This window comes from Heterodontus francisci, chromosome 5 (genome assembly GCF_036365525.1).
Source record: "Heterodontus francisci isolate sHetFra1 chromosome 5, sHetFra1.hap1, whole genome shotgun sequence".
NCBI classification, from domain to species: domain Eukaryota; kingdom Metazoa; phylum Chordata; class Chondrichthyes; order Heterodontiformes; family Heterodontidae; genus Heterodontus; species Heterodontus francisci.
Genome location: NC_090375.1, coordinates 116,464,981 through 117,618,413, shown reverse-complemented (window position 1 = coordinate 117,618,413; position 1,153,433 = coordinate 116,464,981). Strand labels below are relative to the sequence as shown.

Here is a 1,153,433-nt window from a genome sequence, read left to right as displayed (position 1 = left end):
CCTTCTTCATCTAACCCGATCAGCATATCCTTCTATTTCTTTCTCCCTCACTTTTTTTAAAATCTAGCTTCCCCTTAAATGTATCTATGCTATATGCCTCAATTAATCCCTTGGTAGTGAGTTCTACATTCTTACCGCTCTTTGGGTAAAGACATTTCTCCTGAAGTCCCTCCTGGATTTGAGTGACTACCTTATATTTATGGCCCCTCATTTTGGAATCACCCACAAGTGGAAACATCTCGACATTTACCCTATTAAATCCTTCATCATTTTGAAGACCTCTATCAGGTCACTCCTCAGCCCTTTTCTTTTCAAAATAAAAGAGCCCCAGCCTGTTCACCTTTCCTGATAGGTATAACTTCTTGGTTCTGATATCATCCTTATAAATCTTTTTTGCACCTTCTCCAGTGTCTCTACATTTTATAATGGAGAGACCAGAACTGTGCCCTCAAATGCCTCTCTTCACTAATGCATTGCTCAGCTGTTTAAAGTACTGTCGAGCAGGGCACATTGTTGAACCTAAAGTAACTAGGCGATATTAGAAGTGCCAGTGTTAGAGTAAAAGAAATGTTCTATCATACTACCTCTGAAGAGCACTGCTGAATATTTCTGTGATAAATGAGATTGTTACCACAACTCCCTAGAGGAAACATCATGGAACTCTGAGAAATCGCTATGAGAAATGAAAGTGTCATAGTAATCCACTGAGAAAAAGACTTATTGGGCTAAGCTCCAAAGCGTGTTGGGTTGAGGAGGGGGAGGGGTGCTGGTGTTGGTGGAGGTGGGGGTCGGGTGGAGAAGGGGAAGTGAGATCTTTCCCTGATGCTCACTGAATAAAGAAATTGAAAGAAAAATGATACTCAGTTCTTTAAGCGGCAATTTTCAAAGGATAACCCATGGGCTCCATTTAAATTCTGCCGGCTGACTTCCCACCAGTTATAATTTCTTACTCTCACCTTTTCAAGCCTTGTGGTCTGATGTGATCCTGCATTAAAGTCATGAATTTCATCTATCCTTACTAATGAATTCCAGGGATGTAGATAACACTACAAGCTTTGTCACAGTGCTATAGTAACTGTGATCACAGCAACATTTTTTTTTTGAAAACTGATCCCCTGGTTTTCTTTCAATTTATGCAAGCGATATAGAAAAGCAAAGTTTATAGCAGTGATAGATTTAGAAATTACCAAAGATAATGTGCTAATGGAATGATATTTTATTTTCTAAGGAAGCCTGGACCCTGCAGAAAGTTATGATTTTTTGACACTTGATTTGGTGCAATTTGGGGTATTTTGGTGCCTACTGTAATTCTGAATGTAACACATATAATATATGGCCCCTGCATTGCCAAGTCCACAAGTGCAGTGACAGGAATACTCAAATAAAGCCTGTTAATTCATTCTCAACAAGGAACATTCTCTTCATCACTAAAAAAGCTGAAAATAGAATTTCACATAAGACAACAGTTGGGCATATTCCACAGAGTTCTTTCAAGGAAAATGAAAAAAAAACTCAGCATTTTAGTAATTTATTGGTCAAGTTTAGCAACAAAGACTAAACAAACACACTCATAAAAGCAACTCTGAGAAACAGTCAGCTTTTAAAAATTCTCTACCTATACTCCCGCCATCTAACGGATCTGATTGTTTCTGCTTGGCTCCAGTACTATCTTCAAATGTCCTGATTGGTTGATACTGGCAAACTCAATCTCAGCAAGCAAAGGTAATTTTTCTTGTGAAATGCTGATAACTTGACATTTGGAATGAAATGCTGACTATTATCTTAAAAGGCTGATAGTTGCATACATGCCAATCCTTCCTGTAGGTTACAGCAGCAAGAGATTTTGTCACATTAAATTTTAGTTAGGGAGTGGAAAGCCCCAGAGTCTGAGGGGGGAATTTTAACCTGATAGGGTGGGCAGGTGTCAGTGCGGGCAGCTGGTTAAAAGAGCAAAAAATGCTGGCTGGTTGGGCAGTGGGCAAGATCCCGCTGACTTCCGCATTTAATTTGAGCATGTTTGGTAGCATGCAGGAAACTCTCATGAGATAGGTGGATTTGCTATTAACATATGCTAAAAGGAAATTGAGTTGCAAAAATGTGGCAATCAAGGCATCCTCAGATCAACCACTAGTATTCATCAGTTGAAAGGGATTCCATTCCATTCATGTTCAGCTGGGATGCAACAACCAAAAGATTAGCATGCATGCCTGTGCAAGATACCCAGGAAGCTGCCATTCATTCTGCACCAGTCAAATCTCCCACAGATATTCACAAATCCAAGCAGAGTCAGCAGATGGCTCCTTGGAGACAAGAGCTACCATCTAAGGACATGGCTGATGACACATGTGAGGAATCCTACCACTGACGCTCAGAAAAGATACAACAGATGCCACACAAGCACAAGAGTGATATTGAGCAAGCCATCAGGATGCTGAGGATACGATTCAGGTGCCTAGACAGGTCTGGGGGAACCATTCAATATGCACCAGTAAGGGTCTCCTGAATGGTTCTGGTCTGCTGTGACTTTTACCAGGGGCGGCGGAAAGCCACAACCACCAGCCATTAATTAGCCATTTAAGAGCCTCAAATGGTCCAAGGGCAGGCAGGCTGCCCAACAACTAGCAAAATTAGTTAGCCAAATTAAAGCACATGGGATAGGAGGTAATATACTGGCATGGATTAAGGATTGGTTAACAGGCACAAAACGGAGAGTAGGAATAAACAGGTCATTCTCGCATTGGCAAGCTGTGACTAGTGGGGTACTGCAGGGATTAGCGCTTAGGACCCAGCTGTTCACAATATATATCAATGATTTGGATATGGAGACCAAATGTAGTATTTTCAAGTTGGCACATGACACAAAACTAGGTGGGAATGTATGTTGTGAGGAAGATGCAAAGCGACTTCAAGGAGATTTGGAAAGATGTAGTGAGTGGTCAAGAATGTGGCAGATAGAAGAGAAATGTGGAAAAATGTGAGGTTCTCCACTTTGGTAGGACCAATAGATGTGCAGAGTATTTCTTAAATGGTAAGAAATTAGAAAGTGTAGATGTACAAAGGGACCTGGGTGTCCTTGTCAATAAGTCACTGAAAGCTAACATGCAGGTGCAGCCAGCAATTAAAAAGGCTAATGGTATGTTCGCCTTTATCGCAAGAGGATTTGAGTACAGGAGTAGTGAAGTCTTGCTTCAATTGTACAGAACCTTGGTTAAACCGCACCTGGAGTACTGTGTGCAGTTTTATAGTCATAGAGTCATACAGCAAAGAAACAAGCCCTTCGGCCCACCGCGTCCATGCCGACCATGATGCCTATCTATACTAATCCCACCTGCCTGCATTAATTCCATATCATATCTCTCTATGCCTTGCTCATTCAAGTATCTGTCCAGATGCCTCTTAAATGTTGCTACTGTTCCTGCCTCCAGCACCTCCTCTGGCAGCTCATTCCAGATACCCACTATTCTTTGTGTGAAAAATTTACCCCTTTGATCCCCTTTAAACCTCCTCCCTCTCACCTTAAATCTATGCCCTCTAGTTTTAGTCACCCCTACCATGGGGGACAGACTCTGGCTATCTACCCTATCTATGCCTCTCATAATTTTATATACTTCTATCATGTCCCCTCTCAGCCTCCTTCGCTCCAGGGAAAACAAACCCAGCCTATCCAATCTCTCTTTATAACTCAAGCCCTCCAAACCAGGCAACATCCTTGTGAATCTTTTCTGCGCCCTCTCTAGCTTAAGCACATCTTTCCCATAATGCAGCGACCAGAACTGCACACAGTACTCCAAATGTAGCCTAACCAATGTTATGTACAACTGTAACATGACGTCCCAACTCTTGTACGCAATGTCTCGGCCAATGAAGGCAAGCATGCCATAAGCCTTCTTCACCACCCTGTCTACCTGTGTTGCCACTTTCAGGGAACTATGTACTTGCACCCCAAGGTCTCTCCGCCCAGTGCCGATCCCTGCGGCACGTCACCAGTCACCGGCCTCCAATCTGAAAAGCAGCTCTCCACTAACACCCTCTGCCTCCTATCACCATGCCAATTTTGTACCCAATTGGCTAGCTCACCCTGGATCCCATGTGTTCGAAGCTTCCGGACCAGCCTACCATGCGGGACCTTGTCAAAGGCCTTGCTAAAGTCCATGTAGACAGCGTCTACCACCCTGCACTCGTCAATCCTCTTGGTCACCTCCTCGAAAAACTCAAACAAATTCATGACACATGATTTCCCACGCACAAAGCCATGCTGACTGTCCCTAATCAGACCTTGCCTTTCCAAATGCATATTCATTTAAGACCTCGCCCATTTCCCATGGCTCCACACATAGATTACCACTTTGATCCTTAGGGGGACCTACTCTCTCCCTAGCTACCCTTTTACTCTTAATATACTTATAGACACTTTTAGGATTCTCCTTTACCTTATCTGCCAGGGAAATCTTATGACCCCTTTTCGCTCTCCTAATTTCCTTCTCTTAGGAAGGATATTATTGCCAGAGAGGGAGTGCAACAAAGATTCACTAGACTTGTTCCCAGGATGATGGGAATATCCTATGAAGACAGATTGGGGAAACTGGGCCTGTATTCTCTCGAGTTTCGAAGAATGAGAGGTGATCTCATTGAAACCTACAAAATACTTAAAGGGATAGACAGGGTAGATGCAGGAAAGATGTTTCCCTGGTTGGGGCGTCTAGAACCAGGGGACACAATTTCAAAATAAGGGGGAAGCCACTTAGGCAGAGATGAGGAGAAATTTCTTTACTCAGAAGATTGTGAAACTTTGGAATTCTCTACCCCAGAAGGCTGTGGAAGCTCAGTCATTGAATATGTTTAAAGCAGAGATTGACAGATTTCTAAATACAAATGACATAAGGGGATATGAGGATAGTTGGGAAAAAGGCATTGAGTGGATGATCAGCCATGATCTTATTGAATGGCAGAACAGGCTCGATGGGCTGCATGGCCTACTCCTGCTCCTATGTTCCTACAGCACCACTAGTTAAATACCAGCAGATGCAGGTAGGCAACGGGCACGGTGCCCCCAGCCATCCACCTGATTTTACGCCCCGCCTACGTGACAGCCTGCTCCTGGGTTGTGGGGCGCGGTGGGGTGGGTGCGCAAAATTCCGGCCTACACTGAAAATATAAGTGGCAATTTAAACACAGTGTTAAACACCGAAGTGCAGCCACAAATTCTTTTTCTTCCTTTTCCTATTACTTCTGCCTGGTTCTATGCCTCTGGCTTCAGCAGAACTAGAGGCAGGCTACTTATTCCCCTGCTCTGACTGCTCAGATGCTTGTGGTCGACATCCTCAGCATCTTGGAGCCTATGAGGGCCCTGCCAAAGACTGCTCCAGCTGCACAGGGGCAGCCTCAGCCATCAGGACTGGAGGCAGCATGTGCAGCTCTGACTGAGGAAGGTACAAGGAGAGAAGAATTGGCACGCTTTGAGCAGATTCCCCACTTCCATGTCCACTTTCTCTACCTTCACTCTCATGGCTCACCTGCACTTCCCTGCCAGCCAAGACCTGGAAAGCTGTTGGCTGCTCTTCAGTGAGTCATTAAACGGCCAAGGTGAGTTTTTCCTCCATCCTACTTAAGCTGGCAGACTGAGTGTGTAGGTCATTGGTCAGGCCAGCATACACTCAGTTGTTTGCTGCATCTGAAGTTCCATGCAGGTGGCTACTCTTTCCATCGATGTAGATATCAGCGCAAAAGTTTCAGACATCATAGCTTTAATGGTGAAGACAGACTCTTACACACTCTTTCCAATGGTGTCCAGTGCCTCTGGAAACGCAGACAGAACCTCCCACATTTACTGCTGCTGCTCCAGAATAGTCCTCTTCATTGATGATCCCCGAGACTCAGCATCTGCATCCAGCTGAGCAGAGCTTGGAGGGTCCAGCACCCACTGACAGGGATTTTCCACTGCTCTGCCTGACTCCAACACCTGTTCCTGCTCACTTGCAATGAGCACCTCGCCATGTGACAACCCCTACCTGTTTTAGATGGCCGACTGTGGTGTGTGTGTCTGAGCAGGTGAACAATATGCCTGAGTCCTGTGTCAGAGCTTCCTCAGAGTGAGTGATCTCCTCTGAGAAGTCTACATCCTCCTCCAACACCATCTGCTGAGGGTTGCTGCAGGACCAGTGGAAGATAAAAGACATGAATTAGAACTGACAAGGTGTGAGGGTTCTCAGTCATCATTGTCCAGATCATCATTTTTCATTGCCTGCTGACATCAAGTCAACATGAGTGAGTGTGGTTGTGTGATATTTAGTTCTGTCACCAGATGTCCCATGCCCAACCATCTCCAATTGCTTCATCAATGACTTTCCCCCCATCATAAGTAAGAAGTGAGCATGTTCGCTGATGATTGCACATTGTTCAGTCACATTCACAACACCTCAGATACTGAAGCAGTCCATACCCGCATGCAGCAAGACCTGGACAACATTCAGGCTTGGGCTGATACGTGCCAAGGAATATTCGTGCCACAAAAATGCCAGGCAATGTCCATCTCCAAAAAGAGACAATCTAACCATCTCCTTTGGCATTCAATGGCATTTCTTTTACTGTATCTCCCACTATCAACATCCTGGGGTTACCATTCACCAGAAGCTTAACCGGACCAGCCACATAAATACTGTGGCCACAAGAGCAGGTCAGAGGCTAGGAATCCTGCAATGAGGAACTCACTTCCTGACTCCCCACAGCCTGTCCACCATCTATTCAGGCACAAGTCAGGAGTGTGATTGAATATTCTCTTGCCTTGGTGAGTGCAGTTCCAACAACATTCAAGAAGCTCGACACCATCCAGGACAAAGCAGCTCACTTGACTGGCACCACATCCACCACCTTAAACATTCACTCCCTCCACCACTGGCGCACAATGGCTGCACTGTGTACCATCTACAAGATGCAGGGCAGCAACTCCCCAAGGCTCCTTCGACAGCACCTTCACAACCCACAATCTCTACCACCTAGAAAAACAAGGGCAGCAGGCACATGGCAACACCACCACCTGCAAGTTCCTCTCAAAGTGACATACCATCCTGACTTGGAACTATATCGCTGGGTTAAAATCCTAGAACTCCCTCCCCAGCAGCACTGTGGGTGTACCTACACCATATGGATTGCAGCAGTTCAAGAAAGTGGCTCACCGCCATCTTCTCAAAGGCAATTAGAGATTGGCAATAAATTCTGGCCTTGACAGCGATGCTCATATCCCATGAAGGAATAAAAAAAAGGTAACTTTGGAGAACCCCATCTCTGCACTGCCAATGACCATGCATGCCGAGGCTCTGCTTATCTCTAGTATGTCTTCCTCTGCAGCAGTCAGAGTTATGGAGACTGGAGGGCCAGCCCTGGTTCTCTGCCTCTCCCTGGTGTTCTGTGCTCTCCTTTCTCCTGCAAGGAGATAAAGAAGAGACCTATGAGCGTGAGAAATGGAATGTTTTAAAACAATGGAAGGACAGCATTTTGTGAGAGATGGGTGTGCCATGCCAATAAGATGAGGGTGAGTGTCAGTGGTAGCTGGTTAGATGGGAATGTGAGGAGGTGCTTCAAGAGAGGGGAATGGGTGGACGTGCAAGGTGTGTTGGTCTGAGGGGTTCTGTGTAGGGGAATTCTGGGGAAGTCAGAGTGATGGGATTGGCATGCCACACCTTTTCTGCCTTGCTGAGGTCACAGAACCTCTTGCGGCACTGTATCCAAGAATGAGGGACCACACTCCTGCCGTTCACCTCCTCAGCCACTTGCAGCTATGTTTGCTTGTTCTCCGATGCATGCTTCTTCTTCCTGTCCACAGGGAATTGAATCTCTCTGCGGGCCCTTATAGCCCACAGCATGATGTCAGTGATGCATCAGAGAACCGTAGGGCAGCCTTCCCTCATTGAGGCTCCATCACTCCAGTAGCTGACTCCTTCCTGACAGTTGCATAATGCTTCCATTCTGACCCTTGCAGGGTCCCTTTAAATAGTGAAGTTTTAACAGTTAGGTGTGAGTCGCCATCACACCCGTGCGCTCTAATTGGGCGGGAAAACTGGAAGCGGGATGCTAGTGCTGTGGCTCAGTGAAAAAGCCACTGATAAATCCACTAGTCAAACTTCCCGATTCCTGACCTGCTTCCCCCACAATGGTTCATAACATTAAAATTCAATCCTAAGTCTCCCCCTTTCCCCTCCAGTGTAGCTCCCTTTTTCTCCCCTCTGAAATTTGTTCGAAGATTACACTGGCAAGAGTGCATTTATTGTGGCTCAAGCTGACAGTCAGCATTTCTCCTTTTGAATTTGTAAGTACTGCACATAGTGTACTTGGTAACTGCACAAAAAAGTTTTAAAGAGATTGCCACAATTGAATAGTTTACTGTACCTGGAAGAGTGCCTGATAATAAATTGATCCATGGTAATCTTGAGGACAGGAAATGTTTTAAAAGTGAGAAATGCAAACTGAACAAAGTCAACATATCAAGCATCCTAATCCTGTGCACACTCACCAAACAAAACAACTTGAGAAGAAAGTAATGCAAATAGGAAGTGACCCAGCAGTTCCTGTCATAATAAATCAAAAATAAACTTTTGTCCAAAATAAACCAAATCATAATGGGTGAAAAAAGAATCCTCAATGAAAATACTTGGATAGTGTAGAAAAGTAAATCAAATAAAAGCTGTTGTTGAGTGTACATGTCTCATAAGGCATTGACTGGGGAACATCTGCATTGCTGACTCTCATGCCCTCATGTAATTCATGGAAGTCCATGTGCTAATGCAACTGGACTATTTATACTCATTATTTGTTACCTTCTTTTATTACAAAACTCCAGTGTCGATTGTGACTTATAACAAAAGCTTTACTTTAATACCTAAAATAGATGCAATCTGTCCGGAATGCATTACTTCTGGCTTCTAAGGCTAAATGACAGTACATTCTAAAATGGTCAACCTGCTCAAAGATCCTGGGGATGGGGCAGAGCTGTGGGAAGATTGCCTCCAGACTCTCCAAGGAAATAAGCCTTGCATTAGTGCCATGTGCAACTTAACAAACTTCTGGCTATGTCCCACTGCACTCACAGCATAACACAGTAAAGGTTGTTTTCACATCAGACAAAAGGCTTGTAGCTTTCAGTTTTCACAGTAAAAGGGACCAAATTTGGAAATGTGATCCTAGAATATATCATGTAAGAAAACAGAACCTAACTTAGTCACAATAAGGCCTTGGCCATAGACCCATATTCAGGGCTCTTTGACACACTAGTCACTATTTGCGATGTCAGCTTTTTAAAGTTGCTCATCAGTTTTTGAGGTTGACATTAATGAGCTCTTGCAAATCTTGTCAATCAAAGCAATGGCTATCCTTGGTAGGCCTCAGGCAATCACACATAGACTGGTATTGCTTGCGTCAGTTTTATCAGACCGTCTGGCAGCTGTAACAAATTTCAAGATAAGTCACTGCCTGGGGTGGCTGCTTGCAGCAATACAGTCTTTTAATAATCTTGGACACCAATATTCCACGGCCCATCTAGCATTCTGCTGCCATAACTTTGGCAGAAGTGCATCAAAAGGGCTGGAAATTAGGCACAGGCTTGAAACACAAAGTCAAAGACTTTCACGGGATGTCTTGTGCTGGTCTGTTGGAGGCGGAGGGTTCTGTTTTTCCTAAGCAAAGCTATCAGCAGAAAAGGGGATGGAAATCTGGGTCTCCCTACATCAGTGACTTGGCATAAGGTCGGTGGAGGTATGTCTGGTGAGACTAGGTGCACAAGCTGACCAACTGCAAAAGAAGAATCTTGACCTGGAAATCCTAAGAAAACAAAAAATTTAAAAAAAAATATTTCAATGTGGCTCCATTACAAAGTGGTACACTGAAGTGTCAGCCGTGCCTCAGCAGGTAGCACCTGTGTCTCTGAATCAAAACGTTCCGGATTCAAGTTCCATGCCAGGGCGTGAGCACAAAGATCAAGACTAACAGTCCAGTGCTGCACTGTCGGAGGTGCCGTCTTTCGGATGAGACGTTAAACAAAGGCCCCATCTGCTTGCTTAAGTGGATGTAAAAGTTCCAATGGCACTATTTTGAAAAGGAGCAGGAGAACTATCCCCATTGCCCTGGCCAATATTTATCCCTCAACCAACATCACAAAAACAGATTATCTGGTCATTATCACATTGCTGTTTGTGGAAGTTTGCACATAATGGCTGCTGTGTTTCCTACAACAGTGATTACACTTCAAAAAGTATTTTATTGGCTGGAAAATGTTTTGAGATGCCTGCCGGTCATGAAAGGCACTATATAAATGCAAATCTTTCTTTTTTCTTTTTCCAAATAGCTTAAGGATGTTTCCTGGCAACGAACCCTCCTCCTCATGAAAATTCCTACTATTCTAGCTTTTTATACCTATATTCAATATGGATCTGAACTATTCTATTTCCTCTTCACTCTCCAAAAAAGACCACTTTTCAATTAATGGCTGCTCTTCAGGTATCTGAAACTATGAAATTTCTTAACCTATCACAAGAACCTTTCAATCTATGTGGAGCAGGCTCGAGGGGCCGAATGACCTATTCCTGCTCCTATTTCATATGTTCCTGCATTTCGATTAAAATTAAATGAATATTGTAAAAAAAAAGTTTCATCAACTTAAAATAAACCATTTTGCAAAGAGTTTACCTGGTTCCAACCTACAATGAGTTTATGCGACACTGCTGATAATAAGAAGATGATCACACATATTTCAGATAACAAATATTATAATGAATACATTACATTTTTCAAATAAAATTTACTGAACCCATCATCATTAATGTGGTTGCATACGAAACACGTAAAGGCCCCTGAAATTCCAAGGCGGCTCTCTTGGGCAGCTGCCATGGGCTGAATTATTGCTTCAGGGCAAAAAACAGGAGTCGGAACTGTGTCCAGGTCCCAAATTGGGGGTGAGAGCAGTTACTGACTTGGAATTTTTATGGAAGCGCAACCCCCCCTTAATTGGCATGGGGTCAGCTTCCCTGTCCAATTCAGGGTGGCAGATGGGTTCTTGAAGCTGGAGGGCCAATCAGAGGCCTTCAAGCTTGAAAGCAGCTGCTGTAAGGGGTAAGTAATTAAGAGGGTGCTTCAACATGGAGGCACCCTCACAAAACCTTTCTAAAAAATTAAATAAAAAACAGAAGAAGTAGTCAGGCCACCACTGTTGGGGGTTGGGAATGGGGATGGGTGGGAAATCCCTCTACAGGGTGCCATTATGCTGCACGCACCCAGGCAGGCAGGGAAGGCCTGTAGGCCTGCCTAGAGCGCTGGCACCCTGGCACTGCTGGGTGCCTGCCTCCAGGCAGTTAAATTGCCCCCCGTTGGGTCAGGAAACTGGAGGCTGACTGGAAAATCCCAGTCAGCCTCCTTTTACTGCCAATAACCTGGGTCTTAATGAACCTAATTGGCTACCTGCCTTGTGGGACTGGGTAGCCCTGCCAGGCCCCGAACCTGCCTCAGCACAAATGGCCGCTGCCAGAGTCAGGAAACCAGCATGTTGGCCAGCGCCAGTATTTTTGGGCCCCGTCCACCTCTGTTCCCAACCTCAACATGGCCTAAAAATTCTGTTGCAAATTCTGGCAAAGGAAACGACATGAACAGCGTTTGCTACATTTCCAGCGAAGATATGGCATTGGAGCAAGAGTGGTTTCAAGGAAATTCTGCGCCCATAAACTAATTAGTGTGTTACAATATAAGCACTAGCTCACACTACACGATACCAGATATTTAATATATTATAATTCAATTAAAAATATATAGGTTTAAGGGGTTAGAATGGAAGGAACATTATATTCAGGTCAGCATCGATGAAGCAAGGGGCAGTCCTGCCCCAGGTGCCAGGCCTCCGGCTCTCCTGTGATATCTCACTGCCCTCACGTCTTTTGCTGTGGCAAAGTACGGAAAGTCCTCATCAGAGAACTCCTCTTTGCTGACGATGCTGCTTTAACATCTCACACTGAAGAATGCCTGCAGAGTCTCATCGACAGGTTTGCGTCTGCCTGCAATGAATTTGGCCTAACCATCAGCCTCAAGAAAACGAACATCATGGGGCAGGATGTCAGAAATGCTCCATCCATCAATATTGGCGACCACGCTCTGGAAGTGGTTCAAGAGTTCACCTACCTAGGCTCAACTATCACCAGTAACCTGTCTCTAGATGCAGAAATCAACAAGCGCATGGGTAAGGCTTCCACTGCTATGTCCAGACTGGCCAAGAGAGTGTGGGAAAATGGCGCACTGACACGGAACACAAAAGTCCGAGTGTACCAGGCCTGTGTCCTCAGTACCTTGCTCTACGGCAGCGAGGCCTGGACAACGTATGCCAGCCAAGAGCGACGTCTCAATTCATTCCATCTTCGCTGCCTTCGGAGAATACTTGGCATCAGGTGGCAGGACTATATCTCCAACACAGAAGTCCTTGAAGCGGCCAACACCCCCAGCTTATACACACTACTGAGTCAGCGGCGCTTGAGATGGCTTGGCCATGTGAGCCGCATGGAAGATGGCAGGATCCCCAAAGACACATTGTACAGCGAGCTCGCCACTGGTATCAGACCCACCGGCCGTCCATGTCTCCGTTATAAAGACGTCTGCAAACGCGACATGAAATCGTGTGACATTGATCACAAGTCGTGGGAGTCAGTTGCCAGCATTCGCCAGAGCTGGCGGGCAGCCATAAAGACAGGGCTAAATTGCGGCGAGTCGAAGAGACTTAGTAGTTGGCAGGAAAAAAGACAGAGGCGCAAGGGGAGAGCCAACTGTGCAACAGCCCCAACAAACAAATTTCTCTGCAGCACCTGTGGAAGAGCCTGTCACTCCAGAATTGGCCTTTATAGCCACTCCAGGCGCTGCTTCACAAACCACTGACCACCTCCAGGCGCGTATCCATTGTCTCTCGAGATAAGGAGGCCCAAAAGAAAGAAAGTCCTCTCCAGTCATTTGCTGTTCTGCATCTCTTACATTGAGGTCAATTGGGTATATTGGGCAGCTGACAAAGAGCTGCAATTAACCACAGAATACCAGCAAACAGCTCCCAAAATGTTGGTTGGCCATCTCAAATTAGTGAGTTATAATCAATCGGAAAGTAAATCTTGATACGGGTACTGGAGTTTCCTTTTAAAATCAATGGGTTTTCATACAATTTTGCACTGGTGCATTAAGGGAGAACGAAGGATAAATTCCTCAATCCCTCTTCATAGTCAGTGCAGAACAACTGCATTTAGTACATTTTAATATTCAATTTCATACAGCAAAGGAATCATAGAACCAACAATGGTTACTCTAACTTACTTGTAAAGACAACAACCTAACTTGTTTTAAAGGACGACTCACTTTGAAATATGTCACTCTTAGGTAAACACTCACCCGAGCTAGTTATAAGTATCAGAAGTGGTATTTTGCTGAACTCCCAATTATCAGCACTTAATTTGTTGATTCTAAAGTATTTTCAATACAGCTGTAGAATATATCAGACTATCAACTAAAGAGACAGACTACAAACCAACCGGTAGTTGGGGGCACCAATACTAGTGGCTGAATTTTCCCCACAGAGTTGGGAAACAGGAGTCGGGACAGTTTTAAGGTCCCGAACCTGCATTCGGTGTGAAGCTGATTTTCACATGGGTAAGCCCTTAATTGATATGGAGACAGGTTCTCCGTCTAATTGGAGCCTGTAGGGACAGAAACAGATGCAGGTCAGATGAAATGGGAGATGATTTAGACTCCCCACGCCAGCCATCACTAAGACTGCTGGTTGTCCTAAGGAATAAATCTGCTGACTGACCCAAAGCCTTCCACAGCCCCAGGGGAAGCGAGATGTCACAGGAGAGCCAGAGGCCTGGCACCTGGGGCAGGGGCTATCCTTTGCTCCAATGATGCTCACCGGAATGTAATGTTGGAGGCCACGAGGGAGAGGAGAGAAGTCCTCTCAGCGGAAACTAAAGAGACCTGGGTTCACATAACTGCCGCCATCAACTGCAGAAGCATGACTAGAAGAATCTCGGTTCAGTTCCTAAAAGGTTCAATGACCTCATACGTTCTGGCAAGGTGAGTGCAACCCCCAACCCTCCAGACAGGTCTCAGGGCTTACACCCTTCACCAGACACACCACCTGAGGAGCCTCAGGGCATGTGCTGCTCCTGAACATGGGAGGGTATGTGACCAGGGCACTTACTGACCTCTCAGAATGGTTCACAACCATGGTGCTGCTGAGGGCCTGTCACCACTGAAACATGCAGCTACTAATGGATAAGTGCAGATGACATTGGATACAGAGAACAGCAGTGCCTTTTCTTGCTCTCTTTTGCACTTGCAGGAGAAATGGGCATACAATGTCTGGTAGAGGGCCCAGATGGGAGGCGGGGTGCTGTTCTTCAACTGCATCATCCCAATGGAGCAGTCAGCGATGGAGATAACCAGGATAGTGGAAGCAGAGGCAGTCAAGCTTGGCAAAATGGGAACTCATGCTTGACCTGGTGATTACATAGGGCAATGTGGTCATTAATGGGGTGCAGTGCTGCATTATGCTGTGATGAAACATAGGTATAATAGGCTTAATTTAGATATAGTTAATATATTATACTTTTAGAATTAAAGATTGAATAAATGGTCAGTTTTCAAGACTCATTGAAATTCCCCCTTAAGAAGGTAGCGTTAAAAGTTCCAAGGTCTTCCAAGGACCCTGTTACAATAGAATGTGAACCAGAAATACCTTTTAAGTTAGAAAATCCATTTCAGCATTTCTGTTGCCAGGGTATTGGAGGATAAAAACACACTGAAACATCTTGTGTGACATCATTAAGAGGTAGATATGAACTTAATTAGTTGATAGTGTTGGTAAAAAGTAGACAGATTGACTCAAAAGAAGGGTTCAGAGTACCATTAAAACACAATTATAGATAATAAAATAAAATGGAATAGTACTTACTGGAAGAGATATGAAATAAACCCAATTATAAACATTTTGACCAGATAAATTTCTTCGATAAAAACTTCAAGAGCATGGACTGCAGCGGTTCAAGAAGGCAGCTCACCACCACCTTCTCAAGGGCAATTGGGGGTGGGCAATAAATGCTGGCATAGCCAGTGATGCCAAATTCCCAAGAATGAATTTTTAAAAAGCAGGGGAATTCCAGCAAAAACATTACGTGGAGATGGTAGCTAATGATATTACCATATATGGAGCTTAAAAGCAGGAAAAACACACACAGAAAGGTAACACCTATATGCTATAAGATCAGATGATAGTTTAGAAACAGTATAAACTTGAGGGTTTTTGAAGCAAAAAACTAGAAGTATTGAATTCCTCATCAATGCTTCTCAACCTATGGCTTACTCGGGGAATTTAAGGTAAAAGTTTACTTTAAATTTTGATGGATATGCGAAGATATTTTGCTGTAACAATATCAAGGTTGAACTTTTGGATTCTGTTTTAGAAATAAGATTATGTGTGACATCTCTTAGTAATATTTGATATTGTGATATAATTATCCACTTAAAGTGCATTGCATGTTCAATTCTTTAATAAATATATAAAAGCTAATAAATCGTCTCATGTAGCATTCTGTATACAACTACAAGAACTCCCTCTCTGTGTCTCTTTAAGTGGAGAGATATGTATTGAAGAGAGTTTCCGAGAGCCTTATAATATCTGATATATGTATTACTTAGCCATAATTATTTAAAAATAATCTGAAAGATGGTAATATTCTCTGTTAGTTTTCTTTCTTTGAGGGAAAACTAGTTATGTTCTTTGGACCCAAATAAGTGTCTATAGGGATTTGTCTGGTTTGAACTTAATTAAAGGAGTTTCATAGGGATGTATGCCTGACTTGGTTTAGTCCCTATAAGGGGTTAAAGTCATAAGTCACTTCAGTGCACAGATTTGCATTGGGTAACCTCAGTACCGCAGTGGCTTCTACTCTTCCAGGCTATCTCTCATTGGCTCTTCTTGTGTCTCCCACAGGTGCAGGTGTCCAACCCACAGTACCCTCTCCCCCCCCACCACCCCCCCCCCACCTTGGGCCCAGAGGAGCAAGAAGCAGATGAAGAAGCACCGTCTCACCTTACGAATGCAACATCCACCTGCGGAGATACTCACACCTCGGTGGTTCCTGGCACATGTGTAGACAGGGTGGAGTGCACTGCACCCCCTTAATGACTACATTGCCCTCTATAATCACCAAGTCCACCATGAGTAGTTAGATCACGGCACTAGTGTGCAGGAGGAGGTGCCAGAGGCAGAGGGAGCTGTGGTCAGTTCCCCTCGGAGGAGGGGGGACAGACACAGCCCTACTCCACTGGGCACAGGTGCAGGGCCTCAGGAGTCACAGGAAAGAAGGCTCTGCCTTGAACAGCAGCAGGAGATGTGCTCCCGCATGTCGGAGTTCCCTGAGGCAGTGGGGAATCTTGGGCAGATGATGGAGTCCATCCAGCTTATGTTCAATACCATAGCTCAGAGTTATGAGAGCATGAGCTCCTCCATTGAGAGAGTGGCCAAACTCTTGGAGAGCCATATATGGCATCACTCGGGCTGCAAGCAGGAACTGCATACTGACGTTCACAGGATGCATGAGACTCTTCGTGGCATGGACCGCACAATGACATTGGTGGCACAGAGATCTTTGGTGGGGGTGCCAGCCCTCATGTGGTGCCCTCATCCTCCTCAGCCTCCCTGGTCCCTCTGACCAGGTGCAGAAGCCTCTGGACATCTCCAGGATGAGGACGCATGCATCTCAGCCAGAAGATGAGATGAGTGAGCAGGCTGCCTCCACCTCATCTGAGGCCACAAGAGGAGCACAGCGTAAGAGTGGCCGAGTGCGGCGGTCTTTTATTGCTACTGTGACAGGAAAAGTGGTTTGAGGTGTTGAAAGAGATAATGGGGTGCTCCACGGTGAAGGCAAAGCCTCTGGGCAGATGTGCTTCCTTCATTGGTGGTAAGAGCTTAGAAATTGAAGGTTGCATTTTCCATGCATGTGTTAGCGCATGTATCGCAGACTCCATGCCATGCCCCTCAACCTGGGTAAGAGGGTCTCATCAGTTGAAACGTTCCTGAATCAGGAGATCGCTGACATTTATGGCATCCAAGGAGCCCTTTGTGCCCTGAGCTATGCCCGGCAGCCTCTTTGGGCAGCCGGGGCACCTCTCTGTTCAGCATCATCTTCCTTTGCCTCCAATTCCTCCTCCTCTCTCACTTCCTGCTTCCTGTTCCCCCAATGAGCTATCCCCTTCCACAGCTTCACTGTCCTCAGAGTCCACACCTCTCTGGAGGGTCATGTTATGGAGAATGCAGCAGACCCCCACAAAAGCCAAGACCCTTGCAGGAGGGTATTGAAGGGCACCACTTGACCAGTCCACTCATCAGAATTGCATCTTAAGAAGCCCGATGGCCTGCTCAATGGTGTCCTAGTGAGCAGATGGCATTGGTTTTGTTGCCTCTGTGCCTCTGTCTCGGGCCCCCGTAGAGGGGTCAGTAGCCATCTCTTCAAGGGATATCCCATGTTCCCTCGGATGCATCCACACACCGGGGGATGGAATGAAGATTTGAGGCAGCCTGGACTGGCAGAGGATGAAGGAGTCACGGCAGCTGCCAGGAAAGTAAGCGCACACATGGAGGAAGCTCTTGTGGTTGCAGACAGTTGAATGTTGAGGGTGTGAAAGCCCCTCCTGTTGATGAATCTGATTGGACAGTCACTGGATGACTTGATGGCCACATGGGTGCAATCAATGACACCCTGCACCTGGGGGAATCCAGCGATGGCGGTGAAACCCAATGCCCTCTGTCCCTGCGAGACCACGTCCAGCATGAAATGGATGTACTGTGCTGCCATTTGTGAGATGCCACTAAGGTCCACAGCTGATTCTTGGAAGGAGCCAGAAGTGAAGTAGTTCAAGGCCACAGTGACTTTTACAGTATTGGCAGGGCACGGCGAGCAATGTTGCGAGGTGTGAAGTCTTTGGCGATGAGGTTACAGAAGGCTGTGACCATCTGCCTGGAGTGTCTCTTGTGGCACTGGGCCTCAGTCATTTCCAGGTAGCTCCGTCTTTGTCGGTAAATCCTGTGTTGAGGGTATAGCCTGTGTTGCCTTCCTGCCCTTCTTTCCTCCCTCATAGCCTTCTTCTGCTTGGGGTTCAGCCCTTCCTGCGGAGGGGTTGCCCCTCATTGCCACTGGGCCCAAATTCTGAGAGTCATGCCCCCATTGCCAGCTGCAGTCTTTTTTGTGGACAGGTCACAATCATATTGTGATTGCTAGCCTTGACCTCTGCTCTTCTGCCCCTGAGATGCCAGAGGTTTACGACCCTGTTCAATGCCCGTGCACTGACTGCCCACTCTCCTCACCACCTCTGCAGCACCAAGGGCACCTCCTTTCCAAAAACCAAGACCCCACCCCAGCGCCATTGACCCTTTTCTGTGGCCGGGTAATTCCCTGGGGCAGCTATGACTGGCGTGCCACTCTCTGCCTGCCTACCTTCAGCTGGTCAGCTCCAGACAGTAAGTGCAACCCGTGCGCTCTTGGGAAAATTTCAATCTCACCTTTTAATGAGCTAATGAGCTCTTTAACAACCTTAATTGGCCTTAATTGGGAGACAGACGGGATCCCTGTCCCGCTGTCTCCCCGCCCTGATGAACATTGCCAGTGCAGGGAATGGCGTTTCAAAACTGAAATGCCAGACAGCGCCAATATTTTCGGGCCCCATCCACCTCCCTTTCCGCCCCCAGCAGAGCCTGGAATTTCAGACCCATGCCTGTAGAAGCAGACAAAAGTCATAGTCACGTTAACCACTTCAGCACTCTTCCAGAGCACTTATCATATTTTCCCCACCTATAAGATGCCCTAGTACCATATATCATCAATCACTGATATTTATGACCAAAATATAAAATGTTGTAAAATAACCAACTTTGTTACATCTATCAACTCAGCAATCTTTTTGTTTATTTCCAGAATTGTGTATTGTTTTACTATCTGGTGCTTCTGTACATTTAGCTGACACAGCATTTCCAGGAACATGTACCAATACAAGAGGTGTAATTTTAACTTAAATTGCCTGGCAGAAAACTAATGTTATGTTAGCCACCCGTTTGATGATTTACGTGATTTTAAAGTTAATTGAAAACAAAATGGTGCATAGTGTAATAGACATGACAAACCTGTACTGGACAGTTAGGTTAAGGTAAAATTGCATGTGATGAATCTGTGCAAACAATTGTACATATTGGTAAATGAATGTTATATGGTTCAATATCAGAAGGTTAACTGTGACATCCAGCATGATATATAATCAACCTAAACGTTTTCACATCAAATACATTTCAGAAACTCAGACAGAATGTCACTCAAATTAGAGCAATATTGTGAGACCAGATGCAGAAGGTGTATCTACTTTACATGGTACAAATGTGGAGGAATATTTGAATGAATCCACCAATAAATTAGCAAACAAAAGGTGTGGAAAACTCAACAGCTGTAAGCGATCTGACGGATTAGGGTTAAAGTGGCTGAACAGTTAGAACTTTTATCTCTTGCAGCTGTTATTCCTGCAAATGTGTTTTCCCACACAATTCATTAGTTTCTGACCCCCCAGTCAGGTTTGAGGGGGATTATGATTCTTAGCTATTATCACAACAGCTCTTCCATTTGTGTTACATGTATAACAAACTCCTGCTGACAAAATAAAGCAGTAAAATACTTAAACAAAGCTGGGTCATGGATCAAACAGAAAGTAACAGCAAAAGTTAAATTAATAACTGACTTGAAAGGATCTGAAAATGATAAAAATCTACCTACATGCCTGTTTATTTTCGAGAAATAAATTAGACTTTTTTAGTTGTATTCTCTTTATGTATCAATGGACCAGTATGTGAAATCAATATCAAAACATTTTACAAAAAAAGTTTATGCAGCATACAAACTGAAGTAAACCAAAAAAAATTAATTCCACTACCATTCCATGTGCCCCTGCAGCACTAAACAGAATTATTTGGAAGGTTTAGCTTGTGGCACTTCAGCATTGATGGTCTCACATTTTTATAAATAAAACATAAATGAGTGAGTATGGCTTCTTTTCTGAATCAGAGAAGATAAAAATAAAACTCATGAGGTGCTTTATCCCAAGAGATTATTAATGGCATATTATCACACTGTGAAGTTTCAGTAGAAGACTTAGCTTTAGAAAGACTGTTCAGACACATTTAGCTGGGTGCAGGAAACAATTATGTGACATGTATTTCAGTGGAATCCTATGTTCAAATAAAAACAGAAAATGCTGTAAACATTCAACAGGTCTGGCAGCATGTGTGGAGAGAAACAGAGTTAAAGTTTCAGGTCTGTGACCTTTCGTAAGAACTCGTGGAGACAGAAATAGAGTTAACAAGCTGGATTTTATTAGTCTTCTAGGGACAAACTGGGAGGCGGAGTGGGGGTGGGGGGGGGGGGGGAGTATAAAATGGAAGGTAGGGGAGAAGTGCCCGTTGCCTTACCAATGCCATTAGATTTTACTAGGACCAGGGAAGGTTGAGGACAGCCTTCCTCGAGGCCAGTTGAGGCCCTTAAGTGGCCAATATAGGGCCACTTAAGGGCTTTTCCTGCCACCACTGGTATTTAACCAGCAGCGGGGACCCCTCCGCCAAATAAAGAGGCTGCTCAGTAAAAGGTGGCAGCCTCCCTGCGGGCTCAGGTGGGCGGGGGACATCCTGATCTGGCACCCGAGGCCCATGGAGGGCCCACCCATCAGCAAGGGACGACCCGGCTGAAAGCAACACCACCCCCCCACCATCAAGCCCCTGCCACTCAGGCAGGCCCCGGCAAGCCTGACTCCATTCACCTGTCTTCTGGCAACTGTTCTGGGCCTCCAGTACCAGCAGTGGCCACCACACCCAGTGGCACTACGGGACTACTGAGCTGCCGGTCCTCTAATTGGCTGGCAGCTCTTGGGGCGGGATCTTGTTCCCTAAAGGGGACGCATCCCCGATAGCAGGCAGTTAATTGCCTGCCTGCTGTTGAATTTGGCTGTGGGTCCAATAAATGGCTGAGGTGGGGTCGGCCCCCCACCTTCTGGCCCGTCACCGGGAACCCACCACTGAAATAAAATCCAGCCCAATGTTTCAAGTCTGTGATATTTCATCTGTTCTGATGAAAGGTCACAGACCTGAAATGTTAACTCTGTATCTCCCTGCACAGATACTGCCTGACTTCCTGAGTGTTTACAGCATTTTCTGCTTTTTTTTCAGATTTCCAGCATCTGCAGAATTTTGCTTTTGAATCTTATGCTCAGTTGTTTGGACCTCAGTTTGCAAAGTATGACAATTAATATAATTTATTTGTTGCATTAAGCAGTGATTCAAAAAAATTATTATGTTATCAAACATTCAAGGTAGTTTATCACAGTGATTAAAAAAGGGAACAAAGACATTTAAAATGGAGTAAAAATTAACGAAAGTAACTTTGAATGTAAATGTGGTTTTGCCGATTCCTTGTGTACATGTGCAACCATTTTAGTGCTTATGGCACCAAGTTTCCACAGGCCTTCTGATTGACTCCCACCATAACTCAGCTGGGAGTATGCTGGAAGGCCAAGGAAATAGAGCAATATGCAAGGTTTCTGCAGGGACTTATTTAGTGTGGAACCTCTAACTGTTCCTGATAAGGTCCCCCTTCACACAGCCCCACCATCTAAATTATACAGCTAGGAAATGGGGATTTCAAGCCATGAGTTTCCTCATCTCTTGTCTGGGATCTGGTAGATAGGTGGTACATTGGGTAGGAGGAAACATACTGGCCTTTGGAAAGGCCCCCTCCCTCCAATGGTTCAATCTTATGACTTGGCCAGGGGCATCTATAGAAACATAGAAAATAGCAGTTGGCCATTCGGCCCTTTGAGCCTGCTCCGCCTTTCATTATGATCATGGCTGATCATCCAACTCAGTAACCTGTTCCCGCCTTCGCCCAATATCCTTTGATCCCTTTAAACCCAAGAGCTATATCTAACTCCTTCTTGAAAACAGACAATGTTTTGGCCTCAACTGCTTTCTGTGGTAGCGAATTCCACAGGTTCACCACTCGCTGGGTGAAGAAATTTCTCCTCATCTCAGTCCTGAAGGTTTACCCCGTATCCTTAAAATCCTGAAGATTTGCCAAAATATATTTTTTCTCCCTCTCCCTGGATACGAATCATGGGGATTAATTTTGAAAGCCCCCGGAATCGGTCATGGGGATTACAATGCGTGATTACCCCAGGCGCATTCAAAGTGATGTAGGCAGCACACAAACTGCACACTATCTGCTAATTATCATCATTATCGCATTCAGCCCAGCGATGCACATGCCATTGAGTGACTGCATGCTTCAGCAAGGGGGCACATGTTTGTGTGAGGCTAGCACCACCTAAAGCTAGCCTCCACTCCTTAAAGGCAAGGTGCACTCTGGCAGCAGCAGAGGCTGGAAGTGGTGAAAGAGGAGTTAAAGAGTAGGAAGAACCTTCAAAAATGGCACAACAGGTCAGAAAGCATGCCCTAAGGTTCTCCAATGCCATGCTGGAGATATTGAAGTAGGAAATGCACAGAAGGAGGGAAGTTCTCTTCCCTCAGGAGGCCAGGGGTCCTCCAGGCTGATACTATGAGGGCAATGGGAGCAAGTAGCTGTTGTGATCAATGCCAGCAGTCTAGCCTCAAGGATCTGGCGGTAGTTCCCAAAGGTTAACGGCATCACATTGGTCAAGGTCAATGAATATATTTTCAAATGCTATATCCTACCAACTGCACCATTAGTTTCACACACTGCTCCACTCAACACAGCTCCTTACCAACAATTTCTATCAACCACTACTCATACCTCACATTACTAGCTTCAGCTCACCCTCACACACTTAGCCCTGCTACAAGTCACACACTCACATCTCACAGCTTGTGCACACTGCCAGATATTCAACTGTGGCAAACACATCACATAAACGCATCGCACTCATTGACACATAATAAGCGGCAGCAGCAGCTAACCAGCGGGGAGCAGGCATGCATGGTTGGACATGCTCATGCCAATGGAGGATATGATGTTGAAAATCATTGGAGCGAGCATCTCTGAGGCAGTGACCAGTGGCAGGGCTGACACCATCGAAGATGATGTTATATTCCTGCCTAATCCACATCCCATTCCACCCTCATCCAGCAATCTGTTCTGATTTCTAATCTGTAGATGGTGTAAACCTGCACCTCTTGCTTTCCCCCAACTTCCCTCACAACAACCCTGCCCACGTTGCTTCATGCTTTCAGATACCCAAGATCTGCCACTTGGCCAGGCAGTGATGTGGAAGGCTGAGGGACTAGAGGAAGGCCTGTGTGCAATGGAAAATGCATGTATTTTAAAGAGTAGCATAGCAGTAAGATCTGCATCTTGTGAGACACCAGGCACGAGCTGCCTGCAGCCAGAGCCGGGGAAAGAATCACATGTCTACCAGCTCACTGGACAGCAAAGTCGGACACGAGTTCTGCTGCAATGGAGGTGAGATCAGCCTGAGATAGGAATTGGGTTTTTCACTGTTCTTTCTTTTTACTGAACTTTTAAAAAAATAAACTTTTCAAGCTTCTCGAAGTCTTTTTTCGACAGGGATTCCTGGACCGTCGCGACAATGACTCACCCAATCACAGTGATTGATTTGCAGCCTGTCGTTCAGCACTCTGTTTTCTACAGTTTAAGGTAAGTGTTTTCTTCTTTCCCTTTTTAGGCCAGTTTTTTTTAACTTTCTCTCTTTTAACTGTAGGAAGGTAGTTTTTTAAAGCTGCTTTCCCTGTGGTGTTCAAGCTTAGATTTTGTCTTCATATTACAGCTTCCACCATATAATGAGTTCCTTTTTACGTTGTCTGATGCAACATAAATGAGATGCGTGGAGTCCAGGTCATTGAAGATCTCAAACAGGTTTATTAAACTATTATAGCTAAACTATTATATACAGTACAGAGCTAACTATTTACAGAACCTTACTCTGGGTGTTAGAGTTGCAGAGTGCCTCTGGCTTATAGTCAAATGACTGTATCCTGTAGCTCATTAGCATACTAAGATCTTAAAGTGACATCACTCTTAAAGGCAATCATACAACAGGTGGGAATTTCAATGGCTTGATATACAAAAAAAGACTGATGGGCATGTACACAGGAAGGTTTGGTGCATGCCTGGTGCAAGCCTGCTGTCACTGTTCTGGGTTCAGCAGTGGAATCTCAGACGGAGGTCATGAAATCTCAGCTTGTTACCCTGCAGGCTCAGACTGCTGTCATCATGGTTGCAGATATCAGTGTTCAATGGGGCTTGCAGTGTCTAACAGAAGTCCAACAATCTGCCTCCCAAGAGATTACTAAGATTGCTGAGGCACGTCCCTGACAATGGCAGTGGCTCCACAGAGCATAAGCCTGCTGTTCTCTGTCAGGATGATGGCGTTCATGCTCCCACCACTGCCACTCTCCAGTGCCCTTGCTGTTGCCTGTCAGCCAGCCAGTCCAGACTTCTGTTACCCATGCTGAGGTGTTGCAGTCTAAAGCCCAGAGCTGCTTGAGGGCATCCTGCAAGGCCATCTGCAGTCTTCCCACTGAAAGCTAGGAGCCTTCCACTGGCCATGCTGCAGCCACTGGGGTAGCACTGCGTGGAAGCATGAGGCCAGGCAAAGGTATCCTCAAGGCAGGCACTAAGTGAATGCACAAGGGTGAATAGTTGATCTGGGAGTGTATTCACAGGAACCAGAGTCAAATTACGCAACTGTGGACAGCCTGTTTGCAATGTGGATGTGAATAAGGTGGTTCCCAAACTTCATGATTGTCAGAATGTGGAAGATGCAGCAGACCATGATGAATTTGGGACACCCACACTGGTGATTACTAAGGGCTCCTCCAGAATGGTCAAAGCAGAAGAACCTTTGCTTCAGCAACCCATTCCTCTGCTTGATTATGTTTCTTGTGACAGCATGTCTCTCATTGTATGTGTGCTGACCACGTGTAGTTGGGTTGCAGAGAGGTGTCATGAGCCAGGTAGCACAGATATTTCTTGTTGCCCAGCAGCCACCCTCAGGTTCAATGCAGTGGCTGTAAGATTGCTAGGCCAACGCAGAATGAGCGCATCATAACTGCTGTCAGGATAGTGGGCATTCAACAGCATGATGTGCTGCACCAGCTGTACATTCAATGAGTGGTAACCTTTGCAGTTATGGTACATCTCATCATTTAAGGTAAGGGGCAGGAGGTTTTGAGGAAAAAAAATTTCACCCAGAGGGTGGTTGGAATTTGGAACACAGTGCCTGAAGGGGTGGTAGAGGCAGGAACCCTCACAACATTTAAGAAGTATTTAGATGAGCATTTGAAACGCCATAGCATACAAGGCTATGGGCCAAGTACTGAAAAATGGGATTAGAATAGATAGGCTTGATGGCCGGTGTGGACATGGTGGGCCGAAGGGCCTGTTTCTGTGCTGTATAACTCTAAGACTCGATTGAGATATGGCGCCTGCAAAGCCACAAGTGTATGGTCGCTGGCACCCTACACCATGGGGAAGCCACTCTCTGACAAAGCCACGCATGTGCTGCACCTGCTTCTCTCTGTTCAGACAGAAGACAATGAAGTCCCCTCCCCTGACATAAAGAGCTTCTGTCACATTTCTGATGCAGCAATGGACTGCAAACTGGGAGATGTTGGATATGTTGTCTGTTCCAGCCTGGAAGGGTCCCGGCATGAAGACATTCAGGGCCACATTCATCATAATAGTAACAGGCAGCAGTGTCCCCACATACCTCTGAAGCTGCAGGTCTGATTCCAAGATGTGGCAGAGTCTGTGTGCGCCTCCTTCATAAGTTGCTCCTGGCTTAGGTGGAGGTAAGACAATTGCCTCCGGAAGACGCTAGGTAGACAAGGTCTCCAGCTGAGAGCTCTTCTCCCCCACCTTCCTCTGCAAGCATTGTTTCTTTAATTGCTGCGTCTCCACCATCTCCATCTCATGCTGCAGCCCAAGGAGGACTACTACTATGGCACCCATGACTGGGAACAAGTGATGGGCCCAAAGCCCTTGCAGTCACAACCAATGCTTTCCCCACGTGCAGCACCACTCCCTGCAGACTTCACCAACTGTAACCAACTCCTCCAAACACCCAGCACTTCCATAAACTCAGTCAGAGCCAGTAAAAAGTAGGCAACAACTAACCTGTAAGTTGATGATGATTTTTTTAAATAGCACTGGCAAGAGGTTCCTTCCTGCTGCTGAATGCATGTTCAGCTGTGCAAGGTTAAGAGAGGGCATTAACTAGAGTGGCGAGGTACAAAATGGCAGCACTGGCGTCAAATCAGCATTAGACGTTGACTGATGACACAAACTGCCGACACTGCAAACTTCCATTGCACGCTCGTAGTGATTGCACCAATATGTCGTTTGATACAGGCCACGCCATAAGTGAGCAGAAGTGATGTGGACATACGAACATACGAATTAGGAGCAAGAGTAGGCCATTTGGCCCCTTTTTGTTTGCTCAACATTCAAAAGGATCATACCTGATCTGATTGTGGCCTCAACTCCACTTTCCTGCCTACCCCCAATATTCTTTGACTCCTTTGTTAGTCAATGTATCTACCTCTGCCTTAAAAATATTCCATGACCCTGCTTCCACCGCTCTCTGGGGAAGAGAGTTCCAAAGACTCACAACCCTCAGAGAGAAAAAAATTCTCTTCATCTCCGTCTTAAATGGGCAATCCCTTATTTTCAAACTGTGTTCCCTAGTTCTAGTCCCTCCCGCAAGGGAAACATCCTTTCAGCTTCCACCCTGTCAAGTTCCCTCAGGATCTTATATGTTTCAATAAGATCACCTCTCATTCTTCTAAACTCCAATGGATACAGACCCAACCTGTTCAACCTTTCCTCATAAGATAACCACCATCACCACCCCCTCCCGCCACCAACCCCCCGCCATAATCCCAGGTATCAGTCGAGTGAACCTTCTCTGCACTGCCTCTAATGCATTTATATCCTTTCTCAAATATGGCGACCAAAACTGTACACAGTACTCCAGATGTGGTCTCACCAATACCCTATATAACAGTAGCAAAAGATCCCTACTTTTATATTCCATTCCTCTTGCAATAGATGAGAAAATTCTATTTGCCTTTCTAATCTCTTGCTATATCTGCATACCAACCTTTTATGATTTATGTACCAGGACATCCAGATCCCTCTGGACACCATTTTGGTACTAAAATGGCACCTGTAGTGTTGTATACATTTATTTGTGGTCTCTACACCTATTACATATAACATATAATTCCCCAAAATAATCATAGCATGTTTAGTTGAAATGTGAAATTCTTGTCAGTTTTCTATCCGACAAAAGCTGTTTGATCTCGACTTATTACAATAAGTCTGCATTGTAAAATGTCAGAGGTGGATTTTAATTTTGGGCGGGACAGGAATCCCGCTCTCCTCCCAATTGGGGGAGAATTAAAAACTGTTTAAAAGCTCATTAAGAGCTTGTCAAGGTTTGCGCTTCAAATTTTTTAAGGGGCGCACAGGTCTCAAAATAGAATGCTTTCCAAGGGTAATGCAGAGCATAGGGAAAGGCTTCCTAAATATAAGAGTGAACATTTTTTGCAATACTTGCAGTGAGTCCCAAGATGTGGCTCCAAGTTTCCTCAAGCAACCTCAGCGAGCAATATTTCATTAACCAAATTCTTTGCCTTGATGAATGGGTCCTGACAAACTGTACCTTTTAAACAGTGGTTCACATTCTCGAGGGCAGATGGGAAAACAGAACTCAGAATTAACAATGGGTGATGTCATCCTGTCATAATCTGCCATCTGTACATGGCTGTCACTGGGATGCTTTCTCAGCATGTCCTGAAACTGAACTGGGCTGGGATAATTTTCCACCAGAATCCTTTTTCTTATTAGCTTGTGGGATGTGGGCGTCACTGGCTCGGCCAGCATTTGTTGCCCACCCCTAATTGCCCTTGAAATGAGTGGCTTGTTAGGCCACTTCAGAGAGCATTTAAGAGTCAACCACATTGCTGTGGGTCTGGAGTCACATGTAGGCCAGACCAGGTAAGGACAGCAGATCTCGTTCCCTAAAGGACATTCGTGAACCAGGTGGGTTTTTACAACAATCAACAATGGTTTCATGGTCATCATTAGACTAGCTTTTAACTCCAGATTTATTAAGTGAATTCAAATTTCACCATTTGCTGTGCTGGGATTCAAGCACATGTCCCCAGATCATTGGCTGGATTACTCTGGATTGCCTCCCCATTTCTGGGTCAATCAGAAATTCCTGGCTCTATAAAAGCATTATTGGCAACTTACACAGCCCAGGAATTTCAGGGCTTTCGGCATTAACGGCCTTGGGATGTATTTTTCTACATTAAAGGCACTATATTGTTGTTGCTGCACGAATTTAACAGCAAACATGAGAGAAAAGTAGCAGTAATCCAAAATATATTTTTACAGTAAGTATTATGCATAGCTCATTGAAGAGTAGAAATTATAAATAGCTTTTGACTTTTGTGCTGAATATTGATGTAGCAAATGCACTTAACTAGTGATCCTTTGTTTTCCTGACTGTCTACAGAAGCGATCTGGCCTGTTTTCTCTCTGAAGGTTTCAGACAGACTATGTAAAAGAAAACGACGAGTGCTGTGTGAAACGGGCTGCCGATTCGCTATGACCCTGTGCAACTGACAGAAATCAAATTCACTCCCATGTTTGAAATTATTCTTCATAATAATATGCAAAGTCTGATTTATTTTCTCAAAATTATATCTCATTATCATAATTATGCATTTCATGGGGCCTGGAACAAGAGCTGTATCTCTAATGTCTCTTTAGGAAGCTACTATCTGTAAGGAGCCAACAAGCAAAATACTAATTTGCTGGAACATAGTTATTAATAACCATAACTATGAAGACTGTGGCTGTAATGATTGTGTTAACTGTAGCTGTCTGGGTAAAATTTTTAGCAAGCAATTCACCAAAGAGCCTGTCTAAAAACTTTAAATATTTTAAGTAACAAGTAATGTTTACTGCAATGGTTCGTGTCACAAAACCTAAAGTAAAAACACATTGGCCAGAATTTTTCATTGTGCAGGAGGCCCCGTCCACTGGCCGAAAAGGGTGGCGAGCCCGCCTCCGCCGGGCCTGGGGAGCCAGGCTGGGATTTTCCGCTCCCCAGGCCTTTAATTGGTCTTGGGCGGGACTTCACCTCCTTGAGGCAGGAAGCCCCACCTAATGGAGCTGCCGGCCAATCAGCGGGCTGGCAGCTCTTAGTCCCAGCAGCACCACCGGAAGCGGTGGCCACTGCTGGGACTACACCCAGCCATCGGAAGCGAGGTGAAGGATGGCCCTGGAAAACAGGTAAGTTTTAGGGCCTCGCCAGGGACAATTGGCCGGGCAAGTGGGGGGGGAATCAGTTAGAGGGGCAGGGGGATTGTTGTGCGTTGGTGGTGGTTGGGGCCTCGGGGGCAGCCCTCTGTAAGGCACAGAGTGCCCGATCAAGATGGCCCCCACAGCCCACAAGAAGGCCACCTGTTTTTGCTGTCTGGCCGCCAAGGGCAAAATACCCACGGCAGTGGGAGGAGGTCCAAAAGTGCCAGTTAATGGTCACTTAAGGGCCTTGATTTGCCTGGGGCGGGCGGGCCATTTATCGCTGCCACCGCCCCACGTAAAATTGCAGTGGAGGTGGGAACGGCACCCTTGTATCCCACTCAATTTTACACCCCTCCACCTTGCTCCCCCCCACCACCAGCACGCTTGTTTGGGAGCTGTAAAATTCTGGCCATTCTTACAAGATTACTCCATGTAATCTGTGTGCAACTAAAAGGCTAAAATCATGCTTAGGCATCACAAAAATTTTAGGAGATAAGGTAAAACAAAAATCAAATTTTCTGTTTGGACCAATGAGTAAATCTGGATGATTATTGTCATGCAATTTTCAATTACTCCAAATCTCCCTGCCACAGAAAGGTATATTAGTTGTATGGAGCAGTGAACAGAACATGTTTCGATGCAATTAATTACTGTTCTGTTGCTTGGAATTTATTATGTTTATCATCACACCAACAGCAGTCATGGGTTTCCCAGATGCACCAACTGAAGTAAGGTAATTATATAAACCTATTTTAAACACTCCAGGAGACAGGCCATTTAAACAAAGTGCGTCTGAATAAAAAATATTTTACCATTGTAGAGCAGAACTTGTGAGTGTGAGTGATCAAAGGCTCTTCTTTCTGCAAATATATCCTGTGCCATGATGATTCATCGTGAAATGATCATTTTCAATTCCAGTACAGAGAGGACACAATTAACGCACAGTGAGCAATAGGCTTGTGGCAAGTGTAGACTTACTGACTTTTCAAAAGCTAAACACATGCATTTTGCACTTAAGTATAACGTTTAAACCTACTCACTGGATTGGGCTTGCAGGAGGAATAGATTGCAGACACTGGAAATTTCCTTCAATACTAATTAAAGCACAGCAGGTTTTGCATGGCAGTACTTTTTGTCAAATAAATCTATGAATTGCTTGTGGAACGTGGAGCAATAAAGTGTCATAAGAAGAAATCAGATGGCTTTGTTTTCAGCTACTCCACAGAAGGTACATGTGCAGGAAGCAACAGTTGCCATTTTGGGGCAGAAGGGCAAAGTCCTCACCAAACAGCTTTTTTCTAATTCATTCATGGGATGTGGTTGTCACTGACCAGACCAGCATTTATTGCCCATCCCTAATTGCCCTTGAAAAGGTGGTGGTGAGCTGCCTTCATGAACCGCTGCAGTCCATGTGGGGTAGGTACACCCACAAGGCTGTAAGGAAGGGAGTTCCAGGATTTTGACCAGCGAAAGTGAAGGAATGGCGATATAGTTCCAAGTCAGGATGGTGTGTGACTTGGAGGGGAACTTGCAGGTGGTGGTGTTCCCATGTATTTGCTGCCCTTGTCCTTCTAGGTGGTAGAGGTCGCGGGTTTGGAAGGTGCTGTCTAAGGAGCCTTGGTACGTTGCTGCTGTGCATCTTGTTGCCACTGCGCGTCGCTGGTGGAGGGTGTGAATGTTATGGATGGGGTGCCAATCAAGTGGGCTGCTTTGTCCTGGATGGTGTCGAGCTTCTTGAGGGTTGTTGCAGCTGCACCCATCCAGGCAAGTGGACAGTATTCCATCATACTCCTGACTTGTGCCTTGTAGATGGTGGACAGGCTTTGGGGAGTCAGGTGGTGAGTTACTTGCCTCAGGATTCCTAGCCTCTGTCCTGCTCAGATGATTGACATCCAACAACCACAACCATCTTCCTTTGTGCTCGGTATGACTCGAACAAGTGGTGAGTTTTCCCCTGTTTCCCATTGACTCCAGTTTGCCTCAGGCTCCTTGATGCCATACTCAGTCAAATGCTGCCTTGATGTCAAGGGCAGTCACTTTCACCACACCTCTTGAGTTCAGCTCTTCTGTCCGTGTTTGAACCAAGGCTGTAATGAGGTCAGGAACTTGCTGGACCTGGCGGAACCCAAACTAAGCGTCAGTGAGCAGGTTATTGCTAAGCAAGTGCTGCTTGATGGCACTGTTGATGACACCTTCCATCACTTTACTGATGATTAAGTGTAGGCTGATGGGGAGGTAATTGGCCGGGTTGGACTTGTCCTGCTTTTTGTGGACAGGACATACCTGTGCAATTTTCCACATTGCAGGGTAGATGCCAATGTTGTTGCTTACTGGAACAGCTTGGCTACAGGTGCGGCAAGTTCTGGAGCACAGGTCTTCAGTACTATAGCCGGAATATTGTCAGGACCCGTAGCTTTTGCAGTATCCAGTGCCTTCAGTCATTGCTTGATATCATGCAGAGTGAATCGAATTGGCTGAAGTCTGGCATCTGTGATGCTGGGGACTTCAGGAGGAGGCCGAGATGGATCATCAACTCGGCACTTCTGGCTGAAGATTGTTGCAAATGCTTCATCTTTATCTTTCATACCGATGTGCTGGGCTCCATCATCATTGAGGATGGGGATATTTGTGGAGCGACCTCCTCCAGTTAATTATTTAATTGTCCACCAACATTCATGGTTGGACGTGGCAGGACTGCAGAGCTTAGATCTGATCCGTTGGTTCTGGGATCGCTTACCTCTGTCTATCGCATGTTGCTTACGCACTTTGGCACGCAGATAGTTCTGTGTTGTAGCTTCATCAGGTTGACACCTCATTTTGAGATATGCCTGGTGCTGCTCCTGTCATGCCCTCCTGCACTCTTCATTGAACTAGGGTTGGTCTCCTAGCTTGACAGTAATGGTAGAGTGGGGGATATGCCGGGTTATGAGGTTACAGATTGTGGTTGAGTACAATTCTGCTGCTGCTGATGGCCCACAGCATCTCAATGGATGCCCAGTTTTGCATTGCTAGATCTGTTCGAAATCTATCCCATTTGGCATGGTGGTAGTGCCCCACAACACGATGGACGGTATCCTCAATGTGAAGGCGGGACTTCGTCTCCACAAGGACTGTGCGGTGGTCACTCCTACCAATACTGTCATGGACAGATGCATTTGCGGCAGGCAGTTTGGTGAGGACGAGGTCAAGTATGTTTTCCCCTCTTGTTGGTTTCCTCACCACCTGCCGCAGACCCAGTCTAGCAGCTATGTCCTTTAGGACTCGACCAGCTCGGTAAGTAGTGATGCTACCGAGCCATTCTTGGTGATGGACATTGAGGTCCCCCACCCAGAGTACATTTTGTGCCCTTGCCACCCTCAGTGCTTCCTCCAAATGGTGTTCAAGATGGAGGAGTACTGACTCATCAGCTGAGGGAGGGCGGTAGGTGGTAATCAGCAGGTTTCCTTGTCCATGTTTGACCTGATGCCATGAGACTTCATGGGGTCCAGAGTCGATATTGAGGACTCTGAGGGCAACTCCCTCCCGACTGTATACCACTGTGTCGCCACCTCTGCTGGGTCTGTCCTGCCGTTGGGACAGAACATACCCAGGGATGGTGATGGCAATGTCTGGGAAATTATCACGTATGATTCTGTGAGGATGACTATGTCAGGCTGTTGCTTGACTAGTCTGTGGGACAGCTCTCCCTACTTTGGCACAAGCCCCCAGATGTTACTAAAGAAGACTTTGCAGGGTCGACAGGGCTGGGTTTGCCGTTGTCGTTTCCAATGCTTAGGTCGATGCCGGGTGGTTCGTCCAGTTTCATTCTTTTTTATTGACTTTGTGCAGTTAGATACAACTGAGTGGCTTGCAAGGCCATTTCAGAGGGCATGTAAGAGTCAACCACATTGCTGTGGGTCTGGAGTCACATGTAGGCCAGACCAGGTAAGGATAGCAGATTTCCTTCCCTAAAGGACATTAGGTTTTCAGTACATGGGAGGAGGTGGTGGAAAAGAGTGTGGGAATAAATGGGTTAGAATTTTGGCAGCCTAACAATGATCGTTAAGATAACAGTACCCAGCATTTGCTTTCCTAAAGTATTTGTGATGGTACGTATACCACAAAGAATTTACCCTCAACCTAGTTGGCATGAAAAGCAATCAAACAACCTTTCAGCTCTTTTACATATTCACATACAGGGCAGACATTGTCGGAATCACTGAGACAGGCAAATATAGTTGCAGAGCAATCTTTGAAGTTTTGTTCATGAAGTGAGCTTCCAACAGAAGGTGTATCTTTAATGACTCACAAATTAGGAAGTGCAGTACGCACTTGAATGCTGAGTTTTGGGCTCTAAAAACTTCAACATTTCGCATTAGCATGTTCGTCAAGACTCCACAGAACTGACGAGAACAGCAGTATACCAGAGTAAGTCCCAACAACAAAGTGATAACTCAAAAAATCCTGGGCCTAGAGTTCATAGAAGGACAGGTAGGCTGGAGGCCTTTGACTTTCCAGTACAAAGGGGTTTATGTTACTGCATTTGTTAGATTCTTCTATGGTCTCTTTCCCTCTTTCTCAGCCTCAATTTGCTTCAAGAATCAGGATGATTATGAGTAATTTTTATTTGCCAACAATGTGATTTTATTAAGTTGCCATGCTACAATCATCAAATAAGTAAATTGTTCGAAAATAAATATTTTCTCAGCAACCAAAGTCACAGATATTAAATCATGTGTATTATAATTCCTTCCATTCTTCCTGCATGTTTAAGAGGGACAAAATAATTTCCTGACTAAAATGACTATAAATTGTAATGGTCAAGAAATTCCTTGGAGCTGCTTCGACTCCACCAGCATTACTTCGCTTGCAGTCTGGCAATACTTGACGATGAAGAGGCTTATATTTCTTCCTCAATCTGTACCACTAAAAACAGATTAACTGGGTCATTTTTGTTTCTGGGATCATGCTGTCTGCAAATTGCTGCCCTGTTTGGCTACACAATTATAATCAATGGACATTATTGTATATTAAGTACTCTGTGATGCTTCTGAGACATAAACTGTGGCATAACTGAGCATTTGCAACCATCTTCAGCCAGAGGTGCCGGACGGATGATCCATCGCTGCCTCCTCCTGAGATCCCCACCATCACAGATACCAGTCTTCAGCCAATTCAATTCACTCCACCTGATATTAAGAAACAGCTGAAGCCGTTGGATACTGCAAAGGCTATGGGCCCTGACAACATTTCGGCAACAGTACTGAAGACTTGTGCTCCAGAACTAGCCATGCCTCGAGCCAAGCTGTTCCAGTACAGCTACATCACTGGCATCCACTTGACAATGTGGAAATTGCCCAAGTATGTCCTGTGCACAAAAAGCAAAACAAATCCAACCCAGTCAATTACCACCCTATCAGTCTACAGTTATGAAGGAGCTTCTATATTTTTTTTGTTAAGTATTTTTTTGAGGACTCATGTATTTTAGAATTATGGACATTGTTTTATTTGGAAAAACTGAAAAGGATTCCACAGATTTTTTTCCACTGGAGTCATTGAAAGGACACTGAGAGGACTTGGTTTGTAAACAACCCTTACTGGAAGTCACCTGTCTTCAGATAAATACCCAGCAGGAGCTTTTTGACTTGGAGAAGATGTTTACAGAGAAGTGACAGGTCAATATTTACAGGGGTCAGGAGGCTTGACTTTTGAGATATTATTTCTGGTTTCTCTTTGGACTGGGTATTGGATTTAAAAAGAAAACAGCCAAGAGAGCAGTCACCCCAGTTCAGCCTTTTCCATCTCTTTGAAAAACCCGCCAGTTTTTCCATCTCTTTGAGAAGCTCTTAGAAGTGAGTATAAGAAATAGAGACATTGATGCTACATTTGTCCTGAAAGGCTTGCTTGAAACGCGTTACTGCATTTCTCCTGAGATGTTTGAAAAACCTGCCAGATAAATCCTCAACACCGCCCGAACAAATAGCTCCAGAGAAGGATTCCAGTGACCCGTCAGCGTATACCCGGATGCCAGACGAAAAAGGGACATCTGACATCTTTCCAAATCTTCTTTTGTTTCTTCAAGAATTAGCTAGTATTTGGCTAAAGTATTCTTTTTTGTCTTTGCTTTTTGTAACAGATCTCTAAAAAGAAAATCTCTATTTGTTTCTCTTAACCTACCTGTGTGTGTGTGTATGTGACGGGCTAAGGTAAAAGGAAACTTTCTTATTTCAAGTAATACTTTGCTTCATTACTGATTATGTCTTGTTTTATAATAAAATGATAATTTTGTTGTTTATTAAAGAAACCTGGTTGGTGTATTGTATTCCGGGATAAAGAGTAGAGTATATGATTGACTGTATCAGTAACTGGGTAAACATTTAAATATAAGTTGTGACATGTGGAGAAGTGAAACTAGAAAAGACAGTGCACTCTTCCCACCTTGGTCGTAACATCACTTTCAATCATCAGCAAAGTAATGGAAGATGTCATCGATAGTGCTATCTTGCGGCACTTACTCAGCAATAACCTGCTCACTGACACTCAGTTTGGGTTCCACCAGGCCACGGAGCTTCTGACCTCATTACAGCCTTGTTTCAAACATGGACAAAAGAGCTGAACTCAAGAGGTGAGGTGAAAGTGACTGCCCTTGACATAAGGCAGCATTTGACCAAGTGTGGCATCAAGGAGCCCTAGCCAAACTGGAGTCAATGGGAATCAGGGGAAAACTCACCACTTGTTCGAGTCATACCTAGCACAAAGGAAGAAGGTTGTGGTTGTTGGTGGTCAATCATCTGAGCTCCAGGACATCACTGCAGGAGTTCCTCAAGGTAGTGTCCTCGGCCCAACCATCTTCAGCTGTTTCATCAATGACCTTCCTTCAATCATAAGGTCAGAAGTGGGGATGTTCGCTGATGATTGCACAATGTTCAGCACCATTCTCTACTACTCAGATACTAAAGCAGTCCATGTAGAAATGCAGCAAGACCCGGACAATATCCAGGCTTGAGCTGATAAGTGGCAAGTAACACTCGCGTCACACAAGTGCCAGGCAATGACCATCTCCAACAAGAGAGAATCTAACCATCTCCCCTTGACATTCAATGGCATTACCATCGCTGAATCCCCCACCATGAACATCCTGGGGGCTATCATTGACCAGAAACTGAATTGGAGTAGCCATATAAATACCATGGCTACAAGAGCAGGACAGAGGCTAGGAATCCTGCGGTGAGTAACTCACCTCCTGACTCCCCAAAGCCTGTCCACCATCTACAAGGGACAAGTCAGGAGTGTGATGGAATACTCTCCACTTGCCTGGATGAGTGCAGCTCCAACAACACTCAAGAAGCTTGACACCATCCAGGACAAAGCACCCCATCCACCACCTTCAACATTCACGCCCTCCACCACCAACGCCCAGTGACAGCAGTGTATACCATCTACAAGATGCACTGCAGCAACTCACCGACGCTCCTTAGACAGCACCTTCCAAACCTGCGACCTTTACCACCTAGAAGGACAAGGGCAGCAGTTGCATGGGAACACCACCACCTGCAAGTTCCCCTCCAAGCCACGCACCATCCTGACTTGGAACTATATCACCATTCCTTCAATGTCTCAAAATCCTGGAACTCCCTTCCTTACAGCACTGTGGGTGTACCTACCCCACATGGACTGCAGCAGTTCAAGAAGGTGGCTCACCACCACCTTCTCAAGTGCGATTAGGAATGGGAAATAAATGCTGGCCTAGCCAGCGATGCCCACATCCTGCGAAAGAAAAATAGAACTTTTTCTTTCAAATGCAAACTACATTGACCTTAATGATAGCTCATTTTTTTATATTTTGATTTTAAAATTACAATTGTTTTCTTTCCTGACGTTTTCTGCCATCTTTTGACAATTCTCCCACTTTGGGGAAGGCATGATGTTTCAAAATGTCAGCATGTTGTAAAACCCTCTTCATTCCTGCTTTCTTTGAATCACAGATCATGTGAGCTCAAGCTGTTCCACCCATGTAGTACATCAAAGTTTTGAATGCCTCTTTCATTCTGGACAATTTTAAATTCAATATCCAATTGATTATAGAATTAAATGAATCTCCATTACTGTTGACATCAGATGGGCAGTATTTGTTACATGAATTTCAATTTTTTTTTGCATTCTGCAATGTGTTTCTAGTTTGATCCATGAAGAATATTCTGCCTTTCCATTAGTTTATTTAATGATCTCCAGCAGTAGAAATTTACATTAAACTGCATTTGCAAATGTTGTAAGAAAGAAAACACCTATGTATTTTGAAAGTACTCAAATGCTTAATGTCATTGGGATATGGACAAACTTGTCTCTATGCTGTAATTCACTGAAAAGTGCTGTGCTTCACAGAGGCTCCTCAGTTCTATATCTTAATAAACATATATATATATATACTTGAGAAGACTTAAAATCTATAGAAAAAGTCCTGTCTATGACATTACTGGAAAAATGAATGATTGCAGATTTGCTTCAGAGTAAAATCTAAACTCTGAAGGTTATAGTTATCCCTAGAGACCCTTCTGATTTGGCCCACAAGTATCAAGGAAATGATGTTTCCAGTGTGATGAGGCAAGACTAGCCACATTAACTGACTTGCTCTATAGATACTGTGCATGGTTAATACTACCTATGGTTTGCTACAGTTTAACATCGCAGAGTTCAAATGTGAAGTTAAATGAAGCAGAGCTCAAGGCAAAATCTCTTTTTTTGAGAAGTGCATAAGAAAGCACACAGCTCCAACCTAACCCACAGGAACAATTAAGACAATTCATTCTGGTGTGAAAAGGGTATTGGTTGTACTGAACCTGTGCTGAGGTCACACACTATGTTTTCCTGCTAATATATTTTACTTTTGGTGGAATAATCTTTTTTCTGCACTCATTTTCTCAAATAGTGATAGGCATCATTAACAATAAAGGCAAGTAGGTGTGGAACTGCAGGACACTGCTTCCATCTGTTTCTTATTAATGCTTTGGCATGGTCCTGTACAATGATCTTTCCATTCCAGCTGTCCAAATTCATTACTAGCAGGCCCTATTTCAACCAGTTAGGTGCTATAAACCAATCTCTACAGTTACCAGCATTCCTTTAGCAGTTAGATAAACAGGAAAGAACACAAAATGACTCATCCTGCTCAAAAAAGGAATGTTTCTTTATTTAATATATACTCTGGTGATTGATTCCTCTTATTTCAACAATGTTCTTGCGACGTCCGTTTTTAAGATTATTTAGATTTTCGTTGTCTAAGATCTGGAGACCAGATGAATAAGATAAACTTTATTTGGACAATTCTCATCGAAACAGGGATGTTTTCTGGATCCCACAATATGGGCTGGCGTCAAACTATCTGATTTTGTATTTGCCAACTTTACTACTGCTTGTGAGGGAACAGAAAGAGTATTCGTAAGGCCAACGGTGCTATTCTTTATAACTAAACAATAGCCATTTTCAATAAGGCCAGTCTGCTAAATTATATTAAAACAGGGAACAATCACATCTGATGTATTTTGTTCTGCAGAAATAGTTAAAGCGAGGATTTTAAATCACACAACGCACAGGTGTTGAGATTTTTTTTAAAAATCATCATAAAAGCTTTTGGGTGAGCACAAGTCTCTGTACTTTTACTATGCCAGTTTTAAAGTACAATGGGCACACTTAAATGTGTCTCAAACTGTACTCACTCCCCAGATTTCAGGTTCACAGGAATCCCAGATTCAGATAGTAAAACTGACACTGTACTTATTATTTGAAAGGTAAAAAGTTACATAGTTTGAACAAAAAATTCTGTTCTCTTGGGTAGATAGATTAAATAAATCTGCAAAGAGCATGCACTACTTCAGGTAACATGTGGCAGTGCTGGGGAATGGAAGGCTTCCCCCATTTTCTACCAGGTGACACCATCAAGTGCCCTAGGTCAGTTATAGCTGGAGTCAGCTGAAGTTCAGGACTTTGTCTACATAGTAACCATGTCATTGAATCTTACCTCCCCAGTTTTTCAGATACAAAGTTTGCTTTATTTCCAATCTTTTATTCAATATCCTTATTTCAAAACTACAATGAAATAAATAACGACAAATAAAGCTGTTTCATCCAGTGAAAATGTACATGTTGTGAAAATGCTATTATATAGCATTCTTTAAATCTGTATATCTTTTAGGGAGCACCATGGCTTATGTCTTTGTGCCCGATGGTATGAGTTTTCCAATTGAGATCACTGGACCCTAGAGCCCCAACTTTGGGAGACCACCCAAATTCCAAGCTGTACCACCTGGGTCACAGGCACATCTGTGTCAGTTGCAGGAGAATATGCCTTGTAAATATTGGCATGCAAGCCCCACCCCATCATTTACATATGCTCGCAACACAAGGAAAATATGCAAACCGATTGGAGGCTGCTACATGAAATGGCTGAGTAGCTAAGCGGCAGCATTCAAATGAGACCTAGCAGTTAAAATCTGGCAGGCCGCCAACGAAGACGCTTGCCAATGAACATATGAATTAGGAACAGGACTAGGCCACTCGGTCCCTCGAGCCTGCTCCGCCATTCAACAAGATCATGGTTGATCTGATTATAACCTCAAATCCACATTCCCGCCTTCCCCCGCTAGTACAAATGGGTGGTTGATGGTCGGCACAGACTTGGTGGGCCGAAGGGCCTGTTTCATTGCTGTATCTCTAAATAAATAAACCTTTCACGCCTTTGCTTATCAAGAATATATCTACCTCTGCCTTAAAAAGATTCAAATTTTTGAATTTGCTTCCATTGCCTTTTGAGGAGAAGAGTTCCAAAGACTCACGATCCTCTGAGAGAAATAAATTTCTCCTCATCTCTGTCTTAAATGGGCGACCCCTTATTTTTAAACAGTGACTCTTAGTTCTATATTCTCCCACAAAGGGAAACATCATTTCCACATCCACCCTGTCAAGATCCCTCAGAATCTTACATGTTTCAATCAAGTCGCCTTTTACTCTTCTAAACCCCAGCGGATACAAACCTAGCCTGTCCAATCTTTCCTCATAAGACAACCTGCCCATTCCAGGTATTAGTTTAGTAAACCTTCTCTGGACTACTTCCAACACATTTATATCCTTCCTTAAATAAGGAGACCAATACTGTACACAATGCTTTAGATCGGGTCTAACCAATGCCCTGTATAACTGAAGCGTAACTTCCCTACTTTTGTATTCAATTCCCCTCGCAATAAATGATAACATTCTATTAGCTTTCCTAATTACTTGCTGAACCTGTTTACTAATCTTTTGTGATTCATGCACTAGGACACCCAGATCCCTCTGCATCTCAGAGCTCTGCAATCTCTCACCATTTAGATAATATGTTTCTTGTTTATTCTTTCTGCAAAATGGATAATTTCACATTTTCCCACATTATACTCCATTTGCCAGATCTTTGCCCACTCACTTAACCTATCAATGTCCCTTTGTAGCTTCCTTAGGTCCCCTTCACAACTTACTTTCCTACCTATCTTTGTGTCATCAGCAAATTTAGCAGCCATATTTTCGGTCCCTTCATCCAAGTCATTTAGAGAAATTGTAAATAGTTGAGGGCCCAGCACTGATCCCTGTGGCACACCACTCATTACAGAAAATGACCCATTTTTTCCTACTCTGTTTCCTGTTAGCTAGCCAATCTTCTATCCATGCCAATATGTTACCCCCTATACCCTGAGATTTATTTTCTGCAATAACCTTTGATGTGACACTTTATCAAATGCCTTCTGGAAATCTAAGTACAGTACATCCACCGGTCCCCCTTTATCCAGAGCACATGTTACTTCTTCAAAAAACTCCAATAAATTGATTAAACATGATTTCCCTTTCACAAAACCATGCTGACTCTGCCTGATTATCTTGAATTTTTCTAAATGCCTTGCTATAATGTCTTTAATAATAGCTTCTAACATTTCCCTGTGATAGATGTTATGCTACCTGGCTTGTAGTTTCCTGCTTTCTGTCTCCCTCCCTTTTTGAATAAAGGAATTACATTTGCTATTTTCCAATCCACTGGAACCTTCCCCTAATCTAGGGAATTTTGGAAAATTAAAACCAATGCATCAACTATCTCACTTGTCATTTCCTTTAAGACCCTTGGTTGAAATTCATCAGGACCCAGGGACTTGTCAGCACGCAGCTCCAACAATTTGCTCAGTACCAATTCCCTGGTGATTGTAATTTTCTTGCGTTCCTCCCTGCCTTCCATTTCCTGATTTACAGCTATTTCTGGGATGTTACTTGTATCCTCTATAGTGAAGAAAGATGAAAAATACCTGTTCAATTCATCTGCCATCTCCTTATGTTCCCTTATTAATTCTCCAGACTCACTTTCTACAGGACCAACGTTTACTTTGTTAACTTTTTAAAGTATCTATAGAAAGTCTTATTATCTCTGTTTTTATATTTCTTGTCTGCTTTCTCTTATACTCTAATGCTTCCCACCTTATTAATCTTTTAGTCATTCCTTGCTGCTTTTTATATTCTGCCCAATCGTCTGACCTGCCACACATCTTTGTGCAATTATATGCTTTTTCTTTAAGTTTGATACTATCTTTAACTTTTTTAGTTAACCACGGGTGGTGGGTTCTCCCCTTGGAATTTTTCTTTCTCGTTGGAATGTATCTATTCTGTCTAATCTGAAATATCCCCTTAACTGTCTGCCACAGCATCTCTATTGACCTATCCCTTAATCTACTTTGCCAGTTCACTTTTGCTAGCTCTGCTTTCATGCCCTTATAAGTGCCCTTATTTATGTTTAAAATACTAGTCTTAGACCCACTCTTCTCTCCCTCAAACTGAATGTAAAATTTAATCATATTATGATCGCTGCTGCCCAGGGGCGCCTTCACTATGAGGTCATTAATTACTCCTATCTCATTGCACAATACCAGGTCTAGTATAGCCTGCTCTCTGGTTGGCTCCAGAACGTGCTGTTGTAAGAAACTATCCTGAAAACATCCTATGAACTCCTCGTCTAGGCTACCTTTGCCTATCTGATTTTACCAGTCTAGATGTAGGTTAAAATCCCCCATAATTATCGCTGTACCTTTCTGACATTGTTTCTTCCTTTATACCCCGTCCCACAGTGTGGTTAATGTTAGGTAGCCTGTATACCACTCCCACAAGTAACTTCTTGCCTTTATGATTTCTGATCTCTACCCAAACTGCTTCTACATCCTGGTCTCCTGAACTTAGGTCATCCTTCTCTATTGCGCTAATACCATCATTAATTAACAGAGTTACCCCTCCACAATTTCCTAGCTTCATGTCCTTCTGAAATGCCATGTATCCTTCAATATTCAGGTCCCAATCTATGTTGTCCTGCAGCCATGTCTCTGTAATGTCTATCAGATGGTATTTATTTATTTCTATTTACGATATCAGTTCATCTGTTTTGTTTTGAATGCTACATGCATTCAGATACAGAGTCTTTAATCTTGTCCTTTTTATTATTTTTGTAACCTCTAGCTTTGTCCGCTGATTTACTGTTAGATTTGTACTCGCGTCCCTTCCTGTCAAGGTCTTTTTATCGTTTCCCATATTAATACCTTTCTCTTTTGCTTTGTCTCTACTCATTGATTTACCACATCTTCCCAAATTTGATCCCTTGCCCCCACTATTTAGTTTAAAACCCTCTCCAATTCCCTATTTATGCAGCTCGCTAGAGCACTGGTCCCAGAATGGTTCAGGTGTAAACCATCCTAATGGTACAGCCCCCACTTTCCCGAGTACTAGTACCAGTGCCCCACAAACCGGAATACACTTCTACCACACCAGTCTTTGAGCCTCGCATTCATGTCTCTAATCTTATTTGCCCTACTCCATTTGCACGTGGTTCAGGTAAAAACTTTTTTATTCATTCATGGGATGTGGGCATCACTGGCCATGCCAGCATTTATTGCCCATCCCTAATTGCCCTCGAGAGTGGTGGTGAGCCACCTTCTTGAACCGCAGCAGTCCATTTGGGGTAGGTATACCCACAGTGCTGTTAGGAAGGGAGTTCCAGGATTTTGACCCAGTGACAGTGAAGGAACGGTGATATAGTTCCAAGTCAGGATGGTGTGTGACTTGGAGGGGAACTTGCAGGTGGTGGTGTTCCCATGTATTTGCTGCCCTTGTCCTTCTAGTTGGGAGAGGTCGTGGGTTTGGAAGATGCCGTCTAAGGAGCCTTGGCGCGTTGCTGCAGTGCATCTTGTAGATGGTACACACTGACGCCACTGTGCGTCGGTGGTGGAGGGAGTGAATGTTTGTAGATGGTATACCAATCAAGCAGGCTGCTTTGTCCTGGATGGAGTCGAGATTCTTGAGTGTTGTTGGAGCTGCACCCATCCAGGCAAGTGGAGAGTATTCCATGACACTCCTCACTTGTGCCTTGTAGAAGGTGGACAGGCTTTGGGGAGTCAGGAGGTGAGTTACTCGCCTCAGGATTCCTAGCCTCTGACCTGCTCTTGTAGCCACGGTATTTATATGGCTACTCCAGTTCAGTTTATGGTCAATGGTAGCCCCTAGGATGTTGATAGTGGGGGATTCAGCGATGGTAATGCCGTTGAATGTCAAGGGGAGATGGTTAGATTCTCTCTTATTGGAGATGGTCATTGCCTGGCACTTGTGTGGCGCGAATGTTACTTGCTGCTTATCAGCCCAAGCCTGGATATTGTCCAGGTCTTGCTGCATTTCGACATGGACTGCTTAAGTATCTGAGTAGTAGAGAATGGTGCTGAACATTGTGCAATCATCAGCGAACATCCCCACTTCTGAACTTATGACTGAAGGAAGGTCATTGATGAAGCAGCTGAAGATGGTTGAGCCTAGGACACTACCCTGAGGAACTCCTGCAGTGATGTCCTGGAGCTCAGAAGATTGACCTCCAACAACCACAACCATCTTCCTTTGTGCTAGGTATGACTCCAGCCAGCGAAGGGTTTTCCCCCTGATTCCCATTGACCTCAGTTTTGCTCGGGCTCCTTGATGCCATACTCGGTCAAATGCTGCCTTGATGTTAAGGGCAGTCACTCTCACCTCACCTCTTGAGTTCAGCTCTTTTGTCCCTGTTTGAACCAAGGCTGTAATGAGGGCAGGAGCTGCATGGACCTGGCGGAACCCAAACTGAGCATCACTGGGCAGGTTATTGCTAAGCAGGTGCTGCTTGATGGCACTGTTGATGACACCTTCCATCACTTTACTGATGATTGAGAGTAGGCTAATGGGGCAGTAATTGGCCGGGTTGGACTTGTCCTGCTTTTTGTGTACAGGGCATACCTGTGCAATTTTCCACATTGCAGGATAGATGCCAGTGTTGCAGCTGTACTGGAACAGCTTGGCTAGGGGCGCGGAAAGTTCTGGAGCACAGGTCTTCAGTACTATTGCCGGAATATTAGAACATTAGAGTGCAGTACAGGCCCTTCGGCCCTCGATGTTGCGCCGACCTGTGAAACCATCTGACCTACACTATTCCATTTTCATTCATATGTCTATCCAATGACCATTTAAATGCCCTTAAAGTTGGCGAATCTACTACTGTTGCAGGCAGGGCGTTCCACGCCCCTACTACTCTCTGAGTAAAGAAACTACCTCTAACATCTGTCCTATATCTATCACCCCTCAACTTAAAGCTATGTCCCCTCGTGTTTGCCATCACCATCCGAGGAAAAAGACTCTCACTATCCACCCTATCTAACCCTCTGATTATCTTATATGTCTCTATTAAGTCACCTCTCCTCCTCCTTCTCTCCAACAAAAACAACCTCAAGTCCCTCAGCCTTTCCTCGTAAGACCTTCCCTCCATACCAGGCAACATCCTAGTAAATCTCCTCTGCACCCTTTCCAAAGCTTCCACATCCTTCCTATAATGCGGTGACCAGAACTGCACGCAATACTCCAGGTGCGGCCTCACCAGAGTTTTGTACAGCTGCAGCATGACCTCGTGGCTCCGAAACTCGATCCCCCTACTAATAAAAGCTAACACACCATATGCCTTCTTAACAGCCCTATTAACCTGGGTAGCAACTTTCAGGGATTTATGTACCTGGACACCAAGATCTCTCTGTTCATCTACACTACCAAGAATCTTCCCATTAGCCCAGTACTCTGCATTCCTGTTACTCCTTCCAAAGTGAATCACCTCGCACTTTTCCGCATTAAACTCCATTTGCCATCTCTCAGCCCAGCTCTGCAGCCTATCTATGTCCCTCTGTACCCTACAACATCCTTCGGCAATATCCACAACTCCACCGACCTTTGTGTCATCCGCAAATTTACTAACCCACCCTTCTACACCCTCTTCCAGGTCATTTATAAAAATGACAAACAGCAGTGGCCCCAAAACAGATCCTTGCGGTACACCACTAGTAACTAAACTCCAGAATGAACATTTGCCATCAACTACCACCCTCTGTCTTCTTTCAGTGAGCCAATTTCTGATCCAAAGCTCTAAATCACCTTCAACCCCGTACTTCCAAATTTTCTGCAATAGCCTACCGTGGGGAACCTTATCAAACGCCTTACTGAAATCCATATACACCACCTCCACTGCTTTACCCTCATCCACCTGTTTGGTCACCTTCTCGAAAAACTCAATAAGGTTTGTGAGGCAAGACCTACCCGTCACAAAACCGTGCTGACTATCGCTAATGAACTTATTCTTTTCAAGATGATTATAAATCCTGTCTCTTATAACCTTTTCCAACATTTTACCCACAACCAAAGTAAGGCTCACAGGTCTATAATTACCAGGGCTGTCTCTACTCCCCTTCTTGAACAAGGGGACAACATTTGCTATCCTCCAGTCTTCCGGCACTATTCCTGTCGACAATGACGACATAAAGATCAAGGACAAAGACTCTGCAATCTCCTCCCTGGCTTCCCAGAGATGCCTAGGATAAATCCCATCTGGCCCAGGGGACTTATCTATTTTCACAGTTTCCAAAATTGCTAACACCTCCTCCTTGTGAACCTCAATCCCATCTAGCCTCGTAGCCTGAATCTCACTATTCTCCTCAACAACATTTTCTTTCTCTACTGTAAACACTGATGAAAAATATTCATTTAACACTTCCCCTATCTCCTCTGATTCCACACACAACTTCCCACTACTATCCTTGATTGGCCCTAATCTAACTCTAGTCATTCTTTTATTCCTGATATACCTATAGAAAGCCTTAGGGCTTTCCTTGATCCGATCTGCCAATGACTTCTCGTGTCCTCTCCTTGCTCTTTTAAGCTCTCCCTTTAGATCCTTCCTGGCTAGCTTGTAACTCTCAAGCGCCCTAACTGAGCCTTCACATCTCATCCTAACATAAGCCTTCTTCTTCCTTTTGACAAGCGCTTCAACTTCTTTAGTAAACCACGGCTCCCTCGCTCGACAACTTCCTCCCTGCCTCACAGGTACATACTTATCAAGGACACGCAGTAGCTGCTCCTTGAAGAAGCTCCACATTTCGATTGTGCCCATCCCCTGCAGTTTCCTTCCCCATCCTACGCATCCTAAATCTTGCCTAATCGCATCATAATTTCCTTTCCCCCAGCTATAATTCTTGCCCTGCGGTATATACCTGTCCCTGCCCATCGCTAAGGTAAACCTAACCGAATTGTGATCACTATCACCAAACTGCTCACCTACATATACCGCAGGGCAAAAATTATAGCTGGGGGAAAGGAAATTATGATGCGATTAGGCAAGATTTAGGATGCGTAGGATGGGGAAGGAAACTGCAGGGGATGGGCACAATCGAAATGTGGAGCTTCTTCAAGGAGCAGCTACTGCATGTCCTTGATAAGTATGTACCTGTCAGGCAGGGAGGAAGTTGTCGAGCGAGGGAGCCGTGGTTTACTAAAGTTGTTGAAGCGCTTGTCAAAAGGAAGAAGAAGGCTTATGTTAGGATGAGACTTGAAGGCTCAGTTAGGGCGCTTGAGAGTTACAAGCTAGCCAGGAAGGATCTAAAGGGAGAGCTAAGACGAGCAAGGAGAGGACACGAGAAGTCATTGGCGGATAGGATCAGGGAAAACCCTAAGGCTTTCTATAGGTATATCAGGAATAAAAGAATGACTAGAGTTAGATTAGGGCCAATCAAGGATAGTAGTGGGAAGTTGTGTGTGGAATCAGAGGAGGTAGGGGAAGTGTTAAATGAATATTTTGCGTCAGTATTTACAGTAGAGAAAGAAAATGTTGTCGAGGAGAATACTGAGATTCAGGCTACTAGGCTAGATGGGATTGAGGTTCACAAGGAGGAGGTGTTATCAATTTTGGAAAGTGTGAAAATAGATAAGTCCCCTGGGCTAGATGGGATTTATCCTAGGATTCTCTGGGAAGCTAGGGAGGAGATTGCAGAACCTTTGTCCTTGATCTTTATGTCGTCATTGTCGACAGGAATAGTGCCGGAAGACTGGAGGATAGCAAATGTTGTCCCCTTGTTCAAGAAGGGGAGTAGAGACAGCCCTGGTAATTATAGACCTGTGAGCCTTACTTTGGTTGTGGGTAAAATGTTGGAAAGGGTTATAAGAGACAGGATTTATAATCATCTTGAAAAGAATAAGTTCATTAGCGATAGTCAGCACGGTTTTGTGACGGGTAGGTCGTGCCTCACAAACTTTATTGAGTTTTTCGAGAAGGTGACCAAACAGGTGGATGAGGGTAAAGCAGTGGATGTGGTGTATATGGATTTCAGTAAGGCGTTTGATAAGGTTCCCCACGGTAGGCTATTGCAGAAAATACGGAAGTATGGGGTTGAAGGTGATTTAGAGCTTTGGATCAGAAATTGGCCAGCTGAAAGAAGACAGAGGGTGGTAGTCGATGGCAAATGTTCATTCTGGAGTTTAGTTACTAGTGGTGTACCGCAAGGATCTGTTTTGGGGCCACTGCTGTTTTATAAATGACCTGGAAGAGGGTGTAGAAGGGTGGTTTAGTAAATTTGCAGATGACACTAAGGTCGGTGGAGTTGTGGATAGTGCCGAAGGATGTTGTAAGGTACAGAGGGACATAGATAGGCTGCAGAGCTGGGTTGAGAGATGGCAAATGGAGTTTAATGCGGAAAAGTACGAGGTGATTCACTTTGGAAGGAGTAACAGGAATGCAGAGTACTGGGCTAATGGGAAGATTCTTGGTAGTGTGGATGAACAGAGAGATCTTGGTGCCCAGGTGCATAAATCCCTGAAGGTTGCTACCCAGGTTAATAGGGCTGTTAAGAAGGCATATGGTGTGTTAGCTTTTATTAGTAGGGGGATCGAGTTTCGGAGCCATGAGGTCATGCTGCAGCTGTACAAAACTCTGGTGAGACCGCACCTGGAGTATTGCGTGCAGTTCTGGTCACCGCATTATGGGAAGGATGTGGAAGCTATGGAAAGGGTGCAGAGGAGATTTACTAAGATGTTGCCTGGTATGGAGGGAAGGTCTTACGAGGAAAGGCTGAGGGACTTGTGGTTGTTTTCGTTGGAGAGAAGGAGGAGGAGAGGTGACTTAATAGAGACATATAAGATAATCAGAGGGTTAGATAGGGTGGATAGTGAGAGTCTTTTTCCTCGGATGGTGATGGCAAACACGAGGGGACATAGCTTTAGGTTGAGGGGTGATAGATATAGGACAGATGTCAGAGGTAGTTTCTTTACGCAGAGAGTAGTAGGGGCGTGGCACGCCCTGCCTGCAACAGTAGTAGACTCGCCAACTTTAAGGGCATTTAAGTGGTCATTGGATAGACATATGGATGAAAATGGAATAGTGTAGGTCAGATGGTTTCACAGGTCAGCGCAACATCGAGGGCCGAAGGGCCTGTACTGCGCTGTAATGTTCTAATTCTAATTCTACATCTAAATCTAACACCTGGCCGGGTTCATTACCCAGTACCAAATCCAATGTGGCATCGCCCCTGGTTGGCCTGTCTACATACTGTGTCAGAAAACCCTCCTGCACACACTGGACAAAAACTGACCCATCTAAAGTACTCGAACTCTAGTATTTCCAGTCAATATTTGGAAAATTAAAGTCCCCCATAACAACTACCCTGTTACTCTCGCCCCTGTCGAGAATCATCTTCGCTATCCTTTCCTCTACATCTCTGGAACTATTCGGAGGTCTATAGAAAACTCCCAACAGGGTGACCTCTCCTCTCCTGTTTCTAACCTCGGCCCATACTACCTCAGTTGACGAGTTCTCAAACGTCCTTTCTGCCACTGTAATACTCTCCTTGATTAACAATGCCACACCCCCTCCTCTTTTACCATCTTCTCTCTTCTTACTGAAACATCTAAATCCCGGAACCTGCAACACCCATTCCTGCCCCTGCTCTACCCATGTCTCCAAAATGGCCACTACATCGAGATCCCAGGTACCAACCCATGCTGCAAGCTCACCCACCTTATTCCGGATGCTCCTGGCGTTGAAGTAGACACACTTAAAACCAAGTTCTTGCTTGCCAGTGCCCTCTTGCGTCCTTGTAACCTTATCCCTGACCTCACTACTCTCAACATCCAGTACACTGGCACTACAATTTAGGTTCCCATTCCCCTGCTGAATTAGTTTAAACCCCCCCCGAAGAGCACTAGCAAATCTCCCCCCCAGGATATTGGTACCCCTCTGGTTCAGGTGAAGACCATCCTGTTTTAAGAGGTCCCACCTACCCCAGAAAGAGCCCCAATTATCCAGGAAACCAAAACCCTCCCTCCTACACCATCCCTGCAGCCACGTGTTCAACTCCTCTCTCTCCCTATTCTTCGCTTTGCTAGCATGTGGCACGGGCGACAACCCAGAGATAACAACTCTGTTTGTTCTCGCTCTAAGCTTCCACCCTAGCTCCCTGAATTTCTGCCTTAAATCCCCATCTCTCTTTCTACCTATTGTCAGGGCCCATAGCTTTTGCAGTATCCAGTGCCTTCAGTTGTTTCTTGATATCACGCGGAGTGAATCGAATTGGCTGAAGTCTGGCATCTGTGATGTTGGGGACTTCAGGAGGAGGCCGAGATGGATCATCAACTCGGCACTTCTGGCTGAAGATTGCTGCAAATGCTTCAACCTTATCTTTCGCACTGATGTGCTGGGCTCCCCCATCATTGAGGATGGGGATATTTGTGGAGCCACCTCCTCCAGTTAGTTGTTTAATTGTCCACCACCATTCACAGCTGGATGTGGCAGGACTGCAGAGCTTAGATCTGATCTGTTGGTTCTGGGATCGCTTAGCTCTGTCTATCGCATGTTGCTTACACAGTTTGGCATGCAAGTAGTCCTGGGTTATAGCTTCACCAGGTTGACACCTCATTTTGAGGTATGCCTGGTGCTGCTCCTGGCATGCCCTCCTGCAATAATTTGGAGATTTTTACCTTTGAGGTTCTGCTTCTTAATTTGGTGCCTGGCTCCTCATAGTGACTCTGCAGAACCTCTTTCCTTGTCCTGCCTATTTCATGGGTACCTACATGGACCACGATGACTGGATCCTTCCCCTCCCAGTGTAAGACAGGCAACACAGCCGTCTGGACTCTCGCTCTTTGCTGCAGAGAACAGTATCAATCCCCCTCACTATACTGTCCCCTACAACCAGTACATTCCTTTTTGTCCCCCACTTGAACAGCTTCCTGTACCATGGTGCCATGGTCGGTCTGCTCATCCACACTACAGCCCTCGCTTTTGTCCATACCAGCTGCAAGAACCTCGAACTTGTTGCTCAATTGCAAGGGCTGGGGCTCCTTCACTCCCACCTTCTTGATCCCCTTACCTGCCTGACTCACAGTCACACCCTCCTGTGCCTGACCACTGACCAAAACAGATGACCCTATCCTAAGGGGTGTGACTGCCTTCTGGAACAAAGTGTCCAGATAACTTTCCCCCTCCCTGATGCATTGCGGTGTCTGCAGCTCGGCCTCCAGCTCAATGACTCTGAGCCGAAGCTCCTCAAGCTGCAGACACTTACTACAGATATGGTTGTCATGGATTTCCATGGTATCCAGGAGCTCCCACATACTGCAGTCACTACACATCACCTGTTCTGCCATCTTTATTGTGTTAATTTAATGAAATTTAATTTTAAAAATTAATTTATAGTTCCCCTCCTTACCGAACTCCCTCACTTACCAAACTGCCTTCTTCACACACTGTACCCTCCAGCAGCACTCAGTGCAGACAAGCAGCACCGAGAGTCCCCTGAATTTATACTGTCTAAAAACAATGATGCGTCTGCTTTGCTAGAGCTCAACTAGGCTCAGAAACCAGTTTAAGCTAGCTACATAATTAACTAGCTACATCTACTCTCAGAGAGCTCGTATACCCCTGTTTAATATATACTCTCAGAGAGCTTGTATACCCCCTTCTTCCTGACCGCCACAGTCCATGTGGTGAAGGTGCAGCAACAATGCTGTTAGATAGGGAGTTCCAGGAATTTGGCCCAGGGAGAATGAAGAAACAATGTCCAAGTGGGGTTGGTGTGTGACGTGGAGGGCAACTTGAAGGTGACAGTGTCACTGCCGTCCACTTCAACTGGCCTCCTATCAGTACATACCAAGGACCCTAATGTCTGGAATTTCATAACAATAACAAAATTGGCCTGTGGCAAGATGGTTCCTTTACAGAAAATAATTCTTGATTAAAGTTCTGTACCAATCTTCCTGCCCCTACACTGATTCCCTCCAGGTCATCCTTCTTCTCCACCTCGTCCTTCTCCTGTGGATCTGCACCCCAAAGTTGCTTTGGGGCATGTTTGCTCCTCTTGCATGTCAAAACTGTACAACCTGTGCTTTGGTGATGCTTTGGTGGTGATACTGACTATCTTATCTCGCATGTGTCCCCTGCAGTGACCTGGAAGAATCCTATTACAGAGAAACTTACTCTCAGGTATGGGAAGAACAGTTCCAGTCCTTGAGATTGTCTGTAATTCAGTCCACAACATAGTATTTTATACTTCTAACTGAGGCCCTAATCTAATCAAGAGAAAAGGAACCTTGGAGGTAATTTCAACCCAAATTACTGTGACCTCCCAGGTGAAAGGGATGATTGTTGCAACAGTTTCAATAACTTCTAAAGGCTGTTCAAGAAGTTGGCTGGCAAAAAGCAGAGGCAAATAATCCACATTGATACGCCAGCCCTAATGAGGACCTCAAAACTGTTCCCACATAACATGGTTTCTAGTTCAGTATAAATTAGTTTCAATGGGCAAAGTGTTGACCAATATGACAGTAAATAAATTGAAATATCAGTAACAGATGCGGAATAATAATTTATTCTTGAACAATTTTAACAAGTTTCAAGTGAACCCACTCATTTCCTTAACATTTTAAAATTGAATAGACTTTAGATTAAAAGCTGGTTTCTGAAATACCATACATTCTGGCATGATGTGACCAAGAAGATGCACAGTGTGTGCAAATCAACTATTACTGAGCCTCACTTGTATACAGAGGCATATTAGCTGTTTAATAAAATATGAATCAGAAACAAACAAAATTTTGCATTTTGCCTCTTTTTCACAGATGAAGGCAAAATACCATGCTGTGTCACAGAGAAAAATGTCCAAGGCAATCGGTAACCAGCATTCTGCATCCATGCCAAGCATTTTTCGTGGACTATCAACATTTCACAACCAACATTCACTGCCACATTTGTTGCTAAAATCAATTATATTCAAACTTCACACACTTCTCAAAACTCTTCCCTTAGAGATAATTTTATGTGTCTGTGCTGCTAGGGGAGATTGTTGCCCACAATTTTCCAACCATTAAAATTAATATTACCCACCCTTCGGATAGATTAGTGGCTACTAATGGAGAGGAAGAGAGTTAGCTGGGACCCAAGACAGAGGAAGTGTATGCAAACAGTACTTTCACCCAGTTTAATTTTTTGCCTGCCCAATTAGGAGTGTTAGATTTTTCAGCAGCTTGTATTATTAAAAAGACCTTTTCTACCACACTTCTGGTATAACTTCAAATCAAACGTAACAACATTGGGTTTTGGTTTTCACAGAAAGATGGAGGGGATCACGGAATGCACTTGCAAAAACTTTCATAAAAATCCCGAAATCTCATAATATAAATAGAATTTGACTTCTTCAGTCACTCTAAATGATTGACCCTGGTGTTAGGCCTATATTCAGAGCTGTTTTTGAGTTGGCAGCTTTTCTAGAGCAGTGCAAGTTCTTTGAAGATATTGGTTAGCTTTTTGTTAAATGTTATAGTTGGATGTGTGTGTGGCTGTTCATGAACAAGAGGACCAAGTTCAGAAGAGGTCAACAAACTCTCAAAATTAATTTTCATAGATTTCCCAGAAGTTTCTGGAAGGTTTGATAAAAGGTGACTCAGAGATTTGATATTTGCAGCCAAAACATTGTTCTCCACTGATTTTTTTTCACTTGCAAGAAACTATTCAGGCTAGAAAGAGCTAATTGTATGGTGCATTCAGTCCAGACTAGATATTGCATACCATTCAGTCTGATTGATAGTGTAGAGCAAGCAGGTGCATGGATGGAGGGAGCAAGTATGGTACTAAACTCTACAGGACAACACCCCAGTCGACTGCTCCAGAATTTTGTGTGTTTGAGGCCAGATTAAGGTAATAAACAGTTAACTTTCAGACAGTATTACAATCTGGTTCAATCAGGCAGAAATCCATATATCCATATCACCAAACTGCTCAGAGTCTGGGCCTGAAGCTTCATCAATTAGAAAGTGGCAGGCTGCCAAAATCATAACAAGTGAAATTGTGGAGAACAGAAGACATAATGGGCTATTAGAAAGAAAGGGATGTACAACTTCCATAAACCAGAATGCAAAAGTGACCTCGCAGACTGCAGTGTGCAATTTTCTATTCCTCATGTTCTCTAAAGAGGAAAAGATTAATCATCCCATTAACTTTATTCATTGCTGTGACATGGGCATAGCTGCAAGGCTGGTATTTATTGCCCATCTCTAGTCATCTTTGAGAAGGTGGTGGTGGGCCGCCACAGTCCATGTACTGAAGGTGCTCCAACAATGCTGTTAGATAGGGAGTTCCAGGAATTTGGCCTAGGGAGAATGAAGAAACGATGCCCAAGAGGGGCTGGTGTGTGACCTGTAGGACAACTTGAAGGTGACAGTGTTCCTATGCACCTGCTGCCCTTCTCCTTCAAGGTGGTAGAGGTTGCAGTTTTGGTAAGTGCTGCCAAAGAAGTCATGGTGAGTTGCTGCAGTGCGTCCTGTAAGTAGAACACATTGCAACCACTATACAGCAAAGATGGAGGAGAATGAATGCTTAGATTAGTGGAAGAATGCCAAACAAGCAAATTGTTTCTTCCTGCACAGTACTGAGCTTCTTGAATGCTGTTGCAGCTGCACCCTTACAGGCAAGTGGAGAACATTTTATTGAATGCCTGCCTGACTTGTGCATTGTAGGTGGTGGGGAGGTTTTGGAGAGTCAAGAGGTGAGCCACTCACCATAGAATAACTAATTTTTGACCTACTCTAGTAGATAAAACATTTACATGCCTGGTTTAGTTGTTTCTGGTCAATGATGATCCCCAGGATGTCAATGGTGGAGGAATTCAAGGATGTTAATGCAATTAAAGGTCAAACAGAGGTGGTTAGGCTCTCTCTTGCTGGCACTTGTGTGATGCGAATGTTACTTGCCACTTATCAGCCCAAGCCTGAATGTTGTCCAGATCTTGTTGTGTGCCGGCATGGACTGCTACAGTATCTGAGGAGTTGCGAATGGGAATGAACATTGTCTAATGTCAGCGAACAGCCTCACTTCTGACCATATGATGGAAGAAAAGTTACTGACGTAGCAGCTGAAGATGGTTTGCCCTAAGATGTTTGCTTGCCTGAGTTACTCCTGCAGCAATGTCCTAGGACTGAGATGATCGACCTCCAACAATCACAGCCATTTTCTTTCATGTTAGGTTTGACTCCAGCCACTGGAAGATCTTCCCCTGATGCCTATCGACTTCAGTTTTATTAGGGTTCCTTGATGCCACTCTCAATTGAACACTGCCCTGATGTCAAGGGCAGTCACTCTCATCCCACCTCTGGAAGTTTGCTCGTGTCCATATTTGGACCAAGCCATGTGTCCCTGGTGGAACCCAAACTGAGCTTTGGTGAACATGTTATTGGTGACTATGTGTGTTACGACCAGGTGAGAAAAGTATCTAGGGGGTCTTTCTCAGCCTTCACCTGGCCTATTTGTAACAGGATTTAATTTTTAAACACACTGTGTTTTGAGCTCCCCTTTGGTGAATCTTGTTCACCGTTTTCCAATTATAAGGCAAAGAAATGAGCACAAACAGGCTTTCTTAGGTTTAAAGAAAAGTGAAATTTGTTAAAACTTAAACTCTAATTCGATTAGTGCCTACAGATACACGCCGCACTCCATGCTAGCATGCATACGCAATACGCACATGCAAATAGAGACAGAAAAGAGAAGAAAAATGGTGGAGAGGTTTACAGTAATCTCTGAAGAGGGGTTTTTGTTCCTGTGCTTCGAGCTCGCTGTAGTCCTTGCTTGTAGGTAGATCTTGCTTTTTGTTGGGGCCCAGTATTCTTCTTAAACCTTGTTCACTGGAGGAGACTTTTTTCTCTCGGGGTTCCTGTGGCTTCAATGGATTCCAAAGCTGGTGAGCACGAGATGAGAATAGACAGGAGAGAGATGTTCTCAGTCCAGGAGCAAAGTGCTTTTTCAGTTCCAACACTGTTTCTCCAATTTAAAACTCCCCTAGTTGGCCAGCAGGTGGTCACATGACCGACTGGTTTGACCAGGTCTCTTTTGTGTATTGGGGAGCAGGGACTGGTTCCTTTCTTTCAACACTGTCTGCTAGTATGCAAGAAATGTCTTCCCAGTTAAAGGCCTGCTACCTGACCCAAACCCGACGGGCCCTGATGACGTGTCGGGTTCGGGTCCTGTCGGGCTGCTCGTCCGGGTGCGGCCTTCGGGCTCGGGTCCGGGTTGGACTCACACAGTGTTAAAGTGTTAAAAGTTAAAAACTTACCTGAGCTGCGAGTCCAGGATGTCAAGCAGGGAAACTGAGTCTGCGCAGTGAGCGTCTCTATGATGTCATCACGCTCATGCTGCAGCTTCCGGCAGATTGGGAGTCAGAAGGTAAGTGACGGAAACATTGCGATGGTCAGGTGGGGCTCGGGTCAGGTCGGCTCGGGCTCGGGGGGAAAATGGAGGGACTCCGGCCGGGTCGGGCTCGGGTCCCATGTGGTTCCGTTGGGTTCGGGTCAGGTTGTTTTTTTATCACTTGAGCAGGCCTTTATTTCCAGTCGGGGGCTTGGCAACCCCTTGCAATAGGCCTTCTTTTCTTCCCAATTTTAAAATTTAATGTCCATCTGGTGAAATTAATGTGCCTCATTCTTGGTGGGTGGGGGCCTGCATGACATTGTGTCACTTGGTAGTAGTTTTGTGACTGCTGCCATCACCTTACTGATGATTGGGAGTAGGCTGATTTGGCACTAATAGGCCTATTAACTATGAAGGGTTAGCCCAGGATCCTACAGCTGCTCGAAATAAGATGAATAAATAAATGCAAATTCTGCCAACCACGATGGCAACTTTAGGCCCAGATCTTTATCTACTAGGCATTGGAAAGTCTTATTGATATGACAAAATAAACATTTCTCTTCAGGATGAGTTTGAACAACAACAACAATTTTGATTTATGTCGCACCTTTAACTTAGCAGAACACCCCAAGGCACACAAGAAGATATTAAGGCAAATGACCAAAAGCTTGGTCAAAGAGGTAGGTTTAAGGAACATCTTAAAGGAGGCAAGAAAGGTAGAGAGGTGGATAGGTTTAGGGAGGGAATTCTAGACCTTAGGACCATGACAGCTGAAGACATGACTTGCAAAAGTTGAGTGATATTCAAGAGGCTAGAATTGAATTTTATATTTTATTTCATATTAATTAACTAATTAGTGCTAGAAATGACAGTTAGAGGGGTGAAGTGCTTCACCTGTGAGATGTGGGAGGTCCGTGACGCTTCCAGCGTTCCGGAACGACTACATCTACAGGAAGTGTACCCAGTTGCAGCTCCTCACAGACCGCATGGATCGGTTGGAGCGGCAACTGGATGCACTTAGGAGCATGCAGGTGGCGGAAAGCATCATAGACAGTAGTTTTAGAGAAGTGGTTACACCCAAGGTGCAAGCAGACAGATGAGTGACCGCTAGAAGGGGAAGGCAGTCAGTGCAGGAATCCCCTGTGGCTATCCCCCTCTCTAACAAATATACCGTTTTGGATACTGTTGGGGGGGATGGCCTATCAGGGGAAAACAGCAGCAGCCAGAGCAGTGGCGCCACGGCTGGCACTGTTGTTCAGCAGGGAGGGACAAAGCGCAGAAGAGCAATAGTTATAGGGGACTCTATAGTCAGGGGCACAGATAGGCGCTTCTGTGGACGTGAAAGAGACTCCAGGATGGTATGTTGCCTCCCTGGTGCCAGGGTCAAGGATGTCTCTGAACGGACAGGGGGCATTCTGAAGGGGGAGGGTGAAAAGCCAGACGTTGTGGTACACATCGGTACCAATGACATAGGCAGGAAGAGCGATGAGGTCCTGCAGGGGGAGTTTAGGGAGTTAGGCAGTAAGTTAAAAAACAGGACCTCTAGGGTTGTAATCTCTGGATTACTCCCTGTGCCACGTGCCAGTGAGGCTAAAAATAGGAAGATAGTGCAGCTAAACACGTGGCTGAGCAGCTGGTGTAGAAGGGAGGGTTTCAGATATCTGGACCATTGGGCTCTCTTCAGGGACAAATGGGACCTGTACAAGAAGAATGGGTTGCATCTAAACTGAAGGGCACTAATATCCTGGCTGCAAGGTTTGCTAGTGTCACTCGGGAGGGTTTAAACCAATGTGGCAGGGGGGTGGGAACCAGAGCAGTAGGACAGCTAGTGATATAAATGAGGAGGACATAGTAAATAAGGCCGGTAGGACTAAGAGGAAGAGCAGGCAGGGAGATGTTGCTGAGCACAGTGGGACTGGTGGTCTGAAGTGCATTTGTTTCAATGTGAGAAGTATAACAGGTAAGGCAGATGAACTTAGAGCTTGGATTAGTACTTGGAAATATGATGTTGTTGCTATTACAGAGACTTGGTTGAGGGAAGGGCAGGATTGGCAGCTAAATGTTCCAGGCTTTAGAACCTTCAGGCGGGATAGAGGGGGATGTAAAAGGGGTGGGGGAGTTGCATTACTGTTCAAGGAGAATATCACAGCTGTACTGCGGGAGGACACATCAAAGGGGTCATGCAGCGAGGCAATATGGGTGGAGCTCAGGAATAGGAAGGGTGCAGTCACGATGTTGGGGGTTTACTGCAGGCCTCCCAACAGCCAGGAGGTAGAGGAGCAGATATGTAGACAGATTTTGGAAAGATGTAAAAGTAACAGGGTTGTGGTGGTGGGTGATTTTAACTTCCCGTATATTGACTGGGACTCACTTAGTGCTAGGGGCTTGGATGGGGCAGAGTTTGTGAGGAGCATCCAGGAGGGCTTCTTGAAACAGTATGTAGATAGTCCAACTAGGGATGGGGCCATTCTGGACCTGGTATTGGGGAATGAGCCCGGCTAGGTGGTCGAAGTTTCAGTGGGGGCGCATTTCGGTAGTAGTGACCATAATTCTGTAAGTTTTAAGGTACTTGTGGATAAGGATAAGAGTAGTTCTCGGGTGAAGGTCCTAAATTGGGGGAAGGCTAATTATAACAATATTAGGCAGGAACTGAAGAATTTAGATTGGGGGCGGCTGTTTGAGGGTAAATCAACATCTGACATGTGGGAGTCTTTCAAACGTCAGCTGATTAGAATCCAGGACCAGCATGTTCCTGTGAGGAAGAAAGACAAGTTTGGCAAGTTTCGAGAAGCTTGGATAACACGGGATATTGTGAGCCTAGTCAAAAAGAAAAAAGAAGCATTTGTAAGGGCTGGAAGGCTAGGAACAGACGAAACACTTGAGGAATATAAAGACAGTAGGAAGGAACTTAAGCAAGGAGTTAGGAGGGCTAAAAGGGGTCATGAAAAGTCATTGGCAAACAGGATTAAGGAAAATCCCAAGGCTTTTTATACATACATAAAGAGCAAGAGGGTAACCAGGGAAAGGGTTGGCCCACTCAAGGACAGAGATGGGAATCTATGTGTGGAGCCAGAGGAAATGGGTGAGGTGCTAAATGAGTACTTTGCATCAGTATTCACCAAAGAGAAGGACTTGGTGGATGATGAGCCTAGGGAAGGGAGTGCAGATAGTCTCAGTCATCTCATTATCAAAAAGGAGGTGGTGTTGGGTGTCTTGCAAACATTAAGGTAGATAAGTCCCCAGGGCCTGATGGGATCTACCCTAGAATACTGAGGGAGGCAAGGGAAGAAATTGCTGGGGCCTTGACAGAAATCTTTGCATCCTCATTGGCTACAAGTGAGGTCCCAGAGGACTGGAGAATAGCCAATGTTGTTCCTTTGTTTAAGAAAGGTGGCAAGGATAATCCAGGAAATTATAGGCCGGTGAGCCTTACGTCAGTGGTAGGGAAACTATTAGAGAGGATTCTTCGGGACAGGATTTACTCCCATTTTGAAACAAACAAACTTATTAGCGAGAGACAACATGGTTTTGTGAAGGGGAGGTCGTGTCTTACTAATTTGATTGAGTTTTTTGAGGAAGTGACGAAGATGATTGATGAGGGAAGGGCGGTGGATGTTGTCTATATGGACTTTAGTAAAGCCTTTGACAAGGTCCCTCATGGCAAACTGGTACAAAAGGTGAAGTCACATGGGATCAGAGGTGAGCTGGCAAGATGGATACAGAACTGGCTTGGTCATAGAAGACAGAGGGTATCAGTGGATGGGTGTTTTTCTGAATGGAGGGATGTGACTAGTGGTGTTCCGCAGGGATCAGTGCTGGGACCTTTGCTGTTTGTAGTATATATAAATAATTTGGAGGAAAATGTAGCTGGTCTGATTAGTAAGTTTGCAGACGACACAAAGGTTGGTGGAGTTGCGGATAATGATGAGGATTGTCAGAGGATACAGCAGGATATAGATCGGTTGGAGACTTGGGCGGAGAAATGGCAGATGGAGTTTAATCCGGACAAATGTGAGGTAATGCATTTTGGAAGGTCTAATGCAGGTGGGAAGTATACAGTAAATGGCAGAACCTTTAGGAGTATTGACAGGCAGAGAGTTCTGGGCATACAGGTCCACAGGTCACTGAAAGTGGCAACGCAGGTGGATAAGGTAGTCAAAAAGGCATACGGCATGCTTGCCTTCATCGGTCGGGGCATAGAGTATAAAAATTGGCAAGTCATGTTGCAGCTGTACAGAACCTTAGTTAGGCCACACTTAGAATATTGTGTGCAATTCTGGTCGCCACACTACCAGAAGGACGTGGAGGCTTTGGAGAGAGTACAGAGGAGGTTTACCAGGATGTTCCCTGGTCTGGAGGGCATTAGCTATGAGGAGAGGTTCGAAAAACTCGGATTGTTTTCACTGGAATGACGGAGGTGGAGGGGCAACATGATAGAGGTTTACAAAGTTATGAGCGGCATGGACAGAGTGGATAGTCAGAAGCTTTTTCCCAGGGTGGAAGAGTCAGTTACTAGGGGACATAGGTTTAAGGTGCGAGGGGCAAAGTTTAGAGGGGATGTGCGAGGCAAATGTTTTACACAGAGGGTGGTGAGTGCCTGGAACTTGCTGCCAGGAGAGGTGGTGGAAGCAGATACGATAGCGACGTTTAAGAGACATCTTGACAAATACATGAATAGGAAGGGAATAGAGGGATATGGGCCCCGGAAGTGCAGAAGGTGTTAGTTTCGGCAGGCATCAAGATCGGCACAGGCTTGGAGGGCCGAATGGCCTGTTCCTGTGCTGTACTGTTCTTTGTTCTTTGAAGGAACTCAGGTCTCTCAGAGGGTTGTAGGACTGGAGATTAAATAGATACAGAGGGACAAGGAAGTGGAGGGATTTGAAAACCAAGATGAGAATTTTAAAATGGAGGCATTGCTTCATCGGGAGTCAATTGTAGCTTAGTAAGCATAGGGCTGATGGGTGCACAGGATTTGGTGTGAGTTAGGACACGCAGCTAAGTTTTGGATGACATCAGGTTTCCGGAGAGCAGAACATGTGAAGCTGGTCAGGATTGTGTTGGAATAGTCAAGTCTAGAGGTAACAAATGCACGTGTGAGGGTTTCAGCAGCAGAGGAGCTGAGGTGGGGCAGAGCCATGTGATGTTACAGAGATGGAAATAGGTGGTCTCAGTGATGTGGTCAGAAGCTCATCTGAGGATCAAATATGACACCAAGATTGCGAACAGTTTGTTTTAGCCTCAGACTTGCCAGAAGCTTGGGATGCAAGGACATCGGCTGATATTCTCCTCTTTGGGAAGGAGTTCCGGAAGGGCAGAACTTATACTTGTTCTCTGAATCTACCACAATCTGTCCCATTTCCTGAGGCTAGGGACATCAGAGATGTGGGCTAAATTGGCAGTGGGTGCAGAAAATGGCGGTGATCCCACCTGTGATGTCAGCAGCCTCGCTGCCGTGATTACGCAGCGGGTAGCCATTTTGCATATTCCCCCAATCATGCCATCTTTAAAAGGCTGCCAGCCCTGCATTTACTCTGCGTTCATTCAACTTCAGCCCTGTATCTACAATTCTGTGCTCTCCAAAAAGTTTTTTTTATCTGCAAGCAGCTCCCTTGGGCAGCCTTTTAACAATGGTAAGGGTAGCCCCACATTTCAGCGATGCCTCCCTGCTGATTCTCTTCCAGGCCACAAAGGTAAGGCAGGAGGTCTTTTTCCCCAGCAATGGCAAGATTGGACATAGCAGAGGAGATCAGTAGCTGTGAGGTCACTGGTCGTAAGAGGGTCAATGACTTCCTATGCTCAGCCAAGGTTCCACACAGATTGCTGTGATCTTATTGTCCACAAGCGTAACACTACATGGTTGCCAGAGCCATTCCAATGACAGGAGGTTCATAGCTGAATGATGGCAGATGAGTGGCTGCATATGTGAGATGAGTCTTCTTCATTTCTAACTCAACCCAAGTGAGACCCATGACAGATAGAGTCAATGAGAGAGAAGAGACATCCCCCAGGTGCTGATGAAGGGTCCATGTTAGTATGTTACGTGGAGAATTTGGAACTTGGCAATATCTCCATCCTTGATCTTTCAGAAGAGGGCCCAAGACAGCAGGGAGGCACCCAGAACCAATGGCAGGGTACCCGACCTGCGGCCTTTGTCTCAGGCCGAAGGGGAGGGGCTGGAGTTAGCCTGGAGCCAAGGACGACATGCCATTTCCGACGTCGAGCTCAGGATCCCAGCTGTAGAGAGAGATTATTGCCAAACAGAGATTGAATCAAAATTAAACTTTATTGAGTACGCAATACTGTCATCATTGGGACATGTGTACCATAACACCTAAATGTCTGTTGTTTACATTGCATCTTGCAGGGCAATGCTTGCAAATGAATCAAGACAGTGATCGAATGATGGCAACCTCTAAGGAAAAGGAGCACTTAGAGCATGCACCATCCCATTACTCCCCTGCACCTTCCACCAACAACTCAGTGGGTAACCAATCAGCATCAGAATCAGGGTCACAAGCTGGTGAAACCACAACACATGTGTCTGAGCAGCTGGCTATGACAGAGAAGGCCGAGGCCTTCTGTTAGCCGGAGGACTATGGGTGTCCAGGTCCATGCTGAGCCCAGACTGATGATGTGACTCTGGTTGTTGACAGCACAGGGGATGCTGGAGTTGCAGGGCGGGGTAAGGCAACATCTAGCGGAGATGCCTGAGGCCATGCGTAGCCTTGAGTGGATGGGAGAGTCCATTCATGCCATGTCACAGGCATGTGAGTGCATGGCTTCATCCATCGAGAGGTTGATGACCCTCATGGACAGCCACATTCTGCAGATGCGCCTTGATCTGCAAACCCTCGCTTTGGCCATGACTTCAAATCAGCAGTGGCAGGGCAAGAGAAGTGTTCCTGCTCCTAGTCCTTCTCCAGAGAACAGGGAGATTTCAACGAGCCTTGAGAGGGAGGAGAGGATGTGCTCCACATCTGGGGTCTCTCCTCAGGACGATTCGAGTGTGGACAACAGCTCCTCAGCTCCTCTACCAGTGTATCCAGCTCCAGCAGCCACAATGACTGAGGACTGTCCTGCAGCAATTCAGGAAGTCCTCAGGCAGCCGGGGCCCTCCAGGCCTCAGGCACCCAGAAGACAACCACCGAAGTCATCCCAGGCCAAAAGGTGTCCTGATCAGCAGTCTGCCTCCAGTCCGGCTGCTAGTATAGGGGTTACACGTTGTAGAATCAGCTGCAAAAGTATTACAAAGACACCTGGACACACATCGGTATTCAGGGGTGAGACAGATATTTCATGTTTACTTTAATTAGATGTTCTTTCGTGCCAATCATTGGTCTTCATTGTTTGAAAACCACAGTCCACCATGGAGTGATTGTGACTCCTTCCATTCCATCATAAGCCTTACAGCATGACCAATGTGACCACTGACATCACGGACATGCCAATGAGCATGATGTTTCATTGCACAAATGAGGTCACATGAGCATTGTTGGTGCCATTCATGCTGGAGAGACTGATAGTACGGAGGTAGAAACCTTGAGAAAACATGCATGATAGTGAGTTTTTGTAACAAGCATATTTAATGTGTTAGGACCAGGTCAGGAAGGGGTCTAGGGGTCTCCTCTCGGTCTTTTCTGGTTTGTCTGTAACAAAGTTTAACTTTTAAAACACAGTACTTTTTTTAGCTTCCCCTCAGTGATTCCTTGTTCACTGCTCTCTAATTGTAATTGTAAAGAAATCAACCAGACAGGTTTCCTCAGATTTAAACAAGAAAGGTGTAAGTTTATGAAGCTTAAAAAACTAACTCAGTTAAAACTACTAAGAATACGCCACACAACCACCCTCGCAAGCTTATGCGATAAACATACACACAAATAGATATAGAGGAGGAGAAATAATTAAAGAGGGAAGGTTTGAAGTAGTAGATGGAATTCAGTTACTGGTTTTGGGTTGAATGTAAAGTCTTTGATTGAAGTTAAGTCTTGCAGTTCTCGTTGGGGCCCAGTGCACACATTCAAACTTGTTTCTCTGGTACCAGAAGGCTGCAGGGTCTTCTGTTTTGAGGCTTAAGTTGCTTCCGTGGGTCCCTGGAACTTTGTGTGAGAGAGAGAGAGAGAGAGGTGGTCTCTTCTTGAAGTTTAATTGCAGTCTGTCTCAAAACTGAACTGTGAGCACAATTCAATCAACTCCAGGTTGGCCAGCAGGTTAGTCATGTGACTAGCTCCTGGTTTGGAACAGCCTCGCCTGCAAGGTTTGTGGATTCCTCAAAGCTTACCAGACACATTCAGTGGGGGGTGGAATGCTGACTCTTACACATTCAATGACTCTCAATGTTTCTTGATCATCACTATTGACAAAACCTATCTGGCTAATTGAATCAGGGAGTACTTCAATTGTCTCTCTGGGCAACTGTCTCTCAGAAAGCAAATGTGCAGCCATATTTCCAGCTACTCTGTCCTGTGGTCTTTATAAACAAGTTATTTCAATGTCCAGTAAACATTCAAATAATGTTCCATATGACAAAACTAATGTGTTTCCATTTGGCAGGTGTGGTTTCTATCACAATTAAATTCACGGATTGTGAAAATGCGACATTATAAGGCTTTGCTTTACTTCCCTTGCGTGCTGCTCAACATGTCTGCCCTCTATCTTTGTGTGCCCTCTGTGTCCTCATGCTCTCGCATGTCTTCATCTTGCAAGGCCTCCCCCTGCTGTAGTGCAATGTTATGTAGAATGCAACAGACCACAACGATATGCTCTGGGGCATACTGAAGTGCTTCACCATACCTATCAAGGCAGCAGAACCGTATCTTCAGCATACAAATGGCCTGCTCGATGGGTTGCTCAGGTGGACCCTTGGCAAGCGCTGTGATGCTCTTATGCATCATTGCTGGGGTTCCTTACTGACATTAGAAGCCATGACTTGAAGGGGGGTAGCCCTTATCCCTGAGATTCCACCTCGAAGGTGAATGGGGGGAGTGAAAGGCTGTGGCACCTGAGACTGTTGAAGTATGCATGAGTCATGGCAGCTTCCCAGGAAGTGGGCACACACTTGTAGGAAGCAGTTTCTGTGGTCACGTACCAGTTGGATTTTAATTGAATGAAACCCCTTCCTGTTTAGGAAGGCAGCTGGTTGGTCCGTGGGAGCCTTGATGGCCACATGTCTGCAGTTGAGATTACCTTGGAATCTTGCAATGGCCCCAAATCCAATGGCCCTCTCGGCCTGACTCTCAGAGTCTGTCCTATAGCATAGATAGTTGCCAGCCCTCCTGAAAAGAGCATTGGTTACGTCCTTGATGCAGTGGTACGCTGCAGATTGAGAGGCTCCACGCATGTCCCCGGTGGATCCCTGGAATGATGCAGAGACATAAAAGTTTAGGGCCATAGTAATTTTGAGGGCCACAGGCATAGAGTGACCATTAAAACCTATTGGTCGCAAATTGTCATTGAGCAGTGGGCAGAGGTCTGCGATCAGCTGCAGTCTTCTCCAATAGTTTCACTCAGACATTGCAGGTATGTCAGCCGAGTCCTATAGACTCTTCGGTATTTCTGGGCTCTTCTTTGCCTTAGCGGCTACTGCTGCTTGTGTTTGGGACTTCTTCTTGAGCAGCAGCTACCTCTTGGACCCACCTTCAGCGAATTCGCCTGAGCACAGCAAGGGGATCCAGGGAAACAGGGTGAATAATACCCATCCCTATCCTCCTTGGACCTTCGGCTGCCTTCAAAAGGTAAAGTTCACCTATCTGGACAAAGAATTGTTTGAATTTTGGTTCTGCAGGATGCCTGCATTAGCTCTATGGTATGGATTAATGTTGGTCTCACAACTTTTCAAAAAGTGCAAGCCAGCATGACCATACCAACACCCCTGTACTGGCCCCTGAAAAAAACCCATCTATATACTTGCAGAGTTCCCCCCACTTCACACACAATCCACTTGCAGAGTTGTCCCCCAACACAAACAATCCACCTGCAGATTGAGTTTAGTGGCAATGTCTGCTGCAAAACCCACTTCCCCTGGATAACACCGGTAAAGTTGAGATGAGATGCTGAGGACTCTCGGCTCAGTGGCGCCAGCTTTTCAAAGATGTGAAACTGAAGGCACCCGAGTGCTGCACATCAAGCACAAAATTGTGAACATCTGGTAGGATCGCAGTGAATGACAGTCAAATGTATGAAAAATAGTTATAACAGATTTAAATGATCATGCCGTCCACCACGGCACTTCGCCGCCTCCAACAAAATTGGGAACTAGCATTAGGGGGTCGGGTTCCATGGCAACAATTCCGCGTGGATTCTCCATGCCCCCGCCAAAAATCCCGCCTTCTGCAGGACCATAAAATCCAGCCCATGGAATGGGTTCCCAGCTGTATTTTCATCACGCAGAGGGAGCCTACAAGTGCAAAGAGGAAAATCTGATGATGCTGCAGCAGGGACAAGACCTTCAGTGATAGGTATTGGGGGCCGACCGTCACAATGTAGGGGGGACCTCAGAGCTGGTACCACCACTTGTACCACAGTCCCCAGAAGCAGTGATAGCACTGGCAGATGGGACCCAAACCCCACTGCCATTTACATGTGGCAGTTGGGGTAAGAAGCCAGTGTCAATACTGGTGAGGATGGGAGCAAGAAAATAAAGGTTAGATCAAAAAACAGCAGTAAATATCACTGCCCGCATTTTCCTTCATTCTCTGTTGCTATCCTACTTAATTGGATGGAATTCTGGTAGCGAATAATTGCCATTGTTTTAATAACTGCACCCTGACATTTTTAATTAATATAATTGTAGTACTTTTTTTGGTCAAACTAAGGAAAATTATAGTGTTTGGATTTTCTTGAAAACATCTTCCCAGAATGTCCTTAATGTTATTTGTTTCTAATTGTCTTCCATAGGGATAAAAAGTCTATCATAAAGAACATTTTTTTGACTTTTCTCAGTAAAATATGAAGTTGCTGAGACTTTTGATAGATAGTGGTTTGGATTTCAAATTCAAGGGTAGCAATTTGGATTGTCATAGTACTCTCAAAGGACCAAGTTCTTGCGAAAGAGACATACAATCCTAATTGCAGCATAAAATGGGCAGGCAATTAAAATGTTCACAGCAACTTACTGACACTGGTTCTTCTATCGACAAGCAGGTTGCTGTCTTAACCTGCTCTTTTCAACAGGCAACTAGGACACTTGCCAGAAGGCAAGTGTCTTTAAATATGTTTTGTGCCTCAATAAACATATACTTTGTTCATAAAATTTTGCAAAAGTACCTTACATAACACTTCAAATTTGACTTTAAGAAAGAAGTTCCTCTTTAAATATGTAGATCAGGCTCCAATGATGCCATCAGAGCCCAATGTTAATATTAATCCATAGCCCGGGCAGGGAAGCCACTGTAGCATTCCCAACAGGGCAACACGGTAGCAAGAGGACTTGGGGCAAGAAGTGGCCCAGAAAAATAAGTTAATTTTATTCTTTTGTTTCCTTGTGAATAGGGAGAATCAGGAGTACTCCTTTCGGCCTCACAAAGGAAACTTGGGCTTCCTTCCCATCCTTCAACCACAATGCCTGTCTAAGCCCCCTCCCAACCCTTACCCAAGTGCAAGGCACCATTCATTGAGACCTCCGGTGGGGGCCTGAAGCCACCTAAAATCTGCCCAGGATGCCGAAACAACAACGCTACAAATTTAGCAGAGGGACCAATGCCTCTTCAGTTTGCATAGTGCATACCAATTTCTACTCAATGAAATCACGTAATCATCCTGCACCTGCAGATTTTAAAATCCCTAACAGTCCCATGAAGTTCTCTCAAATGGTAGTATATTTATCTCTGTGCATCTATCACAGGAAGTCATAAGTCATCTGTTCTATGATTTGATAAAGATCTATCTTGCTGACTATATTAAACCTAGTCAGTATAGAAAGCTACATTATTGACTTGAAATAAATAGAACCATTGTGGAATACCAGCAATCTGTTAACTACAGAAACCATTCGGCAACCATTTGTCGGAGGCTTCTTCAAATATAGCACAGCTGTCAGATTTCCAGAGGGAAGTAATTACTGGGAGTCAGCTGTCTGGAAAGCCACAAAGGAGCTTATTTGGCTTTGCATTGCATTCCATCACACTATTAAAGTGTTATCCAGGGTGAAGATGCAGTGAAACTAGAAACCGTGCCTAACCCAAAGCCTGAAATGCTTTCATCCTGAAGTGACTGCGCACACTATAGTTTTTTTTATATAGAAGCAGAGTGGCAGACTAGATTTACATACTGTCCATTCAATTCTTGTATCTAGGTTTGACTTCAGCCACTGATGAGATGAAAGCTTCCACTCTCTCTGATGGACATAAGGATCTAAAGTGAAATTAAAGCCATTTCCACTCAGTTCTTTGGCAACAGCTATCTTTTCTTCTAAATTTTTATTTTTAGAATTTTAAGTTAGATAGGAACAGCTGCAACATGTGAAGAAAGATGAGCAAAAGTGGAAATAAAAAAGAACAACTTTCATACTCCATGCATCAGAATTAAAATATTGTAACAACAATAAACTTACAAATCAGTAACCAGTCAAATTACTGAGGGAAGATTAAACAAATCAACAATAAAGCTGAGAATGTTAATAAGGACTAAACCATAGAAACTGGCAAGAGGCCAATTCAAGCATAATATTCACAGGTGTGCAATTGAGACTGGGGCACCAAGTCACAGAATTTATACTCGGTATGTTTTTATGGAAAATGATGATTTTCAGAGAACTGAACGATCAGCCCAACAAGAGGGAATGGGTACTCGGGGAAGACCTGTAGGAAGATAAAAATTAGAGGAGGTTGGACAAACAATAAGATGGAGAAAGGCAGACACAGATGTAATGGAGGGTGAGAAAACTGACACCCAATTCCACCAGTCTTGGTTGGGGAAGGCCCAAAGCATAACTGAGAACCACCAGATCAACCCAACTCACCCCATCCTTCTACACAAACATTCAAGTGGAAGATCCTGCAGAAGCCCCACACACATTAGTAGTGCTAAAAGCAAATTGATTATATAAAAACCATTGGCGGCCATACTTTCTGCTGCATTAATTCTATGCTCTGGAATTCCCTCCCTAACGCTTTCCGCCTCTCCACCTCTCTCCTCCTCCTTTCAAATGCTCCTTAAAACCTACCTCTTTGACCAAGCTTTTGGTCATCTGTCCTCATATCTCCTTCTGTGGCTCAATTTCATAGAATCATAGGGCTGAATTTTCCAGGCCCATTGGAGATGGGCTTAGAGGTGGGAGAGCTGGCAATATGACGGGGGAAGGCATCAGGATGGAAAGCCGATGTCTTCCCACCGTCATGGCATACAGCCAGTGGCAGGAAGCTTGGTGGCGTGGCCACCCACTGAGCAGTCAATTGAGCCACTTAAGTGGCCAATTAAAAGCCACTTCCTGCCCTCGGGGGTATTTTGCCTACACCGGGAAGGCCCACCACTGTGTGGCGAGATTGCCAGGTAAACCCTGGGAGCCTCTCAGCAGGTTCTGGGGGGAACATCCTTGAAGAGCGCTTCAGGGCCCATGGACAAGCCACCCGGTAGCATTGGCTGCCCCTGCAATGGTGCCGCAGGTGCACCACAACCCACCCACCCTCCAACTGATCACTGGGGCCTGCCTGCCTGTCTGGCCCAGGTTTCCCACAACCAAACTCACTACTCTTTGAGGGTGCCTCGCCATTTAGACGCTCTCTCCCTGGTAATGCAGCCTCATCATTGGCCACTGCTGGTGGTGACGCTGCTGAGGCTGCCAAGCTGCCAGCCCTCTTATTGGGCTGGCAACTCTTGGGGGTGGCCCGCCATCTTCAATTGGACAGCGGCCTCAGCAGCAGGCTTCTAATTGGCTGCCGCCTGCAAAATACTGCCCAGAGTGGTGTCAGCTCCCACTTTCAGCCTCAGTGGCAGGACTTGACCATCAGTGAAAAAATTTAGCCCCTAGAATCATAGAATGGTTACAGCACAGAAGGAGGCCATTTGGCCCATTGTGGCCATGCCAGCTCTCTGTAAGAGCAACTCAGCTAGTCTCACTTCCTGCCTTTTCCCCATAGCCCTGCAAATGTTTCTCTTCCAATAATTATCCAATTCTTTTTTGAAAGCAACAATTGAATCTGCCTCCACCACACTCTCCGGCAGTGCATTCCAGATCCTAACCACTCGCTGTGTAAAAAGTTTGTCCTCATGTCGCCTCTGGTTCTTTTGTTAATCACATTAAATCGATGTCCTCTGGTTCTGAACCCTTCTGCCAAAGGGAATAGTTTCTCCCTATTTACTCAGTTCAGACCCCTCATGATTTTGAACAGCTCTATCAAATTTCTTCTCAACTTTCTCTTCTCTAAGAAGAACAGCCCCAGCTTCTCCAATCCATCCACATAACTGAGTATCTCATCCCCGGAGCCAATCTTGTAAATCTTTTCTGCACCCTCTCCGATGTCTTCACATCTTTCCTAAAGTGTGGTGCCCAGAATTGGACACAATACTCCAATTGATTTTATAAGGTTCACCATAACTTCCTTGCTTTTGTTCTCTATGCCTCTGTTTATAAAGCCTGGGATCATGTACGCCTTATTAAACACTTTCTCAATCTGCCCTGCCAACTTCAATGATTTGTACACATATACTCCCAGGTTCCTCTACTCCTGCACCCGTTTAGAATTGTATCCTTTTTTTTACATTGCCTTTCCTTGTTCTTCCTACCAAAATTCTCCTCACAGTTGGAATACTTCCAAGTTTTGTGTCATCCGCAAATTTTGAAATTGTGCCTGCACACCCAAATCTAGGTCATTTATAAAGATTAAGAAAAGCGGTGGTCCTAATACCAATCCCTATGGAACCCTACTATATACCTTCCTCCGGTCCGTAAAACAACTGTGTACCACTATTTCCTGTTTCCTGTCACTCAGCCAACTTTGTATCCATGCTGCCACTGTCCCCTTTATTCCACAGGCTTCAACTTTGCTGACAAGCCTGTTATGTGGCACTTTATCAAACGTCTTTCGGAAGTCCATGTACAGCACATCAATCACATTACCCTCATTAATCCTCTCTGTTACTGCATCGAAAAGCTCAATCCAATTGGTTTCTTTGATATTGCTCTAATTAACCATATTGGGATGCTTTGCTACATTAAAGCTGCTATATAAATAAAAGTTGTTATTGTTGTTTGTTGGGCAGCTGAGAAGTTAGAAGTCCATACCCAAAATGCCATTGATGCAGACTGTATGTTTTAGTTACTGTAAGTCAGAGCTGCCAGATGTAGCCCCTCTAATGGCAGCTCAATAGTAGAAAGATGCAATGCTTACCCAACCTGTTAAAATGGTTAGTGCTGGAACTGGAAATTTTCCACCAGTGGAGTGGGCTGTTCTGAGATTCACACTGCGCACATTATTGACACCCCATAGCTACTGAAGCACTGATACCAATCTGATAATCAGTCCAGAAATTTGGCAACAGGTCTGGTAAAGTCGACATAATGTATATACACATAACATGTAAATCAACTTATTTTATTCCGAAGTATTGAGTATTTTAGCCTTCTGTATTTAGTAGGAAAGGTCAAGTTGGATATAATACTAGCCAATCAATGTCGGCAGTACCTACTGACATTTTTAGTTACAGCATGAAACCAGGTGCACAATAAGCCTGATCTACCGTTTATACACTTCTGTAGAGAAACATAAGAATGGGACTGACCAAGATCAACATAAAAGTGGACTCGCTGGGCCATAATAAATGATGAAATTAGGTAACATATTGTGGTTAGTATAATAAACATTTTTTGAAAAAACTTACGAGAAAACCTGTCATTTGTTTGTTGACCATTAAAACACTCGGGTTAAAACACTTTTTAAAAACACACTGTCTTCAGTCAGTTGAGAGGTGAGAAAAGGGGAAACCATTCCTATCATATCCCATCTGTCCGTAACAACACGAATGTAAATTGGACACCAGTGAGCAATGCCATGGAAAATTAATTAGTAAAGTCAAAGATCCAAAAAACCATGGAGCCATTATCCCTAGCATAAGTGCTGGGCTGTTAGTTCCCATTGTTATAATCCTAAAAGCCTGGTGGTGAAGGATAGAATTAGAACAACTCTTTACATGGTTTTATAAGTATTTATTTACAGAGATACACATTATAAACATACATCTTTTAACCCAACAACCATAGTTTCAAGCTTTCCCAATCTTTCTCAAAGAAAAAAGTTAGAAGAGTACAAGTTGTCAGTTCACTGACATCATGGAGACCCTCCATTTAAGGCCAATTCTCTCCAAAACTGTTGCAGTATATCTTATACAGGGAGCAGTCATCGGTGTCCTAGCACATCTCCATTCATTTCAGTCCAGCACTTTAAACTGAATGAGATTCTGATCCAGAGCCACCAAAACAATCTTTGGGCATGAAATTGTATTCAGACAATGGAATGATTTCTTAAGAATATAGTGATTTTAGATATTTTCCTAGGCCTGTCACTGGCCCTTATTGAAATGAATTCACTTGTCCTTGGTGCAGGCTTCACTTCGGTTAAACTGCTGAAGAAGGAAAGGACCTAAAATTGTGAATTTTCCTAAGCCTAGAATTTTTATTTAATTCCTACATTTTTTTCCAGAATTTCCCTTGAATTCTTTGTCATCAATGTTATTTCACAGTAATATAAGTTACTGGCAATCACTGGTATGAAATACAAAGACTCAAATAGACACCACCCCTCCCATAAACCTCAGTGTATACACTATAACACCTACTCTCTGGAAGTAATTCAGGTTGTAATCTCCCCTTCTTGTTCAGCTGACAGTAATAAATCACAATTGCTCTTGCACTTTGCCACAGGTAGCTATTATTCTCTGGGTAATTTGGATGCTTCTATTCATAGTGAATACAAAACTTTGTGAGTGACAAATTCCTCTTATTGCTGACAATCAAATACATAAGAACCAATTTATAAATAACACATTATTGGCAAGTATTATGAGAGAATTTCATTACCTTTACCAGAAATATCAGAACATCAAATGAGTCAAAGAACAGCAAAGCTGCAGAAGTTGACAGGGAACCAGCTAAACTGCTAAAGGCAGAAGCAGTGCAACCATTAGCCTAATGTACTGGATTGGTCACAGTGCATGGGAGGTCTCAATCCTATACCTCAGATAGTATTGCTTGCTTTGCTCACATTGTGTCACTGCTGCTTTGTGCCAGAAAATTAAAGGGTACATGATAAGAGATTTTCAAGGTTATGAAGGATTATTGAAAAAGCAAATAGTGCAAGATGTTTCACTGAACGTTCAGAAAAAAAATCTTTACTCAGAGGACAATTAGATTGTGAAATTCTCTGCAACAATCATTGCTGAGACAGTCAATTTATTTTAAAAGCGAATTATATAGTTGCATAAGAGGAATATTAAAAGCTTAGGGGAACAAGGCTTAGGGGAAGCAGGGAATAGATAAAGTGGGTCACGTGAAGAAGCTCCTCAATATTGAAACCCTCATCCACTGTCAATGTTCTCCTGCTTGGCCTCCCTCTCATCTTCCATCCTCTGAAAATTTCAGCTTATCCAAAACTTTGCTGCCCATATCTTACTTCAGACTAAGTCCCGCTCACCCATCAACCATGATCTTCATTGGCTCCTGGTCTCCCAAGGTCTCATATTTAAAACTTTCATCCTTATGTTTAAATCCCTTTATGGTCTTGCCCCGCAACTGGTTTTACTAGGAGCCCAATGTACATATCTACTGCTCTGTACAGGAAAATGTTTCTTCAAATATCTAGTCTGTCTGTCTGCTAGCTCTGCGCTCACCATTAAGTCAAATAACCTACTTACATGTTTCAACATTTTAAAGACCTTAATCATGTTCTCTCTCATTCTTCTTTTCTCCAAAAGAAAGCCTGTTCAGCTTTTTGAGGTTTTTCTTCCTAACTTAAAATTCTAAGCCTGAGAAAGATTATTATCCCCCACAGCAATGCATTTCCAACACATCATTCTTTTTGAGGTGAAGTGTCCAAAATTGTATAAAAATTCCAAATGTGAAACCACGAACTCTACATTAGCTTCACAACTCAATCTCCAATATACAATCTGACAATAGTAAAACCATAGACAACACTGGGAAAATTGGCGATAATGGTAAAGTATATAAAGAGTATAGTAAGGTCAGTAGCACTGGTATAGATCAATATCTAACTGATTAGCCTGTGATCAGGGTTAGATGCAAGCAAGTTGCTTGTTATCACACAAGGCCTCAACATGTAAAAAAGAAGTTTGCACTTATATAACACCTTTCACCATCTGAGGACATCACAAAGCTCTTTACAGCCAATTATTTTTGACGTGTTGTCACTGTTAAATCAGAGAATTATAAGCAAGGGTACAAGATAGATTTGACAGTGGTAAAAAGTCCCATTGGCAACTGAACAGAAAACAAAAAACATTTGAATGAAATGCCTAAGTTGAACAAACTGAAAAAATACACTTCAACTTAAAGAAAAATTGTAAACATAGGGACTAAATTTCTGAAAATGTGCTGATGGTATGGAACCTCAACCACTCAGTGTATACCTACTTTGCTAAACGTGCTGTCAGCAGAGGTTTTGTGCTGCCAGTGCATGTTTGGAATATTACTCCCACCCTCTTAGGTTTTACGTGAGATATTAGTCACGAATGTGTTAATGTGAAGTTCTCCATCCACTATTTTAATGAGAGCATTCCATTTGCGACAGCAAAGCAGATAAGGTCCCTACAAACTCATTCTATCACTCCCTCTTGTGACAATATTCTGCAATTTAAACATTAAGGGGGTTATTTTGGCCAAAGGATGAAAACTGCTGATGGTCTGCACACTCAGCAGGGACCCCTGGCAAGCACGAGTCACAGCTAGACTGCACTCCTTTAAGGCAATCTGCACTTCTTAAAGGGGAGATGCAGTCAGGATGTAACAGCTCGTGCAATTATTTGTGAAAGCATTTTAGGGAAGGAATAAGGCTATCAACTAAAGAGCAGACCAGAGACAGAGCTCTCAGGTTCTCAATTGTAGGTGAAGGTGAAGCCCTTAGTCCAGGATGTGGAAAGGAGGAGAGAGGTTATGTTTCCACAGGGGAGCAGGAGGCTCTCCAGGCACACGCGGGGAAAGGAATGGGAGCAGGTAGCCATGGTGGCCAATTCAAGGAGTCTGGCCCAAGCAACTGGCTGCAGTGCCTCAAAAAGTTTAATGAACTCACACAAGTGGTCAAGATCTGTGATCTGATGACATCTTCAAATGTCATTTGATCTGACACTCATCTCCACCAGCTCATATACTGGCACTGCACATACCTTAGAGGGTAGCATATGGGCAGGATCAGCACGTGGTGAGTCACTGGGCACAAGTGGTCTGTAGCCAGGCCAGGAGAAAAGAATATGGAGGGTGAGGTCACATAAGAGTCCTGCTGCAGAGAGCTTAGTTGAGGACTTGGATGGGCACTACAGAAAAAGACTGATGGCCATGCATACAGAAATGCTAAGTGCATCGGCAGGTGTGCCAGAAAGCCTGTCAAGCTGCATGGAGGAGTCTGGCTCCAACTTGGCATAGGGCTACACATAGAGATTGGAACCCATCCTTTCCATCGTGGAAGTGGTGACCGACTGCAGGACATGCAGACTCAGCCATGATGCAGCATCTGATGGTTGATCTCTCAGCGTCCATTGCAGCACAGGCAAAAGCCACCCAATTTCTGAGTGCTGCTGTGGAAGCTCAGACTGAGGTCGTGAGATCAATGCTTGTTGCCATGTCAGCCCGGTTTGATGGCATGCAGGTTCAAACTGCTGCCATTATGGCTGCAGATATCAGTGCTCAAAGGGGCACGCAGGATCTCACATCAGTCCAACAATCTGTGCTCCAGCAGTTTATGAGGATTGCTGAGGTGCCACCCCTGAGGAGTGGCAGCGGTTCTGTGGAGCACAAATCTGCTGTCCTCGCTTAGGTTGACAGCAATCATCCTACCATCACTGCCACTCCGCGAGTACCTTTGTTGTTGCTTCTCAGCCAGCCAACCCAGACTGCTGTCACCCATGCTGTGGTGGTGCAGTCTCAAGCCAAGCCCTCAAGGCCCAGACCTGCTTGAGGGCATCCTGCAAGGCCATCTGCAGTCTCCCCCACTTAATGTCAGCAACTTGCCATCAGCAATGCTGCAGCCACGAGGGAAGCACTATATAGGAATACTAGGAAGGCAAAGGCACTCGCGAGACAGGCACTAAGGGAAAGCACAAGGATGAATAATTGAGTATTGTATGTATTATTGGAAATGTTGTTGGATAAAGTTATTATGGAATTTTATTTAATTTCAGGGTTTTGGCTAAGAGGTTGCGATGATTGTTTGCAGCCAAGGGATGAAAAGGTGGGGTATTGTGCAGCAGAGGTGATGTGGGGATGAAATTTCAGGAGAACTGGAGACTGATTAGCTGCTCATGGACAGCCCATTCCTCCTCCTCCTCCTACAGAGGTCCTCAGTGAAGTGCTGGTGGCAAGGCTGCACCCGCATGAAAGCCAGGTTGTAGAGGAGGGGGAGGCGGTGGCGTAGTGGTATTATCACTGGACTAGTAACCCAGAGACCCAGGGTATTGATCTGGAGACATTGGTTCGAATCCCACCACAGCAGAAGGTGGAATTTGAATTTAATTAATAAATCTGGAATTAAAAGCTAGTCTAATGATGGCCATGAAACCACTGTCGATTGTTGTTCACTAATGTCCTTTAGGGAAGGAAATATGCTGTCCTTACCTGGTCTGGCGTACATGTGACTCCAGACCCACAGCAATGTGGTTAACTCTTACATGCCCTCTGAAATGGCCTAGCAAGCCAATCAGTTGTACCTAACCGCTACAAAGTCAATGAAAAACAATGAAACCGTACGGACCACCCGGCATCGACAACATCAAACCCAGCCCTGTTGTCCCTGCAAAATCCTCCTTACTAAAATCTGGGGGCTTGTGCCAAATTTGGGAGAGCTGTCCCACAGACTAGTCAAGCAACAGCCTGACATAGTCATACTCACGGAATCATACCTTACAGACAATGTCCCAGACACTGCAATCACTATCCCTGGGTATGTCCTGTCCCACCGGCAGGACAGACCCAGCAGAGGTGGTGAGACAGTGGTCTACAGTAGGGAGGAAGTTGCCCTGGGAGTCCTCTACGTTGACTCCGGACCCCATGAAGTCTCATGGCATCAGGTCAAACATGGGCAAGGTAACCTCCTACTGATTACCACCTACCGCCCTCCCTCAGCTGATGAGTCAGTGCTCCTCCATGTTGAACACCATTTGAAGGAAGCACTGAGGGTGGCAAGGGCGCAAAATGTACTCTGGGTGGGGGACTTCAATGTCCATCACCAAGAGTGGCTCGGTAGCACCACTACTGACCAAGCTGGCCGAGTACTAAAGGACATAGCTGCTAGACTGGGTCTGCGGCAGGTGGTGGGGGAACCAACCCAAGGGAAAAACATACTTGACCTTGTCCTCACCAATCTGCCTGCCGCAGATGCATCTGTCCATGACTGTATTGGTAGGAGTGATCACCGCACAGTCCTTGTGGAGACGAATCCTGCCTTCACATTGAGGATACCCTCCATTGTCTTGTGTGGCACTACCAGTGTGCTAAATGGGATAGATTTCGAACAGATCTAGCAATGCAAAACTGGGCGTGCATGGCCATCAGCAGCAGCAGAATTGTACTCAACCACAATCTGTAACATCATGGCCCGGCATATTCCCCACTCTACCATTACCATCAAGCCAGGAGACCAACCTTGGTTCAATGAAGAGTGCAGGAGGGCATGCCAGGAGCAGCACCAGGCATACCTCAAAATGAGATGTCAACCTGGTGAAGCTACAACCCAGGACTACTTGCATGCCAAACTGCATAAGCAGCATGCAATAGACATGCAATAGAGCTAAGCGATCCCATAACCAACGGATCAGATCTAAGCTCTGCAGTCCTGCCACTTCCAGTCATGAATGGTGGTGGACAATTAAACAACTAACTGGAGGAGGGGACTCCACAAATATCCCCATCCTCAATGATGGGGGAGCCCAGCACATCAGTGCAAAAGATAAGGCTAAAGCATTTGCAACAATCTTCAGCCAGAAGTGCCGAGTTGATGATCCATCTCGGCCCCCTCCTGAAGTCCCCAGCATTACAGATGCCAATCTTCAGCCAATTCTCCGCATGATATCAAGAAACGACTGAAGGCACTGGATACTGCAAAGACTATGGGTCGTGACAATATTCTGGCAATAGTACTGAAGACCTGTTTCCAGAACTTGCCGCACCCCGAGCCAAGCTGTTCCAGTATAGCTACAACACTGGCATTTACCCGGCAATGTGAAAAATTGCCCAGGTATGTCCTGTACACAAAAAGCAGGACAAGTCCAACCTGGCCAATTACCGTCCCATCAATCTACTCTCAATCATCAGTAAAGTGATGGAAGGAGTCATCAACAGTGCCATCAAGCAGCACTTGCTCAGCAATAACTTTCTCACTGCAGCTCAGTTTGGATTCCACCAGGACCACTCAGCTCCTGACCTCATTACAGCTTTTGTCCAAATGTGGACAAAAAAGCTGAACTCCAGAGGTGAGGTGAGAGTGACTGCATTTGACAGCAAGGCAGCATTTGACTGAGTATGGCATCAAGGAGCCCGAGCAAAACTGGAGTCAATAGGACTCAAGGGGAAACGCTCCACGGGTTGGAGTCATACCTAGCAGAAAGGAAGATGGTTGTGGTTGTTGGAGGTCAATCATCTCAATCCCAGGACATCACTACAGGAGTAGTGTCCTAGGCCCAACCATCTTCAGCTGTTTCATCAATGACCTTCCCTCCATCATAAGGTCAGAAGTGGGCATGTTCGCTGATGATTGCACAATGTTCAGGACCAGACATGACTACTTAGATACTGAAGCAGTCCGTGTAGAAATGCAGCAAGACCGGAACAACATCCAGGCTTGGGCTGATCAGTGGCAAGTAACATTCGCGTTACATAAGTGCCAGCAGCAGTTCAAGAAGGCAGCTTACCACCACTTTCTTAAGGGCAATTAGGGATGGGCAATAAATGCTGTCCAAGACAGTGATGCCCACATCCCATGAACAAATATTTTAAAAATTGGAAATATCTTTGAAAAAAATGGTGACTTGATTGAGCTAATTGAGTGAGTTTAGGTTATCATCATTTGTGATTCCATTTCCAAAAGCAGAGGGGCAAGGAATAAAAATTTAGAGTAAAGTAACATCCTGACCATGTTAATCTTTTTTAATTATAGAAGTGTAGAGTCATTCCTTCCCTGTCATTTGGCATATAGTTACTACTGGAAGTGCTGAAATCCCATCAGAACAACATGGAAATAGAGCCTTATATGTTTAGCGCAGTGGTATAATCCTTCTGCTACTGAATCAGGAGCTGCTGAGCAGACAATTATCTCCTGAAACGGTAGCTATTACTACCGAATGATCTAATTCCACCTGTGTAGGGTAATGCTTAAAGGAATTCATTAATTTACAACACAGGGCCAGTAGAATGATACATTTAAAATGGCATTGATTTTTAATTTCAGTTTATAAATCCAAGGCTCTTAGTCACCTGGGAGTAGTTACAGAATTTACAGCAGTTTGACTATCTCCATTTCTGCCTGAGCTAAGCATATTGTTATGAGCTCACAGAACAACAGTCTTCCTTGTACTGTGTTCTTTATTGAACTGCCTCTGATGGATGCCTGCAGTGACTGCCTCATGGTAGAGGTCACATGAATACAGCAAGCCAGGAGGCACATTAGTACACTATTGCATTTTTCTCCCAAACACATATCTAATAAAGATGAACAACCACCATACTGTCAGGAGAGTTATACCAGTGCAGCCTTCACAGAGTGGAACTGTGATTTAGTAGTGCAACTGTCAATGTATGTGATTGCAGTTCTGTAACAGTCCATCTAACTGGAGCCCTAACAAAACTGACTGAAAACCATTACGCATTCAGGTTATGCTAGTATGTTACATATTATGTACTGATTATTTTTAACATCCTGAGAAAAAGTATCTATGATGCCAACTCATGAGAACAAAAAATTGAGTGTGTGAATGCTCTAATTTTAGTAGAGGCCTGTATCTAGCAATTGTACTATTATACATACTGTGAGAATGAAACAAATTTCTGTTTGTAATCACATTTCATGTAGTTTCATTTCTTTTGATCAAAGAGTTCCCCTTTGCCAATATTTGTCTAATGGTAGTGCTATGATTAGTTATCTGCAATGCTGTCTTTACAATTAATGATTGATTTAAGTATTAGGTTATTGCTAGGGCCCTACCAAATTCACGGCTGTGAAAGATACGTCATGGACCATGAAATCTCAGGTCCTCTGTGAAATCAGCCATTTTATGAACTTCATGCATTTATTCATTGACATGAGGCTCACCTCGCTGATTGATAGATGAGGGAAGGCTTCTGGTGCAGTTTTGAGAGAAGCAGTTTCAAGTATTATCAGACAAGTGAGAATGCTAGAATGAGCAAATCAAAAACGGTCACAATCAATATTGTAGCACATCGAGGGAAAGAATTTGGAAGCCAAATTCTGCATGCTAGTGGTGGAATACTGTTTTGTACAAGCTGCAATGTTTGTTGGATCACACACGGCGGGCAGCGGTTCAGCTCCACTTAGAGTCTGAAAGTCATCACAGCAGAATGCAGCTGACACTGCACTGTTGGAAATCGAACACACAATAAACAAGCAACGATTTCATCTCTTTTTAACAGAGCTCACAAAATTATCAGTAGGTTACAATGGAACTTGTGAATGCTTTTGCAAGCACCAACATACCATTAGAAAAGCTTGATCATCCAAAGCTGTGGGTATTCATGCAATGTAATGTGCAAAATGGTGTTTGCTTGCCAACTGCAAATAAACTACAACAGGACTACCTACCACAGGTTTTTACTACACATTGTGAGGAGATGAAGTCTCAGATTAACTCATGTGAGTCTTCTGCAAGTATTTGTGATGAGTCCAACGATGAACAAGGCAACTATGTGCTGCATGTCTTGTATGATTTTATATCTGGTAAGGCTGAAGATATACAGTCAGGAAAGTGCGCAACAGTGCTTATAGACTGCGTCAGCTTAGAAGCTGGTAATTACACCACAGTTTCCCAAGCGATGATCAAAACCATTTCAAAATACAATGCATATTTCAACAAAGTGTCTGATTTCATTAGTGACAATGCAACTTACATGACAAAATCTTTCAAATCTGTGCTCCAAGGAGCAATGTCTAATACTGTCCATATTACATGTAATGCACATATAATTTCTCTTGTCAGCGAGCTATGGAAAAGCAAATTTGGTAGTCGAAAAATTGGTCAGCTACATTAAAAAGATCTTCAAACACTTCCCAAGCCGTGGTAGCATATTGCAAATGCGGCTGGAATGTGTGGAATGGGGGAACAAGATATCACCCTTCCTCCAGATCCAGTAATTGCAGGTAGGAAGTCTTGGTTTCGGGCAGTTCAGTATCAGGCAGTCACCTGAAACACTAATCAGATTTTGTCTCAGAAGAGCTCACACTGACACCAAAAACACAGATTTTAATGGACATTGTAACTCTTCTAAACGATGCTGTGGGCAGGACAAACCCACCAGAGGTGGCAGCACAGTGGCATACAGTCAGGAGGGAGTTACCTGGGAATCCTCAACATCAACTCGTGACCCCATGAAGTCTCATGGCATCAGGTCAAAAATGGACAAGGAAACCACCTGCTGATTAGCATCTACCGCACTCCTCAGCTGATGAATCAATAGCCTCCATGTTGAAAACCACTTGGAGGAAGCACTGAGGGTGGCAAGGGCACAGAAAGTACTCTGGGTGGGGGACTTCAATGTCCATCAACAAGAGTGGCTTGGTCGACCCATTACTGACCAAACTGGCCGAGTCCTAAAGAACACAGCGGCAAGACTGGGTCTGCGGCAGGTGGTGAGGGAACCAACAAGAGGGAAAAACATACTTGACCTCGTGCTCACTAATCTGCCTGTCACAGATGCATCGGTCCATGTCAGTATTGGTATGAGTGAGCACTGCACAGTCGTTGTGGAGACGAAGACCCGTCTTCACATTGAGGGTACCCACCATCGTGTTATGTGGCACTACCACCGTGCTAAATGGGATAGATTTTGAACAAATCTAGCAACTCAAAACTGGGCATCCATGAGGTGCTGTGGGCCATCAGCAGCAGCAGAATTGAATTCAAGCACAATTTGTAACCTCATGGCCCAGCATATTCCCCACTCTACCATCACTATCAAGCCAGGTATCAACCCTGGTTCAATGAAGAGTGCAAGAGGGCATGCCAGGAGCAGCACCAGGCATACCTCAAAATGAGATGTCAACCTGGTGAAGCTACAACCCAGGATTACTTGCGTGCCAAACAGCGTAATCAGCATGTGATAGACAGAGCTAAGCGATCGCACAACCAACGGATCATATCTAAGCTCTGCAGTCCTGCCACAAACAGTCGTGAATGGTGGTGGACAATTAAACAACTAACTGGAGGAGGTGGCTCCACAAATATGACCATCCTCAATGATAGGGGAGCCCAGCACATCAGTGCAAAAGATAAGGCTGAAGCATTTGCAACAATCTTCAGTCACAATGATTCACTCCACGTGATATCAAGAAACGACTGAAGGCACTGGACACTGCAAAGCTATGGACCTTAACAGCATTCCAGCAATAGTATAGCAGACTTTGCTCCAGAACTTTGCGCGCCCCTAGCCTAGCTGTTCCAGTACAGCTACAACACTGGTACCTACACGGCAATGTGGAAAATTGCCCAGGTATGTCCTGTACACAAAAAGCAGGACAAATCCAACCCAGCCAATTACCGCCACATCAGTCTACTCTCGATCATCAGTAAAGTGAAGGAAGGTGTCGCCAACAGTGCTATCAAACGGCACTTGCTAAGCAATAACCTGCTCATTGATGCTCAGTTTGGGTTCCGCCAGGGCCACTCAGCTCCTGACCTCATTACAGCCTTGGTTCAAACATGGACACAAGCGCTGAACTCAAGAGGTGAGGTGAAAGTGACTGCCCTTGACATCAAGGCAGCATCTGACCTAGTATGGCATCAAGGAGCCATAGCAGGACTGGAGTCAATGGGAATCAGGGGGAAAACTCTCGGCTGGTTGGAATCATATCTAGCACAAAGGAAGATGGTTGTGGTTGTTGGAGGTCAATCATCTCAGCTCCAGGACATCACTGCAGGAGTTCCTCAGGGTAGTGTCCTAGGCTCAACCATCTTCAGCTGCTTCATCAATGATCTTCCTTTAATCATAAGGTCAAAAGTGGGGATGTTCGCTGATGATTGCACAATGTTCAGCACCATTCGCAACTCCTCAGATACTGAAGCAGTCCGTGTAGAAATGCAGCAAGACCTGGATAATATCCAGGCTTGGGCTGATAAGTGGCAAGTAACATACCTGTCACACAAGTGACAGGAAATGACCATCTCCTACAAGAGAGAATCTAATCATCTCCCTTGGCATTACCATTGCTGAATCCCTCCACTATCAACATCCTGGAATTTACCATTGACTAGAAACTGAACTGGCGGAGCCATATGAATACCGTGGCTAGAAGAGCAGACCAGAGGCTAGGAATCTTGCGGTGAGAACCTCATTTCCTGACTCCCCAAAGCCTATCCACCATCTACAAGGCACAAGTCAGGAGTGTAATGGAATACTCTCCACTTGCCTGGATGGGTGCAGCTGCAGCAACACTCAAGAAGCTCGACACCACCCAGGACAAAGCAGCCTGCTTGATTGGCACCCTATATATCACCTTCAACATTCACTCACTCCACCACCAACGCACAGTGGCAGCAGTATGTACCATCTACAAGACACACTGCAGCAACACACCAAGGCTCCTTAGACAGCACCTTCAAAACCCGTGACCTCTACCACCTGGAAGGACAAGGGCAGCAAGCAGATGCATGGAAATACCACCACCTGCAAGTTCCCCTCCAAGCCACACACCATCCTGACTTGGAACTATATCGCTGTTCCTTCACTGTCGCTGGGTCAAAATCCTGGAACTCCCTTCCTAACAGCACTGTAGGTGTACCTACACCCCAAGGACCGCAGCAGTTCAGGAAGGCAGCTCACCACCACTTTCTTAAAGGCAATTAGGGATGGGCAATAAATGCTGTCCTAGCCAACGACGCCCACATCCCTTGGATGAATAAAAAAAAAAGCTCAGCTTAATGAGGAGGTTCGATTTCTTTCCAAGAATGTTACACAACTGATTGATTTAATCATTTGGTTTGAATCTCAACACGTCACAATCCACACAGCTTACAATTAAGTAATGGATGAACTGTTCTGGGCTGAAGCACAGTCAAACGAGCACCACTGATGACATTGAATTAAATGCCTGTGCTCAACAGGTGTTTTCTTGCATGGCAAAGTAACTCAAACAATGTTCCCTGATACAGGGAAGAATCAGCGGTGAAGAAAAAGCGGCTCATCGGTTTCAACAACCTTCTGCGGTGTTCCTGAAAGCTGTGTGTATCTTTGACCCTGCACAAATGCATCTGTTGATGGTAGACTTAAACTGTGATTCCTGGCTTTGACAAGAACTGTCGGCTGGAGATTCCTGCTTATAAAAACATTGCAAAAGAAGCAAATTGTACTTTGCCTGCAGTTTTGGAACTCAATGGAATGCAGAATCCCCACCTTGCAAAGTTAGCACAGTGTTGCCTGAAAATTCCAATAAACTGTGGAATCAGAGAAAGCTGTGTCTAAACACGGGCAGGTTTTCACAACACAGAGACAGGGAATGAAGAAAGAAACAGTTGCAGGTTGCTCCATGCTTCAGTGAGTAAAGAATGTGACCTGTTTATAGTCAGAGCTATTTACAATAGTTTTTGAGTATACAATAAACACCATTTGAAACCAGAAACTTCCCTGGTCTTTTGTTTTAAGTAGATCATTATCATGGTTTGTTGGAACACCGTGAAATTTACAATTTAAATACCTGAAATTGTGAAATTTACGATTCTTCAAATGCTGTGACCGTGACATTTGTAAAATGTGACTGCGAATTTGGTTGGGCCCGAGCTGTTGCACCAATGCAATACTGTATTTGAGCTAGCAATACTAAGCCCTGCCAACACTACTCAAATGGAACCATACGATTGTAGGTAATGAGCTGTGCAACTAACTACTATTGTGGAATATATTCCAAAGATTTGGATGAATAGCTATAGAATTGAAACTCCCAATGAATAATAATCTAATATAGATTGTTGAAGAAAATGATTGCCCATATCATCAGTCCACCAGTGGTAACAAATACATGCAATAATACTCAGAGCTTTAGAGTAAATGTGAAAACCCAGTCTATGTGGCCAATATAACGGAATCATGAGAATCAACTATCTATTCACCAGCATACTGCCCTTTTGACTCAATAATTAAATCCTCCCAAATGGGTTTATCTAGGCTAGTACTTGGGTACATAAGGTGCTATGATGGAATTTGTGAGGCTGTGGCTAGAGTTGTTAGGCTCGATGCCCAAGGCTGCTCTTTCCAGCATGCATCACCTTGTTCATGATATTCCTTTGGGAGGGTAAAGAAAGGAAATTGTTTTGGAACTACTTGTTGCGTATCACTTTCTGCATGTTGCAGCTCACTACTCGATCGGCTATAAATCTATTTGAAGATAGCAACAGCCTACTCTACTCTACTGTGTCCCTGCCTTTACCAAATCATTCTTTGTATCTTACCTCCTCCTTTCCCATCTCCCACTGACTTCCCTGAGGAGATTCAGAACCTCCGCCCATGTACTTAATGTTACCATTCCTTTACAGCATTTACATTCAGTAATTCCAGGCAGAACTGGCCAAACCAGGTCATTGAATGTTTTTAACGCAGAAGTAGACAGATTCTTGACAAACAAGGGAGTCAAAGGGTATCGTGGGTAGGCAGGAAAGTGGAGTTGGGTCCACAAAGAGATCAGCAATGATTTTATAGAATGGCGGAGCAGGCTCGAGGGGCCGAATGGCCTACTATTGTTCCTAGTTTGTATGTTTGTATGTAAAAGATCGGGGAATTTTAAATATATTCATGCTCAAAGTTTTGGGATCTTTCGCACTGGCTCACGATCAGTTCAGCCAATCCAGCACCCCTGCTCACCCCTCCAAAAAACTGGCCAAGCCCCCCAGGAAAAATTGAGAGGTCCATTGACTGCACTGGTTAAGGAAGCCTTTTCAAATTGCATTAATTTTCTTAGGCACACAGGCACCAGTAGACATGTTATTGAAGTTTTTTTAATATCAAAACATATTTAATTTACTAATAAACTGACTACCGTACACCAGTGAAGATAGTAAATGATTGAGTAAAGATTTTTTTAAACCATTTTCAGTGATTTTAAATCAGATTACTCACAGGTTGAACTCTTATTGAAATGCATTTTTTTGTGATAAACTTATTTTCAGTTTTACTAAAACTGGACCAGGTTACTACTGATAAATACATCAATGAATACTTTTTAATGGAAAGAAGAAATAAACAATTGCTTTATATTACACTGTCCAATAGCACTGCTTCACGGAAAGTCTTACAATTTTGATCATGCAAATGATATTTACCGGAAACTTGAACTCGAACCTAACCAGCACTATTTTGAGCATGATTTGGGCACAATTTCCAGACTGCACTCAAAGTGGAAACTCTACCCCAATGTTTTTAAGAACATAAGAAATAGGAAGTAAAGTAGGCCACTTGGCCCTTCAAACCTGCTCCACCATTCAACAAGATCATATGAAAAGGAAGAATGTGCAGGGTTATGGGGAGAGCTTTAGAGTAAATGTGAAAACCCAGTCTATGTGGCCAATATAACGGAATCATGAGAATCAACTATCTATTCACCAGCATACTGCCCTTTTGACTCGATAATTAAATCCTCCCAAATGGGTTTATCTAGGCTAGTACTTGGGTACATAAGGTGCTATGATGGAATTTGTGAGGCTGTGGCTGGAGAAGGCAGGGGAATGGAACTGAGGGAGTTGCTCTGTCAGAGAGCCGGTGCAGACATGATGGGCTGAATGGCCTCCTTCTCCACTGTAACAATTCTGTGATTCTACCTCAACTCCACCTTCCTGCACTATCCCCATATTCCTTAATTCCCTTAATACCCAAAAACCTTTCGACGTCTGTTTTGAAAATACTCAATGACTAAATATCCACAGCTTTCTGGGGTAGAGAATTCCAAAGATTCGCAAACCCTTGATTGAAGAAATTTCTCCTCATCTCAGTTTTAAATGGCAGACTCTTATTCTTAGACTGTGACTCTATGTCCTAGATTCCGCAGCCAGGGGAAACATTTTCTCAGCATCTACCCTGTCAAGCCCCCGAAGAATTTTATCTGTTACAATTAGATAGCCTTTCATTCTTTTAAACTCCATGGAATATAGGCCTAGTCTATCCAATCTCTACCCATAGGACAATCCCCTCATCCCAGGAATCAGTCTAGTGAACAATCATTGCATTCCGTCTCAGGCAAATATATCCTTCCTTAGGTAAGGAGATCAAAACTATACACAGTACTTCAGGTGTGACCTTAACAATGCTCTGTATAATTGTATTAAGACTTTGTTAATCTTATGCTTCAATCCCTTTGTAACAAGAACATTTGCCGTCCTAACTGCTTGCTGTACCTGCATGTCAACTTTCTGTGATTCATGTACATGGGCACCAAGGTCCCTCGGAATGCCAACTTTTCCCAGTCTCTCACCATTCAAAAAAAATTCTGCTTTTTTATTTTTTCTAACTAAGTGGATAACTTCGCACTTTGCTACACTGTATTCCATCTGCCATGTTCTTGCCCACTCACTCAACATGCCTATATCCCTCTGCATGCTCCTCACTGCTTACTTTCCTACCTAACTTTGTATTGTGAGCAAACTTGTATACGTTACACTCAGTCTCCTCATCTACATGTTAATATAGATTGTAAATAACTGAAGTCCAATTACTGATCCTTGCTGTACCCACCTAGACATAGCTTGCCAACCCAAAAATGTCCCATTTATTCCTACTGTCTGTTTGCTGTTCATTAACTAATCCTCAATCCATGTTAATATATTACCCCCATTCCCATGAGTTCTAATTTTGTGTAATAATATCTTGTGTGACACCTTATCAAATACTTTATGAAAATCCAAATACACAGTGTTTTTTGTTCATTCAAGGGATGTGGGCATTTCTGGCTAGGCCAGCATTTATTGCCCATCCCCAAATGCCCTTGAGAAGGTGGTGGTGAGCTGCCTTCTTGAACCACTGCTGTTCATGTGGTGTAGGTACTCCCACAGTACTGTTAGTGGGCGGAGTTCCAGGAATTTGAACCAGGGACAGTGAAGGAACAGCTATATATTTCCAAGTTAGGATACTGTGTGACTTGGAGGACAACTTGCCCCTGCTGCCCTTGTCCTTCTAAGTCTTAGAGTTTGCTGGTTTGGAAGGTGCTGTTGAAGGAGCCTTGGTGAGTTGCTGCAGTGCATATTGTAGATGGTACACACTGTTACCGCTATGCGCCGGTGGTGGAGGGAGTGAATGTTTAAGATGGTGGATGGGGTGCCAATCAAGGGAGCTGCTTTGTCTTGGATGGTGTCAAACTTCTTGAGTGTTGCTGGATCTGCACTCATCTATGTAAGTGGGGAGTACTCCATCACCGTCCTGACTTGTGCCTTGTAGATGATGGTCAGGCTTTGGGGAGTCAGGAGGTGAATTACTCACCGCAGAATTCCCAGCTTCTGATCTGCTCTTGTAGCCACAGTATTTATGTGGCTGGTCCAGTTAAGTTTCTGGTTAATGGTAACCACCAGCATGATGAAAGGGGGAGGGGGTGGAATTCAGCAATGGTAATGCCATTGAATGTCAAGTGGAAATAGTTAGATTCTCTCTTAATGGAGATGGTCATTACCTGGCACTTGGCAAATGTCACTTGCCACTTATCAGCCCAAGTCTGGTGTCGAATTGATTGAACTCTCTGACCCTGTGATTTTGAAAAACTCCGCTGCTCCTAGATGGGCCCTTAGGTGGAAGCTAAAAGCCTCCTAAAATTATTTAAAATAACCTGGCTTTGGCATTACAACCAAGCAAAACATTCAGACTGCCTACTGGTAAAATTAGAATAACTAGTAAAGGAAAGAAGTCAATGGCCTTGCCAAGTATAGCACAGATTTTGCTTTTCTATAGCATGATGTAGCTATATTATGTTGTGCCTATATTCTTCCATAAATAGATAAAAGAGAAAACATATCAATTTCACATTGGATGAGTTAAATGAAATTGCTGTCATTAGGGAAAGTTTTTAATGTAAGATACACTTCCTGCTCTTTAAGTGTCATTTAAAAACTCAATTGCATGGTAGAAAAGTAGCTTCCTTTTCACTGGGCAGGAAGCCACTTGGCTAACATCAGTAAATTGATTATACAAATTCTTTGAATTTTTTAGTGTTTTATTTAACGGAATGACATGCTAGATTTGTGTTGCTTCTCCAGTAAAACGTAAATCATCTGTGTATGCATTTTATTCACCTTTTTGCAAAGGATGAGCCTTAAGCCTCTGTAAAATAGAGCATACTGATGCTAACATTGACAGATTTCTCAACAGTTTCCTTAACAGAGATGTCTACTTGTGCTTAAAAGCTAATTATACTTATATTGCTTATGGTAACTCAAGCAATTTTGTAGTACAGTAAACTCTCTTAAAATGCAATTGATTTTTTATTGTTGATTTAAATACCAGTTAAACGATTTATGCAGGCAGTTAAGTTGTTATGCCTACCTCTATTAACTGACCTACTGAGTGCCTTGCAAACTCTCCAACAGTTGTCCTTTGTTTATTCATTCATGGGCTGTGGGTGTCACTGGCTAGGACACCAATTATTGCCCATCCTTAATTGCCCTTGAGAAGGTGGTGATGAGCTGCCTTTATTTATTTATTTAGAGATACAGCACTGAAACAGGCCCTTCAGCCCACTGAGTCTGTGCTGACCAACAACCACACATTTATACTAACCCTACAGTAATCCCATATTCCCTACCACCTACCTACACTAGGGGCAATTTAAAATGGCCAATTTACCTATCACCTGCAAGTCTTTGGCTGTGGGAGGAGACCGGAGCACCCGACGAAAACCCACACGGTCACAGGGAGGACTTGCAAACTCTGCACAGGCAGTACCCAGAATTGAACTCAGGTCCCTGGAGCTGTGAGGCTGTGGTGCTAACCACTGTGCCGCCTTCTTGAACTGCTGCAGTCCATGTGGGGTAGGTACACCTACAGTGCTGTTAGGGAGTTCCAGGATTTTGACCCAATGACAGTGAAGGAACGATGACATCGTTCCAAGTCAGGATGGTGTGTGGCTTGGAGGGGAACTTGCAGGTGGTGGTGTTCCCATGCATCTTGTCCTTCTAGGTGGTAGAGGTCACGTTTTGGAAGGTGCTATCGAAGGACTCTTGGTGTGTTGCTGCAGTGCACCTTGTAGATGGTACATACAGCTGCCACTATGCATTGGTGGTGGAGGGAGTGAATGTTTATGGATGGGGTGCCAGTCAGGCGGGCTGCTTGTAGATGGTGAACAGGCTTTGGGGAGTCAGGAGGTGAGTTACTCGCCACAGGATTCCTAGTCTCTGATCTGCTCTTGTAGCGACGGTATTTATATGGCTACTCCAGTTCAGTTTCTGATTAATGGTAACCTCCAGTAAAGCGTGGCTACCCAAGCTGAACCCGACTACACCCATCTACATATGTTGGCTTCAGATGGCGTCGGGTCTATATTCTGTGTCCAGCATTCGTGCTCAGGTCGGGTTGGGCTGGGCTGTACTGGCTCCATGTTTTATAAATAAATGTATTATTACATTTCAGCGATATTCAGGTTGGGTCGAGCACGAAAAAAAATTAAAGGACTCAGGCTCCAATCAGGTTCGGTTTGGCTGTGGTCGGGTCGGGCCCAGGTTGGATTTTAATTTTATACCTGAGCAGGCCTTTAACCATCAGGATGTTGATGGTGGGGCATTCAGCGATGGTAATGCCATTGAATGTCAAGGGGAGTTGGTTAGATTCTCTCTTGTTGGAGATGGTAATTGCCTGACATTTGTGTGGCACGAATGTTACTTGCCGCTTATCAGCCCAAGCCTGGATATTGTCCAGGTCTTGCTGCATTTCTACACGGACTGCTTCAGTATCTGAGGAGTCATGAATGGTGCTGAACATTGTGCAATCATCAGTGAACATCCCCACTTCTGACCTTATGATTGTCCTTTAAAATATATAAAACAATGGGAACATACCGGGGTAGAAATTGGTATACATTCCAGTTATTTTACAGGGGTAAAACAGGTGCAACATTGACAAATTTAGCAGTAGAATGCCTCACAGCCAATTTGCGAGTGTGATTGCTTGGGTCGACAGGCCTATTTAGTTATCCAAGGCAGCCACCTGAAACAGGCACAAGGCCCCTCACAGTTAAGTCAGGGCCTAACTCCTGGAGTCATAGAGTCATTACAGCACAGAAGGAGGCCATTTGCCTCAACAAGGCCATGCTGGCTCTCTATAGAGCAATGCAATCAGTGCCATTCCGCCAGTCTATCCCCATAAGCCTGCAAGTTTACATCCCTCAAGTGCCCATCCAATTTCCTTTTGAAATCATTGATCATCTCTGCTTCCACCACCCTCAGAGGCATTAAGTTCCAGATCATTACCACTCACTGTGTAAAAAATGTTCTTCCTCACATCCCCCCTGCACCTCTTTCCCAAAACTTTAAATCTGCGTTCCCTAGTCCTTGTACCATGGCTAATGGAAACAGCTTTTCTTTGTCTATCTTACTTCAACCTGTTATAATCTTGTAAATCTCTCTCAAATCTCCCCTCAATCTTCTTTGCTCCAAGGAGAACAACCTCAGCTTGTAGCCTTGTAGCTAAAATCTCTCATCCTTGGAATGATTTTGGTAAATCTCCTCTGCACCCTTTTGTGGACCCTCACATCCTTCCTAAAGTGTGGTACCAGAACAGGACGCAATACTCTAGTTGTAGCCTAACAAGAGCTCTACAAAGGTTCAGCATAACTTCTCTGCTTTTGTACTCAATACCTCTATTTATGAAGCCCAAAATCCAATATGGTTTGCTAATTACTTTCTTAATATGTTCTGCACCTTCAAAGATCTATGCACATGAACCTCCAGGTCCTTTTGTTCCTCTACACTCTAGAACTGTGCCATTTAGTCTATATTGCCTCTCCCTATCCCTTCTGCCAAAAGGCATCACCTCACACTTGTCTGTATTAAATTCCATCTGCCACTTGTCTGCTCATTCTGCTATGTCGAGTTATCATCAATTGGTATCATCCTCACTGTTTGCCAAACCTCCAAGTTTAGTATCATCAGCAAATTTTGAAATGTTATTCTGTATTCCAAAATCCAAGTAATTTATATCTATCTAAAAAGTGGTCCAAGCACTGAACCTTGGTGAACACCACTGTCTATCATCCTCCAATCTGAAAAACAGCCATTTGCCACAACTCACTGTTTTCTGTCCTTAAGCAATCTTTCATCCAACTGGACACTGATCTTTTTATTCCGTGAGACTCAGTTTGGTGAACCAACCTTTTATGTGGTACTTTGCCAAAGGTTTTTTTAAAATCTATATAGACACCATCCACTGCATTTCCTTCATCAACCTTCTCTGTTACTTCATCAAAAAATTCTATTAGATTAGTCAAGCATGATCTGCCTTTTACAAATCTGTCTGGCTCTCCTTAATTTACTCAAACATTGCCAAGTAACTATTGATCTTTTCCCTGTTTTTTCTAAAACCTTACCCACTACTGATGTTAAAGTGATGGGCCTGTCGTTGCTTGGAATGTCCTTAGAACCTTATTTGAATAAGGGTGTCACAGTTGCCACTCTCCAATCCTCTGGCATCTCACCCTTATCTAGGGAAGATTGGAAGATTATGGTAAGCCCTTCCACTATCTCCACCCCCACTTCCTTTAGCAACCTGGATGCAAGCCATCCAAACCAGGCAACTTATCCACTCTAAGCATAGCCAACCTTTCCAGTACATCCTTCCTTCAATTTTCATCCATCCATTATGTCTATCATCTCTGTTTCTACCGTCAGCACCTTCTTCCTTCGTAACCACCAATACAAAGTATCAAGTATTCTAACCTGCCCTGCACCTCTAAGCATATGTCATCCTTTTTGTCCCTAATAGGCCCCACCCCAACTCCCTCATCATCTATGAAGCCCTAGCTTTAGTTCCCTTAACTTTCGCCCTTGTTGGAAAGTACCTAGCCTGTCAATCTTTGGTTCCGTTTTACCCTGGATAGATCTCCTCTCATACCATTGAAGTTATCCCTCTTCCAGTTAAGGAGTTCTACTTTAGATTGTTCCTTCCTCTTCTCCATTACTAATTTAAACTTCAATGAACACTCTACGCAAGTGTTCCCCCAGGATGCTTGGTCAACTTGGTCCACCTCTTTCCCCAGCAACAGATCCAGCGTTGCTTCCTTCCTAGTTGGACTGAGAACATACTGAAGATCTCCTGAACATATTTAAGAAATTCTTCCTCCTCCTTATCATTTACTCTATCATTATCTCAATCAATGTTTGGGTAATTAAAGGCCCCCAATATCACCACTCTATAGTTCTTGCACATCTCTGTGATGTCTCTGCAGATTTGCTGCTTTATCTCTCTCACTGATTAGAGGCATATAGAATACCCTGAATAGGGTGATCATACCCTTTCTGCTTCTCAACTCTAGTCAAATGGATTCTGTCTTTGTCCCCTCAAGGACATCCTCTTTTTCCAACACTACAATGTCTTCGCTAATCAGTACTGCCACTCACTTCCCTTTCTTGCTTCCCTATCTTTTCTGAACAAGTTTTATCCTTGAATATTAAGTGCCCAGTCCTAACCATTTTTAAGCAACTGTTACAGTCAGGTGTGGAGGGGTCAAGGGCTTCCCTCTTTTTCCTCTCCTTGTTTGACCACAACAGGTTTAATTCCTTTTTAAATGAATGTACTCACCAGTTCAGTGAGTTTTTGATTATTTACATGCTATGATCATAAAAAGAACCAATCTGATAGGTTTTCTTGAGCTTAACAAAGGAAAAGGTTAGCTTTACTGTACTTAAACTGATCTAAGTAAAATAATAAACTACGCTCCAACTTTCACACACACACACACATACACTTGAGGTTCACTCACACTCACACAAATAGGTTACAGAGTGGGGAAGGATAGATTGGTCAGTTTAGAGTCTGGAGCAATAAAAAGAGGTATACAGTATGTGGAATTGGTGACTTGGCTGGCTTCCAGCTGAACTCGGTGGTCCTGAGGCCTCCAGGTTACAGATGTGGACAGCAGTTTTAATGGTTCTCCTGGAGAACAGTGGTGCAACTAATTTCTTTCATGGGGTCTCTGTCTACAGCAGTGATAGGTCTTGGTGGTTACGGCCAGCAGGCAGGGTTCGATGCTTGCAAGGAGGAGAGAGAGAGGGAGGAGGGGCCCCACTTGGGTCTTCGCTTGTTGTTTAGTTGCTCGTCTCTGTTGCTGCAGAGAAAACACCAGCTTAAACACACAGATGGTGGGCCTGCCACATGCCCATCACCCAGTGATTTAACATGATGGCTCAGTGTGTGTTTCATCCTGCAACTTAATTAACTCATGTCTAGGAATTCACTTCTCTCAACCAGGGTCGCAATGTTCAAGTGATTAGGTTTGGGTGGTTTGTCTCCACTAGTTTAATGCCCCAAGTGATGCCTTAATGTCTTGTTAATAGGAGCAGGACAGGTAATTCACTCAAAATTCCCCAAGTTGTTGTACTGGAGGGGACTGGCCAGACAATTCGCCTCCACCTCGATGCATGGAATGTAGGGTATATTGATACAAGTTGCTGTGGCCATCTTAAGTGCTTACCAGTCACCTTTTATCTGTTCCTTTTTTCAAAATTTAATTCAGATTTCCAGCCAGTGGATTAAAAAAAAAATCATCATTCGTCAGAGCATGTGTTCATGACACATAGCTAACCTATTCAGGGAGCATATGCCTGTATGTGCAGATATGCGACATTGTACTTCTCTAGTGATTCTTGAGATTGATGTACAACAGCGTTGTCCAACCTTTTCGGGTGGAGGGGTGCATTATGATTTTTGCTTGGCCCGGGATGCTGGGTGAGCAAATATATAGGTTTTTACTTACCCAGCAGTCCCCTGGTCCGCCGAAACATAAAAGGTAATTCACGGGTTTTGGCGCGTTTCTTTTGCAAACTCCGGTCCAGTTGCTCCTCGGGCTGCTCTGGCTCCTCTCTCTCTCTCATGGGTTTTGGCCACGTTTTTTTTGCAACCTCCGGTCTTGCTGCTCCTCGGGCTGCTCTGGCTCCTCTCTCTCTCTCTCTCACTGGTGTTGGTCACGTTTTTTTTGCAACCTCCGGTCCTGTTGCTCCTCGGGCTGCTCTAGCTCCTCTCTCTCTCTCTCTCACGGGTGTTGGCGCGCTTTTTGAAACCTCCGGTCCTGCTGCTCCTCGGGCTGCTCTAGCTCCTCTCTCTCATGGGTTTTGGCACTTTTTTTTTGCAACCTCCGGTCCTGTTGCTCCTCGGGCTGCTCTAGCTCCTCTCTCTCTCTCTCTCATGGGTTTTGGCACTTTTTTTTTGCAACCTCCAGTCCTGTTGCTCCTCGGGCTGCTCTAGCTCCTCTCTCTCTCTCTCTCATGGGTTTTGGCGCGTTTTTTTTGAAACCTCCAGTCCCGTTGCTCCTCGGGCTGCTCTGGCTCCTCTCTCTCTCTCTCTCTCTCATGGGTTTTGGCGCGCTTTTTGAAACCTCCGGTCCTGCTGCTCCTCGGGCTGCTCTGGCTCCTCTCTCTCTCTCACGGGTGTTGGCCACGTTTTTTTTGCAACCTCCGGTCCTGCTGCTCCTCGGGCTGCTCTGGCTCCTCTCTCTCTCTCTCTCACGGGTTTTGGCACGTTTATTTTGCAACCTCCAGTCCTGCTGCTCCTCGGGCTGCTCTGGCTCCTCTCTCTCTCTCTCTCTCTCACGGGTTTTGGCGCGTTTTTTTTGCAACCTCCGGTCCTGCTGCTCCTCGGGCTGCTCTGGCTCCTCTCTCTCTCTCTCTCACGGGTTATGGCGCGCTTTTTGAAACCTCCGGTCCTGTTGCTCCTCGGGCTGCTCTGGCTCCTCTCTCTCTCTCTCACGGGTTTTGGCGCGCTTTTTGAAACCTCCGGTCCTGCTGCTCCTCGGGCTGCTCTGGCTCCTCTCTCTCTCACGGGTGTTGGCCACGTTTTTTTTGCAACCTCCGGTCCTGCTGCTCCTCGGGCTGCTCTGGCTCCTCTCTCTCTCTCTTGCACGGGTTTTGGCGCGCTTTTTGAAACCTCCGGTCCTGTTGCTCCTCGGGCTGCTCTGGCTCCTCTCTCTCTCTCACGGGTTTTGGCGCGTTTTTTTTGCAACCTCCAGTCCTTTTGCTCCTCGGGCTGCTCTGGCTCCTCTCTCTCTCTCTCTATGGGTTTTGGCGCGCTTTTTGAAACCTCCGGTCCTGCTGCTCCTCGGGCTGCTCTGGCTCCTCTCTCTCTCTCTCTCACGGGTTTTGTCGCGTTTTTTTTGCAATCTCCGGTCCTGCTGCTCCTCGGGCTGCTCTGGCTCCTCTCTCTCTCTCTCTCACTGGTTTTGTCGCGTTTTTTTTTGCAATCTCTGGTCCTGCTGCTCCTCGGGCTGCTCTGGCTCCTCTCTCTCTCTCTCTCTCACGGGTTTTGGCGCGCTTTTTGAAACCTCCGGTCCTGTTGCTCCTCGGGCTGTTCTGGCTCCTCTCTCTCTCTCTTTCTCACGGGTTTTGGCACGTTTTTATTGAAACCTCCGGTCCTGTTGCTCCTCGGGATGCTCTGGCTCCTCTCTCTCTCTCTCTCACGGGTTTTGGCACGTTTTTTTTGCAACCTCCGGTCCTGCTGCTCCTTGGGCTGCTCTGGCTCCTCTCTCTCTCTCTCTCACGGGTTTTGGCGCGTTTTTTTTGCAACCTCCGGTCTTGCTGCTCCTCGGGCTGCTCTGGCTCCTCTCTCTCTCTCTCTCTCACGGGTTTTGGCGCGCTTCTTGAAACCTCCAGTCCTGCTGCTCCTCGGGCTGCTCTGGCTCCTCTCTCTCTCTCTCTCACGGGTTTTGGCACGTTTTTTTTGCAACCTCCGGTCCTGCTGCTCCTCGGGCTGCTCTGGCTCCTCTCTCTCTCTCACGGGTTTTGGCGCGTTTTTTTTGCAACCTCCGGTCTTGCTGCTCCTCGGGCTGCTCTGGCTCCTCTCTCTCTCTCTCTCATGGGTTTTGGCACGTTTTTTTTGCAACCTCCAGTCCTGTTGCTCCTCGGGCTGCTCTGGCTCCTCTCTCTCTCTCACGGGTTTTGGCACGTTTTTTTTGCAACCTCCGGTCCTGCTGCTCCTCGGGCTGCTCTGGCTCCTCTCTCTCTCTCACGGGTTTTGGCGCGTTTTTTTTGCAACCTCCGGTCTTGCTGCTCCTCGGGCTGCTCTGGCTCCTCTCTCTCTCTCTCTCACGGGTTTTGGCACGTTTTTTTTGCAACCTCCGGTCCTGCTGCTCCTCGGGCTGCTCTGGCTCCTCTCTCTCTCTCACGGGTTTTGGCGCGTTTTTTTTGCAACCTCCGGTCTTGCTGCTCCTCGGGCTGCTCTGGCTCCTCTCTCTCTCTCTCTCATGGGTTTTGGCACGTTTTTTTTGCAACCTCCAGTCCTGTTGCTCCTCGGGCTGCTCTGGCTCCTCTCTCTCTCTCTCTCACGGGTGTTGGCCACGTTTATTTTGAAACCTCCGGTCCTGCTGCTCCTCGGGCTGCTCTGGCTCCTCTCTCTCTCTCACTGGTTTTGGCACGTTTTTTTTGCAACCTCCGGTCTTGCTGCTCCTCGGGCTGCTCTGGCTCCTCTCTCTCTCTCTCACGGGTTTTGGCGCGTTTATTTTGCAACCTCCGGTCTTGCTGCTCCTCGGGCTGCTCTGGCTCCTCTCTCTCTCTCTCTCTCACTGGTTTTGGCACGTTTTTTTTGCAACCTCCGGTCTTGCTGCTCCTCGGGCTGCTCTGGCTCCTCTCTCTCTCTCTCTCTCACGGGTTTTGGCACGTTTTTTTTTGCAACCTCCAGTCCTGCTGCTCCTCGGGCTGCTCTGGCTCCTCCCTCTCTCTCTCTCTCACGGGTTTTGGCGCGTTTATTTTGCAACCTCCGGTCTTGCTGCTCCTCGGGCTGCTCTGGCTCCTCTCTCTCTCTCTCTCACGGGTTTTGGCACTTTTTTTTGGCAACCTCCGGTCCTGCTGCTCCTCGGGCTGCTCTGGCTCCTCTCTCTCGGGAACAGCCGTTTTCCAACAGACTCGGGGTTTTTCGGCGGGTTTTTTAAAAAAAATGTCAGAACCTGCCGGAAAACCCTGAGTCTGTTGGAAAATAGCTGTTCTCGATGTCAGCAGCTGTCAGTTTTGAAACTGACAGTGCAATGTTTTTAAACAGGCTGCTTCGTAAGGAGAAGACAATGAGAATTTTCTCATCTCCAGTCACGGTGAGGGTGAGGAATGGCCCCGGGAACAGTTTACACCCGCAGGTCAGATGGAAACGTTTGGCGGCCCGGATCCTGGCCCACGGATCATAAGTTGGACAACCTTGATGTAGAAGAAGCTAAACTAATTAAACAAAACCCCTACAGACTCAATCCTAGTAAAGTGGCCAAAGTCAGGGAAGAGGTTCAGTACATGTTAAATAATGATGTAATTAAACCCAGTCAAAGTAGTTGGAGTTCTCCTGCTGTTCTTGTACCAAAACCAGATGGTTCTTAAAGATTCTGTATCGATTACCGAAAAGTTAATGTGGTAACTAAGATGGACTCCTATCCGATCCCAAGGCTTGAGGATTGTATTGATAGAGTGGAGAACTCAGCCTTTGATTTGCTTAATGGAAACTATCAAGTTCCCCTGGCGGACCAAGCCAAAGAAATTTCTGCTTTTGTGACACCAGACAATCTGTTCCAGTGTAAAGTCATGTCATTTGGTATGAAAAATTGCACTGGTTACATTTTTAAGATTAACCAATCAAATGATTGCTGGGTTGAGTAAATATATTGTCTACAATGATGACATTTTGGTGTATAGCGACACTTAGAATGATCATGTCTGACATTTGAAAGCTCTATTTGACAGACTGGCCAAAGCTCACCTTGTCATGAACCTGGCAAAGAGCAAGTTTGTCAAGACCAAGGTCACTTATTTAGGACATACTATGGATCAAGGTCAAGTGTTACCATGAGAGGCCAAGGTTCAGTCAACAATAGACTTTCCTGTACCTAAGATAAAGAAAGAAGTATTACAATTTCTAGGTATGTGTGGCTTCAACAGGAAATTTGTTCCAAAGTTCAAATGGTCAGCGTCATGGCAAATGGCTTTTGAGCAGTTAAAGGCTACTTTGATAAAGGAGCCCATTCCAGATTTTAGTAAGCCATTCAAGGTGGCTATCGATGCTAGTGGTGTAGGGGTAGGAGCAGTGCTGCTTCAAGATGATGATGATTTTGGTATGGACCCGCCCGATAGCTACTTCTCTAGGAAGCTTAATAAACATCAAAGAAAGTACTTGACCATTGAGAAAAAGGCTTTAAATCCTGTTCTGGCTCTTCTATAGTTTGAACTATATGTAACCAATAGTGAAGGGATAGTACTAGTTTATACAGGCCACAACCCACTTGTGTTTCTAGAAAGGTTTGGAACAAGAACCTCAGGCTTTTTCATTGGAGTTTGATGTTACAACTATTTATACTGAAAATTGTACATGTTGCAGGGAAAAGCAACATAATTACTGATGCCCTGTCCAGAGTTTAAAGAAGGGGCATAAGAGAGAAGGAAGGCTCTGAGTTTTGTTAATTCTATGATGTTGGAATCCTGCTAATCCTACTTGGTTTTGTTATTGGTTAAGCCCTTATGATTTCGTAAATATGGTATTGTTACGACCAGGTGAGAAAGGGGTCTAGGGGTTCCCTCTCAGCCTTTGCCTGGTTTGACGGTAACAGGGTTTAAATTTTAAAACACCGTGTTTTTAGCTCCCCACTCAGTGAATCCTTGTTCACTGCTCTCCAATTGTAAGGCAAAGAAATCAACCAGACAGGTTTTCTTAGATTTAAACAAGAAAGATATCAGTTTATTAACCTTAAAACTCTAATTCAGTTAAAACTACTATGAATATGCAATGCGACCACGCTAGCACGCATACACGATAAACACACACAGATAGAGACAGAAAAGGAGTAAGAATAAAGGGGAAAAGTTTGAAGCAATAGCTGGGGTTCATTTACTGTCCTTTAAGTTCGATGTAGAGTCTTAGATTGCAGTTAAATCTTGCCATTTCATTGTGGCCCAGTGCAAACTTTCAAACTTGTTTCGATGTAGGAGTCTTCTCTCTTGAGGTTTAAATGGCTTCAGTGGATTTGGAAATTCGTGAGAGAGGGAGCCAGGGAGAGGGACCTTCCTTCAAAGCAGTGTCTGTCCTCAAACTGTCCTTTGAGCACAATTCAAAAGCCCTGGGCCAGCAGGTTAGTCATGTGACTAGTTGTTTTTTAAACAAACTCTCCTGCATTTTTGTGGATTCCTTTCATCATTGCAGACACCCACAGTGGTGAGGGTGGCGGAGGGGGGTGGGGTAGAGAGTGGAATGCTGGCTTGTTCCACCTTCAATGTCTGGTGACCAAAGTCCATTTGAGTTAATTGGATCAGGGAGCAGTTTCATTGTCTCTTCCTAGGCAACTGTCTCTTAGAAAGCATATTTTTCCAGCAACTGCTGATCTCTTTAAACAATTCATCGCTTCAGTCCAGCAACAGTTTAAAATTAATGTTTCATGTGATGAAATTAATATGCCTCATTCATGGCAGGTGGGGTCTTCATAACAATACATACAACTGTAGAATATGGAACGGTTACCTGTACAGTATATAATAAGCTTATGTTAAAATGTTTTTAATGTTAAGAACTTGCTATATTTCTAAACTATTGTAAAGAAAACTTCACTACAGTAAAGCTTTCTTTTTCCCCAAGCGGGAAGTGTGACGGAATCTGAGGTCGCAAAGCTTGTTTTTTTTGAGACACACCCTAATTGAAAGGGAAACTAGAATTGAAACAGAAATGGAACCTAAAAACTGAAGCAGAAAAGGAAACTAAAAACTGAAACTGAAACAAAAACTGAAAAAAAGACTTCAGTTTTCCGGGAAAACTGACACAAGTTGGAACCAGATAAAAGGAAACAGAGTCCTCCCCAGATCAGACAGATCAGTAGGAATGGAGTGCCAGCAAGTTGAAGAAAGTGAAGCCTGAATCCAGGAGCTGTTTCTGTTACTTGAAGCCAACTAACTAGACTTGACCATACAGCGCACATAGTTGTCACTGAAGGGCTGAGAGAGAGGTAATACCGATGATTCTATGCCATCAATATTGTCATGACCCGATCTGAGGAGGTTCTGGAGAAGTGCGCCTTTTGGTGAAGACTGTACCCGTGGAGTTCGAATTGAATGGAATTGCTGTCTGATGATACTCGATGGATACATCTTTGAAGAAAGAAGCTAGAGATCTAACTGAGGAAATTTAAAGCTTTAAAGAACTTTGTGGCTGTAATTAGTATCATATAGGATTAGTAGACTCCCCAATAAATCCGTGAGATCTATCTCCGTTGTACCTGATTGTTGATATGTAATTTGTAATATTTATATTGACCATGATCTGTCTGTTATCCATGTTTAATTAAAGTTGATTTTGGTTTGATTGTTAAAGTAAACGTAATAAAAGTAAAATCTTGTCTATTTGTTTTTTCTATTGGGGTTGTTTGGTAAATTCATTTTTTTGGTTTGTTGATCTGCACGGGGAGCAAATTGTTGGAGCTGCGGGCTGACAAGTCCCTGGGTCCTGATGGACTTCATCCTAACGTCTTAAAATAAGTGGCTAGTGAGATAGTTGATGCGTTCATTTTAATTTTCCAAAATTCCCTAGATTCAGGGAAGATTCCATTAGATTGGAAAATAGCAAATCTAACCCTTTTACTCAAAAAGGGAGGGAGACAGAAAGCAGGAAACTACAGGCCAGTTAGCTTAACATCTGTCATAGGGAAAATGTTAGAAGCTATTATTGAAGACGTTATAGCAGGGCACTTAGAAAGATTCAAGGTAATCAGGCAGAGTCAACATGGTTTTGTGAAAGGGAAATCGTGTTTAACCAATTTATTAGAGTTCTTTGAGGGAGTTACATGTGCTGTGGATAAAGGAGAACCAGTGGATGTATTGTACTTAGATTTCCAGAAGGCATTTGATAAGGTGCCACATCAAAGATTGCGGAAAATAAAAACTCAGTGTGTAGGGGGTAAAATATTGGCATGGATAGAAGATTAGCTAGCTAACAGGAAACAGGGAATAGGCATAAATGGGTCATTTTCTGTTTGGCAAAATGTAATGAGTGGTGTGCCAGAGGAATCTGTGCTGGGGCCTCAACTTTTTACAATTTATATAACTTGGATCAAGGGAGTGAAAGTATGGTTGCTAAATTTGCTGATGACACTAGGATGGGTAGGAAAGTAAGTTGTGAAGAGGACATAAGGAGGCTACAAAGGGATTATAGATAGGTTCAGTGAGTGGGCAAAGATCTGGCAAATGGAGTATAATGTGGGAAAATGTAAAATTGTCCATTTTGGCAGGAAGATTGAAAAAGAAGCATATTATCTAAATGGTGAGAGATTGCAGAGCTGGATCGGGTGTCCTAGTGCATGAATCACAAAAGGTTAGTATGCAGGTACACCAAGTAATTAAGAAAGCTAATAGAATGTTATCATTTATTGAGGCGAATTGAATACAAAACTAGGGAGGTTATGCTGGGCATTGGTGAGATCACATCTGGAGTACTGTGTACAGTATTGGTCTCCTTATTTAAGGAAGGATGTAAATGCGTTGGAAGCCGTTCAGAGAGGTTTTACTAGACTAATACATGGAATGGTAGGTTGTCTTATGAGGAAAGATTGGACAAGCTAGGCCTGTATCTAGTGGAGTTTAGAAGAGTAAAAGGCGACTTGATTGAAACATATAAGATTCTGAAGGGTCTTGACAGGGTGGATGTGGAAAGGATGTTTCCTCTTTTGGGAGAATCTAGAACTAGGGGTCACTGTTTAAAAATAAGGGGTCACCCATTTAAGACAGATGAAGAGTATTTTTTTCTCTCACAGAGTCTTTGGAACTCTCTTCTTCAGAAGGTGGTGGAAGCAGAGTCTTTGAATATTTTTAAGGCAGAGGTAGATAGATTCTTGATAAGCAAGGGGGTGAAAGGTTATTGGGGGTAGGCGGGAATGTGCAGTTGAGGTTACAATCAGATCAGCCATGATCTTATTGTATAGCGGAGCAGGCTTGAGAGGCCAAGTGACCTACTCCTGCTCCTAATTCGTATGATCGTATGGGATGATAACAGTGTCAAGATTCATTGTGGTTTGCTGCTTAGTGCAATCTCGCCACCATGAGGGAAAACCCTTACCAACAGTTGTATGGCAAGCAGCTGAGGAGCATGAATAGGAGGAGGAGGAAGAGGAAAAGCAAGAGGTGGAGGCAACCTAAACAGCCCCTTTCTGCCATGGCTGTAAGTGAATAACTCATCGAATGTGATATCTGTAACTGCAATTCCAATTCCCCAAATACCAACAGTCCTATATGTTACCTTCCCTCTGTCACTGACCATCACAGTGTCAGCTTGGTCACAATGCAAAAATAATAACCACCACAAATAAACATTCCAAACCAAATTTATTAGTGAACACATGACATTTTGCATACAAAACTCAACTAATCATTCTTGTGCATTCCCTTAGTGGTTGTCTTTCATGTGCCTTTACCTGTGCTTGTGCTCCTACACATTGCTACCCTAGTGGCTGCAGCATGGCTTGGAGGGGAGGCTGTTGGACTTCCACTGAAGGAGATTGCTGATGGCCTTGGAGGATGACATTGAGCAACTCTGGACCTAGAAGTCCCAAATGCAGACTGCCCCTCTCAACATAGGTGGCAGCAGTCCGGGTTGGCTAGCTGACAGACAATGGAATTGGTGGAGTAGCAGGTGTGGGATGGTGAACATTGCAATCCTAGTAATCCACATCGTTGTGGCACCCTTTTCAAACTGATCCACAGCCATTATGTCAGTAGTCTGAGCTTTTTTGGCAGCAAGCTAACCTTGCATGAGAGCAGTCCGAACTTCCACTCAGAAATTGGGTGGCTGCTGGTTGTGCTGCACTGGAAGCTGAGACATTGGCTATAAGATGCTGCATCATGGTTGGGCCCACAAGTGTGTGATTGAACTTGGCTACCACTTCCACATTTGAAAGGATGGGCTCCAAGCTCTGCACAAGTCAGTGCTGGACTCCTCATTGACATTGACCACAGGCTTTCTGGAAGGCTTCCTAATGCACAAAGCATTACTTTGTGCAAACCCATCAGCCTTCTTCTGTAGGCTGTTCCACTGAAGTCCTTATCTGAATCCTCTGTAGCTGAACCCATTTGCAAACTCACACTCTGGTAAGGCTGTCACACCATGTGCAGATCCCAACTCTAAACTATCCTATAAATTACACACAGTGGGCTGGATTTTATGCTGGAGGCGGGGCTCCTGGTGCCAATCTGAAAAGTTGGGGGGAACCCCATCTCTATCTTTTCGTGCCCACCCCTCCCCCCCACCCCTAGAGCGATCCTCCAGTCTTTTTACATCAAAGTTTCAGGAGGCGGGATCCCCGTCCCATTAAAGGCAGGGATCCTGCTTCTATGGGCTGCCAGCCAATCGGAGGGCCAGCTAGTTCAGCAATATTGTCAATGGGAGCAGTGGACACTGCCAGTACTGCAGAGGCCTCGGACCCAGGCCCAGCGCTGGAACCCCCAGACCAGAGGTAGGTGAGGAGGGGTCGCCTGACCCAGTATGGAAGGCCCCAGCGAGTGAAGGCTGGAGGGTGGTCTTCCAGTCTGGGGAAGGGGGGTCATGGGTTGTGAACTGGTTCCCAGTAGGGGTCCTCCATGGGCCACAAATGGCCTACGGAGGAGAGACCCACCCCCTAAAGCCTGCAGGGAGTGTGCTTCATGTTACAAAGTAAACCCCCTGCCTGGCAGAAGCCACCCCCAGCCCCCCACCCCCTGGCGTAAATAGGCCACTTAAGGGCTTCAGTTGACCTCTTGGCGGGAAGTCCATCGTCAGCCTATCTCATCTCCGGTAAGATTGCTTGGCGGTGGGCCCTACGCCCTGCCGCCCGCCACCCGTCACAACCATCTTCAGCTGCTTCATCAATGACCTTCCTTCAATCATTAGGTCAGAAGTGGGGATGCTTCCTGATGATTGCACAATGTTCAGCACCATTCACGACTCCTCAGATAGTAAAGCAGTCCATGTAGAAATGCAGCAAGACCTGGAAAATATCCAGGCTTGGGTTGATAAGTGGCAAATAACATTCACACAACACAAGTGCCAGGCAATGACTATCTCAAACAAAAGAAAATCTAACCATCTCCCCTTGACATTCAATGGCATTAAGATCACTGAATCCCCCACTATCAACATCCTGGGGCTACTATTGACCAGAAACTGAACTGGAGTAGCCATATAAATACCATGGCGACAACAGCAAGTCAGAGGGGAGGAATCCTGCAGCGAGTAACTCACCTCTTGGCTCCCCAAAGCCTGTCCACCATCTACAAGTCACAAGTCAGGTGTGTGATAGAATGGTGTTTTATTCACCAGGATGTTGCCTGGGCTGCAGCATTTCAGCTATGAAGAGAGACTGAAAAGGCTAGGGTTGTTTTCCTTAGAACAGAGAACGCTGAGGGGGGCACATGATTGAGGTATACAAAATTATGAGGGGCATTGATAGGTTAGATAGGAAGAGACCTTTTTCCCTTAGTGGAGGGGTCAATAACCAGGGGCCATAGATTTAAGGTAAGGGGCAGGAGGTTTAGAGGGGATTTGAGGAAAAATTCTTTCACCCAGAGTGTGGTTGGAATCTGGAATACACTACCTGAAGAGATGGTAGAGGCAGGAACCATCACAACATTTAAGAAGTATTTAGATGAGCACTTGACATGCCATAGCATACAAGGCTACGGGCCAAGTGCTGGAAAATGGGACTAGAATAGTTAGATGCTTGATGGCCGGCACAGACACGATGGGCTGAAGGGCCTGTTTCTGTGTTGAATAACTCTATGACAAACTTATTTGAGTTCTTTGAGGATATAACTAGTAGGGTAGATAAAGGAGAGCCAGCAGATGCAGTGTACTTGGATTTCCAAAAGGCATTCGATAAGATGCAACCCGAAAGGATTATATGCAAGACAATCATCAGTGACACACAGTTTGGATTCCACCAGGGCTACTCAGCTCCTGACCGCATCACAGCCTTGGTTCAAACATGGACAAAAGAGCTAAGCTCAAGAGATGAGGTGAGAGTGACTGCCCTTGACATCAAGGCAGCATTTGACCAAGTGTGGCATCAAGGAGCCCTAGCAAAACTGGAGACAATGGGAATCGGGGGAAAACTCTGCTGGTTGGAGTCACATCTAGCGCAATGGAAGATGGTTGTGGTTATTGAAGGTCAATCATCTCAGCTCCAAGACATCACTGCAGGAGTTCCTCAGGGTAGCATCCTAGGCCCAACCATCTTCAGGTGCTTCTTCAATAACCCTCCTTCAATCATAAGGTCAGAAGTGGGGATGTTCGCTGATGATTGCACATTGTTCAGCACTATTCGCGACTCCTTAGATACTGAAGCATCCATGTAGAAATGCAGCAAGAGCTGGACAATATTCAGGCTTGGTCTGATAAGTGTCAAGTAACATTAGCCCCTCATAAGTGCCTGGCAATGTCTATCTCCAACAAGAGAGAATCTAACCATCTCCCCTTGACATTCAATGGCATTACAATCGCTGAATCCCCCACTATCAACAACTTGGGGGTTACCATTGGCCAGAAATTGAACTGGACTAGCCATATAAATAACATGGCCACAAGAGCAGGTCAGAGGCTAGGAATCCTGCACCGAGTAAATCACCTCCTGACTCCCCAAAGACTGTGCACCATCTACAAGGCACAAGTCTGGAGTGTGATGGAATACTGTCCACTTGCCTGGATGGGTGCATCTCCAACAACACTCATGAAGCTTGACACCATCCAGGACAAAGCAATCCCCTTGATTGGCACCATATCCAAAAATATTCACTCCCTCCACCACTGACGCACATTGGCAGCAGTGTGTACCACCTACAAGATGCACTGCAGCAATGCACCAAGGCTCCTTAGACAGCACCTTCCAAACCCACAACCTCTACCACCTAGAAGGACAAGGGCAGCAGATGCATGGGAACACCACCATCTGCAAGTTCCCCTCCAAGCCACACACCATCCTGACTTGGAACTATATGACTGTTCCTTTACTGTCGCCGTGCCAAAATCCTGGAACTCCCTTCCTAACAGCACTGTGGGTATACCTACCTCACATGAACTGCAGCGATTCAAGACGGTGGCTCACCACCACCTTCTCAAGGGCAATTAGGATTGGGCAATAAACGCTTTCCTAGCCAGCGATGTCAATATCCCACGAACGAATAAAAAAAAACTCAGTGTCCCGCCCCTCACCTCTGTTTCCGCCTCATGGGGCCACACAAAATCCAGCCCAGTGTCAGTATCTGAGCTGGTGGCTCAGAGTGTGAAATCGAGTGATGGCTTTTGTTCATCATCTGGACACACACAGACAGTTCTCAGGTTTCAAAGGTTAGTATAGGTTTGCTTGTTGTTCATTCAAAAATTTGTTCTAAGGAAATCTTGCCAGACACTTCTTGCAGGTTATTTAAATACAAAAAAATGTGTCTGCTCTTATTTTGAGAATAAATAAGTCCTCGTTGTGAATTCAGGAAGTGGATGTGTTGGTGTAATGGAACCTGTAGTTAGTGACCTTGATTTTTTTCTGCTATATCAGCCCAAACCAGGTATAATGAACATCCATTTTGAAATCATGACGTTGAATCACATCCTAGGTTTCTGTGGCACAAGAGGTATGCATATCACTGAACCACCTGGCTTCCTTAGAAAGATCAGTTTCACTGCTATGGTGATTATATTGTGCTGTAACAAAAGTCATCTCTGATTTGCTAATGTATGGTCTATAAAGGATGTTCTATATTATTTTCATTTTAATAATTCTTTTGGTGCTTACTTTTCCCCAAACTCTGAGAACATTTAAATTGAGATTTTTGCTTCCTTAGCTTACACATAAATAGTAAAACCTTTCTGGGTGAATTATTTTTTTAAGAACAGTATGCTCCAAGCTCTTAGTTCTTACAAACTGTAATTGCTTATGTAATGTATCAAATTTGCTGTCAGTTGCCCCTTGGGCTCCCATAAATTTAACTCCACTATTGCTGAGAACAATTTAAAAAAAATAAAGTTGCCTAAGAATGTAAGAAAATTATGGAGTGGTTGGACAATTGGTATTTGGTGATTCTTTCGTGAGAACAGTTGATTTTAGGAGGCACATAAAGATTTAGAAGAACAGATATTACCTCATTGAAATATATGTTAAATGCTCCAAAACCAGTCAAAGTGTTTGGGGCTAAATTCGATAGCCCCCAAAACAGCACTGTGGGTATACCTATCCCACATGGACTGCAGCAATTCAAGAAGGCAGCTCACCACCACCTTCTCAAGGGCAATTAGGGATGGGCAATAAATGCTGGCCTGGCCAGCGATGCCTACACCCCATGAATGAATAAATGTTTTTTTAAAAAGCACAGGGATTGCGATGTGCGATTAAGCTGCACCCATTGTTGCAATGCAGGCAGTATGACAACTTTGTGGCTGCCTGCTCATTTCAATAATTTCAGGGTCCAGCCAGCACTAACCACGCTGTTGATTGGCAGGACACAAAAGGGCAGGGCCCAATTTATGAGTAGATAGCACCACTTAAAGCTAACTTGTACTGCTTAAAACCAGCCTGCATCTCTTAAAGGGAAGCAGAGTCTGGCAGTTCTGCAGGTAGTGAATCTGGCCTGGGAAACATTGAAGATTGGCACAACATAGGAGAGAGCGGGTTGCAAGGTTTTTGGACACTGCACTGGAGGCCTTGGTAAAGGAGGTGGAAAGGAGGAGAGGTGTCCTGTATCTGCAGGAGTTCCTCAAGACAGGAGCTCAGAAGGCAGTGGGAGCAGATAGCTGTGAAGGACAATGTCAGAAGTCAAGTCCCAGAGACCTGGATGCAGTGCTGCAAGAAGTTCAATGACCTCATACGAGGGGTCAAGGTCACTGAATACATCTTCAAATGCCATATCCTACCAACTGCACCAGTAGCCTCAACTACTGATCAATTCACCACACCCCCATCACGCACCTATCAACAATCTCAATCAATCATATCTGGCATTCATATGTTTCATTGTACCCTCACATACTTAGCACTGCTGCAAACCTCACACTCACATCTCACAGGTTGCACACACTGTCAGTTATTCAACCATGAAAGCTACATCACCCAAACAGATTACATGACAATTACTGAAACAATTACTCTCTCTTGCAGGACAAGGTGGTACATAACTGGCAGTAGCAAGAGCTAGCCAGAGAGGTACAGGTGTGCCTGAATGTCTTAAACCCCATGTAGGAGACAGTGCTGGCAATTATTGGGATGCCCATTGTTGAGGCTGTGACCAGCAATGGAATTAAAACCACCGAAGATGACAGTATCCTCATACCTAATCCTCCTTCTCACATCCCATTTCCTCCTCATCCCACAATCTCTTCTCACTTACAAACTGCAGATGGTGTAAGCATGCACCTCTTACCTTTCAACACCACCACCACCCCCAAACACCCACTCCTCTCACCACAACTATACCCTTATGCCTTTCTCCTTTCAGATACACAAGGCGGCAAACTGGCCAGACAGTGACCAAAGGCGAAAAGAAGACAGGCACTAAGGGAATACTCAAAGGTGATTAGTTGAGTTATATACGCAATATGGCATGATTTCATTTTATGTATTTAGTTTGGAATGTTTATTTCATGGTGACTTTTATTTTTGTATTGGGGTCAACCTGACACTGTGATGGTCAATGACAGAGGGAAGGAAAGGTGTGGGGCTGTTGATGAATTGGGAATTGGGGCTGCGGTTACTGATATTGCACTTGGGGGATTCTTCATGGTCAGCCCAGCCAGAAAGGGATTGTGTAGATTGACACCTCCCTTGCTCTTCTTCCCCTTCCTCATGCTTTGGCTTCTCAGATGCTCGCCAGATACCTGATGGTTAGGGCTGTCCTCTCATGATGGCCTGCTACATGCTGCACTATGAATCTTGACACTCTCTATGCCTAATAACGCAGGGCTCCTCCACAGCAGTTCAGGAAGCGAAAGCACTGTTTCAGCACACAAATGGTCTTCTCTATTACATTTCATGTGATAGCACGTACACACTGTATGCATGCTATGCACGTGTGCGTTGGTTGCGTACCAGAGTCATCAGCCATGTCTTCAGCAGGTAGTCCTTGTTGCCCAGTTGCAACCCTTTGGTTTGTTATGGTGGCTCAAATGCAGCTGGCACTGTTCCAGAATGAAAGCATCATGACTGCTGCCAGCCTAGATGGCATTGACCTGCATGATTCACTGCTTATGCACATTGAGGGAGTCGAATCCCTTTCGGTTCCGATATAGGACAGTTGGCAACTGGCACCTGCAAAGCGATGTGCGTGCAGCCAATGGCAGTCTGCACTGGGAAAAACCTGCAATCCTAGCAAAGCAGTGTGTTTGCTCCATTTGTTTCTCTCTGACAGGAGAATAAAGAAAGACCTTCAATTTATATAGCACCTTTTACAACCATCAGACCATTCGATTTGGTCCTTCCAAGTTTTCAAACCTTCCTGGCGCGAAAGTCTAGGATCCATAGTTTTCCTTAGCTTTTACGTATTTTCCTTTCTTTTTTAAATTTTCCTTCCAGTAATGGAAGTTTTCCGCACTTTTCAGCCTTGTGAGTACCATGTGTAATGACTACCGACTTCGGATCCGCCCTTTCCAAGGATTTGGCTTTGGCAGTGCGCTGTTAGAAACAGTTTCGTACCCCCTTCAGGTACCAGATCCCCGACTATTGCTTGGTTCTCTGACTTGAAGCCTGTGAGTGCTGGACTGGAATTTTTTCCACAGATCACCACGCCTTAGTTATGCAGCCTGAAGGCCTCTGCAAACCAACTCCCCAACTCTCCGTGCCTTCTCTTCATCCACAGAGCAGCTCTGGAGCTCTTTGCAGGCTCTCCTGAGGTCTGCAGTCTTTCGGCGCTCTTTTTGCAGGCAAGTAATTTTCTTCAAACTTTTCGGGATGTTGCATTGCAAGGACCACCATTGTTCACCACTGTCGCCATGTTGTCTATTGCTGTCAGCCTGTTAGACGCTTGGTTGGTCTGGCTTGAATAGATTTCTGAGGCTTTGGTTAGTTGAAACAATAGCTCTTTATTACAATACAGGAACTATATACACTTTCACTTCTGCATTTCTAACCCTCTGCTGACACGATGCTTCTTCCCTCCCATGCTCCCGTGCATAAATCGTCCAATGAGAACAATATAATCCACATCCAGCCATGATCATAATGAATGGCGGAGCAGGCTTGAAGGGCCGAATGGCCTACTCCTGCACCTATTTTCTATGTTTCTATGTTAAATCAACATAAAACAACATGATGCTTGAAGGTACAAGTTAAATTCTGCGATTTGATTTATCTATTAGTGCTGCAGTCCTGTCGTTATATGTGATTGAGCAACATGTGTTATGACACTTTTCATAGCAAAATAATGGTCAATACACTGTGATGAAAAGGATCTGTGCATCCTATTGAAGTCTTTCAGGTGTATAAAATCTGGATGAAAGAAGCAGCAGCACTGCATATACAGTGTGCTGTTTAGTGTAAATAACCTTGTGAGCTGCTATTTTGATCACACAAAAGTACTGATTTTGTATTGCTACCAGTGTTCATGCTGTACCATTCCAGATCATGGAATTTTTTTTCATTCATTCCTGGGATGTGGGCGTCACTGGCTAGGCCAGCATTTATTGTCCATCCCTAATTGCCCTTGAGAAGGTGGCGGTGAGCTGCCTTCTTAAACCGCTGTTGTCCATGTGGGGTAGGTATACCTACAATGCTGTTAGGAAGGGAGTTCCAGGATTTTAACCCAGTGACAGTGAAGGAACAGTGATATAGTTCCAAGTCAGGATGGTGTGTGACTTGGAGAGCAACTTGCAGGTGATGGTGTTCCCATGCATCTGCTGCTCTTGTCCTTCTAGTTGGTACAGGTCGTGGGTTTGGAAGGTGCTGTCCACGGAGCCTTGGTGCATTGCTGCAGTGCATCTTGTAGATGGTACACATTGCTGCCAATATGCATTGGTGTTGGAGGGAGTGAATGTTATGGATGGGGTGCCAATCAAGTGGGCTGCTTTGTCCTGGATGGTGTCAAGCTTCTTGAGTGTTGTTGGACCTGCACCCATCCAGGCAAGTGGAGAGTATTCCATCACACGCCTGACTTGTGCCTTTTAGATGGTGGACAGGGTTTGGGGTGTCAGGAGGTGAGTTACTTGCTGCAGGATTCCAAGCCTCTGACCTGCTCTTGTAGCCACGGTATTTATACGGCTACTCCAGTTCAGTTTCTGGTCAATGGTAACCCCCAGGATGTTGATAGTAGGGGATTCAGTGATCATAATGGCTTTGAATGTCAAGGGGAGATGGTTCGTTTCTCTCTTGTTGGAGATGGTCTTTGCCTGCCACTTGTGGGGCACGAATGTTACTTGCCACTTATCAGCCTAAGCTCGGACATTGTCCAGGTCTTCCTGCATTTCTACACGGACTGCTTCAGTATCTGAGGAGTCACAAATTGGGTTGAACATTGTGTAATCATCAGTGAACATCCCCACTTCTGACCTTATGATTGAAGGAAGGTCATTGATGAAGCAGCTGAAGATGGTCGGGCCTAGGACACTACCCTGAGGAGCTCCTGCAGTGATGTCCTGGAGCTGAGATGATTGACCTCCAACAACCACAACCATCTTCCTTTGCGCTAGGTATGACTCCAACCAGCCGAGAGTTTTCCCCCTGATTCCCATTGATGCCATGCTCGGTCAAATGCTGCCTTGATGTCAAGGGCAGTCATTCGCACCTCACCTGTTGAGCTCAGCTCTTTTGACCATGTTTGAACCAAGGCTGTAATGATCTCAGGAACTGAGTGGTTATTGCTAAGCAAGTGCCGCTTGATAGCACTGTCAGCGACACCTTCCATCACTTTACTGATGATTGAGAATAGACCGAAGGGACAGTAATTGGCCGGGTTGGACTTGTCCTGCTTTTTGTGTAAAGGACATACTTGGGCAATTTTCCACATTGCCGGGTAGATGCATTCTAATTATAGAATTGTTACAGCACAGAAAGAGGCCATTTAGCCCAAGATGTCAATGCCAGCTCTCCGCAAAAGAGAGCTGCAATTGAAACTTAGCTAGTCCCACTCCCCCACATTTTCCTACAGACCTGCAATTTTTTTCTCCAGTTAATTATTCAAGTTCCTTTTGAAAGTCATGAGTGAACCTGTCTCCACCACACTGAGGCAGTGCATTCTGGATCCTAACCACTTGCTGCATAAAGATTTTCCTCATATCGCCTCTGCTTCTTTTGCCAATCACTTTAAATCAGCATCTTCTGATTTTAACCCTTCCACCAATGGGAACAGTTTCTCTCTATCTACTCTGTCCAGACCCCTCATGATTATGAACACTTCTATCAAATCTCCTCTCAACCTTCTCTTTAAGGAGAACATTTATCTGCGTAACTGAAGTCTTTCATCTCTGGAACAATTCTCATAAATCTTTACTGCACCCTCTCCAATGTCTCAACATCCTTCCTAGAATGTGTTGCCCAGAACTGGACATAATACTCCAGTTGAGGCCAAACCAGAGTTTAATAAAAGTTCATCATAACTCCCTTGCTTTTCTACTCTATGCTCAAGTTTATGATTTTGATGATTATTTTAAAATTTTCAGTTTATTAAATATAAATTACAAGTACAAAATTTAGTTAGTGCTTTAGGTTGCATGGAGAAATGATAACATTGAGCAAGGGTTTTATGCAAGATTTCACGGCCGAGAAATTCTATAATGCATTGTCTGTTTTACAGGTGTAAAATGGGAACCTAAGGATCCAATATGGTGAGTGGCAAAACTTCATTATCATATTTAAACAAGGGTCCTACGCAGCCACCAAATATCTGAAAATCACTGGCAGTGCACCCATAACTTTCCAATAAGGTCTGGTTATAAGCAAGGTCCAGCTGCAAAACAGAGCCTCACAAAATGTACCCTCACATGTAAAAACAGCAGAATTTGCACCTTTCATTTTACCTTCTCTAAAATGTTTTAATTTAAAAAGTAATCATGAATATTGGATGTTTAACTTTCAATGATGTCATACATAAATCCCACATCCTATATAAACATTTACTCAATGTTTATGGCCCTGGTTTTGGCATGTTGACACCTCAGACAACTAATACACAACTAAAAATCTCACATTTTGTACTTGTAATGTGGTTGCTAATTTAGCAGTGTTCAGCAGCACCAGATTATCACTTTAAGGAAGATCTCAACATTATTGACTTCTCAGGAAGCATTGCTATGATCCAGAAACCAGTTCCTGGAACCACATGTGATATAAACAACAGTTAGAATATTTCAGATGGAAGTTGTCAAGCTGGCTGAACCAAACAAGGTTGAAATGTTTAATTATATTAGCAGTGAACTGCCTCCCTCTGATGGTAGTATGTGGAATGGCAACAGTATTTAACTTCTTTAAAGCACCCAAACAGCGCAAATATCTGTGGGCCTGAGTTTTTCTGATCACAAAATAAGGGCCATTGCACCTTGTAGCCAAGTTATACAGGTGCACTTTTAGCAGCATTATATGGAATACTCTACAGTTTGATCATTAGCTCCTCTGACTTGCATACTACTGTTTTGGCTATGTACTTCAACATTGTATGTAGCTGTGTGATGGTTGCTCTGCATTTGCTGGACATATTCTTGGTATTTTTCAGTTTTATCCTTATCTGTTTCAATGCTAATCATGGAGTACGAGTGTCATCTATTTTTCCTTCCTATGTGTAATGTCAAGAAAACATGATATGCCAAACGAGGAATTTTAATTCATCGGTTGGAAACTTACATTAAAATTTTAATGGAAAAAAATCTGACAGTTGACTTTAAAAAAAGCTGGCAGCCAAGATGGCCACCACAATTTGCGTTTGAACACGTTACACATTCCAAGGCCTCAAAGAGAAGACACATGTCTGATGAGCCTGCACCCAAAACAATGACTTGCTCATGTGATTGAATCATCTAAGATTGCTTTCATTAGCATGACATTCAAGGCCACCCTGACACATTGACTTTGGAAGAGCAAACCCCTCCAAGTGTAGATATTGGCATCCTGAGGCCTAAGGAGATGGAAACTCCTAACCTTGAATTTCATTAGAAGATTCCAGAGAATACACTGAGGCAGTCATGTGACCCTCTGTCCATCTCTGTGAAATCTGGGAGTTTCCCTTTGATGGAGACGGACAAGCCAGTGACTGAAACTATGCAGAAGCAGAAGGACTGTGTCCCTCTCCGTCTCCAGAAAACATTGAAAATTTGAAAACTGTCGGTGACTGTGGACTCTCCAAGCCTACAGATTGCTACACAGAGACACCAGGGGAAGAGAGCCACCTACGAGTCTGCCTCCAAGATAACCCTGAGTCAATTGGGCCAGCCACAAAGTACACTTCGACCAGCCAGAGAGTTCAAGAATACAACTTCAGCCGGAAGACCATAGATTCATCCAACCTCACAGACTGTGTATTTAATTTTTTTTTAAATTCTGGACTCTATTCCAACCACAAATCTACTTCTCACTCTGTTATCTATTTGTGTGTGTGAGATTCTTATGTGAATGCATGCGTGAAGGTGTAGCATAATTTTTTTATTATTTTATTTTATTTAGAACAGGTTTAGATTGTTAAGTGTAATAAACTCACCTCTTTCTTGTTTAAATGCAAGAAAACCTGTCCGATTGGTTCTGTCACGATCACAACAAAGGTAAAATGTTCACTGAAGTGGTAAGCACATTCACTGTTTAAAAAGGAATAAACCCTGTTGCGGTCAAATCAGAGGAAGGACAAGAGTGGAGTCAGCGACCCTCTCCTCATCTGGCCATAATAGTAACATTTTAAATTTTCTCCATTTACTTCCACCTGCTCTGTCTGTAATGTATGTTGTCCAGCTCATTCCGTAATTTCTGAGCTGTTTCTTCTAATTTCACTGTCCTTCCTCATCTCGTATCATTTGTAAATTTGAGGAACTTTGCATTGAGTTTTTGAATCAAATTAATTTATGGAAATTTGAAATGGCAGTGTATTCAGCAATAAGATTTGAATACTCCACTGAGTAAGTCCTGTGTACTCCATAGTGTACAGCATTGGAAAAGGATGGTGTACCTGAGGGTTCAAAGACAGAATCTATTTGGTCAGCATTAAGGAATAATAGAGGAGCTACTACACTGCTTGGCTTATACTAGAGACCACCAAATAGTGGGAAGGAAGTAGTGGAGAAAATCTGCAGGCAAATTGCAGAAAGGTGCAAGAACTATAGAGTAATGATAATGGGGCACTTCATTTATCCTAATATAGCCTATGCAAATAACATTGTAAAGAGCAAAGGGCGGAAGAATTCCTGAAATGCGTACTGTGATTGAGTTCACGGTTTGCAGAATCAGTGGGCGAGTGTGTGTGAATTGGTGTCTGAACAGATGACTTGTAGAATGTTCTGTTAGGTGCACTGACCCTGGTTTCAAAGCTTGTTTTTTCTAAGACAGACCCTAACTGAAAGGGAAACAGCAACTGAAACAGAAACAGAAACTAAAATAGAAACTATAATTTTAAGTTTCTGGGAAAACAGAAACTGTTTGAAACCAGATAGAAAGGACACAGAACCATCCAAGCTTAGATCATTCAGGATTAGAGTGCCGACAGATTGAAGAGAGTGAAGGCTGTATCTAAGGGCTTCTGCAGCTGTTTCTATTACTTAAAGTAACTGATTAACCAAACCTGGCCATACAGTGCATAGAGTTGTCACTGAAGGGCTCGAATAAAGGTAATACTGGTGAATCCATGCCATCAAGACTGTCGTGAGCAGAGCTGAAGGGGTTCTGGACACGTCTGCCATTTTGGGTGAAGACCGTACCTGTTGTTTTCGAATGTAAGGCGAACTGCTGTCGGATGGGAATCAGTGGATACATCTTTGAAATCTTTGAAGAAAAAAGCTGGAAATCTACCTGAGGAAGTTCAAAGCTTTGATGAACTTTGTGGCTGTAATTGGTGCCATTTATGCTTAGTCGACTGCCCAGTAAATCTGTGAGATCTATCTTTGTTGTATTTGATAATTAATGTGCAATTTGTAATAAATATATATATAGACCATGATTTGTCTGTTAATTCATGCCTAATTTATGTTGGTTTGATTGTTAAAGTAAAAGTTATATAAGTGAAATCTTGTCCATTTGATTTTTCTATTGGGGTCATTCGGTAAATTCGGTACTTTTAGTTTGTTGATCTCCACTGGGATCATAACAGTAGAAGAGAACTTTCTTAATCAGTATGTTTCCAGCCCAACGAGGAAGGAAGCTGTGCTGGATCTAGTTCTGGGAAATGAAGTAGAACAAGTGGAGCATGTTTCAGTGGGAAAGCATTTGGGAAACAGTTAATACAATATTAAGTTCAGAGTAGGTTTCAGAGTAAGTTCAAAGTAGAAAAGTCAACCTGTGCAGAGTAGGACAAGGAAAAAAAAATCAAATGTGAAAATGTTCAACTGCAGGAGGACTAATTTCAATGAGTTGATAAGGGATCTGGCCCAGGTGGCTTGGAATCAAAGACTGGCAGATAAAACAGTAAATGTGCAAAGAAGAGATAGTTCAAGTACAGGCAAAGCACATTCCCATGTGGGAAAAAGCAAAGGCATCCAAAGCTAGAGTTCCCTGAATAAGATATAGAGGTTATAATGAAACAGAAAAGGAGGCTTATGATAAATATTAGGTACCTAATACAGAAGAGATCCAAGCTGAATACAGAAAGTACAGAGGAGAACTGTAAAAGGAAATAAGAGGGCAAAGAGAGTGTGTGAGAATACATTATTGGGTAACCTAAAAGGGAACCCAAAAGTTTTTTATAAACATAAAATAGCAAAAGGGGAGTCAACAGAAGGGTGAGGCCAATTAGGGACTAAGGAGGAGATATTCTTGTGAAGGAAGAGGGAATGGCTGATGTATGAAATGAATATTTGCATCCATCTTCACTAAAGAAGATTCTATCAATGCCATAGTAAAGGAGGAGGTAGTAGAGAAATTGAATAAGACACAAATAGATTTTTAAAAAGTACTTAAAAGGTTGGATGCGCTCAAAGTAGAAAAGTCAATCCTAGGTTGCTGAGGGAAGTAAAGGTGGACATTGCAAAGGTTCTGGCCACAATCTTCCAATCATCCTTCAATGTAATTAATTAACACTTGGAAAAATATGGGCTAATAAATGAAAGCCAGCACAGATGTGGTAAAGGCAAATTCTGTTTGACTAACTTGATTGAGTGCTTTGATGAAGTAATGGAGAGGGTAGATGAGGGCAGTGCGGTTGATGTGTATATGGACTTTCAAAAGATGTTCGATAAAATATCACCTAAATAAGATTGGAGCTCATGTGATTAAAGGGGAAGTATCTTCATCATTACGAAATTGGCCAAGGGATGGGAGTCAGAGTGGACAGTTGTTTTTCAGACTGAAGGGTAGTGTGCAGTAGTCTCTTCCAGTGGTCGTATTAGGAGCCTGCTCTTTTCGATATATATTAATGATCTGGACTTGGGTATACTCATCATGACTTTGGAGTTTGCAGATAACATGAAACTTGAAAATTTAGTAAACAGTGAGGAGGACAGTAACAGACTTCAGGGTGACAGAATGGCTGATGAAATGGGCAGACACATGGCAGATGATTTAATGCAAAGAAATGCGAAGTGATTCATTTTGGTAGGAAGAACAAGGAGAAGCAATATAAACTAAAGGATACAATTATAAAGTAGATTCAGGAACAGTGAGACATGTGGGTGTACATACACAAATCTTTGAAGGTGACAGGACAAATTGAGAAGGGTATTAAAAAAAAAGACTGGATCCTTGGCTTTATAAATAGTGGCATAGAGTACAAAATCAAGGAAATTAGGCTAAACCTTTATAAAACACTGGTTATGCCCCAGCTGGAATATTAGGAAGGATGTCAAGGCCTTGTAGAGGGAAGATAATATTTACTAGAATGGTAACATGGATGTGGAAATTCATTTATGTGGTGTGATTAGAGAAGCTGGCATTGTTTTTGTTAGAGCAGAGAAGGTCATGGGGAGATTTGATAGAGGTGTGCAAAATCACTATTAAAAGGGTTTTGATAGAGTAAAAATGAGAAACTGTTTCCAGATGCAGAAGGGTCAGTAACCAGAGGACAAAAATTTAAGATAATTGACAAAAGAACCTGAAGCAATGTGAGGGAACTTTTTTTAATGCAGTCAGTTGTTATGATCTGGAATGCACTGCCTGTTGTAAGGGTGGTGGAAGCAGATTCAATATTAACTTTCAAAAGGGAATTGGATAAATACTTACGAAGGGAAAGATTGTCAATGGGGAAACAACAGGAGAGTGGCACTAATTGGGTGGCTCTTTCAAAGAGCTGATAGAGGCATAATGGGTCGAATGGCCTCCTGTTCTGTTTTGTTCTACAATTTTCTGAGTACTTCCCCCCGCCCAAATCCAGCATAATGTCACAAATGAGTATTTATTGTTTTCTACCCTTCCAGTTTCCATTCCCAAGGTTTCCCCCAAATAACACAGCATTAAGTACAAGTAATAGCCTTTCATGTGGAACATTATCAAAGTAAACTATGTCATCGGGACTGCCACAGTCTACTTATGCTGTCACTTCCTGACAGATGTTAAAGATGATGGCAAGGCAGAATCTTCCTATACTAAATCTATGTCGACTACTAATAACTAGATTATTGTTGTACATATGGTCTTCAGGTTTACTCTTAATAAACAGTTCCATCACTTTGCATTGAATAAAAATAAGATTAATTGGACTGTAATTGCTTGTGCCACTACTTGTCACTATTTTTGAATATTAACATCACAGTGATAAGTTTTCAATATACTAATATCACTACAGTTTTCATTGATTCTCTCATAATGATAATCAGTGCCCCACAAATCTCCTCCTTAGTCTCTCCTGGCACATTGGGATAAATATAATTTATTACTGGAGATTTACTTGCTTTGAGGCCATTGAACCTGTCTGGTATTTCCATCTCATTGATAATTAAGTCATTGATTATACTTAGGATATCTCTGTTTGAGATGGAGTTTGTTGCTCGTGCCCTTTTTTGTGAATACTTGGAGGAAGCAGTTACTCAGAATATTTATTACTTTGTATTCATGCTCAGTTTCAAGTCTATTTGCTTAGTTCAGAGGACTGGATTTTAACAAGCCCTCAACGTTGTGATCTGTGGCGGCGGCGGCGGGGCCTGAAGAACGGTCCGGATGAGGCCTGCCATGGACCGACACTGGCAGGGCCCGGCCCGATCCTCCCAGTGGCGGTGAGACTCCATGGCGGCTCCCCCCCCACCTCACCACTGGGCGACAGGAAACTACTTAACATAGTAGCGATCCTTGTCGCAGCGGCTGGCACTCCCGTGCCTTACATTCCCCGTCCAGGGAAAGACAGCGTGACACTGGTGGGGATGGGGGAGGAGGTAAGATTTTCAGTGCTGGAGGGAGGGGGAATGGGGTCAAATACACGTAATGGGTGTAGGGGATGGTGGAAAGGGTTGAAGTTCAAACTTTGTGCAGTCTGGTGGGGGGATGGTCACATTTAAAAGGTAAGTGTTTTTGGGGGGGAAAGGACAATTAGTTATTGTAATTGCTATTGGGGGGGTGGGAAAGGGGCATAAGAAATTTATTCATCTAATTTGGGGGCGAGATTTCTTATACAGGCAGGGCTAGCTGCCCTTTAAAGATGGCACCAGTGCCTGCGCACAGGCGGCTGATGGACAGCCCACCTTCTCCACGAGATGTGAGGGGAGGTGGCGGGCTGCCCTGGCTATTTAAATGAGCCGCCATGGCGGTTTGACATGCGTTTTATACAGTTCCAGCATTACATCCCTGCAAATTTCCCAATCATGCCTCCCACATTTAAGTCCAAATCGTTAATATATACCACAAACAGAAAGGGACCCAACACTGAGCCCTGTGGAATGCCATTGGAAACCACTTTCCATTCGCGAAAGCATCTGTCGACTACTACCCTTTGTTTCCTGTCACTGATCCAATTCTGGATCCAACCTGCCACATTCCCTTGTATTCCATGGGCTTTCATTTTACTGACCAGTCTGCCATGTGGGATCTTGTCAAATCCATGTAGACCACATCCACTGCACTACCCTCATCAATCCTCCTTGTTACTTTCTCAAAAAACTCAACCAAGTTAGTAAGACGTCACCTTCCCTTAATAAATCCATGCTGACTATCCCTGATTATTCCATATCTTTCTAACTGGCAGTTTATCCTGTCTCTCAGAATTGATTCTAATAATTTACCCACCACTGAGGTTCGACTGAATGGCCTATAATTATTTGGCTTATCCCTCACACCCTTTTTAAACAATGGTATAACATTCACAGACCTCCAATCCTCTGGCACATCACTCGTATCCAGTGAGGATTTGAAGATGATCCTCAGTGCATCCATTATTTCCTCCCTGGCTTCCTTTAACAACCTAGGATACAATGCATCCAGCCCTGGCGATTTATCCACTTTCAAGGATGTCAGACCCTCTAGTACTTCCTCTCTCATTATGCTTATCATATCTAACATTTCACACTCCTCTTTTACTACATTGTCTGCATCACCCCTCTCTTATGTGAAGACAGAGACAAAAAACCCATTAAGAACCCTGCCCACATCTTCTCCATCCACGAATAAATTCCCTTATACATCTCTGATAGGCCCTACCCTTTCCATAGTTATCCTCCTGCTCTTAATGTACTGATAAAACATCTTTGGGATTTCCTTGATTTTACTTGCCAATAATTTTTCATGTCTTTGCTTTTCCAATTTCCTTCTTTACTTCACCTCTACACTTTCTATACTCCTCAAGGCTTTCTAAAGTATTAAGTTTTTTGTGATGGTCATAAGATTCCTTTTTTTGCTTTAACTTACTGTGTATGCTTCTAGATAACTAGGGGGCTCTAGATTTGGCCGTATCACCCATCTTTGTGGGTGCATGCCTACGCTTTGCCTGTAGAATCTCACTTTTGAATGCCTCCCACTGGTTTGCCATTGATTTTCCTTCAAGTAGCTGCACCCAGTCCACTTTTGCCAGATCACCTCTCAGTTTCATCAAATTTGCCTTTCCTCAATTTAGAACTTTTATTCCTGTTTTATATTTGTACTTTTCCATGATTATGCTAAAACTAACTGTATTATGGTCACTATCTCCAAAATGGTCACCCATTGCTACTTCATCCACTTGCCCAGCTTCATTACCAAAGACTAAATCTAGAATTGCATCCCGTCTTATTGGGCTTGTTACATGCTGGCTAAAAAAATTCTCTTGAATGCAGTTCAAGAATTTTGTGCCCTCTGTGCCCTTCACACTGTTTGTATCCCAATTGATATTAGGGTAGTTAAAATCCCCAACTATTATTGCCCTATAGTTTTTGCACTCAGAAATTTGCCTACGTATTTGTTCTTCTACCTTCCTGTCACTATTTGGGGGTCTATAGTACACTCCTAGTAGCATGGCTGCCCCTTTTTTTATTTCTGAGCTCAACCCATATGGCCTCATTTGATGATTCATTTAGCATATCATCCTTCCTATCTCGTCATAGAGCAAATTGTCCTCCTTCTAATTCTGACCAGGGGGCCTGTAACATATCCTTTTTGTGACTTGGATTTATTTACATTAAAGTTGTCTAAGTTACCAGGGTAGTTCATTTGTAGCTGTCTACATGATCAACTTCTTTTAACTCTTAGGTGTGTCCAACATATAGAGCTACACCACCAATATTTTTGTCCACTCTGTCTTTTCTAAACAGTCTATATCCCTGAATATTGTATTCATTTCGATCCTCAGAATGTAGCCATGTTTCTGATATTTAGAATCATAGAGAGATACAGCACTGAAACAGGCCCTTCGGCCCACCGAGTCTGTGCCGACCAACAACCACCCATTTATATTAATCCTACATTAATCCCATATTTCCTACCACATCCCCCATCATTCTCCTACCACCTACCTACACTAGGGGTAATTTACAATGGCCAATTTACCTATCAACCTGCGAGTCTTTGGCTGTGGGAGGAAACCAGAGCACCTGGTGGAAACCCACGCGGTCACAGGGAGAACTTGCAAACTCCGCACAGGCAGTACCCAGAACCAAACCTGGGTCGCTGGAGCTGTGAGGCTGCAGTGCTAACCGCTGCGCCACTGTGCCGCCCTAATTTTTCATTGTATTACTGTACACATTAGCCTTCAGTTCCAGGATCTTATTCCTTATATTTTTGTTAAAGACAAATCCTGTTTAACTAACTTGCTTCAGTTTTTTTTGATGAAATAACAAAGTGGGTTGATGAGGGTAATGAGGTTGATGTGGTGTACATGGATTTCCAAAAGGCATTTGATAAAGTCCACATAACAGGCTTGTTGACAAAGTTAGAGCACATGGAATAAAAGGGACAGTAGCAACACAGATATGAAATTGACTGAGTGACTGGAAACAAAGTGTGGTAGTAAACGGTTTCCAGGGGTCAGTGTTAGGACCCCTGCTTTTCCTGATATATATTAATGACCTAGACTTGGGTATACAGAGCACAATTTCAAAATTTGCAGATGACACAAAACTTGCAAGTATTGTGAACTGTGAGGAGGATAGTAATAAACTTCAAGAGGACATAGCCAGGCTGGTGGAATGGACGGACATGTGGGAGATGAAATTTAATGCAGAGAAGTGTGCAGTGATTCATTTTGGCATGAAGAATGAGGAGATGCAAAATAAAATAAAGGTCGCATTTCGAAAGGGGGTGCAAGAGCTGAGGGAACTGAGGATATATGTGCACAGATCATTGAAGGTGGCGGGGCAGGTGGAGAAAGAGGTTAATAAGGCATACAGGATCCTGGGCTTTATAAGTAGGGACATAGAATACAAAAGCAAGGAAGTTATGATAAATAAATCAGAAAGTGCTGGAAATACAAAGCAGGTCTGGCAGCATCTGTGGAGTGAGAAACAGAGTTAATGGGTTGAATTTTCCACTGCCCCACCGGGTCAGATGGTGGCATCAGGGCGGCGTAAAATTGAGCGGGAGGCCTACCCACCCTGTTCCCGCCTCTGGTCAACTTTACGTGGGTCAGGCGGGGGTGGGGGGGAGGAACGGCCCACCCACCCGAGGCCGATCAAGACCCTTAAGTGGCCACTTAACGGCCGCTTAAGGCTCCTCACCCACCTCCACAGGTATTTTACCTGTGGCAAACGGGCGTGCTGGGAACGTGAAGCGATTGAGGGCCGCCCCCGCCTCACCCCCGGGAGCCAAGACGCCCCCCTCCCTCCAAAAGATTACTCCAGCCTCACGAGGGAAGGACCGATCTGTCTGGTGAGGCATGCCCAACTTACCTTTGCTCCTGGCTTCATCTGGTCGGCTGGGCTGCAGTCCCAGCAGTGGCCACCGCTCACGGTGGTGCTGCTGGGACTAAGAGTTGCCAGCCCGCTGATTGGCCAGCAGCTCAATGAGGTGGGACTTCCTCTTTCAAGCGGGTGGAAATCCTGCCTCGGAACAATTAAAGCCCGGGGACCCGTAAAATGCGGGATGGATCCCTGGGCTAGGCGGAAGCGGGTTTGCCACCGACTTTTATGTCGGTGGCAAACTCCTGTCTGCCTAAGGTAAAATCCAGCCCAATGTTTCAGGTCTGTGACCTTTTATCAGAACTCGCAAAGGTTAGAAATGTAATAGGCTTTGAGCAAGTGAAAGGTGGGGGGAGGGGGAAGAAGAACAAAAGGGAATGTTTGTGATAGGGCAGAGGGTGGAGAGATTAAATGACAAAGATGTCATGGAACAAAAGGCAAAGGGAGTAGCACTATCTGTTGTAAAAGACAAAGCAGAGAAAGTGTTAATGGCAGAATAATTAACAGCTCTATCTGAAAGCAAAAACATGAAAAACCAGTTTAAGACCAGTACATCGGAAAAAAAAAATCAAAATAGCGGTCATGGTCTGAAGTTGTTGAACTCAATGTTGAGGCTGTCCCGGGGCCAGAATGCATCATTCTTCACAAATTGGATTGTGGAAACCTGGAACTCCGTCCCAAAATGTTATTGAGGTTAGGCCAACTGAAAATTTTAAAAAATGAGTTTGATAGATTTTTGTTAGGCAAAGATATTATGGGTTATGGAACCAAGGCGGGCAGGTGGAGTTATGATACAGATCAGCATGGTCTAATTGAATGGCTGAACAGGTTCAAGGGGCTGAATAGCAGAAAGAGAAGAAATAAATACTCAGAAAATGGAGGGGAAAAGTTTTTTTTTTAAATGACATGGAGAATTCTTTGGTAGTATTGCAGATTATTAGGATACTCATAGACATTAATCCTTCTCATTTGATGAATATCATGGGATGTCGCAATTGCTTGAATAGCCATCTCAGTGTGGTCAATGGCATGCTGTGCCCTGTAATGTCATGCTTTCATAAAGCCCAGTGAGCCAGCTGCTGCTGCATCCTAGTGCTGAATATAATATCCTGGTCCATATTTATCCCTCAACCAACAGCACTAAAACAGATCACCTGGTCATGTATTGTACTTACATTTGTGGGGCATTGTTTTGTGTAAGTTGGCTGCCATGTGTCAACAACAATAATTGCACATCAAAAATATCATTGGCTGTGAAGTCATGAAAGGTGCTATATAAATGCCAGCCAATCTTTCCTACTTTCTTTCATGAATCAGAACAGGGTAACATATTAGTAATGCTGCAGTGAAAGGCAAAATCAGCAAAAGGAGTTGATCCTTGACAAGTTTTTGGCCAGTATCTATAAGGAACCTATGACATAATTATTATATGTCATTATTACTGTTGTTGCTGATGTTGTTCCTGGCTGCATCACCTCTCACAGGGGTTGGCACATTTTTATGAGGCTTCTGCAGAAATTAACTTTTATGGCTGAGAAGAGACAGAAATTTTATAAACCAATTACTACCACTGTCAATTGTTATTACTTTTATATAACTTGGCTATAATATCTGCCTATCCTGACCACACTCATATACTGTTTGCAGATTCAATATAAAGTTGATACAGTAAAATACTATTAGATTTTCCAGTTCTGGAGCTGAAACAAAGCAAGCTTTGTGCTCACTGTGGTGGTGCTGTATTTTGTACAAGGTCAGCATTATTAAGTATACAGAGTGAATCCTGCCCTGGGCTGGGTCTACCATTGGGATTTCACTGTCAGTAGGGACAGGAAATAGAATACAAGAGCAGCTCTTTAGAACTGGAGCTGGTTCAATCCATCTGAGACCCGGCAATTGGCTAAGACAAAAACAAAGCACCTTTGTCTTTGTTAGAATTCAGTATGTGATCTTCCTTGCTGGTTTTGGCATTATTGCACTCATTACCGAAAGCTGTTTCTCCAAATTACATACCAGTCTGGTCTGTCAAAAGCATTCCTGTGCACCTTTGTCTGGTTCCTATCAAGCTAATGGGGGGGGGGTTAAATAGGATTATATAGGATACACTACACAGAAACAGGCCATTTGGCCCAACCAGTCCATGCTGGAATTTATACTCCACTTGAGCCTCCTCCCATCTTTCCTCATCTAAATCTATCATCGTAACCCTCTATTCTGTTCTCCCTCGTATCTGGTCTAGTTTCCCTTTAAGTGCATCTATACTATTTGCTTCAAGCACTCCCAGTTGTAGTGAGTTCCACATTCTCATTATTCTTTGGGTAAAGAAATTTCTTTTGAATTCCCTATTGGATTTCTTGGTGACTATCTTATATTGATGGCCTCTAGTTATGCTGTTGCCCACAAGAGAAAACATTGGGCTGGATTTGAAAAGCTTAAAAAATGGTGTGCCGCCCGCGTGGGCCACACACCAAAGAGCCACCGCGATCTCTCACGCGGTGGCTTATTTAAATAGCCGGGATGGCCCGCAAACCCCCCCCCCCCCCACCCCAATCACATGGAGGGGACAGGCGGTCTGTCCCCGCAAAGGCATCAGCTGCCTATGCGCAGGCGCTGGCACCATTTTTATAGGGCAGCCAACCCTGCCAGTCAATTTGAATTTTTAAAGTAGTATCCCCCTAAAATTTATGAAATAAATTTCTAATGCCCCTTTCCCACCCCCCAAATAACAATTACATTAACTATTTGCCCTCCCCCCACAGAAATCTTAGCTTTTAAATCTGACTTTATCCACGCCCCCCCCAGACTGTACAAAGTTTAAAATTCACCCCTTTCCACCATCCCCTACACCCATTAAGTTTATTTGACCCCGTCTTCCCCCTCCCCCACACAGAAAATATTAACTCCTGCAGAAAATATTAACACCTCACCCCTCCTCACCAGTGTTATGCTACCTTTCCCTGGATGGGGAATTGGAGGCACAGGAGTGCCAGTGGCCACTCTGAAAATTGAGGTGAGCCCGTAAGATCCCAGGTAAGTGTATTGTCATTTATTCATCAAATTAACTTACATATTTAAATCTGGGTCCCATTGCCCAATGGCGGGGGTGCTGCCACAGAGCCTCGCCGCTGCTAGGAGGATCTGGCTGGGCCCTCCCGGCATCAGCCTTCATGGCAGACTGCTGCCGGAACCATTTCCCAGCCCTGCCATCCACAGAGCCTGACAGCGTGGGCTTGGTAAGATCCAGCCCATTCTCTCTGTATCCATTCTCTCAAAGCCTTTCATAATTTTAAAGCCCTCTATTAGGTCACCTATCAGCCTTCTTTCTTCAAGAGAAAACCCAGCCTGTTCTTCCTCTCCTAATAAGTGTACCCAAGCATTTCTGCTATCATCCTTGTAAATCTTCTCTGCACCCTCTCCAATGCCTCTATATCCCTTCTATAATTTGGCAACCAGTACTGCATGCATTACTCTAAGTGTGCTCTAATCAAGGTTCAATACAGGTTTGGCATAACCTCCCCACTATTCAATTCTATCGCTCTAGAAATAGGGCTTGGTTTGCTTTCTTTTATGGCCTTGCTAACCTGTGGCACAACTTTTAGTGATTGGTGTATTTGTACCCTAAGATCCCTTTGTTCCTCTATCCTATCTAGACTCACACCTTTGAAGTAATAAGTGACATCCCTAATCTTCCGACCAAAATGTACAACCTCACATTTATTTGTGTTGTCTGTCATTTGCCAATTATTTCCCAATCTGCAGGTTCAGTAATATCCTCCTGTAATTCGTTGCAATGCTCCTCAGTATTGATTATCCACCCCTCCCCCCCCAATTGTGTGTCATCCACAAAGTTGGAAATTGTATTTTTGATTTCAAAATCCAAATTATTAATGTAAATTGTGAACAGCAGTGGTCCCAGCACTGATCCTTGTAGAACACCACTTCCCACCTTCTGCTACTCCAATAAACTACCCTTTACTCCCACTCTTTGCTTCCTGCCTTGAAGCCAGTTCGCAATCCATTCTGCCACTTGTCTCCTGAATCTACATTCTCTGACCTTATTCATTGGTCTATTATGGGGCACCTTATGGAAAGCCTTTTGAAAACCCAGATAAATTACATCTACTGCATTACCATTGTCTATTCTCTCTGTTACCTCCTCAAAAAACTCAATATGGTTAGTCAAGCAAGATTTTCTCTTCTGAAATCCATGCTGATTATTCATTGTTATATTTTTCTTTCCTAAATGTTCTTTTATTCTCTCCTTTAGTAGGGATTCCATTATTTTTCTTACCACTGATGTTAAGCTGACTGGTCAATAATTCCCTGTGCAAATTCTGGCCCTCTTCTTAAATCTAAGAACTGTCCCCCTTCTTAACTATTAAGTTTAAAATGCTAATGTCTGTTGAATACAAAGTCATTGGTGTCAATATGTTGCGTATTGTCCTTGATACTTAGTTGGTAACACGTTAACTTCCAGCAATCATATGTCATGCAAAGTGGTTTGGACAAACTTCTTGCTTAGTTGCCAAATAAAAACAGCAAATGCTGGAAATACTCAGCATCTGTGGAGACAAAAACTGAGTTAATGGGCTGAATTTAATGCTGGCAACGGTGGCCCATCACAGCTGTGACCATTTCCGGGAGCATGCATGATTCTATGCCCATCAGACAATTAACTACCTAATGTCAGGACTCCTATCCCTTTAAGGGATAAGATTCTGCCTCCAAGACCTGGTGGCCAATCGAAGCTCTTCAGTCCCAGCAGTGCCATGGGAGCGGTGGCCACTGCCGAGACTGCACCCAGCCAGCACCAGCAAGATGGACCAGGCCCTAGACCCAGATAAATGGGTTTGGGCTCACTGGGGCCAATCAGGCAAGCCCTGGCGAGGGGAGTGGGGAGGTGTTTCAGCGGGGTGGTCCTTACTGCCGGAGGGGTCCTCTGTAGGTCACAAGATTCCCGATCTGGAGGGCCCTTCCCGAGCCAGCAAAGGGGCTGCCAAGTTTTACTGACTGGTCTCCTCACATGGCTGAGGGTCCCTCTGCCACTGGTAGAATACCAGTGGTGGCAGAAAGAGGCCCTTAAGTGACCTTAATTGGACACTTAAGGCCCTCAATTGGCCTCTGGGTGGGAAGGCCATCCTCAAACTTCTCCACCCCTGATTGAATTGGATGGAGTCAGGAAGGTGACCAGCATTCCACCCCCACCTTCCCTCAAATGCCCATCCAATTTTCTTTTGAAATCATTGATCATCTCTGCTTCTATCACCCTTGTGGGCAGCGAGTTCCAGGTCATTAGCACTTGCTGCGTAAAAAAGTTCTTCCTCACATTTCCCCTGTATCTCTTGTCCCAAAGCTTCAATCTGTATCCCTTAGTCCTTGTACCATCGGCTAACGTGAACAGTTTTTCCTTGTCTACCTTATCTGAGCCTGTTATAATCATGTACAGCGCTATCAAATCTCCCCTCAAACTCCTTTGCTCCAAGGAGAACGAACCCAGATTTTCCAACCTAACCTTGTAACTAAAATCCCTCATCCATGGAACCATTCTGGTAAATCCCCACTGCACCCTCTCAAGGATCCTCATATAACTTCTTAAAGTGTGGTGACCAGAACTGGATGCAATGCTCTAGTTGGGGCCTAAATAGAGCTTTATAAAAGTTCAGCATAATTTCCCTGCTTTTGTACTCAATGCCTCTATTTATGAAGCCCAAGATCCCATATGCTTTGCTAACCATTCCCTCAATATGTTCTGCCACCTTTAAAGATCGATGTATATCCACCCCCAGGTCCCTCTGTTCCTGCACACTCTTTAGAACCATGCCATTAAGTCTATATTGCCTCACCCTATCCCTTCTGCCAAAATGCACCACCTCACATTAAGTTTGTATTAAATTCCATCTGCCACCTGTCTGCCCATTCTGCCAGCCTATCTATCTCCTGTTGTAGATGATTCGTATCATTCTCACTGTTTGCCACTCCTCCAAGTTTGGTATCATCGGCAAATTTTGAAATTCTATGCGTTATTCTAAGATCCATGTCATTTATATATAGCAAAAAAAAGCAGTGGATTACACTGAATACTGGCAGTATAGAAACCAGATAATGGAAGAGGTGTGCCTTAGAGTACCTTGATTTCATGAACATGCAATGAAGGAGTGTTCTCCACAACACGTGCCAGCAAAGCTACATTCACCTGGGAAGTTATATAAGCAGTTTGAAAACGGTGCACCAGGTAAAATACAGAACATAAATGAACAGGATCAGCTGGTGGTAGTGCAGCAGCAGGAACCAGTTTGCATTCATCCTTAGCTACAGAGTCACGAAATTTGGATCTCATGGGATCTTCATTTAAAAGAAGGCTGCTATCTGAGTGCCAATTATTTGCTGAATTATTTGCTGCAGTCATTAACAAGTGTGCTAAGCTCTCTGAAAGGCACAGTAGTGAATGTGGAGGAGTCCACTACCTGCATCAGTGCAGTCAAGCATGACCAATTATTTGAGAAGCTGTTCGCTTGAAAGGCATGGTAACTCCACAGGCATCTGCTGTGGAGTTCCAGTCACAGAGGTCCTTCACACAGGGAGGCTGAATTTCCTCTGATCCCTACTCCAAAGTGTGTTCTGCATGAACTGACCTGGACCTGCCTTTATATGCGGATTATGGTTATTAGCATAGATCCAATGCACCTTAGGAGCAGGCCCACCCTTGCCGAGCCTTGAGAAAGGGTATGGAAATTCTGCAAGCCAATTGCGATTGTAATGGCCGCTGTTCTCAGGGCTTTCTGGCTGCTCTTCAATAACCTTGAACTTCCCTAACTTCTTAGGGATCAGTTGGACAAAGTTAATTTGCAGGGCCTCTGTTCTTATTGCTGGCCAGAGGTGATCTTTCACACAGACCACTAGACATACTGCAGCAGTGCCCATGAACGGATTAACTGTAGCGGGCACAGATGAGATTGCTGTCTCTTAGGAAAAAGGCACATTAACATCATTTCAGACAGTCTGCCAAAATAACCAAAATGTGTCAGAAAGTGGGCAGCCAAGGCAGCCACTGCAGCAGTGGACATAGCAGGAGCAGTTGCACGACCACTCATGATCCAGCACTTGGAGGCAAAGGGCCACCTCAGTCCCAAGAAGCTCCCACTGACTAGCAGCTAGCCACCTAAACCATTCCTTCTATTAGAACAACACCTATAATGAGCAAAAGGAAACACAAAACATATACTTTCACTGAAGGGAAGCATCAAAGCAAATCATGCATGTCCACAATTCACTGTGAGGGTGATTAAATTTGGTTGCACTTTATTTGAACTGTGTCCAGAGAGTTTTCTTTTGCTGGTGTAGAATAAAGTATTAAAGATCAAAGGACCAGTACTCATGATAGCGCAATGGCCAATGCTGCAAAAGGTGTATTGGTCCACTGGTATAGTGCATTGGATCAGCACAGCAGGTGACTAAAGGCGTAATCTATGACAGCCTGCAAGAGGACAAAAGTCTTTTAGCAGGAATATATGTTTTTGGCTCATGTACATAGTCTTGATCTGCTCTTGGCTTCAGCTGATGTAGTTCCTCCTCACCCTGCACCATGGTTATGACTTGCTAGATGGTAAACTGCAGCATGCAAACCTGCAACAGCTTGCATTTAAATAAAGCACCTTTAACATATCAAAATGTCTCAAGGTGCTTAATAGAGCAATATCAATAAAAACATTTTTGACAACAAGCCACTGAAGGAGATATCAGGACAGACAAGCAAAAGCTTGGTCAAAGAGGCAGGTTTTAAGGGTCATCTTAAAGGGAAAGAGATAGAGAGGCAGGGAGATTTATGGAGGGAATGCTACAACATAGGGCCAAGGCAATTTTGCAGTGATTAAAATCGAGGATGTGTAAGAGGCCAGAATTAGAGGAGCACAGAGATCTCAAAGGCTTGTTGGGCTGGAGAATTTGAAAACAAGGATAAAGATTTTAAAATTGAGGCCTTGGTCCAGGACCCAGTGTAGGTCAGTAAGCACAGAGGTGATGGATGAACGAGATGGTGTGAACTAAGATACAGGCAGCAGAGGTTTGGATCAGCTCAAGTTTACACAGAATGGAAGATGGGAGGCATGGTCAAAGGAACACTGGAATAGTCAAGTCTAGAGATAATAACAGCACGGATGAGGATTTCAGCAGCAGATGAGCTGAGACAGGGTCAGCCGACATTATGGACCTGAAAATAGGCAGACTTGATCTTAGAGCTGATAAATGGTCAGAAGCTCATTTTGGGGTCAAACACAATAACAAAGCTGCAACACTCTGGCTCAGCATTAGACAGTTGCCAGGATGGAAATGGTGATCAGGGAATGCAATTTATGGCAGGGCCTAAAGAAAATAGCTTCAGTCTTCCCAATATTTTGTTGAGGGAAATTTCTGTTTATCCAATACTAGATGTTGGGCAAGCAGCGCGACAAATCAGAAACAGTGGAGGTGCCAAGAGAAGTGGTGAGATAGAGCTGACTGTCACCAGCGTTCACGTGGAAAAGGATGCATTTTCGGATGATGTCACCGAGGCAGAATATAGACAAGAAACCGAAGGGGACCAAGGACAGATCATTTGGGGACTCAAGAAGTACAAAAACAAGAAAAATGAGCATAGACCATCACATCGATCAATCCTTCCCCAATTAACTATCATGCAATCACAGACATAATTTACTTAATCCTCATACTGTATTTACTGCTCACAATGCAATTTCCTCTACATTGGAGAGACCAAACGCAGATTGGGTGATCACTTTGCAGAATACCTCTGTTTGGTCCACAAGCGTAACCCTGAGCTTCCAGCCACCTGTCATTTTAATTCTCAGTCCCACTCTGATATCTCTGTCCTTGTCCTCTTACTCTGTTCGATTGAAGCTCAACAAAAGCTTAAGGACAGCACCTCAGCTTTCGACTCGGCACTTTATAGCCTTCCAGACTGAACATTGCGTTCAATAATTTCAAATCATAACCATTGCTCCCATTTTCTTCTGACAGCAACTGATTATTCTGCTATTGCCATTTACACCTCCTCCAAACCCAACTTTTGTGTCTTTACTTGTCACATTGTTGTCCCCTTTTCCTTTGCACCATTTTCTCCTTTGTCATTTAATCTCTCCTGCCTTCCACCCTGTCATAGACGGTCGCTTTTGTTCTTTCCTCCTCTCCCCCCCACCCCCCCACATTCCCTGCCTTTGTACTTGCTTAAAACTTGTTGCACCTGAAATGTTTTCCAGTTCTAATGAAATGTCAACTCTGTTGCACTCTTCACAGATGCTGCCTGACCTGCTTAGCATTTTCTGTTTTTATTTCAGATTTCCAGCATCCGCAATATTTTTCCTTCTGTGCTGTAAATCATCATCATCACCTTCCGTAATTGAAAATGTCCTTTCCATTCAGCAGCTTGTCAAATTTCCTTTCAAAGGGCTGTAGTGCATTCAGTACAATCAAGGCTGGTCTTCTGCCCTAACTCCACTTTCCCGCCTGCTCCCCATATCCCAAAAATCTGTCGATCTCAGCTTTGAATGTACTCAACGTTGGAGCATCCACAATCCTCTGGAGTAGACATTTCCAAGGATTCACTTCCCTCTGAGGGAAGAAATTTCTCCCCATCACAGTCCTAAATGATTGTCCCCTTATTCTGAGTCTCTGCCCTCATAATCTCGATTCCTAAGATAGGGGAAACAACCTCTCAGTGTTTACCCTGTCAAGCCCCTTCAGAATCTTGTATGTTTCAATGAGATCACCTCTCATTCTTCTGAAATCCAGAGATTATAGGCCTGATTTATTTAGCCTCTCATCATAGATCCACCCTCTCATCCCAGGAGCCAATCTAACAAACCTTCACAGTACTGCCTCCAAGGCGAGTATATCCTTCCTTAGATATGGAGACCAAAACAGCGCACAGTAGCCCAGGTGTAGACTCATCAAATCACTCAACAATTGTTGCAATACTTTTTCTTATTCTTGTACTCCAATCCCCTTGCAATAAAGGCCAACATGCGATTTGCCATCCAAATTGCTTGTTGTACCTGCATGTTAACTTTCTGTATTCCTTGTATGAGTATACCCAAGTGCCTTTGAACATCAACATTTTAAAGTTTCATGTCTTTAAAAAAAACCTCTGCTTTTCTATGATTACTACCAAAGTGAATCATCACACACTTCCTCACATTATACTCAATCTGCCACCTCGTTGCCCACTCACTTAACTTGTTTACATCTCTTTGCAGCCTCTTTGTGCCCTCCTCATACTTACAATTCCCGCCTAGTTTTGTTATCATCAGCAAACCTGGATGCATTAGTCTCAGTCTCTTCATCTAGGTTATTAATATAGATTGTAAATAGCTGAGGCCCCAGCACTGATCCTTTTCAGCAAGCCACTAGTTACAGCCTGCCAACTTGAAAATGCCCCATTTATCTCAAGGCTCTGCTCCTTTTCTGTTAACCAATCCTCGATCCATACAAATATATTACCCCCAACTCCATGAGCTCTTTTTTTAATTAATTAATTCATGGGATGTGGGTATTGCTGGCATTTATTGCCCATCCCTAATTGCCCTTGAGAAGGTGTTGCTGAGCTGCCTTCTAGAACCGCTGCAGTCCATGTGGGGTGGGTATACCCACAGTGCTGTTAGGAAGGGAGTTGCAGGATTTTGACCCAGTAACAGTGAAGGAACAGCGATATAGTTCCAAGTCAGAATGGTGTGAGGCTTGGAGGGGAACTTGCAGGTGGTGGTGTTCCCATGCATCTGCTGCCCTTCTCCTTATAGGTGGTACTGGTCTGCGTTCAAATATGCTGTCTAAGGCACCTTGGTTCATTGCTGCAGTGCATCTTGTAGATGGTACACACTGCTGCCGCTGTGCATCGGTGGTAGAGAGAGTCAATGTTTGGGGATGGGGTGCCAATCAAGTGGGCTGCTTTGTCCTAGATGGTGTTGAGCTTCTTCAGTGTTGTTGGAGCTGAACCCATCCAGGCAAGTGGAGAGTATTCCATCATACTCCTGACTTGTGCCTTGTAGATGGTGGACAGGCTTTGGGAAATCAGGAGGTGAGTTATTCGCTGCAGGATTCCTAGCCTCTGACCTGCTCTTGTCGCCACGGTATTTATATGGCTACTCCAGTTCAGTTTCTGGCCAATGATAACCCCCAGCATGTTGATGGTGGGGGATTCAGCAACTGTAATGCCATTGAATGTCAAGGGGAGATGGTTAGATTCTTTCTTGTTGGAGATGGTCATTGCCTAGCACTTGTGTGGTGCGAATGTTACTTGCCACTTATGGGTCCAAGCCTGAATATTGTCCAGGCCTTCCTGCATCTGGAGACGGACTGCTTCAGTATCTGAGTCATGAATGATGTTGAACATTATGCAGTCATCAGCGAACATCCCACTTCTGACCTTATGATTGAAGGAAGGTCATTGATGAAGCAGCTGAAGATGGTTGGGGCTAGGACACTACCCTGAGGAACTCCTGCAGTGATGTCCTGGAGTTCAGATGATTGACCTCCAACAACCACAACCATCATTCTTTGTGCTAGGTATGACTCCAAACAGCAGAGAGTTTTTCCCCTGATTCCCATTGACTCCAGTTTTGCTAGGGCTCCTTGCTGCCATACTCGGTCAAATGCTGCCTTGATGTCGAGGGCAGTCACTCTCACCTCACCTCTTGAGCTCAGCCCTTCTGTCCATTTTGAACCAAGGCTGTAATGAGGTCTGGAGCTGAGTGGCCCTGGCGGAACCCAAACTGAGCATCACTGAGCAGGTTATTGCTAAGCAAGTGCTGCTTGATGGCACTGTTGGTGACACCTTCTTTACTGATGACTGAGAGTAGACTGATGGGATGGTAATTGGTCAGGTTGGACTTGTCCTGCTTTTTGTGTACAGGACATACCTGGGCAATTTTCCATAATTGCCTGGTAGCTACCAGTGTTGTAGCTTACTGGAACAGCTTGGCTAGGGGCATGGCAAGTTCTGGAGCGCAGGTCTTCAGTACAATTGCCAGAATATTGTCAGGGCCCATAGACTTTGCAGTATCCAGTGCCTTCAGTCGTTTCTCGATATCACGCGGAGTGAATCGAATTGGCTGAAGACTGGCATCTGTGATGCTGGGGACTTCAGGAGGAGGCCAAGATGGATCATCAACTCGGCACTTCTGGCTGAAGATTGTTGCAAATGCTTCAGCCTTATCTTTTGCACTTGTGTGCTGGGCTTCCCCATCATTGAGGATGGGGTTATTTGTGGAGCCCCCTCCTCCAGTTAGTTGTTTCCTGGATGTGGCAGGACTGCAGAGCTTAGATCTGATCCAATGGTTATGGGATCGCATGCTGCTTAAGCTGTTTGGCACACAAGTAGCCCTGGATTGTAGCTTCACCAGGTTAACACCTCATTATGAGATATGACTGGTGCTGCTCCTGGCATGCCCTTCTGCACTCTTCATTAAACCAGGGTTGTTCTCCTGGCTTGATGGTAATGGTAGAGTGGGGGATATGCCGGGCCATGAGGTTACAGATTGTGGTTGAGTACAATTCTGCTGCTGCTGATGGCCCACAGCACCTCATGGATGCCCAGTTTTGCATTGCTAGATCTGTTCGAAATTTATCCCATTTAGCACAGTGGTAGTGCCACACAACACAATGGAGGGTATCCTCAATGTGAAGACGGGATTGTGTCTCCACAAGTACTGTGCGGTTGTCACTCCTACCAATACTGTCATGGACAGATGCATTTGTGGCAGGCAGATTGGTGAGGATGACGTCAAGTATATTTTTACCCTCTTGTTGGTTCCCTCACTACCTGCTTCACACCAGCAGCTATGTCTTTTCTTGGCCAGCTCGGTCAGTCGTGGTGCTACCGAGCCACTCTTAGTGTTGGACATTGAAGACCCCACCCAGAGTATATTCTGTGCCTTTGCCACCCTCAGTGCTTCCTCCAAGTGCTGGTCAACATGGAGGAGTACTGATTCATCAGCTGAGGGGGGGGCGGGGGGTGCGGTAGGTGGTAATCAGCAGGAGGTTTCCTTGCCCATGTTTGACCCGATGCCATGAGACTTCATGGGGGCTGGAGTTGATGTTGAGGACTCCCAGGGCAACTCCCTCCCTACTGTCTACCACTGTGCCACCACCACCTCTGGTGGGTCTGTCCTGCTGGTGGGACAGGGCATACCCAGGGATGATGATGGCGGTGTCTGGGTCATTGTCTCTAAAGTATGATTCGGTGAGTATGATTATGTCAGGCTGTTGCTTGACTAGTCTGTGGGACAGCTCTCCTAACTTTGGCACATGCCCCCAAATGTTAGTAAGGAGGACTTTGCAGGGCCAAGAGGGCTGAGTTTGCCGTTGTCGTTTCCAGTGCCTATGTCGATGCCAGGTGATCCGTCCGTTTTCATTCTTTATTGACTTCGTAGCGGTTAGATACAACTGAATGACTTGCTAGGCCATTTAAGAGTCAACCACATTGCTCTGGGTCTGGAGTCACATGTTGGCCAGACCAGGTAAGAACAGAAGATTTCCTTCCTTCAAGGACATTAGTGAACCAGATGGGTTTTTCAGCAATCGACAATGGTTTCCTGGCCATCATTAGACTAGCTTTTAATTCCAGAATTTTTTATTAATTGAATTCAAATCCCACTTTCTGCCATGGTGGGATTCAAACCCATGTCCCCAAATCAATATCTAGGGTCTCTAGGTTATTAGTCCAGTGGCAATACCACTATGCCACCGCCATCTGGTCGGTAATGCGGTTGACTCTTACATGCCCTCTGAAATGGCCTAGCAAGCCACTCAGTAGTATCTAACCGCTAGCACTGTGGGTGTACCTACCCCACATGGACTGCAGCGGTTCATGAAGGCAGCTCACTGCCTTCTCAAGGGCAATTAGGAATGGGCAATAAATAGGGCGGTGCAGTGGTTAGCACTGCAGCCTCACAGCTCCAGCGACCCGGGTTCAATTCTGGGTACTGGCTGTGTGGAGTTTGCAAGTTCTCGCTGTGTCTGCGTGGGTTTCCTCCGGGTGCTCCGGTTTCCTCCCACATGCCAAAGACTTGCAGGTTGATAGGTAAATTGGCCATTAGTAATTGCCCCTAGTATAGGTAGGTGGTAGGGAAATATAGGGACAGGTGGGGATGTGGTAGGGATATGGAATTAGTGTAGGATTAGTATAAATGGGTGGTTGATGGTTGGCACAGACTCGGTGGGCCGAAGGGCCTGTTTCAGTGCTGTATCTCTAAAAACTAAAAAAAAACTTCACAGCATGTGGGTGAATCCTGAATTGCTGGTTCCCCATGACTTTCTGACCAACCCACTCCTTGCGGTTCAGTTAAGTAAAAACTTTTCTGTGATGAATCCTTTTATGTTGTTTGATGCAACATAAATGAAATGTGTGGAGTCCATTTGGTTGAAGATCTCAGACAGGTTTATTACAGCTAACTATGATGTACAGTAGAACTAACTATTTACAAAACCTGCCTCTAGATGTTACAGTTGCAGAGTGACTCCAGCTTGTAGTCACATGATTACGTCTTGGTACTTAGCTCATTAGCATACTAAGATCTTAAAGGGACATCACTCTTAAAGGCAATCACACAACATCCCCTTCTTTCCAAAGATAAGTCTCATGTGCTAAAAGTAAAAACACATAACATCGGATATCAAAATTATTTCCACATGGATAGATATTGTTAAATTTACAAATATAGTCGTTCAAAACCTCATTATTTGTCTTGGTGGTTTGACAACTCTTGCTCGGGGAATTTGCATCTCATCTGTTGCTGTTCTTTGTGAAGTTTCTTCCTCTCTGGGTTCAGTTTCTGTTTTTCTGCCTTCAGGCAGCTAACATACTCTGTTGCTGTTCTCAAGATGACCAATTTTGGGGCGATATCATTCTTGGAAAATCCTGGCACATCATCTCAAAGAGCCAATAGACGTGCTTCAACGCATTCCTCCACTGCCTCTTCAGGACATTGTGTGTCCTTCGCCTCTCCTCATCCTCTGTTCTGAAGGCTTGTGGCTCAAGATCGAGGACTTGATGGGGGAAAGAGTAGTTGATCTCATGGAGATACCTTTCCATTCTGGCTCGTTGTGGTGCTGGCAGTTCTCTAGATAGTAGAAGTGAAGCCGTGGCATAGTTGTGCTGTTGCTGGGTTTCCAGACTGCACCGTTTGATTCTGGTGAGAGTCTGCGAGTGGGTTCTGATCCTTGGAGATTTCCCCCGGCAATGCTCTCACGGATAGTTGAGGTCCTTACATGCTGGTAGTACTGCCACTGCTGGTCCGCTCATGTCCACCAGGTAGAATGTTTGCGGTTTCCATGCCGACTTGCCATATCTGCATTGCATTGTTAATGTGTCAATGCAAGGGATGGATGACCTGCTGTATGCAGATAACTTGGCAGTTGTTGGTTTTATCATTGACTTCTAACGATTCTGGTACATATCTTTGAGGATTCAGACTGCTGGGATATTTGCAGTAGCTCCAGTGTCAATCTGTCTGTTTGCCAGCTTTCTTTGGGCACATGATGTTAATAGTGGCAAAAGCTTCCAGTTGTTTGACTTCATCAACATGGTGGGCTGGATTTTATAAGCAGCGAGCTTCAAAAATGGTGGCCTGACGCCAATTGCGGCGGCTCATTTAAATAGCTGGGGTGGGCAGCCCCCCCTCCCCAATCAGGTGAAGAGGGCAGGCTGTCCATCCCCGGCAATTGTGTCAGCTGCCTGTGCACACTTAATATTTAAAGATAGAATGAATTAAATTAAGTAAGAACATTTCTATTGCCCCTGTCTCACCCCCCCCCAATAACAATTAAATTAATTAGATGCCCCATCCCCTAAAAAACATTTACCTTTACCATCTGACCTTCACCCAAAGCACACAAAGTTTAAACTACAGCCCTTCCCACCATCCCCTGCACCCATCAAGTTATTTTGAGCCAGTCTCCGCCTCCCCCCCCCACACTGATAAACGTACCTCCTCCCCCCTCCCCACCAGTGTTGCGCCTCGTTTCCCTGAACGGGTATCCACTGGGCCGAAGATTGCAGCAGGACATCAGGAGGCGACTTAAGTTTATTTAAATTAATTATTTTAATTGATTTAAATATTCAAATTGTGGTGCCATCGCCCAGCAGCGTGGAGGCCATCATGGTGCCTGGTCACCGCCGGGAGGATCAGGCCAGGTCCTGCTGGCGTCGAGGTCCGTGGCGGGCCCATCTTCCGGAACCCCTGCCATAGATCCCTCCGGTGTGTCAGGTTCACAATGTGAAATGTCTGTTCATCTTTTGACAGAGAATTACTCTTCTCTGAGTCTTATCTCACTTCTGTTTCACTGTGGAATTCGAGCATCAGCTTGTGTTTACGCAGGTCTCTCGCATTCTCCTTGCTGCTGTTGCCCTGTTGCTGCATCTGTTGTCCATTTGCTTGTGTCCTGCTGTGACTTCTGCCTGCTTCTCTGGAGCCAGATTACTCACATAGGTGGGCCCAGTGTTCTTTTGCACCGCACGCCATGCACAGGTCTCGAAATGCAGGACAACGTTGCAGTGAGTGGGACCAACCACATTTACCACACAGCTTGCTTGCTATTTTTGACCTGGTTATGTTGCCAATACTGTTGGCTGAAACTAGTGCTTGCAGTTGCTGTTGTCTCGCGACAATAGCTTCACTTCAAAAGCACTTGAACTGTAAACACAACAGGCTTATGTGCTGAAAGCAAGACAAATACCTCCTCCTGTCAATCAAAGCATCTAGTCTAAATAACAGACAGTTTCTTAAAGGGGAAACAGTAGAGAGTCATAGAACAAGTCTTAAAGCAAGTACATGACTATGGCCTGCTACTTAGCTCATTAGAATACTAAAATCCTGAAGGGATATCACTCCTAAAGGCAATCATACAACATCTCCCATTTGTATGGGAGGTACAAACAGCAAACCCTTGTGGATCATTCAACTTGGGAATGGCTTTAACTGCTTTCTGCATTATTTTATTAATTCAGTGGAGTCCATTCAGTTCAAAAACTAATGAAACATGTAACCCTCTGATATGAAGAAAACAAAGCAAGGCAAAGACAGAAACCCATGAAAGTGTAGAAACAGAAATGGTTCAGTATTGAATTGAAATCGAATACTGGAGCAGATTGATATATTGAATCGCTGTAGTCAGAAGTAGAATGCACTTTTAAAAGATCTAGTAACTTCTGGTACCCGGTTCTTTTGTGTGGGAAAAATTCTCTGAGATCCTGCACTACCAGCAGACTTTCACACACATCAGGCAGCTGATAAGAAAAATGTAAGCGAATTGCTTACGATTTTGATTAGGTACCTGCTACATGCAAAGAACCACTGGTGAAATCGGATTCAAGAAAACTGGACTATGGGTAGATATTTAATTTCTGTGATTAAATCTCGTTAATTAGTTTAGCCTGGCCTGAGTGTGCTATATTAATAACACAATTTACCAGAGGAGCAGGAGTGGTCCTCTTGGGGCCTCAAAAAAACTTCAAGCCACTTCTGACCTGCTGAAGGTATCTCTGTTCAGGCTCTTTTGGCCAACTCAGCATGGGACCCAGCTGAGTTTCTGCCTTCCTAGAATCAGCCAGCTGCGAGACAGCAATTGCTTGACACCCACAGCTAGCTAGCAGCATGTAAATGAGGCTCGGGCCCCAAAGTAACTCGAGTCTCATGCCGGCAAGGCCAGTTGCCTGTCCATTCTTTGCCCGTATTTAAAATTGGCCTTATTTTGAACACAGATTTGGGACTTTTAATTCACAACCATACAACCTCCTCCTAATTGTTTTAATATGGGATAAGGCTGCAGCCAGCTAGACGAGGGGCTTCTTGTAATTTAGATTAAAATCTGCTTTTAAATTAAAGTTTTCTTTCAATTGGTTAGGTTTACAGGGCAAGCACATGCCAGGGTTGCAAATCAGAATACAGATGAGGCATCTGTCAAGATGGCCTCAGACAACAGAAGCTCTTCAAAACTTTGCTAACAATCACACATTCACAATTGGAATGTCACATCCTTTTTGGCTTTGCAAAAACGAGTTTCAAAGGATGGGCGGATGGGAAGTCATAGCCTGCATAACTGGCCAACCTGTGGATTGCTAGAGATTTGAAGATCATTCCCCCTGCCAACTTCCTGTGGACTTTCAGAACATCCTGCATGACAATGGCTACCCTGGTCAGATCATTTCTCACAACGCGCCTAAGGCCATCATTTTCGGCCCTGAAAAGTGCCCAGTAAGTAACCCAAATATTTGAGCAACACATGCGGTGTTCACCACTAACAGGATGCTGCAGTTAAACCAAAAAGACGTCCTGCATATCACACAAATGAGTAATGTGATATATGAATTTCAATACCAGTGTGATGCTAGATATATAAGTCGTACATCTCAAAGACTGGTGGATTGTATCAAACAACATGTCCCTTGCACTGTTTGCAATGGGCAAAGTACAGACCATCCCCAACCAGCCTATGATTGCAAAACTCAAAACACAGTTTAGTTTAGTTTAGAGATACAGCACTGAAACAGGCCCTTCGGCCCACCGAGTCTGTGCCGACCATCAACCACCCATTTATACTAATCCTACACTAATCCCATATTCCTACCACATCCCCACCTGTCCCTATATTTCCCTACCACCTACCTATACTAGGGGCAATTTTATAACGGCCAATTTACCTATCAACCTGCAAGTCTTTTGGCTGTGGGAGGAAACCGTGTCCAACATTAGATGTGATTCCACAATTGGACAACATTTGCTAAGTAATCCTCAGTGTGCTAAAAACTACACTAACAACCAATTTAAGATTGTCAGTCAGTCTCTTAGTGAGGCGCATTTGCATGTACTGGAAGCTATATATATTAATACACAATATATACAGACAGAAAGAACATGTATGCACATTGTGTCTATTTCAGCTAAACAAAATAAGTGACAGCTGGTTCATTCCTCAGGGCAATACCTTGACCAATCAGAGTCAAGCTGCCTGTTTTAAATTTCAAACAAAGCTTGGCAGTTAACTGTCAGTCACCATAAACTGATTCATTCTCCATGGCAACTCATCTACCAATCAGAATCCACTTGTCCACCAATCAGCACTCTCTCCTCATATAGTATAAATTTGTTGCTTTCCCTTACATTGGTATTCTTTCGACTTGTCCTGATGAGTGCAAGACGAAAAACTTCAACAAAATGTCTCTGTTTTCAGCAATACTCAAGTTCTCTACTACCAAATGATTATTTGCAACAAATGGAGAGTAAAATATTGCCAATGGGTTAAATGGTGAAATTGTTTTCCCTTGCAAAAATGCATGTCACCTACTGGATAAATCTTTGAACTGCTGATAGGTTGATATTGCTGATTCTCCTTGTGACAACTTAGAATGAGCCAGGTGTATAAAAATTCAGGAGATTAGATTCTGGGAGGTACCCCAACCCTGTCATTATCTCCCTAAAAAGCTGTTTTGTTGCTACTTTGCATTTAGTGCATCTCTGCCTATAAATAATGGTAGCATTGGCACTGCTGTCTCTGATGCAATATGGTGTGCTTTATAACCATTTTTTTCATTGTCATCTTCATTTTTCAACTAACATAAAGAGAGGGAGGGTATTCAGCTTTTAAAAATATAATTGCAGTAACTAAAAAATATTTCCAGCCAAAACTCTTCTCCAAAAGCCTCAAAAAGCAAATAGACAAAAATCGGCATTGAAAATAACATCCAACATAAAGCCAAAGCAAAATGCCCAATTTGGAGATTCTTCAGAAAATAAAGTGGGTCACCTTTTAAATGCTGACTTTCTACTAACCCAGAATCATTAAATTCCCATGAATTGTAAAAGTTTATTTAACTCTGAGATTCACATGGGAAATTAAATATGCAGAGAGCTACATTTAAATCTCTCACATGAATCACAGGCGTCGTAAAAAAATTCTCCTAATTGTGAGACTCGCATGTGAATCACAAGAGCTGGCAATGCTGTGATCAGCATAGCTCTACTTGTCAATTTGAACTGCTTCATCTCTTCTTTGCTTAGGCTTTAAAAGGGACCTTTCCTGCCTTCCTGCAAGAATGATGAAATACCTGTGTCCAAAAAGTTAACCTGTATTTTCCCTTTCCAGATTTTGATTTAATTTCAGCATGTTCAAATTTCCCATGAACTTCATAATCTTAGACCACAGATGATAAAGAGAAGATCATATTAGGAAGTCCTGTACCATACTGCATGGTCTCATGGTGAGATGGAAGATTCAGCCAAAATCTTACAGAGCAGTAAGAATGTAGTACCTGTGGATCAGAGCTTATCTTTTTTCAGATGGTTATGTGGAATACTTTGAACAAAATTTGTAATTTGATACTTGTTAATGCATTCCTGTGATTGAGTGTTCTGATAGTGCCAGCAGGTGTCTTACCTAGTAATTCCATGGCATCGTCCTCATCCTCTATGTCTTCTTCTGCCACAGACGGTGCAACACTGTGCACAGAATCAAAGGACTCCTGGGAGAGCATTGCAGCTAAAAGCTTCTTGTGCTGTTGCTGCTGTTGTCTTAAGCCTTTACTCTTCTGCTCCAGTTTTGTGCTACAAGAACATTTTAGAATAACTTGTCAATTTTGAATGATCAAGCTGCAACATGCAACTGTCAACTGCTAAGTGATAATCACAATGAACAGTTTTTGACTTCTGTGCTGTTTCAATGAGAACACGACAAACATTTTTTTAAAATGTTAACATGGAGATAGCATTTAAATTGAAAACAGAAGAAACATTAATTCATTCATTACTTTTCTGCAAAATTTGAGCTTTCAAGTAATTGCTGATAATATTGAATTGTCGAGGATACTGAAAACTCAGGAGTGACAATTAGCTGTGGGAACATTCTAGTTTTAGCTGCAGTTAGTTGGTAGAAAAATCATAACTGGGGAGCATATTGTGAGACCAAGGCAGAGAAATTCTTGAGACCACAATGACAGAAAATACTCAACAGATATGGAAGAACTAACTATGTACTTCTGTCCATCACTTCTTGATTGGGCCAGAGTTAGGTGTATAATTCCCAGCATCAAGGGGGCTAGAGCCATTTACAACACTGCTGGGGCAGGTACCTCAAGTGGGGTGGTGGGGAGGGAAAATGTTGTGTTGTGTTGGCATAGAGCAAATTGGCCCATGGTTTTGGCTGAAGATTTTTTTTTTTAAATTGAGGCCCAGAAAATTTATGGCATATTTCTACTATCACCTCAGTGGGAGTCTGCCACAATTAGACTGGGACCCGGATAGGCCTGATCCTAGACTCGCACCCAAGTTTTCAGGATAGTCTTCTGTGGGCAGAACTTGCACCTGTCCCTTACAAGATTATTATTGTAAAGGTGGATGGGGCCGGGAAATTCAAATGTCGGAGTTTCTGCACCTCAAGTTTTTCTTTGGGATCTGTTGTATGGTCAACAATAGTATGCCTGGAGCCCAGATGTTCCAGATGACTAAGGGGATGTACGGCCTACCTGGGAGATCTAAGCTGGGATTGAAGCCTGGACTCCCAAGGATATGGCCATGATTTATTTTTAAATTTGTGAAGTGGAACATACACTTTTCTTCCCCGAAGGTACAAGGGGTGGGGGGGCAAAAATATCTTGGCCACTGAATACATTTAAATAATGAGACCTCCCTCTGACCCGCAAACGTAGGCAGTCTCAGCAGCAGAAACTGGGTGTGAGATGCCCCTCATCATTTATACTGAGACATACTACCCACTCAGGTACTTGGGGCCTGAAAAACATGCTCATGCTCATGTTCAATCTACAATCTGCAAACAGCTCTATAATCAACTACATTAAAAAACTGGCACTTGAAAATTAGCCCCCCCCACCCTTCTCGGTGACTCAGGTCCTACAGGAGAAATGATGGGAAAAACAGTACATGATATATGCCTGTCATTTACCTTTCATTATAGTATTCTTCCCTATATTTGGTTGATGCATTATACATCGGTTTGAGCAGCAGTGCCAGAGGGAAACATTACAACATTTAATCTAGTTTAAACTTCAACACTGTGACTCAATTCAGGTCAAGAACTCCTGGAGGAAAAATTTGTTTGCGTACTGCTGACTACTAACATTCCTTGGGAACAGACAATGCCGCAGACAACTGCGGCACGACCTGTGTCTTTCCTCATTGATATCAATGGAGAAACACGTGTGGCGGGGGGCAGGGGGGGTGGTCGCGCATTTAGAGGCCCACAGTGTTGTCTGCCTTGGGGAATCTACATAGTCTGCATAACTCTTTGAAGTGGCACTACGTGAACTAATTCTCTCTTTGTGCTTCAAAATCAAATGGTATTGCTTGTAACTGTTTACAGATAAAGCCACATCTCTTTCAAGTCAGAGAGAACCTCTTAAAGGTTTGAGGGTGCAACTACCTCCACCAGGATAATGTGAGCAATCAGGTTCAGACTTCCCAGGCTGCATCAAGATGTATATTAGAAATCAGAGCTGGAGTACGCCATTTAGCTTTTCGAGCCTGCTCCACCATTCAATATGATCATGGCTGATCTTTTACCTCAATTCCACCTTCCCAAACTGTCCCCATATCCCTTAAGTCCTTTAGTACACAAAAATCTATTGAACTCTGTCTTGAATATACTGAACAGCTGAGGTAGAGAATTTCAAAAATTCATAACCCTTTGAGTGAAGAGATTTCTCCTCATCTAAGTCCTAAATCGCTGACCTCTTATTCTGAGACTGCAACCCATTGTTCAGCTAGGGGAAACATTTTCTCAGCATCGACCCTGTTAAGTCTCTTAAGAATTTTAATATGTTTCAATTAGATTGCCTCTCATTCTTCTAAACTCCAGGAAGTATAGGCCTAGTTAACTCAATCTCTCCTCATGGGACAATCGTCTCATTCGAGGAACCAGTCTAGTGAACCTTTGTTGCACTCCCTCCAGGGAAAGTATATCCTTTCTTAGACAAGGAGACCAAAACTGCATATAGTACTCCAGGTGAGGCATTATCAGTGCCCTGTACAACTGTAGTAAGATTTCTTTACTCTTATACGCCAGTCCCTTTGTAACAAAAGCTAATGTGGTGTTTGCCTTCCTAATTGCTTGCTGTACTTGCATATTAACTTGCTATGATTCACGTACAAGGACACCCAGGTCCCTCTGAATGTAAACATTTCCCAGTCTCTCACCATTCAAAAAATATTCAGCTTTTTTATTTTTCCTACCGAAATAGATAACTTCACACTTCACCACATTGTATTCCATCTGCCATGTTCTTGCCCACTCACTCAACCTGTCTATATCCCTCTGCAGTCTCTTTGCTCCTCCTCACCATTTACTTTCCCACCTAATTTCGTATCATCGACAACTTGGATACATTATGCTCAGTCCCTCATCTAATTCATGAATATTGTTATGACACGATTGCTCAAGACAAAGCCCCCAATCAAAATGTATGATTCTGATTGCGGTGGGAGCAATGCAGTCAATTCAATCCCGTCACCCCACAGATCGCCTAACATATCACTTTAAACTGTCCAAATAAAAGAAAATCACAGCCGAATTGAACCATCTATCAATCCCACGAATGAGGTGAACAAAACCAGGTATCTTTAGATCAACAAATTAACTGTTTATTAGAGAAAACTAAATTCTTAAACACTACTAAGATATAAACAACATTTACAAAATAGAAGTAACAAAGTCCTTGCAGATTTACGCTCCTGCTGAAATGGAATCTTCCCAATGCAGAAACGGTCCAAGATTGCTTGCAGTTTTTGCAGTTGTCCGATGGGGACAGGAAAGGTTCTTCTACAGTCGGATAGTCCATAGTCTAGTTCAGCAGTTGAAGTGTTGCTCTTCTTCTCCAGCGATGAACACAGCAATTACAGCTCAGTAAAGTAATTGGTTATTTTCTTTTTAAGAAATTAATCTGGCTTGAAGCTTCTTTAACATTTTGAGAGAGTATAATAAATAGGATTTAAATAGGCAGAGGGAGAACTCTCCTATTTCCTTCAGTACATGCTGGCAGTACAGTCTCTGTGTCTATCAAAAGCCAGTTTTTCAAAAGTTAATCGCAACATTGTATATCTAACCTCAGTCTCTGATTGGCTGTATCCAACCAACCAGAATGCACCTTCTCGGTAACTCCTGAAGCTTGCTTGTTCTTAAAGCAGTACCGATCCTTTGCTGACTTAAAGATACACCGCATACTTCTGGAAAAAACCCCACCATGATCATAACCATATATATTGTAAATAGCTGAGGCCCAAGTATTGATCCTTGCAGTAGCCCATTAGTTACATCTTGCCAACCCAAAAATGTCCTGTTTATTCCTACTCTTTGTTTTCTGTCCATTAACCAATCCTCAGTTCATGCTAATATATTACCCCCAATCCAATGAATCCTAATTTTGTATAATAACCTCTTGTGTAACACCTTTTTAAATGCTTTTTGAAGATCCAAATACACTATATCCACAGGTTCTCCTTTATCCATCTTACTAATTACTTCCTCAAAAAAACTCGAATAGATTTGTCAAACATGATTTTCCTTTCACAAATCCATGTTGATGCTGTTTAATCATATTATGATTTTCTAAGTACCCTGATACCATGTTCCTAATAATAGATTCTAGCATTTTAACCAACTGGCCAATAGTTCCCCATTTTCTCTCTTCCTCTTTTCTTAACTAGCAGGGTTATGTTTTCTACCTTCCAATCCTTGGGAACTGTTCTAGAGTCTAGGGGATTCTGGAAGATCAGAAACAATGCATCCACTACCTCTGCAGCTACCTCTTTTACAACCCTAGAATGCAGATCGTAGCCTGAAATGATTTCATTTGAAGAACAGGGAGAGTTGACGCCGTGTCCAGGCCAACATTTATCCTTCAACTAATGCTATCAAAAACAGCTTAACTGGGCATTCGTCACTTTATTGCCTGTAGACTGTGCTGTAATGACCAGCTAACCTGCTTTTCATTGAGAAAAAAAAATAGAATATTGAGAGGGTTATAGAGAGATTTAACTTTATTGTTTCAGGAGAGGTTAGAGTAACACATTAATGTTGGCTAAAATGGGGGAGCAACAGGTGATAAGGGAGGGAATTCCACCATAGAATAAGATATGGGATCAGTATGGAATCATTCAATGGTGACAGCACAGAAGGACACAACTCAGCTCATCGAGTCTGTGCCAGCTCCATGAAGGAGCAATTCAGCTCGTCCCAATCCCCAGTACTTTCCCCGTAACCCTGCAATTTTTTTCTCTTCAGGTGCTTATCTAATTTCCTTTTGAAAACCACAATTGAATCTGCTTCCACCACACTCTCAGACAGTGCATTCCAGATCCTAACCACTCACTGCACAAAAAAAAAATGTTTTCTCATGTCACTTTTGTTCTTTTATCAATCACCTCTGGTTCTCAGCTCCTCTGCCAAAGGGAACAGTTTCTCTCTATCTACTCTGTCCAAACCCCTCATGATTTTGAACACCTCTATCAAATCTCCTCTCAACCTTCTCTTCTTCAAGGAGAACAACCCCAGCTTCTCCAATCTATCATCATAACTGAAGTCCCTCATCCCTGGAACCATTCTCGTAAATCTTTTCAGCACCCTCCTTAAAGCCGTCACATTTTTCCTAAAGTGCGGTGCCTAGAATTTAACACAATACTCCACTTGAGGCCTAACCAGTGTTTTATAAAGGTTCATCATAACTTCTGTACTCTATGCCTCCATTTATAAAGCCCAGGATCCCGTGTGCCTTTTTAACCACTTTCTCAATCTGTCCTGACATCTTCAATGATTTGTGCATGCATACCCCAGATTTCTCTGTTCTTGCACCCCTTTAGAATTGTACCCTTTAATTTATATTGCCTCTCCTCATTCATCCTACCAAAGTGTATCACCCCACAGTTCAGTGTCTTTCAGAAAGTGTCCAGTGTCCATTTCACAGTTTTATGTCAGCTTTCAGTCCTCAATGATGGCTGTATAACAACTGTATATTGTTCAATGTTCAAAGTGCAAACATGCCTTCCATTCATACACAACCTTACTTTCCTTGCATTGTTGTGTTCTTCGATGAATCGTCACCCACAGGACATGAAATCTGCTGTGCACATCAAAGTGTTGCAATGTTGCAGTATCCTAGGTGTGCTGCTTAATGCCTTGTTGCATTTCAAAATTTTTCAATGAAGACGCATATCCCTTTCAATAAAATAGCTGGCATAAAGGCCGTTTACAACATCTCCACTGTCGTTTTATGTGTTGTCTTCCTTTTTGATTGCAGCAATGATTAAGTCTGCAGGTATTTGTGAGCATAATGGGAGAATGTATGTTTTTTCTCCTCTTACTGTGACATTTTACATTGGGTTACTGTTGTCAGAGAATTGCTAATATGAGGTGCTCCCTCGTGTCTGTTGTATGTCCATAATGGCATCGTTTGTACTGTTGTCCTCCTCCTCACCCTCTTCAAGATGATCTTCATCTGTGTAAGCCTGCAGAAAGTAACAGTGTCTAAATGCCAGGTTGTGTAACGCACAGCAGGCAACCATGACTCTTGATATCCTCGCTGGTGTTTAATGATGAGCCCCTCCAGACCTCTCAAAGCAGAGTAAGGGCATTTTAAAAATGCCAATGGTGTTACTGATTATAGCTCTGGTGGATGTGTAAGCACCTTTGCATTTATCTACAGCTCCACTTTGGGATGTTGCACAGGTCTCATCAAACATGTAGCAAGAGTCACGATGGATCCAGGGGTTCAATTTGGATTGTCCTTCAATAACTCACGCAGCTATGTTTTCGTCAGAAAGTATGAGTCAGGACAGATCCTTTGGAAACGTTTGCAAACCTGCATTAATTTTCTTCTGTCCTCGCAATACAGTTGAACGTTCAAGTATTGGAGGCCTTTGTGATTCACACATACAGCAGTCATCTCCAGGGAGCTCTAAATGGCCCCATGAGTGCAATCAATAACCCCTTGCACTCTGGGGAACCCAACAATGGCAGCAAAGTCCACAGACCATGCTGCATGGTTGGCCTCATCTACAGGTTAGTAGATGAACTCATTGGCATGAAGAAATAGGGCAGTGGTCACCTCTTCCATACAACAATGTGTCGCAGACTGTGATATGCCACATATTTCGCCCATTCATCCCTGGAAGATGCCGGTAGGCAATCAATTGAGTGTAGCATTCACCTTAAGGCAAAGTGGCATGGGTATCCCACAAAACCCAAACAGATGCAGGTCATGCTGCAGGATTGTAGATTTTTCTGTGACCATTTCATGATACATCCTCATGCATCTGACATTGACCCTCTGACATTTGAAAGTAATTTTTCCTTGTCTTGAGGATGCGATGACGAGCCAGCACCCATCTTCGATAATGCCATTCCTGCATGTTGTCTGTCGCAGCATCCTCACCTTCCTGCTCTGGCTGTTGCTGGTGTTCCGCATCATGTGTTAAGTGAAAAGACGCATGTGCATCTTTTCCTGTGATATTAGAAAAATGGGGGGTATGACACCCATGTCGCTGCAGCTTTGCAAATAATAAAGTGAACGTAACATTCCAATGCAGCCTTCTGCTGCCAATCAGCAGAAACATCCAGGCAATGAGCAGTCTTTTTTTCTGTGCTTTAGAGATGCAGCCGGGTTGAGTACCCACCCACAATCATTTGTCTCCTCCCAATCGCCTTGCAATCCTTGAGTGGCCACGTGGTTTTCATTATCAATAGAGAAAATGGTGCAGGTGCAATTTAAGGCAAGTCTCCCCACCTTCCAACCTCCCGCCACCTTCTAGCCTGAACCCATTCCCCTTGACCCAACCAATATAAACTTAAACCGTCCCTCCATTACCATTGAACCTCTTCCCATTGCCATGCACAGTGTCATAATCAATTTATTCATTCCATCCCTCCCCCCGTTCTAACTCTTATTACCATCAAAATGCCCCCATTAATAGGCCTTCCCACCCCAGACTTAATTTTGGCAGAGGCAGGATGGTAGCGGGAATACCCTCCCCCTCACCACCATCCCACTTGATTGCATGCTCTCCAAACCCACCGTAGGGGAGAGCATAAAATTCCCCCCATAATATTATTTTTCTTCATTCATAGGATGTAGGCTTTGCTGGCAATGCCAGAATTTATTTCCCATTCTTAATTGCACTTGACAAGGTGGTGATGAGCTTCCTTCTTGACTCTGCTATCCATGTGGTGAAGGTACTCGTACAGTGCTGTAGGAAGTGACTTCCAGGATTTTGACCCAGCAACCAATCAGAAACAGCAAAATATTTCCAAGTCAGGATGGTGTGTGATTTGGAGGGGAACTTGCAGGTGACAGTGTGCTCATGCACCTGCTGCACTTATCCTTGTAGACAGTAGAGGCTGCAGGTTTCAAAGGTACTGTCTAAGAAGGCTTGGCAAGTTGTTGCAGGGCATTTTGTAGATGGTACACATTGCAGCCATGCTGCGCCAGTGGTGGCGGGAGTGAATGTTTAAGGTGGTGGATGGGGTGCCAATCAAGTGGGCTGCTTTGTCCTGGATGGTGTTGAACTTCTTGAGTGTTGTTGGAGCTACACCCATCCAGGCAAGTGGAGAGTATTCCATCACACTCCTGACTTGGGCCTTGTAGATGATGGGGAGGCTTTGGGGAGTCAGGAGGTGAGTTACCGCAGAATTCCCAGCCTTGATCTGCTCTTGTAGTCACAGTACTTATGTGGCTCGTCCAGTTAAGTCTCTAGTCAATGGTAACTCTCAGGGCATTGATGATGGGGGCTTCAGCGATGGTAATGTTGTTGAATTGTCAAGGGGAGTTGGTTACACACTCTATTTATTTAGAGATACAGCACTGAAACAGGCCCTTCGGCCCACCGAGTCTGTGCTGACCAACAACCACCCATTTATACTAACCCTACAGTAATCCCATATTCCCTACCACCTACCTACACTAGGGGCAATTTACAATGGCCAATTTACCTATCACCTGCAAGTCTTTGGCTGTGGGAGGAAACCGGAGCACCCGGCGAAAACCCACGCGGTCACAGGGAGAACTTACAAACTCCACACAGGCAGTACCCAGAATTGAACCCGGGTCCCTGAAGCTGTAAGGCTGCGGTGCTAACCACTGTGCCACTGTGCCACCCTCTCTTGTTAGAGATAATCATTGGTTGGAAATTGTGTGGAGAAAATGTTACTTGCAACTTATCAGCCCAAGCCTGAATGTTGTCCAGGACTTGCGGGCACGTACTGCTTCAATTTCAGAGGAGCTGTGAGTGGAACTGAACAAAGTGCAATCATCAGTGAACATCCCCACTTCTAACCCTATGATGGAGGAAAGATTATTGATGAAGCAGCTGAAGATGGTTGGGCCTAGGACACTACCCTGAGGAACTCCTGCAGTGATGTCCTGGGGCTGAGATGATTGGCCTCCAACAACCACAACCACAAGGGCGGCACAGTGGTGCCGTACTGTAGTGACCCGGGTTCAGTACTGGGTACTGCTTGTGTGGAGTTTGCAAGTTCTCCCTGTGACTGTGTGGGTTTCTGCAGGTTGATAGGTGAGTTGTCCCTAGTGTAGGTAGGTGGCAGGAGAATGGTGGGGATGTGGTAGGGAATATGGGATTAATGCAGTTTTAGTATAAATGTGTGGTCGTTGGTCAGCACAGACTCGGTGGGCCGAAGGGCCTGTTTCAGTGCTGTATCACTCTATGACTCTAACCGTCTTCCTTTGTGCTATATATGACTTCAACCAGAGGATTGATTCCCACTGGCTTCAATTTTACTAGGACTCTTTCATGCCACACTTTTTTCTTTTTTCTTTTTTTTCTTTTAGAGATACAGCACTGAAACAGGCCCTTCGGCCCACTTAGTCTGTGCCGACCATCAACCACCCATTTATACTAATCCTACATTAATCCCATCACCCTCTCATATCCCCACCTTCCCTCAATTCTCCTACCACCTACCTATACTAGGGACAATTTATAATGGCCAATTTACCTATCAACCTGCAAGTCTTTGGCTGTGGGAGGAAACCGGAGCACTTGGTCAAATGCTGTGCAGTTTATACTAATATGCTAAATAAGTCCACAAAATGCTCAATGCACTTTAAAGCATTTGCCTCCAGCTATGTTTAGTAAATTATTTATAGTACCTTTTACGATGTTTATTGGCATTATAACAATAAAATACTGGCAGTTAAAAGATGTAACAAGATTGAAATTAGGATACCAGGCACTGGTATCCTTGCTAACATATTTCCTAATGTTTACCTTCCTGGGCTGTGGCTGTCCTCATTTTCATCTTTAATTCTGGGTATTGGAGGTTGCAGCATCTCTGCAGCCAAAGGATCAGCATCAGTTTCCTCACGACCCACCCATTCTCCAACCACTCTGGGTCTGACAAGGGATGAATTATAAGCCCGTAGATCCTTAAACAAAAAGATTGAATTATTAGAATTTTTTCTGATCATTGTTCAAAAAGTAGACTCAAATTTAACATGGGCAAAATGATGAGCCCAGTAAGAAATGCTACTGCAAGTGCCAACAGAACACATTTAATCTTCAGCCAGTCAATTCTCTCCCTAGACCCATTTGCATTTTCACCTCCCTCTCTGGCTATCAATGTCCTTGGAATCCTGCTCTCTGACCAGCTGTGGCACTTGCACAACCAAGGATACATTTCAAATGCTCAGAGTAAGAGGAGTGGGAAAAATGGAACTGGCTATTGTTTTTATTATTAATCTTTGGCCTGATAATGGTTTCTGGCAGGGTGCCACTCAGATTTTCTGCCATCTCTTTGGAGATGATGCCTCTACCGTTGTGGGGCATTTGTCCTGAATATTAAAATCATCCTGTCCCTGCAACTGGAATGTGCATAACATCCTGAGCAGCCAATAGCTGGAAATCTCACCCTTCTGCATGTCCTGAGGCACAGTAGGATGTTGGATTAGCCACCTTCAGAGTGTCTCTTACATTCCAGCAGATCTCAAAAATGGCCAAGGAGTTGGCTGGACATTGTTGCTTGGTCAATCACAATTAATGCATCTCACTTATTGTGATTAATAGTGAAAGAATGGTATTATATCTAATCTAAGAAGAGTAATGCTGATAACAGTACTACAACATTGACTGAGTAGAGACAGGCCAAATCTCATTTCACACAGAACCTTCATAGGTAACACAGAGAAGAGACTTTCATTGACCTCAATTGGATTCAAATCTAAGTATCGAAAGTGAAACATCAGTGTATTCCAGTCAATGTAACATCCAATCCTCACATTTTAATTCACTTTTTTGCCTACCATTTTAATTCTCCACCCGATTCTAACTCTGACCTCTCTGTCATAATCAGCATCCTGCACTGTTCCGATGTAGCTCAGCATAAGTTTGAGGAACAGCCCTTATAGAATCATAGAATGGTTACAGCACAGAAGGAGGCCATTTGGCCCATCGAGTCTATGCTGGCTCTGCAAGAGCAATTTAGTTTGTCCCAATCTCCTGCCTTTTCCCTGTAGTCCTGCATTTTTTTCTCTTCAGATGCTTATGCAATTCCCCGTTGAAAGCCATGGTTGAATCTACCTCCACAAGACTCTCAGGCAGTGCATTCCAGATCCTAACCATGCACTGCGTAAAAAAGTTTTCCCTTATGTCGCTTTGGTTCTTTTGCCAATCACCTTAAATCTGTGTCCACTGGTCCTAGACCCTTCTGCCAAAGGGAACAATTTCTCTCTACCTACTCTGTCCAGACCCCTCATGTCACTGAACATCTCTATCAAATCTTCTCTCAAACCTCTCTTCTCTACGGAGAACAACACTAGCTTCTCCAATCTATTCATATAACTGAAGTCCTTCATCCCTGGAACCATTCTCATAAATCTTTTCTGCACCCTCTCTAAAGCCTTCACATCTTTCCTAAAGTGCGGTGCCTAGAATTGGACGCATGCTCTAGTTGAGGCTGAGCCAGAATTTTATAAATGTTCATCACAACTTCATTGCTTTTGCACTCTATGCCTCTATGATATGCCCAGGATGCACTCTGCCTTTTTAATCACTTTCTCAACCTGGCTTGCCACATTCAATGATTTGTGCACATAATATCCCCAGGTCTCTCATTCCTGCACCCCCTTTAGAATTGTACCCTTTAGTCTATATTGCCTCTCCCCATTCTTCCTACCAAAATGTATCATTTCACACTTCTCTGCATTAAATTTCATTTGCCATGTATGCACCCATTCCACCAGGCTGTCTACGTCCTCTCAAAGTTCACTATACTTCCACGTTTTGTGTCATCTGCAAATGTCAATTGTCCCTTTCCATGGGTGTCAACTTTGCTGGCAAGCCTATTATGTGTCAATTTATCAAACGCACTTCAGAAGTCCATATACACCACATCAAGTTGCTCTGATACCTCATAAAAAAACTCAATCAAATTGGTTAAACACAATTTGCCTTTAACAAATCCATGTTGGCTTTCCTTAATTAATCTACACTTGTCCGAATGACTGCTAATTTTGCCCCGGATTATCATTTCTAAAAGATTTCCCACCACCAAGGTTACTGACTGGCCTGTAGTTGCTGGGTTTATCCTTGCACCCATTTTTGAACAAGTGTGTAACTTTTGCAATTCTCCAGTCTTTTGGCACTCGTTTTGTATCTAAGGAGGGTTGGAAAATTATGGCCAGGACCTCTGCAATTTCCACCCTTACTTCCTTCAGCATCCTCGAATGCATCTCATCCCATCCTGGAGACTTATCAATTTTAAGTACAGCCAGCCTTTCTAATACCACCTACATATCAATTTGTAGCCCATCCAGTATCTCAACTATCTCCTCATTCACTATGACTCTGGCAGCATCTTCTTGCTTAGCAAAGACAAATGCAAAGTACTCATTTCGCATCTCAAACACGCCCTCTACCTCCATGAGTCGATCCCCCTTTTGGTCCCTAATCAACCCCATCCCTCTTTTTACTACCCTTTTACTATTAATTTGATTAGACACTTTACTGCTTTCTGGACTCAGCAATGAGTTCAACTATTTCAGATCAAAACCTCTGCTCCCATTTTTTCAGATGGCAGTTGTTGGTGATGATTCTGCTATTCCCATTTACGCCTCAAGATACATCCTTCGTTTCTTTACTTGTGCGATTATCATCCCCTTTTGTCTTGCAACATCATCCTTTTTGTTATTTAATTCTGCCTTCCACCCTAACACAGACCTTCACTTCTGTTCTTTCCCAACCCTCCCCACCTTTTCCTGCCTCGGTACTTTTCCCAGTTCTGATGAAAGTTCATTGACCAGCACCGTTGACTCTGTTTCTCTCTCCACAGATGCTGCTGGACCTGCTGAGTATTGCCAGCATTTTATGTTTTTTATCTCACAATTTACTTGTTCAACCTTCTTTTTTTCATCTTTCATATTATTTCGATACGGTTGACTAAATTATACAGTCCGTTTATGTTTTTAAAAGCTGTAAGTTAAAGTATTTTGACTGTAATGAAGGACTTCCGATTTTTTCAGTTTGATGATCAGTATTTTTGTAATTCATGATATTTGTCCTCCATTTCACACTTTGCAGCAATTTAGGATGGGAAGTAGACTCCCCTGTTCTAATGTGTCATCATTCTTTCATGCACCAGTGACAACAATTGCACTTTTACCCACACATTAGTATCTTGGCAATGGTGGTCTCAACTACTTACAAAAGCGTCAGTGAGAGCCCTGCGTCGCCATATCTGGGGAAGGCCTGCCAGATCAAGTTCCAATTAGACACTGAAGTAGACAGCGGCGAGCCTTCCCCGGGATCAAGGACCCCAGCAGCAGAAGTCCCGCCTGCTGAGCGTTGTTGGCCAATGAGAGACCAGCAGCTCTTTAGCTGAGCAGCATCACTGCGAAGGTGGTGGCTGCTGCCGGTTCTTGACTCACCCGAGGTCCTGGAGTCAGGCCAGAGCTAAGTTAAGGCAGGAGGTGTTTCGTGGGGTGGAGGTCATGTGGGAGGGGAGTGTAGGGAGGTCAGCAGCAAGGGCAGGGGGGTATCTCTCAGCGGGCTCCTTCCTTTCCGTTGCTGGCTCCCTTGTTAAGGCACTGTACCTTTTAATGAGGAAACAGAGACCCCCCCCTGCCCCGCCCCCTCCCCACAACCCACTGCCACAATCCCAGAGCCGGCAAGCAACCTGCACAGGTTTGCTTGGCATGTTTCCCATGTGGTGACAAGCCCACCCGCCACAGGGCTAATTCAGACAGCGGCAGGATGAGACTCTTAACTGGGACTTAATTGACCATTTAAGGGCCTCAGTTGGCAGTGGGAAGGCTATTCACAGGCTTAATTTGGATGGAGGAGGGAGTGTGACGGGGTCTCCCCCCGCCACCATCCCGTTCAATTCTATGCTGTCCCCTCCTCCAAACCCAATGTGGATGAGAGCATAAAGTTCGCCCCAATTTGATTGCATTCATATATGCAATTAATATTGCATTCTCAAACTGCAACATTTATCAATGTAGTAGCAGGCACAATAGACTGCACAATAAAATACACTGAATGCATAGCCAATAAATCAGCAATATTTATTAAACTGCCAACACAAAGGCTTTGTTTCTATCTCTTGGGTGCCAATGCAGCAAAGTGACTGGCATGCCAGTAAGGAGCAGCAGCAAGCAGGCTTGGTTGATTTTAATGGCATGCCACTTGCCAACATCCCACCCAAAACGATCAGGAAGTTAGGATGTTAGTGCCCGGATGTTAAAATTATGCCAGTCAGAGGCACTCAGTGTAGTCCAGAAGCAATGCTCCCCAGCACTAAAGTCAGTCAATATGTAGGGGAGGAGGAATCCTGGAGCAGGGGTGGCCCAAGCTTTTCTTGTGGGGCCTGGAGCAGCACTCCTGCTTCTCCTGGCCTACATGGAAACAATAAAATAAATAAATAAATAGTTGAATAATTTATCTTACTCAGCAATTCTGGCCCTGACTCCAGTACCTGACAGGTTTGACCTGGCTCCTACTGCTAGACCACTCAGGCCTCAGGTTAAAATTGCAGATCGGGCCCTGATGGTGACTGTCAAGCATTTTTAAAGAGAACCTATTAGCTTTGGGCGGGTGTTCTTGCTCCCGGGAATTTAAAACTATAATTGGCCAGATCAGTGGCGGAAAGGAATGGGTTAGTTCCCTGTTCATTTTGGCTGGTGGGGTACTGCAAGAATCAGTATTTGGGCCCCAGCTGTTCACAATATATATTAATGATTTGGATGTGGGGACCAAATGTAATATTTCCAAGTTCACGGATGATACAAAACTAGGTGGGAATGCATGTGGTGAGGAAGATGCAAAGCAGCTTTAAGGGGATTTGGACAGACTTAGTGAGTGGGCATTGGAATATAATGTGGAAAAATGTGAGGTTATCCACTTTGGTAGGAGGAATAGATGTGCAGAGTATTTCTTAAATGGTAAGAGATTAGAAAGTGTAGATGCACAAAGGGACCTGGGTGTCCTTGTCAATAAATCACTGAAAGCTAACACGCAGGTGCAGCAAGCAATTAGGAAGGCTAATTGTATGTTAGCCTTTATTGCAAGAGGATTTGAGTGCAGGAGTGGCAAAGTCTTGCTTCAATTGTGTAGAACTTAGTTAGACTGCACCTGTAGTACTGTGTGCAGTTTTGGTCCCCTTATCTTAGGAAAGATATTATTGCCATAGAGGAAGTGCAACAAAGATTCACCAAAGTTGTTCCCAGGATGGTGGGACTGTCCTATGAAGAGAGATTGGGGAAACTGGCCTGTATTCTCTAGAGTTTCGAAGAATGAGAGGTGATCTCATTGAAACCTACAAAATACTTAAAGGGAGAGACAGGGTAGATGCAGATAAGATGTTTCCCCAGTTGGGGAGTCCAGAACCAGGGGACGCAATTTCAAAATAAGGAGGAAGCCACTTTGGACTGAGATGAGGAGAGATTTCTTTACTCAGAGGGTTGTGAATCTTTGGAATTCTCTACCCCAGAGGGCTGTGGAAGCTCAGTCACTGAGTATGTTTAAAGCAGAGATTGACAAATTTCTAAATACCAATGACATAAAGGTATATAAGGATAGTGTTGGGAAAAGGCACTGCAGTGGATGATCATGCATGATCGCATTGAATGGCAGAGCAGGCTCGATGGGCTGAATGGCCTACTCCTGCTCCTATGTTCCTATCTGCCACCCGCACCCCCAAACCCTGCCATCAGGTTTCCACCAGGACGGAAGATTTAAAATCAAGGCAAAATATGTGCTTTTATTTATTTTTTAATGAAATATCTGAAATAGTTGCTCAATTTAATCAACTGCAGCAAAAACACAGAAACAATTCTGGTTTTAATGCAAATGGCAACTGTATCAGCTCCCAACTAATATTTAAATTACAATAACTCGTAAAGGTAAATAAATGAAGTTTTCTCAAACATGAACTGCACTGCACATGCAGGTCTCATGGGATCGGAGTAATATATTAGCTTGGATTGAGGATGGGCTAACAGACAGAAAATAGAGCAAGAATAAACTGGTCATTTTTGGCAGGTTGTAACTAGTGAGGACCAATGTTTGGGAGCCAGCTATTTACAATTTATGTCAGTGACTTAGATGAGGTGACTAAGTGTAATATATTCAAGTTTGCTGATGATGCAACAACAACTTGCATTTATACAGCGCCTTTAACATAGTAAAACGGCCCAAGGCACTTCACAGCAGCATTATCAAACATAGGAAAATAGGAGCAGGAGTAGACAATTCAGCCCTTCGAGCCTGCTCCATCACTCAATACGATCATGGCTGATCACCCAAACTCAGTACCCTGCTCCCGCTTTCTCCCTGTATCCCTTGATCCCTTTAGCCCTAAGAACTATATCTAACTCTTTCTTGAATATATTTAATGATTTGGCCTCAACTGCTTTCCATGGTAGAGAATTCCACAGGTTCACCACTCTCTGGGTAAAGAAATCTCTCTTCATCTCAGTCCTAAATTGGGGAATAAGGTAAGGCATTCTTCAAAAGAAGAAAAGGTGCAAGAAGAACAGGCCACATGTCACTCAGTGATAAGGGCCATGTTGCCACCACAGTGGTTTGAGCAGGACAGGTGGTGGAAATTATAGCCAGGAGAGAAAAATTCAGTTAGGACCAAGCAAGACATATACATATCAGCGACAATTCAGAGACGAGCTACAAAGCTGATCTCTGTAGTGTAAGGAAAGATTGAGAAGCTGGACATTCCAGATTCAAACACAGGCAACTGAGCACTGAGCTATGCAAGAAGGTGAAAAGTAAATGCTCTTGAAGAACCACATAGTTTGCAAATTTTACAATTATATGTGCAAAATCAAAAGTAATTCATATTTTTGGTGCAAATTAATACTTTTTTTTGAAAATGTTTATTTCTGTCCAAGGTTATTGAGAAATATAATAAAATAAGCACAGGAACGGAAAAGCAAACACTTTTAAAAATGACTCAATCACCACAATAAACCTCCTAATTCTCATCTGACATTTTAGTAACTGCAGGTTATAAAGGAGTGTCACCACAAAGCCCTTTCAAACCAACAATGTACAGAAAATTATGAGAAATTTAATAAAGAGTTTTTAAAAATCTCTTCCTGCAGATTTTCTGTACAGTTTTGTGTAATAGTAAATATTGATGGCATAATTGTGTGAGTAGGCAAGCAATTACTGAAACCAAAACCAGCACATAGGAAACACAAGGCATGGATGTTTAAAAAGGCTTTCTGATCATCAAAGCCCATCCTTCTAATAGCCCAAAAGACATGGGGGTCTAAATATGATAGCCCCCGAAAACAGGGTCATGAGGTGCGATTAAACCGTGCATGCTGATTGCAATACAAGCAGCATGCCAACTTTGAGCTGCCTGCTTATTTCAACGATTTTAGCGTCCGACAAGCACTGACTGCGGTGTTGATTGTTTGTTTGGTTCATTCTCCAAGTCATACTGTATTCCAAGACGAGTGCCTACTAGTGCACAACTGTTTTGTACAGAAGCATAAACCCCTTCAGCACCTACAGTCATAGAGTCATTTACGGCACAGAAAGAGGCCATTCAGCCCATCTGCCCATGCCAGCTTTCTAGGGAGCAATCCAGTGAGACCATTCCCCCGCTCTATCCCTGTAGCCCTTCAAGTGCCCATCCAATTTCCTTCTGAAATCATTAATCGTCTCCTCTTCTGCCACCTTTATAGGCAGTGAGTTCCAGGTCATTGCCACTCACTGCATAAAAAGGTTCTTCCTCACAACCTCCCGGCATCTCTTGCCCAAAATCTTACATTTGTGTCCCCTAGTCCTTTACTATCAGCTAATGGGAACAGCTTTTCTTTTTCTACCTTGCATACATCTATCAAATCTCCCCTCAATCTCCTTTGCTCCAAGGAGAACAAACCCTTCCTCTCCAACTTAAACTTGTAACTAAAATCCCTCATCCTTGGAACCATTCTGGTAGATCCCGTCTGCACCATTTTAAGAACCCTGACAACCTTCCTAAAGTGTGGTGATCAGAACTGGACACAATGCTCCAGTTGGGACCTAACCAGAGCTTAATAATGATTCAGGATAACTTCCCTATTTTTGTGCTCAATATCTCTATTTATGAAGCCCAAGATCCCATATGCTTTGCTGACTACTCTCTCAATATGCCCTGTAGCCTTCAAAAATTGATGCACATAAACCCCAGGCCCCTCTGTCCCTGCACTCTGCAGAACTGTGCCATTAAGTGTGCAGAAGCCATTTTAGAGATCTAAGGGCACTCATAGCATACAAAGAACAGACACAAACTATTTTAATTCCTCGCGCAGGATATGCTACTTTGGCAGATCCTGGATTGCGCTGCCCCCGAGCTTTCCCATCACTGGTTCCAGTGAATTCTCCTCTGGGGTGAGATCAATTTAAATATTTCTGGTAAGTACCAAGGAGGATTTATCCCCGAGCCAAGGCATATGCCTCAAGGGAGAGGAAATGGCTGCTGCAGGCCTTGGACATCTGCAGCAGTGGAGGAGCTGTCTGTGAAAATAGGACTGTGAACTTATGAAAAAAAAAATCAAATTTTGCAGGATCTATGAGTGCTACCAATTGCATTCCTGAGGGGCACCTCTTGAAATGTAAATATCCTCCGATCTGTCAGCAACGTCCTTTGCACCCATGCATTGTTATTGTGGTAATAACAGAAAAGACAACTTATGATGGCATCCAGTCATTGCTGCTAACTTTGAACACATCCACCCTTATTTGGGTAGTATTATCTGAAGGCTGTCTTCAGTTCTGATGGAACATCCCTGAAGCGGTGATGATTAGTGGCAAATTGGCTGATTTTTCACCCCTGCCCATTGGAAACAACAGCAGTTCAAGCAGAGTGGCGCAGTGGTTAGCACCGCAGTCTCACAGCTCCAGGGACCCGGGTTCGATTCTGGGTACTGCCTGTGCGGAGTTTGCAAGTTCTCCCTATGACCGCGTGGGTTTTTGCCGGGTGCTCCGGTTTCCTCCCACCAAAGACTTGCAGGTGATAGGTAAATTGGCCATTGTAAATTACCCCTAGTGGTGGTAGGGAATATGGGATTTCTGTAGGGTTAGTATAAATGGGTGGTTGTTGGTCGGCACAGACTCGGTGGGCCGAAGGGCTTGTTTCAGTGCTGTATCTCTAAATAAAATAAAATAAAAGGTAATAATAAATATAAACACAGGAATATGAGTAGGCCTTTCAGCCCACGGGCCCATTCTACCGTTCAATTAATTTATGGATGATTTATATCTGAGCTCCATTGACCCATCTTGGTTGCATATCCCTTAATACCCTTGTCTAATAAAAATCTATCAATCTAAGTTTTGAAATTTTGAATAAACCTAGCCTTAACAGTTTTTTGGGGAAGACAGTTCCAGACTTCTACTACCCTTGGCATGAGAAAATGCTTCATAGATTCAAGCCTGAAAGGCCCAGTTCTAATTTTAAAATTATTCCTCTTGTTCTGGACTCATCACCACAGGAAATTGTTTCTTCCTATCTGCTCAATCAAATCATCTTAATCACCTCAAGTAGATCACTCCCTAATTGTCTATACTCCAAAGAATACAAGACCAGTCTATGAAACTGCTCCTCATAATTTAACTTGGTATCATTCTTCTAAATCTGCACTGCAGCTCTTCCAAGGTCAATATATCCTTCCTGAGGTACAGTGCTTAGGACATAATGTAGTAATTTAAATAGGGTCTAAGCAGAGCTGTATATAATTGCAATATTATTCCACCACTTTGTATTCCAGCCCTATTGATGTAAAGACTACCATTCCATTACGCTTTAAACTTATGTTTTTATGAACCTGCCCATTAGTTCTCAGTGATTCTGTACATGGACCCCTAAATCTCTCTGCTCGTCCACAGTTCATAGCTTCTCACCATTTAGAAAAATACTCTGATCTATTTTCGGTTCAAAGTAGATGACCTCGTACATCCTCACAATGAACTCCATCTGTCACAGTTTTGCCCACTCATTTAATCCATTTTATCATATTCATTTATATTATCAGTCTGAGTTGGACTTGAAGGGGATGACCCAGACTGAAAGCTAAAAACAAGTTATAATTAATCTTAACAACCTTTTCATTTCTCATATTTAAATTAAAATATGTTTGGCATTCATTATACTTGAACAAAGAGTGACTGGGATGAGTTACTGAACTCAATAGGGAGGAAATTGAATATCAGAGTATGTACAGTCATTTACCCAAGCTATTTCAGTAATAATGATTTCACATGGAGATGTTAATTCAGCACTTTTGCTATAGCTGAATTAGCATATACATATGAATGTCAAGATCATTGAAACATGCTGGATTAACAACAATATATTTATCTCCCTTCCTGCTGGGTTCAGCAACTCTTTCCAGTCAGTCTTTGGTATTCATTGTGCTTGAGGAAATACATTTCAAATTAGACAAGAAAATTAAAATTAATTAGAATTTGTTTAACTGATTTTTGAAAATTATACAATTAAAATATTGATAATATCAATTAGATTGCATGAATATTGTAGAAAACACCCAGAAACAGACAACTGCTGTTAACTTAATGACAGAAGAAACTTTTTAGGTGACTTTTTGAAGCTTATCAAGATAATGGATATTAGTGTTGGTAATACCATCCAATTCCAGGCACTCGATATGAGCATCAAAAACTCCAGGATCAGGTCTAGCCCACTTAGATACAGAGTAAGTTTTCCTGTACTCTGCCCCAGCACACTACTTTAGACTCAACCTAAGAGCAAACCGACATGCATCTCTATCCTTTTCTCTGATCTTGCACTAAAGCCATCAGTCTGCTGAATGTGTTTATTAATTTTAACATATTTGTGAGGTAGACTTATCCTGGGTAGATAACCCAGCCCATTTCACAGACATCAGTGAAGATTGAATTTAATTTCATTCCCCACACCAGCCATCCTATTGCCTCTAAGATTGCTAATTCATAAAATCATAGAGAAGGCAGCCATTCATCCCATCATGCCTCGGCCAACTCTTTGCTAGCACTATCCAATTAATCCCACTTCCCTGCTCTTTCCTCATAACCCTGTAATTTTGATCCAATTCCCTCCTGAATGTTAGAATTGAATCAGCTTCCACCACTCTGTCAGGCAGTGCATTCAAGTGTGCAACAACTTGCTGAGTAAAACAATGTTTCCTCATGTTGCCTCTGGTTCGTTTGCCAGTCAAGTTAAGTTTGCCTCTGGTTACCAACCCTTCTGCAACTGGAAACAGTTACTCTATCAAAGCCCTTCAAGATTTTGAACACCACTATCAAATCTCCCTTTAACCTTCTCTGCTCTATGGAGAACAAACCCAGCTTTTCCAGTCTCTCCACATAGCTGAAGTCCCTCATCCCTGGTACCATTCTTGAAAAATTCTTTTGCACCCTCTCCAAGGCCTTAACATCCTTCCTAAAGTGTGGTGCCCAGAATTGAACAAAATGCTCCAGCTGAGGCCTAACCAGTGTTTTATAAAGGTTTAGCGTAGCTTCCTTGATTTTGTAGTCTATTCAACAATAACAACAACTTGTATTTATATAGTGCCTTTAACAAAGTGAAATGTCTCAAAGCGCTTCAGAGGACTGCTATCAAACAAAGTTTGACACCGAGTCATGTTAGGAGACATTAGGACGGATGACCAAAAGCTTAGTCAAGTGGTAGGTTTTAAGGAGCATCTTAAATGAGGAAAGAGAGGTCGAGATGCAGAGGCGTTTAGAAAGGTAATCCAAGAGTTTAGGGCCTTGGCAGCTGAAGGCATGGCCACCAAATCATGGAGTAATTAAAGTCAGGCTGCTTAAGAGGTGAGAATTAGAGGAGCAGATATCTTGGAGGATTGAGGGGTTGGAGGAGATTACAGAGATAGGGAGGGCCAAGGATTCCATATGCACTTCTAACAGCCTTCTCAACTTGTCCTGCCACGTTCAAAGAGTTCTGTACATACACCCACAGCTCTCATTGTTACTGCACATCCTTTAAAGTTGTACTATTAAGTTCATATTGCCTCCCTCATTCTTCCTACCAAAATATAGCACTTCACACTTCCGTGTTAAATTCCATCTGTCATATATCTGTCCATTTTACCAGTCTGTCTATATCTTCCTGAAGTCTGTTACCATGCTCCTCATTGTTTACCACATTTCTGAGTTTCATGTCATCTGCAACCTTTTCAATTATGCTCGGTATAACCGAGGCCAGGTCATTAACATGTATCAAAAAAAGCAGTGGGGAACACCAATGTATACTTCTCTCCTGTCAGAAAACACAACAGTTTACTTCTGCTTTCTGCCCCTAAACCAATTTTGGATCCATGCTGCTACTGCCCCTTAAATCCCATGGGCTTTAACTTTGTTGGCATGTCTGTTATGTGGTACTTCATCAAATGCATTTTGAAAGTTCATTACACAACATCAACTGCATTACCCTCATCAACCCTCCTTGTTACTTCATCAAGTTATTCAATCACAAATAACCTTTAATAAATCCATGCTAACTTTCATTTATTAGCCCATACTTTTCACATGCCAATTAATTTTGTCCTGGTTTATTGCCTTGAAAAGTTTCCCCACTGCTGACATGAGGCTGACTGGCCTGTAGTTGCTGAGTTTACCCCTCTCCCCTTTTTTAAACAGGGATGTAACATATATAATCCTCCAGTCTTCTGGCACCACCTCCAAGAGCAAGGAGCATTGAAAGATTGTGTCTAGAGCCTCTGCCATTTCTACCTTTAATTCCCTTGGCATCCTAAGATGCACTCCATCTGGGCCGAGTGATTTTTCTACTTTGAGGACTGTCAACCTTTTAAGTATATCCTCTTTATCTATTTTCATCCTATCCAATATCACAATAGCCTTCTCCTTTTACTGCGACATTGGCAGTATCCTGTTAATTAATGAACTACTTTCCAAATGGATGCTCATAGCGCAGAGCCTCACTTGTAGGAAGTAAATGAGATGAAACCATCAGTATGCTGACCATGATTTTCCATTCATTAAAACTAATGATTTCTTGGTGTGTTTTTCTGATGGACATGATTCCCTGCAGGAAATGCAGTTTTGTAGGATTAGTTGTCTAGAGCCAACTAGGGTAATTTTTTTTTGTTCTGTGGATCCACGCTCACTACAGCCTGGATTTAGACTGCTCAAAACAATTCACCCAGCACGCTTCTTACTAGGAGAGACATTAAACTATCTGTCTTGGCTGGATTTTAATCTGTGGTCCACAGAAAATTCCTTACCAATATAATTAACAAAAACCTAAAAGCAAATGAACATTTCTGAATTAAATGATTGTGTTCCCTCTATGGCCTCGCAAACCCCCACCCCAATCTCCTCCAGCCCTACAACCTTTCAAGATATTTGTGTTCTTCCAATTCTGGCCTCTTGCACACCCCTGATTTTCATTACTCCACCAACGGTGACTGTGCCTTCAGCTGCCTAAGGTCTAACTCTCTAAACTCTAGAATTCCCTCCCTAAACTTCTCTGCTTCTCGACTTCTCCCTGCTCCTTTAAGACACTCCTTAAAACCTACATGTCCAGCTTTGGCCAACCTTTCAGTTCCCGCTCCTTATGTGGTACGGTATCAAATTTTGGTTGAGAAAGCTTCTGTGAAGCGCCTTGGCATGTTTAACTATGTTAAAAACACTATATAAATGCAAGCTGCTGTTGTTGAGATAGCCATGCAGAAAGAGACACATTTACTGATAGCAATGGCAGAAACTGGACTCCACATTATTAACAGCAAGAAGAAATGGAGCAATCAGGCCAGACAATTGTCAGTGCTAACTTCAAAACATCTGCAACTGGTTTAAACTTTTCGTTTCCATGCTTGGTAAAGTTACACATATACACAAATAAAGAGAAATTGTTTTGCAACATAATTCAGAATTTCTGAAGCTCTCCTGAGATACAACTGGGGTCACCAAACAATCCCATATAGTAATTCACATTGCAAAATTCAGATGGTATACAGGAGAGTCTGATATTTTGTCAGTACTGTTCTCAATAAGTGACATAAAAATGGCGGGGTGTAGGGTGTTGTCGGGAGGGCTGCTGGAAATAGAGTTGGATGTCAAACTGCACACTAAAACCATTCTTGCATACGAATGTGCCTGCACTATAGCTTGGATACTGTATTATCAGCACAAAGAGCTATTGAAATTCCACGAGTGGTGACACCACACCAATTTCAGCATCAAATGGCACAGCAACGTCTTCTGCACTGGTGTCTTGCTGATAACAGAGACATCGGGATTAAGGCTATGTCGTGTTAAAATGGGATGGGTTGCCCAACATAATGCCTGTATTAGTAACATCAGGTTCTATGCAAGGACATACAGAAGATAGAATCATAGAAAGTTTACGGCACAGAAAGAGGCCACTTGGCCCATTGTGTTTGTGCCGGCCAAACAAAAAGAGCCACCCAGCCTAAGCCCACTTGCCAGCATTTGGTCCATAGCCCTGCAGGTTATGGCACTTCAGGTGCACATTCAGGCACCTTTTACATGAGATGAGATTTTCTGCCTCCACCACACTTTCAGGCAATGAGTTCCAGAACCCCACCGTCCTTTGGGTGAAAAAACGTTTTCCTCATCCCCCTTCTAATCCTTCTACCAATCACTTCAGCCAAAATTTTACATCCCTGAAATGAGCAGGCTGATGGTGGAGGTGGGTGTAAAATTGAGTGGGAGGTGGGGGGAGCCATTCCCGACCCTCTCCCACCCCCGCTGTAATTTTATGTGGGATGGCAAGAAACAGCCCGCCCGTCCCAGGCCAATCAAGGCCCTTAAGTGGCCAATTAACTGCCACTTCAGGGTCTCCACCCACCACCACGGGTATTTTACGCTTGGCCAGCCCGCAGCTGAGGCCTCAAAAAGCCTGCCTGGTGAAAGCAGGGCTGGTGGGTGGCCCACCTGATCGGGCACCCTGTGGCCCAACTGCCCCCAACACACAACACTCACCCCCGCCCCCCCAAAACCAACCCCCCTCACCTTGCTGGGGCCCAACCGATTGTCCCCGGCGAGGCCCTAAAAACATACCTTAATTCTGGGGCCGTCCTTCATCTTCCTTGCGATGGCTGGGTGTCGTCCCAGCAATGACCACTGCTCCTGGTGGTGCTGCTGGGACTAAGAGCTGCCGGCCCGCTGATTGGCCAGCAGCTCCATTAGGCAGGACTGCCTGCCTCAATGAGGTGGAAGTCCCGCCTAAGACCAATTCAGGGCCTGGGGAGCGAAAAATTGCAGTCTGGCTCCCCAGGCCCGGCGGAGGCAGGCTTGCCACTAACTTTTCGGCTGGTGGACAGGGACCCCCACCCAACGAAAAATTCTGGCCATAAAATCTATGACACCTAGATGTTTCCACTTGTGTGGGAGTCCAAAATAAATATAAGATAATCACTAATAAATCTAATAAGGAATTCGGGGGAAACTTATTTACCCAGAGAATGGTGGAAGTGTAGAACTCTCTGCCACAAAATTATTTAGCATGCATGCGCCATAGAATTACATAGAATTCAGAATTTACAGCACAGAGATAAGCCAGTCAGTGCAACTGATCCATGCTAATGTTTATACTCCACATAAGCCTCCTTCTACCCTACTTCATCTAACCCTACCAGCACATTCCTTTCTCCATCATGTGGTTATCCAACTTCCCCTTAAATGCATCTATGCTATTTGCCTCCCTGCAGGCCCTTACAGCCCACAGCATCATTCCCAGCAGCAGGAGTGTTTGCCTCGCTCCTGGATAAAGTACCACAAAAAGTTAAATCATAATCAGGGCAGGAAGGGGGAGTGGCATGGCACCTTCTAGTGCAAACCCCCTCACTCTGACTTCCCAAGTCTTCTCGTCTACAGCGCTCTTTATATCTACACACCTTGTAGATGCACCCATCCTTCTCTTTTGAGACACCTCCTCATATCCCCACCTGACAAGCCACTATTGACACTCACCCTCACCTTATTGCAAGCCACGTCCATTCCTTACAGTAATCCTTCAGAAATATTGTCCTTCCGTACTCTCAAAACATTCCACTTCTCACACTCGCAGGTCCTTTCTTTCCCTCCTTGCAGGAGAGCACAGCCGGTTGATGCAATGCCAGGATACTTAATTTGGACTACACTGGTCCTGGCAACGAATGCATACATCACTCTGCAGCAACAGGCAAAGAGATGCAAGATGAGTCCTGTACTAGTGTTTCTTAAAGGGCAAGGCACCTAAGTTGTGGGTAAGGTAATTTTTAAGAACTTATGTTATTGTAAAGTGTCTAGAAGTACTCTGGATTGTTTTTGGAGGTAATGTGGTGATGCAGGTGTCCTTGACCATGACCATTTCTGCTCTGCTCCCTTCTGTTGTATGCCACCTCATCCTGTAGGAGAAAGGGCAGACTGTCAGTGACTGTGTACCACTGTGTTTGGGTGATGTGCCTGCCACAGCTGAATAGCTGGAGGAATGTGGAGACAAGAGGTGGGTATGAGGCTGGCAGCATTAGTAGGTGAGTGAGGGTGTGGTGGAGTATCTGGATGTTAGGCCTGAGTCCTTGGTGCTAGAGATGCTGATGGATGAGTAATGAGGTGTGATGCATTGAACAGCGTGAGAGGTTAGTGGTGTGGTGGGTAGAAGATGTCATGTGAAGAAGCATTCACTGATGTTGACCGCCCACATGTGGTCATTAGACCTCTTGCGACACTGTTGCCAGGTCCTCAGGTCCAGATGCTGGTAACTGACACTCCAACCATCTGTTTCCACTCTGCGCTGAGGATGATCCTTGAGAGCCTCCTGGCTCCACCATGGAACCACAGCATCCCTCCTGCTGCCCTGTTCCACCACTAATGCCTTCAGGGTTGTATCCATCACCCTGGAACCCTCCCTTGGCCCTGGTGTTCCATCATTGAAAGTTCATCAATATAATTCAGTGCAGCTTCACTTTAAGAGGAACAGTCTACCTTTAAGAAGAGCAGGCTGGCTGCACCATGTGGTATCTGCACAACATTGTTCAGAGGCAGGTGGTAGCAAGAAGAAAACTGAAGCAATGCGGGACCCACTCAGCCACACTCTACAATCCTGCAGACAAAGTAGGTGACCAAATTTACCTACTGCCCTCTTTGATCGGAACCATTGTGGGGAAATCGCAAATCGTGACCCACTCCAAATATAGAACACACGAATTTCTAGTCCCATATGTTAGATCTCAGTATTTAAACCATTTTCTGCTTCTCAATTGCTCAGCCCCGTCAATCCTGCTGTCCTGTTGCCTTATTTTCGCTGGCGACTTCCAGGAAGTTCAGAAAACTCATGCACACACAGTTAAAATCAGAATTCTGGGTTAAAGAAGCAGATAATGAGCACTTCACATATTTAAATAGAAACTCGCCAGGGGTTTCCCACATGCTGCAGATGTCGCTCAGGTTAAAGGCAGGAGTTGGCAGGTACCTGCTGGCTTCCTGACACTCTGGCAGTTTCAGTTGTTTTAGCCCGCCACCTACTCACAAACCCACCCACCTTGTCAGGTTAAAATGTCCCCCATAATGACAGTAAGAGTATTATTTATTCCATGTACTGAGTACATTACAAAGAGTAATAATTCTTGCTAAAGTGCCTGAGCAAGATAAGGTTACTACAAAGGACCTAGTTCTATTCAACACTTCAGTTACAGTGAGAATATTTCTGGTTATAACTTTATTATTTTGTTACATTATACAGCAGTGTCCAATTTGACAACTGCATCACTATATTACTTTTCTATCAGTACATTAGACTACCAAAACAAACATGATTTACCTTTAGTCACAATAAATGTCAATATTAAGTGAATGTCCAAATTATTAATTAAGTCTTCAAATATTAATATGAAAAATTGGTTTTAAGGTTGATCATAATTTATCAACACTTAATAGCTTTATATGGCTATAACAATTGTTTCGACATATTTTACGGTAGAATAAGGGATTTTAAAAAAATATTCTTTCACGGGATATGGGCGTCACTGGCTAGGCCAGCATTTATTGCCCATCCCTAATTGCCCTTGAGAATGTGGTGGTGAGCCTCCTTCTTAAACCGCTGCAGTCCATGTGGTGTAGGTGCACACACGGTGCTGTTAGGAAGGTAATTCCAGGATGTTCACCCAGTGACAATGAAGAAACGGCGATATAGTTCCAGGTCAGGATGGTGTGTGGCTTGGAGGGGAACTTGCAGGTGATGGTGATCCCATGCATCTGCTGCCCTTGTCCTTCTAGGTGGTAGAGGTCGCGGGTTTGCAAAGTGCATCTTGTAGATGGTACACACTGCTGTCACTGTGCATCGGTGGTGGAGGGAGTGAATGTTGAAGGTGATATATAGGGTGCCAATCAAGCAGGCTGCTTTGTCCGGGATGATATCAAGCTTCTTGAGTGTTGCTGGAGCTGCACCCATCCAGGAGTGGAGAATATTCCATCACACTCCTGACTTGTGCCTGGTAGATGGTGGACAGGCTTTGGGGAGACAGGAGGTGAGTTACTCACCGCAGAATTCCCAGCTTCTGACCTGCTCTTGTAGCCACAATACTTACATGGCTAGTTCAGTTTAATTTCTGGTCAATAGTAACCCCCAGGATGTTGATAGTGGAGGATTCAGTGATGGTAATGCCTTTTAATGTCAAGCAGAGATGGTTGGATTCTCTCTTGTTGGAGGTGGTCATTGCTTGGCACTTGTGTGGTACGAATGTAATTTGCCACTTGTCAGCTAAAGCCTGAATGTTATCCAGGTCTTGCTGCATATGGACACGGACTAAGAGAGCTGAGCAAAGTATGAGGCAATCCATACAAGCTTTTCAGTTATCTCAAAGGTCTAGCAACAAACATGAAAGAACTTCTTAGAACTTGCCACCAGACAGAGATGAAAGAAAAATTTGGAAATCAGAAATAAAATGTAGGGAACACGCAGCAGGTGTTACAGTTCTTGAAAATAAAAATAAAACCTCAACCTATGTTTGGAGATGACCCCTTTCATCAGAACTGAGAGACTGTGGTCTTCTAATGGCTAATCTCTTGGGTAATTAGAACACTTCGTCGTACTAATCTATTTGCGAAGCATAAGTTTACTTTACTAAGCTTGAGGTTTTTTTATTTATTCTTTCATGGGATGTGGGCATCACTGGCAAGGCCAGCATTTCTTTCCCATCCCTTACAGTCCTTGAGTGATTTGCTAGGCTATTTCAGAGGGAAGTCAAGAGTCAACCACATTGTTGAGAGTCTGGAGTCACATGTAGACCAGACCAGGTAAGGACAACAGATTTCCTTCCCTGAAGGACATTAACGAACCAGATGGGCTTTTAATGTCAATCAATGATAGTTTCATGGCACCATTACTGAGACTTGCTTTCAATTCCAGATTTTTTTTATTCATTAATTGAATTTAAATTACACCAGCTGCCATGGTGGGATATGAACCCGTGTCCCCGGGCATTCACCTGGGCATCTAGACTACTAGTCCCATGGCATTGCCACTCGGCCACCGCCTCCCCAAAAGTTGTACTGTTGATTCTTTTTTTTTGGGTTTCAGTTCTTTATTGAATTGCACATGAAAACCAAAGTCCTCCATTCTTTCACATGATTGTGCTGGCACTATAGCTTGGATGCGATATTATCAGCACCTCAAAGACACCGTACTTATTTTAGTGCCAAGTCGAGTAACAAGTCCTTCTACCCTGGTCTCTTTTCTACCTCATGGAAATCTGGATTGAGACCATATTTATTTAACTTGCGTGCTGGTCTGCAGTTGTAATAAAAGCGTTAAACTCCCAACACAGTTCTCAGAGTTGGAGGGAAAGAATTGCTTTTGAGGTGGATAAAAAAAATACTTCAAAAACCCTGAGGCACAATCTCAAGTGCTGTGGGATATAGTTTTGAATTTTGGGAATTTATCGAATGGGATGGGGGAAGTGAAATCTATGATGGAGACACAAAGTTGAATAAATCAAGAACGAGCAGAAACTAGACAAAAGAAAACAACTTTAATCAAAGCTTTCAGATGCAAATAATGACTAGGTTGTGAGAGGACCTGCATATCTCAGTGGGCTTGCCGAGTTGCCTGAGATAACTTGCTTTGCCATCAGCAATACCAATGCAGGACTAAGACTAAAGTATCCCTCTGCCTTGTCATCTGAAGCCGAAAAAATTACTTTGACTTTTCAGGGAAACCATAAGGAACTTGAAAAATTCTCAAGATAAATTTAAAATTTTCTTTTCATTTTATTATGAAAATGTTCTTGTCCTTAACTTTAGTAGTCATTGGATACTGATCAGAGTCTCTGACACAGCTCATGAAAAAAATAATGGCAGGCTCTCACACTGTCAGATTTGGTGCAACAAAGTGCTATGAAAATACATGATTCATAATGCAATTAGAGTTGTATTTCAGCTCACTTCATTGTGTTGGTGTCCTGATTTTCAATATATGCATTAGATTTGTTCCCTATGTTCTCCAAGGGAGGATAGAAGGATTGTTGTTGGGTGATTTTGACATGTTTTGAATTGAAGCTGGAAATGAACAATACTCTTTGGTCTATGCACACAATTCCATCAGAATTCAAGGCTATCGATATTGAGCTGCCTCCGTTATTTCATAAAATGTAAGTATATTGAAACAGCAGAGACGCTTCTTCCATGGGTTAATTGGCCATTATAAATTGCCATAGTATAGGTAGGTGGTAGGGAAATATAGGGACAGGTGGGGATGTGGTAGGAATATGGGATTAGTGTAGGATTAGTGTAAATGGGTGGTTGATGGTCGGCACAGACTCGGTGGGCCAAAGGGCCTGTTTCAGTGCTGTATCTCTAAACTGAACTAAACTAAACAGCAAGTTATGATGATTTGGCATGCACTAGTTGAAAGGTTAGTGCAAGCAGATTCAATAATAACTTTCAAAAGAGAATTGGATGTATACTTGCAAAGGAAACATTTGCAGAGCAACAGGGAAAGTGTAGGGGAGTGGGACTATTTGGATAGCTGTTTCAAAGAGGTCGGCACAGACACGATGGAGTGAATGGCTTCCTTCTGTGTTGCATGATTATGATTCAGTAGTGTGGTTTATTTATTATTTGAGTGCAACTGAATATATCACAGACTCACAAGTCTTAATAATGCTTGATGCATTAGTAGAACCTAACAAAACCTTTGCACAGTATCTTTGCATTATTGCAACCGAATCCGAAAAGAATAAATGTACATGACCAGTGATGGCTCATTTTGGAATGTTATCATGCACATGAATAGCCATTGGGTGGTATTTAATGGAGGCAATGGGAGTCTCGCTCACCAGCTGAAGAGCCGAGAACCCTGCGTCGCCTCTTTTCGGGAGGCCTGCAGCACTACTTGCCAGTCAGGCCCTTAATTGGGCAGCAGTGGGCCTTCCCTGGGATTGAAGTCCTGCCCACTGACAGCTGCCAGCCAATCAGAGGCCGGCAGCTCTTTTTTCAGCAGCACCAGTGGCTACTGTTGGTAATGCACCCACCTGAGGCCCAGGATAGTTGATGGAACCAGGCCATGGGTGAGTGATGTCAGGAGTATTTTCACAGAATGGGGGTCGCAGGGGAGGGGAAGTAGGTGGGTCAGCAGCGAGGACAGGGCGCGGTGGCTCTCAGTGGGCACCATGCTGGGTCCCTCAATCAGGCACTTTGTGCCTTTAACGAGGGACCCCTCCCACCCTCACCGGGAAGCAACTTACACAGGTTTGCTGGTCATGCTCCCTGCATGGCAACAGGCCAGCCTGCTGTTGGGCTAAAACCAGCGGCAGCAGGAAGAGGCCTTTAATTGGGCATCAATTGCCCACTTAAGGGCCTTAATAGGCGATGGGGCAAGATGGTCGTCCACGGGCCTGTCATGGAATTAATTGGGGTGGAGGCGGGAAGGTATCGGGGTCCCCACCTGCCACCATCCTGCCTGACGAAATGCTCTCCCGCCATCAAACTTGCCACAAAAAAGAACCCATGATTTGCAAAAACCACAGACAAGATTCTCTTATGGTCACCTTTTGCAGGAATGAAAGGAGATCATGCACATGTGTAATCCAATGGTTTATTTATTCTGTTGGTTAAGGAAGTAGCTTTGAAATCTATTTTGCTGAGGAGTTTATGTAATACTAATTCACTGCAGTTAATTCAAATTGATATATTCCACAGTGAAATCGCATTTTAAATTTAATTGCTGTGGTTTAATTCGTTTAATTTCTCCAGAGTAAGCTAAAATATAATTTCACTGGAGTGAAATTTAATTTCAGTAAAGTGAATTAAGAGTTTGTGATCACATCAAAGTAAATTTGCATTTTTTTCTTCAGATTAGACCCTCTGCACACCTCTTCAGTGAGCTAGCATCAGATCATGTTCTTGCAGAAAAACAAAGTCACATGAAGGAGGACTCCCATTCAGATTTTCTGTGTCATCATGGAGCCACAGCATTCGGAATGAGCTTCACATTACCACTCCCACAACTATGTGCTTTATAGGATGCCCTGCTCTGAAACTTCATAAAATATTCCCAGGCTTGGTTCAATATTCTCTTGCCTCTTCTCTACCTCTCTTTGTTTAAGACATTCCATAAAACCTATCTCTTTGATCAAGCTTTTAGTCACTTGACCTAATATCTCCTTATGTGGCTCAGTGTCAAAGAACATTGGGACTTTTAACTACATTAAAGACACTATATAAATGCAAGTTTTTATTATTATTGCAGGTGCCATGATAACGATGCTACACCAAGTGTCGTAAGCGCTTTTAAAAAAAAACCTAAGAGTGCCTTTAAGACTGAAAAATCTCTGAACAATAACTGCAGAGGTTTAGTGTTTGAAGAGTCCAAGCTGCAGGGCATTTTGTATCCAAGCAACCTGATGGTTTTACGGAAATCTTATGATTCCAATTGAGAAAGGCTTTCAGTTCCATTTTGGCAGTGAAAGAAGAAACCAGGGGGTTGTGAGCAGCTGAAGAGTTAGAGATGTTTAAGTAAAGTGTATATAATTCCTGAAATGTAATATGTTATGTTTCAACCTTACTGAAGTCTCTGAAATCTCTGCAAGGCAGACTAACCCAAACATACAACATATATCTAGCTGGGCTTTAGACAAATTAAACACCAGTCTGAATTTAAATTGTTGTTTTAATCTGAAATTCAAGCCTAAGTCTTTCCAATTCTATTTCTTTTTCCTGGTGAAGCATACGTTTTTTCAATGCTATTGCTGTTTCTTTTTGTATTTCAATTTTTTTTGTTTCTAACTGAATTCCACTGCATCACTCTTTGACTTCTTGTTCCTCTTCTTTTAAAATGTTGGACTATTACATCAAATATCGCTGCTTTCTTAGCACCCGATTTTAATTCTAACCCCAGTTTTGCTGCCAACTCTATCAATTTAACCTTGGTTAAAGTTTTCAAGTCACTGAGGGACATATTCTCCTTTCCCAGAAACTCTGCTGCAACTGTTAATTTCATTCCAATAGTATAGCATTTACCCTTATACAAGAAACCTGGTTCCTTTTATTTTTTCTCTTTCAAATTATTACTCCCCTTATAATTCACGTAATTAGCGCTGGATTTGAATCCCGACAAGAGCCCCTAATTAATACGTTACAACTAAGGTAGGAGTAATGCACTGTTAATTGAGTCCCATTCCTCCACAGGTCACAGCATATTAGTAACATTTCCCACCTACCAGAAAAATAGCAAAATTTATTTATCCCCAAAATAAAATATGCCAAAATAGGTTTCTTTAAACAACAAAAAAATTAACTATTTATTAATAAACCAAGTTTTATATGGTACTGAGATGAATCTATATGTACAAAAAGACTTTATAACTCCTTAATATTCCTAACCCTGACGCACACACATACATTCAATTACCAGCGGTTAACTGGGGAAAAATGGAAATACTGGCTGGAATTTTATGCCCCCCCCCCCGCAAAGAGCAGGAAGATGGTGGGGGGGGGGGGAGGGGGGGTAGTGGGGTTGTTAAAATGGAGCATGAGGCTCAGGGAGTCCTTCCCAACCTGTTGTCGCCTCCGCCGCCACTTTATGCAGGGTGGTGGCAGTGAAAAACAGCCTGACCACCCCAGACCAATCAAGGCTCTTAATTGCCCACTTAATGGCCACTTAAGGGCCTCTGCCCGCAGCCACGGGGATTTTACACGTGGCCAGTCAGGTGGCCCAGGCCCGAGAGAAGCCACCTGACAAAAGCAGGCTGCCTCTGATGGCCTGGGAGGAGGGGCCTCATGATCAGGCACCCTGTGCCTGACAGAGGGCTGCCCCCACTGCCACAACCACTCCCATCACCCCACATGCTCCCCCGTCCCCCCCAATCAACCATCCTTGCCTCGTTGAGGCCCGACCAATTACCCCGGCGAGGCACCAAAAACTTACCTTGATTCTGGGGCTCCCCAACATCATCTTTGTGATGGGTGGTTGCAGTCCCAGCAGTAGCCACCACTCCCAGTGGCGCTGCTGGGACAGAGAGCTGCCAGCCCTCTGGTGGGTCAGTCAGTAGATGGCTCCCATCTGCCAAGGGTAAAATTCCGAGATGACAAAGTGAGTGTTGGTCCTATAGAAAGTGAGTCTGGGGAATTAATAATGGATAATAGGGAGATGACAGATGAATTGAACAGATATTTTGCATTGATCTTCACTATTGAGGATACAAGTAACATCCCAGTATTAGCTGTAAGTCAGGAAATGGAAGGGAGGGAGGAATTCAAGAAAATTACAATCACTGGGGAATTGGTACTGAACAAATTGTTGGAACTGTGGGCTGACAAGTCCCTGGGTCCAGATGGACTTCATCCTAGGGTCTTAAAACAAGTGACTGGTGAGATAGTTGATGTGTTAATATTAATTTTTCAAAATTCCCTGGATTCAGGGATGGTTTAGTTAGATTGGAAAATAGCAAATGTTACTCCTTTATTCAAAAAGGGAGGGAGACAGAAAGCATGAAACTGCAGACTAATTAGCTTAACATCTGTCTTAGGGAAAATGTTAGAAGCTATTATTAAAGACGTTATAGCAAGGCATTTAGAAAAATTCAAGGTAATCAGACAGAGTCAGCATGTTTTTGTGAAAGGGAAATCATGTTTAACCAATTTATTGGAGTTCTTTGAGGGAGTTACATCTGCTGTGGATAAAGGGGAACTGGTGGATGTACTGTACTTAGATTTCCAGAAGGAATTTGATAAGGTGCCACATCAAAGGTCATTGCAGAAAATAAAAGCTCATGGTGTAGGAGGTAACATATTGGCATGGATAGAAGATTGGTTAGCTAACAAGAAACAGAGAGTAGGCATAAATGGGTCATTTTCTGGTTGGCAAGATGTAACGAGTGGTGTGCCACATGGATCTGTGCTGGGGCCTCAACTTTTTACAATTTATATAAATGACTTAGATGAAGGGATCAAAGGTATGGTTGCTAAATTTGCTGAAGGAACTAAGATAGGTAGGAAAGTAACTTATGAAAAGGACGTAAGGGGGTGACAAAGGGATATAGATAGGTTAAGTGAGTGGACAAAGACCTGGCAAATGGAATATAATGTGGGAAAATGTGAAATTGTCCATTTTGGCAGGAAGAATAAAAAAGAAGCATATTATCTAAATGGTGAGCGATTGTAGAGCTCTGAGATGCAGAGGGATCTGGGTGTCCTAGTGCATGAATCACAAAAGGTTAGTATGCAGGTACAGCACATAATTAGGAAAGCTAATAGAATGTTATAGTTTATCGCGAGGGGAATTAAATACAAAAGTAGGGAGGTTATGCTTCCATTGTACAGGGCATTGGTGAGACCACATCTGGAGTACTGTGTACAGTACTGGTCTCCTTATTTAAGGAGGATGTAAATGCATTGGAGGCAGTAGAGAGAAAGTTTACTTGACTAATACCTGAAATGGGTGGGCTGTCTTACACGGAAAGATTGGACAGGGTAGGCTTGTATCTTCTGGAATTTAGAAGAGTAAGAGGCGACTTGATTGAAACATACAAGATCCTGAGGGGTCTTGACAGGGTGGATGTGGAAAGGATGTTTCCTCTTGTGGGAGAATCTAGAGCTAGGGGTCACTGTTTAAAAATAAGGGGTCACCAATTTAAGACATAGATGGGGAGAAATATTTTCTCTCAGAAGGTGATGAGTCTTTGGAATTCTCTTCCTCAGAAGATGGTAGAGGCAGAGTCTTTGAATATTTTTAAGGCAAAAATAGATTCTTGATAAGCAAGGGGGTGGTAGGTTATCGGGGGTCGGTGAAAATGTGGAGTAATCAGTTCAGCCATGAACTTATTGGATGGCAGAGCGGGCTCGAAGGGCCGAGTGGTCTACCCCTGCTCCTAATTTGTATGTTCGTTACTCCACAGAGTGTAGCAATTCCTCTTTTCTCTGAGTCGCTTCCTCTTTGATACAGGAACTATTTTTCAAGACAGAGAGTTTTCTGGGCTGTTTTCCTGGCTAGTTTCCAGTCAGTAAAAGAGGAACAAGAAGTCAGAGAGTGATGTAGTGGAATTGACTAGAATTCAGTTAGAAACAAAAAAAATTGAAATACAAAAAGAAACAGCAATAGCATTGAAAAAACGTATGCTTCACCAGGAAAAAGAAAAAGAAATAGAATTGGAAAGACTTAGGCTTGAATTTCAGAGAGAATGTGAAAAAGAAGCAAGTGAATTCTAATTTAAAAAGATGTAACTAATACAAAGGGGTGGTCTTGACTCCAGGGAAAATTCTGGTCGGGAAGAATCTGAATCCAGCTCAGGACTCAACAAAAGCTGTTTAAATTCATACAAGCTAAGTTTGAAGAAAGGGACATAGAAGCATTTTTCATTTCTTTTGAAAAAATAGCCAAACAAATGAAATGGCCAAAGGAAAGCTGGACACTGCTTATGCAAAGCAGGTTGATAGGCAGAGCTCATGAGGTTTATTAATTTGATAGTGGGGTATTCAGCGATCTTAATGTCCTTGAACTCCCCCATCCATTCCTCACTCCTCCCTCACAACATCCCCCTCATCCCACCCCAAACCCATGACAACTAATCCCCAGTGTCCCTCTTTCTCCCCACTTGAGCCCCAATCTTCCAACCCACATTCCCTAGTCTCTCTCTTCTCTGACAAACCCCCATCCTTGCCACCTATTACCCAGATTCTAACGCTGCCGAGCCATCACCCAATCTCTGTTTGCCAGTATCCATTTCTCCCCTCAGCCCTCATCCCAATCCCCAATCCATCACCCGCTCTCTTGACCCCACGTCCAGTTCCCTGTCCCAAGCCCCAATCTCTCAAATCCCCTAGTTCCAGTCTCCCGAGAACCCAAACAGCTTCATTGGAGTCTCCAAAATCCAAGTCCCCTCCCCCTGCTCTGTCCCCTCCACCAACCTGTTCCATATCTGATCAATCCTACGTGAGTGCTGGCTGTGTATGTCAACCAGTTGCAGGATGTGGTGGTGTTGGAGACATCATGGAGTAGTGGGCTGGGATGGGGGTGGTGGCGGTGCGGCTGTGACATGAAATTTAAAAGGCGTAGTCATCCTGGGCTGTACGAAGCAGTAACCAGGAAATCTATGACCAATTGCAGCTGACGCAGTACAGCACACTGTGCGCGAGATGAAGATGTTTCATGGGCTGGATGTTTGACACCCGTGTGCTCAACTGATATTTGCTAGACTGATTAATGTTGCAGTAGCTGTCCCCAAAAGCAGGACAATCTGTTTAGTCACAGGCTGCAATGAGGGCCAATAGTACGATGTGAGAAGGGCATCCAGCAAAAAAAAAAATTGCTGTTTCATTTCAATCAACAGATCTAGATTCTGCAATTTTCTGGTTTTGAAACATTATCCTTCAAATTCTGTCAGCATCAGTTAGGAAAGACTAGCAACACAACACATCTTGATGCCGATTAAAACAACAATTTAAATTCAGACTAGTGTTTAATTTGTCTAAAGCCCAGCTAGATATATGTTGTATGTTTGGGTTAGTCTGCCTTGCAGAGATTTCAGAGACTTCAGTAAAGTTGAAACATAACATATTACATTTCAGGAATTATATACACTTTACTTGAACATCTCTAACTCTTCTGTTGGTCATGATTCTGCTTCTCCTTCGTCTTCTCAAGTCTCCCTCACATGTGATCTCTAACATCATCACAGTGGGAGGTGTTATTCACACTGTCCCAAACATTAACCCTTTCAAACCCTTATACTAGAATGTGTGATATAGCCATGCATGAACTGAGCTTGAAAAAGCAACCAATGATCAAAATAGGAATCCTTATTGAATGATGTCTCATTTTAAATTACTACTTCCAAATAAATATATAAATTCATTCAAGCAATCTTTCACAAAAAAAGTTCTTATTGTATCCTTCATCTACGCCACATATTTGAATTAATTCTATAAATTCATTGGGCTGGATTTTGTGCTGGAGGCGGGGCTCCCGACACCAGGCCAAAAAGGCAGGGGGGGATCCCTGCCTCTGCCCTATCGTACCACCCTGGAGTGCTCCTCCGGTCTTTCTAAATCAAAGTTTCAGGAGCCGGGATCCCCATCACTTTCGATTAGGGGATCCCGCCTCCAAGAGCTGCTGGCCAATCACAGGGCCAGCAGCTCAGCAGTATCGGCAGCGCCACCAGGAGCGGTGGCCGCTGCCAGTACTGCAGAGGCATTGGACCCAGGGCTGGAAGCCCCGACCAGAGGTAGGTAAGGCAGGGTCGCTGGGGCCAGTCACGAAGGCCCCGGTAAGGGGTGGTGGTAGGGTGGTCATGCAGTTCAGGGGGAGGAGGATCTCGAGGGGTAAAGTGGTTGCAGGTTGGTGTCATCTGTGGGCTACACATTGTCCACGAAGTAGGGACCCCCCCCCCCAAGCCTGCACAGAAGGCACATCATTTTACAACTGTCCTCCCTACGCAGCGGAGCCCCCCTCCCCCCACCGCTGCTAGGAAGATCCCAGCGGTGACAGGAAGAGCCCTTAATTAGCTGTTAATAGGCCACTTAAGAGCCTCAATTGGCCTCTGGGCTGGAAGACTATCGTCAGCCTATCCCGTCCCCAGGAAGATTGCTTGGTGATGGGCCCCCCACCACCCGTCGCAATACTCAGTGCTCCCTGCCTCTGATCCCTCCTCAGGAGACCACACAAAGTCCCAGTCATGTATTCTGCAGAGTTAGCAATGTTCAAATCGGTAAGGTGGAGATTTTTTTTTATTATTTCATGGGATGTGGGCATCACTGTCAAGGCCAGCATTTCTTGCCCATCCCTAATTGCCCCTGAGTAGTTGGCTTTGAGCTTCTTTTTTTGAACCGCTGCAGTTTATCTGGTGTGGATACCACCACAGTGCTGTTTGGAAGTGATTTCCAGCAGTTTGATCAAGCTACAGTGAAGAAACGGTGATGTATTTCCAAGTCAGGCTGGTGTTTGGCTTGGAGGGTAACTTGCAGTTAGTGGTGTTCCCATGCATCTACTGCCCTTGTCCTTCCAGCAAATGCCATGATACAATGCTAAATATCTCTGAATTTACCTCGTTGCCAGTGTCACATCTCAGGCTGAAATGAATCACACTTGAAATCACAGCTTAACTTTAACAAGATTTAATAAGTGTTTCATTTAAGACTTCTGTAGAGTTCTTGATGACTGATCTCACAGTGGCTACAAAGCTATTTGACCTTACAATAACTCTCAGGTCAGATATTTTCCACAAAGCAAAGTTTCCCTTCCAAGTACCATATGCTCTCTAATACTCAAGCCCACACATACAATCATGACAGCGGAAGAGGCCCTTAAGTGGCCATTAATTTGCCACTTAAGGGCCTCAATTGGCCTGGGACGGGCAGCCCATTCTCAGCCTACCCCATCCCAGGACTAAATTAGAAGGCATCAGGAAGGCATTGGGCACTCCGCCCCGCCTTCCCACGCAATTCTATGGGCACCCCTCCCCCCACCTCCTTTCCCATCCCTCGGTGGCTCATAAGTTTCAGTCCAGTGTTCCTATCTACTGTAGCATTCCTTCATTATTTTAAACAACTCTCATCAAATTACCCCTTTATCTCCTCTGTTCTCATGAAAATATCCCCAAATCTTCAAGTTTGTCTTCATATTTTATTTATGCATACCAGGTAGCATCCGAGTGAATCTGCATCCGATTGCTTTGATAACCTTCTTATTGTGTGGTGCTCATAGCTGCACACATGTCCTCCAACTGCGGTCTTACTTAGATTTTATATTGATTCACCATAAAACACAGTATTTCATTGGCTTTATTATGACCTTATTTAAGTGAGATGCTGCTTTTAATGACTTGTCAACAGAACCCCAAATCCCTGCGCTCTTCTGTATCACACAGCTTTCCCCTAAGTATAGTTATCATTTTTTAACCAATATGTGCCACCTCACATTTACTGCCATTGAATTCCATCTACCCTTTTCTGCCCATTCCACCATCTTATCAATATTGCCTTGCAACCTCTGTTGGTCCCCAGAATTATTTATTATAGTTTTATTTGAATACCATCTGAAAATTAGAATGTAATTCCCTGTAGCCCAATATCCAAATCATTGATGATCACAGTGACAGAAGTGGATCACAAAACAGGATTCTATAGAATACCATACCAGCCTATCCCTTAAGACCTAAACAGAAGCTGTGGATATAGTAGCAGCAGTTTTTTTTTTCTGGAAATAGTTTGCTCCAGAACTGCACCCAGTGTTATTACAGGAAATCTATGCATAGACGTATCTGTTGATATTCATGTGCATGTAATTTACATTGCTGGGTCCTCTTCGGGCAGTTGGATGCAGCCACCTGAAAGCCACAGAGGAAGTTCAGTTACAGTGGTTTCAGGTGTAAAACAATGACAAAACATTAATGCCCAATTTACCCGTGTATAATTCTTATAATTCAGGGACAATTTGGCAATAAAGACAGAAAAATATGCGCTAATATTTCTTGCATATTTTACAGGGTTACTCATTTATGCATTTTACAAATATTTCCTTTTGCATGCACAGCACAAAAACTATGTTCTATCAGCTCTCATTTAAGGTTATTCACGCATAAGGGCCAAGTGAGACCGATACAAAACACAGCAACCATCAGGACATAACAAATTCTTTCATTAAAAACATTAAACGCATTGAGTTTATTGCTGTTGATATTCATAAAAATACCAATGCCCAATTGACAGAGATACAATCGAACAATATTCATTACTCACACAGGGGCGAATTTTACAGACCTTCCCGAGATCGGGGGTCGTGGCAGAGGGGGGGACAGGAAAATGCCTCTGGGAGAGGCCTCGACACCAGGAAGGCCTAGCCCCATATTGCAGGTGATAGCGAGGCCTTGTGATGGCCCCTCCGCCACTTTGTGGCAGGTGAAAATTTAAATATGTTACTGCATTAAAAGTACTGAATAAATTATTTACCCGCTCCCACCATCAGTCCCGATGCGATAGTCGTGCCGGTGGCCAGCACTCCCGCTCCTTTGGATCTCCATCTGGAGATCCAATGCGGGACACTGGTGGGAAGCGGGGAGCAGGTGAGCATTTCAGTGTGGGAGCGGGGTCAAATGTATCTGATTGGTCTAGGGGGTGGTGGGAATGGGTAAAGGTAAAAGTTTTTGAACTTTGTGGGGGGGATGGTCAGGAGCACAAGTTAAGTTTATTTTCGGGGGGAGAGGGCAAGTCATGAATTTGATGGTCATTGGGGCGGGTGGGGCATGGGAGAGGGGTCAGGATAACTTTATTTGATTTTTCAAAGTCTTTTTTCTTTCGAAATTCGAATTGTAATGGAGGGATAGAAGCCCTTTAAAAATCCTATAGAGCCTGCGCAGCGGCACCTAACGCAGTTGCTGGGGACAGAACGAACACCCACTCCACGTCATGGGTGGGGGGGGGAGGAGGCAGGTGGGCGGTCCGTTCCAGCCATGTAAATGAGCCACCGTGTTCAATATTGCGGCAGCTCTGCGGAGTAAACCCTGCGCGTGCAGGCCGCCATTTTGTATGGCCACCGCACATGTAAAATTCAGCCCATGCTGTTCAATTGTCCGAATTAATGGCATATCATCTTTAACACATTTGAATAACTACTCCAGCATTACGCATGAAATAATGTACTTCTATTAATATATTCAGAAGATGTAAATGTTTTTGAAGTGATTACTTTCTATTTACCATTTTGACATAAGATATAAATTTATACTCCTACTCAGGTTTGCAAATTTTTTGTGGGAATTTTTCTTATCTAGAATTGAGGAGTTCAGAGTGTACAAATACAAGACCTGATTTTCTTGCTGATATCCGCTCCTTTCCCCTGATTTTCAAACATTTCATGACCCAGACCCAAAAGTTTAATTTCACATTTTTCAATATCTTGCAGACTTTGGGCTGAATTTAGTGAGCCTGTCGGGGGGCGGCGATAGAGCTGGAAGAGGGTGCCATCCTCGCTAGTCACATGTGCGGCCAGCCCACCGCAATTACATGACGGGCTGCCATTTTACATCATGGAGGCACAGGACCTGGCCAATCATGCGATGGGTGTGGAATTTGAGGCAGCAAATACGGCATCATATAACACTGGAGCAGGTGCTGCTGCCATATTTAAAGCCCTGCCAGCCCTGCTTGCATTGCTGACTTAGACTCATTTGCTGTTTCATGGTCTGTGCTGAATCCATTGTTGAAGTAACTCCTGGACCAACCCCCATCCCCCGGTGAAGGATGCCGCAGTATGGCAGAGGCAAGAGGGTGGCCCGATGGTTTAGTGATGCCTCTCTCAAGATACTCCTACAGGTTGCAAGGGAAAGGTAGGAGTTCCTTTTCCCAAGTGATGGCAAGAGGAGGTCATCCTGCCTGACCAAGCAAGCCTGGATGGCGATCGCACAAGAGGTCAGCAGTCATGAGGTCACACCCCCCACCCAAACATGGGTACAGTGCCACAAGAGGGTCAACGACCTCTTTCATTCAAGGTGACTGCTCCGTCTCTCTCTTTTTTAGAATTTGCAGGTGGCTACGCAGGAGGAAGCAGGACATGGGGAGGGAGGCACCACAAAGGCACTGACAAAGGGGATTAAGCGTCACCTCATCCTGCAAATGCATGGCTGCATCTTGGCCACAGGGCACCTTCTTACACAGCTCACCCCTATTAACTCCCCTGAGAGCTGATGGGAGGCTGAGTTACATAGAAAACCCCAGCAGAGGACCGTCATGTTGATCTCCCTGCAAAGTATGACTATCTCCCTCTTTCCACTTGCAGGACAAGAGGGCCCATAACAACAGAGAGATATCGCAGACTGGCGGAGGAATAGCAGACATCCGGCCTCTCGCGGCAGCTGAGGAGGAGGCACTAGAACTCGTGGGCACCCAGGGCGGCTGCTCAATAGCTGATGGTGAGACTGGAGTCTCCGCGCAAGAGAGTGAGGGTTGTTTCAAACATACAGTTCACTTCTGGAGATCCAGATCATGCATGGTTGGCATGACGAGATCTGCACAGCCTAACCCACACATTTTTGTGTTCTCTCTACAGAAGGGGGACAGCAAGCCTCCTGAGGAGGAGGAGCAGTCAGAGGATGCACCGTCCCATGATTCTCCTGCACCTTCCACTACTGCAGATACTTCCACCTCGGTGGATTTCTGCTCGGCTGTAAAATCAGGGTCAGAACTTGGTGAGAGCACCGTGCACACACTCGAGCAGTTGGCTGAGGCTGAGACAGTCGAGGCCACTTGACAGTTGGAGGACAGTGGGTGGCCAGACCCATGCTGAGCCCCAGGCTGATGATGAGCATCTGATGTCAACAGTACAGGGTGCGCTGGAATTGCAGAGAGAGGAAAGGCAACATATGGCAGACATGCCAGAGGACATGCACAGCCATGAACAGACGATGGAGGGGTCCATCCATGCCATGAGTGCTGCCATGTCTCAGGCATATGAGCACATGGCTTCCTCCATTGAGAGATTGGCAACCCTCATGGACAGCCAGATCCCACAGATGCGCGCAGACCTGCACACCATCACCTTGATCATGAGCTCAACGCAGCAGTGGCAAGGCGAGAGAAGGACTAGGCCCCTGAGATCTTCTCCAGCTCCTCGTCCTTCTCTGGTCAGCAGGAAGGTTCAAGTGAGCCTTGAAAGGCAGGAGGAGAGACTGCCCTCCACAGCTGGGGGCTCCCCTCAGAGCACTCCTAACGTGGACAGTGGCTCCTCAGCCCCTCCACCATTGGGCCCAGCTCCAGTAGCCATGACACCTCAGATGAGTCCTGCACCAGTACAGGAAACCCTCCAGGCAGCCGGGAACATCCAGGCCTCAGGTAGCCAGAGGACGGCCGCCAAAGTCAGTACAAGAAGTGAGAGACCTTGGAGTGCATGTCCACAGGTCCCTAAAGGTGGCAGGACAGGTAGATAGAGTGGTGAGGAAGGCATATGGAATGCTTTTCTTTATTGGCCGAGGTATGTGATGCTGGAACTGTATAAAACGCTGGTTAGGCCACAGCTGGAGAATTGTGTGCAATTCTGGTCACCACATTATAGGAAGGACATAATTCCTCTGGAGAGAGTACAGAGGAGATTTACAAGAATGTTGCCAGGGCTCAAAAGTTGCAGCTATGAGAAAAGATTGGATAGGCTAGGGTTGTTTTCCTTAGAACAGAGGAGGCTGAGGGGTGTCTTAATTGAGGTGGACAAAATTATGAGGGGCCTAGATAGAGTAGACAGGAAGGACCCGTTTCCCCTAGCGGAGAGGTCAATTACCAGGGGGCACAGATTTAAGGTGATTGGTAGAAGGATTAGAGGGGACATAAGGAAAAGCTTTTTCACCCAGAGGGTGGTGGGTGTCTGGAATTCACTGCCAGGAATGGTGGTTGAAACAGAAACCCTCAATTCTTTTAAAAGGTACCTGGACATGCACCTGAAGTGCTGTAATCTGCACGGCTATGGACCAGTTGCTGGAAGGTGGGAGTAGATTGGGTGGCTAGTTTTTTCGGTCGGCACGGACACGATGGGCTGAATGACCTTTTATGCCGTAATTTTTCTATGGTTCTATGGTCCTGCAGCATGGTGCATGTCAGTGACAGCCTCCCTGGAAGCCACAGTCTTTGCAGACAATGGCGCCCAGACATTAGGAAGTATGTGATTCAAGTCCAGTGCACTCTCTTGTGCAGGTAGGCCCTTCTAGGCATAGCCAGTTGCAGTTGCTGTCGTCATGGAGGTTCACGGTCAGGCACAGCTGGCTCCTGGACCTCCCTCCGTCAGAGGGGCTGCATTAAGCCCCAGGATCCAAAATGACAGGGTCTGAGACCCATGCCAGATGGTCAGTAGGCCTCCAGTGCACTGTCCTTGCAGAGATGAAGTTGCCTTGGCAACTTTCCTTTTGCTACTCCTCTTGGCTGTCTCACTAATGGCCCTCAGTGCCCAACCTTGCTGATAGTCAAGCCTTTCACCCGATAGTATGGCCAACCGACCCTCTCACCCAAGACTAAGCCCACCCATTACTGCCACTGGAGACTAAGCCCCCCACCACCCCAGCGGTACTGCCACATGAGACCAATTCCCCCCGTGCAGAGGCCACAGCACTGTCGGGTGACAATGGCCTCTGCTACCCCCTCCTCCCCTTTGCAGTGCTGGTCATGGCAGCCGACACATTGCTGTACTGAGGCCTTTCCTTGATACTGCCAACCTTCAACGGCCAGGGATCTGAAGGGACATGAGGGTGTGAGGGCCACCTGTCATCTACTTAATTCCAAGCCCCCTATTGATTCACTATCACTTGCATGCAAATGTATTAAAACTAACTGTTCTACAGTTTAAATTGCAGTCTCGTTGCGTTGGGGCGGTGACGTCACCTTGGTGCTTTCTCACCGCTGACTAAATCCAGAACTGATATCACAATGTCGGATTTCCAGGTAGATACACCCAACACTATTCCCTGGTCCCCATGTCTCCCTTACAACTCCAAACAGCCTCACTAAATCCAGCCCTTTGTTTGCTCCAGAATTATCTTTCGTCATTAATTTCTTCTTTATAATGCATTTCTACTGCTCAAAGCAGCATTGGAATTTACTTAAGAAACTGTTTGCTATGTTATTGCATGATATTATTGCAACACAAAATAGCTATAGGCCCCAGGCAACCCTCTGTAAGCCGAGTGGATGTCTGGTGAGCGTTGTAAATCATAGTTGCAATTTCAGAACAATAACTATTTCATTGGTGCCTTATGGGGAAAAACTGTACACTGCACATGTGCCTGCAGAGTAGATATAATGGCATTGATTTTTGCATTAAAATCAGAAAATATTTGAAACACTCAGAAGGTCAGGCAGCATCTGTGAAGAGAGACTGTTTTAAGTCTATGACCTTTCATCAGAACTGTTTTTCTCAGAACTTGCTTTTTGTGTATCGCATACACGTGTGTGTATTGGTGTGAAGTGTTCACTCTGCCTGCCTGATGAAGTCAACAGAAGTCATATCTCATTTTCATGGTTGTTGCTCATTATATTCAGGGTGAGCTTCCAGTGTTACTTGCGCTCCATATAGTCAGCCCACTAATTGGGAAGGTTAAAAATCTGGCAGGGATTTTTCCATTTAAAAGTAGACTGAACCTCTCAAAGGAAAGGCACAATTTTTGTATTGTTTGGGAACGCATTTTTCACATACTGCTGATGACTCCAGCCAGGGATCTCAGATTGTCAGATGGCTTATGGAGGTGCTTATAAAGCAAGTAAGCAGTAGAAAGAAGGTTGTATTCCCTAGTGATGGCTGCTGTATGTCCAGACAATTTTCTCAACAGCAATCAGAAGAGGTTGCAGAACATGCAAACGCCAGAAGTATTGTTCCTAGGACCTGGCACTGGCAGCAGCACAGGAAGAAATGTAATGTCCTTGCGAGGACTGCCAAGATTAGACTTCTTTTTATATCCTTCTTACTCTCTGCACAGTCCTGCACCATCCTACTTTAGACCCAGCACTACGAACACATCCCTCTCCAGCTTCCAGTACCACTTCTGCAATCAGAAGGGCACTTCACTGTGCCTACTTCTGCATGCCTTGTACACTCAGGACTTGCAAACCCCCACATCCATTTCCCTCTCTTCCCCATACCTGCTGCTTCTTCCTCTCATTACAAACACTATGCTAAGTTGTCTCACACATGCTATAAACACCTCAACAGGGTACACACAAACAGATTTCTTGAAGAACAGCTTGCAAAAGTAGGGAGAGTACAACATCAAGAGGAGGTCCTTCCTTGATGCATGTGCTCACACCAACAAAGGAGGCCCACCACTGACATAACTAACATCACCTCTGGCTCTGCACTGCATAACAGAAACCACCATATTTGACCACAACTCGATTACTAAAAGCTTAGCTTATTTTAACATTTCTATTAAAATATAAAACAACCACACATACAGATAGAATACAGTACAAGATAAGAAAATTATTCCATTCAATAAGATCCTCATGAGTCACTGTCAAGCCTTTTCATTTGCAGGCTTATGTTTCCATAAAGTAAACAGTGTAGTCAACAACTCCATTTGACATAAAGAAGGCAATTTTCAACAGCTCCTTCAGGCGCTAATGAGCCTCCAAGGTGGGGTCTTAAGCTGAAACCCCAGTTTAGCCCAAGTTTAGTTCAAATTTAGCTCAACTTTAGCTCATGATACTACCTTGGTAAAGGAGTTGAAGCTTGTGCTAAGAACAACCGCCCGGATGATTGTTAAGGGGATGGTTGTCACTTAAATTGCCTGGTTGGCAATTTGACCTTATTCATTCACCTCCAGCTGCAAGTGAACAGCAAAAGGTGATATGCCTTTAAGTGGCAACACAAAACCCTCAGCGATGACCTCTTTACTCCCAAACAGCTGGTCACTCATAGGAGAGGGTATTAGTTGAAGTGCTAGCTACAAAAATACTGTGCAGCCTCTTTAATTTTTTCTTATTATTCATTCGTGGGATGTGGGCATCGCTGGTAAGGCTAGCATTTATTGTCCATCCCTAATTGCCCTCGAGAAGGTGGTGTGAGCTGCCTTCTTGAAGGAATGGCGATATAGCTCCAAGTCAGGATGGTGTGTGACTTGGAGAGGAACTTGCAGGTGGTGGTGTTTCCATTCATCTGCTGCTCTTGTCCTTCTAGTTGGTGGAGGTCGTGGGTTTGGAAGGTGCTGTCTAAGGAGCCTTGGTGCATTGCTGCAGTGCATCTTGTAGATGTTACACACTGCTGCCACTGTGCGTCGGTGGTGGAGGAGGGAGTGAATGTTTGTGGACAGGGTGCCAATCAAGCGGGTTGCTTTGTCCTGGATGGTGTTGAACTTCTCGAGTGTTGTTGGAGCTGCACCCATCCAGGCAAGTGGAGAGTATTCCATCACACACCTGACTTGTGCCTTGTAGATGGTGGATAGGATTTGGGGAGTCGAGAGGTGAGTTACCCGCCTCTGACCTGCTCTTGGAGCCACGGTTACTCCAGTTCAGTTTCTGGTCAATGGTAACCCCCAGGATATTGATAGTGGGGGATTCAGCGATCATATTGCCGTTGAATGTCTAGGGGAGATGGTTAGATTCTCTCTTGTTGGAGATGGTCATTGCCTGGCACTTGTGTAGCATGAATGTTACTTGCCACTTATCAGCCCAAGCCTGGATATTGTCCAGGTCTTGCTGCATTTCAGCATGGACTGCTTCAGTATCTGAGGAGTCTCAAATGGTGCTGAACATTCTGCAATCATTAGTAAGCATCCCCACTTCTGACCTTATGATTGAAGGAAGGTCATTGAAGAAGCAGCTGAAGATGTTTGGGCCTAGGACACTACTCGGAGGAACTCCTGCAGTAATGTCCTGGAGCTCAGATGACTGACTTCCAACAACCATCTTTCTTTGCGCTAGGTATGACTCCAACCAGTGGAGAGTTTTCCCCCTGATTCCCATTGATTGCAGTTTTGTTAGGGCTCCTTGATGCCGTACTCGGTCTAATGCTGCTGGAATGTCAAGGGCAGTCACTCTCACCTCACCTCTGGAGTTCAACTCTTTTGTCCATGTTTGAACCAAGGTTGTAATGAAGTCAGAAGCTGAGTGGCCCTGGCAGAACCCAAACTGAGCGTCCCTGAGTAGGTTATTGCTAAGCAAGTGCCGCTTGATGGCACTGTCAATGACACCTTCCATCACTTTACTGATGATTGAGAGTAGACTGGTGGGGCAATAATTGGCCGGGTTGGACCTGTCCTGCTTTTTGTGTACAGGACATACCTGGGCAATGTTCCACATTGCCTGGTAGATGCCAGTGTTGCAGCTGTACTGGAACAGTTTGGCTAGGGGTGCGGCAAGTTATGGAGCACAGGTCTTCAGTACTATTATAGAGTGCAAGCAGGCATTTTAAGTGGCAATTAGCTTTTTAATGACCTTCAGGGTGGCCTGAGCACTGGCTTCAATTCCAAGATGGCATCGTGCATTAAATGTGGGCTAAACTGTCTTTGCATCTTAAGACTTCACATCTTGGCCTCCTCAGAAGCTCTTTTGCGTCTAAAGAATTCAACAAAAATTGTCCCCCTTCTTAGGCCATTTAACTAAGCTTTCACAATTAGCAACTAGATGAGCAAAGAATTCACCAGTTAGACCATTTAGAAACCTATTTAGCTGTTCGAGGTGCATGACATGAGCATTAATACATATACATGATGACTGGGCAGTTTTCTATTATTCCTGTATTTCAATTTGTGTTAGATAAAACCAGCCAATGTAAAATTTGGAGCATTTATTGGCAGTTGTCAAATATAAGTATCATCCTCCTGCACAAACGAATGCTCTGCAATACTTAAAAGTATCATTAGTACAGTTCATACATATAGTTAAAAAATGAAGACACACTCTTGGTTTGTCACATTTAGTTTCTAAAATCCATACTTATAAGTTTGGAATATAACTAGATTGCATCAGTGAAAATAATGAATCTTTACAACGTTTTATTCCTGTTTTATGAATGGTAAGTACAAAAATAGCACTTACCTGATCAAATTCATCGGGAGCAATACCTGACAAAACAAAAAGAGATGAATATAAAAATAAATTTTAAAGACTGTGCACTGTTTCTGGAAAATGTATAAATTCCCATTTTAAATTAAACCAATTGAAATGAACCATTAACTATGCCAGTGGCATTTGTGTTATTCTTATCAGCAGAAAGACTGTGATGAAGTATGAGTAACAGATCCCACAACCTGCAAAAAAATTATCTTTTTTTAAAATTTCAAGCCTTTTCATTACACAGAACTAGCTGCTGGAGTATTGGGAAGAGACCTTAGACCAGCATCAAAGGCACCAGGTTTTACTTTCTTAAAATTGAACTGCAAACCTTTTGCTCATTTCTATCATCTTATTTGAGCAATTTTGCAGCTATTAATGTTTTTAAAAACTACTATAACTTTTTATCCATCAATGAATTACTTTTATCCCAGAGTCCACCTCCACCTTCCCTCCAATATACAAGTCAAAGATTAATTTCAGTTTTCAGACGCGCACAACCTATGTAAATTAGTTGAAAAACTCGAACATGAAGCTTTGAAAAGATGTTTAAAACAAGGCAAAATGTGATTGCATCACAATGACAATTAGAAAATAGGGTTCATCGATAGTAACTCACAACATTTTCTGCACTCAATGCTCGCATTAAATTATATAAATCCAGGCATTCGGAAGTGACAGGCACATTAACATTCTGGGGTACAATGCAGAGCTGGTGTTACAACTGAGAAATTTAGGCCATATTTAAAACCTGCGTAAGAGTGCAAACTAAGTTTATTTAATGATCAACATTCTTGCATTTTATGGCAGAGATGAGCACAACACCAAACCTAACATCCAAGCAAATCAAAATTTAATTGGTGACAACATTTTCCCCTGAAAAATGAATGAATTTGACCAGTACTGACTCAGATTAGTGTTCCTTTGACATCAAGCACCTGCAGAGACAATTTCAAGGGAAGAGTTACCTTCAAGGTGCCTTGTCAGATTATTTTTAAAATTTTGTCTTATGATTCTTTTAGCTCCTTCTCTTAATCTAACATTCCTTTCCCTTTTGTCATTTAGCTCATCCAAAACTCTGCTGCCCATGCCCTATTTCACATGTTAGGTCTTCTTTCTTCTTCTTCTTTGGCCTCCTTGTCTCAAGAGACAATGGGTAAGTGCCTCGAGGTGGTCAGTGGTTTGTGGAGCAAAGCCTGGAGTGGCTATAAAGGCCAATTTTAGAGTGACAGAATCTTCCACAGGCGCTGCAGATAAAATTGGCTGTTGGGGCTGTTACACAGTTGGCTCTCTCCTTGCACTTCTCTCTTTTTTCCTGCCAACTGCTAAGTCTCTTCGATTCGCCACTCTTTAGCCCCGCCTTTATGGCTGTCCGCCAGCTCTGGCGATCACTGGCAACTGACTCCCACGACTTGTGATCAATGTCACAGAACTGCGTGTTGCGTTTCCAGATGTCTTTAAAGCGATGACATGGACGGCCGGTGGGTCTGATACCAGTGACGAGCTCGCTGTACAATGCGTCCTTGGGGATCCTGCCATCTTCCATGCAGCTCACATGGCCAAGCCATCTCAAGTGCCGTTGGCTCAGTAGGGTGTATATGCTGGGGATGTCGGTCGCCTCGAGGACTTCTGTGTTGGAGATACGGTCCTGCTACCTGATGCCAAGGATTCTTCGGAGGCAGCGAAGATGGAATGAGTTGAGATGTCGCTCTTGGCTGACATACGTTGTCCAGGCCTCACTGCCGTAGGGCGAGATACTGAGGACACAGGCTTGAAACACTCGGACTTTTGTGTTCCTTGTCAGTGCTCCATATTCCCATACTCTCTTGACCAGTCTGGACATTGCAGCAGACGCCTTTCCCATGCGCTTGTTGATTTCTGCATCGAGAGACAGGTTACTGGTGATAGTTGAGCCTAGGTAGGTGAACTCTTGAACCACTGCCAGAGCATAGTCGCTGATATTGACGGATGGAGCATTTCTGATGTCCTGTCCCATGATGTTCATTTTTTTGAGGCCGACGGTTAGGCCAAATTCATTGCAGGCAGCCGCAATCATGTCGCTGAATCTCTGCAGACACTCTTCTGTGTGGGATGTTAATGCAGCATCATCAGCAAAGAGGAGTTCCCTGATGAGGACTTTCCGTACTTTGGTCTTCGCTCTTAGACGGACAAGGTTGAACAGCCTGCCATCTGGAGGAAAATTCCTTCTTCTGAAGACTTGAACGCATGTGAGAGCAGCAGGGAGAAGAAGATCCCAAACAGTGTAGGTGCGAGAACACAGCCCTGTTTCACGCCACTCAGAATAGGAAAGGGGTCTGATGAGGCACCACTATGCTGAATTGTGTCTTTCTAATTGTTATGGAATGAGGTAATGATACTTAGTAGCTTTGGTGGACATCCGATCTTTGCTAGTAGTCTGAAGAGACCACGTCTGCTGACGAGGTCAAAGGCTTTGGTGAGATCTATGAAAGCAATGTAGAGGGGCATCTGTTGTTCGCGGCATTCCTCCTGCAGCTGGTGAAGGGAGAACAGCATGTCAATGGTGGATCTCTGCTCAAAAGCCTCACTGTGCCTCAGGGTAGACACACTCAGCCAACTTCTGGAGTCTGTTTAAAACAACTCGAGCGAAGTCTTTCCCCACTATGCTGAGCAGGGAGATTCCACAGTAGTTGTTGCAGTCCCCGCGGTCACCCTTGTTCTTATAGAGGGTGATGATATTGGCATCGCGCATGTCCCATCACAGACAAAGCTATCACCTATCACCCTGTCCTTGGTGACCTACAATGATATTCAATTTCATTCTCATCATGTAGTTCAAATCCTTCCAAACCCTCACCCGTCCTCATCCTAGTAACCTACTCCAACCCTACAACACACCCCTGAATTCTTTGTTTCTTTGATTGTTGGCATGTGTAAATGAAGGACCAATTCTTGATCTACTCTTCCTGTTGCAAATTGTGCATTCCCCTCCCATTGCCTATGATTGGAAGCTGTGCCTTCAGTTGCCCAAGTTCCATGTTCTAGTGACTCCCCAAAACCCTCCACCCCTCCTTCTTTAACAGCTTCATTAACCGAAGTTTTGGTCCTGCTAATCTCTCCTTCATTGGCTCAGCTTCCATTTTTGTCTCATACCTCAGTGAAGTACCTGGTGATAATCTCTATTCTAAAAGCACTATATAAATGCAAGTGGTTGTTCTTGTGTGTTTTTCTGAAAATGTGCTGATATTTAACTCTATTTAAGTAGAATTGTGTTTTGACAAAGTTTCTGTCAGTTTACTTACTTAGGTTTTAACAATTATACATTGTAAAATGTGATCTTTTGTATTTGTTCTTTTAATGGGAGACTCACCTTTCCTGGTATTTTTCTCAATTTTTCTCAGCATTATTGTTCACCTCCTCCTGCAACTCATCCTCTTCACTACTGAAACTGTTATATATGCCTTTAACACCTTCAGACTGAACCACTTTAGTGCTCTGCTTGCTGATCTCTCATCTTGCACCCTCCATAAAATCCAACTTGTCTTAATCTGCAAATATCCCACCTCTCAATATGTTCCACTTGCCAATCAGCCTTGCTGACGTGCACGTGCTCTCTGTTTCTAAATAGCATTAAATTTGAAATCCTTCTCATCTATAAATCCATTTGTGATCTTGCATCTTTTTATCTTCTCCAGTCTAAAAGGCCCTCTCATCACTGCCAAATCCTCTGTTGTACTGACTCCAGTGCATCCTCTCTCTGATGGCCCCACCACGGGTGGCAGTGCTTTCAGTCACCTTGATGCTACTTTCTGCAACTCCCTCCTGAAACCTTTCTGCTTTATCTCATGTTTTCTTTCAATTTTTCTAATTTCCAGTTTTGCATCACTATCCAGATTAAACGTTCGTTTTAGATTTGTAAAGTGGAAGAGGGAGGTGAAACAGGATCCTGAATTCAAACCAGCCTTCCCATTTCTACTTGAAAGGTATTGATAGAGTAGTGTTTGCAACAGTTAGCATTCTATTTAATAGCTGGGGTATATTGTAAAATGCTATGAGCCATATAATTAACTTGTCATTGTTAGATCAATATCATTGCTGCCAGCTATCCATATTTTGTTGTTTGATTTCTGATATTAACCACTCAAAGGAGTTCAACACCTTAAATCAGATTTAAATTAGGAATTGTAATGGCCTTAATAATAACAGAATTTCTATCCCATCAATTCCCAAACTATTTGCCTGCCTTTACAAAGAACAACCTTAACCACTTCATAACAGAAGTCATGCTAGCTTATGTTCTTAAAACAAGCTGAATTTAAACCAGTTTAATGATAATGAAGAGTGACAACTAGTTAGAAATATTGTGGTTTAGTACAGGAACAGTAACCTATCAGAATTACCGATGGATTAATATCTAATCTATCCCCAGCATTAGGTGAGATAAAACATATTTCTAAATTACAAAAGCATAAAGTTATAAAATATGTTTGCATATTTCACAATCACTGTTTCCCCGATGTATTTCTGATGCTGATTGTCTTACTTGCTGTTTCAACTAGAGTAATAACGTTAAGTCTTGGACCCCCATTAACAAAGTCTGAAATAATATCCTTCTGAAATAGTCTTGTGTGATACATTTCTTTTGCCCATGTTGCTAAGCTTGGGAGCTGAGCACTGCTGGTCAGGTCAGTAAAAATTCTGCCCATGATATCACTTCATTATTAGAATATAATTGTCCTTATCTGATTGGGCACTTCCAGCACCCAGCAGAAGTGATGTCAGAAGATGCAAATCCTTCAGCTTAAGGGGCTAAATGGCTTACTCCTGTTCCTATGCTCCTATGAAGATTAACAAACTACAAAGGAAAGTAAAATGAAACAAAGACTGAAATAAATAAAAAACAAGAGGGAAGGCGTTTACAAACCTGGGGTAGGGTCAACTACCTGACCTCGGGTGGGGGGGGGGGGGAAGGGTCCAATTCCCTGGGGTGAGGGATCTTGAGGGGTTGGGGCCAAAGTTTCCTCTAATTTCCCTCTAATGTACATAACCTGTTTTTTGCACAGTGCAGTCACTTTAAGATTGATGGGAAATCACACATTACACATCTTCAGGGGACTGCTTCTTGAGCATGGTCTGTTTGTCCCCTGCACGGTAAGTTTTGGACTGCTGCGCAGCCATACAGTTTAGAGGGAACATTGATTGGGAGCAATCCTGTTGGGCAGCAGGGGAGTTGGCTCTATCTGGGGGGTTCATGATGGTTGTTAAGGGAATCTTGGAGGACCAGGAGAAAGCACTCCCACTCCTCCTGGCTAATAAGGAGTGTCTATGTAGCTGTCTTAGTCTTGCTACACCTGCCCCATTTCCCGAGGCCTGGGAAACCTGGTGGGTCACAGTTAAACATGCAAAGCAGGTTAAATCTGCTTCCTAGAATAAAAGCTGAAAATCAGCAGGTTGGAGCCAGCTTTTTAACACGCTGCCATTTCTTGCCCACTTAACTCCCCTTCCCTACCTGTACCCAATCCAACCTCCTCACCCATGTTAAATTGCCTCCATGATAACTGTCTCAATAACCCTTCAACATCCTCATTTATTTGGCATGTATTAAAACATTTGTGGCAAACAGTAACAAATTATCTGTCAGATCACATTGAGTATCTTAAAAAAACAAGTGATCATAATCTTCATACTTGCAGACAGCTTGGGCTTGTGAATAACTAAAGGAAGGATGGATCAACAATTGTAGTGCTATTATGAATTCTGTATTCTGTTGATAACTGGAGCTCTGATATTAGATACTTGCAAATACAGTGTGTCTTGATTTAATAACCTTTATCTATAATTTTGCCATATTAATTTACTTTTAATAGTGATGGATATGAAGGGGTGGTCAAGGCAAAAACAATCACATTTTAAAGACTCTTGGATATGCACTTGAGGTACCATAACCTGCAAGGCTACAGACCAAAAGCTGGAAGGTGGGATTAGGCAGGATAATACTTTTTCAACCAGCATGAATACGATGGATCAAATGGGCCTCCTTCCGTTCAATAATTTTTCTATGTATCTATGATTGGTATTATTGTTGTTTTTAGGATGTCAATGCGATTGATAATGTAAACCATAACAAGCTACTTCATCTTCTCCAGAACAGTAGAACCAGAGCACTTGGTCTGTGTTTGAAACAGAATAAATTTAAAACTAATCGACGAAAACAGTATTGAGCAAATGGTCAATCGATCAACCCGGCTCCCTAGTGAGATGGTGGGAACAGTAGTGATTCATTTAAATGCAAATTTGATAAATATTTCCAGAACATTACATTTCGGGGTACAATATATGAATATTTTGAGAAAAAACATGCGCAAGTATAGCATGTGTGGGAGGAGCAGGTAACTTTGGACTGATGGTTCCCAAAGCTCGCTCCACTACTGGGGTTTTCCTCGTGTCATACGTGGGTTTGTTGTAGACTAATGGATAGAGATTAATTGCTGTGATTAGTCAACAACTCCATTCTCATTGTATCATGCAACTACCATGATAGTAGAATGTGAACTAGATGGACCTTGTTTTTTTCCTGATCCAGTAATTCCTATGTCCCTGGTAATAGATGTGGTGGGTATGTAATTTGTAAAAGCAGTATTTCAACTGCTGTCAAAGCAGACTATGTGCCTGTCCACAAGATGGTGGTACTAATCCAGATATATACACACACAACAGCTAACTAAAAGCATAAACAAGAACAACTGGAAAGCACAAAATGCAATAAAACTTTATATGCATTTATATAGTGCTTTATTATATTAAATATCTGAAAGTTCGTTACACACTAACCTCAGTTATCTAGGCCCTAAGATTCCCTCCCTAAGTCTCTCCACCTCCTTCAAGGTCCTTCTTAAAACCCACCTCTTTGACCAAGCATTTGGTCACCCCTTCTATTATCCCCTTCTTTGGCTCAGAATCCATTTTTCTGTGCTTTCTCTCTGAAGCGCCTTGGGATGGTTCTCTATGTTAAAAGCACAATGTGAATGCAAGTTATTGTTGTTGAATGTTATGTTGGTAAATGGGCATCCATATTGCACCAGCATTATCCCATTATCAATCAGGTGAATTCCCAGTTGGTCTTTTTTTGGTGGTATTAGCTGAAGGTGGAATGCTGGTCAAAAAACTTTGCTCTTTTCTAATAATACGATAGGATCTTTGACAGCCACTCAAATCACAGGAACAGGCAGACAGCACCTCAGTTTAACATCTCGTCTGATAATACTGCAACCTCTCTGTACATAACTGACGTGTTAGGCCAGATTTTAAGCTCAAACCCTGAAAAAGGGGCTTGCCTCATGACTTACTGACCCTACAGTAAATGTTCTACCAATTACGCCAAGCCTAAAAATAATGAATCGTTCATGAAGAAGCAATAACGAAATAGCAACTTTGACACTCAGGGCAAATGAGGAAAAAAAAAATGACAGAAAGGAGGAATCATGAAAAACAAATTTAAATTCCATGAGCAAACAGAAAGGTTGCAACAGCATGTAGTAATAGAAATTAAAACAGGTGATGAGAAAAGCATACAGCATCACATTAATAAACCCTTTACTGCCTAAACGTTATCCTACTGCATTTAGGATTTAAATAAATAAATTAACCAATCTTGCTTTATCAAAAGTTCATATTGTATTTCTACAAAATGTAGCCTCATTGAAGTGCCAGCCTAGATTAAGTGCTCAAATCTGAAATGAGTCTTAAAGCCATAACCTTCTTATTCGGAGACAAGTGCAGCAATGTAAAATCAATGACTAATGAGAGTGAGTGAGTGAGTGAGTGAGTGAGTGAGTGAGTGAGTGAGTGAGTGAGTGAGTGAGTGATCATCAGGGGAGCAGGGATGCGTTATATGTTTGGATTCTGTATACTTGCCACCTTATTGAGTCTACCAGAGGGGTTCTTAGACTTCAGTATTTAAACATTAATATTTACTTAATAACTCTGTGCACTCCACACTAGCCTGTGTGTCTCCTTCAAAAGCCACACGATAACTGTTTTTGAGTCTCTCCCACACAGTCTTTTACATCATCATAGTGGGCGGTAATCTTTACAGTCTCTCAAGATTAACCCCTTCATACCCTATACTACATCTCCCCCAAGTCTTTATCTCAATATATATTTACATACATTCTCTTTTTTATTTACAGGCTACCCCATCTCTCCCCAAATCTCTGACTTCATAGATTCAACCTATCAGGAGGTTTCACAACTCTCCCTGATCTTGTCACCAGATATGGAAGATTGGTATCTTTCTCTGATCTCGTGTCTTGACTTGGACGGCCTTTATTGAGGTTTGTAGAACTCAGTGCTTCTTGAATTTCCGGTTCATCATCTGAGTCGTCCAAACGTATGATCGATTGACATTTTTCCTTCTATTTTCCATAGAGTACCTTCTTGAGTTCATACTAGATAAGATTGCTGTTGATTCTCGTCTTTCTGGAGAATTACCCCTTCTTTATTTTGGTCTCGTACCCTATTTTGCCCTTCTGACAACATCGGTAGGTTTCTTGTATGGGATCTTCTGCTATAATAATGCAGCTGTTTGTATCAATATGAATTTTCCTTGTCTTGTACTCTCTGATAATCCTTGTTTTGTAACCCTGGAAGTAATTTCATGGGTAGAATTGGAAGTTGCATTCAAAGTTTTTTCCCATTAAGAGTTCTGATGGCACTAATCCGCACAATAATGGAGTAGTTCTGTAGGTCAGAAATGCTAAATGGAAATCTTGATTTTTCTTCAACATAGTGGGCGGCACAGTGGTTAGCACCGCAGCCTCACAGCTCCAGCGACCCGGGTTCAATTCTGGGTACTGCCTGTGTGGAGTTTGCAAGTTCTCCCTGTGTCTGCGTGGGTTTCCTCCGGGTACTCTGGTTTCCTCCCACATGCCAAAGACTTGCAGGTTGATAGGTAAATTGGCCATTATAAAATTGCCCCTAGTATAGGTAGGTGGTAGGGAAATATAGGGACAGGTGGGGATGTGGTCGGAATATGGAATTACTGTAGGATCAGTATAAATGGGTGGTTGATGGTCGGCACAGACTCGGTGGGCCGAAGGGCCTGTTTCAGTGCTGTATGTCTAAATAAAATAAAAATAAATAAAATTTTTTAAAAAATAGTTTTAATGGTTCTGACTGCTCTCTCAGCTTCTCCATTTGATTGTGGATACTTAGGAGAACTTGTGAAATGAACAGATGCCCATTTTGCCGCAAAATGAATGACGTAATGGTTTGCTAATTGTGGTCCATTATCAGATATTATCTGATCAGGTATACCATGTGTTGCACACACTTCTTGCAAAACTCTGATGACTGCTTCAGTTGTTATTGTGTATATCCAATTAACTTCGATCCATCTTGAGAAATAATCACCTATGATTAGATAGGATCTCCCCACAAAAAAGAATAAATGCATCATCAACCGTTCCTATGGTCTAGTTGGGAATTGTGTCAAAATTTGAGGTTCTCTTTGATCTTGTCTGTGAACTGCACATATGTTACAATTCAAAATCAGTTCTTCGATATCCTTCAAGATTCTTGGCCACTACACGAACGCTTGAGCCCGTGCTCTACATTTCATTATACCCATATGACCCTGGTGTATTTTGTCCAAGATACCTACTCTGGGTGACTCTGGAATCACCAGTCTCTCACCATATAACAGCAAATCATCCACTATGGTAAAGTGTCTTCTGTGTTTGAAGAAAGTTTTCATCCTCTTATCCTTGAGACTGTGTTGTGGCCAACCTTGCTCACAATTTTGGCAGACATAGATGCATTGGTGTACCGCAGGGATCGGTGCTGGGACCCTTGCTGTTTGTAGTGTACATTAATGATTTAGATGTGAATATAGGAGATATGATCAGTAAGTTCACAGATGATACAAAAATTGGTGGTATCGTAGATAGTGAGGAGGAAAGCCTTAGATTACAGGACGATATAATGGGCTGGTAAGATGGGCGGAGCAGTGGCAAATGGAATTTAATCCTGAGAAATGTGAGGTGATACATTTTGGGAGGACTAACAAGGCAAGGGAATATACAATGGGTGGTAGGACCCTAGGAAGTGCAGAGGGATCTTGGTGTACTTGTCCGTAGGTCACTAAAGGCAGCAGCACAGGTAGATAAGGTGGTTAGGAAGGCATATGAGATACTTGCCTTTATTAGCCGAGGCATAGAATATAAAAGCAGGGAGGTTATGATGGAGCTGTATACAACGCTAGCCAGGCCACAGCTGGAGTACTGTGTGCAGTTCTGGTTGCCACACGAAAGGAATGATGTGATTGCACTGGAGAGGGTGCAGAGGAGATTCACCAGGATGTTGCCTGGGCTGGAGCATTTCAGCTATGAAGAGAGACTGAAAAGGCTAGGGTTGTTTTCCTTAGAGCAGAGAAGGCTGAGGGGGGACCTGATTGAGGAAGTCAAAATTATGAGGGGCATAGATAGGGTAGATAGAAAGAAACTTTTTCCCTTAGTGGAGGTGTCAATAACCAGGGGACATAGATTTAAAGTAAGGGGCAGGAGGTTTAGAGGGGATTTGAGGAAAAATGTTTTCACCCAGCGGGTGGTTGGAATCTGGAACACACTGCCTGAAGGGGTGGTAGAGGCAGGAACCCTCTCAACATTTAAGAAGTATTTAGATGAGCACTTGAAATGCCATAGCCTATGGGCCAAGTGCTGGAAAATGGGATTAGAATAGATAGGCTTGATGGCTAGTGTGGACATGGTGGGCCGAAGGACCTGTTTCTGTGCTGCATAGCTCAATGACTATGATATCATATTTCCACATGGCAATCTGCGCCTGTACCTCACCAATCTTATTAACCACACTCCATGCATTCACATTAACCCTGATTTATATTTTATTACTTTGTCCTTTCCTCTGACCCCACCCAATAACTACTATTCCCTACTCTAGTGCTATCTATCTCCCCCAGTATTCTGTGCACCTTGGTATTCCTCTCTGATATTTGCTCCTGGTTCCCACACCACTGACAAGTGACCAGTTTTTCTACCCTCCAATCTGAGCTCCCTCTCAGGTTCCCATCCACCTGCCAATCCAGTTTAAACCTCCCCAACAGTACTAGCAAATCTCCCTATATTAGAGGATATTAGTCCCAGTCCTGCTAAGATGCAACCCGTCCATCTTGTACAGGCCCCACCTGCCCCTGAACTGGTCCCAATGCCTCAGAAATCTGATGCCCTCCCTCCTACACCAGTTCTCCAGCCATGTGTTCAGTCACTTAATTCTCCTTTTCCTTTACTCACTTGCATGTGGCACTGGGAATAATCCTGAGATTACTGCTTTTGAGGTCCTGCTTGTTCATCTCCTTCCTAGCTCCCTAAAATTTGCTTTCACGACCTTAACCTCTTTACTACCCATGTCATTGGTGCCAACATGGAACACGACCTCTGGCTGTTTACCCACCCATCCCACCCCCAGCAGAATGTCCTGCAGCCATTCCGTGACATCCTTGACCCTGGCACTGTCCTGAAGTTCCATCTACAGTCACAGAAACACCTGTCTGTTCCCTAACAAATCCTCTATCACTACTGTTCTTCCACTCTTCTTCCTCCCCTCCTGGGCAACTGAGCGACCTGTGGTGCCACAAACTTGGCTCTGACTGCACTCCGCTGAGGAACCATCACCCTCACCAGTATCCAAAATGGAAAACCAATTAGCAAAAAAGATTATCTCAGGGGACTCCTGCACTACCTTCCTGGTTCTCTTAGACTGCGTGGTGGTCACCCATTCCCTAACTGCCTTCGTGCTCCTAACCTGTGGTGTGACCACCTCCCTAAACTATCCATGTAGTTCTCTGCCTCGCGGGTGCACCACAGTGACTCCAGCCGCAGCTCAAGTTCTGAAACACAGAGCTCAAGCTTGTGCAGCTGATGACACTTTCTTCAGATGTGTACGTTGCACTCGGCCGAGCTGCCCTGCCATACGTTAACTTTACAGACTATTTGTTATAAGTAGAATAGCTTACCAGTTACTCACCAACCAGCTCCTTCCACTGCACTGAAGCAAGAACCAAATACTGGAGGGCGAAAAAAGTAGAAAAAAGAACACCTCCTCCCCCTTCACCAAACTCTTATCTCCACACTCAGCTTGCAATCTGCACGCCGTTTGCAGGCTGCACCCCGACCTCTATATTTATACTTTTTGAAGCTGAAACTGCAGCAACCAGATTAGACTGGTCAGCTACTTAACTAATCAGCTACTCTGCAGTACAGCCTGTTAATCCCTACCCAAGACAGGAAGAAATTTACTTTACTTTCTTATCCCTACTATACTTTCTCAACCCTACTTTATCTTGAGGGTAAATCCCAGTTAAAAGCTAACTGCAGACCAGATTGTCATAGAGTCTTAGAGTCATAGAGTCAGAGAGTCAATTACAGCACAGACGTAAACCATTTGGCCCATTGGGTCTATGCCGGCTCTCCCTAGATCAAACTAATCTGTCACATTCCACCGCTCTATTCCCAGAGCCTTGGAAGTTTATTTCTTTCATGCCCATCTAATTTCCTTTAAGATCATTGATAGTCTCTGCTTCCACCACCTTTTCAAGCAGTGAGTTTCAGGCGTTGTGTAAAAAAGTTTTTCTTCACATTCCCCCTGCATCTCTTGCCCAAAACCTTCAATCTGTGACCCCTAGACCTTGTACCATCAGCTAATGGGAGCAGTTCTTCCTTGTCTAAACCTATCATAATCTTGTACGCCTCTATGAAATCTCTGCTCAATCTCCTTTGGTCCAAGGAGAACAACCCCAGCTGCTTCAGCCTAGCCCCTTGTAGCTCAACTCCCTCATCCCTGGAATCATTCTGCACCCTCTCAAGGATCCTTATATCCTTCCTAAAGTGTGGTGACCAGAACTGGATGCAATACTCTAGTTGGGGCATAACCAGAGCTTTATAAAGGTTCAGCATAACCACCCTGCTTTTGTACTCAATACCTCTATTTATGAAGCCCAAGATCCCATAGGCTTTGCAGAACACACTCTCGATATGTCCTGCCACCTTCAAATATCTATACACATGCACCCCACAGGCCCTCTGTCCCTGCAGAGTCTTTAGAAATGCGGCATTAAGTCTACTTTGCTTCTCCCTAGCCCTTCTGCCAAAATTCATCACCTCACACTTTGCTGTATTAAATTCCATTTGCTACTTGTCTGCCCATTCTGCTGGCTTATCTATCCCCTATTGCAGTCAATTTGTCTCATCCTCACTGTTTTTCACTCCTCCAGGTTTGGTATTAGCAAATTTTGAAATTTTACTCTTTATTCCAATAACCAAGTCATTTATATATATATGAGAAAAGTTATATTAGCATTGATCTTTAGTGATCACCACTGTCTACCAACCCCCCAATTGGAATAAATGATCATTTACCATGACTCAGTTTTCTGTCTTTAAGCCAATTTTTTATCCAAGCTGACACTGATCCTCCTATTCCATAAGCCTTAATTTTGTTAACCAGCCTTTTCTGTGGTACTCTGTCAAACACTTTCTTAAAATCATATAGCCAACATCCATTGCATTTCCTTTATCAATATTCTGTTACTTCATCAAAAAAATCAATTAGATTAGTCAAGTACAACCTGCCTTTTACAAATCCATAAATCCTTAATTAGCTCAAATCTCTCCAAGTGTTTGTTGATCTTTTTCCCCGATTATTATTTCTAAAACCTTACTCACCACTGATGTTAAACTGATGGGCCTGTAGTTACGAGGATTGTCCTTACACCTTTTCTTGAATAAGGGTGTCACAATTGCCACTCTCCAATCCTTTGTCACCTGCTCTTGAAGGAAGATTGGAAGAATATGGAAAGCCCTTCCGCTATCTCCACTCCCACTTCCTTTAGCAACCTGGGATGCAAGCCATCTGAATGAGGCAATTTATCCACTCTAAACATAGACAGCTTTTGCAGTACCTCCTGTCTCAATTTTTACCCAATCCATTACTTCTACCATCTCTGCTTTGTCATGAGATTCTTTGGGTTATCTTAAGCAAAACAATGAGGTATATGGATTCCAGTTCCTTGAAGATCTCAAAGCGGTTGATTAACAGTTAAACTAGTATATACAATACAGAGCAAATTATATACAAAACCTTTGTCCAGAGAGTTACAGTGCAGAGTGAGTATGGCTTCTAGTCACATGAATACATCCTGGTACTTAGCTAATTTGCATACTGAGTTCTTAAAGAGACATCACTCTTTAAGCGGTCCTACAACATCCCCTTTCTTTCCAAAGATAAGTCTCGTAAGCTGCAAGTAAAAACACATAAAATCGGATAGTATCAAAATCAGTTATACAGGAATAGAGATTATAACATTTACAAGTATAAAGTTAGGGATTGTGAAATTTACGAGTACTGAAGCTTAAGAGTCATATATCATTTTGGTGGTTTGACAACTTTTCCAGACCTTGTTATGGTATAACCTTCTGGGGATGTAGATTTCACCCTTGTTGTTTGAACAGTGTCTCCTGCATCCCAAAAAATTTGCATATAAGTTGTTGCTGTTTTTTCTGAAGTTTCTCCCTCTCTGCCTTCAGTTTCTGTTGCTCTGCCTTCAGCCTGCTAAGATACTCTGTTGCTTTCCTCAGGATGACCACTTTTATTGCCTTGTCATACTTGGAAAGTTCCGCCACCTCATTTTGAAGAGCCAATAGACAATGCTTCAACTCATTCCTCCTCTGCCTCTCCATGACATTTTCTGTCCTTCAACTCTCCTCATCCTCTGTGTCAGAAGGCTTGGGGCTCAAGGTCGAGCACTTGTTGGGGGAGGAGTACTTGGCCTCATATTGGAATACTGGCTCGTTTTGGTGTTGGTGGCTCTCTAGAGAGCAGGGGTAAGAGCACGGCATAGTTGTGCTGTTGCTGGATTTTAAGACTGTACTGTTTGATGCTGGTCAGAGTATGCGAGCAGGTTCTGGTCCCAGGACATTTCCCCTTGGCAATGCTCCCCACTGACAGCCTTTGATTCTTAGTGGTTACAATGTCAACCTCTTCTTCTGAGTCGTTGGAGCATGAAGAAACACTGCCTGTTGAGAAAGAACTTTCATCATCTGAATTCGGACCTTCATTCTCTTGGTATGGTGTCGCTGAGAAGGGGTTGATACTTTCCAAACCAGAACCTCTGAGATACTGAAAGAGCTGTGACTCAATCTCAGATACCAGGGGGCTGGATAAGGGGAGTGCATCCTCTCTGAGGTGCAGCACGGCATAGCCTTTGAAATCTCCTATGGCATCGAACCTGTCCGGGTACATTTGATGTAGGTCCTGGACTGGCACAGTGCTGGTACCCTTGATCTCTTCTGTTGTAATGGGTACCTTCGTGATTTCGCGGATAGACACAATGTTGAGGTCCTTATATGCTGGTAGTCCTGTCACTGCTGGTCTGCTCATGTCTACCAGTTTAAATATTTGTGGTTTCCATGCCGACTTGCCATATCTGCATTGCCTTGTTAGTGTGCCACTGCAAGGGATGGGTGACTCATTGTATGCAGTTAACTTTGCAGATGTCAATTGTATCATTAATTTGCAATGATCCCAGTACATATCCTTCAGGATTCGGACTGGTAGGATATTTTCACTAGTTCCCGTGTCAACTTTAGTCCTGAGTGTGTGTTTGCCAACTTTCTTTAGGCACATGATATTAATAGTAGCAAAAGCTTCTAGTTGTTTGACTTCATTAACACATTGTGTCAGGTTCACAATGTGAAATGCCTGCTCGTCTTCTGGCTGAGAATAACTCCATTCTGAGTCTTGTCTCAGGTCTGTTTCACCATGGACTTTGTGTGTCAGCTAGCATTTATGCAGGTCTCTGGCGCTCTCCTTGCTGCTGTTGCCATGTTGCTGCACCTGTCTTCTGTTTGTTTGTGTCCTATTGTAACTTCTGGCTGCATCTTTGGAGCCAGATTTCTTGCATAGGCGGGCCCAGTGTCCTTTTGCACCACACACCTTGTACAGATCTTGACATGCAGGACAACTTTGCAGTGAGTGGGACAAACCACACTTACCACACAACTTTTTGGCTTTTTGTGACCTGGTTATGGTGCCGATACTGTCAGCTGCACCTAGTGATTGCAGGTGTTGTTGTTCAGCTACAATGGCTTTGTATTTCTTGCCATCTTCTAGCAGCGCATCAATGCTGTGACCTTTCTTTTTCCCCCAAGAGGTCTTCTGGAAATGCTTCAATAGGTGTTGAGACAATCACCAGCTCCATTATTCGCTCCGACATCTCAGTTTCTGAAAAATTGCATTTGTTGCCCTTACTATGGCATCCACTGACAAATTGATCTATTGATTTCTGTTGCTATTGCCTGTAGGACATCAATTCCAGGCGATGAATTCTAAAATTCACTCTTACCTGAAGCTGATCTTCTAGCAATTTCCAAATCTTTGCGGGATCTTTCTGGTCTTCTTCTGATAAGCCAGAAGTATTGCTTCTGTATAACCCCTCATTTTCAACTGCTATCAGTATTTTCCCAACCTGCTTCTCTGGTTCTGAGCTGCTTGGTCAGTGAAGCATAATTGCATTCTTTGTGAAAATAGTTTGAACTTGGATAGGATATGCAGTTCCAGTTCATGCTGGGAAATTTGATATCCATCCTTCTACTGTTCTTTTGCTTTCTGCTCTGTATTTAACTTTGTTCAGTTCTGTGTGCACCTTCAGCACTGTACTTATTATGGCTTTTCTATTTGTGGCTTAAAATTTGTTTTAAAACTTGTTCTATTAACTCTGTGCTGTTCCCCCTTTAAGAAATGTTTTCTCTAGTCTAGCTGCTTTGACAGAATGTAACAGGTGCTTGTCAGTGTCATTTGTTTATTTCTCTTTCAGCACTTTGCTGAAATGTTTACACAGCTGCTTACTGGAGTCCACAGAGCTGTTGGATAGTTCCAGTACCTTTATTTTGCTAGAATTTTAGTTATCTTCTTCATGCTTGACTGGTTTAATGATTATTTTCAGACTTGGCTGAGTGAATGCAGATTCTGCTGTGTTTGGGGTTTCCTGCGCTTTTTTTTCAGATGCTTCCTGGAATAGCATCAAGCTCGATCAGCCTAAGAGAGGAATTGGGGTTTCCCCTTTTTTTCTCTCTCTCCCACGAAGCCTTTAAAAAATCAATTCTTAAGCATTTCAAAGCTTTTTATTTTAAACTGGGATTCCTCGATCATCGGCACAATGACTCACCCAATCACAGAAATTGATTTGCAGCCTATCATTCAGTGCTCTGTCTCCCACAGCTGGAAGTAAATTTTTTCCTCTTTCCACTGTTTGGGCCAGTATTTCTTTTGAACTTTCTCACTTTTGGCTGTAGGAAGGATCGCTTTCACAGCTGTTTTACACGTGGTCTTCAAGCTTATATCTTGTCTTTTTACCACTGATGCTACCATATCATATCATATATTCTTGTGTTACCTTAAGCGACACAATGAGGTACATGGATTCCAGTTCCTTGAAGATCTCTAGAGGGTTTATTAACTGCTAAACTAGTATATACAATACAGAGCAAACTATATACAGAACCTTTGTCCAGAGTGTTATAGTGCAGAGTGACTATGGCTTCTAGTCACATGAATACATCCTGGAACTGAACTTATTAGCATACCAAGTTCTTAAAGGGACATCACGCTTAAAGCGATAATACAACACGCTTCTACCAATATTTTGTCAGCATCCTCTTCCTTAGTAAACACCGATACAAAGTACTCATTTAATATTCTAGCCTTGCCCTGCTTATATCACCCTCTTTGTCCCTAATAGGCCCCACTCCACCTCTTACTACCCACTTACTATTTACATGCTTGTACAAGATTTTTGGGTTTCATTTTATGTTGACTAACATTCTATCCTCATATTCTCTCTTTGCCAGTCTTATTTTCCTCTTCATCTCCCCTTTCAACTTATTATATTTGACTCAGTTCTCACTTTGGAGTATTCAACTGACATGCATCATACATTCTCTTTTTTGTTTCATCATATTCTCTATTTTCATCATCCAAGGAGCCCTGGTTTTGGTTCCCCTACCTCTTGCTCTTGTTGGGATGTATGTCACCTATACCTGAAGCATCTCTTCCTTAAAGATTACCCGTTATTCCATTACTGTTTTTCCTGTCAGTTCTTTGGTTCCATTTTACCCTGACTAGATCCCCTCTCATCCCATTGAAATTATCCAACTTCCAGTTTAGATATTCTACTTTAGATTGTTCCTTGCTCTTCTCCTTTACTAGTCTAAACCTTATGATACGATAATCACACTTACCCAAGTATTTCCCCAATGACTTGGTCAACCTCATTCCCGAGCATCAGATCCAGCAATGCCTCCTTCCTAGTTTGGCTGAGGACATACTGCTCAAGGAAGTTCTCCTGAACACATTTCATAAATTCCTCCCTCCTTTCCCTTTACTCCAAAACTATCCCAGTTGATATTTGGATAACTAAAACCCACCAATATCACCACTCTATGGTTCTTGCACATCTTTCCCTGCAGATTTGGTCCTCTATCTCTCTCACTATTTGGAGGCCTATAGAATATCCCCACTAGCATGATCATATCCTTTTTGCTCCTCGACTTTAACCAAATGGATTCTGCCCTTGTCCCCTCAAGGACATCCTCTCTTTCCAACAGTACAATGTCTTCCCTAATCAGTACATGTAAAGGATCATTTATGTGTTGGCTCATCCAAAAACTTGTCAACAAGTGCTCCATAAACTTGTGAATAGAACAGCGTTACATATTTCAAAAATATACATCAGACACTGGTGAAACTGTTCATATTTTACTCATTTTGTTTAACAGTTAAGGCTATCAAAATTGAATAGATCTACTATGACACTACAAGCAAAACACAAGGAAACTTTTTTTGAAAGAATTATTTTCTACATCAATTTTTCAATTTCATTTCATGTGTAGATTTGAGCCCTTCGGCTTGTCATCTGTTCAATCTCCTGGGTGCAACTGCTAGTTTCTGGAATTTTCTGTTACATGTAGTGCTCTTTTATCCCAAGAGTTCTGTTATCATTAATAAATTCATGAAGCTTGACTTGAACCATTTGCAACAAAGAAATTAATATTCTCTATTTCAATGATACAGTTGGATCTATTTCCTACAACCCTGAAATTTGAAAATCCACTCCTAATACAGAGTTTCTCTTGACAGGAAAGGAGAATGGTGAGAATAGTGAATACACCTGATTCACAGTACTCTCAATTTTCCAGTCATTAGAATTAATGAACTGAACGTTAAGAGTGTCGTGAATTGGGTGCCTTATTCATCAATATGTGTTTTAATCAAGCAACACCACTCAGATTAGCTTGATTTGACGAGTGTAATCTGCCACTTTAAAACTGAAAATTGGAAGCACGTCATAGCCCACAAACATAAAGCATTTTCCACCATATTAAACTTACATGTGGAAGATATAAACTGGTTTGAGCAGCACTCTAAGCAGCCTGAACTACCACTTGTCTTTTGACAGTAGATCAACCAATACTTCAGAAATAGCTTCACTGAAACTTTATTTTATTCACAAAAAGATTGATGACAGAATAGGTTTAGTAGTCAGGCCAATTTTCATGTATCGGTATAAAACAGGCAGTAATCAGGTTTGGCAGTATTAGCTCCTAGTTTCCAGATTCGAACATAATTTGCTTAATAAGGGCAAGCTGCCAGTGCGATTAGGGTCAGAAAATGCCAATCACACTTTAGGGGACATGAAAATCACATCGTACTGCAAGATCTATCAGACTGAATCACCTTAAATGGGCATTTTACCTTTGCTGGATGAAGAGCTGCACCGAATGTCCAAATGATGTTAATGAGGAGTCAAGAGAGTAGCAGGACATGTCAATTTTTAAGTAGAGCTTCCTAAGTCTTGGTAGATAAAACTAGTAAGATAAAATTTACTTGTTCCAACTGTGTAAGGACCTCTCGCCATGGTATATCGAGGGGTTGGAACCTGTGTAAAACCCCTCAGGCTGTATGCACCAGTGAATGTTTGACATGAAATGTAATTGCACATTGAAAAGGCAAGTGTAGTGAGGCACCTCACATACTGTGTTGAAAGAAACTGATCTATATGGCACTTTATGTAATGAAAAATTTTAATTGTTATGTAATGTATTTTTACAAATTTTATGAATAAAGTATATTTTGGGAAAAAAAACTTGTTCCCAATTGATGAACTCCATATTCCATGATGTATTGGTAAAAAGCTTTGCAAGATGGGCCAGCTATGTTAATGACATCAGCAATTATTTATATTTGTTCATGGGATGTGAGCATCTCTGACAAGGCCAGCAATTTTGCCCATTCCGATTTTCCCTTGAGAAGATGGTGGTGAGCAGTCTTCATGAACCGCTGCAATCCATGTGGTGTAGGTACATCCAGAGTGCTGTTAGGTAGGGAGTTTCAGGATTTTGACCCAGCAACAATGAAGGAACAATGATATTGTTCCAAATCAGGATGGTGAGTGATTTGGAGGGGGACTTGCAGGTGGTGGTGTTCCCATGCACTTGCTGCCATGTCCTTCTAGGTGGTTGAATTTGAGAGTTTAGAGCGTACTGTCAAAGAAGTCTTGGTGAGTTGCTGCAGTGCATCTTGTAGATGGTACACACTGCAGCCATGGTGCGCAAGTGATGAAGGGAGTGAATGTTTAAGCTGGCAGATGGGGTGCCAATCAAGCAGGCTGCTTTGTCCTGGATGGTGTCGAGATTCTTGAATGTTATTGAAGCTGCACTCATTCAGGCAAGTGGAGTGTATTCCATCATACTCCTGACTTGTGCCTTGTAGATGATGGAAAGGCTTTGAGAAATCAGTAGGAGAGTTACTCACCACAGAATACCCAGCCTCTGATCTGCTCTTGTAGCTACAGTATTTATATGGCTGGTCCAGTAAAGTTTCTGGTCAATTATGACCCCCCCAGGATTTTGATGGTGGGAGAATTCAGCAATGGTAATGCCATTGAATGTCAGGGGAGGTGGTCAGACTTTCTCTTGTTGGAAATGGCTCTTGTGCAGTACGAATGTTACTTGCCACTTATCAGCCGAAGCTTGAATGTCATCCATGTCTTGTTGCATGTAGACATGGACTGCTTCATTATCAGAGGAGCTGCGAATGAAACTGGGCACTGTACTATCATTAGCAAACATCCCCACTCTGACCTTACAATGGAAGGAAGGTCATTGATAAAGCAGCTAAAAATGACTGGGCCTAGGGACACTACCCTGAGGAGCTCCTGAAGTGATCTCCTGGGGCTGAGACGACTGGCCTCCAATAACCACAAGCATCCCCCTTTGTGTTAGGTGTGACTCCAGCCAATGGAGAGTTTTCCCTAGTTCCCAGTGTCTTAAATTTTATTAGGACTCCTTGATGCCACACTTGGTCAAATGCTGCCTTGATATCAAGGGAAGCCAATCTCACCTCACCTCTGGAGTTTAGCCCTTCTGTCCACATTTGTCATGAGCTCTGGAGAGGAAGGAACCTGGCAAAACCCAAAGTGAACATCAATGAGTAGTTTATTGGTGAGTAAGTGCCCCTTGATGGCACTATTGGAACACCTTTGCTGATGATTGAGAGTAGGTTGATGGTGGGGTAATTGGCCAGATTGGATTTGTGGCTTTTGGTGGACAGGACATACCCGGGCAATTTTCCATTTTGTCAGGTAGATGCCAGTGTTATAGTTATACTGGAACAGTTTGTCTAGAGGCGCAACTAATTCTGGAGCACTGCAACTGGGATGTTGCTGGGCTCATAGCCTTTGCTGTGTATAGTGCACTTAGCCATTTTTTGATATTATGTGGAGTGAATCAACTTGGCTGAAGACTAAAATCTGGGTACATCAGGAGGAGTAAAAGATGGATCATCCACTCAATATTTTTGGCTGAAGATGGTTGCAAACTCTTCAGCCTTGTCTTTTGCACTCAAGTTCTGGGCTCCACCATCATTGAGGATGGGGATGTTGATGGAGCCTTCTCCTCCAATTAGTTGTTTAATTGTTCACCACCATTTTCGACTGGATGTGGTAGGACTGCACAGCTTTGATCTGATCCATTGGTTTTGGGATCTGATTCACCAACACGTACATACATCCCAGTTTCTATTTATACTTATATTCTTATACTGCTGGTTACTCTATCGTGAATTTCACTGACTGCAGCTTGGGAAGGATGTACTCTTAGTATTAGCGGATAAATCTAACTACAAATATCAAGGTCTGTTTTAGGTGCGTGCAAAATAATGGCAACATTGATTTAACCTTTATATACAGTCCACGGGATCCATGGTATAAGAGCAACATGGCACATTGCCCACAGTTTCAAAAATACTGGTCTAGATGATTTTCCTTCCCTTTCTAGGACAGGACATTGCCTCTTCATCTCCTTTCCCATATTGAGAAATCTGAGATCAGAGAATCAATGATGTGATAGGAAGTCATCATGTCCCACCTTGGTGCTTTGGCACTGTGTGTTGTGATTCACCGTTCTTCAGTAGTAAAACATTTTCCCACAACCAAATTTACACAACAGGATTTAAACTTGATAAACTGGATATTTTAAATTCAGCTCTGAGTTCATACACTGTGCATACATATTGATACTTGAGTGGACCAGCTTAAAATATTCCATAATTATTGGGAGTATATGATTTAGAATATTCTATCTTACTAACATGGGAACACTGAAAATTCCATGTTTTTGCACTGGACTAGAGGACAGAAAACTGATTAAAGCATAATTGCCAACCTCCCCTGCATAAAACATGATTTCACATTTAGTATAACTGTTATTAAAAACATGAATTAAAATTGTGACAGTGCTATTGAAATGCGACGTGTGTCATTGTTCCAAAAATTTGGACTTTTTCCACTGATATGTTAGTCATTCCTTTAAGTAACTTAATTAATGAAAAGTAATACTGTGTGCAAAGCAAAAAATCAGAATACTAATTACAGTAAAAATATTTCATTAATAAAGCAGCTAGATAGTCTGATTGATAATATAACCATTTTTATCAATCTATCAGTTTGATGGGAAGCTGCTGTTAGTCTGCTGGTTTCATATTACATTTCTGATTTTAACAAACTACTAGGACTGTTCTCACAGATGCTGATTAATGCACTTGGAATTATGTATGATTTGAGATGGAATGAGTGATGGGTCTCAACTGCTGGCAGCTTCAATTAACATAGATCCTATTTCAGACAGAAGATACACTGTTATTGAAATAAACAATATTGTTAAAATAATCAGAGTTCAATCTTGTGGCCAGGCTCAGTATAAAATGTTGATAATACTGATTTTCATGACAACAATAAATTCCTTACAAGCATGTGTATATTGATGTACATGACAGGTGTATTCTTGAAGGAATTGTCAAAGATATCAGATCATGTACCGGATACATGAAGCAACTGCATGTTAAAAACAAGCTCAAAACAATTTTTTAACTAAAGAAATAACTGAAAATACTAACGCATAGCGCTTGCCGGAAGCAATATCCAGTTTTAACCGGCTCTCTAAATCCTGATTTATTAAATAAAAACCCAAGTGACTGCAGCAGTGCACCAGCTGCTTGCTGGGAGAGCCAATCTGCTTGTGTCCCAGACGTCAGCAGGTTATTAAAACTGTGGTTGCAGAACTGGAGGGCACAAGTAGAAAATTATCTCTCAAGTGAGATGAGAGATTAGAAGCAACTGTGAAATAGACTCCCACAAAAACTAGCTAATGTTCTGTTGATTCAGGCCTTAGGAAAAAGCACGAGCAAGATTTAAAGGACATCTGCATAAATAGAGACATAGACAACCAAGTGCTCTATGATGCTGCCACCATGGAAATGTATCTGTGGACTACAGTTGTGCCAGGTGGAATAAAAGAGTTTTTAGTGTTAGATTATTACCTAGAGTTCCACAAAACTACTGTGGGAGTAAGGGAGACATTTCTCACTCTGTAAAAGTTTGACCTGTTTCGAGCCACCTTTCTCAGCCCATTCAATGTATAGCATACATAGCTCTGCAGCAGCATGGTACATTTACAGGCTGAAACTTACATCTAAAACTGTCACAATGAAACCTTAAAGGTGCTTAATGTTGCATATACTTGCTGTATTCTCAGTTACTGAAACAAAATGGGCTGCATATTGGTCAATCACTCCATGTACTCCTTAAATTTACAACATTCAATACTGCTATCTCTGCTGGTAGGACCAGATGGCACATACTAAAGGGGAACCCACAAAATGGAGAAGGGCCCAAAAATTACAAGCTCTTTATTCCCTTGAGTAAATCCTCCTGGATATACCTACCTCGAAGCATAACAAGGAAACGGTGAAGGTGAAGCTGGAGTTCTCTACCAAGCTCAGGGTTAACACCATCTTCTTCCTGGTTAGGAAATTAACTGAGCGGCAGGAGACAGAGAGTGGGGATGATGAGCAGGTACTCTAATTAGTAGTATGTGACTAGTGGTGTCCTACAAATTTGTGTGTTAGGACCTCAACTAGTCACCTTATTTATTAACAACTTAGGTGATGTGATAGAAAGCTGCATATCTAAATTTGCCAAAGACACAAAGATAGGCAGTATTGTAAGCAATGTAGATGGAAGCATAAAATCGCAAAGAGATATTTATAGATTAAATGAATGGGCAAAACTGTGGCAAATAGATTTCAATGTAGGCAAATGTGAGGGCATTCACTTTGAACCTCAAAAGGACAGCACAGGGTACTTTATAAATGGTGAAAAGCTAGAAAGAGTGGAGGCCCAAAGAGACTTGGGGGTGTTCAGGTACATAGATTATTAAAATGTCATAAACAGGTACAGAAAATAATCAAAAAGGCTAATGGAATTCTGGCCTTTATATCTAGAGGACTAGAATACAAGGGGGCAGAATTCATGCTTCAGCTATGCAAAGCCCTGGTTAGACCACACCTGGAGCATTGTGAGCAATTCTGGACACCACACCTTAGGAACGATATATTAGGCTTGGCAGAGAACAGCGCAGATTTACATGAATGATACCTGGACTCCAAGGGTTAAAGTATAAGGAAAGATGACACAAACTAGGGCTTTATTCCCTGGAACTTAGATGGTTAAGGGTAATTGATACAAGTTTTCAAGATATTAAGAGGAACAGATGGGGACGATAGAGAGAAACTATTTTCATTGTTTGGAGAGTCCAAGACTTGGGGGACATAGTCTAAAAATTAGGGCCAGGATTTTCAGGAGTGAATTTAAGAAACACTTCTGCACACAAAGGGTGGTAGAAGTTTGAAACTCTCTTCCACAAACAGCAAATGATTCTAGATCTGAGATTGACAGATCTTTATTAACCAAAGATATTAAGGAATATAGAGCAAAAGTGTGTACGTGGAGTTAGGTCGCAGGCCAACCATGATCTATCGAATGCCTTTTGTCTTTTCCTCCTTCTCACTCAATCACAAGCATACAAAAAAGCACAAAAACATCACATAGCATATGTTACTCCGAGGTGCACTAAAATAAAGCTCCAGCCCAGTGTGAAAGTACTTTGTATCAATCAATCTTGTAGGACACAAATAGACTGATTATGATTTCCTGTTAAAAAGGGTGGTTATGACTTCATATTACTATGCTAATCACAAATAATACTCACTACGAGAAAGGTTCTCCAGGGCCTTGCCTAACTTTTTGCTTTCCTGAAGGATGTGATTCAGTTCATCAAAGTTGTGGCTTTCAGGTTTTGTTCGCCAGTCCCATGCAGCATGTTCTATTGACCTTGGTACTGCAAACATTAAGGAAATTATATATTCAAATAAACAGCTTTTCTCACTAAATATCACTGACATTCTCATTAATAAAGGGTTAACTTTGCTTGACACTGTGCTTGACTCTCTCCAGTAACTAATTTAACTGAATAATGCATGATCGGCAACATCGGTCCCAAATGGAAAGATGGGATTTTAAATTGTTTTATCTATCTGTATGTGTTTGCATGAAGCTTGTAAATACTTGTATTAATATAAGAAAATTGTCTGAAAAATAAATTAATTTCTGATATACAGGGTTATGTACATTATTTTATCTATGTGAATTGTTTTCTTTTTCCCTCAAACACCATCCTGCTGGTTATTTAGCTTTATTTAGAAGTCACTTTCCCTGCTTTTCAGACATCAACAATGACAGCTTATACATAACCTAATTAGTTCACAATCTGCATCATTTACAGAATCATTGGTAATTTCAAGCTAGCTCACACTATTAGATTGATTTGGAATACAGCCAGAAAAAGAACCTCCAAAATAACCTATAGTAAGGGACTTCAATTTTTCAATATTGTTCAGTATTCCAATAATCCCAAAATATCAAGCATACAGATATATCAGGTTTGATCACAACAGGTCACAAGAACTGCATCACTAACGAATGCAACTAAGTAAATAACCCAACTGAAGAGCAACTAAATAAAATCATGCTTACAGGACTTTGATTCTGGTGATGGTGGCGATATGTTAGAGACAGCAAGGTCACTCTTTGACTTTTTTGGTTTTTTGGCATTTGTTAGCCATGGTTTATCATAACCTCGACAATCTCGCCGTGACCCTTTGTTTTCTGAAAGAAAAGCAATCATTAAATCAGCAAGAAGGAACTGGAAACTGGCTGAACTAACATGCCATTTATTAAATAACAAATCTGTCGAAGTTTATACTGCTTATTATACTCAAAAGTTTTAGTATTAAATTATTTAAGGGCCCAGCTGTATCCCCAAACTGTTCAATATTCCAGCTACATGTCATTATAAAATTCTTTCCTTATATCAGATATTTTCAGAAGTTATGGGCTGGATTCTGCTCTGTGGGGTAGACATGTCCCAACCCTGGGCCATTTTCTGGGATTGGAAATCATTAAAGATGCATGGTCGAGTCCCATCGAGTTTCCCGCCATCATGAGGGAATCTGCCAGTGGCCATCCCCCAAGTTTTCTGCCCTTTAAATGCTACTGCTGCAGCACCAGAAGAGGTGGTCATTCATTTAAAAGGGATATAGGAATTATTAAGGCTGTAAACTTGACCTCACCAGAGATCAAGACCTATAAAAGAAGGTAAGTGGGAGCAAGATTGAATGGCGAGGAGGCTGCTGCAAGGCCCTCTTGTCTGACTGGGAAAATCTCAGGGTCCAATACCACCATCCACATGCTGGGAAGCAGCAGTGAGGCCAGGATAATCTGCCAGGGATGTGGACCAGTTTCCCTGCCATCTTTTTAGTGTGGTGGGCAGGAAGGAACAGCCAGCAGCTGTCTCAATGAGAGGAGGAAATCCTGGTCAGGGCATAGAGGTAGCAATAGGCTCCAGTGCCCAAATTCTCCCTCATTCTTCACCACCTACATGCCAGTCTAAATGTCCAACTGCAGTTCATTCAATGTTAAGTTCTGCTGCTCCAAATGCTGCAATTGGAGCAAGCATGCAGCAATGGATGGACAGCAGCCATGCTTGTTTAATTATATGTGATGCACTTCTTATGGCACTTCTTTTATGGTTCAGTAGGTAAAAATACTGTAGAGTCCATGAATTATGGTATGCATACAGGCTTAAATGGTCCTTCGATCCTTAGGCTTTCAGGTAGTTAGAGTGAAAAGTGATGAAATTGCCTTCAGCAACATTAGGCTAGGCAGCAAAAAGAACCCAGTGTTTCCATGCATAATTACTAGCCAGTGACCTCTTTTATCCTCCACAAAATTGTACTTTGCTTTTCTCGACTTGAGCATGATTCAGAGTCATTCGGCAGCAATCTGAAATCATTGCTTTCTTTTATTTTTAAGTCACCAAGCCAATTGAAGCTACACATTATTCTTTGCCACAACATGGAGATAGGGCAAAGGCAGTAACTCAGTGCAGAGGAAACCAGAAATCAAAGATATGAGACTTGCCATCATGACTAATCAAAATTTTTGCTTCTTGAAGATCTCTTGTGGTAAATCAGCAATAGTAACATTCACAGAGGGATGTGTAATTAGTTTATCAGATGGTTGGTGAGTTAGGGATAGCAAGATACTCATTTGGTTTACTAATCACACCTTTGAAACTAGTAAATTGAATAATTATGGCTGCAAGCTCCATTGAACACTGTTGATCACTCCACACTCTGCGAATATTTCTCCTCCACAGCCCACTGTGTGGCACTGCTTTCTCCTGATTCTACTTCTATCAGTCACACTATACATATTACTTCACCTCCAATTGTTTCCCCTCCTGTGCCCACATTTAGTGTAATCCTTGACCCCCACCACCCATCATTTACATGTTACCTCTTGGAGATGTTATCCAGAAGTACAGGCTTAGCCATCATGTGTATGTCAATAGCTTCCAGGTCTACTTCATAACCTCCACCATCGACCCACAACTGTTTCATCACCTCCTCTCCAACTGCTTATCTGATATTAAAGCATGGATAAAACAAAACTTCCTCCAGATTAATTTTAATAAAATTGAAACAATTCTCTTTGGCTTCCATAAACACAAATGCATCTCTAGTCTCAGCTCCATCCTACTCCCTAGCTGTCACCTCCGGTAAGGTGTAACATTGGCACAATGCACTCCCCAAGATAAGCTTTCTGGCCCACATGCAATTTGTTACCAAGAACACTTTCAATCAACTCCTCCACTAATGTCGCCCACCACTTTCCCCTATCTCGCACCTCTGCTACTGAAATCGGAATTCATATCTTTAATCTCTAGTACTTTCTTTGCCAGCCGCCTTGCTTCGACCACTCATGCAAAATGATGCAGCGATGTCTTTGCCTGTATTAAGAATAGTATATCACAAACATCACCCCCACCTTCATCAAGCTCCACTGGCTTTCTGCATTCCATAAACTCAACTTCCAACATTCTTGTACTCACCTTCTACTGCCTCTTCCTACCTCTGATCTCCTTGTCCTATGTCCCAGGATACACCCTTCAGTTTTTGATAATAGCCTCAGTGGCTACCCAATACACATTAGGTACACCTGCTTCATGCAGCTGAAGTTAATGTTTACAGAAGATGTAACTGGTAAGATATCTGGGTGAGCCCAGGGTCCTGCCAGGTACCTCCAAAAGGTACAGGAAAAAAGAAACACTCACCCCTGCCTTCTGTCAGAAGTTCACATGGGTGCCAATAAAATGCAAAAACCCAGCAGAAATGAGTTCTGCCTCAATTTCCTGTTCCTTCACAGCCAGTAGGCGGGGTTTTGTCTCCATGATTGTGTGGAATTTGTAGTCCAGTGTTTTTTTTTACATAATTTAACTTCACAACAATGTAATGAGATAGCAACATGACCAGGAAGGAAAGAATTCAAGAATTACTATAATTAAGATTCTACATGTTTGAAGAACTGTACTGAAGAGAGTTTCTGCCATTACCAGTTTCAGCCCATAGAGCAGCTGAGCCTGAAAGTGTTCTTTGCAGCTGGCTGCGATTTCCTTGCTTATTTTGTAGGTGACTTATTAAAAATGGAATTGGCTGGTCAGGCGTCTCTGTTATCAGTTTTGTCATCATTTCCTAAGTGAAAAAAGAAACGTAAAAATGGCTGAAATATTTGTTACTTAGCACCACTACTTGTATATCTTTTACCACATTATTCTTTTGTTAAATATGTACAAATGTATCTGTTGTTCTATAAAGGGCGGTAGCAATCCTGATCAATAAACTTTTCTTACACATTTCTATAGCTACATAAATGCAGGGACATAACTCAGGTTAACACACAGTGGAAGCTATGCAATCACAATGAACACAACAGCTGAGAATCCAGTTGGGATCAAGGTGATAAAAAGAATCAATTGGAATCACAATCTAAAAATCCAGTAATAGCATTGATTATATTTATATACGTTTGCATATAAATCATTGATGACTAGCTTTCAATTCCAGATTTTTATTAATCAATTAAATTTCATCAGTTACTATGGTGGGATTCAAACCTGTGTCACCAGAGCATAAGGCCAAACATCTGGATTACTAGTTCAGTGACATTACCACTACACCACAGTCTCCCCATTTATAGTAATGCAAAGCCAAACCTGTTGGCAGGAAGAAAAAGTGTTACATAACTGGCCAACCAGGAGTACCACAAATCTATGTTCCAAGAATACCTTCAAACTTTAAAGTACCATAAACAACTACTGACCATTTATACTAAAGCTGCTTCAGCATATTTTTTCCACCTGAAATAAATTTAAAAATATAATCTGGTCATGCAAACCAGTTCTTTTGTTTGACACTGAATATAATTTCAGCTGTCTTTGCTGTATGGATTCTATGACATTGATTGTTTAAGAATACTTTATTAAAAATAGTCTTATTGAATATGTTTAATAATGTTAATATGTTTGCACACAAAACTTCTATCAAAGTTTACACTGGAAGTGTAGATTCTGTGCTGAAACAGGAACTGTGGCTTTTGGCTTGAAACTTGTAAATGCTGGAACCACTCTTATGAGATAAAACATTTGTTAAAAATGAAAAATGTGATACACTGAATGTTGTACTATGAGTAAATTAGCATCTCGTTTTTTTTTATTCGTTCAGGGGATGTGGGCATCGCTGGCTAGGCCAGCATCTATTGCCAGTTATACTACATATTTTGGATGCTTTGAAGCAATGCAGCTTTATAACAGAGACTGCACAAGAATCACTGCAGCTAGTCCAGATTCTAGTGTTACGGACAGATGGGAAATGATAGGGGTGGTTTCCCTTTTCACCTATCAACTTACTGAAGACAGTGTTCTTATAAGAATTGCTTTTTTAACGCTTGAGCATTTTAATGGTCAATAAATGGACATATGGCAGGTTTTCTCATAGGTTTAAAGAAATATAAATGTTTATGAACCAAAACCCTGAAAAATTGCAACTTTACCCACTTACACGTGCACACACATGCACACATACAAGAAAAGTTCGAGATTAAAAGATAACGTGCATTTAGGTCTGGTATTTCTAAAAAAGAGTCTGTTGTGAAATCTTGTTTGTTTTCCCGGAGGAACATTTAATCACAGGCCTGATTTTTCTTTTCCTGGTTCACTGAAGACAAACTTGGAAAGTTTCAGGTGGACAAAAGCTTTGCAGCAGATTTCTTTGGTTAAATTTCAGTCACAGTCCAATAGGCGAAAAGTCCTATTACAATCTCTTGGGTAGGGAGTTTCAAAGGTCACCTTCCATCTCTGCCTCAAGTAGTTTTAAAATGGTATTTGGGCAGTGTCTTCTTCTTTGCTGGAATAGATCTCTCTTAGCTTCCTGGCATCTGGCTCAGCAATGTTTATTCAAACCTCCTTATTGGGGACTTGGTTTCTGTCACACAACCAAGGTTTCTCTCTCATTGTGTTTTCATAAATGGCTTGACGGTGTGGCCATTGTTAGATAATGGATTTGAATGTTGCTCTTCTCTATGTCATCTTGATATCGTGGTGCTTTTTTTGCACTTATTATCCTGAGACCACCCCTCAGTCTGGAGACTGGATGGGCTGGATTTTATGTAGGAGGCAGGGCTCCCAACTCCGGATTATCTGCATTTTCGCAGCCCCCTGGAGGGATCCTCAGGTGTTTTTAAATGTAAGTTTCAGGAGGCAGGTTCCCTGTCCCTTTAAAGACTGAAACCCTGCCTCCATGAGCTGCTGGCCAATCAGGGGACCAGCAGCTCAGCAGTGTCAGCAGCACTGCTGGGAGCAGTGGCCACTCCCGGTACTGCAGAGGCATCAGACTCAGATACAGCGCTGGAACCCGGACCCAGGTTAAGTGAGGCTGGGTCACCAACGCCAGTCTAGACGACCCAGGTGAGGGGGGGGGGCACTGAGGGGTGGTCTTGCGGTCTAGGGGGAGGAGGGTTCCGGGGTGAATTGGTTCTTGGTGGGGGTCCTCTGTGGGCCACAAATGACGCATGGAAGAGACACTTCCCCAAACCCTTCGGGAGGGTGCCTCATTTTACCAGGCATCCTCTTGTCCTCCCTGTGCAGCAAAGCCCCCCACGCACCCCCCCCCCCCCCCCCACCCTGTCGCAGGTAAGATCCGGGAAGATCACTGGGCGACAGGAAGGTGACCTGCCGCCCCCGCCACCCATTGCAATACTCCGTGCCCCTCCCCCACCTCCAATCTTGCCTCGGGATTGGGGGGGGGGGGCGGTGGGCGCGTAAAATCCAGCCCTATGTCTGCAAAGTCATTGTTAGTCCAACTGGTTGAAAAGGTAGCCATTAACATGGAATGGGCCATTCGCATTTCTAATATTTTCTTCAACACTTGACCAGACATGACATCTGGTTCAGGGTTCCAGCAGTTTACATGTGTATTCACAGTACAGGGAGAGGTCACCTGACCTCTTACTCCATTTTGTCTTACAGCAAAAGTATCCATTTTGGAGTTCAATTCTTCAGTTCATTTTTATAGTTCAGAATAGCTCCTTACGTAAGCGTGACACTGGATACAAAGTACACCTTAAGGAGATAACTTCATACCACCTTAGCTTAACATCAATTGCAATGCAACTGCAAACACTGAGAAATAAACATATTTTGTTTTGAAGTTTTTATACAACAAAATTATAGTTTAGAAGTTTCCACTAAACCATTTTAATGTTAGTAAAGAGCCCACATGAGTCAACCCTTTACCAACACTAACATTTCCTCAACATTCAGTCAGTGATGAGCAAACTTCATACTTTTAAATATGCATGCATAGTGTTTTGCTATTAACCAGTTTGAGAACAGCGTGGAGCCAGTAAGACGGCACCATGATGCCAGCTAACTCTCGAGTAGATACAAATCAAATGGTACAACAGGAACAACAACCTGTATTTATATAGTGCCTTTACCATAGTAAAATGTCCCAAGGCACTTCAGAGGAATGTTATCAGAGAAAATTGCACACCAAACCACAAACATTTAGGCCAGTTGACCAAAAGCTTGGCCGAAGAGGTAGATTTTAAGGATTGGCTTAAAGGAGAGAAAGTTAGAGGGGTGTAGGGAAGTAATTCAAGAGCTTGGGGCTAGACAGCCGATTTTTTATTTGTTCGTTGGATGTGGGCATGGCTGGCTCAGCCAGCATTTATTTCCCCTAAATGTCCTTGAGAAGGTGATGGTGAGCTGCCTTCTTGCATTGCTCCAGTCCTTGGGGTGTAGGTACTCCAAAAATGCTGTTAGGAAGGGAGTTCCAGGATTTTGACCCAGTGACAGTGAAGGAACAGTGATACCGTTCCAAGTCAGGATGGCACAATTGCCAATGGAGGAGATGCACAAGAGCCAGGACTGGAGGAACACAAAGTTCATAGAGAGTTGCTCATAGTACAGTCACAGCATTAATTATTCACACACAATACAGGCAATAGTACTGTGCAAATCCTACTGCATGCTTACAAAAAGCAAGCATGCAATATGTGACACAAAACAAAGGCAAAATACTGCATATGCTGGAAATCTGAAATAAAAACAGGAAGTGCTAGAGATACTCAGCAGGTCTGGCAGCATCTGTGGAGACAGACACAGAGGTAACATTCCAGCTCTGTGACCTTGCATCAGAACTGGAAAAAATTAGAAATGTAATAGACTTTGAGCAAGTGTAAAAAGGGAGGGGAGAAGAAGAACAAAAGGGAAGGTCAGTGATAGGGCAGAGGGCAGGAGATATTAAATGACAGAGATGTCACGGAATAAAAGGCAAATGGAGTGTTAATAGTTGTAGTAAAAGACAAAGCATTAGTCCAGAGAGAGTGTTAATGACAGAATAATGAACAGCTCTGTCCAAAAGCAACAACATGAAAAAACAAGTTAAAGACAAGCACATAGTTAAAAATAAAACAAAATTTAAAAAATATATAGAAATAAAAATAAAGAATGGCAGTCATGCTCTGAAATTGTTGAATTCAATGTTGAGTCCAAAAGGTTGTGGAGTGCCTAATCAGAAGAGGAGGTGCTGTTCCTTGAGCTTACTTTGAGCTTCGCTGGGACATTGCAGCAGGCCGAGGACAGAAATGTGGGCATGACAGCAGGGTAGGGTGGTGAATTAAAATGGCAACCAACCAGAAGCTCGGGGTTATGCTTGCGGACTAAGCGGAGGTGTTCTGCAAAGCAGTCACCCTACCTGCATTTGGTCTCCCCAAATTGGAGGCGACCACATTGTGAGCAGTGAATACAATATACTAAATTGAAAGAAGTACAAGTAAATCACTGCTTCACATGGAAGGAGGATCTGGGGCCTTGGATGGTGAGGAGAGAGGAGATAAAAAGGCAGGTATTACACCTCCTGCGATTGTATGGGAAGGTGCCATGGGAATGGGACGAGGTGTAGGGGGTGATGGAGGAGTGGACCAGGGTGTAGCAGAGGGTGTCCCTTTGGAATACTGACAGGGAGGGGAGGGGAAGATGTATTTGGTGATGGAATCATGCTGGAGGTGGTGGAAATGGTGAAGAATGATCCTTTGGATGTGGAGGCTGGTGGGGTAGCAAATGAGGACAAGGGGAACCCTGTCTGGGAGGGAGGGGATGGGGTGAGGGCAGAAGTGTGGGAAATGGGTTGGAGACAATTGAAGGCCCTGTTAACCACTATGGGGGTGAGTCCCTGGTTAGTAACAAGGGAGACATATCAAAAGCGCTGTTGTGGAAGGTTGCATCATCAGAACAGATGCATTCGAGATGGAGAAACTGAGAGAATGGAATGGAGTCTTTACAGAAGGCAGGGTGTGAGGAAGTGTAGTCGAGGTAGTTTTGGGAGTCAGTGAGCTTATAATGAATATTAGTAGACAGCCTATCCCCAGAGACGGACACAGAGAAATTGAGAAAGAGAAGTGTCCGAGATGGACCATGTGAAGGTGAGAGAAGGGTGGAAATTGGAAGCAATGTTTTCCAGTTCGGGATGAGAGCAGGAAATGGCACCGATACAGTCATCAATGTACCAGAAAAATAGTTGGGGAAGGGGGCCTGAGTAGGACTGGAACAAGGAATGATTGAAATACCCCACAAAAAGACAGGCATAACTAGGACCTATGTGAGTACCCATAGCAACACCTTTTATTTTTTGAAGTTACATTCATGTCACACAAGTGCCAGGCAATGACCATCTCAAACAAGAGAGAATCTAACCATCTCCCCTTGACATTCAATGGCATTACGATCGCTGAATCTCCCCACTATCAATATCCTGGGGGTTACTATTGACCAAAAACTGAACTGGACCAGCCACATAAATATTGTGACTACAAGAGCAAGTCAGAGGCTGGGAATTTTGCAGGAACTCACCTCCTGACTCCCCAATGCCTGTCCACCATCTACAAGGCACAAGTCAGGAGTGTGATGGAATATTCTCCACTTGCCTTGGTGAGTGCAGCTCCAATGACACTCAAGAAGCTCGACACCATCCAGCACAAAGCAGCCCGCTTGATTGGCACCCGATCCACCACCTTCAACATTCACTCCCTTCATCACCGACGCACAGCGGCAGCAGTGTGTACCATCTACAAGATGCACTGCAGCAACTTACTTGGACTCCTTCGACAGCATTTTCCAAACCCGTTACCTCTACCACCTAGAAGGACAAGGGTAGCAGATGCATGGGAACACCACCACTTGCAAGATCCCCTCCAAGCCCCGCACCAACCTGACTTGGAACTATATTGCTGTTCCTTCATTGTCGCTGGGTCAAAATCCTTGAATTGCCTTCCTAACAGCACTGTTGGTGTACCTACACCCCAAAGACTGCAGCAGTTCAAGAATGGAGCTCACCACCACCTTCTCAAGGGCAATTAGGAATGGGCAATAAATGCTGGCCTAGCCAGCGACGCCCACATCCCATGAACAAAATTTTAAAAAGTACAGTTCATAAGGGACCTTCTATAAAAGAAAAAATAGGATGCACTTGGATTGAATATAATGCTAAGCATTCAGTGCCAACACAGTGAGACCACTACTAATGTACAATTACACACTACTTAACTCATGCAGCTTCATTTTCCAGGCTGATTATTTAGCATTACTTGCTGGCTCAACTGATTTGAAAATAGTTACATAAAGATGCAAAAGAAATAAAACTAATCAGATATGGCTGTTTAATTAGGGCAACAGCAAATATATATAAATTCTTATAAAGCAAAATAAAGCTGTCACTGTTTCATGTCTCATTGATAATTTCTTAGAGAATGACTAAAGTAGACACCATCTTCAAATCAGGATTGGTCATGATAAATAATTCCTTTATTTTGCACTGTACTGAACCCTTATGCCATGGTGAGTTATGCACATTTTGATGAAAACAGACAGTGTACTTTCACAGCCTGCAATCACCCAAGACAAAACATACTGTAATCTATCTCAGTAAAACTTGACACTGACTGCTAAGAAGCAAAGGTAGCAAATTACAAGGTGATTTCAAGTCTCTCAAGATAATTTTATCCCTTTGTTTTTATTGTTTTTAAAGGAGATAACATGGTTATATATTCCCCATTGGAAGTATTTTCTAAGAACCATGGTTTCACACAGTGCAAAAGGTATTGTTAACGTGCAAAGGTACCAGCTCATACAGAATACCTACAGCTATGCACTAAATCAGAGGTTCCCAAACTGGGGTGGGGGGGTGGGGTGGGGGGGAGCATGTTTCCCTGAAGGGGATGGGGGAGGGGAAGTCATGCTGAAGTTATCATGGGGGAAAGGGATGGTGGTGGTGGGCAGTTGGGGGACAGGTTAGCCAAGAACAAGAGTCACAGATGCAGTCTCACATAACAACAACAAATTGTTAACAAAATTTGACGCCATCTCACATAATGAGATATTAGGACAGGTGACCAAAAGCTTGGTCAAAGAGGTAGCTTTTAGGGGGCATCTTAAAGGAGGAGAGAGAGGGAGAGGGGTGAAAAAGGTTTAGGGAGGGAATTCCAGAGTCTAGGACCTAGGTGGCTAAAGGCATGGCTGCCAAAGGTGGAGCAAGAGGTTAGAACTGGAGGAACGCAGAGATCTCAGAGTGTTGTAGGGTTGGAGGAGGTTACAGAGATAGAGAAAATACAGAGATAGCCAGATGACATACATTGTGGGGTGATCTCTGCACAGCACAGGATGTTTGAAACCTCACTGTTTCTCTAGAAGCGGACACTTGATCTATTAGAGCTGTTCCGGTGCTACAGCAATTGATTCCATGCACCAGATATGGGCAATGACTGCTCCACTATACTGTATTGTTCCATAAAACACCCCCTCTGGCTATGTGAGGTTGCATCAGTTAAAGTGAAAGACATTTCATCTGACTGCTACATCAGTGTTCCGTACCATTCACAACTCCTCAGATGTGAAGCAGTTTTAACAGCATAGAGGATGAGGAATTTCAGGTAATATTGGCCAGAAAGCTGTCATCTAAGGGGCAATGCTGGACAGTTCAAGGGAATAGTGTAATGGTGGAGAATTGGGCAGCCAGCAGAGGGAGTCAGGACTCAGAGGTACAAGGATACATAAAGGATCATATTAACTTCTGGGTAGTCGACAAACAGACATGCAAACCTGTCACCAAGGAGGTGCTGCAAGAGGCCCAGTTCATTTTCACAGCCGGGTTCATTATGATAGATACACCAAGCTATCCACCCAGATGCGCCAGTTCATTGGGTTCTGGCTGGTGAATATCGAGTGACCCTTTCAGCGGCCCAGATGAGCACTTCTCACCAGGTTTGACTGAGCACTGTGTCGCTAGTGGACGTTCTATTCAGTAAGCCATTAAAACAGCTTCAACATCTTATGTACTTCATAGGGCTCCGATTTCCATGCATTTTGAGGTTCCCACCTAAGTAAGGTGGGTGCTTTAACCACCCAAGAAAACAGCCTGTTAAAATGGCTACAGGGCTATAATAGAGTACTAAGATTCCAACTATCCAGTGGGTGAGAAGATAGCAGATTACAAGAATAGGAGACAGGTAGTAATTGGAGAATTGATAGTCAGAAATAGACACAGCCTTTATTGCAGTTGTGACTGGGAGTCACGAATGGTACTTTGCTTCCCTGGTGCCAAGATGAAGAGCATCACAGAATAGTTTGAAAAGCTTCTGGGAAGGGAGGGGAGAGTGGATGAAAGTCATAGTGCATGTGGAACCAATGTCATTGATAGGAGTATATTTGAAGTCTTTCACATGGAATTTAGGAGTTAGCCACTGGATTGAAAAACAAATCCACAAGGACAGTAATCTCTGGATTGCCTCCTGTGCCAGATTCTGGCAGATTAAGGAGAGGAAGATTAGCAAGGTCAATGCAGAGCTGCAGTGTTGGGAGGAGATGTTCCTGTCCTTGGAGCACTGGAACGAGCTCTGGAAGAAGGGACTATGACATTCAGGCCTTCACCTGAACTGGAGCGGCACCAAGATCTTTGTGGAGAGGGTAAGTAAAGCAATGCAGTGAGGCAGAATTTAAATAATATAGCAGTTGTGGGGAAAAAGGATGTTTGAAACGAGAGAGGGATAGCAGGTTGAATAAAACTGTTGAAATAGAGGCGGCAGGCTTTGCTGAAATAAATTTGAGAAAATATTGTTTCAGAAGAAAGAAATTAACAGGCTCTGAGTCTCTGAGAGATAAATGCACTGTTGGAGCAGGACCAAGGGCCTTCAAAAGATCAAACTCTTTTTTCCAGATTTTCTCATGAGTTAATTATCAAAAATGCAGTCAGGATTAACTGATTTGTATGTGAATGCTCAAAGCCTTCAAAATAAAATTGTTAAAAGTATCAGTAACTATGGAGAGATATGACATAGTAGCTACAATGGAGATGTGGCTTAGGTTTGGGCAAGACTGGTACTCAAATTTCTGATTATAACATTCTCAGGAGACTTAGGAAAGGGACAAAAAGGGACTGGGATAGCTGTATTAATCAAAAATGTAATTACTGCACTGGAACATAAGGGGCCATAATTTGCTGTGGTAGGTCATCTAATGGTGTCCAAAGTTAATTAGACTGGCCCTTGCAAGGTTAGGTTCTTACATTTTGTGCATGGCAATTTTCTGAAATTGCAAGCTGATAATGTCACAATAAGGGAAACTGGGCATCAGGGCCCTGAAAGAACATGGCAACCAGTCAGATTGAAGAATTGTGAAATTAACTGAAAAAGGACAAAAAAGGAAGTGTAAATTAGAGTGGGTGAATTCAATGTCAAATCAGGTGCAGAAAGAGAAATAGAGAGAAAAACAAAGAATGGATTAGGAGAGAGAGAACAAAAAGAGATAGAAAAGTAAAAGAATCTGAATTAAAAGTTTGGCATTTATAAAATCTTCAACAATTAAAACCTGAAGGAATGAGATGCCACACTTGGAAGAGATCATTTTCAGTGCCATAGTGGTTGATTGGCAGTAACTAAGGCTGAAATTAAATAATTGACAGGAGGAGGTGGCTCCAAAATACCACCATCCTCAATGATAGGGGAGCTCAGCACATCAGTGCAAAAGATAAGGCTGAAGCATTTGCAACAATCTTCAGCCAGAATTACTGAGTGGATGATCCATCTCGGTCTCCTCCTGAAGTCCCCGACATCACATTTGCCAGTGTTCAGCCAATTCGATTCACTCCACGTGTTAACAAGAAACGACTGAACACACTGGATACTGTAAAAGCTATGGGCCCTGACAGCATTCCAGCAATAGTACTGAAGACCTGTCCTTCTAGGATAGAGGTCGCTGGTTTGGAAGGTGCTGCCTGAGTAGCCTTGATGCGTTTCTGCAGTGCATCTTGTAGATGGTACACACTGCTGCCACTGTGCACCAGTAGTGGAGGAAATGAATATTTGTGAATGGGATGCCAATCAAGCGGGTTGCTTTGTCCTTGATGGTGTCAAGCTTCTTGAGTATTGTTGGAGCTGCACCCATCCAGGCAAGTGGAGAGTATTCCATCACACACCTGACTTGTACCTTGTAGATGGTGGACAGGCTTTGGGGAGTCAGGAGGTGAGTTACTCGCCGCAGGATTCCTAGCCTTTGACCTGCTCTTGTAGCCACAGTATTTATATGGCTACTCCAGTTCAGTTTCTGGTCAATGGTAACCTCCAAGATGTTGATAGTGGGGGATTCAGCGATCATAATGCCATTGAATGTCATGGGGTGATGGTTAGATTCTCTCTTGTTGGCGATGGTCATTGCCTGGCTCTTGTGTGGTGCGAATGTTACTTGCCACTTATCAACCCAAGCCTGGATACTGTCTAGGTCTTGTTGCATTTCTACACGGACTGTTTCAGTATCTGAGGCGTCACGAATGGTGCTGAACATTGTGCAATCATCAGCGAACATCCCCACTTCTGACCTTATGATTGAAGGAAGGTCATTGATGAAGCAGCTGTTTGGGCCTAGTACACTACCCTGAGGAACTCCTGCACTCCTGCAGTAATGTCCTGGGACTGCGATGATTCACCTCCAAGAACCACAACCATCTTCCTTTGCACTAGGTACGTTTAGTAATTCGTAGTGTTGTAGATTGCTGCTTTAATCGTTATCCTCAATAGTAATTCATAGTGGTGTTGCAGGAAATCAGGTTTTGTGCTTAAGTTGTGGATTGATTGCAGCTTTAATCCCTGTAGTGCAAATATTAGGAAGCCACAAATCACTACTGTGATTAAAGCTGAAAAAAAATCCAAAATGAACTTCTGGCAGCAGGAAATAACTCACCAGCTCTACTAGTAGCTACCACAATACTACTGATAATAACATACAACTACTATAAACTCATAAAATATTAGAATTATAGAGTCATAGAGTTATACAGCACAGAAGCAGGCCCTTCAGCCCATCGTGTCTGTGCTGGCCATCAAGCACCTAACTATTCTAATCCCATTTTCCAGCACTTGGCCCGTAGCCTTGCATGTTATGATGTTTCAAGTGCTCATCTAAATACCTCTTAAATGTTGTGAGGGTTCCTGCCTCTACCACCCCTTCAGGCAGTGTGTTCCAGATTTCAACCACCCTCTGGGTGAAAACATTTTTCCTCAAATCCCCTCTAAACCTCCTGCCCCTTACCTAAAATCTATGCCCCCTGGTTATTGACACTTCCGCTAAGGGAAAAAGTCTCTTCCTATCTAACCTATCAATGTACCTCATAATTTTGTAATCACATCCTTGCTGTAGTGTGGTGTCCAGAACTGTACACATTACTCCAGCTGTGGCCTAACTAGCATTTTATACAGCTCCATCATAAGCTCCCTGCTCTTATATTCTGTGCCTCAGCTAATAAAGGCAAGTATCCCATATGTCTTCCGATCCACCTTATCTACCTGTGCTGCTGCCGTCAGTGATCTATGGACAAGTACACCAAGGTCCCTCTGACCCTCTGTACTTCCTAGGATCCTACCATCCGTTGTATATTCCCTTGCCTTGTTAGTCCTCCCAAATGCATCACCTCACACTTCTCAGGATTAAATTCCATTTGCCACTGCTCTGCCCATCCTACCAGCCCATCTATATCGTCCTGTAATCTAAGGCTTTCCTCCTCACTATTTACGACACCACCAATTTTCGTGTCATCTGCGAACTTACTTATCATACCTCCTATATTCACGTCTAAATCATTAATGTACACTACAAACAGCAAGGGTCCCAGCACCGATCCCTGTGGTACACCACTGGTCACAGGCTTCTACTCGCAAAAACAACTCTCGACCAATACCCTCTGTTTCCTGCCACTAAGTCAATTTTGGTTCCAATTTGCCAAATTGCCCTGGATCCCAAGGGCTCTTACCTTCTTAACCAATCTCCCCTGCGGGACCTTATCAAAAGCCTTACTGATGTCCATGTAGACTACATCAACTGCTTAGTTGTAATCAAAGCACCAATCTGCAGCGCACTGTCGGCAATGCTGGTACCGGCACCCGAGGACGTCGCTCACCTCCCGAAGGACGCGGATGAGCTTTCCAGGCGTCGATGGTGGGAACTGAGGAAATGGCTTATTACTTGCATCCCCTTTCCCCCCCTTTCCCTTTCCACCCCCCTTCCCCATCACCCCCCCTTCCCCATCCCAGCTCCACTCTCTCAGCTCACCCCCCCACCGCACCCCACTCTCCCCTCACAACCCCTTCCCAGCCCTCCCCTCGCACCATCTTCCCCCTGCACCCCCTACCCCTGCAACCCCCCCTACCCGCTTGCAGCCCCCTTCTCAGCTCCCCCTCGTACCCCCTTCCCTCCACCCCTCCCCCTCGCACCCCCTCCTCCCACCGGCATCCTCCTACACCTGTGTAGGGGCCCTAACAACCCCACTGCCTTGTGGGCATCTCGGGAGAGATCAAGGCTAAGGGAGTAAACCCTAACAGAAAATCCGGAGCGGAACCCCGTAGGCAGTCATGTGTCACCTTTGGCATGTTTCCGGCAGTTCCTGCAGTGCTCTGCACTCCTTTGGACCCCACCAGAAAGGCCGAGAGGGAAGTTTTGACAATTGGGCAACTCTCAACCTCCATACATTCGCCCAGGCAAGCGCCATGGAGAGGTCACTCCATGGTTGCCTCACAGCGACTGAAACAACACGGAAGGCAGCAGTTACGGGTTATAAGTCCAGCTCAATTGGCGTAGAGATTGGGCGCCACGGGTTGCCTTTGTCGGTGGGAGAGGTCATCGCACCTCACTGGACAGCTACCGCCCGCCTCAAACCGGGCAGCCCCCGGTCAATAAGGTTCTGTCCCGCCACGGTCCACCTGCTTCAATGGGTGCTTGGAGCTCAGGGTCATTGCCCGAAAAGTGGACTGCAACACAGCACCAAACAACATGAAAAAAGGAAAGAAGGTACCAGCCCTTCGCTTTGCAAGCTGGAACATCAGAACTATGTGTCCTGGCCTGTCGGAAGACCTTACACAAACCAACGATTCTCGGAAGACCGCCATCAATAACAACGAGCTCAGTCGATTCAATGTAGACATTGCAGCTCTTCAGGAGACACGCCTCCCCGCGAGTGGATCTCTAGCAGAGCAAGACTACACCTTCTTCTGGCAGGGTAGGGATCCTGAAGAACCAAGACAGCATGGAGTGGGCTTCGCCATCAGAAACTCCTTGCTCAGCATGATTAGAATTAGAATTAGAACATTACACCGCAGTACAGGCCCTTCGGCCCTCGATGTTGCACCGACCTGTGAAACCATCTGACCTACACTATTCCATTTTCATCCATATGTCTATCCAATGAACACTTAAATGCCCTTAAAGTTGGCGAATCTACTACTGCTGCAGGCAGGGCGTTCCACGCCCCTACTACTCTCTGAGTAAAGAAACTACCTCTCACATCTGTCCTATATCTATCACCCCTCAACTTGAAGCTATGTCCCCTCGTGTTTGCCATCACCATCCGAGGAAAAAGACGCTCACTATCCACCCTATCTAACCCTCTGATTATCTTATATGTCTCTATTAAGTCACCTCTCCTCCTCCTTCTCTCCAACGAAAACAACCTCAAGTCCCTCAGCCTTTCCTCGTAAGACCTTCCCTCCATACCAGGCAACATCCTAGTAAATCTCCTCTGCACCCTTTCCATAGCTTCCACATCCTTCCTACAATGCGGTGACCAGAACTGCACGCAATACTCCAGGTGCGGTCTCACCAGAGTTTTGTACATGACCTCGTGGCTCCGAAACTCGATCCCCCTACTAATAAAAGCTAACACACCATATGCCTTCTTCACAGCCCTATTAACCTGGGTAGCAACCTTCAGGGATTTATGCACCTGGACACCAAGATCTCTCTGTTCAACTACACTACCAAGAATCTTCCCATTAGCCCAGTACTCTGCATTCCTGTTACTCCTTCCAAAGTGAATCACCTCGCACTTTTCCGCATTAAACTCCATTTGCCATCTCTCAGCCCAGCTCTGCAGCCTATCTATGTCCCTCTGTACCCTACAACATCCTTCGGCACTATCCACAACTCCACCGACCTTAGTGTCATCTGCAAATTTACTAACCCACCCTTCTACACCCTCTTCCAGGTCATTTATAAAAATGACAAACAGCAGTGGCCCCAAAACAGATCCTTGCGGTACACCACTAGTAACTAAACTCCAGGATGACCATTTGCCATCAACCACCACCCTCTGTCTTCTTTCAGCCAGCCAATTTCTGATCCAAAGCTCTAAATCACCTTCAACCCCATACTTCCGTATTTTCTGCAATAGCCTACCGTGGGGAACCTTATCAAACGCCTTACTGAAATCCATATACACCACATCCACTGCTTTACCCTCATCCACCTGTTTGGTCACCTTCTCGAAAAACTCAATAAGGTTTGTGAGGCACGACCTACCCGTCACAAAACCGTGCTGACTATCGCTAATGAACTTATTCTTTTCAAGATGATTATAAATCCTGTCTCTTATAACCTTTTCCAACATTTTACCCACAACCAAAGTAAGGCTCACAGGTCTATAATTACCAGGGCTGTCTCTACTCCCCTTCTTGAACAAGGGGACAACATTTGCTATCCTCCAGTCTTCCGGCACTATTCCTGTCGACAATGACGACATAAAGATCAAGGACAAAGGCTCTGCAATCTCCTCCCTGGCTTCCCAGAGAATCCTAGGATAAATCCCATCTGGCCCAGGGGACTTATCTATTTCCACACTTTCCAAAATTGATAACACCTCCTCCTTGTGAACCTCAATCCCATCTAGCCTAGTAGCCTGAATCTCAGTATTCTCCTCGACAACATTTTCTTTCTCCACTGTAAATACTGACGCAAAATATTCATTTAATACTTCCCCTATCTCCTCTGATTCCACACACAACTTCCCACTACTATCCTTGATTGGCCCTAATCTAACTCTGGTCATTCTTTTATTCCTGATATACCTATAGAAAGCCTTAGGGTTTTCCCTGATCCTATCCGCCAATGACTTCTCGTGTCCTCTCCTTGCTCTTCTTAGCTCTCCCTTTAGATCCTTCCTGGCTAGCTTGTTGCTCTCAAGCGCCCTAACTGAGCCTTCACGTCTCATCCTAACATAAGCCTTCTTCTTCCTCTTGACAAGCGCTTCAACTTCTTTAGTAAACCACGACTCCCTAGCTCGACAACTTCCTCCCTGCCTCACAGGTACATACTTATCAAGGACACGCAGTAGCTGCTCCTTGAATAAGCTCCACATTTCGATTGTGCCCATCCCCTGCAGTTTCCTTCCCCATCCTACGCATCCTAGATCTTGCCTAATCGCATCATAATTTCCTTTCCTCCAGCTATAATTCTTGCCCTGCGGTATATACCTGTCCCTGCCCATCACTAAGGTAAACCTAACCGAATTGTGATCACTATCACCAAAGTGCTCACCTACATCTAAATCTAACCCCTGGCCGGGTTCATTACCCAGTACCAAATCCAATGTGGCATCGCCCCTGGTTGGCCTGTCTGCATACTGTGTCAGAAAACCCTCCTGCACACACTGGACAAAAACTGACCCATCTAAAGTACTCGAACTATAGTATTTCCAGTCAATATTTGGAAAGTTAAAGTCCCCCATAACAACTACCCTGTTACTCTCGCTCCTGTCGAGAATCATCTTTGCTATCCTTTCCTCTACATCTCTGGAACTATTCGGAGGTCTATAGAAAACTCCCAACAGGGTGACCTCTTCTCTCCTGTTTCTAACCTCGGCCCATACTACCTCAGTAGACGAGTCCTCAAACGTCCTTTCTGCCGCCGTAATACTCTCCTTGATTAACAATGCCACACCCCCCCCTCTTTTACCATCTTCTCTGTTCTTACTGAAACATCTAAATCCCGGAACCTGCAACATCCATTCCTGCCCCTGCTCTACCCATGTCTCCGAAATGGCCACTACATCGAGATCCCAGGTACCAACCCATGCTGCAAGCTTACCCACCTTATTCCGGATGCTCCTGGCGTTGAAGTAGACACACTTTAAACCAGGTTCTTGCTTGCCAGTGCCCTCTTGCGTCCTTGGAAACCTATCCCTGACCTCACTACTCTCAACATCCTGTACACTGGAACTACAATTTAGGTTCCCATCCCCCTGCTGAATTAGTTTAAACCCCCCCGAAGACCACTAGCAAATCTCGCCCCCAGGATATTGGTACCCCTCTGGTTCAGGTGAAGACCATCCTGTTTTAAGAGGTCCCACCTACCCCAGAAAGAGCCCCAATTATACAGGAAACCAAAAACCTCCCTCCTACACCATCCCTGCAGCCACGTGTTCAACTCCTCTCTCTCCCTATTCTTCGCTTCGCTAGCATGTGGCACGGGCAACAACCCAGAGATAACAACTCTGTTTGTTCTCGCTCTAAGCTTCCACCCTAGCTCCCTGAATTTCTGCCTTAAATCCCCATCTCTCTTCCTACCTATGTCGTTGGTGCCTATGTGGACCACGACTTGGGGCTTCTCCCCCTCCCCCTTAAGGATCCCAAAAACACGATCCGAGACATCACGAACCCTGGCACCTGGGAGGCAACACACCAACCGTGAGTCTCTCTCGTTCCCACAGAACCTCCTATCTGTTCCCCTAACTATGGAGTCCCCAATGACTAATGTTCTGCTCCTCTTCCCCCTTCCCTTCTGAGCAACAGGGACAGACTCTGTGCCAGATACCTGTACCCCATTGCTTACCCCTGGTAAGTCGTCCCCCATATATTTGGGTGGTGGCTGTACCCGAGACACTACATGTGTAGTGCCATTTGATGGCAAATGTTCATCCTGGAGTTTAGTTACTAGTGGTGTACCGCAAGGATCTGTTTTGGGGCCACTGCTGTTTGTCATTTTTATAAATGACCTGGATGAGGGTGTAGAAGGGTGGGTTAGTAAATTTGCGGATGACACGAAGGTCGGTGGAGTTGTGGATAGTGCCGAAGGATGTTGTAGGTTACAGAGGGACATAGATAGGCTGCAGAGCTGGGCTGAGAGATGGCAAATGGAGTTTAATGCGGAAAAGTGTGAGGTGATTCACTTTGGAAGGAGCAACAGGAATGCAGAGTACTGGGCTAATGGGAAGATTCTTGGTAGTGTAGATGAGCAGAGAAATCTTGGTGTCCAGGTACATAAATCCCTGAAAGTTGCCACCCAGGTTAATAGGGCTGTGAAGAAGGCATATGGTGTGTTAGCTTTTATTAGTAGGGGGATCGAGTTTCGGAGCCACGAGGTCATGCTGCAGCTGTCCAAAACTCTGGTGCGGCCGCACCTGGAGTATTGCGTGCAGTTCTGGTCACCGCATTATAGGAAGGATGTGGAAGCTTTGGAAAGGGTGCAGAGGAGATTTACTAGGATGTTGCCTGGTATGGAGGGAAGGTCTTACGAGGAAAGGCTGAGGGACTTGAGGTTGTTTTCATTTGAGAGAAGGAGGAGGAGAGGTGACTTAATAGAGACATATAAGATAATCAGAGGGTTAGATAGGGTGGATAGTGAGAGTCTTTTTCCTCGGATAGTGATGGCAAACACGAGGGGACATAGCTTTAAGTTGAGGGGTGATAGATATAGGACAGATGTTCGAGGTAGTTTCTTTACTCAGAGAGTAGTAGGGGCGTGGGACGCCCTGCCTGCAACAGTAGTAGACTCGTCAACTTTAAGGCCATTTAAGTGGTCTTTGGATAGACATATGGATGAAAATGGAACAGTGTAGGTCAGATGGTTTCACAGGTTGGCGCAACATCGAGGGCCGAAGGGCCTGTACTGCGCTGTAATGTTCTATGTTCTATACATTTGTCTTCACCAATCTTTTTCTCTTCACATACCTATAGAAACTTTTACAGTCAGTTTTTATGTTCCCCGCAAACTTGCTCTCGTACTCTATTTTCCTCTTCTTAATCAATCCCTTGGTTCTCCTTTGCTAAATTCTAAACTGCTCCCAATCCTCAAGTCTGTTGTTTTTCCTGGCAAATTTATATACCTCTTCCTTGGATCTAATGCTATCTCTAATTTGTAAGCCATGCTTTGGCTACCTTTCCTGTTTTACTTTTGCGCCAGACAGGAATAAACAATTGTTGCAGTTCATCCATGTGCTCTTTAAATGTTTGCCATTGCCTATCCACTGTCATCCCTTTAAGTAACGTTTCCCAATCCGTCATGGCCACCTCGCACCTCATACCTTCGTAGTTTCCTTTATTAAGATTCAGGACACCAGTCTCAGAAACAACTACGTGACTCTCCATCTTGATGAAGAATTCTATCATATTATGGTCACTTGTCCCCAAGGGGTCTCGCACCACTAGATTGTCAATTATTCCTCTCTTATTACACAATATCCAGTCTAGGATGGCCAGTTCTCTAGTTGGTTCCTCAATGTATTGGTCCAGGAAACCATCCCATATACACTCCAAGAATTCCTCCTCTATGGCATTGTGACTAATTTGATTTGCCCAATCTATATGCGGATTAAAATCACCCATTATTACAGATGTCCTTTTATTGCATGCATCTTTAATTTCCTGTTTAATGCCATTCCCAACATCACCACTACAGTTTGGGGGTCTCTCTACAACTCCCACCAATGTTTTTTGTCCCTTAGTGTTTCTCAGCTCTACCCATACAGATTCCACAGCGTCAGAGCTAATATCTTTCCTCACTGTTGCATTATTTTCCTCTTTAACCAGCAATGCAACTCCACCGCCTTTTGCTTTTTGTCTGTCCTTCCTAAATACTGAATACCCCTGGATGTTCATTTCCCATCCCTGGTCGCCCTGCAGCCATGTCTCTGTAATCCCGACTACATCATACCTGTTTACATCTATTTGTGCGATTAATTCATCCACTTTATTGCGAATGCTCCGCACGTTAAGGCACAAAGCCTTAAGGCTTATCTTTTTAACATTACTTGTCCCCTTCCCACTATTTTTCACTGTGGCCCTGTTTGATTCTGGCCCTTGATTTCTCTGCCTATCACTTTTCTTATTCCCCTTACTGTCTTTTGTTCTTGTCTTTGATCCCTCCTCCTCTGAATCCTTGCAAAGGTTCCCATCCCCTGCCATTTTAGTTTAAACCCTCCCCTACCACTCTGGCAAATATTCCCCCTAGGACATCAGTCCCGGTCCTGCCCAGGTGTAACCCGTCCAGTTTGTACTGGTCCCACCTCCCCCAGAACCGGTCACAATGTCCCAGGAATCTAAAACCCTCCCCCCACACCATCTCTTCAGCCACGTATTCATCCAATATATCCTGCTATCTCTACTCTGACTTAGCACGTTGCACTGGTAGTAATCCTGAGGACCTTTGAGGTCCTACTTTTCAACTTACTTCCTAGCTCCCTATATTCTGCTTTTAGGACCTCATCCTTTTTTTTTACCTATGTCATTTGTACCAATGTGTACCACGACCATTGGGTGTTCACCCTCCCCCTTCAGAATGTCCTGTAACTGCTCTGAGACATCCTTGACCCAAGCATCAGGGAGGCAACATACCATCCTGAAGTCTCTTTTGCAGCCACAGAAACACCTATCTATTCCCCTTACAATTGAATCCCCTATAACGATTGCATTCCCACACTTTTTACTTCTCCCCTGTGCAGCAGAGCCAACCATGGTGTAATGAATTTGGCTGTTGCTGCTTTCCACTGAGAGGCCATTCCCCCCAGCAGTTTATCTGTTTTGCAGGGGAATAGCCACAGGAGATTCCTGAACTGCCTGCCTGGTCCTCTTGCTCTGCCTGGTGGTCACCCATTCCCCTCCTGCCTGTGGGGTCTGAGCCTGTGGTGTGACCATCTCTCTATACGTGCTATCCATAATACTTTCTGCCTCTTGGATGCTCCACAGTGTCCCCAGCTGCCGCTCCAGCTCCGAAACCCGGGCTTCCAGGAGCTGCAGCTGGATACATTTCCTGCACACATGCTGGTCCCAGGCACTGGAAATGTTCGTGGCTTCCAACATGGAGCACGAGAAGCACACCAAGTCTTTGAGCTCTCCTGCCATGACATAACCCTTTAAATTAAATTAAACCTTCTGGAAGATCTTAATGTCCAATAATATCAGTTACTCTAGGGCCCTTCTTCCCTGGTCCTCGTTACTACAGAACTCCCTAAAAAAAAACACTACTTAGTATATTTGAAATAAACTTTAAACTTTTCTTAACTGAGATACTTACCCAGCTCCTTTAGAGTATTCCCTAACAGCAGTGACTCACCAACCAATCACCTTGCAGCTCTCCTGTGACGTCATTGTTGGCCTTTTTTTTTCAAAACTCCGGCGCGCTTGAAGAGGTCTGACTGCTCTCCACTCCTGAAGGGAAGTGAAGGGCCCAAGCCTCGCGCTGGATTTATCCGCTCCCGGTTCTGGTTGTTTCCACACAGGTCCGACTGCTCTCTATTCCTGAAGGTAAGTGAAGGCCCCGAGCCTCGCGCTGGATTTATCCGCTCCCCGTTCTGGTTGTTTCCACACAGGTCCGACTGCTCTCTATTCCTGAAGGTAAGTGAAGGCCCCGAGCCTCACGCTGGATTTATCCGTTCCCAGTTCTGGTTGTTTCCACACAGGTCCGACGGCTCTCCGCTCCTGAAGGTAAGTGATACCTGACGACCTCCTTGCGGGCTCTGGGAGGGCCCTCATGATTGGGCACCCTGTGCCCCACAAAGGGCCCCCACAGCAGCATGGGCTTTTCCCCCTAAAACAACACCCCCCAACCATACATTCCGACACCCACCTTCCTTGCCAGGGCCCAGTCGATTGTCCTCAGCGAGGACTGCCCCACTCGCCTGTTTCAGACCTGTGTCCATGCTGTCTCACCTCGCTGAATGCAGTCCCACCGTTCCCGTTGATGCTGCTGGGACTGGCCCTCTGATTGGTCAGCAGCTCTTAGAGGCAGGACTTTCTGCCTCAAAAAAGGTCAATTAAGGGCCTGGGCCACGCAAAATTACAGAGTGGCTTCCAGGCCCGGCAGAGGCGGGCTCACCCCTTATGTTTTTGCCGGTGGGTGGGGCCACCGCCACAAGGTAAAATTCCAGCTAGTTTTTAAAAGAAAGTGTCTTGAAAGGAAAGGGTGCCAGTACCTCTTGTTTTTTTTCCTGAACTTGGTGGTGACAGTGGGGGTTGGGGTGGAATGGGCAATAAGTTACAAACGACTGCCAATTTACAGGGAAACAATTGCTATTTAATTGACTTCCAATATTCATAAGAATAATTGGCCACTAATTAGCATTGGATGGGCCTATTTATAGAAATTAGACTTGATGACCTTAAGTAAAGTATTACAATGTGCATAACATGGTATAACCTATCTATCATCACAGCACAGTGTAACTGGTGACTTACCATGAGCAACACCACAGGAGATCTGCTAGTGCACATAAAATTATGCAAATAAAATGCCCAGTGCACCTCAAAGAGTTTTCCAACATGGAATAATTGGCTAATGCCAAAAAAAAGCCCAGACTGCATGTCTCACCAATTAAGAGATGGAAGACAACATTAATTTCTAACAAAATTACTAATTAATAAAATAAAGGAAAGGATTTGCATTTATATAGTGCCTTTTCCCTATTTCAGGACATTCCAAAGCATTTTACAGCTAAATGAGGCACTTTTGAAGTGTAGTCACTGTTGTTGTGTTGGGAAATAAATTCAGTCATTTTTTTTTGTGGTAAACAAAATATTGTAAAAAAGAAATGCCTTTTACTTCACCTCTAAGTAGCTTGTACTGACCATCTTAATTAACCTTTAACCATTTTGGCTCAGTGCCTGGCAGTCCAACTGGGTCTTCTGTCAGAAGAAACATCTATCCTGTCTGCGATGCTGCACTCATGACACTTGTCAGGTGCAGTCTATGAAGAGAACATTCATCATTTAGTTCTCATCCATGACTGACTTTTTGAGGGAAGCAAATAAGTGTGCATGTAAACTACAATCCTTCCCAAAATGTTATCAGAATTAAACACATCTCAAGATGTCTAATTTTCCTTTATTTTGTTGAATGGATATTCTCAGTTTTAAATTTCTACAAACTTTATTTAGTTCAGATAGTGCGAGAATGGATAAGAGATATTGTTGTGGCTTCCAATACTAATAGGATGTCTGACTTATGCTGCTCATGCGAATCAGTCACATTGCCAGTCACAAATTCACAAAAGTATCAGACATGTAGGTTGGCAGCTAACTTCCTGTTGTGGGACATCAGAAATGTATGTGCATCTGGCACCTGATTTTCCACTTTTGGGAAGCCAAGTAATGCCTATAAAACAGATACTACAGAGCCAGGTTTCTCGCCTAGGACCTCTCTGTGACTTAAGCCAAAGATGATATCTTTATCAAGTAAATGTCCTCAGGACTGCACTGTTGCAGCTCAATATATGGCCTTTTCCAGTCATAGAATGATAAGTAGCCTTCAAGCTTTATAATTAAAACACTGCTCACTCCCCTTTTCCTGTGGCAAGCAGACAGAAATGTACAATAAATGTTCCTGTGAGACAATGCAGGAATGTGAAAGACTATTCATCTCATCCAGTATGTCCTGCCATACCTAAAAAGCTCATTTCATCTTCCTTCTGCCTTACTGTCAAAACCTCTCTAAGTACCTGTTTGGTTGTAAAGGTAAAACACACTAACCAACAATCCTTAGATAATGTCACAAAGAAGTCCTAAAATGACATTATATAGTTAATTAAAACTGTGCATATTCCTGAGAGTCTGGGCTCCCACATTTCTCCCTCAATAAAACACACTCTTGAGCAGCTTTATTTCTGGTGTAATGCTACAATTGTTTGCCCCCCCATTTTTTTTTACCAACTCTATAATTTGTTTTTAAGCTTTGTTGTTCAAATTACAATATTTGAACAACAAAAACTTGCACCTCATAACATGTAGCAGTGTCTGCTAACCAATGAATTTTTGGCAATGGATGCCATTGAAATCATACTAAAATAGCTTAACTACTGCAAAATTAAGCTGTGTGCATGTTAATATTTACATATTAGTTTCTTTGCATTCCACTGCCTGCATGTTTAGAATGATATGGGGTAATTTTAAACCCACTTTCCCTTCAGATAGGCAGTTAAAATTGATCAGGTGACTCACCCACCGTGGCCCTGCTCTCTTCCCACAGTCTTTAATGTTATCCTGCCCTTCTGAGCAGGCGGTGAGGGCAGCAAACAAAAACACAATGGGCCCTCCTTTAAGTTTGCCAATTGGGCTGTTTACATCATTAGGATCCAAATGCTATTTTAACTGGTGGCCTGACCAAGGGACTCATTGTCAGGTGAACCTAGCGGGACGATAATTGAGGACAAGAACAGGCCTAAAAAAGTAATTTTCAAAAAAACTTTTATTTACTTTTTTAATCCTCTGGGTCTGACAAGGAAAGTTTAGGCTTCACCTGCCTGGGCGCCCTCACATCCCACCCTCCCACCTCTCAATTGTGATGCCCTCTTGTAAGGTCCTCCCCATGATTTACTTGAATGCCTTACCCCCACTGGCCTTATGCCACCCAACATTCTGCTCCCACTTGCCAACCAACTGTCATTTGCCAGCAGCTTTTGGTGAACAACTGACTGGGGGCAACTAATATTGCATATAATCACAATTCCTTTACATATAAAGTGTTTATGTTGATGGTCAGTGTTTTCAGAGCTCCACCACTTTCAGCATTTGCTGACAAAAATCAACATGGACTGTTCCTCTCTCCGCTCAGCACCAATCCTACTGTTGACAGTGCTGATTCCAACCTGTGCATACTTGAGGTGGAAATTCTCACACGAATAGGCATTTCTGGTTATAGAGTACTATGGCTGGAATTACTTCAAGCTGCAGGACTTTGGTAACAATGGTTCTGAGGGGAGAAGGAAGGGATAAGGAATTGATAGCAGCAGAGGGCAGAGAGGAGGGAGAAAAGAGAACAGAAGCTGGAGGGCAAGAGGGTACAGCTGGGAATAGAGCGTTGGGGTGACGGCAAAAGGAAAGTGTCAACATTGAGCGACAGTACAAACTGGTGGGTGGACAATGCTATTTGGAACTGAAGGATGGGGGGGTGGTGGGGTCTTAAAGAATGTGTGAAGCAATTGGGAAAGAATGAATTGTAGATGAAGAGGAAGAGCCCCATATTCAATCGGATGGAGGAGGGAAAGAGGGGGCCTTCCTCAGCTCAGGTCTAATAATACTCTTCACATATAATTCTCAAAAACCTTCCAAAAAAGAACTAACAATTATATCCCTCAGAAAAATGTGAGCAAGCCTACAAACATGATGGCATATTTCTGCATTCTCTTCCTCATTATGTTGATTCCTAGATCTGCTGCTCTCTCCTCATGCCTTTAAAGTCATTTTTCTCCAGTGTCTTACTGTGCTCCTATTGTTTTCATAGGCATCATGCTCTCGCCAGCTAGCACACAGTGTTGCTACATAAGAGATATTAGAAATTATATGTGAGGAATATTACTGGACCTGAGCTGAGTAAGGCCCCCAAGTCACCCTACTTCTCTAGCTGCAGAATTTGGAGGGTTCTTTCCTCATAGGGATTCAAAGACGAATAGTTGCAAGATTTCCCTCGAGTCGAAATATACTCATAGCTGTTATGGGCAGCCTTTTCCTGTAAGCTATAAATTCTAAAAAACATATTTGATGGAATCCCCACTCAACTGTCCACCTTGTTCATGAACATGCAGTCATGAAGAAACACCAAGGAAGAATTAACTCTTGCCAGTACCCATCATGAGGACATATATTAAAAGAAAGTAACACTTGGGTATTCTTTCATTAGCAATCTTCACAAGTTTAGAAAACCTCTTGGACATCTGTTCCCATAACTTATGTACATTGGAGACTAGGTTGACTTGATCCATCATCCCTAGCCAGGATCTTGATTGGGAGCGCTCCAGAGCTCCAAAGAGGGCAATATCTCAATCTGCATCATCTGCTCAAATTGCATTTTCATAGCTACATCCTCAAAAATGGCAGTCCTGCTCCTCTCTTTACCTGCTGTCATAGTTCAAGTGCTGTCTGAAAGGGGAAATCTGCAGTTCATTCTTAGCTGTGAGCTGATTCAATCATTAAGCATCCTGCAACTCCAGAGCACACTCTGAGCATCTGTCAATTGGCTCAATATTTTCAACTGCAGTCTGTCCATTTCTCATCTCAAATGTGGGCAAATGGCAATGGAAAATCTGGTGGGGAACTTGTGCAACCATTTTCCCACCTCATTCAATTTCAGGCATGCCTTTAAATAACCGTCCAGCACCCCTGTCCAAAATAAGCCAGAAAGAACTTAAATATGCAAATCAGGATCTGTTGGATGCACATTGCAATTTCCATGGAGAAATGCGCGCTTATAATTATTTATATATATCTATATACAAACATATACACACACCATCCACAAACGTTCACTCCCTCCACCACAGTGGCAGCAGTGTGTACCATCTACAAGATTCACTGCAGCAACGCACCAAGGCTCCTTAGACAGCACCTTCCAAACCCGTGACCTCTACCACCTAGAAGGACAAGAGCAGCAGATGCATGGGAACACCACCACCTGCAAGTTCCCGTCCAAGTCACACACCATCCTGACTTGGAACTATATCACCGTTCCTTCACTGTCGCTGGGTCAAAATCCTGGAACTCCCTTCCTAACAGCACTGTGGGTGTACCTACCTCACATGGACTGCAGCGGTTCAAGAAGGCAGCTCACCACCACCTTCTCAAGGGTAATTAGGGATGGACAATAAATGCTGGCCCGGCCAGTGATGCCCACATCCCATGAATGAATAAAAAAAAACAGAGGTATATATTACAAAACACACAAACATATTTCCATTTGAAAGAAAAACACAGTGTATTTTATATCATGTTTTACATGTATATTGATTGACCTATTGATACAACAAAGAGATATTAGTTTATTAGTCTCTGAGGAGAGTGTCTCCTTCAGTCCATCACAAATTAATCAAATTCAAAGTGGCAGAGTCGTAAAGTCTAGTAAGTATCCACATCGCACGTGACACTTCATTGTTATAATTGTATGGTTTGATTGAATCTCCGAGTACAGATTTAGGTCAGAATAATTTATATATTTTGATTGATATCAAAGAAGGTAATTATAGCTAGCTGATTCTTGTGCACAGAAGTTTCATAACCCCTTCAATTGTCTGTCAGTACCACTAGTCATTCTTTTGAATGGCATTCACATCTTTATGTAAGTTCATGGTGCAGCTCCTCAACTATCAAACAACTAAAATATAGAATAATAGTTTTCATATTTCATTCTGCACATATAGGGCTGGATTTTACAGACCTCATATGTTGGGTTTCGTGGTGGGTGGGGGGTGGGGGGGCGGAAAATGCCTCGGGGAGAGGGCTACCACGCACCCTGGCCTGGCCTGATATTGCCGGCGGTGGCGAGGCCTCATGGCAGCCCCCTCGCCAATCGGCAATGGGGCCCCCATTTGCATAATCAAATAAATGTAAATGAATGCATTAGTTATGCTTACATCCCCGCCTGAGTTCCTGCTCCGATCTTCGGCCTAGTGGCCGGTACTCCTGCGACTTCAGATCCCTGTCCAGGGCAACTAGGCGGAACACTTGCGGGGAGGAGGGGAGGAAGTAAGTTTCTCAGTGCGGCGGTGGGTGGGGTGGGGGGGGGGGGCGAGGTGATACGGGGTCAAAGTAACATCATTGGTGTAGGGGATGGTGGAAAGGGTTTAAGGTTAAAGTTTATGCACTTTTTTTGAGGTGGGGGAGGTCTGGTGGACAGGTAAATATTTTGGGGGTGGCGAGGGCAAGTAATTAATTTATTTGTTATTGGGGGAGAGGGGCAGAAGAAATGTCTATTTATTTTTATGTCCTTAGGCTTTAAATATTTAAATTTAATGGTAGGGCTCAAAGCCTTTTAAAAATGGCATCAGCGCCTGCGTACTGGCAGCTGACACCATTGCCGGGGACTGATAGCCAGCCCTCTCCATGTGATCGGGGGAGCGGCCCGTCCCAGCTATTTAAATGAGCCACCGCGCTTAGGATCGCTGTCCGCCCGTGACGTGTGGCCTGTGCGGGTGGACTGCCATTGTACGGTGGGCTTATAAAATTCAGCCCACAGTAAGTAATTCATTTTTGACTGTGATCCTGTGAAATGTATTCCATCTCGCAGTTAATAGTTCCGAATTTCATCTTAGCTCAGACCAAACCGTTCAGATGTAGTGCTATAGCAAAAACCCTTTAGTAACTGTCACGCACATGAGAAGTGCAATGATATGACTATCATGGGTTAACTCTGAAGAGTTATGAAAAACTGACTTTGTTTTTTAAAAAAAATTAACCTTTATTTTAAAAAGTGAACAATGGTCCAAAATGGCCACTAAAGAAAAAGGGATTGGCCTTTTATGTATTCAAACTGTCTGACAAAGACAACGGACAAATCTTCAAAGTTAAGAGGTGTCAATTGAACCCATCCTACATCTATCCTAATACATTCCAGAATTGAATGTCTTCTTCTGAAACAAAGGATGTTTGAAGTAGCCACGTCCTGGGCCATTGTGCAATCACCATGGGGAAGCGACCAGAATAGTTCCTAACACATGGTGAGAGATAACAGCTTTATCTTTAAAAAAAGGCAGCCAGAAAGAGAGAGGGAGAGAAAGAAAGAAGCAACATGTGTGTTCTTGTGCTTGTGTTCCAGCCAAGCCAGAAAGTGCATGCCCTGCTGCAGAACCAGACATCCACATTATACAACAGTGAAAGCTAGAAGTAACCCACCGTCTTCAATGGAACGTTCAATCAAGAGAGAAATCTACAATCATCTCAGGCCTGCATCCATGGAGAACTTGATTTCCAAGAGAATCAAACAGATTTATCGTAACCTTCCTCCTCCACCATCCCCCCCACTAAAAGTCACCTTCCTTTTTCCCTTCTCTATCTGTCTCTTGTGTGTGTGGGTGCGAGCGAATGCGTGAGTGGATGTGGTTATGATGATTTCGGCATAAGGCACATTGATCAATAAACAATTGACTTTCTGTTTATAAAACCTACAGGAAAACCTGTCGCTGTCTGTTTAGTTGAAAAATAAAATGCCAAGGGGCTAAACTCTAATACAAATGCACTTGCTGTGGTCAGGTATGGAGTTATACAGTGGGAACCACCCATGTCACAGCACGTGTTCGAAACAGTAACAAGCATAAGGCCTGAAATAGTGTGATTACCCTACTGGAATGGATTCTTGCAATTTGGGGGTCTCTGGTTTTTACAGAGGGAAGTAAAATGGTGTATATCAATGGAAAAAATCTGATAGAAGTATGGGAATCTTCACAAAGAGCTTTGGCCGACTTTTCACTTTCAAAAAAGATTATATCCTCCCAGTGAAGGAATATGCCTGTTAAGTAACCTCCAGGAAAACCGGATCACTCAGTAAAATGCATGAAGACCAATTGCCTTGATAAAAGGCCTGTTCCATACTAAAGTTCGCGGACTACAGAAGGAGGCTTTTGTTAAATTCACAGGATTATGATTGGAAGAGCACAAGAATTCCACTGAAGAAGTTTCACACACAATTTTCTTCTCTTCTCTTTAGAACTTGTTTCACGATCCAAAACTCTTGAATTGCACACAGAAATTCCATGCAAATCTACTCATCAGCCAAACTAGGATTGCTGGAATGTGCAACAGGTTTTGGGAAATTGTAATGCACTAATTCCATGTGTTTTTTCCAGCTACCAACAACCACCATAATGATTTATACTTGCTATATAATAGCTACAAACTCCTCAAGGGACTCAGTTTAAACAGTACCTGGGATAATTACTTTTTTTCATTCTAATGCTGCAATTGTATCCTTAAATAGTGGTGCCATTCATTTCTGCTTTGCATTTTTCCTATCTCTTCTGAACTTAAAGACAGAAATATTTTGTTCCCAGTGTCGCTCCAATTGAAGACAAGTTTCTGTCAAACATATCAGATCACAGCCTTCATGTTCTAATCAGGTTCAAGTTCAGTCAGGATATTCTGCTGACAGCAATGTGAAAAAGGCAGACTATCTATTGAATAATGCCAACAAACCCCATGTAAGCCCTGGTCTGTTTCAATGCGGGTGTTATGACCAGGTGAGAAGGGGTCTAGGTGTTCCCTCTCAGCCTTTAGCTGGTTTAACTGGAACAGGGTTTAATTGTTAAACATTGTGATTTTAGCTCCCCCTTCAGTGAATCCTTGTTCACTGCTCCAATTGTAAGGCAAAGAAAGCAAACAGGTTTCCTTAGATTTAAACAAGAAAAGTCGAAGTTTATTAATCTTAAACTCTAATCCGGTTAACAACTACAAATATACGACGTGCCTATGCTAGTATGCATACGCGATAAACACACATGCAGATAGAGACAGAAAATTTAGAAGGAATAAAGGGGAAAGGTTTGAGGCAATATCTGGTAGTTACAATCCTTTAAGTTCAATCTTTGGTTACCAGTTAGTCTTGAAATTCGTTGGGGCACAGTTCACGCTTCAACTTGTTCCGATGTAGGAGCCTTTTCTCTCTTGAGGTTTATGTGTCTTCCGTGGGTCCGGTTCCTTGGGAGAAAGAGAGAGCCAGGCAACAGCAAGGCGAGAGACTTGCTTGTTTCAGCTAATACACTACTCCACCACATCTTTGTGGAGTTTTGGCCAGTCAAACTGCTGTCATATGTGGGCTTTGGTTTTTCATACAGCAGCATGTCCAGCCATTGCAATCTCATGGGCCACTCTTACTATTTTTCTCCGTACTTCTGAGAGGGTTTAAACTAGTGTGGCAGGGAGGGGTGGGGGAACCAGAGCTGTAAGACAGCAGGTGAAATAAATGAAGGGGAACTAGTAAATAAGGTCAGTAAGACAAAGAGGAAGAGCAGGCAGGGAAATGTTGCTGAGTACAGCGGGACTGGTGGTCTGAAGTGCATTTGTTTCAATGCGAGAAGTATAACAGGTAAGGCAGATGAACTTAAAGCTTGGATTAATACTTGGAACTATGATGTTGTTTTTATTACATAGACTTGGTTGAGGGAAGGACAGGATTGGCAGCTGAATGTTCCGGGATTTAGAAGCTTCAGGCAGGATAGAGGGGGATGTAAAAGGGGTGGGGGAGTTGCATTACTGGTTAAGGAGAATATCACAGCTGTACTGCGGGAGGACACCTCGGAGGGGTCATGCAGTGAGGCAATATGGGTGGAGCTCAGGAATAAGAAGGGTGCAGTCACGATGTTGGGAGTTTACTACAGGCCTCCCAACAGCCAGCGGGAGTTAGAGGAGTAGATATGTAGACAGATTTTGGAAAGATGTAAAGGTAACAGGGTTGTAGTGGTGGGTGATTTTAACTTCCCCTATATTGACTGGGACTCACTTAGTGCTAGGGGTTTGGATGGGGCAGAATTTGTAAGGAGCATCCAGGAGGGCTTCTTGAAACAATATGTAGATAGTCCAACTAGGGATGGGGCCGTACTGGACCTGGTATTGGAGAATGAGCCCGGCCAGGTGGTCGAAGTTTCAGTAGGGAAGCATTTCGGGAACAGTGACCATAATTCCATAAGTTTTAAGGTACTTGTGGATAAGGATAAGAGTAGTCCTCGGGTGAAGGTCCTAAATTGGGGGAAGGCTAATTATAACAATATTAGGCAGGAACTGAAGAATTTAGATTGGGGACGGCTGCTTGAGGGTAAATCAACATCTGACATGTGGGAGTCTTTCAAATGTCAGTTGACTAGTATCAAGGACCAGCATGTTCCTGTGAGGAAGAAGGATAAGTTTGGCAAGTTTCGGGAACCTTTGATAACGCGGGATATTGTGAGCCTAGTCAAAAAGAAAAAGGAAGCATTTGTAAGGGCTGGAAGACTGGGAACAGACAAAGCCCTTGAGGAAAATAAAGACAGTAGGAAGGAATTTAAGCAAGGAGCCAGAAGGGCTAAAAGGGGTCATGAAAAGTCATTGGCAAATAGGATTAAGGAAAATCCCAAGGCTTTTTATACGTACATAAAGAGCAAGAGGGAAACCAGGGAAAGGGTTGGCCCACTCAAGTTCAGAGGAGGGAATCTATGTGTGGAGCCAGAGGAAATGGGCGAGGTGCTAAATGAGTACTTTGCATCAGTATTCACCAAAGAGAAGGACTTGGTGGATGATGAGTCTAGGGAAGGGAGTGCAGATAGTCTCAGTCATCTCATTATCAAAAAGGAGGAGGTGTTGGGTGTCTTGCAAAGCATTAAGGTAGATAAGTCCCCAGGGCCTGATGGGATCTTCCGCAGAATACTGAGGGAGGCAAGGGAAGAAATTGCTGGGGCCTTGACAGAAATCTTTGTATCCTCATTGGCTACAGGTGAGGTCCCAGAGGACTGGAAAATAGCCAATGTTGTTCCTTTGTTTAATAAGGGTAGCAAGGATAATCCAGGAAATTATAGGCCGGTGAACCTCGTCAGTGGTAGGGAAATTATTAGAGAGGATTCTTCGGGACAGGATTTACTCCCATTTGGAAACAAATGAACTTATTAGCAAGAGGCAGCATGGTTTTGTGAAGGGGAGGTCGTGTCTCACTATCTTGATTGAGTTTTTTGAGGAAATGACGAAGATGATTGATGAAAGAAGGGCAGTGGATGTTGTCTATATGGACTTAAGTAAAGCCTTTGACAAGGTCCCTCTTGGCAGACTGGTACAAAAGGTGAAGTCACACGGGATCAGAGGTGAGCTGGCAAGATCGATACAGAACTGGCTCGGTCATAGAAGACAGAGGGTAGCAGTGGAAGGGTGCTTTTCTGAATGGAGGGATTGGACTAGTGATGTTCCACAGGGATCAGTGCTGGGACCTTTGCTGTTTGTAGTATATATAAATGATTTGGAGGAAAATGTAGCTGGTCTGATTAGTAAGCTTGCGGACGACACAAAGATTGGTGGAGTCAGAGGATACAGCAGGATATAGATCGGTTGGAGACTTGGGCGGAGAAATGGCAGATGGAGTTTAATCCGGACAAATGTGAGGTAATGCATTTTGGAAGGTCTAATGCAGGTGGGAAGTATACAGTAAATGGCAGAACCTTTAGGAGTATTGACAGGCAGAGAGATCTGGGCGTACAGGTCTGGAGGTCACTGAAAGTGGCAACACAGGTGGATAAGGTAGTCAAGAAGGCATACGGCATGCTTGCCTTCATCAGTCGGGGCATAGAGTATAAAAATTGGCAAGTCATGCTGCAGCTGTACAGAACTTTAGTTAGGCCACACTTAGAATATTGCGTGCAATTCTGGTCACCACACTACCAGAAGGACGTGGAGGCTTTGGAAAGGGTACAGAGGAGGTTTACCAGGATGTTGCCTGGTCTGGAGGGCATTAGCTATGAGGAGAGGTTGGATAAACTCGGATTGTTTTCACTGGAACGACGGAGGTGGAGGGGTGACATGATAGAGGTTTACAAAGTTATGAGCGGCATGGACAGAGTGGATAGTCAGAAGCTTTTTCCCAGGGTGGAAGAGTCAGTTACTAGGGGACATAGGTTTAAGGTGAGAGGGGCAAAGTTTAGAGGGGATGTGCGAGGCAAGTTCTTTACACAGAGGGTGGTGAGTGCCTGGAACTTGCTGCCGGGGGAGGTGGCGGAAGCAGGTACGATAGCGACGTTTAAGAGGCATCTTGACAAATACATGAATAGGATGGGAATAGAGGGATACATCCCCGGAAGTGCAGAAGGTTTTAGTTTTGGCAGGCATCAAGATTGGTGCAGGCTTGGAGGGCCGAATGGCCTGTTCCTGTGCTGTACTGTTCTTTGTTCTTTGTTGACACTACTAACTGGTGAACTACTGTCCACGCCTTGCTCTCAGGTCTGTGAGGAGAACTCCATTTCCTTATCAGTACCTGGGGCGGCACAGTGGCGCAGTGGTTAGCACTGGAGCCTCACAGCTCCATCGACCCGGGTTCAGTTCTGGGTACTGCCTGTGCGGAGTTTGTAAGTTCTCCCTGTGACCATGTGGGTTTTCGACGGGTGCTCCGGTTTTCTCCCACACCCAAAGACTTACAGGTTGATCGGTAAATTGGCCATTGTAAATTGCCCCTTGTGTAGGTAGGTGGTAGGAAAATTGAGGGAAGGTGGGAATGTAAGAGAATATGGGATTAGTATAAATCGGTGGTTGTTGGTCAGCACAGTCTCAGTGGGCCAAAGGGCCTGTTTCAGTGCTGTATCTCTCTATGACTCTACCTCATTCTTTAAATAGTAGCAATCAGGGACTCCCTCTGCTTCAATTTCAGACTGGGCAGCCTGTGTTAACTCTGTCAATACTCGGTCAGCTTGCTGAGCCTCTGCTAGGGAAAATTCATTCCCTGGGTCTTCTAACTTTCCAAAGAAAGTCTGAGATAGACAGACCACATGGCCATCTTTCTGCAGTGCCAATTCAGTCTCCTCTGGGGGAGCTAGTTTGATCATGGCCTCACTCATTACACATTCAGGGAAACTGCAGGGCACAGTCTCCTGCCACTGCCCTGTCTCTCTGACCTCCTGCGGTCTCTCTTTCTCTACTGGGGAAGCTACCACCTTTGTCCCCACCACATCATTATCGAGGAGCAGACCAACCCTGTCCACACGCAAACTAGGGACAATCCCTACGGTCACCAGGGTCAAAACTAGGTCACACTCCAAATGCACCTGGTGTAAAGGTACAGGCATACGCTGCCCTCCAATACTATTCACCACCATTCTGGTATTTACTGCACTGTCTGGGGGAAAGACACAAAACCCTGAAAACCCTCAGGAATCCTATTAAATTTTCCTGCACTTGCAGCCATAAGCTTCCTGGGTCTCACTCTTACTGCAGTTAAAGCCACAGCTTTTTCTGTGCTTTCCTTCAGGGTTTCTTGTCCTTCACTGAGCGGCTGTGCCCTAATTAACCCTACAAGTTTTCCCTTTCCACCTAGGGCAGCACAGTGGCACAGTGGTTAGCATCACAGCCTCACAGCTCCAGCGACCTGGGTTCAATTCTGGGTACTGCTTGTTTGGAGTTTGCAAGTTCTCCCTGTGTCTGTGTGGGTTTCCTCCGGGTGCTCCGGTTTCCTCCCACATGCCAAAGACTTGCTGGTTGATCGGTTAATTGGCCATTATAAATTGCCCCTAGTATAGGTAAGTGGTAGGGAAAATATAGGGACAGGTGGGGACGTGGTAGGAATATGGAATTAGTGTAGAATTAGTATAAATTGGTGGTTGATGGTCAGCACAGACTCGAAGGGCCTGTTTCAGTGCTGTATCTCTAAACTAAACTTTAGTTTCCAGCAGTCAGCTCTTAAATGTCCTGCTTTATTACCATGAAAGCACACAGGTCTCCAGGTCTCACTGTTACTTACAGCACCTTCCTTTCTGGCTGGAAGCGGGTCCCCTATGTCTCCTGCTTTTCTTCCTCTCCCAGGACTGTTTCAGCTTCTATCACCTTCCCACCCTCTGTCCTTTTTGGATTTGCGGGGGTGATTAGGAAAGGTTTTCCCCTGGGAAACTGACTTATAAATGAGTGCAAACTCATCGGCCAGGACTGCGGCCTGCCAGGCTTTATGAGCCTTTTGTTCTTCCATATGTGTCTTTATGGAGAGCAGGAGAGAGTTTTTAAATTCCTCAAACAAAATTACTTCTCTGAGATTTTCATATTTGAGCTGTACTTTAAGAGCCCTCAGCCACTGGTGAAAAGCCAGCTGCTTATTTCTCTCAAACTCCAGGTAAGTTTGACAGCTTGCTTCTTGAGGGTTCTAAACTTTTAGCGATAGGCTTCCGGTACTAACTCATATGCCCGAGATTAGCATTTTTTGTCAGTTCATAATTTGATGACCTCTCATCTGGCAACATGGAATAAACCTCATGGGCTTTTCCTACTAATTTACTCTGTAACAGCAGAGTCCAAGCATCAGCTGGCCACTTAAATTGCCTTGCCAGTTTTTCCAAAGACACAATTCCCTCGTTGAATTTTGGGATCAGTTGGGAGAGTTTTAACAATTTTTTACCCGGCCCTGAATTATGCTCTTCCATATTGGCCATGCTTTCAGTGGGGTTACTCTGTCACTACCCAGTTAACTCAAGTTCTCTCAACTCTCTTTCTTCGCATTCCTTCTGGAAGGTTCTTTCTCTTTGTCTCTCCTCTCTAACTCTTTCTCTTTCTCTTTCCCTGTCTTCTAATTCAAGTTTTCTCTGTTCCAATTGTATCTTTGCTAACAATACCCTGTCAGAGTCTGCTTCTAACCCTGTTTCTGCTTCTTCAGATTCAAGGGAAAAATGGTTGGCCACTAGTCTTAGGAGTTCCTAGCCTTGCCACATACAGTGATCCCACACTGCTCAGCCATTTTCCTCAACTCCTCCATAGACAATGCTTTAAGTTACTTCACCCTGGCTTGGGGAGCTACTAGCTTCAGTCGCAGACATGTTAGTATTCAATCACACACAACCACAAGAAAACCTTGATTGAAATCTTTTCTCTTTTTGAGTGGGAACAATTTGGCTTCCCACTTTCAATTTCTTGTTTATCTGTAGGTAAAATCTCGGACTCTACCTCCCCAAATTTCTGTTACAACCAGGTGAGAAGGGGTCTCGGGGTTCCCTCTCAGCCTTTGCCTGGTTTAACTGTAACAGAGTTTAATTTTTAAACACTGTTTTTTAGCAGCCCCTTAGTGAACCCTTGTTCACTGCTCCAATTGTAAGGCAAAGAAATCAAACAGGTTTCCTTACATTTAAACAAGAAAAGGAGAAGTTTATTCATCTTAACCTCTAATCCAGTTAACAACTACGAATATGCAACAATCCCATGCTAGCATGCATACATGATAAACACACAGGCAGATAGAGACAGAAAAAGTAGAAGGATTAAAGAGGAAAAGTTTAAAGCAATATCTGGTAGTTACAGTCTGTTAAGTTCAAAGTGGAGTCTTTGGTTGCCGGTTAATCTTGCAATTCGCTGGGGCCCAGTTCACGCTTCAACTTGCTATGATGTTGGAGTCTTTTCTCTTTTGAGGTTTACATGTCTTCCGTGGGTCTGGTGCCTTGGGAGAAAGCGAGAGAGAGAGAGAGCCAGGCGAGAGACTTGCTTGTTTCAGCTTCAGTTGCACACTGCCTTCTGAATTCAAACTGTCCTGTGGCTCGTTGAAAAAATCTGGACCAGCCAGTTAGTCTTGTGACCAGCTGGTTCAACCAGTCCTGGCTCTGTGGATTGTATCATGTTAGCAGTGCCTGGAATGCATTTCCTTACAACTTCAATGTCTGGTGATCAAAATCCATTTGGTTAATTGGAGAGGGGAATAGCTCTTTGTCTCCACAAGCAGCGTCTCTTCGTATGCAAATATCCTTCCAGCCCAGTATCTGGTGATCTTCAAACAAGTCATTTCTTCACTCCAGCAACAGTTTAAAATCAATGTTCATATGACAAAATTAATATACCTCATTCTTGGCAGGTGGGGGTCTGCATGACACAAAGACATACTAAAAGCAAATGTATTTCGCCCACTAACAAAGACAGGACTGCATGGTTTATTACTTTTCTTATTCAAGGGGAGGGTTTGAAGCTAAAATAAGTAATTTTTGAATAAAAACAGAGAACGGATTTTTACCCTTGTCAGTTGGGAGCTGTCCACTAATCGAAAAGTCAGTGGCGATCCCGCCTCTGCCTGGCCTGGGAATCCAGTCCAGATTTTACGGTCCCCAGGCCCTTAATTGGTCTGAGGCAGAACTTCTACTTCATTGAGGCAGGATATCCCACCACTGGAGCTGCCTGCCAATCAGCAGGCCGGCAGCTCTTCGTCCCAGTAGTGCCACTGGGAGCAGTGGCCACTGCTGGGACTGCAACCCAGCTTCGCGAAGATGAGGAAGGACGGCCCCGGGAATAAGTAAGTTTTTTGTAGCCTCACCAGGGATGATTGGTCGGGCTACAGCTAGGCAAGGGTGGTCAATTGGGGGGCGAGGGGCTTGTTGGGCGTTGGGACATTGGGGGCGCCCTCTGTCGGGCACAGGGTGCCTAATCAAGAGGGTGCCCCCCCACTCCCCCCAGGCTGTCAGAAAGCTGCCTGCTTTTGTCAGACAGCTTCTCTCAGGCCTGGGCTGTCTAACCAGCTAAGGGTAAAATCCCCATGGCGGCATGCGGAGGCCCTTAAGTGGCCATCAATTGACCACTTAAGGGGCTTGGTTGGACTGAGGTGGGCAAGCTGTTTCCCGCTGCCACCGCCACCCTGCGCAAAATGGCAGCAAAGGCGGGAGCGGGTCAGGAGGGCCCTCTGCCCCCAACCCCCACCCACCCCCCCACCTCCCCACCCTACAGCACCAACCCGCTCTTTTGGGGGTGTACAATTCCGGCCAGAAAGTGCTGGAAATACTCAGCAGGTTAGGCAGCATCTGTGGAGAGAGAAGCAGAGTTAACAATTCAGATCTGCAACCTTCCGTCAGAACTCAAGTAATTTTTGATTATAACAATTATTCGGCACAATGAAACAGCTGAATGATTTGTATCTGGCCTCATCTCACTAAAGTATTATCAGTCCATCCACTGGAAAATTGGAGTAGCACATGTGTAAAAGGCATGATATCTAGTTTAGGTCACAAGTCTATTGTTACACTTTAGGTTATGCTATCGTATAATTAAATATTGGGCAGTACGGGCACACCTCTCACTGCAAGATTCAGGAACCACTGCTGAACCTGACAGAATACCTAAGACAGGCCTAAAATTGTAAAAGGGATGTATGGTATTACTGCATCATTACTACCTCAATTGAATTCGCCCACCCAAAAATGGATGCCAGAAATGACAATGGATAATGGGTTGGGTGCCAGGATTCTGACAGCATGGATCTCCTGCCGATTTTCCACTTCTGGCCACCCATGTCAATATAATGGGTGGCCAAAAGCAGCAGATCTGTGCTTATACATTCTGATGAATATTCAATAATTTCAGTTCCTAGATTTTATTCAGAATGTTGCAGGCAGTTATAAACCCTTCCACCTTGTCCTGTTACCTTTTGGTCCCATTCTTTACTTTTTTTTTCCTTATTCGTTAAATATTGGATAGGGGTCGGACAGAAGCCAACATTTTTTAGTTGATTAAGAATACAAAAAAAAACAAATTGATATTCCATAGTCAATTCAAGAAAGACATCAATATATAGGAAATTCCAAGAAAAACCATAAATAAATGCAGACATGGCATGGAGTTTCTGCTAGGTTGCTCTGTTTTTCTCAGCACAATTTGTCTGAAATCAGCCACGCCAGCGCAAAGTTCATGGAATTTCCAGTGCAAATCAAGTTTCTATGATCTTTTGTGCTACTTAAAAAAAAAATCATGCTAGAATACAAAGTTTTGAGGGGCATTGATAGATTAGATAGCAAGAAACTTTTTTCCTTAGCAGAGGGGTCAATAACCAGGGGGCATAGATTTAAGGTAAGGGGCAGGAGGTTTAGAGGGGAATTGAGGAAATATTTTTCACCCAGAGGGTGGTTGGAATCTGGAACACACTGCCTGAAAGGGTGGTAAAGGCAGGAACATTCACAACATTTAAAGAAGTATTTAGATGAGCACTTAAAGCGCCATAACATACAAGGCTATGGGCCAGGTGTTGGAAAATGGGATTAGAATAGGTAGATGCTTGATAGCCGGCACAGACATGATGGGCCGAAGGGCTTGTTTTTGTGTTGTATGACTCTATGACTCTAGAAGCTGGCTTCTCCCACAAAACTGAATTGCCCCCAAATTGAATTATTCACCATTTCAAGTTTCTGCTAATTGTGCTCGTTTGCAGGTTTTTAAGGACACTGTTAAAGATTTACGTTTTTTTAGGGACAAGGGCACTAAATGGCACATTAGAGAAACTTTTCAATCTTATTTCTTTTAATTTACTAAGAAACTGACAACTGTACGCCAATATAACAATAAAATATATGGTTTATTTTAAAGTTATTTTAGTTATGAAAAAATCGGATACTCACAGGTGATGACTGGACACTCTGATTAAAAATGCTTATTTTATCATGATTAGCCCTTTATCAGCTGTATCAATCAAACTGCATCAAGTTACCACTCTTAAATATATCAAGGATTTTTTTAATTAAAAAAAAGCAAAAACCTTCTCAACACTGCCTGATTCCACTGTTTCTAGGCAGATTTTATGTTCAGCGATACGCAAATAAGTTTGAGAGGGAACTCAAGGGGAAAGAAATCTCAAAACTAGTGCAATTTTGGGTGCAAATTGCACCAAAATCACTAACTGCACTCAAAGCAGAAACTTTTGACAGTTGGAATGATATTCACAGTATCCGCCTGCTTTGTGAATTACTCTGCACTGCAAAGCTTATCAATGTGATAATGTAACTGTGTTCAAAAAGGAAAACAAGGCACAAGAAATTGTAAATTTGCTACAGAAATAAGATATGAATGTAGAAAACAATTATAACTATTTCATCAGTGGCTCTTGCTAATTTCTCATTGCACAATTTAAGATTAAAGAGCTAAATAGCATCATCAATTTTCAAAATAGTTTTGCCATGCAATATACCATATCACAATCAATATTAGATTATAAAGTCCATCTATAAATTTCATATAATAAGATGAACACAATAAGACAACATAAGAGTGTAAGAAATATGAGCAGGAGTAGGCCATTAGGCCCTTTGAGCCTGCTCTGCCATTCAGCAAGATCATAGCTGATCTTCAACCTTAACTCCATCTTCCCGCACTATCCCCATATCTCTTAATTCCCTTAGTACTCAAAAATCTATCGACCTCTGTCTTGAATATACTCAACAACTCAGCATCCACAGCTCCCTGGGGTGGAGAATTCCACATATTCACAACCCTTTTAGTGAAGACATTTCTCCTCATCTCAGTTCTAAATGGTTCACCCCTTATTCTGAGAAAGTGATCCCGTGTTCCAGATTCCCCGCCTGTGGAAACATTTTCTCAGTATCTACCCTATCAACCCCCTTAAGAATTTTATATGTTGCAATTAGATTGCCTCTTATTCTTCTAAACTCTAGGGAATATAGGCCTAGTCTATTCAATCTCTCCTTATAGGACAATCCCTTCATTCCAGGAACCAGTCTAGTGAACTTTATTGCACTCTCTCTAGGGCAAGTATGTCCTTCCTTAGGTAAGGAGATCAAAACTGCACACAGTACTCCAGCTGTAGTCTCACCAATGCCCTGTATAACTGTAGTAAAACTTCTTTACTCTTGTACTCCAATCCCTTTGTAGCAAAACTAACATATCATTTGCCTTCCTAACTGCCTGCTGTACATGCATGTCAACATTCTGTGATTCATGTACATGGACACCGAAGTCCCTGTGAATGCAAACATTTCTCAGTCTCTCACCATTCAAAAAATATTCAGCTTTTTTATTTTTCCTACTGAAGTGGATAACTTCACACTTGGTCAGATTGTATTCCATCTGCCATGTTCTTGCCCACTCACCCAACTTGCAGCCTAATCCCTCTGCAGCCTTTTGCATCCTTCTCACTGCTTACTTTCCCACCTAACTTCGTATCATCAGCAAACTTGGCTACGTTGCACTCAGTTACCCTCATCTAAGTCATTAATATAGATTCTGAATAGCTGAGGCCCAAGTACTGATACTTACGCAACCCCACTAGTTACAGCCTGCCAACCTGAAAATTTATAAATAAACCCGTTTATTTATACTCTCTGTTTTCTGTCTATTAACCAATCCTCAATCCATATTAATATGTTACCTTCAATCCCATGAGTTCTAATTTTGTGTAATAACCTCTTGTGTGACACCTTGATTGAATATTTATTTTATTTAGAGATACAGCACCGAAACAGGCCCTTCGGCCCACCGAGTCTGTGCCGACCAACAACCACCCATTTATACTAATCCTACATTAACCCCATATTCTCTACCACATCCCCACCATTCTCCTACTATCTACCTACAATAGGGGCAATTTATAATGGCCAATTTACTTATCAACCTGCAAGTCTTTGGATGTGGGAGGAAACTGGAGTACTCGGCGGAAACCCACGCAGACACAAGGAGAACTTGCAAACTCCGCACAGGCAGTACCCAGAAGTGAACCCGGGTCGCTGGAGCTGTGAGGCTGCGGTGATAACCACTGCGCCACTGTGCCGCCCACTTTTTGAAAATCCAAATACCCTAAATCCACTGGTTCCCTCTTATCCATCTTAATCGTTACATCTTCAAAGACCTCTAACAGATTTGTCAAGCATGATTTTCCTTACATTAATCCATGTTGACTCTGCTTAATCATATCATGATTTTCTAAGTGCCCTATTACCACATTCCTTATAATAGATTCTAGCATTTTGCCTACTACTGATGTTAGAATAACTGGACTATACTTCCCCATTTTCTCTCTTCTTCCTTTCTTTAATAGCAGGGTTATATTTGCCACACCTCAATATATAACAAACAGCAGAAAAAGATGTCTTGTATTCACAAGTGAAATTCAGACTAGTTCAGTGAATATCAATTGTTAGGAAACCATGTAAATCGCTATTTCAAGTGTTACCGTGACGGGTAATATTTTTATCATACAGCCAATTTAACAAATGCCCACTCCTGGCGCAGAATCTTGGTTGACAAGTGTGCATCCTGGGAAAGTGCAAGCATGATCCTACAATAGGCACTGTTTATGGTCAAGGCTCCATATCACAAAGCCAAATCAGAATATTTTCATGACAGTGATAGACTAGGAACTGCGGAGGGACAAAAGAATTTGGGTGCACAAATGAAAAACTCACTAAAATCTATTGCACAGGTATAACAAATAATCCAAAAGGCTAATGTGACATTCGCCTTCTCTTAAATGGGTTGGAATACAAAAGTGAGGAATTGATGCTGTAGTAGCACACAGCCTTGGTCAGACCCTAGCTGCAGTACTGCATTCAGTTTTGATTACCGCACCTCAGGAAAAATATTGGTGGGGATGCAATGCAGGTTCACCAGAATTATATCAGGGTTAAATTATGAGTACAGATTGCATAAATTTGGTTTGTATTTCCTCGAGTTTAGAAAGATTAGAGATGATTTAATAAAGTTTTTTAAAATTATAACAGGATTCAATCGGGTAGATCGAGAGAAGCTATTTCCTCTGCTGGGTCAATCCAGAACAAGGGGGCAGTCTTAAAATAAGAGCTAGGCCATTTAGGAGTGCAATCATTGGACACTTTTTCACAGAAAGGATAGAAGAGATCTGGATCTCTCTCCTCCAAAAATTTGTGGATATTGGGTCAATTGAAATGCTGAAGACTGGGATCACTAAGATTTTTGTAAGGTAAGGAGAACAAGAGATATAGATCAAACGTGGGTAAATGGAGTTGATGTAGGAATCAGCCATGACCTGATTGAATGGTGGCGGAACAGGTTCAAAACGAAAAATAATCTATTTTTGTTCCTATGACAAGGATTCATGCCATCAATAATGCCACTGAGTTTGTGTAAAACTTGCTTCATGTAAAAGTCCTGTGTTCCCTAATGCTGTTGTATAGTTCCCATAGGTAAATTGATGAGGAACTTGCTGTGACAAACAAGGAAGTTATCGCCTGCTTGATGGATTGGTACCCTGTTGGTTGTGAGATTTGGAAGGTATCTTCTGATGTTGTTGTTACAAAAGTTGATGTTCTAGTCACCTTGGCAGGTCATGGTTCAACAGTCACTGCCCTACACTTAATTTGATCATCCGACACCAGGAAACTGCATATTTCTCTCACTGCCTCCTCCATGAGTCATAGCCATCTAATGCAGATCTTCTCTGATGTGTCAAATTAAGTCTATATGAGTACGTCGTTCCAAACGCTAATGGAACAAACATCACAGAATTAGATCAAGTCCAAGTAGAAATTTTGCAGGAAATCATGTTTGTGAATGATATGTCTCTCTCAAATTTCTCCTTTTCTTCAATTGTTTAAATCTTTTTTCTTCTCTCATCATTTTTCCCCTTTAATTTTTCCTCATATTTCAGTCTTTTCATTCAGGGCCACAATTGGTGCCACAGCACAAAATGCTGTCCAATCATCAGCCCAACCATTGGCTGCATGCATCAGTAGGGGACCCAAAATTGTTAAAGCTAGGCTGCATCTCTTAAAAGGGTGAGGGGGGGGGGGTACATTGTAGCTGGATCAGGAAACAGAAGTCTTGCAGGAAGTGAATCTGACCAGGGTAACAGTGAAGAGCGGCACAACATAGGAGACAACAGGCTCCAAGAATTTTGGATGCTGCACTGGAGGAATGATGGAGGAGGTAGAAAGTAGGATGCCGTGCATGCACTGAGGGCCAGGAGGCCATCCAGACACATGCTCAAAAGGGATCAGATTGCCATGGCGGATAATGCCAGTAGTCGAGCTCCGATGACCTGGATGCAGTGCGTAAGAAGTTTAATGACCTCATACAAGTGGTCAAGATCTGTGAATGTATCTTTAAATGCCATATCCCACCAACTGCACAAATAGCCTCACACACTGCACCACACACCTCATCACTCACCTACCAACATTCTTTATCAATCACAACTCATATCTAACATTCATAGCTTCACCTCACCCTCACACACTTAGCAAAGCTGCAAACCTCAAACCCACATCTCACAGCTTGCACACACTGCCAGCTATTCAACCAAGACAGCCACATCACCCAAAAAGATTGTGGCACTCACTGACACACTTCCCTCTCTCTTGCAGGACACAACCCGCAGGCAGCAGCACCTAACTGGCATGTCCTAACCCCCATGGAGGAGACGATGCTGAACATTATTCAGACAACCATTGCTGAGGCTGTGGCCAGCAGCGGGGCTGAAAGCATCAAATATTATAGTATCTTCATACCTAAACCTCCTCCTCAAATCCCGCTTCACCTTCATCCTACTCACTCTTCAGATTTAGAAGCTGGAGTTAGTGTAAGCACGCACCTATTATTTTCACCCCATGCCACATCACGACCTAACCCTTGTTCCTTTTTCCTTTCAGATACCCAAGACTGCAACCTGGCCAGGCAGTGGCAGAACACCAAAAAGAGAATGATGACGAAGACACACCATCACTTGATTTCACACTCACAGCCACCGGCTCAGATACTGACTATGCCTATATCTTAGAGGGTAGTTTAGAGGCAGGATCTGCACATGATGAGACACCAGGTACAAGTGGCCTACAACCAGGGCAGGGAGCAAGGATAGCACTGTTGCAGTTTGTCAGAAGGCAAGGTCACACACGAGTTCCGCAGCAGAGGACTCAGATGAGGGCTTCGATGGGGCGGCGAGCAGAAGAAAACTGATGGGTATGCACAATAAAATGCTTGATGTAATGGAAAGCTTGCCAGAAAGTCAATGTCAAAGAGGTTGGAGAAGTTGAGCACCAACTTGGCACAGATTGTTGCGCTGAGATTGGAACCCATCCAGTCCAGCATAGAAGTGGTTTCAACTCTATTTGCCCACTTGTGAACCGAACTATGATGCAGTGTCTGATGGCTGATGTCACAGCTTCCACTGCAACACAAGCAGCAGACACTCAACATGGTGGCAACATGAAGGCATCAAGATCGCTGTCAGGATTCACTGCCTATGGGAGCACACCAGCTGGATGTTGAGAGAGTGGAAACACTTTTGGTTCCATTATAGAGCAGAGTTGACATGCAACACCCACAAAGCAATGTGTGTGCAGTTAATGGCACCCTGCACCACGGAGAAGCCTTCAATTCTAGTGAAGCTGCATATTTGCTCCATCAGCTTCTCTCTGGTAAGAGACAATGAGATGCAGTTAGCTCTCATTGAATAGAGAGCCTCAGTGACTTCCCTTACACAATAGTAGATAGAAAACTGATACATCACACATATCTCCAGCTCCAGTCTGGAAGGAGCCAGATGTGTAAAAGTTCATCAACACTGTCACCTTCACAGCCATTGGCAATGCGGACCCTGCCCTGCTCTGAGGTTGCAGTTGTGGCTGAGGAGGTGGCAGATTTTACTGTGGACATACTTACGGAAGCACAGATGTCTCACACATTGTTCCTCACTGAGGTTCAGGTAGGAGACTTGCTCCCTGAGCAGCCTGGGCAGATATAGCCTCCTGCTGGGATTCCTTTTCCCCCTCCTGATCTGCCCTTTTCCAACAGCTTGTCCTGCTCTCCATGACCTCTGTTCATTCTCCAAGTCATGCAGTATTCCAAGAGAAATGGCTACCAGTGCACTAATTTCTGGGAGCAGCTGGTTCGTGAAGAAGCCTTGAAGTCAACAAAAAATTCTTCAGTACTTGCTACACCCCTCCTTGGAGACTTATGCAACTTCAAACAACAATAGAAAGCACCCAACATTTGTAGAATCAAAGCAACAATGCAGAGAAATGTGAAGTGATTCATTTTGGTAGGAAGAACATGGAGAGACAATATAAAATAAAGGGTACAATTCTAAAGGGGGTGCAGGAACAGAGGGGCCTAGGTGTATATGTGCATAAGTCATTGAAGGTGGCAGGACAGGTTGAGAGAGTGGTTAATAAAGCATACAGTATCCTGGGCTTTATTAGTTGTGGCATAGAGCACAAGAGCAAGTAAGTTATGTTGAACTTGTATAAGACACTAGTTCGGCCTCAGCTGAAGTACTGCGTCCAATTCTGGGCGCCGCACTTGAGGAAAGACATTAGGGCATTGGAGAGAGTACAGAAAAGATTCACGAGAATGGTTCCAGGGATGAGGAATTTCAGTTATGGAGATATTAGAATTAGAATTAGAATTAGAATATTACAGCGCAGTACAGGCCCTTCGGCCCTCGATGTTGCGCCGATCATCTGACCTACACTATTCCATTTACATCCATATGTCTATCCAATGACCACTTAAATGCCCTTAAAGTTGGCGAGTCTACTACTGTTGCAGGCAGGGCGTTCCACGCCCCTACTACTCTCTGCGTAAAGAAACTACCTCTGACATCTGTCCTATATCTTTCACCCCTCAACTTAAAGCTATGTCCCCTCGTGTTTGCCATCCTCATCCGAGGAAAAAGACTCTCACTATCCACCCTATCTAACCCTCTGATTATCTTGTATGTCTCTATTAAGTCACCTCTCCTCCTCCTTCTCTCTAACGAAAACAACCCCAAGTCCCTCAGCCTTTCCTCGTAAGACCTTCCTTCCATACCAGGCAACATCCTAGTAAATCTCCTCTGCACCCTTTCCAAAGCTTCGACATCCTTCCTATAATGCGGTGACCAGAACTGCACGCAATACTCCAGGTGCGGCCTCACCAGAGTTTTGTACAGCTGCATCATGACCCCGTGGCTCTGAAACTCGATCCCCCTACTAATAAAGGCTAACACACCATATGCCTTCTTAACAGCCCTATTAACCTGGGTAGCAACTTTCAGGGATTTATGTACCTGGATACCAAGATCTCTCTGCTCATCTACACTACCAAGAATCTTCCCATTAGCCCAGTACTCTGCATTGCTGTTACTCCTTCCAAAGTGAATCACCTCACACTTCTCCGCATTAAACTCCATTTGCCATCTCTCAGCCCAGCTCTGCAGCCTATCTATGTCCCTCTGTACCCTAAAACACCCTTCGACACTATCCACAACTCCACCGACCTTCGTGTCATCCGCAAATTTACTAACCCACCCTTCTACACCCTCATCCAGGTCGTTTATAAAAATGACAAACAGCAGTGGCCCCAAAACAGAACCTTGCGGTACACCACTAGTAACTAAACTCCAGGATGAACATTTGCCATCAACCACCACCCTCTGTCTTCTTTCAGCTAGCCAATTTCTGATCCAAAGCTCTAAATCACCTTCAACCCCATACTTGCGTATTTTCTGCAATAGCCTACCGTGGGGAACCTTATCAAACGCCTTACTGAAATCCATATACACCACATCCACGGCTTTACCCTCATCCACCTGTTTGGTCACCTTCTCGAAAAACTCAATAAGGTTTGTGAGGCACGACCTACCTTTCACAAAACCGTGCTGACTATCGCAAATGAACTTATTCTTTTCAAGATGATTATAAATCCTGTCTCTTATAACCTTTTCCAACATTTTACCCACAACCGAAGTAAGGCTCACAGGTCTATAATTACCAGGGCTGTCTCTACTCCCCTTCTTGAACAAGGGGACAACATTTGCTATCCTCCAGTCCTCCGGCACTACTCCTGTCGACAATGACGACTTAAAGATCAACAACAACGGCTCTGCAATCTCCTCCCTGGCTTCCCAGAGAATCCTAGGATAAATCCCATCTGGCCCAGGGGACTTATCTATTTTCACTCTTTCCAAAATTGCTAACACCTCCTCCTTGTGAATCTCAATCCCATCTAGCCTAGTAGGCTGTATCTCAGTAATCTCCTCGGCAACATTTTCTTTCTCTACTGTAAATACTGACGAAAAATATTCATTTAACGCTTCCCCTATCTCCTCTGATTCCGCACACAACTTCCCACTACTATCCTTGATTGGCCCTGTTCTAACTCTTATCATTCGTTTATTCCTGATATACCTATAGAAAGCCTTAGGGTTTTCTTTGATCCTATCCGCCAATGACTTCTCGTGTCCTCTCCTTGCTCTTCTTAGCCCTCCCTTTAGATCCTTCCTGGCTAGCTTGTAACTCCCAAGCGCCCTAACTGAGCCTTCACGTCTCATCCTAACATAAGCCGCCCTCTTCCTCTTGACAAGCGCTTCAACTTCTTGAGTAAACCACGGCTCCCTTGCTCGACAACTTCCTCCCTGCCTGACAGGTACATACTTATCAAGGACACGCATTAGCTGCTCCTTGAATAAGCTCCACATTTCGTTTGTGCCCATCCCCTGCAGTTTCCTTCCCCATCCTACACATCCTAAATCTTGCCTAATCGCGTCATAATTTCCTTTCCCCCAGCTATAATTCTTGCCCTGCGGTATATACCTGTCCCTGTCCATCGCTAAGGTAAACCTAACCGAATTGTGATCACTATCGCCAAAGTGCTCACCTACATCTAAATCGAACACCTGGCCGGGTTCATTACCCAGTACCAAATCCAATGTGGCATCGCCCCTGGTTGGCCTGTCCACATACTGTGTCAGAAAACCCTCCTGCACACACTGGACAAAAACAGACCCATCTAAAGTACTCGAACTATAGTATTTCCAGTCAATATTTGGAAAGTTAAAGTCCCCCATAACCACTACCCTGTTACTCTCGCTCCTGTCGAGAATCATCTTCGCTATCCTTTCCTCTACATCTCTGGAACTATTCGGAGGTCTATAGAAAACTCCCAACAGGGTGACCTCTCCTCTCCTGTTTCTAACCTCGGCCCATACTACCTCAGTAGACGAGTCCTCAAACGTCCTTTCTGCCGCTGTAATACTTTCCTTGATTAACAATGCCACACACCCCCCTCTTTTACCCTCTTCTCTGTTCTTTCTGAAACATCTAAATCCCGGAACCTGCAACATCCATTCCTGCCCCTGCTCTACCCATGTCTCCGAAATGGCCACAACATCAGGATCCCAGGTACCAACCCATGCTGCAAGCTCACCCACCTTATTCCGGATGCTCCTGGCGTTGAAGTAGACACACTTTAAACCAAGTTCTTGCTTGCCAGTGCCCTCTTGCGTCCCTGTAACCTTATCCCCTACCTCACTACTCTCAACAGCCTGTACACTGGCACTGCAATTTAGGTTCCCATTCCCCTGCTGATATATTGAAGAAGTTAGGACTGTTTTCCTTGGAGAAGAGAAATTTGAAAGGTGCTTTGATAGAGGTATTCAAAATCATGAGGAGTCTGGACAGAGTAGATAGAGAGAAACTGTTCCCACTCTTGAAAGGATCAAGAACGAAAGGGCACAGATTTAAAGTATTTGGGAAGAGAAGCAAAAATGACATGAAGAAAAACTTTTCCACACAGCGAGTGGTTCAGGAATGTGCTGCCTGAGAAGATGATGGAGACAGGTTCAATTGAAGCATTCAAAAGGGAATTAGTCAGTTATATGAAAAGGAAGAATGTACAGTGTTACAGGGAGAAGGCAGGGGAATGGAACTGAGGGAGTTTGTCTTTTAGAGAGCTGGCGCGAACAAGATGGGCCGAATGGCCTCTTCAGCGCTGTAACGATTCTGTGATTCTGTGAACAGCCAAAACAAGTCAACCAACAAGTAACCTAAAAGTAGTTGAGATCCCTTTAAACAGCAACAGTGGTGGGGGTGGGGTCCTTCCTGCTCAGAACGCATTGTCAGCTGTGCAAAGTTAAGTCAAGACATTGGCTGGAAAATTGGCACCACTGGCATCAAATCAATTTTGGACACCGATTAAAATCATGCTCTGACTGCTCTGCATACTTCCAGTGGCCGTTCACTGTGTGCACCTTAAAGCCCTAAACAATATGGCAACCAGCGCAATTCGCCCCAAAAGTGTGCATGTGGATACCATTTTGGAGCCCTAAGGATATGTGTAATGCCCAAGAAACAGCCGCGAACTAGCCCAATTTCTCACACTTGGTCAATATTCATCAGTAGAAAAATAATAAATACATCAGTGTTCCACTAGGTGGCTCTTTTACCCTAGGCCATTAGGAAAACCTTTAGTGGAATTTTAGCTTGGATGCAATTTTCTTTTTGGAATACATGCTTTAGATTTTACTTCAATTGTTTTTACTGTAATATTTCTGTCATTTTTTTTAGTTATTCAATCCAATTTCCTTCCGATTTGAATGGATTGTAATAATGTCAACAATTCCATCATTTTTGTAGAGCTGGAAAAATGCTGTTGCACATTTGATTGTATTATATAAACTTCAATCCTGTAGCCTTTTTGTGGAGGTTAATCAACAGCTTTCAACAGAAGTTTATTCCACATAAGACAACTAATCTTTCCAACAAGAATCATTGGTTCATGGTCTGGAGCAGGGATCCTGGCTGTGTTTTTTCCCTTCCTGACCCATAGGCACCAAGTTCATTTGTGTCTCCCCAGCTGTGTAAAAAAAAATAATATAATATATATTCATATATCATATATATGTATAATACATCTTAAAACTTTTGTTTTCTTAGATTGTCTCTTGTTGTCCAGTAACAGTTTAGGTTAAATAACCTATCTACATCTTCATGACCTTTGTAAAGACGATACTAACCCTTCAATTTTCCTTCACCAAAATAAGAAAAATCAATTCTGTGAACCTCTTCTTATGGCATGTGAGTCCTAAATACTGAAATTGTTTTGTTGCTCTTTGACCCTTTTCATATCAATCAATGTTCTTACAAAGCACAGGTACCCAAGATTATTGTGGAGTTGAAGCAACCTATTAAGATTTTTATTCAAATGCTCTCAAAATGCATCCAAATGATGCTTGATTAACCCATCAGAGCATTGCCACAACACTTTTTTTTTCCCAAAAATATAAATTATTCATAAAAATCTGTAAAAAAATACATTACAAAACAGTTCCAAGTGACATTCCAGAAAGTGCAAAAGAAATCAGTTTTCTTTACTACACAACGCGAGTTGCCTCACAACCCTTCCATTCCATTTTAAGTGCATTACACAGCAAAACTATATTTTGGTGCATGCAGCCCGAGGGGTTTTACACAGGTTCCAGCCCCTCGGTTCACTATGGCAGGAGGACCTTACACAGTGGCCTCTCCCCATTGAGCCTTTACAGCATCTGCCCCAAGCTTTAGTGTGTCCCTCAGCACATAGTCCTCAACCTTGGAATGTGCCAGTCTGCAACACTCGGTCGTGGACAACTCTTTGCATTGGAACACCAGAAAGTTTTGGGCAAACCAAAGAGCATCTTTCACTGAGTTGATGGTCCTCCAGCAGCAGTTGATGTTTATCTCGGTGTGCGTCTCTGGGAACAGCCCGTGGGGCACTGTCCTGTGTTACAGAGCTGCTCGGGATGAACCTCGACAAAAACCACTGCATCTCTTTCCACACTTGCTTTACAAAGGGACATTCCAGAAGGAGGTGGACGACGGTCTCTTCCCTACCACAGTCACCTTGAAGGCAGCATGTGGAGGCGGTGAAATTGCGGGCGTGCAGGAAAGATCCGATGGAAAGGGTCCTTCTCACCACCAGCCAAGTTATGTCTTAGTGCTTATTTGAAAGTTCTGACTATGAGGCACTCTGCCAAATTACTTTGGCAGTCTGCTCGGGAACCATCTGACAGGATCCACCATCTCCTTTTTCCACAGGGCCTTGACATGTCTTTCTGTTAACCCAGACATTCCTGTCTATAGCAGTGTAGGAACAGTTATTGAAAATCTTATACTTTGGTGTTAAGTTCCCTTTATGGTCCTGGTAACAACTGAAATGTGTTAGTCCCAAGAAACTTTCATAAGTACAGATGTTTAAACCAGACAAGAAAGGCTTTTCTATGAACACTTTATTGAACAATCTTATAACGGTATGTGAATCTTTGAGACAGTGTTAGCAACGATAAAAAGTATTGCAAAGTATTTACAGGAGAGAAACAGACCATTAGGGCTTCACACGAGTCTCCTCCCACCCTTCTTCATCTAATCCCATCAACATATCCTTCTGTTCCTTTCTCCCAACTCTGCTTAGCTAGCTTCCCCTTGAGTGCATCTATGTTAGTCGGCGCAACTACTCCTTGTAGGAGCAAGTTCCACCTTCTAATCACTCTCTGGGTAAGGAAGTTTCTCCTGAATTCCCGATTGAAACTATTCATGATTATTGTGTATTTATGAACCCTAGTTCTGGTCTCCCCCACAGTGGAAACATCTCTACATCTACTCTATTAAATCCTTTCTTAATCTTAAAGACCTCTAAACAGCGGAAGGTTCGAGAGCACAGTAGGAACAAAGCAGCAGCAGAGAGAGAAAGAGAGAGCACTGCGAGAACAGTGGGAGGAACGCGAGCACAGCGAGGATAAAGCAGCAGCAAAGAGAGCGCTGCGAGAGGAAAGCAAGAAAAAAAAAATCAAAGTGTGACATCACCAGAAAGCAGGTAAGTGATTTGTTGGTGAGTACTTCTCTTTTTTTCTCTCTAAATTAGGGCAGTTTTTCAAATTAGCCATTAGGAAATTAATAACCCCAATCAGTGTGTAAATTAATAAGAGTAGTAGCACAGAGCAGGTCGAGAGGCATTAATTAAAAATTAATAGTTCAAACAAGGTACCAAATAGATTATAAAAGAGGGAATAAAGTTGTTTTTAGATCATGGATGCACAGCTGTGACCTGTTGCTTGCAATTCCTGTGCCATGTGGGAACTTCAAGACACTTTACATGTCTTGGCCAACCACTTGTGTAGGAAGTGTCTCCAACTGCTTCAGTTTGAGCTCAGGACTTCCAAACTTGAGGAGCAGCTGAAGTTACTTCAGAGCATCAGGAGGTAGGAGAGTTTCCTGGATTGTACATTCCAGGAGGTGGTCACCCCACAGGCAGTAGGAATTCAGGCTACTAGGTGGGTGGCCATCTGGAAAACTAGGAAGAGGCAGGAAGTGCAGGAGTTTTCGGGGTGTGTGCCACTCTCAAACAGGTACTCCGCAATGGAGACTGCTGGGAGTGACAATACCCTGAAGGAGCGCAGTCCAGACCATGGCCCCAATGGGCAAGGGACTGGACAGGAGGGAGCAGCAATGTATAGAAATGTTACAGGAGATTCCATAGTCAGGGGGACAGACAGGCATTTCTGTAACTGTTATTGTGTCCCTCATGCTGAGTTGCCTCCCTGGTGCCAGGATAAAGGACATCGCAGAGCTGGTGAAGGATATTCTGGGGAGGGAAGGGAATGAGTCAGACATTGCTCCCAATTACAAGGGCAGGTATTTAGGTCCTATGCTCAGATTTTCAGGAGATAGGGAGGAGGTTAAAGAATAGGACCTAGAAGGTAGTAATCTCTGATTACTCCCATTGCCACGCACTGAGAGTAGAACTAGGAAGATAGGGAGGATCAATACATGGCTTGAAGCCTGGTGCAAGAGAGAGGGCTTCAGATTCTTGGGGCATTGGGACCAGTTCTGGGGCAGATAGCACCTATTCAAAAGGGATGGATTGCACAACAACAGAACTGGGACCAGTGTCCTGGCGGGCAGGTTCACTAGTATGGTTGGGGAGGGTTTAAACTAAACTGGCAGGGGGATGGGCACCAGCATATAGAAGTAGAAAAGAGGAATAAGATGCATAATGTGAGAGTGTTGAACAGTACTAGAGAAGGGAGTATTTCCATATGAGATAGCAGCAGACTGAGAAGGGCTACGAGGAATGCAAAGACAGGATTACAGTGCATGTATGGAAACACACAAAGTGTGGTGAATAAGGTTGATGAGCTCCAAGCACAAATAGCAATATGGGAACATGGGGCAGGATTTTATGGACCCCCCTGAGATGGGGTCAGAGGTGGGGGGGCCTGGAGAATCACGACGGGAGGCAGAGGTGGAGGGCCTGTCGCTGTCCTATCACGAATCGATTTTGCCAGGGGCATGATAGGCTGAAAATGGCCTTCCTGCTCAGAGGCCAATTGAGGCCCTTAAGGGGCCTAATAATGGCCAATTAAGCGCCACTTCTCCCCTCCGCTGGGATTTAACCAGCAGCAGGGGGTGCCTCTGCCACATGGGGAGGGTGCCTTGTAACACGAGGCGACCTCCCTGCGGGCTTGGTGGGAGGGTTCCTCCTCCGTGAACAATCTGTGGCCTATGGAGAACCCCCGCCAGCAAAACCTTCACTTCATGGACACCCCTCTGCCTGGGCTTCTCGCCCATCCTCCCACCCACCTCCCCCTTGCCGGGGCCTTCCGGATTGGTCCCAACGACTCCACCTCACTTGCCTGAGGTCCGGGGTTTCAGTGCTGAGCCTGGGTCCACGTCCAAGGCCTCTGCAGTATTGGCAGTGGCCACCGACCGTGGTGGTGCTGCTGATAGTGCTCAGCCACCAGCAGTAAGATTAGCTGGCAGCTCTTGGAGGAGGTGGGATCCCCACCTTTAAAGAGTGGGGACCTGGTGCCGGACACGTAGGTACTTTGGTTCCAGAACAACGGAGGATCATGTCGGTGGGGCACAAAAAGTGCATGGCACGTTTCTTCCTGCCTTTTCAGCCTGGCACCAGGAGCCCCACCAGCTCCACAGACTCCAGCCCATGATATAGTGGCAATAACGGAAACGCGGCTTAAAAATGATGCGGACTGGGTGCTCAATTTACAAGGATACAAAGTGTTCAGAAAAGATAGAGAAGGAAAGAAAGGGAGGTGGGGTGGCAGTACTGATTATGAAGACATTGTAATGTTGGAAAGGGAGGATGTCCTTGAGGGGGCAAGGACATAAGCCATTTGGTTAGAGTTGAGAAGCAAAAAGGATGTGATCACGCTACTAAGGCTATTCTATAGGCCTCCAAATAGTGAGAGTTAGCAGAGCAAATCTGCAAAGAAATCGCAGAGATGTGCAAGAACTATATAAGTGGTGATATTGAGGGACTTTAATTACACAAATATTGATTGTGTCATGCAGGTCCCCACCTGCCAAGAATGAGGCACATAATTTCACCACATGGACATAAAACTTAAAATTGTTGCTGGGAAGAAAAGAGGACGTATCACAAGGAAATGTCAGGCCCCTCGCCGGAAAGACCTTTTTTGCACTCTAGCAGACAGCGTTGGAACAAGGAACCAATCCCTGCTTCCCCAATACACAGAAGATGTGGTCAGACCAGTTTAGTCACATGACTAACTGGCTGTTGGAGTTTTTTGCATTTGAGCTTGCCAGAGAAAATTTGAATTCAGAAAGCTGTTTGCTCCTGGACTGAGAACATCTTTCTCCTGTCTGCTCTCATCTCTTTCTTATGGAACTTAAGACCCATTGAAGGCACATGAACCCCAAGAGAGAAAAGTCTCCTACAGTGAACAAGGTTTAAGAAGAATACTGGGCCCCAACGAAAATCAAGGACTACAGTGAGCTCGAAGCAAAATAACAAGAAACTGTTCTGATATTGCCTTAAACCTTTCTACTTTATTTTTTCTTCTGCTCTTTTCTGTCTCTATTGCACGCGCGTATCATGCATGCATGCTAGCATGGGGCACGGCATGTATCCGGAGGCGTTAACTGAATTAGAGTTTAAGTTTTAATAACATTTCACTTTTCTTCTTTAAACCTAAGAAAGCCTGTTTATGCTCATTTCTTTGCCTTATAATTGGAAAGTGGTGAACAAGGATTCACAAAGGGGGAGCTCAAAACACGGTGTGTTTAAAATTAAACCCTGTTACAATAAGACCAGGTGAAGGCTGAGAACGACCCCTAGACATCTTTTTCACCTGCTTGTAACAATTGGAATAATTTTAGATAAAAGAGAAAGGAGAGGGAGGAATTTCTGGATTGCATTCAGGAGAACTTCCTTGATCAGTATGGTCTCAGCCCAACTAGAAAGGAGACATTGCTGGATCTGGGCTGGGAAATGAGGTGTCTGTGGGTGAGCACTTGGGTAAGAGTGATCATCGCATCATAAGGTTTAGATTAGTAATGCAAAAAAGCAAGGAATGATATAAGGTAGAATGGCTAGATTGGAAGAGGGCTAATTTCAATGCGATGAGAAGAGATCTAGCGAGGATAAAATGGAACCAAAGACTGAGAGGAAAACCTGTAATGGGACAATGGGTTATCTTTAAGGAAGAGATGCTTCAGGTACAGACTAGGTATATTTCAACAAGGGTGAAAAGTAGGGGAATCAAGAGATCCTTGGATGACGAGAGAGTTAGAGATTGTGATGAAACAAAAAAAGAGGGTGTATCATGCATGTCAGGTGAATTCTTCAGGTGAGAATCAGGCCAACTACAACAGATGAGAGGGAAGGTGAAGAGGAAAATAAGACTGGCAAAGAGAGAATATGAGAAAAAAATGGAAGTTAACATAAAAGGGAACCCAAAAATCTTCTACTGGCATGGAAATAGTAAGCAGGTAGAAAGAGGTGGAGTGGGGCATATTAGGGACAAAGTGGGTAATATATGATTAGAGACACAGGACAGGGCTTGAATATTTAATGAGTACTTTATATTGGTGTTTACTAAGAGGAATCTGACAAAATATTGGGAGAAGCAGAAAGAGTAATGGCAATGGATATGGTAAAAATTGAGAGGGAAGAGGTACTGGAAAGGCTGGCTATGCTTAGAGTAGATAAGTCACTTGGTCTGGATGGATTGCATCCCAGGTTGCTAAAGGAAGTGGGGGTGGAGATAGCACAAGGGCTTTCCATAATCTTCCAATCTTCCCTGGATATGGGGAAGGATTGGAGAGTGGCAAATGTGACACTCATATTCAAGAAATGGTGTAAGGACAATCCCAGCAACTACAGGCCAGTTAGTTTAACATCAGTGGTGGGTAAGGTTTTAGAAACAATAATCAGGGAAAACAAATCAACAGACACTTGGAGAGATTTGAGTTAATAAGGCTAGCCAGCATGGATTTGTGAAAGACAGATCATGCTTGACTAATCTAATTGAATATTTTGATTCAGTAACAGAGAAGGTTGATGAAGGGAATGCAGTGGATGTTGTCTATATGGATTTTAAGAAAGCTTTTGATAAAGTACAACATAAAAGTCTGGTTAACAAAACTGAGGCTCATGGAATAGGAGGGTCAGTGCCCAATTGGATTAAAATTGGCTTAAGGACAGAAAACAGCAGGTCATGGTAAATGGTTATTTTTCAGACTGGAGGATGGTAGACAATGGTGTTCCCCAAGGGTCAGTGCTAGGACTACTGTTTTTTTTGATACATAAATGACTTTGTATCGTGGAATACAGAGTTGAATTTCAAAATTTGCTTATGATACCAAACTTGGAGGTGTGGCAAACAGTGAGGATGATATGAACTGCCTGCAACAGGACACAGATAGGCTAGCAGAATGGGCAGACAGGTGGCAGATGGAATTTAATACTGACAAGCGTGTGCTGTTGCATTTTGTCAGAAGGGATAGAGAGAGGCAATATATACTTAATGGCAGAGTTCTAAAGCGGGTGGAGGCAACAAGTGACCTCGGGGTGCATCTTTAAAGGTGGCAGGTCATATTGAGAGAGTGGTTAGCAAAGCTTATGGGATCTTGAGCTTTATAAATAGAGGCATTGCGTACAAAAGCAGGGAAGTTATGCTGAACCTTTATAAAGCTCCGTTTAAGCCCCAACTAGAGTATTGCATCCAATACTGTGATGTGAGGGTCCTTGAAAGAGTGCAGAGAAGATTTACTAGAATGGTTCCAGGGATGGGAGATTTTAGTTACAATGTTAGTTTGGAAAAGCTGGGGTTGTTATCCCTGGAGCAAAGGGGATTGAGGGGATATTTGATAGAGGTGTACAAGATTATGACAGGTTTAGACAAGTAGACAAGAGATTGAAGGTTTTGGGCAAAAGATACAGGGGGAATGGGTGGAAGAACTTTTTAATGCAATGAATGGTAATGACCTGGAACTCGCTGCCCATGAGGGCAGTGGAAGCAGAGACAATCATTGATTTCAAATGGAAATCGGATAGACACTTGATGGAAATAAACTTGCAGGGCTATGGGGATCGAGCAGGGGAGTGGGACTGACTGGATTGCTCCGCAGAGAGCCAGCATGGACTCAATCGGCCAAATGGCCTCCTTCTATGCCGTAAATGAATCTATCAGGTCATTCCTCAGATTCTTTTTTCTAGAAAAAATTGCTAACTTTTAAAGAAACAGATACAGTATTGAGACAGTTCAACTTTAGACATATCAGGGGTTATTTTGGTGAAAGCAGGTGCTAAATGAATACTGTGCTTGTCTGGTTTTAGCACACAATTTTGATTCTAATTGCTGATTACTACAATTTGAACTTGCTGGAAGTGCTAAAAAGGAGAAACCTGCAGATTTAGCTCAATGCTGATTAGATGCAATATTTGTGGAACAGCATATGTGGGTGCCACTGAAAGTGTAGAATGTGCTGGCTGATTCACAACAGCACGTTTTAGGATGATTCAAGGACCGAGCGAGAGGTTGCACAGGTTCTTGGATAAGGCATTGGAGGTCCTGGTGGAGGAAGTCCAGAGGAGGAAGAGGAATATCCTGTACCCTCCTGTCCCTCTCTCTTCCAGCAGCTGATGCTGCTCTGCCTAGCCTCACGTCACCCTTCCATTTCTCTTCTAAACTAAGGGGGACCCCTAGCAAGATGTCGATGGCTAAGCACTGCTTTTTACATGGTGACTCCTGTAAGTTGTTCAATAAGCTACAATAGCACAGCACTTAGTCTTTTTAGTGAAGTCCTCAAAGAGTTTCCAGAATAAATGTTGATAGTGTGTTGGTCAAATCTTCTGATTTGTTTCAAAAGTCCACTTCAAGCCTTCAGTCAGAAGTGAACAGTAAAAAGTGATATATCTTTAAGTAGCACTTGAAATCCTTTGCAAAGGCCTGTTTATTCACAACCTGTAGGTCATTATTAAGAGAGGGTGTTAGGTCAACAACTAGCCACCAAAATGCCAAGTAACTCTTTAATGAGCACTCGCAGGAAATTTAAGTGGCAATCACCTGCTTAACAGTTCTCCAGGTAGCCATTCTTACTACAAGCTTCAACTCCATTAACAAGATAGCATCTTGCGATAAATGTGGACTAACCTAGCTTTTCAGCTTAAGGCCCCATCTTGGCCATCTTGGAGGTTCTTTAGTGTCTAAAGTATCTGGGAAAAATCGCCCCTGTGTAGTTTTAATTAATGCTAACCTTGAAGGAGTGTGATTGGTTGGTCAAATGGGCTTAAAGTAGCACAAGTTTGATCAAGAGTTTCTGCTTTAATTATAAGTGAGAGTAGGTGCACAGTAGTATATAAATAGTGTCTGGAGTAAAGTAATAGATTGTGGCATAGGGTTTCCGCTTTGGGCACAACCAGCGATCTGGATACAATTGGAGCTAATTTTGATTTTTTTTTCCCTCAAATTTCTGTTTAAACTGATTTGTATATCACTGAATGTAAAATCTGCCATGAACCAGCACAAATGGGCAGCATTTTAGAAAGCAATATTCTGTTCATAAATGTTTTTGCTTTAAAAAATCCTTGATATATTTAAGAATGGTAACGTGCTGCAGTTTCATGAATAAAGGTGAAAACGGATTTATCACAAGAAAAAAGCATTTTTAATCAGTATCCAGCCCACCATCTGTGAGTTACCCAATTTTAAATAACTGAAAATGACTTTAATAATATGCAGAACCATTTGATAGTTATGCTGGTAATATTAGCAGCACACAGCAAGGTTGCACAAAGAGAAGTAAGATCTGTTTTGGTGTTGCTCATTAAAGGAGGAATGTAGGTCAATAATACAGCACTCCCCCAGCACTACATTGAACTGTCAGCCTATATGGTAAATCCTGGAGTAGTGCTTCGATCCGCAACCTTTTGATTATAGAGGTTAACCTTCCCTCTAGCTCATCCACCTTGCATTTCAGATTATTATAGGTGCATTTCTCTGTGCTCCCTTCAATAAATGTATGCCCCTTTGAAGTATGGGACCAAAACTATACACAGTGCTCCAAGTGTGGACTGACCAAGTCATTATAATGCTTCATCATAACTTCTGTAGGCCTATGCTCCAGCATTCTGTCTGTAAATCCCAACATGCTGCATTATGAAACAGTTTGTTATTTTTACAGTATTTCAGTTCATATTAACAGATAATTACAAATGAGTGTGTATGTAACACACACATGTAATTTTTCATATTTGATAATAGTTGGTTAGAGTCAGATACATGGCAATGGCTGGCTTGAAGTTTTCCAACCATGAGAGTGAAAATAAAGCAGTTGAAAAAACACAACCCTTGAAATTCAATTACTGTGTTCTGTATCAGCTATATTTTACTCCTTACAATGTTATACTTATTTATGTCTGTTCAATCTTGTTCTATTTGGACTTTTTCTGCCTTAGCTTTTCATGATGGCAATCTGTTGTGGGAAATTATGTAAAAAGAGTACTAATGCCAAGGGTCACATCAAACCTAAAGTTACTGCACCATAATAATATGGCAATTTTTGTTATAGCAGCAAAACCACGGAAAATATTTGCAAGAAAACAATAATTACCTTCCCTGCATGATTCTACTAATTGGTAATCTGAAATGGTTTCTACTGGATTATATAATGTTCATATAGTTGGTAAAATACACCAGGTAGTCATTACACAAACAAAGGCTTCATATCTCAGAAATAAACCAGTTTTTAAAAGAAAATCTGGTCCTAAAGGAGGAATGATTCATGGTTATTTACCTCCCAAAGTTAAATTAAATATCACAAATTGAATTATTATATGCTTTATGTAGTCCTTATTCAAATGTTCAAAATTACATGAGCAAATGAAAGTAATTTTGGTACACAGTATTACATTGCATAGTATTCCCATCACAGAAACAGGCCCCTTGGCCCAACAGGCGTATGCTCTTGTTTATGCTCCAAACAAACCTCCTCCTTAAAGCCTGGCTACCTGACCCAAACTCAAACAAACCCAACTACACGTGTCGGGTTTGGGCCCGGTCGGGTCTATATTCGGTGTCCAGCATTCGGGCTCGGGTCGGGTTGGTTTCGGGTTGGCTGTGGTCGGGCTTTGTTTCGTATTGTTTTATTTTTAATCTATGTTTTGACATGTTTTTATTTTTCTGTATTAATAACATGTTTAATATTTTCAGGTCGGTGTTTGATATTTTCGGGTCGGGTTGGGTATGAAAAAATTGATGGACTTGGGCCCAGGTCGGGTTCGGGTTGGCTGTGGTCAGGTCGGGCCTGGGTCGGGTTTGAATTTTATACCCAAGCCAGGCTTTACTCCTCCTACCTTAATTTATCTCACCCAACCAACACCTCTTTCTATTTCTATTTTCCTCACATACTTATCCAGCTTCTCCTTAAAAGCATCTATGCAATTCATCTCAACTGCCCTGTTTTCTGTTTTGTAGCCAGTTTTCTATCCATTCTGCAACTTGTCCCGATTTCACATGCTGTGGTCTTAGTCATGAGTCTACTATACAGTATCTTATTGCAGACCTTTTGAAATCCAAATATATTAGATGCACTGCATTAGTCTTATCCACTCTTTGTTACTTCTTCAAAGAATTCAATAAGGTTGGTAAAGCATGATCTTCCTTTTTAAAATCTGTGCTGACTATTCTTTATATTTTCAATTTCTAAATGTTTTTCTGTTTCATATTTGAATAAAGATTCCAGGATCTTTCTGATCACAAATGTTAAGCTAACTGGCCCATAGTTTTCTAAATTTATTATATCTATCCTTTTACATATACCTCTGCTATCTCTTCCCTAGCTACTTCTAGTATGCATGGATGCAATCCATCCAGACCAGGGGTTTCATTCTCCTAAATTTGACTCATTTATTATCTCTACCTTTTATCTGAAATGTATTGATATCTTTTTTAAGATTTTTAAAATTTGTTTGTGGAATGTGGATGTCACTGGCTAGGCCAGCGATTATTGCCCATGGCCGCCCCCTTGAAATGCTGTAGTCTTTGGGATGTAGATACAACCACAGTGCTTTTAGGGCATTTCAGGATTTTGACACAGCGACAATGAAGGAATGGCGATATAGTTCCAAGTCAGGATAGTCTGTGGGTCGGAGGGAAACTTGCAGGTAGTGGTGTTCCCATGCATCAGCTGCCCTTTTCCTTCTAGGTGGTAGAGGTTGCGGGTTTGGAAGGTGCTATCTAAGGAGCCTTGATGAGTTGCTGCAGTGCATATTGTAGATGGTACACACTGTTGCTACCATGCGCTGGTGGTGGAGGGAGTGAATGTTGAAGGTGGTGGATGAGGTCACAATCAAGCAGGCTGCTTTGTCCTGGATAGTGTCGAGCTTCAGCGTTGTTGGAGCTGCACTCATCCAGGCAAGTGGAGAGTATTCCATCACACTCTGCCTTGTAGATGGTGGACAAGCATTGAGGAGAGAGGAGGTGAGCTACTTGCAACACAATTCCTAGCCTTTGACTTGCTCTTGTAGCCACAGCATTTATGTGGCTGGTCCAGTTCAGTTTCTGGTCAAGGGTAAGCCCCCAGGATGTTGATAGTGAGGGATTCAGCAGTGGTAATGCCATTGAACACCAATGGGAGATGGTTAGATTCTTTTGTTTGAGATATCATTGCCTGGCACAAATGTTACTTGCCACTTATCAGCCCAAGCAGATGTTGTCCGGGTCTTGCTGCATCAGCATCTGAGGAGTTGCAAATGGTGCTGAACATTGTGCAATCATCAGCAAACATCCCCACTTCTGACCTTATGATGGAGGGAAGGTCATAGAGTCATAGAGAGATACAGCACTGAAACAGGCCCTTCGGCCCACCAAGTCCGTGCCAACCAACAACCACCCATTTATACTAATCCTACATTAATCCCATATTTCCTATCACATCCTACCATCTACCAACACTAGGGGCAATACAATGGCCAATTTACCTATCAACTTGCAAGTCTTTGGTTGTGGGAGGAAACTGGAGCACCCAGTGGAAACCCACACAGTCACAGGGAGAACTTGCAAACTCTGCACAGGCAGTACGCAGAACTGAACCCAGGTCGCTAGCGCTCTGAGGCTGCGGTGCTAATCATTGCGCCACTGTGCCGCTCATTGATGAAGCAACTGAAATGTTTGGGCCTTGGACACTACCATGAGGAACTAATGCAGTGATGTTCTGGGACTGAGATGATTGATCTCCAACAACTACAACCATCTTCCTTTGTCCTAGGTATGTCTCCAAAAAGTGGAGAGTTTTCCCCCTGATTCCCATTGGCTCCAGTTTTGCTAGGGCTCCCTGATGCCATACTTGGTCAAATGCTGCCTTGATGTCAAGGGTAGTCATTCTCACCTCACCTCTGCAATTCAGCTCTTCTGTCCATATTTGGACCAAGGCTGTAATGAGGTTAGGAGCTTATTGGCCCTGGCAGAACCCAAACTGAGCATCATTGAGCAGTTTATTGTTGAGCAAGTGCCACTTGATAGCACTGTCGCCGATGTCTTCCATCACTTTACTGACGATCAAGAGTAAACTGATAGAGCGGTAATTGGCCAGGTTGGATTTGTCCTGTTTTTTGTGGATAGGACATACCTGGGAAATTATCCACATTGCCGGGTAGATGCCAGTGTTGTCACTGTACTGGAACAGCTTGACTAGGGGCAAGGCTAGTTCTGGAGCATAAGGCTTTAGTACTATTGCCGGAATGTTGTCAGGACCCATAGCTTTTGCAGTATCCAGTGCCCTCGGCCGTTTCTTGATATGACATGGAGTGAATCGGATTGGCTGAAGACTGGCATCTGTGATGCTGGGGACCTCAGGAGGAGGCCGAGATGGATCATCCACTCGTCACTTCTGGCTGAAGATGGATGCAAATGCTTCAGCTTTGTCTTTTGCACTGATGTGCTGGGCACCCCATCATTGAGGATGAGGATATTTGTGGAGCCTGCTCCTCCTGTTAGTTGTTTAGTTGTCCACTACCATTCATGACTGGATGTGGTGGGACTGCAGCGCTTAGATCTGATCCATTGGTTGTGGGATCACTTAGTCTTGTCTATTGCATGCTGCTTCCACTGATTGGCCTGCAAGTAGTCCTGTGTTGCAGCTTCACCAGGTTGACACCTCATTTTTAGTATGCCTGGTGCTGCTCCAGACATGCCCTCCTACACTCTTCATTGAACCAGGGCTGGTTCCCCAGCTTGATGGTAATGGTAGAGGGGGGGAGGTCCTGGGCCATGAGGTTACAGATTGTGGTTAAGTACAATTCTGCTGCTGCTGATGGCTCAAAGCACCTCATGGATACCCAGTTTTGTATTGATAGATCTGTTTATCATTTAGCATGGTGGTAGTGCCATACAGCACGATGGTGGGTATCCTCAATGTGAAGACAGAACTTGGTCTCCACAAGGACTGTGTGGTGATCACTCCTACCAACACTGTCATGGACAGATGCATCTGCGACAGATAGATTGGTGAGGACGAGGTCAAGTCGATTTTCCCCTCTTGTTGGCTCCTTCACCATATGCCGCAGAGTCAGTCTAGCAGCTATGTCCTTTGGACTCAGCCAGCTTGGTCAGTAGAGGTGTTACCGAGCCACTCTTGGTGATAGACATTGAAGTCGCCCACTCAGAGTACATTTTGTGCCCTTGCTACCGGGTGGGGGGGTTGCTGGTGGGTAGCAGTAGGTGGTAATCAGCAGGAGGTTTCCTTGCCCATAATGCCATGAAACTTCATGTGGCCAGGAGTCAATGTTGAGGACTCCTAAGCCAACTCACTCCTGACTCTATACCAGTATGCCACCACCTCTGGTGGGTCTGTCCTGCCGGTGGGACATACCTGGGGATGGTGATGTTGATGGCAGTGTCTGGGACATTGTCTGTCAGTTATAATTCCGTGAGTATGACTATATCAGGTTGTTGCTTGACTAGTCTGTTGGACAGCTCTCCCAATTTTGGCACAAGCCCCCAGATGTTAGTTAGGAGGACTTTGCGGAGTCAACAGGGCTGGGTTTGCTGTTGTTGTTTCCAATACCTAAATCTATGCTAGGTGATCTATCCAGTTTCATTCCTTTTCTTAGACTTCATAGCAGTTTGATACAACTGAGTGGCTTGATAGACCACTTAAGAGAGTATTTAAGAGTCAACCACATTGCTGTAGGTCTGAAGTCCCATGTAGGCCAGACCAGGTAAGGATAGCAGATTTCCTTTCCTAAAGGGCATTAGTGAACCAGATGGGTTTTTCCGACAATCGACAATTGTTTCATGGTCACCGCCAGATTTATTAATTGAATTCAAATTTCACCATCTGCCATGGTAGGATTTGAACCCATGTCACCGGAGCATTAGCCTGGGCCTCTGGTTTACTAGTCCAGTGACATTACCACTATGCCACTGCTTTCCCATGAGATCATAAGAATCATAAGAAATAGGAGCAGGACCAGGAGCAGGCCATTCAGCCTCTCAAGCCTGCTCCGTCATTCAATAAGATCATGGCTGATTACGGCCGTAACTCCATTTTCCTGCCAGCCCCATAACCCTGGACTCCCTTGCAGATCAAAAATCTGTCTCGCTTAGCCTTGAACTTATTCAATGACACAGCCTCCACTGCTCGCTGGGGAAGAGAATTCCAAAAGATTAACAACCTTCTGAGAGAAGAAATTTCTCCTCATCTCTGTTTTATTTTGAAACTGTACTCCCTATTTCTAGATTTCCTCACGAGGGGAAACTTCCTCTCAGCATCTATCCTGTCAAGACCTCTCAGAAACTTATATGTTTCAGTAAGATCACCTCTCATTCTTCTAAACTCCAATGAGTATAGGCCCAACCTGCTCATCCTTTCCTCATAAGACAGCCCCTTCATCCCAGGAATCAGCCTAGTGAACCTTTTGTGAACCGTTTCCAATGCAAGTGTATCCCTCCTTAAGTAAAGACACCAAAACTGTATGCAGTACTCTAGGTGCAGTTTCACCAATGCCCTGTACAATTGTAGCAAGTGTTACAACCGAGACCGGAGCAATGCACTGTCAATTCAGTCCCATCACTCCACAGGTTGTAGCATATTACTAAAGTTTTCCCACCCAACCGGAAAGCAGCCAGATTAAACACCCTAGTAACCCCCATAATAAAACAGACCAAACCAGGTATCTTTAGACAACAACAAATTAACCATTTATAAAACTAAATCTTAAACACTATTAAGATAAACCTATGTCTAAAGACCTTATAACTTCTTATTTTAACCTAACTCCCCCATTCACATACATACTCAAAAATCAACAGTTAACCATTTTTTAAAATGATATTTTAAAAATTAGCTGTTCCTTAAGAATAAATAAATAACTGGGCTGTAAGTCTTTGAGGGTTACATTCCTGATGGGTTAGGTATCCTAGTGTAAAAATAATTAAATGCCACTCGAAGTCTCCACGCAGATTTGATGAAGCAGTCCTTCAATAGATAGGCATTCAGAGCACTTCGATTGCAGCAGGTGTCAAACAGTTCTTGAAACAAGGAATATAGCAATGGGTCCACTCGGATTTTAAAACCGACAGTTTCTCAGTCGAAACTTTGCTGCGAATTCCAGAAAACACAATCAGTCAAGAGAGATTCAATCTTGAAGCAAAGACTTCTTGGAGTGGAAGTAAAGAAAAGGAATTTTGCTATCTCCAGCAATACAAATAGTCTTTTCAAAGGGTTTTTTCCTCCTTAGGCAATGAACATGGCCTATAGCTCATTGTAGAATTTCTGCAGAGAGAAATAGGCAGCTCCTTCCTCAAGTAAACACGCTTTGCCGGTATCTCTCAAAACTGGTTTTAGCTGGTATTTACACAGTCAAATTGAAACATTATACCATGTGACCTCCTCACTCTCCTGCTGTTGCCTAGGTAACAGGTGCAGCTGGCACACTGTGCCTCTTAGTTTTTAAAGGCACACTGTTTTTAAACAGAGTCTTAAAGGCACACTGTTTTAATCCGAGGAGAAAATAAATACAGTTCTGTGACACAAGACTTCCCAACTTTTATACTCCATCCCCTTGCAATAAATGCCAACATTCCATTTGTCTTCCTAATTACTTGCTGTACCTGCATACTAACTTTTTGTAATTCATGTACAAGGACACCCACATCCTTCTATACCACAGCATTCTACAATCTCGCTCCATTTAAATAACATTCTGCTTTTCTATTCTTCCCGCCAAAGCACACAACCTCACATTTTCCCATTATACTCCATCTGCCATATTTTTGCCCACTCACTCTTTGCAGTCATTAATATAGATTGTAAATAGTTGAGGCCCAAGCACTGATCCCTGTGACACTCTGCTAATTACAGTTTGCTAACCTGAAAATGCCCCATTTATCCTGACTCCCTGTTTCCTGTTAGTTTGCCAGTCCTCCATCTCCATGCTAATATATTACCCCCAATACCATGGGCTCTTAATATTATCCTTAACCCCATGAGCTCTTCTTTTAATGTCATGTTCACTTTGTTTGCTTCAATATTTACCAGGGAGACTAAGTAATTTAATATTTCTGCAATTTCACTATCATTATCTGTGAGTTTATTTTATGCATCCTTTAGTGGCCCTATTTCTATCTTACTTTTCCTTCTGTAATTTATGTGTCTGTAGAATATCGTACTATTTATTTTTTAGATTCTTTGATGAGTTAATTTCATAGTACATCTTTTCCCTCCTAATTATTTTTGCAACTTCTTCCCTAACCTCTTTGTATTCTCTTTTGCCATCCTCTCCTTTATTGTCTATTTACTTAGTATACGCCTTTTCTTTAGTTTCAATTTTACCTTTATCTTTTTATTCATCCATGGTGTCTCCTTACTGGTGAATTTATTGAGTGGAATATTCTTCTTGGACTCTAATGAGAACCTTTTTAAATATTTCCCACTGCTGTTCTATCCCTATCCATATTTTTCCCCAGTTCCATTCACATCCCCCCATATAATCTTATAATCAATCACTTTATTCTTACTTATGTCTTTCTCAATCATTATGTTAAACCTTATTATGTTATTATCGCTATTGCCTAGATACTCTGCTACATTTACTTCTCTTTTGAACACTATGGCTAATTATTACAAGTCAAAATGCACAAGCAAATGTACTTCAGCTGGTTAAAATTCCACTATATAAAAGGTATAGACATTATTACACCGATCTTTTATATTTTGTATGGTCTACTACTAGAAAAAAATCAAATCGAGAATCTCTTTGGTGCTTAAATATATGGGTGAAACATTAACTTTACCTACTCCATACAACAAAGTACAACAAATTTAACAGCATATCAAATACAATATTGACAGTATTATACAAAAATATTCTGTGAGCATATGTACATCAAGTACATTAGCTCCCTCAATATTAGGCAATACACTTCAAGAAATAAATTGTTAATCTTCTTCTTCTTCTTTGGCCTCCTTGTCTCGAGAGACAATGGGTAAGCGCCTGGAGGTGGTCAGTGGTTTGTGAAGCAGCACCTGGAATGGCTATAAAGGCCAATTCTAGAGTGACAGACTCTTCCACAGGTGCTGCAGATAAAATTGGTTGTCGGGGCTGTTACACAGTTGGCTCTCCCCTTGCGCTTCTGTCTTTTTTCCAGCCAACAGCTAAGTCTCTTCAACTCGCCACTCTTTAGCCCCGCCTTTATGGCTGTCTGCCAGCTCTGGTAATCACTGGCAACTGACTCCCATGACTTGTGATCAATGTCACAGGACTTCATGTCGCATTTGCAGACGTCTTTAAAGCGGAGACATGGATGGCCGCTGGGTCTGATACCAGTGACGAGCTCGCTGTACAATGTTTCCTTGGGGATCCTGCCATCTTCCATGCGGCTCACATGGCCAAGCCATCTCAAGCGCCGCTGGCTCAGTAGGGTCTATATGCTGGGGATGTTGGCCGCCTGTTAATATTGACTGAAATATTCAAGTAATCCTGTGTAAATGATTTTACCACAGGTTATCCAAGTGCTGTAAACTTATAATTACTATTGTACTGTAACCTACTTTTATATTAATCAAATCCCACGAGCTGACTTCAAGGCTCAGCAGGTTCTTCATCTTCAACAGTTGACAGATATCAATGGATCTTTTTTTTTCAATTTCCCAATTTTCAGAGTTTCTTTTAGATCATGATGACTAAAAGCATGTACACTAAAATTTTTGCAGTCTGAACCTAGAAGAGTTACACAGCACAATCTTTAACCCAAATAAGCTGTGCCAATCTCGGCAGCAGCGACGAAGCCTCATGGCAGCAGCTCCACCGCTCAGCGACAGGACCCCCTTTTCAATATGTTAACTAATTTACATACCTGATTTAATGAAAGTCCCGTCACCTATTTAATCGCTGCACCGACCTTCATTCAGGCGGCCGACAATGCCGCGCCTTCGAATCCCCGTTCGGGGAAATGTTGCGCGACACCTGGGGAGAGGGGGAGAGGGGGGAGGGGGGGGGGGGGAGAAGTTTTTCTTTGCGCGGGGGGGGGTGAGCAGGGTAACAATGATGCGGATTGGTCGGGGGGGATGATGGGAAGGGATAAAGGGCAAAGTTCCTGAACTTAGGTGGGGGAAAGGTCAAATTCACAATATTTGAATTCCGGAGCGGGGGAAAGGGCATGAATGTCTGGAAATGCCATGGTGGGGGGGGGTGAGGAATGCATTTAAAGGTCACTTAATTGTGTATGTGGAAATCTAACTTACCTGGCCCTTTAATTTTTATATCTCCATTGAGGGCTGTAAGCCCTTTAAAAATGGTGCCGGAGCCTGCGCATTGGCGCCGGACGCCGTTGCCGGCGACAGCTCGCCCACCCCCTCCATGTCATCGTGGGGGGGCGGGCATCGCGGCCATGCAAATGAGCCGTCGCGATTTCAATCGCAGTGGCTCCATGACGCTGTGCCTATGCGGGCAGGCCGCATTTTTTTATGTCTGCCACCTACTTAGGCAGCGGACTCTTAAAATGCAGCCCACAAAGTTCAAGGAAAGTACTGTTCACTGATGCCTTTCCAAGATCAACAATCACTTTATGTATGGGTGCAATACCCACCAATGCTGTAGTTCTGTGTAAGAATTTCCAAATAATTTCATATTAAATTGGTCTAAATTAATAAACGAGAACATGCCAAGTGTAGATAAGATGATTTTGTCTATTACTTAATTTCATTGCATTTCAACCTTAAGATAATGGAGGATTGGTGACGTCCTAAAGTGAATATTTCCATAAGCAAGGCTGACTGGACATTTCACAAATTGCAAACTGGTAATTGCCCTGGTAACATTTTGTGCTGCAATATATCCTTTCTAAGGTGCAACACCCAGAACTACATACAGTACTCCAGATGTGGTCAAGCCATGGCTTTGTATCGCTGTAGTAATACTTACTCCCCTTTGTATTCTAGCCCTCTCGTTATAAAGGTTATCATTTCATGAGCCTTTTTTTTGTACAGGACTACTTCATTTTAGTGATCTGTGTACATGGACTCTCACTACTCCCAGCTTTTCATCATTTAAGTAGTACTCAGATTTGTCCTCTCTTGGTCCTTTTAAAACTCCTCTCCCCTGTCTCCTCCACTCATCTCCAATAACAAGTGCGAGGAACTCAAGGACATCTTTATCGCTAAGATCAAAGGTCCCATCTGTGAATAATAGGATCCCGAATTAAATGTATTCATGAGGCTCTCACCTGAATCAGGTGGGTGCTTCAGCTGCTATTATACCTCTGGAGAGAAGATAGCAACATGGCAGATAACCAGCGGTCTGTTAACCACTCTGATTTTAACTCCTTTACTGCCTGGTTTCCACTGGGAGGAGGAAGTTAAAATCCCCCTAGAATGTCTTACACATCAGACTGCCTCAAGGCATCTCAGGTTCACTCATTAATTAATTTAATTGGTTAGCATCGAAAGCACATCAGCTTATATTTAAATTATATTGGTTTGAAACCTATCAACATAATACATGTTGCTATGTAATCTTGAGTGCAATTAATTTTTGATAGTAATAATAAATCAAATGCATTTTTTGAGAGATGCTGCAACTGTTCTTATGCATAGTTATCATAGCAGAACATTTATCATAGTTCTCCTCTGCTCCAAGCACAAAAAACTGCATCCTATCACTTTTAGAAGCATCGTTAATGTCTAATATTTTGCCTTTTCCAAATGGTTCTAGCTATTCACCCCATAAAGTTTGTCTATTACAATACTTTGTTTCAGGTACAGATATTTTGATATGAAAGACAATTTATTTTTACACAATATAAAATAAATAATTCCCTAATGTTTGGGTTTCATTCAGATAAAGGGGTTCTATCAGTGGCAGCAGTAAATCTTATTCCAATTTCAAACATCAACAGCTTTACCTTCAACCTTCCCCATTCAACTATGATTTACAAAAAGAAAATGACATTAAATTTAGAAATAAAGCCATTTTGTTCTTTACAAGTTATTCACAGTTTGTAACAGAAAAACTGCCAGGAAACTCATTTTTTGAATTATACTGTGCAATCACATTATTTAACCATTTGTTGTGCTAGCTAGCAGAATGAAACAGGAGTTGTTTCAGTTGATGTCAGTGGCATTAACACTACAAGGACAGTAGCAGCACTGTTACACCTAGTTAAAAAAAAACTACACAGTTTGAAGTGTTTGAATTATTTAAGTAGCAATTGGAAAGTAAGCATTACTGAATATTACAGAATAGAATTAAGCCAAGATTATCCTGCTGTTGGTAACTAGGATATCATTGCCTGGGGGAAAATCCTCCCCATATGGTTTATGATCATAATTAAGCTGTGGAGAAAGCAGTCTAATATATTGTGCCAGGTTGTATTTGTTTTTTCTATAGAGCAGGCAGGAGTAGCCTGCATATTTGCACTAATCAATTCATCGTCATCAATACACCTTTAAAATGCTATAAGAATTATAAAGAAGTTAAATATCCTTTGTCAGGCCAATGCATATTAATTTTCTAAAACTATATTTGCCTTTAAATGATGACTGCATGTGTAATATCACCGGGAATAACATTAACGGTGTTATATCCAACTGAGGCTATCAATTCAACCTACTTACTCAGCCAAGGCTTATCAACTCCTTTAACCTGGATATTTCAATATTGTTATCAACAAATACTTAAATAGAAATAGACAAAAATACATATATTAATTAGTTAGCTTGAATTTCAGCCAACAGAAAAAAAAAGAATGTAAGGGAATCATGAATGGGCATCAGTTCAGCATAAATTGAAAGTAGGCTGGAAGAAATACAAGCAACAAGAAAATAACTGAAATGCAATTCAATATATTTTGCACGTGACTCAAAATAAAAGACTGTACCACAAACTATAGGTGTACAGTAATGATTTTAGAGAAGTATTTATCTCCTGATATGAACAGTGACAGCAGTTTTGCTCCTTCATTTTGAAGAATCTGAAGAGAATTCAGGTAACTAAACATGGAAATAAACCAAAATTAAAAATTGGTTACATTTTTATTTAGCTCATTTTCTCTGCCAAGTCTCAAGTGATCACAATGGGGGTTAAATTAGACAAGACCCTAAAACAGACATGGGGATCACAGTACGTGACTAAACCCAAGCTCATTCATTGCGCTGTAGGCAGGACATTACATTGTGCTGCCTGCCGATTTCCATTGTTTCGGTGTGCAGCCAGTACGACCTGTGCTGCTCATTAGCTGCATTCGTCAGCAAGGGACCTGCTGCCGTGGATGACTCGTGCTACTTAAAGGTAGCCTGAACGTCTTAAATGGTTGGTGCATTGTGACTGCTGGAAGCAGTCTCAGGAAATAAATTGAATTGGAAGGTTTTTGTTATGATGGCTCAACCTGAGAAAGAGCATGCATCAAGGTTTTCTGATAATGCATTGGAGGCCTCGGTGCAGGAGAGAAGGAGAGGCATTCTGTATCTGCAGGGGGAGGGGGGATGGGTGGGTGGTGGGCAGGAGACCCTCCAGACATATGCTCAAGTGACAGTGTGAAGAAGTGGTGGCGGAGGTCAACACCCAGAGTGTTACTACAAGAAAATGGATGCAGTGCAGATAGAAACTTAATGATCTGACGCAAATTGTCAAGATGACAGAGTTCAATCTTCAACTGGCATATCCTACCATCTGCACCACTAGCCTCAATCACTGCTCCATTCATTACAGTCCCATCACCCACCTACCAACAATCTCTATCACTTAGTACTCAACCCTTCAATTCATATGGTTTGCTTCATCCTCACACACCTCGCACTTGTGGAAGCCTTCCACCCATAACTCACAGCTCACAAATAATGCAGCTATTCCACCAAGACAGCCACATCACCCAAACATATTTCAGGACACTCACTGATGCACTTCCTTCTTTCTTGCAGGAGAAAGTGGTGCATAACAGGAGGCAGCAGTAAAAAAACTGAAGGAGAATAGCACATCTGCACATTACAGTGCTGGCCATCATGAGAAGGAGCATCACTGAGGCCATAGCCACTGCCAGCACAGGAAGGATTGATGATGAGGACATCTTCATACCTAATCCTCCTTCTTTCTTCCCACTTTTCCCTCATCTCCTGACTCGCAAGCTGCAGGTTGCGTAAGCAAGTACTTCTTGCTTTTTCCTCTCCCCTCATCACAACCCAACCCATGATCCTTTTTCACTTCAGATAACTAAGAACTGGAACCTTCCCAGTCAGAGGAGGAAGAGGAAGATGACAATGAAGATGAAGATCTTATATTTGCAGCCACCAGTTCACATACTGTGCATATGTCAGAGGCTGGGATAGAAGAGGGATCTGCATGGGGTGAAACACCAGGCAGAAATGTGCAAGAGTCAGAATGGGGGGGGAGATAGCACAGGAGCCAGCTCCCTGTGGGAAAAAGCTGCACACAAATTCTGCTGCAGAACAACCAGATGATGGCTTTGATGGACCAAGCTCCAGAAGGCTGATGGGCCTACCCAACCAATGTTTAATAAATTGGAAAGCCTGCCAGTAAGCCTGCACATAATGTCAAGCAACATGGAGCATTGCAGCATAAACTTGGCACAGAACTTTACGCAGTTTGGAACCATCCTTTCCAACCAGAAACAGGTGGTCACTGCCATCAGCACACCTGTGGAACCGACTATGATGCAGCATCTGATGGCCAATCTCACAGTTTCATTGCAACACAAACAGCTTCCTTTAATGGTCTGACTGCTGCACTGGAATCTCAGACTGCTGCCCCAGTGGGGGTTAAAGGTCAAACTCAAGGAGTGTGGGACTGTTAGTGAATGGGGACATGTAGTTGAGGTCAATGGTATCATTCATGAATAATCTGATCATGTAGAATCCGGACAAAAGGGATAGCTACATTGTCACCTCCTTTCTCTTTCCTCGTCCTCCACTTCCTCCTACATCTATCAGCTTGTCCTGCTTTGTATGGCCTCTCTTCATTCTTCCAATCATTTTCAATTGCCAGAGCAAGCCCTACCAAGCCACCCATGTTAAAAGAAACTTCTTTCAGTACAACATTTTAGTTGTCAAAAAATGTACGGCAAGATCAGTATAAAAACTTTAGAAGAGTACAGAAAACTCCAGAAACACGTACAACTGCACCTGCAATCAGAAGGGATAATCCAAGATAATCCAGTAACTAACCTGTAAATCTTTCATTATCCCTAAATAGAGCTGATGTGTAGGGGGTGGGGTGGCGTGGGGGCGGGGGAATCCTTCATTCCGTCATCGGCTGTGCAAGGTTAAGAGAAGGTATCAGCTGGAGTGGGGAGTTGGAAAATGGCAGCAGTGGCTTCTAATCAGCGTTGCACACTCGTTTGTGTCATCATCTCACTGCTCGGCATTCTTCTGTTGATCATTGGCACTATATGGCACAATTTACCCCCAAGTATATTCACAGCACTATGCCTGACCCTTTCCCTACCAGACTCCACCTTTGTATAGGACACCATACATATATAAGATTGTGAAAATTATGGGGAATCTCACACACACACAGTGTGTGCCTGGCCCCACCCTAGCACCTCAAATCACACCAATCTGCCTACATCGCTGGTTACACTAAAGCCAACAATTCACAGACTGTTGCAAACCAAATACACCACATTTTACACAGGCTCAGACTAATTCAACGCCTACACATCAGAAGTACTTACTAACAGTGTAATTAAAAAAATACAAGAAATTATAGGAAAATATATAGATTTGAGTCCAGCCAAATGAAGTAGGAGAAACTAATTTGAATTTAGAATTGAGACCATGTCGCCAAATGCAAGCCATTACATCTGTGAAGGGGGCCTTCTGTAATGCTTAATTATTAAGTAAGAGATATTGCAGAAACACTAAGCTGCAGTTATATTAGAGGCACCAATTTTAGACCAGTAGAGTGTTAGGTATAGCTGACAGACCTAATTAATATTGCCTTATGCTGACTGGCTGCACATCTCCATTCTCTTATGTGCCTAATTTTTTTTATGTTCAGAGAGCTGGAGGAGTAGCACTTCTCTAAGATGAGTCAAAATCAAGATTAAAGAGCTAGAAATCCACTTAGATAGTGGGAAGTGTGGCCTGCACGACATGAGGCAGGAAAAGGGTGCCTGCAGGTGTGTCACCTGCGCGTGCTGGAACTGTTTGATCCCACGCTATCCTGATATCACACAGCCAAACTGGTGGATATGACAAAATGATTCAAAACTTTGTTTATGGAAGTCCAGCTCACAAATCTGTACATCACTCACCAAAGATCAGGCGTGCAGCTGCAAGATAGGTCCTGAATCTATGCAAATTAAAAGGTTACTCCACATGTTGCAGGTGAGGTGGTTCTCAGTAACTTTCCCTTACACAGAGTTGGTGGTAGCTCTGAGCTCGGTTCCTAAGGGTGTTTTATGCCACTTTAGGATAACTGCCAAGCATGACACAGGACTACCTGACCAAGTATGGGGGAAGTTCTTTCATTGCCTCTTGGTCTGCAACAACATTAGGAAAGGGGATGGAGATGGCAGAGAGGCCAAGCTCTACGAGGACGGAGGGAGGAGGAACAGGAAGATAGAGGGAGGAGGAACAGGAAGATAGAGGGAGGTGGTATCCTGGACTCTGTGTAATTGGATGGAATGTCACCCTATGGATTGTGGGTCTCCACACCACTTCAAACAACTTGCCAATCCACCAATCACCATCCTCACATCCATTTCATACTTCATATCACAACATCTTGTTGCCCAACATTCAGCAATGAAAGCCACCAATAAAAATCTTCACAAAACATCTCTATCCAGCAACATATTTAATTATACAAACAACAATTTGTACCTTTGTACCTGTCTTGCGGCTGCTCTTGCCTGTCCTAGTGCTCCAACACAGTGTAACCCATGTGGCTACAGCACAGCTGGTGGAAGGCTGCTGATTTTCACTGGGGGAGTCTGCAGATGGCCTTGCAGGATGCCCTCGTGCAGCTCTGGGCCTAGAAGGCCCAGCATTGGACTGCATTACCTTGGCACGGCAGCAGCAACCTGGGCTGCTGGTTGAGAGGCAAAAGCAAGGCCACTGGCAGAACAGCTGTCGCAGGAGCACAAATGCTATCATCCTGAGAGAGGTCAACAGGTTTGTCCTCCACGGGGCTACTGCCACTCCCACAGGGTGGCACTTCAGCAATCCTAGTGATCCACTGGAGCACAGATTGCTGGATTTCTGTCAGAGCCCGCATCCCCATTTGAGCACTGAGATCCACAGCCATGATTGCAGCAGTCTGAGCCTGCATGCCAACAACTTTGGATGTCATGACCTTTGTCTAAGCTTCCACTGCAAAACTCAGATGTTGGAAGGATTCTGCCTGTGCTGCAGTGGAAGGTGAGACAGCGGCCACTAGACGCTCCATAATGGGTTGGCCTATCAGTGCACTCATGGAGTTGGTCCCAACTTCCACATTGGAAAGGAACAGCTCCAAGCTCAGCACAATGGTCTCTGCCACGTTGAAGCTGGACTCCTCCATGCTCCCAAAAAGTGACAGGAGGCTGTTTGGCAGGCCTGCGAATGCCCCAAGAATTTGGGTGCGCATAATCATCAGCGTTCTCCTGTAGGCCACCCCATTGAAGTCCTTACCTGAGTCCCCTGCAGCAGACTCATCTGCATCCTCACCCTCCAGGAAGCTGCTACACAAGTTACCCTTTCCCCTGACCTGGCTACAGCCCCCTCATGCTCAGTGACTCACCATGTGTTGTTCCCAATTCTATATTAGCTTCTACAGTTTGCAGAGTATGAGTATCTGAGTTGGCGGCTGGGATTGTATGATCAAGTGATGGTGCTTCCTCATCATTTTCATGGGGTAGATCTTTCAAGTCCTTCTGCGTCTGCTATGGCTGTCTAGGTGGCAGTTCTTCTGCATCTGAAAGCATACATGCAGAAGGAGAGGGTTGGGGTGAGGGAAGGGGAATGGTGAGGAAAGCGAGAGTTCCATGATCACACTACCTTCAGCTTCCACTTGATGCCACATCTGAGGATGAGGGTGAGGAGGGAGTTAAAAAGAAGCATGAAGTTGTCACTTACCGTCATCCTGGACAGCATCTGCTGCATCAGATGCCATGGATTGCGCTGCCTCTGCCTATAATGCATTTCACCATCTCCTCCAAGGACCTCAGAGGATGGAGTTATGGAGCACCCCCTCCAATCATATGCTTCTGACTGCTATTGTGGGCAAACTTCTCCTGCAAGAGTTTCACTGATTGTGTGCCACTGTGCTTGGATGATGTGCCTAACATAGCTGTATAGCTGGGTGAGGTGAGGTGGGGGTGGGGGAGGGGGCGGTGGCGGTTGTGGAAAGGCAGAAGGATATGGGCATGATGCTGACAGAATTGGTGCATGTGTGTTGGTGAGGTGCAGTGCTGCAGTATGTGAATGTTAGGAATGATTCCTGAGTGCAAGGGAGTGCAGTTGTTTGAGTGATGGGGGTATGGTGCATAAAGCAGAGTGAGAGGTTGCTGGTGTGGTGAGCATGAGATACAATGTGAGAATGCATGCACTCACCTTAACCACCCGTGTAAGGTTATTGTATTTCTTGCAGCATTGGTCCCATGTCTGTAGGGCCACACTCAGGGCATTAACCTTCCGGTGACATGCTCCTGTTCCCCCTCTGGCTGAGCCTTCAGAGTTTCCTTCCAAATTAGAGAAACATTGCCACCAATGCAGCATAACTAAACCAGCGAGCCCTCTCTCATGCCTGTTGAGCCATCCTTGAAATGATTTTCTGTCAGCCATTATTGCAGGTGTGCAGTCTCCCTTTAATAGGTCGTGAGCCTTTAAGAGGAGCAGGCTGCCTGGATCAAGAAAGGGACCATCAGTATTGCTGGGTCCTCCTGCTGTGCGGAGATGCCGCAGGGAGATCAGCCCAGCAGCACAATCAGTGGAATGAGTCACAGTGTCATAGAGTTATACAGCACAGAAACAGCCCCTTCGGCCTATCTTGTCCGTGCTGGACATCAAGCACCTAACTATTCTAATCCCATTTTCCAGCACTTGGCCCGTAGCCTTGTATGCTATGACGTTTCAAGTGCGCATCTAAATACTTCTTAAATGTTGTGAGGGTTCCTGCCTCTACCATCTCTTCAGGTAGTGCGTTCCAGATTCCAACCACACTCTGGGTGAAAATTTCTTCCTCAAATTCCCTCTAAACCTCCTGCCCCTTACCTTAAATCTATGCCCCCTGGTTATTGACCACTCCACTAAGGGAAAACATCTCTTCCTATCTACCCTATCTATGCCCCTCATAATTTTGTATACCTCAATCAGGTCCCCCTTCTGCTCTAAGGAAAACAACCCTAGCCTATCCAGTCTCTCTTCATAGCTGAAATGCTCCAGCCCAGGCAACATCCTGGTAAATCTCCTCTGCACCCTCTCCAGTGCAATCACCTCCTTCCTATAGTGTGGTGCCCAGAACTGTACACAGTACTCCAGCTGTGGCCTAACTAGCATTTTATACAGCTCCATCCATCATAACCTCCCTGCTCTTATATTCTATGCTTCGGCTGATAAAGGCAAGTATCCCGCGAATGTGGGAACAGGTTACGGAGTTGGATGATCAGCCATGATCAGAATGAATGGTGGAGCAGGCTCGAAGGGCCGAATGGCGTACTCCTGCTCCTAATTTCTATGTTTCTATCCCATATGCCTTCCTAACCATCTTATCTACCTGTGCTGCTGCCTTCAGTGATCTATGGACAAATACACCAAGATCCCTCTGACCTTCTGTCCTTCCTAGGGTCCTACCATCCATTGTATATTCCCTTGCCTTGTTAGTCCTCCCAAAATGCATCACCTAACACTTCTCAGGATTAAATTCCATTTGCTACTGCTCTGCCCATCTTACCAGCCCATCTATATCGTCCTGTTATCTAAGGCTTTCCTCCTCACTATTTACGACACCACCAATTTTCATGTCATCAAACTTACTTATCATACCTCCTATATTCACATCTAAATCATTAATAAACAGTACAAACAGCAAGGGTCCCAGCACCAATCCCTGCGGTACACTACGGGTCACAGGCTTCCACTCGCAAAAACAACCCTCGACCATCACCCTCTGCCTCCTGCCACGAAGCCAATTTTGGAACCACTTTGCAAATTGCCCTGGATCACATGGGCTCTTACCTTCTTAACCAATCTCCCATGCAGGACCTTATCAAAAGCCTTACTGAAGTCCATATAGAACACATCAACTGCTTTACCCTCATCTACACATCTAGTCACTACGTCAAAAAATTCAATCAAGTTAGTTAGACACGATCTCCCCCTGACAAAGCCATGCTGACTATCCCTGATTAATTCTTGCCTCTCCAAGTGGAGATTAATCCTGTCCCTCAGAATCTTTTCCAATATTTTCCCAACCACTGATGTTAGACTCACTGGCCTGTAATTACCTGGTTTATCCCTACTACCCTTCTTGAATAATGGTACCACATTCACTATCCTCCAGTCCTCTAGTACCTCTCCTGTGGCCAGAGAGGATTTGAAAATTTCTGTCAGAGCCCCTGCTATCTCCTCCCTTGCCTCACATAATAACCTGGGATACATCTCATCTGGGCCTGGGGATTTATCCACTTTTAAGCCTGCTAAAACAGCTAATACTTCCTCCCTTTCAATGCTAATATGTTCAAGTATATCACAATCCCCCTTCCTGATCTCTACACCTACATCGTCCTTCTCCAAAGCGAAGACAGATGCAAAGTAATCATTTAAAACCTCACCTCTGTCCTCCGGCTCCACACACAGATTGCCATTTTGGTCCCGAATGGGCTCCACTCTTTCCTTAATATACTTATAAAATGCCTTAGGATTTTCCTTTATCTTGTCCGTCAGTGTTTTTTCATGTCCCCTCTTCGCTCTCCTAATTACTTTTTTTAGTACCCCTTACACATTCTATACTAATCTAGGGCCTCTGCTGTTTTCAGCACTCTGAATCTGCCATAAGCCTCCTTTTTTTTCTGATCCAATCCTCTATATCCCTTGACATCCAAGGTTCCCTGAACTTTTTGGTCCTACCCTTCACCTTCACGGGTACATGTTGGCTCTGAATGCTCACTATTTCCTCTTTGAATGACTCCCACTGGTCTGATGTAGACTTTCCTACAATGAGCTGCTCCCAGTCCACTCTGGCCAGATCCTGTTTTATCATATTGAAATCGGCCTTCCCTCAATTCATAGAAACATAGAAACATAGACAATAGGAGCAGGAGTAGGCCATTCGGCCCTTCAAGCCTGCTCCTCCATTCATTATGATCATGGCTGATCATCCAACTCAGTAACCTGTTCCCGCTTTCGCCCCATACCCTTTGATCCCTTTAGACCCAAGAGCTATATCTAACTCCTTCTTGAAAACATACAATGTTTTGGCCTCAACTGCTTCATGTGGTAGCGAATTCCAAAGGCTCACCACTCTCTGGGTGAAGACATTTCTCCTCATCTCAGTCCTGAAAGGTTTACCCCGTATCCTGACACTATGACCCCTGGTTCTGGACTCCCCCACCATCGGGAACATTCTTCCTGCATCTACCCTGTCAAGTCCTGTTAGAATTTTATAGGTTTCCATGAGATCCCCCCTCACTCTTCTGAACTCCAGCGAATGTAATCCTAACCGGCTCAATCTCTCCTCATACCTCAGTCCCGCTATCCCAGGGATCAGTCTGGTAAACCTTTGCTGCACTCTCTCGATAGCAAGAACATCCTTCCTCAGATAAGGAGACCAAAACTGCACACAATATTCCAGGTGTGGCCTCACCAAGGCCCTGTATAATTGCAGCAAGACATCCCTGCTCATGTACTCGAATCCTCTCGCTATGAATGCCAATATACCATTTGCCTTTTTTACCGCCTGTTGCACCTGCATGCTTATCTTCAGTGACTGGTGTACGAGAACACCCAGGTCTCGTTGCATATTCCCCTCTCTCAGTTTATAGCCGTTCAGATAATCATCTTCCTTCCTGTTTTTGCTACCAAAGTGGATAACCTCACATTTATCCACATTATACTTCATCTGCCATACATTAGCCCACTCACTCAACTTGTCCAAATCACCCTGAAGCCTCTCTGCATCCTCCTCGCAACTCACCCTCCCACCCAGTTTTGTGTCATCTGCAAATTTTGAAATATTACATTTAGTTCCCTCATCTAAATCATTAATATATATTGTGAATATATTGTGGGGTCCCAGCACCGATCCCTGCGGTATCCCACTAGTCATTGCCTGCCATTCGGAAAAAGATCCATTTATCTTTGTTTCCTGTCTGCCAACCAATTTTCTATCCATCGCAATACACTACCCCCAATCCCATGCTCTTTAATTTTACATGCTAATCTCTTGTGTGGGACTTTGTCGAATGCCTTATGAAAGTCCAAATAAACCACATCCACTGGCTCCCCCTCATCAACTCTACTGGTTACATCCTCGAAGAATTCTAGTAGATTTGTCAAGCATGATTTCCCTTTCGTAAATCCATGCTGACTCTGCCCGATTCTACCACTGTTCTCCAAGTGCCCTGCTATAAAATCTTTGATAATGGACTCTAGAATTTTCCCCACTACCGACGTCCGGCTGACTGGTCTCTTATTCCCTGCTCCCTTTTTAAATAGTGGGGTTACATTAGCTACCCTCCAATCTGTAGGAACTGTTCCAGAGTCCACAGAATCTTGAAGATGACCACCAATGCATCCACTATTTCTAGGGCCACTTCCATATGTACTCTGGGATGCATACCATCAGGCCCTAGGGATTTATCGGCCTTCAATCCCATCGATTTCCCCAACACCATTTCTCTACTAATACTGATTTCCTTCAGTTCCTCTCTCTCACTAAGCCATGTGTTCCCCAACATTTCTGGTATGATATTTGTGTCCTCCTTTGTGAAGACAGACAGTAAGCTTACATCGGCCATTTTCATTATAAACATGTACATTGGAATATAGAATGGAAAAAGTTGCCACCAAAGTATGATACAGCAAGAAGGTTTATTTTAGACAGGAAATGCATGCAGACTAAGATATTATAGAAATGACAATACTACACAATTAAAACGTTTAAGAGCAATTGCACTTAATTCATTTCTTTAACTGTTGTACTCTTCCCCAGTATTTGGGGAGGTTTTTTTTTCAAACAATGTATGTACAAGAAAGGGAAAAAAAATTGGACTCTGAAAAACCCATAAAATTACGACAAAAAAAAAGTTTTTATTGAGTATGCATTTAGTTGGTCAGCCATTTCTTTGTTCTCCATTATAAGTTCCCCTGTTTCTGACTGTATGGGACCTACATTTGTCTTCACCAATCTTTTTCTCTTCACATACCTATAGAAACTTTTACAGTCAGTTTTTATGTTCCCCACAAGCTTACTCTCGCCCTCTATTTTCCCCTTCTTAATCAAACCCTTGGTCCTCCTTTGCTGAATTCTAAACTGCTCCCAATCCTCAAGTCTGTTGTTTTTTCTTGCAAATTTATATGCCTCTTCCTTGGATCTGATGCTATCCCTAATTTCCCTTGTTAGCCATGGTTTGTGCCAAAACAAGGATAAACAATTGTTGCAGTTCATCCATTCGCTCTTTAAATGTTTGCCATTGCCTATCCACCATCATCCCTTTAAGTAACATTTCCCAATCTATCATAGCCAACTCGCGCCTCATACCTTCATAGTTTCCTTTACTAAGATTGAGACCCTCGTCTCAGAATCAACTACGTCACTCTCCATCTTGATGAAGAATTCTATCATATTATGGTTGCTCATCCCCAAGTGGGTCTCGCACCACTAGATTGTCAATTATTCCTCTCTCATTACACAATACCCATTCTAGGATGGCCTGTTCTCTAGTTGGTTCCTCAACATATTGGTCCAGAAAATCATCACGTATACATTCCAAGAATTCCGCCTCTACGGGTATTGTGACTAATTTGATTTGCCCAATCTATATGCAGATTAAAGTCACCCATAATTACAGATGTTCCTTTATCGCATGTGGCTCTAATTTCCTGTTTAATGCCATTCCCAACATCACCACTACAGTTTGGGGGTCTATATACAACCCCTACTAACGTTTTTTGCCCCTTAGTATTTCTCAGCTCTACCCATACAGATTCCACATTGTCAGAGCTAATATCTTTCCTCACTATTGCATTAATTTCCTCTTTAACCAGCAATGCAACTCCACCCGCCTTTTGCTTTTCGTCTGCCCTTCCTAAATACTGAATACCCCCGGATGTTCATTTCCCATCCCTGGTCACCTTGCAGCCATGTCTCGGTAATCCCGACTATATCATACCCGTTTACATTTACTTACATTCAGTACGTTTATTTCCGGCCCGTCTTTGTCCTTTTCCATAACTACCTTAAATCTTACAGAGTTATGGTCGCTATCCCTGAAATGCTCCCCCACTGACACTTCTACCACTTGTCCAGCTTCATTCCCTAGGATTAGGTCCAGTACTGCCCCTTCTCTTGTCGGACTTTCTACGTATTGGCTCAAAAAGCTCTCCTGTATGCATTTTAAGAATTCCGCCCCTTTAAGCCTTTTACACTAAGACTATTGCAGTTGATATTAGGTACGTTGCAATCCCCTACCATTATTACCCTATTATTTTTGCAGCTCTCTGAGATTTGACTGCATATCTGCTCCTCTATCTCTCCCTGACTGTTTGGAGGCCTGTAGTACACGCCCAGTCAAGTGATTGCCCCCTTTTTGTTTTTAAGTTCTACCCATATGGCTTCATTTGAAGAACCTTCTAAGATATCATCCCTCCTTACTGCAGTAATTGACTCCTTGATCAATAGTGCAATACCACCTCCTCTTTTATCCCCTCCCCTGTCATGCCTGAAGATTCTGTACCCTGGAATATTGAGCTTCCTGTCCTGCCCCTCCCTCAACCATGTCTCTGTGATAGCAACAATATCATAATCCCATGTGCTAATCAATTCATCTGTTTTACTAGTAAGACTCCTTGCATTAAAATAGATGGAATCCAGCCTTGCATTTTTCCCTTGTGCCTTAACAGGCCGATATTTGCTCTGCCTTCCAGATTGACTCAGTTTCTCTTCTATATTTGACTGAGAATCACCCCCTACTGTACCTCCACTCTCTATCCCATCCCCCTGCCAAATTAGTTTAAACCCCCCCCCACCACCCCCCCAACAGCACTAGCAAACCTCCCAGCAAGGAAGTTGGTCCCATTCCAGTTCAGGTACAACCCGTCCAACTTATACAGGTCCCACCTTTGCCAGAAACAGACCCAGTGATCCAGGAAACTAAAGCCCTCCCTTCAGCCACGCATTCATCTGCTCTACTCCTATTCCTTTACTCATTAGCACATGGCACCGGGAGTAATCCAGAGATTACAACCTTTGAGGTCCTGCTTTTTAATCTGCTACCTAGTTCCATAAATTCTTGTTGCAGGACCTCATCCCTCTTTTTACCTATGTCATTGGTACCAATGTGTACCACGACCTCTGACTGTTCACCCTCCCCCTTCAGAATGTCCTGCAGCTGCTTCATGACATCTTGACCCTAGCACCAGGGAGGCAACATACCATCCTGGAGTCACATTTGCAGCCACAGAAATGCCTATCTGTACCCCTTACGATAGAATTCCCCCATCACTATAGCTCTTCCACTCCTTTTCCTTCCCTGCTGTGCAGCAGAGCCATCCGTGGTGCCACGAACTTGGCTGTTGCTGCTTTCCCCTGGGAGGCCATCCCCCCAACAGTATCCAAAGCGGTATATCTGTTGGAGAAGGGAATGGCCACAGGGGACTTCTGCACTACCTGCCTGCGGCTACTACTCCGCCTGGTGGTCACCCATCCCTTTTCTGCCTGTGCAGCCATTACCTGCGGTGTGACCACCTCGATAAATGTGCTATCCACGATGTCCTCAGCATCGCGGATGCTCCACAGTGTATCCACCCGCAGCTCCAGCTCCATAATACGGGTAGCCAGCAGCCGCAGATGGATACACTTCCTGCACACATGGTCGTCAGGGACACTTCCAGTGTCCTTGATTTCCCACATAGCGTAGGAGGAGCAAATCATGGGGCTGAGCTCTCTGGCCATCACTTACCTTTAGATTAATTAGTTACTCCCTTTAAAAAAATACTAATTACACTTAGGGGCCTTGTTCTACTCCAAACACGACCCACTACAATCTAAATTACACTAATTGAAAAAAAAAACACACTAGTAGTACTCACTTTATCACTTGACGTCTTTTAAAAAAAAACAACTTTCCCCTTTTTTTTTTAAGCTCTTTAATTTGACTAACAGCTGTTGCTTACCCAACCATGATTTCCCATGATGACACTGCAAGTTTTTTTTCCCTCTTTCGAGTCTCAGCGCACGCCGAGAGACACAGGGAGCCTGCCGCCGCTCCGGATCAGCTTCCTCGCAGGTCTGCCGGTCGCCGCTCCGCTCCCAAGTAAGTAACATTGTGCCCTACCCACCTCAACGTGAGCGGGTGCAAAAATGCCCAAACTTTTTGCAGAAGATTTAACTGACTATGTGGGCAGTTTGGCACTTTTAACAATATGAGTTTATAGTAGCTGGAGTTCTACTACACTCAGTGTAAAGCTCATGTGATGTCAGACTATGGGAGGAATTTTAGGCTCTCCCCCGTGATGGGATGGTGGCGGGAGGGGACTCCTCCAACTTCCTGCCTCTGACAAAATTAAGTACAGGGCGGGAAGGCCCGTGAATGGCCTTCCTGCCCCACTGCCAATTAAGGCCCTTAACTGGGGAATTAATGCCCAGTTAAGGGCCTCCTCTGCCGCCACAATTAGTCAAGCGGTGGGCAGTCCTGTCACTGTAAGGGAAGCATGGCAGATAACAGCATGCGGGCTGCTTGCTGGCTCCGGGTGGGAGAGTGCCTTGTAAAAAGGCACTTGGTGCCTGAATGAGGGACCCAGCATCAGGAAGGACGGTGGGGGCTGCTTGAGAGCCACTGCCCTGCCCTTGCTGCCAACCCCCCCTCCACACCCTCTCCCTGAGACCCCTAGCCCGCAAGACCCCTCCCACCCTGACCTACCTGTGTCCTGGGTCCAGCGCTGCTCCTGGGCCTCGGGTGGGTGCTCCACTGGCAGCAGCCACCACCTCTACGGTGGCACTGCTCAGTTAAAGAGCTTCCGGTCTCTGATTGGCCGGCAGCTCTCAGAGAGCGGGACATCTGTCACTGGTGTCCTTGATCCCATGGAAGGCCAGCCGCTGTCCAGTTAAATGCCTAATTGGCACTTGATTCGGCAGGTGTATCACGGAACAGGCCATGTGGGGTTCTTGGTGTCGCTTTTGCCAGATGACGAGACCCCCGTCGCCCAGATAAAATCCCGGCCTACATATACACAAGGTCGCATAATTCTTGCCTTAGTTTATGAGGGAGTCATATCACTATCGAAATTCCCAAGTTATGCTGCTGTTTGCACATCAATACGCACCTGAAACCTCTCATAGAGATTTGCTTTATTTAAAAATGGCTAAACATTATAGGGTAGAGTTTCCACTTTGGATGCAAATCGACAATCCGGGTGCAAATTGCACCCAAAATTGTTCTAGTTTTGAGAAGTATTCCCCCTCACCGCCCCAAGTTTCCTTTCAAACTCATTTGCATTTCACCAAATGCAAAATCGGCTGGGAATTAGCACAATCATCTTTAAAGTGTCTTAGAGCATAATTTATGAAAAAACTTGCTTTTACAATATCCTTTAATATATTGGTAACTTGGTGCAGTTTTATTATACAGTTGAAAATGGGTTTATCACAAAAAACAAGCATTTTAATGTGTCGAGTTCACTACTTGTGCGAGTAGCCCAATTTTAAATAACAGAAAATGATCTTAAAAAAATTACAGAACCATTTGCTAGTTATATTGGTGCACAATAGTTAGCTTCTTAATAAACTAGAAAAATTACATTCAAAAGCTTTTAAAACATGCCATTAGTGTCCTTGCACATAAAAAACATGAAATTTTTAACAGCCTCCTCGAAGGTCAACAAGCAAATGCAATCACAATGGTGATTCATTCATCTTGACAGTAAAGCTGGTCCAGCTCCTAGCATGATGTTTATTAAACTACTGCTAAAAATTGCAGAAACTTGAATTGTGCTGAATGTAATTTGTGCTTAAAATTCCAAATTACTTCAAACAAGCAGCACAACTGAGCAGAAACGCCAGCTCTACACATTTGACTTAAATTTGTCAGTGATGTAGTTCTACCATTAACTCCACCACTTATAGCATATCACTGGTCATATCATTCTTCAATTTCAAAAATCTTTATGTATATTTTGGTGCTAAATACCTCTAATAATTTCTGGATTGTATAGTATTTAAATTAAGTAAAAATGCATATGAATGTCAAATATTATTCAACAAAATGTTAGTGTGACTTTCTTGTTGTCATAATAGACTAATGGATATCTCTGGTAGCACAGACCCAAAATACTTAATCTGTTATCACACACTACATTGCTCATACTTGACTGAGTGAATTCATATTCATTGTGTAATTAAATTGTTATTGAAGGAACCCATTTAGTTGCCAGATGGTATTTGTTTACCACATCATATACTGATCTATACGGATCTCCCATTAACAGAAGGATCACACAAAACTGCCATTTATGGTATTTCTGTACTCAATTGTTGATGTAGTTTCAAGTTATTTATGCATTTGGAGATAATTCCACTGTCTATTATTTTAACAAAATCTGTTTAAAACATATCTTTTATCTTTTCATTCTTGGCATATGGGCATCACTGGCAAACTAGCATTTATTGCCTAGCCCTAGCTGCCCTTGAGAAGGGGATTGTGAGCCTGCTTGAACCACTGCACTCCATGTAGTGAAGGTACTTCCACAATGCTGTTAAGTAAGGAGCTCTAAGACAATGACTCAGAAACAACGAATGAATGTCAAAACATGTCCAAGTTGGGATGGTGTGTGACTTGGAGGTGATAGTGTTCTTACACACCTGCTGATGTTACAGAGTATAGTTTAACTCATTGTGCTGCATGAACTTGGAAAATGCTTATTTTCTTCAATGTTCTTTTATTTTTTGATATAAATTTTCTTTGGGAGACAGTGTAGGTTAGTGAGGACTGGACTGAGAGGCTAGCAAGAGTTGGGCTAAGACAGAAAATGTGCACCAGAGTTCTGTACAAGTTGGAGTCCATGTAAGGTAATGGATGGGAGGCCTGCAAGGAGAGCACTGCAGTAGTTACATCTGAAGGCAACAAAGGCAGGTACAAGGACTGCGGAAACCCATAGCAATTGACTTGCACCAGTTGGGTAGCCATTCATTTACTCCATTATTTTCTTTCATTCCCAGAGACTGATGACACAGAATACACAGCTTCTTAGCCCATCTCTTGTGTCAGTTAGGGAATCAGAATCAGAATTCTAAACCTTCCTTTTTATTCAACAATTGACAAAATGTAAAAAAATTATTCAACAGTGAAAAATGATAATAGCATATACTATTTACCGCTTTATAAGTTATATTTGGTGAATCAAAAACATTATTGCATGAATCCAAACAAAATACAACCACCGTTGTTTCCATTTTGCATGATAACTTTACAGCCAGAGACTGTCTCGAACAGGATAAGTAAAGGATGCTTGGAAATAATCCTCCATAAAACTTTGAATTCTCACTTACTAAACATTACAAGACAGATTAATAAACAAATGGAATCTAATTGGCTGGGAGCAAAGCAACTAATAAGCCACATTAAAATCCTGTGTTCTGAAAACACAATCTGAATTTCAAAACTGACAGCATGAGACTTCTCTCTACTAATGGTTACAATGAATGATTGCATTTGTGCTGTAATTAGCAACCTTGTGATGATCAAAGTGTACCACTTACACCTTGTGATTTACATCTCATGTTCAACATTAAAACCACTTGATTATTTATTACAGCCTGTTAAAGCTGCAACAGCTGGAGATCAGGACATTCCTGCTCCTCCTGCCCACAAGGAGTGCTGAAACAGCCACCTTCCTACAGATGCCAGCAACTCTCGCTTCCGTTTCATTGCTGAGTTTCTGGATCCCTGGGAAACCTGTGCAGCAGCAGTGAATTTCAAATTGTGCTCCAAATTGTACTGCAAGGGCCTGATTTAAATATGTTAATTAAGCACCCTGACCCTCCATGGAAGGACACTCGGATGCCCTGGCATCCACTGCTGTAGAAATGGAGGTAGGTATGTGTGCAGGGAGTTGGGGTTGTGTTTACTTTTAAACCCCAACCCCTCCCTACCATCTTGCTGGGGTTAATATTGAGGTCTTTATGAGCACCCTGGAGAGACATTTCAGCTGCTCCTGACCACATAAAAATTTTAATTAAAAAATTCCTGGACTGTTTTTTCAACAGCCTGCAATGGTCTCTAAATTGCTAAAGTCTCTTAAATATGGTTAGGCCACTCACTGCCTGTTATATATAGTCAGAGCTTGCACAATGCACACTCCACCTATTGACGGAATCTCTCTCTTGCACACCTGATCCAAGAAATGTGTCCAAATAAACTAGGACTTTTCTCCTCCCACAATTCCCCATTAGTGAAGATGCTTTTTAACTCTTTATGTATCATGACAGAATTCAAAAAGCCAATTTAAAGAGCTGGATATGGCTGTCTATTTGCTACTCACTTCTTCCCAAGGATCCTACAGCCTCTTTGGTAGATTGTAGCTCTCCAGGTTGTTGCTGATGCTGGATTCTGCTGCTGGCCTCTTCCTCCTCCACCAAACATGTCGGGCAGCCAAAAATGAGACTATTCACCTGCTAAAAGTCTCCCCAAGTCCAGAAAAAGCCTCCAACAACTTCTCTACACAAATATGGCACTCTGCAGAAACCAATAATCCCTACCAGAATATATGTTACAATCCAGCTACTTACATGTGAGTTCCTTTATATTGTGCTCCAAACATTCAACTTATGACAATGACCAGTTTCCTGTGCAGATCCTGCCCTGAACATTAGTCCCACTGAATCACCTGAAAATTGCACTGAGATCCATCTGCATGATTGAACCTCTCTAAATAATTTAATAAAGCTGACTCTGGATACCAATAAATGGCTGGTCTGCCCAGGTCCTAACTAAAGTCAAGATAGTGTGGAACACCTCACAGTACAAATGGGGAATTAAGTACTGTGCTGCTTTTTTTATACCCAGTTTGTTCCCATCAAAGAGGGTGAAAATCAGGCTCGTAATGTTGGAGTTACATTGTAGTGGAATGAAGTTTGTGTCACTCACATACTGATTTTTCAAACTCAACCAAGTCAAAGGTGGGTTGAATTGAGGTTAGATGCATCTGCTGGGCAAATTGCAAACTCACCCCCTAGGCCCCACCATATACTTTCAGACAGCAGGTTTAAAGCATCATTGGTTGATGCTGAGAAGCAATTCGTCCACATACTCTGGGCTACGTAATTGCTTTATGGTCCAGTAGAGCAACAAGAAGGGGACACACAGATGGCAAAATAGATAGTCGCTAAGTCCTTACAAAGAAATAAGACTAGAGATATTAGAGTGTTAGATGTTTGTGATATTAGATGATGATTGCTAATGCATTTTTCTGATATTCCTCTATCATCCATTTAAATGTGTTAACATCTTGGACAAAAATTCTTACACATATGTGTTAAGCATTTGTCTAAAATTGCCAATAGTAATTTCTAGGATTTTTTTTTTACAAAAAATTTTACAAATTGAGTTCAGAATGCTTTCAGGGCAAGCAACATAATTTTTCAGTTTGACTGTATAGATGTTCGTATAGTATGTATTATAGGTGTAAAATTTTTTCACTTGTTAATTGGATTCCTGTCCTCTTTGTTGTGTTGCTTTGTCTCAGACTGTTATCTCTGGCTGTCTCTACCTCTATTTCCCTGTATCCATTTCTTTATCTTCATTTAGTCTATTCTCCATTCTTTATAAACTCTATTCCTATGAAATTAATTCTTGTGCATTCTGCATTCTTTCCAGACTTACAGCTCTATCAATAACTTATCTGAAGTGGTAGCATATTCCTTGTGAGCCTTATCCAATTCTTTGTAGCATTCACATCAACCCCAACCATCCTCATTTGATATGGGTATCAGCTTTACTAGGCGCTGTTCACACTGGGACCTGGAAAATAGCTCATTTCCACTGGCTAAGGTCATCACATAGTCAATCGCAGGATTTGAGGCTAACCTTAGCCAGCTCAAGTCAAGTTGTCCAGTTTGCGTGAACAGGGCCTGGAAATGGGTAGTAGTATAGCTGTTTGACATTTCCCGACATGTGGACAGCTCTGATTCCTTGTTCATCAGAAATATAATAAAAGGTATGCTTTTCTTCAGATTTGCAAAGGATTGCCTTTCACATTCAAAGCACTAATGGTGCTGTTAACAAACGTTTTTCCCCTAATTTTCTGCAGCCTCAGTTGAGCTCAAGTGAAACAGGTGTTGATGTGTGTACATGGACTTCCAAAAGGCATTTGATACAGTGCCGCATTATCGATTGTGAGCAAAGTTTAGTTTAGTTTAGTTATATAGCACTGAAACAGGCCCTTCGAGTCTGTGTCGACCATCAACCACCCATTTATACTAATCCTACACTAATTCCATATTCCCACCACATCCCCACCTGTCCCTATATTTCCCTACCACCTACCTCTACTAGGGGCAATTGCTAATGGCCAATTTACCTATCAACCTGCAAGTCTTTAGGCTGTGGGAGGAAACCGGAGCACCCGGAGGAAACCCACGCAGACACAGGGCGAACTTGCAAACTTCACACAGGCAGTACCCAGAATTGAACCCGGGTCGCTGGAGCTGTGAGGCTGCAGTGCTAACCACTGCGCCACTGTGCCGCCCATGGAATAAAAGGGACGGTAACAATTGGTACAAAATTAGCTGAGTGACAGAAAGTAGAGGTTAATGGATGTTTTTTGGGCTGGAGGAAGGTTTGTAGTGGAGTTCCCCAGGGGTCAGTGTTGGGACCCTTGCTCTTGCTGATATATATTTATGACCTTGACCTTTGTTACGACCACATGGTGTGATGTGGGTGTCTCCCACTGTTCAATCCCCCACCTGACCGCAGCAAGTGTATTTCTATTAGAGTTTAGCCTCTTGGTGTTTTGTTTTTCAAATAAACAGACAGCAACTGTAGGTTTTAAAAAACAGAAAATCAATTGTTTATTGATCAATACACCTTATCCCAAAATTGTTACAACAGCATCCACTCACACATTCGCTTGCACACACATATAAGAAGAAACAGAGAAGGGAAAAGGAAGGTAACTTTTAGTGGGGGAGAAGGTTACAATAAACCTGTTGAATTCTCTTGGAAATCAAGTTCTTGATGAATACAGGCCTGAGACGACTGTAGATTTCCCTCTTGATTGAAGGTTCCATTGAAGACAGTGAGTTACTTCTAGCTCTCACTGCACTGCTGTATAATGTAGATGTAGGATTCTGCAACAGGGTTAGTGTGCTTTCTGGCTTGTTGGAACACAAGCTGCTCAGATGTTGCTTCTTTTGTTCTCCCTCTCTCTCTCTGGCTCTATTTTTTTAAGGTAAAGCTGTTATCTGTCACCTCCTATTAGGAGACGCTCTGGTCTCTTCCCCATGGTGATTGCACAGTGTTATAGAGTCATACAGTTGTACAGCACAGAAACAGGCCCTTCAGCCCACCGTGTCTGCATCGGCCATCAAACCTATCTATTCTAATCCCATTTTCCAGCACTTGGCCCGTAGCCTTGTATGCTATGGCATTTCAAGTGCTCATCCAAATACTTCTTAAATGTTGTGAGGGTTTCTGCCTCTATCACCCCTTCAGGCAGTGCGTTCCAGATTCCAACCACCCTCTGGGTGAAAAAAAGTTTCCTCAAATTCCCTCTAAACCTCCTACCCCTTACCTTAAATCTATGCCCCCTGGTTATTGACACCTCCGCTAAGGGAAAAGGTTTCTTCCTATCTACCCTATCTATGCCCCTCATAATTTTGTATACCTCAATCAGGTCCCCCCTCTGCTCTAAGGAAAACAACTCTAGCCTATTCAGTCTCTCTTCATAGCTGAAATGCTCCAGCCCAGGCAACATCCTGGTGAATCTCCTCTGCACCCTCTCCAGTGCAATTACATCCCTCCTATACTGTGGCGACGAGAACTGTACACAATACTCCAGCTGTGGCCTAACTAGCATTTTATACAGCTCCATCATTACCTCCCTGCTCTTATATTCTATGCCTCGGCTAATAAAGACAAGTATCCCACATGCCTTCCAAACCACCTTATCTACCTGTACGGCTGCCTTCAATGATCTATGGACAAGAACACCAAAGTCACTCTAACCCTCTGTACTTCCTAGGGTCCTACTATCCATTGTATATTACCTTGCCTTGTTAGTCCTCCCACATGGCTACTTCACGTCTTTGTTTCAGAAGAAGACATTCAATTCTGGAATGTTTTAGGGTAGGTATAGGATGTGTTCAATTGATACCTCTTAGCTTTTAAGCTTTGTCCTTTGTCTTTGTCAGACAGTCTGAATACACAAAAGGCCAATCCCTTTTTCTTTGGTGGCCATTTGGGACCATTGTTCACTTTTTTAAATAAAGGTTCAGTTTTTAAAGACAAAGTCAGTTTTTCATAACTCTTCAGAGTTAGTCCAGGATTGTTGTATCACTGCACTACTGGTGTGCATGATACCTTGGTGTACAGGGCACAATTTCAAAATCTTGGAACAATTGTGAACTGTGTGGAGGATAGTGTAGAACTTCAAAAGGACATAAAAAGTTGGTGGAATGGGTGGACAAGTGCCAGAGAAATGTGAAGTGATTCATTTTGGTAGGAAGAACATGGACAGACAATATAACACAAAGGGTACAACTATAAATGGGTTGCAGGAGCAGAGGGACGTGGGGGTATATATGAATAAGTAATTGAAGGTGGCAGGACAGGTTGAAAGAGCAGTTAATAAAGATACTTGTCTTTATTAATAGGGGCATAGAGTGCAAAAGGAAGGAGGTTATGTTGAATTTCATAAGATACTAGCTTGGTCTCAGCTGGGGTATTGTGTCCAGTTCTGGGTGCCTCACTTAAGGAAAGACATGAAGGCAGTGGAGAGAGTAGAGAGAAGATTCATGAGAATGGTTCCAGGGATGAGGAACTTCAGTTATGAAGATAGATTGGAGAAGTTGGGACTGTTTTCCTTGGAGAAGAGAAGGCTGAGAGGAGATTTGATAGAGGTTTTCAAAATCATGAGGGGTCTGGACAGAGTGCATAGGGAAAATTTGTTCCCACTTATGAAAGGGTCGATGGCACAGATTTAAAGTAATTGGCAAAAGTGACATGAGGAAAAACTTCTTCATGCGGTGAGTGGTTAAGGTCTGGAATGTGCTGCCTGAGAGTGTGGTGGAGGCAGGTTCATTTGAGGCATTAGAAAGGGAATTAGACTGTTATCTGAAAAGGAAGAATGTGCAGGGTTACAGCGAGAAGGTGGGGGAATGGCATTAGATGAATTGCTCATTCGGAGAGCTGGTGTGGACACGATAGGCCCAATGACCTCCTTCTGCACTGTAACGATTCTGTGATATTTGTTACACAGAAGGCTCACATTTTCTCTTTAATTAAAATTACTATTTTCAAGCACTTCAGGTTCAGTGCCCCAAAAAGCGAGAGGGGATTTGTGGCTCAATAAGCACATGTATACATACCCATTTCCTTTTTAACAGCTATATGGCATGATCCAGCACCACTCTGTTACTGGAATTCATGATCCCCAGGAACACTTGGCACATTCATTAATGCTTTGTATGTGGAACCAACTGCTGCTGTTCCAAAAACGAAACAGTACTCATTTGGGGGCAAGCTCTGCGTGCATTGTGGTAGATGTTACTGACACCATCCCATCAGCTGCTGGAATAAATTTTTAACAAAGTTCAGGTTCTACAGCATCGGGAGTGGGGGGTGGGGAGGGCTAACTGCTGTACAAACACATAACCCATCACAGCCTGGTAACCAGAGAGCCAGCCCTGTTGAACATCCAGTACTATAAATTTTTCTTTTTGGTGTCAAAGAATCCTGGATAGTGCAGCATACTCAAACTTAAGTGGTGTGGACATCTGTACAAAAGGTCAGTGTCAGCTTTACATGTCCACAGGCCCCACTGGGAAATGAATTTTGCACCATTCAGGTTCATTTCTGAAAAATTACTAAAAACAAAAATTGTACTTGTGTACGTTAGTGTTTTCTCCCTCCCCCCCCCCCCCCCCCCCCCCACCACCCCACCACATAATAATACAATTGAAAAATTGGATATCGCTGCAACTTAAGTCATGACAAGTTCATGCCCCTCTGCACTCCCATTCCAACTAAATAATTTCAAATGTCATACGTGAAACCATTGGCTTTCAGTTTTAACTAAAGGCCAACCTGAACTGTGGAATAAGATCCCAAAAATTTAATCAAAATCTTGAAATCCAGTTGTCTTGAAGCAGTGCCCTTAGTCATTGGCCTTTATTCAAGAGCATTTTCCAGTTTTGCACTTTCATTTTGAGTTATCAACTACTTTGAACTGTTTATTAGCTTTTCCAAGCTTTGCCAGTCGGCATGTATACATCTACATCTACATATGTGCACTTCCAGCAAAAGCTCAGTATGGTAAATTTCCAGAAATCAGACATCACATGTGGAAGAATACCAAGTAATAACGCCTTCAAACATGAAGAGCGGAGGGAAGAAAACTGACAGGAAAATAAAGAGAAAAATAAAATGATGCCACACCATGCCACCTTGAAACAGATATATTCTAACTTTCGGCAAATGAAAGAAAGCAATTTGTTCTCTATGTTATCCAGTAGTGCAAAGTTATCTAACATAGAAACTCTACCTTAATTACAAAAGCCCCATAAAATGCAAAATTTGGATAAAACTGCATGATGGAAAAAAGAATGGAAGATTATGCTTATGGGGTTCGATGAAGTAGGGTGGGCGGAGGCTCATGTGGAGCAGAAATACCAGCAGAGCAGCTGGGCTGAATGGCCTGTTTCCGTGCTGTGCATTCTATGTAGTTCTAAGTAAAACTCTCCTTTCTCCTCGAAGCTCTCCAAGAGACGAGGTTTGCACTGAAACAAAAACTCAAACAGATCAATAACTTTCCATGATCTTTCCCAGCCACACAACAATTGCCAGAGATACCAACAAAATAAAATCATTCCTGAGAAAAAGGACCAGCTAGAAAATAGTAGGTAGGAAATTAATATAGTGTCTTGTAACTGAGTTATTGACTAAATCATGTTTATGGATTAGGGATCAGAGATACTTTCAATTGATTATTCTTTAAAATGTCTATTCTTAAATCCACTTCATAAAGTACAGTGTGTCTTAGTCCTCAACATTCAACTAAGTTTAGCAATTTATTCTTCAAAAATATACTTTTCTATAGTACCTATTCTTAATGAAATCTTCAAAGTGTTGGATACAACAAATTGCTTTTTGAAGAGCAATGACTTTTATTTTGTAGACAAACCTACTTTTTTTCATTTTTAGCTTTCTGTTCTTTATACTTTCCTATTCCCACTTTATTCTCTGAACCCTATATAGAAGAATGGATTGACACATTTGTATGAAATCTATCAACTATTTTGGCAAAGACATTTATTTTAAATTTGTTAAATACTAATTTTACAGAGGGTGATTTCATCAGCTGTATCTTTTTCTGTCCCTTTATAACCTTTTCTAATTTGCCAATGGCCAATTCTCCCAAATAATACCACCGGGTGAGATAAAGGGCTGAATTTTGCCACTAACATGCTGATCCCGCCATCCGGTTGAATTCCAGGTCGGGAAACTGGAAAAGCGAGTGACGGGACGTCAGGCACGATCTTCCCGAAGGCAATCTCTGGGAGCACCATCCAATTAGGGATGGCGGGCAGGCATGGGACGTGGGAGGGCTAATCAGAGCAGCCAAAGGGGTTGGCGGCCAGCACCCCCACAAAGAATGGTTGCACTGCTCAGATGAACGTAGAGCGAGACAGCACCACAAGATGGAGGCGCATTACTAATGCTGGAATAGGCAGACAAATCCTAATGCCCAGAACTATCAGGACAATCTATCTGCAGGGGAAATGCTTCCACTTGAAAGATGTGCTGAATGAAACCTATATGCTTATTTAAAGATAACTCTGCATACTCAATTTAAGGAGCTCCAACCTCCGGCTGTACTCTTGCCTCCTGTGACAAGGTGAGCTGCAGACACAGCAGAGTGCATGTTCAGAAAACTGCCATTGACCGAGGAAAATGCCAGTTAATTGGTGCTATAATGGCCTTAATTGGCTTCCCCTCCACAGCCGGGGGGTTGCCATCCGGGCATGCAGCCTGCCCCTGGGAAAAGTGGCCAGAGGCAGGAAAAATTCGGGCACATTTTGTAATAATTTTTCTGGCAGCCCCACCTCAAAACCAGCCTCCAAGGGCCTGGGAAAACGTCCAAAGAATTTCAGCAGAGGAGATTGCACAATAAGCCACTTCCGCTGCAGTTCTCTAACTGACCAACAGTGTCACTGTTGGGTCAATGTTGTACAAGTGACTGTGAAAATGCAATTATCATTATCGGGGTAAATATTTGCAAAATAAATTAAGTTATTACAGTCATATATTGATGATTAAGATGCACTGGGGTTGTGCACTCATCTCACACTACACAATTCTTAGACAAAAACAACCTGGTCCAAGCTCTCTCCCATTGCTTTTCTGTAACTGCGTGCACACCAGCTGTATGGGTGACTTGCCTTTAATTATTTACTTCTTCCCTACAGACAAATTTCTGGCCACAGGTTAGTGCCTCCATTAACAAGCCAAGCAAGATCACAACACATTCATGTGGAATATGACAGGCATGATTTACTGGTACCCCATGATGTGTCACATTTTTTCCACTGCCTGAGAAACATCCAGTGCATTTTCGGTGCAAGTTTATAGGTTGTGTGAAGTTTTTTCAATTTCTCACCACTAGTAACCTGAGCAATATGAATCCAGGCCCTGAAATCAATGTCAGGGCAAAGCAGAGCGAGATTACCTACTCCAGGGTTTCACTCCTCTTCATTCTGGAGTCAGGTCAGGCCCTGGCTCTGGTTTTCAGCTGCTTTTACAGTATAACAATAGCAGCGTCAGTGTAAAACAAAATCACTTCTCACCAACTTTATGACTGCAGTATGAATGTATCCTCAACCACCAATTGCTCTACGTAAACTGATCATCCAACAATACTAATGTATTTGATTGAAACTTCAAAAATATTACCAGACACTATTTTATCATCTGCCTCGTTCACAAGAAGCTAAAATAATGCAGTGAGTTGCAAATGCATCTCAAATATTGGTTTTGATTAAGTCCTTAGGATATTCTTAATATATTTTATCATTATCATAGAAATTTCATTGACTGGGACTTTACCCTTGGCAGACGGGAGCCAGCCACCGACTGAAAAGTCGGTGGTGAATCCACTTCCGCCTGTCCTGGGGATCCAACCCGTATTTTGCGGATCCCCAGCCTTTAATTGTTCTGAGGCAGGATTTCCACCTGCTTGAGGCAGGACGTCCCAGCTAGTGGTTGCTTCTGGCCAATCAGCGGGCCGGCAGCTCTGTGTCCCAGTAGCGCCACCGGGAGCAGTGGCCACTGCTGGGACTGCAACCCAGCCTGCAGAAGAAGTTGTCAGGGAGCCCAGAACCAAGGTAAGTTTTTGTTGCCTCGCTGGGGGTGATCGGTTGGGCCCCAGCGAGGCAAGGGTGGTCGATTGGGGGAACGGAGGGCATGCTGGGGGTGGTTGGGGCAGCAGGGGCGGCCCTCCATCGGGCACAGGATGCCCAATAATGATGGCCCCTCCCAGGCCGTCAAAGAGCAGCCTGCTTTTGTCAGGTGGCTTCTCTCGGGCCTGGGACGCCTGCCTGCCAAGGGTAAAATCCCCGTGGCAGCAGGCAGAGGCACTTAAGTGGTCATCGTGGCCACTTAAGGGCCTTGATTGGCCTGGGGCGAGCGGGCCATTTTTCACCACTGCCGCCCTGCGTAAAGTGGCAGCGGAGGCAGGAGCAGGTCATGAAGGGCCCCCCGAGCCTCCCGCTGCATTTTATGCCCTCCCCCCGCTTCCTTCCTGCTGTTTGTGGGGGGCATACAATTCAGCCCATTGGGTCAAAATTTGCAGCAGTGGGGCATCAAACATTGTCTGCCATTAATTAGACTTGCCCCTGTACCCTTTCAACTCAAAAGCTGCTGAACGTATGACCCAACTGAGCAGGGCAACCGACAGGGTATTTCCTTAAACAAAGAAATTTAAGGATTGAGAAATAAACCCAGAAAACACTGAGAAGGAGGATGAATTAAAGGGGGTGAATTCAATGTTAAATCAGGCACAGAAAGAGAATAAAACAAAGATTGGATTGAGAGAGCAAAAGAGATAGAAAGGAAAAGAAAAAAATATAAAATATAACATATTTAATGTAAATGCGTTGGAGGCAGTACAGAGAAGGTTTACTAGACTATTACCTGAAATGGGCAGGCTGTCTTATGAGGAAAGATTGGACAGGCTAGGCTTGTACCCGCTTGAATTTAGAAGAGTAAGAGGCAACTTGATTGACACATATAAGATGAGGGGTCTTGACAGGGTGGATGTGGAAAGGATATTTCCCCTTGTGGGAGAATCTAGAACTAGGGGTCACTGTTTAAAAATAAGGGGTCGCCCATTTAAGACAGAGATAAGGAGATTTTTTTCTCTCAGAGGGTCGTGAATCTTTGGAATTCTCTTCCTCAAAAGGTGGTGGAAGCAGAGTCTTTGAATATTTTTAAGGCAGAAGTAGATAGATTTTTGCTGAGCAAGGGGGTGGAAGGTTATCGGGGATAGGTGGAAATGTGGAGTAATCAGTTCAGCCATGAACTTATTGAATGGTGGAGCAGGCTCAAAGGGCCGAGTGGCCTACTCCTGCTCCTCATTCGTATGTTCACATGTTCGTACGTGTGGTCAGGTTATGTGATGTGATAATTAGTTTGCTAAAACTAAGAGCTATGGGCCAAGTGCTGGCAAATGGGATTTGGTAGACAGGTCAGGTGTCTTTAATGCATCGGTGCAGACTCGATGGGCCGAAGGGCCTCTTCTGCACTGTATTATTCTGTGACTATGTGATTCTGTGAAACTCATCACCTAAGTTCACAAATGAAAAATGGTCGTTCCAGTGAAATATTGCATGACTACAACACTTGAAGAGATTGGCCAAGGGATACAGCAGCAACTTCCGGAGAGAGGTAGGCACAAAGAGAAAATACTAGTCTGCAGGAAAAATCTGATATGAGAATACTTCAATAAATATACAGACCATTCAGACCCAATTCCTGCACCACAGTATAAGCTTCCAAAACTGCTGAAGCACGTTTGATGCCTGAAAAATGCGTGCTGCAAATCTTACAGGAGCTTGCAATGAGTCAGAGGTTTAGTAGAACTATAAATCCTGTATATTCTGAAATCCTGTTTCCATAAAGCCTATATTGATCAATTTAGTAGAAAGTTAGTCATGCAAAGAATGAGCAATGTGTAGCATTTAAATGTCACTGAAGCATTGTAGTGTATGGAATTCTAGTGTACTGTATCTAAAAGCAATTTTGGAAATGATTATCTATACAATGAGTTATTAAAGAGAACACCTAATACTTCTTGCTCTCTTGAAGGTGGATATGTTTGTGTTACTATTTATCAACATTTGTTTTTCAAATCTTATTTTTTTTATAGCTGATTTGATGTTCTATTAGTGTCTTTACTTGCCTCTCAGATTATTTTCACTGAAACACAAGTTTTATGAATGCCTACTGTGTGACATTTTTGTCCAAGTAATGCTCAGGTTTCTTGTTTCACTATCAAGATCCTGCCCTGTTTCATGGATGTTAAACAGTTCACAAACTATCACCTTCATGGTCTGAATGGTTAACACTTGCTATGATGATGGACCATTACCCACCTCACTCCTCCAATTCAAATTTTTCTACTGAAAACCCATGTACCCAGATTTGAAAGGAGGTCATTGTCATTGAACAAGTTCCACTGAGCTGTACCACAATGTCTTTTAACAGCAAGAAGAAACACATGCTATTTTTAGATTGCTGGGTATCATCAGTCTTAAACACAGACTTACATTTATTTGTTTAAGCATCTGCTCCAAATTTTCTTATGCAGTAGAGTTTTACTGCAATTCATGGGTCAATCCTAAATATTTTGCATGATGAACAAAAAATATTGTATTGTACATGATATAACCCTAAGCCTATATTCTCCTGAAACTTACTTAAATAAGGGAGAATGAATATTTGAGCATGAACGACATGGGTGTTAACAGATACCTGAAAACTCCCACCCAGTTGGCCAAGCCAATGCCACCCATAACCCAAGAGAAAAAGAAAAACAAAGTTGGAATGACTATATTGGCCGTTGAATGATATAGGAGATAAGAGGAAATAGCATAAACCCAAGAAGTTATATTTCAGGGTTCTATTGAGAGAAATTGTGCGCTGGAGGACTGGACAATGGCCAATGTAGTACCCATTTTTAAAAGAGGAAGCAAGACTAACCCAGATAACAACAGGCTAGTTAGTTTAACATCTGTGATAGGGAACATTTTGGAATCTTTATTTAAAGATGAAATTATTAATATATATCCTCAATATAGACAAAGAGAAAACAATTAGAAGCAACCAACATGGATTTCAGAAAGGATGAGATTGTTCTCAACAAGCCTGGTAAGAGTTCTTGGAGGAGATAATAGATACGATGGATGGGGAAAATGCTGTAGACGTTGTGTACATGGACATTCCAAAAACCTTTGACAAATTATCATACAGGAAACTATTGGAGAAGATTAAGGGTAGGACAAAGGGTCATTCTCTGCCATTTCCACCACCTGCAGTGTGATGCCACGACCAAACACATCTTCCCCTCCCCTGTCAGCATTCCGAAGGAACCGTTCTCTCCACGACACCCTGGTCCACTCCTCCATCACTCCCGACACCTCATCCCCTTCCAATGGCACCTTCCCATGCAATCACAGAAGGTTAATACCTGCCTTTTTACTTCCTCTCTCCTCACCAACTGTGGGGACAGATCAAAAGTAAGCTAACCAACTAACTATGAATTACTAACAAACTAACTGTGGAGCTGTGGAGACAATTTATAAAAAACTAACAAGCAGAAGCTAACAGGACAGCTGCAGATAATTGAATAGTAGCCTATTGTTTAATAATCAGCCTAATGGTTCAAGGGGGAGAGGGGATGTGAAACTACAGAAATAAAATGCTGAAACAAAATGCTGGAATGAATGAACCAATCATGCACTGACAACACGAAATTACAGAAGTCAGCAAACCAATCAGAAACAAGGGGGGGGGGGGGGGTGCGTTACCAGTTTTTGTATGAATAGTTATAAGTAGTGAGCACATGTTCTTTTGTTTTGCTTTTTGTCCTTTTTGTATCCTTGGAATGTAACAATCATGTACTGCAATAACGTTTCTAAAAGTTACGGTTGGACTTCGTCTCTCCTTGTAACTGATGGGATCCAACACCAACCAAGGCCCCAGTCACTGCTTCACCTGGAAGGCGTGTTTTACTTGTACTTATTTCAATTTAGTATACTGTATTCGCTGCTCACAATGTGGTCTCTCCTACACTGGGGAGACCATACGCAGATTGGTGATCGCTTTGCAGAATACCTCCACTCGGTCCACAAGCATGACCCTGAACTTCCGGTTACTTGCCATTTTAATTCATCACCTTGTTCTCATGTCTACATTTCTGTCCTCGGCATGCTCCAGTGCTCCAGTGAAGCAGTAAAGCAGTTTGGGTTCCACCAGGGCCACTCAGCTCCTGACCTCATTACAGAATTGGTTCAAACATGGACAAAAGAGCTGAACTCCAGAAGTGAGATGAAAGTAACTGCCCTTGACATCAAGGCAGATTTGGATGAGTAAGGCATCAAAGAGCTCTATCAAAACTGGAGTCAATGGGAATCATGGGGAAATCTCTCCGCTGGTTGGAGTCATACCTAGCACAAAGAAAGATGGTTGTGGTTGTTGGAGGCCAATCATCTCAGCTCCAGGACATCTCTGCAGGAGTTCCTCAGGGTAGTGTCCAAGGCCCAACCAACTTCAATTGCTTCATCCCTGACCTTCCTTCAATCATAAGGGCAGAAGGGAGAATGTTCGCTGATGATTGCGCAATGTTCAGCACCATTCGCGACTCCTCTGATACTGAAACAGTCCGTAAACAGTATGACCTGGACAACATTCAGGCTTGGGCTGGTAAGTGGCAAGTAACATTCACACCACACAAGTGCCAGGCAATGACCATTTCAAACAAGAGAGAATCTAACCATCACCCATTGATGTTCAATGGCGCTACGATTGTTGAATCCCCAATATCAACATCCTGGGGGGTTACCATTGACCAGAAACTGAACTGGACAAGCCACATAAATGATGTGCCTACAAGAGCAGGTCAGAGACTGGGAATTCTGTAGCAATTAACTCACCTCCTGACTCCCCAATGCCTGTCCTCCATCTACAAGGCATAAGTCAGGAGTGTGATGGAATACTCTCCACTTGACTGGATGGGTGCTGCTCCAAATACACTCAAGAAGCTCAACTCCATCCTGGACAAAGCAGCCTGATTGATTGGCACCCCATTCACAAACATTCAATCCCTCCACCACTCGACGCAGTGTGGCAGCAGTGAGTACCATCTACAAGATGCACTGCTGCAACTCATCAAGACTCCTTAGACAGCACCTTCCAAACCCGTGACCTCTACCAACTAGAAGGACAAGGGCAGCAGATGCATGGGAACACCACCACCTGCAAGTTCCCCTCCAGGCCACACTCCATCCTGATTTGGAACTATATTGCCGTTCCTTCACTGTTGCTGGGTCAAAATCCTGGAAGTCCCTTCCTAACAGCACTGTGGGTGAACCTACACCCCAAGGACTGCAGCGTTTCAAGAAAGCAGCTCACTACCACCTTCTCAAGGGCAACTGGGGATGGGCTATAAATGCTGGCATAGCCAGCGATGCCCACATCCCCCAACAAATAAAAAAAAAATTTGAAATAAAGAAACTCTCTCGTTACTATGAGTATGGCAATAACTTAGAAGTCAAACTGAGAAACACGTTCTTTGGACGTCTAAAGAACAGTACAATCCAGGCCAAGCTTTTGAGTAAAGGCAATAAGCTAACGTGGAAGGATGCCTGTGATGAGGTTACAGCCATGGACATGGCAAGAAGAAATTGTTGCTGATTTCAAGCAAATTCTTTTCCTGAGCTGGGAGGGGAGGTCTACCAGATTTTAGCAAGAACCAGGCCATGGCAGCCAAGTGCACAGACTTGGCTGGATTTTGTAGTCCTGTTGCCAGGAGCGGCAGCGAGTGAGGGAAATGGCAGCTGCCATGCGTGGGAACCATGATACTGTGACAGGCAACCACTTTACATATTCAAAGCAGCCCCCACCCCCCCTCAATCACGTGGCGGGGGCAGCATTGGTGATACTGTTCAGTGTCACCAATGGGGAAGCAGGTGCTGGCGTCATTTTTAAAAGGCTGCCAGTCCTGCGGACAGTTCAACAAACTGTAGAGTTGCCCCCTTGCCCCCCATTCCCATCAGAGTGCAGAGTTCACCCCTTCCCCACCACAGTGGCGGCAGCTTTCCCTGGACGAGAAAGTGAAAGCAGATGAATGCTACTCGTTATGCTGAGGATCAGAAGCTGAAGGTAAGATCGCTGCGATTTATATTTTAATTCATGTAAATGTATGATTTAAATATGCTAAGTTGGGTCCCATCGCAGAGCGGCAAGAAGGGCGATTAATTCCTAAAATGTGTACAGGAAAACATTCTCAATTAGTATGTTTCTAGTACAATGAGGAACGAAACAGTGCTGGACCTATGTCTGGGGAATGAAGTATAATAATTGGAATGTGTTTCAGTGGGAGAGCGCTTGGGTAATAATGATCATAACATAATAGATTTAAAGTGGTCATAGAAAAGGACACAGAAAAATCAAAGGTGAAGATATCCAGTGAAGAACTGGAAGAGAGCCAATTTCAGTGATTTGAGAAGGGATCTAGCATAGGGGGACTAGAAACAAAGATTGGCCAAGAAAACAGTAAATGAGCAATGGCAAACTTTGAAGGTGGAGATAGATTGGGGACTAAACATGTAAGAAGTGTGAGGTGATGCATTTTGGGAGGACTAACAAGGCAAGGGAATATACAATGGATGGTAGGACCCTAGGAAGTACAGAGGGTTATAGGGATCTTGGTGTACTTGTCCATAGGTCGCTGAAGGCAGCAGCACAGGTAGAAAAGCTGGTTCGGAAGACATATGGGATACTTGCCTTTATTAGCTGAGGCATAGAATATAAGAGCAGGGAGGTTATGATGGAGCTGTACAAAACGTTAGTTAGGCACAGCTGGAGTACTGCGTACAGTTCTGGGCACCACACTATAGAAAGGATGTGATGCACTGGAGAGAGTTCAGAGGAGATTCACCAGGATGTTGCCTGGGCTGGAGCATTTCAGCTATGAAAAGAGACTGGATAGGCTACGGTTGTTTTCCTTAGAGAAGAGATGACTGAGGGGGGACCTGACTGAGGTATACAAAATTATGAGGGGCATAGGTAGATAGGAAGAAACTTTTTCCCTTGGCAGAGGTGTCAATAACCAGGTTTACAGGGGATTTGAGGAAAAGTTTTTTCACCCAGAGAGTGGTTGGAATCTGGAACAGACTGCCTGAAGGGGTGGTAGAGGCAGGAACCCACACAACATTTAAGAAATATTTAGATGAGCACTTGAAATGCCAAAGCATACAATGCTATGGGACAAATGCTGGAAAATGGGATTAGAATAGATAGGTACTTGATGGCCGGCACGGACACGATGGGCTGAATGGCCTGTTTCTGTGCCGTGTAACTCTATGACTCTAAGCATATTCCCATAGGGAGGAAAAATAGGGCATACAGAGCTAGAGCTCCCTGGATGACAAAGGAATAGAGCTTAAAATAAAACAGAAGAGGTTTATGACAGTCAGGTACAGAATAGAGTTTTTTTTATTGGGGGGCGGGGGCGGTGTTATGGAGAGAATGCAGCACTGGCCTGTCACATGCGGGCCTGCCAGTACCACCAGTCCAGAAGATGGCCAACCTTATAAGGGGAAGGAGCAAAGTTTAAAAAAAATGAAGCAAATCCTGGAGAGTCCAAGTCAATTCCCAGAGCTGAACTACAGTGCATTCAATTTTTGAGAGACTGTTATATTTCCTTTCACCTGTTAAACCAGCAGCACAGCAGATGCCAGGCTGTAGTCAAAGAAATACCAGCCTGATCATACCTACCCATAATGCACGGGACCATAATAGGATGGATGGATGTTGCAACAATCTGAAAGTCCAAGCTGTGACATAAGTTAGGAAGCAAGCAAAAGACTCTATTGGGCTCAGAAGCAGTTGGCCAGGTTCTAACTAATTCTGGCAAAGGATGCATGCTTAAAAAAACCTTACTTTTTCTGTTTCCAGATTTCCAACATGTAACGCACCTTCCATAAATCTTTAATATTTATTCAGAGTGCATCTTTCACTCTGATTTACAGCAAAAAGGATCAAGTGCTGATGGAATCCTGAAAACTAACAAAACAACTCACTATCCCCAAAAGGCAATATTCAATGGTTCTCTGCTGTGTAGCAGAAATTTTCTATTTCTTTTCTTGTGTGAACCACAAACTCAGCAGCATACAAATATCTTTTATCTTAGAAAGAAAAGGTGATACTGAATCAATAAAATATAAAGCAGTGTAAAATGCTATTCCCCTCAAACATATTGATTGTTAATCAGACAAGTCCCATACATAGCCAAAATCTTGTATTTTTCTTCAGTCCCTTATTTTGTTGAAAAAGTAATGCTAAGAATCTGTAAATAATTCATTCATCCATACTTGACACTTTTGTTACAAGGTTTTTATTTTTGAATTAAAAACTTAGAATTCTGTGTGTTTTAAAAAACTGAAAAAAGATTTTTCAGTGGACATTGACACCTGCAAATAGCTGAAATTTTTGGATGTTTTGAAAGGACTTTGTATACAAGGACGGGAAAGCAGGCAATTTCAAGGAAACCAGCAAGGGGTTTGACCTCCTTAGAGCAACACTTTGAATGACAAGGGCGACTCTATATCTGGACATGTGACTTGTTCAGGAAAGTTTTGCTCACATTGGATCCATTTAAAAGCCAGTGAGTTGAACAAAGAGCGAGGCATTTGAAACTTGGCTTTGACCCATCTTGAGATCAGAGAGAAAGACTCAGAGAAAGTGTTACCTCTCTCTATAAAGGAATCCTGCATCTCTTCAGAAGAAACTCTGTATTTCAAAGGTGGCAGATTCCTATTGTCTCCTGTCTCTGAAGAATCCCTGCATCAAGTGTGGTTGCTGTTGCCTCCTATGTCTTAAGAAACCCTGAAATCTGAAGAAAACTTCTACTGTTATCCTGCTGCTAAGAAGAACTGTTGCTACATCCTGATGAAAGACCTATGTGAAGCCTGCTGCAAACGAATTGCCTTGAATGCCTACCCATCACAGACTATTCATTTACCTCGCCTGGAGAGACTTTGAGTGGCATCCAACTATTTGACTCTGGGACACCTCACCAAACCGAAGAACCTCCTACCAGAACGTGACAACCTAAGTTACTTTTATTATTCCTTTTCTATGCAACAGCTGAGAACCAAAAGCCCTGTTTCCCTGGTTAAACGTTTTTGTTGAATACATGTGTATTAGCATGAGGGCTCAGGAAATAAGGAGGTTTTCATATATAGAGTTATCTCATTATTGGTTAAAACTTGTTTTTTTTCTAATAAATAGTTAATGTTTTTGTTAATGAAAGAAATCTGGTTGCTGTGCTTTATTCTGGGGGACAAATAGAGTATGTAATTGGCTGTTTTACGATAAGTGGGAAAATGTATTGATATATTGTGACCCGTGGAGAAGTGGGACTGAATTAAACAGTGCACTCCTCCTGCCTCGGCCGTAACATTTTATATTTTGAGTATTGCACATTCTATGCAAATGGATGACTTTAAAAGCTGTAATCATATCTCCTTGAAAATCGTTCTCTGCACATTTAAATAGGTATTAAAATGCAAATTACTTTAAAAGATTTATATGTGTATATATGTATATATATATATATATATACACAAACACATGGTTTGGGATGCCAAAATAGTTGAGCATATTTCGACTGTGAAAATAGATATTAATTATGCAAGGATTTTGATAATTTGATAGATCATGGGTCTCAGCTACTGTATACAGAAAAGGGCTCATTTTTAAATGTTCAGGGTTTTCTATTGAATCCGACAGATCGTGGAATTGGATACAGCAGAAAGTGATTTTATGTCTGGTTTAAATGATATGGCTTAACTTAAAGAAATGAAAGATGAGCATGAAAAAGAAAATAGATGGTGTTCCTCTCCTTTCCCAGGAAATAAGACAGGAATCCATCCTGTGTGCAAAAATAAATGTAATAGAGAGCTATGTGCTGATGAAAAACTCCAGAAGGTTGCACACTCTGGCCAACTACACCATAGACAGAGTTGAGTTAATGGATATATATGAAGTCCAGTTATTAAGTTATTGAAAGATGAATGAAAAACAAAGGAGAGAGAAAAAATACTTTTAATCCTCAGACTAGAAAAAGGAAAACTGGAGAGCATAAAATACAATTTTGGTAACCTAAAGTTATTAGTTGAATCTTCAGTCTGCAGGTTACAAACAATCTCTCATGAACAGCACTGCCAGCATTCTCTCTTTCTCTCTCTTACAATCTTACATTACCAGAGAATTGTCTAGAGAGAATGTCACTCAGAAGGGTTACTTACAGACTGATTTAATTAAATTGTTTTCCATGTTTTGGATTTGGTCAGTTTGTCACTGTTGATTATGTGATTGGATTTGCATAAAAATGCTTCAATATCGAAATATTTTTGCATCTTTGGAACTAAACATTAAAAATCTTTAAAAATTAGCTTGCATTTAAATTTTTGTAGTATTTTGCGTAAATAGCATAGAAGTTATTTCAGTATATTAGATGTCATGTCATTCACCACTTTGCAACATTTTATACAACTGATTTTCAGTGACCTAATTTTGCTGAGAGAGCTCTGCTCAGTTTTTCCTCTTTCTTGAGAACAAATCACGTATACATATGCAGAAGTTAACTTGTCCTGGGCCTGTCTTCTTTCAAGAGATGCTGTCTTCTGGGACACTATCTTACAAGACAATTTACCAGGTTAGTACACAAAAGAAGATTTTGATTAAACAAATTTGCAGCAGAGTGGCAGAGCAGCACGGTTTTCACAACCGCATGCTGTCCTTCGTAGAGGTATTTTCTGGCTCTACAGGATTACTTAACCTCTTCTCGCAAGCCTGCCAACATGGTCAACCTGTCCCTATCCACTAGCATTGTCTTCGCTTATCCAAAATTACCATGGCTCCTTCTTAAAATGGTCTAACCTTCATCCCATTGCTCTCAAATTTCTGCGTATTTTCGAACTGTCCTTTCTTCCCAATTTCTTCAACAGATTTGCCATTTAACTTTACATCCATCTCTCCCAACTCAAATCCCTCTCATCTGTTGTTTGACTATCCACAGCACAGGCTGGTTAAAGTCACCACTGACATCTTGGGCTGGATTTTTTTTCAGAGACTCTGGCCCTACCGTTGGGACCAGAAGCAGTTGTACGCCATGTTGGGGACAGGAGTGGCCAGCTGCACGCAATCCAGTGGTGGCTGGCCAGTTACGGTCAATGAGACATGGGGGCCAACTAATTTCCTGGTCGTTGGCGGGAGTGGAGGTGGAGTTGGCAGTGTCAGCTGATGTTGTGGCAGTTGCTGGTGCCATTTTTAAATGGCTGCCAGAGGTGCAGTCAATGTTGCCGTGTGCACTGAGAGTATTGGCAGAGTTCTGAAAAATTCAGAATAGTGGTGGACAATAGATGCCAGGTGGCCCATGCTTTAGTGATTCCTCCCTTCAGGTGCTCTTACAGGCTGTCGGGAAAGGCAGCTATTCCCTTGGATGGGAGGAGGAGAGCTGGGATCATGACCAAGCAAGCCTGGCTGCAGATTGCAGAGGAGGTCAGTAGCTGTGGGGTCATTCCAGAGATCTGGATCCAGTGCCGCAAGCGGCTCAAATGACCTCATCCAGGCAGCAAAAGTGAGTACCTCTTAAAATCTTCAGCTCCTGGGCCTGGCCATCTGAAAAGCAGAATGGTGCGTTGGGTGAAGAGGGTGTGCCCACCCAGACATGGGCAAAGGGTCAGGGGATGCAGGCAAATTGCTTGAAGCATGGAGAAATAGCCTTGAAAGGAGGCCATTTGTCATTGGAGACCTTCACGAGGTACATGGAAAGGAGCCGGATGTAGGAGGCATCTGTGTACACCCATCTGTCACTGATGGACAAGCACCAGTATATGTCTTGGGATTGTTCTCATTGGGAGAACAGCATGCATCCTTCTGTCTGCAGGAGAAGACAGCACACAATCAGAGAGAGTGGGCCAAAACCAGCGGTGGGCTGCTGGTTCTCCACAACCCTGACCCAGATGGAGGAAGAGGCCATGGAGCTGGCTGGGCCGCAAGATGGAAGAAGCGGGAGCATCTTCCCAGGATAGTGAGTAAGGTCGTCATAGACACAGAATGGACCTGCAGCAATGGAGCCATGCTACTCGTCAGACATGTGGTGCCTACACAGATTTCCAACTTAGGGGTGTGTGTTATGTCAGGAGGTGAGGCCCTTGACCCTTCAATTTCTCTCATGCAGGTCACGCAGTACCTACTCGAAGAGCCTCCGAGATGTGGGATAACCTCATCACCGAGGAGGAGGAAGGAACCTCAGAGGGTCCAGTGTCACTTCATACCCCTGCACCCTGCACCAGTGCAGATACTTGCACGTCGGTGGATACACGCTGGTGGTTAGATTTGGGCACAGAACCCAGTGAGCACAGCACACACACATGCCCAAGCAGCTGATGGAGGTTGTGACAGTCCAAGCCTCTGAGAGTCAGAGGACTATGTGAGGCCATGCCCATGCTGAGCCCCAGGCTCATGATGTGCCTATGGTGTCACCAGCTTCACAGGAAATGCTGCAGCTGCAGTGAGAGATCAGGCAACATCTGGAAGAGATGCCAGAGGCTATGTATACCCGAGCGTAGACAATGGAGGAATCCATCTAGGCCTTAAGCTCGGCACTGTCTCTGTCTGACTGGTGCACGAGTGGTGTCATCTATTGAGAGGGGGAATGGGGGCCTGGTGTACCACCAGGTCCTCTACAATCTCAGATCAGCAGGAAGGTACACGTTTGCCTTGCAAGGGAGGAGGAGCAGCTTCCCACTCCTGCTGGGGCTCCTGTCAGCATGCTCCTTGTGCAGCCAGCAGTTCCTCTGCTCCTCTACCAGTGACGCCAAGGTCTCCAGGATCCCTGATAATAGAGAGTGCTACTACTTCTGTGCAGGAGGATCCCAACATGCTGCGGCCCACCAGACCTAAAGCAACCAGAGGATGATCACCAAGGTCATCCCTAGCCAAGGGGCATGAAGGTCAGCACCCTACCTCCACTTCAGCTGACAGCGCAAGGGGAGCACCTCATAGGAGTTCACGCAAATGAATGAGGAACACTTAGAAGCACAGGGTTTTCACAGATGAATATGTATTGTAGATAGAAAGGGTAATGTTTGCTGTCACAATCATTACATTTTTTTTACAACCAAACAAGGTCCCCTTCCTTTTCCGTGAGGCCTTCAGTCCTTCGTATCAACTCAACCTCTGTGATCATGCTGCGAGGGGTCCAGTCTGGAGCCTTGTCAGCTCTGCGCTGCATAATTGATCAATGAGCAATTGTTCCCTGAAGTAAAGAAGGTGACAACAGCGCTACATAAAGGTACATTTTTATTGCTCAATATACAACTGGCAGTAAGGAACAAAGGAAACACAAATGTAAAAGAGCATCTCGCACCTCTCTTGCACGTAACTCCTGGCATCTCTCCTGTTGTTCCTGGGGTCCTTCATCTGACAATGCTTGGCCAACTTCCTCCTCTGCATCCTCATCATTTGAGGAAGCAGCACACTCCTCGTATTCCTCGTTGTTCAATGCCTCCCCCCTCTGTAATGCCAAGTTGTGTAGTGCACAGCAGACCACCAGGATACGCGAGAACCTCGCTGGGGTATACTGAAGGGCTCCACTGGGCTGACCTAGGTACCTGAATCTCAACTTCAGCAGAAGAATGGCCTGCTCTATTGCCACACACGTTGTCCTGTGGCAGGAGTTGTACCTCTGCTCTGCATCTGTGCGTGGGTTTCTCACAGGTGTCAGGAGCCATGTCCTCAGTGGGTAGCCCGCTTCTCCAAGGATCCATCCCTGAAGGCATGAGGAAGGCTGAAAAAGTTCTGACACCTGGAACTGCCTCACAATTTAGGCATCGTAGCAAGTTCCTGAGAAACATGCACAGACGGCACAGTGGTTAGCACCGCAGCCTCACAGCTCCAGCGACTGGGGTTAATGTAGGATTAGTATAAATGGATGGTTGATGGTCAGCACAGACTCGGTGGGCCGAAGGGCCTGTTTTAGTGCTGTTTCTCTCTATGACTCTATGACCTGAAGAATCCATTTATAGGGGTCGCAGACCAGTTGTGCATTGAGGGAGTGGAAGCCCTTCCTGTTGATGAAGGCCCCTGCTGGAATTCAGGAGCCTTGACGGCCACATGTGTGCAGTAGATGACACCCCGCACTTGGGGGATGCCAGCGATGGCCCCAAACCTGATGGAGTTCATGAGGAAGTGCACATTGTTGCTTGCCCTCCTAAAATGGGCATTGGTGACCTCCTTGATGCACAAATGGGCTGCTGACTCTGAGGTCCAACACATGACACCAGTGGATCCCTGAAATGATCCAGAGGTGTAGAAGTTTAGTGTCATGGTGACCTTCAGCTGCACTGGCATTGGATTTCCACCAAGTCCCCGGGGGCACAGCTTATCCTGCTTCATAGCGCATAGGTCAGTTAGGTCAGTGATGGCCTCCCTAGATAGGTGGAGTCTTTGTTGACACTGCATCTTGGACATCTGCAGGTAGTTGAGCTTCGACCTGTAGACCATCTCTGGTGGATACCTCCTTCTGTGTGGGGGAGCCACCTGTCCTTCCCCTCTGCACCCTTTTCTATCATCTGGAGGCCACTGCTACCCTTCTGTGGCCTCACAGCTCATTGTGGTGCCGATGTAGGTGCCCAGCCCTCCCTCCTGCTCTTTGGCATTTCCACTTCAATGGGGTACCTGAAGCCTGGATGAATGAGGCCCGTGATTGGTAACCTCTCCCTAAGTACAAGTCCTTCCCTGACAGTGCCCCCCCTCCATCTCCCAACTTGTCACCTCTGAATAGGTGGCACTTGCTTGTTGCCCCCCTTGGAATGGCACTCCCGCAGTTTTGGGACTTTTGCCCCCACTCCTCAAGGATGCTATTTCCCCACCCTTCTCGGCAGTTGATGTTGCCTCGCCCAAAGGCCTCCCCTTGCAGCCTGCAATGCACTCCCGCCTTCATATCCGCTCCTTCAAGCAGGTGAGACTCTGAAGCCCCGTGAATCCCGTGCGCCGTTATTTAAATTTAAAACCACAAATAAAATTGCTGTCAATAGGCCTCCTAAATACCTTAATTGTCTGCCTGTCGCATCACCATCTGATCTCCGCCTTCCATGTTTACCGCCATGGGCAAAATCGGGATGGGACTTTACGACGTTGGACTTCCTGTCCAACATCTCCTGTCCCAGTTTTATGTCCACACCCTCCACTTCTGTTCCCATCCCCAAGGTCCACACAAAATTCAACCCCTTGTGCAATAGATAGGGTATTGTCCAGGCATCTACTGAATTGTTCATGAATCTCCCTGAAGAGGGAATGAATCTTCCTAGCTGCTAGAACTTCACGCTCTTAACTTTCCACCATAGCAGTGGTCTCCCTGCTCTGTGATGTTACTTGTTGATGCAAGAGAGAAGCCTCCAGCTCAGTGACACCATCTCCTTCCCCACCACCACAGCAAGCAAGCCCCCACTAAGGAGTGTCGAAAAACTGGAGAGGCTGATTGCAGGTCTGGGGGAAGAGAGGGAGAGTGAGACACAGACAAAGTGGGGAGACATGGGGATAGAGTGAACAATGACTAGAGTGCAAGAGGTAGACTGGGGCTCAAGAGACCACCCGCAAATGGGAGTGTGTAAGACTGGGTCCTGGGGTCAGAAAGGGGCACGGAGGGGATGGGTGTACTGGGGCTCAGCATTTCCTGAAAAGCCAGGAGCAGCAGCAGCAACAATGTGGTGAATGGGATCAGCAACTAAAGAGGAGCAGCCCATAAAGTGACCAGTGAAAGTTGGGACTTTACTGTGGGTAAATAATGAAAGATTGTCCCCACAGTGGGCAAATGGCAAACTGGGGGCAAAAACTGAAAATTCTCACTGGAAGAACCAAGGGGGCAGGGGAAAGGGGGGCTATTACACCATGGGATGCTTCACCACCTTCAGCTATTGACGCACAGACTAAATCATTAAAAAGGAAATTGGATACGTACTTGAATAAAAGGACCTGAGTGAATATGGTTACAGGAGAGAGCACCAGCACTGGCAAAAGGGGCCAAATGGCCTCCTCCTGTGCTGTAATTTCTATAATACTATGGAAATTCTCCTTTCTTGAGTCCAAGCCCAGGCAGTAGTTTATAAATGTTGGTGCTGAGCTGAGTTTAGGATGACATGTCCTTTAAGAAGAGCCCCAAACATAGAGCCCAGTGCCCTTTGTGTGATCTGTTTGGTTCAAGTCGCTTTGTACCGATTGGTTGTAAAATGTCAAGTCCATGTTCAGTTCATTTTTAACTGAGGCTCTCAGTTCAGAGTTGTTGCCTTCATATTGAATCTCTCCCCCTCCTTCAGTTTCCCTTCTTCACCTGCTCATGTGTGGGCTCCTGGTTCCCCGAACTACTCACTAAACAGCTGCTGGCATCAGCAAAGATACTAAAGAGGACCCAACATTTCTTAAAGTAAAGACAATAATGTTTGCAGAGTCATATGATCAGACATTACATGGTTAGACATCCGCGAACACCTCCACCCAGTGTTGGCAACCCTCGTGATGGGGCTTGGTGTGTTTCTTTTGTCGTCTTCAATATTAACAACTTTCCAATTTTGCTTCACCACATCTCCTCTGTTGTTCACCTTCCGAGCACTTATCTATCCTGATTCAATTTCATGGTCTGTACTGACCTCTTTCCCTTTACCACAAAACTCTAATCCACACCTTCATCAGATCAAGGACCACTTTTCATGTGCTTTTCTTGTTGGACTCTAAGATTACTACAGCATTTGGAAAAAATAAACAAAACCTTGTAAATTTTGTCTTAAAAGTACTGAGTTTCTTTCAGAAAAAAAATCAAAATATTCTTTCCCCTCTGACATAGAAATGGAAGCTTAAGAGATTTTTATGTTCTTTGCTGTTCTGAAATTTGATCAGCATTTTCTACACCATCATGCAATAGAAGCTGAAATGATTTTATTCTGGGCTGCACTATCCAATCTATGGTGCAACTGTGAAGTATGCATTTTGCAAATTTAGCATAATAAATGTTGCATTCGCTCATTTTTTTTGTTTGAATTAATCATGCCACTTCCAAAAATCTATTTATTTATTCACATTAAACTTAGTATTTTTATTCATGGTATATACTGAAAACATTTTGGGCATCCATTAATTTTGACAAATTGACAGACTGAGTATGGTGGCATCTTTGCAACTATGTCATCAGTGCATTATTGCATCAGACAATTCTTTAAGAAATTGTCTCCAGTAGGTGCAAGTTATATCCTTTTTTTATTTTTCAATTTCCTCCCCTCGTCTTCCAAATGGAGTAACTTGTGCTGACATACTGTTCCCCAACCAATGAAAGCTTCAAGAATCTTACTCAAGTAGCAATTCTTCATAAGGGAGCCTAGGCACAAAGTGTTAGCAAGCTAATGGATAATAAATGGATAATCTCTGTCAAAGATCCAATAACTAACACAGCACAATTCTAGCATTCTCCATTCAGCCAGGTAGTGAATTCACCTAAAACTAATGATGTAGATCCTTCTGTAAGCTATTAATAGAGTATTTACAAAATTGAGTCATAGAAATGGATAAAAATCAAAGAATATTTCCAAAGTCACAACACTCACTGAGTGAAAAGGAAACATTTTTGCTCATTAAAATATTTGAATAATTTCTGTTCATAAATACCACAATGATTATCTTGAAATATCCTAGGTGAATAATAGAATATGGGCCTACCTGGTAATCGCTTTCCTCACTAACCTTCACCTCTGCTGCAATACGTATGAGAGGCCCAATTAGTTTCTGTCAATCTGGCAGCTACATTTCTTGAACTTCTCTCTGAATGTCCCATAAGTCATGCATATTTATTGCAGTCACCAAAATTACAGCCACACACTAGTTAAACTTCAGTCTGAAGTCCAGATATTTAATCTGTTTTTATTCTTTGGTTTTGCATTAAATGACCTTGAAAATGTCCATGTCGACTTCCCATTTTCCAGCAGATTCACTGCTGACAAAGAGCAGCATGGTTTGGGGAGGCATGGTGCTAAAACCCCACTCATAAAAACTACAGTTTATTACAGTTACAAAACAATTTAGCTCTGAGTACAAAGTAGGTAGGCAGCTGTACCTACTGAACTATAAATAGTTTTTTTTGTAATTTGATCTTGGCATGTCGGTGATGCTGGCATTTATTTCCTTTGCTCAGCTGATTAGAGAAGCTGGTGTTTAAGAAACCTGCTCCGTGAACTGATGCAGTCCTTGCACTGATGGTGATTATTGTTCTGTTTTGCAGTAGTTTTTCTTTTACAAAGCCACTTCAGAAGACAATGAGAGTCAACCACATATTGTGGAACTGGAGACACACGTAAGCCAGATCAGATGGGGTGGCAGGTTCCATTTCCTGCAGGAAATTAGGGATTTAGGCAATTAGGGGTGGGCAATAAATATTGGCCTTACCAGCAATGCTCACATCTCAGAAATGAATTTGAAAAATGAGCCATTTGGGTTTTACCAACAATCTGAAAGCTTTTCATGGTTATTCTTCCGATGTTAGCCCACAAATTACAAACCTTACTGAATTCACAAATTAACCTGGCAGGGTTTGAATACTATTCTCCTCCCTTGCTGCTTGTGGCCTGCCTACTGTAATGAATGCCAGTATAAAAAAAAATTGCTTAATAGTTGCAAGGTAGTAGTACTGGCAAAACTGCAAAGGGAATCTTGTGAAGACAGATAATTAGGCAAAACTATACTGCTGAATATTCATTTTTGTCTTTTTTTATTCATTCATGGGATGTGGGTATCGTTGGCTAGGACAGCATTTATTGCCCATCCCTAATTGCCCTTGAGAAGGTGGTGGTGAGCTGCCTTCTTGAACCACTGCAGTCCATGTGGGGTAGGAATACCCACAGTGCTGTTAGGAAGGGAGTTCCAGAATTTTGACCAAGTGACAATGAAGGAACAGCGATATAGTTCCAAGTCAGGATGGTGTGTGGCTTGGAGGGGAACTTGCAGGTGGTGGTGTTCCCATGCAACTGTTGCCCTTGTCCTTCCAGGTGGTAGAGGTCACGGGTTTGGAAGGTGCTGTATAAGGAGCCTTGGTGCTTTGCTGCAGTGCATCTTGTAGATGGTACACACAGCTGCCACTGTGCGTCAGTGAAGGAGGGAGTGAATGTTCATGGATAGGGTGCCAATCAGTGAGCTGCTTTGTCCTGGATGTTGTTGAGCTTCTTGAGTGTTATTAGAGCTGCACTCATCCAGGCAATTGGAGAGTATTCCATCACACTCCTAACTTGTGCCTTGTAGATGGTGGACAGGCTATGGGAAGTCAGGAGGTGAGTTAGCCACCGCAGGATTCCCAGCCTCTGACCTGCTCTTGTATTTATTGTATTTATATGGCTACTTCAATTCAGTTTCTGGTCAACAGTAACCCCCAGGATGTTGATAGTGGGGGATTCAGCAATCGTAATGCCATTGCATGTCAAAGGGAGATGGTTAGATTCTGTCTTGTTGGAGATGGTCATTGCCTGGCACTTGTGTGGCGTGAATGTTACTTGCCACTTATCAGCCCAAGCCTGGATAATGTCCAGGTCTTGCTGCACTTCTACACAGATTGCTAGCTGAGGAGTAGCTAATAGTGCTGACCATTGTGCAGTCATCAGTGAATATCCCCCCTTCTGATCTTATGATGGAGAGAAGGTCATTGATGAAGCAACTGAAGATGGTTGGGCCTGGGGCACTCCCCTGAGGAACTCCTGCAGTGATGTCCTGCAACTGAGATGATTGACCTTAGACAACTACAACCATCTTCCTTTGTGCTAGGTATGACTCCAACCAGCGGAGTGTTTTCCCCCGATTCCCATTGACTCCAGTTTTGCTCGGGCTCCTTAATGCCATACTCGGTCAAATGCTGCCTTGATGTCAAGGGCAGTCACTCTCACCTCACCTCTTGAGCTCTGCTCTTCTGGCCATGTTTGAACCAAGGCTCTAATGAGGTCAGGAGCTGAGTGGCCTTGGTGGAACCCAAACTGATCATCACTGAGTAGGTTGTTGTGAAGCAAGTGCTGCTTGATAGCACTGTTAGCGTCACCTTCCATTACTTTGCTGATGATTGAGAGTAGACTGATGGGGCGGTCATTGGCCGGATTGGATTTGTCCTACTTTTTGTGTACAGCACATACCTGGGCAATTTTGAACATTGCCAGGTAGATGCCAGTGTTGTAGCTGTACTGGAACAGCTTGGCTAGGGGCGCGGCAAGTTCTGAAGCACAGGTCTTCAGTACTATTGCTGGAACGTTGTTGGGGCCCATAGCCTTTGCAGTATCCTGTGCCTTCAGTCGTTTCTTGATATCATGTGCAATGAATCGAATTGGCTGAAGACTGCCATCTGTGATGCTGGGCACTTCAGGAGGAGGCCGAGATGAATCACCCACTTGGCACTTCTGGCTGAAGATTGTTGCAAATGCTTCAGCCTTATCTTTTGCACTGATGTGCTGGGGCCCCCCATCATTGAGGATGGGGATATTTGTGGAGTCACCTCCTCCAGTTAGTTGTTTAATTGTCCACTACCATTTACGACTGGATGTGGCAGGACTGCAGAGCTTAGATCTGATCTGTCAATTGCATGCTGCATATGCTGTTTGGCATTCAGGTAGACCTGGGTTGTAGCTTCACCAGGTTGACACCTCATTTTGAGGTGCCTGGTGCCGGTCCTGGCATGCGCTCCTGCACTCTTCATTGAACCAGGGTTGGTCCCCCAGCTTGATGGTAATGGTAGTGAGGGATATACCGCGCCATGAGGTTACAGATTGTGGTTGAGTACTATTCTGCTGCTGCTGATGACCCACAGCACCTCATGGATGCTCAGTTTTCAGTTGCAAATCAGTTCAAAGTCTATCCCATTTAGCACGGTGGTCATGCCACACAACATGGTGGAAGGTATCCTCAATGTGAAGACGTGACTTTGTCTCCACAAGGACTGTACGGTGGTCATTCCTACCAATTCAGTCATGGACAGATGCATCTGCGACAGGCAGATTGGTGAGGACCAGGTCAAATATATTATTCCCTCTTGTTGGTTCCCTCACCACCTGCCCCAGACCCGAGTCTGCCAGACTCGGCCAGCTTGGTCTGTAGTGGTGCTACCGAGACACTCTTGGTGAAGTCCCCCACCCAGAGTACATTCTGTGCCCTTGCCACCCTTAGTGTTTCCTCCAAGTGGTGTTCAACGTGGAGGAGTGCTGATTCATTAGCTGAGGGAGGGCAGTAGGTGGTAATCAGCAGGAGGATTCCTTGCCCATGTTTGATCTGATGCCATGAGACTTCATGAGGCCCTGAGTCGATGTTGAGGACTCCCAGGGCAACTCCCACCTGACTGTATACCACTGTGCCACATCTCTGTTGACTCTGTCCTGCTGTTGGGACAGGACATACCCGGGGATGGTGATGGCAGTGTCTGGGACATTGTCTGTAAGGTATGATTCCGTGAGTATGACTATGTCAGGCTGCTGCTTGACTGGTCTGTGGGACAGCTCTCCCAACTTTGGAAAAAGCCCCCAGATGTTAGGGAGGAGGACTTTGCAGGGTCGACAGGGCTGGGTTTGCCATTGTCATTTCTGGTGCCTAGGTCGATGCCGGGTGGTCCGGCCGGTTTAATTCCTTATTGACTTTATAGCGGTTTAATACAACTGAGTGGCTTGCTAGGCCATTTCAGAGGGCATTTAAGAGTCAACCACATTGCTGTGGGTCTGGAGTCACATGTAGGCCATAAAGGACATTAGTCAACCAGATGGATTTTTACAACAATCAACAATGGTTTCATGGTCATCATTACACTAACATTTTTAATTCCAGAATTATTAATTGAATTCAAAGTTCACCTTCTGCCATGGTGGGATTCACACCCTTGTCCCCAGAGCAATAGCCTGGGTCTCTGGGTTACTAGTCCAGTGACAATACCACTATGCCACTGCCTCCCCCAGCTTCTTCCAGCTTAAACTTTGATAGGTTCAGCATCATTCTAGGAATTGAGATTCTTCACTTTTTTAAAATCTCAATACATTCACCACAGATAACAAAGTTATTTAACTTTCTGCTGTTATGTGAAAAATAAAGAGGAACTGTGCAGGTAGCTCAGGCAGCATAGATGACTGGCACCTACATCACTGTGCACAGACCAAGATACTCAAGAATCGGTGATGCTGAAGAAAGCTTTGCTTCCCTCATGACACAATAACAGGATGCTGCCACAATGGTTCTCAACTTCTATAATATTCTTTTCAAGCAGCATCACGATATATTTGTTCAAAGAGCCTAGATAACAACATTTTCTGTGGACCAGCATATCAATATCAGAGGGCTGTAAATTTCTGCAGTGGCATGATTTCTCCTGATTCACCAGAGGTGCTGGAACAATGATTTGCAGTCAGGAGGGAGTGGCCTTGGGAGTCCTCAACATAAACCCCATGAAATCAAATGGCATTAAGTAAAACAGGGCAAGGAAACTTCCTGCTGATTACCACCTATCGCCCTCCTTCCCTCAATTGATGAATCAACACTCCTCCATGTTGAATACGACTTGGAAGAAGCACTAAGGTTCGCAAGAGCACAGAATATACTCTGGTTGGGGGTGTGGGGGGGCAGGGGTTCAATGTCCATTACCAAGAATGGCTCGGTAGCACCACTACTGACAGAGCTGGCTGAGTCCTGAAGGACATACCTCCTGACATTGACCCTTGGGGAACACCACTGTCTAAAAAAAGATTTACCAGGACCAGCTGTTTTCTGTCCTCAAAACAATTTTTTAATCCAAGCTGACAGTGACGCTTCTTTTCCATTAGCCTCAATTTTATTATTATCTGGTATTTTGTCAAATGCTTTCTTAAAATCTAAATAGACAACATCCATGCATTCCCTTCGTTAACCTCTCTGTTAATTCATCAAAAAATTGAATTAGATTAGTCAAGCCTTTCACAAATCTGTGCTGGCTATCCTTAATTAAATCAAACTTCTCCAAGTACCTGTTCATTTTGTCTCTGATTATTGTTTCTAAAACCTTACTCACTATGATGTTAAACTGACTGGCTTGTAATGACTAGGGCAGGAATTTTACACCACTCCAGCGAGCCGGATTGTGGTAGGGGGAGTGGCATAAAATGGAGTGGGAGGCCACGTGAGGCCTTCCCGAACTGCTCCCGTCTCCACCCCACTTTACATAGGGTGGGGGAGCAGGTGAAAAACAGACCGCCCGCCCGAGACCAATCAAGGTCCTTAAGTTGCCACTTAAGGGCCTTCACCCGCCTCCACAGGGATTTTATCCGTGGCAAGCGGGCATCCTGAAGCCGGGAAAGGCCACCTGGTGAAAACTGGTGGCCTCTCAGTGCCGGGAGAGGGCCCTGACAAACAGGCACAGGGTGCCCGATTGAGGGCTGCCCCCCGCTTCCCCAACCACTTCCAGGACCAAAGACGCCCCCTTTCCCCCAAACGACCACCCTTGCCTCGGTGGGGCCCGACCGATTACCCCTGACAAGGCAATCTTGGATGCAAGTCATCCAGACCAGGTGACTTATCCACTCTATGCATAGTCCACCTTTCCAGTACCTCCTGCCTCTCAATTTTCACCCTATCCATTACCTCTACTATCTCCGCTTCGACTGATATTTTGTCAGCATTCTCTTTGTTGGTAAACACCAGTACAAAGTACTCATTAAGTATTCTAGCCTTACCTTGCACCTCCAAACATATATCAACCTCTGTGTCCCTAATAAGCCCCACCCTGCCTCTTACTACCCACTTGCTATTTGCATGTCAGTAGAGGATTTTTGGGTTCCTTTTTATGTTGACTGCCATTCTAGTCTCATTCTTTCTTTGCCGGTCTTATTTTGCTCTTCACTTCCTCTCTCAACTTCTTGTATTTCACCTGATTCTCATTTGAAGAATTCACCTGGCATGGATCATACACTCTCATTTTTTTGTTTCATCAAATTCTCTATCTTCCTCGTCATCCAAGGAGCCCTGGCTTTGGTTCCCCTACCTTTCACCTTTGTTGGAATGTACTTAGCCTGTACTTGAAGCATCTCCTCAAAGAGCACCCATTGTTCCATTACAATTTTTCCTGTCAGTCTTTGGTTCCATTTTACCCTCATTAGGTCCCTTCTCATTCCATTGAAGTTTCAATTTAAAAATTCTATTTTAGATTTTTCGTTTCTCTTCTCGACTACTAGTCTAAACCTTATGATATGATGATCACTCTTACCCAAGTGTTCCCCCCACAGACACTTGGTCCACTCCATTCCCCAGCACCAGATCCAGCAATGCCTCCTTCCTAGTTGGACCGAGAACATACTGGTCAAGGAAGCTCTGCTGAACACATTTCAGAAATTCCTCCCCCTCTTATTCATTATTCTAACATTATCCCAATTGATATTTGAATAATTAATGTCCCCCAATATCATCACTCTATAGTTCTTGCACATCTTTATGGTTTCCCTGCAGATTTGCTCCTCTATCTCTCTCTCCTGCTATTTGGAGGCCTATAGAATAGCCCCAGAAATGGGATCATCCTTTTTTGCTTCTCAACTCTAACCAAATGGATTCTGTCCTTGCCCCGTCAAGGACATCTGCTCTTTCCAACACAACATTGTCTTTTAATCAATACTGCCACCCAACCTCCCTTTTTACCTTCCCTCTTTTCTGAACACTTTCTATCCTTGAATATTAAGTGCCCAGTCCTCACCATTTTTAAGCCATGTTTCCATTTTTGCCAGTACATCATATTCCTACATGGCTATTTGTGCTTGTAGCTCACCAGCCTTATTCACCACACTTTGTGCATTGTAAACCTCTCTGTATGCATAGAAGTTTTTCTTAGTCTGCTTCTATCTAATATGGTACTACTCCCTTCTCCAGTCCCATCCAACACTCTGACTTTGTGCACCTTATTCTTCTTTTCTACTTCTATATACTGGTGCCCATTCCTGCCTGCCAATTTAGTTTAAACCCTCCCCAAGCAGGGCGACACAATGGCGCAGTGGTTAGCACCGCAGCCTCACAGCTCCAGCGACCCGGGTTCAATTCTGGGTACTGCCTGTGCGGAGTTTGCAAGTTCTCCCTGTGACCGCGTGGGTTTTCGCCGGGTACTCCGGTTTCCTCCCACAGCCAAAGACTTGCAGGTGATAGGTAAATTGCCCATTGTAAATTGCCCCTAGTGTAGGTAGGTGGTAGGGAATATGGGATTACTGTAGGGTTAGTATAAATGGGTGGTTGTTGGTCGGCACAGACTCGGTGTGCCGAAGGGCCTGGTTCAGTGCTGTATCTCTAAATAAATAAAAATAAATAAACCACACTAGTGATCTCCCCGTGACGACATTGGTCTCAGTCCTGTTGTGATGCAACCCATCCCTTTTGTATAGGTGCTTCCTGCCCCAAAACTGGTCCCAATGCCAAGAATGTGAAGCCCTCTCTAATGCACCATGTCTGAAGCCAAGCATTGATCCTCCCTTTCGCCTATTTCTACTCTCACTAGTGCGTGGCACCAGGAGTAATCCAGAGATTACTACCTTCAAGGACCTACTTTTTAACTTCCTCCCCAGCTCCTGCAAATCTGGCCATAGGACCTCAGTATCTCCCCGCTCTATGTCTTTGGTACCAACGTGTAGCATAACTTCTGGCTCACTCCCGTCCCCCTGCAGAATATTCTGCACCCTCTCCGTGTTGTCCTTTACCCTGGCACCTCCTCTTGAGGCCTCCAGCATTGCAGAGGCAAGTCTTTAGCCAATTTGATTCACTCCACATGATATCAAGAAATGGTCGAAGGCACTGGATACAGCAAAGTCGAAAGGCCCTGACAACATCCCAGCAATAGTGCTGAAGACTTGTGGTCCAGAACTAGCTGCGCCCCTAGCTAAGCTGTTTCAGTACAGCTACAACACTGGCATCTGCCTGACAATGTTGAAAATTGCCCAGTCCACAAAAAGGATAAATCCAATCCAGCCAATTACCGCCTCATCAGTCTACTCTCAATCATCAGCGGAGTGGTGGAACGTGTTGTTATGACCAGGTGAGAAAAAGGTCTAGGGTTCCCTTTCACCCTTCACCTGGTCTCACTGTAACAAGGTTTTACTTTTAAACACATTGTGTTTTTAGCTCCCCCTTGGTGAATCCTTGTTCACCACTTTCCAATTATAAGGCAAAGAAATTAGCACCAACAGGCTTTCTTAGGTTTCAAGAAGAAAAGTTGAAATTTTATTAAACATAAACTTAAAACTCTAATTTGGTTAATGCCTACGGATACGCAATGCGCCCATGCTAGCATGCATAGGTGATACACACATGCAAATAGAGACAGAAAAGAACAGAAGAAAAATAAAGTGCAAAAGTTTGTGGCAAAATCTGAGGAGTTGTTGTTACGGTTCTTTGAGCTCACTGTAGAGTCCTTGATTGTAACTAGATCTTGCTTTTCGTTGGGGCCCAGTCTTCTTCTTAAACTTTGTTCACTGTAGGAGACTTTTCTCTCTTGGGGTTCATGTGTCTTCATTGGGTTCTGGAGTTCCATGAGAAAGAGATGGGAGCAGACAGCAGAGAGAGGAGGTCTGCTTCTGTCCAGTAGCAATCTGCTTTCCAGGCTCTCAATTCAAACTGTACAATTCAGAACAAAAAAACAGACTGCCAAGCAAGTTAGTCATGTGACTGACTGGTTTGACCACGTCTGTTTGTGGATTGTATTGAAGCAGGGGATAGCTCCTTTGTTCCAACCATTGTCTGTTAATATGCAAAAATGTCTTTCCAGCCAGGGGCCTGGCAATCCCTTGTCACAGGTCTTCTCCTCTTCCCAGCAACAATTTCAAATTTAATGTCTAAAATTAATGTGCCTCATTCCTGGCAGGTGGGGGCCTGCATGACAGTATCATCGACATTTCTATCAAGTAGCACTTATTCAACAATAACCTGCTTACTGATGTTCAGTTTGGGTTCTGCCAAGGCCACTCGGCTCCTGACCTCATTACAGCCTAGGTCCAAACATGGACAAAATAGTTCAATTCCAGTGGTGGGGTGAGAGTGACTGTCCTTGACATCAAGGCAGCATTTGATTGAGTGTGGCATCAGAGAACCCTAGCAAAATTGGAGTCAATGGGAATCAGGGGGAAAACTCTTCTCTGGCTGGAGTCATACCTAGAACAAAGGAAGATCATTGTCGTTGTTGGAGGCCAATCATGCAGCCAATGAACATTGCTGCAGTGGTTCCTCAGGGTAGTGTCCGAGGTCCAAACATCTTCAGCTGCTTCATCAATTATCTCCCCTACATGATAAGGTCAGATATGGGGATGTCCACTGTTGATAGCAGTGTTCAGTATCATTCAAACTTCTCAGACACTGAAGCAGTGCAAATCTGCATGCAGCAAGACCTAGACAGTTTTTAGGCTTGGGCTGATAAGTGGCAAGGAACATTTGCACTACACAAGCACTAGGCAATGATCATCTCCAACGAGAGAGAATCTAACCATCTCCTCTTAACATTCCATGATATCACTATCACTGAATCACCCACGACCAACATCCTGGGGGTTACCATTGACCAGAAACTGAACTGGACCAGCCACATATATACTGTGGCTACAAGAGTTGGTCAGAATCTGGGAATTCTTCAGTGAGTAACTCACATCCTGACTCTCCAAAGCTTGTCCATTATCTACAATGCACAAGTCAGAAGTGTGATGGAATACTCTCCACTTGCCTGGATGGGTGCAGCTCGACACCATTCAGGACAAAGCAGTCTACTTGATCAGCACCCTATCCATCACCTTAAATTTTCACTCGTTCTAGCACTAGCACACATTGGCAGCCGTGTGTACCATCTACAATATACACTGCAGCAAATTGCCAAGGCTCCTTCGACAGCACCTTCCAAACCTGCGACCTCTACTACCTAGAAGGAGGGCAGCAGATGCATGGTAACACTATCTGCAAGTTATCCTCCAAGTTACACACCATCCTGACTTGGAATTATATTGCCATTCCTTCACTGTTGCTGGCTCAAAATCCTGGATAAACGTTGAATAAAAAACAGAAATGCAATTAAATGAATAAAAAGATAGGACATCATGGTCTAGAAATGTGATGTTTCTGCATTCATTTTACTGGCCTATAGCAGGAAACCAAAGGTCCTATATGGCAGGAGGTGTGCGTGCATGCATTTATTGAGCAAAGAAATTTGATTGGGCTTCTTGCAGATGTCCAGGAAGCATTCAGAACAATTGTAGTTTATTACAATTATAGAACTGTTCTGGCAAAGGGTCACCAACCTGAAAGGTTAACTCTGGGGGATGGGAAAGTCCTGGAAATTGACTTTTGGGTTGGGATTTCGATGTTACCCTTCCCTTTCCGACTTGCCCTGGTACGGGATTGAAGGCGAGCGAGAATTAGATTGAGGTAGTTAAGAAGGCAATTAAGTCCTGTTTTAACCTTGAATCCTGGATTTCCCAGCCAGGGGACCAATTTCCCGACCTATCAGCAACTCGCTAGGGTCTCCGAGGTGAGTGCACAGTGGGGAAGAACTTCTTCAGCAAAACTGACAAGTTGGGAAGGCTTTGATCTGTTACACTGAACAGCTACAGCTACTGCCATTGAGAGGTTGCTGTTCAAAGCACTTCTTCTCTCAGAGTGCTTTCACTGCTTGACAGGTGATTGCCAACTTCTTGGAAGGCACTTCACTTGTCTCGCACTGCTTCCAGCCTTTTACATGGCATAGGAACAGCTTATGCAGCTCCACCTTCCACTTCTGTTGAGGGACAAGAGCAGAGGCAACAACTCCAGCTGCCTTCTCCTCAACTGCATGCCCCTCCACACGGCAGATGGGATGAACATCAAGATCCATCTGGAAGGAGGTCAACACAGAATCCACAGGCTGAGGATCAAATATCGCGACATGTCTGAGCACCAGTGCCTGAGGAGGCTCAGACTCTCACAGCAGATCACTGCTGACATTTGCAGCCTCCTGGAACAAGATCTCCTTCACAGTGTACCAGACGGGCACGTATTGCCAACGGTGCCTGTCAAAGGAGGGCCACTGCCCTCCTAACTCCCAACCCCATTCATGTCTCTGCCTTTCATCAAGTTGTGTGCTCTCTTCTCCTGCAAGGAGAAAAAGCAAAGAGGTGTGAGTGGCCATAATGACCTGTATGGAGAGGAGTGAAGGACACCATTTTTGGAAGCTGAATATGAGGCATGGGTGTGAGAGGGCAATAGGGTGAGGTTGAGAGTGAGTCTTGGCTGCTCAGATGGGGATGTGAGGTGCCTGCAAGGAGAGGATTAAGTGGAGCTGCAAGGTGTGTTGACCTGAGGCGTGCTGCGCAAGAGAATGACAGTTAGAGTGTGAGGCTTGGCACCTGAAAGTGTTATACCACCCACCTGTCATGCCCTCCTGAGGTCCTGGATCCTCTTGGTGCACTGTCTCCAGGTTGGAGGGACACTTCTGCTGCTGACATCCTCAGTCACTTTCATCCACACAGCTTGGTTGGAGAGATTGTCCTCTTTCTCCTGTCCTTGGGAGAGCTCACCTCACTGCACCCCTCAGATCACGCAGCAGGGCCTCCAGGTAAGAAAGACCTAGAGGCAGTCTTCCCAGGTCTCCTCTTCATTCCTGTAGCTGCTGCAGTCTCAAAAATGTAAGTGCTGGTGAGCCCTTATAACCCATGCCGTGGTCCCTTTAATTAGAAATCCTCCCTTTGACAGAATGGACGCACCATCCCACCTGCCCTCCCTAATTGATCGGGTGTCCTAGAGGCAAGATGATAATTACTTTGCTCTGGAAAGGAGCAATGACCTGGCGCACAAATGAGTGAGTCGAGTGCCCGACCCGAAAATAGTCCCGCCATTCCAGCACGGACTAAGGTGAGAAGATTCTGCCCTCTGTTTCTCTCTCCACAGATGTGGCCTGACCTGCTCAGTATTTCCATCATTCTCTGTTTTCATTTCCCTGTTTAGACCTTGATGTGCTATAATATTCAATAAAGGCAAATTAACTCCTAGCTTGCTTCAATTATGATTCAGTTTGTTACAATTAAGTTACTGTAAAGATTAGTTAAAGGCAAAGATTAGAACCTTCAAATATGTTGGCAATACATTAATTGATCAAAATTATTATGGCAAGATGAAACAAAAGACAAAACGTCAATCTTCCAACATCAATTATGCTAAAATAAAGAGAATAGAATTTTTCGAAAGGATTTCTGTAGACTTTGCTCAGTCACTAAGACCATACAATGAAAGCTTATGATGAGGATGAAGCTAAATGTAACCCAGCAATGCTTTTGTGTTTAACAAGTTTCATTGATGGAATACAAACTTTAAATACAATACTATTTTTTAAAAACTGTAAGGTAAAACAGAAGCATAATAATGAAGTGAAATTAAATCAGAAGCAAAGAAAGTAAAGTTCATTTATCAAGTTTCTTGCACTACTATTCTCATTAATTACTTCAGTAGGTTTAATTCAAAAATTATTACTTTATATATTACCTTGCACTACATTATAAATAAGCACAGCTTTCACCCACCAAAATGAAGTGAATGCATTGGATGTATGAATGCTGTAAATAAAATATTAGCGGAACTAAAAATATACAATATTCATACAAATGGTTCCAAATGTTCAGAAAAACATTTTTGGGAATACAGATATTGACAGGCAAAAAAAAAAATCTCCATTTTCCTAAATTAGCAATCCATTCATTGTGCCAAGAATTCCAAAATTATATCAAATAATAAATATTTATACCAAGCAGATATATTAAGCTCATATATATTGTCATATTTCTTGAACTGTTGACATCTACCAGCTCATTAAAGTTTTCATTTTTTAAAATTTTATGAGCAAATATACTCATATAAATATAATAAATATAAATATAACCATTCACTGAAGTAGTAGCAAGTTCCATTTTTACTTAGCACTAGAGTTGTAATTTTAACTCCCTCCGCCCAGCAGAAACCAGGCAGAATGGGAGTTAAAATGGAGAGGTTCTCTTAGCTTCTCCATTTCTGCCCCACAAGAAATTAAAACTGCTGTTTTTGCTGGTGACTGAGTGGCCAACTGACACAGGCAGGAGTCTTACTAATATACTGTAGTCAGAGTCCTATGACATACATTGGCACTTTGATGACTTACTAAGCAGTGCATCCGGCTCAGTAAAATATGGGCGGCACAGTGGCGCAGTGGTTAGCACTACAGCCTCACAGCTCCGGGTTCAGTTCTGGGTACTGCCTGTGCGGAGTTTGCAAGTTCTCCCTGTGACCGCGTGGGTTTCCGCCGGGTGCTCCGGTTTCCTCCCACAGCCAAAGACTTGCAGGTTGATAGGTAAATTGGCCATTGTAAATTGCCCCTAGTGTAGGTAGGTGGTAGGAGAATGGTGGGGATGTGGTAGGGAATATGGGATTAATGTAGGATTAGTATAAATGGGTGGTTGTTGGTTGGCACAGACTCGGTGGGCCGAAGGGCCTGTTTCAGTGCTGTATCTCTAAATAAATAAAAAAATAAGTGGAAGCTGTAAAAGATGTGGGCATCTACTGCCATGGGCACCCCAATTTCCACATTTAAAACCCAGCCAGCCTCTCACCTCACACGCCACCCCCCACCCCACTGCCAATGACTTATCCGAGTGCCAGTCAGCTTTCCCTTTATGCCAATTTTGGGTGAGAAATTGACTGGTGGGATATAAATGAGGCTTAGCAGTTAATGGAAGTGAAATTCAATTTTGCTGGTAGTAATTGACTGCCCCTTTTACATCCCACCCAACATAGTTAATGGAATGAAAAATGGATGGCCAATCTAATACAAACTGCATCCAGGCAAGTTGAATTTCAGCTCCAATGTCCCCAGGTGAGCATTCCAGTTGCCCTGGAGTTAATATTCCCTCTTAGTGGTCAAATACAGAATAGATGCTCAAAAAGGTTTGCATCAAATACTCTTTTCAACTTTTATTCCATTGACACAGATCTATGGTAGTTAGGTTGACATGAAACATGAAAAAATATTGATGTAGCCTTCCTAGTGTCACTGTGCCAAGGTCTATGGACAGTTTAAAAGAAAGAATCCAGTTTCTTGTGTGACAACTCAAAAAAAGTGATTTATGTTCCTGCCCCTGTCATCTTTTGAGCACTAAATCACATCACTGTTAACAATGGTGGAAAAATTGCATTTTATTTTTCCAGTGGCACAAAATAAGTACCACACAGTTTGGTGTTAATACATTTTATGCAGCACAAAAATGATGTCAGTATTCTCTACTCCAATAGACTGACAGGGTCAAGAAACCAATATAAGCGAGTTATCTAAAAATGCATTCATATTCCACTCAGTGTGTATGAGTTACTAATCCATCGGGACTGAAACAAAGGCATTGTTAGGAAAGGAATCAAATTACTAAAAATGCACAAGGAAAAGCACTGGACAAAGCTTCAACACAAACTCAATTAAAGATACGCCACAAAATGTTTTTTTTCCATTTTACTGATTTCCTTGTTTTGTAATTGTTTAACCAATTTTTAATCTTTTATTTTGCTTTTGCCTCTCCAACCTTGTGACTCCACATCACCTAAGCTTCTGTTTAACAGTGCATTGGCTACATTCTAAGTTTGAAATATCATAATACTTAAATTGAAAATACATCAACAGTAGCTGCCTTCTCTGCAACCACAAGCTGGTCCCCGGGACAGAGAGCTGCAGCAGGAAGGATGTGATACCCCCAGCTCAGGGTCTATAGTCAGAGAGTAAGCTTCTTCAACATGACAAAGCAACACTGCCTCAGAAGGCTCAAGTTTTGGCGGCAGGTCATTGCAGACATCTGCAGCCTCCTGGAACAAGACGTCCTTCCAGGAAGAACAGGTGGGCATACATTGCCAGTGGCCGTCAAGGTCACCACAGCTCTGAATTTCTTCAATTCTGGCTCCTTCCAGGGATCTGCAGGTGACATCTCAAGGATTCCTTAATCTGCAGCTCATAAGTACATCTCCCAGGTCAATGCCTTGTTTTCCAATATTGCCAATTATGTGAACATTGTCACGGATGAAGCCAATTAAACACAGAGCTCTGTTGGCTTTGCTGCAGTGGCTGGATTCTCAGAGGTGCAGGGAATCATTGATTGCAATCGTGACAATCAAGGCACCTTCAGATCAGCCAGGAGTCTTCCCCCCAATGGAATTTGGGTCAAGGGACAGACAAGAAATAAAGAACAAAAAATATTAGTCACTTTATTAGAAGGTTAGGTAAATACAATTGTCAACAGTACTCACCTCCACTTAATTTCCAAGAAAGATGAGGAGACATTGCACAGCAAACCCACCAGCTAATCTATTGACCTACAGCTTCACCATGAACATGCCCACGCCCACATCACCAGCTGCTGGACTTAGCACAGGCTGAAAATTTTACAAAACACCTTACGAAATAGAAGCAGGAGTAGACTATATGGCCCCTTGAGCCTGCTCCACCATTCAATATGATCATGGCTGATCTTCTGCCTCAACTCCACTTTTCCACCAGTTTCACGTATCCTTTGATTCCCTGAGAGATCAAAAATCTATCTACCTAAACCTTGACTATATTCAATGATGGAACATCCATAACCCTCTGGGGTGGGGAATTCCAAAGATTCACAACCCTCTGAGGGAAGAACTTTCCCCTCATCAGTCCTAAATGATTGACCCCCTCATCCTGAGGCTGTGCCCCCATGTTCTAAATGTCCTAGCAAGGTCAAACAACTTCTCAGAGTCTACCCTGTCAAGCCCCTTCAGAATCGTGTATGTTTCAAGAGATTACCTCTCATTCTTCTAAACTCCAGGGAGTATAGGCCCAATTTACATAGCCTTTCATCACAGGAACCAACCTAGGGAACCTCCCGCTCTATCACCTCCAAAGCAAGTATATCCTTCCTTAGATATGGAGACAAAAGCTGCACAGAGTACTCCAGGGGTGGTCTCACCAAAGCCCTATATAACTGTAGTGAGACTTGCTTGTTCTTGTTCTCCAGTCCCCTTGCAATAAAGGCCAACATACCATTTGCATTCCTAATTGCTTGCAGAAATTGCGTGCTAACTTTCTGTGTTCTTGTATGAACACACCACGTCCCTCTGAACATCAACATTTAAAAGTTTCAAGCCTGTTAAAAAATATTCTCCTTTTGTATTCTTACTACCAAAGTCAATAATTTCTCACTTCCCCACATTATGCTCCATCTGCCCCCTTGTTGCCTACTTACTTAACCTGTCTATATTTTTTAAAGCATCTCTGTGTCCTCCTCATGGCTTACATTCCCATCTAGTTTTGTATGATCAGCACACTTGGATACTTTACTCTCAATCCCTTCGCCTAAGTCATTAATATAAATTGTAAATAGTTGGCACCCCAACACTGATCCTTGTGACACTCCATAGTTACAGCCTGCCAACTTGAAAATGCCCCAATTATCACTACTCTTTGCGTTCTGTCCATTAACTAATCCTTCATCCATGCTAATATATTACCCCAACTCCATGAGCCCTTATCTTACATGTTTACTTTTCGTGTGGCGCCTTATCAAATGCTTTTTGGAAATTCAAGTATACTACATATACTGGCTTCCTCTTTTTAACCTTCTAATTATATCCTCAAAAAACTCTAATAAATTTGTCAAACGCGATTTCACTTTGTAAAACCATGCTGACTCTAATCATATTATGATTTTCTTACTGTATCGTTAAAACTTCCTTAAAAATAGATTCCAGCACTTTCCCAATGACTGATGTCAGGCTGTGCCTGTAGTTCCCTGCTTTCTCTCTCCCTCCTTCCTTGAATAGCAATGTTACATTTTCGAACTTCCAATTCTCTAGGACTGATCTGGAAAATCGCAACCAGTGCATCCACTAAGTCTGAAGCTATCTCTTTTAGAACCCGAGGATGTATGCCATCAGGTCCTGGGGATTTGTTGGCTTTTAGTCCCTTGAACTTCTCCAATATATTTTCTCTGCTGATATTCATTATTTTAAGTTTCTCTGTCGTATTAGTCCCTTGATTATCCTCTATTTATGGAATGTAATTTGTGTCTTCTACTGTGAAAACAGATACAAAATATTTGTTTAATGTCTCTGCCATTTCCGCATTCCCCATGATAATTTCTCCTGTCTCTGCATCGAAGGAACCAATGTTTATTTTAGTTACTATCCTTTTTATATACTTGTAACAATTTGTTTATATATTCAAGGCTAGTTTACTCTCATTCCATTTTTTCCCTTATCAACTTTTTGGTGGCCCTTTGCTGGGGTTTCTAAAACACGCCCAATCCTCAGGCCTACGACTATTCTTTGCAACATTATCTTCTTCTTCTTTGGCCTCCTTGTCTGTAGAGACAGTGGGTAAGCACCTGGAGGTGGTCAGTGGTTTGTGAAGCAGCGCCTGGAGTGGCTATAAAGGCCAATTCTAGAGTGACAGACTCTTCCACAGGTGCTGTAGATAAAATTGGTTGTCGGGGCGGTTACACAGTTGGCTCTCTCCTTGCACTTCTGTCTTTTTTCCTGCCAACTGCTAAGTCTCTTCGACTCGCCACTCTTTAGCCCCGTCTTTATGGCTGCCCGCCAGTTCTGGCAATCACTGGCAACTGACTCCCACGACTTGTGATCAATGTCACAGGACTTCATGTCGCGTTTGCAGAAGTCTTTAAAGCAGAGACATGGATGGCCAGTGGGTCTGATACCAGTGACAAGCTCGCTGTATAATGTGTCCTTGGGGATCCTGCCATCTTCCATGCGGCTCACATGGCCAAGCCATCTCAAGCACCGCTGGCTCAGTAGGGTGTATATGCTGGGGATGTTGGCCGCCTCGAGGATTTCTGCGTTGGAGATACAGTCCTGCCACCTGATGCCAAGGATTCTCCAGAGGCAGCGAAGATGGAATGAATTGAGACGCCGCTCTTGGCTGACATACGTTGTCCAGGCCTCGCTGCCGTAGAGCAAGGTACTGAGGACACAGGCTTGATACACTCGGACTTTTGTGTTCCGTGTCGGTGCGCCATTTTCCAACACTCTCTTGGCCAGTCTGGACATAGCAGCGGACGCCTTTCCCATGCGCTAGTTGATTTCTGCATCGAGAGACAGGTTACTGGTGATAGTTGAGCCTAGGTAGGTGAACTCTTGAACCACTTCCAAAGCGTGGTCGGCGATATTGATGGATGGAGCATTTCTGATGTCCTGTCCCATGATTTTCATTTTCTTGAGGCTGAAGGTTAGGCCAAATTCATTGCAGGCAGCCGCAATCCTGTCGATGAGTCTCTGCAGACACGCTTCTGTGTGGGATGTTAATGCAGCATCGTCAGCAAAGAGGAGTTCCCTGATGGAGACCTTCCGTACTTTGGTTTTCGCTCTTAGACGGGCAAGGTTGAACAACCTGCCATCTGATCTTGTGTGGAGGAAAATTCCTTCTTCTGAAGACTTGAACGCATGTAAGAGCAGCAGGGAGAAGAAGATCCCAAACAGTGTAGGTACGAGAACACAGCCCTGTTTCACGCCACTCAGGATAGGAAAGGGGTCTGATGAGGCACCACTGTGCTGAATTGTGCCTTTCATATTGTCATGGAATGAGGTGATGATACTTAGTAGCTTTGGTGCTCATCCGATCTTTTCTAGTAGTCCGAAGAGACCATGTCTGCTGGCGAGGTCAAAGGCTTTGGTGAGATCAATGAAAGCAACGTAGAGGGGCATCTGTTGTTTGCGGCATTTCTGCTGTAGCTGGTGAAGGAAGAACAGCATGTCAATGGTGGATCTCTCTGATCGAAAGCCACACTGTGCCTCAGGATAGACGCGCTCAGCCAGCTTCTGGAGCCTGTTTAAAATGACACGAGCGAAGACTTTCCCCACTATGCTGAGCAGGGAGATTTCACAGTAGTTGTTGCAGTCACCGCGGTCACCCTTGTTTTTATAGAGGGTGATGATATTGGCATCGCACATGTCCTGTGGTACTGCTCCCTCATCCCAGCACAGGCAAAGCAGTTCATGGAGTGCTGAGAGTATAGCAGGCTTTCCAACTGGCTAGAGAATCAATGGCATCACTGAGTTCCGATTTTGTTGTCTGATCGTCCAGCTCATCCATGACTGGCAGAGACTGGGCTGCAAGGAGGGCGGTCTCAGTGACAATATTTTCCCTGGAGTAGATTTAGACTTGAGGGGTGCGATCTTCCTGATGGTTGGCCCAAAAGCTCTCTTAATGCGATCACATATTCCTCTGATGTTTCCGGTGTGGGAGGCCAGCTGAATACGACTGCCAGTAGTCATTTGTGCAGCGCCTGGCTGTTCTTTGTGCAGCGCTTCTGGCTACTTTAAGCGCTACGGATGTTAACTCACTGGGGGCTTTCTTGTAGTTCAACAGTGCAATGCGCTTAGCGGCTATGATAGGTTCCAGCTCTTCAAAGTGAGATTGAAACCAATCTGCAATCTGCTTCTCACGTTTGCCAAAGGTTGCTGAGTCATAGATGGCGTCTCTGATGTGGGCCCACTTGGTCTCTGCATCCCTGTAGGAGTGTTTTGAAGGGCTTTTTCCAAGTGAATTTAGAAACTTATGTAACAGCTGTGGATAAGAAATTCTGTGAGTGTGGCCCTTCTGCTTGGAGTGATGAAGCTTCTTTGGTTTGAGTCTAACCTTGCTGCACACCAGGGAGTGGTCGGTGTCGCAGTCCGCACTGTGGAAGCTGCGTGTGATTTGAACACTGTTGATAGAGGCTCGCCTTGTGACGATGAGGTCCAGCTGGTGCCAACAACGTGATCTTGAGTGTCTCCATGAATCCTGGTGACAGGGTTTTGTATGAAAGAACGAGTTGGTGATGCAGAGGTTGTGATAGGTACACAACTCAAGCAGTCTCTGCCCGTTCTCATTCATCCTTCCGATGCCATTGCGCCTAAGGCAGGAGGGCCATGAGTCATGGTCGGCCCCAACCCTGGCGTTAAAGTCCCCCAGCAGGAACAAATGTTCGGTATTGGGAATGCTACTAATGATATTATGGAGTTCCTCGTAGAACTGGTCTTTAACTTCAGGTGGGGAGCAGAGTGTTGGAGCATAGATGCTGAGTCGGTGTACTGGACCAGAAGTGGTGAGCAGTCGGATGGACAGTATGCGTTCCGAGCCATTTGATGGTTCTATCATGCTGAGCAAAGAGTTTCTGATGGCGGAGCCCACTCCATGCTGTCTTGGTTCTTCAGGTTCCCTACCCTGCCAGTAGAAGGTGTAGTCTTGCTCTCTTAGAGATCCGCTTGCAGGGAGGCGTGTCTCCTGAAGTGTTGCAATGTCCACATTGAGTCTACTGAGCTCCTTGTTAATGATGGCGGTCTTCCGAGAATCATTAATTTGTGTAAGGTCTATTTGTATAAGCCTCTTAATGTAATACCATCCTTAACTTCCCTTGTAAGCCACGGTTGGATCCTTTTTGCTGAGTTGTTGTTCTTTAATGGAATGTATTTTTTGTTGAACATTTTGAATCATTTCTTTAAATTTTTCCCACTGTTTAATTATCACCATACCTTTCAGTCTATTTACTAAATCAGCCTTAGCCAGTTCTCCCCTCATACTTATGTTATTGGCTTTATTTAAGTTTGTCCCTCTCAAACTTAATATTGAATTCAATTGTGTCATAATCATTTTTTCCCCAGAGGATCTTTCACTCTGAGATTACTAACTAACCCTGCCTCATTACACTATACTAGATCTAAAACAGTTTTGTCCCTAGTTGGTTCCACAACATCTTGTTCCAAGAAACTGTCATGAAAACATTTTACAACCTCATCTTCCTGACGACCTTTGCCAGTTTAGATTTGTTCAAGTCTATTGAAGATTAAAGCCCTCTGTGATTATTACATTGCCTCTGTTAATCTCCACCCATACCGATTCTGCGTCCTAACTGTCTGAACCAAGAACCTTTCTTACTACTGTCCTTATGTCATCCTTTACTATCAAGGCTACTCCTCCTCCTTTTCCATTCTGCCTCTTTTTGAAATGTTGTGTCTCCTGGAATATTTATTGGCCAACCTTGGTCACCCTGCTACCATGTCTCTGTAATGGCGATTATATTAATCCCATTAATCTCTATTTGTGCAACTAGTTCACCTATTTTCTTACAAATGCTTTATGCATTCAGATAAAGACTCTTAATTTTTTTGACTATTATTCTTTGCATGGGTCTTATTCACTGACACACTATTACCGTTAAATTCTCTGCCCTTTCCTGTCCCATTCTGCTTCTCTTTACCCAAATCGCTACATTGCTCTATTGCTTCGACTTTTCTCTTTAGATTTCTAAATCTTCCTTCACCTGATCCCTCTTCCCCCCGTTTTTAGTTTAAAGCCCTATCCACAGCCCCACTTATACAATTCACCAGGATGCTGCTCCCTGCCCAGTTTAATTGGAGCCCATCCCAAGGGAACAGCTCCATCATTCCCCAGTACTGGTGCCAATGCCCCATAAATTGAAACCCCTTCTTCCCACACCACTACGCATTTAATTCTCTGATCTGCTTGACCCAATGACAGTTGGCTCTGGCAACAATCCAGAGATTATTACCTTTGAGTTAACTCCTCAAACTCTCTCAGCAGAGCATCATTCCTAGTTCTACCTATGTTGTTCCTTCCTACGTGGACTGTGATATGTAGATCCTCTCTCTCCCACTCCCAGTTCCATCTCCAGCCATGAGGAGATATCTTTAATCCTGGCAGGCAACACTGTCTTCAAAACTCCTAGCCACAGTTGCAGAGAACAGAAAATATCCCTGACTATACTGTTCCCTATCACTACCACATTCCTTTTGACTCCGCCCACTTGACTGGCTTGCTGCACCATGGTGCTGTATTCAATTTTCCCATCCATCCTGCAGACTTTGCTCTCACCCACACAGGCAGCAAGTATCTTGCACCTGTTGGTCAAAGTCAAGTCTCCATCACTACATCCTGGATCCCCATACCTGCCTGTCTCGCAGTCAAACACTCCTATTCCTGACCATGATCAACCCTGAAGTTCTACTTAACCCGAAAGAGTGTAACTGCCTCCTGGAACAAAATGTCCAGGTAACTCTCCCCCTATCTGATTCCCTACAGTATCTGCAGCTCAGACTCCAAGATTACAAGGTTATTCCCTATTGTACAAGATGATTTAATCAGACTTTATTTAGGTTTGGAACACAAAGCCATGCACTCACCCAGCTACAGAGAAAAGTGGTAATGTTGAGATGATTTTGTGCCCATTATGCCACAATTTCTGATGCTATTGGAAGGTGGAAGCCCTCATTTGAAAGTGATGGGGGTTCATCTCTTTATTTAAACATGTCCAAAATAACGTCAACAGTTGTTCATTCTCCTATAATGCCAGTTCCTGCCCTCAAACCATGAGCAGTAGTTGAAGTCTGATTTTTCTTCCAAATGCGGCACATTTAACCATGTTTGAAAAAGATTTGTGCCACAATCTTCCAATCCTCCTTGTATATATGCGAGTGGTACCAGAGGACTGAAAGCGTGCAAATGTTACATCCTTGTTCAAAAAACAAAAAGGATACACCAGCTAACTACTGGCAATCAATCCAACATCAGTTGAGAAACATCTGGAGATAATAATCTGAAACAAAATTAACTGTCATTTAGAAGGACATGGGTTAATAAATTACAGTCAACATGGATTTGTTAAAGACAAATCATGTGCAACTTGATTGAGGTCTTTGATGAAATAATAGAAAGAGTTGATGCAGTTGAAGTTGCATTATGGACTTTCAAAAGGTGTTTGATAAAGTGCCACATTAGACTTAGCAAAATTGAAGCCCATGGGATTGAAAGGGGCAGCAGCAACATGGATATGAAATTGGCTGAAAGCAGAAGGCTTGTGTGTTTTCTGTGGTGACCCCCATGGTGGTCATTGGGACCACTGCTCTTTTTCATATATATTAATAACCTGGTCTTGGGTATAGAGGCTCCAAGTCTGCTGCTTCATCAATGACCTTCCTTCCAACATAAGGGCAGAAGTGGAGATGTTCGCTGATGATTACACAATGTCCAGCACCATTCGCGACTCCTCAGATACTGAAGCAGTCAGTGTTCAGATGCAGCAAGACCTAGACAACATCCAGGCTTGGGCTGATAAGTGGCAAGTAACATTCGTGTCACACAAGTGCCAGGCAATGACCATCTCAAACAAGAGAGAATCTAACCATCTCCCCTTGATGTTCAATGGCATTATCATCGCTGAATCTCCCACTATCAACATCCTGGGTTTTACCATTGAGCAGAAACTGAACTGAACCAGCCACATAAATACTGTGGCTACAACATCAGGTCAGAGGCTGGGAATTCTGCAGCAAGTAACTCACCTCCTGACTCCCCAATGCCTGTCCACCATCTACAAGGTGCAAGTCAGGAGTGTGATTGAATACTCTCCACTTGGCTGGATCGGTGCAGCTCCAACAGCACTCAAGAAGCTCAACATCATCCAGGACAAAACAGCCCGCTTGATTGGCACCCCATTCACCACCTTCAACACTCACTCCCTTCACCACCGACGCACAGTAGCAGCAGTGCTTACCATCAACAAAATGCACTGCAGCAACTCACCAAGACTCACCTTCGACAGCACCTTCCAAACCCGCAATCTGTACCACCTGGAAGGACATGTTGATATACATGTACACTCCTGACTTGTGCCTTGTCGATGGTGGACAGGCTTTGGGGAGTTAGGAGGTGAGTTACTTGCTGCAGAATTCCCAGCCTCTGACCTGCTCTTGCAGCCACAGTATTTATGTGGCTGGTTCAGTTCAGTTTCATCCTTCATATACAGACAGCGCTCACACTTAGCCCTAAATTCACAACCATGCACACCCCATTCCACAGTGAAGTCCATCGCATGTTGCACCGCCTAATGATCTGCACACTGCACTCCTCATATTCCGAACACTCTTCTTGTTCTCATTGCAGAAAAGAACGCATAACTAGAGCATGGGATGTCGAAATGGGGTGGCGCCCCATTAGTGCCAATCCTGATGCCAATGGTGGAGGAAGACCGGAGACATTGGCAGAGTGATGGTAGGCCAGGGAGTGCAGCAGAGGACAGGTAAAGCATTATGTTGCAATCGTGGAAATGGATTTGAGCTGCTTCTGCAGTTGGATCTGAGTATATGTTTCAAACCAAGCAACATGTGAGGGCGTGAAACCACTATCACCTATGTACTTCACTAACTGAGGTCTTATCTCTCCTGGAGGGACAATGCCAGAGGCACAGCAGCAGTGGCATGTGGAAGCAGTGCAGGCCTTAGACGAGAAGCAGCACTCTGAGGAAGAAGCGTCACAAGTCATGTGCATCCTCCACCAGCACAGATAGACTCACCTCGGTAGAGCCTCAGTCACTTACAGAACGGGTGGCACATGGTGAGGAGCACTTTACATCTGAGCAGGAGCAGGTGATGGAGGCAGTGACAGCTGTGGGGAGCCCCCATCAGAGGACTGAGGACAGCTCCAGCCATGCTCAGCTTGACACAGATGCTGAACCTCAACGTCATATGCGGCAGGCCAACGAGTGGGTGCAGGACCAGCCCTATGGCCTCCACATTACGTCGATAACCTTGAGTATTATTGATTGATCTGTTGGGTTGATGGCTCACAAGTGTATGGAAATGCAGTCAAGTACCCTCCGCTCCTGGTTAGCAGGGAAGTGCAGATGGGCCCTGAAAGGGCAGAGGGAGGCAGGGATGATGGCAATGGGAGCTCGGGTCAATGCGCCCTTCCCCCCACCCCCCCCAGACAGAGCCACAAACACTACATCCTGCCCCCATGACCGAGGCTGCTCATGCACAGATGCAGGTGGGGCAATCTGCAGTGTAGCCCTCAAGGACACAACCTGAGGATGTGTGCATCTCATTCACTGCAACAGCTGCTTCCACACCTGCTCTAGCCACAGGGTAGCAACATGTAGAAGTACAAGGAAGAGAATACAAACAGTGTTACTTTCACAATGGGATTCACTTGGCTACCTTCTTTCATGTCACTGTCATAATGAATAACTTTATTGCAATGAAGCTGTTTGTCTTGGCTGCCTGCTACGTGTTATGTCATTCTTAATGCCCCATTGCACATTGACCATTAAAAACAGAATAGATGTGAGCTCAATGAATGTGATGGGTCATAGTGTTAGAGTGGGAGGGGTAGTGGTAGGTTTACTTAAGGCAAGGACATCTGTATGTTGAAACAGGGTCTTGACTGTAATCACACAGGCCCAGGTGCCAAGACTGCAGTGGTGCACGCCATGCACTCAGGTGAATCTTTCTTGGATAAGGCATCAGGGGCTTCTTTGGCATGCAAGTCAGTTGCACAGGCATCACCAGCAGCTCTGGACAGGCAACTCCGCCAACCGATAGTCATATTTCTCCTCGGAGGTGAATGCTGAGCAGTTCCCACAATCCTCCAGTTCCAAACTGTGAAGAGCGCAGCACACAACCACAATACTTGAGACCCATAAAGACTCATATTAGAGGGTGCTCCCCGACTGGTCGAGGCACTGGAACTGTATTTTAAGCAAACCAATGACCTGCTCAATGGTTACCCTATCAAATGAAAATGGTTGTTTCTTTCATGTGGTGAGTATACAATAAGGGTCTGGAAGGGTTAATGTTGAGAAAGTGTAAAGAATACCTCCTAATATGATGATGTAAGAGATCAAATATGAGAGATTATGTGGCTTCAGAGGAGTCACACAGACTGGTGTGGAGCTGTCCATAGTTATAATATAATAAAGATTAATGTTTTCAGTACTCAAGACTAAGGAATTTCTCTAAGCTAGACTAACTAAGTATATTAAGGTGGCAGCGTACCAACAAAACATACAATATGGTGATTAGTGGTGAGATCGTGAACACCATGCAACACCCAGAAGACAAATTTGAAAAAATACTTTGAAGAAGACTGGCTTGAAAAAAGCAGCAAAACTGCAGAACTCAAGAAGAGGCTGTGGAAAAGTTCCAGAGCTGTTCCGTGGATGAAGGAGGCACAGAGAGTCCGGGAATTGGCAGGTAGAAATCCGGTCCAGCGATCGCAGGCTTCGAGTTGGAGAACCAGGCAACAATCGGGGTCATGGTGAGCAACCCTGAAAGTGGGTAAAAATTTGTTCCTAACGGCATTCGGCAGGCAGAACCGGGAAAATCAAAAGTCCTTAGACAGGACGGATCCGAGGTCGGCGCCATTACACGTGGCGACCAGGTGAGCAAAGAAAAAAAAACGAGGCTGCAAATACTCAATTCTCTAGAGAAGGGAGTTAAAAGAGTATAGCAGTAACACTATAAAGCTGCGTGTAAAACAAGGAGGAAATAAATCCAAAGTCGAGCAGCAAGAGTTCACAAGGAGGAATTGTGGCCACAGCAGGAGTCTGAAAATTGCAAGAAACCTCCGATACTGGAGGGAAAAACTCAAAAGTGGAAGTAAACTAAATAGAAGCTATGGATCTTAAATTCATTATTCCAGAGAAGGTTTGAACACATGAAAGGACCAAATTAAACCCAAAATTGTGAAAAAGATTTTTGGGGTACAGAATTGCTTCCAAATTAGGCAGCCAGTCTGAAGCAGAGCAAGTTAACACATTGCTGTATTCCATTGAGGCAATAGCAGACAATGTTATTGCAAGACAAGGCATCAATGAGACATCAATCAAATTTGATGATGTTTTAAAAGCCTTTGATAGTTATTTCAACCTGCGGAGCAATAAAATTTTAGAAAGGGCAAGATTTTACAGAAGGGTCCAGAAACCAGGTGGAACAGTAGATGCTTTGATCAATGACCTTTACGGACTAGCTGAACAATGCCAATATGGAGACCTAAAAGCAGAATTAATAAGAGAATGCATTGTAGTAGGTATTGCTGAATTAATCCATATCAGATTTATTGCAGTCTAAAGAAGACCTCACCCTGGACAAAGTAATTCAGCTGGTGAGACAAGCTGAGGTCCTGAGATCCAGAAGAACAACAGAGCAATCCTGAGGGAGGTGAAGAAAAACCTTGGTTCAGGAAACCTCCAGCCACCATACAGTTCCTTAATCAGAGGGCTGTAAAAGAAACATCAGAAAAGGAGATATACTGGGGGGAATGCAAGACGCCATGAAAGCCTGCCAGCACTGTGGCACCAAAACGACCCACAGGTGTGAACAGTGTCCTGCAAACAAAGCAGAATGCTTCCATTGCAAGAAAATTGGCATATTTTCCCAAAATGCCCCAAGTAAAATCTCTACTCCCACAAGTTCGAAAGAAAAAGCACAGAGTGGTTAACGAAAATAAACATTAAACAATCTCCATAAGGACAGAAATAAAAAAAAAAAAATCCTTGGTAAGATCAATGATCATAATCAGGCATTTTGGTCTGCAGATATATATGTTAACAGACAAATCACCAATTTTAAACTGGACACTGGAGTAAGTGTTATTCTCTTATCAGACAAAGAGCCGTGGTTATCAATGCATTACCTGAAACCAACAGAAACTCAATTACATGGGCCAGGAGGGGTTGAACTGGAAGTTAACGGAAAGCTATAGGTAACACTCCAGTACAAAGGAAAGCAGATATTGGAAATACTATGTTCTAAGAAATCAGGAATTCTCTCTCTTAAGTAGAAGAGCTTGTATTGACCTTCATCTGATAAGGAAAGTGGAAGAAGTTAAGCAACAGGAATCTAGGAGTCACTTCCAAAAAGAATTCCCAAAATTGTTTACTGGTCTAGGGAGATTGAAGACTGAATATAGTATTACTTTGTGAAAAGCTGCTAAACCAATATGTCTTTTCCATGCCTAGGAAGATACCACACCTACTAATAAAACAATAAAAGCAAAATACTGCGGATGCTGGAAATCTGAACCCGAAGAAGGGTCACTGACCCGAAACATTAACTCTGCTTCTCTTTCCACAGATGCTGCCAGACCTGCTGAGTGATTCCAGCATTTCTTGTTTTTGTTACTAATAAAACAAGTCCAACATCAACTTGAAGACATGACCAGGATGGGAGTAATTTCTCCTGTCACTGAATCTACAGAGTAGTGTTTGGGAATGGTTCCAGTTCCTAAACCTAACAATGATTTTCACATTTGTGTTGACTTAATTCAACTTAATAAGGCTGTGACAAGAGAAGTTGATCCATTGTCCTCAGTGGACAAAAGCTTGGCAAAGTTATCCAACTGTACCATCTTCATGAAGCTTGACATGAATAGTGGCTTTTGGCAAGTTCCATTGGATAAGAAGTCAAGGTTATTGACAACCTTCATTACTCAGTTTGGAAGATTTTGTTGTAATCGCTTACCATTCGGTATAACATCAGCACTGGAAATATTCCAAAGAACTATGTTGAACTTTCTACAGGGCCTTAAAGGTGTAATATGCCATATGGATGTCATCTCAGTTCACGGTGACTCCATTGAAGAACATGACTTGAAGGTTAGAGCGGTTTTGAATCGTCTACAAGACAAAGGCCTAACACTTAATGAGAAGTGTGAGTTTTCAAAACCATTTTTTTAGGACACACTTTCAGTAGCAATGACATAATGGCAGACCTGCAAAAGACAAGAGCTATTCGTGAATTCCTATTCCTATTCCTAAATGTGGAGCATGGGTCCAAGTGAGGGTGTGGTGGCCAGGAATATTGAAAGATATAGAAGAAATGATTTCAAATTGCCAAGTATGTGCAGTGCACAGACAGGACCAGAGGGAACCCCTTATCTCGACCCAATTCCCAATCAGACCATGGGAATGTCTGGCAATGGATCTATTCATCTTTAATGGAAAATCCTACCCAATTGTCATTGGCTACTTTCAAGGTAGATTGGGGTCAAACGTTTGTGCATAATGACAACTAAAGCAGTCATTCGAATATTACAAAAAATCTTTGCAACACATGGTATAAGTGACCAGTTAGTGTCCGATAATGGACTACAATTTGCAAACGACTACTTCACGCATGTTGTGGAAAACTGTGGATTTGTACATCTTACAACTTCCTCTAGATATCCACAATCTAACGGAGAAGTTGAACGAGGAGTCAGAACTATCAAAGCACTGTTAAAGAAAAGCTAAGATTATCAAACAGCACTCCTGAACTACAGAACTACTCCATTGCTCTGTGGATTAGCACCATCACAACTGTTGAAGGGAAGGTAGCTTACAATACAACTTCCAATCCTACCCAAAAAGTTAATTCCAGGGCTATAAGTCCAGAATTATCAAAGTTCAAGACAGAGAAAAGTCTTACAGAAAGCAACAAGCCTATAATTATAATCAGAAATACTGTACCAGGAACTTACCTAAGTTGACAAAAGGGCAAAAGGTATGAGTAAAGACCAAGGAAGAAAAGGATTAATTGTCCAGAGAAACGAGAATCAACAGCGATCTTATTTGGTACATACTTCAGAAGGTTCTATAAGAAATAGGAGGAACCTTATTCCTATTCATCAAAGATGTCAATTAGTTGCACATTTGGATGAACCAGATGTTGAACCTGAAATTCAGAAAGCACTGGATATTACAAACCTCAATGTCAAGAGTTCAGAGAAAGACTACTGATCTTCTGAGTCTGACAACAACACGATCGGGGAGAGTTGTGAAACCCCTGGAAAGATTGAATCTGTGATGTCAGAGACATAGGGGGAGATGGGGTAGTCAGTAAAAATAAATATAAATGAATGTCTGAAAATGTATATATTTGGATAAAAACTTTTGGGGTGTGGGGGAAGATGTAGTATACGCGTCTGAAAGGATTAATGTTGAGGTGGTGTAAAGAATACCTCCTACCATATGAGAGAGACTTGAAGAGAGAGGCAGCATGGCTTCAGAGGAGTCACACAGACTGGTGTGGAGTTGTACATAGTTGTAATGGAATAAGTTAATGTTCTAAGTACTCAAGACTAAGGAATCTCTCTAAGTTAGACAAACTAAGTATATTAAGGTGGCAGCATACTAACCAAACATACAACCGTGGGTTTCCGCACTGGTGTCATCAGCCATGTCTTCAGCGGATCCCTGTTGTCACCCAGAAGCCATTCGTGGAGGCTGTCCAGTGAGCTGAAGAGTACAGGCACCTGAGACTGCCTCAGTATGAATGAGTTATGACAGCTCCCCAAGAACCTTGCACACACTTGCAGGATCCTTTAAGCAGTGGTCACATACCAGCTGCACATTGAAGGACTGAAAGCCCTTCCTATTTACAAATACACCTGCCTGGAATACTGTCATGGAGGGGAGGCTGACTGCCTCTGGGCCTGACTGGCAGCATTTATTTTGAAGCTGAGATAGTCCAATGCCCTCACACAGAAAGCATCCATCACCTGGCTGATGCAGTTATTGGTGGCAGATTGCAAGATCCTGTAGATATCAGCAGCCAACCCTTGAATGATCCAGATGCAAAAAAATTCAATGCCATGGTCACCTTGACCGCTATAGCCAACAGGTGCCCACCTGCTCCTTCTGGCCTCAGGCCTTCCTCCAAAAGGAAGCAGAGGTCTGCAACCACCTGCCATGAGAGCCACAGCCTTCGGAGACACTGCTGCTCTGAGAGGTCCAAAAAACTGATCCTTTCCTTGTAGACCCTGTGCTGAGGGTAGCACCTTCTATCTCCTGGCCCGCGGCCAACCACTCTGCTGCGTCCAGCTGCATGTGGGTGCTTTGCATGCTGCGGGTGGTGCTCCTTTTCCCATTTCTGGCCTGCCCCCTGCTGCTGCTGAGATGGGTAACATTGTAGCACCTCCTCAGTGGTCCACCGACCTCAGAATAGGTGGACTCCATGTCCCTGTTCCCTCTACAGCCAGGCACCTTGACAGCCACTGGCAGTGCTTGTCCACCTGGTGCACTGGAAAGGAAGTCTTTGTCCAGGATGTCGGCAATGACTTGTCGTGAAAGCCTGAGCCTCCTGAGGCACTGGTGCTCATACATGTTGAGCAAGCTGATCCTCCTCTGCCTGTAGACCCTATTTTGAGGGCCTCACCTCCTTTGTGCTGGATCTTTGTGTCCATCCCCTCTGTCCTGTGGGACAGCATGTGGCGAGCAGAAGGCAGCTGATGCTGTTGCTGGTGTTGTTCCTGCTGCTCATCAGTGGTCCAAAGGGAGAGCTGGATTGAAGGCTGGTAGCAGGGAAGTACAGATCAAAGTGAGTGAAGTCTAAGACAGGTGAACTGACTTCTAAGATGTTGAAAATCACTTATCAAGCAGTAAGTGCACATTCTCTGAAGTGCTGTGAGCACCAGCTACTCACCAAGATAGGGTGGCAGCTCTTCTGTTTCACTGTTTGAAGGCTTCCCAGCCTGTCAGTTTCACTGAACAAGCCCTTCCCATTGTGTTTTCGCCTGGTTGACCCTGGCAACCTCCACAAGGCTCAGGAAACTTGTCTGCTGACTGTTAAAGCTAGAATGCTGGGTTAAATCCTGGGTTTATTGGGAATTTAAACATTTTAATTACTTACCCAACAGCTGCATGGGGGTTCCCCGCTCACCTGCAAACCCAGCAGGGTTAAGCCTGGAAGTGGGCAGGATCCTGTCAGATTCCTGACCTGATGCCACTTTTCAGGACTTTAACTCCCTGCTTACACCTGAACCTGCTCCCCTCCTAATGCCACCCTGGCAGTTAAAATTATGCTTATTAACACTATTTCTCTCTCCACCGATACTACCTGACCTGCTGAGTAGTTCCAGCATTTGCAATATTTTGCTTTTGTAACTATGTTTACTAGGCCTCAGGTGGAATACTATGTATAATTCTGGGCACCGCACTTTAGGAAGGATGTCAAGGCTTTAGAAAGTGTAGAAAGGAGGTTTACTAGTATGATAATATGGAGGAGGGAGTTCAGTTATGTGGAAAGATTGGAAAGCTGCGATTTTCCCTCAGAGCAAAGAAGCTTAAGGGGAGGCCTAATAGATATATTGAAAATCGAGAAGTTTTGATAGTGAGTAGGGAGAAACTGTTCCCTCCGTCAACTGGGTTGATAATCAGAGATCACAGATTTAAAATATTTGGCAAATGAAAGAGAGGGGAAATGAGGAGAAATTTCTTCACCCAGAGGGTTGCTAATATCCAGAATGCAAATACCATAGATACTTTTAAAAAAGGCAATTGGACAGGTACTTGGAGAGGAATAATTTGCAGGGTTATGGGAGAAAAAAGCTGGTGCGTGGGTCTAAATTGCACAGTTCTTTCATAGAGCTGGCACAGGCATGATGCGCCTCCTTCTGTGCTGTAAGATTCTGAGACTGGGTTCCCTACCTTAGCATTTGAACAGAATGTCCCTCCTGCCTCAAACTTCGTCCACTAAAATCCATATCGTCCTCTCCATTAATCAACGCAGGTCACTACTACCTCAATTGCTGGAAGGCATGTCAGCAAAGAACCTCAACATTGTTCTCTGAGCCCCACCCCCCCACCACCACCCAACCCAGGCACTACCCCTTTAAGACCTGCAAATGCACTCGATTTTGCACCTACTAACACGGATCCAAATGCAGATCGCTGATAAAATACCAATCAGGCTAAACCCAGAAACATAACTTTGTTCCGCTCTGCTCCAAATAGGCAAGTACTAATCTCACCCCACCTACCTCCTGCTGGTTTTAATATTTGATGAGGAAAGCTCTAACCTCCTATCGACTGTTCAGCCAAAAATCTGCACTTTTATTCCCATTGTTCAAATAGCTGTCATGACATGATCCTATTGGTAGTATGATTCAGTGGCACTATGAAATTGCAGCAAACTTTAATCATAAGATTTCTGCAACATCCTACAAATGAAGAGAAAATTCTATTAAAGAGAACACCTACAATTCAGCTAATTGGGCAGTAATGACAAAAATTGTATATATGCCATGTCAGGGATTGTTTAATGCCAATTACTAGAATGACCCCTGGAATTTTAAAATCCTTATGATGCATATTTTGGAATTCATTATTTCCATTAGCTTGTTAGAGTTTTGCATAATGTTTTGAATTTGTTTAAGCAGACATGATTTCAATAATTGGATTGTGTTCCCTAGTAATTAAATAGAGCAATATGTCCATGATCCCTTTTGGGCTACAGGAGTGAAGTCTGGAAGTATTTTCTTTCAGCTGAACCAGACATTCCCCACAAATACTTTTCCAAAAAAAAGTTATCTCTACAAACCACGGGCTGGATTTTAAAGCCCCTCCGCTGTTGGGAACGTTTTTTTAAATATTCATTCATGGGATGTGGGCGTCGCAGGCCAGGCCAGCATTTATTGCCCATCCCTAATTGCCCTTGAACTGAGTGGCTTGCTAGGCCATTTTGAGGGCATGTAAGAGTCAACCACATTGCTGTGGATCTGGAGTCACATGTAAGCCAGACCAGGTAAGGACAGCAGATTTCCTTCCCTAAAGGACATTAATGAACCAGATGGGTTTTTACAACAATCGATAATGGTTTCATTGCCATCATTAGACTAGCTTTAAATTCCAGATTTATTAATTGAATTCAAATTCCACCTTCTGCTGTGGTGGGATTCGAACCCATGTCCACAGAGCAATACCTGGGTCTCTGGGTTACTAGTCCAGTGACAATACCAGTACGCCACCGCCTCCCCTATACGGCGGGGGGGGGGGCAATGAAGATTGGTGTGGTTGAGGCCCGCCGCAAATCCCGACGGCGGCAGCGGCGAGGCCTCGTGGCGGCCGCCCCGCCACTCGGTGACGGAACCCCCATTTAAATATGTAAACTAATTTACATGCCTGATTTAATGAGGATTTCGTTGCCTCCTTGATCGCTGCACTGACCTTCATTCAGGCAGCTGACAGTGCTGCGCCTCTAAATCCCCGTTCAGGGAAACGTGGCGCGACACCTGTGGGGAGGGTGGGAGGAGGATTTTTTTCTCTGTCCGGGAGCGGGGGAGCGGAGTTAAAACGCTGCGAATTTGTCGGGGGGTGGGGGGGGTTGATGGGAAGGGGTAAAGGGCAAGCGGCTGAACTTTTGGAGGGGGTGGGGGAAGGTCAAATTTTAAATATCTGTATTCCGGGAGGGAAAAGGGCAGGAATGTTGTGATTTGCCTTTGGGGGGAGTGTGAGAGTGCATGGTATGTTTATTTTATTTAGTTTTAGGAAACTTAAATTTACCTATCCCTTTAAATTTTAAATCTCCATTGAGGGCTGTAAGCCCTTTAAAAATGGTGCAGGATGGCGGACGCTGTTGCCTGCGGTGGCTCGCCCGCCCCCTCCACATCATCGTGGGGGTGGGGGGGGGAGGCGGGGGTTGGTGGGCGCCACGGCCATGCTAATGAGCTGCCGCGTTTGAAATCGCAGCGGCTCCCTTCGGGCGGGCAAAATTTTTTTTTACAGCCTCCTGCATCCTTTGTGTTCTGCCCTTGGGTAAGTCCCAACTTCAATCTCACATGTGATATTCTAGATTTTACTGGGAAAGAGTGGTTGAGGTAGTTTCTCATTGCTTGCTTCACGGTCTTTATCTTCGGAATACCTTATTTCAGACAGGGGTCTGTATCCAAGGCTAAAGACCCTTTACAATGGGGGTGGGCAAAACAAAACAAAAAAATCACCTGGTCTGTTGGACAAAAGTATTCCCACTGGATGTCAACCCAGTGTTCAGATCCAGCTCTCCACTCACCAGGGCTGTCTGAAATAGGGCCCAATTGTAACCCTAACGACTCAGAGGTGACATACTACCACTGTGCCAGTTGTTTCACCAGCTGGTTGCAAGGGCCTTGCTGGACATCAACCCCATATTCCAGTCTCCATTTACCAAGGTTGTCTATAGTGGAGCTCAAACCTTTCACCTTCTGACTCAGAAGCAGGATGCCAACACTAAGCTAAGGCTCACTCATACGTACGATTCATATCTCTCTTGGCATTTCTTTGCAGACGAAAATTTTGGGAAGGTTGTACTCATCGGTTGCAGGCCTGCTAATGGCTAGTCAGATTCTCCCACAGCGGGTGCAAGTGAATGTGTACTTGCTGCTGGGGGCAATTGGATCTATCCTTCTCCTTTTCTCTTTCTTGCTGGTTCTTCGCTCAGTCTCAAATGTAGCATCTCCAGGCATCACAATCTATGGCCTGCGCTTCCCACTGGTGATGGTCGATGTGGCACACAGAGAGGGACTTCTTCAGGGAGTCCTTGAAACGTTTGCATGGGGTCCCTCTGTTCCTTTTACCCATGGTCAGCTCTCCATACAACACGATCTTGAGCAGGTGACTGTCTTCCATCTGGGCAACGTGACCCGCCCAATGCAGTTGGCTTTGCAGGAAGATGCTGGTGATGTTGGCTATTTCCAGGACTTCAATGTTTGTGATGTGGTCCTGCCAGCGGATCTTGAGGATGCTGCGGAGGCAGCGCTGATGGAAGCGCTCTAGAAGACGTATATGACGGCGGTATAGGACCCGTGACTCGGTGCCTTACAGAAGGGTGGTGAGGACTATGGCTTTGTACACTTTGAGTTTTGTCTGTGCTCTGAAGCTGTGGTTGCTCCACACATGTTTGTAGAGTCTGCCGAATGGACTGTTTGCTTTTGAGAGCCTATTGTCCACTTCCTTGTCTATGGTGTCATCAAACGAGATGACGCTCCCCAAATAAGTAAATTGCTTGACATCATTCAGCTCGGTTCCCTTGATAGCAATGCTTGGTGGTCTATATTCTTCTTGGGGTGCTGGCTGATGCAGGACTTCAGTTTTCTTTAAACTGATTTTTAGTCTGAAGAGTTGTGCCACCTCGGAAAAATGTGTTGTTATATGTTGCAGGTCTGACTGACTGTGGGCCAGGAGAGCACAGTCATTGGTGAAAAGAAGTTTTCCTTGTGTCTTTGTGTGAGCCTGAAGACCCCTGAGGTTGAAAAGGCCTCCCTCAGTCCGGAAGCGTAAACTCCCTCCTTAAGGTCTGTAGTGTCTCTGTTTGTTCTGAAACCACACTGGCTCTCTGGGAGGTCGGCATCAGCCTGTTCAGAAGTATTCTAGCCAGGATCTTCCCAGAAACAGAAAGGAGGGTGATCTCACGGTAGTTGGAGCTGTCTGATTTTTCTCCTTTGTCTTTATACAAGGTGATGATAATGGCATCACAAAGATCCCGTGGAATCCTGCCCTGTTCCCAGCAGGCCGTGAAAAACTCATGGAGCTTGGAGTATAGGACAGGGCCAACATGCTTCAAGGCTTCAGGTGGAATTCCGTTGCCTCCGGGTGCTTTCTTGTTCTTTATCTGGTTGATGGTGGTCACAGTTTCCTCCAGAGTTGGGCTCTTATCCAGTTTTTCTTTGACAGGCTGTTATTGGATGTGATTGCTGGCAGTATCATGCACTGTGCACTTGGAGCTGAAGAGTGTTTCAAAGTGCTCCGACCAGCGATCCAGGACTGACTCCTTGTCAGTGTGTAGATCTTGCCATCAGCGCTCCTCAAGGGGTTTTGGGTTTGATTTGCTGGTCCATAGACAGATTTTAGTGTTTCATAGAAACTTCTTATGTCGCCAGTATCAGCGTACAGTTGAGGTTTTTCCACAAGTGCAATCCACAGTCATTTTGGATGTTCCTCAGTTTACATTGAAGGGTGCTGCATGCTTGACAATAGGCTGTCTTTTTCTCTAGACTGGTCGGCTGAGCCAGGTGATCCTGGTGAGCTGAACCTTTTTATTTTTAGCAGTTCTTGAATTTCCTTGTCATTTTCATCAGACCAGTCCCTGTTCTTCTTGGTGCTGGGTCCAATGACCTCATTAGAAGTATCCAATACTGTAGCTTTGATTTGTTCCCAGAGTTCTTCTGGAGTGGAATCAGCAGTGAGATCAGGATATTCCAGTCTAGTCTGTAAGGTTGCTTGATATCTATCTCTGCAAGATGAAGTTTGCAGGTTGATGACTTGAAATTTCTTTGATGGGTTGTCTCTAAGCCTGTTCTTGGGTTTAGGCTTAAAGTGGAAGTTCAGCTTCAAACAAACGAGCCGGTGGTATGTATGACAGTCAGCACTGGGCACGACTCTAGTATGCAGGACGTCCTTTAGGTCACACTGGCGCACCAAGATGTAATCTAACAGGTGCCAGTGTTTAGAGCGGGGATGCATCCATGTGGTCTTGAAGCGATCTTTTTGTTGAAAGAAGGTGTTGGTTATAGACAGCTGCTTTTCTGCTCTTTCCAAGAGTAAATGTCCGTTTTCATTACAGTTTCCAACTCCATAGTTTGAGCACTCCCTTCCATGCCAGGCTGTCACGGCCCACTCTGGCATTGAAATCGCCAAGGACGGCAATTTTGTCCTTGGAGGGGCATTCTGGATGAGTTCACTGAGATTTGCGTAGCATTTATCTTTGTCAGGTGGGTTAGCCTTCAGGGTTGGAGCATAAACATGATGAGGGTTGCATGCTGCTGGTCTCGGAGTGGCCGATTGTCAGGCTTGAAGGTTTAGTGGCGATAGTCTTCTTCACCATGAAGCCGACACCAAAGAGGCGTTGTTCACCTTGAAGTCTACCTAACCAATAGAGGGTGTAGCCAGTGTTGTGTTCTGTTAGGCTGCCTTGCTCTGAGAGTCGAGCATTGTTCTCATGTTCCAGCAGGCGAGTTTCAGAATTTTTCTTCTTTTTCCACCTTCTAAAGCGAGATTAGGATCGTGTTTCCTTCTCTGTTGTAGTTTACCGCATTAAGAGATGCCCGTTGGCCACAGCAAGCCACCTGGGTGGTAGGGAGACAAGCATATGTTTAGGTCCCTCTCCAATTTCGGAGCAAGCAGTGCTGTCCTTCATAAAGGCTGCTTGGTCACTCAGGGTGCTACCAGGTGATAAGGTCGTCTCTAGGTCATCATCAAAACGAACAATATCCTGAGCCACCTGCATGCAGGATTGGAACTGCGGCTGCCAGTGCCATCTTGCACCTGCTGTTTTCGGCCTTTTCCCATCGCTACAGGACTTACTTGTTGAGTTATATTCGGTGTGGATGGATTTCCTTCTTGCCTGCGCAGTGGTGCTTTAAGGTGGAGTACAGTTAGCGCTGATTGACCCCACCTTTTAAGCCTGGAGCTGATCTGTTGTGGCCCAGTGAACTGGGACGGCGGTATCGAGGTCTCCAAGCCGTAGGTTTGGATTCAGAGTTTCCCTCTCCTAGGTGGGTTGCCGACTAAAGCATGAAGGGACCCTCTTTCCCTTGCTTTTTTATCCATAATGGGTATACCAACAATCGTAGTCCATGCAATATGCTGTACGTCTTTGGTCCAGATCATGATGATCACTTGAGCCACTTGGAATCCTTCGGCCTTGGCCATTACCTTTATCAACAAAGACATCCACCCAGGTGGTGTCATGTTCGTCATTTCTCCCCTCACTACGAATACTATGTATTCATATATATATAAATAACTGTACAAACCTAGGATTTCGGAAAGAAAAACAAACACACAAACTTACATCTATGTTCTGCCTTACAAAGTCAGAACATCCCAAAATACTTCACAGCCAATTATTTACTTTTGAAGTAAGTAGCAAATAAGACCATAAAAAAACAGTAACTAACCAGTTACTAGTGAGATCAAGGGAATAGTTATTGAATTCAGTGCAGCAACACAAAGGTTCTGATATTACTGGGGTGGGAGGAGAAACCCAATTTTAATGGCAGGTCCTCCATTACTTGCCCAGCAGCTGGAAATATTGACAAGCTGGCTAGCTGCTGGGCAGGAAAGCTAGCAGTAGAATGTAGGGATGGTCCCCATCCAGAAAACATCACAAAATTGTGGCTTGGTGGAGTGGGGAGAAGGTGGGGTACGTCAGCCAATTGCAGCAGCAGATGCTGGATCCAATAGCTTCCATCTCCATTTAGCTGTCTGATTCCTGAGGACTGGAAAACCCAACCACCAACTATCGTTATATTTCAAATGGCTGCCAAAATATCAGGAATTGAGCCTTATTTAATTATAACGTATCCACTTCTCCAGCATGGGCTCTTTGGATGCCCGAAAGCTGCCAAAGTCAAAACAGAAGCAAATGGGTTTGTGGTGCGTTGGCGTCAAGTTTCACAAATTTGTTGATTTAGACACCCCACCCCCTACCCTCTCCCACCTATTGTGAGGGTGTTAAAATTACTCCAAAGTATATATAATAGCTTTTAAAACCAACTTTACTCCAGGGTCGATTAATTTTAAAGGTCTGTTGTAAAATGTTGGGTCTGCTGTACTATTTATTCAAATTCAATAGTGTCAATTGCTGCCTTAAATTGGTCTGGTTGTCTACTTCTGTTTTTAAAAAATCTAAAGATGCCTCTCAATGCCCTGTCTGTACTAATGTGGTAGCTGGACCAGAGTGCATACCAATGGAACTGAATCAGATCTCTAGGTCTTAATCCATTAATCTCTCCATCTTAATCCATTAATCTCTCCCAAGCCAACCAAGTTAACTCTAGATGAGGACATGAGGAAAAACCTTCTAATGTAGTGAGTGGTTAGGATCTGGACTGCACTGGCTGAGAGTGTGGTGGAGGCAGTTTCAAATTGTGGCTTTCAGAAGAGAACTGGATAATTATCTGAAGAAAAAGGGCTACAGGGAAAAGGCAGGGGAGTGGGACTAGCTGAGTTGTTCATACAGAGAGCTGGCACAGACATCACAGGCTGAATGTCCTCTTTCTGTGCTGAGACCATTCTATGATTCTATGGTTTGGTTCCTAAATGGCTTCATTCCATGGTAGACAAAATATACAATGGACCAAATATAATGAAAGTCACTGAATAAAATTGGTTAAATGCCTATTCATGTACCATTCCAAAAATAAAAAAGTGCACACCAGTCCATTAGGGGCAGTGGAGGTTGGGGGTGGGTGGTGGGGATGAAAAGTCAGGTGGTGGAGGAAGTGAATGTTTGCGGATGGGCTGCCAATCAAGCAGGCTGCTTTGTCCTGGATGGCTTCTGGAGTGTTGTTGGAGCCGCACTCATCCAGGAAAGTGGCAAGTATTCCACCACACTTCTGACTTGTGTCTTTTAGATGGTAGACAGGTAAGGACAAACTTTCTTACTCTTACACGCTGCCCCCACTACAATAAAAAGGTCAACATACCATTTGCCTTCCTAATTGCTTGCTGTACCTGCATGTTAACTTTGTGTTTTGCATACAAAGACACGCAAATCCCTCTCACGCTAACATTTAATAGTTTCGGACCATTTAAAAAATGTTCTTTTTTATTTTTGAAGTAAATAACCTCACATTTCCCCACGTTATACTCCATTTTCCACCTTCTTGCCCGCTCACTTAACCTATCTATATCCCTTTGCAGACTGCCTTGTCCTCACAGATTATTTTCCTATCAATAAATGCAGTCCCAATTCTCCATTGGCCAACAGTCCCACACCTTACCTTCTTTCTTTTACTGGCCATCACTATGTCTACATAGCCACAATGCTGAAATAAAAGCCACCACAAAATAAACATTCCAAACCAAATTTATAAAACAAATTATGCCATACTGCATACAAACATCATCTAATGACCCTTGTACATTCCATTTGTGCCATTTTTCCATGTGTCTTTCCTGCCCTCATGCTCCTATGCAGCGCTATCCCAGTACCTGCAATATGGCTGGTGGAAGGCTGGTGACTTTCAGTGGGAAGAGGAAGACAACAGATGGCAGTGCAGAATGATCTTGAGCAGCTCTGGGCCTAGAAGGCCCAGCTTTTGACTGCACCATCTTGGCATGTGTGGCAGCAGTCTGGGCTGGCTGATAAGCAATAGCAAGGGCACTGGCGAAATGGCAGTGGTGGGAGGACGAATGCCGATATCCTGAGAGAGGACAGCAGGTTTGTGCTCCACACAGCCACTGTCACTCCCTCGGACTGGTGCCTCAGCAATCCTAGCAATCTGTTGGAGAGATTGCTGGACTACTGTGATACCCTGCAAGCCTCTTTAAACATCGAGACCCACAGCCATGATGGCAAGTTCAGCTTATTGACAGTAGTTCAACTTTCCACTGTAGCACTCAGATATTGGGTGGCTGATGCTTGTGCTACAATGGAAGCTGAGACATTAGCCAGATGCTAATATCCATCATAGTTGGGTTCACAAGTTGGCCAGCACTTCTATGCTGAAAAAGGTGGTTTCTAAGTAATGCGCATAACCTTGTGCCAAGTTGGCGCTGGACTTCTCCATGCTTCTTGACATTGCACACAGATTTTCTGACAGGCCTGTCAATGCACCAAGTGTTTCATTGTGTATATCCATCAGCCTTCTTTTGTAACCCACCCCATTGAAGTGTTCATCTGAGGCCTCTGCAGCAGAGCTCGTGTGCAACTTCACGCTGAGGCAAGCTGGCACCTGTGCTACCCCTTGATTCCTGCTCTGGGTGGAGACCAAACTGCCCAGAGTCTCACCGTGTGCAGAACCTGCCTCCAAGCTATCACCTAAAGCAGGGCTCCTCAATCTTTTTGGTTCTGTGGCCCCACTGTCATGGTATAAACATTCCATAAACCCCTGTAACCCAAGACCAGTTTTTTTTTCTGTATAAAAATTAGTTATACAAATACACTTGTATGCTTATTATTTTTGTTCTCCTTTAATTAATGTGACTGGAACATTGATTGCATAGTCTTCAGTACATTGAGAGAGGTTGGAAACTAGAGGTAAGTGCATAACGAGCTTTTGTGTCCTGACAACACGATGAAGGAGGTCTTTTTTTTTTTAAAAAGCCTTCCTTAATATGCACCTTTGGACACACAGGTATTGTGGAATTGACAGATGTTCCTCTTTGCAGATACAGATTTGTTTAGTTTAGAGATACAGCACTGAAACAGGCCCTTCGGCCCACCGAGTCTGTGCCGACCATCAACCACCCATTTTTACTAATCCTACACTAATTCCATATTTCTTCCACATCCCCACCTGTCCCTATATTTCCCTATCACCTGCCTATACTATGGGCTATTTATAATGGCCAATTAACCTATCAACCTGCAAGTCTTTGGCATGTGGGAGGAAACCGGAGTACCCGGAGAAAACCCACGCAGACACAGGGAGAACTTGCAAACTCCACACAGGCAGTACCCAGAATTGAACCCAGGTCGCTGGAGATGTGAGGCTGCGGTGCTAACCACTGCACCACTGTGCCGCCCTTGTTTCCTGCTCTGGGTGGAGACCAAACTGCCCAGAGTCTCACCGTGTGCAGAACCTGCCTCCAAGCTATCACCTAAAGCAGGGCTCCTCAATCTTTTTGGTTCTGTGGCCCCACTGTCATGGTATAAACATTCCATAAACCCCTGTAACCCAAGACCAGTTTCTTTTTCTGTATAAAAATTAGATGGAATTCAATGCACTGATGTTCAGGGCCCATTAACTTCAGGTAGCAGATAATTCAGGAAACAATCCTGTGATAATGCATCATTGTTGGGGCATTGAACAAGTTCTTTCCTGAGTGTGAAAGAATCCCACAATTCATGTGATACTTATATCTTTGAATGAGCAAAAACGACCTCTAATATATAGTTAAGTCTATTTGTTACACAGTTGATTTAAAACCCATATATTATCAGCACCCCTTTAATCGATAACTGAAATTAGATGCAATTTTATTTTTCCACTCCCATCAAGTCAGAGACAAGCTAAATGCAGAATATGGCCTGAACCACATCCTAAACTCTAGTATTGCTGGCACCCACTGGAGTGAGTGGGTGTAAGGAGGAAGCTCTTCTTTGCTGACTCTATTGTTACTGCTAGTTTTTATTATTCACTGGCTGCTGCTCCTTACCGAATGAATTGAAGAAATCCATGAACTTTTTGTTGCTGCTGCTGATAACTTCGATATAGTCCCTGTTGGCCCAGTCCTGGTATACCTTTCCTTGCACCGGATCACCCTATCCTACCATGTCTAAAGCAAAGTAACATCCCGCGACCTGTAATCGCTGCGCTGATTGGCTTTGCATCACCTATCCAAAGCACCAAATAAACCGAACAACCAACTGGCCACATTTAACCGAGAAGTGCAAGTGCAAGTTGGCAAAGATTCAGGATTGCAGTGGATTGAGAGAATGGTGGAACATGTGTTTTTGTTGGTATTTTAGGCATAACCCTAAGGGGCTGCAGACACCCAGTGGAGAACCACTGCTCTGAAGTATGTATAGTGTCAGTATCTGAGCTCGTGGCTGCAAGTTTGAGAGCAAGTGACTTTGTTTTTTCATCATAAGAATTAGGAACAAGAGTAGACCATATGGCCCCTCAAGCCTGCTCCACCATTCTATATGATCATGGCTGATCTTCTGCCTCAATTCTACTTTCCTGTCTGCTCTATTCCTTGATTCCCTGAGAGATCAAAATCGATCCAAGTCTTGAATATATTCAACGATGGAGCATCCAGAACCTTTTGGGGTAGAGAACTCTGAAGAGTCACAACCCTCTGAGTGAAGACATTGCTCCTCATCTCAGTCCAAAATGATAGTGCCCTTACACTGTGATTCTGCCCATGTCCTACATCCCCCAGTCAGAGGTAACAACCTCTGTTACTATCCTGTAAAGCCCCTTCAGAATCTTGTGTGTTACAATGCGATCACCTCACATTCTTCTAAACTCCAGAGAGAATAGGCCCAATTTACTCAGCCTCTCATCACAGGACAACCCTCTCATCCCAGGAACCAATCTAGTGAACCGACCCGACCACATCCAACCCGAACCAGACCCGGGCCCGAGTCCTTTGTTATTTTCCCATGCCCGACCCGACCCGACTCCTGTAATAAAGTTAATTATATCAAGCATACCTTGTCCAAATGTTGTGATCCTATGTTCCGGCAGCAGACTATTCCTGCAGAATTGTGCAGAAATTCCCTTCCTGAGCAAGGCAGCACTGTGTCTATGTCCGGCCTGGCCCGACCCGATCCGAGCCTGAATGCTGGACCCGGAAGAGAGACCCGACTGGAATCCATCACATGTTGTCAGGTCTGGTCGGGTTTGGGTAGGGTAGCCATGTTTTAGGATGCATGCCATCAGTTCCTGGTGTTTTGGCAGATTTTAGTCCCTTAAGATTCTCAAATACTTTTTCTCTACTATTACAAATGATCTTAAGTGCCTCACTCTCATTAGGCCCTTGGTTATGCTCTATTTTTGTGTCTTTGACAGTGAATGCAGACACAAAATATTTGTTCAATGTCTCTGCCATTTTCTTATTCCCCATGATAATTCCTCCTGTCTCTGTCTCTGAGGGGCCAATGTTTACTTTAGCTAGTCGCCTTTTTAGATACGTGCTCTAACAATCTGTTTTTATATTCCGGGTTCGTTTACTCTCTATTTGTTCCCTTTTTATCGACTTTTTGGTCGCCCATTGCTGATTTCTAAAACACTCCCAATCCTCAGGCTTACTATTATGTTTTGCAACATTACCAGCCTCTTCTTTTAATCTAATATTATCCTTAACTTCCCCAATAAGCCACGGGTCAATCTTTTTTGCTGAGTTTTTTTAATGGAATGTATTTTTATTGGAACATTTTGAATTGTTTCATTAAAATATTTCCCACTGTTTATTTACCACCACACCTTTTAGTCTATTTACCCAAACAACCTTTGCCAGCTCTCCCCTCATACCTATGTACTTGGCTTTGTTTAAGTTCAAGATTCTTGCTTGGGACTTTGAGCATGCTGCTTTCAAACTTAATGTGGAATTCAATTGTATTATGATCATTTTTTCTCAGATGATCTATTACTATGAGATTACTAATTAAACCTGCTTCATTGCAGAGTATTAGATCTAAAATAGCGTCATTCCTTGTTGGTTTCACAATGTTTTGTTACTGTCTCTAAAGCATTTTACAAATTCATCTTCCAGACTACCTTTGCCATTTTGATTTGTCCAGTCTATATGAAGATCAATGTCTCCCATGATTATTACATTGCCTTTGTTGCAAGCTCCAATTATTTCTTGCTTAATGCTCTGTCCAATGGTATAATACTGTTGGAGGGGCGGGGGGGGGGGGGGGGGGGCCTAAAAACTACTCCCAACAGCATTTTCTGACCCTTGTTATTCCTAATCTCCATCCATACTGACTCTACTACCTGCTCTTCTGAACCAAGATCTTTTCTTTCTACTGTTTTATGTCATCCTTCACTAAGGGGACTACTGCTCCTCCTTTTCCATTCTGCATGTATTTTTGAAATGTTGTGTACCCTAGAATATTTATTTCCAAACCTTGGTCACCTTGTAACCATGTCTCGAATGATGATTAGATGTCAACCATTTATCTCTATTGATGAACTAGCGGCATAAATCTTATTACGAACATTTTGTGCATTCAGATGAAGAGCCTTTAAATCTTTTTGTGCTACTATTCTTTACAGGTACCTTATTCGCTGATGCACTATTACTGTTAAACTCTCTGTCCCTTCCTGCCCCACACAGCTCGTCTTTACCCAAATCGCTACACACTTCTATTTTCTTGATTTTTGGCTTTAGATTTCTAAATCTTCCTTCACCTGACCCCTCCCCCTCCCCTTTTAGTTTAAAGTCCCATCCACAGCCCTAGTTATATGATTTGCCAGGACACTGATCGCAGCCCAGTTTAAATGGAGCCCATCCCAACAGAGCAGCTCCCTCTTTCCCCAGTACTGGTGCCAGTGCCCCATGAATCTCCCCACACACCAGTCTTGGAGCCACATGTTTAATTCTCTAATCTGCTTGACCCTATGCCAATTGGCGCATGATCCAGGTAACAATCCAGAGATTATTACCTTTGAGATTCTGCTTTTAATTTGGACCCTAACTCCTGAAACTCTCTCAGCAGAACATCATTCCAGTTCTATCTATGTTGTTGGTTCTTAATTGGACCACGACAACTGGAACCTCCCCCTCCCACTCCAAGTTCATCTCCAGTCATGAAGAAATGTCTTTAACCCTGGCACTGGACAGGCAACATAACCTTTGGAACTCCCAGTCACGGCTGCAGATAACAGTATCTATCCCCCTGACTAAACTGTCCCCTTTCAACACCACATTCCTTTTCGCTCCCCCCACTTGAATAGCGTCCTGTGCCATGGTGCTACAGTCAGTTTTCCCATCCACCCTGCAGTCCTTGTTCTCATCCACACAGGTAGCAAGTACCTCGTACCTGTTGGTCAAAGTCAAGGCCAAGGCTCTTCCATCACTGCATGCAGGATCCCCATACTCACTTGTCTCATAGTCACACCCTCCTGTCCCTGACCATTGACCAACACTAAAATTGTACTTAGCCCAAGGGGTGTGAGTACCTCCTGGAAAAAGGTGTACAGGCAACTCTCCCCCTCCCTGATGCCCCACATTATCTGCAGCTCTGACTCCAGCTCAGCAACTCTGAACTGTAGTTGCTCCAGCTGCAGACACTTACCGCAGATAGCATTGTCTGGGACTGCAATGCATTCCACAGGCTCACACATGTTGTGTTACGGCACACCACCTGCCCTGTCACGTCTGTATAAACTAATCAAATAAATAATTAAGGTAACTCGCGACTAACTTAGTAAAGGAAAGCAGTAGCAAGTTACAGTCTCCTGGTTTCAAGACAAAAGAGGAACACTCACCTGCTACTGGAGGTAATATAAAAAGAATAAAAAACAGCACTCCTTCCCCCTCTGCACAAAATTCCCAACTTTATCACTCAATTAAACAAAGCACCCTGTTCCCCGAGCACTCTATGCTCATCACTGTCTTCCTGCTCTGCCACCTATGCCTGGCTAGGTTATAGTTCATAGGTATCTGAAAAGAAAAATGCAATAAGGTAGGATTGTGGTGAGGGAAGTAGAGAAAGCAAGAGGTGCAGCTTGAGAATCAAAAAAGATTGTGGGAACAAAGGGGATGTGGGATATGAAAAAAGAGGATTAGGTACGAGCATACTGTCACCTTCGATGGTTTTAGCCCTGCCATTGACCATGGCTTCAGCAATGTCTGCTCCAATGATGATGACCACCATGACCTCCATATGGGTGAGGACATGCCACTGTGCTGTCCCCCGCTGCCTCTGTTTATGTGCAAGCTTGTCCTGCAAGAGAGAAGGAAATGTGTCAGTGAGTGTGGTGCAATGGCTGTCACAGCTGAATAGCTGGCAGTATGTGCAAGCTGAGATATTGGTGTGAGAATAGCAGCTTTGCTAAGTGCATGAGGGTGTGGTGATGCTATGAATGTCAAGTATGAGTTGTGATTGATAGATTGAATATTCTGATGCTGATTAGTCTTGTAACAGAATATCTGAGAGATTGACAGTTACAGGAACTGGAGTTTATTTACATGCATTTGATGTCTATGACTTCCAATTTCACTCTGCACGAGATTCTAAATAAGTTCTGTTACATCACAGTGGCGCAGTGGTTAGCACCGCAGCCTCACAGCTCCAGTGACCTGGGTTCAATTCTGGGTACTGCCTGTGTGGAGTTTGCAAGTTCTCCCTGTGTCTGCGTGGGTTTTCTCCGGGTGCTCCGGTTTCCTCCCACAGCCAAAAAGACTTGCAGGTTGGTAGGTAAATTGGCCATTATAAATTGCCCCTAGTATAGGTAGGTGGTAGGGAAATATAGGGACAGGTGGGGATGTGGTAGGAATATGGGAATAGTGTAGGATTAGTATAAATGGGTGGATGATGGTCGGCACAGACTCGGTGGGCCGAAGGGCCTGTCTCAGTGCTGTATCTCAAAACTAAACTAAACTAAACATCACTTCCTGTGATGACACTCACAGATTATTTACATATTCTGCCCAGTAACAGCCCTATATTACATTATACTACAATAGAGATTGTTGGTAGGTGAGTGATGGGGGCTGTGGTGCATTTAGCAGTGTGCAAGGCTAGTGGTGCAGTTGGTGGAATATGCCATTAAGAAACATACACTGATCTTGACCACTCATAAGGTCATTAAACTTCTTGCAGCACTGATCCAGGTCATCGGGGCTTGACCACTGGCATTGTCTGCAATGGCAATCTGCCATCACAATGTTTGTTTGGGGGCTCTCCTAGCCCCTTGTGGATAGATCACATATCTCCTCCTCACCATCTTCTCCACCAAGCATCAAGTGCAGCATCAGAACATTGGGGCAAGCTCTCTTCCCTGTTGTGTCATAATTCATTCTACCTGTTCAGATTCTCTTCACAAATGGTTTCAGCACCCGCTCCAACCAGAATACACACCCCCTCCCCCCCGCCTTGAGGGGTGCAAGCTGGCATTACGTAGTCCTAGCCTCGCATAAACTTGGGATCCCTGTTGAGCAATGCAGCCACTCAACAGTGCATTTAGCGCTGGGCTGCATGCAGCAAGCATGCAAATTAAGAGACAGCACAAAGTCAGATGCAATGGGCACAAGTTAATCATGCATCACAATCCCCAATCCTATTGTCAGGGCCTGTCCGATTTAGCCCCCAGAGTCTTTTCAAAGTTTTTCTGCTGTCTAGTTGATTGGCTTCTGGGAGGAGATTTTAAACAATCAGGTGGCTCATCGCTGGACTGCGCCAGCTGACTGATCCTGCCAACAGGAGGCCTGATCCATTGAGGACGGGACCTCACAGGCCGCCGATGACCTGTCAAATATCGCACTACTGCAGCTTGCCAGCTCTTGGCCAGTGCAATAGTGGACTACATGGAAGCCAATCTGGCCAACAGGAAGGTAAGCCCAGGGTGGAGGAGATGATTGTGAAGAAGGGAGTGTAGAGCCCAGGACACCAGCTGCAAACATTATTCTTGTGCGTTCAGGAGGAGCATTCCGACACCTCTTGGCCCCATGAAAATAATTTTAAACTTACCATTTTGGGGCCTCTTCTGCTGTACCACCGGTATTTAATGGGCAACGCATCCACAGTACATGCTCCGCCCAGTAGATCTTTAAAATGTGCATCAGGGTTCTATGTACATCATAGGACCCTGTTTGCATAGATTAATGAGCCTGCCACCTGATTCAAGAGGGCTCCCTGACTGCCCAGAAGGCCCTGGCAAAAAAATGGCAGCAGAGCACATCCACCCCCATCTTATATCCCCAAATGCTCTTTTTATGGCAAATTCAGAGTCAAAATCTCCCTGCAGAAGTCAAAAAAAGTTTAAAATATTTGTCGAAGAGGTTTTTCAAGTTTATTCAATCTTTCAAGTCACAAAAGATTGCTTTTTCCATGCATGGACAATTTGTTTCTCCTTATTGAGTTATTGAAATGAGAGAATAGGAGAATTTTGATGCCAAAGTGAATTAGCACTCTGCCTTAATCTCTGAAATAAAATTCCATACCTAGCCCATTTTAATGAAAAAAAACAAAAACGTCTCTCGCTCTCACATGCATTGCAAATTTTGCTGGTTTCTAACTATTAAATAATTAAATGATTGACGCTTAGAGTAAAAGGTATCTCTTCCAGAAATAGTCAACAAAGCTGAACCTCAGCAGAAATTCTGTACCCTGAGGAATGCAGATCACTGGAATTTTTGAACTTCATTAAATCAGTAACAATCAAAAGGGGACCCAACAATCACCTGGAAACTCTGGAAATACTGAAATGATGTTTGGCAATGCAATTTCTGACAGTATATGAGAATCTTTAGAATAACATCTTTCCCTTAAGAATCAACTCAGAGAGGAAAAAAAAAGATCTACAAGTCAAAAAATCAGATAATGGAAGGAAAATAAACTCCATAATCTGCACACCAACAAAAACCAACAAATATGAAAGCAAAGCAAATCACAGTTAATTTTTCTTCACTGCTTTCTTTCCTCTGAAACAATATTAACAAGCCGGGCCAATCAAGAAGGGTCACTGACCTGAAATGCCAACTCTGCTTCTCTCTCCACAGATGCTGCCAGACCTGCTGAGTATTTCCAGAATTTCTTGTTTTTAATTCAATCAGCATTGAGCGGCCTTAAAAATTAGCAGATATGACTCAACTGAATTATTACTCCTTGGTTATTAGCTGGATACAAGACTCCTCCAAATTGCTAGTAATACCCAGACTGAAAGTAGCATTAAAGTATCAGATTTCCTGGTTGCAGGTGAAAATTCTCTCAAATCTTTCGCTCAGAAAGTACTTTTTTCTTTTAAAAAAAAAACTATCACTAGCTTAAATACCTGACATAAAGAGCAGAATTTGCCGCATGTGCTTCAGAACCCCGGTGTCAAAGTCAAGTGAGAGTTAGAAGCCCACACTGTGTGGAGAATGGTCACCCAGGAGTGATTTTCCCCAAATTGACCAATTAGTGGCCAGAGGGTGGGCTCTTTTTTAAATTAGTTCCTGGGATGTGGGGCATCGCTGGCTAGGTTAGCATTTATTGCTCATCCCCAATTGCCCTTGATAAGGTGATGATGAGCTGCCTTCTTGAACCACTGCCATCCTTGTGGGGTAGGTACACCCACAGTGCTGTTAGGAAGGGAGTTCCAGAATTTTGACTCAGCGACAGTGAAGGAACAGCGATATAGTTCCAAGTCAGGATGGTGTGTGGCTTGGAGTGGAACTTGCAGGTGGTGGTATTTTCATGCATCTGCTGCCCTTGTCCTTCTTGGTGGTAGAGGTTGCGGGTTTGGAAGGTGCTGTCTCAGGAGCCTTGGTGCGTTGCTGCAGTGCATCTTGTAGATGGTACACACTGCTGCCACTGTGCGGCGATGGTGGAAGGAGTGAGTGTTTGTGAATGGGGTGCCAATCAAGTGGGCTGCTTTGTCCTGGATGGTGTCGAGCTTCATGAGTGTTGCTGGAGCTGCACCCATCCAGGCAAGTGGAGAGTATTCCATCACACTCCTGACTTGTGCCTTGTAGATGGACAGGCTTTGGGGAGACAGGAGGTGAGTTACGTGTTGCAGGATTCCTCGTCTCTGACTTGCTCTTGTAGCCACTGTATTTATACAGCTACTCCAGTTCCGTTTCTGGTCAATGGTAACCCCCAAAATGTTGATAGTGGGGGATTCAGCAATCGCAATGCCATTGAATGTCAAGGGGAGATGGTTAGATTCCCTCTTGTTGGAGATGGTCATTGTCTGGCACTTGTGTGGCATGAATGTTACTTGCCTCTTATCAGCCCAAGCCTGTATAATCTCCAGGTCTTGCTGCATTTCTACACGGACTGCTTCAGTATCTGAGGAGTCACGAATGGTGCTGAACATTGTGCAATCATCAGCAAACATCCCCACTTCTGACCTTATGATTGAAGGAAGGTCATTGATGAAGCAGCTGAAGATGGTTGGGCCTCGGACACTACCCTGAGGAACTCCTGCAGTGATGTTCTGGAGCTGAGATGATTGGCCTCCAACAACCACAGCCATCTTCCTTTGCGCTAGGTATTACTCTAACCAGCGGAGAGCTTTCCCCCGTATTCCCACTGACTCCAGTTTTGCTAGGGCTCCTTGATGCTCGACTCCTTCAAATGCTGTCTTGATGTCAAGGGCAGTCACTCTCATCTCACCGCTTGAGTTCAGCTCTTTTGTCCCTGTTTGAACCAAGGCTGTAATGAGGTCTGGAGCTGAGTAGTCCTGGCGGAACCCAAACTGAGTGTCAGGGTGCAGGCTATTGCTAAGTAACTGCCGCTTGATGGCACTGTTGACGACACTTTCCATCACTTTACTGATAATTGAAAGTAGACTGATGGGGTGGTAATTTGCCGGGTTGGACTTTTAGTTTTAGTTTTAGAGATACAGCACTGAAACAGGCCCTTCGACCCACCGAGTCTGTGCCGACCATCAACCACCCATTTATACTAATCCTACACTAATTCCATATTCCTACCACATCCCCACCTGTCCCTATATTTCCCTACCACCTACCTATACTAGGGACAATTGCTAATGGCCAATTTACCTATCAACCTGCAAGTCTTTGGCATGTGGGAGGAAACCGGAGCACCCGGAGGAAACCCACACAGACACAGGGAGAACTTGCAAACTCCACACAGGCAGTACCCAGAATTGAACCCGGGTCGCTGGAGCTGTGAGGCTGCGGTGCTAACCACTGCGCCACTGTGCCGCCCTTGTCCTGCTTTTTGTGTTCAGGACATACATGGGCAATTTTCCACATTGCCGGGTAGATGCCAGTGTTGTAGCTGTACTACAACAGTGTAGCTAGGAGTGCGGCAAGTTCTGGAGCACAGGTCTTTAGTACTATTGCCGGAATGTTGTCAGGGCCCATAGGCTTTGCAGTATCCAGTGCCTTCAGTCGTTTCTTGAAATCGCACAGAGTGAATCGAATTGGTTGAAGACTGGCATCTGTAATGCTGGGTAATTCAGGAGGAGGCCGAGATGGATCATCCACTCAGCACTTCTGGCTGAAGATTGTTGCAAATACTTCAGCCTTATCTTTTGCACTGATGTGCTGTGCTACCCCATCATTGAGGAAGGGGATATTTGTGGAGCCGAATCCTCCTGTTAATTGTTTAATTGATCACCACCATTCATGACTAGATGTGGCAGGACGGCAGAGCTTAGATCTGATCTGTTGGTTGTGGGATCGCTTAGCTCTGTCAATCGCATGCTGCTTACACTGTTTGGCATGTAAGTTGTCCTGGGTTGTCGCTTCACCAGGTTGACACCTCATTTTGAGGAATGACTGGTGCTGCTCCTGGTATGCCCTCCTGCACTCTTCATTGAACCAGGGTTGGTCTCCTGGCTTGATGGTGCTGGTAGAGTGGGGATGTGCCGGGCCATGAGGTGACAGATTGTGGTTGAGTACAATTCTGCTGCTGCTGATGGCCCACAACACCTCATGGATGCTCAGTTTTGCATTGCTAGATCTGTTCGAAATCCATCCCATTTAGCATGGTGGTAGTGCCACACAACATGATGGAGGGTATCCTCAATGTGAAGATGGGACTTTATCTTCACAAGGACTGTGCGGTGGTCACTCCTACCAATACTGTCATGGCAGATGCATCTGCGGCAGGCAGATTAGTGAGGACGAGGTCATGTATATTTTTCCCTCTTGTTGGTTCCGTCACCACCTGCCACAGACCCAGTCTAGCAGCTTTGTCCTTTAGGACTCAGTCAGCTCGGTCAGTAGTAGTGCTACCGAGCCACTCTTAGTGATGGACATTGAAGTCCCCACCCAGAGAACATACTGCGCCCTTGCCACCCTCAGTGCTTCCTCCAAGTGGTGTTTATCATGGAGGAGTACTGAGTCATCAGCTGAGGGGGTGCGGTAGGTGGTAATCAGCAGGAGGTTTCCTTTCCCATGTTTGACCTGATGCCATGAGACTAAATGGGGTCCAGAGTCAATGTTGAGGATTATCAGGGCAACTCCTTCCCGACTGTATAACTCTGTGCCACCACCTCTGCTGGGTCTGTCCTGCTGGTGAGACGGGACATACCATGGGTGGTGAATGCAGTATCTGGGACATTGTCTGTAAGGTATGATTCGGAGAGTATGAACAATGTCAGGCTGTTGCTTGACGAGTCTGTGGGACAGCTCTCCCAACTTTGGCACAAGCCCCCAGACTTTGCCGGGTTGACGAGGCTGGGTTTGCCATTGTCATTTCTGGTGCCTAGGTCGATGCCTGGTGATCTGTCTGGTTTTATTTCTTATTGACTTTGTAGCGGTTTCATATGACTGAGTGGCTTGCTAGGCCATTTCAGAGGGCATTTAAGAGACAACCACATTGCTAGCCATCCAATTCAGGATGGCAGGTGGGGTCTCAATGTTGGAGGACCAATAAGAGGCCCTCCAGCACTGAAAAAGCAGCAGGCTGCCTTTTTAGGTAAGAGACACAGACACACACACAAAGAGGGAGAGTGAGAGAGACAGAGTCAAGTTGAGGTGTCCACTCTCCAACATTTTTAACTTTTTAATAAATAGAATCAGCAGCCAGGCCACCATCGTGGAGGGGAAAGCTTTCTACAGGGCTGCCTGCAACTGCAGCTAAAGCCAGGCAGGTGGGGAGCGCTGCACCCTGCCCCCCGCACCCCACAGTCGTCCACTGGGAGACTGCCTCCAGGTAGCTGGGCTGTTCCACGGCCTCCGGGGGCCCAGAAGCCAATTGGAAAATACACCTCTGGGAAAATGGCCCATGGGTAGGATGGAGCTGTCAAACCAGCATGCCAGCTGGTGGCATCATTTTTCACAACCGCCCGCCTTCGTGCTCACGGCTAAAAATCGTCCAAGGTTGAAAAATGTTCATATCATGGCAAATTAATGTAGACATCAAGGAGGTCTGGTAATTACTTCATTCTGAGTTTATGATTTGTAAACTGTTAATCAATCTAAGATGTGTTAAGTTTTCCAGAAGGCAGGGACATCTGTTTAAACAGTGGAGGTAATTTTGTGAGTTTGTGCTGATGTTAGGCAAACTCGCCCACCAGAAATGCTATTGGAAGCTTGCTCCCTCCTCATCCCAATGTCACCATAGAATGGATGCAACAGCGGAGAAGTTGGACTTCCGTCTAAAATGGGCACAAGGTTGGCTATGCAACTCCTTCGCCCAGTTTGTGGCAAAGCAAGACCCGAACCATATTCAGATTCGGACTTAATTTAAATGCTCTTGGCCAAATGGGCATTCTGCTGCAGCTTGCTGGTGGTGGGATAACAGGAAAACAGACAGCATATACGCCAAGCCAGCTGGCAGGTAGGGTCCGGGGATAGGTGGAGCCTCAAACACGTCTTTCTTGGGCCCAGGTGGAGCACTGCTGCTCATTTGGCTGCTCAATGCCTTGTACAATTTGTACAATTTGCGCATTCTCCCCATATGTACCTGTACTTTGTAATTGGGTCCTCCAGCAAGCTTAGGACTCAGATTTGCATATGTAAGTAGCTTTAAACTGCTTTGGGGAGGACAGGCTACTTTCCCATTTACAGGTTTACCCGAACATTGCAGGCAGGCAGGCCTTGGGTGTCAAAGGGGAAGCCAAGGTACAAATCAATCCCCACCCCGATTTTCAAATGCAGGCATAAACAGACAGCCTCAAGTTAAAATCCTTCTTGAACCAGTGTGGAAAGATACTGCCTTTAAAACCATTTTCTGATTTTTTACTTTTTGTTCAAAAGAAATAAAATCAATTGATTTACACCGTAACAATGTCATACTCCTGTGTTGACTCCACTTCTTTATTAATTTTGTTGCTCTATCAATTTGAGCCCAACATGGCTGATGTTACCATTCAATTGAAGAACTGTGCCTAAAAATTAAAATACCACACAGATTAATTTTTTTCAAGTTCAAACCTTAAAGTTGAACAACTGAGAACTGAATGCTTAAAGCTGAATCTATGTTTCTAATTGCCTTCAACCTCTCTGGTGTTATGCACTCTCTCTCGCTCTCCCTCTCTCTCTCATCTTCACATTGCCTGAAGCAAATGATTGTTCTGTTACTGGTCTTTAGATTTTTTGAACCCATTTTAAAAACAGTAATTATTTTTGTTTAGAAACCATGAGAATTGTGTAATACTCGAATTAATCATTTAGGGTATTTTAAAACTTTGAAATGTGCAACTTATATCTAATAATCCTGCATCAAGTTCTAAAAATAACTAGCACTTGTAATAGTTGTTTGGATAATTTTATATTTCACTCAAAAGGAAAGCTGAATAATGCCCTGCAGCATTTACTTTAAATTAGTTCCAACACTTCAAACTAAATATAAATATATACAATTTTTTTAAAATCTTAATTTTAAATTCTCCCTGATAGATATAAAATAGGTTTAATATCCTGCTGTAGTGACACTAAACTTTTTATTTTATGTGCTCTCAGGATATGGGCAACAGTGGCAAGGCTGCATTTATTGCCCATCCCTAATTGCCCTTGAGAAGGTGGTGATGAGCTGCCTTCTTGAACCACTGCAGTCCATGTGGGGTAGGTATACCCACAGTGCTGTTTGTTAGGAAGGGAGTTCCAGGATTTTGACCCAGTGACAGTGAAGGAACGGCGATGTGGTTCCAAGTCAGGATGGTTTGTGGCTTGGAGGGGAACTTGCAGGTGGTGGTGCTCCCATGCATCTGCTGCCCTTGTCCTTCTAGGTGGTAAAGGTCATGGGTTTGGAAGGTGCTGTCTAAGGAGCATTGGTGCATTGCTGCAGATGACACACGTTGCTGCCACTGTGCATCGGCGGGGAGGGAGTAAATATTTGTGGATGGGGTGCCAATCAAGCGGGCTGCTTTATCCTGGATGGTGTCGAGCTTCTTGAGTGTTGTTGGAGCTGCACCCATCCAGGCAAGTGGAGACTATTCCATCACACTCCTGATTTTTACCTTGTAGATGGTGGACAGGCTTTCAGGAGTCAGGAGGTGAGTTATTTGCCACGGGATGCCTAGTCTCTGAAGTGCTCTTGTAGCCACGGTTTATATGGCTACTCCAGTTTAGTTTCTGGTCAATGGTAACCCCCAGATGTTGGTAGTGGGGGATTCAGCGATGGTAATGCCATTGAATGTCAAGGGGAGATGGTTAGATCCTCTCTTGAAGATGATCATTGCCTGGCACTTGTGTGGCGTGAATGTTACTTACCACTTATCAGTCCAAGCCTAGGTATTGTCCAGGTCTTGCTGCATTTGTACACGGACTGCTTCCGTATCGGAGGTGTCACGAATGGTGCTGAACATCGTGCAATCATCAGCGAACATCCCCACATCTGACCTTATGATTGAAGGAAGGTCATTAATGAAGTAGCTGAAGATGGTTGGGCCTAGGACACTGGTTGTCCCAAAGCCTTTCAAAGCACCAGAGGGAAGAGAGATGTCACAGAAGAGCCGGAGTCCTGGCACCCGGGGCAAGGCTGCCCCTCACTTTATCGATGTGGACCTGGATCTAATGTTGGAGGCTATGAGGGAGTGGAGGGTGGCAGGGTGAGGCCACCTCACCATGCAGCAGGGGCACCTCTCTGTTCAGAATCGTCCCCCAGCCTCCAATTCCTCCTCCTTCTTCTCTCCACTCTTAAGGGCCATGTTGGAGGGTGCAGCACACCACAGTGACAGAGACCCTTAGAGGGGGTTATTGGAGGGTGCCACCCGACCAGTCAAGCACCGGAATTGCACCTTCAGAAGCCCGATTGTGTGCTCAATGGTTGTCCTACTTATTAGGTGGCACTGGTTGTATCGCTTCGGTGCCGTGGAGGGGTGAGTACCCATGTTTTCAAGGGATTTCCCTTGTCCCCGAGGATCCATCCTTGCACTTTTGAGGATTGCAGTGAAGATCTGAGGCAGCTTCAATTGGCGGAGGATGAAACAGACATGGCAGCTGCCAGTAAAGTGAAAGCACACATCGAGGAAGATCTTGTTGTCACAGGCCAGCTGAACATTGAGGAAGTGAAAGCCTTTCCTGTTGACGAATCTGACTGGCCAGTGACTGGGTGTCTCTATGGCCACATGGGTGCAATCGATATTGCCCTACACCTGGGGGAATCTAGCAATGGCAGCAAAGTCCAATGCCCTCTGTCTCTGGGAGGCCACATCTGTTGTGAAATTAATGTACTATCCAGCTCTGGCAAAGAGGACATTAGTGACCTGGCAGATGCACTGATGTACAGCTGCTTGTGAGATGCCTATAAGATCCGCAGCTGATCCTTGGAAGGAGTCAGAAACCAAGAAGTTCAAGATCACAGTGACTTTGATGGCTACTAGTAGAGCATGGTGACCAGTGCTGTGAGGTGTGAGGTTTTTGACGACGAAGTCCCAGATATCTATGAGCATCTGCCTAGAGAGATGCAGTTTCCTGCAGCAGTGGTTCTTGGTCATCTCTAGGTAACCTGGTCTTCGGCAGTAGATGTTATGTTGAAGGTATTGGCTCAATTGCCTTCCGGCCCCTTTTTCCTCTCCCGTGCCCTCCTGCTGCTTGAGTTTGTGCCCTTCTCTCGGAAGGTGTTGCCCCTCATCTCCACTGAGCCCAAAATATGGCAGTCCTGCTCCCATTGCCAGCTGCAGTCTTCCTCTTGGTATTTTGTCCTTGGTAGCCTTTCCCCTTGCTCTTCCACCATGATGCCAGAGGGTGGCATCCATTCAGTGCTGACTGCCCACTCTCCCCACCTGTGTAGTACCAAGGGTGCCTCTCTACCAAATGGCAAGTTCCCCTTTGCCCTGCTGACCCTCTTTGGGCCAGGATGATGCCATGGGGCAGCCATGACTGGCTCCCCACTCTTTACCCACCTCCCTTTAGTTGATCTACAACAGACACCTCCTGAAATCCTTGTGGCCCCTTCAAAATTCCACTCTCCCCCTCCAATAAGCTTTTAGCAAGCTTTTTAAATACTTTAAGTGGCCTCATCTCTGTCCTACCCGGATTAACATTGCCAGTGCCAGGAACAGTGTCCTGAAACGCCCATGCATATAGCCAAGGATCCAAACTGCAATTATAACAGCCTTCTCAATTTGTCTTGCTGACATCCCCAGGTCTCTTGTTCCTGCACCTCCTTTAAAATTGTATAATATTGTTTGTACTGCTTCCCCTCATTCTTCCTACTAAAATGAATCACTTCACATGGTTCTGCATTAAATTTCATCCGCCATGTGTCTGCTCATTTCCACCAGCCTGTAGGTCCCCCAAAGCCTGTTACTATGTTCTTCACTACAGTTCTGAGCTTTGTGTCATCTGCAAACTTCGACATTATATACCCCTGTATACCCAAGTCCAGGTCATTAATATACATCAAAAGAGCAGTGGTCCCAACACAAACCCTTTGGGGACACTACTACACATTTGCCACCCATCGAAAAACAACCATTCACCACTAATCTCTGCTTTCTGTCCTTAGCCAATTTTGTATCCATGCAACCTCTGCCTCTTTAACCCCACGCTTCAATTTTGCAAACAATTCCATTATGTGGTACTTTAATTAAATGCCTTTAGAAAGTTCACATATACAACAATCAATCACACTATATTCATCAACCCTCAAAAGAACTCAATCAAGCTGGTCAAACACTTTTTGCCTAAATAAATCAGTACTGACTTTCATTTATTAACCCAGGTTTTTTTTCCCCAGTGCCAATAATTTTGTCCCAAATGAATGTCTCAAAGTTTCCCAACCATTAACATTAGGTTGATTGGCCAGCAATTGCTGGGTTTATCCCTCTCTTTTTTTTTGGAACAGGTGCAAACATCTGCAATCCATTAATCCTCTGGCATCACTCCCATAACAAAGGAGGATTGCAAAATTGTAGCCAGAGTCTCTGCGATCTCCACCCATACTTCAGTCAGCAGCTAGGATGCATCTCATTTGGAACAGCTGATTTCCCTACAAGTGTTGTCAATTTTTAAGTGCCTCCCCTATTTTTTAATCTTATCCAATATCGCTACTGCCTCTTCCCCAACTGTGATATTGGCAGTATCCTGAACTCTGGTGAAGACAGATGCAACATACTTATTTTAGTACCTCAACCATGACTTCTGCTTCCACAGGAAAATCTCCTTTTTAGTCCTATTCGGCCCCACCCTTCTAGTGGTTTTATGTTTAGAAAAAGACTTTGGGTTCCATTTTATGTTACCCATTAATCTATTCTCATACATTCTTTGTCTGTCTTATTTCTTTTTTCAGACCTCCCCCGTATTTTTTGTATTCAAATTGGTTTGCTAATGAATTATGAACCTAGCATTTATCATGAGCTTCCTTTTTCTGATCCATTTTAACCTCTATATCTCAAGTCATTCAGAAAGTGCTAGCTTTGGATGCCCTTTCTTTCCCCCTCATGTGTCTGTACCTGAACTGTCTCCTCATTGGCCTCTGTTTGCTCAATTACTGTTTTACTTGCCAACCTGTGATTTCAATCCTCCTCGGCCAGATCCCTTTTCAACTCACTGAAATGAGAACTCCTCCAAATCCCCACATTTATTTTCCCTTGTCCTTTTCCATAACTACTCCAAATCTAATGATATTGTGATTACTGTTTCCCAAATGCTTTCACAATGATACATGCTCCACTTCATTTCCTAGATTGGGCTGGAAACTACAGATTAAGGAAGTTTTCATGCACATTTCAGGAACAGCCCCCCATGCCCTTTAGTTATTTCCTCAGTCTATATAAGGATATTTGCATGTTTCTTAAAGGATAATTTTCTCTGAATAAACAAAAATACCTAATTCCTGGGTGTTTTTATTTGACATATGGTTCTTGTATCTCCCTGCAATCTACTCTTCTATCTCCTTCCCACTATTTAGTGGCTTATAATTTACACACAGCAGTGGAATAACTCTTCTATTATTCCTTAATTCTAACCCAATAGATTCTGTCTCGAAATCCTTACGTGTATCATCCCTTTCTAGTGCTGCAACAATATCTTTGATTATTACTGCCACCCAACCATTTTTCCTTCCCTATTTTGTTTGCATATATTGTAACCAGGAATACTAAGTGTCTGTTCCTCCCCTTAATTGAGCCAGGTCTGTTCTTGCCACAATACCATAATCCCACGTGGCTACTTGTGCCTGAAGCTCACCAACCTTATTTACTACACTCCGTGCATTTACGCACAGGCACTCTAAGCACTCCTCAATCTGCCTCACATTTCCCCCTGCCTCATCCTTTCTATTTCTAAACTGCTCTTCATTCTAAGGCTGTTTGTCTCTCCCAATTCTCTCTACTGATTCATCACAGTGCCTCTCTCCCTGCCAAATTAATTTAAACCTCTACGTACAGAACTAGTTAACCTAGAGTAATTCAGAAATAGGAGATGGACTAAGATGGGTTTAGAGTGGCTGGTGAGGTGCAGATCGTCCATCTTGTTACTGGCCCCTCCTATTCCAGAAACCTGAAGTCCTCCTTCCTGCCCCATTTCTCCAGCCATGTGTAAACTTGTTTATTTTCCTGCTCCTATACTCACTAGCATGTCGTACTGAGAGTAATCCAACAATTACTACCTTTGAAATCCTGTTCTTTAACTTCCTCCGTAGTTTCTGAAACTGTCTGTAGGACCTCAACCTTTTCCTACCTATGTTATTGGTTCCAACATAGACCATGACCTCAGGCTGTTCCCATTCACCCTGCAAAATATTCTGCATCTGTTCAGTGATAGTAAACAAAGAAACATAAGAAATAGGAGCAGGAGTAGGTCCTATAGCCCCAGGAGCCTGCTCTGCCATTCAATAAGAGTTTAGCCTCAACTCCACTTTCCTGCCTGTTCCCCATCACTCTCGACTCCTCCATCGTTCAAGAATCTGTCTGTCTCAACCTTGAATATATTCAATGACTCAGCCAACACATTTTTCTGAAGTCGAGATTCACGACCCTCTGAGAAAAGAAATGCCTCCTCATTTTCATCTTAAATGGGGGACCCCTTATTCTGAAACTATGTTCCCCTAGGGGAAACATCCTCTCAGCATCTACTCTGTCAAGCCCTCTCTGAATCTTATGTTTCAATAAAAGCACCTCTGATTCTTCAGAACTCCAATGAGTATAGGCCCAAACTGCTCAATCTTTCCTCATAAGAACCCCTTCATCCCAGAAATCAACCTAGTGAACCTTCTCTGAACTGTCTCCAACGAAAGTATATCCAATGTTTTGAGACATTTAAACCAGAGAAAGCTTGTTTTATTGAAGAAACCCTAAGAGAGCGAAGAACTCTGTGTCTATGCTGGGAATGTGTGCTACAGGATGGAGAGTACCGATGGCAAACTCATATCCAAGAGGGATCTTTCTGCATAACTCAGAAGCCAGACATGAGGGATCATTGTTTTAGTCCTCCTCTGCACCGCTTCCAATGCTTGACTGCCTCCAGCGTTTCTTGGCAAACAGAGTGCTCAAGGTGTGGTCTGACCAGATTAACTATGAATTTCACAATGCTGCTGGCTTTGGTGATTGTGGATATAAAGTTTTGAGTCAATTAAAACATTTAGAACATTTGGGTAATTTTAAATTCATTCCTACTTGGCCTTGGAGGGAGTGCAACGTAGTTTTACAAAAATGATACCTGGACTACAGGGGTTAAGTTACGAGGAGAGATTACACAAATTAGACCTGTTTTCGTTAGAATTTAGAAGGTTAAGGGTGATCTGATTGAAGTCTTCAAGATATTAACAGGAAAATACAGGCTAGATAAAGTTAAACTATTTCCACTGGTTGGAGATTCTAAAACTTGGGGGCATAGTCTAAAAATTAGGACCAGACCATTCAGGAGAGATGTTAGGAAGCACTTCTTCACGCAAAGGGTGGTAGAGGTTTGGAACTCACTCCCACAAACAGCAGTTGAAGCTAGAACAGTTGTTAATTTTAAATCTGAGATAGATAGATTTTTGTTAGGGTGGCACAGTGGCACAGTGGTTAGCACCACAGCCTCACAGCTCCAGGGACCTGGGTTCAATTCTGGGTACTGTCTGTGCGGAGTTTGCAAGTCTCCCTGTGACCGCGTGGGTTTTCACCCACAGTCAAAGACTTGCAGGTGATAGGTAAATTGGCCGTTGTAAATTGCCCCTAGTGTAGGTAGGTGGTAGGGAATATGGGATTACTGTAGATTAGTATAACGGGTGGTTGTTGGGTGGCACAGACTCGGTGGGCTGAAGGGTCTGTTTCAGTGCTGTATTTCTAAATAAATAAATAAAGATATTAAGGGATATGGGCCGAAGGCAGGTATATGGAGTTAGGCTGTGGATCAGCCATGATCTCATTGAATGGCGGGACAGGCTCGAGGGGCTGAATGGCCTACTCCTGTTCCTATCTTCCTCTGTACTGCAAATTAATCTGATGCATGCTTTAAGATTTTTCTCCAACAACAATAATAATAAATGTACTGGTTAAGTTATGCAAACTCTTGTCCTGCTGCACTTTGTCAAACCCCTAATCTCTATTTTCAAATCTTGAACATTTTGGGGGACTTAACAAGCTCTTGTTGTATAATATGATCTAGGTTGCTACTGGGTAGATTATGTAAGTACCATTACAGGATGCGATGTCACAGATTGTACAGAACCTCATGTGAGGAGTATTGTAGTGGAAGCTATAGATGCTAATGTTTGTAAATAAACTCCTGTTACCTTAACCCACAGACTAATATCTTTATTCGGTGCGAAGAGTATAGTAAACTGGATATTACAGCTCCATTCAAGTTTTGCCAGGTATGAATATATGTTAAATGGATTGAATGGAATTAGTCTAGAACACTACGATCAGAAAGAAATGTATAGTTTTGTGTAGAACCATCATCTGTATTGCCACTGTTGAGGTAAAAGGCAATGGGAATGGGTGCATTAGCAAAGGAATGGAATACAAATCAAAATTAAGTGCTTTTGTTACTGTACAATTTATTTTTGTGTTATATATTAGCTATTCTACTTGAATTCAGCATCATTAATCACTCATGTAAGCTAACCTCATATCTGCAACAAACTACAACATGCCTTTAACTGGCCAAAATCCAAGTAAGCAACAGCAAGACCCAACAATTGAACAGAGAACTGTTTCTACTGTATTGGAATGTACCATGTTTCTCCATGTGATTCCCCTCATCTTTGGTAAGCATATCGAATGCAGGCTCTAAATCAAAACTAAAGCTAGAGGTTAAACAAACAAGTTTATTTGGCAGAGAACAGATAAAAGAGTAGTAATTAGTGTATTTACAGGAGGAGTTTACAATCACTAATCTCAATATGTCAAAACGCAAAAAATACTGTCTGAACCATCTCTGAACATAACCGTTCTCATTCTAAATAGTTGTTCACTTTTTACACAATGAAACACTTCCAGAGTCAAACTAGCCCAGACCCTCAGCTGGCCATAGTGGCCAACTCCAAAAGTAAATTCTGCCACAGAAACATCTTGCCAAATACTTTGAAAATGTACTAAAATGAAGAACCAGACTCCTGCCTTCCATTCGCCCTGCACCCCCAGCATTTAAAAATAAAACTGTATTTTCTTTAACTACATCATAGCATCACCAGGATGATACTGCACCTAGAAATCATAGTTACAAGGAGACATGAGATACTAGGGGCCAGATTTTTAAAGTCCTCTGGGGTGGGAGCAGATCAGAGCACGATTTGAAGATTGCATTCTCGGAGCTCGGCACTGGGTCCCACTGCCTCTGGAAAATGAAGATATTTTCAATGGGCTGCCGGGAGGGAAAGAGGGAGGGATCGGCAGCCCCTCACATCTCCAATTAAGTGCCTGTTAAGCTCATTGAAAAACTCATTAACAGGCTAGTGCAAAATTTTTAGCCTGGGAACGGGGAAGCTGCCATGTGTGGAATACGACAGGGTTCTGAAGACATGAACAATGTGAAGGGCTATGGGAAGGGCTGATTAACAGAATGCAGAGGTACAAAATAAAGCTCAGTTGCTTCAAAAGTGCCTCAGAGTAGCCATTGCTGGAGCTGTAAGACTTGCCTTTTTCTGTGCCTGCACTGGCCCATCTTTTTCAAAGTGGATGTAGTCCCCGCCCTCTGGAATATGGCATGCGGGATGAGCTGCCGACTGCAAGATGCTACCAAGGTCAGCCACTGATTCCCGGAATGACTGTTGCCCTGAATTTCTATACAACCAGTGACTTCGACAGATGCAGGTTAGAGACTGCCTTGGGGGCCGCGAGACCTTAGGCCATTGTGGATCAGAACACAAATGTCTGAGACCATCTGACTGGATAGGCATAGCCTCCTAATGCACTGTTGCTCTGTCATTTGCAGGTAGCAGACTCTTGGGCGGTAGACCCGATGTCTTGGGTAGCACCTTCTTCCCCTTGCAGCCCCCTTCTGTGCACCTCTGGCCTCCTGGAGGTTCACCAGAAGGTTGAACCTGCCGAAGGTCATTCTGGCAGCTCTGTCCAATGGCGGAGTAACCTGTTCCCATCTGAACTCCCTTACTTGGCCTTTGTGCATTCACCCGGCCTTCCTCTACCAACCCCAGCTGCCCCAGTGATGCCAGCTGGTCACATCCCTCTCCAGATTCCTGCCACTCGTAGGATTCTATAGATGCCTCCAGTAACAGTCCAGCGGTCTCCGACATCCAGTACCTAATGTTCACTAATGTCCTTTAGGGAAGGAAATCTGCTGTCTTTACCTGGTCTGGCCTACATGTGACTCCAGACCCACATCAATGTGGTTGATTCTTACATGCCCTCTGAAATGGCCTAGCAAGCCACTCAGTTGTATCTAACTGCTACAAAGTCAATAAAAAGGAATGAAACCGGACGGACCACCCTGCATCGACCTAGGCACCGGAAACGACAACGGCAAACCTAGCCCTGTCGACCCTGCAAAGTCCTCCTTACTAACATTTGGGGGCCTGTGCCAAAATTGGGAGAGCTGTCCCACAGACTAGTCAAGCAACAGCCTGACATAGTCATACTCACGGAATCATACCTTACAGACAATGTCCCAGACACTGCCATCACCATCCCCGGGTATGTCATGTCCCACCAGCAGGACAGACCCACCAGAGGTGGCGGGACAGTGGTATACAGTAGGGAGGGAGTTGCTCTGGGAGTCCTCAACATCGACTCTGGACCCCATGAAGTTTCATGGCATCAGATCAAACATGGACAAGGAAACCTCCTGCTGATTACCACCTACCGCCCTCCCTCAGCTGATGACTCAGTACTCCTCCATGTTGAACAGCACTTGGAGGAAGCACTGAGGGTGGCAAGGGCACAAAATGTACTCTGGGTGGGGACTTCAATGTCCATCACCAAGAGTGGCTCGGTAGCACCACTACTGACCGAGCTGGCCGAGTCCTAAAGGATAGATCTGCTAGATTGGGTATGCGGCAGATGGTGAGGGAACCAACAAGAGGGGAAAACATACTTGACCTCGTCGTCACCAATCTGCCTGCCACAGATGCATCTGTCCATGATAGTATTGGTAGGAGTGACCACCGCACAGTGCTTGTGGAGACGAAGTCCCGCCTTCACATTGAGGATACCCTCCATCATGTTGTGTGGCACTACCACCGTGCTAAATGGGATAGATTTCGAACAGATCTAACAATGCAAAACTGGGCATCCATGAGGCGCTGTGGGCCATCAGCAGCAGCAGAATTGTATTCAACCACAATCTGTAACCTCATGGCCCGGCATATCCCCCACTCTACCATTACCATCAAGCTGGGAGACCAACCCCAGTTCAACGAAGAGTACAAGAGAGTATACCAGGAGCAGTACCAGTCACACCTCAAAATGAGGTGTCAACCTGGTGAAGTTACAACCCAGGAATACTTGCAGGCCAAACTGTGTAAGCAGCATGCAATAGACAGAGCTAAGCGATCCCATAACCAATGGATCAGATCTAAACTCTGCAATCCTGTCACATCCAGTCGTGAATGGTGGTGAACAATTAAACAACTGACAGGAGGAGGAGGCTCCACAAATACCCCCATCCTCAATGATGGGGTAGCCCAGCACATCAGTGCAAAAGATAAGGCTGAAGCATTTGCAAAAATCTTCAGCCAGAAGTGCCAAGTGGATGATCCATCTCGGCCTGCTCCTAAAGTCTCCAGCATCACAGATGCCAGTTTTCAGCCAATTCGATTCACTCCGTGTGATATCAAGAAACAACTGAAGGCACTGGATAGTGCAAAGGCTATGGGCCCTGACAATATTCCGTCCATAGTACTGAAGACCTGTGCTCCAGAACTTGCTGCGCCCCTAGCCAAGCTATTTCAGTACAGCTACAACACTGGCATCTACCCAGCAATGTGGAAAATTGCCCAGGTATGTCCTGAACACAAAAAGCAGGACAAGTCCAACCCGGCCAATTACCGCCCCATCAGTCTACTCTTGATCATCAGTAAAGTGATGGAAGGTGTCGTCGACAGTGCTATCAAGCGGCAGTTGCTTCACAATAACCTGCTCAGTGACACTCAGTTTGCTTTCCGCCAGGGCCACTCAGCTCCTGACCTCATTACAGCCTTGGTTCAAACATGGACAAAAGAGTAGAACTCAAGAGGTGAGGTGAGAGTGACTGCCCTTGACATCAAGACAGCATTTGATCAAGTATGGCATCAAGAAGCCCTTGCAAAACTGGAGTCAATGGGAATCAGGAGGAAAACTCTCTGCTGGTTCGAGTCATACTTAGTTCAAAGGAAGATGGTTGTGGTTGTTGGAGGCCAATCATCTCAGCTCCAGGACACCACTGAAAGAGTTCCTCAGGGTATGTCCTAGGCCCAACCAGCTTCAGGGGCTTCATCAATGACCTTCCTTCAATCATAAGGTCAGAAGTGGGGATGTTCGCTGATGATTGCACAATGTTCAGCACCATTTGCGACTCCAGATACTGAAGAACTCCGTGTAGAAATTCAGCAAGACCTGAACAATATCCAGGCTTGAGTGGATAAGTGGCAAGTAACATTCATGCCACACATTGCCAGACAATGACTATCTCCAACAAGAGAAAATCTAATCATCTCCCCTTGACATTCAATGGCATTACGATCGCTGAATCCCCCACTATCAACATCCTGGGCGTTACCATTGACCAGAAACTGAACTGGAGTAGCCATATAAATACCATGGCTACAAGAGCAGGTCAGAGGCTACGAATCCTGTGGCGAATAACTCACCTCCTGACTCCCCAGTGCCTGTCCATCATCTACAAGTCACAAGTCAGGAATGTGATGGAATACTCTCCACTTGCCTGGACGGGTGCAGCTCCAACAACACTCAAGAAGCTCGACACCATCCAGGACAAAGCAGCCCGCTTGGTTGGCACCCCATCCCAAAACATTCACTCCCTCCACCACCAACGCACAGTGGCAGCAGTGTGTACCATCTACAAGATGCACTGCAGCAACGCATCAAGGTTCCTTAGACAGCACCTTCCAAACCCGCGACCCCTACCACCTAGAAGGATAAGGCCAGCAAATGCATGGGAACACCACCACCTGCAAGTTCTCCTCCAAGCCACACACCGTCCTGACTTGGAACTATATCACTGTTCCTTCATTGTCGCTGGGTCAAAATCCTGGAACTCCCTTCCTAACAGCATTGTTGGTGTATCTACCTCACATGGACCGCAGCAATTCAAGAAGGCAGCTCACCACATCTTCTCAAGGGCAACTAGGAATGGGCAATAAATGCTGGTTTAGCCAGCGATGCCCACATCCCATGAATGAATAAAAAAAAATCTTAATCACAAATGTATGGCCCATTTATATCACTCTCTGCAATTTAATGTAAGTGAAGGATAAGAAATGCATTTTATTTTCAGGTTTGCTGTCTGTGAAATTACTTAAATATGATTGGCTGCTTATCCTGCTTGATGACATCACTGTTGCTGGACACCTGGAAATCTCCTTTACTTAGCCCTATATTTAAACCAATGCCAGGAAAGGGGAAATGGAAATTCGAAATTGATGCAACAGAGAGATTGTGGGCAAGAGCACATTGAAAATATCATGCTGTAAAGTGCAAAATTTTAAAAACATGGATAACCACACCTACACTAAATCAACCTTAAAGTCAGAAAAGGAAACTAGCTTAACAAAGAGCCAAGTGGAAAATAATGTTTCATATTGTTATGTGTGACAATATTATAAATGGGGTTAATTCTAATGATTTAGTGTTGTGTGTAGAGGTACACACAATGAAAATGTTTGGATTTAAAATCATGCAGGCTGTTAATTGAATGGGTGAACTCATGACAGATGTTTGCATTTTGTATAACACTGTAGGAATCCAAAATGTGAGAAATGTAATTAAAAAAGGCAGTATTTCCAATTGACCAAGCCAAATAACACATTTTGATTGATCATAATAAATTAACTTTTGCCGCATACTAGCATTTACTGAGTTTGGAGGACGTAGTTGGGATGGACAGCGTTTTTCTGTGTAGCCCTTCTAAGTAATCAGAAGCTGCAACAAAATGCAATTCTATCTAATCCTCCCACCAGTTAATGGGCTGCACTGCCATTGCCTTACAATTTTGCAAACCATTTTCTTATATTATGTGCAAAAATGGAAATCTTCATCAGTAATCGTTGATTAATTTGATGTAAACTGGTCTATGCTGGTGTTTATGCTCCACACGAGCTTTTGCCCATCCTACTTCATCTCACCCAAAGTGTATAACATTCTTAAATGAGAACAGAAAATTATGGAAATACTCAGTAGGTCTGGCAGCATCTGTGGAGAAATAAACAGAATTATCATTTTAGGTCTGTGACCTTTCATCTTTAGCAGATCCTTATATTCATTCCCTCTCATGTACTTATCTAGCTTCCCCTTAAAAAGTCATATCTTATTGGCCACACCGACTCCCCTTGATAGCAAGTTCTACGATCTAACCACATTGTGAACAAGGACATTTCTCTTGAATTCTTTAATTAATTTATTAGGGACTATCTTATGTTCATGACCTCTAGTTTTTGACTCCCCCCCCCCCACCACCACCACAAGTGGAAACATTTTCTCAACATCTACCCTTTTATAATTATTAGGCAACACCTCACTCCTCTTTTCGAGAGAAAAGAACCCCAGCTTATTCAGTTTTTCCCGATAATATATCTCTCTCACTCTGACACCAACCTTGTAAATCTTTTTGGCACCTTCATTTTTGCAATATGGAGACCAGAACTGTACACAGCACAAGTGTGGTCTAAACAAGTTTCTCTGCATGTTTAGTGTACGTTCCAGGCTTTCTATCTCCATTTGTCCACAAATGAACCCAGTGCTTTGTTTGCAATTACGTTTAAACTAATGTTACTACTTTTAATGATCTGCATCTGTACCCCCTGGATACCTTTGCTCCTTTACCCATTTAAACTTATTTTCCAAGTAGAATGTCACCTTTTTATTCCTCCGACCAAAATACATCTCACACTTGTGCTGAATTAATTCAGCATTTACTCACTCATTCTGTAAGTTTATTAATATATTGTACTTTGTTGCAGTCATCTTCAGTATTAACTAAGCTGAATGCCCTCTCCAGCTTAAGTCAGCAATTGCTTGTTTGCAACTTTGAGCCACTGAGAATAATACAAGGCAAGTGAAAGAGCCAAATTAGACAGAGACTGTGGGCTGAATATTATAAGCTCTATGCCGTTGAGCAATATTTCAAGTGTGGGCTCATTTAACTGGAGGGGCCGGAATGGCTGCCTCTGATGACGTAGAGGGGGCGGCCGCTCCATCCTCGGCAGCGGCGTCCGGCACCACCATGCAGGCACCATTTTTAAAGGGCTTTAAGCCTTTAGGAAAAGATTGGATTTTTAAAAAGGTACATTCCTCTGCATTCTCTTTAAAAAAAAAACTAAAAGCTGGAGGCCCTTTCCCAACACCCCCAATGTTTTTTATTGGCCTATATCTCGAAAATGTATTTTATTCCCAACCTGAACATCCCCCCAACCTCATTACATTTGCCTTTAACCCCTTCCCACCATCCCCAAAGCCAATAAAAAGTGTTTTTCCCATTCCGCCCATCCCCGCCCTAATAATTACACTCCTCCCCTTTCCCCACCAGTGTCTTGCCTTGAATCCCCAAACAGGGTTCGGAAGGCATGGGACTTCGGGTCACCCACCGCAATATCGGTGTGGGACTGCCACCCCATCCAGGTATGTTAATTAACCTTTTTTTTGCTTAAGTTTTAGTCGGCAAATAAAGGCCCCGCCGCTTGGCGATGGAGGGCGGGCGGGCCGCACCAAGGCTTCGCCAACGCCGGTAAAATGCGACGAGGCCTTCTTGGTGTCGGGGGTCATGGTGGGCCTCTCCTGGAGAATTTTCCGGGCCCCCCCACCACGGGACCTGACGCCGAAGGCCTCAAAATTCAGCCCTGCATTTGCTGACTTCAGTGTACAACACTATGGGAGTGTGACCAGTAATACAAATACTTAACTTCAAAGTAAAAATAAACTGATGATCCTAACTATGTATTTTAACCGTCCCAATTCATTATTTACACAGCAGTCTGCTGAAATGTCTTCAAATACTAAATATAGCAAAAGATAACTATCGTACGTGCTGATTTTTTTGCTGTCTCAGCATTACAAGGTGCTATTATTTTGATATGAATACGCAAACATCCAAATTTTTGAGTGTATGCTTTTATGCGGAATAGCTTATTTACTATCAGTTAAAAAAATGGGTTAATCTAGGTCATTTCAGTTTAGGGTCATATAAGGGATTATTTTGCTTGATGTTTTTGTTACATAACACACAATGGAAATCTCCCCTAACGTGTGTTGTGGAAATCATCCCCCTCTGTGTGAGCAAATGAAAAATGCTGTACAGCAAAAAAAAAATGATAAGGGGGCGTTGATGCTAATGAAGATAAATGAGTCAAGTGGGACCGATGACTGCAGTAGATATTAAATGAGAAAGTATGGCAGCCTGCTATAGCTTCTTTTCCATCCCCTTCCTCCAGCACTTTTGTTTCACCTCACTCTACTCGTCCCTACTTTCTAATTATCCCAACCTTGTATTTCCTCACTCCCATCACTAACTTACCCCCTTTAAACTACCTGTACAACTCCTATATCGTCCCGTCCCCATCACTCACCTCACCCCTCAAAGGCAGGCAGTCACATGCCAGAGGTCCTCTCCTATTCTCCCTTCCCATCTGGTTTCCTCAAAGAGGTTTTGTTTTAAAAATGCAACTTAAGAAAAAAATTAAATTAGAAATAAGGAACGAAACTGGTTATGTCTTGCATTCTCTCGACTGATGGATCTCTTTTATCTCCTGCAGCTGGACCTCAAACACCTGATTATGGAATTGAGGCATTCTTCCCCCACAATTTTGCTGCCAGAAATGAAGCATGATTTTTTTTTTAAGGACAGCAAGCAAGAGCTGTTAGCACCATAAATCCCAGCCCTGCAACTGTGGCACAATTCCAGCAAGCCATGAACTGCTTGCTAGGAGAACTAGGTAATTTTAATTTTATTCATACTTGTGATGGAAGCATCACTGCAAGGTCAGCATTTGTTGTTCATCCCGAGTTACCTTTAGTTTAGTTTAGAGATACAGCACTGAAACAGGCCCTTCAGCCCACCGAGTCTGTGCCGACCATCAACCACCCATTTCTACTAATCCTACACTAATCCCATATTCCTACCACATTGAGAAGTAAGCGGTAGGCCTTCTTGAACTGCTGCAGTCCGTGTGATAATAATATATACAAATTAACTCACCTTGCATTATGAAGTCAGGTTAGCCATGTCTAGATGCCAGGCCACTTTCATCCCTAGAGGCAAATACTGACACCAAGCAGCCATCCACCTTACTGCTCCTCCTCCAACTGGAGAACACTTACAAATATATGATTAGGAAATAGAAGATGGAACACCTGAGGACCAGTGGCCCCAGCAGCACTGCGTCACAATATAATCTACATTGTTCTTCCAACAAGAAAGGGGGCAGTTCTGGACTTAGTTTTAGGAAATGAAGCTGGGCAGGTGGAAGGTGTATCAGTTGGGGAGCACTTGGGTGGAAATGATCATAATTCAGTTATATTCAGGGTAGTTACGGAAAAGGACAAAGATAGTCCAGGAATAAAAGTTGTCAATCGAGGAACAGCTAATTTTACCAAGCTGTGATATGATTTAGCTAAAGTGGACTGGAAGCAACTATCCGAAGGTAAATCAGTGTCAGATCAGTGAAAGGCATTCAAGAAAGAGATAGCTACGGTTCACAGCAAGTATATTCCCTTGAAGAAAAAAGATGGGACTGATAAATCCAGAGCCCCCTTGGATGTCAAAGAGCTTAAAAGAAGAGGAAGAAGAAATAAAAAGGGAAGCTTGTGACAGATACCAAGGGCTCAATACTGCTGAAAACCTAGGAGCAGAAGTGTAGGTATGAAATTAAAAAGGAATCTAGGAAAGCAAAGCAACAGCATAGAAAATATTGACAAGTAAAATCAAGGAAACCCCAAAGATTTTTTTATAAATACATAAAGAGCAAGAGGATAACTAAAGAAAGAGTAAGGGCCTATTAGTGACCATTAGGGTAACCTGCGTGTGGAGGCGGAGGACGTGGATATGACTCTTAAATACTTAGCATCTGTTTTCACAGAAGAGATGGAAAATATAGATATTGCAATTAGGGAGAAATATTAAACAAAATCAACATAGAGAGGAAGAAGAATTAGGCATTTAACATCTTTGAAAGTGGATAAATCCCAGGCCTAGACGAAATGTATCCTCGGCTGCTAAGGGAAGCAAGAGAAGAAATAGTGGAGGCTCTGACCTTCATTTTCCTATCCTCTCTGCCTATAGGTATGGTGCCAGTGGACTAGAGGAGAGCTAATGTTGTACCATTGTTTAAAAAGGGAGAAAGGGATAGAACGAGTAATTACAGACAAGTCAGCCTAAAATTATTGGAAAAAATTCTGAGGGACAGGATTTAGATAGGCATGGATTAATCAAAGACAGTCAGCACAGATTTGTTAAGGGAAGGTCGTGTCTGACTAACATGATTGAATTTTTTCAGAAAATAACAAGAAAGGTCGGTGAGGGTACTACATTTGATGTACTCTATACAGATTTTAACAGATCTTGATAAGGTCCCACAATGCAGACTGGTCACAAAAGTAAAAACCCATGTGATCTAAGGCAAAGTGGTAAGTTGCATCCAAAATTGGCACAGAGGCAGGAAGCAAAGGGTAATGGTCGCTGTGTGTTTGTGACTGGAAGGCTGTTACCAGTGGGGTTCCACAGGGCTCAATACTAGGTTCTTTGCTGTTTATGGTATAGATCAATGATTTGGACTTGAATGTAAGCAGTATGATTAAGTTTGCAGACGATACAAAAATTGATTTTGGAGGTTGAGCATGAAGAAAGCTATAGACTGCAGAAAGATATCAATGGACTAGTCAGGTGGGCAGAACAGTGGCAAAGGGAGTTCAATGCCGAGAAGTGTGAGGTAGTGCATTTGGGGAAGGTGAACAAGACAACGGAATACACCATAAATAGTCGTATACTGAGAAGTATAGAGGAAGAGACAGACCTTGGTTGGATCTCCACAGATCCCTGAAGGTATCTGGACAGGTAGACAAGGTGGTCAAGAAGGCATATGGGATATTTGCCTTTAATCAGCTGAGGCACAGAATACAAGAGCTGAGAGGTGATGCTGGAACTGTACGAAACACTAGTTATGCCACAGCTGGAGTATTGCATGCATTTCTGGTCACTGCACGATAGGAGAGATGCGATTGCACTAGAGAGGGCATAGAGGAGATGTATGAGAATGTTGCCTGTACTGGAGAATTTTAGTTATGAGGAAAGTTTGGATAGGATAGGAGAGACCTAATTAAAGTATATAAAATTATAAAGAGGTCTTGATAGAGTGGATAGAACGGCCCGATTCCCCTTGGTTGAGGGGTCCATAACCAGAGGGCATAGATTTAGGGTAAGAGGCAGGAGTTTAGAGGGGATTAGAGAGGATATTCTTTTCACCCAGATGGTAATGAGGAACTGGAACTTACGGCCTGAAAGGGTGGTAGAGGCAGAAACCCTCATAACATTTAAACAGTACTTGGCTCTGCACTTGAAGTACCGTAACCTACAAGACAATGGACCAAAAGCTGGAAAGTAGGATTAGGCTGGATGGCTACTTGTCGGCTGATGTGGGGACAATGGGCTGAAGCTCCTTCTGTGCTGTAAATATATGTGATTCGATGATACAGAGTGGAATGATTTCTGATTTATATTTATCTAGGGTGTTGCATTCCCCTGCACTAGCATGTCTTAATCATAAATTTTTAAAATTTATATCAACTATAGATTAGCTCAAAGGCTGGAGACAAAGTATTAGATTTTACAGTCAGTGCTTGCTTCCAGATTACTCTGTTGCTAAATTCTCTTTGCTGCATCTTCCACTACTGCTGAGAATTCCCAAATCCAGTGAGTGCCTTGAGCACAAGTGCAGCCATAATTGCAGACAACGTAATGATAGAATTTCCTGCTGAATAGAAAAGTTGGGGCTATGGCAGAAGTGAAGCTTCACCCTGCTGTGGATTATAAGATTGAGATTTTTTTGCTTTTATAACAAGTTTAAAAGGGAACAAACTAGGAATGAAATGGAATTGCCTTTCCTCATAAAAACACCAGATAAGAACAGGTCCAGATTGTCTTTAAGAAAGCAAAATTGTTTGAATAATTTATCAGACAAGGGGACAATAATTACATGTACTGAGTGATCTATCGGGGGCAACTTGATGGTAAAACTATGGTTGCCTCTCGACTAATGCGAGTGATACAAAAAGTCTGCTTTGATCCGGGGGAAGCCAGGATGATGTTCTTCAAATGAACCCGACTTGCACTTCAAAAAAATGATAGTAAGAAACTAAAATATGCCTAAGTTCACTTGGTTGGACTGCATATCCAATTCAATGCAGTAAGATTGAACTACACCGAGCTAGAAACACCTGTCTTTCTCAGACTTGTTATCTGACCTGTTATGACCATTTTAAAAACTTCAATATAGGTTTTCTTGTGCTTTTCAGTACTAAAGTACTAAAATGTCCACATTTGAGGCCAGTACCTTCCTAGAACAGGAGTGAAGTATCTTGGGCCAGGTTAAAAGCCCTATCTGTTAAAGAGTTGAGGAATGTAACTGGGCAATTAGAGATTACTATCTGTCCAAAAGCTAGGAAGCCTGAAATCCTAAAACTTGTGGCCAACCATTTTAAAATTGACACAGAAGAACTGGAGACTGGCATAGAATCTGAAACAGACAGAGTAACATTAGCTAAGGTACAACTACAACAGAGGAGACTAGAACTAGAATTCCAGAAGGAGAAACAGCAGAGTGTGTTTCAGGAAAGAGAAAAATAGAGAACTTTCTAGAGAGAGAAAGAGAATGAATTCCAAGAAAGGGAAAAAAGAAAAAGCTTTCCAGAAGGAAAAGGGGGGAAAGGGATTTAAAGTGGCTCGAACTAACTAGGGGGAAGACCCAATAAAACCAGTGGAGGCACCGCTAGTGAGGGAGTTACTCTAGCTCAGGACCAAGTGCTGAGCTCTTACAGTTCTCCCAGTTGATACCAAAATTCAGCCATGGGGATATGGAAGAATATTTTGTCTTTTTTCAAAAGCTTGCAAAATAGCTGAAATGGCTGACAGAGAGCTGGACACTGTTATTGCAAAGCAAAAGAACAGGAAAAGCCCATGAGGTTTATTCACTGTTGCCTGATGAGAGTTCATCAGACAATGAGATCACCAGAAATGCTATCCTGGGTGCACATGAGCTAACACTGGAGGCATACCGCCAAAACTTCTGAACCCTCCGAAAGCAGGTGAAATAAACTTATCGCAAATTTGAAAGAGTTAAGCAGCTTGCTTTTGACCAGTGGATAAGGGCACTTAAGATAGAGTCCACCTATGAAAACCTAAGAAGTGATCCTCCTTGAGGAGTTCAAAAACTCACTTCCCCTTTCCATAAGAAACCACGTGCAAGAACAAAAGTTTCCAAGAGCCAGGCAGGCAGCAATCCTGGCTGATGATTATGCACTTATTCATGAGCCCTTTCCCCAAGGGAAACCCTTCCCCGGTAACCACCAAAAGCCTGAAAAAGGATAGAAGGTGGAAGGGTGATAGGAGGATGTACAGCCATGGGCGAAAAGGGAGAGCTGGAAACACCTGAGAGAACAGGAGTGATGCTCGAAAGCCTGTATGTTTCCATTGCAGCAAGGCAGGTCACCTTCGAGCTGACTGCTGGAGGTTACGGGGAAAACCCAGACGTTTAGGCAGGGCGCACCAGGAAAAGGGGTGCTGGTGAAAAGCACAGCAGACCAGGCTGTGGCTTTAACTGCGGCTGTAAAACCCGATAAACCTACTGCTGAGAGTGTGGGTAAACTTAACAAAATCCCTGAGTTACCAGGATTTTGTGTCCAGAGGTAAAAAAAGTGACCCCATACTGCTCGAGTGAGGCCAGTAAGCTCATAATAATACTTAGGGATACAGGGACCACCCAATTCCTACTGCTGGGAAAAGGCATGACATTTCCCCCAGAGAGTGTACTGAATGCTAGAATGCTAGTAAACAGTATCGGGGCAAGGTATATGGCCGTACCTTTATACCAGATGCACCTGGAATGCGACCTTGTTTCAGGACCAGTAATTGTGGGGATTGTCCCCAGTTTACCTGTGGATGGGGTCGACCTGCTCCTGGGTAATGATCTGGCGGGGGCGAAGGAGCTAGCTTCCCCAGTGGTTTTACAGAGACTGAGATCGGTCAGGTAGATAGAGCAGTTACAGGAAAAGGTCCCTGGCATTTTTCGTGACTGTGTAGTGACCCGGTCCATGGTCAAACAAGCTCCGTCAGAAGAGACTGAACTGGCACCGCAGACAGATTATGGTTATCTGAAACCTTCTTTGGGATGTTAGAGGACCCAAAGGATGGGTTAAATAGGTCTTCCTCGGTCAAGGCTCAGCAAGCCAACCATTGTTCTCTTTTTAAAAATAAAGGTACATTTTTTAAAGACAAAGTCTGTTTTCTCATAACTCTGCAGAGTTACTCAGTGAATATTGTATCATCGCCTTCGGGGTTCCGCTCCGGATTTTCTGTTAGGGTTTGGAACCCCGAAGGCGGTCATGTGTCACCTTTGGCATGTTTCCGGCAGTTCCTGCAGCCATACTGGTGCCAAACGTCGTGCTCTGCACTCCTTTGGACCCCACCAGGAAGGCCGAGAGGGGGGTTTTGACACTTGGGCAACTCACAACCTCCATACATCAACTCAGGCATGCGCCATGGAGAGGTCACTCCATAGTCGCCTCACAGCGACCAAATCAACACGGAAGGCAGCAGTTACGGGTTATAAGTCCAGCTCAATTGGTGTAGAGATTGGGCGCCACGAGTTGCCTTTGTCAGTGGGCGAGGTCATCACATCTCACTGGACAGCTACCATCCGCCTCAAACCGGGCAGTCCCCAGTCAGTAAGGTTCTGTCCCGCCACAGCCCACCTGCTTCAATGGGTGCTTGGAGCTCAGGGTCATTGCCCGACAAGTGGACTGTAACACAGCACCAAACAGCACGACCAAAAAAGGAAAGAGGGTACCAGCCCTTCGTTTTGCAAGCTGGAATGTCAGAACTATGTGTCCTGGCCTGTCGGAAGACCTTACACAAATCAACGATTCTCGGAAGACCGCCATCATTAACAACGAGCTCAGTAGACTCAATGTGGACATTGCAGCACTTCAGGAGACACGCCTCCCTGCGAGCAGATCTCTAAGAGAGCAAGACTACATCTTCTTCTGGCAGGGTAGGGATCCTGAGGAACCAAGACAGCATGGAGTGGGCTTCGCCATCAGAAACTCTTTGCTTAGCATGATAGAGCCACCCTCAAATGGCTCGGAACGCATATTGTCCATCCGACTGTTCACCGCCTCTGGTCTAGTACACCTACTCAGCATCTATGCTCCAACACTCTGCTCCCCATCTGAAGCTAAAGACCAGTTCTACGAGGAACTCCATAATATCATTAGTAGCATCCCCAACACTGAACACCTGTTCCTGCTGGGGGACTTTAACACCAGGGTTGGGGCCGACCATGACTCATGCCTTGGGCGCTATGGCATTGGTAGGATGAATGAGAATGGACAGAGACTGCTTGAGTTGTGTATCTATCATAACCTCTGCATTACCAACTCATTCTTTCATACTAAACCCTGTCACCAGGTTTCTTGGAGGCACCCAAGATCACGTCGTTGGCACCCGCTGGACCTCATCGTCACAAGGTGAGCCTCTTTAAACAGCATTCAAATCACACGCAGCTTCCACAGTGCGGACTGCGACACCGACCACTCCCTGGTGTGCAGCAAGGTTAGCCTCAAACCAAAGAAGCTGCATCACTCCAAGCAGAATGGCCGCCCGCACAGAATTTCTCATCCACAGCTGTTACGTAAGTTTCTAAATTCACTTGAAAAAGCCCTTCAAAACACTCCCACAGGGGATGCAGAAACCAACATCATGCGCCCACATCAGAGACGCCATCTGTGACTCAGCAATGACCACCTACGGCAAAGGTGTGAAGCGGAATGCAGACTGGTTTCAATCTCACATTGAAGAGCTGGAACCTGTCATAGCCGCTAAGTGCATTGCACTGTTGAACTACAAGAAAGCCCCTAGCGAGTTAACATCCGTAGCACTTAAAGCAGCCAGAAGTGCTGCACAAAGAACAGCCAGGCGCTGCGCAAATGACTACTGGCAACACCTATGCAGTCATATTCAGATGGCCTCTGACACCAGAAATATCAGAGGAATGCATGATGGCATTAAGAGAGCTTTTCGGCCAACCATCAAGACGATTGCCCCCCTCAAATCTAAATCAGGGGAAACAATCACTGAGCAACGTAAGCAAATGGAGCACTGGGTGGAGAACTACCTAGAACTGTACTCCAGGGAAAATGTTGTCACTGATACAGCCTTCAATGCAGCCCAATCTCTGCCAGTCATGGATGAGCTGGATGAACAGCCAACAAAATCGGAACTCAGGGATGCCATTGATTCTCTAGCCAGTGGAAAAGCCCCTGGAAAGGATGGCATTACCCCTGAAATAATCAAGAGTGCCAAGCCTGCTATACTCTCAGCACTCCATGAACTGCTTTGCCTGTGCTGGGACGAGGGAGCAGTACCACAGGACATGTGCGATGCCAATATCATTACCCTCTATAAGAACAAGGGTGACCGCGGTGACTGCAACAACTACTGTGGAATCTCCCTGCTCAGCATAGCAAAAAGCTGGCTGAGCGTGTCTACCCTGAGGCACAGTGTGGCTTTCGATCAGAGAGATCCACCATTGACATGCAGTTCTCCCTTCGCCAGCTACAGGAGAAATGCCGCGAACAACAGATGCCCCTCTACGTTGCTTTCATTGATTTCACCAAAGCCTTTGACCTCATCAGCAGACGTGGTCTCTTCAGACTACTAGAAAAGATTAGATGTCCACCAAAGCTACTAAGTATCATCACCTCATTCCATGACAATATGAAAGGCACAATTCAGCATAGCGGTGCCTCATCAGACCCCTTTCCTATCCTGAGTGGCGTGAAACAGGGCCGTGTTCTCACACCTACATTGTTTGGGATCTTCTTCTCCCTGCTGCTCTCACATGCGTTCAAGTCTTCAGAAGAAGGAATTTTCCTCCACACAAGATTAGGTGGCAGGTTGTTCAACCTTGCCCGTCTAAGAGCGAAGACCAAAGTACGGAAAGTCCTCATCAGGGAACTCCTCTTTGCTGACGATGCTGCATTAACATCTCACAATGAAGAGTGTCTGCAGAGACTCATCGACAGGATTGTGGCTGCCTGCACCGAATTTGGCCTAACCATTAGCCTCAAGAAAACGAACATCATGGGACAGGACGTCAAAATGTCCCATCCGTAAATATCGGCGACCACACTCTGGAAGTGGTTCAAGAGTTCACCTACCTAGGCTCAACTATCACCAGTAACCTGTCTCTCGATGCACAATTCAACAAGCGCATGGGAAAGGCTTCCTCTGCTATGTCCAGACTGGCCAAGAGAGTGTGGGAAAATGGTGCACTGACACAGAACACAAAAGTCCAACTGTATCAAGCCTGTGTACTCAGTACCTTGCTCTACGGCAGCGAGGCCTGGACAACATACGTCAGCCAAGAGTGATGTCTCAATTCATTCCATCTTCGCTGCCTCCGGAGAATCCTTGGCATCAGGTGGCAGGACCGTATCTCCAACACAGAAGTCCTCGAGGCGGCCAACATCCCCAGCATATACACCCTACTAAGCCAGCGGCGCTTGAGATGGCTTGGCCATGTGAGCCACATGGAAGATGACAGGATCCCCAAGGACACATTGTACAGCCAGCTCGTCACTGGTATCAGACCCACCGGCCGTCCTTGTCTCTGCTTTAAAGATGTCTGCAAACGTGACATGACGTCCTGTGACATTGATCACAAGTCGTAGGAGTCAGTTGCCAGTGATCGCCAGAGCTGGCGGACAACCATAAAGGCGCGGCTAAAGAGTGGCGAGTCGAAGAGACTTAGCAGTTGGCAGGAAAAAAGACAGAAGCGCAAGGAGAGAGCCAACTGTGTAACAGCCCCGACAACCAATTTTATCTGCAGCACCTGTGGAAGAGTCTGTCACTCTAGAATTGGCCTTTATACCCACTCCAGGCGCTGCTTCACAAACCACTGACCACCTCCAGGCGCTTACCCATTGTCTCTCAAGACAAGGAGGCCAATGATGATGTGCATGACAGGCCTCAAAACATTTTAAATTAGTCAAGTTCTGTATTACCATTTGATTGGTTTGCTTTCACATTAAGTATGACTTACAATGAATTTGATCCAGTCGTCTATAATCAAGGCTATCATTGTGATTTTTCATTTGTGACAGCAGTTGGTACTTTTTCCTGATACGTCCCATTAGTTACAAAATGGCATATTGTTAGTCCAGAATGACATTCCCTTTCACTGCACAGACAATTAATTTTTGGTTTATAAGAGCAGAACTTTAAAAGTTATCTGTTTCCATTAAACACAATTAAACAGAGTGTTGGGCAATGTCCAAATCTCAACAAGGGCCAAAATGCAATCTGCAAAGTCTCTTACAAACGTTTCTCCCCACGCCCCCACACACAGCTCAGGCCCTCGAAGACAAAACAGAGCAATCCAAGTAAAAGGAAAAAAACCAGTGTTGCAGAAAACTTTTCAAAATAGAAAGACAATCAGTAAATCTAACAAAATGTAATCAGTTATCTTTTCTTCTTAAAGGTGTTGATACCAGTGGGTAAAACTGTTTTAATTGGCCAGTTATTATTTGCATGTAAAATTCTCAAAATTCAGACTGTAAACTTACATGCAAAAGGGAAAATACAAGCCAACGTTTCTTTATTTTCTTGGATGAAAAGCAGTTTTGAGGGGTTTTTTTTTAAACTGAAAAGTGAAGTTAATAGTCTATCATGAAAAAGGAAAAGCTTTGGTACTGTAAAAATGGCTTGCTGGATAGTGCCTCAGTGAGTATGTGCATCAGCCTTTGAAGCAGGGTTTTAAAAAAGGTGAACATGAAACTGTATGATAGAAAATAAACCCTATTTTTGTCCAGAAAGCTTTGAGTACCAGCCATCCTCAATTAAAAACATATTTATTTTTTTGGTCAGTTACTGTTTACATAACTTTGCTGTATGCGAAGAGGCTGTTTTGTTTGCCTACATTACACAATGACTGCACTTCAGAAGCAAGTTATTGGTTATATAATGCTCCGAGACATAAAGCGTGCTATGTAAGCTGTTTCTTTAGTGAGCTTTCCAGTTAACCTTCATCTGCATGCATCCGGTTTATCATTCATAATGGTAGCTGATAAAGGAATGTTAAAAGATCAGTCTTTGAAATATTATACCAACTAAAAAAAAAATCATTCAACCATCTAGATAGTCTTCAGGAAATAGAATCATAGAATGGTTACAGCACAGAAGGAGGCTATTTGGCCCATCGTGTCCTTGCTGGCTCTTTGGAATAGCAACTCACCTAGTCCCACTCCATCACCTTTTCCCCATCGCCCTGAAAATTTTCTCTTCAGATAATTATCCAATTCTCTATTCACTATTGAATCTGCATCCACCACAATCTGAGGCAGTGTATTCTGAATCATAACCGCACGCTGCGCAAAAAAGATTTTCCTCTTGGCGCCATTGCTTTTTTGCCAATCACCTTATATCAGGGTCCTCTGGTTTCTGACCCTTGCACCAATAGGAACAGTTTCTCCCTATCTACTCTGTCCAGACTCTTCATGATTTTGAACACCTCTATCAAATCTCCTCTTAATCTTCTCTTCTCCAAGGAGAACAGCCCCAGTTTCTCCAATCTATTCATGTAACTGAAGCTCCACATCCCAAGAGCCATTCTTATGAATCTTTTCTTCACCATCTCCTATCCCTTAACATCTTTCCTAAAGTGTGATGCCCAGAACTGGACACAATACTCCAGTTAAGGCTGAACCAATATTGTATACAGGTTCAACATAACTTCCTTGCTTTTGTTCTCTATGCTGATTAATAAAGCCCAGGATCCTGTATGCTTTATTAACCCCTTTCTCAACCTGCCCTTCCATCTTCAATGATCTGTGCACATATACCCCAGGTCCCTCTGCTCCTTTACCCCCTTTAGAATCGTATCCTTTATTTTATATTGCCTGTCCTCGTTCTTCCTACCAAAATGAATCACTTCACACTTCTTTGCATAAAATTTCATCTGCCATTTGTCTGCCCATTCCACCAGCCTAAGTCCTCTTGAAGTCTATCACTATCCTCCTCACAGTTCACAATACTTCCAAGTTTTGTATCATCTGCAAATTTTGAAAGTGTGCTCTGTACACCAAAGTCTAGGTCATTAATATAGATCAACAAAAGCAATGGTCCTAACACCAACCCCTGGGGAATCCCACTATATCTTTCTCCAGTCCAAAAAACAATCATTCAACACTACCGTTTCCTGTCATTCAACCAACTTTGTATCCATGCTGCCACTGTCCCTTTTATTCCACGGGCTTTAACTTTGCTGACAAGCCTGTTATGGGGCATTTTATCAAGTGCTTTGGAATTCCATATACACCACATCAACTGCATGACCCTCATCAACCTTCTTTGTTGCCTCATCAAAAAACTTAATCAAGTTAGTGAAACATGATTTACCCTTAGATCTCTGCTGGCTTTCCTTAATTAATCCACATTTTTCCAAGTGACTGTTAATTTTGTCCCAAATTATTGTTTCCAAAAGCTTTTCCACCACCAGGGTTAACTTGATTGGCTTCTAGTTGCTGGGCTTATCCTTGCACCCTTTTTTGAACAAAAGTGTAACATTTGCAGTTCTGCAGTCCTCTGGCACCACCCCCCGCATCTAAGGAGGTTTGGAAGATTATGGCCAGTTTCTCCGCATACATCAAAGCACTGCATTTCACCACTCTCCAAAACTTCTAATTTTACTGCTCCAAGATTTGTACTACTGTAATGAAATTTGTGCAAACATATATATATTCTGCACTGCAATGTTCTGGCTGTATCTTTAACGACAATGGATTTGTCCACTATAGGTTTTATGTCACCGTACATTCACAGAACTTGCAATTGTGCATGTTGTCATCTTTAACAAAATTAACTAGAAGTCCATTATTGTTGTGATTATGACTGATCACAATTCATTCACAAATGACAGTACCATTGCAGAAAGCACACCAAAAAGCCCTGCTACAGTGTGACAGATGACAGAACACACTGGCAGACTTCAAAAATACTATTGATTTGGCGCCATTAGCAACAAAAGCACCTCTTAGTCTCACCCAGAGCACAGAATTTCTGCCTCTTTCTTGTTCTCTCTTCAAATGTTACATTTTACTACTATTGATTGATGGCTTACACAGAAAGATATGCCAGAACATTCCATATAATTTGTTCATATCCCAAAGATTAGAATTAGTATTCAAATTTACTAATTAAGCTTCAAAACTGAAAATCGGGCAAATCACCAACAAATCCTAAACTCTTTTAACCCCCTCCCCTACCCCCCGTCTTTTTAAAAAAAAAATATTTTCCTTAAATAATGACTATTCAATAACTAAAACAAGGAAGATCTTGATAAGTAACTTACAATAAGACCCATTATCTTTACTAGCACAGTAACATTCTGAAGAAAAGATAAAACTGGAAAGAAAATAGAAGGAAGAAAAAATACGTCCACTACAGAGAAACAAACTACAGTTTTATCAGTACTGACATGTTCTGAAATCATATTTTAGCTGTTGCGCTTTAATTGTACAAATGATCCTGCGCTAAACATATTTTAGTTACTAAAACAGCATGTGTACTGCACTATTTTATTGTAATTTTTCTTGACGATCTGCTGACTCCGCAAATACCTATTGAATAAAAGGGATACACAGAGATAAAGGGGAGTAGTTTTCATTCAGAAGTGTTTAACAAGCCTTTATTTCTTGTATAGGAAAGAACAAAGAAGTGCCTCCATTTCGTCAGGATAGCGTTGCGCTTTGAAATCAGTCTATTCCAGCAGGCTGTGCAATTGTAAGCAAACGAAAAATATTCACACTTATTTCACAAAGGTAGTGTCTCTTTAAAACTCACCGTTCAGAGAATCCAAATCACTTGCATCCCTGCTGCTGCTACAACACGCGTGCGCGCTCACATATGCAAAGCCCATCATCATTTTCGCTCAGAGAGGGCTCTTCCTCCACTTGTGATGGGTTCAGACACATCATCTACTTGCTGCAGAAATGTCCCTTTTTTATATAAAAAGATGGTTTTCCCGCAGGCTGCGGGGCACGTTATTCTGTCAGTGACCATGAAGGATTTTTTAAACCACAAATGAATCCCATTGGAAATATTAAACACAGTAATTGGGTAAAAGCAGTGAGATAATATGTAGATCAGCAACATTGTGAAAGTGCCGGGAAGAAGAAAGCTTTGCTTTACTCGTCAAAGTCTTGGTTATACACTTCTGATAACGTCTCCCGTGTCTCCCCTTCGAATGCTGACATGTCTGTCTCCAGGACAAAACAAGTTTATAACGCCTCGGCAGTGAGATATTTAACAATTTTTAAAAGATCATTTGTTGTCCTAAGGTGTTATATACGACAACTTCGGCGAGAAAGAAAATGAACTAACTACTGCACGATCTAATAACCATTTCCTACTTTAAATATCACTTAACCCGTAAAGAACCATCATCAATTTACACTGCCAGGTTTCTGAAATCTGCTCGAGATAAGAACCCCCAAATAATGTGCAACCAAAAGATTTTTAAGGCAGCCTGCGGAGTACTTTCAGTGAGATGTTACACCTTTGGGTGCTTTTGAACAGATTCAATATTTCTCATCACAAAAATCCCCTTCTCTACCAAGAATTCGCTACATATTACATGTAAAATACTGCAGGTTTACACTCCTCACTAGTTTAATGTATTTTGTGTTACCTTTTCTAATTGGACATCTCGACTAACTCCAGCTTTCAACGCCTACTCTGTTCACTTTTCGCTCATATGCTGTATTTTCACCCATTTCAAAATGTATTTACAAGTCAGTCTCACCTCGAACAGAGGACCAATCTTGTTTTTTTCCAGGTAGGATTGAATTCGAGACTGCTGAGACGCCATCAAAAATATCCTCCTATCTCTGTGTAACAAATACCGTTTTTATTTTAAAATTCTAAAATACGAAAATTGTAAAGAAAAAATGAAAGAAAAACTTTGTTTTACTGGCTATCTAACGGTTCACGAATCTAACTTGCAGGTGATACACTTTTTTTTCTAATTGTATCGCAGTGTTGAAGTTGTGGAAGCCGGGGAGCTGTCCGCTTCTCTAATACACAGGCTCAAGTTGTTAGTTGCTGTTTCCTGGCAAACACAAGGCGTTGCGTCTCCCGGTTGCTCCCTAGCGACGGGTTTCGCACAGCGTGCAATGGGATCACCTCACCCACTGGGCATCGACCTAGTCAATCCGCAAACATCCTCGATAGCGTGTGAAAAACGAGCTCCTCCTCATTTCTTCGTTGGCTTTTTACCAAACTGGGAATACACCGCGAACATCAAAGCCCCGCCTTACCAGTTCGTCCATTGGCTGCAATGCAAATAGCGCCATTCCTAGCCTTGGATTTGGGACTAGGGTAAGTAAAGACTCGCAGCCTTTCAATGCTGTTGAAGTGAACTTAAGAGAAGTTAATGAATCATCTAATTTATTTTCGAGTTGCTATTATTAATTTCCAGTAGTAATTATTGTGCTCAGGACTTAAAGAATATTAATATAAAGTTAAGAAAGCAAAGCACTGTACTTTTCTGTAAAGTTGACCCCCAACATCATTTTGACTGGTATGATAAATTTGAAAATGTGAAATCCTGTTTTGACAAATGATTGGTATTTTCCACTGTATGCTACAAAAGCTTCCTTGACTGAAGTTACTGGACAAACACACTACTCCATACTACAAGACTTAGGTTATTCTTTGATCCAGGCAGAGTTTTGCAAACATCTTACATACACGCTGTTCATAACCTAATGCCTTCCTTTTTTTTCAATCAATTATTTCATTATAATTTGTTGGTAGTAGTTCTCACACAGGTTCTTTCTAAAAGACTAACATGTTTAACAAGTATAGCCATTTTTGCTCTGGAAAATCACTGAAATTTAGTGCTGTTTCATTTGTACCAGAAATATAGAATTAGCAGTCTCAGTCCAAATCTTAATCTGCAGCAACTAAGGCAGAACAAGACTGGTTGCAACACTATAATTGATACCAAAATGGAAAATATTCGCTACTTGTGGATAACAACACTTTTAAAATATAGGTGCACACAAATTATATCAGCTTAAATTAGCTTAATATTTGAAATCAACCAATCAGCATTTTTCAACTGAAACACAAATTTAAATACAGAATATGCTGGAAATCGCAAACAAAAACAAATGCTTGAAATACTCAACTAGTCAGGCAGCATCTATAAAGAAAGGAATAATTTTAACATTTCAAATATAGTCTTTCATCAGAACTGGAAGATATTACAGATGAATAGTTTCAATGAAGAAAGAGTGAGGGAAGGGAGAGAATACCACATACACAAGAAAGGAAAAGGAACGATCTGTAAAGTGAGTAAATGGAGAATTGGAGATGGTTAACTAACATATGTAATAACTGCATAGGATTAAAGGAGGTATGATGTCAGAAATACAAGACTAAGGAATGTCTGAATAGTTATAGTAAGTTGATAGGTTTTCATGCTTCCCTCTCAAAGCTTTCAAAGTGGAATAGGTTCCAATTGCCCAAGCATCTGGTGGAAGAAAAAGGCAGGTCGACACCAGGAGTTCAGACTATTCCACCAGTAGTGTACCAATGGGAGATCCCCATCCAAAACACTAATCTGCACTCTTCCCCCTGCCCAGAAATGCTAGTGTGGTCAACTTACTTTGGCATCAAATATTGTCAGAGAGAAAATGGGAACAGTGGCTGTTGAAGTCATTGTTACAGCCAGATGGCTACAAAGTACCCAAAGAAAGAAAAACTTGGTACTTATTCCACTTTGAAAGGTTTTCATGCTTCCCTCTCAAAGTAATCAACTTAGTTTAACTGTACACATATTCCTTGGTTTTTTATGCTCTTTTATGTCTTTAATTTCTCACATCATGCCTCCTTTAATCCTATACTGTTATCACATATGTTAGTTAACCATCTCCAATTCTCTAATCACTTTATCGGTTGGACTGGGAATTAATTTTGCAAGCGACAAGCAGCTAACGGTTGCACTTGCAGGCAGAACAGAAGTGTTCAGTAAAGCAATCGCCTAATTTATGTCGAGAGATCACATCATGAGAAGCAAATATAGTATACTAGGTTGGAGGAAGTGCAAGTAAATTGCTACCTCACCCAGAAGGAGTGTTTGGGGCACTGGACAATAGTGTGCAAACTGGTGAATGGACAGATGTTGCATTTATCGTGCTTGTATTGGAAGATGCCAGTGAAAGGAAAGCAGATGGTAGGAGTGCTGGAAGAAGGAATCAGGGTGCTACAGAGGAACTATTAGAGGTGGAGGAAATGGCAGAAAGTTATGATAAACCTTTATAAGCCACTGGTTCAGCCTCAACTGGAGTATTGTGTCCAATTCCGGGCATCGCACTTCATAAAGGATGTGAAGGTATTAGAGAGAGTGCAGAAAAGATTTATAAGAATATTCCCAGGAATGAGGACTTCAGTTACGTACATAGATTAGAGAAGCTGGGGCTGTTCTCCTTGCAAAAGAGAAGATTCAGACGAGATTTGATAGAGGTGTTCAAAATCACGAAGGGTCTGGACAGAGTGGATAGAGAGAAACTGTTCCCATTGGCAGAAGGATCGAGAACGAGAGGGCACCAATTTAAGGTGATTAGCAAAAGAAGCAACGGCGACATGAGGAAAAACATTTTTACACAGCGAGTGTTTAGGATCTGGAATGCACTGCCTGAGAGTGTGATGGAGGCAGATTCAATCAAGGCCTTCAAAAGAGAACTGGATAATTATCTGAAGAGGAAAAGGCAGGGGAGTGGCACTAGGTCAGTTGCTCTTGCAGAAAACTGGCACAGACAAGACAAGCCAAATTGGCCTCCTGTGCTGCAACCTTTCTATAATTCTATGATCTGTTAAATGCAGAGGCTGGTGGAATAGAAGGTGCAGATTTGGGGGATCCCATCACAGTTCTGAGAGGGGGTGAGTAATATAGGAAGTGGGACTGAACCTTTGAACCATGGACTGGCTTTAACACGTGTATGCTGATGATGTTACATAAGGTACTACCCGGCTGGGAAAGTTATTTTTTTCTCCATTCCATAATACTCAACCCTAATGTTATGACCGAGATGGGACGAGTGCACTGTTTATTCTAGTTCTATTTCTCCACAGGTCACAACATGTATTTAAATTTTCTCCCACTTACCGATATAGTCAATCATAGACTCTGAGCCCCGCGACGTCAGGGATCGTGGCAGTGGGGGCGGGGGTGCCCTGAAAATTTTGTTGGGAGAGGCCCACCTCAACCCCCGACTTCGAGAAGGCCCGGCCAGATATTAGCAGCAGTGGCAAGGCCTCAGTGTGGCCCCCTGCCGTTTGGTGGCGAAGCCTTGATCTAAATATTTAAATGAGCATTAATGAAATGCAAATTAACTTACCTGCTGACGGCTGCCGTCCCACGCCAATTTTACGTCCAAATGGACGTGACCCGCGCGCCTTTGGAACTCCATGGAATATACCTTTAAACGTTTAAATTTTTGCTAAGGGATTAAAGCCCTTTAAATTGGCACTGGTGCCTGCAAGGTGGCACCAGACGCTGTTGCCGGGGACACGGCAGCCGCCCCCTCTACATCATTGGAGGTGGCCGCTCCACCCCCTCCATTTAAATCGGCCCCCGCATGCAATAATGCCTGGGCTGTGCGGCGGCACTTGCATGTCAGAAGGCCACCGCTTTCACAGCGCGCCGATAAACATCTACCCTCTATTTTTTATCCCAGAATAGAACACATCAACCAGGTTTCTTTAACAAACAACAAAATTATCAGTTTATTATAAAACAAGTCTTAACCAGTAATGATGTAAAGCATAAACACACAGATTGAAATATTAAAGTTCCCTTTTACCTTCGCCCCTCATACACATACATACAGCAGGTTAACCAGAAAAATAAAGGGATTTGTGTTTTAGAGCTCTATTGCAAAAATAAATACAAAAAACACCTGGGTTAAATACTTGCTAGTTCTTGAAGAAGAAAGAGAAGATAAGGAAAGATGTCCTTTGTTTTGGTTTGGCGTCCCAAATGCTTATAGACAGCTGTCACTAGAATCTTCCTAGAACAATTCTTTTCAAGTGATGTTGAAGATCAGTTTGCGTAGGCTTCCCAGAAATGCAGAAACAGAGGTTTCAGACACAGCCCTTACAGAGGATTGCAGCCATAGCTTCAGTCTGTTTCTTACTCTTGCTTTTCAACTCCTCGAGAGATTGAAAACTGACAGGCCTTTTCCAAACTGCTGGAACAGACTGAGTTGGGGTGGTTTGTTCTTCTTGGCACATTTTCTCCTTTTCAAACCACTGTTCATCCCAATTGCCTTTTGTAACAATTCAAAGTGAAACCAAAAACATTCCAGAAGTCAAGCCTCCTGACCTTTATAAATCTTGACCTCTCACTTCTCTTCAAACATCTTTCCCCAAGTCAAAAATAACCCCTGATGGGTAATTATCTGCACACAGGTGCCTTCCAGTAATTGTTTGTTTTCAAGCCCAGTCCAAAAATCTTCTGGTGACCTCCCTTAAAAACACACACACACAAAATTCCAGCACCTGTGGAATCTTCTCAGGTTTAAAGCACAAAACTTGAAATGTTACCAAAAAAAAATGGAAGCACTCGTAACACCTCCATCCTTGGAGGAATGAAACACCATTTTTAAATGTGTTTCATTACAAAGTATGAAAAAAGTAGATGAAAAAATTTTAAAGCAAATGTTCACACTCATACTCATTCACTTATTACCTTTAGCTAATATGGTTCTGCTTTGTCCCATCTTTGCATTCAGATAATTTAAATCAAAGTTAGATTCTAGATAAAGCATCTGTAATTACATTATTTTTTGCCCACAGTGTGGATAATCTTTAAGTGATAAGGTTGCAATAGTAAACACCATCTGAATAGTCTGGTATTCTGGTTTTTGAATTTTTCCACAAAGGCTAGGCAATTATGATCAGTATCTCTGCATAGTTGTGGCGGACATAGAAATCAAAATGTGTAAGAGCCAATAATATATCCAGGGTTTCTTTTTCCACTGTTGAATATCTTTTTTGGTGTCGATTTAGCTTTTTGGCCTTTCTATGCCGAGTCATCGTTTTGTAACAGGACTGCACTGACCCCCCAGGTCACTAGCATCAATTGCAACCTTGAAGGGCTTAGTGAAATGTGGAGCAGCCAACACTGGTTCATTAATCAAAATGGCTTTCAGCCATTTTGCCAAGATGCTTGGCACTCCCCTAACCACACTACCTTGGTTTTCTTTTTCTGTAGTAAACCTTTCAGTGAAGCAGCTATGGTACTAAAGCTTGGTACTTTACGTAGAACTTTACTCAGAGAGTAGTGAGGGCGTGGAACGCCCTGCCTGCAGCAATAGTAGATTCACCAACTTTAAGGGCATTTAAGTGGTCATTGGATAGACATATGGATGAAAATGGAATAGTGTAGGTCAGATGGTTTCACAGGTCGGCGCAACATCGAGGGCCGAAGGGCCTGTACTGCGCTGTATTGTTCTATGTTCTATGTTCTAAACCACACATCCCCAAAAACCTTGTGATTTCTTATTTAGTCTTACGGGCAGGGAACTCCATCAATGCCTGTATTTTTGCTGTTCTTGGCAACACTTGTCCTTGCCCTACTATATGCTCAAGGTAGGTCACTCTCGCTTTCACAAATTCACTTTTGGCAAGGTTTATTACTAAATTAGCCGATTGTAATTTTCTAAACAGAGCTTCTAGTTGCTTCAAGTGATCCTTCCAAATGTCATTGTATACCAGCACATCATCACGGTAAATGGCACAGTTAGGAACACTGACTACCACTTGGTTCATTAGTCTCTGAAAGGTTGCTGGGATATTTTGTAGCCCAAATGGCATCACTCATGTTACGATCAGGTGAGAAAGATGTCTATGGATCCCTTTTAGCGTTCATCTGTTCCTATTGTAACAGGATTTAATTTTAAACAGTGTTTTGAGCTCCCCCTTGGTGAATTCTTGTTCATCACTTTCCAATTATAAGGCAAAGAAATGAGCATAATCAAGTTTCTTAGGTTTAATGAAGAAAAGTGAAATTTATTAAACCCTAAACTTAAACTCTAATTTGACTAACACGTACGAATACACGCCATGCCCCACGCTAGCATGTATACGCGATACACATATGCAAATAGAGACAGAAAAGAGCAGAAGAAAAATAAAGTGGAAAAGTTTGAGGCAATGTTGAAACAGTCTCTTGTTACTGTGCTTCGAGCTCACTGTTGTCCTTTTGTAGGTAGTTCTTACTTATAGGTAATTATTGCTTTTCGTTGGGGCCCAGTATTCACTGTAGGAGACTTTTCTCTCTTGGGGCTTTTGTGTCTTCAATGGATTCCAAAGCTGGTGAGAAAGAGATGAGCAGACAGGAGAGAAATCTTTTCGAGTCAGGGAGCAAACAACTTTCTGAGTTCAAATTCTCTGTGGCAAGTTCAAATTCAAAAAACTCCAACAGCCAGTTAGTCATGTAACTAAACTGGTCTGGCCACATCTGTTTGTGTATTCGGCCATCTTAGCAGTTAACCTGGAATGCTAGCCTCTCAACGTTTAGTAATCAAAAGTCCATTGTGGATTAAAGTGGAGCAGAGAGTGGCTCCTTTGTCCTTTCCAAGTACTGTCTGTTACTATACAAATGTCTTTCCAGTCAAAAAGGGCCTGGTGTTTTTATTAAAACATGTTCTTTCTTTACTCCAGTAACAATTTAAAATTAATGATTAAGTGGCAAAATATGTGTCTCATTCTTGGCAGGTGAGGGCCTGCATGACACTCAGCATTGGAAAAGACCATCTGCTGTGACAAAGATCAATATTTCTTTAGCTCGGGTGTTAAAGGAACTTGTCAGTATCCCTTTAACAAATCTATTTTTGTAAAAAACATGGCACTGCCCACTCTGTCAATACAGTCATCCAAACGAGGAATTGGGTAGGAGTCTGTCTTTGTTACTGCATTAATTTTTCTGTAGTCTATACAGAGCTTAATTGAACTGTCAGGTTTAGGCACTAATACCACTGGAGAACTCCAACTGCTTTGATTGGGTTCAATTAGGTGGTTTTCCCCCAGGTATTGGTTATCTGCTTTCACCTGGGCCAGTTTCTCTGGACTTAAGCAGTAAGGATGCTGTTTTATAGAAAAGGATTCCCCTACATCCGCATCATGTATGGCTAAGGTTGTACATCATGGCTTATTCCTACAGACTCTTTTAAATACTCTGAGTAGCCTGGTTAGGTCTTCTTGTTGTTCTGCATCTAACTATGAAAGCATAGTGTCTAATCTCCCAAACAATTCAGTATTAACTAATCGGATAGCAGGAGGTTCAATCTGAGAATTGTCTCGGCCTCCTTCTGCCTCATCCTCAATATTCCTTTCATCCTTCAGTGTCCCTTTCAACTTACATACCTGTGCTTACTTATCCTCCTCCCGGTGATGCTATTATTTCAACATATTGATGTGACATAGCCAATTCTTTTTTCGGCGATCTGGGGTGTCAATCAAATAATTTACTCTTGACCACTTTATATGGACCACTAAACTATATTTTCAATGGTTCACCCTGGAAAGGCTGGTTGAAATGTTTGGGTCTTGGCATGCTTGTCTGCCCATTTTTAGTTGTTTGGGAAGCTTTAAGGTGTTGTTGAGCCAATTTGCAAGTTCTCGTGAGCCATTCCTGGAACACGGATACATAATGTAGCACAGAAGATTCAACCCTTTGTCCTAAAAAGCTTTCTTTAATTAGTTTTAGAGGACCTCTTATTTCATGTCCGTAAACTAATTCAAAAGTGGTAGTTTCATTAGGTGAATCCCTAGTGACATTCAAAATAAATTCTAGTCCTTTATCGCAATCATGGGGATATTCATGACAGTATTACCTGATCATTGTTTTGAGGGTCTGATGGTACCTTTCTAAAGCTTCTTCTGTCTGTGGTTGGTCTGCTGAAGACTTTAATAGTCTTATACCCAAATTACCCATAACTTCCTAATACAGTTAGTTTTAGCATAATCATGGAAAAGGACAAAGATAAAACAAGGGTAAAAGTTATAAATTGGGGGAAGGCAAATTTTATGAAGTTGAGAGGTGATCTGGCGAAAATGGACTGGATACAGCTACTTGAAGGAAAATCAGTGGCAAACCAGTGGGAGGCATTCAAAAGCGAGATATGATGGGCGTAGTGTAGACATGTCCCCATAAAGAAAAAGGGTGGTACTGCCAAATCTAGAGCCCCCTGGTTATCTAGAAGCATACAGGGTACGATAAAGCAGAAAATGGATTTTAGTAAGGCATTTGCCAAGGTCCCACAAGGGTAGTGATTGACAGATGTTTTTGCGAATGGAAAATGGTTTCCAGTGGTGTTCCACAGGGCTCAGTGTTGGGTCCCTTGCTGTTTGTGGTATATATTAATGATTTGGACTTAAATGTGGGAGGCATGATTGGGAAATTTGCAGATGACACAAAAAATGGCCATGTATTTGATAGTGAAGAAGGTAGCTGTAGACTCCAGAATGGTATCAATGGTTTGGTTGAGTGGGCGGAAAAGTGGCAAATGGAATTCAATCCGGAGAGGTGTGAAGTAATGCATTTGGGGAGGGCAAACAAAGCAAGGGAATACACAATAAACGGGAGGATATTGAGAGGGGTAGAAGAAGTGAGACACCTTGGAGTACATGTCCACAGGTCCCTGAAGGTGGCAGGACAGGTAGATAGAGTGGTGAAGAAGGTATATGGAATGCTTTCCTTTATTGGCCGAGGTATAGAAAACAAAAGCAGAGATGTAATGCTGGAACTGTATAAAATTCTGGTTAGGTCACAGTTGGAGTATTGCATACAGTTCTGATCACCACATTACTGAAAGGACATAATTGTTCTGGAGAGGAGTACAGAGGAAATTTACAAGAATGTTGCCAGCGCTTGAAAATTGCAGCAATGAGGAAAGATTGGATCGGCTAGGGTTGTTTTCCTCAGAACAGAGGAAGCTGAGGTGTGAATTAATTGAGGTGTACAAAATTATGAGGGGTCTAGTTCGAGTAGGCAGGGAGGACCTGTTGCCCCTAGTGGAGAGGTCAATTACCAGAGGGCACAGACTTAACGTGATTGGTAGAAGGATTAGGGGGGACATGAGGAAAAACTTTTTCACCCAGAGGGTGGTGGGTGTCTGGAATTCACTGCCTGGATCGGTGGTAGAGTCAGAAACCCTCAAGTCATTTAAAAGATACCTGGACCTGCACCTGAAGTACTGTAACCTGCAAGGCTGCGGACCAGCTACTGGAAGGTGGGATTATATTGGGCGGCTAGATTTTTCAGCCGGCACAGACACGATGGGCTGAATGACCTCCTTCTGTGCTGTAACTTTTCTATGCTTTCTGTGGTTTCCTGAAAATTTTAGACATAAAATTGAAATCTTGATCCAAATTAATCTCAATCGGTAAGCCATATCTAGTGAAAAGCTGGGTTAACTTCCCTACCACTGCTGAGCAGAAATTGTTCTCAAGGGAATGGTCTCTGGGAACCGAGTAGCCATATCCATGATAGTGAGTATATATTGGTGTCCTGCTTTTGTTTTCAGCAAAGATCCTACACAGTCTGCCGACACCCTACTAAATGGTTCCCCCAAAACTGGTATTGGAATTAGAGGTGCCGGTTTTATGGCAGGTTGCGGTTTTCCCACAATCTGGCACATATGGCATGTTTTACAAAACTACACTAAGTCCTTGGAAAGACCTGGCCAATAGAAATGTCGATTTATTCGTGATTGGGTCTTCCAGATCCCCATATGTCCCACTATTGGAATTTCAATGGAGTATCCTTAATAGTTCTCGGCGATACTTTGGCACAACCACTATCTGGTGAACTACCGTCCATTCTTCATCCGCAGGTCTATGAGGAGGTCTCCACTTCCTCATCAGAATCCCATTTTTAATATAGTAGCCTTCTGGAAGTCCCTTTGCCTCAGCTTCAGTTAGAGCTGATTGTGCCACTTTATTTAACTCTGGATCAGCTTGCTGAGCCTTGATCAAAGACTTATTAAACATTTCCTTCAGATTATCCTAATCCCTAAAGAAAGTTTCAGATATTCAACTATCTGACGGTGCCAGTTTTACCTCCGACAATGGAACATGTTTAGCCATTGCTCGCGTTACTATACATGAAGGGAAAATTCCTGGAACCTTTTCCTGCAACTGTTCTGTCTCTTTTTCCGTGACTACTGGAGAAGCTACTACCGTTGCTCCGGCCAAATCACTCCACAGGAGCAGATCAACTTTGTCTACTGGCAAACTATGGACAATTCCTACTGTTATCGTTCCAGACATTAGGTCACACTCTAGGTGCACCGAATACAAAGGTACGGGTATATAGTCCCCGCCAATACTAGTCACTAAAACCTTGTCATTCAGTGCGCTCTCTGATGGAAAAGTTATGCCTTTCCTGAACGAGAGAGTTTGGGTGTCTCCTGTATCCCTAAGTGTAACTATAGGTTTACCTGCCTTACTTGAGGGATAAGGAGTTACTTTTCCTTTTGACAAGAATTCCCTATAACTCTCAGGTATCTTATTCACAACCCCTGCACACACAGTGGTTTTTGTATTTAGCCTGACAGTCAGAGCTACAGCCTGATCTGCTGTACTCTCGGTCTGGGTCCCTTTCTCCACATTGGTTTTGTGTACCCCAATAAGTCCCATGGCTTTATCCTCCAACTTCGAGCATTCTGCACTAAGGTGAGCCACCTTGCGACAATGGTAACATTTAGCCTTGCGGACCTCACTTCCACTCTCAGCACCATCCTTTCTGGCCTAAGGATGAGATCCTGGGGCATTCACAGCTATCCCTTCTTGTCCCCGCTACTTGCCTTCCTTTCATCCTCCCAACTTCTATCCTTCTCAGGTTTGTGGGGGTGACGGACAAAGGGTTTGCGCTTATAAACACGCAATCATCAATTTCCGCTGCCTGTCTGGCCATTGAAACCTCTGGTTCTCTACATGGGTACTTACAAAAGGAGGGAGTGAATTTTTAAATTCTTCCATGAGAATTAGTTCACTAAGGTTATTATATGTGACCTCTACTTTTGGTGCCTGTATCCAACGATCAACATTAATTTGCTTTACCCTCTCAAATTCTATATAAGTCTGCCCAGGTTGTCTCCGGAGGTTCTGAAATTTCTGATGGTAAGCTTCAGGGACTAACTTATATGCAGCAAATATAGATTGTTTTGCCATCTCATAATCTTCAGAAGCCTCCTCAGAAAGCATGGCATAAGCTTCATGAGCTCTGCCCATCAACCTGCTTTGCATAAGCTGTGTCCAGCTTTCCTTCGGCCATTCAGCTGTTTGGCTAAATTTTCAAAAGAAATGCAAAATGCCTCTATGTCCCTTTCACAAATTTAAATAGCTCTCCGCTGGGTCCTGGGCTGGTGTCAGATCTTTCCTCACCAGAATTTTCCTTGAAGTCAAGGCCACCCTGTTGTCTTAGTTCCAGCTTTTTAACTTCAAATTCCCTTCCTTCTCTTTTTCTCTTTGAAATTCTAGTTCAAGATTTTTCATTGCCAATTCTTTTTCAAGCTCAAGTTTTTTAAATTTTTTTTCCTGCTCAAGTTTTCTCATTTCTATTCTTTTTCTTTGTCAAGTTCAAGTTCCTCATCTGTAACCAAATTTTAGCTAATTCAACTGCATTACCCTCTCGTTTGCTTTCTTCTTCTTCCAATTGCAAATGTTTTGCCATTATTTCAATTCTGTCAGCTTTCTTAGCTCCTGGTTTTAACTTTAACACCAACAGTTCTGCCAAATCCTTTAGTTTAACCTTGGTTAAGTGTCTCAAATCACTAAGGAATACATCCTCCTTCCCCAGAAAAGTTGCAGCAACTGACAGAGACATTCCGGTAGAGTAAATGTTAATCTACTGCGTAAGAAACCTCTTCTTCACTTTTCCTTTTTCAATTATTATTACCCTACCTGCAATTGCACATTGTCAGTGCTGGATATCCCACAAATTATATGTTACAACTGAGGCGGGAGGAGTGCACTGTTTATTCTAGCTCCACTTCTCCACAGGTCACAGCATATATTTAAATTTTTTCCCACTTACCGATACGATCAATCATAGACTCTATTTTCATCCCAGAATAAAACACACCAACCAGGTTTCTTTAATAAACAAGAAAATTATCAGTTTATTATAAAACAAGTCTTAACCAGTAATGAAGTAATGCTTCACACTGATTGAAATATTAAAGTTCCCTTTTTACCCTCGCCCCTTACACTCTTTCACACACTGGTTAACTGGAAAAATAAAGGGATTTGCATTTTAGACCACTATTGTAAAAAAAAAAGACAAAAAAAACCATGGGTTAAATACTTGCTAATTCTTGAAGCAGAAAGAGAAGATATGAAAAGATGGCCTTTGTTTTGGTTTGGTGTCCCAAATGCATATAGACAGCAGTCAGGCGACGTGAAGATCAGTTTGGATAGGCTTCCAGGAAACACAGCAACAGAGGTTTCAGATACAGGCTTTACAGAAGGAAAGCAGCCACAGTTTCAGTCTGCTTCTTACTCTTGCTTTTCAACTCCTCGAGAGATGGAAAACTGGCACTTTTCCCAAACTGTTGGAACAGATGGAGTTGGGATGGTTTGTTCTTCTTGGCAAGTTTTCTCCTTTTCAAACCACTGTTCATCCCAATTGCCTTTTTTAACAATTCAAAGTGAAACCAAAAACATTCCAGAAGTCAAGCCTCCTGACCTTTATAAATCTTGACCTGTCACTCTCTGCTAATATATTTCCCCAAGTCAAGAACAACTCCTGCTGTGTATTTATCTGCAGACAGGTGCCTTCCAGTAATTGTTTGTTTTCAAGCTCAGTCCAAAAACCTTCTGATGACCTCCCTTAAAAAAATATACAAAGTTCCAGCATCAATGGAATCTTTTCAGTTTTAAAACACAAAGCTTCAAAATTTATCAAAAAAAGGAAGCACTCATAACACTAAGAAGAGTGTTGTTCCCACCTACTACAACTCTCACAGCAAGACAGATTCAAGAAACAGTCATGGTAATAAACTGGACAGGAAACCGAAGAACCTTGAATAGTCTCATTTTCCCATAGCATTCACTGAATCTCCCATCAGGGAGCATATCCTCAGGTCACTATGGTCTGGATTTTGTAGTCAACAGCGAAGAACGGTGCTTGCTGTTCTCTACATTAACCACTGCCCATAGAGTTTTTGCGGGCTTTTTAGTGGAGTATTGCTGGTGTCTGATCCAGTGCAGCGCCGCTACAGGAGATCTGTAGCATGTCTGAGCAGGGCAAGCAACAGTGAGGCTCTTCAACCAATCAGATGGAAGTATCCTCACTGAGATACACAGCATCTAAACCAGGAAATTAATCCAAGAAGTATAAACTAAATTTAAATCATGCAGCGAAAGCAAAAGAGAGACTAAACGAAAGATGAGATTAAGAGAGATGAAAGAAGCAGACAGAAAAAGTAAACATTTTAATTGTTTTTTAAAAATCACTAACACTAATTAAATTCTGATGGAATGAGACTGTACAACTGTGAAAGTAAATTTTCAGTGCCAGTGAAGTTGTTTGGCAGTAATTATGACTTTGACGCCATTAAAAATGCACTTACACCTGAATGTGCCAGCCCTAACTTTTTCGGTCATGTTTAGTAAACTAGTGGGTAAATACCGCAACTTCATGCCCTTACATGGATTTCAACTGTCAAGTCTATTGGCGAGGTACTGTTATAGTGCAGCCTGTGGAGGAGCAGGGTTACTTGACCACAACTTCTATATTTTCGTGTTTAATTGCACATGCATACAATGGAAGTTGCTGTCCGATTTAATCCGTAGTAACAGTGAGTGCTGTTAGTCTCACCGTTATTCTCAACATAAAATCTGGGCCACTGTGCTATTAATATCATAAGCATCATAGTAAAATTTGCCAAACATTTGAATACTGCAGGTGCTGGAACTTCTGAAATATAAGCAGAAAATGCTGGCAGCAGTCAACAGATAAAGCAGCATCTGCAGAGAGAGGAAGGTAGGATTAGTGTTTTAGGTCAATGACCTATCACCAGGACCCCTGGTTCTGATGTAAAGTTATTAACCTGAAACAGTAATTTTTAATTTTCATTTAGTAAGATTTCTTATGCTATTTATAGAAAAATAATCAAAATTTAAAATCATCAAAATCAAGGTATTATTGAATGGGAACCAATGCAGATTAAGCAGGTGAAAGAGGGAACCCAAAAACATAAATATACATAGGGGAGAGTTGGATGAGAAACCTAGGGTTGAAGGAGGAGGCTATATGGAGTGGGTAAGAGAAATGGTAATGTGACCACCATTGTTTATATTTAATTCCTTCTGGATAATTACATTCTATTGTTCAGATACAGGTATGGTAGCATTGTGATTAGGTTACTGGACAAGTAATCCAGAGGCCTGGACTAATGATCCAGGGACATGAGTTCAGATCCCACCATGGCAGCTAGGGAATTTAAATTCAGTTAATTAATTCAATATGGAATAAAGAAATCTATATAAAAAAAAGCTGGAATAAAAAGCTAGTAACAGTAATGGTGACCATGAAACTACCAGCTTATTGTAAAATTTCATCTGTTTGATGAATGCCCTTTTGGAAAGGGTATCTGCTGTCCTTGTCCCATCTGGCCTAAATAAGACTCCAGACCCATAGACTTGAGGTTGACTCTTAACTGCCCTCTGAAATGGCCAAGCAAGCCACTCAGTTGTATCGAACTACTACTGAAAGGTCTAAAAAGAAAAAAATGGACAGACCATATGCCATTGACTTTGGCACTGGACAACACAAAGGAGAGCCAATCAACCATGTAAAACTTATTGAAAACAGAATGGCACAAGGCTACAAGGAGAAAAGCACAGGAGCAGGAGGCAGCCAAGACAGTAAATGTGATAACAGCCACCCCGTATATGTTAATGCAGTACAGAAAGAAATGTAATTACCTTAGCAGGTCAGGCAAGTTAACAACAGTCAGCTGCACCTTCCACGGATGCATAGCACTAAAGTCTGCCACATTCAATCACCTTCCCTTACACTATGTTAAAGTGCTTGACTTGCCTAGCATCAATGCCCAGGAGGCAACTCATTACTCTTTAAACCTTCATCCTTTAGCTGGATGTGTTTTTTTCATTCAGCCTGAAATCCACAAATAGCCTCAAATGGAATGTATTAGCTTGGTGTGTACACCCGTCATTGCACTTGATATGGGGTGTATACTGGCACCTGGGTTTTAATGCATGTCATGGTACCAAAGGGAATTTTCACTTTTTTCAGTCCTTAACAGCAGATTCAGATTGCAATCCCCAGCTTTTCATACCCCATGAGGAAGAAGTTCTTTAGAACTTGGGAAGAGAGGCTATAAACAGTCTGAGAAATAGGGGGAGTAGATGCATAAATGCCAGCCATATGATCATGTCAACATTCTGCTCTCTTCCTTCTTACTCTAATATACCTTGCAATAGCTGAAAATAAGTTCTAGGGGGTAATTTTAGCTCCTGGCAATCAGGTGGTGGAATGAATGGGTCAGCCATGCAGGAGGGCAGGCCCTTTATAACAGAAGAGCCTCATTAACAGATTCCAGTGAGCAGCCTACCTGAAACAGGTGTCCAGAGACAGCTCACCAGGTTCTGGCCTGTGAATATCAGGTGGTCCACAGGACATTTGATCTGCACTCAGTAAGAAATCTATGGGGGGAGGGTGCGGGGTGTAGGATGGTTTCATGAATGCAGAAAGGGGGAGCGTGGGGCAGCAATGGCATCAAATTTCCTGGCATGGCCTGGAGGAACATTCCTGCTACTCCTGGCTGTACAAAAATAATTTTACATTACCCACTAGGTTAAACTGAGCAAAGTGTCTCCCTAGTCAGCTGTTACAATAGCTGTGGTGTCCTATGTACATCATGGGACCCCAATTTACTTGTCTTTGAGACTACCACCTGAGTCAAGCAGTCACCTCAACTGCCCTAGAAAGCAAAGGCATTAAAATGCCTTTCTTAGGGCTACTATTGTGGGGTCTCTGCAGCAGATCACTCTAGAACAGTTGCACGATGGCAGACCGTAGTACTTCAAAGCCACCCAGCATGGTACAGCTTACGCAAGTAATGGATTTCACCACTTGATCTGCCATTGATAGAATGCTGTTTGCCCTAGTACCCGCATAATATGGCCTGCTGGAGTGTTTCCAGCACTTTCTGTTATTATCTGCATAAAATGTTTGATGCTCTGCAAGTGTTCTTCTTTGTAAAACGGAGCTTATGAGATCAGGATTTCAAGGGTTTTAGCCAAAAGAAAATAGATAATGCTTGCTGTCTAATGACTAGATAAAGTTTGTTCCTGCCTGATGGTGAAAATGGGGCAGGCAGTAAATTGGAGATCTGGTGTAATGGATCTCTGTCCTACTTCCTGTTAGCTGGTTAGTGCTATGTAGTTGGGTGGCTCCAAGTGGAAAATCTCCCCCTAAGGTCTATTTGATGAGCTTGGCAGAATAATATGCAGATGAGAGAGAAAACTGGGCCTTGGATTGAGTAAAACTGGTGAGCAGTATTTCCTTATCATCACATGCTTATTGAACGTTGGGATAATCCCAACCAATGCAACGGAGTGAATTTTCACTGATGGGTGTAAGGTATGTTGATACAATATAATGGAGTCTGTTTTTCCATATTTTCCACATTTTGTCAACAACAAAGACTCAGGTCAGGTGTACCACAGATTAGATTTGGGATAAAACTTCCTCTTCATCACCCCAATAATATACATGAGCTCCAAATCACATGAAGGGCCCTTATAACATGGGTGTGACAATTTCATATTCTCCAATAATTTTTCTTATGGCTTCCCTGACTGAGCATACTGATTTAATCGATTTACTGCTCAGTTGAGAGTTATGAAGGAAGTACATTGAACTTTCTTAAAAACAGATCAAGTAGGTAGGAGAGAGGAAACTTTCATCCTTCACTACGAACTGATTCAAGTATCACTCTCAGAGGTGAAAGGACAATTCTCATCCACTGCACCACCTAGAACATTAATTGCATAACTTTTAAATAAAAGCTGTTTGAAGTAGCTGCTTAATGATTGATGGATATGTCTAGAAGTGATTACTGATCTTTTACATCTATAAAAGACTTGTAACTCATCAGGTACATGATGAATTCAAGTGATTTGTATGCAATCATGCATGATTCAGGGAGTACCTTTTCTGCATTGAGCTATTTCCAAGCCTTTTTGAAATGCATAGTTAACCACAAATATCTGAATGATCTTCAAAAAAGGCTTTATCCGAGAAAACTTTCACATGAAATTTTGAAGACTACATATCTTCTTGTTTACTTCTTTACAATTTTTATAGAAAGCATACCACTTGACATCCCTAGAAGTGCAGTTATTTTCCTATGAAAATGCTGACAATACAATCTGTGTGTATATATAGTGCCTTTAACATGAAAAATATCCCAGGATGCTGTACCAAGTACTAGTAAGAGGATATAAATGCTGAGCCAGGGGAGGGTTTCAGAGGAATAACTGAAGACTTGCTGAGAAATGGATTTGAGAATGTTTTTTAAAGGAAGGGAGAAAAAGTAGAGATCCAGAGGTGTTTGAAAAGGAGTTCCAAAAAGCAACATCTGAGTGACTGAAATCTCTGCCACCGATAGAACTGGATGCTCTGTGGCCCCATGAGGCGAGATCCGAGGCAGGGGGAGACATGGGTGATTATTGTGACAACTGGTGGGGTGTTGGGGGTGGGGGGGGGGCAAGAAAAGGCAGAGTCGGGGTTCCCGCTGCCTTTTCAGCCTGGCACCGGGAGCACAAAATTCAGCCCAAAGAGTGTAAAGGAAGAGGGTTTGGGTGGGGTGGGGGGTAAATGCACAGGAAGGTAATAGGTGGATGACAAAAGGATGCAGGAAGAAAATAGGTGGAGTGAGACCAAGTCGGGTTTTGAAGAAAAAGAAAGATTTTAAATTTAAAACATCCTTCCTTTCATGAGAGAATCTCTGAGGTCATTGTCCATTGAAATGTACTTAGTTTTCACTCATGAACATCCTTCTCTGCTTCCTATGCCTCTTCTTTCAGCTTCCTTGTGTGTAATGCAGGGCTCAGTGGGTTGGAACTTTAAATATGATAATGAGGCTGCAAACCTCAGGGTTTTCACTTTAACTGCCGTTGATGTCATAGAGTCATAGAGAGATACAGCACTGAAACAGGCCCTTCGGCCCACTGAGTCTGTGCCGACCAACAACCATCCATTTATACTAATCCTACATTAATCCCATATTCCCTACCACATCCCCACTATTCTACCACCTACCTACATTAGAGGCAATTTACAATGGTCAATTTACCTATCAACATGCAAGTCTTTGGCTGTGGGAGTAAACCGGAGCACCCGGCAGAAACCCACGCGGTCACAGGGAGAACTTGCAAACTCCGCACAGGCAGTACCCAGAACCAAACCCAGGTCACTGGAACTGTGAGGCTGCGGTGCTAACCACTGTGCCACTGTTCCGCCCATGTGAGGGCTTGTTGGATTCAGGAGGTTAGTTTCTTCACACCCACCTCCCAGATCCAGGTGATGGCCTGAGAAGGCTCCACAATCAGGCATCGCCTCCTCCCACGACCTTTCCCTTGCCAAGCCTCTAATCCCACCACAAGGCCCCTGATTCACCGCACCCCCCCACACCCACCAGCAGGTCCCGATTCCCCCCACCTCCCCCTTGCAACACAAGGCCCCCGATTGCACGCCCCCCCCCCCCAACGTGAGCCCCCACCCACCCTCCCTGGCCTTCAAACTCTGATTCTCCCACCACTAGAGGCATCTGAGCTCACACCTGCCTCAGGTCCCTGAACTTGCCCCCTCCCACTGACCCCCAACTACCCCAGGATCGGCAGGTACCCGATCAATATGCCCCAATTCCTCCCAAGATTGCCTACCTCTAAGTGACACCCCCTCCTCCCCCAATTGATCTTCCACCCTTCCCTCTCCATTCCCGATCGACACCGTCCCCAGCAAGGACTTATCTGCCGCTGCAGCCTTCACTCACCAGTTCCCTGTCTGACTCGAGGCTCAGCCTATCAATCAGACTCGCCTCCGGATGGGGAACCAATCACTGATGTCACTGACACACTGTGGAATTAAAACTCCACAGCATGCAGGGAATCCCAAATTTTGGGTTCCCCATGACTTTCTGACTGACCCTGTGGGTCAGGTAAGTAAACATTCCCCCCTCTGTATCTGAATAATCTATATCCCCCTCCAAATTACTCTCTCTAGGCTGGTAGTTTTGGATGAAAGGGTGAGGTTTGTATCGGTTTACTTATTCTATTGAGAATCTAGACGTGGGTCTTTATCGCTGTTTTCTACTTTTCCCTGCTTCCTGTGGAGAGAAAAACAGAATTGCAGTGAATTTCCTGCTATTCACTGTATTCTCACTGTTCTGCTCATAGGTAGACATCTTGCCTCATTACAATTAAGAACATAAGAATTAGGAGCAGGAGTAGGCCATATGCCCCTTCAAGCCTGCTCTATCATTCAATAAGAACATGGCTGATCTTCTGCCTCAATGCCACCTTGCCGCACTATCCCCTTACCTATTAATGCCTTTAGTATCTAAAAATCTATTGATCTCTGTCATGAATATGCTCAACAACTGAGCATCCCCAGCTCTCTGGGGTAGAAAATTCCAAGATTCACAGCCCTTTGAGTGAAGAAACTTCTCCTCACCTCAGTCCTAAATGGCCGACCCCTTTGTTCTGAGACTGTGACCCCATGTTCTAGACTCTCCAGCCAGGGGAACCATCCCCTCAGCATCTACCCTGTTAAATGCCTTAAGAATTTATATGTTTCAATTAATCACTTCTCATTCTTCTAAACTCTAGGGAATATAGGGCTAGTCTACTCAATCTCTCCGCTTGGGACATCCCCTCATCTCAGGAATCATTCTAGTTGCACGTCCTCTAAGGCAAAATTATCTCTACTTATGTAAGGAGACCTAGACTTTTTTTTAATTCTTTCATAGGATGTGGGTGTCACTGGCAAGGCCAGCATTTGTTGCCCATCCCTAATTGCCCTTGAACTGAGCGGCTTGCTTGGCCATTTCAAAGGGCAGTTAAGTGTCAAGTACATTGCTGTGGGTCTGGACTCACATGCAGACCAGGTAAGGATGGCAGATTTCCTTCCCTAAAGGACATTAGTTGACCAGATGGGTTTTTATGACAATCGATGATAGTTTCATGGCACCATTTTCTAAGTGCCCTGCTGTCATGTCCCGAATAACAGACTAGCTTTCAATTCCAGAAATTTATTAATTAATTGAATTTATTAATTGAACTTAAAGACCACCAGCTGTGGTGGGATTTGAACCCGTGTCCCTAGGATATTAGCCTGGGCCTCTTGATTACTAGTACAACGATATTACCACTACGCCAATGAGCACTGTACACAGTACTCCAGCTGTGGTCTCACCGAGGCCCTATATATTTGCAGTAAGACTTCTTTACTCTTATACTCCAATCCCTTTGTGGGAAAGGCTAACTCTTTTCCTGATTGCTTGCTGTACCTGCATGTAAACTTTCTATGATTAGTATGCAAGTACACACAAGTCCCTCTAAATACCAACATTTCCCAATCTCTCACTATTTAAATAATATGTTTTTTCTATTTTTCCTGCTAAACTGGATAACTTCACACTTCTCCACATTATATTCTATCTGCCACATCCTTGCCCAATCACGAAGCTGTCTAAATCCTTTTTCAGCCTCCTTGCATCTTCCTCACAGCTTACTTTTCCACTTAACGTTGTATTATCAGCAAACTTGGATCCATTACACTCCGTCCCCTCATCGAAGTCATTGATATAGTTTGTAAGTAGCTGAGGCCCGAGCATTGATCCTTGTGGTACCCCACTAATTACAGTCTGCCAAACCGAAAATGGCCCGTTCCTTCCTACTCTCGCTTTTCTTTCCATTAATCAATCTTTAATCCATGCTAATATATTACCTCCAATCCCATGAGCCCTAATTTTATGTAATAACCTCTTGTGTAGCACCTTATTGAATGCTTTTTAAAATCCAAATACACTACATCTATTGGTCTCTCCTTATCCAGCCTTCTAGTTACATCCTCAAAAAATTTTCACATACAATTTCTTTTTCATAACTCCATGTTGACTCTGCTCAATTATGATTTTCTAAGTGCCCTGCTATCACGTCCCAAATAATAGATTCTAGCATTTTCTCTACTACTGATGTCAGGCTAACTGGACTATAGTTCCTTGTTTTCTCTCTCTCCTTTCTTGAATAGCCAGGTTATGTTTGCTACCTTCCAATCTACAGTGATGTCCTCAAATCTAAAGGATTTTGGAATCTCAAACCTAATACATCTACTATCTCTCTAGGCACCTCTTTTAAAACCCTAGGTTGTAGGACATTAAGTAAAGGCTTGCTCGGGTCTACAACTGAGACCCAACCCGAGCCCGACACAACCCCATCCAATCCCGAGCCCAGCCTGGCCCGAGACCTTCCATTTTTTTGCCGCGCCTGACCCAACCCATCAGTTAACTGACCTTTTGTTTTTCACTTTGTTCCTTACCTGCACAAGCTTAAAATAACTGTAACAAAACCATCCTTAAAGTCCAAAAAGTAAATTAACATTAGAGTCACTTACCTGAGGTTGTGATCGAGCATGTCCAATCCGGCCCAAACTGACCCGAGCCCGAATGCTGGACCCGGAAGTGCGACCCAACCTGATCCGAACCCGACACATGTCGTTGGGTCCCGTTGGGTTCGGGTCGGGTAGCAGGCCTTTAACATGAAGTACAATGAATTTGTTGGCTTTTCGCCTCATTAATTTATCCAGTACTATTTCTTTAGTACTCGGAGGGCGGAGTTCCAGACCGGTAAGTATAAAAAATTTACCTTGGGGATTTTCGGAGCAGACTCGGAGGACGATGTTCCAGAGCGGTAAGTATAAAAAACTTATCTCGGGGATTCTCGGAGAAGACTCGGAGGGCGAAGTTCCAGACTGGTAAGTATAAAAAACTTACCTTGGGGATTTTCGGAGCAGACTCGGAGGACGGAGTTCCAGAGCGGTAAGTATAAAAAACTTAACTCGGGGATTCTCGGAGAAGACTCGGAGGGCGGAGTTCCAGAGCGGTAAGTATAAAAAACTTAACTCGGGGATTCTCGGAGAAGACTCGGAGGGCGGAGTTCCAGAGCGGTAAGTATAAAAAATTTACCTTGGGGATTTTCGGAGCAGACTCGGAGGACGGAGTTCCAGAGCGGTAAGTATAAAAAACTTAACTCGGGGATTCTCGGAGAAGACTCAGAGGGCGGAGTTCCAGAGCGGTAAGTATAAAAAACTTATCTTGGGGATTCTCGGAGAGACTCGGAGGGCGAAGTTCCAGACTGGTAAGTATAAAAAACTTACCTTGGGGATTTTCGGAGCAGACTCGGAGGACGGAGTTCCAGAGCGGTAAGTATAAAAAACTTAACTCGGGGATTCTCGGAGAAGACTCGGAGGGCGGAGTTCCAGACTGGTAAGTATAAAAAACCTACCTCGGGGATTCTCGGAGAAGACTCAGAGGACGGAGTTCCAGACCGGTAAGCTACCTCGGGTGGGGAAGAAAAACTGAAAAAGTGACGTCACAGGAAAGCTGTGACCTGATTGGCTGGTAGGGAATCTGTACCGAATTTGAAAATAAAACTGATAAAAATTGATTAAAACACTATAAGTAGAGTAACTAAACCAGAGGGAGGAGATTACTGTATTTAGTCAGCATTTAATATTTATTGTAGAAATCTAGCACTAGGGACCATATAATTAAGTGTATCATAATTTAGTAAGGATTTAATAAGTATTTATTTATTTTATATTAATTAACTAATTAGTGCTAGAAATGACAGTTAGAGGGGTGAAGTGATTCACCTGTGAGATGTGGGAAGTCCGTGACGCTTCCAGCGTTCCGGACGACTACATCTGCAGGAAGTGTACCCAGTTGCAGCTCCTCACAGACCGCATGGATCGGTTGGAGCGGCAACTGGATGCACTTAGGAGCATGCAGGTCACGGAAAGCGTCATAGACAGGAGTTTTAGAGAAGTGGTTACACCCAAGGTGCAGGCAAATAGATGGGTGACCGCTAGAAGGGGCAGGCAGTCAGTGCAAGAATCCCCTGTGGCTATCCCCCTCTCTAACAAGTATACCGTTTTGGATACTGTTGGGGGGGATGGCCTATCAGGGAAAAACAGCAGCAGCCAGAGCAGTGGCACCACGGCTGGCACTGTTGTTCAGCAGGGAGGGACAAAGCGCAGAAGAGCAATAGTTATAGGGGACTCTATAGTCAGGGGCACAGATAGGCGCTTCTGTGGACGTGAAAGAGACTCCAGGATGGTATGTTGCCTCCCTGGTGCCAGGGTCAAGGATGTCTCTGAATGGACAGGGGGCATTCTGAAGAGGGAGGGTGAACAGCCAGAGGTTGTGGTACACATCGGTACCAATGACATAGGCAGGAAGAGTGATGAGGTCCTGCAGGGGGAGTTTACGGAGTTAGGTAGTAAGTTAAAAAACAGGACCTCTAGGGTTGTAATCTCTGGATTACTCCCTGTGCCACGTGCCAGTGAGGCCAGAAATAGGAAGATAAGGCAGCTAAACACGTGGCTGAGCAGCTGGTGTAGAAGGGAGGGTTTCAGATATCTGGACCATTGGGCTCTCTTCAGGGACAGATTGGACCTGTACAAGAAGGACGGGTTGCATCTAAGCTGGAGGGGCACTAATATCCTGGCTGCAAGGTTTGCTAGCGTCACTCGGGAGGGTTTAAACTAATGTGGCAGGGGGGTGGGTACCAGAGCAGTAGGACAGCTAGTGAAATAAATGAGGAGGACATAGTAAATAAGGCCAGTAGGACTAAGAGGAAGGGCAGGCAGGGAGATGTTGCTGAGCACAGCGGGACTGGTGGTCTGAAGTGCATTTGTTTCAATGTGAGAAGTATAACAGGTAAGGCAGATGAACTTAGAGCTTGGATTAGTACTTGGAAATATGATGTTGTTGCTATTACAGAGACTTGGTTGAGGGAAGGGCAGGATTGGCAGCTAAATGTTCCAGGCTTTAGTAGCTTCAGGCAGGATAGAGGGGGATGTAAAATGGGTGGGGGAGTTGCATTACTGGTTAAGGAGAATATCACAGCTGTACTGCGGGAGGACACCTCAGAGGGGTCATGCAGCGAGGCAATATGGGTGGAGCTCAGGAATAGGAAGGGTGCAGTCACGATGATGGGGGTTTACTACAGGCCTCCCAACAGCCAGCGGGAGGTAGAGGAGCAGATATGTAGACAGATTTTGGAAAGATGTAAAGGTAACAGGGTTGTAGTGGTGGGTGATTTTAACTTCCCCTATATTGGCTGGGACTCACTTAGTACTAGGGGCTTGGATGGGGCAGAATTTGTGAGGAGCATCCAGGAGGGCTTCTTGAAACAGTATGTAGATAGTCCAGGGTGGAAGAGTCAGTTACTAGGGGACATAGGTTTAAGGTGCGAGGGGCAAAGTTTAGAGGGGATGTGCGAGGCAAGTTTTTTTACACAGAGGGTGGTGAGTGCCTGGAACTTGCTGCCAGGTGAGGTGGTGGAAGCAGCTACGATAGCGACGTTTAAGAGACATCTTGACAAATACATGAATAGGAAGGGAATAGAGGGATATGGGCCCCGGAAGTGCAGAAGGTGTTAGTTTAGGCAGGCATCAAGATCGGCGCAGGCTTGGAGGGCCGTTCTTTGTTCTTTACTGGTACTATTTTTAAGTTCCTCATCCTCACTGGACCCTTTGATTCCCCACTCTTTTCAGAATGCATTTTGTGTCTTATGACCATATGACCATTAGAATTAGGAGCAGAAATAGGCCTTTCAGCCCGTCGAGCCTGCTCCGCCATTTAATAAGATCATGGCTGATCTGTTTGTGTTTCGAATTCCACACTCCTATCTACCTCCGATAATCTTTGATTCCCTTACCCAACAAGAATCTATCTCCCACCACCTTAAAAATATTCAATGACCCCCACCTCCACCACCTTCTGAGGTAGAGAATTCCAAAATCGCACAACCCTCTGAGAGAAACAAATTCTCCTTGTCTCGGTCTCAAAAGGGCAACCCCTAATTTTCAAATAGTGCTGCCTAGTTCTGGACTCACCCACAAGAGGAAACATCCTTTCCACATGCACCTTGTCAAGACCATTCAGGGTCTTGTATACTTCAATCAAGTCTCCCCTCACTCTTCTAAACTCCAGTGAAAACAAGCCCAGTCTGTCCAACCTTTCCTTATAAGATTACCCGCTCATTCCAGGTATCAATCTAGTAAACCTCCTCTGAACCGCCTCTAACGCATTCACATCCTTCCTTAAATAAGGAAACCAAAACTGCACACAGTATTCGAGATGTTGTCCCACCAATGCCCTGTATAACTGAAGCATAATATCCTTACTTTTATTTTCAATTCCTCTTGTAATAAAGCATAGCATTCCATTAGCCTTCTTTATTACTTGCTATACCTGCATACTAACCTTTTGTGACTCATGCCCTAGAACACACAGATCCCTCTGCACTTCAGAATTCTGCAGTCATTCTCTGTTTAAGGAATACTCTGCTTTTTTATTTTTCCTGCCAAAGTGAACAACTTCACATTTTCCCACATTATACTCCAGCTGCCAGATTTTTGCCCACTCACTCAACCCATCTACATCGATCTGCAACTTCCTTATGTCCTCTTCACAACATACTTTCCTACCTATCTTTATGTCATCTGCAAATTTAGCTACCATGCCATCGCTCCCCTCATGTAAGTCATTGATATAAATTGTAAAAAGGTGAGGCCCCAGCAAAGACCCCTGCGGGACTCCACTTGTCACATCCTGACAATCAGAAAAGGACCCATTTATGCATACTCTCAGTTTTCTGCATGCCAGGCAATCTTCTATCCATGCTAATATGTTACCCCCTACACCATAAGCTCCTTCTTTGTGCAATAACCTTTTATGTGGCACCTTGTCAAATGCCTTCTGGAAATCCAAGTACAGTACGTCAACAGGCTCCCCTTTATCCACAGTGCTTGTTACTCCTTCAAAGAACCCCAATAAATTGGCTAAACATCATGAAGACAGATACAAAAGGAGGAATCTTATCAGTTTAGTCCCTGGCGCAATAGAGGCACAATTTTCGGGTTTGGAACACAATATGCCCAACAGTTGCTCAGTACCAGAGCAAACCAATCAACAGCCCACCTCTGTTCTCCCCGACCAATTAGGGAGGGATGGCAGGATGATGCATCCATTCTGTCAAAGGATCTAATTAAAGGGACCACATCATGTTTCAGAAAAGCTACAGCTACCACAGGAATGGAGAGGAAACCTAGGAAGCAGTTCCCTGGGTCTCTTACGCTGAAGGTCCTGTGCAGGATCTGAGGGGCTGCAGTGAGGTAATCTTTCTCAAGGAAGGGAGGAAGAGGACAACCTCTCCAACCAAGCAGGCATGGATGGAAGTGGCTGAGGATATCAACAGCAGAGGTGTGCTCCCTCCAACCTGGAGGCAGTGCATCCAGATGATCCAGGACCTCAGGAGGGCATGACAGATGAGTGGTGTAACAGTTTCAGGTGCAATGCTCCACACTCAGACTTTCCCAGCATTCTCCTGTAAAGCACGCTTAAGGGCAACAAACCTTGCAGCTCCACTTATTCCTCACTCTGAAGGCGCCTCACATACCCATCTGAAGAGCCTATTGCCCTCTTGCACCCATGCCTCACAGTTACCCTCCACAAATAGTGTCCTTCCCTCTTCTCCACTCAAACCATTACAAATACTCACACCTCTCTGCTTTCTCTCCTTGCAGGAGAAGAGATCACACCAACAGTCAAGAGGATCAGACCCAGGGAAATGGAAGGGAGCAGGTGGTAGTTTGGTCCTCCAGTGACAGGCACCTTGTTGGCAACTGGCAATACATGCCCACCTGGTCGAGTGTGATGGTGGTCTTGTTCTAGGAGGCTGCAAATATCACCAGTGACCTGCCATGAGAGCCTGAGGCTCCTGAGGCACTGGCACTCAGACATGTTCAGAGAGATGATCTTCAGCCTGTAGACCCTGTGTTGGGGGTGTCGCCTCCTTCCAACTGGATCTCAGTGTCCATCCCATCTGCCATGTGGAGGGCCATGTGGCTGAGGACAAGGCTGCTGGTATTGCTCCTGCAGCTACTGGAGCAGTCGGGGGTGATGTAGCCTCTGCTCTTGCCCCTCAGTAGAGGTGGAAGATGGAGGTGCATAAGCTGCTCCTATGCCGTGGTGAAGGCTGGCTGCAGGGAAGCGCAGCTGAAGGTGAGTGAACTGCTAGACAGGTAATGTGCTTTCCAAGAAGTTGGCAATCACCTATCACGCAGTGATATCACTCTGAGAAAAGAAGTGCTTTGAACAGCAGTCTCAATGACTGTGGATGGAGTTCTTCAGTTTAACTGATCAAAGTCTTCCCAGCCTGTCAGTTTCACTGAAGAAGCTCTTCCCATTGTGCACTTGCCTTGGTCACCCTGGCAAGTTGCTGACAGGTCAGGAAACAGGTTTCAGGTCTGGGAAATATAGGATTCAGGGCTAAAGCAGCTCATAATTGGCTTTGTGACAACCTCAACAACTTCTTGATTACTTACCTAACAGATCCAGGGGATTCCCCGTTCGCCTTCAATGCCACCCCGGTAAAGCCAGAAAAGGCCAGCATCGCACCGGGATCCCGACCCAACATTAGTTTCTGGGTCTTTCCAACCCCTCTCACCTGTGATCCTGCCTCCAATGGCCTGGGAAAATTCTTCCCAAAGCATTTGTTTAATGCCTCGGCCATTTCCTTATTCCCCATTCTAATTTCACCTGTCTCTGCTTGTAGTGGACCCACATTTACTTTTACTAATCTCTTCCTTTGTATATACCTGTAGAAGCTTTTACAATCTGTTTTCATGCCTTTTGCTAGTATACTCACATATTCTATTGTCTCCTTACCAATCTCTTTGTCCTCCTTTGCTGAATTCTAAAATCCTCCCAAACCTCAGGACTACTAGTCTTTTTAGCTACATTACAAGCCTCTTTAATCTAATACTATAACTTCTCTTGTAGGCCATGGTTTTCTCATGGCAGAGGAGGTCAAGTGGGGGTGGGGGGGGGGGGGGGGTGGATTGGAGGTCTATTTGAGGCCTTGGAGGTGGGTGAGAGATCTGGGGGTGATCAGAGGCCAGAGGGCATGGTCTAAGGCCTCGGGGTCGTATTTCGGACATGTGATAGGGGATGCCTGATCATGGAGGGTCTTCAGGCAGATACACTGGTTCCAAGAGATGAGTGTGAAGCCTGGATGTAGCTATCAGGTTTCCCGAGGATGTTAAATTCAAAAAGCTGAATAACAATGAGGCTACCAGTTTCATTATCATATTTAAAGCACCAACCCACCTTCTGGAGTGTGTTGGTCGTTCACCAATCTTCCCACATCAGTTAAAGCTGTAAGTGTGCAGGTTTGAGTCAGGAATCTGACTTTTACAATGTTAACCCCCCTCCCTACCCATTTTATTTGGTTAAAATCTCCCCCTGCTCCCCGCCCCCCCCCCACACCCCCACCCCCCCGATCTCCACAATGGCTTCTAGATCAAACAATTTATTCCTATCTGTGCTATTAATTCATCTATTTTGGTGTGAATGCTTCGTGCATTCAGAAATAATGCCTTTAACAATTGGTTTTTCTATTTTTCCCTGATGTCACCTTAGTCACTATTGCCTTATTACTTTTGTTAATCTCTCTGTTCCTTCTTGAATCAGTCTACACGTTTTTATACAAATCACGGCTCTGCTCTACAGCTTTGACTTTTCTCTTACTATTTTTGAACTTAACCTTTCCTGAATTCTCCCAGCCCCCCTTCATTTGTTTCGAGCCCTGTCTACTGCTGTAGTTATTTGATTCACCAGGATATTGGTTCCAGCCCAGTTTATGTGGAAACTATCTCAACGAAACAGCTCCTTCTTTACTCAGGACTGGTGCCAGTGGTCCATGAACCAAAACTCCCACCTCCAAATCCCTCTTTCAGCCATGTTTTTAACCTTCTAACTGTTTATTCCTGTGCCAATTTATGCATAATCCAGAGATTATTACCTGTGAGGTTCGGTGTTTTAATTTCAACCCTAGCTCCTCAAACTGTCTCAGCAAAGCCTCATTGCTAGTTCTATCTGCATCATTGGTTCCTATGTGGACCCTGACAACTGGATGCTTCCCCTCCCACTCCAAGTTATTTTCCAGCTGCGAAACATTGTCTTTAACCCTGGCAGGCAACACAACCTTCAGAGCTCTAGGTTGCGGCTGCAGAGAACAGTATCTATTCCCCTAACTATTCTGTTCCTATCACTACCATACTTCTTTTCATTCCCCCTACTTGAATGGCCTCCTGTACCATTGTGTCATGGTCAGTTTGCTCACCCATCTTGCAGACTTTGCCCTCATCCACACAGGCAGAAAGAAGCTTGTACCTGTTGGATAAGGGCAAAGTTTGAGGCTCCTCCAGAACTGCACCTGGGGTTCCCTTACTTGCCCCTGGATTGCAGTCAGATTTTCCTATTCCTGACCAGACCTATACCACTTTCTAACCTAAGGGGTGTGACTCCCTCCTGGATCAAAGCGTCCAGGTAACTCTCCCCCTCCCTGATGCCCCGCAATGTCTGTACCTCAGACTCCAGCCCAACAACTCTGAGCTGAAGTTCCTCGAGATACAAATCCTGGATCGCAATGCTCTCTTCAAACTCCCACATGCTGCAGTTGTGGCTATCACCTGCACTGCCATCTTTATTTAATTATTTGAAGTTTATGTATTTAATCAACTTATCTTTTTTTCATTTTTTTTTAACAAATTATTTGATCCGGTTTAAGTTATATGCAGATTAAATTAAATATTTACCTGTAAACGTACCTACCCTTGGCCTGCCTTGTGATGTGATGTCCTCCTCCTCCGTGTTTACTGTGACATCACTTTCTTAAATTCCCTTGGACCCACCTCCTGCTCTCTCAATCCTATTCCCACTGCACTACTGACCATCCAACTCCATTTCCTGGCCCCCATGCTAGCTGTTATTGCAAACAGATCCCTCTCCTCTAGTACTATCCCACTACCTTTCAATACTGACATCACCACCTCTGTCCTCAAAAGACCCACCCTTGACCTCTCTGTCCTTGCAAACTACCACCCATTGCCAACCTCCCTTTCTTCTCCAAAGTCCTTGAACATGTTGTTGTCTCCCAAATCTGTGCCTATTTTTCCCACAGCTCCATGTTTGAATCCCTACAATCAGGTTTCTGGCCCCACCACGGGACTAAAATAAACCTAATCAAAGTCAGAAATTACATCCTCTGTGACAGTTCCCAGGGTACACTATCCCTTCTCATCCTTCTCAGCATGTCTGCAACCTTTGACACGGTTGATCACATCATCTTCCTGCAATGCTTCTTGTTGTCCAGCTGGTTGGGACTGCCCTTGCCTTCTTATCTATCCAGTATCTATCCAGTTGTAGCCAGAGAATTTCTCGCAATGGGTTCTCTTACTGCTCTGGCATAAGTTACCTTGAATCCCCCAAACCTCTGCTGCTCAAATCCTAACTCGCACCACGTCCCATTCACCCATTACCCTCGTACGCACTGATCTACATTGGCTCTGTTCCTTGTGTTCAAATCCCCTTGTGGCCTCACTCCTCCCTATCCTTGTAACTTCCTCCAGCTCTACAACCCTCTGCTATCTCTGCATTCTCCAATTCTGGCATCTCGAGCATCTCAGACTTCAGGAAAAACACAAGTAGTGCAGTTGGGTCATAGTGTTGTTGAATTTCAAGAGGATAGACAGGTGGATGGAATGGGCAGACAAGTGGCAGATGAACTTTAATGCAGAAAAGTGTGAAGTGATTCATTTTGCTAGGAAGAACAAGGAGGAAAAATAAAATAAAGGGTACAATTCTAAAAGGGGTGCAGGAGCGGGGGAACTGGGGGTATATGTGCATGAATCATTGAAGGTGGCAGGGCAGGTTGGGAGAGTGGTTAATAAAGCATACTGGAACCTGAGCTTTATAAATAGGGGCAAGGAAGTTATGCTGAACCTGTATAAGACACTGGTTTGGCCTCAACTCGAGTATTGTCTCAAGTTCTGGGTACCACACTTTAGGAAGGATGTGAAGACATTAGAGAAGGTGCACGAGAATGGTTTCAAGGATTAGGCACTTCAGTTACATGGATCGATTGGAGAAACTGGAGCTGCTCTCTTTGGAGAAGAGAAGGTTGAGAGGAGATTTGATAAAGATGTTCAAAATCATGATGGTTCTGGACAGAGTGGATAGGGAGAAACTGTTCCCATTGGCTGAAGGATTGAGAACCTAAGGACACCAATTTAAGCTGATTGGCAAAAGAAGCAACAGCGGCATGAGGAAAAACTTTGTTACGCAATGAGTGGTTAGGATCTGGAATGCACTGCCTGAGAATGTGATGGAGGCAAATTCAATTGTGGCTTTCAAAAGAGAATTACATAATTATCTGAAGAGAAAAAATTTGAAGGGCTACAAGGAAAAGACAGGAGAGTGGGACTAGTTGAGTTGAACTTGCAGAGGGCCGGTACAGACACGACAGGCCTTCTGTGCAGCAATCATTCAATGAATCTATGATTAAGCAGGAATTGTCCCCAATTTTCTGTTGTTTTGCACTCTGTACTTTATCCCTTCTGTACTTGAAGTTTTGCATGATTGATTAATACCAAATTATCAATAAATCTCAGTTTACAAAAGGGGTGCCAAACTCATTTTACATGGTGTGCCTCATCCTGCATTCTGTTACTTGGCATGGGCCACATACAGCAGAGGTTATTGGGACACATTGGGGTAGACGTTAGTGTGCATTTATGTCCATTTTCAGGGTGTAAAATGGCTGCAATAAACACAGATTTCTGGCCATGAGGTCCTGAACCTAATCAGTGCAGCAGCATATTAAATCCCACTCGTGCAACAAAATATTGGTCTTCACAGTTTTTTGACATACCTGGTTATTGCCTGAAATCATCATTGGATCAGTTTCAATATGCAAAGATGTATCCTGTTCCCACTTCTTTGAGGATAACTTCTTGCTGAAAGGCGGGCTTAGTCATCACAGTCTACCTCTTGACAAGGATGAAGAAATGTGAACCTCACTGGAGGACATACTGGTCCTGCATTGGCTATAACTCATTCATCTAGCCTACCACGTCTAGTGAAGCAGAGGTATGGCACCGAGTTCAGGTCACATGCTATGGCATTTGCCAAGCCAGAGATCTCCCAAGCCTTGAATTTGCTGTCAGATGAGATTCACATATCTGCTGATGCCAAGACTCTCTGCATCGCCGCTTTTCCCTTCCAGAAGCGTTAGACAGTTTTGCCCTCGCCTAATAAGACCAGACCCTTTAACTCCCTTGCTTCACACACACAACAGGATCATGCCCATTATGTAAGCAAATGGAATGACCAGATAAACATTTCCTCAGCAAGTGTAATTTTCTGCCAGATCAAAACTGCCAATACATGGCTAAAGCTTGTAAGGTAGCTGCTTACCTGGCTGATGATGAAGATGTTATCACAGATGCTTGTTTAGAAGAGGGAATGAGGAACCTGCTGTTTTGTTATGTTACGACCAGGTGAGAAGGGGGCTAAGGGTTCCCTTGCAGCCTTTGCCTCGTTTAACCGTAATAGGGTTTAATTTTAGAAACAGTGTTTTTAGCTCCCCCTTCAGTGAATCTGTGTCACTGCTCCAATTGTAAGGCAAATAAATCAGACAGGTTTCCTTAGATTTAAACAAGAAAAGTAAAAGTTTATTAATCTTAAACTCTAATCCGGTTAACAACTACAAATATGCGATGTGGCCACGCTAACATACATATGCCATGAATACACATGCAGATAGAGACAGAAAAGGTAGAAAAGAATAAAGGGAATGAGTTTGAGGCAATATCTGTTAGCTATTTACTGTCCTTTGAGTTCAACGTGGAGTCTTTGGTTGCCAGTAAGTCCTGCTATTCCTTGGGGCCCAGTTCACGCTTCAACTTGTTTCGATGTCAGAGTCTTTTCTCTCTTGAGGTTTACATCTCTTCTATGGCTTGGGAGGAAGTGAGAGAGACAGCCAGGAGAGAGGCGTCCTTGTTCCAGCTTCAGTTGCAAAACTGCATTCCTCTGAATTCTTTTCTGTGTGACACAAATAAAAACCCAAATGGCCAGCAGGTCAGTCATGTGATTAACTGGCTTAACCACTTCTGTGTTTGTGGATTGTATTGACTTAGCAGGCCCTGGAATACACTTCCTTACACCTTTAATGTCTGGTGATCAAAATCCATGTGGGTTAATTGGATCAGGGAATAGTCCTTTGTCTCCAAAGGAGCATCTCTTAGTATGCAAATGTCCTTCCAGCCCAGTGTCTGGTGATCTTCAAACAAGTCATTTCTTCACTCCAACAACAGTTTAACATCAATGTTCATATGACAAAATTAATATGCCTCATTCTTGGCAGGGGGGTCTGCATGACAGTTGTAATCAGCTGCACTCCATGTACAGATTCATCAGTCACCCTACTTAGACACATTATTTGAGCACCATGCTATTTGAGAATAAAAGCAAAATACTGCGGATGCTGGAAATCTGAAATAAAAACAAGAAATGCTGGAACCACTCAGCAGGTCTGGCAGCATCTGTGGAAAGAGAAGCAGAGTTAACGTTTCGGGTCAGTGACCCTTCTTCGGAACTGACAAATATTAGAAATGTAACAGGTTATAAGCAAGTGAGGTGAGGGTGGGGCAAGAGATAACAAAGGAGAAGGTGTAGATTGGACAAGGCCACATAGCTGACCCAAAGGTCATGGAGCAAAGGCAAACAATATGTTAATGGTGTGTTGAAAGACAAAGCATTAGTACAGATAGGGTGTTAACGGACTGATGATTAAACAGCAGCAAGTACAAACATGAAAAAAACAGTGGGTAAGCAAACTGAACAAACTAAGATGAAATGAAATAAACTTGAAAAAAACTTCAAGTAAAAGGTGTTGCTATGGGTACCCGCATAGGTCCTAGTTATGCCTGTCTTTTTGTGGGATATGTCGAGCATTCTTTGTTCCAGTCCTACTCAGGCCCCCTCCCTCAACTCTTTTTCCAGTACATTGATGACTGTATCAGTGCCGTTTCCTGTTCCCGCCCCGAACTGGAAAACTTTATCAACTTTGCTTCCAATTTCCACCCTTCTCTCACCTTTACATGGTCCATCTCTGACACTTCCCTTCCCTTCCTCGACTTCTCTGTCTCCATCTCTGGGGATAGGTTGTCTACCAATATTCATTATAAGCCCACCGACTCCCACAGCTACCTCGACTACACTTCTTCACACCTTACCTCCTGTAAGGACTCCATTCCATTCTCCCAGTTTCTCCATCTCCGACACATCTGCTCTGATGATGCTACCTTCCATGACGTTGCTTCTGATATGACCTTTTTCCTCAACCGAGGATTCCCCCTCACTGTTGTTGACAGGGCCCTCAACCGTGTCCGGCCCATTTCCCGCACCTCTACCCTCACCCCTTTCCCTCCCTCCCAGAACCGTGACAGGGTTCCCCTTGTCCTCACTTTCCACCCCATTAGCCTCCATATCCAAAGGATCATCCTCCGTCATTTCCGCCACCTCCAGCGTGATGCCACTACCAAACGCATCTTCCCCTCCCTTCCCCTCTCAGCATTCCGAAGGGATCGTTCGCTCCGTGACACCCTGGTCCACTCCTCCATTACCCCCACCACCTCGACCCTGCCCCATGGCACCTTCCCCTGCAATCGCAGGAGGTGTAACACCTGCCCATTTACCTCCTCTCTCCCCCAGGCCCCAAACACTCCTTTCAGGTGAAGCAGCGATTTACTTGCACTTCTTTCAATGTAGTATACTGTATTCGCTGCTCACAATGTGGTCTCCTCTACATTGGGGAGACCAAACGCAGACTGGGTGACTGCTTTGCGGAACACCTCCGCTGAGTCCGCAAGCAGGCCCCCGAGCTTCCGGTTGCTTGCCATTTCAACACTCCCCCCTGCTCTCATGCTCACATCTCTATCCTGGGATTGCTGCAGTGTTCCAGTGAACATCAACGCAAGCTCGAGGAACAGCATCTCATTTACCGATTAGGCACACTACAGCCTGCCGGACTGAACATTGAGTTCAATAATTTCAGAGCATGACGGGCCCCCCATTTTACTTTTATTTTTAGTTATTTTTTCTTTTTTTTTTTTTCTTTTTTACATTTTTTACAAAGTTTTTTTATAAGTTTATTTCATTTCATCTTAGTTTGTTCAGTTTGCTTACCCACTGTTTTTTTCAGGTTTGTACTTGCTGCTGTTTAATCGTCAGTCCGTTAACACCCTATCTGTACTAATGCTTTGTCTTTCAACACACTATTAACATATTGTTTGCCTTTGCTCCATGACCTTTTGGTCAGCTATGTGGCCTTGTCCAATCTACACCTTCTCCTTTGTTATCTCTTGCCCCACCCCAGCCTCACTTGCTTATAACCTGTGACATTTCTAATATTTGTCAGCTCCGAAGAAGGGTCATTGACCCGAAACGTTAACTCTGCTTCTCTTTCCACAGATGCTGCCAGATCTGCTGAGTGGTTTCAGAATTTCTTGTTTTTATACGCTATTTGAGAAACCATTGATCGTGGAGCCACTGTCAACACTTCCACAGCTATGAGATTCTGTGTCCCAGTCAAGAGTTCATCTGCTCACCAGCCTGATGGTTCATCACCTTTACATGTTGTTAGTGAAACACATTTCTCTCTGTCCAGAGACCATCACAACCTTGCCTCCAAGGCCTGGTCATGGAGAACCTTGATGTTGAGGTACTTGCAGGCACTCCGTTCATGGATACAAATGATATGTCAATTTAACCAGCCAAATGCCTAGTGCGAGTTGGTGACTCCACCACCTATGTTTATGGATCACAACTCCATGCTTCCTCCAGGCCATGCAGAGTGAGATAAACCCTTGTCCTTCGCGCACCCTCAAGGTCTGGCCAGGGGATGTAATCAAGATGACCCTACCGGATGATTTTGCAGACCTAACGCCATTTGCAGTTGAACCATCCTATCTTCCTTCCAGACCAAAGTGTACCAAGCCTCCCAATGCTTTGTCTCCACCACATATTTTGACTAGTGTTGCCGACAAGATTTGCATCGTGAACCTCTCTCATATGAACCACAAGTCCTGTTTCACAAAGAGCATTTTGCTTGGCTTCGACCCTGTCTTCACCCTCGCAACTTAGATTCTCAGCTTCTCAGGATGACATGACACAGCTGCTTACCAAGCAATGTAAGCATAAGCACCATCAGCTGTTTTCAGAGTCTGCCCTTGTGGATCCGGATCACACCCTGCCTTAGCATACACATACTTAGTTCCACATACTCCTTCAGGAGTATGATGACGTCTTCAATCCAACATTCCCAGTTTACAATTGCAAAGCTGGACCCTTCAGGGTTAATGCCAACATGGGACCCGGACAACCTCTACAACGCAAAGGTCACCTTCCCCAGTATGCCAGGGATCCATCTGTTGAGTTGCAACAAAAATTTGATGACCCTGAAGGCCTAAGAGCTTTTGCTTTACCTGTAGGCATGGGGATCACTGTGGAGTACCTCAACTGTCATTTATATTAAGAAGTCAAATGGAGGTTTCCAAATTGTATCAGCATTCACTGATGTTGGGCACTACGGTATGCTGCAACCTTCACTCATGCCAAATGTTGACTCAACCTTACTCAAGATTGCCCAGTGGAAACACATCATTGCAACACATCTGACCAATGCCTTTTACCAAATTCCATTAACGTGATCTTCAATGAAGTACTGTGGAGTGGCCACACCCTACAACGGCATTCTTGTAAGCATTCGATCCACCATGGGCGTGCCTGGATCGGAAACTGCCATTGAGGAATTGACGTGTTGTGTTCCAAGTGATCTTCTAGAGGTGGGCATAGTTGTCAAGCTTGCAGCCAACCTCTACTGTGGTGGTAATGGTCCTGAGGACCTGCTTCCCAGTTGTCAACATGTACTACATGCTCTGTCATGATGTGATCTGCGCCTATCTTCCCCTAAGACTCCAACTATCCTGGGATGGATTTGGTCTCAGGGCACTTTGCAAACTAGCTCATACAGCGTGGCCACCCTCTCTACCTGCTTTCCAGCAGAGAAGGTTTCTAGTGTGAGATCTTTCGTTGGAGCCTACAAGATGGTTTCAAGAGTCTTTCCTCAGTGTGCCTAATACATAACCCTTTGGAAACTACTACTGTCGGAAGTCAGTCCGATGAAAGGTTAGAGCAGATAGATAATCTCCACACAAGCTTCCAAATGGCACAATCTGCTCTTTCATCCTCTTAATCCATTACCCATCTGTCATGCCTAGTAATGATATATCATATTCCTACTTTTAAGGTACGAACTTTATTCAATGTGGACACATTATCCACTATTTTAAAGGAGAAGTCAATTTCAATGTGCCTCAAGATGGCCACTGAAGGTCAGATGAGCTGGTCTTTGTATTCAAACTGTTCCATTGTCATGAAAGGACAAAAAGGATGTATTCCTGGAACCATCAAGAGACATTCCCGAATTGAATGGTTATCTTCTGAGACAAAGAAGGTGTGAAGTAGACACAACATAACAGAATGATACTCATCCAGACATTAATAGATAGCCATGGATTCCACATCCTGGTCCATTGTATGGTCACACCAGGGGATAAAGCCATGTGTCAACTAACAGGAACTCTAATTTGATGGATTTTTGATCTTAAAAGACAACCCTCTGGAGAGAGAGGGAGAGATCACAGCACATCACAGAGCAGGCAGTACAGCTGACGGAGGTGGAAAAATCCAGCCTAAACTGGAAGAAGCCCTCCTGCTAATCATACACTTGAACCTGGTGCAGCAGAGAACTGAAAGTGACCGCCACCTCCAGTCTGAAATCTTAACCACCAAAAATCTACAACACCTCAACAATTCGAGACTACAAACACCCAGGCCTGCACCTTTAAAAGAAACTTTCCTACTTAGAAGATTCAACAGGTTTACTGTAAACAACAAATACCTACCACACCTTGAACTCTTACCTTTTACCTTCTATCTATCTTCTGTTGAGAGTGCATGTGAGAGTGAATGCGTGCATGAGTGGTGTTGCAAACATTTTGGGGAATGAATATTGTTCAATAAATAGTTAATCTTCTATTTTAAGCCTACAAGAAAACTTGTCACTATCTGTTTATTTGGCAAGTAAAACACTCAGGGGCTAACTCATCATTTTAAATAAAACACTATTGCGGTCAGTTGGGAGTTGAACATTGGGAATCACTCACACCCCTTCGCACCTGTCTGTAACAAATTGGGGGCTCATCCAGGATTCTGAACAATCAGACTAAATGAGAGATTTGGAAAAGGGAGGAAAATTGATCTCTGAAACTGTGGAAAATTAAACAAACAGGTTTTCTCGTATCATTCTTCGCTAAGGTGCTAGAAACAAAAGATATGGCCACATTTAATGCTGCAGAGTTGGTACAACAGGGAGACATATCCCATGATAAGTTAAATAAATGAAGTATTGAAGATTTTAAATCCTTAGCTGCCCAGGTAGGAGTCACCTTCAAACAAAAAACAAAGGAACCTGAAATAGTGAGGAGTTTAAGTAACCATTTTAAACTTACCCTTGAAGCAGAACATGAAAGCATCAGATCAAAGTCTGAAAAAGTAGTCTTAGCTTCAGGAGCGGAGAGCAGTCGGACTCCTTCCAGCGCGCAGGAGTTTTGAAAAAAAGAGAAAAAAAAGCCAAGAGTGACGTCACAGGAATGCTGCAAGGTGATTGGTTGGTGAGTCACTGCTGTTAGGGAATAGCTTTAAATAGCTGGGTAAGTATCTAAGGTAGAAAGGTTTACAGTTTATTTCATATATAGTTAGTGTTTTTTTAGGGAGTTCTGTAATAACGAGCACCAGGGAAGGAGGGCCCTAGAGTAATTGATATTATTTGACATTAAGATCTTCCAAAAGGTTAATTTAAAGGGTTAAGTCATGGCAGGAGAGCTCCTCGTGCTCCATGTCGGAGCTGGAGCAGCAGCTGGGGACACTGTGGAGCATCCACGAGGTGGACAGTATTGTGGATAGCACATATAGAGAGGTGGTCACACCGTAGGGTCAGACTCTACAGGCAGGAAGGGAATGAGCGACCACCAGGCAGAGCATGAGGACTAGGCAGGCAGTTCAGGAATCTCTTGTGGCTATTTCCCTGCAAAACAGATATACTGCTTTGGATACTGTTGGGGGGAATGGCCTCTCAGGGGAAAGCAGCAACAGCCCAATTCGTTGCACCACGGTTGGCTCTGCTGCACAGGGGAGGAGTAAAAAGTGTGGGAATGCAATAGTTACAGGGAATTCAATTGTAAGGGGAATAGATAGGCTTTTCTGTGGCCACAAAAGAGACTCCAGGATGGTATGATGCCTCCCTGGTGCAAGGGTCAAGGATGTCTCAGAGCGGTTACAGGACATTTTGAAGGGGGAGGGTGAACACCCAATGGTCGTGGTACACATTGGTACAAATGACATAGGTAAAAAAAAAAGGATGAAGTCCTAAAAGAAGAATATAGGGAGCTAGGAAGTAAGTTGAAAAATAGTACTTCAAAGGTAGTGATCTCAGGATTACTACCAGTGCCACGTGCTAGTCAGAGTAGAAAAAGCAGGATATATTGGATGAATACGTGACTGAAGAGATGGTGTGCGGGGGAGGGTTTTAGATTCCTGGGACATTGTGACTGGTTCTGGGGGAGGTGGGACCAGTACAAACTGGACGGGTTACACCTGGGCAGGACCGGGACTGATGTCATCAGGGGAGTATTTGCTAGAGTGGTTGGGGAGAATTTAAACTGAAATGGCAGGGGGATGGGAACCTTTGCAAGGAGTCAGAGGAGGGGGGATCAAAGACAAGAACAAAAGACAGTAAGGGGAATAAGAAAAGTGATAGGCTGAGAAATCAAGGGCCAGAATCAAACAGGGCCACAGTGAAAAATAGTGGGAAGGGGACAAGTAATGTTAAAAAGACAAGCCTTAAGGCTTTGTGCCTTAATGCGCGGAGCATTCGCAATAAAGTGGATGAATTAATCGTGCAAATAGATGTAAACGGGTATGATATAGTCGGGATTACAGAGACATGACTGCAAGGAGACCAGGGATGGGAAATGAATATCCAGGGGTATTCAGTATTTAGGAAGGACAGACAAAAAACAAAAGGCGGTGGAGTTGCATTGCTGGTTAAAGAGGAAATTAACACAATAGTGAGGAAAGATATTAGCTCTGACGATGTGGAATCTGTATGGGTAGAGCTGAGAAACACTAAGGGGCAAAAAATGTTAGTGGGAATTGTATATAGACCCCCAAACTCTAATGGTGATGTTGGGAATGGCATTAAACAAGAAATTAGAGATGCATACGATAAAGGAACATCTGTAATTATGGGTGATTTTAATCTGCATATAGATTGGGCAAATCAAATTAGTCACAATACCAGAGAGGAGGAATTCTTGGAGTGGATACAGGATACTTTTCTGGACCAATACATTGAGGAATCAACTAGAGAACAGGCCATCCAAGCCTGGGTATTGTGTAATGGGAGAGGAATAATTGACAATCTAGTGGTGCGAGATCCCTTGGGGATGAGCTGGTACTGCTGGGGTGGCACAGTGGCTAGCACCGCAGCCTCACAGCTCCAGCGACCCAGGTTCAGTTCTGAGTACTGCCTGTGTGGAGTTTGCAAGTTCTCCCTGTGACCGTGTGGGTTTCCGCCGGGTGCTCGGATATCCTCCCACAGCCAAAGACTTGCAGGTTGATAGGTAAATTGGCCATTGTAAATTGCCCCTAGTGTAGGTAGGTGGTAGGAGAATTGTGGGGATGTGGTAGGGAATATGGGATTAATGTAGGATTAGTATAAATGGGTGGTTGATGGTGGGCCTAAGGGCCTGTTTCAGTGCTGTATCTCTAAATAAATATATATGATAGAATTCTTCATCAAGATGGAGAGTGATGTAATTGATTCTGAGATTAGGGTCCTGAATCTTAGTAAAGGAAACTACAAATGTGTGAGGGGCGAGTTGGCTATGACAGATTGGAAACGTTACTTAAAGGGATGACGGTGGATAGGCAATGGCAAACATTTAAAGAGCGCATGGATGAACTGCAATAATTGTTTATCCCTGTCTGGCGCAGAAGTGAAACGGGGAAGGTAGCCAAACCATGGCTTACAAGGGAAATTAGAGATAGCATTAGATCCAAGGAAGATCCAAGGAAAAACAACAGACCTGAGGATTGGGAGCAGTTTAGAATTCAGCAAAGGAGGACCAAGGGATTGATTAAGAAGGAGAAAATAGAATACGAGAGCAAGCTTGCGGTGAACATAAAAACTGACTGTGAAAGTTTCTATAGGTATGTGAAGAGAAAAATATTGGTGAAGACAAATGCAGGTCCCTTACAGTCAGAAACAGGAGAATTTATTATGGGGAATAAGTAAATGGCTGACCAACTAAATGCATACTTTGGTTCTGTCTTCACAACGGAGGACACAAATATCACACCAGAAATGTTGCGGAACACAGGGCTTAGAGAGAGAGAGAGGAACTGAAGGAAATCAGTATTAGTAGAGAAATGGTGTTGGGGAAATTGATGGGATTGAAGGCTGATAAATCCCCAGGGCCTGATGGTAAGCATCCCAGAGTACTTAAGGAAGTGGCCCTAGAAATAGTGGATGCATTGATGGTCATCTTCCAAGATTCTATAGACTCTGGAACAGTTCCTACAGATTGGAGGGTAGCTAATGTAACCCCACTATTTAACAAGGGAGGTAGAGAGAAAGCAGGGAATTATAGACCAGTCAGCCTGACGTCGGTGGCAGGGAAAATTCTAGAGTCCATTATCAAAGATTTTATAGCAGAGCACTTAGAGAACAGCGGTAGAATCGGGCAGAGTCAGTATGGATTTACGAAAGGGAAATCATGCTCAACAAATCTACTAGAATTCTTCGAGGATGTAACTAGTAGAGTTGATGAGGGGGAGCCGGTGGATGTGGTTTATTTGGACTGCCAGAAGGCTTTCGACAAAGTCCCTCATAAGAGATTAGCATGTAAAATTATAACGCATGGGATTGGGGGTAGTGTATTGCGATGGATAGAAAATTGGTTGGCAGACAGGAAACAAAGAGTAGGGATAAATGGATCTTTTTCCGAATGGCAGGCAGCGACTAGTGGGGTACCGTAGGTGTCGGTGCTAGGACTAGCTATTCACAATAGATATTAATGATTTAGATGAGGGAACTAAATCTAATATCTCCAAATTTGCAGCTGACACAAAATTGGGTGGGTGGGGTGGGGAGCTATGAGGAGGATGCAGAGAAGCTTCAGGGTGATTTGGACAAGTTGAGTGAGTGGGCTAATGCATGGCAGATGCAGTATAATGTGGATAAATGTGAGGTTATCCACTTTGGTAGCAAAAACAGGAAGGCAGATTATTTGAACGGCTGTAAACTGAGAGAGGAATATGCAGCGAGACCTGGGTGTTCTCGTACACCAGTCGCTGAAGCTAAGCATGTAGATCCAACAGGCGGTAAAAAAAGGTAAATGGTATGTTGGCCTTCATAGTGAGAGAATTCGAGTACAGGAGCAGGGATGTCTTGCTGCAATTATCCAGGGCCTTGGTGAGTCCACACCTGGAATATTGTGTGCAGTTTTGGTCTCCTTATCTGAGGAAGGATATTCTTGCTATAGAGGGAGTGCAGCGAAGGTTTACCAGACTGATTCCTGGGATGGCGGGACTGAGGTATGAGGAGAGATCAAGTCAGTTTGGATTATATTCACTGGAGTTCAGAAGAGTGAGGGGTCCAGAACCAGGGGTCATAGTCTAAGGATATCGGGTAAACCTTTCAGGACTGAGATGAGGAGAAATTTCTTCACCCAGAGAGTGGTGAGCCTGTGGAATTCAGTACCACAGAAAGCAGTTGAGGCCAAAACATTGTATGTTTTCAAGAATGAGTTAGATATAGCTCTTGGGTCTAAAGGGATCAAAGGGTATGGGGCAAAAGCGGGAACCGGTTACTGAGTTGGATGATCAGCCATGATCATAATGAATGATGGAGCAAGCTCGAAGGGCCGAATGGCCTACTCCTGCTCCTATTTTCTATGTAGCTAAGATTCAAATGGAAAGGGACCTTGCCATGCGAAAAATTGAATTAGAGATTGAGATGCAAAGGGAAAAAAAGGCAGCAGAAAGAGAAATGCAAAAGGAAAGAGAGAAAGCAGCGAGAAAGGTTACAGAGACACCACCCAAAAACCACAGTATTGGTAAAAGGGCTTACTGGCAAATTCTTTGAAGGTTCCCTTAGTTTAAGAGTACCTGCAGAGTAAGTTCGTCACTGAGGTAGTGACGGTTGGGATCACTCCGAGGTTACTAATGCAGGGAGTCAACCTATTGCTGGGCAATGACTTAGCAGGAAGCTCGGTATTATTTCCAAAGGGTCCAGAGCAGTCCACTGAGACGAGGGAAACTGTGGGAAACAAGCAAACTTCTGCTCAGCTGCAGAGGGCTGAGGAAGTCCCAAACATCCCACAGAGGGTGATAGGGCCAGTAAAGAATAAAGAAGCTAAAGTAGAATATAAAGAGGCTGAGATAGCACCCATAGAATTTAAAGAGGCCGAGACAGAGCCAGAGGAAAGTACAGGAGCTGAGGTAAAAACAGCAGAGGTTGAAGGGAATACACCAGAGGTATGGTTAGCAGAAACCTTCTTTAAAGATTTAAATAGGGACAAGTAAAGTTCTCTAAAAGACAAGCCAAGGGAGATGCCTCACCTAGCTGAAGTGCCACAAGGAACTGCAGTGGAAGCTGGACAGCCATCTACGAGCAGTAGTGTCCCAGAGACATGGGGTAGATTGGGACAAAACCCCAAAAAAGAAAAGGGGAAGGTAGTACGCCATAACCAGCACTTGTGAAAGCCATGAGAAAAAATAAAAGTGACATCAGTGTGGATTTCTGTGCATGATGGGCACTGAAGGTCAGATGACCTGGCCTGTGTATTCAAACTGTCTTATTGTCTCAAAAGGACAAAAGGATGCATTCCAGATAAAGAGGTGTCAACTAAACCCATCCTGGAACCATCAAGAAACGTTCCTTATTGAATTCCTTCTGAGACAAAGGTGTGAAGTGGACACATCATAGCAGAATATGATATGATATGGATTCCACATTCTCGTCCATTGTGTGGTCACACCAAGAGAGAAGGCCATGTGTCAACTAACAGAGGCTCTAATTTGATGGAATTTTGACCTTAAAAGGTAATCCTCCAGAGTGAGAGGGAGAGATCACAGCAACATCACAGAGAAGGCAATTCAGCCAGGGTATGTGGAAAGATCCAGCCTAAACAAGAAGGAGAAGCCTTGCTGCTAATTCTACATTTGGTGCAGCAGACAACTGAAAGTGACTGCCACCTCTAATCTGAAATCTTAATCACCATAAATCTACAACATCGCAACAAGTTCAAGACTACACACACCGAGGCCTGCACCTTTCCAAGAGACTGACCTCGTTCGAAGATTCAACAGGTTTACCATAAACCACGGACACCTACCACACCTTGAACTTTTACCCTTTACCTTCTATCTATCGTCTTTTGAGTGTGCATGTGGGGGTGAATGCATGTGTGAGTGGTGTTGCAAACATTTCGGGAAATGAATATTATTCAATTAATAGTTAATCTTCTATTTTAAACCTGCAAGAAAACCTGTCACTGTCTGTTTATTTGGCAAGAAAAACACTTAGGGGCTAACTCATCATTTTAAACAAAACACTATTGCTGTCAGTTGGGAGGTGAACAGTGGGAACCACCCATATCCCTCACCACCTGGCTGTAACATATCCCTGTCCTGATGATCAATTCTGGGTTGTAACAGATTGTGCTGTTAAGCAAGGCATTGCATTACCCTGTATGTGACCCATGGCAATGAACTGAAACTTTCTGTTTTTTTCAATGCCAAACTTTGTGGTCGCCAAATCATCTGGTTGCCTTGTGAAATTGAAGCTCTATCACAGCTTCTATCAAGCATTTCAGCCCATACATTGTGTAGTCCAAACTGACACTGTCCTTGTGTCCTCATAGACAGCAAACCTTGTGTGCAGACTTCTGAGAAAGTGTGCAAGGGAGAATTTTCTGCCAGTCCACGTGTCACTACCTTCCTTTCCATGATCAGTCGCTGCCATGCTTATGTCAGACACCTAGCTGGATGTGTGAATGAATATTCCATTGGATTTTATAAGCCGCAATGCATTTGACTATGAGGATCCCATGTGCCAAGTCTGTTCCTTTATACACCAGACCTCAGATTCCACTGTTCACCAGGTATGCATTGATGACATTGTGTCAGGCTCAACAAAACTCCCTTTCACTAGCAGGCCAGCATGGCTAGCAATCTAGTCTGAATGTCCCCTCCTTTGTCTCATGCTTGACCACCTATTGCAAGGCATCTGCCCTTCAAAGGTTACCAACATTCGCAATGTCATACCCTACTTCCAAGTTGCTACCATTGCAAGGGATGGTTTACCCATCTTTTGCGCAATGAGCCCCTTGCCCCCTCCAGGGAATGCATTATCATTCCATGTAATGTCCTGAAAGGCCGTGTCACCGCTCTCTACTTACGTCTTGGTCACTCATCATGTCATTAACTAAAATCGGTCATCCACCGATATTTCTATGCACTTTTTCATGGATGCTTGCACTGAATGGGTCACAGCAAGCTGCGATACTTGCACCGTTCTCCAGAACATCCCGTACACTGTCATCCCCCAGTTTTTAAACTTACCTTCCAGATGTGGTTGGTATCTTATTTGCTGCTGACATTATCAAGCATGAACAACAACTCAATTTAGTTGTACGAGAGTATGTCACTTCTTACACAGCTGCTTACATCATTGCCGAGAATGCCATCACACCTTAAGGGATGCTCTCCTCCAGTTGTGCATTGAGTTTCGTCCACTAGCTTGTCCCCAAGCTGTCATATGGACTGATCCTGCCCCTTGGTTTTCTGCCCTGTTGGGAGACAAGCTGCTTCAGGAACACCGCATTGCCATTGCATTCGGTAGATCGAAGAACCCCAACCAAAACCCGGTAGCAGAGAAGACAGTACAGGAACTGGAGGGCAAGCTTCCATGCCAAGAACCACATGGAGGCCCTATCTCAGCTTAGGCTCTGTCTATCGCCACTGCATGACTCAACTCCCGCCTTCATCCCCGAGAGAACTATGGACACAGAGAGACCAGTTCACCAATGTGCAGATTCCCCTGTCTGACGACAGCATTATTGAGACTCAACATAAGCTCTGCCTGGTTAATCACCCATATAGCTAGAAATCCAAGACCTCCCCTAGGAATTTAACCAACTCTTACCTCTGTTGATATTGGTGATCTGGTCTACCTTCAGGCCAATTGCAACAAATCACAGCCCACCAATACTACTTTGTTACCTCCGTCAATGACAGCTGGTGCAATATTCACAAGTTCATCAGTTCCCAGCTACGTGGCACAACTTATTGAGTCAAGAGATCTGAATACTGCACTGACTCTGTGATTTGCTACACTTCTGGCTATGGTTCTATCAACCATGGTGAACGCTCCCCACCCATCCGGCCTGTTCCTGCATACTCTAACGTACCAGATGAGCTGTCGACATCGACCATGGCTCCAGTACTGTCGAATACGGGATCAACTACGCGCACTCCACAGCCTACAATGGGGCCCCTGGCCCTGCCCAATCACTGATGTCGGGACAGATTCCTGAGCTGCCCCTGATGCAGAGATGGCGATGTCTGATCCAGAGACACGGTCTGTATCGCCTAGTCCTCTGTTGTGGTCCCCAGTGCAGGCTCCCAGTCTGATGCAGCCATCTGATCCAGTCTTGGCCAAGGCCCTGTTCCTTTAGTGCACTGATCCTGCCATCTACATGTACACTGTCCTTGTTCCCTTGGTGCCTGCTTTGAGATGCTCAACCTGACAGAGACACCTCCCAAAAATCCAGCAGATTTTATACTTCAATATTAATGCTATTATTTGGCGGCAAAATAAATCCCATTGGCTGGAGGGTAGTCCACGCCCCTGTGAAATGTGTTTGTATGCCCAAAAGTTATACTTAGTATGCATACCATTTGTTGTGATTCCTATGCTTATGTTTAGATTGTCTTTCACAAAGACTTTTTTGTTTCTTATGTTTATGATGTTGCATTCTTGAACACCTATATTCGCTTGTTTAGTTTTAGTTTAGAGATACAGCACTGAAACAGGCCCTTCGGCCCACCGAGTCTGTGCCGACCATCAACCACCCATTTATACTAATCCTACACTAATCCCATATTCCTATCACATCCCCACCTGTCCTTATATATTTCCCTACCACCTACCTATACTAGGGGCAATTTATAATGGCCAATTAACCTATCAACCTGCAAGTCTTTGGTATGTGGGAGGAAACCGGAGCACCCGGAGGAAACCCACGCAAACACAGGGAGAACTTGCAAACTCCGCACAGGCAGTACCCAGAATCGAACCCGGGTCCCTGGAGCTGTGAGGCTGCAGTGCTAACCACTGCGCCACTGTGCTTGAGTTTTCATTTTGATGTGAAGAAGCTATTTGCATATATTCAGCTTGGTTAGTTTTTTTGGTATTGTTAATTCATGCAAGTTGGAAATTTGATGTAAAGAGGTAGAAAAAAAGATGTCAAGCCATTATATGTTATCACCCTCTTGTGGTTGGGAGCCACTGCCCACCTGGGTGTGACCATTTTGTATTGTTTATTCTATTGCTCGATTTTGAGGTTGCAGTAAAACTCGATGTTTTCACTTAATCACCGTTGATATTGTAACTCAGTTTATGTCAACTTAAAGGTAAACACAGTCCGCTCACGCAGAACCTTTCTGTAAAATGCGTGGAAAAGCAGGTAGAGTTTGCCCTGTGCAAGCTCCAACTAGTTTTTCAGTTCTACAACAGCCTAAAAGAGGCTGCCGAATGGTAGGGAACATTTCTCCTTCTGGGGAGTGTGGACGAGCAAGTGGAACATGGATGAGCAGGATTGGGGCTCCTCCCAGCTCCACAGCACTACTGTGAAAGTAGTCATCAATCTCTACCCCCTTGTTCACAATTTGTCCATCAGTGGACTATTTACCCAAAGGTTTCACTCACCCAGTTACTGGCTGCTTCTCTCTCAGCACCACTCCCAGTTGCCATTGTATGGCTGCTGCTCCCGACTCTGCAGGAAATACCGGGCCCCACGCCCATCCCACTCCTCTCTCACCTTCTCCCACTGGTCCCCACTCCCCACAAACTCCAATCCCTCCTCTCCAGCTCTGGTGACCAGTGCCCAGTTTCCCCCCTCTCTGGAGCTGTTGGAAGCTGTGCCCAGAGACTTGACATAGCACACCTCAGGCTGTATGTTTGCCACCCATGGTGTAGAAGCTGAATGTGGTCTATACATTGTACAGCACTAGCATCAACACATTTCTCAATTTTGCCAAGGTATTTCATGCTTTGGCAGTCTCCAAAATAGTGTGAATTGGAAGTGAAAACTAACTTATTGGTTGTTTAAAATAATAACCATACTTCATGGCAATTTTTGATAATGTTCAGCTACTCTGTAAGGTATAATATTATTACAAACTCACATTTTGAAACCATACCTGATTTTATATTTAATGAGTTCATGTGATTATAGTATCCCACACATTTTGTTTTTGAACAGATCAGCTGAATCTGATGCATTTCTACACCAATATTAAAATCAAAACTGTAAAGCCAATATAACATACTTTAGCTTTAAATACAATATTCCAGTGTCTGCAACAAATGTTTAATATATAAGTGAGAGTAAGTAGTATGTATAATTTAACAACATGGATTTCACAGACAGCTTCATGGCATACTAAATTTATGTATTTACATAAAAGATATCCTTTTTAAAGGTGCACAGGCAGCAGTTTACAATTTTCTCAGGGAAAAAATTACATTTAAAACATAAGTCAAGCCAAAGGATCAAAATATTAATGTTACGTACATAGAACAAATATGCATTGTGGTAAATCCACACTTGGGGCCATAGTGGTAAGCGTTATCAGAGCCCTAGCCCTCATTTCACATGTAACGCTCATAAGATTCAGAACCATTCATAATTTCCAGAATAAGCTTACCAAAACAATGCATCATAATAAAAGTTAACCAGTTCTAGTTACTCACAACAACACTGCAAGTTTTTTTGAAATTTTTATACTCTACTAAAGAAACAGTAAAAGAACATGGAAGGAAATTGGATTCTATATTTTATAGTCCATACTAAACACGTTTCTATTCAGTGTGGACTATGCAGGTTTTACTTTAAGTGGCACAGCGTAAATAAACTCTTATAAGTTAATCTGGAAAAATTGTAAAAGAAAACCTACTTAAAGTTAATAATTATTTGCATTGTTATTTAGCGAATTGTTGAAGACCATAAAAAATTCTTTATAAATCCCTAATGTGAAGAAGGTTTCCCCCTCTACGCAGCCAACGTTTATAATTTTGTTTCTCATTGTAATAACCAACACAGAAAATTTAGGGAAAATATCAGTTACTGCAATGCTAATGTTCTTGATAAATCTAAAAGAGCTGAAAAATAAATTGGATCATGGCAAATGTACTATGTGATGTGGCTCTGAGTTACACAGACCAGGAATGTCCCAGGTTCAATCCTTCTAAATGTGTGACAGATATTGTTATTTACTTCTTTTATCTTTCTTCATCTCAATTACAATATAAGACTTCAGGACACAGGAATAAGTAGGGTCCTGAGTCAGACAGATTCTGTTTCAAGACTAATCCGACCACGTTTTTATCATAATTTTCTGACTCTAATGCCATCTCCCACTTCTATTTTTACATGTTAGTGCAAAACTAAAATACTTCAAAATACAAAGAAAATATTCGTTGTAGAAGCAGTTAAAAGTTGGAGCATTGATTACTTAATGGAAAACTCATAAAATCCAGCCCTTGAGTTTCCTTTAAATGTAACTTTATTTTTAACTTTTGTAGATTTAGCAGACTAATATTCAGGAATAAGGACATTTGAATACTTAGCATGAAGTTTTCCTGTGAAATAATGGGGCTAATTTGAACCTAACCTGCCTGGCAGGAAACTGGCAGGATCACATAGGCTGTCCATTTTTCACACCATCAATGGAAGGTAAAATAGAGCAGCGTGTAAAACAGGCAGTCGATCTGATCATAGCTGTTTCCTTCCATGAGAGGTTTGTTAAAATTAGCCTCAATAACCGCACACATTCAGGAAAACAAAGGCAATACACTGTTCTACAAACATCCGAGCCAGCAAACAGCACTAAAAATTGGTGCAACTTATGTTTGGGGGATGCTGTCATGAGGAGGTGCCAAGCAATAGTCAGTCCCTTCTCCACAAGGAAAGACAGGTCAGGGAGAGTGCTTTCCCAGGACACACATGTACACCTCCGAGCACCTGGATGTTAAGCAGCATTGGCAGAGGCTCAGAGCAGACTATCTGCTTTCTTGGTTGGGGATGGAGCATTGTACAGAAAAACAAACCAAATGAAATTAGAATAAAATGCTTTAAAGGATGCTTATGACATTAAATTTTCTCTTAGTTGGGTAGGAACCACAAATCCCACCAATAACAGTGAGATATTTAAGCGCCAAAGCTAAAGTACATACGCCTTAAGACATTATCATGTGACATATGTGATGGATTCCAAAACACCATATAGGAGCTAACATCATACTATTGTTTAAAAAGGGAGAAAGGGATAGACTGAATAATTACAGGCCAGGCCTCCTGCCTTGGGTGCTATGACATTGGAAGGATGAATGAGAATGGACAGAGACTGCGGGAGTTGTGTACCTATCACAACCTCTGCATCACCAACTCGTTCTTTCATACTAAACCCTGTCACCAGGTTTCATGGTGACACCCAAGATCAGTTCATTGGCATCAGTTGGACCTCATCGTCACAAGGCGAGCCTCTATAAACAGTGTCCAAATCACACGCTGCTTCCACAGTGCGGACTGTGACACCGACCACTCCCTGGTGTGCAGCAAAGTTAGAATCAAACCAAAGAAGCTACATCACTCCAAGCAGAAGGGCTGCCCGTGCATCAACACTAACAGAATTTCTTATCCACAGCTGTCACATAAGTTTCTAAATTCACTTGAAAAAGCCCTTCAAAACACTCCTGCAGGGGATGCAGAGACCAAATGGGCCCACATCAGAGACGCCATCCGTGACTCAGCAATGACCAACTTTGGCAAACGTGAGAAGCAGAATGCAGACTGGTTTCAATCTCACTTTGAAGAGCTAGAATCTGTCACAGCCGCTAAGCGTACTACACTGTTAACTACAAGAAAGCCCCCAGCGAGCTAACATCCGTAGCACTGCACAAAGAACAGCTAGGCGCTGTGCAGCTGACTACTGGCAACACCTATGCAGTCGTATTCAGCTGGCCTCCGACACCGGAAATATCAGAGGAATGTATAATGACATTAAGAGAGCTTTTGGGCCAACCATCAAGAAGATCGCCCCCCTCATGTCTAAATCAGGGGAAACAATCACAGACCAATGCAAGCAAATGGACCACTGGGTTGAGCACTACCTAGAACTGTATTCCAGGGAAAATGTTGTCACTGATACCGCCTTCAATGCAGCCCAGTCTCTGCCAGTCATGGATGAGCTGGATGAACAGCCAACAAAATCGGAACTCAGTGGTGCCATTGATTCTCTAGCCAGTGGAAAATCCCCTGGAAAGGATAGCATTACCCCTGAAATAATCAAGAGTGCCAAGCCTGCTATACTCTCAGCACTCCATGAACTGCTTTGCCTGTGCTGGGACGAAGGAGCAGTACCACAGGACATGAGCGATGCCAATATCATCACCCTCTCGAAGAACAAGAGTGACCATGGTGACTGCAACAACTACTGTGGAATCTCCCTGCTCAGCATAGTGGAGAAAATCTTCGCTCGAGTCGTTTTAAACAGACTCCAGAAGCTGGCTGAGCGTGTCTACCCTGAGGCACAGTGTAGCTTTCGAGCAGAGAGATCCACCATTGACATGCTGTTCTCCCTTCGCCAGCTACAGGAGAAATGCCACGAATAACAGATGCCCCTCTACGATGCCTTCATAGATCTCACCAAAGCCTTTGACCTCATCAGTAGACGTGGTCTCTTCAGACTACTAGCAAAGATCGGACGTCCACCAAAGCTACTATCATCACCTCATTTCATGACAATATGAAAGGCACAATTCAGCATAGCGGCGCCACATCAGACCCCTTTCCTATTCTGAGTGGCGTGAAACAGGGCTGTGTTCTCGCACCTACATTGTTTGGGATCTTCTTCTCCCTGCTGCTCTCATATGCATTCAAGTCTTCAGAAGAAGGAATTTTCCTCCACACAAGATCAGGTGGCAGGTTGTTCAACCTTGCCCGTCTTAGAGCGAAGATCAAAGTACGGAAAGTCCTCATCAGGGAACTCCTCTTTGCTGACGATGCTGCATTAACATCTCACAATGAAGAGTGTCTGCAGAGTCTCATCAACAGGATTGCAGCTGCCTGCAATGAATTTGGCCTAACCATCAGCCTCAAGAAAATGAACATCATGGGACAGGATGCCAGAAATGCTCCATCCATCAATATCGGTGACCACGCTCTGGAAATGGTTCAAGAGTTCATCTACCTAGGCTCAACTATCACCAGCAACCTGTTTCTCGATGCAGAAATCAAGCGCATGGGAAAGGCGTCTGCTGCTATGTCTAGACTGGCCAAGAGGGTGTGGGAAAATAGCACACTGACATGGAATACAAAAGTCCGAATGTTTCAAGCCTGTGTCGTCAGTACCTTGCTCCACGGCAGCAAGGCCTGGATAACTTATGTCAGCCAAGAGCGACGTCTTAACTCATTCCACCTTCGCTGCCTCCGGAGAATCCTTGGCATCAGGTGGCAGGACTGTATCTCCAACGCAGAAGTCCTCAAGGCGGCCAACATCCCCAGCATATACACCCTACTGAGCCAGCGGCGCTTGAGATGGCTTGGCCATGTGAGCCGCATGGAAGATGGCAGGATCCCCAAGGACGCATTTGTACAGCGTGTTCGTCACTGGTATAGACCCACCAGCCGTCCATATCTCCGCTTTAAAGACATCTGCAAACGTGACATGAAGTCCTGTGACATTGACCACAAGTCGTGGGAGTCAATTGCCAGTGATCGCCAAAGCTGGTGGACTGCCATAAAGGCGGGGCTAAAGAGTGGCGAGTCAAAGAACAAAGAAAATTACAGCACAGGAACAGGCCCTTCGGCCCTCCAAGCCTACGCCGATCCAAATCCTCTATCTAAACCTGTCGCCTACTTTCTAAGGGTCTGTATCTCTTTACTTCCTGCCCATTCATGTATCTGTCTAGATACATCTTAAAAGACGCTATCATGCCCGCGTCTACCACCTCCGCTGGCAATGCGTTCCATGCACCCACCACCCTCTGCGTAAAGAAATTTCCACGCATATCCCCCCTAAACTTTTCCCCTTTCACTTTGAACTCGTGTCCCCTTGTAATTGAATCCCCCACTCTGGGAAAAAGCTTCTTGCTATCCACTCTGTCTATACCTCTCATGATTTTGTACACCTCAATCAGGTCCCCCCTCAACCTCCGTCTTTCTAATGAAAATAATCCTAATCTACTCAACCTCTCTTCATAGCAAGCGCCCTCCATACCAGGCAACATCCTGGTGAATCTCCTCTGCACCCTCTCCAAAGCATCCACATCCTTTTGGTAATGTGGCAACCAGAACTGCACGCAGTATTCCAAATGTGGCTGAACCAAAGTCCTATACAACTGTAACATGACCTGCCAACTCTTGTACTCAATACCCCGTCCGATGAAGGAAAGCATGCCGTATGCCTTCTTGACCACTCTATTGACCTGCGTTGCCACCTTCAGGGAACAATGGACCTGATCACCCAAATCTCTCTGTACATCAATTTTCCCCAGGACTTTTCCATTTACTGTATAGTTCACTCTTGAATTGGATCTTCCAAAATGCATCATCTCGCATTTGCCCTGATTGTAGTCCATCTGCCATTTCTCTGCCCAACTCTCCAGTCTGTCTATATTCTGCTGTATTCTCTGACAGTCCCCTTCAGTATCTGCTACTCCACCAAACTTAGTGTCGTCTGCAAACTTGCTAATCAGACCACCTATACTTTCCTCCAAATCATTTATGTATATCACAAACAACAGTGGTCCCAGCACGGATCCCTGTGGAACACCACTGGTCACACGTCTCCATTTTGAGAAACTCCCTTCCACTGCTACTCTCTGTCTCCTGTTGCCCAGCCAGTTCTTTATCCATCTAGCTAGTACACCTTGGACCCCATGCGCCTTCACCTTCTCCACCAGCCTACCATGGGGAACCTTATCAAACGCCTTACTGAAGTCCATGTATATGACATCTACAGCCCTTCCCTCATCAATCAACTTTGTCACTTCCTCAAAGAATTCTATTAAGTTGGTAAGACATGACCTTCCCTGCACAAAACCATGTTGCCTATCACTGATGAGCCCATTTTCTTCCAGATGGGAATAGATCCTATCCCTCAGTATCTTCTCCAGCAGCTTCCCTACCACTGACGTCAGGCTCACCGGTCTATAATTACCTGGATTATCCCTGCTACCCTTCTTAAACAAGGGGACAACATTAGCAATTCTCCGGTCCTCCGGGACCTCACCCGTGTTTAAGGATGTTGCAAAGATATCTGTTAAGGCCCCAACTAATTCCTCTCTCGTTTCCCACAGTAACCTGGGATAGATTCCATCCGGACCTGGGGACTTGTCCACCTTAATGCCTTTTAGAATACCCAACACTTCCTCCCTCCTTATGCCGACTTGACCTAGAGTAATCAAACATCTGTCCCTAACCTCCACATCCGTCATGTCCCTCTCCTCGGTGAATACCGATGCAAAGTACTCGTTTAGAATCTCACCCATTATCTCTGACTCCACGCATAACTTTCCTCCTTTGTCCTTGAGTGGGCCAATCCTTTCTCTAGTTACCCTCTTGCTCCTTATATATGAATAAAAGGCTTTGGGATTTTCCTTAACCCTGTTTGCTAAAGATATTTCATGACCTCTTTTAGCCCTCTTAATTCCTCGTTTCAGATTGTGCCTACAATCCCGATATTCTTTCAAAGCTTCGTCTTTCTTCAGCCGCCTAGACCTTATGTATGCTTCCTTTTTCCTCTTAGCTCGTCTCACAATTTCACCTGTCATCCATGGTTCCCTAATCTTGTCATTTCTACCCCTCATTTTCACAGGAACATGTCTCTCCTGCACGCTAATCAACCTCTCTCTAAAAGCCTCCCACATATCAAATGTGGATTTACCTTCAAACAGCTGCTCCCAATCTACATTCCCCAGCTCCTGCCGAATTTTGGTATGGTTGGCCTTCCCCCAATTTAGCACTCTTCCTTTAGGACCACTCTCGTCGAAGAGACTTAGCAGTTGGCAGGATAAAAGACAGAAGTGCAAGGAGAGAGCCAACTGTGTAACAGCCCCGACAACCAATTTTATCTGCAGCGCCTGTGGAAGAGTCTGTCACTCTAGAATTGGCCTTTATAGCCACTCCAAGTGCTGCTCCACAAACCACTGACCACCTCTAGGCGCTTACCCATTGTCTCGCGAGACAAGGAGGCTAAAGAGTCAGCCTTCGTTGGTGGGAAAATTTTGAGGGACAGGATAAATCTTCATTTAGAAAGACATGGATTAATCAAAGACAATGAGCACAGATTTGTTAAGGGTGTCCCATGTCTGACTAACGTGATTGAATTTTTTGAAGAGGTATTAAGGAGTGTCCATGAGGATAATGCACTTGATGTTGTCTATATGAATTTTAGCAAGGCTTTTGATAAGGTCCCACATGGTAGACTGGTCACAAAAGTAAAAGCCCATGGGATCCAAGGCAAAGTGGCACATTGGATCCAAAATTAGCTCAGAGACAGGAATCAAAGGGTAATGTCGCTGGGTGTTTTTGTGATTGGGAGGGTGTTTCCAATGGGGTCCCACAGGGCTCAGTACAAGGTCCCTTGCGTTTTGTAGTATATAGCAATGATTTGGACTTGAATGTAGAATGATTAAGAAGTTTGCAGACAATTCAAAAATTAGGCTTGTGGTTGATAATGGAGAGGACAGCTGTAGACTGCAGGAAGATATCAATGGACTAGTCAAGGGGCAGAAAGTGGCAAATGGAGTTCAATCCTGAGAATTGAGAGGTAATGCGTTTGGGGAAGGTCAATAAGGCAAGGGAATACATAATAAATGGTCGTATACTGAGAAGTGTAGAAGAACAGAGGGATTTCACAGATCATTGAAGGTGGCTGGACAGGTCGATAAGGTGGTCAAGAAGGCATATGGGATATTTGCCTTTATTAGCTGAGGCACAGAATATAAGAGCTGGAAGGTTATACTGGAACTGTATAAAACACTGGGTTAGGCCACTGCTGGAGTACTGTGTGCAGTTCTGGTCACCACACTATCGGAAAATTGTGATTGCACTAGAGAGGATACAGAGGACATCTATGAGGATATTGTTTGGACTGCAGAATTTTAGTTATGAGGAAAGATTGGATAGGCTAGGGTTGCTTTCTTTGGAACAGAGGAGGCTGACGGGAGTGTAAAAAATTATGAGGGGTATAGACAGACTGGATAAGAAGGCCCTATTCTCTTTGGTTGAGGGGTCTATAACCAGGGGGCATAGATTTTAGGTAAGAGATTTAGAAGGGATTTGAGGGGAAGATTTTTCATCCAGAGAGTGAAGGAATCTGGAACTCACTGCCTGAAAGGATGGTAGAGGCAGAAACCTGATAACATTTAAATAGTACTTGGATATGCACTTGAAGTGCTGTTACCGACAAGGCTATGGACCAAGAGCTTGGAAATGGATTGGGCTGGATGCTACTCGTCAGCCAGCACAAACACGATGGGCTGAATAACCTCCTTCCGTGCTGTAAATTTCTATGATTCTATGATAAGATTACTCGCTGATACATGAAGGGAAAAGTACAGTTTATTTATGAGAACACTAACTTTCTACTGAATGGAAGAACATCTCAATGGAACATAAAATAGTGCTTCAACACTTGCTTAAAAAAAAGGAATATTAAAGGATTTTGGGAGTGAACAGGAGTGGGATTGAACTAGCTGGCTCATGAAGGAAAATATCACCAGTACAGACTTGATGAGTCAAATGGCTTATTTCTGTTCTGTAACATTTGATGATTTTGAAATTGGCAAGCAATGGGTTTGGGACTGGACATAAGAATGTATTATCAGAGTGTTTGAGCATGTGTGTCTATGCACATGCGTGTGTGTGGCAGTAGTTTCTCAGATTTCCACCTGTCTGGAAACACAGCTATTTATTCTAAATCAGAGCTATGACTTGGTATTTTCAATATGATTGTCTATTTCATCACATGAAGGCCACCTGCATTTGCTGAAAAAAAACTGTTGCATTGACATTGGTGGGTAAAATAGTTTAAGGCCAACAGTTAAGAGACACAAATAATAAGTCCTTGATGCTAAGTTTACACATTATTTATACTATTCATAAGTAAAAAAGAGTACTCAGAAAATGTAATCCAATATTTTTGTTAATTATACAAATTGTAAATGTTTTCTCAGTCTTATTTAATAAAAAGGCATAATGAAAATTTGGATTTTATATATTATATAAAATTTATATTATATATAGGTGTGTGTGAAAGAATGTCCAAGTTTTATGTTCTTGCAATATGTGCAAGACAGTGAATATCCTGCAAAAATATAATTGTATCATGTTCTCCTCTTGTCTTATGTTGAGGCACTAATACTACTTTCATCTCCCCTCTTTCTATCACATGATATTAATACTACCCTGGAGGATTGCACAAACAAGGGAAGAAAACAGTAGGCCAGTGATCTTTTATTATATTAAAAAACAAATCAAACTTTATAACATATAGAAACCAAAATATGATGGAGCCTGGTGGAAGGTTATAACACAATCTCAGCCTTAATGTGGCAAAGTCAAACTACGTTTGTGTTATATAAAACATTATCTAAACCCCTTGGTTATGTTACAGTCTTGTCACAGACTCTCAACAGTAAACTGCTTAGGGCAACATCTGACTGTAAGATGCATTTGTAAATGTTCCTATGCCTGACAATAGACAGCTACAATGCAGGATATCATCTTAAATAGTGAACTGTTCAAATTTACAAAATATTATCAACAAATTATGTTTTAATATGAGGTAAAGATTAAAGGATTGGAACAGTTCAAGCTGAGTATAGCTTCTTAAACTGATAGTTAATTAAAATATTATGCTTTATAAATTTACACTAAGCAATTTTAATAAATTTTTATAGTTTAACAAAGATATTTATGAAACAGCAAACCCTAATTTAGTCTGTTCAGCATAAAGAAGAAAAACAGTTATTCCAGTTGTATGAGTGGTCAAGGTTTATCTTGGTGTAGTTCATAAAGGCAAGCACATCATTTTACCAGCACTTTCAATATCTTGTAAACAAGCCAGGATCATTCCGTTATCTGCAACAAAAAATGTTCTTTCAATTGTTATGAAGATTCTACATCTAAGTATCCCTGGGTTAAATATGAGGCAGGAATCTTCATGCGTCTCCATCAGGGGGTGGTTGACATAGCTTGTACAATCTAGTAGAAACAGATGGCAGATGTTACATAGTGAATGGGACAATTGCATCTATGATTATCAGGTTTATTAAGCATTCACTATAGAACACTGAAATGAAATAAACAATAACTATACCACTGAAAAGCCCACCACCAATAAGTATTGCACAGTGCAGTTTACTATATTTTATAATAAACTTTGTAAACCACACTTCTGGAGGTGGAGCACTAAATATCAGTGAACATTAATGTGAAAGTTTTAGTGAAAAAAGCAACTTGCTTGGGCTATGAAAATAAATTAATTCGTGAAAAATAAATAAACCTTCTTTTATTTTGCATGGCATCATATCAGATTTTCTACTATAATTATGAGTTCTTTGACCTTGCTTACAACATAGTGAATTAAAAATAGGTGACTAGAAAGTATAACGAGACAGCCCAGTCATTCACTTTTTAAAATCTTTAATATATTTTCACATTATTAACCTGCATTTGAATTAAAATGAAACACTGAGAACTGTAATTGATTCTTAAATGTTATGCATTGAAAAAATGTAGCAAGGAATGAGACTGTCTGTATTGATGTCCTAAATTATTACTGCAACCCTATGAATCAGATCACCTATCACCAAACCACATCTAGTTTAACGAATAATCATCAGTGATTGGAGCTTTTCTTTACATTGAGAAACCTAGTTGAAAATAGGAGAGAAGGCACAATAAATCAAGAGGTAGTCCACATGAAATTCATAGTGGAGCACTGCCAAAGCCTAAAGTGGCACAATTAAACTGACTTCAGTAAGACTCACTGAATGGCTGGTTCAAACAGTATATTATATGGAGCTGGTGCTTTCACAACACTTGTTACCACCAGCGTGGGTCCAACTACTTTAGCCTCAAAAAGCATCACAAAGAGCTTTACATAGGGACAAAAAGGAGTGGACATCAATCAATAAATAGTGGGAGAGTTAAGAGTGGTGACTGAAAGCTTGCTTGAAGAGACAGATTGTACAAAATCTTTCAAACGCAGCAAGAAAAATAAAAGAAAAAGGATTACAGAGGGAGCTCCAAAGAGTAGATTTGAGGCCTTGTCAAATATAGTAGATGAATGGATGCATAGAACATTGAGTCAGAAAATGAAAGGGCACATAAGGGTTACTGAGATATGGTGGGGCAATGCTATGGCAAGATTTGACAATGAGGACATGGAGTTTAAATTTAATATGCATGTGGAGCTAGTTTAGGTCAGTCAGTGTGGCAGCGATAATGGATGAATGGGACTTAGTGGGATGATGTGGGTAGTGGAGTTTTTGGATGAGTTGGCGTTTACAGAGAAGGGAGGATAGGAAGAATGGTAGAGAATTCAACAAAACGTTGATAAGCGATCCTATAATTGTGGGGTGAGATAGGGGCAGATACAGACGGTGTTGCAGAGGTGAAATCATAGAATTTTTAAAGCCAGGGAGGAGGCTATTCGGTCCATAGCATCTGTGCCAGCTCTCTGAAAGAGGTATTAACTTAGTTCCATTTTCCGTCCCTTTCCCCATACCTTTTTCTCTGTTAAATATTTATTCATTTTCTGTTATTACAGAATCTGCTTCCACCATTAATTCTGGGAGGACATTCCATGTCCTAGCAACAATCTGCTTTAAAAATTCTACAAACTTCTGTTTGGTGGTAATAGTTTTGCTAATTTATCTCGTAATTTTGAACACCTCTTCCAGATCTCTTTTTAACTTTGTTCCAATGAAAAGAGACACAGTTTCACAAGTCTCTCTTCACAACTAATTACTCTCATCTCTGATATCATTTTGCTGAATCTTTTCTGTGCCCTCTCCATGGCCGTGACATCCTTTCTAAAGTAGGGGACACAAAACCAAACAACTGAGCTTGCTGTGCCGGAGGCAGTAACAGAAAAAAAAAATGATGGGCCGAATAGCCTCTTTCTGTGCTGTAACAGACACAGGCAGGGTTTTGCTGCCTTTGGAGGCAGGGAGCAAACAAAATGGCAGGGGGTGTCGTCCCTGATGTTACTCAGGCCCCCTGCCATTTTGTCCAGGGCTGGAAAGGCCGAGGATGGCCTTCCTGCCCAGGCCAATTGAGGCCCTGAAGTGCCTAATTAACGGCCACTTAAGGGCCTCTTCCCATCTCCACTTCAATTCCTTGCTCCCCCCCCCCCCACACCCAGGAAGACCCCTCCTCTCACCTCACCACCCCACCCCCCTGGTGCCACTGTTACTGCAGAGCTGCCGGTGTTCCAATTGGCCAACACCTCTGGAGGCGGGAGCTCATCCCTTAAAAGGATGCGTCCCTAATGCCAAACAATTAATTGGCTGCCCACCATGTGATAGCAACGGGGATCCAACAGAGAGCTGGGACAGGGTCTGCCCCCGCCTTCTGGCCTGGCGCCAGGACCCCTGTCGCGGAAACAAAATCCGGCCCACGATTTCAAAGTAATAAAAACAGAAAATGCTGAAAATACCCAGCAAATGCTGCAGCATCTGTGGTGAGAGAAACACAGTTAAGATTTCAGGTCAATGACCTGTCATCGGAGTGCCAGCTCTGATGACTTGTAATAAGTTTTTAAATTATGTGCGCCAGAAACTGTGGTTTGAATGTTGGTGGTCTTCATGTAAATGAGTTCGTACTAGTGTTCCATGGCTGGAATAGTACCTTGAGGAGTAGAGCAGGTATCTCTGCTGTCTGCCTTGCAGGGAGCTGGCAAAAGGACAACATCATTATTCCAAGTAGTGGGTAGAGAAATGGGGAAACAAGTCTGGGTATGAAGAATTAAGGTTTGGGAATAGGAGGAGGGTGCTGGTTTGACTGTGTGGCTTCCTGTTTTACTACACATGGCGTAGATCTTTGAGGCCAGTCGTTAGTGGCTCGGGAAAGTCCTCGCGAATTATTTCAGCTGCTGTCAAGGCAGTTGTGGTTGTTTCACCTTGTCTGCCTTTAAATAAGTCACATCAGAAAAAAAGAGAATGGCACAGTACTAAACATGATAGCCATAAAATCTGTAAAGGATTACAGCAGTTCATAAAAATGGAATAGCAGCAAAACTATTTTATATTTAAAAAGCCAAAAATAAAGACTGTTTTTTGCCAATACCAACATCTTTTATGAAAGATGGCACTGAAACAGCAGCTCTGGAACTTGTAGCCAGGTTTCTCTGGGAGTAGTTTTCCCCTTAACTCGAGCCAGAAATAGAGCAGAAGATTTGATCACACAGGAGTCTAGCATTCATTTATATGCAGTTTACATTGCTGTTCCCTCTTCAGGCGCAATCAGCTTCAACCTCCGGAAAACATGAAGGAAATTCTGCTTTGGTGCGATTTGAGCACAGAATGGGCAAAAGGATTGGTACATAGTGCCCATTTTTCAGCTGCTTTTGGGATACTGTACCCAGAAAATAAATCCCTAATATTCATGATTTGGCTAAGTTTAGCATTAGCTCTTTGGTTTTGTACTCTATAACCCTTTATATAAAACCTTGGATCCTATATGCTTTTTTCGTATAACTTTGTTCAACTTTCCCTCTCAAATTAAAATATAAATTATGTATCCAAACCCCTAAGTCTCAATGTTCTACTCTTTTTAAAATGTTACCTTTCAGTGTACATGCTCTGTCATCATTCTTCCTCCCAAAATATATCACCTCATATTTCTCTGCATTAAGTTTTATCTGACATTTATCTGCCCAATCTACTAATTTGTTCATGTTCTCCTGAAGACACTTTTTAAAAACTCTTTAAAGTTCATCATGTTCCCTCGTAGTAAGCGGTCTTGGTGTTTGAAGCTCAGTTCTAGGCAAACAGGACATTGACGTTTTGCACAGCCTGATTCAACCTGATTAGCGGTCAGGAAGGGGAATGAGGTCAGTGTGAAGGGGAGCAAAAATGAAGGCATCAGTCTACCCGATAGGAAATTATTGCTCATCCATGACTTCATGTCAGGCAGGCAGTATTCAAAATTTTATAAGTACATGAGCCAAAATAACAAAGAGCATCATGTTAATCAGATACGCATGGCTAAAGTTTGAGGAAATTAGGTCATAAACAGTATAGAAGGACATACGTTGAAATGGCTCCTGACTGATTCACTGAAGGTCTCTGCTGGGATAAAATATTCCTGTCCAGAAATTGAGATACCAGCAAGTGACTATCATCTAATTTGTTAATTGAATATTAATGAGGAAAAAGACTGAGTGGAAAATGTTAATACTAATTAGCAGCTTGGAATGCCAATCCTTACGTAAGAATGATTATAATGCTGTATTGTTATTAACATTGCAACACTCCATCAGGTTGCTCTTTCTATAAGAGAAGAAAATATCTCCATTATTTTAAAAACAAAGAAAATGTTTTATGGCAGAAACATCTGAAATGTTGATTATTTGTGCAAGGCATGTTACTGTTTTACAGTAGTCTTTCAAAAATAAATGACAATTTGGAATTCAAACATGGTTCTCACCATTAAAATTAGCAGAAGAAATATCATGGGGGGCTCTCCATGCCAAGACTGTGATTCTGCAAAGTTATCACTTCAGATCCATATTGAACAAGGCTCAGTGTTCCAATGAGATGATGGTAGGCACTCAGTACACTAAAGTGCATCAGGTGACTGTTCCAGGAAAGTCAGACACAGAGACCCGAAGCTCATCATACTCTTTGTACTCCATGCATCTCACTTGTGTGTTGGGTTCATTAGGCCTGAGTTTTATATACATAAAATACCCACTCCATAATGCAGCGAGAACACCTGAACAGTTCTCCAACTGCACAATTCCCACTTGAAACAGATTCTGATAGCAAGGTCTTCATAAACATAAAAAAAGGGCAACCTCCCTCCTGCAGCATCAATACCCCCACCCCCCCAGCCTTTTGCTCCTCTGTCCATTGCATTTTCCCCTCCAGGAATATATATGGTGTACAATGGGCAATCAGCAGCCCTTTATTCACTTGCTAACCACTTATAATGCAGCCATGCACATTCAGCATGTTGTGAGAGATGCTGTAGGAGCACCAGTAAATTATTCTGATATTGCTTTATCCTGCAGAGGTGGAGGTAGCACCTGCACAACATTGCTTGTGATGACACAATACTTGGGCCGTATAATTGCTCCCCTGTGACTGAGAGTGGCTATCTTATTATTCAATTAGAATATAACTGATTCCAGATTCATAGAAATTCTTTGGAAGCAATAAATGGCCACAATACTGCCATTGGGTAAAGAAAACAAAAATCCAGATTCAGAATGATGCATGTACATTTTTCAAATGTTTTTTTTCGACACATGTTCTGTTTTCCTTTTATTCCCATCATCTACACATCAATAACATTGTTAAAGCTATTCTGTAAAGGTTAAGGTGTAATGGCTAATGGGGTGTGTGGATATGTGTTCTGCCTGTTGAGGGGAAGGTCTCCACGTGTAAGGGAGGGGAGGGGTTCTAAAGTCAGTTGACCTCAGACTGGGGGCCAAATTTTCAAAGAATGATGGGGGTGGGACCGGAGGAGGGTGGGCCCGGAATTTCCTGTTGCTGAATGGCATACCATTTTGCTGGTAAGGTTCCACCCCGATCTGTTTTCGCAAAGGCTGGGTCTGGGGTGGAAGGGTTACCCGCCTACAAGTGGTTGGTAGCCAATAAAGATAATTAAGGGGCCTCCCACAGCGATTGGAATTTTCCAGTCAGCAGATGGACCCCCTGTGGTGGTTGAAACACAGCCAGTGAGAGGAGGCGACCTCCCAGCAGCAGACCGGGAAGGGCCAGCGCTCCAATGGGTTTTTTAAACTCACCAACCCACCATATCACAATGGCCATAAAGGGTTTCCCCTCCATGAGGACAGATTGGCAGTTGTGACCTTATTCTATTTATCAATTTTAAAAAGTATTCAAAAATGGAGGCGCTCGCTCTCTCTTCTACATACATCGGCAGCTCCCACCTCAGATGGTGGGGCTGCTGATGTGTCATTGCTGGAGGGCCTCCAATTGGCCCTTCAGCCTCAGGAACCTGTCCTTAATTGGACGATGTGTGCGCCCTCTGCCTATTACTTGACCTGGCACTGAAAAGTCACGTCGGCCATCTACTTGCAACGCGGTGGGGTGGGGGGGGGGGGGGTGGTCGGGACCCGGAAATCCTCCCCACATTGGGTTTCCAACCCCAGAAGGAAAGCCGAGCCCTGGGTATTTGCTATATTGCATTTTTACATAGAATTACATCAATTCTACAACACAGAAACAGGGTTATATCTGTGTTCATGTTCCATTCGAGCCTCCTCCTACCTTGTGGCATCTTATCATTCTGCAACAACCTGTTATGCCACTGACCTGACTTGTGGCTCAAATGGGTGAAACAATCTTTACTGATCAATCATTTATACCAAAAATACCATCCGCTACTGCCAGCCTTATAATATAGAATTGCTCCCAATAGCAAGCGTCATTAGAGGCACCTCTGTCATGTAAAGGACCCAGCACTATTGTTGTCTATTATATGGAGACCTAGAAGCAGGCTGCCTGATTGATTGCCTGCACACCACCAGCTTAGAAAACAAATAAGGGGATGGAGAGTGTGAAGAATGGAAGGGAAAAACGAAGGAAGAAAGGAGGCAGGGAGGTAGTAGAGAAGGAATACACATAATAGACTTGTTGGTAAAATTAAAGCCCATGGGATTAAAGGGACAGTGGCAATGTGGATACGCAATTGTCCAAGGAGTGGAAAGCAGAGAAGGGTGGTGAATGAAAGCAAAATACTGCGGATGCTGGAAATCTGAAACAAAAACAAGAAATGCTGGATTCACTCAGCAGGTCTGGCAGCATCTGTGGAAAGAGAAGCAGAGTTAACGTTTCGGGTCAGTGACCCTTCTTCGGAACTGACAAATATTAGAAAAGTCACAGATTATAAACAAGTGAGGTGGGGGTTGGGCAAGAGACAACAAAGGAGAAGGTGCAGATTGGACCAGGCCACATAGCTGACCAAAAGGTCACGGAGCAAAGGCAAACAATATGTTAATGGTGTGTTGAAAGACAAAGCATTAGTACAGATTAGGTGTGAATATACTGAATATTGAACATAAGCAAGTGCAAACCTGAAGAAAAACAACCTGAAAAAAACAGTGGGTGAGCAAACTGAACAAACTAAGATGAACTGAAATAAATACAAAAAAAGATTGTAAAAAATGTAAAAAGGAATGCCAAAAAAAAAGGAAGAAAAAATAGCTAAAAATGACTAAAAATGAAAGTAAAGTGGGGGGCTGTCATGCTCTGAAATTATTGAACTCAATGTTCAGACCGGCAGGCTGTAGTGTGCCTAATCAGTAGATTGGGTGGTGAATGGATGTTTTTCAATCTGGAGGGAAGCAATGTTCCTGCTAAGCTGTGTGGTCATAGGAAGTGCCACACAGATTTTGTCCCGTGATAATTAACACGTATGTTCGTTTGTACAAAAAATTTTAAAGGGTCTGCGCACTAAAAAAAACTGGTTGATCATAACAATTATATTTTAATGATATTTGAGGGAAATATAGAGTGCTGTTCCCCCAGGGTCGGTATTGGGACCACTGTTCTTTTTGATATATCTTAATGACCAGGATTTGGGTATACAGGGCATCATTTCAAAGTTTACAGAGAACACAGAACTCGGAAATGTAGTAAACACGAAACACAGAAATGTAGTAGACAATGAAGAGGCTGGTAGCAGACTTCAGGAGAACATAGACAGTCTGGTGAAATGGCAGACACATGGAAGATTAAATTTAACACAGAGAAGTGTGAACTGATGCATTTTGGTGCAAAGAAAGAGGAGAGGCAAGGTTTTATAGAGGATGTAGAAGAAATTTACCACAATAGTACCAAGGATTAGTGACTTTTTTTTTCAAGGGATGTGAGCATCGCTGGCCAGGCCAGCATTTATTGCCCATCCCAATGAGAAGGAGGTGGTGGTTAGCCACTGTAGTCCATGTGGTGTAGGTACACCCGCAGTGTTGTTAGGGAGGGAGTTCCAGGATTTTCACCCGACAGTGAAGGAACGGCAATATTTTTCCAAATCAGGGTGGTGTGTGACTTGGAGGGGAACATGCAAGTGATGGTGTTCCCCTGCACCTGCTACCCTTGTCCTTCTAAGTGGCACAGGTCGCAGGTTTGGAAAGTGCTGTCGAAGGAGCCTTGGTGAGTTGCCACAGTGCATCTTGTAGATGGGTACACACTGCTGCCACTGTGCATCAGTGGTGGAGGAAGTGACTGTTTAAGGTGGTGGATTGGTTGCCGATTCAGTGGGCCGCTGTGTCCTGGATGGTGTCGAGCTTCTTGAGTGTTGTTGGAGCCTCACTCATCCAGGAAAGTGGAGAGTATTCCATCACACCCCTGACTTGTGCCCTGTTGATCTGGACAGGCTTTGGGGAGTCAGGAGGTGAGTTACTCACCACAGAATTCCCAGCCTTGGACCTGCCCTTGTAGCCACAGTATTTGTATGGCAGGTCCAGTTAAGTTTCAGATTAATGATAACCCCGAGGATGTTGATGCTGGGGAATTCAGCGATGGTAATATTATTGAACATCAAGGGGAGATGGTTAATCTTTCTCTCATTGGCATTGGTCATTGCCTGGCACTTAGGTAGCATGAATATTACTCGCCACTTTTCAGTCCAAGCCTGAATATTGTCCAGGTTTTGCTGCATGCAGGCACGGACTGCTGCAGTATCTGAGGAGTTGTGAATGGTACTGAATGCTGTGAAATCATCAGTGACCAACCCCACTTCTGACATTATGATGGAGGAAGGTCATTGATGAAGCAGCTGAAGATGTCTGGGCCTCGGACACCAACCTGCCGAACTCCTGCAGCAATGTCCTGGAGCTGAGATGATTGTCCTCCAACAACCACAACTATTTTCCTTTGCACTAGGTATGACTCCAACCAGTGGAGAGTTTACCTCCTGATTCCCATTAACTTCTATTTTGCTAGGGCTCCTTAGTGTCACACTCAGTCTACGCTGCCTTGATATCAAAGGCAGTCATTCTCACCTTACCTCTGAAATTCAGCTCTTTCGTCTATGTTTGGACCAACGCTGCAATGAGGTCTGGAGCTGAGTGGCTCTGGCGGAACCCAAACTGAGCATTGGTGAGCAAGTTATTGCTGAGTAAGTGCCACTTGATAGGAATATCGACAACAATTTCCATCACTTTGCTGATGATTGAATGTAGACTGATGGGGCAGTAAATGGCCTGCTATTTTTGACGGGACATACCTAGACAATTTTCCCCATTGTCAGGTAGATGCCAGTATTGTAGCTGTACTGGAACAACTTGACTAGGGGTGCAGCTAGTTTTGGAGTACAAATCTTCAGTACTACAGCTGGGATGTTGTCAAAGCCTGTAGCATTTGCTGTATCCAGAGCATTCAGCTTTTTTTTGACATTGCATGGAGCGAATCGAATTGGCTGCAGACTGGCATCTGTGATGCTGGGGACCTCAGGAGAAAGCTAAGATGGATCATCCACTTGACATTTCTGGCTGAAGATGGTTGCAAATGCTTCAGTCTTGTCTTTTGCCCTGACGTGCTGGGCTCCCCCATTATTGAGGATGGGGATGTTTGTGGAGTCTCCTTCTCCTGTTAGTTATTTAATTGTCTACCACCATTCACCACCATTAGGGACTTCAATTATGTGGAGAGACTAGAGAAGTTGGGTTTGTTCTCTTTAGAGCAGAGAAGGTTAAGAAGGGATTTGATAGAGGTGCTCAAAATCAGGAATGGCTTGAGAAAGTAAATAGAGAAAACTGATTTGTGTGGTAGAAGGGTCAGTAACCAGAGGACACAGATTTAAGATAATTGGCAAAAGAACCAGAGGTAACTTGAGGAGACTTTTTTTTTTACACAGCGAGTTGTGATCTGGAATGCGCTGCCTAAAAGGTGGTGGAAGCAGTTGCAACAGTAACTTTCAAAAGGGAATTGAATAAATACTTGAAGAAGAAAATATTTGCAGGGTTGTGGAGAAAGAGCGGGGCAGTGAGACCAGTTGGAAAGCTCTACCAAAAAGCTGGCACAGGCACAATGGGCCAAATGGTCCCCTTCTGTGCTGTATCATTCTATGATTCCAACCCTGTGCACTCCATATTGAATAGACAGAAACGCTACCTTGTTTTGGAGATTATTAAATGTAGTGATGCGTCTCTTCACACGTCAAACAACTGAAAGGCTAAAAGAACATCAATTCAGACAATAGTGTATCAGTAGGCTTTTTAAAATTTGTTTTCAGGATGTGTGGGATACTGGCAAAGCCACGTTTATTGCTCACTCCTTGTGCCCTGAAGAAGTGCTGGTGGTCCTTCCATTTGCTTTATAGTAATTGTTTGACTACTAAATGGCTTGCTATGTCACTTCAAAGGTATTCAGAGTCAACCACCTGATGTTTTACCAGAGTCATGTATTGGCCAGAGAGGTGTTACCATGAAGGACATTAGTGAACAAGTTGGGTTTTTAAGTGATAATTCAGAAGCTTTCATGGCTATTTTTTCTACCGTCAGCCGACAAATTCAGTCTCAAACAACCTTCTATGGTATCTGAAGTCATAAGCTCTGGGTTACACCACCCCCGAAGCTGGGGCTCGTGGTTGGGGGGGTGGGGGGGGGCCAGAATATTCCTTCGGCAGAGGCACGCCATGGGCCTTGATGCTGGGAAGGCACTGCCCGAAATTGGCAGTGGTGGCGAGGCCTCATGGCGGCCCCCCCAGCCGCTCAGCGACGGGAGCCAAATCTGAATATGTTAATTTATTTAAATCAAAGAATTAAGTACTTACCCACTCCCGCCATCCATTCCGGTGCCATGTTGGTGCTAGTGGTCGGCACTCCCATGCTTTGGATACCCGTCCAGGGATCCAATGTGGAACACTAGTGGGGAGGGGGGAGCAGGTAGGTATCTCAGCACGGGAGGTGGAGGAGTGGGGTCAAACTCCTCCGATTGGTGTAGGGGATAGTGGAAAGGGGTGAAGTGCATAGTTTACGAACTGTGGGGTGGGGGCGAAGGTCAGGTGCACATGGTAAGTATTTTGGGGGAGGGTGGGGGAGAGGGAAAGGGATGAATTGTTTGGTTTTTGGGGTGTGGAAGAGAGGCTAGAAAAATTTATTTCATTTTGTTCAATACATTTTAATTAACAGTATCTTTAAATATTTAAATGAAATGCAAGGGCTCAAAACCCTTTAAAAATGGCGTCAGTACCTGTGCAATAGTGCCTGACGCCATTGCTGGGGATGGATCACCCACCCCATCTACATCATCGGGGGGCGGTCCACCCCGGCCATTTAACTGAGTCGCTGCACTGAATAGCATTGGCAGACCACCATGTTTGAAGCTCCAGCCCCATCGTCGCACTGCCCTAGTATGATAACCACTGGTCCATGATATCCACATTTGTGTAAATATATGCATGATGAATTGCATGTACTATAATCAGACAGTAAACATATCTTTTTAGTTCAATAGCTGTTATTGTAATACAGTATTAGGAAACCAACCAATATGACATTTCATTGTTTCAATTATGCAGGACAGTTACCTTGGAGCAGATTGTGGTGTTCTGTCCCTCACTCCAAGATTCTTAGCAGAGTTCTGCACTCTTGCTCCCTGAAATAAAACAAACACTTTCTTACTGGCACATAAAACTAGTCCAATTGGATTAATGCTTGTCTTGGAAGAAGCCACAGTGATAAAAATGCATAATCAAATTAATGTTGTTCATTCATAATGGATAGGATCTGCAGAGCCTCATCGACTATGGTAGATTAACTGATTGCTTCAACGAAATGGTCGTTTTGGCCAGAATTTTACATCCTTACATCCCCCCTCCCCCCATCACCCCGCGGGAGTGGACTGGAGGCGGGGGGATCGTAAAGTTGAGTGGGAGGTGGGGGGTGCCATTCCCATTGCCTTCTTGCTCCTACTGCAGTTTTACAAGCGGCTGGGGAGGTGACAAAAGGCCTGCCCACCACTGGTCAATTAATTGCCACTTAAGCACCTCCTTCTGCTGCCACTGGCATTTCACCAGTGGCACTGGGCCATCTGCCATGTGGGGAGACGGCCAGGTAAACCCTGGCGGCCTCCCTGCAGGCTCGAAGGGGGAGGGGGGCCTCCTGATCAGACATCCTGTGCCCCACGGGGGGGCTCCCCCCATGGCACAAGCCGCCCCCACTGGAGCACCTCCCCCCTCTCGACTGACCCCCACCCCCCTGCCTCATTGGGGACCAGCTGATTGTCCCTGGCAAGGTCCCATACACTTACTTTAATTCCGGGGCCCCCTTCCTGTCTGTTCCTCTTGCTGGGTGCAGTCCCAGCAGTGAGCACCGCTCCCAGTGGCACTGTGACTGAAGAGCTGCCGGCCTGCTGATTGGCCAGCAGTTCTTGGAGGCCTGACTTCCTGCCTCAGAGGGGTGGAAGTCCTGTCCGAGGCCAAATAATGGCCTAGGCCACATAAAATCACGGCATGGCTTCCAGGTCCCGCAGAGGCGGGCTCACCCCTGACTTTCTGGCTGGTGGGAGGGGCCTCTGCCCCAACGTACAATTCTGGCCTTTATTTCTAAGAGGATCACAGAATCACAGAATAATACAGTGCAGAAGAGGCCCTTCGGCCCATCGACTCTGCACCAATGCATTAAAACACCTGACCTGTCTACCTAATCCCATTTGCCAGCACTTGGCCCATAGCCTTGAATGTTATGACGTGCCAAGTGCTCATCCAGGTATTTTTTAAAGGAGGTGAGGCAACCTGCATCTACCATCCTCCCAGGCAGGGCATTCCAGACCGTCACCACCCTCTGGGTAAAAAAATTCTTCCTCAAGTCCCCCTTAAACCTCCCGCCACTCACCTTAAACTTGTGACCCCTCGTAACTGACCCTTCAACTAAGGGGAACAGCTGCTCCCTATCCACCCTGTCCATGCCCCTCATAATCTTGTACACCTCGATCAGCTCACCCCTCAGTCTTCTCTGCTCCAGCAAAAACAACCCAAGCCTATCCAACCTCTCCTCATAGCTTAAATGTTCCATCCCAGGCAACATCCTGGTGAATTGCCTCTGCACCCCCTCCAATGCAATCACATCCTTCCTATAATGTGGTGACCAGAATTGCACACAGTACTCCAGCTCTGGCCTTACCAAAGTTCTGTACAACTCCAACATGACCTCCCTGCTTTTGTAATCTATGCCTCGATTGAAAAAGGCAAGTGTCCCATATGCCTTTTTCACCACCCTATTAACCTGCCCTTCTGCCTTCAGAGATCTATGGACAAACACGCCAAGGTCCCTTTGTTCTTTGGAACTTCCCAATGTCAGGCCATTCATTGAATACTTCCGTGTCACATTACTCCTTCCAAAGTGTATCACCTCACACTTTTCAGCGTTAAATTCCATCTGCCACTTTTCTGCCCATTTGACCATCCCGTCTATATCTTCCTGTAACCTAAGACACTCCACCACTCGGCCAATCTTTGTGTCATCCGCGAACTTACTGATCCTACCCCCCACATAGTCATCTATGTCGTTTATATAAATGACAAACAATAGGGAACCCAGCACAGATCCCTGTGGTACGCCACTGGACACTGGCTTCCAGTCACTAAAACAGCCATCTGTCATCACTCTTTGTCTCCTACAGCTAAGCCAATTTTGAATCCACCTTCTCAAGTTACCTTGTATCCCATGTGCATTTGCTTTCTTGATAAGTCTCCCATGTGGGACCTTGTCAAAGGCTTTGCTGAAATCCATGTAAACTACATCAACTGCACTGCCCTCATCTACACACCTGGTCACATGCTCAAAAAATTCAATCAAATTTGTTAGTCATGACCTCCCTCTGACAAACCCATGCTGACTATTCCTAATCAAATTTTGACTCTCCAAGTGGAGATAGATTCTCTCCTTCAGAATTTTCTCCAATAGTTTCCCAACCACTGATGTGAGACTCACTGGTCTGTAGTTCCCTGGCTTATCTCTACAACCTTTCTTAAATAGTGGGATCACATTAGCTGTTCTCCAGTCCTCTGGCACCTCCCCTGTGGCCAGAGAGGAATTAAAAATTTGGGTCAGAGCCCCTGCAATCTCCACCCTCGCCTCCCACAGCCTCCTGGGACACAAATCGTCTGGACCTGGAGATTTGTCCACTTCTAAGCCTACCAAAACCTCCAATACCTTGTCACTCCCTGTGACAATTTGCTCAAGAACCTCACAGTCTCTCTCTCTGAGTTCCATATCTACATCCTCATTCTCTTGGGTGAAGACAGATGTGAAGTATTCATTCAACACCCCACCAATGTCCTCTGGCTCCACCCACAAATTTCCCCCTTGGTCCCTAATAGGTCCTACTCTTTCCCTCGTTATCCTCTTCCCATTGATATACTTATAGAATATCTTGGGATTTTCCCTACTTTTACCAGCCAGAGTTTTCTCATATCCCCTTTTTGCTCTCCTAATTGCTTTCTTAAGTTCCATCCTACACTTTCTGTACTCCACTAATGCTTCCATTGATTTACTCTCCTTGTATTTGCTAAAAGCCTCACTTTTCCTTCTCATCTTACCCTGAATGTTTCTGGTCATCCATGGTTCTCTGGGCTTGTTGCTCCTACCTATTACCCGAGAGGGAACATGTTGGGCCTGTACCCTCTCCATTTCCTTTTTGAATGCCCCCCACTGCTCTTTTGTAGATTTCCTGACAAGTAACTCCTTCCAGTCTACCTTGGCCAGATCCTGCCTTATTTTACTAAAATTCGCTCTCCCCCAATCCAAAACCTTTTTTTTGCAACTTGTCTATTTCTTTCTCCATAACAAGCTTAAATTGTACTATGTTATGGTCACTATCACCAAAATCGTCCTCCACCAACACATCAACCACCAATCCGGCTTCATTCCCGAGAATTAGGTCCAGCACTGCACCCTCCCTTGTTGGATCCTCTACATATTGGGCTAAAAAGTTCTCCTGTATACATTTTAAGAACTCCACTCCATCTAAGACCTTAACACGATGACTATCCCAAGTAATGTAGGGAAAGTTGAAATCACCTAATATAATTACCCTATTATTTTTACACACCTCTGCAAATTGCGCACATATTTGCTCCTCAATTTCCCGCTGACTATCTGGGGGTCTATAATAAACACCTAGCAATGTGGCTGTCCCTTTTTTATTCCTAAACTCTACCCATAAAGCTTCATTTGATGCCCCCTCCAAGATATCATCTCTCCTTACTGCAGTAACCGACTCCTTAACTAATATTGCAATGCCCCCTCCTCTGTCTCGCCTGAAGATTCTATATCCCGGGATATTGAGCTGCCAATCCTGCCCCTCCCTCAACCATGTCTCCGTGATGGCTACTATATCACAATTCCAGGTTGTCAGGATACACTGACAAAGGATAGTGTACTAAAAGTAAGAAAACATACATTTATGTACCACTTTATCATAAATGACAAACATTTCAAAGCCCTTAACATGCAAATGATTACTTGAAATACAGTGTCCATTGTCATTTGGGAAAACATGACAGCCACTTTACACAGTTCAAGATCACAAAAACAATATTGAGATAAACAATCAGTTATTTTGTTTCTGGTGCAGTTAGTGAGGGAAGGATGTTGGTCAAGGCACAAGGGGAGCTTAAATAAAAACAAAAAATGCCAGAAATACTCAACAGATCTGGCAGCCTCGTTGGAGAGAAACCAAGTTTATGTTTCAGGTCAATGACCTTTTGTCAGAGTTGGCAAAAGTTAGAGATGTAACAGGCTTAAAGCAAGTACAGAGGCAGGAAAAGGGAGGAGGGAAAGAAAGAATAAAGGAGGTCTATGATGGGGTAGAAGACAGGAGAGAATAAATGACAAAAGAGATGTTAGTGCAATAGGCAAAAGTAGACGGTAATGGGACAGTAAAGAAATAAAAGATGTGTTGCGAGGAGGCGTAAATGGGAAAAGCAGAATCATCACCAACTGCTGCCATCCAAAACTAAAAAAACCCACAAAAAATACAAATGGAAAAATAAATGGGGGCAGATGTTATGATCTGTAATTGTTAAACTTAATGTTGAGTTTGGAAGGCTGTTAATGTGCCTAATTGAAAGATATGGTACTGTTCCTCGAGATTATATTAAGCTTCATTGGAACAGTGTAGGCAGCCAAGGACAGAGAGGTCAGAATGAGAATGGGCGGAGAATTAAAATTACAAGTGACTGGAAGCTTGGGATCACTTGTGGACGCTTGTTCTTCCCCACCTTCGCTTCCCTGTCTCTATACTTGTTTTAAACCTGTTAAATCTTTAACATTTTCCTCTTCTGATGAAAGGTCAACTCTGAAACATTAACTCTGTTTCTTCTCCACAGATGCTGGTAGACCTACTGAGTATTTCCAATATTTTCTATTTTTATTTCAGATTTCCAACATCTGCAGTATTTTGCTTTTGCACAAGGAGAACCTCATGTTTGTCATTAAATATTGTCACGGGATCTGTAATATCCATTAAGACCACTGGACCAGGCAAATGGAACTTTGGCTTTACATCTGACCCGAAAGGTGGCACCTTCAGAAGATCAGCACTCACTTAGTACGATACAGGAGTGCAGACCTAAATTATGTGTTCAGGTTGGTACAACTGATATGATTCGCTTGAGATATTTCCCCTAAAGTTGAACAACTTTCAATGTTTTCAATGGTCACAGAATTTCTAGGCCAATGTGATTTTGCAAAAAGGAAACATTTCAACTTTCCCAGTCATAGAGTCATACAGCACAGAAACAGGCCTTTCGGCCCATCGTGTCCGTGCCAACCATCAAGCACCTAACTATTCTAATCCCATTTTCCAGCACTTGGCCCCTAGCCTTGTATGCTTTGGCATTTCAAGTGCTCATCTCAATACTTCTTAAATGTTGTGAGGGTTCCTGCCTCTACCACCTCTTCAGGAAGTGCATTCCAGATTCCAACCACCCTCTGGGTGAAATTTTTTTTTCTCTAATCCCCTCTAAACCTCCTGCCCCTTACCTTAAATCTATGCCCCCTGGTTATTGACCCCTCCGCTAAGGGATAAAGTTTCTTCCTATCTAACCTATCAATGCCCCTCATAATTTTGTATACCAGTGTAAGAGTAAACTGTAAAGATGTAACTTGCCAAGTATTTGTAGAACAAGTGACTGCCAGCTTCAACAAGTTTGCAAGAAGTTCCATTTTTATAATAAAATACTTTATGGATAACATTTTTCTATATGATCATCAAATCAGATTTTGATTCAGTCCTTCTGTTAAAACACATGGGGCTGGATTTTACGTTGGCAGACGGGAGCTGGCTACCAATGTAAAATTTGGTGGCAAACCCGCCTCCCGTCCCGTATTTTACTGATCCTCAGGCTTTAACTGTTCCGAGGCGGGACTTCCACCGGCTTGAGGGAGGAAGTCCCGCCTCATTGAGCTGCTGGCCAATCATCGGGCCAGCAGCTCTTAGTCCCAGCAACGCCACCGGGAGCGGTGCCACTGCTGGGACTGCAGCTCAGCCGAGGACATGGAGCAAGGACTGCAGGCAAGTTTGGGTTGCCTCGCCGGGGATAATCAGCCGTGCCCCAGTGAGGCAAGGGTGGTCGTTTGGGGGGGAAGGCAGGGCGTCTTGGGCCCTGGGGGCAGTTGGGGAAGCGGGGGCAGCCCTCAATTGGGCACCCTTGTCAGGGCCCCTGCCCACTAGGGGTGCTGAGAGGCCGCCAACTTTCACCGGATGGCCTTTTCCGGCTCCAGGACACCCACTTGCCACAGGTAAAATCCCCATGGAGGCAGGCGAAGGCCCTTAAGTGGCCGTTAATTGGCAACTTAAGGGCCTTGATTGGCCTGGGGCGGGCGGCCCATTTTCCAACCCCCCCCCCCCCCCCCCCCACCCTACGTAAAGTGGGGTGGAGGTGGGTGCGGGGTGGGGGGGGGGGGGGGAAGGCCTCCTGGAGCCTCCCGCCCCATTTTACACCACCCCACCCCCCCGCCACCATCCGTCTCGCTGGAGTGGCATAAAATTTCGGCCATAGTTATTAGAAGGTTACTAATTAACATATACATAGAATTCAATAGCAACGATTCATTTATCTTATACATTACATGATTGTCAGAGTGAAATATTTTTGTTTTAACCTGATTTCTCAGAAGTTTGCAAATTTATGATGCTATTTAAGGAAATATACTCAATGTGCAATCATGAGAGCAGTAATTGAAATATTCATGACTATTACTTTTTCATCAAAAAGTTTCCAAATTTTTCATTTCCTAGATGTTGAAAGTTAATTTGAGTAACAAAATGAATTTTTAAATATATTCATTACACAGGTTGACTTCATCTTGTCCTCCAGCAATTTACAGTTCTGTAGCTCATACTCATCATTCTATATTTTGCCATTGGCTAATATTTTAAGTAATGAAAAGGAAATCTTAATTAAATGTAATGTATTGCAGTGCAGTGCAGTGCATAATAGATTTTCCAAAGGATTCCCTGCAAAGGACTTGGGGAAATGTAATCAATGCATCTAAAAACATAATTAATTATCTGTAGCAAAGTGTTCTTTGTAATAGCTGTAAATGGATAATTAGGTCATTAATAATCTTTACCAAATTGAAAAACTGACAGCCTTTTCCTCTGTCTATGCAGAATCATTACATGTTCATGTCTACATTGTGATAAAATATCTGTGTTTTCTTGGTCTTCTTGGCACCCTTTGAGTATAGACAATGAGATCAGCGTACAATGAAGAGATCTTTCTTAACAACTCTACCACATCCACTGTTCAATGTAAAAGCAAACATCCTTCTTACTGGTATTTGGCTTCCTAATGTTTGTAGATTTTGTAAAAAGTCATGAGAAGTTGTTGATAAATTGATAGATTAAGAGAATGAGCCCACCTTTGCACAACCTGTAACACTGCTTGTCAGCAAAACTGTGAACGAGCTAGCCAAGAATCCAAACACAATCTAGGAACAGAGTTTTAGATCATTCTGCACAAATCAGAGGTACTACAATCTGGTCTGACTAGAATCATCAGCTTTTCCACTTGTATTGTCAACTGTTTTACTCATTCATGGGATGTTGATGTCGCTGGCAGGCCAGCATTTGTTGCCCATCCCTAATTGCCCTTGAACTGAGTGACTTGCTAGGCCATTTCAGAAGGCAGTTAAGCATTGCTGTGGGTCTGGCATCACATGTAGGCCAGACCAGGTAAGGATGGCAGATTTCCTTCCCTAAAGGATATTAGTGAACCAGATTGTTTTTTACGACAATCGATGATAGTTTCATGGCACCATTACTGAGACTAGCTTTCAATTCCAGAATTTTTATTAATTAATTGAATTTAAATTCCACCATGGGATTTGAGCCCATGTCCCCAAGGTATTAACCTTGGCCTCAGGCTTTCTGTTTCCTGTTAGCAAGCCAATCTTCTATCCATGCCAATATGTTACCCCCTACACCGTGAGCTTTTATTTTCTGCAATAACCTTTGATGTGGCACCTTATCAAATGCCTTCTGGAAATCTAAGTACAATACGGGGCGGCACAGTGGTTAGCACCGCAGCCTCACAGCTCCAGCGACCCGGGTTCAATTCTGGGTACTGCCTGTGTTGAGTTTGCAAGTTCTCCCTGTGTCTGCGTGGGTTTTCTCCGGGTGCTCCGGTTTCCTGCCAAAAGACTTGCAGGTTTTTAGGTAAATTGGCCATTATAAATTGCCCCTAGTATAGGTAGGTGGTAGGGAAATGTAGGGACAGGTGGGGATGTGGTAGTAATATGGGATTAGTGTAGGATTAGTATAAATGGGTGGTTGATGGTCGGCACAGACTCGGTGGGCTGAAGGGCCTGTTTCAGTGCTGTATCTCTAAACTTATTCTAAACTAAACTAAACATCCACTGGTTCCCCTTCATCCACAGCACATGTAACTCCCTCAAAGAACTCCAATAAATTGGTTAAACATGATTTCCCTTTTACAAAACCATGTTGGCACTGCTGATTACCTTGAATTTTTCTAAATGCCCTGCTATACCGTTTTTAATAATTGCTTCTAACATTTTCCCTAAGACAAATGTTAAGCTAAGTGGCCTGTAGTTTCTTGCTTTCTGTCTTCCTCCCTTTTTGAATAAAGGAGTTGCATTTGCTATTTTCCAATCTAACGGAACCTTCCCCGAATCTAGGGAATTTTGGAAAATTAAAACTAACGCATCAACTATCTTACTAGCCGCTTCTTTAATACCCTAGGATGAAGTCCATCAGGACCCGGGGACTTGTCAGCTCGCAGCTCCAACAATTTGTTCAGTACCACTTCCCTGGTAATTGTAATTTTCTTCAGTTCCTCCCTCCCGTCCATTTCCTGACTTACAGCTAATACTTGTCTCCTCAATAGTGAAGACCAATGCAAAATATCTTTGGTAATTCTTTTCTTTTTAAAATATCTATAAAAACTCTTACTATTTGTCTTTATGTTTCTAGCTAGTGTACTCTCGTACTTTGTTGACACTGAGCTGAAACATCGAGGCAATGAACACCTCCCTTATATCTGCCTTTAAATTGCAGCCAGGTAGAAGACACACCCACTGGCATTTGTCTCCTCCCACTCTCCTTACAATCCTTTAGTGTCCACGTGGTTTCCATTATCGTTGGAGAAAATTGTGCACGTGGAATTCAGGGCAAGTCTCCCTCCCTTCCAACCTCCTCCGGCAACCTTTCAGCCTGAACCCATCATCCTTGACCCATCCAACGTTACCATTGCCCTTCCCTCCATTACCATTGAGCCTCCTCCCATTACCATGCACAGTGTAATCCTCAATGTATTCAAGCCATCCCTCCCCTCCGTTCGTACTCCCATTACTGTTGATATGCTGACTCTTACCCTTGAACCTCCTCACATCCAACTGACCATTGTTGCTGAGTGCCATTCCTCTTCATATGAAGCTGTCGAGTACCTTCCCCACCCCCTCAGAATCATATGCTCCCATTGACTGTGACCGTTCCTTCTGCTAGCCAGTACCCTGAACGGGCCCCACAGCTCCCCAATGTCGACAGCACTCATCCCTCCCTTTACGCTCTTGCCAAATATCTTCACACAGTACTGATCTAATCCACCTATCATCCCCACAGCCAACAAAATGTATCTATACTATTAACATCAACCATTCAACAACCTGGATGCTCCACTCCACCCTCCCTGCTCCTCCATACACCCGATCACCCCACCCTTCCCTCCCCGAATACCTTCCCCTGCTCCTCCATGTTCCTGATCGTCCCACCCTTCCCTCCCCGACTACCGTCCCCTGCTCCTCCATGTTCCCGATCGCCCCACCCTTCCCTCCCCGGCTACACTCCCCTGCTCCTCCATGTCTTCGCCACCATCCCCTGAGATGATTCACCCTCGCTGATGCCGAGCCTGGAGGAAAACATCCATTGCTGTGCTGGTGTGGAGGTAAACATCCATTGTAACGCTGCCATTAGTTTAGCGGATGAGTTAAAGAGAGAAGAGCACAGACACGAGACTCAACTGCACAAATCCGACTCATACACGCCACATTGAAACATTCGTGAACTGGGTGGCACGGGAATATAGCTCTTTGTTCACTTAATCTGGCAGGTAGGACTAAATTGTACCTATGTGTGCGGTAATGAGTATTCATGTTAATTAAATGAATGCAAAGATGCAATCCACCACCGCGCTGTGGGAACCCGGAACATCACAAACCTGCTGCTGACTTAATTCCTCTAAAATATCCCACGGTCTGGGATCCGAAAAAACACCTCCCAGCTAATTATATCACCCTGCACACCATCATATCCGCTGCAGCAGACTGCATAAAATTTCCCCCGTAATCATTACGGCACAGAAGAGGGCCATTTGGCCCATCGAGCCCATGCCGGCTCTCCATGGAGCAATGCAGTTAAGCCCACTCCCTAGCTTGATCCCCATTGATCGTCTCTGCTTCCACCCTTGTGGGCAGCGAGTTCCAGGTCATTACCACCCACTGCAAAGTGCTTCCTCATATTCCCCCTGCATTCTTTTGCCAAAAACCTTCAATCTCATTTCAATCCCTGTGAGAGCGATGATGTAGTTGAGGGAACAAAAACAGAGCTTGCTTGGTTAGAATTCAGGAATAATAAAGCAGCTATTATGCTACTGGATGTATAGTATAAGCCATCAAATATAAACAGAGAGTAGGTATAAATGGGTCATTTTCTGGTTGGCAAGATGTAATGAGTGGTGTGCCACAGGGATCAGTGCTGGGGCCTCAACGTTTTACAATTTATATAAATGACTTGGACCGAAGGTGTGGTTGCTAATTTGCTGATGACACAAAGATAGGTAGGAAAGTAACTTGTGAAGAGGACATAAGGGAGGCTACAAAGGGATATAGATAGGTTATGTGAGTGGGCAAAGATCTGGCAAATGGAGTATAATGTGGGAAAATGTGAAATTGTCCATTTTGGCAGGAAGAATAAAAAAGTATATTATCTAAATGGTGAGAGATTGCAGAGCTCTGAGATGCAGAGGGATCTGGGTATCCTAATGCATGAATCGCACAAGGTTAGTATGCAGGTACAACAAGTAATTAGATAAGCTAATAGAATGTTATCGTTTATTGCAAGCAGAATTGAATACAAAAATAGGGAGGTTATGCTTCAGTTATACAGGGCGTTGGTGAGACCACGTCTGGAGTACTGTGTACAGTATTGGTCTCTTTATTTAAGGAAGGATGTAAATGCTTTGGAAGCAGTTCAGAGAAGGTTTACCAGACAAATACCTGGAATGGGCGGGTTGTCTTATGAGGAAAGTTTGGACAGACTAGGCTTGTATTTAAAAGAGTAAGAGGTGACTTGATTGGAACATATGAAATCCTGAGGGATCTTGACAGGGTGGATGTGGAAAGGGTGTTTCCTCTTGTGGGAGAATCTAGAACTAGGCGTCACTGTTTAAAAATAAGGGGTCGCCCATTTAAGACAGAGATGAGGAGAAGTTTTTTTCTCTCAGAGCGTCATGAGTCTTTGGAACACTCTTCCTCAAAAGGTGGTGGAAGCAGAGTCTTTAAATATTTTTAAGGCAGAGGTAGATAGATTCTTGATAAGCAAGGGGGTGAAGGGTAGTGGGGATAGGTAGTAATGTGGAGTTGATGTTACAATCAGCACGGCCATGATCTTGTTGAATGGCGGAGCAGGCTTGATGGGCTGAGTGGCCTACTCCTGCTCTGAATTCGTATGTTTGTATCTTCGTACCGCTGACCATTTTCTCTCTGTGGAGAGTCCTGATGGCCCTGAATGAGTAATATCCGATGAGGGAGAAAAAATGTTGAATAGATCACAGAGTCATGGACATCAGGAAGGCAGAGTTATGATTAATCTGTGCAAACAAGGGCCTTTTGATTTCTCTTTGTACCATGACCCACATCTTATTTCTGTATTATGCAAGCATACGTCTTATTGGTATCAACTGGTCAAAACCTACAATTGAATGTGCAACTATGCAGCTACAAGAAACCATAAGTGTGTCAACTGACCCCAGCAGTAAAATAATTGACAAACAAATGGGAAAATCAGCATTAGTTAGAATCATGTGATCAACTACAAACCTGAGATAATACTGTGATCCAATTGTGATTAACCCCTTAAGTAGGACCAAAAGCAAACTGAGAACAATGTTGCCCCAATAAACAGATTATTTGAAAAACGGTGTACATATTTTGGATATCGTGACCTGGGAGCATGTGCAGATTTTTGACTTTGTGATCTAGAATCATGAATTTGGAACATTGTGGTCTATTTCACAAACATAGAAGAACTAGACCTAGAATAAGAAATCAGTGTTCAACGAGATCTGACAGAGAACTCGACAGAAGACTTTTCCAGATTAACTGCCATGCTGCTGTTTTCTGTCATCTGAACTCATTGAGCTGCTGGGTACTCTGCCAAGGAAACAATGATTTTGTCTGCTATTGATTCTCCGTATTATCACTAATTGTTAAGATTGTCTTGCTTTTGCTGCCATATATCTATCTTACGCCAGTTCCAATGTGTTGTACTTTGGTCGGTTTAGACAAAATAAGTTACTTTCGCTTGAAGTAATTTTGACTCCAACTGATTTGTTGAAGTGAATCGCAATTCTCTCTAGTTCAGTGGACCAAACATGACCATCCCTGTGATTGCACTCTGAGAACTGGTTGCCTCGGATTGCCAGAATGTGACAGTCTTCATCAGACCAACAGCAGCAGGAGAGGACTTCCAATTTCTACTGATCTGTTGGCTTTGCAAGAGTCAAGGGGGTAACATGAACCAAGAGTTTTTAGTGTAGTAATACACAACTGCATATCACCACCAGCAATCAGTGATGTTCAACCTTTAGAAGGAAGACTTCAATATACAAAAAACAAGTCCCCTATGCACCATTATTCCCCCATATTTTCTTCTCCTTGCCGCATCACTCCTCCTCCTCTTCCCATCCTTCCCCCATTCCCCCATCCTCTTTTTCCCTATTCTGCTTCCAAAACTTGAAAATTTGGTATGTCATAATCCACCAATCAGGAAACCACTTTTTCCAGGCCAGGAACATTTAATGAGCTGAAGGAGTTGCTGCCTTTGCACTGAAGCAGGCAAAGAAGAAAATAACAGACAGGGGCTTCATGCTATTCATCTAGAATAAAACAGAGGAGATGCTGTGCAGTAAAAAATTTTTAAAAATGCAGCTAAACATAATTAAGTAGTCACACGGTCTGAAAATCAGGGAAAAAGATCACATGGAGTAATGTGAAGCAGACAAAAGGTATGAAAGAAACAAAAAGATTGTAAAATTCCAGGGCATTTCACTTCGTAAACTCTTACCAAAAGGTTAACAAACACTTAAAAATGAAATTAAAAGCCCAGATTTTGATTGTTATTTTATTAAAAGTAAAATTTGTTAGCAGCAGAGCACTTTTGCATAGATTAGTTTTTTTTAGTAAGGATTTCTGCAAGATAGCTCTGTGATTAATTTATTTGGAATGATTCATTAAATTGTTAGTAAATTATGGAATGATTTTATCTGAAAGTGAAGTGTAAATATGAAATAATTTGATAACTGACTGATAAGTTATATTATAACTATATGTTTCCAGAGCAGTGCCTCATCCATTTGGAACACCCAAGTTTTTTTCTGTTTTCCTGGCAGACAAGCCTCCAGGCCAAGCACATAAATTCAAAGTACCTATAATGTAATTATGGAATAATTCAGTTTCTTACAGTAAGCTGTAAGTATGAAATAATTAATGATTAAGCTTAGTAATTTGTTACTGGAGGACATATTAAATTTCTACACTTAGTGCACTTACTGAAGTTTGCTGGAAATTTCCAGAAAAAGTCCTGGAGGTTCTGAGTGGATCTAAGCATTAAAAAATTACATTCCCTGTTCATCTTTTTTAATCTTTCATGGGATGTGGACATCGCTGGCAAGGCCAGCATTCGTTGCCCATCTCTAATTGCCCTTGACAACTGAGTGGCATTCAGAGGGCAGTTAATAATCAACTGCATTGCTGTGGTTCTGGAGTCACATGCAGGCCAGACCAGGTAAGAACACCAGATTTCCTTCCCTAAAAGACACGAGTGAACAAGATGGGTTTTTAGGACAATCGATGACAGAGTCTGGCACCATTACTGAGACTAGCTTACAATTTCAGATTTTTGTTAATTAATTGAATTTATTAATTGAATTTTAAATTCCACCAGCTGCCGTGGTGGGATTTGAACTTGCGTCCCCTGGGCCTCTGGATTACAAGTTCAGTAACATTACCACTAGGCCACCATTTCCCCCACAGTTATCTAACTGAGTTTGCGGGACGTGGCAAAAAAATAAACAGTACAAATGAGAAAGACATAGAGTGAGCGTATGAGGCATATAGAGCTGAATTTTACTAGCTCACTGCTGATCCGCGGAGCCGCCGCAATATTATACGTGGCGGAACATTTACTTGGCCCTGGGTGGACCGCACTGCCACCCCCCCGCAATGATGTGGGAGGGGGTGGACGCTTTGTGCCTGCCAATGGTGTCCAGCACCACTGTGCAGGCGCTGGTGCCATTTTTAAAGGGCTTCGAGCCCTTCCAATGAATTTGAATTTCGAAAGTGAGAGGCATTATAAATGTCAAGTAAAAACTGAAGTAAAAGTTTCAAGCCCCTCTTGCTCCTGCACCCCCCCCCATGATCAAACAATTTATTACTTGCCCTTTCCCCCACCAAAAAAACATACCTTGTGATCCCAACCAGCCCCCCCAATGTTTATGAACTTTTCACCTTCCCACCACCCCCTAGACCAATCAAAAGGGCTTCACCCACCACCCCCCCAACGTCCCCCGCCCTGAAAACTTACCTCCTCTTCCCTCCCCACCGGATGGAGATCCAAAGGCGCAGGAGCCCCAGCAACCAACCAAAACATGGCAGCGGGACAGCCGATGGGAGCAGGTAGGCCATTAATTCATTAACTTACATTGATTTAAATATTTAAATCCTGCTCCCGTTGCCGAGCTGCGGGGAGGCCGCCATGAGGCCTCGCCGCCGGTGGTAATATGGGACGGGGTCTTTCTGGCATTGAGGTCCATGGCGGGCCTCTCCTGGAGGCATTTTCTGGGTCCTCCCGCCACAAGCCCCAACATCGGGGGGGGGTGGGTGGGGGGGAGAGCGTGAGAGAGATACAGAAGAAAGAGGAGAAAGAGGGAAAAATATACTTACAGAAAGAAGATACAAGAAGAGATGGTAATGTAAGAAAGTTTGTGACAGCATATAGAGAGAGAGTGATGGTTACAGTGAAACACCTACATCTGCAAAACATCTTCATCATTCTCCACTCTGTGATCCTCTTTCTCCTTCCATCTCTCACACTCACCTGATACAGAAACACTTTTGTGTTGTCACTGGCATTCAGATTTCTCTCTTTCAGCTGCACCTTTAACTCCAGTGTTTTGAACCTGGTTATCATGTGCACATTGCCCATCCAGGCAGTGAATAGAATCCTGTTTTTCTCCAACAATGCAACCCTTTGCTTTCACGATAATTGGATCAGTAAGATGTTAGTTTTCCTCACTGGAACTATGTTGTGTGCTTGGCCATGATACGTGTTGCCACTTGACAGGCATCAGTGGAACAGCCAGCTAGTCCCAGGGCAATAATGAATGTTTCGATGAGCATTATCAGCAATATCATAATAATTTATATACAGCCCACTACAGCATTACTTTGTGACTGTCTGCACTAATCTCATATATACAAAATGTGCATTGTCTTAACCAACTATGTACAACCATTTGAAAGCTTCAAAGCTAATTTTTATTTATGCAGCTTGGCAGTGTCGAACTATATGATAAATGGCTCCTTTGGTCAAAAGAACTCAGAGTTATACAGACAGAAACAGGCCCTTCAGCCCATCATGTCTGTGCTGGCCATCAAGCACCTATCTATTCTAATCCCATTTTCCAGCACTTGGCCCGTAGCTTTGTATACTATGACGTTTCAAGTGCTCATCTCAATACTTCTTAAATGTTGTGAGTGTTCCTGCCTCTACCACCTCTTGAGGCAGTGCGTTCCAGATTCCAACCACCCTCTGGGTGAATTTTTTTTTCCTCAAATCCCCTCTAAACCTCCTGACCCTTACCTTAAATCTGTGCCCCCTGGTTATTGACCCCTCCGCTAAGGGAAAAAGTTTCTTACTATCTAATCTATCAATGCCCCTCATAATTTTGTATACCTCAGTCATGTCCCCCCTCAGCCTTCTCTGCTCCAAGGAAAACAACCCTAGCCTTTTCAGTATCTCTTCATAGCTGAAATGCTCCAGCCCAGGCAACAACCTGGTGAATCTCCTCTGCACCCTGTCCAGTGCAATCACATCCTTGCTATAGTGTGGTGCCCAGAACTGTACACAGTACTCCAGCTGTGGCCTAAATAGCTCCATCATAACCTCCCTGCTCTTATATTCTATGCCTCGCCTAATAAAGGCAAGTATTCCATATGGCTTCCTAACCACCTTATCTCCTTGTGCTGCTGCCTTCAGTGATCTATGGACAAGGACACCAAGGTCCCTCTGACCTTCTGTATTTCCTAGGATCCTACCATCCATTGTATATTCCCTTGCCTTGTTAGTCCTCCAAAAATGCATCACCTCATACTTCTCAGAATTAAATTCCATTTGCCACTGCTCCGCCCATTTTAGCAGCCCATCTATATCGTCCTGAAATCTAAGGCTTTCCTCCTCACTATTTACGACACCACCAATTTTCGTGTCATCCGCGAACTTACTGATCATACCTCCTATATTCACATCTAAATCATTAACGCACACTGCAAAGAGCAAGGGTCCCAGCACCGATCCCTGTGGTACACCACTGGTCACAGGCTTCCATTCGCAGAAACAACCCTCGACCATCACCCTCTGCCTCCTGCCACGAAGCCAATTTTGGATCCAATTTGCCAAATTGCCCTGGATCCCATGGGCTCTTATCTTCTTAACCAATCTCCAATGCGGAACCTTATCAAAAACCTTAATCAAGTCCATGTAGACTACATCAACTGCTTTACCCTCATCTACACATCTAGTCACCTCCTCGAAAATTTCAATCAAGTTAGTTAGACACGAAAAGCCATGCTGACTATCCCTGATTAATCCCTGCCTCTCCAAGTGGAGATTAATCCTGTCCCTCAGAAAATAGTTTCCCAACCACTGATGTTAGACTGACCGGCCTGAAATTACCTGGTTTATCCTTGCTACCCTTCTTGAATAATGGTACCACATTCGCTGTCCTCCAGTCCTCTGGTACCTCTCCTGTGGCCAGAGAGGATTTGAAAATTTGTTTCAGACCCCCTGCTATCTCTTCCCTTGCCTCACATAACAGCCTGGGATACATCTCATCTGGGCCTGGGGATTTATCCACTTTTAAGCTCATTAAACAGCTAATACTTCCTCCCTTTCAATACTAATATGTTCAAGTATATCACAATCCCCCTCCCTGATCTCTACACCTACATCGTCCTTCTCCATAGTGAACACAGATGAAAAGTAATCATTTAAAACCTCACCTATATCCTCCAGCTCCTCACACAGATTGCCATTTTGGTCCCGAATGGTCCCAATCTTTCCCTGCTTATCCTCTTGCCCTTAATATACTTATAAAATGCCTTAGGATTTTCCTTTATCTTGCTCGCCAGTGTTTTTTCATGTCCCCTCTTCGCTCTCCTATTTACTTTTTTAAGTACCCCCCTACACTTTCTATACTCCTGTAGCGCCTTCGCTGTTTTCAGCCCTCTGAATCTGCTATAAGCCTCCTTTTTTTTCCTAACACAATCCTCTATATCCCTTGACATCCAGGGATCCCTAGACTTGTTTGTCCTACCCTTCACCTTAATGGGTACATGTTGGCTCTGAACTCTCACTATTTCCTCTTTGAATGACTCCCACTGGTCTGATGTAGACTTTCCGACATGTAGCTGCTCCCAGTCCACTTTGGCCAGATCCTGTTTTATCATACTGAAATCGGCCTTCCTTCAATTCAGAACCTTTATTTCCAGTCCGTCTTTGTCCTTTTCCATAACTGAATCAAGCTCTGCCAATGGCTTAGTTGATAAGCCCGCTGCTTTAAGTGGAATGAACTAAGAAGAGGAGCGACTCATATTCTTCAAGTTTAGAAGCATAAACACAATGCATTTTGTTCCAAAGTGTGAGGGATCAGGGATCAGTCAATTCTAAACACAGATTTTTTAACTAAAAAATGGTAAATCTTGAAAAACCTGTCATTTTCTATTAGTATACCTGCTTCCTCATCATATCGGTAGCCTGCATCATGTAGCGTGGAGGTAGCCCATGGCTTCTTGCAAGAATGATTGCCTGTTCTAGAGTGACACTCAGTGTACATCTGGAAGAGAAGGAAGATATTAAATCAAAGAATATTCCTTCGGGTTTAGACCTCAGACAATTGTTGTATCTCAGACAATTGGGGCTGGATTTCCTGATCCCAACTTCGGGATGAATTCTCGAGGCCCTCCAGCAATGAAAGATTGGCAGCCTCACTGTGGAAGATGGGAGCTGCCGATGTCGGAAGGAGAAAGAGAGGGCGCCACAAGATGGAGGTGCCCTTTGAAGACCTTTTATAAATTTATAAATACAAAGAGACCACAGCTGCCAGGCCATCATTGTGGAGGAGTAACCCCTCCACTGGACAGCCAGCAGCCACAGCTGTGGCCCTATGGCCATGGTGGATGGGGGGAATTGGGGATGGCTTCATTGCAGGATGGAATGCTGGCCCCTCGGTCTGCCACTGGGAGGCCACCTCCATCCTTCAGCTGCCTTTTGGTTTCAATGGGGCCTGCATGCTGACTGGAAAATTCCTTAATAGGCCCTTTAGGTGGTCTAATTGGCTACCTGCCGCTTGCGGGTTCTCCTTGTAGCAAAGGAGATTGAAGGGAGATTTGATAGAGGTGTACAAGATTATGACAGGTTTAGATAAGATAGACAAAGAAGAATGTTCCCATTAGCTGATGGTAAAAGGACTAGTGGACACAGATTTAAGGTTTTGGGCAAGAGATGCAGGGGGGATGTGAAGAACTTTTTTACGCAATGAGTGGTAATGACCTGGAACTCGCTGCCCACAAGGGTGGTAGAAGCAGGGACAACCAATAATTTCAAAAGGAAATTGGATGGGCACTTGAAGGAAATAAAATTGCAGGACTACAGGGATAGAGTGGGGGAATGGGATTGACTGGATTGTTCTAAGGAGAGCTGGCATAGACTCAATGGGCCGATGGCCTCCTTTTGTGCCATAAATGACTCTGCTCAATGAGAATTAAGGCATCATCATGGCTGTTACCAAGATATTGGGCATTGTCCTGCATGATACGCTGTGTATGGTTGCACACCGGCTGGACATTCAGTTATGGTACTTCTCAAGATTTGTCTTTTGGTGCCTGCAAACCAATGGGCATGCACTTAATGGCACCCTGCACCATGGGGAAGCCTCCAATCTTCATAAAGCTGTGCACTTGCTCCACCCGCTTCTCTCTGGCAAGAGAGAATGGGATGTATTCATCTCTCTTAGAGCACAGAGCCTCAGTAACCTCCCTTGTGCAACAGTGGGCAGTATTTTATTTAGGTGACGGAGGATTAAGGACCCTGGCAACTGAAGTCCCGCTCTCTGAGAGCTTCCACTCTTTTACTGAGCAGTGCCACTGTGGAGGCAGTGGCTGCTGCCGGTAATGCACCCACCCGAGCCCAAAGAGCGTCATGGTACGCAGGCCACAGGTGAGCCATGACAGGAAGAATCTCGTGAGGTGGGAGTTGTGGGAGAGGGGGTGCAGTGGATATTGGCTTGCAGCAGGTCTCCCCCTTCCCGATGCTGGGTCCCTCAATCAGGCACTAAGTGCCGTTGAGCGAGGGACATGCACCCTGGGAGCCAGCAAGCAACCTGCATGGGTTTGCTTGTTGTGCTCGCAATGTGGTGACAGGCCCGCCCGCCACTAGGCTACTACTGGCAGTGGTGGGATGAGGCCCATAATTGGGCATTAATTACCCACTTAAGGGCCTCAATGGGCAGGAAGGCCATCCATGGGCCTTCCCACCACAGACTTAATTGGGGTGGAGGCAGAAAGGTGGTGGCGTCTCCATCCGCCACCATCTGTCCGATTAACTGCTGTCCCCACCTTCAAACCTGCTGAGGCAGGAAAGCATAAAATCTGCCCTGGTGGATGGCAAATATTGCCTGTTCCACCCTGGAAGGAGCTAAACACATGAAACTTCATGGCCATGGTCACCTTCAGAGCCACTGGCAATGCCACCCTTGCCCTGCTCTGAGGTTGCAGTTGTGTCTATAATAAGTGGAAGATTTCAGTGAGGATGGCCTTACTCACACACTATTCCTCGTGAAGTTCAGGCAGGAGAATTGATCCCTGAACACTCTGAGTGGATATGGCCTCATGCTGAGAGCCCTTCTCCCCACCCCCCACCTCCTCCTCCCTCTTCTAGCAGTTTGTCCTACTTTGTATCATCTCTGCTTATTCTCCCAGTTTTGCTGCAGTCCAAGGGGAATGCATACTACTGTACCTATATCTGAGAGAAAATGGTCTGCGCAGAATACTTTAAGTCAGGACTAACTCCTTCAGCCCTGTAGACATTAGCAACTTTAAAGAATGCGAGAAACTACCAAACACTTACACAACAGAAACCAGTAGAAATCATTCAGCAACTAACTATGTAAGTCGCTGAGGATCGCTTTAAATAGCACTTGTTGGGGACGGTGGGAGGCAGGTGTCCTTTCTAATGTTGAACATGTGTACAGCTCTGCATGTTTAGGCGATGATATTAGCTGGAGCATTGAGCTCCAAAATGGCATTGCTAACACCAAATGAGCATTATATGCTGATTGATGGCATGATCTGACTACTCTGCATACTTCTGATGGATGTTCCCTGCATGATTATTGATGTCCTCACCAAAATGACATCTGGCACAGTATGCAACAGAGGTGTGAACACTCACTCTGGTTTCCATTTTGGAGCCAAAACAGCACCTGTAGCGCCAAAGAACTGGGCGTTAAGGAACTGAGAAATTGCGGCTGGCACATTTCAGTGAGGATTCTTCAATCTGATTGGTTAAAGAGCTGCACAGTTGCTTGCCCTGTTCACACAGGTCCCAGATCCCCTGTAGAGGATGCCATGCTGGATTTCCAATGACACACGTTCCAGTGCAAAAGCCCACAGAAAGTGTAATAAATGGCTAGTGCTGTTCAGTTGCTGCTGACCACAAAATCCTGGCCATTATGTTTCCAAAAGTAATCACACTTTATGGACAAATTCTGAAATTAAGAAACTCAGGAATGATGTAGCTGGTGAATTTGAATATGAACTTCATGCCAGGAGTGCAGCAATGTGAAGCAAGCACCTTTAATGGCCATTCTAATGGGAAACCAACAAGTTTGCTGAGAAAGGATGTTAAATGGGGTTTCTACTGAACTTCCACTTAAGTTATGGTGGTGGAGTCATGGAAGCCCCCTGAGGAAACTCAACCCCATAAACTGAAAAACAAAACAGTATCTAATAAATGCCAGGATTACAGCATAAACATGTTGGGCCAAATGGCCTGTTTCTGTAGCCATGATTAAGGATGCAAATAAGAAGCATATCATGATACAAAAACAGACAAAGAAATTGAGAGCACTTTGTACTGCTAAGACCAAAACTGACACACAGCCTCACTGACAGTGTTTAAATGTCCAATGAAATCAAATTAATTTTTAAATGAATGAATGTTATTCAGCTCACATACTTTCTAACATTGTCAAAAATAACTTCAACAAAATAATCTTTTCTCGAGACCAAAAGACTCCAATGACAATATTCTTAGAATCTATTAGTAGCCAAAGAACTGACCGCTGTTCAGCCTTCAGCCACCTTATCACCACACTCTGAAATAGTTTCCCTAAGCCCATCCACATTACTACCTCGCCATAACATCAAAAACAACTTGAAACCAATTTCTTTGACCTTGCAATCAATCATTTATCCTAATTCTTCATCCAGCAATGCTCAACATCTATTTTCACCTCTTTAGAACATTACGGTGTTTCATTTTGTTAAATACAATTTGTTCAATATCATTTGTAGTAGTTTCTGATCTCAGACATTGAATTTTTAGAGATGAAAATAAATCTTATTGCCACTACATATTTGAAGCAAACTGTTTTTGGCAGCAAGCTTTCAAATTTCTTGTTTTAACCCTTATACAGGACATGTTTTTCATACCCGATCAGTTCCATTTCATTACATCAGTCTTACTGTTTCACTCACTAACAAGATCATATTTCCTTTATTGTACTGTATCTCATCCAAGTTATTTGATCACATTTCATCAGTCATACTCCAAAAAAAATCTGTTCTTCTGGTACAAAATCTAATTTTGTATTTTGCCTGCTAATTACATTTTCTTAATAACAATTAAATTAATTTTCCACTCTTTGAAACAAATAACAACTGTATTTAATTGGGAGTTGAAGATTTATCTCTGTGCAGGCTTAATACAAACAATGGTGGGGGGGGGAACCATGTTTCTCTGCCAGACAATTTAATTATATAGGCAATTCTTGTCAAAGAGAAAGGGGAGAAAATCGATGCAAACACTCTTGAGGTAAGGGCACAAAATAAGATTTTGTCACCTTCACTGAAAGCACAGCAATTTGGAGCTGATGTAGTTGAATTACTTCCAGGTTTTTCACATTGCTATTAATATTTAACTTGCTTGTCCTTATAGTTTGAATTTAGTTTAGATTTATAGATTATGTTAATTGTTTTCATTTCTTTGTAATGAGGGAATTTTAATTCTTTGCCCTGGACTTGGTGTATGCCTTTCCCTCTCTTACCCTGTTTTAAAACAATGTAATTAAACATGTTGATCTATTATATGTATATTGATGTATCATTTGCTCTGTTTGTTGTAAAATCTTCAGTTCTATTTCTTCACAGAATAAATATGGACAACCAAGAGAAACTGTAACCTACATTATTCTTAAATGCGGGGCTTATCATGGCAAGTGGTCTCTAGCTAATTCTTTAAAGCACTGATCTCTCTACAGATAAATACTTCCTTTCTACATCGCCTCATCTCATTTAATCTCTTACTGGCCAGACTTCCTTAGGCAGAAAATAGCTATTTCAAGTATTAGACAGTTATATCTTATCTAACTTACTTAGGAATATAATTTGTGCTTATAGTTGATGAAAAGAATCATTTGCTAAACTTAATTTTATAGGCAATTTTTGTCAAAAGACAATGGGATAAAATTGATCCAAGCAGTATTCAGATTGGGGGCACCACAAATCTTCACTAAGAGCAGAGCAATTTGTACTGGTATAGCTGAATTACTTCCAGTTTTCATAATGATATTTTCTTTACACGTGTTTATCATTTGAATTTAGTTTTGGTTCATATCATGGTACATGGCTCCATCTTCTCTTTGTAATGAGGGAATTATAATTCTTCAAAATTGGTGCGTACCTTCCCCCCTCTTACTGCATTTTAAAAGAATATGGCTAAATATGTTGATCCATTATGATGTATGTTGTTGTATCGTTTACTTACTTTCGATCAAAATACCACTTTAGTCAAGTAATTTTTCAAAAACTTACATTTTTATAGCACCTTTAACATAGCAAAATGTCCCAGGGGCTTAAACTTTGCACAAGGAGAGAAAAGTTCATATTCACCTTCGATTTACGGAACAAGCACTTTCAGGATGAAATCACACTGTATGATTATTACAAATTTTGGGTCTACTTTCAATACTGTGAACCAGTAGGATTGTTAGCTTCCAGCTTTCTTCCACAATCAGCAATTCACCAGTTGGCTTGTGAATAAAATACACTGCCTTTCCTCCCCACTGGAGGTATGGGCTTAAAAAAAGATCTGCCACTCTTAAAATGCATAGGAGTCACCCTGACTTAATGGGCTTGGGATCACAATTAACCCACGTTGTATCAGATTGAAATAGATGATGAGCTGCAACATCCCACATTTTGGTTTGACTGTTTTTAATCACACAATGCTTGCAGCCTGTAACTACTCTTAAAATGTTAAAATGTTTTAAAATGTTAATGTTGTTTACCTTGCCTGTAGTTCCTGTATCCTACTTTGTGATAATTGGAAGAAAATCAGAGCACTTTGAGGTTAACTTTATGATTTAACAGTCAGCACAGGACTTTGCATATTGGGAATTCAGGTATGAAGAACAATACGCCTGATTTGATGTCTGTATGATTTTTATTTTAATGGACAGAAAATCATGTGGGCCACAAATCAGGTACAATGACCACCCACTGCGCTCCCCCCACTCCCTCTCCCTCCCCCCCCCCAGCGATCCAATAACATCATTCAATATACACTCCTGTCAGGCAAAGCTCTGTGCTGAAAGCATTTAATCATAAAATATCTCCCCTTGTCCGACTTGTATTTTTCTACAGTGTGAACTGCCTCAACCAACAGTACCATATTGGCCAAATATGATATGCGTTCTAATTAATTTACCTCATCAGTTCCACAGAAGACAGAACTTCAAATACCTTACTGGAATAGATAATTTAGTTGCCTACATGTCAAACATTATCCTCAAATTTATGGCCAAGCACCAAGAAATGTATATATTAACTGATTATTTATTCCTCAATAATTCACACTTATTGCATACTAATAAAGGACATATTAATGGAAAAACCATTCGTATTTTGCTGCAAATATTTCACTCAATCTTATCATAAACAATTTAATTATTCATGACTTGTTACTTTTATAGATCTGACCTCTATAATACCAAAAGATTACAACTATGTTTGCTTATAAATAGGACCCTACCAAATTCACGGACGTGAAAAATGCTTCACTGACCATGAAATCTTGGGTCCTTTGTGAAATCAGCCATTTTGTGAACTGCGCACATTTTATTCATTCACAGAAGTTTTACCTTGCTGATTGCCTGGCATGTTGTGAACATTGTGCATTTTAGTGACTAACAAAACAAGGCTCACCTGGCTGATTGCTGGGCATGTTGCGAACATTTTGCATTTTAGTGATTGACACAAGGCTCAACTTGCTGATTGGTAGATGAGGGAGGGCTTCCAGTGCAGTTTTGAGAAGAGCAATCTCTAGTATTAGCAACAAGTGAGAATACCAGAATGAGCAAATCAAAGACGGCCACAACCATTACCTCAGCACATCAGGTGAAAGAATCTGGAAGCCAAATTCTGCATCCTGTTGTTGGAATACTGTTTTGTACAAGCTTCAATGTTTCGTTGGATCACACATGGTGGGTAATGGGTCAGCACCACTAAGAGACAAGGAATGAAGAAAGAGACAGTTGCAGGTTGCTCCATGCTCACATTCAACCACTGACTTCAGTGACTAAAGAATGTGACCTGTTTATAGTCAGCATTTTACAATAGTTTTTGAGTATACAATAAATGCCATTTGAAATGAGAAACTTCCCTTATCTTTCTTTTGTTTTAAATAGATCATTTTCGTGGTTTGTTGTGACACCGTGAAACATATGATTTAAATACGTGAAATTGTGAAATTCACAATTCTTAAAATGCTGTGACCTTGAAATTTGTTAAATTTGGCCATGAATTTGGTAGGGCCTTACTTATAAAGCATCACTGCATCATCTTGTAAAATGGAAGCCGTGATGCAGTGAAAGTTTTCATGGTGCAAGTAAATCCAATTAATTTACTCTGCAAAAATGAATGCATTGCTGATATAGTGAAACTATCATCTGCTCATATTTACAATGCATGTTAATTTTCCATTACCTAGCCCATAAACAGGAGTGACTGTGCCTCACAAGAATCAGTATCTACCTCAAAAAGCACTTGATCTGGTTAATTCTCTGAAACTGCCATTATACTATAGCTACAGATTCAGAATTTTCAGCTTTGTGAAACACAGTATAAAGAGCCAGGAGTTATTTCATCTGATCATACATCAGAATAAAAACTCCTATGTATTTTCCTCAGTGCAGGTATCAAGTGGAAGATTGAAGACTCCCATCAATCTGCTCTTTTACATTAGTTTTTTTTAAACATTGAATTAGGACTATATTGAGTAATTGAATTACACGTCCTGATGTATTTACCCTAGAAATTAATCTCAGCACAGGTACACAGTAAATAACTACTTTCAAGCACATGTATTGACTTGGAAACAGCCTTCAGTAAAAATCCTACAGGATTTGCATCAGGATGTGAATATAAATAATTGGATTTTCTGTTGGTTCAATATTAAAGCTGTCTGATATTAAAGAGCAGGGTGATACCCCTGAAGTTGAGGGCAGCTACCTCACCTCTGGCTTTCAGCTCTTCCGTGGATGAAGGTTGTGACGTTGTCTGGAGACACTTGCTCCGGCAGAACCCAAAATCAATATTGGAGAGCAGGTTATTGGTGAATCAATGTTGCTTGATGGCACTAGTATTGTTGTGTTATTGCCTTTGTCACACCACTAGAAGTGTAGTGATGAAAATACAGAAACAAACTGAAAAGTTATAAGAATTGGAACAATTTTAAAAGATTGGTACATTGTCACCAAAATGAAGGACAATGTCACATGACTCATACCATCTCCTGTGCTGTAATCCAGATCCATTGTCTATTAAGACTGAAAACCAATCAACCCTGTCTGCATGGAAATAAGACAGATAATCACACATGGATGTGAGCTACACACAAACAAACTAAGACAAAGGCCTTCCCCAGACTTTTCATCTCCAACTAACCTTCACTACATTGGCATGTCAACAGCCCTCATATCTTTCAAATGGAGCCATCAAAAGGTTATTGTACAGCCCAGTAAGAACTGAAACCTAAAGTCACATGGACAAAACTAACACTTTAAAGTTCATACGAATGTACATACATAAGAATTAGGAGCAGGAGTAGGCCACTCGGCCCCTTGAGCCTGCTCCGCCATTCAACAGGATCATGGCTGATCTGATTGTAATCTCAACTCCACATTCTCGCCTACCCCCAATAACCTTTCATCGTCTGTTTATTTGGCAAGTAAAACACAGGGGTTGAAACGCGAGTAACACAAAACACCGTCTGTGGTCTGTTGCGAGGTGAACAGTGGAAACCCGCCACGCCATCACCCACTCGTCCATAACACTTTCTTCAGCAAACAATTTTGAGTTGAAAGGTAAGCAAAGAGTGGGTTCTTTGTTATTAAGTAACAGGTATACAAGTGAGCACTATAATACATGTGTGACTCGATAACTAACACAACTCCAGCTGAGCTATCACATGTTAGTTGATGTCACTTCCTGTGATGATGTGTGAAGTACTCAGACTGTTAAGGTGGTATCACAACATTCCCCTTTCCTAAAATGGAAATACACAAAAGATAAACAACGTACATGATGAAAGAAAATAGTTATGCAATGACTTTCCAATCCTTCACTCAAGTATCTCTTTAAAGTACAGGCAGTCTACTGACTTGACCTGATCTTTTCACTGTGTAGCTTTGTTGAGAACTAGACTTGTCAACTTTTTTCTTGCAACCTGCCTATGTGTTCTGGCAGTCATCGTGTGCTTGAGCATTACATTTATCACTTTTCTTCACCACACTCTGTGGATTGGAATGTGAATGTGTTCTCGAAGCAATAGGGTTGAAGGGCACAATGTTGTTAGCTAATTCCCAAGGCTGACATTGGTTTCTCCCTAGTACTGCTCCATTAGGGGTGATAACTTCATATGATCTTAGTTCAGTGCAGATTTTGGACACCGCTGCAGGAAACCACGTTTCCTCCAGTGGATGGATCACTTGAACCCTCTGTCCAATCTATAACGGTGCAAGTTCCATGCCTGTGTTTGTCGTGCACAACTTTCCTCTTCGCTTGATTCACTATCAGTTTGTCCTGTGTCGAAGATTATTTCATGAAGTGATGACTCAGTAAAGTCATCTTAATTTGTCTTTCAAATATCATTTCCGCAGGTGATGGTAATCCTGTGCCGATTGGTGTTGCCCTTAAGTGTATGGCTACATGTAGACTTTGTTTTGTTTCTCAATACTTCACAATCAGTGATTTGACTGTGTACCATTCTTTCGGCTAGGCAGTTGCCTCCCATTGAAAGTCAGCAATCTTCCACCAGCATAGGAGTATTAAACTAGTCAAATGCACCCACAAGACAGGCACTCCAGGAATTCACAAGGGTGATTATTTGACTTTGGAATATTGGATGGATTGTTGGATAAAGTTACTTTGGAATAGTTGTTTTGTGGTGGCTTTTATTTCAGCATTGTGACCAAGAGACAGTGATAGTCAGAAACAGAGGACTGGTAAGGTGTGGGAATATGATGGGAATTTGGGCTTGTGTTCAGTGGACATGTAGTCGAATAAAGTTAATACGCGCAGCCTGGCTGGAAAGGGGATGTTCTGGTTGCCTCCTCCTTTTCCCCTGCTCCTCCTTCTCTTCCTCTCCCTCCTGCTGCTTCTGGGTGGGAAGGATCACCACCATCCTCCTCTGCCTGGCTGAACTTGTTCTCATATTGAAAAACTTCTCCTTTGACTCCACTGGCTACCTCAAAATAAAAGGTGTTGCTGTAGGAACCTGTATGGGTCCTACTATGCCTGCTTTTTAGTGGGATATGTGGAACATTTTTTGTTCCAATCCCACTCAGGACCCCTCCCACACCTCTTTTCCGGTATTTTGATGATTGTATCGGAGCCATTTCCTGCTGTTGCCCAAACTGGAAAATTTAATTGAATTGCCTCTAATTTCCACCTTTCTCTCACGTTCACATGGTCCATCTCTGACTCTACCCTTCCCTTTCTCGACTCTTCTGTCTCCAGTTCTGGGAATGGGCTATCAACCAATATCCACTACAAGTCTACTCACTCACAGGCACCTTGACTACACTCTCTCGCACCCAGCTCCTTGTAAGAAATTTATTCCATCCTCCCAGTTTCTCCATCCCTATTGCATCTTTACCGGCAATGCTTCTTACTAGACCAGCACTTCAGGCATGTCTTCCTTTTTCCTCAACTGAGCATTCCCTCCACTGTGGATGTCAAGGCCCTCGACCATGTCCACTCATTTCCTGCATTTCTGCTTTCACCCTTTCCTCTCCCTCCCAGAACCATGATAGAATTCCCTTTGTCCTCACCATCCATCCCAGCAGTCTGCGCATTCTACAGATCATCCTCCACCATTTCTGCCAACTCCAGCATGATGCCATCACCAAAACCATCACCTCAGGCCTTGCACCATCTTCCTTTTAGTCATTTACACCAAAAAATTGGGCTCCATCGCATTGCTGGAGCTGGTGCTACAGAAGCCGGAGAACTTTCAAATGGCAGGCACAGCACTTCTGGTATCCATGATATATCCATGGTATTCATGTTGCTAAGTGCAATAGTGCGGGCGTGCTGCATGTGTGCTGGAAACTTTGACAGTGGACAAATCATGATGTTAAGCAACCTCATTTATTTGACGCACACTCTGCAAACTTGGACCGTGTAGGTCCAGTTAATTCCCTCTCCTAATCACTCATAACTGAACATACATTCAGCTGCACAAGGGCTCTCCCACTACAGTTATTTAAAGGGCTCATCATCCAACTTACAGGTGAGGTGCTTTTGACTTCTATTGCAAAGTTTGTGGAAGTACTGTGGCTTGTTCTTGGAGGAGTTTTGGCGACTTGCTGGTTTTGCAACCAGCAGTACTGCTGCATCCTGACAGGGAAGTCAGAGGAGTTTTGTGACCTGTTTACGGAAAGGCAGATACAATTATGGGAAGTTGTAGTAGGAGTTCTTCTTGGTGTGCGACATGACGGAGATAGAGCTGAGGCTGCAGAGAGGGGAAGCTGTGTGCAGAGGGAGGAGGAGAAGGATGTCTCTCCACAGAAGGTCCTATGCACCAAGAGTCTTCAGGGAGCACTTCTCCTACCTTCACCACAGCCCGGCGAAATGTTTGAGATGCCTATGATTCACCAAGGAGTTGGTAGCAGAACTGTGCCACCTCCTTCAAAACTACTGCAACGTAGGGAAGGCAGTGGTAATGTCACTGGACTAGTAATCCAGAGCCCAGGATAATGCTCCGGTGACATGGGTTCGAATCTCACCACAGCAGATGGTGAAATTAATTTAATTAATAAATCTGGAATTAAAAAGCTAGTCTAATGATCATTGTCGATTGTTGTATAAACCTATCTGGTTCACTAATGTCCTTTAGGGAAGGAAATCTGCCGTCCTTACCTGGTCTAGCCTACATGTGACTCCAGACCCACAGCAGTGTGGTCGACTCTTAAATACCCTCTGAAATGGCCTGGCAGGCCACTCAGTTGTCAAGGGCAAATTAGTGATGGGCAACAAATTATAGCTTAGCCAATGATGCCCACATCCGACAAAAATGAATTAAAAAACCTCAAAGCAGGGTGATGGTGGTGCTGCCAGTGGCCATCAAGGCACGTTCACTTTCATCTTCTATGCAACTGGATCCTTCTAGGCAGGCGCGGGTGACATTGCCAACATTTGCCAGTTTGCCGTCCATCGTGGTGTCTGAAAGGTGACGGGTGCACTGTACTGCAGAAGAGCAGCCTTCATTATCTTCTCTCCAACCAGAGAGAAGCAGAAGGAGCAAGCACGCGGCTTTCCCAGGGTAGCAGGATTCCCAATGTGCAGGGAACCATCAACCTCATGCACATGATTTTTGCAGGTGGCACGCATAAATGTTCCATTCTATTAACATGTGGCCATGCCCAGACCATCATGTTGGTGAATGCCACCTATCCTGGCAGTAGCTATGACACTTCATCCTGAAGCAGACTGCTGCTCCCTCTGTCTTCGGGACATCACGAAGAACCAAAGTCTGGCTGCTTGGAGACAAGGAATACCCCCTATACACTTGGCTCATAACTCCCCTCTGGTGCGTGACCACATGAGAACACACCTACAATGAGACTCATTCTACCACTGGGAATGTCATGGAGCAGACCATCTCCATTCTCAAGCAACGGTTCCACTTTTTGTATTGTAGGAAGCCCTATAATACTCATCTGAGCATGTCTCCAAATTCGTGGTGGTCTGCTGTGTCCAGCGCAGCCCCTACCACCTGGCATAGGGAAGCCACTTTGGGAGAAGGAAGGAGAGGAGGAATAAGGCAGGAGGCATCTGGGACCCCTTCATTCTGGATGGGCTGTCGGTTCTGCAGTGGAAGCTGACACAGCGGCCACCAGACCCACACTGGGATGAATGGGCTCCATGCTCTGCGTGATGCCCTGTGCCAAGTTGGAATCGGACTCCTCTATAAATCTTGGCATTGGCAAGAGGCTGACTGGCAGGTCTTTTAATAAACTAAGCATCTTGGTGTACATGCTGTTACGAACACTGGACTTTGTAACATGTTTTAAAAATTGAGCCCGGAAAGTCAGGTGACCTCACATCCACTCTGCTAAAGGACAAGACAGATCAAAGAATTTTTCTTGAAAAAGAGACAGCAGCGATAACACCTGAAGAATAATGGGTTTTGCCTCCCAGACTTTCGGGTCATAAAAAAGGGGTCAGTGATTCTGAAGATACAAATGCAACCGAGCAGCTGTTAACACCTGAGAACAATAGAAGGCCCAGGTGGTTCTGTGAAATCAGACTTCTGGACTTTGCATATTGGAACAGGACAGTAAGCTATTGCCTTTTGAGTCCAGATAAATTTAACAGATTTTCTGAAGGTAGGCAGGCTCCAAAAAGGGAACCCAGTGGTTGCAGCCTGACAGCAGGCTGTAAGGACGACAACCAGTGGTTGCAACTCAAGAGAGAGCGAGGAGACACCTGCTCTCAGAAGACTGATACAGCAAAAGGCTGCGAAGACTTGAACCTGTTTTGAAAGTTGAAGCTTGTGGAGAATAAGAAGTCCAGCATGATCACCAACCTTATTCACGGATGCCTAGGTTGGATGTGCTCGGAGAAGTGAGCAAAGAGGACATTGATTTTTGAAAAGGTCTGGGAGATCCAACCCATTGCTACTGGGAGGAGATTGGGATATTTAAACGCAAAGGATTTTGCCATCAAAAAGGACTGTAAAACGTATACCTTTGGTGTGAGGTTTTCAAGTATTTTAGGAAGTAAAGAAAATACCTTTCTTAGTAATCTGGGGTATCAACTACTTACAAAGTATTATTTAGTTAATGAGGATTTCTTTTCGTTTAATTGTTATAATAAAAGCCCAAAAATGTGAAATCTTAGTCTGGGGGTTCATATCTCGTATTTTAATGTTAACTGTCTCACTGTGGTCGTAGCATTGCTCCTCAGCGTTCTCCTGGATGCTGCTCCATCAAAGTCCTCAATTGAGTTCCCTGTAGCAGAACCCATCTGCAGCCTCCTCCTTCAGGGAGCTGGCAAACTGTCCTATTCCCTTGATCTGCTGGAGCCCACTTGTGCCTGGTGACACACCACATGCAGACCCCGACTCCATACTACCCACTAAGGTACACACTGTACCAATATCTGAGTTGGTGGCTGCAAATATCTGATCAAGTGATGGTGCTTCTTCCCTTCCTAATGAGGCAGCTGTGGCCAGGCAGGTGCCAGTTCCTGGGTATCTGAAAACAAAAAATCAGAAGGGGAAGAGTGAGATAGAAAGCAAGAGGTCCATGGCCACACGACCTGCAGCTTGCACATCACACTAGACAGCAAGATGAGGGCGAGGTGAAAGTTGAGAAGGGCCATAAGGCCCTATGTACCGTCACCCTCAATGTTCTCGGCAGTGCCAGATGCAACGGCTTGAAGCTGAGCACAGTCTCCTTCTGCAGGCATGCATATCCCCCTCTGGTTCTGCATTGCTCCTTGTGGTTCTGGGCCACTTTGTCCTGCAAGAGAGACGGAAGAATGTCAGTGAGTGTGTTACAATATGTTTGATTGATGTCTGCCTTAGCTGAATAGCTGGAGATATGTGGAGACTGAGAGGTTGGTGTGAGGCTGGCATCATTGGTGTGTGTGTGAGAGTGAGATGGAGCATCTGAACTATAGACCTGAGTCCTGAATGCTTGGGATGCTGATGGGTGATAGGGATGTGCAGCATGAGAGGCTGGTGGTGCGGTGGGTAGGAGATGTCATTTGAAGATGCATTCACTGACCTTGATCACCCGCGTGAGATCATTGAACTTTATGCGGCATTGCTGCCAGGTCCTTGGGGCCAGTCTTCAGGAATTGAGTTTCCTGGCCACCTGCTCTCATTCCTTCCAGGGCCTCCTGGCCCCCCACAGAAATATGGCCTCTCTCCTCCTGTTAATCTCTGGGACTAAAACCTCCAGCACCACATCCAAACACCTGGGAGCCCTGTCTCTTTGCTGTTGCTCCATTTGGTGTCCTTCCCTTTACAGCCAATTGCACTACATACAGTCAACAATAGCTTCTGTACAATGAGTGCAGCTCCTCTCTAAGAGGTGCAGGCTAGCTGGAAAACATGAAAGCCACACGGGCCCCCATTAAGCATTCAGCCAGCCAGCAGTACAGGTTGCACTTGGCTGAATGCTACAATGATTCAAATGAGGAGGCAGCACAAAGTTTGTCTCAATGGGACAAGGCATGGGCTAATTGCAAATCACAACTCCTATGCCCGAAAATGGAGCAATCCAATTTTTACTCCTTATTCCCACCTGCTTTCTACTTTATAACAGACCTTCCCTTTTGTTCATTCCTTACACGCCCCTTTCTCTGCATTTGTATTCGCTTAAAACCCATCACATCTCTGACTTTTTCCAGTTATGATCAAAAGTCATTGATCTGAAACATTAACTGTTTCTTTCTCCACAGGTGCTGCCTGGCCTGCTGAATATTTCCAGTCTTTTCTGTCTTTTTATTTCCAATAGAGACTTCCCTGGGCTTGTGATCATTTCATTTCCAATAGTCGTGGCAGTGACTGCTTTCACCAGTATCCCCAATTATGTTATCAACCTTCAGAGTCCTAACAACTCAATACTCACAAATTTAGAGAAACGAGCAGAGTAGGAAAAATGATGTCGTTGTCTGGGAACACCTATTGAGCCTACTCGTGTGAGGGAGATACAGATATGGTTATTATTCCAAGATGCATCTGTAATCATGTCATAGCAATTGTGAATATCAATTCATTTTCTTTGTACAGTCAGCTCAAATTCTTCAAGCTAAATCCTCCATCATCACTTGTTATGCCTATGTTTCTCATGGCTCCCCCAGTAACTTTATAGTAAAAATTGGCACTATAATTATAAAATTGGCTAGTGTATTTCCATTAAATGTGAGGTGTTTTAAAGATGTGTCTAATTAACCAGATCTCTCAGATCTGTTCTTTTATTGTGACTGTATTATTTGAATATTTTTCTTTTCAATCCTGTTGCTCCACATTAAAAAGATATATATATATATAATATATTCATTGATAAAGGCTTATTAAACAAAAATTATAATCTTTATGAAAGTTTGATTTTGAAAATGTATCCTAATAATAAGGCACCCACTTTAAACTACAAAACTTTGTCACAGCATTGCTCCAGTTCTCAATAGAGTTCTTTGACATTCTTTGAGATGAATTTTTAAAAAAAGATACATATTAGAAACTTTCTTTTGCATAGACTCATGTTTAGCAATGGATAGCAATAGTTTCTATGGGTATTTAAAAAGGAAAAGAATAAGTAAAATGAGTATTGGTCCTCTAGAGAGTGAGAATGGGGAGCTAATAGTAGATAATAAGGAAATGGCGGATGAAATTTTGCTTCTGTCTTCACTATAGAGGATACAAAAAACATTCCAGTAATAGCTGTAAATCAGGAGGTAGAAGGAAGAGAGGAACTTGGTGAAATTACAATCAACAGGGAAGCGGTATTGAGCAAGCTGATGGAGCTGCAGGCTGACAAATCCCCGGGTCCTGGTGGGCTTCATCCTAGGGTCTTAGAAGAGGTGGCTAATGAGGTAGTAGATGCGTTGGCGTTAGTTTTTCAAAATTTGCTAGATTCTGGAATGGTTCCATCAGACTGGCAAGTAACAAGAATGGGGGGAGGCAGAAAACACGTAACTATAGACCAGTAGCTTGACGTCTGTCAGGGGGAAGGTGTTAGAATCGATCATTAAGAAGGCTATAGCTGGGCACTTAGAAAAACTCAAGATAATCAGGAATAGTCAGCATGGTTTTGTGAAACAGTAATCATGTTTAGCCAATTTACTGGAGTTCTTTGAAGGAGTAGCATGCATTGTGGATAAAGGGGAGCCGTTCATGTACTGTACTTGGATTTCCAGAAGGCATTTGACAAGGTGCCACATAAAAGCTTATTGTGCAAAGTGGGACCTCATGGTGTAGGGGGTAACATATTAGCATGGATAGAAGATTGGCTGGTTGGCAGAAAACAGAGAGTATGCATAAGTGGGTCCTTTTCTGATTGGCAGGATGTGAAGAGTGGAGTCCCGCAGGGGTCTTTGCTGGGGCCTCAACTTTTTACAATTTATATCAATGTCTTAGATGAGGGGAGCGATTGCATGGTAGCTAAATTTGCAGATGACACGAAGGTAGGTAGGAAAATATGTTGTGAAGAGGACATAAGGAGGTTGCAGACCAGTTGAGTGGGTGGGCAAAAATCTGGCAGATGGAGTATAATGTGGGAAAATGTGAAGTTGTTCGCTTAGGCAGGAAGAATAATTAAAGCAGAGTATTTCTTAAATGGAGAACGACTGCAGAATTCCGAGGTACAGAGAGATCTAGGTGTTCTAGTGCATAAGTCACAAAAAGTTAGTATGCAGGTACAGCAAATAATAAAGAAAGCTAATGGAATGCTATCCTTTATTATGAGAGGATTTGAAAATAAAAGTAAGGATGTTATGCTGCAGTTATACAGGGCATTGGTAGGACCACATCCTGAATACTGTGTGCAGTTTTGGTCTCCTTATTTAAGGAAAGATGTGAATGCATTGGATGCAGTTCAGAGGAGGTTTACTAGATTGATACCTGGAATGAGTGGGTTGTCTTATGAGGAAAGGTTGGACAGACTGGGCTTGTTTTCATTGGAGATTAGAAGAATGAGGGGAGATTTGATTGAAGTTTATAAGATCTTGAACGGTCTTGACAAGGTGGATATGGAAAGGATGTTTCCTCTTGTGGGTTGAGTCCAGAACTAGGGGCCACTGTTTTAAAATTAGGGGTTGCCCTTTTAGGACAGAGATGAGGAGAAGTTATTTTTCTCTCAGAGGGTTGTGCGACTTTGGAACTCTCTGCCTCAGAACGTGGTGGAGGTGGGATCACTGAATATTTTAAAGGCAGAGGTAGATAGATTGTTGTTAGGCAAGGGAATCAAAGGTTATCGGGGGTAGATGGGAGTGTGGAATTGAGACTCAAACAGATCAGCTAGGATCGTAATGAATGGCGGAGCAGGCTAGAGGGGCCGAATAGCCCATTTCTGCTCCTAAGTCTTATGTGAGCACTACGAGAATCATTTTTACATTTTTGGTCCAATAAAAATTTAAGTAATTATTCTGTAGCAACACAACCATAACTTTTTCCATATAATTGAAAAATATACTTAAAGAACTATCCGAAGACCAATGTTGTTCAAGTGACTGTTTTCCAAATTTAATCCTGACGAGTCCTGCAATAGTTGATATCAGCCATGGTGTCAGTAAAGGTACTAGAATTGAATGACATGGTAATATACAATGACAAAGATTATTAATAGCCCCAATTTTATATGAGGCTCTGCTAGCAGCATTAGGCTTAGCAGTGTGTGTGGGCCTGTGTACAGTATGCCATGCACATTATTATTTCACAGCAATAAAAAAGGACAGCTTTGGAAAGCTGCACTGGAGTTCAGTGCATGTCTGATTATACATGTGAAATTGTTGTTAATTGGTTCCATGTGGCTTCCACATTATTCTCACCAGCTTTTCCTCACCCACACCTCACCCACGTTAAAATGGACCATGATTGTTTGCCTGGTCTGTCCTATAGAAGTAGGCTTCTGAAAGCTGTGTAGCAGTTTCTGTTCCGAAGAAGGGTCACTGACCCGAAATGTTAACTCTGCTTCTCTCTCCACAGATGCTGCCAGACCTGCTGAGTATTTCCAGCATTTCTTGTTTATATTATAGCAGTTTCTGTTGTTGGTTACAAAATTTAATTTTGTTCAGTGAAAACTAGTTTATTCTGCATTTGCTTTTGTGCTTTGAATCCTGTTGCTTTATTTGACACATTTCTGCAGAGCAATTTTCTTTTATTTATTATATCTTATCCTGCAAACAGTCATGCTTGTTCACTGCAACTTCATTTGCAGCAAACAATATTCTCAGACTGAGAATTCATTCGATACTTCCAATCATATTGTAACTTAGACAATAAGACAAGAGAAGCAGATGTGATCACATCTGAGACATTATGTACTCACCCAGCCTCACTCCAGGACCCACATTTACAGAGCAAAACAGACCAACCTCATGTTTGATAATCCTGTTGGAGTTTTTTTTTTGAGGAAGTTACTAACAGAATTGACAAAGGGGACATGGTATACTTGGATTTTCAAAAGGCTTTTGATAAAGTCCCCCACAGGAGGTTGGTTAGCAAAATTAAAGCATATGGGATAGGAAGTGATACACTGGCATGGATTAAGGATTGGTTAACAGGCAGAAAACAGAGAGGAGGAATAAATGGGTCATTCTCGTGTTGGCAGGCTGTGACTAGTAGGGTACTGCAGGGATCAGTGCTTGGGTCCCAGCTGTTCACAATATATATCAATAATTTGGATGTGGGGACCAAATGTAGCATTTCCAAGTTCACAGCTGACACAAAACTAGGTGGGAATGTGTGTTGTAAGGAAGATGCAAAGCAGCTTCAAGGGGATTTGGACAGTCTGGTGAGTGTCCTCAGTGTCCTCAGTACCTTGCTCTATGGCAGCGAGGCCTGGACAACGTATGCCAGCCAAGAGCGACGTCTCAATTCATTCCATCTTCGCTGCCTCTGGAGAATACTTGGCATCAGGTGGCAGGACCGTATCTCCAACACAGAAGTCCTTGAGGCGGCCAACATCCCCAACTTGTACACACTACTGAGTCAGCGGCGCTTAAGATGGCTTGGCCATGTGAGCCGCATGGAAGATGGCAGGATCCCCAAAGGCACATTGTACAGCGAGTTCGCCACTGGCATCAGACCCACCGGCCGTCCACGTCTCCGCTTTAAAGACGTCTGCAAACGCGACATGAAATCCTGTGACATTGATCACAAGTCGTGGGAGTCAGTTGCCAGCGTTCGCCAGAGCTGGCGGGCAGCCATAAAGACAGGGCTAAAATGTGGCGAGTCGAAGAGACTTAGTAGTTGGCAGGAAAAAAGACAGAGGCGCAAGGGGAGAGCCAACTGTGCAACAGCCCCGACAAACAAATTTCTCTGCAGCACCTGTGGAAGAGCCTGTCACTCTGGAATTGGCCTTTATAGCCACTCCAGGTGCTGCTTCACAAACCACTGACCACCTCCAGGCGCATATCCATTGTCTCTTGAGATAAGGAGGCCCAAAAGAAAGAAGGAAGATGCAAAGCAGCTTCAAGGGGATTTGGACAGTCTGGTGAGTGGGCAAGAACGTGGCAGATGAAATATCATGTGGAAAAATGTGAGGTTATCCACTTTGGTAGGAGGAATAGATGTGCAGAGTATTTCTTAAATGGTAAGAGATTAGAAACTGTAGATGTACAATGGGACCTGGGTGTCCTTGTCAATAAGTCACTGAAAGCTAACATGCAGGTGCAGCAAGCAATTAGGAAGGCTATTGGTGCGTTAGCCTTTTTCGCAAGAGGATTTGAGTACAGGAGTAGTAAAGTCTTGCTTCAATTGTGTAGAACCTTGGTTAGACTGCACCTGGAGTACTGTGTGCAGTTTTTGTCCCCTTACTTTAGGAAGGATATTATTGCCATAGAGGGAGTGCAATGAAGGTTCACCAGAGTTGTTACCAGGATGGCGGGACTGTCCTATGAAGAGAGATTGGGGAAACTGGGCCTGTATTCTCTAGAGTTTCAAAGAATGAGAGGTGATCTCATTGAAACCTACAAAATACTTATAGGAATAGACAGGGTAGATGCAGGTAAGATGTTTCGCCTGGTTGGGGAGTCAAATTTCAAAACAAGGGGGAAGTCACTTAGGACAGAAATGAGGAGAAATTTCTTTACTCAGTGGGTTGTGAATCTTTGGAATTCTCTACCCCAGGGGACTCTGGAAGCTCAGTCACTGAGTATGTTTAAAGCAGAGATTGACAGATTTGTAAATACAAATGACGTAAAGGGATATGAGAATAGTGTGGGGAAAAGGCATTGAAGTAGATGATCGTATTGAATGGTGGAGCAGGCTCGATGGGCTGAATGGCCTACCCCTGCTCCTAAGTTCCTAACCTGCAATCTCAGAAGAGATCTTTCTTCACTTCACAAAGTTTGTTACAGAGTTAAGCCATCTGCCCTGCAGACAAACTTTGAGAACAAGGATGGCTCTCCTTATAGAATATGAATGGTAACACTGCAAGTCAATATGGCGACATATGGCAGATTTTTTTTTATCTGTTCATGGGATGTGGGCATCGCTGGCTAGGCCAGCATTTATTGCCCATCCCTAATTGCCCTGGATAAGGTGGTGGTGAGCTGTCTTCTAGAATCACTGCAGTTCTTGGGGTGTAGGTACACCAACAGTGCTGTTAGGAAGGGAGTTCCAGGATTTTGACCCAGCGACAGTGAACGAACAGTGATATCGTTTCAAGTCAAGATTGTGTGTGGCTTGGAGGAGAAGTTGCAAGTGGTGATGTTCCCATGCATCTGCTGCCCTTGTCCTTCTAGGTGGTAGAGATCGCGGGTTTGGATGGTGCTGTCGGAGGAGTCTTGGTGCGTTGCTGCAGTGCATCTTGTAGATGGTACACACTGCTGCCACTGTGCATCAGTGGTGAAGGGAGTGAATGGTGAAGGTGGTGGATGGGGTGCCAATCAAGCAGGCTGCTTTGTCCTGGATGGTGTTGAGTTTCTTGAGTGTTGTTGGAGCTGCATCCATCCAGGCAAGTGGAGAGTATTCCATCACATTCCTGATCTGTGCCTTGTAGATGATGGACAGGCATTGGGGAAGTCAGGAGGTGAGTTACTTGCCGCAGAATTCCCAGCCTCTGACCTACTCTTGTAGCCACATTATTTATTTGGCTGGTCCAGTTCAGTTTCTGGTCAATGGCAACCCCAACGATGTTGATGGTGGGGGTTCAGCGATGGGTAATGCCATTGAACATAAAGGGGCGATGGTTGGATTCTCTCTTGTTTGAGATGGTTATTGCCTGGCACTTATGAGGCATGAATGTTACTTTCCACTTATTATCCCAATGGGAAGCCAATGGGAAATTTCTGAAATCCCAATGTCAGAAATCCACCATTTGACAGAAATTTCTTACCCCTGAAATTACCAGCCACGGACCTCAAAATTTTTTTACCATGGCCACTGGTGCTTGTGTATAGACACGTTCCCGACACTTGCTTTATTACCATGAATGCACATGTCGAGAAGATTTCCATGCTTTGCATAATGCCTCCCCGAGGATGCACCACATTGTTCTGGTTGTGTCATGAACAAGGAATACCAATTTTAATAGTCTATCCAAATGTTCCTACATGTAAATAGGCATTCCTCCTGAGACCTTCCCCTGTATTTGCCCCCAGGTGTTCAGGACCTTTTGGAAACTCCACTTGAGCAGCTTGGACCTCTGTTCTAATGGGAAGATGCCTGTCTGCTCCTTTGCCTAAACTACATGCTGGGTGTCATCAATGTGCCAACGAAAGAGGTTTTTTTGGTTTAATCAAGATATTGAAAAAATATTTACATACATACTTCATAAATATGTGTTTCTTCAAAAAACTTGTTTTGTATCTAATTCATTTGTTCAAAATGTAATTCTCTGATTGAAGTGGAAAGTCATGACCACGCAACAAACTAAGCCAATATGAATTATTCATTGTACTTACTGAAGTATCGGATAAGGAAAGAAATGTAGTGCCGGTAAATGCTACGGATCACTTTTCTGAGTAGGATTAATGCGGACTTGTTTCCCCATAAAATAAACGAGTTTCCTTACCTGCTGAAAGGGATCCAGCTACAAGTTCCTGTCTGGTGTAGGTTACAAGATCATTCACATCATTATAATGCTTTAGTAAAGTCACCGAGCATCAATTAAGCAGAAAATGCTTTCTGCTAATAAATATGCCTCGGTAGTGCTTCCATATAGATTTAAACTAATGTAAAAATACAGATTAATAAAATTACCATAAAGGCACGTTAATAGCAAATGAAATAGAAAACATGATCTCATGCAGCCATTGGTTTGCCAGTGGACTGCATGGGAGGTGATAATGCAATAGCCTGAAAACTGGAACTTGCTGTGTGCATTATGTAGGCCTACAGCCTGCCATCCCAATTTCAAAGACAAGCAGGGGTGTTATCTCCAGTATCCTAGCAAATATTTATCCCTCAATGGGGACCTTGCTGTGTGCAAATTGGTTGCCACATTTCCGACATTACAATTTCAAAAAATACTTATTTGGCTGTAAAGTACTTTGGGATGACCTGTGATCATGAAAGGCACTGTACAAATGCAAGTCTTTCTTTTAACAGCTTTGTTAATTTTCTTGCTTGCAAATAATAAAACGATAACAAATACGATAGTGTTATGAACGCTGGACATTGAAACATGATTTTGTCTTAAAAATTGTGATTTTTAAAAGTTCACGATGGAGTCCAGGTTAGGTGACCTGGGGACAATGGAAAGCCTGAGTGGCTTTGTGAATCCAGACTCATGGTCTCTGCATTTTGGAGCAGAACACAAGTCCAGATAAATTTAGCATATTTTATGGAGGAAAACAGGCTGTAAGAGAAGGAATCAACAGTTGTGGCCTCAAGACAGGCTGTAAGAGAAGACATCCAGCTATGGCTGCTGGAGAGAGAGGGATTGCCTGCTCTCTGAGGATATACCGTGAAGGTCTGTGAAGACTTGAACCTGTTTTGAGAGTCAAAGCTTGCGGAGGAATGTAGGACCATGGGATCACCAGAAATCACAGTATTCACGGATGTCCAGGCTGGAGGTGCTCATTGATGTGAGTGAAGATTGTTTTTTTACAAAATGTCCAGGAAATTCAATCCATTGCAACTGGGAGGAGTTTGGAACTTTTACTGCAAAGAATTTTGTCATCAAAAAGGACTGTGTAGCATATAAGTGTAGTGTGAGATTTACAAGTGTTGGAATAAGTAAGAAAATGCCATTCTTTGTAATTTGAGGTATCAGCTACTTTCAAAGTACTATTTAGTTTATTGGGGGGGGGGGGGTTCTTTTAGTTTAGTTGTTACAATAAATGTCTTAAAATGTGAAATCTTGTCATGTAGTTTGTTAAATTGGTCTGGGGGTTCATATCTCATATTTTCACATTAATAAATTCTCTGAGTTTGTAACAATAATCAATCCAGTCTGAACAGCTACATTTGTGATACGAGAGCTGCTTGTAACCAGACAACTACATAAAGATCTCAGCAGGTCTGGCAGAATCTGTGGAGAGAGAAGCAAAGTTAATGTTTCAGGTCTGTGACCTTTCATGATGAAACATTAACTCTGCTTCTCTCTCCACAGATGCTGCCTGACCTGCTGAGTATTTCCAGCACTTTTTGTTTTTATTTCAGATTTCCAGCATCTGCAGTATTTTGCTTTTATATACATAAAGATCTCATTAGTTAACCAATCCAAACACAATGACAGGCTTGATCTATCTGCTGCCATCTGATATAAACAGTGTGGTGCAGTGAATGCTCCCATGGCGAACTGCTACACCATTACTAAAAATAGCCAACACTTCGATGATTAGGTTCCAAAAAAGAGAAATTTGGGATTTTTTAAAAATGTCTTCAGTGTTTTAATTGCAATAAGTTTCTGCAATATTATGGGGGTAAAATTCATTCACATTTTACATTGATTCCCTGGGGCCAGGCAGCATCACAGGTCGCTGCGCAGCCAGTGCGACATTCATTATGGATATCATTGAAGAATGGCATGTGGATCGCTTGGGAATCGAAGTGGCTGCACAGCACCACGAGAACTAATTTCTCCCACTAAGATTTTCTTGGTCTAGTTTTCTTTAATTCTCTTTCAGTCCTTATGGTTACCATGATGACCTGGACATGAGCAGAAGTATTAACTTGAAGAAAAATGTTTTAAAATCAGTGACCCTGGGCATAATGCTGTCAATGTTCCACTAATCACCTTTTAAATTAATTTGCCAATGCTGTAAATAATGTAGCCTTTAAAATGTTAAAATCCACAGAAGGCGAATCTTACCACTGAATTCTGGGAGTATTATAAAATAGCGTAATCAGATTTATAACTAAACCATTCATTATCTATCGCCAACAATTGCTTCTCTTGAATGCTATGACACATGAAGAAAATTGACTTAAAATGGAGGAGGTAATATAGCTGCACGTAATTTGTCACTGCTCCTGTTGTTGTTCGCATTGAGTTGTGGTCAATGAATTGTGCTGGCATGAAGGTTAATAAAGAGGGCTAAATCTGAAAGCTCATCCAAAGTTGTCAATTAGGAGTCTGGAAGTCCATTGCGCCGAGTTTCATCAAAATGTCAGACACAAATGACAAATCCTGTTTTGGGACTTTGATGAGAGGAAGCAACTAAGTGCAATATTAAGCCTTTACTGAATACAGTGTTTTGTCAAGAACACAAAACAGCTGGATTATAGGAAAGACATCATTTTCAATAAGCATGAAAGCATAGGTGGAAGATTAGGCCTAGGTCCCATAATCTGAGCCTGGCCTCTGAATTATTTTCCGGCTCCACTGTCACAAAGAAACACAATATTGAGCACAACATATAAATTAAAATAACAGAATACCTTTTTGATATTCAGTTTTAGCTTACTGCTCTGTTCTTGCTCCACTATCATTTTCCCCAGGGTCTTCCACTGGGCAACCAAGGTGCCCATCTGAATCAGGTGGGAGCCTCATCAATCTTCACAAATTGACATCTATGATGTAAATATAACCCCAATGCCTTCTTATTTGCCCGCTGGGTGCAGCATCCAATGTGCATGCTCAGCTCAGAAAAATCTGATAGAACAACAGAAGAGGCCCAGAAAGGTAAGTGTTTAAATAATTTTTGTGCGGCCAGGAGGAACAAGAATAATGTGGGCTGCTGCTGCTGTCCTAGGCTACCCCTCCACCCACACTTCACCCCCTTCTCCACACCTCAGGGTCTCTCTTATGCCTGGCCGAATCAGCCGCCAAGCCCAATATTGTGCTGGCCCAGAGCTGCACTTGGACACATATTTGGTGCCCACTTTTATGTTAACGAGGTCTGATCCACAAAATAGACATAGTTCTCACAGCTACTACAGGGCCGCTGGCCAGTCCACACAACCTGGTTATCACAATATATATATATATAGGTCAAACTTTTAGTGGTACTGCATGAAAGAAGGCATAACAGTGCAATGAACAGATAGCTAAACCAGCTTGGCTGCTCTGAGTAAGATAACACATTGGCAAGCATTGTTGCATCCATTTGGCAATGACTGTAAGGCACTGTCTTCACTTTGTTTGGGTAGTAGCTAGACGCAGGGTTGTGCCATTTACTGCAATTACCTATTGTCAACATGTACCATTTAGCTGACATAACTAGTAACACTGCTAGGGTCTCACCTCCTTACAAGCTGCAATACTGACCTATGAGGAAGGCGCCATTGACTAGGAAACAGTGCTGCCCCACTCCCAGCATGTCATGCAGCGCCATGTTGCTCTGTCACTTCTGCACTGGATACTGCAAAGATATTGGGCCCTGATAACATTCTGGCAACAGTACTGAAGACTTGTGCTCCAGAATTAGCTGCACCCCTAGCCAAGCTGTTCTAGTACTGCTACAATACTGGCATCTATCCAGCAATGTGGAAAATTGCCCAGGTATGTCCTGTGCACAAAAAGCAGAACACATCCAACCTGGCCAATTACTGCCCTATCAGTCGACTCCTGATCACCTGCAAAGTGATGGAAGGGGTCATTGACAGTGCTATCAAGTGGCACTTGCTCAGCAATAACTTGCTCACTGAAGCTCAGTTTGGGTTCCGCCAGGACCACTGAGCTCCTAACCTCATTACAGCCTAGGTGCAAACAGGGACAAATGAACTTCAGAGGTGAGGAGAGAGTGACTGCCCTTGACATTAAGGCAGCATTTGATCAAGTATGGCATCAAGGAGCCCTAGCAAAACTGGAGACAATGGGAATCGGGAAAACCTCTCTGTTGGTTGAAGGCATACTTAGCACAAAGGAAGATGGTTGTGGTTGTTGCAGGTTGTTGCGACCAGGTGAGAAAGGTGTCTAGGGGTCTTTCTCAGCCTTCACCTGGTCTTATTGTAACAGGGTTTAATTTTAGACACACTGTGATTTGAGCCCCCTCTCGGTGAATCCTTATTCACCATTTTCCAATTATAAGGCAAAGAAATGAGCACAAACAGGCTTTCTTAGGTTTAAAGAAGAAAAATCAAATTTATTAAAACTTAAACTCTAATTCGGTTAACACCTACGGATACACACCACGCCCCACACTAGCATGCATACGTGATATGCACATGCAAATAGAAACAGAAAAGAGAGAAAAATAAAGTAGAGAGGTTGAGGCAATCTCTGAAGGGGGTTTGTACTGTGCTTCAAGCTCGCTACACAGTCCTTGATTGTAGGCAGTCTTGCTTATTGTTGGGGCCCAGTATTCTTCTTTAACCTTGTTCACTGTAGGAGACCTTTCTTCTCTTGGGGTTCATGTGTCTTCAATGGGTCTTCAGTTCCGTGAGAAAGAGATGAGAGCAGACAGGAGAGAGGTCTTTTCCTGCCAATTTAAAACTCTGTGGCAAGTTCAAATTCAAAAATCTCCAACAGCCGGTTAGTCACGTGACTAAACTGGTCTGATCACGTCTGTTTCTGTATTGGCGAAGCAGAGACTGGTTCCTTTGTTCCAACACTGTCTGCTAGTATGTAAAAAAAGTCTTTCAATCAGGGGCTTGGCAACCCCTTGTAATAGGTCTTCTTTTCTTCCCAGCAACAATTTTAAAATTTAATGTCCATGTTGCGAAATATATATGCCTCATTCTTGGCAGGTGGGGGCCTGCATGACAGAGGTCAATCATCTCAGTCCCAGGACATCACTGCAGGAGTGGTGGTTTAGGCCCAACCACTTGCAGCTCCAACAACACTCAAAAAACTCGACACCATCCAGGACAATGCAGCCCACTTGATTGGAACCCCAACCGCCACCATTAACATTCCCTCCCTCCACCATTGATGTACAGTGGCAGCAGTGTGGACCATCTACAAGATGCTCTGCAGCAACTCACCAAGACTCCTTCAACAGCACCATCCAAACCTGTGACCTCTACCACCGAGAAGGACAAGGGCAGTAGATGCATGGGAACACCACCACCTGCAAGTTCCCCTCCAAATCCCACACCATCCTGACTTGGAACTATGTTGCAGTTCCTTCGCTGTCACTGGGTCAAAATCCTGGAACTCCCTTCCTAACAGTTTTGTTGGGGTACCTACACCCCAAGGACTGCAGCAGTTCAAGAAAGCAGCTCACTGCCACCTTCTCAAGGGCAATTAGGGATGGGCAATAAATGCTGGCCGAGCCAGCAATGCCCACATCACCTGAACGAATAAATAAATAAAAAAATCAATGGTTTGTTTGAGTAGTCGGAAAAGTGGCAAATGGAATACAATCTGGAGAAGTGTGACGTAATGCATTTGGGGAAGGCAAGCAAATCAAGGGAATACACAATAAACGGGAGGATATTGAGAGGGGTACGGGATGTGAGAGACCTTGGAGTGCAAGTCCACAGGTTCCTGAAGGTGGCAGGACAGGTAGATAAAGTGAAGAAGGCATATGGAATGCTTTCCTTTATTGACCGAGGTATAGAATACAAAAGCATGGTTAAGCCACAGCTGGAGCATTGCATACAGTTCTGGTTACCATATTACAGGAAGGACATAATTACTCTGGAGAAAGTACAGAGGAGATTTACAGGAATGTTGCCAGGGCTTGAAAATTGCAGCTATGAGGAAAGATTGGATAGGCTAGGGTTGTTTTCCTTAGAACAGAGGAGGCTGAGGGGTGAATTAATTGAGGTGTACAAAATTATGAGGGGCCTAGATAGAGTAGACAGGATGGACCTGTCTCCTATAGCAGAGAGGTCAACTACCAGGGGCACAGATTTAAGGTGATCAGTAGAAGGATTAGAGGGGACATGAGGAAAGCTTTTTCACCCAGAGGGTGGTGGATGTCTGGAATTCACTGCCCGGATTGGTGGTGGAGGCAGAAACCCTCAATTCTTTTAAAAGGTACCCGGACATGTACCTGAAGTGCTGTATCCTGTATGGCTACGGACTAGGTGCTGGAAGGTGGGATTAGAATGGGCGGCTAGTTTTTTCAGCTGGGGCAGACACAATGGGTTGAATGGCCTCTTCCTGTGCCGTAACTTTTCTATGGTTCTACCTTGGTCAGTAGTGGTGCTACCGAGCCACTCTTGGCGATAGATATTGAAGTTCCCACCCAGAGCACATTCTGTGCCCTTGCTACCCTTAATGCTTCTTCCAATTGGTGCTCAATAAGGATAAGCACTTGCCTGGAGGCTCAGCCCAACACCTTCGTTTTTCTTTCAATTCACTTTAATCTGTCACTTCTTAATCCCCTGCCACACCCACCCGCCGTCTTTGGCAAAGGCTGTTATGGGATTGGGATGCTTTCTGAGCCTTCCCAGATCTTTCAAAATTTTGTCTCCGTATTCTGGCACTCATTTTTAATTGTCCTCTTGCCTTTAAATTTTGCCTTGTGCCTGCAATGCAAACCTATTTTACCCAAGAATTTGTGTTGGTGATTTTACCTACAATTACTGAATAAGCAGTCTGGCACAAGCGGCTGCCCAGAATGGGAGGGAACAGAGAGGTGGAAAGGAGCAGAGGATAAGGCAAATAGGAGTGGTAGTAGTAAGGAAATGTTGGGGATGAGAAAAGTAGGGAGGGAAGATGGAGAGCAAAAGGGGAGTTACGAGAGGATGGAAGGGAGAAGGGAGTGGGAGGGAATGGGCCAGGGAATGTCCAAGGAAAGGAAAGGGGAGGGAGAAGAAGAGACCATCTTAACTTTCTTAAGCTAAACACTGAAAAAAAACAAAGCCATCAGCTTCAGTCTCTGCACAAATTCTGTACCTTTGGCGTCAATTCCATCACCCTCACCAAACACAGTTTCAGGCTGAAGCAGACTGTTTGCAACCGCAGTGCCTCATTCAACCCCATATCCTCTCCATCACAAAAACTGTCTGTTTCCACCATTGTAACATTGTGTGCCTCTGCCCTTACCACAGCCTATCTGATGCTCAAATGCTCATCAATGCCTTTGCAACCTCCAGATTCCACTATTCCAATGTTCTCCAAGTCACCTCCCATTTTCTGCACTCCCTAATCTTCAGCTCATTAAAATTCTCTCCTCTTTACATTATCTTCCACGAAGTCCCATTGACCCATCATCCCTGTCCTCACTGACCTACATTAGCTCCTGGTCACTGAAAGCCTCTAATTTAGAATTCTCGTCCTCATTTTAAAATACATTCATGGCCTCACAGCCTCACCTCTCCCTATCTCCGGCCCTGCAGTCATACCATTCCCCCCATCAAACACACTGTTCCTCTAACTCTGACCCGTTGTGAATCTCAATTTATCCCAACATTGGTTGCTATGTCTTCAAGCACTTCAAGTGTCTTACTAATTTGATTGAGTTTTTTGAGGAAATGACGAAGATGATTGATGAAGGAAGGGCAGTGGATGTTATCTATATGGACTTCAGTAAAGCCTTTGACAAGGTCCCTCATGGCAGACTGGTACAAAAGGTGAAATCACACAGGATCAGAGGTGAGCTGGCAAGATGGATACAGAACTGGCTCGGTCATAGAAGACAGAGGGTATCAGTAGATGGGTGTTTTTCTGAATGGAAGGATGTGACTAGTGGTGTTCCGCAGGGATCAGTGCTGGGACCTTTGCTGTTTGTAGTATATATAAATGACTTGGAGGAAAATGTAGCTGGTCTGATTAGTAAGTTTGCGAACGACACAAAGGTTGGTGGAGTTGCGGATAATGATGAGGATTGTCAGAGGATACAGCAGGATATAGATCGGTTGGAGACTTGGGCGGAGAAATGGCAGATGGAGTTTAATCCGGACAAATGTGAGGTAATGCATTTTGGAAGGTCTAATGCAGGTGGGAGGTATACAGTAAATGGCAGAACCCTTAGGAGTATTGACAGGCAGAGAGATCTGGGCGTACAGGTCCACAGGTCACTGAAAGTGGCAACGCAAGTGGATAAGGTAGTCAAGAAGGCATACGGCATGCTTACCTTCATCGGTCGGGGCATAGAGTATAAAAATTGGCAAGTCGTGATGCAGCTGTACAGAACCTTAGTTAGGCCACACTTAGAATATTGCGTGCAATTCTGGTCGCCACACTACCAGAAGGACGTGGAGGCTTTGGAGAGGGTACAGAGGAGGTTTACCAGGATGTTGCCTGGTCTGGAGGGCATTAGCTATGAGGAGAGGTTGGAAAAACTCATATTGTTTTCACTCGAACGACGGAGGTGGAGGGGCGACATGATAGACCTCACCTCTAGAGGTTTACAAACTTATGAGCGGCATGGACAGAGTGGATAGTCAGAAGCTTTTTCCCATGGTGGAAGACTCAGTTACTAGGGGACATAGGTTTAAGGTGCGAGGGGCAAAGTTTAGAGGGGATGTGCGAGGCAAGTTCTTTACACAGAGGGTGGTGAGTGCCTGGAACTTGCTGCCAGGGGAGGTGGTGGAAGCAGATACGATAGCAACGTTTAAGAGACATCTTGACAAATACATGAATAGGAAGGGAATAGAGGGATATGGGCCCCGGAAGTGCAGAAGGTTTTAGTTTAGGCAGGCATCAAGATCAGCGCAGGCTTGGAAGGCCAAATGGCCTGTTCCTGTGCTGTACTGTTCTTTCTTAGGACCCATGCTCTGGAATTCCTTCCCGAAACCCTTCCACTTCCCTCTCTTCATTTAAGACTTTCCTTAAACTCACTTTTTTGACAAAATTTTTGATCACTCCTCTTCATACCTCTTTCTTTGATTTGGCATTTATTTTAATCACACCTCTGTGAAGGTACAATATAAAACTCCACTTGTATAATTAAGTAAACAGTAAAGAAATGAGGTAACAGACAGTACCAAGCCAAATGAAAAGAGTCACACAAATGTAAGGAACAGTGAAAATCCAACAGACTGGAGAATTATAAAAAAGCAACAAATGGGATACAAAGAAAATAACAAGTGAAGTGAAATATCAAGAAAAAAATCTTGGAAGATATAGCAAAGATAAGAACAAATGTTTTATAAATAATGGTTAAAGGGGAATGGGACCATTTTGTATGTTTTCCTAGGAAAGGAAGAGAACAAAAAAGCAACCATACAAGGGAACCTAAAAATAAGTCAAGGGGAGGAAAATAGTAGATTTCAAGACATGGTAATGGAGAAAATAGTTCAAATCTCCAGGGCCTCTCGGTTTGCTCCCAGGGTTTAAAAGAAGCAAGTGAGGAAATTACAAATATATTAGACATTATTTTAAACTCTCTTGAATCAGTAATTGTGCCTAAGGAAAAGAAAATTGCAAATATCACTCCATTAATTAATGAGGGAGGGAGAAACCAGATCACTATAGACATGTCAGTTTAACATCAAGTGTAGGGAAATTATCATATATAGAGTATCAAAGCACTTGGATGAGTATCAGCTGATCAAAGGGAATGGATTTTTGATATTCATTCATGGGATGTGGGCGTCGCTGGCCAGGCCAGCATTTATTGCCCATCCCTAACTGCCCTTGAGAAGGTGGTGGTGAGCTACCTTCTTGAACCGCTGCAGTCCATGTGGGGTAGGTATACCCACAATGTAAAGAGTTGGTGACATCTGACTAATGTAATTGAATTTTTTGAGCAGGTCACCCGCATGGTGAATAGAGAAGTGTCTATGGATGTTGTCTATCAAATGTCTTCTGGAAATATATATAGAGTTCCACACAGAAATGAGCAGAAAAAATGAATGTGCACAGAATTGGCGTTAACCTTGTAACATGGGTAAGTAATTGTTTGGAAGGTAGGAGACAGAGTAGGGATAAAGGGTTTGTTCTCCGTTGAGCAGGATGTGACGAGTGATGTTCCCCAGTGATGTACTGTGGCCTCAGCTATTCACCATATATATTCATGATTTAGATGAAGGAGTAGAGAAGCTCTATATACAAGTTTGCAGATAATACTGATTTGAGAGGCGCAGTAGGTTGTGTGTATGGGGATAGGAGGTTACAAAGTGACATAGGCAGACCAAGTGAGTGAGCAACGCTAAGACAGATGGAGTTCAGTGTGGGGAAGTGTGAAGTCATGCATTTTGGGAGGGAATTTTAACATGGTTGAGTGCATGAATTTAGGTCTGGGGTAAAAACTGGAAAAATTGACCATGTGTTGGGTAGCAAGTGACTTGTGTATTTAAATTAAGCGAGTTAGGCTGAATAGATGTAACTCCCTCGAGAAAAGCGGGTTACCGATTAATATATGCTAATTACTCAATTAGAGCAATATTTTAACTCACTTCTAAGTTTAATGTTGAGTCCACGGGTTTCTCAGCCTTCCTGAAACTCGCCAGTGAAAGAGAGGCAAGCACACAGTGCCAATAGAGGGGATCAATCAATCTCCTGGAAATGTAGCAATAAATTTCTGTACTCACTACTGCTTTCTTACCTGCTCAGGGGAAAGGGTGTTCATAGTACATTTGCTGAGAGTTGACTTTCTACACTTTGGGGGTATTTTCCTCACTTCGAAGGTTTGTTCTATCACATCAGGATGGGTGCTGCTTATGCTGTTTCAGATTGGACCTCAGATAAAAAGCAATATGACCAGCAGCAGCAGCAGCCTCCTGGTGTTAGACCTGTAGCTGTAGCCAGAGAGGAGGCCTGTAGAGAGGTGCAGTTCACAGGAAGCACTACCCACAAAACAGGGTCTACCGGCAAAGGCTCAGTTTCCTTGACATGTCTGAACAGAAGTTTCTCAAGATCTTCATGTTGCCATGCCGGGTGGTAACAGACATCTGCAGGCTTTTAGAAGACGAACTGCGCCTGCTGGACCTAACTTCCATGCTTTACCAGTGGATGTCAAAGTCACCACCACTTTCAACCTTTTAGCTTCCAGATTCTTCCAGGGCTCTACCATGGACATATTCAATATTTCCCAGTCGGCGGCTCACAAATGCATAGGACAGGTGACTGATGGGCTGTTTGCCAGAGCCAGAAATTATGAGAACTTTGCCTGTGATGACACCAGTCAGAATGAGTGGGTGCTCAGGTCTGTGGCTCCAACTGGCTTCCTACAGGTGCAGGGTTGCCATCGACTACAAACATGTGGCAATCTGGGCACCCCAGAGTATTCGTCAATCGCAAGGGCTTCCACTCCATGAATGTGCAGCTGGTGTGCAATCACAAAAAGATATTTCTGCAGGTGTGCACAAGATTCCGAGGTAGCTGCAATAATGCTTTAATCTTACGACAGTCTAAGCCCCCTGTTCTCTTTGGACCTGCATGCAGACTTAAGGAGTGGCTGGTAGAAGACTTCAAACTTGGCTCAGGACACCTGTCAGAAACTTCAACCAATGAAGCCCAACAATGCTACAATGAATGCCATATCGCCATCAGATGTGTGATTGAACAAGCCATTGGCATGTGAAGAATTGCTCTTGTGCCTAGACAGATCTGGAGGTGCCCTTCAGTACATTGCAGTCAATTACCTTTCTAATATAATGTTTATAATGCTATAGCTTTAGAATTTTGAGACCACTCACTGTCTTTTTATAATGGCAATAGAGTGTTTCTCCTCTATTCAATCACTCAGATAGAAATACATTTCAGCACCGCAGCATGAAACTCTGAGCAACAATATGATGGCAAGTTCTGAAGCAAATAAGGCATCTCGTCTCCACAACATTGTGCACAGAATCCCAAGGCTTACAACATATCTGAGCTACTCAACCCATCCCAATGGAGATGACAAATGCAAAGGGGGGTGGAAAGTAGCACACATTATGCAATTGGCTCATTGCACTCCTGAGACGCTGTCCTATATTGTGTCTGGCGCAATGAGCTCCTTACTCAGAGGTCGGGTATCTTTGCCCCTCTAGGCAACCTCATGCAACAACACTTGTTGTGTGCTTTCCCAATCCTCTTTGCCTTTTTCTCACTGGGGCTGGGTTCACAATGGGCAAGTCATGTAACTGGAGTACCAGTAAATTATGTGAACAAGTTGGCCTCACTTATCTGGGAAGTTAGGATATTTGTGTGACAGTGCACATAGCACTTGAGTTGCATTAACAGCCCCATATTATGCTACCAGATAAAACTCTGATGGCATTCTAACAAAACATTCCTCTTCTATTTCTGCCAACCCCCTACATCTAGCCATAGCTCTCAGTACCTCAGATGAAACCAAAATTTCACAGCGTCATGTCATTCACTCCACCTGTCACAATCACGAGCAGAAACACAACGGCCGGAATTTTACAGTGGGCGGACGGGAGCCAGACTCCGATTAAATGTCTGTGACAACCCGGCTTCCGCCCAGCCTGGGGATCCATCCTGTATTTTACAGATCCCCAGACTTTAATTGGCCCAAGGCGGGACTTCCACTCACTTGAGGGCCGGCAGTTCTTAGTGTCAGCAGCACCACTGGGAGCGGTGGCCACTGCTGGGACTGCAGCCCAGCCGACCTGATGGAGCCGAGAGTGGGTAAGTTTGGATTGCCTCACCAGGGGGATCGGTTGTGCCCTGGTGAGGCTAGGGTGGTTGTTTGGGGGGGAGGGGGGCATCTTGGATCACAGGGGTGGGTTGGGAGGCAGGGGTGGCCCTCAATCGGGCACCCTGTGCCCGACTGCCATGGGCCCTTAAGTGGCCGTTAAGTGGTCTTGATTGGCCTCAGGCGGGTGGGCCATTTCCCACCCCCCCGCCCCCCCACCTGACCTCCGTAAACTTGTCCAGAGGTGGAATTGGGGTGGATAGGTCTCCCAGAGCCTGCCGCTCAATTTTACGCTGCTCCCACGCCACCATCCGACCCGTTGGGGCGGCGTAAAATTCCGGCCAATGTTACCATTGACAAAAATAATGCAAGATTTTAATAGTTCTCCTTGAAAGCTAAATATAAAAAAGGGTTGCCAATATATTAAGGTCAGTTTTCCTCTTCAGCCACAATGGTGGTTGGTCTTTGGTGGGACCAGACTTTTCCCTGGCCCTAGCCTGCACTCCTAATCCCACCCTCGAACAGATACTTCAGCATTTACAGCTCTGCTTGTATGCCCACTTCAAGTGAAGAGAACAGAAATTGATGCACTGCCTTGCAGCAATGTAGCATGGCTGGTAGTGTTGGCCAAAAATAAAAAAACCTTTTAAAAGATTGAAATTTTAAATTTGTTACTTTGACTACAGAAATCAATCTGCCTTAATAAAATTTGACAGCACTTTCCCAACAACTGCGCACAACAACAATGCTGGGCTGTAGGATGTACCAGTATTATAAAGGGTCAAATGATGAGAAATATATTGTAGGACATTCCACCATTTTCATCCTATTATAATATGCCTACCTGTACTTGTTGGATGTATTAGATGACTAACGTCCCTTCTGGCAGGAAATCATGGAAATGGTGTTAGGTAACAGAAGAAAGCTAGTGGGATAGGTTCCATGGCTAGTTTTCCTTCCCACCCCAACATGGTTCCATCGATCTACCCATCACCCTTTTTAAATGGTGTTTACCCACAATTTGCTGCACCAGCACCGGCAAGCTTCCAATGTTCATTTACAATGCTGGTATAACAAGTGAAGAAATTCAGTTAAATTTATTTTTGAATGGGGAAATTTCCATTTAAATCTCATATGCCAGAAAAAGATGACTTTAACCAGACAGTTTATAATATGAATGTAAAAGACACAGGCTCTCATACCGGTGAACTCCACTATTGCACATCATGATGTGGCAGGCTCCCAAACGATTGCAGAGCTCAGAAGAGACTGACAACAAGCCAACACCCGAGGCACTACAGGCTGTATAAGCACAGGCTGCTGTACGTTTCGACTTGATAAAGGATTCCATTAATCGATGAAGTTCATCCAATGCATTGAGGGGTCGCATAAACTGCAGGCAGAAGGCAGACAATGCTGAAGTCAATACTTTTCCATCAGGTAGCTTAGGGACAAGAAGTTAACAAGGTATGGAAGCTGATGAAGAACAAAAATTATTCAGTACCACAACTGTATACAATTTTCTGGACTGTGCAAAGAAATTAAAGACATTTATTTTCTTACAAAAATTTGACATTAGGTTCTACTTCAAAAAATCTTTTTTTTTTAGAAATTAATACAAATCTGCAAATGTTAATCCATTCAGTGAATGAATGAAATTTTATGAATTAAATATAAAGATTCTCATGTTTCTTTTAATTACCTTATCTATTGCAGCAGCTTTGGATGAATTCGGAGGCAAATTTGATTTATCCAGATAGAAAGCCCTGTTTAAAGAATAAAGCCATTAGATAGATCTCCCAGAAAAAGCTAAAAAAAAGTTGCAGAAAAGATAATTCCAGGAGTCCTGCTTTTCCAGTAGAAGTGTAGTAGAGTGGAAGTTCTCTCTGCCCATTGTGAATGGCACACATCCTGCCCAAATTGTAGGAATGGTGTCTTTAATATCTGTCAGAGGGAGCAGCCAGCATTTGTAAGGACATATCAGCAGCACCCATCCCAAAGATTGGCTTGTGGAATCCCAGATTCAATTCCGTTATTCTTGGCAAGTTCTGGAGTATTTTGAAGGGCCTCAACAGAACTCATTGCAGCTTCAGAGTTTAGATCAGAAGTTAATTCTGACCTTACAAAGTTTATAGCCCATTATCCTTAGGGATCAGCAATAAGTGCTCACCTTGCTAGTGATGCCCATATCTTGAGAATGAATTAAGAAAAAATAAACTTGGTTCCACCTTAAATTGGGCACAATGGACCTGTTCTCCACCTTCTCCAACTCAAGGCATTTCTGGTGCCGTGTTCTTGTGTATTTAGACCTTGCAGCAAATGTTGGTAATCAGTAAGTCAAGAGTTGTTAAAGTTCCTCAATTGTTAATGATAGCAGCTTCTGTCGGAGTGATTCCAGAGTCTGGCCTTCCCAGTGTGCAGGGAGAGTGCATCCCAGGAAATTGCAATCATGATTTTGTGAAATGCAATATCTGTAACCACACCCTCCACTGGGAGCACTGGATCACAAATTCACTTATGGAAGCAATGTAATTAAACATAGGATTTGATGAGCTCTTGAATTACTGATCACTAGTTCCTAATGCTTATTTTCATAACATTTAAACACTAATTCAGCACCAACAGCAGTAACTTACATTTATGTTTCACTTAATAAAACTTCCCAAGGCACTTTACAGGAAGAGTGGCGAACACTGAATATTACAGTATTTATGGGAAGTGACTGAAGATATGTGAAAGTAGGAGGTTTGAGGAACTTTTGAAGAAGGGAAGACATGTAGCAAAGCAACATGGTTAGAGAGAATATTCCAGGGTGCAGAACCCTGATGGCCAGGTGCTCTGCCATTGAGGGAATGAGGTATTCCCTGGCATTTCTCATGCTCTCTGACCTCTTACCTCCTGCTCACTGGCCTCCTATCTCCTGGTCCCCAGCCTCGTAGCTCCCACTCCCTAGCCTCCTATTTACTGCTCCCTTGTCTTTTATTTCACAACACACAGCCTCTGATCAGAATTTAAGGATAGGGCTGATGGGTTTGGGTATACAGAAACTGCACCACAACTGTATTTCCCTCCATCCCGGCGGTAATCCTAGAAGGAGCAGTATTCCTGCTCCAAACCTGCCCTATATGGCAATGAAGATGCCGAAAGCAAACTGCAGTGAATTATTGGCAGTATTCCTGCTCTGCTGTTAACTTACCAATGGGAGGGAAATCTAGGCTACAATTCTGGATGGGTCTTACTTCCTTCTGCTATTAGGAAGACTGAAGCTTTTGTCTTTAGCTCCGCCACAAACTTCATACCCTTGTTACACACTTCATCCCCTTCCTCGCCACTGTCTTATGCTGAACCAGGCTGCTCACATCCATTGGATCCTATTCAATTTGGAGTTGAACTTCTGCTCCTATATCCTCACCATCACAAAAACTGCCTTGTTCCATCTTTATAACTTAGCCTTCTGCTGACCCCACCTCAGTCCGGTCTTGTTCTTCTGGCTCTGACTCCTGTCAAAATGGCCAAGTCTGAATGTCATTTTGGCAGGTTTCAGGTCAAAAGTGCAGGACTGTTGGGCAGATAGGGCAACAAACTTCACAGGAGCACTCTTCAGATTTTATGGACCAGATAGCAGAGGCAGTCAGTGCAATCTCTACCACCCCAAGAACTTCCACCAAGTGCCAGAGAAGGCCACAAGACCTCATAAAGCATATCTGGACACTTTTGTCAATACACATTCTCTACCACTCAGACAATCTTTACTGATGTCCTTACCTCTCATACCCTTTCTATCTCAGCATCTGGGTGTTCAGAAACCTCACTTATACAAAGGGCAACCTCTGCAAACACTCAAGCACTTTCTTTACTCAAAACTATTCTGTCAACTCAGATTGCCTGCCACAAGGGTTATAGCTTGTCTTCAATGTCACTTAATATAAATGGGCAATGTACCTCTGTAACTCATCATCATAGAATGCATGCTTATATGAGGGAAAATGTTTATACCACTCATTTGCCCATAACATTGTCTTCTTTCCCTCCAAAGGAAAAGATGACCTACAACCAGCACCAAAGAAATACAACTGCTGTAGGAACAGCATTGGTGAAAACCCAGAGTGCACATAAAGAGGTGCTGCACATCATGAATGAACCTAGTGGAAGGATGGCAACAGCTGCCAAATGCTCAAAAGGTCATGTAAGCTTTATAGCAATACTTACCTGGCAGGGAGAAGTCTGAATCATGCTGCAGCTCTCCCATACTTACCTGGCAGGGGAGAGACCATAATCAGTGGGCTTGGACCATGCAAGTGGCGTTTTTGTATTTTTTGGGGGGGGTTTCAATGTCATTCTTATTTCGCCCTTTGGGATTGGAGATCTACTGTGGTTGTTGTTTTCCTGTTTGTTGGGGATTTAGTGCCTGTCCCGGGAAAGCTTCAAGCAAAAAATGGCTGCAACCAACAACAGAGCTCCAGACCAGGGGGTGTGTAACACCATTAGGGTGGCGGTGAAAGATAGCGAAGGAGGTGCACCCATCGACCGCATCTACTTCATTAAGAAAATCCTGATTGAATTCTGTGGATTCCAAGCTGTGGACATCTTTTGCCCGCAGCACTTTCCCAGCAGTGGCTATTTCGATATGACGTTCAAGAACATGATGAGATGCATCAAGTTCCTGAAAGTGTTGAAGGAAAGAGGAAACCAGGCACCGCTGTCCATCCTCAAGGCAGAGCTGCTATTCAACCTGCCTTCACAATGGAACTGGGTGGTGACAATCCACCTCTACAACCCCCATGTTCCTGTCACGGATATGCTCACTTTCCCCGTCAGGTACGTCGAGGTGACCGAGAGCAGCACCGAGGTCAAGGACCCGTTTGGGATTTGGACCAGCATGTAGCAGATCAAGGTGACCTGGAAAGTGGACATCAACAGAGCCATCATCCATCCTCCCTCCAGCTTCACTATCGGGGAAATTTGAGGCTTCTTGGTCTAGGCGGGGCAGCCCAGAGTTTGTCGTACCCTATGGCAAATCTAGTCATGTGGCGGTCAACTGCAGCACAGTCGTCTGCAAGAACTGCAAGCAGGAAGGCAATCAGACAAAGGACGGTAAGCAGAGTAAGTGCTGCAACCTGTGTAGTGGGGCAGGCCACCTCTACAAGACCTGCCCCAAGCGCTGCCTCAGTTACGCAGAGGCGGCAAGGTCCAAGGAAAGGCTGGAGGAAGGAACGGTGATCACGCCTGGTGCTGTGAAGGAGACAAGCAACTCTCCCTGCAGCAAGGAAAATCCGTCTAAGAAGGAGAAGAAAGAGGAGGCAGCTGCAACAAGCGACCCAACACCTTCCCCGTGCCGGAAACTCCTCCTCAACAGACAGAATCAATGGAGGAGGAGGCAGCACAGGGACAACTAGATGAATGGCAAGTGGTCAAAAGGAGAACCTAAAGGAAGAATCCCCCAAAAAAGGAGCAGGTCACCACCCAAACCAAGAGAAGGCTACCGTCTGAGACAGATTACGGCAGCTTCTCCTCGTCGGACAAGGAAGGGCCAGAAAGACGGCACCTGCAAAAGCAGCAGAACGCAAAGGAGCTAGAAGAGAAAGCCCCCCAGCTCCATGGCACTGGAAGCAGCGATGGGCCATGGGCCCAACTCACCCCAACCCTGAGGTGCTGAACCCAGTGAGATGCCCAGCACACCCCAGCTCTGGGAGACCAAGAGCAGAAATGTCCAGCGCACTCCAGCTCCAGGAAGCTGGGAGCAGAAACGTCCTCAAGAAGGAACAGAGGGGAAAGACACCACCAGCAGAGCACAGTCCAAATCTTGCTGCCTACAAGAACCCCCCCAATATCACCCCAGTAGAACAAAACCCCCGTGAGTCACCGGGAGGTTTTTTTGAGCCCAACAAATGTGCAACAGCTTGTGTACACTATGGGTATGCAGGAGCATACCCAAGGACTGGGACTAGTAAGGACACCTGGCGTGATAAGTGACATCAAGCTTTAAATGGGTATAAAGATTGCTTCCATTAACGAGCGTAGTGTTAAATCCACTACGCGATGTGTTTCGACCTTGGGTTGCCTTGCCAAGGTCAAAGCCGACCTACTGTTTCTACAGGAGTTTGGGATACCGCACCTCAGCACCTACAGACAATGGTCACGATAGTGGTCCCAAGATCCATCAATCTGGTCAGGGGGGAATGATTCCCGTTCCTCGGGCCTGGGTATTCTGCTGCAAGGAGGCATCTTCACCATCTCCAAAGTTAAGGAGGTGGTGGGCGGTTGCCTCCTCATAGCAGACGTAATGTACAACAATGCTTCACTCCGGTTAATCAACGTGTATGCCCCAGTCCAATACAGCGAGTGGCTGACGGTCCTCCAGCAGCTCTCACTGCTGCTGCCGACGTTCAGGCCAGTCATTCTAGGCGGTGACTTCAATTGCATCCGGCAATGATGACAGCAAACTGGACGCTACATCCAGATTCCTAATGGAAACAGTAAAAGATGCCAAGCTGTACGACGTCTTCAGCAAACCTGCAGACGGAGCGCAGCGTATATTCACCTGGTCAAGACCAGACGGGTCTGTCCGTTCCGGGACTGACTTTCTTTTTGTGTCCCGTGCTTTCACGGTCGGATCCACTGACGTCAAGCCGGTGTTCTTCTCTGACCATTGCCTCTTACTGGCCGACTGTCACTTACAGGATGACCAGCGGGTTGACAGGGGGACATGGAAACTGAACGTAACACTGCTGACCCCAGAGAGCATTGAGGAACTCAGAAGTGATTACAAAGGTTGGAGAACTGTGAAACCCCTCCTTTGAGTCTCCGGTGCACTAGTGGGAAGCGATCAAGGCAAACATCAAGAGGTTCTTTATCCTCAAAAGTGTTCAGAGGACTACAGAGAGAAAGAGGGAAATGGCCCGACTCCAGAAAAGAATGCAGAATCTGCTCCGGCAGCAGTCGATAGGGTTCGAGGTCAAAGAGGATGTCCAAGAGGTGAAGAGCCAGCAGGCCTCGCTCTTTGCCGTGGAGGCCTCCAAGATCATCATCCAGTCCAGTGTCCGCTCCTTTGAGCAGGATAAGACGTGCTTGCGTTTCTTCTTCCAACAGGTACACAGAGAGAGCTCTGTGATCAGCAGCCTGAAGGAAGAGAACGGTCCAGTAATGTCATCGCAGTCCAAAATACTAAGGATTAGCAAATCCTTTTATGCTGGGCTGTACGATGTGAAGCCTACGGTCAGCATGACTTCCCAGTCTTTCCTGTCATCTATCACGGAGGTCTTAGATGACAGAACGCGGGAGAATCTGGTCAAACTGCTAACTCTGGATGAGCTGACAAAGGCCACCAGGTCCTTCGAGACAAGTAAAACTCCTGGCAGCGACGGCTTACTGGTTGAGTTGTATTCGACTGCTGGAAGTGTACAAGAGTATGCTTCTGGCCGGCAGCATGTTAGAATCCATGAGGAAAGGCATCACCACCCTCATCTACAAGCGGAAATCAGAAATTGGCGGCCCATCTCACTGCTTAATGTAGACTACAAGATTCTGTCCAAAGTCATCGCCAGTCGAGTCAAGTCTGCTCTGGAGTTGCTGATCCACCCTGATCAGACCTGTTCTGTACCCGGCAGGAAGATCTCAGATAGCCTCGCACTACTCAGGGATACGATCGCCTATGTACGGGACAGGAGGGTGGACACCTGCCTCATCAGCTTGGACCAGAAGGCGGCTTTTGACAGGATATCACACACATACATGATGGACATGCTCTCCAAAATGGGGTTTGGGGAGGGAATCTGCAATTGGATCCAGCTGTTCTACACAAACATCAGTAGTGCAGTCTCAATAAATTTGTGGGAATCAGAAAGTTTCCTGATCAAATCTGGAGTCAGACAGGGCTGTCCTCTTTCCCCTGTCTTGTTTGTTTGCTGTATCGAACCTTTTACTGAGTCCATTAGGAAGGATGCAGGCTTAATAGGAGTGACAATCCCACGCAGCGGAGACACTCAGGTCAAAGCCTCGCTGGACATGGAGGACGTCACCGTCCTCTGCTCGGATCCACTGTCCATTCACAGGCTGATGAGCATCTGTGACCAGTTCGAACTGGCCTTGGGAGACAAAGTAAATCACAGAAAGGGCGAGGCCATGTTCTTTGGGAACTGGGCGGACTAACCATTTGTTCCCTTCACCGTCAGGTCAGACTTCCTGAAGATGCTGGGGATATGGTTCGGACGACCAGGGCGTGCATCAAAAACTAGAAGGAGCGTACAGCCATGGTAAAACATAAACTGAGCATGTGGTAGCAGCATTCTCTCTCCATTGCAGGTAAGAGCCTGGTCATCACGTGCGAGGCGCTCATGTTGTTACTGTTACACATGGGCCATGGCGGTCACCCGCACCATCTTCCATTATCTGGGGATCGAAAATGGACAGTGTCCGCAGGGACATGATGTTCAAACCTCTGGATAAAGGGGGAAAAAGCGTACCCAAGGTCGCCCTCATCCTGAGGGCCACCTTTGTGCGCGGCTGCTTCAAGCTGTGCATAGAACCCCGGTACGCAAACACCAAGTGTCACTACGTGCTGAGGTTCTATCTGTCCCTGGTGTTGCGAAGGATGGGTCTGGCCACATTGCCGTGAAACGCTCCATTCAGTTGGACCATACAGTACCACCTATCCTTCATGGAAAGGTTTGTGCAGTAAAACACCTTTGACCACCAATCCATCAGGCAGTGGTCTGCACGGAATGTCCTCAAGGACCTATGGGAAAAGGAGATGGTGGATCCTGTCGGATGGTTCCCCAAGCAGACTGCCAAAGTCATTTGGCAGAATGCTTCATCGCCAGAACTTTCAAACAAGTACCAAGATGTAGCTTGGCTGGTGGTGAGAAGAGCCCTCCCCATCAGATCCTTCCTGCATGCCTGGAATCTTACTGCTTCCACACAATGCCCTTGAGGTTTCTGTGGTGGGGAAGAGACTATTGCCCACCTCCTTCTGGAATGTGCTTTTGCAAAGCAGGTGTGGAAAGAGATGCAGTGGGTTTTGTCAAGGTTCATCCCAAGCAGCTCCGTAACACAGGAGTCTGTGCTCTATGGGCTGTTCCCAGGTACGCACACAGAGATAAACATCAACTGTTGCTGGAGGACCATCAACTCGGTGAAGGAGGCATGTGGGTCTGCCCGAAACCTGCAGGTATTCCAGAGAAAATAGTTGTCCACGACCATGTGTTGCAAACTGACATTTTCCAAGGTCCAGGACTGCATGCTGAGGAACGCACTAAAGCTTCAGTCAGACACTGTGAAGGCTCAATGGGGAAAGGCCACTGTGTAAGGTCCTCCCGCCATAGTGAAATGAGGGGCTGGAACCTATGTAAAACCCCTCGGGGTGTACGTACCAAAATGTTTTTTTACTGTGTAATGCCAATGTATATTGCATTTAAAATGGAATGGCAAGAATTGTGAGGCACCTCATGTTTTTCTGTATTGATGAAATCTGATCTCTTTTGTACTTTCCAAAATGTGAAATTTGAACTGTTTTGTCATTTTCTTTGCAAATTTTTATGAATAAAGTATATTTTTGGAAAAAAAATGCTTTATAGCAATGCCTTTATATGCAGTTATGTTCTAGTGTTTCACATCACATGGAGTGATTTGCAGGAACAGGTTGACCATGATGACAACCACCCAGGGACTTCCACTGGGCATCACATGCTGAAAGCACAGACTCATCAACAGTGCCACAGTATCCTACTTGTGAAAGAAGCAGCATATAAAATTTTGAATTCATTTCTGTGTATGATTTCAGCATTGGGAGGCTGGAATAATAGCAGGAAAAATGTAGACTTCTGTCTAATGAAGTATTTAATCATGAGAAACTTTGTGAAGGCATGGGTGGAGAACAGAGAACCTTTTTTAGAGGTCAAGCTTTATTGAACCCACTGGGCTAGCAATTACCCACCCCAACCCCTTTCTCTGGCTACTGGTTGTGCTGTGCAACAGCCTCACACTTTAGGGAGGGTGGTCCTTCACCCCCTCTTCATGATCATTGCGTTCAGCTTCTTGTAGAAGCAAGCCTTTCTTCACTGTTATATTATGCAGAACACAGGAAACTAAAATGATTCTTGGGACTTTCATTTGGCTGTATTCTCGGGCTCCACCATATTTACCCAGGCACCTAAAATTACAGTTTTTATATCTGTTCTCTGATACTTGTAGTAGTGGGGGCCTCAGTGTACCTGTTGTTCTCCCTGCATCTAAGGAAGCCTTCTTGGGTCATTAGCTATTTACTGCAGAAGATAGTCCTGATCACCAACAACCATCTGAATGCATGGCTCCAAGTCACAAGAGCTAGGATGGTGAATTGTTGTATGATGGAAATGTCTTGGCAACTTCCAGGGCATCAAGCAGGATAAGTTACTTGACAAATGGAGGGGTTGTCCTTACAGGGCTTTTAGTGTAACATGTGTTCCTCCAATTGCACCTGAGGGAACCTTTCCATTCTGTAGAATTGGATGGCTCCCTCTCTTTGTTTGTCTTTCCGCTTACACTGGGAGTCATATGAATTATGCAATCCTTCTGAATGAAGCATCAGTAACCTTGGATACAGCGATGAGCAGCTGCCTGGTTAATGTGGCAAAGATCACCAGCTGCTGCCTGGAATGATCAAGTCACAAAGGCAGTAGTGACTTCAACTAATACAGGCAATGCTGTTCTCCTGGTGAAATTGGGTTGCAGGTCTTCACCCAGCAACTGACATATTTTCCTAGTGGTGTCTGCAAAGGAAGCACAGCCTTCTGAGGCAACGACAGTCAGAAAAGTCTAAGTAAGGCCTTCTTTGACTGGAGACACTGGTGAGTGGGTATGAGCTCATAGAGAACAGGCAATTTCTGTGATACCTGACTTTATGAACCTCTAGCCCAGCCTCCCCATATCCTCATCCTACTGTTCATTATATATTTGTTCCTATGGCAAAATCCTTGAAAATAACACAAAATTTCAGAACCACAAAAATCAATGAGATATGAGGATACAGGGAACAGGGGTGAGTGGTTTAAGGAGGCAATGAGTCAACAGTTTTAGCACAGGATGAAGCATGGTAGAACTTGATGTGGTGAAGCCTATCTGGTGACAGATGGCTAAGCCACTTGTGTATCAGGAACACTTAATTTTGCACCACTTGGACTTGAGATCATGAAGATGGGAGCTTTACCAGTGGGAATGACTGAGATAATAAATACTGCATCTTTTATGACATGAAGCTGTCACATTGAATAACAACACATTCCTGTATCAGGCATTCATCAGATATTTTCAGCTCAAATCTCTTAATCTGCTTTAATGTATTTTCACTGCATTGTGTTGTTACACTGCACAACCTCCGTTGAATTGAATCCTTTCATCTAGGAAGTGCCAGATATTATTCTATATCATAGAGTGATACAGCACTGAAACAGGCCCTTCGGCCCACCGAATCTGTGCTGACCATTAACCACTCATTTATACCAATCCTACATTAATCCCATATTCCCTACCACATCCCCACCTTCCCTCAATTCTCCTACCACCTACCTACACTAGGGGCAATTTACAATGGCCAATTTACCTATCAACCTGCACGTCTTTGGCTGTGGGAGCACCCGGTGGAAACCCTCGCGGTCATAGGGAGAACTTGCAAACTCCACACAGGCAGTACCCAGAACCAAACCCGGGTCACTGAAGCTGTGAAGATGCAGTGCTAACCACTGTGCCGCTCACGTTCCCTGAAGCTGGGGAATTTGATATAGTGGGTCATTCTGGAACTGTATTCAGCTGGTGAAAGTGGACAGCAGGAGGGTACAATAGCTGTCAGATTTGTGATTTGAGAGCAGGTGGAATACACTGCCTTGTAAACCTCATTGAACACCATGCAAAGGTCACCTGAACCATCTCCCATCAGGAGTTGAATATTTTATAAAGATCACTCGTTCCACCCTGAGTTTCAGAAAATCGAAGTTGCAATTGTGCATTTGAGATTCCTCCAGCTGTTTCCTATTATCTTGTTTACTATACAAAAAAGAACGTATTATTATTTCTAACACCTTGAGGAATACTACTTTAGTCATTCTGAATCTCCTGATGGAATCCATGTGCTATAATTAGTGCCACTAGAAGAAATGTCAGTCCCAGCCGGAAAGCACAATGATTACTATTAGTGATAACATGAATTAGTTGTGGCTTAGAAGATTCTTTCGAGATAAATATGTGAATTGAGATAATCACAGGTGTTGCAATTTAACTCTCTTGCCCTGAAAATGTGAAACCAATTTAAAAGTCTTGTCATTCTAATAATTTCTTCAAAGGTCCAGAACAAGAATTGAAACTCTACTGTTGTGAGGATTCATGATAACATTTTCGCCTTGAAACATAGAAGACTAATCAAAGATTCCAATTCATTAAATTGTGAGAAGAGCACACCAGTTCAACACATCATTATCATAAAATCATCCAAATTAATCCAAATTCTTTTTGTAAACTATTATTCAATCTGCTTCCACCATCCTTTCAGGTAATGCATTCCAGATCACAACAACTCATTGTTTAAAACATGTTTACTCATGTTGGGCTGGTTAGTGGCAGTGGGCGAAAAAATGGCGCACCGCCATGCTGCCACGATCTTCCTCGCGGCAGCCCAGGACAATGAGCTGGTCAGGCCGCCCCCCAATAACGTGGAGGGGACGGGCTCTCCAATGCCGGCAATGGGTCAGCTGCCTGTGCGCAGGTGTTGGCATCATTTTTAAAGGGCAACCAGCCTTGCCCGGTCATTTAAATTTTTAAAGAGCTACTACCCCTCCCACCACTGTACACCCGATAAATCTATTGCCCCTTCCCTCCCAATAACAATTGAATTTAACATTTGCCCTCCCCCCCACAAAACACTCACCTTCAACACTTGCCCTTTCCCCGCCCCAAACTGATCAAAGTGCAGACATCTCCCCTTCCCAACCTCCCCGAGACTACAGCCTGTCCCCACCCCAACTGCACTACAAATCATAAGCTCCCCTCTTCCCCACTACGGTGGCGCCTGCTTTCTCTGGACGGGAAAGTGAAGGCGCGAGTGCCGGCCGCTGCTCCAAAGGTTGCAGCTCGAAGGTAAGATCGCTGTTGATTTTATTTAAATGTATCCATTTCATTAATTTAAATATGTTCATCCGGATCCCATCGCCCAGTGGCGGAGGGGGGAGTGGGGTGCCGCCACGGAGCCTCGCCGTCGCCGGGATGATTGGGTCCGGCACTCTCGGCGTCGGACTCCATGGCGGGCTGCTACTGGAACGATCTTCTGCCACCCACCCCCCCCCACCCTCGGCATGGAGCCTGACGTTGGGAGCTCAGTAAAATCCCAGCCATTGTCTCTGGTTCTTTTGCTAATTACCTTTGTCAAGAAAACCCTATATGCCAAATGAGAAATATTAATTTCATTGGTGGGAAACTTACATCAGACTTATAATGGAAAAAAATCCTACAGCAACTTTAAAAAAAAATTAGCAGACAAGATGGCTGCTACAATTTACATCTAAAATACCAGGAGATTGAACTGGAGACAAAAAGTCTAACAAGAAGCCCAGCCAGGACAATGGTTTGCTCTAAGTGATTGAATTACCTAAAATGGCTTCATTAGCACTGCAGTCAAGGCAATGCTCACACATTGACTTTGAAAGAGCCAACTCCTTCCGAGTGTGAATTGGCATCCTGGGGCATGTGGAACCTTGAATTTCATTCGAAGGTTCCGCAAAACTTAATTAAAAACAAAGGGGATTGAGAGAACCATGTGACAGTTTGTCAATCTCAGAAGAAACTGGGAGTTGTTACACAGACAAAGAGACAAGCAGTAACTGAGTGTGCAGCAGCAGAGAAGGCTGTAGGCTTCCCTTTCTCTCTCTCTCTTTCTCTCTCCCCAGAAATCATTAAGTTTGAAAACCTTCTGCAACTGGGTGACCTTCCAAGCCTACAGACTGCTACAGCCAACGACAAGGGGAAGAGAGATATTTGCAATTCTGCCTTTAAGCAAACCCTGAGCAAAGCAGATCAACCAAAGTGTACTTTGACCGACGAGGACTTCAACAATACAGCTTCAGCCGAGGACTACTGGATCATCCACTTCACAGACAGTGTATTTAAGTTCCATTTATTCTGGACTTTAATCAAACCACCAAATCTATTTTTCCCTCGTTAATCTATTTGTGTGCATGTGATTCTTGTGTGAATGTGTGCCTGAATGTGTAACTTATTTTGTAGCATTTTTATATCAGGTTAGAGTGTTATGTATAATAAGCTCACCTCTTTCTTATTTAAACTTACGAAAACCTGTCTGATTGGTTCTTTCACGATCACAATAAAGGTAAAACACTCACTGAGGTGATAAGCACAACCACTCATTAAAAGGAATAAACCTTGTTGTGGTCAATTAAGAGGAAGGGTACGAGGGGAGTCTGAGACCCCCCTCCTCACCTGGCCGTAACACCTTAAATCCGTATCCTCTGGTTCCTGACTCGGCTGCCACTGGAAACATCATTACAAGAAATAAATGTTAACTGGGGGAGTTGAATTAACTAAATATTATAATTTTAATTACTTCACATATTCCTTGTCAAATTGAATTACTGAACAAATGAGAATGTTGTCTTTAATTTCTGTAAAATACGTTTTGTTTTCTCGGTACAGATAAATTATTTTGGCAAAATATACAGGATTTCAAGCAGTTAATTTTCATATTTCTTTTTATTTGCAATTTCTTACTTTGTATTTTTCATTGACAACTGTTTATTTATAACTCCTTTTGTCTGCTGGAAAATATTTGGTCGGAAAAGCTCCCAGGACTATAAAGTATGATATTATGTAATTTATATACATTCCAGATCACTGTATTATGAGAACTGAGAAGTATAGCCATTAATAAAGTTCATACTAATACTAACCGAATTGCTAAAGAGTGCATTAGTGATCACTATTTATTGTAAAGAATTACGATGCAAATATAGACACCCCAATGGCTCAGTGGGTAAGTGCACAATGTGGTTAATAGGCTTATAGATTGCAAATGTTTGATTCTAGTCAGGTCGAGCTTATCTTGACTGTGGTTGTTCTGGCTCCACCATTAATGCATTTGTGTCTGGTACTTTTTAAAATTATTCCTTTCAAGTCATACATCTTTTAAATTATATGTTTAATTCCCTAACCCAAAGCTCCCTCAGGGAGATAGTATTTGAAGGGAGTGTGAGTTGGAGAATCAGGGTAATAGGAGCTCTACCTCCAACCCACACTCCCATGTAGCAAAGCACTCCCTCGGAGCACATGATTGGAGAATTTATCCTCATAAGTACTACTTAAACAAATTATCACAAAATAATTACATATGAAGAAGGCCATTTGGCCCATTATAGTTCGTCTATCCAGAAAGACCCTAAAAACTCCACATTCACTGCATCTAATTGTTCTTTAAATGATTATAGAGTTTTTATTGCCACTGTGTCTGGAAATCCATTCCCTGCATTGATTACTCTTTGCGAACTTTCCAGACTTAGTAATAACTCAGTTTTATTTACTAATTTGAATCTGTGTTCTAATCTCACAACTTTGATTAAAGTCATTGTTCAGATTTATCTTTCCCATAGCATTTACTATCTTATATGGCTGTGTTTGCTGACAACGCAACCACTATGTGGCACAGTGCTTGCATATGCGCAAATGCAGGCTCTTCAGATGTTCAGCTCTCTGCGACATTCAGGCAGCTGCCAGGATTAAAGATGGCGCCGCTCAATGTATCACAGGAAATGCTTATGGCTAGATCGTTCTAGCAAACTCACCTTACATTAAGTTGGATGGAAGCCCAGTAATATGCTACTATGTAGTTGTAGGATACTAACTGAAATCCTCAGATCCATTTAATATTCCAGTAATCCTATTAAATACAAAGAAATTTTATGATTGAATTTCCATTGGAAGATTGGCACCCTGATCAATGGAAATGAATATCGGGCCCAGTATAAAATGTGCTGCTAATTCGTTATTGTGATTCGATTACTGACTTCACCTGAACGCAGCTGCTAGCTCCTGCCCCACTGGCCGCTCTCCCCCTCGGCAACTCACTTTCTCCCCCTCTTCCCCACCGGCAGCTTCCCCCTCCCCCTCAGCCGCTCACTCCAGACCTCGCTGCTCCCCCCCCCACTTCCCTGGCCGATTGTTCCCCGCTCGCATTACCCCGCTCTCCGGTCACTCACTCCCTGCACCCCCCCCCCCACCCCCTCAGCCACTAGCTCCAGGCCACGCCGCTTCCCTCCTCTCGGTCACTCACTCCCACGTTTGATCAGTCTCCATGCGCTGCCTAAAGAAGCAAGAGCTGACGGGGCGACATAGGAGCGAGTGGCTGAGAGAAGGGAAGCAGCGCGGCCTAGAGCTAGCAGCTGGAGCTGGGGCGGAGCAGGGAGCAAGCGTTCAGAGAACGGGGAGGCGCGAAGCGAGGAACAATCGGCCAGAGGAGTGGAGTGGAGCAGTGAGGTCTGGAGCGAGCGGCTGAGGGGAGGAAGCGTTGAGGCTCGGAGCGAGGGGGGAGAGCTGCAGCTTCAAAGTCTCCCATTCAGCCACTTCCTCCAGCCGAGTGAGGGGCTGGATACCCGATGGTGCTTTACCGAGCACGCGCGAAGATGGACCTGGCGCAGATACGCGACGATGTTGGCACTGCATGATGACATCACCCCGCCCATGTGCCACTAAGTCCTGGAAAGATGTAACTGCGCATGTGCACGGCTTGGCGTACTCTGATGATGGCAGTGGGCCGCTGCATTGTCAGGAATCACTTTGATCTTATATATGTCATTGTCAGCTGTCCAGTCACCAGCTTTCAGGCTGTAAAGTTTAGTTTTCTCTAGTCCTTCCTCATAATTCAAACCTTTGACACTACAGATTAGGCTTGTGACTCTTTTCCATACTCCCTCTGGTGTTAGAATGTCATTTCACAATAACCAGAACTATACACAATTCTCAAGGTGCAGTCTGATCAAAGCATTTCAGAGGTTGACCATGACTTAAACAGACTCTTTTGGTTATGTAGTTCAACATTCTTGTTGAATGTTGCTCTGCATTTGTTCAATCGGGTTGAAAACCAGAGGAGCTCTCTAATGGGCGAAAACAATGGCGGCCTGCCCATGCGGGCCACACATCGCGAAGCCGCCACCATATTACACACGGTGGTTCATTTAAATAGCCAGGGCGGCTCACTGCCTGCCCCCCCGCCCTGATGATGTGGGTGGAGCGGGCTGTCCATCCCCGGCAATGGCGTAGGTGGCCTGTGCAGAGGCTCTAACGCCATTTTTATAGGGGTTCAAGTTCTACTGTTACATTTAAATATTTAAAGCAACGCTTAATAGAAAAAATTAAATACATTAATTTTGCCCATCTCCCATCCCCCCAATAACCCTAAAATTAATTACTTGCCCTCTCCCCACAAAACACTTACCTTGGCCTCCTGACCTTCCCCCCACCCCCCAAGTGCATAAACTTTAACCTAAAACCTGTCCCACCGTCCCCTACACCAATGATCTTTCTTTGACCCCATTCCCCACCCCCTGCACTGGGAAACGTACTGCCTCCCCCCTCCCAACCAGTGTTCTACCTCATTTCCCTGGATGGGGATCTGAAAGCACGGGAGTGCCGGCCAGCGGCATGAAGATTGCATCGGGACAGACGGCGGGAATGTAAGTGTAATTAATTCACTGATTTTAACTTATTTAAATATTTAAATGGCAGTCCCGTTGCTGAGCGGGGTGGGGGGGGGCACCACGAAGCCTCGCCGCTGGCAATAACGGGCTGGGCCCTCCCGGCATCGGGGTGCATGGCAGCCCTCTCCCGGAGGCATTTTTCGGCCCCCCCTGTCACGACCCCAGATATCAGGGGTCTGAAAATTCAGCCCAGTATTTACTCCTACCCCTAGTCAACTCCTGGAGCAAGCACAGAGCTTAACCACAGATTGCAAACTTAACTGAATGGATCATGAGCAGAGTGGGAAGTTGAGAATTTGGTGGGAATAAGGCTCCCTGGTAAGTAGTTGGTAAGTAGGTCAAGCTGAAATTTAGTCTCAAGATTTTGAATTTAACTTCGAACTTTTAAAACTGCAAAATAGTTAGCAGTTAACAGTGCCAGTCGGGTTGTAATCAATCAGCTGTAAGTGAATGTCTGAATAGGGGGTAATTATTGTGAGCTGAAAATTGACTAAGCAGTTGTAACTTGAGAATTTAATGAGAATGAGGCCCTCTGGTAAATGACAAACAAGAAAAAGCTTAAAATAGACTAGGTGGTAATTGCCTACAAATAAATACAGACTAAGATAAAGTAAGGACCAAAGATTAAGAACTAGGATAACTAAACTGGGTTTCAAAAGAGTGAAATTTTCCAACAGCATCCAGCTGGTGGGGTTAACAACTCTGGGACCTGGTGATTTCGCAGTATAGCAGGTTAGTGAATAATACATTTTTTTGCTCTCTAAGCTAGGAGAGTGGTGTACACTAGGAACCTGTAATAAATACTTTATTACATTAATAATTTAAAATAATTACATTAATTAGTCTAAAGATCTAAAAATAAATCGCATCAATTAATTACATAAAATTTAAATTAAATATATAAAACAAAAGTATATAGACATGGTGTACGAGGTGTACCACATCTGCAGCATGTGGGAGTTTGCAGAGAGCAGTGTGATCCCAAGCAACCACCTCTGTGGTAAATGTCTGTAACTCGAGGAACTTTGGCTCAGAGTTGTTAAACTGGATTCCGAGGCACAGACAGTGCAATGAATCAGGGAGGGAGAGAGTTATGTGGACATTTTTATCCAGGAGTCAGTCACACCCATTAAGCTAGGCAGTAGTTTTGGTTTGGTGAGTAGTCAGGGAGAGGAGGATGTGACTGTGACTGAGGCAGGTAAGGGGACTGGAGATGCAATGGTGGAGGAGCCTCAGCCTTTGCCATTGTTCAACAGGTATGAGGTATTGGCTACTGGATGAGAACAAAGACTGCGGGGAGAATGGGAAAATTGACCAGTGCACTGGTACAGGAGACCATTCAAGTGGGATGTAGTTGTTGTGGGAGATAGTATAGACAGAGGAGCGGATACTGTTCTTTACAGCCATAACTGGGAGTCCAGAAGGCTGTGATGCTTACCCAGTGCCACAGTTAAGAGCATCTCCTTGCAGATATGAGATTAGATTAGATTAGAGATACAGCACTGAAACAGGCCCTTCGGCCCACCGAGTCTGTGCCGAACATCAACCACCCATTTATACTAATCCTACACTAATCCCATATTCCTATCAACCTGCAAGTCTTTTGGCTTGTGGGAGGAAACCGGAGCACCCGGAGAAAACCCACGCAGACACAGGGAGAACTTGCAAACTCCACACAGGCAGTACCAGGAATCGAACCCGGGTCCCTGGAGCTGTGAGGCTGCGGTGCTAACCACTGCGCCACTGTGCCGCTGAAGAACTTGGGGAAGAATCCAGTTGTTGTGGTCCACATTGGAACCAACGACATAAGTAAAATTAAGAATGAGGTTCTGCTGGGGAAATTGAGGAGTTAGGGTATAAATTAAAAAGGAGAACCTCAAAGGATTACTATCAGAGCCACATGCAAATTGATGGGAACAAACAAATAGAAGGTTAAACTCATGGCACTGCTTTTATATCATAGGGCACTAGAACCAGTTTTGGGGAAAGAGGGAGCTGTTCTGTCGGGACAGACTCCACTAAATTGTGCTGGGGCCACTGTCCTGGCAAATTACATAACTCGGCAGTAGATAGGGCTTTAAATTAATAATGGGGAGGCAGGGTTCAGGTCAAGGTAAAGCTACGGGCTGAATTTTGTCAACCTCAAAGAAGTCTTGCTACTGGGAACTAAAGCGGGAGCTGATCCTACACCGGGGGGGGGGGGGCCACAGGACCCATGGGTGGCATTTTAGTGGCGGACCGCTGTCCAATAGAGGACGGTAGCCCCCTCCCAGAGCGGATAGATCAATCAGGACTGGGAAAATTTGGCCCTATAAGTATGAAGGAAAAGGTCAAGCCTGCAGAGCAGAGTAGTGATTTGGGTAGAAATCAAGACGATAGTCTCTCCATCCCAGGAATTAGTTTGGTGAACTTTCGTTGCACTCCCTCCATGGCAAGTCTATCTTTCCTTAGGTAAGGAGACCAAAAATGCACACAATACTCCAGGTGTGGTCTTACCAAGGCTCTAGATAATTGAAGTAAGACATCCTTTATGACCCAGTGAGAAACGGGTCCAGGGTTCCCTTTCAGCCTTTACTAGGTGTTACTGTAACAGGGTTTAATTTTAAACACACTGTTTTTTAGCTCCCCCTTGGTGAATCCTTGTTCACTGCTTTCCAATTATAAGGCAAAGAAACCAGCACAAACAGGCTTTTTTAGGTGTAAAGAAGAAAAGTTGAAATTTATTAAACTTAAACTCTAATTCGGTTGATGCCAATGGATATACGCTGTGCCCCACACTAGCATGCATATGTGATATACACATGCAAATAGAGACAGAAAAGAGCAGAAGAAAAATGAAGTGAAAGTTTGAGGCAATATCTGAAGAGTTTTTGTAACGGTTCTTTGAGCTCACTGTAGAGTCCTTGATTGTAGGTAGTTCTTGCTGTTCTTTGGGGCCCAGTATTCTTCTTAAACCTTGTTCGCTGTAGGAGACTTTTCTCTCTTGGGGTTCATCTGTCTTCAGTGGATTCAGAGACTTGTGAGAAAGAGATGAGAGCAGACGGGAGAGATCTCAGTCCAGGAGCAAACAGTCTTTCTGTGTTCAAACTCTCTGAGGCTAGTTCAAAAGACCCTGGAGCAACCAGTTAGTCATGTGACCAGCTGGTCCAACCAGTCCTGGCCCCTGTGGATTGCGTCACTCCAGCAGACCCTGGAATGTTCTTCCCCACCTCCTCACTGTCCAGTGACTTATGGGCGGCACAGTGGCGCAGTGGTTAGCACCGCAGCCTCACAGCTCCAGTGACCCGGGTTCGATTCTGGGTACTGTCTGTGTGGAGTTTGCAAGTTCTTCCTTTGTCTGTGTGGGTTTTCGCCGGGTGCTCCGGTTTCCTCCCACATCCAAAGACTTGCAGGTTGATAGGTAAATTGGCCGTTGTAAATTGCCCCTAGTGTAGGGAGGTGATAGGGAATATGGGATTAGTATAAATGGGTGGTTGTTGATCGGCACAGACTCGGTGGGCCGAAGGGCCTGTTTCTCTAACTAACTAACTAACAACCTCCATTGTGGGTTGAATGTGTCAGGGAATGGTCCTTTGTCTACACAAGCACCATCTGTTAACATGCAAATGTCTTTTCCAGCCATGGCTGATCTATTTAACAAGTCATTTCCTTGCTCCAGCAACAGTTTAAAATCAATGTTCATTACAAATTAATGTGCCTCATTCTTGGCAGGTGGGGGTCTAGCATGACACATCTTTATTCCATTCTCTTTCATTCTCTTGTAATAAAGGCCCAACATACCATTTGCCTTCTTAATTGCTTGCTGTACCTGCATGTTAACTTTCAGTGACTCATGAACAAGGACGCCCATGTCCCTTTGAAATTCAACATTTCCCAGCCTCTCACCATTTAAGAAATACTCTGTATTTCTGTTTTTGCTTCTAAAGTGGATAACTTCACATTTCTCCACATTGTATTCCATCTGCCAATTTTTTGCCCACTCGCTTAGCCTCCTCAAATCCCTTGAAGTGTTTTTGCATCTTCCTCACAATTCACACTTCCATCTAGTTTTGTGTCATCTGCAAACTTGGAAATATTACATTTAATCCCCACATCCAAATCATTGATATAGATTGTGAATAGCTGGGGTCAAAGCAGTGCTCCTTGCGGTACCCCACTAGTTACAGCCTGCCAACCTGGAAATGACCCACTTATTCCGACTCTCTGTTTTCTGTCCGTTAATCAGTTCTCAATCCATGCCAGTATATTCCCTTCAATCCCATGTGCTCTAATTTTGTTTACGAACTTCTTGTGTGGGACCTTATCAAAAGCTTTCTGAAAATCTAAATATATCACATCCACCAGTTCCCCCTTAACTATTCTGCTGGTTACATCCTCAAAACATTGCAACTGGCTTGTTAAACATAACTTCCCTTTCATAAATCCATATTTACTCTGCCCAATCCTACCATTATTTTCTAGGTGTCCTGTGATCACATCCTTTATTATAGTTTCTGGCATTTTCCCTATGACTGACGTTAGACTAACAGGTCTGTGTTTCCCCATTTTCTCTCTCCCTCCTTTCTTAAATAGTGGGGTTACATTTTCTACCTTCCAATCTGCAGGAACCATTCCAGAGTCTATGGAATTTTGAAAGATGACTACACTGCATCTACAGTCACCTCTTTCAACACTCTGAAATGTAGATCATCAGGTCCAGGAGATATATCTACTTTAAGCTCCATTAATTTCTTTTGTTTTTTTTTTACTCATATTAATATCTTACAGTTCCTCATTTACACTACTCCCTTGATTCTCCATTATTTCTGGGAGGTTTTTAGTATTTTCCTCTGTGAGACAAACACAAAGTATTTTTTAGTTTCTCTGCCATTTCCTTATTCCCCATTATAAATTCTCCTGGCTCCGCTTGTAATTGACCCATTTTTGTTTTCCCTAATCTTTTCCCTTTTACATACCTATAGAAGCTTTTACAGTCCACTTTTATGTTTCATGCTAGATTACTCTCATTCTATTTTCCTTTTCTTGATCTTTTTCTTGGTCCTCCTTGGCAGAATTCTAAAATGCTCCCAATCCACAGGCTTACCATTTTTTGGCAACTTTACACGCCTCTTCCTTTGCTCCAATACAATACTTGATTTATTTCAATGGCTACAGTTGGAACACTTTCCTTGCTAGGTTTTTATGCATTAAAGGAATATATTTTTGTTGTAAACTATGTATTAGTTCTTTAAATGTTAGCCATTGCCTGTCTACCATCATACCTTTTAACGTAGTTTCCCAATCCACCATAGCCAATTTGCTCCTCATACCTTAATAGTTTCCTTTAGTTAGATTTAAGACCCTAGTTTCTGATTGAACAACATTACTTTGAGAGAACAGTTAATAAAGCATACAGCATACGAGGCTTTATTAATAAGGGCATAGAGTACAAGAGCAAGGAGATTATGTTAAACTTGCAAATAAAACACTGGTCTCAACTGGAGTACTGTGTCCAGTTCTGGGCACCGCATTCAAGGTAAGATGTGAAGGCATTAGAGGGAGTGCAGAAATGACTCACAAGAATGGTCCTAGGATTGAGGAACTTCATTTACAAAGATAGATTGAAGATGTTGGGACTGTTTTCCTTGAAGAGAAGGCTGAGAGGAGATTTGATAGAGGTATTCAAGATCATGAAGGGTGCAGATAGGGAAAAACTGTGCCCACTCGTGAAAGGATCAAGAACGAGAGGGCACAGATTTAAGGTAATTGGCAAAAGAAGAAATGGCAACATGAGGAAAAGCTTTTTCACGCAGCGAGTGGTTAAAATCTGGAATGTGCTGCCAGAGAGTGTGGTGGAGGCAGGTTCAATCGAGGCATTCAAAAGGGAATTAGATAGCTATCTGAAAAGGAAGAATGTGCAGGGTTATGGGGAGAAGGCAGGGTAATGGCAGTAAGAGAATTGCTCACTCGGAGAGCTGGTGAAGACACGATGGGCCGAAAGGCTTCCTTCTGTGTTGTAACAATTCTATGATTCTGCCCAGAGGTTTCACTGTGCCCGTCCAAAGACTCTTGCTCCCCTTCACTATTTTATCCCTCTTTTCTTGTTCCACTATTATAAAATGGAAGCTCACACATCTGGTGTTATGTGTTAATATAACCTCAGTTACAGATGAAACAAATCCCAGTGACCCACTCAGTTCTCTGCCCAATGCGATGGACTCAGCTCTCGGCCATTTCCATGCGGTGCTTCCCTTGTGGCATCGGATGAGGTGGAGGCAGCCTGCTCACTTGTCTCGGCTTACAGCTGAGATGCCCATGGTGGTCATCTCGTCATGGAGGTGCCAGTTGGGGCACTTCCAGAGAATGCTGCACTGGCGTTATTGCAGGAGCAGCCTCTGTCACTGGGCCCTGCTGCACAGATGATTCTTCAGTCAGAGGGGCCAAGGAGGCCGTTGATGATGAAGCCCCATGAAGGGTAGCACCACACCCTTATCCTCCTTGTTGACTGTCTCAGCTATTGGTTGGTGCTCTGATGGCTGGAGAGAGCACCAGCTGGGGCACAACTAGCATTCCCTCCAAACATCTCTGTGCCATCAGTGCCATTGACCGGTCAAGGCTACATAACGTGGCATGCATCCTGTGAACGTCAGTGTGCAGTTCCTGCATGCACTCAGATTGCTGCTGCATATGGCTCTCCATGGGATTGGCCATTCTCTCAATGGAGGAGCTCACGTGTTCATGTCCTGAGCCATGGTGGCGCACATGAGCTAAATAGACTCCTCCATTCTCTGCCCAAGCCTCCGCACTGCCTCAGGTAACTCTGACATGTTGGAACACATCTATTGCTTCTCATCTAAGTAGAGCCTTCTTTCTTGTGACACCTGAAACCCTGCATCTGCCCCCAGCTGAGCAGGGCTGTGACTGTCCTCAATCCTTCGAGGGAGACAGCCCACAACTGCCTCTGGCTCTCTCACCTCCTCCTGCTCACTCCTGACATGCTCCTTAGTGGCCACCTAGTGGTGAGGTGTGTTATCAATTCACAGCAATTCAATGGATTACCTGATATCCATTACAAAACAAACTTACAATAAAACAAAAGCAAAATACTGCAGATGCTGGAAATCGGAAATAAAAACATATAATGGTGGAAGTATTTAGCAGGTCTAGCAGCATATGTGGAGAGAGAAATGGTTCTGACAAAAAGGAATTGACCTGAAATATTAGCTGGAATTGTCCGGGCCCTTTTGCAATGGGATGGGAGGCGGGAAAGCTTGCAAAATTATGTGTGAACATGTTGGCAGGTGCCCGGCATCTTCCCACTGCCATACCATTTTGCTAATGGCGGGAAAGGTAGCAGATTAGCTGCTTGCCGGGAGCCCAACTGAGCCACTTAACTGGTCAATTAAGGGCCACTTCCCACTTCCATGACTGGGTGGTCCCACAGCCATGTGGGGAGACTGCCCAGTGAAACTGGGTGGCCTCCCAGCAGGTTCCGGGGGGTGGGGGGGGAGGGGTGATCCTCCTTTATGGGCTCTCCAAGGTGCTCAGCAACCCCGCCTCACCCACCCCTGATCGTCAGGGCCTGCCTGCCTGGCCCCAGCGTCCCCCAACCCCACTTAGTTTTCTTCGAGAATGCCTGGCCATTGAGGCGTCCTCTCCCTGCAGCTGCAGACTCAACAATGGCCACCGCTAGTGGTGGGCACTGCTGAGCTGCTGGCCTTCTGCTTGGACCGGCAGCTCTTCAGGGCAAGCTGCTGTCCTTAATTGGATAGCAGCTCCAGAGGTGCCTCCCTGGATCCCACCACTGACCGAAATGGGGTCGCCTCTCGCTTTCAGCTCCAGCGGAGGGACCTCTGCAGCCTCTATAAAATTCAGCCCATTAATTCTGTTTCCCTTTCCACAGAAATAATTGAACAAATGATCTGCTGATATTGACTGATGGATAAATATTAGCCAGGACACCAGGGGAACTGCCCTGCTCTTTCATCCAAAATTACTTGCAAGTCGCAGTGCAACAGCCTACAGAAAGTCCATAGGTAAATCTAAGCGTAATGAATAACTAGCATCGTTCGTCCACCACCGAATGCATCCAGGCTAATTATCCAAGTGGATATGCAGGGTATGGAGGGGCAGGGGGAGAAGCGGAGGTGAAGGCCTCCCTACATAGCTTCAGTAGGAGTCCAGCCGATCCCTACAAAAAAAAGGGGCTGATTTTACAGATCACTCCGACATCAGGGTTCGTGGTGTGGTGGGGTGGAGGGGGGCAGAAAATGCCTCCAGTAGAGGGCTGCCATGCACTCCGAGGCCGGGAGGGCATGGCCCAAAATTGCTGGCGGTGGCGAGGCATCATGGCGGCCCCCACCGCTGCTCAGTGACGGGACCTCCATTTACATATTTAAATAAATGGAAATGAATGCATTAATCATACTTATGTTGCCACCTTCTGTCCCGCTGTGACCTTCCTGCCACTGACCGGCACTCCTGCATCTTCGGATCCCAGTCTGGGGAAACGAGGCAGAATACTTGTGGGGAGGGGGGAGGAGGTAGGTTTCTTAGTGCGTGGGTGGGGGTGGGGAACAGGGTCAAAGTAACATCATTGGTGTAGGGGATGGTGGGAAGGGATTTAGGTTAAACTTTGCGGGGTGGAGAAGGTCAAGTAGACAAGCTAAGTGTTTTTTTTGGGGGGGAGGAGAGGGCAAGTAATTAAATTAATTGTTGTTTGGGAGTGGGAGGGGCAATATAAATGTATTGTTACGACCAGGTAAGAACGGGGTCTAGGGGTTCCCTCAGCCTTTTCCTGGTTTGGCCGTAACAAGGTTTAATTTTTAAAACAACGTGCTTTTAGCTTCCCCTCACTGCTCTTCAATTATAATGGCAAATAAATCAACCAGACAGGTTTTCTTAGATATAAATAAGAAAGGTGTAAGTTTATTGCCCTTAAAATTCTAATTCAGTTAAAACTACTAAAAATACGCGATGTGACCATGCGAGCATGCATACGCGATAAACACACACACAGATAGAGACAGAAAAGGAGAAAGAATCAAGGGGAAAGGTTTGAAGCAATAGCTGGGGTTCATTTACTGCCTTTTGAGTTCAATGTAAAGTCTTTGGTTGTAGTTAAATCTTGCTGTCTCGTTGGGGCCCAGTACACACTTTCAAACTTGTTTTGAAGGTTTTCTGTCTTCTTCAAATCTAGTTGCAGTATCCTCTTTTTGTGGGAGACTGGGAGATGCTGTCTTCCTTCAAGTTCAGTTGCAGTCTGTGTTCTGTGAACACAATTCAAGCCAAACCTGGGCCAGCAGGCCAGTCATGTGACTAGCTCTTTTTTCGGGACAACCTGCCCGGCGAGTTTTGTGGATTCTTTCAATCTTAGTTGACATCCTCAGTAGGGGGCTGGAATGCTGGCTTTCACACAGTCAATGTCTTGTGAGCAAAATCCATTTGGTTAATTGAATCAGGGAGCAGTTCCATTGTCTTCTCCAGCCAACTGTCTCTTAGAATGCAAATGTTTACAGCCACTGTCCTGTTAGAATGCAGGTGCAGCTATGTTTTCAGTCCAGTAAGAGTTTACAATTAATGTTCCATATGACAAAATTAATATGCCTCATTCTTGGCAGATGTGGTTTTCATCAGCGTATTTAATATTTTTAATTCACTTTAGCTTTAAATATGTAAATTTAACAGTCAGGCTCAAAGCCCTTAAAAGCAGGCAGCCCGCCCCCTCCACATGATTGGGGGTGGGGGGGAGGGATGCGATTTCGGTGCTGCGACTGCAAAATTCAGCCCAGTGTAAACAGCTGTGGAATCCCCTGAAAATGGTGTAACTGTCTCAAAATGGCCATTTTGAGGTTCTGCCAAAGTTATAGCAGAACCAGCCATGCCCCTAGCCAAGCTGTTCCAGTACAGCAACAACACTGGCACCTACCCGGCAATGTGGAAAATTACCCAGGTATGTCCTGTACACAAAAAGCAGGACAAATCCAATCTGGCCAATTACCGCCCCATCAGTCTACTCTCAATCATCAGTAAAGTGATCGAAGGAGTCATCGACAGTGTTATCAAGCAGCACTTGCTTATCAATAACCTGCTCACTGACACTCAGTTTGGGTTCCGCCAGGGTCACTCAGCTCCTGATCTCATTACAGCCTTGGACAACATGGACAAAGGAGCTGAACTGAAGAGGTGAGGTGAGAGTGACTGCCCTTGACAAAAAGGCAGCTTTTGATCGAGTATGGCATCAAGGAGCCCTATCAAAAATGGAGTCAATGGGAATCAGGGGGAAAATTCTCTGCTGGTTGGAGTCATACCTAGCGCAAATGAAGATGGTTGTGGTTGTTGGAGGTCAATCATCTCAGCTCTAGGACATCACTGGAGGAGTTCATCAGGGTAGTGTCCTAGGCCCAACCATCTTCAGCTGCTTCATCAATGACTTTCCTTCAATCATAAGGTCAGAAGTGGGGACGTTCGCTGATGATTGCACAATGTTCAGCACCATTCGCAACTCCTCAGGTATTGAAGCAGTCCGTGTAGAAATGCAAAAGGACCTGGACAATATCCAGCTTGGGCTGATAAGTGGCAAGTAACATCTGCACTACACAAGAGCCAGGCAGTGACCATCTCCAACAAGAGAGAATCTAACCATCTCCCCCTGACATTCAATGGCATTACGATCATTGAATCCCCCACTATCAACATCCTTGGCGTTACCATTGACCAGAAACTGAACTGGAGTAGCCATTTAAATACCGTAGCTACAAGAGCAGATCAGAGGCTAGGAATCCTGAGGTGAGTAACTCACCTTCTGACTCTCCAAAGCCTGTCCAACATTTGCAAGGCACAAGTCAGGAGTGTGATGGAATACTCTCCACTTGCCTGGATGGGTGCAGCTCCAACAACACTCAAAAAGCTTGACATCATTCTGGACAAAGCAACCCGCTTGATTGGCACCCCATCCACAAACATTCACTCCCTTCACCACCGCACACAGTGGCAGCAGTGTGTACCATCTACAAAATACACTGCAGGAACGCATCAAGGCTTCTTCGACAGCACCTTCCAAACCCACAACCTCTACCACCTAGAAGGACAAAGACAGCAGTTGGATGGGAACACCACCACCTGAAAGTTCCCCTCCATGCCACACACCATCCTGACTTGGAACCTGGCTCTGTCTCTTATAATACAGGTTAGACAAGCCATGCAGTTGAATGCCTGAGCTGCCTTGGTGCCATAGACTTACTGATCATCTGTAAAGTTAACGCCTGACATTGTTGATATGCTTGGGTTGTGTGAAAGCCAGTCCCGAATGAATGATGTCAATGCGTGTTTACAATGGTTGTGATTCATCTTTTGACATGTTATTAAATATGCACTATCTCCTGCAGGATAAACACACCCACAACCAGTGCGAGCAGGTTAAGAGAGGTGGAGGTGCTGACACTGGCTCAGGAGGAGGCCGCAGAAATAGTGAGAGGAGGAGGGAGGCAGGGCAATCGCGGATGGATAGGCAGGATCCTCAAGGCATAACGATGAAGTGTCATCTTCAGTCTTGCAGCCATATGTGCACAGCAAAGGCAAGTGTGTGACCTCATGTTCAGCTGATGCTTAAAGTGCCTCTATTTGTGTCTCCACAGCAGATGCCCGCACTCAAGTCTCTGAACGCTGTGAGGCCCAAGACTCCTCCTTTGGGGAGGAAGATGAAGCCAATGCCCCAAGAGGGTGCACCGTCACTGCCTCTTCTTCCACCTCCGCCAGCGCAGATACATCCACACAGTCTGCGGGGGGTGAGGGGAGTGGGGGGTAGGGAGGGTTTAAGATTACAATCTCAGGTCACAATCTGCTGCGCATGACACAGACACGTCCCAGCAGTTGAGGGACCATATGCCAGCTGGGTCCCCTGATGATCAGAAGACTGCTGGGCCCAGACCCCTGCTCTGCCCCATGCTCTTGATGATCCTCTGTTTGTTGCTATGAGTAGTCTGCTGGATGTGCAGAAAAGCCATGTGGAAAATACGTCAGAGATACCTGAGGTCATGCATAGCTTTGCGCATGTCATGGAAGCCATGACATCTGCCGTGTCCCAGGCATATGAGAAAATGGCCTCCATGGTGAGTCTGGTTGAGCACTCGAGACCTATGCAATCTGACCTGCACTCCATCACTGTAGCCATGGACTCCATGCAGCAGAGTCTACATGAGAGGGAGATGAGGAACCTGGACCTCCCTACATTGGCTCCTTCCTCTCATGGAGACAGGCAGGTGCCATCATGCACCCAGATGGAGGGTAAGCATGTGCCAGCTGACCTGGGGCCTTCCTCTCAGGCCACCCACAGGGAAAGCAGCATCTCATCCTCTCCCACCACAGATATTGACCTCCTTACCACCAACAGGAGAGCACACGGGGGTAATTATGCAGACCCCCAGTAGGATGGAGCCATTAAGGCCCCGTTCCTCCAGAGGATGACTGCCATGATCCTCTACAGCAAAGGGCAGTGCACTGAGCAGACTGCCTCCACCTCAGCTGCTAATGTCGGGGTAGCACCTAGATGTAGTGGTAGAAAATAGAAAAAGAAACAGTTTTGAGCATGAAGGTGGCACAGGTGCTGTAAATATTGTGTCCATATTGCAGAAGTTTAAATATATCTTTATTTACTTTCATATTTGTTGCCCTCTAGTAAATCATTTGCTGTGTTTTAGGTGAAAAGTAAAATGTTTATTGCAGGCCTAGGGCAGGAATGCATTCATGCTTGCAAAGCATTTCAGAAAGTGCCCAGTATCCATTTATCATTGCTATCTAAGCCTTCAGTCTTCAATGATGGCTGTTTGTCATTTGCAGATTTTTCACTTTTTTCACTACCAACATTCCTTACATTTGTGGTTCTGCGGTCACGCCCTTACTTTCCTTGCATTGACGTGTTTTCGGTTCCATCGTAGTTCTGAGAAGATTTGATCTGGTGGTCACATCAAAGTGCAGCAACGTTGTAGCTTCCTGTGTGTGCAGGTTAATGCCTTGATGCAGGACAATATTTCCAATGGAGACGCAGGTCTCTTTTAATGAAGTTGATAGCATAGAGGCCGCTAGGCACATCTCCACTGCAAGTTCATATGATGTTGTCAGAAGAGCCCTTTTTGATTACAGCAATGAATAAGACCTCAAGCGTATGTGAACATATTTGGAGATTTTTTCCTTCTCCCAATGTTTCTTTATGAAGTGGCTTAATGTTGGGTGAAATGTGCAAATGAGGTTTTCCCTGATGTCCCTTGCATGTCTCTCCTTAATATTATCGAGTCCCATTCCCCTCCCTATGATGTCATAGAATACTCAACCCTAAGTCTTGGCCTGCCCCCCCTACAGAATCCATTTGCCTCTGCCAGCCAGTACCCTGAATTTGCCCCACATCCCTGCCATTGACAGCACTCATCCTTCCCTTTGAGGCCCCTCATGACCATCTGTTGATTGTAATACTCAAATCAACCCACCACGCCCACAGCCGCCCACAACCAGCTTCAGCAGCAATAACAATGACTACATACCCTGGATGCTCGCCTCCTGCCTCACCATCACCCCACCCTTTGTCATCCCCTTCACCCTTCCCTGTTCCTCCATGCATCTGATCGCCCACCCTGTCCCCCGAACGCCCTCCCCTGCTCCTTCATGTACACACCCCCATGCCTTCGCCGACAGCCCGAGAAGAATTATCCTTGCTAGTGCCAAGCCTGGAGCCAAACTTCCATTCTAATGTTGGCATTTGTTTTGACGTTGAGTTCAAGAAAGAAAAACACTGACCTCAGACTCAACTGCACAAAGCTGACTGTTGCACACCACATTGAAACAAATGTGAACTGGGTGGCATGGGAAATTCGCTCGCTGTTCACTTAATTTGGCAGGTAGGACTTAATTGGAACTAAATGTAGGGTAATGAGTATTCATGGCACATAAATGAATGAAAAGCTGCAATCCACCACCGTGAGGGGGGGATCCCCGGAATGCCGCAAACACACCGTCGACTTAATTTCGGTAAAAAGTTCTGCCGTCGGGAATCCGAAAAAACACTTCCCACCAAGTCGAATCATCCCGGAAGCCACACATTCTGCTCTTTCAATGTAGTATGCGTGTCCAAGTTCTGTTCAGGATAGTGGCAATGCAGTCACACATTTTTTGATGAGCTGTGCTGCTGAACTTGAATGGAGAAATCCTGTTATGGTCTATTGAAAAGACTGTAAATATCTTTAAACTATACTTAGCCTTTACAAACACCATAAGGGGAAAAAGATTGCAAAATAAATGTGGAGGCAGAGTTTGGAGGTGTGTGATGGAGCAATGGCTGCTCAAATCTTGGTAAAATAGATGTGCTGTTGCATGAGGTGGTTATAAGGAGAGCTGATCTGTTTGGGTTTCCAGGGCACTGCTCCAAAGGATGGCAGTGCAGCATACTTGACAAAAGATGAAGCTCAGAGTTAAACAATATGTATGGTACCCACATGACCTAGGAACCTAGCAAGAATATGACACGTGTCAAGGAGGTTACCAGTATAAGATTATTCAACACTACAATTTATGGGGTGGAAGGCTCAGATATCAGCATAGGGGCTGATACTGCAGCAGATTGCTATGCTAGTCTGGAAGGAACCATAGAGGGAAAAACAAAAAGAGCTTATAGGGGACCTTCACTGTCACTAGCCGTGCCATCCCTATTCAGACTAGCTGTAGATGTCCTTACCGATAAGTGAATGGTACAAAAAAGAGGCAAAACAGCAGAAAATATGAAATGCAACTTTACCATTGGAAAAATATAAAATGTATGCACATAACACACAAGACTGAATTATGTGGACAAGGGAGTCAAAGGGTATTGGGGTTGGCGGGAAAGTAGAGTCGAGGTCACAATCAGAGCAGTCATGATCTTATTAAATGGTGGAGCAGACTTGAAGGGGTCAAATGGCCTTCTCCTGCTCCTAATTAGTATGTTCATATGGGCTCTGCACAACGTCACTGCTACCTGACGATGCCACCTTCTACACCAGTGCTTCCGATATGTCTTCCTTTTTCCTCAACTAAAGTTTCCCTGCCACCGCCATTCACAAGGTCCTCGATTGCACCCATTCCATTTTCTGCACTTCTGCCCTCACCCTTTCTTCTCCCTGAAGTACAATAAGGCTCCCTTCGCCCTCAATTTCCACCCCACAGACCTCCACATTTAATGGATTATTTTCCACCATTTCCACCATGTCCAGCTGATGCCACCAACAAACACATCTTCCCATGAGGGGTCTGAACAGAGTACATAGAGAGAAACAGTTCCCTTTGGTGAAAAGGTCGCGAACCAGAAGACACAGATTTAAAGCAATTTGCAAAAGAATCAAAAGCGACACGAGAAAACATTTTTTTGCGTATTGAGTGTTAGGATCTGAAATGCACTGCCTGAGAGAGTGGTGGATGCAGATTCAATTGTGGCCTTCAAAAATGAATTGGATAAGCACTTGAAGAGAAAAGAATTTGCAGGGTTATGGGGAAAGGACAGGAGAGTGAATTGCTTTTGCAGAGAGCCAGTGCAGAGTTGACAGACAAATGACCTCCTTCTGTTTTGTAACCATTCTATGATTCCCCTCCCTTTCAGCATTCCAAACAGACTGTTCCCTCCAAAACATCCAAAATTATTCTTCCATCAACTCCACAACACCCTTCCACTGGCACCTTTCCATGCAGGCCCAGAAGTTGCAACACTAGCCCTTTCATATGATCATACAAATTAGGAGCAGGACTAGGCCACTCAGCCCCTTGAGCCTGCTCTGCCATTCAACAAGATCATGGCTGATCTGATTGTAACCTTAACTCCACATTCCTGCCTATCCCGAATAACCTTTCACCCCTTTGTTTATCAAGAAGCTATCTACCTCGGCCTTAAAAATATTCACAGACTCTGCTTCCACCGCATTTTGAGGAAGAGAATTCCAAAGACGTACGAACCTCTGAGAGAAAAGATTTCTCCTCATCTCTGTCTTGAATGGGCGACCCCTTATTTTTAAACAGTGGCCCCTAGTTCTAGATTCTACCACAAGGGGAAACATCCTTTCCACATCCACCCTGTCAAGACCCCTCAGTATCTTATACGTTTCAATCAAGTCACATCTTACTCTTCTAAATTCCGACAGATACAAGCCTAGCTTGTCTAAACTTTTCTCACAATCGGGAACCCACCCATTCCAGGTATTAATCTAGTCAACCTTCTCTGAACTACTTCCAATGCATTTACATCCTCCTTTAAATAAGAAGACCAATAATATACACAGTACTCCAGATGTGGTCTCACCAATGCCCTGTATCATCTCCTGCCTTCACACCATCCTGGGCCCCATGCATTCCTCTGAGTTGAAACAGAAATTTACTTGTACTTCTTTCAATTTAGTATATTTATTCACACCTCACAATGTGGTCACCTCTGCATTGGCGAGGCTAAACACAGATTGAGTGATCACTTTGCTGAATACCTCTGTTCAGTCTACAAGCATGACTCCAATCTTCCAGTCGCCTATCATTTTAATCTCCACCCCACTGCCACCGTAACCTTTCTGCTCTCGGCTGTTGCGTTTCCTCTTTCTTGATGCAAACACACCAATCACACAGACAAGACAGGCAAATCTGAAAGGTGGGTTCTTTTATTGAAGATACTAACTGATATACTGCAGTACTGTGAAGGTAGAGTAGCTTGTCCTGTTTCTGTAGTTGCTTTCAACAACTGCTTAGAAATCACATGGGTCTGTACATTACATCCTGTCTGGTGATGGATAGACATTTCAGATACGGCCCTTAAAGCTATACCACAACATCGGCTACCTATATTGTTCTTACGAAGCTCAACACAAGCTCGAGGAAAAGCACTTCATTTTTCAATTAGGCACTTTACAACCTTTTAGCCTCAACATTGGGTTCAACAACTTCATATTATAAGCATTCTCAGACAGCAGGTGCTGGTATATGATTCTGCTGTTACCATTTACACCTTCTCTGGACCATCTTTTGTTTCTTTATTGACCCATTTTCACCCATTTTTGCTTTACAACATCATCCCCTTTGTTATATAATCATTCCTGCCCTCCACCCTATCTCAGATCTTCCTTTTTGTTCTTTCCTCCCACCTCCCTCTCTACTTGCTTATACACTGTTAAATCTCTACCTTCTTCCAGTCTTAATGAAAGGTCATCAACGTGAAATATTTTCTCTCTCCACAGATGTTACCTGACATGCTGAGTGTTTGAAGTATTTTCTGCTTTTATTCCTGCTACCTGTAAAATGTCAAGAGAGGAACTCTGGTACACTAAAAACTTGCATTTATAAAGCACTTCATCTTATCTTTCAGGAATGTTCTAATAGGATTTACATGCAGTGAACTACTTTGAGGTGCAATCCCTGTTGCTTTGTAAGCATATATGGCAGCTATTTTATTTACAGCAAGGTTCTACATACTGCAAGATGAATGATAATTTAATACCTTTTGGTAATGTTGCTCAATGGAGGAATGTTGTTTTTTATTTTGAATAATACCCTTTGAGTGCTCTTGAAATGCTTAGCAATAGGTGGACAAGATTTTGGTTTAATGTGCCATTTGAAGGACAGTATAATTGAAAATGCAGCATTCGCTCAGTACTGCACGAAACTGTCAAACAAGATAATGCACTCAAGTCCTGCAGGGAGGCTTTAACCACAACCTTCTGATTCAGAAGTGAGAATGCGATCAACTAAGCCAAGATGAAACTAACAAATTCCACACTGAGTATTGCTGTAAATAGAGACATTATCTCGAAGCTTTTAGTCTTGCACTCATCACACCACACAAGTGCCAGGCAATGACCATCTCCAACAAGAGAGAATCGAACCATCTCTCCTTGACATTCAATGGCATTCCCATCGCTGAATCCCCCACTATCAATATCCTAGGGTTTACCATTGACCAGAAACTGAACTGGAGTAGCCATATAAATAGTGGCTACAAGAGCAGGTGAGAGGCTAGGAATCCTGAGGCAAGTAACTCACCTCCTGACTCCCCAAAGCCTGTCCACCATCTACAAGGCACAAGTCAGGATTGCAATGGAATAATCTCTACTTGACTGGATGGGTGGAGCTCCAACAACACTCAAGAAGCTCGACACCATCCAGGACAAAGCAGCCTGCTTGACTGGCACCCCATCCACAAACACTCACTCCTTCCACCACCGACGCACAGTGACAGCAGTGTGTACCATCTACAAGATACACTGCAGCAACTCACCAAGGCTCCTGCAACAGCACCTATCAAACCCGCAACCTCTACCACCTAGAAGGACAAGGGCAGAAAATGGATGGGAACACCACCACCTGCAAGTTCCCCTCCAAGTCACACACATCATCCTGACTTGGAACTATATCGCCATTCCTTCACTGTCACCTGGTCAAAATCCTGGAACTCCCTTCCTAACAGCACTGTGGGTGTACCTACCCCACATGGACTGCAGCAGTTGAAGAAAGCAGCTCACCGCCACCTTCTCAAGGGCAATTAGGGATAGGCAATAAATGCTGGCCTAGCCAGCGACGCCCGCATCCCATGAATGAATTTTTTTAAAAATCAGGACAATCCGCAAGAATACCAATGTAAGGGAAAGCAACAAATTTATACTGTATGAGAAGAGAGTGCTGATTGGTTGGCAAGTGAACTCTGATTGGTGGAGGCATTGCCATGGAGAATGCACCAGTTAACGGTGACTGACAGTTAACTACTGAAAGAGTGGAAATGCACTCAGAATATTCGGCAGACACAGCAGCATTGTGGGTATTGTTGCACAGCAGCATTGTGGGAAATGTGTACGTGACTGTTAGCACGCTGTAGTCTCCTTATCAGCACTGCTGTCTGTGAAACTGACTAAGAGAGAGAGCTGCTTTGGAATATGAAGGATGAAGAATCTCTCTCTCCCTTGCAAATAAAAATAAACGGTACACTGTTAACCTCTATCAGATGGTGTGAAGAGTTGTTAATTGATTTTAATTTGATTCCCAGAACATTTTGGCATAGTCGGCAGGACTCGCATCGAGAGTCGGGAACACTGCACGACGGGACAACAGCAATGAGTAGCAACCACTCTTGTTAAGTTGTGGGAATACCTGAGTGTTAGCTGGACCTCAGGGGAATCCGGGCTTTGTAGTAATGACGGAATCGTGCCCCAGTGGAGCCCAGAGGACTCACTCACCAAAACAGTCATGGAAAAGTGAAAGAAAGTCTATGACAAAATGGTTAAAGACTGGTGGGATCCGAAGTCCAAACCAGCCAAACTGAATGAGGGTGGCAAGGACAGAAAAAGGATAAAGATGATAAGGCAGTTATCATAGTAGTTAACACATATCTAGGGTATTCAAACCGAGCCCAGGAAAAGGTTAAAGAACTTGACTGAAGGCTCAAGGACCTGGAATCTAAGTGCGATATTTTGCAGGACCAGTTAGTAGACGAGGATTAGGAACAAAGGGAGATGATCTGGTGAATGAGGCCGAACAGTGGACACGAGTCCACTTGTACTCAGGCCTTGCTGAAAGCAGTTTGGCTGATGGCATATCAGCAACAGTGCATGAGAGATGAGGCGGAGAAAATAAAACTCAGGTAGGAACTTTAAAAGTGAGTAAAAGAAAATGACTGTGTCTTTCATTCGAGTCTGTATGGATGCTGGAAGCTTCCACGAATCAATGTCTTTATCTGTGTAGCTTGTGTTCTGTAGAGCTAACAGTTGTTAACACTTTGTAGTCTGCATTTATTGCTGAAAGCATTAGTCTGTTGCTTGTTCTATTTATACATGTATATATTTTTGAGGGACCCATTACGGGAATCAATATTTCTAAGTTGTTTGGAATTAAGGAAGTGTGAATGTGATTATTGAGAGTGTGCCTATGTCAATTTAATATTATGTAAAGTTTAAATGAGGATCTGTAGGACCTTTATCCCGACTATGTGCAGATGGCCCAACCCCTACAGGACCTCCGAAAGGGGGGAAAAGGAGTACGGGGATAAACAGCAGCCAGTAGCATACTACTCTACAAGACAGAACTCAGTAGCCGCGACTTACCATGATGTGTAGCGCCGCTAGACTGTGCAGCATGGGCAGTCAGGACTAGCGAGCCTGTGGAAATGCTAAGGGACATAGTCCTACATACCGGACACACCCAGGTAGAACTACTGAATATGGAAAGGCTGAGAACAGTCTCCAATGCCCGAAGGGTGACATGGGAGGCTATCCTGTTACCTAGAGGCAAGTCCATTAAGATTGTACAGGACACAGGAGCCAACCTCCCTGAGGGCTGGATCTGGGAAGAGGAGCCCCACGAATGTGCCAAAGAGGACTTTCACAAGACCCCAGGAGCAACAGGGAAAAGCCCATTTTAGGAGGCAGACCTGGACCTGTTTGTAGACGGATCCAGGAGGTATGTGGATGGGAGCCCAAGGACTGGGTGGATGGTTATAGGAGGGAGCGGAGAACTGATACTACCAGGATGGTTAGACAGGGCCGAATCCGCCCAAGTAGTGGAATTGGTTGTTCTCACGAAGGCCCTGAAATATGCAGAAGGAAAGAAAATGTGTACACCAACAGTAGATATGCCTTCCGGGTAGTGCATGATTGTATGGGGCCTTGGGAGAGACGAGGCTTTAATACCTCGGGACAGCCTATTAAACATGAGCAGATAATACGGAATCTGATTAAAGCAGTCAGGTTACAGAAGGAGGCGTCGCTTATATTAAGGTAAAAGCTCACCAGAAGGCAGTTAACAAAATCCAGGTGGGGAACTGAAGAGTGGACGAGGAGGCAAAGAAAGCCGCTGACTCTGAGCTGAAGGTAAGCACTGCACTAAACAACACGGAAGACGATGACATCAGCATACCATGCCTACAGACCGACATGCCAGAGGTGGAGAAGGTGATATGAGAGAGCAAGGGGACGGCGCCTGGGCCAGATGGTATCTGGTGATATGATGAGAGGGTGGTGGCACTGGAATGCATCCACAGAATGCTACTTAACCTGCACCACGGGCCCAGTCACACAGGAAGGGGATGTATCATGCACTCCCTTTCCCGGGATAGGTGGTGGCCCGGAATGGAGTGAGACATAGCAAAATACTGCCAGCAGTGAGTGACGTGCGCTCAATACAAACCCAGGAAGCCACTCGAGGTCAGGCTTTTACACCAGCCTAGGCTGAGGGGTCCCTGGGAGAATGTACAGATAGACTTTACGGGACCCCTACCACCGAGTAAGGGGAAAAATATTGTCTGGTACTCCTAGACAAATTCACACACTGGGTGGAGGCTTCCCAACCCGGGAATGCACTGCCACTATTGTGGCACGGGTAATGGCCGAAGAGGTCAAATGGGGAGTCCCGGTGCAACTGGACTCTGACGAGGGGAGCCACTTCACAGGAAGGATCATTAAAGAAACCTGTAAACTGTTAGATAGCAAGCAGAGATTCCATATACCCTACCACCCACAGAGCACGGGTATGGTGGAGCGTATGAACAGGACCGGTGCCACATGCTAGTGAGTATAGGAATAGTAAGATAGAGCAGATGAATGCATGGCTGAAGAGATGGTGCAGGAGGGAGGGCTTTAGTTTCCTGGATCACTGGGACTGTTTCTGGCAAAGGTGGGACCTGTACAAGTTGGATGGGCTGCACCTGAAATGGAACAGGACCAACATCCTTGCTGGGAGGTTTGCTAGTGTTTTGGGGGGTGGGTTGAAACTAATTTGGCAGGGGGATGGGATACAGAGTGGAGGGACAGTAGGGGGTGATGCACAGTCGAATATAGAAGAGAATCTGTGTCAGTCTGGAAGGCAGAGCAAATATAGACCTGTTAAGGCACAAGCAAATAATGCAAGGCTGGATTGCATCTATTTTAACGCAAGGAGTCTTACTTGTAAGGCAGATGAATTAAGGGCATTGATTAACACATGGGAATATGATATAATTGCTATCACAGAGACATGGTTGAGGGAAGGGCAGGACTGGCAGCTCAATATTCCAGGCTATAGAATCTTCAGGCATGACGGGGAGGGGCTTAAAGAGGAGGTGGCATTGCACTGTTGATCAAGGAGTCAATTACTGCAGTAAGGAGGGATTATATCTTAGAAGGTTCCTCAAATAAGGCCATATGGGTAGAACTTAAAAACAAAAAGGGGGCAATCACTTGGCTGGGAATGTACTACAGGCCTCCAAACAGTCAGGGAGAGATAGAGGAGCAGATATGTAGGCAAATCAAAGACAGGTATAGAAATATTAGGGTAATAATAGTAGGGGATTTCAACTTCCCCAATATCAACTGGGATAGTCTTAGTGCAAAAGGGTTAAAGGGGGCAGAATTTTTAAAGTGCATACAGGAAAGTTTTTTGAGCCAGTACGGAGTAAGTCCTACAAAAGAAGGGGTGGTACTGGACCTAAACCTAGGGAATGAAGCCGGACAAGTAGTAGAAGTGTCAGTGGGGCAGCATTTTGGGGATAGTGACCATCACTCTAAGATTTAAGGCAGTTATGGAAAAGGACGAAGAGGGACTGGAAATAAAAGTACTGAATTGGGGGAAGGCCGATTTCAATATGATAAAACAGCATCTGGCCAAAGTGTACTGGGACCAGATACTTGTAGGAAAGTCTACATCAGACCAGTGGGAGTTATTCATAAAGGAAATAGTGAGAGTTCAGGGCCAACATGTTCCCATAAAGATGAAGGGTAGGACCAACAAATCCAGGAAACCCTGGATGTCAAGGGATATAGAGGATTGAATAAGGAAAAAAAAGGAGGCTTATGGCAGATTCAAAGTGCTGAAAACAGCAGAGGCGCTAGAGGAATATAGAAACTGTAGGGGCAGTATTTACAAAAGTAATTAGGAGAGCGAAGAGGGGACATGAAAAAACACTGGCAGGCAAGATAAAGGAAAATCCCAAGGCGTTTTTATAAGTATATTAAGGGCAAGAGGATAACCAAGGAAAGAGTAGGGTCCATTAGGGACCAGAGTGGCAGTCTGTGTGTGGAGCTGGAGGACATCGGTGAGGTTTTAAATCATTACTTTTCATCTGTGTTCACTATGGAGAAGGATGATGTAGGCGTAGAGATCAGGGAGGGAGATTTTGATATACTTGAACAAATTAGCATCGAAAGGGAGGACGTATTAGCTCTTTAACGAGCTTAAAAGTGGATAAACCCCCAGGCCCAGATGAAATGTATCCCAGGCTGTTATGTGAGGCAAAGGAGGAGATAGCAGGGGCTCTGACACAAATTTTCAAATCCTCTCTGGCCACAGGAGAGTTACCAGAGGGCTGGAGGACAGCAAATGTGGTACCATTATTCAAGAAGGGTAACAGGGATAAACCAGGTAATTGCAGGCCAGTGAGTCTAACATCAGTGGTAGGGAAACTACTGGGAAAAATTCTGAGGGACAGGATTAATCTCCATTTGGAGAGGCAGGGATTAATCAAGGGTAGTCAGCATGGCTTTGTCAGGGGGAGATCGTGTCTAATGAACTTGACTGAATTTTTCGAGGAGGTGACCAGATGTGTAGATGAGGGTAAAGCAGTTGATGTAATCTACATGGACTTCAGTAAGGCTTTTGATAAGGTCCCACATGGGAGATTGGTCAAGAAGGTAAGAGCCCATGGGATCCAGGACAATTTGGCAAATTGGATCCAAAATTGGCTTAGTGGCAGGAGGCAGAGGGTGATGGTCAAGGGTTATTTTTGCGAGTGGAAGTCCGTGACCAGTGGTGTACCACAGTGATCGGTGCTGGGACCCTGGCTGTTTGTAGTGTACATTCATGATTTAGACATGAATATAGGAGGTATGATCAGTAAGTTCGCAGATGACATGAAAATTGGTGGTGTCGTAAATAGTGAGGAGGAAAGTCTTAGATTACAGGATGATATAGATGGGTTGGTAAGATGGGTGGAGCAGTGACAAATGGAGTTTAATCCTGAGAAGTGTGAGGTGATGCATTTTTGGAGGACTAACAAGGCAAGAGAATATACAATGGGTGGTAGGACCCTAGGAAGCACAGAGGGTCAGAGGGAACTTGGTGTACTTGTCCATAGATCACTGAAGGCAGCAGCACAGGTAGATAAGGTGGTTAGGAAGGCATATGGGATACTTGCCTTTATTAGCTGAGGCATAGAATATAAGAGCAGGGAGGTTCTGATGGAGCTGTATAAAATGCTAGTTAGGCCGCAGCTGGAGTACTGTGTACAGTTCTGGTCACCACAGTAATGGGAAGGATGTAATTGCACTGGAGACGGTGCAGAGGAGATTCACAAGGATATTGCCTGGGCTGGAGCATTTCAGCTATGAAGAGAGACTGGATAGGCTAGGGTTGTTTTTCTTAGAGCAAAGAAGGCTGAAGGGGGACCTGATTGAGGTCTACAAAATTATGACGGTCATTGATAGGATAGATAGGAAGAAACATTTTCTCTTAGCGGAGGGATCAATAACCAGGGGGCACCGATTTAAGGCAAGGGGCAGGAGGTTTAGAGGGTATTTGAAGAGGTTTTTTCACCCAGAGGGTGGTTGGAATCTGGAATGTACTGCCTGAAGGGGTGGTAGAGGCAGGAACCTTCACAACATTTAAGAAGTATTTAGATATGCACTTGAAATGCCACAGCATACAAGGCTACGGGCCAAGTGGTGGAAAATGGGATTAGAATAGATAGGTGCTTGATGGCTGGCACAGATACGATGGGCCGTAGAGCCTGTTTCTGTGCTGTATAACTCTATGACTCTATTAAGGAAACCTGTAAACTGTTAGGTACCAAGCAGAGATTCCACATACCCCACCACCCTCAGAGCGTGGCAATAGTGGAGCATATGAACAGAACCTTAAAGACAACCCTAGCAAAAGCCATCAAAGAGACCGGGCAGGCATGGGCAGACCTGCTGCCAATGGTCCTGATGAAGTAGCGGGCGACCCCCAATCGGACTACAGGACTTAGACCCTGTGAGTTAATGACCGGGCGAGCCATGCAGCTCCCTGAGAATATCATCACAGGGGGACAGGACTTGGGACCATTAAGGGATAGGGTGCAGAGATATGTGAGGGAACTCTGTAAACAACTGAAAGATTTTAGACAGGAGGCGAGAGATCAGCAGCAGGCAAAGCAGCAGGAGCTAGAGCCGGAGGTGTGATACATGCCTGGGGTAGGGGATATGGTAATGATTAAGGAACTACCCCAGAAGCCGGGGTTTGCCCCACGTTGGACAGGGCCATACCCAATAATTATGACCAGTGACACCTGTGCATGCGTGGAAATGAAAGGCAAAGGCCGATGGAAACATTGGACCCAACTGAACGCGCTAACACCTGCAAAGCCCCCCATAATTTTTGTTTTACAGGATGTGGGCCCCAACACTTCTCCTGCAGCTGCCAACACGTCAACAGGGAATGACAGACTACATAACGTTAAGTGTTGTAGCGGAGATTGGTTCGGAGGTGGACATCCAGATGACATCTTCCGACAGGTAGAGATCCATGGCAATTATCAGGGCTTGTGGGAGGCCAGCAGGAGAAAATTCACAATAGTCAACGTCCCTGTGGGACAATGGGTATATATTGAATGCCCAAAGGGGTCCAAGTCCCCCGAGGCTGTCATGGAGGGGGTCTCAGTATGGCCATGCAATGACAACGACTGTGAGTCGACGTGTTGCAAATCCAATACCCACAAACCCTTCATGTTCATCTGTAACGGCAGGGACAAAGCGGGGCAGAACCAAATACAGACCGTGTTACTTCGGGGATGGGAGGGGCTGACCCCATGCCCGAGTCACCAAGGAGCACTCGAGCCCCCAGAACATGCCCACCATGGACCCCTGGTCCAATTAATGGGCTGGTAATGCGACGCGAAAGGGGTGAATTATATGATAATGTCCACCATGAACTAATACCAGTTTTAATTGACCTGACGCAATGGACCCTCCCACAATGGTGTAAATGGCCCAAGATACGGGCGCTATACCAGAGAATGGTAGATAGAGTAGTGAGGGATGCAGCGGACGCATATGACCACACCCAGGGGGGGGCGAGAGCCATTCAGATGGCGCAAACGAAGCCTGGTGAATGATGTCACCACTGGGTGGGTAGCAGGCACATCAACCATAAACTCGCTAGACATTGCAAGATTAAGCACTGAGACCCAGACCCTTGAGTCTTAGGGCCAATAATGCCAGCCAGAAAGGGACCGCATTCGAAAGACAGACCATAAAGGAACTACTCGAGGGGGTAACCATTATCGAGGGCCATGCCCATACCAATAACTCACTGATAGACCGTACGGAGGAGCAAGGGAGAGAGGAACAAAAGACTGCCGCATGCCATGCATACAGAGCATGGACAGTGGGACAGGTCAGGCACAACCTCAGGCAGATACAAGAACAACAAATCCCAGATTGGATTAATAGCACCCACCTAAGGGAAATGGCATAGCGTCCGGGCAATATGAACGGTTGCAGGATCAAGGGTCTAACTAGAGTGTATCCTGTAATCCAAGGATGTGTTGCTGTAAATCTGATGATGGCAGAGCTAATACTGATGATACCGGATCGTTTCTAACAGCAAAAGGGACATGTTGTTTGATACGATCCGCCAGTCTTTGGAACGTATAGCCTACATACCTAGCATCACACTGGCATGGAAATTCATATGTCACATTATTCATTTGTCTGATAGACAGGATGTCTTTTTGGCTTGATGGCAGCATCCTGTTAGTGGCAAACATCACATGTGTTGTTTCTGCGTAGTAGCAGTGTGAAACAGCAAGCTTCACCTGTTGCTCAAATTTTTGGGATACATTCCCCTTCCAGGGTTATTTGAAGTAGACTGAGCACTTTTCAGAGCCGGAATTGACACCCTCAGACCATTCATAAGTTTGCGCGATATACAGCGAGAAATGATCTGATCAGGGTAGCCATTGTCACGCAATGGATAGTAACTAGCACTGCTGTTGATCTCGTCCTATGGAACATGCATCAGTGGGCAGAGGGGGCAAGAGTTCCATCAGGTGGAGCCTGGTGGTCATTTCCTGATACCAGTCACCCAATTTTCACTGAATAATAGGTGGCTGGTGTCAGAAAGGCCAGGTTTAGAGTTTGGTTGGCTAATTGCCTGGCTGCAGAGTATTATGGCAGATTCCTGGAAAGAACAAATTAGACTGTAGCAGTGTTGTAGCTATCATTCTATTGTGTAAACTGATTTGCTTTTCAGTGACCAACCCACTTAGTATTGTCATGATGTAACCATGTTACCAACTGGAGTTGCTGTACTTTCTATTTACTAACTGCTGAATGGCATTGCAAGAAAATTTACAAGAAGAGAATGACTCTTTTGAACGATTCTCAATATTCACAAACACTTATCAACTAGAAACATCTAGCACAAATCTTGCCCTTACCTGAGCTTTTGACAGTATTGTTTTACATTTTCCAGAGAAGCTGCATTGATCTGTGCCTGGAATTCTTCCACAGACACATTGTCCATGTAGTAATAGCCCTCCATACTTTCCATTGCTAGATGGGAGAGACATTTTGTTACTCAGTTTTATGAATTCTAAGCAATAAGCAGGATCAGACAAAATGCATCAACTGCAAAACGATGATACATGGAAAGTATCCCATACCTTGTGTAAAGAGCACTGGGTAAACTTTAAAACCTCCTCCATTCTTTAACCTCTGAGGAAGCTGCTCAAAATTGTAGCTCTCAAGGTAGAAAAATACTTTCAAGGCTTGTCGATTCCCTTCTACTTTGTACACGATAGGATTATCTGCATAAAACAGAAAAATCAAGTAAACACAAGTCACTAAATTATCCTTACTCTCATGTTGGCCCCTATTTTAACTCAGATCAGCAGCAGAGACAAGCGATAAACCATCCTGAACTTGGCAGTGGGAGGCCCAAAACGGTGGCAGGTGATTCCCACAGGCAATTTTCATTACTTGACCTCACCATGGCTTGTCCCAGGCGGATTAGGTTAAAATATGCTTGAACATTTTTCAAAGCTAAAGACACTGATGGGATAGCATGTTTAGGGAGATGGTCACAACGCAGGTTAGGAACATGCAGGCAAAGAGGGAACGGGTGACTGCCAGGCAGTCTAAGAGAGGCAGGCAGGCAGTGCAGGAGTCCCCTGAGTTCATTTTGCTGGCTAATCGGTTTTCCATTTTGGATACTGATGAGAGCAATGGTTCCTCAGGGGAGTGCAGCCAAAGCAAAGTACGGGGCACCACGGGTGGCTCAGCTGCACAGGAGGGGAATGAAGAAGAGTGGAAGAGCAATAGTGATAGGGAATTCAATAGTCAGGGAATCAGACAGGCATTTCTGCGGCAGTAAATGTGCCTCCAGGATGGTGTGTTGCCTCCCTGGTGCCAGGGTCAAGAATGTCATGGAGCGGCTGCAGGACATCCTTCTGGGGGAGGGTGAACAGCCAGAAGTCATGACCACGTTGGTACCAATGACGTAGGTAGGAAGAGGGATGAGGTCCTGAAAGCAGATTTTAGGGAGTTAGGAAGGAAATTAAAAAGCAGGACCACAAGAGCAGTAATCTCAGGATTACTTCAAGTGCCAACTGCAAGTGAGAATAGGAATAGGAGGATTGATCGATTGAACACGTGGCTGGAGAATTAATATAGGAGGGAGGGAATCAGATTTCTGAGGCATTGGGACCGGTTCTGGGGCAGGTGGGATCTGGGCAAGATGGATGGGCTACACCTTAACAGGACCGGAACTAATATCCTCAGAGGGAGATTTGTGAGTGCTGTTGGGGAGGGTTTAAACTAGCTTGTCAGGGGGATGGAAACATGAGGGGTAGCTCAAATTGGAAAGAAGTAAAGCTGGTAACAGGAGGTAGAAAAGTAGAAAGTGACATTAGAAGGCAGGCGAAACAAAGGCGAGCATCAACTAGGCTTAGAATGCAGAATAATGTCAAAAAGACATGGTTAAGGGCACTCTACCTGAATGCACACAGTATTCACAAGAAGAACTAGGAGCAGGAGTAGGCAATTCAGCCCCTCGAGCCTGCTCCGCCATTCAATACGATAAATCTCGGCCTCAACTCCACTTTCCTGCCCGTTCTCCATAACCCTTCAATCCATCACTAATTAAAAATCTGTCTATCTCCTCCTTAAATTTACTCAATGTCCCGGCATCCACCGCACTCTGGGGTAGTGAATTCCACAGATTCACGACCCTTTGAGAGAAGTAATTTTTCCTCATCTCTGTTTTAAATCTGCTACCCCTTATCCTAAAACTATGACCTCTTGTTCTAGATTGCCCCACCAGAGGAAACATCCTCTCTATGTCTACTTTGTCAATCTCCTTAATCATCTTTTATACCTCAATAAGATATCCTCTCATTCTTCTAAACTCTAGACAGTAAAGGCCTAAACTGCTCAATCTCTCTTCATAAGACAAACTCCTCATCTCTGGAATCAATCTACTGAACCTCCTCTGAGCTGTCTCTAATGCAATTACATCCCTCCTCATCCCTCCTAAGGGGACCAAAACTGTACGCAATACTCCAGGTGCGGTCTCACTAATGCCTTCTACAGTTGCAGCAACACTTTCCTACTTTTATACTCTATTCCTTTAGCAATAAATGCCAAAATTCCATTTGCCTTCCTTATTACCTGCTGCACCTGCATACTAGTTTTCTGCGATTCATCCACGAGGACACCCAGATCCCTCTGCACCGAAGCATTCTGAAGTTTCTCTCCATTTAGATAATAAGTTACCTTTCTATTCTTCTGACAAAAATGCATAATCTCACACTTATCCACATTAAACTCCATCTGCCAAATTTTGGCCCATTCTCCTAACCTATCCATATCCATTTGTAAATTTCTTATTTCTTTATTGCAACTTACCAGCCTACCTATTTTAGTGTCATCTGCAAATTTGGCTTTAGCACCTTCTATGCCTGCATCCAAGGCATTAATATAGATTGTAAATAGTTGGGGCCTGAGGACTGAACCCTGTAGCACCCCACTAGTTACATCTTGCCAACCAGAAAAGGACCCATTTAGCACGACTGTCTGTTTTCTGTTGGTTAGCCAATCCTCTATCCAAGCTAATAAATTGCCCCTAACCCCATGTGAACTTACCTTGTGTATTAACCTTTTGTGCGACACCTCATCAAATGCCTTCTGGAAGTCCAGATATACTACATCTACAGGCTCCCCACTATCCACTTTACTTGTTACATCTTCGAAGAACTAAAGCAAATTAGTCAAACACGATTTACCCTTCATAAAACCATGCTGACTCTGATGGATTGCATTTAGACTTTCTAAATGTCCTGTTATTACTTCCTTAATAATGGATTCTAACAATTGCCCAAAGACAGATGTTAAACTAACTAGTCTATAGTTTCCTACTTTCTGCCTCCCTCCCTTTTTGAATAAGGGTGTTATATATGGGGCGGCACAGTGGCGAAGTGGTTAGCACCACAGCCTCACAACTCCAGCAACCTAGGTTCGGTTCTGGGTACTGCCTATGCAGAGTTTGCAAGTTCTCCCCGTGACCGCATTGGTTTCCACTGGGTGCTCCGGTTTCCTCCCACAGCCAAAGACTTGCAGGTTGATAGGTAAATTGGCCATTATAAATTGCCCCTAGTGTAGGTAGGAGAATTGTGGGGATGTGGTAGGGAATATGGGATTAATGTAGGATTAGTATAAATGGGTGGTTGTTGGTCGGCACAGACTGGTGGGCCGAAGGGCCTGTTTCAGTGCTGTATCTCTCTATGATCTATGATTAGCATTTTTCCAATCCACTGTATCCTTTCCTGCAACCAGGGAATTTTGGAATATTACAACCAATGGATCCACTATCTTCGCTGTCACTTCCTTTAAGACCCTCGGATGTAGGCCATCAGTCCCTGGGGACTTGTCTGCCTTCAAACCCAATAGTTTGCTCAGTACTTTTTTGTTCTAAGTTCCTCCCTTTCAATATCCACTGCATTACCTGTTACTATTGGGATGATACTCGTGTCCTCCACCATGAAAACTGAGGCAATATACTGATTTAATATCACTGCCATTTCTGTGTTCCTTACTATTAACTCCCCAGTCTCATCCTCCAAGGGATCAACATTCACTTCAGCTACTCTCTTCCCTTTTATATACTTATCGAAGCTTTTGCTATCCATTTTTATATTTTGCGCTAGTTTTCTTTCATAATTTACCTTTTCTCTTTTTATGACTTCTTTAGCAACCCTTCATTGATCTTTAAAAGTTTCCCAATCTTCCAGCCTGCCACTGGCCTTTGCAATATGGTATGCCTTAGATTTTGTCTTTATGTTATCCTTAACTTCCTTGCTTAGCCATGGATGTTTTTTCCCCCTCTTACAATCTTTCTTCCTCTCTGTAATATATTTTAGTTGGGAGGAATTGAATATCTCCTTAAACATCTGCCACTGCTCATCAACTGTGCTACCTTTAAGTCTTCCTGCCCAATCCACTAGGACCAAATCTGTCCTCATGCCAATGTAATTACCTTTATTTAACTCCAGCATGCTAGTGTCAGAATCCAGTTTCTTGCCCTCAAACTAAATTTGAAATTCTAGCATGCTATGATCACTCTTCCCTAGAGGATCCTTAGCTATGAGATCATTAATTAATCCCACCTCATTACGCAATACCAAATCTAGAATAGCCTGCTCCCTGGTTGGTTCCACAACATATTGCTCCAAAACACAATCTCTAATACATTCAATGAACTCTCCCTCGAGGCTACCCTTGCCAATATGATTAATCCAGTCTATATGCATATTAAAATTAACCATGATTATTGCCGTACCTTTCTTACAAGCCCCCAGTATTTCCTGGTTTATACTGTGCCCCACTGCGGAACTACTGTTTGAGGACCTATAGATTATTCCCACCGGGGACTTCTTTCCCTTGCTATTTCTTATTTTTGCCCAGTCTGATTCTACGTCTTGATCTCCAGTGTCTATATCATTTCTCATTACAGCACTGATCTCTTCCTTTACTAACAATTCTCCTTTTCCTTCCTGCCTATCCTTCCGAAATACTGAGTACCTTTGGATATTCAATTCCCAAACCTGGTTTCCCTGCAACCACGTCTCAGTAATTGCCACTAAATCATACCCATTTGTCTCTATTTGCACTGTTAATTCATTAATTTTATTCCAAAGGCTTCGTGCATTCAGATACAAAGCCTTTAAGTTTGTTCTATTATCAAATTTCCCTACTCTTATACAATTCCTTGGTGCAATATGACGTTCACACGTTCTGTCCCTACCTTTTATTTTCTGGTAACAATCAGCCTCATCACTAACTTGCACTCCTACCTTCTCCTTTAACTTTGACTTCCTAATTTTCCATGCAACTGAACCCTCCCCCCCACTATTTAGTTTAAAGCCCTACCTACAGCCCTAGTTAGATGGTACAAGGTAGATGATTTAAGGGCCCAAATAGAGGTAAATGGATATGACCTAATTGCCATAACGGAAAAGTGGCTACAGGGTGACCAAGACTGGGAACTGAATATTCAAGGATATTCGACACTTAAGATGGACAGGCATAAAGGAAAAGGAGGTGGTGTTGTGCTGAAAATAAGGGATGGGATCAGTACATTAGTAAGGGAGGATCTCAGATTGGAAGAACAAAATGTGGAATCTGTTTGGATGGAACTAAGAAACAGCAAGGGGGCAGCATACATTGATAGGAGTTGTTTATAGGCTACCAAACAGTAGTGGTAGTGTGGGACATGGTATTAATTAGGAGATTAAAGAAACATGTAGCATGGGCAATACAGTAATCATGGGTGGCTCCAATCTGAATATAGACTGGGTAAACAGAATGAGCAATAATGCTGTGGAGGACGAGTTTCTGGAGTGTGTTAGGGATGGTTTTCTAGAGCAGTATGTTGAGGAACAGACTTGAGAACAGGCTATTTTAGATCTAGTATTATGTAATGAGAAAGGGCTAACTAATAATCTTGTTGTAAAAGAACCTTTAGCGATGAGTGACCATAATATGATAGCATTTTTCATTATGTTTGAAAGTGAGGTAGTTCAATCTGAGGCCAGGGTGTCAAATTTGAACATAGGAAATTATGAAGGTATGAGGAGCAAATTGGCTGAGGTGGATTGGGAAAATACATTAAAACGTATGATAGTACCTAGGCAATGGATAGTCCTTAAAGAATTATTACATAGTTTACAGCAACTATACATTCCTTCAAGGCACAAAAACCCCAAAAGTAAAGGCAGTCAACCGTGGATAACAAAGGAAGTTAAGGATTGTATAAGATTAAAAGAAAAGGCCGATAAAGTTGCCAGAAATAGTAGTAAGCCTGAGGATTGGGAGGATTTTAGAATACACCAAAGGAGGACAAAGAAACTGATAAAGAAAGGGAGAATAGAATATGAATGTAAGATAGCAAAAAACATAAAAATGGACTGTAAAAGCTTCTATAGGTATGTAAAAAGGAAATGCTTGGCTAAGACAATTGTCCATTACAGGCAGAGTCAGGAGAATTCATAATGGGGAATAGAGAAATGGCAGAAAAGCTAAATGATTACTTTGTGTCTGTCTTCACTGAGGAAGATACAAGAAATCTTCCAGAATTAGAGATCCAAGGGATTAGGGGGAATGAGGAATTGAAGGAAAATAGTATTAGTAAGAAGGTCGTATTGGATAAATTAATGGGGCTGAAGGTTGATAAGTCCCCAGGACCTGATATTCTACATCCCATAGTGTTGAAAGAGGTAGCTATGGAGATAATGGATGCATTGGTGATCATCTTCCAAAATTCTATAGATTCTGTAATGGTTCCTGCAGATTGGAAGGTTGCAAATGTCACCCCACTAGACCTGTTAGCCTTGCATCAGTCATTGGGAAAATGCTAGAATCTATTCTAAAGGATGTGATAAATGGACACTTGGATAATAATGATCTAATTGGGCATAGTCAACATGGATTTATGAATGGGAAATCAGGTTTGACAAACCTGTTGTAGTTTTTTGAGGATGTTACTAACAGAATTGATAAAGGGGAGTCAGTGGACATGGTATAATTTGGATTTCCAGAAGGTTTTTGATATAGTCCCCCACATGAGGTTGGTTAGCAAAATTAAAGCACATGGGATAGGAGGTAATATACTGGCATGGATTAAGGACTGGTTAACAGGCAGAAAGCAGAGAATAGGAATTAACAGGTCATTCTCGCGTTGGCAGGCTGTGATTAGTGGGGTACTGCAGGGATCAGTGCTTGAGCCCCAGCTTTTCACAATATATATCAATGATTTGGATGTGGGGACCAAATGTAATATTTCCAAGTTCGCAGATGACACAAAACTAGGTGGGAATGTATGTTGTGAGGAAGATGCAAAACAGCTTTAAGGGGATTTGGACAGACTTAGTGAGTAGCAAGAACGTGGCAGATGGAATATAATGTGGAAAAATGTGAAGATATCCATTTTTGTAGGAGGAATAGATGTGCAGAGTATTTCTTAAATGGTAAAAGATTAGAAAGTATAGATGTACAAATGGACCTGGGTGTCCTTGTCAGTAAGTCACTGAAAGCTAACATGCAGGTACAGCAAGCAATTAAGAAGGCTAATGGTATGTTAGCCTTTATCGCAAGAGGATTTGAGTACAAGAGTAGTAAAGTCTTGTTTCAATTGTATAGCACCTTGGTTAGACTGCACCTGGAATACTGTGTGCAGTTTTGGTCTCCTTACCTTAGGAAGGATATTATGGCCAATAGAGGGACAGCAACGAAAGTTCACCAGATTTGTTCCCAGGATGGCAGGACTGTCCTATGAAGAGAGATTGGGGAAACTGGGCCTGTATTCTCTAGAGTTTCAAAGAATGAGAGGTGATCTCAGTGAAACCTACAAAATACTTAAAGGGATAAACAGGGTAGAGGCAGCTAAAATGTTCCCCCAGTTGGGGAGTCTAGAGCCAGCGGACACAATTTCAAAATAAGGGGGAAGCCACTTAGGACAGAGATGAGGAGAAATTTCTTTACACAGAGGGTTGTGAATCTTTGGAATTCTCTACCGCAGAGGGCTGTGGAAACTCAGTCATTGAGTATGTTTAAAGCAGAGATTGATAGATTTCTAAATACCAATGACCTAAAGGGTTATGAGAATAGTGTGGGAAAAATGCATTAAAATGGATGATCAGCCATGATCTTATTGAGTGGCGGGGCAGGCTCAATGGGCTGAATGGCCTATTCCTGCTCCTATGTTCCTATGCTCCTATCTCAGTCACACTGTGTTTAACTTTTTTTTGATAAGGTAATAATCCCTCCTTTTTAAGCAAATTTTTACCTCTTCCCTATTGGGTCGCTTGTGCAATACAATGATGACTCAGAGGAATAAGTAGGCAGCCTACTTCCAGAAGCACAGCAAAATTTGGCTCATCATCCATTTTATTTTTAATGACACCCCTGTGAAGCACTTTCATGATTGTCTATTTTAAAAGTACTATATGAATGCTTGCTATTGTGATGGTGTTGATAGTGTATCCAATATGGAGAAAGGCGGGGAATTCCAGGATTCCAACCTATCGATGCAGAAGGAATGGTAGTATACGTGCAAGTCAGAATGTCAGATGACTTATAGGTGATGGTGTTTCCCACGGCATTCTTGCTGTTGTCTACTTAAAGTGACAGAGGCCCATAGAATTCATTTGCCGAACATGAGCAGGTGTATTCAAAGGCTATGAAAATTACAGGAATACATCATTCAATATAATTTCCAGCATTTGTGCCCCAGTAACAATGTGGTGGGAATGCCAATATATTCCAGATGTGCAGGATTATTATAATGACAGGGCATAAAATTAGATTTTAATGGGCCACTACAGCTTTCACAATTGATCACAGGAAGATCAATTACAGTTACTATAAGGATTTTTATAGCCAGGCCCAGAGATCACTGGCCACTCTACATCACAGCATTTTCCAAGTCCTTAGTCTGATAGGGACAAGAAACATACTCAAATTACTTAAATGACCCTAGCCATGAAAAATTGGCCTAAGAGACATTGAGATTCTGTCAAGGTTTGAAGAGCTTGTTTCTTACAGCAGAATTAAATATTAGTGTTGATTTTTATTTATGATAACGGAATTGTTCACCCATCCAAAGACATGATGGGGGTCGATCTTCCTCACTACTTTCTGCCTGAGACCAAGTTGAAGTGCCCTTAACCTGCTTATACTAGTGAATTCAGGTCACTAGGACCCTTGTGTTCTGCTGGCACAGGAATGCCCACTAAAAGGGACTTGTATCAGAAATAGGGAACAAAGCCAACAGCTTTGTGGTCTTCTGGCTGCTGACCAAAAACAGCAGCCAGATGGCCACAAACTGTAAAGATTCTCATTGCTGCACACAGAAGCAAAATATACCCTTCATATAGGCAGGAGGATGTGCCAGCCCTTTCTGAGATCCTTCAGTCCGAGAGTGTTTATAGAATCATAGAATGGTTACTGCGCAGAAGGCAGCCATTTGGCCCATCATGTCCATGCTGGCTCTCTGCAAGAGCAAATCACCTAATCCCATTCCCCTGCCTTTCCCGCAGCCCTGAAAATATTTTCACTTCAGATAATTATCCAGTTCTCTTTTGAAGGTCTTGATTGAATCTGCCTCCACCACACTCTCAGGTAGTGCATTCCAGATCCAAACTACTCGCTCAGTAAAAATGTTTTTCCTCTAGTCACCATTGCTTCTTTTACTAATCACCTTAAATTGGTCTCCTCTCATTCTGCATCCTTCGGCCAATGGGAACAGTTTCTCCCATCTACTCTGTTCAGACCCCTCATGATATTGAGCACCTCTGCCAAATATCCTCTTAATTTTCTCTTCTCCAAGGAGAACAGACTCAGCTTCTTCAACCTATCCAAATAACTGAAGTTCCTCATCCCTGGATCTATTTTCGTGGATCTTTTCTGCACCCTCTCTAATGCCTTTACATCCTTCCAAAAGTATGGTGCCCAGAAATTGACACAATACTTCAGTTGAGGCCAAACCGGTGTTTTTTACCGGTTTATCATACTTCCTTGTTTTTGTACTCCATGCCTCTATTTATAAAGCCCAGGATTCCATATGCTTTATTAACTGCTTTCTCAACCTGCCCTGCAACTTTCAATGATTTGTACACATATACCCCCAGGTCCCTCTGCTCCTGTATCCTTTTTAGAATTGTACCCTATAATTTATATTCGCTCTCCTCACTCTTCCAACCAAAATGAATCACTTCACATTTTTCTGCATTAAACGTCATCTGCCACTTAACCCGCCCATTTCACCAGCCTATCTATGTCCTCTTGAAGTTTAACACTATCCTCCTCACAGTTCGCAATACTTCCAAGTTTTGTGTCATCCGCAAATTTTTAAATTGTGTCATGTGCACCCAATCTAGGTCATTAAGAAAACCTACATTAAGAAAAGCAGACCGCAACACCGACCCCTGAGGAACCCCACTATATACCTTCCTCCAGTCCGAAAAACAACTGTTCATAACTATTCTGTTTCCTGTCACTCAGCCAATTTTGTATTCATGCTGCTACTGTCCCCTTTATTCCATATGCTGTAACTTTGCTGACAAGCCCGTTATGTGGCACTTTATCAAATGCCTTTTGGAAGTCCACACCACACCAGCCATATTACCCTCATCAACCCTCTCCATTACCTCATCAAAAAACTTAATCAAGTTGGTTAAACATAATTTGCCCTTAATAAATCTGTGCTGCCTTCCTTAGTTAATCCACATTTGTCCAAGTGACTTAATTTTGTCATAATTATTGTTTTCAAAAGCCACCAAAGTTAAATTGACTAGCCTGTAGTTTCTGGGCTTGTCTTCACACCCTTTTTTGAACAAGGGTGTAACATTTGCAATTCTCCAGTCCTCTGGCACCACACCTGTATCTAAGGAGGATTGGAAGATTCTGACCAGTACCTCCCCAATTTCCACCCTTACTTCCCTCATCTCATCCAGACCAGGTGACTTATAAATTTTAAGTACAGCCAGCCTATCTAATACCTCCTCTTTATCAATTTTTAAGCTCATCCAGTGTCTCAACTACCTCCTCTTTCACCATGAATTGGGCAGCATCGTCTTCCTTGGTAAAGACAAATGCAAAGTACTCACTTAGTACATCAGCCATGCCCTCTGCTTCCATGCGTAAATCCCCTTTTAGTTCCCTAGTGGGCCCCACTCCTCCTGTAACCACCTTTTTACTGTTTATGTGCCTATAGAAGATTTTTAGATTTCCTTTTATGTTAGCTGCAATTCTCTTCTCATACTCTCTCTTTGCTTCTCTTATTTGTTTCTTCTCTCCCATCTGAACCTTTTATATTCAGTCTGGTTCTCAATTGTATTATCCACCTGACATCTGTCATATGCACCCTTTTTCTGCTTCACCTTACTCTCCATTTCTTTTGTCCATCCAGGGAGCTCTGGACCTGCCTTTCCCCTTCGTGGGAATGTACCTTGACTATACCTGAGCTATCTCCGCTTTAAAAGCAGCCCAAAGCAGCAGTTACAGTTTTGCCTTCCAGTCTTTGATTTCAATTTATTTGGGCCAGATCTGTTCTCACCACAATGAAGTTAGCCCTCCCCCAATTACTTATCTTTACTTTGGATTGCTCCTTGTCCTTTTCCATAGCTACCTTAAACCTTTTGATGCTATGATCACTGTCCCCTAAATGTTCCCCTAATGTCACTTGATTCATTTGACCCACCTCATTCCCCAGAACCAGATCCAGCAATGCCTCCTTCCTCATTGGACTGGAACCATACTGATGTAGAAAATTTTCCTGAACAAACTCAGAAACCCTTGCCACTTTCTGTCTTTTACACTATTACTATCCCAGTTTATATCAGGTAAGTAAAGTCCTCTATTATAACTATTCTATAATTCTTGCACCTCTCTGTAATGTCCTTGCAAATTTGTTCCTCTATATCCTTCCCATTAATTGGTAGCCTGTAGACTACCCACAGCTCCAATCAAATAGATTCTGTCCTTGACCCCTCTCGCACATCCTCTCTCGCCAGCACTGTGATGTTCACCTTAATCAATACAGCTACCCCTCCTTCCTTTCCTGTCATTCCTGAACACCTTGTATCCAGGAATATTTAGTATCCAGTCCAGCCCATTTTTGAGCCAGGTCTCTATTATCACTACAATATCATATTTCCACGTGGCTATCTGTGTCTGCAGCTAACCAACCTTATTTACCATACTCTGCACATGCACAGTAAACCTAATTTAGACCATATTACATTCCCTCTTATCCTGATCCCACCTAATACCTTATTATTTCCTACTCTAGTGCCATCTGTCTCTCCCAATTCTCTGTGTACCTTGGTTTTTCTCTCTAAATTTATCTCCTGGTTCCCACATCCCTGCCAAGTTAGTTTAAACCCTCCCTAATAGCACTAGCAAATCGCCACACAATAACATCGGTTCCGGCTCTGTTCAGATGCAAACCATCCAGCCTGTACAAGTCCCATCTCCCCCAGAATCGATCTCAATGTCCCAGGAATCCCTCCTGCACCATCTCTCCAGCCACACATTCATCTGTTCTATCCTTCTATTTCTATACTCACTTGCGCATGGTACTGGGAGTAATCCGGAGATTACGTTCTATGACATCCTGCCCACTAGTCTCTTTCTTAGCTCCCTAAACTCTGCCTGCAGGACTTCATCTCTCTTTCTACCTATATCGTTGGTACCAATATGGAGCACGACTGCTGGCTGCTCAACCTCCCCCGCCCCCCCACCCCCACCACAGAGTACTCTGCAGGTGCTCCATGTCTTCCTTGACCCTGGCACCAGGGATTCACGTCTGCCGCCGCAGAAACACCTGTCTGTTCCCCTAACTATAGGCTCCCTATCAATCATCCTTTTCCAATCTTCCTCCTGCCCCCCTGTACAGCTGGGTGTAATTTGTAATTTCCACTTATTATTGTTCCTGTGTTTGAGACACCTATCTGAGATGCAAAGGAATTTCTTCTCTCAGAGGGTAGTGAATCTCTAGAATTCTTTACTTCAGAGAGTTGTGGAGGCTAGATCACTAAATGTATTTAAGGAAGAGGTAGATAGATTTTTGAAATCTCGGGGAGTCGAGGGTTATGCGGAGCAGGCTCAAAAGAGTTGAGGCCTGGACAGATCAGCCATGATCTTATTGAATGGCAGGGCAGGCTTGAGGGGCTGAATGGCCTACTCCTGCTCCTATTTCTTATGTTCTTATGGGCAGAAATCTCGGAAAATGAGGCGGGAGGCGTATGTTATTCGCCATTTCATTTCAAATACTTTCAGGCTTGCCTGCTTCTCCTAAGGGAAATCCCCAGAAGTGCACATGAATTTCAAAAAGGGTGGGAACCAGCATAATGGTTCCTCATCCATTTTTCTTCTGATTTATGCCCAAGAAATAGACATTCTCAGGTGCAGAGCAGCCAAAAATCAGCTCCAACATTACTAGTACAATCTGTCGCTCTTAGATCAATACATATAAAAATACTCATACATAGAATCATAAAATGTTACAGCAGAGAACCAGGCCATTTACACCAAAGTTGTTTGCCAGATGGCTACTAGTCTAATCCTACTTTCCTGCTCACACCTCTTTTTTACAAGCAACTCTACTTTGTGGCAGAAAATCTTAAATCATAAAGATATTTTTTCTCACCTTACCTTTAATTCTGATTACCTTAAATTTCTGCCTACTTAAATAGCTGACTAACAGAAACAATCAAGCAATCATTATTTACTGGGTACTGCCTGTGTGGAGTTTGCAAGTTCTCCCTGTGTCTGCGTGGGTTTTCGCTGGGTGCTCCAGTTTCCTCCCACCACCAAAAGACCTGCAGTTGATCGGCAAATTGGCCATTATAAATTGCCCCTAGTCGAGGTAGGTGGTAGGGAAATATAGGGACAGGTGGGGATGTTGTAGGAATATGGGATTAGTGTAGGATTAGTATAAATGGGTGGTTGATGGTCGGCACCGACCTGGTGGGCCGAAGGGCCTGTTTCAGTGCTGTATCTCTAAATAAAAATAAAAAATATTAACTTATCATAACCAGGTGAGCTTGAGAATCTCTATCCCTTAACCTTCTCAGCTGTCGTGGAAAAAAACCCTAACTTCCCAAGTCTCTCTTCATAACTATAACCTCATCTCTTGTGACGTGAAAAATGACATTTAAGAAAAAGCTGTTTCCTTGCCTATGCCATGTATTCAAAACCTATTATTGTAGCACTCACTGCTCTGGCTCCCACTGTTCTAATTGATCATTTAATTTCCTAGTTGCAACTATATTATGTACATGTCATTTGCAGGATATCGAACAGATGTGAAATTCTAACTGAGTTGATGTAGGTATAAAGACAAAATATTACCATAACAATGACAGGAATGACATTATAATTCTGACCTTAACTTAGGCGGGAGCTTGGCATCGGGGCCTCAAGATGAGTGTCAAGCTCACCTGGTCATGCTGAACTGATGCCCAGGTCGTTTTAACTACTGGGCCTTATTTTAATCTTTCAGTTGAGTCTCTGGTTGGTAGGTAGGAGAAGCCCAGAGCAGATTTCCTTCTGGGGCTGATAGGAACAAAACTGTTCCTTCGGTCCCCCACATGGAAATCGTAAAAATGCCACGGTGATTATTGTATTATTACACCATTAATGATGCTATTTTTGTCCTAACTGGTCATGTCAGTTTGTACTATATTTTTCTTTAAAAAAAATGAATTGAAATGAAATGAGATTGCTCTTCAAACAGATCATGAGAGGTCATTCATAATTTTCAAATTTGTTTCCCAAGGCATAAAGAACTGGTTTGCATCTCTGCCTTGCAAAGGCATTTTGTAAAAAGGATACAGCAAGAAGTATTATAAAATAGTATGGGAAAATCAATAGAAATTTAAACAGAAAAATGAGGATCATGTGTCCAAAATCTCAAAATATGCTCCCAGCAGGCAAAGCACAATTTGTATTATTACCCTTAGTTATTCCTGTTTTGTGCTACCTATTAGTGATCCAACAGGTTACTAACAGGTACTAGTTGCTAAGGGTAATCAGTACTGATTTCAATGAATGAGCATTTCTTTATATTTGGATTAGCAGTTTCAAAATTACCATTCTGTATAACTCTAGAATAAAGCCAATTTGTAAGCATGGACTGCCTCAGACTGCCTGTCAGATAATGCAAGACAGGACACCAGAAGCTTGAAGGTGTTGCTATCACTATCACCAAGGACTCAGATGTGCACATACTAAATTACTGCAAACATAGGCATGTACCAATAAAACATTATACCATCTCTGCATCCCTTCTCAAGCAAATCCACCACTTATTGTACCTTTTAGAGGAGTCGTTTCCTTTGCTCTAAGTTATCTGACAGCATATCTATGCATTAAGTGTGAGCCCATCTTCTAAAATAGCTGCCAGTTCCTGTGAGAATTTGGACCTTAGCCCATCAATTTCCCTGGCTGCCATCTCAAACCAAGTGAGAAAGTACAGGGCCTTGGCATCCTGTTCAAACCCCAAGATCAGATTCTTCCCCCTTGTCTCTCTTATTAAATTCTGATTTAATTCACCTCTGCAACATTGCCACTTCTGCCCTTTTGGGCTGAATTTTACTAATCAACCTGTCCCCAACAACGGCATCCAACGCCACTGCGCAGGCACCAGCGCCATTTTTCAAGGGCTTCCAGCCCTTACATTTAATTTAAACTTTTAAAGACACATGTATTTAAAACTTATTACAAATAATTAAATATTCCCAGCCCTCTCCCACCTCCCCAATAAACTTACATTTCATCCCTTGCCCTCTTCCTCCAACCCCCCAAAATACTCACCTTGTATGCCTGCCCTTCCCCCCACCCCCAAAGGTCAGAAACTTTTAACTTTACCCCTTCCTATCACCCCCTAGACCAATCACGTAAGTTCGACCCCCCCCCACACCCACACCCCCGCCACCAGTATTCCGCCATACTTTCACTGGTCGGAGATCGGACAGTGCAGGAGTAATATCAGAGCGGGAATGGCCGGCAGGACAAGGTCAGTCATTATTGGTTCATTTACATGTGCTAACATATTTAAATGGTTGTCCCATCGCCGAATAGTGGGGCCGCTGCCACGAGGCCTCACCACCACCGCTAATATAGGGCGGGGCCTTCCCAGCTTCGAGGCCCATGGCAGGCCTCTCCCGGAGACATTTTCCGGGGCACCCCTGCCACAAACAATGTTGGGGGGGGTGTCAGTAAAATGCAGCTCATATCTTCCCTTGTGCCGTTGAAACCTTAGTCCATACCTTCATCACCTCAAGCCTTAACATCTCCAAACACCCTCTAGCTGGCTTCCCTGGATCAACCTTCCATCCAAATGTCACAATTTACAACCTCATCTATGTTACACGCGCATCACCAACATACCCCCTAAGTTTTTTTGGATTGCGTGGCTAATTTGTTTATGTGCACAGCCCTTTTAAATATTTGGAGTGGCTGCGCAAGCACCATAACTTAAAAGAATCAACTTGTGTGCGGCCTTTTTTTATTCTTTCATGGGATGTGGGCGTCACTGGCTAGGCCAGCAATCATTACCCATCTCTAATTGCCCTTGAGCAGGTGATGGTGAGCTCCATTCTTGAACCACAGCAGTCCATGGGGTGTAGGTATACCTACAGCGCTGTTAGGAAGGGAGTTCCAGGGTTTTGACCCAGTGGCGGTGAAGGAACGGCAATATTGTTCCAAGTCAGGATGGCGTGTCGCTTGGAGGGGAACTTGCAGGTGGTGGTGTTCCCATGCATTTGCTGCCCTTGTCCTTCTACGTGGTAGAGATCATGGGTTTGGAAGGTGCTGTCTAAGGAGTTTTGGTGAGTTGCTGCAGTGCATCTTGTAGATGGCACACACTGCTGCCATTGTGCATCAGTAATGGAAGGAGTGAAGGTTGTGGATGGGGTGCCAATCAAGCGGGCTGCTTGATGGCCAAAAAGTTGGCCAAAGAGGTAGGTTTTAAGGAGCATCTTAAACGAACAAAGAGGTAGAAAGGTGGAGAGATTTAGGGAGTGAATTCCGGAGCATAGGGCCTAGGCAACAGAAGATACGGCCACCAATGGTGGAAGAATTAAAATCGAGGATGCTCAGGAGGCCAGAGCTGGATGAGTGCAGATATCTCGAAAGGTTTTAGGGCTGGAAGAGATCACAGAGATAGGGAGGGCAAGGCCATTTAGCAACTTGAAAACAAGGATGAGAAATTTTAAAATCAAGGCATTAAAATCAATGTAGGTCAGTGAGCACGGGGTGATAGGTGAACAGGACTCGGTGCGAATAAGGACACGGCTGCAGAATTTTGGATGACCTCAGGTCTACTGAGGGTAGAATGTGGGAGGCTATCTAGGAGTGCATTGGAACAATCAAGACGTAACAAAGGCACGAATGGGAGTTTCAGCACCAGAACAGCTGAGGCAGGGGTGAAGATGGGTGATGTTACTGAGGTGGTAATAGGCGGTCTTAATGATGCCGTGGATATGTGGTTGGAAGCTCATCTCCAGGTTAAATATGACACCAAGGTTGTGAACAGTCTGGTTTAGGCTCAGACAGTTACCAGGGAATGATATTGAGTTGGCAACTAGGGAACGGAGTTTGGAGCAGGGATCAAAGACAATGGCTTCAGGCTTCCCAATATTTAATTGGAGATATTTCTGCTCATTAAGTACTGGATGTTGAATGAGCAATCTCATAATTTAGCAACAGTGGAGGAGTTGAGAGAAGTGACAGCAGGCTAGAGCTGGGTGTCGACAACGTAAATGTGAAAACTAATGCTGCATTTTTGGATGAAATCGCCAAAGGGCAGCATGTAGATGAGAGATAGGAGGGACCAAGGATAGATCTTTGGTGGATACGAGAGGTAATGGTGCAGCAAGTGGGAAGAGAAGCCATTGCAAGTGATTCTCTAGCTACGATTAGATAGATAAGAATGGAACCAGGTGAGAGCAGTCCCACCCAGCTGGACAACAGTGGAGAAGCATTGGAGGAGGATGGTGTGGTTAACCATGTCAACAGCTGCAGACATGTCAAGGAGGACAAGGAGGGATAGTTTACCTTTGTCACAGTCACATTGGATGTGATTTCTGACTTTGATAAGAGCTATTTCAGGCCTGTGGCGGGGATGGAAATCAGATTGGAGGGATTCAAATATGGAACTCCAGGAAAGGTAGGCACAGATTTGGGAGGCAACAATGTGTTCGAGGACTTTGGAGAGGAAAGGAAGTTTGGAGGTGGCGCAGTAGTTTGCAAAGACATTGGGGTCAAGGGTTGGATTTTTGAAGAGAGGGGTGATGACCCAGATATAAAGTAGAGGGACAGTACCTGAAGAGAACCATTAACAATATCAGCTAACAGGAGGGAAAGTTGGGTGGTCAGCAGTTTAGTGGGGATAAGGTTGAGGGAGCAGGAGATGGGTCTCATGGACAAGATGAGCTCGGAGACGGCATGCTAGGCGATATGAGAGAAAGTGGAGAAAGATGCAAGCTTAGGACTAGTGCAGGGGGGAACTTTATAGGAAGTTTGGCCCAGTGGGCTAGTGGAAGGGAGAGAAGTGGCAGTGGCAGCTGATCGCATAGTCTTGATCTTAGTGACAAAGAAGTCCATAAGCTCCTTGCACTTATCGTTAGAGGTGAGGGTGGAGGAGAGAGGTGAGAGAGGTTTAAGGAGATAGTTTGGAATAGAAAAAAGAAGCCGGGTTATCTTTGCACTCCAGGATCATCCTGGAATAGTGAACAGTTTTAGCAGGCGGAAGCAGTACCCAACAGTGCTTTATATGGTTCAGCCAGATCTGGTGGTGGATACCCTAAACCAGTTGTCCGCCATACCCTTTCAAGTCTGCATCTCTTGAACTTAAGGGAGCGGAGATGAGGGCCATAACAGGAGAATGGCCAGGGTGAGAGAAAGTAATGGTTTTACTGGGGACTAGGGCATCAAAGGTGGAGGTGAGGGTGCAGTGGAGCAAATCAGTAGCTGAAGAAATATGGTGAATGGAGGGTCAAAGGCTAGATAGTGGGATTTTGAAAGTGCAGTTGGTCATAAATTGGGGGATAGTTTTTTCTAGCAGCAGATACAGAAGGAGGTGGGGTTGGGGCATGGAAAGGGGATGTAACAGGTAGTTCAGTACCATTATTGTAAGACTTTTCTGATTGCTCCCTTAATTGTGCTGGAAAATAAAACAAAATTAACTCATTTAACACACTAAGAGGAAATTAAATTCTTTTGAACATCTGGCATGGGAAACAAACTTTTGCAAACATGTCAACTCTCATGAATTTATCACAAGAGAAGTAACTTCTAGGTAAATTTAAGCCTCACCCATGAACTTGTGAGAGGGCTCTGAAATCTCAGGATTTTGGGCAAGCGTTCAGAAATGCACCTTTCGTAGACTGCTGGGTTCTGCCCTCGCTCCAATGGATCATAGATCATAGGAAACATGGCATTGTGTTTCCAAATCAACACTGAGAGGAATGCGTGACAATACTGAGGGAGGATTCTTAACAGGTGAAAGGAGGCTGCTCTTTTGAAACAGGAACAAAAAGACTCAAATTTAAGTATAAAACTGCTTTTATATTATATGAAACCCACTGACTGATAGTGGCACCCACACCTGATGCATTGCAGACCAAACCAAGATTAATCCCGCTGAGATACACTTCAGTTTTTAAATTAAGTCTTCCAGCACAAGCCTTAGGAAATCCAGGCAAGTTTATTTTCCAATTGTATCCAGTTTGCAAGCACAAACTTGGTGTAAATGGACTGAGACTGTCATATGCAGGAGAAAGGCACTGTTAGCAGGGGTAGTTGGGGTGGATAGCTGGAATGGGGAAGGGGTAGTTGGTTGCTGAGATAGGGAATGTGGAATTGTACGCTGACCTTTTTTTCAACGAAAAGTAAATATGGGGATAAAAGTGAAGGAACCTTTTGCACACTTTGGAGCTGAATTTAATGAGCCCACCGAAGATCCCAGCAGCAGGCCCGGAAATGGGAGCCATTCCTATCCATCATGCTGGCGGCCGCCCCACGTCGATCATGCGGTGGGTTGCCATTTTGCATAGTGGATACATGGGCCCCCCCAATCATCTGGCGGGGGGCAGGACGCAAGTCAGCGATATGGTGTCAGATGACTCCAGTGCTAGTGCTGGTGCCATATTTGAAAGCCTGCTAGCTCTGCATTCACTCCTGCCTTAGAGTCATTGTCAGCTTTGTGCAACTTAGAATGTTGCTTGACTAGTTCCTGGACCCCCAATTCCCGAGGATAGCACAACAAAGGGTGGCCCAACAGTTCAGTGATGCCTTCCTATAGATTCTCATCCAGGCTGCAAGGGAAAAGTGGGAGGTTCTCTTGCCCAGCGATGGCAAGAAGTGGTCCTCCCACCTGACGAAGCAAGCCTGGGTGGAGATGGCAGAGGAGGTCAGCAACCGTGGGGTCACCCGCTGGAACTGGGTGCAGTACAAAAAGAGGGTCAACGATCTCCTGCGTTCAGCCGAGGTGAGTGCTCCATACCACTCTTCTGTTTGGGGGTTGCATGTGACTACATGGGAGGGTGCAAGAAATGGGGAGGGTGGCACTACCATGCTAATGGTAGAGGGGCTAGGGTATTACCTCATCTTGGCAGATGCATGGCTGCATCTCAGCCATATGCCACCGTCCTTCATAGTGCACCCCCCATTAATTCCCAGACAGCATTTGTCAGTATGAGAGATATCAGATCCTCCAGCAGGGGAAGAGGGGCTGACACTATCAGAAATGTCATGTTGATCTCTCTGCCAATCTCTACTATCTCCATCCTTCCTCTTCAAGACAAGAGGGCCACAACAAGAGGGAGACGGCCCTGACTGGTGGAGGAGTTCCTGATCAGCGCTCTCTCACCACCACTGAGGAAGAGGCCTTGGAACTGGCGGGTACCCAGGTGGTTGCACAATCTTGGAGGGGACTGGAGTCCCACCGCAAGAGAGTGAGGATTGGCTTCCATCAACATACTCATTACTTTTCGAGACCTACATCACGCATGGTTGGCATGACAGCCTAAGCCCCACATGTTTGTGTTCTCTCATGTAGGTTGGCATGCTCAGGGGACTGCAGCTACAGGAGGCGGAGCTCTCAATATGCACCGTTCCATGATTCCCCTGAACCTTCCACCAGTGCAGATACTCTTACCTCGCTAAGTAACTGCTCGACTTTAGAATTGGGCCACAAACTGGGTGGAGCACCACATGCACGCAAGCAGTTGGCTGAGGCAGCCGAGGCCTCTGACAATTGGAGGACTGTGGGTGACCAGGCCTATGCTGAGCCGCTGGCTGATGACGAGCTTCTGGTGTCGACAGCACAGGGCATGCTGGAGTTGCAGAGAGAAGTAAAGCAACATATGGCAGAGATGCCAGTGGCCATGTGCAGCCATGAGCAGACGATGGAGGAGTCCATCCATGCCATGAGTGCTGCCACATTTCAGGCATGTGAGCGCATGGCTTCCTCCATCAAGAGGTTGGTGACCGAGATCCAGCAGATTTGCGCTGGCCTGCACGCCGTTGCCTTGGCAATGAGCTCAACACAACAGTAGCAAGGCAAAAGAAGGACATGGCGCCTGGAGGCGTCTCCCGCTCCTTGTCCTTCTCTGGTGAGCAGGGAGGTTCAAGTGAGCCTTGAAAGGGAGGAGGAGAGGCTGACATTGGGACCGGCTCTGGGGGAGATGGTATGTGCAGGCTGGACGGGTTGCACCTGAACAGAGCCGGGGGACTGAGCTCCTTGTGGAATGTTTTGTTAGTGCTGTTGGGGAGGGTTTAAACTAGTTTGGCAGGGGGATGGAGACCTGATGGTAAACTCAGTTGGGACAAAATCAGAAATGAAAATGGAAGGTAGAAAATTAATGGATGAGTCTGGAAGTCAGAGGAAACAAAGGTTAGAAAATAAAAGAAAGAGTTTGGCAGTGCTCAAGGGTATCTATTTCAATGCAAGGAGTATAGCAAAGAGAGCAGATGAGCTGAGGGCACAGATAGACACATGGCAGTATGATATCATAGTGATACAGAACCAAGGCTTAAGGAGGGACAGGTATGGCAGCTCAACGTTCCTGGTTACAGGGTTTTCAGACGCGATAGGGAGAGGGATAAGAAAGGAGGGGGAGTGGCAAATTTGGTCAAGAAAACTATTGAGGAAGGATGATATGTTGGAAGATTCATCAAATGAGGCCATATGGATTGAGCTAAGGAACAAAAAAGGGGCAATCACACTGCTGGAAGTATACTACAGACCCCCAAACAGAGGGAGATGGAAGAGCAGATATGTAGGCAAATCGCTGATAAGTGCAAGAATAGGGCAGTTTTAGTATGAAAGGAATTGAGGGAGCAGAATTCTTGAGGTGCATTCAGGCAAACATTTTTGCCCAGTATGTAGCAAGTCCAACAAGAGAGGGCACAGTTTTAGACTTAGTTTTAGGAAATGAAGATGGCCAGGTGGAAGGGGTGACAGTGGGAGAGCATTTTGGTGGTAGTGATCATAATTCAGTCAGTTTTAACATAATTATGGAAAAGGACAGAGATAGAACAGGAGTTAGAGTTCTCAACTGGGGCAAGGCCAATTTTACTAAACTGAGGAGTGATTTAGCAAAGGTGGACTGGAAACAGCTACTTGAAGGTAATTCAGTGTCAGAGCAGTGATAGGCATTCAAAGGGGAGATTCAAGGGGTTCAGAGTAAACATGTTCCCACAAAGAAAAAGGGTGAGACGCCCAAATCTAGAGCCCACGGATGTCAAGTAACTTACAGGTAAGATAAGGCAGAAAAGGTTATGTACAACAGCAAGAACACAATACTACAGAAAGTCAAGAGAAGTATAGAAAGTGGAGGGGTGAAATCAAAAAGGAAATTAGGAAAGCAAAGAGAGGGCATGAAAGAATATTGGCAAGCAAAATCAAGATGAACCCAAAGATGTTAAGAGTAAGAGGATAACTAAGAAGAGAGACGGGCCAATAAAAGACCAAAAAAGTAACCTATGCGTAGGGGCAGAAGATGTTGGTATTGTTCTTAATGAATACTTTGTGTCTGTCTTCACAAAAGAGGGGGACGATACAGATATTGTAGTTTGGGAGGAGGAGTGTGAAGTATTGGATGTGATAAACATAGGGAGAAAGGAAGTATTAATGGGATTAGCATCCTTGAAAGTTGATAAACCACCAGGGCTGGATGAAATGTACACCAGGCTGTTAAAAGAAGAGAAAAAATAGCAGAAAGTCTGACCATCATTTTCCAGTCCTCACTGGATACAGGTGTCGTGTCGGAGGACTGGAGAACTGCTAACATTGTACCTCTGTTTAAAAAGGGAGGGAAGGATAGACCGACTAATTACAGGCCAGTCAGTCTATCCTCAGTAGTGGGAAAATTATTGGAATCTATTCTGAGAGACAGGATAAACTGTCACTTAGAAAGGCACAGGTTAATCAAGGATAGTCAGCATGGATTTGTTAAGGGAAAATCTTGTTTGTCCAACTTGATTTTATTTTTTGAAGAAGTAACAAGAAAGATAGATGAGGGTAGTGCAGTTGATGTGGTCTACATAGATTTTAACAAGGCTTTTGACAAGGTCCCACATGGCAGACTTTAAAAAAATAAAATTCCAAGGGATCCAGGGAAATGCAGCAAGGTGGATACAAAATTGGCTCAGTGGCAGGAAACAAGGGGTAATTGTTAACAGATGTTTTTGCGACTGGAGGGCTGTTTCCAGTGGCATTCCGCAGGGCTCCGTTCTGGGACCCCTGCTTTTTGTGGTATATATTAATGATTTGGACGTAGATGTAAGGGGCATGAACAAGACGTTTGCGGACTACACAAAGATTGGCCATGTGGTAGATAGCGAGGAAGATAGCTGTAGGCTGCAGAAAGATATTGATGGTCTGGTCAGATGGGCAGAAAAGTGGCAAATGGAATTCAACCTGGAGAAATGTGAGGTGATGCATTTGGGGAGGTCAAACAAGGCAAAGGAATACACGATTAACGGGAAAATACTGAGAAGTGTCGAGGATGAGAGGGACATTGGAGTGAATGTCCACAGATCCCTGAAGGTAGCAGGACAGGTCAATAAGGTGGTTAAGAAGGCATATGGTATCCTTTTCTTCATTAGCTGAGGTATAGAATATAAGAGCAGGGAGGTTGTGCTGGAACTGTATAACTCATTGGTTAGGCCACAACTTGAGTACTGTGTACAGTTCTGGTCACCTCATTACAGAAAGGATGTAATTGCACTAGAGAGGGTACAGAGGAGATTTACGAGGATGCTGCCAGGGCTGGAAAAATGCAGCTATGAGGAAATATTGGATAGGCTGAGCTTGTTCCCCTTGGAACAGAGAAGGCTGAGGGGAGATTTGATTGAAATGTACAAAATAGTGACGGGCCTGGATAGAGTGGAGGTGAGGGATCTATTCACCTAAGCAGAGAGGTCAGTGATGAGGGGGCATAGGTTTAAAGTGATTGGTAGAAAAATTAGAGATGAGGAAAAACTTTTTCACACAGAGGGTGGGCTTAGTAGACAGCCTATCCTCAGAAATGTAGACAGAGAAGTCACAGAAGGGAAGGGAAGTGTCAGAGCTGGACCATGTAAAGGTGAAAGAAGGGTGGAAATTGGAAGCAAAGTTGAAGAAGTTTTCCAGTTTGGGGCACTAGCAGGAACTCACTGCCTGAAAATGTAGTTGAGGCAGAGACCCTCAACTCATTCAAAAGGAGTCTGGATATGCACCTCAAGTGCCGTAATCTGCAGGGCTACGGACCAAATGCTGGAAGGTAGGATTAGAATAGGTGGATCGATTTAAAGCTGGCAGAGACATGATGGGCTGAATGGCCTCTTTCTGCACCTTAAACTTTCTATGATTCCATGAAAGCCATGTTCCATTGTGCCTTAACTGTGAGCTGCTGACTTCCCCCTTCCCCCTTAGTGCAATGCCAATGTGACCATAGCCCTCATTAATGCATGTTCTCCCATGGGCACTAGCGCAAATTGTAGCTGGTTGCAAGTCAGAGAACACAAATGGAAAGGAGGCAACAGACTACATGTATTAAGGTAAGTCTTTATTGGAATCTCTCTGAGTGAGCATCAGGGTGGCTGGAAGCGGGTAATTATGAGGTTGTCTCTTGCCTCCTTTAGCACGTTGCTCAATCTGTCTGGCTTCCCACACAAGGTCTTCACTATCCATTGCTGCTTGCCCCTCTTCCTCCTCTGTGTCCTCCTCGTCGATGGACGAGTGTCGTTCAGGCACCTCATCACCATGTAAGGCCTCCCCCTCTGCTGCTGTGGAAGGTAGCGTCAACATAACAGATGCGACAGAGATGGAGAAACTGGGAGAATGGAATGGGGTCCTTACAGGAAGCAGGGTGTGAGGAAGTATAGTCGAGATAGCTGTGGGAGTTGGTGGGCTTAGTAGACAGCCTATCCTCAGAAATGGAGACAGAGAAGTCATAGAAGGGAAGGGAAGTGTCAGAGCTGGACCATGTAAAGGTGGAAGAAGGGTGGAAATTGGAAGCAAAGTTGAAGAAGTTTTCCAGTTTGGGGCACTAGCAGGAAGCAGCACCGATACAGTCACCAATGTACTGGAAAAAGAGTTGGGGGAGGGGGCCTGAGTAAGACTAGAACAAGGGGTGTTTGACATGTCCTCCAAAAAGACAGGCATAACTAGGAACCATGCAGGTACCCAAAGCAACATTTTGGAGGAAGTGAGTGGAGTTGAAGGGGAAGTTGTTCAACGTGAGAACATGTTCTGCCAGGCGGAGGAGGGTGGTGATGGTGGGGACTGGTTGGGTCTCTGTTCAAGGAAGAAGCGGAGAGCCCGCAGACGGTCCTGGTGGAGAATGGAGATATAGTGATTCGACATCCATGGTGAAGAGGAGGTGGTTAGGGCCAGGAAACTGGAAGTTGTTGAAATGACACAGGGTGTCAGAAGAGTCACGGATGTAGATGGGAAAAGACTGGACAAGGGGAGAAAAAATAGTCAAGATAGGAGGAATTAAGTTCAATGGGGCAGGAGCAGGCTGAAATAATGGGTCGAGCAGGAAAGTACTGTTTATGGATCTTGGGAAGGAGAAGTGGGATGTCCGGGTTTGCAGGACTATGAGGTGGGAAGCTGTAGATGTAAGATCTCCAGAGGAGATGTAGTCAATGACAGTCCTGGAGACAGTGGCTTGATTTTCAGTAGTGGGATCATGGGTCCGGGGAAGGTAGAAAGAAGTGTCTGAGAGTTGGTGCTCAGCCTCTGCAAGGCAGAGGTTGGTACACCAGACAACAACAGCATCACCCTTGTCAGCAGATTTGATCACAATCTTGGTGTTAGACCTAAGAGAACGGAGTGAACAATTTCAAAAGGAGACAGGTTAGAGTGAGTGAGGGGAGCAGAGAAATTAAAGTAAAAGCGAAATATTGCAGAGGCTGGAAATCGGAAATAAAAACAGCATCTGTGGGGTGAGAATCAGTGTTAATGTTTCAGGTCTGTGACCTTTTATCAGAACTGGAAACGGTTAGAATTTATGATGACCGATCTCACGCCGATAATTCTCAATGATAAAATCAAGAGCAGATAAGAGGCCAGAGAGAGGGGTCCAAGAGGAGGTGTGTCCACTGGTCGCGGGGAGGACTTCTGGCCAAAGAAGTGAGCCCGGAGGTGAAGGTTACAGAAGAAGAGCTCAACGTTGTGCTGAGCGTGAAATTCCTTGAGGTGGGGGCTTAAGGGGATAAAGCTGAATCCTTTGCTAGGTACTTTTGGACTCAATATTGAGTTCAACAATTTAAGACCATGACCGCCATTTTGATTGTATTTATTTTTAACCATGTGCTGGTCTTAAACTTGTTTTTCATGTTTTCGCTTTCGGACAGAGCTTTTAATTATTCTGCCATTAACCCTTTCTCTAGACAAATACTTACTCTTTTACTACAACTATTACCACTCCCTTTTCCTTTTATTCCATGACATCTATGTCATTTAATCTCTTCCACCCTATCACAGACCTTCCCTTTGTACTTATTGTCCCCTTCCCCCCTTTCACTTGCTCAAAACCTATTATATTTCTAACCTTTGCCAGTTCTAATGAAAGGTCATCAACCCAAAATGTTAACGCTGTTTCTATCCCCACAGATGCTGCCAGACCTGCTGAGTATTTCCAGCACTTTCTGTTTTTATCTCAGATTTCCAGCATCCGCACTATTTTGCTTTTATTTTAGTCTTCAATGGGTATCCCTTGTCCCCAAGAATCCATCCATGAATGTGAGCGGGGGCCTGAAAAACTGTGGTGGGAAGCAGGCACACACCTGCAGGAAACGCTTTCGATTGTTGCAGACCAGTTGGACATTGATTGAATGGAAGCCCTTCCTGTTGATAAAGGTGGCTGGCTGGTCCATGGGAGCTTTGATGGCCAAATGCATGCAATTGTCACACCTTGCACTTGGGGAATCCAACGACGGGCCAAAACCTGATGGCTGCTCAGCCTGTCAGGGTCGGTCCGATAGCGCATATAGTCGCCAGCCCTCTTGAACAGGACATTGGTCACCTCATTGATGCAGTGGTGGGCTACTACCTGTGAGACCCCACCAATGTCCCTGGTGAATCCCTGGAAAGATCCAGATGCGTAGAAGTTCAGTGCCATGGTGATCTTCGGGGCCACTGGCTTTGGGTGACCCCCAAATCCCAGAGGTGACAGCCTCCCTGGAGAGCCGCAGTCTTTGCTGACAATGCGCTTGGCTATTTGGAGGTAGCTGATCAGAATCCAGTACACTTACTGGCATACATGGGCCCTGCTTGGCATGGCCAACTGCTGTTGCTCTCGTCGTGGAGCTTCACGGACAGGCATAGCAGCCTGCGGCCCTCCGTCCATCGGAGGTGGCGTATCCTGCCACCCACATGGCGGGCACACCACCAGGCCATCTCTCCTGTTTTGGCAGGGAGATGGAGCATGAGCATACGTGTTAGGACCTGAAAGATGGTGAACTACGCCTGGGCAGGGTGAAGCCAGAGGAAACTCTAGTGGAGGCCCATAGCGATCCTGAGGTGCAAACCATACAGTGTGTATGAGACCCATACCCGGTGACCCATGGGCCTGCAGATCACTGTCGATGCAGAGACGACCCTGACTTGGCAACTGAGCTTTTGACAATTCTCTTGGTGGAGTCCCTGATGGACCTCAGAGCCCAACCTTGCTAATGGCTGATTCTCTCTTCCAGCAATATGAGCGACCAAATGTATCACACAGCAATCTGGTAAGCTCCCCCAAACTCACACTAAACCCCTGCAGAGTCCCCTGGATCCCGAATCCCCTTGCAGAGCACATAGCAACACAGTTTGACAAAGAAGTCCAAACCCACCCTCTTCCGCTATTCAGGAGTGCTCAGGGCTGCCTCCTCGTCATGGTAATGAAGCCTCTTGCCTTGGTGCCGCCAGGTTTTAACGGTCATGAACCCAAAGGCACATGAGTGCTGCCCACCGTTCACTAAATGTAGGGTCAATCATTAAATCAGAAATACTTAGAGTAAAGTGCGTTTAAAAAAAGCTGCTCAGCAATTTAAAATAGATTTCCATCGCACCAGGACGTCAACACCACCATGGTGCTTTCCTGCCGCTGACAAAATCCGGAACCAATGTCACGACACCAGATTTACGGACAGATGGTTCCGATGTAATTATTCATCCCCCCACGCCACCATTCCCATCTTAAATGGCTGCATTAAATTCTGCTCTTTGTACGAATAATGGTAACATGTCATTGGTTACCTGGTCATAAATTAGAGCAATACAGAGTAATGGAACCTAACTTTCATGTCCAACTAGTGGATAGGAGCAACAAAGGTTTTGAGCAAAATACTGCGCATGCTGGAACTCTGAAATGAGAACAGAAAGTTCCGGTAGTTTCTGTTCTCATTTCAAAGGATTTGAGCACCTGTTTTTTCCTTTTATTTCATGCCTCTTGTTGAGACAGATGATGTGAGTGTTGCAAGAAGAGAAATTAATCTTCCAGCTCTTGCACCTCGTTTTGGTCATTTTCATTACCCTAACCTTATCCTACACTTCCTCACACCCAGCCTCCTGTAAGGATTCCATTCCATTCTCTTAGTTTCTCCGTCTCCGATGATGAAATCTTCCACAACAGCGCCTCTGATATATCTTCCTTTTACCTCAACTGTGAATTCCCCCGCACTGTGTTTGACAGGGCCCCCGACCGTGTCCGACCCATTTCCTACACTTCTGTCCTCACCAACTCATGACTTTTATACCAAATGTCTTGATTTTCAAGAGTTTGTCTCGATTTAGGAGATAGTGGCGTTGTTATGTCTGTTGTTACGACCGAGGACGGAGGAGTGCACTGTCTTTTCTAGTTCCACTTCTCCACAGGTCACAACATATATTTTTGTAAATGTTTACCCAGTTACCGAAGCGGTCAAGCATAGACTCTACTCTTTATCCCAGAACAAAATACACCAACCAGGTTTCTTTAATAAACAAAAAAATTATCAGTTTATTATAAAATAAGACTTAACCAGTTACGACACAAAGCAGTAAGACACAGATTGAAATATGAAAGCTCCCCTTTTTAAATTCCCCACACACAAACTGAAAAAAATACAGAAATTCTCTCTGGAGGTCTGTTATAAACAAAAGGCAAAAATGAATACTTTGGCCAAATACTTGCTAACTCTTGAAAAAAAAGATATGGAAAGATGTCAGTTGCCCGTTTTTGGTCTGGTGTCCCAAATATGCATAGGCAGCTGTCACTGGGATCTTTCCAGAACAGTTATTTTCAGGCGACGTTGAGGATCAGTTTGGCAGGCTTTTCAGAAGAAATGCAGCATCAGTTTATCTATTTCTTACACTTGATTCTCAGGAAGTTCTCAAAGAGATGGAAGAGGGTGAGCTGATGGTAGCTGCACTCTTGGCTGGCTTTCTCCAACTGTCTTAAAAACAGTTCACACCCCAACACACTGTCCAAAGCGAAACCAAAAACAATATCTTAAGAGTCAAGCCTCCTGATCCTATAAATCTTAACCTGTCACTTCCCTGTAAACATCTTCCCCAGGTCTCCAAGGTTTCTGTTGTTTATTGCTTAAAGCACGTGACTTCGAGCAAGGCAATTTTGAACCAACATCAGTGTCCTTTCAATGAACTGTCAACACCAAAGCAAAGTCCAGCTTCTATGAAATTTTCAGCCTTCCAATGAATCCATCTCCACAACTTAAATATAAGTCCTCAAAAACATATACTTAACAAAAAATATAGAAGCACTTTTGTATCTATATATTTATGTGTATATATATATATATATATATGTATCTTATGTACATACAGCCAATTTCTAAAACAAACTACAAAATCTATATCTAAGTACAGTAAATCAGAATATGCCCGAAGAATCAGTTGAAATTAGACCAAATTTAGTACTCATCTTTAGATTTTAGGTCATACTGTTATCACTCAAAATACCACAAAAACTCAGTCAGCCTAACAGGAAGTAAAATTAATTTGTTTTTTACAGTACTAATATAAAACATTTCAGTCCCAGTATCCAATGATAAAGATCTAAGCTGATTTTAAAAATTATTTTATAAAGTGCAGTTATACTGCCAGTTTCACATCAGTACAAAGCAGTTTAGTGTGCACATCAGAGCAAAAGTGACAGTATGTTCAGGAGTCAATGCCCAATTGGGCTCTCGAGCACACTGAAGTAAGGAGATACAAGTCACCCTTCAGGATGCTGTCACACTGGTTTGAATTCACATTACAACTCGAGAACACTACAGTGGACTTCCTGGGCACCGTATCAACATAATTTTCAATGTTTTTGAACATTAAGATAAAGTGGATGATCTCGCCAACTCACTCATAGCATTGAAAATTAATTACCAGTAAGTGATGCTCTGTGGGTGCATCCAAGCATACACAAACACTACTCCTTTGTGACAGTCTTCAGTGTGACACTAATTATCGGAGTATATATTGACACCAGTTTCAGCCAATGAGTTTTAGGCAGAGTGGGACTTATAGCAGGACATATGCAGTCTATCTCACAACATTCTGGCCAGGAATTGTGGTGTCTTATATACATTTATATCCAATCAGCAGTAGAACTCCAGTCTATCATTGCATGCCATAGATACTATTCTGAGATGTGTAGGTGCAGTATGACTGCAGCCTTCGAGACTGAAAACTGTACCTAGTTAGCAAGATGCTCTCTAAATATTGAGGAATTTAAATAAAGTTAGGACATTCCAATTTTTGGGCAACATAAACTACAATAGATTATAATTTAAACAAAAATGAATGTTTTTAGGTCTCCACGTCAGCAAAGCAATCTGTTAAAATATATGCAATTATGGTGTTTGTGATCGAATGGTAGCACTTGAATGGAGTCATGTGTTGATGCTCTAGCTGGCCTCTTTCACAAGATTTGTACAGAACTCAGGCTTAAGATTACACAATGGGAAGAAAGTGCCTTACTTGCTACTAGTGGTTCTTCTTCAGACTTTTGTAAATAGAATGTGACCTTTTCCAAGCCAGACAAGGCAACCAGAGTGTCTTCCAACATAGCTTGCTCATCCATCTAGAAGACATTAGCAAACAGGAAAGAAATTAGAGGATCAACATGGGATTGGTTGCAGCTGTATACCGACTTAATGCACTACAACTCAAAACGTATTTGCATGAATTACAGAAGCACTACTTGTAATGCAGTGCATTTGACAAAGGTTTTTTGATCAAATATACTGGGATATTGGTAAAACAAAGTCAATACAAATTGTAAGGTACTGACATTAAGAAATATTCTTAATGACTGCAATATTCCACTGACATACTGAGAAGGCATGGAGCCATCAAACTGTTTAAAACAGACCTGCATATCACTTGCAATATATGCTGTAAATGTTTGTAACCTGTTTTAGAAAATGTAAAGAACTGCACGGTTATCTTTGATCAGTCCTCATTTGCTGCTAGCTGCCCCTAAAGAATCACTTACTTTTCTTCACTTGCTGCTGTCTCAGTGAGTAAATTGAGAACATCAATCATCTTGTTTGTTGATTTCCTCAGGCACTCACACCTTTTAGGGTAATTAAACCTTGCTTTGAACAGTTTTAGGATACATCACTAATGAAGTGGCAGAGCAGAAGCAGCTCCAAGGAAATTCCTATACTTTTATATTCGGTTGCTGCTACTGTTTTTGGGCCTCAGCTAATGCAGGATTAATGTAGTCCTTTGTTAAATAAATATTTTGTTCTGCAGTGCAAATCTAAATAAGAATAATTCTTAGCACCCCTATTATATTGCCAAAGATTCATTACTACAAAGTATACACAGTGTTGTCTGCCAATGTTTTCCACATATACTGCTTACCCATGCCAAGTCTTCACTTAGCTTCCAACTTTTTAATTGCCTTTTATGCATACGAAACATTAGTCAGGCACAGCCTCAAGATTAAATGTATAATTGAAAACCTTACTAGCTGAGCATCTTCCTAGGGCCTATAAACCTCAAATAACTGTGAAACAATCAAGCTCTGTAGTCACATACTGATATCCAGATTGGTGTGCATGTTGACATGTACAAACAATCCCTACTATTCCAGTATCTTAAGACTACTTTCTGCTTATAGTAAATAACGCAATGAAGGCACAATCCAACATGGAGAAAGGCTTTGTATTTAAGTGTAGCTAGCAAAAGCACATTTCCTCTGACAAGTTGTTTTGGCCGGATCTGTGCTCTCACATACTCGGGTAACAGTAGATAAATGCAGCCTATGACAGATACAAGCAGACTCCTCCTGATCATTTCTCTGGAACTGCCCCTGGTCTGAACTTTCTGAAAACAAGAGGAATTCCAAAAGGAATAGTCTATCCTAATAATGCAGGTGGTTATAAATCACAATTAAATTCCTTTTAACAGTGGATAGTGAAAAGCAAAAAATTAAAAATGCAAAGATCAGGAGCCATTCAATTTAGAACGTAGCTGTTTTATACATGCACAAAGTGATGGAGTTGCATTCTGGGAACAAATGAGAAAATATGCAGAGGAACAAAGCCATACCTTCAGTAATATAATTTTCTAGGCTTTAATGAGGCCTCCAGCAGCATGCATTCCTTTCTCCCTTAGTGCTGCCCAGTAAGAAAATATGAGGCAATGCTCTCCAATTGCATTTCTGGTGGTGGGACATGGCGCCTAACTTTCTGATCTCCAGCATGTACTTGGCCTGGGCATGGAATATATCCTCTCATACATTCTATTTACATATGTAATAGCTTGTAAATTTTATGAAAGCTCATCTGTTCCATTGTTTATCCTGTATACATATGACAGGCATGTCTTTGAGTCAGATTTATTCCCCCATCTTTAAAAACAGATATAACTAAATACATGAAACTACTTATTGTGCTTTTCCATTTTCAACCAGCAAGATATTACACAATTTATTCTAAGAGACCTGGCGGTGACATACAGCAAATAAAACCCCTTATCTGATCTGAGTGGCCCATTATGGATATTGCAGCCTGGGAAGGTGTGCATGGGGATGCTGAACATTGTGGAAACAGCTATGCCTGTTGTAGGCATCAGTGGCAAGGCTGGCATTATTGCCCATCCCTAGTTGGTGCAATGATAACTGCACACGTTCACTTTCGCAATGAATTTCATTGTTTCAGGTTCAAAGCAGTGTTTGTGTTTCTCTACAAAACACAATGTTTACAGTAATTACCACAAAGATATGCAAAATAATGCCTTTCAATTTGTACCATCCTCCTTTTGCAGAATGGCTACAAGCCCAAAAGGAGGAAGCTGTTACAACTGCACCATGGCACTCTAAGCCACCCACATTACTTTCAGCAAGGCACCAGTTTACACATAAGTACTTTGAAAGGCATTACTGTGTATAGTTGTACATGCCTGATAACTTAGTAAACACACATCTGAGCCCTTGGTAATAGTGAAAGAAATATCTTCAAACTTCTGGTGTCTTGTTATTTCCTGATAGTAGGTCAGAAGCAGCCCCTGTTTCCCAGTTGACTTTACAAATTGAATTTTAGAAAATTTTAATTTTGAAACTTCCAATCCAAATATTAGGAAATGCTCATTCATAGAAACTAATTCTGATCATACAAAGTAACCAATACTGGCGTGCACTACCATGACAACCAGTGGCTACGATCAGTTTGGCAACAGGCGCCAACGTTGCAAACAACAACTCACAGTGTAACTTGGCAGCTTCACAAGTGGCACTTGTGGCAGAATCTGCATTTCAAAAATTGGCCTTCACAGCCATCAACAAAAGTGCATCAAGAAAAGACACCCCACCTAAATGGATTGTTTGCTGTGTGTCCATCATGTTTCATAGATGGAAGGATGCCAACACAAGTAACCAATAGTCCTGTGACCTGTTGAGCACCTGAAGGTGATGCAAACCATGAACAGGAGTAACATTAGAACATTGTGCTCCCAGTTGAAATAGTTGTCTACCAGGAGCACATATTGGGAACTCTTTTTTATTCATTCATGGGATATGGGTGTCGCTGGCCAGGCCAGCATTTATCGTCCATCCCTAATTGCCCTTGAGAAGGTGGTGGTGAGCTGCCTTCTTGAACCGCTGCAGTCCATGTGGGGTAGGTACACCCACTGTGCTGTTAGGAAGGGAATTCCAGGAATTTGACCCAGCGACAGTGAAGGAACTGCGATATCGTTCCAAGTCAGGATAGTGTGTGGCATGGAGGGGAACTTGCAGGTGGTGGTGTTCCCATGCATTTGCCGCTCTTGTCTTTCTAGGTGGTAGAGGTCGCGGGTTTGGAAGGTGCTGTCGAAGGAGCCTTGGTGCATTGCTGCAGTGCATCTTGTAGATGGTACACACTGCTACCACTGTGCATCGGTGGTGGAGGGAGTGAATGCTTGTGGATGGGGTGCCAATCAAGTGGGCTGCTTTGACCTGGATGGTGTTGAGCTTCTTGAGTATTGTTGGAGCTACACCCATCTAGTCAAGTGGACAATATTCCATCACAATCCTGACTTGTGCCTTGTAGATTGTGGACAGGCTTTGGGAGTCAAGAGGTGAGTTACTCGCTGCAGGACTCCTAGCCTCTGACCTGCTCTTGTAGTCACAATATTTATATGGCTACTCCAGTTCAGTTTCTGGTCAATGGTAACTCCCCAGGATGTTGATAATGGGGGATTCAGCGATTGTAATGCCATTGAATGTCAAGGGGAGACGATTAGATGCTTGCTTGTTGGAGATAGTCATTGCCTGGCACTTGTGTGGTGCAAATGTTACTTGCCACTTATCAGCCCAAGCCTGGATATTGTCCAGGTCTTGCTGCATTTCTACACGGACTGCTGCATTATCTGAGGAGTCGCAAATGGTGCTGAATGTTGTGCAATCATCAGCGAACATCCCCACTTCTGACCTTATGATTGAAGGAAAGTCACTGATGAAGCAGCTGAAGATGGTTGGGCCTAGGACACTACCCTGAGGAACTCCTGCAGTGATGTCCTGGAGTTAAGATGGTTGACCTCCAACAACCACAACCATCTTCCTTTGCGCTAGGTATGACTCCAACCAGCGGAGAGTTTTTCTCCTGATTCCCATTGACTCCAGTCTTGCTAGGGCTCCTTGATGCCATACTCGGTCAAATGCTGCCTTGATGTCAAGCGCAGTCACTTTCACCTCACCTCTTGAGTTTATCCCTTTTGTCTATGTTTGAACCAATGAGGTCAGGAGCTGAGTGGCCCTCACAGAACCCAAACAGAGCATCACTGAGCAGGTTATTGCTAAGCAATTGCCGCTTGATAGCACTGTCGACGACACCTTCCATCATTTATGCGCCAAGATTTGTAAATAAAATTCTTTAATTTATCCGTAATGTTTTGTAATACTTGCTGCAATAGTTTTTAGTTTTTTATTCACTAGTTGAGAAATCTGCGAAAGGGTTCTCTACCATGGTCTACCGCAAGCCTACCTTCATTGGTCAATATACGTATTGGATTCTTAAAGTTCCACGTGTTAAAGTTATACAATTGGCCTTATGGGCAACCTCATGAATTGGGTCCGAGCCATTTGCTCACCATGCAAGCTTGATGCTGAAATAGGGCGTATCAAAGACATCCTGCGTGACGATGGCTACGCTGATCAGATCATTTCTCGCTGTATGTCGTGCAAACTTATGAATGGGCCTAAGGCCATATTTTCTTGGCCCTGGAAAGTGCCCAGTCTACCTCAAATTACCCAAAATTCTGAGCAACAGGTAAAGCTAGCTGTTTCATGCTGCTACTATGCAGTAGCAACACGTGTGGTGTTCGCCACTAACAGGATGCTGCCATCAAGCCAAAAAGACGTCCTGCCTATCACAAAAATGAGTAATGTGATATATGAATTTCAATGCCAGTGTGATGCTAGGTATATTGACCATACGTTCAAAAGACTGGCGGATCGTATCAAACAACATGTCCCTTCTGCTGTTCGCCACGGGCAAGGTACGGGCCGTACGCAACCAGCTCGTGCTTGCAAAACTCAACACACAGTGTTCAACATTAGATGTGGTTCCACAATTGGACAACACTTGCTAAATAATCCACAGTGTGCTAAGAATTACGCTGACAACCAATTTAAGATTGTCAGTAGGGCTCGCAGTGTGGTGCATTTGCGAATACACAGGGCCCTGTTCTTTGCAGACAGAAAGAATATGTACAAACATCGCACCTGTTTCAGCTAAACAAAATAAGTGACGATCATTTGTTGATTCATTCCTCAGGGAAATGCCTTGACCAATCAGTGTCAAGCAGCCTGGTTTAAAGTTTAAACAAAGCTTGGCAGTCAACTGTCAGTCACTGTAAACTGGTGCATTCACCATGGCAACGCCTCTACCAATCAGAATTCACTTGCCAACCAATCAGCGCTCTCTTCTCATGCAGTATAAGTTGCTGTTTTCCCTTACATTGATTATTCTTGCAATTGTCCTGATAAGTGCAAGACGAAACCCTTCTATGTCTCTATTTTCAGCATATTAGTAAGAAGGTTGTATTGGAGAAGTTAATGGGGCTGAAGGTTAAGTCCCCATGACCTGATATTCTACATCCCAGAGTGTTGAAAGAGGTAGCTATGGATTTAGTGGATGCATTAGTGATCATTTTCCAAAATTCTATAGATTCTGTAACGGTTCCTACAGATTGGAAGGTAGCAAATGTCACTCCACTTTTTAAGAAGGGAGGGAGAGAGAAAACAAGGAACTACAGGCCTGTTAGCCTTACATCAGTAGTAGGAAAAATGTTAGAATCTATTCTCAAGGATGTGATAAATGGACACTTGGATAATAATGATTTGATTGGGCATAGTCAACCTGGATTTTTGAGGATGTTACTAACAGAATTGATAAAGGGGATTTTCAGAATGCTTTTGATAAAGTCCCCCACAGGAGGTTGAACAAAGAACAAAGAACAGTACAGCACAGGAACAGGCCATTCAGCCCTCCAAGCCTGCGCCGATCTTGATGCCTGCCTAAACTAAAACCTTCTGCACTTCTGGGGTCCGTATCCCTCTATTCCCATCCTATTCATGTTTTATTTATTTATTTTATTTAGAGATACAGCACTGAAACAGGCCCTTCGGCCCACCGAGTCTGTGCCGACCAACAACCACCCATTTATACTAACCCTACAGTAATCCCATATTCCCTACCATCTACCTACACTAGGGGCAAAAAGCTTCTGACTATCCACTCTGTCCATGCCGCTTATAACTTTGTAAACCTCTATCATGTCGCCCCTCCACCTCCGTCGTTCGAGTGAAAACAATCCGAGTTTATCCAACCTCTCCTCATAGCTAATGCCCTCCAGACCAGGCAACCTCCTGGTAAACCTCCTCTGTACCCTTTCCAAAGCCTCCACGTCCTTCTGGTAGTGTGGCGACCAGAATTGCACGCAATATTCTAAGTGTGGCCTAACTAAAGTTCTGTACAGCTGCAGCATGACTTGCCAATTTTTATATTCTATGCCCCGACCGATGAAGGGAAGCATGCCGTATGCCTTCTTGACTACCTTATCCATCTGCGTTGCCACTTTCAGTGAACTGTGGACCTGTATGCCCAGATCTCTCTGCCTGTCAATACTCCTAAGGGTTCTGCCATTTACTGTATACTTTCCACCTGCATTAGACCTTCCAAAATGCATTACCTCACATTTGTCCGGATTAAACTCCATCTGATCTATATCCTGCTGTATCCTCTGACAATCCTCATCACTGTCCGCAACTCCACCAACCTTTGTGTCGTCCGCAAACTTGCTAATCAGACCAGCTACATTTTCCTCCAAATCATTTATATATACTACAAACAGCAAAGGTCCCAGCACTGATCCCTGCGGAACACCACTAGTCACATCCTCTATTCAGAAATGCACCCTTCCACTGCTACCCTCTGTCTTCTATGACCGAGCCAGTTCTGTATCCATCTTGCAGCTCACCTCTGATCCTGTGTGACTTCACCTTTTGTACCAGTCTGTCATGAGGGACCTTGTCAAAGGCTTTACTGAAGTCCATATCGATAACATCCACTGCCCTTCCTTCATCAATCATCTTCGTCACTTCCTCAAAAAATTCAATCAAATTAGTGAAACATGACCTCCCCTTCACAAAACCATGCTGCCTCTTGCTAATAAGTCCATTTGTTTCCAAATGGGAGTAAATCCTGTCCCGAAGAATCCTCTCTAATAATTTCCCTACCACTGACGTAAGGCTCACCGGCCTATAATTTCCTGGTTGGTTAGCAAAATTAAAGCACATGGGATAGGAGGTAATAAACTGGCATGGATTAGGGATTGTCTAACAGGCAGAAAACAGGGAGTAGGAATAAATGGGTCATTCTCGCCTTGGCAAGCTGTGACTAGTGGGGTACCACCAGGATTAGTACTTGGGCCCAGCTGTTCACAATATATATCAATGATTTAGATGTGGGGACCAAATGTAATATTTCCAAGTTCGTAGATGACCCAAAACTAGGTGGGAATGTGTGTTGTGAGGAAGATGCCAAGCGGCTTCAAGGGGATTTGGAAAGACAGTGAGTAGCAAGAACGTGGCAAACGGAATATAATATGGAAAAATGTGAGGTTATCCATTTTGGTATGAGGAACAGATGTGCAGATTATTTCTTAAATGATAAGAGATTAGAAAGTGTAGATGTACAAAGGGACCTGGGTGTCCTCATCAATAAGTCACTGAAAGCTAACATGCAGGTGCAGCAAGCAATTAAGAAGGCTAATGGTATGCTAGCCTTTATCGCAAGAAGATTTGAGTAGAGGCGTAGTGAAGCCTTGCTTCAATTGTATAGAACCTTGGTTAGACTGCACCTGGAGTACTGTATGCAGTTTTGGTCCTCTTAATTTAGGAAGGATATTATTGCCATAGAGGGAGTGCAACGAAGGTTCACCAGACTTGTTCCCGGGATGGCGGGACTGTCCTATAAAGAGAGATTGGGGAAACTGGGCCTGTATTCTCTAGAGTTTTGAAGAATGAGAGGTGATCTCATTGAAACATACAAAATACTTAAAAGGATAGACAGGGTAAATGCAGGTAAGATGTTTCCCCTGGCTGGGGAGTCCAGAACTAGGGGACACAATTTCAAAGCCACTTAGGACAGAGATGAGGAGAAATTTCTTTACTCAGACGGTTGTGGATCTTTAGAATTCTCTACCCCAGAGGGCTGTGGAAGCTCAGTCAGAGTATGTTTAAAGTAGAGATTGACAGATTTCTTAATACCGATGACATAAAGGGTTATGGGGATAGTGTGGGAAAAATGCATTGAAGTAGAAGATCAGCCATGATTGTATTGAATGGCAGAGAGGGCTCAATGGACTGAATGGTCTACTCCTGTTCCTATGTTCCTAGCACAAAGTTTGTGTGCTGCTTGCATCACAACAAACGGGTGCGGGTTAATCGCGCATCAACATCCCATGCCCATTTATCGGTCTTATTTCATTTTCCACCAGATCCTATTGGGCATTGGCCATTTGCAGAGTAACAGTTTTACTTCAACACTAATATGACACTTACAAAGATGGTAGGATTGCTCATGCGGGAAGTGAAAAATGTCACATTAAGTGCAATAAGGATGTTCTTCTGTGTTTGGATCTGAGGTGCATTGTTTGGCAGAATAGATACAGCTTTAATTTGCATTCAAGTAATTTTTACCTGCCCTGGGTGTGCTTGATGCTAACCTTGCATGACCAAATTAAAAAGTGATCTAGTCCCAGCATCAAAATCTCTCATCTTGATGAGCACAAATTTTTAAAAAGTATCATAAAATGATAGCCACAATAATTATCCAATATGTTTATTCAGAATAACTAAGCAGATAAGTTTATGAACCAAATATGGCTCTGAAAATACTTGACTTCGCCTAAAAACCTGAGGAATGATAATATCCTTGCTAAGTAGAATCAAAGAACTAATGAAACAATGAAGAAATAATTACCACCTGGGAGGTGCAGAAGCAGAACTGGGAAACTTTTTAAAGATAGGGTTTTGCAAAACACTTCTGCTTTTAAATTAGAGTATACACTTTTAGACCCTCAGAGAATAAATCACATGAATTCATCAGTTTAAATTCATGCTAACAGGAATCACAAACAAAAAAATTATTTAAAAAAAAAGATGCCAGCAACAGCAACAATAGAAGCTGTTTTAATGGTGAAACATGGATAACTGAAGAGAGAGTTAATTTTTGAACATAATGGCCTAGAAATTCAATGGTGCCGCAGACGTTTTTCAGGTGCCAAATGGGCACCTAAACCCACAATATGGCAGGCCGGAAACACATACTCATTAAGAACCAGAGGTGTGCCACCTGCCATATTGGTACGGGTATTAGTCCCTTTGCATATTGAAATAAGAGGCCAAACACTTGTTTGAGAACCCCTGTGCAAAATTGGTTTGCCCTGAAGATGGTCTACATGTGGCCTTAAAGGGAACACTGCAGGCCACTACTTTTTAAAATAGTGACCTGAATGTGGAGCTGTGAGGTGCAGGAGTACTACCCCAGCTCCACCGCAGGCAATTGCTAACAATCCCCTCCTGTTTGCTTTCCCTTCCCCTTTAAGCACTATCCAAAGAGTTGTTCACGAGTATTGCAGACTGGCACATTCCAAGGTCCAGGACTACATGCTGAGGGGTGCACTAAAGCTTGGGGCAGACACTGCAAAGGCTCAATGGGGAAAGACCACTGTGTAAGGTCCTCACACCATAGTGAACTGAGGGGTTGGAACCTGTGTAAAACCACTCGGGCTGTATGCACCAAAATATGGTTTTGCTGTGTAATGTAAATGTACGTTGCATGTAAAATAGAATGGAAGGGTTGTGAGGCAACTCACACTCTGTAGTGAAGAAAATTGATTTCTTTTGCATTTTCTGGAATGTTTTGTAATTTTTTTTTTAAAGAGATTTTTATGAATAAAGTATATTTTTGGAAAAAAATTAAGCATTCTCCCGAGGTTTCTGCCAGCGACGTTGTGATAATCCAATCATCTTCATCAACGAGCTAATGTGGACAACCAACAAGTATTTGCAGCTTGTCAATATCATGTAAATGAGGCCTGAGACTTAATATCTGGTGTGCCTGCAGCCTGCTCATTCACCTGCAGGTAATGTTTCCTGCACCCAGTTCATGCCAGCAAATGAATTTCCAGGACAATTTGTTCAAGAAGAAAAGTTCTTTTGTGGTGACTTCTTTAAACATGAGGCTAATAATTTAACATGTGAATATCTATGACATAATTTTATGGTTTACTTTCCAAAATCCAGCTGGAACATACATGAAATCTACAATCTAGCATGTACTATATATGTTGAGGTAAAAATGCATCTTGTTCTTGAAAACTGTGGAATCTATTGACTCACATTCTTGGCAATCCTACCTTGCAAATAACACTTTTCTCAATTGTTCTCTCATGACATAAATTCACAATTACATCAAAGAATAAGACCAGATTTCATGTATTGTCTCTGCATGGTGCAAAAAGAAATGTTTAAGCAAAACAACCATTAAATGATTAATTGATTTTCATTTACCATCATTGTTAAAGGTTACCTGATTACTTATCTGACATACAAAAAAAGGTAAATGGTATATCTGCACAAACATGAACAGATAAGCAGATGGGATGGTGACACGTCCTTGCATCTTACATGGCTTTCTGCATGCCAATATTTCTAGCTGATAGTTCTACTTTTTGAAAATGTATTTATTCATAGCATGGGAGGAATAAAGCCCACTGCCAAAGAAGAAAGTCAGCATGCATCCATTTTAAAATTCTGACACGTGAACTTCCACTTTGTCTACTCAGGGTGATTAAGATTCTGCACGCGTCTTTTTTGTCAGTCAGTGCTATTTATGAACTCCCTGTTGATTGCTAAATGCTTCGATGACATGCCAATCACAATTCCATTTTGAAATGGTAGAAATCCCTCCGGTTCATGCATTTTCTACTTAGGACCCTAGGCCACAATTATTATTCAACATATAAGACTATGTTTAAAATTGACACCGAAAGAGACCACATTGAAAGTTCAGCCTGTAATTGCCATACTGCAACCTTGTCCATGGTTTAATTTGCTCTGATGTTATATTAACATTGGCCAGGATTTTGCGCTCAGTGGCGAACTCAAAGAAAACTGCCCTCAAAATCTAGCAATCCCATTCCTACCAGTAGTTTAAATCTGGCACCAAGTCAAGGGGATGTCTTGGTGTGCAGCAGCAGTGATGTCAGCAAGCAGGCTGAGCAGCCAATTATACTAAAGTATTCATGCACAGCAAACCAGGAAGTTAAAAGCACTTAATATTCTTCATTGTTAATTTAGATTTTCAGATATTAAAGTCAATGATTATGACTGGATTAAGAAAGAACCCAAAATAAACAAAGAATACAAATTAAAATGTGGAAATTTTTAATCAATATTGAGAAATTTGGCATTCCACAAATGTAAAACTAGCTTCTCAGGGCAAGTGAAGGTGTTTAGTAGTAATTATGAAGTTAATATATTGTTAAAAACTCATGCAACAAGGTGTAACTTTGTCTGGAGTTTTTACAGCGAGACTAACAGAAGAGTGGGAGCTTTCATCAATTCATAAGATTTCCCATTGATTGCCATCTAGGGATGGCTCAACAGTGTACCCTCTGGAAAAGTGTAGAATCACTGAAGGCAACTTCCGTTTTTCTGTGTTATTCTGCGCATGTGTGGACTCCAGAAGTTGCTGTCAGTTTCAATGGCGTAATGACAGCGAACGTTGGCAGTTTCCCTGTCATTACCATCGCAAACAGTTGGCGGAACTATGCTGCTCTGTGATTCAACTCTGTTCCAGTAAACTGAACAAACTGGTGTAGGTAATAACAAAAGAAACCTTCTGGGGAAAAAAGTGATTATTAGAGCTCCTGACAAAAAGAAAATGCAAAGCATTTATAATTGATGAAAGTGACACTGGAAATCACTGCATGTATATACAGGTGTTCCATACATCTCCAGCTAATAACCCTACAGCACTCAGTAGTTGTGGCAAGTTTAAAAAAGAACAGGTGCAGAGTGGTTTCAGCAGTCCCAGCTGAGATAGTTTCCATTCTCATTACTTGCATTTGCAATCTGAATGTTTATCAAAGACATTAAGCAAATAACAGAGAAGTCCTCAGCAACCCATTCCACATCTAAGGGAGTCCAAAGAGGATGTCATGAAATTATTTGAAATGGTGCTGTAAATATTGCAAATTTTCAGTAACATAAAATCACAGACAGCATTTCACATTAACATACTAATACATGTTCTGTAACAAAAATAAAGCAGTTCTACGTTGTCTTAGTTTTGTAGATATTTCTTTGAGTCAGTCAATTGTCACAAGGAGCTTAAAAGAACTAGCTACAGTTAGAATCTTGTCCCAAACTTAAATCAATATAAATGTTGCAAGCTTTGTTAGCTACGCGCAAACCTTGAGAGAGAAGGCAAACACCTTTTGAACAAACACAACTGTGTGATTTGTTCAGCTATGTCTTCAATTGACAATTACTACCACGTGGTCATCAGTTATTCAAATCCAAGAAGTCTCAGGAACTGTTCTGGGGATGCTTAAGGAGTTGTTGGTATCTGAAATTGAGGCCCTTCAATTGTGGGGCCCCGAGGCGGTGGAGCACGGAGCATCATGATGGGTGGTGGCGGGGGGGGGGTGGGGGGAGGGCCTGTTACTGCCCCGTCACCAAGTGATCTTCCTGGGGGCAGGACAGGCCAACAATGGCCTTCCCGCCCAGAGGCCAATTGAGGCCCTTAAGTGGCCGATTAACGGCCAATTAAGAGCCTCTTCCCGCCGCCACTTACCAGCGGTGCAGGACTGCCTCCGCCACACGGGGAGGATGCCTTGTAACATAAGATGGCCCCTGTGGGCTTGGGTGGGGTCTCTCCTTCATGGACCATGGAGGATCCCCACTGGGAACCAGTTTACCACCAGGACTCCCCTCCCCCTAGACTGCACATGCACCACCCAGCCTCCCCTCACCAGGGCCTTCTGGACTGGCTCCAGTGACCCCACCTCATCTATCTATTATCCGGGGTTCCAGCCCTGGGCCTGGATCCGAAGCCTCTGCAGCACCGCTTGTGCTACTGATACTGCTAACCTGCCAGCCCTCTGATTGGGTGGCAGCTCTTGGAGGCAAGATCCCCATCTTTAAAGGGACGGGGATCCCAGCTTATGAAACTTTGATTGAAAAAGACTGGAGGATCACTCCTGGGCAGGGGTGGGGGTGGGGGGCGTGAAAAGACTGTGTGGCTCCCACCGTCTTTTCGGCCTGGCGCCGGGTGCCCTGGCTCCAGCACAAAATCCAGCCTTGAGTTTGGATCTTCTAATAGATATTGTTCAGATCAGAAAAACTCCGCATTAAAAGAAGTATAAGTAGAAAAGACACAACACCCATATAAAAGGAATATGTAAAGGAATAGTTCAACATTTCTAGAAATTAGAAGGCAGAAACAATCCATTCAGCTCAGTCTGTGGTGATGTTTATCTTACACGTAAGCAGCACCAGTACTTCTAATTCCACGTGCCCGTCCATTCCCACCTATTTTATTCCCCTATCCTTGAACCACCTAACTAACTTATTCTTAAATGTTGACATGGTCTCTGCTTCAATTACTAACTCCCAGTAGGGGGTATTAGACTGCAATGGACTGAGAATTGGTTAACAGACAGAAAGCAGAGAGTAGGAATAAATGGGTCATTCTCAGGATGGCAGGCTGTTACCAGTGGGGTACCACAAGGATCAGTGCTTGGGTCACAGCTGTTCACAATCTATTCAAATGATTTGGATATGGCGACCAATTGTAATATTTCCACATTTGCTGATGACACAAAACTATGTGGGAATGTAAGTTGTGAGGAGGATGCAAGGAGGCTTCAAGGGGATTTGGACAGACGAAGTGAAGGGGCAAGAACATGGTAGATGAAACAGAATGTGAATAAGTGTGAAGTGATCCACTTTGGTAGAAAAAACAGAAAGGCAGAGTATTTCTTAAATGGCGAGAGCTTGGGAAGTGTTGATGTCCAAAGAGATCTGGGTGTCCTTGTTCATGTGTCACTAAAGGCTAGTATGCAAGTGCAGCAAGCAATTAAAGCGGCAAATGGTATATTGCTCTTCACTGTAAAGGAATTTGAGTACAGGAGTAAAGATGTATTGCTGAAATTGTATAAAGCCTTGGTGAGACTGCAGCTCAAGTATTGTGTACAGTTTTGGTCTCCCTATCTGAGGAAGGATATACTTGCCATAGATGCAGTGCAACGGAGGTTCACCAGACTAATCCCTGGGATGGCGGGATTGCCTTATGAGGGGAGAGTGCAGAAACTAGGTCTGCATTCTCTAGAGTTTCGAAAAATGAAAGGTGATCGCATTAAAGCTTACAAAAATCTTACAAGGCGTGACAGGGTAGATGTGGATAGGATGTTTCCTCTGGCTGGTGAGTCTAGAACAAGAGGATACAGTCTCAGAATAAGGGGCAGGCCATTTAAGACTGAGATCAGGAGGAATTTCTTTACTCAGAGGGTGGTGAATCTGTGGAATTCTCTACCCAAGACAGCGTTGGAAGTTCAATCACTGAGCATATTCAAGACAGAAATCAATAGATTTCTGGATACTATTGACATCAAGGGATATGGAGATAGTGGGAAAAATGGCGTAGATGTAGATGACCAGCCATGATCTGTTTTAATGGCAGAGCAGGCTTGGCGGGCCAAATGGCCTACTCCTGCTTCTATTTCCTAAGATCCAGTAATTTCCATCTACTCTGTCCCACAAAGCAGCCATTCCCTGACATTCAACCCACAATGGACTTTTGATCACCAGACGTTGAAGGTGGGGGAGCTCGCATTCCAGGTTAACTGCCAAAATGGCCGAATACACAAACGGACATGGTCAAACCAGCTAGTCACATGACTAACCAGCTGGGCAACCTGAGTTTTTAAAATTTGTACCAAAAGTTTGGGCAGAAAAGCAGTTTGCTCCTGGATTGAGAAGATCTCTCCTGTCTGCTCTCATCTCTTTATCAAAAGCCTCTGAATCCACTGAAGACACATGAACCCCAAGAGAGAAAGGTCTCCGACAGCGAACAAGGTTTAAGAAGAAAAAGTTATAAGTGGCATGGACAGAGTGGATAGTCAGAAGCTTTTTGCCCCTAGTGTCGGTAGGTGGTAGGGAATATGGGATTACTGTAGGGTTAGTATAAATGGGTGGTTGTTGTTCGGCACAGACTTGGTGGGCCGAAGGGCCTGTTTCAGTGCTGTATCTCTAAATAAAATAAATAAAATAAAATACTGGGCCCCAACGAAAAGCAAGATCTGCCGACAACCAAGGACTCTATAAAGAACCGTAACAGCTCCTCTCCAGATATTGCCTCAAAATTTTCCACTTTATTTTTCTTCTGCTCTTTTCTGTCTTGTATTTGCATGTGTGTATCGAATATGCATGCTAGTGTGGGACGTGGCGTGTATCCGTAAGCGTTAACCGAATTAGAGTTTAAGCTGAAGTTTAATAAATTTCAACTTTTCTTCTTTCAACCTAAGAAAGCCTGTTTGTGCTGGCTTCTTTGCCTTATAATTGGAGAGCGGTAAACAAGGATTCACCAAGGAGGAGCTAAAAAACACGGTGTGTTTAAAATTAAACTCTGTTACAGCAAGACCAGGTGAAGGCTGAAAGGGAACCCTAGACCTCTTTCTCACCTGGACATAACATGATAGTTTGTGAAAAATATGCACAATTGTTTCACTGAGTCTGATGTTGTTCTATCGCTTATTAAAGATGGGAGAGAGAATCGATGAAAGCAAAGGATAATTCCAGTAGCTAAAATAGTTAATGGGCAGAGTTTTCTGTTTGTTAACCTAGGCACATTACCAAATGTTTACCTAGACATCAATACCTGTGAAGATGCAAAAAATATGTTCAAAGACATAGGAAATTGAATGCTGAGTCAACTGGAGTTTTCAAGATTTAGATAAATGTTTGCTACATAAGTGTATCAAGGTATATGGAGCAAAGATAGAAAAATGGAGCTGGGATGTAGATCAGCCATAATCTAAATTGAAAAGTAGAACATATCTGAGGGGCAGAACAGCCTATGCCTAATCCTAATTCCTAATCAGAGTAACATCTGACACAGTAGCCTCTACAAATTTCACTTCCACAAAATTCAGAACAGTGGCAGACTGTCTGTGCTTATATATCTTTACTAACATAGGTGACATCCTTTTTCTTCCTCTTGCCCGCTAAACCATCCAGAGTATAATGTCACAACTTCATGATCTATGAGATTTCCTTTAATTGGGAATTTAATATTGCGTTCAATAAATTTGGACGCAGTGTACATTATGTCCTGATGCCACACCTGCAATCTATAACGTACTCAGATTTGAAAATGTAGGTGTCATTGCTAAGCCTGATACATCTTAAAACAATCACATCAATTAGATGGCTAACATAACATAGGGCGGCACAGTGGCGCAGTGGTTAGCATTGCAGCCTCACAGCTCCAGCGACCCGGGTTCAATTCTGGGTACTGCCTGTGTGGAGTTTACAAGTTCTCCCTGTGTCCGGGTGCTCCGGTTTCCTCCCACATGCCAAACACTTGCTGGTTGATAGGTTAATTGGCCATTATAAATTGCCCCTAGTATAGGTAGGTGGTAGGGAAATATAAGGACAGGTGGGGATGTGTAGGAATATGGAATTAGTGTAGCATTAGTATAAATGGGTGGTTGATGGTCGGCACAGACTCGGTGGGCCGAAGGGCCTGTTTCAGTGCTGTATCTCTAAACTAAACTAAAAAAAAATAACTTAGTAGTAAATTCTGTATGTTGCAGCATCTTACCAGATTAGGAGAGAGCAGTGATTGGAAGTTAAAGAGGATTCCTACATTGGCAATTTGCTCCAACCACTTTCTACTGGCCTCCTGCGTCTCAATTTCATATTCCCTGTTAGTGTCATACATCTGATGCAACGCAGCCAATAGCTGTTCTGAGAAAGCACAAACTGTGGCCACTAGACTTTGGCAAAATACCATGTCTTGCCGGAGTTGAATTTCAGAATCTGAGGATTAAAAAAAAAACAACAGGGAAGAAAAAGATAAACTATAGATGAAGTAACAGACTATAAAATACCTTCCCAGTTTCTTTTTTCTGTGAAAAGCAAGCTAACTTGCCTCCTAACAATAAATTTATGCTATGATATCTAGCTCCCATGCTTGATAAAGAAATTTTGTATAAAAAAGTTGAAAAATCAATAAGCATCATGTTATTACTACATCATATGATATTGTTACATGATTCTACAATATATTAGAAAGTTCTAGAATATCCGAGGACATTTTTGTTGAAATAATATTCCAAGATCATAGATTCATAGAATGGTTACAGCACAGAAGGAAGCCATTTGGTCCATCATATCTGTGCTAGTTCTCTGCAAAAGCAACTCAACTAATCCCACTCCCCCTCCCTTTCCCCATAGTCCTCCAAATTCTCTCTCTTCAGATGCTTATCAAATTCCCTTTCGAAAGCCACGATTGAATCAACCTCCACCATAATCTCAGGCGGTGCATTCCAGATTCAAACCGCTTGCTGCATAAAAAAGCTTTCCTCATGTCGCCTTTGGTTGTTTTGCCAGTCACCTTATATTGGTGTCCTCTGGTTCTTAACCCTTCCGCCAATGGGAACAGTTTCCCTCTATCTACTCTGTCTTGCTCCCTTATTATTTTGAGCACCTCTATCAAATCTCCTCTCAACCTTCTCTTCTCGAAGAAAAACAACCCCAGATTCCCCCATCTATTCACATAAATGAGGTCCCTGATCTCATTCTCATGAGTATTTTCTGCACATCCTCTCAAGTCTTCACATCCTTCCTGAAGTGCAAGTGCCCAGAAATGGACACAATACTCCAGTTGAGGCTGAATCAGAGTCTTATAAAGGTTCATCATAACTTACTTTTGTACTCTGTGCATCTATTTATAAAGGCCAGGATCCCAAATGCTTTTTTTAAAAATTACTTTCTCAATCTGCCCTGCCACCTTCAACTATTTTTGCACATATACCCCCAGGCAGCCCCATTAGAATTGTATCCTTTATTTTATATTACCTCTCCTCATTCGTCCTACCAAAATGTATCACTTTATGATTCTCTACACTAAATTTCTTCTGCCATTTATCTGTCCATTCCACCAGCCTCTCTATGACCTCTTGAAGTCAATCACTATCCTCCTCACAGTTTACAATACTTCTGAGTTTTATGTCATCTGCAAATTTTGAAATTGTGCCCTGTACACCCAAGTCTAGGTCATTTATATCAGCTCTCTACATCCCCACAGTCTTACTGGTTGACTAGGAAACGGTGAGGCGGTATAAGAATTGGTTCTGACATTGTCCTTGGATCAGTTCTGAATGATAAATCTTAAACAGATTTACATTGATTGTTGCTCTTCATCATCCTAAAAACAGTAATGTGTCCTATAAGCCTAATTTATTTTCATTTTAATAAAAGATTGCAACCCAGTTTAATTTTGTTTCAGTTTTTATCTTTTCAAAGCTTGGAATATCAATTCCGATTTTGTTATGTGTAATATAGGAACTCTAACTATTCTCACTAGACAAGTATCTCCTTGCCACCGTAATTAGAATGTTGAGGACAATGGATTAAAGATTGTGAATTAAAATATATAATTAAATCAGTTCTTATATTCACAAAAAAGTATATATATTAAAGGCCTCAGCAGTTATTAAAAAATAATATATTGCCATGAAAACCCTACATGCCAAATGGGAAATATTAATTTCATTGGTTGGAACCTTGCCTTAGATCTTTACTGGAAATTCTTACAAATCACCTTTTTAAAAAGTACACTGGCAGCCAAGATGGCCACTGCAATTTACATTTGAAACGCAAAAAGACTGACTGGAGACAACACGACTGACTCAGCCTAGCCAGAACAATGGGGTGCTCTCTGATTAAATTACCTGAAATGGCCTTATCAGTACAGTCGCCAAGGGCCATCGACACCCATTGACTTTGAAAAAGCCAACTCCTACCAAGCGTGACTGGACAGCTTGAGGGGTAAAGCCTTGAATATCATAGAAGCTTCCAGAAGGACCTCATGAAAACACAAAGAGGTTTGATAATGTCATGTGACTACCTGTGCAGCTCTGGAGAGACTGGAAGCTTTTTCAGACAAAAGGGACAGTAACTGTAAGCCATCAAGGAGGCAGCTCTCTCTCTCTCTCCAGTCAGACCGCCACTGGCTACAACCAGGGGACAAGGATTGAACTCCCTCCTCTGCCTTCAAGAGAAGCAAACCCACAACCATGCACGTAGCTCAGCGAGAATTTTAGGACTACAATTTCAACTGAGAACTCTGGAACGGATATCCCATATTTAAATTCCATTTATTCCAGACTCTACTTCAACCACCAAAACTGTTTATCCCTCTGTAATCTATTTGTGTGTGTGAGACTCTCGTGTGAATGTGTGCGTAACTGCGTAGCGTATTTTTAGTCATTTTAACCGGTTTAGTGTGTTGAGAATAATAAACTTACATCTTTCTTGTTTAATCTCAAGAAAACCTGTCTGATTGGTTCTTTGGAAATTGTATTAGAGGAACAGGAGCAAGCGCTCTATGCGGTGGTAAGTTCAACCACTGTGTAAAAAGGATAAACCCTGTTGCGGTCAAACCAGAGAAGGGGCGAAAGGGCCAGCCTGAGTTCCCCTCCTCACCTGGCCGGAACAATATGTTCTGAAGATTATATTCAGTTCTGCCCAGTTGCTCAGGAAGATTGTTCAGTAGATGGCTCTTTATTCTGCTGCGTGGGAATTAAAATGGATCCGTCCACATTGTATGTGTGTGCGCTGAGGCAATGTGAGGGAAACTGTGGGCTCATACCATGTCACTGCAGGTTTTTAAGTTTCTCTGATGAGGCAAGTACAACAACCACATTACGGGCACCACAGCATGTTCGCACTTTTGTTATAAATCACACTTGTTTCTCTTTTTTTGTTATTTCTCAATCAGTTTTCCTAATGATTTCCTCAATACAAAACAGCGAGAAAGCATACCGACAATGAATATGCTTGCCCTTCTTATTTATGTCTTTACACCTATATAAAGACAGACTTTTTTAAACCTATAGCTATGTTACAATGTCATAACATACAGTCAGCTCAAATTAATACACTCCATCCAATCCTTTACTTTCTTTGCTGCTCTTTTCTCTAATATTTGTGTTTCTATTTCTTTTGTGTTTCTCCTCTTTTGGTTCTCATTGCTGTTTCTTTCTTTTCCTTACCTTTGTGAGGTTTCATTTTTCTTTCATTCTCTCCTTGTCCCACTGTTTAATGCCAATGTCCAATTAATTTCCACAATGCCTCTTTTGTCCTTTTCATACGTGTGGCAATCTATCTTCCTCTCAGTCTTTCCTACCCCTGTCTGTTTTAGTTCTTGATCCTCCTTTACTTTCCTATCCCTCTCTTCTCATGCTTAATTGGCCGACAAATGTACCTGCTCACATTATGGCAAGCAGTGTGTCAGAGAAACATGCACCAATGCACCAAACTCTGAAGGTTCACAAAGCTACAGTGACAAAACCAAGAATATCAAATGCACATCAGCACTGCTGCAACAGACAGCAATAGCAGTAAAAGGTACTGTTCATCAGAACCAGCTCCGTGGGACATCTGTAAACCATAATGTAACCTGCACTCCCTATCAGTCTATGTCTCTGTTTTACTGACTGCACCACATATACTGGATAGAATACCAATAACATATATTACTGTGTGTTGTAACTGAGAACAATTGCAATAAAAACAAATACAATCTTGCTCACTCGTGTTGTCACAGGGAACATGGTTTACAGGTCGAGGTATCCCACCCTCCTGGACATTATTTATTCTTCCTATATGACTTGGCTTGTTTCACATTGCAGGGGAGATGAGGTCACCCTCTTCCTCCTCCCTTCCAACATTATTTCTTGACTTTTATTTTGACGAAAAATTTATGGTGGAATATCAGGTAGGATGATTGAATTACTGTAACTATTCAAGGGGTCAAGTGCACTAGGACTTTTCATGGCACCCCGTGGTCCAATAAGTTACTGCTTGTTCTGAACAAAAAGCTTTGCAATAATTGGAAACATTGTAAGTGCCACTTATAGAAAAATTCTGCAAAAATGTGATCAGCTAGTTCAGCACTTCTGCAATAAAGCAAAGAGTGCATCACTGAGGAACTAATAGCCTTTATATATGGAGACTAGTAGCTGTGTTAGTGCAGTAAGAGCCAGCAGCAGTAAATTATACTGCTGGCTCCAAACTGTTCTCTTTAAGGGAGCCATGTTCTGAAACACTAGTGTGGTCTTTGATCTGCATTCTCTTCGAGTGGAGCTATGCACGTGCCTGTTCAGAATGCAGTTAATTCCTTGAATTAGTCAAGAATGGACTGTCTTATCAGTTCTTTGGTAAAATTTTAAACTTATGAAGCATGGTTCAGTGGAACACAGAATCTTTTTCTAATGAAGATTTTATGAGGTAGCTTTACATGAATTGCCTGTGTGAAGCCCAAGCATTATGGCAGCACATTCTCATTTAACATAATTCAATATGGCATCAAATCATTAATTACATTCCCTGAAGTTTTTTTGTATCATTGTGACTTGCATATCGATGCACGAGCTGCAGTACAATTGGGCAATAAGACCGTTAATATTCCTGTTCCTTTAATACTCAGTGATCCATTCTGTTTCTGTTTGTGCCAGTAAATTCCAAAAATGACGAGAAAGCATTAATTTAAATGTTAATCCCAGTAGTTTATTCAGTGACCATTATAATTAAAAAATCCAACAGCACTGCTATCATTTTAATTAAAAAATCAATTTTGAGTGGGAACTTTTGTTATAGCTACTAAATAATGGAATAAATTCAGCAATTCTGCACCCCAGCATGGAACCAGTCTTCAAGGGAGCCATATTCAGAAATAAGGCTAGTGTTATGCTCTGGCCTGCACTCTCTTCAGGTGTGATCCCCACTTGGAATGAAGGAGCACTAAATTACTCTGCTATACCTTAGCACTAACATGTATAAAAAAAAGTATGACTAAGTTACAGCTGGATGCAGGCTTTTTATTAACCTATTACGATACATACTGCTTCTCAAATAATTTGTTTCAGTTACATGAGTTTTGCCATTACCTGTGTTTTCAAGGAGAGCCAGGAATATTCGGATCTTCACCTCTGAAAAAAACAATTTTATTAAAATTCTACAATCTTCACACACTACTACATTTGTTATAGCATCATGGACAAGTAACCCACATAAATCATGCAATATATCATAAACTTTTAGATTTACTGATAAAACTCAGAAAATCCAACATTCTCCTACTGAAAATAACTATTGATTTTTCGGGAGCATTCACTCAGGCAGAAATATTCAATGCTTCAAATTTCAGTTTCCTCATTAGCATAGGATTCAATTTTGCTAATTTTCTAATTACATGGATTCCTTTACAGAAATAGGAGCATGATTACACTCAATGTCATTGATTTTTAGAGGACAATCATGGTAATAGAAACATTTAATACATTGATTTTCATTGCGTTCATTACAGTTTGTTTAATTTAATGATAACGATTTATGTAAAATATTATACAAGATTACAATAGTGGAATTGGAGAGCCCAGAAGAAATAAAGTGGAACTGAAGGAGTACAGGGACAGAGCAGCAGCAGAGAGGACAGAGCTCGGAGGGAGTGTGAGCACTAGGGAGCATGGTTAAAAAAACACTTCTCGCATCCTGGATAACCACATGTGCAGGAAGTGTCATCAGCTGGAGGAAATCCAGCCCCAGGTTTCAGAGCCTGAGCAGCAGCTGGTGTCATTGCAGTGTATCTGTGAGGCTGAGAGCTACATCAAGAGCACATTTCTAAAGGTGGTCACACTGCATCTTAAGGGTGTGCAGGGAAAGAAGAAATGGGTAACTGCCAGACAATCAAGCAGAATGAGGCAGGTAGTGCAGGTGTCCCCTGAATGCTCACTCTCCAACTGGCATGGTGATGGTGATGGTCCCTTTGAGAGATACAGCCAAAACCAAGTCTACGGTACCATGGTTGGCTCAGCTGTGTGGGGGTGAAGGTGAAAGGTAAAAAAATCAATGGTGGTCAGAGATTCAATAGTTCGCGGAACAGACGGGTGTTTCTGCGGCCTTAGACATGCCTCCCTGGTGCCAGGTCAAGGATGCAGACATTCTGAGGGGGGAGGGTGAACAGCCAGAGATCACGGTTCACATTGGTACCAATGACATAGGTACAAAGATGGATGAGGTCCTCCAGGCAGAATTCAGGGAACTAGGAAAGAAGTTAAAAAGGCAGACCAAAAAAGTTGTAATGTCCCAATTACTCCTCGTGCCACATGCTGGTAAGTACAGTGTTACGACTGAGGTGGGAGGAATGTACTGTTAATTCAGTCCCACTTCTCCGCAGGTCACAATATGTCAGTAAATTTTCCCACTTACCGAAACAGTCAATTTGATACTCTATTTGTCCCAGAATAAAGCACACCAACCAGGTTTCTTTATTTCACAACAAAATTATCCATTTATTATAAACCAAGTCTTAACCAAAAATGAAGTAACTATATATGCGAATTGAAATATTAAAACCCCATATTTTTATCCTCGCCCTCACGCACATGCACATACATTCAAAAACCGGTTAACCAGGACAAAAATGGATTTTTGTTTACAGCTGTTACAAAGAAATAGAAGGAATAGAAAAAAACTTAGACTGAGAAGCGGATATGGAAGTCGTTTGTTTTGGCGATGTGTCCCAAACTTGAATAGTTGACTGCCACTAGGAATATTTCCAGGCGGTGTTGATGAACAGTCTGCTTGGATAGGCAGTCAAAGAAATTCAACGAATCTTCAGAACTGGGGAAGGAAGAGTTCTGAAGAAGGGTCACTGACCTGAAATGTAAACTCTGCTTCTCTCTCTCCACAGATGCTACCAGACCTGCTGAGTATTTCCAGCATTTCTTGTTTTTATTTCAGACTTCCAGCATCTGCAGTATTTTGCATTATCATATAAGAGAACGGGCAGTGTTGGACATAGTTTTAGGGAATAAATCTGTGCGAGTGGAAGGGGTATCAGTAGCAAAGCATTTTAGTCATGGTGATCATAATTCAGATAGATTTAGAGTAGTTTTGGAAAAGGATAAAGATAGACCAATAGTGAAATGGATGTAATTGCATTAGAGAGGGTACAGAAGAGTTTTACGAGGATGTTGGCAGGACTGCAAAAATGCAGCTATGAGGAAAGATTGGATAGGCTGGGGTTGTTCTCCTTGGAGTAGAGAAGGCTGAGGGGAGATCTGATTGAAATATACAAAATTTTGAGGGACCTGGATAGAGTGGAGGTGAAGGGCCTATTTACCTTAGCAGAGAGGTCAGTGGATTAGGGGGCAGAGATTCAAAGTGATTGGTAGAAAGATTAGAGGTGAGATGAGGAAAAATGTTTTCACCCAAAGGGTGATGGGGGTCTGGAACGTACTGCCTGTAAGAGTAGTTAAGACAGAAACCCTCAACTCATTCAAAAGGAGCCTGGATATGCACCTCAATGCCGTAATTTACAGGGCTACGGACCAAATGCGGAAGGTGGGATTAGACTGGATGGATTGTTTTTCGGTCGGCACAGACATAATGGGCCAAGTGGCCGCCTTCTGTGCCGTAAACTTTCTATGATTCTATTCTGTGAAAGTTTTAAATTGGGAAAGGCCAATTTTACTAAGTTGAGCTGTGGTTTGGCAAAAGTGGACTGGAAATGGTTACTTGAAGATAAATCAGTGTCACAGCACTGGGAGGCATTCAAGAAGGAGATCAAGAGGGTTCAGAACAAATAACTTCCCACAAAGAAAAGGAGTGGGACTCTCAAATCTAGACCACCCTGGATGTCAAAGAGCATAGGGAGTAGGATAAGGCAAAAAGAGAAAGTTTATGTCAGACGCCAAAAGCTCAAAATTGCAGAAAGTCTAGTTGAGTATAGAAGATGCAAGGGTGAAATTTAAAAGGAATTTAGGAAGGCAAAGAGAGGACATTAATATTGGCAAGTAAAATGAGGAAAACCTAAAGATGTTTTCTAAATACATAAAGAGGAAGAGGATGACTAGGAAAAGGTAGGGCCAGTTAGAGACCAAAAAGTTAACTTGTGTGTGGTGTTGGAAGACGTGGGCATGGTCCTTACTGAATGTCTTGCATCTGTTTTTACAAAGGAGAGGGGGGCAAAGTAGATACTGTAGTTCAGGAGGAGGGTGAAATATTGGATGGGATAAACATAGGGAGGAAGCATTACGTTGTTTAACATCCTTGAAAGTAGATAAATTATTAGGCACGGATGAAATGTATCCCAAGTTGCTACTGGGAGCAAGGGAAGAAATAGCAGAAGCTCTGATGATCATTTTCCAATCCTCTCTGGCTACAGGCATGCTGCTGGAGGATTGGATTTCTGCCAACGTTCAAAAAAGGAGCAGATAGTCCAGGGAATCGAATGCAAAAGTAGGGAGGTTATGCTTCAGTCATACAGGGCATTAGTGAGACCACATCAGGGTACAGTATTGGTCTCCTTATTTAAAGAAGGATGTAAATGAATTGGAAGCAGTTCAGAGAAGAATTACTAGACTAATACTTGGAATGGGAGGATTGTCTTATTAGAAAAGGTTGGACAGACTGGGCTTGTATCCGCTGGAATTTAGAAGAGTACGAGGCGAATTGACTGAAACATATAAGAATCTGAGGGGTCTTGACAGGGTGGATGTGGAAAGGATGTTCCCCCTTGCGGGAGAATCTAGAACTAGGGGTCACTGTTTAAAAATAAGGGGTCACCCATTCAGGACAGAGATGAAGAGAAACTTATTCTCAGAGGGTCATGAGTCTTTGGAATTCTCTTCCTCAAAAGGCAATGGAAGCAGAGTCTTTAAATATTTTTACGGCAGAGGTAGATAGATTCTTGATAAGCAAGGGGGCAAAAGGTTATCGGGGGTAGGCAGGAATGTGGAGTTGAGGTTACAAACAGATCAGCCATGATCTTATTGAATGGCGGAGCAGGCTCAAGGGGCCAAGTGGCCAACTCCTGTGCCGAGTTCGTATGTTTGTATATTCATAATTCTAGGCCAGCCAGCCCAACCCTGATGGTGGGCAAATTATTGAAAAAAATTCTGAGACAGGGCAAATAATCAGTTAGAAAGGCATGGATTAATCAAAAACAGTTAGCAAGGATTTGTTAAGAGAAGGTCGTGTTAGCTAACTTGATAGAATTTTTTGAGTAGGTAACAAGGAAAGTCGATGAGGGTAACGCATTTGATGCAGTCCAGATGGAAATTAGCAGGTCTGTCACATGGCAGACTGGTCAGAAAACTAAAAGCTCAAGCAATCCAAGGGCAGGTGGCAAGTTGGATCTACGGGTGTTTTTTTGACTGGAAGGCTGTTTCCAATAGGATTCCACAGGGCTCAGTACTGGCTCTCTTGCTGTTTGTAGTATATATCACCGATCTAGACTTAAAAGTAAGGGGCATGATTAAGCTGTTTGCAGATGATACAAAAATTTGCCATGTGATTGAGCATGAGGAGGAAAGCTAGAGACTGCAGGAAGATATCAATGGACTGGCCAAGTGAGCAGAAAAATGGAAAATGGAATTCAATCTAGAGAAGAGTGAGGTAATGCATTTGGGGAAGGCAAACAATGCAAAGGAATACGTGATAAATGGTAGGATTTTGAAAAGTCTTGAGGGACTAAGGGACCTTGAAGTGCATGTCCACAGACTCCTGAAGGTAGTAGGACAGGTAAAAAAGGTGGTCAAGAAGGCCTATGGGATGCTTTTCTTTTACTGGCTGAGGCCTAGCATACAAAAACAGGGAGATTATGCGGGAACTGTATAAAATACTAGTTAGGCTGCAGCTAAATTATCGTGTACAGTTCTTGTCACTGCATTACAGGAAGGATGTGATTGCACTAGAGAGGGTACAGAGGAGATTTATGAGGATGTTGCCAAGATTGGTGAATTTTAGCTCTGAGGAAAGGCTGGATCGGCTGGGGTTGTTTTCGTTGGAAAAGAGGAAGCTGAGGGGGAGATTTAATTGAGGTGTATAAAATTATGAGGGGGCTAGATAGAGTGGATAGGAAGAACCTATTTCTGTTAGCAGAGAGGTCAGTCAATAACCAGGGGGCAGAGATTTTAAGTAATTTGCAGATGATTGGGCAGAGTTGAGGAGTGATTTTTTTCACCCAGAGGGTGATGGGGACTGGAACTCACGGCCTGAAAGGCTAGTAAAGGCAGAAACTCTAATCGCACTTAAAGAACACTTAGATATGCACTTGAGGTACTGTATCCTACAGGACTACAAACTAAGAACTGGAAGGTGGGATTAGGCTGACTGGATCTTTTTCAGCTGGCATGGACATGATGGGCCAAATTACCTCTTTTTATGTTTCTAAATCTTTCTTTCTATGGAATGATAAAGTAGCAGAAGGATTATAACATACCCAAAGAATAATTATTTCTTAATATATTGAGTGATGTTTCAACCAATCTTCTTTTCCCCATGTGGAAAAATTATTATAGAATTTTTAATCATAATTTATGTGAATAGTTTTCTGGTATTAATGTTGTAATAAAAGCACAAAGGACAATGGTATAATATAGGCACTTTGCCTAATAAACTGTTATGTAAACCAATTTTTTTTAGTGTAATACTATTCCTTTCAAATTTTCTCTCTTCTGAAGTTAGTCACGCTGAGGTACCTCACCCACGTATCTTTTCATGCATTAGGGAGACTTTTTGACTGAGGTGGCATCACATGTGAACCTGAAATTAAAAGTCTGATGTTCACACAGACATATTTTTCAGCATAAGTCACTGAATTGTGATCATGAGCAGCTGTTTTTAACCCTCCCCTCCCCTTGGCCAGGGGTGCTGAAGCTAATTGTAACTTCCCTGGTGCCACCTCATCTGATATCAGTTAATTGAGTACAGATTGGGAACTGAACCTAGGAGTTTATAATGTTTGATATTGTTCTGTGTATCTGTGTTGGTGGAGGGTGCAGGGGAATGATGTGGCAGTGCATCCTCTGACTGTTGCTCCTCAGAGGTTGATGACAGGCCCACTGTCACAATGGATGCACTTGCCTCCTAAGTGTCATGACCTGCATGAGAGAACACAAACATTTATGGGCTGGATTGTTCAGATCTTGTCATGTCAGCCATGCACATTGTGTATTTCCAGAACACAATGTCTCCTCACTCTCTTGTGCAGACACTCCACAATTGCACAGCAGCCCATGGCCATTACCAGCTCCAGAGCCTCCTCCCCTGCTGACATCAGAGGACAAACATTAGGGGTCCCACTGCCAATCCTCGATGTCTCCCTGGTGTTATGGGCCCTTTTCTCCTTTAAGCGGAAAGAGGAACACAGTTCGACCTCGCACAAAGAACAGCAGGACACTTATGATAGTGGCAGCCCTTGTCTCCTGATGGGGTCTCCCAAATGGCTCCTCCCCAAGTCCATGCTCAGGGGATATAATGGGGGCGAGCTCTGAAAGGCGGCGGCCTGTCGCCAAGATGCAGCCATGCATCTGAGGATGTGGTGATGCCTCACCCCCTGCCACCATCTTTGTGGTCACTCCCTCCACATGTAATGTTCCCTCCCATGTAGCCACATGCAAGCCCCAAAGAGGAGATGGGTATGGAAGACTTAGTGGAGCGAAAGAGGTTATTGACCGTCTTACGACACTGGATCCAGAACCGGGGGGTGACCCCATGGTTGCTGACTTCCTCAGCAATCTCCATCCAGGCTTGCTTGGTCAGGTGGGAGGATCTCATCTTGCCATCCCTTGGAAAAAGGACTTCCCACCTTTCCCTTACAGCCTGGAGGGAGTCAAGTGTTATGGGGGGCAGACAGGAAAGTGGAGTTGAGGCCACATTCAAATCAGCCATAATCCTATCAAATGGCAGAGCCAAATGGCCTACTCCTACTCCTAATTCGTATGTTTGTATGTTTGCATTGCAAAACTATGGGGCCACCCAGTGTCTCGCCTCGAACATGGTCCCTGTTGGCTCCCGCTCCGTCCGGTCAGTCGGCAGTCCTGCTGCAGGAGTGTGGGGAGATGCAGGAGTCGCAGCAGAGGTAAGGGAGGGTCCGGCAGCAGCTGCTGTAGAGGGGGATCCAGGAAGATCCAGCAGCAGCCATGATAGAGGGGGTGCAGCAGCACTCCAGATTCACTGCATCAGTGAAAGGCAGCAGTACAAGCAGGGCTGGCAGCACTTTAAACATGGCACCAGCACCTACATTCTCATAGCCTGCCTCCAACCTGTAATAGGACAGGCCCTGTGCCTTGTTTGTTAATTGGCTGGCTGCCGCGGGATCATAGTTGGCTGGCCCCACATGTGACATGCAGCGATGGCATCCGCTTCTGGTGCCGCCACCAGGACCCCCAAGGAGTTAACAAAATTCAGCCCATCTTGTGCAACATTATTATAGAATATTTACTCTTAATTGCCAATCAGAATCAAAAATATCTCCATAAGCTTCAACTAGATGGTATAAATTACATGGGAACACAAATCCAAATAAAAACTGAATCCAGGGAATCAAGTGCAAATTTCAAATTGGCTATTATGTGAACAAGGGGATTTCCATTGGACTGTAGATGCATCACATACATCATTATACTGCTATGAATAAGAGCTGCTTCTGCCCCATGAGACTGCCAGAATCCAATGCTATCCCCTTCCACCCCTACACATACTTAAATTCAATGTGTATGTTTATTGCTACGAAGAACAAAGAAAATTACAGCACAGGAACAGGCCCTTCGGCCCTCCAAGCCTGCGCCGATCCAGATCCTCGATCGAAACCTGTCGCCTATTTTCTAAGGGTCTGTATCTCTTTGCTTCCTGCCCATTCATGTATCTGTCTAGATACATCTTAAAAGACGCTATCGTGCCCACGTCTACCACCTCCGCTGGCAATGCGTTCCAGGCACCCACCACCCTCTGCGTAAAGAACTTTCCACGCATATCCCCCCTAAACTTTTCCCCTCTCACTTTGAACTCGTGACCCCTAGTAATTGAATCCCCCACTCTGGGAAAAAGCTTCTTGCTATCCACCCTGTCTATACCTCTCATGATTTTGTACACCTCAATCAGGTCCCCCCTCAATCTCCGTCTTTCTAATGAAAATAATCCTAATCTACTCAACCTCTCTTCATAGCTAGCGCCCTCCATACCAGGCAACATCCTGGTGAACCTCCTCTGCACCCTCTCCAAAGCATCCACATCCTTTTGGTAATGTGGCGACCAGAACTACACGCAGTATTCCAAGTGTGGCCGAACCAAAGTCTTATGCAACTGTAACATGACCTGCCAACTCTTGTACTCAATACCCCGTCCGATGAAGGAAAGCATGCCGTATGCCTTCTTGACCACTCTATTGACCTGCGTTGCCACCTTCAGGGAACAATGGACCTGATCACCCAAATCTCTCTGTACATCAATTTTCCCCAGGACTTTTCCACTTACTGTATAGTTCACTCTTGAATTGGATCTTCCAAAATGCATCACCTCGCATTTGCCCTGATTGAACTCCATCTGCCATTTCTCTGCCCAACTCTCCAATCTATCTATATTCTGCTGTATTCTCTGACAGTCCCCTTCACTATCTGCTACTCCACCAATCTTAGTGTCGTCTGCAAACTTGCTAATCAGACCACCTAAACTTTCCTCCAAATCATTTATGTATATCACAAACAACAGTGGTCCCAGCACGGATCCCTATGGAACACTACTGGTCACACGTCTCCATTTTGAGAAACTCCCTTCCACTACTACTCTCTGTCTCCTGTTGCCCAGCCAGTTCTTTATCCATCTAGCTAGTACACCCTGGACCCCATGCGACTTCACTTTCTCCACCAGCCTACCATGGGTAACCTTATCAAACGCCTTACTGAAGTCCATGTATATGACATCTACAGCCCTTCCCTCATCAATCAACTTTGTCACTTCCTCAAAGAATTCTATTAAGTTGGTAAGACATGACCTTCCCTGCACAAAACCATGTTGCCTATCACTGATAAGCCCATTTTCTTCCAAATGGGAATAGATCCTATCCCTCAGTATCTTCTCCAGCAGCTTCCCTACCACTGACATCAGGCTCACCGGTCTATAATTACCAGGATTTTCCCTGCTACCCTTCTTAAACAAGATGACTAGTGATTGGAAATAGTTTCCTGGATTAAAGTGGCAAAACATTATCACTGATTACATTTTTCAAGTTGTCAAAATTGTCTTTGCAGTAGCTAGCGGTCAGGCACCTTCTATCTTACAAAGAAAATATTGTGTTGTAAATATGGTGGCATGCACAATCAGAAGGAAAAATATGTATGCAACCTTTTGAGTTTTATTTATACTCTGTAAATGTTTATGCTGACCAATGTGTCAAATGTTGGGAAAGGAAACAGTTTTTCATTATGGGCACATACAACAGGTTCAAGCACAGATTGCATAACTTGATTTGTCTTCATTTAAACTTAAAGGTTGGTGGTGATCTAATCGAGGTATTTAAAATGATACAAAGATTCAACAGGATAGATAAAGACAAACAATTTCCTCTGATGGAGGAATTCAGAACACGACTGCATCATCTTAAAATTAGAGCTAGGCCACTTAGGAGTGAAATCAGGAAGCACTTTTTCACATGGAGGTTGTTGGAAATCTGGAACTCACTTCCCCAAAATGGTCTAGATGCTGGATCAATTGAAATTTTCAAGACTGAAATCAATTTTTATTTGTGTAAAGATATGGAGCAAACCAGTGGCATGGTTGCTGTCATATTACTCTTTTTAAGCTTCCTTGGCGCCTGTCCGAAAGTAGCATTGACCAATTTAAATATCCAAAGACTGGTTCTTTGCTTGTTTTAGGGCGCTTCTGCTATACAAAGAACAAAGATAATTACAGCACAGGAACAGGCCCTTCGGCCCTCCAAGCCTGCGCCGATCCAGATCCTCTCTCTAAACATGTCGCCTATTTTCTAAGGTTCTGTATCTCTTTTCTTCCTGCCCATTCATGTATCTGTCTAGATACATCTTAAAAGACTCCATCGTGCCCGCATCTACCACCTGCGCTGGCAACACGTTCCAGGCACCCACCACCCTCTGCATAAAGAACTTTCCACGCATATCCCCCCTAAACTTTTCCCCTTTCACTTTGAACTCGTGTCCTCTAGTAATTGAATCCCCCACTCTGGGAAAAAGCCTCTTGCTATCCACCCTGTCTATACCTCTCATGAGGTATATTCATAATGCTGAAACTAGTTTTTTCAGTTCTGTGGAAATCTAACCAGAGATCCTTAACATGAATGTTGGATGCCACAGAAAAACCGTAGGTACTTTATTTGTCTTGATTTGGCACCAACGGGAGCAGGAGTGCTTCTCCACAGAAAAACTGAGAGATGCTGCCTGTCTGGGGTCACCACACCTCTTCCCACTTCCATTTGACTCCCCCAAACCCTTAGATGTGCCTGCAGGTTGGCTCAACATTCAAGCCAGCCAAAAATCAGGAGGCCAAGTTGGCGCCTGCAACTCATTGTTATTATTACAATGAGATCCAAGGACTAATTCCTCATGGCCCTTGGGGCTCCATCTTCAGGCGCAAGATTTGTTCCCTGCTGGCACCCAAAATCTGACTTAAACCAATTTCTACCCCAATGACTCTATGTTGCGAAGTGTAGCCCTTTGTAGGTAATTAAACTCTCCTGGAGAGTAATATTCTTCAAAAATATATACAAATGTAAAGAACATGAGATATCAGCTGAAAGCTGTGAATTTCCTTATTCTAATCCTCTAATGCCATGTTGTTTTGCAGAGAATGACTTATCTTAATCAAAATATCACCAGGTGAGTATTAAATTTGAATTGTAGAAAATATATTAAATTTCCAGTTTAACAGAAATAATTAGAATGTGGAATCACCATTTCATGGTCTTCATCTTTGGCTGAGAATATAATCAGAGGATCCAGGAGCTCCCAGAGAATGCACCAACTATATGCACAACAATTGCCAATATTTAGAAACTCATGGGAGAGCACTGTTGCTCCATTTCCTACATTGCTGGCTTTCCTCACTTTCCTTCCCTCTTTATCATGAATACCTTCTGCTGGAACAAGCAAGTAAATAACTCTGGCCATCTACTTCAAGATTACTTAATTTGTTTCATGTGAAGGTCTGATTAATTATATTTCCCATGTTGCAAAACATTTATGTAAGCAAAGTCCCATCAAAAGCCATTATTCTTCGAAAATTGTTGTCACTTTGCATTACTTCTATTAATATTTTTATTTTAAGACAATCTTAAACTTTTCCCTCTTTTATGTTTTGAGAATGACGTCATAAGCTATGCAATAAGGCTAAAAATTGAATGATATAGGTTGCATGGTGTATTATGATGCACATTGTGCCAATAGTGAAGAATGAGGCCTGAAGTCAGTAAAATGTATATAAAAATTTATCTTAAATAGCAATGTTTTTAATATTAAAATTCAAATGACTTTATGTGTAAATAATGTCAAAAACATTTTTTAATTAATTGGTGCTTCTTATATGCGCACATCTGTTACATATTGTCATGGTCCTGTAGTTCTTTTTTCAGAATATGCGGTTTGCCTTTAAGGCTTGCAAGGGATCAGTATTGCTTTAAGAAGCAGCAAGCCTCAGGAGTTATAGGAAGGTGCATTTTTGTTGCCTTAGAAACAGCCATTTGGAGACTGCGATTCAAAGGGTGCATTCTCGATACCACAGATACAGCCACTGGGAGTGAGTCTCATGCGATACATTTGTTACAATTCAGTTTTGAACTGGCTGTTAGTTGAAGACAGTTTGTTCTAACAGAACACAGACACAGAGGACAGCTGGTGTTAGCACCTGGAAAAAGAGCTCTCTACCATTTAAACTAAAGGAATAAGATTTTAATCTGTTTAATTATTATCTCTCAAAATTCTAAAACATCAAGTCAAAACAGAGATCTCTGGTAATTTGAATTGAAGAAAGGGAAGTTAGACTGTGAGAATCTTTTATCCCTCAAAAACTCTAAAGTCAGAGTGATTCTGTTGAAAGTGTTTGCAAGTCATTAATTGTTGAAATTCGCTGGAGAAGGAAAGTAACATTCTGTGAGGACTTCGAGCAACATCCTTTGAGGACCTCGAGCAACATTGGACTGTAAATTTACAAGGACTCTAATTTTTTCTATTATAAATGTTGTTTATATCTTCATAATGTTTAAGAATTTAGTTCTTCTAGTTAAAGAGTTTATTTGTTGATTTGGTTTGGTTTGCCTCATTCGGGGGGTTAACTGATGGTACAATTTGGCTGGGTCTTTCTTTAATTTGGAAAGTTTTAAATGATATGTTAGCCGATCTGCGGAGCGATGGGATTGAATTAACAGTGCGTTGCTCCCACCACAATCAGAATCGTATACTTTGATTGGGTTATTTGACTGGAGCAGTCGGTCGTAACATATTTATTGGGGGCTCATCCACGACGTGAACAACATATTAATTGGGGGCTCACTCAAGATTTGAATTACATATTAATTGGGTCTCTGGATTTGAATCATATCTTAATTGGGGGGGCTCGCTTGCAGTTGATTTATATTTAATGCAGTGGCTCGCATCTGGGATCAGAATCAGACAAATTTGGAGGGCTCACAGTTGGAATTATAGTAATTACTCATCTCTGGGACAACACAATTTAATTGGGGTCTTGCGTTTGACATCAGATTCATTGCTCTAGAGTCTGGGATATTATCAATTGGAAACTTGATTGTTGGGATCTAAATCTGAAACCAATTACAAAGAAATTAAAAGAACCAGGTCTCTTGTATAATCAGGTATATTCTATAACATTGCTATGGCATTAGTGGTTGTAGCAGAAGTTTTGGGAAAGCAGAATGTTTCCCTGAGTGACTTGATAACTTTAAGAACAAATTAAAAGAATTGGCAGCTAAACTGGGGTTGGATTTGAAATCAGGTGCCAAAAAAGCAGAGATAATTGAAATAATAGCCAAACATCTGGAATTAGTAGAAGATGATGATGATGATGATGATGATGATAATACAGATGAAGGGCAATACAAGGAACAAGAAAGGGAATATGAGAGACATGAAGGTAATAGGTCCGAGACTGATGCAGTGGAATTGGTTAGGATTCAGTTAGAAATGAAAAAACTGAAACTTCAGCAGGAAAAAGTAACAAAAAAACTTGAGGCAGAAAAAGAATTAAGAAAACTTGAATTGGAAAAAAGCGGAAAGGGAAAAAGAAAAAGCAAAAGCAATAGGAAAATTTAAACTTCAGAGAGAGAGAGTGAAAGAGAAGAGAATAAATTTAAATTAAAAGAAATGGAACAAAGACAAAGAGTTAGTCTTAAATTCACGGAAAATTTGGGTCAGGAAGAATCTGAATTTAGTTCAGGACCCAACAAGAAGTTGTTTAAATTTATACAGGCTCTTCCTAAGTTCAAGGAAAGGGACGTAGAGGCATTTTTCATATCTTTTGGAAAAATAGCCAAACAGATGATATGGCCGAAAGAAAGCTGGACAATGCTTATGCAGGGCAGGCTGGTAGGCAGAGCTCACGAAGCTTATGCCATGCTTTCTGAAGAGGCTTCTGCAGATTATGAGATGGCAAAAAAGGCTATTCTCTCTGCATATTAGTTAGTCCCTGAAGCTTACCGTCAGACGTTTAGGAGCTTACAGAGATTGACTGGGCAGACATATTTAGAATTTGATAGGGTGAGGCAAATGAATTTTGACCGTTGGATACAGGCATTAAAAACAGAAATCACATATGAGAACCTTTGAGAATTGATTCTCTTAGAAGAGTTTAAAAACTCAATTCCTTCAGTAGTGAGAACTCATATGGATAACCTGAAAGTTTTGAAAGCTAGACAAGCAGCAGAGATTGCTGATGATTTTCAGCTTGTGAATAAGCCAACCTATTTTGTCTGTCACCCCCATAAACCCGAGAAGGATGGAAAGTGGGAGAGTGAAAGGAAGGCAAGTAGCCGGGGACAAGAAGGAACAGCTGGGAATGCCCCAGGATCACCTCCTCAGGTCAGAAAGGAAGGTGCTGAGGGTAAAAGTGAGGTTCGCAAGCCTAAGTGTTATAATTGCAACAAATCGGGTCATCTTCATTCAGAGTGATGGAAATTTTGAGGTAAACCCATAGGACTTGTTGGGGTACGCTATGTTAGTGCAGAGGAAAAGACTCTGACTGAGAGTACAGCAGACCAGGCTATAGCTTTAAAGACAGCTGTGAGTGTGAAACCAGATACTAAAACTAAGAGGAGTGTTGGGGTTAAGAATAAAATACCTGAGAGTTAGAATGAATTTTTGTCAAAGGGGAGAGTAACTCCGTATCATGTAAGTGAGGCAGGAAAACCGATCATTATACTGAGGGATACAGGAGCAACCCAAACACTCTTGCTGGGGAAAGATATGAGGTTCCCACCAGAGAGCACCTTGAACACTAAAGTTTTAGTAAATGGATTTGGCGGGGTAGGTATACCTGTATCTTTGTATAAAGTAAGCCTAGAGAGTAATTTAATAACTGGGGTAGTAACTGTAGGTGTTGTCCACAGTTTACCAATAAAGGGAATTGATCTACTCCTAGGAAATGATTTGGCAGGATCAAAAATATCAGTTTCTCCTATAGTTACAGAGGAACCATGTGAAATTAAGGAAACGCAGCAATTACATGAACAAGTTCTGGGAATATTTCCTGCATGTGTAGTTACCCGAGAAATGTCGGAGGTAAAAAGGGCACCACAAATAGATAATCAGGTATCTAAAACCTTATTTGGGGATTTAGATAATCCAAATGAGATGTTTAACAGATCATCTATCATTGCAGCACAGCAAGCTGATCCAGAGATCTACCAAATAGCACTGACAGCTCTGTCAGAAGCTGAGGTGAAAGGAGTTCCGGAAGGCTATTCTATGGCAAATGGGGTTTTGAGGAGGAAATGGAGACTGCCTCATAGACCTGCCGACCAATACTGGACAGTTGTTGAACAGATAGTAGTACCACCTAAATATTGCCAAGGATTATTAAGGTTAGCACACGACATTCCCTTTTAGGACATAGTGGAATTCGGAAGACCAAATCACACATAAGCAAACATTATGACTGGCCAGGACTTAACAAAGGATGAGAGACAATTTTGTAGGGCATGCCACACCTGTCAAAAGTGGGAAAACCACAACCTACCATAAAACCAGGGGATGAGGTATTAGTGTTGTTACCATCACAGGGAGAACCAGTGAAAGCACGGTTCAGTGGCCCATATAGAGTGATCAAAAGAGTCGGTAAGGTAGATTACTTGATTGACACTCCTGATCGCCAGATGAAGAACCGGTTGTGTCACATTAATTTGCTCAAACCATATTACCACAGGGAGGAGGATAAGCCAGTACAGGTATGTCAGGTAATCCAGACTGTGGAGAAGGAAAAGGATAGTGAGGATGAGGCAGAAGTAGGCCTAGGAAATTCTCAGATGGAATCACCAACTATCCAATCAGCGAATGCAGAATGGCTAGGAAAATTAAACAATAGGCTTTTACACTTAGAGGCAAAACAGCATGAAATCCTAACCAGGGTTTTCACAATGTTTCAAAAAATTTTTAGGGATAAGCCAGATGTACAACCTTAGCCACACATTATGTGGGTATAGGGGGAACCATTCCTTAAAAACGACATCCTTGTTGCTTAGGTCCAGACAGACAGGCCCAAGTGGAAGCAGAGGTACAATGCATGCTGAAGGGCAGCTTACATGAACCTAGTCAGGACAGCTGGAATTCGCAGATGGTCTTGATGACTAAACCTGGTGGGTCAGCTCAAACTTGCATAGACTCTAGAAAAGTAACTGTGGTATAAAGGCAGACTCCTACCCAAATTCTCATTTAAAGGACCGTATGGACGGAGTGGGCAACACAATGTGTCTTAAAGAGACAGATGTGTTGGAAGGATACTGGCAAATTCCTTTGACACCCCAAGGTAAGAAAAAATCAGCTTCTGTTACACCGGACAGCATTTTCCAGTGTCAAGTGATGCCACATAGGTTAAGGGGTACTCGAGCAACTTCTCAGAGAATTGTGAACCCAGTAGTGGTCAGTGCTCCTAGCTATGCAGTTCACCTGGCTGAGGTGATGGACAATAGGGACACTTGGAAGGAAGACATAAAACAATTGGAAGACTATGCTTGGAAATATAAAATGGGTTAATTGGAACAACCTTTTGAAAATTTAAAGCCAAAAAGTTCTGGTGGAACTTGTTGCTGTAGTCTAAACATTTTTTTTTAGAAATATGTATATCTGTAAATGCGTGAAAAAAATGTGTTAGCGTTTTTAGAATTTGTATTTTTTTTACCCATTGTAATGAAACGCATTTCAGGAATGGCACTTCATTCTGCCAGGGGTGGAGGTGTCATGGTCCTTTAGTTTTGTTTTCAGAATATGTGGTTTGCCTTTAGGCTTGCAAGGGATCAGTATTGCTTTAAGAACCAGCAAGCCTCAGGAGTTATAGGAAGGTGCATTTTCGTTGCCTTAGAAACAGCCATTTGGAGACTGCGATTCAACGGGTGCATGCTCGTTACCATAGATACAGTCACTGGGAGTGAGTCTCATGTGATACATTTGTTACAATTCAGTTTTGAACTGGCTGTTAGTTGAAGACAGTTTGTTCTAACAAAACTCACAGACACAGTGGACAGCTGGTGTTAGCACCTGGAAAAAGAGCTCTCTACCATTTAAACTAAAGGAATAGGATTTTAATCTGTTTAATTATTATCTCTCAAAATTCTAAAACATCAAGCCAAAACAGAGATCTCTGGTAATTTAAATTGAAGAAAGGGAAGTTAGACTGTGACAATCTTTTATCCCTCAAAAACTCTAAAGTCAGAGTGATTCTGTTGAAAGTGTTTGCAAGTCATTAATTGTTGAAATTCGCTGGAGAAGGAAAGCAACATTCTGTGAGGACTTCGAGCAACATCCTGTGAGGACTTCGAGCAACATTGGACTATAAATTTGCAAGGACTCTAATTTTTTCTGTTATAAATGTTGTTTATATCTTCATAATGTTTAAGAATTTAGTTCTTCTAATTAAAGAGTTAATTTGTTGATTTAAAGACTTGGCTTGGTTAGCCTCATTCGGGGGGTTAATAGATGGTACAATTTGGCTGAATCTTTTTTTAATTTGGAAAGTTTTAAATGATATGTTAGCCGATCTGTGGAGCGACGGGATTGAATTAACAGTGCACTGGTCCCACTACAATCAGAATCGTATATTTTGACTGGGGGCTTTGACAGGAGTGGTCTGTCGTAACAATATTTAAATGTTTAATTGCAGCAGCAGTTGATTAACAGAACACTGTAAAAAGTGACTTTTTTTTTTACTGGATGAAGCAATAACATATTTCAAAACAACATTTTTCCCCACAAAATATTTGTTTCAGGACTTGACATCATCTGGTTTCCCAAAAATGTGTTATCTTATAGAACAATAATAATAAATTTCAGAATTTGTCAACACTTGTTACAAACCTTCCACATATCTTGTAATAGTCTGTATGAGATTGTGCACACCACTGGGTAGATTCCATGGATCTCTCTGCACATGAATTCGGAGCTGTGTTGTGCAGGTGACCTTCGACTCCATTTCCTTCTTGAATTCTGTTCAACAACGAAAGTAAAGAACTGTCACACATTTTGGTTTCTATGACATCACATTGTACTGCTGGAGCAAGCTGTACTGTTATTCCTATCCGTAACAACATCATGTTCTCTTCAGATTTTCTCAAGGATATTATTCAGCAAAGCAAATAAAAAAGTCCAGGAATGAATAAGAGACAGAAATTAAAAATTTATCTACTCTCATTCATCTTTAACTTTAGTTAATTCTTTCATTACGTAACCGTGCTGTATTATATAAATAAAAAGTGTCAGCTGTGGTTCAGTGAAACCACTTTCGCCTCTGTCAGAATATTGCGCATTCAAGTACCACTTCTTAGATGTGAACATATAATCCTAGCTGTCATTCCAGTGCAGTACTGAGGAAGTGCTGCATTGCCAGAGTTGCTGAGTTCCTATCTTTCAGATGAAACATTAAACCAAGGCCCAGCTGCTGTCCTGGGTGAATGTGGAAGATCGTTAGAAGAAGACATTATTTGAAGAAGAGTAGGGAATTCACCCAACTTCCTGGCAAACATTTTTCATCCAACACCACCTAAAAAAAAATTATCTGGTCCCTACTGTTGTGGGACTTTTCAGTGCACAAATTGGCTGCCACATTTCCCCACATTACAACAGAAACTGCAGGCGCAATATTACGGCCTTGGTCTTTTTTATCGGACATCCGGACCATTTTCAGTCACAAACCCAATCGCTGGAGTAGGAGGCCTTCCATTTACTCTTTGCCAGAGCAATCCAATTAAGAGCCCACCTTCAGGCTTCCTGACCAATTAGGGAGGGAGGGAGGGAGGGCAAGTGGGATGACATGGCCATTTTGTCAGAGGAAGGATTTCTAATTAAGGGGATGCTTCAAGTAAGCTCCTTAGGGCTTGTATTTTTGAGGTTGCAGCACCCACAGGAATGGTGAGGAAACCTGGGAAGGCTAGCCCCCAAGTCTCCCACTCTCACCTGGACGTCCTCCTGCAAATCTGAGGGGCTGCAGTGAGGTGAGCTCTCTCAAGGATGGGAGGAGGAGAACAACCTTTCCAAGCAAGCAAGCGCAGTTGGAAGAGGCTGAGGAAGTGAGCAGCAACAGCGTGGCCCTTCAAACCTGGAGACCATGGACCAGGAGAATCCAGGACCTCAGGAGGACATGACATGTGAGTGACGTAACACTGTCAGGTGCCAAGCCCCACACACTGACCGGCACAAAATTCTCCTGCACAGCATGCCTCAGGTCAACACATCTTGCAGCTCCATTCATTCCACTCCCTGCAGGCACCTCATATCCCCATCTGAGCAGCCAACACTCACAATGATCCTCAATTTACTGCCCTCCCACATCCATGCCTCACAGTCACCATACACAAATGTTGTCTTTCACTCCTCTGAACATAAACCATTCTTAATACTCCCCCCTCCATGCTTTCGCTCCTTACAGGAAAAGAGATCACACAAGTTAGCAAGAGTCAGAGATGTGTGTTTGTGGGAAGCAGTGGGGAGCAAGGGGGGAATAGGCCTCTGGTGACAGGCACCCTGCCAGCCATGCATGTCTGCCTGGTCCACTGGGAAGACAGTCTTGCACCATGAAGATGCAGATGTCAGCAGCGACCTGCCGTGAGAGCTTGAGCCTCATGAGGCACATGGCGGAATAGCTGGTCTTCTACTTGTAGACTCTCTATTGTGGGTCTTGCCTCCTTCCACCTGCATCTCGGTGGCCATTCCCTTTGCCCTGTGAAGGGGCACGTGGCTGCGGAGAAGGCAGCTGGTGCTTCTGCTGGTGTTGCTCCAGGTGCAGCGGAGATTGTTGCAGAGGAAAGCCCCCTGCCCTAGACCCTCAGCAAAGGGAAACAGTGTAGCTGCATAAGCTGCTCCCATGTGCTCTGAGGCTGGTAACAGGGAACCACTGCTGAGAGTGGGTGAAGTGATCGTCAGCTGAAGTGCCTTCCAGGCAGTTGGCAAACATGTGTCAAGCAGTGATAGCACACTCTGACAGAACTGCAGCCTCACAGCCTGGCCATTTCTTGCAGCCTTCACAGCCTGGCCATTTCTTGCAGCCTTCACAGCTTGTCAGTTTCACTGAGTCAGTCCCTCCCACTGTGCTCTCACCTTCTCCTAACTGCTGAGTTGGAGACACAGGGCGAGACTGCTCCCCTGTTGGAAAAGAGGGAGTCCGCTGGGAAAATCCCTCTTAATTGCCACCTTAATGACTTCAATTGCCTTATAGCGTCAGCCGCGGAGTTCCCGATTTCTCCACCAACCATTCCTGGCAAAGACGGAAGGAGGAGGAGGGAACACATTAGGATACCTGGCTTACGGAATTTTCTCCAATTTTCCTGGCACCCCCGCCTCCAACGGACTGGGAAAATACCCCCCTGCATTTCAAAAATATTTTATTGGATGTGAAGCGATTTGCATTTTCTGAGGTTATGAAAGGTGATCTACAATGGCACTTTTCTTCTTTCATGACTAGTTTCTTGATTTGACCAAATATTGTCAGGTTGGCCCAGTTGGTAGCACTCCTACCTCAAAGTCAGAGATTGTAGCTTCCAGTCTCACGACAGGACTTGAGCACATAGTCTAGACTTACACTCCAAAGCAATAGTGAATACAAGAACACGAGGCCATTTACCCTCTCAAGCTTGTTCGGGCGTGGTTAATCTGTATCTTAACTCAATCTATCTGCCTTAGTTCCATATACCTTAACACCCTGGCCTAACAAAAATCGATCAATCTCAGTTTTGAAATTTTCAATTGACACAGCCTCAACAACTTTTGAGGAAGAGAGTTCCAGATTTCCACAACCCTTTAGGTGAAGAAGTGTTTCTGGCCATCACCCCTGAATGGCCTAGTTCTAATTTTACAGTTCATCCCCCTTGTTCTGGATACCCTCATCTAACTACGCTATCAGCTCCTTTAATAATTTTAATCACCTTAATTAACTCAGCCCTTAATTTTCTATACTGAAGGGAATACAAGTCTCGTCTATGTAACCTGCCCTCATAATTTACCCCATTTACTCCTGGTAATGTTCTGGTGAATTTGCACTGCACCTCCTCCAAGACCAGTATAGATGAAGGTCAATATTCCATTTGCCTTTTTAATTTTTTTTTGTACATATGTCCACTAGCTTTTAGTAATTTCTGTACTTGAACCCCTAAATTTCTCTGCTCCTCTACAATGCCTTGCTTCTCCTTCCTTGCTTCTTTGAGGATAAACTTTTTTACCCAGAGGGTGGTGACGGTCTGGAATGCCCTGCCTGGGAGGGTGGTAAAGGCAGGTTGCCTCACATCCTTTAGAAAGTACCTGGATAAGCACTTGGCATATCATAACATTCAAGGCTATGGGCCAAGTGCTGTGCAGACTTGATGGGCCGAATGGCCTCTTCTGCCCTGTATTATTCTGTGATTCTGCTTCTCGCCATTTATAAAGTAGTCTGATTTAACTTTCTTTGGTCCAAAGTAGATGACTTCCACATCCCCACATTGAACTGTATCTGCCACAGTTTGGCCCACTCATTTAATCTATCAACATCACTTTGCAACTTTCTGCTCCCATCTACACTATTTACTGTGCCACCTAACCTGGCGTCATCAGCAAACTTGAATATGTGATTCTCTCTTTCTTCATCTAGCCACTTATTCTGTTTGAGCACTGGATGCCATGGCCAATTGGTAGGCAGAAAGAGCTTCAAAGATTTCTTCACAGAGCGGCCTCTGCAATCATTCTCAGGACATCATCATGCAAAGGTCCCATAAGCATCAGCAAAACATTGAAGAATTTTTCTTTCAAGCAGTTAAGTGGCTGCCTTCTTCCTTCCCCTTGACAGGATTCCTTGTCCTACCACCCAATTGTATAGCCCAGCTCGGTGCAATTATCCAAAAGACACTGGGGAGCCTACCTTCTGTATCCTAACACTGGAAAGGCAGACTGGGGGTCTGGGACATCTCCATGGTAGGCAGAAGTCTTGGCCCATTGGAGACAATCTCAGTCATTGGAAATCTGGAAACTGTAGTTGCAACTTTCTTCAAGAATAAATGTTATCCTTTTTTTTGTCCTCAAGGAAATTCAGGTTTTAAAGTTTGCAAAACTTTTGAACAATCACACTGTTCTGATCAAAAAAAGATAGGGATTGCAGAGTAAATAATGATATTCCAAAGGTTAAAAAAAAGCAAAAGGAAAAAAATCAAGATCGTCAAAATGAACATTTTCAATATGCATAGAAAATAATAAAATTAGATTGGCTGCTGTAGTTGTTTGAAGATTCTTTGGCTATTTGGTTCAATGGAGCAGCAACAATCACAAATGGTCCATTTTTTCAATGTTCACTGTAGCATGAAAAAGAAACATCTTAGAAGATATTATTATTTGCCAATTATTGCAATTTGCATCATATTGAATCTTATTTAACTCTTATTTAAAATTAGTTCTGGAGCTCCAAAGACAACCAGGTGACAAAACTAATCAAAATATTATGGTTCAACACTGCAAACCTTCAAACCATCGGTTCAGAAATTGTAATTTCTTCATGAAATCTTAGCTTTAAGAAGCATGCTAATATAAACATAAAAATGTGGGTTCATATAGTTATAAGTGAATGTGTAATGTAATCTAAGATTACTTGTAATGGTTCATTATTGGAAGGAATGTGTTTATGCTTGGCATGCATCAGCCCTACAATTAATTTGCTGTTCTTCAGCAGATCAAACATTGGTTGTAAAAGAATAACACAGTTGTTGAAAATGTCAATTCATTTTGCACTTGTACACAATATTGCATGGTTGCATTATTAAAGCAATTTTATTCATTTTTAGATTAATTCCATTTCAAATGCAAAATTGAGGTTATGAAAGCCTAACAAAATGTATTCCCTTCATTCCATATAAAAGAAAATGAAAAGAGTGACTTTTCATATTCCTGTATGGTATTTAAGCTTTTTCTTTTATCCGCTGAGCTGTCTGCTGGTTAGGATTCCAAGGTCTTGCCACTTTGACTGAGATTAGATTTTCAGCCAAGAAAGCAAGGCTTCTCCACTGGTTGTGCTCAATAACCAATATTCAAAGCATCACAGCAGAATAGCAGTAAATGCCAAACTAAGCAAAATATTCAGGGTACAAGTAAATTTAAACAATTTAAATCCATGAATTGGACAAGGAGCTCAAATTTTTATCTGGGCACTGCATTCAAGTGTAAGTTGGTCGTGCCTCATTAGCATGTGCCCAATCATTCGTACATACGAATTAAGAGCGGGAGTAGGCCACTCGGCCCCTCGAGCCTGCTCTGTCATTCAATAAGATCATGGCTGATCTGATTGTAATCTCAACTCCATATTCCTGCCGACCCCCGATAACCTTTCACCCCCTTGCCTATCAAGAATCTATCTCCCTCTGCCTTAAAAATATTCAAAGAGTCTGCTTCCACCGCCTTTTGAGGAAGAGAATTCCAAAGACTCACGACATCAGCTCCCTGAGTCCACATTTCCAAAGTGAGCCTCATTTTATGTTCAGTGGATGAGTTCCCTTAAAGACCTGCAGTAGTTTCAACAGCATGACCGTTTCTGATGACAAAGGACAATGATCAAGTGTCGTAAATTACAACAAGTGTCTGCTTCAAGTCATCACACCCTGGAATTTGGCTGCGACAATTTAGATTTTATTGGAGCAGGTGCTTCAGAGGAGCAAGACCATTTTTCCAACTAATAACCAGACAGGCATCCCAGGGTGCCTGGCAAATAGTAGCACAAATGCAAACACCCAATCACTATTTACTATCTGACATATTTTCATAAACTCCCCTCTCTTTTCTAGAAAGTCCAGATTTCTTCAGTCTTTCATTATAATTCAGTCCTCTGATACCAAGGATGAGTCGCGTGGCACTTCTCTTGATTTAATGCCTTGCTTGTTTCTCTGTGACCAGAAATAAGTGCTGAAGATTAATGGGTAAAGTAGTGGAGAAATACTTTGTACAAATCCAATGAAAGACAACCAAGGGAAAATATAATAAGATAAAGTGAATTAAATTACAACCCAGGGAGTAACCATTTTCAGTCAATTTTGTAACTGAGGGAACAGAGTGCCATCTAGTGCAATGAATGTAACGATATTCAAGTCCCACATTATCAATTTAACAATTAGGGCTCCTACGAAATCATATGTAACTAAATTAATTTTATTTCAAAGGCATTGATAAAATTGTAGGCCAAACATGTCTTATTGACACTAAAATCACAATGCACAGGCAGCAATGACATTTTAATATTGACATTCAGGGAAAATTGGTTAAAAATTGTCACTTTTATATTCTATGCTGTTACTTTGGGCTGAATGTTATGCTCCTGTGGAAGGCAGGCTTTTAGGTGGGGCCGTGGAGATTTGGCGTGGAGTCCTCCACTGCGGAAGTCGACGGTGTAATGCTACGTTCTGATTCTGTCGGAGGTGGTGAGTGCCGTGGCAGCATTGGCATTTACACTCTTTAGCATACATATGAATGTAATTAATAGCGATCTTGCTGGGCGTTCGCAATCTTGTGTTGGGCTTGCGGCAATCACGTGCCTTCTGTTTCGCATGCTTAAAATGCTGGCAGTACCGAGGCGAGAATCCTCGGTGACTCGTAAGGGTAATTTACTTTACCACTGTTATCTAGGGGAAGTAGTTGTATGAGAGAACTCGACAACTGCATTGCCTGTGGGAGGGTATGGGGGTTGGTAGGTGGGGGGGGGGGGGGTGTTGGGAGAACTCAGCAGTGGTGCGTCTGTAAAGTTGGTGGGGGGGCCGCTGTTGGCCGAACTCGACAACTGTAGATGTGGTCAGAAGGCCAGTGCAGGGCACTGAAATGTTGTTGGTTTGATCATGATGGCTCGCACTTTTGGAAATGTTGTGGGGTCCAACATCCATCCATACCATAGAGCTAATGTGGGCTTCCCATAACCAAAATTCAAACATCTCTTAGCCCAGATAAGTAAACTTAACCTTTGAAGGAAGCTGAAGGTCCAATTAGGATAGCGATGAATGTGATTCACCCTGTTTTCTTGGACCCCATGCTGTGCTGAGGCGAATCTGCGAGAAGCGGGCCCAAGAGGCAGCTGCAATGCAAGAGGAGCCTCGCAGACGTGAGCAGCAGCAGCACGGAACACAAAAAAGGGCACAGATACAATAGTGAGTATACAGAATTCGCCTGACATACCTGCCGATGTCTGAGTGGAACTGCTGGAGCAGACTGCAGCTGTCCAAAGGGGTGGTCACAGACCTCTGAACACTGCTCAATGACAATTTGTGACCAATGTGTTTTGGTGGTCACCCTATGCCTGTGCCCTAAACGTTTATACCTCTGGATCATTCCAGGAATCTACTGGGGACAGTTCATGGATCTCTCAATCCGCAGCGCACCGTTGCATCAAGGAGGTGACCGATGCTCTGTTCAGGAGGGCCAGCGACTATGTGTGCTACAGGACAGACCCTGAGAGTCAGGCCAAGTGCGTCACTGGATTTGGAGCCACTGCAGGATTCCCACAGGTGCAAGATGTCATCGACTGCACGCATCTGGCCATCAAGGCTCCTACGGACCAACCAGCTGCTTCATCAATAGGAAGGGTTTTCATTCCATTAATGTACAACTTGTATGTGACCACAGAAAGCCCTTCTAACAAGTGTGTGCCCACTTCCCGGGAAGCTGCCACGACTCATTCATGTTTCGACAGTCTCAGGTGCCACACCTTTTCACTCCCCCTGCTTGCCTTCAAGGGTGGATCTCGGGGATAAGGGCTACCCATTGAGGACATGGTTTCTGCATCTGTAAGGAAACCCAGCTATGATACAGAAGAGCGTTACAATGCCTGCCACGCCTCCACCAGAGTGTCCATCAAGCAGGCCATTGGTATGCTGCAGATGTGGTTCTGTTGCCTCAATAGATCTGGTGCAGCCCTTCAGTATGCCCCACAGAAGGTTGGGCGCATTGTTGTGGGTTGCTGCATTGTACATAATACAACACTACAGAGGGGGGAAACCTTGCAAGAGGAAGACATGTGTGAGTACGAGACTTCCTCTGACGAAGAGGACAGAGGGCACACAAGGCCAAGCAGCCATGGAAGATCGTAGCAGAGTGATGGAGAGCAGACATCTTGAGCAGAACGCAAGGGAAGCAAAGCACAGCCTTATAATGGAACGTTCCCAAAATCCATGACTTGCAATAAATATGCTTCTGACAAAAACTCACCCTTATGCATGCAGTGTCAAGTTTTCTGCATCCGTATTATCTTGCCCTCCTGCGTAAATGGCAACATCCAATTCAGCCAGTGGTCATGTGACATCATTCGAGTAATGAAATAATCATGCTCATTGGCATGTTAATGATATCAGTGGTCACTTTGCCAATGTGATAAGGCATTTGAGGGGATTGCAGGAGTCACAATCACGCCATGGTGGAATGCGGTTATCTATCAAAGAAGGCTTAAGATTTTCACTAATGAACTTTTAATTACATTAAACATGAGAGATCTATTTCAACCGTGAATACCCATGTGTGTCAAGATGGCGTTTTTATACGTTTATGTGTGCTCCTGTGTGGTACATCCCCTGTGACAACAGCTGGACTGGATGCTGGCTGCTGATCATGATGCCCATTGGCTAGGGATGACTTCAGGGGCATCTGCTGGGTGCCTGAGGCCTGGAGGACGCCGGCTGCCTGAAGGCTTCCTGCACTGGTGCAGGAGTGCACTCAGACATCACAGCTGCTGACGCTTGGCTTGCTGGCGGAGGGGATGAGGAGCGGGTGTGCACACTCGAATTGCCCTGAGAAGACCACCGAGATGTGGAGCGCATGCTCTCCTCCCTCTCCAGGCTTCTTGGAGCCTCCCTACTGATGAGGAGCTGGAACATTCTCCGGCCTCCTGGTCCTTCTCTTGCCCTGCCACTGCTGAGTGGACCTTATGACCAAGGTGAGGCTTCACAGGTCATTGCAGATCTGTGGAATGTGGTTCTCCAAGAGGGTTGCCAATCTCTCGATAGATGAAGCCATGTGCTCATCTGCCTGGGACATGGCAGCAATCACGGATGGACTCCCCCACCATCCGCTCAAGGCTACGCATGGCCTCTGGCATTCCCGTCAGATGTTGCCTTACCTCTCCCTGCAACTCCAGCATGATCTGTGCTGCCAAAAGAGAGGCTCGTGATCAGTCTGGGGTTCAGCATGGGCCTGGCCACCTACAGTCCTCCAACTGTCAGAGGCCTTGGCTGTCTCAGCCGCAGCCATCTGCTCGGGCGTGTGTGTGGTGCTCTCAACAGATTGTGACTCTGATTGTAAAGCCGAGCAGATTCCCACCCAGGTGAAAGTATCTGTGCTGGTGGAAGGTGCAGGAGTCATGAGATGGTGCATCCTCTGAGTGCTTCTCGTCCTCAGAGGTTGTCATCAATCTCTCGGGGTCTGTGGTCTACTGTGAACGGCAACCTGCAAGATACAATGAAAACATCATATGTATGGGTTAGGGTACACATATCCCATTAAGGACAGCATGCCAGAGCTAAATCACCATGACTATTGCACTTTTAACTGATCGACAATAATCACTCTGTTGTGCTGGGACCCCGAGCTCCATATCTGAGATGGTGCGTCCTCTTTGGCTCCCGACTAGTTCCAGTGCCTCCTCTTTGGCTTGACTTAAAGGACACTGGTCGGGCACTCTGCCACCAATCCTGGCCATCTCCCCTCTGTTATGGGCCCTCTTCTCTTTAAAAAGCAAGGATGCACACATTGAACATCGCCAAACGTCAACATCATGTTTATACTAACATGGGCACTTTGTCAACACCTGGGGCATGCTTTGTCTAGCATACTGATTCAACCTGTCATGGGTCTAACCCACTTTGAGGTGTTAGTGAGGGAGACTCGATTCACGTATGCAGCCAGTCATCCGCCATTAATCTGCTATGACGTCCCTGTCTTTGAAATGAGAGTGGCACCCATGTGTCATACTGTGTAGTGACAAACAGATCACACCAATTTTGGAACGTGCCACTTACATTTGCTAAATGCAGGTCACTAACCCTCTTCATACACTGGACCCAGTGACCACACGGCTACTAACCTCCTCTGCGATCTCCATCCAGACTTACTTGGTCAGGCATGAGGGCCTCATCTTGTCATTGCTGGGGAAAAGGACCTCCCACATTTCCCTTACAGCCAGAAGGAGAATAAGCAGGGAGGCATCACAGAACCGTGGGGCTAATCTTGCTTGGACCTCTGATACGATCAGAAGGATGTTCTTTTTGGAACAGCACACAAGTGTTGCTTCAGTAAGCGTCTATAGAATGCAGGGAGACAATGAATGCTGTTTCCATTTCCGCCACATGGGGAGGGGGAGGAATGACCACCTCCATTATACAAAATAGCCAGTCGCCAGGCAATCGCAGCAGTGCGGCTGATCACGGGACAAGCATTTTCAAGCATTTTGCACAACCATCACTGATCCTGGCAGCATGATCAGAAAATTCAGCCTTTTATTTGCAGAACGCACTCACATGCTTAATTAGCTTTAACGTTTAGTGCTATATAATTTTTTTTATTTCAGTCAGGATACACAAGTTGAAGTATGTTCAAATATGCTTTGCTTCAAACATCAGTTTAAGGCAGTTATGGCTTCCAAAATCATCAGCACAATGGTAATTTACAGAACAAGCCTCCAGAAATTATGAGAAAATTATTCTGTGATGTTTCTACTCCAAACAAAATGTAATTTTGTGACTTAAGAATTTTGCAAGTTTCACACAATGCGCACAAGACCCTATTCACTCACCAAATTAAAAAAAGTTAGGCTGGAAATTACAGGGGTAGCCTCTGAGGATTAGTGGAACTTATATAAAAGCAAAATACTGCAGTTGCTGGAAATCTGAAATAAAAACAAGAAATGCTGGAAATACTCAGCGGGTCTGGCAGCATCTATGCAGAGAGAAGCAGAGTTAACGTTTCAGGTCAGTGACCCTTCTTCAGAACTTATATCCTTCTCCTGGATATATCGTGACCTGGCCTAAAGTCTCAGAGTCAGGTTCAGTTTTTGCATTGCCAAGTTGCACAGATTTCAAGTATTTTTCTCCTCTTTTTATTTGCTTCTTTTTTCACATTGATTTTCTCTTGTTCTACAGGCAGGAATTCCCTGCAGCAGTATATTTCTATCAGCACTGCTCACCTGCTAGTACCTCAAGTGGTAAGTCTTCAAACATTAGCTTAGACAGTAAATATCACCAAGACATTCAACCCAATAGGGCATCACAGCTAATCCCAATCCTCTCCTCACCCGATGTTCACCAATAGAGGTGAGGGCATACTGATCTGCGGCAAGAATCCCGTGTGATATTCTCCATTCCAACCCAGGAGATAGGGGCGGTGGAGAAGAGGGAGGGAAAGTTTAAAAAAAGCAAATCTCGTCACAGCCAATGAAGTACTTCTGAAGTGTAATCACTGTTGTAATGTGGGATGCCCCTTTGGAAAGGAAATCTGCTGTCCTTACCTGGACTGGCCGACATGTGACTTCAGACCCACAGTAATGTAGTTGACTCCTAAATGTCCTCTGAAATGGACAGTAAGCCACTCAGTGTATCAAACTGCTAAAAAGTCGATAAGGAATGAAACCGGAAGGACCATCCAGCATCGACCTAGGTATCGGAAACGACAACGGCAAACCCAGCCCTGTCAACCCTGCAAAGTCCTCCTTACTAACATCTGGGAGCTTGTGCCAAAGTTGGGAGAGCTGTCCCTCAGACTAGTCAAGCAACAGCCTGACATAGTCATACTCACGGAACCATACCTTACAGACAATGTCCCAGACACCACCATCACCATCCCCGGGATGTCCTGTCCCACCAGCAGGACAGAAATAGCAGAGGTGGCGGCACAGTGGTATAAGTCGGGAGGGAGTTGCCCTGGGAGCCCTCAACATTGGTTCTGGACCCTATGAAGTCTCATGGCATCAGGTCATATATGGGCAAGGAAACCTGCTGATTACCACCTACAGCCCCGCCTCCCCTCAGCTGATGAATCAGTACTCCTCCATAGCTGCTAGACTGGGTCTGAAGCAGGTGATGAGGGAACCAACAAGAGGGAAAAACATACTTGACCTCGTCCTCACCAATTTGCCTGTCACAGATGCATCTGTCCATGACAGCATTGGTAAGAGTGACCACCGCACATTGCTTGTGCAGATGAAGTCCTGTCTTCACATTGAGGACACCCTCCATCGTGTTGTGTGACACTACCACTGTGCTAAATGGGATAGATTTCAAACAGATTTAGCAACACAAAACTGGGCATTCATGAGGCACTGTGGGCCATCAGCAGCAGAATTGTACTCAATCACAATCTGTAACTTCATGGCCTGGCATGTCCCCCACTCAACCATTGCCATCAAGCCGGGGGATCAAACTGGTTCAATGAAGAGTGCAGGAGAGCATGCCAGGAGCAGCACCAGGCATACCTCAAAATGAGAGGTCAGCCTGGTGAAGCTACAACCCAGGACTACTTGCATGCCAAACAGCATAAGCAGGATGCAATAGACAGAGCTAAGCGATCCAACAAGTAACGAGTCAGATTTAGGCTCTGCAGTCCTACCGCATCCAGTCGTGAATGGTGGTGGACAATTAAACAACTAACTGGAGGAGGTGGCTCCACAAATATCCCCATCCTCAACGATGGGACAGCTCAGCACATCAGTGCAAAAGATAAGGCTGAAGCATTTGCAACAAACTTCAGCCAGAAGTGCTAAGTGGATGATCCATCTCAGCCTCCTCCTGAAGTCCCCAGCATCACAGATGCCAGTCATCAGCCAATTCGATTCATTCCATGTGATATCAAGAAATGACTGAAGTCACTGGATACTGCAAAGGCTATGGGCCCTGACAACATTCCAATAATAGTACTGAAGACTTGTGCTCCAGAACTTGCAGTACCCCTAGACAAGCTGTTGCAGTACACCGACAACACTGGCATCTACCCGGCAATGTGGAAAATTGCCCAGGTATGTCCTGTACACATAAATCAGGACAAATCCAACCCCGCCCCGTCAGTCTACTCTCGATCATCAGTAAAGTGATGGAAGGTGTTGTCGACAGTGCTATCAAGTGGCACTTGCTCAGTGATGCTCAGTTTGGGTTCCACCAGGGCAACTCAGCTCCTGACCTCATTACAGCCTTGATTCAAACATAGATAAAAGAGTTGAACTCAAGAGGTGAGGTGAGAGTGACTGCCCTTGACATCAAGGCAGCATTTGACCGAGTATGGCATCAAGGAGCCCTAGCAAAACTGGGGTCAATGGGAATCAGAAACTCTCTGCTGGTTGGAGTCATACTTAGCGCAAAGGAAGATGGTTGCGGTTGTTGGAGGTCAATTATCTCAGCTCCAGGACATCACTACAAGAGTTCCTCAGCGTAGTGTACTAGGCCCAACCATCTTCAGCTGCTTCATCAATGACCTTCATTCAATCATAGGGTCAGTAGTGGGGATGTTCGCTGATGATTGCACAATGTTCAGCAGCATTCATGACTACTCAGATACTGAAGCAGTCCATGTAGAAATGTAGCAAGACCTCGACAATATCCAGGTTTGGGCTGATAAGCAGCTAGTAACATTTGTGCCACACAGGTGCCAGGCAATGACTATCTCAAACTGGAGAGAATCTAACCATCTCCCCTTGACATTCAATGGCATTACGATCACTGAATCCCCCACTATCAACATCCTGGGAGTTACAATTGACTGGAGTAGCCATATAAATACCGTGGCTACAAGAGCAAGTCAGAGGCTCGGAATCCTGCGTAAGTAATTCACCTCCTGACTCCCCAGAGCCTGTCCACCATCTACAAGGGACAAGTAGGAGTGTGGTGGAATACTCTCCACTTGCCTGGATGGGTGCAGCTCCAACAACACTCAAGAAGCTCGACACCATCCTGGACAAAGCAGCCCACTTGATTGGCACCCCATCCACAATCATTCACTCCCACCACCACCGATGCACAGTGGCAGCAGTGTGTACCATCTACAAGATGCACTGCAGCAACGCACCAAGGCTCCTTAGACAGCACTTTCCAAACCTGCGACCTCTACCAACTCGAAGGGCAAAGGTAGCAGATGCATGGGAACACCACCACCTGCAAGTTCCCCTCCAAGTCACACACCATCCTGACTTGGAACTATATCGCCTTCACTGTCGCTGGGTCAAAATCCTGGAACTCCCTTTCTAACAACACTGTGGGTATACCCATCCCACATTGACTGCAGCGGTTCAAGAAGGCAGCTCACCACCACCTTCTCAAGGGCAATTAGGAATGGGCAATAAATGCCATCCTAGCCAGCAACGCTGACATCCCATGATGTCAGTTTGTGCACAGTAATGAACCATAACCAGCATTGTCTTTACAGAAGCATTTTGAGAAATGAGAAATGTTTTGGGATGTTGAACTGTTAATATCTCTAAAATGTTATAATGGCCCAGAAAATCTGAGGGAGTCCAGAAAAACCCTCAGAAAAATGGTGCAAACATGTAAAAATGATAATGCCTGCTCTTTTTCCAGAGCTGCTGCTGATGTCCTGTTGAAGTTATGGCAGGAGACCAGGAGAATCCCAGCCAAATTTCAGGTCTGGTATCCTCTGGCACTGCTACAAATAAAACAGATTGTTTATGTTATGTTATGTTATAATTTAAAGTACCCACAGTAAATAAAAAGAACTTTAAAGCTGTGATTTTTAATCTTTTCCAAGTGGAGGGGCACCCTGCTGATAATGGCATACTCTTGGGGACCTTTTGTCCTAACTTCCAAAAGACACAGTCAACAACCCAAGGTTGAACAGTGCTGTCAATGTAAAAGAAACAGGTCCACAGTGAACAGCAATAACATACTAGTAAGACATGAAATACAAAAAAAAAAATCAAAAATCTGATGACCTTGCAGACTCCTAGGAACTCCTCATGGACTCCAGTTTTAAAACTTATGCCTTAATGGCTAACAGCTTTCAACAAATTTTGCAGATTTGTGACCCAGGAGTGGAGAATCTCAGCCCCCAGTTACAGGTGTATCCTAGTACGTTGCGTTACTGAGCAATGTTGAATAAGCCCTCAAGCCCGGTAGACCTACTAGGCCCAGGTACGGTAGTCTGTCTGCCTCATACCAAAAAGAATTAAAAGAATTGTCAGGACAAATTTCTTCATCAATTATTTCCAATTTCATTCAGTGTTACATGGGCTGCAGGTGTGTTCAGTGCATTTTTCTTTCCTTAGTAAAGTGATGTGTGCTATCTATCAGCACAGGGGTCAGCTTTCAATCATACATTGACCGCACTCAGCTATACCACACGACTACTTCTCAGGCCCTCAACCATATTTGTGTGGATGGGGTCCAACATTGGGTTATGGATGAACAGCAAGGTTCTCCTGGAACATCATGAAATAAAAAAGCATAATTTTCGGTCCTCGCCACAAACTCTGCTCCATTGTAATGACTCCATCTTCTCAATCTGAACCAGAAAATGTGCAGCCATATGGTTCTGTTCAACCCTGAGTTTAGCTTCACATCCTATCTATCACAAAGACCATCCATTTCTATGTCTGCAACATCGCCCTTCTATCTCAGCCCTATACATGCTTATCACCTCTAGGCTCAATTATTCCAATGCTCTCTCCCATTTGCCATCCTCATAAACTCTAAATTGCCCAAAATTCATATCCCTTCCATCCTCACTGACCTATCTTTTGTCCCATCACCAAGCACATTAAATGCTCCTCCTGTATACTCTGGTTCTCACTGTGACCTTGTGTGTAGCCTTGCTCCTCTTCAGTCCACCATTGGCAGAAGATGTTTCAGCCACATTCGCATTCTGGAACTCCTCCCAAAACATTTCACCTCTCTCGCCATCTTTAAATACTTTCTCAAAATCCATGATTACGAGCAAGTTTTCAGTCACCCCTCCTCATTTCTCCTTCTTTGGTTCAGCATCTGTTTTGTTTTTATCTATTTCTCTTTAGTGAAGCTACTTAGGTTTTTTTTAAAACTTAAAGGCCATCATAGAAATGCAAGTTGTTATTTTTCATGTTGTGTGCTCCTTCTAAATGTCTCATTGGTGGAATGAGAAAGTGAAGGGGATGGTACTGGGAATAGAGTTTATCTCTGAGTAGATGACCCTGCAATTACAGAAGTGATGGCTACTTGGGCCCGTGCTACATAAAACGTTTGAGCAGAGCAGCTAAATGAAACAGATGTAATCTCATACTGACACCCAACAGCATCACTCATGTTAGCTCCTGCCTTTACATTGCTGCAGAGTAAATGCAGAGGAGAAAGACCTCTATAAGTTGGAGTTCAAGGATGCAAGGATACAAAAATTGGCCGTGTGGTTGATAGTGAGGAAGAAAGCTGTCGTTCGCAGGAAGATACCAATGGACTAGTCAGGTGGGCAGAAAAGTAACAAATGGAATTCAATCCAGATAAGTGTGAGGTAACGCATTTGGGGAGTGTGATTTTAAACTACAGATAGATTAGACAAATCAGATTGGCAAAGGTAGCCTGGATGATGAGTTCATAGAGAGTTTTTGGGACAGTTTCTTACAGCAGCATGTTCTACAGCCAACCAGACAGCAAGCTACTCTCGATCTGGTATAATGAGACAGGATTAATTAATTACCTCATAGTAAAGGCACCCCTAGGTAGGAGTGATCACAACATGATTGAATTTCACATTCAGTTTGAGGGTGAGAAGAATGCATCTAAGACTAGTGTTTTAAACTTAAATAAGAAAAATTATGAGAGCTTCAGGACAGAGCTGGCTAATGTAAACTGGGAAATTAGGTTAAGGGATAGGTCATTAGAGATGCAGTGGCAGACATTTAAGGAGATATTTCATAACACTCAGCAAAGATACATTCCAGTGAGTAAGAAATACTCTAGGGCAAGGACGCATCATTCGTGGCTAACTAAGAAAAATCACGTAAATAAATGCAAAATACTGCAGATGATGTAAATCTGAAATAAAAACAAGAAATGCTGGAAATACTCAGCAGGTCTGGCAGCATCTGTGGAGAGAGAAGCAGAGTTAACGTTTCAGGTCAGTTCTGAAGAAGGGTCACTGACCTGAAATGTTAACTCTGCTTCTCTCTCCACAGATGCTGCCAGACCTAAGAAAAATCAAGATTGTATTAAATTGAAAGAAAAAGCGTACATTTGGCGAAGAGTAGTGGCAGGTCAGAAGATTGGACAGAATATAAAAAACAGCAAAGAATCAGTAAAAGAATAATAAGAGAGAGATTAGAGTACAAGAGAAAGCTAGCTAGAAATATAAAACAGATAGTATGAGTATTTACAGGTATTTAAAAAGGAAAAGAGTAAGTAAAGCGAGTTCTGATGAAAGGTCACTGACCTGATACATTAACTTTGCTCCTCTCTCTGCAGATGCTGCCAGACCTGCTGAGTATTTCCATCACTTTTTTGGTTTTATTTCAGATTTCCAGCATCTGCAGTATTTTATTTTTATTAAGTAAAGTGAGTGTTGGTCCTCCAGAGAGTGAGGCTGGGGATTAATAACGGAAAATAAGGAAATGACAGACGAATTAACAGATTTTTTGCATCTGTCTTCACTGTAGAGGATTAAAATAACATACCAGAAATAATTGTGAATCAAGAGTTGAAAGGGAGGGAGGAACTTCAAACAATTACCATCACCAGGGAAAGGGTACTGAGAAATGTATTAGAACTAAAAGCTGACAAGTATCCAGGTTCTGATGGACTTCATGCTAGGATCCTAAAAGAAGTGGCTGCTGACATTGCGGATGCATTGGTTCTAATTTTTCAAAATTCCCTAGATTCTGGAAAGTTCCCATCAGATTGGAAAATAGCGAACGTAACTCCACTATTCAAGAAAGGTGGAAGACAGAAAGCAGGAAACTACATGTTAGTTAGCTTAACATCTGTCATAGGGAAAATGCTGGAATCTATTATTAAGGAGGTTATAGCAGGTCATTTAGAAAATCTCAATGCAATCAGGCAGCGTCAATATGGTTTTGTGAAAGGGAAATCATGCTGAACTAATTTAGTAGAGTTCTTTGAGGAAGTAACAAGCAACGTGGATAAAGGGGAACCTGCGGATGTGGTGTACTTGGATTTCCAGAAGGCATTTGACAAGGTGCCACATCAAAGGTTACTAAACAAAATAAGGGCCCATGGTATAGGGAGTAACATATTAGCATGGATAGAGGATTGGTTAGCTAACAGGAAACAGAGAGTAGGCATTTGGGTCATTTTCAGGTTGGCAAGCTGTAACTCGTGGAGCGCCACAAAGATCAGTGCTGGGGCCACAACTATTTACAATATATATCAATGACGGATGAAGGTACAGAATGTATGGTTGCTAAATTTGCTAATGACACAAAGATAGGTAGGAGAGTAAGTTGTGAAGGGAAATAAAGAGTCTGCAAAGGGACATAGAAACATTAAGTGAATGGGCAAAGATTTGGCAGATGGAGTATAATGTGGGAAAGTGTGAACATGTCCAATTTGGCCGGAAAAATTAAAAAGCAACATATTATTTAAAGGGGGAGAGATTGCAGAACTCTGAGATGCAGAGGGATCTGGGTGTTCTAGTACACAAAACACAAAACATTAGTATGCAGGAACAGCAAGTGATTAAGACGACAAGTGCGATGTTTTAGTTTATTGCAAAGGGAATGGAATATAAAAGCAGAGATGTTTTGCTCCAGTTGTACAAGGAATTGGTGAGACCACATCTAGAGTATTGTGTACAGTTTTGGCCTCCTTACTTAAGAAAGGATACAATTGCATTGGAAGCAGTTCAGAGAAGGTTCACTCGACTGATTCCTGGGATGAGAGGGTTATCTTATGAGGGAAGGTTGGATAGGTTGGGTCTGTATTCATTGGAGTTTAGAAGGATGGGAGGTGATCTTATTGAAACATATAAGATCCTGAGAGGACTTAACAGGGTGGATGTTGAAAGGATGTTTCCCCTTGTGGGAGAGACTAAAACGAGGGGGCACAGTTTAAAAATAAGGGGTCTCCCATTTAAGACAAGGATGAGGAGAATTTTTTTTCTCAGAGGGTCGTGAGTCTGTGGAACTCTTCCCCAGAGAATGGTGGAGGCAGGGTCATTGAATGTTTTGAAGGCAGAGGTAGACAGATTCTTGGAAAACAAGGGAGTCAAAGGGTATCGGGGGGAGGCAGGAAAGTGGAGTTGTGTCCACAAACAGATCAGCCATGATTTTATAGAATGGTGGAGCAGGTTTGCGAGGCCAAATAGCCTTCTCCTGCTCTTAGTTCGTATGTTCATATGTAAAAACAGGCAAGGAATTACATAATAAATGGAAGGATACTGATAAATATAGAGGAACTGAAGGACCTTGGAGTGCATGTTCACAGATCCTTGTAGGTAGCAGGACAGGTAGACAGAGTGATTAAGAAGTCATACGGGATACATTCCTTTAGTAGTGGAGGTGTAGAATATAAAAGCAGGGAGATTATGCTAGAACTGTATAAAACACTAGTTAAGTCAAAGCTGAAATAGTCTGATAACTATTAAGGCCTAGTCCACAATATATAAGGATCCGATAGTTGAAGTAACAGGAGTTTATTTGCACACGTCTTGCATCTTCTTGTATATAAGAAGAAATATTGGGTGCTTGTGATAAAAGGATGGCAAACTCATGGGTGGTTTTATTCTACATATAAACTGAAAAAATCAGTTGGCAATAGTAGCCTGAATGAGGAGTTTATAGAATGCTTTCAAGATAGTTTCTTAGAGCAGCACGTACTGGCACCAACCAGAGAGCAAGTTATATTAGACTTGGTATTGTGTAATGTGACAGGATTAATTAATGACCTCAGAGTAAAGGCACCTCGAGGTAGCAGTGACCACAATATGACTGCATTTTACATCCGGTTTGAAAGAGAGAAGAGTGGGTCTAAACTAGTATTTTAAACTTAAATAAGGGCAACTATGTGGGCATGAAAGCTGAGCTAGCTGAAGTGAACTGGGTTACTCGGCTAGGAGACAGATCAATAAAGAAGCAGTGGCAGACATTTAAGGGGATATTTCAAAATACTCAGAATAAGTATATTCTAAATTTTAAGGGGAGGACCCACCATCCATGGTTAACTAAAGAAGTTAAGGAAAAAGCATATAATTGCACAAAGATGAGTGGCAGGTCAGATGATTAGTCAGAATATAAAGAATAGCAGAGAATGACAAAAAGCTTAATCAGGAGAAAGAAATTTGAGTATGAGAGGAAGCTAGCTAGAAATGTAAAAACAGATAGCAAGTGTTTCTACAGGTATTTAAAAAGGAAAAGAGTAAGTAAAGTGAGTGTTGGTCTTCTAGGGAGTGAGAATGGGGAGTTAATAGTAGATAATAAGGAAATGACAGATAAAATGAGCAAAAATGTTGCTTCTGGCTTCACCATAGAGGATACAAAAAACATTCCAGTAATAGCTGTAAATCAGGAGGTGGAAGGAAGAGAGCAACTTGGTGAAATTACAATCACCAGGGAAGTGGTCCTGAGCAAACTGATGAAACTGATGACAACTCCTCAGGTCCTGATGGGCTTCATCCTAGGGTCTTGAAAGAGGTGGCTACTGAGGTAGTAGATGCGTTGGAGTTAATTTTTCAAAATTCGCTAGATTCTGGAAAGCTTCCATCAGACTGGAAAGTTGCAAATATAACCCCTCTATTCAACAAGTGGGGGAGGGGGGGGGGGGGGAGGCAGGAGACAGAAAACAGGTAACTATAGGCCAGTTAGCCTGATGTCTGTCATTGGGAAGGTGTTCGAATCGATCATTAAGGAGCCTATAGATGGGCACTTAGAAAAACTCAAGGTAATCGGGAATAGTCAGCATGGTTTTGTGAAAGGGAAATCATGTTTAACCAATTTATGGGAGTTCTTTGAAGGAGTAACATGCGCTGTGGATAAAGGGGAACCCGTTGACATACTATAGTTGGATTTCCAGAAGGCATTTGACAAGGTGCCATATAAAGGGTTATTGTGAAAAGTAGGAGCGTATGGTGTTCGATTCCGGGTACTGCCTGTGTGGAGTTTGCAAGTTCTCCCTGTGTCTGCGTGGGTTTTCTCCGGGTGCTCCGGTTTCCTCCCACAAGCCAAAAGACTTGCAGGTTGATAGGTAAATTGGCCATTATAAATTGTCACTAGTATAGGTAGGTGGTCGGGAAATATAGAGACAGGTGGGGATGTTTGGTAGGAATATGGGATTAGTGTAGGATTAGTATAAATGGGTGGTTGATGTTCGGCACAGACTCGGTGGGCTGAAGGGCCTGTTTCAGTGCTGTATCTCTAATCTAATCTAATCTATGGTGTAGGGGGTAACATATTAGCATGGATAGAAGATTTGCTGGCTGGCAGCAAACAGAGTATGCATAAATGTGTCCTTTTCTGATTAGCAGGATGTGACGAGTGAAGTCCTGCAGGGATCTGCTAGGGCCTCAACTTTTTACAATTTATATCAATGACTTAGATGAGGGAAGTGATGGCGTGGTAGCTAAATTTGCAGATGACACAAAGATAGGTAGGAAAGTATGTTGTGAAGCGGACATAAGGAGCTTGCAGACCGATATAGATAGGTTGAGTGAGTGGGCAAAGAGCTGGCAGATGGAGTATAATGTGGGAAAATGTGAAGTTGTTCACTTTGGCAGGAAGAATAAAAAAACAGAGTATTACTTAAATGGAGAACGACTGCAGAATTCTCAGGTGCAGAGGGATCTAGGTGTTCTAGTGTATGAGTTACAAAACGTTAGTATGCATGTACAGCAAGTAATAAAGAAGGCTAATGTAATGCTATCCTTTATTACAAGAGGAATTGAAAATAAAAGTAAGGATGTTATGCTTCAGTTATACAGGGTGCTGGTGAGACCACCTCTCGAATACTGTGTGCAGTTTTGGTCTCCTTATTTAAGGAAGGATGTGACTACGTTGGAGGTGGTTCAGACAAGGTTTTTTAGATTGATACTGGATATGAGCGAGTTGTCTTATGAGGAAAGGTTGGACAGACTGGGCTTGTTTTCACTGGAGTTTAGAAGAGTGAGAAGAGACTTGATTGAAGTATATAAGATCCTGAATGGACTTGACAAGGTGAATGTGGAAAGGATGTTTCCTCTTGTGGGGAGTCCAGAACTAGGGGGCACTCTTTCAAAATTAAGGGCCGCCCTTTTAGGACAGAGATGTGGAGAATTTTTTTTCTCTCAGTGGGCTGCGCGACTTTCGAACTCTCTGCCTCAGAAGGTGGTAGAGGTGGGGTCATTGCATATTTGTAAGGTGGAGGCAGATAGATTCTTGTTAGGCAAGGGAATCAAAGGTTATCGGAGGTAGATGAGAGAGTGGAATTCGAGAGACAAACAGATCAGCCATGATCTTATTGAATGGCGGAGCAGGCTGGTGGGGCCAAATGGCCTACTTCTGCTCCTAATTCGTATGTTCATATCTAACGTTTCCACGACAACTCACCACGAGGTTCTGTACAGATTGCATCACTTCCTGTGATGACACTCACAGTCTATTTACACATTCCTCCCAGTAACAACCCTATATTACATTGGAGCACAAAAGCTTGCATACTGCACATTGTCTTGGTCTTTGTATTACAGGAAGGAGGTGATTGCTCCAGCGAAGTTACAGAGGAGATTTACAAGGATGTTGCCAGAAATATAGCATTTTAGCTATGAGGAAAGACTGGATAGACTAGCATCATTTCCTTTGGAAAAAAGGAGGCTGACAGAAGACTTAATTGAGGTTCATAAAATTATGAGGGGCCAAGATATTGTGGATAGGAAGGACCTATTTCCCTTAGCAGAGAGGTCAATAACCAGGGAGGATAGATTTAAAGTAATTGGCAGAAGGATTAGAGGGACATTGAGGAAACATTTTTTCACCAAGAAGGTGGTTGGGGTCTGGAACACACTGCCTGAAAGGGTGGTAGAGGCGGAAACATTCATCGCATTTATAAGATGCTTAGATATGCACTGGAAATGCCACAGCCTACAGGACTACTGACCAATGCCAAAAAGTGGGATTGAGCTGTATAACTTCTTTTCAGCTGGCACAGACATGATGGGGGGAATTTTCTCAGGCCGTTGGGAGGTAGATTCCAGGGTGGGTGGGGTGGGAAAGTTCAAGAATGTGACGCCAGGTAGGGATCCCAACTTTGATCCCCACCACTGCCAGCTTTTACCAGGGCTGGAATGGAGAGCAGGGAACTCCTCTGTGTCCAGAGGGTAAGTAATTTGGAAGTTTTTAAGGTGTTGGGAAGCCAATTAAGAGGTCATTCAACACTGATTCCTGAATTTCTCAGCTATGGAGGTTGTTTCCTGCCCTGTCAGCAACTCACCAGGGTCACTAAGGTAAGTGCAGAGTGCAAAGAGCTTCTTCAGTGAAACAGACAAGCTTGAAGGTTTTGATCAGTTACACTGAAGAGCTACAACCATGGCCATTGTGAAACTGCTGCTCAAAGCACTTCTTCTCTCAGAATGTTCTTCCACAGCTTAACAGGTGACTGCCAACTTCTTGAAAGGCACTTCATCTGTTGAGCATATCATCTATTTTCAGCTGTACTTCCCTGCTGCCAAACTTCAGCACAGCATGGGAGTAGATTCTGCAGCTCCATTGTCCATTTCTGCTGAGGATCAAGGGCAGAGGACACACCAACATCCACCGCCGTTCCCTCATCAATCATCTTCGTCACTTCCTCAAAAACTCAATCAAATTAGTGAGACATGACCAGCCCTTCACAAAACCATGCTGTCTCTCGCTAATAAGTTTGTTTGTTTCCAAATGGGAGCAAATCCTGTCCCGAAGAATCCACTCTAATAATTTCCCTACCACTGACGTAAGGCTCACCAGCCTATAATTTCCTGGATTATCCTTACCACCCTTCTTAAACAAAGGAACAACATTGGCTATTCTCCAGTCCTCTGGGACCTCACCTGTAGCCAATGAGGATGCAAAGATTTCTGTCAAGGCCCCAGCAATTTCTTCCCTTGCCTCCCTCAGTATTCTAGGGTAGATCCCATCAGGCCCTTGGGACTTATCTACCTTAATGCTTTGCAAGACACCCAACACCTCCTCCTTTTTGATAATGAGATGACTGAGACTATCTACACGCCCTTCCCTAGGCTCATCATCCACTAAGTCCTTCTCCTTGGTGAATACGGATGCAAAGTACTCATTTAGCACCTCACCCATTTCCTCTGGCTCCACGCATAGATTCCCATCTGTCCTTGAGTGGGCCAACCCTTTCCCTGGTTACCCTCTTGCTCTTTATATATGTATAAAAAGCCTTGGGATTTTCCTTAATCCTGTTTGCCAATGACTTTTCATGACCCCTTTTAGCCCTCCTAACTCCTTGCTTAAGTTCCTTCCTACTGTCTTTATATTCAAGTGCTTCATCTGTTCCTAGCCTTCCAGCCCTTACAAATGCTTCCTTTTTCTTTTTGACTAGGCTCACAATATCCCGTGTTATCCAAGCTTCCCGAAACTTGCCAAACTTGTCTTTCTTTCTCACAGGAACATGCTGGTCCTGGATTCTAATCAGCTGACGTTTGAAAGACTCCCACATATCAGATGTTGATTTACCCTCAAACAGCCGCCCCCAATCTAAATTCTTCAGTTCCTGCCTAATATTGTTATAATTAGCCCTCCCCCAATTTAGCACCTTCACCCGAGGACTACTCTTATCCTTATCCACAAGTACCTTAAAACTTATAGAATTAATGCAATGCATTCATCCAATGCAAACAAAGTCAGCACTTTAAGATGGCCCACTTTTATACTGACTGACTCTAGCCTCTGAAAACTGGTTTAAGCCAATTCTCTAATAAACAAGGTGCAGCTGCAAGCAGAGCCTGAGTGAACCCTGTTTAAAGCTGGTCTAAAACTCACCTTCTCCAATCCTAACAGCAACTGTTAAGTTAATCTGCTAAATAAAAGACAGACTAGACTTAAGATAAAATTAACCCCTAATTATTCTCAGTTACCAAACTTCTACTATCGCACTCTAATGCAACCCAAGTCAGCACTCCAGTGCAAAAATAAAATGGCATGCAAATCTTCTACTGACCCAGGAAAGTTTGTCAGGGTTGACAATGGAAGTTCCCACTGGGCACTGGGATCGTTGATCATCTGATTTTCAAGGCTTGAGTATTTATTGTGCTAATTGTCAGGGGCTCTAACTTAATTTACAGAGTAACGATTAATTCATATTTTGACGCTTTAAGTTTCATTGTGAAATCAATTTCAAAGAGATGGCACATTGATAATTCATGAGCAATCCTGTTCTCTATATTCAGCTGTAAGCAAAGTCTCTGACTGATATCATCAATGAAGCAGTTGCATCCTATTCAAACCCACAGATATACAGAAATAAATTACTGATTCAAAGGAACTAATATATGCAAGTCTTACTAGTTTAGCTATATTAAAGGCATTGGAGTAAAGCAAAGCACTTAATAAAGAAATTCTGAAGCAGCTCAAGTTCCTAATAATAAGTACATCATATTTTTTAGCATGTGATAAACATTATCCCTGCAACATAGTAGGGAGCCTGCAACTTTTCACAGCTAATACCAAATGCTACCTTGTAAACTTCGTTTTGGGATGAAGTTCTTGGTTTGTTCAAAGGCCTTTGCCACAGTTGGTCCCTTCAGAAGGTTACTGACTGCATCCACCTGTAGGGATCAAAGCAATATCACTAGAAAAGCATTCTTTGCACAGACTGAACAAACTGCTGAATTGAAATAGCACTGGCCTGTAATATAATGATTTTGAAGTTTTATCTTATACTAGGTTTCTTCACAATAAAGTGCCTAGGTCTGAATGTCCCGTAATTCTGCAACAATAGAGAGAGAACTTGACCTCGCTGGAGGTTCTGTGGTCAGGGAAATCCAGTTGAGCACCCACACCAGTGTCACCATTTCTTGGAAATCTATGTGGAAGCAAAGCTGGCAGGGCTAGCATAAAGAAATAGTGGAATTGTCCCTCTTTTATCAGTGGACTGATTTAAATTATGCATGCTTTTATATTCCTGGGTGTTCTAGGCCATCACCCTGGCCTAATACAGGCCTGCTGGCCTCATTTCTATCTCTTCATTGTCCTGAACATGGATCGTGGTATCCAGTAAATTTAGGCAGAGGTGACAGAAGTAGTAGGAAGCCTGGTGGATGCCAGGTCTACGTGAGGTGGAAGGAACTTCTGCCTGCGTCTGCCTCTGCGACTCAGCTCTACCGAAGTTTCTGACCCATTTTCCTTTCCCGCCATGCTTCGACTACTAATATCTGCCCCAAGTATGCCACATTTGGGACGCCTGTGCCACTCTGAGCATTTTAAAGAAATTTTAAAGAAATATATAAACAACTATTAGTAATATTTTTTCCAGATCTTTGCTAAACCAGTAATGCAGGTGCTGACACTGGGAAAATGGCTAGGAGTTACTTAGCCTGAAGGTGAACAGGAGCTTAATTAATAAGCTCAAATGCAAATTAAACATTCTGGATTAATGTCTCTACTGACCTTTGTTCACATTAGGCCAAAGTAGTGAATTCCGTGAAACAGGTTATTTTCAGCATTTACTATTTACATTTTTTTTAAAGCAGAATGGAAATAAGGACTCCTGTGATAATTTCACTGGAGGCCTGGGAACAGTGTGCTGCATGGAAAAACCTAATCAGTGAAAGATATATCAGAAGCTGGAGGAGGAAGAATACAAAATGTATAACAGCCAAAAATTATGATTGTTGCACACATGCATATTTATTCCTTTGCACATACACCTGTGAATATACAGTGGAAAATCACATCCTGGCTCTGATAGTAATGTTACCAGTTTCAGATCCGCCTTCGCTAAGAGGCCAAATTTTCTGTAGCAGGGCAATGAATGGCATCCACCCTTGCCTGTTTAATCACATGATATTTTGCTCCGCAGGTTGTTGATAGCATGAGCTGATAACGTTGTAGCGACAGAAACTGAGCATCTGGGACCTGAATGAACAGGGCAAGCAACTGTGCATCTCCTTAACCAATCAGATTATAGGATTATGATATAAACAGCGCAAGGTCTGAGAAAGAAGTGTCAATTAGAGTTGGGGAATTAAATGCCAAATCAGGTACAGAAAGAGAAATGGGGGAAGAAAGGTTGCATTGAGGGAGAGAAAAAAGACTGAAATGAAAAGTAAAATGAACAGTTTTTAATTTTAAATTTTGTATTTTAAAAATATTCAACAACAATTAAAGTCTGAAGGAAGGTGTCTCCACACTTGTAATAGCTAATTTTCAGTGCCAGAGAGGTTGTTTGGCAGTAATTAACACATCACATCATTAAAAGGGTACTTAGACAAAGTGGCAAGAATTAACTTTCTGTCACAAGTTTAGTTTGTATCTACCAAGCAAGTACAGCAACTTCACACCATTCAATGCATTTCAATGGTGAGACAGACTGCGAGATGCAGTTTTTTGCAAAGCTAACAGCAGAGTGGCACATCTCAGACAAAACATTTTGGATTTCCACATTTAACCGCACATCTGTTCTCACTTGAATTAGCCGTAACATTTTCTCATAAGTAACGGCGAGCATCATTAGCCTCTCCATTATTTTGACAGAAAATTATGGCCCATTCAATTGGGTATAACAGTGCTGGTCACCTCTGTAAGCAGACTGAGCAACCTTTGCTCAGTAGGGTGTCCAAACTGCCCAATATATAATTATACAATAGAGTAATCCTGGGTTGTGACAATAGCATCCTGTTATAAGCTGAACTGAACATTGTGGCCTAGAAACTGAGCCATGTAGCTTACGTTTTTCAGGCGTTACATGACCACCATGTGCAGAGTTACGGGGAGAAGGTGGGGGAGTGGCATTAGGTGAAATGCTCATTAGGAGAGCCAGTGCAGACACGATGGGCCGAATGGCCTCCTTCTGTGCTGTAACAATTCTGTGATTCACTTAAGAACCTAAGATGGCAGGATTGATGATGCGCATGCACCCTTCCAACTGGGAGTGCCCAGCCCACCATATTGGTAGAGGAGGTGCTACCTGCTTTAGACTTAAAGCACCCAGAAATTTATGCAGTTGAGGGTTATGTTTTGCAGGCAGGATGCACTCACTATTGTGGGCCATTCCAGCTAATTAGATGCCATGTGCTGACCTGACGCAGCACAACAGGACATGAACTACCATGAAGGCCACAATACTTCAAGAGGTTATACAACACTTACACATTAGTTGCCGGCTTTCCTCTTCTGACTCCTGTAAGACTTCTAAGCATTTATTTGCTCAGTTCTACCGATCTTCAGAGTTCACTTTGTCCACAAAGAGAAAGGTTTGGCTGCTTTTGCACTGAAATTTTTGTTTACCTCACAGATTGTCCAGTTGCAAATATTGGTGGTCTGGCGGGGGTGCCTTTGAGTATACAGGATGATTGGGATCATCAAGGAAGTCACTACAGAGTCGGACAAGCTCACAAAAGAGGATGAAGGAAGATGAAAGCACTCATCAGGAGGCCATATCAACAGAGGGCCCACAGGGAGTAATTCTCCTATCTCAACTTTACTCAATAGCAATGTATGAAGCAAAGGAGGTTGGTGCCGAGATATGAAAGATATAACACCAGAACTGCAGCCTCAAACTAGGGCATGGACAACGATGCCTTTAGTCATTAAGGTCACTGACGCACTGAACTTTCATGGTAAGTGCAAGAATATTCATTAACTGCCAATTATCTATTAGACATCATTTCCACTGAGAAAACCAAGTATTCATTATGGTATAAAAGCAATAGGTGTGAAGTGCCCCACTCCTCCCCTAAAGGGAAGCTTCTTACATCTCACTTCCCCCATCCCCCGATCTCTAATGATTTACTAGTTTCAGATGGTGCATCTCTTGCTTTCCACCCCTTGCCACACCACAACCCAACTGTTGTTCCTTTCTCTTCTCAGATACCCAAGAATTGCAACCTGGCCAGGCAGTGGTGGAAGAGCAAAAGACAGAGCAGCAGGAAGACCACTGTCATGAAGAAGAAACACTGTCACTTTCTCGCACACTGGCAGCCAACAGCTCAGACTCTGACACTGCACATACTTTAAAGGGTCGCTTAGTGATAGGATCTACACGTGGTGAGAGGCACGAGTGACCCGCAGCCAGGGGTGGAGACAAGAATAATGCAGGTGCAGATTGCTGGAAGCGAAGGTCACACACGAGTTCTGCTGCAGAGGACCCAGATGAGGACTTTGATGAGGCGGTATACAGAAGGTGGCAATGAAATGTTTAGTGCATTGGCAGGCCTGCCAGAAAGCATGTGGTCAACGTTGAGGAGCATGGAGATGCCAGCACCAACTTTGGATAAGGATTTGCACAGAACTTCGAGCCCATCCTTTCCAGTGTGCATGTGGTCACCAACTCCATCAACACACTTGTGGACCCAGCAATGATGCAGCATCTGATGGTTAATGTCTCAGCTTTCATTGCAGCACAAGCAGAAGTCACCCAACATCTGAATAGTGCAATGGACGCTCAGACTGAAGTCATGCAAATTCAACTTACTGCCACACAAGCTCTGGCTGCAGATACCAATTTTCAAAAGGGCTCACATTAGTCATTCTCCCTGTCACGCCAAGGTGGATACATATTTCTGTGACCATGTCTGGGAACAAGCTGTTTGTGCAGAATCATTGAAGTGCAATGTCCTTCAGCACGTGCCACACCACTCCCTATAGACATCAGCAACTTTAAACAACTCTGGAAACTACCAAACACTTCTACAATAGCAGCAAGAGCACATAGAAATCAATCAGCAACTAACCTGAAAGTAGTTGATGACCCCTTTTAATAGTGGTGGGGAGAGTTCCTTCCTGCTGCTGAACGTGTGTTCAGCTGTGCAAGGTTGAGAGATGACATTCATTGGAGCATTGAGCTCCAAAAATGACAGCACTCTGTTGCACGCTGATTGACGTCATGCTCTGACAGCTCTGCATAATTCCAGTGGATGCTTGCTGTGCATGTTCTAATGCTCTGACCAAAATGGCATTGGTGCAGCTAGCACCAGAAGTGTACATGCACCACAGATCCCACTTTGGAGGCAAAATTGCACATATAGTGAAAAATCAGCACGACAGAGCCTAATTTCTTGTATCTAGTATCAATGTATGTCTTTTTTTCCTCTCTCTTCCTCTCTTCTCTTTTCTGCCTTTTTTCTTATTCTTTGTTATGGTTAACGAGGAGGGGTTGAAGGGCTTCCCTCTTGTCCCTCTCCTTGTTAGACCATAACAGGTTTAATTCTTTCTTAAATGGGGTGTACTGGCCAATTTAGCAGGTGCTTGATTACCTACTTGCTATGATCATAACAAGAACCAATTGGACAGGTTTTCTTGAGTTAACAAAGAAAGAAGTTAACTTTATTGTACCTAAACCGAACCAAGAAAATAATAAACAACGTGCCAACTTTCACTCTCACACACACTAGAGGTTTACACACACACAAATAGGTTACAGAATGGGGAAAGGTAGATTGGTTGAGTTAGAGTCCATAAAAAAGGTATACAGTCTGTGGAGATTGGTGATTGGCTTCTAGCTGAATTCAGTGGTCCTGAGGCTTTTAGTATGAAGATTTAGTTTTAGTTTGTCTCTCTCCTCACAGTCTTTTGCAATGTAGGATACAGTATAGAAAACTAAGTGATCATCTTAAGCTGAAAGGATGACTTTGCTGGCAGTTTGTCTTTTTAAAAAATTAATTCAGATCTCTAGCCAGTAGATCAAAGAAAAGTATCATTCATCAATACACATTGGCGTAACACCCTTCCTCTCTTTTTTATTCTCCATCCATCTCAATTTCCTTTCTTTCTCACTCTATGGGGTAGACTTCCTCTGCTATATGAAGTAAAATTGCTACTTTGTTAATCCATTAGTCGCTAACTGAGCTGCGGCTCAGATGGTAGCACTCTTACCTCTAAGTCAGAAGGTTGTGAGTTCAAATCCCACTGCAGGACCTGAACACATAAATCAAAGCTGACACAGCAGTACACTACTGAGCAAGTACTGCACTGTCAGAGGTGCTGTCTGTCAGATGAGATGATATGTTAAAAACTGAGGCCCCATCTGTCCTCTCCACTGGATGCAAAAGATTCCATAGCATTATTTCAAATAAGAGCAAGACAGTTATCCCTAGTGTCCTAGTCAATATTTATCCCTCAACCAATATCAAAAACACAGATTGGAGTAGAAAATGCTAGAAGAAATTTTTGGGTGCAGGGGCTGGTGTTTTTCACTGCAGCAAAGAAGAAGCAATTAGACTGACATGAGCAGACCCTAAGTGTGGGTCCCTCTCTCTCTCTCCATTCCAGCTTGAAAGCGCTCAAATCCTGCTGGTTGACTGACCACCTTTGCATATTCCTGCTACAATCCAAAATCCCATTGCAGGAAACCATCCACATCGCTATCTCCAAGAGGCTCACAAACCAGTCATCTACCTCTTCAAACTAAAAGCCTCAGGACCACGGAATTCAGCTAGAAGCCAGCCGAATCACCAAACTCCGCAGACTGTATACCTTTATAATGGACTCTAACTCAACCAATCTACCTTTCCCCACTCTGTAACCTATTGGTGTGTGTGTAAACCTCTAGTGTATGTGTGAAAGTGAACGTTGGTGCGTTGTTTAGTATTTTATTAGTTCAGTTTAAATACAATAAAGTTAACTCCTTTCTTTGTTAATGCAAGAACCCCTAACCGATTGGTTCTGGTTATGATCATAGCAAATAAGTAATCAAACACCTACTGAATTGGCCAGTACATCCACTTTAAGAAAGAATTAAATCTGTTGTGGTCAAACAAGGACGGCGAAAAGACAGAAGTCCTTCAACCCCTCCCTGCTTAACCAGAACAACACTAAAAAACATTTGCGAACAAGGATGGATTTGGTTTACTTCAACTCACCTGGCTAAAGAGATGCTGTAAGCAGCCATGCAGCTTATCCTGTTTATCATGGGAAATGCTAACACTGCAAGGTAGCTCATCACCTGTTAGATTCAAAAGCAAAAAAAAAACACTTATTATTGATTCACCATTGCAAAAAGCTCATTTTAAATGGAATCGTTTATGGATTTTTAATAATGCTGATCATCTTTCATTAACCTACTGGGATTGTATTCAAGATATATCAACTACTGGTGCAGTTCAGAGGGTCCGATTTACAATTTAGTACTTTGGCAAACACCAAACAGTATTAGAAAAAGTTTTTTTTCCCCAATTATTGAGTTTCTTATGGTCTAATACATTCAAGTAATTTTATTACCAAGGGGGGGGGGGATGGAGTGGCATGGATGCAATTAAAAATTAAAAAATGAGAGACCCAACCCCAACCCGCCCACTTCTGGTTTTAAAAAAAGCAGGTATGGGGGTGAGTGGAGGTTGGGCAGATGACTAACCTGATCTCTGGAGGTGGGTCCCTCATTTAAATGAAGCTGCATGCTTCCAATTTTACATCCATTTCAGATTTAACACTGGTCAGCCAAGTTTCTTTGTCCTTGGAAAACCCAACAGTTGATGGATGGCAAGAATGGCTGGATGAACAGATAAATGCCTTCCCAGCCCTGCTTGTGGACAAGGAGGAGCAGGAAGTCTTCCCCTCCAGCCTACTAAGCAGATCTGTTCATCTCCCTTCCATCGGACTGCTCCTTTCCCCACCCCTGCAATCAGTTAACCTCCTACTCGCCCCCATAAGCCCTCCAGGCCCCTCCCCTTGATGTCCACCCCACAATCTCTCCCTCCATCCCTCTCTACTCAAACCTCCCCTTTTTTTTTCACCACCAATGTTCATGACTACACTAAAAATAAATACATAAGCTGTAATATCTTCTATGAGAAATTCCCTGATTACTGTGTAAATAATGATGGTGAAGGCATATCAAGCTGCCAAATTTCATGGTGTGCTGCACAAACTACACAAAAGTTTCTGTACTGATGGACCTATGTTCTGCTTTCCACTACTCATCTATAATGGTCATTAACCCTTTAAAGTGTAGACTGTAATGTTTATCTTTCTTTGGCTCGAATGACATAATTATTTTATATGGAGTTTATGATCTATACCCCACTTTTTCAATGTGTACATTATCATGTAATTCATCTTTGCTGCTAGTTTTTTTCTTTCCACTTGGTCTAGTGTTAAGCTAGCACCAAGACTGCACTTCCATTGGAACTTCCATTTGCTGTGGCCCCAGCAATTTTTCTAGGTTCAACCACTGTACAATTGTGCTCCCAGCACACCATATTAGGAGCCAGTCTCTAGCTGCAAGGAAAATCTGAGGGCAAACATTGAATGCTTTGAACTGGAAGATCATCCACAAATGTAGCAAGCTGGATCCTTTGAGGCACAGAGCTCCATGTTCAGAGTCCTCAGTGGAGGTCTTATTGGTGGAAACGAGGAGCAGGTTGTTTAGAACTAAGGAGGGGAAACCAGCCTGGTCAATTATCCAGGCCAAGTGGAATGAGGTGGCAGAGGTTGTTTGTGCCATCTCCTGAATCCTTTCATGACAAACCTACATTATAAAAAGTTTAACAACCTCACCAAATCAGCCAAGAGAAGGGAACTAACATTTCTTACTTTCCTTAGCAAAGCTGAAAGCATGAGTACCAATGCCGCACTTTGCCTTCCTAGTGCTTCACACCATACCTTACTTCTCTGAAATCTTCATGAGGAAGCACAAGACTTTCACATACTCTTCAATTCCCTAGAACCATTATTCAACTGGAACCCTCACGTTCGGAAGTGAAAGCCTCACTCGCATCTTAGATTTAATCTTTATCTCGAATAACCTGCATTAAAGAATCCTCATTAACACTGAATGTCAGGGAAGCTATATTCACAATTTGTGCCTTCCTCTTGCTTGAAAAAACTGAATAAAAGGCAGAGGAGTGCCACTGGAAGAGGACCTCAATACTGCAGCCCCTTATTCCCTTTGAGGAGGAGGGCAGACAGAGAAATCCATGGGCAGTGGAAAGGTATAGGATCTGGCTACTAGAAAGGAAAGTCTTTAAAGCAGGTCTGATCAGAACTTGCTGCTTAATTACAATTTCTTGGCATAAATAATTGTCAGGTTAAGCTCTTCAACATGTTTTGAAGCTGCTTTTGACATTTTTTCCATTTATACACACCATGCCAACCTTTCCTTTTCAAATGTTGTTCCTTCAACCTCAACAAAATCTAAAAATGCACCTGTCATAAGAACTATCCTCCCTTCCCTCCATACTCCACTCACTTACTGCATCACTGCTTCTCCATTTAGCAAATCTCAGCCAAGTTACACCCACTAGAAAAGATTACTTAGAATTCATAAGGGTAGGTTATTGGGCATGAGTAGTGAGGAGGATGATTTGGTTGCTGATGAGGAGTCAGCCATAGCTGTCCAGTAGGACAGAAGGTGCCTGTACTTGTTTGAGGAGCCATGGGAATGGAACCTGAGAGATCCTGCAATTTTAAAGATGTTGACAGAGCATGTAAAACAGGTTGAAGCCATCAACAAGTTGTACAGGAATATGCATTAGACAATGACTCAGATGAAGGAATCCATTTACATTTGCACTGCCGTCTTGGATATCTGTATGGCTTTGCAGTCCGGCCTGCTGGTCAAGGAAAATCTAGCATGAACTGTGGTAGATGCCATGCTGATGGAGGATCTGTGGGCAATTAGTGCTGCTGGCGTAGAAACCATTACTATTGCCGTTGACACCTTGACACCATATTTTTTTTATATTTAGTGATACAACCCTTTGGCCTACCGAGTCTGTGCGACCATCAACCACCCATTTATACTAATCCCATATTCCTACCACATCCCCACCTGTCCCTATATTCCCCTACCACCTACTTATACTAGGGGCAATTTATAATGGCCAATTTACCTATCAACCTGCAAGTCTTTGGCTGTGGGAGGAAACCGGAGCACCCGGCGAAAACCCACGCAGACACAGGGAGAACTTGCAAACTCCACACAGGCAGTACCCAGAATCGAACCCAGGTCGCTGGAGCTGTGAGGCTGCGGTGCTAAACACTGCGCCACTGTGCCACCCACCAGTCTACTTTCCTGCTACTCCATGGCCAACTGAAACCCATGCCTAATATTAGTGATCTGGCAGGTCTGCGCAGGAGGGTGTTTTCTTTCAGGACAGTTCACCATACATGGCCCTCCTGCCACCCTGGCAAATAGCGGCGCATATGGGAGGAAGTAGACAGGGGGAATATGATCTAGCCATGGTTCAGGGCACTTGACCTTCAGCAGGTCCCTCTGGGAACTCTGGTGCACTGAAATAAGAACTACCGCAGGCTTCAAGAGTCCTGATAGAAAGCACCAACCATATATTTCAGAATTGCCCTGAGGTTCTCAAGCAGTAAGAAGTAAGAAGCTGGGACTAGCTAAGTGATCGTACAACGAACAGATCAGATTAAATCACTGCAATCCTGCCGCATCCAGTCGTGACTGGTGGTGGACAAATAAACTACTAATGAGAGAAGAAGGCTCCCTGAACATCCCCATCCTCAATGATGGTGGAACCCAGCACTTGAGTGCAAAATACAAGGATGAATCATTAGCAACCATCTTCAGCTAGAAGTGCCTAGTGGATGATCCCCACCAACACAGAAGGCAGTCTTCGACCAATTTGATTCACTCCACATTATATCAAGAAATAGCCAAGCACATCAGATACAGCAAAGGCTATGGGCCCAGACAACAACCCAGCTGCAGTACTAGCCATATCTCTAGCCACGCTGTTCCAGAACAGCTACCACAATCATATCTACCCTAAAAAACAGAAGCTTAACTAGGCACGTTTGTCCACACAAAACAGAACAAATCTAATCCGGCCAATTACCGCCCCATCAGTCAACACTCAATCATCAGCAAAGTGACGGAAGGGGTCGTCGACAGTGCTACCAAGCGTACCTACTGTTATGATCCTGTAGTTTTTTTTGGGGATGAATGCGGTGTGCCTTTAAGGCTGGAAAGGGAGCTGTACTGCTTTAAGGCAGCAAGCCCCAGAAACTGATTCAAAGAGTGCATTCTCGTTGCTTGGGATATGGCCATTCAGGACCAGAGATCAAGAGATACATTGCTACAATTTAATTTTGAATTGGCTTATAGTGAAAAACAGACAGTTCTAACGCACTCCGAGAAACAGACAGCTGTGTGTTAGCACCTGAAAGGAATGCTTTGAAACCATTTAAACTGAAGAAAGAAAATTTAGTCCGCTTATTTATTATTCGCTCTCAAAATTCTAAAAAGTCAAGCCAAAACAGAGATCTCTGATCATTTAAACTGAAGGAAGGGAAGTCAGACTGTGACAATCTTTTAACCATCAAAAATTCTAAAGTCAAATTGATTCATTAAAAATAAGCATTTGCAAGTTGTTAGTTGTTGAAATTCATCGCTGGAGAAGGAGCAACTATTTTGACTTCTGAATTAGACAATGGACTGTTCTACTGTTGAAGAACCTTTTTTTCCCCATCAGATGGCTGTGAGGACTTCAAGTAACCTTGGATTGTTCAACATCCAGCAGGAGCATAAGTCTGCAAGGACACAAATTTGTTCTATTTTAAATGTAGTTTATATCTGCGTAGTGTTTAAGAGTTCGGTTTTTCCAATTAAACAGTTAATTTGTTGATTTAAAGACGCCTGATTTGGTTAGCCTCATTCGGGGGTTAATAGATGGTACAACTTGACTGGGTCTTTCTTTAATTTGGGAAAGTTTAACATGATATGTTAGGTGATCTGTGGAGGGACAGGATTGAATTAACAGTGTGTTTCTCCCACCACAATCAGAATCGTATATTTTGATTGAGGGCTTTGACTGGAGAGGTCAGTAGTAACACTACCAATAGGGAGCTCACCGATGCACAGTTTGTATACCGACAGGATCACTTAACTCCGGACCTCATTACAACCTTGATACAAACATGGACAAAAGAGCTGAATTGCAGAGGTGAGGTGAGAGTGACTGCCCTTGACATCAAGGCAGCATTTGACCAAGTGTGGCATCAAGGATCCCTAGTGAAATTGAAGTTAATGGGAATCAGAGGGAAAATTCTCCACTGGTTGGAGTCATGCCTAGCACAAGGGGTAGAGGTTTGTGATTGTTGAACGCCAATCATTCCAGCTCCAGGACAATGCTGCAAGAGTTCCTCAGGGTGGTATCCTAGGTCCAACTATCTTCAGCTGTTTTATCAAAGTCCTGCCCTCCATCATCAAGTCAGAAGTGGGGAAATTCGCTGATGATTACAGTATTCAGTTTCATTCGCAACTCCTCAGATAATGAAACAGTCCATCACTGCATGCAGCAAGACCTGGACAATAGTCAGGTTTGGGCTGATAAGTGGCAAATAAAATTCATGCCACAAAACTGCCAGGCAATGGCCTTCTCTAACAACAGAGATTCTAACCACCTCCCCTCGAGATTCAATGGCATTATCATTATCGAATCCCCCACCATCAGCATCCTGGGGGGGCGGGGGGGTGGGCATCACCACTGACCAGAAACTTATTTTGACCAGCCGCATAAATACTATGGTTACAAGAGCAGGTCACAGGCTGGGTATTCTGTGGTGAGCAACTCACCTCCTCTCTCCCCAAAGCCTTTCAACAACTAATGATATTTTTATAGTGCTTTTAACATAATAAAACATCCCAGGGCACTTCACAGGAGTATTATAAAACTTAGTATGATACCGAGCCACATAAGGAGATATTAGGTCAGGTGACCAAAAGCTTGTTGAAAGAGGTAGGTTTTAAGGACTGACTGTTTCAAAGGAGGAGAGCAAGGTGGAGAGCCATAGAGGTGTAGGGAGGGTATTCCAAAGCTTGGGGCCTTGGCAACTGAAGGTGTGGCCACCAATGGTGGAGCAATTAAAATCAGGGATGCACAAGAGGCCAGAATTCGAGCAGCGCAGGTATCTCGGAGGGTTGTGGGGCTGGAGGAAATTACAGAGATAGGGAGTGGTGAAGCCATAGAGGGACTTGAAAACAAGGATGAGAATTTTAAAATCAAGACACTACTTGACCAGGAGTTAATGCAGGTCAGCGAACACAAGGGGGACTGGGACTTTGGTGCGAGTTATGACACAGGCAGTGGAATTTTGGATGAGCTCTACTTTATGGAGAGTAGCATGTAGGAGACCAGCCATGAGTGCTTTGGAATAGTCAAGTCTATGAAGACATGAATGAGGGTTTCAGCAGCAAATGAGCTGAGACAGGGATGAAGTCAGCGATGCTATGGAGGTGGAAATAGGCAGTCTTAGTGATGGCATGAATATGAGGTCAGAAGCTCATCTCAAGATAAAATGTAACACCAAGGTTGCTAACAGGCTAGCATAATCTCAGACTGTTGCCAGGGGGAGGGAGTCAGTAGCTAGAGAACCAAGTTTGGTTCAGGGATCGAAAACAATGGCTTCAGTCTTGCCAACATTTAATTGGAGGAAATTTCTGCTCATCCACAACTGAATGTTGGATAAGCAATCTGATAGTTTAGCAACAATGGAGGAGTCAAGAGAATTGGTGGTGAGGTACAGCTTAGTGCCATCAGCATACATGTGAAAACTAAAGTTGTGCTTTCGGATAATATCGCCAAGGGGCAGCAGGTAGGTGAGAAAATTGGAGACAGCCACTAATAGAACCTTGGTGGACAGCAGAGGTAACGGTGCGAGAGCAGGAAGAGAAGCCATTACAAGTGATTCTCTGGCTGTGATTAGATAGATAAGGATGGAATCAAGTGAGAGCAGTCCCACCCAGCTGGATGACAATGGAAATGCATTGGAGGAAGATGGTGTAGTCCACTGTGTCAAAGGGCTGCAGACATGTTGAGAAGGATGAGGAAGGAACGTTTACCTTTGTTACAGTCACATAGGACATAATTTGTGACTTTGTTAAGAGCTGTTTTGGTAAGGGGTGAAAACCTGATATGAGGGATTCAAAAATGGAGTTCTGGGAAGATGGGAATGGATTTAGTAGGTGACAACATGTTCAAGGACTTTGGAGATGAAGGGGAGGTTGGAGATTTCCACCATCTACAAGTCAGGAGTGTGATGGAAGGCTGTCTACTTGGCTAGACCAGTACAGATCCAACAACACTCAAAAAGCTTACCACCATCCAGGACAAAACAGCTTGCTTGATTGGCACAACTTTCTATGATTCTAGCATTCGCCCCCTTAGATATTCACTTCCTCCACCACCAGCACACCATAGTTTCAGGGTGTATCACCTAAAGGATGTACTGCAGCAACTCACCAAAGCTTCTTTGGCAAAACCTCCGAAAACTCTGACCTCTACCACCTGGAAGAATAAGGGCAGCAGGTGCATGGGAACCCACTACCTCCAAGTCATACACCATCCTGACTTGGAAATAGATATTACCGTTCCTTCATCCTCATTGGGCCAAAATCCTGGAACTCCCAACCTAACAGCACTCTGGGAGGGGTTTCAACACATGGACTGCAGTGGTTCAAAAAGACAGCTCACCACAACCAAAGGCAATTAGGGATGAGGAATAAATGTTGGCCTTGCCAGCGATGCCCACATCCTGTGAATAAACTTAAAAACTTAAAATAGCCAAAAAAATCAGTGCATCAAACATTGAAATCGTTGGCACAATTATATGGTTCATAAAACACTAAGATCAGAAAGATCAGAGTGAGAATATTTAGCCTATCAAGCCCACTCCATCTAGATGCATGATTATTCTATTAACAATGTCTCCCAGCATTACTTGTAAAAACACTAAGTTCGATCAAGTATTGTGATTATAACCTTCAATACCTCATCCTCAACAGATATTAATTTAATTATTTAAATTTAAACCGACCACCTTCTCTAGGAGACTGCCACATATCTGATATCTAACCTTGTTTTTTTTGTCCATGTGGCCTCTTGTTCTAAATGTTGTTTTAAAGACCTGTGTCATGTTATGCCTCAGTCTTTTCTTTACAGCTAAAATTTTACTAATTTTAGCCTTTCCTCATAACTTAATCATAATCTTGTTAGACTAATTTTGTCATAATGGTGCCTACATCATTGAACAACATCTGTACAACTTGATATTGCGACAAAGTCATCCACATATTTTCCTGAATGTTTTCTCCCCCTGTCAGGTAAAACTGCAAAGGCACCAGAATCTAGTTTTTCCTCTCCCTGCTGCCTGCAGTGAATTTGAACGGGAGAGCGCTGCTGGTAGCAAAATGAATGGGATGTCTCACTCTGCCACACTTACAGGGAGAGGGGGTGAGGAGAGATCACTCTGCTGCAGAATGCTCATGTTAATTCTTTTTAGCAATCTGTATTGAATCAGTGCATTAAATGTATTTCATTTGAACAACCATTTTGATTCTTTTGTAATTTTCATTTTTATTTTGATTTTATATGTTACATATTTGGTTTACTATGACTGTATATATTTTATTCAAAACTGCTTTTACATAGATTTTAGCTTTAACATCTGAAATCCACAATAGCCACTGGAATTTTCAGAATATGGAGGTAAAGGGTACAAAATATAATAAATGTAGGCATAAAATTAAAAGTAAAAATGGGAAAAATGTTTAGAAAACAAAAAGATATGCAAAAAAGGCAATGACAAGTATGGGACAAAAGGCAAATAAAAGAATTTGTTGAACAAGAAGTGAAGTTCTTATGTGTAAAATCTCATTTTTGTTATGATCTCAGTAACTTTGCTACTAGCAGAGCTCCTGCTTGCATGTAGTGGGCTCACTACCCAAGGCAACATTCTGCATCGTACACATTGCTTTATGTGCAGCTTACCAGAGTCCATGTCATCACTGTGTACGTAGGAATCGCAGTGGCTGCTGCAGAGACTTGTAAAGGAAGCAATGGAATTCCTATTACTGTTGCAGTCACTAGGGAAGAAAGAAACATGTTAAGCCTCCTTTCTTACAAATTATGTGCAGTTCATGCTGAATATTGTTTTACTCTACGTATTTTGACTTGTGATACATCTTCAGTATTTATGCATAGCTGGGGCTACATTCCAGTGGGGATGGATGCAACACTGATAAATTATGCATAATATATGATTTGACTGCTGTCTTAACACAAAATGTAATTTATCATGCTCTCAAACTTTCTTGAGGTTTAAATTCTGGAACATTTCTGCAATCAGGATTGTTTTTCATGATTTTTGCTTCCCCCAGATTGTTAACACTGATCATTTTGACTGGCACCTTACCTTAGAAACTGCTTTATCTTTTGATGCTTTCTTTTGTAGTTAAATGGTTTGATCATGCATACTAATAAAGCTATCAAATATGTGTTAGAGGGTCTCATCATTGACTACTTTCTGACAATCAAATTATGAATAACTTAATATTTTTGTGTTTTGTTTTGCTCTCCTGCTCCATAGCTTTTTTGAGTGTTGTCAGCAGCATCAAGAGCATTGCATTGAATCTTATAAGCAGAATAATATGAACAAGATCAATTAGCATAATCACTGAAGTGCCGTAAGCTTTGTTCTGAATACAGTTGTTAATTCAGTTCACCAATACAATATGGGTTAGTAATTCTTCTCCAAGCCCGTTCTCCTACAATGTCATTGACAATCAATTTTCAAATAATGGGGTACAGGTAAAGTTCAGATATAAATGCTGCACACTCTTGTACTACATTTCTCTGTGCAATTTTAGGCAGGCGTTAACCCATTTAAAATAAGCATGTTGATGCCTGCCTAAACTTAGCACGGAGGATATAGTGTGAGTACCTTAAGCATTGTAACCCAGCTTCACCAACCGAAAAATATAGCCCAGTGAGTGCTGATGGCATTTGTAACTAAAGGCTTTGAATTACTGTCGGTGCACGATTGAGGAGTTAACTGAAAGTTACTTTTGGCTTTTCAGCATCAATAAGCATGTAGGCTAGCCCCCATTACTGTTTCCTGTTTCAATGGATGGGCAAATGTGCAGCCATTAAGATGCTAAAATATATGCTTTAATACTGTATTATGATCCAACCACAAAGAAGCAGTAGTAATATTCCTGATAATTGGCTGTCAAATGCAATTATGAGCTATTTAATCAGTTGAAATAGCACTGTGGTGACTGAGAAATGGAGAACAGCAGAGTAATAAAAGCCAGGTTTATTGACTCAGTGCTGTAAGATGTATTGGAAGGTGTCAGGAAGAGGAGGGCCACTTCTCCCCCCTCCAAAAGACACATGGTACAGCACTCTCAGGAGGGGTTGGCAGGAAAAGTGAATACAGTGTCCAGGACTCAGAAGAGCTGGCAAGGCATCCAGAAGATGATGTCAGGCTCAAGACTAAGATAAGTCACTTTCGATACCTACACAATATTCTTCTGTTTGTAGGACAATAGGGTTTTTAGTTGCTGGGGACAGACAGGAACAGGAAGTGTTCCTTGAGAAAACTGAATAGACAGAGCTCAATATAAATAACTAAATCAGGACACAAAGAATCTAACTGTACAGCAACAGGCACAAATAAAAACTTATAATGTGACCAAAACAAATACTCTTAATGAAAGCTGCAATAATACTTAATTCTTCTTAAATTCTCTGAATTCATTTTAAATCGAATATTCAGTCTACCTCCATTAGAGAGTAATCTGAAGTATATTATACCTATAGGAATCCCTGTTGCTTATTGTATCATGACCTGAGTCCTCTTGATCATCACCGGTTACCAGAAAGCAGACCTTTTTGCTATTCCGCTCTGCCTTGTCAGTGTCATTCTCCGCTGTTATTAGCGACTCGGCCGTCTTGGTCTCTGATGTAGCTGGATGCGTTATTGATGAGAGGAGGCTATAAAATGGGAAGTAAAATAAGTAATTCAAAGTACTTAAGATTTTTCAGTAAATAAAATACTGCAACAAGTCCTAGCCTACAGCCAAACTAAAAAACATGTAAGGAATTATAATCTACAGACTCGTATGGGTGTGGGGTTGTGTGTGTGTGGGGGGGGGGTTGCAAGGGGTGCAGGGGGAGGAGGGTAAAACTGGTGAAATTGACAGCATGTGGGGAAGTGGGTTCCAACCTGGTGACTTCCGCATTTCATTGCAGCTCGTTAGGCTGCATGCGATCAACTCCCTCAGGAGTGGTGGGTTATCAATTACCATACTTTTCACACACTTTTGACTTTAACTTTGAGTCCATGGGCTCCCCAAGCTTCCTAAAATTCACCAGTGAAAGCAAGGGGAGAACATAGCAGTAATTGAGAGAGCTGAAACAATCTCAATAATATGTCAATAAGTACTCCACACTCACAGCTGCTTACCTGCTGGTGGGAAAGGATTGGTTCACAGAACTTTTGCTGAGAAGAGACTTTCTAAACTTTGGAGCTTACTTTCTGCATGGTCATGTTTGCTATATCATAACAGGATGGGTGCTGCTTATGCTGCCTTAGATTGGTCCTCAGTTGAGAGCCAAGATGACCTGCAACAGCAACAGCATGAGCACCTGCACCTGCTGGTCACAGACCTGTAGCTGCAAATCAGTGAGTCAGCAACAGAGAGGGGAAGTTCACAGCTGACGCTACCCAGAAAACAGGTTCTCCAGGTAGAGGCTCAGTTTCTTTGACATGGCTGAACATCAGTGTCTCAGAATGTCACATCAGGTGGTGGCAGACATTTGCAGCTGCCTTTGAAAAAACCTGCTGCCTGCTGGACCTGATGACCAAGCCTTACCAGTGTCTGTCAAAGTCACCACCGCCCTCAGCATTTTTGGCAATGTCAACTTTGCCTGCAATGATTCCAGTCAGAGTGTGCGGGCACTTGGTTTTGCAGATCTGGCTGGCTTCCCACAGGTGCAGGATGCCATCAACTGTGCACATGTGTCAATCAGGGACACCCTAGGTCACGCAGGAGTGTTCATCAACTGCAAGGGCTTCCATTCCATCAATCTGCAGCTGGTGTGCCACCACAAGATGATATCTCTGCTGGTGTGCACAAGAGAGTGTGATGGAAGAAGATTCAATTGTGACTTTAAAAAGGGAATTGGATAATTATCTGGAGAAAAACTGTGCAGGGCTATGAGGAAAAGGCGGGGGAGTGAGATTAGCTGAGTTACTATGATTCCCAGGGAGCTGCCATTATGGTTTCATGCTGCGCAGTCCAAGATCCCTGATCTTTTTGGATCTATAAGCAGGCTTAAACAGTGGCTGCTAGGCAACAAGGAATACCCAGTTTAACCTTGACTCTATGACACCCATCAGAAAACCAAACACTGCAGCTCAACAGTGCTTTAATGAATGCCATACCATCACCAGCTGTGTGATTGAATAGGCCACTTCAGGTGCCTGGACAGATCTGGAGGTGCCCTTTAGTCCCATAATGGTTGTGGTTTGTTTTTCTCTGCACAACACTGTGCAGCAGCATGATTCAGATCAATAAGAACAAGGCAAAGAGCTCAGATCCTCCTCAGACAATTCAGCGTGAAGGATGAGGAAGAAGGAAAGGAGGAGCAGGATGGGGAAGATGAGGGCAATGCACCTCCAGCTGCTCACATTGCAGCCCAGGATGCTATGGATGCCTTTTTTTTTTGCAAGGTTCACTGAGCTTGCACATGTGGACCCATGTCATCAGAAAATGCAACAGCCACTTTTTCCCCTCTGCACAGAAATGCCACTGACACAAAGAAATACAACCAACAAACCACCCCTTGAACATCTCTGCACTGGTTCCGATCAACTCATGTCTTCATATTCAACATCAAACCACTTACCATCCAGCACCCAAGAATGGACAAGACAGGAAAGTGTTGAAATAGAATAACATATTATGCTAAACAAAGAACAAAAACTTAACATTTTTTCAGACACCATGTGCATACTCTTGTGAAACTAAAAAGCATTATTCTTCCTTTTTCTGCTATTCCTATGTGGTGCAACCCGTGTGGCTTCAGCAGAGGTCAGGGCAGACTATTCAGGTCCATGCTCTGACTGTTAAGATGCTTGTGGCTGACGCCTTCTGGGTTTTGGAGCCTGCAAGGGCCCAACCAAAGGCTGCTCCAAATGCACCTGTTCAGGGGCAGACTCGGCCATCGGGAGATGAGGCAGCATGTGTGCTACTGACTGAGATATGCACTGTGGGTGTGAAGTGTAAGTGCTTAAGTGGAGTCCCCACTTCCATGACCCCTTTCACCATCATCCCTCTCATGGCCCAGCCACTACTATCACTGTGGTGGTGAGCACTGTGGTGCAGATCAGTGTGGCTCTGTAAGGCCAAGGCTAAGGTATCTGTTAACCTATTTAAGGTGACAGACATGTTTTCATCAGAACTCATTTGATTGAAGCATATAGTGGTCTAGGGCATTGGCCACTCTATCCAGGGAAGACGACATTGCCTCAATGGCTCGCAACATCACCATCCTTATACTTGAGGGGACTCCTCCAATCTCTCCGCAATCATGGTGAATCCACTTTGAAAGCCTGTCAATGCATCGCGCAATGTTTGCTGCTGCTCAATGATTGTCCTCTTCACCAACAGTCCCCAGGGTACAGCATTTGTGTCCAGCTGAGCACAGCTTGGAGTTTGATGTGAACCTCCACTGCTGTTCCAGTCTCCACCATCGGCTTGTGCTCACTTGTGAACTGTACGTCAGCAGGTGAAAACCCAACTATCGGATCTACAGGTCCCACCAAGTGCAAGTATCTCAGCTGATGCATAGTATGAATGAGTATTGTGATGATGCACCCTCAGAAAGACTCAGCTCCTCTGAGGATTCATCGCCCACCACGTCCCCCGACTCCTGTTGCAATTTTAAGGCCCTGTGGAAGATAAAAGACATGAAGTAGTCCTACCAAGGTAAGGATGTTATAAGTTATCATTGGGAAGGTGATCATATTTCACTTGCTGTTCAAACCAAATCAACATGACTGAGTGCTGCAGAACATGTGGATGGTCTTTATTTAATGGCATCACCAGGTAACTGGGAGTTCACCATCTCTCCAACTCTGGTAGCTAGGGATGCCAAAACTTCACCTATTTCCAGTCTGCTTCATCGGCAGTAGAAGTGTGTTGTGATCTGCGAAGGGCCCCCTCTGGTTCTCTCCCTCTTCCTGGTGTTCTGTGCTCTCTTCTCCTACAAGGAGTGAAAAAGCAGGCCTTTGTATGAGTGTAATGGCATGTGCTCATCCAACGGATGGAGTTCATTTGTTGAGGGAGAAGCATGACGTGGCATAAGGAAGAGGGTGAGTGGGAGCGGCAGATGGACGAATGGGGATATGAGGAAGTGCATAGAGAAAAAGGACAGGTGCACCTGCAAGCTAAGTGAGTGTGAAGAGTGATGTGATGGACTAGGCTGCAGAAAGGGTAGCATAGTCAAAAGGTATCGGGCGAGGTAGGAAAGTAGAGTTGAGGCCACAACCAGATCAGCCATGATCTTATTAAATGGCAAAGCAGGCTCGAAGGGACCGAATGGCCTACTCCTGCTCCTAATGCAGATGTTTGAAAGCAAAGTAAGGGGTGGAGTGATGTGTGCAGCAGGAAGTAGGTGAATGTGCAATTCTACTCATCTTTCCTGACCTGCTAAGATTATTGAAGTGCTTTCTGCACTAAATCCAGGAGTGTGGCATCACACTCCTGCAGCTAACCTCCTCTACAACCCCCAACCACACTTTCTTGGCCTCAGCAGCAGGCTTCTTCCTCCTGTTTCTAGGAAAGAATATCTCTCTCTCCTACTCATCACAGCCCCAGAAGGACGTCCAGTGAGGCATCACTGAAACGAACACAGCCTTTGCTCATGTGGCACTTGCTTCTCTTCAGTTTCCGACTCCTTCGAATTGCATCTTTGGATTGTCCCTTTCAATACTGGAGTTGAGGTCACATTGTGCGGGGCCACATCACGCCCATTGCCACTGATCGGACAGAAAGCCCAGAAGTAAAATGGTAACTGAGGTGGCTGAGCTAACAAGCCACTGACAAATGTGTTGTATTTACTTTTGGGTTTCCCACACAAGATCGAAGCCCTCGACTCCCCATCACAAAATTAAAATCGGGGCCCATATGTCTGTGGTTACAGTGACAGGTGGATGTAACCAGAACACTTTGTAAACATTTTACATTGTCAGCAGTGTTTTTTTCTGGCATCCTGGAGCTGCTATACATCCATATGGTATCCAACATTTAAGGGAAATTCCAGGTTCAAAACACTCCCTGACAGCACAAAACACTCCTCGATGTCTCTTTTCCAGTATCAATTTATTTTTGCAATTTACGTGGTAAATTCAAGTTTCAAAGTATCTGTTAGAGACTTGCCGATCACACATCATAGTTAGGACAGATTTCCTAAATGCAGGGTCAGATGGTTGGGCAGGCAATCAAAATTGTGAATTTATTTATGGTGTGGCATAGAATACAAACCTGAATTTTCCTATTATGAACCAGCACAAGTAAAGACAATTGGATAATAGGGTAAGCACTGACTGAGAATTAATAAAGGCTATGAGTGGATTTTATATTCATGAGCAGCAGGAGCTGCTTTTAGAACTGTTATTATTTGTCTACACCCCAGCTCCTGTTTGCTCCTGTGTGAACGCTCCCAAACCACAACTTGTCTATAGCACAGCATGTGTCGGCTGGCCTACCTCAGAGGGACAATGAACCTAGGGGGCCAAACCACCTTTGTAAGCATATTCTTGTGCTTTATATTTTTGTTCTATTCTGAAATTTAAGTTTAAAAAAATTTAAGGGTCAATTCTAGCTCAGCCTGGGGGTAGTTATAGTAATGGGTGAATTTGCACTGCATTCCTGCCCCCCCCCCACCCGCTCCACCCCATTTTAACTTACCTGAATTCAGATAAGGGAAGGACTCCCACCCCAGAGGAGCAGGGACCAAACTTCAATTGCAAAGTTGCATCCCAAAGATGCCATTGGGATGCCCATGCCATTTTAATCTCAGGCCCAACTGAGGACAATACAGTCTCAAACCCACAAGGATGCAGGTCACAGGGGGCCCCACAGCAATTAAAAAAATTAACGGCTCCTTATAGACCAGAAGGATGCAGCAGTATTCCTCATAGCCCCACAAGGAGGCCTTGGACTTCCTCTATCGCAGGCATCTCCTCTACCCCAAATTCAGACTTTTCAATACCCCCTCATTCTTTATTTACCTTTCCAGGAATTGTTTCCAGACAGTACCTGCAAATTTTAGGAAAAGCATTCCTTCTGTGCTGTATCATTCTATGATTCTTTGGTTCTTTTGACAATTATCTTAAAATCTGTGTCTTCTGGTTATCAGCTCTCCTGCCACTGGAAACAGTTTCTCCCTATCTTCTCTATCAAAACCCTTTATACTCAGCTATGTGTTGTTCAGTCTAAAGCTGATCAGGAGTGGAACATAAACAAAAGGCTGTATGCCTGATCTAATTATGCACATGGAAATGATCTGTTCACATATATGCAAACATGAAAAGTGCTCATTTCACACTCGCATATGCATTTGAATCCATGAATGTATATAAATCCAGCATTGGAAAACCAGCCTTTTTCTGTCCAGTTTTCATTTCTCAATATTTTAGGAGACCAGACTGTCCAGTCTAAAATCAGACATCTTCATTGTGCACAAAACATCATTAAAATAGACAGTACTTCTAGCTCCAGCTGGATTTATACTCCTGCAGACAGTACATTTTATCCCTGACTTCTTTTCATGGTTTTACTTTATTTTTTTTGCACCCAAAAGAACCATTAAAAGCATGAAAGTAATGAAATTGTTATGAGATTTTGCTGTGCACTGAAGAAATATGTACGGACTGGCATTCCTGATTAAACCAGAAGCGTTAGTTTCAAAACTGCATTGGACCCGACTAATGTGGTAAAGCCTGTTTACATATTCCTGTGGAGGATGATATTTCCTGTCTGTTCTGTTCCATGCACTCAGTACATCCCAGTTTCAAACTGCTACAGACAGATAACAAGCTATCAGTGTGGTACCAGTGCACATGCACTCTCTCTTAACAACATATAATAAATACATCATTCAGGGAGGGGTGGATTGGATTCAAAATATTTGGCTTGGTAATTTTGTGGTACTTTCCTCAACTCTCAGTGCAAAGCACTTTGAGTCACAAGTCGAACCTCAACCAGCAATCTGCTGCAGGTACCTGATTGTGTATTTTATGTGCCACTTTACATAACAGATTGTTGTTTCCTGCTCTGACTGATCCACTTTAAACCAATTGCAGTACTAGTGGAGCACCAGATCCAACATTTAGTATGGGCAAATCACTACAGGCCATCAATCAACCATGTAACAAGTCATCTGTCAGTCTGCAATCTCACAAGAGAGCAAGGACTGCATCGCCAATGCAAAATGTGAGCTTTGAAATATTGTGCGCTTGAGGTTTAAATGACTCTTGTGCTGACAGTAATTATTCCAAATTGCAACTTGGCAGTGTGAAAATTCTGCATTTACTGGACCATATTCTGCACTCCCTATATTACTGATGTCCAGGTCACAATTAATGCAGACACTTAATGCAATGTCAGCAAGAATTTTTCAGGCTTCAATCTCTTACATCACAAGGAATTTTCTAGGTTGCAACTAGGCCACTTCTTGTGCTGCAGTGGAATGCTCCACTTCATTGAGGAGGGGACAAAGGTTTGGAATAGATCAGTTCTACAGACTGAAGAAGCAACAACAATGACTTGTATTTACATAATGCCTTTAATAGATAACTGTCCCATGGTATTTCACAGAGGCATTATCAGGCAAAGCTGGATGCTGATCCAGAGAAGGAGATATTATGATGGGTGACCAAAGGTTTCATCAAAGAAGTGGATTTTAAGAAGGGTTTTAAAGGAAGAGACGGAGAAGAACCTCATTCCCACTAACCTGCTAGCATTCAACCCAAAGCCTCCATTACACCACTTCTGATTACGTGAATACTGAGAATGGTGATTTTGAAGAGGCTGCCAAACAATAAACCAGCTTGCAAACACAGGTATGATAGAAATTTCTGGAATTGCACAGCAAATCAATTAGCATTTTAAGTTTTTCAGATTTCCAGCATATGCAGTTTTTTTAACTTGTAAAATTATGTGTATTGATGTTGTTACATCAGACTGTATAATAAAGTTGTCACATTTAAGTGAAATGAAGAGAAGCTTCAACAACAACTGACAAAGTCCAAAGAAGAGAGTTTGCCTCTCACAGGTGTCTACCAAGCAATTGGCAGCTGCGTGATCTGAAGAACGAAACAAACGCTAAGATTCACCAAAAGTGATAACATTTCATTTAAGTTTCAAAAACATATAGAGGAAGAAAATCTGCATCTCTTCAGCTACACTCTACTCATCAGTCTGCTGCAACAAAGGATCACAAATTCGGACATGACCTGAACACACCCCAAGTTTCCAGTAGGCCTTGTTGGGAGCATAAGATGGGATGTGGCGAGGATAGGCTCTCCCAGGCTGGAGGTCTCTTTGCTCCCGGTTGGTGAAGCGTCAGTGGCCCAATACACTCACCAAGAGCAGGCATGGCAGAAACCGATTGGAGAATGTAAGGTCCATGTAAGTTGTCACCCTGACTCCTCCACCCCACCCACCACCCCCCACAAGATCAGAAAAACAAAAACAACTTTCTCAATCGCTTTATAAGGTTGTGAATCCTTGGAATTCTCTACTGCAGAAGACTGTGGATGCTCAGTCATTGAGTATATTCAAGACTGAGATCGATGAGTTTGTGGAGACTAAGGGAATCAAGGGATATGGTGATAGGGTGCGAAAATGGAGGTGAGGTAGAAGATCAGCCATAAATCATAGCACAGCAGGCTCGAAGAGCCATATGGCCTACTCCTGCTCCTATTTCTTATGTTCTTAAAGGAGGTTAAGTGCACATTTGCGGTTTGGGGACTTTTGCACTGCATCCCCACACCCAGCAACCCAGGTAATAAGAAAATGATGAATAGGAACAGGAGTAGACCATGCAGCCCCTCGAGCCTGCTCAGCCATTCTATATGTTCAGGGCTGATCATCTACCTCTATTCCAATTTCCCACCTGCTCCCCATATCCCTCGATTCCCTGAGAAATCAAAAATCTGTCTTTCACTGCCTTGGGTATACTCAACGATGAAGCATCCACAACCCCTTGAGGTAGTGAATTCCAAAATTCACAACCTTCTGAGTGAAGACATTTCTCATCTCATTCCGAAATCATCGATGCCTTATCCTGAGGCTGTGCCCCTGTGTTCTAGATTCCCCAGCCAGGGAAAACAAACTCTCAGTCTCTACCTTGTCAAACCTCTTCAGAATCTTGTACGTTTCTGGTCTCTTCTGGCAGAAAGTCACCAATACACCCTAGAGACACAGATGCTGACAGCTATTATTAAAATAAAGGGACTTCCCCATGACCCTGTTAATTTTGACAGGGACTATCGAATCACAGAATGTTAAAGAAAAGAAACAGGCCGTTGGACCCATAAAGTCTGTGCTGCTGTTTTTCTCCATGTAAACAGAGACTAAAGCACATAATCTAGGCTGGTACTTTTGCACAGTACTGAGTGAGTGCTGCACTGTCAAAGGTGCCATCTTTTGGATGAGACATTAAACCAAGACCCATCTGCTCTCTCAGGTGGATGTAAAAAATGCCATGGGACTATTTTGAAGATGAACAGGGATTTTTTCCATTGTTCTGGCCAATATTTATCTCTCGAATAACATTTCTAAAACAAATAATCTGGTCATTTATCACACTATTGTTTGTGGGAGCTTATTGTGTGGAAATTGGCTGCCGTGGTTCCTACTATGCAACAGCGACTTCTAAAGTACTTTGTTGGCTGTAAAACCCTTGTGAAGTTCTGGGGTCATGAAAGGCAGTATATGCATGCAAATTCTCTTCTATTACTTTATCCTATATACACTCAATGTTAGTGGTTTTTGTCTCAATGCTTTCACTTTTGCTTTAGAATATGGTGTGCGTCTTCTTCACTGCAAAGCAGTGAATTCTACCAAGTGCAAAATGCAAGTGCTAACTACTACAGAACGTTAGTTATTTCTAGATCTCAGTGGGGGCCTCTTGGGATTGAGACAGTCCTGTATGTCCTTATGTGGTTACTGAAATGTCCCTGGAAGTGCTTTCACCAAATCCGCTGCTGTGCTGGCTAGCTGGTCCTAATTTTTTATTTATTCATGGGATGTGTGCGTCACCGGAAATGCCAGCATATATTGCCCATCCTGAATTGCCCTTGAGCAGGTAGTAGTAATCCATCATAATGAACTGCTACAATCCGTGTGGTGTGGGTACACCCACAGTGCTGTTAGGAAGGGAGTTCCAGGATTTTGATCGAGCGACAATGGAGGAAGAGCGTTAAACTTCCAAGTCAGGATGGTGTGTGACTTGGAGGGGAACGTGCAGGTAGAGATATTCCCATGCATCTGCTGCCCTTGTTCTCCTAGGTAGAGGTTACTGGTTTGGAAGGTGCTGTTGAAGAAGCCTTGGTGAGTTGCTGCAATGCATCTTGTAGTAAGTACATACTCCAGCCACAGTGCACAGGTGGTGGGGGGGGGGGGAATGAATGTTTAAGATGGTGGATTGGGTACCAATCAAGCGGGCTGCTTTGTCCTAGATAGTGTTGAGCTTCTTGAGTGTTGTTGGAGCTGCATTTATCCTAGCAAGGGGAGAGTATTCCATCACGCTCCTGACTTGTGCCTTGTAGATAGCGGAAAGGCTTTGAGAAGTCAGGAGGTGAGTTACTCCAGAGAATACCCAGCCTTTGACCTGAACATACAGGTTAGGAGCAGGAGTAGGCCATTTGGCCCCTCGAGCCTGCTCCGCCATTCAATAAGATCATGGCTGATCTGTTTGTGTTTCGAACTCCCAACTACCCCCGATAACCTTTGATTCTCTTGCGCAAGAATCTATCTACCTCCGCCTTAAAAATATTTAATGACCCCGCCTCCACCACCTTCTGAGGCAGAGAATTCCAAAGTCGCACAACCCTCAGAGAGAAAACATTTCTTCTCAACTGTGTCTTAATTTTAAAACAGTGCTCCCTAGTTCTGGACTCACTCACAAGAGGAAACATCCTCTCAACATCCACCTTGTCAAGACCATTCAGGATCTTATATACTTCAATCAAGTCTCCCCTCAATCTTCTAATCTCCACTGAAAATAAGCCCAGTCTGTCCAACCTTTAGTCATAAGAAAACCTGCTCATTCCAGGTATCAATCTTGTAAACCTCATCTGAGCCACCTCCAACGCAAGTTCTCTTTCTTTCTGTTACTTTATGTGGCTGCTTCAGTTACTCCTTCGGTCAACAGTGACCTCCAGGATGTTGATGGTGCGGGATTTGATGACGGTAATCCCATAGAATGTCAAAGGGAGGTGGTTAGTCACGCTCTTGTTGGAGATGGTCATTACCTGGCACCTGTGTGGCATGAATGTCGCTTGCCACTTAACAGCCAAGCCTGAATTTTGTCCAGGTCTTGCTGCAAGCAGGCACAGACTGCTTCATTATCTGAGGAGTTGCGAATGGAACAGAACATGGTGCAATCATCAGCGAGCATCTCCACTTCTGACCTTATGATGGAGGGAAGATCATTGATAAAGCAGCTGAAGATGGTTGGGCCCAGGACACTGCCCTGAGGAATTTCTGCAGCAATGTCCTGGGCCCAATGATTGACCTCAACAACCACAACCACCTTCTGACTCCTCAAAGCCTTTCTATCATCTACAAGGAGTGTGATGGAATATTCTCCACATGCCTGGATAAGCACAGCCCCAACAACTTTAAAGGAATTCAACACCATCCATGACCAAGCAGCCCAATTGATTGGCACAACATCCACTAGATTAAACATTCAGTCCCTCCACCACTAGCACACCATGGCTGCAGTGTGTACCATTTACAAGACACACTGCAACAACTCACCAAGACTCCTTCGGCAGCACCTTCCATACCTGCGAGCTCTACTGCCTAGAGGAACAAGGGTATCTGGCGCATCGGAACAGCAGAACCTGCAAGTTGTCCTCCAAGTCACATACCATCCTGACTTGGAACTATATTGCCATTCCTTCACTGTTGCTGGGTCAAAATCCTGGAACTCCCTCTCCAACAGCACTGTGGTGTACCCACACCACATGGACTGTACCGGGTTCAAGAAGGCGGCTCATCACAACCTTCTCAAGGGCAATTACAAATGAGCAATAAATGCTGGCCTTGCCTGCAATGCCCACATTCCATGAACGAATGAAAAAAAAAGACTGATGATGCGGCAATTGACCGGATTGGATTTACCCCGCTTTTTGCAGACAGGACATACTTGGGCAATTTTTCACTTTGTTGGGTAGATGCCAGTTTTGTAGCTGTACTGGAACAGCTTGGTAAGATGCGCAGTTACTTCCGGAGCACAAGTCTCCAGCACTGCTGCTGGGATATTCTATGGGTCCATAGCCTTTACTGCATTCAGTGCACTCAGCCATTTCTGGATATCATGTGGAATCAATTGAATTAGCTGAAAACTGGCTTCTGTGATGGTGGGAAAAAAGAGGCAACGATGGATCATCTACTCAACATTTGTGGCTGAAGATGGTTACAAACATTTTATTCAAGAGCTGGACTCCACCAGCATTCAGGATGGGGATGTTCTTGGAGCCTCCTCCTCTGGTTAGTTGTTTAATTGTCCACCAACAATTGAATGTGGCAGGATTGCAGAGCTATGATCTGATTCATTGGTTGTGGGATCACATAGTTCTGTCATAGCACGTTACTTCCACTGTTAAGCATGCACATGTCATCCTGTGTTGTAGCTTCATCATGTTAGCACTTCATTTTAAGGTATGCCTGGAGCTGCTCTTGGCCTGCTCTCCTGCACTCCTCATCGAATCAGGATTGGGCCCTGGCTTGATGGTAATGGTAGCGTGAGGGATATGCCGCACCATGCTACAGATAGTGGTGGAGTACAATTTTACTGCTGTTGATGGCCCACAACACCTCATGGGGGCTCATTTTTGAGCTGCTAGATCCATTCTGAATCTATCCTATTTAGCACGGTGCTAGTTCCACAAAAGATGATGGAGGATGTCCTCAGTGGGAAGATGGAACTTCATCTCTACAAGGACTGCGTGGTGATCACTCCTTTCAATAATGTCATCGACAGATGGATCTGCAATAGATAGATTGTTGAGGGTGAGGTCAGGTATTTTACCCCCTTGTTGGTTCTTCCATCACCTGCTGCAGGCCCAGTCTGGCAGCAATGTACTTCAGGACTCGACCAGCTGAGTCAGTAATGGTGCTACCAAGCCACTCTTGGTGGGACATTGAAGTCCCTCATCCAGAGTACACCCTGTGCCCTTGCTACCCTCTGCGCTTCTGCAAAGTGGTGTTCAACATGGAGGAGTGCTAATTCATCAGCTGAGGGAGGGCAGTAAGTGGTACTTAGCAGGAGGTTTGCTCATGTTTGACCTGATGCCATGAGACTACACATGCAATTGGGGTCAATGTTGAAAACTCCCGGGTTCACTCCCTCCTGACTGTACATCACTGTGCCACCACCTCTGGTGGGTCTGCCCTGCTGGTGAAATGGGACAAGCGGCACTTTCTTAGCAACAACCTGGTCAGTGATGCTCAGTTTGGGTTTCGCCAGGGCCACTCAGCTCCTGACCTCATTACAGCCTTGGTTCAAACATGGACAAAAGAGCTGAACTCAAGAGGTGAGGTGAGAGTGACTGCCCTTGACATCAAGGCAGTATTTGACTGAGTATGGCATCAAGGAGCCCTAGCAAAACTGAGGTCAATGGGAATCAGGGGGAAAACCCTCCTCTGGCTGGAGTCATGCCTAGTGTAAAGGAAGATGGTTGTGGTTGTTGGAGGTCAATCATCTGAGCTCCAGGACATCGCTGCAGGAGTACCTCAGGGTAGTGTCCTAGGCCCAACCATCTTCAGCTGCTTCATCAATGACCTTCCTTCAATCATAAGGTCAGAAGTTGGGAATGTTCGCTGATGATTGCACAATGTTCAGCACCATTCGTGACTCCTCAGATACTGAAGCAGTCTGTGTAGAAATGCAGCAAGACCTGGACAATATCCAGGCTTGGGCTGATAAGTGGCAAGTAACATTCGCGCCACACAAGTGCCAGGCAATGACCATCTCCAACAAGAGAGAATCTAACCATCTCCCCCGGACATTCAACAGCATTACCATCGCTGAATCCCCCACTATCAACATCCTAGGGGCTACCATTGACCGAAAACTGAACTGGAGTAGCCATATAAATACCGTGGCTACAAGAGCAGGTCAGAGGCTAGGAATCCTGAGGCGAGTAACTCACCTCCTGACTCCCCAAAGCCTGTCCACAATCTACAAGGCACAAGTCAGGAGTGTGATGGAATACTCCACTTGCCTGGATGGGTGCAGCTCCAACAACACTCAAGAAGTTCGACACCATCCAGGACAAAGCAGCCCGCTTGATTGGCACCCCATCTACAAACATTCACTCCCTCCACCACCAACGCACAGTGGCAGCAGTGTGTACCATCTACAAGATGCACTGCAGCAATGCACCAAGGCTCCTTAGACAGCACCTTCCAAACCATCGACTTCTACCAACTAGAAGGACAAGGTCAGCAAATACATGGGAACACCACCATCTGCAAGTTCCCCTCCAAGTCACACACCATCCTGACTTGGAACTATATTGCCGTTCCTTCACTGTCGTTGGGTCAAAATCCTGGAACTCCCTTCCTAACAGCACTGTGGGTGTACCTACCCCACATGGACTGTTCAAGAAGGCAGCTCACCACCACCTTCTCTAGGGCAATTAGGGGTGGGCAATAAATGCTGGCCTGGCCAGCGACGCCCACATCCCGTGAATGAATAATAAAAAAAAACTCGGGGATGGTGACAGAAGAGTCTAGGACTTTGGCTGAAAGTTATGATTCTGCGAGTATGACTATGTCAGGCTGTTACTTGACTAGTCAGTGGGACAGCTCTCCTAATTTTGGCTAAAGTCCCCAGATGTTAATGAGGTGGACTTGGCAGGGTCATCTGGGCTGGGGGTGTGCCTTTGTCGTGTCTGGTGCCTAGATCAATGCCGAGCCGTCTTTCTATTTTTATTTTTATTTGACTTTTGCCTTGCAGTTTTGATACAACTGAGTGGCCTGCTGAGCCATTTCATAGGGTAGTTAAGAGTCAACTATTTTGCTGTTGGTCTGGAGTTATGTATGGGCTGGAACAAGTAAGGATGGCAGATATCCTTCCTAAAGGACATTAGTGAACCAAATACATTTTAAATGACAATCCCTAAAGTTTCATGGTCACCATTACTGATACTACCTGCCCGCCTTCTGTGCCGAGAGTGTGCTAATTGTGCACACAGTGGTGTTCTTTGAAAGACTGCAGCCTCATACATGTCTGTTCCAGCCATGAAATCCATCTGACAGGCCCCAACTGGGATTTTAAATCAACCCTTAGTAGTGATGTATCACCATGGCTATCCCACCAGGCTGAAAAGAAACAGGTCCTGCCAAAGGAAGAACAGGCCCAAACAGGCCTTTGTTCAGGCCCCACTCCTTACCTCTCATAGGATCCTCACAGAACCCCCTTTCCCACAACGACCTTCATGCTAGCAGACAGCCAAAGGTCCGCCAATTTTTCAGAGACCAGCAGTCATTTCTGTCCACTTCCTGCCTAGAATGACGACATCTTAATGAGACTCAGGAGCTAAAATATCTTGGCCTGTTTCTAACTGAATCCACCATTCACCTGCCCAAAACTCAGCTGGAGTTAAAACCAGAGCCCAACTGTCATTGTAGAACCTATTGTGGGTGAAATATTCAGCTACATTAAATAGCAGTATGTCCTTGGGCAGAATGTTTGTAATGCTGTGAGTGAAGGAATAGCTCAAGGTAAATACATCTTTCTGTGTCAGAAACATTCACGGTAAGTTTGAAAGCAGTTAACAACAATGGGAGATGCAAAGAAACTGTAAGTGCCATAAACACTTAGCACACTACATTCATGGAAAGCCGTGGCTGATTCTCCTACTTTGAGGTGTGCTATATGATGGAAGTGACATTTACACTGGTGGCCACATGCCTCAGTTACCTTCTGCTGTTTTACTGGAGTCCTGCAGCACTCATTGTCATAGGAGGGCCCTCTCCTCTGCCTTGCATACTCTGGCAACATCTCCAGGCCTCATTCTATTACAGATATGGAATGTTCTGCCTTCCCTTACTCCTTTCAGATGTGTTACATTGGTTACAAGCTTTCTGTCTTACAAGCATAAAATGTCACAATGCCTGTCCCTTTAAACTCCTGCAGGACTTCAAATGCTGCAGATGTATGTGATTTCCCACCTACCAACAGCTGAACGTGCAGTCACAGAGCCTTTCCAAATCTGGAGCTCAGCCAGAATATTAAAATGAGATGACACCAGAAACCCATTTGGGGTCAGCAGATGCAATTCTGGCATCATTCTGCACCCATTGGGCTCACAGCCAATCAGAAAAACTACATGTAGGTCTGAGCATTTGTAAATCCATTCCTAGGACAATAATTTCTTTTTCTTCATTCACAGGATGTAGGGGTCACTGAAGCCCAACATTTATTACCCGTCCCTAATTGCCCTTGAGAAGGTGGTGGTGAGCTGCCTTCTTGAACTGCCGCACTCTATGTGGTGAAGGTACACCACAGTGCGATTAGGGAGGGAGTCCAGGAATTTGACTCAGCAACAATGAAGGAACAGCAACATATTTCCAAGTCAGGATGGTGTGTGACTTGGAGGGGAACTTGCAGATGCTGGTGTTCCTATGAACTGAGTGACTTGCTAGGCCATTTCATAGGGCAGTTAAGAGTCAATCGTATTGCTGTCGGTCTGGAGTCACATATAGGTCAGACCAGGTCAGGATGGCAGATCTCCTTTCCTAAAGGACTTTAGTGATCCAGACAGGTTTTAATGACAATCTGGTAGTTTCATGGTCACCATAACTGATACTAGCTTTTTATTCCAGATTTATTTAATTAACTGAATTTAAATACCCCAGGAATTTGAACATATGTTTCCGGATCATTATTCCTGGCCTGTAGCTTACTAATATAAAGATGCTGACCGATCTGCTTAGTATTTCCAGTACTTTGTTTTTATTTCAGATTTCCAGCATTCACACTACACTGCCTCTGGATTACTAGTCCAGTAACTGTACCCGAACCCATGTTCAATTACACCTGAACACAGTAAGTTTTTTTAATGTTATCTAATTTTTAAAAATGCTCTTTTTCCTCAGCCTCTGTCAGTCAATACGACTCAATATGCACTTTGCATAAGCCATATATTTCAGCTAAAATCTATGATATCATTATGCCACTCAAAGTTACAAATATAATTTCCACTTTAATGTTCCGATAGGTTTATTAGTTAACTGCAACAACATAAATATTACTAATTTTATGGCCTTTGTGAACTGAAAAGGTCTCTCCATAATGATATAGTTAACAAGGAAATATTCCAGATGGGTACTCCTTTCTAGTCAGACAGATATCACTCATACAGCCACTTCAGAAGAGCTATCTCATTAAAATGTTCCAATATTAATTTTTATGTGCAGAATTAGCTCTTCACAGGTCAATGCATCACTGGGACCTTTATGCCTCAAGCCATTTTTATGAATATTGCTTTAGCTTTAAGTGCAGCCAGCAGCTGCTGGCAGTTGACCATCCATCCACTAACTACCCCAAGCCAACCCCCTGCCAGCACTCACATGGTGCTCCCAGCACTCAATATTAAGGCACCATACAATTATTTAAATCAGCAGATTTTTCATTATCATTTTAGGTGAGCAATGTAGGGTGCAGGTATATGTATTGCCAGGATTGTATTCTCAACCCCAGTAAAGTTCAAGAACATTTATCATCAGGCCAGGGAACCAACCCTGGTTCAATGAAGAGTGTAGGAGTGTATGCCAGGAGCAGCACCAGGCATACTTCAAAATGAGGTGTCAGCCTGGTGAAGCTGCAACCCAGGGCTACTTGCATGCCAAACAGTGGAAGCAGCATGCTACAGACAGGGCTAAGCAATCCCACAACCAACGAATTAGATCTAAGCTCTGCAGTCCTGTCACATCCAGCCGTGAATGGTGGTGGGCAATTAATAAACTAGCATGAGGAGAAGGCTCCACAAATATCCCTTTCCTCAATGATGGGGCAGCCCAGCACATCAGTACAAAAGAGAAGGCTGAAGCATTTGCATCCATCTTCAGCCAGAAGTGCTGAGTGGATGATCCATCTCATACTCCTCCTGAGGTCCCCAGCATCACTGATACCAGTCTTCAGCCAATCTGGTTCACTTCACGAGATACCAAGAAATGGCTGAAGGCACTGGATACTGCAAAAGCTATAGGCCCTGACAACATTCTTGCAATAGTACTGAAGACTTGTGCTCCAGAACGTGCCGCATCCCTAGCCAAGCTGTTCCAGTACAGCTACAACACTGGCAGCTACCCGGCAATGTGGAAAATTGCCCAAGTATGTCCTGTGCACAAAAAAAGGACAAATCCAACCCAGCCAATTACCATCCTATCTGTCTAACTTCGATCATCAGCAAAGTGATGGAAGGGGTTGTTGACAGTGCTATCAAGCGGCATTTGCTCAGCAATAACCTGCTCACTGACACTCAGTTTGGGTTCCGCCAGAGCCACTCAGCTCCTGACCTCGTTACAGCCTTGGTCCAAACATGGACAAAAGAGCTGAACTCCAGAGGTGAGGTGAGGTGATGTGAGATTGACTGCCCTTAACATCAAGGCAGCATTTGACAGAGTATGGCATCAAGGAGCCCTAGCAAAACTGGAAGGAATGGGAATCAGGGCAAAAACTCTCTGCTGGTTGGAGTCATACCCAGCACAAAGGAAGATGGCTGTGGTTGTTGGAGGTCAATCATCTCAGCTCCAGGACATCACTGCATGGGTTCCTCAGGGTAGTGTCCTAGGCCCAACCTTCTTCTGCTGTTTCATCAATGACCTTCCCACCATCATAAAGTCAGAAGTGGAGATGTTTGCTGAAGATTGCACCATGTTCAGTACCATTTACAACTCCTCAGATATGGAAGCAGCCCATGTCCAGATGCAGCAAGACCTGGACAACATCCAGGTTTGGGCCGATAAGTGACAAGTAACATTCACGGCACACAACTGCCAGGCAATGACAATCTCAAACAAGAAAGAATCTAACCATCTCCCCTTGACGTTCAATGGCATTACCATCGCTGAATCCCCCACTATCAACATCCTGGGGTGGGGGGGGGGGGGGGGGGGGGGCGGTTAACCATTGACCAGAAATTGAACTGGACCAGCCACATAAATGCTGAGGCTACAACAGCAGGTCCGAGGTTGGAAGTTTTGTGGTGAATAACTCATCTCCTGTCTCCCTAATGTCTGTCCAACATCTACAAAGCACAAGTCAGGAGTGTGATGGCACACTCTTCACTTGCCTGGATGGGTGAACCTCTGACATCACTCATGAAGCTCGGCACCATCCAGGACAAAGCAGCCCACTTAATTTGCATCCCATCCACTACTCTCAACATTCAATCCCTCCACCACTGACGCACAGTGGCAGCAGTGTGTACCAGATGCACTGCAGCAACTCATCAAGGCTCCTTCGACAGCACCTTCCAAACTCGCGACCTCTACCACCTAGAAGGACAAGGGTAGCAGATGTATGGGAACACCACCACCTGCAAGTTCCCCTCCAAGCCACACACCATCCTGACTTGGAACTATATCACAATTCCTTCACTGTCGCTGGGTCCTGGAACTTCCTTCCTAACAGCTTTGTTGGTGTACCTACACTCTAAGCATTGCAGCGGCTCAAGAAGGCAGCTTACCACCACATTCTCAAGGGCAATTAGGGATGGGAAACAAATGCTAGCCTTGTCAGCAATGCACACATCCCCTGAAAGAATAAAAAAAAATTATCAAGTTTTTTTGAACGGTACCAAAAATTTAAGGCGGGATGCTGCTTTTATAACAGATATTTGGGCAATAGCAAATCAAAATGGATATGTTCTTCAGCTGCTTTTTTACTATGTCATTAATGTTCTAGCAAAACCAATGTCCTTGCACCTTTCAGTACATTATTGCCCTTATATTCACTAGACTGCTAGGGATCTCAAATTTCTCATTTTATGGCAAGGGGAGGACTCACCCCCCCACAATAGCATCATTGAGAGGACACCAGCTGATCAGATGACTAAAATTTTCAACAAACTACCTTTGTGACATATGGAACAGAGCTGCACCATTAACAGCAGGAATGATGAAGAAACATTTGGTAACTCTTGTACTTTCTACATCTGCATTCCTGATCTTCAAAGAGGAATAACGCTGTGAATTATAAATTCATTTAGGTTGTGCAACATGTAATTACAGATGAATGAATCCCAAATGGCCCATTTTGATGACTTCAGATCTTGATTGATATTTTGTTTTCAACCCTGGAGATTACAGATTTAATTTCATTCAAACACCAGCATATTTGAAGCTTCTGTTTACTATTCTTCTCAGTGCTGACTGACTGCTGATTTTACCTGTGAAATATAAGTGGTTTAACATCTGAATGCTCAGTGGTTGCTTTAAAGCATATTTGGCTTCACACCATTGTGGTCAGGCTTTTATATAACCCTGCATAAAAGAAGTCAGAAATATTCCACACTCCAGTTCAACGAGGCAAGAATGGTTACCGGGGTGATCTGCTATCAGTGTTATGTGAGGATATTTTCAGTTAGATGAGTGAGATATCCATTGCTGAATAGGAATGGAAACAAAGGCAACACTGGTCACATATTCAGGACATCACCAGATCAGTTCACTGTAAGAAGCACTGATAAGATGAGTATTTTTTTTTTTATAAGGAGGAATTTTATTTAACCGTAACCTGTAGTTGTCAGTCTCATATCTTAGCCAGTATTAAATAAGAAATTGCTAGTATACTCACTCATCTATCTGAGCGATATAGGTTTCCAGTTCTTTCACAACTGTCTGCAGCTTATTCAGAAGCTTTTGGTATGCATCTTGAGTTTCCACATCCTTTTCCTTCAGGAGGAAATACAGACCAGGCCCATTTTGCTGACCCAAACTATGTCCAGAGGGAGCTGCCATGGTGGTGATGCAATGATGGACGTATTCCACTGGGTCCAATTTATCTATGAAATAACAGCAATGTGCAAACTCAGTGCTAAATGTTGAATTTCCTTCATAGTAAGGGTACTGACAATAGTATCTGACAATATTTTAGTGTATGCCAACATGAGATACCTGTCAAATAAGAGTATGACTCCAGTAATTTAACAAATGACTAAGGTTTCATCTGTCTGATGAAATCACCACATGTATGTCATTGTTAGGTGACATTACCAATGAATGTCTGCAAAACTCCTAAATATATCTACTTGTCTGTAATTCTCATTCAAATACAGTATGTTTTTTTGACAGTAGATGGGTTTAGGTTCTTGCATGGTATTCATTTGTGCAACAGGATTAAAAGAGTGTTAAGGTAAATTTCAGGAATCTTTAAAGGTCAGATTCTGCCCAGCCTTTCATTAGAGGTTAGTCAGTAGATGTCTATTACCTCATAGAAGGAGTGATTCTGCAATCTGGCATATGCAGAGAGAAGTAATAATTGTTACAAATTCTTCTTCAAACATTGCAAGCAAGCCCATGATTTACTCCAGTTTCCACCTAACGGGAGAAGTTATAACAGACTCCTGTGTGCCCCATTGCAAACTAACCTCTAAACATCCTCTCAAACATAAAGATCAAAAAACAGGCATACTGCAGAACACTGGACTTTATATTACAAAAGAGTTTTCCTCTACATATGTCTATTTACAACAAATGCTTCTTTTTCCATGATGACTACTATGATGCCTCTTTGTTCTGTTATTAAACTTATCCTGATGCTACATCAAGGTGCGACCCAAGGACCAGGATGTCAGTGAATTTTGGCTGTGCTGTGGCATTGTGAGCATCTTGGGATTGAGGTGGCCCCAGTCGAAAGGCTTCTGAGTCCTGGGAGGACTCTTCAGCAGACTGGATCACCAGTATGTCTGGCTGTGTCTGTGGAGAAAGAAACAGTTCACGTTTCAGGTCAATAACCTTTCATCAGAACTGGGAAAAGTTAGAAATGTAATAGATTTTAAGTAGGTCCAATAGGGGAGGGTGGAAAAATAACACAAGGGAAGGTCTGTAATAGGGCAGACTACTCAGTAAGTAGCACAAAGCTCTGCTCGACTGAGTGCTGCGGGACAGATTGCTTAACTCGGGAATTTGCTAAGTGTGGGAATTCGGCGCAGTGAGAGAGAAGATGCTGTTCTAGTCTTTTACAGAACAAGCAGTGATCCAAGAGAGGAAGCCAGAGACAGTGAGACCCAAGAGATGTCTTCCAAGGTTGGGTAATAAATAAATACACGGCTTGTACATTTGCCAGGTTTGAATTCCCCAGCTCAAACTTGCATCATATATTTTCAGCAAAGTCAATGAGAGATGAAGTCAGAGTGTTACCTTGATCTAAGCTTTTCTGGTCAATATCATTGCTGGACTGTTTCCGACTGTCCAGTTGTACACCAAATGCACTTCCCAGTGATGCAACATTTTTAGGATAGGACACTTCCATCACATTTATATGGCAATTGGTGGGACAGAAATCACTGCTATGCAATGGAGAAATCTTGGACTTGGCTTGCTTGAAAGTTGGCCAGGCTCGGTTTTTCAGAACTCGTGAAAACTAAACCAAAAAATTGAAGTTACAAATTATACTAACTCATATTACAGTTATAAATTATATTGATATTATTCCCAACACTTTTAACAAAAATAAAGATAAAATATATGAAAACATCAAAGACCCCACAGTGGCTCAGTAGTTAATTGCACCATATACTATGACACTAAGAAAGGTTCCAAGATTGTCAACTGAAGCAACAGTGAGATGAGAGAATTCAATATCCTTGAAGAAGGTGGGGATTGGTGAGAGAAAAGAAATCACTATTCAGCAAACCCCCTCCCCTGCCCCCCATTGATAATGTACATGTATGTATGTCAGATTGCAGCACAATCAAGTTTAATTGATTTCCTAACAACTGAATAGCTCACTAACACTCACTGTTAACTTACAGATGAGAAATAGTTGCTTTAGTAAGGCATCAAAGAGCTGCTGCAATGCTTGAAGCCATAATCCAGCATGAGCTACTGCATCAGGAGTAGGTGAGCAATTGTAAGAGGAAAAAATTCATAAGATAAAAGTTAATTTGCTAAAGTGCAAAAGCTAGATTTAATCAGCTCTATAAAATCTGCTGCAGCAGCATGTTTGTGCTGAGCAAATAATGGCCCTGAATTGGCTGCAGCACAGCATCTTGCAGGGTACCCAGTTAGAGATTTTCCTGCATTCTTCAGCGAAAGACCTTTTGCCCTGTACATTGTTGGAAGTGCGAGATGATCAATGTGATGGCAGCAGGGCATCTAGGACCGTAACGAACAACAGGATCTACAAGTGTATCTCCTTAATCAATGAGATTTAAGGATTGAGAAACAAACAGAGGAAGGACTGAGATGGAGGTTGAATTAGAATGTGTGAATTCAATATCAAATCAGATATAAGAATAGAAATGGAAAGAAAGATTAGATTAAGGTCGAGAGAAAAAAGAGACAGAGAACAAAAGTGAGAAAAAGGAAAATTTCACATTTGTGAAATCTTCAACAACAATTCACTGCATGTAGGAATGAGACTCTATACCTTTAATTGTTCATTTTCTGAGCTAGAGATTAGTCATTAACAATTATCACAATGCTATCAGTTATTGGATTGAACTTTTTGTGGTGGCTTTAATGGGCAAGTAATCTGCAAATGCAACAACTTTATGAAAGTCACAGGGAGATTGAGAGCCAAATGCCATTTTTACGAAGCTAATGGTAGAGTGGCACAATTGTCCAGCTACATGTGGCGATTTGCAATTCACAGGGTCTCTTCCTCACCACAAATTGCTGGCCAACTTGTACGTTAATAACCTGCATGGCATTCACATGCTGTTATTTTCCCAGCAAATTATATACATATGGCAGACAAATTCAGAGGCAAAACTGTACTTCACCTTAAGTGACATAATTAGCTGTAAAGCTGCTTAAATGCAAACAAATGTTAGTGTATTGGTATTCATTTACTTGAAATGTTATTTACTTTGGTTGAAATTAGCTGACTCAATGTAGAGTGGATATCAAAACAGGGATCTTCCAAGCCTGTTTAATAACAAACAAGGCAGTACATTTATGGACAGCGTCACTGATAAAAGGACTTCCCTGAACACTTTAAAAGGCAAAAGGAACAATTTTGTGACAGGTATTTCGCAACAAAATCCTAATATGTTTTTATGTTTCTCTGGAAATATATGGAAAATATTAACCCTACCCTCTACAAACCTAGTTTAAGAGATTACTTTTACTCATTTCAATTCTTAGAAGCTAATCTCTACACATCTCATACGGCCACATGATATCAGGAGACATATTAATGTTAGCACTGGGATTTAGAAAAAATGACTATTTTGCCTGCATTATAATCCACCTGATAGAGAAGCTTTTCCAGATTTACCAAACTAACTTTTTCACAAATTTATGTGAATTCTTAGAATCACCTGAGATCAGTAGATTTAACCATCGATCGCAATCATCAATTAATTGTGTTTTAATTAAATTCTCCATGTGATGACTACAACTGTGGAGATGGAAGTTAGCACCCTTGAAATCCTAGCACTTCAAAGATCTGCTTACCTTCTTGTAGTTTGTGATCCTTCGGTTAATGTGCTCAAGTTTTTCACTGTGCATTCTGCTGAATTTTGAATGCAATTCAGGAGGCATTGCTTCACTTAAACAGCTTAGCTTGCTGCAATGTTCTACAAACTGCTCATCATTCTTAGCTAAACATTCAAGGATCTGTTTTAAAAAAAAGTTATATAATAAATTGTAGTTCACAGCTAATTTCAAACTGAAGAAAGAAGGCACACCTTATGAAGTTATTTGGGACCAAATGTAGTAATTTCCAAGTTCATGGATGACACAAAACTAAGTGGGAATGTGTGTTGTGAGGAAGATACAAAGCGGCTTCGAGGGGATTTGGGTAGACTTAGTGAGTGGGCAAGAACGTGGCAGATGGAATGTAATGTGGAAAAATGTGAAGTTATCCACTTCGGTAGGAGGAACAGATGTGCAGAGTATTTCTTAAATGGTAAGAGATTAGAAAGTGTAGATGCACAAAGGGACCGGAGTGTCCTGGTCAATAAGTCACTGAAAGCTAACATGCAGGTGCAGCAAGCAATTAGGAAAACTAATGGTATGTCAGCCTTTATCGCAAGAGGATTTGAGTACAGGAGTACTGAAGTCTTGCTTCAATTGTATAGAACCTTGGTTAGACTGCACTTGGAGTACTGTGTGCAGTTTTGGTCCCCTTACCTTAGGAAGGATATTATTGCCATAGAGGGAGTGCAACGAAGGTTCACCAGCCTTGTTCCTGGGATGGTGGGACTGTCCTATGAAGAGAGATTGAGGAGATTGGGCCTGGATTCTCTAGGGTTTCGAAGAATGAGAGGTGATCTCAGTGAAACCTACAAAATACTAAAAGGGATATACAGGGTAGATGCAGCTAAAATATTTCCCCTGGTTGGGGAGTCTAGAACCAGGGGACACAATTTCAAAATAAGGGGGAAGCCACTTAGGGCAGAGATGAGGAAAAGTTTCTTTCTCAAAGGGTTGTGAATCTTTGGAATTCTCTATCCTAGAGAGCTGTGGAAGCTCAGTCATTGAGTATGTTTAAAGCAGAGATTGACAGATTTCTAAATACAAATGACATAAGGAGATATGAGGATAGTGTGGGAAAAAGGCATTGAAGTGGAAGATCAGCAATGATCGTATTGAATGGTGGGGCAGGCTTGATGGGCTGAATGACCTATGCTATGCTGCTCCTATGTTACTAATTTTGCAACAAACTAACTTATCCAGATAAATAATACAGTGGAGCCGCACAGAACACTGCCACACAGGTGAGTTGTTCACTGTAAGGTATGCCACGGACGGACACACTAAATAGAAACCAATTTACTGCTCCCAGGACTGCTCTCAGTGTTCCTAAGGAGTGTGCTATACAGCATAGGTGTAGCATAGGCCACTTCTTGATGTTGAAGACATCATAAAATAGGAGTAAAGAGAAAAATAAGTCGTGTGGGTAGCCTGATTGCACAGTGGTTTGATTTGTCAGCATAGCATTTAGGCTATTTATCCTGATGACCTTTCATCAGAACTGGGAAAAGTTAGAATTGTAATAGGTTTTAAGCATGTGAAAGGGGGTAGGATGGATAAAGAACAAAAGGGAAAGTCTGCGATAGGGTGGTAGACAGGAGAGATTAAATGACAAAAGAGTTGATAGTTCAGGATCAAAGGGGACAAGTGAAGAACCAAAGACGTGTCTAGAGGAGGTGTGAATGGCAGAATGATGACCAGCTGCCATCCAAAAGCAAAAACAAGGGGAAAATAAGAATTACACTGCAACCTGTCAAGAAAAAGGAAACAAAATGGAGGAAGAGATTACGGTCTGAAATTGTTGAATTCAGCATTGAGCCTAGAAGACTGTAGAGTGAATAAAGACTGAATTTCCCACTATGTCAATACAATCCTCAAGTTGTGGGATTGGTTAAGAGTCTGTTTTAGTTACTGCATTGACTTTCCGATAATCAATATGAAATCTTTTGGAACCATCTGGTTTTGCACCACTGGTGAACTCCAGCTACTTTGACCAGGTTCAATTATATTGTTGTTGAGCATATATTGAACCTCCTCTCTGACCTGAGCCAATTTATCAGGATTGAGTCGATAAGTGTTCTGTTTAATGTGTGTAGCTATTCCCACATCAACCCCATTATTAGCCAAAGGCATTCGAGCTGGCTTATCTGCACATATGACTTTAAACTTTTAACAGTTCAGCTATATCCCTTTTATGCTGTTCAGATAGTGTAGAACTGTATCTAGATTTTCTAACACTTTTTGTTTGCCAATTTCATCACAGGGGGTTCAATCTGGGAGCTCTCAGCCTCTGCTCCTTCCTCCAGTTCCTCGAAAGTAAACTACCTTAAACCTCCTCTTTTGTCATTTGACATACATTTACTAGCTGAAAAGGTTCACAGTCACAAGTATCTTTTCAACATATTCACACGACACACCCTTTGACTTTTCTGTCTGTTTGGGGTGCTAACCAAATAGGTCACCTCACTAAGTTTCCTCTTAATGAAGTAAAGTCCACTGAACCTAGCTTTCAATGGTTCCCCAGGTAAAAGCAACAAAACTAACACCGTGTCTCCAGGCTGCAAACAGTGTGTCTTAGCTGTTCTTGGGTTTTCATCACTTGCTGAGAAATCTTGAGATTTTTTTCAGACATCTCACACGCTTTTGTGAATCTCTCTCGAAATTCTGATGCGTAATCTAAGAGGGTAGTTTTCTCTTCTTGTGCTAAAAATTTCTCCTTAATGAGTTAAGGGGCCCTCTCATGCCCATAGACCAATTCAAATGGACTGAAACCAGTGGACTCATTTGGTATGTCCCTGGCGGAAAATCAGACAAATGATATCTCCTTATCCCAATCATAAGGATGCTCAAAACAATAAACCTTTATCATACTTTTTAAGGTTTGATGAGACCTGTCCAAAGCACCTTGTGACTGCGGATGATAAGCAGACTATTTGAGCTGTCTCACTCCCAAATTACTCATGTGGTTAGCACCGCAGCCTCACAGCTCCAGCGACCCGGGTTCAATTCTGGGTGCTGCCTGTGTGGAGTTTGCAAATTCTCCCTGTGTCTGTGTGGGTTTTCGCCGGGTGCTCCAGTTTCCTCCCACCACCAAAAGACTTGCAGGTTGATAGGTAAATTGGCCATTATAAATTGCCCCTAGTATAGGTAGGTGGTAGGAGAATATAGGGACAGGTGGGGATGTGGTAGGAATATGGGATTAGTGTAGGATTAGTATAAATGGGTGGTTGATGGTCGGCACAGACTCGATGGGCCGAAGGGCCTGTTTCAGTGCTGTATCTCTAAATAAAAAATAAAAAATTACCCCTTGAAATACCCCTGACATGAAACTTAACCCCTGATCTGACTAAATTTCTTCTGGCAATCCATATTTACTGATAAATTGAATTAACCCCTCAATCACAACTTTCGTTATGATCTTTTGCAAAGGTATTGCCTCTGGAAACCTAGTGGACAAATCCATGATGGTTAGGAGAAACTTATGACCTGACTTAATTGTGGGTCAGGGTCCAACACAATCCACAAGAACCCAAATAAGCAATGCGTCAAAAGCAGATATCAGTATCAATGGGCTGGCTTAATTGAAGGCTGTAGCTTCCTAATTACCTGACATGTATGGCAAGTTCTGCAAAATGCAGCAACATCCTTATGCAAGCCTGGCCAATTAAAATGCTGTATTAGCCTGGAATGAGCCTTTCAAATACCCATGTGACCTGCCACTGGGATCTCATGGGCAATTCTCAAAATGTCACTGCAGTACCCTGGGGGAGCAACAACCTAATGAACTATAGCCCAATCTTCTTCAGTGGGATTCTGGGGAGGTCTCCATATTCTTAATATAATAGCACTCAGGGACCTTTTCAGCTTCTGCCACAGAACACACCATTTGAGACAAGGATCTTAAGTCAGGGTCTGCCTGTTGGGCCTCAATCAAAGACGATTTGCTAAACAATTCAAAATTGCTAGCCTTAAAGCCTTTCCTACTAAAATCCCCACCCGAATCCTTGAAATGAAGTCTCAGCCAACCAAACACCCAAATTTGTCCTCCACAACAACTGAATCCATGTCATCTTGTTTAATCTTATGAGCTTGGAATCTTGTCACCACACAATCTGGAAATATTCCAGGAAATTCATCCTGCAAAACTTCAGTTTCAGCAACTTCAACTGGCTTTTCTGAAACTATTGGAGCCGCCAATACCTTATCCCCAGCTAAATTATTCTCTAGCAACAAATCCACCCCTTCAATGTGCAATTCTGGGATGATTCCCACTGTTAACGGACAGTGACGAAATCAGACTGCAAATTAATGTCATGCAATGGAATGGATAAATGATCTCCCTCGATGCCCCACACTTTGACTTCTACATTCATAACACTATTTGGGGCAAGATCTACATCCTTTGCTATCATTAAGGACCGAGTTGCCCTGTATCCCTAAGCAACACAAGCTGCTTGCCTGTCTCATCTGACAAATATGGAGACACTGTATCTCGGAGCACAAAACTTCCATATCCTTCGAGGACCTAACGTAATCCGTTAGCGCACAAGAGTGGACATTTATATTCTCTAGCCAACATTGCCAAAGTTTCTCAACAGCGCCACCTATTGGGGCATCCTATTCAGGACTGGCTTTTGGTAAACCCACTAGAGCTATGGGCTTGTCCATCAATTTCCAGCATTCTGATCTTATATGCCCTCTTTTATTACAAAAATAACACATCCTTTTGACTCATCCCTAGTTTCCTGATTATCCTTTTTACCACCCCGAGGGTTGCCTTTTCCTTCCTGTCATTAAAACTGAATCTCTTCTCGATATCTACTCTCCTATCCTTCAATTGTCTAAATTATTTATCAGTGGAGTTTGCAATGGGCGGCACAGTGGCGCAGTGGTTAGCACCGCAGCCTCACAGCTCCAGCGACCCAGGTTCAATTCTGGGTACTGCCTGTGTGGAGTTTGCAAGTTCTCCCTGTGTCTGCGTGGGTTTCCTCCGGGTGCTCCGGTTTCTTCCCACATGCCAAAGACTTGCAGGTTGGTAGGTAAATTGGCCATTACAAATTGCCCCTAGTATAGGTAGGTGGTAGGGAAATATAGGGACAGGTGGGGATGTGGTAGGAATATGGGATTAGTGTAGGATTAGTATAAATGGGTGGTTGACGGTCGGCACAGACTCGGTGGGCCGAAGGGCCTGTTTCAGTGCTGTATCTCTAAACTAAACTAAACTTTCAGGTGAGGTGCTTTTGACTTTCATTTGCTGATGCAGAGTTACTGCAAGTACTGTGTACTCTGCATTTGGCGGAGTTGATAGAGATTTTTCAGCCAGAAGGGAGGGGTGCTGAACTATTGGAAAGAGTCTCTTCTCTTAGGCAGTCCCTTGGGAACGAGTATGATTTTCCTCACTCCAGTGTTGTGGGTCCTTAGGTGACTGAATAGTCCAATTCTGGATCCGTACACTCTGCCATAGATGGGGCAGGTGGTGTTTGATGAGGCGAGTGGATGGGTTGCCGAATTTCCAAATGCTCCTTCCGCTGTTTGCATTTGGTCACTGCCTGGGCATGTCGACGTTGTTTGAACTGGCTGGCACCTTCGCGGATGCTTCTTCTTCATTTTGGGCGGTCTCCGGCAAGAGATTTCTATGAGTAGTAGTGTGGATTTGAAAGGCCTCTGGGCAGAAACTTTGCTGCCATTCACGGGGGCTATAGTTGCAGCTCTTCTTGGGCTGCAGCATGATAGAGAGATGGAGCAGAGGCAGCAGACAGGAGAAGCTGTTCGCAGAGGGGAAGAGGAAGAGAGCAGTCAACAGAAGGCCTTACCCACCTAGGGTATTCAGCAAGCACTTCTTCTACCTCTACCTCAGCCAGCAGCAGTGCTTGTGGCAGCTATGCTTCACAACAGAAGTGGTCATTGAATTGTGCCACTTCCTCGAACCAGACCTTCAGCAGCAGAGCAGGGAGAGGATGGTAATGCCAGTGGCTGTCAAGGGCACCCTAAGCCTCAATTTCTATGTTTCAGAATTCATCCAGGCTGAAGCTGATGACATTGCCAACATTTCTCAGTTTGTCATGCATCACTGCATCAAGGAGATCACTGAGGCCCTGTATGCGAGGAGAGGAAATTTTTAAGCAGAGAGAAACGGGAGGAGTAGGCACATGGTTTTGCCAGGGTATTGGGCTTCCCAATGATACAGGGAGCCATCAACTGCAATGGAGGGATGGACTGGAATAGCAAAAAGGTCCACTCCCTGAACGTGCAGTTGGTGTTGGTCCATGCACAGACCATCATGTTGGTGAGTTTCTGTTATCTGGCCACAGGCACAATGTTTTTATCCTGCAACAGCCAGCCATTCTGCCAGCTTCAAGCCACCACATTGTACCGGGGGAGATGACTGCTAGGCTTGGTGAGTATGTTGCACTGTGTTGGGGTGATGTGCCTGTCATAACTGAATAACCGGCACTATGTGCAAACTGAGATGTGAGTATGAGGCTTGCAGCAGTGGCAAATGTGTGATGGCGAGGTGAAGCATATCAATGTTAGACATGAGTCCTGATTGGTGCTGGGTGAGTGATGGGGTCTGATGTATTCATGAGTGTGAGGTTCGTGTGCTATTTCTTAGACATGATGATGTCTAAGAAATGATTGATGATGCATTCATCAGCCTTGACCACTCGTATGAAGACATTCTACTTTTTCTGCCACTGGAACCAGGTTTTCAGGACTCCTGGCATTGACTTCTGTGGCTGTGTGCTCCCATTCCCTTCGAACTACTTGTCTGGAGTTTTAAATTGCAGAAAGCCTGTTGTGGAAGGATAATGCTGGAGCCTATCTTTATTCAGTTTCACATTCATAATATGGAGTAAAAGGATTACAAACATTTAGCTCCTCAAAACCCTCCACCAGTCTCAGTAAGAACCTAGTTAAGACTCAAGTAGATCCCAGTTAACACCTTCCACCTGCATATAATTAAACAATTAATACACAATTAACATGGAGGGCCTCCTGCAGAAGGATGTAGTCTATTCACCTTTCCACTTCCTGCACCAAGGGCTCCAGCACTACACTGGAAAACCTGGCAGCCCTCTCCCTGATCTGCTGCTCCATTTCCCAGATTTCTTCCTGTTCACAAAGTCTCTCCCAACCACTTCCAACACCTGCTGTAGCCAGAATGCAGCTCCCTTTTAAAAGGTGCCGGCTGGCTTTAAAGAGTGTACGTTAACTTTAATTGGTGCTCACCTTGCATGAACCTGGGCCCCCTGCTGAGCATGCTGTCAGTCAGCAACGTGTTTAGCGCTGGGCTGCATACTACTATCATGCAGATGAGCAGGCAGCACGAAGTTTGTGTGCTGCCTGTATCAGCTCAATGGGGCACGGGGTAATCGCACATCACGATCCCTGTGCCCTCTAACAGGCCTTTTTCAATTCTTAGCACCAAAATAACACATTAGCAACTATTCTGGCTAATTCCTGAACAATGAGAGGGATCAGAAACCAAGGGCCAGTTTCCAGTAAGGACAGAAATTAGGTGAACAAAGACCCATCCCATCTCTTAGCAGTCAAGCTTTTAAAGCAGAGAAAGCTGACAAAAAATTTTGGGAGGGTCCAAAATCCTTGGGAAAATGCTGTTCAAATCAAGTACTATGACCCACTGACGTGAAGAAACTGTTGCTCTGTACGTTCAGTTGCTGTAAAATGAAGAATCTTAACAATTTGTTTCAAGCTTCACCTTACCAAATGTTTGCTCAGTACATCATTAGAGAGATTGAAGAAATACACATGTGAAAGAGACAAATATTTGTCCAGGGCATTATTGTTAGATCTCAAGTTACACTATCAGGCAAGCAGATGTGGGGCTTGTTATTTATACACAACGACTGGCAGCATGTACCATGCAAACACATTGTTTTTTCCTTGTATAGGGTTCTCCAAAATTAGGATGTTGGCATGAGAAAGCAGCCCTTCAAATGAGCACCTGCCAAGCACTGCTAACAGCAGCAACACAAAAATGTCCAATTCAGGAAAATCTGATCGGGGGAGTCAGGATGACTCACCTAGTGATGCATGGAGCACCAGTGAGGAGGACCAAGTGCAGGTGGAAACAGATAACAGACAAGCAGTAACAGCAAGAGGGAGGGTTTGGATAAGATGCACATTGATAGTCAGACCCACAATTCATAGTTAATTGAGGCTGCACTGCTTAATCAATATACACTTTTTGGGCAGAATCTTATCAGCCCTGCAGAGGCAGGGTTGGAGGTGGGACCAGGAACAAACTTTGAAAATAGCACGTCAGGTCGGTTCCCTGACGCGTTCCCTGCTCAGAGCCAGCTTGCCGGAGGCAGGCTCAATGCAGCAGTGGCAGATAGCCAACTAGGCCAATTAAGGGACCAATTGGCTGCAAGTTCCTGATGCTGCCGGAATCCTCCCAACATCGGACAGGCCACCCCCCCGACTGTTGAGGCTGGAGCCCTGGAGGCAGCTTTCCTGCAGCAGGCTGGAGGGTGGTGTCATCAACAACTCCTCTCAATCCCCCATCATGGAGCCACAGCCGCAGCCACAAGCAATCCTGTAGAGTGGTTCTCCTCTATAATGATGGCTTGACAGCTGTGGCCATTCTTTATTTCTATATTTTCAGAAGGTTTCAGAGAGTGCTCCATCTTAAGATTCCCTTGCAGTCTCCTACCTGCATCAGCAGCACCTACCTCTCCCGGTGGGGCTGCCAACCATACAGAACTTCGTGCCCTCTTATTGGACCCCCCACCTCAGGAACCTACCCAATGTCCTTAATTGGACTGCAAACAAGGAGATGGCCTTTTAATTGGTCGCCTCCCATAAGATTGTGATGCCCTGTGGCTAACCAACACCAGCAGGGTTGGGGCCCACCTTTGAATCTGACAACAGAAAAATTTCAAAGCTGGTAAGATTCCACCATTTGAGAATCTTCAGAGCTCCATGGATTGGTGATGTGAGGGCTTCCTGCAGGGCTGTCCCAAAGAACTTAAGGTCCAAGTATTGATGCAGCTTTGATTGCCACCATTATGCCTGTCACTATTGAGACTTCAGCATCCAATGTACAGGAGGCTCTTGATTCCAGTCTACAGATGCTAGGAGATCAGCTTGAGAGCACATTGATTCCAGGCATCATGCTCCTTAGGGGTGGCCAAAGGTCTGTCCCCAGGGAAATCTTTGGTCATCTGCAAAATGCAGCTAGCAGTTGGGACATGGCAGGAAGGGTCACAAATAAGGACATCACCTCTCAGGCTGAGGTCCTATCCACCCCTCTCAATTAGTCCACTCAGAGGACTCCTCGGGTATGCCAGCCAGCCAACTCAAATGCTGGCAGTAGTGACAGGGCCCTCTCCTAGCCCAGTATAAACAGGGAATTTACTACAATTGGATCATGAAGACCCACTGAGAAGTAGCAACATTAAACTTCCTCCCCCCACTGCAGTGGCATTTATAAGGAACAAAAAATCTGAAAGTAGACATTTTACACCATCACCAAGAACCAATCAGCGTGATGCAAACACTGATGCAGGGACACATATGGAGGAGGGCAAGAAACTTTTTGGACTGCAAGAACATAATACATGTTGGTGTTGAGGGATAAAATATAGGTATTGTATAGGTTTGTAGCTGCATGGTTGCTTTCACTAAAAATTCCATCACTTCTTAATGTATGACCATGATCTGCTGAGTGTGTCCAACATTTTGTGCTTTATACCAGTTTCAGCTAGCTCTCATTGCTTTCTTTACAGTTCCTCTTCTTCATCCTCTGACAAGGCTGCAGGTTTATCTTGTAGCCCTTTGGCTGTGTAGGTTCCATCTATAAATGCAAAGTTGTGCAGCAGACAAAAAGAATGTGCTGATGATCTAGGATACTTTCTCAGGGATGGAAATTGGGACCCTACTTAATCAGTCCAAATATCAGAAGTATTGCTTTAACATACTCATTGTATGTTCCACTAAAGTATGAGTTGAGCCATCCACTTCATTTAGTATTTTTGCTCCCAACTTGGGGGGGGGCGTGGGGGGGTTTCCTGATTGGTGGTAATAGCTAGGACAACAAGGGATAACCCTGGTTCCCCAACAGCCATCTATAAATTTAGCTAGCTCCTTCAAATAGGGTCAAAAGAACAGCCGCTGGAAACTGTTCCATCATTCTATTAGATCATGGCTGATCTATACTTCACCTTCAGTTACCAGCTGATTCAGCAGTTCATGCATGCTGCAGGTGAGGGACTGCTCAATGAGCACAACATTGGGAATCAGCCTTCTATGTGAGAATGAAAATTGTTCTAATCTCTGGCATAACCTATAATCAATCTATCCATCCCAGAACATCAAACACCAATATGTTTCAGACAAAGGTCTCAATCATTAATTCATTAAGTTGCTTTTTTGAATTCTACATTCCTAAATACTATTCACTTAATTATTTCCTGTCCAGCAATTTCTCATTTTCTTTCTCCTTACACTTCCAAATTATTCCCACATTTTCTCCTAATATTCTTACAATTTCCACATTTTTTCCAATGATGAAATATTTCTGTAACTCTTCAGTGCTTCAGCTGATTTTTGTGTTACATCATGCCTTCTTTTCATTACTTTTAAAACAAAAGTACAGTAAAACATTGCCCTAGGAATGTGAGTCTTGTTCCATCACCATAACAATGACAGAGCAAGACTTCCAGGGCTAAGGACATTTAGATGAATCAGGCAGGCAGCTATGCCTTACTAAAACACAGCTGGAATGCCCACTAGGTAAAGAGCAGATTTTTTTTAATACATTCATGGGATGTGGACGTCACTGGCTAGGCCAGCATTTATTGCCCATCCCTAATTGCTCGAGAAGGTGGTGGTGAGCTGCCTTCTTGAACCGCTGCAGTCCATGTGGGGTAGGTATACCCACAGTGCTGTTAGGAAGGGAGTTCCAGGATTTTGACCCAGTGACAGTGAAGGAACGGCGATAAAGTTCCAAGTCAGGATGGTGTGTGACTTGGAGGGGAACTTGCAGGTGGTGGTGTTCCCATGCATTTGCTGCCCTTGTCCTTCTAGTTGGTAGAGGTCGCAGGTTTGGAAGGTGCTGTTTAAGGAGCCAAGGTGCATTGCTGCAGTGCATCTTGTAGATGGTACACACTGCCACTGTGCATCGGTGGTGGAGGGAGTGAACAAAGAACAAAGAGCAGTACAGCACAGGAACAGGCCATTCGGCCCTCCAAGCCTGCGCCTACCTTGATGGCTGCCTAAACTAAAACCTGCTGCACTTCCGGGGACCGTATCCCTCTATTCCCATCCTATTCATGTATTTGTCAAGATGCCTCTTAAACGTCACTATCATACCTGCTTCCACCACCTCCCCCGGCAGCAGGTTCCAGGCACTCACCACCCTCTGTGTAAAGAACTTGCCTCGCACATCCCCTCTAAACTTTGCACCTCGCACCTTAAACCTATGTCCCCTAGTAACTGACTCTTCCACCCTGGGAAAAAGCTTCTGACTATCCACTCTGTCCATGCCGATCATAACTTTGTAAACCTCTATCATGTCGCCCCTCCACCTCCGTCGTTCCAGTGAAAACAATCCGAGTTTATCCAACCTCTCCTCATAGCTAATGTCCTCCAGACCAGGCAACATCCTGGTAAACCTCTTCTGTACCCTCTCCAAAGCCTCCACGTCCTTCTGGTAGTGTGGCGACCAGAATTGCACGCAATATTCTAAGTGTGGCCTAACTAAAGTTCTGTACAGCTGCAGCATGACTTGCCAATTTTTATACTCTATGCCCCGACCGATGAAGGCAAGCATGCCGTATGCCTTCCTGACTACCTTATCCACCTGCGTTGCCACTTTCAGTGACCTGTGGACCTGTACGCCCAGATCTCTCTGCCTGTCAATACTCCTAAGGGTTCTGCCATTTACTGTATACTTCCCACCTGCATTAGACCTTCCAAAATGTGTTACCTCACATTTGTCCGGATTAAACTCCATCTGCCATTTCTCCGCCCAAGTCTCCAACCAATCTATATTCTGCTGTATTCTCTGACAATCCTCATCACTATCCACAACTCCACCAACCTTTGTGTCGTCCGCCAACTTACTAATCAGACCAGCTACATTTTCCTCCAAATTATTTATATATACTACAAACAGCAAAGGTCCCAGCACGGATCCCTGCGGAACACCACTAGTCACATCCCTCCATTCAGAAAAGCACTCTTCCACTGCTACCCTCTGTCTTCTATGACTGAATCAGTTCTATATCCATCTTGCCAGCTCACCTCTGATCCCGTGTGACTTCACCTTTGGTACCAGTCTGCCATGAGGGACCTTGTCAAAGGCTTTACTGAAGTCCATATAGATAACATCCACTGCCCTTCCTTCATCAATCATCTTTGTCACTTCCTCAAAAAACTCAATCAAATTAGTGAGACACGACCTCCCCTTCACAAAACCATGCTGCCTCTCGCTTGTAGATGGGGTGCCAATCAAGCGGGCTGCTTTGTCCCGGATGGTGTCGAGCTTCTTGAGTATTGTTGGAGCTGCACCCATCCAGTCAAATGCAGAGCATTCCATTACACTCCTGACTTGTGCCTTGTAGATGGTGGACAGGCTTTGGGGAGTCAGGAGGTGAGTTACTTGCCTCAGGGTTCCTAGCCTCTGACCTGCTCTTGTAGCCACGGTATTTATATGGCTACTCCAGTTCAGTTTCTGGTCAATGGCAGCCCCTAGGATGTTGATAGTGGGGGATTCAGCGATGGTAATGCTGTTGAATGTCAAGGGGAGATGGTTCGATTCTCTCTTGTTGGAGATGGTCATTGCCTGGCACTTGTGCGGTGCGAATGTTACTTGCCACTTACCAGCCCAAGCCTGGATATTGTCCAGGTCTTGCTGCATTTCTACACGGACTGCTTCAGTATCTGAGGAGTCACGAATGGTGCTGAACATTGTGCAATCATCAGCGAACATCCCCAATTCTGACCTTATGATTGAAGGAAGGTCATTGATGAAGCAGCTGAAGATGGTTGGGCCTAGGACACTACCCTGAGGAACTCCTGCAGTGATGTGCAGGATGGGAAGGTGCTTTGGGGTCACACCATCAGAGTGCTGGCAGTGCTGGGCAAAGACAGTTTTAATAGCAGAAAAACTGATTCTTTCCCCAAAGAAAAAAATTTTCCTTATGAGACCGAGCCTTTCAAAGTCTTGAGGGCTCAAATCCTGCCAGGCTGGAGCATGGCTACCCTTCCCAAAACTGACGGGACCCGACATGATTTGTCGGGTCGGGTCGCTCTTCCGGGTCCGGCATTTGGGCTCGGGTCGGGTCAGACACAATGGCAGTGCTGCCTTATGGTCAGGGAGGGAAAGGGGAGTAAGAGTGAGTGTCATTAATTTCCAGTAGTCGAGTCGGGTTGGGTCGGGCGCGTGAGAAAACAAAGGACTCAGGCCCGGTTTGGGTGCGGGTTAGATGTGGTCGGGTCGGGCCCAGGTCGGGTTTAAATTGGATACCCGAGCAGGCCTTTATGCCAGGATATGGTTATGGCTCATCAGAATGCCTGCTTCACAGTGTTGGGAGGGACTCTTGCAGGAATTCTTCTGCATGACACCAGCCTGCCTGGCTTTCCTTTTTTAGTGATGGTCATATGGAAGAGGTGGGCGCAAGCAGCAACTGCCCCCACTTCCAGCATAAATCCTGATGGTTTTGCCAGGTTTCCAACCTTTTGGGAAGCTCAGTGTCACCCTCAGTGGAGCCCCCACAGCATAACCAAAATTTGGCACCATTACATTGAAATGGGCACAAATTGCACAGCTATTAGATGCTAAAGGAAGCATTTTTTCCAGGTTTGTCATAGCATTAGATAGCAGAATATCAGTAACAGTATATATTAAAATCTTATGTTTGTACACAATTCTGTCAATTTTTGCCATTATGAATTTCTGTGTTAATATTTATAACAGAACCTGTCTACCTCCTAAACTAGCAGTGGCACTGTATCAACTTGGTTTTGCATGTGCTACAGAGAAACTCGAGCAAACTTCTGTGCTTCCCAAATTATTGTAACCCATGTAGTGATTTACCTTTACCAAGCATGTTGGAATCTTAACATTGAACACCCCACTGCTAAATAATAAACCCAGCCTTTCACACACAGAGTAATGTTCCCAGCCTTCTCCCTACCCACACTAATTTTATAACCCATGCATCACTTGGTGACACTAGTGGGAGGCCTTCTCAATAGCAGTCAATGTGGTGTACCAATCTCCATTACCCCACAGAAAAGTGAAGGCTAATTCTGCAACCACCCACCACCCCCCCTCCATCCCCACCACACTAAAAAATATATGCCAGTCCTTCATACCGGTTGTTGGTCAGACAATTCATGTTGATAAAGCATTATATTTTAGGAACACGAGCATAATCACAGGAGTCCTCATTGGTCCTTATAATCATACCTTTGCAGTTAGGTTGAAGAATCCTTTCGGTTCACTCATTTTCTCCAAAACATGGCATTTTGTTCCAGCAGTGCTGTCATATTCATATACAACACCATATTCCAAATGAACATTATCTACTGTTAGGCTCACATGATCCTTCTTCCCATCAATTAAAGCCATTGTATTAAACTTATCGAAGACATCTGGGGGAAAAAATATGGTGTCATCCTGACATCCTGTTACTTCAAGACAAAACAATACAAAATAAATACACAATCTATGTCGTATAAAATTTGCATATGGTGAACACCTAAAAGAAATACACTTTCCGGTTTTGGGAACTGCAGTTGAATCGACGGATATTTTTATGCCAATATTAGCAAGTTCCATCACTTCTGAATTTAAACTATGAATCAGTGCATAAAGAAGCAGCCATCTGTTTCCAGTTCCATTTCCAAAATGATTACTCTTCTTTGTAGGAGAGCAATGAAAATGATTATTAAAACAAGGCAAATATATACTGCATAACCAGATTGTACAACTGAGCACAATTCCAATATCATACTTATTACAGCACTGACAGCATTCAAACCATGCAACATGCTCCTGTCACCAATTTACATTCTAAGACAAATCCTGAAAATTTTCTCACACTGTATGTATATTTTTGATAAGTTACAAATTACATAGGATATACGGCACAGAAACAAGCTATTCAGCGCAACATGTCCATGCAGGTATTTATGCTCCACTCAAGTCTCCTCCCATCTTTCCTCATCTCAATCTATCATAATCCTCTATTCCCTTCTCCCTCACATGCTTGTCTAGCTGCCCCTTAAATGCATCTATACTATTCACTTCAACCACTCCCTGTGGTAGCAAGCTGCACATTCTCACCACTCTTTCAGTAAAGAAGTTTCTTCCAAATTCCCTATTGGATTTCTTGGCGACTATCTTATATTGATGGCCTCTAGTTATGCTTTTCCCCACAAGTGGTAACATTCTCTCTGTATCCACTCTGTTAAAACCCTTCGTAATTTTAATAAACCTTTATTAGGTCTCCCCTCCGCCTTTTTTTTCCCCAAGAGAAGAGACCCAACCTCCTTTCCTGATATGTAGTCCCACGCATTTCTGGTACCATCCTTGTAAATCTTCCCTGCACCCTCTTCAGTGCCTCTATATCCTTTCTAGAATATGGTGACCAGAACTGCACAAAGTACTCGAAGTGTGATCTAACCAAAGTTTGATGCAAGTTTAGCATAACATCCCTACTTTTCAATTCTATCCCTCTAGAAATAAAGCCTAATGCTTGGTTTGCTTTTTTTTTTGAGGCCTTGCTAACCTATGGTGCAACTTTCGTGATTGGTGTATCTGAGATCCCTTTGTCTCCAAGGGAGACTTCACCAAGACTCGCACCTTCCAAGTAATGTAACCTCCCTATTCTTCCTACCAAAATATACTACCATTCATTTATCTGTGTTGAATTTCATTTCCCCATTCTGCAAGATTATTAATGCCCTCCTGTAATATGTTGCAGTCCTCCTCAGTACTGACTAACCACCACCCCCACAAATTTGGTATTATCCGCAAATTTGTTTTATTTATTTGTTTTGATTCCAAAGTCCAAATTAGGAACAGCATTGGCCCCTGCACTCATTCTTGTGGAACACCACTTCCCACCTTCTGCCACTCTGAATAACTTCCTGTCTTGTAGCCAGCTAGCAATCCATTCTGGCATTTGTCCCCTGACTCCGCATTCTCTGACCTTATTCATTCGTTTATTATGGGGCATCTTATTGAAGGCCTTTTGAAAGTCCAGATGAATTACAGCTACTGCATTACCATTGTCTAGTCTTTCTGTTCCTCCCTCCTCAAAAAAGTTCAATAAGGTTGGTCAAGCAAGATTTTCCCTTTTGAAATCCATGCTGACTATTCATTATTATATTTTTATTTTCTAGATGCTCTTCTGTTCTCTCTTTTAGTAGGGGCTCCATTATTTTTCCTGCCACCAATATTAAGCTACCTAGTCTATAATTCCCTGGGCATGTTCTGTCTCCCTTCTTAAATAAAGGAATGTTAGCTATCCACCATTGCTCTGGCACGAAACCTTTTTCGAACAAATTATTAAATATGTGCAGTAATGCCTCTGCTATCTCTTCCCTAGATTCTTTTAAAATGCTAGGATGCAATCCATCAGGACCAGGGCTTTTATCCTCTTTGAGTTTGGTTGGTTTATTCAATACATTGCTTTTTTTATTCTTTCAAATGCAATATCTCATCATTCAATGTCATGTCTACCTGCTCCATCTCCCTGGTAAATACCAATGTGAAATAATTATTTCATATTTTTGCCATCTTTCTATCGTTACTTGTGGTATTATCCTGTCTATCCCTTAATGGTCCTATTCCCATCCCAGCCTTCTGTTTTTTTATTGATGTGCCTGTAATATTGATGTACTATTTTGTTTTACATTCCTTGATAATTTAATTTTATCGTTCCCCTTTATCTTCCCAATTGCTTTTTTCTTCTCTCCAAATCTCTTCATATTCTCTCTCATCATACACTCCTCTGCTGTCTATGTACGTAATGTATGCCTCTTTCCCAACCCTCAATTGTTCCCTTATGTCTTTATTCATCCATGGAAGCACTAGAGTTTAGTTTGTTCTTTCCTTTTAGTGGAATATATTTTTCCTGCACTCTGTTGAACATCATTTTAAATGTTTTCCATTGTTGTTCTACACCATTGTTTGCCAATATTGTTGCCCATTTCAGTTTCCCAAGTTTAATTCTCACTCCCTCAAAATCAGCTTTTCTTCAATCCATTAACCTGGATTTCAACATATGTATTTCCTTCTCTATCATCATCTTAAAGTGTATTATATTATGGTCACTCTTGCCTAGATGGTCTCCTACTTTTACTTATCTTATCTGCTCTGGTTCATTCCCAATTACTAGATCTAATATCAAAACTTCCCTTGTTGGGCTTTTTACATATTGGGTTAAAAGGGAGTCCTGTACACAGTGAGGGAATTCTATCCCTGTATCCCCTTTACCTACTTCTTCTGTCCAATTAATATCAGGGTAGTTGATAACCTCCATGCTTATTATTCTATGGTTTTTTACTCAATTCCCTAATTTGCCTACATAGTTCTTCCTCCACCTCCCTTCCACTATTAGGAGATATGTAGACTACACTTATTCGTGTGATTGATCCATTTTTATCCGTTATTTCTATCCACATGGATTCTATTTTTATCTTGCTGATAGCTGTGACCCTTTTTTTCTACTGTCATTATGTTATCCCGAATAAATACAGCTACTCCACCTCCCCTTTTTCCCTCTCATCTTTTCTTAACATGTGTTTCCTAAACCTGCTAGGTTTAGTTCCCAGTCCTGATTTTTCTGTAGTCATGTCTCAGTAAACCCATGTCTGGGTCCTCCCAATGCATGATTGCCTTCAGCTCCTCTGTTTTGTGAGTTGCATGTTTACAGTTACAGAAATTTCAATCTTTTTGATAACAAAATGCCACTTCTTCATAAAACGTACACTCATACATTTTTCTTATAGTTATTTAATGATACAAGTTTCTATCCATTGCAGTTTCTGTTTGGAACACAATGACCCGGATATTTACCAGGAGAGGCAGCGAGAGTCTGTCAGCAGCAGGAAACCTGGAAACGGCAGGAATGCAAAAGTCCTGCTGAATTTGACAGCAGGAAGTTATTAGAATTTTCTCATTCCGTTTTCTTCCTGACAGCCAGCAATGTTCAAGGCTGGCAGTTCGATGGGAAAGACTGTGTTACAGTGAATCGAGAAGAGTGGGGGTGTAATAGAGTTTAGAGCACAAAGGTGAGGAGGGAGGGAGATCAGATCGTGAGGAGTAGAGATTACAGGGTGTTTGGCTGATGGTGTTTGTCTGGAGATCGTGGAAGATGTCTGGAGATCAGGGGGTGGATGAAGTGGCAGGGAAGAGATCATTGAGGGATTGACCAATCGCGGTGGAGGAAGAGATGGGCAGGGGCGATGGATGCCAGAAAAACATGGCAGAGAGATCACGGGGGAAAAGAGATCGTTGGGCGGGGGGCAAGGGGAGATGTCTGCAGATTGTGGGGCAAGAATATGCAGGAGAGTAGAGATCAAAGGAGGGAGCCCGCTTGATTGGCACCCCATCCACCACCTTCAATATTCACTCCCTCCCCCACCGATGCACAGTGGCAGCAGTGTGTACCATCTACAAGATGCACTGCAGCAATGCACCAAGTCTCCTTAGACAGCACCTTCCAAACCCGCGACCTCTACCAACTAGAAGGATAAGGGCAGCAAATGCATGGGAACACCGTCACCTGCAGGTTCCCCTCCAAGTCACACACCATCCTGACTTGGAACTATATCGCCGTTCCTTCACTGTTGCTGGGTCAAAATCCTGGAACTCCCTTCCTAACAGCACTGTGGGTGTACCTACCTCACATGGACTGCAGCGGTTCAAGAAGGCAGCTCACCACCACCTTCTCAAGGGCAATTAGGGATGGGCAATAAATGGTGGCCTAGCCACCGACACCCACATCCCATGAATAAATTTTTAAAATGCTGCCAGACCTGCTGAGTATTTTCCGCATTTTTTTGTTTTAATTGCATATTTCCACCATCTGCCATGTTTTGCTTTTGTGGGCACATTGGGGTTGGGTTACCTATTTTTAAACAATTTAACCTCCAACTCTGTTCTGTCTGTCTGGGGGGGGGAGGGGTAAAGGGGGTAGTTTAAAATTGTCCCAATGTCACTATTTCTGAAAATTAACTACAGTAGTTGAATTCTACTTTTAATCCTGAATTTAGAATGAGATATAGAGGAGTTTTATTAAAACATTTATTTTCTCTCTTTTGACCTGTGATATATTCAAATAAGCAAAATGAGTTGTCTGTTTAATTCCGTAAATCTAATTGTGATGGTGCACTTTGATATCTGATTGATTCCCAGAGGTCTGGAGTCATCTGACATCAAGTACAATGAATCCATCAGTTCCGCACTCAGTATTACGAAAGAATGGCGTCAGCCTACATTAGTGAAAACATCCAACAGAATTCAAATGCACAGAATAATCTTTCCCTCGCAAAACACCCACACATGAATCCAAGAATGAAGGCACAGCATTTGAGAAGAATTTTTCTTTCTCCACCTACAATACAGCAAAAAAAAAAGCTAACTTTTTAAAATATCTTTAGAAACTCTTACTATCTGTCTTTATATTTCTAGTTAGCTTTCTCTCATGCTCTAATTTTACCTTCCTTATCAATCTTTTAGTCATTCTTTGCTGTTTTTTATATTCTGTCCAATCTTCTGCCCTGCCTCCCATCTTTGCACAATTATAGACTTTTTCTTTAAGCTTGATACTATCTTTAACTGTTTTAGTTAACCACGGATGCGGGTCCCACCTTTGGAATTTTTCTTTCTCGTTGAAATATATCTATTCTTTGTATTCTGAAATATCCCCTTAAATGTCTGCCACTGCATCTCTATTTACCTATCCCTTAACCTAATTTGCCAGTTCAGTTTAGCTAGCTCTGCTTTCATTGCCCTCATAATTGCCCTTATTTAAGTTTAAAATACAAGTCTTGGACCCACTTTTTCCCTCAAACTGAATGTAAAATTCAATCATATTATGATCGCTACTACCTAGGGGGCACCTTAACTATGAGGTCATTAATTAATTCTGTCTTGTTGCACAATGCCAGTTCCAGTATAGCCTGCCCTCTGGTTGGCTCCAGAACATATTGTTCCAAGAAATTATCCCGAAAACATTCGATGTACTCCTCATCTAGGCTACCTCCACCCATCTGATTTTTCCAGTCTAAATGTAGATTAAAATCCCCCATAATTATTGCTGTACCTTTCTGACAAGCTGCCATTATTTCTTCCTTTATACCCCGTTCTACAGTGCAGTTAATGTTAGGTGGCCTGTACACCACTCCCACAAATGATTCCTCACCTTTATGATTTCTTATCTCTACCCAAACTATCTCTACAACCTGGTCTCCTGAACTTAGGTCATCCCTCTCTATTGCGCTAATACCATCATTAATTAATAGAGCTACCCCTCCACATTTTCCTAGCTTCCTGTCCTTCCTAAATGCCATGTACCCTTCAATATTCAAGTCCCAATCTATGTCGTCCTGTAGCCATGTCTCTGTAATGGCCATCAGATCATACTTATTTATTTCTATTTGCGCTCTCAGTTCATCTGTTTTGTTTCGAATGCTACGTGCATTCAGATACAGAGCCTTTAGTGAGATCACCAGACATTTGGCTGGAGGACATTTGCATATGAAGAGACAGTCGCCTAGGAAAAAACAATGGGAATTGGACTCTCCTACTACAAAGCAAGGTACCGGAAAAGCCCATGAGGTTTATTCCATGTCGCCAGATGAGAGTTCATCCAATTATGAACTGACAAAAAATGCTATCCTCGAGGTATATGAGTTAGTACCAGAAGCCTATTGCCAAAAGTTTAGAACACTCAAGAAGCAAGCTGATCAAACTTACCTGGAGTTTGAGAGAAATATGCAGCTGGCTTTTGACCAGTGGCTGAGGGCTCTTAAAGTACAGCTCAGTTATGAAACTCTCAGAGAGATAATTTTGCTAGAGGAATTTAAAAACTCTCTCCCACTCTCCATAAAGACCCATGTAGAGGAACAGAGGTTCAGAGAGCCTGGCAAGCAGCAGTTCTGCCAATGAGTTTGCTCTCATTTATAAGTCGGTTTCCCAGAGGAAAGCCTTTCCTAAATCACCCCCACAAATCCGAAAAAGACAAAGGGTTGGAGTGTGATTGATGCCCAAGCAGTCCTGGAAGGTAAATAACAGCAGGAGACATAGGTGGCTCTCCTCCAGCCAAAAAGGAAGGCACTGTAAGTAGGAGTGAGACTCGGAGACCTGTGTGCTTCCATTGTAATAAAGCAGGGCATTTAAGAGCTGACTGCTGGAAACTAAAGGGAAAACCTGCTCAGTGAAGAAAAGGGGACCCTGATGGAAAGCACATGAGAACAAGCTGTGGCTTTAACTGCAGTAAGAGTGAGATCCAGGGAGCTTACAGCTGCAAGTGCAGGAAAATTTAAGAGGATTCCTGAAGGTTATCAGGGTTTTGTGTCTGAAGAGAGAATAACCCCATACCCCTCGAGTGAGGATAGCAAGCCCCTTAGTAATTCTCAGGGACACAGGGCCACTAAATTCCTTTTACTGGGAAAAGGCATGACCTTTCCCCCAGAGAGTGCAGTAAACACCAGAATGGTGGTGAATGGTATTGGAGGGCAGCGTATGCCTGTACCTGTACACTGGGTGCACTTGAAGTGGGACCTAGTTTCGGGACCGGTGACCATAGGGATTGTCCCTATTTTGCCTGTGGATGGGGTTGACCTGCCCCTAGGTAATGATCTGGCGGGGACAAAGGTGGTTGTTTCCCCAGTAGTGAATGAGAGACCACAGGAGATCAGAGAGACAGGGCAGTGGCAGGAGACGGTCCCCTGCAGTTTCCTTGAATGTATAATGAAACAGGCCATGATCTAACCAGCTCCTCCAGAGGAGACTGAATTGGTACTGCAGGCAGATGACCATGAGGTCTGTCCGTCCAAGACTTTCTTTGGGAAGTCAGAAAACCCAAGGAATGAGTTAAATGGATCTTCCCTAGCTAAGGCTCAGAGAACCTCCCCAGTATTGAGAAAGTTAGCATAGACTTGAAGCAGAGGGAGTCCCTGACTGCTACTATTTAAAGAATGAAGTACTGATGAGGAAGTGGAGATTTCCTCACAGACCTGAGAGCACGGATTGGACAGTGGTTCACCAGTGAGTGGTGCCGCAGAGGTACCGGAGAGAAATATTAAGAATGGCCCATGAGATTACAATGACTGTACATGCTGGTATACGAAAAACCAAAGCCCGCATAAAACAGCAGTTTGGCTGTCCAAAGCTCCACTAAGATGTGGTGGAGTACTGTAGGAGTTGCCACATGTGACAGGTTGAGGGGAAACCCCAACCTACAGTGAAACCTTCACCCTTAAGTCTTGTATCGGTATTTGGAGGACCCTCCAGCAGAGGGCTGGTGAACTGTAAGGGACCTCCGTCGACAACAAAAGGGGACAGGCAGGTACAAGGCTGGCAAAATGTTAGAAAGGAAAGGGGAAAAAGGGACCAAGAGGGCAGGTTAAAAGAAGTCTAGGAGGAATCCCAGATGGAAACCCCCTACTGTCTGGTCAGCCAACCCCAAAATATTTGAAAAGTTAGGCCCCTTTCTCACCTGCTCGTAACAATGCATACTGGTGCAAATACTAGTGTGGATTTGCATTCAACTACATCAGCAGGAAACCTCAAGACCCATAATCATTAGGCTGGATTCCTTCTTGCATTGCTTAATCATATCTCAGGATAGCTTAAATACAAAAACACTGCATCTATGAAGAATGTCATTTAATTACACCATCAGATACTTTAAACAGAGGGGAATGGATAATGTGAGTCGGGCTAACTTGGGCTGGAAAACAGAATTGAATCCACAAAGCCAGGTTGAATTAATTTAAAATATAAAGAGAAAAGAAGCAACATCATACACATTGGAATCAGATCTGCCTATAAAGTGTCAACCTCAAATAATATCTAACTCAGACATACCTTCATTAAATCCATCTTGCATGTCGCTGTCACTTCCCCCTGAGGCTGGGGGCTTTAAACTGATTTTCTGTAGATCCTCCTGGCCACTTTCAGTATTATTATACACCCACTGAATGGAGTCTTGCTGCATAAGCAAAACAGAAATATAATGTGGGTACAATTCATTTTGACTTTCATTCCACACTATATGATTTTTGATTACTGTCATAAGATAATACAATTTTAAGAGCAGAGAAGTAGGAGGAGCTGCCAAGTCAGAGTGAAAATGAGGAAATCTGCATATTTTCTCTTCGATAATTCGCAGCAGTGTTTTGCTGTGGAAAATGTTCAGGGCAAAGTCATTTCAATTTACATTCAGTTAGGCTTTTCTTCTATATTAAAAACAATATTGTAATTGAACTTTTTGAAGTATCCTAGTTCAAATATAACCAAAAGTACATTCCAACAACATTGTTGTGCATTCATATAAACAGATGTATCCTACTGAAAGGAGAAGATTTGTAAACATGGTCTTTGAGAGTATAGGGTGTTAATCAGGCTGACAGCAAGCCAAAGTGCAATATGAAGCACCTTGGGATGTTTTCTGTACTAAAGGTATTATATAAACAAAAGTTGTTGTTGTTATTGCTATTTTGCACAGGCTGAATGAGGGGGCTCAGAGTCAATCATGGTGATCAAGGTGTTCAAGATGTTACCTTCATACTTCACTGACCAGTTAGACACAAATTGTGCATATTATCGCACGTTGCCATGAAAGCACTTAACCATTAGATTGGCCCAAAAGAAAAAGAAAATGCAACGCTTAAGCACTTAAGTGTGACATCGAGAAACCCGAGTAAAACTGAAATCAATGAGGATCAGTGCAAAAATTCTCCACTGGTTGGAAAAGTACCTGGCACAATGGATGATGGTTTTGGTTATGAGAGACCAATCATCCCAGGACAATGATACAGGAGTTCGTCAGGGCAGCATCCTACGCCCAACTATCTTCAGCTGTTTCATCAATGACCTTCCCTCGGTCATAAGGTCAGAACTAGGGATGTTCACTGATGAGTGCACACTGTTCAGCTCCAATCATAATTCCTCAGATAATGAGACAGTCCATGCCAGCGTGCAGCAAGACCTTGACAACATTCAGGCTTGGACAAGTGGCAAGTAACATTCGTGCTACTCAAATGCCAGGCAATGACCATCTCCAATGAGAGACAACCTAACCACCTGCCCTTGGCATTCAATGGCATTAACATTGCTGAATCCTCCACCAACAATATCCTGGGGATCACCATTGATAGGAAACTCAACTGGACCAGCCAAATAAATGTTGTGGCTACTAGAAGCAGGTCAGAGGCTGCATATTCTGTGCTAAATAGCTCACCCCCTAACCCCCAAAGTCTTTCCACCAGCTACTAGACACAAGGAAGGAACAAGATGGAATGCTCTCCACTCACTTGGATTGGTGCAGCTGCAAGAACAATCAAGAAACTTGGCATCATCTAGGACAAAGCAGTCTGCTTGATCGGCTCCTCATCCGCAGGTCTACACATCCATCATTGGTATACCCTGGCTGCATGCAGTGTGTACTCTCTACAGGATGCATGGAAGCAACTCACCAAGGCTTCTTCGGGAGCACCTCCCAAATCTGAAACCTCCATCAGCTCAAAGGACAAGGGCAGGACATGCATGGGACCACCACTACTTGCAAGATTTCTTCCAAGCAACACATCACCCTGACATCGGCATAAATCGTCTTGCAGTCAATGTTGTTGGGTCAAAATATTGAAGTACCCTACCTCACATAATTCTGGGAGCACCTTCTTTATATGGACTTCAGCAGTTCAAGAAGACCCGCCAACAAGTTCTCAGGCCAAAGTGGGATGAGCAATAAATGCTTTCCTTGTCAGTGGCGCCCACAAGAGCACAAGAACAAAGGAGTAGACCATATGGCCCATCCAGCCTGCTCTGCCATTCGGTGGTCTTAAAAGTGGATAAATCCCCAGGCCCAGATGACTTGTATCCCAGGCTGTTATGTGAGGCAAGGGAGGAGACAGCAGGGGCTCTGACACAAATTTTCAAATCCTCTCTGACCACAGGAACGGTACCAGAGGACTGGAGGACAGCGAATATGGTACCATTATTCAAGAAGGGTAGCAGGGATAAACCAGGTAATTACAGGCCAGTGAAAGTAACATCAGTGGAAGGAAACCATGGAAAAAATTCTGAGGGACAGGATTAATCTCCACTTGGAGAGGCAGGGATTAATCAGGGATAGTCAGCATGGCTTTGTCAGAGGGAGAACGTGTCTAACAAATTTTATTGAATTTTTCGAGGAGGTGACTAGATGTGCAGATGAGGGTAAGGCAGTTGATGTAGTCTACATGGACTTCAGTAAGGCTTTTGATAAGGTCCCACATGGGAGATTGGTTAAGAAGGTAAGAGCCCACGGGATCCAGGGCAATTTGACAAATTGGATCCAAAATGGTCTTCGTGGCAGGAGGCAGAGGGTGATGGTCAAGGGTTGTTTTTGCGCATGGAAGCCTGTGACCAGTGGTGTACCGCAGGGATCGGTGCTGGGATGCTTGCTATTTGTAGTGTACATTAATGATTTCGACCTGAATACAGGAGGTATGATCAGTAAGTTCACAGATAACACGAAAATTGGTGGTGTCGTAAATAGTGTGGAGGAAAGCTTTAGATTACAGGACAACTTAGATGGGCTGGTAAGATGGGTGGAGCAGTGGCAAATGGAGTTTAATCCTGAGAAGTGTGAGGTGATGCATTTTGGGAGGACTAACAAGGCAAGGGAATATACAATGGATGGTAGGACCCTAGGAAGTACAGAAGGTCAGAGGGACCTTGGTGTACATGTCCATAGATCACTGAAGGCAGCAGCACAGGTAGATATGGTGGTTAAGAAGGCATATGGGATATTTGCCTTTATTAGCCGAGGCATAGAATATAAGAGCAGGGAGGTTATGATGGAGCTGTATAAATCGCTAGTTAGGTTACAGCAGGAGTACTGTGTATAGTTCTGGTCACCGCACTATCGGATGGATGTGATTGCACTGGAGATGGTGCAAAGGAGATTCACCAGCATGTTGCCTGGGCTGGAGCATTTCAGCTATGAAGAGAGACTGGATAGGCTAGTTTGATTTCCTTAGAGCAGAGAAAGCTGAGGGGAGACAGTGATGGAAAATGGGATTAGAATAGATAGGTGCTTGATGGCTGGCACAGACACGATGGGCCGAAGGGCCTGTTTCTTTGCTGTATAACTCTATGACTCAATAAAATCATGGCTGATCTTAGGCTTCAACTCCACTTTCCCGTCCACTCGTCATATCCCTTGATTCCCTGAGACACCAAAAATCTGTTTATCCTAGCTTTAAATGTATTCAGTGATAGAGCATCCATAACCCTCTGGGGTAAAGAACTCCAAAGATTCATAACCCTTGGAGTGAAGTAATTTCTCCTCATCTCAGTCCTATTTGATCGGCCCCTTATCCTAAGACTGTGTCCCCCGTGTTTTAGATTCCTCTACCAACGGAAACAATCTCTCATTGTTTACCCTATCCAGCCCCTTCAGAATTTTATATGTTTCAATGAGATTGCCTCTCATTCTTCTAAACTGCACAGAATATAGGCTCAATTTACTCAGCCTGTCATAGGACAACCCCCTCATCCCAGGGACTAATTTAGTGAACCTTCACGGTATCACCTCAAATGTAAGCATATCCTTTCTTAAATGTGGAGACCAAAACTGCATACAGTATTCCAGAAGTGGTGTCACCAAGACCCTGTACAATTGTAGCAAGATTTCTCTATTCCAATCCCCTTGCAATAAAGGCCAACATGCCATTTGCTTTCCTAATTGCTTGCTGCACCTGCATGTTAGTTTTCTGCATTCCTTGTCCAAGCAAACCCAAGTCCCTTTGAGCATCAACTCTTACAAATTTCACATCTTTCAAAAAAAAATTCTGCTTTTCTATTCTTACGGCCAAAGTGAATAACCTCACGCTTCCCTACATTATACTCCATCTGCCATCTTGTTGCCCACTCACATAACCTGTCTATATATCTTTGCTGCCTCTTTGTGTCTTCCCTACAGCTTACCTTTCCACCTATCCTTGTATCATCAGCAAACTTAGATAAATTACCCTCTGTCACTTCATCAAAATCATTAATATAGATTGTAAATAGCTGAGACCCCATCACTGTTCCTGGTGGCACTCCATTATTCACTGCCTGCCAACTTGAAAATGCTCCGTTTATGCCCACACTCTGCTTCCTGTTTGTTAACCAATCATCTATCCATACTAATATTTTGCCCCCAATTCCATGAGCCCTTATCTTGCCTATTAACCTTTTGTGTGGCACCTTATCGAATGCCTTTTGGAAATCCAGAAATAATACATCTACTTCTTCCCCTTTATCTACCATACTAGTTACATCCTCAAACAGGATTTCCCTTTAGTAAAACCATGTTGTCTTGTTCTAAAATGGGTGGTTGATGGTCGGCACAGACTCGGTGGGCCGAAGGGCCTGTTTCAGTGCTGTATCTCTAAACTAAAACTAAAAACTAAACTAATCATACTGTGCTTTTCTAAGTGCATTGTTAAGACTTCCTTCATAATAATTCCAGCATTTTTCCAACGACTGATGATAAGCAAACTGGCATCTAGTTTTCTCTCTTCCCTCCTTTCTTGAAAAGCGATGTAACATTTGACAACTTCCAATATGATGGGACTTTCCTGAATCTAAGGAATTTTGGAAAATCATAGCTAGCACATCTACTTTCTCTGCAGCTATCTCTTTTAGAATCCAAGGGTCCTGGGAATTTGTAAGATTTTAGCTCTTTAAGTTTCTCCAATACTTTTTCTCTGCTGATATTAATTTCCTCTCACTTTTTAGCCCCAAGGTGACTGTCTATTTCTGGTATGAAATATTTGTTCAATGCCCCTGCCATTTCCTCATTCCCCATGATAATTTCTCCTGTCTCTACTTCTAAGGGAAGAGCATTTACTTTAGCTGCTCTCTTCCTTTTTATATACCTATAAAAGCTCTTACAATCTGTTTTATATTCCTGTCTTGTTTACTCTCATTCGATTTTTCTCTTTTTTATCAACTTTTTGGTGGCCCTTTGCTGCTTTCTAAAACACTCGATACCTCAGACTTGCTATTCTTTTATTAAAAGAATTAAAAATTAAATATATTTTTTAAAAAGATAGAAGCAAAATGTTTCCAGTTATTGAGGAGTCCTGAACAAGGGCCATAAGTGCAAGATTAAATGATACTGGTTGAATCAGAAACTATATCAAATTTCAAGATTAATTGGATTGGAAGGAAGAGATATGGGAACAGCGTGGTTAAATTTGATTCGGACTGTTGTTACAAATGCTTTGCTTATAAAAAAAAACCAAACAGAGGTGTGTGCCTTTAAGTCAGAGAAAAGGATTTCTCTGGGAACCGTGAATGCTGAACTGGGTAGGGCATTTGCAAGGCAATCTGTTTTTCCAAGCCACTCAGCAGAGAGAAATGACTGTCACATGACTGGCTGCTGGGGAGTTTTTAGTTTCTCTTTTGCAAGAAAAGACCAGAGTTTGGCTAGAACCTGTTCAGGTAATCAGAACAAGAGAACTATCTCTGAAACAAATCAAAAGACCAATTTGCTGCTAGAAGGGGTAGGAAGACAGCCCAGAAACACTTTCTCTTGAAAAATAGTTCCTGTATCAAGGGAAATTCTAATCTCTTCATGAAGTTAAAAGAACTTTGAAGGGATTGCAAATCAAAAGGTATGGGGGCTAAAACCCTTGTGGCTATTTATGCCTGAAGAGAGAGAAAGGACCCAGAAAGAGGAGTTGCAGCACTCTGTGGAGAATCACTGCTTTGGAGAAAGGCTCCTTTGCTGATAGAAAGCCTGAATTGCTGAAGGTAGTCTCCAGTCTCTGTTAAATCTCAACCTCAAGTGTGAGTCCTGTTGCATTGTTGTATTTTTTGGGAGCTCCTGAAATCTCAAGAAAGTTTTTGAATCCTTTCTTTAAACGGACAGGAATCCCACCACCAGACACTTAGGTTCCGGAATAATTGAGGATCACGCCAGAAAGTAGGGGTGGGGGGGGGCAAGAAAATGCTCAGCACTGGGAGCCCTGCCAGCTCCACAAAATCCAACCCTGTATGTGGTCCCCAACCCTCCATCATACAATGCCTATTATATTTTCATTCATGGGAATGTGGGCATCACTGGCTATGCCAGCATTTATTGCCCATCCCTAATTGCCCTTGAGAAGGTGATGGTGAGCTGTCTTCTTAAACCACTGCGGTTCATGTGAGGTAAGTACACCCTCATTGCTGTTAGGAAGGGAGTTCCAGGATTTTGACCCAGCGACAGTGAAGGAATAGCGATATAGTTCCAAGTTAGGATGGTGTGTGACTTGATGGGGAACTTGCAGGTGGTGGTGTTTCCATGCATTTGCTGCCCTTGTCCCTCTAGTTGTTAGAGGTCGCGGGTTTGGAAGGTGCTCTCTAAGGAGCCTTGGTGCTTTGCTGCAGTGCATCTTGTGGATGGTACACACTGCTACAACTATGCGTTGGTGGTGGAGGGAGTGAATGTTTGTAGATGGGGTGCCAATCAAGCAGGCTGCTTTATCTTGGATGGTGTCAAGCTTCTTGAGTGTTGTTGGAGCTGCATCCATCCAGGCCCAATAAAAGACAAAGCTTGGACACAATTCTTTTTTTCACATAATGTAAAGAAAACTGTTGCAAAATGTACATATTAAATTTAATGAACCAGTATTCTTAGCAGACAATAAATGCTTTTCTTTTTTAAATGAAGAAATATGTTTGCTCAAGATGAATACCAAGATCAAGGGACTTACCAGTGAAGGGCGTTTGTATTTCCGACATGCTACGACATGTGCAATCACACTTGCATGACTCTCTTTGCTCACATTGATCCCATTTACTTTGATAATGCATTGGCCAGGATGCAGGCCAGCTACGGCCGCCACAGTTCCTATACAACATAAAAAGGGCACTTGAAGACCTGCAGTTCAAAGCTGATTTTGGTCTCTTTTTGCAGACAAATGAAAAATAAAGAAATAGATACTATAGCCCAGAATATGTGGTTGTAATGATAGCAAAACTGTCAGCATTCGTCTTCATTACTGTGTAAAACTGACAGCAACTTTTGGCATTCGCACATGTGCGGTTAAAGGCAGAAATCTGGAAGTTGCCAAAAGTGATACCCTCCTTATCACAGGGTGCACTGTTGCAGTCTTTGCAGATGCAATCAACACTGAATCAGCAATTTGACATGAACTTCAATTATTTATGCACTTTTCTTACTGTAAAAGCCAAGGAAAATGTTAAGCCTTGTTGAATGAAGTGTAACTGAGTTTTTAAACGTTGTAATAAGTCATAATTACTGCAAAACAATCTTTCTGGCTCTGAAAAAATAATTTTAGAAGTCTGGAGTGTCAGTCTCTCCATCTTATGATGAAAATTCCATAGATATTTAAAATAATAAAAACTAATTTTTACTTTTTCAAAAAATCTTATGCTATTTCAGTTTCTACCTTAATCCCATGCGTATGTCCCAATCTTTATTTCACTCTCTGTAAAATGATCAAAAAGTGAAAGATAATCGATGCTTTTTACTTCCTGCTTTGCTGGCTGTAGGAATTCTTCAATCTGCTTGGCTGATCAGCCTGTTGATGAGTTCACTGTTTCTGGGCACCAGAGATCCCCTATAGATGGAGCCAGAATAAAACTGACGTCGTAATAGGGGAAAGCAATGCCAAAGAGCCTGCTAAATCTTTGTGGGCAGCTTTCTTCGAGGTAAAGGCAAGCACCATCCCGTCACTGTTGACTGCAATGTCTCAGCCATTTTTTTCTTTTTGAGATATCAGCAGTGAATAATTATGAATACAATATTCTACAATAATTTAACCAACATTATTTCTATTTGTCATACCAACAATAAAATGCCAACAAGTGCTGGAAAGTTACTGCTGGCAATTCACCAAGACTGATCAATTGAAAACTAAAGCAGGATTTGTGTATTGATACCAGCATAATTCTCTTTCTACCACTGTTCCTTCCTTACACTAATTACAATGTCTCACTGCTGCAGTCCCATATAAAGACTTCACATTTGATTACAAAGACGGGTTGCAAAGAGTCTGCAGAGAAGGTTAGAAGCATGATGTTTAAAATTAAGCTCCTAACCACAATATTTTAATTCGATAGATATGTTGGAATTTTACGCTCTCCCCCGTGGCGGGCTTGGTGACAGGAAATTTAGTTTGGGGCAGGAAGGCCTGTGAACAACCAATTGAGGCCCTTAACTGTGTAATTAACCCCCAATTAAGGGCTTCCTCCCGCCGCAGCCACAATTAGCATGGCAGGAAAATCTGTGCGGGCTGCTTCCCGGCCATGGGGTGGGGGTGGGGTGTCCCTCATTCAATGGCACTCAGTGTCTGAATGAGTGGCCCGGCATTGGGAAGTGGGAGGTGCTGAGGGCCACCCCCCTGCCCTTGCTGCCGACCCCCCTCCCACCCCGCGATTCCCCTCCCGCCCTGACCTATCTAAGCCTGGTTCCAGCGCTGCTCCTTGGTGTTTGATCACTGCAGTTACAGCAGCAGCCACCCCCTCCACGATGGCGCTGCAGCTGCCAGCGTCTGATTGTCCTGCAGCTCTGCAAGGCCAGGACTTCCGGTGATGGGGTCTCAAATCCAATGGAAAGCCAGCCGCTGACCAGTTAAGTGCCTGATGGGTACTAAATTTGGCAGGCCTTCCGTAGAAGAGGGGACATATGGATCTCAGCGTCGGTTTCCCCTGACACCGAAACGCCTGCCGCGAACATAAAATTCCCCCTTGGTGTCATATTTTGTCTGTTTATGTTTCTATGAAGCACCTTGCGACATATTCTATATTAAAGATGCTATATAAATACAAGTTGTTGTTGCTATTTAGTGCAGACTGAAAGACAGGGCTTAGAGCAGATCATGTTGATCGAGGTGTCCAAAATGTTATATTCATACTTCAATCTGACCAGTTATACACAAATTGTACATGATATTGCTCGTTGCGATGTAAGCACTTAAACACTACCCAAACAAAAAACAAAGTTAAATGCTTAAATGCATATACTAAATGTTTTATCTATTCATACACTCGAGTCTTTGCATACAGTAAAGTGCATCTAACTGTACATTTTACATTAACTGTGTACTGCATCATTACATCTGTTAAGGGGCATCTAGAATTTCTATATCCAAACTATACTTTTTTACCATCAGTGCTCTAAGATTACACAATAAAAATGATTATATAGAAGTGCATACCGAACGCTCAGTTCTTCCCCTCAGCCGCACAGCATTTCTGAACTTTTCAGAAAGAATTGACAATTATGATTGGTGATATAACCTAAGTTTCATTACCCCAAATTTCTTTTAAAATAATGTGGTTAGTACTTCTCAGAGAAGTAGTTTATTTTTGAAAAGTTCCTCCGATGTACCATAAATACATGGCGATGTTTGCATACATTTTTGCTAAGTAATATAAAATTAATAGATGAAAGGTCATCGACCTGAAATGTTAACTCTATTTCTTTCTCCACAGATGCTGCTTGACCTGCTGAGTATTTCCAGCATTTTCAGTTTTTATTTCAGGTTTTCAGCATCTGCAGTACTTTGCTTCTGTAAAATTAATGGCAACAGTATTACAGCAAAGATCGTAGTTAAAACAAAAAATATTTAAACTGTCATAGCAAGTGCTGAATACAATCACCAACATTCTCACACAGATCAAGCTGTACCTTCTCACAATTTGATAGCCCCAGAAAAAAGATGCTTGGATCGCGATGTGAGACTAACCAGCACCTGTTGCTTCCAATGCAGATACCTTGCAAACTTAGTGCTGCCTGCTAATCTACCATTATTGCAGCATGGAGCCATGCTATCCACACTCGAGTAGCTGCACGCCCCAGCAGGGGACCCAAAAAAATGAGAAGCTAGCATTAGCTAAAGCTAGCCTGCACTACTTAAAGCCATCCTCCATCTTGTGAAGGGGAGGTGCATTGCAGCTGCAGCAGACATTGAATGTCATTCTACAACTGATACTGACCTGGAAAAGACACAAGAATGCACAACATGGGACGGAGCGGACTCCAAGATTTTCACACAACTGCACTGGAGACCTTGGTCGAGGAGGTGCAGAGGCAGAGAGCTGTTATCCATCCACAGGGGGTGAGGAGGCCCTCCAGACAAAATCTCAGAAGACAGTGGGACAAGATCGCCGTGGAGGTCAATGTCAGGAGTCAAGCCTCAACAACCTGTATTCAGTGTCACAAAAAGTTCAATGACCTCACACGAGTGGTCAAGGTCAGTGAATGCATCGTCACATGCGATATCGCACCAACTGCATCACTAGCCTCAGATACTGCTCAATAAATCACACTCCAATCACTCACCTGTCAACAATCTCTGTCAATCAGTACTCAGACCTAACATTCATAGCTTCACCTTCCCCTCACATATTTAGTGTTGCTGAAAGCCTCATACCCACATCTCACACTTTTCACACACTGCCAAGACAACCAAGCCAGCCACGTCACCCAAACAGATTGCACCACACTCACTGACATGCTTCCCTCTCTCTTGTAGGACAGGATGACACATAACCAGAGGCAAAAGGTGCTATCTGGCAGTAGAAAGGCACAGCATAGAGTTATAGAGTCATTGAGTCATACAGCATAGAAACAGGCCTTTCGGCCCATCGTGTCTGTGCCGGCCATCAAGCACCTATCTATTCTAATCCCATTTTCCAGCACGTGGCCCATAGCCTTGTATGCAATGGTGTTTCAAGTGCTCATCTAAATACTTCTTAAATGTTGTGATAGTTCCTGCCTCTAACACCTCTTGAGACAGTGTGTTACAAATTCCAACCGCCCTCTGGGTGAAAAAATTTTCCTCAAATCCCCTCTAAACCTCCTGCCCCTTACCTTAAATCTATGCCCCCTGGTTATTGACCTCTATGCTAAAGGAAAAGTTTCTTCCTATCTAATCTATCAATGCCCTTCATAATTTTGTATACCTCAATCAGATTCCCCCTCAGCCTTCTCTGTTCTAAGGAAAACAACCCTAGCCTTTTCAGTTACTCTTCATAGCTGAAATGCTCCTGCCCAAGTAACATCCTGGTGAATCTCCTCTGCACCCTCTCCAGTGCAATCACATCCTTCCGATAGTGTGGTGCCCAGAACTGTACACAGTACTCCAGCTGTGGCCTTACTAGCATTTTATACAGCTCCATCAGAACCTCCCAGCTCTTATATTCTATGCCTCGGCTAATAAAGGCAAATATCCCATATGCCTTCCTAACCACCTTATCTACCTGTGTTGCTGCCTTCAATGATCTATGGACTAGTGCACCAAGGTCCCTCTGACCTTCTGTACTTCCTAGGGTGCTACCATCTATTGTATATTCCCTTGCCTTGTTAGTCCTCCCAAAATGCATCACCTCACACTTCTCAGGATTAAACTCCATTTGCCACTGCTCCACCCATCTTACTAGCCCATCTATATTGTCCTGTAATCTAAAGCTTTCCTCCTCACTATTTACGACACCACCAATTTTCGTGTCATCTGTGAACTTACTGATCATACCTCCTATATTCAGGTCGAAATCATTAATGTACACTACAAACAGCAAGGGTCCCAGCAACGATCCCTGCAGTACACCACTGGTCACAGGCTTCCACTCGCAAAAACAACCCTCGACCATCATCCTCTGTCTCCTGCCACTAAGACAATTTTGGATCCAATTTGCCAAATTGCCCTGTATCCCATGGGCTCTTTCCTTCTTAACCAATCTCTCATGCGGGACCTTATCAAAAGCCTTACTGAAGTCCATGTAGATTACATCAAACTGCTGTACCCTCATCTACACATCTGGTCATCTCCTCGAAAAATTCAGTCAAGTTAGTTAGACACGATGTCCCCCAGACAAAGCCATGCTGACTATCCCTGATTAATCCCTGCCTCTCCAAGTGGAAATTAATCCTGTCCCTCAGAACTTTTTCCAATAGTTTCCCAACCACTGATGTTAGACTCACCGGCTTGTAATTATCTGGTTTATCCTTGCTACCCTTCTTGAATAATGGTGCCACATTCACTTTCCTCCAGTCCTCTGGTACCTCTCCTGTGACCAGAGAGGATTTGAAAATTTGTGTCAGAGCCCCTGCGATCTCCTCCCTTGCCTCACATAACAGCCTGGGATACATCTCATCTGGGCCTGGGGATTTATCCACTTTTAAGCCTGCTAAAACAGCTAATATTTCCTCCCGTTCAATGCTAATATATTCAAGTATATCACAATCCCCCTCCCTGATCTCTACACCTACTTCGTCCTTCTCCATAGCAAATGCAGATGAAAATTAATCATTTAAAACCTCACCTATATCCTCCGGCTCCACACACAGATTGCCACTTTGGTCCCTAATGGGCCCTACTCTTTCCCTGCTTATCCTCTTTCCCTTAATATACTTATAAAACGCCTTAGGATTTTCCTTTATCTTGCCCACCAGTGTTTTTTCATGTCCCCTCTTCGCTCTCCTAATTACTTTTTTAAGTACCCCCCTACACTTTCTATACTCCTCTAGGGCCTCCGCTGTTTTCAGCGCTCTGAATCTGCCATAAGCCTCCTTTTTTCCTGATCCAATCCTCTATATCGCTTGACATCCAGGGTTCCCTGGACTTGTTAGTCCTAACATTCACCTTAACATGTTGGCTCTGAACTCTCACTACTTCCTCTTTTAATGAATCCCACTGGTCTGATGTAGACTTTCCTACAAGTAGCTGCTCCCTGTCCACTTTGGCCAGATCCTGTTTTATCATACTGAAATCGGCCTTCCCCCAATTCATTACCTTTATTTCCGGTCCATCTTTGTCCTTTTCCATAACTACCTTAAATCTTACGGAGTTATGATCACTATCCTCTAAATGCTCCCCCACTGACACTTCTACCACTTGTCCGGCTTCATTCCGTAGGATTAGGTCCAGTACCACCTCCCTGTACATGCTATCCACAATGATCTCAGCCTCGTGGATGCTCTGCAGTGTCTCCCGCCGCCGCTCCAGATCCGAAACGTGGATTTCAGGTAGCTGCAGCTGGAGACACTTCCTGCACACGTGTTCGCCCTGGACACTGGAAGTGTCCCTGACTTGCCACATTGCACAGGAGGAGCATTCCACATTGCTGAGCTGCCCTGCCATGACTTACCCTTAATTTAATTTATCCCCTTAAATTACCCAACAATTAGATTATTTACACGAGGGACCTTGATTCCCTAAAAAGAACCTACCTACTATATGAAAAAAAAACTGTAGACCTTTCCCTTTACTTTAGTTACTTACCCAGCTATTTAGAGTTATTCCCCAACAGCAGTGACTCACCAACCAATCACCTTGCAGCTTTCCTATGACGTCACAGTTGGCTTATTTTTTCAAAACTCTGGCGTGCTTGAAGAGGTCTGACTGCTCCCCACTCCTGAAGGTAAGTGAAGGCACCGAGCCTCGTGCTGAATTTATCCATTCCTGGTTCTCAGTGTTTCCACACAGGTCCGACTGCTCTCCGCTCCTGAAGATAAGTCCTTATGGAGGACACGGTGCTTGCCATGGAGCGGCCATTGCTGAGGCCATGGGCAGCAGCAAGTAAAGGCCTGCTCAGGTCAGGAAATTAAAAACCCGACTCGAACCCGACAGAACCACATTGGACCTGAGCCTGACCCAAGCCCGAGTCCCTCCACTTCTTCTTGCGCCCGACCTGACCCAGCCCAACCCGACCACTGGAATGGTTACTTACCTTGATTCCACAGTGCACTCATTCACTGCACCACTTTTGGATTAAGGAAGCTGCAGCATGAGCATGATGACGTCATTGAGAAGCTCACTCGCTCACTGCACAGACTGAAGAGTTTCCCTCCTTGACGTCCTGGACTCCAGCTCAGGTAAGTTTTTTTAACTTTTATACTCTCCACTCCAGCAGAGCAAAATGCAAGACTTCCTGTGTGTGTCCGACCCAGACACAGACCTGACCCGACCCGGCCCAACCCAAGCCCGAAAGCTGGACCTGCAGCAGCGACGCGACCCAACTGTGGGGACAGATCAAAAGTAAGCTAACAAACTAACTGTGGAGCTGTGGAGACAATTTATAAAAAACTAACAAGCAGAAGCTAACAAGGCAGCTGCAGATAGCTTAATAGTAGCCTATTGTTTAATAATCAGCCTAACGGTTCAAGGAGGGGGGGGGGATGTGAAACCACAGAAATAAAATGCTGAAACAAAATGCTGGTATGAATGAACCAATTACAGAAGTCAGCAAACCAATGAGAAACAAAGGGGGGGGCGTTACCAGTTTTTGTATGAATAGTTATAAGAAAGGCTTGCTGTAGTCAGCACATGTTCTTTTGTTTTACTTTTTGTTCTTTTTGTAACCTTGGAGTGTAACAACCATATACTGCAATAAAGTTTCTAGAAATTACGGTCGGACTTCGTCTCTCTTTGTAACTGATGGGATCCAACACCAACCTGAACCCGACACATGTCGTCGGGTCCAGGTCGGATAGCAGGCCTTTAGCGGCAAGTCTGAAACAATAATCCTCCTTCTCACATCCCGCTTCCCTGTCATTCCACAATCTCTTCTATTTAGAAGCTCCAGATGATGTAAGCATGCACCTCTTACTTTCCACCCCTCCCCTCACAATTCTACCCTTGTACCTTTCACCTCCCAAAGAACTGCAGTCTGGCTGGGCAGTGGTGGAAGAGCAACACACAGAATCACACAATCACAGAATTGTTACCGTGCAGAAGGAGGCCATTCCACCCATCGTGTCGGCACTGGTTCTCCAAAAGAGCAATTCCCTCAGTTCCATTCCTCTGCCTTCCCCCCATAACCCAGCACATTCTTCCTTTTCATATGACTGTCTAATTCCCTTTTGAATGCTTCAGTTGAACTTGCCTCCACCACGTTCTCAGGCAGTGCGTTCCAGACCTTAACCACTCGCTGCGTGAAAAAGTTTTTCCTCATGTCACTTTTGCTTCTCTTACCAAATACTTTAAATCTGTGCCCTCTCGTTCTCGATCCTTTCACGAATGGGAACAGTTTCTCTCTATCCACTCTGCCCACACCCCTCATGATTTTGAATATCTATATCAAATCACCTCTCAGCCTTCTCTTCTCCAGGGAAAGCAGTCCTAACTTCTCCAATCTATCTTCATAACTTAAATTCCTCATCCCTGGAACCATTCTCATGAATCTTTTCTGTACTCTCGCCAATGCCCTCACGTCTTTCCTAAAGTGCGGTGCCCAGAACAGGACGCAATACTCCAGCTGAGGCCGAACTAGTGTCTTATACAAGTTCACATAACTTCCTTGCTCTTATACTCTATGCCCCTATTAATAAAGCCCAGGATACTGTTTGTTTTATTAACCACTCTCAACCTGTCCTGCCACCTTCAATGACTTATGCACATATACACCTAGGTCCCTCTGCTCCTGCACCCCCTTTACAATTGTACCCTTTATTCTATATTGTCTCTCCATGTTCTTCCTACCAAAATGAATCACTTCACATTTCTCTGCATTGAACCTCATCCACCTGTCTGCCCATTCCACCAACTTGTCTAAGTCCTTTTGAAGTTCTACACTATCCTCCTCACAGTTCGCAATGCTTCCAAGAAGAGCAATACAATGACAATGATGAACACCATCACTTGATCTCACACTCATGCCCCCAGCTTAGATACAGACACTGTGCATTCTTTAGAGCGTAGCTTACAGGCGGGATACATACGTGGTGAGACACCGGGCACGACTGACCTGCAGACAAAGCAGGGGAAAGAGTAACACAGATCACACACGAGTTATGCTGCAAAGGACTAAGATGAGGTCTTTGATGGGGGGGTATTAGGAATGCAAATGGCATGTTGGCCTTTATTACAAGGGGATTGGAGTACAGAAATAAAGATATCTTACTACAATTGTACAGGGCTTTGGTGAGACCACACCTGGAATACTGTGTGCAGTTTTGGTCTCCACATTTAAGAAAGGATATACTTGCACTGGAGGAGGTACAACGAAGATTTACTAAATTGGCCTCTGGGATGAGGGGGTTGTTCTATGATGATAATCTGAGTAAATTGGGTCTATATTCTCTGGAGTTTAGAAGAATGAGAGGCGATTTAATTAAGACATACAAGATTCTGAAAGGGCTTGATAGGGCAGAAGCTGAGAGAACGTTTTGACTGGTCAGGGTACCTAGAACACAGGGACACAGTCTCGGGATAAGGGGCCAATCATTCCGGACTGAGAAAAAGAGAAATTACTACACTCAAAGGGTTGTGAATCTTTGGAATTCTCTACCCCAGAGGGTGTGGATGCTCCATCATTGAATAAATTTAAGGCTGGAATAGACAGATTTTTGGTCTTGCAGGGAATGAAGGGATACGGGGAGCAGGCAGGAAAGTGGAATTGAAGCCCATGATCATCCATGATCGTATTGAATGGCGGAGCAGGCTCAATGGGCCATATGGTCTACTTCTGTTTCTATTTCTTGTGTTCTTGTGGGGCAGGCTATAGAATGCATGGCTATAGAATAATGGATATGCACAATGAAATGCTTGATGCTTTGGGAGGCTTGCCAGAAAGCCTGCATGCAATGTCAGGGAGCATGGCGGAATTCAGTACCAAATTTGCACAGGGCTTTGTGCAGAGCTTGGAGCCCATCCTTTCCAGCATGGAAGTGGTGGCCAACTCTATTGGCATATCTATGAACCCAAGCATGATGCAGTGCCTAATAGCCAATGTCTCAGATTCCACTGCAGCACAGGCAGAATCCAACCAATGTTTGGGTGCTGCAGTGGGAACTCAGAACGAGGTCATGCAAGCTCAGCTTGCTGTCACGCTGCCATTATGGCTGTGGATATCAGTGCTCAAAGGGGCTTGCAGGGTGACACAGCAGTTCACCAATCTGTCCAACAGATTACTAGGACTGCTGAGGTGCCGCCCCGAGGGAGAGCAGTGGATAATAAACCTGTTGTCGTTGCTCAGCATGACAGCCTCCCAACATTGCCACTTTGCCAGTTCTCTTGCTGTTGCCTGTCAGCCAGCCATCCCAGACTACAGACATTCATGCAGAGATGATGCAGTCCGAGCTGCTCAAGTTTGTCCTCCAAGGCAATGTTCCCTCTAAGCTGCACAGGTGCACAGCTGTGCAATAATCCGGAACGCAAGAAAACCATTAGTCACCTCTCTTACGCATATGTAAGATGCCGACAATGAGCTCCTCCAAACATCTCCGGCAGAGCCCTGAAGGTGCCAGACACAAAGAAATTGAGGGGATGGTTACTTTGACAGCCACTGGGTAAACTGTGGCCACCAGATCCATTTGGCAGCAGCCTTGTTCTAGTTGGCTACAAAGATTTGCCTGCATACCCTGTGTTGTGGATATGGCCTCCTGCGAGCTCATCCCATCTCTCCTACAGAGCGACAGCACAATGGGGAGTCGGCTGTTCCCATTCCCACTGGTGCTGTTGATGCTCCTCATCGGAGGTCCAAAGTAAAACAGCATATGCTGAACATATGATCTGATATAAAGCAGTTTCAAAGTGCAAATCAAATGCACAAACCTCCGAAGTTGCGAAATTCACCTCTAAAGAGCGAAAGTAACCTCTCAGCACAAGTAGTATGTAGCGTTTGATTGATCTGGGTTTCATTGGATTAATCTGTCCAGTGTTCACTGGGCTTGATTGCTTAAGCCTATGGTGGAGCTTAAGAGTTTGAAACTGAAACAAAAAGACACACAGCTAGAATGTTCTACTAAATAGACTGTTCTGGGAAGACGTTGTGCTGAGTGCGTAAGTGCTAAGATATTTTAAAGTGCAGTAAATAAACCAGTTGGTGATTTAATACAAGGATGATCTCTGTATTTCTCTGAGATACCTTTTTGCCCAGTATGTGGCAAGCCCAACAAGAGAGCGTGCAGTTTTAGACTTAGTTTTAGGAAATGAAGATGGGCAGATGGAAGGAGTGGCAGTGGGAGAGCATTTTGATGGTAGTGATCATAATTCAGTCAGTTTTAACATAATTATGGAAAAGGACAGGGATAGAACAGGAGTTAGCGTTCTCAATTGGGGCAAGGCCAATTTTACTAAACTGAGGAGTGATTTAGCGAAAGTGGACTGGAAACAGCTACTTGAAGGTAAATCAGTGTCAGAATAGTAGGAGGCATTCAAAGGGAACATGGATTTGTTAAGGGAAGATCTTGTTTGACCAACTTGATTGAATTTTTTGAAGAAGTAACAAGGAAGATAGATGAGGGCAATGCAGTTAATGTGGTCTACATGGATTTTAGCAAGGCTTTTGACAAGGTCCCACATGGCAGACTGGTTCAAAAAATAAAATTGCATGGGTTCCAGGGACATGCAGCAAGGTGGATGCAAAATTGGCTCAATGGCAGGAAACAAAGGGTAATTGTTGACGGCTGTTTTAGCTACAGGAGGGCTGTTTCCAGTGGCATTCTACAGGGCTCAGTAGTGGGTCCCCTGCTTTTTGTGGTACATATTAATGATTTGGACGTAAATGTAGGGGTCATGATCAAGAAGTTTGCAGAGGACACAAAGATTGGGCGTGTGGTAGATAGCAAGGAGGACAGCTGTAGGAAGATATTGATGGTCTGGTCAGATGGGCAGAAAAGCGGCAAATGGAATTCAACCTGGAGAAGTGTGAGGTGATGCATTTGAGGAAGCTAAACAAGGCAAAGGAATACATGATTAATGGGAAAATACTGAGAAGTGCAGAGGAAGTAAGGGACCTTGGAGTGAATGTCCAAGATCCCTGAAGGTAGCAGGACAGGTCAATAAGGTGGTTAAGAAGGCATATGGAATTCTTTTCTTTATTAGCCAAGGTATAGAATATAAGAGCCGGGAGGTTATGCTGGAACTGTATAACTCATTGGTTAGGCCACAACTTGAGTACTGTGTGCAGTTCTGGTCACCTCATTACAGAAAGGATGTAATTGTACTAGACAGGGTACAGAGAAGATTTGTAAGGATGTTGCCAGGACTAGAAAAATGCAGCTATGAGGAAAGATTGGATAGGCTGGGGGTTGTTCTCCTCGTAAGGCTGAGGGGAGATCTGATTGAAATGTACAAAATTTTGAAGGGCCTGGATAGAGTGGCGGTGAAGGGTCTATTCACCTTAGCAGAGAGGTCAGTGACAAGGGGGCATAGATTTAAAGTGATTGGTAGAAAAATTAGAGGGGAGGTGAGGAGAAAGTTTTTCACCCAGAGGGTAGTGATGATCTGGAACTCACTGCCTGAAAGGGTCGTTGAGGCAGAAACCCTCAACTCATTCAAAAGAAGTCTGGATATGTACCTCAAATGCCGTAAGCTGCAGGGCTACGGACCAAATGCTGAAAGGTGAGATTAGAATAGCTGGATCGTTTTTCGGTTGGCACAGACACGATGGGCCAAGTAGCTTCTTTCTGTGCCTTAAACTTTCTATGATACTATAAATCAGATACACATAATATATCCAGCAACCCGGTGTAAACATAACACTGTGAATGAAGCCTTTCACAATCAGGCAAGAAAGCATCTGTAAGGTTTCAGTATTTATTGACTTATTTCCCAATCACGTCTTCAGCCCCCTCAATTGCTGTTGTATTCTCACCTTGCTTTTACTGGCAAGTTCCAAGAAGTTCGAGAAACCAGTGAACCCACAGTTAGATTCCAAAAGCCATAATAATATCACTGTAATTGAGCGATTAACAGATTGAAATTGGCAACCCAAAGGGGTTGCTCGCACACAGCCTTACTCACAGCAGTTAAATGCAGAAGTCAGTGGGTTGGAGCCAGCTTCCTGGCATGCTGTCAATTTCCATACCTTTAACCCTGACCCGGCCCCAAACCGACATAACCATGCAAGTTAAAATTTGCCCCCAAGACTTTGGGAACATTGGTGAATGAGATATGTGGGTATGGTACTACTGGGAAGGGATACTGTCTTCTGAGGGGGCTGCTGGATATGCAGGAGGGGGAAGATTAACACATGGTCCAGAAATAATGGAGAGGGGCACAAAAGTTTCAGACAGTTTGGGAGATGTTCAAAAAGATTGAAAGAGGTAATGATATAGAAGTAATGAAGAGGGGGCTAGGATGTTGTACTATTGGATGTTGTACTATTGAATGTTGTACTATTGGATGTTGTACTATTGGATGTTGTACTATTGGATGTTGTACTATTGGATGTTGTACTATTGGATGTTGTACTATTGGATGTTGTACTATTGGATGTTGTACTATTGGATGTTGTACTATTGGATGTTGTACTATTGGAAGGCTGGCATTCGGCTGTATTTTGGAGGGAGGGAGACAAAGCAGAATTCAGGCTGCAAGCTTTCAAGAATTCACATACTTGCAAAAGTTTCATAAGAGTGCTTTTCCTGGACTACATAAAAAGGCAATAAGCACTTTAAATAAACTAGCAGCTGTTTTCTGCTTCACAGCTGGAAATGCAACTGCATGGCTTTTCACGCAAGGGTTGGTCAGCAGTGGGGAATGGGGAAAGAAGCACCACACTTGGGTGGGAGGAGAACGAAGCAACAGAAGAGAGAGCGAGACAAAATTTAGGATGTGTATAATAAGTATTTTTGTATAATAAGTATTTAATTGTATTAGTATTTTAAATACTTTTATACTAAATCTAATAGTGGCAATTGCTTGAAGCAGCATTTGGTAAGGGCTCAAGTGACCCTTCTTCAGAACTCCGAATGAAAAGGTCGAACCATCTCAAAAACAAATATATGTATGAAAGGGTGGAGATTAAAGGTACAATGATACACTACATATCGGAAGCACACTAATGTTAAGGGGAAGATTATCCAGGGTCAGCAGCTCTTGAAAGGTTGCTGTTTGCTTTTAAAGCTATCCTGGTGAGTGTTGTCTCACCTGTGCCAACCTGTGAATTTGGAAGCAGGGGTGAAAGAAATGTTTTGCTCATAGGACGTTTATCAAGACTACATTTTGTTTCTTGTTACAAAGTTGCCTCAATAGTTCATTGTAAACTTGGCCAGTCATCACAGAAGGGAGTGCACAGCATTCTGGTCATAGGCCACAAGGTCACTGGAAGAAGGAAGACTGTTTTCTCTATGAAGAAAAAGGAAGCAGATGGGTTATTTTAATGGGTTACCAAATATAGATTGGGAATACCCAAGCAATTTAGAGTCAGAGTTGATGAAGGCAACACATCACTGTTTCATTATCCAGTGCGTCAGTCAGTACTTATTTTGATTTGGTATTTCTAAGTGGCCCTGACAATGTCTGGGAAATGAAAGTCTTTTTCTTTGGGGATAGCAACCACAGAATGATTACATTCATAAGGCCTTGGATTTTTAAAAAAGGAACAGGAACCAGGAATGTATTTTTTAAAAATCTAACTTCAACAAAGTGAGGGAACAGCTTAAGCCAATTGACTGGGGGATGTGATTGATCAACAATACTTCAGCGAAGAACAAATGGAATACCTTTAAAGGGATAAAGCTAAGCATGCAGGATAAATACATATATAAGTATGATCCTAAATGGCTTAACAAATTAATCAGAAGTGAATGAGAAGGAAGAAGATCTACAAATTATATAGGAAGTAATAGGAAAGAGCTCAGTGGAATGAATATAGGAACAAAAAGAAACTAGTTGAAAGGGTGATCGGAGAGGCAGAAAGAGACCTTGAAGAAGCATACCTTAAATGCAAATGTAACAATAAGACATTCTATCAGTACTTTAATAGTAAGTGGACAGAGGAGAGATGAGAACCAATAATGGCGCACTAAAAAAGGGAGGATTTTACTCCATCTGCCTGCCATAAACCACAGAGAATAGGATTTAGCAATCCCATAAGTGGTGAACTTATCACTCTTTTCCCGTCCAGCAGTCCTTTTCATGTCAATGTTTTCTTCAGCAGTTAAGATGCCTGCCTGACTCAGGCAGAAGCTTTATGAATACATGTGAAACTATGATAGCATTAGGATCTCAATACAACATTAACTGCCTACTGAGTGGAGTTCCACTCAGTAAAATCTGGCAGACATCCAGTGGAGACTGTCAGGTAAGTTTAAAATGCATCTTTGAGAGGTCTGTAGAAGCGCTCCTTCACCTCCACAAAAAATACATGGACTGCTGCCACCTCTATCTAGCCTGTAAAACCCTTTCAAATTCCCTGCCAGCACTTTCCTTAACTGCCTGACTGTGGCCTCTGGGTCACTCAATCTTCACAGCCCTGAAGCTGGCAAGTTGTCTCTGGGCACCCACTTTGTGTGGGCAGCTGGTTAATGGAATGTTAATGAGGCCCAGCGTCCCACTGCAGGCGGCTGACACATCCCATCAGCTTTCTGCCCAGGAGTCAATATTCCTACCTACCTAGAGGCTGAATTCAAGGTAGTTAATATTCTGAATGATTACTGCTTCCAACTACTCACAGAAACAGAAAGAGCAATGTGCCCTGCCTAGGCAAAAATAACCGAAGCAGAATTAATGACTTCGACATAAATGAAATGGATGTGTTCAACTGAAAGGGCTCAAAACAAATAAATCCCGAGAGATAGACTGCAATTATCCCAGAGTACTGAGAGATTAGAAAGAGCACTGATGTTAATTATGGGGGAGTTTTGAACACTGGAGAGGGATTGTCAGATTAAAAGCAGGCTAATGTAGTGTCCATTTGTAAATAAAGGCAACTACAAACCCTTTCGCCTTACTTGAAACCAAAGTAAAATTATGAGATATACTATCAGGGTAAATTTGACAATTCTGTATACAATAAAAGTTATAAGTAGTGGACTCAGAGGAGGCAGTTCATAGAGTACAAAATTATGTCAGTGGGTAAGATAAGGAAAGATGCAATTTAATGAGGCTAAAAACTGCATACTGGAAGGAAAAAGATAATATGCCATGAATAGTGTTGGAATAAGTATATCAATGGGAAGAGGATAACCAGGGAAAGAGTAGGGACCAAGTGGAAAATCTGTGGGTGGAGCCAGAGGATATTGGTCGGGTGTTGAATGAATACAGCACATCTGTCTTCACCCAAGAGAATGAGGATGTAGATATGGAACTTAGAGAGAGAGACTGTGAGGTTCTTGAGCAAATTGTCATAGGGAGTGACAAGGTATTGGAGGTTTTGGAAGGCTTAAAAGTGAACAAATCTCCAGGTCTGGACGATTTGTGTCCCAGGATGCTGTGGGAGGCGAGGGTGGAGATTGCAGGGGCTCTGACCCAAACTTTTAATTCCTCTCTGGCCATGGGGGAGGTGCCAGAGGACTCGAGAGCAGCTAATGTGGTCCCACTATTTAAGAAAAGTTGTAGAGATAAGCCAGGAAAGTACAGACCAGTGAGTCTCACATCAGTGGTAGGGACATTATTGGAGAAAATTCTGAAGGAGAGAATCTATCTCCACTTGGAGGGGCAAAATTTGATTAGGAATAGTCAGCATGGCTTTGTCAGAGGGAGGTCATGCCTAACAAATTTGATTGAATTTTTTGAGCATGTGACCAGGTGTGTAGATGAGGGTAGTGCAGTTGATGTAGTTTACATGGATTTCAGCAAAGCCTTTGACAAGGTCCCACATGGGAGACTTATCAAGAAAGCAAACGCACATAGGATACAGGGTAACTTGAGAAGGTGGATTCAAAATTGGCTTAGCTGCAGGAGACAGAGAGTGATGACAGACGGCTGTTTCAGTGACTGGAAGCCAGTGTCCAGTGGCGTACCACAGGGATCTGTGCTGGGTCCCCTATTGTTTGTCATTTATATAAATGACACAGATGACTATGTGGGGGGTAGGATCAGTAACTTCGCGGATGACACAAAGATTGGCCGAGTGGTTAACAGTGAGGTTGAGTGTCTTGGGTTACAGGAAGATATAGACGGGATGGTGAAATGGGCAGAAAAGTGACAGATGGAATTTAACCCTGAAAAGTGTGAGGTGATACACTTTGGAAGGAGTAATGTGACATGGAAGTATTCAATGAATGGCCTGACACTGGGCAGTTCCGAGGAACAAAGGGACCTTGGCGTGTTTGTCCATAGATCTCTGAAGGCAGAAGGGCATGTTAATAGGGTGGTGAAAAAGGCATATGGGACTTGCCTTTATCAATCGAGGCATAGATTACAAAAGCAGGGAGGTCATGTTGGAGTTGTATAGAACTTTGGTAAGGCCACAGCTGGAGTACTGTGTGCAATTCTGGTCGCCACATTATAGGAAGGATGTGATTGCACTGGAGGGGGTGCAGAGGCGATTCACCAGGATGGTGCCTGGGATGGAACATTTAAGCTATGACGAGAGGTTGGATAGGCTTGGATTGTTTTTGCTGGAGCAGAGAAGACTGAGGGGTGACCTGATCGAGGTGTACAAGATTATGAGGGGCATGGACAGGGTGGCTAGGGAGCAGCTGTTCCCCTTAGTTGAAGGGTCAGTTACTAGGGGACACAAGTTTAAGGTGAGGGGCAGGAGGTTTAAGGGGGATTTGAGGAAGAACTTTTTTACCCAGAGGGTAGTGACAGTCTGGAATGCATTGCCTGGGAGGCACGTTGCCTCACATCCTTTAAAAAGTACCTGGATGAGCACTTGGCCCGTCATAACATTCAAGGCTATGGGCCAAGTGCTGGCAAATGGGATTAGGTAGACAGGTCAGGTGTCTTTAATGCATCGGTGCAGACTCGATGGGCCGAAGGGCCTCTTCTGCACTGTATTACTCTGTGATTCTGTGAATAGTTAAGGATGATATTGAAAGAGATGAGACTTAATATTCAATATACCCAACCAATGCAAAGCAGCAATCAAAAAAGACAACATAATACTGAATTACATAGCCAAAACATTAGCTGTCAAAACTGTATAGCTCTTTTGTTACCTCACATTTTGAGTGCAGTGCCCATTTATGACCACTGAGACATAGATAGTTGAGGCACCAAGACCAAAAATGCCTCTCTGCTGTTAGTGGCATTCTGAGCAGGTCAGCAGTCACAGATGCAGAGTATAGCTATGTTTCCCAAAGACCCATCCAATTAATGTTCCTTCTCCTTCAAATAATGTAGCTGCCCGTGGAATGCCACACAATGATGTCATCATGGCTGCCTCTTGAATAATGGCCATTGACATGCACAATGTTCCTATAATCAGATAGCTAAATATTAATTGAGTTTAAATTCTTTTTCCTCATGAAGGTCATGGGATTGATACCAAGAGTCCTGATGCCCATGTGGATGCTATGTGTGACTCTTTGCACTCAAAAGAACCTTGCCATCCAGTGATAGCTGTGCAATCAGTCCAACTAATGCCTCCTTGCTATAGGAGGAAACAAAGCAGTTATCATTTTACTAATACAAAAACAAGCAATGCTGGAATCACTCAGCAGGTCTGGCAGCATCTGTGGAAAGAGAAGCAGAGTTAACGTTTCGGGTCAGCGACCCTTCTTCGGAATTCATTTTACTAATACATGTGTGCACTACAGACTGCTGGATGTGACAGAAGTTTCCTGTGGCAGCTTGGAAGGCTAGTGTGGCATGAAATCTGAATTTTATGGTAACCTTGACTTCTATGGAAGAATCATCCCTGATCCAAATATTCTGTGTCAGTCATTGGGCAACAGATGGCATATCTCTGGCAGTCTGTTTAATGCAGTGAAGTCTGTGAAGACAGAAGTCCTTACAGGTCGAAGGTAGTAATGGATGTGGCAAAAACATTTCAAACTAGCTTGTTAGCCCCTTATGAGCTTCTCTTCCTCATTTCAATGATACGGAATGTATAACCCCTTATGCATAATGTATCAGATCAAAGCTAACAGAAACTAAGCATAGTGAAGAAATGCATTAATGGGAAAACTCAAACATGCAAAAATGGAGGACTATACATTACAAACAGCTAATGCATGGAGTAAAATTGAGCTAAGGGGACACAATAATCATGAAAAAATAATTTAAAATGTATTATGAACACTGGACCTTGTAACATGATTATGTTTTAAGAATTATGATTTTTATAAGTTCAAAATAGAGTCCAGAAGCTCAGGTGACCTCAGCTCCACTCTGCAAAAGGACAAGACAGCAGTCTGGGTTACCAGGTCAACAGAGAAAACAGATCAAAGACTTTCTTTTGAAAACAAAGACTGCAGGGATAACATGTGAAGAACAATGGGTTTTGCCCTCCCAGACTTTCAGGCCGTAAAACAAGGAGTCAATACTTTGGAAGATATAAGAGTACCAGGAAAGGTGTTAACACCTGGGAACAATGGGAGGCCCAGGTGGCTCTGTGAAACTAGTCTTCTGGACTTTGTAAATGGGATCAGTACAATAAGCTATTGACTTTTGAGTCCATATAAATTTAACAGACTTTCTGAAGGATAACAGGCTGTAAGAAGATCAGGTGTTGCGGCCTCAACGCAGGCTGGAAGAAGGGAACCCCACAGTTGTAGACTGAGAGCAGGCTGAAAGAAAGGAAGACAAACAGCGGATGCAGCTTGAGAAAGAGCGAGAGAGGGAACATCTGCTTTCTGAAGATACACAGTGAAAAGTTGTGAAGACTTGAACCCGTTTTGAAAGTTGATGTTTACAAAGAAGTAAAAGACCAAAGGATCACCAGAAATCACATTATTCACAGATGTCCAGGTCAAGTGCTCGGAAGAAGTGAGCAAGGGGACATTGATTTGAGAAAGGTCTGGTAGATCTAACTCATTGCAATTGCGAGGAGTTTGGGACTTATAACCACAAAGGATTTCGCCATCAAAAAGGAATGCGTAACGTTGATTGATGAAGGAAGGGCAGTGGATGTTGTCTATATGGACTTCAGTAAAGCCTTTGACCAGGACCCTCATGGCAGACTGGTACAAAAGGTGAAGTCACACGGGATCAGAGGTGAGCTGGCAAGATGGATACAGAACTGGCTCAGTCATAGAAGACAGAGGGTAGCAGTGGAAGGGTGCTTTTCTGAATGGAGGGCTGTGACTAGTGGTGTTCCGCAGGGATCTGTGCTGGGACCTTTGCTCTTTGTAGTATATATAAATGATTTGGAGGAAAATGTAGCTGGTCTGATTAGTAAGTTTGCGGACGACACAAAGGTTGGTGGAGTTGTGGATAGTGATGAGGATTGTCAGAGGATACAGCAGAATATAGATCGGTTGGAGACTTGGGCGGAGAAATGGCAGATGGAGTTTAATACGGACAAATGTGAGGTAATGCATTTTGGAAGGTCTAATGCAGGTGGGAAGTATACAGTAAATGGCAGAACCCTTAGGAGTATTGACAGGCAGAGAGATCTGGGCGTACAGGTCCACAGATCACTGAAAGTGGCAACGCAGGTGGATAAGGTAGTCAAGAAGGCATACGGCATGCTTGCCTTCATCGGTCGGGGCATAGAGTATAAAAATTGGCAAGTCTTGCTGCAGCTGTACAGAACCTTAGTTAGGCCACACTTAGAATATTGCATGCAATTCTGGTCGCCACACTACCAGAAGGACGTGGAGGCTTTGGAGAGGGTACAGAAGAGGTTTACCAGGATGTTGCCTGGTCTGGAGGGCATTAGCTATGAGGAGAGGTTGGATAAACTCGGATTGTTTTCACTGGAACGACGGAGGTGGAGGGGCGACATGATAGAGGTTTACAAAGTTATGAGTGGCATGGACAGAGTGGATAGTCAGAAGCTTTTTCCCAGGGTGCAAGAGTCAGTTACTAGGGGACGTAGGTTTAAGGTGCGAGGGGCAAAGTTTAGAGGGGATGTGCGAGGCAAGTTCTTTACACAGAGGGTGGTGAGTGCCTGGAACTTGCTGCCGGGGGAGGTGGTGGAAGCAGGTACGATAGCGACGTTTAAAAGGCATCTTGACAAATACATGAATAGGATGGGAATAGAGGGATACGGTCCCCAGAAGTGCAGAAGGTTTTAGTTTAGACAGGCATCAAAATCGGCGCAGGCTTGGAGGGCCGAATGGCCTGTTCCTGTGCTGTACTGTTCTTTGTATAAGTGTGGTGTGAGGTTTTCAAGTATTTTCACAAGTAAATAGCTTTCTGTGTAATTTGGGATGTCAGCTACTTACAAAGTACTATCTGATTAATGGGGATTTCTTTTAGCTTATTTGTCACAGTAAGTCTTAAAACGTGAAATCGTGTAATTCGTTAAATTGGTCAGGGGGGGGTGGTGGGGTGTCATATCTTGTATTTTCTACATTAACGATCTCACCGAGGTCTTAACAAATGTACCTTCTCTTCCTGAGGCCTTCTTGAACTGGCAAGTTCCCAAAAATTCCAATGTGGCCAGTGTTTACGGGAAAATCTTTCCCTGTGGGTGGAGCTTCACACAAAGTTATGCTGTTCAGGCCTGGGAACTTTACTTATTAATGAGGCAGTGCATGCCAGTAGTGCAAAATCATTTTTTGCTTCAAATCAAGCATAATTAAATTGATTGATTAAAAAAGATTGGGTCTCTAATTTTACAACCTCCATTGTCTGCATGTGAGATGCCACCAGTGGCATGCATCTTGCAAAATTAATGCTAGAGCATTTGGAAAATCCTAGACAAAATATTTTACCTACTATTTCCCACTGAATTACATTTATAGTCAAACAGGATACTTTTAGAGACAATTAACCAGGATAAATTAATTAGCATTTGGAAAAGTATCAGCTAATAAATGAAGTCCAGCATCAATTTTTTAAAGACAAATCCTGTTTGATTTATTTGATCGAGTTCTTTGATGAAGTAACGGAGAGGGTGATGAAGGTATTGCGACTGAAATTGTATGTATGGACTTTCAAAAGGCATTTGACAATGTACCACATTATAGACTTGTTAATAAAATTAAAATCCATGAGATTAAAGGGACAGTAACAGCATGGATAGAAAATTCACCAAGGGACAGAAAGCAGAGAGCAGTCATGAATGGTTGTTTCTCAGACAGGAGGGAAGTATATAGTGGTGTTCCCCAAGGGTCGGTATTAGAATCACTGTTATTTTTGATATATATGACCTGGACATGGGCACACAAGGCATAATTTCAAATTTTGCAGATGATACAAAACTCAAAAATGTACTAAACAATGAGGTGGATAATAACAGACTTCAGGAGGACACAGACAGGTGAAAAGGGCAGACACATGGCACATGAAATTTAATGCAGAGAAGTGTGAATTAATACATTTTGGCAGGAAGAATGAGGAGAGGCAATATGAACTAAATGGAACAATTTTAAAGAGAGTGCAGGAACAGAGAGACCTGGGGTGTACGCACACAAATCTTTGAAGGTGGCTGAAAAAGTTGAGAAGGCTGTGAAAAAAAAACCATACGGAATCATTGGATTTATTAATAGAGTATAAAAGCAAAAATGTTATGCTAAACCTTTTTAAATCACTGGTCAGGTCTCAGCTGGATTAGTGTGTCCAATTTAAGGTACCACACTTCAGGAAGAATGTCGAAGCCTTGGAGAGGGTGCAGAAGAGATTTACTGGGATGGTACCAGGGATAAGGGATTTCAGTTAGGTGGAGAAACTGGAGAAGTTGGGGTTGTTGGAATCATAAAATAGTTACAGCACAGAAGGAGGCCACTCGGCCCATCTGGTCCATGCTGGCTCTCCATAAAAGCATTCCAGATAATCCCACTCCCCCACAGCCCTGCAAATGTTTTCCCTTTGAGTACTTATCCAATACCCTTTTGAAGGCCACATTTGAATCTGCCTCCACCACTTTTCAGGCAGTGCATTCCAGTTCATACCTACTTGCTATGTAAAAAGGTTTTTCCTCAAGTCACCTTTGGTTCTTTGCCAATCACCTTAAATCAGTGCCCTCAGGTTCTCGGCCCTTCCGCCAATGGGAACAGTTTCCCTCTATTTACTCTGTCTCAGCCCCTCGTGATTTTGAACTCCTCTATCAAATTCCCTCTCAACCTTCTTTGCTCCAAGCAGCATTCTTCTTCAAACAGAAAAGCCTAAGAGGAGACTTAAAAGAGGTGTTCAAAATCATTAACTGCTTAGATAAGAGCAAATAAGTAGAACCTGTTTCCAGCAGCAGACAGTTTGGTAACCAGAGGACACAGATTTAAGGTGATTGTGAAAAAAAACAGAGGCAACATGATGCAACATTTTTGTCGTGATCTGGAATGCATTGCCTGAAAGGGTGGTGGAACCAGATTCAATATAACGTTCAAAAGAGAAGTTGATAAATACTTGAACGGAAAAAAAAATACAGGATTATGGGATAAAGAAAGGACGTGGGATTAATTAGATAGCTCTACCAATGGCAAGTGATTTGTTATTGCTGAGAAACTGGTGCTTTCACTGACTCGAGCTATTTATTGGAGATTGCAGTATCCAGGAAGCAAGACATGCTACATGTGATAGATGTAAAGACTTCTTATGGGATGTTATGCTGCATCAAATCATTTGCCCTCTGATATGGAGTGCTGTTGAGTTCTTTATAGTCTGAATTTTAATCTTTGATCATGCACAAGTTAAAATCTCTCATCTCAGTTGCAGAACAAGCCAGATTTAAGAGCTGGAGATTTTTTTTAATAAACCCTGTCCTGTTGAGGAAGGATGTAAGACTTTTCTTAACTCAGGATGGAGAACTTTCTGTCCCTTAATAATGCCAGCCGTGGCTCAATTGGTAGCACTCTACCTCTAAATCAGAAGTTTGGGGGTGCAAGTCCCACTCCAGAAACTTGAGCATAAAAATCTAGCCTGACACTCCGGTACAGTACTGAGGGTGTGCTACACTGCCGGAGATGACATCTTTCAGATGAGACATTAAACCAAGGCCCCGTCTGCTTTCTTGGTGGGTGTAAAAGATCCCATTGCACTATTTTCAAAGAATAGCAGCAGGAGTTATCACCAGAATTCTGGCCAATATTTATCCTTCAATCAACATCATTAAAACAGATTATCTGGTCAGATTGCTGTTTGTGGGAGCTTGCTGTGCACATTTTAGATGCTGTATTTACCTACATTACAAGTGAATACCTTTCAAAAGTTCTTAATTGACTATACTTACTTGTTCTGTATGATGGCCTTGTGTTATGAGCATGTATGTGTATTAAGGCACATAGCCACAGATGCAGGCCAGTCTGGCTCTTGGTCTTGTTTTGTCGTTCAACTAGATCATGGCTGATTTGTAGCTCAACTCCATTTGCACAATTTAGTTCAATATCACTTGATACTCTTACTTAACAAAAATGTACCAATCTCAGTCTTGAAAATTTCAATTCACCTAACAGCTCCACCTTCCCTTGGGGAACAAGTTCTAGATTTCCACTACCCTTTGTGTGGAAAAGCACTTCCTGATTTCACTCTTAAGTCGCCAGGCTTTAATATTTGCTCCCTTGTTCAGAATTCTCACACCAGAGCAGGATTGGCAACCTCTTTTTACCTGAAGAGCCTTTTTAAAAAAAAATTGCCTAAAATAAAAACTAAAACTATTGGGAGCCGCATGATGAAAAAAACAAATAAGGAATGAAGTAAAGGCGTACCTCAAGATGGAACATTGTTTATTGAGACTCTTGGAACATTATGCACTTATTTGATGCTGTAACAAGTTAATTGCTTTAACTGCTCTTAACTCTTATAAAAATGACCACAATGAATTTCATGTCATTTCAATCTTGTATTTAGGTCATGCAAAAATCCAGTTTCTACATCCCAGGAACTGTTATTTTTATTTTCATAGTTGAATCATGATGCTACCCAAATTTTAAATTTGCCTTCGGTTTTCTCAACTTTTTTCCTGAAGAACAACAACAAGACATTTTCCTTTGCATAGAAATAAGGCAATTTTTCAGCAATTGATTCTCATGATAAAAGAACAGCTTCTGACAGCACATTCAGAATAATTTATTGTCCCAGCTATATGGGAAATAATAATGCTCACAACCATAAAATCCATTCCTCAAACCAAAGATATTATCTATAACTACGGTGTAACTATACCACTCGAACAGGTTTATTTACAGCACAATGATGTTTTTCATTAAAATATCAATTGATACCATAAGGTGCAGTGTAATGATAAGCCTTTTATACCCACAATAAAAACACGGCTCTTACTTCTTCAGCAGTTGAGACAAATCCTAGATCTGATATTTCTCCTAATACAATTTATATAATTTAGTAAATTTTAGCATTAAATAATTGTAAATGCTAAATTCTCTAACATCTATGAATTGAATCATGAGATAAACTGTCAACAACTAGGAGACTGCACTGTTAAGGGTGGTTTGAACTTTAATTTATCTTTTAAGGCCACAGATGCCACATATTTTCCAAAACAATCCCTAAAAATACTATTTTGCAGCCTAACAGCATAGAAACTAAATTTTTGATTAAGAAAATGAATAACTTAATAAGGAAAATTGTGTTGCCATCTAGTTCTTTGTCATTTTCTTGACTTTTTTTAGGGTTTTTTCATGATAATTTGATCCAATTGGAAAAGGTTGGGAGCCGCAAATGAGATGTTAAAGAGCCATATGTGGCTCCTGAGGCGTGGGTTGCTGACTCCTGCACTAGAGGTAATAGATTCTCTGGATCTACTCTATTGAATTCTGTAAACATTTTCAAACACCTTAATTACATCACCTGTCATGCAGGCCCCCACCTGCCAAGAATGAGGCACATTAATTTTGCCACATGGGCATTAAATTTCAAATTGTTGCTGGGAAGAAGAGAAGACCTGTTACAAAGGTTAACAGACAGTGTCGGAACAAAGGAGCTATCCCCTGCTCTAATACAATACACAGAACAGACCTAGACAAACCAGTCAGTCACATGACGACCCCCTTGCTGGCCACCTTGGGGAGTTTTAAATTGTAGAGACAGTTTGAGAATTAGCAGAAAGCTGTTTGCTCCTGGATTGAAAAGACCTCTCCTGGCTGGCTCGCCACAGCCTCTCCTTTCTGCTCTCATCTCTTTCTCACGGAACTGCAAAAACTGACAGAAGACACATGAACCCCAAGAGAGAAAACTCTCCTGCAGTGAACAAGGTTTAAGAAGAATACTGGGCCCCAACAAAAAGCAAGATCCACCTGCAAACAAGGACTCTACAGTGAGCTTGAAGACCTGTAACAAAAAACTCTTCAGATATTGCCTCAAACCTTTCCACTTTAATTTTTATTCTGTTCTTTTCTGTCCCTATCTGCATGTGCATATTGCGTACGCATGCTAGCGTGGGCGCATTGTGTATCCGGAGGCGTCAACTGAATTAGAGTTTAAGTACATTTAATAAAATTTCACATTCCTTCTTTAAACCTAGGAAAGCCTGTTTGTGCTGCTTTCTTTGCCTTATAATTGGAAAGTGGTGAGCAAGGATTCACCAAAGGGGCAGCTAAAAATACGATGTGTTTAAAAATAAAACCTACGCTAAATACGCTAAGACCAGATGAAGGCTGAAAGAGAACTCTAGGCCTCTTTCCCACCTGGTCATCATACATCCCTCAATCATCTAAACACAAGGGAATACAAGCAAAGGTTTCACACCTGTGTTAATAATTTAACCCTTTAATTCCTGGTGTAATTCTGATGAGTCTATGCTGTACTGCACCAAAGGTCAATATATCTTCCTGAGGTTCAATGCCCAAAGCTGAATGTAGTTCTGATCTTATTACAGATGGGGTCTGACCGTGGCTCTGTACAACTGAAGCATCACTTCCTCACTTTTGAATTTCACCTTCTTGAGATAATGGCCAACATGCCATTAACCTTTTTGATTATTCTTTTTACTGATGCAATGGTTTTTACTGATTTATGTACAAGGACACCTACATTCCTTTGCTCCTTCACATCTCCGAGTATTTCATAAGCTTTACATAAGATTCATGATAAAGATCAGAATATGTGGAGTCAGGGGCCAGTTAGCAGAATGCATTGAAAGATGCCTTCAAAACAGAAAATGGACAGGAGTTAAGGGATATTGCTTGAACTGCCAGAAAGTGGAAAATTATGTCCCACAGGGATCGGTGCTAGAACTAGTTGTATTCACCATAAGCATGAATTATTTGGACTCTGAAATTGGAGCTTTGAGATCACAATTGGTAAATGGTACCAAATTGCGAGGAGAAAGCATAGCTAATAAAGTGGCAGACTGAAACAAAGGCAGACATAATGTTTGAAGAATGGGCAGATAAATGGCAAATGAAATTCAATATAACAAAGTGTGAAATGGCTCATTTTGGTAGGAGGAATAAGGAGACCACTTTTTCTTAAGAACATAAGAAATAGGAGCTGGACTAGGCCATTTGGCCCTTTGAGCCTGTTCCACCATTCAACAAGATCATGGCTGACCTTCAACTTTACCTTCCTGCACTATCCCCTTAGTACCCAAAATCTATCAGCTTCTATCTTGAATACACTCAACAACTGAGCATCCACAGCTCTTCGGGGTAGAGAATTCCAAAGATTCACAACACCTTGAGTGAAGAAATTTCTCCTTATCCTTCCATGGAAGGTAAGAAACTAAATGGTGGAGAGGAGCAGAGAGAGATCTGGAATGACTGATCAATCATTAAATGTGGCAACACAAGTCAATAAGAACATAAAAAGTGAAAACAAATGACTGGCATTCACTTCTAGAGAAATGGAATTCAAGAGCAGGGTGGTAATGTTAAATTTATATAGAACCTGGGTTAGATTACACTTGGAATATTGGGCTGAATTTTCTATCAGTGGCAGAGAGCTGGCAACGAGCCGGAAAGCAGTGGGGTGCAACCCCACCAGGGCCATTTGTCAGAACCCTGGCCGAATTCAACAGCAGGCAGGCAATTAACTGCCCAGCATCAGGGATGCCATCCCCTTTTAGGGACAAGATCCCGCCCGAAGAGCTGCCAGCCAATCAGAGGGCTGGGAGCTCAGCAGTGCCAGCAGCACCACCGGTAACGGTGGCCACTGCTGGGACTGCACCTAACTCAGAGCAGCATCGTGGACACCATCCTGGGACCAAGGTAAGTGGAGTTGCGATTGTCGGCACCAGTCAGGCAGGCCCCGGCGAGCAGGTGTCTGTTGAGGGAAGAGGGGGCTCTTGCCATGGGGGCGGCCATCATCACCAGGGGGCTCCTCCATGGACCATGGATTGCCCCTAAAGGAGAGACCACCCTCTGAGCCAACTCGGAGGCTGCCAGGTCTCACCTGGCAGAGTCTCAACACAGTGGCAAACCCCTCTGACATTAGTTAATTGGGAGCAAAGGCAGAAAGCTGCCTTGAAGTGGCATTAAAATATAAAATGGTATTTGTACATAATTTCCCAGAATACAATAATACCCTGAACTTTAACAGGTTGAGTTTCACGTGTGTTACTACAATCACAACTAAAAATACATAACCAATACTTCCAGAATAATTTACATGTAAAAATGTTTTCCTTAACACCAGTCTGTCTTCAACAAAAATATCGTTCACAATTCTTCCATTTCCATTAACTTGATTTTGATCTCCCAACATCTTAGACGCTGTTGACCCTGAACTTTGACTACCAATTCCACTTAATGGTTAGGACTGTGAAATTGACTGATTCGTATTAATCAAAGACCCTGACTCACTGTGCTCTACCGGTGGATTCTGTGAAACTGGTAAACTTTCAGTTTCTTTGTGACTTTCAGTTGGGACTGTAGGAACTTGGACTATAGCAGGTTTCTCATGCTCCCCCTTTGTCAGATTTCATCTTTCAAGCAAATAATCAACATGACACTGACGGAGTCTCTCACCAATTTTCACTGGATTTGTGAATTTTACATCAGGCTGGAGGCTCTGCCCACTAGCCAAAAAGTCAGGTGTGTGCCCGCCTCTGCCAGGCCTGGAAGCCACATGTGATTTTAAGTAGCCCAGGCCCTTAATTAGCCTCGGGCAGGACTTCCAACCCTCTGAGGCAGAAAATCCCACCACCAAGAGCAGCTGGCCAATTAGTGGGCCAGCAGCTCAGTCCCAGCAGCGCTGCCGTGAATGGTGGCCACTACTGGGACTGCACCCAGTGAGAGGAGCAGAAATGGAGGCGGCCCCGAAATGAAGGTAAGTGTGTGGCATCTTGCCAGGGACAATCGGCTGGGCCCTGGCGAGGCAAGGTGGGGGGGGCAGTTGGCAGGAAATGTGCTGCAGTGGGGGCCCTCCATGGATCACAGCGTGCCCAGTCAGGAGGCCCCCTCCCAGCCCACAAGGGTCCCGAGCCACCCACCCGCCCCTGGTAATATACTAGTGGTAGCGGGAGCAGGCACTTAAGTGGCAATTAATTGGCCACTTTTGGGCTTTAAATGGCCTAGGGCAGGTGGGCCATTTATCACTGCCACCACCACTTGTAAAATTGTAGTGGGGCAGGAAGGCCTCCCATTCAGTTCCCTTCTGACCTGCACTGAACTCTCTCAAGTTTCATGCCTCGAGTATCATGACTCATCTTCATTCTGTCTTGCTTTTCTCTTACTTTGCTATTGATGTCTGGCTTAACCAAACTAAACATTGTCCTAGGATCGTGTTTAAACACTAACTTCTAAGTTGAGCAACCTGTTGTAGACTGTGGGGTTATTCTGTGAGAGAACAGAAAATAGTCTAACCTATGTCGAAGAGAAACATGGAAATTACTGCCTAGCTTGTCACCTAGCAAATACATCTGCAAAGACCTCTTAACACTTCTTTCTGCAGCACCATTCAATGCTGGGTGATATGGTGGTATTACAGTGTGTTTGATTCTATTCTTACTTAGAAATATTTCAAACTCTTCTGATGTAAACTATGGACCATTATTTGACATTAACACTTCCGTCACTCCACAAATTGCAAACCAACTTCTCAAAACCTCAAAGGTTTCGGCACTTGTGATATTGGGCATAAACTCAACATTTATCCACTTGCTATAGCTATTGACCAAAATAAATTACTCTTTACCTTCCACTTCAAAGAAATCAACATATACTCGTTCCCACAATTTTCTTGTGCTTGACCATAGAATAAAAAGAACTTTGGTTGGACCATTTCTCATTCTGAGACACATATCACAACTTTTCAACAACTCTTCAATATCTTTATCTACCTTTGGACATCAAAAATAGCTTCTTGTTATTGCTCTCATAGGTACTATCCCTGTGTGCTCTTGATGAAGTTCCTCAAACAATCTCTCCCTAAAGCTTGGCGGAATTATGACTCTTAAACCCCATTGGAGATAACCTTCATCTAAACTTAGTTCATTTCTACGTGTAAAATACTTCTGTAATTTCTCATCATCACCCTTTAGACCAGCCATTCATGACATAATTGAGTTCTTTACTGAGCACCACATCGTTACGAGTTTCTGCAGAAATTTCTCTGACATGCGTTGTCATATCATTTGTGTATTTAAAGTAATTTATAAGTAACTCATTTACTAAAATTGAATCTGGCTTCAGTCCCTAAAAGTTAAACGCACTTGTACTGATTCCTACTCTAAATAACTCGGCCCAGTTTAAACGTATTTCCTTAAGCCAATTTCTTCCCATCAGGGAAACTTTGTTCTCCCCTTCTACTACCAATGGAAAATAATAGGATGCACTTCACCTAATATTGGAATACTGTTATTGGAATCACTAGTCAGTTTCACACCAGTTTTTCGTAAGGAAATTTTTTTTTATTAGTTCGGGGGATGTGGACACTGGCTAAATCTCTAATTGCCCTTGAGAAGGTGATGGTGAGCTGCCTTCTTAAACCGCTGCAGTCCTTGGGGTATAGGTACACCCACAGTGCTGTTAAGAAGGGAGTTCCATGATTTTGACCCATCGACAGTGAAAGAACAGGGGAACAGTTCCAAGTCAGGATGGTGTGTGACTTGGAGAGGAACTTACAGCTGTTGATGTTACCATGCAGCTGCTGCCCTTGTCCTTCTAGTTGGTAGAGGTCATGGGTTTGCAAAGTGCTGTCGAAGGAGCCTTGGTGAATTGCTGCAGTGTAGATGGTACACACTACTGCCACTGTACGTTGGTAGTGAAGGAAGTGAATGGTGAAGGTGGTGGATGAGGTGCCAATCAAGTGGGCTGCTTTATCCTGGATGGTGTTGAGCTTCTTGAGTGTTGTTGGAGCTGCACCCATCCAGGCAAGTGGAGAGTATTCCATCATACTCCTGACATGTGCCTTGTAGATGGTGGACAGGTTTTGGGGAATCAGGAGGTGAGTTACTCGGCTCAGGATTCCTAACTTCTGACCTGCTCTTGCAGCCATGGTATTTATATGGCTACTCCAGTTCAGTTTCTGGTCAATGGTAACCCCCAGGAAGTTGATAGTGAGGAATTCAGTGATCATAATGCCATTGAATGTCAAAGGGAGATGGTTAGATTCTGTCTTGTAGGAGATAGTCATTGCCTGGCACTTGTGTGGCGCGAATGTTACTTGCCACTTATCAGCCCACGCCAGGATATTGTCCAGGTCTTGCTGCATATGGAAATGGGCTGCTTCAGTACCTGAGGAGTCACGAATGGTGCTGAACATTGTGCAACATGTAACTTAGGGACTTTTTGTACTCGCCTTCCGAGATAACAGACACTGCTAGAGCTGTATCGACTACGAAAGTAAGTTGTGAATCTCCAATTTTCATTTTACTGTGAGTGCTGGAATTATATCTTCAGCCCTTTTACTCTCAACTTCCACATTCTGTTTTTCTTTCCCTGAGTACAACTCTTGATCTTCCTGCTCGATAACATCAATTTCTGTTTCCATATCTACCATATGCGCATTTGAGGACTTCCAGGAGCCTGATCTACCTTTAGGTCTGCCATAACCTCGACCTGGTGCATTGCTGTGACCTGGAGCTTTCCAGTGACCTGCAGCATAACTGTTTTCTCTACTCCTGCATGCTGTCTGGATGTGACTGACTTTCCCCCAGGCATAGCACGTGGACTGGAAATGGAAGCATTTGGATGGTTGGTGGCTACCATGGCAACTATAGCATCTAAATTTCTGACTCTGAGTCTGTGAACTTGGCTGCCTGTTTCCTGCTGAAATCCAGTGGAACCCCCGCCCCCCCACCCCAACCCTTGTTGGCTCAGGAAAAGAACTTCTTTGAAACCTGCCACTATTTCTTCCTGCCATTTCCATGGCTGCGGCCTCATTGCAGGCCTCCTTCCACATCAGCATATTGCCTACACACAAAAGCTTGGCCTGAATTTTACTGTTCTTTAGATCGCCACCAAGCGTGTCTTAAAGGTTGATTTCTAAGTTGGTACCATAACCAAAGTGACGAAAGAGTTTCTTTAATTCAAGAATATAATTGGCAATAAACTCACTTGGCAACTGCTTCCTTCCACAAAATACAACTTGCAGCACAATTTAATTCTTAGTCGAGCCATAATATGAGTCCAGAATCTAATTAATTTCTGAATAGTCCAGAGTACTTTGGTCTCATGGGCAACATTGATTAAACACCACTTCAAAAGCATCCGGCCCTATCATGGTCAGGAAAACATTCACTTATCTTCATCTAAGATTTTATTAGCTTGCAGCCAAATGTGCAACCTTCATTGATAATTCTCTTTGTTAGGGTTGAAATCCCCAATTGTTCCAAAATATGCCTTCAGTGTCTTCACTGAGTTGTAGCTGAACACAAATTGCAGACACACGAGCCAATCTTTCAAACTGCTCACACTTCTTTGAAATCAACTTTGGGCATTTCAAAATGTGTGTCAGAATGTTCTTCAGATTGTAATCTCTCCAATGAGATTTTTAAAAAAATCAATCCCATCCTCTCGTCGCCATGTTTCTGTTGTGTATTCAAACTAAAACTATAAGAGATCTTAACTGGGAGCAGCCATGTTGGAAACTTTATGTACACCTCCCAACAGAGAGGGCAGCAGAGAGGCAATATACAAAAAATATTACAATACAATAAGTCAGTTTAATACAGTATATTATAGCCACCCAACGCTTCCCCGTGCCATTTTGTCTGACCCCCGCCTCCCATCCCATCTCCAAGGGCCAGATAACATTCAGCCCATTATGTGCAGTTCTAACCTCTCTAATCTCCTTATTACAAAAATGATGTTGAAGCACTTGAGCAAGTACAGAAAATATTTACAAGGGTGTTATGAAAATTAAGATAATCAACTATCAGGAAAGATTGAAAGAGGAAGCCTGGTGGAGGTCTAAAATTATAAAGGGGTTCAATGGAGTGAATGTGGAGAAACTATTTCCACTTGTGGGTGAGCCCAAAACAAGGAGGCATCAATAGAAAATGTGCACTAATACAATCACAGAATCATAGGCCGGAATTTTACGCCCCCATCCCAGGAGCGGGCTGTGAGGTGGGGGGGGGGGCGGAAAATCTTGTGGGAGGAGCAGCAGTGCTGTTCCCATCGGCTACCCGCCCCCACTGCCATTTTTCCAGCAGTGGGGGAGATGGCAAATGGCCCACCCAGCCCAAGCCAATTGAGACCCTTAAGTGGCCAATTAATTGCCACTTAAAGTCCTCCTCGTGCCACATCTGTGGATGGCCACTTTGCCAGCTATCGAGGCTGCCCAGATAAACCTGGCCGGCTGCGGGCCCCTTCCTGATTGAACACCCTGGGGCCCCCACCAGCAACACAAGCCGACTTCCTGGAACACCTCCCCCCTCCCTCTTGATCGACCCCATGCCCCTCACCGGGGCCCTGCCAATTGTCCCCACTTACCTTTTTCGAGTCAGCATCCATGCTGCTCCTCTCGCTGGGTATAGTCCCAGCAGTGGCCACTGCTGATTGTCTGGCAGCTCTTGGAGGCAGTACTTCCTGCATCAGAGGGATGGAAGCCCCAACCAAAGCCAATTAAGGGCCTGGACTATGTAAAATTACAACGTGGCTTCCAGGCCTGGCAAAGGCAGGCTTGTCCCCAACCAGTTTTAGCTGGTAGGCGGGGCCTCTGCCGCAATGTAAAATTCTGGTCATAGAGTCATTAGAGCACAGAAGGAGGCCAATCAGCCAATCGACTCCATGCTGGCAATAAAGAATGTAGAAGGAATTTCTTTAACCAGATGAGAATGTGGAACTCACTGCCAGATAGACTTGTTTAAGCTGATACAATTAATGTATTTATGAGGCGGCTTGTTGCTTACAAGAAGGAGAAGGGAATAGAGGGATATGCAATTAGGATGGGAAATGATAACTGGAATGGGAGAAGGCTTGTGTAGAGTATAAACACCAGCATAGACCAGTTGGGCTCAAAGGCCTGTTTCTATGCCATAGATTGCATATATTAATTCTAATAAATAAGAAGTACCTACCCATTGTTGTCTGTTTGTGCAAAGCTAATACAAAATTTACAAAAAATACGATTGAGTATTTGCCATATGTACACGACACTGTTTGGACATCACTGGTGTGCGGATAAAAATAAATTAATAAATGACTAATTATTCTCTGTTCTGATTAAAGGTCATCAACCTAAAACTATAACTGTTTTCTCTCTCCACAGATGCTGCTTAAACTGCTGAGTATTTTCCAGCATTTTCTGTTTTTTGTTTCACATTTCAGCATCTGCAGTATTTTGCTTTTGGTTATTCTCTAGTTGATAATCAAATTTAGAATTGTAATATAAATGCCTTTTGGACAATACACTGCTTTTATTGTAATTTTCCCTAAATCTTTTAATTAATTTCTAATTAATTTCATTAGATCTTTTACTGTTTTTATGTCATAATAAGATCTTTTATTGCCAATTTCCACCATATACCTTTCCCACCCACCCCTCAATGAATTTTCCTACACACTGACACTCTGGGCAATGATAGTTCTCTTGAAATTACACATCAAAATCCCCGTAAACTTCAGGAACTAATTTCTTTTATATGTTATTGCAAATGGGTTCATCTTAAATGCTTTTTAACTATTATGTTTCTCTCATCCATCAACAACTTGCATTTATGTAGGTCCTAGGCAGCTGAAGGCACAACTGCCAATGGTGAAGCAATTAAAATCAGGGATACACAAAGGGGCAGAACTTGAGGAGTGCAGATATCTCAGAGGGTTGTGGGGCTGGAGGGTGTTGAGATATAGGGAAGGGTGAGGCCATGGAGGGATTTGGAAACAAGGATGAGAATTTTAAAATTGAAGTGTTGTCAGGCTGGGAGCACAGCGATGTTGGATGAATGGGACAGTTCAAGTTAGGATACAGACAGCAGTTTTGGATGAGCTAAAGTTTATGCAGGGGGCAAGGTAGGAGGTCAGACAGCAGAGCATTGGCATAGTTAAGTATAGAGGTAAGAAAGCCATAGATGAGGATTTCAGCAGCAGCTGAGCGAAGGCTGGGCAGAGTTACAGAGGTAGTTGTATGTTTGGTTAGTCTAGCTAGGAGAGATTACTGAGTCTTTGGTAATTTTTAACAATAACTAGTTTATTACATATTAAAGAACTATATACAGCTTTTCAGAAGTATGTCGAACTCCACTGATGCCATGCTGCTTCTCTTCTCTTCAAGTCTCTCTCTCATGTGATCTCTTACATCACTATAGTGGGAGGTTTTACTCACACTGTCCCAAACATTAACTCTTTCAAGTTCTTATACTACATCTCCCCCCTAGTCTTGGTCTATTTTTTTTTTGTACATTCGTTTTTACTTTTACATACTACCCCATCTACCCCCAAGTCTCTGACATCACAGAGTCAATCTGTCAGGAGGTTTTAAAACTCTCTGATAATGTTGTTGTCAGACTCAGAAGATCAGTACTCTTTTTCTGACCCCTTGTTTCTGGACTTGGATGGCCTTCATTGAGGTATGTAGTATCTGGTGCTTTCTGAATTTCAGGTTCAACATCTCGTTCATCCAAATGTATGACTGATTGACATCTTTGATGAAAAGAAATAAGATTTCTCCTGTTTCTTCTTATAGTGCCTTGTGAGGTATGTACTAAATAAGATCTCTGTTGATTCTCATCTCTCTGGACGATTACTCCTTCTCTGCCTGCATCTCGTACCCATACCTTTTCTCCTTCCATCAACTTGGGTAGATTCCTGGAATGATATATCCTGTTATTGTTTTAAGCTTGTCATTTTTGATAAGACTTTTCTCTGTCTTGAACTCTCTGAAAATCCTGGACTTCTAGTCCTGGAAGTAATTGTTTGAGTAGGATGGGAAGTCGTGTTCTGAGCTTCCTTCCAATCAACAGTTCTGATGGTGTTAAACTACATTGGACTTGTTTCATTAGTGGGTATGGTATTTTCCTAGTGGGAAGAGACATATAGGTTTAACATATTTTTGCAAAGTAATACTATATTTGATCTCAAGTCCTTTGAGATCAGTAAACAATTTTGGAAAGTCTTTATGGAAGTGATTCCTGGATTCTTGCTGCTCAACTTCTTCCACTTTCCTGCTAAGATGAAGGTCTATACAAGCTTAAAAGAGAAAATTCTTGATTCTGCAGAACATGCTATGTTTCCAATATCTGCTGTCCCTTATACTGGAGTGTTGCATGTAGTTTTCCCTTGACTTTCAGTTCAATCCCACCTGGACCGTATAACTGAGTTTCTGTTGGTTGCAGGCAATGCATTGATAACCACGGTTCATTGTCTGATAAAACTAACGCTTTCTCCAGTGTCTAAAGTTGGTGATATGTCCATTCTGCAGTCCAGAATGCATGATTAGGGTCACTGATCTCACCAAGGAAGTTTTCTGATCTCTCTTCTGATGGAGATGATTCTACTTCATTAATAGCTCTATACGTAAAGACCTTTCCTTTAGAGCCTGTGAAAGTAGAGGTTTTACTCTGGTGCATCTTCTCAAAATGGCCAACTTTCTTGCAGTGAAAGCATTCCGATTTGTTTGCAGGACACTGTTCGTACCTGTGGGTCTTTTTGGTGCCACAGTGCTGGAAGGGTTACATGGCGTCTTGCACTTTCCCTCCCAAGTGTACCTCTTTCTCTGGTGCTTTTTTTTTTAACAGTCCTGTGCTTAAGGAATGGTATGGTCATTGGAGGCTTCCTCAACCGAGCTTTTTCTTCACCTCTCACTATTGCTCTGTTCTGCTTACAGACCTCTGCTTGTCTCACCAGCTGTACTGTTTTTTCTAGGGTGAGGTCTTCCTTAGACTGCAATAAATCTGATAGGGGTTCATCAGCAATACCAGCTACAATTCAGTCTTGTATTAATTCTGCTTTTTGGTCTCCATATTCGCATCCTTATACTAGCCTGCAAAGATCATTAATAAAAGCATCTACAGGTTTACTCAGTTTCTGGACCCTTCTGTTGAATTTGGGCCTTTCTAGAATCTTGTTGCTCTGCAGGTTGAAATAATTATCAAAGGCTTTCAATACTTCTTCAAATTTATCTGATGTCTCATAATGCCTTGTCTTGCAATATCATCTGCTATTGCTCCTATTGAATAATGTAATGCATTGACTTGTCCTGCTTCAGAGTTTGTGTCTAATTTTGAAGCAATTCTGGACCTCAAAAATCTTTTTCTCCAAAGTGACCAGTTTTGAGTTTGATTTGATCCTGCCATGTGTCCAAACTCTCTGGTAGCATATATTTAGATCGACAGCTTTTCTAAGCTTTTCAGGTAGTTTACTCACTGTTTTAAATTTGCTTTCCAGTATTGGAAGTTTTCCCACGCTGCTCAGCCTCACACTGGCTCCTGCTGCGGTCACTATCTTTCCCTGGGAAATCTCTCTGCTAGACTAGGTATATATTTCTTGAATGTAGCTTTGCAGCATTTTTTCAATAATCTCTTCGTCTGGAGTATCGAGTATTTGCAGCTGCTTTTTCTTATTCGTGTTGCCTTGCAGTCACCACGTCTTATGGCACCGACCTCGGATCTAGCCTTGCTAGGGAATTGATTTTGCCGTTGCTGCCTGCCCAGTGTACATTAAGAACAATTTTCTACCCTTTTTAAGGGTTGCTCACCAGATCCCTGACCACGGCTTGGTTCTCTGACTCGAAGCCTGTGATCGCTGGACCGGGACTTATTTATTTTTTTACAAACCACCATGCCTCTGTGGTGCAGCCTGAATGCCTCTGCAAGCCAACTCCCCAACTCTCCATGCCTTCACTTCATCCACAGAGCAGCTCTGGAGCTCCTCACGGTCTCTTCTCGGGTTCTGCAGTTTTGTCGCGACTTTTTTCAGGTCTGACCTTTCAACCTGCTTTAAAGTTGTCCTTCAAAATTTTCTGGGTGCTGTACGGCAAGAACCACTGCTGTTCACCATATTGTATGTTTAGTTAGTCTAGCTAGGAGTCTTCGGTAAATTTTAACAATAACTAGTTTATTACATATTGAAGAACTATATACAGCTTTTCAGAAGTATGTCTAACTCCACTGATGCTGTGTTACTTCTCTTTCTCATGTGATCTCTTACATCATCATAGTGAGAGGTGTTACACTGTCCCAACCGTTAACCCTTTCAAACCCTTATACTACAGTAGATTTGGTAATGGAACCTTGTCAAGCATGATATATCTTTTGGCAATTTACTGCTCCTAATTGTTTTCTCTTCTAAATATTTAGTAATTTTCTTCCTTAAGTAAAAAGATTCCAAAATTTTCCCTACCACAGAACATTAAACTAACTGGCGTATAAGTACTTGGGGTCGCTCTGCCTCCCTTTCTGAAAACATTCACCAGTAATTGGCAAGTCATGCTGCAGCTGTACAGAACTTTAGTTAGGCCACACTTAGAATATTGCATACAATTCTGGTCGCCACACTACCAGAAGGACGTGGAGGCTTTGGAGAGGGTACAGAAGAGGTTTACCAGGATGTTGCCTGGTCTGGAGGGCATTAACTATGAGGAGAGGTTGGGTAAACTTGGATTGTTTTCACTGGAACGACAGAGGTGGAGGGGCGACATGATAGAGGTTTACAAAGTTATGAGCGGCATGGACAGAGTGGATAGTCAGAAGCTTTTTCCCAGGGTGGAAGAGTCAGTTACTAAGGGACATAGTTTAAGGTGCGAGGGGCAAAGTTTAGAGGGGAAGTGCGAGGCAAGTTCTTTACACAGAGGGTGGTGAGTGCCTGGAACTTGTTGCCGGGGGCAGGTGGTGGAAGCAGGAACGATAGCGACGTTTAAGAGGCATCTTGACAAATACATGAATAGGATGGGAATAGAGGGATACGGTCCCCAGAAGTGCAGAAGGTTTTAGTTTAGACAGGCATCAAGATCGGCACAGGCTTGGAGGGCCGAATGGCCTGTTCCTGTGCTGTACTGTACTCTGGCACACAGCCACACACAACAGAACCCTGAAATAATATTTCTCGGGCCTTTGCTATTTCTTCCCCCATTTCCTTTAGGATCCTTGGATTTTTCAGTGAAGTCCTAACAGTTTGAATCTGGTTACCGAAATCCTCAAATTGGCCTATCACACCTCCAGACTAGATTACTCCCACAGTCTCTTGGCTGGACTTCCATCCTCCATAAACTCTAGCTCAGCTGTGCACCAAGTCTTTCTTTGCCATCACCTGATCTTCATTAACCTATATTTACTCCTGGTTTCGTAAATGTAACATGTTAAATGCCTCCATGGTTTCCCTATCTCTGGAATATCCTCCAATCCTATAATCTCTCCTTTCCCCCAGAACTCTCCATTCCTCTAACTTCGCATTCCTTTGAATCCCATCCTTTACCCCACCATTGAAGGCCATGCCTTTAGTTGCTCAGGTTCCACTCTCCAGAATTCTCTCCCTAAAACCAACCAGTTCCCCTTTCTCCATCTCCTCTTTAAAATACTCCTAATCACCCCATCTTTGGCTCTGTATAAGTTATCCTCAAGCCTCTGTGAAGCATTTTGGGGAATTTTTCCACATTAAAGGCACTTTTCAAATGCAAGTTGTTGAGGCTTCACTGGAAAATTGAAAGGCTAATAACAGAGATTCCAAGAATTACCAAAGGTAGGAGCAAGCCAATACTATACTTTGATTCGCTATCATTGTACTACTTTTTTCAATCAATGAAGGGACAGCTTTGTTCAGCCTAATGTTCCTAAAAATTAACACTTGAAGCGACAGTAATTTTGTTTCCTGAAACATATACAGAAATTACAATGAACACAATACTCACAATAAAGGAAAAAAGCTAGCCTGTACATTACAAAAATTAGAATTACCATAAACATTTGGCAAAGTACAACAGATACAGCAAAATAGATAAACTTCATGAGAACAGAATGACATAGATGTCACATGGGGTGCATAAAATGAAATGAAAGCTAAGTGAAACAGAGATCAAATAAAACAGCTTGTAACGCTGATCATTAATATTAGTGTGATCAAACTTCTTGCAGTTGGAGCTTTAGTTTGTGGGAATACAACAATTATTTTTAAATGCTCTCGGTGGGCATACTGCATTTGAGGTTTAAAATGTTAAGGATTCATATTTCAATCAGGGTCAGGGGAGAAGTGGCCACTGCTGGGACTGCCCCAACCAGAACAGGACCGTGGACGTCAGTCTCCATACAGGTGACTGGGTTTTCGAGCCTCGCTGGTGTTATGACCAAGGAGGGAGGAATGCACTCTCTTTTCGAGTTTCACTTCTCCACAGGTCACAACATATATTTTTTTAAATGTTTACCCAGTTACAGATGCAGTCAATTATATACTCTGCAGAATAAAATACACCAACCAGGTTTCTTTAATAAACTGCAAAATTATCAGTTTATTATAAAACAAGACTTAACCAGTAATGAAGCAAAGCATTAACACACAGATTGAAATATGAAAGTTCCTCTTTTTAATTACCCACACACAAACTCACACACGCACTGAAAAAGTACAGAAATTCTCTCTGCAGAGGTCTGCTACAAAAACAAAACAAAAAAGAATACTTCAGCCAAATACTTGCTAATTCTTGAAGAAAAAAACATGTGGAAAGATGTCAGTTGTCACTTTTTGGTCTGGCATCCCAAATACGCGTAGACGGTTGTCACTGGGATCTTTCTAGAGCAGTTTTTTCAGGTGACGTTGAGGATCGGTTTGGTAGGCTTTTCAGGGGAAATGCAGCATCAGGGATTTCTGGCAGGTTTTTCAGGAGAAATGCAGCATCTATTTCTTACACTTGATTCTCAAGAAGTTCTCAAAAAGATGGAAGAGGGTAAGCTGATGGTGGCTGCTCCCTTGGCTGGTTTTCTCCAACTGTCTTAAGAACAGTTCACTTCCCAACACACTGTCCAAAGCGAAACCAAAAACAATCTCTCAAGAGTCAAGCCTCCTGACCCTAGAAATCTTGACCTGTCACGTCTCTGTAAACATCTTCCACAGGTCACCAAGCTTTCTGTTGTTTTTGCTTAAAGCACATGACTTCCAGCAATGCTGTTTTTAAACATCTCAGTGTCCTTTCAACGAATTGTCAACAACAATGCAAAGTCCAGCTTCTATGAAATCTTCAGCCTTCACAATTTAAATAAAAGTCCTCAAAAACATACACCTAACAAAAAATATAGAAGCACTTTTGTAACACCAGGGACAATCGGCTGGACTCCGGCAAGGAGGGTGGGGACCGTTCAGGAGGGCGGGGGGAGGTGCTCCATCAGGGGTGGCTTGTGCTGCTTGGGGTCCCTCTCCCCAGGCCCACAAGGAGACCACCCAGTTTTACCAGGTGGCCTCCACAGGTGAAGTTCCCGGCTGCCGCTGATAAAATACCAGCAGCGGCAGGATGAGGCCCTTACATGGCAAGTAATTGGCCACTTAAGGGCCTCAATTGGCCTGGGGTGGGCGGGCCTTTTTCAACCCCCCCCCCCCCCCCCCCCCCCCCACTGCTGGTAAAATGGCAGGAGCGGCTGGTGGGCAACAGGAACCGCATCGCTTGCCTCACACTCAATTTTACACCCCCCACCCCACTTACAGCCCACTCCAGGGGGTGGTGTGGGTGTAAAATTCCAGCCTTGGCTACAAATACTTGAGGAAAGATTTAACCAACATTAATGTGGAAAGTCCAGCATTGCACTCTTGATATATTGAACGTTGAAATTCCCACATATCAAAGTAATGCCCTGGTTCCAATCACTAGAATAAAATTGTATTAAATTTTTCTTCTAAACGTCAAAGTAATTTTGTGACTCCACCTTTCTTCACTAATTTGTCCTAGGTTTACTCCTACTTTTCCACACCCTCTAGTTGACCACCTGGACTCAGAAGGTGTTGTCTATACCTGCAACTATGTGTAAAACTGGCTCAACTTTCCCCTAGAAAATCTGTGATAGCCACCACAGGACTCTGCAGAACCAGTGTGCCACTCTCCTCTTTTGACTTCCATTCATTGTGCAGAATAGTCCACAAAGGCTAGTAATCAGGATAATCAATACTATTCTTATCTACATGGCTAGGTTCATCTGTTTGATTGGAGAACACATTTACAATTTTTCTACATAGATAATCCTGTCCCATCGTCTTGGTTTTTTTTTTCATTTATCCCTTCTGTTTGAAGAATAATTTGTTCAGTTTTGATATATCAGTAAAGACATAAAACGTATCTAGGACAAACTAATATTAGCAGCTGTTACCCATATCATGATGACCAAATCAGACTTCTCAGCCACTCCCATTGGTTTCTGGCTGCTTATAAAAAGAACAGATATCTATTATATGAAAATAGATGTTGCTTGGCTCACTTGTTGGAAGATTTATATAGGTTTGCAGCCTTCTGTTTACAAATTATACTTTGCCACTGACAACAAGGCTTTAAGACTAACTAATAGTCAGTTGAATACAGCATATCCACAAAACATAAATTATGAGTTTTAACAGCACAACACGTGAAGGAAAAAAAACATGGCACTATCCACTGTTGAGAATATGCGCCAGGCTGTAATGAGGTTGGTATAAAACAGTAGCTGAGAATAATCTACCTTTGACTGGCCTCAGAGCACAGCTGTTAGCCAGCTGCTTGCAAACGGCTTGTGTTAAACATGTCTAGAAAGTGTTCTCTTTTTACCTCGGCCAACAGCGTGGACAACTGATGGACCAAATCCTCGGATCTGGAATCCAAGTCCATCTGCAGAGTCTGGGATCTTTATTGTCCTGTTCAAAGAAAAATCCACTTCCAATTTAATGCAGTTTTGTGGCAAACTAAATGAGATAGACACTTTAAAAAGTAAAGAAACCATTTAAAACTGGTTTCCAGAAACCAAATCAGGTCACGGATTATTGGAAAACATTTGCATAGCAACAATAACTACTTTCAGTAATTTCTGCAAATGGGTTGTCATGACACTGAGATTCAAATATATTTTCCTTTATGTTGTGAAGCTTCTCGTGCCTCCCTCTTTACGTCCCATTGCACAAGTCAGAATGAAGCAAGCTATCTATTTGAGGCAACTCAAAAATGCTGGGAATGAACAGATCAATCAGCATCTCTGCAGGCCAGTTTACACTTTGAGTGTGACCATTCTGCAGAACTGAAAAGTGAACAAGTATATTAACACAATGAGAAAAAAAGAGAGGAGGGGAAAATACATACAAATATATATAAATAAAGATTGAACTGAATCATCCATGGAATGATATAACTGATCATCTGAGTCAGGTAATGGACAAAAGCAATAGAAAGAAAGACTTGAATTTATATAGTGTCTTTTACAATCTCAATGTTCCAAAGCACTTTATAGCCAATGTAGTGCTTTTGAAGTGTACTCACCGGGCTGGGTCTGGACAAAGTAGATAGGGAGAAACTGCTCTGCTGGCAGAAGGATCTAGAACCAGAGGGCACCAGATTGGCAAAAGAAGAAATGGCGACATGAGGAAAAACTTTCTTTACACAGTAAGTGGTTAGGATCTGGAATGCACTTACCTGAGAGTGTGGTAGAGGCAGATTCAATCATGGCTTTCAAAAAAGAATTGGACAATTATCTGAAGGGAAAATTTTTAGGGGGCTATGGGAAAAAGGCAGCAGAGTGGGACTAGATGAGTTGCTCTTGCAGAGAGCTGGCACCGATATGACAGATCAAATGGCCTCTTTTGTGTTGTAACCATTCTATGCTTCTATGATTCTCTAATGTAGGAAAGGCAGCCAATTTTCAGATAAGCCCCCACAAACAGCAATGTGAAAAAATGGCCAGATAATCTGTTTTATTTTAGTGATGTTGATCGAGGGATAAATACGGGCCAGGATACCAGGAATAACTCTCCTGCTGTTCTTCAAAATAGTGCCATGGGATCTTTTATGCCCACTTGAGAAAACGGTTTAACGTCACATCTGAAAGATGGCACGTCTGACAGGGCAGCTAGATTTTTGGGCTCAAGTCACAGGAGTGGGAGTGGGACTTGAACCCAGAACCTTCTGAGGGAGAGTGCTACCAACTGAACCACAGTTGACACTAAGACAATAAAGTATTAAAGAAACAGATTATATCTAAAAAACTAAGGAAGTGGGGGCCAGGGAAAGTGGAAGAGATAGGAGGGATGGAAACAATGGAAATTCTGATCGCTGGTGATCAGGTATGAAATTAAAACATGTTTAAAAATAAGGATATAACTAAAGTCTTAAGTTATGGAAGTCAATTCAAACCAGAGGATTATAGGGTGCCTCGGAAAAAAATGAGTAATTATTCTCAAAGCTTGTGTTGAGCTTCATTGGAACAATGTATGAGGCCAATGACAGAGAGGTGAGATTGGGAATGGGATGGAGAATTGAAGTGGTGAGCCACAGGTAGTTTGGGTCACTTATGTGGATGGAATAGAATTATTTCGCAAAGTGCTTGCCTAATCTACAATTCATTTTCCCAGTGTAGATGGGATCACATTCTGTGCAGTGAATAACAAACTAGGTTGGAGAAAGTACACGTAAATAGCTGCCTCACACAAAAGTAGTATTTAGGGCCCTGAGCAATGACATAGGAGGAGTTGAATGTTGCATCTCCTGCATTTGCCCTAGAAAATGCCGTGGCTGGGCAACTGGAGGTCAGAGTGGTGAGTGATCCAGGGTATCACAAAAGTAGGGGGCGAGGGGAGGAGTGGGGAAGATGTGTTTGGTGGCAGGTTCATGTGGTAGGTGGCCAAAACAGTGTGCAATAATCCAATGACTGAAGAAGCTAGTGGGATGGAAGATAAGGTCGAGGAGGACAGATAAAGAAACTGTAGGAATAGGATGGAGTTTTTATAGGATGAACTGTAAGAATAGGATCTGGGGTGGAAAGACGTATACTCCAGGCAGATATGGGAGACTTGTAATAGATGTTAGTGGAAAGACAATTGCCAGATATGCAAAAAATTCTCAAGAGCAGACCAAGCACAGGAAGCAGCATCATACAGTCATCAATGTGATGGCCCTTCCCCTCCAACGGTGTTCCTTAGTCCAGTTTCCCAAACTTACTCCTCAAAATCATCTATTCTAAAGTTGAAACATTTTTTTCTAGTCATTCTTTTCCCTCATAAGGTGTTCTCTGACTCTGACCATTTCCTAGTCATTACCTAACATCAGAGGTAGATTTTTTCTCTTCATTCCACATACAGAATGCTCAATTCCCAGATGCAACAACGAAGAAGTGGGGATGGAGACCCGTTAAGTTAAATATGCATCCCCACAATGCTGCTTTAGATTTCCGAGAGGTAGGGGGTGTGGGGGGGGGGGGTTCCAAAATAGGCAGGATGGTGCTTGCAGCTTCAAGAGGTATAACCCCACTATTGGTGTTTAAATGAACCAGGAAAGGATGATCATAACCATCCCACCTCACCTTCCTCTGAGTGTGCCCATGGGGTGTCCAAAGTCAAAGATGAGTCAAAAAAGCTGGCAGTGGGGCTTGCACTGGAATCCTGGGCCAGCAAGGTGGGCTTCAGGGGTTTCAGGAATATCTCAAAGATGCACAGATGCAGAAAGCATGTTGAATTCCACCCCCTCTGGGATTCTGGTGGCCAGAACTGCAGCTGCAAGTCTCTCCTGTTTCCACCCACTCCCCACCCCACCACCTCCCCCCCCCCATTCCAATTTAAGGTCTTGTCATGAAACGAGTAATGCAAATAGCGCAAGTAGGAAGTATAATTGACTGCTTCATCTGCAAGTACAGGGATGCTGCACCTGTCTGGTGCCTGGTGGAGGGCCGAAGAGGAAAATTAGAATTCATATATAGTAGTTTGAGGCATCCGTTTCCCTCGCTCTTTGGACTAATGTGTTTGCTTTGCCATTATTTCTCCTGCAGTCACATCCTGAAAATGTGTTTTACTTAAAGATAATTCCAAACTGAAGAAAATTTTCCACTAGCAAAATTGTACAGAATGTATTTTTATTATTGATTCTATGCAAATACTAACAAATATAATTCAGTTTATATTTTTACTTTATTAAGCACCAGAAAAGATTTGAAAAGATTTCATATTAATTGCAAGCAAAAAGCATAATTATGCCAGTTTCTTGTCAGCATTTATTTTTTATAATATTAGGAAAAATGATATATCGCTACAAAAAAGAGTTTTAAAAAAATCAGGTTTATGGGAAAACAGGAAGATTGATAGCAGCAGTTATATGTACATCAGATGTGCTAGCACTTCAATGACCAGGTGATGTCCATACGGAATGATGGGAGTGAAAGTGGCACACATATAAAATGATAGCAATTATAACAAACTATTTGCCCTAAATAGCAAGCTTATCTTAAGACTACAGCACTGAAATAAAAATGAAAACAAATAATATATCTGAACAAAATAATAGTCAGTATAAGTGTGGCATTATGCACAAATGTTCATTAGAAAAATACCTCTCCTCCTGTGTTCAATTTCAAACAGAATTATTGTTGCTGAGTAGAATTATTTGTTTGTGTCAGGAGTAAAAGATCAAATTGTTTTCTCCAGGTTGGTTCTTCTCTTGTACAAGCAGAGTGAATACAGCAGCTGATTGGATCCCAGACATCAGCCAATATACGTCTTAATCGAGCTATAAGTTGGTTCAGGGCGGACCCCAGGAGTCAATCTCCTCAATTTATCCTCTGCTAATGGTGTTCTTCCCTGGCAACAGAGCTGCGATCACAAACGTTGTGGGTACAAGCTCGCAAACCACCATTCCATAGTCTCATTTAATAGTGCTCGAAAAAGCTGCATAAATTTTTAAATAATCATATCATGGTTGGCTGTCCAGTCAAAGTCAGCACTTACATTATCCGAAGGTTGGGCACGGTAACACAATAGACCTGAATTTTCCTTCCTCCTCTGACTTCAACAAAGTTGGGTTGTGAACTTTTCACAAGTACCCAAACTGGGAATCAGTGTCAAGCTATATGCTGCTGCAGGAAGTCTTAACGTCTGAGAGATTTTTTGGCCACCTGGTTGTGAAACGACGACCAATCGGCCTCCAGCCCTGCTTCACTCTAAAAAGAGAAAAAAAGAGCCTGAGGGGTTGCTAGAGACCTCTCCGATCTGAAGAGGCAGCAAGCAACCTCCATTGCCCAGTTTCCTTGAGCAGTTCTTGGTGCAGGAATCTTCCAAGGTAAGTTCTCAGAGAATGATACAGAGGAATTATGATATCACTTCTGCATCACTTACATGAAATTAAATACTTCTGTCAGCTTCTGATGGGAGTGACCCAGCATTATAAATCTCTGTTACTCTTTCACAGAAACATTACAGTGCAGAGGGTGACCATTCAGCCCATTGTGTCCTTTGGTACGTTGGGAATTGGTGCACATGGAATTTGCAAGAGGAAGATGAGCCCTGATGTCTCTTTACATATTCCCTCCATTTTCAATACTTTCATCCTTTCAGCTGAGCAGCAAGAGCTGCTGGAATCTGACACTAATCTGAGAAACAGCGCAAAATTACTGGTCCTAAACTGGAGACAAGCCAGCACATGCTGAGTTTTAAAAATATACCTTTTGTTTTATTGAATTAGATGGAGGGTATTTTTCTAATGGAGACTTGATGCTGAGGATTTCAGCACTGGCTCCTGGAGAAGTCTTTTAATAAATAAAACAAAATGTGACTTTTAGTGGCAACATTTCAATTATTAAACTTAAGCGTTTATATGACACATCACTTACTCTCGTGGCTTTGTACTCAGAAGCACCCTGAGAGGCCTCTTGCTATTGAAGCATTGCTGCAGGAAGCAGTCAACTTCCTGAAAGGGTCTTAGGAAAACCATATCTCCATTGATAGCAAAAAGTTTTTTCCCAACCTCTAGACCTGCCATCTGGGGTGAAATCACAGAAAATGCAATGCACAGACGTTTTACACACAAAATAATAACTGTGACATAAACAACAGAAAAAGTTAAGTCTTATAAGATTACCACGGTCCATTTAAAGCCTATATTTACAGTCATTTCCACGGGCATAGACATTCATTTGGTCAAACGTCACGTTGAAATAATAAACCTTATAATGCAAGTATAGATTTTTCATATATTTAAAGTCTCTATAATGGTTTCTGAAAATTGATTACTGTATAGGAGCCTATTTTCTAAGGATTTTTCTTTCCTTTTCCCCAGCACTTTAATTTTTTAAAAATTAAATGGGCAGTCATTGTTTTCTTCTCTTTGTCTGCTTCTAACATCATGCCCTGCTGATGACAGCTAGGCGATCTATTCCCAGCCTTCTGCCCAGCTCATCTAAAATCAGTCCCCGGGAGCAGTCAGAGATCAACCCATGGTGAATCTGTTCCAAATTTTCCTGAACTCTATGTGGGCGGAAAACCTGGGCTTCCCTAGGCAAATGTCCAGAGGACTGACATGGGTAACTGACTGTCTGCACTATCACAGATTAAACTCCACTGAAGTTGCATAAAGTGTCTTGGTGGAAGTAGGCTGCAAATTGTCAGCCAGCTGTTGATATATTTTCCCATTAACCCCTAGAGAGGAGTGCAGACTTTGAGGCACTGACAGTCGAGAAAGTCTAAGTAACATCCTCTTGGCCAGTAGAGAGATTGGGTATAGGCATGTAGAAAAGGGACAATATCTGTAATGCTTGATGCAAAGAACCTCCAATCCATCCTGTTCCATGTCTGCATCCTCCTTTTCCATAGCATAAAAGAAGTACTCCCTTTTGAAAATCTACATCCACAATCTAAAGCAGTATTTTGAGCAGAGCTCAGTAAAATTACAAGCAAAAGTCCTGGTAGGCAGGCAAACTAACACCAACCTTCAGTAACAGCAGTGTGGAATCCAGCTCAGGAATACCTTTCTCCAGCTCAGGAATACCTTTCTCCAGCTCCTACTGCCATTATATAGTCCTTCCCTCCTCCTCCACTTTCCTCTCCCTGCCATCCCTCCCCTGTTCTTCTCCCTCCACCTCACCGACTGCTTCCTCCATCATCCTCCCCTTCTTTCATTTCCTCCCTCCTTCTTCACATCCCTATCCCAACTCATCTTGCTGCTCACCTGCCCTTTAATAACCTTGTTTCACATGAAAACTGCTCTTGGTTTTGACTCCCCATGTGCAATGCCATGGGAGATCAACATATTATACAACAAAAAATATCTGAACAACTGAACCATAAAATAGTTTAATATCTCCTGACAGGATTGAAGTCTCAGTGGATGACAGCAACTGAAACATAAATTTCACAATCAGTCCAGTCATATATCAGAGGATATTTATGCAGACTGATACATTAACCAAATGGTTCTCAAAGATTAAATATTTTGTGATTCATTTTACAAAAACTTGATAATTCAGAATTTCAGCAGTCTACCCCAAAAATAGTTTTTTTTTTAAATCTGTTGAATGTTACCTCAGCATAAGATCCCTTCTCCACAGATTTCACAATCGGAACTTTGTTTCTCTCCTCCAAAGTAAAACCATAGCTTCCATCTTGAGCTTTAATCTAAGGACAGTAGAAGGTCATACTTGTGTTAGACCTTAGCTTCAGTATTTTTTTTAGACATTTAAATAACTGTGTAGCCTGACAGTATCAGATGACATATGTTACTTTCTTAAATATGCTGTATTGCACCAAGTGCATTACTATTAATTGTTAAAACTGCCATATGTGAACACCATGCCCTTGTCATTATTCTCATTTAAATCTATTTTAAGATGCTTTAATAGGAAAGCTGCTCTCATCCAAAGGCATTTCATGTGCTATTTGCATTTATACAGTTCCTTATCACATCAAAATATTTCAAAGCACTTTGACACAATGGCCCAGACTTTTCAGCAATGACAAAGGTACATTATAAATCTTGCCATCTAGTGTGATGACTGTTGCTAACTTATGTCAAACTTTTCTGGTTTTCTAATTAGAATACACCATAGCAAAGCGAGTAGTGAAGAAGGCACTCAGCGGCAATGTAAGCACTGAAGTGACAGCATGTTTATCATTCAGTGCCGTGGGAGTGTTTAAGGGAATGGAAGTGCAACTTCTTAAATAAATTTTAATCTAGAATTGATCTTTGTAATAAACACTGATTTCCTGCTAAAATATGCATGTGTCTGTGACAGAAAGATTTTAAGAAAAACAATTGCTCTACTAAGTAAATAAATTAAACAACTAAATAAATGAATGGGTAAAAGCTGCTTTGGTGGCATTGTGATTTGAGGCAAAAGAAATGTTGCCAGGATAGTCACCATCACAAAATTATAGTATCAAACTTTTAAGTACTATACTTAATGATACTTTATTGGCTTTCAGACTTCATAAAAAGCACCATATAAATGCAAGTCCTTTCTTTTAAAGAATAATTACCACTGTGGAATACAATTCGAATTTGTCTCTCCATTTTCCTTGATGATCTTAAAATAATAATCACACTGCTGCCGGGTCACTTTTTTTTTTAAAGTCTAAATGGGAGCAGCATGAGAATTGGCTTAAATGCAAAAAAGAGAGATATCCATTGATTTTAATTGGGTAGGGCTATGATAATTACCTTCTAACTGTTTATAACAAGGTTAATGATGAAACTCCACAAAAGGCCCAGGAAAATATTCCTCCATAATTTTCTCTTTTGCACCGTTCAACGGTCTCTTTGACATTACAGTAGCATAGTTCCCCTTGAAAATCTAGGTCAATAAGTTTCTTGCCAGAAATGAGATGGAGTAGTCAATCTGTTTTCTTTTGGAGGGGGAGGCATTATTTGAGGGAGAACTCCACTTTGTTCTTTAAATAGGCATCTGAGCTAGCAAAAGGTTAGTTAAGTCACTTTTTTTAAAAATCAATAATTCCTTTCTCATATCTGTGATGTTCTCAGGACAGGAATGAGGTTTAGCCGAATTTAGTAAGAAATATGAGGCAGAAACTAAGACAGAGGCAGCAAGCTGTTGAACATAATGAAGTTTTCTTTATTCTGTTTTACTTTCACTTTCCCTTTGCTAACGTGTGTTCTACAGCAGCAACACGTGTACAGAATGCACAACACAATTTCAAACATTACATCCCTCCCCTACTTAATAAATGAGAGACATGGTATGTTTCAATGGTTTGTTTCCAAAAATGTAAACAAATTTAAACATAAATAGAAACATAGAAAAATAGTTCACTTCATAACATAGCCACTTAAGTATGGTGGGCATTTTCTCTCATGAATAGGATATTGTTTGACATCAGATGTAATCTCATTTGACACATGTTCTTCATCTGAGGTATCAATGTCGGAATCGGATTCAATGCTTGCAAGTGGTGTTTTTAGTGCTTTGAAGAATTTGTCTCTCCATTTTCCTTGATGATCTTAAAATAATAATCACACTGCTGCCGGGTCACTTTTTTTTTAAGTTTAAATGGGAGCAGCATGAGAATTGGCTTAAGTGCAAAAAATAGATATATCCATTGATGTGTTTCTTGTGATGATCTCTGAATCGCGCTTAGCAGTGATCATTGATCCTTTTATGTTGGTCACAACAAATGGTTGGCTGTCATAAGGGGTTATTTGCTTTCCAACATGCTCATCACGTTTCACAAGTACTTTATCACTTGGCTTTAGCAGTGCAGCTCTAAATTTCACGTTTCACTCTGCATGTACCTGCATTCGATCCTTCTATTCTCAATCGCGTTCGCGTACATGTTGATCATTAGCTCCGAAGGGCAGCTGAGGAAGACGTGTGCACATAAAATGTGCAAAGATGAGTGTAGCTGGTGATTTTCCAGTAGTTGAGTGAGGAGTCACTCGGTAATTACAAAGAAAATGATAAAGCTGTTGCTTCCATGACTTGTTCTCAGCTGTAGCTGTACGTATCACTATTTTCAAGGTTCGCATAAATCCCTTGACTTCACCATTAGCTCTTGGCCAGTGGGGTATGATTTTCCAATGAGTGAACCCTGGGTAGTTCAGATTGGCAAAGGTAGCCTGAATGATGAGCTCGTAGTGTTTTCGGGACTGTTTCTTGGGCAGCACATTCTAGAGCCAGCCAGAGAGCAGGCTATACTATGTGCAATGAGACAGGATTAATTAATGACCTCATAGTAAAGGTGTCCCAGGTAGCAGTGATCATAATATGATCGAATTTCACATTCAGTTTGAGGGAGAAAAGGGTGAATCTAAGACTAGTGTTTTAAACAAGGGCAATTATGAGGGTATGAACGCAGAGCTGGCTAAAGTAAACTGGCAAATTCGGTGAAGGGATAGGTCAGTAGAGATGCAGTGGCAGACTTTTAATGAGATATTTCAGAATACTCAGAAAAATACATTCCAATGAGAAAGAAAGACTCTAAGGGAAGGACGCTCCATCCGTGGCTAACTAAGGAAGTTAAAGATAGTATCAAATTGAAAGAAAGTGCATATAATTCCGCAAAGATGAGTGGCAGGTCAGAAGATTGGACAGAATATAAAGAACAGAGAAAAATGACAAAAAGGTGAATAAGGCGGGAGAAATTAGAATACGAGAGAAAGCTAGCTAGAAATAGAAAGACAGATAGTAAGAGTTTCTACAGGTATTTAAAAAGGAAAAGAGTAAGTAAAGTGACCATTGGTCCTCCAGAGAGTGAGGCTGGGGAATTAGTAATGGAAAATAAGGAGATGGCGGAAGAACTGAATTGATATTATGCATCTGTCTTCACTGTAGAGGATACAAATAACATCCCAGAAATAATTATGAATCGGGAGGTGAAAGGGAGAGAGGAACTTAAAACAATTACAATCACAAGGGAAAGGGTACTGATAAAATTATTAGAACTAAAAACTGACAAGTCCCAGGTTCTGATGGACTTCATTCAAGGGTCTTAAAAGAAGTGGCTGCTGAGATAGTAGATGCATTGATTTTAATTTTCCAAAATTCCCTAGATTCTGGAAAGGTCCCATCAGATAGAAAAATAGCAAATGTGACTCCTCTACTCAAGAAAGGAAGGAGACAGAAAGAAGGAAACTACAGGCCAATTAGCTTAACATCTGTCAAAGGGAAAATGCTGGAATCAATTATTAAGGAGGTTACAGTGGGGCACATAGAAAATCTCAATGTAATCAGGCAGAGTCAACATGGTTTTATGAAAGGGAAATCATGTTTGACTAATTTATTGGAGTTCTTTGAGGAAGTAGTAAGCAACATGGATAAAGGGGAACCTGTGGATGTGCTATACTTGGATCTCCAGAAGGCATTTGACAAGATGCCACATCAAAGGTTAGTAAGCAAATTACGAGCTCATGGCACTGGGGATAACATAGTAATGTGGACAGAGGACTGATTAGCTAATAGGAAACAGAGTAGGCATAAATGGATCATTTTCGGGTTGACGAGATGTGATGAGTAGATTGCCGCAGGGATCAGTGCTGGGACCTCAACTATTTACAATTTATATCAATGACTTGGATGAAGGGACCAAATGTATGGTTGCTAAATTTGCTGATGACACAACGATAGGTAGGAAAGCAAGTTATGAACAGGACATAAGAGTCTGCAAAGGGATATAGATAGGTTAAATGAACGGGTAAAAATTTGGCAAATGGAGTTCTAATGTGGCAGGAAGAATAGTAAAGCAGCATATTACTTAAATGGAGAGATTGCAGAACTCTGAGGTACAGATGAATCTGGGTGTCCTGATACATTAATCTCAAAAGTTTGGTATGCAGATACAGCAAGTGATTAGGAAGGCAAATTGAATGTTGTTCTTTATTGCAAGGGGGATGGGTTATAAAAGTAGGGATGTTTTGCTACAGTTGTATAGAGTATTGGTGAGCCATCTGGAGGACTGTGTACTGTTTTGGTCGCCTTATTTAAGAAAGAATATAAATGCGTTAGAGGCATTTCACTCGACTGATAACTGGAATGAGAGGGTTATCTTATGAAGAAAGGTTGGGCAGGTTGGGTCTGTATCTATTGGAGTTTAGAAGGATGAGAGGTGATCTTATTGAAATTTATAAGATCCTGAGAGGACTTGACAGGGTGTATACTGAAAGGATGTTTCCCCTTGTGGGACAGACTAGAACGAGGGGATACAGTTTCAAAATAAGGGATCGCCCATTTAAGACAGAGACGAGGAGACATTTTTTTTCTGAGGGTCGTGAATCTGTGGAACACTCTTCCCCAGAGAGTGGTGGAGGAGGGTCATTGAATGTTTTTAACGCAGAGGTAGACAGATTCTTGACTACAAGGGAGTCAAAGGGTATTGGCAGGAAAGTGGAGTTGAGTCCGCAAGCAGATCAGCCATGATCTTATAGAATAGTGGAGCAGGCTTGAGGGGCTGAATAGGCTACTCCTGCTCCTAGTTCGTATGTGTGTGTCTCTCTATACTGTGCATGCTTCCTGTGTATTACTCCAACACAGTCTCCAACTTAAAAATGCAGTCTGTAAAAAGTAGATAGAAACCTTCCAAAATTTCATAACTGAAAGCAATGTTTCCATTGTTTTCACCATCCTTTTCCTGTTTAACTCATCATCACTGTGAATGTAACCCACAATTTAAGAAAGGAGGGAGAGAGAAAACGGGAAACTACAGACCTGTTAGCCTGACATCAGTAGTAGGGAAAATGCTAGAAACCTATTATAAAGGACGTGATAACTAGACACTCAGAAAATAATGGTAGGATAGGGCAGAGTCAACATGGATTTATAAAAGGAAAATCATGTTTGACAAACCTTTTAGAGTTTTTTGAGAATGTAACTAGCAGAATAGATATTGGGGAACGAGTGGATGTGGTGTTCTTGGATTTACGGAAGGCTTTCGATAAGGTCCAACACAGGTGAGTAAGCAAAATTACAGCACAGGAATGGGGGTAATATACTGGCATGGATTAACAATTGGTTAAAGGACAGAAAACAGAAAGTAGGAATAGTCGGATCATTCTCAGGTTGGCAGGCTGTGACTAGTAGGGTACCGCAAGGATTATTGCTTGGGCCCTAGCTATTCACAATCTATACTTGGATGTGGGGACCAAATGTAAGATTTCCAAGTTTGATGACACAAAACTAGGTGGGAATGTGAGTTGTGAGGAGGATGCAAAGGCTTCAAGGGGATTTAGACAGGATAAGTGAGTGGGCAAGAACATGCCAGATGGAATATTATGTGGAAAAATATTAATTTATCCACTTTGGTAGGAAAAACAGAAATGCAGAGTATTTCTTAAAGGGTGAGAGATTAGGAAGTGTTGTCCAAAAGGACCTGAGTATCCTTGTTCATAAGTCACTGAAAGCTAACATGAAGGTGTACCAATCAATTAGGAAGGCAAATGGTATGTTGGCCTTTATTGCAAGAGAATTTGAGTAGAGGAGTAAAGAAGTCTTGCTGCAGTTGTATCGAGCCTTGGTGAAACTGCAGCTAAAGAATTGTGTACAGTTTTGGTCTCCTTACCTAAGGAAGGATATACTTGCGATAGAGAGAGTGCAACGAAGATGCACCAGATTGATTCCTGGGATGGCGAGATTGCCCTGAGGAGAGATTAAATAGACTGGGCCTATATTCTCTAGAGTTGAGAAGAATGAGAGATGATCTCATTGAAACATACAAAATTCTTACAGGGCTCAACAGGGTAGATGCAGGAAGTAGGTTTCCCTGGCTCGGGAGTCTAGAACCAGGAGATACAGTCTCAGAATAAGAGAGAGGCCATTTACAATTTAGATGAGGAGGAATTTCTTCACTTACAGGATGGTGAATCTTTGGAATTCTCTACCCCAAAAGGCTGTGGAGGCTAAGTCATTGAGTATATTCAAAACAGGGATTGACAGATTTCTAGATATCAAGGGAATATGGGGATAGTGCAGGAAAATGGTGTTGAGGTAGAAGGTCAGCCATGATCTAGTTGAATGGTGAAGCAGGCTGAAGGGGCTGATTGGCCTACTCCTGCTCACATTTCCTATGTTCCTACATTCCTGTTCTTGGGACTGGAGTGAGGTGTAGCTGAGTTGATAAGAAATATGAGGCAAAGACTAAGACAGAGGCAACAAACTGTTGAACATAATAGTCTTCTTTATTCTGTTTTACTTTCACTTTCCCTTTATGAGCATGTGTGTTCTGCAGCAGCCCCAAGTGTACAGAATGTACAATGCAATTTCAAAAATACTACAATATCCCCGCCTACATTCAAGAGTGACAATAAGGTCACTTACACCATCCTTGCACTCCAGAGGGGGGAACTTCATGCACTGACGAGTGGCAGCACTGACCCTGCTGTAATTGATGCAGTCGGCTAATTTGCATAGCGATTGATGTTGCAGTAGCCTGACTTCCATTTTAAAACAAAAAGAATCTATTGGTTCCACCTGTCTTTAAAATCATACAGAAACTGAGAACAGTAGTGGCAGACTTGGGGACAACAGGCAAGAACTGATAGCTCTAACAGTGAGGATTGCATGTCAGATTTTATCAATAAATATCCTACCAAAGACATTCAGAAATCTTATAAGAATGGTTTCAACTTCAGGAGGTTTTCACCCTGAGAACCCACCAGTCTGTCTTTCCTTACTTGTACCACATGTGTAAAGATTCTGAAGATTAGACTCATTGAAGAGTTAGGAGCTCTTTTATCCACCTCTTTGTAGTGCATCATTTGCTTTCTTGAGCCCCACCGGCTAGTCCTGAAGTTGAAACCATTTTATTATATTATTTATAAGAATTGAGCCCTGTAAGATAGGGGATGTAGGAGTACACTTAAGAAGGAAATTAGGAGGGCGAAAAGGGGCCATGAGATTTCCCTGGCAGATAAGGTAAAGGAGAATCCTAAAAGATTCTATAAGTATATTAAGAGTAAAAGGGTAGCTAGGGAGAGAGTAGATCCCCGTAAGGATGTGTGGCAATCTATGTATGGAGCCACGGGAAATGGGCGAGGTCTTAAATGAATACTTCTCGTCCGTATTTACCGTGGAGAATGTCATGGAAGCTAGTGAGTTCAAGGCAGGGAACAGCGATATCCTGGAGCATATCAACATTACAAAGGAGGAGGTGTTGGAGGTTTTGAAGTGCATTAAGGTGGGTAAATCCCCAAGTCCTGACCAGATGTATCCTAGGATGCTATGGGAAACAAGGGAGGAGATTGCTGGGGCCCTGGCAGAGCTTTTTGTCTCATCGTTAGCCACGGGTGAGGTGCCGGAAGACTGGAGGATAGCTAATGCTGTGCCTTTATTTAAGAAGGGCAGCAGGGATAAGCCAGGGAACTACAGGCTGGTGAGCCTTACATCAGTGGTGGGAAAGTTATTGGAAGAGATTCTGAGAGACATGATTTATATGCATCTGGAAAGGCATGGTCTGATTAGGGATAGTCAGCATGGCTTTGTGCGTGGGAAATCATGTCTCAGGAATTTGATAAGAGTTTTTCGAGGAGGTGACCAAGAGAATTGACAAGGGCAGGGCGATGGACTTTAGCAAGGCCTTTGACAAGGTCCCGCATGGTAGGCTGGTCCAGAAGGTTCGAACACATGGGATCCAGGGTGAGCTCGCAAATTGGATACAAAATTGGCTTGGTGATAGGTGGCAGAGGGTGGTAGTGGAGGGTTGTTTTTCAGATTGGAAGCCAGTGACCAGTGGTGTGCCACAGGGATCGGTGCTGGGCCCTCTGTTGTTTGTCATATATATTAATGACTTGGATGTGAATCTATGGGGCATGATTAGTAAGTTTGCAGATGACACCAAAATTGGTGGTATAGTAGACAGTGAAGAAGTTTGTCTAAGGTTACAACAGGATATAGATCAACTGGGAAAGTGGGCAAGGGAGTGGCAAATGGAATTTAACGCAGACAAGTGTGAAGTGAAGCATTTTGGGAAGTTAAATCAGGGCAGGACATATACAGTGAATGGCAGGGCCCTGGGGAGTGTTCTTGAGCAGAGAGACCTTGGGGTGCAAGTACATAGTTCCCTGAAAGTGCCAACACAGGTAGACAGGGTGGTGAAGAAGGCATATGGCAAGCTTGCCTTCATTGGCCGAGGCACTGAGTACGAGAGTTGGGACGTCATGTTACAGTTGTACATAATGTTGGTTTTAGGCCGCATTTGGAGTACTGTGTGCAATTCTGGTCACTGCACTACAGGATAGATGTAATTAAGCTATAGAGGTTGCAGAAAAGATTCACAAGGATGTTGCCTGGTTTGGAGGGCTTGAGTTATAAAGGGAGGTTGGATAGGATGGGTCTGTTTTCCCTGGAGCGAAGCAGGCTGTGAGGGGACATGATAGAGGTATATAAAATTATGAGAGGCTTAGACAGGGTAGATAGCCAGAGTCTGTTTCCCATGGTAGGGGTGACTAAAACTAGAGGGCATAGATTTAAGGTGAGAGGGAGGAGGTTTAAAGGGGATCAAAGGGGTAAATTTTTCACACAAAGAATAGTGGGTATCTGGAATGAGCTGCCTGAGGAGGTGGTGGAGGCAGGAACAGTAGCAACATTTAAGAGGCATCTGGACAGGTACTTGAATGAACAAGGCATAGAGGGATATGGAATTAATGCAGGCAGGTGGGATTAGTATAGATAGGCATTATGGTCTGCATGGATGCGGTGGGCCGAAGGGCCTGTTTCTACACTGTATGACTCTATGACTCTAAGAAAAACAAATAACCTGCAGCTCTCAAACAGCTGAGTCAACTCCAAGAGACAAGCTGAATAAACAAATAAAGGGAAGTGCTCAAGCAAAGGGAAAAACTCTAGAACAGCCTATGAAAAAATGGAGGAGAGTCAAAAGCACCTGATACACTTCATTAAAGCAAACTAGCCTGAAAAAAGAGCTTCTTAAAGGGGAACATTAAAAAATAGTCTATGTATTAAAACAACATGGAACAAAAATTGGGAATGTTGGGAGTTTTAAAAGTCAAGAAGGACTCATTCAGACTCAAAACAGGGTATTATGGAAGAAAAGGTATCTCAGATATAGAATTCCAATTAAATTGGACAGCAGGTCTGAAGCAGAACAAGTGAATACACTATTATTCAATTGGTGCTATAGCTGATATAATTGCAAGACATGGTCTTAACAAACCACCTGCCAAATTCAAAGTTTTAAAAGCTTTTGACTCCTATTCCAATTTTCAGAATAATATATTAGAAAGAGCAAAATTCAACAAAAAAGCATCCAGAAACCGGGTGAAATGGTCGATATATTTATCAATGACCTTTACAGGCTTCCAGAGGGATGTGCGTATGAAAGACAAAGATGAACTGATAAGAAGTCGTATTGTTGTGGGTAAAGCAGATGAATCCAGATCAGACCTTTTTACCGTTTAAAGAAGACCTCACCCTGGAAAAGCTATTCAGCTGGTGAGACAAGCTGAGGACAAGAAGATCAACAGACCAATCCTGTGAGGTGAAGAAAGACCTTGGTTCAGGGCACCTCCTGCTACTCTTCAGTTCCTTCACTCAACGGCTGAAAAAGAGGCTCCAGGAAAAGAGGTATACAGAGGGGGAAGCAAAAGACGCTACTAAACCCTGCCAGCAAAATTACCCATAGGTGCGAACAATGTCCTGACAATAGAGCAGAATGCTTTTATTGCAGAAAAATAGGGTATTTCAGTAAGATGTGTCAAAATAAAATCTCGATTACCTCAACCTCTAAAAGGAAAGGTATTTAAGAATAGAGAGGTTAACAAAGTTAAACAACCTCCTGCAGCAGACCAATTGAAACAGTTTCTTGGCAAAATCAATGATCTGAGTCAAGCATTCTGGTCAGCAGACATATATGTCAACGGACGTATCACTAATTTCAAACTCAAGACTGTTACACGTGCTCCAGTGTCATCAGGCAAAGAGCCGTTGCTTTCCACACTTTCTACAACCAATGGAAACTCAGTTACATCGCCCAGGAAGGGTTGAACTTGAAGTAAAGAGGAAGTTACAGGCAACATTTCAGTACAAGAGAAAGCAAATATCAGAATCACTCTATGTCCAATGAAATCAAGAGGTTCTCATTTTTAATTGGAAGAGCTTGTATTGACCTTCATTTTATGGAGAAGTTTAAGAAGTCAAACAAGAATACAGGCACCCCCTACCCTGACCTGAGCACTGCAGAGATTCCAGACCCCAACAGAGGGCCTGCCCAACAGAGAGAGAATGCACACAACACAGCACAGCCCGCTATGCCACTCAAAGACTACCAAAGCAAGAAAGAGAAATGCAGCAAGTTCTTGCAAGAGTTCTACATGGACAGAGAACTCGGGAAGAGACAAGTCCAACAAATTTGTCAGGTGTAGAGGCAAGATGATGAATGCATCTTTGTCTGGCAAAATTGCAACCAATGTTGACCACAACACAGTCTCGAGTCATACCTAGCGCAAAGGAAGATGGTTGTGATTGTTGGAGGTCAATCATCTGAGCTCCAGGACATCAGTGCAAGAGTTGCGCAGGGGAGTGTCCGAGGCCCAACCATCTTCAGCTGTTTCATCAATGACCTTCCTTCAGTCATAAGGTCAGAAGTGGGAATGTTCACTGATGATTGCACAATGTTCAGCACCATTCGCGACTTCTCATTTACTGAAGCAGTCCATGTAGAAATGCAGCAAGACCTGGACAATCTCCAGGCTTGGACTGATAAGTGGCAAGTAACATTCGTGCCACACAAGTGCTAGACAATGACCACCTCCAACAAGAGAGAATTTAACCATCTCCCCTTGACATTCAATGGCATTACCATCGCTGAATTCCCCACTATCAACATTCTGGGGGTTACCATTGACCAGAAACTGAACTGGAGTAGCCATATAAATACTGTGGCAACAAGAGGTGGTCAAAGACTAGGAATCCTGTGGCGAGTAACTCACCTCCTGACTCCCCAAAGCCTGTCCACCATCTACAAGGTACGAGTCAGGAGTGTGATGGAATACTCTTCACTTGCCTAGATGGGTACAGCTCCAACAACATTCAAGAAGCTCGACACCATCCAGGACTAAGCAGCCCACCTGATTGGCACCACATCCACAAAAGTTCACTCCCTCCACCACTGATGCACAGTGGCAGCAGTGTGTACCATCTACAAGATGCACTGCAGCAAAGCACCAAGGCTCCTTAGACAGCACCTTCCAAACCCACGACCTCTACCACCTAGAAGGACAAGGGAAGCAGATGCATGGGAACACCACCACCTGCAAGTTCCCCTCTAAGCCACACACCATCCTGACTTGGAACTATATCGTCGCTCCTTTACCACCCCCTTCCCAAGAGCAATTGGGGATGAGCAATAAATGCTGGCCTAGCCAGCGATGCCCACATCCCATGAATGAATTAAAAAAAGAATGAAAATCTTCTTTGAACACAGAAGACACTTTACCATAGTGGATGATTTACTGGTATACGACGAGAGACTGGCGATTCCAGAGTCACTCAAAGCAGATATCTTGGAGAAAATACATCAGTGTCATATGGGCGTAACTAAATGTAGAGCACAGGCTCAAGCGTCCGTGTGGTGGCCAAGAATCTCGACAGGCAGGATCAGAGAGAACCTCTAATTCCGACCCAATTCCCACCTAGACTGTGGGAACAGTTGGCAATAGATTTACTCTTCTTTGATGGGAGATCCTATCTAATTATAATTAATTACTTCTCAAGATGTTTCGGGGTTAAATGGGCATACACAGCAACAACTGAAGCAGTCATTAGAGTTTTGCAAGAAGTTTTCACAATACATGGTATACCTGATCAGATAATATCCAATAATGGACCATAATTTGCAAACGATTACTTCACGCGCTTTGCGCAAAAATGGAGATTTGTTCATTTAACAAGTTCTCCTAAGTATCCACAATCAAGTGGAGAAGCTGAGCAAGCAGTCAGAACCATTAAAGCTACGTTGAAGAAAAATCAAGATTTCTAATTAGCACTTCTGACCTTCAGAACTACTCCATTATTGTGCGGATTAGTGCCATCAGAACTCTTAATGAGAAGAAAACATTGAACACAACTTCCAATTCTACCCAAGAAGTTATTTCCAGTGTTACAGAGCAAGGATTATCAGAGAGTACAAGCCAAAGCAAAGTCGTATCAAAAGAAACAATCCATAACTACAACAGAAGATACCGTACCAGAAACCTTCGGAAGTTGTCAGAAGGGAAAAAGGTACGGGTGCAAGATCAAAATAGAGAAGGAGCAATTCTCCAGAAAGAGGACAATCAACAGCAATCTTATCTGCTATGAACTCAAGACAGTACTATACGAAGAAATAGAAGGAATCTTATTCCTTTATATCAACGACGTCAATCGGTCATACATTTGGACGAATCAGATGTTGAACTGGAAATTCAGAAAGCATCCAATACTACAAACCTCAACAAAGACCATCCAAATCAAGACACAAGAAATCAGAGAGAGACTACCAATTTTCCACATCTGACAACAAGAAGATCAGGGAGAGTTGTGAAGCCTCCTGACAGATTGAACCTAAGAAGTCAGAGACTTGGGGGGAAATGGTACAGCTTGTCAATAAAAAACTGAATGTACCTAACTATATATTTGGATAAACACTTGCAGGGGGGAGGAGATGTAGTATAAGGGTCTGAAAGAGTTAATCTTGACAGCGTAAAGAATACCACCCACCATAATGATGTAAGAGATCATGTGGGAGAACAGGTACAGTGTGGCTGTTGAAGAGTTCACACAGGCTAGCGTGGAGTGTATATAGTTGTTATGAAACAAATATTAATGTTTAAATACTACAGTCTAAGAACTTCTCTGGCTGGACCCAACACAGTGGCAGCATACAGAACCAAACATATAACAAGGTCTGATGGTTTTAAAAAGAGTTTGTTGCAAAACCTTGTTTGTTTCCCCGGGATGAAAATTTAAGAGTGGTGCAGGCCTGGTTCTCCTTTTCCTGGTTCACTGCAGTAAAACTTTGGAAATTTTCAGGTGGACGGATGCTCTGCATCAAACTTCTTTGGTCAAATCTCCGTTACAGTTCAATGGTGAAAATCATGTTACAATTTCTCAAGTAGGGAGTTTCAGACATCACCTTTTTATCTCTGCCTTTAGGTAGCTTAAAGATGGTTGTTATGACCGGGTAAGGAAGGGGTCTCAGGCTCCCCTCTCGCCCCTTTCCTGGTTAGGCCGTAACGGGCCTTTTAAAACACAGTGTTTTTAGCTTCACCTCAGTGAGTACTTGCTCACTGCTTTCTAATTGTAAATGAACCAGACAGGCTTTCTTAGGTTTAAACAAGAAAGATGCAAGTTTATTAGCCTTAACACTCGAACTAAGTTAAAATTACTAAGAATTCACGACGCAACCACGCTAGCATGCATACGAGATAAACACACACACAAATAGATACAGGAGGAGAAAGAATTAAAGGGGGAGGGTTTGGAGAAGTAGATGGAATTCAGTTACTGTCTTTAGTTTTGCTGTAAAGTCTTCAGTTGGAACTGTGGTCTTGTAGTTCTCACTGGGGCCCAATGCACACTTTCAAACTTGCTTCTCTAGTACCAGATGGCTGAAGAGATCCTCTGTCGTGAGGCTTAAGTTGCTTCCGTGGGTCCCTGGGACTTTGCTTGAGAGAGAGAGAGAGACAGGGATATAGCTTCTTGCTCTTTTGTCTTCAAATTGCAGTCTGTCCCAAATCTTTCTGTGAAATTCAGAAGTTCAATTCAACAGTTCCCAGTCTGGCCAGCAGGTAAGTCATGTGACCAGCTCTTTGTTTGAAACAGCATCTTCTGGGGAGGATTGTTGATTCTTCAAAGCTTACTAGACACTCGTGGGGCGGGGGGGGGGGGTGGGTGGGGGGAGGGTGGCAGGGGGTGCAGTGCTGGCTCTTACAAAATCAATGGCTCTCAATGTCATTTGATCATCACGATTGATAAAATTCATCTCAGTAATTGAGTCAGGGCGCACTCCCATTGCCTCTCTATGCAACTGTCTCTTGGAATGCAAATGTTCAGCTCTGTGGCCCTTTTAAACAAGTTATGTTCAATGTACAGTAAAAAGTTCATATGATGAAATGAATATGTTTCCATTTGGCAGGTGTGGTTTCTGTCACAATGGTGTTCTGGCAGGGTCCTTCTCTTTGCTGGAATGTGTCTATCTCTTCCTTCTGGTTTCTGGCTTTCTCGATTTTGGACCAAAAACCCCGTATCAGAGACTTGGGCTGGGATTTTATCCAGGCAATGGGGTCTCGACCTCCGGCAAAAGCACCACGAGAACTCTGTGCCACCCCTTCTGTGGGAGACCCACTGAATCAAGTGCCAATTAGGCATTTAACTGGACAGCAATGTACCTTCCACGTGATCAAGGACCCCAGTGACAGAAGCCCTTCCCTCTGAGAACTGCCAGCCAATGAAAGGCTGGCAGTTCTTTAACTGAGCAATGCCACTGAGCAGGCAGTGGCTGCTGCCGTTGGAGCACCCATCCAAGGCCTAGGAGCAACGATGAACCCAGACAACGGGTAGGTCAGGGCAAGAGGGGTCTTGCAGGGTGGGGGTGCAGGGAAAGGGGTGTAGGTGCATCAGCAGCAAGTGCAGGGGGTTGCTCTCAGCGGACCCTCCCCATCTTCCCGATGTAGGTATCTCGTATTGGTATGAAGTATCTTTTAACGAGGGCACTCCCCGGAGCTGGCAAGCAACCTGCACTGTTTTCTTGCTGTGTTCCGCATGCAGCAACAGGCCCACCTGTGGCTGGGCTAATTGCAGTGCGGAGGCCCTTAATTGGGCATTCATTTCCCACTTAAGTGCCTCAATTGTGGCAGGGAGGCGGGAGGCAACGGAGGCGGGAATATGGCCCCCCCGCCCCCACTGCCACCATCCCATCTGATTACATGCTCTCCCCACCTCCAAACCCGCCACGGGGAGAGCAAAAAATTCCCACCTTAGTTTCTGTCAGGTAACCAAAGTTTCTCTCCCATTGTGTTTTCTGAAATGGTGTTTGATGGTGTGACCATTGTTAGACAATGGGTTTGGATGTTGCTCATCTCTATGCCATCTTGATAAAGTGGTGTTTTTATCACACCCTTTATCCTGAGCTTGAGTCTGGAGACTCTACACCTGTAAATTCATTATTCACCCAATTTGTTGAAGAAGGGTAGCCATTAACATTGAATGGGCCATTTGCATTTCTAATGCTTTCTTCAACACCTGACCAGACATGACGATCGGTTCAGAGTTCCAGTACTTACCATCTGTATTCACAGTACAGGAGAGGTCACCTGACCTCTTGCTCTATCTTGTTGTGCAGGAATAGGTGTCCATTTTGAGCTCAATTCATCAGTCCATTATATAGTTCTTACTTTCTCCTTGTGTGAGCATGACAAGGGATCCAGAGCAGTGGGGAATGGATGAGGTTGTGCAATCAACTTCCCTTGGCAACAGAGCATGGGGCTCAGTTCTCATGAATCCTCGCCTGAAAAGAATGATGTTCTTCACCTACATGCAGGCACCAAGGTTAGTCTTTCAGAATGAGCAGTAACTGGCAGATCGATAGTCCTCATTACCATGACATCAGAAAGACTTTTTGGAACTGCTGATATTAATGGAACATGTGGCAACTTCATTCAAGTTTCCAACAGTCCCCCACCTCAGAAGTAGCTAGGGTGGCCATTCGTCCAGTTTTGTACCGGACAGTCTGGATTTTCAAGTTCACAATGCCACAGCCCAGCCTGAGGGAAAGATCCATTCATTCGCAAGCACTCAGCAACCAATGTGGAGCTGAATTAAACTGCATATCAAAATCAACCAATTAGAGGTTAGGTGGTTCCAAATGGCCACCCTCATTGGGTAATTGTCAGTCATGAAATCATATATATATGTTATTATACTAAATATATTGGTTATTTATACAGTTATTGTTATGCCTGTGCTGGGACAAGGCAGCAGTACCTCAGGACATGCGCGATGCCAATATCATCACCCTCTATAAAAACAAAGGTGACCGAGGTGACTGCAACAACGACCGTGGAATCTCCCTGCTCAGCATAGTGGGGAAAGTCTTTGCTCGAGTCGCTCTAAACAGGCTCCAGAAGCTGGCCGAGCGCGTCTACCCTGAGGCACAGTGTGGCTTTCGTGCAGAGAGATCGACCGTTAACATGCTGTTCTCCCTTCGTCAGATACAGGAGAAATGCCGTGAACAACAGATGCCCCTCTACATTGCTTTCATTGATCTCACCAAAGCCTTTGACCTCGTCAGCAGACGTGGTCTCTTCAGACTATTAGAAAAGATTGGATGCCCACCAAAGCTACTAAGTATCATCACCTCATTCCATGACAATATGAAAGGCACAATTCAACATGGTGGCTCCTCATCAGACCCCTTTCCTATCCTGAGTGGCGTGAAACAGGGCTGTGCTCTCACACCCACACTGTTAGGGATTTTCTTCTCCCTACTGCTTTCACATACGTTCAAGTCCTCTGAAGAAGGAATTTTCCTCCACACAAGATCAGGGGGCAGGTTGTTCAACCTTGCCGGTCTAAGAGCGAAGTCCAAAGTACGGAAAGTCCTCATCAGGGAACTCCTCTTTGCTGTAAATGCTGCTTTAACATCTCACACTGAAGAGTGCCTGCAGAATCTCATCGACAGGTTTGCGGCTGCCTGCAATGAATTTGGCCTAACCATCAGCTTCAAGAAAACGAATATCATGGGGCAGGACGTCAGAAATGCTCCATCCATCAATATTGGCGACCACGCTCTTGAAGTGGTTCAAGAGTTCACCTACCTAGGCTCAACTATCACCAGTAACCTGTCTCTCGATGCAGAAATCAACAAGCGTATGGGAAAGGCTTCCACTGCTATGTCCAGACTGGCCAAGAGAGTGTGGGAAAATGGCACACTGACACGGAACACAAAAGTCCGAGTGTATCAAGCCTGTGTCCTCAGTACCTTGCTCTATGGCAGCGAGGCCTGGACAACGTATGTCAGCCAAGAGCGACGTCTCAATTCATTCCATCTTCGCTGCCTCCGGAGAATACTTGGCATCAGGTGGCAGGACCATATCTCCAACACAGAAGTCCTCGAGGCGGCCAACATCCCCAGCTTATGCACACTACTGAGTCAGCGGCGCTTGAGATGGCTTGGCCATGTGAGCCGCATGGAAGATGGCAGGATCCCCAAAGACACATTGTACAGCGAGCTCGCCACTGGTATCAGACCCACCGGCCGTCCATGTCTCCGCTTTAAAGACATCTGCAAACGCGACATGAAATCCTGTGACATTGATCACAAGTCGTGGGAGTCAGTTGCCAGCGTTCGCCAGAGCTGGCGGACAGCCATAAAGGTGGGGCTAAAGTGTGGCGAGTCGAAGAGACTTAGCAGTTGGCAGGAAAAAAGACAGAGGCGCAAGGGAAGAGCCAACTGTGTAACAGCCCCGACAATCAAATTTTTCTGCAGCACCTATGGAAGAGCCTGTCACTCTAGAATTGGCCTTTATTGCCACTCCAGGCGCTGCTCCACACACCACTGACCACCTCCAGGCGCTTACCCATTGTCTCTCGAGATAAGGAGGCCAAAGAGGTTGTACAGTTATTGTTGGTAACTGTTACTTAAACTTAATAATAGTGATTCAGTGCACAAAAAAATACAATTGCAATGCTTTGTGCTTATTTTTATTAATTAATTATATTGGCAGGCCTTAAGCTCATAGCCATTTATGCGTGTGCGCATGTGCGGGGGCTTGACGGGGTCGGTGTCCAGTATTCTTGGCCTCCCGCAGTTGCCACCCTAAAAGTAGCAAGTGATCAGTTTGTGCCTCTGCCTCCACAGAAGCACAGAATGCAGCGCTGGAGGCACGAGGGAAGGGTACAGAGAACACTGCTCAAGCTTTCAGACATTAACACCCGATTTGAACTGTCCCCACCTGGTAAGAACTGGTTGGGGGTTACTTAAACTAACAAGAGTCACTTCTCCCCACTGATCCTGCTTCCCTCCTGTCCTGCACTTTTGAGCAGGACACCCACAGCAAGGAAGCGAGGTCCTGTTTTAAATATACATATCAATTCAGATGATGTTGGCATCAGGATCTAATCAGTAATATTTACCTGAGGTCTGAGAAATGTCTGCACCTTGATCTAATAAAGCTTGACAGGAGCCAGATCCTGACACAAGAGATAAGTTTTAACTTCAGTTTTCAGGTTTTCTTGTAGGCCAGGAGAGGCACGTGTGCTCCTCCCATCCTCACACGGAGGCTTTGTGACTTTGTTGCGCCAGGGTGTGTCACTCTCCCTAATCATAGCAAAACACCCCAGACCCACTGCCCGGTCTCTCAGCCTTCTACGTCCAATTGCAGCTGCAGCCTTTGAAATGCTCTCCCAACACATGCTCACAATCGCTTCCCCTATCACCTGCCATGGACCGTTCCTGCTGGTCCACAGCTGTTTGAACTCCCATTCGTCTACAGGCTGTCAATCTATTCAGCTGTCAGGCGGGAGACTGCACCATTTTATTTAAATGTTCTGCATCCCTGGCTAGTTTTCCACACACTAACCCTACCTTCCCATTAATCTATTTATTAATAATTAATATATGAATAATTAATTCCACAGTCTTCCATTAATATTGGGCCTTTGGGTTCAGGATACAGGCCGCGTCCCCTCAGGACTTTCAGGATCTGGTTTCCCACCGAGTAGTAGACACAGGCATGCTGGCCTTCAGGAAGTCGCAGGTTTCAGGTACTCTACATGACGGTGCTGTCTCTTAGGCCAACAAAGCTTGCCAGTAATCTGGCCTATTCACTCAGAAGTCTACATAAATGGCACCTATGAGGTGAGGCCAAGCTACTTAGGCAGATACATTAGAAATACAACCAGCACCAGCTCCTTCCCAGGAACAAACTGTCATGATGTGAAGGCCAGCTCAGTCAGATAAACCTTTTGTACCTGAAGAGCTCCCAGACAGCTTTGTGACACTGGAGATTAACTGGCATCTCTAAGATACACAAGTATCAGGTAAAGAAAAGTACATTTTTACACCTATGTGAAACAAGGTGTGAAGAAGTAGTTATCTGTGTAATGTAGATGAAGAACTGTGCATTAAAAGAAAAGGCCCATTTTCTTTAAGCTTAATTATTGATCGAGGTCCTAATTCCTTCAGGGATCTGGATGGGACAAGGAAATATGATGTGCAGTGAGGCTGAAAGCTGTTTTCCGTATTGAATAACTGGACTTGTCCTGAAGGCAGGAGAAATGTAGTAATGGCTATGGTGACAAAAATGAAGATATTTAAACAGATGAGAAATTAATCAATAATCATCTGCATATGAATCCCCTCTGCATCCCAATGCAGAATGCTCCAAGCAAAGGTCTTCATGAGCTTCCAGTTAATGCTGCTTTGTCTCCAAGGCAAGTGGGACCATCTACACTTCCAGGTTTTTCTGAATTATGGGGAGCACAGCAAGCTATCACTATGCAGGAGACATACTCAGACCATATTACAGTTCTCATTCTGATCTGTGCAGCAAATCCTTCAGAGCTCCTATAGCTCTCTGAAGGACAAGTCAAGCTGATGAATTGAACTTCAGTTTTTCTTCCTATTACTCACAGACAGGCCATGGGTCCACAAAGCTCGGAGCAAGCCTTATTTCCAAAACAAGTCTAGAGACCTGGACAAATGATGCAACGACAGAAGTTCAAATCCCACCACAACAGCGGGAATCTAAGTTCAGTTAATTAAATAAATCTGGAATTAAAAAGCTCGTACCAGTAATGGTGAACATCAAACGACCAGATTGTAGTTAAAAACCCATCTGGTCCACTAATGTCCTTTAGGGAAGGAAATCTACCATCCTTACCCAGTCTTGCCTATATGTGACCACAGCATTATGGTGGAATTGTAACTGCTCTCTGGCCCAGCAAGCCACTCAGTTGTGTCCATCTGCCAAGAAAAAGTCTAATAAGAATATAACTGGGCAGACAACCCAGCAAGCGCAAACAATCAATGATTTTGAAAGGAAGTTGGATGGGCACTTGAAGGAGATAAACCTGCAGCGCTACGGGGATCAAGTGAGGGAATGGGACTGACAGGATTACTCTGCAGAGACCCAGCATGGACTCAATGGGATGAATGGCCTCCTTCTGTGGCAGAAATAACTGTATGACTCTAAGTCAGGAGTGTGATGGAATACTCTCCATTTTCCCGGATGAGTGTAGCTCCAACAACACTCAAGAAGCGTGCCACCATCCAGGACACAGCAGCTCATTTGATCAGCACCCATCCACCATCTTAAACATTCAATCACTCCATTACTGGTGAACAATATAGAACTGAACTGGAGAAGCCATATCAATACTGTGCCTACAAGAGTAGGACAGAGGCTAGGAATCCTGTGGCGAGCAACTCACCTCCTGACTCCCCAAAGCCTGTCTGCCATCTACAAGGCACAAGTCAGGAGCGTGATGGAATACTCTCCACTTGCCTGGATGGGTGCAGCTCCAACAACACACAAGAAGCTCAACACCATCCAGGACAAAGCAGCCCGCTTGATTGCCACCCCATCCACAAACATTCACTCCCTCCACCACCGACGCACAGTGGCAGCAGTGTGCACCATCTACAAGATGCACTGCAGCAATGCACCAAGGCTCCTTAGACAGCACCTTCCAAACCTGCAACCTCTACCTACTAGAAGGACAAGGGCAGCAAATGCATGGGAACACCACCATCTGCAAGTTCCCCTCTTATTCACACACCATCCTGACTTGGAACGATATCGCCGTTTGTTCACTGTTGCTGAGTCAAAATCCTGAAACTCCCTTCCTAGCATCACTGTGAGTGTACCTACACCACATGGACTGCAGTGGTTCAAGAAAGCAGCTCACCACCACCTTCTCACGGGCAATTAGGCATGGACAGTAAATGCTGGCCTAGCCAGCGATGCCCATATCCCAAAAATGAATTAAACAAAAAATTGATAAAGGTGCCACATCAAAGGTTGTTGCAGAAAATAAAAGCTCATGGTGTAGGGAGTAACATATTGGCATGGATAGAAGATTGGCTAGCTAACAGGAAATAGAGAGCAGGCATAAATGGGTCATTTTCTGGTTGACAAGATGTAATAAGCGGTGTGCCATAGGGATCTGTGCTGGGGCCTCAACCTTTTACAATTTATATAAATGACTTAGATGAAGGGATCAAAGGTATGGTTGCTAAATTTGCTGATGACACAAAGATAGGTAGGAAAGTAACTTGTGAAGTGGACATAAGGGGGCTACAAAGGGATATAGATAGGTTAAGTGAGTGGGCAAAGGCCTGGCAAATGGAGTATAATGTAGGAAAGTGTGAAATTGTCCACTTTGGCAGGAAGAATAAAAAAGCAGCATATTATCTAAATGGTGAGAGATTGCAGAGCTCTGAGAAGCAGAGGGATCTGGGTGTCCTAGTGTATGAATCACAAAAGGTTTGTATGCAGGTATAATTAGGAAAACTAATAGAATGTTATTGTTTATCGCAAGGGGAATTGAAGACAAAAGTAGGGAGATTATGCTTCAGCTATACAGGGCATTGGTGAGACCACATCTGGAGTACTGTGTACAGTCCTGGTCTCCTTATTTAAGGAAGGATGTAAATGCGTTGGAGGCAGTACAGAGAAGGTTTACTAGACTAATACTTGGAATGGGCGGGCTGTCTTACGAGGAAAGATTGGACAGTTTAGGCTGGTATCCGCTGGAATTCAGAAGAGCGAGAGGAGACTTGATTGAAACATATAATATCCTGAGGGATCTTGACAGGGTGGATGTGGAAAGGATCTTTCCCCTTGTGGGAGAATCTAGAACTGTGGGGTCACTGTTTAAATATTAGGGGTCACCCACTTAAGACAGAGATGAGGAGAATTTTTTTTCTCTCAGAGGGTCGTGAGTCTTTGGAATTCTCTTCCTCAAAGGACAGTGGAAGCAGAGTCTTTGAATATTTTTAAAGCAGAGGTAGACAGATTCTTGATAAGCAAGGGAAAAGTTATCGGGGGTAGGTGGAAATGTGGAGTAATCAGTTCAGCCATGAACTTATTGAATAGCGGAGCAGGTGTGAAGAGCCGAGTGGCCTATTCCTGCTCCTAATTTGTATGTTCGTATGCACTGCAGCAACTCAGCAAAGCTACTTTGACAACACCTCCCAAACCTGTGACCTCTGATGTCGTGTTTTGAAAATTGAATTGTGGCATTTTGTTCACTTGAGGCTACTATACACACACTCATGCCAGAAAAGTGGCTAGAAAGTAAAAGGATAAAGAAGAATTGTTTTCAACAGCATGCAGTCTCATATCTTTTACTAAACTCAGCTAAATCTTACTTCAGTCCTGAGAACACCACATCTACGGCCTAGAAGAACAAGAGCAGCAGTCACGAGAACACCTCCAAGTCGCAGACCATCCTAACTTGGAGATATATTGCTGTACCTCAACTGTTACTGGCTCAAAATCCTGGAACTCCCTTTTTAACAGTACTGTAGGTGTACCTCCACCACAGGGACTGCAGCAGCTCAAGAAGGCAGTTCACCATCACCTTCTCAAGGACAGTTAGGGATGGGTAATAAATGCTGGCCATGCCAGCAATTCCCACATCCCATGAATAAGTAAAAAGTCATCCAGGCATGACTTTCTTCCCTCTCTTTTCTTCAGGGAGGCTGGATTTTCTCAGCACAAGGGTGATGGCAACCCGCTGCAAATTTCACATTCATATGCAGTATTCTTGGAGCTGGTCACCTTAAATGATAGTTTTTCTGGACTATTTTTGAAAGGTCACCCGCTACTGCTTGAAATGAGCCAGAGGCAAAAATTGTCAAGATAACATCCTTCCAGAACCACTGGTAAAACTGTTCGACCAGTTCTTCTTGCATAAGCGAGCAGAGTTTAGCTATAGCTTCTCACTCAGATCTTGATATGATCTGCCTGGCTTATCGACTCTTTGTGAACGTAATATCAGTGAGCTGCATCCACCTCCGATAGTGCCTTCTGCTGTTTTTGCCTTCTCCTCCACTAAAAAGGCATACAAAGAAATCCCCATGGAGAAATTCATGCTGATACTTAAGAATTCCTTATTCTTGCTGGGGGCATAGATTTCAGAGTGACCTGATAGGCTCTTAATCTCACAGAATCAGTTGCAACTCTGTGTACCACTAAAGCAAACAAATGTTTCAAAACAATTATTTCTAAGTCCAGATATTACACTAAGTAGGTTCTCCAGGCTGCAGATTGCGTAAGTAAAACACTTTCACCAGTAACAACCAAGTGTTTCCCAAGGCTAACCAAAGAGGTCCAGAAACACTTAGTTATTTCAAAGAATTTTTGCATTTTACGAGTGTCTTATTACTTTGTCAAATCATCTCCCAACACTTCACACAATCAATTACTTTAAAAATACAATTATTGTTATTTAGTTTGACGATCAGAGCAGAGCATCTTATTTAGCGAAGGAAGAAAAGTTACATGAAACAAAGTCACTAAAATGCCTTTTTTTTAAATCCCACCTTGTTCTAATTTGCTTGTTAATTACAACACAGCAAATCTATTGTCTGATTCGAAGACATTTCTAACTGTGTGATGCTAACAAGACCCAAAATTCCTGGGTTGGAAAATGGCCTGAGTCTGATTTTTTCCCCAGGATATGGACCAGAACCTCATCAGTCTCTAAAAGCCTTCTGAAGACCCCAAACCTTTACTCGAATAAGATTAACAATCTTGGACAGGATCTCTTACCTTGTCCAGCATCAGAGTGAAAGTCAAAGGTTTTAAAAATATACATTTTTTGGACCAGTTGAACCTCAGATAGACCCCAGACAGAGTGGCAAGACACTGCTCCATCTTGGAAGGGTAGATTGAATCAGTTTCTCCTGGGGCTGGTGCCATTGAGCACCCTTCCAGTTCCTGGCAGGATGCAAATGACACTGGACCAAGACTTGAGACATGCTCTCCAACCTGGAGCTATCACAGGTGTGAGAAAATCAGAGAAGAGATTGCAGTGGCTTTGATCAGAATTTTTCAATCTGCTTAGCTATGAAAATTGTGCTGGGGTATTGGAAGGTCACCAGCCTAACATCTGCATTCAAAAAGAGAGAAAGCAGGTAACCATAGAATAGTTAGTCTGACGTCAGCTGTGGCAAACTCTTAGAATCCTTGGAGCAAGGCTTGAATCCACAATCTTATTAATCAGATGCGAGTGCTACCACTGAGCAAGGCTCATACCTCTAACATCCTGGAAGGAGGCAGGATTGAGCTAAAATACACTATTCATCACATTCAAACTTATTGGAGTTTCAAAATATTTTTCTTATATTTTCTAAATTTGTTCATTTTAATTAATTTACCCTGATTTACTTCAATACACATTCCAGATTAATTTAGTATCAATCTTAAAATGTTAAAGAAAATGCACTGGCCTCATACAAGCAGTAATTTCTACTCTGAATGCTTAGAATCATAGAAACAGAAAATAGGAGCAGGAGTAGGCCATTCGGCCCTTCGAGCCGTCTCCGCCATTCATTATGTTCATGGCTGATCGTCCAACTCAGTAGCCCGTTCCCGCTTTCGCCCCTACCCTTTGATCCCTTTAGACCCAAGAGCTATATCTAACTCCTTCTTGAAAACATACAATGTTTTGGCCTCAACTGCTTTCTGTAGTAGCGAATTCCACAGGCTCACCACTCTCTGGGTGAAGAAATTTCTCCTCATCTCAGTCCTGAAAGATTTACCCCATATCCTTAGACTATGACCCCTGGTTCTGGATTCCCCCACCATCGGGAACATCCTTCCTGCATCCACCCTGTCAAGTCCTGTTGGAACTTTTTAGGTCTCTATGAGATTCCCCCTCACTCTTCTGAACTCCAGCAAATATAATCCTAACCGACTCAATCTTTCCTCATACGTCAGTCACCAAGGCCCTGTATAATTGCAGCAAGACATCACTGCTCCTGGACTCGAATCCTCTCGCTATGAAGGCCAACATACCATTTGCGTTTTTTACCACCTGTTGCACCTGCATGCTTACCTTCAGCGACTGGTGTACGAGAACACCCAGGTCTCGCTGCATATTCCCCTCTCTCAGTTTATAGCCATTCAGATAATAATCTACCTTCCTGCTTTTGCTACCAAAGTGGATAACCTCACATTTATCCATATTATACTGCATCTGCCATGCATTTGCCCACTCACTCAACTTGTCCAAATCACCCTTCAATGAAGCCTTTCCGGATCCTCCTCACAACTCACCCTGCCACCCAGTTTTGTCTCATCTGCAAATTTGGAAATATTACATTTAGTTCCCTCATCTAAATCATTAATGTATATTGTGAGTAGCTGGGGTCCTAGCACCGATCCCTGCGGTACCGCACTAGTCACTGCTTGCCATTCGGAAAAAGACCCATTTATCCCTACTCTTTGTTTCCTGTCTGCCAACCAATTTTCTATCCATTGCAATACACTACCCCAATCCCATGCGCTTTAATTTTACATGCTAAGTCCAAATAAACCACATCCACTAGCTCCCCCTCATCAACTCTACTAGTTACATCCTCGAAGAATTCTAGTAGATTTGTCAAGCATGATTTCCCTTTCGTAAATCCATGCTGATTCTGCCCGATTCTACCACTGTTCTCCAAGTGCTCTGCGATAAAATCTTTGAGAATGGACTCTAGAATTTTCCCCACTACCGCGTCAGGCTGACTGGTCTATAATTCCCTGCTTTCTCTCTACCTCCTTTTTTAAATAGTGGGGTTACATTAGCTACCTCCAATCTGTAGGAACTGTTCCAGAGTCTACAGAATCTTGGAATCTTGTTTTTTTTTTAAATTATACTTACTGAAATCCATTTACAAATAACCTAGAAATATTTTGAGTATTGTAACTAAGGAGTTTGCATACAATTGTAATGTATCCTTAAGGGAAGATACATATTTACTTTTATTTACATATCAAAATAACTATTGCTTCTGCTTTGAATGCTTCTATTTGTCACCCAGATACCTTCTATTTAAAACAGCTTTCCCATTACGAGTCAGTACAACTTACCAATAATGACTTGGCTATGACATTTTCAACTATTTTTAAGTCATGTCGCATGTGCCTCTGCCTTAAGTTCGAGCCTTCTATTTCCTCATCAGCAAAAAAACGGAATAAAAGGGGTTCATCCTTAAATTCACTCTTTTCCAGTACTATAAGGAAAAACAAGATGTAAAGTACTGGATAAATCTCAGATACGATTCAAAGTATATCATCTACTGTAACAGTTGGCCTTTATCTTAAAGAAATAAAAGTTAAAAGCTACAGTCAGTGATGTTCCATGACTGAAGGGTGTTTATTGTCTTTTACTATATACCTTAAATTAAATAGTAGTAATTTATTAGGAAGGATAGTTTCCTACCATGTTAAGGAAATAACAGGTAAGGTTCACTGCAACAATATGGAACATGGGAATGGTATGCATGTAAAATTGCATTTCACAAATGAGTCAGAAAAAAATTTAAATTTAGAAAGTCACAGCACAGTTAATGTGTAGCAGCACTGAAATTCAATGATGTAAATTTGTACCATTTTACCATTCTAAGAAAACTGATGTCAGAAGGATGTTTGAATAATGCACTGAATTTAGCCTTACCGTGGTGCATAAAACCATTGTCACAAAGTTCCACACCCAGGATTACTGCTTCCTCTCTGGTTCTACAGTCCCCCTGGTGACAAAGTAATAGACATTCTGCATTGCATATTCTAATAACACGGTAACTACCAATTCCTGTTTAAGTTCTTTCAGTATCTTGTTGATAAAGTCAATTGCATTAGAAACATTTTTAATGTAACATAAGGGGTAATTTCATAATCCTGCACTGCCAGTGGATAAAGCCTTACTCAAAGGTAACAACGGACTGAGATAGAGTCTGTTGTAACCCTGATTCTGTGCCACAACAAAAACTTGCATTTATATAACATACTTCACAGGAGCATTATCAAACAAAATTTGACACCAGGTTGCATAAGGAGATGTTATGGCTGATGACCAAAAAATTTGGTCAAAGAGGTGTGTTTTAAGGAGTTTCTTAAAAGAGGAAACAGAGATGGAGAGGCAGAGAGTTTAGGGAGGGAATTCCAGAGATTGGGCCTCAGCAACTGAAGTCACAGCCACCAATGATGGAGCAATTAAAATCAGGGTTGCATAACGAACCTGAATTGCAGAAATGGGATATCTCGGAAGATTGTAAGGCTGGAGGAGGTTAGAGATAGGGAGGAGTGAAACCATGGAGAGATTTAAAAACATAGATGAGAATTTTAAAATCAAAGCACTGCTCAGCCAGGAGTCAATGTAGGTCAGCAAGCACAGAAGTGATGGGTAAATGGGATTTGGTCTGAATTAGCATACAAGTAGTAGAGTTTTGGATGAGCTTAAGTTTAAGGACGGCGGAAAGTGGGAATCTGCCATGGTGGCATTGGAATAGTAAGTCTAGAGGTGATTAAGGCATCGATGAGGATTTCAGCAGCAGATGAGCTGATGCAGGGGTGCAGTCAGGCTACGTTACAGAGGTGGAAGTAGGGAATCATAGTGATGTTACGGATATGTGATCCAATGCTCATCTCAAGGTCAAATATGACACCAAGGTTGCGAGCAGTCTGGTTCATCCTCAGACAACTGCCAGGGAGAGGAATGGAGTCAATGGCTGGGGAATGGTGTTTGTGGTGGGGCCAAATAGAATGGCTTTGATATTCCCAATATTTAGTTGGAAGAAATTTCTGCTCATCCAGTACTGGATGTTTGACAAATTAGGGGCAGTGGAACAGTCAAGAGAGGTTGTGGTGAGATAGAGCTGGGTGTCATTAGCATACAAGTGGGACCTGCTGTGTTTTTGGATGATGTCGCCAAGGGGTGGCATCTAGCAGAGAAATAGAAGATGGATGCTTGGGGGAACTCCAGAAGTAATGGCACAGGAGCGGGACAAGAAGCCATTGCAAGCGATTCTCTGGCTATGACTGGATAAATAAGAATGGAACCAGGCGAATGCCATCCCACCCAGCTGGATCACAGAGGAGAGGCGTTGGAGGAGGATGTTGTGATCAACTGTGTTAAAGGCAGCATACAGATCGAGAAGGACAAGAAGGGTTAGTTTACCACGGTCCTTTCTGGGAGCATGGTTCCCACTGGGAGCGTAGGACCAAGAAATTACCCTTGTAAGCACAATGTTTTTATCTTTTCATCCTTTGAAGTAAACAGTATCATTTTTGTATTATAATGAAAAGCATCCAGTCAGAAATAACCTTAATTTAAGATACTTCTTTATTTGAAGATTTTGCTGAAAATAATCAGTGATAGAAGTGCAGTACTTTTCCAAAAAGAGTGGCTGGTGTAGTGGTTTAGTACCTCTGTCCTCCTAGTTTGAATTCAGTCTAGATTGATTAGATGAAAGTCTACTCTCTCTGACAGTTTAAAGGTCCCAAATGAGTTTGGAAATTTTCAACCCAATTCCCAGTGGACAATGCTCCACAGCACAAGATTACCCAGAACTTAACATAAACCAGCAATAAATTGCCAATCTCATAGCTCTTGTAATGCCTCATTGAGGAAGTACAACAATTGATGTACTACTGAGTCACACAGATTAAGATTTCAAATTTAATCCCTCAGCTGTTTTGAGTTAAGCAATGTCAGCAAGGGAGACAGCAAAAAGCACCACAATTTGTTTTAGTGTCTCAGCGGGAAAAATTAAGCAACATGTCCTATTTCTAACTTCATAACACAAACTTGTGCGATTTATCAGTGAGTCCTAAATCATACAAAGGTGTCACAGCCTCCATAGTTCAAGGGTCCAATGATACTCACTGTTTATTATTACAAGAGAAGAAAGTAATTTAGTTGAGGTATCAGTGGCACCCAGAAAGGGGAGGAATTTGAGAAAAAAAGGATGTAATAGCAATCTCACTCTGAGAGGCAATGAATACAGCTGGTGTTGGAAGCAAAAATTAATGATGCAGCTGGGGTTGTTTTTCTTACACTGAGATTAAGGCATATTGCCATAACTTTAATCTGCATCTGGTCCATGATATACTCAACTTCAGAGTTTTTGATACTGCAGTGGGTGCCTAAAATGGAATAGAGCTTTGTTTACCACTGCCACCCTGATGAACACAAAAGTTCAGAAAAAAATTGAAGAAAAGTGAAGGAGAAAAATGTAGAATTCTGGAGATGTTCTGTCGTGACTTAAAAAAACTTGGACATATTTTGAATCTTGTAAAGGACATTAGATACTCAAAAGTATCAATGATTAATAAATTAAACCGCAAATAGGGTCAAAGTTAATTGCAGGTTAATGATTGGAGGGTCAGTACAATCTTTCAACATTTGACGATTCAATATTAAAATCTAGAGACATGACACCTTCCTTCTCTCACAAAGTGGGAGAGTCAGTTTCAGAGATGCCAATAAGGTTGCTTCATAATCGGCTTCCGAGGAGCTAACAATAAGGCCGCCTTTTAAAATATTTACACAGGAAGTATTAAAAGCTTCAGTTATGAAAAGTAGGACATTGTACAAATTATTTTGTTTATGTATTATTAATTCAAGGGTTTGAAAAGGCAAGACTACTACCATATTAATGTATTTTTTTTTTAAATTAATTTCTTTACTATGGTGTTACAGATTGTTTATTTCAAGCAAACTTTAATTGGTGCCTAAAGTCTCAAACTAACTTACAGACAAAATTCACTTCCATTCTCAAACATGGCTATTCTTCCTTCAAAATTCATTGTTTGCATTAGCCTTAAACTCTGTTGGTGTCAGCACCATTTCTTATTCCAGATTCAATACACTTGATCTAAACTTCACTCCCCTTGGCTGCTTAACTCACACCCCTACCATGTATACAATCTTCATTTCACCTGCTTTGCTCTGCTAATCCTTACACCCCTGTTCTCCTGATTCTATTCCCTTTTGACTCCAGACCCAACCATTCTGGTTCATTAACATACATCTTCTTACTAAATCCTACCTTGTAACTCAAATCACTAAAAAAAGAGGATGAGCAGTCTAAGTGACATGTATGGCATCAGCTTTGTGAATTAGGTCACATTATTCAAAAACCCTTGATTTATGCAGCAAATGTCACTTTGGTTGATTTTTCAGCAGCCTCACTGTGCATCCTTTCGATAATAACACCGGCCATATTTCCAATTAAACAAACAGTGGCTTCAGTGACAGGTTTCCTTATTTAAGACACTTCAAACTGCCCAATCAGATTAATGATATTACCAGAATTACACAAAAAATATTTTTGTTACTTTACCTGTGCAATTAACCAATCTGTCAGCTTGTTTGCCATGACCACTGACTTATAGGTTCTCAGATGGTAGTCTTTATCCCTAGATATGAGAATCACATCAGTTAACAGTATAGTTATACACAAAAACTCAACATAGCCTGTGCTACAAATATTACACTTCAGTCTGACAAATATTTACTAATAGTTGGATCAACAAAGACAGCACAAATATATAGGGATTGAGCTTACACAGAGTTCTCCCAACCTCCTGATATTAATTCAGTGGAAATCCTAAATGGGCAAGTCACCCCATCTGGAGGGCAAAGTTAGAGACCTTAAAAATATTCTTTTCAGTGAAGTTCTTAACTGGTTGGAAGAGGAAGCTCCACAAGCATCCCCATCCTCAATGATGGGGAAGCCCAGCATGTAATGGCAAAAAACAAGGCTGAAGCATGTACAACCATCTTCAGGCAGAAGTGCCCAGTGGATGGTCCATCTTGGCCTCCTCCCAATGTCCCGAGCATCGTGGATGCCAGTCTTCAGCCAATTTGATTCACTCCACATGAAATCAATAAACGGCTGAGCATATTGGATACAGCAAAGGCTACGGACCCTGAAAACATCCCAGCTGTATTACTGAAGACTTGTGTTCCAGAACTAGCCACATCTCTAGTCACACCATTTTAGTAGAAAATTGCCCGGGTATATCCTGGCTACAAAAAGCAGGACAAATCCAACCCAGCCAATTTCTGCCCCATCAGTCTACTCTCAATCATCAGAAAAGTGATGGAAGGTGTCGTTGACAACACTATCAAGTGGCACTTGCTCAGCAATAACCTGCTCACCAATGTTCAATTTGGGATAAACCAGGGCCACTCATCTCCAGACCTCATTACAGTCTTGGTCCAACTCAACAAGGCTCCATAGACAGCACCTTTCAAACCTGTGACCTCTACCACGTAGAAGAACAAGGATAGAAGATGCATCAGATCACCACCACCTGCAAGTTCCCCTCCAAGTCATACACCATCCTGAACTTGGAACAGCTTGGAACGCTGTTTCTTCACTGTTGCTGGGTCAAAATCCTGAAACTCTCTTCCTAACAGCAATGAGTGTACCTACACACCAATGACTGCAGCAGTTCAAGAAGGTAACTCACCACCACCTTCTCAAGGGCAATTAGGGGTGGGCAATAAATGTTGGCCTAGCCAGTAATGCCCACATCCCATGAACAAATAAAAAAAAGGACAAAAGAACTGAATTGCAGAGGTGAGGTGAGAATGGCTCCCTTGACATCAGGGCAGCATTTGACTGAGTGTGGCATCAAGGAACCCTAGAAAAATTGAAATCATTCAATTCTCCATTGATTGGAGTCATATCTAGCACAAAGGAAGATGCTATGGTTGTTGGAGGCCAATCATCTCAGCTCCAAGACATTGCTGCAGGAGTTCCTCAGGATAGTGCTCTCGGCCCAAGCATCTTCAAGTACTTCATCAATAACCTTCCCTCCATGATAATGTCAAAAGTGGGATGTTCGCTGATGACTGCACAGTGTTCGATACCATTTACAACTCCTCAGATACTGAAGCAGTCCGAGCCCACATGTAGCAAAAGCTGGACAACATGCAATATTGACCAGTAACATTTGCACCACACAAGTGCCAGGTAAAGACCAAAAGATCATCTCCAACAAGAGAGAATCTAGCTATCTCCCTTTGACATTCAATGGCATTACCTTTGCTGAATCCCCCACCATCAAAATCCTGGGGGTTAACATTGACCAGAAACTTAACTGGACCAGCCATATACGTATTGTGGCAACAAGTGCAGGTCAGAGGCTAGGAATTCTGCGGCGAGTAACTCACCTCCTGACTCGCCAAAGCTTGTCCACCATCTACGAGGCACAAGTGGAATACTCTCCACTTTCCTGGATGAGTGCAGCTCCAACAACACTCAAGAAACTCAACACCATCAAGACAAAGCAGTCTGCTTCATTAATATCCCATCCACCATCTTCAACATTCACTCCCTCCACCACAGGCGTACAGCGGCAGCAAAGTATACCATCTACAAGGTGCACTGCAGTAACTCACCAAAGATCCCTCAACAGCACCTTCCAAACCTGTGACTTCTCCCACCTAGTAGGCCAAGGGCTGCAGCTATATGGGAACAGTACCACCTGCAAGTTCCCCTCCAAATCATACATGATCCTAACCTGGAACTATATCACCATTCCTCCACTGTCACTGGGTCAAAAACCTGGAACTCCCTTCCGACCAGCATTGTGGGTGTACCTACACCATATGGGGTGTGTGGTTCAAAAAGGTGGTTCGTCACCATCTTCTCAAGGGCAATTAGGGATGGGCAACAAATGCTGGCCTTGATAGCAATGCTCACATCCCATGAATGAATAAAAGAAAGCTTCCAAAGATTGTTTCTAGGCTGAGGCAAGGGTTTTAATGTGACTACAATTGTCTAAATTATTTATCAGTGGAGTTTGCAATGGGCAGCACAGTGGCGCAGTGGTTAGCACCGCAGCCTCACAGCTCCAGCGACCCGGGTTCAATTCTGGATACTGCCTGTGTGGAGTTTGCAAGTTCTCCCTGTGTCTGCGTGGGTTTTCTCCGGGTGCTCCGGTTTCTTCCCACATGCCAAAGACTCACAGGTTGATAGGTAAATTGGCCATTAGCAATTGTCCCTAGTATAGGTAGGTGGTAGGGAAATATAGGGACAGGTGGGGATGTGGTAGGAATATGGAATTAGTGTAGGATTAGTATAAATGGGTGGTTGATGGTCGGCACAGACTCAGTGGGCCGAAGGGCCTGTTTCAGTGCTGTATCTCTAAACTTATTCTAAACTAAACTAAACATCCACTGGTTCCATAACAGTTCAGAGTTTCAGCTAAGAAGAGCTTTTCATTTAAATACAAGGAGTTTGAGCTTTTGCATATTTTCATCAAGTATATGTTACAATATAAATTCTTCATGAGGCACTTTCTTGAAAAATAAAACATTTATTTCATTAATGCATCAATTTCAACCAACAGTCTAGAATGCATGGAAAACTAATCTGGTATCTGAGCATATGATCCCTTTAAATAAGCTCATGGACTTCTTTGTCGCTACTCTTGAGGCTCTCCATTCAGCTACCTCTACTGCTTCCTCATTTCCCCTTGCCCACCAAACCAAATTTATCCGCAGCTCTCTGCTGTCCTAGCACTGTATCTTTACTTAATTTATATCTTTTATCTCCCCTCATGCCCTCCCTGAGCTCTTATCCCATTTCCTGCTCCTTGACCACACTGTCAATAAATTGCCAACCACCCAATTTCCCTTCCTGGTCCCCATGCTAGATGGCAATCCTTCTCCTCAGATACTGCCCCGCTCACTTTCAAATCCATCATCTCCCAACTATTGCCACTCCAGCTCTACTAACAGCACAGACTAAGAATTAAAGCTGGAACCTTCTAGTCTGAACCAGTTACATGCGGTCTTTGGCAATTGAGCCATTGAGCAATGCAGTAAACTACTCTGTTCACTTTGCCTACAGATAGGACAAAACAAAGCAGCACAAAAGAGAATGCAGTGGTAACTTCTAAGTTTTCATCACAAGTAATAAAAATTGGCTTCTCAGAATATGTAAATACTTAATAAATTGTATCAAATTTAATGACACATATAACATTAACTTCAAAAGAGATAACAGAAATAGAAAGGATAGTAAATACCTGCTGTATATAAGCAGGTGATCCTATTACAGTTAACATTATTAATACTGTTAAGGAAGAGGTGAGGCAGCGTATTGTATGAATCACCCCAGGGAAGAGCTAATACTAGGAGGCTCTCCAATCTTGACTACTAAGGTGATTGCACTAGGATCTAAGTATTATGATTTCAGGAATGTATAGGTATGGAAAAAAACCACTGTAGTGCTAATTTCAACAGTCAAAAAATAACATTCATTTCTCATATCCTGCATGGCTTGCTCTGTTAGACATCTATCGAGTTTCCTCTCAAACTTGGCATCATTATCTGCTTCCGCTGCCTTGTCAAGTAGTTATATCCATGAATTAGTTCGCTTCTCTTTTGAGTTTTTTTCTGTACCCATTTGTATAGAATGCAAAAGCTTTGCTGGAGCCTGAATGGTACAGTAGGTAAGAAACTGCTTGAACACTTCAGGGACCTGAGTTTGAAAACAGCTTTGGCTGATGGGATGAAAGTATGCCGGGTGAAAGCTCCTAATGGGATGAGACAACAGAACAGGACTGTCCAAATTCAGAAATTAATGTCATTAATTTGGTAGGCAAGGAAGCCTCAGAAGAGTGTCACGCTAATGAAGGGAACAGTGATGAAATATGAAATGAATGGAGGAATTATGAAACAAGAGTCAACTACGGAACTGAACCACAAGAAAATGGACACTTTTCTGCCACAGACAAAATGAAGTACAGGTCAGGTGACCCTTCCTGTACTGTCAATAAACACATTTGTCTATTGAAGATGAAACTCCTTAACCTCATCTGAATTAGCTTTGGGGAGAAGCCATTGAAATTGCATATTGATGACTCTTATCTACAGCAATGAGCTACCAAAGACTTTTGCAGACTGACTGTCTTTGAAACCAAGGCCAAAATAATAGGTGTGAAGTAACACTTATTTATCAGAATGAACCACATTCAGATGCCATCATGTAACAATGCTTCACATATCTTGGAGCATTATATGAATCAGCCCAGGGGGAGAGAGCACTCAGTCACCTGACCCTATATCCCCACCTGACAAGTTTCTACCTCAAGAGGTACCTCTTTGGAGAGAGAGGGCAAGACAGCTAGAGAAGGTCTTTTCTAGCCATAACAGCTGTGAGACAGTACCAGCTAAGCAGGAATACCTTTTAACTACTGTAGCAGAGAAATTGTGAGGGCCTGGGTGTGCTTGAACACACAAAGTTAACATGCAGGTGCAGCAGGCTATTAGGAAGACGAATGGCATGTTGTCCTTTATTGCAAGGGGTTTGGAGTACAGGAATTTAAAGAAGTCTTACTAAAATTAAACACAGCTTTGGTGAGACCACACCTGGAATATTGTGTGCAGTTTTGGTCTCCACATTTAAGAAAAGATATACGTGCACTGCAGGCAGTGCAGTGAAGATTTACTAAATTTGTCCCTGGGATGAGGGGGTTGTCCTATGATAAGAGGCTGAGTAAATTGGGCCTATATTCTCTGGAGTTTAGAAGAATGAGAGGCGATCTAATTGAGACATACAAGATTCTGAAAGGGCTTGATAGGGTAGAGGCTGAGAGATTGTTCCCACTGGTTGGGGAATCTAGAACACAGGAGGACACAGTCTCAGGATAAGGGGCCAATCATTCAGGACTGAGATGAGGAGAATTTACGACACCCAAACGGTTGTGAATCTTTGGAATTCTCCACCCAAGAGGATTGTGGATGCTCCATCATTGAATACATTTAAGGCTGGGACAGATAGACTAATAGTCTCACAGGGAAAAGAGGAATATGGGGAGCAGGCAGGAAAGTGGAATTGAAACCCAAGGTCAGCCATGATCGTATTGAATGGTGGAGCAGGCTCAATAGGCCACATGGTCTACTTCTGTTCCTATTTCTTGTGTTCTTGTGTTGATACTGACACTAGTGCCTGAAATAGAGCCTGGAGCATTAACATCCTGACCTCAAACACAAAATTCATTAACATTACATATTAAAATAAATTTTTGTTTTTGATATTTTCTAAAATAAAACAGCTGAAATCAACAGAGTGCTAACCCATTGGTTATTTGTGCAATTTTAATGTAAAATACATTTTTAGACATTCAGCAGTTTACCAGAATGAAGAAAGTCTTCAAACCTTGGAGGGAGACTTTTGGTGTTAACCACCCTCACCCAGCCAACCCCAAACATAATAAGCTGTCTTTACTAATTAAAAAATTGCTACTGAAATGATCTAATCCCCCTGAAAACTGTAAAGGATAAATACAGTAAGGCAATGTGCGATTACCTGCACATGATGCAAGTGATGCAGGCTGCATGAAAACTTTGTGCTGCCCACTCATCTACCATACGACCATACTAATTAAGAGCAAAAGTAGGCCATTTAGCCACGCTAGCCTGCTCCGCCATTAAATAAGATCATAGCTGATCTGTTTCTGTCTCGAATTCCACACTCCCATCTACCCCCGATAACCTTTGATTCCCTTGAATAACAAGAATCTATCTACCTCCGCCTTAAAAATATTCAATGACCCCGCCTCCACCACCTTCTGAGGCAGAGAATTTCAAAGTTGCACAATCCTTGTCTCTGTCCAAAAAGGGTGACCCCTAATTTTCAAACAGTGGCCTCACCCACAAGCGGAAACATCCTTTCCACATTCACCTTCTCAAGACCATTCAGGATCTTATATACTTCAATCAATTCTCCCCTCACTCTTCTCAACTCCAGTGAAAACAAGCCCAGTCTATTCAACCTTTCCTCAGAAGACAACCCGCTCATTCCAGGTATCAATCCAGCAAACCTCCTCTGAACCGCCTCCAACGCATTTACATCCTTCCTTAAATAAGGAGACCAAAACTGCACAGTATTCGAGATATGGTCTCACCAGTGCCCTGTATAACTGAAGCATAACATCCTTACTTTTATTTTCAATTTCTCTCGTAATAAAGGATAGCATTCCATTAGCTTTCTTTATTACTTGCTGTACCTGCATACTAACCTTTTGTGACTCATGCACTAGAACACCTAGATCCCTCTGCACCTCAGAATTATTCAGTCGTTTCCATTTAAGAAATACTCTGCTTTTTTATTCTTCCTGCCAGTGAACAACTTCACATTTTCCCACATTATACTCCATCTGCCAATTTTTTCCCCACTCACTCAACCTATCTATATCAGTCTGCAACCTCCTTATGCCCTCTTCACAACATACTTTCCGACCTATCTTTGTGTCATCTGCAAATTTAGCTACCATGCCATCGCTCCCCTCAACTAAGTCATTGATATAAATTGTAAAAAGTTGAGGCCCCAGCACAGACCCTTGCAGGTCTCCACTCGTCACATCCTGCCAATCAGAAAAGGACCTATTTATGCATACTATCTGTTTTCTACCAGCCAGCCAATCTTCTATCCATGCTAATATGTTACCCCCCTACACCATGAACTCCTACTTTGCACAATAACCTTTTATGTGGCATCTTGTCAAATGCCTTCTGGAAATCCAAGTACAGTACGTCAACGGGCTTCCCTTTATCCACAGCACATGTTACTCCTTCAAAGAACTCCAATAAATTGGCTAAACATGATTTCCCTTTCACAAAACCATGCTGACTATTCCTGATTACCTTGAGTTTTTCTAAGTGCCCAGTTCCTTCTGATCGATTCTAGCAGCTTCCCCACAACAGACATCAGGCTAACTGGCCTATAACTGACCTCTTTTCTGCCTCCCTCCCTTCTTGAATAGAGGGGTTATATTTGTTACTTTCCAGTCTGATGGCACCTTTCCAGAATCTAGCGAATTTTGAAAAATTAACACCAATGCATCTACTACCTCATTAGACACCTCTTTTAAGACCCTAGGATGAAGCACATCAGGACCCGGGGACTTGTCAGCCTGCAGTTCCATCAGTTTGCTCAGCACCGCTTCGCTGGTGACTGTAATTTCACCAAGATCCTCTTTTCCTTCCACCTCCTGATTTACAGCTATTATTAGAATGTTTTTAGTATCCCCTATCATGAAGACAAAAGCAAAATATTTGTTCATTTCATCTGCCATTTCCTTATTATCTATCATTCACTCCCCATTCTCACTCTCCAGAAGAGCAATACTCACTTTACTTATTCTTTTCCTTTTTAAATACATGTAGAAACTCTTGCTATCCATTTTTTACATTTCTAGCTAGCTTCCTCTCATACTCTAATTTATTTCTCCTGATTAACCTTTTAATCATTCTCTGTCACTCTTGATGTCTTGACCAATCATCTGACCTGCCACTCATCTCTGCACAATTATATGTTTTTTCCTTAAGTTTGATGCTTTCCTTAACTTCGTTAGTTAACTACGGATTGTGGGTCCTCCCGTGAGAATTTTTCTTTATAGTAGGAATATACTTATTCTGAGTATGCTGAAATATTCCCTTAAATGTTTACCACTGCTTCTCTATTGATCTGTCTCCTAGCCTAGTAATCCAGTTCACTTCAGCTAGCTCGGCTTTCATGCCCACATAGTTGCCCTTATTTAAGTTTAAAATACTAGTCTTCGACCCATTCCTCTCTCTTTCAATAAAAGAGAAAATACTGCAGATGCTGGAAATCTGAAATAAAAACAAGAAATATTGGAAATACTCAGCAGGTCTGGCTGCATCTGTGGAAAGAGAAGCAGAGTTAATGTTTCAGGTCAGTGACTGGCAAATATTAGAAATGTAAAAGGTTTTAAGCAAGTAAAGTGGGGGTGGGGAAAGAGATAACAAAAGAGGTCACAAAATAGGACAAGGTCACAGAGAATAACTGACCAGAAGGTCACGGAGCAAAGGCAAATGGTATGTTAATGGTATGCTGAAAGACAAAGCATTAGTAAAGAGAGTGTGTTAATGGACAGAAAACTGAACAGCTGGGCCCCAAGCAAAAACATGAAAAAAAACAGTGGGTAGGCACAGTAGAAACAAACTAAACAAACTAAAATAAAATAAACAAATTAAAATTAAAAAAGAAAAAAGAAAAAATAACTAAAAATAAAAATAAAAAGGGTGGGGGGCCCGTCATGCTCTGAAATGACTGAACTCAATATTCAGTCCGGCAGGCTGTAGGGTGCCTAATCGGTAAACGTGGTGCTATTCCTTGAACTTGCGTTGATGTTCACTGGAACAGAGATGTGGGCATGAAAGCAGGGGGGAATGTTGAAATGGCCTGGAAGCACAGGATCATGCTTTCGGACTGAGAGGACATGTTCCACAAAGCGGTCACCCAGTCTGCGTTCGGTCTCCCCAAAGTAGAGGAGACCCTCTCTCTTTCAAACTAGTTGTAAAATTCAATCATATTGTAGTCACTGCTACCTAGAGGTGCCTTTACTCTGAGGTCATTAATTAACCCTGTCACGTTATACAATACCAAGTCTAATATTAAATCAAAATACTGTAGATACTGGAAATCTGAAATAAAAACAAAAAGTGCTGGAAATACTCAGCAGGTCTGGCAGCATCTGTGGAGAGAGAAGCAGAGTTAACGTTTCAGGTCTGTGATCTTTCATCAGAACTGGCAGAGGTTAGAAAAAAATTAGGTTTTAAGCAAGTGAAGTAGAGGGGGGTGGGGGAGAGACACATCTACTCTGATGATGCAACCTTCCACAACAGCGCTTCTGATATGTCTTCCTTTTTCATCAATCGAGGAATCCCACCCCCCCCCCCCCACTACTGTGGTTGACAGGGCCCTCAACTGTATCTGGCCCATTTCCCGCACTTCTGCTATCACCCCTTTCCCTCCCTCCCAGAACTGTGACAGGGTTCCCCTTTTCCTCATTTTCCACCCCACCAGCCTCCACATCCAAAGAATAATCCTCCGCCATTTCCGCCACCTCCAGCGTGATGCCAAATGCATCTTCCTCTCCCTTCCCGTCAGCATTCCGAAGGGATCGTTCCCTTCGCGACACTCTGGTCCACTCCTCCACTACCCCCAACACCTTGTCCCCTTCCCACGGTACCTACCCATGCAATCACAGGAGGTGTAATACCTGCCCTTTTACCTCCTCTCTCCTCACTATCCAAAGCCCCAAACACTCCTTTCAGGTGAAGCAGCAATTTACTTGTACTTCTTTCAATTTAGTATACTGTATTCACTGCTCACAATGCAGTCTCTTCTACACTGGGGAGACCACATGCAGATTAGGTGACCGCTTTGCGGAACACCTCCACTCAGTCCAAAAGCATGACCCTGAGCTTCCGGTTTCTTGCTATTTCAACACACCCCCCTACTCTCATGCCAACATTTCTGCCTTTGGCCTGCTCCAGTGAACATCAACGCAAGCTCGAGGAGCAGCACCTGATCTTTCGATTAGGTACTCTACAGCCTTGCGGACTGAACATTGAGTTCAATAACTTCAGAGCATGACCCATAACTGGCCTATTTTCAATATTTTATTTTTTAACCATGTGCCTGTTTTTCATGTAGTCAGAGCTGCTCATTATTCTGCTTTTAACACTCTCTCTGGACTAATGCTTTGTCTTTCACCACATGCATTAACACTCTCTTTGCCTTTGTCCCAGGATAGCTTTGTTATTTAATCACTCCCGCCCTTTGCCCTATCACACACCTCCCCCTTTGTTCTCTCCCCCACCTCCCTCCCCTTTACTTGCTTAAAACCTAATTCTTTTCTAACCTTTGCCAGTTCTGATGAAAGGTTACAGACCAGAAACATTAACTTTGCTTCTCTCTCCACAGATTCTGCCAGACCTGCTGAGTATTTCCAGCACTTTTTGTTTTTATTCCAAGTCTAATATAACCTGCTCTCTGGCTGGTTCCAGAACGTGCTGCTCGAAGAAACTATCTCTGAAAAGCATTCTATGAACCCCTCATCCAGGCTACTGATTTTTCCAGTTTATATGTAGATTAAAATCACCCATGATTATTTCCGTCCCTTTATCACAAGCACCCAATATATTTTCTTGGATACTTCGTCATACATTATGGTTACTGTTAGGGGGCCTGTAGACCACTCCCACTCATGATTTCTTTCCCCTACTATTCCTCATCTCCATCCAAATCGATTCTACGTCCTGACCTCTTGAACCAAGGTCATCTCTAACTGTTGCAACCACTTGATTAACAGTGCTACCCCTCCACCTTCAACTAGCTTCCTATTCTTCTTGAGTGTTATATACCCCTCACCTTCATTTCCCATATTACTCTCCTGCCTTCACTCTACCTCTTGATTTGTTACATCTACCCAAGCTTGATCCCTCTCCCCCTTGTTTAGCTTAAAGCCCTCTCTACGTCCCTAGTTATGCGGATTGCTAGAAGACAGGTATCAGCATGGTTCAGGTCTAAACCATCCCAATGGAACAGCCCCCATTTTCCCCACTACTGGTGCCAGTGCTCCACGAACCAAAACCCTCTTCACCCACACCAGTCTTTGAGCTACATGTTCATTTCGCTAATCTTATGTGCCCTCTGCCAATTGGCATGTGGTTCCAGTAATAATCCAGAGATTATTACCCTTGGGGTTCTGCTTTTCAATTTGTTGCCTAACTCCTCATACTGTCGAAGCGGAACCTCTTTCCTAGCCCTACCTAAGTCATTGGTACCTACATGGACCACGGCAACTGGATTCTTCCCCTCCCACTCCAAGTTCCTGGCCAGCCCTGAGCAGATGTCCCAAACCCTGACACCGGACAAGCAACACAGCCTTCTGGACTCACGCTCTGGGCTGCACAAAACAGTGTCAATCCCCCTCACTATATTATTCCCTACTACCACTACATTCCTTTTTGCTCCCCCCACTTGAATGGCTTCCTGTACCACTGTGTCAAGGCCAGTCTACTCATCCACCTTACAGACCTCACTTTCATCCACACAGGTTGAGAGCACCTCAAACCTGTTCGACAATTTCAAAGTCTGAGGCTCCTCCACTACTGTCTGCTCAGTCCCTTTACATGCCTCACTCATGGTCACATCTTCCTGTCCCTCACTGCAGACCAAAACAGATGACCCTGTTCTCAGAGGCGTGACCGTCCTCCGGAACAAAGTGTCCAGGTATTTCTTCCCCTCCCTTATGTTGCGCAGTGTTTGCAGTTCGACTTCCAGATCATTAATAATATCAATAATCCTAATCCGGAATTCCTCTAGCTGCTTACACTTTCTGCAGACGTGTTTGTCCTGGATCGCCTTTACATCCAGGAGCTCCCACATACCACAGCTGCAACATAACATCTGTCCTGCCATTGTTAATCATCAATCTCCATGACTGCGGCATGCAACCCAGCACTAATCGCACTGCTGAATGGCTGCATGCTCAACAAGGAGCCAGGTTTGTGCAAGGATGACACCAATTAAAGCTAGCCAGCATTTCTTAAAGCCAGTCTGACCTCTTAAAGGGGAGGTGCATTCTGGCTGCAGCAAGGGCTGGAAGTGGCTGCGAAAGACATTCTTAGCAGGAAGAAACTGCAACACTGGAGCAAAGGCCAGAGAGAGGGCTCCTAGGTTCTCAGATGTAGCGCGGGAGGTCTTGCTGCAGAAGGTGGAAAGGAGGAGAGACATTATCTTACCACAATGGGCCAGAAGGCCCTCCAGAAATACACTGCAAAAACAGTGGGAGCAGACAGCCACAGAGATCAATGCCTGGTCCCCAAGGACCTGGCTATAGTGCCAAGACAGTTCAATGATCTCAGATGAATGGTCAAGGTTAGTGGATGCATGTTCAAATGCAATCTCCTGCCAGCGCACCAGCAACCACTCACACTGCTCAGTGTACTACAACCCCATTACTCACCCATCAGCAATCTCCAGCAATCAGGACTCATGTCTAAAGTATATAACAAACATACAAATTAGTAGCAGGGGTAGGCCACTTGGCCCCTCGAACCCGCTCCGCCATTCAATAAGATGGCTGACCTAACTGTAACCTCAACTCCACATTCCCGCCCACCCCCAATAACCTTCCACCCCCTTGCTTATCAAGAATCTAACTACTTCTGCCTTAAAAATATTCAAATACTCTGCTTCCACCGCCTCTTGAGGAAGAGAGTTCCAAAGACTCTCAACCCTCTGAGAAAAAAAATTTGCCTCATCTCTGTCTTAAATGGGTGACCCCTTATTTTGAAACAATGACCCCTGGTTCTAGATTTTCCCACAAGAGGAAACATCCCTTCCACATCCCCCCTGTCAAGACCCCTCAGAATCTTATACGTTTCCATCAAGTCAGCCCTGACCCTTCTAAACTCCAGCAGAAAGAAGCCGGGCCTGTCCAACCTTTCCTCAGAAGACCACCGGCCTATTCCAGGTATTAGTCTCGTAAACCTTCTCTGAACTGCTTCCAATGCATTCACATCCTTCCTTAAATAAGGAGACCAATGCTGTACACAGTACTCCAGATGTGGTCTCACCAATGCCCTGTACAACCAAAGCATAACCTCTCTACTTTTGTATTCAATTCCCCTCGCAATAAACGATGACATTCCAATAGCTTTCCTAATTACTTGCTGTACCTGCATGCTAATCTTTTGCAATTCATGCACTAGGACACCCAGATCTCTCTGCATCTCAGAGCTCTGCAATCTCTCACCATTTAGATAATATGCTTCTTTTTTATTGTTCCTGCCAAAGTGGACAATTTTACATTTTCCCACATTATACTCCATTTGCAAGATCTTTACCCACTCACTTAACCTATCTATATCCCTTTGTAGCCTCATGTCCTCTTCACAAGTTACTTTCCTATCTATCATTGTGTCATCAGCAAATTTAGCAACCATACCTTTGGCCCCTTCATCCAAATCAAGTATGTAAATTGTAAAAAGTAGAGGCCCCAGCACTGATCCCTGTGGCACACCACTTGTTACATCTCGTCAACCAGAAAATGACCCATTTATGCCTACTCTGTTTCCTGTTAGCTTGCCAATCTTCTATCCATGTCAATATGTTAGCCCCTACATTATGAGCTTTTATTTTCTGCAATAACCTTTGATGTGGCACCTTATCAAATGTCTTCTGGAAATCTAAGTACAATATATCCACCGGTTCCCCTTTATCCACAGCACATGCTACTTCTTCAAAGAATTCCAATAAATTGATTAAACGTGATTTCCCTTTCACAAAACCATATTGACTCTGCCTGATTACCTTGAATTTTTCTAAATGCCCTGCTATAACGTTTTTAATAATAGCTTCTAACATTTTCTGTATGATTGATGTCAAGCTAACTGGCTTGTATTTTCCTGCTTTCTGTCTCCCTCATTTTCTGAATAAAGGAGTTACATTGGCTAGTTCCAATCTCATGCAACCTTCCCGGAATCTAGGGAATTTTGGAAAATCAAAACCAAAGCATCAACTATCTCACTAGACACTTCTTTTAAGACCCGAGGTGAAGTTCATCAGGACCCAGGAAGTTGTCAGCCCGCAGCTCCAAGAATTTGCTCAGAACCACTTCCCTGGTGATTGTAATTTTCTTGAGCTCCTCCCTCCCTTCTATTTCCTTCTTTACAGCTATTTCTGAGATGTTACTTGTATCCTCTGTGGTGAAGACCAATGCAAAATATCTGTCCTATTCATCTGCCATCCCCTTATTTTCCCTTATTAATTCCCCAGAATCTATAGAACCAACACTCACTTTGTTAATTCTTTTCTTCTTTAAATATCTAAAACTCTTACTATCTGTCTGTATATTTCTCACCAGCTTTCTCTCATACTCTATTTTTTGCATTCATACACTTCACCTCACCCTCACATACTTACCACTGCTGCAAACCTCACACCCACTTCTCATAGCTTGCACTTACTGCCAGCTATTCAGCTATGACAAGCACATTACCAAAACACATTGCTCTGCACAAACCAACACTCTTACCTCTCTCTTGCAGGACAAGGCAGCACATTACAGGAGGTAGCAGGAAAGAACAGGTGGGGAGCGGGAGGGAGATTGCAGGCATGGCTGCATTTCCAAGGGGGCGAGGACAAGAGGATATTCAGCATTATTGGTGAAGCCATCATGAAGGCCATGACAAGCAGTGGTGCTGAAGCCATCCAAGATGATGGTATGTTCCTGCCTTATGCACCCACATCAGATATGACGTACAGACTGCAATATGATGTAACCATGCACCACTTTCTTTCCACCCAAATGCCCATCCCTCACCCAACCCATCCCATGTACATTTATGTGTTCAGATACCCAAGAAAAAACATCTAGCCAGCCAGTGGTGCCTAAGGATGAAGACCCAGAGGAAGAGCAGACCTCTGAGGAAGAAGCACCATCACTTGATCTGACACTCACAGACAGCAGCTCAGATACTGGTGCAACCCAAAACCTAGAGGGTAGTATCAAGCTGGAATCTGAGTGGGATGAGACACCTGGCATGAGTGGACTGCAGACAGGCCAGGGGAAAGGCTAACCCATGTGCCAGCATATGGAAGATGAGGTGGCAGGCACGTTCTGCTGCAGAGGATTCAGCTGAGGACTTTGATGGGATGGCATACAGGAAAGGGATGATGGGCATGCATGTAGAAATGCTTGGAACCCTGGCAGACCTGCCAGAGAGCCTGTTGTCACTGCCAAGGAGCACGGAGGAGTGCAACTCCAACTTGGGCACAGGGCTTCGCACAGAGCTTGGAGCATGCATTCCAGCGTGGAAGTGGTGCCCAGCTCGATGAGAACACTTACCTTCCGGGAGCGGAGCGGAACGGACCTGTGGGAAGAATGCCGAGTGCTGAACCGATAAATCGACCCCGAGGATCGAGGCCCAGTCTCTTACCTTCCAGGAGTGGAGCTCTTCCAGCGCGCCGGAGTTTTGAAAAAAAAAAGGCAGTGACATCAGAGGAAAGCTGCAAGGTGATTGGTTGGTGAGTAGCAGCTGCTAGAATATCTTTTAAAAAAAGAGGAACATTTTTTTTTGTTGGTAAAAAAATCCTCTGGTGATAAGGTGAGTACTACTAAAGTGTTTTTTTTTAAGGACTTTATATTGAAGTGAATAGAAAAAGGCCCCTAGTGTAATTAGTATTTTTTAATTAAGGGAGTAACGAATTAACCTAAGGGGAAGTCATGGCAGGAGAGCTCAGCCCCGTGATATGCTCCTCCTGCGCTATGTGGGAAATCAGGGATGCTTCCAGTGTCCCTGACGACCATGTGTGCAGGAAGTGCAACCATCTGCAGCTACTGTCTACCCGCATTACGGAGCTGGATCAGCAGGTGCATTCACTGTGGAGCATCCGCGATGCTGAGGACGTCATGGATAGCACGTTTAGTGAGGTGGTCATACCGCAGGTAATGGCTGCACAGGCAGAAAAGAGATGGGTGACCAGACGGAGTCGTAGGTGCAGGCAGATAGTGCAGGAGTCCACTGTGGCCATCCCCCTCTCAAACAGATATACCGCTTTGGATACTGTTGGGGGGGGTGGTGGGGGTGACCTCCCAGGGAAAAGCAGCAACAGCCAAGTTTATGGCACCACGGAGGGATCTGCTGCACAGCAGGGGAGGAAAAGGGTTGGAAGAGCTGTAGTGATAGGGGATTCTGTTGTAAAGGATGCAGATAGGCATTTCTGGGGCTACAAACGAGATTCCAGGATGGTATGTTGCCTCCCTGGTGCTCGGGTCAAGGATGTCTTGGAGCGGCTGCAGAACATTCTGAAAGAGGAGGGTGAGCAGCCAGAGGCCGTAGTCCATATTGGTACTAACGACATAGGCAGGAAGAGAGATGAGGTCCTGCAAAGTGAATATAGGGAGTTAGGCAGAAGGTTAAAAAGCAGGACCTCTAGGGTTGTAATCTCAGGATTACTCCCTGTGCCATGTGCTAGTGAGGGTAGGAATAGGAGGATTAGGCTGAAGAGCTGGTGTAGGCGGGAGGGCTTCAGCTACTTGGATCATTGGGATCTCTTCTGGTGCAGAGGTGACCTGTACATGAAGGACGGGTTGCAACTAAACTGGAGGGGGACCAATATCCTTGCGGGGAGGCTTGCTAGTACTACTCGGGAGGGTTTAAACGAGCCTTGCAGTGGGGTGGGACCCAAAGTAGTAGTCTTTCAGATGAGATAGTTGAGGAAAATGTAGAGGTCAAAGCAAATCCAGTGGGCAGACCGGGCAGGTGCAGGACAGGGAGCGTGGAAGGTCTGGTAGGCTAAACTGCATTTACTTTAATGCAAGAAGCCTTACAGGTAAGGCAGATGAACTTAGAGCATGGATCAGTACATGGGATTGTGATATTATTGCTATTACAGAAACGTGGTTGAGGGATGGGCAGGACTGGTAGCTCAATGTTCCCAGGTACCGATCCTTCCGGCATGACAGAGGTGGAGGTAAGAGAGGAGAGGGAGTTGCACTATTGATTAGGGAGGACATCACGGCAGTACTTTGAGAGGATATCCCGGGGGGGAATGTCCAACGAGGCCATATGGGTAGAACTTAGAAATAAGAAAGGGGTGATCACTTTGATGGGATTATACCATAGGCCCCCCAATAGTCGGAGGGAAGTGGAGGAGCATATATGTAGGGAAATCACAGATAGGTGTAGGAATTATAGGGTTGTAATAGTAGATGATTTTAACTTCCCTAATATTGACTGGGACTGCCTTAGTGCTAAGGGATCAGATGGGGAAGAATTTGTTAAGTGCGTCCAGGATAGTTTTCTGAAGCAGAATGTGGATGGCCCTACTAGAAAAGGGGCTACACTCGACCTCCTCTTAGGAAATGAGGATGAGCAGGTGGTTGATGTGTCAGTGGGGGAGCACTTTGGGACCAGTGACCATAACTCTATTAGCTTCAAGATAGTTTTGGAAAAGGATAGGACTGGTCCTCAGGTTGAAGTCCTAAATTGGGGGAAGGCTAATTTCGATGGCATCAGACAGGAAATCTAAAAAGTTGAACGGGAGAGGCTGTTTACAGGTAAAGGGACGTCTGGCAAGTGGGAGGCTTTTAAAAGTGAGATAGGAAGAGCTCATGGCCGGCATGTTCCTGTTAGATGGAAGGGCAAGGCTGGCAAGTTTAGGGAACCTTGGTTGACGAGGGATATTGAGGGTCTGGTCAGGACAAAGAAGGAGACATATGTCAGGTATAGACAGCTGGGATCAAGCGAGTCCCTCGAGGAGTATAGGGGATGTAGGACTACAATTAAGAAGGAAATTAAGAGGGCGAAAAGGGGCCCATGAGATTTCCCTGGCAGATAAGATAAAGGAGAATCCTAAAAGATTCTATAAGTATATTAAGAGTAAAGGGGTAAGCTAGGGAGAGAGTAGGATCAGTGTGGCAATTTATGTGTGGAGCCATGGGAATTGGGCGAGGTCTGAAATGAATATTTCTCGTCCATATTTACCATGGAGAAGGTCATGGAAGCTAGTGAGTTCAAGGGAGGGAACACCGATATCCTGGAGCATATCAACATTACAAAGGAGGAGGTGTTGGAGGTTTTGAAGTGCATTAAGGTGGATAAATCCCCAGGTCCTGACCAGGTGTATCCTAGGATGCTATGGGAAGCAAGGGAGGAGATTGCTGGGGCCCTGGCAGAGCTTTTTGTCTCATCATTAGCCACAGGTGAGGTACCGGAAGACTGGAGGATAGCTAATGTTGTGCCTTTATTTAAGAAGGGCAGCAGGGATAAGCCAGGGAACTACAGGCTGGTGAGCCTTACATCAGTGGTGGGAAAGTTATTGGAAGGGATTCTGAGAGACAGGATATATATGCATCTGGAAAGGCATGGTCTGATTAGGGATAGTCAGCATGGCTTTATGCGTGGGAAATCATGTCTCACGAATCTGATTGAGTTTTTCGAGGAGGTGACCAAGAGGTTATAAAGAGAGCTTGGATAGGCTGGGTCTGTTTTCCCTGGAGCGAAGGAGGCTGAGAGGGGACGTGATAGAGGTATATAAAATTGTGAGAGGCATAGATAGGGTAGATAGCCAGAGTCTGTTTCCCATGGTAGGGGTGACTAAAACTAGAGGGCATAGATTCAAGGTGAGAGGGAGGAGGTTTAAAGGGCATCAAAGGGGTACATTTCTCACACAAAGAATAGTGGGTATCTGGAATAAGCTTCCTGAGGTGGTAGTGGAGGCAGGAACAGTAGCAACATTTAAGAGGCATGTGGACAGGTACTTGAATGAGCAAGGCATAGAGGGATATGGAATTAATGCAGGCAGGTGGGATTAGTATAGTTAGGCATTATGGTCGGCATGGATGCGGTGGGCCGAAGGGCCTGTTTCTGTGCTGTACGACTCTATGACTCTATGACTTGCGGAACCAACCATGATGCAGTGTGTAATGGCCGATGTTTCAGCTTTCATTGCAGCACAGGCAGAAGCTACCCAATGTCTCTGTGATGTAGTGGAAGCTCAGACTGAGTTCATGAAAGTTCTGCTTGATGCTATGCAAGCCCAGTTTAGTGCCCTGCAGGCTCAGGCTGTCGCCATTATAGCTGCAGATACCAGTCCTCAAAGGGGCTTCAGGGTCTCAGAGCAGATTACTAAGTGGCGCTGTGATGCATGAACCTGCACCCACCACTGTCACTCTGCCAGTACCCTGCTGTTGCTTCTCAGCTAACCAGCCCTTGCAGAGGTGGTGCAGTTCAAAGCCAGGCCTCCAAGTCCTGGAGCTGCATTATGGTGTCCTGCAAGGACATCTGCATCTGCAGATTCCCCCATTGAAAGTTAGCAGCCTTCCACCAACCAGCCACTGTGTAGGAGCACTAGACCAGGCAAAGGCAAGACAGAGGAAAGCACATGGGTGAATTGTTGCGTTTTGTACATATTATTGGAAGTCTCATAGGATAAGGTCATATGGAATGGTTGTTTTGTAGTCTTTTTATTTCAGGATGCCGTGCTAGTCCTAGGAGAAGGTTGGAGCAATGGTGATCAGGATTTTTTTCAGAGGAACCAGAGTCTGATGATATGCTCACGGACAGCCTGTCCAGAGCGATGCTGCCCCAACTGTCACCTCCCTTTCTCCTCCTCCTCTTCCTGATGTGGCTACGATGGACAGGTTGTGGTGGACGCCAGCAGGTGAGCAAGAATAGGATGCATGCAACTGTGAATACTGGAGGGCTTCGCCAGAGTGCTCCAGGCAGCAGAACCATTGCTTTAGGACACCAGTGGTCTGCTCCACAATGTTCCTAGTTGGCAGCATGGCTGTGATTGTAGTAATGTTGTCCACGTGTAGCTGGGTGGTGGAGTGGTGTCACCAGCCATGTGTACAGCAGGTATGTCTTGTTGCTGAACAGCCACCCTCTGACATGGTGGCTCGAGGATTGCTGGAACAGCTGACTAACGCAGGATGAAAGCATCATGACTGCTGTCAGGAGATTGGGAGTGTAGTCACAAACCAACTGCACGTTCAGGGAGTAGAATCCTTTGTGGTTACAGAATATCTCCCCATTGAGATACAGAGATATGCATGCAGTCAATGGCTCCCTGCACCACTGGGATGTCTACTATCTTGGCAAAGCCACATGCCCTCTCCTCTTGCTGCTTAGCCAGAAGACAATGAAGTTCCATCACCTGGCATACAGGGCCTCAGAGACCTCCCAGATGCAGCGATCGACGTCAATCTGAAACACGTTGGCAATGTCGCCAGTTCCAGCCTGGAAGGATTCATTGGCATCGAAACTGAGGGCCACAGTGAGCTTGAATTTCTGTGATGACCTCCTTGGAGAAGCATAGTCACCAAACACACTGCGCCTGGCTGAGGTACAGATAGGAGAGTTGCCCTCTGAAGACTTTAAGTAGCTAAGGCCTCCTACTGAAAGCCCTCCTCCTCCTCCCTCTGGGAACAGCTCCTCCTCTTTGCTGCCTCTGTTCCATCTCCCTGTCATGCTCCAGCCCAAGAAGAACTGCAACTATAGCTCCCATGACTGGGCGTAAGTGGTATACTCAGAGGCCCTTACAAAGTACATCACTTCTTTCAAAAGTCTGGCATCACTCCTTTCTGACTGCAAGAACTTCAGTTAACTTCTCCAACAAAACAGTACTTCCACTAACTCTGCAGCAGCAAGTAGATAGTCAAAATCACCTAAAAGTTAGTTCATGAAGCCTTTCAATAGCGATAGTGGGGGTCCCTCATGCAGCTGAATGCATGTTCAGTTATGCATGCTTGAGAGAACATGTTAACACAAACAGCGAAGTCCAAATGGGTTCCAAATCAGCACTGGATGCTAACTGACGTCACAGTCTGTCCAATCTGCATGCTTCCAACACTATTGCCCTCCACAGCATGGTAATTGGCACAGGCTGTGCCAGAGGCTGTAGGAGACAGATTCCCCCACCCCTCCATTTTTTCTTTCACCAGCTCCCATAGCGCCAAACCAGCGGTGCTATGGAGCTGAATTTTGGGGCTTGTAATCCTTGTTTGCACAGTCACCTGAGGATACTGTATTGTATTTTTGAAAAGAACAATTCACTAACAGGAATGCATTCCATGGCATAAATCTCCACTTTGCTTGTAGCATAGTTTTCTTCACAGTCTAGTGTCATTTGTGCAACAAAGAATAAATACAAAAAGAAAACAGCTTCACATCTTGATTGTCTTCTGGGGTGAAATTTGTGTATGAAAAATGTTCAAATTCAATGGAAATATTGCAAACATTATGGAAAGAAATTCAAACAATAATTGAAATAATATATGCACTGAAAATCAGGCTAGTGCTGTAAGCAGACCTTTTCAGGGAACATTGCCGATCACTGCCGTTGGGGGGGGGGGGTGGGGGGGTGCGGAGGAGGGTATACTGATTAACTTTGGGTTATCATGCAAAAATCTCCTACCATTGCTGCTGTGTAGCCTGAGATTGCTTCTATATTATCACAAAGCACACAACATATGTAATAGTCAGTTACTTGCCGGGCCTCAAGCACTCAGTGATTTTGACTGTGGAACTGGCACAGAATTTTGTCTTTGTCATCTCCTCTGTCTTTTTACCCTTCTTCAAACAGCTTTCACTACCGTAACTGCATTGGCACCAATGACTGAGGTACCAATACTAATGGAGTTAGTTGGCAATGTTCTAAGCTGCGTTAATTTGCAGTTTAATAATTTTCATACAGTTACTTAATTAGTTTGTTTTGCAGAATTTCTGAAAGCATCTTGTGAGTCCCTAATAGGGGCTCTTTATTCAAGATGTTTAAAGTGCTGATATATACAAATTACGGCCTGCTTAGCCTTTTTGCCTTGCATACCCAGGAGCAGGCAGGGATGAAATTTTGGGATGCCTCACCTTGACTACAGTGCCCTGTCCTTTCAGGGAAAACAGCACCTACCCATATCTAGGTTGGTGCATCGTGAAGATGTGCAAATGAGAAAACAGGGCATCTATTGTGTTTCCCATCATTTGCTCTCTAGTAACACCAGATGGTAATGCTGCAACTATTTTAAGGCCCCAGCATTCAGGGAATGTCAGATGGAACACCAGGGCATAAACTGAAGAGGGACCGGCGCAAGCACTCTCAGAGCACAGCATCCATAAGTGCAATGCCACATTCTTGAGATAATTTGTAATTTTACAAAGACAGTTCACTGGTCTTCTCCCTTGCACTGTGGCAGGCCTTGAGGCTAGTTGCAACAACTCCCCAGCAGAGGCCAGGGCTCCCATCTTTATATGTAATAACCCGGGGGTCAGAACTATGGTTCGGATCAGCAGGTCATCGCACCTCTCATTGAAGGTTTGAGGGGTGCGGTAGGGTTTAGTGAGGGCAGTAAGCTAAGGCCCACCTTTCATAGTATGGCTAACACTGACAGTGGTCTATTATCCAGTGAATCTGTTGGCACCTGTCTTTAGTTAGACTGGCATCTGCACGTTTAGGTTTTAAAATTTTTGTGTGGCAAGTAGCTGAAAGTGAGCGCTAATAAATTTGCAGAGAGGTAAACCAGGCACCTGAGATCAGAGTGAAGAATGCAAACAATTATGCATTTCCTTAACCAATCAGATTGAAGGATTGAGAAAATTAGCAGTGCAAGGACTATGAAAGAAGTGCAAATTAGATTGGGTAAATTCAATGCCAAATCAGGTCCAGAAAGCAAACATACAGAGGGGGGAAATTTGGATTAAGACAGGGAGGAAAAAAGACAGAAAAGGAAAAGTAAAAAAAAATTAAAATTCACAATTTTAAAATCTCCAACAACAATCAAAAGCTGAAGGAATGAGACTCCACCCTTGTAAGAGTTCATTTTCAGTACCAGGGAGTTTGTTTTCAGTAATTAACACTAATCATGTCAGTGAAAGGGAACTTAGATTGAAATAGACAAGATTTAACTTTCTGTGGTGAGTTTAGTTCATATTTATCACGCAAACACAGCAGCTTCATGCCACTCAATGCATATCAACGGTAAACCAGATAGAGAGATGCCGTTTTTGAGTAGCTACTGGCAGACCACTGGAACTCTGAGAGCAATGTTTGCATTTCCACATTTAATCATGGATCTGCCCTCACCTGAAGTTGCTGTAGCAGTTGTGTGTAAATAATGACGAGCATCATTAAGCTCACCACTATTTTGGCAGCAAATTAGGGTAGTAAGTTTTTTCTCATTTGCAGCTCTAAAAACATATATGCCCTTGTTTGTTTAATCTGTAGTGAAGCTTCCCCATCATTTGAGATAAACATTTGTTATTAAATGTAACACCAACTAGTATCAACAGCAAGAATTGGACTTGTCAGCATTTAAACATACAAGATGTATAATACTATAATTAGGAACTTTAATTTTTAATGGGAAAAGTTTTTGCGAAAAGTTATAATAATTAGGCTCCACTCATCATCTCAGGAATATAGGAACATGGGAAAGAAGCAGCCCATTTTGTTCTTCCAGTCTGTTCTGCTATGCACTTTAAACAAAAACAAACACCAGTTTAATATTTAAGTGCCACATTTTTAAAATTGGTTACATTTATTGCCCAGCCCTAATTGCCCTGAGAGGTTAGTGGTGAACCTTCTCCTTGAACCACAGCAGTGATGTGATTGACAGTGTTTTTACACTGGAGTTACATAGGGCTGTCCAATATTTGTCTTATGAATCGAGTTTTGTTGCAGTTCTTTTATAATAAGTGGCTTGTTAGGCCATGTCAGAGGGCATTAAGAGTCAATCACGTTTATGTCACATGTATGCCTGGTACAGGTGACAGATTCCCTTCATTAGTAAACCAGTTAGGTTTTCATAACAATCCAGCAGCTATAGAGAATACATTTCTGGCACTAGTCCATAAATTACCACATTTATTGAGTTCACTTTCCCAAGTGCCATGGTAGGATTTGAGCTGATGGCCAGAAACACTCCACTACCTGTCTCGCCTGACTTTTCACCTAGCCAGGTGATCAACTAGATGTTGACACACATTGGTGACTGTAAACAGGGGAAAGCTCAATTACAGGTATCCAAGGCAAAGTAAATAGTTTAACATGTCCAATTTTCCAAACAACAATTACCAGTTCAGCATTGTTTCTTATGCTATTTAAAACATTTGTCATATTTCTTATGTTGGGGGCATTTTAAAAATATATTATGTTTGGATCAAGATATCCCAAATCCTGGACAGACTTGTATTCTTTTGCTGCAAAAATTTGCCTTGAAGTTCATAGAATTCTAGGGTCCCTGGTTTCATGTATGTGCAAAAGTTTAATGTGTTTTGGATAAACAGCTAACCTGTACCAGAATTCAACCTTCATGTGATTCATTAACAGAAATGTTTCAAGAAATAAAAAGATTTATGGGACGAGCTCTAAAAAAGGCAGCAAGTCAGTGAAATGGCGATTGTGTACTACCATATGGCAAGTTTTATTACAACTCTGTTCAAACTAACACGATAAATTGAAATAATACTTGATTTTACTTACTTGATCACAGGAGTAAAGAGACTATGGAGTCGATAGTAAAGCCTGACACCCTGTCAAATGAAAGAAAATATTACTCTTTCTACTAGCAAATGTTCACTTGCAATTTATACACTCTAATTAGCAGTTTAGTATTTATTACTTTCCTATTGATTACTCTTCTCTGGATTGTGTTATTGTGGGCTTTTAATCTGATACGCTGATTACTCTTCTGTGCCATACTTTCTAAGTACTTCCTGAAATTCCTTCATCTTTTAACAAGTCTTGCTGTTAAATTTCAGACTTATACTTGGATGTAAGATGTAATGGTTCTATCTAAGTGCAGCCCAAATTCAAATTTTGGGAAGAGGCAGGTGATGCTTTGGCCTGCGCCTTTTACATCCTACGATTGCTTTTCAGCATAGCCGAGAGTGTTCTCGGGCTACTCCAGAATTCTGCCCAATATGCCCATTAAGCCCAATGGATTATTCGGCAACTTAAGAGTTAGCATGAGTTCTATCGAGGTGCTCAATAGATGAATTTGAATAGTGCTTTGGTCCATGCAGTATATATTTAAAGTGCTTCAACTTTTCCCTCAACAACTGTCACAAAAGCAATATTGTAGATTCCCCAGGGCAACACTGCTTCAGACCTCATCATACTCTTGGTCCAATCATGGACAAAAGATCTGAATTCTAGAGGTGAGGTGTGAGTGACTGTCCTTGACATCAATGCAGCATTTGATTGTGTGTGACATCAAGAAAGTCTGAAGTCAATGAGATCAGGGGGAAAACTCTTCACTGTTCAGAGTCATACCCAATACAAAGGAAGATGGTTGCAGTTGTTAGAGGCCAATGATTTCAACCCTAGGATATCGCTGCAGGAGTTTCTCAGGGCAGTGTCCTGGGCCCAACCATCTTCAGCTGCTTCATCAATGATATTCCCTCCATCATAAAGTCAGAAATGGGGATGTTCACTGATGATTGCACAATGTTCAGTACAATTCACGACTCCTCAGATACTGAGGAGCATACTGCAAGACATGGACAACATCCAGGCTTGGGCTGATGAGTGGCAAGTTACATTCACACCACACAAGTGCCAGGCAATGACCACGTCCAACAGGATAGTATCTAATCTTCTCCTCTTGATGATCAATGGCAGTACCATCACTGAATCCCCCACTATCAACATCCTTGGGGTTACTATTAACCAGAAACTGAACTGGACCAGCCATATAAATACTGTGGCTACAAAAGCAGGTCAGAGGCTGGATATTCCGCACGTTCTTCCTTTTCATACAGTTGTTTAATTCCCTTTTGAATGCTTCAATTGAATCTGCCTCCATCACGTTATCAGGCAGCGCATTCCAGACCTTAATCACTCGCTGTGTGAAAACGTTTTTCCTCATGTCGCTTTTGCTTCTCTTACCAAATACTTTAAATCTGTGCCCTCTCGTTCTCGATCCTTTCACGAGTGGGAACAGTTTCTCTCTCTCTAACTCTGTCCAGACTCCTCATGATTTTGAATACCTCTATCAAATCATCTCTCAGCCTTCTCTTCACCAAAGAAAACAGTCCTAACTTCTCCAATCTATCTTCATAACTGAAATTCCTCCTACCTGGAACCATTCTCGTGAATCTTTTCTGTACTGTCTCCAGTGACCTAACGTCTTTCCTAAAGTGCGGTGCTCAGAACTGGACGCAATACTCCAGCTGAGGCCAAATGAGTGCCTTATACAAGTTCAATATAACTTCCTTGCCCTTGTACTCTATACCCCTATTAATAAAGCCCAGGATACTGTCTGCTTTATTAACTGCGCTCTCAACCTGTCCTGCCACCTTCAATGACTTATGCACATATACACCCAGGTCCCTCTACTCTTGCACCCTCTTTAAAATTGCACCCTTTATTTTATATTGTCTCTCCATGTTCTTCCTACCAAAATTAATGACTTCACATTTCTCTGCGTTGAACTTCATCTGCCACCTGCCTGCCCATTCCACCAACTTATCTATATCCTTTTGAAGTTCTACACTACCCTTCTCACAGTTTGCAATGCTTTCAATTTTCATATCATCTGAAAACTTTGAAACTGTGCCCTGTACACCAAGGTCTAGGTCATTAATGTATATCAGGCAAAGCAAAGTCCAACATTATCCCTGGGAAACTCCACTACAAACCCTCCTCTAGCTTGAAAATATCCATTAACCACTACTGTTTGTTTACTGTCACTCAGCCAATTTTGTATCCATGTTGCCTTTATTCCTTTATTCTTTATTCTACACGTTTGCACACAAGTCTGTTGTGTGGCACTGTATCAAAGACCTTTTGAAAGTCCATGTACACCATATCAACAGCATTGCTCTCATTAACCCTCTCTGTTACCTCCTCAAAGAACTCCAGCAAGTTAGTTAAACTAAAAAATTCATGCTGGCTTTCCTTAATTATCTCTCATTTGTCCATGTGACTATTGATTTTGTCCCGAATTATTTTTTCTAGAAGTTTTCCCATCACCAAAGTTAAACTGACTGGCCAGTAGTTGCTGGGCATCTTTACACCCCTTTTTGAACAAGGATGTAATTTTTGCAATTCTCCAGTCCTCTGGCACAACCCCCAAGTCTAAAGAAACTGGAAAACTATGGCCAGTGCCTCTACGATTTCCATCCGCACTTCCTTCAGTATCCTTGGATGCATCTCATCTGGTCCTGATTTTTTTATCCACTTTAAGTACAGACAGCCTAAGACTTCCTCTTTATCAATTTTAAACCCCTCTAGTGTCTGACTTACCTCCTCTTTCAACATTGCCTGAGTTGCATCTTCTTCCTTGGTGAAGACAGATGCGAAGTATTCATTTAATACCTCAGCTATGCCCTCTGCCTCCATGTGTAAATCCCCTTTCTGGTCCATAATCAGCCACACTCCTCCTGTTACCACCCTTTTACTATTCATATGCCTATAGAAAACTTTGGGATTTCTTTTCATGCTCTTTCTTTGCTTTTTCACTTCCCCTTCTAGACGTTCGATATTCAGCCTGCTTCTCAATAGTATTTCTTGGAGTTCATCTGAAGAACATGAATACCAAAGGGGTTATGTACAAGATATTGGTGAATGATTCACTGACTCTTAACCAAAAGATGCAGAAATATTGCTCTTGTTTTTGATTACTAATTGGAACCAAAGAGGTTGAAATGATGAAGGGAAAGTTTTACCACATTTGAGAATCTTTAATTCTACTATTTAAAGCTGTGTGATTCCACAGTTTACTTTTTAGATTGCCAGGGTATTTATATTATTACCGCATAAGAATTTTTTAGTCATTATAAATAGCAACATAGTATTTAAACATGTTTACATTCTTTTAGAGTGTACCCACAATTTTGCTAAAAATGTAAACAAATAAACCTGCATGAAAGCAATTACGATGTCACTAAATATCGCAAACATTCTATTAAAGTTCGACTAATTTGCTTTAAAAAAATCTTACTCTGGCGGATGCTGCAGGTAATTACTTCAGCAATAACTTAGTTCTTAAGAAATATTGAAGTCTAACATTAAACCATACAGCATATTTGAGTTGGAATAAACTACAATATTTTCTAACAGGTAATGCACATTTCAAGAAGATTATCTAAAATCAACAAACATCGCAGCAATATTTTTTAAATATTTCGAATAACTATTAAGAGTTTCATTTATGTAAATAGAGTAGGCAGTTTTCACATAACAGAATGTATTAGAAAATCCTGTTCTCTACATTTTGTAAAATGTTGTTTTTGTTGAGTCTTCCTCACAACAATGTGAAAATGTCAAGGCTGGCAAATAGAATCATTTTCTAACTTGGACACCCAGTATCCATATCAAGCCTTTACAATGAAGCCCTGCACACTTGCATGAATTTCCACAGTACGATCCATTTATTGATCCATGTATCAGTTGATTTCCTCATATTACACATCACAATGTGAAGAACCAATATGAAACAATATGCTGTTATTTTATTGATCATATATAGCACAGGGTGCATTTAGAATTAGAATTAGAACATTACAGCGCAGTACAGGCCCTTCGGCCCTCGATGTTGCGCCGACCTGTGAAACCATCTGACCTACACTATTCCATTTTCATCCATATGTCTATCCAATGACCACTTAAATGCCCTTAAAGTTGGCGAGTCTACTACTGTTGCAGGCAGGGCGTTCCACGCCCCTACTACTCTCTGAGTAAAGAAACTACCTCTAACATCTGTCCGATATCTATCACCCCTCAACTTAAAGCTATGTCCCCTCGTGTTTGCCATCACCATCCGAGGAAAAAGACTCTCACTATCCACCCTATCTAACCCTCTGATTATCTTATATGTCTCTATTAAGTCACCTCTCCTCCTCCTTCTCTCCAACGAAAACAACCTCAAGTCCCTCAGCCTTTCCTCGTAAGACCTTCCCTCCATACCAGGCAACATCCTGGTAAGTCTCCTCTGCACCCTTTCCAAAGCTTCCATATCCTTCCTATAATGCGGTGACCAGAACTGCACGCAATACTCCAGGTGCGGCCTCACCAGAGTTTTGTACAGCTGCAGCATGACCTCGTGGCTCCGAAACTCGATCCCCCTACTAATAAAAGCTAACACACTTTATGCCTTTTTAACAGCCCTATTAACCTGGGCAGCAACTTTCAGGGATTTATGTACCTGGACACCAAGATCTCTCTGTTCATCTACACTACCAAGAATCTTCCCATTAGCCCAGTACTCTGCATTCCTGTTACTCCTTCCAAAGTGAATCACCTCACACTTTTCCGCATTAAACTCCATTTGCCATCTCTCAGCCCAGCTCTGCAGCCTATCTATGTCCCTCTGTAACCTACAACATCCTTCGGCACTATCCACAACTCCACCAACCTTCGTGTCATCCGCAAATTTACTAACCCACCTTCCTACACCCTCTTCCAGGTCATTTATACAAATGACAAACAGCAGTGGCCCCAAAACAGATCCTTGCGGTACACCACTAGTAACTAAACTCCAGGATGAACATTTGCCATCAACCACCACCCTCTGTCTTCTTTCAGCTAGCCAATTTCTGATCCAAAGCTCTAAATCACCTTCAACCCCATACTTCCGTATTTTCTGCAATAGCCTACCGTGGGGAACCTTATCAAATACCTTACTGAAATCCATATACACCACATCCACTGCTTTACCCTCATCCACCTGTTTGGTCACCTTCTCGAAAAACTCAATAAGGTTTGTGAGGCACGACCTACCCTTCACAAAACCTTGCTGACTATCGCTAATGAACTTATTCTTTTCAAGATGATTATAAATCCTGTCTCTTATAACCTTTTCCAACATTTTACCCACAACCGAAGTAAGGCTCACAGGTCTATAATTACCAGGGCTGTCTCTACTCCCCTTCTTGAACAAGGGGACAACATTTGCTATCCTCCAGTCTTCCGGCACTATTCCTGTCGACAATGACGACATAAAGATCAAGGACAAAGGCTCTGCAATCGCCTCCCTGGCTTCCCAGAGAATCCTAGGATAAATCCCATCTGGCCCAGGGGACTTATCTATTTTCACACAGCTGTGGACCACAACTGCTGGCTGCTCCCCCTCCCCCCTCAGGGTGCTCTGCAGCCAGTGACATTGTTGACCCTGGCACCAGGGAGGCAACACACCATCCAGGATTCACGTCCGCGACCACAGAAATGCCCGTCCCCTCCTTAAACTATTGAATCTCTATCACCATTGCTCTTCCAATCTTCCCCACGCCCATGCACAGCTGAGCCATCCATGGTGCCATGGACTTGGCTCTGACTGCATTCCCCACATGAGCCATCGCTTTCATCAGTATTTAGAATGAAATACTGGTTGGAGAGAGGGAGGCACTCAGGGGTCTCCTGCACTACCTGCCTGTTTCTTCTTGACTGTTGGTGATCACCCATTCCCTCTCTCCCTGCATACCCTTAAGCTGCAGGGTGACCACATCTATAACCGTGCTATTTACGAAGCTCTCAAACTCATAGACGTGCCGCAGTGACACCAGCTGCTGCTCAAGCTCCAAAACCCAGGGTTTGAGCTGCTGAAACTGATGAAACTTCCTGCACATATGGTCATCCAGGACCTAAGAAGCGTCCCAGAGCTCCTGCATAGCATAGGATGTGCACTCGAGAGGTCGGAGCTGCCCTGCCATTCCTCTATCTATTTGATAGTAAACATTACTATTACTAATAAACCTTACTACTTTAAAAAAAAGCAGCAATTCACTCCTGGTATAAATACTTGTTGTTCTAAGTGAGCTGAAGTCAAGTCTAGTCTTAAGGAACAAAAGATTTTATTTACATTTCTCTACAAACTTTGTAAGCAATATTTGCAGAGATCAATAGGGACCCCTCCCTGAAACACAACATTTCCCACCAGAGATGATGGGCCATCCTCAGCATCCAGCAATACCACTCCAAATCAGCCACTACAAAGTATTTAGCTGCAACTATATATATATATATATATTAACCTCACTTTCAGAAGAGCACCCACTATTAAATTGGTTTGATTTCTTTCTATTTTATTGTTGCCAATTTCCAATTATTGTCAAAATATGCATTGCTTGGTGCTGTCCTGTACCCACAAAGAAACACGCTTAAAGCTTCTCAAACTATTTAACATAGAAAGAGCCATTACAACCAGCAGATCAAGCAGACTTTAATCCCATCGTCCTGGGCCACATTAAAATACAAGTCTCAGAAATGAAAGTACATGTATGACCCCACTGTGACACCCAGTTTCCTCTCTAACATTTTCTTTCAACTGATTACACATCCACTATGGGTCAAATTATTAAATCCTTGCCATTACTGAAATTGGTTTGAAGCGCTCGGATCAGTATCCAGGATTGGTAAGGCTGCCGATCCATCCCTTTACATTTCAGCCAGTCACAGATGGATCTACCACATAAATCAGTAACTCTGTCAGTGAAACAGACCCTGATGGGCACCCAGCAAATTAAAGAACATCTGAGAAATGTCTTCTCATTATATGGAGAATTAGAGTCATAGAGTTATATAGCACAGAAACAGGCCCTTCGGCCCATTGTGTCTATGCCGGCCATCCAGCACCGAACAATTCCAATCCCAATCTCCACCACTTGGCCCGTAGCCTTGTATGCTATGGCGTTTTAAGTGCTCATCTAAATACTTCTTAAATGTTGTGAGGGTTCCTGTTTCTACCACCTCTTCAGGCAGTGTGTTCCAGATTCCAACCACCCTCTAGGTGAAAATTTTTTTCCTCAAATCCCCTCTAAACCTCCTGCCCCTTACCTTAAATCTATGCCCCCTGGTTATTGACACCTCCGCTAAGGGAAAAAGTTTCTTCCCATCTAACCTATCAATGACCCTCATCAATTTTGTATACCTCAATCATGTCCCCCCTCAGCCTTCTCGGCTCTAAGGAAAACTACCCTAGCCTTTTCAGTCTCTCTTCATAGCTGAAATGCTCCATCCCAGGCAACATTCTGGTGAATCTCCTCTGCACCCTCTCCAGTGCAATCACATCCTTCCTATAGTGTGGTGCCCAGAACTGTACACAGTACAACAGCTGTGGCCTAGCTAGCGTTTTATACAGCTCCATCATTACCTCCCTGCTCTTATATTCTATGCCTCGACTGATGAAAGCAAGTATACAATGAGTGCACAAATCTATATTGAAATCACTTCCCCAAAAATAATGTTCACCTTCAAGAAAGCTAAACAGCAAATATCAATTCGATATTAGCTTTTATTCCTTTTGCCTTTTAATTGTATAAAATACAAATATGCAGTGTCAGTAGGTTCTTTATAAGAACAGTACCTTGGAGATGACATCCTGAATTTGACTTCTTGGATGGTATGTCCCATCATCATATCGAAATCTGTACAGCATATGATCAGGTTTAAACTGGTGTTTGTCTGTTACTGAATACCAAAGTGTATTAGTCAAAAATGAGCAGCCACAAAGAAAATAACATTACTGTTCGTTCAAAGCAGTGCACATCTGAATCATTATTAAAGACTTTTTGAAAACTGTAAACAGTTTAACAATTGCAAGTTAATTCAATAAGAATATCATTTTTGGTAATAAATATGCATAATCTGGTATAACATTTTACCATTAGAATTTCTAATATACTTATTAATATCCACATAATAATTTGTAAATGCCAATTACATTCAAAGTGAAAGTAGGATTTGATCACTGAGGGCAGCTCACAGATTTCAATGAACCCAGTTAACGTTTAAACTCTGATGAATGTCATCAACTGTGTCAGTTATTAAATTTGCGCTGCTTAATTTCATTCAACCTTCAATTGCTGTGCATAGAGCTGCTGCTGTAAAGTCGAGAAAACGTGCATAATGGAGAGAAATAAATTTTTTAAAAAGCACACTTGCAGCCTAATGGCAATAACAAATTGAAGTGTGCGCATTTGCATTTGCCTTTGTACATCCTAAATTACCTTGAAGCAAAGCACCTCTGATATACTATATGAAACCTACAGATAAACACAAATACTCTTTCCAATATTTTCAAAAAATCTGTACAACTCTGCATGATTCTTAGAATTTGCTCTGTAATATTTTCTATTGAAAATTGACAGAAGATTATTTTGCAAATGTTACAGGCAAGTTGAGTACATAGTTTGGGAGGCCACTGCTAACTAAGAATATGGCATTGGAGAGCATCATCCAATCAAGGGCTGATTTTCCTCTGAATTCCATCTGTTCCTGGCAGAGTAAAATGAGATGGTAACATCCGCCACCTCAAAATCATCAGACTAAAATTGCATTAGAGTTATCGTCACAAAAAAAATCCAGGCACCCTTTATAGAGACTATAGGCATTTTGGAATCTGATTTGAGGTGTCCAGATAAAATCAGTGAAGCCTCACAATACACCACAGCCAGTGATTCCAGAATCACAGCAGCTTAAAGAAAGACAGACTTGTATTTATACAACATCTTTCATGAACTCAAGCCGTCCCAAATGCTTTACAGCCAATCAAGTTCTTTTGAAGTGTGGTCACAGTTTTTAAATGGAGGAAATGTGGTAGCCAATTATTCGCAGCAAGCTCCCACAAAAGGCAATGTGATAATGACCATTAATCCGTTTCTTTTGTGATGTTGATTGAGGGATAAATATTGTTAGGACACCAGGGATAACTCCCCTCGAAATAGTGCCATAGGATCTTTTGCTTCCACTTGAGAGGACAGACAGGGCCTTGGTTTAACATCTCTGCTATATATCATTGTGAAGAAGAAAGGCTTGCTGCTTCTAGAAGCTGGACAATGATGATAAAGGGTGGAGATGGAAGGACTTTGCTTCCATAGTAAGATGAGAGTGCACAAGAAAGAGAAGACATGGAGTAGGATTAGCAACAGCCAAAGAAGGCTGTAATTGATAGCTCAGTGCTTGCAATGAATAAAAGCTGGCTACCCAATAAAGTTACTTCAGACCTGCCTGCTCTCCTCTCAAAGTCCTGTATTATCAAACTTTAAACTATTTCCTTCATAAGATAAAAGTTTACTATTTCCCCATCATCATCCAGGACCAAAAATTAAACAAGATTGAGAAGTAATGAACTCTGACTCTAAGTGGTCAAGATGTGTTTACTTTGCACAGAAATATTATCAAAAGGTGATAGCAAAGCATTCACTACTTATAACTATTGATTAATACCCAGTCTCCCCTTTGTGGCAGCTAACTTACTTGCTGTAGCTTCCAATCTATTACTCCTACAAGGCGCTCTCTAAGTGAGATGAGGTCCAGGGATGAATGGCTGGGAAGATTCCTCTGGAACCTAAGATGGCTGAGAGGACTCATCACAGTGTGAGGTGACCAGCTTCCGGCAGCCTTTCTCTTGCAATGTCAAAGGGTGTCAGGCCCATGTTTGTACTTCTATTGTGCAAGCATGGGAGAGAGCTTCAATGATTCAGGTTTATTGCCAGTCTCCGAAGAGATAGTGGTATTTTCACCCACCTCTTGCAGCCCACTGGTGCTACTGGTTGATGGCATCACAAAATTCAAAAGGCCTTCTCAGGTCACAGCAGCTTGCTGAAAGTGTCCTGTTGTTGCACGGTTTGCTGTCACATCAGAAACCACCGATGTCTGTGGAAGCTCTTCTGAGCAAAGGGTATCACAGAAATCTCTCAGGCTGTCACTATCTCCACAGTTTTCTGTGGATTATAAGAAACCCCCTGTGATATGTTGCAGATGAGAGTAGCGGATTTTTCCCAGTTGTTCATCATTTTAACCAGTTTACATGGAAATCTTCTCCACTGTCTCCACACGAAATCAATTCTCCCTAATTGCAACTTTTTTGAAAACTGGGCTGCAAAATCTAGGACCATAGGCCTCTCAGTCAAGGTTGGTCATTTCTCAACATTCCTTAGATGAATGCCACTCTTCGCCCCCCCTTTCACTCCCATAATCCCAAATTCACTACTGCTCAGTGTTGCACATAGTATAAAACCCTTCCAAATCTTTAACTACATCTTCCCAAGTAGTTGGTCTGTGGTCTGGTGATTCTCTTGAGTGAAGTGCTTTTGAGCGAAGATGGGGCTTGAGTGCTTGAAGAGGTTGCACTTTGATGAAGTGAATTTCTATGACACTCAGGTGTTGAGAAAGAGGATCCATCAGTGGTACAGGAAGTGGATTGGCTAACCTTGGGCATCCTTGAGAAATCATTGTATCTTTTTCTGCATTCCCCACCAAAACAAAGGAATGGAAAGATTTTCATTGGGAAATCCACATCCTCAGTGGAGAGGTGACTAAATAGGGCAGTAAAAATGCTGCTAAGACCTTCCAGAGCAATAGCAAATCAATAATGCAGGCCAAGTAGAATCAACCTTTAGCTGTAACAATCAATATAGCCTGCTCGACGCTGAATCCTCCTCAGGGATACCATTCCTGAGTTCATACTACAACTTATATCATAGCGGCAATAATTTGGAGCAGAACTTGGGGAAGATAGGGTGCAGGGGTGGTGATGGGGTGGGGGGAAGGTGGTGGTGGTTTGACCACATCCATTTACTTGCAGCAAAATGTCCTATGTATGGATTACAGGAGAATGGTGCATTTTTCAGTTGGCAATTCAGGTATAGTTTTTTGGCAATGGATTTCAGCTGGTATCCTTTCCTGTCCCACTTTGCTCAGTTTAGCACCCCAAAGCCATTACAAAACAGGTGGTAAGTCAAAAGGAAAATCCAACCCTTGGAGAAAGGAGAGACATCTGCACATTCCAAAGCAGGAAGATAACATCACCAGGCTAGACAGGAAAGAAATTTGCATGGAGACAACTGATTTCCAAATTGTCAATTCTATGATCGACTTACACGAGCATATTATTGTAACTAAATGAACCCCTAAAGGTGGGAATTTGAAAATTTGTTTATTTATTCTCTTTACTCCAGTTGTTGAAAAAATTTCTTCAGACCAACTGAGATTATAGTCAACAGTGGAACTTCACATATATATTTCATCTTATTTATTTCAAATATTGCATCTCCTTCCATACACCCAGCACACATATTAACCCCACAATCACTCACCATGGTGGATGATTCCATTCTCTAGCAGTGCCTGGCCCAGGTGAACTCCTTCCTCAGGTTTACTGATCTCTTTGATTTCCATCAACCAGGCAACAAACTCACTAAAGTGTCAAGGCAATAAGAAAAAGAAACAGGCCTTAAACCTTTTGTTCTTATGAAAATAATATTCTCCCAAATAGTCATTCAGCAATCTACCTCATGCTATATTTTATTCTTTCAGCATTTCCTTAACTACAAATTCTCTGTAACCATTGTTAATTGGGAGTTGCTATTGCCCACTTTACTATTGACAACTTTTTGACAACTATATAATGTGCAAAGTTACACTGTGATAGTTGAGGACAATAAAGCTTGGTCAGATAAAAGGCTAGATTTTCCTCTACTACGCTACCCCAAATGGGTGGAATATCATGCAGGGTGGCTTATCCACAAATCTCCACCCTGACCTAATTTTTCCTCACTTCACACCAATAGGAAAAGCCACTGGCAGTCACTACATGTCCTCTGCATGTAAGTGATAGCAAGGTGGGAACAATGCATTCCACCATTGATCCTCCCAGCCCAAGGACAACCAGGACAAGGGTGGTGATCCCCGGCACAGCGGCAGATAGTCCAGTTCCAAGATCAAAAACAAAAATCAAAGTTGTTAGTGGGAAGAATCTGAAAGAATCACTCGGGTCTGCTCCAAACGTCAAACAGTTTATTGGGTTACGCCGGCGGGGAGCAGGTCACTGGGCAATCCAGATTCCTCTCCACCAAACAAAGGAAAATCATCAATACTTATACGGTTTCAAACAGTTACTCAGCCCATCCCGGCTGGATACGGTCCAATCATAGTGATTATAAATTATATACATTGATTAGTAGAACCAATGAAATGGGTTACTAGACATTGGGGGACTGCGTGGTCAGCTCATGCTGTTGGACAGCTAGGGGTTACTCATGCGTACATGATGTCTTCCAGATCCCCTGCTTCACCGTCCTTGGGCCTTATGTATACATAACATCTTATCTTAACCTTGTTACAGGCGGGTGACATTGTCAGCATTCCATCTTTGTCGACATTTCATAAGGGCATTGGCTAGAGGTCACTTGATTAGACTCTGCTGAATTTATGTGAATCATCCCTTGTAAGGAATGTGATCAAGTGAGCTGAGTCCCATGATGCCTTGTAAACATTTCATTGCTAGCTAGAATTATATGTTATTAGTTATGCACATAGTATTTATTGCAGGTGCCTCTGCCCTGGAATACATTTCAACAACATCAAGAACTCCAAGGTTCTTCTTCCCTTTTACGTTAGTCCCCTCCTTTTCTGGTGCTGCAGTGAGACTCATTAGCAGCAGCAGACTGCCTTGTGATGACAAGGATCCTATATGGCAAGTATAAGGAATTCTGGACCACAAAAATGGTTTTGGATCACAGTGGGGTTGGGTTGGCAGATGGAGGAAAATCCAGCCTACAAGTCCTACATATCAGTAAGCTTCAATCCTCTTGATAAATATTTTCCCTGCTCTCTGTTAAAGAGATTGATGGACCACTAATCATCTGCAATGAAAGTGCATCCTACATGTTTACCTACTTTCCAAAAAGAAATATCTTTTAATTATCTACTTATGCTAGAAGTTTGTTAATTTTGTATATCTGTCTCTGATTATGAATTAAGTTAAATAACCTACTTGAATCCATGCTACCAATGCCATTTAGCACTTTAAAGAAATGAATCTGCCCTCCCTTAATCTTTTTTCTGAAAGAAACCAATGTATTATCTGCCATCATTTTAACTGTTTACTTTTCATTTATATTGCCCTGTGCACACACCAGGAAGTGAAGAAATGGCTTCAATAATTTTCTTAAATATATAGGAAATTTTCACCTAAGTTTTGTCGCATTTATATTTCAGTTTCAGCTCACTTTCCTTCTCTTCTATTTTTATGCTTTGCTTTTTATAATTTCCCGTCTTTTTATCTTGATGCTTTATATTCTTGCTTCCTCCTCTCAATTCAGTTACTACTTTCTATTTTTAATTTCTTCCTGGCTTTCTCACAGCTTGATCCTGATCATATCCTTCTTTCTCTTACTCTACATCTCTGTTTTTCCACTCATCCTACTTAAATACCTACCACCTTGACCTCAGGAGGTACACAGCACATGCTCCAACAAAACAGTCACAAATATTCTGAGAGGATATCTGGTATATGCATTCAGAGAATCTTGGAAAAATTATGCAGCCATACAAGGAGTTTACTTGGTGTAGAAAGCCCAAAGAAATAGCTGCCTGGGGAAAAGACACACCAGCATTTTGCTGGAGGTTCCCATGAACTACTATAACCCTTCTAGAGATGGAAGTAATAGCATTTATGTTGCAGACTGACTAAAGAGAACCATTTATTTTTTAATTTACATTTATATTTCATCACTATTTAGTCCCCTGGCAACCCAACCCCCCACCCCACCCCACCCATATCAAAGCACCTGACTGAAAGGGAAAAGGCAGCAAAATATTTTCATGGTTCTGCCACTAATATTCTTGAACTGATCAGTAGGAGGTAGATGCAAACAAGCTACTCTCCCTTTGAGGAAGCAACTATGCAAAATGAGCAAGTTCTGAGATAATGATTTCTGACTACAGCCTACAATAAAAACAGAAAAATTGTTTAATGGTGCAGATTTATTTTTATTCATGAAGGATATAATTTTATTCAAAATGTTGTACTTATGAAAATTTCACATCACCATTCTATGTTACCTGAACAAGATTGCTATCAACAACACCAGGTAATCAACACTTGAACAAATTAGATTTCTGGTTTGGGTCTAATTGGAGAAAAAAATGAAAATGTTGAAATAAATAAATTGGGAGTTTAATGAGGCTCCAGAAACTCACCCAAATTTGATTTTGAATTGAGGATGTGAACCATCTAATTCTTCCCACTTGACCTCTTCCAGTTTTGCATTTTAACATACCTAGTGCAAAAGAAGTTGGTTGTGGTTGTTGGAGGTCAGTCATCTCAGCTCCAGGACATCTCTGCAGGAGTTCCTCAGGGTAGTTTCTTAGGCCTCACCATCTTCAGCTGCTTCATCAATGACCTTCCTTCAAATCATAAGGTCAGAAGTCGGGATGTTCACTAATGATTGCACTATGTTCAGCACCATTCGCAACTCCTCAGATACTGAAGCAGTCCGTGTAGAAATGCAGCAAGACCTGGACAATATCCAAGTTTGGGCTGGTAAGTGGCAAATAACATTCATGCCATGCAAGTGCCAGGCAATGACTATCTCCAACAAGAGGGAATCTAACCATTTCCCCTTGAAATTCAATGGCATTACGATCACTGAATTCCCCACTATCAACATCCTGGGGGTTACCAATGACCAGGAACTGAACTAGATCAGCCATATAAATACAAGTGCAGCTTATAGGCTAGGAATCCTGTGGCGAGTAACTCACTTCCTGACTCCCCAAAGCCTGTCCATCATCTACAATGGACAAGTCAGGAGTGTGATGGAATACTCTCCACTTGCCTGGATGGGTGCAGCTCCAACAACATTCAAGAAGCTTGACACCATCCAGAACAAAGCAACCCACTTAATTGGTACCCCATCCACAACATTCACTCCCTCCACCACCGACGTACAGTGGCAGCACTGTATACCATTACAAGAGGCACTACAGCAACGCACCAAGGCTACTCAGGCAGCACCTTCCAAATCCACAACCTCTACCAACTAGAAGGACACAAGGACAAGGGCAGCAAATGCATGGGAACACCACCACCTGCAAGTTCCCCTCCAAGCCACACATCCTGACTTGGAACTATATCACTGTTCCTTCACTGTCGCTGGGTCAAAATCTTGGAACTCCCTTCCTAACAGCACTGTGGGTGTACCTACCCCACATGGACTGCAGCGGTTCAAGAAGGCAGCTCACCACCACCACCTTCTCATTGGCAATTAGGGATGAGCAATAAATGCTGGCCTGGCCAGCGATGCCCTCATCCCATGAAATGAATATTTAAAAAAAAATTCTGGGGCTTCTGCTGACGATTCAATCAGGGCAATAATTTATTTTTTTTTTTATTTCCAAAATATACTTTATTCATAAAAATCTGTAAAAATTACATTGCCAAACAGTTTCCAAACCACACCAAAAAATACAAACATTGCAAAAGAGATCAGTTTCTTTCAATACTGTCATGAGTTTCTTCCCAACCCTTCTGTTTCACAATTGTCATGTCAATTACAGTTTTACATTTACAGCAATTGAGAATATTAACGATACAGTTCGAGGGGTTTCCCATGGATCCAGCCCCTCAGTCCAGCTTGGTGGGGGAACCTTACACTGTGGTCTTTCCCCATTGAGTCTTTGCTGCGGCTGCCCCAAGCTTTAGTGCGTCCCTCAGCACGTAGTCCTGGACTTTGGAATGTGCCAGTCTGCAACATTCGGCGGTGGACAACTCTTTGCGCTGGAAGACCAGCAAGTTTCGGGCAGACCAAAGGGCGTCTTTCACCGAATTGATAGCCCTCCAGCAGCAGTTGATGTTTGTCTCGGTGTGCGTCCCTGGGAACAGCCCGTAGAGCACAGACTCCTGTGTTACAGAGCTGCTTGGGATGAACCTCGACAAAAACCACTGCATCTCTTTCCACACCTGCTTTGCAAAGGCACATTCCAGGAGGAGGTGGGCGACCGTCTCTTCCCCACCACAGCCAATGCGGGGGCACTGTGCGGAGGGGGCGAGACTTCGGGTGTGCATGAAGGATCTGACGGGGAGGGCCCTTCTCACCACCAGCCAAGCTACGTCTTGGTGCTTGTTTGAAAGTTCTGGTGATGAGGCATTCCGCCAAATGACTTTGACGGTCTGCTCGGGGAACCATCCGACAGGATCCACCGTTTCCTTTTCCCGTAGGGCCTTGAGGACATTCCGTGCAGACTACTGCCTGATGGACCGGTGGTCAAAGGTGTTTTTCCGCAGAAACTGCTCCACGAAGGATAGGTGGTACGGCGCCGCCCAACTGCATGGTGCGTTCCGCGGCAATGTGACCAGGCCCATCCTTCGCAACACCGGGGACAGATAGAACCTCAGCACGTAGTGACACTTGGAGTTTGCGTACTGGGGATCTACACATAGCTTGATGCAGCCGCACACGAAGGTGGTCATCAGGATGAGGGCCACGTTGGGTACATTTTTCCCGCCCATGTCCAGAGATTTGAACATCGTGTCCCTCCGGACCTGGTCCATTTTAGATCCCCAGACGAAGCGGAAAATGGCTCGGGTGACTGCCACGGCGCAGGAGTGGGGTATGGGCCAGACCTGCGCCACGTAGAGCAACAACGTGAGCGCCTCGCCCCTGATGACCAGGTTCTTACCCACAATGGAGAGAGATCGCTGCCCCCACATGCCCAACTTTTGTCGTACCTTGGCTACTCGCTCCTCCCATGTTTTGGTGCACGCCCCGGCCCTTCCGAACCATATCCCCAGCACCTTCAGGTAATCTGACCTGACGGTGAAGGGGACAAAGGATCGGTCAGCCCAGTTCCCAAAGAACATGGCCTCGCTCTTGCCGTGGTTAACTTTGGCTCCCGAGGCCAGTTCGAACTGGTCGCAGATGCTCATCAGTCTGCGCACGGACAGCGGATCCGAGCAGAAGATGGCGACGTCATCCATGTACAGGGAGGTTTTGACCTGAGTGCCTCCGCTGCCTGGGATTGTCACCCCTCTTATGCTCGCATCCTTCCTAATAGACCCAGCAAAGGGTTCAATACAGCAAACAAACAAGACCGGGGACAGAGGACAGCCCTGTCTGACTCCAGATTTGATCGGGAAACTTTCAGATTCCCACCCGTTGATTGCCACTGCGCTACTGATGTTTGTGTAGAGCAGTTGGATCCAATTGCAGATCCCTCCCCAAACCCCATTTTGGAAAGCACGTCCATCATGTAGGTGTGCGATATCCTGTCAAAAGCCTTCTCCTGGTCCAGGCTGATGAGGCAGGTGTCCACCCTCCTGTCCCGTACGTAGGCGATCGTATCCCTGAGTAGCGCGAGACTATCAGAGATCTTCCTGCAGGGCAATAATGCAATGCCATGCACGTACATGACTGAACACTGAGCCCAGAGGCATGCATCTTGCACAATATTCTCAATGCAATTCCCAATACAGTGAGACTAGTAGCCTGTACAGCAAGGTGAAGCTAAGGGACTCCCATAATGCAATTGGAGTACTTGAGCAGCATTCCAATAGTGAAACATCCATCTAGAACAGAGATCCCATATTTGAACGGCAGCCGACATTCTGACCGACACCCCCATGATATCTGCAGTGTATCTTGTGCAAAGCATTAAGAATACTACTAAAATAACACTTACATCATTAGTACATTTGGGTGCAGATGCAGCCAGAGCATAAGGAGAAGTGGTCCCAGAACCTCTGTGCAAGAACTACATTATTGGCTCGAGCAAGATTTTCCAGTAAGTAGCTGAGCTGTTCAGACCACAAAAAAGTCACAGGTTCAATTCAGTCTTTGGTAATTTGGCTAATCCTAGCCAGAGTAGTTGCCATAGTGCTATAATTAGCCCCAGTGCCCATGACTTAGGAAAAATCATCCATGTTTCCGATTCCTGAGACTGACCCTTGCAAAAAACACTTGCATGGACATTGGGTGATGACCTCAGCTATGACAATGGCTCCTGTCAAATAATCTGTGAGTACTACGGTCAAGGCTCAGATATCAATAAAAGGTACCTCGATGAAGTATCCAAGGGCACTGGATGATGTAAGAACTTTATCTTAGGACAGATTCAACATTTTCAGAAGAGAAGGGTGTTGTGTGCTTTCCTTGAAGGGTAATGTACCTTTAAGATCTTAGTATGCTAATAAGCCAAGTGCCAGGATGCAGTCATGTGACTGCATCCCAGACTCACTCTGTAACTCTAACATCAAGAGGCAGGTCCTGTAAATAGATAGCTCTGCACTGTATATACCTGTTAGCTGTTCAATAAACCTGTTTTGAAAGCTTCAACAACTGAACTCCATGCATCTCATTTATGTTGCATCAGACAAGATAAAATGCTCATCATTACATGGTGGCAGCTGTGGTGAGAAGACAGAATCTAAGATTGAAGACCACAGGAAAATAGCTTTAAAAACTACATCCAGCTAAAAGAGAGAAGGTTAAAAGAATCACTGGTCCAAACAGTGTAAAGAAAAAAAAACTCACCTCCAGCTGTAGAAGACAGAGTTGAACGACAGGCTGCAAATCAATCACTGTGATCGGGTGCGTCAGTCTCCCATCGATACAGGAATCCCCATTGAAAAAAAGCTTTGAGGTGATTGCAAAATTGATTTTTTTTGAAAAAAAGACTCCGTAAAAGAAAATAAAACAGGGAAACCCCAATCCCTGTCTCAGGCTGATCGATTGTTTTCAAAGGCTCCCCCAGGCTGATCAGGTCCGCGGCATTGCAGGAGATGCCCAACAGCAAAAAGCATGGGAATCCTCCATTCACGCAGCCCACAGCTAGAGCTATTAAATCATTCTAACGTTGAAGAACTTTCATTCACTCAGCCAGAGTTAAAAAAAACTCATAAAACCACAAGTGTGAAGAATTGCCTATCGAACAGCTTTGTCAACAGACTGGACTGTTGGAAGCGAGATAAACAGACAAGCTGCACCTGTCAATCAAACCCATCAGTCTCAAAAAGAGAATTTTTTTTTAAAGGGAAGCAGTACAGAGTCACAGAAGCAGGTTCTTAAAGCAAGATTAAAGCAAAATAACAGCAGGAACATGGATACCAATTTTCCCAGCATGAACTGGGAATCCTTGGATATCCTGAGTTCAAACTGTTCCAACAGAGAATGCAATTATGGTTTACAGACCAAGCAAAGGTAGAACCAGAAAAACAAGCTGTAGAAATTCTGATAGCAATTCAAAACAAGGGACTATACAGAATCAATACCTCAGGATTATCTGTACAGGGCCAGAAAGATCCCACAAAGATATGGAAAGTGCTAGAAGATCAACTCAGATTAATAGTGAATTTTAGAATTCACTGCCTAGAATTGATGAGAAGTAGTTCTCAGACAGAAGACAAACAGGCAGTTCACATTGTGAACCTGACACATCACGTTGTTGAAGTTCAACAACTGGTAGCTTTCACTACTATTCATGTAATGTGCCCAAAGAAAGCTGGCAAGCATACACTCAAGGTCAAAATTGACACCGGCGCTAGTGCAAGTATCCTACCAGTCCGAATCCTCAAAGATATGTAACAGAGTCATTGGAAATCAATGATACACCGATGAGTGCCAAATTATTTGCATTTAATGGGTCACCCATCCCTTGTAGTAGCACATTAACAATGCAATGCAGCTATGGCAAGTCAGCATGGAAACTACAAACATTCTACCGATGAGACACAAGCAGATCAGCAGTGGCAGGACTACCAGTGTGAAAGGACCTCAACATCATAACTATCCACGATAGCATTGCCAAGGAGAAATCTCCAAGGACCTAAATGCGCTTGCAGACTCTGACCAGCATCAAAAGTTGCAGTCTGGAAACCCAGCAACAGCACAACAATGCCAAACCTACACTTCTGCACTCCAGAGATCCATAAGCACCACAATGAGCCAGAATGGACAGGTATCTCCACGAGACTACTACTCTTCCCCCAACAAGTACTCAACCTGGGGCCCCAAGCCTTCAGACACAGAGAATAAGAGGCGAAGGACATGCAATGCCCTGAGGAGACAGAGAAGGAATGAGTTGAAGCATTATCTGTTGGTTCTTCAAGATGAGGTGCCGGAATTTTCCAAGAATGACAAGGCCTCAAAAGTTGTCATTTTTAGAAAAGCAACAAAGTATATTAGCAGGTTGAAGGCAGAACAGAAACTGAATGCAGAAAGGGAGAAACTGCAGAAAGAACAGCAACAGATGATACACCAACTCCCCGAGCAAAAGCTGTCAAACCACAGAGGCAATCTATGGATTCAGCCTCTATATTTGTATAGTTCATAATCTCTATCCATCGTCACTGGTATCAGACCCACCGGCCGTCCATGTCTCCACTTTAAAGACGTCTGCAAACGCGATTTGAAGTCCTGTGACATTGACCACAAGTCATGGGAGTCAGTTGCCAGTGATCGCCAGAGCTGGCGGACAGCAATAAAGGCGGGGCTAAAGAGTAGCGAGTCGAACAGACTTAGCAGTTGGCAGGAAAAAAGACAGAAGTGCAAGGAGAGAGCCAACAGTGTACCAGCTCCGACAACCAATTTTATCTGCAGCACCTGTGGAAGAGTCTGTCACTCTAGAATTGGCCTTTATAGCCACTCCAGGCAATGCTCCACAACCACTGACCACCTCTAGGCACTTACCCATGGTCTCTCGAGACAAGGAGGCCAAAGAAGAATTTGTAAAGTTCATAATCTCTATCCATGTGTAAATAATTTTGCTGTTATCTAATGTTATCTATTTTTTACTTTTAGCAGACAAGACCTATCTTTGGAAAGAAGGGTGTTGTGTGATTGCCTTTAAGAGTAATGTACCTTTAGGATCTCAGTATGCTAATGAAGCAATTGCCAGGATGCAGTTATGTGACTGCATGCCAGTCTCACTCTGTAAGTGTAACACCAGGAGGCAGGTCCTGTAAATAGTTAGCTCTGCACTGTATATACTTGTCAGCTGTTAATAAAAGCAAAATACTGCGGATGCTGGAAATCTGAAATAAAAACAAGAAATGCTGGAACCACTCAGCAGGTCTGGCAGCATCTGTGAAAAGAGAAGCAGAGGGTTCCTAAGAAGGGTCAGTGACCCGAAACGTTAACTCTGCTTCTCTTTTCACAGATGCTGCCAGACCTGCTGAGTGGTTCCAGCATTTCTTGTTTTTATTATATTAGCTGTTAATAAACCTGTTTGAGATCTTCAATCAACTTAACTCCACACATCTCATTTATGTTGCATCAGACAACATAAAAAGTTTCTCATTACAAAGGGGAAGAGGGAAAATTGTCTTGGAAAAATTAGGGTAAAGTAAGTGTTGTTATATTAGTTAATGTTGAACCCTCATATCCTACCTGCCCAAGAAGCATTTTGGAAAAGTACTGAGTTTCCGTTTTCTGTCCTTGATTACATTTTCCTGTTTACACATCATATGGTAGAGCTTTTCCCCTTTTTCAGAGATCATCACCCAGGTATCCTGCTCCACGCCTAGTTTCAAACCTAGTGAAAAAAAGTTAACATCCTTTACCTTTCAAAATTATTTTAGAAGTTGCTGTATGCAACTTACGACAGAATTCTGTAAAATTAAATGATTTTTCCACATATCTGGAGAAAATATTTTCTCGAACTTCTCTCTTTCCTGAATCACAAATCTTTAATCAATTACACTGGCAGTCACATGAAAGAATTTGGGGTGCCCAAGAGAATCTCCAGAGCACTTTTTCAAAATTGAATCCATTAAGGAACCCAACAAATCAAAACTTAACTTACACTGGGAGGCATAGTTGAAGACTCAGAAAACATTCAAAAATAATAGCTGCAGAACTGGAAATTATGGTGAAAATCCTGAATAAACTCAAGGTGTTCCATGAGTAGCCTAAGCAATGGAAAGCAATAAAAAAGGAAAGCAGATGTGAATAGCTAAGGAAATAATTCAATCCACCATGGAAAAAAAAATGTTCCAGTGAATCCCCTAAATCTCAGATTGAAAAACATTTGCCAATTTCTTTAAGAAGCTCAATGATTAATTGAACTGGGCAGCTGATACACAGCAAAATCCAAACAATTTCTGAAAAGAAAAATCTATTCTTTAGCAGAAAAACTTTAACCCTCGATTTTAACCTAACCAGTTCAGCGGAAGCCTGTTGTTGGAGGTGTGGGGTAGAGGGGTGGGGTGGGGAGTGGGGGGTCAGATGGCTATTTGCCACCCTGCTACTTTACTCTCCATTCACCTCTTTCCCATGGTTTTCCTCATGCCACTTTGAACTAGCCATTAGAAAATCATTGTCATCCATCTAGGATAGTTGCCCCATCTTCTGCCAACTTGAGGAAGCACCTAGCTCTCAAATGATGTAGTTGAATTGGGCAATGCAGTGCTTTTGTTGATTAAAATTGCCTTTCCACACTTCAACGGTTCACCAGAGCTACCAAAGACATTTGAAGTATTAAAGGAAACTGCTCTTGATATTATAGAAATATTTTTGGCTTTATTTAATGGCACAGTGAATACTGATAATGAATAACTGAATCATACAGATCAGGAAGGTCCTAGATTTGATTCTCTGTCTATCCTGAGTTAGTCCATCTGAGTAATTGTAGAGTGCAACAATTTTCAAAAGTCTGAGATCCATTCTTCTACCACATTATACATATTAAAAAGAATATCTGCCTTTTGTGACTTAATCTTACTTGGGACCTCAATAGAAAACAAATGGCAGGTATGATATACAATCAGAATTCCCAAACCAGGAATACAAAAGCTTCAAATGTCTGTTTTGGATGAGGAAAACCTATTACAGTACATCCAGAGCTTTCCATTTTGGTTTGAAATAACTTTGAGGGGACTCAGTTCTTCAATTAGCCAAAGAAAAGTCTTGGATCAAGTTCCGATTCTCATGGCAGCACAGCACATCATTTTACTACTCTGCACATTTAAGACTATAAATAAATGTTACAATCTTATCCGCCCATGATAACTGTGCTGAGTCATTTTTGAGAAGTTTCCTTTTCTGGGTGTACACGTGAAAGCTGATGCATGCTGTAACTCCCATTGTTGAATTGTTTGATCATATCTGGAGTCTTGATGGAACAGAAGGATTAAATGGAGTTCATGAGTTTCAGGAAATGAATGTGTTCCACCAATTTTTCTTGCAACCTTTAGATTAGAGAGCCTCCCAGTGGCTAGCATTCAGAGTGTACAACATTAAGGCAGATCAAAAAGTACGCAGTAAAATGTAAATTGTCTTACAAATTCGCTTTTTGGCATTAATACTAATAGAACAAGAGCTAATCAGAAATTTAAGAAAAGCTGTGGAACCAGATGGTATCCCACTTTGGAAGAGATACAACAAAAGAAATGTTGGTTATGCTGCAGCTGGTATAGCTGAATCACAGGCACTCCCTTGAAGTTATTTGTGTATTTCCATCCAGACCACCCTGATGAAAATGAATATTTTGGCTTTATAATTCTTGCAGCATTGAACCAAATATCATTGGCAAGTGGCGCAGTGGTTAGCACCGCAGCCTCACAGCTCCAGCAACCCGGGTTCAATTCTGGGTACTGCCTGTGTGGAGTTTGCAAGTTCTCCCTGTGTCTGCGTGGGTTCCTCTGGCTGCTCCGGTTTCCTCCCACATGCCAAAGACTTGCAGGTTGATAGGGAAATTGGCCATTAGCAATTGCCCCTAGTATAGGTAGGTGGTAGGGAAATATAGGGACAGGTGGGGATGTGGTAGGAATATGGAATTAGTGTAGGATTAGTATAAATGGGTGGTTGATGGTCGGCACAGACTCATGGGCCGAAGGGCCTGTTTCAGTGCTGTATAACTAAACTAAACTAAACCATAATCGCAAGTTCACAGTAAAATCATGTTAAGAATATCATGTTTTAGAACCATGCTTTTTCTTAAAAGAATACATAGGATTTCTGCCATCCTCAGCCATCAGTAGCCTGCAGCATGAAAAACGCCTTCCATTGTAACAGAAATTGTAAAGACTTGAGCACAGAACAGGAAGCTAACAACAAATCAATGGTTTCGAAATGCCCTTGTTAGCTTTTCACCACCTCTCTCATTAACTGTAACTCTTATTACTTATAAAGTAAAGGCAGGCTTAAATTTAAACAATTCTTTTGTGAAGGTCTGTTATAACAACTACAGAAATTGGTAAACACTCCAGTATCCAAAGAAGACCAAAGGGAAATATATCACAACAGGGAAACAACAGGGAAATAGAGAAAGCTGCATGTCTCTCAGAAATGACTATGAGCAAATGAACAACATTCAGATTCAGCCGATAAAGAAAGTACTAATGAAGGGCCAAATTGAAGGAACGTTCATTAAAATGTTTTGAAATTAAAGTATTTCATCACAGGACGAACCCAAGAACCCTTCCCCATCAATACAGGCATACCAGTAAAAATCCTACTGATTGCTCTGAAAGTCACCTGGCATTTTTTCAACTCATTATACAAAAGGGAAATGCGCATGGATCCCAAACTACAAGGGAAGTGGTGATACTTCAGGTCGTTTTCCACTACATTAACAGACCAGCACACAATACTGTAGAAACCTTTGAAGAAACTCAAAAACTGGAATATTTGGGAAGGATCTTCAGAAGTCAGTATGAGGAGTCACTTCAACGCGTTGGAAGCCAGCCTAGATGCAGATCTCACAGAAACCAGAACCCAAATAACTTAGCCTATAGAACAGAAACCAGAAGATGATGCAAAAATAGATGGCCTTAGCAGCAGGGATCAGCACAGCAACATTCATCTCTTTGGCATCCCCGAGGACAGCTAAGTCCTTCATCCATGACAATCAACAATTGATTGGACGCAATTCTTGACCAAGTCTATGGACAATTGCTCCCATATTGCCAGGTTTTACTGAGCAGGAAGGCAGAAAAAAAAATCTAAAATGGCTCCAACTCACCAAAAAGGTAGCTTTACTGCCCCTACTGGGTTGCTCAACTACACGGCATCATTGGAACAAGACTTCCCCAAAATCTTTGACAATGACTTCAAAAGGAAATTGGATGGCCACTTGAAGGAAATAAGTTTGCAGGGCTACGGGGATCGAGCGAGGAAGTGGGACTGATGGGAAAGCTTCGTGGAGAGCTGGCAGGGACTTGATGGGCTGAATAGCCTTCTTCTACACCGTAAATGACTCGGCTTGGAAGCAAGTATCATCTTAGAGTTACGTTACACACTCCCTCCTCTCGTAAGGCCCAGAAGTACCCAAATTGTACCTCCGACACTAGGTACCGGGAATAAATCAGATGATTTTCATGCACCAGCTTTAGGATGTGGCAAGAAAGAGACATCACTGGGATAGAAAAATTGTTCCAAGAGGGCTAGCTCATGTCCCTCCAGCAATTGGCCAATAGTTTTCATCTCACCTACCACAATTATTTCCACTATCTTCAGATCCACCATTACATCCAAGATCCCACCACACTCAGTAAAATCCAACTCAAATAAACCCCATTAAAGCTGGCTCTCTACAACACACAGCTGCCCTACTGGTGTGCCTAAGCCCGCTACATGATACTACCCCGGACAACATATAAAACCTACATGGCTTCTGAAAGCACAACTTGGGAAACCTGGGAAATTCTTCTCTGGAATAATGCATTGTCTTTCACCACAACTATTAACACACTCTTTGCCTTTGTCCCAGGACATCTTTGTTATTTAATCTCTCCTGCCCTCTGCCCTATCACATACCTTCCCTTTTGTTCTCTTCTTCACCACTCCCCAAACCCCCTTCACTTGCTTAAAACTTAATACATTTCTATCCTTTGTCAGTTCTGATGAAAGGTAACAGACCTGAAACGTTAACTCTGCTTCTCTCTCCACAGATGCTACCAGACCTGCTAGTATTTCCAGCACTTTCTGTTTTCATTTCATATTTCCAGCATCTGCAGTATTTTGCTTATATTTATCCTTTCCCAATATGGAGGGCAACACACTTCTGGCTGGAAATATGCACACACTTCCTGCCTGCCATCATGGGGCCTTTGTAGGTTGGTTAGCAACTGAAAAATAAGGATACTGCACTGTCACCTATATAAGCCAGTGTCTGATGCTATAAAAGATAAACATACTGTTCAAGTACCAAAGCTGCAGCTGAAAGTTTGTGTACAGTAATGATTTTGTACCAAGGTGGACGTAAAAGAACCCATGCCACCATTCGAAGGGGAATTCTCGTGGCATCCAGGCCATCATTTATCCCTTAACCAACACCTTAAACAGAAGATGTGGTCATTTATCTCACTAATGTTTGTGAGATCTTGCTGTGCAAAAATTGGCTGTTGTGTTTCCCAACTCCTCTAAGGATATTTCTTTGATTTCATTTACGTGCCTCGTTTGAATTTAAAGTGTATTATGGAAAAAGAGGATATTTTCATATCTAAAGACAACATGACCTGAATCTTAACTCCCAAAAACAGGTGGATTGCAGTCGAATCAGAGGTGAAAATGCAAAAAATCTGAAACAGCAACCAAACCCACCCACTTCCAGTTTTAATGGAGGAGGGGTGATGGGCAAGGAACCAAATCACTCACAGGAGGCTGGATTGCATAGGCTTTGGGAAACCTGGCAGATGAAATGAGGCGAAAAGGGCTGACTCCATGAGCTGAGTGCCTTTATAGCACTGCTTGTGAGACAGGAGAAGCAGGAGTGTTTCCTCCAGTCCAACAAGCTACCCAGTACTGCCTCCCACACCACACCATGCGATCTATCTGCTCCACCATCCCCACCAGCTGCCCTGCACAATCGAGGATGGATTTTGTCATGCGGGCGAGGCTCCTGGCACCGGGTCGAAAAGGCGAGGGGAACCCCGCTTCAGCCTTTCGGAGACACCCTGCGTGATCTAACAGCACTCAGGAACTTAACTGCCTGCCACCGGGATCCGCATCCCTTTAAAAGAGGGAGATCCTGCCTCCAAGAGCTGCCGGCCAATCAGAGGGCTGGCAGCATCACCGGGAGCGATCACCACTGCAGGTACTTACTACATGAGACCTTGGACTCAGAACCAACGCTGGAGCCCGAACCCAAGGTGTGAGGCAGGGTCACCAAGGCCGGACCGGCAGGCCCCAGGGAGGAGGTGGAGGGCATTTAGTGCAGAGGGAGGGGGTAATGTAAGTCGAGCGTTTCTCGACAGATGCCCTCCATGGGCCACAGATTGCCCACGGAAGAGGCCTCTTCTCCCCAGGCCTGCAGGGAGGTTGCTTTGTTTTACTGAAAGACCTTCCCACGTGATGGAGGCCCCCACCCACCGCTGGTTAAGTTTCAGTGGCAGCAGGAAGAGGCCCTTAAGTGGCCGGTATTAGGCCACTTAAGACCCTCAATTGGCCTCTGGGCAGGAAGGTCCTTGTCAGCCTATCCCCTTCCTATCTAAATTCCGGTGTGACAGGAAGGCGATGGTCCCTCCGCCCCCTACCTCCCATTGTAATTCTATGGGCCCCCCTCCTCCGAACCCATCTCCAGGGGTCCCATTAAATTCAGCCCTCTGTATGCCCCCACCCATGATCGGAACTAACCCCTTCCCTCCACCCCCCACTAGACCGACATGCTCTCAGCCCAGCTCAGCTGGAGCCTTGTGCTGCAAGCTTTCCCACTTGACAGGCCTCCTGCCTGTCAACCAATTTAAAAATATCCTGCAATTTTTCGGGTAAACTCTACTTCCAGGTCTCCAAATATCAAAACTGACCTACCACACCCCCCAACACGGAACGTACCTCTGAGCTAAAATCCAGGACAATGGCACTGTACACTTTAGAATAATTGGTTACCATATTGTTCATGGGAGGAAAAGAAATCTCTCTCTCATTCTGTACCTATCTTTCTCTGTTCTGTCCTCTAACTCTTTTTATCTTGTTTTTGGTCTGTTAATCTTCAATTCCTTCTATCTCCCTCTTCCTCTCACATTCGCTACATTTATCACTGTCACTTTTTCTGGTTCTTATTCTTTGTCAGTTTTTCACCAGTTTTCTCTCTTTTGCATATTTCTCACTCTCTATATGTACTTCACATACACGTTATTTTTGTATGCCCCTTACTCGGTATGCCTCTCCACAAATGTTATTTCCCTTTCTCTGTACATATCTCCTTTCCTTTCTGTTTGTCCTTCATTCTATTTCCATGGAGACCGATAGTCAAACCTCTGATATCCCCAGAAATTATTTCCTCTCACTTTCCCCCTCACTTTGGGAGAGTGCCAGTTTGTGGGTTGCATTACTCAGTCAAACCACATCTGGACTTGACTCTCCCCAGTTGCTCCCTTCCAGGCCAAGAAAAAGTGAGGAGGAGGAAGCAAACATGGAGACTGTGGCCAAAGGGTGAAAATGTGATTAGGGATGGCAAGGATCTGCCTGAGTTAGTGAAGGGGACTGTGGAGCAGGTGGAAGCAAGCAGTTAGTCTGAAAGGGTTGTTTGGTAAGGGGCTGGGAGAGTAAGCTGAGATGTTGACTCTGGAAGTGGATAATGAAGGATTAAGCAGAGTGACAGAATCAGGGCCTTTTGCTAAGAAGATAATAGGGAACTGTCATAGCATTGGAAAATAAGCTAACTTTTTTGCCAGGTTGGATTTGTGAAAGGGGAAAGTAAAAACATTATTTGGTTTGGTGACATATTGGCATGACTGTCACCACGGATATAGAAAACAGTGATAGGTAGATATGTACATACATCACAATCATCCTAATAATTAATTAACAAAATTGTCAGCCATGGCTCAGTCAGTAACATTCTCGCCTCTGAATCACAAGGTTCTGGGTTCAAGTCCCACTCAGGGCTTGAGCATCACCATCAAGGTTAACACTCCAGTGCAGTACTGTCGGAGTTGCCATCTTTCGGATGAGAAGTTAAAACCCTGTCTGCCTGCTCAGGTGGATGTAAAAGATCCCATGGCACTATGTCGAAGAAGAGCAGAGGAGTTATCCCCGATGTCATGGCCAATATTTATCCCTCAATCAATGTCACAAAAGCAGATCATCTGATCATATCACATTGCTGTTTGTGGGTGTTTGCTGTGCACAAATTGGCAGCCGCATTTCCGACATTACAAGAGTGACTACACTTCAAAAAGTACTTCATTGGCCGTAAAGACGTGAAAGGTGCGAGAATAAAAGCAAGTCTTTCTTTTTTTAAAACCACTGCGTGTAATCTTATACTACCATCTGTTGCAAAGTTATACTTTGTTGCTTGAATTCAGATACTCTATACTTCAAATTATCTGACATATAACTGTTCACAGTTGTCCATCTAGATTTTCAATTGCTTTAACGTTCATTCCTTATCTGTTTCAATCATCCATTATCCTCACTCTCTCACACAACAAATCAGTTAGGCCCTTCTTATCCACCTCTTCCAACTCTTCACTTGATCCCAGATTTCTCCAGCCTCATCAGTCTCTACCCTGAGCTCCTTATTCAAACTTTGCTATGTTCTTTTTCCCTCCTCTTGTGTTCACATTTTTCCATTTCCTTCATGCATCCATTTTAACAAGTATTTCATTGGTTACCTTTTTTTTTAACCTTCTTCAGACCTACAGTTTGCTCAGTACTTTCTCTGAAAAATAAAGATGTACAATTCTTAACTGACCCAAATGAAGTAAGAAACGGATGGCAAGAATATGTTGAAGAACTGTATACCAAAAGCCAGTTGTCATTGAAATAAGAAAGGAAGAGGAGGTGGAGGTTGAGTTTATGGGCTCCGAAGGTTTTGAGGGTGAAGTGAAAGTTGCAATAAGTGAGTTTGAGAATAAAAAGGCTGCAGGTTTAGGGGAGATTCCAGCAGAATTGATTTAAAAAAATGAGAAGGCAACAAACAACCTGGTTGATTTGTCTAAAAACCATGTAGTTCAAAAGACCAATGGCCAGATGATTTCATCAAAATAATCATGCTACCTCTGCTATAAAAAGCTAAATACTAACAAATGTGATGAGTTTTGTATCATCAGTTTGATTCCATGTGTCTTGATGATTATGCACAGATTACTTGTAAGAAGATTAAGAGTAAAAGTAGAATATCTTGGCAAAGATGAATTTGGCTTTTGTAGAGGCTGTGGAACAAAAGAGGCAATAGGAATGAGAGATCTGTGTGATCGAAATATAGAACATAACCAACAGGTATGCATTTTCTTTGAAAATATTGATAGTGTGAACTGGATCAAATTAATGAAAGCATGATAGAATATTGATGCAGATTGGAGAGATAGACTCCTGTTAAAGGCTTTGTATATGGGACAGTGTTCAGGTAGTAGATAGAGAGTCAGAACCAGGAGGGATTGAAAGATGAGTGTGACGAGGGTACTGCTGTCACCTGTGATGTTCAATACATTTCCAGAAGCAATGGTAAAAGAAATGTATAATCAGGTAGAGGAAGGAGTGAAACTTGGAGGTCAACTACTGAAAGCTGTCAGATTTTCTGATGACAAAGCCCTGGCAGAAAATACCAGGAATCGACTAAAGTGATCGGCTGATAGCCTAAATGCTGCAGTAATGGATTATGGAAAGAAGTTCAGTGTGGGCAAGACCAAAGTTATGAAGGTTTCTAGAAATGCGGGTGAAAGAGTGAGTATTTTAACATATGAGGAACAGTTGGATCAGTTCAGACAATTTAAATTTGTGGAAGTACAATAACTGAAGATTGCAGGTATGTCAGGGAAGTGAGAGTTAGGATAACAATGGGAAAGACTGCATTTAATATAAAGGAGAGGATATTGGCTGGACGGCTGAATAGTGAACTGATCAAAAGATTAGTTAAGATTGTGATGCTGTGTGGTGCTGAAACAGGGATGCTGAGACAAGAAGAGGCTGGGCCTTTAGAAAGCTTTGAAATATGGGTTTTGGAGACGCATAGAGAAAGTTAAGTGGATAGAAAAGAGAGACATGGGATGTTGAAAAAGTGATAGAAGGATGGATGAAAGGAATAAAGACTAAGAGGGAGGAAAAGAAATATACCTCTGGACCACCTGAAGAATGGGGAAATCTTATGGAGAATTACAGAGAGGAATAGAGACAGCGTGGTTTGGAGACTGGGGAATTGAGTTCTAACCTGCTTTAGCCAGACCACTGATGATGATGATATGTTCATAAAAAGACTTTAATCTGTATTTATAAGAATAGTTTAATCTATCTTTATTTTTACAAATACTTGTTTATTATTATTAAAAAACAAATCAATGGCCATCTGGCTGATGCACACAGAAATATTCACAGTCACAAACTACACCAACTCTAACATACTTTCAAAAGAAATGTTATAAGCTACATTTCTGAACTCTCAATAATATTTTCCCAGTAAACGGGACATGAATGTATTTAAGTCATAATGTTCAAAGTCCTGAATACTGACTGTAGCAAAATCCAGTATTGCATAAAATACTGTAACAAGAAATTCTTCCATATGTTGCAACTTTTATTGTAAACCAGATATCAGATCTATCTGCCATTATACTGTAAGTAAAAGGAGTTAACATTGTGCAACTGGAGGTCAGCACAAGCACTATATAACTTCATTTTTCCTTGCTTATTTTTGCTGACATAAGCAAAATGCACATGTAAGTACAAAAATTTACATCTTACTCTTTCTTCGTTCTCGCTCCTTTAGAAAGGCCTCCAACCATTCCTGTTTGTCTTCTGATGTCTTTGCCATGCAGACAAACCATTTATTTTTGGCAGTATTATGTATTTTCCAACCATTGATCACCGTATGACCACTGCTGTGATAATCCGCTAGAAGAACGAACAATACTAGTTATGCACATCTACAGCATTTACTGTAAAACAATTTATATTTATATAGCACGTTTAATGGAATAAAACTCTTATTTTCAAATCCCTCCATGATCTTGTCCCTTTATATCTCTGTAATCATGGAGGGATTTGAAAACAAGAGATTTTTAAAATCAAGGCCAATGTAGGCCAGCGAGCAAAGGGGCGATAGCTGAACAGTACATGGGCAGCAGACTTTCAGACCTCAAGTTTACAGAGTGTAAAATGCAGGAAGCCAGTGAGGAGTGTCAAGTCTAGAAGTAACAAAGGCATAAGATGAGGGTTTCAGCAGCATATGAGCTGATGCGGGGCGAAGCTGGATAATGTTACAGTGGTGGAAATTGGTGGTCTTAGTGACGGCATGGAATGCAACAAAGGAAATATTTTTAAAATATCACAAACATTTGAAAAAATGTGATTGCATTTCTCCCACTTCTTTGAGCATCCACTTCTTTGAGCAATGTATGCCTGAACTCGTGTAAAGCTGCGAGAGACGCTAAGTCAGATCACCAACGTTGAAAATAGCCCATGCTAAAATAGGAATTGAAAGGTCTTAATTCATTTGTTCAGATTGCACACTTGGATAAGTGCAATGGTAAAGATGGATACCTGCATCAAACCTGAACTAGTCATGAGTAGCATAGATTATTCTGCCTATTATACATTAGAGGATATTATGCTGTTCAAAATGAATACCAAAAAATTGTTATTGCAAAGTACCCATGTTCTCATAATTTGCGGTCAAAAATTCAAACTGCAGGCAATCAAACCATTTGTAGCATATCAAATTATTTGGGACAGCATATAACATCTCTTGAATGATGATGATGGCTGATTCTTGGCAGGTGAAGATTATGAGAAGGGTTCTCTCTGTGGTAGTTAACATGATTGTTGGTAACTGAAGAGGCCAATTCTTGATCTGCAGGCTCTTGAGCAGTTAGAGCACAAGAACTCCTGGTTTCTCGGTGCTCTGGTATAAGCAGACTCCTTCCATTGTTTGCGCCTTTCTTCAGCAGCCTCATATCTGTATATTTTGAACTTGTAGGCTGCTTTCCTGGTTGTTGTGTGCCAGATGTATCTGTCAGCAGCCTCCTGCTCCCACACCCATTGGTCAGAGATAACTGTCTTTTCAGCTGGTCTATGAAGCGTTTGCAAGGTGCAACTTGATCTCGCTTACCGAAGCATAGTTCACCATAAAGAACTGCTTTTGGCATTCTGGAATCCTCCATACATAACACGTCCTGCCCAGTGCAAATGGCATTGGAAGGTAATGCGTTCAATCCTGGACAGATTGGCTCTGTTGAGGGCTTCATTAGTTGTGATGTAGTCCTGCCATCTGATTTTCATGTTGGATCAAAGACAACATTGATGGAAACACTCCAGCAGTTGCATTTGCTTTCTGTACAAAACCTATGATTCTGACCCTTACAAGAGAAGTTGATGACAATCACTCCGTATACGTGAATTGTGGCAGAGATGTGTGAATGAATTGTTTCGCCAGACACTCTTCGAGAAGCAGCCAAAGGAGCTGTTGGCCTCGGACAGTCAATTGCCTATTTCCTTGTTGACAGTGACATCATTTGAGATTGCTGATGTCGATGCTGATCTGCGGTGGATTGTAATTTCTTCAGGGCCATAGTTGTTACAGCACTTCTGGTTTTTTTTTCGGCCAATAGTAAGGCCAAAGGCATTTGCTGCCTCAGAGAAAGTTTACAATAAGCTGCATTGTCCACTCCATGTGTGCCAGAAGGGTGCAATCATCAGCAAACAGAAGCTCTACAATAAGCTCTTCTGTAGTTTTGGTATGTGCCCCCAGCGGACATCGCAGGTTGAAGAGACTGCCGTCTGTTCAGAAGCAGATGTATATGCCCTCTGTCAAGCCTGTCTTTGCCTCTTAAGGTATCATACTGAACAACATAGAGAAGAGGGTCGGTGCCAGAACTCATCCTTGCTTAACACCTTTGGAGATAGGGATGGGAATGGTGAGGGCTCCATTCAGCTTGACCTGACCTTTCTGCAGTTGACAGAGATGAGGAACCTTGGAGCGCACCCAATCTAGATACTATCTTTCAGAGTGCCTCCTGGCTGACTGTATCAAACACATTGGTGAAATCTAAAAAAGTAGCGTATAGGCCCATGTCTTGTTCTCTACACTTCTCCTGCATCTGTCTCAGCACAAAAATCATGTCTGTAGTTCCGTTGTTGGGTCTGACCGCATTGACTTTCAGGGAGGTTTTCTTCAGCTATTGTTGGAACAAATTTATTTAGAAGGAAAAACAAGAAATGCTGGAAATACTCAGCAGGTCTGGTAGCATCTGTGGAGAGAGAAGCAGAGTTAACGTTTCAGGTCAGTGACCCTTCATCGGAACTGGCAAATGTTAGAAATGTAATAGGTTTAAAGCAAATAAAGCGGGGGTAGGGCAAGAGATAACAAAAGGCAAGGTGTTGATAGGACAGAGAATCACAGAGAATAACTGGACCAAAGACAAATGGTATGTTAATGGTGTTAGTCACAGAGAGATACAGCACTGAAACAGGCCCTTTGGCCCACCGAGTCTGTGCTGACCAACAACCACCCATTTATACTAATCCTACATTAATCCCATATTCCCTACCACATCCCCACCATTCTCCTACCACCTACCTACACTAGGGGCAATTCACAATGGCCAATTTACCTATCAACCTGCAAGTCTTTGGCAGTGGGCAGTGGGAGCACCCGGCGGAAACCCACACAGTCACAGGGAGAACTTGCAAACTCCACACAGGCAGTACCCAGAACTGAACCCGGGTCGCTGGAGCTGTGAGGCTGCTGTGCTAACCACTGTGTCGTCCTTCTGTGTTCTGAAAGACAAAGCATTAGTGCAGAGAGGGTGTTAATTGACAGAAAAATGAACGGCCCTGGCCCAAAGCACAAACATGAAATAAAACAGTGGGTAGGCACATGGTAAAAAAAATGAATGAAACAAACTACAATAAAATAAATAAAAAATAATACTAAAAAAGAAAAAATATCTAAAAATAAAAAGGGGGGGCCTGTCATGCTCCGAAATTATCAAACTCAATGTTCAGTCCGGCAACCTGTAGTGTGCCTAATCAGTAAATGAGATGCTGTTCCTCGAGCTTGTGTTGCTGTTCACTGGAACACTGCAGCAAGCCCAGGACAGATATGTGGGCATGAGAGCAGGGGGGAGTGTTGAAATGGCAAGCAACCGGAAGCTGGGAGTCATGCTTTCAGACTGAGCAAGGTGTTCCGCAAAGCGGTCACCCAATCTGCGTTTGGTCTCCCCAATGTAGAGGAGACCACATTGTGAGCAGCGAATACATTATACTAAATTGAAAGAGGTACATGTAAATTGCTGCTTCACCTGAAAGGAGTGTTTGGGGCCTTGGATAGTGAGGAGAGAGGAGGTAAAAGGGCAGGTTTTACACCTCCTGCAATTGCATGGAAAGGTGACATGGAAAGGGGATGAGATGTTGGGGGTAATGGGGGGGATGGACCAGGGTGTCGTGGAGGGAATGATCCCTTCGGACTGCTGACAGGAAAGGGGAGGAGAAGATGCATTTGGTAGTGGTATCACACTGGACGTGGCAGAAATGGCGAAGGATGATCCTTTAGATGTGGAGGCTCGTGGGGTGGAAAGTGAGGACAAGGGAAACCCTGTCGTGGTTCTGGGAGGGCAGGGAGGAAGGGGTGAGGGTAGAGGTGCAGGAAATGGGCCGGACACGGTTGAGGGCCCTGTCAACCGAGGATCTCCCCCCCACTGTGGTTGAGGAAAAAAGAAGACATATCAAAGCGCTGTCGTGGAAGGTTGCATCATCAGAGCAGATGTGTCGGAGACGGAGAAACTGGGAGAATGGAATGGAGTCCTTACAGGAGGCAGGGTGTGAAGAAGTGTAGTTGAGGTAGCTGTGGGTGTCAGTGGGCTTATAATGAATATTAGTAGACAGCCTATCCCCAGAGATGGAGACAGAGATATCGAGGAAGGGAAAGGAAGTGTCGGAGATGGACCATGTAAAGGTTAGAGAAGGGTGGAAACTGGAAGCAAAGTTGATAAAGTTTTCCAGTTCGAGGTGGGAGCAGGAAATGGCACCAATACTGTCACCAATGTACTGGAAACCAGTATCAGAAAAAGGGTTCCCTTTGTCCTCACTTTGAAGGTCCTGAGGTACTGTCCTGTTGTGTTTTCTACTTTATTCAAACACATTAACCACACGAAAAGGATTGGTAACTCAATTAGGCGAGTTGTTTTATTTGGAGATGGAAGTATATACAATACCTCGGAGGTTGGTTAGCACAGTTAGTCTCTAGGACTGCTCCTATCTTCTGCTCAATGATTTCATGAGTATATACATTACGTCCTATCTGGTGATGCATAGCAGTTTTAGACACGCCCCTTAAAGGTATTCCACAGCATATCCCTTTCTCCCAGCATGCTGTAAACAGAGCTGTAAGCCTATCAAGGATCACATCTCCTCCCTGTTTATAGACCTCAGCTGGAATCCCATCTATTCTGGGGGCTTTGTCTGATTTGAACTGTGCTGTTGTGGTCTTGATCATTCACGGGTTGCTGGTTCATTCAGCTGAGACATCTCTTCCCTCTGGGAGGTCTTTACGATGGACGTCTCCTGCACCATCCGCTGGTCACCAAATATGCTCCCAAAGTGTTCTGACCATTGGTGCAAGATTCACTGTTTTATCTATGAGGAAGATTGTGCCATCCGAAGATTTTAGTGATGTCTGCACCTGGTGAGAAGGTCCATATACAGATCTCAAGGCTGTGTAGAAGGATCTCGTATCTCCCAGATCTGAATACAGTTGTATCCTCTCAGCGAACACTGCCCACCTGTTGTTTTGGATGATTTGGAGGTTGGTTTGCAGAGTGCTACAGGCTTCCCACATGTAGCTTTTGTAGCCTGGTCATCAGGGGCATGCTAGTAACCTAATATGGTAGAAGTGTTTCTTTTGCAGAAGCTCTTGGATTTCCATGTCATTTTCATCAAATCAATCTTGCTTCCTTCTGATTGAAAAGCCATCCACTTCTGCAGTTGTTTCTTGTAGGACAGATTTCAACTATTCCCACTGCTCCGCTGGGTTAATGTCGCTGGGTTAATGTCTGTCTTCAAGCTTGCTCTGAAAAACTGCTTTTACGTCTGTTAGATAGAGTCTCTGGACTTGTAGTTTCCTTGTTTGTGGGCCTTTCCATTTGGGCAATGGTTTGATTCTGAAGGAAATGTTAGCTCGAATCAGCCTGTGGTCAGTGTAACAGTCACCACTGGGCATAAAGCTTTGGTGTGCAGTACATCCCATACATCACGTTGGCGCACCAGTGCTTTGAATGTGGATGTCTCCAGGTGGTCTTAAATCTGACTTTCTGCTAGAATAGAGAATTAGTGATATTGAGTTCATGCTCAGTACAGAGCTCTAACAGACGTTGATCATTGTCATTCCAGTTACCAATGCAGAGTCTGCCCAAGACACCTTGTCTTTGCTTTTGGTCACACCCAACTCTTGCGCAGAAATCTCCAAGTATGGTGAGCTTGCCTTTGGAGTCAATCTTCAGCAGAAGGTTGTGCAGGTAACGGTAGAAGCCTTATTTGATTCCTATATCAGTTTGTAGGGTAGGGATCATATATGCTGATAAGGGTGATCCCAGATTGGTACTTGCAGGAATATGAGTCAATCAGAAAAACCAAACGCAGACTGGGTGACCGCTTTGCGGAACACCCCCGCTCAGTCCGAAAGCATGACCCCGAGCTTCCAGTTGCTTGCCATTTCAACACTCCCCCCTGCTCTCATGCTCCCATCTCTGTCCTGGGATTGCTGCAGTGTTCCAGTGAACATCAACGCATGCTCGAGGAACAGCATCTCATTTACCAATTAGGCACACTACAGCCTGCCGGACTGAACATTGAGTTCAATAATTTCAGAACATGACGGGCCCCCCATTTTACTTTTATTTATAGTTATTTTTTTATTTTTTCATATTTGTTTGTGTTTATTTTATTTTATCTTAGTTTGTTCAGTTTGCCTACCCACTGTCTTTTTTCATGTTTGTGCTTGTGGCTGTTCAGTTTTCAGTCCATTAACACCCCTATCAGTACTAATGCTTTGTCTTTCAGCACACCATTAACATATTGTTTGCCTTTGCTCCATGACGTTCTGGTCAACTATTCTGTGACCTTGTCCTATCAACACCTCCTTTGTTATTTCTTGCCCCACCCCCACTTTACTTGCTTAAAACCTTTCACATTTCTAATATCTGCCAGTTCTGACGAAGGGTCATTGACCTGAAATGTTAACTCTGCTTCTCTCTCCACAGATGCTGCCAGACCTGCTGAGTATTTCCAGCATTTCTTGTTTTTAAACCAATGGGGAGGTCTGTAGGCTGCTGGTAATGGAGTTCTTAATCATAAACCCAACACCTGAGAGGCGTTCTTCATCTTTATCTTCCCCCGACCAGAAAAGTTTATAACCTCCTCCATGCTCTGTCAATAATCCCTGCTCTGTGAAACAAAGTTCATTGAGTGCTGCAATATCAATGTCCAGCCGGGCGAGCTCTCTGGATATGAGTGAGGAATGTCTTTCAGAGTATTTGAGGTCATCTCAATCTGACATTGTGCCAACATTCCAGCATGTAAGTTTCAAGACTTGTTGTTTCTTCTTTCTTTTGCACCGCTGTAGGAAATGCCTCTTGGCTATGGTAAGCCAACCAGGTGAGTTGAGACAAGCAATGTTTGAGCCAAACAAAAACAAGAAATGCTGGAATCACTCAGCAGGTCTGGCAGCATCTGTGGAAAGAGAAGCAGAGTTAACGTTTCGGGTCAGTGACCCTTCTTCGGAACTCAATGTTTGGGCCACCTTTTCTAGGCCCGTCTCCATTCGCAGCAAGCAGTGCTCTCCCAAGAGAAAGCTGCTTGGTCACTCAGGGTGCTGCTGGATGATGCGGTCATGGCAGGTCAACAGTTAAACGATCCATTATACTGAGCCACCTACATGCAGGATTGCAGCTGTGGATGCCAGTGCCATCTTGCAGCTTCTGTTTTCATCTCTCCCCCATCGCTGTAGGACTTTTCTTCCCACGTGTGTTAAGTCTGTGTAAAGTGGACATCGGCTTGCGCAGACTAATCTCTTTAGGCTAAGTGTTTCTACAAAATCGCTCAGCAGGCTGAGACAGCTGCAGAAACCACTACACTGCAGGTGTTAGGTCAGAGCATCCTGCTCCGAGCCTTGATCTTAAAGAACAAAGAACAGTACAGCACAGGAACAGGCCATTCGGCCCTCCAAGCCTGCGCCGATCTTGATGCCTGCCTAAACTAAAACCTCCAGCACTTCCGGGGTCTGTATCCCTCTATTCCCATCCTATTCATGTATTTGTCAAGATGCCTCTTAAACGTCTCTATGGTACCTGCTTCCACCACCTCCCCCGGCAGCAAGTTCCAGGCACTCACCACCCTCTGTGTAAAGAACTTGCCTCGCACTTCCCCTCTAAACTTTGCCCCTCTCACCTTAAACCTATGTCCCCTAGTAACTGACTCTTCCACCCTGGGAAAAAGCTTCTGACTATCCACTCTGTCCATGCCGCTTATAACTTTGTAAACCTCTATCATGTCGCCCCTCCACCTCCGTCGTTCCAGTGAAAACTCGACAGCCTATCCTCAAGGCAGAGGGGTCATTTGCCCATAGCTGAGTTTTCAGCTATCAGTTCACTTATGCTTGAGCCAACATCCTTGATACGTGGAAAGTCACCTTGCTGTATCGCTTTCATGGTCCTTGAACCCTTAGGTCTCCTCCGCCTGGTCTGCCAAAACAGTCTGAATGCTGACCTCTAGCTACTAGCTGCTAGAGTAAAGGGCAGGCCCTGCTGAGTTTTGGGGTGGAGGGGGAGGGTTACAGTTCACTCAGTGACACAGGCCACTCAAAGCAACAGACACAAGTTTTCCTCCTCCTCTGCCACCACCATCCTGCAATGCCTGTTGAAGTACAAAACCCCACCTGAGCACTAAACCCCCTCAATAAAAACCCCACCTCAGCACTAAACCCCCTCAATAAAAGTCCCACCTCAGCACTAAATGCCCTCAATAAAACCCCACCTCAGCACTAAACCGCCTCAATAAAACCCCACCTCAGCACTAAACCGCCTCAATAAAACCCCACCTCAGCACTAAGGCCACTCAATAAAATCCCCACCTCAGCACTAAGCCCCGTCAATAACCAAACCCCTGAATAAAACCCCACCTCAACAATAAGCTCCTGCACCCCAGTTCTCCGGCCCCTCGGATTCCGACTCCCAGGCCCAGCCCCTCAAAATCCCGCCCCAGTCCCAGCCTCTGACTCATGGACAACATCCAGAAGGCTTCTGATAAGGTCCCTCATAAGAGGTTAGTGTGCAAAATTACAGCACATGGGATTGGGGCTAATATACTGGCATGGATTGAGAATTGGTTGACAGACAAGAAACAAAGAGTAAGAATAAGCGGGTGTTTTTCCGGGTGGCAGGCAGTGACAAGTGGGGTACTGCAGGGGTCAGTGCTTGGGCCCCAGCTATTCACAATATATATTAATGATTTGGGTGAGGGAACTAAACGTAACATTTCCAAGTTAGCAGACGACACAAAGCTGGGGAGGAAAGTGAGCTGTGAGGAGCATGCAAAGATGCTCCAATGTGATTTGGACAAGTTGGGTGAGTGGGCAAATTTTATTTATTTTTTATTCATTCATGGGATGCAGGCGACACTGGCCAGGTCAGCATTTATTGCCCATCCCTAATTGCCCTTAAGAAGGTGGTGGTGAGCTGCCTTCTTGAACCGCTGCAGTCCATTTGGGGTAGGTATACCCACAGTGCTGTTCGGAAGGGAGTTCCAGGATTTTGACCCAGCGACAGTGAAGGAACGGTGATATAGTTCCAAGTCAGGATGGTGTGTGACTTGGAGGGGAACTTGCAGATGGTGGTGTTCCCATGTATTTGCTGCCCTTGTCCTTCTAGTTGGTAGAGGTCGCGGGTTTGGAAGGTGCTATCGAAGGAGCCTTGGTGTATTGCTGCAATGCATCTTGTAGATGGTACACACTGCTGCCACTGTGTGTCGGTGGTGAAGGGAGTGAATGTTTGTAGATGGGGTGCCAATCAAGTGGGCCGCTTTGGCCTGGATGGTGTCGGGGTTCTTGAGTGTTGTTGGAGCTGCACCCATCCAGGCAAGTGGAGAGTATTCCATCACACTCCTGACTTGTGCCTTGTAGATGGTGGACAGGCTTTGGGGAGACAGGAGGTGTGTTACTCGCCTCAGAGTTCCTAGACTCTGACCTGCTCTTGTAGCTACGGTATTTATATGGCTACTCCAGTTCAGTTTCTGATCAATAGTAGCCCCTAGGATGTTGATAGTGGGGGATTCAGCGATGGTAATGCCATTGAATGTCAAGGGGAGATGGTTAGATTCTCTCTTGTTGGAGATGGTCATTGCCTGGCACTTGTGTGGCGCGAATGTTACTTGCCACTTATCAGCCCAAGCCTGGATATTGTCCAGGTCTTGCTGCAATTCTACACGGACTGCTTCGGTATCTGAGGAGTCACGAATGGTGCTGAACATTGTGCAATCACCAGCGAACATCCTCACTTCTGACCTTATGATTGAAGGAAGGTCATTGATAAAGCAGCTGATGATGGTTGGGCCGAGGACACTACCCTGAGGAACTCCTTCAGTGATGTCCTGGAGCTTAGATGATTGACTTCCAACAACGACAACCATCTTCCTTTGCGCTAGGTATGACTCCAACCAGCGGAGGGTTTTCCCCCTGATTCCCATTGACCTCAGTTTTGCAAGGGCTCCTTGATGCCATACTCGGTCAAATGCTGCCTTGATGTCAAGGGCAGTCACTCTCACCTCACCTCTTGAATTCAGCTCTTTTGTCCATGTTTGAACCCAAGGCTGTAATGAGGTCAGGAGCGGAGTGGCCCTGGCGGAGCCCAAACTGAGCATCAGTGAGCAGGTTATTGCTAAGCAAGTGCCGCTTGATGGCACTGTTGATGACACCTTCCATCACTTTACTGATGATTGAGAGTAGACTGATGGGGCGGTAATTGGCCGGGTTGGACTTGTCCTACTTTTCGTGTACAGGACATACCTGGGCAATTTTCCACATTGCAGGGTCGATGCCAGTGTTGTAGCTGTACTGGAACAGCTTGGCTAGGTGCGCAGCAGGTTCTGGAGCACAGGTCTTCAGTACTATTGCTGGAATATTGTCAGGGCCCATAGCTTTTGCAGTATCCAGTGCCTTCAGTTGTTTCTTGATATCACGCGGAGTGAATCGAATTGGCTGAAGTCTGGCATCTGTGATGCTGGGGACTTCAGGAGTAGGCCAAGATGGATCATCAACTCGGCACTTCTGGCTGAAGATTGTTGCAAATGCTTCAGCCTTATCTTTCGCATTGATGTGCTGGGCTCCCCCATCATTGAAGATGGGGATATTTGTGGAGCCACCTCCTCCAGTTAGTTGTTTAATTGTCGACCACCATTCACGGCTGGATGTGGCAGGACTGCAGAGCTTAGATCTGATCCGTTGGTTATGAGATCGCTTAGCTCTGTCTATCGCATGCTGTTTACGCAGTTTGGCAAGTAGTCCTGGGTTGTAGCTTCACCAGGTTGACACCTCATTTTGAGGTATGCCTGGTGCTGCTCCAGGCATGCCCTCCTGCACTCTTCAATGAACCAGGGTTGGTCTCCTTGCTTGATGGTAATGGTAGAGTGGGGGATATGCCGGGTCATGAGGTTACAGATTGTGGTTGAGTACAATTCTGCTGCTGTTGATGGCCCACAGAGCCTCATGGATGCGCAGTTTTGCAATGCTAGATCTGTTCGAAATCTATCCCATTTAGCACAATCCAAGTTTATCCAACCTCTCCTCATAGCTAATGCCCTCCAGACCAGGCGACATCCTGGTAAACCCCTTCTGTACCCTCTCCAAAGCCTCCACGTCCTTCTGGTAATGTGGCGACCAGAATTGCACGCAATATTCTAAGTGTGGCCTAACTAAAGTTCTGTACAGCTGCAGCATGACTTGCCTATTTTTATACTCTATGCCCCGACCGATGAAGGCAAGCATGCCGTATGCCTTCTTGACTACCTTATCCACCTGCGTTGCCACTTTCAGTGACCTGTGGACCTGTACGCCCAGATCTCTCTGCCTGTCAATACTCCTAAGGGTTCTGCCATTTACTGTATACTTCCCACCTGCATTTGACCTTCCAAAATGCATTACCTCACATTTGTCCGAATTAAACTCCATCTGCCATTTCTCCGCCCAAGTCTCCAACCGATCTATATCTTGCTGTATCCTCTGACAATCCTCATCACTGTCCGCAACTCCACCAACCTTTGTCTCGTCCGCAAACTTACTAATCAGACCAGCTACATTTTCCTCCAAATCATTTATATATACTACAAACAGCAAAGGTCCCAGCACTGATCCCTGCGGAACACCACTAGTCACAGCCCTCCATTCAGAAAAGCACCCTTCCACTGCTACCCTCTGTCTTCTATGACCGAGCCAGTTCTGTATCCATCTTGCCAGCTCCCCTCTGATCCCGTGACTTCACCTTTTGTATCAGTCTGCCATGAGGGACCTTATCAAAGGCTTTACTGAAGTTCATATAGATAACATCCACTGCCCTTCCTTCATCAATCATCTTCGTCACTTCCTCAAAAAACTCAATCAAATTAGTGAGACACGACCTCCCCTTCACAAAACCATGCTGCCTCTCACTAATAAGTCCATTTGTTTCCAAATGGGAGTAAATCCTGTCCCGAATAATCCTCTCTAATAATTTCCCTACCACTGACGTAAAGCTCATCGGCCTATAATTTCCTGGATTATCCTTGCTACCCTTCTTAAACAAAGGAACAACATTGGCTATTCTCCAGTTCTCTGGGACCTCACCTGTAGCCAATGAGGATGCAAAGATTTCTGTCAAGGCCCTAGCAATTTCTTCCCTTGCCTCCCTCAGTATTCTGGGGTAGATCCCTTCAGGCCCTGGGGACTTATCTACCTTAATGCTTTGCAAGACACCCAACACCTCCTTTTTGATAATGAGATGACTGAGGCTATCTACACTCCCTTCCCTAGGCTCATCATCCACTAAGTCCTTCTCCTTGGTGAATACTGATGCAAAGTACTCATTTAGTACCTCGCCCATTTCCTCTGGCTCCACACATAGGTTCCCTTCTCTGTCCTTGAGTGGGCCAACCCTTTCCCTTGTTACCCTCTTGCTCTTTATATACGTATAAAAAGCCTTGGGATTTTCCTTAATCCTGTTTGCCAATGACTTCTCATAACCCCTTTTAGCCCTCCTGACTCCTTGCTTAAGTTCCTTCCTACTGTCTTTATATTCGTCAAGGGTAGTATCACACAACACGATGGACAGTATCCTCAATGTGAAGGCGGGACTTCGTCTCCACAAGGACTGTGCGGTGGTCACTCCTACCAATACTGTCATGGACAGAAGCATCTGCAGCTGGCAGATTGGTGAGGATGAGGTCAAGTATGTTTTTCCCTCTTGCTGGTTCCCCCACCACCTGCCACAGACCCAGTCTAGCAGCTATGTCCTTTAGGGCTCAGCCAGCTCGGTCAGTAGTGGTGCTACCGAGCCACTCTTGGTGATGGACATTGAAGTCCCCCACCCAGAGAACATTTTGTGCCCTTGCCACCCTCAGTGCTTCCTCCAAGTGGTGTTCAACATGGAGGAGTACTGAGTCATCAGCTGAGGGAGGACAGTAGGTGGTAATCAGTAGGAGGTTACCTTGCCCATGTTTGACCTGATGCCATGAGACTTCATGGGGTCGAGTTGATATTGAGGACTCCCAGGGCAACTCCCTCCCTACTGTATACCACTGTGCCACCACCTCTGGTGGGTCTGTCCTGCCGGTGGGACAGGACATAATTGGAGATGGTGATTGTCGTGTCTGGGACATTGTCTGTAAGGTATGATTCCGTGAGTATGACTACGTCAGGCTGTTGCTTTATTAGTCTGTGGGGCAGCTCTTCCAACTTTGGCACAAGCCCCCAGATGTTAGTAAGGAGGACTTTGCAGGGTCGACAGGGCTGGGTTTGCCGATGTCGTTTCCGGTGCCTAGGTCGATGCCAGGTGGTCCGTCCAGTTTCATTCCTTTTTATTGACTTTGTAGCGGTTAGGTACAACTGAGTGGCTTGCCAGGCCATTTCAGAGGGCATGGAAGAGTTAACCACATTGCATGGCAGATGCAGTATAACATGGATAAATGCGAGGTTATCCATTTTGGTTGTAAAAAAAGGCAGATTATTATCTGAATGGCGATAGATTGGGACAGGGGGAGGTGCAACGAGACCTGGGTGTCCTTGTACACGAGTCGCTGAAAGCAAGCATTCAGGTGCAGCAAGCAGTTGGGAAAGTGAATGGTTTGTTGGCCTTCATTGCAAGAGGATTTGAGTACAGGAGCAAGGATGTCTTACTGCAGTTATACAGGGCCTTGGTGAGACCACATCTGGAGTATTTTGGGCAGCTTTGGTCTCCTTATCTGAGGAAGGATGTTCTGGCAATGGTGGGAGTGCAAAGAAGATTTACTAGGCTGATTCCTGGGATGGCAGGATTGATGTATGAGGAGCGATTGGGTCGACTAGGCCTATATTCACTAGAGTTTAGAAGAATGAGCATGGATCTCATAGAAACCTATAAAATTCTAACAGAACTAGATAGGCTAGATGCAGGGAGGATGGTCCTAATGGCTGGGGAGTCCAGAACCAGGGGTCACAGTCTCAGGATACGGGGTATGCCATTTAGAACCGAGATGAGGAGAAATTTCTTCACACAGAGGGTGGTGAACCTGTGGAATTCTCTACCGCAGAAGGCAGTGGAGGCCAAGTTATTAAATATATTCAAGAAGGAGATACATATATCTCTTAATGCCAAGGGGATCAAGGGATATAGGGGTAAAGTGTGAACAGGGTACTGAATTAGATGATCAGCCATGATCTTTTTTGAATGGCGGAGCAGGCCCGAAGGGCTGAATGGCCTACTCTTGCTCCTATTTTTCTATGTTTCTATCCAGCTAAAAGGCTACTTTAAATAAAGCAACACTCAGCATTTTTCTATAGTGTTTATGAAGTTCATATATATATATATATCTGAACAATCCACATAAAACAATTACCCATAACTCAGAGAAGGAAACAGTAACATACTGGTAATGTTACTGGACTAGTAATCCAGAGGCCCAGACTAACACTCCAGAAACATGAGTTCAAATTCCACCATGGCAGCTGGGGAAATTTAAGTTCAAATAATTAATAAATCTGGAATTAAAAAGCCAGGTAGCTCTGCAACTGCTGGGCCGCTTGTATTGACAATGTAGAATGTTTGCTGTAACCACAAAGAAGTTCCATACCTACATTCCAGCTTTAGTGTTCCCATACATTTGATTGGGGTATTGTTATACGCAGTGAGTCTTGTGTTTGTAGGTTGCATCACGGCTTCCCATCTTGCCAGGTACATGTTCTTCAGTATTCTTAGTGGCAAAACATTTGCACTTGCCTCTATATCGATCTTGAGTTGCAGTTTGTGCTTTCCAGCTTTCGTTGGGCAAATGAGGTCAATGGTGAATGCTTCCTGCTGAGTAACTGAACCATTTGGTGCGCATCTGTTGCTGTGCAAAAAGATTGCTCACCATCAGTGGTCTCTAACACACTTCCATGTCAATCTCGTGGATATATCTGTGTTTGGAATGGTCTCTCTTGGATGTATACCTGTTTCTCTCACAAGATGGTGTTTGTTTCTTGTCAGGTCATGGTCTGCTGTGACTTCTGGCCAGTTTTCCAGTAGCAGACTTCTTGCACAGACTCGCCCAGGGCCCTTTCTTGCCACACACCTCGCAGTTGCCCACGTAAGCAGGACAATTTCTTAGTTGGTGTACCAGTCCGCACTTGCCGCATGTCTTGCCTTGCTGAGGTGATCTGGTTACCTCATCTATGGTCGTTGTTCCAAGTGCTCATATACACTGCCTACTTGTGACAATAGCCTCAAATTTCCTGCTTTCTTTCAGGAGACTTTCAATATCCTATCCCTTTTCTTTGTCATCTTTGTTATTTAATCGCTCCCGTCCTCCGCCCTATCACCGACCTTCCTTTTTGTTCTTCTTCCCTACTACCTCCTTTAACTTGCTCAAAACCTATAAAATTTCTAACCTTCGCCAATTCTGATGAAAAGTCATTGACCTGAAACATTAACTGTTGCTCTCTCCACAGATGCTGCCAGCCTGCAGAGCATTTCCAGAACTTTCTGCTTTTATTTCAGATTTCCAGCACCCCAGTATTCTGCTCTTATTATACTGATATCTTTGAATGTGTTTATCATGCACATAGGGCTGAATTTTACCAACCCCTCGATGTCGCGGGTCGCGGGTTGTGGCACAGGGGCATATTACCGGCGGAGGGCAGACCTTGGTGCGGTCCGCCCACCGCCTGGCGGCAGACCCTTCATCTCCATACGCAGAATGCCAATAAATGTATGCAAAATAACTTACCTGGCATCCCACGCCAATTTTACGGCCTCCATGTGCCGTCAGAATTCTGCATGGAGTTCCAAGGAGAGAACCTGGCCGGGGAGGTGGGTGGGGGGTCGGGGAGGAATAAAATTTTCAGGGCGGGAGGGACGGAGGACCAGGGAAATCAATTCTTATTGGATGTGGGGATAGTGGGAAGGGGCTGAAGGGCAAACGATTGAAGGTTGGTGGGGCGGGGGGGGAGAGACGATGGGGTATTTGAAGAATCAATTGATGGTCATTTCAGGAAATGAAATGACCATTGGGGGGGTTGGGGAAGGGCCTCCATCATTTATTTTTATATTTAATAAAAATCGATTATATTTTCCCTTTAAAAATTATAATTATTTGTAAGGGCTTAAAAGACTTTTAAAAATGGCGCTGGTGCCTGCATGGTGACGCCAGATACCGTTGCCAGGGATGCGGCGGCCGCCCCTACTATTTAAATGAGCCCCCGTGCAAAATATCGTGGGGGCTCCTCAGCGGCCACTGAACACGGGCACCCTGCTGAGTTTAAAGGGAGCCACCACAGCGCCCGAATAAAATTCAGTCCATAGTTTCTAAACACATTACTGCACTTTTCCTGCCTAGTTATTATGCTTAACAGGTTATTTGCTAAATATGACGCAATGTACTATATAGTGTATAAAAACAGTTTCTGTTGTGGGAATGCAACCACTGATGGTGGGCTTTCACAAATATCCTATGGTTTCTATGTTTGATCCATAAAAGACACAAAAACATCCCATTGTGTTGGCACAGCAGCCAAAACTTACATTTTTTTCTTCTTCCCACATTCTTGTGGAATATGATAATCAAAGAAAAATGGTCTTGTGGGAGAAAACTCAAAGTTTCCATGAAAATGTAATCCAATGCTAGATTCTAAATCCCATCCAATCTGAAGACACTCAGTGATGCAAAAAACACTTCTCCTATTGCATTGGTAATAATGGCTAAAGATAACAGTAAACTATCTTCCGATAGTTTATACCAGCAACTTAAGGAGAAAGTGGTTGGCTGAAGTCAGATCTCTGCCAATAATCAATGATGATGCACTTTTTCAATCAGGCAGGTCTAGGTGGCAACAAGTTCTTAATGAAGCTTTTAGTGAGGTGATAACTTAATTTAAAGTATGAAAATTAATGTAAATAAACGACTGTGTAATTTCCCATGATTAACACTGCTAACGTGATGTACATTTATCTCACCAACATAAAATGTTGCTCGGCATCTGCCAGGACATCAGCGTCTGAAGAGGAACAGATATTTAAGCACTTTGAATTTTGAAATCTACAAGAAGAATATTGTAAATGTTTCTTGGATGTATATTTTTAGCACCACTTTATTTTCATAGCTATTCTCAGCTTCTGCAATTTAAATTTCAGCCATGGTCAATATCTTAATATTTACGTTATTTGGAGAAAGACATGCTGTAGCTGTACAGAACTTTAGTTAGGCTATACTTAGAATATTGCGTGCAATTCTGGTCGCCACACTACCAGAAGGATGTGGAGGCTTTGGAGAGGGTACAGAAGAGGTTTACCAGGATGTTGCCTGGTCTGGAGGGCATTAGCTATGAGGAGAGGTTGTAAAACCCAGATTGTTTTCACTGGAACGACGGAGGTGGAGGGGCGACATGATAGAGGTTTACAAAGTTATGAGCGGCATGGATAGAGTGGATAGTCAGAAGCTCTTTCCCAGGGTGGAAGAGTCAGTTACTAGGGGACATAGGTTTAAGGTGCGAGGGGCAAGGTTTAGAGGGGATGTGCGAGGCAAGTTTTTTACACAAGGGTGGTGAGTGCCTGGAACTTGCTGCCAGGGGAGATGGTGGAAGCAGATACAATAGCGACGCTTAAGAGACATCTTGACAAATACATGAATAGGAAGGGAATAGAGGGATATGGGCCCCGGAAGTGCAGAAGGTGTTAGTTTAGGCAGGCATCAAGATTGGCGCAGGCTTGGAGGGCCGAATGGCCTGTTCCTGTGCTGTTCTTTGTTCTTTGAGTGGCCATTCAGCTAATTGGCTGGTTATATAGTATACAATGTATTCCTCATACTTTCAGCTTTTCCCTAATGGAAAATTAGCCCTCCCAGCAAAGAGCTTCACTCAACAGGAGCACAGGACAGGAATGCAGGCATGAAGCTCACAATTTCCCACCGTTTAAAATTGGATGAAAAGCATGGCAGAATACCTAAGCTCCTGATACCTGCTCCTGTTACCAGAAAGTTTAATTGTGAAAATTTACCTGAATATTTCTTCATCGGTGCATGGATTTTCTAGCTCAATACTCAATGCCATGTAAACTGTTTAATTAGCAATTCAACAATATTGAATAAGCATTTAAAATGAATATATTTGCTATGTGTAGAAACAAATTATTTCATTTGATTAAGTTGATAGTCCCACAACGGACATATTCTTTTTACTTCGGGACATTTTGAATCCATCACATAAATATAAACTTTTTAACAGCACTTTTGTCAATTCAGAAAATAAATACCTGTTCCATCATCCACATTTTCCACTTCCATGACCTCTGTATTTATTCTGCCACGAAAAAGATATCGGTGTCCATCAGCCACTTTCTTCGGATGTGAGGTGTTTTTTAATCGCCTGAAAATTCAGTGATAGTGTCCATTATTAATTTAGGTCAGAAACCTAGGTTAATCTTTCTCACTGAGTGCATTCCAATCATATTACAAAGTGAGTTCATGGAGTCTTAATTTAATTCCGAGATATCATGACTACACCATCTTAATTTGTTACTAAATATAAGAATTAATTTATATATAGGAAGAGAATTTAATCTGAACAGTTGTTTTTGGAGATTATGATGTTATGAATGCGATATGGACATTATAGGAGGTTAGTGCACTGCCCTTTCACTAATGGAACTTTCATCTGAATCTAACCCATGAGATAGGATGGAAATTGTCGTTGCCTGATGGTTATCACAGATCCTAAGTAAATTTGGATAATGCAAACTCACTCTAATTCCCAGTAGCCAGGAGTAAACCACAAAATTGTGCATAAATCAGAAATGGCTTTGCAATTTCACTTGGACACTGCATGGCTAATATGTACTGCCTGGCTGGAGTGGGTGGCCCTTCGCCATCAGAAATCTGGTTAAAATAACGGGGTCGGGAACTCTTCAAGAAAGTGGTGTGACTGTCATTTTAATGACCCATCCGGCTGATGTGTGTTGGGTTAAAATGTGAGTTGGGTTAAAATCAGGGCTTATGTGTCAAATGACCAACATTGTATCTAACCACGTAGCCTCAGAGTAAAGTAGGTTAATAGTACATTAGTCTCACAGTGTTCATGGTGTATTATTGCAACTTGTATCAAAATTAGTAAATTAGAAAACAACCACAAAAAAGTTCAGTATACAGGAAAAGTTTGATTATGATCGTAGTCCACATCTTTGACCAATGTAAATCTCTATCATTACATGCACTAAACATACTTCTTGGAGATAACTGCAGAGTAACAGAGTCTGGTTACTTTTCTGCGCGTTTTCAAATACATACCTTTTACTCAGATTCCCATTATTGGGATATTGTTTAAATAATGAAAAGTTTTTAAATCAAACTTAAATCAACAGAGAATGCTGAACTATAAAATTAAACAAACACAGCTTGAATTTTTTGAACTTCAAATAAATGCATTGCATACGCAATGTATCATCAGCTATACTTATGAAAAAACAATTACAGGACAAAATACTCAATTTGACTTCTAGTTGCTGCAAATGATATTTGAAAGCACCAGTATGATACAAACTTACTTCCAACACCATACAGCATATTAAACAGAATATATGCTACACCTTTTAGGACAGTTTCATAACAATAAATAAATGTTAAAAACATTAACGTTATCTTGCAGGCATTGCTTGCAGATGAAATGATAAAAGGTGAAGAAAGAAAGAGGCTTTTATTGTTTTTCCCTGAGATATATAGTGTATATGTGGACAGTGTTACGACCAGGTGAGAAAGTGGTCCAGGGTTCCCTTTCAGCCTTCACCTGGTCTTACTGTAACAGGGTTTAATTTTAAGCACAACATGTTTTTTTAGCTCCACCTTGGTGAATCCTTGTTCAACGCTTTCCAATTGTAAGGCAAAGAAACCAGCACAAATAGGCTTTCTTAGATTTAAAGAAGAGAAGTTGAAATTTATTAAACTTAAACTCTAATTCGGAGAATGCCTAAGGATACACGATGCGCCCATGCTAACATACATACGCAATACACACATGCAAATAGAGACAGAAAGGAGAAGGAAAAAAAAGGGGAAAGTTTAAGGCAATATCTGAAGAGTTTTTGCGACGGTTCTTCAAGCTCACTGTAGAGTCCTTGATTGTAGGTAGATCTTTCTTTTCGTTGGGGCCCAGTATTCTTCTTAAACCTTGTTCACTGTAGGAGACTTTTCTCTCTTGGGGTTCATATGGCTTCAGTGGATTCAGAGGCTTGTGAGAAAGAGATGGGAGCAGGCAGACAGGAGAGGTTTTGGTGAGCCAGCCAGGAGAGATCTTCTCAGTCCAGGAGCATTCTGCTTTCTGCCCAAACTGTTTGTACAAATTCAGAAACTCCCCAGGTCGCCCAGCAGGTTAGTCATGTGACTAGCTGGTTTGACCATGTCCGTTTGTGTATTCAGCCATATTAACAGTCAACCTGGAACATGAGCTCCCCCACCTTCAACGTCTGGTGATCAAAAGTCCATTGTGAGTTGAATGTGTCAGGGAATGGCTGTTTTGTCCTTCCAAACACTGTCTGTTAATATGCAAATATCTTTCCAGGAGAGCAGCGGACCTGTGGGAAGAATACGGAGCGAGGAGCAGATAAATAGAGCCTGGGGATCGCAGCCTAGAGAACTTACCTTCTGGGAGAGCAGCAGAGGAGAGTCTAGGAACGCTGGAGTTTGAAAACAAAGTGATGAGTGATGTCACAGGAAAGCTGCAAGGTGATTGGTTGGTGAGTAACTGCTGTTAGGGAGTATCAGTAAATAGCTGAGTTAGTAACTTAAGTAAAGAGAAAGGTAAGGTCTACAGTTTTTCTATATAGTAAACAATGTTTTTTTGGGGAATCAAAGTCCCGAGTGTAAATAATCTCCAACTTGTGAGAAATTTAAGGGAGTTTAAGGGTAAATCATGGCAGGGCAGCTCGGCAGCATGGTCTTCTCCCCCTGTGCAATGTAGCAAGTCAGGGACACTTCCAGTGTCTAGGGCGAACACGTGTGCAGGAAGTGTCTCCAGCTGCAGCTACTTGAAATCTGTGTTTTGGATCTGGAGCAGCGGCTGGGGACACTGTGGAGCATCCGTGAGGCTGATATCATCGTGGATAGCACATATAGGGAGGTGGTCACACCTCAGGTAAAGAATGCTCAGGCAGAAAGGGAATGGGTGACCGGCAGGCAGATTAGAAGAACTAGGCAGATAGTGCAGGAGTCCCCTGGGTCCATCTCCCTCTCTAACAGATTTTCCACTTTGGATACTGTTGGGGGAGATAGCTTCTCAGGGGAATGCAGCAAAAGCCAAGTCTGTGGCACCACGGGTGGCTCAGCTGCACAGGAGGGGAGGAAAAGGAGTGGGAGAGCTATAATGATAGGGGGTTCTATCGTAAGGGGTACAGATAGGCGTTTCTGTGGCTGCAAACGTGACTCCAAGATGGTATGTTGCCTCCCTGATGCTAAGGTCAAGGATGTTACAGAGCGGCTGCAGAACATTCTGAAGGGGGAGGGTGAACGGTTAGAGGTCATGGTTCACATTGGTACCAACGACATAGGTAGACAGAGAAATGAGGTCCTGCAACAAGACTTTATGGAGCTAGATAGCATATTAAAAAGCTGGACCTCAAAGGTTGTTATCTCTGGATTACTCCCGGTGCCATGTGCTAGTGAGTGTAGGAATAGGAGAATAGAGCAGATGAATGCATGGCTGAGGAGATGGTGCAGGAGGGAGGGCTTTAGTTTCTGCCGAAGGTGAGACCTGTGCAAGTCGGACGGGTTGCACCTGAACTGGAAGGGGACCAACATCCTTGCAGGGAGATTTGCTAGTGCTGTTAGTGGGGGCAGTTTAAAGTAATTTGGTAGGGGGATGGGATACAGAGTGGAGGTACAGTAAGGGGTGATGCACAGCCAAATATAGAAGAGAAACTAAGTCAGTCTGGAAGGCAGAGCAAATATAGACCTGTTAAGGCACAAGTGAAGAATGCAAGGAGTCTTAAAAGTAAGGCAGATGAATTGAGGGCATTGATTAACACATGGGAATATGATAATATTGCTATCACAGAGACTTGGTTGAGGGAAGGGCAGGATTGGCAGCTCAATATTCCAGGGTATAGAATCTTCAGGCGTGAGGGGGGGTGGGGGGGGGAGTAAAAGAGGAGGTGGCATTGCATTATTGATCAAGGAGTTAATTACTGCAGTAAGGAGGGATGATACCTTACAGGGTTCCTCAAATGAGGCCCTATGGGTAGAACTTAAAAACAAAAAGGGGGCAATCACTTGGCTGGGAGTGTACTACAGGCTTCCAAACAGTCAGGGAGAGATAGGGGAGCAGATATGTTGGCAAATCTCAGAAAGGTGTAAAAATAATAGGGTAATTACTGTAGGGGACTTCAACTTCCCCAATATCAACTGGGATAGTCTTAGTGCAAAAGGCTTAAAGGGGGCAGGATTCTTAAAGTGCATACGGAGAGCTTTTTGAGCCAACACATAGAAAGTCCAACAAGGGAAGGGGCGGTACTGGACCTAATCTTAGGGAATGAAGCCGGACAAGTAGTAGAAGTGTCAATGGGGGAGCATTTCGGGGATAGTGACCATAACTGTAAGATTTAAGGTAGTTATGGAAATGGACAAACGGGGAAAACAACGGAGGCCCTAGAGGAGTATAGAAAATGTAGGGGGGGGGTGGGGGGTGGGGTTCTTAAAAAGTAATTAGGAGAGCGAAGCGGGGACATGAAAAAACATTGGCGGGCAAGATAAAGGAAAATCTCAAGGTATTTTATAAGGATATTAAGGGCAAAAGGATAAGCGGGGAAAGAGTAGGGCCCAAAGTGGTAACCTGTGTGTGGAGCCGGAGGACACAGGTAAGGTTTTAAATGATTACTTTTCATCTGTGTTCACTATGGAGAAGGACAATGTAGGTGTAGAGATCAGGGAAGTGGATTGTGATATACTTGAACAAATTAGCATTGAAAGGGAGGAAGAATTGGCTGTTTTAGCGGTCTTAAAAGTGGATAAATCCGCAGGCCCAGATGAGATGTATCCCAGGCTGCTATGTGAGGCAAGGGAGGAGATTGCAGCGGCTCTGACACAAATTTTCAAATCCTCTCTGGCCACAGGAGAGGTGCCAGAGGACTGGAGGACAGCGAATGTGGTACCATTATTCAAAAAGGGTAGTAGGGATAAACCAGGTAATTACAGGCCGATGAGTCTAACATCAGTGGTCGAGAAACTGTTGGAAAAAATTCTGAGAGACAGGGATTAATCAGAGATAGTCAGCACGGCTTTGTCAAGGGGAGATCATGTCTAAAAAATTTGATTGAATTTTTCGAAGAGGTGACTAGGTGTGTAAATGAGGGTAAAGCAGTTGATGTAGTCTACATGGACTTCAGTAAGACTTTTGATAAGGTCCCGCATGGAAGATTGGTCAAAAAGGTAAGAGCCCATGGGATCAAGGGCAATTTGGCATATTGGATCCAAAATTGTCTTAGAGGCAGGAGACAGAGAGTGATGGTCGAGGGTTGTTTTTGAGATTGAAAGCCTGTGACCAGTGGTGTACCGCAGGGATAGGTGCTGCGACCCTTGCTGTTTGTAGTGTACATTAATGATTTAGACGTGAATATAGGAAGTATGATCAGTATTTTTCGCAGATGACACGAAAATTGGTAGTGTCGTAAATAGTGAGGAGGAAAGCCTTAGATTACAGGACGATATAGATGGGCTGGTAAGATGGGCAGAGCAGTGGCAAATGGAATTTAATCCTGAGAAGTGTGAGCTAATACATTTTGAGAGGACTAACAAGGCAAGGGAATATACAATGGATGGTAGGATGCTAGGAAGTACAGAGGGCCAGAGGAACCTTGGTGTACTTGTCCATAGATCACTGAAGGCAGTAGCACAAGTGGATAAGGTGGTTAAGAATGCATATGGGATACTTGCCTTTGTTAGCTGAGGCACAGAATATAAGAGCAGGGAGGTTATGATGGAGCTGTATAAAACGCTAGTTAGGCCACAGCTGGAGTGCTGTGTACAGTTCTGGTCGCCACACAATAGGAAGGATGTGATTGCACTGGAGATGGTGTAGAGGAGATTCACCAGGATGTTGCCTGGGCTGGAGCATTTCAGCTATGAAGAGAGACTGGATAGGCTAGGGTTGCTTTCCTTAGAGCAGAGAAGGGACCTGATTGCCCCTCATAATTATGTATATTTCATAGATAGGGTAGATAGGAAGAAACATCTTCCCTTAGCAGAGGTGTCAATAACCAGGGAGTATAGATTTAAGGTAAGGGGCAGGAGATTTAGAGGGGATTTGAGGAAAAAAATTTCACCCAGAGGGTGGTTGGAATCTGGAACACACTGCCTGAAGGGGTGGTAGAGGCAGGAACCCTCACAGCATTTAAGAAGTATTTAGATGAGCACTTGAAATGCCATAGCATACAAGGCTACGGGCCAAGTGGTGGAAAATGGGATTAAAATAGATAGGTGCTTGATGGCTGGCACGGACAACATGGGCCGAAGGCCCTGTTTCTGTGCTGTATAACTCTATGACTCTAAGATGTGGCATTTTTTTTTAAAGCAAGTCTTTTCTTCATTTCAACAACAGTTTGAAATTTAATGTCCATGTGACAGAATTAATATGCCTCATGCTTGGCATTTGGGGACCTGCAAGGCAACAGAAATATTGTTAGTATCTAATCTCAACGGGGACTCCACAGTTGAATTTTCGGCATTGCTGTGGAATATTGTATAAGTCAGCAGCTAGCAATTCCAGTTATGCAACTGTAAACTGTAAGCATAACAACTCCTAAAAGAAAGACTTGCAATAATATAGTTCTTTTGATAACCTCAGGATGTCCCAAAGCACTTTACAGCCAATGAAGTACTTTTTGAAGTGTAGTCACTGCTGTACTTTAGGAAATGGAGCAGCAAGGTCCAACAAGCAGCAATTTGATAATGATCAGAAAATCTGTTTTAGGTGTTGGATGAGGGATCATTATTAGTCAGGCCACCAGGGAGGATTTTCCTGCTCTTCTACGAATAGCGCAATGGGATCTTGTATGTCCAGCTGAGAGCACAGACAGGGCCTCCATTTAATGTCTCATCCGAAAGATGGCACATCCAACAGTGCAGCACTCTCTCAGTACTACACTCCCTCAGTACTGAACTGAGTGTCAGCCTAGATTTTGTGCTCAAGTCTCTGGAGTGGGACTTTCACTTCAAATCTTCTGACTCAAAGGCGAGAGATACTGAGCCATGGCTGATACTTGTGGAAGATGACAAAGGACAAAGTCTTGGGTAGAAACAAGTCTCAGAGAAAACTGAATTCGAGGACCCCCATACACATATGGGCCTCTAGAAAGAGATGGTAAAGTAACAATGTGAAATACCACAAAGGGAAATATATGAGTAATTTTCATGAAATACAATTTGTTCACAGATTTGCTATGTATTCAGTTGGATCTGAAATAAAAATAATGAGGAGCCATGTTGTAAAAATTAATTTAGTTATGTGATTGGCTGGCATTGAAACCTAGCTTTTTTGTGATCCTTACTTCAGCAAATTAATATATTTAAGTTTCTTATTTGAACTGATGAGAAAAGTGTAACATTTTTATTTTCCTGCTTTAGACAAATTTAATGTGTTACCTTACAGATTCAATATGTGATGCAGGATGATCAAAACTTCAAATTAAACATGTAGATGATGCATCTCAAGAAATCTAACTTTGGAAGAGCTACTTTACAAAGTATGTCAAAGCCATGGATGAGGTATAGAAGAAATTCGCTAAGGTGATGCTTTTGTTGTAAAGAGTGACGAGAGAAACTGAGGCTTCTGCTGTCAAAGGGAGCCAATCTAACAGCTGTTCAAAGTTATAGGGAGTTTTGATAAGACCAATAGAGAAGTCACCGATCAGTGAGCTGGTAATTATTGGGTATAAATTTAAGGTCTTTACCAAAAAAATGAAGGGACAAATTTTAAGATTTTTTAATAAATAGGGTCGTCAGAACATAAAATGCCTCATTAAAGGTACTGGTGGAAGCAGAATCCATAATAGTTTTTAAAGCTCCCATAAATTCGATTGTGATGAGCAGGGCAGGCATTGGTCCTGCCCCCCGACCCCCAGGATCCGAAAGTGGTAGCTGCAACCTAAAAAAAATTTCAAACCCTTTCTGTAAAGCCAGGAGAAACAGGGATACTCCCATGACTCCACAGTCACTGCCGTTCTTCCCCAACCCACCCCCAACTCCTATTGCCCACTCCAGCACCCTTTTGGAACTTACCTTCGAGTCGCTTCCACAATGTATTCCACTACTGTGAACCATTTCACCTGGTAACCCAATCGAAGACTAGCAAATCTTACACAGGACAGCCATTCTTAACATATGCATCCCCTGTGAAGTATAGATCACTTCAAAGCATTTCCAGATCATAAATAAAGAAGCTACACCCACCTATGCTTCTTTTTGCAGTATACCAACAAGTTATCAAAGAGGAAGAAAACTCGTTCCTGGATGTTTCCAGCTGAAATTTTCAGTAAGACCCCTTGCATCAGCATTTCAGTGCATGAATCTGTTATGTTGGAACCCTAAAAAAAAGAAATTAAAATAATAATGACTCTCAGCAGCACTGAAAGTCTATTAAAAAAGTATACTTCTTCAGTCTTGGTTGCATTCTAAAAACAATCTCCTCCATTAGTTACAAAATCATATTTATGTTTTTATTTTAAATAAAACTTAAAGTGGGAAAATTTGCAGAGATTCTCTTGTTGCTCTGCCATAACTTTAGCAGAAAAGCCAGGAAAATCCATGAAAAATAGCGTAGACATTATGGGCAGGACTTTACAGGTCCCCTCAAAGGCGGGATTGAACGTGTGGGGAGCACAGAGTATTGCGACAGGTGGCGGGGCGGAGATAGGCCAACGACGGTCTTCCCACACAGAGGCCAACGGAGGCCCTTAAGTAGCCTATAAACAGGCAATTAAGGGCCTCTTTTCTCCACCACTGTGATCTTACCAGCAGCGGGGGTGGGGGGACCTCCACCACGCAGGGAGGATATCTTGTATAACGAAACACCCTCCCTGTGGGCTTGGTGGGGAGGGGGGGGTTCTCGCCTCTATGGACAATTTGTGGCCCATGGAGGACCCCCACTTGGAACAACTTTACCCCCCTGGGAACCCTTACCCTACCAGAGAGAAAACAGAAAATAGGAACAAACAGGTCATTTTCAGGATGGCAGGGCACTTACAATCTACATCAATGACATAGATGAGAACACAAAGCTAGGTGGAAAAGTAAGCTGTGACGAGGACACAAAGGCTGCAAAGGGATATGTGCCAGTTAAGTGATAAGGCAAGGAGATGGCAGATGGAGTATAACGCGGGTATGTGTGAAATTATTCTTTCTGGTAGGAAGAATGGGAAAACAATTTTTTTTTAAAAGGTGAGAGACGAGTAAATGTTGGGGTTCAGAGAGATTTAAATGCCCTTGTACATGAAACAGAGCAATTAAAATGCAGGTACAGCAATTAGGAAGGCAAATACTATGTTATCACAAGGGGGTTGCAATATGAGTAATGGGCAGAGAAATTTGTTCTCATATGCCAATTATCTAGAGCAGGCAGCATCATAGCTGTGCAGGTTTCTTCAATTATATCAATGAGGAAACCCACACAAATTGCACAGGTGACAGTCCATGGCACTGCCTGCCCCTGGGGAAATCGCTTGAAGCTGTACTATGTGAACAAATTTCACCCCCAGGAAGTCTTGGTGCAATTATACAGGGCTTTAGTGATACCACACCAGGAGAACTGTGTAAAGTTTTGCTCTCCTTATCCAATGAAAAATTATTTGCCTGAGAGTGAGTGCAATGACAGTTCACTAGACTGAATCCTGGGATGAGAGGTTTTTTCTATGAGAAGAGATTGAATAGAATGGGATTATATATTTTTTTATTCATTCATGGGATGTGGGCATCGCAGGCCAGGCCAGCATTTATTGCCCATACCTAATTGCCCTTGAACTGAGTGGCTTGCTTGGCCATTTCGAGGGCATGTAAGAGTCAACTTCCCTGGAGAACATTAGTGAACCAGATGGGTTTTTACAACAATCGACAATGGTTTCATGGCCATCATTAGACTAGCTTTTAATTCCAGATTTATTAATTGAATTCAAATTCCACCTTCTGCTGTGGTGGGATTCGAACCCATGTCCCCAGAGCAATACATGGGTCTCTGGGTTACTAGTCCAGTGACAATACCAGTACGCCACCGCCTCCCCCGTTATATTCTCTGGAGTTTAGAAGAATGAGAAGTGATCTCATTGAAACATATAGCATTTTTAGAGGGCTTGACAGGTTAGATGCTGAGAGGCTGTAGAGTCTAGAATTAGGAGTCATAGTCTCAGGTCTGAAATTAGGAGAAATTTCTTGACTCAGAGGTTTGTGAATCTTAGTAATTCTCTACCCCAGAGCGCTGTGGGTGCTCAGTTGTAGAGTATATTCAAGACTGAGGTCGTTAGAGTTTTGGGTACTAACAGAATCAAGGGATATAGAGATAAGGCAGGAAAGTGGAATTGATGGAGAAGTTCATCCATGATCTTATTGAATGGTGGAGCAGGCTTGAAGAGCTGTCTGATCTATGTCTGCTTTTATTTCTTCCACAGCTAAGAGGCACATGCAGCTTCAGCCAAGAAGAAACAATGGTTTTCTAGAACGATCTCATGTAGCCTTGTTTGTGATATCAGGAGGTGGAATATCCTTCACAAATTTATTTGATCACATCTTGCTATTTATAATGTCATGCCCACTTCAGGTAGTTATGATTCAAAACATCTGCTGCATGTACCTCTGTACCTTGGTGGTATTCTATTGCCTAATTGTATTTTGTAACTTAAGTAATATTCTCTGACATCTTGATAAAGTTTCATGAAATGGCTTTTCATAACTATCTAAAAGTTTACAGCCACTTTCCACCACAAAATTTCCAACTTACATATATTGCACTGAAATACTACAGCTTCAAGTTCTTTCCCTGTTTACAGATCTGTATTGAGTTGATATAAATGCATGTGAGGTGTAGCCTATGGAATGAGTGCACTGTTAATGAGTGCACTGCTCATTCTTAAACACTAACCTTTGGTCATGGCATAATATTTCAGCTCTGGAGTTTCTGACACCAGGCATTGCACTCTTGTAAACTCCCAACATGCTCATCAGTCCAATGATATACTAAGTCTTTTTCAAATGGTTTTCTTTGCTATTTTTTACATCTGACAAATTAAGCTGGAACTTGCCTAAATACTTTATCATGTACTGTTCCAAGACTTTCTTCATGTGTTTGTTTGCTTCCCCCTCTTGGGATCAACTTTGAGTTCTGCTGTAAAGGTTCATCATATGGCACCAATTTCTTGTACTTCAAACTAACATGCAATCCAAACAGAGCTTCACATTGTGTTCTCTTACTCACTACAGGATTTTTTGCAACCTTTGATATGTTTCTGTTCATTCCCTCCCCAAATCAGGCTATCTAATTACTTCCACTCATTTAATATCATCTAGCATCTGTGATACTACATAAAGGACACTCTGGAATATGCATATCAGCCAAAGGATCATTAAAGATGCATGACTTTGACGAGGCTTCATCCAGTTCTACATATCAGTAGCCACAATATGCATCAAGGGTGCTAAAGATGTTGCTGTTAACCATATTACTTCCCCGACAATCTATATTGCATAATCTTCTCTTTCTATAGTGTTATTTAAACATTTAGAGCTGAATTGTCAGATCCCACAGGGGACAGGAACAGAGGCAGGTGGGGGGACAATAATACCGGCACTGGCTGGCGTGCTGGGTTCCCAATGCCATTCCTGACACCGCCGAGTTTCACCAAGGCAGAGGCAAGGCAACCCGAGATCCAGTCCAATCCATTAACCACGACAATTAATATTGTTAAAGAGCTCATTGAGAGCTCATTTAGAGGCATGTTCTGGTTTTGACAGGGGTGCATGGGCTGCATGTGCTATCTGGGACAAACTAGGTGAATGGAGGCGGATACACAGCGAGAAGCCAGTCATGGTGCCGCAGGGAATTAGGTGGGCTTCACGAAAGGGCGAACAGCACAGAGGGGGACTCAGCCACAGGCACACAAGTGCAATCTACTCAGTGCAGGTTGTGGGAGAATGGTAAGTAAGTGCTCGGGCAGTGCAGGGGTTGTCACCTTCCTGGTATCCCAGGTCCATAAGAGGAGGGGGCAAGGCTACCAAACACAGTTGGGGACCACCTGAGCACAGGAAGGCAGTGGCTGGCAATGGGGGCATGAATCTCAGATTTTGGGTCCAGTGGTGATGAGCAGCAACACCCTCCATAGGAAGAGCAGAGCCCTGGGCATCAGGAGGGCACAGGAGAGGGATGAGGGGCAGGAAGGGCAGAGAGGCCATACCCTCAGCATGGGATTTACTGGTGAAGGAGCTACCTTGAGATAACCGAGAACGAATGCTGCAGGAGACTGCGACTCTCCAGGAAGATGGTCACAGACATCTGTGCCTTTGTCGTTGAAGATCAAAAACCTCGCAGCTCTGATTGCCATATCCTGCCAGTAGCGGTCAAAGTCACTATGGCCTTTAACCTCTTCACATCTGCTTCCTTCCAAGGATCAGCTGCAGACCTTGATAGCATCTCGCAAACTGCTGCACACCACTGCATCTCGCACATCACTGATGCCCTGTTCGCTAGAGCTGCACAGTACATTCAATTCCAGACAGGCACGGCCTTGCAAGCACAGAGGGCAGTAGGTTTCGCTGCCATCGCTGGATTCTCCCAGGTGTGGGGCATCACTGATTGCAGCCATTTGGCCATCAAGGAACCCAGTGACAGCCAGTGAGATTCATCAACAGGAAGGGCTTCCACTCCATCAACACTCAGCTGCTCTGTGACCCCCAACAAGAGCTTCCTGCCTGTGTGTGCTCACTTTCCTGGCAGCTGCCAAGACTCTTTCATCCTCTGGCAGTCCATGCTGCCGCAGCTCTACACTCAATCCCCAAATTCCATGGATGGATTCGAGGGAATAAGGGATATCCCTTGAAAAGATGGCTTCTCACCCCACTACGAGAGCCTGAGACACAGGCACAGTCACAATATAACTGAAGCCATTTGCTCACTAGGAAAACCATTGAGCAGGCCATCAGCCTTCTGAAGATGCATTTCTGGTGCCTGGACCGGTTGGGTCACACCCTACAATACACTCCTGCAAGGGGCTCATTCATTGTAGTCGTGTGCTGCACTTGCCATAACATGGCCCTCCAGAGAAGCATGGACTTGAAGAGGGTGAGGCCCTGGAACTACACAGTTCATTGGAGGAAGAACAGGAGCAGAATGTGGGAGAGGAGGAGGCAGAAGGGGAGGATACAGAACACCAAGGTGCCATGGCCACACACGGAGGTGGCCGGGCCCAGTGCATGGCTCAAGGGACTCGTAAGGATGCCATTAACATCAGCAATCATCTGACTCAGGTTAATTTCAGCTTAGCCCCTCTGACCCAGGAGGAATGGCATGGCGGAGAAGTCACTCTCAGCTGCCTATACTAACACTTCCATTAAAGACGAAGGCACAGCCTGGAACATGTAAACTCTTACTGGTAATGAAGGATGCACATCTGCCCAGAGATTTCCCCATCGCCGTGGATGGACCCTTGCTCACCTTCACCACTTAATACCTCTTTTCTTGTCCCGCCACCAATAAAAGGATGCTCACGCGTCTGGCTTCATGTATCAATATTTACGTGGTGCTCATAAAGGCAAACAATGCACAGTTACAGGTAGAAGACACCTCAGTGACCCACTCAGTACTCTGTCTGATACGATGGCCCCCGCTCTTGACCACTTGTTTGCAATTCTCCCCTTGTGGCCTTGGAGGAGGTGGTGGCAACCTACTCATTTGTCTCTGCCTGTGTGGCAGTCATCCTCGTGATGCAGGTGCCAGTGGGAACATCATTGCACGGCAGCCTCCATCACAGGGCCCTGCTGCACAGATACTCCCTGTGTCGGATGGGCCAAGGAGGCTGAAGATGATGAGAAATGGCACCCTTTTCCTCCTCGGTGACATCCTCAGCCCTTGGCTGGTGCTCCGGATGGCTGCAGGGAGCACCAGCTAGGGCACAACTGGCATCCCCTCCAAGCATCTCTGCATCAACAGCGCCACTGACCAGTCAAGGACACATAAGCCAGAATTTTAGCTTAAGCGGACGGCAGTTCGCCACTGATGTAAAAGTCGGTAGCGAACCCGCTACCGCCTAACCCGGGGATCCGTCCCGCATTTTATGGGTCCCCGGGCTTTAACTGTCCGGAGGTGGAACTCCACCCACTTGAGGGAGGAAGTCCAGCCTCATTGAGCTGCCAGCCAATCGTCGGGCTGCCAGCTCTTAGTCCCAGCAGCGCTACCGGCAGCTGTGGCCACTGCTGGGACTGCAGCCCAGCCGACCAAGGAGGATGCCATGGAGCCGGGATCTAAGGTAGGTTTTGGATGCCTCACAAGGGTGATCAGTCATGCCCCGGTGAGGCAAGGGTGCTCGTTAAGGGGGAGGAGGGGGCTTCTTGGATCCCGGGGTGGGGTTGGGAGGTGAGGGCGGCCCTCATTTCGGCACCCTGTTCCCAATTGTCAGGTCACCGCCCCCCACGGTGCGGAAAGGCCAGCAGCTCTCACTGGGCGGCCTTTCACATCTACCAAACGCCCATTTGCCACTGTTTAAACACCCGTGGAGGCAGGCGAAGGCCCTTAAGTGGCCGGGAAGTGGCCACTTAAAGGCCTTGATTGGCCTGGGACTGGCAGACTGTTTCTTGCACCCCCCCCCCACCACCACCCATCCATTCCTCCAACGACCTCCATAAAGTTGGCCAGAGGCAGGAGCAGTTTGGGAAGGTCTCCCGCTCAATTTTATGCCACCCCCACCCACCATCCAGCTCGCTGGGGTGGCATAAAATTCCAGCCATAGTGTGGTATGCATCCTGTGTACATTACTGCACAGTTCCTGCATTCACTGCAAGTGTTGCTACATATGGCTCTCCAAGAGGTTGGCCACTCTCAATAGAAGAGCTTATGCATTCAAAGCCCTGAGCCACAGCGCATATGAGCTGGATGATCTCATCAGTGAAAGGTCACAAACCGGAAGCGTTAACTCTGTTTCTCTCTCCACAGATGCTGCCATACCTGTTGAGTATTTCCAGCATTTTCTGTTTTTATTTTGGACTCCTCTATTCTCAGCCCATGACACTGCACTGGCTCAGGGAACTCATACATGTGGGAGCACATCTGTTGCTGCTAGGTTAGGTAAAGCCTCCTTTCCTATGACTCCTGAGGCTCTGCATCTGTGTCCAGTAGAACAGGACTGTGTCTGTCTACCATCCTCCAAGGAGGATCTGCCCACAGCTGGCTTTGCCCCTGGCACCTCCTCCTGCCCACTCGTGCTGTGATCATCTCCCAATGCCACCCTATATAAGTGCACTGGTGGAGGGTGCGCTTGTAAGCTGTGACGGTGCTTGTTCTAGGGTCTGCTCTGGTTGCGCTTGGCCCGGTGATGGGGCAGGGCTCAGTCATTGCTCCTGGATGTCAGTACTTGTGGGATTCATAAGAGGAGAACATGAGAACGAGCCGTGGAGAACAGTATGCTGGGGCATCCCAATGCAGCTGAGTCTTTGGCATGCTGTCAGACACAGTGGAGTGCACTGCAGTCTCTTACTGTGCACCTTCTTGTTTCTATTCACCCTCTCCACCACGGATGCCCATTTCACCATGCCTAACATCCTTGTGGTCAGTGACCTCCCGATGTCCATGGCACCCCCCTCCATGGTGGTGATTATGTGCAGGTATGGAACCACTCCTCTCTGGGCCCTCTCATGGCATTATGAGCCAGTTTCTGCAGCAAGGACAAAAAAGGCACTGTTGGCCTCTATGTCCAATGCCAGCTCATCCGATTCATGAGAAGCTGCATATTTCAGTTTTGGCTCAGCCATTCTATGAGGTCAGTAAGTGCCCTGGGCACACGCTCCTCCCATGTTCAGGAGCAGCATGCACCTTGAGGCTCCTCAGCTGATGTGTCTGTTAGAGGGTGAATACCCAAAGGCCTATTCCTGATGGTGCAGCATTGCACTCACCTTGCCGCAGCGAATAAGGTCATTGAACCTCTTCCTACACCGGACCCAGTTCCTCCTGACCATACTCCGTCTGCTGACTGTGTCAGCTATCACCATCCAGGCCTGCTTGGTCTGGGTGGATGGTCTCCTCCTGCTACCCGCCGGGAAGAGAACCTCCCTCCTCTCTCTCTCATGGCCTCAAGGAGGACTTTCAGTCTGCATCTGCGAATCAAGGCTGCCTGGCCTCTGCCTCTCCCGAGACATCTCTCAAACAAAAGGTAAAGGAATGTAATGGCAGCCACGGTAATGTCTGCCGTGGTCTGCTTAAACCGGGCTCCCACTTGTATAATCCTGCTTCCGTTCCCACCCCCATGGCTGCTAATTGGCCAGCAAAACCATCTCCAAGCCAATTAAGGAGGCACTCCTGTGAAAAATCGGGACCGGTGACTGTTCCCTCCCACCCCCCACTCCACCCAGGGGGTAGGTTTGGGACTTGGAAACAGCTCCAACGCCATTGCCCGCCCCCGGAAGGGAAATCCAACCCTTAGAATCTAGCTATATTTTCACCCATTCACGGTTTGGCTTGATTACTATCACCATACTGGTACTGCACTGGTTTAGCTCTGTCACTTTCTTTATTACATAAAGGTTGTCAGCCTTAGCAGAGTGGTGGCACTCTTACCTTTGAATCAGAAAATCATGGATCCTAGCTCCGCTCCAGATTGTTGACCATATAATTTAGGGAATGCAGCACTGTCAGATAGGACATTAAACTGAGACCCTGTCTACCTTCTCAGTTGGATATAAAAGATCCCATGGTACTTTTCAAAAAGAGCAGAAGAATTCTTATATCCTCCCCAATATTTTTCCCTCAACCAACACGACCAAAAGCAGATTGTCTGATTATTACCTCTTTACTGTTTGTAGGACTTTGCCATGTGCAAAATCGCTGCTGCACCTCCCTTCATTACAACAGTGATTACAATTCATAAGTAGTTCATTGGTTGTGAAACACTTCCAAGAACTTCCCAAGGTCAAGAAAGGCACTCTATAAATGCAAGTTCCTGTTTTCTTGCTGAGCTAAACAGCAACTCCAGGACAGCATCTGGAAGATGCCCGATCCTTTATGCAAAATGTCAGCTTCTTTTTCTACATATGCAAGTAATGTTTGGAAAGCAGTTGCTGGCAATGGTTCTACTGTTGTCAGTTACAGCTCCTCTAGATCCATCTTCTCTTGACTTGTCCCATTGCCATTCACTTTTGTTGTGCAACATCATCCCATTTGTCATTTAGTGTCTCTTGCCTTCCCCCCTGTCCAGGCCTTCCCTTTTGTTCTTTCCTCCCATTTCATACCACCCCCGCCCCTTCCCCAGCCTCTGAACTTGCATGAAAACGAATAGAAATCTAACTTTTTCCAATTCTGATGAAAGATCACTGATCTGAAAATTAACTCTGTTTCTCATTTACAAATGCTGACAGACCTGCTGACTATTCCCAGCATTTTCTATTTTTATACTGGGTCATCTTAACTGCTGCTTGGTTTGCTGCTGCCCATCCTTTTATACAGCGGACATATAGAACACACACGCACACACGTGTAGCACTAAAGTACACAGCAATGTAGACAAGGAAGTGGACAATAGGCTTTCAAAAGCAACAAAACATTCAGCAGACTCTACAAATGTGTGTGGAGCAACCACAGCCTCAGAGCACAGACCAAACTCCAAGTGTACAAAGCCATAGTCCTCACCACCCTTCTGTATGGCGCTGAGTCATGGGGCCTATACCGCTGTCATGTACGCCTTCTAGAGTGCTTCCATCAGTGCTGTCTCCGCAACATCCTTAAGATCTGCTGGCAGGAGCACATCGCAAACATTGAAGTCCTGAAAACAGCAAACATCACCAGCATCAAGGCCGTCCTAGTGCAAAGCCAGCTGCATTGAGCGGGTCATGTTGCCCGGATGGATGACAATCACCTGCCGAAGATCGTGTTGTATGGGGAGCCGACCATGGGTAAAAGGAACAGAGGGACCCCATGCAAACGTTTCAAAGACTCCCTGAAGAAGTCCCTCTCTGTGTGCCACATCAACCATCACCAGTGGGAGGTGCAGGCCATAGATCATGATGTCTGGAGATGCTACATCAGGAGGGCTACAGACACCTTTGAGACTGAGCCAAGAACCAGCATGAAAGAGAAAAGGAGAAGGATTGATCCAATTGCCCGCAAAAGTGATTACACCTTCACTTGTACCCACTGTGGGAGAATCTGCTAGTCACGGACAGGCCTGACTAGCCACCAGCGGGCCTGCAACCGATGACTACAACCTTCCCAAAATATGCGTCCATGAGGAAATGCCAAAAGAGAAAACAGACAAGAATGGTTTTAACAAAAACAGTGCAACAAATGAGTTCCACTTTATTTCTTTAAAAGTTACAAGTTAACCCTGTGCCGCATGGGTGCAACATGAAGTCCAAAAACTATTCACAACATCATGTGTTGATTGACATCCTATTCCTGGTATCAGATCTTGCCAAGTTGCCTGAATTATATAATTAAAGTGAACAAGATTTCAGTGCAATTAAATGGTAGCATACATGATGTGTGCAATACTGTAATGAAAAGCATGGTAGAAGTGTATGAAACAATGCAGTAATGAGTGTTATAAATGTGTATTATTTGATGGGGATACTGTTCACTATGTATGATGTAAGCGTGTTACACTGTAATAAAAGAAAAGTACTGCAGATGCTGGAAATTTGAACCAACAACAGAAAGTGCTGGAAATACTCAGCAGGTCAGGCAGCTTCTGTGCAGAGAGAAGCAGAGTTAATACTTTAGGTCCGAGACCTTGCATCAGAACTGGAAAAGGTTAGAAAAGAATTAGGTTTTAAGCAAGTGTAGGGGGTGGCAGGGGGAGAGAACAAAAGGGAAGGTGTGTGATAGTGCAGAGGGCGGGAGAGATTAAATAACAAGGCTGTTCTGGGACAAAGGCAAAGAGTGTGTTATTGCCTGTGGTGAAAGACAAAGCAGTAGTCCAGAGGGAGTGTTAATAGTGGAATAATGAGCAGCTCTGTTGACATGAAAAACAGGCACATGGTTAAAAAATAAAATAAAACAAAATAAAAAATATAAAAATATAAAAAAGGCCAGACATACTCTGAAGTTATTGAACTCAATGTTCAGACCGCAAGGTGGAATGTGCCTAATTGAAGGATCAGACGCTGCTCCTCGAGCTTGCAATAATGTTCACTGGAACACTGGAGCAGGCCAAAGACAAAAATGTTGGCATGAGAGCAGGGGGGAGGTGTTGAAATGGCAAGCGACTGGAAGCTCGGGATCATGCTTTCGGACTGAGCGGAGGTGTTTCACAAAGCGGTTACCCAATCTGCGTTTGGTCTCTTCAATGTAGAGGAGACCGCATTGTGAGCAGCGAATACAGTATACTACATTGAAGCAAGTACAAGTAAATCGCTGCTTCAGCTGGAAGGTGTGTTTGGGGCCGAAGAATGTGAGGAGAGAGGAGGTAAAAGGACAGGTATTACACATCCTGCGATTGCATGGGAAGATGCCAAGGGAAGGGGACGAGGTGTTGGGGGCAATGGAGCAGTGGACCAGGGTGTCGCGGAGGGAATGATCCCTCCAGAATACTGACAGGGGAAGGGAAGGGAAGATGTGTTTGTTGGTGATATCACGCTGGAGGTGGCGGAAATGGCGGAGGATGATCCTTTGGATGTGGAGGCTGGTGGGGTGGAAAGTGAGGACAAGGGGAACCCTGTCGTGGTTCTGGGATGGAGGGAAAGGGGTGAGGGTAGAGGTGCGGGAAATGGGCCAGACATGGTTGAAGGTCATCCACAGTGGGGGGATATCCTCGGTACGAAGAAATGTCAGAAGTGCTGTTGTGGAAGGTTGGAACATCAGAACTGATGCGTCGGAGATGGAGAAACTGGGAGAATGGAATGGAGTCCTTACAGGAAATAGGGTGTGAGGAAGTGTAGTCTCTATGATGTGTGTACAGTATAGTTTGATAGTATGGTGACATAAGAAAGTAGTGCATCCTGAGGACATCTTGAAGCTTATCATAACCAATAAAGTACTTATGCACTGGTCTTTGTTATGCAGGCAAACGTGGCAACCAACTGTGCATAACTAAGTCCCACAAACAGCATAAAGAGCAGAAAGAAAGAATTTCCATTTACTTAGCAACTTTCACATCTTCAGAATATTTCACAGCCAGTCAATCACTTCTGAAGTAAAGTCACTGTGCATGCATGCGTGTAGGCAAAGTGACAGCTAATTTGCACACAGCAAGGTCCGACAAACAGCCATGAAACTGATGACCAATTCATTTGTTTTTGGTTCTGTTGATTGAGGGCTAAATGTTGACTAGAAGAACAAACACTCCTCTGCTCTTCTTCAAATAGTGGAATGGAATCTTTTGCATCCACCCAAGAAAGCAGATGGGACCTCAGTTTCATATTTTATCTGAAAGATGGGGTAATATATGAGCATGGATAGAGGACTGGCTGGGGGGTGATATATTAGCATGGATGGAGGACTGGCTAGCTAACACGAAACAGAGTCAGGATAAATGGGTCATTTTCAGGATGGCAAACCTTAACTAGTGGAGTGCCACAGGGATCAGTGCTGGAGCCTCAAATATTTACGATCTGCATTAATGACTTGGATAAAGGGACCAAGTATATTGCCATAGAGTTATACAGCACAGAAACAGGCCCTTCGGCTCATCGTGTCTCTGCCGGCCATCAAGCACCTATCTATTCTAGTCGCATTTTCCAGTACTTGGCCCATAGCCTTGTATGCTCTGGCATTTCAAGTACTCATCTAAATACTTCTAAAATGCTTTGAAGGTTCCTGCCTCTACCACCTCTTCATGCAGTGTGTTCCAGATTCCAACCACCCTCTGGGTGAAATTTGTTTTCCTCAAATCCCCTCTAAACCTCCTGCCCCTTACCTTAAATCTCTGCCCCCTGGTTATTGACACCTCCGCTAAGGGAAAACGTTTTTTCCTATCTAACCTATCAATGCTCCTCATAATTTTGTATACCTCAATCAGGTCTCCCCTCAGCTTTCTCTGCTCTAAGGAAAACAACCCGAGCCTTTTCAGTCTCTCTTCATAGCTGAAATGCTCCAGCCCAGGCAACATCCTGGTGAATCTCCTCTGCACCCTGTCCAGTGCAATCACATCCTTCCGAAAGTGTGGTGCCCAGAACTGTACACAGTACTCCAGCTGTAGCCTAATTAGCGTTTTATACAGCTCCATCATAACCTCTTGTATTCTATACCTCAGCTAATAAAGGCAAGTATCCCATTTGCCTTCCTAACTACCTTATCTACCTGTGCTGCTGCCTTCAGTGATCTATGAACAAGTACACCAAGGTCCTTCTCTTGCCTTGTTAGTCCTCCCAAAATGCATCATCTCACACTTCTCAGGATTAAATTCCATTTGCCACTGCTCCACTCATCTTACCAGCCCATCTATATCGTCCTGTAATCTAAGGCTTTCCTCCTCACTATTTACAATTTCTGTCATCTGTGAACTTATTGATCATACCTCCTATATTCACATCTAAATTATTAATGTACACTACAAACAGCAAGGGTCCCAGCACCGATCCCTGCAGTACAACACTGGTCACACGCTTCCACTCGCGAAAACAACCCTCTGCCTCCTGCCAATAAGCCAATTTTGGATCCAATTTTCCAAATTGCCATGGATCCCATGGGCCCTTACCTTCTTAACCAATCTCCCATGTGGGACCTTATCAAAAACCTTACTGAAGTCCATGAGCCTTACCCTCATCTACACATTTAGTCACCTCTTCGAAAAATTCAATCAAGTTTGTTAGACACGATCTTCCCCTGACAAAGCCATGCTGACTATACCTGATTAATCCCTGCTTCTCCAAGTGGAGATTAATTCTGTCCCTCAGAATTTTTTCCAATAGTTTCCCGACCACTGATGTTAGACTCAGTGATGTAATTACCTGGTTTATCCCTGCTACCTTTCTTGAAGAATGATACTCCTGTGGCCAGAGAGGATTTGAACATTTGTGTCAGAGCCCCTGCTATCTCCTCCCTTGCCTCACATAACAGCCTGGGATACATCTCATCTGGACCTGGGGATTTATCCACTTTTAAGCCCACTAAAACAGCCAATACTTCCTCCCTTTCAATGCTAATTTGTTCAGGTATATCATAATCCCCCTCCCTGATCTCTACACCTACATAGTCTTTCTCCATAATGAACACAGATGAAAAGTAATCATTTAACACCTCACCTATGTCCTCCGGCTCCACACACAGATTGCCACTTTGGTCCCTAAGTTTCCCTGGTTATCTTCCCTGGTTATCTTCTTTCCCTTAATATACATATAAAACAACTTGGGATTTTCCTTTATCTTGCCCGCTAGTGTTGTTGTATGCCCCCTCTTCGCTCTCCTAATTACTTTTTTTTTTAAAGTACCCACCCCACACTTTCTATTCTCCTCTAGGGCCTCCGTTGTTTTCAGTGCTTTGAATCTGCCATAAGCCTCCTTTTTCCCCCTTATCCAATCCTCTATATGCCTTGACATCCAGGGTTCCCTGGACTTGTTGGTCCTACCCTTCACCTTTACGGGAACATGTTGGCCCTGAACTCTCACTATTTCCTTTTCGAATGACTCCCACTGGTCTGATGTAGACTTTCCTACAAGTAGCTGCTCCTAGTCCACTTTGGCCAGATCCTGTTTTATTATATTGAAATCGGCTTTCCCCCAATTCAGTACTTGTATTTCCAGTCCCTCTTTGTCCTTTTCCATAACTGCCTTAAATCTTAGAGTTATGATCACTAACCCCTAAATGTCCCCCACTGACACTTCTAAGACTTGTCTGGCTTCATTCCCTGGAACTAGGTCCAGTACCACCCCTTCTTTTGTCAGACTTTCTACATGCTGGCTTAAAAAGCCCTCCTGTATGCACTTTAAGAATTCCACCCCCTATAAGCCTTTTGCACTAAGACTATCCCAGTTGATATTGAGGGAAGTTGAAATCCCCTACTATTATTACTCTATTATTTTTACACCTCTCTGAGATTCGTCTACACATCTGCTTCTCTATCTTTCCCTGACTGTTTGGAAGCATGTAGTACACTCCCAGCCAAGTGATTGCCCCCTTTTTGTTTTTAAGTTCTACCCCTAGGGCCTCATTTGAGGAACCTTCCAAGATATCATCCCACCTAACTGCAGTAATTGACTCCTTGATCAACAGTGCAATGCCACCTCCTCTTTTAAACCCTCCCCTGTCACGCCTGAAGATTCTATACCCTGGAATATTGAGCTGCCAGTTCTGCCCTTCCCTCAACCATGTCTCTGTGAGAGCAATAATATCATATTTCCATGTGTTAATCAATGCCCTCAATTCATCTGCCTTACTAGTAAGACTCCTTGCATTAAAATAGATGCAATCCAGCCTTGCATTGTTCGCTTGAGCCTCAACAGGTCTAGATTAGATTTGCTCTGCCTTCCAGACCGACACAGTTTCTCTTCTATATTTGACTGTGCATCACCCCTTACTGTACCTCTACTCTGTATCCCATCCCTCTGCCAAATGAGTTTAAACTGCCCCACCAACAGCACTAGCAAACCTCCCAGCAAGGATGTTGGTTCCGTTCCGAATCAGGTGCAACCCGTCTAACTTGTACAGGTCCCACCTTCGCCAGAAACAGACCCAGTGATCCAGGAAACTAAAGCCCTCCCTCCTGCACCATCTCCTCAACCACACATTCATCTGCTCTATCCTCCTATTCCTATACTGACTAGCCCGTGGCACCGGGAGTAATCTAGAGATTACAACCTTTGAGGTCCTGCTTTCTAATCTGCTACCTAGCTCCCTAAATTCTTGTTGCAGGACCTTACCCCTCTTTCTACCTATGTCATTGGTGTACCACGACCTCTTACTGTTCACCCTCCCCCTTCAGAATGTCCTGCAGCTGCTCCGTGACATCCTTGACACTAGCACCAGGGAGGCAACATCCCATCCTGGAGACACGTTTGTGGCCAAAGAAATGCCTGTCTGTACCCCTTGCGATAAAATCCCCTATCACTGTAGCCAAATTTGGCGACAATATGAAGATAAGTAGGAAGGCAAATTGTGAGGAGGATACAAAGAGTCGGCAAAGAGATATAGATAAATTAAGTGAGTAGGAAAAAAATTGACAGATGGAGTATAATGTGGGAAAATGTGAGGTTGTCCACTTTGGCAGGAAGAATAGAAAAGCAGATTATTTAAATGGAGAGAAACTGCAGAATGTTGCGGTACAGAGGGACCTGGGCGTCCTTGTACACGAATCACAAGAAGTCAGCATGCAGGTCCAGCAAGTAATTAGAAAGGCAAATGGGATGTTCACCTTTATGGCAAGGGGGATGGAGTATAAATGTAGTAAAGTCTTGCTGCAACTGTATAGGGCACTAGTGAGATTACACCGAGAATACGGTGTACAGTTTTCGTCACCTTATTTAAGGTGGGATATGCTTGCATTGGAAGCAGTTCAGAGAAGGTTCACTGGGCTGATTCCTGGGATGATGGGGTTGCCTTACGAGGAAAATTTGAGCCTATCCTCACTGTAGTTTAGAATATTGAGAGGTGATTTTATTGAAAAGTGTAAGATTCTGAGGGGCCTTGACAGGGTAGATGCGGAGAGAATGTTTCCCCGAGTAGGGGAATCTAGAACTAGGAGGCACAGTTTCAAATTAAGGGGTCTCCTATTTAAGATGGAGATGAGGAAGAATTTATTCTCTCAAAGGGTCATTTGGAATTCTCTTCCCCAGCGAGCAGTGGAGGCTGGGCCATTGAATATATTGAAGCCTGAGTTAGCAGATTTTTGATTGACAAGGCAATCAAGGGTTATGGCGGACAGACATGAAAGTGGAGTTAAGACCACAATCAGATCATGCATGATCTTATTGAATGGCAGAGCAGGCTTGAGGGGCCGAATGGCCTACTCCTGTTCCTATTTCTTATATTCCAACAATGCAGCAGTCTCAGTCCAACAGCCTAGATTATGCGCTCAAGTCTTGGAGTAGGAACCAAATCCAAAGCTTCTCAATCAGAGATGAGAGCTCGACCAACTAAGTGAAGCTAATATTAGCATGTCATAATGCCATCATATATGACATGTATGTAATAGCAAGATAATACCAGCAATTGTAGGAATAGCAGAAACAATCATAGCCTAGCTACCTGGCGAGCTTTATTTTTCTTAACACAATTAGAATTAGAACATTACAGCGCAGTACAGGCCCTTTGGCCCTCGATGTTGCGCCGACCTGTGAAACCATCTGACCTACACTATTCCATTTTCATCCATATGTCCATCCAATGACCACTTAAATGCCCTTAAAGTTGGAGAGTCTACTGCTGTTGCAGGCAGGGCGTTCCACGCCCCTACTACTCTCTGAGTAAAGAAACTACCTCTAACATCTGTCCTATATCTATCACCCCTCAACTTAAAGCTATGTCCCCTCGTGTTTGCCATCACCATCCGATGAAAAAGACTCTCACTATCCACCCTAACTAACCCACTGATTATCTTACATATCTCTATTAAGTCACCTCTCCTCCTCCTTCTCTCCAACGAAAACAACCTCAAGTCCCTCAGCCTTTCCTCGTAAGACCTTCCCTGCATACCAGGCAACATCCTAGTAGATCTCCTCTGCACCCTTTCCAAAGCTTCCACATCCTTCCGATAATGCGGTGACCAGAACTGCACGCAATACTCCAAGTGCGGTCTCACCAGAGTTTTGTACAGCTGCAACATGACCTCGTGGCTCCGAAACTCGATCCCCCTACTAATAAAAGCTAACACACCATATGCCTTCTTAACAGCCCTATTAACCTGGGTAGCAACTTTCAGGGACTTATGTACCTGGACACCAAGATCTCTCTGTTCATCTACACTACCAAGAATCTTCCCATTAGCCCAGTACTCTGCATTCCTGTTACTCCTTCCAAAGTGAATCACCTCACACTTTTCCGCATTAAACTCCATTTGCCATCTCTCAGCCCAGCTCTGCAGCCTATCTATGTCCCTCTGTACCCTACAACATCCTTCGGCACTATCCCCAACTCCACCGACCTTAGTGTCATCCGCAAATTTACTAACCCACCCTTCTACACCCTCTTCCAGGTCATTTATAAAAATGACAAACAGCAGTGGCCCCAAAACAGATCCTTGCGGTACACCACTAGTAACTAAACTCCAGGATGAACATTTGCCATCAACCACCACCCTCTGTCTTCTTTCAGCTAGCCAATTTCTGATCCAAAGTTCTAAATCACCTTCAACCCCATACTTCCATATTTTCTGCAATAGCCTACCTTATCAAACGCCTTACTGAAATCCATATACACCACATCCACTGCTTTACCGTCATCCACCTGTTTGGTCACCTTCTCGAAAAACTCAATAAGGTTTGTGAGGCACGACCTACCCTTCACAAAACCGTGCTCACTATCGCTAACGAACTTATTCTTTTCAAGATGATTATAAATCCTATCTCTTATAACCTTTTCCAACATTTTACCCACAACCGAAGTAAGGCTCACAGGTCTATAATTACCAGGGCTGTCTCTACTCCCCTTCTTGAACAAGGGGACAACATTTGCTATCCTCCAGTCTTCCGGCACTATTCCTGTCGACAATGACGACATAAAGATCAAGGACAAAGGCTCTGCAATCTCCTCCCTAGCTTCCCAGAGAATCCTGGGATAAATCCCATCTGGCATAATTGATTATGCTCGTCACAGTAACTACTGTTGCCCCCTTGTTTAACCCCATACTGGCATTATAACTATTCTTTGATCCTTTGTTAAGTCTAAAAATAACCAACCTGTTCCCTCACAAGACCAATAAATAAGCTAAACATTTCCTCCTAAAAGAAATCTCAAGATTTCCCCTTTGTATTTCAACTGCTTCTCTCAGGACCAGATGTTTATAGGGTTTTTTTTTAAGAATATCCGTGCCACGACAGAAAGTTTGAGATTCCATCTGAGTTATTATAAAAGTCTGGCAGCAGCCCCGAATAAGTTGCTCTGTTTATTCAGATTTCAGACTTCCCACTTCCTGTGTAGTGAACCTCAGCCAGTTATAAACTATCTTGTTTTGTTTTTCGCAAGTACACTTATTGCACAGTAACAGGTCCCAAACTGTAACAAACACTTATTGCACTGTAATTTCATAAGGATTTAATACTTGTTAAGAAGTGAGGGGATAAAAACAGATAAGCTTAACATTATTTTGAAGCAAAAGCAAAATACTGCTGATGATGGAAATCTGAAATTAAAACAAGAAATGCTGGAACCGGAGAAGGGTCACTGACCCGAAACGTTAACTCTGCTTCTCTTATTTTAAAGCAATTCAAGTCACATTTAGGGACTGATAAGGCAGTCCTGGCACAGTGGCTGTGCATCAGGTGTGGGGTGTGTCTGTGTTCAAGGAGGCTGATTTTGTATATCATCACAGAGGGAGAATGCAGGGAATGTTGCTAACTACTGATCTTTGTAAACGCACAGCCATGCTCATTTTCTTTTATTTCGCCGAGTCATTTTGCCACGGCAGAGTGCCGTCTCTGCCATTAAATGTGTCACATATCAGCACCAAGTTCTTTACAGCTGCATGTTCACACACTCACATAAGGTGAAGATTGCCTTGGGTACTTTGGTCAATGGCATCTCTCTCACTAACCTTTTTATATCCGGTTGTGAGAGAAGACAGCGTTTGCAAGGACCTTGACTCCTTATGAGGAGAGGGCAATTTCGATGAAAGGTATGGAGATAATTAATCAAGAGTGTTAAGGATTCAAAAAGCTTCCCCCAGGTCAAGACTAGAACTTTTGCTTTTTGTTGCTTGTAACTTTGACAGCTACTGGAGAAAGTCAACCCTGTTCTGGAGTTGGCCTCCAAGACTTGCTACAGGAATGTCACAGAGTCGCATATGGCATAGAAGGAGGCCATTCAGCTGATCAAGTTCATGCTGGCTCTCCATGGAGGAATCTAGTCAGTCCCACTCCCCCCGCTCTATCCCAGTAGCCCTGCAAGTTTATTTCTTTCAAGTGCACATCCAATTTCATTCTAAAATCATTGATTGTCTCCACTTCCACCACCCTCATGGGCAACAAGTTCCAGGTCATTACCACTTGCTGCGTAAAATTTCTTCCTCACATCTGCCTTGCCCAAAACCTTAGATCTGTGTCCCCTAGTCCTTGTACCATATGTTAATAGGAACAATTTTTCCTCATTTAACTTATCTCAGCCTGTGCAGCCCTATAAAATCTCCCCTCAATCTCCTTTGCTCCAAGGAGAACAACCTCAGCTTTTTAAACCTAACCTTGTAACTAAAATCCCCCTTTCAAGGATCCATCCTGGTAAATCTCCTCTGCACCCTCTCAAGGATCCTCACATCCTATCCTTCCTGAAGTGAAATGACCAGAACAGGACACAATACTCTAGTTGTGGCCTAACCACAGCTTTATGAAGGTTCAGCATAACTTTTCTGCTTTTGTACTTTATGCCTCTAGTTATGAAGCCCAAGATCCCATTTGCTAACCACGCTATCAATATATCCTGCCATCTTCAAAGATCAATGCACATGCATCCACAGGTCCCTCTGTTCCTGCACACTCTTTAGAACTGTGCCATTAAGTCTATATTGCCTCACCCTATCTCTTCTACCAAATGCATCACCTCACAATTGTCAGTATTAAATTCCATCTGGCACCTGTTTGCCCATTCTGCTAGCCTATCTATGTCCTGTTGCAGGCAGTTCATATCATCCTCACCATTTGCCACACATCCCCAAGTTTGGTACCATCGGCAAATTTTGAAATTCTGCTCTGTATTCCAAGATTCAAGTCATTTACATATAGCAAAAAAAGCAGTGGTTCCAGTACTGACCCTTGGGGAACACCACTGTCTACCATTCTCCAGTCTGAAAAACAACCATTTACTACGACTCGCTGTTTTCTGTCCTTAAGCCAATTTTTTATTAATTGGACACTGACCCTCCTATTCCATGAGCCTCAGTTTTGTTAAACAGCCTTTTATGTGTTACTTTATCAAATGCTTTCTATAATCCATAGAGACAACATCCACCGTATTCCCTTCATCAACCTTCTCTGTTATTTCATCAAAAAATTCAATTAGATTAGTCAAGCATGAACTGTTTTTTTACAAAACCATCCTGGCTATCCTTAATTAATGTAAACCTCTGAGTCAGTGTCTGTTGATTTTTTTCCCTGATTATTGGTTCTAAAACCTTACCCACCACTGATAAACTAACTGGTCTACAGTTGCTAGAACTGTACCTTTCTTAAGAACCTTTCTTAAATAAGGGTATCACATTTTCCATTCTCCAATCCTCTAGCACCTCTCCCATATCTAACAAAAATGGAGAGATTATGGCAAGCCCTTCTGCTATCTCCACTCACATATCCTTTAGCAACCCATCCAGACCAGGTGACTTATCTACCCTAAGCATAGACAGCCTTCCCAGTACCTCCCCTCTCTCAAATTTTACCCTATCCATTACTTCTACTCTCTCTGCTTCTACTAATATTTTGTCACAGATTGCTCTTCCTTAGTAAACACCAATACAAAGTGCTCATTAAGTACTCTGGCCTTGCCCTGTGCAGAATTTGGTAACGGCTTCCTTTCGGAACGTTTGCATGCACAGGCAGGTTTTTTCAAACTTGTCCAGATAAGAAATCCTGATCTTATAGCCACTCTTTCCACACATTTTACATACCTCAATTAAATATCTGCTCAGCCTCCTCTATTCCAAAGAAAATAATGCCAGCTTTTCCAATCTTTCCTCATAGCTAAAATTCTCCATTCCTGGTGAAATCTTCATAAATCCCCTCTGTACCCCTTCTCCAGTGCCATCATATCCTTCCTGTACTGCAGTGACCAGAACTGTATGCAGTATTCTAGCTGTGGCCTCCCTAGTATTTTATGCAGTTCTAGTATCACCTCTTATATTCTACGCCTTAGCTAATAAAAAAAAAGTATCCCATGTGCTTCTTAACCACCTTACCTACCTATTCTGCTACCTTCAGGATTCTGTGGACATGCACTCCAAGGTCCTCTGTTCTTCTACACTTCTCAGTATCCTATCATTAATTGTGTATTCCCTGCCTTGTTTGCCCTCCCCAAATTCATTACCTCACACTTCTCCGGATTGAATTCCATTCGCCACTTTTCTGCCTACCTGAGCAGTACATTGATACCTGCCTGCATGCTAAAGCTTTATTCGTCACAATCAACCACCTGACCGATTTTTATATCATCTGAAAACTTCATAATCATACCCCCAACGTATAAGTCTAAATCAGTGATCTATACCACGGAAAGCAAAGGCCCTAATATTGAGCCCTAAGGGACGCCAGTGGAAATAGCCTTCCGGCCACAAAAACAATGTTGGCCATTACCCTTTGCTTCCTGTCACTGAGCCAATTTTGGATCCGGCTTACCACTTGCCGTTGGATCCCATTGGCACTTAGTTTTCTGGTTAGTCTGTCATGTGGGACTGTGTCAAAATCCATGTAGACGACATCAAATGGACTACCTTCATAGACCCTTGTTAACTCCTGAAAAAATTAAATCAAGTTAGTCAGACATGAGCTTCCCTTAGCAGGTCCATGCTGACTGTCCTTGATGACTTCATGCCTTTCTAAATGGCGATTTATACTGTCCCTCAGAATTTTTTCTAACAATTTGCCCACCACCGAGGTTAGACTGACTGGCCTGTAATTACTCGGTCTATTCCTTTCTGCCTTTTTAAACAACGGTACAATATTAGCAGTCCTCCAGTACCACGCCTGTAGCCAGAAAAGATTATAAAATGGTCAGTGCCTCCACTATTTCCTGCCTTGTTTCCCTTTGCAGCCAGGGATACATTTCATCCAGGCCTGGTGATTTATCCACTTTCAAAGATGCTAAACCCATCCAATATTTCACACTCCTCCTCCTTAACTACAGGTTTTTTTTATTTGTTTCATGGGATGTGGGCATTGCTGGCAAGGGCAGCATTTGTCGCCCATTCCCAATTGCCCTGGAGAAGGTGATGGTGAGCTGCCTTCTTGAACCGCTGCAATCCATCTGTCAGCATCCTTCCCCTCTTTTACGAAAACAAACGGAAACTATTTATTAAGAATCATGCCCACGTTTTCCTCCTCCATATACAAGTTTTCTTTTAGGCTTCTAATCGGCCCTACTCGTTCCTTAGTTATCCTCTTGCTCTTTATATACTTATCAAACCTCTTTTGGTTTTCCTTGATCTTATATGCCAATATTTCTTCATGCCCTCTCTTTGCTTTCCTAATTTCCTTTTTAATTTCACCCCTGCGCATTCTATACTCCTCTAGGCTTTCTGCAGTACTAAGCTCTCGGTATCTGACATAAACTTCCCTTTTTTGTCTTATCCTACTCTGTATGTTCTGGATTTGGGAGTCCGACCCTTTTTCTTTGTGGGAACATATTTGTTCTGAACCCTGTCTATCACCTCTTTGAATGCCTCCCAATGCTCTGACACTGATCTACCTTCAAGAAGCTGTTTCCAATCCACTTTGGCCAAATCACATCTCAAGTTGGCCATATAGGCCTTTCCCAATTAAAAACTTTTATTTTTCGTCTGTCTTTTGTCCTTTTCCATAACTATACTAGATTTAACTGAATTACGATCACAAACCTGAAACGTTGACTCTGTTTCTTCCTCCAAAGATGCTGCCAGACCTTCTGTGTGTTTCCGGCATTTTATGTTTTTATTTCAAATTTCCAGCATCCACAGTATTTTGCTTTTTAAGATGATTTTGAAGGAGCACATCATTTACTGAGATATTGAGAGAACTTCTATCCAATTTGTGATGCATTTTTACACAGCCAGTGTGGAATAGTGCATTAAGTATGTATGGTGAATTTTGTTAATTTCTGAAGTAATTGATTAATAATAAATGCTATTTATTCTTTAATGTTCGTCTTTTCTCACTTATTTTTACATTCTTTAATATGTAGTGAAACTTATTGGCCTATAACATTCACTTCTGCTTGAAAAATACTATTAAAAAAAGGTAAAATGCAACTGAACTTATGGGATATATGTTTTACCAAGTCATTTGAAATCAACTGTACCACATAAAAGTTAGTTATATTTAATCTTTCTAGATTCTAATCCAGACCATGCTTAGTTCTAATTTGACTCACTTTGGAAAAAAAGATAAGTATCTGTTTCGTTGCAGGTCTGAGGATTTGTTAGCCACACTAATACCTTCTGTTACAACTGACCATCACACTCTATGTTGTCGATTATGTCACTCAATTAAGCACATTGTTAGTTTATTGATCCCTCACAAGAACATTCACCTGTTATTCACATTTATTTTTCTGCTCACTGAATTTCCATGTGCTGCACTTCAGCATCTATTGAATTCACTTTCAGTGTCTTTAAGCTGATTTTTTTGTGATGCTATATATTGAATATATTGAAGCAAGTTAGTCTTTTCTTATAGAACTCTTCTATCTCTGATCAGCTGATTATACCAATTATAGACAGACACTCAGGTTAAAAATTCAACATAATTATAATTCCTAAAAACCAGGCAAGAAAGAAAATAACTTTTACAGATGGCGCTCTTTATTTATGTATTTAGAGATACAGCACTGAAACAGGCCCTTTTGACCCACTGAGTCAGTGCCGACCAACAACCACCCATTTATACTAACCCTACAGTAATCCCATATTCCCTACCACCTACCTACACTAGGGGCAATTTACAACGGACAATTTACCTATCACCTGCAAGTCTTTGGCTGTGGGAGGAAACTGGAGCACCCGGCGAAAACCCACGCGGTCACAGGGAGAATTTGCAAACTCCGCACAGGCAGTACCCAGAATTGAACCCGGGTCCCTGGAGCTGTGAGGCTGCGGTGCTAACCACTGCGCCGCTGTGCCGCCCTATTGTTATACATAAAGGCTAAACTCAGTAAGGCACGAAAGGATTCAATGCAATATTTTCCCCTTTGTTAAGAGCAATGTATTACTGCCTAACAATTTGCTTATTAACTGAATAATTGGCTACTAAAATATAATTTTATTGTTGGTAACGTAGATGTCCACTGTTTGTTTAATCAGTTTAGATATGCTAGTGTGTGTGCATGTATAGGAACACAGGAATCTACAGGACCAGAAAATATAATTGCAAAGAATCTGTCCAATTCATAGTTCAAAGCAATACCACATTACAACATACTCACATATATACTTCAAATCATGTCTTTGCACAAAATACTATTCAACTCTTTACTATACCTTCTGGCACTAACTCCCTGAGCAGCCTGTCTCTCACAATCACCATCTCCTCAGTGAAGCAGTTAAATCCATCTTCTAAACTTCTGTACATCTCCAATTTATTAAGTTTTGGTTTAATTGTACCCCTCAAAATCTTGAAAACTTTGATAACAGCCTTTTCTTCTCTGGTCTAAACACATGCAGTTTCCTTAATATCTTGCAACAGTTCTAGTGTCAGGTGCTAAATCACCAATATTAGTTGTTACCTATTTCTGTAATTTTCCTAAGGCTAGGATGTCCTTAGCCTAGTACTAGAACATACAGCATCCCAACTGGAATGCTGAAGACTTGTGCTCCAGAACTAACCATGTCCCTAGCTAAGCTGTTCCAAGACAGTTACAACAGCAGCATCTAAACAACATGGTGGACAATTGTATAGGTATGTCCTGTCCACAAAAAAGCAGAGCAAATCCAACCCCTCCAATTACCACCCTATCAGCCTATTTTCAACCATTAACAAATGTGATGGAAAAAGCGATCAACAGTCCTATCAAGCACCAATACTCTGCTCACCAATGTTCAGTTTGTGTTCCATGAGAACCACTTGCCTCCAGACCTCATTACAGTCTTGGTCTAAACAATGGCAGTGCCAATGCCAAATCCCCCACCATCAAGAGCCATCATATGATCTCATGAGTTTACCAATCACAAAAACAGTGGGACTGAAATTTAACCTCGGTGAGGGCTCAAAAATGAGTAATACAAGATCGACCGTGCATTGTACAATGTTAATGGAAAAGAAAGTCAGGTGCAGTGCAAAATAGGCAGCCAATCCCCAACTGCCAGTTTTGTATCTCAGCTGAAGTTGAATTTCTCCCCGTATTGTGAAATTACCACCAAGCAATGATAATCGATATTATTTAAAGATAATACATTTATTACATTATTTTTGTGGAAACCAGGAATGATTAAGGTTCATATTATCAACTAAAATCTATAGGCCTAACAAAATGCCAGATATTGTTGGCAAAGGTTTAAGTGTTAAGTAGATAACTTGCAAGCCACATAAGGACGTAATGCACACAAAATTAAAACACAAGCCTTATAAATTGTGTGGTGTCTTTGGCAGTAGCTGGTTCTTCTCCAACAACTTTGTAACATATGCAAACAACAACTTGTGCCTTTAACGGAGTAAAACATCCCAAGGTGTTTCACAAGAGGGTTATAAACAAAATTTGATGTGCCACAGAAGAAGATATTAGGACAAATAAGAGGTAGGTTTTAAGAAGTGTCTTAAAAGAGGAGAGGTAGGGAGGTTTAGGGAGGGAATTCCAGAGCTTAGGGCCAGGCAACTGAAAGCAAGGCCACCAATAGAGGAGCGATTAAAATAGAGGATGTACAAGAGTACAGAATTGAAGGACTGTAGAGATCTGAGAGAGTTATAGGTTGGAGGAGGTTGCAGACAGGTAGAGGGGCAAGGTCATGGAGGAATTTGAAAACAACCCTGAAAATGTTAAGGTATATATACAATCCTGGAAAGGGGTAACTTTTTTTGTGCCTCCTTTCCCCTCCCCGAATAAAAGTAGGTTTGAGGAATTTTGTTGACCATGAGGATCTACAAATGATTTGGCCCAGGGAGTCTTCCATACTGTCATTGCTTGTGAAGTGGAAAAGCATATTATATTTGAGTAGAAAGAGACAGCTCTATGTCAGAAGCAATGAAGCACATGTAAAACCAGAATCAAAGCAAGTACAACATAACCTACCAACACAAAATTACTGAGATTAAAATATTAGAAGAATTCTGACTATTGCAGTTAGATTTTTTGATCCTAACAGCTGTGAACAGTGAACTAATTCTATAATTGCAATAAAACTTAACAGTAATGCAGATCTTTGCCAAAACAGAAGTGATCTGGCCATGGTGGAATGGAATCAAGATTAGCAGGTAAAACAGTAAATGAACAGTGGGAGGCCATCAAAGAGGAAATAGTTCAGATACAAACTAGGCACATTCCCACGAGGAGTAAAGAAAGGGCAACAAAACTAGAGCTCTCTGGATAGCAAAAGATATCGAGATTAAAATGAAACTGAAAAAGGAGGGTTATGATAAATGTCAGGTTCATAATTCGTGGTTGGGGGGGTGGGAGGGGGGGGGATGTTGGCAGGGAGGAGGGTCAGGTAGCTAGACAGCCAGAGTTTGATGCAGAAAAACACCAACAGCATGGGTTCAATCTTTGTACTGGCTGTGGTAGTTCATGGAGGCCTGCCTCCTTGCCTTGCTCCACACTTGCAATGATGCCCCTCAAGCTATACATTACCAACTGTCTCTCTCTAATGGAGAGAGATGCCTATGGTCCTTTGTGACAAGGGCTAGAACAACAACAATTCAGTGAGAACGAAACTGAAACAGTAAAGTCTGGATAGAATGCATTCTAGGTTGCTGAGGGAAGTAAGGGTGGAAATTGAGGAGGCTCTGGTCACAACCTTCGAATCGTCTTTAGATAACAGAGTGGTGCAGAGGACTGAAGGATTGCGAATGTTACACACCCATTCAAAAAAAATGGAGGAATAAACCCAGCAAGTACAGGCCAGTCAGCCCAATAATGGTGGTAGTAAGTTGAGACAATAATCCAGGAAAAAATTGATTGGCATTTGGGTTAATAAATGAAAGCCAGCACAGATTTGTTAAAGGCACACCATGTTTGACTAACTTGATTGAATTCTTGGATGGAGTAATAGGGAGAGTTGATAAGGGTAGCGCAATTGTTGTGGCATATTTGGACGTTGAAAAGGCAGTTGACAAAGGACCATGTGATAGACATGTTAACAAAATTGAAACCCATGGAATTAAATGGTCAGTGGCTGCATGGATACAAATTGGCTAAGGGACAGGAAGCAGAGAGTTGTGGTGAACAGTTGCTTTTAGACTTGAGCATACAGGGCATAATTTCAGTGTTTGCAGATAACATGAAACTTGGAAATGTAGTGAACAGGGTGGAGGATAGGGAAAGACTTCAACAACAGCAACCACTTATATTTATATAGTGCCTTTAACATAATAAAAGACTCCAAAGTGCTTCACAAGAGCATTATAAAACAAAGTGTGACACTGAGCCACAAAGGTTAATACTAGGTCAGATGACCAAAAGCTTCATCAAAGAGGTAGGTTTTAAGGAGTGTCTGAAAGGAGAAAAGCGAGGTGGAGAGACAGAGAGGTGTAGGGAGGGTATTCCAGAGCTTAGGGCCTAGGCAACTGAAGGCATGGCCAACAATGATGGAACAATTAAAATCGGGGATGCTCAAGAGGGCAGAATTAGAGGAATGCAAATATCTTGGAGGGTTGTGGGGCTGGAGGAGATTACAAAGATAGGGAGGGGTGAGGGATTTGAAAACAAGGTTGAGAATTTTTAAATCAAGATGTTGCCATAAGTCAAACATCTCTAAAACTTCAAAAGCTCTAGATCAGCTAACTTTCAGCCAGGAAAGCATGTTTTGGAAAAAAGACCGAAAATGCTGGAAATGCTCAGCAGATCTGGCAGCATCTGTGGAGAGAGAAACAAAGTAAACGTTTTAAGCCAATGACATTTCACCGGAACTGAGGAAAGTTAGAAACGTAACAAGTTTTGAGCAAGGGGAGGTTGGGAAAAAGAACAAAAAGGAAGGTCTGTGATAGGGTGGAAGGCAGGAGAGATTAAATAACAGAAGAGTTACTCAGGGCAAGAAAAGAAACAAAGAAACAAAGGTGTGCCTAGAGCAGGTATCATACCATTTGAAAGCAAAAACAAGAGAAAAACCAAAACCTGCAAAGAAAATGAAATAAATGGCGACAGAGATTACGGGCTAAAATTCTTAAACTCAAAGTTGAGTGTGGAAGGTTGCAAAGTACCTAATCAAAAGCATGTTTTGCAACCTGCTCATAGCATAACTTTAAATTTGGAGTTGTAAAAAATTAAACTAGGAAGAGTAGTTATACCTCCCATCCTTCTATATGTGACTGCCATTCTTCTAGAATTTCTAGTTTTTCCATTTGTCTCTTGGCTTCATTAATGGTGGAGCACACGGTTTTCATGGCCTGCAGAGCCTCGATTACTGCTACATAATCATTATGCCTTCTTGGTGTCCTCTTCATCAGTTCCTAAATAAATGTAAAATGTAAAATTCATTATTAAAAAAGTTAGCAACTCAGCAACAAAAGAAAATGGAGTAGTTATACTCAAGGAATTGTTTCCTTATGAAGCAGTCCGCGTAGAAATGCAGCAAGACCTGGACAATATCCAGGCTTGAGCTCATAAATGGCTAGTAACATTCATGCCACACAAGTGCTTGGTAAACCCTTTTTTATTTGGCAAGGTTGAGAAGCCAGCGTCATTTCATTACAATCACATTAATAATAAGCAATTATGTGCATTAATACAGTTCTCTACAGATTGTATGAGTAAGCAAATGGAAAAGGTTGCTGAACACTTTATCATGAATATGGTACCCAACTGACTTTTCTTTAAATTATTCACTCGTGGGATGTGCATGCTGCTGGAAAGGCCAGCATTTAGTCATTTCGAGAGGGTGGTGGTGAGCCACCTTCTTGAAAACAACTGAGTGGCTTCTCAGCCATTTCTGAGGGCTCTTAAGAATCAACCAAGTTGCTGTGGGTCTGGAGTTACACATAGGCCAGAAGGGACAAGGAGAGCAGATTTCCTTCTCTAAAAGACATTAGTGAACCTTTTGGGGTTTTTACGACAATCTGGTAGTTTCATGGTCACCATTACTGATACTAGCTTTTTATTTCATATTCATTTAGTTAACAGAATTTAAATTCCCCAGCTGCCGTTGCGGGATTTGAACTCCCAGTCATTAGTTCAGGCTTCTGGATTACTAGTCCAGTAATATGACCACTATACTACAGTACAACCAGCATCCCACTCATTTATAAATTCCAAAAAATGATTCATTCATGACTGTTCCAAAGTACATTTTAGAAGAGACAAAGACAGCAACCATCAGCCAGAATTTTTATGTTAAGAGCTGGAAAATTAACTCAATACAGTAACTTAAACACTCACATGTCTGAATATCAAATATATATACGAGCCTCCAAAATTACTTCATTCAACAAAAATATACACTTGCCGAAATAATTAAAGCCTTCTTTGGCCTCCTTGTCTCGGGAGACAATGGGTAAGCGCCTGGAGGTGGTTCAAAAGCAATTCAAAAGCCTTCATAAAACAATTTGTTGCTCTTTAGAAAGACACATTGTTCCATTTATTTATCCTTACTTGTGGAAATTTGACTTTGATAGGGTTACTTAGCTGAACCACAGTCTAGACAGATGCATCTACACCAATTTTTAACTTAATTTTTTTTTCAATAGAGGAGCGTATGCTCCAGATTTATAAACATCCCAGTACTCTAAACACAAGAGACTATACTAACAATATTGCCAAGTAACAGTGAAAATATGTTATGAAAATGACCTGAAATTGTAGAAATTACATACAAAATAACAAATATTAATTTAAAAATATCTAAGGACCAACCCTCGTCTGGATACTACTTCATTCATTGGATGTGGGAGGGAAAATAGTACATTGACCGATTCAAAATAGACAGTATGTCATGTAACAACTTATATCATTATTTCACATACCTTTAGCAGAAGTGGATACTTGCATATCCTTTGTATGGGAGCTACTAGATATCCTTCAAGTGGAACATCAGGGTTCTTCCGTCCTGCTAGCAGCATGCAACCCTTGTGTTTCAAGAGGCAAAAGGACTAATTAGATCATACATATATTGAAGAAGGGTCACTGACCTGAAACGTTAACTCTGCTTCTCTCTCCACAGATGCTGCCAGACCTGCTGAGTTTTTCCAGCAATTTCTGTTTTTATTTCAGATTTCCAGTATCTGCAGTATTTTGCTTTTATTATATACATATATTGATATTTGCCTGGGCTCTTATGCAGTTATGAACAGTTCCTGTCCCAATAAATCACTTGTAAGTGCATTAACTACAAATATATTAATTCAAAGCTGATATGGAATAATCAAAAAAGTGCTTTCTTTCTAGCCATCCTTTTTCATTTGCATAATTCATATTTTTAATGACACATTATCACAACAGATTTCCAATATGCTTTTTCACATGAAGGTGACATATTTTGATAGCTTACGGACCAGTAATAAGAACTTCAAAACTGAAGCCATTTTAATCAGACATTGAAGACTCTAGGGCAAGATTTTTTTTTAAATTGAGACTAATCTAAAGGGCCAAGGTCAAAATTGAAAGACACTCAAAGGCTGAAAAGAGTGAAAGAGATGAGGTAAATCACAAAGCAGTGATGAGCTGACACCAAGCTTGCTTTCACCTGTTAGAAGTTTGTAGCCGGAAGGATACATTGAGGAAGGAAAGGAATTCCACATTTTTCTGTAAGAGAACAAATAAGGGTCGAAGAATGTGTGGTGAGTTTTGATTTCAACACGAGTCAGAATGTATGAAGGGAGAAAAACATGCAGGACAGTAAATTGACAAGAACTGGGAGGTAATAAGGTGAAAGAGGCGGAGGGGAGATGAGAGAAGCTGGATGAAACCTGGAAGCACAGGTGACAATATGTTACTGACCAGTGATCTGGATTTGGAATGTGGTTAGTGATTGTTTTACAGACCAGGATTGCAATCATATTAGTCAATGCATGAGAAACTGCCCTCTTCTGTACTATGGGGTGAAATTGGTCTTTGCCAGCAGCACAAAATGGGCTCATAGCGAATCGGCAGAAGATATTTCACCGTGTCAGCTTTTTTTCTCCACTGATTTGGATGATGCTGCATTAACATCCCACACTGAAGAGTGTTTGCAGAGACTCATCAACAGGATGCGGCTGCCTGCAACTAATTTGGCCTAACCATCAGCCTCAAGAAAACGAACATCATGGGACAGGACGTCAGAAATGCTCCATCTATCAATATCGGCGACCACGCTCTCGAAGTGGTTCAAGAGTTCACCTACCTAGGCTCAACCATTACCAGCAACCTGTCTCTCGATGCAGAAATCAACAAGCGCATGGGAAAGGCTTCCACTGCTATGTTCAGACTGGCCAAGAGGGCGTGGGGAAATGGATCACTGACACGGAACACAAAGGTCCGAGTGTTTCAAGCCTGTGTCCTCAGTACCTTGCTCTATGGCAGCGAGGCCTGGACAATGCATGTCTGTATGTCAGCCAAGAGCGACGTCTCAATTCACTCCATCTGCGCTGCCTCCAGAGAATCCTTGGCATCAGGTGGCAGGACCGTATCTCAAACGCAGAAGTCCTCGAGGCGGCCAACATCCCCAGCATATACACCCTACTGAGCCAGCGGCGCTTGAGATGGCTTGGCCATGTGAGCCACATGGATGATGGCAGGATCCCCAAGGACACACTGTACAGCGAGCTCGTCGCTGGTATCAGACCCACCAGCCGTCCATGTCTCCGCTTTACAGATATCTGCAAATGCGACATGAAGTCCTGCGACATTGACCACAAGTCGTGGGAGTCAGTTGCCAGTGATCACCAGAGCTGGTGGACAGCCATAAAGGTGGGGCTAAAGAGTGGCGAGTCGAAGAGACTCAGCAGTTGGCAGGAAAAAAGACAGAAGTGCAAGGAGAGAGCCAACTGTATAACAGCCCTGACAACCAATTTTATCTGCAGCACCTGTGGAAGAGTCTGTCACTCTAGAATTGGCCATTATAGCTACTCCAGGCGCTGCTCCACAAACCACTGACCACCTCTCGGTGCTTACCCATTGTCTCTCGAGACAAAGAGGCAAAAGAAGAAGATTTCGAAAATATTGGTAAGATTTTTCACTTCAATCCAGGTTAAATAACAGTGACAGAAAACGAGCCTCCACAAAGAGGATGAACTATCAATCCGTGAACTTCAGTGGAAAGAAGATCAAGCACAGTGAAAAATCAGCTGTCGATTCACTCTATGCCCATTTTATGCAGCTGGCATAGACCAATTTCACCCCGAGTCTCACTACTGCTGTGTGAAGGAGGAATTACCAGCACATGTAGTTTAGCCAGTACATATTTGATTGACCAGGCCTAAAAATCATAGCTGGCAATGTACTAGGCCCAACCATCTTCAGCTGCATCATCAATGACTTTCCATCCAACACAAGGTCCGAAGTGGAACGTTTGCTGATGATTGCAGTGTTCAGTTCCATTTGCAACTCCTCAGATAATCAAGAAGCCCGTGCCCGCACGTAGCAAGACCTGGACAACATTTAGGCTTCGGCAAGTAACATTCAAACCACACAAGTGTCAGAAAAATAACCATCTCCAACAAAAGTGGGTCCACCCATTTCCCTTTCATATTTCATGGAATTACCATCATCAGTTCCCAACCATATAAATATTGCACTTACAAGAGCAGGTCAGGAGCTCGGTATTCTGCAGCAAGTAACTCACCTCCTGACTTCCCGAGCCTTTCCACCCATCTACAAGGCACAAGTCACAAAGACACCAAGTGTCTCCAAAGAGATACAAATAGGTTAAGTGAGTGGGCAAAAATTTGGCAGATGGAATATAATGTGGGAAAATGTGAGGTTGTCCACTTTGGTGGGAATAATAGAAAAGCAGATTATTTAAATGGAGAGAGACTGTAGAATGCTGCAGTACGGAGGGATCTGGGTGTCCTTGTACATGAATGACAAAACATCAGCATGCAGGTAAAACAAGTAATTAGGAAAGCAAATGGAATGTTAGCATTTATTGCATAGTTGCATTGGAAACAGTTCAGAGAAGGTTCACTGGGCTGATTCCTCTTACGAGGAAAGGCTGAACAGGGTGGGACTATACACATTAGAGTTTAGAAGAATGAGAGGTGATCTTATTGAAACATATAAGATTCTGAGGGGGGTTGACAGGGTAGATGCTGAGAGGATGTTTTGCCTCATGAGGGAATCTAGAACTAGGAGGCATAATTTCAAAATAAGGGGGCTGCCCATTTAAGATGGAAATGAGGAAGAATTTCTTCCCTCAGAGGGTCATTAATCTTTGGAATCCTCTTCCCCATAGAGCAGTGGAGGCTGGGTCATTGTATATATTCAAGGCCGAGTAAGCCAGATTTTTGATCTACTGGGGAGTCAACTTTTATGGGGAGCCAGCAGGAAAGTGGAGTTAATGCCACAATCAGATCAGCCATGGTCATATTGAATGGCGCAGCAGGCTTGAGCAACCAATGGCCTATTCATGATCCTATTTCTTATGATCTTAGAAGTTAGGATTGTGATGGAACATTCTCCACTTGCCTGGATGAGTGTAGTTCCAACAACATTCAAGAAGTTCTACACCATCCAGGACAAAGCAGCCCGCTAAACTGGCACCCTATTCATCACTGGTGCACAGTGGCTACATTATATACTGTAGCAACTCACCAAGGCTTCTTCAACACCTCCCAAATCCATGACCTCTACTGCCTAGGAGGATGGAGGCAGCAGGTGCAATGGAATTCCACCACTTGCAAGTTCTCCAAGGCACACGCCATCCTAATTTGGAAATATATCACCACTCCTTCATCGTTGCTGGTCAAAATCCTGGAACTGCCTACCTAACAGCACTGTGGATGCACCTCCACCACATGGACTACAGCAGTTCAAGAAGGCAACTCACCATCATCTTATCAAGGCCAACTAGAGATGGGCAATAGCCTACATCCCATGAAGAATTTAAAAAAAGACTGAATGGTTCACCTTACACTGGGTTAGCCAATGTGTGTATGAAAGGCAAAATTACAAGAATAGGCCAATGTTGGTTCTCAATATTTTGGGAAACCAAAGAATCAAGATTTGTGCTGCCAGCAACAACAAAAAATGTCTAAATTATTGGCTTGCAGGTATTTTGAGTTCCAGTTCCTTCACTAGGTTTGATAAAAATGTGTGAACTTTCCTGTCACACATGGAATCAAAAGAGGAAGCCTTTGGTGCACTACATGCCACTTACATTTTATGGGATACCCCAGGTCCTGGCGTTTTGGGAAATCCAAGGGGCCTTGTTTTGGGTGGAGTATCACACACAGTTCAGACATATCACGTTGCTGAATGATGGTTTTCGGCCCTATCTGCAGGTCCAGACCCAGATCATAGCCTGGACCACCAAGGACTCAAGGAAGAAAAGTTCTGATAAATTATCATCCCGCTTACACTGCTGTTTGGTTATGTGTTTCCTACAGGCTTTTAGTTCCAAATTATCTAAGGTTCGGCAACCCTAATTAAAAAAGATTCCTGTACTTGGACTGTACCTGCACCACAATATCAATTCAATTAACTTTTTAAACAATCATTTCACCTTAATATATTAGCTTTTTGATTTGATATTTGGAAGAGATTTATCTTATCTACAAATATACAATGTCCTTGTGGGGCGATTTGCTCGTGCTATTGCGGAGGGTTTAAACTAACTTGGCAGGGGTGTGAGAATCAGGAGGTAATATTAGCCAAAGGTGCACAGAGAATTGGGAAAGACAGATGGCACTAGAGTAAGAAATAGTAAGGCATTAGGTGAGGTCAGAGTAAGATGGAATGTAATAATGTCTAAATTAGGTTTACTGTCCATGGATGTGAATGCACAGATTGTGGTAACTAAGGTTGGTAAGCTTCAGGCGCAAATAGCCAAGTGGAAATATGATGCTGTGGTGATAAAGGAAACGTGGCTTAAAAAATAGCAGGACTGGGTACTAAATATTCCTGGTTACATGGTGTTCAGCAAAGATAGGGAAGGAAGGGAAGGAAAGAAAGGAGAAGAAGGAGCAGTATAGATTAAGAACAACATTACAGCGCTGCAGAGAGAGAATGTCCTGGAGGGACCAAGGACAGAATCTATTTGGTTAGAGCTAAGAAACAATAGAGGTACCATTACATTGCTGGGTGTATTCTATAGGCCACCAACTAGTGGGAAAGATATAAAAGAACAAACTTGCAAGGAAATAATAGAGAGGTGCAAGAATTATGGAGAAGTTATAATTGTGGACTTTAATTATCCTAATACACACTATGGTAGTAATAGTGTAGAGCGCAGAGAGGGGCAAGAGTTTCTAGAGTGTGTTCAGGAGAATTTTCTACAACAGTATGTTTCCAGTCCAACAAGGAAGGAGACATTGCTGGATCTGATTCTGGGGAATGAGGTGGGTCAAGGAAATTAAGTATTAGTAAGGGAACATTTAGGGGCAGTGATCATAGTATCATGTGGTTTAGGTTGACTATGGAAAAGAACAAGCAGCAATCCAGAGTAAAAATAATTGATTGGGGGAAGTCCAAAGTCATTGGAGTAAGAATAAATCTGACCTAGGTCAATTGGAATCAAAGATTGGCAAGCAAAACCGTAAATGAATAATGTGTTGCTTTTAAAGAGGAGATAGCACGGGTATAGTCAAGGTATATTCCCACAAGGGGGAAAGGTAAGATAAACAGATCCAGAGCACCCTGGATGGCAAAAGAGATAGAAAGATGAAGCAGAAAAAGGATGACTATGACAGATGTCAGGTAGATAATACAATTGAGAACCAAGCTGAATATAGAAGGTTCAGAGGGGAAGTGAAAAGACAAATGAGAAGCAAAGAGACAGAATGAGAAGAGATTGGTAGCTAACATAAAAGGCAATCTGAAAGTCTTCTATAGACATATAAATAGTAAAAGGTTGGTAAAAGGAGGAGTTGGGCTTATTAGGGAGCTAAAAGAGGATTTATGCATGGAGGCAGGGGCAGGGCTGATGTACTAAATGAGTACTTTGCATCTGTCTTTACCAAGGATGAAGATGTTGCCAAAGTCATAGTGAAAGAGGAGGTGGCTGAAATACTGGTTGTACTAAAAATTGATAAAGAGGATGTATTAGAAAGGCTGGATGTACTTAAAGTTGAAATGTCACCAGGACTGGATCAGATGCATCCAAAGATACTTAGGGAAGTAAGGGTAGAAACTGTTAAGGCACTGTCATAATCTTCCAAACCTCCTTAGATACAGGGGTGGTGCCAGAGGACTGGAGAATTGCAAATGTTACACCTTTGTTCAAGAAAGGGTGTAAGGATGAGACCAGGAACTACAGGCTAGTTAGTTTAATCTTGGTGGTGGGAAAACTTTTAGAAACAATAATTTGGGACAAAATTAACAGGCACTTGGATAAATATGGATTAATTAAGGAAAGTCAGCATGAATTTGTTAAGGGAAAATCATGTTTACCTAAATTGCTTGAGTTTTTTGATGAGGTAACAGAGAGGGTTGATGAGGGCAATGCAGTTTGTTTAGAGTACGTGGACTTCCAAAAGGCATTTGAAAATGCCACATGACAGGCTTTTCGGCAAAGTTAGAGCCCATGGAATAAAAGAGACAATAGCAGCATGGATATGAAATTGGCTGAGTGACAGGATACAGAAAGTAGCAGTGAACGGCTGTTTCTCGGACTGGAGGACGGTATACAGTGTGGTTCCCCAAGGGTCGTTGTTAGGATCCCTGCTTTTCCAGGTCTATATTAATGATCTAGACTTGGGTGTACAGGGAACAATTTCAAAATTTGCAGATGACATAAAACTTGGAAGTACTGTGAACTGTGAGGAAGATAATGATAGATTTCAGGAAGGCATAGACAGGTTGGTGGAATGGGTGGACAAGTGGCAGATGAAATTTAATGCAGAGAAGTGTGAAGTGATTCATTTTGGTAGAAGAATGAGGAGAGGCAATATAAAATAAAGTGTGTACTAGTGCAGATTGGGTAGATTGGGAGAAATTGTTCCCGTTGGCATAAAGATCAAGAACCAGAGCACACTGATTTAAGGTGACTGGTAAAAGAAGCAATGGCAACATGAGGAAAATTCTTTTACATAGTGAGCGGTTAGGATCGGGAATGCACTGCCTGAGAGTGTGGTGGAGGCAGATTCAATCGTGACCTTCAAAAGAGAATTTGATAATTACCTGAAGAGAAAAAAATTTGCAGGGCTACGGGGAAAGGTGGGGAAGTGGGACAAGGTGAGTTGTTCTTGCAGAGAGCTGACACATACATGAAGGGCAGGATGGCCTTCTGTGCTGTAACCATTCTATGATTCTATGAATTGTAATTAATGGGGTCCATTAACAAATGTATTAACAAAAAATGCAAACTATTGCAGTTGCTGGAAATCTGAAACAAAAAAGATACTTTTGGAGACACAGTGGCGCAGTGGTTAGCACCGCAGCCTCACAGCTCCAGCGACCCGGGTTCAATTCTGGGTACTGCCTGTGTGGAGTTTGCAAGTTCTCCCTGTGTCTGCGTGGGTTTCCTCCGGGTGCTCCGGTTTCCTCCCACATGCCAAAGACTTGCAGGTTGATAGGTTAATTGGCCATTATAAATTGCCCCTAGTATAGGTAGGTGGTAGGGAAATATAGGGACAGGTGGGGATGTGGTAGGAATATGGGATTAGTGTAGGATTAGTATAAATGGGTGGTTGATGGTCGGCACAGACTCGGTGGGCCGAAGGGCCTGTTTCAGTGCTGTATCTCTAAACTAAACTTAACAGGTCAGACAGCATTGGTTGGGAAAATACAAGTCATTTGACGCTTCAGGTACAAACACTTCCACAAAGTCTTTCCATTTATGTGTTACCTTGCTTCATAGACAACCCTTTCCAGCTCTTACTGGCCTCCTTCAGTCAATTGCAGTGCAATTGGAGAACCGTATCTAGTATATATTGTTGCCACAGTTCTGCAGCAGATCATCTGTCAGTCTCAACAGGAAGTTAGCAACTAATGATAATGAATTATTAAACGTGGATCATTTTGTATTTCCGGAAGTACGGGTGCATGATCCGTGCATAACACGGATATGAATTGAAACAGCAATAGAAACCTGCAGACTTAAGGAATGATTTTAACCCGACCACCCAGACAAGCAGTTAAAGTCAGCTGGAAGACTTACCCATGCCAATCTTATACACAAACAACCAAAAAACACTTCCACAGCACCTTATTTGGAAATTGTATTTATCAGTGAAAGAGAACTATTCGTTTCTTTTAGTGCAGAAAAGAATTTAGTTCCTTTTTGGCTTTAAAACATTTTGATAAAATGCTGTCTTCAATTTGGAAAATAGAAAGGAGTCCTTACCAGTAAAAAAGTCCGCACAGTCCGCATTTTATTAAGGTCCATCAGTAGCCTTTGTGCTTTTTCATGATTACTACAGTACTCATCATAGATAGAAAATCGATGTTTCTGTATTTCCAAACAAAAATCACAATCAGCAAACTTTTTAAATTTTGTTTCATGCTGCAAAATACTTCAGAACATTGTGAATAAAATCTCAAACTATACTGAATTACAATAGGCCAATTTCGCAGTGGGATCCACCAATCAATCCCCTTGCTCAGTGCTGAAGGAGTTTTAACAAGAACACCGCTTAGCATTTTTTAATGCTGGAGGTGGTGTAAATAGAACATACAAGTGACAGAAAAAGAGTTCAATTAAGCCTATGAGAGCTTGCTGCATACCAAAGTTTATGTGGGGACTGGGGGTTGTGGTAGGGTGGGTGACTGGCAATGCTGCCACTTGAGTAGCTCAAATGCAAAGACGTATCATTTTCTTTCGAAAATGCAAGACTGATTTTCAGAAGGGATTAGCCACACAGGGATAGAATTTTGTTTGCGATAGCCAGTGTAGCATTGCAACCTGTGACCATCTGATTTGTGGAGTAGTAGGGCCTGGGTTAACATCAAGCTTCCAATTTTCCCCTCTAAACGCCAGCTGCAAACTGTGGTTGGGGAAAACCATCAGGTGAGTCTAAATTATGGCAGGTCTACTACCCCATTATGCTAATGGAACTATGAAATGTGAACGAAAAGATACCGCTCTCATCTCAATCACAGTGCATCATTTGGATATTCTGTGCATTTTCTACACATCGCACAGTTGGAACGCTATTTTCCTTTAGAACAATACCATTGAAAAGTATAGAAAAGTATAACGAAAAGGGAGATAGCACAAATAATTTGTTATAGCAAATACTTTATTATTTATTAAAGCCACTCAAAAACACATATTGTCACTGCCTCTTTTATTTTTAGGTAGTATTCTGTCATCCAGTCAGACCACATTTGGTAAATGGGTAAATTCACAAAATTTGTCAAGAATATTGCATGCAACAAATCACTCAACTTAATGATAATTACTTCATAGGTAAGGGACAAATTATTTTTAAAGCCTGTAAAGTGCTTTACAGGAATCTGTATTTACAAAGCAAAAACACTGATTTTGGGGTATAATTTATTTTCTCCCAGTTTCACTTCTGATAAAGACAGAATCACCTGCTGAAAAGTCTAGTACATTATTCGCATTGGCTTAGAAAAGCTATAATTAATTTTCCAGAAAAAACAACAATATTTTCTTCCATATAAAGCTGCATCAAATAGCTCCCACAGCTTTTAATACCTGCCAAAACTGAATCAAAAATTATGTCAATCACTTATTTTTAAACATTTTTTCCTTGAATGAGGGATTTCTTGCAGATTTGTACATGGAATGGCAGGAACAAAACATATATCCTTTGGAGTACATTACTGATACTATAGACATAGGTATGGGGATCTACAGCTTTTAATACTTACACACCTCCATCTAGGGGTAAAAGGTTGCAGCCACAAGTGTGAATAAGTCACAAAATGTGGATGTTCAAATAAGGAGCATGCACAGCTCGCGTTATACATTTATAGATGTATAAAAATGCTGCACACGGAATTTTTTTTTATAGTTACTGGAGTAGACCATGCAATCAACAACACAGTTTCCAGGTCTTTGCCTTTAATATGTATTTCATCATTTGTTACTAACCTTTTGGCAAAGAAAATGAAGTAATAACAATATTTGTTATTCAAAATAGTTTTACATACAAGCATATAAACAGAGTGAAAACAAAAACTTTTTATGGTATTACTGATTGTAAATAACTTATCCTCAATGAAAAAGCTCAAATTTAAAACCAGTTTGTCAATATCATAAGAAAATATTATAACAGTCAGTCCAGCCAGAGCCAATGATACATACAAACTGAAGAAAACAGCTTCCCAATTCATGGAGGGCACTAGGTTCAGGCTGCAGGTGCTCCTCAATCATACTCAGGAATTCTTTGTGGACTGCAAGAATGTCCTCAATATTAGAAAACAATGTCTGAAAGTAAATAGCAAAAAATCACATTATGCACAAAGACAAGAGCTGTTGAAAATTTTCAATTTGTATTATCAAATCGATATTCGCTTTCCTTGAAGTCAAATTTCTAAACAGCCTCATTTCTCCTACAGTGGCCCCCCACCACCACTCCACACATGCACATTTCTCTTCTACTTCACTGAAAGCAACTAGGAGAGCAAAGAGGGGATATGAGAAAGCTCTGGCTGGTAAAAGTAGGGAAAATCCCAAGATATTCTCTAAGTATATCAATGGGAAGAGGATTACTAGGGAAAGAGAAGGACCCATTAGGGACCAAGGGGGAAATCTGTGGGTGGAGACAGAGGATATTGGTAGGATGTTGAACCAATACTTCACATCTGTCTTCACCCAAGAGAATGAGGATGTAGATATGGAACTCAGAGAGAGAGACTGTGAGGTTCTTGATCAAATTGGCACAGAGAGTGACAAAGTATTGGAGGTTTTGGAAGGCTTAAAAGTGGACAAATCTCCAGGTCCGGACAATTTGTGTCCCAGGATGCTGTGGGAGGCGAGGGTGGAGATTGCAGGGGCTCTGACTCAAATTTTTAATTCCTCTCTGGCCACGGGGGAGGTGCCAGAGGACTGGAGAACAGCTAATGTGGTCCCACTATTTAAGAAAGGTTGTAGAGATAAGCCAGGGAACTATAGACCAGTGAGTCTCACATTGGAGAAAATTCTGAAGGAGAGAATCTATCTCCACTTGGAGAGGCAAAATTTGATTAGGAATAGTCAGCATGGCTTTGTCAGAGGGAGGTCATGCCTAACAAATTTGATTGAATTTTTTGAGCATGTGACCAGGTACGTAGATGAGGGTAGTGCAGTTGATGTAGTTTACACGGATTTCAGCAAAGCGTTTGACAAGGTCCCACATGGGAGACTTATCAAGAAAGCAAATGCACATGGGATACAAGGTAACTTGATAAGGTGCATTCAAAATTGGCTTAGCTGTAGGAGACAAGAGAGTGATGACAGAGTGATGTTTTAGTGACTGGAAGCCAGCGTCCAGTGGCATACCACAGGGATCTGTGCTGGGTCCCCTATTGTTTGTCATTTGTATAAACGACATAGATGACTATGTGGGGGGTAGGATCAGTAACTTCGCGGATGACACAAAGATTGGCCGAGTGGTTAACAGTGAGGTTGAGTGTCTTGGGTTACAGGAAGATATAGACGGGATGGTCAAATGGGCAGAAAAGTGTGAGGTGATACACTTTGGAAGGAGTAATGTGACACGGAAGTATTCAATGAATGGCCTGACACTGGGAAGTTCCGAGGAACAAAGGGACCTTGGCGTGTTTGTCCATAGATCTCTGAAGGTAGAAGGGCAGGTTAATAGGGTGGTGAAAAAGGCATATGGGACACTTGCCTTTATCAATCGAGGCATAGATTACAAAAGCAGGGAGATCATGTTGGAGTTGTACAGAACTTTGGTAAGGCCAGAGCTGGAGTACTGTGTGCAATTCTGGTCGCCGCATTATAGGAAGGATGTGATTGCACTGGAGGGGATGCAGAGGCAATTCACCAGGATGTTGCCTGGGATGGAATATTTAAGCTATGAAGAGACGTTGGATAGGCTTGGGTTGTTTTCGCTGGAGCAGAGAAGACTGAGGGGTGACCTGGTCGAAGTGTACAAGATTATGAGGGGCATGGACAAGGTGGATAGGGAGCAGCTGTTCCCCTTAGTTGAAGGGTCAGTTACTAGGGGACACAAGTTTAAGGTGAGGGGCAGGAGGTTTAAGGGGGATTTGAGGAAGAACTTTTTTACCCAGAGGGTGGGGACGGTCTGGAATGCACTGCCTGGGAGGGTGGTAGAGGCGAGTTGCCTCACATCCTTTAAAAAGTACCTGGATGAGCACTTGGCACGTCATAACATTCAAGGCTATGGGCCAAGTGCTGGCAAATGGGATTAGGTAGACAGGTCAGGTGTCCTTAATGCATCAGTGCAGAGTCGATGGGCCGAAGGGCCTCTTCTGCACTGTATTATTCTGTGATTCTGTGAAAACAATAAATAAAGCTAAGATATTGTTCTACATGTCCAAGCAGCTTTTCAGTACGTCACATAAGTGTTTTTTTTAATCTGCAGGCATTGGCCCAGCTTCTTGACCACAGAGGGTACCATAATTGGGCTGACCCTGTCCACATCTGCATCACATTTATGCACTTTCAGGGAACAGTGAACAAACAGAAGCAGGAACCCTGGGTGGATTTTCTTCAGCTCCCCATTCTAAGGCCTTCTAAGGACATGTTTAGAGACTACACTGCTGTCTCTGCTGAAATGCATTAGCTCAGCATGGATTAGGGATCAAATTTGGAGCCTTTGTGATATGTCGGGTTCATACATGGTGGAACTGGTTCGATGGGCTGATAGGCTTCTCCTGTCTCTAGTTATACAGTTCTTACCTTAACAGTTTCTTCAGTCACATTCTTGTCAACTCTAGAAGCAGCATGCTGGATCATTCGCTGCAGGAATGCCTAATAAAAATAACATATTTGTGTTACATTATCTTCAGATACAGAATGAAGGTAGTATTATCAATGTTTTACTGCTCATATAAATGCTTTACTTCCTGTCATGGTAATCCTAACAGTAGCTGTATGATTGTAATGACAGGCAAAGTATACTCTGTGTAATGGTATATATTTTCTTCCATTTATTTATTTAGCAGAAAATGTCAGCATAAGTTTAAAGTGAAAGACCCAATGTACATACATATATGCTAATATTTTTGGCTAATATTAGCACGGAGAAAAATATGCCCCAAATTTCAAATGGTTTCTTTCATCAATTTTATGTTGTTTCATTTTAGAGGAAACTATCAACATGCTTTGATTTAGAGTCACCTTTTATCTGCAGCATTCTTCACTTGTATATAATATTGCATCACCTGGAGGTGCATACAATACCATTGGGAGAGTTCAATAGTGTATGTTTAATTAATGTATCAAATTCACAATATTGTTTTACTGTTATATTATTAATAATTCATTGCCCAATATAGTCATCAAAATAAAAACAGAAAATACTGGAAATGCTGAGCAGGGCTGGCAGCATCTGTGGAGAGAAACAGAGTTAATGGTTCAGCTCTGTGACCTTTCATCAGAACAGACCTGAAGCTGCTGAGTATTTCCCGCATTTTCTGTTTTTATTTCAGATTTTCAGCATTCACAGTATTTTGCTTTTGGAATAGGCATCAAAATGCTAAGATATACTTTGGAAGACTTGATCTTTTCTCAGCTTCCTTATTGTATGCAATGGTTCCAGTAAAACAGCGATTCTCAAAGTTTTTTTGTCCATGGACCACTTAGGTGGGCAAAAGACCCTGCGGATCACCTACTAGTCCTACCCTACCTGCTTTCGCTTGCCATTGCAAAAAAAATTAAAATTAATGGGAAGAATGATGCTGCTTTTGATGAGACACCAATGAGATGATGTCTGGTTTCAAGCTAGAGAGCTATAATCTCATGATGCACTCCACGTTCAGTCAGTTCCTCTCTTTATTTTCAGCCCCACAAGTAGTGAAAATCCAATCTCAGAGTTGTACTTTGTAACAGTAACATAAATAATAAATAAAACTACATTGTTGTTGCTTTCTCTTATGACGATTCATGCCGCACATGCAAGAGCTGGTCTGGTTGTGTGACGCCACGAGAGTGGTGGGGCTGAGGGCTCTGGCCTGTTCTCTCGTATGGCCTCGGCTGTGGAGCAGTGACTTGTATTTTGGATCAGCCTGTGGACCCTTGCGGACCCAGTGGTCCTTGGGCCACATTTTGAGAACCACTGCATTAAAGGAAAAAATGTTTTGAGCTCCCATAATTAAGCATATGTCCCTGTCACAGCACTGAAATGGCCCTCATCAAAGTCACAAATGACCATCTATGTGACTGTGACCATGGTAAACTATCCCTCCTCATTTTTCTTGGCCTATCTGCAGCCTTTGACACAGTTGACCACATCATTCTTCTCCAACATCTCTCCTCTGTCATCCAGCTGGATGGGACTGCCCTCACCTGGTTCCATTATTAGCTATCCAGCTGTAGTCAGAGTATCAGCTGCAGTGGTTTCTCTGCCCGGTGCTGCACCGTGACCTCTGGAGTCCCCCAAAGATCTATCCTTGCTGCCCTCCTATTTCTCTTCTACATGCTGCCCCTTGGCAGCATTATCTGAAAACAAAATGTCAGATTTCGCATGTATGCTAAAGACACTCAGCTCTACCTAACCACCACCTCTCTCGACCCCTCCACTATCTCTAAACTGTCAGATTGCTTGTACTGGTTAAGTAGAAATTACCTCTTAATTAAATATTGGGAAAACTAAACATATTTGTCTTTGGTCTGATCCCTAACCAACAAGTTCAACTCTCTCCCTGGTCACTCTGACACTGAACCAGACCTTAGTGGCTTTTTGAGACTGAGATTAGCTTCTGACGCCATATCCACTCCATCACCTAAACTGCCTATTTCCAACTCTGTAACACTACCCATCTCTCTACCCCTGCTTCAGCTCATCTGCTGCTGAGAGCCTCATCCATGCCTTTGTTACCTCTAGCCTCATATTCTCATGCACTCCTGGTTTGGCCTCCTACCTTCCATCCTCCATTAACTTGAGCTCATCAAAAATTCTGCTACCTATATCCTAACTTGCACCAAGTCTCATTCACCCATCATCCCTGCTGGCCTACATTTATAATCTAAGTGTTGCCAAATTCTCAACCTTGCTTGCAAATAGTTCCATGGTCTTGATTCTCCCTATCTCTGAAGCCTCCTCCAGCTCTACAACCATTCGAGATCTTTTTGCTCCTCTAATTCTGGCCACTTGTATATCCCTGATTTTAATCGCTCCACCATTGGCAGCCCTGCCTTCAACTACATACACACTGTCTGAAACTCCTTCCTTAAAATTCTCTGCCTGTCTACCTCTCTCTCACCTTTTTTTGAAGAAGCTCGTAAAACATTTCTCTTTGACCAAGTTGTCCTAATACCTCCTTATGTGGCTCAGTGTCAAAACTTGTTTGAGAATCTCCTGGTGAAGTACTTTAGGACATTTTACTACATTAAAGGCAAATATAAATGCAAATTGTTGTTGTATTAATATTGGAATATATTTAAATCATTCAGGAACTGTATTAAAATAATGCATTTATCCAATTTGATGCAACTGAGCAATAATAAAATATTTATTGGAAAATAAAGTTGCCATATTAAACACACATGGAGCTCATACTACACCTGTGCTGACAGATGACAGGATGAAATTAATACATTCAGTATTAATTTGTGCTATGTATTTCAAGTAGTGAGGACCATACAAAAAAGCATGTTCACATAAAAATATTAGCACTTACTCTTCTACTATCTTACTGAAAGTAACATTTCAGCTGTCAACTAGCACAAAGATATTGATGTTAGAAGCACTCAGCTCCTAATGACCCACAAAGGCATACAATTCAACTCAGGATACCCACCCATTTATCCTTCCTATGGAACCATAGCCAACAACTTTCTTATGCATGTAGAGCCTTACAGATGTGCATTGTGAATGGCTGCAAGATATCAGTGTACCGTGGGGCTACAATGTCAAAAGACTCAAATTGATATGGCACTTTTTGTGAAAAGTTTACAAAAGAGAAAAGGGAAGCAAAACTGTTTAAAAGTAACAGGAAATCAATGACTCAAAAGTATTTAGAACATTAGAACAACACTTTAATAACCAGTTTGGTCAGATCAGGATTTATATGTAGGCTGAAGAAAGCAGTTTTCTAATTAACATCGAGCATCAGATGAATCAGTTCTGACCTGAAACATTAACTCTGCTTCTCTCTCCACAGATGCTGCCAGACCTGCTGAGTATTTCCAGCATTTCTTGCTTTCTATCAGATTAATTAGAATCTATTTCAAATTAATCATTTTCCACAGATATCGCACATGACCCTCATTTGACCTTACTATCTCTCCAGTATTTTTATTCATTTCAACACCTGTATCACAATTTTGTGGAGCTACCACTTAAGTTTTCAATTATGAATTTCTTTTTTTAATATTTGTTCTTGATCTATATGCATTTTCTCTCCCGGTTTCCATTGTTTTCATTCACTTTTTGAACTTTTAAAAATGCTTTGGGCAATTGAAATAAATACAAATAAAAATCAACTTTATGTATTGATTGAACTTTTCTAAGTTTTAAATTTTGCCTTAACCTTTTTTCCACTTAGGTATTTTCTCATTAAGGCATGGAGCTGGAAATTCTCGGTAGGTTAGCATTAGTGCGCTATGTTCATTGATTACAATATGCGCACATCCGTTAGTTCTGATGGTTTGTTTTCTCAGTAAACTGTGCATTTCCGTTGGTCAGCAATTATATTTCTCCTCAGCTCCTCTTGGCCCATTAAAGACATATATTGACATTTTAATTTATGTATTTCTTTCATCATGGTGATAAGTCCTACTCATCAAATGTAAAGTCATGTCCTGAGAGGTGTGATTTTGTGAGCGCAGAGTACAAGAAATGACTGCACAACTACTGCATGATATAATCTTACTTTTATCAACACCATCAAATTGTAAGAGCTTTTTGTTTTCTGTAGTATCACACACCAGGGCCAGAATTTTATGCCACACCCCCCACCACCCCTAGAAGCGAGCTGGGAGTCAGGGTGGCGTAAAATCAAGTGGGAGGCAGGGGTTGCTGTTCCCGTCGCCTAACTGCCCCCGGTACTATTTTATCAGCAGCAGGGGAGGTGGCAAACGACCCGTCCGCCCCAAACCAATTGAGGCCCTTAAGTCGCCAATTAATTGCCACGTAAGTGCCTCCTCCCACCACCAGTGGTATATTACCAGCAGCGGATGAGCACTTCAGCGCCCGCGGAGTCTGCCCAGTATTACTTGGGGGAGCCCTCCTGATAGGGCACTGTGCCCTACGGAGGACCCCAAGCAACACGGGTCGCTCCCACTAGAACTGCTCCCCCCACCCCTCCCTACACTCCAACATCCTTCCACCTTGCCAGGTCCAACCGATTGTCCCCAGCGAGGCCCAATCCCCACTTAGCTTATCGGAGGCTGACATCCATGTTGCTCCTCTCGTTCGGTGCAGTCCCAGCAGTGGCTACCGCTCCCGGTGGTGTTGCTGGAACTGAAGAGCTACTAGCCCTCTGATTGGCAGACAGCTCTTGGAGGCAGGACTTCCTTCCTCAAAGATACGGAAGTCCCGACTGAGGCCAATTAAGGGCCTGGACCATGTAAAATTGCAGTGTGGTTTCCAGGCCCGGCGGAGGCAGGCTCGCCCTGACTTTTTAGCCAGTAGGTAGAGCCACCGCCTCAATATAAAATTCCAGCCCATGTGTTTAAACTATAAGTTACAGACTTTGAGTCTTTCTCCTTCTGCTCGCTTGTGGAACTATATTTTTTATGAATGTAACTTAGTTGTTAAGAACTAAGGAACTACACATCGAACAAATCTCTCGGAATGACAGTGAAACTAAAAAACAGAACTTAACAGTAGAAAATCATTCTAACAACAGAGAAACTGATTTTTTTTCTTAATTTTTTTTTTATATTAAAACCAATAGGTTCTACAAATAGCTGTCAGCTCTTTTCCTTAATGGTCTATTGCGAGCTGATGCAATTCCTCTTAAATGATGTAATTTGCCTGTCAGCTTTTTCTCAACAGTTACCTTACATATATTTCAAAATCTCCCTTTCCAGCAATTGTTATTGGAGCACTTGTCTGGGAGTTCACTTTCATCTATTTCATGACAAAACCAACTTATCTCTTTTATTGTATAGTGCTTTGTGGGGTTGACCATGTGTATCTCTTGCCAGTTAACCTTTAGAATTTCTGTAGATATTTCAATAGGGTCTTGGTATCGGAGGCATCCCAGGAGGAAGATAAAAACGTTGCTTTCAACCAGACAAAGAGGAGAAAGGGATAACTCTGGCTTGCCGTATAGCAATCGGAACGTCAAGAAAACTTGTAAATAACAGAATTATCTATAAGTTCTGCAATAAATATGAATTTTACTATTTTTGTATAGGCCAGTTATGGCTTGCATTTTCTATTGATGTGAAACACTTTCAACCTAGTATTAACCCAAACGGTGTCGTGTAATTCGGGTGTGAAGCCATACTCAGTCTGAAGTTAGGTAAGTGGTACAAGACCACCTTGAGGACATAGTCTCACACTGCTTTGCCTTGGAACTGATTATAGAGCATTGAACCATCTGGAAACTTTTCATGTTAACTTAGTAAGTTGAAGAATCAACAGATTAGCTTCAATAATGCACAAGAATTCTCCCAATGAGCACTAAAAGTATTTAAATATAAATTCTGTAACAACAAAAAGAAACAGGCAGAATTGTTAAACTGAAGATAAAATTCACTTACATAGAAGGCATGATCAATGAAGCGTGCAGGAGGGCATGCCAGGAGCAGCACCAGGCATACCTCAAAATGATGTATCAACCTGGTGAAGCTACAACACTGGACTATCTGCGTGCCAAGCAGCGTAAGCAGCATGCGATAGACAGAGCTAAGTGATGCCATAATTAACAGATCAGATCTAAGCTCTGCAGTCTTGCTATACCTAGTCATGAATGGTGGTGGACAATTAAACAACTAACAAGAGGAGGAGGCTCCACAAATATCCCCATCTTCAATGATGGGGTAGCCCAGCACATCAGTGCAAAAGATAAGGCTGAAGCATTTGCAACAATCTTCAGCCAGAGGTGCCGAGTTGATGATCCGTCTCGGCCTCCTCCTGAAGTCCCCAGCATCACAGATGCCAGACTTCAGCAAAGTCGATTCACTCCACGTGATATCAAGAAACAACTGAAGGCACTGGGTACTGCAAAGGTATGGACCCTGACAACATTCCAGCAACAGTACTGAAGACCTGTGCTCCAGTACTTGCCGCGCCCCTAGCCAAGCTGTTCCAGGAAAGCTACAACACTGGCATCTACCCGGCAATGTGGAAAATTGCCCAGGTATGTCCTGTACACAAAAAGCAGGACAAGTCCAACCCAGCCAATTACCGCCCTATCAGTCTACTCTCCATCATCAGTAAAATGATGGAAGGTGCCGTCAACAGTGCTATCAAGCAGCACTTGCTTAGCAAAAACCTACTCACTGACGCTTATTCAGGGCTACTCAGCTCCAGACCTCATTACAGCCTTGGTTCAAACATGGACAAAAGAGCTGAACTCAAGAGGTGAGGTGAGAGTGACTGCCCTTGACATCAAGGCAGCATTTGACCGAGTATGGCCTCAAAGAGCCCTAGCAAAACTGGAATTAATAGGAATCAGGAGGAAAATTCTCCATTGGCTGGAGTCATACCTAGCACAAAAGTAGATGGTTGTGGTTGTTGGAGGTCAATCATCTCAGCTCCAGGACATCACTGCAGGAGTTTCTCAGGGTAGTGTCCTAGGCCCAACCATCTTCAGCTGCTTCATTAATGACCTTCCGTCAGTCATAAGGTCAGATGTGGGAATGTTCGCTGATGATTGCACAATGTTCAGCACCATTCGCAACTCCTCAGATACTGAAGAAGTCCGTGTATAAATGCAGCAAGACCTGGACAATATCCAGGCTTGGGCTGATAAGTGGCAAGTAACATTTGCGCCACATAAGTGCCAGGCAATGACCATCTCCAACAAGAGAAAATCTAACCATCTCCCTCGACATTCAATGGCATTACAATCACTGAATTCCCCACTAACAAAATCCTAGGGGCTACCATTGACCAGAAACTGAACTGGAGTAGGCATATAAATAACGTGGCTACAAGAGCAGGTCAGAGGCTAGGAATTGTGCGGCGAGTAACTCACCTCCTGACTCCCCAAAGCCTGTCCACCATCTACAAGGGACGTCAGGAGTGTGATGGAATACTGTGCACTTGCTTGAATGAGTGCAGCTCCAACAACACTCAGGAAGCTCGACACCATCCAGGACAAAGTAGCCCGCTTGATTGGCACCCCATCCACAAACATTCACTCCCTCCACCACCGATGCACAGTGGCATCTACAAGATGCACTACAGCAACACATCAAGTCTCCTTCGACAGCACCTTTCAAACCCATGACCTCTACCACCTAGAAGGACAAGGGCAGCAGTTGCATGGGAACACCACCACCTGCAAGTTCCCCTCCAGGTCACACACCATCCTGACTTTGAACTATATCTCCATTCCTTCACTGTTGCTGGGTCAAAATCCTGGAATTCTTTTCCTAACATCACTGTAGGGCCACCTACCCCACATTGACTGCAGCAGTTTATGAAGGCAGCTCACCGCCACCTTCTGAAGGGAAATGAAGGATGGGCAATAAATGCTGGCCTTACCAGCGATGCCCACATCCCAGGAACAAATAAAAAAAAATTGCCTGCTAATTTTTTTTTAACTCAATAGAAGGGGATTTTTCCCACAAAAATGGAACAGATACGCTTCAGTATCATGTGGGCCACAGAGGTCTCGGTTAAGCAAATGCAGCAGAGGACATTGCTCTCTTAGTACTACAGATCAGAGGAAAGGAACATAGAATGCCCTTTGGGAGGTGACCTGCCATGTTAATGCAGAGAGCAATAGCAAAGGAGCTGGCTGTAAGTAAGATGTGTAAAATACCACATCAGATCAACCAAGGCAGGATGACTCTCCAGTTCTTTTCATTAACTAGCTGTGACATAAAGTGGTGCCTGCCCCTCACTTTATAGAGTCCTTTCATTTGTTATTATGCATGGATTTTATGCAGCAGGCACACTGTGCATCAGAAACTTAGACCTATAATTTCAGTCATATCTATAATGGGATTCATCTTATCTGAATAAAATTGTGTGATGCACATTCATCTATGTGTGATTGCAATCACTATGGGCTGTAGATGGCATTTAATTCTTCAGGTATGTCCTTCTGTCAGCTTCAAGCTCTCAACTCTTCTCAGTTTAAAAGAACAACTAGACCAACAACAACAACAGCTACAAAAATGGGGCATCCATTTGCTGAGTTGTCTCACAAGTAAGTAGAGGATCACCTCACTCCCAAAAGACTGAAGATGACGCACAGTACTAGGCCACCTTAGATACTCCTGCATCACTGTGAGCACCTGGAAGAAGTATTTAGTTAGGGTCTAAACCATACAAATTACACATCGCCAAAGGGCATCCTGGGATATGTTGGCACACCCATATCACTGCCAAAGAGAAAACAGGAGCAGTAGTTAAGATGATCTGTCAAATGTGGAGCCTTATAAGGTGGAAGATGAACCACACATTGACCTGCACTAGTCTATGCTAATGACCACAATCAAGCTTCACTTTCAGGAATTAATACCCTTGCAGTTCATGTAGATGGATTAATTCTGGGTCGGAGTCCATTAGGTCACATCAGTGTCACCAGTTATCTTCCATTCTCTGGGAAATCTAATAATTTGCAAAAACATGCAGAGCTCTTCCATGCTTCTGCTGGTTATGAAAGAGGAATGAGACAAATCAGTTTGCTTTTGCCAACAGTCCATTGCCTCCCTGTTTTATTTACATTCCCATTTCCCACTAACTTAATTATGTGACTGATGCCTCCTGTGACACTCTGGAAGGATCAACATTGTGAAAATTGATGATGTACTGACCTCATCAGCCACCATGTTTGGCTTAAGGACTATTTGTAGCATGCAAAATAACTTGGTCACAGCCTCTGCTGCGACAGCATAATTGTTAGTATGTTAAATGTAAACAGTTAAATATATGTTGATGTTAATACGTATATCACAGGACGTGATGCAATATCACATGATTCTGTTCTCCTGCACAGTTAGTTCGCGTGTGCAAGCTGAAGCAACAAGTATGCACTAAATAAAAACAAGAAATGCTGGAACCACTCAGCAGGTCTGGCAGCATCTGTGAAAAGAGAAGCAGAGTTAACGTTTCGGGTCAGTGACCCTTCATCGGAACTGTATGCACTAAAGCTCTGCATTCAATCTTTATGCCTGCCTTTCAGCTTCATTTGTATTAATCTAGAAAGAGATATTACAACATCCACTACTGTAAAGCACTGCCTTTGGAAACAATTTCTTAGATCAATTCAGTTATGTGCATTTTTGTGAAAAGATGCGAGACGCAATAAGTACGCCTCTGGTGCAACCTCACAGTGACAGTCGCATCAAAACACTCATGCCATTAGTTCAAATGGTTTTGAAAAAGAAAAGGTAACCACCTCCCCCCGCTGCCACGCCCCCAACCATAAGATACAGTCAACTGAAAAGCTGCCTAACATAAAAAAGACAATGCAGCTTTAAAGCTTCAGTACCATCATGATAGAACCATGTAATAGTGGACACCAGTGGATGTGATTAATGCACAACACAATCTCAGTATCAAAGAGAGGACGTTACATGTGCCTTCATTTGCCTATTTTTAAATTTAATTACAATACTGCAATGAAGCCAAAATTCAATTTTGGCAGAAATCTCCTGCTTCCAAATCCCCCAACCACAAGTTGTTAGACAGCATGATATGGGCAAATATCCAGCGACCAATATGTTCACACTCATTCATTCACTCATTATGATGCCTCCCCACTGAGCTTAGAACACCACTGATGACATAAGCTATCAGAAATCACTCCTAAATTAAAGTTCTATTAACCAACAGCCATCACTGATCCATTCTTGGGAGGTTCTTTCAACAGAAAAAGCTTATTTATAACAAGTGACCCCTCTCTGATCTCTAACTGTTATTGTCTTCTGATCAATCCCAAACATTCTTGTCTTCCTCTGTGTGCTATGAATAAAACATATCCCTCTTCTTCAACCTTAACTGCATAGTACCATAGCTGGCATAAGAATGTATTTTGCAAAATTTTGTCAGTCACCCCATTACCTATTTACTCTGTCTCATACGAACCAGTCAACCACAAAGTTCTTCAATTGTTAAAATGTATGACAAAATTCAAGGTTCAACTTCCAAATGGAACTTCTGTCATAGTAAAATCATCAACGGGCTACACCAAATACCATTCCAGTACAGCCTAGTCTCATGATGCATGTTCATATTTTCACACTTATGTTGGGAAGTAGGTTTGACATCGGGGAATCACTGTAAATACTCTTGAAGTTTCCAACTGTTGGCCAGGGGCTGTAAGAAACACAGAATCAGTTACAAACTGCTGGGATTGTTTGACCTGTAGTAACCTGGAGCTCGGACACTGGCCTGTGCTGGTGAAAACCAGTTTGAACTAATTACTTTATAAGACAAGACAAAGGATCGATCACAGGAAAAGGGCCTTATTTGGACACGATGTGATACCAGGGTCTTTGGGCCTGGGCCAATTAAGAGAAGATGTGAACAAGGTGAGCAAGCTTAAGCCAACCGGAAAGACACAGCTCAGATTTGGAGAGATAAGCAACAGGATAAGAATAGAGCTTTTTGGGCATAGAGCCAGCGAAGACACCGGAGATCAACCATGTGTGAGCGGCGCGGCGACGATGTAGGAGAGAGAGAGAGAACGGAACGCCTGGCCAGCGTTAACTCTCCCTTTTTCGGGTATTATCCTTAAGTTTTCTGTGACTACGTCAGGGAAAGGTCAGAGGAACCTAGTGGGTGCTTATGAATTCTAGCTAGTTTTGTTATTAACTGTATAACTCAATTTGAGTTGCATGCTTTTATCTAACTAAGTGTATAAGCCTTATTCTTAGATTGTACAACAAGGAGAATAAAGTAAGTTGATAGGTAAAGAAAGGACTGAGTTCCTCCTCTTTGTACTAAGCCATTAACCATAACTGTGGATTAAGCTGGAGGGTGGCTCTCTTGAAATCCGATATCCCAAACACCCAGCCTGAGCCTGAATTAAGAGGACTTCAGTCCCACGTGACGGCCAGGATCAAGTGGGTATAGGGAATAAAGGGGACAAGGGGAGGTTGACTCCGTGCCACGGTTAACACAACATTTTAATAATCTCTGCTTTCTGAAAAAGGTGATTCCTAATTCTGGATAGGAAGAACACTAGCAAGTTTCAGGCCTCTTGACAGTTTTTGAGGAGGCCACATTGGTCATTTTGACAATGATATTTCGGTTGATGTGTTAATTTAGGATAAACCCAAATGTCATTTATTTTTCCAATAACTGCTTTTTTAATTGTCTATTAATTGTGTTTAATTGTATGCGGGTTTTGGGCATTAATTGGGCATTGCCCCCATAAACAGACACAGACTAAAACTATGGTTGTTGGGTTAGGAGATGTATTCTTGCAATGTGTAATTCTGTAAATAAATATAAAAGTGTGTAACAATTATCTCCAGTTTAATCTATGCTTCACCTTTCTGGAATAAAACATGGTAGCAGAGAATGGTTATTACAGCAGAAGACAGAATTGGAACAATAATAATGGGCAAATGAATACCAGGAATGCCCAAAGGACTGTAAGTAGATGCCTCAGATGTGACTCAAAATATCATTATGCAATGAACTACCCAAAGGAGAGAGGCAAGGTTCTAGAAATAATACAATGCAGAGAATTCTGAGGAAGACGTTAAAGATAATGATGAATCTGAGCAATTATACTGGTCACAAGGCATTTTAGTCCTGTGATGAATGTGTTAGTTCTGGACTTGTTTAACTGTGCAGTGCTAGATAGTGCTCGCACTTCAATGGTATGTGGAACAGATTGTTTAAAACGTTACTTTGATTCACTAAGTAGTGAGCATAGCTGCAAGTTAAAGAATATAAATATACTACTTGCTTTAGGTTTAGTGATGACAACACATTGAGATCACTAAACAGAGTTATAATTCCATGTAAAATAGCTGGAGTAGGCCATTTTATAAGTACTGATGTAATCGCTAGTGGGATACCTACGATGTTGAAAAAGGTACAAACGAAATTTAACATGGAGCATGATAAGAATTATTTTTAGAAAGTTAGTTGATCTGCTGTTTACCCATTCAGGACATACCCCTCCAAGCTACACACCATACTATATCACTGTTCCTTTACTGCCGCTGTGTCAAATTCCTAGAACTCCCTTCCTAACAGTACTGTTGGTGTACATACACCCCATGTGCTGCAGCAGTTCAAGAAAGCAGCTCACTACCACCTTCTCAAGGACAATTAGGGATGAGCAATAAATGCTGGCTGAGCCAGCAGCACACACATCCCATGAAGGAATTTAAAAAAATATTGTATCCCCTTAACAAAACCTGATGTTTCTCATCTGAGTGTTAGACAACTACTAATAGCATCAGGTGATAAGAATCGATCAATCAATCAGAAAAAAAAATTCATCTTAAAGTTATATCAACAATTTAAACACCCTACTTGTTGAAGGCTAAAAATCCTGCTAATAGATATAGGTGGTTAATGAAGAGTATATGAGGCTAATCGAAGAGATTAGTGGGAAGTGTGAAATTAGTAAAGAGGTATCAGAGGACACCACCGCACCCTATTGTAAGTCTTCCATTGGCATATGACTTTTATGAGGAGGTTGCCATGGTTGTAAAGGGATGGCACAAAGACAAAAATATTTTCATTGTACATTTTGCAGACCTAGCAATCAGATTTGGTCTTTCTACAATACATAGTGAGGACAAATGGGTTGTTATAGACAAAATCATGGAGAAATGGATTGGGAGAAATGTCTCTGTTTTCAGCAATACTCAAGTTCTGTACTACCAAACGACTACTTTTACTTCTGTTCTGAGACTATTGTGTGACCTTTATTTCATAGTGTAATCTATTAAAGCTACAGCCCCTACTTGCACTTTTGTGTCTGTTGGGACTACTACTGTGAGATTGCCCTCTTGTACTATTCAGAGATACAGACCCTTAGAAAATAGGCGACATGTTTAGATAGAGGATCTGGATCGGCGCAGGCTTGGAGGGCCGAAGGGCCTGTTCCTGTGCTGTAATTTTCTTTGTTCTTTCCTTTATTAGCCGAGGTATAGAATATAAGAGCAGGGAGGTTATGCTGGAACTATATAACTCATTGGTTAGGCCACAACTTGAGTAGTGTGTGCAGCTCTGGTCACCTCATTACAGAAAGGATGTAATTGCACTAGAGAGGGTACAGAGGACATTTACGAGGATGTTGCCCGGACTGGAAAAATGCAGCTCTGAGGAAAGATTGGATAGGCTGGGGTTGTTTTCCTTGGAACAGAGAAGGCTGAGGGGAGATCTGACTGAAATGTACAAAATTTTAAGGGGCCTGGATGGAGTGGAGATGAAGGGTCTATTCACCTTTGCAGAGAAGTCAGTGACGAGGGGTCACAGATTTAACATGATTGGTAAAAAAATTAGACGGGAGATGAGGAAAAACCTTTTCACCCAGAGGGTAGTGACGGTTTGGAACTCATTGCCTGAAAGAATAATTGAGGTAGAGACCCTCAACTCATTTAAAACGAGTCTGGATATGCACCTCAAGTGCCGTAAGCTGCAGGGCTACGGACCAAATGTTGGAAGGTGGAATTAGAATAGGTGGATCTTTTTTTGGCTGGCACAGACACAATGGGCCTCTTTCTGTACCTTAAACATTCTATGATTCTATTCTATGGAGAGTCTTTCTCTGGTACTTGATCATTTTTGGACAAGAGTCACTTCTGGACCCATTATCATCACTTGCACTTTGCTTTCTTACCCTCTACCCATTCACCCCATCCTGCCAGCCCATGGACCTCACTTCTTGGCCATCATCCTGAACATTCAACCAATATTTAAATTTGCATAGGTTTTCCTGCACTTCCCACAACTGTCACTTGCCTCCAATCACTAGACCCCTCTGAAATATATGTCACTTGAATACCCACTCTGGGCAATTGGCCTTTGGATGTGTTAGCACTGTCCTGTGTGTCATGATCACTCACATTACTATTATCCAGCCCTTGATCTATCACATTCTGTTCTTCAGGTCCTTCATCACAAAACACCTGAGCACTTGAGGTACAAGGTGCCTCGTTTACTTCTATCAACTGCTCAGTGTCCAAGATTTTCTGATTAATCATGAGGAATGATCATCAACAGTTTGATTGCCATGTTTGAGAAGTACTATCTTACCATTATGACCTATTGCCTTACCAGGGCCTTTCCATTTCCTATGACCCTCTCTTTTACAATACACCAAATCTCCTGAATTAAATTCTGGCTTGGATGGTCTCATACAATGTCTCTGAGCTCTCCAAATTTTCTCCAAGACCTCAGCCTTGATGAAAGCCCATCACCATGCATGTAAAGCATTTAAATGTGCACAAAAAATGAAACTAATTGGAGTATCTTCTAAAGCAGGAGGACTATCACATGGAGCAGAAGGCAATTTGGGGTTTCATCCATAGACTAAATGATAGGGATGATACCCATCAATCATCTGGAGTGAATTCTTCACATGAACTGCACATGCTAGGGTGGTTGTCAACTTGCAATCATGTTGATCAGCTAACATTGATCACCGCATGATTCATTTCAGAGTCCATTGCTGAAAGGACTTTTAGCTGCTGTATAAATGATCATAATGTTCATGTTTTTACACGTCATCATTGGCAAATTCCCCTCCATTATCAGTCAGAAACTTTGCTGGTGCCCCAAGCTTGGCAGTTTACTGTCAGTCACCATAAACTGGTACATGCTCCATGGCAATCCTTCTACCGGAGTCCACTTGCCAACCAATCAGCACTCTCATACTGTATAAATTTGTTGCTTTCCCTTACATTGGAATTCCTGTGATTTGTCCTGAATGCAAGACGAAAAGCTTCGACAAAATGTCTCTGTTTTCTGCAATACGCAAGAAGCAAAAGTCTTGATGATCATTAAATTTTGATGGCTTCCAATAAATTTGAAGATAAACTAATAAGAGAGGCAAAATAAAGGGAATTAGGTAGTTGAGGGAAAGTTTCGAGTTTATTCTGAGCTATCAGATAAGGCGAACCACCTTTGTCACATAGGTAGATATGTACTGAAAATGTCCTTGCAGATGGCTAAACTGAGGCTCGTTGCTAGGGGTTTTGAAGAGGGACTGGGTAATACAGATGTTAGAGCGGACTCTCCCACAGTGGGAAAAGTAATCTTGAACAGATTTTTAGCGTTTTTCACATACAATTCCTCAACATTCTTACTTCAGTTGTGCAGATTTACTTTTATTGCTTTAACACTCATTCCCTTCTATGCTTAACATAACATAGAAACATAGAAAATAGGAGCAGGAGTAGGCCATTTGGCCCTTCGAGCCTGCTCCACCGTTCATTATGGTCATGGCTGATCATCTAACTCAGTAACCTGTTCCCACTTACGCCCACACCTTTTGATCCCTTTAGACCCCAGGAGCTATATCTAACTCCTTCTTGAAAACATACAATGTTTTGGCCTCAACGCTTTCTGTGGTAGCAAATTCCACAGGCTCACCACTATCTGGGCGAAATAATTTTTCCTCATCTCAGTCCTGAAAGGTTTACCCCATATCCTTAGACTATGACCCCTGGTTCTGGACTCTCCCACCATTGGGAACATCCTTCCTGCATCTACCCTGTCAAGTCCTGTTAGAATTTTATAGGTTTCTATGAGATCCCCCCTCACTCTTCTGAACTCCTGCAAATATAATCCTAACCGACTCAATCTCTCCACAAACGTTAGTCCCGCCATCCCAGAAATCAGTCTGGTAAACCTTCGCTGCACTCCTTCTATAGCAAGGACATCCTTCCTCAGATAAGGAGACCAAAACTGCACACAATATTCCAGATGTGGCCTCACCAAGGCCCTGTATAATTGCAGCAAGACATCCCTGCTTCTGTACTCGAATCCTCTTGCTATGAAGGCCAACATACCATTTGCCTTTTTTACCGCCTGTTGCATCGGCATGCTTACCTTCAGCGACTGGTGTACGAGAACACCCAGGTCTCGCTGCATATTCCCCTCTCTCAGTTAATAGCCATTCAGATAATAATTACCTTCCTGTTTTTGCTACCAAAATGGATAACCTCACATTTATCCACATTATACTGCATCTGCCATGCATTAGCCCACTCACTCAACTTGTCCAAATCAGCCTGAAGCCTCTCTGCATCCTCCTCACAACTCACCCTCCCACCCAGTTTTGTGTCATCTGCAAATTTGGAGATATTACATTTACATCACCCTTTCTTCTCACTCTGCTATCCAACTCCTCAAACACCTCAACAGTCCTTCAACCTGATTTCTCTAGCCTCAGTCTTACTCCTGGACTCCTGCATGTTTTTCTGCCCTCCCCTGTGCTCACAATGTTTAAGTTCCGTTGTTTATCCATTGTAACCAGCATTTCATGAGAAACAGGAAAGTTGCATGTAATAGAAGGGAGACGATGTTAACTGGAAACTGAAGAGAACTGAAGGATTAGTGAAGAATTTGATGTGGAGTGTGGTGGTGAAACATGGACGCTGAGCCAATCTACCAGAGAGCTTTCAGATGCGAGTTTGAATATGCATGGAGAAAGTAAAACGGATAGACAAGAAAAGTCAAGAGCAAGTGTTCGCAACGATACCAAAGTAATGTAGATTGATAGATGTCATCTGAAAAAAGGCAAGTTAATTGGATTGTAAGTAATATGTGCTAAGAGAGGACAAGATGTTGAAAGAGATGTTAGAATAGAAGGTAGAAGGAAAAAGCCCAAGAGGGAGAAAACCTATGCTTCTGGACCACCTGAAGAATGGGAGATCATATGCAGAATTGAGGAGAAGCACAAGACAGAATGGTTTGGAGAAAGGAGAAGTGAGACAGAGTCAGACCACTGATGATGATGATAATGATGACAGTGGTACAAAATAAGGAAATCAATTTGTTGCACTTCATCTGGCCCCACCTTTGTCCAATAGTTTCTTTCTAATGTGGCAATTTAGCAAAGGATGGACATAATTATTACTGAATTAGACGATCAGCCATGATCTTTTTTGAATGGCGGAGCAGGCCCGAAGGGCCGAATGGCCTACTCCTGCTCCTATTTTCTATAATACTATTAACAGTAACTGAGGTAGTGTAGAGGGTAATGTTGGTGATGGTGTTTTAGGGCATAAAGGACCTTGACCCTAGTACTCCGTTTCTCAATTATGTTTTAAATCTGGATATTTGTATCAGAATTTGGTATGGTAATGATTTAAATTTTTTTGAAGACATGAATCAGGAGATGTTTCTTTTAAACATAGTCCTACAAACAGCAGTGTGATAATGACAAGACAATTTTTTTTTGTGATGTTGGTTGAGGGATACATATTGGGCTCCTTCTGTTATTGAGTAATAATTGTAGGAACTCAGTTCATTATTTTCATTTTTGGGGTTTCAGTTTGTCTCTATTATTAGGGTAAAAATTATACTTGTGTTGTTAGTTGTGGCTCAGTTGGCAGCATTCTCACCTTTGACTCTGAAGGTTGTGGGTCCAAGTCCCACTCTAGAGACTTGAGCACAAAATCTAGACTAATACTCCAGTGCAGTACTGAGGGAGTGCTGAACTGTCAGATGAGATGTTAAACCAAGTTCCTGTGTGCCCTCTCAGATGTGCATAAAAGATCACATGGCACTATTTCAAAGAACAACAGGAGAGTTCTCCCTGCTGGCCTGGCCAATATATATTCCTAAACCAACAACATTAAAACAGATTATCTGATCATTGTCACATTGTTGTTTATTGGATTTACACTGCAATTTGGCTGCCACGCTCTCTATGTTACCACAATGACTGCACTGCAAAAAGACTTCATTGACTGTAAAGCGCTTTGGGACATCCCGAGATCATGAAATGTCAGTCTTTCTTTCTTTTAGAGATTATTATATTTACAGTTATATAGCAGTAATTACCAGCTACCTTCTTATACAGTGAAGCTTTGTAAAACTCAATGCAGAAACTTAACGATACAGTCCCCTTTGAGATTAGATACAAACAGGATATTTCCAACCACAGCAAAGAAGAATCAAACGATGGCATTGGAATCAAAGATTGGCAGGCAAATTGTAATATAACAATGGGCTGCCTTTAAAAAGGAGATGGTTCGAATACAGTCGAGGTACATTCCCACGAGGGGGTAAGGTATGGAACCAAAGCCAGAGCTCCCTGGATGATGAGAAAGAGATGTGAGTGAGATGAAGCAGAAAAAGGGGGCGTTTAACAGATGTCAGATTGATAATGCAAGAAAGGACCGGGCTGAATATAAAAAGTTCAGAGCGGAAGTGAAAAAGGAAAGACAAGAGGCAAAGAGAGAGCATGAGAAAAGACTGGCAGCTAATATAAAAGGGAATCCAAAGGTAGTAGGGTAGTTAGGGTAAAAGGGTAATTAGAAGAGGGGTGGGCCGATTAAGGACCAAAAAGAGGATCTACACATGGAAGTAGAGGGCATGGCTGAGGTACTAAATGAGTATTTTGCATCTGTCTTTACCAAGGAAGAAGCTGCTGCCAAAGTCATAGTGAAAGTGGAGGCAGTTTAGATACTGGATGGGCTAAAAATTGATAAATAGGATCATTATCACATTGTTGTTTGTTGGACTTTAGACTGCAATTTTGCTGCTATGCTCTCTATGTTACCACAATGACTACACTTCAAAAAGACTTCATTGGCTGTAAAGCGCTTTGGGACATCCTGAGATCGTGAAAGGCTGGCTGTACTTAACGTTGATAAGTCACCAGAATCGGATGAGATGCATCCGAGGATGCTGAGGGAAATAAGGGTGGAAACTGCGGAGGCACTGGCCACAAACTTCCAATCCTCCTTAGATACAGGAGTGGTGCCAAAGGACTAGAAAATTTCAAATGTTACACCCTTGTTCAAAAAAGCGTGTAAGGATAAACCCAGCAACTAGAAACAAGTCAGTTTAACATCAATGGTGGGAAAGATTTGAGACACTATAATCTGGGTCAAAATTAACAGTCACTCAGACAAGTGCAGATTAAATAGGGAAAGCCAGCATGGATTTGATAAAGGCAAATTGTGTTTAACTAACTTAATTGAGCTTTTTATGAGGTAACAGAGAGTAATGCAGTTGATGTGGTGTCCATGGATTTCCAAAAGGAATTTGATGAAGTGCCACATACTAAACTTCAAATAAAAGGGAAAGTGGCAACATGGTACAAAGTTACCTGAGTGGCAGGAAACAGGCAGGAGTAGTGGCGAACAGTTGTTTTTCGGACTGGAGGAAGGTATACAGTGTGACTGGTACTAGAACAACCACTTTTCTTGATATGTATGATGACCTAAACTTGGAGGTGCAGGCACAATTACAAAATTTGCAGAATGCACAAAACTTGGATATTCTGAACTGTGAGGAGGATAATGATGGACTTCAAAAGAACATTGATAAGCTAATGCAATAGGTGGACAAGTAGCAGATGAAGTTTAATGCAAACTAGTGTGAAGTGATACATTTTGATAGAAACAGCAAGGAGAGGCAATATAAAGTAAAAGGCACAATTCTAAAGCAGGTGCAGGAGCAGAGAGACCTGGGGGGTATATGTGCAAAAATAGTTGAAGGTGGCAGGGCAGATTGAGAAAGTGGTTTAAAAAACATATGGGATATTAGACTTTATAAATGGAGGCATCGAGTACAAAAGGAAAAAAGATATGATGAAGCTTTATAAAACTCTGGTTCATCCTCAAGTGGAACAGTGTGTCCAATTCTAGGCACTGAACTTTAGGAAGAATGTGAACACTTTAGAGAGGGTGCAGACAAGATTTATGAGAATGGTCCCAGGGATGAGGGACTTGTTACATGGATAGATTGGTGAAGCTGGAGTTGTTCGCCTTAGAGAAGGTTGATAGGAGATTTGATAGGGGCGTTCAAAATCATGACGGGTCTCGTCAGAGTGGATATAGAGAAATTGTTCTCATTGTTAGTAAGTTCAAGAACCAGAGGTCACAAATTTAAGGTGATTGGCAAAAGAATTAACGGCAGCAAGAGGAAAAGCTTTTTTTTTTACACCGCAGTGGTTAGGATCTGAAATGCACTACTTGAGAGTATGGTGGAGGCAGATACAAATTGGGGCTCTCAAAAGGGAATTGGATGAGCACCTGAAGAGAAAAAATTTGCAGGACTACAGGGATAGGACAAGGGAGTAGGAGTAGTTTGGTTGCTATTGCAAAGAGCTGGCACAGACATGACGAGTCAAATGGCCTCATCTGCAACCATTCTATGATTCTATATGAACACTATGCATCTCAAGGGAAAAAATAATAAAAACCCCACACGGGAACCTAATCACCAATAAAATTAATTACACAAGATCTTTACTTGGTTTAGTTATTTCAAAAACTATATTTAAAAAAGAATTATTGACAATGTGGACCGGTAGCTGCAAAAAAAGTTAAATGGAAACTCTGATTCCCATTAGTCTTCTGTTTGCAAACATTTTTTTTTTAATATTTCAGATGTAGAGGAAAAGGTTTCAAGTGATGTTCGAGTACATTTTCAAACGTCATTCCAGCTGCTGTAGGTGATGCATCTTCGTCAAGGTTCCAATAACCTTGCATCCTAAATTAGATTATACATTCTTTGAAGGACAAGAGTTAGTTCATATATGATTCTATTTCAACTACACAGACAAATTTGTTTTCTGAATATTGTCAGGTGCTAACAATTATTGGAATTGGAAAGGTGTGATTATTACTGAGATGAGGCCCATTTCCTTAGCCATTATAAATGGCTTGCTGTGATGTTTGTGTGTTCAGGTGCAATCTTGAAAAGCTCTGCTTTTGCACCAAAGAAAAGGAACGACGCATTGTCTCACTGTCCTCAGTTCTCTATTTTGCCTTGATGCTGACACCTGCTGAAGGCCAATTGAGGCTACATATATAACAAACTCATATTTATCATCAGATACATTCCAAGAGCTTTCTAAGAGGTGAGAGCTTTCAAAAAAAGATACACAACCACTTGTGGACAGCTTCCAGCTTTTTGTTTTAAATATCGTGCTATTTTAGTATTTTGCTCTGTCCTTTTGCTTCTGTACATTATTTCACCTGTAAATAAATCTTATCAAGCAACTTTAGCCTGTGTATATTGTTCTGGCAAAATGTTATTTCCTGCCTTTAAAAGTTGATGAGAGAATATGGTGGGCATGCTACATATTCTCCAGTGTCATGCTTTAAACATTAAACATGGACGGTATTCAGCATATAATCTTCTGAAGCTGATCTTTCTTTTTAAATGAACAACAATGGACATTAAAATGCTGCATAAGATGGCTGCCGATGGTCAGGTGACTTGCAATTTCAGCCCAGACTCAGAAGTATCTCAAGCCTCCAGAAAGTACCTAATTGAATGACCATGAATGGAGTGCCTCCCTTGAATGGACATACCAAGAAAAAAACCATTTGTAGAATTCTCACCTCCTATTGTTTGTGGTCTGACCCAAAACTCAATATCTAGGGACTCCTAGACTCACTGCCTCCTATGACAGAGAGCTGTAAGAAGCCAGTTAAATTATAAGTAGGTGAGAATGGCCACCATCCATCCCCCTTGTGTAGCAATGGCTTCGAACTTCAAAACATTCTGGGTAGACAATAAAAGTATTGATCAGGTGGTCACCCAACCAAAACTAATCACAGATATCGAATCGTTTTACTCCAAGAACCAGGGAGACTCTAGGCAGTCCTCAAACCATAGCTGCAGAGATGGCAGCAAAGGCAAAACACCTATGCCTTAAAACTGGAGACTACTAGATCTTAAGCTCTGCAAGCCTGTTCCTCTTCAAGTCCACCAGTATAGAAAACAGACCTCCTAGGAATAAGATTACAAGCAACTGACTTAGTGACCTGCAGAAAATCCACCCCTTTGAGAGAATCCTGCAACAACTTCCATATATGACTCCGGCTATCGAATCCACCTAACCACACTTCAGAAGTGAAAACACATTCTTCGCCGGGCCCACAACGCATGCCTTTTCCCCAAGACAGACCAAATCACATGACTTACGAACTATTCCTTCATTTGTAATTTGTAAAAGTGCACTATCTTCTTTAACAGTTTTTTTCTCGAGTGAGTGATTGAGTGAGGAAATGACGTAGCATCAGACTTGCGGGGTGAATGTGTGAATAAAAACAATCCTCTTTATTTCAACCCACGAAAAGTGTGCTGCTGGTTATTCAAATTGGCGATACAATCAGGGGTTAAGAAACAAACGCATCTTCCTTTCAAAAAGCCACACTGATTACAGACAGTAAAGGGAAGATAACTGGGGTTTCAGTTCTCTCATCTCTGTGTGTAACACCAGTAAGAAGTCCACTGCTTAATTAAGAGTTAACGAGTAGTTAAAGTTTTGTCAGCATACACAGAGATCCCTTTCAAAAATTAAAACTCATTAAGTTCGAGAATTCAGAGTAAAGTAAACCAGATCTCTGATTGCTTTGTAAATGCATGGTCCCTACCAATAGCAGGCTGCACAATGCAGCATCTATATGCCAAGCCATCTGTGTTTTACACAGCCAGTGTCCACATTTGTCCATTAAAATTAGTATAATTCTCAACTGCTCGACGTCGCTGCTGACTCTTACATGGCAAATGCTGCTTTAGGAGTTAAATTGGGCTGATCTTGCAATGCAGTCATGGGATCTGGAAAACTTGCTGTACAGCACAGTTTGATTTTCAGAAGAGCAGCAGCATCATGTACAAGTCAGAAGCAATGTTCAGAGATGAAGCCAGGAAAGAAAAGTGCTAGTTTCAATTACGATGGGATCAGATTGACAGCAGGGACTGGAAGGGGGAGAAGAGTGCCACCATAAACCTGGAGGACACAAGTGTGCTACTGTCATTTGGACATTGCATAAATAATTTACCAAACAATTTTAGCAACAAAGATCAATTTTTATCTATAAATTCTCACAAGAAATGGGGAAAATGCTGCAAATTTTTCCACTGTATTTTCCTATACAGGTGATGGACATACCTGCAGCTTGTGTTACATCAAATGCTTGCTCCACTGTATTTTTAATGTATGTTCAGGGCCTGTAATCTAAGCCATTTCTGAGTCGTCAGTTTTTTTTTAATTAGATTTTTTTTAGATTTTAGATTTAGAGATACAGCACTGAAACAGGCCCTTTGGCCCACCGAGTCTGTGCCGACCATTAACTACCCATTTATACTAATCCTACACTAATCCCATATTCCTACCACATCCTCACCTGTCCCTATATTCCCCTACCACCTACCTATACTAGGGGCAATTTATAATGGCCAATTTACCTATCAACCTGCAAGTCTTTTGGCTGTGGGAGGAAACCGGAGCACCCGGAGGAAACCCACGCAGACACAGCGAGAACTTGCAAACTCCACACAGGCAGTACCCAGAATTGAACCCGGGTCGCTGGAGCTGTGAGGCTGCGGTGCTAACCACTGCGCCACTGTGCCACCCATTAGTTGATTAGCTTTTGATATATTTCTAGATTAGCATGCATGTATGTTAATTAGCAACAAACTAAATGTATTTGAACAGTTTTTTTGAAATTTTCCAGCTTTTTTTTGTGAAGCATGCCAGGAGGAGCCATATCCAAGCTGGTTCTAATGTAGAAAATCACTTGAAGGGTAGCGAGAACAGTGTGGGAGGAACTATTGTCGAAACATCCTTGCAGTATAGACAGGACAATCCACAAATAAGACAGCAAAACTCTCAATGAATCAGCATAAACAGGGCACAACAAGTCTAGGTCGAGTCAGTCATAGCCAACCGTTGTTGATTTTTGTACTGAATCACAGAATTGTTATAGCACAAAAGGAGGCCAATCAGCCCATCGTGTCTGCACCAGCTCTCCAAATGAGCAATTCACCTAGTGCCGCTCCCCCACGTTCTCTCCACAACCCTGCACATTCTTCCTTTTCATATAACAGTCTAATTTCCTTTTGAATGCTTCAATTGAACCTGCCTCCACCACACTCTCAGGCAGTGCCTTCCAGACCTTAACCACTCAGTGCATGAAAAAGTTTTTTGTGGTGCTTTTGATTCTTTTACTGATTACTTCAAATCTGTGCCCTCTCGTTCGCGATCCTTTCACGAGTGGGAACAGTTTCTTTCGATCTACTCTGTCCAGACCCCTCATAATTTTGAATACCTCCATCAAATCTCTTCTCAGCCTTCCCTTCTCCAATCTATCTACATAACTGATGTTGCTCATCCCTAGAACTATTCTCATGAATCTTTTCTGCAACCTCTTTAACGCCTTCATATCCTTCCTAAAGTGCGGCACACAGAACTGGATGCGATACTCCAGCTGAGGTCGAACTAGTGTCTTATACAAGTTCTTGTATTTATTCAAGCTCTTGTACTCTATGCCCCTATGAATAAAGTCCAGGACACTGTATGCTTTATTAACTGCTCTCTCAACCTGTCCTGCCACCTTCAGTGACTTATGCACATATACACCCAGGTCCCTCTACTCCTGCACCCCCTTAAAAATTGTACCCTTTATTTTATATTGTCTCTCCATGGTCTTCCTACCAAAATGAATCACTTCACATTTCTCCACATTGAACTTCATCTGCCACCTATCTGCCCATTCCACCAACTTGTCTATATCCTTTTGAAGTTCTATACTATCCTCCTCGCAGTTCACAATGCTTCCAAGTTTCGTATCATCTGCAAACTTTGAAATTGGGCCCTGTACACCAAGGTCTAGGTTATTAATATACATCAGGAAAAGCAAGGGTCCCAATACCGACCCCTAGGGAACTCCACTACAAATCCTCCTCCAGCCCGAAAACATCCATTAACCACGACTCATTGTTTCCTGTCACTCAGCCAATTCTGTATCCATGTTGTTACTGTCCCATTTATTCCATGAACTATAACTTTGCTCACAAGTCTGTTGTGTGGCACTGTATCAAACTCCTTTTGGAAGTCCAAGTACACCACATTAGCAGCATTGCCCTCATCAACCCTTTCTGTTACCTCTTCAAAAAACTCCAGCAAGTTAGTTAAACATGATTTCCCCCTAACAAATCCATGCTGGCTTTCTTTAATTAACCCACATTTGTCCACTTGACCATTGATTTTGTCCAAAATTGTTCTTTCCAGAAATTTCCCCACCACTGAAGTTAAACTGACTGGCCTGTAGTTGCTGGGCTCATCTTTACACCCTTTTTTGAACAATGGAGTAAGTCACATTTGCAATTCGCCTGCAGTCTGAGATCAAAAAGTGAATATAGTTCCATGGCGACTGTGAAAAGAAACATTTACATTCATATGGTGCCTTTTATGCCCACAGGACATCCGAAAGTGCTTTACAGCCAGTGAAGTACTTTTGAAGTATTGTCACTGTTGTAATTAGAATATTACAGCGCAGTACAGGCCCTTCAGCCCTCGATGTTGCGCCGACCTGTGAAACCATCTGACCTACACTATTCCATTTTCATCCATATGTCTATCCAATGACCACTTAAATGCCCTTAAAGTTGGCGAGTCTACTACTGTTGCAGGCAGGGCGTTCCACGCCCCTACTACTCTCTGAGTAAAGAAACTACCTCTGACATCTGTCCTAAATCTATCACCCCTCAACTTAAAGCTATGTCCCCTCGTGTTTGCCATCACCATCCGAGGAAAAAGACTCTCACTATCCACCCGATCTAACCCTCTGATTATCTTATATGTCTCTATTAAGTCACCTCTCCTCCTCCTTCTCTCCAACGAAAACAACCTCAAGTCCCTCAGCCTTTCCTCGTAAGACCTTCCCTCCATACCAGGCAACATCCTAGTAAATCTCCTCTGCACCCTTTCCAAAGCTTCCACATCCTTCCTATAATGCGGTGACCAGAACTGCACGCAATACTCCAGGTGCGGTCTCACCAGAGTTTTGTACAGCTGCAGCATGACCTCGTCGCTCCGAAACTCGATCCCCCTACTAATAATAGCTAACACACCATATGCCTTCTTAATAGCCCTATTAACCTGGGTAGCAACCTTCAGGGATTTATGTACCTGGACACCAAGATCTCTCTGTTCATCTACACTACCAAGAATCTTCCCATTAGCCCAGTACTCTGCATTCCTGTTACTCCTTCCAAAGTGAATCACCTCACACTTTTCCGCATTAAACTCCATTTGCCATCTCTCAGCCCAGCTCTGCAGCCTACCTATGCCCCTCTGTACCCTACAACATCCTTCAGCACTATCCACAACTCCACCGACCTTAGTGTCATCCGCAAATTTACTAACCCACCCTTCTACACCCTCTTCCAGGTCATTTATAAAAATGACAAACAGCAGTAGCCCCAAAACAGATCCTTGCGGTACACCACTAGTAACTAAACTCCAGGATGAACATTTGCCATCAACCACCACCCTCTGTCTTCTTTCAGCTAGCCAATTTCTGATCCAAAGCTCTAAATCACCTTCAACCCCATACTTCCGTATTTTCTGCAATAGCCTACCGTGGGGATCCTTATCAAACGCCTTACTGAAATCCATATACACCACATCCACTGCTTTACCCTCATCCACCTGTTTGGTCACCTTCTCGAAAAACTCAATAAGTTTGTGAGGCACGACCTACCCTTCACAAAACCGTGCTGACTATCGCTAATGAACTTATTCTTTTCTAGATGATTATAAATCCTGTCTCTTATAACCTTTTCCAACATTTTAGGAAACGCAGCAGCCAATTTGCACACAAGCTCCCACAAACAGCAATAGGATAATGACCAGATAATCTATTTTTTATTTGTTCATGGGATGTGGGAATCACTGGCTAGGACAGCATTTATTGCCATCCCTAATTGCCCTTGACCTTCTTGAACTGCTGCCATCCATGTGGGGGGTAGGTACACCCACAGTGCTGTTAGGAAGGGAGTTCCAGGATTTTGACCCTATTTTTGCACTATTGATTTAGGGATAAATATTGGTCAGGACACGAAGGATAAATCCTCTACTCTTCTTCAAAATAGTGCCACGGGAGCTTTTATGTCCACCTGAGGGGACAGTCATGCTTCTATGTAATGTCTCATCTGATAGAGAGCACCAACAGTGCAACACTACCTCAGTGCTTCACTGGAGTGTAAGCTTAGACTTTTGTCCTCACATTCTGAAGTGAGATTTGAACCCACAGTCTTCTGACTCAGAGGTGAAAGTTCTACCAATTGAGCCATGGCTGACACAGCCCAATCTGTAAAAGTACTTCTCCATCATTTCATATTTACTGCACTTATCAGCAGTCATGAGGCACTCTGGCAATGAATAGAATTTTTATTGGCCTCGTCAACAGTTATTTCAACAGTTTTTTTTAATTCTTTCATGGGATGTGAGTGTTGCTAGCAAGACCAGCATTTGTTGCCCATCTCTAATTGCCGTTGACAACCGAGTGGCTTGCTAGGCCATTTCAGGAGGGAAGTTAAGAGACAACAATATTGCTGTGGGTCTAGAGTCATGTGTAGGCCGGACCAGGTGAGGTCAGCAGATTTCCTTCCCTAAAGGACATTAGTAAACCAGATGGGTTTTTATGACAATCAATTATAGTTTTATGGCACTATTACTGGGACAAGCTTCCAATTCCAGATATTTTATTAATCAATTGTTTTATTAATTAATTGAACTTAAATTCCACCAGCTGCCCTGGTGGAATTTGAACCCATGCCCCCACAGCATTATCCTTGGCCTCTCTGGATTATTAGCTCAGTGACATCATCACTACACCACCATCCCAGTCTCTGCCCCTTCCTCCAGTTTCTCAAAAGTAACACTAGCTTTAACCTCCTCTTCTCTCATTTGACATACATTTACTGGCTGACAAGGTTCACAGTAACAGTAACTTTTCAATATATTCACATGACACATCCTTTGATTTTTCTGTATGTTTGGGGTGCTAACCAAATAGTTTACTTCACTAAGTTTCCTCTTAATGAATAAGATCCACGGAACCTAGCTTTCAAATGGTTCCCAAGGCAAAGGCAACAAAACTAACACATTGTCTCCAGGCTGCAATCTGAGTGCCTTAGTTACTCACTTGGGTTTTCATCACTTGCTGAGAAATCTGGAGATGTTTTCTGGCCACCTCACAAGCTTTTGAGTCTCTCTCAAAATTCTAACACATAATCGAAGAGGGTAGTTTCCTCTTCCTGTGCTAAAAAAATCTCTCAATGAGTTTAAGGGGACCCCTAACCTCATGCCCATAAACCAATTTAAATGGACTGAAACCAGTGGCCTCATTTGGTGTGTTCCTGGTGGAAAATAATAACATTAATATCTCCTTATCCCAAAAATAAGGATGCTCAAAACAATAAACCTTTATCATACTTTTTAGGTTTTGGTGATACCTGTCCAAAGCACTATGTGACTGTGGGTGATAAGTGGACAATTTGAGCTGTCTCATTCCCAAATTACTCGTGACATCTTGAAATACCCCTGACATGAAATTTGACCCCTGATCTGACCGAATTTCTTCTGGCAAGCCATATTGAGTGAAAAATTGAATTAACCCCTCAATCACTACTTTCATTCTGATCTTTTGCAACGGTATTGCCTCTGTAAAACTTGTGGACAAATCCATGATGATCAGGAGAAACTTGTGACCTGACTTAGTTGCAGGTAAGGGTCCGACACAATACACAAGAACCCCACTAAACAACTCATCAAAAGCAGGTATCAATATCAATGGGCTGGCTTAATTGAAGGCTGTGGCTTCCCAATTACCTGACATGTATTGCATGTTCTGCAAAATTCAACCACATCCTTATGCAAGCCTGGCCAATAAAAAATGCAGTCTTATTCTGGCCTGAGTCTTTCGAATACCCATGTGACCTGCCACTGGGATCTCATGGGCAATTCTCAAAATCTCACTGCAGTATCCCAGAGAACAACAATCTGACAAACTATAGCCCAATCCTCATCAGCAGGCCTCTGAGAAGGTTTCCACTTTCTTACAAGAGTATCAGTCTTAATATAATAGCACTCAGGGACCTTTACAGCTTCTGCCTCAGAACATGGCATTCGAGACAACTTTCTTAAGTCAGGATCTGCCTGTTGAGCTCAATCAAAGACGATCTGCGAAACAATTTACCATTGTTAGCCTTGGAGCCTTTTCTACCAACATTCCCATCCAAATCCTTGAAATAAAGTCTCAGCCAACCAAACACCCAAATTTGTCCTCCACAACAACTGAATCCTCTTTATATTGTTTAATCTCATGAGCCTGGGATCTTGTCACTACGCAATCTGGGAATATTCCAGGAAATTCCTCCTGCAAAACTTCAGTTTCAGTAACCTCAACTGGCTCTTTCGAAACTACTGGAGACGCCAATACCTTATCCCCAGTTAAATCATTCCCTAGCAACATATCCACCCCTTCAGTATGCAAATCTAGGGCAATTCTCATTGTTACCAGACTGGTGACTAAATCACATTGCAAAATAACTTTATACAATGGAACGGATAAATGACCCCCTTCAATGCCCTGCACCATGACTTTAGCATTCATAGCAATATTTGGAGGAAGACCCACATCCTTTGTTGCCATCAATGACTGAGTGTCCCCCGTATCCCTAAGCAGCACAATCAGCTTGCCTGTTTCATCTGACAAATATGGAGACAACTTACCCTGAGCACAAAACTTCTACCTCCTTCAGGGACCTGACTTAATTCATTGTCACACAAGAGTGGACCCTGGTGTTCCCTAGCCAACATTGCGAAAGCCACTGGCTTGTCAACAGCGCCACCTATTCAGGCATTCTTTTCAGGATAGGCTTTCAGTAAACTCACTAGTGCTATGGGTTTTCCCTTCAATTTCTAGCATTCTGCCTTTATATGCCCTCTTTTATTACAAAAATAACATGTTGCTTCTTTTGACTCAACCCTAGTCTCCAGATAAAATCTCTTTTACCACCCTAAGGGGTACCTGTATCCTTTCTCTCACCAAAACTGAAGCGGTTCTTATTATCTACTCTTCTATCTTTCCAAATACTTTGAAAGTTCCCACACTGGGGTCTGTAACTACTGCTTGAGTGGGTAAATTCTTAGTCATCCACTATTTCTAAGGCATTCCTTATTCACCAAATTTATGTTCTTGTAGGTGGGACCTTATTCCTGAAGGGATACTATTTTTAAATTCCTCCATTAGAACTACTTCCCTAAGGTTTTTAAAATCTTGCACAATCTTCAGGGGCAGATACCAAAAATCAATTATCATTTCCTTCTCTAGTGAATTCCTTAAACGTCTGACCCGGTTTTATTTTTCAATTCCTGAATTTTTGCCTGTCGGCCTCTGGTACCAACAGATAAGCATTGAAAACTGCAGTTTTAATCACTTCAGATGTAAACGGGTATGATATATTCGGGATTACAGAGACATGGCTACAGGGTGACCAGGGATGGGAAACGAACATCCAGGGGTATTCAGTATTTAGGAAGGACAGACAAAAAGCAAAAGGCGGTGGAGTTTCATTGCTGTTTAAAGAGGAAATTAACGCAATAGTGAGGAAGGATATTAGCTCTGACGATGTGAAATCTGTATGGGGGAAGAGCTGAGAAACACTAAGGGGCAAAAAACATTAGTGGGGGTTGTATATAGACCCCCAAACTGTAGTGGTGATGTTGGGAATGGCATTAAACAGGAAATTTGAGATGCATGCGATAAAGGAACATGTGTAATTATGGGTGACTTTCATCTGCATATAGATTGGGCAAATCAAATTAGTCATAATACCGTAGAGGAGGAATTCTTGGAGTGTATACGGGATGATTTTCTGGACCAATATGTTGAGGAACCAACTAGAGAATAGGCCATCCTAGACTGGGTATTGTGTAATGAGACAGGAATAATTGACAATAAAGTTGTGCGAGACCCCTTGGGGATGAGCGACCATATTATGATAAAATTCTTCATCAAGATGGAGATTGACGTAGTTGCTTCTGAGACTAGGATCCTGAATCTTCGTAAAGGAAACTACGAAGGTATGAGGCACGAGTTGGCTATGATGGATTGGGAAATGTTACTTAAATGGATGACGGTGCATAGGCAATGGCAAACATTCAAAGAGCGCATAGATGAACTGCAACAATTGTTTATTCCTGTCGGGCGCAAAAGTTAAATGGAAAAGGTAGCCAAGCCATGGCTTACAAGGGAAATTAGAGATAGCAATAGATCCAAGGAAGAGGCACATAAATTTGCCAGAAAAAGCAACAGACCTGAGGATTGGGAGCAGTTTAGAATTTAGCAAAGGTAGACCAAGGAATTGAATAAGAAGGGGAAAATTGAGTACGAGAGCAAGCTTGCGGGGAACATAAAAAGTGACTGCAAAGGTTTCTATCGGTATGTGAAGAGAAAAAGATTGGTGAAGACAAATGTAGGTCCCTTACAGTCAGGAATTTATTATGGAGAACAAAGGAATAGCTGACCAACTAAATGCATACTTTGGTTCTGGCTTCACAAAGGAGGACACTAATATATCAGAAATGTTGGGGAACACAGGGATTAGTGAGAGGGAGGAACTGAAGGAAATCAGTATTAGTAGAGAAATGGTGTTGGGGAAATTGATGGGATTGAAGGCCGATAAATCCCCAAGGCCTGATAATCTACATCCCAGAGTACTTAAGGAAGTGGCCGTAGAAATAATGGATGCATTGGTGGTCATCTTCCAAGATTCTATAGACTCTGGAACAGTTCCTACAGACTGGAAGGTAGCTAATGTAACCCCACTATTTAAAAATGGAGGTAGAGAGAAAGCAGGGAATTATAGACCAATCAGCCTGACGTCAGTTGAGGGGAAAATTCTAGAGTCCATTATCAAAGATTTTATAGCAGAACACTTGGAGAACAGTGGTAGAATCGGACAGAGTCAGCATGAATTATGAAAGGGAAATCATGCTTGACAAATCTACTAGAATTCTTCGAGGATGTAACTAGTAGAGTTGATGAGGGTCAGCCAGTGGATGTGGTTTATTTGGACTTTCAGAAGGCTTTTGACAAAGTCCCACATAAGAGATTGGCATGTAAAATTAAAGCGCATGAGATTGGGGGTAGTGTATTGCAATGGATAGAAAATTGGTCGGCAGACAGGAAACAGAGTATGAATAAAAGGGTCTTTTTCCGAATGGCAGGCAGTGACTAGTGGGGTATTACAGGGATCGGTGCTAGGACCCCAGCTATTCACAATATATATTCATGATTTAGATGAGGGAACTAAATGTAATATCTCCAAATTTGCAGATGACACAAAACTGGTTGGGAGGGTGAGTTGTGAGGAGGGTACAGAGAGGACAAGTTGAGTGAGTGGGCAAATGCATGGCAGATGCAGTATAATGTGGATAAATGTGAGGTTATCCACTTTGGTAGCAAAAACAGGAAGGCAGATTATTATCTGAACAGCTAAAAACTGAGACAGGGGAATATGCAACGAGACCTGGATGTTCTCGTACACCAGTCGCTGAAGGTAAGCATGCAGGTGCAACAGGCGGTAAAAAAGGCAAATGATATGTTGGCCTTCATAGCGAGCAGGGATATCTTGCTGCAATTATACAGGGCCTTGGTGAGGCCACACCTGACATATTGTGTGCAGTTTTGGTCTCCTTATCTGAGGAAGGATGTTCTTGCTATAGAGGGAGTGCAGCAAAGGTTTACCAGACTGAATCCTGGGATGGCGGGACTGACATATGAGGAGAGATTGAGTCGGTTAGGATTATATTCGCTGGAGTTCAGAAGAGTGAGAGGGGATCGCATAGAAACCTGTAAAGTTCCAACAGGACTTGACAGGGTGGATGCAGGAAGGATGTTCCCGATGGTGTGGGAGTCCAGAACCAGGGGTCATAGTCTAAGGATACGGGGTAAACTTTTCAGGACTGAGATGAGGAGAAATTTCTTCACCCAGAGAGTGGTGAGCCTGTGCAATTCGCTACTACAGAAAGCAGTTGAGGCCAAAACATTGTATGTTTTCAAGAAGGAGTTAGATATAGCTCTTGGGTCTAAAGGGATCAAAGGGTAGGGGCGAAAGCGGGAACGGGCTACTGAGTTGGACGATCAGCCATGAACATAAAGTAATTGTGAAGTCTTGTTCATTTAAAACTCTGGAAAATTCCAGCAAACCCATTCTCAGCTTCTGAATTCATATCCCAGACTCAAGCCCCTTATTGTTATGAGCTCAGAGCGACCGTTAATGTGAAAAAATTATATGAACCCCAGACCAATTTAATGAATTATGTGACAAGATTTCACATTTTAAGACTTACATTATAAAACTAATTAATTAACTAACTAGCTTATATTAAACTAAAAGAAATCCCAAATTAATTAAATAGTACTTTGTAAGGAGCTGATACCCCAAATCACAAATAAAAGATATTTTCTTTACTTATTCAAACATTTGAAAACCTTACACCACACTTATATGTTACACAGTCCTTTTTGATGACCTTTTTGGTCACAAGACCCAAACTCCTCCTAGTTGCAATGGTAAGCTCTTCCAGACTTTTCAAAAATCAGTATTCTCTTCACTCACTTCTCCGAGCACTTCCAACCTGGACATCTGTGGATAATGAGATTTCTGGTGATCCCGTGGGTCTTTCACTCCTCCGCAAGCTTCGACTCTCAAGACTGTATATCTTCAGAGAGCAGGTGTTTTCTCTCTCTCTCTCCACCTACCACTGCTGGGTGTCTTCTCTTACAGTTTAAGGCCTTGAGGCCACACCCTGATGGGTTTCCTTCTCACAGCCTGTTTGCCTTCAGAAAGTCTGTTAAATTTACCTGGACTTAGAAGTAAATAGCTTACTGTTCTGCTCCGAAATGCAGAGACCAGAAGTCTGTGTTCACAAAGCCATTTGTGCCTTTCCATTGTCCCCAGGTGTTAACACCTGCCTGGTTTACTTGCATTTTCCCACAACTGACTCTTTGTTTTACGACCCAAATGCCTGGGAGGGTGAAACCCATTGTTCTTCAGGTGTTAGTGCTATAATCTTTGTTTTTTCACAAGACAGCCTTTGATCTGTGTTCTCTGTTCTCCTGGTAACCTTTTGCAGAGTGGAGGTGAGGTCACTTGACCTTCTTGACTCCATCTTGAACTTTTAAAAATCATACATTTTATGACATGATCATGTTACAAGGTCCAGTGTTCCTAACACTAGTCATAGTTGACTCAAAGAAAATAGTTGTGATTATTAGAGGCCAATCAGTGCAGCCCCAAGGCATTGTTGGAGTTTATTCTGAAATCCTCAGTTCAACTATCTTCCACTGCTTCATGAATAACCTTCCATCCACAAGGAGTGGGGCTTTTCACTGATGATTTTAGTGTCCAGCTCCATTCACAGCTTTTCTGATAATTAAACATCTCAAGCCAGACGACAGCAGAATCTGGATAGACCAAGATTTGGGCTAACAAGTGGCAGGTAACATTGTCCATATAAATGCCAAAAAATGACAATTTTTAATAAGAGAAAACCCAGCAATATCTCCCTGACTTTTAACAGCAACACCATCACCACTGATTAGAAGTTGAACTGGACCAACCATATTAGCGCCAGGAGCAGGGCAAAGTTTGCATACTCTGAGAAGAGTATTACACCTCCTGACTTCTTAAAGCCCTTCCACTATTTGAATGTTTCAAGTCAGGAGTGTGATGGAATACTCACCACTCTCCTGGTTGGGTGCAGCCACAATAAGACCACAGAAACTTGATCATCATCCACGACAATGCAATCCATTGAGCGAAGAGAATACTGGGAGAGCTCTCTGCTGACCTCAAAGAAAATTGCCCACAAAGGTCTGATGAACTCTGTGACATGGATTCCCCTTTCCTGACATCAGTTTGAATCTGGTGCCAAGTCAAGAGGATTTCCAGCATCCAGCAACAGTGATGTCATCAAGCAGGGTAAGCAGCCAATCACATTGATGAATTCTCAGACAGCAAACTTAAATTTTCACTTTCAAGTTAAAACATTACAGAGAGTGAATAAATTAATGATTGGGATATGCACACGAGGTTAAGGTAGAAGCTGAAATATCATTAAATTCTAAAAATACAAATATTTATCACAATGGAGAAATGGAGAAATTTGACATTCTACAAATATAAAATTAGATTTTCAGTAAGGCTCTTCGGCAGTAATTATGAAATTAGTATGCTTTAAAAACACAGTTACACCTCAATCAACAAGGTGTAGCTTTGTCAAGGGTTTTACAGTGGAACTAATAGCATCAAAGGGCAAGTTTTTGTTAATTCAGTGATTTCTACTTGATTGCAGTCAAGTGGGACTGCAACAGCCCACCCTATGAGGGAACAGAGGTTTACTGTTAGCAGCTTCTGTATTTCCACATTTAACTGCGCATGTGTGGATTCCAGAAGTTGCTATGAGTTTCAGAGGAGTAACGGCAATGAACACTGATAATTTTGTCATCATTAATACTGCAAAATCCAGGTCATTGTTTCACCCAGAGCCTTAAAAACCAGTCCTGCATCTTCAAAACTACAACACTTTAAGCAAAAGACCTTTTCACGTTTGATTTTACTGAGAAAAAGCATAGTGGATTCAAATCATAAAATTGATTGTTCTTAATTACATATTTTAGTCGGTCGATCATGAAACAAGACACTGTGCTGAAGAAAACCATCATAGGAAATTAATAGCCTTGGGATTGAAAGTTACAATGACTATTGCTACAGAAATGTGAAATCAATTGAATTTTTTTTTAACAGCAATTGCAGATGACATATAATCAAGCATGACATTTACTTCAGCAAAACAAAGTAGCAATCGCATCATCTATTGATTTTTTTCCCCCTCTCAGAGGATATGGATATATTTGAGACCACAGATCAATAAACACTCAACCTGTTTTTGAACAAACATGTTGCCCAGCAACTCAAACAAGGTCTCCTTCTTGAATGGCATTATGTGTAACAGGTGGCCAATCTGCTACCGCCTATATGCCGTCCCTGATGACATTGAAAATTACTTATTTCTCCAATGCGCACTTCGGAAGGAAATTGAGAGTCTGGTCATTGAAAAAGGCTTTTCTTTGTCTGCAGAGCCATTGTTGAAAGCAATTGCACATTCAGCAGCTGTGTTAAATGATTTTCTGCATCTACACTCGTAAAGTGGCTCATTAGCTGCTCCAGAATTGTTAAAGACACTCTCCCATTCCCAGCAAAACTTTAGCCCCACTTCTCTGACCTACATTCCCTTCAAGCATAACTTTGAGCTGGAAATAAAAAAATTTTCATAGACTTTGTGAACAAGATTGAGACAATCCATTCAGCTATCTCTGTTGCTTCCCTTTGCCCATCAAGCCAAATCTCCCCCCAGGCTCCCTCTCCTTCCATCCTGATCCCATGTCTTTCTCCCTCATGCCGTCTCTGAGCTCATCTTAACCATGAGAACCAGACTCCTGGCTCTCGGGCACCATTCCCACGAACCTGCTGACACTCAGCTTCCTTATATGGCCCTCATGCTAGCTGATTCTGCAAATCGCCCTTTCCCCTCCCTTTCAAAGCGTCTACCATCACTCCCTTTTCAAAATATGAATGCTTGACTCCTCTGTCCCTGTAAACTATTGCTCCATCTCCAAATTCTTTCTCCTTTCCTAATTCCTTGAACATACTCTCCTCTCCCAAAATGCAACTCCATGTTTGAATCTTTCCAATCAGGTTGTACTCTTGCTACAACACTGAAATGGTTCTAATCAAATAGCAATATCTGTGACTGTGACCATGTTTCATTTTTTGTACTTGTCCTCTCTGCAGCCTTTGACATAGTTAAGCACACATTCCTCCTTTAATGTCTCCCCTCCATTCTCCAGCTACAGGAGATTACCCTCACTTGGTTCCACACTTATCTATCTAAAGAGCATATCAGCAATAGATTCTCTTGTCACTCCTGCACCATTAAGTATGATGTCCCCCTAAGGAACTATCCTTTGTTCTCTCCTCTTCCTCATCTACATGGTGCCCCTTTGACGATATCATCCACAGACATGGAGTCAGCCTCCAAAGTATGCTCTACCTCTACCACCTCTCTTGACCTGCCTCTGTGCTTTCAGACTGCATTGTCTCTCACTCAATTCTGAAATAAACAAATTTCCTCCAGTTAAGTATTTGGAAGTCTACAGCAAACATCTTCAGCCTGCAATATAAATTCTGTAATTTTGCCAAATTCCATCCGCCACTGTCTGAGGCTGAACCAGACTGCTTCACAACCTCAGTATCTTATTTGACACTGAGCTTCCACCACATATGCTCTCCATCCCAAAAGTGATCTACCTCCACTTCCATAACTTTGCCCCCTTCCATTCCTGCTTCTTCACATCTACTGATGAAGCTCTCATCCATGCCTTTTCACCCCCAGAACCAATGCCCTCTTGACTGGGCTCCAACCATCCATGCTCTGTAAATTTCAGCTCATCCATAATTCTGCTACCTGTACCAAGTCTTCTCACCCATCACGCCAGGCCTTGATGACTTACATTGGCTCCCAGTCACCCAACACCTCCAATTTCAAATACTCATCTTTAAATGCCTTTACTCCTTGCACCTCTACATCACTGTAACCTCTTTCAGCCCCACAACCACCTCTACAAATCTCCGTTCCTCAACTCTGGCCTTAGGAGATGTTTTTCTACATTAAAGGCACTCTATAAATGCATGTAGTTCTTGTTGTCAAAATCCTGGTCGATTTGGTTGACTTCTGAGCTAGAGAACATTTTAAGAAATTAAAGCCCCATTCCACCACCTTTGCTGAAATTAACTCAGGCTCGGGCAAGTAATTTTAGCCTAACTCATTGTGAAGGAAACCCTTGGGGTAAAATGGAACACTGGTTTTACACCCCATCCAATATTACCGTAAAATCAGGTGGGGTGTAAAGCCAGTACTGCACCTGATCCGAAGGGCGGGTGAAGTTAAAACTTGAGTGCAGAAGTGAAGTAGTTTCTTGGTTTTTAATTAGAAAAACAAACAAAGCATATCGAAGTAACAGCTGTCATCAAGCTGCGCTCATGCACTGCCTAGAGGTCAGCTAAAGAGTAGCTTTGACAGAGACCCACCTCCAACCACTTGAGGTTACACCTCCGACCACTTGAAGATGCCTTTAGGATAAAAGTTTTAAAATATGTTTAACCATTATTTGAAAAGGGTTACGCCTTTGTTGAAATAACACACAAGAAAAATTTCTTGCAAACATGTTACTTCATTGATTACTAAGATCACAAAGAGTAATTTCAATATAAACGTTTTCAAGACATGGTAATCAATGGAATATTGTGGGAGTTTATTGGCCTTCAGTAGAATACTCTTAGGGAGTGGTTTTCCCCAGATACTTAAGGCGCTAAAGAGCATGCAAGTGACAAAGATGTGGTCTTGAGTTGCAACACCGGTTTGGCATGTGTTTAGCCCGATGCCACCTTGGTAAAGCATGAGTTCGGAACGGCTGCCCAGAGGATTGTTAAGGATCTGATTGATAACTTAATTGCCTGCTAGCTCTCATGAAAGAGCCTGCACTGTATTTTGGCAGCTAGCACTTGAATTAATGACCATTCCTACCAGAGACCAGCTGAACAAGAGTAAACAAGTTGTTGCTGAGGATTTTGAGCACTACCTAAAGCTATGCGTTTATTATTAGTTTGGGTCACGGCTTATTCTTTCTGCTGCTCTCACTTTTCCTCTTCATTTTGTCGTCGTTGGGTTTCAAAATGCTGGGATCCTTCCCACGGACTCAGCCTCCAACTGGTTCGATCAAGGGATAGTCTCCCAGGAGTTGATGTCAATGTTGCATTTCTTCACGTTGACTTTCAGCACATTCTTAAAGCGTTTTTGTCCTCCTCTGGTGTGTCTGCTCTGACTGAGCTAGGTCCTGCTATGGGAGCCTGCTATCTACTCCTTCTGCTCCTATTTCTTATGTTCTTAGACAATAAAGTTCCATATTTGGGGCTTCAATCTAATTCCGTGAGTCCTGACTTTTTTCAAAAAACAGCAAATTAACTATATGAATTGCAAATGGTTTGACAATAGGAAGCACAATCAGTGACTGGTGGAGTTCTGGAAGGGTTAGATCTGGGCCCCAGTTGTTGAAATAATGTATTTGTAGAACTGCACATTTTGCAACATTATAAATTTTGCTGATGGTATCAAGCTACATGACCAGGATGTAAGCATAAAGTAAAATGGTACCAACAGCATAGCTATCATTCAATGAAGCAAATGTCTGAATGGCAGATGGATTTTTGCATCCACAAATGCAAGCCAATGAACAGAAAGTATTAATCATATAAAAACAAAATGATTTATGCTACCGAAGCAGGAAAGCAAAAGGATTTGGGCTTTTGCTGACATTTCATTTGTGTATTCAGTAATGTGTAGTAGTCAAAAACTAATCAAGTGCATAGATGAATCTTAAATTTTTTTGATTAGAAGTTGAAATAAGGAACTCTAATTTGTAGAGATCATTGTTAAGTGATGTTTTAGCATACTGTATGAAATTTAAAACACCAAAAAGACAATGTTTTAGATAGGGTTCAGAAATGTACAATATATGAAGATAGACAAAGTTAAACTTATTTTAATTAGAGAAACGATGGAGATCCAGCTGTTGAAAATTGTGAGAGACAGAGATAATGTAAAACTAACATACTCTCGAGCTGAGTTGAGTTGTATCAAACTACAAGACATAAGCATAACATTAACAAATATTATGTGGATTTGAAGTAAATAGAAGCTTTTCCTAGAGAATTGTGAATCTGTGGAACATGTTAAATCCACCCGAAAAATTGAGTATCTGATCAGGAACAGTAGTACAGGTATAGGAATGAGTACTACAACAACATACATTTCAATTTCTCATGTATAAAAAGATGTCACAAATTGCTTTATAGGGTGATGGAAAACAGTGGATGCCAAGTAGTAGGTTAAAAAAAAGCAGAAAAAAGTTAGGTATGATAAAGTACAGGTTGAAGGGAATGGCTTTTTGTGAGACTTTGAAAGCAGGACAGATGGAAAGGCGGATGTTGTTGGCGACAGGGAATTCCAGAAAGCAGGACACAAAGGCTGTAAGAGTAACCCTTATGGTTGAAGTGGTGAGAAAATGAACAGGAACAAATTGTTGTTGGATGAGCAAAGACTACATTTTATGATGTACAGCTGCAGGAGATCACTGCTGTGATGGAAATCAGACCTGCCAATGGAAACATATTAATTTTGTCATATGGGACACTGCTTGAAACTTCTTTTACTGGACATTGCAAATAACTTGTTTTTTTTAAAAAAAAAAGCAGAGCTGAGCAGCTGAAAACATGGTTGCACATTTGCATTCTGAGGTGAAGTTGGAGGAAATTTCAGCACATCCAGGACATGGGCAGAGATAACCAAATACTTAAAAGGACATAATCCTGTGCCTGCGGCACAGTGGCGCAGTGGTTAGCACCGCAGCCTCACAGCTCCAGGGACCCGGGTTCGATTCCAGGTACTGTCTGTGTGGAGTTTGCAAGTTCTCCCTGTGTCTGCGTGGGTTTTCTCCGGGTGCTCCGGTTTCCTCCCACAAGCCAAAAGACTTGCAGGTTGATAGATAAATTGGCCATTATAAATTGTCACTAGTGTAGGTAGGTGGTAGGGAAATATAGGGACAGATGGGGATGTTTGGTTGGAATCTGGGATTAGTGTAGGATTAGTATAAATGTTAACAGTTAGTTTAGTGTATGTTACCTGGGCCCACTGCCCTTCCCCAGCCACACCTGCTCTTTGTTTTCTCAATGAAATTGATCCGGATGAAACTGACGAGCACAGCTGCCGATACTTTAATCTCCGATCCTGCTGTCTTCACCGCCCAGAGTGTCTGCAGCCACGGCATGCGGTAAGTCCATTGAGGTGAAGAAGGAGCTGCGGGACCCGAGAGAAGTCCTGAGAAAAGGTGCCCCGAACACCCAAAACATCCACGAACGGCCCCCCCGGCCGCAACTTCAAAGCGCCCGCGGGAGATGGCTCGGAGAGCATCTGCAGCGCACTGTCGGCAATGCTGCATGCCTTTATTTAAACCACTGCAAAAAAAAAAACCCTTAGCAAATGTAATCACCTCTAAGTCTGCCAAATGATGCTTCACCTCCCGAAGGACGTGGATGAGCTTTCCGGACGTCGATGGTGGGCACTGAGGAAATGGCTTATTACCTGCACCAGATTCCACCCCCCCTCCCCCCCCTTTACCCCCCTTCCCTGCTCCACCCTCTCAGCTCACCCCCTCACAACCCCGTCCCAGCCCGCCCCCCCCTCGCACCATCTTCACCCCGCACCCCCTTCCCCTGCACCCCCCCCCCCACCCCCTCCCTCTACCCCTCCCCCTTGCATCCCCTCCTCCCACCGGCACCATCCTACACCTGTGTAGGGGCCCCAACAACCCCACTGCCTTGTGGGCGTCTCGGGAGAGACCAAGGCTAAGGGAGTAAACCCTAACAGAAAATCCGGAGCGGAACCCCGTAGGCGGTCATGTGTCACCTTTGGCATGTTTCCGGCAGTTCCTGCAGCCATACTGGTGCCAAACGTCGTGTCCTGCACTCCTTTGGACCCCACCAGAAAGGCCGAGAGGGGGGTTTTGACGACTGGGCAACTCTCAACCTCCATAAATTTGCCCAGGCATGCGCCATGGAGAGGTCACTCCATAGTTGCCTCACAGCGACTGAAACAACACGGAAGGCAGCAGTTACGGGTTATAAGTCCAGATAAATTGGCGTAGAAACTGGGCGCCACGGGTTGCCTTTGTCGGTGGGAGAGGTCATTGCACCTCACTGGACAGCTACCGCCCGCCTCAAACCAGGCAGCCCCCGGTCAATAAGGTTCTGTCCCGCCACAGTCTGCCTGCTTCAATGGGTGCTTGGAGCTCAGGGTCATTGCCCGAAAGGTGGACTGATACACCGCACCAAACAACATGAAAAAAGGAAAGAAGGTACCAGCCCTTCGCTTTGCAAGCTGGAACGTCAGAACTATGTGTCCTGGCCTGTCGGAAGACCTTACACAAATCAACGATTCTCGGAAGACCGCCATCATTAACAACGAGCTCAGTAGACTCAATGTGGACATTGCAGCACTTCAGGAGACTCGCCTCCCCGCGAGTGGCTCTCTAGCAGAGCAAGACTACACCTTCTTCTGGCAGGGCAGGGATCCTGAAGAACCAAGACAGCATGGAGTGGGCTTCGCCATCAGAAACTCCTTGCTCAGCATGATAGAGCCTCCCTCAAATGGCTCGGAACGCATACTGTCCATCCGACTGCTCACCACCTCTGGTCCAGTACACCTACTCAGCATCTATGCTCCAACACTCTGTTCCGCACCTGAAGCTAAAGACCAGTTCTATGAACAACTCCATAACATCATTAGCAGCATCCCCAACACCGAACACCTATTCCTGCTGGGGGACTTTAATGCCAGGGTTGGGGCCGACCATGACTCATGGCCCTCCTGCCTTGGGCGCTATGGCGTTGGAAGGATGAATGCGAACGGGCAGAGACTGCTTGAGTTGTGTACCTATCATAACCTCTGCATCACCAACTCGTTCTTTCACACTAAACCCTGTCACCAGGTTTCATGGAGGCACCCAAGATCACGTCGTTGGCACCAGCTAGACCTCATTGTCACAAGGCGAGCCGCCTTAAACAGTGTTCAAATCACACGCAGCTTCCACAGTGCGGACTGCGACACCGACCACTCCCTGGTGTGCAGCAAGGTTAGACTCAGACCAAAGAAGTTGCATCATTCCAAGCAGAAGGGCCGCCCGCGCATCAACACGAGCAGAATTTCTCACCCACAGCTGTTACAAAAATTTCTAAATTCACTTGTAACAGCCCTTCAAAACACTCCCACAGGGGATGCTGAGACCAAGTGGGCCCACATCAGAGACGCCATCTATGAGTCAGCTTTGACCACCTACGGCAAAAGTGCGAAGAGAAATGCAGACTGATTTCAATCTCATAATGAAGAGCTGGAACCTGTCATAGCCGCTAAGCGCATTGCACTTTTGAACTACAAGAAAGCCCCCAGCGATTTAACATCCGCAGCACTTAAAGCAGCCAGAAGTACTGCACAAAGAACAGCTAGGCGTTGCGCAAACGACTACTGGCAACACCTATGCAGTCATATTCAGCTGGCCTCAGACACCGGAAACATCAGAGGAATGTATGATGGCATGAAGAGAGCTCTTGGGCCAACCATCAAGAAGATCACCCCCCTCAAATTTAAATCGGGGGACATAATCACTGACCAACGCAAACAGATGGACCGCTGGGTTGAGCACTACCTAGAACTGTACTCCAGGGAGAACGCTGTCACTGAGACTGCCCTCAATGCAGCCCAGTCTCTGCCAGTCATGGATGAGCTGGACATACAGCCAACCAAATCGGAACTCAGTGATGCCATTGATTCCCTAGCCAGCGGAAAAGCCCCTGGGAAGGACAGCATTACCCCTGAAATAATCAAGAGTGCCAAGCCTGCTATACTCTCAGCACTACATGAACTGCTATGCCTGTGCTGGGACGAGGGAGCAGTACCCCAGGACATGCGCGATGCCAACATCATCACCCTCTATAAAAACAAAGGTGACCGCGGTGACTGCAACAACTACCGTGGAATCTCCCTGCTCAGCATAGTGGGGAAAGTCTTTGCTCGAGTCGCTCTGAACAGGCTCCAGAAGCTGGCCGAGCGCGTCTACGCTGAGGCACAGTGTGGCTTTCGTGCAGAGAGATCGACTATTGACATGCTGTTCTCCCTTCGTCAGATACAGGAGAAATGCCGTGAACAACAGATGCCCCTCTACATTGCTTTCATTGATCTCACCAAAGCCTTTGACCTCGTCAGCAGACGTGGTCTCTTCAGACTACTAGAAAAGATCGGATGTCCACCAAAGCTACTAAGTATCATCACCTCATTCCATGACAATATGAAAGGCACAATTCAACATGGTGGCTCCTCATCAGAGCCCTTTCCTATCCTGAGTGGTGTGAAACAGGGCTGTGTTCTCGCACCCACACTTTTTGGGATTTTCTTCTCCCTGCTGCTTTCACATGCGTTCAAATCCTCTGAAGAAGGAATTTTCCTCCACACAAGATCAGGGGGCAGGTTGTTCAACCTTGCCCGTCTAAGAGCGAAGTCCAAAGTACGGAAAGTCCTCATCAGAGAACTCCTCTTTGCTGACGATGCTGCTTTAACATCTCACACTGAAGAATGCCTGCAGAGTCTCATCGACAGGTTTGCGTCTGCCTGCAATGAATTTGGCTTAACCATCAGCCTCAAGAAAACGAACATCATGGGGCAGGATGTCAGAAATGCTCCATCCATCAATATTGGCGACCACGCTCTGGAAGTGGTTCAAGAGTTCACCTACCTAGGCTCAACTATCACCAGTAACCTGTCTCTAGATGCAGAAATCAACAAGCGCATGGGTAAGGCTTCCACTGCTATGTCCAGACTGGCCAAGAGAGTGTGGGAAAATGGCGCACTGACACGGAACACAAAAGTCCGAGTGTATCAGGCCTGTGTCCTCAGTACCTTGCTCTACGGCAGCGAGGCCTGGACAACGTATGCCAGCCAAGAGCGACGTCTCAATTCATTCCATCTTCGCTGCCTTCGGAGAATACTTGGCATCAGGTGGCAGGACTATATCTCCAACACAGAAGTCCTTGAAGCGGCCAACACCCCCAGCTTATACACACTACTGAGTCAGCGGCGCTTGAGATGGCTTGGCCATGTGAGCCGCATGGAAGATGGCAGGATCCCCAAAGACACATTGTACAGCGAGCTCGCCACTGGTATCAGACCCACCGGCCGTCCATGTCTCCGTTATAAAGACGTCTGCAAACGCGACATGAAATCGTGTGACACTGATCACAAGTCGTGGGAGTCAGTTGCCAGCATTCGCCAGAGCTGGCGGGCAGCCATAAAGACAGGGCTAAATTGTGGCAAGTCGAAGAGACTTAGTAGTTGGCAGGAAAAAAGACAGAGGCGCAAGGGGAGAGCCAACTGTGCAACAGCCCCAACAAACAAATTTCTCTGCAGCACCTGTGGAAGAGCCTGTCACTCCAGAATTGGCCTTTATAGCCACTCCAGGCGCTGCTTCACAAACCACTGACCACCTCCAGGCGCGTATCCATTGTCTCTCGAGATAAGGAGGCCCAAAAGAAAGAAGAAGTATAAATGGGTGGTTGATGTTCGGCACAGACTCGGTGGGCCGAAGGGCCTGTTTCAGTGCTGTATCTCTAATCTAATCTAATCTAATCTAAAGTCATTGCAGTTGCTTCTAGTAATTCAAGATTTAGCAAGATGTTTTCTCTGTATCAAATCAGCTGGGCTTTGTATCGTGGCTTTGATTTCAATGGAAATGAAAATTGAGCAGATCCACAATAGCAGTTTTATGCCCAGATAGCAAGTTGAAATGCTAAAATAAAAGCAAAATACTGCAGATGCTGGAAATCTGAAACACAAACAAGAAATGCTGGAAATACTCAGCAGGTCTGGCAGCATCTGTGGAGAAATAAACAGGGTTAACATTTCAGGTCAGTGACCCTTCATCAGAACTGGCAGATATTAGAAATGTAAAAAGTTTTAAGCAAGTAAAGCAGGGGTGGGGCAAGAGATAACAAAAGGCAAGCTGTTGATAGGACAGGGTCACAGAGAATAACTGACCAGAAGGTCATGAGGCAAAGACAAACAGTATGTTAATGCTGTGCTGAAAGACAACGTTAACTCTGCTTCTTTATTTATTTAGAGATACAGCACTGAAACAGGCCCTTCGGCCCACCGAGTCTGTGCCGACCAACAACAACCCATTTATACTAACCCTACAGTAATCCCATATTCCCTACCACCTACCTACACTAGGGGCAATTTACAATGGTCAATTTACCTATCACCTGCAAGTCTTTGGCTGTGGGAGGAAACTGGAGCACCCAGCAAAAACCCACGCGGTCACAGGGAGAACTTGCAAACTCCACACAGGCAGTACCCAGAATCAAACCCGGGTCCCTGAAGCTGTGAGACTGCGGTACTAACCACTGCGCCACTGTGCCGCCCACAGATGCTGCCAGACCTGCTGAGTATTTCCAGCATTTCTTGTTTGTGTTTGACGTTGAAATGCTACCTCTCCACCATGTGTTACACGGAATAAAACATTATGTCATCAACTCAACATGGGCAACACCACAACAGATCCAGCAATAGGCCATTATAACTCTTGTGCATAACATGCAATAACTATACAATAGCAGGAAGTGTATGTAACATTTTTTGTCACCCTACTTTCACTCTTTTTTTTGTCATGCCTGTCACGATTAATTTTATCTATTTATTTGATTTACCTCTGAATCCTCCAAATCTTGGCCGCAAAGTTCAGCTCCACTCCTGGTTTCGGCACTATGGGAGCAGGGAAGCAAAAATAATGGCAGAGGGTCCGCTTCTGATGACTTCTGGCGGGGCTACGCTGATTGCCTCATTTTGAAGGGCAATAGTGCAAGCTTCCCATGTGTCAAGAGGCATGCAGAGTGGGAAGATCGCAACATCAGACAGCACCTAACACTGATTTGGCTCCTGGCCTGCCATTTTGGACCTCAACAGTCCTGTATACGCCGTCTCTTTAACATGTTATTTAAAAGCATTACCATTCAACTTTTAGGTGAGGTGGTTTTGACTATCTACTTGCTGCTGCACAGTTAGTGGAAGTACTATGTTGTTGGAGGAGTTAACAGATGTCTTTCAGTCAAATGAGAGTGCTGCTGGACCTTTGAAAGGTGTGATGTGATTTTGAAAGGCCTTTGAGCAGTCATGGGTGCCTTAGTTGCAGTTCCTCTTGGGCCACAGCATGACATGAAGATGGAGCAGAAGCAGCAAAGAGAAGTTGTTCACAGAGGGAGAACAAGGGTTCTCAGCAGAAGACGTCTAGGGTCTTCAGAGAACAATTATCCTACATGCATCTCAGCCGGGAGCAGTGTCTGTGGAGGCTGCGCTTCACCAAGAAGGTTGCCATAGAATTGTGCCTCCTCCAACCAGACCTGCGGCTGCAGAGCAGGGTGAGGACGGTGTTGCCAGTGGACGTCAGGGTCAAGGGTACCATGACCCTCAATTTCTATGCAAGGTTGGAACTGGCGACAATCACCAACATCTCAGTTCATCGTCCATTACTGTACCCGGGAGGTCACCAAGGCCCTATATGCCAGGAGAGGGAACACAGGAAGACAGGAATAGGAGGAGGTCATTTCGCCCCTCGAGCCTGTTCCATTACTGAATGAGATTATGGCTGATCTGCGATCTAACTCCTTCCTTTGCTCCATATCCCTTCGTACTTTTGGTTAAAAAAATCAATTTCCATTTCAAAATTAAAAATTGATCCAACATCAATTGCTATTTCCAGAAGAGCTTTCCGAACTTCAACCACCCTTTGTTTGTAAAAGTTTAGAGTTTAGAGATACAGCACTGAAACAGGCCCTTCAGCCCACCGAGTCTGTGCCGACCATCAACCACCCATTTATACTAATCCTACACTAATTCCATATTCCTACCTGTCCCTATATTCCCCTACCACCTACCTATACTAGGGGCAATTTCTAATGGCCAATTTACCTATCAACCTGCAAGTCTTTGGCATGTGGGAGGAAACCGGAGCACCCGGAGGAAACCCACGCAGACACAGGGAGAACTTGCAAACTCCACACAGGCAGTACCCGGAATTGAACCCGGGTCGCTGGAGCTGTGAGGCTGCGGTGCTAACCACTGCGCCACTGTGCCGCCCTAAGTGTTTACTAATTTTACTCCCGAGAGGTCTGGCTCTAATTTTTAGACAATGCCCTCTAGTCCTGGATGCCCAAACCAGTGGAAATAGTTTCTATCTGCCCCATCTGTTCCCCTTAATATCTTGAAAACTTCAATCAATTCATCCCTGAAACTTCTAAATTCCAGAAAACTCAATTCTAGTTTGTGTAATTGCTTCTCGTAATTTAACCCTTGAAGTCAAGGCTTCATTCTGATAAGTTGACACTGCCGCCCAAGGCCAATAGGTTCTGATGAAAGGTCACAAACCTGAAACGTTAACTCTGTTTTTCTCTTCACAGATGCTGCTTGACCTCAGTATTTCCAGCACTTTGTGTTTTTATTCCCAATATATCCTTCCTAAGGTGTGGTGCCCAGAACTGCTCACAGTACTCAAGGTGTGATCTAACCTAGGCTTTATAGAGCTGAAGCACAACATCTACTCTCGTATATTTTCTTCACTAATGTTATTTTGCTTATGCTAATTTTGGTCCCTGACCCTGATTCAGTAATAATTTCCTTGGGATGTCTTATATGCTGAATTCTTCCTCTACTGTAAATAGTGACACAAAGCAATTATTCAGCATGTCAGCCATTTCCTTATTTTCACTGAGAGTATCACCATCATCAGTTTTTCAGGGAACCAGATTGCCCCTCTTTTTCCCAATGTAATTATAAGTTTCGGTCTTGATTTTCATCTCTCGAAGGAGTGAGAAACAGGAGGAGCAGGCACATGGCTTTACCAGCATTGCATGCTTCCTAATGATGCCATTGCCTTGCAGACTCTGCATCTCAATGGGGAAATACACCAGAACCGCAAAGGGTTCCACACACTGAACGTGTGATCATGCACAGACCATTAAATTGATGAATTCCCACTATCCTGGCAGTGTTCACAACGTTTTATCCTGCGTAGGTCAGCCGTTTCAGCCATCCTCAAGCCACCATGCCGAATCAGAGGGTGGCTGCTCAGTGACAAGGGTGCCCACAGTACTATGGCTGATGACTCCCCTCTGCCAGCTGACCACATGTGGATAGCACTCCTACAATGAAGTCATGCTGCAACTAAGAACATTGTGGAGCAGACCTTCCACATCCTGAAACAATGTCCATGAGAGTCTCATCAGTCCCTAGTTATCCTGAGAAAATACACTAATCACCACTGCTCCACAATTCCCCATCCTTACCATTGTCTTGTTTTGGACCATCACAACATCATCCTGACAACAATCCTGAAATAAAAGACATCACAAAACAACCATTTCATACCAACTTTATCCAACAACACGTCCAACAAAATATACAGTACTCAACTGTTCACAATTGTGCTTTCCCGTAGTATCTGTCTTGCAGGTGCCTTTGCCTGGTCTTTGTTCCTACCCAGTGCTACCCCAGTGGCTGCAGCATGGTTGTTGGAAAGCTGCTCACTTTCAACAGAGGAAATAACAGATGGCCTTGCAGGACCCCCTCAAGCTGCTCTGCACCTTCAGGGCCTGACTTTGGATTGTAACAGCAGCAGTCTGAGTTGGCTGGCTGACAGGCAACAGCAGGGGCACTGGCAAATTGGCAGCGATGGGAGCACAAAAGCGGTCATCCTGAGGGAGGACAGGTTTGGGCTTCATGTCGCCACTGCCACTCGCTGAGGCAGCACCTCTGTAGTGCAAGTAATCAGATGGAGCACAGATCGCTGGACTGCTGAGAGACTGCAAACTTCTTTGAGCACTGATATCCACAGCCATGATGACAGCAGTCTGAGCCTGCACGCTGCCAAGCTAGGTTTGGATGGCAACAAGTTGAGATTTCATAACCCCAGTCTGAGCTTCTACTGCAGCACTCAGACGTTGGGTGACTCCTGCCTGTGCCGCAATGGAACTGAGACATTGGCCATCTGACGCTGCACAATGGCTGGGTCTGCAAGTGTCCTTAGAATTAGCCACCAGTTCCTCACTGGAAAGGATGAGCTCGAAGTTCTGATCGAAGCTCTGGGCCAAGTTGAAGACAGTTCCTCCATGCTCCGTGACACTGACAACAAGTCTGCCAGGTCTGCCAATGCACCAAGCATTTTGCTGTATGCGCCCATCCAGTCTTTTCCTGAATGCCCTTCCATCAAAGTCCTCATCTGAGTGCTCTGCAGCAGAACCTGTCTGCAACCTCGCCTTAGCCTGGCTGCCCACTTGTATCCAGTGACATCCCACTTGCAGGTCCTACCTCCATCTATGATATATACTGCCAGTATCTCAGCTGGTGGCTGTGAATGTCAGATCAAGTGAAGGTTCTTCTTCCTTAGAGGTCTGCTATTCCACTGGGCCTACACCCTCAGGCACCACTGGCTGGCCAGCCAGTAGTTCATGGATATTTAAAACCAAAATGCATGAGTTGAGATGAGAAAAAAAATGGGTGGGTGGAAGGCAGAAGTGCATGGTTACACCATCTGCAACTTGTAGATCATACCAGATGGATGAAGGTGAAGTGGGATTTGAGAAGGTGCAGGTTTTATTCGTTCAGGTGATGTGGGCATCGCTGGCTGGACCAGCATTTATTGCCCATCCCTAATTGCCCTCGAGAAGGTGGTGGTGAGCTGCCTTCTTGAACTGCTGCAGTGCTTGGGGTGTAGGTACACCCACAATGCTGTTAGGAAGGGAGCTCCAGGATTTTGACCCAGCAACAGTGAAGGAACAGCGATATAGTTCCAAGTCAGGAGTATGTGTGGCTTGGAGGGGAACTTGCAGGTGGTGGTGTTCCCATGCATCTGCTGCCCTTGTCCTTCTAGCTGGTAGAGGTCATGGATTTGGAAGGTGCTGTTGAAAGAGCCTGGTGAGTTGCTGCAGTGCATCTTGTAGATGGTGCACACTGCTGCCACTGTGCTTTGGTTGTAGAGAGAGTGAATGTTGAAGGTGGTGGATGTGGTGCCCATCAAGCGGGCTGCTTTGTCCTGGATGGTGTCGAGCTTCTTGAGTGTTGTTGGAGCGGCACTCATCCAGGCAAATGGAGATACATCATACTCCTGACTTGTGCCTTGCAGATGGTGGCCAGGCATTGGGGAGACAGGAGGTGAGCTACTCACCACATAATTCCCAGCTTCCAACTTGCTATTGTAGCCACAGTATTTATGTGGCTGGTCCAGTTCAGTTTCTGGTCAATGGTGACCCCCAGGATGTTTATAGTGGGGGATTCAGCAATGGTAATGCCGCTGAATGTCAAGGGGAGATGGATAGCTTCTCTCTTGTTGGAGATGGTCATTGCCTGGCATGACTGTTATTTGCCAGTTATCAGCCCAAGCCTGGATGTTGTCCAGGTCTTGCTGCATCTGAACACAGGCTGCTTCAGTATCTGAGGAGTTGAGAATGGTGCAATCATCAGGCAACATCCCCACATCTAACCTTATGATCGAGGGAAGGTTATTGATGAAGCAGCTGAAGATGGTTGGGCCTAGGACACTACCCCAAGGAACTCCTGCAGTGATGTCCTGGGACTGAGATGATTGACCTCCAACAACCACAACCATCTTCCTTTGTGCTAGGTATGATTCCAACCACGGAGACTTTTCTCCCTGATTCCCATTGACTCCAGTTTTGCAAGGACTCCTTGATGCCATACTCAGTCAAGTGCTGTGTTGATGTTAGGAGCAGTCACGCTCACCTTACCTCTGGAGTTCAGCTCTTTTGTCCTTGTTTGGATCAAGGCTGTAATGAGGTCAGGAGCTGAGTGGCCCCGGCAGAACCCAAACTGAGTGTCAGTGAGGTTATTGCTGAGCAAGTGTCGCTTGATCGCACTGTCGATGACCCCTTCCATCACTTTGTTGATGCTCAGGAGTAGATGGATAGGGTGGTAATTGCCTGGGTTGGATTTGTCCTGACTTTTGTATGCAGGACATACCTGGGCAATTTTCCACATTACTGGGTAGATGCCAGTTTTGTACTGGAACAGCTTGGCTAGGGGCACAGCTACTTCTGGAGCATAAGTCTTCAGAACTATTGCCGGAATGTTGTCAGGGTCCATAGCCTTTGCAGTATCCAGTGCCTTCAGTCATTTCTTGATATCAAATGGACTGAATCGGTTTGGCTGAAGACTGGCATCTGTGACACTGGGGACCTCAGGAGGAGGCCGAGATGGATCATCCACTTGGCACTACTGGTTGAAGATGGATGCAAATGCTTCAGCCTTGTCTTTTGCACTGATGTTCTGGGCTCCGCCATCATTGAGGATGGGAATATTTGTGGAGCCTCTTCCTCCTGTCAGTTATTTAATTGTTTACCACCATTCACGACTGGATGTGGCAGGACTGCAAAGCTTAGATTTGATCCATTGGTTGTGGGATTGCTTTGCTCTGTCTATTGCATGCTGCTTCCATTGTTTGGCATTTAAGTAGTCCTGTGTTGTAGCTTCACCAGGCTGACACCTCATTTTGAGTTATGCCTGGTGCTGCTCCTGGCATGCCCTCCTGCACTCTTCATTGAATCAGGGTTGGTCCCCCGGCTTGATGGTAATGGTAGAGTTGGGGATATGGCAAGCATTGAGGTTACAGATTATGGTTGAGTACAAATCTGTTGCTGCCGATGGCCCACAGCACCTCATGGATGCCCAGTTTTCAGTTGTTAGATCTGTTTGAAATCTATCCCATTTAGCACGATAGTCAAGCCACACAACACAATGGTGGGTACCCTCAGTGTGAAGACGGGTCTTTGTCTCCACAATGACCATGCGGTGGTCATTCCTACCAATACCGTCATGGACAGGTGCATCTGCGACAGGCAGATTGGTGAAAATGAGTTCAAGTAGGTTTTCCCCTCTTGTTGGTTCCCTCACCACCTGCCACAGACCCAGTCCAGCAGCTATGTCCTTTAGGACTGAGCCAGCTCGGTCAGTAGTGGTGGTACCAAGCCACTCTTGGTGATAGACATTGAAGTCCCCCACCCAGAGTGCATTCTACCTGGCTACCCTCAGTGCTTCTTCCAAGTGGTGTTCAACATGGAGAAGCACTGATTCATCAACTGCGGTTGGGCGGTAGGTGGAAATAAACAGGAGGTTTTCTTGCCCATGTTTGACCTGATGCCATGAGACTTCATGGGGTCCGGAGTCAACGTTGAGGACTTCCAGGACAACTCCTTCCCAACTATATAGCACTGTGCTGCCACCTCTGGTGGGTTTGTCCTGCTGGTGGGACAGGACATACCCCGAGATGGTGATGCTGGTGTCGGGGACATTACCTGTAAGGTATGATTCCGTGAGTATGACGATGTCAGGCTGTTGCTTGACTAGTCTGTGGGACAGCTCTCCCAATTTTGGCACAAGCCCTCATATGTCAGTAAGGAGGACTTTGCAGGGTCAACAGGGCTGGGTTTGCCATTGTCGTTTCCAGTGCCTAGGTCAATGGCAGGTGGTCCATCCGGTTTCATTCCTTTTCTTAGACTTTGCAGTGGTTTGGTACAACTGAGTGGCTTGCTAGGCCATTTCAGAGGGCATTTAGAGTCAACCACATTACTGTGGGTCTGGAGTCACATGTAGGCCAGACCAGGTAAGGATGGCAGATTTCCTTCCCTAAAGGACATTAGTGAACTAGATGGGTTTTTACAACAATCGACATTGATTTCATGGTCACCACTCGACTAGCTTTTTTAATTCCAGCTTTTTAATTTTTATTAATTAAATTCAAATTCCACTACCTGCCGAGGTGGGATCTGAACCCATGTCCCCAGATCACTAGCGTCATTCTGGATGGTTTCATTGACGTCAGCTGTCATGACCTGAGTGACGGCTGAGTCAATAATGCACAGTACTGTCTCCTTCAAGGGGGTGGGAACATGCAGTCCCCTGCCAGTTCTTTGCTGCTCCCTCCTGTTATGCACCACCTTGTCCTGCAAGAGAGAGAGTAAAGAAAGAGTGTCAGTGGGTTTGGTGCAATGTGTTTGGGTAATGTGCCTGTAATAGCTGAATAGCTGGGAGTATGTGGAAGCTGCAAGATGTGGGTATGAGTGTGAGCCTTGCAGCAGTGGCAAATGTGAAGTTGATGTGAAGCATATGAATGTTAGGCATAAGCCCTAAAAATTGCAGATGGGCGTGTGATAGGGGTGTCGTGCATTGAGCAGTGTGTGAGGTTGGTGGTGTGGTGGGAAGCATTTGAAGATGCATTTACTGACCTTGACCACTCGTGTTGTTGAACCTCTTCCAGCACTGTATCTGTGACCTGAAGGCCAGACTCCTGGCTTTGACCTCCACTGTTATCAGCCTTCACAATGTATGTCTGGAGGGCTTGCTTGACCCCTGCAGATAGATAACCCCCTCCTCCTTTTGAACATCTGCACTAAGGCCTCCAGTGCTGCATTTCAGAACTTAGGTGCCCACTCTCTGGCCTGCAGTTCCATTGTTCTGGCTTCTTCCTACTCTGAGACTCTTTCCCAGCCACTTCCAGCCCCTGCTGCAGCCAAATTGCACCTCCTTTTAACTGCTGCAGACTGCCTTTAAGAGGTGCAGGCTGGCTTTAAGTCGTACAAGCTAGTTTTTTTTTATTTCCAAAATATACTTTATTCATAAAAATCTGTAAAAATTACATTGCCAAACAGTTTCCAAACAGCACCAAAAAATACAAACATTGCAAGGGAGATCAGTTTTCTTCAATACTGTCATGAGTTTCTTCCCAACCCTTCTGTTTCACGATTGTCATGTCAATTACAGTTTTACATTTACAGCAATTGAGAATATTAACGATACAGTTCGAGGGGTTTCCCATTGATCCAGCCCCTCAGTCCAGCTTGGTGGGGGAACCTTACACTGTGGTCTTTCCCCATTGAGCCTTTGCTGCGGCTGCCCCAAGCTTTCGTGTGTCCCTCAGCACGTAGTCCTGGACCTTGGAATGTGCCAGTCTGCAACATTCGGCGGTGGACAACTCTGCGCTGGAAGACCAGCAAGTTTCGGGCAGACCAAAGGGCGTCTTTCACCGAATTGATAGTCCTCCAGCAGCAGTTGATGTTTGTCTCGGTGTGCGTCCCTGGGAACAGCCCGTAGAGCACAGACTCCTATGTTACAGAGCTGCTTGGGATGAACCTCGACAAAAACCACTGCATCTCTTTCCACACCTGCTTTGCAAAGGCACATTCCAGGAGGAGGTGGGCGACCGTCTCTTCCCCACCACAGCCAACGCGGGGGCACTGTGCGGAGGGGGCGAGACTTCGGGTGTGCATGAAGGATCTGACGGGGAGGGCCCTTCTCACCACCAGCCAAGCTACGTCTTGGTGCTTGTTTGAAAGTTCTGGTGATGAGGCATTCCGCCAAATGACTTTGGCGGTCCGCTCGGGGAACCATCCGACAGGATCCACCGTTTCCTTTTCCCGTAGGGCCTTGAGGACATTCCGTGCAGACCACTGCCTGATGGACCGGTGGTCAAAGGTGTTTTCCCGCAGAAACTGCTCCACGAAGGATGGGTGGTACGGCACATCCCAACTGCATGGAGCGTTCCGCGGCAATGTGACCAGGCCCATCCTTCGCAACACCGGGGACAGATAGAACCTCAGCACGTAGTGACACTTGGAGTTTGCGTACTGGGGATCTACACACAGCTTGATGCAGCCGCACACGAAGGTGGTCATCAGGATGAGGGCCACGTTGGGTACATTTTTCCCGCCCTTGTCCAGAGATTTGAACATCGTGTCCCTCCGGACCCGGTCCATTTTAGATCCCCAGACGAAGCGGAAAATGGCTCAGGTGACTGCCACGGCGCAGGAGTGGGGTATGGGCCAGACCTGCGCCACGTAGAGCAACAACGTGAGCGCCTCGCACCTGATGACCAGGTTCTTACCCACCATGGAGAGAGATCGCTGCCCCCACATGCCCAACTTTTGTCGTACCTTGGCTACTCGCTCCTCCCATGTTTTGGTGCACGCCCCGGCCCTTCCGAACCATATCCCCAGCACCTTCAGGTAATCTGACCTGACGGTGAAGGGGACAAAGGATCGGTCAGCCCAGTTGCCAAAGAACATGGCCTCGCTCTTGCCGTGGCTAACTTTGGCTCCCGAGGCCAGTTCGAACTGGTCGCAGATGCTCATCAGTCTGCGCACGGACAGCGGATCCGAGCAGAAAACGGCGACGTCATCCATGTACAGGGAGGTTTTGACCTGAGTGCCTCCGCTGCCTGGGATTGTCACCCCTCTTATGCTCGCATCCTTCCTAATAGACTCAGCAAAGGGTTCAATACAGCAAACAAACAAGACCGGGGACAGAGGACAGCCCTGTCTGACTCCAGATTTGATCGGGAAACTTTCCGATTCCCACCCGTTGATCGAGACTGCGCTACTGATGTTTGTGTAGAGCAGTTGGATCCAATTGCAGATTCCCTCCCCAAACCCCATTTTGGAAAGCACGTCCATCATGTAGGTGTGCGATATCCTGTCAAAAGCCTTCTCCTGGTCCAGGCTGATGAGGCAGGTGTCCACCCTCCTGTCCCGTACGTAGGCGATCGTATCCCTGAGTAGCGCGAGGCTATCAGAGATCTTCCTGCCGGGTACAGTACAGGTCTGATCGGGGTGGATCACCAGCTCCAGAGCAGACTTGACTCGACTGGCTATGACTTTGGACAGAATCTTGTAATCAACATTAAGCAGTGAGATGGGCCGCCAATTTCTGATTTCTGCCCTCTTTCGTACAAGCTAGTTTTAATTGGTGCTAACCTCGCATGAACCTGGGTTCCCTGCTGAGCAAGCAGCCACTGAGCAGCAGGTTGAATGTTGGGCTGCACACCACAGTCACGGAGATAAGCAAGAAGCACAAAGTTTGGATGCTGCATGTATTACTTCCTGGGTCATCGCATGTCATGATCCCACACCCGCTAATGGGTCTTGTCCAATTTCTTGCCCTTTACCTCCAAGGTAGGTGGTGGTGTAGCAGAACTCAGCCTGGCAGTTTTCAGCTTCATTTCAGAGATAGGTGATGCTGTCCTGTGCAGCACCACCACTTTAAAGCTCTCAAAAAAGGGCATGTGGCTTGATCCTGCCCGTGTGTTGCCCCCCTCTCCCCATGTCTCCCTTGGTGCAGCAGTCTATGGCTGAACCTTCTGGTCTCTTCAGGCAGTATACCAGCAACCTAGATGCAGGCACCTGCTGTTGGCAAGACCTGGTGTGAGTTGATATGAGTTTTTTTTGACAACATTTCTGTGATCGGCTGAATTTCCTGCATGCAGAATTGGAGAGATTAAGAGTGGCTTGCAAATCTGGTGTAGAGTGGGCAATGATAAATATTCTAATTCCCATATATGTTGAAGGAGAGACTCTGGAATATTTTGAGCACTTCCCATACCTTGGCATACCTCTCTCAAAAGGCCACCATCGATAAAGAGATCCAATACTAGATCAGCTGGTATTTAACCAGTGGCAGACAAGGCACCTCAGCAGCTGAGGATGCTGTACAGCAATACCTGGCGGCTTCCTTGCGGGCTGGGAGAGGGTCCTCTTGATCATGCATCCTGTGCCCCACGAAGGGTCCCCAGCAGCACGGGCCGCCCCACCCCACTCCACCCCTCCTGCTGGGGCCTGGCCGATTTTCCCCGGCAAGGCTTGACCCGACTTAACTTTTCCGAGGCCAAAATCCACCATGGCTCCTCTCGCTGGCTGCAGTGCCAGCAGTGGCCACTACTCTCAGTGATGCTGCTGAGACTGAAGAGGGGCAGAAGCCACGACTGCCGCCACTTAAGTGCCTGAACCATGCAAAATAACAGCATGATTGCCAAGTCTGGCAGAGGCCCTGGCTTTCCAGCCGTTGGGAGGAGCCACCAACTCCACATAAAATTCCAAACTGTGCATCAGCAACACAAAAGAGCGCGAGAGAAATTCCATCAGCAATGCTTCCACCATGTCCTCCAGCTTCAATAGGAGGGCCGTCGAGAAAACACTAGTGCCCTTCTTGAAGCCAGATCCACAAGCTTTCAGGCAAAACTCTTGCAATATCAACCTTCAATGGACTTTTCACTGTGTCCGCATGGCTGAAAATCGTCTCCCGCCCCAGGTCCTATTCTCACAACTCTCAAATGGCCAATGTCGCAAGGGAGGAAAAAAATGTTTCAAAGACACTCTGAAGTTCTTTTGAAGCGTAGCTTTAAAGACTGGGAGGAGTTTGCCACCAACTGTTCAATCTGGCAACTTGTCTGCCAAGCTGCATCTTGCTTCAAGTCCCGACACCTTAATGAGGAGGCAGAGCGACAGCAAAGAAACGAAAAGGAAGCAAATCCTGCATTCCGGATCCCACTACCTCATGGGATGTCCTGCCCTGTGTGCCCAAAGACCTGCGAGTGGAAAATCAGCCTGCTCAGTCACATGAAGACCTACGGCAGAAACTCGCAACCCTGAGAAGATGTCATCCTCAAATCGAGGGATAGCCAATGACAATATTGGCAAGAAAAATAGGGAACCTAGTCGTGTTGCCAGAGTGTCTGCCAGAATCAGAGATAGAGACCCCCAGCAGGTCTTTCTCGACTTGCTATGGTGGAATCTCAATCCCATCAGACTTGCTGGGTCCTGCTTTCAGCTTTGTTTATGTTTGACAATTCCAAATAATATTGTTCACATGAATATTATTTGCAAAGCTATAGTTGCTAAAAGAAGAACTTATTATTTTATTCCACCCCTCCCCAATTCCCACACTCCAGGACCCATTGGAAACAGTATAAAACATGCCATTTTAAAAGCAATGTGCTGTGCATTTTTGCAAGTGCCATTTATTAAAGCAGCCATTTCTTCACTGACTGTTGTGTCTGTAAACAAATAAGTCATCAAAAACCACGTCAAATCCTCCCCCACCTTCCTACCACAAGTGCTGCCAGACCCTGAGCTATTTTCCTACATCTGTACTGCCAAGCCCACATTCCATCCTTGAGTTCAATCAAATCCAATCTTCCCTACACCCATGCTGGGAAGATGCAGCTCCCTCTAGCAACTGCAAGCCCCAAGAATCCCTTGCCAGTGTTACCAATCCAGAAGATACTCTGTAAAGTTGCCAAAACCCTGGTTCCCCACAGTAGTATTACCAAACTCTAGGACCACCTCTTCAGTGCTGGTGAAGATCAGACCCCCTCCTGTGCTATTAAAATGCAGAAATCTCCTGTACTGCAAATTGCAGTACTGGCAATCACTTCCACCCACACCACAATCTTTGTATTTCCAAAGCTTTTAAATAAAGCAGACAAAACATTTTCCTTTCTAGATATACAGGATTTACACACATTTTATAAATATATATAAAACACATACATACAGAGGAGGAAAATAACGATGTGAATCGTTTTTGATTTGCTTAGAAATCAGCACCGAATTACTCTTCCTTTGTCTTCACAAAGTATGTTTTTGGCTCACAGGAGAGTATTGGTGCCAGTGAAAGATAAAGGATTATAAAATCTGATCTGCATCATGAATTCAACTGAAAAGCTGCACCGACAGCACTCATAGATAGAGCCTGGGCTCAGCGCCATTCCAGTGCCTGTGAATGAAACTGCAGTTTGGCCTCTGCCCCCACCACTGAGGCAGCCAGGGAATCCAGCAGCTTTCTGTTGCAAGTGCCACAGAACAGTGTGTTTGTTCGTGGGATGAATGTGACCCAGATCAACCAGCCAGACCCCTTCGTCACTCTGTCAAACGGGTCTTGGCAGTGGTTCCCGACAAACTTGAAACAACTCTAGCTTCTTCATTGCTAGGAACCAAACTTTCCTACTTGTCTGCCTCCAACAACCACAACCATCTTCTTTTGTGCCAGGTATGAATCCAACCAGTGGAGAGTTTCCCCCACCCCCACCCCCAATTCCCACTGACTTCAATTTTGCGAGGGCCCTGTTCTGAAGGGTTACTTGCCTGACAGTCAACCAGCCTCTAAATCTGGCTGTTTGCGACTGGGAAATGGAGACATACTTATTCATCTGGTCCTGCCAATTAAGTTCAGCAGGGCCTTTGGGAAACCCATTCTTCCAGGTGATGCCACACTTGGCCAAATGTTGCCTTGATGTCAAGGGCAGTCACTCTCACCTCACCTCTGGAATTCAGTTCATCGTCCATGTTTGGACCAAGGCTGTAATGAGGTCTGGAGCCAAGTGGCCCTGGTGGAACCCAAAATGAGCATCGGTGAGCAAATTATTGCTGTCAAAGTGCCTCTTGATAGCGCTGTCAATGATTGAGAGCAGACTGATGGGGCAGTATTTGCCCATATTGGATTTGTCCTGCTTTGTGGACAGGACATACCTGGGCAATATTCCACATTGTCGGATAGATGCCAGTGTTGTAGCTGTACTGGAACAGCTTGGCTAAGGAAGCAGCTAGTTCTGGAGCACAAGTCGAGTACTACAGCTGGGATGTTTTCAGGGCCCATAACCTTCGCAGTATCCAGTGCCTTCAGCCATTTCTTGATATCACGTTGAGTGAATCGAATTGGCTGAAGATTGGCATTTATGATGCTGGGGGCCTCAGAAGGAAACCAAGATGGATCACCCACTCGGCACTTCTGGTTGAAAATCATTGCAAATGCAAAAGCAATTGGAAAAGAACATTGAACAAGGGCTGGATACTAACTTGGAGGCAGATGATGGGCAGGGCACTGCTTTGAGATCAAGAAACCTGGAAGAATGGGTTTCCAGAAGATCCTGCTGAATTTAATTGGCAGGACCATATTAACATCTGTTGTCTATATTTCCCAGTCACAACCAGCCAGATTGAGGGGCTGGCCGTCTGTCAGGTGAGTAGCCCTTCAGCACCAGGCCATAGTTGTAGAGTGGAGAGGGGGATCGGAAAGGTAGGAGGTTGCGGGAGACGGGCGGCCAGAAGGAAGATCGGAAGCCAGAGGATAGGTCGGATTCCATGTCTGGGGCAGGGATAGGGGAGCATAGATCAAAGGCCAGAAGGAAGATCAGGGTGCTAGGTCAAGGAGAGATCAGAGGCCAGAGTTGCGAGAGTGGGGGATGGAGATCAGAGACCTTGTGGAGGAGAGTGGAAGGATTGGCAGGGGCATCAGAATGATGGGTGTGGGTGGGAGTGGTGTTGTCCAGTCCTGGGATGTTGGTGAAATAGATAAACTGGATCCAACAAGTAAGTGGAAAGGCACGTACCTCCTGGATCCAGCAGTCCTCGCCTCCCTTTAGCCATTGTATTTCCTGAGGCCAGGAAAACTCAGTCGGCCAGAGTTAAATTTAAAATGGTGGTTAGATAGACGCGCGCGGCCTCATAATAAGATTTACATTGTAATCCCGTCTTCTGGAAACAGGTTGTTTTTCCACCCACATCCCAGCTCTGCTAAAACCAGAAGTAGGGGGTTTCGAGGCAGGTTGTTGCTCGAGATTCAGATTTTTAACAATTTTACATCCCACCAGACACACTCATTTTTGGGAGTTAAAATTCCTCCCCATTAGTCTCAATCCTTGGAAATCACATTTCTGCCACATGGAGGTTGGAGGAATTCTTGACTTCTGCCCAAAGCATAGATGAAGTCAGTCGACTCCACCCCTGGAAAAATCACTCTCCCAATTCTCTTAGAACTGCACTTTCAAAATCCCAACTATCCAGCCTTTGACCCTCCAATCACCATGATATTTCTGCACCTAACAATCTGTTCAACTGCACCTTCATCTCCAACTCTGATGCCCCAGTCCCTATTAAAACCATTACATTGTCACCCTGGCCGTTCCCACAGGTATGACCTTCATCTCTGCTCCCTTTGGTCTAAGTGATGCAGACTGAACAAACATGACAGACAACTGATTTAGTCATTCATCACCAGATCTGGCCTTATCTAATCACATAAAGCACTATCGGGTCCTGCACTCCTCTGCCATAACCGCACTATTCCAGGATCATCGTCGGATGCAAAGATAACCCCAACTTATTTTGTCTACTGCAAAACATCTTCATAAACCCCTCTCCCTTGCCTCCTCCACCCTCACCTCCAATAACAAGTGTGAGGAGCTCATGGACTTCCATGTCACCAAGATAGAGACAATTCGTTCAGCTGCTGCTGCCACTTTCCTCCTCACCTAGTCCACTGGGCCAAACTTTATCCAAGGATTTCCCTGTCCAAGCCCATAATTCATACTGTTCTCTGCTTTCTCTCCTATCTCCCCTCATGCCCTCTTTATGCTCATCTTGTACACGTGACCCATCCTCATGCTCCATTGGCCCTATTCCAACTAAACTGCTGGCCACCTGACTTTGCTTCATGGCTCCCATGTTCACTGGTATTGTTAGCGGTTCTCTCTTTCAGGTACTGGCCCCTTCTCCTTCAAATCTCCTCAAAAGAAAATCCCTTGACTGCTCTGTCCTTTCAAACTATACCGCACCCCGCACCCGCACCCCCAATCTCCACACTTGCTTTCCTCTCCAAAGTCCTTGAACGTTACGTTGCATCCCAAATACATTCCCCTCTCTCCTGGAACTCCATGTTTTCATCCCTCCAATCAGGTTTTCACTCCTGCCACAGCACTGAAAGGGCCCTTATCAAGTCACAAATGACATCCTATGTTATTGTGACAAAGGTAAGCAATTCATCCTTGTTCTTCTCAACCTGTCTTCAGCCTTTCACATGGCTGACCACACCATCCTCCTCCAAAACCTTGCCTCTGTCATCTTGCTGGGTGGGATGGCACACGCGTAGTTTCTTTCTTATCTATCCAGTTGTAGCCAGAGAATCACCTACAATGGTCTCTCTTCCTACTCCTGGAGTGTTACCTCTGGTGTCCCGCAAAGATTCCTTGGTCCTCTCCTATTTCTCATCTACATGCTGCCCCTCAGCAACGTCACCTGAAAACATGGTTAGTTTCTACGTGTACGTTGATGACACCAGCTCTACCTGACCACCACCTCTCTCGCCCTCTCTATTGTCCCTAAAATGTCATATGCTTGTCCAATTTCCAGTACTGGATGAGCAGAAATTTCCTCCTACTAATTATTACAAAGATGGAAGCCACTGTTTTTGGTCCCCACCACAAACACCGTTCCCCACAGTGGTGCAGTGGTTAGCACTGCAGCCTCACAGCTCCAGCGACCTGGGTTCAATTCTGGGTACTGCCTGTGTGGAGTTTGCAAGTTCTCCCTGTGTCTGCGTGGGTTTTCTCCGGGTGCTCCGGTTTCCTCCCACAGCCAAAAGACTTGCAGGTTGGTAGGTAAATTAGCCATTATAAATTGCCCCTAGTATAGGTAGCTGGTAGGGAACTTTAGGGACATGTGGGGATGTGGTAGGAATATGGGATTAGTGTAGGATTAGTATAAATGGGTGGTTGATGGTCGGCACAGACTCGGTGGGCCGAAGGGTCTGTTTCAGTGCTGTATCTCTAAACATAAACTCAACTAAACATCAACTCCATTTCTCTCCCTGTCAACTATCTGAGGTTGAACTAGACTGTTTGCAATCTTGGTGTCATATTTGACCCTGAGATAAGCTTCTGACCACTTATCATGCATCACTAAGACCTCCTATTTCTACTGCCATAACGTCACATGGCTCCGCCTCTGCCTCAGTTTGCCTGCTGCCTTTATTACCTCTAGACTGAGCTATTCCAACTCACTCCTGACTGGTGTCCCACCCTCCATGGACTTGAGATTATCCAAACTCTGCTGCAGATGTCCTAATTCGCACCAAATCCCATTCACCCACCACCCTGTGCACACCGACCTACATTAGCACCCCATTAAGCAATGCCTCGATTTTAAAATTCTCATCCTTGTTGTCAATTTACTCCATGGCCTCACCCTTCAACCATCTCCTCCAGCCTGGCAACCCTCCGAGATATGTGCACATCTCCAATTCTGACCTCTTGCATATCCCCAATTTTAATCACTCAACCACTGGCGGCCATGCCTTCAGCAGCTGAAGCTTCAATCAGACAGTGTAGCCATGCATCAACATATAGTGCCTATAACATTACAAAATGTCCCAACACGCTCCACAGGTGTGTTAACAACCAAAATTTGACACCATAACATAGGAATTACCCCACTAAACCTCTCTGCCTCTCAACATCCCTTTCCTCCGTTAAGACACTCCTTAAAGGGGAGGCGGTGGCATACTGGTATTGTCACTGGACTAGTACCCAGAAACCCAGTGTATTGCGCTGGGGACATGGGTTTGAATCCCGTGGAATTTGAATTCAATTAATAAATCTGGAATGGAATTAAAAAAGCTAGGCTAATAATGGCCATGAAACCATTGTTGATTGTTGTAAAAACCATCTGGTTCACTAATTTCCTTTAGGGAAGGAAATATGCCATCCTTACCTGGTCTGGCTTACATGTGACTCCAGACCCACAGCAATGTGGTTGACTCTTAAATGCTCTGTGAAATGGCCTAGCAAGCCAGTCAGTTATATCAGACTGCTATGAAGTCAATACGGAATGAAACCGGACAGACCAGCCGGCATCCACCTAGGCACTGGAAATGACAACGGCAAACCCTGCCCTGTCAACCCTGCAAAGTCCTCCTCCCAAACATCTGGGGGCTTGCGCCAATGTTGGGAGAACTGCCCCACAAACTAGTCAAGCAACAGCCTGACATAGTCATACTCACCAAATCATACCTTACAGACATTGTCCCAGAGACTGCCATCGCCGGGTAAGTCCTGTCCCACCAGCAGGACAGACCCAGCAGAGGTGGTGACACAGTGGTATAGAGACAGCAGGGTGTTGCCCTGGGAATCCTCAACATCGACTCCAGACCCCATGAAGTCCCATGGCATCAGGTCAAACATGGGGAAGGACACCTCCTGCTGATTACCACCTACCGCTCCCACCTCAGCTGATGAATCAGTACTTCTCCATGTTGAACAGCATTTAGAGGAAGCGCCGAGGGTGGCAAAGGCACAGAATGTACTCTGGGTGAGGGACTTCAAAGAGTGACCGAGCTTACCAAGTCCTTAAGGACATAGCTGCTAGACTGGGTCTGCAGCAGGTGGTGAGGGAACCAACAAGAGGGAAAAATATATTTGACCTCATCTTCACCAATCTGCCTGCCACAGATGCATCTGTCCATGCCAGTATTGGTAGGAGTGGCCACCACACAGTCCTTGTGGAGACGAAGTCCCACCTTCACATTGAGGATACTGACCATCGTGTTGTGTGGTACTATCACCGTGCTAAATGGGATAGATTTCGAACAGATCTAGCAATGGAAAACTGGGCATCCATGAGGCACTGTGGGCCATCAGCAGCAGCAAAATTGTACTCAACTACAATCTGTAACCTCATGGCCCGGCATATCCCCGACTCTACCATCACCATCAAGCCAGGGGACCAACCCTGGTTTCAATGAAGAGTGCAGGAGGGCATGCCAAGAGCAGCACCAGGCATACCTCAAAATTAGGTGTCAACCTGGTGAAGCTACAACACAGGACTACTTAAATGCCAAACAGCATAAGCAGCATGCGATAGACAGAGCAAAGCGATCCCACAACCAACGGATCAGATCCAAGCTCTGCAGTCCTGACATATCCAGTCATGAATGGTGATGGACGGCAATTAAACAACTAACTGGAGGAGGTGGCTCCACAAATATCCCCATCCTCAATGATGGGGGAGCCCAGCACATCAGTGCGAAAGATAAGGCTGAAGCATTTTAAGTGCCGAGTGGATGATCCATCTCAGCCTCCTCCTGAATTCCCCAGCATCACAGATGCCAGTCTTGAGCCATTTCGATTCACTCCATATGTTATCAATAAATGACTGAAGGCACTGGATACTGCAAAGGCTATGGGTCCTGACAACATTCTGGCAACAGTACTGAAGGACTTGCCGCCCTAGCCAAGCTGTTCCAATACAGCTACAACACTGGCATCTACCCGGCAATGTGTATAATTGCCCAGGTATGCCCTGTGCACAAAAAGCTGGACAAGTCCAACCCGGCCAATTGCCGCCCCATCAGCCTACTCTCGATCATCAGTAAAATGATGGAAAGTGTCATCAACAGTGCCATCAAGCAGCACTTTCTTAGCAATAACCTGCTCAGTGACACTCAGTTTGGGTTCCGCCAGGGCCACTCAGCTCCTGACCTCATGACAGCCTTGGTTCAAACATGGACAAAAGAGCAGAACTCCAGAGGTGAGGTGAGAGTGACTGCCCTTGACATCAAGGCAGCATTTGACCGAGTATGGCATCAAGGAGCCCTAGCAAAACTGAAGTCAATGGGAATAAGGGGGAAAAACTCTCCGCTGGTCGGAATCGTATTTAGCACAAAGGAAGATGGTTGTGGTTGTTGGAGGTCAATGATCTCAGCTCCAGGACATCTCTGCAGGAGTTCCTCAAGGTAGTGTCCTAGGCCCAACCATCTTCAGCTGCTTCATCAATGATCTTCCTTCAATCATAAGGTCAGAAGTGGGGATGTTCGCTAATGATTGCACAATGTTCAGCACCATTCGCGACTCTTCAGATACTGCAGCAGTCGGTGTAGAAATGCAGCAAGACCTGGACAATATCCAGGCTTGGACTGATAAGTGGCAAGTAACATTCGTGCCACACAAGTGCCAGGCAATGACCATCTCCAACAAGAGAGAATCTAACCATCTCCCCTTGACATTTAATGGAATTACCATCGCTGAATCCCCCATTGTCAACATCCTGGGGATTACCATTGACCAGAAACTGAACTGGAGTAGCCATATAAATACAAGAGCTGGTCAGAGGCTAGGAATCCTGCAGTAAGTGACTCAGCTCCTGACTCCCCAAAGCTTGTCCACTATCTACAAGGCACAAGTCAGGAGTGTAATGGAATACTCTCCACTTACCTGGATGGGTGCAACTCCAACAACACTCAAGAAGCTCAACTCCATCCTGGACAAAGCAGCCTGCTTGATTGGCACCCTATCCACAAACATTCACTCCCTTTACCACCGACGCACAGTAACAGCAATGTGTACTATCTACAAGATGCACTGCAGCAATGCACCAAGGCTCCTTAGACAGCACCTTTCAAACCCATGACCTCTACCACCTAGAAGGACAAGGGCAGCAAATACATGGGAACACCACCACCTGCAAGTTCCTCTGCAAGCCACACACACGTGACTTGGAATTTTATCGCCGTTCGTTCACTGTCGCTGGGTCAAAATCCTGGAACTCTCTTCCTAACAGCACTGTGGGTGTACCTACCACACATGGACTGCAGCGGTTCAAGAAGACAGCCCACCACCACCTTCTCAAGAGCAATTAGGGATGGACAATAAATGCTGTCTGAGCCAGCAACGCCCACATCCCATGAATGAATTTTTAAAAAACTACCTCTGAACAAGTTTTTGGTCATCTACCTTAATATCTCCGAATGTGGCTCTGTGTCAAATTCTGTTTGATAATTCTGCTGGCACTTTTTAACTAAGTTAAATGCAGTATGTTTTTGTTGCGTCACTGCACTGCCTGTTTGAGGCCGACATCAAGAGGCACGAACTATTTTTGTTTTGGGGCCTTGTTTGAATGCAGCTAATGAACTGCCAGTGCCAAACAGTTGCACGCTGCTCAGCAGTTGCATGAGGGTGGAAAAATATAAGCCAGCTTCTATACTGAACTAGCTGGCAAGTTGAGCCCGGAAGGGAGGAATGAACCAATCCCAGCTTCATTTCAAAATTGTAGTCAGGGTCCAGCAACAACATAGAATCCCAGATTTGTATATTTAAGCAGTCTGCTGCCTGAAACACACAGGTACTATTCGCCCATATAGGGGTTTGCTGAAAATCAGATGGACCTTAGGCATCTAAGAAGTGGGCAAGGTTATCCCTTCCGCAATTTTCCTATTCCAGGTATGGAGTGTGGAGTGTATATAGTTTCTATGCAATAAAGATTATGTTTAAACACTACAGTCTATGTATCTCTCTGGCTCGACTCTTTTTCAGGTGAGAAACAGACAAGCGTCAATTGTAATTCGTATAATGGCCTCCGCTACCAAGAAGCAAATATTGACCAAACCATTTCATTCGGAATTAGCTGCTCATCTGCAGAAAAACTACTTTAGCTCTGTTTTACACACAAGAATATATATTTACAAATATCCTGCAAGGTTATATAGTTGGGCATGTTATTACTCTGGACAAAATCATGTTCCTTTAGCTTTTTTACCTATTCTGTGCAATGCTTTTATTTGAATCAACATCCTTTATAGAACATCACAGATTCAATAGAATTGGTTATCGGGGTAGGTGGAAATGTGGAGTAATCAGTTCAGCCATGAACTTACTGAATGGCAGAACAGGCTCAAAGGGCCAGGTGGCCTACTCCTGCTTCTAATTCGTATGTTCATACATTCATAGAATAATACAACACAGAAGGCAGCCATTCAGCCCATCAAGTCTGTGCTAAGTCGTTCGAACAGCAATCTAGTTAGTGCTACTGCCCTGCTCGTCCCCATATCTCTGCAATTCCTTCTCCTTCAAGTATTTATCCTATTCCCTTCTGAAGTCTACTGTTGAATCTGCATATGTAGTATAAGGGTATCAAAGGGTTAATCTTGAGAGAATGTAATGATTACCACCCACCATGAAGAGGTAACAGATCATGTGGGAGAGACCCGAGAACAGTTATAAGCATGGCTTTTGAAGGAGACACGCAGCCTAGTGTGGAGTGTATATAGTTTCTATGCAATAAAGATTATGTTTAAACACTACAGTCTATGTACCTCTCTGGCTAGACTCTATATGGCAGCAGAATAAAGAACCAAATATATAACAGCCTCCACCACCCTCATTCCATATCTTAACCACTCGTAAAGAAATATATCCTCATGTCGCCTTATTTGTCAATCACCGTAAATCTGTGCCCTCTGAGATGTTGATAATCAGTCATTGGAAATAGTTCCTCATTACTTACTCAATCTCAGCCCTGCATGATTTTAAGCACCGCTATCAAATCTCCTCTTGGCCTTCTCTGCTCTAAGGAGAATAAGCCCAGCTTCTCCACGTAATTCCCTGGAACCATTTGTTTCCTATAATCATTTCAATAGATTCATGTTATAACAAAATATACTAATTCAATTTCCATGTGGTTCATGTCACTGATTGCATTATCACCAGGAATGCTTCAAAAGTCTCCAAGTTCAAATTGTGGAAAGTAGAAGGAATATGTCTAACACTTAATAACCCAGATGTTCCAACATTCCAGGAAATGGGCTTGGACTGAAACAAAGCTCTGAAATACCCAGGGCTCATTCATCCATACATATTTTGGAAGCTTTATTGGCCACAAGTATAATATCAGATCATGTTTATGCACTGAAAATAGCGACATAAAACCAAGTTATGGTTTGGGTCACTGGAAAAGTGCCAAATGTTCATGTTATATCAGTAAAATTAAGCAAAGCAATACAACTACTAATGTGTCCAATTGCTTAAAACAGAACTTTCAAACTAAGGTCACTGGACCTTTAGGGATCCACAATGGATCGGAGGTGATCACTGAAGTCTGAATGCTTTATTTGCCAGCAAATTATCTTTGTTACTGTACACTAATAAAAACATTTTTGCCATGCTAACTGCACTTTCCCTTGATATTTTCTGCAATAACGCAGTGTTTTTCTTTAGTGTGGTCTTGCAGTGCTAGGAGTGCATCGAATCCATATTAAAATGCAATAAATATCTCCAAAACCTAACTTATACTTTATTGGCAAACTTGGACATGGCATTTTCCAATGTTTATGAAAGGCTTTAGAATGTGCCAATATTTTCAAGGGTGCTCAAAGTGTGTCAAATATTTTAGTTTAGCCCTTAGGTGCTCTTACTCCTTCAAAAGAACCTCTTTCCTAGTCCTACCTATGTCGTTGATACCCACATGGACCACAATAACCAGATCCTTCCCCTTCCACTCTAAGTTACTCTCCAGCCACAAGGAGATAGCCTTAACTGTGGCACCAGGCAGGCAACGCAGCCTTTGGGACTCTCACTGTCAGCTAGAGAGAACAGTATCTATGCCCCCAACAATACTGTCTCCTACTACACGGCATTCCCTTTCACTCCCCCCCCCCCCCCCCACCACTCGAATGGCCCCTGTACCACGTGCTGTGGTCAGTTTGTTCATCCTCCCTGCAGCCTCTGCTCTCATCCACAAAAGCTGCAACAACATAAAACCTGTAGGACAAGTGCAAGGACTGAAGCTTGTCCAGTGCTATCTTCTAGATCTCCATTCGTAGTCACACCCTCCTGTCCCTGACCACAGGACAAATCTGAAGTATCTAGCCTAAGAGGTGTAGATCCAGGTAACTTTCCCCGTCCCTGATGCATCACAGTGTCCAAAGCTTGGACTTCAGCTCATCAACTGTGAGCCGATGTTCCTCAACCACAAGAAATAGCAGAAGTAGACCATATGGCCCATCGAGCCTGCTCTGCCATTCAATACAGTCATGGCTGATCTTGGGCTTCAATTCCACTTTCCTGCCTGCTCCCCATATCTTCTGATCCCTTGCGAGACCAAAAATCTATCGATCCCAGCCTTAAATATATTCAATGATGGAGCATCCACAACCCTCTGGGGTAGAGAATTCCAAAAATTCACAACCCTTTGAGTGTAGTAATTTCTCCTCATCTCAGTCCTGAATGATTGGCCCCTTATCCTGAGACTGTGTCCCCATGTTTTAGATTCCCTGATCAGTGGGAACAATCTCTCAGTTTCTACCCTATCAAGCCCTTTCAGAATCTTGTATGTCTGAATTAGATCACCTCTCATTCTTCACTCTACTCACTTCTAAACTCCAGAGAATATAGGCCCAATTTACTCAGCCTATCATCTAAAGCATGACTACCCAACCTGAGCCCAACGAGACCCGATGACATGTGTCGCGTTCGGGTCAGATCAGGCCTCTTTTCTGACTCCAGCATTTGGGCTCGGGTCGGACGTGGACAGTGCTGCCTTGCTCCGGGAAGTAATCTTCCAATGAACATTCAGGACGTCAAGGCAGGATACGTGCAATCCGGACTCCACACTCTGCAGTAAAACCTGGATACCCGACCAAACCCGACTACGTGTCGGGTTCAGGTCGGGTCGGGCATTTAAAAAAATTAAAGGATTCGGGCCCAGGTCGGGTTCAGGTTGGCTGTAGTCAGGTCGGGTTTTAATTTTATACCCTAGCCAGCCTTTAACCCCCTCATCCCAGGGATCAATTTAGTAAATCTTTGCTGCACTGCCTCCAGTGTAAGTATATCCTTTCTAAAATGTGGAGACCACAACTGCACACAGTATTCCAGGTGTGGTCTCACCAAAGCCCTGTACACTTTTAGTAAGACTTCTTTATTCCTGTCCCCATCCAATCCCCATGCAATGAAGGACAGCATGCCATTTGCCTTCCTAATAGCCTGCTGCACCTGCATATTAGCTTTGTACGTTCCTTGAACAAGTATCCCCAAGTGTCTCTGAGCATCAACACTTACCAGTACCACACCTTTTAAAAAATATTCTGCTTTTCTATTTTTACAACCAAAGTCAACAACTTCACACTTTCCTACTTATATTCCATTTGCCATCTTGTTGCCCACTCACTTAGCCTGTCGATATCTCTTTGCAGCCTCTCTACATCCTCCCTGCAGCTTACCTTTCCACCGAGCTTTGTATCATCAGCAAACTTAGATCCATTACCCTCTGTCTCTTCATCCAAGTCATTAATATAGAATGTAAATAGCTGAGGCCCCAGCACTGATCTTGCTGCACCCCACTATTCACTGCCTGCCAACTTGAAAATGCTCCATTTATGTCCACTCTCTTCTTCCTGTCTGTTAACCAATTCTCTATCCAAGCTAATATATTACCCTAACACCATCAGCCCTTATCTTTCCTCTTAATCTTTTATGTGGCACCTTATCGAATAACTTTTGAAACTCCAGATATACTACATCTACTGGTACCCCTTCATCTACCCTACTAGTTACATCCTCAAAAACACGAAAAATTTGTCAAACAGGATCTCCGTTTAGTAAAACTATGCTGACTTGTTCATTTCATAACATTGCACTTGGAAAAGCATAGTAAGACTTCTTTAATAATAGTTTCCAGCATCTTCCCAACGACTGATGCTAAGCTAACTGACCTTGTAGTTCCCTGTTTTCTCTCTGCCTCCTTTCTTTAAAAGTGGCATAACATTTGCCAACTTCCTATCCGATGGGACCATTCCTGAATCTAAGGAATTCTGGAAAATTATAGCCTGTGCATCCACTATCTCTGCAGCTATCTCTTTTAGAAACCTAGCATGTAGGCCATCTGGTCCCGGGGACTTGTCTGATTTTAGTCCCTCAAGTTTCTCCAATACATTTTCTCGCCTGCTATCAATATCCTTAATTTCCTCACTCTTTTTAGCCCCTAGGTTACTGCATATTTCTGGTATGGAACTTGTGTCTTCTACTGTGAAGACAGACACAAAATATCTGTTCAATGCCTTTGCCATTTCCTCATTCCCCATGATGATTTCTCCTTTCTCTGCCTCTAAAGGTCCAATGTCTACTTTAGCTACTCTCTTCCTTTTTATGTACTTATAAAAGCTCTTACTATCTGTTTTTATATTACTGGCTAGTTTACTCTCATTCTATTTTTTTCCCTTTTTATCAACTTTCTGGTGGCCCTTTGCTGTTTTCTCAAGCACTCCCAATCCTCAGACTTGCTACAATATTGCAATATTGCAAGCCTCTTCTTTCCTTAACTTCCTGAGTGAGCCACGGATAGGTGTTTCTGGAAGAGTTTTTGTTGTTGAATGGAAGTACTTTTGTTGAACCCTTTGAATTGTTTCTTTAAATGTTTCCCACTGTTCATTTACCACCATACCTTCCAGTCTATTTACCCAATTAATCTTAGCCAGTTCTCCCCTCATACCTTCGTAACTGGCTTTGTTTAAGTTTAAGATGCTTGTTTGTGATTGAATGTGTCACTTTCAAACTTAACATGAAATTCAATGGTATCATGATCATTATTTCCCAGTGGATCATTGCTAATGAACCCTGCTTCATTACACAATACAAGATCTAAGATAGCTTTATCCCTAGTTGGTTCTACAATGTATTGCTCCAAGAAACTGTCATGGAAGCATTCTACAAATTCATCTTCTAGACAACTGTTGCCAGTTTGATTGTCCCAGTCTATATGCAGCTGAAAGTCCCCCACAATTAATACATTACCTTTTTTACATGCTCGAGATGCAGATGTGGTTGCTGTCGATCACGTTGGTGTCCACCAGCTCCTACATGCTACAGCTGCAGCACATCACCTGCCCTGCCTTATTGTGTTTTGTTTAACTGATTAAGTTTCAAGTTTAGAAATGATAACTACAAATTATCATTGAGTGATATTAAGTGTGGGATGTTAATGCAGCATATTCAGCAAAGGGGTTCCCTGATGAGGACTTTCCGTACTTTGATCTTCGCTCTAAGACGGGCAAGGTTGAACAACCTGCCACCTGATCTTGTGTGGAGGAAAATTCCTTCTTCTGAAGACTTGAACGCATGTGAGAGCAGCAGGGAGAAGAAGATCCCAAACAGTGTAGGTTCGAGAACACAGCCCTGTTTCACGCCACTCAGGATAGGAAAGGGGTCTGATGAGGCACCGCTATGCTGAATTGTGCCTTTCACATGGTCATGGAATGAGGTGATGATACTTAGTAGCTTTGGTGGACATCCAATCTTTGCTAGTAGTCTGAAGAGACCACGTCTGCTGATGAGGTCAAAGGCTTTGGCGAGATCAATGAAAGCAACATAGAGGGGCATCTGTTGTTCACGGCATTTCTCCTGTAGCTGGCGAAGGGAGAACAGCATGTCAATGGTGGATCTCTCTGCTCGAAAGCCACACTGTGCCTCAGGGTAGACACGCTCAGTCAGCTTCTGGAGCCTGTTGAAAGAAACTCAAGCGAAGACTTTCCCCACTATGCTGAGCAGGGAGATTCCATGGTAGTTGTTGCAGTCACCGTGGTCACCCTAGTTCTTATCGAGGGTGATGATATTGGCATCGCGCATGTCCTGTGGTACTGCTCCCTCGTCCCAGCATAGGCAAAGCAGTTCGTAGAGTGCTGAGAGTATAACAGGCTTGGCACTCTTGATTATTTCAGTGGTAATGCCGTCCTTCCCAGGGGCTTTTCCGCTGGCTAGAGAATCAATGACATCACTGAGTTCCGATTTTGTTGGCTGTATGTCCAGCTCATCCATGACTGGCAGAGACTGGGCTGCATTGAGGGCGGGCTCAGTGACAACATTTTCCTGGAGTACAGTTCTAGGCAGTGCTCCACCCAGCAGACCATTTGCTTGCGTTGGTCAGTGATTGTGTCCCCTGATTTAGATTTGAGGGGGGCGATCTTCTTGATGGTTGGCCCAAAAGCTCTCTTAATGCCATCATACATTCCTCTGATGCTTCTGGTGTCCAAGGCCAGTTGAATATGACTGTATAGGTATTGCCAGTAGTCATTAGCGCAGCACCTGGCTGGACTTTGTGCAGCGCTTCTGGCTGCTTTAAGTGCTGCACATGTTAACTCGCTGGTAGTTCAACAGTGCAATGCGCTTAGCGGCTATGACAGGTTCCAACTCTTCAAAGTGAGAATGAAACCAGTCTGCATTCTGCTTCACACGTTTGCCAAAGGTGGTCATTGCTGAGTCATAGATGGCATCTCTGATGTGGGCCCACTTGGTCTCTGCATCCCCTGTGGGAGTGTTTTGAAGGGCTTTTTCAAGTGAATTTAGAAACTTATGTAACAGCTGTGGATAAGAAATTCTGCTCGTGTTGGTGCATGGGCAGCCCTTCTGCTTGGAGTGATGCAGCTTCTTTGGTTTGAGTCTAACCTTGCTGCACACCAGGGAGTGGTTGGTGTCGCAGTCCACACTGTGGAAGCTGTGTGTGATTGAAACACTGTTTAAAGAGGCTCGCCTTGTGATAATGAGGTCTAGCTGGTGCCAACGACGTGATCTTGGGTGCCTCCAAGAAACCTGGTGACAGGGTTTAGTATGAAAGAATGAGTTGGTGATGCAGAGGTTGTGATAGCAGTCGCTGTCCATTTTCATTCATCCTTCCAATGCCATAGCGCCCAAGGCATGAGGGCCATGAGTCATGGTCGGCCCCAACCCTGGCATTAAAGTCCCCAGCTGGAACAGATGTTCGGTATTGGAGATGCTACTAATAATATTATGGAGTTCCTCAAAGAACTGGTCTTTAGCTTCATGTGGGCAGCAGAGCGTCAGAGCATAGATGCTGAGTAGGTGTACTGGACCAGAGGCGGTGAGCAGTCGGATGGACAGTATGCGTTCCGAGCCATTTGAAGGTGGCTCTATCATGCTGAGCAAAGTGTTTCTGATGGCGCTTCTGATGACCTCCAGGCGCTTACCCATTGTCTCTCGAGACAAGGATGCCAAAGAAGAAGAAGATGATATTAAGTAGTTTAACTAGTCAATCTATAATTTTAATGCAATACTTATATTTCCCCAGTACCAATTTAAACTACTGCCCCAGTTTAGAGAAAATAAAAGAAACCTTAAAACTCAACAACCAATCACCTACCTGCTTATCTAATGAATGCCTCTGGGCTTCAGCTCTCGCTGTCTCCAGCTCCCTCTGTTAGATCATTCCTCGTTCTGTAAAAGACCAGAACAGTGCCTCTTCCCTCACTGCGCCAAATTTCCTCCTTTACCAAATTCCCAGAGTTAAGCACTCTCGAAGCAGCAAATTCTTAACCGATTCAGAGTTGAGCACTCTGTCTTGCAGTACTTCGTCGAGCTGGACGTCATGCTACTTACTAGTAATCTAAAGGCCTGGACCAATAATCCAGAGACATGAGTTCAATTCCCACCACAGCGGCTGGGAAATTCAGACAATTAAATAAATTTGGCATATAAAGCTAGCATCAGTAATGATAGTCTTGACAAATATGCAAATTGCCGTAAAGTTCATCTGGTTCATGAATGACCTGCAGGGAAAGAAATCTGCCGTCCTTATCCAGTCAGACCTATGTGTGACTCCACACCCACAGCAACGTGATTGACTCTTAACCACCCTCTGAAATGACCACGCAGTTGTATCAAACCGATATGAAGTACAGGAAAACTAAAACTGGACATATCACCCAGCATTTACCGAGGTACCAGACACGATAAAGGCACACCCAGCCTAGAAAACCCTGCAAAGTCCTCCTCAATAATATCTGGGGACTTGTGCCAAAATTGGGAGAGCTATCCCATAAACTAGTCCAGCAACAGCTTGACAAAAGAACATATGAAATAAAAGCAGGAGTAGGCCACTCAGCGCTCCGAGCCTGTTCCATCACTCAATATCATCATGGTTGATCTTCTAACTCAACTCCACCTTCATGAACTTTCCACAGAACCACAAATCCCTTAATTTCCATAGTATCCAAAAATCTACTGATCTCCGTCCTGAATATACTCAACACTGAATATCCACGGTCACTGGTGCAGAGAATTCCAGAGATCCACAACCCTTTGAATGAAGAAATTTCTTCTCATCTCAGTCCTAAATGGATGATCCCTTATTTGGAGACTGTGCCCCATGTTCTAGATTTCCCCAACCAAGGGAAACATCCCCCATCATCTGCCCTATCAATCCCCATGAGAATTTTTGTATCTTTCATGAGATCACCCCTCATTCTTCTAAATTCCAAAGAATATTGGCCTAATCTACTCAATCTCTCCTCATCGAACAATCCCCTCATCCCAGGCATCAGTCTAGTGAACATGTGCCGCAGTCCCTCTAGGGTAAGTATATCCTACCTTAGGTAATGAGACCAAAACTGTAAACAGTACTCCAGGTGTGGTCTCATCAAGGCCCATAAAATTGCACGAAGACTTCTTTACTGTTATATTCCAATCCACATGTAATAAAGGCTAGCATACCATTTGCTTTTCTAATTGCTTGCTGCACCTGCATGTTAACTTTCTGTGATTCATGTACAATCACCTGCAAATCCCTCACAATGCCAATATTTCCCAGTCTCTCAGCATTTCAAACATATTCTGTTTGTTTTTATTTTCCTTCCAAACTGGATAAAGAACAAAGAACAGTACAGCACAGGAATAGGCCATTCGGCCCTCCAAGCCTGCGCCAATCTTGATGCCTGTCTGAACTAAAACCTTCTGCACTTCCGGGGTCCGTGTCCCTCTATTCCCATCCTATTCATGTATTTGTTAAGATGACTTCACACTTCCCCATATTTTATTCCATATGGCATGGTCTTGCCCACTCACTTAACCTGTTAAAATCTCTTTGCATCCTCCTTCCAGCTTACATTCCCATCAAGCTGTGTATCATCAGCAAATATTGATACGTTACACTTGGTCCCTTAATCTGAATCATTGATGTAGATTGTAAATAGCTGAGGCCCAAGCACTGATCCTTGTGGTACCTGACTAGTTACAGTTTTGCAACCCAAAAATGACCCAATTATTCCTACTCTCTGTTTTCTGTCCATGAACTAATCCTCAATCCATGCTAATATATTCCCCCCAATCCCATGAGCACCACTTTTGTGCGATAATCTCTTTTGTTTTTCTTTCATGGATGTGAGCATCGTTGGCTAGGCCAGCAATTGTTTCCCATCCCTAATTGCCCTAGTGAAGGTGCTGGTGAGCCGCCTACTTGAACAACTGTAGTCCATCTGGTGCAGGTACACCAACAGTGCTGTTAGGGAGGGAGTTCCAGGTTTTTGACCCAGCGACAATGAAGGAATGGTGGCAAAGTTCCAAATCAGGATTGTGTGTGGCTTGTAGGGAAACTTGTAGGTAGTGGTGTTCCCAAGCGTCAGCTGCTCTTTTCCTTCCAAGTGGTAAAGGTTGCTGGTTTGGAAGATGCTGTCGAAGGAGGCTTGGCAAGTTGCTGCAGTACATCTTGTATATAGTATGCACTGCTACTACTGTGCGCCGGCAGTAGAGGGAGTGAAGGTTGAAGGTGGTGGATGGGGCGTCAATGAAGTGGACTCCTTTGCCCTGGATGGTGGCGGTGGAGTTGGCTGCACCCATCCAGGTGAGTGCAGAGTATTCCATCATACTCCTGACTTGTGCCTTGTGAATGGTGGACAGGCTTTTACAGAATTTACAGAATTACAAATTCACTGACTTCCCATGCTCCTTGTCACATGAGCTTTATCATGCTCCATATCAAGTTTCATCTGTGCCTCTTTCATTAAAGGCTTACTCAAGAGTAAAGGTATCTCACCGGAGACTATATCAATACCAATAAAGTGGCTTACCCCAGCTATTTTACATGGGATTACTACTCTCTTCAATGACTTCAATGTGTTGTCATCACCAAACCTAAAGCTGGTAGTACTTTTATACTCCTTGACCTTACGTCGATCCTCACTACTGAGTGAATCCAGATAACATTATAGCCAATCAGTTCCACATACTGTCGACATACAAGCACTATCCAGTACCGCACAGTTGTACAAATCCACAACCAACACATTCATCACAGGAATAAAACTCCTTGGGATTAGTACAATTCATTTAGATCCATCAGTATCTTCCTCTTCTGCCTCAGAATTCTCTGCGCCATGTGTTTAGAACATTACAGCGCAGTACAGGCCCTTCGGCCCTCGATGTTGCGCCGAACTGTGAAACCATCTGACCTACACTATTCCATTTTCATCCATATGTCTATCCAATGACCACTTAAATGCCCTTAAAGTTGGCGAGTCTACTACTGTTGCAGGCAGGGCGTTCCACGCCCCTACTACTCTCTGAGTAAAGAATCTACCTCTGACATCTGTCCTATATCACCCCTCAACTTAAAGCTATGTCCCCTCGTGTTTGCCATCACCATCCGAGGAAAATGACTCTCACTATCCACCCGATCTAACCCTCTGATTATCTTATATGACTCTATTAAGTCACCTCTCCTCCTCCTTCTCTCCAACGAAAACAACCTCAAGTCCCTCAGCCTTTCCTTGTAAGACCTTCCCTCCATACCAGGCAACATCCTTGTAAGTCTCCTCTGCACCCTTTCCAAAGCTTCCACATCCTTCCCATAATGCGGTGACCAGAACTGCACGCAATACTCCAGGTGCGGCCGCACCAGAGTTTTGTACAGCTGCAGCATGACCTCATGGCTCCGAAACTCGATCCCCCTACTAATAAAAGCTAACACACCATTTGCCTTCTTAACAGCCCTATTAACCTGGGTAGCAACTTTCAGGGATTTATGTACCTGGACACCAAGATCTCTCTGCTCATCTACACTACCAAGAATCTTCCCATTAGCCCAGTACTCTGCATTCCTGTTACTCCTTCCAAAGTGAATCACCTCACACTTTTCCGCATTAAACTCCATTTGCCATCTCTCAGCCCAGCTCTGCAGCCTATCTATGTCCCTCTGTACCCTACAACATCCTTCGGCACTATCCACAACTCCACCGACCTTCGTGTCATCCGCAAATTTACTAACCCACCCTTCTACGCCCCCATCCAGGTCATTTATAAAAATGACAAACAGTAGTGGCCCCAAAACAGATCCTTGCGGTACACCACTAGTAACTAAACTCCAGGATGAACATTTGCCATCAACCACCACCCTCTGTCTTCTTTCAGCTAGCCAATTTCTGATCCAAAGCACTAAATCACCTTCAATCCCATACTTCCGTATTTTCTGCAATAGCCTACCGTGGGGAACCTTATCAAACGCCTTACTGAAATCTATATACACCACATCCACTGCTTTACCCTCATCCACCTGTTTGGTCACCTTCTCAAAAAACTCAATAAGGTTTGTGAGGCACAACCTACCCTTCACAAAACCGTGCTGACTATCTCTAATGAACTTATTCTTTTCAAGATGATTATAAATCCTATCTCTTATAACCTTTACCAACATTTTACCCACAACCGAAGTAAGGCTCACAGGTCTATAATTACCAGGGCTGTCTCGACTCCCCTTCTTGAACAAGGGGACAACATTTGCTATCCTCCAGTCTTCCGGCACTATTCCTGTCGACAATGACGACATAAAGATCAAGGACAAAGGCTCTGCAATCTCCTCCCTGGCTTCCCAGAGAATCCTAGGATAAATCCCATCTGGCCCAGAGGACTTATCTATTTTCACACTTTCCAAAATTGCTAACACCTCCTCCTTGTGAACCTCAATCAAATCTAGCCTAGTAGTCTGAATTTCAGTATTCTCCTCGACAACATTTTCTTTCTCTACTGTAAATACTGACGAAAAATATTCATTTAACGCTTCCCCTATCTCCTCTGATTCCACACACAACTTCCCACTACTATCCTTGATTGGCCCTAATCTAACTCTAGTCATTCTTTTATTCCTGATATACCTATAGAAAGCCTTAGGGTTTTCCCTGATCCTATCCGCCAATGACTTCTCGTGTCCTCTCCTTGCTCTTCTTAGCTCTCCCTTTAGATCCTTCCTGGCTAGCTTGTAACTCTCAAGCGCCCTAACTGAGCCTTCACGTCTCATCCTAACATAAGCCGCCTTCTTCCTCTTGACAAGCGCTTCAACTTCTTTAGTAAACCACGGCTCCCTCGCTCGACAACTTCCTCCCTGCCTGACAGGTACATACTTATCAAGGACACGCAGTAGCTGCTCCTTGAATAAGCTCCACATTTCGATTGTGCCCATCCCCTGCAGTTACCTTCCCCATCCTACGCATCCTAAATCTTGCCTAATCGCATCATAATTTCCTTTCCCCCAGCTATAATTCTTGCCCTGCGGTATATACCTGTCCCTGCCCATCGCTAAGGTAAACCTAACTGAATTGTGATCACTATCACCAAAGTGCTCACCTACATCTAAATCTAACACCTGGCCGGGTTCATTACCCAGTACAAAATCCAATGTGGCATCGCCCCTGGTTGGCCTGTCTACATACTGTGTCAGAAAACCCTCCTGCACACACTGGACAAAAACTGACCCATCTAAAGTACTCGAACTATAGTATTTCCAGTCAATATTTGGAAAGTTAAAGTCCCCCATAACAACTACCCTGTTACTCTCGCTCCTGTCGAGAATCATCTTTGCTATCCTTTCCTCTAAATCTCTGGAACTATTCGGAGGTATATAGAAAACTCCCAACAGAGTGACCTCTCCTCTCCTGTTTCTAACCTCGGCCCATACTACCTCAGTAGACGAGTCCTCAAACGTCCTTTCTGCCGCCGTAATACTCTCCTTGATTAACAATGCCACACCACCCCCCCCTCTTTTACCATCTTCTCTGTTCTTACTGAAACATCTAAATCCAGGAACCTGCAACATCCATTCCTGCCCCTGCTCTACCCATGTCTCCGAAATGGCCACAACATCGAGATGTTATTTCGAAGACTCAGCCCCTTCACTTAGGGCAGTTCATTTTATTAACTATTAACTGTTCCTTGGGCATTCCTGGGATTCATTCACCTTTAATTGCTTTTGCAACCCTGTCTTCCACTGTAATATTCAGACCTGCTAAAGATGCTTTCATCCTCATTCCTCCTGTCTTTAACTCTTCCATTGTACTTAGGCCTGCTTCCAGTACCTGGACTATTTATAAAGTTTGTAAACATTGAGTCCTCCTTTCTTTGTGTCACAGCAGAGTGTCCCGCTTGTCCTACCAGGACTGCAGGAAATGACTGTTTCACCAGGAATTTTTTTTAAGGCGGCAGACTATTGGTCCAACATGAAGTCTTTGTTCAAGAACCGAACCCCAGTTAAAACCAGGAGCCTGTCCATATGTGACACCTTAGCACAATCTAGCAATTTAACAGCTAGCACTGAACCAGGGATCTCCAAATTGAATTTCCTCAATTTTTTATCTAGTCTGTTAAAGTCCATGATATATTCCTCCATTGAATATCCATCTGTTTTCCAGAATCTATCAAGGTCTGACCATGCCTCATACACATTCAATAGGTCATCTTTCTTGTAAATTTCATCCAAGAATTCTAACAGAAGATCCAACCCTTCATCAGTATCCAACTGACTGTTCAGAAAACAGTTTACTTCTGATTTTACTTTTGGTAGGAAATGACAACGCCAAGGCCATACCTTGTTTCCTATTTGGTAGAAATGTTATCCATGTCCACATATCCACTTCATTCTTTCACTGGTCATATGGTTCAGACTCCGAAAAAATCGGAGGGTAATCATACCCTGACAATTTGCACTTGCTATCTGCCATATCTTTCACAGTGGCTCTTGAGACTTTAGTTTTCTACCCAAAAAAATTTCCTACTTTCTAACCTTCAGCTTTAGGCAGCCATCCTCTGCTACCACGTCAAACTCCAGGAAGCTTGTTATGGAAGGATAAGGCTGGAGTCTATATTTACTCAGTTTCACATTTACTGTGCACAATAAAAGGATTAAAATCACGTAGATCCTCATTCAAAATTCTCCCCAATCCCAGTAAGTGTCTCCTTTTAAATGCTCAACTAAAACCCCAATTAACTCCCTTCACCAGTATATAATCACACAATTAACAAACAGCACCTCCTGGATGCCTAGTTTTGAGCTGCTAGATCTGTTCAAAATCTATCCCATTTAACCCCAGTGGTCGTGGTACACAACACAATGGATGGTATCCTCAGTGTGAAGTCAGAATTTTGTCTCCACAATAACTGTGTGGTGGACACTTCTACCAATACTGTCATGGACAGATGCATCTGCGACAGGTAGATTGGTGAGGGTGAGGTCAAGCGGGTTTCTCACTGCCTGCCGCAGACCCAGTCTGACAGCTATGTCCTTCAGGACTCGGCCAGCTCGGTCAGTAGTGATGCTACCGAGCCACTCTTGGTGATGGGCATTGAAGTCCCCCACCCAGAGTACATTCTGTGCCCTTGCTATGCTCAGTGCTTCTTCCAAGTAGTTTTCAACATGGAGGAGTACTGATTCATCAGCTGTGAGATGATAGTAGGTAGTATTAGCAGGATGTTTCCTTGCCCATGCATAACCTGATGCCAAGGCACTTCATTGGGTCCCAAGTCAACGTTGTGGATTCCCAGGGCAAGTCCCTCCTGACTGCATATCACTGTGCCCCCACCTCCCAAGGATAGGTAATGGAATCTGGGACATTGGCTGTAAGGTATAATTTGGCGAGTATGCCTGTGTCAGACTGTTGTCTGACTAGTCTGTGGGTCAGATCTCCAAATTTTGGCACAAGTACCCAGATATCAGGACGAAGGACTTTGTGGGGATGACTGAGCAGGATGTGCCATTGTCATTTCTGGTGCCTAGGTCAATGCCAGGTGGCCAACCAGTTTTAATCTTTTTCAACTTTGCTCCAGCAATTTGGTATAACTGAGTGGCTTGCAAGGTCATTTCAGAGGGCTGTTAAGAGTCAACCACATTGCTGTTGTTCTGGAGTCACATGTAGGCCAGGCAAGGATGGCAGATCTCCTTCCCTGAAAGACATGAGTGAACCAGATGGATTTTTTTTTAAGACAATCCAGTAGTTTCATGGTCACCATTACTGATATTAGAGTTTTAATTCCCAATGTATTAATTAATTGCATTTAAATTCCACCAGCTACCATAGTGGAATTTGAATGCATGTTCCCGGAGCATTAGTCAGGGCCTCTGGATTACTCGTCCAGTAATATTACCACGACACCACCATCACCTATTTTGCGTGGCACCTTATCGAAAACGTTTTGAAAATCTAAATATACTACATTCACTGAGTTGTCTAAAGCAGGCTGGGAAAATAGAATACAGGGGAAGTCAGTGGATGAGCAGCGACAGACTTTTAAGTAGATATTTCATAACACTCAGCAAACATTTATTCCAGTCAGAAGGAAGGGCTCGAAGAGAACAATGAACCACCCATGGATAACAAAGGAAGTTCAGGAGAGTATCAAATCAAAAACAAAGGCGTACAATGTGGCAAAAACGAGTGGTAGGCCAGAGGATTGGGAAGTTTTTAGAAACCAGCAGCGGATGACTAAAAAACTAATAGAGAGGGAGAAAATTGATTATGAGAGTAAATTGGCAAGAAATATAGAAACAAACAGTAAGAGCTTCTATGGGTATATTAAAAGAAAGAGAGTAGCAAAGTAAGTGTGGGACCCTTGGAGGATGAGGATGGGGAATTAATAACAGGGAACAGGGAAATGGCAGATAATTTAAACCAATATTTTGGATCAGTCTTCACGGTGGAGGACACTATAAACATCCCAACAATATTAGATATGCAAGGTGTAAATGGGAGGGAGAAACTTGTAACAATCTCTATCATGAGGGAACAGTGGCGCAGTGGTTAGCACTGCAGCCTCACAGCTCCAGCGACCCGGGCTCACTTCTGGGTACTGCCTGTGCAGAGTTTGCAAGTTCTCCCTGTGTCTGCGTGGGTTTCCGTCGAAGCTCCGGTTTCCTCCCACAGCCAAAGACTTGCAGGCTGATAGGTAAATTGGCCATTGTAAATTGCCCCTGGTGTTGGTAGGTGGTAGGAGAATGGTGGGGATGTGGTTGGAATATGGGATTGGTGCTGGACAAACTGATGGGACTAAAGGCAGACAAGTCGCCAGGACCTGATGGCCTGCACCCAAAGGATTTAAAAGAAGTGGCTGCAGAGATAGTGGAGGCATTGGTCATAATACACCAAAACTCACTGGATTCCGGTCGGGTACCAGCGGATCGGTAAACTGCTAATGTGACACCCCAATTTAAGAAAGGAGGGTGGCAGAAAGCAGGAAACTATAGACCAGTCAGCTTAACATCGGTCATTAGGAAAATGCTTGAGTCGATTATTAAGGAAAAAATAGCAGGACATTTAGCAAAACAATGCAATCAAACAGAGTCAACATGGTTTTACGAAAGGGAAATCATGTTTGACAAATTTGTTAGAGTTCTTTGAGGATATAACAAGCAGAGTGGATAAAGGTGAACCAGTTGATGTTGTGTATTTGGATTTTCAGAAGGCATTTGATAAGGTGCCACATAAAAGGTTATTGCACAAAATAGGAGCTCAGGGTATTGGGGGTAATGCATTAGCATGGATTGTGGATTGGCTAACTCACAGAAGGCAGAGAGTCGGGATCAATGGGTCTTTTTCAGGTTGGAAAGCCGTAACTAGTGGGGTGCCACAAGTATTGGTCCTAGGGCCTCAGCTATTTACTATCTACATTACTGACTTAGAGGAAGGGATTTGCTGACGATACAAAAATAGGTGGGAAGGCATGTAGTGATGAGGATACAAAGAATCTGCAAAGGGATATAGATAGGTTAAGTGAGTGGGCAAAAACTTGGCAGATTGTGTCCAATGTGGGAAAGTGTGAGGTAATCCACTTTGGTAGGAAGAATAAAAAGGCAGATTATTATTTAGATGGAGAAAGACTACAAAATACTGCAGTACAGAGGGATCTGGGTGTTCTAGTGCATGAAGCACAAAAGGTTTGCATGCAGGTGCAGCAAGTAATTAGGAAGGCAAATGGAATTTTGACCTTTATTGCTAGGGGGTTGGAGTTTAAAAATAGTGAAGTCTTGTTACAACTGTACAGGGTGTTGGTGAGGCCACACCTGGAGTATTGCATATAGTTTTGGTCCCTGTATTTAAAGAAGGATATGCTAGCATTGGAGGCAGTTCAGAAAAAGTTCACTAAGCTGATTCCTGGGATGAAGGGGCTGTCTTATCAAGAACAGCTAAACAGGTTAGGCCTTTATTCATTGGAGTTTAGAAGAATGAGAGGTGATCTTATAGAAACATCTAAGATTTTAAGGGGGCTTGACAGGGTAGATGTTGAGAAGATGTTTCCAATAGTGGGGGAATCTCAGACTAGGGGACATAATTACAGAATAAGGGGGAACACATTTAAAACTGAGATGCAAAGGAATTTCTTCTCAGAAGGTGGTGAATCTCTGGAATTCTCTGTCTCAGAGAGTTGTGGAGGCTAAGTCACTAAATGTATTTAAGGAGGAGGTGGATAGATTTTTGAAATCTCGGGGTCGAGGGTTATGCGGAGCAGGCCCGAAAGAGGAGTTGAGGCCTGGGACAGATCAGCCATGATCTTATTGAATGGCGGGGCAGGCTTGAGGGGCTGAATGGCCTCCACCTGTTCCTATGTCTTATGTTCTTATGTTCACTGGTTCTCCCTTATCCAATCTACTAGTTACATCCTAAAAAAATAAACAGATTTATGATTTTCCAAATGCCCTGTTACTCGTCCCTGATAATGGATTCTATTATTTTGCATACTACTGATGTCAGGCTAATTGGCCTATATTGTTCCCCATTTGTTGTCTCCCTCCTTTCTTGAACAGCAGGGTTACATTTGCTGCCTTCCAGTACATGGGGATTGTTCTAGAATCAAGGGAATTCTGGAAGATCAAAACCAATGCATCCACTACCGCTGTAGCCACCTCTTTTAAAACACCAGGTGCAGGCCATCAGTGTGACATGATCGCTAAAAGAGTGATGACCCTTTAAGAACTCAGTATGCGAATGAGCTAAGTACCAGGATGTAGTCATGTGACTAGAAGCCATGTTCTCTCTCTACTGTGACACTCTGGACTAAGGTTCTGTCGGTAGTTTGCTCTGTCTTTTATGGACTAGGTGAGCTGTTAATAAACCTTCTAGAGATCTTCAAGGAACTGGAATCCACATTCCTTATTGTGTTGCTTAAGATAACACAAAGGATCTCATGACAATCAGGTCCAGGGGATTTATCAACTTTAATTCCCATTAATTTCTCCAGTGCCATTCCTTCACGAATAATAATATCCTTAAGTTCCTCAGTTTCACTGCACCCTTGGTTTCCCCACTATTTGCAGAATATTTTGTGTGTCTTCAACCATGTACACAAAGTATTTGTTTTCTCTGTCATTTCCTTATTCTCCATCATCATTTCTCCAGTCTCTGCCTTTAAGGGAGCATTGCTTACTTTCACTAATTTCTTCCTTTTTACAAACCTATTACAGTTTTGTAATCTGTTTTTATGTTTCTCGCTCATTTACTCCCTCATTCTCTTTTCTTTATCAATTTCTTGGTCCTACTTTGCCGAATTCACAAATCTTTCCAATCATCAAGCTTACTACTCTTTTTGGCAATATTATAAGCCTCTTCCTTTCATCTAATATAAACACACAAAGTGCTGAAAATACGCTGATGCTGCCAGACCTACTGAGTATTTCTAGCACTTTGTTTGTATTTCAGATTTCCAGCATCTATAGTATTTTGCTCTTATTCCTCTAATCGAATACTATCTTTAACTTCTCTTGTTATCTATGGTTGGACCACTTTTCCCACGAGGCTTTTATTAGAGTCATAGAGTTATACAGCACAGAAACAGGCCTTTCGGCCCATCGTGCCCAGCATCAAGCACCTATCTATTCTAATCTCATTTTCCAGCACTTGGACTGTAGCCTTGTATGCTATGGAGTTTCAAATGCTCATCTAAATACTTCTTAAATGTTGTAAGAGTTCCTGCCTCTACCACCACTTCAGGCAGTGTGTTCCAGATTCCAGCCACCCTCTGGGTGAAAAAACTTTTCTTCAAATCCCCTCTAAACCTCCTGCCCCTTACCTTAAATCTATACCCCCTGATTATTGACACCTCCACTAAGGGAAGAAGTTTCTTCCTATCTACCCTATCTATGCCCCTCATAATTTTGTATACCTCAATCAGGTTCCCCCCTCAGCCTTCTCTGCTCTAAGGAAAACAACCCTATCCTATCCAGTCTCTCTTCGTAGCTGAAATGCTCCAGCCCAGGCAACATCCTGGTGAATCTCCTCTGCACCCTCTCCAGTGCAATCACATCCTTCCTATAGTGTGGCGACCAGAACTGTATACCGTACTCCAGCTGTGGCCTAACTAGCATTTTATACAGCTCCATCATAACCTCCCTTCTCATATTCTATGCTGAGCTAATAAAGGCAAATATCCCATATGCCTTCCTAACCACCTTATCTACCTGTGCTGCTGCCTTCTGTGATCTATGGATATGTACATATCTGTACTTCCTAGTGTCCTACCATCCATTTTATATTCCCTTGCCTTGTTAGTCCTCCCGAAATGCATCACCTCACACTTCTCAGGATTAAATTCCATCTGCCACTGCTCTGCCCATCTTACCAGCCCATCTATATCGTCCTGTATTCTAAGGCTTTCCTCCTCACTATTTACGACACCAATTTTCGTGTCATCGAAACATAGAAAATAGGAGCAGGAGTAGGCCATTCGGCCCTTCGAGCCTGCTCTGCCATTCATTATGATCATGGCTGATCATCCAACTCAGTAACCTGTTCCCACTTTTGCCCCATATCTTTGATCCCTTTCGCCCCAAGAGCTATATCTAACTCCTTCTTGAAAACATATAATGTTTTGGCCTCAACTGCTTTCTGTGGTAGTGAATTCCACAGGCTCACCACTCTGGGTGAAGTAATTTCTCCTCATCTCAGTCCTGAAAGGTTAACCCGTATCCTTAGACTATGACCCCTGGTTCTGGACTCCCCCACCATCGGGAACATCCTTCCTGCATCTACCTTGTCAAGTCCTGTTAGAATTTTATAGGTTTCTAGGAGATCCCCCCTCACTCTTCTGAACTCCAGCGAATATAATCCAAACTGACTTGATCTCTCCTCATACGTCAGTCCCGCCATCCCAGGAATCAGTCTGGTAAACCTTCGCTGCACTCTCTCTATAGCAAAAACATCCTTCGTCAGATAAGGAGACCAAAACTGCACACAATATTCCAGGTGTGGCCTCACCAAGGCCCTGTATAATTGCAGCAAGACCATCCCTGCTTCTGTACTCGAATTCTCTCACTATGAAGGACAACATACCATTTGCCTTTTGTACCACCTGTTGCACCTGCATGCTTACCTTCAGCAACGTGTGTACGAGAACACCCAGGTCTCGTTGCATATTCCCCTCTCTCAATTTATAGCCGTTCAGATAATAATCTGCCTTCCTTTTTTTGCTATCAAAGTGGATAACCTCATATTTATCCACATTATACTGCACCTGCCATGCATTTGCCCACTCACTCAACTTGTCCAAATCACCCTGAAGCCTCTCTGCATCCTCCTCACAACTCACCCTCCCACCCAGTTTTGTGTCATCTGCAAATTTGGAGATATTACATTTAGTTCCCTCATCTAAATCATTAATGTATATTGTGAATAGCTGGGGTCCTAGCACCGATCCCTGTGGTACCCCACTAGTCACTGCCTGCCATTCAGAAAAAGACCCGTTTATTCCTACTCTTTGTTTCCTGTCTGCCAACTAATTTTCTATCCATCACAATACACTACACCCAATCTCATGCGCTTTAATTTTACATGCTAATCTCTTATGTGGGATTTTGTCAAAAGCCTTCTGAAAGTCCAAATAAACCACATCCACCGGCTCCCCCTCATCAACTCTACTAGTTACATCCTCGAAGAATTGTAGTAGATTTTTCAAGCATGATTTCCCTTTCATAATTCCATGCTGACTCTGTCCGATTCTACCACTGTTCTCCAAGTGCTCTGCTATAAAATCTTTGATAATGGACTCTAGAATTTTCCCCATTACTGACGTCAGGCTGACTGGTCTATAATTCCCTGCTTTCTCCCTACCTCCCTTCTTAAATAGTGGGGTTACATTAGCTACCCTCCAATCTGTAGGAACTGTTCCAGAGTCTATAGAATCTTGGAAGATGACCACCATTGCATCCACTATTTCTAGGGCCACTTCCTTAAGTACTCTGGGATGCATACCATCAGGACCTGGGGAATTATCGGCCACTAAGCCCCGTGTTCCCCGACATTTCTGTCCTCCTTTGTGAAGACAGAACCAAAGTATGCATTTAGTTGGTCAGCCATTTCTTTGTTCCCTATAATAAATTCCTCAGTTTCTGACTGTAAGGAACCTACATTTGTCTTGACCAATCTTTTTTTCTTCACATACCTGTAGAAACTTTTACAGTCAGTTTTTATGTTCCCCGCAAGCTTCCTCTCGTATTCTATTTTCCCCTTCTTAATCAATCCCTTGGTCCACCTTTGCTGAATTCTAACCTGCTCCCAATCCTCAGGTCTGTTGTTTTTTCTGGCGAATGTGTATGCCTCTTCCTTGGATCTAATGCTATCTCTAATTTCCCTTGTAAGCCATTGTTTGGCTACTTTCCCCATTTTACTTTTGTGCCAGACGGGAATAAACAATTGTTGCAGTTCATCCATGCGCTCTTTGAATGTTTGCCATTGCCTATCCACCGTCATCCCTTCAAGTAACGTTTCGCAATCCATCACAGCCAACTCGCAACTCATATCTTTGTAGATTCAGGACCCTAGTCTCAGAATCAATTACGTCACTCTCCATCTTGATGAAGAATTCTATCATATTCTGGTCGCTCATCCCCAAGGGTCTCGCACAACTAGACTGTCAATTATTCCTCTCTCATTACACAATACCCAGTCTAGGATGGCCTGTTCTCTAGTCTGTTCCTCAACGTATTGGTCCAGAAAACCATCCCGTATACACTCGAAGAATTCCTCCTCTACGGTATTGTGACTAATTTGATTTGCCCAATCTATATGCAGATTAATGTCACCCATAATTACAGATGTTCCTTTATCGCATGTGTCTCTAGTTTCATGTTTAATGCCATTCCCAACATCACCAATGCAGTTTTGGTGTCTATATACAACCTCCACTGATGTTTTTTTGTCCCTTCGTGTTTCTCAGCTCTCCCCAAACAGATTCCATATCATCAGAGCTAATATCCTTCCTCACTATTGCGTTAATTTCCTCCTTAACCAGCAATGCAATTCCACCGCCTTACTTTTTGTCTGTCCTTCCTAAATACTGAATACCCCTGGATGTTCATTTCCCATCCCTGGTCACCCTGCAGCCATGTCTCCGTAATCCAGACTATATCATACCCGTTTCCATCTATTTGCGCGATTAATTCATCCACTTTATTGCGAATGCTCCACGTGTTAAGGCACAAAGCCTTAAGGCTTGTCTTTTTAACATTATTTGTCCCCTTCCCACTATTTTTCACGGTGTTCCTGTTTGATTCTGGCCCTTGATTTATCTGCCTATCACTTTTCTTATTCCCCTTACTGTCTTTTGTTCTTGTCTTTGATCCCCCTTCCTCTGACTCCTTGAAAAAGGTTCCCATCCCCCTGCCATTTCAGTTTAAACCCTCCCCAACCACTCGAGCAAATAGGACATCAGTCCCAGTCCTGCGCAGGTATAACCTGTCCAGTTTGTACTCGTCCCACCTCCCCCAGAACCGGTCCCAATGTCCCAGGAATCTAAAACCCTCCCCCCACACCATCTCTTCAGCCACGTATTCATCCGATATATCCTGCTATTTCTATTCTGACTAGCACGTGGCACTGGTAGTAATCCTGAGATCACTACCTTTGAGGTCCTACTTTTCAACTTACTTCCTAACTCCCTATATTCTGCTTTTAGGACCTCATCCTTTTTTTTTTAAACCTATGTCATTTGTACCAATGTGTACCACGACCACAGGCTGTTCACCCTCCCCCTTCAGAATGTCCTGTAACCGCTCTGAAACATCCTTGACCCTGGCATCAGGGAGGCAACATCCCATCCTGGAGTCTCATTTGCAGCCACAGTAACACCTATCTATTCCCCTTACAATTGAATCCCCTATAACTATTGCATTCCCACACTTTTTACTCCTACCCTGTGCAGCAGAGCCAACCATGGTGCAACGAATTGGGCTGTTGCTGCTTTCCCCTGAGAGGCCATTCCCCCCAACAGTATCCAAAGCAGTATACCTGTTATGCAGGGGAATAGCCACAGGAGATTCCTGCACTGCCTGCCTGGTCCTCTTGCTCTGCCTGGTGGTCACCCATTCCCTTCCTGCCTGTGGAGTCTGAGCCTGCGGTGTTACCACCTCTCTATACGTGCTTTCCACGATACCACCTCGTGGATGCTCCACAGTGTCCCCAGCCGCTGCTCCAGCTCTGAAACCCGGGCTTCCAGGAGCTGCAGCTGGACACACTTCCTGCACACATGCTGGTCCCGGGCACTGGAATTGTTCCCAGCTTCCCACATAGAGCACGAGGAGCACACCACAGCTTTGAGCTCTCCTGACATGACTTAACCCTTTAAACTAAACCTTTTGGAAGATCTTAATGTCAAATAATATCAATTACTCTGGGGTCCTTCTTCCTTGGTCGTCATTACTGCAGAACTCCCTAAAAAAACACTACTTACCATGTATAAAAATAAACTGTAGACCTTTCTTATCTTAATTACTCAGCCAGCTATTTAGAGCTATTCCCAAACAACAGTGCTTCACCAACCAATCAACTTGCAGCTTTCCTGTGATGTCACTATTGACTTTTTTTTTCAAACTCCTGGACTGCTCTCCCAGAAGGTAAGAGACTGGGCCTCAATCCTCAAGTTCGATTTATAGGCTCCACTCTCGGTGTTCTCCCCCACAGGTCCACTCCGCTCCACTCCCGGAAGGTAAGGTGGCATCTGCGAACTTACTGGTCATACCTCCTATATTCTCATCTGAATCATTAATTCACTACAAACAACAAGGGTCCCAGCACCAAGCCCTGTGGTACACCACTGGTCACAGGCTTCCAATCGCAAAAACAACCCTCGACCATCACCCTCTGCCTCCTGCCACTAAGCCAATTTTGGATCCAATTTGCCAAATTGTCCTGGATCCCATGGGCTCTTACCTTCTTTACCAATCTCCCATGCGGGACCTTATCGAAAGCCTTACTGAAGTCCATGTAGACTACATCAACTGCTTTACCCTCTTCTACACACCTAGTCACCTCCTCAAAAAATTCAATCAAATTTGTTTGACATGATCTCCCCCTGACAAAGCCATGCTGACTATCCCTGCTTAATCCCTGCCTCTCCAAGTGGAGATTAATCCTGTCCCTCAGAATTTTTTCCAATAGTTTCCCGACCACTGATGTTAGACTCACTGGCCTGTAATTACTTGGTTTATCCCTACTACCCTTTTTGAATAATGGTATTACATTCGCGGTCCTCCAATCCTCTGGTACCTCTCCTGTGGCCAGGGAGGATTGGAAAATATGTGTTAGAGCCCCTGCAATCTCCTCCCTTGCCTCAGATAATAGCCTGGGACACATCTCATCTGGGCCTGGGGATTTATCCACTTTTAAGCTTGTTAAACAGCTAATACGTCCTCCCTTTCAATGTTAATTTGTTCAAATATATCACAATCCCCCTCACTGATCTCTACACTTACATCGTCCTTCTCCATAGTGAACACAGATGAAAAGTAATCACTTAAAAGCTCACCTACGACCTCCAGCTCCACGCATAGATTGCCACCTTGGTCCATAATGGACCCTACTCTTTCCCTGGTTATACTCTTGCCCTTAATATACTTATAAAATGCCTTGGGATTTTCCTTTATCTTGTCCGCTAGTGTTTTTTCATGTCCCCTCTTTGCTCTCCTAATTACTTTTTTTTTTAAGTATCCCCCCCCTACACTTTCTATTCTCCTCTAGGGCCTCCGTTGTTTTCAGCTCTCTGAATCTGCCATAAGCCTCCTAATCTTTCCTTGTCCAATCCTCTATATCCCTTGACATCCATAGTTCCCTGGACTTGTTGGTCCTACCATTCACCTTTACGGGAACATGTTGGCTCTGAACTCTCACTATTTCCTTTTTAAATGATTCCCCCTGGTCTGATGTCGACTTTCCTACAAGTCGCTGCTTCCAGTCCACTTTGGCCAGATCCTGTTTTATCATATTGAAATCGGCCTTCCCCCAATTCAGTACCTTTATTTCCAGTCCGTCTTTGCCCTTTTTCATAACTAGCTTGAATCTTACAGAGTTATGGTCACTATCCCCAAAATGCTCCCCCACTGACATTTCTACCACTTGTCTGGCTTCATTCCCTAAGATTAGGTCAAGTACCACCCCTTCTCTTGTAGGACTTTCTACGTGCTGGTTCAAAAAGGTCTCCTGGATGCACTTTAGGAATTCTGCCCCTTTTAAGCCTTTTGCACTAAGGCTACCCCAGTTACTATTGGGGAAGTTGAAATCCCCTACTATTATTTCCCTACTCTCAGAGTTCTCAACATTGGGCCCAGACCCCAAGAAGTCTCATGGCATCAGGTAAAACACAGGTAAGAAAGCCTCATGCTGATTACAACCTACTGCTCTCCCTCAACCAATGAATTAGTACTCCCCCAGGTCGAATACCACTTGGAAGAAGTACTGAGGATAGCAAGGACACAGAATGTACTCTGGGTGGGGGACTTCAATGTCCATCATCGAGTAGATAAGTGGAACTATTACCAAACGAGCAGTCGAGTCCTGTAGAACAGAGCTGCCAGACTGGGTCTGCGCCAGGTGGTGAGAGAACGAACACTAGGGAAAAAAATCTATTTAGCCTCATTCTGACCAATCTACCTGTCGCAGATGCATCTGTCCACAACAGTTTTGGTAAGAATGACCACTGCACAGTCTTTGTGGAGTCAACGTCCCATATTCACACTGAGGACATCCTCCATTGTGTTGTGTCGCACTACCACTGTGCTAAAAGGGATACATACAGAACATATCTAGCAGTTTAAAACTGAGCATTCCATGTGAGCCATCAGCAGAATTATATATCACCACAATCTGTAAAAGATGGCCCAGTGTATCCATCACTCTACCATTACCATCAAAGCAGGGAATCAACCCTAGTTCAATGAGGAGTGTAGAAGAGCATGCCAGGAGCAGCAGCAGGCATACTTAAAAATGAAGTGCTAACCTGGGGAAGCTACAATACAGGTCTACATACATAGATGCAACATGTTACAGACAAAGCTAACCAATCCTACAACCAACGGATCAGATCAAAGCTCTGCAGTCCTGTCAAATCCAATGATGAACGGTGGTGGATAATTGAACAACTAACGCAGGGAGAAGTCCCCACAAAAATCCCTATCTTCAATGATAGCAGAGACCAGCACGTGAATGCAAAGGTCAAGGCTGAAGTGTTTGCAACAATCTTCAGTCAAAAGTGCCAAATGGGTGATCTGCCTGAGGCCCTAATGTAATATAGTGGACATTGGGTTGTAACTGGGCCAATTATGTAAATAGGTCGTGTGCATCATCACAGGAAGTGATGTAATGTAATCTGTACAAAACCTCATGGAGAGTTGTAGATGAAACCTTAGATGCAAGACGTGTAGAATAAACTCCCATTATTTTAACCATCAGACTCTCATATATTCCGTACTAAGAAAATGGTAGTTATCAGAATATTACATGGTGGCAGCGGTAAACTGAAGAGCAGATGGAGAAATCTTGCCTCGAGCAGCGAACTTCAAAATAGTCGCTGGACTGAACCAAGCCGAGGCGTGGCCAATATGGTTGCAGAGGTTTGCAAGGTATCGTACTGCATCAGGTCTCATGCAGAAGCCAAACAAGGAGCAGGTCAGTACACAATTGTCTGCAATGGGGGAGTGTGCAGACGGCATCCTCATTACTCAAGGCATAGATGAAGAGAAGGCTATATATGAAGTTATTAGGGCACTCAAGACTTACATTAATGTAAGAAAAGATGTCATTGTGGAGTGCACCAAATGTAATAAACGTACCCAGCAGGAAGGGGAGAGCATCGAGTCATTTATCAGACTCATTTATCAATGACTTGTACAAAATCGCAGAGGATTGCAAATATGACAGCTTAAGCGAAGAGCTGATTAGAGACAGGACTGTGGTCAGGGCATTACATGACACCCTTTCGGATCATCTACAGTCAAGGGATGATCACACCTTAACCAAAGCGATTCAATTGAGCAGACAAGCTGAAGTTTGAAGGTTTAACCGATCCATTGTTTGAGGAGACTGGGAGAGTCCAATCTTGAGAGTAGCAGACTCAATTGAATTTGTTGAGCAAGTGAAAAGAAAAAAATGGCAGTAAAAGACAAGAAAGATGGGAAGAGCATCTCATGACAGCTGCAACCAATTGCAGTAGGTGCGGCCGAGAGAGGCACAAGCAAGAAAACTGCCCCGCCAAGGATGCCAAGTTTTTTTTGTGCAGAAAGATGGGACGCTTTCAGGTTTCATGTCACAGCACCAAAACGTTGCTGAATACAATTAAAGGGAAATCCTGAGAGAATAAAAAAGTTAACGAAGTACATGATATCCAAAGTGTGGAAATACCCTTTTTAGATGAAATCTGTGAAACAAGTGAGAGATGCTGGACGGCAGATATTTTTGTTGAAGGAAACAAGTCACAGGAGCAACAATTTCAGCACTATCAGAGACAGCACCATGGCTGAAAAAGAAAACTCTTAAACCAACAGGTAAAAAAAATTACATGGGCCTGGAGGCATCTAGTTGAAGGTAACGGCAGAGTTAAAGACAACACTGAGTTATTGGGGAAAGGAAATTTCTGAGACCTCATACATAATTAAAAATCAAAAGTTGTTGCCTCCTAAGTAGGAAAGCTTGCATAGGCTTACAACTTATATATACAGTGTAAGAGCTCAAATGTAAGGAAGATCAGCCCAGAAATTTTAGAGCCAAATTTCCAAAAATATTTAAAGGACTGGGGAAGTTAAAAACGGCATACCATATTATTCTAAGGAAGGAAGCAGAGCTAGTGTGTTTGACTACATCTCGAAAAGTTCCTCATTCACTTCTAGAAAAAGTAAAAAAGGAGATTGAGTTAATGACAAAACAAAGAGTCATGTCACCTGTAACAAAACCTACAGGATGGTGCTCAGGTCACAGTGAAGAAACCTAATGGTTCAATTAGAATTTGTGTTGATCTCACACAACTGAAAAAGGCAGTGGAAAGAAAAATACATCCAATGTCATCAGTAGATGAAGGTTTGGCAAAACTAGGGAGGAGCTCAATCTTTACCCAAACTGGACATAAACAGTAGATTTTGGCAATTACCCTTGGATGAAGAAACTAAGATTTTAACAACATTTCAAAAGATTCTGTTTTAACAGATTACCATTTGGAATAACATCAGCACCTGAGATCTTTCAAAGGACAGATTGGACAAAATGATTTGCCTAATCCATGGAGCCAATCAAAAAGAACACAATACTAGAATGAGAGGAGTACTACGAAGATTGGAAGCAGGTCTCATATGGAATGAAAAATGTTTTTTCGCAGACAATGGTAAAGTTCCTTGGACAGATAATAGATGAATCTGGTATTAGAACAGATCCACAAAAGACAAAGATGATCAAGGAATTCCCAGTGCCTAAAAATGTGAAAGAGCTTCTAAGAATATGGGAATGGTGAATCAAGTAGGAAAATTTCTACCAAGGTTAGCCATGATTAATGAGCTGCTATGTCAGTTGTTGAAACACGACAATGTTTGGTGTTGGAAAGCAGCCCAACAGGAATCATTGGAGAAAATCAAGGAAATGTTAATATCACGAGATGTGTTAGCTAGCTCATTACGATTCAGAGCGATTCACCATCATCGCTGAAGATGCTTCATCAACAGGATTGGGAGCAGCCCTATTGCAAGTGCAGACAGATGGAAGACATAGACCAGTATATTACAATTCTTGTTCACTAACAGAGACGGAACAGCAATACGCAGTAATAGGAAAAGCTTTCGCAACTTCGTGGGCTTGTGAAAAATTCTCAGATTACGTCCTAGGATTTCATTTCAAAATAGAAACAGACCATCAACCACTGATTACTCTATTAAACTCAAAGGAGCTAGCAAAAATGCCTCCAAGACTACAGAGGTTTAAGTTAGGAATGATGAGATTTGATGCGAAGACTGAGTACGTTCCAGGAAAACAACAAATCACAGCAGATGCTTTATCACGTATTTCAGCAGCAAGAACAGGAACAGGAGATATTTCGCTTCTCAAATTAGAAATTGTTGTTTTATTGACAACAACTCGACCCGCAAAAGCTCAGGAACTGAGTGAGATCAGGATTGCGCAGAATACAGACCAAGTATGTGGAAAAATCAGGGAATATTGCTTGAATGGATGGCCAGAGCACATATCACATAACCCTATTCAAAGACAGTATTACAAACAGAGGGGTCATCTAAGTATAGATGATGATTTACTGATCTACAATGAGAGATCAAATGTCCCAAAAGTCTCAAGATTTGACATCTTGGAGAGATTGCACCAAGGCCATCTGGGAATGATGAAATGTAGAGCCAGAGCAAGACATTCAGTATGGTGGCCTGATATATCGAAAGAAATTGAAGAAATGATATCAAGATGCATCAGCTATGCTATCAATCACCAGCAGACAAAAGAACCACTCATGTCATCTTTTCCATCTAGACCATGTGAACGTCTAGGAATGGATCTTTTTGAACATAGAAGTAAAATGTTCCTAATCGTAGTCGATTATTATCCAAGGTAGATTGAAGTTAAACAACTACAAGTTCGAAGTTCGGAAGCTGTAATCACATACTTGAGAGAAATTTTTGCAACACATGGAATTCCAGATGTTGTAATATCTGACAATGGACCACAATTTGTAAATGAATGTTTGAGAGTTTACAGAAGTATATGGATTTGTCCATATCATTAGTTCGCCAATGTACCCTCAAGCTACAGGTGAAGCAGAGAGAGGAGTACGTTCTGTGAAGGTACTGTTGAAAAAGAATGAAGATCTTTGACTAGCACTTCTAAGTTATCGATCGACACTTCTTCAGAATGGTTTAGCTCCATGCGATTTGTTAATGGGAAGAAGGTTGAAGACTCAACTTCCTAAACTCACAAGGACACTCAAGCCACATTTATGAGCAGAAGACTTGGAAAACATGAGGAAGAGAGAGGACAGAGATCAGTCAAATCAATCAGAAAATTATGACAGATGTCATAAAACAAGCAACTTAACAGACATCCAACCAGGGGAAACAGTTTGAGTTCAAGACCAAAATCAGTATGGAGAAGTGGTTGAACAATCACCAGATCCACGATCTGGTGGCCAAATTGACCAAGGGATGATGAGAAGAAACAGAAGGTCATTGGTGGCGATACCAAAGAAGGAACAAATACAGGAGAACCAATCATCTCAAAGGGTTGATGAACCAGAGATGCTGCAATCAGCCATCAACCCAGAGGACAACCCAAATGAAGAACTTCAGTCATCCAACAGTTCTACTCAAGCACTGCAGAGTCAGAAGGAGGAACGAGAAGACTCAAAACCTCAAACCCCCTCGAAAGAAAGAAGAACTCATAATGGCAGACTTGTAAAAACGCCATAGTGATCATCAATCTGAAAAGAGAAGTCAGAGACTCGGGGAATGATGTAGTATAATGTAATATTGTGGAAACTGGGCTGTTACTGGGCAGATTATGTAAATAGATTACATTGCATCACTTCCTGTGATGGTGCACACCATCTATTTCCAGCAAAGGTTATGTAAGCAGCACAATTCCAGCTTGACAGAGTGCTGTTTCGAGATAGTGCGTAACTCAGCAAATTTGGTGAGTGAGGGAATTCGGCACAGTGAGGGAACAGGTGCTGTTCTGGTCTTTCACAAGACAAGGTGCGGTCCGAGTGAGGGAACAGGAAACAACACAACCTGGTGAATAGCTGGTAAGTGTTTCTAGATAATAGTCCAGAAAGTAAAGAATCTCAGCCCCCTGGAATGCACATCCTGTGCCATGTGGAAAATCCTGCATGCTTCTCATTACAAGGAGGACTACATGTGCAGGAAATGTCACCAGCTAGAGCAGCTCGAGCTCCAGCAGAGGCTAGAGTTACTATGGGACATCCATGAGCCTGAGAGCTTTGTGGATCGCACATTTCTGGAGCTGGTCACCCCACAGCTTAAACATGTGTAGGCAGAGAAGTATGGGTGACCACCAGAAGGACAAGGAGGACCAAACGGGCAGGGCAGGGATCCCATGAGTGCATCTCACTCTCCAACTGGTATTCAGTTCCGAATATTGGTGGAGTAATGATTCCTCTGGGGAATGCAGGCAGAGCCAAGTTCATGGCCCCATGGGTGGCTCAGCTGCACAGCAGAGGATTCAATAGTGAAGGCAACAGACAGGTGTTTCTGTGGCCACAGACATGACTCCAAGACAGTATGTTGCCTCCCTGGTGCAGTGTCAAGGATGTCACTGAGCAGCTGCAGGACATTCCAAGGGGAGAATGTGAACAGCCAGAGGTTGTGGTCCATATCAGCGCCAATGACAGAGGTAGAAAGAAGGATGAGGTCCTGAAGGCAGAGTTTAAGGAGTTAGGAGAGAAATTGAAAAGCAGAACCTCAAAAGGTAGTAATCTCCGATTACTCCCAGTGCCACGTGCCAGTGAGTACAGAAAGATTGAGTACAGGAAGATACAGCTGATGAATACGTGCCTGTCGAGATGGTGCAGGAGGGATGGCTTTAGATTTCTCAGGCATTGAGACCAGTTCTGGGGGAGGTGGGACATGTCCAAACCAGACGGATTGCACCTCAACGGGGCCAGAACCAATATCATCGCAGGGGATTTTTCGAGTGCGGGTGGGGAGCGTTTAAATTAGCTTGGCCAGGGTTGGAAACTGAACAGTAGATTCAGAAGTGAAAGAAGAAAAGTTGGAAATGGAAGGTAGAAAATTAGTAAGCGTGTTTGGAAGGCAGAGCAAACAAAGGCTAGAAAATAGACAGGGGACTTTAGCAGTGCAAACGTATACACTTCAATGCAAGAAGACTAGGGAATAAGGCAGATGAGCCGAGAGCACAGATTGGCACTGGGAATATGATATTGTAACTACCACTGAGAAATGGCTGAAAGAATGACAGGAATGGCAGTTCACCATTCCTAGTTACAAGGTTTTCAGGTGAGATAAAGAGGTAGATAAAAAAAGAGGTTGGGTCGCAATATTGATTAGAGAAACAATTATAGCTGTGAGGAGGATGATCTGGTAGAAGGATCATTAAAAGAGGCCATATGGGTTGGACTGAAGTACAAAAAAGGGGCAATCACACTACTAGGAGTGTACTATAGACACCCAAACAGTCAGAGGGAGATAGAAGAGCAAATATGTATGCAAATCTCTGAGAAGCCCAAAAACACTAGGGCAGTAATAGTGGGGATTTCAAATGCCCTAATATTAACTGGGATGAATTCGTGTGAAAGGCACAGAGGGAGCAAAATTCTTAAAATGCTTTCAGGTGAACTTTTTAGCCAGCCAACAAGAGAGGGAGCGGTTTCCAGACTTAGTTTTAAGGAATGAAGCTGGGCAGCTGGAAAAGCATTATGGAGGTAGTGTTCATAATACAGTTAGATTTGGGGTAGTTATGGAAAAGGACAAAGATAGTACAGGAATAAAAGTTCTCAAATGAGTAAAAGCTAATCTTACTAAGCTGAGATATCATTTATCTAACGTCGACTGGAAACAGCTACTTGAAGGTAAATTAATGCCAGATCTGTGGGAGGCATTCAAGGAAGAGAGAGAGATAGGCTTCGGAGCAAATAAGTTCCCTTAAAGAAAAATGGTGGAACTAACAAATGCAGAGTCCCCTGGACGTCAAGGTGTTTAAAGGAGAGGATAAAGCAAAAAAAAAGGGAAACTTATGACCGATACCGAAGGCTCATTACTGCAGAAAACTTAGAATAATATAAAAAGTGTACGGGTAAAATTAAACAGGAAATCAGGAAAGCAAAGAGAGGGCATGAACAAATATAATATAATATAATATAATAAATGCATAAAGAGCAAGAGGATAACTAAAGAAAGAGAAGGGAGAGGGTGCTGGAGGTATTCGGCGGGTCGGGCGGCGTCTGTGGACAGAGGCAGAGTTAACGTTTCAGGTTCTGATGAAAGGTCACAGACCCGAGATGTTGGCTCTGTTTCTCTCTCCGTGGATGCTGCTGGACCTGCTGAGTATTTCCAGCAGTGTCTGTTTTTATTTCAAATGTGCAGCATCTGCAGTATTTTGCTTTTATTTTCGAGGTTATGTTGAACTTGTACAAGACCCTAGTTCGGCCTCAGCTTGAGTATTGCGTCCAGTTCTAGGCACTGTACTTTAGGAAACATGGGAGGGTATTGGAAAGAGTACAGAAAAGATTCACGAGAATGGCTCCAGGGATGAGGAATTTCAGTTATGAAGATAGATTGGAGAAGTTAGAACTGCTTTCCCTGGAGAAGAGAAGGCTGAGAGGTGATATGATAGAGGTATTCAAAATCATGAGGGGTCTGGACAGAGTAGATAGAGAGAAACTGTTCCCACTCATGAAAGATCGAGAATGAGAGGGCACAGATTTAAAGTATTTGGTAAGAGAAGCAAAAGTGACATGAGGAAAAACTTTTTCAAGCTATGAGTGGTTAAGGTCTGGAATGCACTGCCTGAGAATGTGGTGAAGGCAGGTTCAATTGAAGCACTCAAAAGGGAATTAGACAGCTATATGAAAAGGAAGATTGTGCAGGGTTATGGGGGGAAGGCAGGGGAATGGAACTGAGGGAATTGCTCTTTCGGACAGCCAGTGCGGACATGATGGGCCGAATGGCCTCCTTCTGTGCTGTAACAATTCTATGATTCTGTGACATTAGGGACCATAAGGATCACCTGTGTGTGGAGGTGGAGGATGTTGGAATGGTTCTTAATGGATACTTTGCTTCTGTTTTCACAAAAGAAAGAGACAATACAGACATTGCAATCAGGGAGGAGGACTATGAAATATTAAATGAAATCAACATAAAGAGAGAGGAAGTGTTAAGGGGTTCGACATCTTTGAAAGTGGAAAAAGCTCAAGGCCCAGACGAAATATATCCTATGCTGTTAAGGGAAGCAAGAGAAGAAATAGCAGAGGCTCTGACCATCATTTTCCAAACGTCTTTGGCTACAGACATGGTGCCAGAGGACTACAGGACAGCTAATACTGTACCATTGTTGAAAAAGGAAAAGGAATAGACTGAGTAATTACAGGCCAGTCAGCCTAACCTCGGTGGTCGGAAAATTATTGGAACAAATTCTGAGAAAAGGCATCGATCTTCATTTAGAAAGACATGGATTAATCAAAGACAGTCAACACATTTGTTAAGGGAAGGTCATGTCTGACTAACATAATTGAATTTCCTGAGGAGGTAACAAGGAGGGTCGATGAGGGTAGTGCATTTCATGTAGTTTATATGGATTTTAGCAAGGCTTTTGAGAAGGTCCCACATTGCACATTGGTCACAAAAGTAAAAGCCCATGGCACCCAAGGCACCGCAATCTATAACCTCATGGACCGGCATATCGGCCACTCTACAATTACCACCAAGCCAGGAGACCAACCCTGGTTCAATGAAGCGTGCAGAAGGGCATGCCAGGAGCAGCACCAGGCATACCTTAAAATGAGGTGTCAACCTGGTGAAGCTGCAACACAGGACTACCTGCATGCCAAACTGTGTAAGCAGCATGCAATAGACAGAGCTAAGCAATCCCATAACCAACCGATCAGATCTCAGCTCTGCAGTCCTGCCACATCCAGCCGTGAATGGTGGTGGACAATTAAACAACTAACTGGAAGAGGTGGCTCCACAAATATCCCCATCCTCAATGATGGGGGAGCCTAGCACATCAGTGCAAAAGATAAAGTTGAAGCATTTACAACAATCTTCAGCCAGAAGTGCCGAGTTGATGATCCATCTCGGCCTCCTCCTGAAGTCCCCAACATCACAGATGCCAGACTTCAGCCAATTTGATTCACTCCGCGTGATATCAAGAAATGACTGAAGGCAATGGATACTGCAAAGGCTATGGGCCCTAACAATATTCCGGCAATAGTACTGAAAACCTGTGCTCCAGAACTTGCTGCGCCCCTAGCCAAGCTGTTCCAGTACAGCTACAACACTGGCATCTACCCAGCAATGTGGAAAATTGCCCAGGTATGTCCTGTACATAAAAAGCAGGACAAGTCCAACCCGACCAATTACCGCCCCATCAGCCTACTCTCAATCATCAGTGTGATGGAAGGTGTCATCAACAGTGCCATCAAGCGGCACTTGCTCAGCAATAAGGGATGAGGACCTGAAAAGCGAATATAGGGAGTTAGGTTGGAAGCTAAAAGGCAGGACGAGCAGAGTAGTAATCTCAGGATTGATACCGGTGCCACGTGCTAGTGAGGCTAGAAACAGAGAGCGAGTGCAGCTGAACACGTGGCTACAGAGCTGGTGTAGGAGGGAGGGCTTCAGATATGTGGATCATTGGGATACCTCCTGGGGAAGGTGGGACCTGTACAAGAAGGACGGGTTGCATCTGAACTGGAGGGGCACCAATATCCTGGGCGGGAGGTTTGCTAGAGCTCTTCGGGAGGGTTTAAACTAGTTTGGCAGGGGGATGGGAACCGGAGCTACGGATCAGTGGATGGGGTAGCTGTTGAACAGGCAGATACAGTGTGCAGAGAGTCTGTGAGGAAGGTTAGACAGTTGACAGGGCAAAGTTGCAGCCAGTATGATGGGTTGAAGTGTGTCTATTTTAACGCAAGAAGTGTCAGGAATAAGGGTGATGAACTTAGAGCATGGATCAGTACTTGGAGCTACGATGTTGTGGCCATTACGGAGACTTGGATATCACAGGGGCAGGAATGGATGTTGGATGTTCCGGGGTTTAGATGTTTCAAAAGGAATAGGGAGGGAGGTAAAAGAGGTGGGGGAGTGGCATTGCTAATCAGGGACAGTATCACAGCTGCAGAAAGGGAGGTTGTCGAGGAGGGTTTGTCTACTGAGTCATTATGGGTGGAAGTCAGAAACAGGAAAGGAGCAGTCACTTTATTGGGAGTTTTCTATAGACCCCCCAATAGCAACAGAGACATGGAGGAACAGATTGGGAGGCAGATTTTGGAAAGGTGCAGAAGTAACAGGGTTGTTGTCATGGGTGACTTCAACTTCCCTAATATTGATTGGAACCTCCTTAGTGCAAATAGTTTGGATGGAGCAGATTTTGTCAGGTGTGTCCAGGAAGGTTTCCTGACTCAATATGTAGATAGGCCGACTAGAGGGGAGGCTATGTTGGATTTGGTGCTTGGCAACGAACCAGGCCAGGTGGCAGATCTCTCGATGGGAAAGCATTTCGGTGATAGTGATCACAACTCCCTGTCCTTTACTATAGTCATGGAGAGGGATAGGAGCAGATAGGATGGGAAAATATTTAATTGGGAGAGGGGGAATTACAATGCTATTAGGCAGGAACTGGGGAGCTTAAATTGGGAACATATGTTCTCAGGGAAATGCATGACAGAAATGTGGAGGTTGTTTAGGGAGCACTTGCTGCGACTGCTGGATAGGTTTGTCCCGATGAGGCAAGGAAGGGATGGTAGGGTGAACGAACCTTGGATGACAAGAGATGTGGAACAGCTAGTCAAGAAGAAGGAGGAAGCTTACTTAAGGTTGAGGAAGCAAGGATCTGACAGGGCTCTAGAGGGTTATAAGGTAGCCAGGAAGGAACAGAAGAATGGACTTAGGAGAGCTAGAAGGGGACATGAAAAAGTCTTGGCGGGTAGGATTAAGGAAAATCCCAAGGCGTTCTACACTTATGTGAGGAACAAGAGGATGGCCAGAGTGAGGGTAGGGCCAATCAGGGATAGTGGAGGGAACTTGTGCCTGGAGTCGGAGGAGGTAGGGGAGGTCCTTAATGAATATTTTGCTTCAGTATTCACCAGTGAGAGGGACCTGGTTGTTTGTGAGGACAGCGTGAAACAGGCTGATATGCTTGAACAGGTTGATGTTAAGAAGGAGGATGTGCTGGAAATTTTGAAAGACATGAGGACAGATAAGTCCCCGGGGCCAGACGGGATATACCCAAGGATATTACGGGAAGCGAGGGAAGAGATTGCCGCGCCTTTGGCGATGATCTTTGCGTCCTCACTGTCCACTGGAGTAGTACCAGAAGATTGGAGGGTGGCAAATGTTATTCCCTTGTTCAAGAAAGGGAATAGGGATAACCCTGGGAATTACAGACCAGTCAGTCTTACGTCGGTGGTGGGCAAATTATTGGAGAGGATTCTGAGAGACAGGATTTATGATTATTTGGAAAAGCATAGTTTGATTAGAGATAGTCAGCATGGCTTTGTGAGGGGCAGGTCATGCCTCACAAGCCTTATTGAATTCTTTGAAGATGTGACAAAACACATTGATGAAGGAAGAGCAGTGGATGTGGTGTATATGGATTTTAGCAAGGTGTTTGATAAGGTTCCCCATGGTAGGCTCATTCAGAAAGTAAGGAGGCATGGGATACAGGGAAATCTGGCTGTCTGGATACAGAATTGGCTGGCCCATAGAAGACAGAGGGTGGTAGTAGATGGAAAGTATTCAGCCTGGAGCTCGGTGACCAGTGTTGTTCCGTAGGGATCTGTTCTGGGACCTCTGCTCTTTGTGATTTTTATAAATGACTTGGATGAGGAACTGGAAGGCTGGGTTAGTAAGTTTGCCGATGACACAAAGGTTGCTGGAGTTTTGGATAGTGTGGAGGGCTGTTGTAGGTTGCAACGGGACATTGAATGGATGCCGAGCTGGGCTGAGAAGTGGCAGATGGAGTTCATCCTGGAAAAGTGTGAAGTGATTCATTTTGGAAGGTCGAATTGGAATGCAGAATACAGGCTTAAAGACAGGATTCTTGGCAGTGTGGAGGAACAGAGGGATCTTGGGGTCCACGTCCATAGATCCCTCAAAGTTGCCACCCAAGTTGATAGGGTTGTTGAGAAGGCGTATGGTGTGTTGGCTTTCATTAACAGGGGGATTGAGTTTAAGAGCTGCGAGGTTATGCTGCAGCTCTATAAAGCCCTGGTTAGACCACACTTGGAATATTGTGTTCAGTTCTGATCGCCTCATTATAGGAAGGATGTGGAAGCTTTAGAGAGGGTGTAGAGGAGATTTACCAGGATGCTGCCTGGACTGGAGGGCATGTCTTATGAAGAAAGGTTGAGGGAGCTAGGGCTTTTCTCATTGGAGCGAAGAAGGATGAGAGGTGACTTGATAGAGGGGTACAAGATGATGAGAGGCATAGATAGAGTGGATAGCCAGAGACTTTTTCCCAGGGCGGAAAGGGCCATCACCAGGGGGCATAATTTTAAGGCGATTGGAGGAAGGTTTAGGGGAGATGTCAGAGGTAGGTCCTTTACACAGAGTGGTGGGTGCATGGAATGCACTGCCAGCGGTGGTTGTAGAAGCAGATACATTAGGGACATTTAAGCGACTCTTGGATAGGTACATGGATGATAGTAGAATGAAGGGTATGTAGGTAGTTTGATCTTAGAGTAGGTTAAAGGGTCGGCACAACATCATGGGCCGAAGGGCCTGTACTGTTCTATGTTCTATAACCTGCTCAGTTTGGGTTCCGCCAGGGCCTCTCAGCTCCTGACCTCATTACAGCCTTGGTTCAAACATGGACAAAAGAGCTGAGAGTGACTGCCCTTGACATCAAGGCAGCATTTGACCGAGTATGGCATCAAGGAGCCCCAGCAAAACTGAAGTCAATGGGAATCAGGGGAAAACTCTCCACTGGTTGGAGTCATACCTAGCACAAAGGAAGATGGTTGTGGGGTTGTTGGATGTCAATCATCTGAGCTACAGGATATCACTGCAGGAGTTCCTCAGGGTAGTGTCCTAGGCCCAACCATCTTCAGCTGCTCCATCAATGACCTTCCTTCAATCATAAGGTCAGAAGTGGGGATGTTCGCTGATGATTGCACAATATTCGGCACCATTCGTGACTCCTCAGATACTGAAGCAGTCCGTGTAGAAATGCAGCAAGACCTGGACAATATCCAGGCTTGGGCTGATAAGTGGCAAGTAACATTCGTGCCACACAAGTGCCAGGCAATGACCATCTCCAACAAGAGAGAATCTAACCATCTCCCCTTGACAAACAGTGGGGCGGCACAGTGGCGCAGTGGTTAGCACTATAGGAAAGACTGCACGGGAGATTTAGGAGATTTACAAGAATGCTGCCTGGACTTTTAGCTCTGAGGAAAAATTGGATAGGGTAGGGTTGTTTTCTTGGGAGCAGAGGAGGCTGATGGGAGACCTAATTGAAGTATATAAAATTATAAGGGGTCGAGAAAGATTGAATAGGAAGGCCCTATTCCCCTTGGTTGAGGGGTCCATAACCAGGGATCATAGATTCAGGGCAAGAGGTAGGAGATTTAGAGGGGATTCAAGGGAAACTTTCTCACCGAGAGAGCAGTGGGGATTTGGAACTCACTGCCTGAGAGGGTGGTAGAGGCAGAAACTCTCATAACATTTAAAAAGTACTTGGATATGCACTTGAAGTGCTGTAACTGACAAGGCTACAGACCAAGAGCTGGAAAGTGTGTTGAGGATGGATGGCTACTTGTCAGCCAGCACAGATAGTTTCCTTCTGTGCTGTAAATGTCTAGGATATGGGCCCCAACAACATCCCAACTGTATTGCTGAAGACTTGTGCTCCAGAGCTAGCTGCATATCTAGCCAATACTGGCATCGACCTGACAAAGTAGAAAATTACAGCTCAAATGTCAGGTGCCAAATCGTTGGTTACCCGTCTCTGCAGCTTCCCTAAAGCCAGAACATCCTCAGTGCAGTAGAGATCCAGAACCTACATCTCAGCAGCAATATTGCAAGGCCTGTGCTGCAGAACAAGCTGTGTCCCTAGCCAAGCTGTTCCAGTATAGCCACAACAGTAGCATCTACCTGATAATGTAGAAAATTATTCAGGTATGTCTTGTCCACAAAAAGCAGACCAAATGCAATCTGGCCAATTATTGCCCCGTCGGTCTACTCCCAATCATAAGCAAAGTGATGGAAGATGCCATTGGCAGTACCATGAAGCAGCAGCTACTCAGCAATAACCCGCTTACCAATGCTCAGTGTCGGTTCTGTCAGGATCATGCGGCTCCAGACTTCATTACAGCCTTGGTTCAAAATGGACAAAAAGAGCTGATTTGTGGAGGTGAAATGAGTGACCACACTCGACTTCAAGGCAACATTTGACTGCGAGTGGCATCAAGAGAAATAGAAGTCAGTGGGAATCAGGGAGAAATCTCTCCACTGGCACAAAGGAAGATGGTCGTGGTTGTTGGAGGCCAATCATCTCAGAACCAGTACGGCACTGCAGGAGTTCCTAAGGGCAGTGTCCTAGGCCCAACCATCTTCAGCTGCCTCATCACTGACCTTCCCTCCATCATAATGTCAGAAGTGAGGATGCTCGCTGATGATTGCGCAGTGTTCAGTTCCATTTGCAACTCCTCAGATAATAAAACAGTCCATGCCCACATGCAACAAGACCTGGACAACATTAACACTTGAGCTGATAAGTGGCAAACATTCATGCCACATAAGTGCCAGGCAATGATCATCTCCAACAAGAGAGAGTCTAACCTCTTGCCCTTGACATTTAACAGCATCACTTAATCCTCCACCATCAACATCCTAGGTGTTACCAATGACCAGAAACCTAACTGGACAAGCCACATAAATACTGTGCCTGCAACAGCAGGTGAAAAGCTGGGAATTCTGCGGCGAGTAACTCACCTCCTGCTTCCCCAATGCTTGTCCACCATCTACAAGGCACGTCAGGAGCGTGATGGAATACTCTCCACTTGCCTGAATGAGTGCAGCTGCAGCAACACTCAAGAATCTCGTCACCATCCAGGAAAAAGCAACCCACTTGATTGGCACCACATCCACCACCTTAAAATTCACTCCCTCCAGCACTGACGGAAAGTGAAAGCAGTGTGTTTCATCGACAAGATGCACTGCAGCAACTCACCAAGCCTCTTTCGACAGCACTTCCAAACCTACTGGAAGAACAAGGGAAGCAGACGCATAGAATCACCACCACATGCACGTTTTCCTCTCAGTCACACAGCATCCTGACTTAAATATATTGCCACTCCTTCACTGTGGCCGGGTCAAAATCCTGGAACTCCCTCCCAAACAGCACTGTGGGTGTATCTACACAACACAGACTTCAGCAGTTCAAGAAGGCAGCTCACCACCACGTTCTCAGGAGCAATTCAGGATGGGGAATAATTGCTGGCCGTGCCAGTGTTGTCCACATCCCATGAATTAAGTTTTTAAAAATTCAGTAAAGGACTGGAGTAAAGGACAAAAGATGCCAAAATTAAGAAATAGCAAAATATGCTGTTTGATTACAAATCGTAGAGAGAATAGTTTTTTTCCAGAAATGTGTTTACATTTAACATAAAATTCTTGTTGAGGCCTGGGGAGGGGAGGAAGCAGATCTCACAAAGTGAAACTTCATCTGCTCACTACCAGTGTCGCTGACCATGTCTTTGTAAATTTTTGGAACATCTTTTTTTTATTATTATTCTTTCATGGGATGTGTGCATCGCTGGCAAGGCCAGCATTTGCTGCCCATCCCTAATTGTCCTTGACAACTGAGTGACTTGCCAAGCCATTTCAGAGGGCAGTTAAGAATCAACCACATTGTTTTGGGTCTGGAGTCACATGTCGGCCAGACCAGGTAAGAATGGCAGATTTCCTTCCCTAAAAGACATGAACTAGATGGGTTTTTATGACATTTGATGATAGTTTCATGGCACCATTACTGGAGATTAGCTTTCAATTCCAGACTTTTAGTAATTAATTGAATTTAAATTCCACCAGCTGCTGGTAGGATTTGAATTCATGTCCCCAGGATATTAGCCTGCGCCTCTGGATTACTAGTTCAGTGACATTACCACTATGTCACCATCTTCCCATTTCCAGCTGCTTACCCTGACACCAAAAGCAATGCAGGACACCAGGGACTCGTAGGCATCCTTACCATCCAGCTCTGACATAAATGAGGAAAATACATTGTACATGATATGATATCACACTCACCCATTTACAGACCCACAATCTAGTTCTACAACAGGGACTTTGAAGGGTCAGAAGTCTGTTGAACCTGGTTTCTACCCCAAATTTCAGCCCTCCCACTGGTTGTCCACCATACAACCATTCTCCTTATCCCAAACATTTTGGGACCATTATGTCTTCATTACACTTTGCTTAAAATAGCCTAAATATAAATAAAGGAGAAGTTTGAAAAAATGATTTGAAAGTGTAGTTAGAGGCTGGTATTTTAGGATACAAACCACAGTTGAAGCAGAGTTCATAAATCCCTTTGGAAGGGAATTAGACAGTTGCTTGAAAAAAGGTAATAAGTGATCTATTTCTCGCTCTCTTGCGAGAAAAACACCAGTACAAACTGATGGGCCAAATGGCCTATTTTTGTACCACAATATTCTGTACTTCTAAGCCCAAAGATAATGTATTAGTTACCTCTATAGAAATAAGCGAAAGCAATAAATGATAAATAATGAAAATTAGTATTGATTGTGTTGAACACATTGTGATGCATCTAGAATAGTAATACTCAGTTTTTGGCTGTCTGGATTGTTTTGATTGGTCAGTTTAAGGGGTGCTTCTGCTGGTGGATTTATTTTGTGGGCAGTGCCTGGAGGCACATGGGACATGCAGAGGACTGAAGCATGTGACACGTGCAGCTGCCAACTGTTGGCGGAGGTGGTGGGGTGAGGGTGGTGTTGGTGGAGAACAAAATCTGCGTAAGGCAAGGGGAGCCCAACAACAAACTTACTACGGCTGGAGAGATTGTTTCATTGAGGGATAGGATGGGATTTCTGGGAGGAATGGGGAAGGCAAGAGAGGGATGGAAGGAATAGGATGGGAATGGCATGAGAGTGATGGCATGGAAGGGGTGGGTGTGATTATGGAATTGGTTAGGTGTGGAAAAATGTGATAGAACTTATAATTCGAAAAATGTAAATTCACGAGATCTGAATAAGGTTTTAGAAAAGCTGTCTGTTGAATTAAAAGAATGCATCAGCATTGACTCCATGGACAAAGATAACAGTCTATACCCTCCAGAGTTTCTACACTATCTAACTCCAAAGGGCATGTTGCCGCACAAACTTGGGCTCAAGGAACGAGCAGTTATAGCTTTGCTACAAAACTTGACACATGACCGGACTGGGTCGACGATGAGTGCAGGCCTTCCTGTTCTATTTTAGACCTCAATGGACTGGCACCCCCCCCGCAGCAGGTTTGGACGGTTTCACCAGCAGTTGGGTGGAGCTTGGTGTCCCAGTCCGAGCAATTCACCTCATGGTTCTCCTGGATCTCTTGAGGTAAAGGGTGAACTGGGACAGTTTCTTCCCCTTCCCTCTCCCTCCACGAAATTGCACAGTTTACCTGTTAGGGCCCCTGCTCAGGAATACGAGCTAACAATCCCACTGCCTTGTGGGCGTCTTGGGAGAGACGAAGGCTAAAGGAGTAAACCCGATCAGAAAATCCGGAGTGGAACCACGAAGGCAGTCATGTGTCACCTTTGGCATATTTCCTGCAGCCAAAATGGTGCCAAACGTCGTGCTCTGCACTCCTTTGGACCCCACTAGGAAGGCTGAGAGTGGGGTTTTGAAGCTCGGGCAACTCACAACCTCCACACATTCCGCCCAGGCATGCGCCATGGAGAGGTCACTCCATAGTCGCCTCATAGCGACCAAAACAACTCGGAAGGCAGCAGTTACGGGTTTTAATTCCGGCTCAATTGGCATAGAGATTGGGCGCCATGGGTGGTCTTTATCGGTGGGAGAGGTCATCGCATCTCATTAGACAGTTACCACCCGCCTCAAACTGGGCAGCCCCCAGTCAGTAAGGTTCTGTCCCGCCACAGTCCACCTGCTTCAATGGGTGCTTGGAGCTCAGGGTCATTGCCTGAAAAGTGGACTGTAATACCACACCAAACAGCATGACAAAAAAAAGGAAAAGAATATACCAGCCCTTCATTTTGCAAGCTGGAACATCAGAACTGTGTCCTGGCCTGTTGGAAGATCATACACAAATCGACAACTCTCAGAAGATCGCCATCATTAACAATGAGCTCAGTAGACTCAAAGTGGATATTACAGCACTTCAGGAGACACGCCTCCCTGCGAGCAGATCGCTAAGGGAGAAAGACTACACCTTCCACTGGCAGGGTGAGGATCCAGAAGAACCAAGACAGCATGGAGTGGGTTTCGTCATCAGAAACTCTTTGCTCAGCACGATAGAGCCACCTACAAATGGCTCGGAATGCAGACTGTCCATCCGACTGCTCACTGCCTCTGGTCCAGTACAACTACTCAGCATCTATGCTCCAACACTCTGCTCCCCACCTGAAGTTAAAGACCAGTTCTATGAGGAACTCCATAATATTATTAGTAGCATTCCTAATACTGAACATTTGTTCCTGCTGGGAGACTTCAACACCAGGGTTGGGGCCGACCATGACTCATGGCCCTCCTGCCTCGGGCACTATGGCATTGGAAGGATGAATGAGAATAGACAGAGACTGCTGGAGTTGTGTACCTATCATAACCTCTGCATCAACAACTTGTTCTTTCAAACTAAACCCTGTCACCAGGTTTCATGGAGACACCCAAGAGCACGTTGTTGGCACCAGTTGGACCTCATTGTCACAAGGCGAACCTCCATAAACAGTGTTCAAATCACACGCAGCTTCCACAGTGCAGACTGTGACACCGACCACTCCCTGGTGTGCAGCAAAGTTTGACTCAAACCAAACAAGTTACATCACTCCAAGCAGAATTTCTTACCCACAGCTGTCACAAAAGTTCCTCAATTCCCTTGAAAAAGCCCTTCAAAACACTCCTACAGGGGATGCAGAGACCAAGTGGGCCCACAGAGACACCATCTATGACTCAGCAATGACCACGTTTAGCAAACATGAGAAGCAGAATGCAGACTGGTTTCAATCTCACTTTGAAGAGATGGAACCAGTCACAGCCACTGCACAGCTGAACTACAAGAAAGCCCCCAGCGAGTTAAGATCCTTAGCCGAGAGAAGCACCGCGCAAAGAACAGCCAGGAACTGTGCAAATGACTACTGGCAATACCTATGCAGTCGTATTCAGCTGGCCTCCGACACCGGAAATATCAGAGGAATGTATGACGGCATGAAGAGAACTTTTGGGCCAACCGTCAAGAAGATCACCCCCCTCATGTCTAAATCAGGGGTAACGATCACTGACCAACGCAAGCAAATGGACCGCTGGGTGGAGCACTACTTCGAACTGTACTCCAGGGAAAATGATGTCATAGATACCGCCCTCAATGCAGCCCAGTCTCTGCCAGTCATGGATGAGCTGGACCAACATCCAACAAAATCGGAACTCAGTGATGCCATTGATTCTCTAGCCAGCGGAAAAGCCCCTGGAAAGGACGGCAATACCCCTGAAATAATCAAGAGTGCCAAGCCTGCTATACTCTCTGCACTCCATGAACTGCTTTGTCTATGCTGGGACGAGGGAGCAGTACCACAGGACATGCGCGATGCCAATATCATCACCCTCTATAAGAACAAGGGTGACCGCAGTGACTGCAACAACCATCGTGGAATCTCCCTGCTCAGCACAGTGGGGAAAGCCTTCGCTCGAGTCATTTTAAACAGATTCCAGAAACTAGCTGAGCGTATCTACCCTGAGGCACAGTGCGGCTTTCGAGCAGACGGATCCACCAATGACATGCTGTTCTCCCTTTGCCAGCTACAGGAGAAATGCCACGAACAACGGATGCCCCTCTATGTTGCCTTCACAGATCTCACCAAAGCCTTTGACCTCGTCAGCAGACGTGGTCTCTTCAGACTACTAGCAAAGATTGGACGTCCACCAAAGCTACCAAGTATCATCACCTCATTCCATGACAATATGAAAGGCACAATTCAGTCTAGCGGTGCCTCATCAGACCCCTTTCCTATCCTGAGTGGTGTGAAACAGGGCTGTGTTCTCGCACCTACACTGTTTGGGATCTTCTTCTCACTGCTGCTCTCTCACGCATTTAAGTCTTCAGAAGAAGGAATTTTCCTCCACACAAGATCAGATGGCAGATTGTTCACCTTGCCCATCTTAGAGTGAAGACCAAAGTATGGAAAGTCCTCATCAGGGAATTCCTCTTTGCTGATGATGCTGCATTAACATCCCACACTGAAGAGTGTTTGCAGAGACTCATCAACAGGCTTACGGCTGCCTGCAATGAATTCGGCCTGACCATCAGCCTCAAGAAAACGAACATCATGGGACAGGGTGTCAGAAATGCTCCATCCATCATTATCGGCGACCACGCTCTGGAAGTAGTTCAAGAGTTCACCTACCTAGGCTCAATTATCAGTAATCTGTCTCTCGATGCAGAAATCAACAAGCGCATGGGAAAGGCGCCTGCTGCTATGTCCAGACTGGCCAAGAGGGTGTAGGAATATGGCGCACTGACACGTAACACAAAAGTCCGAGTCTTTCAAGCCTGTGTCCTCAGTATCTTGCTTTACGGCAGTGAGGCCTGGACAACGTATGTCAGCCAAGAGCGACGTCTCAACGCATTCCATCTTCGCTGTCTCCGGAGAATTCTTGGCATCAGGTGGCAGGACGGTATCTCCAACGCAGAAATCCTCGAGGCAGCCAACATCCCCAGCATATACACCCTACTGAGCCAGCGGCACTTGAGATGGCTTGGCCATGTGAGCCACAAGGAAGATGGCAGGATCCCAAAGGACGTTTTGTACAGTGAGCTCGTCACTGGTATCAGACGCACCAGCCGTCCATGTCTCTGCTTTAAAGACGTTTGCAAATGCGACATGAAGTCCTGCGACATTGACCACAAGTCGTGGGAGTCAGTTGCCAGTGATCGCCAGAGCTGGCGGACAGCCATAAAGGCGGGGATAAAGTATGGCGAGTTGAAAAGACTTAGCAGTTGGTAGGAAAAGAGACAGAAGCGCAAGGAGAGAGCCAACTGTGTAACAGCCCTGACAACCAACTTCATCTGCAGCACCTGTGGAAGGGTCTGTCACTCTAGAATTGGCCTTTATAGCCACTCCAGGCACTGCTCCACAAAATACTGACCACCTCTAGGCGCTTACCCATTGTCTCTCGAGACAAGGAGGCCAAAAAGGAAAGGACAAAACTTGAATCCTTATCAAGCACTTTGTCATGGAATAAGATTGGGAGTTCGGAAGCTATTTTGTTCAATGAAAGAAGGTGAAATTATAACAGGCAGATGTCAAGGAAATAGACTAATATTGAATTATATTGACCCCATCAGATATAAGCCAGCCTTTTCAACTCCAGAGAAAACAGTTAGACTTTCATATTCTATGACTATTAACAAATCACAAGTATAGACTATTGGCAAAATTTGCATTTATATTCCAAGGCCTGTTTTTACAAATGGACAGCTTTATATCGCTTTTTCCAGAGTGAGAAGATTTAATTCTTTATTTTATTTTTTATTTAGAGACACAGCACCAAAATAGGCCCTTCGGCCCACCGAGTCTGTGCTGACCATCAACCACCCATTTATACTAATCCCACATTAATCCCATATTCCTACCACATCCCCACAATTCCCCTACCACCTACCTATACTAGGGGCAATTTATAATGGCCAATTTACCTATCAACCTGCAAGTCTTTGGCTGTGGGAGGAAACCGGAGCACCTGGCGAAAACCCATGCAGTCACAGGGAGAACTTGCAAACTCCGCACAGGCAGTACCCAGAATCGAACCCGGGTCGCTGGAGCTGTGAGGCTGCGGTGCTAACCACTGCGCCGCCCCAACCACTGTGCCGCCCAAATTCTGTTGACATCTTTGATGAAAGAATAACCAGAAATCCTGTATTTAAAGAAGTACTGCTTGCAATAAAGATACTAATTGACTGCAAATATTTTGCGCTACTCTGCTAGCTTAACTTAAAATGGCGCACCTTTATATATCGTGGGAGTCAGTTGCCAGCGTCCGCCAGAGCTGGCGGGCAGCCATAAAGGTGGGGCTAAAGTGTGGCGAGTCGAAGAGACTTAGTAGTTGGCAGGAAAAAAGACAGAGGCGCAAGGGGAGAGCCAACTGTGTAACAGCCCCGACAAACAAGTTTCTCTGCAGCACCTGTGGAAGAGCCTGTCACTCTAGAATTGGCCTTTATAGCCACTCCAGGCGCTGCTTCACAAACCACTGACCACCTCCAGGCGCTTATCCATTGTCTCTCGAGATAAGGAGGCCAAAGATCAAGAGATATAGGGATTGATAAATACTATTCTGTGGGGGATTCTAAGATTTGATTTGCATTAAAGACTGTGCCAATGAATTTGGTGCTAGCCCCACACCAATGCAAACTGAGCCTGAGAAAACCCAAGAGTTGAAGAACGTGGACAAACCCTACTGATTTCTCACAGTGTGATAAACAGGATAGCTGATCTGCTCTACCAATTGTCCTCAGCCTAATTATGTTATGTAATGCAGTATGGTCATGTCACTGGCAGATTGGCCAAAGGCAGGAACATTTTTTTCCATTCAGTAGGTCTTCCATGGTTGGTCTTGCAGCATGTAGCTGCAGAATCTGGAAATATTACAGGGTCCTTCTGCGAACCAGAACCACTGTGGGCTGTAGGATCGTATCATTCCTCAGTTGGACACATTGCCACCTGTACTTATGTCTTGTAACTTGTAAATGATGATGGCCTATTTAATACACTGACTCAAAACTGGATGTTGTAGACTCATCTCTGTGGACTACGAGAGAACTGGCATTACTAAATCTTGAATTATGGATTATGTTCCAATGCTCATTTAATAGCAAGACTGCTTCTAGAGAGGATCATTACACTATTTACTTGGACTACAACAAACATATATGTACATAGATCAATATTTGCCAAGTAACTGCAAGGCTTTACTGTGTATTATTGGCAGGTATATTACAGTACACTTGGTAAACACTACATTATGTATTAATGAAATCAGGAGACAAGCAGGCTGATGTGACTGAATGGCAACAGAGTCTGATGCAATGTTGGCATTATCTTTGCTCAAGACATTGAACAGTGGAATAATGAGCAATACAGTTTGATGGTCTTCTGTTGTTGATAAAATTGATGAGCAACCTATTTTACCCAGTATAATAGATAGTATTATTTGCAGAGGCTAATTGCCTTATTTCCCCAGATACATTGGTGTTCGGAGCGTAAGATGGAGTCATCAATTTATCCTTAATTTCAATTTAACTTTAAATTTAGCAAAGCATTACAAGTTTAGTAATGATTACATGCAGAAGTTATACATTTATTTCCTAGTTATGTCCTTAGCAGATCACACCTAACCATTCAGCTGCATATTCCCTTAAGTATATTGATTTAGTTCCCTGTATAACGAAATTATTACAAGCAATGTATAGGTTAATTAGCCCAGGTGGCAGTAGTGAGACTCATTAGATCAAGGAGGGGAATAGCCAACAAGGATTCTGGATCACTATTCATTGACCCACGCTGGAAAGTACGCACATGTGTATATTGAATGATGACAGAGCTGAGTCAGTTTCATGTCATGAATGGTCAGACAGGCAGACAACACTCACTCTCCAATCTTGTACATAAACGATGCCCCTGTGGTCACGATAAAGAGAAGGGAAATGGCATATGTGGAACTTTTACCAAAGGAGACAAGGCCTACAAGGGTAGACTAGGAGGGGTGGGAAGGGGAGAAAAATTGTAAAACAAAATTCGTGATTTTGCTCATAAATACAGGCAGGAGTGAACATTTTTGTACCGCGTAGAGAAATAGAAAGTCTTTTTTATAGATATTAATGATTTTGCTATATATAAGCATACAAAGGAAATCTTCCTTCATAAAAGCAAAATACTGCGGATGCTGGAAATCTGAAATAAAAACAAGAAATGCTGGAAATACTCAGCAGGTCTGGCAGCATCTGTGGAGAGGGTTCTGAAGAAGGGTCACTGACCTGAAACATTAACTCTGAATCTTCCTTCAAAGCGGCCTTGTACATTCAACCGTAACTTTGGACCTGCTAGAAACCAAATCCTTTGGAAAATATGCCTTTGGTAGCTACGTGATATAGTTCATACACATTAGTAGATTTTCCAAGACATTACTCACAGCTAGTATTGAGCCTTGAAAGGGAGTTCTGATGTTTACATTGGCCCTGTTCTGAACTTGAGGAACTCCCAATCCCCTGTGAAGAAGCTCCATGACTGTGTCTCTACTGAAACACTGATAATGTTCTCCCAACCATGAGGAAGGAGAAAAGACACTTAACCAGCGAGGAAGAAGAAAACAGATGTTAACGAATGACAGTAGTCTTGTTAGGAATTACTTATTCTCAAAATGTGGTGGAAAGGCTGTATTTATTCCCCATCTCTAATTACTCCAAAAATTGGGCTGCACCTTATTCTTGAACTGCTGCACTTCTTGTACTGATAATGCTCCTGCAATGGTATTAAATTGGGAATTCCAGGACATTGACCTAGTGATAATGAACAGTAATAGATATACAAATGTTGATGGATGGAAACTGAGAGATGATGGTACTTCCATTCTGCTTTTGTCCTTCTCAGTGATAGAGGTTTCAACACTGAGAGGTGCTGTCAAAGTAAGCTTGTTAAGTTACTGTGCACAGTACATGCTGTAGATACAGTGCATTAGCAGTGAAAGGAGTGGAGATTGAGTCCAGTGGCAGGAGTGCTGATCAAGTGAACTGTTTTGTCCTAGATGGTATCCAGCTTCTTGAGTTTTGTTGCAACTGCACCCAACCAGGTGAATGACGTGTATTCTATTATGCTTGGGCTTTATAGATGGTAAAGAAGCTTTGAGGGATCAGGAAATGAGCCATCCATTGCAGAATATTCAGCCTCTGTCCTGCTCTTGTCGCCACAATGTTGAATTTGCTTGTCCAATGTTTAAGTTAAGTTTCTGCTCAATGGTGACCCTCCAAGAGTTGACAGTAGGGTTCACAATTGTGGTGCGAAAGGTCAGAGGGAGATGGTTAGGCTTATTTTTGTAAGGATGGTCACTGCACAGAATTTAATATTACCTGTAACTTCTCAATGTAAACCTAAGCATTATTTTCAGTCCTGCTGCAGACGGATATGGGTTGCTTCATAATTCAAAAAATTGTAAATGGAGCTGTGGAGTCATCAGGGAGCAGCCCCTTCTTGGTTTGCATCATGTTGTGGGATTTTTCCACATTTGAAGAAAAAAGTTACATCAGAGGCACTAAGAAGAAAGGTTGTTAAAATGTTAATGAGCTAAGAAGTTAATGGAGGCAAAAACCCTGGAATCATGCAAGAAACAATTGGATACTATAATGAAGGAACATCAGGATCTTTCTGGATGGATGATTTGTCATGCAAATTGTTTTCCTCATCTATAATTATCGTTATCTTGTGATAACTTCGTTCTTGTAACACTTTCCTAACACACCTACTCCTATCACATTATTTCCATTACACCTGTCTGTCTTATTTTTCTCATCATGATGAAAATTACCGAATCATTTCAGTTACTTCTGATTGAACCTTCCAACCTCAGTCTCCAAAGGACTGTACATATTCACTGAAGAAAGAACAAAAGAACAAAGAACAGTACAGCACAGGAACAGGCCATTCGGCCCTCCAAGCCTGCGCCGATCTTGATGCCTGCCGAAACTAACACCTTCTGCACTTCCGGGGCCCATATCCCTCTATTCCCTTCCTATTCATGTATTTGTCAAGATGTCTCTTAAATGTCGCTATCGTATCTGCTTCCACCACCTCCCCTGGCAGCAAGTTCCAGGCACTCACCACCCTCTGTGCAAAAAACTTGCCTCGCACATCCCCTCTAAACTTTGTCCCTCGCACCTTAAACCTATGTCCCCCAGTAACTGACTCTTCCACCCTGGGAAAAAGCTTCTGACTATCCACTCTGTCCATGCCGCTCATAACTTTGTAAACCTCGATCATGTCGCACCTCCACCTCCGTCGTTCCAGTGAAAACAATCCAAGTTTTTCCAACCTCTCCTCATAGCTAATGTCCTCCAGACCTGGCAACATCCTGGTAAACCTCCTCTGTACCCTCTCCAAAGCCTCCACGTCCTTCTGGTAGTGTGGCAACTAGAATTGCACGCAATATTCTAAGTGTGGCCTAACTAAGGTTCTGTACAGCTGCAACATGACTTGCCAATTTTTATACTCTATGCCCCGACCGATGAAGGCAAGCATGCCGTATGCCTTCTTGACTACCTTATCCACCTGCATTGTCACTTTCAGTGACCTGTGGACCTGTACGCCCAGATCTCTCTGTCTGTCAATACTCCCAAGGGTTCTGACATTTACTGTATACCTCCCACCTGCATTAGACCTTCCAAAATGCATTACCTCACATTTGTCCAGATTAAACTCCATCTGCCATTTCTCCGCCCAAGTCTCCAACCGATCTATATCCTGCTGTATCCTCTGACAATCCTCATCATTATCCACAACTCCACCAACCTTTGTGTCGTCCGCAAACTTACTAATCAGACCAGCTACATTTTCCTCCAAATCATTTATATATACTACAAACAGCAAAGGTCCCAGCACTGATCCCTGCGGAACACCACTAGTCACATCCCTCCATTCAGAAAAACACCCATCCACTGTTAGCCTCTGTCTTCTGTGACTGAGCCAGTTCTGTATCCATCTTGCCAGCTCACCTCTGATCCTGTGTGACTTCACCTTTTGTACCAGTCTGCCATGCGGGACCTTGTCAAAGGCTTTACTAAAGTCCAGAGAGACAACATCCACTGCCCTTCCCTCATCAATCATCTTCGTCACTTCCTCAAAAAACTCAATCAAATTAGTAAGACACGACCTCCCCTTCACAAAACCATGCTGTCTCTCGCTAATAAGTTTGTTTGTTTCCAAATGGGAGTAAATCCTGTCCCGAAGAATCCTCTCTAATAGTTTCCCTACCACTGACGTAAGGCTCACCAGCCTATAATTTCCTGGACTATCCTTGCCACCCTTCTTAAACAAAGGAACAACATTGACTATTCTCCAGTCCTCTGGGACCTCACCTGTAGCCAATGAGGATACAAAGATTTCTGTCAAGGCCCCAGCAATTTCTTCCCTTGCCTCCCTCAGTATTCTAGGGTAGATCCCATCAGGCCCTGGGGACTTATCTACCTTAATGCTTTGCAAGACACCCAACACCTCCTCCTTTTTGATAATGAGATGACTGAGACTATCTACACTCCCTTCCCTAGGCTCATCATCCACCAAGTCCTTCTCCTTGGTGAATACGGATGCAAAGTACTCATTTCGCACCTCACCCATTTCCTCTGGCTCCACGCATAGATTCCCATCTCTGTCCTTGAGTGGGCCAACCCTTTCCCTGATTACCCTCTTGCTCTTTATATATGTATAAAAAGCCTTGGGATTTTCCTTAATCCTGTTTGCCAATAACTTTTCATGACCCCTTTTAGCCCTCCTAACTCCTTGCTTAAGTTCCTTCCTACTGTCTTTCTATTCCTCAAGTGCTTCATCTGTTCCTAGCCTTCCAGCCCTTACAAATGCTTCCTTTTTCTTTTTGACTAGGCTCACAATATGTCGTGTTATCCAAGCTTCCCGAAACTTGCCAAACTTGTCTTTCTTCCTCACAGGAACATGCTGGTCCTGGATTCTTATAGCTGTATCTCTAAGATATGTGATGCTGTGGTACTATTGTCTGTCGTGCCAGCCATCCTGCAGCAGTCAAACTCTGGCCAGCACTGGAATAATTGTACATTCCATGGTATAAAACTTCTATCTAAATAGATAGCAGATCATCCAACTTACTGTAAGTAATACTGCACAAGTTCTGCTGGATTAAAAACTATATACATGCAGACGTCACACTCCAAATGTCATACTTTTTTACACTTGCAAAACAATCTTAAAATGATGGGTGCTTCTGACCTCTGAAGCAAGTACATTCCATGAAGATGGATTCAATATATTTGTCACGATTATAAACACTGGCAACTGTGTGTAACACAATAATTTAGTAATGCATAACAGTCTGTATCCGCTGTTTTGACTTGCAATTAAAAAATAATCACATGGCTGTATATTGGCAATGTTGTACGTTTCTCAGAGTGTTTATAATATTGTGGTATGCCTTTAACGTTGCTATTTGCTCAATGCTAACCTCTTCACACTGCATGTTCGTTAGATCCCAACATTACTGCATACATCACATCCAAAACCAATCAATCAATCAATCAGTCATCTGAAAAAACAAAATCAACATTTTCCAACTCTCATAGTTCCTAGTTTCTCCCCCTTACCTTCATGTTAATCCTCCACCCCCTGGCCACTTCACCATCCCTACTTGGATTGTTTCCTCAAAGGGCTCCAATTCTGATTCTATGTTCCAGAGCTGCAGCCCTCCACTCCATCCTCCCTTCCTTCGAATTGTTTTAAGAGCTCCCCCACTCCCTGCAGCACAAAACCTCATTCTGGCTTCTGTCCTCAGTTCATGTTTACCCTACCATTGATCTCTCCAAGTTAAAGGCCCAGCGGAATGTGGCTCTAAGCAGGGAATGCAGGTTTTAAACCGAGGTTGTCCAACCTTTTCTCATGGGGGGGCCACATTACAATTTTTGTCTTACATAGGGGGCCGGTGGGCCAGTGAGACCATTTTGGAAAGATAAAAGCATTAAAAATTTATCAAAACAACAAACATGGATTTTTGTAAAGAAGCTTTAAATGAGAAGACTAATTAATTGACTTACTTTCTCATTACTATGTTGGACACTGATTTAGTGAGTTACCTGGCAATTATTTGCTCGCATGAGTGTCAATGTTTGCCCACACACTACTTGTAGTGATGCGGAGTACTCCAGATAGATGTCCATCTGTCATGAGTGATCTTGATCCCTCTGTCCTCCTCACTTGGTGTCGTCCTTGCTCTCTCTGTCTGTCTTCCCTCTCTCTGTGCACCTTCCCTCTCTCTCTGTCTCCCCCTTTCCTCTCCCCATCTGTCCTCCCACTCCCTGTCACCATCTGTCCCTTCCCCTCTCTCTCTTTCCCTCCCCCTCACTCTGTCCACCCCCCACCCACCCCCCCCCCGCCTGTCCCCTCTCTTTCTCTGTCCTCCCACTCTCTCGTCTCTCTGCCTCCCCCTCTCTCGTCTTTCCCTCTGTCCTACGTCCCTCTCTCTATCCCTGTCTGTCATCCCTCCCCCTCTCTGTCTCTCATCCCTCTCTTTCTGTCTCTCTTTCCCCCCCCCCCCACCGTCTGTCTGTCCCCCACCCTCTCTGTCTCTCTGTCCCCCCATCTCTCCACCCCCTCTCTCCATCATCCCCCAGCTCTGTCTCTGTCCGCCTCTCTCAGTCTGTCTCTCTCTCTCTGTCTCTCTCTCTCTGCTCCCCTCCCCCACCCCCCCAATCGCTTGGTCTCTCTTTCCCCACCCCAATCGCTCTGTCACTCTGTGCCCCACTCTCTCTCTCTCTCGCTCTGTTTCTCTGTTCCCCCCCCCACCTCTGTCCCTCTCTTCTTCTGCCTCACCCCTCACTCTCTGTTCCCCTCCCTCCCTCTCTCTCTATCCCCCTTTCTTTCACTTTGTCCCCACCCCATCGCTGTCTGTCTGTCCCCCTCTCTCTCAGACACCTCCCCCTCTTTCTCTCTCTCTCTCTCATCTCCCCCCCCACTCTCTCTGTCTGTCTGACCCCCAATCTGTCTCTCTCGGTCTATTCCCACTCTCTCTCTCTTTGTCCCCCTACCATTCTGTCAGTCTGTCCCCTCCCCCCACTCCCTCTCTCTCTCCCCCCCTCTCTATGTCCTCCCCCTCTCTCTCTGTCTCTGCCTGTCCCCCCTTGCTCACTCTCTCTTTGCCCGCCCCCCCTCACTCTCTGTGTGTCTCCCCTTCTGTGTGTCTGTCCCTCTTTCTCTCTCCCTCTCTTGGTGTCTGGTTCCCCCCCCCCACCCCCACCTCTCTCTCTCTTTCTCTCTGTTCCCGTCTCATTCTCTCTCTCTCTCTTTGACATCAAACATATGAATTAGGAGCAGGAGTTGGCCACTCAGCCCCTCGAGCCTGCTCTGCCATTCAACAAGATCATGGCTGATCTGATTGTAACCTCGAATCCACATTTCCACCTACCCCCGATAACCTTCCACCCCTTTGCTGATCAAGAATCTATCTACCTCTGCCTTAAAAATATTCAAAGGCTCTGCTTCCACCGCCTTTTGAGGAAAAGAGTTCCAAAGACTCACAACCCTCTGAGAGAAAGAAATTTCTCATCTCTGTCTTAAATGGATGACCCCTTTTTCTAAACAGTAATCCCTAGTTCTAGATTCCCGAACAAAAGAACTGGAGCAGGAGTAGGCAACTCAGCCCTTCGAGTCTGCTCGACCATTCAATAAGTTCATGGCTGAACTGATTACACCACATTTCCATGTACCCCCGATTAACTTTAACCCCCTCATCAAGAATCTATCTACCTCTGCCTTTAAAATATTCAATATGCTTCCACCGCCTTTTGAGAAAGAAAGTTCCAAAGACTCACAACACTGAGAGAAAAACGTTCTCATCTCTGTCTTAAATGGGCAACCCCTTATTTTTAATAACAGTGATCCCTAGTTCGAGACTCTCCCACAAGACTCTCCTTTCCACATCCACCCTGTCAAGACCCCTCAGGATCTTGTATGTTTCAATCAAGTCGCCTCTTACTCTTCTAAATTCCAGCGGATACAAGCCTAGCCTGTCCAATCTTTCCTCGTAAGACAGCCCGCCCATTCCAGGTATTAGTCTAGTAAACCTCCCCTGTACTGCTTCCAATGCATTTACATCCTTCCTTAAATTTGGAGACTAGTACTGTACACAGTACTCCAGATGTGGTCTCACCGAAGCCCTGTATAGCTGAAGCATAATATCCCTACTTTTGTATTCAATTCCCCTCACGATAAACGATAACATTCTATTAGCTTTCCTAATTACATGCTGTACTTGCATTATAACCTTTTGTGTTTCATACACAGCACATGCAGATCCCTCTGCATCTCAGAGCTTTGCAATCTCTCACCATTTAGATAATATGCTTTTTTCTTATTCCTCCTGCCAAAGTGGACAACTTCCCACTTTCCCTCATTATACTCCATTTGCCAAGTCTTTTCCCACTCACTTAACCTATCTATATCTCTTTGTAGCCCCCTAATATCCTCTTGACAAGTTAGGGTGGCACAGTGGCGCAGTGGTTAGCACTGCAGCCTCACAGCTCCAGCAACCCAGGTTCTGTTCTGGGTACTGCCTGTGTGGAGTTTGCAAGTTCTCCCTGTGACCATGTGGGTTTCTGCCGGGTGCTCCGGTTTCCTCCCACTGCCAAAGACTTGCAGGTAAACTGGCCATTGTAAATTGCCCCGAGTGTACGTAGGTGGTAGGAGAATTGAGGGTAGGTGGGGATGTGGTCGAGAATATGAGATTAATGTAGGATTAGTATAAATGGGCGGTTGATGGTCGGCACAGACTCGGTGGGCCGAAGGGCCTGTTTCAGTGCTGTATCTCTCTATGACTCTATGACCATGACTCTATTTTCCTACCTATCTTTGTGTCATCAGCATATTTAGCAACGATACCTTCGGTCCCTTCATCTAAGTCATTTATATAAATTGTAAAAAGTTAAGGCCCCAGCACAGATCCCTGTGGCACACCATTCGTTATATCTTGCCAACCAGAAAATGACCCATTTATGCCTACTCTCTGTTTCCTGTTAGTTTGCCAATCTTCTATCCATGCCAATATGTTACCCCCTACACCATGAGCTTTTCTCTAAGGTTTTCAGCAATAACCTTTGATGTGGCACCTCATCTCCCACAAGAGGAAGCATCCTTCCCACATCCACCCTGACTAGACCCCTCAGGATCTTATGTTTCAATCAAGTCGCTGCTTACTCTTCTAAACTCCAGCAGATACAAGCCTTGCCTATCCAACCTTTCCTCAAAAGACAACCCACCCATTAAAAAATAATCTGTCCGAAGTTGGGAAACTACTGTTCCCGATATCAGCGCCCGTCAGCTGTGAAACTGACACCGCAACATTTAAAAAGCCCGTCTGAAAGAAGCAACGAATGGGAAATTTCTCAGGTCTGAAATATGTCCAAAGGCCGGATGGAAACCTGTGGCGGGCCAGATGCTGGCCCGCAGGCTGTATGTTGGACAACCCTGTTTTAAACCTTATTGACAGTCTTGCTGAGCTCTAGGACTAGCTGGTATCTATGTACTATCGCAGCAGCTTCTAAAATACAGAGAAGCAAGTTCAGTTATACTAGCAAACTGCAGGCACCCCAATCCAAACACCAGTAAATATGCTTTAAGATGCATAGAGATAAACATCATAAAAACATCCACCCTTCTTCCACCATCAGGCCCAATTTCAGTCCATCAATGCTTCAGCGTCAGGGCCCAGGACACAGTTTGTTCTCCTTCCATACCAGTTTTACACCTTACAGGGTAATTGGTGGAGAGGGGCAGGGGAGGTGGTGGGTGCAGAGAATGAGGGAAATGTATCTCCCACAATTCTTTTGGTATTTAGGTAACATCCTCGCTTTCTAGTGCTCCAAATTGGAGAATTCTTAGCCACATCCTTTACATCATGGTGTCAGAGTAATTACAGCACAGAACGAGGCCATTCAGCCCATCAAGTCCATGCCGGCTTTTGTTTCTTTACCCTTTTAATGTGGATTTATGTGAGCCCTAACTCCCTATGTCTTGGAGACAATTTTCCCCAAGTATTTTCATTTGCCCAAATATCTAAAATTAATTTGTAGCATGCCTAGAGAAAAGTCAGAGAATAGTTGAAAACTATAAAATAATCAATACTGAAGAAGATGACTATATGTCGGTTAATATCCTGACTAATTACTTCCTCCAACTATTCACAAGGGAAGACATGCCCTCTCCAAACACAAATGGCCGAAGTAAAATCAATGATTGCGATATAAAATAGATGGAAATTCTAGACAGGTTGAAAGGACTTAAAATAAACAAATTACCAACGTTAAATGATATTTATCTCAGAGTTCTTAAGGAGACACGCAAGAGATTGTTGACGCTTTGACAGCCATGATGGAATCAATGGACACTGCGGAGATGCCACTGCATTGAAAGCAATATTCAAAAAAGGATAAAACAGACACAGACAACTGCAGACCCATTAACGTCACTTCCATTAATATGAAACAATGAAATAGATTATCAGAAGTAACTCAGATGAGTAAGTGTAAATAATAACCTAAATAAACAGCAATTAGCACAGATTGAGAGGGGAAGATCATAACTGACATGCCTCCTCAAATTTCTTAAAACTGTCACCTCAAGTGAATTGTGGAAAGCCCTATGATATATTATACCCAGGCTTCCAAATGACATTTGACAAAGTCCCACAAGAAACGGTATTAATCAAGTTCAACACTGGATGTTAATTATATATCAATTATATTAGTTTGCAGGTTGTGGGAATTAACTGGGGATTCACTTGTGCCATGTAAAAAGGAACAGACTGAAACTGTGGTTGTTGGGTGAGGAGGTGCATGTTTATGATGTGTATCTCTGTGAATAAGTGCTTTTAAAAAGATGTGTGGAATGATTGGCTCTAGTTCTATCTTTTACCACCTGGCTTTTTGGGGCAGATCTCTGGAGATTTGCAGCAACCAACAAGAATGAATAAGGTACTGGGTGCAGAATAGAAACCAATGAGTACACATCAGTGGAGTTATGCCAGAATGGGTGTGGAACTGAGAGTGAAGCGCCCAAGAATCAGTGAGCCCACTACTGTTTCTGATTTATATAAAAGTTATATCAACTCAAAAACTCAATGCTAAATGGTCAAATTTTCTGATACTACCAAACTGGAAATGGAGCATAATTAGAGGAACTAGCTCAGAAATTACTGAGTAAGTTAAACAAAATATTTACGTGGTAGATGAATGACAGATGAAATCTAATGCAAGGGACTGCACAGGGGAAGGAAAAATAAGCAATACACATACTTCATGAACAAAGCTGAAATAGCTAACAAATAAGATCTAGGAGTCTCAATGGAGTCAATGCTAAACATGTCCAGCAATGCAGAGTAAAATTAATGAAGCTAATAGAGTACTGAACTGCATAACCAAAACAATTTAATATAAGCCACAGGAGGGTGTGTTCATACTATACAGTGCTTTAATCAAGCTGCACCTCAGGTCCTGCAGCCAGCGGTGTCACTGAGACACAAGGAAGACTTGCAAGTGTTGAGGAACAAATGATGGTCAACTCCAGGTGAACTCCCTGCTCTTTGGCAAATAATGCTGTGTCTACTTGAACAGGTAAACAAGACATTAGACTAAATCTCATTTGAAAAGTAGAACATTTGACAATGCAAGTACTGCACCAAGTTATCAACTTACATTATACACCGAGGTCCTGGAGTACAGTTTTAACAATAACCTTCTGATTCAACCGAAGCAACTTGCAGTTAAACAGCAGATCTTTTTTTTTATTCATTCATGGAATGTGGGCGACGCTGGCCAAGCCAACATTTATTGCCTATCCCTAATTGCCCTTGAGAAGGTGGTGGTGAGCTGCCTTCTTGAACCACTGCAGTCCTTGTGTGTAGGTACACCCACAGTGCTGTTAGGAAGGGAGTTCCAGGATTTTGACCCAGCGACAGTGAAGGAACGGCGATATAGTTCCAAGTCATAACATTTACATAACACTTGACAAATAGGTGTAGGTAAAAAGGATGCTGATTGAGGAAAGTAGAGATTAAGAAAACTAACTGAAAGCTTAGTCCATTTGATGGGTTTTGTTGAGTTTTTAAAGATGGAGATAGAGATGTAGTGGTGAAAGGGTAAAAGTAGGGCTTTCTAAAGAGTTGGACTAAAATGGCTAAAAGCTCAACCGTCAATGGTGAGGTAAAGGGAGAGCGAATGGACAAAAGGCCAAAGTCCGAGGAAAAAGCATTCAGAAGGGGATATAGAGCTGAAGGAAAAATCGCAGAGATCTGTTGGAGCAAGGCCATGGAGGGATCTAGGTATAATGAAAAAAGATTTTGAATTTATTGTTTTAGGGGAGAAGAAGTCAGTGAAGCACAGCAAGAACAGGTGCAATGGACTTATTGCAGGACAGGATACATGTGATATAGCCTTGGACAAGTCAGAGTTTACGCAAGATGGGAAAACAGCAAGGATAGAGAGTCATCAAGTCTGGAATCGACAAAGGATGTATTGAGCTTTCAGTGGTCAAAGTGTTGAGGTAGGGGTGAAGGCAGGCCATGTTGTGGAGGTGAATGTGTGATTTTTGTTGAAGAATAGAATATGGGGTTTAAAACTCAGCTCTACTTAACAGGATGCCAAGACTGAATTGTCTAGTTCAGCCTGAGATGGTGGCCAGGGAATAGATAGATTTGTTTAAATTTAGAGATACAGCACTGAAACAGGCCCTTTGGCCCTCCGAGTCTGTGCCAACCATCAACCACCCATTTATACTAATCCCACATTAATCCCATTACCCTCTCACATCACCACCTTCCTTCAATTCCCCTACCGACACTAGGGGCAATTTATAATGGCCAATTTACCTATCAACCTGCAAGTCTTTGGCTGTGGGAGGAAACGGGAGCACCCAGCGAAAACCCACGCGGTCACAGGGAGAACTTGTAAACTCTGCACAGGCAGTACCCGGAACTGAACCCAGGTCATTGGAGCTGTGAGGCTGCGGTGCTAACCACTGTGCCGCCCACTTTAGTTGGCAAGGGACAGAAATTTGTGTTTGGGACTAAAAGCAATGACATTCAGACTAGAGTACTTCCAACCGTGTGCCTAGCTTTAAAATGTTACAAATTAGTAAATCAGGAAAGGAATTTGTCAAATAGGCAGAGCAGGAAAGACTGACTGAAAGAAATAAAAAAACAAGGAGAGAGGAAAGAGTATTGAAATCACAAAGGGTTAAAATTTGTAACGGGTGAGAACGTTAATGAATCAGGTGTGCACAGATCAGGAAATCTCACATTCCACATTCACACCCGATCTCCACTTGAAATACACTCCCACATAAATTTCTTGCTACCCTTTACACTGCTGTGTGGTGCTGTCACATAGACTGCTCAAGAGCTTCATAAAACACATGCTCAGCATACAAATAAAGGCCTTTTTGTAAAAGTAAGGATTTTCAATCTTCAGCTGAAAGTCCTGCCCAGTGTTAATTCAATCCATTCACAATTGATGTTAAAGCTCAGCATTATGTGGAAGGGAGCTCTGAAAAGGCTCAGAGACATTTTTGGCAAGTCAATTTTAAATTAGTAAAGGGGTTTGCTTTTAAAGTGCTCCAATCACTGTACTTAACAGTTGAAATTATACAAGATGACAGGTGCCATGAGAGAGAAATCAGCTGACAAGAGAGCAAACCTGGGCATATCTGGTGAGCAATAATCTCGGGGGACTGCCTCTGTTCCCTTCGAGTTAGCAGGAAGCCAGTTGCAGAGCTGTGCCATTAGCTATATAGATCACATATAAACTTACATCAAATACTAGTTTGGCCCTAACTGTAGTATTGTGTCCAATTCAGGGCACCACACTTCAGGATGGATGTGAAGGCTTTGGAGTGGGAACAGGCGATTTAATAGAATGGTTCCAGGGACGTGGTTACAGTTACGTGAATAGACTGGAGAAGCTGAGGTTGTTCTGTCACAGCAGAGGTAGTTAAGAAGAGATTTGATAGAGGTGTTCAAAATCATGAAGGTTTTAGGTAGAGTAAATAAAGAGAAACTGTTTTCAATGATTTAAGTAAGTATTGATAAGCAGAAGGCACAGATTTAAAATAATTGGAAAAGGAACCAGAGGTGACAGGAGAACAACTTCTTTACCCAGTGAGTGGTTAGGATGTGGAATGCACTCCTTGATAGGGTGGAGGATAGTGATTCAATAGCAGCTTTGAAAAGGGAATAGGATAAATACGTAAAGGAAAATAATTGTAGAGATATGGGGAAAGGGGGTGTGGGGAGCGGGACTAACTGTATTGCTCTTGGAAAGAGCTGTCACAAACTCAATGTGCCGAATGGCCTTCTTGCATGCTATACTAATCTATAATTGTATAAATATCTTCAGAACATATCCACCACAGGAATGGTACTGCCACCAACTTCACCACAATTCTCAACTCTTAAGCCAGGTCTCTTTTCAGGCTAGCTGCCATGTTTTTACATTTCTGATCATTTTTCAAAAGGCTACCTATGGAAAAGAGTTTTATATAAAGGTTGGGTTTTTAAAGCAAAGTGTAATTACAGTAATTTAAAAAAAAACTAGGAATATCATGTAGTTAAAATGCTAATGAGTTACAGATTGTAGTTGTATCCCCAAACACTGAGACAGTAATTAGTTAGCCTGTCTCCATTATCAATAAACATCCCATACCCACTATATTGTCTATAAGTCCCTGGCCCCAGGCGATTGCCAGTCAACCCTTGTTATGGACCCTTTCCTTTTTGTGAAACAGGGAGGTAAAGATATAAACAAATAGGATCAAACACGTCAGATTTTTCAACTAAAAGCTGCTAGGTCAGATCGTCACCCAAACTCAGAAGGTTAAATCAAGCAAAATGATTTGCTGATTTAAGGAAGGGTACTGTATTCATTATTTCATATTATTACACGAAAACAAATTGTATTAAAATTGAATTAAGTGAGTCTGATCATAACTGCTCCTCTATATGCTCAATTACTGTCTGTAAAATAAAACAGCTTAACAATTTAGTTTAGTTTAGTTTAGTTTAGAGATACAGCACTGAAACAGGCCCTTCGGCCCACCGAGTCTGTGCCGACCATCAACCACCCATTTATACTAATCCTACACGAATCCCATATTCCAATAACATCCCCACCGGTCCCTATATATTTCTTTACCACCTACCTATACTAGGGGCAATTTATAATGGCCAATTAACCTATCAACCTGCAAGTCTTTGGCATGTGGGAGGAAACCGGAGCACCCGGAGGAAACCCACGCAGACACAGGGAGAACTTGCAAACTCCGCACAGGCAGCACCCAGAATCGAACCCGGGTCCCTGGAGCTGTGAGGCTGCAGTGCTAACCACTGCGCCACTGTGCCGCCCCTTGTACCAGACCTCGTCCTATCAAGTCACAGAGTTAGTCAATACAGAACAGGAGGCTATTCTGCTCATCGAGTCCATGTTGGCTCTCTGTAGAGCACTCCAATCAGTTCCATTCCCCCATTTGATCCGCAAAGCCCTGCAAGTTTATTTCCCGCAGGCGCTCATCCAATTTCCGTTTGAAATCATTGATCGTCTCTGCTTCCACCACCCTCGTAGGCAGCAAGTTCCGGGTCATTAACACTTGCTGCAGAAAAAAGTTCTTCCTCACATCCCCCTGCGTATATTGCCCAAAATCTCAAATATTTTCCCCCTAGTCCTTGTACCATCGGCTAATGGGAACAGCTTTTCTTTGTCTACCTTATCTAAATCTGTCATAATCTTGCACAGCTCTATCAAACGTCCCCTCAACCTCCTTTGCTCCAAACACATAAGAAATGTGAGCAACAGCAAGCCTTTCGGCCCCTTGAGCTGATCTCATTGTGGCCTCCACTCCACTTTCCTGCCTGCTCCCCCATAACCCTCAACTCTCCTGTAGATCAAAAATCTGTCCAACTCAGCCTTGAATATATTCAATGACCCAGCCTCCACAGCTCTCTGGGGAAGAGAATTCCAAAGATTAACAACTCAGAAGAAATTCCTCACCTCCATCTTAAAAGTGGGGGGGGGCTTATTTTCAACTGTAACCCCTAGTTCTAGATTTCCCCACAAGGAGAAATGTCCTCTCAGCATCTACCCTATTAGACACACTCAAAATAGAACCATAGAAAAGTTACGGCACAGAAAGAGGCCATTCAGCCCATCGTGTCTGTGCCTGCTGTGGTGGTGTTCCCATGTATTTGCTGCCCTTGTCCTTCTAGTTGGTAGAGGTCGCGGGTTTGGAAGGTGCTGTCTAAGCCATCTCACAAACAGAGCTGTGACTTATCCAAAGAATGTACCCACTGTGGCGGTGCATTCCCACACAGGACAGAGTGTTCTGCTACTGATAACTGTGTAAAGCTTGTAGAAAACCCAAACACTTTGCTTGTGTTTGTCACTCATCAGCAAAATCAACTACTAAGACCAATACCAACAGAAGGGTGTCACGTATGCCTACCACAGCAAAAAGGCGAGAGAATGTAGCCAATGTAGAGGCAGGTGACCCTGAACATACCTTAGAGCTGTCTCTCAGACACAGCAAACAGCCACGTGTGACAGTGACTATAGGCTGCTCGGATGTCGATGGTCTCAAAGACACAGGAGCACCTGTCAATATCATGGGAGATAAAACAACCAACTTCAGGATTGCTCCATTCTCTGCAAAGGAAATATGAAAATTTCCCTTACAACATTGATAAACCACTGAAAATTCTCAGAACCTTTGAAACTCCAGTCTCATTTAAAAACACTAGAACAAATGCTGTCTTCTATGTCATATCTGTAGAAGGTGACATGCTTATCAGCTTCCACACAGCAACAGATCTGCACGATTGCTGTCGCATACCTGGTTCCTTTGCATAACAAAAATATTCTCGAACTGTATACTGATTGCTTCATTAGCATCGATCACATGATAGAACACATAAATCAGTGTTTGCCATGTCAAGCAACCACAATGTCAAATCTTCCTAATCCTCTCAAGATATCTAAACGACCTCCAGGACCACGGATTAAAGTCAGCGTTGATTTCACAGATTTGCCCACAGGTGAACATCTACTTGTTGTCACTGATGGCTACAGCAGATTCCCAATCGTGGAATTAGTTATGTCAACTTCAACAAAAGCAATCATCCCAAAGCTTGACCAGATCTTTGCCTTGTTTGGAATCCCTCAAGCAGTAAGAAGTGACAATGGACCCCTATTCAACAGCAGTGAGTGCAGCAAATTCGCAAACTACCTAGGGTTCACTCATAGAAAAATCACACCCCGTTGGCTAAAAGCTAATGGTGAAGTCAAGAGATTTATATGAACCTTGAAAAAAGTGATCTGTACAGCTACAGCTGAAAACAAGTCATGGAAGCAAGAGCTATATCACTTTCTTCATAATTACAGAGGGACACCTCACTCAACTATTGGAAAATTTCCTGCTATATTCATCTTTGCACATCCTATGCGCACACATCGACCTGAGCTACCCTGAGGAGCTAATGACCAGCATGTAGGCGAACATGGTCGAGAACAGAAGGATCGAATAAAAGTACATGCAGTGTGAAACATGAAACTACACCACTTAAGCCAGGCGATAAAGTACTTGTGAAATGTGATGATCATGTTGGAAAACAAACAATCCCTTATGACATCCAACCATTTGTTGTGATCAACGATCACTGCGAAGCGCAGTTCACAAATCATGGCAAGAAGCACATCATTCTTCAAAGCACTGAAAAAAACCACTCGCAAGCATTGAATCCAATTCTGACATCGACACCTCAGACAAAATCCAACTCGTGAGAGAAAATGCCACCATACTTAAGTGACTATTTATTTATTTTATTTATTTAGAGATACAGCACTGAAACAGGCCCTTCGGCCCACCGAGTCCGTGCCGACCATCAACCACCCCTTTATACTAATCCTACACTCATCCCATTTTCCTACCACATCCCACCTTCTCGATATTCCCCTACCACCTACCTATACTACGGGCAATTTATAATGACCAATTTACCTATCAACCTGTAAGTCTTTGGCTGTGGGAGGAAACCGGAGCACCCGGCGAAAACCCACGCAGTGACAGGGAGAACTTGCAAACTCCGCACAGGCAGTACCCAGAATTGAACCTGGGTCGCTGGAGCTGTGAGACTGCGGTGCTAACCACTGCGCCGCCCCCATGGTCTCCATATCTAAGGAAGGATACACTTGCCTTGGAGGTAAAGTTTCATTAGATGGGGTGACTGAAAGTTTCCCTTTTAAAGCATTGCAGGATCTGCTTTTAGTTGAACACAACTTATTTTCAGCAAAGCAGATCTCGCCAAAAAAAAACGATACGCTGGAAGCATCATTCAGGCCATAGACACATTTGTTTAGTTTCCATAGTTTTCTTTCTGCATCTGCTACCTCTTTGGGCGGTTTCAGAAACATTTCTTTCTGAAAAGTATCACCCTGCAGAAGTGCTGCTTTTGTGTCGATTGACATACTCTCCTATGAACACGTGACCAAAAGAGCTTAAAACCTTTTCGAGATTACTTTTCCAGCTGCGAGAGAGTCCTCTCGAACATCTGTATAACCCAGTCACTCTTCAAAACCCCTGAAACTAGCCTCATTTTAGCTTTAAAAGTCCCATCTGCAAGGACTTTTTCAGTACAAATCCACCTATGTGACAAGGCTGGTTGCCCCTTATCTGATACCTCAGAATAATTTCCAAACTCTCTCCAACTATCTAATTCATTTTGTTTTGCCCCTCTCATTAGTTTATCCTTATTGGCAGCTACCAAAACGTCATGGTCATGAGGACTTCTGCTTCTAGTTCTGTGCCGAGACTGTTCTGTGGCTTTTATTTCATTGTCTACTCCATTCGAGTTATGGTCTCGAACTGTACTTTTATGTCTGCTGGGACTACTACTACGAGATCGTACTCTTGCACTATCCATTTAGTGGAATAATGACATAGTGGTAATGTTACTGAACTAGTAATCCAAAGGCCCCGACTAATGCTCCGGGGACATGAGTTTAAATCCCACCACAGTAGCTGGTGGAATTTAAATTCAATTATTTAATTAATCTGAAATTAAAAAGCTAGTCTAAGTAATGGTGATTGTGAAATTACAGGATTGTCATAAAAACCCATCTGGTTCACTAATGTCCTTCAGGGAAGGAAATCTGTCGTCCTTACACCATCTGGCCTATTTGCAACTCCAGACAGACAGAAATGTGATTGACTCTTAACTGCCCTCTGAAATGGCCTAGCAAGCCACTCAGTTGTATCAAACATCTACAGAAAAGTTGAAAAAGCTTCAAACCAGACGGATCAACCCAAGCACCGGAGACGAGAAAGGCACACCTTGTCTAACCATCCCTGCAAAGTCCTCCTTGCTGACATCTGGGGACTTGTGTCAAATTAGGAGAACTGTCCTACAGACTAGTCAAGTAACAGACCGACATAGTCATACTCACTGAATCGTACCTTACAGCCTATGTCCCAGACTTCTCTATCACTATCCCTGGTTGTGTCCTGTCCCACTGGCAGGACAGACCCACCAGAGGTGGCGGCACAGTGATATACAGTCGGGAGGAGAGTGGCCTCAACATTGACTTAGGAATATGAAGTCAGGTCAAACATGGGCAAGTAAATCTCCTGCTGATTACTACCTACCACCCACCGTCAGCTGATGAATCAGCACTCCTCCATATTGAACACCACTCGGAAGAAGCACTGAGGGTAGCAAGGGCATAGGAAGTACTCTGGCTGATGGACAGGGAGGTTCCCCACCAAGAGTGGCTCGGTAGCACCGCTACAATCCGAGCTAATCAAATCCTGAAGGACATATCTGCTAGACTGGGCCTGCGGCAGGTGGTGACAGAACCAAAACAAGGGAAAATCCTACTTGACCTCACTCTTACCAGTCTATCTGTCACAGATGCCTCTGTCCATGACAGTGGTAGGAGTGACCACCACACAGTCCTTGTGGAGACAAAGTCCAGTCTTCACACTGAGGATACCCTCCATCATGTTGTGTGGCACTACCACCATGCTAAATGGGGTAGATTCTGAACAGATCCAGTAGCTCAAAAATGGGCATCCAGGAGGTACTGTGGGACAGAAGCAGCAGCAGAATTGTATTCAACCACAATCTGTAACCTCATGGCCCAGCATATCACTCACTCTACCATTACCATCAAGCCAAGGGATCAATCTTGGTTCAATAAGAAGTCCAGGAGAACATGCCAGGAGCAGCACCAGGCACACGTGAAAATGAAGTGCTGACTTGGTGAAGCTACAACACAGGACTACATGCATGCTAATCGCATGGATGCACCATGCAATAGACAGATCTAAGTGATCCCCCAATCAACTGATCAGATCAAAGCTCTGTAGTCCTGCCATATCTAGTTGTGAATGGTAGTGGACAATTAAACAACTAACAAGAGGAAGAGACTCCAAAAACAAGCCCATCCTCAATGATGGGAGAACCCAGCACGTCAGTGCAAAAGACAAGGCATTGCAATCATCTCCAGCCAGCAGCATCAAGTGGATCATCCATATCAGCCTCCTCTTGAGGGCCCCAGCATCACAGATGCCAGTCTTCAGCCAATTTGATACACTCCATGTGATATTAAAGAACGGCTGAAGGCACTGGATACAGCAAAGGCTACGGGCCCCAACAATATCCCAGCTCTCGTGATGAAAACTTGTGTTTCAGAACTACATGTGCCCCAAGCCAAGCTGTTCCAGTACAGCTACAACACCGGCATCTACCCAACAATGTGGAAAATTGCCCAAGGATACCCTGCCACAAAAAGCAGGACAAATTCAATCAGGCCAATTACTGCCCCATCAGTCTGCTCTCAAAGTGATGGAAGATGTCATTGACAGTGCCATCAAGGGATACTAACTCAGCAAAACCTCTGCGTCAATGCTCAGTTTGGGTTCTGCCAGAGCCACTAGGCTCCAGACCTAATTACAGCCTTGGTCTAAACATGGCAGAAAGAGCTGAACTCCAGAGGTGACGTGAACGTGACAGCCCTTGACATTAAGGCAGCATTTGACTGAATGTGGCATCAAGGAGCACCAGCAAAAGTGAATTCAATGGGAATCGGGGAAAATTCCCCACTGGTGAGAGTTATATCTCGCACAAGGGAAGATGGTTGTGGTTGTTGGTGGCCAATCATCTCAGCTCAGGACATCACTGCAGAGGTCCTCAGGTTAGTGTCCGAGGGCCAACCATCTTCAGTTGGTTCATCAAAGACCTTCCCTCCATCATAAGATCAGAAATGGGGATGTTTGCTGAATGCGTTCAGTACCATTTGAGACTCCTCAGATACTGAAGCAGTCCGTGCCCTCTGCAGCAAAACCTGAACATTCAGGCTTGGACTAATAAGTGGCAAGTAACATTCACACCACATATGTGGCAGGCTCCCTTTGACATTAAATGGCATTACTATCGCTGAAACCCCCACCATCAACATCTTAGGGTTACCACTGACCAGAAACTGAACTATACCAGCCATTCAAATACTGTGGCTACAAGAGCAGGTCAGATGTGGAAATTCTGCGACAACTAACTCACTTCCTAACTCCCCAAAGCCTGTCCGCTATCAATAAGGCACAAGTCAGGAGTCTGATGAACTATTCTCCACTTGCCTGGATGAGTGCGGTTCCAACAACACTCAATAAGATCAACATCATCCAGGACAAAGCAGCGCGACTGATCGGCACCCATCCATCACCGGCGAACAGTGGCAGCAGTGTGTACCATATACAAGATGCACTGCAGCAACTCACCACGCCTCCTTCGATAGCAACTTCCAAGCCAGCAACCTCTTCCACCTGGAAGGACAAGGGCAGCAGAACATGGGGCCACCACAAGTTCCCCTCCAAGTCACACACCATCCTAACTTGGAACTATATTACCGTTCCTTCACTGTCTCTGGATCAAAATCCTGGAACTCCTTCCCTATCAGCACTAAGGGTGTACCAGCATCAGATAGCCTGCAGCGGTTCAAGAAGGCAGCTCACTACCACCTTCTCAAGGGCAATTCGGGAAGGGCAACCATCCTTGGAGGGGGAACTCAACCAGGTGTTAGACCCCTTATTTGCATATGAAAATTGCCTAATTCCTACTTCAGGCGTAGGTAAAGGGCACCTTGTTTGTCCTAACTCCAATATAATGGCTGGCACACCTCCAGCCGGAGGTGTGCACACACTTCCTGGCTGCCATTTTAGAGCCACGTGGCCTAATTTCTAGGACAACAATCATTATTTCTATGGTAGCAAATTAGCTTCATATTAACAATGGTAAGTTGGAAGTGATTTTTCAGGGCAATTGATTAGAGGTGTAACAGGATAACTAAGGAAAGAGTAGGGCCTATCAGATGTACAAGGGAATTTACACATAGATGCAGAAGATGTGGGCAGGGTTCTTAATGAGTTTTGTGTCTCAGGCTTCACAAAGGAGAGGTATATTGCAGAAATTGTTGTTAAAATGGAGGAGTGTGAAATATTAGATACGATAAGCATAATGAGAGGGGAAGTACTAGAGGGTCTGACATCCTTGAAAGTGGATAAATCTCCAGGGCCAGATGGATTGCATCCCAGATTGTTAAAGGAAGCCAGGGAGGAAATAGTGGATGTGCTGAGGATCATCTTCAAATCCTCACTAGATACAGGCAAGCTACCAGAGGATTGGAGGTCTCCGAATGTTATGCCATTGTTTAAAAAGCGTGCGAGGGATAGCCTAAATAATTATAGGCCAGTCAGTCTGACCTCGGTGGTGGACAAATTATTAGAATCAATTCTGAGGGACAGGATAAATTGTCACTTAGAAAGGCATCGATTAATCAGGGATCGTCAGCATGGATTTGTTAAGGGAAGGTGATGTCTTACTACCTTGATTGAGTTTTTTGAGGAAGTAACAAGGAGGATTGATGAGGGTAGTGCAGAGGATGTGGTCTACATGGATTTTAGTAAGGCATTTGATAAGGTCCCGCATGGCAGACTGGTCAGAAAAATGAAAGCCCATAGGATACAGGGGAATGTGGCAGGATGGATCTAAAATTGGCTCAGTGACAGGAAACAAAGGGTAGTAGCCGACGGATGTTTTTGCGAATGGAAAGCGATTTCCAGTGGTGTCCCACAGGGCTCAGTATTGGGCCTCTTGCTGTTTGTGGTATGTATTAATGATTTGGACTTAAATGTGGGAGGCATGATTGGGAAATTTGCTGATGACACAAAAATTAGCCGTGTAGTTAATAGTGAAGAGGATAGCTGTAGACTCCAGAATGGTATCAATGATTTGGTTGAGTGGGCGGAAAAAAGTGGCAAATGGAATTCAATGTATGAGGTAATGCATTTGGGGAGGGCAAACAAAGCGAGGGAATACACAATAAACGGTAGGATATTGAGAGGGGTAGAAGAAGTGAGAGACCTTGGAGTTCATGTCCACAGATCCCTGAAGGTGGCAAGACAGGTAGATAGAGTGAAGGCATATGGAATGCTTTCCTTTATTGGCCGAGGTGTAGAATACAAGAGCAGGGATGTACTGCTGGAACGGTATAAAACGCTGGTTAGGCCACAGCTGGTGTATTGCGTACTGTTCTGGTCACCACATTACAGAAAGGACATAATTGCTCTGGAGAGGGTATAGAAGAGATTTACAAGAATGTTGCCAGGGCTTGAAAGTCGCAGCTATGAGGAAAGATTGAATCGGCTAGGATTGTTTTCCTTGGAACACAGGAAGCTGAGGGGTGACTTAATTGATGTGTACAAAATTATGAGGGACCTAGTTAGAGTAGATAAGAAGGACCTGTTTCCCCTGGCGGAGAGGTCAGTTACCAGGGGGCACTGATGTAAGATGATTGGTAGAAGGATTAGAGGGGACATGAGGAAAAACTTTTTCACCCAGAGGGTGGTGGGTGTCTGGGATTCACTGCCAGGAATGGTGCTGGAGGCAGAAACCCTCAACTCTTTTAAAAGATACCTGGACATGCATCTGAAGTGCTGTAACCGGCAAGGCTATGGACCAGGTGCTGGAAGGTGGGATTAGATGGGGTGGCTAAATTTTTTGGCCAGTGCAGATATGACAGGCTGAATGGCCTCCTTCTGTGCTGTAAATTTTCTATGGTTCTATGGTGTAAAACCAAAAACAATACGATGGTTTAAAAAAAATTGCATAGGTATTATAAAATAATTCTAAACTATTTCAATAGTAGCAACACAAATATAGTCAACATTAATTGATAGAACTGTGAGCTGTACATGAGGGAAGTATAAGATTATTGATACTGATCGATTAGATCACTGATGAACATGTCTATACAGCACCATGATAGAATAGTCCTTAAGAAGTGGAGCAGGCTAACGGGGAAGAGAAAACAGGAATACTTTCTCCACTTTTGCCAGTACTGATGAAGGGTCACAGACCTCAAACGTTAACTCTGTTTCTCTCTCCACAGATGCTGCCAGACCTGCTGAGTATTTCTGGTACTTTCTGTTCTCATTTCAGAGTTTCAGCATCCGCAGTATTTTGTTACAATAATACTTTCTCCACCACTATCGTAACCAAACAAAATGAATCAAGGCTCAGTTAGTTATTCCCTTCCATTGCCACCACCATGAAAAAACTGTGATTGCAGCATTTGTAACTTTAGAATATGAACTATGTCAACGTACACAATATCAAAGATGTTTACTCCTTAAAGTGCTGCATAAGTCAAGTGTGGAATAGCTATTAAAATATGTAAACCAGTCTAAGAGCATGGGGGAAAAAAACACAAAAAAACTCAAAAATATTTCTTGTTCAGACGAAAGTCTTTAAATAAAACTTGGCTTATGGTGAAATCTCATTAAAGTGCCGACTATTAATGAGCTCAAATACCACAGATAAATGAACTGGTCATGGAAAACTTCAAACAGTCATCTAGACCCAGACAATATTTTATGAGCCTGTAGCTCATCAAAAACAGGACGCAGAAACATAGTGTGACCAGATGCTTACATAAATATGCAAACACCATTAGGACAGACATTTTATTTTTAAATATTTAAACTGAAAACAAACATTGATGCAAATACCTAACCTACTCAGACAGAATGTGAAACTAAATTGAAATTGCAACTATTGTCACTATATAAACAATTAGTCATAGCAGTTTATTCAAAACATCTTTATATGACCTCCTGTCACGATGCACACAGCAAATCAAGACCACGCATGGTCTTCAAGACAAGCGAGGTCAGAGGATGGGAATAATTGAAACAAGGTTAACTACAACTATGAAAGCTAAGAAGTTGGAGATGGAGAGAGAGAGAGAGAGAGAGAGAGAAGACGGCAGGGAGAGGTGCAGAGGATAGGGAGTAGAGTGGATGATGGGAAGAGGAAGGCAGGGTCAGTTGCAGGAGGAAGAGGAATGAGGAGGGTGTATGGTATAACGTGATAGAAAATAATGTGGTTTACAACATTCCATTGCAAAATGCATTAAAAAATCCATGGTCAACAATTCTCAACAGGAAAACCCATTTTAACATTAACACTTATCTGTAGTGTCCTTGATCCAAACATATTCAACTGTTTTAGTCAATGATCTTCTTTCCATCAGAATATTAGGAATAGGGCAATTTAATGATGACTCTATTCACAACGTCTCTTGATAATGAAGCAGCCCATGCCAACATCCAGGCTCGTGCTAACAAGTGACAAATAATCTGTGCATCACATAAGTAATAGCCAATAACCATCTAAAATGGAATAGACTACCCAATCACTTCCCCCTTGACCTCTAGTGGTACCACCATTGTTCAACACCTCATCATGAATATACTGAGGGTATCCACTGACCAGAAGCTTAACTGGACCAGCCATACCAACACTGCAGCTACAAGAGCAGAACAGATGTTGAGTACTCTAAAGAAAAGCTCATCTCCTGTCCCATCAAGGCTTTTCTACCATTTGTAAAGGCCCTAGTCAGGAGTGTGACAGAATACTTACCACTTGACATTAAGAGTAAGAGGCTAACTAATGAAAGAGGAGGGCCCATAACGACCAAAAAAGTAACCCATGTGTCGAGAGGCAAAAGTGGTGGGTATGGTTCTGAACTGTACAGGCATTGTAGTTAAGGAGAGGAATGTGAAATATTGGATGTGATAAACATAGGGAGAGAGGAAATATTAAGGGGATTAGCATCCTTGAAAGTGGATAAATCACCAAGGCCAGATGAAATGTACCCCAGGCTGTTAAAAGAAGTCAGGAAGGAAACAGTGGAAGGTCTGACCATCCTCAGTGGATGCAGGTATGGTGCCAGAGGATTGGAGGACTGTTAATGTTGTACTTTTGTTTAAAAGGGGAGACAGCAATATAAAAACAGATTGTAAGAGCTTTTATAAGTATATAAAAGGAGAGTAGCTAAGGTAGACGTTGGTCCCTTAGAGGCAGAGACAGGAGAAATCATCATGGGAAATGAGGAAATGGCAGAGGCATTGAACAAATATTTTGCATCTGTCTTCACAGTAAAAGGCACAAGTTCCATACCGGAAATTCACAGTAACCTAGGGGCTAAAAAGAGTGAGGAAATTAAGGATATTGATATCAGCCGAGAAAAAGTATTGGAGAAACTTGAGGGACGAAAATCTGACAAGTCGCCCAGGACCAGATGGCCTACATCCTAGTGTTCTAAAAGAGATAGTGGTTGCGCTGGCTATGATTTTCCAGAATTCCTTACATTCAGGAATGGTCCCATTGGATTGGAAGTTGGCAAATGTTACACCACTTTTCAAGAAAGGAGGTAGAGAGAAAACAGAGACCTACAGGCCAGTTAGCCTAACATCAGTCGTTGGGAAGATGCTGGAAATTATTATTAAAGAAGTCTTAATATTGCACTTGGAAAAGCATAGTATTAGAACAAGTCAGCAGGGTTTTACTAAAGGGAAATCCTGTTTGACAAATTTATTCGAGTTTTTTTTGTGGATGTAACTAGTAGGGTAAATAAAGGGAAACCAGTAGATGTAGTATACCTGGACTTCCAAAAGGCATTCGATAAGGTGCTACATAAAAGATTAATAAGCAAGATAAGGGCTCGTGGTGTTGGGGGTAATATATTAGCATGGATAGAGGATTGGTTAATAGGCAGGAAACAGAGAGTGGACATAAATGGGGCATTTTCAAGTTGGTAGGCAGTGAATACTGAGGTCTTGCAAGGATCATTGCTGGGGCCTCAGCCATTTACAATCTTTATTAATGACTTGGATGAAGAGAGACAGAGTAATGCATCTAAGTTTGCTGATGATACAAAGCTCTGTGGAAAGGTAAGCTGTGGGGAGGACATAGAGAGGCTGCAAAGAGATATAGACAGGTTAAGTGAGTGGGCAACAAGATGGCAAATGGAGTATAATGTAGGGAAGTGTGAAGTTGTTCACTTTGGTCGTAAAAATCGAAAAGCAGAATTTTTTTTTAAAAAGGTGAGAAACTGATAAGTTTTGATGTTCAGAGAGACTTGGGGGTACCCGTACAAGGAACACACATGCAGGTGCAGCAGGCTATTAGGAAGCCAAATGGCATGTTGGCCTTTATTGCAAGGGGATTGGAGTACAGGAATAAAGAAGTCGTACTAAAACTGTACAGGGCTTTGGTGAGACCGCACCTGGAATACTGTGTGCAGTTTTGGTCTCCACATTTAAGAAAGGATATACTTGCACTGGAGGTGGTGCAGCGAAGATTTAATAAATTGGTCCCTGGCATGAGGGGGTTGCCCTATGATGAGAGGCTCAGTAAATTGGTCCTATATTCTCTGGAGTTTAGAAGAATGAGAGGCGATCTCATTGAGACATACAAGATTCTGAAACGGCTTGATAGGGAGGAAGTGGAGAGATTGTTTCCACTGGTCGGGGAATCTAGATACAGCCACAGTGCATTGGTGGTGGACGGAATGGATATCGAGTTCAATGTCAGCAAGGCCACTTGAGGACTGCTCTGTCCTAGATGATGTTGAGATTCTTATGTATTGTTGTGTACCCCTTGAGTCAATCATAGAATTTGTTACAGCACAGAAGAAGGCCATTTGACCCACTGTGTCCATGCTGGTCCTCCAAAGGAGCACTTCACGGATTGCCGTGCATCATTGAAAGAACTGTTTGATGCCTGCTGCAGCCGAAGTGTTTTGAATGCCTATCTACTCAGAGACTATTTTATCAAATCTGTGTGGAGGCTTCGAGCGGCATTTGATTATTTTTACATTAGAATACCTCATCCATCAGGAACGTAACCCATATAGACTTATATGCCAGTTATTTATTATAAGCAGCTAATTGTTTAAAACATCATTTTTTTAAAGAATTTGGTTAGCTGTGATTTTTGAGTGTGTATGAGTGAATGGGGGAAGTTAAATTAAGATAAGAAGTTATAAGGTCTTTAGACATAGGTTTATCTTAATAGTGTTTAATAAATAGTTAATTTGTTGTTGTCTAAAGATACCTGGTTTGGTCGGTTTTATTCTGGGGCTAACTAGTGTGTTTAATTTGGCTGTTTTTTTGTTGGGTGAGAAAACTTTAATAATATGCTGCAACCTGTGGAGTGATGTGACTGAATTGACAGTCTGTTGCTGCTGCCTCAGTCGTAACAGATTTATTAAAAGTAAAAGATCAATCAACACAGCGGATTTCATTAAATTACATTGAGGTTACAGCTTCACAGTTCACAAAATAATAAGATGCTATGATTCACTCTCAATGACATTGAGCAAGCGACCAGCATCCGTAACATAAAGCTTACTGAGGTTGAGTCCACTCCCACACAGTGTTCAAGTATTCACTTCTATATCAATAGAATAAGAACTGCGGAACTGGCAGGAAGCTCCTGAATATTTTCTCTGCCAGAGCACACAGCCATCAATCGACCCCTTCCTTCAAAGACAGCATGTGGGACATCCCCCACCATGAGAATTGAATTCAGATTTTACAGGCATTGACATTGATCAGTCAAAAGTGACAGCCTTCCTCCACAGAATCTACAGGAAGGCTTCTCAGTAATGAGTTTTGTTCCTTCAAAAAGCTACATTCCTAAATTAGTGGACTGCATTTGCAGTAAAAACAATCAAAACTGTCTAAACACTATGGATTTCCCTATGGAAAAATATAGGACTGTAATAGAATCTACAATCTATCTGGCCAATCTCAAAAGACTAATACAGCTCCATCACTTATTCCTTTAAATAACTAACCAATTCTGTGTTCCCTGCTTGGGCAGTCCTTTCCACTGGTTCACCCTAAGAACTGATTTTTGCTGGCCAACCAGGCCCAGTTGCCTTATCTTCCTTTGATTTCCTCAAGTGAAATATATTTATCTTATTACTTTCTGACTTCCACCTATCCCAGAAATTCTGTTGGGAGACAAACCACGGCCTCCTCCATGAGCACAGAAAGGAATAAATATTCTACCCTAACCTCCTACCTCTTCTTAAAAAAAAAAATTTAGCTCCCCTCCTTTACCATGTTATTTATCTCAGGCCACGGTGTTACTTGTAGCTTTAGGCAGGACTTCAAAAATAATTTTTTCCCCTTCTCCCTGCATTATTTCAATGATATCCCACATTGGACTTTTCCCTTTGTTACCCTTTCATCGTAGTGGTATGCATCAGATCTGTACTTTGTATAGTATTTTTAGACATAATTCACCTCTCACCCAGCCTTTTTTCCTCAACAGTGCTGTCCAGTCAGTTTCCTTAGCTCACATTTCATCATCAAAATCTGCTCTCTGAATATTTATATTAATTTGCTTTTCCATCAAAAACCTAATGTTGAGCTTTACCTTATTGTGATCACTCTTGTTAAAGTGTTCTCTGACTCTGGGTTGCTTTACCACCTCCTCTTTGCGACTTAATGAGGTCCAATAGTGGCACCACTCATATCAGTTCATTGTTGGATTGTTCCATGTAGCAATGGTCTATGTAATTGGGATGCAACATCGCATATTTTATAATTTCCCAATCTTTCTCATAATTTGAAGTCACCTGTAACAACTGTTTCTATTCCTGTACATGCTTCATTTATTTGATTCTAAGTTCTTGGCTCAGTCCCTCCTTCTGACCTGTCGGTCAATAGCAAACACCCACAATTAATTTCCTTCCCCTTATGTGGCTTATGCCTATCTACAGGATTTCCACACCCAAACACAATAGGTTCATCTCTGTCATTTTGAACTGGGCTTCTGTGATGCTTAGGATATAATAGCCTCCAGCAAAGATTAATGGATGTCGGAACACTGGAACAGAATTAGGCCATTCAGCCCCTTAAGCATGTTTCACCATTCAATCAGATTCTGACTGATGTATACTTTAACTCTATTTGCCTGCTTTTGATCTATATCCCTCAATATCCTTACCTAACAAAGATCTATTGATCCAGTCTTGAAAATTTCAATTGACCTAGCATTCAGAGCCTTTTGAAAGAGAGTGTTCCAGGTTTCCATTATTTTTAAGATTATGCCACCTTGTTTTGGAATTCATCACCAGAAGAAATAGTTTCTCTGTATCTGCCCTATCAAAATCCTTCATCATTTTAAGGACCTTGAATAGATCACCCCTTAACCATCTAAATTCGAGGAAATGCAAACCAAGTTTATGGAAGCTGCCCTCATAATTTAATCCTGGTATTATTCTGGTGAATTAGACTGTACCCCTCCAAGGCCACTATATCTTTCCTGAGATTCAATGCCCAAATCTGAATGCAGTACTCCAGTGGGGTCTGATCAATGTTCTAACTGAAAAATAACTTAGTCACTTTTGTATTCCAACCCCCATAAGATAAACGCCAACATTCATGAACTTTTAGGTCACTTTCTGTACCTGTGCACTAGCCTCTAGATTTGGATGTCCATTGACACAAATCATTATTTTCTCCTCCACGGCTCATAATGGTGAGGGACTAAGAAAATGTTATTTGTCTTTCTAAAGTAGATTACCTCATACCTCTCCACAATGAACTCCGTCTGCTATAGATTTTCCCACTCAGTCTATCAACATCATTTATAGAGTTTATCTCCTTAGTATACATCCCTTTGTAACTTCCCCCTTCCATTCACATAACTGCCTCCTAACTTAGCAAACTTTGCTTTACAACTCTGTATTCCTTCATCCCGGCCATTAACACATATGGTGAAAAACTGAGATGCCGGTATACACTTGTTGCATCTAACCAGTGATGATTTCCCTATGCCTTTACTCTATGACTCCTACCTCCCAACTAATTACAAATCAATTGATGTCACAAGGTTACCTCCAATTCCATGCACTTCCTTTTTTGTTAATCTCTTGTGCAGATCCTTAAGAAATACCTTCTGGACGTCCATACTGACAACCACAGACACTCTGCAATGCTAGTGACTGCCTCAAAAGTTCAATTAGCCAGGCATGGTTCACTACTCACAAATCTTTGCCGATTCTGATCAGCTCATACTTGTTCAAATGTTCAGTCACTCCATCTCTGATGAGAGATTTCAGTAACTTCCCTGCAGTTTGTGTTAAACTTACAAATCTGTAGTTATCTCATTTCTGCTTCCCTTCTTAAATAATTTCATTTCATTCTGAAGACTCATATCATTCATACATAAAATTTCCCACGCTAGACTGGTGTGTTATTATCACTATGTTTCCCATATTGTCATATCCTTACACTTCACACACACTTAGCTGTATCTACATTGAACGATAATCGTCCAGTTCTGATGAAAGGTAACAGACCTGAAACATTAACTCTGCTTCTCTCTCCACAGATGCTGCCTGACCTGATGAGTATTTCCACCACTTTGTTATTATTTCATTATCTGCCAGGTCTTTGTTGAATCAATAGTGGAACATAAACATGACAATTGGAAGTAAGATTTAGTAGACAGGAAGTGCACATTGACAAGATTTGTAATATATTACTAGTTGATCTCCGATGGCAATGCACACAAGCAGTCAGAACAAATGTAGTCTGTGCTCAAGTGAAGTAGAATTAAAGGGAATAAAAGCAAAATACTGCGGATGCTGGAAATCTGAAATAAAAACAAAAAGTGCTGGAAATACTCAGCAGGACTGGCGGCATCTGTGGAGAGAGAGAAGCAAAGTTAACTTTTCTGGTTTGTGACCTTTCATCAGAACTGGCAAAGGTTAGAAAAGAATTAGGTTTTAAGCAAGTGAGGGGGAAGGGGGTGGGGGAGAGAACAAAGGGTAACAGAGTGTTTGATAGGGCAGGAGTGATTAAATAACAAAGCTGTCCTGAGACAAAGACAAAGAGTGTGTTAATGCTTGTGTTGAAAGACAAAGCGTTAGTCCAGAGAGAGTGTTAATAGCAGAATAATGAGCAGCTCTGACTACATGAAAAGCAGGCACATGGTTAAAAAATAACATATTTTTTTTTTAAAAAGGCCAGTTATGCTCTGAAGTTATTCAACTCAATGTTCAGTCCACAAGGCTGTGGAATGTGCCTAATCGAAAGATCAGTGCTGCTCCTTGAGCTTGCGATAATTTGCACTGGAACACTGGAGCAGGCCAAAGACAGAAATGTTGGCATGAGGGGGGGCGGGGGGGGTGGTGGAAGTGTTGAAATGGCAAGCAATCAGAAAGTCAGGGTTATGTTTTCAGACTGAGCAGAGGTGTTCTGCAAAGCGGTCACCCAATCTGCATTTGGTCTCCCCAATGTCGAGGAGACTGCATTGTGAGCAGCGAATACAATATATTAAATTGACAGACGTACAAGTAAATCACTGCTTCACCTGAAAGGAGTGTTTGGGGCCTTGGATAGTGAGGAGAGAGGAGGTAAAAGGGTAGGTATTACACCTCCTGCGATTGCATGGGAAGGTGCCACGGGAAGGGGACGAGGTGTCAGGGGTAATGGAGGAGTGGACCAGAGTGTCGTGGAGGGAATTATACCTTCGGAATGCTGACGGGAGGGGAGGGGAAGATGCGTTTGGTGGTGGCATCACGCTGGAGATGGCCGAAGATGATCCTCTGGATGTGGAGGCTGGTGGGGTGGAAAGTGAGGACAAGAGGAATCCTGTCACGGTCTGGGAGGGCGGGGAAGGAGGGATGGCGGGAGGGCGGGAAATGGGCCGTACACGGTTGAAAGCCCCATCAACCACAATGGGGGAGAATCCTCCGTTGAAGAAAAAGGAAGACATATCAGAAGTGCTGTCATGGAAGATTGCATCATCACAGCAGATGCATCAGAGATGGAGAAACTGGGAGAATGTAATGGAGTCCTGAAATGGTAACTTTGTTTCTCTCTCCACAGATGCTGTCAGACCTGCTGAGTATTTCCAGCACTTTTTGTTTTTAGAATTTGAGGGAGATGGATAATCGAATTAGGATGTGCAGACGTAATTCACTCATCGCTATAAATACATATATGCTGTGTTTATTTTCGATATACAAGTAGCAAAGCATACAAGAATTTGGGAAGCAGAGAGACAAAGTTGCTTGGAGTATATTTAGCTACCGTAGATTCGGGAGGTGTGACACAAAGTTTAGGTGTAACCGCGCCACCACAACTAGGTGGGTGTAATTTCAGCTAAAATTTTATATTTGCGTTTCCGTTGTAATTATGGACATGGAAATTTCTGACACGAATTGTGTGCCAAGTTTTTTTTTTAATTATGGAGCTTTATCCGGCAAATTTCTAAAACAAAATCCTAGTTGCTAAACCGGTTCACTAACCAAAGTTAGAACCAAGTCAAATTCTGTTTCTAATTGCAAAAGCAAAATACTGCAGATGCCGGAAATCTAAAATAAAACCAGAACATACTCAACAGGTCTCCACAATCTGTAGTGAAGAATCAGAACTACTGAAAAGGTTCTGAAATGTTCACTCTCTCTCTCCACCGATGCTGCTATACTAAGAATAGCATTTTCTGCTTTTATTTCTAATTGAATCGATATAAATCTGCTACCAGATTTATTTGTAGCACGATATGCAAGTGTCTGGCTTTACAGAGCCCACACAGGTCAGCTTGCAAGAATTAATGTGTTAATCTCGTGAATGGGCCAGTTTGACAATTCAACTTTAACAAAATATGTATAAACTGTAAAGTTTAAAACCATTTTTTCTTACTTATTGAGCACTCTAGTTGAAAACCGGTTCTCCCAACCATGTTATAATTTCACAATTTAGAAAAAGTTAATGTAGTTAAACTACATTGCGCTATTTCTGAAATTTACAAAACAGTTAAAAGCTTCCAAAAAAAATCCCTTTCTTGTTTTGTTATATTTTCCTTCAGGATACCAACCATTTCGCAGCCTATTGTCTGATCTCTTTCCCAGTCCCTCGGGGCCACTTTAAATCAGGAAATAAAGTTAATATAAATAGGCACCAAATTCCCAGGATTCGCGTCATTTCCTCTTTAATTACAGAAAAGCCAAATCGCCTTTTCCAAGCATTTCCCTCTGGGCTGCTCATTGTACTGTGTAAAGTTTCTCACCATCTGCACAGTTTCTCCTGCTAAAACATTGGTGGCATTTTCACTACTTCTTAAAAGGCACCTGAACTTTGTTTATTCTGCAGGCCATCGCCATAATGTCGAACAGCAAGTCTGCTGATCTTTATGAAGCGGAGTAGGATCTTCAATCGGCGGAAGAGAAGGAGCGCTATGCACCATGCCAGCCATAGCAATTAGAAATGTAACTGTTAAAGCCCATTGAAATGGTAAACACAAAACCTTTCACAGCAAGAAAATCCGGACCAAACCAAGCATTTAATTGGTGCTCAAAAAAGTAAAGAAGTTTGTGCCATTATATGTTGTGGACATAGATCGACGTTTACAGCTATCGCTATATGATCAGCATTGTGTTCGGACTTAGCTGCGCCAGAACCTCTCCTGCAATACTTAAAATGAGTGGGGAGTGGGGGGGGGGGGGGGAATGATCAAAAGATTGATACATAGTACCTTCACTCACAGTTATACTTAAAACGGATGCAAAATTTAACACGTGACAGATCTTTAACTCATCCAACGATTCGCTAATCGACATTAAAGAATGTAATGAACAGTCGTCCAGCGAGATTCATAAACTTTCACATGGCTTATTAACGAATTAATAGCAGAATTTGAGAGAATGTGCTATCATATAATTTGAACCAAACTTGACTGCAGCAGGAGTTTTTGAAGACCTTTATGCTATTCCTAATTTAACAAAAATGCACATGAGCTGTAACTTGAATAAGTTTCATGGACTTGTTTAAGTTAGGAGATGGTTTAAAAAGTAAAATACAAATGTTCGTAAACTTACAGAGACGAGAAACTCCAGTGTCTCCACATAATCCCTCTCAGTCTTCAGGATTTCAGTCAAAACACAAACTCGAAGACGAAGCTGCTTCTCCAAATCCTTGCCACTAATTTCTCCTTTACTCTCCGACTTTCCCTCTTCGGTCATTTTCCTTCAGCGATACTTTTTTTATTTAGTTTATTGCCAGCAGTTCACACCGTTTGTACCACCGCTTTGTTTTTCTTTTACAAAGTTTTTCTCTTCACTTGAGGTGGATCAATCCGTCAATAGGAGGGAAAAAGAACATTGTTTTCCTTGGATTTCGGCAACTTTCAGCTTAATGTTTAAGAAAGGGGGGGGGGGAGGGGGATGTTTTCAGTCAGCTGGGCAACTTGAATAAATCAAGCAAGCAGCCGAGTCGTGAGAGAGCACGGGGGTCGGGCAGGCGCTCGGTGTTGACTAAATGCTGCAGGGAGCAGCCACATGGAATAAACTGTGGGAAAGGCACTGTTGCATTTACACATTCATCAAATGACCTCCGGTGGTGTCAGGAAAAAGGAAAGGAAAACAATCTTGGAGACTGTAGCGTGCGACACGTGTACCGTTTAAAACGCATGTCCTGCTTCACAACACTGTGCACATTCCAAGCCCACACCATCTACAATGCTTCCATGAAATTTGCTCTTGTTCCTGGTTTTGTACTATTCCTACATTAACTGGAGAAAGATGTCAGGGACATCCAGCAATCTTTAGAATTGCTAAACTTATAGGGAGAGCGGTTTATCTTTCACCTAGCAAAAAGTTGAGTTTTTTTTAGGTTAATGGGATCAACATACATTAAAAATCAGAACTCTGAAGGGAGGGATAATCTTAACCAGAACAATATAAAAATCGCATTGATACACCATGTTTTGATAGGATAAACAAGGAGAAACTGTTTTCAGTGGCAGAACAGTCGGTAACCAAAAGGCACAGATTTAAAGTAATTGACAAAACAATCAGAGGCGACAATGAGACAATGTTTTTCTGCAGAATATATTGAATGTATTGAAGGGGTGGCGGATACTAACTTAGAAAAATGAATTGGATAAATTACTTGAAGGGGAAAAAGTACAATGGGGAAAGAGCAGGGGAGTGAGATTAATTGGCTAGCTTTTTTCAAAAAGCACAGACACGATGGGCCGAGTGGCCTCCCTCTGTGCCGTATCACTCACTCCCTGATGCTTTGTATTTTAAACGTGTTTCTTTCAACATGTTTAAAAAAACATACATTGATAAGTTAAAGTTTAACTTCGTTAACATTATTAGTTTTCAAATACTGCCCGTCAGTTGGAATATTGTCAGTTTCCGTAGAAACAGTCAAGCATTTTTTTATTTGCTGAAAAATTGGAGTTATGTTGGAACAGACAAGTGGTAACATCTAACAGTTATTGGGTCAACCAAATTATTGCCCAATAGTATGAATCTCAAATTTATTCATTACAATGTATCAAATCACAAAATGCATATTATTGATTATATATTAGGAATATTATTAGATACTGGTGTACTATGATTTTGAACGATGATCGTATTTACCTACCTACAGAACCTCTGCGAACTATATATTGAACCTAGTTGTGAAAATACAAGGATACATAGAGATTAAGAGACATATGCCATTATCTAAAAGATTTAACATGGTAAGCATGCAAGTCAATAATTGTGTTCCTGATTTAAGCATGACGTCAAGGCTTTTAAAAACTCATTTGAAGATAGATACCTGCTTTATTTTAATGTCTTTCTTGAAGAAATATTTCTGTGATGCACTAGGTGGCGCAACGTCGCAGTCTAATTTAGACCGAATATTTATATATACGTAAAATAGACATTTCTTTCCTGCATTCTGGACAACCCTAGAATGTAAGATAGTCTGCTGTATTCTGAATCTAACTGATTCTAAAAATGGCACACCAGTCAAAATGCAAAACGTAACTGATGCAGTTTAGTTTACACTTACTGTGCAGTGTTGCTTACTGAAAAAATATTAGTGATAATCTTTGTGGAAAACAAAACAATACATTACTGGCAAAGAGTGCCAAAAGCGTTTCAGGTTAATTGGTAAATTACTGAACCTAGTTAATTGCAAATTCTGACAAGCCAGTCCTTTAATCTTCAGACAGCCATTGGGCTGTGACGCCCCCTAGATTGGGCAATTTTGCAAGTTTTCAGCTTTTCAAGCTTTCAGATGCTGAAATAACACCAACATTTTTGTAACGTAGTCAAATGCCAGTAGTAGCTTTACTGCAGGTACAGGAACTTACTAAAATGAAAACAATGCTTCAAACAACTACGATTACTTGCATTTATATAGTACCTTTTTAAGGTAGAAAAATATCTAAGTGTCTCACAAAGTCTGACCAAAAAAATGTAGCGCTGAAGAAGTTAATAGGAGGTGACCGAAAGCTTGGTTAAAGAGGTATGTTTTAAAGAGAGTGTTAAAACAGGCACTGCGTACAAATTACAACATTTCCTCTTTAGATACGAGGGTGGTGCCAGAGGACTGGAGAATTGTTATTATTACACCCTTATTCAAAAAGGGTGTAAGGATAAACCCAGAAAGTACAGGTCAGTCCGTTTAAGCTCAATGGTGGGAAAACTTTTAGAAATGATAATCTGGAACAAAATTAACACATAGAATACATTAATTACATAGAATATACAGCATGAAAACAGACCATTTGACCCAAACTGTCCATGTCAGGGGTAATGCTCCATTTGGGCCTCCTCTGATCCTTCCTCATCTGACTCTATCTGTATAACCCTCTATGCTTCTCCCTCATGCTTATCTAGTTTCCTCTCAAATGCATCTATGCTATTCACCGCAAGTATTCCCTGGGGTAGATAATCCTGCATTCTCACCACTCTCTGGGTAAAGATGTTTCTTCTGAATTCCCTATTTAATTTCTTGAGACTGTCTTACGTTGTTGGCATCTAGTTTTGCTCTTGCCAAATGGCTACTCTAAGTGTCTACTCTATTAAAACATTTCATAATTTTAAAGACCTGTTAGGTCACCCTCAGCCTTGTCTTTTCAGGAGAAAAGAGACCCAGCCTTCCCCAGTGCCTCTATATCCTTTTTATAAAATGACGACTCCCTAGGGAATCTCTGGTACTGGCGCCCGAGGCTGTCGCTCACCTCCCGAAGGACGCGGATGAGCTTTCCCAGCATCGATGGTGGGAACTGATGAAATGGTTGATTACCTGCACCCCCTTTGCCCCCACGTCCTCTCCCCTTCCCCCCCTTCTCCCCCCTTCCCCTTCCCAGCTCCACTCTCCCAGCTCACCCCCCCCGCACCACCCTCCCCCCACCCCCTCCCCCCTTCGCAACCCCTTCCCAGCTCCCTCGCACCATCTTCCCCCTGCACCCCCTTCCCCTGCACCCCCCTTCCCCCTTACAGTCCCCTTCCCAGCTCCCCCTCGCACCCCCTTCCCTTCACTCCTCCCCCTCGCACCCCCTCCTCCCACCGGCATCCTCCTACCCCTGTGTAGGGGCCCTAACAACCCCACTGCCTTGTGGGCGTCTCGGGAGAGACCAAAGCTAAGGGAGTAAACCCGAACAGAAAATCCGGAGCGGAACCCCGTAGGCAGTCATGTGTCACCTTTGGCATGTTTCCGGCAGTTCCTGCAGCCATACCGGTGCCACACGTCGTGCTCTGCACTCCTTTAGACCCCACCAGAAAGGCCGAGAGGGGGGTTTTGACGCCTGGGAAACTCAACCTCCATACATTCGCCCAGGTATGCGCCATGGAGAGGTCACTCCATAGTCGCCTCACAGCGACCGAAACAACACGGAAGGCAGGAGTTACGGGTTATAAGCCCAGCTTAATTGGCATAGAGATTGGGCGCCACGGGTTGCTTTTGTCGGTGGGAGAGGTCATCGCACCTCACTGGACAGCTACCGCCCGCCTCAAACTGGGCAGTCCCTGGTCAATAAGGTTCTGTCCCACCACAGTCCACCTGCTTCAATGGGTGCTTGGAGCTCAGGCTCATTGCCCGAAAGGTGGACTGCAACACCGCACCAAATAGCTCGAAAAAAGGAAAGAAGGTACCAGCCCTTCGTTTTGCAAGCTGGAACATCAGAACTATGTATCCTGGCCTGTCGGAAGACGTTACACAAATCAACGATTCTCGGAAGACCGCCATCATTAACAACGAGCTCAGTAGACTCAATGTAGACATTGCAGCACTTCAGGAGACACGCCTCCCTGCGAGTGGATCTCTAACAGAGCAAGACTACACCTTCTTCTGGCAGGGTAGGGATCCTGAAGAACCAAGACAGCATGGAGTGGGCATCGCCATCAGAAACTCCTTGCTCAGCATTATAGAGCCACCTTCAAATGGCTCGGTTCGCATACTGTCCATCCAACTGCTCACCGCCTCTGGTCCATCTATGCTCCAACACTCTGCTCCCCACCTGAAGCTAAAGACCAGTTCTACGAGGAACTCCATAATATCATTAGTAGCATCCCCAACACCGAACACCTGTTCCTGCTGGGGGACTTTAATGCCAGGGTTGGGGCCGACCATGACTCATGGCCCTCCTGCCTTGGGCACTATGTTGTTGGAAGGATGAATGAGAATGGACAGAGACTGCTTGAGTTGTGTACCTATCATAACCTCTGCATCACCAACTCGTTCTTTCACACTAAACCCTGCCACCAGGTTTCATGGAGGCACCCAAGATCACGTCGTTGGCACCAGCTGGACCTCATCGTCACAAGGCGAGCCTCTTTAAACAGCATTCAAATCACACGCAGCTTCCACAGTGCAGACTGCAACACCGACCACTCCCTGGTGTGCAGCAAAGTTAGACTCAAACCAAAGAGGCTGCATCACTCCAAGCAGAAGGGCCACCTGCGCATCAACACGAGCAGAATTTCTGATCCACAGCTGTTACAAAAATTTCTAAATTCACTTGTAAAAGCCCTTCAAAACACTCCCACAGGGGATGCTGAGACCAAGTGGGCCCACATCAGAGACACCATCTATGACTCAGCAATGACCACCTATGGCAAACGTGTGAAGAGAAATGCAGACTGGTTTCAATCTCATTTTGAAGAGCTGGAACCTGTCACAGCCGCTAAGCGCATTGCACTGTTGAACTACAAAAAAGCCCCCAGCGAGTTAACATCCGTAGCACTTAAAGCAGCTAGAAGCACTGCACAAAGAACAGCCAGGCGCTGCGCAAATGACTACTGGCAACACCTATGCAGTCATATTCAGCTGGCCTCAGACACCAGAAATATCAGAGGAATGTATGATGGCATTAAGAGAGCTTTTGGGCCAACCATCAAGAAGATCGCCCCCCTCAAATCTAAATCAGGGGACACAATCACTGACCAACGCAAGCAAATGGACCGCTGGGTTGAGCACTACCTAGAACTGTACTCTAGGGAGAATATTGTCACTGAGACCGCCCTCAATGCAGCCCAGCCTCTACCAGTCATGGATGAGCTGGACCTACAGCCAACAAAATCGGAACTCAGTGATGCCATTGATTCTCTAGCCAGCGGAAAAGCCCCTGGGAAGGACGGCATTACCCCTGAAATAATCAAGAGTGCCAAGTCTGCTATACTCTCAGCACTCCATGAACTGCTTTGCCTGTGCTGGGACGAGGGAGCAGTACCTCAGGACATGCGCGATGCCAATATCATCACCCTCTATAAAAACAAAGGTGACCGCGGTGACTGCAACAACTACCGTGGAATCTCCCTGCTCAGCATAGTGGGGAAAGTCTTTGCTCGAGTCGCTTTAAACAGGCTCCAGAAGCTGGCCGAGCGTGTATACCCTGAGGCACAGTGTGGCTTTCGTACAGAGAGATCGACCATTGACATGCTGTTCTCCCTTCGCCAGCTACAGGAAAAATGCCGGGAACAACAGATGCCCCTCTACGTTGCTTTCCTAGATCACACCAAGCCATTGACAATTCAGCATAGCGGCACCTCATCAGACCCCTTTCCTATCCTGAGTGGAAACAGGGCTGTGTTCTCGCACCCACACTGTTTGGGATTTTCTTCTCCCTGCTGCTCTCACATGCGTTCAAGTCTTCAGAAGAAGGAATTTTCCTCCGCACAGGATCAGGGGGCAGGTTGTTCAACCTTGCCCATCTAAGAGCGAAGACCAAAGTATGGAAAGTCCTCATCAGGGAACTCCTCTTTGCTGATGATGCTGCTTTAACATCTCACACTGAAGAGTGTCTGCAGAGGCTCATCGACAGGTTTGCGGCTGCCTGCAATGAATTTGGCTTAACCATCAGCCTCAAGAAAATGAACATCATGGGACAGGACGTCAGAAATGCTCCATCCATCAATATTGGCGACCACGCTCTGGAAGTGGTTCAAGAGTTCACCGACCTAGGCTCAACTATCACCAGTAACCTGTCTCTCGATGCTGAAATCAACAAGCGCATGGGAAAGGCTTCCACTGCTATGTCCAGACTGGCCAAGAGAGTGTGGGAAAATGACGCACTGACACGGAACACAAAAGTCCGAGTGTATCAAGCCTGTGTCCTCAGTACCTTGCTCTATGGCAGCGAGACGTGGACAAAGTATGTCAGCCAAGAGCGACGTCTCAATTTATTCCATCTTCGCTGCCTCCGGAGAATCCTTGGCATCAGGTGGCAGGACCGTATCTCCAACACAGAAGTCCTCGAGGCGGCCAACATCCCCAGCTTATGCACACTACTGAGTCAGCAGCGCTTGAGATGGCTTGGCCATGTGAGCCGCATGGAAGATGGCAGGATCCCCAAAGGACGTTTTGTACAGTGAGCTCGTCACTGGTATCAGACCCACCGGCCGTCCATGTCTCCGCTTTAAAGACGTCTGCAAACGTGACATGACATCCTGTGACATTGATCACAAGTTGTGGGAGTCAGTTGCCAACGTTCGCCAGAGCTGGCGGACAGCCATGAAGGCGGGGCTAAAGTGTGGCGAGTCGAAGAGACTTAGCAGTTGGCAGGAAAAAAGACAGAAGTGCAAGGGGAGAGCCAACTGTGTAACAGCCCCGACAAACAATTTCTTCTGCAGCACCTGTGGAAGAGTCTGTCACTCTAATATTGGCCTTTATAGCCACTCCAGGCGCTGCTCCACAAACCACTAACCACCTCCAGGCGCTTACCCATTGTCTCTCGAGACTAGGAGGCCAAAGAAGAAAATGATGACTAGAGCTGTCCACAGTGCTCCCAAGTGTTGTCTAAGCAAGGTTTGAGACAACTTTGTAGCATAACCTCTCTACTTTTGAATTCTATCCCTCTAGAAGTAAACCCTAGTTCTTTAATTATGGTCTCATTGACCTGTGCCACAACTTTTAGTGATTTGTGTATTTGTACTCCCTTTGCTCCTCAACTCCATTTTCTAAGTAATATGTGACTCCCTTATTTTGTTTTGCCAAAATATAATCCCGCACACTTATCTGTGTTGAAATACATTTGCCAATTATATGCCCATTCTGCAAATATATTAATATCTTCTTGTAATTTGTTTCAATCCTCCCCAATGTTGACTATCCCTGTCAATTTGGTGTCATCCACAAATTTAGCAATTGTGTTTTTGATTCAAAAGTCTAAGTCATTAATATAAATTATAAACAACAGTGGTCTCAGCACTAATCCTTGTGGGACTCTACTTCTCATCTTCTGCCACTCTGAATAGTAACCCTTTTCCCCAACTCTCTGTTTTCTGTCTTTTAGCCAGCCAGCTAACTGACTCCACATGCTCTGACCATATTCATTAGTTTGCTATGTGGTACCTTATCGAAAGTCATTTGGAAATCTAGATATATGTTAGCTACTACATCACCCTAAAGGCCTGCTATCAGATCTGAACCCGACAGGACCCGATGACATGTGTCAGGTTCAGGTCGGATCAGGCCCATCTTCAGGGTCCGTCTTTCGGGCTTGGGTCGGGTCGGGTCAGGCCAAGTCTAGGTCGCGTCGGGTCGGGCCGGACACATATGGTAAGTGCTCTGCTTAGTTAAACAAGTTTTAAAAACTTACCTGAGCTGGGAGTCCAGGACGAAACTGAGTCTGCGCAGTGAGCGAGTGATGTCGTTATGACATCATCATGCATGCACTGCAGCTTCTTGCAGGTTCGGTGTTGGGAAGGTAAGTAAAGGGATGGTCGGATTGGGCTCAGGTCGGGTCAGGTTCGGGTCGGGTCAGGCCGGGGCTAAATTGGAAGAACTCGGGCCGGGTCGGGCTCAGGTCCGCTGTGGTTCGGTCGAGTTCATGTCGGGTTCCTTTTTCCCGACCTGAGCAGGCCTCTACATCACCCTTGTCCACTCTCTGTTACGTCTTCAAAGAATTCAATAGGTTGGTAAAGCAAGACGTTCCCTTTTGAAACACATATTGACTATTTATTATGATTTCTAGATAGTTTTCTATTTTCTCCTTTAGTAGGGATTCCATTATTTTCCCGACTACCAATGTTAAACTAACTGGTCTGTAGTTCCCAAGACATGTTCTAGTGGACAGATGAATGCATACGGATGTATTTATATAGAATTCCAGAAGGCATTTGATAAAGTCCCTCAGAAAAGATGATTAGCTAAAGATGAAGCTCATGGAATTGAAGGCAGATATTTGACCAGGTTAGGATATTGGCTGAGTGGCAGGAGACAGAGGTAGGGATAATGACCAGGGTACTTCAGTTGGCAGGATCTGACTAGTGGTATCCCACAAGGATATGTGTTGAGACCTCAAATATTCACTGTATTTATCAGTGACTTAGATGATGGTATAGAAAACCACGTATCAAAATTTGCCAATGACACAAAGATAGACAGTATTGTAAACAGTGTAGATGGAAGTGTAAAATTACAAAGAGTTATTGATAGATTAATTGAATGAACAAAACTGTGGCAAATGGATTTCAATTTAGGCAATGGGAAGTCATCCACTTTGGACCTGAAAGAGAGAGAACAGGCTTTTTTTTAAATGGAGAAAAACTAGAAACAGTGGAGATCCAAAGAGACTTGAGGGTCCAGGTACATAGAGTATCAGAATGTATTGAACAGGTACAGAAAATAATCAAAAAAGGCTAGTGGAATGCTGGCCTTTACAAATAGAGAACTTGAACACAGGACCTGAGCACAGAACACAGGACCTCAGCCCTTGTGGCGGAGTATGAGAGAGAGAGCAGAGAACAGCATGAACCTGATTGGAGACAACAGCAATGGTAGTGGGGAATAAAGAGGGAGCGGGGGAGCAGCGCAGACCTAATAGGTGTATTTCCAAAAAAGCAAAAAATGACATCAGAAGGCAGCAGGTAAGTAAATGGTTGGTGAGCATTAGGCTTTTTCCTAAAAAAAAACTAGGGCAGCGATTTAAACTAGAACCGGGAAACTATAGAGTACTGTACTAACTTTTTAGCTTAACTAGTTAAACTAATTAATAAAATTTTAATTATGGTATGTGAGGGCATTAGTATTAAGAGTAGTAGTGCAGAGCAGGTCTAGAGATATTCATTAAAATTAATAGTTTATACAAACTATTAACTAGATTCTAAAAGAGAGAATAGAGATTTTTTAGATCACGGATGGGCAGCTGAGACCTGATGTTTGCATTTCCTGTGCCATGTGGGAATTTCAGGACACTTCATGTGTCTGGGGGAACCAGGGGTATAGAAAGTGTCTCCAGTTGCTTGAACTTGAGCTCAAGATTTCCCAGCTGAGGGATAGCTGCAGTCACTGCAGAGCATCAGGGAGGCTGAGAGTTTTCTGGATCAAACATTCCAGGAGGTGGTCACTCCACAGGCAGCGAGAGTTCAGGATAGTAAATGGGTGGCCATCCAGAAGAGTAGAAAGAGGCAATGTGATCCAGACCATGGCGCCAATGGACAGGGGACAGCACAGTGGGGAGCAGCAAAGAGTAGAAATGCAGTTGTTACAGGAGATTCCATAGTCAGGGAACAGACAGGCATTTCTGTAACTGTCATCGTGAGTCCCGCATGGTGTGTTGCCTTCCTGGTGCCAGGGTAAAGAACATCATGGAGAAGGTGCAGAATATTCTGCAGGGGGGAAGAGAGTGAGCCAGAAGTTGTGGTATGCGTCAGTACCAACAACATAGAGAGAGCAGGCATTGAGACCCTACGGTCATATTTTCAGGAGCTAGGGAGGAAGTTAAAAAGTAGAACCTCAAAGGTAGTAATCTCTGGATTAATTGCAGTGGCACACACTAGCCAGAGTAGAAATAGGAAGATAGGTAGGATCAATTGTGATTCTTAAAACATTGGGACCAGTTTTGGGGCAAGAGGCACCTATTCAAAAGGGACGGTTTGCACCTCAGCAGGACTGGGACCAACAACCTGACAGCGGGGTCACAAATGTGGTTGGTGATGGTTTAAACTAAATTGTCAGGGGGCTGGGCACCACGATATAGAAGTAGAAAAGAAGAATAAGGTGTATAAAGTGAGAGAGTGTTGGACAGGACTAGAGAAGGAAGTAGCACCATATTAGGTAGGAGCAGACTAAGAAGGATTACTAGGAATACAAAGACTGGCTTAAAATGCATATATGCAAACACACAAAGTGTGGTGAATAAGGTTGGTGAGCTGCAAGCACAAATAGCCATGTGGGAATATGATGTTGTAGCAATAACATAAACGTTGCTTAAAAAGGGTGAGGACTGGGAGCTTAATATACAAGGATAGAAAGTGTTCAGGAAAGATAGGGAAGGAAAAAAGGGAGATGGGGTGGCAGTACTGATTAGGGAAGACATTATAATCTTGGAAAAAGAGGATGTCCTTGAAAGGGCAAGGACACAATTCATTTGGTTAGAGTTGAGAAGCAGAAAGGCTATGATCGCTCTACTGGGGTATTTGCAGCTAACATTAAAGGGAATCCCAAAGTTTTCTATAGATATATAAATAGTAAAAGGGTGGTAAAAGGAGGATTGGGGCCAAGTAGGGACCAGAAAGGAGATTTATGCATGGAGGCAGAGGGCATAGCTGAGGTATTAAATGAATACTTCGCATCTGTCTGTACCAAGGAAGAAGGTGCAACCCAAGCAATGGTGAAAGAGGAGGAGATACTGGAAGTGTTTAAAATTGATAAAGAGGACATATTAGACAGGTTATCTGTACTTAAAGTGGATAAAGCGCCAGGACCGGATGAGATGCATCCAAGGATACTGAAGGAAGTGAGGATGGAAATCGCAGAGGCACTGGCCATAATTTTTCTGTCTTCCTTAGACTCGAGGGTGGTGCCAGAGGACTGGAGAATTGCAAACGTTACACCCTTGTCGGAAATAAGGGTGTAAAGATAAGCCCAGCAACTTCAGACCAGTCAGTTTAACTTCGGTGATGGGGAAACATTTAGAAAAAATAATTCGGGATAAAATAAATAGTCACATGGACAAATGCAGGTTAATTAAGGAAAGTCAGCATGGATTTCTTAAGGGAAAATCATGTTTAACTAACTTGCTGGAGTTTTTTGAGGAGGTAACAGAGAGGGTTGATGAGGGAAATGCTGTTGAATGTGGTGTACATAAACTTTCAAAAGGCGTTTGATACAGTACCATACAACAGACTTGTGAGCAAGGTTATAGCTCATGGAATAAAAGGGACGGTAGCAACATGGATATGAAATTGGCTAAGTGACAGAAAACGAAGAGACGTGGTTCATGGATGTTTATTGGGCTGGAGGGAGGTTTGTAGTGGAGTTCCCCAGGGGTCAGTGTTGGGACCCTTGCTTTTCCTGATATATATTAATGACCTGGACCTTGGTGTACAGGGCACAATTTCAAAGTTTGCAGATGATACAAAAGTTGGAAGTGTTGTGAACTATGAGGAGGATCATGTAGAACTCCAAAAGGACATAGACAAGTAGGTTGAATGGGCAGACAGATGGCAGATGAAGTTTAATGCTGAGAAATGTGAAGTGATTCATTTTGGTAGGAAGAACATGGACAGACATTATAAAATAAAGGGTACAATTCTAAAGGGTGTGCAGGGGCAGAGGGACCTCGGTGTATATGTATATAAGTCACTGAAGATGGCAGGGCAGGTTGAGAGCACGGTTAATAAAACAAACAGTATCCTGGGCTTTATTAATAGGGGCATAGAGTACAAGAGTAAGGAGGTTATGTTGAACTTGTATAAGACACTAGTTCGGCCTCAGCTGGAGTATTGCATCCAGTTCTGAGCGCTGCACTTTAGGAAAGACGTGAGGGCATTGGAGAGAGTACAGAAAAGATTCACGAGAATGGTTCCAAGGATGAGGAACTTCAGTTATGAAGATAGATTGGAGAAGTTAGTACTGTTGGAGAAGAAAAGGCTGAGAGGTGATTTGATATAGGTATTCCAATTCATGAGGGGTCTGGACAGAGTAGATAGAGAGAAACTGTTTCCACTTGTGAAAGGATTGAGAACGAGAGGGCACAGATTTAAACTATTTGGTAAGAGAAGCAAAAGTGACATGAGGAAAAACTTCTTCACACAGCGAGTGGTTAGGGTCTGGAATGCACTGCCTGAGAGTGCGGTGGAGACAGGTTCAATTGAAGCATTCAAAAAGGAATTAGCCTGTTATGAGAAGGAAGAATGTACATGGTTACAGGAGAAGGCGGTAGAATGGAACTTTGTGAATTGCTCTTTCGGAGAGCCGGTGCAGACACAACAGCCTCCTTCTGCACTGTAACAATTCTGTGATTCTATACGCCTCCAAATAGTGAGAGAGAGGTCGAGAAGCAAATCTGCAGGGAAATCACAAATGTGCAAAAACTATAGCGTGGTGATATTGGGGGACTTTAATTACCCAAATATCGATTGAGATAGTGTTAGAGTAAAGGGTAAGGAGGGGGAGGAATTTCTGAAATGTGTGAGAACCTCTTTGACCAGTATGTTCTCGGTACAAATAGGAAGGAGGCTTTGCTGGATCTGGTGCTGGGAAATGAGGTGGACCAAGATTCTAAGGAGGAACACTTGGGTAATAGTGATCGTAAGGTTTAGACTGGTAATGCAGAAAAGCAAGGAACAATCAATTGGTGGGCTAACTTCAATGGGATGAGAGGAGATCTAGCCAGGGTAAAATGGAACCAAAGATTGACAGGAAAAATGGTAATAAAACAATGGGTGTCCTTTAACGAGATGTTTCAGGTACAACAAAGGCAAAAGGTAAGGGAACCAAAGCCAGGGCTCCTTGGATGACGAGGGAGATAACAAATATGATGAAAAAAAAGAGGGTTTGTGATGCATGAGAGATGAATTCTTCAAGTGAGAACCAAATACAATAATTTGAGAGGGAAAGTGAAGAGAAAAGTGAGACTGGCAAAGTGACAATATGAGAACAGAATGGCTGTTAACATAACAGGAACCCAAAAATTGTCTACCAGCATATAAATAGTAAGCGGATAGTAAGAGTCTGGGTGGGTCCTATTAGGGACAAAGAGGGTGATATATGCTTAGAGGTGCAGGGCATGGCTGGAATACTTAATGAGCACCTTGTATTGGTGTTTACCAAGGAAGAGGAATCTAACAAAATATTGCTAGAAACAGAGATGCTAAAGGTAGAAGATGGGGTGAAAATTGATAGGCAGGATATACTGGAAAGGCTGGCTATGCTTGGAGTGAATAAGTCACCTGCTCCAGAAAGCTTGCATTCCCAGGTTGCTAAAGAAAGTAGAATTGGAGATAGCGGAAGAGCTTGCCACAATCTTCCAATTTTTCCCAGATACAGGGGAGGTGTCAGAGGATTGCGAGTGGCAAATGTGGCACCCTTATTCAAGAAAGGGTGTAAGGACATTACTAATAACTACAGGCCTGTCAGTTTAACATCAGTGGTGGGTAAGGTTTTAGAAACAATAATCAGGGAAAAAAATCAGAAGCACTTGGAGAGGTTTGATTAATTAAGGAGAGCGAGCATGAATTTGTAAAATGCAGATCGTGCTTGACTAATCTCATTTAATTTTTTGATGAAGTAACAGATAAGGTTGATGAAGGGAATGCAGTGGAAGTTGTCGATATGGATTTTAAAAAAGTATTTGACAAAGTGCCACATAAAAGGCTAGTTAACAAAATTGAGGCTCATGGAACAGGAGGGTCAGTGTCAACTTGGATTTTTTTTAAATGGCTTGACAGAAAACAGCGAGGCATGGTAAATGGTTGTTTTCAGACTGGAGGATGGTAGACAGTGGTGTTCCCCAAAGCTCAGTGCTAGGACCACTACTTTTTGTGATGTAATATATATATAAATCATTTGGATATTGGAATACAGAGTAACATTTAAAAATTTGCTGATGATACCAAACTTGGAGGTGTGGCAAATAGTGAGGATGATACCAAATGACTGCAACAAGACATAGATAGGCTAGCAGAATGGGCAGACAAGCGGCAGATGGAATTTAATACAGAGAAGTGTGAGGTGATGCATTTTGGCAGAAAGGATAGGGAGAGGCAATATACTGAGGGGAGATTTGATAGAGGTGTAAGATTATGGAAGGTTTCGATAAGGTAGACAAATAAAAGCTGTTCCCATTAGCTGACAAAACAAGGACTAGGGGACACAGATTTAAGGTTTTGGACAAGAGATGCAGGGGGGATGTGAGGAAGAACCTTTTTGCACAGCAAATGGCAATGACCTGGAACCCACTGCTTACGAGGGTGGTGGAAGCAAAGACAATGAATGATTTCAAAAGAAAATTGAATGGGCACTTGAAGAGAGCCAGCATGTACTTGATGGGCTGAATAGTCTCCTTTATGTGCCTCTATTACTCTATGACAAGGGATAGAAGTCATGCTTCAGCTATACGATTCCCTGTTTCGACCATACCTGAGTGCTGTGAGCAGTTCTGGGCACTATACCTTAGGATGAATATGGTTTTCTGGTGTTTATATCTAGAGGACTAAAACACAAAGGGGTAGAAGTCATGCCTCAACTGTACAAAGGTGGTATTGACCTTGGGGGGAGTGAAGCATATTTTTGATACCTGGACTGTCAGGGTTAAATTACACAGAGCGATTACACAAACTAGGGTTGTATTCCTTGGAATTTAGAAGATTAAGTGGTTATTTGATTGAAGTTTTCAAGATATTAATGGGAACTGATACAGTAGCTAGAGAGAAACTATTTCCACTGGCTGGAAAATGCAGGACCAGGGGACATAGCCTAAAAATTAGAGCCAGACCTTTCAGGAATGAAATTAAGTAACATTTCTATACCTATTGTGTGGTAGAAGTTTGGGACTTTCTCCTGCAAATGGCAATTTATCCGAGATCAATAGTTAATTTTAAATCTGAAATCAACAGATTTTTGTTATCCAAAGATATTAAGGGATATGGGGCAAAAGTGGGCAAGTGGAGTTAGGTCGCAGAACACCCATGATCTCATTGAATGATGGAACTGTCTCAAAGGGCTGAATGGTCTACTCTTGTTTCTATGTTCCCATGTTCCCTTCTTAAATAGAGGTATAATGTTAGCTATCTGCCTGTCTTCTGGCTCTACACCTTTTTCTAACAAATTATTTAATATGTGTAACAGTGCCTCTGCTGTCTCTTCCCAAGATTATTTTCCAATGTATGCATGCAATACATTTGGACCAAGAGTTATATCCTTTTTGAGTTTGAATAGTTTATTTAATAATTACTCCTGTTTTTATTTTAAATGTGGTCATATTATTTCTAATTTCATCTTCTGATATCATGTTCATTTGATCTGTGTGCCTGGTAAATGCTGAAGCAAAATAATTATTTAATATTCCTGTCATTTTGCTATGGCTGATTGTGATCTTATCCTGAGCATCTCTTGTTGGCCCTATTCCCATCCCAACTTTCTTTTTTTAATTTGTGTCTGTAGAATATTTTACAAATTTGTTTTATGTTCCTTGATAATTTAATTTCATAGTTCCTCTTTGCTTTCCTAATTTTTTGGCTTCTCTACTTGTCTGTCAGTATTCTCCCTTGTCCTGCTCTCCTCTGCTGTACATTTTTTAAATTCAATCATGGGATGTGGGCATCGCTGGCTAGGCCAGCATTTATTGCCCATCCCTAACTGCCCTTGAGAAGGTGGTGGTAAGCCACCTTCTTGAACCGCTGCAGCCCATGTGAGCTAGGTACACACACAGTGCTGTTAGGAAGGGAGTTCCAGGATTTTGACCCAGCGACAGTGAAGAAACGGTGATATAGCTCCAACTCAGGGTGGTGTGTGGCTTGGAGAGGAACTTGCAGGTGGTAGTCCCATGCAACTGCTGCCCTTGTCCTCCTAGGTGGTAGAAGTCGTGGGTTTGGAAGGTGCTGTCTAAGGAGCCTTGGCGCATTGCTGCAGTGCATCTTGTAGATGGTACGCCCTGCTGCCACTGTGCGTCATTGGTGGAGGGAGTGAATGTTAGTGGACGGGGTGCCAATCAAGTGGGCTTCTTAGTCCTGGATGGTGTCAAGTTTCTTGAGTGTTGTTGGAGTTACACCCATCCAGGCAAGTGGAGAGTATTCCATCACACTCCTGACTTGTGCCTTGTAGATGGTGGACAGGCTCTGGGGAGTCAGGAGCTGAGTTACTTGCCACAGGATTCCTAGCCTTTGACCTGCTCTTGTAGCCACGGTATTTATATGGCTACTCCAGTTTAGTTTCTGGTCAATGGTAACCCCCAGGATGTTGTGAGTGGGGAATTCAGCGATCATAATGCCTTTGAATGTCAAGGGGAGATGGTTAGATTCTCTCTTGTTTGAGATAGTCATTGCCTGGCGCGAATGTTACTTGCCACTTATCAGCCCAAGCCTGAATATTGTCCAGGTCTTGCTGTATTTCTACATGGATTGCTTCAGTATCTGAGGAGTCATGAATGGTGCTGAACATTGTGCAATCATCAGTGAACATCCCCACTTCTGACCTTATGATTGAAGGAAGGTACTTTGTGTATATCCCTTTCCTTACCCTCACTTTTCCTCGTGTCTTTATTCATCCATGATGTATCACAAGTATTTAGTTTGTTCTTGTTTTTTTAGCGGAATATATTTTTCATGGCCCTGTTGTATACTGTTTTAAATGTTTTCCATTGCTATTCTACATCATTGTCTTCAATATTGTAGTCCATTTTATTTTCCCAAGTTCTATTCTTATCCCTTCAAAATCAGCTTTTCTCCAATCTGGTCTTTGTCAAGCATATGTCCTTCTCAATTATCATCCTAACCCATATTGTATTATGGTTAGTATTGCCCAGATGTTTCACTACATTTACTTCTTTTATCTGTTCTGATTCATTCCCCATTAACAGATCCAGTAGCAAATCCTCCATTGTTGGGCTTCTAACATAATGTAGGAGCTGTATTCCCTTATCCACTTTAACAACCTCTTCTGGCCAATTAATTTCAGGGTAGTTGAAATCCCCATGATTATTATTCTATGTTTGTTACTCATTTCTCTAATTTTTTTGCATATTTTTTCCTTCAACTCCCTTCCACTAGTAGGTGATCTCTACTCCTATTTGTATGTTTGATTTTTTTAAAACTCTCTTATCTCTGTCCACATGGATTCTATTTCTGTCTTACTGATGGCTGGTTTACTTCTTTCTACTGCTATTTTGTTATTTCTAATAAGTACAGCTACTCTACCTCCCTTTCTTCCTACTTTATCTTTTCTAAATATGCTATATCCTGCAATATTTAATTCTAAATCCTGAATATTAAAATAAATGAAATGTATCCACATAATGAATGATAACATTATAAATAGACTATGATATGGAGGAGAGGAAGATGCATGTTTTTTCCCAGCTGATAAAATAACTGAAGTGCAACTTTGTTTTTATACTCTGTTAGGTCTGGTACTCTGTTTCACAGAAAGCATATTCACTGTCATCAGTTTTCAGTCATTACATTGTCTTTTTGATTTGATATATCATAAACATATTGTCAAAATCAGTACCCCAATGTCTTAAGTTAGCTGTGGTCTCCATAATATGGTGCTGCTTGTTTGATGCAAGTTTTAAGTACGGGACAAATCATTCTATATCCCTGAGATTTTTATAAGCAGACATACTAATATCTGAAAATAACTGCTTTTAAATAATCAAATCTAACAACTTTTGGTAACACAGGTAAATTAGCTGGATTTCAAATAATCAAAGCAATTTGCTGACTACTAGTTGTTACATCTTGACATCAGTAACTGAAATTTCTATTCCATTTAAATATTCTGGGGTTGCAAATAATGGCAATTTCTATTCTACTTCCTTTCAGTACTAGGGGTCCAAATGCAAATTTGTGATTTTTTTAATTCAGTAATCTAATAACCTATCTTTTATCTAAAGTACTAGCTTAATGGGATGAATATGCATTCAGAATCAGTAACTGAAGGTGACTATGTAGGAAATAATGGATAGGTGAGACAGATTGCATAACAATTTAATTAAGGGACTTAGATAACATCATAAAATACATGTATGGAGTTGAAGTGCTTTATAACAGACATCTGGATACCAAAATTAAATTACTGCCTTGAAATCATTTCCATTTTTAATAGGTTGTACTGTGAAGCTTGTGGGTGGCTTTGTTTTACATCTGCTCATAGCAGATGATACAATAGATTCTGATGGGTAGCCTGTTGCCAGTTAATGCAGAATGGCATCCACACTGTAGATACAAATGTTGTATGATTACAAAAGAATTAGCAGTAGGGAGCCAATGTATTGAAGACTGCAACAGTCATAAGGGGAGCTGATCATAACAGTGACCACAAATGTCCAGCTCATGAATCTTCACCGGCAACAAATCTTTCTACAGAATAGTCATAAATGTGCAAAAAAATGATTTCATATCCAGGGTACAACAGGGTAGATTTTCATCTCAAGCACCAAATCAACACCGCATGGATGGGACAGTAGCTGAGGCCTCATTATCCTTTGACAAGCAAGCTGTTCACAGGTTTTTGGACATAAAATGGGCAGCTTTCCATCTATGTAGAGAGAGGCTGTATCTCTTAAAGCAAAGATGCCTATGGCTCAGATTTTGCAGTAGTAATGACAGTGAAATTGTCAGCATTCATGGTCATTACTCCTATGAAACCTACAGCAACTTCAGAAGCCCGCACATGCTCAATTAAACACTGAAATCCAGAAGTTGCTGTCAGTGATTCTAGGCTTCTCCAGAGGGTGCGCTATTGAGGTCCCCACAGTCCACAATTTTATGCTATTAGGCTCACTGTAAAATCCCTGAGAAACCTACAGCTTGTTGACTGAGATGTAACTGGGTTTTTAACAATGTACTAAGTTCATAATTACTGCTAAACAGCCTGACTGGCTTGGAAAGAGTAATTTTATATTTGCTGAATATCAAATTTCTCCATTATGCTAAGAAGTATACATTTTTAATTTTTTTAAGTTGATTATATTTTAGCTTTTACCTTAAACCCATGTGTATGTCCCAAGCATTTATTTTGTTATCTGTAATATTTAAAATTAAAAGTCAAGGCATTCACAAGTTTTTAATGTGGTTTGCAGTCTCTGAAAAGGCTTCAATGCGATTGGCTGCTTACCCTGTTTGATGACCACTACTGCTGGATCCTGAACAGTCCCTTGAATTAACGCCAAATTCAAACTGATGTCAGTTCACTCGAGATCACTAGAGCTTTGTGGGCAGTTTTCTTCAAGGTCAGCAGCAAGTGCTGTTGCTTTGTTGCTGACCACAAAATCCAGCTCATTATTTTCAGCTGCAGACTGAGAGAGGAAAGTCAAGGATTTTTTTGGCACAGAAAAGGATAGCAAGATTTTCACACACTATCCACAAGATTTTGTTGGAATCACTAAGGGTGTGCAAGGACATCCTCTTCCTTCCCAGTAGGACTAGACCTGAGGCAGACACTGCAGCAGGCATAAAGGGAGATATCTGAGCAAGAGAACACAGTCAGCCTCAGCTGCAGGGCCATGGTTGTAATGTCATAAAAAGTTTGTGATGTAACATGTTTGGCCAAGGTAAGAGTTACTTCTCCTGATGTCTCTTTAACATCAAACCTTACCACAGTACTTCCCTCATCATCACCACCCACCCTGCTGCCCAAATACTCCCATTTTCCCTCTCCAGCTGATTATATTCTAATTAACAAGAAGCATTAAGCCTACCCTTTTCTACTTTCAGCTGTACTAGAAGCAGCTGCTGCCTACCACACACGAAGCACCTGTAGCACATTGCTGCCACCTGATTGCACAGGGAAATCTATGCTCTCTTATATTTGACAGCAAATATCATCCTGCTGCCACTTTCCTTCTCTGTGACATCTTCCCATCCTGCATATTGCTTTCTGCATGTCATATTTATCATTGACACATTAGTATGCCTCACAGAAGGTCACAAGCCTTTGATGTAGACACAAACTAATAAGCTGCCCTTCATTCTGCAGGGCAAGTTGGATCACAACAGCTGAGAACAGGAGGAAGGCCAGCCTCCACCAGGTCCTCGATTCCATGGAGCAGGATGCCCTAGAGGTACTGGGCAAACAAGGGCAACATAGTTTCCTTAGAAATGCATTCTGGCTGCGACCTCATCACACCCTCATCCAGTGCTACACTGATGCCACCAAGTCAACTAGGTCACACAGCCCTGGCATCAGCCAAGCTGCATCTGAAGCCAATCCTTTTCAGGGTCAGTCTCCTAGTGGTTACCTACCATAAGCTTCTCCAGGGTCCTTATTTGAGCAACAGCAGCCTTCCACCAGGCCATGTAGAAGCCACAAGTACAGCAGTACATAGCAGCACTTAGAAAATAGAAAATGGATAATAGGGTGACTATGTTGCACGATAGCAATTGTTGAAGCCTTTAAAGGACATAAAAACAGAAGAAATAGAAGCAGGAGTAGGATATTCAGCCCTTGGAGCCTGCTCTGCCAAGCAGTAAGATCATGGCTGATCTTCTACCTCAACTCTACCTTCCTGCAGTATCCCCTATAACCCTTACACAACCCTCTGCGGTAGAGAATTCCTAAGATTCACAACCCTTTGAGTGAAGAGCATTTCTCCTCATCTCAGTCCTAAATAGCCAATTCCTTACTCTGAGACTTGGAACCTTTGGTTTTTGCATGCAGTGGTTCCACATTATCATCAGAGCCTTACTTTTCAACTAGCACTTAAATGACTGATGGTGCTGATTTCAGTTGGGAAGAGTGGAAGGATGTGGGGAGGATACTGCTGGCAGGGCTTGTGAGAAGGAGAACTTCATGTAAGTCACTCTTGAATGGCCTGTTGCTTGTGGGTGCTGTTGAAAGTCATCCCTTTCCTCTTCAGCGCCCTCTTCCTTAGAGCCATGTACAACTTTCTCATAGTCAATGTCCTTATTTTTGCTAGGCTGATGACAATATTACGCAGAACAAGGATGCCACCAACATGTGGGCAATTCGCTGTGGCTTGTATTAGATTAGAGATACAGCACTGAAACAGGCCCTTCGGCCCACCAAGTCTGTGCCGAACATCAACCACCCATTTATACTAATCCTACACTAATCCCATATTCCTACCAAACATCCCCACCTGTCCCTATATTTCCCTACCACCTACCTATACTAGTGACAATTTATAATGGCCAATTTACCTATCAACCTGCAAGTCTTTTGGCTTGTGGGAGGAAACCGGAGCACCCGGAGAAAACCCACGCAGACACAGGGAGAACTTGCAAACTCCACACAGGCAGTACCCGGAATCGAACCCGGGTCCCTGGAGCTGTGAGGCTGCGGTGCTAACCACTGCGCCACTGTGCCGCCCATGGCACAGTATTGGAGGGCTCCCCCTGAATGACATAAGATCATAAGAAATGGGGACAGGAATAGACCATTTGGCCCCTCGAACCTGCTCCGCCATTAAATAAGATTGTGGCTAATCTGATTGTGGCCTTAACTCCACTTTCCTGCCAGCCCCTCATAACCCTTGACTCCTTTGTAGATCAAAAATCTGTCTAGCTCAGCCTTGAATATATTCAATGACCCAGCCTCCACTGCTCTCTGGGGAAGAGCATTCAAAGATGAACAACCGTCTGAGAGAAGAAATTCCTCCTCATCTCAGTCTTATGCAGGAGATCCCTTATTTTGCAATTCTGCCCCCTAGTTGGAGATTCCCCCACAAGGGGAAACCTCTTTTCAGCATCTACCCTCAGAATCTTATATATTTTAATATGATCACTTCTCATTCTTCTAAGCTCTAATGAATAGAGACCCAACCTGCTCAACCTTTCCTCATAAGACAACCCCTTCATTCCAGGAATCAGCCTAGTAAATCTTCTCTGAACTGCTTCCAATGCAAGTATATCCCTACTTAAGTAAGGAGACCAAAACTGTACACAGTACGCTGGGTGCAGTCTCACCAATGCCCTGTACAATTGTCGCAAGAATTCCCTACTTTTATAATAAAAACAGAAAGCTGGAAAAACTCAGCAGGTCTGGCAGCATCTGTGAAGAGAGAAGCAGAGTTAACGTTTCAGATCAGTGACCTTTCATCCCCCTTGCAATGAATGCCAGCATTCCATTTGCCTTCCTAATTATTTGCAGTACCTGCAAGCTAACTTTTTGTGATTCATGTGCAAGGACATCCAAATCCCTCTGTACTGCTGCATTCTGCAATCTCTTTCCATTTAAAGAATATTCTGCTTTTCTATTATTCCTGCCCAAGTGGACAACCTCACATTTTCCCACATTATACTCCATCTGCCAAAGTTTTTGCCCACTTACTTAACCTATCTCTGCAGACACTTTGCATTCTTCTCACAACTTGCTTTCTTACCTATCATTGTATCGTCTGCAAATTTGGCTACAATGCACTCAGTCCCTTCACCCAAGTCATTAATATCATAAATAGTTGAGGCCCCAGCATGGATCCTGTGGCACTCCAGTAGTTACAGCTTGCCAACTTGAAAATTCCCCATTTAGTCCAACTCTCTGTTTCCTATTAGTCTGTCCTCTATCCATGCCAATATATTACCCCTAATACCATGAGCTCTTAGCTAGTGCAATAACCTTCTATGTGGCACATTATCGAATGCCTTTTGGAAATCCAAATACACTACATCTACAGGTTCCCCTTTATCTACCCTGCTTGTTACATCCTCAAAGAACTCTAATAAATTTGTCAAATGCATAAAACCATGTTGACTCTGCTTGATTGCATTCTGATTCTCTAAGTGTCTTGTTACTACTTCCTTAATAATGGATTCTAGGAATTTCCCAATGACGGATTTTGGCTAACTAATTTCTTACTTCCTGTCACCCCTCCTTTCTCGAATAATTTGTGGTTTTCCAATCCGGTGGGACCTTTCCAGAATCTGGGGAAGTTTGGAAGATTACAACCAATGCATCCACGATCTCTTCTTTAACGACCCTAGGATGCAGGCCATCAGGTCCAGGGGACTTGTCAGCCTTTAGTCCCATTAGTTTTCTTTGTACTTTTTCTCTAGTGATAGTGATTGTTTCAAGCTCCCCCCTCCCTTTTTCCTCTTGATTTTCTGCTATTCTTGAATTGCTTTTGTGTCTTCTGCTGTGAAGACAGATACGAAATACTTGTTCAAAATCTCTGCCATTTCCTTGTTTCCCATTATTAATTCCCCAATCTCATCCACTGAGGGACCGCCACTTATTTATTTTATTTATTTAGAGATACAGCACTGAAACAGGCCCTTTGGCCCACCGAGTCTGTGCCGACCAACAACCACCCATTTATACTAACCCTACAGTAATCCCATATTCCCTACCACCTACCTACGCTAGGGGCAATTTAGAACAGCCAATTTACCTAGCACCTGCAAGTCTTTGGCGGTGGGAGGAAACCGGAGCACCCGGCAAAAACCCATGCGGTCACAGGGAGAACTTGCAAACTCTGCACAGGCAGTACCCAGAATTGAACTCGGGTCCCTGGAGCTGTGAGACTGCGGTGCTAACCACTGCGCCACTGTGCCACCCGCTATTCTCTTAAATTTTATATATTTGTACAAACATTTACTATCAGTTCTATGTGTCTTGCTAGTATACTCTCATACTCTAATTACTTCCTCTTCAATTTTTTTTTAGTCATCCTCAGCTGTTTTTTTTAATTTTCCCAATCTTCTGGCCTACCACGAATCTTAGCAGCTTTGTACACCTTTTCCTTCAATTTGATACCTCCTTAGCTAGCCACAGATGGTGCATCCTTCTCAGAGTTTTTTTTTCTCAATGGAATATATCATTGTTGAGAGTTATGAAATATCTCCTTAAATGAATGCCATTGCTTCTCTATCATCTTAAATTTTAACCTATCTTCCCAGTCTATTTTAGCGAACTCTGTCTTCATACCCTTGTAATTGCCTTTATTTAAGTTTAAGACACTTATTTCAGACACAAACTTCACACCCTCAAACTGAATGTGAAATTCTATTGTGTTATGATCACTCTTGCCTAGAGGATCCTTTACTATGAGGTCATTTATTAATCCTGTCTCATTATACATTACCAGGTCTAAAATAGCCTGCTCCTGGGTTGGTTCCAGAACGTATTGTTTTAATGAAACTGTCCCTAATATACTCTATGAACTTATCCTCCAGGCTATCTTTGCCAATTTGATTAGTAGAGTCTTTATGAAGATTAAAATCTCCCACAATTATTGCAGTACCTTTCCTAAAGCCCCCATTATTTCTTGATTTATATTCTATCCCACAATGTAGCTACTGTTAGGGGGGGGCTATGAACTATTCCCACCAGTGATTTTTCCTTTGCTATTTCTTATCTCCACACAAACGGATTCTACGAATTGATCTTCTGAGCCAAGTTAATTTCTCACTTTTGTACTGATTTCATCCATTATTAACAGAGCTACTCCCACCTACTTTTCCTTTCTTCCCATCCTTCCAAAATGTCAAATGCCCTTGAGTTTAGTTCCCAGCCTTAGTCACTTTGCAACCACATATCTGTAATGGTTATCATATCATATCTTATCATATCATACCCATTTATTTCTATTTGTGCTATCAATTCATCTATCTTGTTACAAATGCTGCATGCATTTAATTCTGTCTTTTTTTAAAATCATTTTTCCCAAATCTGGCCTTATTTGCTGGTGCACTTATGTTTGTGCTCTGTCCCTTCCTGTCACACTCTGGTTATCATTACCCATATTGCTACCCTACACTATTGTCTTGTTCTTTCTTCTTAACTTTCTAAATTTCCCCTCACTTAAAACTTCCCCCCACCGCTACTATTCAGTTTAAAGCCCTCTCTACAGCCCTAGTTATACGATTAGCCAGGACACTGGTCCCAGCGCGGTTCAGGTACCAATGGTACAGCTCCCTCTTTGCCCAGTACTGGTACCAGTGCTCCATGAATCGAAACCCATTTCTCTCACACCAATCTTTGAGCCACGCATTCAATTCTCTGATCTTATTTACCCTATGACAATTTGCTTGTGGCTCAGATAGTAATCCAGAGATTACTACCTTTGTGGTTCTGCTTTTTAATTTAGCCCTTATCTGCTCATACTCCCTCAGCAGCACCTGTTTCTTAGTCCTACCTATTTCTTTGGTACCCACATGGACCATGACAATTGGATACTTCCCCTCACACTCCAAGTTCCTCTCCAGCCCTGAGGAGATATCCTTAACCTTGGCACTAAGCAGGCAACATAGTCTTTGGGATTGACTCTCTTGGCTGCAGAGAACAGTATCTACCCACCCCCCCTAACTATACTGTCCCATACTACTACTACATTCCTTTTATCCTCCCCTTATTTGAATGGCCCCCTGCACCATGGTGCTGAGGTCAGTTTGCCCATGATCCCTCCTCTCATCTCCATAAGCTGCAAGAACCTTGAACCTGTTGGACAAGTGCAATGGCTGAGGCTCCTCCATTGTTACCTTCAGGATCCCCATAGTTGCCTCACTCGTAGTCACATCCTCCTGTCCCTGAGAACAAGCCAAATCTGAATTACCTAGCCTGAAGGGTGTGACTGCCTCCTGGAACAAAGTGTCCAGGTAACTTCCCCTCTCCCTGATGCATCACAGTGTCCAAATCTCAGACTTCAGCTCATCAACTCTGAGCTGAAGTTCCGCGAGCTACAGATACTTACTGCAGATGTGCTGGCTCTGGATCGCACTGGTGTCCACCAGCTCCCACACACTTACAGCTGCAACACATCAGCTGCCCGGCCATCTCTATTGTGTTTTAATTAAACAATTAAGTTTCATGTTTAGAATTATCATTGATAATTTGTAATTATATTAAGTAGTTTAACTAGTTAAGCTATAAATTTTATGCAATACTTATATCTCCCCAGTACCAGTTTAAACTCCTGTCCCAGATTAGAATGGAAAAAACCTTATAACTCACCAACCAATGAGTTACCTTCTCCCTAATTAATGCCTCTGGGCTTCAGTTCTCGGGTCTGACTATCTCCGGTTCCTTCTCTTGGATCACTGCTTGTTCTGTAAAAGACCAGAACAGCACCTCCTCCCTCACTGCACCGAATACCCACACTTATCAAATTCCTGAGTAAAGCACTCTGTCTCGCAGCACTAAAGTTGAACAGAACTTTGTGCTACTTACTTTGCGTGATATCACTAAATATTAGGATATAATGGCAGCTGCTTCCAAGTATGGTACTGTGGCATTGTCATTTAATATCAGTACCTGGGCAATTTTGTCTTGAACTCAGTTCTTCCAAAACCATGCTGAGAAAGGGCAAAGGGCACTCATGTCTTCAATGGCTCAGTAAAGATTTCTCCTATAGCATATGTATATCCAGAGATTTCTCCTCCAGGGTTCAATGCTGCCAGGCATGAAACAGAAGGGTTTCCTTGTTTTAGATGTTTTAGATCCAGGACCATTGTCAAGAAAACACTATATGGCAAATAAGAAATATTAATTCATCGGTTGGAAACTTACATTAGACTTTTAATGGAGCTATTTCATACAGTTAACCTTTTTAAAAACTGGCAGCCAAGATGGCCACTGCAATTTGCATCTGAAACACCTTTGCACATTCCAAGGCCCAACCGGAGCCAGAAGTCTGAGAAACCCTAGACCCAGAATAATGGCTTGCTCTAAGTAATTGAATTACCTAGGATTGCTTCGTTGGCACGGCAGTCAAGGCAATCCTGACACATGGATTTTGAAAGAGCAAACCCCTTCGAGTGTACATATTGGCATCCTGGGGCCTGTGGAGCCAATTCTGAACCTTGTATCTCAGTAGAAGGTTCCAGAGAGTACCCTGAGGCAGTCATGTTACTGTCTGTCCATCTCTGAAATAACTGCAAGTTTTGTTACACAGAGAAACAGAGAAGAGATGAGCAATAACTGAAACTGTGAAGCAGCAGAAGGCTGTGTGCTTCCCTCTCTTTCTCTCTCTCCAGAAAACATCAAATTTGAAAACCGTATGGGACTCTGGACCCTCTCAAGTCTACAGACTGCTACAGTTAGAGACCAGGGGAAGAGATCCACCTACAATTCTGCCTCCAAGAAACCCCTGAGCAAAGTGGGTTAACCACAAAGTGCACTTTAACCAACCAAGGACTTTAAGAATAAAACTCCAGCTGGAAGACCACTGAATCATCCAACCTCAGACTATGTATTTAACTTTTATTTATTCTGGACTTTAATCCAACCAAAAAACCTACTTTCCAGTTTGTAATCTATTTGTGTGTGTTTGATCCTCGTGTGACTGTGTGTATGAATGTACGGAGTATTTTTTATTATTTTAGATCGGCTTTAGCTTGTTGATTATAATAAACTTACCTCTTTCTTGTTCATGCTCAAGAAAACCTGTCCAATTGGTTCTTTCACAATCACATTAAAAGTAAAAGGTAAAACACTCACTGAGGTGGTAAGCGGAACCACTGTTTTAAAAAGGAACAAACCCTGTTTGTGGTCAAATAAGAGGAAGGGCAAGAGGAGCGACTGTGACCCCTTCCTCACCTTGGCCATAACACCATGCTTTAAGGTTAATTTGTGACAAAACAGAAAACAATAGCATGGAATACAGGCTCCGGCTATACTAACCTGTCAACCAACAGCCTCCACGGAAGCCAACCTCATGACAGGCAAAGGCTTTCCTATAAAGGCCTGCAGTAAGTAATTGGTCACAATGAAGACTGGTATAGATTACTAAACTTGGACATCTAGATCATCATATTGCAAGCTGTGTTGGCCCTTCCATCTATGGAAGGCATGTGTCTATCATATAGCTGTTGAAGCTGTTATTATGCTCATATGATGTGCAGCGATTGAAATACAGAATCCAAACTGAAGAGTTATAAAAACTGACTTTTCCTTTGAAAAGAATAGACAATGTGCTGAAAAATAGCCACTGAAGTTCAAACCTGTATATTCAAACTGTCTTACTGTCTGGTAAGGACAAAAGGATGCATTCCAAGCTAAGAGATATAAAATATACCCATCCTGAACCCATCAAGAGACATTTTTGAATTGAATGGGTTCTTCTGAAACAAAGAAGGTGTGAAGTAGCCACATCCAGGGCCATTGTGGGTCACCACACGGAGGGGCACTGTGTCTCTCAACAGAGGCAACATTTTGACCTTAAAAAGTAGCTCTTTGGAGAGAGAGAGAGAGAGAGAACCCTTCATCATCCTCCAAAGAAAGGCACAGGAGAAATGCACTTGTGGGCATGGCAGAAGCAAGATGGGTGGCCCCATGGTTCAGTGATGACTCCATGTGTGTTCTCCAGGCTATTCGGGCAAAGCACAAGGTCCTCTTCCCCCAGG

General features: G+C 43.6%; 2 protein-coding genes across 7 annotated transcripts in view; both read right to left on the bottom strand.

The window, feature by feature from the left end:
* The window catches only part of c5h8orf34 (chromosome 5 C8orf34 homolog), a 567,297-nt gene extending 139,128 nt beyond the window's left edge, over positions 1-428,169 (bottom strand). For 3 of the 4 annotated variants that reach the window (XM_068031961.1, XM_068031962.1, XM_068031964.1), the window contains exons 1-7: positions 427,896-428,169; positions 225,213-225,351; positions 222,293-222,424; positions 221,469-221,597; positions 195,802-195,827; positions 155,593-155,750; positions 145,745-145,911 (exon numbers count right to left, since the gene is read on the bottom strand). In XM_068031961.1, coding sequence (XP_067888062.1) covers positions 145,745-145,911; positions 155,593-155,750; positions 195,802-195,827; positions 221,469-221,597; positions 222,293-222,424; positions 225,213-225,351; positions 427,896-427,961 — 817 coding nt within the window. In that variant the 5' untranslated portion in view covers positions 427,962-428,169. Of the gene's footprint in view, positions 1-145,744; positions 145,912-155,592; positions 155,751-195,801; positions 195,828-221,468; positions 221,598-222,292; positions 222,425-225,212; positions 225,352-252,138; positions 252,208-427,895 lie in introns of those variants that run through there. The other variant, XM_068031963.1, reaches the window with a different exon arrangement.
* A 57,896-nt stretch (positions 428,170-486,065) lies between these two features.
* Positions 486,066-1,125,036, bottom strand: prex2 (phosphatidylinositol-3,4,5-trisphosphate-dependent Rac exchange factor 2). 3 transcript variants are annotated; one of them, XM_068030918.1, is made up of 40 exons: positions 1,124,781-1,125,036; positions 972,011-972,082; positions 969,449-969,571; positions 967,520-967,624; positions 959,064-959,165; positions 957,393-957,554; positions 928,410-928,543; positions 920,234-920,346; positions 901,980-902,129; positions 891,747-891,891; positions 881,676-881,776; positions 877,943-878,046; positions 870,121-870,170; positions 845,641-845,716; positions 841,974-842,046; positions 841,388-841,530; positions 814,888-814,980; positions 813,201-813,349; positions 808,169-808,254; positions 765,140-765,276; positions 758,271-758,394; positions 749,634-749,818; positions 735,173-735,334; positions 732,911-733,133; positions 731,346-731,553; positions 711,045-711,224; positions 709,218-709,312; positions 700,350-700,432; positions 694,007-694,097; positions 668,268-668,396; positions 650,826-650,867; positions 645,473-645,690; positions 628,569-628,671; positions 597,718-597,861; positions 597,493-597,607; positions 554,066-554,129; positions 553,566-553,756; positions 516,767-516,869; positions 498,540-498,607; positions 486,066-487,013 (listed from the first exon to the last, which is right to left on the bottom strand). In XM_068030918.1, exons 1-40 carry the CDS (start codon positions 1,124,922-1,124,924, stop codon positions 486,971-486,973), a joined length of 4,833 nt encoding a protein of 1,610 aa, XP_067887019.1. In that variant the 5' UTR covers positions 1,124,925-1,125,036; the 3' UTR covers positions 486,066-486,970. The 3 variants fall into 3 exon arrangements, with proteins under 3 accessions (XP_067887019.1, XP_067887020.1, XP_067887021.1); XM_068030919.1 differs by lacking the exons at positions 486,066-487,013; positions 498,540-498,607; positions 516,767-516,869; ... (3 more) ...; positions 597,718-597,861; positions 645,473-645,690 and having other exon boundaries at positions 628,611-628,671; XM_068030920.1 differs by lacking the exons at positions 486,066-487,013; positions 498,540-498,607; positions 516,767-516,869; ... (7 more) ...; positions 668,268-668,396; positions 700,350-700,432 and having other exon boundaries at positions 694,017-694,097.
* Positions 1,125,037-1,153,433: the final 28,397 nt, after the last annotated feature.

Coding starts and splice junctions, on each gene's coding strand:
- prex2 (XM_068030918.1), bottom strand. CDS start 1,124,924: ATGACCGAAGAGGGAAAGTCGGAGAGTAAAGGAGAAATTAGTGGCAAG. Junction 967,625..969,448: donor GAAGCTGTTTTCTTCAGTTT/GTATGTATCATT, acceptor TTGGAAATACAG/AAACATCGATTTTCTATCTA. Junction 902,130..920,233: donor AAATGTGGATGATGGAACAG/GTATTTATTTTC, acceptor TCGTTCTTCTAG/CGGATTATCACAGCAGTGGT.